Consider the following 1,153,433-nt stretch of genomic DNA (forward strand, 5'->3'; position numbering starts at 1 on the left):
GATGTGGTGCTTCTTGGTCCCTGTGGTGCCAGGGATTACCTACACCATCCTGGAAGTGCTTTGGGGCTTCCAGGACTACATCCCATGGTGCTTGGGAGACCATGTGGTGCCAGAGATCTGTCAGAGTTGGCCACATGCGAGGCCTGAACCTTAATCCTGTACTATCTCTCTGGGCCCCAGAAGACACATATTCTTGACATTTGATTAAGAATGAATATCTCATACTTTGTTTGACAACATAAGTTTGTACAGAATCCCAAATTTCAAAAGTGTAATTTGATCAGGTGCAGTTTTTTTTTTTCAAAAGTTTGGAGTGCATGCCTGGTTTTTAAAAGGCACCAACTTCAAACCCCAGCACTGCATGCTCCCACAACACAGCTGGGTATGGGTCTGGCAGCACCCAAAACCTCTGGGCCTGAATAGCACTAAATACTGTTATGAGCATTAAACTGTCTTGCCTTTTCAACTACCCAAGTATTGCTATGAAAGGCTTCTGGGTTCTCTAAGCACTGCATTGGGAACACCCAAAAGGGTCCAAGACCAAGTAAATCTACTTTGCAAATAAGAATTCAAGGTCTTACCTTTAAAAAATATTTGGTTAGCCTAGTATTCTAACTGTGGGGAACTTTTCCTAGAAAAATAACTTGAAATAGCTTTGTGCTTTAAACATTTAGTTATGTAATTTATTTTGAATTAATAATGGGCTGGAGCGATAGTACAGCAGTAGGGCATTTGCCTTACAAGCGGCCAACATGGCCGACCTGAGTTCGATTCCTCCGCCCCTCTCGGAGAGCCCGGCCAGCTACCGAGAGTATCTCGCCCGCACAGCAGAGCCTGGCAAGCCACCCGTGATGTATTCCATATGCCAAACACAGTAACAACAAAATCTCCAATGGAGACGTTACTGGGCCCACCCGAGCAAATCGACGATCAACGGGAGGGCCTTTACCTTTACCTTTACCTTAATAATGGCATATAGTTGGAGATTTAGTTCCAATGTTATCATTTTCCAAAATGGCTAGCCGTTGTTGTGCTACATTTTATATTTTAAAAAAAACTATCTTTCGGGCTAAAGTGATAGTACAGTGGGTAAGGTGCTTGCCTTGCATGTGGCCAACCCAGCTTTGATCCTTGGTATTTCATATGAGCCTGCCAGGAGTGCAGAACCTGAGTGCAGAACCATGAGTAACCCCTGAACACTGCAAGATATGCTGCTCCATATGAAAAAAAAATCCATAATTAAAATAACATTTTTTAAGAAACATCTTTTTCTTTGCCTTTCTCTTCCCCTTCCTCCCCCATTCCTCCTCCTCTTCTCTTTTATGTGTGTGCCTGTATGCATGTGTGCGTGTGTGCGTGTGTGCATGTGTGTGTGTGTATTTTGGTTGGGGACCACACCCAGCTATATTTAGACTTACTCCTGGATCACTTACTCGGGGATCACTCCTGGCTGATCTTGCTTAGGGGGCACCATTAGTGGTGCTGAATATAGAACTAGAGGAAATCATATGCAAGGCAAGTGCTTACCATTTATACTATCTCTCTAGGCCTAGACTATTTAATTTTGAATCAAAATGCTATTTCAGGGGCTGAGATAAGACAATGGGCTAGGGCTCTTATTTATCATGAAAAAGCCCTGGGATTCAATTCTGGCATCATATAATCTCCTGAACAACCCTAGGATCCAGGAGTAACCTATGAGCACGGCTGAGTGTGTTCAGAAAAACAAACAAACAAAACAAAAATGCTGTTTCAGGGGGAAATATTTCTGCAGAAGAGCTTTCATTGCCCAGTTACCATTTAATAACTATAGAAATACTATTAAGTACATAAGGTTAAAAAAATAAAATAAAAAACAATTATTCATTTCATTTGGTCAGTCTTTTAAAAATGAAACAGTGAAACACTTAAAAAAATTAGACCTGTTATTATATAGGGGGTAAGGAAATTGCCTTGCAAATGACCAATCCAGGTGAGAGTAGGCCTTGAGCATTACTGGAAGTAGCCCACCACCAACACCCTCAAGCCTCCTCCCCCAAATCCAAAAAACCCCAAACAATAAGATATCATTGCTTTCCTTTGAGTTTATCTCACTCCATGTACTTTTCTCTTCTTTCCAGGTTCTTATCTAAAGGTGGAAGTAATGGGTGTTTCTTCAATAGAGGACAGAATTTCAGCTGTTCACCGACAGTTTGTGTTATTTTGACTATGTTATTAACCTATGTTTTTGTTTTTGCATTTTAAAAAGAGGGAGGCACATAATTGTTTGTTGGCTTGGGATGGAGTGTGTGTTTTGCATGCAGAGGAGCCTGTATCTCCATTACTACATGGTCCCCCGAGTACTTCCAGGAGTATTCCCCAGGTACTGAGCCAGGAGTTGTAGCTGAACATACTTGGGTATGGCCTCTCAAATAAATTTACATAGTCATTATGATACAATAAGAAAACATGGGTAAAGTATTTATAATCACTGTATTAGTGTCATTCCGTTGTTCATCAATTTGTTCAAGCGGGTGCCAGTAACATTTCCATTCATCCCAGTTCTGAGATTTTAGCAACCTCTCCTTATTTGTCATTCCCAAAATATTGGAGGCTCTTTCAGGGTCGGGGAAATGAAGCCCATTATAGTTACTGTTTTTGGCATATCGAATACGTCACAGGTAGCTTGCCAGGCTCTGCTTTGCAGGCAGGATACTCTCGGTAGCTTGCTTAATATACAGTAAGCACTTAGTAAATAATAGTTGTAACTTTACAATTTATGTCATATAGGGTGGTGTGAAATAATACAATGAAATTGTATAAGTGATGTGTTGATTTTAGTCTGATTAAAAAAAGGTGGTTAGGAAAAATAGATGAATATACAACATACAATAAAAATGTACAGTATAAATAAATTGTATAAACATTTATTGAAAGTTTTCTTTGTGCCTGGCATTGAGACTACATGTGAACAAGATAGATAATACAAGGGCAAAAAAGAGAGATGATGTTCAAAGATTTTAAACTTCTTGTTAAAAGATAAGCAAGTTTTTAGGAGACTTCATATAGCATGTGGTTTTAGCTAATAATACTGAGCTGTATATTTGCAAGTGGCTGAGAGTAGATCTAAATTATTTTTTACCAAAAGAAAATTGTTGCTTTTGCATTATAATAGAGGTTTTTACCAATATCACAGTGGGAATATTTTCAATATATAATGTACCTTAAACATATACAATATTACATGTTAATTGTATCTCAGTAAAGCTGAAGAAAAATATAATTCCTGCCATCAGAAAGTTGGTATTGCTGTCTGGAAACAAATTTAGCAAGGAAAATAATTAGAAACTTTGACACTGGGGCTAGAGGTATAGTACTTGCCTGACACGCAAGCAACCCTGGTTTCATCCCTTGCACTACATGTGTTCCCCCCGAGCAGAGAGCTAGGAGCAACTCCCGAGTACCACCAGTTGTGACCCCCAAACCAAAATCAGCCAACCAAACAACAAATAGTGACATTGCCATCTCTGAGCTCTCACTTTGAACTGTGAATCTATTCCATCAAGAATCACCAGGAAGGCCCCCTAGGGATCCTGAACACTGCTTGGGAGCCCCCTCCCTTCCAAAACAATATTATAGCGTTGAAAAAGAAAAAGAAAGAATTGAAATTGGGTGTGTGTGTGGGGGGATGTTGAGATACATAAAAATGTTATGGGAAGAATGGGATTTAAGCAAAGACCAAAATATAGTAAGAGGACTGGAGAGCTAGAACGGGCACTTGTTTTGCATGCCTCAGGTTCTGTTTTGATCCCCAACACCCATGTATGGTTTCCAGAGCACTGCCTAGTGTGTGGTCTAATATCTGTCCTCACTCACCCCCAGGAAAACAAAAATACCAAAATCCCAAATCAAAAGAAAGTGTAAGAAACCAGGCAGGTACATAACGAGAGAAGGAACATACAAGAAGGCACTGAGATGTTTTGGGTTTGGAGAAACTGAAATTCAGCGTGGCTGGAGTGAGCATGTGGTTGAGTTGCAGAAATAGGGCTGGGATCGGATTATAAGAGAATTGTGCACCATGCTTTCTTTTTTTTCTTTTTGGGTCGCACCTGGCGACGCACAGGGGTTACTCACTCAGGAATTACTCCTGACAGTACTCGGGGGACCATATGGGATGCTTGAAATCGAACCTGGATTGGACGCATGCAAGACAAATGCCCTACCAGCTATACTATTGCTCCAGCCCCACGACTAGGCTTTTAATTATAAATATAGAGACATATTTGGGAGTAGGCATTTAAGATGGATGAAAAAAGATGTGGCGTTAGACTAACAATAGTGTTGGAGGAGACGGGAAAGTCTGTCAAGTGGAAGAGTTGCACTGGGGACAGTGAGAACCGTTCTCCTTCAGAGTCCCCTTCAGCAAAGCAGCTGTTGCTGACAGGAATGGACTCTGACAAGATTTTTTTCTTAGCAGATGAGAACTAATGCCAATATGGTGACATTTTGGAAATATATGGTTTGTTCTCTGCCAAATCTAACATTTCCTGGAAATACTTGTGCTGAGTGAGCTCTCCGACTTTAGTGCAGAGTGGGCAAAGGCTGTCCTTCATGAATGTTCAAGGCAACCTCTTTCATGTTGGTAGAAGAAAATAAGTCATGCGTGTTAGTTAGGGTAATTGAGAGGCTTTTCATTTCCATTTGACCCTGGTGTGTGACTAACGTGGGTTGATCACCATTATTACCTGTGCACAGTTCTTCAAGGGATAGATAATGAGCTGGAAAACAGTGCATTTTATAAGAATTGGCTAGTGGCTTTGAACTTTCTTGTCTAAATGTGAAACCTGAGAGTTTCCATTGTATTTTGTTTCTAATAATATAATGTATCCTTTTTCTTTCAGGCTTCCTTCAGGATATTTATCATCCTTACAGACTCTTTGAGATTGAGTGCGGGATGAACTACAAAATCCCCTTGTGTAAATTCTGTTGAACACTTTTGGAGAGTATTACATTTACATTATGGATCATGCAGTAATTTGAGATGATAAGGATTGAGAAAGCTCATGCTCTTGAAACAGATTTTATGGTTAATTTTTAGAACACTTGAATAAAATCCTTCTTAGTTTTACAATCTTACTTTCCTTTGAACTTGAAGTGGATGAAGATGCTTATGCACCTGATGTATGGAATAAAAATTAGAAACTATAACCTAAGAATATAATTAACTTTAGAATTTTATAATCAGTGTTACCAGATAATAAATACTCTAATTCTAATTTTTCTTGAATTTTACATTTCTTGAATATTGCAAAAAAAAAAAGTCCCACTAACCTTTTCTTACAATGCTAAATTTGAGGTAATGATGGATATCCTTGGGATCTGTGTTGATGAAACTTTGAATGAATTAGTGACAATACTCATTTTATGTTGAGGCAGCTTTTTAAAAAGATTTTACTTATTTATTATTTTTGCTCCTTGGATCACACCTGGCAATGCTCAGGGGTTGCTTCTGGCTCTGCACTCAAGAATTAGTCCTGGCATTGCTCAGGTTACCATGTGGAATGCTAGGGATCAAACCCACATTTGCCATGTATTAGGCAAACACTACCTGCTGAACTATCTCTCCAATCCATACTGTGGCAGCTTTTTAAAAGTGTGAGGGCTAAAATATTTAAGAGAAATACTAGAGAACTTTCTTGTTTGGGGGCCACACCCAGTGGTGCTAAGGGCTTACTCCTGGCTCTGCAGTCAGGGATTAATCCTGGTGTGGTTTGGAGGACATAGGGTTCCGGGAAATGGAACCAGATTGGCTGCATGCAAGGCAAGCACCCTCCCTGATTCACTATTGATATACTATCTCCCCATTTCTCACTAGATAATTTTTAATAGAAAAGAATTAGAACTCAGTACTGTTATTTGTTTGGAGTTATTATTGTTTTATTGTTGTTGTATGTTTTGTTTTTGTTTTGGGGCCACATGGGACCATGTGATGCTGGGACTCAAATCTGGGCCTCTGATATTCAAAGTATGTGTTCAGTCCTTCGAGCCGTCTCTCTGGCCCTCAGTACTGTTCTGATACACTTAATAATAAGTGTGTCACCACCTTTTAAAAATTTCAACTTGTTAGACAATATTTGGAAAAAATAAGGCATGCTATTTAATTTTGTGCTCTTGCTACTTGCAGTTATTTGGGGGAAGGTCTCTTAAGCAGTCCTTGGGGATCTGGTAGCCAATCTTGCCAATACACTGTCAAACAATATACTGTTGTTCACAGGGCCATGCAATGCTGGGATTAGTCCAGAGTCCCATACATGCAAAAGATATGCTTTGACCCCTGGGCTATCTTTATAGTTCCTTTGCATTTTCTTTTATATAAAAATAATGTAACTTCTTTTGAACTTTGGGGATCATATAATATCAAAAATTGTGAAGAAAATGATCCATTATCATAATGAAGGAAAATAAAGTTTGATTCTGTATTTATCTAGAAGTTTGCCTTTTGAGATAGACTGGAATTTTAAGCTAGAAAAAAAACTTGTCTAAATTGAAGAGGAAAATTATATGTAACCTCAGAAAGATATATATTATACCAGATAAAAGATTGATTATTATGTAGGCAGAAAATTTGAGCATAACTAAAGAACTGAAACATAACTTCAGAAATAATCAATCTCTTATGTTCCACCCAAATCAAGAACTTTGGTGTCTTTTTCTCATGAAGTGATAAATCACTTAGTATCAAGTTGTCTTTTTTCCACTTCAACTTGTTTCCTGGAATTTGCACTTATGTCATCCTTCTCACACACATACTGGCTTTATTGAGATATAATTGACAAAATTGTATATGCTAGACCAGGGAGATATTACAGTGTAAGGCTCTCACCTTACATGTGGCTGACCCGTGTTCAATCTGTGGCATCCCATATAGTCCCCTGAGTAGTGCCAGGAGTGATCTCTGAGTGTAGACCCAGTAGATGGGGGGAATGGGGTGTGGGAGGGATACTGGGATCCGTGGTGGTGAGAAATGCGTACTGGTGGAGGGATGGGTATTTGATCATTGTATAATTGAAACCCAAGCACAAAACTTTGTAAGTCTACAACTGTACCTCATGGTGTCTCGCTAATAAAAAAAATGAAAAAAAAAATTCCTGAGCATCACCAGTGTGACCAAAAAAAAAAAAAAACAAAAAAACCAATAAGGTTAATGTATATGCTTTAAGCATAAAGCATGACAGTTTCATATATATATTTCCACTGTGGAAATGACCAAATCAGGCAAATCAATGCATTTATAATGTCACGTAATGAAAATTTTCCCTTTTTGGTATAGTGAGACTTTTTAAGAAAATTTTAAATGTAGAAGTTAAGATAGTATTATTATCTAAATGCCTTGCTGTACAGTATGTCCTCAGGTTTTATTTATCTGACCTATCAGACCTACCTGACTCCATTTTCTCTCCCTTGGTCAACTGTTTCTGTCTCTGAGTATGGCTTATTTATTTATTTATTTATTTCAAATTCCACTTAAGACTGAGATTAGATTGTCTCTGTTTTGTTTTATTTTGCATAATGCCTCCCAGGTTAATTTATGTTACAGTTGAGATAATTTATCTCTCATGGTTTGAATACTAATCCATTGTATATATGGTCTTTAGAGTGGATATCAAACCCTCCTGTTGAAGTAGAAGTGAATCTTTTAGAATTCTGCGTTTGCCATTATCTTTACTTTGAAGTGGGGCAGGAGGGGTGAACTTCCCCCGAACACACACATAAATCCAGTGTGGTTCTTGAAGCTTATACATGCCTTGTGAGATCACTCAGACTCATGCCTCAGTTGCAAACAGTGTTGGCACTAAAATTGAGTGAACAGACACATGGGTACTAGGAAATTCAAGTTATATTAAACTTGACATAGACTGAAGCTTATTTGCATAATTCTAGGTACAGGTGGAGTGATTATGCATATAAAAATTAGGAAAAATAATCAGAAGGAGACCCTGTTTGACTATAGATAACTGTTGCTGGTTTTAAATATATTTAAATATATTCTTAGATGGAGATATACCTCAAAAGCATGGTAAGTTTTAGAATATAAAAAAAATTACCATTTTTTTCTTTTCTTTTTCTTCTTTTTGGAGCTACACACCTGGTGGTGCTTAAGGGCTATCCCTGGTTCTGTGTGTGTGAGTGTGTGTGTGTGGTGTGTGTGTGTGTGAGTGTGTGTGTGTGTGTGTGTGTGTGTGTGTGAGAGAGAGAGAGAGAGAGAGAGAGAGAGAGATCACAGTACTGAGGATCAAACCAGGGTCAGCCTCACGAAAGGTAAGTAACTTCACTTCTGTATTTTTCTGGCCTCCTTCCCACACCACAAACAATCTATTTTGTTTTAATTCTCTCTAAATGAGCATATTCATAAACCTTTCAAAATCTCATTAATTGATGTCTTTGGGGGATGTTATTTTTTAATCCTTTTACCATAACAAATTCCAAATTAGCTTCTTAGTTCAAAACAATTCAATATAGACAATATTATCTTCTTTAGAATGTCATGTCACCTCTAATAAATTATGAAAAACTCCTCCTTTAATTATATAGACAATATGAGCATAGTTCTCGATTTAGAATTATCTGAAAAGGACTTAGACAAATAAACAATGAAGGAAATAATGAGATTTTAGTCATTTTAAATTTATTTGATAATAATTCCAATATACTTTTCTTGGTTAATTTATTACTGACTCAAATTCATTTTAGACACTACATAATCATGTTTACACAAAGTATTTACTTATTTTTCCAGTAATTTCTTTTATATAATCAGATTGCATATTTTTCGATGTATTGTAATTTCAAAATATAAAATACTATACATAAAGAATTCATAATTTTGGAGTTTAATGTTAAATGAAATTATGAATACTCTCATCCTATGTGGTTTGACTTTATGGTTCATCATCTATTAGGGAATCTTACAAAAGTAAAGTGCAACTCAGCCGTTTTAGAAGAATAACAATTTGAGATGAGGGAAATTCATAGTATAGCAATAAGGTCTGGTGATAGCTTTCCCAGGAGATCTCTTATACAAAAGCGATGAAGATTTGCCTATCACTGCACAGAGAATGCTGACATTCTTGCTTCTAATAGGATAGTAGTTATCTTTTGCACCTGTTCCATGACATGAATGGCTGTCATGTATTCCAGCAAAAGAGATGGAAAGCTGTCACTATGACTTAAGAAATGTGCAATGGCATAGGGAAAAGCAAAATATTTTGAGCACTTAGAATTTATATTTCTTGCATTATTATGCTTATTTTTTCAGTGATTTTTTGTTATGTTTAATAGTATTAGATTTTTTCTGTTGAGCTTAAAATTACAACATCATTACTATAGAAATTTCTTCGAATTATTAGAGAGCCGTGCATCTGCTTTCAGAATAAAATGTTTATGATTACTGAATTTTCAGAAGCATGTAAACAAATGGAACTTGATCACTTGAAATCCCGTTACTCACTGATATGCTCGAGCGGGCGCCAGTAAGGTCTCCATTCATCTCTGTCACGTGCTAATGTAGCCCATTGGCGTCTACTCCTTCTAGGAACACAAGAGCCTCAAACCAATCGTTCAGGGTCTTGACGAAGAAGTCTGACCATCTCGTAGGTGGGCGGCCACGCAATCTTTTGACATTCCGTGGAATTCAGTCAGTAATGGCCCTAGTCCAGTGGTCGTCTCCAAATCTCATTACATGTCCAGCCCATCTGATTTTCGAAGCCTTGGCAAACAAGATAGCATCCCTGATTCTTGACTGTTGACAGAGGTCAGAACTCCGGATTCTTTCTCTCATTTGAGTGAAGCATGACACTCCAAGCATAGCTCTTTCGATTCCTCTTCGGGAGACCCGAGTAGCGTTCTCATCCTGTTTTCATAGGACCCAGGTCTCTGAGGCATATGTTAATGCAGGAAGAACAGTGGAATCAAAGAGATGTGCCCGGAGCTGGAGGTTCTTCGTCTCTTAGCTATTTCTTTAGTGCTCTTGAAGGCGTTCCAAGCTGCTCTCTTCCTCCTGTGAAACTCAGGTGCCAGGTTATTCGTCATGTTGACTTCTTGACCTAGGTACACATAACTGTTGCATTCAGAGTTGTTTGTCCCATTGAGAGTGAATGGAACGTCAGGAACGAGACCATTTCTCATAGTCATTGTTTTCATGAGATTCAGCTGTAGTTCGACCTTTCTACACTCATGGTCAAAGTCGGCCAGCACTTGTGCTGCATGGCTGATGTTTGGTGTTATTAGAATGATGTCATCAGCGAAGTGGAGGTGGTGTAGTTGCTGACCATCTATCTTCACTCCCATTCCTTCCCATTCCAGTCATTGCATGACGTTCTCGAGGCTGGCACTGAAGAGTTTTAGTGAAATGGTATCACCCTGCCAAACCCCTCTCTTGACATGGATGATCACTTCTTGTAGAATGGTTAGATCTTGGTAGTGAATCCGTAATACAGCTCACAGAGGATCCTGATGTATTGAGTTTGAATGCCCTGTTTGGCTAGGGCCTCAATGACTACTTCAGTCTCAACAGAATGAAAGGCCTTCTTTAAATCAATGAACATTAGAAAGGCATCTTGAACTCCTAAGAAACCTCAGTGAGCTTGGTTATCGTGTGGATATGGTTGATTATGCTAAATCCTTTTTGGAAACTGGCTTGCTCGCATGATTGTCCTTTATCTAGTGTTCTGCCAATCCTTTTCAGGATGATTCAAGTTAACAGCTTGTAGATAACAGACAACAAGCAGATTGGGCAATAGTTGCCAATGTTGTGGATGTCTCCCTTCTTGTACAGTAGTACAGTTCTGCTGGTTTTCCATTGAGATGGAAACCTGCATTCAGGCAGGTAGCGTTGTGAAGAGCCGAGCCAGGGTATTGATGGGTACTGACAGCAGGTTCTTCAGATGTTTGGGTCTGACCTCATCTGGGCCGGGTGCTGCTCGCTTCTTTACTGACAAAATGATGTGTCAGATTTCGGAAGGGAGAACTTTGGGAACAACATATCCATCATGTGGAATTTGGTATGTAGGCAGGTGGACGTGGCTATCAAAGAGATTCTAGAAGTCATGGATAATCTCCATTTCCCTTCTGGAAGATGTGATAGATCCATCAGGACATCGGAGGGCAGTCATCTTGGTCTTGTAGTTGGCGAAGGACAGGCAGGCGTTCTGAATGCTTTTCCCTGCTTCTGCCGCACCTGCCAGCACTGCTGCTCTTCTCTCTTTGATGTCTTCCTTTATCGCTTCTCTGCACTGCTTTGCAAGCTCGGACGTTTGTTTGCGGTTGCCTGAGACTTGCGTCAAGCCATGTTGGCGAATGAGCTCAAGAGTTTTCGAAGACAGATGTCTTTTTGTGGCTATCTCTCTTTTGTCGTTCTTTGCACAATCATGGAGGTGCTGAACCAGTCGATCGTATTCCTCGTCAATGTTGTCAACAATGGCATCTTGCCATGTTGCCTCAATAGTGCCAAAGAGCTCCCAGTTGGTGGTCATTCTGGGAGTTCTCTTATACTTTGCATCCCTTTCTCCCTGCTTTGTGAAATAGAATTTTGCATGAAGGAGACAGCAGTTTGATCCTGTTGGAATTTTGGGACAACAGCGACACTGGTCAGGCAAAACCATCGATTGAATATGATATGGTCAATTTCATTGTGGAACCGTCCACAGGGAGACTCCCATGTCCAACGTTTAGATTCGGCCTTCTGGAATTGTGAGTTACCACGGATGGTCTTGGTCAACATGATTAACTCGGACAGTCTCTCACCCTGTTCCTTCCATTCTAGGCCATATGTCCCGATGTGGAGTTTTTCTGCTGATCTTCTCGGTCCTATCTTGGCATTAAAATCACCGACAATATCATGCTAAGCGAAATGAGTCAGAAAGAGAGGGATAGACATAGAAAGATTGCATTCATCTGGGGGATATAAAGTAACAAAGTATGAGATTAATACCCAAGAATAGCTGAGATCAGCACCAGGACGATTACTCCATAACTTAGAGGCCAGCGGGTATCCTAGAGGAAAGGGCAGTTCAGATAGAGAAGGGAGCACCAAATAAAGGATGTTTGGAGGATCCTCCCAGGAGGGGAGATGCATGTCGAAAGTAGACTATGGACTGAACATGTTTGCCACTCAATGCCTCTTTTGCAGACCACAACACCCAAAAGGAGAGAGAGAACACAGGGGATTGCCCTGCCACAGAGACAGGGGGTATGGGGGTATGGGGGTGGGAGGGATATTATCCATGGTGGTGGAAAATGGGCACTGGTGGAGGGATGTGTATCTGGTCATTGTATAATTGAAACCAAAGCACAAAATATTGTAAATCTACAACTGTAAAAAAAATCACTTAATCACTTAATCACTTAACTTCCCGTTAGTCGTCGATTTGCTCGAGCGGGCGCCAGTAACGTCTCCATTTGTCCCTGTCGCGTGCTAGTGTAGCCCAATGGCATCTCTTCGCTCCGGGAACATGGAGGGCCTCAAACCGATCGTTCATGATCTTGACAAAGAAGTCTGACCATCTGGTAGGTGGGCGGCCACGCGGTCTCTTGACATCCCGTGGAATCCAATCAGTAACAGCTCTAGTCCAACGGTCATCTTTAAATCTCATTACGTGACCAGCCCATCTGATTTTCGACACCTTGGCAAATGAGACAGCGTCCCTGATCCTTGATCGTCGACGGATGTCAGAACTCCGGATTCGTTCTCTCATTTGAGTGAAACGTGATATTCCAAGCATAGCTCTTTCTATTCTTCTTTGGGAGACCTGAAGAGCATTCTCATCTTGTTTGCGTAGGACCCAGGTCTCTGAGGCATATGTTAAAGCAGGAAGAACAGTGGAATCAAAGAGATGTGCCCGGAGCCGGAGGTTCTTCGTCCTCTTAGCTATTTCTTCGACGTTCTTGAAGGCGTTCCAAGCCGCTCTCTTCCTCCTGCGCAGCTCGGGTGCCAGGTCATTTGTCATGTTGACTTCTCGACCTAGGTACACATAGCTGTTGCATTCGGAGATGGTCGTTCCATTGAGAGCGAATGGGGCGTCAGGAACAAGGCTGTTTCTCATAAACATTGTCTTCGTAAGATTCAGCTGTAGTCCTACCTTTCCACACTCACGGTCAAAGTCGGCCAGCATTTGTGCCGCTTGGCTGATGTTTGGTGTTATTAAAACAATGTCATCAGCAAAGCGGAGGTGGTGTAGTTGCCGACCATCTATCTTCACTCCCATTCCTTCCCATTCCAGTCGTCGCATGATGTTCTCGAGGGTGGCACTGAAGAGTTTTGGTGAAATGGTATCACCCTGCCGCACCCCTCTCTTGACATCAACGATCACTTCTTTGTAGAATGGTGAGATCCTGGTAGTGAATCCGCAATACAGCTCACGGAGGATCCTGATGTATTGGGCTTGAATGCCCTGATTGGCTAGGGCTTCAATGACCGCTTCCGTCTCAACAGAATCAAAGGCCTTCTTTAAATCAATGAACGTTAAGCAGAGCGGCATCTTGAACTCCCGAGAAACCTCAATGAGCTTGGTTATCGTGTGGATATGGTCGATGGTGCTGAATCCTTTGCGGAACCCTGCTTGCTCACATGGTTGTCCTTCATCTAGTGTTCTGCCAATCCTATTCAGGATGACTCGAGTGCACAACTTGTAGATGACAGACAATAGGCAGATCGGGCGATAGTTGCCAATGTCATGGATGTCTCCCTTCTTGAACAGTAGTACGGTCCTGCTGGTTTTCCATTGAGATGGAACCTTGCATTCAGACAGGTAGCGAGTGAAGAGCCGAGCCAGTGTATTGATGAGTACTGACGGCAGGTTCTTCAGGTGTTCAGGTCTGACCTTGTCTGGGCCGGGTGCTGTTTGCTTCTTTACTGACGAAATGGCGTGTCGGATTTCGGAAGGGAGAACGTTAGGAACGACATACCCATCCTGTGGAATTTGGTATGTCGGCAAGTGGACATGGCTATCGAAGAGATTTGAGTAGAAGTCATGGATAATCTTCTCCATTGCCGTTCTGGAGGATGTGATGGATCCATCAGGACGTCGGAGGGCAGTCATCTTGGTCTTATAGTTGGCGAAGGACAGGCGGGCGTTACGAATACTTTTCCCGGCTTCTGCCGCATCTTCCAGTACTTCTGCTCTTCTCTCTTTGAGGTCTTCCTTGATCGCATCTCTGCACTGCTTTGCGAGCTCCGATGTTAGCTTGCGGTTGCCTGAGGCATGCGCCAAACCACGCTGGCGAATTAGCTCAAGAGTTTTCGAAGATAGGCGACTTTTTGTGGCTATCTCTCTCTTGGCGTTCCTCGCACATTCATGGAGGTGCTGAACCAGTCAATCGTATTCCTCATCAATGTTGTCAACAATGGCATCTTCCCATGTTGCCGCAATAGTACCAAAGAGTTCCCAGTTGGTGGTCGTTCTGGGAGTTCTCTTTTTGAACTTTGCAGCCCTTTCTCCCCGCTCTGTGAAGTAGAATTTTGCACGAAGGAGACGGTGGTCCGATCCCGTTCGAAATTTTGGGACAACAGCGACATCAGTCAGGCAAAACCGTCGATTGAATATGATGTGGTCTATTTCGTTGTGGAATCGTCCACCGGGAGACTCCCATGTCCATCGTTTAGATTCTGCCTTCTGGAACTGTGAGTTACCATGAATGGTCTTGGTCGACATGATGAACTCAGACAGTCTCTCACCCTGTTCGTTCCATTCTAGGCCATGGGTTCCGATGTGAAGTTCTTCAGCTGATCTTCTCGGTCCTATCTTGGCATTAAAATCACCCACAATGATCTTGTAGAAGGTGTGGTCTTCTTTATAGATCTTCTCTAGCTCCATGTAGAACTTCTCGATTTCTCTTTCATCACAATGAGATGTTGGTGCGTAGACAACGAAGATAGAAACTGCAGGCAGTGAGCCACATCTATTCAAATGTAAACGTCCGATTCGTGTTGTTAGGCATTCAAATGAATCAATGCTCTTGGCCAAGTTTGTGTTGACAAGGACACCGACGCCTCCAACACCTCTTTTATCGCATGTTCCGAGGAACAATTCTTCTCCAGTGTCGAAAACGGCATGGTGAGATTCGTGTCTTCTTGTCTCGGTCAGACCAATGATGTCGTACTTGATCATTCGCGCTTGTACCATCAGGTCCTCGATGGATGCATCTGATGCTAGCGTACGTGCATTGAAAGTACAGACGATCATTTTTGTCTTCCTTCATTGTGGCAGCCTAGGTCGGCCTTGAGATTTTGTCGGCCTCTCCTTTCTCATCCTTCTCAGTGCTGCCATGTCGGTGAAGCCTTCAGGGTCAGGTGAATGAGACCAGTTGTAGTTACTGGTTTTGGCATATCGAATACACAGCGGATAGCTTGCCAGGCTCTTCCGTGCGGGCGGAATACTCTCGGTAGCTTGCCAGTCTTTCCGAGAGGTATAGAGGCTTTTGGGGTGACCTCTAATCACCCTTGTAGGTGTTACCATATTTGAACCCTATCAAATATGGTACGACAATTCCAGAAGACGGGTATTTAGTGTCTTATGATGTGTCGCGCGGCCGCAAGCGGCCGTGCGGGTCCGAAAAGCGTCCTGGAGTGTGGCGACGGCTGGGTAGTGGAAGTAGTGTCGAGAGTGGAAGTCTGCCAGTGGGGTATTTATCTGGGTAGGGTGGGTCTCCTGTGCACAATTCGATCCCTGGGTGGTTGATGGAAGCAGACAGGGCAGGGTAGGGTGGGGCTCCTGATTAGAATCCCTTTGTCACCTGTGGTGGTGGGAGCAAGCAGAGAAGCTCTGTCCCTGGGTCCGCCGAGCCTGGAGTCCAAGGTCTCAGAGAGTTCCGCTTATCTTGTTCTGTGGGTCTTCAGTTGTGCGTGGGTCTCGGCCGGAGCTGCCGCGCGGGTCCGGAAAGCGTCCTGGAGTGTGGCGACGGCTGGGTAGTGGAAGTAGTGTCCGTAAAAAAAAAAAATAAAATAAAATAAAGGGAAAAAAAATCACCGACAATGATCTTGTAGAAAATGTGGTCTTCTTTATAGAACTTCTCCAGCTCCATGTAGAACTTCTCAATTTCTCCTTCATCAGAATTGAATATTGGTGCATAGACAACAAAGATAGAAACTGCCGGCAGTGAGCCACATCTATCCAAGTGGAACACCTAGAATAAAATATAAATGCATGGCTGGAGCAGTAGTAGTGTTTGCCTTGCATGTAGTTAACCTCGGTTCAATTCCTGGCACCACTTGTGGTCCCCAAACACCGCCATGGATGATCCCTGAGCACAGAGTGAGGAGTAAGCCCTGAGCACAGCAGGATGTGTTTAACAAAAGCTACAATAACAAAAAGAATGTAAATGCAATCTTTACAAGTATATATGTAGCATATAAAATTTTAAATTGACAAAGTTAAAACTTATCCCTAAAAGTTTATGATTAAAACAAGTAAAGTAATGGAATAGAATGCACATTGAAAACAGTTGTAGACTAGAGATATAGCCTTTAAGTATATAACTTTTAAGAATTAAAATACTTAAATTCTTTTTTTATTCCACCACTCTTTTAATCCTAAATGTAACTGCTTTGGGGTTGGATAAATACTTCAGTGAGTGGGGTACTTTCATTGCATGGTACTGACTTGGATTCTGTTTTTAGCATCCCATATTGTCCCGAGCATCGTCAGAATGATTCCTGAGTGTAGAGACAGGGATTAAACCCTGAACATTGCTGAGTGTGCCACCCCCGCAAATGTTACTGCTTTAATGGGTAAAATTATGAAGGAAGCCTATCAGATTTCCTCTAAATCTATGTATTCCCAATAGGTATTGTCTCACCTGGCATTTTAAATCCTGATTTTTCTGGGGCTATCTTTTCAAGTTAGCTTCTATTAAAAAATACATCTTAATATTATGAACATAAAGTCAGGTACATGTGTAACATCTATGCATATATATTGTGGCTAAGGTTGGGTCTGGCTTATCTTTTAACAAACACTAAATTTAAGTATCAAAAATTTATTTTATTTCTTGAAAGTTTGACCAATATGAATTATTCAATTATTTCAATGTTGTTGATATCACTTAAAATACCTTCGGGACTCTTCTTTTGAAAAGTTATATAAAAACAAGAACATCTGCAACACTGATAGTTTCCGGTGATCATTTTGGCTCAAGTGAGGGATAGGGTATTAAGAACTTATGTGCATGGAAGAGGAGAAGTAAAAAGGCAGGAAGCAACAGAGGCCCCAAAACAACTGTGGTAGCAATTTGAAAAGAAAAATCCAAAATGGTTTCATAATTGTTGAAAACACCTTTGGTTTTGCTTTACATTTTTGTTTTTGTTTTTATTTTTGCTTTTTTGGGTCACACCCAGTGATGCTCAGGGGTTACTCCTGGCTTTGCACTCAGGAATTACTCCTGGCAGTGCTTGGGGGACCATATGGGATGCCGGGGATTGAACCAGGGTTGACCGCATACAAGGCAAACGCCCTACCTGCTGTACTATTGCTCCGGCCCCTGCTTAATTTTTTTTTAGGAAAAGCTTTTATTATTTTGAAAGAATGCAAATATTTGGAAGTACTAATAGCCCACGAAACACTGAAGTATTATGTATTTATTGCCTTTCTGAGCTGCTTGTATACCTAATGGGCCTTGAAGTAAAAAGCAAAAATATGCTAACAAAAAACCCACAAACAAAAACCCAAACCAAAAATACATCTTTCTAAAATCCCTCAAGAAAGAGCTTATTGATTAGTTTTGTTTATGGGGGGGGGGGCACATCCAGCTGCGCTCAGGGCTTACTCCTGGTTCTACACTCAGGGATCACTTCTGGTGGAGCTTAGGGCACCTGGGATCGAACCTGGATCGGTTGCTTGCAGCAGCCTCCCACTGTACTATCTCACTCCCTCCCTCCCTCCTTCCCTCCTTCCTTCCTTCTTTTTTCAAGCCAAAGATAGTATAATGTTCCAGGGCTACTCCAGATTCTGTGCTTGGAGAACATTCCTAGCGCTTCTCAGACCATGCTGAGCTGAGAATCAAACCTGGGCTTCCTACATGCAAAATACTTAAATCCAAATGGTTACATTATCTTTCTAGCACAGAAAATGCTACTTTAATGGTACACTAGCAAAACAGGAAAACTATGGTTGTTTTAAAAGTTAAGGATATATTTGCTTTATGTTATCCTTTTATTTGGTTTAAACAATTCTAATGATTTTCAGCTTAATGTTTATTTGTTTCACCAAGGTGAAAATCAAAAAGCACAATGATGAGATTATGGTAGTCTTCTAGTCATCTGGAAATCAACCACTAAAATGTAAAATCTTAGATAATTAAGTTCAATTTTTTATTTATCTATTTATTTTAAAGGTGTTTTTAATTATTTATTTATTTATTTTATTGACTCACTGTGAGATAGACCCTTCAAAGCTGTTCATGGTAGGTCAGTTATATAGTGTTCCAACACCCATTCCTCCACTAGTGTACATTTTCTTTGTGCTTTTGGGATCACTACTGGCAGTGCTCAAAACTACTCTCAACTGTGAGTTGAGGGGTCACCTCTGGCTGTGCTCAGGGGACAGTGTGGTTTCAGGGAAGCATGCAGTCAGCCCTTTAAGCTATTTTTTTTTTTGGTCCGAAGTTAAATGTATGTGTATTTGTTGGTTGTTTTTGACTGATTTGGTTTGTTTTTTGGCGTCCCTGTGGGCCACTCTTTGTAGTTCTTGACAAATTGGATTGGAAGAGAATGTAGTGTTGTTAATTACTTGGACTACCTCAGCAGTACTATGAGACCTCCAAGGCACTGTTCATGGACTCCAGGGTCGATGTCCTGAGAAACTCTTAAGTTTCTCAGGACAATATGATGATGGGGTTTGAACTGGTGGTGGACACATGCAACACATAACTACTCAGTAGGAAGAACAATTTACAATATTTGAAGAAATGAATTCTAGTAAGTGTTGACATTATATACTATATGCTCATTAGTATATACTTTTGAAGTATATATAAATTTTATTTGGTTTTTGCTTTACAATAATAAATTGTACTTTACACCTCTCTCTATGCATGGCAGTCACTAAACCCATGGTCACATCTTTTACTCATTCCACCCATACCATCCTGGTAACTATTTAGTTTTCATCAAATCTAGAGCTTGTGTGACATTTTTGGTTTTGTTTTAACCAGTTTATGTACTTTCGCGTTTTTGTTTTAGTACCACACGTGGTAGTGCTCAGGGCATACTCCTGGCTCTATGTCCACTCCAAGGGATGCTCCGGAGACTATATGGGGACTAGTGATTGAACCTGGGTCAGCTGCGTGCAAGTCTGTGCTACCATCTGTATTATCGCCCCGGCCCATTCTTTAGTTATATAAGAGCAAAACCATTCTGTAATTTCTTTCACTTCCTCACTTATTTTTGTTTGTTTGTCAGCAATATTTGTCTGTGCTCAGGGATTATTACTAGCTTGGTACTCAGGGTTCATTTGGGTGAGCTCAAGGGACTATATGGAATGCTGAGTATGGAACCCAGGTTGACCATGTGCAAGGCAAGTACCCTATCGTCTGTACATCGCTCCAGCCCCTCCTTACTTATTTTTCACATAATTACCTTAAATATCATTGTTGCAATTTCATCTTCTTAGGTGGCAGAGAAATATTTATTCCACTAAGTACACATTCCATAACTTCTTTATTTAGTCACTATGCGGTCATTTAAGTTGTTTCTGTATTCAGGCTATTTTGAACAGAGCTCCTGTGAACATAGAGGTACTATATCCTTTCAAATTAATGTTTGCCAAACTTTGCCATGCGGGCAAGATATTCTCGGTAGCTTGCTGGGCTCTCCAAGAGAAGTGGAGGAATTGATAGCACAGTGGGTAAGTCATTGGCCTTGTATGAGGCCGACATGGCCGACCCGGGTTCGATTTTCTATTAAGATGTACTATTTTTTTTCATAGACTGTATCATTTATATTCCCACCAGTGGTTTGCCAGAGTTCCCTTTTTCTCACATTTTCACCAAACCTTACTGTTTTGAATCTTTTTTTGCTGTAGCCATTCTCATTGGTATAACATGCCCTCTTATTGTTTTGAAAGAATGTACTTTTGCCATATTTTTCCTTTAGGGAGAAAAAAATTAATTTGAAATATCATTAGCTTATGTGGAACAATTATTAGCTTATGTACTACAATAACAAAATATTATGTAACTTTACATTAATAAAGCCGTCATGATTATATAACTCATGAAAGGTGTTTTTGTTATTTTCCCATATCCCTTTTTCTTTATTACTTCCATTTCCTCAGTATGATTTAGATATAGTTGGCACAAAACATTGCATTAGTTTTAGGTTTACAATACAATGATCCGGTATTTGTGTATTATACAAAATAATTACCTCAATAAATTTAGTTAACATCTGTCAACTCAAATTAAATTTTTTTTCTTTTTTTCTTTTGCTTTTTGAGCCATATCTGAATGGACTCAGAGCTTACTCCTGACTCTGCACTCAGGGAATTACTCCTGACAGTGGTTAGGGGACCATATGGAGGGCTGGGAATTAAACCTGGGTCTTTCAGGTGCAAGGAAAACACCCTACCCACTGTACTATCTCTCCAAGTCTGAAACTTAAGATGCACCATGATGTATCTTACATTCCCATAATTTATTTATTTTAAGCTAGAAATTTTTATATTTTTTAATTAGTGAAACACCATGAGGTACAGTTGTAGATTTACAATTTTTTGTGCTTGGGTTTCAATTATACAATGATCAAATACCCATCCCTCCACCAGTGCCCATATTCCACTACCATGGATAATATCCCTCCCACCCCCATCTCCCCCATCCCATCCTGCCTCTGTGGCATCCCATTCTGCCTCTGTGGCACTGACATCTCCCCTCAATCATATGATCATCTAATCTTTGATAAAGGTGCAAGAAAAGTGAAGTGGAGTAAGGAAAGCCTCTTTAACAAATTGTGCTGGCATCACTGGACGGCTATATGCAAAAAAAATGGGCTCAGAACTCTGCCTAACACCATGTACAAAAGTAAGATCAAAATGGATTAAAGACCTCAACATCAGACCAGAAACCATAAGGTACGTTGAAGACAAAGTTGGCAAAACCCTCCATGACATTGAAGCTAATGGTATTTTCAAAGATGCCACGCCACTGGCCGAGCAAGTGAAAACAGAGATAGATAAATGGGACTATCTTAAACTAAGAAGCTTCTGCACCTCAAAAGAAACAGTGACCAAAATACAAAGACAGTCTACAGAATGGGAAAGGATATTCGCCCAATGCACATCTGACAAGGGGTTGATATCAAGGATATACAAAGTACTGGTTGAACTCCACAAGAAGAAAACATCCAACCCCATCAAAAAATGGGGCAATGAAATGAACAGAAACTTTCTCAAAGAAGAAATCCAAATGGCAAAAAAACACATGAGAAAATGCTCTACATCATTAATTATCAGGGAGATGCAGATCAAAACCACAATGAGATACCATCTCACACCTCAGAGACTGGCCCACATTCAAAAGAACAAAAGCAACCGATGCTGGCGCGGATGTGGCGAGAAAGGGACACTCCTTCACTGTTGGTGGGAATGCCGACTGGTTCAGCCCTTTTGGAAAACAGTATGGACGATTATCAAAAAATTAGAAATTGAGCTCCCATTTGACCCAGCAATACCACTTCTGGGAATATATCCCAGAGAGGCGGAAATTTTTATCTTTTAACCACCTTCCCCATTTCACCCATGCAGCGGGCATGGCTGACCCAGGTTTGAATCCTCCACCCCTCTCGAAGAGCCCGGCAAGCTACCGAGAGTATCTCGCCCACACGGCAAAGCCTGGCAAGCTCCCCATGACATATTCAATATGCCAAACACAGTAACAAGAAGTCTCACAATGGAGACGTTACTGGGCCCGCTCAAGCAAATCGATGAGCAACAGGAGGACAGTGCTACAGTTCTCGTCTCTATAATTGGCAGCCACCAATCCTTCTATATATCTATGAACTCAATGTTTTTATATTTCATATAAAATTGCACAGTATTTATATTTCTCTTTCGGTTTTATTTTATCACATCATGTCCTCAAGATTGGGCTGAAGTGATAGCACAGCGGGTAGGGCGTTTGCCTTGCACACAGCCAACCTGGGTTAGATTTCTCCGTCCCTCTCAAAGAGCCCAGCAAGCTACTGAGGTATCTCATCCGCATGAAGAGCTTGGCAAGCTTCCCATGGCATATTTGATATGCTAAAAATAGTAACAAGTCTCACAATGGAGACGTTACTGGTACCTGCTCGAGCAAATTGATGAGCAATGGGAGGACAGTGCTACAGTGCAATGTCCTCAAGATTATTGTCATCACAAATGTCAGGATTTTCTTTTTTTTTATGACTGGGTAATATTCCAGTGTATGAGGGGCTTGGAAGGAAGAAGAGGAAGTGACAGGTTGCTTCCGAGTCTTGGGTATTGTAAATAATACTGCAGTGACCTTGAAGGTACAGATATATTTTTAGATGATTTTATTTTCTTTGAATTGATTACCACAAGTAGAATTGCTGGATCCTATGGATGTTCAGGTTTTAAATTTTTGAGAAATCTTCATGCTGTTTTTTATAGAGGCTATACCATATTAATTTTCTACCAATAGTGCATAAGAATTACCCCTTCTGGGGGCCTGAGAAATAATACAGCAGGTAGGGTATTTGTTTTACATAAGACTTACCTATGTTTGATCTCCAGCATCCCATATGGTCCCCTAAGTCTCCTAGGAGTAATTCTTGAGCACAGAGCAGGAAGTAGTCTTGAGCACCACTGACTGTGGCCCCAAACTAAAATGAAATAAAACAGAAAAACAACAGCAACAAAAGAAATTACCCATTTTCCCACATCTTCATCAATACTTGTTATTTCTTGCCTTTTTGTTTTGTTTTGGGTCGAGACCTGGCAGTGCTCTGGAGCTGTTCCTGGCTCGTGCTTGGGGGACCATATATGGTGCTAAGGAAACAAACAGGTTGGCTGTATGCAAGGCACACGCCTTATTTCTGTGCTCTCTCTCCAGCCCTGTCTTGTCTTTTTGGTAACAGTCCAACAAGTATGATATGATACCTTATTTTGGTTTGCTTCTATTCATATATCTCTAATAGTGATGTCAGCCCTCCTTTCATGTGCCTGTTAGCCATTTATGTCTTCTTCAGTTAAGTATCTTTTCAATTATCGTGCCAAAATTTTAATATATTGCATATTGTCTTAGTTTTTGAGTTAAATGAGTTCTTTATGTTCTTGGGGGGGGAATGTGTGGTGGGTAGGGATTTTATTTTCTTTGTGTGTGTGTGTGTGTGGTGTGGTGCTGGGGATCAGATCTAGAACCTCACATGTGCAAAGCACTAAGCTGCATCCACAACCCAAATCCTTTATATTTAAAAAAGCTATTAACCTCCTATCAGATGTATGACTTGTAACTGTTTTATTTTTATTTTATTTTGTTTCTGTAATTTCTTTTTATTTGTTTATTGTTTCCTTTATTATGTTTTCAGTAGAATTTGTTTCCTCTTTTTTGCTATTGTTCATTTCTGGCTATTGTGTTCATTTTTTTCTATTGTTGCCTTTACTTCCTGTATCTAATGAAAGAAAAAATGTCATGAACACCAATGAAAAGTTTACTGTCTGTGTTTTGTCCTTTGAGTTTCATGTTTCAGGGCTTGCATTCAAGAATGTGATTTTTTTGGTGTGATGTAAGACAGGGTTCAGTATCACTCTTTTTCAGATGGCTATTCAATTTTCCCAATTCCATTTATTGAAGAGAAAGCATTTTTTCTTCACTGTCTCGCTTTTTTCATAAATTAATTGACCATATACACATTAGCTTATTTCTACATTCTTTTCTGTTCCATTAATCAATGTGTCTGCATTTACTGCTAACATTTTACGATTTTTATGTCAATGCTATTCTCTTTCATTATTGTAGTGTACTACTTTGTAGTATAGTTTGATGACTTCATTTTTATTATTTTTCAACATTACTTTGGCCATTTAAGTTCTTTTGTGATTCCATATGCATTTGGGAATTGTTTGCTATATTTGAGTAAAAAATGTCATTAGAATATTGACAGAGATGTCTTTTAATAAACAGATAATTTTGATAGAATTGACATTTTAAAATATGAGTTATTCCACTCCATGACCATAGAATATCTTTTTTCTTTTTTAAAACTTTTTTATTGAATCACTGCGAGATAGACTATTACAATGCTATTCACAAATTGAATTTCAGTCATACAGTATTTCAACATCCATCCCTCCATCAGGGTACATTTCCCAGAACCAGTGTCCCCAGGTTCCGTCCTATCACCCCCCACCGACCCCCTGCCTGCCTCTATAGCAGGTGCTTTTCTTCTCTTTCACTCTCTCGCTCTCTCTCTCTTCTTTTGGGCATTGTGGTTTGCAATATTGGAATATCTTTTTTTCTTACTGTGTCATATTTGATTTTCTTCATCATGTATTATGGTTTTTAGTGTACGGGTATCTTTAACCTCCTTGGTTAAATTTGTTTGTAGTGACTTTATTCTTTTTGAAACAGTATAAATGGGATGTTTTTCTTAAATTCTATGTTATTGTATTTTTAGTAAATATCACGGATCACAGTCCTCCCGTTGTTCATCAATTTGCTCGAGCGGGCCCAGTAACATCTCTATCATGAGACTTGTTGTTACTGTGTTTGGCATATCAAATACATCACGGGTAACTTGCCAGGCTCTGCCGTGAGGGCGAGATACTCCCGGTAGCTTGCCGGGTTCTCCAAGAGGAGCGGAGGAATCGAACTCGGGTTGGCCATGTTGGCTGCGTGCAAGGCAAACGCCCTACCACTGTGCTATTTCTCCAGCCCTATTTTAGTAAATATAAACTCAAATATTTTGTATATTAACTTTTATACACTGTAAGTTTGTTGAATTCCTATGTAAGTTTTAACATGTTGGGAAAAGTTTGTAAGTCTTTCTTTGTAGAATAACATGTAGTCATCATCAAGTAGAGTCAGTGTTACCAGTTCAAGCAGCAACATTTGTTAAAGAGGCCTTCATTGCTGTAGTTTAGGTATCTAGTCTCCTTGTCTGGGAGTTCATCTCTGGGTTCTCAATTCTATTCTATTGGTCTGAGAGTTTGCTTTATTTCATACCACTCAGAGGTCATCTCTGATGGTACTTGGGGGACCATATGCATTGCAAGGAATCAAACTGGGTCATATGCATGTCCTGTACCTTAACCCTTGTAATATCTCTCCAGACCCCATCACATATTTTTTTTCATTGCCATAGCTTTATAGTATATTGTCAAGAAATACAATGCTGACTATAAAAGAAAACATCTGTTTTTCTAAGGATTGCTTTAACTATTGGGGGTATTTTATTTTTCATATAAATTTTCGTCCGAGCAGCAGAGGTAGATCAATGCAAGAATAATACTTTACAGGCTCAATTCCCCTCACTGCATGGTTCCCTGAGCACATCCAGGAGTGATTTTAAGCATCAAGCTGAGAGCAGTTTCTGAGCATCCCCAGGTGTGTTTCAAAAACAATGAACAAAAAAATAAAAATTAGTTGTATATGTTCCAAGTCCTTAAAGATGCCATGAGGATTTTCATTTTCAATGGAGATTGCTTTGAAGCCATATAATGCTTTGGATGGAATGATCATTGTGATGGTAATTCTTCCAGTCTGTGAACAGAGCATGTTTCCATTCTTTTTATCTCTGTTTATTATTCCACCCTCAACACTTTTTTTAAGGGTAGAGAGTTCACCCTTGTTAGTGCTCAGAGGCTATTCTTGGTTATTTGCTCAGGAAGGACCCCTAGCTGTGATCAGAGGACTGTATATGGTGTCAGTAATCAATCAGGCACAGCCTCAGCACTGCAAGTGCTTTTAATCCACACTATCTCTCTGACCCCATCCATTTCCTTAACTTCTACTTGTGATTTTCTTTATGTAAGTTTTTCATCTCCTTTATTAAATTAATTCCCAGGTATTTTACTGGGGAACACAATTATAAATGAGATTTTTAAAAATCCTTTCCCTTTGCTTCATTGTTTGCATATAAAAACGCAAGTTTTTTGCATATTGACTTTGTAGTCTCCCACTTTACTGAATAGGTTTATTGTTACTAGAAGTTTTGGGGCAGACTCATATGGGTTTTCTAAATTTTCTATGTGTAGTATCATACCACTTGCAAATAGTTATCATTTAACGTTATTATTCCAATTTTGATTCCTTTAATTTCTCATTCTTTTCTAATTGCCTAATAAAGGATTTCTAATATTATATTGAAAAATAGTGGTCAGAGTCACTCATGGTGGTACTTAACATACCAAATGGTTCTAAAATGTAAGCCTGGACTTCCGAAATGCAAAACCTGAACTTAGTCTGATGTGATGCTCATTCATTTGGTGCCTATATATTAATGAGTATTAAGTATTCTTGATGTGCAGATCTCTTGATCATTATATAAGGTCCATTTCTGTCATTTACCTCTTAAAATTTGAAGCCTGATATATATCAAATATTTGATGTAAATATGATCATCCTAGCTTTTTTGGATGTTCACTTGTGGATGCCTGAGGCTTGCGTCAACCCACATTGGCGAATAAGCTCAAGAGTTTTCAAAGACAGGCATTTTTTTGTGGCTATCTCTCTTTTGGTGTTCCTCGCACAATCATGGAGGTGCTGAACCAGACAATCATATTCCTCATCAATGTTGTCAACAAAGGCATCTTCCCATGTTGCCACACTAGTGCCAAAGAGTTCCCAGTTGGTGGTTGTTCTGGGAGTTCTCTTCTTAAACTTTGCGGCCCTTTCTCCCCACTCTGTGAAGTAGCATTTTGCACAAAGGAGATAGTGGTCCAATCCTGTTTGGAATTTTGGGACAACAGCGACATCAGTCAGGGAAAACTGTCAATTGAATATGATGTGGTCAATTTCATTGTGGAACCATCCACCGGGAGACTCCCATGTCCAACTTTTAGATTCGGCCTTCTGGAACTGTGAGTTACCATGGATGGTTTTGGTTGACATGATGAACTCAGATAGTCAGTCCCTCACCCTTTTCATTCCATTCTAGGCCATGGGTCCTGATGTGGAGTTCTTTGGCTGATCTTCTGGGTCCTATCTTGGCATTAAAATCACCAACAGTGATCTTGTAGAAGGTGCAGTCTTCTTTATAGAGCTCCATGTAGAACTTCTCAATTTCTCCTTCATCATAATTGGATGTTGGTGCATAGACAACGGAGATAGAAACTGCTGGCAGTGAGCCACATCTATTCAAGTGTAATCGTCCAATTTGGGTTGTTAAGCATTTGAATGAATCAATGCTCATGGCCAAGTTCATGTTGACAAGGACACCGACACCTCCGATACCTCTTTTGTCGTACATTTTGAGGAACAGTTCTTCTCCAGTGTCGAAAATGGCATGATGTGATTGATGCCTTCTTGTCTCGGTCAGACTAATGATGTTGTACTTGATCATTCATGCTTGTACCAATAGGTCCTCGATGGATGCATCTGATGCCAGCATATGTGCATTGAAAGTACAGACAGTCATTTTTGTCTTTCTTTGTTTTGACAGCCTAGTTCGGCCTTGAGATTTTATCAGCTTCTCCTTCCTCATCCTCCTTAACGCTGCCGTATTGGTGGCTCTTTCAGGGTCAGGGAAATGAAACCCATTGTATTTACTGGTTTTGGCATATTGGACATGCCACGGATAGCTTGCCATGCTCTGCCATGCGGGCAAGATACTCTCAGTAACTTGCCAGGCTCTCCGAGAGGAATAGAGGCCTCTAATCGCCCTTGTAGGTGTTACATGGTTCAAACCATATTTGAACCCTATAAAATATGGTGCAGCAATCCTGGAAGATGAGTATTAAGATGGGTATTAAGTGTCTTATGATGAGGTATTTATCTAGTACTGGTAGGGTGGGTCTTCTGTGTGTAATCCCTGGTCACCAGTGGTTGGTGGAAGCAGACAGGGCAGGATAGGGTGGAACTCCTGGTTTTAATCCCTTGGTCACCTGTGGTTGGTAGGAGCAGGCAGAGGATTTCTGTTCTGGGTCCATTGAGCCTGAAGTCCAAGGTCTCAGAGTTTCTCTTACCTGGTTCTATGGGGCTTCACTCATGTGTGAGTCTCGGCCCAAGCGTTTGGAAAGCATCCTGGAATGTGGTGGCGGCTGGCTAGTGGAGGTAGTGGAGCAAAGCAGTGCAGAGAAGCGATAAAGGAAGACCTCAAAGAGAGAAGAGCAGCAATGGTGGTAGATGCGGCAGAAGCTGGAAAACGCATTCGCAATGCCCGCCTGTCCTTTGCCAACTACAAGATCAAGATGACTGCCATCCGACATCCTGATGGATCTATCACATCTTCCAGAAGGGCAATGGAGAAGATTATCCATGACTCCTACTCAGATCTCTTCGATAGCCACGTCCAACCTGCCCACAAAACAAAATTCTGCAGGATGGATATATCATTCTCAAAGTTCTTCCTTCTGAAATTCGATACCCCATTTCGTTGGTAAAGAAGCAAACAGCACCTGGCCCAGATAAGGTCAGACCCGAACACCTGAAGAATCTGCCATCAGTACTCATCAATACACTGGCTCGGCTCTTCACACGCTATCTGTCTGAATGCAAGGTTCCGTCCCAATGGAAAACCAGCAGGACTGTACTACTGTACAAGAAGGGGGACATCCACGACATTAGCAACTATCGCCCAATCTGCCTGTTGTCTATTGTCTACAAGCTGTTCACTTCAGTCATCCTGAATAGGATTGACAGAACACTAGATGAAGGACAACCATGCGAGCAAGCCAGGTTCCGCAAAGGATTCAGCACGATCGACCATATCCACACATTGAGCAAGCTCATTGAGGTTTCTCGGGAGTTCAAGATGCCACTCTGTCTAACGTTCATTGATTTAAAGAAGGTCTGTTGAGAAGGAAGCAGTCATCGAAGCCCTAGCTAACAGGTGTTCTAACTCAATACATCAGGATTCTCTGTGAGCTGTATTACGGATTCACTACCAGGATCTCACCATTCTACAAGTAAGTGATCACCCATGTAAAGAGAGGGGTTCAGCAGGGTCATACCATTTCACCAAAACTTTTCAGTGCCACACTCGAGAATGTCATGCAATGACTGGAATGGGAAGGAATGGAAGTGAAGATAGATGGTTGGCAACTACACCCACCACATCTGCTTCACTGATGACATCGTTCTAATAACACCAAACATTAGCCAAGCGGCACAAATGCTGGCCAACTTCGACAGTGAGTGTGGAAAGGTCGGACTCCAGCTGAATTTCACAAAGACAATGTTTATGATAAACAGCCTCATTCCTGACGTTCCATTCACTCTCAATGGAAAGACCATCTCCGAATACAATAGTTATGTGTTCCTAGGTTGAGAAGTCAACGTGACGAATGACCTGGCACCTGAGTTTCACAGGAGGAAGAGAGCAGCTTGGAACGCCTTCAAAAGTGTTGAAGAAATAGCTAAGAGGACGAAGAACCTCCAGCTCCAGGCACATCTCTTCGATTCCACTGTTCTTCCTGCATTAACATACGCCTCAGAGACCTGGGCCCTACGAAAACAGGATGAGAACACTATTCAGATCTCCCAAAGAGGAATCGAAAGAGCTATGCTTGGAGTATCATGCTTCACTCAAATGAGAGAAAGAATCCGGAGTTCCAACCTCCATTAATGGTCAAGAATCAGGGACACTGTTTCGTTTGCCAAGGCATTGAAAATCAGATGGGCTGGACACGTAATGAGATTGGAGATGACCGCTGGACTAAAGCCATTACCAGCTGGATTCCATGAGACGTCAAAAGATTGCATGGCCGCCCACCTACAAGATGGTCAGACTTCTTTGTCAATGCCCTGAACGATTGGTGTGAGGCTCTTCGTGTTCCTAGAACGAGCAGATGCCATTGGGCTACACGAGCATGCAACAGGGATGATTGGAGACGTTACTGGCACCTGCTTGAGCAAATTGATGAGTAATGGGATGTCAAGTGATCAAGCTTTTTCAGGCTAGTATAAGACTTCAAGATTATTTCCCAATGTTTTACTTAGAAACTGTTTATTGTGGCATTCAAGTGGTTTCTCATAAGGAACAGAAGTTTGGTGTTAGTTTTCTCATCCACCTGGCTACTATTTGCCTTTGACTTCTAAAGTCAGGCAATTGATGTTAAGCAACATTATTGCAGTAAGGAAATATGCTACCATATGAGCAACAGAAGTTTGCTGTTAGTTTTCTAATTCACTTTGCCACTATTTGCCTTCGACTTATAAGGTCGGGCAATTAATGTTAAGCAAAATTATTGCAATAAGGAAACATGCTGCCATTTATTTGTACGAATTCTAGTATTTGTCTCTTTGACTTTCCATTGTTTTTTTCACCTATATTTTGATATTTGCCTTTTGGTTAGTAATTAGGTTCTAGTTTGCCTTTTCTTACTTGTTTGTCTAAATATGTTTGTCTTGAGATTACCATGTGGTTTACTTCTGAAGTTCAGAGTTTATATCCCCTCTTAAGGTCAAAGAAAATGATCCTCATAAATTCTTTACACAAGGCCCTTTATTATTCTCCTCCTTTCCCCTCTTTTATGCTTTTAGTATCTTTCTACTAAGTAGGGTACCTTTGTGTTTTGCAGATGATTTTGTACCTCTTGCAGAGTTTATTTTTGTGGTCATGAACTTCTTTATCTGTTGTTTATCTGTGAAGTTTTATTACTTCTTTAAGTCTAAATGATAACATATCTGGCTATAGTATTCTTGTTTGGATGTTTATTTCTTTTTTTTTAAATTGAACCACCGTGAGATATAGCTACAAAGCTTTCATGTTTGAGTTTCAGTCATACAATGATTCAACATCCATCCCTTCACCAGTGCACATTTTCCACCACCAAAATCCCCAGTATGCCCCTATCCCAACTCTTTCCCTGCCTGTGTGGCAGACAATTTCCCCCATACTCTCTCTCTACTTTGATTACATTTGATATTTTGACACCAGTCCCACCATTATTATCTGGAATTTTCTCACCACCACTCAAACCTACTGAAAAGGCAATGCTAGACAATTTATTTTGTATTGCTTGTTATGAATAGCATAAGATGTCATGCGATGTGCTCCTGGAATTCTAAAATTTTAGGTAATTAGGGTCTGGAGAGATCTCTGCAGCGAGCTGCTTGGTTCTGAGATTATTTTGTGGATGTCTATTTTATTTAGTATGTTGCCTATATCATACCAGTCCCCTTCGGCCTATAAGACTTCATTTGATATAGATCTGCTATGTGTCTTTTTTGTTGTTGTTTTTAATTAAAGAACTGTGATTTACAAAGCCACTGATAGTTGCATTTTAGACATATAATATTTCAACAACATCCCACCACCATTGTCAACTTTCCTCCACCAGTGTTCCTGTATTCCCTCCCGACCCTAACACCCACCCCATCCCCACCTGTCAACTTGACAAGTACATTTCAAAGTTTCAGTGGTTGCAGCTTAGATCTCATGTTTTCAGTTTTGCTGAGTCTATGTTTTGGATATATGACTTTATCATTCACCCACATCACTAGTACAAATAAAGTCCTATTGCCAGTTCACACATTACTTTCTGTTTTCTTCTTCCTGCCTTAGTTTCTTTCCTTCTCTGTCCTTCTCCTCTCTAAACATTGGGGTCAAGGGTGATCTACGCATCCCCCTTTTACTACAGTACATTTCTTCATCCAGTATCTGTTATATATAGAATACAATAGGTTTTTTTAATCATAGGAAGAAATGACCAGTAAAGGAAAACAAAAAATTCTTGCATATTTTGAGATATAGTCAACATTTATGGTGAAAGAATTCATGCATCAATGAGAATTTTTAATGTAATTTTCTGGAAGTGACTCTAAAAAAAGATTTTTCCAGGGCTAGAGTAATAATAGTACAGCAGGTAGGGCATTTGTCTTGCATGCAGCCAATTTGAGTTCAAACCCCACTAGCCCCAAGGGTCCTCCAAACACTGCCAGGGGTGATTCCTGTGCAGAGTCAGGAGTAACCCATGAGCATTGCTAGGTGTGGTCCAGAAACCAAAATAAATTAATTAATTAAATAAAAATAAATGAAATAAAAAAGCTTTTCCCTTTTTGTATATCTTTTTTCTCTGAAAAATTTTTGATTACCAAAGTAAAAATTAAAATGTTATATTTGATAATAAAAATAAATATAAAAAGGATTATTTGATAATAAATATAAATAAATGTAAATTTATGTTTATAATAAATCACTATCACTGTCATCTCGTTGTTCATTGATTTACTTGAGTGGGTGCCAGTAACATCTCCATTCATCCCAGCCCTGAGATTTCAGCAGCCTCTCCTCATTCGTCATTCCCAACGCTGCCCTATTGGAGGCTCTTTCAGGGTCAGGGGAATGAGACCTGTTATTGTTACTGTTACTGTTTTTGGCATATCAAATATGCCACGGGAGCTTGCCAGGCTTTACCATGAGGACGGGATACTCTCAGTAGCTTGCCGGGCTCTCCAAGAGGTATATATATATATATATATATATATATATATATATATCATGGAAAAGGGGTAGGGAGTGTCTTATGATGTGTCATGCGGCCATGAAAGCCGTTGCATGGTCCAGGAATATGTTCCTCATATATGAGGCTCAGCCTGAGCATGTGGAAAGCGATCTGGAGCTTGGTGGCGGTTGGGTAGTGGAGGTCAGCTCAGGGCTGGGTCCCTTGGGGCAGGGAAGGCTCTCATCCACCCCTCTCTGGAGTACCCCGAAGTGAAAGCAGTCTGGCATGGAGTCCCGTGGTATGGTTATGGGGGCCTCATTTTACGCTCCCTTCCTGGAGAAGCAGTTGTGAGTTCTGGAGCTTAACCGATGAGGAGATTATCTGGCAATGGCAGGAGGTGGCTTCTGGATGTGACCCTTAAATTGCTAGAGACTGGGTGAAGCAGGCAGAGGATCTCTGCTCCTGGGTCCCGTTGAGTCCAGAGTCCAAGATCACAAAGTTCCGTATATATATATCACTGTCCTCCTGTTGTTCATCGATTTGCTCGAGTGGGCCCAGTAACATCTCCACTGGAGACTTTGTTGTTACTGTGTTTGGCATATCAAATACATAACGGGTAGCTTGCCAGGCTCTTCCGTGTGGGCTCTTCGAGAGGGGCAGAGAAATTGAACTCGGGTCGGCCATGTTGGCTGCGTGCAAGGCAAACGCCCTACTGCTGTGCTATCGCTCCAGCCCAATAATATGTGAGTCCGGTCACGGTCACAGTCCCATTATTCATCGATTTGCTCAAGCGGGCCCAGTAACATCTCCATCGTGAGACTTTTTGTTACTGTGTTTGGCATATCGAATATGTCACGGGGAGCTTGCCAGGCTTTGCCGTGCAGGTGAGATACTCTCAGTAGCTTGCGGGGCTCTCCAAGAGGGGCAGAGGAATCGAACTTGGGTCAGCCATGTTGGCTGCATGCAAGGCAAATGTCCTACCTGCTGTGTATCGCTCCAGCCCATAAAATTGATAATAAACATAAAAATTATTATCACTTGATCACTTGACATCCCGTTACTCATCAATTTGCTTGAGCGGGCACCAGTAACGTCTCCATTTGTCCCTGTCACATGCTAGTGTAGCCCAATGGTGTCTGCTCACTCCAGGAACAGGAAGAGCCTCAAACCGATCATTCAGGGTCTTGACAAAAGTCTGACAATCTCGTAGGTGGGTGGCCATGCGATCTTTTGACATCCTGTGGAATCCAGTCAGTAGCAGCTCTAGTCCAGCGGTCATCTCCAAATTGCATTACATGTCCAACCCATCTTATTTTTGACGTCTTGACAAATGAGACAGCATCCCTGATTCTCGATTGTCGATGGAGGTTAAAACTCCAGATTCTTTCACTTGAGTGAAGCATGATGCACCATGCATAGCTCTTTCGATTCCTCTTTGGGAGAACCAAATAGCATTCTCATTCTGTTTTGTATAACCCAGGTCTCTGATATATATATAATATATATTAAAGGTAAAGGTAAAGGCCCTCCCGTTGATCGTCGATTTGCTCGAGCGGGCCCAGTAACGTCTCCATTGGAGACTTTGTTGTTACTGTGTCTGGCATATCGAATACTCTCGGTAGCTTGCCGGGCTCTCCGAGAGAGGTAGAGGAATCGAACTCGGGTCGGCCATGTTGGCCGCTTGTAAGGCGAACGCCCTACCCGCTGTGCTATCGCTCCAGCCCATAATATATATTATATATAATTATATAATAATAAAAATTAGAAAATAATAAATTTACCTATAAGCAATTTAATAAACACTCCCCAAAGATAAAGTTATATTAATGTGATGTTTTGCAAACAGTAGACTTAAAGTGTTATAGACTAAACAGTTTAGGGAAAGGAGAAGGAAGAAAATTGAAAGGCTGACAAAAAAAGAGGAGGGAAAAAAAAGGCACGGTAGAGCAAAAGACAGCAAAGAAATTCTCAGGAAGCTTTTAAAATGAGTAATTTCCTGTGTTTGACTCTCACTTGAGAGTTTGAGCTCTTCACAGAAGATTCTGTTTATTACCTGCTCAATATCTATTTCCCCCTTCCACACACATGCTTGTTAGAATAACCCCATTTCATTCAAAGAGCCATTATTCTCCATGTGGTCATGGAATGGAGAGAGATTGACTCCATTCCATCCCCAGAGGGTATGTTTTAACTATTCTGTAGAATTCTTACCTATTGGCATGCTTGCTTGTAGTATACAAGTTGCAGTTATGAATTATCAGGAGAAATGTTCAGGAAGCTAACAGGAAAATATTTCTCACTCATAAAAAAAGACAAAACAATTGTCTTTTGCAATTGGGTAATAGTTTATATAGTTGTGTTTCACAGAGTCCCTTTAACTTCTTTCCTGTCATGAGATAAACAAACATGTGGGAAAAGTGATACCTAGAGAGGAAGCGAAACTGAAAATTACAAAGAAGTCCTCCATGATGACCTTCAGTCACTAAATTACCAAACCCCGAGGTTGCCACCAACTAACCAGATATCTTCAAATCGATGTTTAGGTTTCAGTTTCCTCAATTATAAAACACAAATGATGGATTTTTTTACTTGATCCTTTTGGACTCCCTCAGCTCTATACACATTCCATGCTTCTTGCAATCCATAAACCATTTCACTGAATGGAATAAAAGATATGTAAGTCAGAATTAAATCCTTGGGGAGTGGTCTAATGATTTTTAAAGTATAATTTCTAGGAACACGAGTTTGAAAAGTTTCCTGGGTTCAAGCTATTAAAAGATTTCCAAGCATTCCAAATCTCAAAAGCTGATGGTGCCTATAAAATGCCCAGAAGTGACACAGCGTGAGAAATAATTGGCAAGCAGCTCAAGCACTTCTTGGCTGGAGCTCCCAATATTCCTGTTACTGCACCGATCATAACAGAAAAGAAGAGGTGCCTTTGTCAAGCAACCTTACCTTTCACCTATTTTGCTTTGACATGATGTCTTCATATTGAGGGATTTTGTAATGTGTTGGTTTTCATAAGACTGTGAATTTACAATTTCAAAATTTCAGTTTAAATGTGATGAAATAGGATTGTCATTTGTACCACAACATCACGGGGACTTTTATACTTCTTTCGCTGTCTATGATATTTCTGCTACTACCTAATTGTTCACTCATATCTTTTGTTTTAACGCTATTTTTATCATGGCCTGCATTTTGTTTATGATGTTTCAGAACTATTTGACCTTTCAACAATTTACTTTTAATTTTATGGCAGTGTATTGTAGGGATTTATTGCATCACATGGGGTAATCTTCAGCTAAATATCCAAGATTTTATACCATTTCAAAAATTGTAACACTATGATTTATAAAGTTTTTTCTAATACAGTTGTTTCAGGCATTCAGTGTTCCAACATTAATCACACCACCAATGTCAATTTTTCTTCACCACTACCTCCAGTTTCCTACCTACCACCCACACCGGACCCCTTTACAGGCACAAACAAGTTTACTTCATATTGCTTATTACAAGAAAAAAGACAAATGGAATGATAAAATATGTTATTATCAAAGAATAGATCAATAAAGTCAATTTGTGATAATTGTTTTATCTCACAATGGTGTTACTAAAGTCATTGTCTGAGGGTTTTCTGAACTGGTTAGTGCTAGTTGAGCCTTCTATGTTTTGACTGACCTGAGTTTGGTTCTTGACATTGCAGTTGGTTCCTTGAGCACTGCCAGGAGTGATCCCTGAGCACAGAACCAGTAGTAAGCTGTGAACACAGCCAAGTGTTGCCCCCAAACAAAAATAAAATAGGTGAATAATTACTGCATGAAAGTAAAGGAAAAAATAAAGGGTGCTGCATTTATAAATGAAAAAGTACACAATACTTTATCAATTTAATTTGCTATATCACTGTATTCCCTATGAAATTATGTTCTGTAAAAGTATATGGTTCTTTTCAGAAAATATCGAGGATAATAATATGGATGTGAATTTTTAATGACTATTATAGAATTAAACTTTTTAGAGTATTAGTCTGAACATTGCTTATCTTCAGTTCTCTTTAAAAATTACTTTCTCTGTACCTCTACGGTATGTTCTATGTATATCACCACTCCATTCACTTTTTCTTTAGGAGAGAGAAGAAAGAAGGTGAAAGAAAAAATATGTTGAGCCAGGGAACCAAGATAAGAGACCAAGAACCCAGGCATACATACATACATACACACACACACATACACACACACAAACACACCACCTACCCCACACACAACACACACACACATCACACATCAAGATAGAGCTGCCGGTTCATGGAACCAGTCTCATTTGAGGCCTGAGTTCAGTTTTCACTGCTGAATCTGAGGGAGACTCCCCAGAGGATTTCAGTACATTTTTTCCTTCTTCTTTAGGATAGGTTGAGTAGGATTTTGCTACTTTAAGAGAGAACTATTAACACTTTATGAAAAGTGTGTCTGCTAATGAGTACAGTGATGGATTTTCAGCTCATTAAACTTTAAAGAAAGTCTAAGAGGAACTTTTATTTTTACTCTGAACATGTCCTGAAAAATCTATGATTACTGTCTTTTGAACAAGAATTTCTTCTTCATTTACTTAATAAAGGTAGATTTAAAGCAGCCACTTTTATAGTGTATAATGTGGGTTGTAACTTGCCACATTCTGGGATTTTAAAATGTTGAAAAATCCTCAATTTCTTGGAAATAATTAGATTTCAGGTCAGTTGATGAACTCCATAGTGACTCAGATTATCAGCAAACCTGAAAACATTGAGCTTATCTCTTGATTTATTCTTATTTATTTATTTATTTTTTATTTTTTTGGTCATACCCCACGGTGCTCAGGGCTTACTTTTGACTCTGTATTCAGGAGGCAGTGTGGAAGGTCAAACCAGGATCAAGTGTGTAGAAGACAAGAATATTATCCCTGTTCTATCTCTCCAGCCCCACCTCTTAGTTTTAATGGTTTCCAGAGGTTCCTAAACATATTTGGCCTACTACCACATTTCAAAAAAAAATTACTGAGTACTCCTCTGGAAATCTACCTCGATTAAGTGAAAAACAGAAGCAGTGTCTCCCAAATTGTGATTGAAACTGTCATTAACCACCCCCATCATTCCAGGGTCCCCAAAGAAGAGCATCACCCTCTTTGGGAAAGACTGAAATAGACTATTAATAGATTGATTAGTGAATCAATTAATTATCTAATGAACCAGTTGAATTTTAATTGATTCTAATACACATTGAATTTTTTTTGAGTAAAAGAAAAAGCACTATGTATCTGACTTTTTTTTCTAGCTTTGATTAATACCTTCATCCTTTTATTTTTACTTTTATTTTTTTCTATTTTTTTTTTTTGCTTTTTGGGTAATACCCGGTGTTGTACAGGGGTTTCTCCTGGATCATGCACTCAGGATTACTCCTGGCAGTGCTCGGGGGACCATATGGGATGCTGGGAATCAAACTCGGGTGGGTCGCGTGCAAGGCAAATGCTCTACGCACTGTACTATCGCTCCAGCCCCTCATTCTTTTATTTTTTAAAAAATATCCTTTTTGGGTAACAATAAAGATACTTAATTTTTAAAAAATTTATCCAGTGTGAGATACATAGTTACAGAGTTGTTTATGATTAGGTTTCAATCATACAATTTTCCAGCACCTATCCCTTCACCAGTGTGTTTCCCAACATCAATGTCCCCAGTTTTTTTTATATATTTTATTTTTTATTGAATCACCACGAGACATTACAAAATTGTTCATGATTGTGTTTAAGTTATACAATGTCCAACATCTATCCTTCCACAAGTTTAATTTCCCATCACCAGTGCCCCCAGTTTCCCTCCCACCCCTTCAAACCACTCCCACCTCAGCCTTCCTCTATGGCAGGCGTGTCTCTTCACTATATCTCTTTCTCTTTCTCTCTCTCATTTTAGGCCTTTGGTTTGAAATACAGATGCAGAAAGATTACCATGTTTATCTCTTTACCTGCTTTCAATACTTAGTTCTTCTCCAGAGCACTCATTTCCAATTAGTATTATGTTAGAAATGGTTAGGTCAGAAACGGAAATGGAAATGTTAGGTCGGACTACAGCTGAATTTCATGAAGACAATGATTGTGAGAAACAGTCTCATTTCTGAAGTTCCATTCGCTCTCAACAGAACAAACATCTCCAAATGCAACAGTTATGTGTACCTAGGTCGAGAAGTCAACGTGACGTATGACCTGGCATCTGAGTTGCGCAGGAGGAAGAGAGCGGCTTGGAACACCTTCAAGAGCGTGGAAGAAATAGCTAAGAGGAGGAAGAACCTTTGGCTCTAGGCACATCTCTTTGATTCCACTGTTCTTCCTGTATTAACAAGCGCCTCAGAGACCTGGGCCCTTCGAAAATAGGATGAGAACACTATTTGGGTCTCCCAAAGAGGAATCGAAAGAGTTATGCTTGGAGTATCCCCCTTCACTCAAGTGAGAGAAAGAATCTGGAGTTCCAACCTCCACTGATGATCAAGAATCAGGGACACTGTCTGGTTTGCCAAAGCGTTGAAAATCAGATTGGCTGGACACAAAATGCAATTTGGAGATAACCACTGGACTAGAGCCGTTACCGACTGAATTCCACAAGATGTCTAAAGATCGCGTGGCCACCCACCTACAAGATGGTCATATTTCTTTGTCAAGACCCTGAAAGATTGGCTTGAGGCTCGTCATGTTTCTAGAACGATCAGAAGTCATTGGGCAACACTAGCACGCGACAGGGATGAATGGAGACGTTACTGGTGCCCACTTGAGCAAATCAATGAGTAAAGGGATGTCAAGTGATGAAGTGATCAAGTGATTGTCAGTGGATCCTGTTCTATCTTAACTACCCTCTATTTACCACACCATTGAGGGCCCATTTTCCCTGGCATTGGATATTAGTGTCATATTGTGTCATATAGTGTTTTATATCCCACAAAAATGCAGTTATTCTATATCTGTCCCTCTCCTCCTGACACTTTTCAGTTTTTTTTTAATTAGTGAAACAAAATGAGATACAGTTGTAGACTTAAAACTTTCATGCTTGGGTTTCAGTTTTACAATGATCGAGTACCCATCCCTCCAGCAGTGCCCATTCTCCACCACCAATGATCTTAGTAGCCCCCTACACCCCAGCCCATCCCCCACCCCACCCCGCCTCTCTGGCATTCTTTCTTCTTACCTTTAGGGTGCTGTAGTTTGCAATAGAGGTACTGAGTTGCCATCGTGTTTGGTTTATAGACTACTTTCATCACGCATCTCGCATCCGGAGTGAGTCCACTAAACATCCTTTACTTGGTGTTCCCTTACCTATCTGAGCTGCCATTTCCCCCGGCATGTGCTGCCAGCTTCCAAGCTATGGAGCAGACCTCCTGGTATTTATCTCAACTATTCTTGGGTATTCGACTCACATTCTGATACTTTATATTCCCCAAATGAATGCAGTCTTTCTATGTCTGTCCCTCTCTTTCTGGCTCATTTCACTTAGCATGATACTTTCCATGTAGAACCACTTGTTTGCAAATTTCATGACTTCATCTTTTCTAACAGCTACATAGTATTCCATTGTGTAGATGTACCAAAGTTTCTTTAACCAGTCATCTATTCTCGGGCACTCGGGTTTTTTCCAGATTTTGGCTATTGTGAACAGTGCTGCAATGAACATAGAAGTGCAGATGTCATTTCGACTGTACTTTTTTGCTTCTCCGGAATATTCCCAGGAGTGGTTTTGCTGGGTCAAATAGGAGATCAATTTCTAATTTTCTTTGAATCGTCCATACTGTTTTCTAAAAGGGCTGAACCAGTCAGCATTCCCACCAGCAGTGAAGGAGGGTCTCTTTCTCGCCACATCCATGCCAAAACTGGTTGCTTTTGTTCTTTTGGATGTGGGCCAGACTCTGTGGTGTGAGATGATATCTCATTATTTTGATCTACATCTCTCTGATGATTAGTGATGTGGAGCATTTTCTCATGTGCCTTTTTGCCATTCAGATTTGTTCTTTGAGAAAGTTTCTGTTCATTTCGTCACCCCATTTTTTGATGAGGCTGGATGCTTTCTTCTTGTGGAGTTCAACCAGTGCTTTGTATATCCTTGATATCAACCCCTTGTTGGATGGGTATTAGGTGAATATCCTTTTCATTCTGTAGACTGTCTTTGTATTTTGGTCACTATTTCTTTTGAGGTTCAGAAGCTTCTTCGTTTAAGATAGTTCCATTTGTCTATCTCTGTTTTTACTTGCTTGGCCAGTGGGATGTCATCTTTGAAGATACTGTTCGCTTCAATGTCGTGGAGGGTATTGCCAACCTTGTCTTCAATGTACCTTAATGGATTCTGGTCTGATGTTGAGGTCTTTTTTTTTTTAAGTTTAATTTTATTTTATTTATTGATGTTGAGGTCTTTAATCCATTTTTATCTTACTTTTGTACATGGTGTTAGGTAGAGATATGAGCCCTTTTTTTGCATATAGCTGTCGAGTTTTGCCATCACAATTTGTTAAAGAGGCTTTCCTTACTCCACTTCACATTTCTTATTCCCTTATCAAAGATTAGATGATCATATGGGGAAAGGTGTCAGTATACTCAACCTTATTTCATTGGTCTGCGGCTCTGCCTTTGTTCCAGTACCATGCTGTTATAATTATTACTGCTTTATAGTAGAGTTTGAGGTTGGAGAGGTTGATTCTTCTCATTTTCTTTTTCCCAAGAATTGCTTTAGCTATTCGTGGGGACTTATTGTTACATATAAATTTCAGGAGTGTTTGCTCCATTTCTTTGAAGAATGTCACAGGTATTATTATAGGGATCACATTGAATTTTACAATGCTTTGGGGAGTTTGCCATTTTGACAATGTTAATTCTCCCAATCCATGAGCAGGGGATGTCTTTCCATTTCCTCGTGTCCTCTTTATTTCCTGAAGTAGAATTTTGTAGTTTTCTTTGTACAGGTCTTTTATTTCCTTAGTTAAGCTGATTCCTAGGTACTTGATTTTCTGGGGCACAATTGTGAACAGGATAGTTTTTCTCATGTAAATTTCTTCTCTCTCATTATTTGCGTATAGGGAAGCCAAGGACTTTTAGGTATTGCTTTTATAGCCTCCAACTTTACTATACAAGTGTATTGTTTCTAGGAGTCTCTTGGTAGAGGTTTTCGGGTTCTCTAAGTATAGTATTATATCATCTGCGAATAGTGAGAGCTTGATTTCTTCCTTTCCTACCTGAATGCCCTTAATATCTTTTTCTTGCCTAACCACTATTGCAAGTCTTCCAGTACTATGTTGAGCAGTAGTGGAGAGAGTGGGCATCCATGTCGTCCCTGATTTAGAGAAGAGGCTGTTAGTTTTTTTTCCCATTGAGGATGATGCTTGCCATAGGCTTATGGTAGATGACTTTAACTATATTGAGGAAAGTCCCTTCTATCCCAATTTTGCAAGGGTTTTTCATCATAAAGGGGTGCTGGATCTTGTCGAATACTTTCTCTGCATCTATTGATATAATCATATGCTTTTTGTCTTTTCTTTTGTTGATATGATGGATTATGTTGATTGATTTCCAAATGCTAAACCATCCTTACATTCCCGGAATGAATCCCACTTGGTCATGGTGTATGATCTTTTTGATCAGTTGTTGAATTCTATTTGCTAGTATTTTGTTGAGAATCTTAGCATCTTTGTTCATCAGGGATATTGGCCTGTAGTTTTCTTTTCTAGTGGTGTCTTTGTTTCCTTTTGGTATTAGAGAGATAGGATCTTCATAGAAACTGTTTGGGAGAGTTTCTGTTTCTTCAATTTCCTGGAAAAGCTTGAAAAGAACTGGCAGGAGGTCCTCTATAAATGTTTGGAAAAATTCGCTGGTGAATCCTTCTGGACCTTGGCTTTTGTTTTTGGGAAGAATTTTGACTACAGTTTCAATTTCCTTGATATTAATAGAACTATTCAGGTATTCTAGATCTACTTGATTCAGCCTTGGGAGATTATAGGAATCTAGGAATTTATCCATTTCTTCTACGTTTTCTTATTTTGTGGCATATAGACTTTTAAAGTAGTCTCTGATGATCTTTTGAATTTCTTTGGTTTCTGTTGTCATACCCCCTTCTCATTTCTAAATCGGTTTATTAGGGTTCTCTCTCTTTCTTTGTGAGTCTTGCTAGTGGTTTATCTATCTTGTTTATTTTCTCAAAGAATCAGCTCTTGGTTTCATTGATCTTTCAGATGTTTTTTTGGGTTTCCATGTCATTGATTTCTGCTCTAAGCTTTATGATCTCTTTCTTTATGCCTGGTTTGGGCTCCTTTTTTTTTTTTTTGGTCCTTTTCTAAGAGCTTGAGCTGTGAAGTCAAGTTGTTTATGTGGGCCCTTTCTTCCTTCCTGAGAAATGCTTGCAGAGCTATAAACTTTTCCCTTAACCCAGCTTAAGCTGTGTCCCATACGTTCTGGTAGCTCATATCTTCTTTCTCATTTGTTTCCAGGTATCTTTTGATTTTCTTCCTTGATTTCTTTCCTGACCCACTCGTTCAACATTGAGTTGTTTAATTTCCAGGTATTTGATTAGGTTTTCTGCATCTGTACATGTTAACTTCTATCTTCAGTGCATCGTAGTCTGAGAAGACAGTTGACAGTATCTTCCTGATTCTGTTGAGGTATGCTTTGTGGCCCAGCACATGGTCTATTCTGGAAAATGTTTCATGTGCACTGGAAAAGAATATGTATTCCTTTTAGAGGGAACATAAAGTACTGTATAGATCTATTTGCCTTCAGTCTTATTTAATCCTTCAGAGCCATTATTTCCTTGCTGAGTTTTATATTTTTGATCTATACAGGGGTGATAAGGTAGTGTTGAAGTATCCAACTACTATTGTGTTGCTTGAAATGTACTTCTTAAGGTCTGTTAGCAGTTGTTGTAGGTATTTGGCTGGTACCTCATTGGGGTCATATATGTTTATGAGTGTGATTTCTTCCTGCTATACATATACCTTGATTAATAAAAAATGACCTTCACTGTCCTTTCTGATCTTTTTTTTTTCTTCTTCTAATCTTTTTCAGCCTGAAATCTATGTTGTCCAATACTAGTAAGGACAGTCCAGCTTTTTTGAGAGGGTTGTTTGCTTGCAGGGTTGTTTTCCATCCTTTGACTTTGAGTCTGTGTTTGTTCTGATTGTTCAGATTGTTTCTTGTAGACAGCAGAATGTTGGATTCTGTCTCTGAATCCATTTTGCCACTCTGTGTCTCTAAATTGGTGAATTTAGACCATTAACGTTGAGAGAGATTATTGTTATGGGGTTTTGTGTCATTTTTCTGTAAGGGTTTGTTGTGTTTGTAGGGTTTTTTCCTAGTCTTACAGTAACCCCCTTAGCCCTTCTTTTAGGTTTGGTTTTGCGTCTATGAAGTTACTGAGCTGTTGTTTATCCAGAAAATAGTATACCGTTCCTTCAAGTTTGAGTGAGAGTTTAGCCAGATAAAGTATTCTTGTTGAAGCGTTCATTTCAGTGAGTTTTTTTACTACATCCCACCATTGCCTTCGGGCTTGAAGGGTTTCCTCTGATAGGTCTGCTGTGAATCTAAGAGGTGCTCCCTTGTATGTGATTTCCTTCTTTGACTTTGCTTCTTGTAGTATTGTCTCTATTGGTGGCATCCATCATTCTAACTATGATATGTTTCAGAGAGGGTTTTTTTTTGTGGGATAAATCCTTACCTTTTTTTTCTTCATTGAATCACCATGTTTGTTAGGGTCTCCTTTAGCCCTTCGGGCTCCTTGAATCTGGATGCCTGCATTGTACAACTCTGGGAACTTTTCAGCAATGATTTGTTTAACCGTGGCTTTTTCTTTGGGACTGTTTCCCTGACTTTTTTTACTCCAATGATTCTAATGTTGTTCCTCTTGGAATCATCCCCTAGAATTCTGATTCACGCTAGAGCTATGTTGAGGTCTCTTGCCATTGTTTGTTGTTGCCTATATGCTTCGTGCAGCTCATCTTCCAGCTCACTGATTCTGTCTTCAGCTGTAGCCATCCTACTGTTGAGGGAACAGACTGAGTTTTTTATTTCATCTACTGAATCTTTTATTTGTGACATTTCTGTGTATAGCTTTCCCATTTCTGCTCTCATTTCTTCCCATATTTTCTCAATTGTTTCTTTCATGTCCTCCTTTAATTTACTGGATATCTGTCTCACTGTTTCATTGAGTTCGTTGAACATCCTCATTACTTCATATCTAAATTCTTTCTTAGAGAGCTCCCTTAAGTTAGTAACATCTAATGAGGCTTCTGGACTCCTTTCATCGTCCTCTCCTTGTGGTGGGGATTTGCATTTCTTCATATTGGTGTGGTGGTATGGAGACTAAGATGTTACACAAGATTTTTGAGTATGAGTAATTTATCTGCTGCCGAATTAGCGTCCACTGACCCAAAATTAGGCCATAACCACTTCTGAAGAGGCCACGCCCACTACAGGTACCTGGTGTATGTGGGGGGTACAACCTGGGAGGGGAAGAAGATTGGGCACGTCATTGGGGACTAACGAGAAGAGGCTCAGGGATGGTGGGCAGCCCAGCCCGGAGGACACCTGGGGCACATGCGCACCTCCTAACTCATTTCACTCAGCATGATCCACGTTTTTTCATTTGTAGGCTAATTTCATTACCTCATTTTCCCTAACAGCTCTGTAGTATTCCATTGTGTAGATGTACCATGGTTTCTTTATCCATACATCTGTTCTCGGGCATTCAGGTTGTTTCCAGCTTCTGTCTCCAGTTTTTAAAACTCAATGTCATCCTCCTTCCACCCCCACCACCTTCAGTCCTTCCCAATAGAAGACACTTTCTCCCCCTTTTCCCCCATCTCTCTCTCTCTGTCTCTCTCTCTCTCTTCTTTTGGACATTATGGTAGATGGTACAGTTACTGAAAGGTTATAATGTATATATTCCTTTATCTACTTTCAGCATTCAATTCTTGACAGTATGGTTACTTCTAAAATAAAACTAAGAACAAATTTTCCATATGATCTGCAGTTTCACTTCTTGGCATCTATTCCAAGGACCCCAAAGATCTATATTCTGAAAAAACATTTGCATTCCTGTGTTCATTGCAGCACTATTCACAGTAGCCAAAATCTGAAAACTAACCAAGAACACTGACTGGATAAAAAAAAAACTATGGTACAGATGGAATAGAAAAGGATAAGAATGGAATAAGAAAAGATGAAATAATATAGTTTTGCAGTTTTCTGCAACGTGTGAATGGTTCTGGGGAGCATTTTTTTTATTTTGTAAATTGTATTAGAAAATCAACAAATGCCCATTCTGAAAGAATAAATAGATTATAAGACAAAATTGCATATCTAACACCAATGATATTATTATTTAAACATTTTTAATAGTCATTATTTACAAAGTTACTGAGATTTGCGTTTTAAGCATACAATAGTTCTACACTAATCCCTCCACCAGTGTCAACTTTTCTCCACCACTGTTCCCAGATTCACTCCCCATCACAAACCCAACTCCACCCCCACCTTTCAACTTGAGACTGAAACAGTACAAAGTTCTGGTGGTTGCCATTTAGATGTCATGTTTTTAGTTCTTTAGTTCTTTTGAATCTGTGGTTTGGATATATGGCTATACTCTCACTCATTGGTATAATTGAAGCCTTGATGCCTATTAACCCACTACTTATTGTTTTCTTCTTCCCCCCCTCAATTTCTTTTCTTCTCTGTCTCCTCTCTAAACACTGGGGTTAAGGATGATCTAAGCATCATCCTTTTACTATAATACATTTTCTCATCCAATAGTCTATATTCCACAGATAATTGAGATCATCCTGTGTTTGTTTGTCTTTCTTCTTCTGGTTTACTTCACTAAACAAGATATCTTGCAGTTTCAGTCAGGTTGCAGCAAATTTCATGATTTCATCATTCCTTGCAGCTGCATAGTATTCAATTATATATATATATATATATATATATATATTTGTTATTATGAATGGACTGGAGCGATAGCACTGCAGGTAGGGCGTTTGCCTTGCACACAACCAACATGGCCAACCCAAGTTCAATTCCTTCACCCCTCTTGGAGAGCCCGGCAATCTACCAAGAGTATCTCGCCCACACAGCAAAGCCTGGCAAGCTACCCGTGACGTATTCGATATGCCAAACACAGTAACAAGTATCACAATGGAGACGTTACTGGGCCGGCTTGAGCAAATCAATGAACAATGGGAGAACAGTGACAGAGACATTATGAATATGTGGTATATATATATATAAAATATATACAAAGTTTATATATATAAATACATTCATCTGTTGTTGGACACCTAGGTTGATTCCATATCTTAGCTATTGTGCTGAGTGCAGAGATGAATAGTGTGCATATGCCCTTTTGAGTGAGTGTTTTTATGTCCAAAAGTGGAATTTCTGAGTCACTTGGCAGTTCAATTCTAAGTTTACTGTTTTCTATACTGTTTTCCACATGGGTTGTACCAGACACCATTCCCACCACCAGTGGATAAAAGTTCCTTTTTCAATACATCACTGCAGTGTTTCTACTATTTTTTATATGTGCACTCTCACTGGTGTGAGATGATATCTCATTGTCATCTTGATTCGAATTTCTCTGGTGATAAGTATGCTGAGCATTCTTTAATGTTCCTATGGCCAGCCTACTGTCTTTCTTTGTTGAACTTTGTATTTTATATATCATGGATATCAAATCTTTATCTGATGTGTTGACTGCAAATACTTTTTCCCATTCAGTTAGCTGTCTTTAAATTTTAGCCATTTAATTTTTTTTGACACCAGAAGCTCTCTAACTTTATGTAGTCACATTTTTTATTTTTTATTGTTTATTATTTTGATTATTTCTGATATCTGTGGTATCAGATTATTGAAAGCACCTTCAATATCAGATTATTGAAGGCACCGTTGAGGTCCAAATATGGAAGTGTTCTGACTATATTTTCCTCAGTGTTCTTTATAGTTTCTGGTCAGATCTTAAGATCTTTGATACACTTTGAATTGACTTTTGTGTGAGGTGTAAGATTCAACTTTAGTTTCTTACATGCAGTTTCCCAATTTTCCCAGTACCATTTGTTGAAAGGGCTGTCTTTACTCCATTTCATATTCTCAACTCATTTATTGAAAATTAACTGCCCATATATATGGAGTTTGTCATAGGTATTTAATTCTGGACCATTGATTGATTGGAGGGTGTAACTTTATTGGTTCTGGAGAGTCTTATGCTGAGTGAAGTCAGTCATAAGGAGAGGGACAGACACAGAACAATCTCATATATCTGCAATATAAAGAAATATAGTGAGAAAACAACAAAGGCCCAAAGGCAACAAAAACTGAGAACTGATCAGTATTGATGGGGGGTGGGGAGGTGAGAATAAGCCATAAGCCGTGGAAGAGGTAGTGAATGCATGTGAGGGATACTGGGACAGTGGTAAAGGGAAGCTGACACTCTGGTGGTGTGGTGCAAGAATGTTTTCACATGAAATCTTGTCATTATCAGCACTGTAAATCATGGCGCCTAAAATAAAATTTTGAAAAGTTCTATGGACCAGAGAGTCAATACTGTGGATAAAACTCTTGTCTTGTGCATAGCCAACCAGGTTTGATTCTTGCCACCACATATGATCCCCTGTGCACTACCAAGAAAGTTCCCTGAGCACAGAGTCAGTAATAAGCCCTGAGCACAGTTGGATGTGCTCAAACAGAATTAAGAGAAGAAGAAGGGAGGGAGGGAGGGAGGAAGGAAGGAAGGAAGGAAGGAAGGAAGGAAGGAAGGAAGGAAGGAAGGAAGACAGGCTTGACATCAAGAAAAGAATGAACACAACTAAAACCCCAGCTTCTGACAGCAAAAGACATCTAAAGAGTAAATAAAGTCACAGCCTCACTTCTGCTGCCTAAACTTTACAAAAATTCCTCTTCTGGACAACTCAACCTGCAATATTCAGTGAAAGGGATTCTGGGGTACTTAGTTTCCTGCTTAACTAAGTTGACAAAAAAACAATTCAGTACTTATTTATAGCTATAGCTAGTTCCATCCATATTTAGGAATGGGAAATATAACCAGAGATTACTTATTATATATGTACTGCTTTGATAGTAAAAACAAGCAAAATTTAAAATATATTATTTTTTAAAAGTGGAATGGTGTAACGGATTAAGGTCTTTGTACATCATTTAAAAAGTAATTTCAAATAATTTTTAATGGCATGCTTATATTCTCATGATGTAGAATTGTTTTTAGTAGACAATTTCATTAGAATTACAATTCAGGGAACATATTTATAGATTTTATTTTTTTTCTTTTAAGCTTCCCTATTCATTCTTCATGAAGCAAGTCGAGTTATCTTTTTAAAATGTAGATAAAATAATTTGTCTCCCTTACTTAAAAATCAGCATAGCCTTCCATTGCATCAAGAATAAAATACAAATCCCTCTTACTGTCTGCAAAGATCTTCATGGTCCTGCCTTCGCTGGCTGCTCTAACTGCATCACAGATGGTTCTTTACTTGGCTCATTCAATTCCAATCCTATTGAGCTTTGGCCAGTTTCTAACATTGGCTACTATCTCTCCCACTTTAAGGTCTTGGCAGTATTGCTTTCACTTAAAATACCTTTCTCCCAGATCCTGACGGCCCGCTTCTCATTTAGATCTTGGCTCTTATGTTGCCTCCTTATAAAGGTCTTTCTCTGAACACACCATCAGTTGTGTCTCCTCTGCCCAACCCTTCTAGCACTCATTCTCCATCTTCTTGCTCTGCTCATTTTTTTTTTTCATTAACAAAAAAAATGCTTTTTTTAGTGAGTAGTCTTTCTCACTAGAAAATAGAGCCCCCTAGTGCAGGGATTTTAGCTCTTTTTTTATTGTTGTAATCCTGGTGACAGCAACAAAGCTAACCAGGCACTGTTTTCACTGAATGAATAGATTAACAAATGAATACAAATGAGTCAATTTTATGAATGTTCTACCATGATCATTTTCCTTTTATAGTAATAAAGAAGTATTTGGGAGGACTGTGTTGCTTGAAGGGCAATTTAGATTCAGGAAGGATTTTTACATAATGGAAGGCAATCTCAGTATCTCATGATTATCCCAGCCCGTTCCCTTTCTAAGCTAGAGGTAGGAATCTCTATTCAACAAAAGAAATGTGAGTTAAATATTTGTAAAAGAACAGGACCTTGGAAAGCATTCTCCCATATTAATCTTGTTCATGTGGCAAGTAGTGAGAAACATCAATTTTTGCTGCCATTACTCTGCAAAACTCCCAGGTAGCCTGATTTCAAAGTTCATTTGAAGACTACAGTTGCATCCCCTTTACTAGAATGATCCAGTATTTTGTCACACCTCTGATTTGCTTTATCAACACCACCCACCTGGTCCCAGTTCTACTCTTCCCACGTCTTTTAGTCCTCTTTCCTCATGTCCTACTGTACTGTGACTGATTGGTGAATCACTGTTATTGGTTAATCATAAACATCTCTGTGCTTCAGATCCTCCTCTCTGAGAAAACCTCAATAGAGAAATCCAAAGTGCCTCTTTAAGCTGTATTTGGAAAATGCAAAATTTTATCTCCTTTTGTCTTAGGCTGTCTTTATATTTCAGTCTTTAGATATCCCTTGTTCATTAGGTACTTTGAATATAAATAAAGAGATAAGATAATTCTGAGTGAAATAAAATCCCGAAGCTTAAATATTTTTCTCTTTCAGATCCTAGGATAGTGTAGGAGATGAATCTGTTAGTTTCTCTTAGGCATTCTCTCCACTACATTGGTCAAGCATCATTTAGGCAGCTGACACATAATTTAGTGAACTTGGCAGAACCAAAAACAAAGGATCATTCCCAGTCCCTTCAACAAGTTAGATCTCTAGGGAAGTGGTATCATTCTTGTTAGGATAAAGAAAAAAATTAGAAAATAGACATAAAAGGTTCAGAGGAGATAGAACATTGGGTAAGGTGCTTGCCTTGCATGTTTCTGATCCAGGTTTAATCTTGGTTGCCCTTTATATTCCCTTAAGTCCCACCAGGATGATCCCTGAGTTTAGAGCCAGAGTAAGGTCTAAGCAATACCCAAACCAGGAAAACAAAAAACAAAGAAAAGCATTAAAATGAATATTAAGTTTTATTCAGAAGGTAGAGTAAAATAATTTTTTTAAATAAATTTTGGAAATTTTTTATATATCTTTAACCAAATAATTAGTAAAAAGGTTTTAATGCCTTATCCTAACTGATGGGTTTTATATTCTATAGTAAGTATTAACTCCAGTGAAAGCAGATAAATAGATAAAATGGATCATTCTAGTAAAAGGGATGCAACTGGCATATATCTTAGCATGCTGGCCTATTTAGTGATAACAACTCTGAATTTTTTGTGGTAAATGAGACTCTATGGTACAGGTTCCCTTTTTCAGATGCTGAAACTGCAGCTATTTTGTTCAGTTTTATGGTTATATAAATTTTGGTATCAGCCTCAGCAATTTTTTATGCTTTTCATGTACCCCTGAGGGAAAATAGGCAATCATCAGAAAGTAGTCCAGGAAAACTTTGTCTTGCTTGTTACAAAGTGCTGCTTTAAAATATATCAGCCTATTGGACAGATTAATTTCACTATAAAATTGTAACTTCCTACTTCACTTGGATGTATACATTCCTAGTGTATCCTTTGTTCCCAACTCATCTCTTTCTCTTATTATCAATAAAAATTATTTCAACCTTCCTTCACTATAACTCATTTTCTCCTTTCTCTTTGAGAAAATAGCATAAAAGATAGAAGTTATCTGGAATGTATTCTCTCAAGTCTCACTACAATTGTCTTGTAATTGTCTCACTACAAATTATTTGAATCTAAATTCAGTTTTTCATCTTTCTGTGATCATAATCTCCTTCTGTTTAGAGTTTATCACTCTGGTAGGTATCTTATAAAAAGACTCCAAATTAGCTGGAGGCATGGGACAGAGTGGGGTAGTCGCCATGCATACAGCAGATCTGAGTTCAAATCCCTGCACAACGTATGGTCCCCACGCATCACTGGAGTTACTTCTGAGCACAGAGCCAGGCATAGTCCCTGAGTTTGCTGAGTATCGCTCAGCTTCACAAAATGACTCCTCAAAGGTCTCCCTTTAGTGATAAATACACCCTAATTTCTTTCCTTCTTTTTGAATGGAAACTGGATATAGTGACTTGCTCCTAGTAAACAGAACATAATAATAGTAGTGAACATTACTTCTGAAGTTAAGTTACTGTCTATGGCCATACTACTCTGAATGTGACTAATCTTGTGTGAGTTAGATTACAAAAAGTGTTTGATTTTGAAAACCATCTCTTTCTCAATGATCCTGAAGGAACTCAGTTACTGTGCTGTGAGCTATGATATGGAAAGGAACATGTGCTAAATAAAGACTTTGGCGTACAGTGCAAGGTAATAGAGTTCTCTATTCAACAACCTGGGAAGAACTGAATATGGACAATAATATTGTGAGCAATATTATTCTAAAGATATTTTAGATATATGTTCTAAAGATATTTCCTGCTCCCTGAGTTGAGCCATCAGATAAGACTATATAGCACAAGCAAACAGTCTGACTGCAATATTGTGAGATATCTTCAGCCAGATGCCCTCAGTTAAACTGTGCCCCTGTTTCTGACCCATAGGAACTATAAGATAATAAATGTTTGCTGTTTTATGCTGATTATTTTGGAAGAATTTATTATGTAGCAATAGATTTCTATAGAAAATGCAATCTTCATTTATGCTCTAAATCCTTTTCACCTACTTTTCTTTTTTTACATCTTCAAACCTTTTCCTACCTATTCTATCTTGTTAACTATTTAACGTGGAAAAAAACTACATAAAATAAAAAATAAAAATTTTTCCAGCAAGAGTATTTTTTTATCCCTAAAGCTAAAAATTTTGAATTATTTACATCTATCTAAGTTTCTGTTGCTATATTTCTTATCTAGATCATTCTCTACCACCCATTCCATTGCTGTGTAGTTTTCAGCCCCATCAGCTCCACAAATAAGTCCCTCAACAATGTCTTCAGTGAGGCTTTACTTGATGTTTTTTTGTATCACTCAATATTCTTCATCATTCACAAATATTTCCCTCTTTCCTATAAATACATTATATCCCTGGCTATTCTCCTGTTTTTTAAGAACATTGCATTTCTGTCTCTTTGGCAGTATCTTGTTTATACTGTCCTAAAAGATTGAAATTATCAGAACTTAGACACAGATTGTATGCATTTCTCAATGTAAACACTTTTTTTAGTCAATCTCATTTCCATGCAATTTCCATATTGATATTCTCAGCTCCTCCTTGAAATTTAGACATATATTCACCAATTCCTTTCAGCAAGTATAGAACTGCACATATAATTACCTTCTGCTACCATCTTTCTCTCCTTTTCCTCATCTCTTTAACATAGCATTACCACCTCGCCATTTATGCCCAAGTTTGAAAAAAGTAAACTTGATTCCTTATGTCATAGAATCTATTATTATCTTTTTATTTCCTTAATACGTAACAATTCTGTCCTTCTCATAGAAGTCACAACTATGACCCAGAACACCATGATCTCTTTCTTGGATATCTGTAACAGCCTTCTAGCAAGTTTTCAATGCGTTACTCTCCTTCAGTCTACAGGATAATTTCAAACCACTTTCAACATGTCAACTCCTTGGGGCTGGAGTGATAGTATAGTGAGTAGGGTTGACAAGGTTAGAGCCCCAATACCCAATATGGGCCCTATAGGGGTGATCCCTGAGGGCAGAGCTAGAAGTAAACACCACCAAATGGCCTCAAAACCAAAGCAAAATGCCAACTCCGTATTTCCAATTTTTCAATATTTTTCTCTTACACATAGAATAAAATTAAACTTTTATGTCAGAGTATGTTGGTATATGAGCATTTAATTTATCATCTTAATGGGGCACTTGGAAGAGTTGTTAATATAGTTGTGCACAGTGCAATACTCTGCAGCTATAAGAGAAGATGAAATCATACAGTTCACTCCAACATGGATGGCGCTGAAGAGTCTCATGTTAAGCAAATTAAGTTAAAAGGAGAAAGACAAGTATCAGGTAATCTTACTCATCTGTGGTATATAGAGAAACAAGACAAAGGAAAAGTGTTGAATTATGATAAACTTTTGCCTTGGATTACAAAACTCAGATTATCAAGCAGCAGTGGCAGGGGTGGAGTGAGGGAATAAAGAAACAGATGAGAAGTGACATAGAGATGTGGTGGAGGTTATTCAAGACTTACTCCCAGTTCTGTGCTCAGGGATAGCTCCAGATGGTTCTCAGAGAACCGTATGTGGTGCCAAGGGTCAAACTGGGGTTGGCTAATGCAAGGCAGCATCTTAACCCATGTGCTATCTCTTCAACCCCAGAATTTTTTTTTCTTTTTGGTATTAGGATCTTAAACTCTCACCTCAAAAGTCCAGGGACATAGCTCAAGGGACTAGAATACATGCTTGCATATATGAGCCCTGGGTTTGATATCTATCACCACACGGGCTCCCAGCACCACCCTGAGTGCCTCTCCTTCAAAATCTCACACCCAAGTATTAGGACTCAGTCTAACGTGGCCCAAGAAAGGCTTCTAATTTTTTTTCACAATATGATTTGAGTGTGAAGCTGGACTTGTATATAATATTCTAAAGTAGTGCTCTCCAGTATAACTTGCGATTATGGAAATAGTGTTTTCTTTGATGGAATAGCTGATATTCCCACATAATTATTAAGAGTTAGAAAAATAGTGCCACAGAAAAGTGAATGTTTAATTTAAATTTTATACATTTCAAACTTAAATTTCCACATTTAATAGCTATTGACTGTGCAGTTATGGAACAATGGTTTTCAAATTCAAGTATATCAGTAAAAGGATTTGCTAAGTTACAGTTTTGAAAAGTGTTCATTTACGTGATTCATTGTTAAGTCAGATAAAAAATTCCATGTTCGCCGGGTGAATGAACTTTTGTGCTATACAGACAATGTTGTACCTATGTTTAGTCACATTTCAAACTATCTACAGAAAAAAAAAGTCAAATTATGTGTGTAATCCTACTCTTTGCATCTTTAATTAGTTTTCCGTATATGAATTCCTTCTTGAAAGTACTTAAGGCCTAACAACAGTGTTTCATATAACAGAAACTTTGTTATATTTAAAACAAACACATGCTATTCTCTCTATGATTTGCATTTCTCCTACAATTTTCCAGCACATTCTTTATATTTTTCACAAGTATCTTTTTCCAGATTGTAGCACCCCCATTCAGCTTCATTGAAAATAGGCAGATAGCCTCTCCCTTAAATTCTCAAAGCAAGACTTAGGTGTTTCTTTATGAAAGCCTTGGAATCTATGGAATGAAAACAGCCAGGGGCCAGAGAGACTGAATAAGGGGTAAGGTATTTGCATCGCCTGTGGCTGATCCCTGTGTGACCTGACGTCTGGGTTATTTGACTGTGGTATCTTATAAGGTCCCCAACACCATAGGAGTCACTTCTGAGCATGGAGCCAGGAATGGCCCCTGAGCATTGCCAGGTGTGCACACCCCCACTTCTTCCCCTTGCCCCCAAATATACAGAAACACTACCTCCCCTACTTTTTTCCAGAGAGTATTTGACTCTGCTAAAATGCAGTTCAACTGTCCCACATTTGAACCTGGCCTTCTGCATCATGTCTATGTCTCCTCCAAATTCCACCCAGACATCTCAATTGATGACTGAGCCAGAAAAAAATTATTTTCTCTGTTTATTCTGGCATAAAATCTGCCTCAGCTCTGTGTATATTATTATTTTTGGTTTTTTTTTCCTCAGGAGTCCTTAAAATATTCTAATCTAAAGACTGGAGTATAGGAGTTAAGATGAATGCTTTGTATATGATTCATCCCTGTTTGATTCAGCATATGGATCCCCAGTCTTATGTCAGGTGTGTTGGCCAGCACCCGAGGGTATAGAGGCATAATAGCCTCAGATCCTTGTGTTGAACCACCAGCCCACCTGGCTAGGGATTCCCAGACTTTTACAGGTGACTTTGGCTTTTATCTTTGCATAGTGAAAGGTTCATTAACATTTCTATCCCCACTCACAAAGTTTCCTGCCTTTGGAGGCACTTAATGAAATAAAAAGATGCTGCATGATTTCAAAATAGAATTCTTGTGCAAATAAAGCATCATTTTAATATAAAAGAGTTCTGCTAGTTTATTCAGGTATAGATCAACTTTAAGAAATTCATATGTGTGGGTTGAGAGATAATATTATGGGTAGGACTCTAGAAATGCACGAGCCTGATCTTGTTTCTATCCTGTCATTACATATGCTCCCTTGGTCATTCTATAAGTCTCTTGAGCACCACCACAGGTGAGCACAGAACCAGGGGGAATCCCTGAGTATAGCCATGTACAACCTAAAGTCCAAACCCCATAAAAAAAATTCATGTGTGGTCATTGTGTGTGCTTGTAATATGAGTATAAAGGATGACTGAAGGACAGTGATACAGTTCATGTGAGCCCTTGGTTTCAATCCCTGGCATCACACATACCACACACACACACACACACACACACACACACACACACACACACACACCTCATATAATATGGATCTCTGTAAACTGAATTCAGGGCAAATTTGTGAGAAGATAAAAAATTTAAATTTGCCCAAATAGAACGAGTTTTAGCTAAGAAGAAAATCACTGCATCACTGTCCTCCCGTTGTTCATCGATTTGCTCGAGCGGGCCCAGTAACGTCTCCATTGGAGACTTTGTTGTTACTGTGTCTGGCATATCGAATACTCTCGGTAGCTTGCCGGGCTCTCCGAGAGGGGCGGAGGAATCAAACTCGGGGCGGAGGAATCGAACTCGGGTCGGCCATGTTAGCTGCGTGCAAGGCAAACACCCTGCCGCTGTGCTATTGCTCCAGCCCAAGAAGAAAAATGATAGGAAAAAAACTGAATGATAATCCAACCTTTAAAAAGTTATAATTTATTTTTTAATTGAATCACAGTGAGATGCACAGTTACAAAGGTCCAGTCATATAATGTTCCCAAACCTGTCCCTTCACTAGTGTGCATTTCGCACCAACAATGTTCCCACTTTCCCTCCTATCTCCTCTCTTCCACATCTGTGGCAGGAACTTTTCTTCTGTCTCTCTGTCTGACTCTCTCTCTCTCTCTCTTTCTCTCTCTCTCTCTCTCTCTCGCTCCTTTTGGGCATTGTGGAATAACCCAACTTTTAAACTCTTATGCTTTAACTATTTTGTTCTTATAAACTAAGGTCATTTTATATATCATGGTTATACTGGAGAAAAAAACTTATCAAAAGATAAGAGACTTGTTTGACTAGAAGTATTGTTTTTAATAACAGAAAATTAAAAGACAGTTCTACATTTCAAATTATTTGACAACAGACATTAAATTAGCCATTTCATTGCAAAACGTAATTGTATGGTATTGTATAATGTGAGAAGTTTAAACTGATTTAGGGGTCATCAGTAAATATATTTATTTATTTATTTTGCTTTTTGGGTCACACTGAGCGATGCTCAGGAGTTACTCCTGGCTCTGCACTCAGAAATCACTACTGGTGGTGCTGGGGGGACCATATGGGATGCCAGGGATCAAACCCAGGTTGGCTACATGCAAGGCAAACACCCTACCCACTGCACTATCGCTCCAACCCCAGTAAATATATTTATAATTTTCAAGTACTTGAGGATGTTATATGTACTTTGGGCTCAGAAAAGTCAGTTCTTTTCTTTTAATGCTTTGTTTTTTAAATGTACCACCATTCTTTAAAGCATGCCAGCCTTAGGGGCCCGAGCGATAATACAGCGGGTAGGGCATCTGTCTTGCACGTGACTGACCCAGGTTTGATCTCAAACCTGGGGGAAAAAAATGCCAGCCTTGCTCCTCCCCTCAACGCTCAGTCCCTTTTTATTACCTCAGTTCTATTATTGATATCTATTGGCATATTTTAACTTTGTTTTGATTTTCCATCTAGTTTTCTTATATTTCATATATAAGTAGAGTCATCCAATATTTGTCTTTCTGGCTTATTTTGTTTCACATAATCCCCCAAATGCTTTCTAGTTTGCTAGAAATAATTTAATCATATATATATAAAGATAAGAAGATAAGAATATATGTAAGAAGATTTAATCTTCTCATAGCTAAATAATAAACCATTGTTTTATGTTATAGCACATCGTCTTTATCCTATGATCTATCCATGGACACTAAGGTTATTTCCATATCTCAGCTGTTGTCATAAACATTGTAATTATAATAACTTCAAGGCAATAATTTTATATATTTTTTATATATTCTCAAATGTGGAATTGCTGGTTCATGTGGCAGCTTTTTTTTTGAAAGCTCCATACTGCTTTTCAGCATAGTTATATCAATTTACATTCCCAACCAAAAGACAAAGTTTCCTTTTTCTCCACATTCTTACCAACACAATTCATATATCTAATTATTTTTTATTTTTTATTATAGTTTAAATGTAATATCAAGAACTTGCCCTAATAGTTGACTTTCAATAATTCCTTATTGATGCAACTAAGGAATTAACTACAAATTCTTAATTGACTGATACTCCTCAAAATTTCTTTATATATGTGTTTAGCCAGTAGCAATGTCTTCCACCTACCCATTCACCTGTCTTTACAATTAGCCATCTATCCCTATAAAAACTTAACCCTCAAGGTCAAACTTAAGAGATTCTTTCTATTTGGTAATTGGGAAAGAAAACTTTCTCAGGGAAGAATTCCACTTCCAAGAATCAAATCTTTCTGTCTAAGATTCAATAGAGTTGCATTAGATTACTCTAATGAGATCACAACAAAGCTGCTTGAGAAATCATTACAGTAGGGCAGATTCATTTGAAAATCTGCCAACTTTCCTTATTGTTCTCTTTGACCATGATGGAGGAGTGCAAAAGGACTTATAAAGCTGTTTTTCCGCTAAAGCCCTATGTGTTTGTTTGGAACCACTTTTTAACAAAGTACAAAGTTCATTCTCTCCACATGCGCTTGCTGCACGGGGTGGAGTGGGGCATTGTTTTTGTTATTTATCCTGCAGTATTCCAAAGAGATTTTCATGAAAATGCACTAAGATTTTTTAAATAACATATGCACCTTTTGGGCCTGAACGATAGTATAGCGGGTAGGACATTTGCCTTGTGCACAACTGACCCGGGTTCAATCTCCTGCATCCCATATGGTCCCCAAGCACCGCCAGGAGCGGCTCCTGTGTGGAGAGCAAGGAGTAACCCCTGAGCCTCGGCCAGAGGGATCCAAAAAAGCCAAAAAAAAACACCCCTCACATTTTAAATAATAAGACAACATCTCTAGGACTCCAGCCTAAATCATGTTTTTCTGTTTATTTGTTTTTTACTTGTAACCATGCAGAATGCTTATTTCTATGATTTTAAAATTTGTTTTATTGTTGGCCTTCTAAAGAGTGTTAGAAGTGTTCTCTCAGTGATACCATATCACTGATCCAGTGCTAGTGCAGGATGCTGCTGCACCACTCTGGTCAGTGGTGCTGAATGGTATTCAGAGTCCTCTGGCTTATACCGGTGATGCTCAGAGGCCATGTGGTGCTAGAGATAAACTTAAGTACTTCTGCATGCAAAGCATGTTTCTCAGTCCCTGAGTTGTCTTCCCAGTCCTCTTCCATAATTTTTTCAATTTGATGTATTAATTACAATATTTTATATATAATATAATGTTTATATATGTTATATTATATATTATATAAATTATATAAATATACCCCAATAGATATGATTATATATTTCAAATATATAATTTATAAAATTATACATTTAGATGATATAATATAGAATATATAATATAATTATGTAAATGTATAATTTTATAATACATTAATAAAATTATACATTTATAGTTTATAATATAATCTATATTTTATATAATAAATTTATTATATTGGAAATATAGTATATATAACATATTCTAAATATGTGTGTGATATATAAATATACAGTTATATATAACCTATAATATAAACTAATGTTTATATATTTAATATAATGTAATATTAACAATATTTGTAATTTCTGGAATTTAGTTCCGAACCTTTGGTCTGGAGCAATAGCACAGTGGTAAGGCTTTTGCTTTGTGCGCAGCCGGCTTGGCCGAGCCAGGTTTGATTCCTCTGCCCCTCTCAGAGAGCCCAGTAAGCTACCGAGAGTATCTCACCCGCACGGCAAAGCCTGGCAAGCTACCTGTGACACATTCCATATGCCAAACAGTAACAACAAGTTCCACAATGGAGACGTTACTCGGCTTGCTCGAGCAAATTGATGAACAATAGGAGGACAGTGCTACAGTGCTATAGCTCCTAACCTTTAGATATGTATAGACTTACCACCTTTGCATCTCACTACTTGAAACACCCTTCTATTCATTCTTTGTACTTCTTTCCTTCTGGTAATTAGCATAGTTTCCACTGTGAAGTAGCTAATTTTCCTTTTTTGCCATATTGTTTTAAGCTTACAGATTTTTTAAAAAATTAAATCACCATGAGATACAGTTACAAATCTTTCATGTTTGAGTTTCAATCATAAAATGATTGAACACCCATCCTTCCACCAGTGTACATTTGCTATCACCAATGTCCCCAGTATCCTTCCTGCCACCCCACCCCCCAGCCTCTCCCTCTATGGCAGACGATTTCCCTCTTACTCTCTCTCTCTCTACTTTTGGGCATTATGGTTTGCAATACAGATACGGAGAGGCCATCATGTTTGGTCCTTTATCTACTTTCAGGACACATCTCCCATCCTGAGTGATCCCTCCGTCCATAGCTTTATTAACAATGTCTATGTCGATGCTTTACACATCTGTATCTTGCTCCCTGACTGCTTCCAAAACTTTCTCAAGACTTTTGTAGCTATCTCCCTAGATGACACGCAATTACATCCTACCCATACTGGGAAGAGAAAGAAAACTGGGGGGAGACAAAAAACATAAACTAGATGTTTTAGGTAAGATTCACTTTCCACAGTTCTAAAAATATGTGAGAATAGAGACTTTCAGAAAAATTGGCAATGATGTACAACAAAGACTTTTACTCCTCATTAAAATTCTGGGAGGAGGGCCAGAGGTAGCATAAAGTAGAACTGTCTTTCTAATTTTTAAAAAGATACCCCACCCTGACATTCCTCAAAGTCTGCATTACGCAAAGATGAAAATTTCTATATGCTGAGGTTTAGGAATACTGAGAATTGAGTCAGTGACCTCCTAGAAGTTATTACAAAGGTATTGTCTAGAACTGGAGGGTGGACGCAGGGACATCAATTGAGCTGAGGAATTGGAGAAATAGGACAGCATTTGCCTTGCAGGTGACTGACCCCAGTTCAATCCCAGGCATCATATATTGTCCCTGAGCACAGTTAGGAGTAGTACCGGACCATAATAGGATGTGATCCAAACTACTCCATCCACACATCCAAAATGAAGGTTGAGGTGAGGCTGGAGAGGACATGGAGTGAGGGGATGGAGACAGGGAGTGAGAACTGAAAGTACATTGATAGATCTTTAATGGTGTTTTGTCAAGAGAAGAGATGGGAAATCACATTGCCCAGGAACTAAAGATTATATACGTGTAGATAGGCACCAACTGCTCCCCACTTCCTGTGGTCAGTGGGAACCAGCTAGAGAGGAGTAGGAGCCAGATGCCACAAAGCCATCATGTCTGGAAAACTTCCCTCAACCCCAGACATCCTGAGAATGCAGGAATAAAAGAATTCTTGAAGGCTGAGGACAGATTCAAATAATGCAATGATAAAAATATAACCAGCCCTGATTGATTTATCCAAAAGGAACCTAGTATTATGATTAAAATACCAAAACCACAATTGACAAGATTAAGTGCTTTAATTATTATTAGAAATGGACTCTCAGAGCAAGTTAAGTTCAGCTTAAAGTAATGAAGTGTTATTTCCTTACAATACTTGTGACCCTAAATTTTTTAACAAGTACATGAAATTAATTCCATGTTTTCTGTAAAAGTTCTACTGATGATTCTCTTTTCTATTCATAATACTAAATTTTTATGCCTTAATAGTTTCTAACCAATTTGTGTTTTCCATTTAGCCAAGAGTCATGGACGTTTACCAAGCCACCAAATATTTTCCATTAACATAGTCTTAAAGAATTGTGTTTTGGAAGCTGGAGAGATAGCAGAGTGGGGAGGACATTTGCCTTGCATGTGGCTGACAGCTTCGATCCCCGGCATCCCATATGGTCCCCTGAGCACCACCAGGAGTGATTCCTAAGTACAGATCCAGGGGTAACCCTTGAGCATTGCTGGTTGTGACCCCCCAAAAAGCAAAAAAAGTTGTGTTTTGGGGATAATTTTATTTTATAGAAAAACTATTTTAAAAAGAATATTTTCCATAATATCTCATCTCCTTCAGGTACATTGTTCTCCCCATTACAACAAACATCCCCCACTAGAGTGGTACATTCGTTATCATGGATAAACCTATATTACACTTTTTTTTCTCATTTACAGGAACTCAATCTCTAGAAAAGCCCATTATATTTGAGTCTGGGTAGGGACTTACTTCAGGAGACTAAAGATTATCGACAACTCTTTAATGTACACAATTTTCAATTTAAATGTATTCCTTAAAATTATTTACACAGGAAGTTATTCGCACATTATATAATATTTTCTTCATAATATTATATAATGGGCTGAGTATAAATTTCTTTGGTACTGTGGTAAGCAGAGTCTCCTGCCCCCGCGCCTGGCTGTCCTCACCGGGGCCCCTTGGAGGGGAGCGGGTTGAGTTTTCCTCCCCGCCCCGACCAGGGCTCCAGGCAGCCGAAGACCTCCAGAACCAGCCACCACCATGCTGAGACCACTCTCCGCACACATGAAGGTACCGGCAGGGAACAAAGGCACACGGATCCCGGGGCTGAGATCTCCAAGCCTACTTGGATTGGGGCTGAGCATCCTCCACCCAGATCCTCCGAATTCCAGTAGGCGGGAGTCACACCCACCAATTGGCCCCCTGGTGCGGTGTAATCCCATCAATGGCCAAGACTCAGAGACTATAAAACCCAGCTCCTGGAAGTGCGCAGCCGCATTTGCGGCTGCGCAACATCTTATCATCTCATTCCTACTTTGGACAAACTGGCAAGCTACCAAATGTAACCTGCCCACACGGCCGAGTCTGGCAAACTCCCCGTGGCATACCCAATATGCCAAATACCAGTAACAATGAAGGGTTTCATTCTCCTAGCTCTGAAAGAGCCTTGAATATGGCACTTTTTAAAAATCTTAGGGCTAGGACGAAGGAGACGTTACTGGAGCCTGTTTGAGGCAATCGACGAATAACAGGATGGTCGTGATCGTGATCGTCATGTGGTAAGCAATTTGGTGCATAATAGCAAGCATATAATCAACATAAGAAAGGTTGGTCACTTTTATAATAAACTAATTACTTTGCTAATTATTAGTTTTTTACTTTGAAATAGCCTCAGAGAATATGAGGAAGAATTATTTAACTGTTAATCGTTTTTCGCAAGCCTCAATAATTTTATATACTTAACCTTGTATTCTACATATGTAAAATATACTATAAACTCATAAAGAATACAAAGCAAATACATCAAAATGTATTTTTTGCCATTTTCTTTTTCACTTTTCATATCATGTGTCTTCTCTCAGCTAACAGGCCTCACACCTGCCAAGCATATTTTAGCTTTATTAGCATTTCTTTTTTTTTCTTTTTTTAATTTTTTAAAATTTTTAAAAAATTTTTATTAGTGAAACACCATGAGGTACAGTTGTAAACTTACAAATTTTTGTGCTTGGGTTTCAATTATACAATGATCAAATACCCATCCTTCCACCAGTGCCCATTTTACATCACCATGGATCCCAGTATCCCTCCCACCCCAATATTACATTTTAATATCATTCAAAGTGTATAGTTTATCTTATGTTTCATTCTTGGTGTTGTATACATTACATGGATTTGGACAAGTGTATAATAACAACTATCCATCATTATAGCATCAATCAAATATTTCACTGCCTTCAAAATACTCTGTGCTCTTCGAACTCAACCTAGTCCTTGAAAAGCTCTGATTTTTTTTCACTGTTTCCATATTTCACCCTTTTCCAGATTGTCACACAAATGGACATCACACTGTAATTTTCAAATTGGGTTTTTTAAATTGGTAAGATGCATTTCAGCTTCCTCTGTGTTTCCTTATAGCTTTATAACTCTTTTCTTTTTTTTCTTTAATCTTTATTTATTTATTTATTTATTTTGCTTTAGAGTGCTGCTTCCCCCCCCCCTTTTTATAGTTAATTTTAAATTTTGAAGTACTGCAATATAAACACTGTTAATGGTAGGCTTTATGCATCGCACCTGCCACCAGTGTCCCTTTGCTCCACCGTTATTCCAGGGTCCCATCCTATCCACCCTTATACTTAGTAAATTCAATTCTTTGAGAAAATTCTCAGGTTCTGTTGTCTGTGACCCGTGTTATTTGCTTACTATGTTCCTTTATGTCCCAGTATTTATCCCTCTCCTCTGATTCACTAAACTCAGCATGATAATCTCCTGTTCTGTCTAAATACGGACAATAATTTATTTTTTTTTTAGCTTTGAATCATATTTTATTGTCTGAATGTACCAGCATTTGTTTTTGCATCCACTTACTGAAGGGCATCTTGGTTGCATCTAAGATTTGACAGTAATGAATAAAACTGTTAGAAGATTCATGTATAAGTTTTGTATGGACATAAATTTTCAACTTATTTGGGGAAAGTCTAAGGAGTCTGATTGTTGTATTATATGACAAGAATGGTTGAGTTTTGTAAGATCTACCAATTTGTCTTGCAGGGTGACCATCATTTCTTATTCCTATCAACAATTAATGGGAAGTATTGTTCCACATCCTCATCAGCATTTGGTCTTAATGTTCCAGATTTTGGCCTTTCTGATAGGTGTGTAGTGATATTGTTGCTTCAGTTTACATTTCCCTGGTTGTATGTTGTTGATAAACCTTTTTATGTTTATTTGACAGTTATGTTTCTCCTTTGGTGTAGTATCTGTTAAGTTATTTATCCCATTTTTAAGGATAGTTGTTTATTGTGTAGTTTTCAGGTTCTTTGTGTATTTTGTAAAATATATTAGATATATATTTGTAAATATATATGCAAATATATATAAATTTGATTTGGGGGGCAATACCCAGCAGTACTCAGAGCTTACTCTTGGCTCTGTGCTCAGGGATCACTCCTGGTGGGCTCAGAGGACTATATAGGGTGTTTGGGTTAGAAACAAGGTTCACTACATGCAAGGCAAATACCTGACCTGCCTCTGGCTTCAATATTGTATCCCAATTTTTGACTGGACTTCTCATTCCTTTGAAATTTTTTTGCAGAATAGAATTTTTAAAAATTTTAATGAGGTCTAGTTTATCAATTACTTCTTTAGTGGATTGTGCCATTAGTGTTATAGCTAAAAATAGCCCTGATCTCCCCAAGGTGACCCATCTTTATTTTAGCAGGACTTGACCAATTGTTTCAGCACTATGTGTTGAATAATATCTGTTTATAATAATAATAATAATAAATACAATTTAGATCGCATCATGTGTTTGCAATAGTGTATATGTTTATGGTTTTGATGTACACTGCTTCCTCCCCTCACCACCACCCAATGCCCAATACCCTCCACCAATTTTCCCTTGTTACTTTCAGTTCATCCTATCATTCCCCCTCCCCACACACCTTCCCCACTGCTTGATATTCTTAGTTTTGTAACCAGGGCCAAGAATTTGTTATTACACATGGTTTATTCCCTTGTTTATTTCTCTACATACATAAATGAGATCATCTGGTTTATGTCTTTTTTCTTCTAACTTCTTTCTCTTAGCATAATACCCTCTAGTTCTATCCACATTGCTGTGAATTGCATGATTTCATCTATTCTTCTGGCTGCACATATTCCATTGTGTATTTATAGCATATGTTATCAATTCATTCGTCATTGGACATTTGGGTTGTTTCCATATTCTGTCTGTTTTACTTAGAACTGCAACAAATACCAATGTGCATATATCTTTTTGTTTTGGGAGGTAGATGTCAAGAAGTGGAAATGCTGGTCATATGGAAGTTCTATCCTTACTTTATGGAGAAAACTTCATAATGTTTTCTATAGAGTCAGAACAAGAGAAACAGTGATTGAAGGTTCCTTTCTCACCACATCCCCAACTACTGTTTCCAGTCTTTTTGAGATATGACATTCTCACTAACACTATATGATATCTCATTGTCATTTTGACTTATGTTTCCCTAATACTAAGTGACAATGAACACTTTCAAATATGCCTGTTGGCCATGTATCTGTCCTTTTTGTGGAAATGTCTGTTCATCTCTACTTTCCATTTTTTGATGGGAATATTAGCCTTTTTGTTGTTGAATGTTGTGAGTACTCTTGAATATTAACTCTTTATCTGGCAAATATTTTCTCCTATTCAGTAGGTTGTCTTTTTATTTTAGCCCAAGTTTCTTTCACCTCATAAAGTATTAAATTAAATTAATTTGTTTATTTTAATTTAATGTTGATTATTAAAATATTGATTTAATTAGATTAATTAAATTATTAAAATTTTGATTTAATATCAATTTGTTTATTTTATTGTTATCTTTGTTGATAGAATTACATCATGAAAAATTTCATTATTTCTGAAAACTCTACTTAGATTTTCTGCAGTGTACCGTATGGATTGTGGTCTAATATCAAGGTATTCAAATTAACTTTTGTGTATAGTGTGAGATGTGAATCCAATATAGGTTTTTTTTTGCATGTGGCTGTCCAGTTTTCCCAGCAGCCTTTGTTGAAGAGGTCTAACATGTTTCACTTCACGTAACTAAATTTTTTGTCACAGATGACATCTTCATAAATATAAAGGTTTATCTCTGGGCTCTCTATTATATTCAATTTATCTGAGAGTATGTCTTTATTCCTGTACACAGGTGTTACCCTGAAACCAAAAATAAATAAAAACATAAATTTTTATGGCACATAAACTATCTCAATAAATCCACAGTAACTTTGTAAATCAAGACCATAAGCATTAACACAATTATAACCATTTACCTAAACTACAATAAAAATGAAAAAGTTTAAAATAATAATAAAATAGGTTAAAATGTTAACCTATTCATTTGATTTGCTCAAGCGGACTGGTGTTCGCTTGAGCAAATCAATGAACAACGGGAGGATAGTGCTACAGCGTTATTATGTGGGCTAGAGAAATAGTGCTGTGTCTTAGAACTCCTGTCTGGCAAATACATGATCATGAGTTCAAGTCCCCTGTCTCACACATTCCCAGCATGATCCTGGCTGCTCTGCTGTAGATCCCCGAGACTATATGTGATTTTTGGTCACATTACGGTCAGGTATATATAAGTACCACAAAAATGGGTGTGACCCTTAGTGAGCTGCAGTTACATATAAATACCACAACAAGAGATGTGTAAGCAGAGCAACCCAAAAGTGCTTTAGCTATGATAAGCATATTTGAAAGCATTGCAGTGATCTCCAGCAAGCACCACAACAAAAGCTTGTGTGCCTCAACTAAGAATGTAAGCTCTGCACTGGTGGAGAGATGGGTACTTGATCATTGTATAACTGAACCCCAAGCACAAAAATTTGTAAGTCTACAACTGTACCTCATGGTGTTTCACTAGTAAAGATTAAAAAAAAATGAATGCAAGCCCTGGCTAACATATATGCAGGAATTGCAGGTAAAGGAGTGCAATGCTTAGTGAACCAACACACAGTCTGGTGCATACTCTTCCATAAGCACCATTACAGAGAATGTCTGAGTTCCACAGTCAGGCATGTGTACAATTACCATTCATAAAAACAACAATAAAGTGGAACCAAAAAGGAGTAAGGAAAATATTTTTTAAAAAGATGATAGATAAAATAACCAAATATAAAACAAAATATTTTAATTTTTTATATAAATGTGAAATATTTTTCTTCATTTCTTCAAAGGACTGGGATTGTGACTCAGTGGTAGGATGAATACCTTACATATAGGAGATCCTGAATATGAACCCTGGCTCCTGAAAATAAAAACAAAGCGCCTAAAATGAAAATAAATTTTATTTCTTCAATATAAAGGACAGTGTATTTTTAGTCATTTCCCCAATACTTCCCCCACCTACACCCCCAAAGCAGAGAACTTTAAAGAGTGAATTAATATTAATTTAGTATAATGGATAACAGTCATTTTAGTCCTTCTTCGTTTTGGCAGCCTAGTTCAGCCCTGAGATTTTATCAGCCTCTCCTTGCTCATCCTTTTTAATGCTGCCATACTGGGGACTCTTTCGGGATCAGGAGGAATGAGGCCCATCGTTTTTACTGTTTTTGGCATATCGAATATGCCATGAGTAGCTTGCCAGACTCTACCTTGCAGATGGGATACTCTCAGTAGCTTGCCAGGCTCTCTGAGAGGGATGGAGGCTTTTAGGGTGGCCTCTAATTGCCCTTACAGGTGATGTCATGGTTCACACCATATTTGAACCCCATCAAATATGGTGCAGAAAATGGGTATTAAGTGTCTTATGATGTGTCAGGAAAGCAGCCTGGAGCATGGCAGAAGCTGGGTAGTGGAGGTAGTGGAGGTCGGCTGATGAGGTATTTATATGGCACCGGCAGGGTGGGTCTTCTGGGTGTGGTCTCAGGGTCACTGGGGATTGGTGGAAGCAGGCAGAGGATCTCTGTTTCCGGGTCCCATTGAGCCTGGAGCACACGGTCACAAAGTTCTGCTTTACCTGGTTCTGTGGGGCTTCACTCATGCGTGAGCCTCGGCCCAAACATCTGGAAAGTGGCCTGAAGTGTGGCGGTGGCTAGGCAGTGGAGATTATCCATGACTTCTACTCGGATATCTTTGATAGCCACGTCCACCTGCTCACATACCAAATTCCACAGGATGGATATGTTGTTCCCAATGTTCTCCCTTCCGAAATCCAACATGCCGTTTCTTAGGTGAAGAAGCAAACAGCACCCGGTCCAGACAAGGTCAGACTCAAACACCTGAAGAATCTGCCGCTAGTACTCATCAATACACTGGCTCAGCTCTTCACATGCTACCTCTCTGAATGCAAGGTTCCGTCCCAAAGGAAAACCAGCAGGACTGTTCTGTTGTATAAGAAGGGAGACATCCACGACATAGGCAACTATCGCCTGATCTGCCTGTTGTCGGTCGTCTACAAGTTGTTCATTCCAGTCATCCTGAATAGAATAGGCAGAACACTAGACAAAGGACAACCATGAGAGCAAGTCGGGTTCTGAAAAGGATTCAGCATGATCCACCATATATATATACACACGATGAGCAAGCTCATTGAGCTTTCGCGAGAGTTCAAGATGCTGCTTTGTCTAACATTCATCAATTTAAAGAAGGCCTTTGATTCTGTTAAGATGGAAGTGGTCATTGAAGACCTAGTCAAACAGGGCGCTCAAACTCAGTACATCAGGATCCTCTGAGACCTGTATTACAGATTCACCACCAGGATTTCACCATTCTACAAGGAAGTGATCATTGACATAAAGAGAGGGGTTTGGCAGTGATACCATTTCACCAAAACTCTTCAGTGCCACCCTCAAGAACATCATGCGATGACTAGAATGGGAAGAAATGGGAGTGAAGTAGTTAGCAACTACACCACCTCTGCTTCACTGATGACATCATTCTAATAACACCAAACATTAGCCAAGCAGCACAAATACTGTCCTACTTCGACCATGAGTGTTGAAAGGTCGGATTGAAGCTGAATTTCACCAAGACAATGTTCATGGAAAATGAACTAGTCCCTGATGTTCCATTCGCTCTCAACAGAACGAACATCTCCGAATGCAGCAGCTATGTGCACCTGGATCAAGAACTCAACATGAGGTATGACTTGGCGCCAGAACTGAGCAGGAGGAAGAGAGCAGCATGGAGCACCTTCAAGAGCATCAAAGAAGTTGTTAAGAGGATAAAGAATAAATAGAAGTACTCCTACATGAAAAAAAAAAGAAGAGGACAAAGAACCTCCAGCTCTGAGCACATCTTTTCGACTCTACCATTCTTCCTGCTCTAACATATGACTCAGAGACCTGGGCCCTACGAAAACAAGATGAGAACACTATCTGGATCACCCAAAGAAGAATCAAAAGAGCTATCCTTGGATCACTTGACTCAAGTGAGAGAAGGAATACGGAGTTCTGACCTCTGTCAATGATCAGAGATCAGGGACGCTGCCTCATTTACCAAGGTGTCTAAAATCAGATGGGCCGGACACGTAATGTGATTTAGAGAGGACTACTGGATTAGAGCTGTTACCAACTGGATTCAAAAGGATGCATGGCTGCCCACCTACGAGATGGTCAGACTTCTTCATCAAAACCCTGATCTCACTATTAGCAGATGATATGATACTATATACAGAGAATCCTAAAACCTCTACCAAGAAACTCCTAGAAACAATAGATTTGTACAGTAAAGTCGCAGGCTATAAAATCAATACCCAAAAATCCATGGCCTTCCTATACGCAAATAATGAGACAGAGGAAAGAGACATGAGAAAAAGCAATCCTGTTCACAATCGTGCCCCAGAAAATCAAGTACCTCAGAATCAACCTAACTAAGGAGTTAAAGGACCTCTTCAAAAAAACCCTACAAAACACTACTCTACGAAATAAAAGAGGACATGAGGAAATGGAAACATATTCCCTGCTCATGAGTAGGAAGAATTAACATAGTTAAAATGGCAATACTCCCCAAGGCACAATACAGATTCAATGCGATCCCTACAAGGATACCCATGAAATTCTTCAAAGAAATGGATCAAGCACTCCTAAAATTCATTTGGAACAATGAACGCTCACAAATAGCTAAAGCAATTCTTGGGAAAATGACAATGTGAGGCATCACCCTCCCCAACCTCTAACTCTACTACAAAACGGTAATAATTAAAACAGCATGGTACTGGAACATAGGCAGAGCTGCAGAACAATGGAATATGGTGGAATATCCCTACACACAACCCCAAATGTATGAACATCTTATTTTTGATAAGGGAGCAAGAAATGTGACGTGGAGCAAGGAACACCTCTTTAACAAATGGCATAACTGGCATAACTGGACAACCACATGCAAAAAAATGGGCTTAGACCTCGACTTAACAGCATGCACAAAAGTCAGATCTAAATGGAATAAAGACCTCAACATCAGACCAGAATCCATAAGGTACATTGAAAATAAGGTTGGCAAACCCTCCATGATATTGAGGCTAACGGTATCTTCAAAGATGACATGCCACTGATCAACCAAGTGGAAACAGAGATAAGCATATGGGACTATATTAAACTAAGAAGCTTCTGCACTGCAAAAGATACAGTGACCAAAATACAAATACAGTCTACAGAATAGGAAAGGATATTACCCAATATCCATCTGATAAGGGGTTTATATCAAGGATATACAAAGCACTGGTTGAACTCATCCAACCCCATCAAAAAAATGGGGTGACAAAATGAACAGAAACTTTCTCAAAGAACAAATCTGAATGGCAAAAAGGCACATGAGAAAATGCTCTACATCATTAATCATCAGGGAGATGCAGATCAAAACAACAATGAGATATCATCTCACACCACAGAGACTGGCCCACATCCAAAAGAACAAAAGCAACCAGTGTTGGCATGGATGTGGCGAGAAAGGGACTCTCCTTCACTGCTGGTGGGAATGCCGACTGGATCAGCCCCTTTGGAAAACAGTATGGACGGCTCTCAAAAAATTAGAAATTTACCTCCTATTTGCCCCAGCAAAACCACTCCTGGGAATATTCTGGAGAGGCAAAAAAGTACAGTCGAAATGACATCTGCACTTCTATGTTCATTGCAGCACTGTTCACAATAGCCAAAATCTGGAAAAAACCCAAGTGCCCGAGAACAGATGACTGGTTAAAGAAACTTTGGTACATCTACACAATGGAATACTATGTAGCTGTTAGAAAAGATGAAGTCATGAAATTTGCAAACAAGTGGTTCTACATGGAAAGTATCATGCTAAGTGAAATGAGCCAGAAAGAGAGGGACAGACATAGAAAGACTGCACTCATTTGGGGAATACAAAGTATCAGAATGTGAGTCGAATACCCAAGAATAGTTGAGATAAGTACCAGGAGGTCTGCTCCATAGCTTGGAAGCTGACAGCACATGCTGGGGGGAAAGGCAGCTCAGATAGGTAAGGGAACACCAAGTAAAGGGTGTTTGGAGGACTTACTCAGGATGCGAGATGCGTGCTGAAAGTAGACTATAGACTGAACATGATGGCCACTCAATACCTCTGTTGCAAACTACAACACCCTAAAGGAAAGAGAGCAAAAGGGAATGCCCTGCCACAGAAGTGGGGCAAGGGGGGGAGGGTTGGGGATGTGGGAGGGCTACTGAGTTCATTGTGGTGGAGAATGGGCACTGGTGGAGAGATGGATACTTGATCATTGTATAACTGAAACCCAAGCATGAAAGTTTTTAAGTCTACAACTGTACCTTATGGTATTTCACTAATAAAAAAGTATCACACACTTCTTTGGTTTCTAACATACTTTCTTGTATTCCCTTCCCTCTTATTGTGGTGGGAAGGCGCTCGGTGGTGAGATGGTGTTTGAATATTATCTGTAATGAACCATTGTTAACTACTTTTATGAAAATAAAATATATTTAAAATTTTTTTTTAAAAAAACCTGAACTAACGGTTTGAGGCTCTTCATGTTCCTGGAGCAAGCAGATGCCATTGGGCTAATTAGCATGCGACAGGGACGAATGGAGACGTTACTGGCACCCACTCGAGCAAATCGATGACCAACGGGGTGACAAGAGGTATTTTCTGGAATTATATGATGCTGAGAGCTGCTTAGCCTTGTGAATATACTACAATTCAATAAAGCAAAGCCTTTAAAATAAAGACTTTTAGACTATGTGAATTATAACACTGTAGCACAGTTTTTAAGAAGATTTTTTAAGTAAGCACTGACCCAAAAAATTTCACTTGCACATGAATATTCATAGAATCATTTTTATAATAGCTCCCAAAATAAAAACAACCTAACCGTTCATCAGCTGAAGAAAAGTTAAATGAGATGTGCATATCCACACAGTGAAATATTCTCATCAATAAAAATAAAGTGGCAGATGTGGTTCAGTGGTAGAGCATTTATATTGCATGTTTGAAGTCCTGGGTTTGATTGCTGGCACCACAGAGTTCCCTGATCACTAAGCCAGGAGTAATTTCAAAATACAGCCAGATATGGCCACAAACAAAAAAAAAACTTGCAAAATAAGAAATGGTGTATTGATTCATGATATCAACATGGTATTGTACATAAAAGGATTAAATAAAAAATTATTCTACGTGAAAAAGGTCAATTATTAAAGACCTAAAAACTACATATTTCATGAGTCCATTTATGTGAACTGTTCAGAAGAGGAAACTTTGTGGCAATATAAAGTAAATTAGTTGCAAACCATAACACCCAAAAAGGACAGAGGGAGTAAAAAGGGAATGTGTCTGCCACAGAGTTGGGGGGGTGGCGGGAGGGATACTGGGAACAGTGGTGGTGGAGAATGGGCACTGGTGGAGGGATGGGTACTCAATTATCGTATGACTGAAACGTAAGCATGAAAGTATGTAAGTCTATAATTTATCTCACAGTGTTTCATTAATTTTTTAAAATTAGTAAATTAATGGTTATTAGTGGGGATATGTGATTGCTAATAAGGACATCTTGGAGTGCCATGAAAACGTCCTAGAATTAAATGGTGGCATGGGTGACGCCTCGTGGATATTCTAAAAGCCATTGACTTTTACACTTCAAATGAGTGATTTATAGGTATTGTATCTCACTAAAACTGTTGAGATAAAAGTTAAAAATAGAAGATGATAGGAGAGAACTGTTGATACATTGAATGAAAAACAAAGCATGGGCCAGGGGTGCAACTCAGTGGAGTACCTGCCTTTCGTGCGCAGCTCCATCCTCAGTACTGTAAAAACAAAAGAGCAGAAGAATCCTCCTTTCTTTTCCCAAGTTTCATGATTTATGACAAGAATTTTCCAATATTTCAGCCTATACTGATCATTTTCCCCTTTTCTAGGTCTTGAGAATATGATTTAGTATTACTTTTCTCCTCCTCCCACTTTTAGCAATTCACAGCATATTGCAAATGTTCTGCTTACTTGCAATGAATATGTAATCTATTTTGGGGGCCCAGCATAATGCTAAAACATATTTTATTTAACTCTAATGCTGTTTTCAAATGTTGACTTATACCTGCACTCCTATCTTTAATGAAAATATTACACAGGTAGATAGTATGCATTCATGCCAAACAGTCACCACAGTCATCTATCTGCCAGAAGAGCTTTTACCACTAGGCTCTGGTTCTTGTTCTTATTCAACTCTCTCCTTGAAAATTATGTCTCCCTAGTAACTAGGTTGTTTAAGCCATTGTTTTGATGTCTAACAGCTTTGGGAATAGAATCTTGTCAACAGTTTTAAATTATAGTAACTCCTAATTCACTTGACAAACATTTATTGAGTACCTACTATTGGCAAGACACCACATATTTAAAACAAACATTAAATAACTCCAGTTGATTAATCAAGTGTAATTTTTCTCTTACGGATACTAGCAAGAGCACTTTCAAAGATGTGAATGGGATTAATTCAGGGCTTTGCTCCTGACAAGTAAGTCAGTCTATCTGCTTTTGAATGACATGCAAAAATAAATTGGGTAAACAGAGAGATAACTTAATGGACCAAGCACATGCTTGGCATGCAGGAGAAATGGATTTGGTCTCTTACAGTAAATGGTACTTGGAGAACCACTGGGAACAACCCCCTGAGCACAGATTTAAGAGTAGTCCCTAAGTACTGTGAGTTGAGACCCAAAACAATAAAAAATGTTTAATAGAGAAATTGGACAAGAAAAAAGTTATACAGGTAAACTCTTTTTGTAGAATTCCGTTTGTAGAGTGCTTTTGCTCATTTTTAGAGTGCTTTGCTTTTCAGTTTTTTTAACTTAATTTTTTTTATTTTTTCTAATTCTCCCAGAAACCTGGACAGTCAGGCAGGGCAATATTTTCACCGTGGGTTTTCTTTGGGAAAATTCATAAAAGACAATTATGTAATGTGCTCTTTCAGAGGACAGGGAAACCTAGTAAGTTCAACTCCAAGAATTTTATTTCAGCTTTACTGCTAAAAGTAAAAAAAAAAAAAAAAAAAAAAAAAACCTGATTGTCAAATCTCCCTAACACTTTCTAAGCTAATTAAACAAACTTGATTCTAATTTAAGTTTGCTTTTGAAGAGGAAAAGACCCTATTTTATTTGCTCATAGGATCTATCTTATATCTGTATTTCATTATATTAATTGACAAAGGGTTTTAAAACCTTACTCTTTGGGGATTATTGTAGTGTGAAATAAAATAACTTATGTGTAAAGTCTTTTGCTCTTTTTTGTTTTTGTTTTTGTTTGGGAGTCACAGCAGTAGTGCTCAAGGCTTCCTTCTGGCTCTATACTCAGAGATGATTCCTGGCAGGGTAAGGGGATCATATGTGTTGCCAGGGATCAAGCACAGGTTGACCAGACAAAAATGCAAGCACATTACCCACCGTACCATCTTGTTGGCCCTATCTGCAAATTATAAGAAGGTAAAGAACACCTCTACTTCTTGGTAACAAAAGTTCAGAAATGATTAGCTTGTTTAAAGTCAAAGTGCTTTGTGTGTGTGTTGATTAGAGCAATTTTGGGCCACATCTGGGTTTCTTGGGAGCTCCTCTCAGCATTCCCTTTCATTGGGGGTTATTCTTGGTAGTGCTCAGTAGACCATACAGTGACAGGGCCAGCCACAAAGGAAGCAATCATCTAAATCCCAATACTATCTCCCCAGTCTCAAACTGCTTATCCTTAACACAAAGATTAAGCATAAAAGATTCACTCCAAATGATTTTAATTTTTTAATGTTCGATTTTATTTTGGCGTCATCACAATTGACTTTAAAAATAAATTGAGAGGGGGGGATGGGGGGTGGGAGGGATACTGGGATCCGTGGTGGTGGTAAATGGGCACTGGTAGAGGGATGGGTATTTGATCATTGTATAATTGAAACCCAAGCACAAAAATGTGTAAGTCTGTAACTGTACTTCATGGTGTCTCACTATTAAAAATTTTTAAAAATAAATAAATTGAGAGTCCAGAGAGGTAGTACAGATTTGAGGCACTTGCGTCACACACAGTGGACCCAAGTTTGAGGCCATAACTATGTATGGTACCCAAGCACTGCAAGGACTGATCCCTGAGCCCCAAGCCAAGATTAAACACCGAGCACAGTCTGGTGCTGCTCCCAAACCAAATTAATTAATTGGACTAGAATTGACCTATCCTTAATTCTAGTTTCTTAGCTGTTTTGTGAATCTTTTCCCTAAAAGTTTTATATTTAATTTTTTTTAATTTTTAAATTTTAAAAAAATTTTTATTATTTGGAGTTTAAATTTATTTATTGAATCACCATGAGAAAGGTTTCAAAGCTTTCAGGTTTAAGTCTCAGTCATACAATGATTAAACACCCATCCCTTCACCAGTGCACATTTTTCATCACTAAGAACCCCAATATACCCCCTTCCCACCCTTCCTGATGCCTGTGAGGCAGATGATTTCTACTTAACTCTCTCTCTCTACTTTGATTACATTCATTATTTCGACGAAAGATGCACCACTATTATTTGGAATTTCCTCTCAACAATCAGAACTGCTGAAAAGGCATTGTGAAATAATTTGTTTTCTATTGCTGGTTATGCAGACCATATGATGTCACGCAGCTGTGATACTGGCCACACAATTTTCAGTTTCTGATATTTTACTAATTAAGACTGGAGGGATTTCTGCCAAACACCAGATAATTATGAGATTGGTTTGTGTGTCTCTGGGGCCATGGCGTGCCAGAGAGCCACTCATGGGGCGCAACTCGTGACCTCGGTACAGTATGAAGGACATGCCGGTTCTGCCCCCCATCCCATGAGGCTGCAGTTTCCCCATCACCGCCGGGTCATAATTGGCTGTCCAATAAGCTCTGAGGTGGTGGCCGCCATGCTACAGGGGGCGGGGGGGGGGGGGGAGGCGGAAGAGACAGTCATCCATTCCCTCCAGTGGGGTCACAGCACCATTGTTTAAAACATAGTCCACTCACATCTCTGCCACAAGCTGCCGAGTTCTGAATTAGATATGTGTGCCTCTGGAGCCATGGTCGTGCTGGAGAGCTGCTGGGGGGGGGGGGGGCAACTTGTGGCCTCGGTAGGGCGTGAAGACGTGCTGGTTCCACCCCGCCCCCACCATCCATGAGGCTGCAATTGCCTCATCACTGCCAGCTCATACCTGGTGGTACAATAAGCTCTGGGGCGGTGGGCACCATGCTGCCGGAAGAGACAGATACCTCCTTTCCCTCCCGGGAGTACACGGTGCTGTAGTTTAGTCCATTCACATCTCTGCTGCAAGGTGCTGAGTTCTGAATTAGGTCAGTGTGCCTCTGGGGCCATGGCTGTGCCAGAGAGCTGCTTGTGGGGGGGAACTCATGGCCTCGGTAGGGTGTAAAGCTACAATTGTTTTTTGTAAAATATATATATATATATATAGTAAAAACAAGTGGATCTTTTAATTAATCTATTGCAAAATTTTACACTTTAAATATTGCCCCAATATGTCAGTACTATAGTTGTATCTATTTTAATAATATTTTTCTCTTTTATTGAGCACTATCTTCAGGAAACTGAACCTATCTGGTGTTTTTACTGGAGTTGCAAGCACACTTCTCACATAATGTATAGGAAGATTTTTATTTAATTTTTTTAAATTTGGGTTTTTTTCGTCATACCTAACTGTTCTTAGGGCTTATCCTCACCTTGCACTCAGGGATCAAGATGTAGGAGGATTTTTCACATCAAGTTTTATAACACTAGCCATGTGTCTTATCACTGAACTCAATTCTTATACAATATTTTTAGAGATTAGTGACAAATCCCACAAGTTCAGGGCTTAGTTTTGTGAAGATCCCCACACACCGTTCAGATGCCCAACAGAACAGTATGTCATAAGGTTACTAACAACTTCTGTTTAATACAGCCACAAATCTAAAGTTCCCATGACCTCTTTCTGCCTTGGATTTGCTAAAATAGCTCACAGAATTGAGGGAAACAGTTACTTGTGTTTAAAGGAATGGGTGAAGGGTACAAATAAACATCCAGATGGAAGAGATGTGTAGAGCAAGATATGGAAAGAGGCTTGGAGTTTCCCAGCTCACTGTAAGTGTCCATTGTCCCAACACATCCGTGTGTTCAACAGTCTGAAAACTATCTAGACTTTGCGGATTTCTATGGAGTTTTCATCATATGGGCATGATGGGTCAATAACTCTATTTCCAGTCTTTTTCTAAGAACTGGGAGGCGAGCTGAAAATTCCAAGATTTTTATCCTGCTTTGGCATTTAGAGGATGAAATCTCAACCAGGAGCTTATCAATAGTCTCCTCATTAGAACCAAAGAAACCATTGCAAGGCAGTCAGGAGCGCTGATAGAAGTCAAACTCCAAATACTGAATAAAGGTGCTCTTGTGTTCTTATTCTGTAAGAAATTATGTGTTTTAAGAACTCTGTGCTTAAAACTCTGGCAGAGACTCCTGCCCCCGTGCCTGGCTGTCCTCACAGGGGCCCCTTGGAGGGGGATGGGTTGAGTTTCCCTCCCCTCCCTGAGCAGAGCCCCGGCAGCCAAAGACCTCCAGAACCAGCCAAAGTCATGCTGAGACCACTCTCCACACGTCCGGACAAGCCTCATGCATGAAGGAACCGGCAGAGGAACCCAGGCATGCGGGTCCTGGGGCTGAGATCTCCAAGCCTGCTCGGATCAGGACTGGGCCTTCTCCACTCAGATCCCTGATCTTCCAGTAAGTAGGCATTACACTCACCAGCTGCCGCCTGCATCAGGTGGTCCTATCAATGGCCAAGACGCAGAGACTATAAACCCAGCTCCTGGAAGCATGCAGCCGCATTTGCAGCAGCGCGAAATCTCATTATCTCGTTACTTTGGAAAACCCGGCAGGCTACTGAAAGTATACTGACCACATGGCAGAATCTGGCAAACTTCCCGTGTCGTACTCAATATGCCAAGTACCAGTAATAATAATAGGTCTCATTCTCCTAGCCCTGAAAGGGCAGTGAATATGGCTCTTTTAAAATCTCAGGGCTAGGAAGAAAGAGACGTTACTGGTGCCTGCTCGAGGCAATTGACAAACAATAGGATGATTGTGATTGTGATCTGATCGTGCTAAGACTGTGGGGGTTGGCGTGGGGTGACAGGGATGACTAATTTTGTATATCATCTCACATGTACTAAAAAGTATTATAAATTATTCATACGTATTGACTTAGCTAGCTCACTACAAATTGAACTCCATACAACATAATGTGATATGATGTGATATGAATAGTGATATGAATAACATGATGTGATATGAATAGTCTAATGATATAATACAATGTAATGTGATAGACCTTCATCCTATAGCTGAGGAAGCTGAGATACAGAGGGAATGAGTTTTTTCACCAAATCTCACCTTATCTCTTTTAGGGAATAATGTCAAGACTTAACAGAGGCACTTAAGCACTATCTTCTGCTGCCTTATTTAGATCAAATAAGATCAACTAAAACACAAGTTCTTAGTTTCCATGCTAGCAGCTTCATCATATTTCTTGAGAGCAAGGAATGACTTTACTAATACCGGAGTTTTAGCAAAGTTTAAAGTCTTGAATATCATTTAGTTGTCCTATGCTTACCAGTGATGTCCCTTTTTTGGTCTTCATTTACCTTCCTCCCCTTCCCAGGGGCTCCTACCCTGCCTCCAGAAGTTCTGGGCCTGACTATAGAACCTCACCAAGGCAGTATTTCTATCATATTGACCCGCTTCTTTTAAAATTTGTCCTCTGAATCTAAAAGGACCTTTGCTGATGATACCTCAGCTGTGATGAGAAAAACATAATGATGTTTTATGCCTACAGAGGAACAATGTAATGTTAGGCCAGAGCACAATGTAAGGTCAGAATTTGAAGGTGAATGAAAAGAAATAAGCTATGAGTTATTTTTTTCCTTTGACTTATTCCAGCTGGCCAATAAATTGCACAGGAGGGGTCAGAGATGTTACATGCAAAGGAGTGGCTGTGACTATCCACCTTTTCCTCACTTTCTTCTTGCAGTACTTGAACTCAGTGGGATTCCCTGATCCAGCGAAAAGACCCTCAGCTGGAGGAGGCTCTCATGTGGGCCTGCTGCCTATGGTCTCCATATAGGGGCATAGGTCATACCAGGGTTCAAGGACCCAGGTGTTTTGTTTTATTTTTTACCTGTTAGGAGCTTCTTGCAAATCTAGAAGTGTTTCTTTGTATATTCTAAATTTTGTTATCTCTAGTGGAATTCACCACAAAGCTTAAAAACAGGTTTAAAACTTTCAGGACTTCACATTTCCCAGGCCTCTGCAGTGTGAAGGTAGGAGCAGCCCTGCCGTTGTTCCTGTGCGGAGTGGAAGTCAAGGCACAACCCGGAAGCAGATCTGTGTCAGCTGCTCTGGTCAATGTCCTAGCCAGGAAAAGTATCAGAATGTCCCAGGGATTAGTGTTTTACTGTCTTTTCTTTTGCAATCTGAAGGAGGGAAAAGCCAGTACCACGCCTGCTATATATTTGCATTTTATTAGGTTTCTTTAATTATTATTTTTATTTTTTTATAGTAACAGCCTCACACGATTACATAAACATCAGCCTAGAACCCTAGTATCTGTTTGGCTACTATGAACTTAGACAAAATACATTGACCGACATTTGTTGGAGAGCTCTGGGTGTGAGGAGTCTGTGCTGGCTATACTCTGCTCCACACAGTTCGCTTTTGACCCTCTTTCTCCTAGTGAGACAGAGATGGCCATTTTTCCATTCCTCCTGACTCCTTTATCAACAATTTAGGATCCACCAATGTGGCTCAGAGGAACCTTCACTTGGTTTAATGCTTTGCTCTCAGGACTTTCACATTATTAAGAACTTTGTCCTTAAACATGTGTTTTGTTAGTGAAGTCTGATACATGAAGACACATAATATGTGCTCTCCATGTCTGGTCTCTCCACTTGCATCCAGCATTTGCAATGTCTCATGGTCATGAAATTCCTGTGTATCCCAGCCATTTTGGAATTTTCTATTTGGGTGTTTTTGTTTGTTTGTTTTTAGGCCTGGAGCTTACTCCTGGTTTTGTGTTCAGGGATCACTTCTGGCAAGGCTCCCGGGAGCACATGTGGTTCCAGGAACTGAGTGTGGGTTGGCTGCATGCAAGGCAAGTGCCCTGCCTGCTGTACCATCTCTCCAGCCCTTTCTTGAGAATTTTCAGTGAGACTAAAGCAAGTGCAAGGTAAGAATTTCACATCAATGATTAGATGCTACTCTTTTCATTTGAATTAAAGTTTTCTTCAAATTCAGAGGAAAAAAATAAGAAAGTCTATCATGTCCTTTCTTACTCATGTCACTTTCCTCTATTAGTCAACACTTACTCTGAAGACTACAAGCAAGTGATTCATATATGGAAAGGGGATGATAGACCTTTTCACTCATCAGTAAGAAAAAGTAGAGAATGTTAGCAAAATGAGTGTATGTGTGTCTATGTGTGTGTGTGAGAGAGAGACAGAGTAAGAGAGAGCAAGAGAGAGGATATGAAATAAAATAGTTGAGAGTAAGAGAGAGTAAGAGACAGGACATGAAATAAAATAGTTGAATTAGTTTTATACATTTATTCCATTAAGGAAAAATTACATACAGATGCACAGACTGTAATACAAATTGTATAATTTTGGTTATTTTGCACATGAGTCAAATAACCTTAAGTGTAATAGAAATGTCATAGAAATGTCATAGAAATTTTCAAAACATGAAAGAGAGAGAGAGAAAGAGGGAGAGAAGTTCAAGTTTTCTATTTTAGGAAACTTAACCATACCTTTTAAAAAATATTTATTTAGTTATTTATTTTTGGCTTTTTCGGGTCACACCTGGAGATGATCAGGGGTTAGTCCTGGCTCTGCCCTTAGGAATTATTCCTGGTGGTGCTCGGGGACCATATGGGATGCCGAGGATTGAACCTGAGTTGGCCACATGCAAGGCAAATGCCCTACCCACTGCACTATCACTCCGGCCCCAACCATACCTTTTTTTCTTAAAAATTTTCCAATTTACAAAGTGGAAAAATCATAGTTGAGTTTTAAGGATTTTGTGGTCAGAACTGGTGGCACTCAGGGCCTACTTTCACCTCTGTGCTTGGAGGTCACTCCTGGTGGTGCTCAGGAAACCATGTGGTACCAAGGAATGAACCCAGGCATGCCTGCGTGTAAAGCATGTACTTGGTTCATTATACTCCCCCCCACTGCTCCGAGAATGATATTTTCTCACAAATTCTTCCTAAGTTATATACTGAACCTTTGTTGACAGTGGCCCCATTCTTTCACTCAAGGTCTCACTCTAATGGATGGTTCTTGGTGACAGGTGCAGTTCTCTGACCAGATTTGATTTGACCAGGACTTGACCTCTGTTCCTTGTTCTGGCTTCTCTTGCCAGTCCTGAGGTGTATGGGTGCATGGATGGAAAGAGAAATACTAACCTCCCTTATTTTCCTCTAGTCCTTTCTTATATCATTCTAAGTCAGTTCCATTTATCTCTCTCTTACACTCCTTTGTTTTTATATACTTTAATGTGGGTGATCTTAAACAGACAAAAAGAGAGTCCAGCATAATGGATGCCCAGGAACCCATTATCCAGCATCAATAATACTTCTTTCACTCCTTGGAGTGTGCCATTTATTTCCTGCAGGGATCCTGGCCCATAAAAAAGGCTTCCTGTGTATCTTGACTATTCAGGGTCACTACACCCCTCTTCTTAACAGGAAACAGCAAGTTGGCAGCCAGTCTCTGAAGAGAAACAAATAGAATTATCCCACACATTAGAATGGAGAAAGTGGCTTTAGATGCATTTCCCTGCCTTTTCAGTAAAACTTGGTACCCTAGCTGCTGCTTGAGCATCTTAGCTACTTTTAAATTGGGCTTTGTTTTGTGTACAAAGCTCGGAAGAGAGGGAATATTCCATGCTTTCTAAAATAAGCAAATCACATTAATCAACAGCATTTGTTCCAATAGATTAAGAAGTCTTTATCTTTTCATTCATAAGAATAAAAACAGTTGGGAAGAATTTTTTTCTTTGTGAGGAGGTCCTCTGTATGAGAGAAATGATTACATGGTTATGGATTAGTTACATAGTTGTCTTCCACAATTTCATGAAAATAATTTTGTCTTAATGACATTGGCCAGTAAAGCAGAAAGGTCATACTACAAGGATAGAGTCATTCGTTAAATGAGACCGTGATCTCTTTTCCCAGCAAGAAAAATAATCATTTCATATTTAATCTTTCTACTAGTAGACTCATTGACAGTAATACACTGATCTATAAATAGGTATTTGGATTTATTCTTTTTCATCGTGTCCCATCGGGGGGGGACCGTAGAATGTTCTAAATCAATAGGAAGCCAGGGAAGGAGAGGTAGGAAAGAACTATTTATTGAATGCTTTCTTTGTGTTAAAACCACTCTCAAGTTTGTTATCATCTTAATCCTTGTAGTAATTCTAAATAAATTGTATTATTCCCCTTTTTAGAGGAGGGAAGTGAAACTCAAGGTGGATAAATTGTTCTAAAGCCTACAGTCACATAATAACCTAATCACAATCAATTCTATTGCCTGCTTCATTCTTTGCAAAGGACTCTTTATATCCACTATGCAATTTAACTCCATGTGATAAATCACATTGGGCCCATAATACAGATGAGGGAATTTAAGTGTCTGGCCCTGGCTAAGTCAGTAATAATTGGCAGAATCAGAATTCTGAGTTATCCTGATCAACTCAAATCCTTTTTCTCTCATTCCTCGCAGTAGGCCCTCAAGGGAGAGAAGTACTGTTAGAATTTCTTTTGCTATCCATTGCTTCTCCTTTTTATCTATGTCCATTCAACCTTTTCTAGTTAGATCTTTTTCTTTGATAAAGGACACAGAAGCAAATGTGAGTTGGCGGGTTCTTTGTAACCGTATTTCATTGCACAATCTCAATAGTGGCTCTGGTCTTTCCTTGCGGATTTTCTTGTCTATCACGATTTTCTTTTTTCATTGTTTACAGATATTTTCACTCACAGAGTTCCTAAAATATTTTAAGAAGCAGAACATTTCACATTAAATTTTAAAGTTGAGGACAAAATATTTATCATGTTGAGTTACAAGTAGGAGTTGCATAGATCTTTCATAGATCTTTCGTAGATCAACTGGTGCTCACGCCTTGCATGTGTGAGGACCTGAGTTTCATCCATGGCAGTGCAAGGCTCTCTGAACACTGCCGACCACTGCTGGGCCTGACCACTGAATCACCTGACCCGTTTGACTGAGTATCAAGTGTGGAGGCTGGGTCCCTTGAGAGTCCTTCATTGCTTGAAAGATCAATAAAAATTGCAAATGCTTATATACATTGTGTTTGTATAAAATAACATTTGAAAATCTTCTCATGACACTTTAAAATAGATTGTCACATCTCTATTTGTATCTATTCACTGGAATCTAATTAATAAGCAATTTGATAGCCCATTATCATTTTAAAGTGTTAATTTAATGATCAGGTTTTTAACCTGGAAGTTTTCTTTATTTTTTTTTTTCCTGAAATTGAACTTCCACTCCACTTCCCAAAGTATATTTGTTTTTCTGATGAGGATAGTTTTGGACCACGTGTTGCTCAGGTACTCTACCTTGCTCCGTGCTCAGGACTGACCCTTGGCCATGCTCAGGGGCATCTAAGGTTCTGGGATTAGACTAGGATAAACTGCCTTTAAGGCAAGCACCTTACTTCCTATACTATCTCTAGAGTATCCTAGAATATTTAATATGTATTTTAAGAATAGCATACTTTTCACCATATCAAGTACAGTATATTTTTGATTCATTAAAGTGTATATATTTGTATTATATTTAAAATAAAAATACAAAGTATATAAGAAAAAGTACTAAAAAGAAAAACATAGGAAATTAAATAAAAATTCTATTCTAACATTAACAAGTGTTAAGGGATAGAGAGATAGTATAGCAGGCAGGGCACTTGCCTTGCAAGTACTAAGCCCAGTTTGATCCCTGACATCCAATGTGGTCCCCGGAGTCTGCCCAGGAGTGATTCCTGAGTGCAGAAGTAAGTCCTGGATAAAGTCAGGTGTGGCCCCAAAAGTAAAATAAATAATTAAACTAAAATGTTCTCAGATCCATGCTTTTTAAAGATCCTTCTTGATCAATAGATTTTATTTACTTTTCTCCAAATGAATGATTATTTTTTATTACTCTGAGATTTTTTAATTAAAATGTTTTGACTTATAATAGCATACAAATTTTGGGAGCATAGATTAATCTACTTCTATGCAATTAAAATATGTAAAACTGGGAGTGTGCAAATAAAGAGTATTGGGAGGATCCTCCCATGATGGGAGAAGCGTGCTGAAAGTAGACTATAGACCAAACATGATTGCCACTCAATGCCTCTTTTGCAAACCACAGCACCCAAAAGGAGAGAGAGAACAAAAGGGAATGCCCTGCCACAGAGGCAGGGTGGGATGGGGAGGATGGAGGGGTGGGAAGGATACTGGGATCTGTGGTGGTGGGAAATGGGCACTGGTGGAGGGATGGGTACTTAATCATTGTATAATTGAAACCCAAGCACAAAAATTTGTAAGTCTACAACTGTACCTCTTGGTTTGTCACTAATAAAAATTAAAAAAAAACTGGGAGTGTATTTAAATTCCCATAGCCCACAAATTTATAAATGCTAGGAAATTCTACAATTTTTTTTGTTTTTATTTTGGGGTCCCAACTAAAATGATGTTAAAGGGAGCCTGACATTCAGATGAGGGAAGGAACCTGGTGCAGGGAAGCATTCTAGGTAAATTGATCAGCAAGTTCAAAGCTGCCAGGAAAAAGAGTGGAGATGGGCATGAAGCCGCCCAAGAATGGGGGAGTAGAGAAGGACCAAACCACACAGAGCCTTGTGTGATAATGAGATGTTTGAAATTCATTCTTGATACAGCAAGAAGTTGTTGAACCACTGAGCAGTTTAAACCAGAGAGGGAGGTTGGAATGTAAAGGAAATTTCTCTTATCCCTTTGAGTTCTTTAGAGCCTGGACAAATAATCAAATATGCATGAGGCATTTTAAAATTTATTTATTTATTTATTTGCTTTTTTGGGTCAAACCCGGCTATGCACAGAGGTTACTCCTGACTCTGCACTCAGGAATTACTCCTGGCAGTGTTTGGGGAGCCCATATGGGATGCTGGGGATTGAACCCCAGTCGGCTGTGTGCAAGGCAAACGCCCTACCCACTGTGCTATTATTGCTCCAGCGCCTGCATGAGGCATATTTATACAAGAAAAGCACAAGAAAAACATTAATAGCATGTATACTTCCTGTACTCATAGGAGAGAACCAGTGAAGTTCACCCATGAGGTCTTACATCATATTTAAATAGCTTAACTAAAGCAGAGGACGTCCAACCAGAAAAGGGAAGTTGGGAAGATTACTGAAAAAATGCACAGTAAAGCCATATAAATCCTGCTTTCTCCGTTGACTATATCTTAAGTGGGAGGAGGCATTAAGGGAGATGCTTATTTGTAAATATTTCTTCAAAGGAAATTGTTAGGGTGTAACAGTGGTGGAGTATGCCTGTCCTTCCAGTATGAGATACTATGGGTTCTGTCTCACATACAAGACAAAACAGAACAACAAAGACAATCTCTGCTTTGCCCCTTTCATGAAATGAACCTTTTGCCAAAAACTTACTTTGGAAGTGAAAGGCTTTTCTTATCTACAGGGACATGAACCAATCCATGGTTTAGAAGATCCCTTTTTCTGAAAACCAACTGGCAGATACAAAAATGGAGACATGGTCGTGAATCCAAGAGAACGTAGAAGTAACCCAGGTAAGAGATAATAATGCCCTTATCTAGAATAATAGAGATAAATGAGATGATGGATTATATATAGCTAACTACAAGGAATAAGGAACATCTAGATTTTTGGTTAAGTAAAAATACATTTCCTTCCTTTCCTCTTTCTTCCTTTCTTGCCTTCCTTTTCTTTCTCTCTTTGCTCCTTCTCTTCCCACTTTTCTTCCTCCTTCTCCTCCTTCTCCTCCTCCACTTCCTTTTCCAATATTTCCTTTGCTGACATGCTAAATTTGAGAGATACAGTTGATATTCAATTATGAGGGTATATGAATATGGAATTCACATTAGGGTATACACTTGGGAATTATTAGCCATTAGACAACATTTAGAGCCATACGAATAATTGAGAGATCCTAGAAAGAACCAAAAGATCCCCAAGATTTAGAATATATTATAAATAAAGGATCTAGAAAGGAGTGTGAGCATGACTATCTAATTGGCTAGGTTGGGAAATCAGTGTCTAGCATCATGGTAGAAGAGTATTTTAAGGAGGGAGTGACCACAGTCTGAAAGCACTGTAAGATGTGGCTTTATTTACTTCTGGTCCCATGAGGGTTTAGCTTGCTCTTTACAAGTGCAGTTTCAGGGAGGGAAGGAAACCTAATTGTTATGCATTGAAAATGTATGGAAGGTAAAGAATGGATATAGTCATAAAGGAGGCATTTTAAAAGATTTTGCTGCAAAGAGTAGAGAAGCTATAAGAAAAGAAAGTGGGCTCAAAGGAAATGATTTGTGTATATTTGTCTAATAATGGAGGATTTTAAGACTTATTTGCTAATGATGATTTAGTAGGGTAGGAGCCAGTGACATGCAGGGAAGAAAAGTGTTAGACAAAGCAGTGGAGGTTTGAGAAGGAGGCTAAAATGAGACACAAGGGTAGAGACTAATAATTGAGAGTGAGGGCCTGTCATCTACCTAACCAGAGATGAAAAGTAGCTGAAAACAGAAAAGAGAAATGATTCCTCTATCTTATACTTCAGTTTTCTTATGAATTCTGAATTTGTCCAGGATAAAAGACTATACTTATATTATCTCCAATAATTTCTATGTCTTAAAATTGTCTTTAAAATGATGTTATAAGTAAATCAAATGATTCATAACTTATAATGAGAGATGTGCCCAAGACACACATTTATGCACACACACACACACACACACACACACACACACCCCACATTTCTTGGTCAGAGTTTGTGTGCAGTTTCCCCCCCCCCCCCCCACTGTAGTGCTTTCTAATTTGCCATATTTAGAATTAAACACAGGAGAATCAAAGGTATTCTATAATTATGATTATAGAAGTAATTACTGGCATTTGGAATCTGCTTGCTTGAGTAGATCAGATAATTAGAATATCCTATTAAATAGGATAAAGTTCAGATCTATGTAGGGCCTAGAGCTTTGCGCAAATAAAAATTCCCATGGCTAGAGAACTGCATTCTTAACCTGGGCCAGGTATTTCAAAAGCATGCTGGTTTGGTCATAAGGGAGCTCAGAGAAGAGGTGGAGTAGGCGGGGAGACAAATGTCACAGATGACTTTGTGCAAACTCATCCCCAGGTTCAGAAAACAACACAAACCACAACTAAGTCAGTAATATTATCTTTGGTCTATAAAGAACAGGACGTTTTTTTGGCTGACTAGCATACAAAATAATTTATCTTGTTGTTACATAATGTGTTCCCTTAAGAAATCAAAACACTCCACGCAGATCATTTCTTTTGTCTTCGTCGTATTCTGAATCTGAGAGCGGAAGGGAAGTCCTTTAGACCGGGGCTGTCCAGTGGAAATAGAAGTCAAGCCACACATGTAATTTAAAATGTTCTTGGGTTCAAGAGAGCTGTGGTAGACAGCGTCTAAGGCACTGCCTCACATGCCAAGTGATATCCCATTATGTCTCAATCTAAAATTTGGTTAAAAAATAATAACATCTGTTTCATAAACAATGTTTTGAGAACTATATAAGATAAATTATTTATAGACATTAAGAATATTTCCTATTATGATGGTTAAACAGATTAAAGTGAGTGTTCTGATGCACACTTCCTTCTCAATTGCCCCACTGCCCCCCATCTTTGGCTTTTGTCAAGGCTACTAATATTCCCTCCTGTTTGTTTGCTCAGTGCCTCAGTTTCCATGCCTCTTTGTTACCCTTGGCTCCCCTGGACACTGTTGGGCAGTCCGTTCCCTGACTTTCCTGTTGACCTTCTGATTCATCCCTGTCTGCTTTCTCTCACTTGCCTTTGCCTCTTCTCTTCATTTTTCCTTGCTTGTATTTCTGCAGGCTTCTGAACTGAGCTTCAGATTTCCATTTGAGAAGGCCTGAGAGCTGTTCTGCTTGGCTACATCCAGTTCCTCCGAACTAACTCTTTTTCTAGATTTATTTTTTTGTTTGGGTTTTTGGGTCACACCGGCAATGCTCAGGGGTTGCACTTGGCTGTGCACTCCTGGCAACGCTTGGGGGACCATATGGGAAGTGTGCAAGGCATGAACCTGGGTCAGCAGTGTGCAAGGCAAGCACCCTACTTCTGTAACGATAGCTTCATTCCCTTCTGGATTTTTTTATTTTTAATGAATGACGCCCTATCTACCTCATTGTTCAAGTTAGAAAATGCTGTATCAGTCTTGAATCTTCTCTCTTTCACCTTACTTGTAATCTTGTCTTCTTTTTGTTTGTTTTTGTTGTTTATTTTGTTTTTGTTCCTAGGATTGAACCCAAGCCTTCATATTTGCAAAGTGCAAACCTACTACTGATTCAACACTGAACTGTTTTCTCTATCCATAATGACACTCACTTTCCCAGTTTGTTCTCTAGGATGACACATAGGGATATACTTTCAAGGAATAAACTCTTAGATCCATCCCCAGCCCTAATACTTATAAATTTCTATTTCTATCTACTCCTATCATGGTATCTGAATTCAGGTCAACATTATTTCCTATTTAGATGCCAGGCTTCTATAACTGAACTTTCTCATAGACTATTCTGTGCTTATTCTTCCCTCCCTCTAATTTTCCTCTATAAAGTAAAAGGTAAAGGTAAAGGCCCTCACGTCGATCATCGATTTGCTCGAGCGGGCCCAGTAACGTCTCTATTGGAGACTTTATTGTTACTGTGTTTGGCATATCTAATACGTCACGGGGAGCTTGCCAGGCTCTGCCGTGCGGGCGAGATACTCTCGGTAGCTTGTCGGGCTCTCCGAGAGGGGCGGAAGAATCAAACTCGGGTCGGCCATGTTGGCTGCGTGCAAGGCAAACGCCCTACCACTGTGCTATAAGGTAACTAGAGAAAAAAATATATATATTTTTTGTCATACCTGGTGGTACTCAGGGCTTGCTCCTGGTACTCAGGGATCACTCCTGGTGATATATGATACAGTGTACCATATGTGGTGTCAGAAATGGGGCCTGGGTTGACCGCATGTATGCAAGGCAAGTTTTCAAGCTGTCATACTATCTTTCCAGAAACACTAGAGTAGTCTTAATTAAAATGCAAATTTTATTTTTATATCATGTTCAGTATCTCATTGATTAACATTTTGATGGGTGACTTACTATTTCCTTTAGGATAAAATTTTCTTTGGTAATCTGTTTAAATATATTTGAAAGTTACACATGCACTATTATTCATTTTTCATTCTTTTGGCCTCCGAAGGAGCGCTCAGGGACCCTGACTTGGTGGTGTAGGCCTTAAGTTTTGGAGCTCAGGCTGATGTTATTGGGTAAATACACAATGTGTGTACTCAACAAGTATCTCCCTGGTCTCTCAAAAGATATTTTATTTTTTGGTTGGGGCTACTGAATTTGGGCCACATGTGGTATGCTCAGACTACTCCTGTTCTGTCCTTAGAAGTCACTTCTGGCGTTGATCAGGAGACCGTATATGGTACTGGGGATTAAACCTGGATTAGTCATGTACAAGGCAAGTGACTTACATCCTCTACTCTCTCTCTCTGACCCCAGAAGATTTTCTTATCAACTCTAAGATATAAAATAATATAAAATTATGACATCATATAGTACAATACTGATCTACATGTGCATTTTTCCTCCTTAAGAATTTCCTGCTAGAATATTTTCTCTTACTATATTGTAACAATAAAGTGTGTAGTACATTAGCTGTTTATGTCATTGGTAGCACTGTAGTACTGTCTTCCTGTTGTTTATCCATTTGTTCAAGTGGGCACCAGTAACATCTACATTGTGAGACTTGTTGTTACTGTTTTTGGCATATCAAATACATCACAGGTAGCTTGCCAGGCTTTGCCTTGCGGGTGGGATACTCTCGGTAGCTTGCCGGGCTCTCCAAGAAGGATGGAGGAATCAAACCCAGGTCGGCCGCATGCAAGGCAAATGTCCTACCCGCTGTGCCATCGCTCCAGCAATACTTATGTTATTGGCAAGACTCTCGATTAGCAGTATACTTAACAGCAGCATCAACTTAACAGTAGTTGCATTTGGAGAAACTCACAAACTATACCTGGGCATTGTGTGAGGATCAGCATCCTTTAACCCTGTTCAGGGGTCAACTGTATTTTTACTGGATTCCTTGAGAATTATCCCTATATACCTAAGCAGTGAGTTTATTTTGCTATAAAAAATCTCAATGACTTCTTTCTCTAGAAGATGAAGATTTATTTTCACCAAACCCTATCATACCCATTACAAAAGTGAACAGCTCCCATTCTTAGCCTGGCCATGTCTTAATTATATTGACTTCCATATTTGTACTAAGACATTGTAAATATCAGGTGTAAGTCATAGAATTTACTATGTTGTTATGCTATGAATAAGTTTTAGCTTTTTAACTTACTGTTTTTTTTTTACTTAATAGCTATCTTTTCCCTGCAATTTTTTGCTCTCTCCTCTCTCTCTCTCTCTCTCTCTCTCTCTCTCTCTCTCTCTCTCTCTCTCTCAACCAGTGATTGAATCCAGGTCTAGTGTGCTACAAGGCATAAACTTTATTGCTGAGTTATATCCAGCTTCCAGCTTCAGTTTTGATGTCTAATTGTTGACAGCTATAAATCTTTATCCTTGTTTATTATCCTTCCAGATCTGGACAACCAATATAAAGAGATTAATGTAGGCCTTTACCTCTAAGAGCTAATGGGAATTTTGTGGGTAATATATTTTTTTGTTTTGCTTGGTTTGGCTTTGAGGGTCACACCTAGTAGTCCTCAGAGCTTACCACTGGTGTGCTTGGGAACCCATACAGGGTATCAGGGATGGAACCTGAGGTTGGTTTTATGCTAAACAAGCACCTTCCTCACTTCACTATCTCTCTAGCCCTTACTAATAGAAATTTTGAATAGCACAGATTTTAGCTACTGCTAGAGAAATTCTCCACCTTGTAGACTCTACCCCAGAAATAAGAGTCAGTTCATCTCTAACCATTTGTTCATTATATCAGTCACTGTAAGAACTCTTTCCCTTCTGGAAACCTGCAGGTTACCATTAGGACTAAATATATTTCCTTCATATTTACTAATGGGTACATTGTGCCATGTGTTCAACATCCAAATAAATTCGTGAGTGGACAATCAGGCCCATCTGTGGGAAGACTAAATCTGCACAAAATTTTAAAAAATTTTCTTCAATGTGCTTTAAACATGGTTTTTTCCCAGGGGCTTTTGCACTATGCATGTTCAAAAGAATGGAGAATATTTAGACTTCTTTTTGAGCTGCAAATCATCTCTCGGGTTGCTTTTGTCCTTACCACCTCTATGGATTTTGGGTCTCAGTTTAGATGTGAACACAGGATTCATAGCTTTGATTCTGATGGTGAAATCTCCCTGTAGTTGGGTCTTCATTGCTTCCAATCCTTAATATAATTTTTGTTTGTTTTGGTTTTAGGCCACACCTGGCAGTGTTCTGTCCTTACTCCTGGCTCTGTGCTCAGGGATCATCCTGGTGGTACTCAGGAGCCCATATCTGCTGCTAGTGATAGACTAGGAATCAGTTGTAAGGCAAGAACTTTACTTCCTATAATATATACCCAATCCATGTTTCAGATTTGGGGCTACACCAGGTAGTGCTTGCGTCTACTTTTGGCTCTGTGCTAAGGAGTGACCCCTGGTAGTACACAAGGACCATGTGATGTTAGGGATAGAAAGAACCAGGGCTGACCACTTGTGTGTGGTCAGCCCTGATTCTCTCTTTATCTTTACTTCCTGTACCACTCTGATCTTCTTTCCTATATTTTGAAAGGCTTACTTTTGACTGCAAATGATGGGTTTCAATACCATTTTCTTCATTGGTCTGTAAGCTCTATGCAAGCAGGAAGTATATCATTTATTTTCTTCAGGGCAGTATATATAGTTAATACAGCACCTGGAACATACTATGTAGTACAATGTATTTATAGAATAAACAGATGAAGACAAGTAAAATTATTTTCTTTGTGATAAGAAAAAATTGTGGGCCTAGGAAATTGCATACTTTTGGCCTGAGTGCATACTTTGAATGCAGGAGGCCCAGAAACAGTTTGATTCCTAGTAATGGCACTGCATGGTTCCCTGAGCACTGTTGAAATGAGCACCTGAAGCAACTCATTTGGAATAGCCTATGGCATCATTGGGTGTGGCCCCTACATAAAACAAATAAAAAAATAAAGCAAAGCAAAACATACTGTCCTTTGTAACTGACTTTCATTAAATACAACCTTCACATCGATGTTTAAGGGATTAAATCAGGAATTCCCATTTGACTGGGTTATACACGACTCGTCTTGGAGGATTTTTATTCTATGTCCCCTGCTTCCTTTCCCTATTCCTGTAGTCTCTATTAAGGATATTCTAAAGTAAAACTAAAGTGCTCCTCAAGTGCTCTAGACTGCATATTTATGTTGCCCTCTGCCAGTGCATACATTGCAAACTAATCCTCAATGTGATGCATTTGAAGGTCTTTTAGAGATAATTAGGTTATGAGGATGGAACCCTTAATCAATGGAATTCATTGATCCCTATAAAAGAGGTCTCTAGAGAGCATCCTCATTCCTTTACCACATGAGGACTGTAAGAAGGCAGTCTTCAACTTAGAAGGAAAAGGGATCTCCCCAGACTTTACTATGCTCTAATTTTTATCTTGGATCCAGTCTCTAGAATTTATCTTAGACATTCTATCTCCATAAATAAACTTTGATTGGTTATAAGTTACCTTATGATATTGTTGCAGTAGTCTGGATAGACAAGGCATTCATTTTGACATGATTATGTCCTCATTAGTGAGAAATATAGGATGAGTATGAGTATTAGTTATGAACAAACTGTATTTCCTCAGTACACTGTTTATGCATGCAGCATGGCTCAATAAATTGTTTTAGGATGTTTAATTCATTTAAAAATGCCAATTAGAGTAGAAAGGAGCCATTCTCAAAATTAATTGCAAATATTCCAATATATCAGTACAACACACACAAGGTATCATCAAAGAGTAAAACTTAGTGAATTTTATCTTAGAAATAGTAGTACATGACCGGGAGATAGCCCAAAGGATGGAAGCACTTGCTCTGCATGGGAGAACTCCAAGATTGATCTCTGGCACTACTTGATCCTTGGAGTGACTTCTAAGCAATGAACTAGGAGTATCACCCCTGCACCACCAGGTACGGCCTAAAAACAAACAAACAAAATAATATAAATAAGCATATATATTTTCTCATGAAAACTGCCATTGGGGTTAGAGAGGTAGCTCAGTGGACTCAGACAGAGCATGCTCGATATTCAGGAGGCCTGTTATCACCTGGTCCCTCCAAATACTGGTGAAAGCAGGCCCAGAGCACAAAACTGGAGGTAATCCCAAGCACGAGGGTGGTGTGCCCAACAAATTAAACACAAGTTAAAAAAACTTCTATTCATATATTACATAACAAAGAAAAGTCAATAATTATATTTTAATATTATTTAACAGGAAAGGGGGAATTTATCCTTTCCTTATTTCAGTGTGTGCTTTGACCTTGGTATTACTTACTTCAAAAACTCTGAACTAAATTATCTTTGACATCATTTGGATGTTTTTCAGTTTATATATTTTACCATCTTTTGCTAGTAGAACACATTTACTTAGTTCTTTGGGTCTCTTGAACCATGTGATGAAAAAGTATAGACAAGTCATATATATGTATATATGTATATATATATATATATATATAAAAAGAGAGAGAGTTATGTATAGGTCTTACTCTTAAAATAAGCCTGGTGGTTTCTGTGAAAAAGGAACAATGTTTTTTTGTTTGTTTGTTTGTTTTGTTTTGTTTTTTATTAGTGAAACACCATGAGGTACAGTTGTAGACTTACAAACTTTTGTGCTTGGGTTTCAGTTATACAATGATCGAGTACCCATCCCTCCACCAGTGCCCATTCTCCACCACCAGTGAACCCAGTAGCCCTCCCACCCTCCCACTCCATCCCCCCCAACCCCGCCCCACCTCTGTGGCAGGGCATTAACTTTCGCTCTCTCTATCCTTTAGGATGCTGTGGTTTGCAATAGAGGTATTGAGTGGCCATCGTGTTTGGTCTATAGTCTACATTCAGCACGCATCTCACAAGCTAGTCCTCCAAACATTCTTGACTTGGTGAGGAACAACATTTTTAAGTATAAAGGATTTCAAAATAAGAGCTAACTAGGCAAAGAAAGACTGTTTTAAAAGAAGGAAGATCTTGAGGCAGCCTCAAGGTATCTGAATGTAAATGCACTAGTTTCTGCAAACTTCTTTTTCCCTTCTCTTTAAAATGTTAATGTTCTTCACTGGTGGAGGGATTTGTGTTGGATTATTGTATGCCCAAACACAACTATGATTAACTTTGTAAATCATAGCTCTTTAATAAAAAAATTTAAAAATATGTTAATGTTCTTTATTTATTATTTCTTTTTGAAGAAACTTGCCAGACTGGGCATTATTTCACAGCTATAATGTAAATGTGAGTGACAATAGTTTTGAAGTTCACCTACTGGTTTCATTGCTGACATCATAGAAACTTATGTAGATCAGTTAACCTTGTGCTGCTTAAGTCCCTGGATATATTCAGAAAAGAAATATGAAATTTGATCCTAAAAATAATTAACTAGGGTAGCTTTTTATAGTTCTAAGTGGATATGTAGTAATGTAAATTTCTACTACTTTAATCACTTATTCTGACTATGTATCTTAATCTTTATCTACACTTTAGCTAAATTTAAAATCTTACAACAGTGAACATGTATTTTGTCTCTTAAACTTAATTTTCCAATTCTATTCTATATATTTGTGGCTTGCTTTTATTATTAACTTCTTTCCTCTGATAATATTATTTCATACTATTTCAGGTCAGTAAATCTGCTTTTGGCATTCGGAGATTCATATCAAATCCTCCAAATTTCATCTTATTTGGGTTAGGATTTATTCTCTTACAATTTATTGCCAACATTTAGCCTACTTCTTTTTTTAATATGGAAAATGTTCGCTTATAAATAAAAGCACAACTTACTAGAAACAATGTATTTAAAATTTCATTTTTGTCATTATCTTTGTATATAATTATTTTGAATTAATTTATCTTTCAATATATAAACTACAGACAAATTTTAACAAATCAGAATTTTACTTATTTGGGGGGCAATATGGTGATGCTGGAGGATCTACTCCTGGCTCTGAAGTGACTCCTAAATTGAAGTGCTTCCAGAGATTGAAGGGCTAGGCTGAATACAAAGCAAGTACCTTAATCCAGGCATTAGTTCTATGGTCTTACAAGTTAGAATTTTATAGCTACAAATGATCATAGAGATCGTTTAGATCAGGCTTCTCATTTTATTTGTCACTGTCATTGTCCTCCTGTTGTTCATCGATTTGCTCAAGTGGGCACCAATAACATCTCACAACAAATTGTGAAACTTGTTGTTACTGTTTTTGGCATATTGAATACATCGTGGGGAGCTTGCCAGGCTTTGCCAAGCAGACGAGATACTCTCGGAGCTTGCCAGGCTCTCCGAGAGGGGCAGAGGAACCGAATCTGGGTCAGCTGAACGCAAGGCAGATGCCTTACCCACTGTGCTATCGCTCCAGCCATGCCCTACCCACTGTGCTATTGCTCCAGCTCATTTTATAGCCAAAGAAACAGGTAAGTCATTTATTATATAAGGCCACACAACACGTTGATAGGGGAGGGACCAGATCTCATTAATCTTGGGTCTCCAGGCTGTGTTGCTACTACTCCAAGAAATGGAGTACAGGTTTTAATTGTGTTTGATTAAGGTCAACCCATGCTGGGTTCAGTCTCTAAGTAAGCTCCTTTGATTGCGTTCAGATACTGCACCTTTATTGTAGGCCAGCCAAAACTATGACCTTGTAATCCGGAAGTTCAGTTGGAAGACTGGCACAGAGCCCTCTTCCCACTGAAAATACATATGCCACACAGATGCTAGTCATCTTGTTTCTGAAGACAACATTTATTTTCACTGGAAGCAACGTATCCCATATTTAGCTAACATTCATTGAATTTATATCCACTATGCAACAAGTGCTGTGCCTTTCATATGATAAGGTCCCCGCACTCAGCTTACTATTTAAAATGTAGGCAATTGTGAAAAGCAGGGTATATATATTAAAATATTTACATATCTTACAAATATTAAAAAATTTCCATCTTTATACCATAGTTTCTTGTGAAAGCAACCATTTAAAAATATATATCAATAAAGGAAGTAGATAAACATAAAATGGAAACTTGATTATTCATAACTGACAAGGTTTGTTTGATTCACAGCTAACAACTGTTTCTTTTGCCAAGTAGGCAAAATGGTTTTTAGAGATGTGACAACCCAGTTTTGGTGTGGAGTAGAAAAAAGAAAATAAAATGTCATTTTTGCGTTCTTTTTTCTTAAGGGCTGGACACACACACACACACACACACACATATACACAGAGCTATTCTCAGGAGTTACTCCAGGGCTTGGAACTGAACTCAGGTCTCCCACATGGAAAGTATGCAATCCAGCCCATTGAGATATTGCTTTTGTCCTAATTAACATTTTATCTTGCTAAAGGTAATGCATTTTTTGGGGAAACATTTATGTTACATTTAAATTGCAAAGAAAACATTCATTTTTTTGGTTTTCATTGTGGGGGTCACCTTGTGCTCCGCTCAGGGATCACTCATATTGATGCTCACCCGACCCTGTGCAGTGCACGCACCTTAGTCACTGTGCTCTCTCTCTCTCTCTGGCTCCAAACCTCAGATTTTTTTTTCATACACATAGAAACACAATGTGTATGCTTTTCAACAAGTGGGTTGATGCTAAATATTCAATATCTTACTCTGATAGTTATACATCAGTATGTATCTGAAATATCTCATTTTATTTATTAAACCAATCTTATTGTGAAATATCTCATCTTAAGAAAGGGTTAGCTACTACACTATATTTATGCAGAAGTTGAACTTTTTTAAGTTAGAAATACTAGGGAGGTGAAACAAAGGTATCACATATATATATATATATTTGAAAATCATCACTGTGAATAACAGCAGCAATAAATAATAGCAAAAGTTAATGAAATTAGTATTTTTTGTTGATAAGTAGATGAAATTTATCAGTATTTTCTTTTTGTCTGCTTTTTTTTTTCTTTTTCATTCACAGTTACTGACTTTCTCTTTAACTAGCCAGAGGAAGTGGTAAAAGTTAAACTTTTCCTGCCTGAGGTCACTTAGGGTGCTGTCCAGAATATCCAGATAGTCACGGGGACCCAGAATCCTTACACTTTAACTCATCACCCACTTTCTTTGCAACTCCCCACCCTTCTTTGCTCTCCACTACTTGGCTGACTTTTTTTTGTCAGCTGCAATCAAGCCTCTATACCGTGTTCCTTGTAAAGTACAACAAATCAAAGTGTCCTGCCTCACAATTTAAGGAAGGCAGGGGGCTAGTTTTTGTTTTAAGATAAAAATCTTTTAACAAAACACAAACTCCTCAAAACTTCCTTTAAACCAAATAGCATTGTCACACGGTCTCCAGCTCTCATTACTTACACAGCCAGATGACTCAAGATTACTAACGTTTCTATTCATAAGGACTTGGCTGGCCCCAGATCAACTCATTGGAGTCCTCCCCCATCTTCCTTCTCTCTCCCCTGGGAGGCTGACGTTGGAGAGCTCGCCGCGCGTCTTATAAGAATAAAGATGTGTGCTTGCTGTTTGAACTGTTTGCTCTGGGGTTTTTAATAAAGCCCCCCCTCCCCCGACCCCCATCCCCTCCAAGTTCATTTTCTGTGATGGGGCGCGGCGGGAGGGGTGGGGGGCGGGAGAGGGGATGAGCATATTTGGGACCTCTAAAGTCTTACAATTCAGCAATATCCACCTTCCCCGCTCCCAATGAGAAGCAGATTGAGGATTCCTTTTGCTATTTACTGGGGACCTGGCCATTTTCACTAGAAATCTCTACCTTCTACCCTCTCTACCTTCGGCCGGCCTGTCACAAGTAGGTAGCCGGCGACAGCATCAACGCTGCCTTCCTGCGGGTTACACGGGAAGCTTCGGCTCTGCACGCTGCACTTTGCAAAGAAATGGGCCCACTTTCGCCTTTGGATCTTGCACTTGGCAGCAGCATCTCTGGCAACAGTGGGAGGGAAAAGTCGCCCTCCGAACCTGCGCGCGAGCGTATGGCCCCTCCACGGGGAGGCGACGGGAGCTCCACCACCCCCCGTGCGACTCCGTTCACAAGCCTTCGTGGAGGGGAAAAGAAAAAAAAGGGGGGCGAGGGAGGGAACGATTAAAAAAAAAAAGGAAAGAAATCCAAGCCAATACACAAAACCACACTCCGACACTCACAGCAACCGTCTGCATAACCAACCCTCCCCCCACCCCCCCCACCCTCGGGGTCCGAGTCTGTCTGAGCCGAGTGTCACCGGCTCGCGGCCCTCCAGCTGCCGCGGGGTCCGCGGCGAGCGGGCGGGGCGGCCGGGGCCGGGGGCGGAGCGCGGGGATCCGCGGGGAGGGGGCGCCGGGGTTGGGGGGCGGCCGAGGACGCGGCTGGGAGCCGAGAGCCGGGTGTCGCCGGGGCCCCCGCGGGAGAGGCGGAGCGGCGGGGACGTCGCGGGCCGGCCGGGCGGCGGTGAAGCGCGGCCGCGGCTCCTTCTCCCTCGAGCGCCCGAAAGTCGGCGTCGAGAACTTCTCCCCGCCCGCGGCTCGCGCGCTCGGGGGGCGGGAGGGAGGTGGGGGGGACGGACCCTTAGGCTCCCGCACCTCTGGGCCGCCCGCCCCCGCTCCGCCTCCCGCCGCGCCGCCCCCGCGGCCGCCCTCGGGCCGTGCGACTCTCGGTTACAAAGGAGGGAAAATGAGGCGGGTGGCGGCGGCGGCGATCGCGGCCGGCCCCGGCACCACGTAGAACGCCCCCGCCCGCCCGCAGCGGCCCAGGCCCCGGCACTGCCGGCCGCTCGCCTCGGGAGCCCCGAGCCTCGCCTCCCGGACGGAGGAAGAGGAGGAGGAGGAGGAGGAGGAGAAGGAGGAGGAGGAGGCGGCTGCTGCGGCGGCGGCAGCGGCAGCGGCAGAGGCAGAGGCGCCGCCTTCCCCGCGCCGCGCGCCCGTGCTGTTGTCTGCGCGGAGCCTCTGGACCAGTTTGGGGAAGTTGCCCCAGCCCGGCGTCGCCCAGATGTGCGACCTCATTGAGCCGCAGCCGGCCGAGAAGATCGGCAAGATGAAGAAGTTGCGGAGAACTTTGTCGGAGAGTTTCAGCCGCATCGGTGAGTGGCGCGCTGCCCTCGGCGCCCCGCTCCCTTGGCCCCGCGCTCCCGCCTGGCACTAGCGATGCAGCCGCCAGCCCCGCGCGGAGGGGGGAGGAGGAGGAGGAGGAGGAGGAGGAGAAGAGGAGGAGGTGGGGGGCACTGTGCCCAGATCCCAGGGGAGGGCCGCGACGGAAAGGAAGGCACCCCTCACCCTCACATCTAGGGGGCTCATTTGGGGACGATTTAGAATCCCAGCGTGGGCTCTCCTCTTATCCTTGCCACCAGCGGTTAGGCTTTCGCGCTCGCGAGGGGACAGCCCGGACCCCGCAGCGCGCGTGGCTGCTCGCGGCCACCTGGTCACTTGCTTTTTGTTTTTCTTCGCTCAGGGTTCGGGTTTGGGGGTTGTAGCTTTGGAAGTAGTTGAGACGTGGAGTTGTTCCTCGGTATTGTTTAGCACTTCCAACCTTAAGAGAAGTGGGACAGATACCTTGGGACCTTTTGTTCAGTACGTCGGGTCCTCGCCAGCGAGACTTGGGCGCTCAGGCTCAGATCTTCCTGTTCGCTGCTTGCAGAAGGGAACGCGGTGAACTTGGTCCGGACGTTTAGGGCCAAGTCTCCCAAACTTCATCCATTATACCACAGCTCTGGGGCTATTGTCTTTCAATGAACCAACCAGATGACCAACAAAATAAAGAGAAATGCTGAGGACTATGATACTCAACCCATGATACACACTAACTGGGTGGCAGCAGTATCATCACGTGGAATGATTTTGCTAGGTTTTTAGCGTTGGCCACAGCATTGGCCTTTTCACCTGAAGACGTTCGCTGTCTCTTCTGACATCCTTACTTTCATTTATTTAGGGAACCACTCTAAGCAAGAAAATCGCATGACCCTAGAAATAACCTCCCACAGTCCCCAAGAAGCTTTTTAGCCTTTGTTTGGCTTGTTTAATGTCATCCATGTTGAGGGAAATTAAGCATGTAAATGCTGAATTCCTTAAAATAGTGTTTGAATGTTATAGTCCTCTTTCATACATTCACTTGGTAGTCATTAATAAGTGGATGGTAAGCTATGCAAACTTTCTTCAAGTAAGAAAACATGGTTCAAAATAAAGTCTACATTTTTTTAGCTTAAAATTTTATATTGGCATGGCAGACTCTCTCACGATAACTGTAAAATTATAGAGTGTAGCCTGTATTTAGTTTAAATTTCATTTCTTGCATCTTTTGGATATTTGCACTTTCATTGTTTTGTTTTAGGGATGCTTTTGAAGAACTCCCTGTATTCAATTGAAGTTAGAAGCAAGAGTGTGAGAGAGCCAGGTGTTGAGTTGTTGTGCATTATTAAGGAGAATGTTTTAGTCCTGGACCCGAACCATCGCAAAGGTGTGTTCTGGAGTCCATTAAGCCTGTCCTGAAACACATTAACTGTATATTTACTAATGCTAATGACTCTGTTGGAGTCCTTCCAGTTTTGTGTTAAATAATTCATTGCAATTGAGTCTCAGTAAGAAACCAAGAACATTAACATAAAAATTCCTTATGTTTAAATAATTTTAAGATTTTGATCGACAATCAGTAAAGCTTGGATTAACTACAGTGCTGGCAAATAGGATATTATACATAATTGGATTTTCTAGCTTACTAAGATTTAGTAATGTGAAACTCCTTTTGATTCCAACTCTTGTTAGAATGTCTACTAGATCTACAAGATTTTGCTTCCTTTAGGAGACAATACAGTACAGTGAGCATAATTGATTATTTTTTATATTGATGGAAGGTTATAACTGAATAGTAGATCTATTGTGGAGGACTAAGAGGAGATAGTGCAGGTTTATCTTTTAGTAGTTGTGATTGTATACCAAGTTCAGGAATTCATTACTAATATTACAGAGATTAATATTTTTTCTACATTTTTTGATGTTTCATATTTTATTTATAAAATCAAAATTCAGTGAAATCATTGTGATTATTTGAATATTGTTTTGTTTTATTTGGAGGCTACTCCTGACTTCTTGGTGTGGTGCTTGGGCAGATTGTGGGGGCAATAGGGGTGGGCCTGGAGGCAAGGGAGGTCACTCATAGTGGTGCATGCAGTGCCAGGGATTGGACCCAGGCCTCCTCTATGTGAACATGTGCCTTTCCCTTTGGCTATCTCTCCACCCTATATGAGGATTTTTAAGGCTCTGGAGACTATTGAAACATTATATTATGAAGTTATACAGTATATTGATTGAGGGTTTAGTTATATATGATATGGATTGGAGATGTCCCTTATTTGTCATTTGTGACATAGTGTTCTCGGATAGGTGTCTCAACTTCTTAGCTTCCTTGTTTCAGTTTTATTATTGGGACTTAATGAAGTATTGCATATGATGTTTTATATGATATATAGAGCCTGGCAAGCTACCGAGAGTATCTCGCCCGCATAGCAGAGCCTGACAAGCTCCCTGTGGCATATTTGATATGCCAAAAACAGTAACAACAAGTCTCACAATGGAGACATTACTGGTGCCTGCCCGAGCAAATCGATGAACAAGGGAGGACAGTACTATGTATAATACAGACTTAACAAAAATCCATAATATGTTATTATTGAATAATGGTAGTTGTATCATAAAGACAACATCTCAACATCTAAGTGGAAAGTGAAAGAAGTAAAAAGAAGTAAACACACAATACATAAAGCAAGAGAAGGGGAGTATAGATACTGATTTTACATTTAATAGCCAATCAGAAAACAGGATGCGTTTTACATATGAGATGATTTTTTTGATATAAAATAATGACTTATTGTTGTTTTTGCTCTTGGGTCACACTCAGCAGTGCTCAGGGCTTACTCTTGACTCTGTGCTCAGGGATCATGATTCTTGGTGGTTCTTAGGGCACTATCTCTGGTGCAAGGGACTGAATCCCTCTCAGCTGTGTCTGAAGTACCGTACCTGCTGCACTCTTTCTCCACCCTCTGAATTTAATTTTTTTAGTGTGATTTAAAAGTGAAGCTTGTTTAGTAACATGGGCCAAAGACATAGTTCAACGTTGAGCACATGTTTTCATGCAAGGGTTCAGGTTTTACCCTCAGCACTGCAGAACACACGCCCCTCTGGGAGTGACCCTGAAACATGGTGCGGGAGTAGCCTCTGAGCATTGCAGCATGTGCTCTCCACAAATAACGACAACAAAACAAAGAAGTAACTTTCATCTGTAGCGAATAAGGATACTTTTTGGAAAGTGTGATAACCAGTTTATGTTTATTTCTCATAATAATTATGACTATATAAAAGTGGCAATGCTAATGTTTAGTTTATCACACATGAAAGATCCTGACAGTGTTGTCTCTGCCCACCCCAAATACAGCTGATCTGAGATTTTAATGAGGTTTAACGGAACCAAACATTTTTTTCATTTGTAGAGGAAATGCCCACACCTAGCAGTGCTTAGGGACTACTCTTGCTTTAGTACTTGTTGGTCAGTTCTGGCAATTCTTGGGGACCATTGAGGTGCTGGAGATTGAAACGGTCCACATGCAGAAGCATATGCTGTAGCCCTTGATTACTCTTCAGTCTTTAATAAAACACATTGACTTTCCTACCAAACTGCTCTGATTTGTGACCTTTACCCTGACCCTGGAATGACTTTGCTATAGCCATTATTCTCTTATAAGATGGGTATAAAGAGTTTCAGAGTTATCCATCAATTTTAGTTTTGAAGTTTTTGAAGTTTGCTTCTGTATAGTGTCTCTTATTTTTTTAAAGAAAGGATTGTATTTGAAAAAAATTTTCAGAGCTCAAAACAATATCTTTGAAAAAGATTTTTATTAGAGTGCCATGATATACAGTTATTTATACTTGGGTTTTAGATATACTGTGTTCCAACACCTGTCCCAACTGTGGTCACTGTTTTAGGAGTCTGTATTGTTGTCGCAGGTGTCTTTTATTTTAAATTTAGCTTAGCATAAACATACTTGGGAACTTAATTTTTTAAAAGTTTATATTAAAATCCTGTTCCTCCTTTTTTATTTTTATTATAGCTTAGGAGGAGAAGGACTTTTAGTAATATCCAGGGTGAAAATTAGGTCATACTGGTATTTCTTTATATTCATTTTAATGCCTTACTTCATAGTTACTTATATCTCCGAGAGAAAAAAAAGTTCTTTTCTGTGATATTTGAGATGAACCCCATGTATACCATTTCTTTAAAGGGTGCCGTTTGTGAAAGAATGGAATACAACGAAGAGGCTATGGTTACACTGAATTTTGGGATTTGTTACCTTGTGCTTTAAGTGTGTAATTTAAGAGCTCAACCGTCATTTGATAAATCTGTTCCGTTAGAAAAGAGAAACACGAGATTAAGGTTTCAGACACCAAATTTAACCATTGTACCATATCACAGTGTGGGTTCAAAATATTTTTACTGTGGAAGGTATTTTAAATTTCATGAGAGAGAATAGTCCCTTCCTTTTTCTTTTGTATGCCAAAACTTAACTGTCTTTCAAAATGTTAGGTGCCGTAGTATTTCATTAATTCCTCGCATTAATTGATGAGTGCCTCCTATGTGTGAGACATTGTGTTGGCACCCAGAGTCAGTGATCCTTGTTAGCAGTTCCTGGCCTCAAGGATTTTAAGAGAAGACAGGTTGGTGAATAGACATTGATAATAGAATAATAAATCAATACCATGAAAATTAGTGTAGTTTGCTATCGGGCAACGTAAGAAGGACACCACTGTAGTTGGTGATATCATGGAAAGCTTTTTAGGGGAAGTGGTGTCTTGTGCAAAGGATTGAATAGGGCATCTGATGCTCTTAAATGGTTTAATATATGCCTCTTTGTTAGTTCAGAAAAAAATCTGATGTGTTTATCATTCCGTGATGTAGACAAGTTGTGGGATTACACTTAAATGAATGATTAAGGACAATTAGGGAATGTAATCAATAATGAGATGAGCTCCTGTTTAGGTCTGAGTTTATTTATCAGTGATCTGCTACATATTTGCAAAGACAACCTTTAATTGGCTTCTTTTGTTACTGTTAATTGCTGTTCAGAACAAGGATGCAACACTTAAGAAGAAATCATACACATTGTCAGTCTAGCATTGAGGGATTTTAGTGGAGTGATAGATTTATTGGTTTTAAATCTCCCTTCTGGTATGTTGTGCTTGAGAATAGTGTACCAGAGAGTATATGGCTTCTAGTTCCATATCTCTTAGAAAGGACATTTGGAATTCCCTCATCTGTATCTTCCATTTCTTTCTATCTATAGAGCTCTTTATCCAAAAGCCTTGGGGAATTGGCAGGACATGAGGGCAAGAAGGAAATAGCCCAGCTTGTGTGCTGAAGCCATTCTACATTTTTCTCCTTTCCCAATGAAATGGTCTTCATTCCATATGTGCATTTACCCAAGGAACCTACTGTATCAACTGTAGTTTTTATTGGATGTGTTGCTTCAGAATACCCAGGGCAAAATTTTAAGTTTTTATCAGCTCAAAGTAATGGCAAGATATTTGAGTTTGTGCTTAAAAAGAAATCTCTAGTTAAGTAGGTTAATTTAAGGATACCAGTTTGTTTCAGGGAGTCTAATAAGATTGTTAACTGAGAATTAAAGAAAGCCTTCTACAGAAGTTTTGCGTTCTAGTGAAAATGTAGCCACGAAGGGTCATCTGAATACACCTTTCTATCAAGTTGACTTCTTTTAGGTTAAATATGGAAGGTGGAATACATATTAAATGTGGTGGGAGCCAGAGCCACTTTCTGTGGTGTTTTCCAGGAGGTGCTCAGCCGCCACCAGGGCCCCATTCAGTTGCACTGTTGGCTGTACGGTGAGAAGTGGGATGTGGTGCTTGAGAACAGACTCAGTGCCTCACTTATGAGGCATGTTCTACAGGACTTGAGCCACACATGGTTGCGGTGCCCTTTTTTTTTTTTTTTTGGTTTTTAGACGACACCTGGCAGCGTTCAGGACTTAATTCTGATGCTGTGTTCAAGGGATCACATCTGGCAGTGAGTGGGACCATATATAGTGCTGGGGATTGAGCCTGGGTCAACCATGTGTAAGGCAAGTGCTTACACAGGGTTACACTGTACTGTTTCCCACCCTCTCCCCACTGTACCTTTTCTTCAATTAGAAGAAAGTGTTCTCAAATAAAGTCAAGAAATACATTGCAAACCAAATTCTTAGGTAAAAAGAGACTAAGAATTAAACTTTCAGGGGCTAGAGGATAGCACAGCGGGTAGGGCATTTGCCTTGTGTGCGGCCGACCCAGGTTCGACTCCCAGCATCCCATATGGTCCCCTGAGAACCACCATGAGTAATTCCTGAGTGCAGAGCCAGGAGTAACCCCTGTGCATTGCCAAATGTGACCCCAAAAGTGAAAAAGGTAAAAGAATTAAATTTTCAGAAACATTTTATCTCCTACACTCTCTTCTCATTTCTTTTAACTCACTGCAACAATCATTCCTGATGTTTTAATTTATGTTTATTTATTTATTTTGCCTTTTTGGGTCATACCTGGCAATGCACAGGGGTTACTCCTGGCTTTACACTCAGGAGTTACTCCTGGCGGTGCTCAGGGGACCATATGGGATCCTGGGAGTTGAACCTGGGTTGGCTGTGTGCAAAGCAAACGTTCTACCCACTGTACTATCACTTCAACCCATTTCTGATGTTTTAAAAACATATTTATAACATGACAGAAAATTACCATTACAAGATGGTCATGTTATATATCATAATATATGTATATTATATAAAAGCTTATACTTATGTGTACATATGAGCTTTAAATTGATAGCCTTATTTTATCATTTCACTTAATCACTTAACTTCCCGTTAGTCGTCGATGTGCTCGAGCGGGCGCCAGTAACGTCTCCATTTGTCCCTGTCGCGTGCTAGTGTACCCCAATGGCATCTGTTCGCTCCGGGAACATGAAGGGCCTCAAACCGATCGTTCATGATCTTGACGAAGAAGTCTGACCATCTGGAAGGTGGGCGGCCACGCGGTCTTTTGACATCCCGTGGAATCCAGTCGGTAACAGCTCTAGTCCAGCGGTCGTCTTTAAATCTCATTACGTGACCAGCCCATCTGATTTTCGACACCTTGGCAAATGAGACAGCATCCCTGATTCTTGATCGTCGATGGATGTCAGAACTCCGGATTCTTTCTCTCATTTGAGTGAAACGTGATATTCCAAGCATAGCTCTTTCTATTCTTCTTTGGGAGACCTGAATAGCGTTCTCATCTTGTTTGCGTAGGGCCCAGGTATCTGAGGCATATGTTAATGCAGGAAGAACAGTGGAATCAAAGAGATGTGCCCGGAGCCGGAGGTTCTTCGTCCTCTTAGCTATTTCTTCAACGTTCTTGAAGGCGTTCCAAGCCGCTCTCTTCCTCCTGCGCAGCTCGGGTGCCAGGTCATTTGTCATGTTGACCTCTCGACCTAGGTACACATAGCTGTTGCATTCGGAGATGGTCGTTCCATTGAGAGCGAATGGGGCGTCAGGAGCGAGGCTGTTTCTCATAAACATTGTCTTCGTAAGATTCAGCTGTAGTCCTACCTTTCCACACTCACGGTCAAAGTCAGCCAGCGTTTGTGCCGCTTGGCTGATGTTTGGTGTTATTAAAACAATGTCATCAGCAAAGCGGAGGTGGTGTAGTTGCCGACCATCTATCTTCACTCCCATTCCTTCCCATTCCAGTCGTCGCATGACGTTCTCGAGGGTGGCACTGAAGAGTTTCGGTGAAATGGTATCACCCTGCCGAACCCCTCTCTTGACATCAACGATCACTTCTTTGTAGAATGGTGAGATCCTGGTAGTGAATCCGCAGTATAGCTCACGGAGGATCCTGATGTATTGGGCTTGAATGCCCTGATTGGCTAGGGCTTCAATGACCGCTTCCGTCTCAACAGAATCAAAGGCCTTCTTTAAATCAATGAACGTTAAACAGAGCGGCATCTTGAACTCCCGAGAAACCCCAATGAGCTTGGTTATCGTGTGGATATGGTCGATGGTGCTGAATCCTTTGCGGAACCCTGCTTGCTCGCATGGTTGTCCTTCATCTAGTGTTCTGCCAATCCTATTTAGGATGACTCGAGTGAACAACTTGTAGATGACAGACAATAGGCAGATCGGGCGATAGTTGCCAATGTCATGGATGTCTCCCTTCTTGAACAGTAGTACGGTCCTGCTGGTTTTCCATTTCCTTATTTTAGGCATATGATTTCTCTTGGAGCTATGTTTCTAAAGTAATTCATTTTTCATTGTCTTTGTCAGAACATAGATTTCTAACTATGAGCTGACAAAGGACTTATAAATAGAAATATTCAGTATGGACCTGAAATAGGGCTGGAGCGATAGCACAGCGGGTAGGGCGTTTGCCTTGCACGCAGTCAACATGGCCGATCTGAGTTCGATTCCTCCGCCCTTCTAGGAGAGCCCGGCAAGCTACCGGGAGTATCTCGCCTGCACGGCAAAGCCTGGCAAGCTACCCGTGGTGTATTCAATATGCCAAACATAGTAACAATGAATCTCATGATAGAGACCTTACTGGGCCCGCTTGAGCAAATCGATGGACAACGGGAGGACAGTGACAGGACCAGAAATGCCTATGCATATTTGAGTAAATTAAAATTTTTTCCTCGGTGGTTTCAGGTAAATTAACTGCTTTGTGTATTCACCCAAAAAAGGAAGCATTATAAACATTCGTAAGATTTGAAAAGCTAGATGTTTGCCAACTGTGAATGAAATGAAACACTATCCCTATTTAGGATGATAAAATTTCAGTTCTGAAGTATGTGTATTAAAAATAAACTGAAACTACTTACAAGTCACTATGAAATATTCAAAGGTATTGTTTCCTTTGGCGATACTGCCATAGAATGTATCATGTTGAGATTTTTTTTTTTAAGTTTTATTAGTGAGACACCATGAGGTACAGTTGTAGGCTTTCAAATTTTTGTGCTTGGGTTTCAATTATACAATGATCAAATACCCATCCCTCCACCAGTGCCCATTTCCTACCACCATGGATCCCAGTATCCCTCCCATCCCCCCTCCCTCCTCATCCACCCTGCCTCTGTGGCAGAGCATTCTCTTTTATTCTTTCTCTTATTGGGTGTTGTGGTTTGCAATAGAGGCAATGGGTGACAGCCACGTTTGGTCTATAGTCTACTTTCAGCATGCTTCTCCCATCCTGGGAGGATCCTCCCAACACCCTTTATTTGGTGCTCCCTTCGCTATCTGAGCTCCCTTTCCCCCTAGCATGTGTGGCTGGCCTCCAAGCCATGGAGTAGAATTCCTGAGATTTTTGAATGATGTTTCCACAGTGCTTACTGTACTTAAACTTATTTCAGTATGAACATCTCATTCTGGGAACTTTCAGTGTGGGCAGTCTCCTCCCAATTTGATTAAGGGGGGCATATACTGTATGCATAATAATATATACAATTCAGGTGAATTTTCTTTAAGATTACTTTGTAACTCTTTCTTGCATTTATTAAAATGTTTCCCTACCAGTGGTGAGATAGGGGAAAGATATGCATCCTTCTTACCTGTTCTTGGGAGGGGAGTTCATTTACATATTTATGAAAATTGCTTCACAAAGATGCATGCTGTGCAATTCCTTCTCTCATTTGCAGTTTTTGTATTTGTATCATAACATTGTTATTCAGATAGGAGTACAATTTCACTTTTTGAAATGAAATCACCATACTGCTTTCTAGAACTGACTTTGTCTCTTTGAAATGTTTCAAAATAACCATTTTCTTTCTCTTTTTGTTTTATAGCTCTGAAGAAAGATGACACCAGCTTCGATGAGGTAGGTTAAGTTGCTTTATCTAATTTTAGGGGTATTTAATTACTTCCAGGTAAATTTGATAGGTGCCAACTTTGCACTTAGAAAAAAATGCCTTAAAAAATCAAGCAATAGGATCTTGTTATTTAGTAACATCATATTAGTTTTCTGATTTTACTGTAGTGAATTTGGGTAGCTAGCAACAGAAATGCCTTTTTAATAAAACAAACAAAAGGTATTTTGTTTGTACCTTTGTGCCCTGATCTTCTTGAGGTGAAGAGGTGGGGAAACCAGATACACTATGCTTGCTTGGGGCATGGCTGGCAAGTTGGACATCATGGCTGCCTGCGGCCTTCTCTGGTTAAGAGGTGATGTGATGTTAAACCCACATATTGTCCATCCATCTCCCATGGGAGGAGATGACTTTTCCTGTTCTAGTTTTCCTATTCTTTGCATATCAGATCTAATCTTTTTTTGTTTGCCACAAAGAAGTGTAAAGATCCGTTCAAGTAAAGTGGTGAAAGATTGACATATAATTAATTGTATTCTGAGTGCGACTTTTGAATTTTACTTTCCTAATTTTTCAAAAACGGTAACAATAGGAATTACCAGTGAATCAATACTTCTAAAGAGTTCTTTGAGTGATAGTGAAGTGCTTTATTGCCACCCAAAGTGACAGTGATTGACTTGTGTTGTAAACTGGGTCATGGTGTGTGTGTGTGTGTGTGTGTGTGTGTGTGTGTGTGTGTGTGCAATCTAATGAAAGCATAGATTTGTTTGGTTGCAGTTACTGGATTAGTTTTAGTACTTGTGGGTTCTGTTACTTACCCTCCTTCTGCAATAGCGAGGAAGGACGCTTGTGCTCTTTGAAAGTCTCCTTGAGACCATGTGGCTGGCTGTGGAGCAGGGCCGGATTACTGAGGGTCATTCTGCTCCATACCAGGATTTCTGGATAGGACCTGGATTATTTGGCTCTCACAGTTGGCTGCTTCATCTTCCAGCACCTGTTCTGATTTTCATTGGGCCCAGCTCTACCATGCTTTTTGTCCTTGGACTCTTATGCCAGATTTCTCTGCCAGCATTCCTAAAATATCACCTAAAACCTAGTTATTCTAGACCTGAAGCAATATAGAAATCATTTCTACCCCTTTTGTTACTTACTAGGTAATAATGATGTACTCCTAAACCTGTATTTCTGGAATTTCTGCAGTGTTGGTAAGATGTTTTGGGGAGAGTATTTTCTTTCTTTTTAGAAATCAGTGTGAGAATATTGGGTACTTTCTCTCTTTATAAAAACAAATCTTCCCTCTAATTATTGAGGTAATTTAAGCTTACATAAAAAAGAAAAATAAGGAAAATAGAAAAAAAGCCTCCCAAATCCTATTATCCAGCTATAACTACAGTTGAATGTTCTTGCTTATTTTCTCAAGTTTAAGATAAAACAACAGACCAAATACTATATCCTGCTTTTTTCTTTTAACTTATATCTTGATATTTTTTCATGTTTTCATAGATGGCTCCCAGTCACCCTTACGAGCTTAAAAAATGTCTCATTTAAAGCTCTTTCTAATAATTGCATTTTATTCTTTTATGTAGCTGTGGTATTAGCTTTTAAAGAAATATAGGTGGAAATTATTTTATTTTTTGATTCTGAGCCATACCTGGCAGTGCTCAGGGTTTACTCCCAACTCTATGCTCAGGGATCATTCCTGGTGTGAATTGGTGAACCATATGGGGTGCTGGGGATTAAACCTAGTCTGGCATAGCAAGAGCATACTTGGAGTACTATTGCCCCAACCCCACTAAATGAAATATAAAGATATCAGGGGCTGGAGCGATAGTATAACAGGTAGGGTGCTGCCATATGGTCCCTCAAGCACTGCCAGAAGTAATTCCTGAGGATGCCAGGAGTAACCCCTGAGCATCATCAAATGTGATGCCCAACCCAAAATAAATAAATAAAGAAATTTAAAGATGTCAAACCCATAATTGCTTGCTATTTCTTACCCAAAGGGGCCCCACCCTTCCCACTTATTGCCAGGAAAGAAAAAAGAAGGAAAGAAAGATGAATTCTTTGGAAAAGAAAACTTCTGCATAGACAAAGTTCTGAATTTTATAATTTAAGATGAAATGATGTTTTGCTTTTATGAAGTGTTTTCCATCCGTGGTACCATAAGAGAGTGGAAAAATAGTTTTAGTCGGTGAATCACAGTATACTATGCCTGAAAGAGACATTTTAAATCATCGTGCTTCATGATTTGAGAGATGAAGAAATTGGGTTCCCAGGGACTAGGTAACTCCAGCTAATCAGGACAAGCCATGGCCAGAAGCCAGGGAAGACAGTAGTGAAGGCACGCCTGGGTGAACCCTGACTCAGTCATCCTCTCCATGGCATTTGATCTACTTTTTTCATGCCTTTGGTAAAATAGAAATAGTAATTAATAGCATAAAGGCTGGGAGGATTCAGTTTAAATTCAGAATTGTACTATGAGGTGAATTACTTTCGGATATTCCTCTGAAATGCCACATAAGGATGTTTGTCATGATTTTCTGACAATGATTAAAATTTTAATGTTGGTTAAAACTTGCCATTCTTTTCAAAAAAGAATCCTTGAAAAAGTGACCACATTCAGCTTCATGGTGTCTGTGTGTCTTGCATATGGTTACCATGCAGTAAGTGTTTTCTAGCTAAGTAGCTTGCAGATGCGAGTGCTGAGCTGAGTGACAGCCATGTGGATTCTTGTTCTTCACTTCCAAGGAGCTGAGGCAAGTCATCTCATATATCCTGAGCTCAGTCTTATTCATAAGACCAATCCATTGGACTGTGATGTGTCATGTTGCTTTCACCTCTAAATGTAGGATGGAGTCTTATGTAAGCGACAATATAGAGCCACAATCTTACTGTGCCTGATTAGTTTGAGATGACAGTTGTAGAATCATGAACTTCTGTTCTCCTTTTCCTCTCTGGAGTTAGGCTCTGTTCAACTTGAAATTCAATTGATATTTCAGTTTTGAAACCTTGAGTTGGGAAAGCTCTTCAGATCAATAAGCTGTAGCAACTCTCAACTTGGTATTTAAGAACAGAAGCACTCCTTATCTTAGAGCAAGGCCTCCTCCAGAGTGCCTGGAGCTGAGGTGGAGTTGCTACACTGACTCCTGTGGAATATTTCTCTGAGTGTGTTTGACTTTGAACTCAGGAGGAAAGGAAATAATGGATTTTGGGACCGGAGAGACAGTGGGTGGCGGCCTGTCTTGCAACCAGCCAATCTGGGTTTGATCCCTAGAACTATATGTGATCCCTGAGCATAGGAGTAAGCTCCACCATTGTGGCCCTGCACCTCCCACTCCTTACCAGGAAAAATAAAGAAGGAAAGAGAGATGGATTCTTCAGAAAGACTTATTGTTCCTAAAGCTGAAATATTTCTGCTAATTTTCCAAACTAACTTTGAATTTCTATGCAGGAACTGTGTGCTATTTCTTGTGTAGAGATGATGAAAAAACTTGGAGGCTAAGTATTAAGGACTTCAGATATTTACAGTGATAGTTGTTTTGTTGAAAAGAAGGAACTTTGTTAAAGCTCATCATATTTGGGAAGAAGAAGGTCTAGGATGGTTTTCTTCACCCTTTCCTTCATTGTGTGTTTGGACCTTTACTAAAATAGGAGATATTTTATGTTCTGTATGCTTCATCTGTATATTTGACATGGATAGACTAGTCAGTTATAAGGCTATCCCATATAAACTCTACTGGTTTAGATGTTTCTCCATAGAACTTATTGAATTTTGAAGCTTTGGTGTTGTGACTGTATATAGCCAATAGAAAGGGGCTAAATAAATAATTATTGAAGATACACATGGCTAAGCCAGATTGCAGGATGGACGAAGATTGTTAATCTATGTCATGATTTTGAGTGGATACCTGCTTTTAGTGACATTGTGATGATAAACTTAAGAAAATCTGAACTATTTATCTGGGATATTTGCAGAGGTTTTGAAATTTCTTTTTTGAATTTTTGTTTGTTTCCTATCGGAAACTAAACACCCAGGCCATGTCCCCAGAGTGGTACCTATCCTCTGGGATAGTAAACAGTGGTGAACTTTTGAACCTAATTTTAAAAATTTAATGTTGTTTAAAATAGTAATGATGCTTGAAATATATGAGAAAAACATAACTATTTCCGCATGTGTCAAATAACCACACAGGAACGCTTTGCAACTTTGGAGGCACAAAGCTCCAACCAAGTGTAAATACATGTGCCTAGAAAGATTTGGAACACTCTAAAGCCACAATAATTCAGGTATTTTTTTTCATGCTATGTGATGAAGTTGAGCTGTGTGGTTTTAGGTCTACTTTATATCTCTGTTCTTGTCAGAGAATTGCTAAATAAAGTACTGACTATGCATGGCTCTTTGGTGAGAAATGCAAAATTTCAGCAATTGAAGTAAGCCTTTGGATGCTAAAGAGTCCTAGTTGTTTTATGCTATGTGATCTGGAGAATCATTGCTTGGAAAGGGGTGATCACTATGTTTTCTAATACTCTCTCCTGTAGTCAGTAATCTTATGTTTGCAAAGGACTGATGCTTATCTTGGCATTTGGCAGTTGTTTTCTTTATTTGCGAGGAAAATTGGTATAGAGCATAGCAAGGATCACACTATTCTTACATCTGATCTGTAACTGCTCCAAGTACATTCTTATGGCTGAACTGATGTTCTATCTTACTATAATAATTTTGTGGGATACAGAGAGGCTATATTATTTATCTCAGCTTCTAGTACATGATTCTTTTTGTTACTTTGTTGAAAAATTTAAAATACCTGGGATTCTAAATGCAGCTGTGATTTTTTTTTGGAGGGGAGTAGCGATATGAGGATATTTTAAAGGGGAGTGAAGGGATAGGGGATGCTGAGGCCACCCTTGGCAATACTTGGACAGCTGAATGGCATACAGTGTTCTCGTTTGGCAGGGTTTTGCAGTGCTCTTCGGGCCCAGCATGCTGAGAGTCTCCCAGACCATACCTTGTAGTGCTTGGACCCTTGTATGTAAACAAGGCATGTGCCTATGATCCATGAGCTTCTCCCAAGCTTAGGCTCTGATTTTTAAATTTTATTTTGTAAGAACCAGAACCTTGGGGTTTGAGAGAAAGCTCAACAGATTGACCACATGCTTTGCATGAGGGACCAGGTTTCCTCGGCACGGAACGTGGCCTCCAAACCAAAGCAAGCAAACAAAACACCTGAACCTAGGCATTAGGTGCAAATATGACTTGGGGGAATATTCCTTGCTATTTTCCATTTACTGAAAGTGACTGAAACTGTTGAAATATCTAACTACCATCAGCATCATCTGTGTTGGTGGCCTCAGTGCGTGCGTGCGTGCGTGCGTGCGTGCGTGTGTGTGTGAAGTATACATATTTTGTATATGGACTTCATTCCCATGACCCTGAAAGAGCCTCCAGTACAGCAGTTTTGTTGGGAAAGACTAGTAAGGAGAGACTGCTACAATTTTAGGGCTGGAACGAATAGAGCTGTTACTGGCGCCCGCTCGAATAAATCGATGAACAAAGGGATGACAGTGATACAGTGATATTTTGTAGACAAAGTTCTAGGTTCCACTTCTGTCATAGCTTGTTTAAACCCATACTTGTTTTTTGCTGAAACTGGATCATGTCACTGGTACCATCACAAATCTAAAATATTTAATTCCAGGTACGTGCTTTCCTTCTTAGCTCCCATTTCCTTCACCCTCCCACTCCTAATGTATCTTTATTTCCTGACATCCAGTTTCTTGATGAACACTCCACCACCTGCCCTGTCCTATTCTCCCAGCCCGGGATCCATTTCCCCAGCCTTTGTCTCCTTCTCTCTTCAGTCCTGGCACATCATTGCCTTGTCGGTTTCCTCGATGGCCTTATCCCTGTGTGTTCAGCTTGTCATCTACGCTGCCAGTCCTCCGTTTTGACCTGGCATCTTTTCTTCTGCAAACCACTGACTGCCAAGAGTTGCTTGAGGAAATCACTCTATAAATAAATTTATCATCTCCAGTCTTAGCTGGCACCTCAGGCAGCAGTGCAGTATGGCATCGTGTGCCTGGCCTGTTTTTTCCCTGCCCAAACCCTCCTGCTCTTTTCTAACCTTCCTGCTCACCTTGCATTCACCCTACGCCACTGTTCTCCTCGTGCATGCCTTTCCCCTCCATGTATCGGTTCTCCGAGTTACCATATCCAAAAACCACAAACCGGGCAACTGAGCGAACAGAAATGTCTCACAATGGTTCTGGATATGAAAAATCTAAAATCAGTGATTCAGTGTGTCAGTGGAATTGGTTTCTTCTAAAGAGTTGGGAAGGAGGGGTCTGGCGTGGGCAGCTTGCCTTGGCTTGTAGGCTATCTTCTCTCTGTGTGTTTCTATCTTCTTTCCTCAGCTATGGTCTGTTCATAGCTCCCCACTCCCCCACTCCCCATTTTATAAGCCTCAGTTGTGCTGCATTAGAAGACTCACTCTTATCCCCATTTTAGTTCCACCACTGTATTTGCCATGACTATTTTCAGGTAAGATTACATTTAGACATGCTGGGGGAATGGCTTTAAGAAATTCAGTTTTGGGTGGGTACAGTTCATCCAGGCCTGAGCAATAGCACAGCGGGTGGGGCGTTTGCCTTGCATCGGCCGACCGGGTTCGAGTCCTCTGCCCCCCTCAAGAGCCTGGCAAGCTACTGAGAGTATCCCTCCCACACAGCAGGGCCTGGCAAGTTCCCTGTGGTGTATTAGATATACCAAAAACAGTAACAAGTCTCACAGTGGAGACGTTACTGGTGCCTGCTCCAGCAAATCGATGAACAATGGGAGGACAGTGCTACAGTGCTACAGTTTATCCACAACAGCTTCCAACTTCTCACAACACTTGTTTCCATTAGGTGTCAGTTTACAAGAAATTACACCTTGCCCTCAGATTTGTTACCTTTATTTGCTCCAAACTCTCTTTTTTTTCCATCTGTAAGCTCTGAGCATGATGTCTCTTCCTTTTCTTCTATCATACTGGAAACACCCTGTACTCTGTGATCATTTCTTTATGCTTTCTGCAAATGGTTTGTTTATCCCTTATTTTGGCAACTTCATTGTGATTGACTCAGCTCTCTGTTTTCAACACCAAACACGGATATTTTGCTACCCATGTATCTTTTTTGCCTTTGTATCTCATAGTCACCCTGATCCCAGCACATATAACATATTACTATTCCTTTATTCCCTAAATCTGCTGCTTATCTCTTTACTGTCCCAAGGGTTTGAGATTTGTCAGCTCCATGATATTCCCACTGACACTGCCCTAAAATCCTTCTCACCTTCTCATCTTGTTCCCTCTTATCTTCTCCATTCCTGCTGCAAAGGTCATGTTCAGCCTTGTCATCTTTTGCCTGGACCTGCAGGAGTCTTTTTTTTTTTTTTTTTTTTTGCCAGTAGTCTTTTAACTGACTTCCTTGCTTACAGTTTGCCTACTGTTTCATCAGAACAGTTTGAAATACAAATCATGCTATTCTCATGCTTAATACTTTAAGCTGCAGATTCAGATCTGAAAATTCCTAGTTGACTTTCAATATTTATCCCTTGCTTACTTTTTTTTTAACTGCATAAAATGTTAATATGCTTTGATATCTTTATCATTCCAGCTGCTGCCACTGAGTTTAGGACTTATTACTTTTCCCTGTTATATCACAGTCACCTTATACTTGGTCTTAAGGTTCTCTCATTTCCTCACTTTTGTGCTCCAGCCTTCTAAAACAACCCATTTTGAGGGGCGAAGGGATTGGGGCCACACCTGGTAGAGCTTGGGAGTGACACCTGGCTGTTAGCTCTGGAGTCATGCTCAGGGTGAGGGGACCATAAAGTGCTGGGGATCAAATTGGGCTTGGCTGCATGCAGGGAAAGCACCTTAACTTCTGTGCTATCTCTCTGGCTCCAAACTAACCTTTGTTAAAAAATTCTCCAGTTCAGGTGTCTACCACTGCCTGTTTCATGTTAGACACTGAATTAGCTCTGACCCTGCCTTCAATCTGCTGGTAGAAGAAGGCCTGAAATCTCTAATGTGAAAAAGAAAAAAAGAAAACCTTCAGTGTAGTCAATCTCAGAATTTAATCTCAATCTTGGCTAGCTCCTGTCATCCTGTTGTGCCTAAGCAGATTCATTCTCACATTTTCCCTTCTCCAATTTTTGTTACAGTACCATACACAGTAGCAGTTGTCACAATGGAGATGTTACTGGGCCCACTGGAGCAAATCGATGAACAATGGGAGGACAGTGACAGTGACCATAATTTATAATACTATTAATGATAGTTTCATACATATGCCATCCCATCATCAAACCCTCCACCAGAGTGCCTGCTTCCCTTCACCAATGTCCCAAAGATCCTTCCCACCTGGTAGGATCCCCACTTAGGTAAACTCAGTTCTGTAGACGTACTCTTCAAATCTGTTGCCTTTGGTAATTTGTTGTTCTCAACTATGTTTCTTTATGTCACACATGATAGAGTCATTCTGTATCTGGCCCACTCCTTCTGACTGATTTTACTCTATTCACTGCTAGATAATATTCATGGAGCAGTTAATTGCATGATTTCATCTTTTCTTATAATTGAGTAGCATTCCATTGTTTATATATATACCATAGGTTCTTTATCCAGTCATCTGTTCTTGGACACTTGGATTGCTTCCATATTTTGCTTTTTGTGAGTAGTGCTGTCATGATCTTTTCATTATTTTCAGGCCTTTGAGGTAGATGCTGAGAAGTCTCACTGGTTCTTTTAGTAAGGTTTCATATGCTTTATAGCCAATTTTGTTTTTACCAAGGTCATGTTTGCTTTATAATAAGATTCATATAAAATTCATGTTACCTAGGAACCTATTTCATGCCAGCAATCTAGACATTTGCAGCCTCCTCTCTGATTATACCTGTAACCCTACAGTCATTATATTTTAAAAATCAGCATTTTGAATGGCTGAAAAAGAACGTTACTTCCTCCTTAATTCTTTCATTGGCAATTAAGGTGAAAATTTTAGATGCTTCAAATTTTCAGGGCTTCAGGTTTTCCTTTCTTTAAATGTTTGATCACATTTACCATCTCCATAATTATGGTAGAAATAATTACCATAATTATGTCTAGTTCCAGACAGTGGCTAGAATGTCTGGGTAGTGCTGTAAAAATTCAGAGAGGAAGCACATGTCACAAAATACGAAATGTATGACATTTGGGAGAATTAGTCACTTTCATGTTCTTAATTCCCCAAAGACAGAAAATGAAAGCGTGAGTGGAGCTCTGGAGCTCTTTGTGAATGCTGTGCATTCTGATGGGGTGGGCCCTTTAGCCTGCAAGGCTGGTAGACCCTCCCTTCCTGGTAGTGCTTTGATTTGCAGGTTTGAATTCATTTGCAGAAAGCTGACCTTTGACACAGGAAGTCTCTTTTTGCCACCTAACTACTTAGGATTTTGTTCCAGATACAAAATGGGCCCAGTCATGGGGAATACATTATACCCATATTCCTTCTGGCTGAAATTTGAGCTTCTGCTATATAATCTGCAAATCCTTTAATTGGTTGATTGCAGTTGCGATAGCCTCTAGTTCCAGGAGTCAGAGCAAGAATTGAAATCAGCTAAGTCAGGGGGCAGTATTTCTGGTGACTGGAACCTGGTCGTCCCTTATATTAGACTCTGGGGCGTGTGACAGTTTGGTCCTTTTGAAAGTTATTCCTCTCTCAATGATCCTTCCCTGTGGGATGCCTTTAGTGGATAATTTTTATAGTCCACAACATACTTAATTCTTCTTATTTTTTTATGTAGGAGTATTGCTATTTATTCAGCTATTGATTACGCTGGTTGATTAATTCTTATTCTTTATGTAAAAAGGTACAATTGCAAGAAATTGGAAACAATGGTGTATTCTTAATTTTGAGAGTTTTTTTTCTCTAGGACACAGCAATATCTTAAGTTCCTTTTTCTTTTTTGGGTCACATCCAGCAATGCTCAGGGGTTACTCCAAGCTCTGTGCTCAGGAATTACTTGGCGGGGGGGGGGGGACGGGCATATGGGATGATGGATATCGAACCTGGGTAGGACATGTGCAAGACAAGTGATGTACCTGCTGGCTGGACTGTCTCGTTAGCCCCTATCTAGGTTTCATGAAGGACGGCTTTCATCTTTTAGAGACAACAATTGAAGAAATTTTCATCTTTTCCTCCTGAATTTATTTTATTTTCAATATATTAAGTTGATTCTGGTTATAGCCATTATTATTTAGTTTACATTTATAACTTCCTGCTTCTCTTCAAAATAGGACAGTACTCTTTCTAACAGTGTTCAATGGTTAAATAATGAGATAGGTGCTTTTCTTATGTAATTCTTTTATTTTTTTTTGTGGGTAGGAGAGTTGCTTCCCAGGGGTGCTCAGAGGCTGGGAGGGTGATGTGGGGAGGGGAAACTTTACTATCTGAACTGTTTCCATGTGAACCAGGGTCAGCCATGCACCTTAATCCCTCTTGTCTGTTTCTGGCCACAGTTTCCCTGCCTGCCTGCCTGCAGTGCTGGTGCTGCAGGTTACTCCTGGAGGTGCTGAGGATCAGAGAGACTCCCTTATGCGAAGCGGGCCCTCTAGTCCTTTCAGCCATCTCCCAACCTTTGTATGATTATTAATTTTTTAAAATCATTTAATGAATTCACAAATTAATTAATTGGGGGTGGGGGCCCACACCCAGTGGTGCTTAAAGCTTACTCCTGATTCTGCACCAGGGATTACTCTTGGCAGTGTTTAGAGGCCTTTAGGAAATGCCAGGGATTGGTCCAGGTGGTCTAGGTACAAGGCAAGCACCTTGTATGCAAGGCAAGTGCCCTAATCCCTGTAATATCTCTCTGGCCCTGTAATTATTTTTAAGTAGCTACTCTAATCTCTAAATACCCGCATAAAATAAGGTAGAGTACATGCTCAGTTTTACAATGATACATCTTTTTTTTTTCCTTTCTAGCAAGTCAGATTCTAAGTATTAGAAGAGTCTTGGCATTGCACAAAAAACCTGGGGAGCATTGGAGTCAGAAATCCCTTGCATTTCTTTTTTGTTTTCTCCATCAGTGGAAAACCTCATGACAGATGTCTTTAAAGTGTGATTTCTAGAAGGTGCTTTCTATTTAGAGTAGGAGTAGCAGACTGCAAACACTTTGCAACTCTTTTCTGATCAGTTGAAATGTAGGAGAATGAAAATGATCTCCTTTAAAAAAAACATGCACGCAGATTGATGCCATGCAGTTGTGTTTTGATGTATTTTTCTGTGTGAGAAAGGACAGTTTAAGTACCAGGAATTTGGCATATTCTAGAGTTTGCCTATGGGAATGTGCCAAATATTATCCATGATATGACATATGTCTTGGTGGAAACGGGCTGAAATATGTTCATCTAGTTTGTTCCTTGCCTCAAGGCTGTTCTGTAACTGTAATCTTAGTTTTTTTCAGGCATTGGATGTTCTATTTGAGAGGGGTTTCAAAAAAGAAGAAATTGCTCCAGAGCTGTGAAACAGTGATGATGGGGTATGAAGGATGAGAGTTTGCTCAATGCTTCCTGAAGATTTTGGTGCCGGCCTCTTCATTTATTTCACCAGAAATCACAGAGAGTTCTGCTACTCCAGTTAGCCAGGCTTCCTTCTTGAGAGTGTGTTGCAAGCGTGTGTCTTGTTGAGAGCCACTCTGCTAGAATTCTTATTACTGAAAGTGTATAAAGTGGTTGAACAAGGATATTGGCACCATCACATGAGTTCTGAATTTATTTTTGAACAGCTCTTACCTTCAAATCCTGCTTTCTTATATTTCACTCGGAAATTATGGTCAGGAGCCAGAGAAATAGTACAGTGGGTAGGGCACTCTCAACCAGGTTTGACCCCATATGTTTCCCCTGATGTACCCCTACCCCAGGAATGGTCTCTGAGCACAGAGCCAAGAGTAAGCCTAAGCAGAGCTAAGTGTGACCCCAAAACCAAATCAAATCAAACAAAAATATAGTCATGAAGTTTTATATTCATCAACATCACATTAGTTTTTCAGATATTTTAGCTTAAAGGAATATTTAACAAGGGCTGGATAGCACAGCAGGTAGGGCGTTTGCCTTGTACTTGGCCAACCCGGGTTCGATTCCCAGCATTCCATGCACTGCCAGGAGTAAGTCCTGAGTGCAGAGCTAGGAGTAACTCCTGTGCATCGCTGGGTGTGACCCAAAAAGCAAAAAAAAAAAAAAAAAAAAAAAAAAAAACCCAAAGTTATAGCAGGGCTGGAGTGATAGCACAGTGGGTAGGGCATTTGCCTTGTGCACAGCCAGCCTGGCTGAGCCGGGTTGGCAATTATTCCAAAATAGAAAAAAAAAATAAGAATAATAATTCTTTAGTTAAGAAAATTGTATTTATTTTAAGGGGTAAGTCGGATAATATGCTGAAGTTCTCAGCGTCTATTTTTGGCTCTGTGCTTTGAGTGATCACTAGCAGTGCTTGGGGGATTGTATGAGGTACTGACGATGAAACCTACATGTAAGGCAAACACCTTATCTGCTCCACTATCTCTCCTGCCCCTTGTAAATATATATATATATATTTTGGTGGGCTGGAGCGATAGCACAGTGGGTAGGGCATTTGCCTTGCATGCAGCCAACATGGCTGACCCGAGTTCGATTCCTCCGCCCCTCTCGGAGAGCCCGGCAAGCTACCAAGAGTATCTCGCCCGCACGGCAGAGCCTGGCAAGCTACCCGTGGCGTATTCATATGCCAAACACAGTAATAACAAATTTTCACAATGGAGACGTTACTGGTTACTGGGCCCGCTGGAGGAAAAAAATCAATGAACAACGGGAGGACAGTGACAGAGGACAGTGACATATTTTTTGGTGAGGGTGGGGAGTTTGGGCTACACCAGGCTGTGCTCAAACCTTACTCCTGTCACTGTACTTAGGAATTTCTCTTGCTTATTCTCAGGTTATATATAGTGCCGGGGATTGAATTGGGGTTCTGCTGTGGGGAAAGAAAGTGCCTTACCCCTTGTACTATAGGGAAAAAAAACCTCAGTAATACAAATATAATGAAAATTATTAAGTGAAATTGTATGTCAGTATGACATGAATTCGAGCTTTTTTATCATGTGTTTATTTTAAATATTCAGCTATATAGTTGTTTTTATATTGTTTTCAAGTAAATATGATGGAGAATGTATGCAGTGCTTGATTATATTTTTCTAAAAAGCAGGCTATTTAATTTTATAAATGAGCATCCTTGGATCATTAGATATTGGGGTTCAGCTGTGCAAAAGTGTTGGTAACATATGGTCTTTCTCCACATATCCTAATTGAGCTCACCATTCGCCCCAAGAGGTTTGCATTACTTTATCTAAATGATGTGTTACATGTGCAACAAAAAGTTGCTGCAGTCATAAAAGGGAAAAACAAGTAAGTGCTTAATTTGCAAGCAAACTGTTCTGCTTTTACATTGATTTCTTACAGTCAAAGATAAAAATATTAAAAACTACACAAATGGCGCTGTTTTGGATGATTCACTTTATTGTATTTATTTTCTTTAGTTTTCCTCCTTTTTTTAATGTCTCCATTCTCCCTTTGAATACAATTATCTGGCAACATTGACATATTAGAAGTCACCCTGAATCTTTTCTAGAAATTTCCCTTATCACAATTAAATATTTTTCACTGATATGATTTTAGGTTTTGGCGATTAAGAAAAGTAAATATGCTCATTATAGAAAAATTTATAGAAGATTAAAACACATAAAAGTAAGTTATAATGTTAAGTGAAAATAACCATTATATATAAGTATAGTCTCAGCTTTGAAAAATATACACGTTCTCTGCACAGGGAAACATCAAAAGAGGGGAATTTAGCAAATGGATTATATGGAAACTGAGGCTCATTGAAATTATGACTTGCTCAAAGCTTCTCAACTAGTGAGCAGTTTAATTTGTGCTTAGAGTCCAGTTTTTTGATGTTTGTGTGTGGTTAAGTTTTATTTTGCACCAGAAAAGAAAACAGCATGCGTTTATTGTGGGTATGGTATAGCACATTGCAGTACTGAACCTAAAAGATTCCTGTAGATTTCTGTCATTTTCCGGCTGGGTTACCTCTTTTCCAGAGAAGAAACTGAGACCCAGGGAGATTAAATAAATTGCTGAAAAGATATGGTTGCTACTCTGAGATCAAGAAGATCAGAACTGGTAATTTTCTAAATTACTCTTTATTTCAAGGTTATATGAAAACTATGTTTGTACTGCCATTTAAAAAAATCTAGATCTTGGTAAGGATTGGGTGGACTTGTTTGATCATATCATTTCGATTCTTCTAGTAACAATATTTTCATGAAGAAAAAAAATCTCAGGACTCAGGTGTTAATAAGCTGGACCACATATTTTACAGGCAGCAGTCTTGGGTTAAATCCATATGGTCCTTGGGCTGGAGCAATAGCACAGCGGGTAGAGTGTTTGTCTTGTACATGGCTGACCCGGGTTCGATTTCCAGCATCCCTGACCACCGCCAGAGGTAATTCCCGAACACAGAGCCAGAGGTAACCCCTATGCATTGCTGGGTGTGACCCAAAAAGCAAAACAAAACAAAACAAAACCAAAACAACCCCAAATCCATATGGTCCTCAGAGCACTGAGCTGAGAGTAGCCCCTGAGCACTGCCTGGTGTGACCACAAAGCCAAAACAAACCCCCAATCCCCAAAAGTTGGGAAAATCTAGCCAGATAATAGGACTCTGCAGGCTAAGAGCGCTCAGGAAGGTAACTAGTAGATGAGTCTGATTCCAGTTGGGAAGTGTTGTGAGATTGATTCTGGTATATTTTAAGTGGCATGTTCAAAAACAGAACATTTTGTAGCAGGTATAAATTGCCTTTCTTGAACAAATCAAATAGTTAATATTGAGCAGAAAATGTCAGAAAATTCATTCATTTTCTTCAAATTCTGACTCTCTTGTACAAAGTTGGATTATTAGACTGTACACCTGGAGTGACTCAAGCTTCATTTTCAGTTCATGATGTGACAACTGAAATCTTTGTAGAGGTTAAAAATATGAAGGAGATGGAAAAGTATTTAAAAAATTTATATCTTGGGACTAAAGCTTAGTGACAGAGTGCATTCTTCGTGTGTTTGAGGCCCTGGGTTTGCTTCCTGGCAACACCCACACACAAAACGTTCATCTTAGGGAAAAAGAAAGATTTTAGGGGCATGGGGAGAAACACTGCATATTTAGTACGTCCTTTTATTGGTAGGATGGGTGCTGAGTAAAAGAGACTTACAGTTTCCTTCTTTCTCCTGTTTGCTTTTGTGTGTGTGTGTGTGTGTGTGTGTGTGTGTGTGTGTGTGTATTGGGGTGTGCTAGAGTGGGCTAAGGTGGGGGTTCATTTGGGTCACACCTAGTGGTGCTTGGGTTCTATTCCCAGGAGGATTGAACTGGGTGAACTGGGGTCGGCTGCTACTACCAGCATTATTGGGTTCTCTCTCTTTGTCTCTCTGTGTTTGGGTGACACATGGCTATGAGCCAGGGCTTACTCCTGGTTCTGTGCTCAGGGATATGTCCCGTCAGTGCTTGGAGGACCATATAGGGTGCTGGAGACCTAATCTGTGTCAGCTGCATGCAAGGCAAGAACTTGCTTGCAGTTCTGTTTCTCTAGCCCTGTTTTCTTTTTTTTTCTCTTTTCCTTTCCCAAAGCTACTTGGTTTGGGTGGGGACCACCATCTTCTTTTGTTTGGAACAAATGGTTCAACTGCCACTCAGGTTTTCTTCCTTCCTGAGCCCCTTTCACCCAGGTACTGGGTCTGTTTCACTTGTACCTTCCTTATACTGTGACAGTCAGTATTCTTTCCTGGCACATGACTGGTGTGGGCAAGGGAACAAGAAAGGTCAATTAGATGCTTTATACTGACTGTGCCCTGTTCTGTAAAAGATAGTAGGATTATGACCCTTACATAAAGGACTTGTCTTGCCTTATGTTCCTGGATTTCATGAATGAGTTTCGGAATAAATATTATTTGATTCACTTGGTCTTCTGCTTTTACTTGAGTGATGCTTTAAAAAAGTGATTTTAGATTTAAGGAAAACTCAGAAAATATTGTCTGCCTATGTCTTGTTATCATTGTTGCACTGTTTGGGGTTGCACACTTGTTTTGGTACTGGGGGTGCAGAGGCAGTGCTGGGGATCACAGTTGGTGATTTGGGGTCAGCATGATCCCACTATTCTGGGTCCCATGAATAACAGGCAGGAGCAGTCTGCTACGTGTACCCCTAAACCTCTCTGGTCCCAGCTGGGCTCAAAAGTAGGCAGATATGTGGTTTCTTGGTGTGTTTTTTTCCCCTTCCTTTTTCTAATGAGAAGGAGAAGGGAAGTGAAAATCTCAAGAGAGCAGAGTCATTTTTCCGGTCACCAAACTCATTAGGTTAATATTTACTTTTAAAATGAATGTATTTGCCAGCCCTTCCTGCTGTTTATTTGGGGGAGCATGTAGCTCCTGTTTGAGGGCCTCTAACTAGTCTCCGTTTTCATTAAGACATTTCACCTCTGATGCCCGCCACCAGTGTGGTGTGGCTGCCCTACTTGTAACACCTTATATTTTTCAACTTCAGATACACTCTCTTGAAAGGAATTTCTTTGTGCCTACTGATTAATCTTGTTAAGCTCATTTTTGGTAGCTCATTTGACACATTTAGGGGTTTAAGAAATTCAGAAATTTGATTAAAACTATTCCTCAGTATTCAAAGATTGTATTATGAAGTTTATTATTTTTATTGCTTATTCTTAAAACTTTATTTTTTGTTTATTCTTAAACTATTACTTTTTTTACATTATAAAATAAAACCTGGCCAATGAAAAGATAAAAAATACAAATGGTATTTGTATTGTAATTTTTTTTTGTAATGTAATGTAATGTAATGCCAGAAACATGGATTTCAACAGCTTTGTGAATCATGGTGCCTAAATAAAAATACATTTTTTAAATCAAGAAGACTAGACTTGAACAGTAGAGTGACCTCATATTCTTGGTTTAAAAACCATAAATCCTGGGGGCTGGAGTGATAGTACAGCAGATAGGGCTGTCCACTGCATGCATCCTAGCTGGGTTCAAACTTTGACACCCCCCTCCCCCCCCAATATGGTCACTTGAATGATTCCTGAGTGCAAAGCCAGGGATAAGCTCTGAGAACCACCAGCTATGGTCCAAAAACAAACAAACAAAGGAGCTTGTAAAGTCTCTGACAATATTCTTTTAAAGTGTCATAGTTTTGGTAATCTCTGTAACTGACTTTTAAAAATGCCAATTGAAAAATCAAATACTTCCGGAAGTATGGGGGAGGGGGATGGGGAAGACCCCAGAGTTCTCAGCCTGGAGACAAGACAGCTGTATCTGAAGTGTTGAGCAGTTTGGCATCCCGCAGAGGTCAGTTGTAAGGTAGTGGAGTTGAGCTGTTGGCTTAGTTTTGCGGGTGTGAGTGTGGTTGGTTGCCAGGGCTTGGCACAGCAGGGACTTGGCTTGCTCCCCTTCTGAGGGTGCTCCAGAGTTTTCAGTGGGTATCCATGAATTTCTGTGGCTTAGTTGATCTCTTCTGAGATTTAATCATGAGTCTGTAAAGCTGGGTCTGTAAAAGAGCTTACTATGGTGGTATTTATGGTATGGACTTGCCTAACCCCTTAATTGACCTCTGTTTGTTGCCCAGCACCATACATGCTCCCATGAGAACTGGTAGGGGTCTTATCTGAGCTCAGAGTCAGGAGTAGCCACTGTGCACAGTTAGGTGGGATACACGCCCTCCAGGAAAAAAAAAGCACAAAAAAAGCACACCTTGTCTTCAAGCTGAATCCAGCTGGTTTAAGCTCCCCAACCCCACCAAACCTGTGAGTCTCCTTTTCCTTGTCAGTACAAGAATCATAATCTCTACCACAAAGTATTGTAAAGATGAATCAGATAATGCATGTAAATCCTGGAGTAGTCCTGGTACAAGGAAGCACTCCACTTCCTCTGGCTCTGGGTTCTCTGCTGTCACTCATAGCAGCCATCCTGCTCTGGGTGGTTCAGTTTGTGACTTTTGTGTTGCCCCTCTGTAGCATGGATCCTCAAATTCTTGGGCCATGATCTGAGGGTGAGGTCGTGTTTTCTGTGAGCTAGTTTTAGTATTCTCCTCATTTTAAAGATGGGGAAACTGAGGCTGTCAAGTGGTAACTTAAAATTTGCTCCTGCCACTGTCGCACCGATTCCTCTGTCCACTTTAGCCTTTCCATGACTGTGTGCAGACTGGATCTAGCAAAAAGTTCTGGCCATTCATGGGATCTGTGAGGCCAGTGGGCTGTTGTGTCCTACAAATCAGTCCGGTGTTCTGCACTTGTGAGCATTCTTTTTGTTGTTTTGGGTCATAGCTGGTAAAAGTTCAGGTCAGAGCTCAGGGCTTACTCCTGGCTCTGCACTCAGAGATTACTCCTGGCAGGATTCAAGGTACCATAGGGGATACTGGGGATCAAATCTGGGTCAGCCACTTGCAAGGCAAGTGCTCTACTTTCTATACATCACTCTGCCAGCTTTGTGAATATTTATAACTGATGTTTTAGTAAGAATCAGTGCCTGCATATATCTTATATATTGTGGGGCCTCCCAAACGATGTACAGGAGGCCCTGGGATCCCACTGGTGATTCTTGTTCAACAAAGTCCTATGATTGGTTGCTTCCAGGGCAACTTGGACCAGCCTGCTGATGCTCAGGGGCCTCCAGGGTTGCACCCAGGGCTCCTGGGAGGGTCATGTGCTTCTGGAATCGAACCCAAATCCTGTGCATGCTAGGCCTGCACACTTAACTGCTGTGCTATCTCCCAACCCTTATATGCATCTTATCTGCAGTGTGTATCTAGCAGGAGGAATTTTCAGAAAGATCCATAATTATCTTTTTGTTTTGTTTTTGGGACACACCTAGCAGTGCTCAGGGCTTATTCTTGGGTCTGCATTCAGGGATCACTCCTGGAAGGAGTGGAGAGACATCAAAACCAGATTGGTTACATGCACAATTTAAAAAAAAAAAAATCTCTTCCGTATGTGGAACAAAAGTGAAACACAGCAAGGAAACAATGGCCAAAGTCATCAGAACTGAAGATTTTTTTCTACAGATTTGAGCTTACGTGGAATGGGGACTGAAGGGTCCATGGTACACAAGTGGTGGGAAGCAGGCTTTCTGTGGGTGTGGTATTGGATGATGTGAGCATGAAAAGTATAATCAAAATATTGTAAATTCCAGTCACTGTCACTGTCCTCCCGTTGTTCATCGATTTGCTTGAGCAGGCCCAGTAACATTGTGAGAATTGTTACTTTGTTTGGCATATTGAATATGTCATGGGTAGCTTGCCAGGCTTTGCCATGCGGGCGAGATACTCTCCATAGCCTGCCGGGCTCTCTGAGAGGGGTGGAGGAATCAAACTCGCGTCAGCTGTGTGGGCTGCATGTAAGGCAAAATGCCTACTCGCTGTGCTATCGCTCCAGCCCCTTAATAAAAAATTGTTTTAAAGGAGAACTTAGGCATGTAGCAGAGAAACACAGGGCTAATGAAGTGGCTGAACTATGGGTGACTTAGACAACCCTCATACCAGCAGCTAAAGTAGTGGCTGGAAGGTACCTCCTGGATTGTTGGCCTTTGAAAATGAACCTTGAAAGTTCTGTGCATTTAAATGAGGATTGAGTTACATTTCCTGTTGAATTGTGTGACTATTAAGTTGTACATTAATGCTAAGAGTGTATTAATAGTAGCCCTTGGCTGTGGAACTAATTGAGAAAGAAAATGAAAGTGCTGCAAATAAATTGATTTTCCTACTTAGAGTAGGTGTTTACTCCAGTTCTATCAATCCTATGGTATTTGCCTTAAGGATTCTTTGTGAACTAATTAAAAAGTACAGGCCAGATGTTGTTTACTGTCAATAACTTAGGGCTCACAAACTCTGCTCCTATTGTTAGTTTGGAGACAATGATTTAAAATCTGTGCACATTTTTCAAGAACATAAAATTGACTGTTCTTCAATTGCGTTTGCAATTTTTTTTTTTTTTGGTTCCTCTAAAGCTTATGGGTTTTCTGTCCTTGCCTTACTTGACACTCTTTACTAGAAAAACTGCCTGTTCAGGACAGTGTCCTTTCCGAGGTGTCTTCGGCTTATAGTGGGGAAACACAAGCTGAGATTCACGTACACTGGATCACAGGTTTCCGGGAGGTTAAATCTACTGGTGTCTTTTTCCTCTCCATCCTCAAGATACATACAAGTTAAACACTGGGCATTGCACAATAGAATGGAATTTTTATCTAAGGTTTTTCCTTCTCTGGGTGGAGAGTAGAGGCGTGAGAAGGTAGGAATACCTACTAACCTTGTTAAGGATTCAGAAGCTGTTTTTCTCCTTACCTTAGACATCCTCAGCAAAAACTACCCTGAGTGTGCTTTTACTTGGAGCTCTTCCTTTCTTTCTGAGGAGTTTATACTGTTTGTTTATTTACTATTGTTAAGGAAATTCCTCTTTCACTGTCCTCTCTTATCTTAGATCAACATTTCCACCCTGGGACCTTTACTTAAATAGTATTGTCACTGATCATATTTTCTTTCTCTTTTTTGCTTTTTAAAAATATTCTGTGTTTTTGCCCCACCTGTACTATTTTTCCTTCATTGTATTTATGATTATTGCATAATGAATATTGATAGTTTCCATTATTTATGTAGTAATATGCTATTTGTCAGTTCACTGACTTCCTTGTCCTATAATTTAAAAAAAGTTTCTATTAAAAATTTTGTTCATTTTTATTTTCTTGAAAAAATACCTTTTATTCTTTCTAAAGTTGGTAATCATCTGCATTACCTCCCCTTATCTCCTCCCACCCCAACTCTGCACATATGCACAGGTCTGAAACTGCATAGAGCTAGATCAAGTGACTTAAGAGGATTTTTGTCCTAGAGTTTTGCCTTCTGAGGGTTATAGCCTGGCCTCCTGAATACCAGTAATTAGTCTTTTATTTTATAAGAGGGGTAGCTGTTCCTGTAGTTGATTTTGAAGATTTTTAGTTTTTAGCTCCTTTAACTTATATATTTTATTTTTTCGGGTCTTCTTTGGTGGTGCTCAGAGGCTAATCCTGGCTGTGTGTCCTCTGTGACCCGCAGCACCACACCCCCTGTCCATGGGTGCAGGGTATCAAACCAGGCTCTCTTGCTAGCAAAGCATGTGCTCAGACTCTTGAGCTATCTCTTTGGCCCTTGCTCATTTCCTTCAATGGCTGTTGTCCAGATGTGCATCTCTTAGGCAGGTTACTGGGATCCTGGTAACTTTCTGGGATATTGGGATGCTGATAGTACAAAATAAGGAGGAGGCAGGATAAAAAAGCCAGAAGTGTTCTGAACATCAGATTTTTACAGTATTGATTATATTCCTAAGTTTTTTTCCAGTTATTAAAAACAGTGCAACAGCTAAATATGTGTTTGTCAATTATTTATTTATTTTTTCTTTTTGGGTCACACCTGGTGATGCTCAGGGGTTACTCCTGGCTCTGCACTCATGAATTACCCCTGGCGGTGCTCAGGGGACAGTATGGGATGCTGGGAATCAAACCCGGGTCAGCCGTGTGCAAGGGAAACACCCTACCCGCTGTACTGTTTCTCCAGCCCCATCAGTTAATTTTTAAGTGCTTTTAAGGTAACAGTTCTGCTACTTACACTGGACCAGGAGGACCAGCTTCTCCTGAAGCAATAGTTTTCCACCATTGAGAACTGACCTCTGCCTCCTGCAGAAATTGCCTGCCAGTCCAAATGAAGTTACTGCTGTTTAACACTTTGTGCCTTTTAAAAAGATACAGAATGCTATCTTAAGTAATGTTTTTTTATTTCTGCCTTAGAGGTCTACAACATAATTTTTCCAATTTTCAGTTGTCTGCAGGTATAAGAAGGTTTGAAAACTGCCGGCCAGAATCTCTTCCGCTTCCCTGGGGGATTGACTAGGCTCGCTGTGGCCCTAGTACAGGACTGGCTGCAGTGTTTAGGTCCTTTTTTAAGTCATAGCCCATTGTCTTGTTTAGGAAGTCAACTCCTTGCGCTTTACAGTTCAGTTAAAGCTTCCCCTGAAGAGCCAAGTGACTGTCTGAGAGATCAGAGGGAGCGACTGGGGTATTCCCCAAGACAACCTTCTGAGGTGTGGGGACCCATCTCCAGCTGGCTGAGAATAGACCAAGGGTCACTCCCTATTCATGGCAGATGTTAGAGCTTCAGGGGTGGTAAAACAGGGGCATTTGTTAACTGAGTGAATTCCTGCAACAACTCTTTGAGGATGCTGATGAGTATTTACTTTTTTTTTCAATATTTTTTTCTTTTTGCTTTAACACCATGATTGACAAACCTGTTTGTAATACAGTTGTTATATATAAGCATTAAGTGTTCCAACACCAATCCTACCATCAGAGTTACCTTCCTTCCTTCCACCCTTGTCCCCATTTTTCCCACCTTTCTCCAAATCTGTCCCCTTAGCAGGCACATAATAAATTTATTTTATAATGCTTGTTACAATTCAGTGGCTAATAGAATTGTCAAAAGTTCTTTGGTGAAAGAAAATTTGTAAAAATTGTTTTATCTCATCAGAGGGTTATTAAGTCCATGTCCGTGTATTTACTAAGCTGTTTGTTGCTAGTTGGGCCTTCTGTGTTATTGTTTAAGTTTGTTGAGTTTAGTTGACTTCTATATTGCTTTCCCATCTAATCTGGTGTGCTCCTACTGGGATGTAAGTGTTCTGTAAATTGGAGGTATCATGGCTGCCTCCAAGGTGGTGTGGTCTAGAAATTTCAGTATCTGTAGAAAAGGGCCTGTGGGTGAGTAGTCATGGTGACAGCAGTTGGATGTGGATGTGGCTTTCAGTGCTCTGAAACTACAGGATTTGGGGGAAAGCTCTGAGAAGACCCCAGAATTCTCAGTCTGAAAAACTGGAATTTTCAGGATTGGTCCGTTGGTCCGTTGGTGTGGTGGCAGCTATGGGGTGTGAGTGTGACTGCCTGGCCTTTGGCAGGGCAGGAACTAGGCACCTCCTGCCTGAGAGCGCCCCAGAGTTTTTCAACAGGGGAACTGTGTATCCATGGATTTTGACGGCTTGGCTTGCATCTCCTTGCTAATTTAGTTGTTGATCCACAGAGCAGGTGAGTGAATTTACATGGTAGTAGGTATGGGATGTCATATATTTTCTTTTTCTTTCTTTCCTTTCTTTTTTCTCTTGACATTTTGGAGGGGGAGAGAAATCTTGGCACTCCTCCTGGTGACTCTCAGTTAGGGTTCAACGGGGAGGGTCCAAGTGTGTCCAGCTGCCCAGGCCTGCAGTGCTGAGGATTCCCTGGATTACCAGGCAATGTTCAGGGCTGCCAGGGCTGCTCCTGGTGATGTTCAGGACACATCTGGTGCTGGGGATATTACAAAGGTGGGCCCTGACAAGGTATGTGATTTTACCCCTGCATTATGGCTCTGGTTTCTGGCTGAGTTTTTTGGTCCTTGTTTTGTAGAGGAAGAAGTTGTTCTCATGGAAGGCAAGTGCTGTTCCTTAGACCATAACCTTCCATCTTACCCACTTGTTCTGTTTCACCTGAGAAAGTCAGCTAAAATACCCCAAGATAACATTTGAAGTGTGTGTAATCCAAAAGCCCTAGTAGTTTGGTTTTCAAAATGATAGCTATTTCCTCAGTATTGTGACATTAATGACAGATAATGAATCATCCACTAAGTTGTCTATTCAGACAAACATATGTTATTTCCCCTATTCTGGAGTAAAATTATGAAATTGACTACTTAATTTTATATGGCCGTGAAGTGCATATCAATCATATTTTGTGTTGTTCAGATGTCTCAGGAGCCACTAGCTCAAACTATGAGTAAAGAACATTGACAGTTTGGGTAAGAAGAGAGAAGTAGTTTGCAACCAATCCCCTTGAGAATAAGGAGGCAATAAAATACTTCTGACAGCTTTGCACACTGGGGCAGATGTTTGGTGAAAATAGAAAGCTGCTTATGAGAAAGAAGAACTTAGCATTAGATATGGGTTGTCAATTCATTGGCCACCATTTACTAGCCCTGTATGACCAGTCTCGTAATCCCAATGACTCTCAGTGTCCTCATCTGAGAGTTAAGGCTAAGACAGACTCCTGAGAGAGCTGGACCCCAGAGCTGGGGTGTCTGGTGTCAGGATCCTGTAGTCCTGTGCAGGCCTCTGCATTTGTGGACTGTGGGAGACGTCACTTCTCCATGCATCTTGAGAAGGGGGATAATAAAAATGTCTGCCTCAAAGGATTGTTCGGATCACATGAGTCTTAGCCAATGGAAAAAAAAACCCTTTGAACAGTGAATGGCTCCCAGTAACTTTCCTTGTGAAAAGTTATTTTGTTTTTTTGAAGTGGTGTAAAGTAGGGAGGTCCTATATTAAGCTCTCAGGCTATTTCTTTATCTCCTGATAGCTTTAAAAAAAAATCTTCTGATCTTCTGTATAGATCTGTTGAGGTTAGATCCAGTGAAAGGAATTTTAAAAACCACGAGAACATCTTGTTTTAACATTTGCATCAGATTTCATTTATGTAATTATTGGCCTCTTATACCTTGAGCATTTGAAAAAATGTGATATTTTTGTTCTATGAATCACTTAAAATACTGTTATATCATGTCTAGGAAATTCATTATAAGCCTTTAGAAGAGAGAAGGCTTTGTGATAACAGCCAGCTGCCCAGACATTCCCACCCCGCTCACCCATCCCCCAGCGGACTGCAGAAGCAGCAGTGTTGGCAGAAATCCAGATTTCCTAAGTGATGGGATTGTTCCTGGGGCCAGGAATGAGAGGAATCTGACCAGTTTGGAGATGGTTTCAGTCACTTTCCTTCCTTCAGATTTGTATTCTCTAAATGAACTGACCCATCTCCATTTCCTAGTGTTGGAAATAACATCGTCTGTATGGAGGTTTTGCTCTTTTTTTCTTCTTTTGCTAAAATTTTTATTTTATTTATTTTTTAAAATGTAAATTCATTTTATTTTATTTTTTTTATTTTATTAGTGAAACACCATGAGGTACAGTTATAGACTTATGAATTTTTGTGCTTGGGTTTCAGTTATACAATGATAAAGTACCCATCACTCCACCAGTGCCCATCCTCCTTTTTTTTTTTTTATGAATTTACTTTTTAATCCCAGGAAAGCTTTTCTGATTTTCTTTGTTGTCTGGAAGGACGCTTTTTAATTTAAATTTGTATTTTTTCACTGCGTTATAAACTGGCTGTATTTTAATTTATAGTTAAAGTCTTCACAAACCTATATATGATCAGCCTCTGGCTGTGTTTTCCCTGTGCTGCTCTTTTTTTGATCTGAGGAAGTATTGAGACTGTGGTTTTCCCTTCCCTGTTTTATGAAGGGGTGGGGAAGCTTAGTTATTTGAATGGCTTTGGCCAGGAAATCATTGGCTATTGTCAGTGGAATTTGTTTATCTTTTCCACTCCTCTGCATTCCTAGACTCTGAGAGAAAGCATCTCCACTGTGATTGAACTTAAGTTTGTCTCAACTTCTCCCTGTTGCTGCTTTTATTAAATACTTGATGCTTTTTAGGACCCTCTTGCAGACATTTCCGAAGTTCTTTGTTCAATTGATGTTTAAAAAGATCTGCTACTGATCTTTATTCCCTTTTATTGGACTAGTTCCTAAACACATACTTTCTGCAGTTATTTTCAAGGATTTACCTACTTTTTTTTTTTTTTTTTTAATTTTGGGGCCACATTCATCAGTCCTCAGGGCACTTTGTAAACGGTCAAATCTGAAGTTTGAACCTATGTCTCCAGTGTCTTGCATGCAAAACCTGCAGCCTTGTGCTTTTAGTTCTGTGTATCCTATGGAATTGTCTGCACAATTAAGAAAAAAAATAAGATTGATGCATGCTTGATTTTAGTGTGTTTCCAGATCAGTAGATCTCTAATGAAAGCACATACTATTAAATTTCTTCGTGTAGTCAAATTAAAACTTTAAAGGAGGTAGGTGACTTTGATTTTAGTGCGTTACCTAACCCAACCCGCTGTACCAACATATTATAACTTGGAAATAGAATCAATATCAAGTCTATAGAGATATTTGTGAATTTTTTTGGTAACTAATTTTCAAAATCCTCCTGTATGTGTTATGATTATTTCACTTCTCAGTGGACGTGTGGCCAGTGTCTTTCTGTGGCTAGTGGCTACCTTGATTGCTCAGCACCATATGTATATTATAGCTTTTCTTTATGGAAGACATTGCACTATACTGCCAGTGATTTTTCCCATCAGAGTGGCTTGACAAAGAGTGTGTGTGCCATGTCTGCACATAATTAACATGCACCTAGAGAAATTTCCTTTGTTAGAAAAAGTGATAGTGGAATAAAATGTCTTAAAACATGAATTCACATGTAGCATGTGTCAAGTCACTTAAATAATTGGCTGACTGACGAGTGATAAAAATGGTTTTGTCTCTAGAAGGTTTTTACCATCAGAATAAGACTCAGCATTTAACCCACTCCCGTGCTGCATTATCTCACACAGAAGCTAGGAAGTCGGTTTTATGCTCCTGAGGTATACAGGGCTGTGAATGCTATTTGTTATGAACTCTTGATTGTTTCTCTCCACCCCCCTCCCATGCTCTTATTAAAGTTTTAAAGTTTAAGAGGTGAAACACGATTGATCTTTAAGATGTCACCTCATCAGCTTTATATTTCATCTTTTTGTCCAGTTCCTCTCAATACCATCTTTGAGAAAATGGTTATAAATGTTAAAGATCATCACTGAGTCTTTATAAATGTAATTAATTTATTAATTTTGGTTTTTGAACCAGGTTCAGCTGTGCTGGGAGCTACTCCTGGCAGTGTTTAAGATCAGATGGGGGTTGGTCAAATGCAAGGCGAGTGTCTTGACCCCTCTGCTGTCTCTCCTGCTTCTTTTTACTGGATCTTAGTGTCGATGGTTCTGGTTGATTTTTTTTCAGCTGTGGAAGGGTCTTTGTAGCCTATCCATAATGCTTCTCAAATTTTATTGTCAATGTGAATTCTCCGGGAACCTTGTGAGATTTTGATGATCTGTCCGTGATGGGGCCTCTGGTTTTGTTTGCATTAAAAATCTCAGATTGATAGAGGCGCCTTTGCTGGTCCACAAATCATACCTGGAACTACAAAGATCTTCATTTAATTTAATTTTATTTTTGGTTTTGTTGGGGTCATGATTCCTGGTGGGACTATTGTTGGTCCCATGCTTGGGGTGGGATGTTGGGGAAGATCATCACTCTGTGTGGTGCTCAGAGGACTATTCAGTGTCAATGACTAAACCCAGTCCTGCAAAGCATGTGCTCAAAGTGTGCTCTAGCACTTTGAGTCATGTCCCTGGACCAAAGATGTATTGTGTGCTGTAGTAGCAAAATCCTAAGTCTTTGAAAATCAGCCTGCAGAAAAAAAAGAAAATAATAGTGTGGTGAAGTTATTTTACCAAGGTAAAAGTATTCTTGTTATAACTACTTTTTAAATTAAAAGATAATTTCTTTACTTTCTTGTTACCATGGTGAGTGTAAATTATAGTTATTATTATTTTTATAACCTTCATGGCAAAATAATAAAGCTGACAAACCTTGTTATCTTCTTAAGTTTATAAGAGAAAATAATTTTACTCGTTTACAAACTAGTGAAGTCAGATATCCTTGCTGATGTTGTTACCCCACCATCTAAATAAGCAGTTTATAGATTTTGGTTATGCATTATATTGATACTATTTTGCTGTAATATAATTGGGTAATTGTTTAATGCCTCTTTTTACAATATGCCCTAAGCTGTGCTTTTTCACTCCCCACCTGTCTCCAGTGTCTATTCATTATATATCAATACTTGTAGGACAATGTTTCCGAGTTACTCTGAGCAGGAAAGGTTCTGTCTCCTTTTCTGCTGAGTAAGCATTTTGGAAGCTGGTAGAAACTAACTTGTTGTCCCGAAATATAGAGTGTGCATGCTACTGGTGTTTGCGAGGGGAAAGGTGCAGAATAGTGAAGGCTCCTTGTTTGCATAAACAACTTAAAAAAAAATTCCTGTTTGAAGATTTAGTTGGTAATAGAAAACATATATATGTGTGTGTATATATATATATATATAAAATTATTTGAGCAACTTAATATATACAGACATAAATTTTTTTTTATCACATTCTAAATATCCAGGAATTTAGTAACTGCTGAGTGCTTGAAAAGTAGTTTAGTTTATTGGTCTTTGCAGACATGTCCATCATTTTGATTAGTTCCATCACCAGTAGCTGTGCTGCCAGGGGTATATGCAATGTACTGGTACACATTTGTGGGAAATATGATTGATATGAAAGTACGTGTAGGTATACGTCCATATACAGCTTTTTTTAGATGCCCTATAAATAGTGAATATTTAATTATTTAATATTTAATATTCAATAAATAAATAACCTGAAAATATTCAGGTTAATCTTTCACTTTTTTTTTTAATCCTTCACTTCTTTTAAATCCACATGCACTCATGAAAGGTAATTTTAAGCATATATCATCTGATCATTTAGTGTTCTTGTATGTATTTTCTTATTTTCTTTCTTTCTTTCTTTTTTTTTTTTTTTTTGCTTTTTGGGTCACACCTGGTGATGCACAGGGGTTACTCCTGGCTCTGCACTCAGGAGTTACTCCTGGCGGTGCTCAGGGGACCCTATGGGATACTGGGAATCGAACCCAGGTCGGCCACAGGCAGGGCAAACGCCCTACCTACTGTGCTATCTCTCCAGCCCCACTTGTATGTATTTTCATCTTAAAATGTAAATTGAACACAGTTATATATAATGAAGACAGTAAAACTCACTCCTCTCTAGATTGCATATAGTTTTCCCTCTTTTTTCTGTGTGTTGCACTATCTCTGGGAATTCCTAAGTTTTCATATGAAAAGGTGGTACAGATCTGATGGCATGTTCAGTATTAGTGAGCCACACCCCTGGCCCACGTTGTAGTCTTACGACACTGCTGGAAAGGTAGATAGTGATGAAAACTTGAATGTGAAACTGATTTTATAATTCTTCACTTCTCTAGAGCATAGGCTTCTTAAACTCCTCTCATGATCCATTTTTGCTGTGAGAAAATTTTACACAACTTCAGGTACAGAGGTCAAGTCAAGTTTACAGATCAAACATATAATGATCATTTACCATAAAGAAAGTTTCAAAAACAAAAGAAACTGGTGATATTCAGTACTACGCCTGGCTCTGTGTTCATTCTCAGTGGTGCTCGAGATAGCCTGCTGTGCCAGGGATTGTGGAACCTGGGACTGCGGCATGTCGATCCTGCACTCCAGCCCCTGAGCTGTCTTCCTGACCCTTAGAACAAGATTTGAAGTTTTTTTTTTTTTTGTGGCCCACATTCAATTATGTGATTGTGACCTACAGTTTAAGAATCGAGATTCTAGAGAATATTTTTTAATCAGGACAATCTAAATTTGGGGATAACTGTTTGAATTACAAGTCCCTGTAAAACCCTCAGCTGCTTGACATATTTTTGTAGTGCTGTTTGAATGAGAGACATCAAGGTCTGCAGTGTGTTGAAGCTCTATACCTTTGTCAGAGTCTTGTGCAAAGTGAGGCATTTGGGCCACAGTCTGGGTGTTGCTTATGGTGGTGGCAGTGGCAGATAGGGGTTACTCCAGGTTCTGTGCTGGGGGCGAAGGACACTCCTGGAGGAACTGTATGCCTCCCACATGCAGAGAATGTTTCTAAAGCCAGTTGGATCGGAACCTTCAACCTCTGACCAGTGGAGGTCAGTTGTGGAGAGTGAGGCAAACACATAAGGAGACAGACACACACAAAGACGGTCTCCGAGCTTTAGGGTCACCTGAGCAGCCACCAGTGAGCTCACAAACTGGCCATTGGCTCAATACCATATTGTTCCCCCACCCAGGCTCCCAATACATGAGTTATTGTTTAAGCTGACAGAGACATTAAGGATAGTTAGTACATCGAAATTCAGTGGGTACATTAAGAGCAAAGGCTGGGTTATTTCACATAGCCAGTCAGCAGCTTGTGATAATTTCCTATTTTGATTTTTGCCTTTGTTGTCATTTATATTAAAAGACCCCAAACTGTCTTACTCTTTTCTTTCCTGAGTACATTTTGGCGTGTCTTGTGGTATTTCTAGAACCCCTAACCTGTTTTGCCCAGGGAGCTATTGGGGTTAATGTTAGGGAATGATTTCCCACAAAAAGCACTCAGTTCCTTGAGCTGTCTCCCTGGCCATAAAGAAAGTTCTTTAGAAGTGTCTGCTGAATGGAATTGTAGAGAATTTTAAATCTGTTATATTCTACCATGGTTTCTGACTTGCCTCAAGGTGGCTGTGATAGAATTTAGCCTAACATCTTATTTATGTTTTACTTTATTAGGTAACATTTTCATCTAAAACGTGCATTGTTGCTGTTAAATGTTTGCTTCAAAGAGAACATTTTGTTCTTTGAAATTAATAGCAATTAAAAAACCCCACACACTGGATAGCATCTGTGCAGGGATCTTTCCCCTCAATAGTATGAGCAATTATGAATCATGACCAAAGAGAGACCCTGTAAATTATGAATATTCTAAAAACAATGAGGTGTATTCTCCTGCTACAAAGATAACACTGGAGTTAATGGAAGCACCATATGCCTTGGGGAGATACCATCAAGACAAACATGCAGTTTGTCAAAGTGACATTTAAAGTAGTGTAAGCAGTATTAATCCAGTCATAAGCACTTGTCATGCTTAAGTCTGAATTCAAAAGTAGCTATTTGAGGCTTATTTGTTCACTGCAGTCTAGTGTAGCAAGACATTTGGAGTTTTCAAACTTCTGAAATGAAAGAAAGACTTTATTTACTTAAAATTATCAGCCTTTATATCTCATCTTAAACCTTTCGGTTTGAATTGCCTTGACTGCTATGATCTGTCCTGTTTTATAATAAAATATTAGAAAAGGTGAGCTCCGTTTTTCATGTCACTACTTTCCTTCTATATAGAAATGTATGTTAATAAAGGAGGCTTTGCATAATAGTAAGTACTCATCATGTGTAATCACCCAATGGAACATAAAGATCTCTAAGACCCTGAGTGCGACTCTTTCCTAGCTGGGGAACATGCACAGTTAGGGGAACACCAAAATACTTTCTAAGAGGTATATAGGCTTAGTTTTAAGAGACTCTTTCCAGGTACTGCTGACGAATTCTTTCTGAAAACTGATCTGTTTGAAAATATATCTACAGTCTGGACATCATGTAGATTCTTTCCTCCTTCCTTTCACCACAGCCGCCTCCTGCTGTATACCCTCTTCTGCATCCATAATTTTTATAATAGTTGGTTCCAGGTTTTTCAGACCCTTCATCATAAAACAGGGGTCCAGTTCATTGTTTTGGTGTCAGGTAATTAAGACCTTTTAACCATTCCCTACTCAGTCACTTCATAAGTAACAGATTATTCATTAAAATTTATTTCATATTTTAATAGCCACTTGGCACAAAATTATTATCCTTGTGTCCTAATGATAATTTTACCTAACAATAAAAATACTTCCATTAACCAAATCTGGTTAGAAAATATTAAAAATTTAGAGTAAAGGCATTTAAAATTTTAATGTATAAAGTTTTTGAAGTATGGAAGAGTATTCAAAAATGACTAAAAATACTTGACGCATTAGTATGTGAGGATGAAATTCTGAGGGAAAAGAAGGATAACTATCAGTTAAGATAGAGAAGGGCATGATATAAATTTCCCTACTCATTGTCCTACTTATTGTATTATATATTGATTGTGGTGGGAATGAAATTTTTGTGGTCATTTATTTATTCATTTCTGGTTTTTGAGGCACACCTAGCAGTGCTCAGGGCTTCCTCCTGGCTCTGCATTCAGGGATCATTCCTGGCAGTGGTTGGGGGACCATTTGGGATGCCAGGGATTTAACCTGGGTTGGCTGTATGCAAAGCAAGGACCCTGTCTGCCTGCTGTACTTCCTCTCTTGCATCTATTCTCTGGTATTTATTATTTTCTGGGTAGAAGTAAAAATAATAATACTAAGAAAGCAAGAAGCATTTCATAGAATTGTAGAAAAATTTTGTGACCTAGCTGATAAGGTAACTGTAGTTACTTAGCTGTAACTATCTAAATTACATGAAGAATATTATTCATTAATAGACAGATAATTGAACACTGGACAAATGATCTGAATGGATAGTTCTCTAAAATAGGAACACATATATGGTCAGTAGACATGAAAAGATGCCCAGCATCAGTAGCCATGAGTGAAGTGCAAAACAAAATGACAATGAGATTTCTCCTCACAGCTCTAGGGAGACTAGAATAAAAAAGATAAATAATTGCAAGTGTTGAAGAGGATGTATGATTCAGATCCTTTGGAAAACAGTTTGTCGTAGCTCAATTGGCTAAACATAGAGTTACAATATGATGCAGTAATTCTTTTCCGAGTTATACGTACCCAAGGTAAATGAAAACCTATATCTGCACAGAAACATCTATATGTGTTTATAGCAGTGTTGTTTATCATAGCCAAAAAAATGGGAATAATTCAAATGCCCTTTAACTAATGGATAAGTGAAATGTAATATAATATGATTGAATGTTACTTGTTAATAAAAAGAAAGTACTGATGGATGCTAAAAACAAACAAACTTTGTTAATATTTGGCTATACGACAGAAGTCAGCCACAAGTGTGTACATATCATATGATTCCATTTATATAAAAGATTCAAGTAGATCTATCTGTAGAGAGAAAGTAATGATTGCCTCAGGCTGGAAAGTGTTGAGAAGATACCACTGTTGACAACTAAGGAGTATGTTTTCTTTGTGAGGTAATAAAAGTGAAATTAATTGAGTTGCTATTGGTATAACTTTGTGAATGTCCTAAGAGCAACTGAATTTAATTCTTAAAAAGTGAGGTAAGGGGTCTGGGAAAATGGAGTGCATGCATTGCATGTGGAAGCCCTGGGTTCTATCCCTGGCACTCTATGGTTCCCTGAGCGGTACTGGGAGTGGCACTCCTGTGTGACCAAGTACCTCCTAGTGTCCCCCACAGCCCCCCAAAAAAGGATTGTTTGTGTGAGATTTGCATTATACTTCAGAGTTGTTTCAAAAACTTGGGGAGGGAGATATAGCTTTAAGGGCTAAGCACATGCTTAGCAAGCAGGAGGCCTGGGTTTGATCCCAAGCACTGCATGATCCCCTGAGCTCAGCTGGGAGTCATTCCAGAGCACAGAACTAGAAGCAAGCCCTGAGTATCAGCAGATATGGAATCAAACTCCTCCCCTCACCCTAAAACTATTGTAATAACTTTTCATAGTCATTTAATTTAGTTCTGTTTTCCTCTCTGTTAGGCATATGTTCTGCTGCATGAGCTATTTTTCCATCCTCTTCTTTCCTTTCTTTTCTCCTTCCTTCCTTCCTTCCTTCCTTCCTTCCTTCCTTCCTTCCTTCCTTCTTTTCTGGGGCACCTGGTGATGCTCAAGATTTAGTTACTCCTAGCTTTGTGCTCAGGGATCACTCTTGGTGGTGTTCAAGGGGCCATATGCAGTGCCAGGGATCAAACTGGAACTGGCCTTAGGCAAGGCAAGCACCTTATCCCCTATACTATCTCTCTGGCTCTTTTCCCCCTTCTTCTCGTAACTGGGAATCATTAACAATCTTTGTACACGTTTTTAGGTGCAGTGCTTGTTGGAGGTTGCTCCTCTGTAGAGTTGGTGCTTGCAGAGCAACTGGAAATAACTTGTGCTATTGGGAATCACAGTCAGTAGAACTACCAGGAATGGGCTTGGTCCATGTGAGGCACCGGGATTGAACTCTCAGCCGGATGTTTGCAGTGCAGACTCTCTAAGCACCAAGGCTGTTCTGGAGACTATTCTTTTTTTCCCCATTAAGTTAACATAGAATTATTTTATGTTTCAAGTGTGTATCATTATAAATATATGTATAAATAAACTTGTTTTTAAAATGGCAATTTTTGCAGTGCATCAGGAATGACAGACTTTGCATCCTTTAAACTTGGGATGAACTATTGTAGATTTAACATATATATTTTTTAATTCAAAGAACAAAGCATTTATTTTGCTTACTCTTAAGTTTCTTCATCCATAAAACGTTTGGCTGGATCATTAAAGAATGTTTAGAACTCTATGAACACAGAGAAAGAAAAATAAGAGAAGCAAAGATCCAGATCTATATATTTGGGGTAGGAAGCAGAGGAAAGGAGAAAGAGAATTGTGAATCTTGATAAATATAGGCAAAGGCACAGTCAAGTGTGTCAATAAGACCAAATGAAGTCACTTGTATTAATCTATAGGAAACATAGAATCTGAAAGAACTCCACATCTTTAGGGGGTAGAAGAAATACCTTAAGGGGCTCATGGAAGGCCGTTGGGCCACACCTGGCAGGGTTACTCCCAACTTTATGCTTGGGGGGTCTTCTCTGATGTTTGGGAATCCCTGCATTGCCAGAGATTGAACCTAAGTCAGCCATAAGCAAGAATGGCTTAAACCCTGTGCTTTCCAACCATGAAACACCCTATTTTAAACACAACGAAGAATTGTTAGGGATCTTCAAGGCTCTGTGGAACATTCTGGAGAAGATTTTGTGAGCTTTTAGGGAGAGTGGATGGGGCAGGAGCTACTCTGGACTTCCGAAGTAGCTTGAGGAGTAAACACAAGAGTGACATACATTTATTTCAAATTCTCACACCAAGGAAATGAAATTGCTTGATTTTCTTTTCCTTCTTTCTTTTTTCTTGCCCATTAATTGGTCTTCTTTACTTCATAGTGACACAGGTAAGACCAGCAAGGCTATGGCGATCCCTGCATGCACTATGTTCCTTGCCTCTCAAACTGTAATCAAAAGTGGAGAATTTTCAAATAACTAAGTATCTTTGAAAAAAATTGATTTTCTATTAGTTTTCGTCTTCTTCCCCCGCACAAAAAGCATGAGTTTATTTTTGTTTATTTTGAGTTTTTAAAAATTGCATCAGGGGCTGGAGACATAGCACAGCGGGTAGGGCATTTGCCTTGCACGCGGCCCACCCGGGTTCGATTCCCAGCATCCCATATGGTCCCCTGAGCACCGCCAGGAGTAACTCCTGAGTGCAGAGCCAGGAGTAACCCCTGTGCATCGCCAGGTGTGACCCAAAAAGCAAAAAAAAAAAAATTGCATCATATTCACGATAGCACAGCGGTAGGGCATTTGCCTTGCGCGCAGCCAGCCTGGCGGAGCTGGGTTCGATTCTTCCGCCCCTCTTGGAGAGCCCGGCAAACTACCGAGAGTTTCTCACCCTCACGGCAAAGCCTGGCAAGCTACCCATGATGTATTCAATATGCCAAACACAGTAACAACAAGTCTCAAAATGGAGACGTTACTGGGCCCGCTCGAGCAAATCGATTCCCAAAATACCTTATTATCAGGTATTTTTGTTGCATAATATTTCATTAGATTTCATTGAGTTCACTCATTCTCCTTTATTTCAAAACCTTGTTAATTGTTAGTTAACAATTTCTGTACACATTAGTTACTATTTTCTTTTGACTATTTGGATAAAATTCTAGATAACTCAGGAATAAATAGATCTGAGATTTTATTTTTTTTATGGGACTCATATATATATATGAGCCTGGGATCAAATCCAGGCCTCTCTGCATGCCAGGAATGAGCTTTAGTCTTTTGAGTTAGCTCTCTGGTCCTCCTATTATTCCCTTATGAATAGTAAATATTTTTATAGTATATATACTCCAGACCTTTGAGTTATCTGCCTTCCCATCTCTGAGATTTTTTTTAATAGGTAGCACTGTACCACTGTTCTTCTGTTATTCATCGATTTGCTCGAGCGGGCACCAGTAACGTCTCACAACAAATTGTGAGACTTGTTGTTACTGTTTTTGACACATTAAATACATCATGGGGAGCTTTCCAGGCTTTGCCATACAGGCGAGATACTCTCAGTAGCTTGCCAGGCTCTCTGAGAGGGACAAAAGAATCGAACCCGGGTTAGCTTCGTGCATCACAAAAGCCCTACCCGCTGTGCTATCGCTCCAGCGACATTTTAATAGGTAGTACAGTGATATTTTTCTTCAGAGTTGAATAAACTTTTATCACTTAAAATTTTGTTTTGTTAGTATATGCAGTGTTTCCTATCAGTTTGTGATCATTGCTTTAAATGGTATCGCTTAAGTAGCTGGGTTTTTATTTATTTTTTTATTGAGCGGTTTTCAGCCATTGAGTTATCTCGCTATCTCTTAGACTTTAAGTAACTGTTTTTAAACCTGTGTTTATATTCTATAGGTATGTTCCAGAGGCCAATGAAATCAGGGACATGGTGCAAGTCAAAAAAGAGTTTTATTGGCAACAGATGGTAGGTTGGGTAATAGCAGATTCATGTTCTCAAAGAGCCATCTCATCTTTGCAGTAATAAGAAGGGACTTTTACAAGGAAAGAACAGGGCAGAAAGGATGGGCTGCAGATCAGTGAACACCAGAATGAACAATAGGATCTTGTGGGCTAGTTATCTGAGGCAAACCTTATTTTATCTACACACCTAGATATAAAAATGTTTGGCTTTGGAGGGAAGAGTAATGTGAGCATAAACTGTCCTTTAGGCTTTGGGCCAAGGACAGTTGTTCTTCTCTAAATGATCTTTGGCCTTATCTAATGGTCTTTGGCCTGGTTTATTACTACCTTTTTTTTTTTTATTGGGTGGTGCACCAGAACTACAGTTTGTGGTACTCAGGAGGGCATGTGGTGTCAGGGACCAAATCCAGGCCTCTCTGCATGCCAGGAATGGTCTTTAGTCTTTTGCACTAGCTCCCTAGCCCTCTTACCATTCCCTTAGGAATGGAAAGTATTTTTATTTATATAGAGAGAGCATTTACTGAAAATCCACTCTACATCAGGGTCTGCACCAAATACTGAAAATGCAAAGATGAGAAAGATATATTAGCCTGGTGTACTCCTCCATGGGAAATACAGTTGCTCAATTGAGGGCTTTAATAAAATTCTTTAATAAAATCCTCAAATGGTGTTTGAAGAGGAACCTGGAGGGTCAGTGTGGGCAGCAAGTAGTGTGAGGTGATGCATATACACGCGCGCGCGCGCACACACACACACACACACGTATAAAAGCTTGAAATATATAGAGTTTGAAAGACTTTGCCTTTAGGCTTTCACACACAGAAACATGGGCAAGGAGTTCCTGCTGAGGAGATGTTGTCAGCTCCATTGTGTAGCCTGTTTACTCCCTAATATATGCATTGCTGTTTTTTATAAACTTCCATCCTGTGCATTCCATTCAGATTTTCACATTAATGTCAAAGTTGTCATGTTTAAGCCAAACATTTCATTTTAACCTGTTCTTTGACCTTTTAGTTATTTTCTGTCTTTTATATTCAGGTCACAGAGTATTGTAATTATATGTTTTGATGTGTACCATATGGACATTTCTTAATACATAGAATAATGGATTTGGTTGTTTATGGCAGTAGCAAAGTCTTGTATTTGAAAGTGGTGCCCCACTGAATGATGAGGAGAATTTTAAAACATATGTGGAGCCCCTGTTTGCCCCTCCCAGGATTCTCTGTGACTCATCCTTTTATGACAGTGCAGACTGATGTTATTCCATGACTGAGTCGGGGTACCATAGGCCAGTATCTCTTTTTTTGCTCATCATCTCAGATGAGACTATCAGGTATCTTTGGGGTGGTCTGGCTGCAGATGTCCATTTTCTGAAGCTGGTGTATCTTCATTTATATAACCCAAGAAGCCAAAAAAGTCACCTTTATTCCATCTTTTGCTCTGTGGCAGAGGTAAAGGTTCAACGCTGGCACCCAATAATCCAAGATATTTCTTCTTTAGACATAAAGAACATGTTAAAGAATGAGAGGAAAGAAAATAGAAGAATTTTTTTTTTGTTTTTTGCTTTTTGGGTCACACCCGGCGATGCACAGGGGTTACTCCTAGCTCTGTACTTAGGAATTACTCCTGGCGGTGCTCAGGGGACCACATGGGATGCTGGGAATGGAACCCGGGTCGACCACGTGCAAGGCAAATGCCCTGCCCGCTGTGCTATCACTCCAGCCCCAGAAAATAGAAGAATTTTTGATGAACTGAACCGTGTCTCCCCAAATTCATATGCTGAAGCCTTTAATCCCATTATGACTGTTTTTTGGAGATAAGATGTTCACGGAAATAAATTAGATCAAATGAGACATAAGGGTTGATGCCTTGATTTGATACATTGTTGTCTTTATAAGAAACACTGGAGAGTTCCTATCTCCCCCCACCAGGAGAGAAAGAGCAAAGGTGCAAGCCAGGAAGGGCCCTCACTGGAAGCTAAGCCCACTATTTCTTGGTCTTAGACTCACCAATGTCTCTCACTGTGAGACAACTCTGTTACTTACATCAATGTTTTTCAATCTTTTTTTGGCCCTGTCCCCTTTGAACTTGTCTCCTTCCTGTGTTTCCCTGTCCAGCTGGTTGGTTTCTTAGTCTTGTGCTGTGTCTCAATATATTTTTCACTTGTAGTCTCCTTGGGTATTTATTGGGTGCTCACATGGGGACCATATGACCTTTGGTTGATAAGTGCTGATTTAAGTCACCCAGTCAGTGATACTTTTTTTTAATGGCAACCCATGTAGATTAAAAATTGTGATAATGATGATACAGTTACTAGACATATGTTAATTTTGGATTTTCTTATAGCATAATATGAGTTAAGTCCAACCCTTATATCCATTTTAATAGTTCTTGGGTCAAACCCAGGGCCTTTGCATGTGTTAGCATGCACGGTAGCCTGTCTATGTTATTGAAAAATTCACTGGAATTTAGCTTTTACTTTTTCATTAAGAATAGGCAAAAAGAAAAAAAAAACCCCAAAATAATCCCAAAACAAAACAACTCTAACCATACTTTCTTTGGAAACTGTGGGCTTGTGCTTAGCATACATTATTTCAGTCTACAGTTAAGTCATATTTTTAATAATTAAAAGAAGAATTTCTAACAACCTTAAAAAAGATTTATAATCTCCATAGAGTGGTTAAAAGTGGTTCTATAATCTCCCCTCCTTTCTCTCCTTTGTTTCTTTCTCTCTCTCTCTTTCAGTCTGTTTCCCCCCCCACAACACATACACACACACACACACACACACACAACCACACACACTTTTCAGTAGTTTTAAAATGAAACATTTGCTAGATTTGAATCTGAGTATCTTATGAAAGTACTGGTAAAGGGATGTGCGTGCATGCATGGTAAAGGGATGTACGTGTGTGTGTGTGTGTGTGTGTGTGTGTGTGTGTGTGTGTGTGTGTGTGTATTCCTATCTGGTCTCATAATAGAATTTAAAAAATGATTTACAAAAGGGAATATTCTGGGCATGTTCCTATCTTTTAGGAAGAATAGTTGAAAGTTTATTAAGCAATTGTTTTGTATCTGACAATATTTTAAGAATATGAAATGATGTACCTTTAAATTTTTATACTGAGCCTGAAATTATTATTATCATACATTTTACTATTTGATAGATTAGGCTTCCCTCTATAATTCTTCTTTTCAGAATTTTCCAAGTTATTTTCACATATTTTTTTCCAGATAACTTAAAATCATGTCATGTACTTTTTTTTTTTGGTGGGGGTCGGGGTGTCACACCTGTCTATACTCAGGGGCTAATTTCTGGTGCTTGGTGCTTGGGGATCATTCCTGGAAGGCCCAGTGGATTGCATGAACTGATTGAACCTGAGTTGGCTGTGTGCAAGTCAAGCTCCCTGCCCAGTGCTACTATCTCTCAGGTTCCTACATTGATTTTTTAATTTTTATTTATTTTTTTAAAGTTTTTCCCCTGAAATGCTATTGACTATTTTCTATTTTGTAACTTTACCTAAACACTTTGGCTACCTTAATTTTTTAAAATTTAAAACAATGTTGGTTATAATACCTATAGATTTCAGTTGTACTTCATTACAGATCAACATATATTATATATATGTATATATTTGTGTATATGTCTATGTCTTATCTATGTCTATCTGTGACCTTATGTTCACTGCTGTGTATATCTCTGTCCTTCACCGTACACTTGACCTTTTTACCTGATTTGCCCATCCCATTTGGTAACCACTTATTTGGGCGTATACTCTGAAGGTTTATTTTTGTTTTCTTCATTGGTTTGTTTTTCTCTGTGTTACTTTATGCAAGTAAAATCAAGTCATTTGGTATTTGTCTCTGTCTGTCTTACTTCACTAAACATCACAGCCTGTAGGGCCATCCATGCTGTTGAAAATGTTCCTTCATGGGGCTGGAGTGATAGCACAGTCGGTAGGGCGTTTGTCTTGAATTCGGCCAACCTGGGTTCGATTCCCAGCATCCCATATGGTCCCCTGAACACTGCCAGGAGTAATTCCCGAGTGCAGAGCCAGGTGTAACCCCTGTGCATCTCCGGGTGTGAGCCAAAAAGCAAACAAAACAAAACAAAAACAAAAAAATGGAAATGTTCCTTCATTTTGTTATTTCTTATTCAGTTTCTTATTGTTCTTTATTTTTTTTTTGTTTAGGGGCTACACCTGGTGGTGCTCAGGGCTTACTGTTGGCTCATCGATTTGCTCGAGCGGGCCCAGTAATGTCTCCATTGTGACACTTGTTACTGTGTTTGGCATATCAAATAGGTCACTGGTAGCTTGCCAGGCTTTTGCTAAAGTCCCAATTCCTCTTTCCCCCAAGTCTGGCAAACACATTCTACTTTATCTTTCTATGACATTGATTACTTTCAGTGGAATCATATATCAGTTAGCATTATGTCCTAAGGGGTCATCCTTAGTTTTAAAATGAAACATTTGCTAGATTTGAATCTGAATATCTTATGAAAGTACTGGTAAAGGGATGTGCGTGCATGCATGGTAAAGGGATGTGCGTGTGTGTGTGTGTGCACTTTGTAGCACTTTTTAGGATTTCCTTCTATTTTAAAGTGAGTTATTATCAGGCTGGAGCAATAGCACAGCGGTAGCGCATTTGTTTTGCGCGCAGCCAGCCGAGCCAAGCTGGGTTTGATTCCTCCGCCCCTCTCGGAGAGCCCGACAAGCTACCGAGAGTTTCTCGCCCGCATGGCAAAGCCTGGCAAGCTACCCATGACGTATTCAATACGCCAAACAGAGTAACAACAAGTCTCACGATGGAGGCGTTACTGGGCCTGCTCGAGCAAATCGATGAACAACTGGAGGATTGTGACCGTTGCCGTGACCTTCATTTTGTTGGTCATAGCATATACCAGAAAACACTTTAATGAGTATTTTTAGATAATTATATATTTATTTATAGTTAGATAAACAAAAATTCCCTCACCAGTTTGTAAATAAATAAATCTCATTTCAAAAATTAAGATTTCATCCCTAACATATTATCTTAAAGAGAAAAAGAAGGCTTTTATTTCTTTGCTTTTGGTTCATACTGATAGAGTTTACTTCTGGCTCTGTGCTCAGGGATCTCTGCTGGTGGGGCTCAGGAACCTTATGTGGTTCTGGGGATTGAACTCAGGTCAGCCACGTGCAAGAGAAGTGCCCTACCTGCTGTTCTATCTCTCTGGCCTTGAGGGCTGTTTTGAAAACTTGTTGTCCTATTTCAGTTTTCCTTTTGTGTCACATACTCTGGGAATAATTAACAGACACTCAACTTCTTTTAATCAGGTCACTGATTTAGGGAAGTGCCTACTTAGTCTCAGAAAAGGTTTGACCAGTGGAGAAGAAAATCACAAGTGACATTTATGGTGGAAGCAGGAGGTCCAGGCCCCTTGATTAGCAATTGTGTTCCTTGGATACCCTTACCAGTTTGTTAAACACATGCTGACTTCTTTGATCTTGTTAGACTTACTACCTCTTTATCCAAACATTCAAAAATCAGTTGCAAAACACAAGAGAAGGGCAGTTAAAAAAATTAACTGCCATCTACACACATTCACCAGGCTCAGGGCCGAGGATGTTTATCTAGTGGGTGTCTCCTATATTTGCCTAACTGGTTTGCATTAAGGTGGGAAGACCGTTCCTTCCCTTATTAGTGAGACATACACTGACAGTTTGAAGCACCTCCTTCCTTTCTGTGATGATTTTAATCACTGAATTTGCATGTCTTAAGTCCAAAGTCAGACCCTGGTCACTTTGATGGACTATATTGTATGTAGTAGAAAAAGTAGCTCTAATTGAAGCTTTTGTTATTTTTTTCTCTTGATTGTTTTTTACATTGAACCGTTTCTGTATTTAAGAAAGTAAAAAAATATATATATATGCACCACGTGAGTAGAAGTTATAGAATAGAAGTTTTTGCTCTGTTTCTGTTTCTGTTACCTCTCTATAGATGGAACTCTGAGGAAGAAGAAGGAAGAAGGGTCCTCTCATTGTTCATCGATTTGCTTGAGCGGGCCCAGTAACGTCTCCATTCTGAGACTTGTTGTTACTGTGTTTGGCATATTGAATACGTCATGGATAGCTTGCCAAGCTTTGCTGTGCAGGCGAGATACTCTCGGTAGCTTGCCAGCCTTTCCCAGAGGGGCGAAGGAATCGAACCTGGCTCGGCTGGGCTGGCTGCATGCAAGGCAAACACCCTACCACTCTGCTGTCGCTCCAGCCCTATAGATGGAACTATTAAAAACATTTTTTTTTTTAAGAAAATCCTCTGCCTAGATATTTTCTAGGCATAAGTTCTTTCCCATATCTTTTTTTTACTCTAAAGGGACATACCTTGTTTCTATTTATTGATTTTTCCTGGCCTATTTTGGGGTAACACTTGGAGGTGCTCAGGGGTTACTAATGACAGTGCTTGGGCAGAGGGGACCACATGCAAAGCAAGTGCCTTATACTCTGTATTATCCTTCTGGTCCCATAGCTTGTTCTCTTTCCAAACATCGTATCATAAGGGCATTTCATAAGAATCTGAAAAGAGAGCTGACATTCAATTTATAGATTAATTGCTAACCGTTATATGGATATACGACTATTAGTCTGCTCACTTTAAAACAGTAAATTTTCAGGTCATTTATAGGATTTTGTTTTTATAAACAGGTAAATACCCATTTCTGTTCAAATTGGAAGTGCTTAGTCCTACAGTTAAATTTTAATATATATTGCAAAATTGCCTTTCAAAGAGCATGCGCTTATTCACACTCCCACCCATAGTGTCTGTTTCCCCACCCTTTGCCCTGATGTGTTTGAAACTTGCAGATTTTCCCAATCTGGCATATGAAAATTAATGCTTCACTAGTTGTTTTTAATTTGCATTACTTTATTTTTAATAGTGACACCGAACAGTTTCATTTTCACTTTATAAGCCACTTAATTTCACATCCCTCCTGAACTCCAGGAACTTTATTCTACCTGATGAGACTTAGGACATACTTTTGGAGGAAACACCCAAAGACTTGTGCCTTTGAAACTTCTTATATTAATAAATCTTGGAGATCATTAAGTTCCATCTTCCAATTTGTGTAAAAACATATTTTATAACCTTTAATCATCTGCTTGAATGCTTCCAGCATTAGGTAACTTAAAATTTCATGCACATATAATTCATCTGATGACTTTACTTGAAGAATGTCCAGACATATAAAAGGCTAGTGAAATAGAGAGAGAGAGAGTTGGAGCTGCTGGATCCTTTAAATGAGCCCAATAATGAAGCTCAAAGATTTTTATTTCTCTTTCAGGCCCATAATCAAGGAACTAGAAACAAGACAAGTCTAGTAAATCTTTTCCATACAACTAAGAAATTAGAACAGAGGATAACTCAATCAAGGTTATATAACTTAGTTATCTATTGTTCTATCATAAATTACCCCTAAGCTTAGTGACAAGTCTAAGCCCTGGTTTCTCAGAGTATTTTGGAGGCTAGAAATTTGAACTGGATGGTTCTGGCTTTGGGTGATTACTAAACTTGCAGTCAAAATTGACTTGGTGGCTCGAGCTGCAGGTATCTGAAGGATTGGAGCTGGAATGTTTGTCCTTGAGTTCACTCTGAGGGCTGTGGCTGGCAGAAGGCTGGCCTCATTTTCTTCACATATTTTTATAGAATGAGAAACTCATATCCTGGCAGCTGACTTCGCCCAGAGTGAGTAATTAAAGAAAAAGCAAGTAAGTTGCTGCAGTGTCTTTATTATCCCAGAAGAATCAGTAGTTTCTGCAATCTCTTTGTTACACTGGTGAATCCTGCTCAGAATGGAAGGGACATCCCAAGAATGTGAATTCTAGGAAGTAGGGATCATTAAGGGAGTTCCTGAAGAATTGCCCTCAGAGATTCACACCTCTTCTACCTGCAAAACCATATACACAGTTCTTTCATGGATTTAACATCTCATCCCATTACAGAAGTAAACTCTGTGTAGAAAAGTCAGGAGATAATTAAGTGGAATTTGGAAATGTTAGGAATGTCTTAAGAATTTTCTGTTGGAGTAAGTTGTATTTGGGCAGTCTTCTAAATGGTAAAATCATTTCTTTCTGCTTTATGCAATGAAATTTGTGATTTATTTTATGTGAGTGTGTACACGTCTAGGCACTTACTCATCTAGGTTGTGTGCTGTACTGCTGAACCATAGCTTTAATACCCCATAAAATTTCTGGACCAACTAAATAGGAAATAGATTAATAATTCTGACAGAGTAAAGGAGTTCTTATCAAATAATATAATTTATTTTAGTCATAAAACTTTACGACATTCAGTAGTTCTCTTATACAAGGCTTAGGATCTTGGAAAACCATCCTGGAGATTACTCTGTTCAGGAATTTGAAATGGCAGAGGAAAAATATGGGCATCATTTTTGCTCGCTACTTACTTGTGGTTTTAGCTTCAAGTTCCCCATTTTATTCTTTGTTTTGTGAGGTTGGAGCCGGAGTTCTGTGGAATTTGTTTCCCAGATTCCCTGGCTAGGGATATTTCTGTTGGTTTCTGGCAGTTTGAGATACTGGCAGAAGACAAATATGTATGAGGAAGAAAGACAAAGAACTTCGCTGTACTCAGCCCCTATTGGCATTTTTCCTGCAACCAGTTATAATTCAAACCAATAGTGTAAGGGATTTTAGTTTGTGAATGAAATGGGATGGAGTTGTGCAATGTGAAATAAATCAGAAGAATTTATTAAAGACAAATTTATTAAAGACAATGTTGAATGATTTCACTCATATAAAGAAAGAAGGGAAGAGACAATGTGCATTGAAAACAAACCTTTAATCTTAGAGCGCAGAACTGAGGTGAACAAAATAGATTAACGGGTGGGACTAAAAGTGTCTGGTAGAGGGATATGACACTTTGGTGGTGTGTGGTTTGGTAACATTATACTCCTAAAACAACTGAACGTTTATGTTGTTGTAAACCAACTTTACCTCAATTAAAAAAAATTTGCAGCATCAAATTGGTGATAGGTCCAAACCAAGAATCTGTGTCCATCCCTTTTCATAATTAAAGCCCAGTTATGAACATGGCACATATATTCTAGTAACTTTACATCTTTTTCCCTTTTATTTTTTTCAAACCTCAAGATTGTAGTTGCCTTTAGCAACTACCAAAATCAGGGTTGTCTGTGTGTTTCAGTTTCTCCCGACCTACGTAATCAATGTCTTCTATTAAATATCTGCCATGTGAAATATCACATATATGTGGTTTCTGTATTCCCAACTGACTGAAACAGTTACTCAAATATCTAGATACGTCATTACCTCACAATTACTGTGGTCTGTATGTAATTTTTCTTCCTTGTAAGGTCATACCAGGAGGCTACTTTTCTTTATTTGCTTCTTTGTTCACATGTTTAGCTCTTTTCTAACTTTCTTTTTCATATTTTATTTTTATTTTTTATTGAGCTGCCATGAAATACACAGTTACAAAGCTGTTCATGATATCGGGTTTCACTCATACAATGATCTAACCCCCCGTCCCTCCACCAGTTTGCTCAGTCATTGATATCGTCTCATGGTTCCATATTTTTCCCAGTGGATGTCTCTGGGATTCCATTTCCTTCTTTTCTTACTGTCTCAGTGGATGCAAAGTATTCAGGATACTTGAATAATTTCCTTTAATTTCTTTAACCCTGGCACTTTCATCTTTCACTCCCAGTACTAAGGAGCATACACTATAGAAACCCCTTAGCCGAGTGCCTGCTGTTTAAGTTGCTTCTCCAACCACAGTAGCTCCCTCCTCCTAGACACTGCTCTCCAGCAGCTAGCTGCGGGGCCTGCTTTTGATTTTCTCCCTCCTTCCGTTACCTTTATGAAGACTTTTCTTGCTGCTCTGTCATCTGCTTTATTTCCTTTTCATAATCATGTCTCCAGTTCCCTTTTTTTCATACTGTTGCCATTTGAAATGATCCATAGTTTGTTTATGTTACTTTTGGAAGTGATTGCTAAAAAGGTATATCTGCTGAATTTTATACAAGGAGAACTGCTTGAGGAAGCATAATTATACTAACCTATGAATGAAGTTTCATTTTCTAGATCAGAGGAAAACAAGTAGTGATTTCATTAATTGTATCTTTGTTCCTCAGGCTAATAAATTAAGTCTTTCCTTTATTAGAGGGGTTATGCATTGCATTAGCAAACCTTGTTGCTCTGTTTACGCAGTGCTCTATCAGGTAGGTGCATTGGAGGATAACAAAAGAGTAAAATGACCCAGTTCTTTTCTCTGTAGTTTGTACCTAGGGGATAGAATACATACACTAAACAGCTAAGGGACTGCAGTAAGTATAAGATGATGTGTTAGAAACTGTCCATAAGTGTGTGTTGTGGGGCATAAAATAATGGTACTTCCCATATTCTATCACTAAGTACTTTATGTTATCTAACTTAATCTGTTATGTCTCTAAGGCAGGTTCTCAAATTAGTCTTATTTTGCAAATTGTGAATCTGAGACTTAAAGGCTTAATGACTTGTTGATACATCTACAAAGTGATAGAAGTTAAGGTTTGACGTCTAGGTGGGTCTGAGTCTAGACCACAAGTAGAAATAAAGGCCACGGGACTGGACAGTAGAGATGAAGTGTATTCTTGTATGTCGTAGCTTGTCCTATTTGAATCTCAAACACTACAAATGGACCCTGAACATTGCCAGAGGTCAATCCTGAACAGAGTCAGGAATAGTCTCTTGAGTACTGATGGGTATGGCATAAAAACAAAAAAACAAAACAAAACAAAACAAAACAAGAACAAAAAAAGAAACAAAGAAAAAAGAGAAGAAAGACATAAAGGTTTTGTGTATTTGTAGCATATTGTGTGTGGGTTTTTGCATGTTGGCATATGTTAGATAGCTTCTGTTTGCCAAGGACCCCCCTCTCTCTCCTCCGTCCTGTTCTATGCTGTGGCTGGCTGGCTTCTGTGGATTATACCTTTGAACATACTTCCTCCAAATGGAGAATGATACTGGGTGTGATGCTGGGTGTTTAAGTCCTTTGGTTTTCCTCTATCGATTTCAGACCTCTGACTCCTTAACTTTACTTTCCTACTCCCATCCTTCACAGCTCACCTTTCTGTTTCTATCTCAAAGGATCATTCTTACTCCTTGAGCCTTTTTGAGGGGCTGGAGATTCATTCTGAGTAGTAGCAGCAACCCAGTCCTGCATTTAAAAGTTTTCTCTTGATAAAGTTCAAATGGAATGTACTGTACGCAGTTTGAATGTATCATGTATTTCCTGTTGAGACTGGGGACATTCTTCTAAAGTATTTTCTTTCTCCTTCCCTTTCCTCCTAACCTTTCTCAGTGTGTTCAGCATTGAGGATATGAAGTAGTTCAGATATAGTCTTGTCCTCAGGGAACTTAGTTAAGAAGCCACAGGTTAAAATGTGATGAATAAGGGTAGTATTTGTTCTTGAGAAATGTAAAAACTAGCAATATGTTTAAGGAAAAAAAAAGACTTTTTTGGGGGGTGCAAATTGAACAAAAAGTAATATCTGCATTATTACTCACACCCTGTATCCCTGGCTTGGGTGTTTCCACTAATATTAATATTTAGCATTGGTGTGGTAAAAAGGTAAAGGCCCTCCCGTTGATCGTCGATTTGCTCGAGCGGGCCCAGTAACGTCTCCATTGGAGACTTTGTTGTTACTGTGTTTGGCATATCGAATACTCTCGGTAGCTTGCTGGGCTCTCCGAGAGGGGCGGAGGAATCGAACTCGGATCGGCCATGTTGGCTGCTTGTAAGGCGAACGCCCTACCCGCTGTGCTATCGCTCCTGGTATACGTATATAAAAATTGGTGAGTCAATAATTTATTTAGTACTATTAACTTTAGTCCATAGCTTGTACTGAAGTTTACTGTAATGTCAGTTCAATGGATTTTGACAAGTGTATCACACAAATCTACTATTTGAGTAACATACTAAAAATTTTATGTGTGCCACATACCAAATTTTACCACGTAATTGTTGCATCCTGTTTTTTCCAGTAATCCTGGTAGGACACACACAGCTTCACATAATGACTACCTATCACTTTTGTTTGCAAAATAAATTGCAATGCAATCTATAGTGAGTCTATACTAAAATAAGGTATTCATCTCTTCTTCTTAGAATAATTGGTCATTTTTGCTGTCTTCATATTTTTTTGCCCTTTCCAGAAAGTTATATAGTTTGAGTCATATGAAGTCTATCCTTTCCAAGACTCATTTCTTTCACTTGGCAATATGTATTTAAAATTTTTCCATGTCTCTTTGTGACTAGTTATCTCAATTCATTTTTCTTTATTTTTATGAATAGTATTCCATCTTATAAGTGTACTACAGTTAGTTTATTCAGTTACTTGTGGAGGGACTCATTTCACTGTACTCAGGGCTTACTCCTGTCTCTTTGCTCAGGAATCACTCTTGTTGGTGCTCAGAGGACCATATGTGGTGCCAGGAGTGGAACCAGTTGGGTTGTGTGTGAAGCCGACTCACTATACTATCACTGTGGCCCCAGGACTTTTGGATTGTTTCCAATTTTTCTAGATTTTGTATGGACATAAACTTTGGACTTGCATCCTAGCATTTAAGATGTAAATGGAGTTGATGTAGCTCTATTTTTTAAACAACATGAAAGAATGTAGGATTTGTCTCTGCCAATGTTGATTTCTCACATTGTTAGAGTGACTTTGCTTATTAGATAAGCACTAAGGCATGGGCATAAAATAAAAATATAACACAAGAAAAGGAATTGTTTCTGGAGCAAGTGAACCAAGCTCAGATGCAAACAGTTTCTCAGCTTAGAAGGGGATTTTTTTGAGTGAGTTAGAACTCAACTCATACTACTGGCATCTTTGTTAAACACAATGAGACTTAATCAATTAGTCACATACTTAATGTAAAACTTGAGAATTAGAGTTGACATGCAAACTGTATATTTGACATACTTACATTTCTTTCTATTTATACTTTTGTATGAACAATTTTACATTACCCGGTGCCTTTTATTTCAAAATGAGGAAAATAAACACATGACAAATGCTTGTATAATGTATGAGCACATCTATGGGAAGTTAAATGTGGCTCTCTCTGGCCTTTGAGTAAGCAAAGAGCCATTCTTTCATGACTTCCTGTGGCCACCAATAATTCTGCCAAGTGGTCTGACATCCTGGAAATTTGCCAACTTTCTTCAGAGATTTTGACACATACTTTCATCTTTTAGAGTTTCCAGAGGTCTGTTTAAATCTGGTTTAGAGTATGTGGGTGCTGAGCCAGAATGTATAAGTTCCCATCTCGTATTAATGCTTTTGTGTGTGTTGTAGAGAGTACCAAGTCTTTCTGCTTCCTCAGATGCTAAAAATGTGGAGTAGCCCATGTTTTTAAGGCACTTAAGGCTCCCTAGGGAAAAGTGTATTGCAACTTTGAGGCATAATTACCAGGTCTATTCCAGATGGAATAACATGAACGAAGTGCACTCTACTTTAAAACCAAATGCTCATCCTTTTCTTCCAAGGACTCCATTTAGCTTCTTCATAGGGGTAATGTATCTTGAATGTGAAAGTATTTGAGTTTCAAGGGGGGGGGATATGAACAATTATTCAACATTTCATTGTAAATTTGGACTTGTTATTATTTTTATATTTGAGCCTAGACATAGTGGTGGTCCAGAACCTTCCTTAACCTAAATGGAGGCAAACAGATGCCTCTCCTTCATGTTTCTCAATGGCATTTTAACTAAGCTCTTTGATTTGATTTGGCCTGATTGATGGATCCTTTCTGGTCTGCAACATTAACCAAATGCTTAAAAATATTTTTTTTGTTTACAGAATATGATTCACTAAAATGGATTTGCTTTTGGAGATTTGAGCCTCCTTATTTTGTCATAAGATAAACTTAACTTAATCAGTCACATACTTATGTAAAACTTGAGAATTAGAGTTGACATGCAAACTGTCTACTGATGTATTTCCTATTTTTTAAAATTGAAAATAGTTGCAGATAAATACATACTTAAAGGTATTTCCTGTAATATGATTTATGGATGAAAATTGCTGTCACAGATATTTGGTTGATTTCAGAGAATTTTCATTTAAATAATTTTCTCTCCTTTCTATTTTGTACTATGAAGAAACCCAGATAGTTTTACATTTCGATAAGGACTTTGGTTGTAGCTTTGTGTATTTTTGTTTTTTCTCTTTTGAAATGGCATTTCAAAGTGCTTTTGGTAAATATGTCTATTTAATTTTTTCTTATTACTATCTCGATATAATTTTTTTTTATAACTGGTGTTCAGTAATCAATGAAAAGTATAGTATGCTTCATTGGGTTTCTGTATGTCCTTAGTACTGTGATGGTAAAAGTATTTTGGATCTACGGAAATTTCTTTTGAAGTTTTTCTGGATCTGTGTTGCCAAATAATGCACTCGGTAACTTATGAGGCATATGAAATGTGACTCATGGAACTGAAGAAATAAATTTTTTTACATTCAATTTAAGTTTTGATAACCACCTGTGTCTAATGGCTACTGTATTGGACAACATAGCTCAGGTGAATTATTTGGTCATCGAAGACTGTTTTAAATTCCATCTTACAGCATTTTTAACAATGACAAGTAAAATAAAAGTTGGTTGAGCATTTGTTTCAGGCTAGCTATGTCATCAGACATTTAATTTTTTGATATTCAACAACTGTGAAAGTTCCTGTTATACTGTAAAGAAATGAAGGCTTGTGGAGTGTCAGTAATTCAACCAATGTTAAAGAGCTGATCTTTGCCTTTTATTTTGCCAGAGGATCTAATTTCAGTTCAAACTGTATCAGTTACTTTGTAGGAATCCTCTTCATTTGGGATTGTCTTTCGTTTTCTTAAAATTCAAGTTTTATAATATTTTCATATAAAAGTGAACTCTGCTGTGGATAGTGACTCAAGGCAAAGCTCTGGGCTTGATTCCTGACCCTTTTGGTACCTTGAGTACCATCTGCTGTGGCCTCCACAGGTCACAAACAAAAGAAACCCTATAGCCACTAAGGAACAGGAAGTCTCTTACTGCTTCCATACTGGCAGCCAGCATCATTCCCGCCTCTCCCCTCCCCTCCCCCACTTCCTTTTCTCTCCACCCCTCTTCTTAACTTGCTCCCTTCCCCCTTCCCCCTCTTTCTCTCTTTTTCATCCTCTCCCCTTCCCTCCCCTCCCCTCCTCTTTCCTCCCTTTCCCTCTCTTCTCCTCTCTTTTCCCTTTTGAAGGTTTTGCATACATGAAATGATTTTTTTTTTTTTTTTTTTTTTGCTTTTTGGGTCACACCCAGCGACGCTCAGGGGTTACTCCTGGCTCATGCACTCAGGAATTGCTCCTGGCAGCGCTTGGAGGACCATATGGGATGCTGGGAATCGAACCTGTGTTGGCCATGTTGGCTGCGTGCAAGGCAAAGCCCTACCCGCTGTGCTATCGCTCCAGCCCCATGAAATGATTTTTTATACGGGCTTTATAACTACCCTCTTTCATTTGACTTAATGTTTTGGAAGGTTCATCCTTCATTTTTTTCTTCATCGTGGTCAAATAATATTCTACTAGCTTGATTTGGAATATTTTCTTTATCCATCTCTCGGTAGATGGAGATTTAAATTGGTATAGCTTTTTGGTCATTATTACTAATGTTGCTGTAAACACCCACAAACAAGTCTTTGTGATGATACGTAGTTTGGTTTTCAGTTTTGTTTTTATTGGGTGTATACAGTTGAGTGTAATTGGTGGTGTTGCAGGGTAGTTTCCTTTTGATAAATGTGTGCTGGTTTTCACATTCTTCTAGTTTCCATATTCTGGTGATTTAGGGATAAAGTAAAGTGTAGATTAAAGACAACAGTAATAATGTATCTGGTATCTGATTCTTTCCAGGTAAAATATTTAAAAAGCAAACAAACCTAGATTCTGCATGTGCGTTGGGGATTAAAAAATGCCTGAGAGCTTCTGTTTTTATGACTTTTTACATACTTTTTTTTTGAATATATAGCTGCGGGAATTCTATGAACTAAAAGCAGGACAATAATTTCTGGTTGGTTTTATATTATTTAGACCTTATTATGTTTAAATCCTAAAGGGTTCATTTCCCCACTGATCTGTCTGCAAGAAATAGTAGAGTTTTAAAGCAATTACAACTCTTTTTTTGTTCAATAAACAGATATTTTTTGTTGAAGCAGCAGGAGTCTGTAAGTACTTTAAAAAATATACATAGTTTAACTGTGGAAATTGCCAGGAATGATCTTATTTAACTAAGGTTAGTATGTCTAATTTTACCCTGTATTCTGGCTTTTAATTTTTTATTTTATTAAAATTTTTTTGAATAAAAGATTCAAGAGACTGACCATTGAACAGCATTTTACTTAAGATTTTTAAATGGGGGTGGGAAGGAGAGAATTCCTGGGATAAAGAATTTGTATTTTCTTGATTTAGCATTTTATTTAGTTTTTTTCTTTTGCATATTTTCTGTCCTAGTTACTAAGGGGAGTGCGAAAGTATATATGTGGGTCTTCGGGAAGAATATATAATTAATGGTATAAGGCAGACATAAAGAAAAGGCTCCAGGCATGATCCAAAGGGCTGTGGGAAAGTTTCAAGTAGTTTGGAAAGAGCACAGTTGCCTGAAGTCTTTGGAGAGCCTGGAATTCCAGAGTTTGGGGGGGAGGGGGAGAGAGAAAGGAGAGAGAGAGAGAGAGAGAGAGAGAGAGAGAGAGACAGAGAGAGAGAGAGACAGAGAAGAGAGAAGAGAGGAGAGAGAGTGAGCCTTTAGGCTGATACTTTTTTTTTCCGTTTATGATTGACTTTTCCCAAAGCTTTTATTTTTTTCAGATTTACAACAAAATTGAGCAAAGGTACAGAGATCTCCCAGATGCCCCTTGTTTTCCCTTGCCTCTCTCAGACCACTTATCAGAGCAGCGCAATTTATTTTTCACCAACCATGAACTTTGGATTGATGATTTAGAGTAAAAGCACATCCTTATTAATTTGGACTCTACTAAGCAGGGAATTCTTGTAACATTTGATGGATTGAAATTTCTGTACAATTTTGTAAGAAATTTAAGACATTGGTGACATTAACGTATTTAGGAGAAGATAATGGTGTAAAGTATTTCTGTAATTAAGGAACCATTCATACGCATTTTTTTGGGTGACATTTGTTGAGTATGTGGAATTTTGAGAAAGAATAGTGTAATAGCCGAAGACTAGATTAGAATCGGATTGTCCAGATTCAAATATTGCTGCAGCATTTTATTGGCTCTGTGACCTGGACAAGTTATTTGAATTCTTTGAGCCTCAGCATCTTATTCTGTAAGATGGGCATAATAATCACTTAAGTGATAAATAAATCACTTAAGTGATTAAGTGATTATTATGCCCATCTTACAGAATAAGATGCTGAGGCTCAAAGGGCATAATAATCTTTTCTGTTATTTCATAGTATTGCTATGAAGTTGGAATGAGTTGTCATGCATGAAATACTTAGACTTTGAGAGAGTCTAAGAATGCTGGGAATCTGAAAAATTCTCATTAAATGATAATTATGATAAGTGTGTTCTTAGCACTATATTAAATGGAATATGGGATTTAAGATAATTTTGGGTGTCAGAAATTTTACATGCCAGCAGGTTAAGAACATGTTGGTAGATAATATTCTTATACATTGAGTATTTTACAGTGCAGATAGGTTGTTGTTAAAAAACTGCAATTGAGCCATGAGTCTTGTGCAGGTGCAAACCTGAGTTTGATTCCTAACACTGCATATATAGTTTCCCAGAGCACTGCCACCAGAAATGACCCCTAAGCACAGAGCCAGGTGTAACCCCTGTGCACTACTGGGTATGCCTCCCTCCCTGCAAGAAGCAAACAGACAAAAAAATTTGGAATCAATTTAACGGTCTTTGAAAATTCTTTTTAGCCTCTTCAGACAATAGAAAAATAATAGCATGTTCTATAGTTTAGGCTTTTAGTATGTTTTGAATAACTTTCTCCTACTTGGATTTAGTTAGTGAAATTTGAGTACTTGCCCACTGAGGAGAGGCTAAATGACCTTTACCTTCAGTGTTCCAGTGGAACGAGGTGATCTGGACTGAATGCTTCTGTTTCTTGAATATTTTCTTCTGGCCCATCTATAAAATCAAGACTCCCGAGTCTAAGTAAGTGGAAACTGGCAAAACCATGGGGTTAGACACTCTATCTGAGGTGCCCTCATTAACTGGCCCCTTGGCACCTAGAGATAGTTAGAGGTGGAACAGACATGGGCCATTTGGTTATTGCTCAGTGATTCTGAAATGTCTTTTGATAAATTGAATTTAATGTCTGTTATAGAATCTATGAATTTTTTTTTGAGTGGGGAGTATGTTTATTTATTTTATGCTGTCTATAATGTAAGAGGTGTTTTTAATTGTGGCATGACTTACAATAAACTATACATTAATAAAAAATTTTAAATCGAGCACTGCGCTGCTCATTCTCGGGCATCCCTCCTAGCAGTGCCCAGGGGAGCATGTAGGACCTGGGATTGAATTCAGAACTCCCACATGCAAAGATGTATACTAGCCCTTTCAAATATTTTTTTTTCATTAATTTTTATTGATACTGTGGTTTACAAAGTTGTTCATAATAGAGCTGTTATAGGCATATAATGTTTCAACACCAATCACTACCAATATCTTCTTCCCTTCATCAATGTCTCCAGGTTCCCTCCTATCCCCAACCTGCCTGTGGCAGGCATATAACAGATTTATTTCATGTTACTCATTCCAACAAAAATTAAAGAAATAGCAGTGAATGAAATGAATGATCAGAAAATAAATAATAGTCAGTTTGTGATGATTGATTTTTTTTCTTTCCTGTGCTTTTCTGTGGTGATGACCTGTGCCATCGTTTCTTTGAGTTCATTGAGCATACTTATCAAGTTGTCACTAAAGACGTTGTCTGAAGATTTGCTGAGCTAATTTGTGTTGTTTGTATCTTCACTGGTTGTACTCGTTATGCTTGGTGGGATACTGTGTGTTTTCCCCATTGGTTTTCTAGCTTTATTGTTGTGCTGGGAGTGAGTGTTGTGTTTAGACCCCCTGAAAGTTGCTAAGGGATTAGTCAGATGATTGCTTTCTTTTTTCTCTCTGCACATTCCTATAGAATGACAGGAAACATATCTATTAGCAGCGTGTCATTTGTTGAGTATGTCTGTCGTGCCAGTGATGTTGGCCTGAGGCAGCCCTCACCTTGAGTGGCAGAGCAGCAAGCAGATGGTCCTAAAGAGTCTAAGTCTTAAACCTGAAGCTTGGAAATATCTGGAATAGACCCTAATGTGGGTCTATTCATAGTGAAATGTGAAAATGGTATCTCTTGTAAATTTTTGATAGCAAAGAGTGCTTGTGGTTACTACTGCAGTGCATAATCCCAAGGGAAAACACTAATAGGTCATTTTTTTTAATATTTGGTTTTTGGGTCATGCTTAACTGTGCACAGTGGGTAGGGCATTTGCCTTGCACACAGCTAACGTGGCTGAGCCAGGTTCAATTCCTCCACCCCTCTGGAGAGCCCAGCAAGCTACTGAGAGTATCTCGCCCGCATGGCAAAGCTTGGCAAGTTACCAGTGACGTATTCAATATGCCAAACACAGTAACAGGTCTCACAATGTTACTGGGCCTGCTCGAGCAAATCGATGAACAACGGGAGGACAGTGACAGTGACAGTGACTTAATTGTGCTTAGGGTTTACTCCTGTCTCTGTGCTTAGGACTCACTCTGAGCAGTGCCTGTGATTTGCATATTTGGTGCTAGGAAATGAACTGGGGTTGGCAGCATTTATTTAATTGAGTGTAGTCAACCTTACCTGTTATACTATCTCTCTGACCCCTCATTGATCTTTGCCAATTATACATTCTAAAATTATGCAGTATACAGCTTGCATGACATCACATGAAGGGTCTACTGCTGAATTTGAATTTTTCCTCCTTTTCTGATAATCTGTTGTTATAAATTTCTCAAAATGTGTTCTTGTATTATGGATAAAAAATTAGCATTTGGATGAGGTGTTGATTTCCAGATACTCAGAAAATCCTTGATTTTAACCACAACCCTTCTGTATCTGGTGGCACTAATCCAAACTTGCTGAGTGTTATCACTCAGGTTATTATGGCATGCCTTATCATTGTTATCTGTTGATTGATTAAAAGACTTTCTGACCCTTGAATGCTGGAATATCACTAGGCATTCTTCATTTTTAGCCTGATTTGTGTTACTCTGGTTGCTGTTGCTAGGATTGATCTTCTCTTGTCACTTCAAGGTCTGGGAGGTTATAAATGTATTGATGCATGTATGCAAGTGGGTGCTCTATCTCATACTTCAAGGTCTGTAAGCTTCAACTGTTAAAATTGGGCTGGGGTGGGGGTCTCTGGCAACTGCAACAGCTGCCCTAAGTGGTCCTCTGAGCACTCCCCTGCATTATACAAGGATTAAGTGTACTATTTGCAAGAGCCTAAGAAAATGCCTGAGAAAGAAAAACAGAATTGTATTTCAACAAAAGACTGACAAAAGATGACTCTTAGCTCCTTGGGATCACTTCACTTGGGTGTGCTTTTTGAATCAACAGATTTTGTAGATATTTGAGGCATATTTTAAACTTGCCAATGTGTGTATTAAAAAACGAGTACCATTAACTTTGGGGTAAATGGACCAAGCTGATACAGTTTGCTGAAATCATCATTCATCAGCAGAGGAGATCACTGTTCATGCCCTTATTTATTTTAAAAAATTTCCCATATGATTTGTAGTTAAGGATTTTATTTAAAACAAAACCATAGGTATTCAGAACTAGCAGGCGTTCTGAAAACATTTTCACAAGTTCCTCATTTACAGATTTTGAAGTCAAGATCCCAAGAAACTAAGAAACTTAGTGAAATGACAGAGCTAATGTGTGGTAGAATCTGCAAGGGGATCTAGGCCAGGCTTGGCCAGAGAAGCAATTCAGCCCAATTTTCCCACTGCCTCTGGTACTCTCAGAGAATAAAAAACCTGGCTGGGTTATTAAAGGACTTCCTATGCATTTGAATGATTATCCTTTGAAAGCTCTGTTGCAGTAGTGCTTCTTAAGGGTCCGTCATTAAACAGAAAAGTGACCTGTCCATGTTTTAGCTTCCTAATTTCGAAAGTTGCACTTATTTCTTGATCAAATGCAAGAATTCTGTGAGCTATACTTGTAAAGTACTCACTGCAATGTTTGAGATATAGGAGTTCGTATATAGTCATGAACTGTTAGGATTATGTGTTGATAGTTTTAAGTTTTCATACCTTTGTGGAAGAGAGGAAGTGCCTGTACAGGACTTAAGCAGTCATCCCGTAATCTTGTTTATAGTAAGAGTTGAAAAGGGCAGAGACTTTGGGCCCAGGAAATCCTATCTTTGTGAGTCACTTCATTTCACCTGTTTCATTTGCTCATCTGCTAAGGGGAGCTATGAAGATACACCTGTATACTCATTATATTGTGAATGTCGGAGGAAATGGATGTGAAATCTAACCTTGGCTCTCAGGTGTGTGGGAAGCATATTTTATTTCCTCTTTATAAATTGGATTTACTGTTATTTCTTCACTCACCCAAAAACACACAAAGTCTGGTAGAGATGGGCTTCTGTTTCTTCTGTCAATCCCCGCTCCTCTCATTACTCCTCCTTTCAGAAATCTCTCTCTGAATAAACCATAGTACACCTGCCTCACATCTCTTCACTTCATGTGTATTGTCTTAATTTATTGTATGTTCATTTCTTTTCCCCTCTGAGAAATGGGAGAACTGTTTGAAAAAAAGCATTGAAGATTTGAACTTAGTTTGGGTTATCCTTTCCTTGATACTGAGACTCTGATAGATGTTAAGAATTGTCCATGGAACAATCCATCGACGTAATAAAGATTAGTTTGTCTCCTGCCAATGTGCTCAGAACCTGCTGTCTTCAGCTGTCTTTTCTCAGTCATTGCTTTAATCCTGTACTTCTGTGTTAATACTTTGTGCTTGTGATCTCTGAGAAGCCATTATTCCTTTGTTTCTGTTGTTCTACTGTATGAAACTAGAAATGTTTCCAATCACTGAATTTTTATTAGTAAAATTTCTAAGAGTTTTGACCATACACTTCTACTCAGTGTCTCTTAAAATTCATAAGAACCTTCAGTCATCTTTAATAAAACAAAAACAAATTTTGTTTTCATGGTTCAAAGAGCTCCTTAGTAATGCTTGAATTTCATAGCACCTTTCCTCTGCAGAATAGAAATTGCTTTCTATAAAGGATTGAGCTTTTGCAGTATTGGGTCTGAAGCCAGTGAAAATTGTTTATACTATCAGTCTGGAGATTTTTAAATGTATTATTTATCTAGTAGGTGTTTTATAATGTCTTTTTAAGTCTCATTTATCAGATTTTGCTTAAAAGAAGCATTCTAAATGATTTTTTCCTTTAATAATAGCATGAAATCATGGTGCTGCTAATGTGTCTATGAAGTATGTGCTTCTTCAGTGTTTATTGTGCTCTCTAGAGTAATCTGTGCTAGGTTCCAGGAATATAATGGTGCATGGCACAAAGTTGGCTTTTGCCCTTGAGGGGTTTCATGGGGAGCGTAGAGGAAAAATAGACTTCATATTAAGTAATGGATAAGAAAGAGTTAAAATCAATAGAAATTACTTAACTATACAAGCACCAAAAGTAATATTGATATTAATATTAATACTAATAAAAGGCTCAAGATGTGATGAACTGTAATAAGATGCCAATTTAAATGTATCTACCCCCTTCCCCATTACTGTTTAAATTTGCAAGGACTCTGATACTTTATTTCTCTAAACTTTATCTGGCTCATGCTCAAAGGGTTTTGACATTTTCCTGCAGCTGTTTGATAGATTTAACCCCTTATAACATTGTGATTGGGCTTTGGAGTGCAGCCAGTCAAAGGAAAGGAAAAGGCATTTTGCCAAAAGACAAAAATCTAAAAACAAATCTTAAAGAGAAAGAAGTTGACTGACTGACCTGTTTCCATCAGAAAATAAATGACCTCACATTTGGATGAAATCTTTGATACCTTTACCCTACCTGATAATTATAGCATTGGATTATTACAGTCATCTTCCTGAAGACAAAAAAAGCAAATAATCTCATCTCTTTTTTCTTCCACAGCCTGATGATATTATGAAAGCTGTACTTACATTCAGTGCAATATTTTTTTCTCTTTGTGAAAGAGGTCAGGAGGATTTACTCTTTTTTTTTTTTCCCCCTTTATTTTATTTTATTTTTTTTAAAGTTGTAGATTTACAATTTTTTGTGCTTTGGTTTCAATTATACAATGATCAGATACCCATCCCTCCACCAGTGCCCATTTTCCACCACCATGGATAATATCCCTCCCACCCCCATCCCCCCATCCCCCCGTCTCTGTGGCAGGGCAATCCCCTGTGTTCTCTCTCTCCTTTTGGGTGTTGTGGTCTGCAAAAGAGGCATTGAGTGGCAAACATGTTCAGTCCATAGTCTACTTAGGAGGATTTACTCTTAAGACTGAAGTAAAGGAAGAGTCAGCAGGATATAATAAATTTGGTGAAGTTTGTCAATTGTTACAAAAGTTTGTCATGGCCTTTATTTTCTAGTAAGATTAGAGCAATATGAAGTATGCTCTATGCTTCAGAAAAAGTGTAAAGGTCTGAAAGTAAAGTTGAGTAGAAGGTACTCTGCTCGTAATAGCAAATTATTCCAGATCTCACTGATGGCCAGTTTATCCCTGTCTTGGAATCCTAATATTTTTACTCAAGGAAATACGATTTGGGATCATACTTTTCTTGGACAAGGCCAGGCAACTGCAGTCCTTAGTTACTATATTTTTAGAAATAGATGTGATTCTTTACATTTACTAGATATCTGGAAAATTTTTGTAGATTTTAATTGGTGAGTGTTGTTTTCTTACTGTTGTTCTTTGCATATGATTTGATAAATTTGTTGCCTTTGAACAAGATTTAGATCAGTGTAATTCCCATGCAGTAAAAATAGACGCATGCATCACAGTCTTCATTGCTTGAATTGAAATGCACAGAGTACAGGGGTAGGCTGCTTGGTGCCTTTGGGAGATTCTTCTAGGGGATGTTGTTTACCTCCCCTAGTGGTTTCCTGCGAAATTCTTGCTCAGTATTGTCAAATCTTTAAGAATCTAGAGGAAATCAGGAAACCCAGGCTCTATGTTAAATCACAAAATCTTTATATATTCTTAACCCAAATATTATTTATTTTATATGCATGATGAATGGCCAAAAAACCGGTCAAAAAGAAAATTTTCAGGCAGCAGCAAGGGAATAATTTGTAACTCCAGCTGCAGTCAGTAATTGAGAGTGCAACATAGAAATGATTGTCCCGTAGCTTTTAATAATGGGGAAATTCTTTCAAGTGTCAGCATATCCTGGAAACTTCCTCAACGTTTCAAGATATTTAGTCAATTTTGGAGAGATGGTTTCCAAGTAGTCAAGACAAGAATTGTACTTTAAAAGATTCCAGTGTGTGCGGTCAATGGGAGAATGAACTGAAGAGTACTGCTGTTGCATGAGTGACTTGTGCCTAGGCAGAAATGTAAATAATTATAAATATAGGGCTGAAGAGACAGTACTGAGATTTAGGCACTTGCCTTGCGTATGGCCAACCCTGATTCTGTCTCTGACATTGCATATGGTCTTGGAGTAATATCTGAGCACAGAACTAGGAGTATCTCCTGGGCACTGCCAGACAGGGCCAGCTTCTTCCCTACCCAAATATAGATGTGAATTGGGAGATTGGGAGATACGCTTTATTTAAAAACATATTTTTGGAGGCATGTGGAACACTGACAAGGCTCAGTAATTCTTCCTGGTTCTGCAGTGCTTGAGGGACTATAAGGGATGCTCGGGATTGAACTTGGTTTGGACTTGAGCAAGAAAAGTGCCCTAACCTACTGTACTGTCACTCCAAAACCTAGAACACAATTTCTAATGTAGACACATGACTCTTCAAAGCTAGTTGTTAGGCTTCAGGGTGTATGCAAATCTATTTCTTCATAGCTATATTGACATGAGTATCTATATTTAATTTGTATCTAGGGATACCAGAGGAAATTGGAGGTTTGATTGCATCATTTCTTTTTCCTGCCTCTCACCAGCATTTCACCACTCTTATGTCAAAATCCTTCCCTGCCCCATCTCTTGTCTTCTTACCTATTTCTGTTTTGCAGAACTGGGGGCTGTGCTCTCAGTTCCCAAATGCCTCGAATGTCTCTTTGCTTTTGTATCTCTGTACCAGTTATGCTTCACATTGACATGAATCTGACATTGCCTGGCTAGCTTTTCAGATTTCCAGACGCTGCTCGAATATCTTTTTGTTAGCAAAAAGGATGTCTTTAGATACAGCATTTTATAAATTCAGAGTGGATATTAAAGTATAAATAATGCATTCATTTGGATTCTAGAGCTGGTAATAGTTTTCTGTAGACTTGAAGAATTATTTTCTAAGTTAAATAGTTATACTGTAGAAATTCGCAGACCCACGAGTTTCCCAAACAGAGCAATTTATTGCTCTTTTTGCATGACTCCTAATGCATGTGTGCGTTTTACCCATTCTAGAATCTAATGCAGCAAAGATACTAACTTTATTTGACCCAGTGTTTCTCAAACTTATTTGACAATGGAACACTTTCATTTGAGAACATCTGCTAATGCCTTGAGGAATTTCTGACATTGGAACATAATTTGGGAAAATATTACCTTAAAATATGGTTTTGGTTAATAAGCGGAAATAGGAAGGAGTGTTCTAGAAGTAATGGAAACACCAGACACATTTTTTCCATTTCTCTGAATGGATTTTGCAACTTGATTTTATTATTTTTGTATTTGCATCACCATTCACTGAGACTCTTTATAAGTGTGGCTGCCTGATTACCACATAGTAGAGTCACAGAAAATGGAAATATCCATCAGCATTTCTTTTATGATATTTTACTTAAAAACTTCAGTGGCACCCAAAAGTGGAAAGGAGGGTGTGTTGAACTCAGTGATTCTTGTGACTCAGATTCAACGTAATTAAAAAATATGTTTTGAGAGGTGCCACACCTATCTGGGCTCAGAGCTTACTCCTGGGTCTGTGCTAAGGGATCCTGACAGTGCTGGGGTACCACATGCAGTTGTGGGACTTGAACCTAGTCTACCATGTGCAAAACAAGTGCCCCACCCACTGTACTAACTCTCACGCTCCAAGGTATTGGTACCCACTTAAATAATCTAACTTTTTTTGGTTGTTGTTGAACTATTGTATTATTTATTTATTTGTATTTTTATTGCTCAGGGCCTACTTCTGATTTTGTTCTTTGGGATTATTCCTCAAAATGCTCATGGGACCATATGAAGTGCAGTGGATTGAACTGGGTTGGGCAAATCAAAAACACCTTACCCTTTCTACTATCCCTCCAGTCCTTGCTGAACTATTGTAAAGCATATCCAAGACATTCTGAAATTTCACTTATACTCTTCAGTGTGTCTCTCCACAGAAGGGGCCAGTGCCTCCTATTCCCTCAGAAATATTGATCCTCTTATAACAATAATTTCTTGGAAATGTCTAATTCCTAGTTCATATTCAAACTTTCAAAATCAGGATATGACTTAGTTACCATGAAGCTCATTCTTGTAGTGCACAATTCACCGGTTTCAAGTATAGTCACAAACATTTTCAGTCATCATCACTAAGTTCAGAACATTTTTTTAATTCCCCCAGGGAAATCTATACTCAATAGCAGTCACATTTCATTTATTCCTGTCCTGTACTAACCTGATTTCCCTCTCTAGTTGTTGCCTCATTTAGGTGCTATCTGGTCTCTTGTGTGGCTGGCTTTTATATTTAGCTTAATGTTTTCACACTTCATTCATGTTATAGAATGAATTCATACTTTCTCCATTTTTGTTGCTGGGTGATAGGTAGCTTGTGGTGTAAGTATCTTTACAGTAAAATTTTTTACATTGATTTATTATTGGTTGATAATCTATAGAATTTCAGGGGTGTGACTTTTTGTATTTTGTTTATGCATTAATACATTTGAGATGGTTTTGCTATTTTTGTTTGAAACGTGCTTTTATGAACATTCATATATAATATTTGTACTGACATATTTTAATTTATTTTGTGTACACCCCTCACAACAAAGTTTCTGTATTGTGTGGGTTATGAGACTTATGGATCTAAAGTTATGCTTTATGTCCAACTTTTTGAGGAACTGTCTGCCTTCTTTCTCCCTCCCTCTTTCTCCCTCCGTCTCTCCCTCCCTCCCTCCCTCCCTTCCTCCCTCCCTCCCTCCCTCCCTTTCATTATATTTGCCTCACTATTCACTGAGACTCATTATAAGTGTGGCTGGCTGATTCTCCTTCTGCATGCATTTCTTTTTCTTTCCTTTGCATTCTTTCTCTACTCTCTGTTCTGTCAAAGTTGTGTCTTCATTTGCTCTTTTTCCTGTTTTCATTTCCCTTTTTGTTATTGTCATGACTGGAGGTTGCATTAATTTGATTTCACTCACTGGGGGACTTCTTGCACGCTGGAGATTGTACACTTTGTTGTGCAGCTGAGAATCCCCAATGCCAGTGCTGTTAGATTCTTGCTTGGTGCATTTTGGATGATTTAGGCAATTGAACTCATAGATTCACTCTTTTAGGGCCACAAAACTGCCCAAATATTTTTTTCCCGAGCAATAGTAGCATTTTGTATACTAGTCACAATTTATAAGGGTTCCAGTTCCTCCATATACTAACTAGTATCTTTTATTATTCGCTATCTGGCTGTTATATTTTAGCTATCTTTGAGGGTGTAAAAATACCTTATATAATTTTGAGCTGTGTTTCCTTTATCAAATGTTAGGCACCTTTTCATTTAGGTATCGGCCATAGATTGCATATCTTTCATAGAAAAATGTCTATTTAAATCCTTGCCTATTTTTATAAAAATTTTAATGTCTGTGTGTGTGAGAGACTTACTTTCAAGAAGTGCCTGGGAGCCCAAAGGTATTCCCAGTGAAAATCTGCCATTCTGACCAAATTGTTCAGCCTACTCGATCATGTGGTGTTTCTCAAGCCCAGTGGTACTAGAATTCCCCAAGGCAATCCCATGATTCCTTGAGTCAACACGGCTATACCTGGAGGTGCTTCAGGGGGCATATAGTGCTGAGGCTCCAACTCAGGTACTTGCACATGCAATGCATGGGCCCCTGATCCCCTGAACTATCTTCCTCACCCTTCACCTACTTTTCAATGGAAGGGTTGTCTTTTTATTATTCAGTTGCAAAAAATTTATAACATATTCTGAATGCTTTATTATTTGTACCTAGTTTATCCCTTGCTTTGTATTTTTTTTTGTTTTCTAGATCTTTGAGGAACAGAAATTTTAATTTTGATCAAGTCCATCTTACCTTGCTACTTGTGGCAAAAAAAAAAATACCTTGCTATTTTTCTTTTTCTTTTGTTTCTTGTGGTTTTTGTATCATATCTAAGAAATTGCTTTCTAATTCAAGTTATGAAGATTTATGTTTTTATTTGTGGTGGGGGTCAGCATTATAATTTTAGCTCTTACATGTAAGTCTTTGCTCCATTTAATGTTAATTGTTTCCTATGGTGTAAATAAGGGGACAAACTGTAATAGTAAACTTTTGATTTTCAGCTCTCTGGGTGAACTAGAAAGATAGCTATTTTTCCATTGCCAATATTCACTTGTATATCTTATTCTCCACCCCAGCTCCATTCTTAACAAATCATGACATACTTTCTTAGAGTCTATTTGTGGATTATGGAGCTGTACAGTAGGGCCTGTGCGATGAAAAAGTTTCTATTACCTACGTGAATTCATTTATTTAAGCAAACAACCAGATTATTAATGGACATTTGTTGTGTTTTGCCTTCATTATTTACTCTTATAATTTTTTTCCTGAAAAAGATAACCTTACCTTACAACATAACCTTACCTTACAACCTTACCTTACAACTTCCTGTTCAAGGAGTTGGCATAATATATTGACCTGACTGATATCAATTGTTCCTCTAGAGCCACAGTGTTTGGTTTGAGATGTACATGGACCCAAAAAGAGTTATGAGAAAGAGATGCTTGTAACTAGTGAGAAAGAAAGCCATATGGAAATAATGCTCTCTAATTACTAGAAAGAAATATTTGTTTATAAAACCACAATGAAGAATGGTGAACTGAAAGATGGAGAGAGGTCTCTGTTAATTCAACAGCTGAATCTTGCTTGGCCTGAAGTTTGGTCTATTTATGGACCTTTCAGATACAAGGGTCTCTGCATTCCTTTGTAGATTTCACAGATGAATGGCCTGTGATTGTTACATACAAAGTGCTAGTTGCTGAAAAAAGAAGATATACAAAACACTTTTGCCTTTGTGGACAGAGGACCTTTAAGGGAACTGGGACATAAATCAAATGCAAAAGCAGACATCAGCATGAAATAGATGTCTGTACATTTATTGGGGGAGCTTAATAAATTATAAAAAGTTCTAAAATAATTCCCAGTTTGGAGTTGAAAGACAAATTGTCACTTATTGGTCTTTCTGTAAAAACAAGGGAACTTATTTTCCCACTGTAGCCTGATGAAATCATTTCTGTTTTTTATGGGAAATGGATGTTGTTATATTCTACTAGGGGTTTCACAAGGTAATGATAATATCTTCATTTCTAATAGCCGTGAAGAAATTGTGGGTACTCTAGGATTGTCAAAAAATTCAAAATTTGAAAAGTTTTAGGCATAACAATTTTCTGAATACTGTTTCATTTAGTATATTTCTGAGATGAAAACCCAATATTATAGTATTATGCATTCAATTGATAGACCAAATTTTAGATCAGATAGATTTGGGATCATTCATTTTACAAAGGAAAACCATTATAGTGTATAGAAGCTATAGAAAGTGCCCAGAGTCACACAGAGGGGCTGCAATTGTAAACTTGATTTTTCTATTCCTGTTGTAGGTTCTTTTCAAATGATAGAAATGTAAAATCTATTGTTCTACTAAAATCTTCTTCTACTGAAGCATGCTTCTCAATACTCTTTAACTTGCTTTCTAAGAAAATGAGCTAGTGGGGCTCTACAATAAAATACTTGTGGTGAAAAATAAAATAAAATTCATCGAGATGAATTTTATGTGCACAAGACTTTTGTGTAGCACATTACCAGCTGGATGTTTTCATCATTCTGAGTTTGGCATCCAGACTCTACTGGATTGGCTGGAGGTCTACCATTTTCCACCCAGATGGTGCTTTGATGGCTGTTAAATCAGGAGGGAAGTTGTGGGCCTCATGAAGATGGTCAGGACTCTTAATTCTGGCAGTCAGTGTTTTCCATCTCAAATACTGAACTTGAGATCATGCAATTATGTAGAAGTCGCTGGTCCATTTCCCCTTCTAAGCCCTCCAATAAGAAGGTTATGCAGACCTTATTTTTCATTGCATTAAGCTATTGGAAGTATGAAAATGCTAAAATGTAAGTAGTGTTAATTTTTTTTTGAATTTCTTTTTTTTTCTTTAAAACGTACTTTGAAGTACCTTTGAGTGGTGAGCACTTAAAATTTTTTTATTTAGGATAGGCTCAGAAGGATGTCTGTGTCGCAGCCAAAATGAATTAGTTATGTTGAAGTTTCATGACTGACAAGGCCATATTTTATTAGGTTTTTTTTTTGGGGGGTGAATAGTGGGAAACTGATGGCTTTGATGAAATAAGGGTAATGTTTTTACAAAAGTTTGATGTATATCACAACTGTCTTTTCAACTTCATATCCCAGTGGAATTATTTTTAATGAATTTGCTAGTGGTTTGATTATGAAATATGCCTCACAAATAAGAAGTTCCTTCCACGAGTGGTGTGTAAAAACAGACTAAATCAACATGACATAAGCCCACTAAAACTTTGCTTTCTGAAACTGAGGATGATATAGACAGACAACTGTGTTTCAGTTTAGCTGCAAATTATTCTGTTCCTTTTAGTGTCCACAGCCATTTGCCAGAACTTTGGGAATAGAATAACCTGTTCGTTAGCTTCTTGTCAAATGTGGTTTATTTTGAAGTAAGTGGTCAGTGGAGCATATGAGTTGGAATTGCTCCTATATACTGTGGAGCAGTTACTGGAAAAGATGAAATGTGAATAAAAGCTAATAAAGAAAAATATAGAATATGAGAATACAAAGCACCTATTTAGTAATAGCTTTAATGATGTATTATTTATAACATACCCATTCAAAATAAATAGTAGTTTTGGGTATTTTCACAGAGATCTGCAACCATCAGCCAAGCTAATTTTAGAACATTGCATCATTTTATACAACAACTTTGTATCTTTTAGCTATAAACTCTTAATTGCACTCTCCCCATTTCCAGTCCTAGTCAATCACTTATATAATTTTTGTATCTCTATGGATGTGCCTATTCTGAATTTAGAATTCCTGCATACCTCAGTACTTTATTCCTTCTTATTATCAACTAATATACACCATACTTTGTTACCCATTCATCAGTGGATATGTTTACTGCTTTTCACTTTTGGTGATTAGAAATAATGTTTCCACAAGCACTTGTATGGTACTTTTACATGGATATAATGCAGGAAGTTATTGTTATGTATCAGTAACATTTTAGTTTGTCATAGTTAAAATGACATAGTCAGATGGCCCGAAAAAAAAAGAACTTATTCACTGTTGGTGAGATTGTAAACTGATTCAGCTTTATGAAATGAAGATTTTTATATTTATGCATGAGATGTCTCAAAATATAACTACCATTTGATCACTGATGCCACACCTTGGCATCTATTCCAAGAACACAAAAAAATTTAACCTGAAAAGATAACAGAGTACACCTCTGCTCATTGCCACGCAAATTATAATAACCACAATATGCGAACAACCCAATTGCCCAACAAATAAGTGGATAAAGAAGTTGTGATATAGACAAACACACACACATGTACACACAGACACAATCTCTCTCTCTCTCTCTCTCTCTCTCTCTCGTTCTCTCCTTTTGCTTAGTGAGATATAATATAGCTTAAAAGGTAAAAGGTAAAGGCCCTCCCGTTGATCGTCGATTTGCTCGAGCGGGCCCAGTAACGTCTCCATTGGAGACTTTGTTGTTACTGTGTCTGGCATATCGAATACTCTCGGTAGCTTGCTGGTCTCTCTGAGAGGGGCGGAGGAATCGAACTCGGGTTGGCCATGTTGGCTGCTTGTAAGGCGAATGCCCTACCCGCTGTGCTATTGCTCCAGCCCATTAATCTTAAAGAGATTAATAGGGATAGGAGGGCTCATTGTAGCCTTGTGTTTGGGTGTTTTTGTTGTTCTCTTGAAGAAGGTAGATTTTCAGAGGGGTGCTGTGTAAGTTTTTTCTTTCTAGGGGAAGGGGAGGTATACCAAATCAGTTTGATAATGTCTAGTTTAAGGGGTAAAACTTTTCCCAGCCAGGCATCACAGGCTTTTTGGGGTTTGTTTGTTTGGGGGCCACACCCAGTAGTACTCAGGGCTTACTCCTGGATATGCGCTCAGGGGTCACTTGTGGCCGCTCTTGGGGGACGATATGGGGTTCCTTTTTGAAGGAATAGAAAGTAGAGGAAATGAGTATGGACAGTCTGTGTAAGGTATCATTGTGGGTACTAGTGCTGGAGAAAGAAGAGAGGGATAGTGTTATTTTGGAAGGGTCAGGGAAAACTTCACAGAGGTAGTTACATTCAAATTGGAATAAAAATTGATTAAATTAATTAAAAATGAGAACTGATTAACATTTAACAATATAAGATAGTTCGTTTTCCACTATTCTGTTGCTGTTTTTAGCACTCAATGTTTCATTTCTAGTACTGAGCCTTCTCTATTATGAGAACAAAATAAAATAAAAGAAATCACAAAACCTTTTCGCAAGAGTCAAACAAGTTTCATTAATTTCTGTTATTGCCTCTAATTTCTGAGCTATTTTATATTTTTACATCGATGTACTTTTATCTAATTATTGCACAGAAAACTTGGATATTAATGGAGTGGAGATGTAGTTTGAAGTGAAATATAAGGTCCAAAATGCTTGTTCTAACCAGTGCTGGTGCAGATGTGGGGAGAAAGGGATTCTCATTCATTGTTGGTGGAAATGTCGACTGTTCCAGAGTTTTGGGAAAACAATATGGACAGTCCTCCAAAAGCTAGAAATTGTGCTTCCATTTGACAGAGCAGTACCACTCCTGGGAATATATCTCGGAGATGCAAAAAACACAGTAGAAATGACACCTGCACTTGTATGTTTATTGCAGCACTGTTCACAATAGCCAGAATCTGGAAAAAACCCGAGTGCCCGAGAACAGGTGACTGGTTAAAGAAACTTTGGTACATCTACACAATGTAATACTATACAGCTGTTAGGAGAGACGAAGTCATGAAATTTTCTTATAAGTGGATAGACATGGAGAGCATCATGCTAAGTGAAATGAGTCAGAAAGAGAGGGACAGGCATGGAAGGACTGCACTCATTTGTGAAATACAGAGTAGCATAGTATGAGACTAACACCTAAGGACAGTAGAGATAAGGGCCAAAGAGTCATGCCATGGATTGGAAGCTGGCACCACATGCTGGGGGAAAAGGCAGTTGGGATGGAGAAGGAACCACTGAGTAAATGATGATTGGACGGATTGCCCGGGATGGGAGATACATGCTGAAAGTAGATCAAGGACCAAACATGATGGCCTCTTAGTATCTTTACTGCAAATCATAAAGCCCCAAATTAGAGGGAGAGTAAGAAGGATTGTACCTGCCACAGAGGCAGGGAGTGGGATGGGGTGGGGGTGGCAGGAAGTCCTGGGAACAATGGTGGTGGAAAGTGTGCACTGGTGAAAGAATGGGTACTCTAGTATTGTATGACTGAAACATAATTATGCAAGTTTGTAACTGTATCTCATGGTGATCCAATAAAGCGATAGCACAGCGGTAGGGCGTTTGCCTTGCACGCAGCCAACATGGCCGACCCGAGTTCGATTCCTCCGCCCCTCTCGGAGAGCCCGGCAAGCTACCGAGAGTATCTCGCCCGCACGGCAGAGTCTGGCAAGCTCCCCGTGACGTATTCAATATGCCAAACACAGTAACAACAAAGTCTCCAATGGAGACGTTACTGGGCCCGCTTGAGCAAATCGAAGATCAACGGGAGGGCCTCGAGCAAAAAAAAGTAAATATGGAGGGACAATATAAAAAACAGAACAAAGCAAACAAAATACTTGTTCTGCAATGGGGAGGTAGCCCAATAGAGTGCTTACATCTCTTTTTACATGTTTTGAGGATTTGTTAATAGAAAAAAGGTCTAAATTGATTTTTTTTTGGTAATTTGTTTAATAAATTTTTCATTTAAGTGAAATTCTAAATTCTGGTTTAGTATTTAAAGAACATTAATTATTGGCTCATTTATAAAATTACATACTTTATTAAAATAAGTTTTAAGAAGCTTTTCAAATTGATTAATCCACTTGGTAGAGACTCAGTAAATGGTACTTATTAACAATATTTTTTCTAAAAATCTTCTGACTTTAGAATGATAATTACTCCACACATCATTACACTGAGAAAATTTGTATGTGAATAAGCACAAATCCATCTTTTATACATCACAACACTATAAATATTAGGCCTTATTTGTTATGCAACACATACTTGTTTTCTTGGATGCCACTGATTACATCAGTTCATTTTAAAGTATTCTAACATGCATTTTTAAAAAAGAGTGGTAAGTACAGAGTTCAAACTTATTTTTACATGGATATTAAGGACCCAGTAAAGCTAAATACTGTTTGTTACTCCATATACATTGCCACTTACTACTTTTAAAAATGTGCAATCATGCTGATTTTGATATTTATCTATGTTGGCTGTTTTGGACCCATGTTCCACAGAGAGATGCTCTCTCTTATTTTTATACATGGTTCACAGCAAAAGTGACTATATAATTGCACAGAAAATTTGAATGAGTCATATGGAAGGACTGTTTCCAGAGATATAACAGTATTAAAAACATGCCTATCCACAGCGAGAAGAGCTCTTTACTTAGGACAACAGCATGTATTGATTATTGGAGTAGAGGTCAGCCAAGAGGGAATCTGCAGAGTTGGGCTTTAAGCTTGTGGTCATGGCTGGAGATCACTGGTGGGACTGTCAGTGTGGATTGCAAGTTTCTGCCTGGACAAATCATAGCAATCTAGGGAGAACCTCGCCATAGAAGGAGACAAAGAATCCATTAAGAAAGGAAGGGCCATGAGCTCCTAAGACGAATAAGAACAATGACTTTTTGCAGATCTAGCAATGCACAAGGTGAGGAGAGAAATGAGCTATAGACTATCTTCAGCTGCTTAAATTGCTTCCATAATTATACTTTGAAATGGGAAGGTAAAAAAAACACACAGCTTTTTTGATTTAGATGATTTAAGGATGATTCTATTCTCAGAAGGCTAAACAAATCATAAAATGCATATTTATGGTTTGTGCAAGCATCTTTTTCTGAAACATTTTGTCTAAGCAGTTTTACAAAATGGTGAGTAGAAACCACAGTGGTAGGCTTTCCTTCCCCCAGAAAAAACTGTCCCCTCCTACTCTGCTGCCAGCTACAGATCTCCTAGGATCCAGGCCCAACGCCTCCACCCCCCCCTCCCCAAATATGTCAGGAGAACAAGCCAGAACCTCAGTTACTACCCATTCTTTGCCTGGAGGGGGCACCCCACCCCAATCAGAAGATGAATCCAGTCTTGTTCTTGGCCATGGTGGGGAACTTTCACTGTCTTTTTTTTTTTTTTTTTGGTTTTTGGTTTTTGGGTCATACCTGGCCATGTTCAGGGGTTACTCCTGGCTCTGCACTCAGGAATCACTCCTGGCAGTGCTCAGGGAAACATATGGTATGCCGCGGATTGTACCCAAGTTGACTTCGTGCAAGGCATATGCCCTCCCTGCTGTACTATCACTCTAGTCCTAACTTTTACTGTCTTATAAACAACCTGGTTTTTACTAATATTGAGATGGTGATGGTTTGGGGATGGTAATGAGGATAAGAAAGCCGGGAATCCTACCCATTTCACTTTCTTTGTTCATATAATAGCACTTTTTAATACATGAAAGTGTTTACTTGATCACTTGATCATTTGACATCCCGTTACTCATCAGTTTGCTTGAGTGGGCACCAGTAACGTCTCTGTTCATCCCTGTTGAGTGCTAGTGTAGCCCAAAGGTGTCTGCTTGCTCCAGGAACATGAAGAGCCTCAAACCGATTGTTCAGGGTCTTGATGATGAAATCTGACCATCTTGTCGGTGGGTGGCCACTCAATCTTTTGACGTCCCGTGGAATCCAGTCAGTAATGGCTGTAGTCCAGTGGTTGTCTGCAAATTGCATTATGTATCTAGCCCATCTGATGTTCGATGCCTTGGCAAATGAGACTGCGTCCCTGATTCTTGATTGTCGATGGAGGTCGGAAATCTGGATTCTCTCTCTCATTTGAGTGAAGCGTGATACTCCAAGCATAGCTCTTTCGATTCCTCATTGGAAGACACGAATAGCATTCTTATCCTGTTTTCGTAGGGCCCAGGTCTCTGAGGCGTATGCTAATGCAGGAAGAACACTGGAATCAAAGAGATGTGCCTGGAGCAGAAGGTCCTTTATCCTCTTTGCTATTTCTTCGACGCTCTGAAGGTGTTCCAAGCCACTCTCTTCCTCCTGTACAACTCAGGTTGCAGGTCATTTGTCATGTTGACTTCTCGACCTAGGGACACATAACTGTGCATTTGGAGATGTTCGTTTCATTGAGAGAGAATGGATCTTCAGGAACGAGACCATTTCTCATAAACATTGTCTTCGTGAGACTCAGCTATAGTCCGACCTTTCCACACTCACGGTCGAAATCGGCCAGCATTTGTACTGCTTGGCAGGTGTTTGGTGTTATTAGAACGATGTCATCAGTGAAGCGGAGGTGCTGTAGTGGCCGACCGTCTTATCTTCACTCCCATTCCTTTCCATTACTGTCATCATATGAGGTTCTCGAGTGTGGCACTGAAGAGTTTCAGTGAAATGGTATCACCCTGCTGAAGCCCTCTCTTCACATGGGTGATCACTTCCTTGTCGAATGGTGAGATCCTGGTAGTGAATCCATAATACAGCTCATGGAGGATCCTGATGTATTGGGTTTGAATACCCTGTTTGGCTAGGGCTTCAATGACTGCTTCAGTCTCAACAGAATAAAAGGCCTTCTTTAAATCAATGAATGTTAGACAGAGCGGCATCTTGAACTCCTGAGAAACCTCAGTGAGCGTGGTTACCGTGTGGATATGGTCGATCGTGCTGAATCTTTTTCGGAACCCGGCTTGCTCGCCTCGTTGTCCTTCATCTTGTGTTTTGCCAATCCTATTCAAGATGTCCACTGGAAGACTCCCATATCCAACATTTAGATTCGGCCTTCTGGAACTGTGAGTTACTGTGGATGGTCTTGGTTGACATGATGCACTCAGATAGTCTCTCACCCTGTTCGTTCCATTCTAGACCATGGGTCCCGATGTAGAGTTCTTCGGCTGATCTTGGTCCTATCTTGGCGTTAAAATCACTGACAATGATCTTGTAGAAGGTGTGGTCTTCTTTATGAACTTCTCCAGCTTCATTTAGAACTTTTCAGTTTCTTCTTCATCATAAAAAAGTGTTAATACAGCGTATATAATATATGAAAGTATTAAGTATTTAACATACCCTCCCTCTCTTCCTCTCTCCCGCTCTCCTTTTCTTCATCCTTTCTTCCCTCCCTCCATCCTTCCTTCCTTTCTATATTATTTTTTATTTAGCTGCTTGCATATTCTTTTGCCCAGATTGTGTTGTTTTATTTATTATAGGCTTATAACACATTAGAATACCTTTTTCTGCATAATCTGGCTTTCAAATGTTTCAAAATTAATTTTTGTATGACTGGGATTGAGTTCAGGGTCTCATACATGTAAAGCATATGTTCTATCCCTGAGCTACTTTTCTAGTCCTATTTTTACACTTTCATTTTTATTATTTTCTCTCTTTTTGGGGGGGAGGGTCTGGAGCGATAGCACAGTGGGTAGGGCGTTAGCCTTGCACATGGCTGACCCAGGTTTGATTCCTCTACCCCTTTCGGAAAGCCGGAAAGCTACTGAGAGTATCCCGCCCATACTCCTGAGCCTGGCAAGCTCTCCGTGGCATATTCGATATGCCAAAAACAGTAACAACAAGTCTCACAATGGAGATGTTACTGGTGCCCTGGGAGAACATTCCTACAGTGCAACAGTGCTCTTTTTTTGAGCCACACTCAACAGTGTTCATTGTCTACTCAAGGCTCAGAGTAGAGCTTGGAATCCATTTGCTACTGGTGTGGTGCCAGGTATTGAACAAGCATCAGCTGCATGCATGTCAAGCACCTTACCTCTGTAGTATGTCCCTATTTCAGACTTACATTTGATGCTTTGATTTTAGTGTCTGAATAGAGATATTTTGTTTTCCTTCCATAAAAGAATGTTGGCATAGACTATTTGATATACATTTACATATACATGATATACATTTCTTGCAATATGAATTTGGCTGTTGCTAGCAAAGTGATAGTAGTTTTTTTTCATTTCATTTCATCATCCTGTTATTCGTCGATTGCCTCGAGCAGGCCCCAGTAACGTCTCTTTCATTCTAACCCTGAGATTATATTCAAGGCTCTTTAGGAGAATGAGACCCATCATTGTTACTGGTATTTGGCATTTTTGGTACGCCATGGGGAGTTTGCCAGACTCTGCCCTGTGGGCAGGCTACATTCGATAGCCTGCAAGTTTGTCCAAAGTAGGAATGAGATAATAAGATGTCATAAAAAGATGTCCTGATAAGATGTCGCGCGTCCACAAATGCGGCCGTGCGCTTCCGGGAGCTAGATTTTATAGTCTCTGAGTCTTGGCCGTTGATGGGATTACACGGCGCCAGGGGGCCAGGTGGTGGGTGTGACCCCCGCCTACTGGAATTTGGAGGATCTGGGTGGAAGATGCTCGACTCCAATTCGAGTAGGCTTGGAGCTCTCGGCCCCGGAACCCGCGTGGCTTTGTCCCTCTGCCAGTACCTTCATGGGTGCGGAGAGTGGTCTCAGCATGGTGGTGGCTGGTCCTGGAGGTCTTCGGCTGCCGGAGCCCTGGTCAGGGTGGGGAGGAAAGCTCAACCCACTCCCCTCCAACGGGCCCCGGCGAGGAACTGCCAGGCGCGGGGGCAGAAGACTATATACTAAAATTGGAACGATACAGAGAATAGTAGTTAATTTGGAAGAATTATAAAGTTGATAGGAATCTCTGTGAAGTTACCAGAGAATCTATAAAATAAGCATTTGGACCAGAGAGATTGCTCAGTAGACTGGAACACCTGCTTTGCATGCAGGAGGCCCAGGTTGGATCCTCCAGCACCGTATGGCTTTAAAGCACTGCCAGAAAATACACCTGAGCCCTTAGTTGGGAGTAGGCCCTGAGCACCTCTGGGTATGGAAAAATCCCTGAAAAATAATAACAGAATTGGTCAACTGTAACTATATTAAATAAAGGGCTTATGGTTCTTAACACAGCACTTTCTTGAATAATATTCAGAAATAGAACTGATTCAGTACATCAGTGTAATTTATTCTCTTTTCTATGTGTACAAAATATACAAGTCCGCTGTTTTCTATATTAATTAACTGTTATCTACCTTGTCTTTACCTTATAATACTATCAGAGATTGCCAAAATATGCAAAGCGAGGAGAGAGAAAAAGTTTACATCAGATTAGCCACCATCTTGTCCTTTCTTGCTGATTTCTTTATATCATGCTTATTTTTATAAGCAATATCAGAGTGCTTAAAGTAAGAGTAGATTTAATTTTTTTTAAGTTTATGCACTATAATATACAATGGGCTAGTGCCATAGCACAGTGGGTACGGTGTCTGCATGCATGTGGCTGACCCGGGTTTGATTGCTCCGCCCCTCTCAGAGAGCCTGGCATGCTACCAAGAGTAGCTTGGCAAAGCTTGGCAAGCTCTCTGTGGCGTATTCGATATGCCAAAAACAGTAACAACAAGTCTCACAATGGAGACATTACTGGTGCCCGCTCGAGCAAATTGATGAACAACGAATGACAGTGCTATAATACTAATGCACAATATTCTTAACAGTAGACCTTTCTGGCATACAATATTCCAACTCTGCACTCACCAGCAGAATATCAATACCCCTCAACCAATGTTTCCTATTATCCTCCACCTTACCCCTTTGGTAAACCCAGTTCTGTAGGGTGACTCTAGGGGTTATTGCCTTTGGCCGTATGTTGCTCTCGTATTCTTCCACAAATGATGGGATCATTCTGTATTTGTCTCTCTCCCTCTCATGACTTCACTAAACATTATCCTCTAGTACCATCCACACTGCATCAGATTGCATGATTTCATCTTTTCTTATAGCTGAGTAGTATTCCATTGTTTCTTTATCCAGTCCTCTGTTCTTGGGCTTTGGGTTATTACCAGATCTTAGTGAAAGGCACTTTTTGATAAGAAGGTGATGGGGTAGGCCTTCTTGAACACCCATGTCTGGGAGAACAGTACGGCCATGAGGGAGACAGGACAGGATTACAACTATGGCAGAGATTTCCTGACTAAGAGAACTGCTACCATCAAGGCCTTGGTGAGTTTACAAGAAGGAGTGAGGTGGAAAGGTTCAGCTTGAGTGAGTGGGGCGTGGTGGGAGGTGAGTGATGGGCAGCATCTTGAAGTTTTTTATGTGTCAGTTCACAACACCTGAAGAATGAAAAGAAGTTATAATGTATATACATATGAGTTTGCAGTCCTCTTTCTGTTTACTTTGACATAGATCGTTTTGAAATTTGAGCAAACACTTGATGTATTTCTAAATTTGGCCAGCGACTGTTTATTTTGGAAACAAATTAGAAAAGGCCTGTCTGAATCCACCTGGCTTTCTGAATATTTAGACACAAGCCTGTTGAGAAAGTGTTGTTTCCTAAGCTGGTGAGCGCTGTGGTTTGCAGTTTTGCTTAAGAAGTCTGAGTTCCAAATAATGATTCCTGAAATAAAATTTCCCGTCATTCTCCTACCTACCAATTTCCTCTAAATTTAGGGGTTTTTTTCTTATAAAGTTTTCTATGAAGTTCAAGATGCTTGTAGTAGTCAATTTCAGATGAATTTTATACTTTTTTTTCCAGAAAAAAGGTATCCTAAGGTTGTGCCTTTACAGTATTCGCATTGTTACTTCAAAATTATATTATACTCTTGAAATCTTGTAATCATTTTTACAGTCTTTTATTGTGCTGTTGCCTATTTGTTATCTGCTTATTAAAATAAATCAGAGGGATATTTATAAAATGGCTTTTTTTTGGGTGGGAGGGTCACATCTGTAGATGCACAAGGGTTACTCCTGGCTCCTGTCTCTGCACTCAGGAATTACCCCTGGCGGTACTCAGGGGACCATATGGGATGCTGGGAATCGAACCTGGGTCGGCCGCGTGCAAGGCAAATGCCCTACCCGCAGTGCTATTGCTCCAGCCCTCTAAAATAGATTTAGATCTGTTCTAAAAATCTAACTTTGGCAGTCATTTTACTGAGGTTTCCTCTGTGTCTTTACTAAAGTGGAAAACACTGGATCACTTTGCTTCTTCAAGATGATGAGAAAGAATATGTAATATCTTTTCTTTGCTGATTTTCTTTTTAAATAGGAGGAAGGTCTACCATCTGCACCCTGGCGCATATATAATCAAGGCTGTTTCTGCTAAAGTTGATGTTTGGTGCCTAAGATGACTTGAATTTTTCCACTTCAGTGATATTTGCGAATCTTTTCTTTTTGTTTATGGGAAGGGGGGATGTGGGCAAGCATCATGAATGCCAGATCTCTATGGTTGATGCATTAGTACCCACTCCAGCGCCTGTTTTTTCTTCAGTTAGCAGAGTAGGTTAGGAAGATGCCCAGTGGTGCCAGCTGTGTGGCTGGCAAGCAGATGGACCACAGAAGCTCTTCTCTGGCAGAATAGCAGTTGGTTCAGACAAGGCTGTGACTCAGTGTTGAATGATTAGGAGCAGAACTTCTGGTCTCCCTTTAGTAGCTGATAGGAGTGAAGTGAAGGAAAGCGGCAGCCACTGGCAAAATGTGCTGTTAGAAGCATATAATGGGGCTTTAAGCAAAGCACTTAACATTCAGAATATGGAATGAAGCAGTGTGTTGGAAGGCGGGCAGGGGCATCAGTGGAAAGAAAGGAGTAGAAGTCACTTGCCTGGCTCTGTTGGCCAAAATTGGAGGTGAAAACATGGTGTTAGTTGTGGAGACCCTTCATAATCAAATCAGTTCACGTATGAATGATTTAGAGTAGAACAATAACAGGGATCAAGGAAAAAAAAATAGCACCTATCTAGTAATTATGTCTATTTCTTTCCAAGTATGGGCACTCTGAAAGTGGTGTACTGCTTATTCATTTTACATTATCTCTTTAAAAAAACTGAAATTAATTGTACAGGGATATTTTTTCTTTTTAATACAATTTTTTTACATCAGTTTTTTTTTTGCATTCAGTGTGAGAGTAACTTGTTATTCAGATAGGTTCTGAGAAGCCCACATTTTTCTTCCCTTAAACCATATTGGGATTTTTTTGATGATGGGGTACTATACCTGGTTATGCTCATGTACTCCTCTTGACTCTGTGCTCAGGGATCACTCCTGTTGCTGTTTGGAGGATCATGCTGTGCCGGGATCAGACCTGGAACATTCTAAGCTTGTGAACTAACCCTCTGAGCTATAGCTTCAAACCCACAGTGTGGAATTAATGAAAAAATTTTCACAGGAGCATATTCGTATGTATGCAGAAGTCACCATAAGTTTATTGTTCATTAATTCATTCCTTAAAGGTACTCTCTGTTCCGTGTTTATGTGCTTTGTACAGAGGTTATAAAATGTAGCCATTAATCAGTGACTTAAGTAGGAACTCACTGATTTCTGTATTTAAAATAATGGAACAAGAGAATAAACACTACCTAAACTGTCTCCAGAGGAATTGTAAGAGTTGCAACATAAGTTGGGAATAGTTCTTTATAATTGTATTAATTTATGTATTTTAGGATTGTTTATTTTATTGATTGCTTGAGGTTCTGTGATTTTCAATACTGTTAATGATGTTTTCTTATGCAGATAATTCTAGCATCACACCCATCACCAGTGTTCCCACCTCCTTTCCCCAAGGACCCCAATGCCCCTCCCTTTTGACCCTGCTTTTCACTGACTCTGTGGTGTGGATAAATTCTTCTGTCATGTTGCATTTGGACAGGAAATAGTTCTTAAGAAAATCTAGCTTAGAGAAAATATTGTGGGAACATCTTGAAATGTATTAACTGATGGTGAATTGAATTTAAAAATAACTTTAGGCCATAGCCATGGCACTGGACTCTGTGCCAGGCTGTTTCATGCAGGGCGCCCCAGAGGTGGGCAGGTGAGAACTCTCTTCACCCCAGAGGACCCAGCCTTGGCAGCCAAAGCCTCCAGAACCCAACAGCCACCATGGTCAAGGCCATTCCCCACTCACTCGGGCCGAGCTTCATGCACGAGTGAACGTATTCCTGGACCACGTAGCCATATTCACAGCCTCTCAACAGATCATAAGACACTCCCTACCCATTCTCCATAAGTACCACACTACATTTAATGGGGTTCAAATAGTAGGCAACAAATAATAGAGGGAAATATATATATACATAGTTTCAGATATATATGCAAAAGCCCACATCACTAAGTCTTTAGCAACATGTTAGTGATATTCTAAAGAATGTCTTAATGACCCCTGCCAAAATAGAACAATCTTCACACTCTCTCCTCTATGGATACTTGTTTGTAGCATTTTCAGTGGTTTTTCATAACAGACAATACAAAATACATTATTTTGGTTGTGCTTTGGGACAGGGCTTGGGGCTTGGGATGGAAACATCCCAAATTTGGTGGTGGGATCATCACTGGTGGCGGGATTGATGTTTGAATATGAACTGTAATCAAATATTGTGAACCACCTTATAAAATAAAAAAAGTTCAAATAACTTTATTGATTCACATGCAACATTTTAAATGTAGTTTCTCAAGATTTATATTTCTGACAAGTTTCTTAAAGTATTTATATTTTTGTAATAATATTAATTACTTATTAGATGTTTCAAAGTTTTTTGGACTTAAAAATCGAAGAGCTGCAAAAACAAAAACAAACATCAAAAAATTGAATAAACTGGGCGTAGTATACACTTTCTATTAATACTGACACTGATATTAACATATTATACTAATATAATATATTGTCCTAAAGTAGTTTGTTATGGGATTTATTATTTTTATTTTTATTTTTTGTAATTTATTTATTTATTGAATCACTGTGGGAAAAGTTACAGAGCTTTCGGGTTTAGGTCTCAGTCATGTAAATATCAAACACATTTCCCTTTACCAATACTTATTTTTAACCCCGAACCCCAATAGAACCCCAACTCCCACCTCTCCCAATTCCTGTGAGGCAGATGAGTTCTAGTTAATACTCTATCTGCTTTGACTAGATACCTTGTTTCGATAGAAGATGCACAATTATTGTTTAGAGTTTACGACCGATAGCACAGCGGGTAGGGCGTTCGCCTTACAAGCGGCCAACATGGCCGACCCGAGTTCGATTCCTCCGCCCCTCTCGGAGAGCCCGGCAAGCTACCGAGAGTATTCGATATGCCAGACACAGTAACAACAAAGTCTCCAATGGAGACGTTACTGGGACCGCTCGAGCAAACCCCCACAATCAGACATGCTGAAACAGCGTTGTGAAATGATTTGCTTTTTACAACTCGGTTCAAGAATAAAATGATGTCGCGCGGCCACAATAGCGGCCGCGCGGTTTTGGATTTCTGCTATTTTACTTATTGACCCTGGAAGAATTTCTATTAAAAGTTAGATAGTTAAGAGATTGGTTTCTGTGCCCTGGAGTCGGGGCCGTGCCGGAGAGCCGCTCGTGGGGGGCAGCTGGCGACCTCGGTCGGGCGTGAGGGACGGCCCACAACGCCCCCCTTCCCATGAGGTCCCTGCCGCTCCCACCAACCCCGGCTCAGACCTGCTGTCCACAAGGCTCCCGTGCGGCCGCCATCTTTCTTTCCAGAGAGGAGCTGGTGGGCCGGTCAACACCCTTTCCCCTCCGGGCAGGCTTGGTGGCGCGGTTTAACACATAGTCCATTTGCTTTTCTGCTCCAAGTGGCTGGTTCTCTGTGCTAAGTCCTTGTGCCTCCGGGGCCGTGGCCGTGCCGGAGAGCCGCTCGTGGGGGGTAGCTGGCGACCTCGGTCGGGCGTGAGGGACGGCCCATAACGCCCCCCTTCCCATGAGGTCCCTGCCGCTCCCACCAACCCCGGCTCAGACCTGCTGTCCACAAGGCTCCCGTGCGGCCGCCATCTCATGGGATTTATTTTTAATTGAGCATATGTATATTTTTTCAAAGACCTTTAGAGCCAGCAATCTACAAAGTAATTTAAGAATATTTGGAGTTAGTGTTGATTCTAAAAAGAACAGAGAAAGTGCACTGGTAATCTTTTTTTTTGGGAGGGGGCACACACTGTAGTACTTAGAACTTACTCCTGTCTTTGTGCTCAGGGATCACTTCTGGCAGTATTCAGGATACCATGTGGAATGCTGTGGATCAAATCCAGGTTGGCTGCATACAAGGCATGCACCCTACCTACTGTACTATCTTCAGCCCCACAAATGAGATAACAGATTTACTATTTATTGTTTTTGCAGTTCTGGATATCAGCTGAAGACATTACACCTCTAGGCATGCACTCTACCACGGAGTCACAGTCTTAGTTCCTAAAAAATTATTAACCTCTTAAAATAGTCTGCATGCAAATAATACATGCTTAAACAGACAGTAGTTGTATTGAACTTGAAATAGTTTTTCTTTTTTTTCAGTTAGTCTAATTTTTGCTGGTACAATGCAGCTATATTGTTTACTGTTAAGAATGAAATTAAATGAATTTTTACTAAGTAATTTATATTCACCATAGGCTTTTGAAGTGGCTGCCTCATAGTTTGACGATAAATAACTATAACTCTAAAATGTGATGTAGCTTTCAGAGGCTATTTATCTGAATTATCTTTATGTTATTGCTTTAAATATAGCAAAAGTAGTCTTGTGTCCACAGAAGAGACTGGCAAGCTACCTGTGGTGTATATGATATGCCAAAAGCAGTAACAGTAATGGATCTCATTCCCCTGACCCTGAAAGAGCCTCCAATACTCGTTGGGAAAGACGAGTAAGGAGAGGCTGCTAAAATCTCAGGGCTGGGACGAATGGAGATGTTATTGGCATTCGCTCAAGTAAATCGATGAACAATGGGATGACAGTAATACAGTGATGCAGTTTTATGTAAATGTGGATGAGGAGTTTATAGATTAGTATTTTATTCTTGTGTATATATACATTTTGTTTACCATTTTAGTTTATGTATTTGTATATTTATGTGTGCATACATATGCATTTATATTTATATTTATATGTGTTTGTACATATATAGATCTCTCTGTAAATATTTATAATTTCAGGACTAAGTGGGAAAATGTCTACATTAAGAAAGAATTCTGTATATAGTATCTTAATTTCTTTGTTATAAAACAGTAGCTCAACTGATGATATACATTTATTTTTATCTTTTTGGGATTATTATGGTTCCTTTAAGGTGAATTCAAGTTTTGTTTTATCATTAGGTCAATTTTCTAATGTCTGATTGAAAACTATTCAGTTTATTTTGTGTCCCTTTACATCGTCAAGTGTTAGTTAATATGGTTAAATTTCTCCATCCATGAAGCATTTGGATAGAACAGGACCAGTTACTTACTGAATAGAAGAATAAAATATAGCATGAATAATAAATTTAAATCACAGTGTAGAAGAAGCCAGATGAGACCCTGAGGTCAGATAGAATGAGTTTCTATTTGTCTTGGTCTCCAAGACCCTGTTACATGCTGGAAATCTATTGAGCAAATTAATCAAGGTTTCTCTGTAGACTCTTTGTAACACAGCAGTGCATTAAGTTTCATGTCTCAGTGTCATCATATATCAGCTGTGCATACTGCTGGCATAGAGAAGAGCAAGTCATGATATTGCTCAAGTGCTTGGATAGTTATGATTTTTGAGGGCACATATATATATATGTATATATATATTTATGTGTATATATATATTTATTTATTGAATCACTGTGAGATACAGTTAGAAAGCTTTCATGATTGAGTTTCAGTAATACAGTGATTGAAACCCATTTTTCCACCAGTGCGCATTTTCTACCACCAATGTCCCCAGTATTGCTCCTGCCACCCCCACCCCAGCCCACCCTCTGCCTCTGTGGCAGGCACCTTCCTTCTTACTCTCTGTGTACTTTCGGGTATCATGGTTTGCAATACAGATACTGAGAGGCCATCATGTTTGGTTCTTTGTCTACTTTCAGCATGCATCTCCCATCCTGAATGATCCCTTCAACCACCATTTTTTTTTTATAATTTATTTATTTATTGAATCACTGTGGGAAAAGTTACAGAGCTTTCGGGTTTAGGTCTCAGTCATGTAGATACCGAACACATTTCCCTTTACCAATACTCATTTTTAACCCCGAACCCCAATAGACCCCCACCTCCCACCCCTCCCAATTCTTATGAGGCAGATGAGTTCTAGTTAATACTCTATCTACTTTGACTAGATAGATTATTTCGATAGAAGATGCACAATTATTGTTTCCCTTCAACCACCATTGACTTAGTGGTGAGGGAACATATTTTTAACAACTGTGATCACAAACTAGAGAAATAAATTGTACATATGAACATATATATGTATGAGTTTTTTTTTTGTATGTGTTTTTTTTTTTTTTTTGGGCAGGGGCAACACCCTGTGCTCAGGGTTTACTCCTCGTTCTATACTCCTGACAGTGCTCAGGGGAACATAAGCATTACTGGAAATTAAATCTGGGATCGTCCATGTGCCAGGCAAGAACATATCTATTGAACTGTCTCTCTGGCCCCCAATCATTACTTTTTAATGGTTTGAAACTTTGTGGGTAAACTAAATTTCAGTCATGCCCAGGTGTGATTTTTAAAATTTTTTTTTTATTGAATCACTGTGATATAGACCCTTACAAAGCTGTTTATGATTGGATTTCAATATTTTAACTAGTGTACACTTCCCAGCACCAGTGTCCCCAGGGTTCCTTCCCATCAACCCCCACCCCCACCCCTTGTCTACCTCTATGACAGGTGCTTTTCTTGTCTCTCTCCCTCTCTCCTTCTCTCTCTCTCTCTCTCTCTCTCTCTCTCTCTCTCTCTCTCCCCCTCCCTCTCTCCCGTTTTGGGCATTGTGGTTTGCAATATTGATACTGAAAGATTATCAAGAATATCCCTTTACTTACTTCTACCCCTCAGATCTTGTCTAGCATGATCATATCATTCCCAGCTATTATTGCCATACTGGTCTCTTCTCTAAAATCTTACCTACCCTCAGCCCCCTCTCCCCGCCCCCCCAGGACTGATCAGTGGTTAGTCCAACCATTGACCAGTCCTCCTAACCCCTGTTTTCCCTGGCCATGGATATTAGTCTTATACTATATATATTATATACCACAAATGAATGCAGTCATTCTATATCATTACCTCTCTTGACTCATTTCACTCAGCGAGATACTCTCCATGTCCATCCATTTATAGGCAAATTTCATGACTTCATTTTTCTCAGGTGTGTTTTTGACCAAGATTAAGGGCAAAGTTACCATGGTTTTTCTGAAACTACTGTGAAATTAGTTTTTTTTATAATTTCATAAAGAGATTTCTGCATGTTGAGTAAAGCATATATGTTGTAAAGCAAGGATGCTTCAATTTATTTTCTAAAATGTCTGTATCAGAATTTTAATGAATTCTTTTACCCTGTGTCCTTCTATCAGATTTTATTTTGTGAGGGGTGGGGGAACTCATAAGCAGTGCTCAGGGGGCCAGTGATCTACTCCAGGTAATAACCAATTGGGCCGGACAGTTCAGTGCTACGTCTCATGGTGCTACATGGGTCATGAGAAGCTCGAAGGGGGCGGTGGAGGGGGAGCACACAGGGAAGGGGAAGGCATCAGGGCTTCACCCAGTGATAATTAGGCTGGTGATTGAACCACATCCCACACTTGACTGATCCCTGAGCTCTCTCCCTGGTCTCTCTTTATTATTTTTTTTATTATCTTGTATTTTTTTTTTTGTTTTTATTTTTTCGTCTTGGGCTTTAGGACCACGTATGGCTTGCTTGGTTGCTACTCCTGTCCCTATTCTTGGGATACCCCCGAGAGTGGTCAGGTAACGGTGTGGTTTTGAAAATTGAACTGGTGTCTGGTGCCTGCAAGGCAGGCACCTTAACCCATGGACTATGTCCTTCATACCTATTAGTTTTCACAAAATATTTTAGAACTTGACTACCTGTGTCATACATTTTAATAGTTGTATATTGTCTAGCACCATTAATTTTTGCCATGCCATATGGTCTATGAAAAAAATCCAGGAGGCTTTTAAATTGTACCCGTTCCTTTGTATACTTGATCAAAATGTTACTTTATCCACTGTGCATATCTGGTAAATGTAGAACTCTTTAGGAAGTGCTTTATGAAGTATACTTATTTGGGCCAAATATGGATATTTTTAATTAAATACTTGAGAGAGGGAATTCCACTTGGGCATCTCATAGCTGAGCGTGCCCTGATGCTCCCTGCCATCAGCAGGTTGCTCGCCCTTGGAGAGCAGGCCACTGGCAGTGCTTGCTGGTCTCTAGGATACTGTGTGCAGCTGCTGTCCAAGGCTGAATTACGTGCTTTTGCTAATTGTACTTGTGTTTGTGATAATACAGTAAACTTGCAAAATACACATACATAAAGATACATAAATACATAAAACATAAAACATGTACATAAAATGCATGTACAGTTGTTTTAGGAAAAGTAAATTGGTTGGAAAAGATTAAAGCAATATGCACATGATTTAATCTTTTCTCCCCTGTAGGTTTTAGGTATAAGAAAAAACTCTAAAAAATTATAAAATAAGACTGGAGCAATAGTAGAGTGGGTAGGGCTTTGGCCTTGTAAGTGGCCGACCCGGGTTCAATCCCCGGTATCCCATATGGTCCCCCAATCACCATCACGAGTAATTCCTAAGTGCAGAGCCAGGAGTAACCAGTGAGCATTGCTGGGTGTGACCGAAAACAAAAAAAAATATTAAAAATTTATAAAATTCTGAAGACATTAATCCCAGTGTCTTGAAATCCTCTCCTTATGAAAAACAACCCTGGAATTTGTAATTTGTAGATGATGCTTCATAGTTGTGGTTAATGTGGAGGAAACATCTAAATTCCTGGATTAACTTCAAAGGAAAATCCTTCAGTCCATTTTAAAAGATATTTAAGTGAATGTCCACTTATAAGAATGAAGTGAAATATGTAAGCCTGACATTCTCTCTCTCTGTCTCTCTGTCTGTCTGTCTGTCTGTCTCTCTCTGAGAATCCTTGATTTGAGTAACATTTTTTCTTTATTCATTTAGTATTGATATTCGCTAATGGTAGATTACTATTTTATGTTCTCAATTAAGTGTATGAGGTCATGTTTGATTCTCATTTATTATTTTAAATTTGTGTGTGTGTGTGTGTGTGTGTGTGTGTGTGTGTGTGTGGTGGCGGGGAGAGTGGACTGCACTCCACAATGCTCAGGGAATACTCCTAGCTCTGTGCATGGGAATTGCTTCCAGCAATGTTTCTGGATTATAAATGGTGTGGGAGTCAAACCTGGGTTCCCTCTACGTTTTGTTCTCTCTTGCTATCAACTGTTTAGAATGAGTGTATATATAGATATATGTACATACCTGATCTCTCTCACACTTGCACATATACTTGCATTGTTTTCTGAACTCATTTATAGTTTCACATAGGATATTATACATTTTCTTGTTTTTTTTTTTTTTTTTTTTGGTACCACACCTGGTGGTGCTCAGGGATTACCACTGGTGTGTCTTGAGTTGAATTTGGGTCAGCTGCAGGCAAGAAGGCAAGACAACATATATTTCCTAAGACTAAAGTCATTCTTTTTTTGTTGGTGTACTTATTTGCTTTATTTCTTCCTGCGCTTCCCAAATACATGAATTTTAGCCTATTTGTGTCCGTTTAAATAATAAAAGTAACATAAGAGTAAGAAATAGTCTTTATGGTCTTGTCCCTATCCCTGAAATTATAGATCGTTTTTTCTTCAAATCGGAATGACAGAATTGTAGGGTAAGCAGTGATTTGCTAGTTCTAGATTTGTATGTCAGTCACTTTGGAAATCAGTACTTGGAAGGCTATACCGGCAATGTTTTTGATAAATGACTATTTGGGTGCTCCTAGTGCTTTGGAAGAACTAGTGAGCATGGATTTGGGAGGATTTCTTGGGCATATTTCATGTATCTATTTTATAAGTATATGTCTATGTCTAATTCTTTCAAATTTTAGTTTTGTACTGGGGTCACACCTAGTGGTGCTCAGGGCTTATGCTTTTTTTTTTTTTAAACTTTTTTACTGAATCACTGTGAGATAGACCATTATAAAGCTGTTCATAATTGGATTTTAGTCATCCAGTATTCCAACACCCATCCCTCCACCAGTGTACATTTCCCAGCACCAGTGTCCCCAGGTTCGCTCCCATTATATATCACTTCAGTGTAGTTATCAGCATTGGAAAAAAAGGATTCTGTCTTGTTCATCAGTATATCAGATTTCTCTGTTTCAAGTACTGGAAAATATTGTCAACTAAATGGAATAACAACAAACTGTTTTATGGAATGTACTAGATGATATGTGTTTTTAAGTCATTATTTTCTAAAAGTTACTATGGGAGAATGATATATCTAATTACTCTAAGTGGCTATCAGATTTTAGATAGTAGTTTGTTGAGGGAATTGGTGGAATATTCATGATCACGACCATCCTGTTGTTCGTCAATTGCCTTGAGTAGGCCCCAGTAACGTCTCCTTCATCCTAGCCCTGAGATTTTATAAAAAGTGCCATATTCAAGGCACTTTCAGGGTTAGGAGAATGAGACCCATCATTTTTACTGGTATTTGGCATATTGGGTATGCCATGGGGAGTTTGCCAGACTCTGCCGTGAGGGCAGGTTACATTCAGTAGCCTGCCAGTTTGTCCAAAGTAAGAAAGAGATAATTGGATGTTGTGCGGCTGTGAATGTGGCCGCGCGCTTCCAGGAGCTGAGTTTTATAGTCTCTGGGTCTTGGCCGTTGATGGGATTACACGGTGCCAGGGGGCCTGTTGGTGGGTGTGACCCCTGCCTACTGGAATATGGAGGATCTGGGTGGAGGATGCTCAGCCCCGATCCGAGCAGGCTTGGAGATCTCAGCCCCGGGACCCGCATGCCTTTGTTCCTCTGCCAGTACCTTCATGTGTGTGGAGAGTGGTCTCAGCATGGTGGTGACTGGTTCTGGAGGTCTTCGGCTGCTGGATCCCTGGTCGGGGCAGGGAGGAAAGCTCAACCCGCTCCCCTCCAAGGGGCCCCGGCGAGGACAGCCAGGCGTGGAGGCAGGAGACTCTGCGTTGGTAGAATATTATTTTTTGTTAATTAAAATCTTCCATATGTAGAACAATCTAGTGTGCTTAAAGTGAATTTTAAGTGAGTCATGTGATTTCATTATATTGTAAGAAAATATGGATATTCTAACCAAATACCAAATTGTTTGTTCATGAACTAAAGATCAGGGAGCCAAGAAAGACTTCAAAGCCTACTCACCATGACTGTCTCTAATGTGTTAATACACAATCTAATCATAATTTTTGTAAAAAAACCCACAACAAACAGCAGTTAGAGCAGAATACAATCAGGATAGAGAGATCATTTATTCTAAAAGGAATTTCAGTATTTCTAATCTATTACTTGGGTGGTCTGCAAACTTTACTACTACATGAAAAGGAGACTATTTAAAGAGATACTTGCCTATAGTAGTGAAATGTGAATAAAATTTGTTAAGCCTAAAACGTAAGTCTCTTTTTAAAAATTTCCTGAAGGAATGGCTAAGTAGAAACTCTGGGCTACTGGGCTTTTTTGCATGAGGGGGCTAATTAAAACAAGAACTGTGAGAGAGACTTATGTAGGAGCTGGGATTTAGTTTTTAGTTTCATCTGAAGTGTGAGGAGGGTTTTATTTGGATAGATGGTGGGAAAGGAAGCCTGAGGGCAGAGGGAAAAGTTAGTACAGAGAATGGAAACAATGGACCAGAAGTGCTCTACATGCACATTGATGACTGAGTGTATAAAGAGATGGGAAAATGAAAAAGCAGTGTGCTAGGTTTTTGGAAGGACTTTCTATCTAGGCAGGTTTTTACCTGTAGCACTCTGAATAATAGTCTCATGACTTCCCAAAGTAGAATTTAGGCAGTTATGTAAAATGTAGCATTTGTCTGTAAGACCTAATTGTTTTTTCCCAAAGGCATTTGAAAGAAAAACTTGGGTTGAAAAAGCAATTTTGGAAGTACCCTGATAAATAAGATTTTGAAATGGTGGCATCTTTTGCTTATGATCTAAAAACAAATAGCAACAGTTGCAGCAGCTGAGAGCAATAAAGGCTGAAGGACAGAAAAGACAGCCAATAAATCCTTGATTTAAATCACTAGACTTGACAACTGAAAAGTGTGACTTAGAATTATGATTTCTTTTCCCCCCAATGTCACCAAAATCAATACCAATAATATTTGAATGACAGAATATGAAGTAGAAAAGCTCAGGTCATAAGGAAAGTATTAAGAGGGACACTGAAAAAATCCAGGTTGGATTGTGTTGCTCAGAGGAGCTGTAAGAGGACATGTGTATAACAGATTCTTATGGCCCCTTCCTGCATCTAAAATGAATGGAATAAAATTATTGCTTCAGTGATTACCTGTGGACATTCAGTATTTGTTTTTGACACCTGGGATCAGTCATAGACCAATGAATAGATATTTCTAATGGAAGTGAGTAATGACACCTAAGAAAATAAATAAATAAAAATATAAATGTCATGTTGTGACTATATTGAAAAATCTAACAAACGGTAGAAAGTCTCTTTCACTCTGGAGATGATTTGCCTTATCTCCATGTTACTACTATTAAATGACCTAATTAGATGCCTTTTAATAATGGCTCTTTTATTAAAATGCATTTTATTGTTCTTATAGCTTATGGACATGATATATTTTGCATGTTTGCAGCACCAAATCAATAATTCATGGGCAAAGACAATAGTAATTATTAACCAACCCCCTGACATATTATTGCAAAGGTATATGGGAGAACACAATATATAGTGCAAGTAAACTTGATATATTGAAAATGTATTTCTATAATTAATTAAAATGGCCTTATATAATGACCCAGAGGGAGAGTGTCTTAAAGACAGGGAATTTCTGATATAGACGGATAATAAAAATTATGTTGGTGTAATTAGTGCTGGCTGTAGAGATAGTTTCCAGTAGCATGCATGTGCAGAAACTGTTTAAACTGTGATTATATTTTTTCACTAGCCCATATGTCATAATAAATTTACAGATTTCTTCCCTAATTTTGTTCTCTTTTGTTCGCTCTCCTTTCCTTCACTCCACTTACCGAAGTTATTTCTCTCTTAAAATCTACTAGATATTATGTTTGTGATTGCAGGAAATACACAAGACTGAGAACCCTCTTGCCCTTCATGGTACTTGCTTTTGTGGAGTCTGAGCTCTGCTCACTAAATTCTACCAGCCTCAGTATGTCCAATTTTCAAACAAGTTGAGCAGTTAAACATGTAAGCAGAGACCAGGGATGTGGCTTAGTTGTAAAGTATGTACCTTATGCATGTGAGACCTAAAGCCATCCCTAGCAAGACAGCCACTCCCTGGATTCCCAAACAATGATAGCAAAACAAAACACACAGCAAACAAACAAAAAACAGATAAAATAGCTCAATGTAATGGTAATGGTAATGGTAATGGTAATGGTATTGGAGGCATTTATATCAGGATTCTGAATTCTGGCACTCAAAGAAAAGCTGATAGGGGTAAATGTGGTTAGGGAAAAATAGTGACTGAGGGTTTGAAGAAGATGTTGCTTCTGCTGAATTTAATGACAAATTTGAGCTCAATTTTTTTTAGTTTTTGAGCCACATCTGGTGATGCTCAGGCGTTACTCCTGGCTCTACACTCAGGAATTACTTCTGGTGGTACTCAGGGGACCATATAGGATCCTAGGGATCAAACCTGAATTGGCCATGCAAGGCAAGTGCCCTATCTACTGTACTACTGCTCTGGTCCCTTGATCTCAAATTTATGTTGAAAAATATTTTATTCTGTAATAGATGGAAAAAACTACATATTTAAAAAAATTACAGAGATGGCTCAAAGGTTAAACCATTTATAGTCTTGCATGCATCTGGCCCCAGTTTGATACCCTGCATTGCAAAGAGTCTTGAATGTCACCAGGCATGACCCTCAGCACAGACCTGGAGTAGCCCTTGAGTACCATCAAGTGTGGATTCCCTTCCTTCAGTGAAAAATTGTAAGTAGTATTAATTGTAGTTGAAGTATAGACTGCACAGAAATATACTGAGAGTGTATGTAGGAATCTCTTTAAATTGTTGAGCAAGCTACATCATTAATCATCAGGGCGATGCAGATCAAAGCAACAATGAGATATCATTTCACACCACAGAGAGTGGCCCACATGCAAAAGAACAAAAGCAACCAGTGTTGGTGCGGATGTGGCGAGAAAGGGACTCTCCTCCACTGCAGGTGGGAATGCCGTCTGGTTCAGCCCTTTTGGAAAACAGTATGGATGATTCTCAAAAAATTAGAAATTGAGCTTCCATTTGACCCAGCAATACCACTCATGGGAATATATCCCAGAGGGGCAAAAAATTATAGTCGAAGTGACATCTGCACTTGTTTGTTCATTGCAGCACTCTTTACAATAGCTAGGATCTGGAAAAAACCTGAGTGCCCGAGAACAGATGACTGGTTAAAGAAACTTTGGTACATCTACGCAATGGAGTACTATGTAGCTGTTAGAAAAGATGAAGTCCTGAAATTTACATACAAGTGGTACTACACGGAAAGTATCATGCTAAGTGAAATGAATCAGAAAGAGAGTGACAGACATAGAAAGATTGCATTCATCTGGGGAACATAAAGTAACAAAATAGGAGACTAACACCCCGAATAGCCAAGATAAGTATCAGGAGGTTCACTCCATGACTTGGAGGCCAGCCACACATGCTAGGGGAAAAGGCATCTCAGAGAGAGAAGGGAGCACCAAATAAAGGGTGTTTGGAGGATCCTCCCAGGATGGGAGATTCATGCTGAAAGTAGACTATAGACCGAACATGGTTGTCACTCAATGCCTCTTTTGCAAACCACAGCACCCAAAAGAAGAGAGAGAACAAAAGGGAATGCCCTTCCACAGAGGCAGGGTGGGATGGGGGCATGTGGGGTGGGAGGGATCCTGGGATCCGTGGTGGTAGAAAATGGGCACTGGTGGAGGAATGGATACTCGAACATTGTGTAATTGAAACCCAAGCACAAAAACTTGTAAGTCTACAACTGTACCTCATGGTGTTTCACTAATAAAAATTAAAAAAAAAAAGAATAGTCTTGATACTGGGATAGAACCAGTGTCATAGAGGCAGTCTTTCCAAATTGATCTACAGATTCAATAAAGTTCCAAAAAATTCTTGACTCCTTCAAAAAAATTGTTGAGCAAGAAATAGCAGAATGGAAGAATGGGATTAATGTGGGAGGGTATGCATGAATAGTAAGTGAAATTTTTAATTAATGGAACTGTGGTTCAGTCCTTCACCCCTTTTCATAAGCCTGAAAATGGGATTTGTACCATTTCAGTAGTAGCCCCTGGGCACTGGTGAGTGTGGCCGAACACATGTTGCTCTCATAAAACCAACCAATCAATAATCAACCAATCTTGAAATTATAAAGTTAATTTCATCTTTTATGGGCTGCAGCTATAGCACAGCGGCAGGGCGTTTGCCTTGCACGCAGTCTACATGGACGATCTGAGTTCGATTCCTCACCCCCTCTCGGAGAGCCCGGCAAGCTACCAAGAGTATCTTGCCCGCACGGCAAAGCCTGGAAAGCTCCCCGTGACATATTCTATATGCCAAACACAGTAACAAGAAGTCTCACAGTGGAGACGTTACTGGGCCCACTCGAGCAAATTGATGAACAACGGGAGGACCGTGACCGTGACCGTGATCATTTATATGGATGCATATGAATCTACTTCAGAAGAATCTAATTCTTTTCCCCACACGTCTTGATCACTTGATCACTTAACATCCCATTACTCATCAATTTGGTTGAGCGGGCACCAGTAACGTCTCCAGTCGTCCCTGTCCCCACACATCTTAGTTTTGAGAAAGTGAAGTACTGTCAAAACTATTGGCCCACATCTTTAGACTATAAACCTTCTATGGTAGATCTCAGCTCATTTTTATTGCTCTGAGAGGGTGCAGGGTGGGTTTGCTTACTATATGCTATCTCATAAGAGGCAGATAGTGGAACATTTAAGTTTGTGGCCTCCAGACACAGATCACATGACTTCAGATAGTTGAGCTCTGATTTGAATTCTGGCTTTACTAGGATTCCTGTTACATGCTTATCTACTCATTGCTCTGGTTTCTTCATTTTTGAAATAGGAATAACATCAGTACTAGCCTTACTCAAAAGATTGTCGGAGGGGCCAGAGTGATAGCATAGAGGGTAAGGCTCTTGCCTTGCATGGGGCCAACTTGAATTCAATACCCAGCATCCCATATTGTCCTCCGAGCCCAGCAGGAGTAATTCCTGAGTGCAGAGCCAGGAGTAAGCCCAGAGCATCTCTAGACCTGGAATGTATCATGCTGAGTGAAGTTAGTCAGAGGGTCACTGTCACTATCCTCCCATTGTTCATCGATTTACTCGAGCGGGCCCAGTAACGTCTCTATTTTAAGACTTGTTGTTACTGTGCTTGGCATATCGAATACATCATGGGTAACTTGCCAGGCTTTGCCATATAGGCAAGATACTCTCGATAGCTTGCTGGGCTCTCCAAGGGGGGCGGAGAAATCGAACCCGGCTCGGCCGGGCTGACTGTGCGCAAGGCAGAGGGAGAGAGGCCAATATAGAATAGTCTCTCTCATATGCAGAGTATAAGGAAACATAATGAATGGGGGTATAATGAATGCCCCCCACCCCAAATAGAAATAAAGGGAATGGGAACTGGTAGTCAGTAGGAACCATAGCACCTGAGGGCACTGGAGGATAGGACGAGAGGTAGCAATCACTATATTGGAGGGAAAATCAAATGGGAGGAGGAGGTGGTGCTGATAGGGGTAAAGTGTGATGTCTGAAATCCTATCAGCAACAGTACAGTAAACCACAATGGAAAGGCTATTTATTTTAAAAATGCACCCCTTATAGAGACACATAGTGGGTAAGAGGTAAAGGAGGGAGGGTGGAGGGAAGTAGGCACTGATAAGGGATTGGTGTTGAATAAGTGTATGCCTGAAACCTAATCATGAATAACTTTGTAATTTCACCGTGACTGATAAAAATATTTAAAAAAGCAAATAAAAAGAAAATATTGAATTAAAATATTGAAACATCATTAGTCTCATCTTAGAAGGAAATTTCTTTATAAACACAAAACACTGTATAGATAACAGATTCAGCATAATAGTGTGGTTTCTCTAACATTGAGCCAGATGGCGTTCTTAGCTACAGAATAAGAAATTTTTTAACTATACCTTTAGAAGCAATCATATGTGTTTCTTTAAAATGAAACTAACATGGAATTAAGTAATTTATATAAGGCAACTATATAGGTTTTTTTCACTTATAACGAAATGATATTTATATAACACAATATTTTTTTAACTGTTATTTCTTTTTTTCTTAGCCCGGCAAGCTACTGAGAGTATCTCGCCCACACGGCAGAGCCTGGCAAGCCACCCGTGATGTAGTCAATATGCCAAACACAGTAACAACAAAAATCTTCAATGGAGACGTTACTGGGCCCGCTCGAGCAAATCAATGAACAACGGGAGGGCCTTTACCTTTTTTACCTTTATATTTTTATTAGTGAAACACCATGAGATACAGTTGTAGACTTACAAATTTTTGTGCTTGGGTTTCGATTATACAATGATCAAATATCCATCCCTCCACCAGTGCTCATTTCCCACCACCATGGATCCCAGGATCCCTCCCACCCCCATTCCCCCCATCCCACTCTGCCTCTGTGGCAGGGCATTCCCTTTTGTTTTCTCTCTCCTTTTGGGTGTTGTGGTCTGCAAAACAGGCATTGAGTGGCAATCATGTTCGGTCCATAGTCTACTTTCAACATACATCTCCCATCCTGGGAGGCTTCTCCAAACACCCTTTATTTGGTGCTCCCTTCTCTCTCTGGGCTGCCTTTTCCCCTAGAATGCCCGGCTGACCTCTAAGCTATGGAGTAATCCTCCTGGTACTGATCTTGGCTATTTTTGGGTATTAATCTCCTATTTTGTTACTTTATGTCCCCCAGATGGATGCAATCTTTTTATGTCTATCCCTCTCTTTCTGACTTATTTCGCTTAGTATGATACTTTCCATGTGGTACCACTTGTATGTAAAATTCATGACTTCATCTTTTCTAACAGCTACATAGGACTCCATTGTGTAGATGTACCAAAGTTTCTTTAACCAGTCATCTGTTCTCGGGCACTCAGATTTTTTCCAGATTCTGGCTATTGTAAAGAGTGCTGCAATGAACAAACAAGTGCAGATGTCACTTCAACTATACTTTTTTGCCTCTCTGGGATATATTCCCATGAGTGGTATTGCTGGGTCAAATGGGAGCTCAATTTCTAATTTTTTGAGAATCATCCATACTGTTTTCCAAAAGGGCTGAACCAGTTGGCATTCCCACCAACAGTGAAGGAGTGTCCCTTTCTCGCCACATCTGTGCCAGCATTGGTTGCTTTTGTTCTTTTGGATGTGGGCCAGTCTCTGAGGTGTGAGATGGTATCTCATTGTGATTTTGATCCACCTCTCCCTGATGATTAATGATGTAGAGCATTTTCTTATGTGCTTTTTTGCCATTCAGATTTTTTCTTTGAGAAAGTTTCTGTTCATTTCATTGCCCCATTTTTGATGGGGTTGGATGTTTTCTTCTTGTGGAGTTCAACCAGTACTTTATATATCCTTGATATCAACCTCTTGTCAGATGTGTATTCGGCGAATATCCTTTTCCATTCTGTTGACTGTCTTTGTATTTTGGTCACTGTTTCTTTTGAGGTGCAGAAGCTTCTTAGTTTAAGATAGTCCCATTTATCTATCTCTGTTTTCACTTGCTCGGCCGGTGGCTTGACATCTTTGAAGATACCATTAGCTTCAATGTCATGGAGGGTTTTGCCAACTTTGTCTTCAATGTACCTTCTGGTTTCCGGTCTGATGTTGAGGTCTTTAATCCATTTTGATCATACTTTTGTACATGGTGTTAGGCAGAGTTCTGAGCCCATTTTTTTTGCATGTAGCCGTCCAGTTTTGCCAGCACCATTTGTTAAAGAGCCTTTCCTTACTTCACTTCACATTTCTTGCACCTTTATCAAAGATTAGATGATCATATGGTTGAGGGGAGATGTCAGTGTATTCAACCCTGTTCCATTGGTCTGCAGCTTTGTTCCAGTACCATGCTGTTTTATTTTTTACTGCTTTGTAATAGAGTAGGAATTTAGGGGATTTGATTCCTCCCATTTTCTTTTTCCCACGAATTGCTTTAGCTATTCGTGGGGGCTTATTGTTTCATATGAATTTCAGGAGTGTTTGCTCCATTTCTTTGAGGAATATCATGGGTATCCTTATAGGGATTGCATTGAATTTGTATAATGCTTTGGGAAGTATTACCATTTTGACAATGTTAACTCTCCCAGACCATGAGCAGGGGATATCTTTCCATTTTTCCATGTCCTCTTTTATTTCCTGAAGTAGCGTTTTGTAGTTTTCTTTGTACAGGTCCTTTACTTCCTTAGTTAAGCTGATTCCTAGGTACTTGATTTTCTGGGTACAATTGTGAATGGGCTTATAACACAATATTTTTAAAATTTAAATTTATTTTTTAATTGAATAACATCGACATACACAGTTACAAAGTTGTTCATGATTGGGTTTCAAGTCATATAATGTTCCAACACTAGTTACTTAAAAAACACTGCTTGTTGAAATTATGTGCATAAGAAACAACATTAATAGTATTCTAAAACACAGAATTTCATTCAATAAAATTTAAAATTGTACTTGTGAAGGGAAGTGTGAGTTCACAAGATATGTAGGTGCTGCATCACACGTGCCTTTGGTGGCCAAGTTCCTCCTCCCGTCCTCACCAGGCCTCCCCAGCAGAGAGACAGAGATGGGTGCTGCAGCTGATGTTGAAAATTGACCTTTTATTCAGAGCTGCTAGCATATTTATACAATATTTGAAGGAGTCAGAGGTATAGAACTGCATGTCCTTGTGATATACAGAGGCAAAACATTCCAGCAGTGGCAATTCTCTGGGGGAGATAAACTCAGTGAGCCTCTTTGTCCCCCAGGGATATCTATATTGCTTTTCTTTCTCCTTCTAGTCATATGTATCAATTAAGTCAAACGATTTATCAAACAATCAAACAATTAGTTCACCTTTTTACCAATACTTGGTAAAAGTACTAAACAGATGGTGTGCAAGTCAACGGGCGAGAAGGCACCCCTCAAGCATCTAGCCACCAAGGTGGCTCACAATAGCACGCGAGCCACAAGTGGCATGAAGAAGCTGCACTGCTACCGGCTGGAGACCGTAGTGCTATGCGAGATCTGCCAGCTGCCATTTCAGCAGCTGGCACTCGAGATCATGTAGGACTTCAAGACTGACCTGAGCTCCCAGAGCTCTACAGTCATAGCGCTGCAGGAGGTGTGTGAGATCTACCTGGTGGGGCTCTTTGAGGACACCAACCTCTGCACATTTCCCGCCAAGTGCGTCACCATTATGCCCAAGGACATCCAGCTGGCGTGCCACATCCTCGAAGAGAGCATAAAGTTTATGATGCTAAAATTTCAGGGCTGGGACAAATGGAGACGCTACTGGAGCACTCAGTAATCAATGATTAATGGGATGACAGTGACAGTGACAGTGACCAATACTTGCAGTTGTTTGGATAAACAGAGTAAGAGATAAAGATCCCAAACTTAGTTCTCTAGACTCTGAGAGCAAGCAAGGCTTTCACTGTAAATTGCAGACTAAGTCTTCAGAACAGTTCAGCTTATCTTTCTCAATAGGGGTGCTGTCTCTTAAGTTACAATAACTTGCATCAAGACCATGCATTTACATTTTCTAGTCTGTCCCATTTCGATGCTGAGTAACTTCACCACTTGCCCCAGGTTCATCCTCGTTCCATGGCAGGACCTCCCTTTTGGGGTGTTAGGAACTACAGTGACTGAGGCCTGAGTCAAGTAATTATGACCAATACCCAGGAGTAGCTATATTTTAGTTAATCAACTTCCAAATATTAGGAGCATAGCATTAACGGCTTTTCTTCATTTAACCAAAGAATATTGCTCTATAATAAAATATAAAAAGGCTGTTGGGGAAATATAAAAGCAAGTACAAATACACAGCACTTCAAATATAAAGCACTACCAAGTCCAGAATTGCCAGAAAGTTTGGCTTATAAGTAATCAAAACTGACTTGGGGAGCTGCGACAATGAGAGGTAAAACACAAAGGAAAGGTTAAAGATAAACCTCAACTAAATTAGGGATTCTAGCAAGAGCACGGTAAACTTCACTGGGAGGAGAAAGAGGGGCAATTCACTGATGAAGCCTAAAACACATAGGGTTAATATTCAATAAGATGGGTGTTGTATCACAATATTTTAAGGGCATAAAAGGCATTATGTAAGGGCTGATTTTGGTAAAGATTACTTAGAAATTAAGCAATGATAGAAAAAAATAGAAAAAATCCTGTAAGTTTAATTGTAAATGGGATTACCATTTCCTTAATATTTAGCTCAGGCATAAATTCTTATTGTGATTTTCTACTTTATTATTATTTGTGATCATGATTACTTAAGCATATTTTTTAAAATTCTAAAATGCAATTACTGTTTTGTTGATTCATCGATATTACTTCAGTCCCCAATGTTTATTGAATATCTAATATACATTCATCTTAACTTTGGACCATTAAGATATGACAGTAATGAAACAGACAAAAATCCCTGTAATCATGGAATGAAATTGTGAAGGGAGTCAGATAATAAACACAGGATAAGATTTGTCTGCTTGGGAAAAAGAAAATAAGAAAGTGTATAGGAAAGTTTGTAATTTTAGTTTTTTAATATTTATTTTTTAATGAATCACTGTGAGATATAGCTACAAAACTGTTATGATTGAGTTTCAATCATACAATAATTGCACACCCATCCCTTCACCAGTGTACATTTTCCACCACCAGTGTCCCTCCTGCCAACCCCAACCTACCTCACCCCTTGCCTCTCTGGCAAACAGTTTCCTTCTTAAGGTTTGTAATTTTTAAATAGAAGAACAGAGAAGATTTCAGAAAGGAGAGGAATTTTCATTATTGGCTTGGAGACATGAGGGAGTGAATCATCTACATTGTATAATTGAAACCCAAGCACAAAATTTGTAAGTCTGCAACTATACCTCATGGTGTCTCACTAATAAAAAAATAAAAATAATAATAATAATTAAAAAAAGAAATGGCTCTTGATGAGACAGAGTGACCAAAGGGGGAAGTAATAAGAATGAAGTCAGAAACATCAGCAGCATAGACTATGACCAGGAGTGTATTTTGTTTGTTTTATTGGTTACCTTTTTGACACATAACCAAAAATTTATTATTTGACTATATTTCATGACTTAACCTTCCAAAATGTACCTAAATTGGTAGGTACGTGTTTATCCAAAAGCGATGCCACATTTGCTTAAGTATTTTTTGAATTTTGTTTTCATATCGATTTAAAACTACCTTTTTGATTAATATTTTTATTGAGGTATTATGGTTTACATTAAAGTCATTGATTTTCAGTTACAGAGCTAAACTAATCCTTTGACCAGTGTTCAAGGTCCATCCACCATTAGCTCATTAATTCAAAACCAGCTTATTCAGAGCCTCCTACTGTTACTAAATTTTTACACTTTGACTTTCATTCATTCTCTCCTTTGGAGCATTGTACATGGATATTTCCTAAGATCCAACAATGTTTTTCATGTGCCAACTTTAGTCTTTCACCCGTCAGTAGACTAATGATGTGGACTAATGAGTACATGAAAGCTTTGTCCGCTGCAGACTGTGTCCTGCTTATCCTTTGCTTCCTGTCTTGACACTGCCTGACTCCATGAATATTCTTACTGCCTGGGCCAAGGGCAGAGAAGGTTTTCACGAATTGTAACTAGGCATTAATTACCCTCCCCACCCCCTGAAAATTACAATTAAAATTCAGTTTGCTGCAGTGGTGCATTTAAGGTAAATTGTACGTACTGTGTGTTTTCTTTCTCTCTTTCTCTCTTCCTCTCTTCCTCTCTCTCTCTCTCTCTCTTTCTTTCTGATATTTTTAAATTATATAGTGTCAATTCCTTCCAGGAAGCAGGGGGACCATATGTGGGATGGAGCCCAGATAAGCCACCTCTAAGGCAAACACCCACCCCATGGTACTGCTGCTCAGACCCACCTGACTCCAGAAGAGAGCCCTGGTCAAATATGAAAACTCTTGCTTGCAATATTTGGAGGCAGATTGCAGGTTATTCCCCCTATGGTTTAGCCTCTCAGGAGTGATAGCATAGCGGGTAGGGCATTTGCCTAGCATCCCAACCTGGATTCGACTCCTCCATCCCTCTTGGAGAGACCGACAAGCTACCAAGTGTATCCTGCCCACACAGCAGAGACTGGCAAGCACCCCATGGCATATTCGATATGCCAAACATAGTAACAACAAGTCTCACAATGGAGATGTTACTGGTGCCCACTCAAGCAAATCGATGAACAATGGAACAACAGTGCTACAGTGCTATGGTTTAGCCTAGCTCCATAAAGTGAGTGGAGACAGCATTATTAGTCAGATATCCTGACTAATAAGTAATTAAGCTACCTTTTAAAAAAATGTGGGGCTGGAGTGATAGTACAGCGGGTAGGGCATTTGCCTTGCACGCAACTGACCCAGATTCGATTCCCAGCATCCATCCCATATGGTCCCCTGACCACCGAGTAATTCGGTGAGTGCAGAGCCAGGAGTAACCCCTTTTTATCGCCAGGTGTGACCCAAAAAGTCAAAACACACACACACATATTGAAATTTTTCCCTCCTTGTAAAAATCTTAGCTATGTAGTATAGAGATTTGTTATTAAAATGAACATCTTCAACCTATTACCCAACTACAGTGTTCTGTTATGTGACCTTCCAGAGAAAATCTGTCTATACAAGGTCATTCCTTTGCTATGTGTATGTATGCAAAAAAAATTTTTTTTTGGAGGGCGGTACCACACCCTGCAGTGCCCAGGGCCTACTCCAAGAACCTTGCTGGGGTTTCTCTGGTGGTGTTTTTGGTGTCTTATAGTACTGGGGGTCAGACCCAGGGTTCCCGTATGCAAAGCATAGACTTTACTCTTTCACACTCTCTTCCTTTTAAAAATATTTATATTAAATATTAAACTTTATGGGCTGGAGTGATAGCACAGCGGTAGGGCATTTGCCTTGTGTGCAGCAGGCCTGGCCAAGCCGGGTTCGATTCCTCCGCCCCTCTCGGGGAGCCTGGCAAGCTACCGAGAATATCTCACCTGCACGGCAAAGCCTGGCAAGCTACCCGTGATGTATTCAATATGCCAAACACAGTAACAACAAGTCTCACGATGAAGACGTTACTGGGCCTGCTTGAGCAAATTGATGAACAACGGGAGGACCATGACCTTGATAGTGTCATTTGGGGAGGGAGGGTTGGGCCACACCTAGAGGTTCTCAGGGATTATTCTTGACTTTGTGCTCAGAGATCACTCCCGGTGGTGCTATTAAAAAGCTTAATATTTTATGCACTTACTTTTATTTTTAATTGTGCTAAAACACCAAACATAAAAATCATGTTCTTAGAAATTTTATATTACAGTTTAGTAATACAACAACAGGAGAGTTTAAGTTTATAATATTGATATACAATGTTGCTGCCTGCCATCATCACTACAACTTTACCTTCATAATGATTTTTAAGTGTACAGTGTAGTTGTGTTAACTGTATTCACACTGTTATGCAGAGTATCTTTAGAACCTTTTCTCTTGTGAAACTGATACTATTGAAAACATTTTATTTTCCTCTCCCTCTCATTTACTTTCCTGATAAAGATTCTGTTAAAAAGCTAATACATCTAATGATGCATTACAGTGTTAAAATAATGCTCAAAATGTATAATGGTAAAAAAACACCAGCAATTTCTTATTTCATATGCATTCTTTTGTCCTAATTTATGTCGATAGTAACTTTTGGGGGGTGTTCTTCCAAATATTTTAAGATTGCATCTCAGTTCTTCTTTAAATCATCATAATTTTTATTATGATGAGTATGTACTTGGAAGCACTATATCACTATCATCCTGTTGTTCATTGAGTTGCTTGAGCAGGTGCCAGTGATGTCTCCATTCATCCATCCCTGAGATTTTAGCACCTTCTCCTTTCTCGTCCATCCCAATGCTGCCATATTGGAGACTTTTACAGGGTCAGGGGAATGAGACCCGTTATTGTTACTGTTTTTGGCATATCGAATACATCATAGCTAGCTTGCCAGGCTCTGCCATGTGGGTGGGATACCCTCAATAGCTTGCTGGGCTCTCTGAGGAGGCATTATGTAGTTGGTGTTTATATCAACTGAAATGATATGCTATGTTATATTGCTGTTTTTATAAAATTTTTTCAACTTGAGTAATAATGCAATAGATATATACTCTTCTATTTTTATTTATTTTCAGTTCACACCTGGAGATCCTCATGTTTTACTCCTACCTTGTGTTCAAGGGTCACTCCTGGTGGTCGGGGACCACGTGGTGCTAGGGATTAGCTGCATGCACGACAAGTATCTTCACCTCTGTAGTATCTCTCCAGCCCTGTATATTTTTAAAAATGACTTCCTTTTCTCTCCCAGTGAATTATTTTAGATACATAGTTTTGAGGATATGTCTCACACAGCCCTCATCTTCTAGTTCTAGTGTAGGTGGCTGTTTCTTAGGCCTGAAGAATCTATATTGTCTTGGGCCTTCTCCTTCAGTGCTCTGTTAAGATTCTAAGCTGTGTGTGTGTGTGTGTGTGTGTATATGTGTGTATGTGTGTTCATTTAACACTTAGTTGATATCTTTTTCAGAAAAAGAAAATGGGAAGCTACATTTTGTTGTCTTTATTGCTGAGGCCACATTTATTTCTATTCACACATTTGAATGAGTTTGGTTGGGTATAAAATTCTATGTTTAAATTACTTTTTTTCCCGTTATAAAATAGAAAAACCATTGATGCCTTCTAAATTAGTTTTATGTGAGGAATTCTTAATGCCTCTGTAATTGCTTTTGGAGGGGCTGAGGTATTGCTCACGGACTACTTCTGACTATGAGCTCAGAAGTTACACATGGTGGTGTTTGGGGGACAAGATATGATGCTAGCGATTTGAACCTATTGTGACCAAATGTAAGTCCAGCAATTTAAACCCTGTACTATTTTTCTGACCTTTTTTAGTTGTGGTGGTGGTAAAACCAGTAGTGCTCAAGGCTTCCTCCTGTGCTGAGAGATGGTTGTTGTGTTCAGGAGATTGTATATGATGCTATTTTTCAATGAGGGTTTGCCACTTGATAGACAAGTGCCTTAATTTTTTATTGGTTGTCAAACATTGTTATTCATATTGTTGCTAAAGAAAAGGTTTAATGAAGTGTGGTATCATTTTCTCAAATAAGATATAATAATAATAAATGGGCTGGAGTGATAGCACAGAGGGTAGGGCATTTGCCTCGCATGCAGCCAACATGGCCGACCCGAGTTTGATTCCTCCACCCGTCTTGGAGAGCCTGGCAAGCTACTGAGAGTATCTCGATTGCACAGTAAAGCCTGGCAAGCTCCCCGTGATGTATTTGATATGCCAAACACAGTAACAACAAGTCTCACGATGGAGACGTTACTGGGCCTGCTCGAGCAAATCTGAATAACGGGAGGACCGTGGACCATTACTCTTATATGTTGCAGGCTGTTCTTTGTATTTCTTTTTTTTTCTTTATCTTATTTTTTAAATTAAGATACTGTAATTTACAAAGTTGTTCGTGATAGTTGTTTCAGGCATAGAATGTTCCAACACTAACCCTACCAGTAATGGCTCCATTCCCTCCACCAGTGTCTCCAGGTTTCCTTCCACCGCTCTGACCCCTCCACCTCTGAGCCTGCTTTCTTGGCAGGCATATAACAGATTCATTTCATATTACTTGCCCCAATAAAATTTAAAGGAATGGCCAGTAGAATTATCAGAAAATAAAAAAGTCAATTTGTGTTGAGTGATTGCTCTATGTTTTTAACCTTTCTTAATCTAGTAGAGAACAACCATAGTGAGTATGGTTGTCATACGCAATGGCACACACTGGGAAGTTTCTCTTGTACTTTAAAGGAACTCTTTTATTGTTTTTTGCAAAACTGGTTTCAAGACTATGAATTCCCTAAGCTGTTGCCTGTCCATGAAGCTCTATATAGTTCTTTCAAATCTGAATGATAATCTAGCTGGATAGAGTATTCTGGTGAGGTGCTGATTTCATTGAGTCTTGTACTATATCGTTCCATACTCTTCTGACTTGAAGAGTCTCATTTGATAGAACTGCCATACATCTTATGGACTTTTCCTTGTATCTAAGTTTCTTTTCTGATTTTGTTGCTTTTAATATTCTGTCTCTATCTTTGGATTTTTTTTTCATTTTGAGTATAATGTGTCTTGGAATTTTCCTAGTTTTTGCCTGGGACCCTTTGGTCCTCTTAGGTCTCATTCCTCTATTCCTTTTTTTTTTTTTTTTAAAAGGCCCTCCTGTTGATCGTCGATTTGCTCGAGTGGGCCCAGTAACGTCTCCATTGGAGACTTTGTTGTTACTGTGTCTGGCATATCGAATACTCTCGGTAGCTTGCCGGGCTCTCCGAGAGGGGCGGAGGAATTGAACTCGGGTCGGCCATGTTGGCCGCTTGTAAGGCGAACGCCCTACCCGCTGTGCTATCGCTCCAGCCCTTAACTTTGGAAAATTCATGTTGATGATTTCTTTTATTGTTTCTTAATCACATTTGCCTTTCTGTTCTTTATTTTTCATTTTAATTTTTAAAAAAATTTAAAATTTTTATTAGTGAGACACCATGAGGTACAGTTGTAGACTTACAAATTTTTGTACTTGGGTTTCGATGTTTGTTTTATTGTTCCCTTTGAACTCATTCCATAGTTCTCTGGTATGCTGTTCATTTCTTTTCAGACCTTCTGCTCTTTCCCTGTGATTTTCTCCTCATCATCGAGTTTCTTGATTTTCACTCAGCTGCTATTCTTGTAATATTCATAACTTCTGTTGAAGTTATATCACATCCATGCTATTCTTTTCTGTCATTCTTTTTTATTTAATTAAATCATATTGATACATACAGTTACAAAGTTCTTCATTACTGGGATTCAGTCATACAGTGTTCAAACACCCATCCCATTATCATTGTACATTTCCAACCACTACTGTCCCTAGTCTCTCTCCTGCCCACCTCCCTCTGCCCCACCCTTGCAGCCTGCCTCCATGAGAGACACTACTTCTCCTCCTCCTTTTTCCATCCTCTTCCTCTTTTTCTCCTTTCCACATCCTCTTTTTCTCCTTTCCTTCTCCTCCTCATCCCTCTCCTCTTCCTCCTCTCTCTCTTTTCTTTTTTATTTTCTTCTTTCTTCTTTCTCCCTCTCTCTCTCATTTTCTTTTTAGGTACTGAGCTGTAACTGGGATCCCATTTCTGTCATTTCTAATTCTAATTGTAATTGTTTTCTCATTTTGACTCCTATGCTTTTTTAATGACCTTTGCTGACTCCCTTTGCCATCGTTTCTTTGTGCTTATTGAGAATCCTCATCAATGTGTCACTAAAGATTTTGAGGGTTTATTGAGCTAGTGGGTGTTATTTATGTCTTCGGTGATACTGTTTTTGCTCTTTGAACGTGGGGGGCTTCTATGTGTTTTCCTCATTGGTTTTCTAGTGTTCTGGCTGCGTTGTTGGTGACTCTTTATTATTAATTCCTGGAAGATGCTGAATGATTTGATTAGGTATTTCTCTTTCTTTTTTTTTCTCTGTCCATCCTCACAGAATGATTGAAAGCATAACTGTGAACAGTGTGTAGTTTGTTGAGTAGATCTGTCACTTCAGGATCTATGGTGTGGGTCTTTAATGTGGCCTGGGTTGGGTGTGGAGGCTACTGGGACCAACCTGGTCTATTTTTGGAATTAGACCCACTGATATCAGTTGGAGGCAGACTTCACCTATCATAGTGGAGCTGCAAGCAGAAGGTCAGTTCCTTAATATGGCTCAGGTTAGTTGTAGAGGCTGTTGGGACCCTCCAATTAATAGGGACTGTCCTTTTCCAGAATAGGCCCAGTAATATAAGCCAGAAGCAAGCCTAACCTGGGACAGTTAGGCAAATTTCTTAAAGAAATTTGAAATTTTCTTTTAAACCTGCAGTTGGAGAAGATCCTGGAGTAGATGGGAAACATTTTCAATTTGCAAAGTTTTCCTTAGTTCCTTTCTGTTCAGCCCTGATTCCCAGACACTTTCTCTGGATGGTAACTCTGATTCCTCTGGCTTATAAATGTCAATGTTTCTAGAGAATAACCTGACATGGGGTGGAGTTTGAGCTTGGGAGTTTCTGTGATTTCACAGAGAGATTTCATCCAGCTCCTGCATTCAGTTCTGTGTCTCCACTGTTTCAGTGATTTACTTGACCCGCGTGTGTGTGTGTGTGTGTGTGTGTGTGTGTCTGTGTGTGACTCACATCTCATTGTTATGTCCAGGACAGGCACTTTACCTGAGCTTTTTTTGTTCAGTCTTGGCAGTCAATGCTACTTTAGCACTACCTAAAAGTTTCCTAACATTCTTTTTGTTCTGACACATCTACATCCTTTTTTCTTTCTTACTGGAAGAGGGAGTCGCAATACAAAGTCAGGGTGGCTAATCTGCTTTGTTTAACCAGATGCCCTTCCAGCAATTTGAATTTCATCTTTTTTATTTTGTAAGTATTTTACAGTCCACCTTAAAAATAATTTCTGGAGTAAACCTTGGGGTTAAATGCTTTAAATGCTCTACTTGAAAGAGCAAGTCATGTGCAGGTATGAAACTGAACTGTGCAATTGAACACAGAATTGAAAGTTCAATGACATCTTAATAGATGGAATGAATAGAATTTGGTGGGATAAGAGACAGTTAATGCATTTTCTGATGTCTAAAGTATACATCACTATCCTTAAAGATAAACCCTGATTATCTTTTTTAAAAAAGGAGGAATACTTTAGTAGAGTGTGTCTTCAAGCACATTTTTGTTCCATTACTATCTCACTCTTATTGCCTTATCAATACTTTAGGAATGTGGGCTTTTGAAAAATATCTCTGAGATTCTTGATGATCTGTATAATGTTTTAAAATATATTATATTACTAAAATAGATTCTAAGACACAACTGAATATTTGTACTGTTGTGGGGAGCTACACTGGTGGTGCTCAGGGATTACCCATCATGGTGCTGGGAGATAATGTGCAGTGCAGGTAGATCTTGTGCAGGTAGATCATGAAACAGTTGATTGCATGCAAAGCAAGCACCTTATCTGTGTATGCTCAGTGACTCGGAATTTATACTGTCTAGGATTTATTAGTATGTTTTGTATACCTGACAGACTTTCTTTATGAAAATTCACAGTGATCATTATTATTCCCTTAACTTAAGATAACATCAATCTTTAGTTGTCATATGACTTAAATTTAGGCAGGCAAGGGAAAATTTTCATTTGCCATGTTATTTTTGTGTTGGCTTAAGAACAGGTATTTTACTTATTTGAAGTCTAATAAAAAATTAGACCTATTCTGCTCATATTTATGTTTTATATATTACACATACTTAGTACTTTTTATTTATTTTTTAAATTAAAAAATATATTTTTAAAGTTTTTATTAGTGAATCACTGTGGGGGTACAGTTATAGACTTACAAACTTTCGTGCTTGCAATTCAGTCATACAATGATGGAATACCCATCCCTCCACCAGTGCCCATTTTCCACCACGAATGGTCCCAGTATCTCTGCCACCACCCCCGCCCCATTCCCTCCACCCCACCCTAACTCTGTGGCAGGGCATTCCCTTTTGTTCTCTCTCTCCATTTGGGTGTTGTGGTTTGCAGTAGAGGTATTAAGTGGCCATCATGTTCGGTCTGTAGTCTACTTTCAGTCCGCATCTCCCATCCCAAGCGGGCCCTCCTAGCACCCTTTCTTTACTTGGTGGTCCCTTCTCTATCTGATTGCCTTTTCCCCAGCATTTGAGGCCAGCTTCTAACCTGTGGAGTAATCAATCCTCTTGGAGACTTAGCACTTTTTTAATATGCATCTCTTAAACAGAGAATAATGCATATAAAAGCAGTTTCCTTGCTGAAATGTATTTCTTTTACTGATATATAGGCATAATACATTTTATTTGAAGGTTAATTAGCTTTTGAAAATATTGTAAGTTTGTTTCTTATCTCACTGTATACTGTATTGGCAAGCTTGATATTTGACCAGACTTATTTGTAATTTTATGTAATAAGTGAATATATATACTATGTTCTAATCATGTGAAAGGCATTATAAGGCCTTTGGAAAGGTTAATTTAATTTTCATAACAATCTATTGTTATTCCACCTTTTGTTTTTCTTTTTTGGGTCATACCTGGCAATGCTCAGGAGTTGGTCCTGGCTCTGCACTCAGGAATTACTTCTGGTGGTGCTTGGAGGGGACCATATGAGATGCCAGGGATTGAACCTGGGTTGGCCACGTGGAAGACAAATGCCCTACCTGCTGTGCTATTGCTCCGACCCCTCCACTTTCTATTGAGGAAGTTATACAACTGATAAACAGTAGAGACATAAAGCAAGCTCAAGACAGTTTAGCGTTGAAGTCTATGATCTTGATCAACCGGAATGATTACATTGTTAATATAAAACTCTTAGAACTCTTTTTATTTTTGTCTGAACCATGAGTGACATTAACATGCTTATCATGCATTAACTTTCAAATTCCAAATAAAGTGAAAATCTACAAATACCAAAAATGTTGTTCTGTCAGTGACAAATTAAGGGAGTCAGGGGATGTCTCAGTGGCTACACCTGCCTTGCAAGTGTGAAGCCATGCTTTTGATCTCTGGTGTTGCCTACATATGGCAATCTCTCTTCTGATCCTCGCAGTTTTGCTATCTGGGAACCCAGGTGCCTTAATATGATGTGGCACCTCAATAGATCTCTGGTGCACAGCCAAGTATGTATGAGCAATGCAATTAGAAATGTACAACTACTATGGGCAGGAGCTAGACCCTGGTGAGCTTGTATGGGAACACCACAACAACCACTTCTGTCTTGGGCACTACAACCAGAATGTGCTCAAATATCATAACTAAATGAGTGCCACCCAGGTAAGCACATGTTCATGCATTGTAACTAGATGTGGGTGAGCACCACGATCAAGTGTGTGCAACCCCTGGTCATTGTAATAACCACAACAAAAGAAAGGGAAGAGGGTGGGGAAGACAAACACCAGCAAATTAATAGCCTTGTTAAGCTACATTGAGTGATCCTGAAAAAGGAAAAGTAGGATCAGATGGGCTGCTTTTATACACCACTCTGAAGTGGGGGTATAGAGCAGAAAACACTCAACCGTTCTATTGTGATTTCAGCAAGCACTTATGGAAAAGAACTCCCTTGAATTAAAGAGCTCTTTGGGTATCTTAAAAGCAGACCAAGAGCAATCTATTTTGGTAGTAACTCAAGAGATTTAATTATTCCCTCACCTACTCCCTTATAGCTATCAAACTATCTAAGAAAGAAGACAGGTGTTAACCACTCAAATTTCTCAAAGGTGTGAAGGTGTGTGTGTGTGTGTATGTATTTTTGATCAAATAATAATGGATCCCTCCATCACAGTGTTATATCTCTTTTCTCGGAAACTCTCCACATTGTATGACTAGGACAGGATAGGTTGAAAGGCATGTTTTCAAAAGCAGTGAAGTAAATAAGTGTGCTTTCAACTTGGAATATTTATATTCCTTTCTAGGTCTTAACTGTCACTGTCACTGTTCTCCCGTTGTTCATCAATTTGCTCGAGTGAGCCCAGTAACGTCTCCATTGGAGACTTTGTTGTTACTGTGTTTGGCATATCGGATACGTCACGGGGAGCTTGCCAGGCTCTGCTGTGTGGGCGAGAAACTCTCGGTAGCTTGCCAGGCTCTCCGAGAGGGGCGGAGGAATCAAACTCAGGTCGGCCATGTTGGCTGCGTGCAAGGCAAACGCCCTACCGCTATGCTATCGCTCCAGCCCCCATGTACACATAGTGAGTAGATTTTGGTAATGTGATAATGGATCTTTTCCACAATAGGACAGCAGTTGAATATCAGAATTACCTATGCTTTTTATCAATTTGGCAAAGTACGAAGTGCTTTAGGCATCAAGAAATGCAGATTATCTGACTGCTGTCTTAAGAGGATTAGAGTGTTCTAGAATTTGCAAAATTTTATTCTAGAGTAGCTTACCCCTACAAGTCCAATTGTGTCTAAAGTCAGCACAGTACCCTCTCTTATACCCTCTGTATAAGAGAACAGCATGCACTGTGTTAAGTAGATTTATACAGGTAGGACAGATAGTGCCTTAGAAATCAGAGTATGAGGAATTTTATTAAGTGCCATTGTAAAAACCAGCGATATTTATTAATTTTTCTTTAGGTAGGTTCCCACCTGGGCTGGAGCAATAACACAGCAGGTAGGGCATTTGCATTGCACGTGGCCGACCCAGGTTTGATCCCTCCACCCCTTTTGGAGGGCCCGGCAAGCTACTGAGAGTATCTCGCCTGTACGGCAAAGCCTGCCAAGCTCCCCATGGCATATTTGATATGCGAAAAACAGTAACAACAAGTCTCACAATTTGTTGTGAGGCGTTATTGATGCCCGCTCGAGCAAATTGATGAACAACAGGAGGACAGTGCTACAGTGCTCTGGGCCATTTCTAGTTATGCTGGTGGGTGGACCACATACCATGCTGGGAATAGAACCAAGGGCTTCTGCATGCACTTCTGCCCATTGAATCATCTTTCTCACCCCCACACTAGCTACTTCTAGGTAAATAGTGTTTTCCAGTTAATCATAAATTCAGAATCCTGGAAGACTTGGAACATGAGGAACAGTTTGGTCTGCAGGCTTTCACTTCATCTATCTTAGGCTTTATTTTTCTCCTGTAGAAATTGGGGAAGAACACAACGGGAAAACAAAGAAACAGTAAAATATGGGAGAATAACTACTGATTTTAGTACTCAGCTCTGAGGATAATCAGTAGGATTAAATGAGTTAACATCACCAAGCATTTAGTAGCATGACTGACACTGAAGTTCCAAGTACACTCTAGTAAAGTAAAGGCCCTCCCGTTGATCGTCGATTTGCTCGAGCGGGCCCAGTAACGTCTCCATTGGAGATTTTGTTGTTACTGTGTCTGGCATATCGAATACTCTCGGTAGCTTGCCGGGCTCTCCGAGAGGGGCGGAGGAATCGAACTCGGGTCGGCCATGTTGGCCGCTTGTAAGGCGAACGCCCTACCCGCTGTGCTATCGCTCCAACCCACTAGAGTACACTCTAGTGATAACAATATTGGCTGCAGTCAGCAGCAGCAGCAACCTCTTTTTTAAAAAATTTTTTTTATTAGTGAATCACCGTGAGGTACAGTTACAGACTTACAAAATTTCGTGCTTGTGTTTTAGTCATACAGTGACCGAGTACCCATCCTTCCATCAGTCCCCATTTTCCACCACCAATGGTCCCAGCATCCATCCCACCACCCCCACCCTGCCCCCTCTATCCCACTTCACCTCTGTGGCAGGGCATTCCCTTTTGCTCTCTCTCCTTTTGGGTAACAGCAATGTCTTTTCTGTTGATTTCATGTGGTAGTCTTCAAATTTGTTTTCTACTGTCGTTTCAGTTTCAGTTTTCATCTCATCTATGCAACCATAAGTAGTGTCCTGTTTGACTTCAATGACTCATGAATTTTCAAAATTTTTTTTTCTTTTAATGTGAGGGCACACGTGGCGGTGCTCAGAGCTTACTCTGGGTTCTGCACTCAGGAATTATTCCTAGCAGCCTCAAGGGAGCGTATGGGATACTGGGGATCGAACCCAGGTTGGCTGCATGCAAAGAAAGAGCCCTAGTACAAAAAGGCACATGAAAAAATGCTCTTCATCACTAATCATCAGGGAGAAGCAGATCAAAACAACTATGAGATACCACCTCACACCACAGAGACAGGCACACATCCAAAAGAACAAAAGCAGTCGGCGCTGGCATGGATGTGGGGAGAAAGGGACCTACCTTCACTGCTTGTGGGAAGGCCGACTGATTCAGCCCTTTTGGAAAACAGTATGGACGATTCTCAAAAAATTAGACAATGAGCTCCCATTTGACCCACCAATACCACTCCTGGGAATATATCCTGGAGAGGCAAAAAAGCATAGTCAAAATGACATCTGCACTCGTATGTTTATTGCAGCACTGTTGACAATAGCCAAAATCTGGAAAAAAATAACCTGAGTTCCCAAGAACAGATGACTGGTTATAGAAACTCTGGTACACCTACACAATGGAATACTATGCAGCTGTTAGAAAAGATGAAGTCATGAACTTTACATATAAGTGGATAAACAGAAAAAATCATGCTAAGTGAAATGAGTCAAAAAGAGAGAGACAGACATAGAAAGACTGCAATCATCTGTGGAATATAAAGTAACAGAATGGGAGTCTAGCACCCAAAAATAGTAGGGATAAGTACCAGAAGTTTTACTTTCACAGCTTGGAAGCTGGCCTCACATGCTGGAGGAAAAGGCAGCTCAGATAGAGAAGGGAACACCAAGTAAAGTGTGGTTGGAGTACCTGGTTGGGATGGGAGATGTGTGCTGAAAGTAGACTATAGATTGAACACGATGGCCACTCAATACGTCTGTTGCAAACCACAACGTCCAAAAGGAGAGAGAGAACAAAAGGGAATGCCCTGCCACAGAGGCAGGGTATTGTGGGGGAAGAGGGGAGTGGAAGGAATACTGGGATCATTGGAGGTGGAGAATGGGCATTGTTGGAGGGATGGATGCTCTAGCATTGTATGACTGAAACACAAGCAGGAAAGTTTGTAAGTCTGTAACTGTACCTCATGGTGATTCCCTAATAAAAAATTAAAAAAAGAAAAGAAAGAAAGAGCCCTAGTACCTGCTGTACTATCTCAGACCCTATCCATCCTAAATTTTTTTAAATTTTGCTAGTGACCTTTCTCAAAAACAAATGTGCCCGTACCCCTCACAGCTAAATTCTTTTCAGTGTTCATGAGAGATTCTCTCCTTATATTTAAATCCAGGGTGGTTATTTTCAGCTCTCCCAGGCTATACTAGTCACAGTATTGGAGAAAAGGTCATAGGATTTCATTTCCTTACTATATCCTATATCATAAAGGTAACCACAGAACTCTCAGCATTACTGTATTAACCAGTTTTATGAAAGTAAGATAATGATATTGAGACCTTTTACCACCTATGATAATGTATGTCTTATGAATGTATCTACTTATGAATATGTTCATAAGTATATTCATAAATATATATTTATGAATTATTGTTCATAAGTTTATCAAGATAGACTGAGATTATTTATGGTCTGAAAATATTAAAATGTTATAAGAAAGGTCTATCTACTAAATAGATTTTAAACCTTATTTTTACTCAATTTTTCCATATATGTTTTGACGATCTAAATTATTTGCCTAGTAAAATGGTAATCATAATTGGTTCCCACTAGTAACTGTGTCTCTGTGGGGAGATATCATTATCAGGTGAGGTTCCTACATGCATAGCATTATTTTATATTTTCTTTGTTTTAATTGTGTGAACTTTGAAGTTGTTAAGTCTAACATCTTTGTAGATATAAACTCATGTTTCATTTTCTGCCATATAACATTGACTTGCATTTTTCATTATATTTTGCATAGAGGTCACTGCTCTCTTATGATGAGAAAGGAAAACTGCTTTAAATTCAAGGCATTTCATATATCAAGTTAAAAAAATTTCTCCCCAGGGAGAAGCATTTTGCCAGCAGGGTTTTGTAGTTTGTGGCATATAGGAGGAAAAGATGTATAAAAAATGTGAATTACACAAAGGAAAGACTAGTTCATTTAGCCTGTATGTTGAAAAGTCAGATTTCTTTTTCATGATGTTGTATAAAGTATTTCAGATTTTGTACATATTTGCTCATTTTCATTTTGAAATGGTTGCTCTGTGTATTCTTCCCAAAGGTATTTAAAACGTGACATCTTCTGTGGAATGTAAATATTAAGGTTGATGTCTAAAGGTCGTTTTTAAAATTTAAAACATCTGCACTCTTCCATGTTTAAATATTTATTGAACAGAAGTTGTATAAGTTATATAAGCTGGCTGGAATAAACTCTAGACTACGATGCCCTCAGAAATTTGGAGAAAAGGATCAATATTATCACTTTTTTCTATGTGATGAGATCTACACTTTCTCTGTTTTCCTTTTCTTCTGAAACTGGGTTCATTTATTTTTGATTTTTGCTTTTTTTTTTCCCCGATTTTAATCCTAAGGACATTTCTTTCTTTTTTTTTTTGATTTAAGCATTTTATTAAAATTTTAAAATTGAGATTCTGGGGTTTAAAATGCTACTAATAATGGTTTCTCATGCACATAATCCCAACACCACACCCTTCACTAATGTACCCCCTCTCTTTACCACAGATCTCAAACTGGGGTCTTTGTAATGAATAGCATATACAGATACCTTTCTGTTTAACTTTCCTTGTTTTACCACATACCATATACTCAAGGTTGTCTTGCTATGAACTTCCAGGAAAAACTCATCGGGGAAGTGGATCTGGAGAAATGACATTGAACTAGTTTGTGCTCTCATGGAACCAGCATTCCATTGTCTCTGTGGCCAGTTGAGTGCCTGTCCTAGGCACAAAGGGAGAAATATTTGGGAGAGAACATATACTTGGTCCTTGACCTTGGGTCCTCTGTTTTCATTCTTCCTTTTTAATGATTTTTCTAGATTTCCTCTGAACTGGTACTAATCATACACCTGATTTTGAAACAGAAAAATGTCTGAGTTTCATGAGTTGTTTTTGCTTTCTTTTTAAATAGATTTATAGTATAAGGATGCTAATTTAAGAATAATCACTGAGAAAGAGCATGAAGAAAGTTGTTTGCTAGAGAAAGTAAAACTAGGTGTCATAAATTAAAGAAATAGTTCATGGAATTGTAGATGCCCAAAAGGTGGAGAGGAAAATGGATTGTTGCCATTAGCATCTGCGTCAGGGGAATATGTGATCTTTCTCGTAGTACTTAGAGCTGGGAAGTGTGCTGTCATGTAGTGGGTATTCAGTATATGCTTTCCAAATATGCCGTAACTGCCAAAAGAGATATTGAGGGTAAACTCTAAGGTAAGAAGAGCAATGATTATATATCTATAATAAGGATATAGAAAAGGCCAAAAGGAAAAGAAAGCATTGATTTAAAAGAAAATTGGACTCCTTTAATATTAACTGTAAATCACTTGATTAAAAAAAGTAGACTGCACATTCTATATTAAAATTCTTTATGCATGTAAACAATATTAAAATCAAGTCCACATTTTTAACCCTAAGAATACAAGGCTTTTCTCATACCTTTGTCTAGATCATCTGAACTTTCTTGCTTTAACCTGAAGTTTGTAATGCATAAACTTTAGGGTATTTTAGTATCTGAGCATTCAGAGGACAGTTTTTAACCCAAAATTGAAAAAAAAATTATAATTGAATTTTCTTGTAGATTATTTCACTGCCCATGTAGTATTAAAATTTAGAATCACAAGAAAGTTATTCTGAAAAGACAGGGATCTGTGTGCTTTAATTAATGAATGTCATGTAAATAGATGGAATTGAATTAGAATTTGAAAATATTCAAATAGGAACCTGCTGAGTAAATGTTTCACTGGGAAAACGAATCATTAAAGGTGTATGCGTAAAAAAACTATGAGTAATTTTTAGGTATAAATGTTAGGGACCAAATAATCATTGAAGGTTTGTGTAAAGACCTTATTATTTTTGAGCAGAACTTGAGCAGATAAGTTGTGACTTCACTTAAACAGTCTGGTTATTTAGGTTATATAATCTGTGGCCAGAGCACTCAATTACCTAATAAATTCTGATTGCTCTTTTCTGGCTTATTATTTCCGTGTCTCTCTCTTGTCTACAAAATAATTCCCCAAACCCAGACTCAATTTTTTTTTCTCATCAAAGAAAAAAATCTCTACAGGATCACTGCGTTCTGCTTCCAAGCTTCATCTCTCACCTCCCCAACTTCCTTATCTTTCAACTCCCCTCAGCTGTCTTGTAGGGAATGACCTACTTTTTTTTTTCCTTTATAATTATAATACAGTATTTTCTTCCATGTTATTTTTCCCTATGATATTTTTCTGTCTAAAAAGCTCCTAGTTAGCAATGTAAGATACTTAAAAATACAATTTAATGTTGCCTTTTTGTTGTTGGTGATGTTTGGGGCCACACCTAGCAGTGCTTAGGGCTTTCCCCTAGTTCTACACTCAGTGAACACTCCTGGCAGGGTTTGGAGGACCATGTGGCGTGCTAGGGCATTATGAGTGTGAGACTTGTGCTTGTCCACTGAGTTCATACCTAGCTCCTACTTGTTGGACTGGATGCAAGATATCAGAGAGAGAAATCAAGAATTATCAAATTTTTGATTAGGGAAATTATGTGCAATAATGACAGACTTTTTTTTTTTAAATGGAATCACTGTGAGATACAGAACCACAAAGCTGATCATGGTTGGTTTCAGTCATACAGTGTTCCAACACCCATCCCTTCACCAGTGTATAATTCCTCCAATCAATGTCCCCAGTTTCCTTCCTACCACCCTCTCCCCAGCCTGTCTCTATTGCAAGTACTTTCCTTCTCTCTCTCTCTCTCTCTCTCTCTCTCTCTCTCTCTGTCTCTTGTCTCTCTGTCTCTCTCCTTTGTCTTTCTTTCTGTCACTCTCTTTCTCTCACCCCGCCTCCTTTGGAGCATTATGATTTACGATATAGGTACTGGGAGGTTTTCATGTTTGTTCCTTTACCTGTTTTCAGCATGCACTTCTTATCCAGAGTGATCATTTCCAACTGTTTTATGACAGAGATTTTTATTGAGAATCAACCTCTCAGTGAGGAGGAACATGATTCGGAAGGTATATAGTAAGTTGTCAGCCGATTAGTTGACTCTGAGTCTGGGGTTGAAGGAAAAAGGGATCCTCCAGATACAAATTAGAGGTAGTTAATTTAAGAAGGCAATGTAGACAGAGCTGAAAAGAGGTCACCATCTCAGTGCTAGGGTACTTTTATCAGAGGCTGGGAAGAGGAGTCTTTAGCCCTGAGGCTTGAGAAGCAGAGCAAGTTAGGTAGGAAGCAAATTCTTGGTTGAGCTCCAGGGAAGAGTTTCAGGGTAGAACAACAATCAGTTCTGACCTATGGTACTGGGTGGTCCAGGTGAGGTCTGGGAATTGCAAATTTGAATTAGCACTGGGGAGGCTATTGCTATACATTGGTAGAGTGGAGAGGCTGAACTTAGTTAAAATGAATTTGTGACTGAGATAGTTGTAGTATATGTTTTGTGAGTAAGCCCCCCTCCCCCCCCCCACTACTTGATTCCTGGCACCACATGGTCCCCTAAGCAATGCTGCAAGTGATGTTCAAGCACTTGAGCCAGGAGGAGCCATTGTGCGCTGATGGGTTTCTCCCGCAAACCAAAATAAGCCCAAACAAGCCAAAACACAAGCAAAGACTTCTTGCATTTGTTGCCTTTGCTTTGGCTGCCAAATCTGAAAGCTTTTTAAAGATCACTGGGTGATAATCATTTTATAGTACTTCTGTACATCAAATTATGGTGTTGTAGATGAAGATGAATATAGTATTATATGTCAGCTAAATATGAATTAAATAAAAAGATAAAATGAGATAATAGAGGGGATGGGGAGATGGCTCAAGGTACTGGAATACATGCTTTGCATGTGGGAGCCCTGAGTTTTATTCCTGGTACCATATAGTCCCCTGAGCACCACTGTGTGTGCCCCTTTCCCCTCATCTAAGATGACATAAAGGACAAAAGTGGCACTGAAGCCAATTGATTTAGCTACTTGTTTTAGTAAAAGGAATGTTCTTATTCAGAAGACTATGAACAGTAGGTGGGAAGTGTGGAGGGATACTGGAGATTTTGTGGGAGAAAATGAGTTTGGGTATAATGACGTTTTCATTGCCCCCTCCTTTTTTAATTAAAGAAAAAAGAAGATATACCTAAGCTGAATCAATCCTTAGCTTGGATATTTACAGTCCCTGTAAATAGGATATAATAGGATACAATTGTTACTAAAGGAAGCTTTTTACATTTTTACAGTGTTAAGATTTCCTTTTTACTAAGGTATTAAATTTTAGTGCATTTAAAATGTGCTTTCTTCTTTTAATTTTTCAGATGTTAAATGGTGTCTTTCAACAGATAAAAAACTGAACTGCACTGTGTGAATATTTTTTTTTATAAGCCTAGAAGTAACTTTAGAATAAAAACTGTAGAGAGGACTTTTATGTGTGAAGCAAAATGGTGATAGTTACAATATTCTTAAACTTTTAGAATACATAATGGACTTAAAAGAATTAAACATTTTACCAATAGAAAGAATTGTTAGGGCTGGGGCAAGATTACAGCGGGTAGGGCATTTGCCTCGTATGTGGTCGATCTGGGTATGTGGTTGATCCCCAGCATCCCCAAAGTAATTTCTGAATGCAAAGCCAGAAGTGTCACTGGTTGTGATCCAAAAATTTAAAAAAAAAGTGTTGATGGGCAAGCCAGTAAACATCACCCTGTCCCTTCCATTTCAAGTACTTATGTACTCAAAATTTGCAGTTATATGCTACTTGATGTTTATTATTATAGGTTCGTTTCAGTTAAAATTAATTGCCCAAGGGCTGCAGAGATAGTTTAGTAGGCAAAGCACTTGTCTTACATGATTGACCCTGGCACCACATATGGTCCCCCAGCCAGGAGTGATTCCAGAGTGTAGAGCCAGTAGTAAGCCTTGAACGCAGCTGGGTATGGTTGCCTCCACCCGCCCCCCCCCCCCCACACCCTGCAAAAAAAAAATTAGTTGCCCACACAATTATATGCTTATCTTGTTCATTTAGCATGGGAATAGGAATAGTTTGAAGACGACTACGGAGCCTTGTAATACTGAATTTTGTGGGTGTTTTATTAATTTTGAATGTTATTCCTTTATCTGACACATTGTGTGCAACTAAAAGCACGGTATCATGTTAAGCAAAATAAGCCAGAGGAGAACAAATAGCAGATGATCTCACTCATCTATATTATGTAGAGAAACAAATCAAGGGAATGAATAATATCAATTAACAATGAACTCTGGGCACTGGATTACAGGTCTGAGAGTGCTAGGTTGCAGGGAAAGAGATCTGGATGGGTGGGTGGGAGGACAGTGAGCTGTACTGGGAGTAACACTAGGGCATAGGTGGAGGGTGTGGGGAACGGTGGTTGTGATAAAGCAAGGTAACTTGATACACCAAAAACATAGCTGTCAATCACTTTGCAGTGGGGGGAAGGTTGGGAGGAAAATTTGAACAGAGTGACATAAGAACAGGGGTAAAATACTATAAACTTTAACATTGTTTTATCTACTGAAAAATGAATAAGCAAAAAACTATAGTGAAAAATAAATAAGAAAAAAATAAAAGCCATGTGATGTTTTCACTTGTGCTTATATATACTGTTCTAATAGTAACTATATTAGTTTTTATATTCTCATTTAATTTTGTTAACTTCAATTATTGCGCAATAAATTCCACCTATAAATTATATGCTATTAAAATGCAGTTTCTTAAATATGTCATTTATGCTACTTGCAATAGAAGATATATATTAATATATATTATAAGATACAGTTTCAAAGTTGTTCATTATTGGGTTTCAGTCATAAGTGTTCCAACAGCCTTCCCTTAACCAGTTTACATTTCCCACCACTAATGTTCCTAGTTTCCCTCTCATCAACCCCTACCCTGTCCCTCCTGTCTCTCTCTCTCTCTCTCTCTCTCTCTCTTCCTTTCTCTTTCTTATTCACTCTAGCTCTTGTTCTCTTTCTTTCTTTCTTTCTTTCTTTCTTTCTTTCTTTCTTTCTTGGCATTATGATTTGCAAAACTGAAATACTGAAAGTTTTATGATGGTTCTTCCTTAACCTACTTCCAGAACTCAAAAACTAGCAATACTGCTTCCTGGGGGCCCAAAAACATAATGTAGAAAAGCCATCTGCATTTCTTTGTTTATTGCAGCACTATCCACAATAGCCAGAATCTGGTAGCAGTATGAGTGCTTAAGAACAGGTGACCTGATAAACTATGGTACACCTACACAGTTAAATACTACATAGCCACCAGCAAAAGTGAATTTATGAAATTTTCTTATAAGTGGATGGATATAGAGAGTATCATGTTGAGTGAAATGAGTCAGAAGGAGAAGAGCAGATATAGGATGATTGTACTCATTTATGGGATATAAAAAAAAACATGGTAGAAGACTAACATGCAAGGATAGTAGAGACAAGGACCAGGAAGACTGGCCCACTGGCCTCTATCCTAACTGCCCTCCTCTATCCACCACTTGCAGTTGGAAGCTTGCTGCAAGTGGTGGATGGAGGAGGGCAGTTAGGATAGAGAAGTCCACTATGACAGTGATAGATGATCACTGTGGAAAAGTAAAACATATTTGTAAATGAGAGAATGCAGAATGATGGTCTATACTGATTGAGATTTAGTATAAGCAGATAGATTGTGTTTGCAAAGATATCACCATAGATGATTCACTACATTTCAATAATGTATTATTATTATTATTATTATTTGTATTAGTCTACTATTTGTATATGTTTTAAAGCATGTGCTTCAGAATTTAAAAATAATGGACCAAATGGAACATTTTGTTTAGTGCTCTATCAGAGGAGAGAGTTCTGCTTCCTGATGGTCATCAATAAAACACCTCCATTGTATTTGGGAATGTGTGTCTGTTCAGAATAGTTTATTTGAAAAGTAACTTGGTTGCTACTGGCAAAACTGATATTTGTTGAGTTTTGTTTTTGAGTTTTTAATCTTCTCTTGTTTAATGTTTCTAGTGACTGCCTGATAGGAATATATTATGTGGTTGATTTTTTTGTTGGTAAATGTTAAGTTCGCCCTTCTTCCTGCATTTGCTACTCACTGAATTTCCCATGTGTCCTGATGGTGGTAAAATCCCCCTAATCATTCTAATCTGTTCCGTAAACCTTATCTTTGAAGTTTCATTATGCAACTATGGCTTCTTAGTTCTGACTTGACTCTTAAGCTGCTGCTTTGTAGTTACAATGGGGAAATATGATAGAAAAAGAAGAGAGCCCAGAGAGAGATAAAGAGGATGAGTGTAAGCTTAACTTTCTCATTAAATCTCATGGAGAACCATAAATAGTTCCTTCTTCTTTCAGCCAAAGCAAGTATCAGGAAAGGCTGCAATTGTTGAATGGTTGAATTTCATGGAATGCTATAGAGGTATAAAATGCAATGCCATAGAGATATGGATATTATGACAGAAAATAAGCCTAATGATATAGAGGGCACATGATTTAAAGTATTATTTTTTTTAATGAAGTTAGTCACATCCCAGCATCTAAGATATAAGAACTACTACTATAACTCAGAGTTAATACATTTTGTTTAAGGCTTTATTAGGAGCACAAGATTCTGTGATTCTAAACTCTCACCCGCATGGCAGAGCCTGGCAAGCTCCCCGTGACGTATTCGATATACCAAACACAGTAACAACAAAGTCTCCAATGGAGATGTTACTGGGCCCGCTCGAGCAAATTCTAAATTCATTCTTTGTTATTCTGTATCTGGCTTTATTATGTTAAAGATAATTCTTCAGTGTATGTGTCTATATGGGTTAACCTATGATATTTCTTTTCTCCTTATCAGTTCTGTCTTATCCTTTTGAGTTCTGAATGAAAGAACCTTGGTGGGGTTGAGATGACACATTTGATTCAAGGGGGATTCACAGCAGGTCGTGGTCACTAAGACTGGCTGGTCCTATATTGCTTCATGCCTATAGAATGAACCTGCTGTGGTGGGGCCAGTCAAGAAGTATGAAATCATTTTCATATGCACTTTTATTTGAACCAAATTTTCCTTAATCAGGAGAAACGTGACTATTGGAGCAAGGGGAAGGATGTGAAACATAAGAATCGATTCTTAGTATTGTCATAGATAAAGCCCCACTTTACTAAAGTTAGAATCAGTATTGGGGAGAGGACCGAGACGTTAGGATGATCTCTAGGTTCCCCATGACTAGATGTGGTAGTAGTTTCCAAAGTGCAATATTCCTAAGGAATATAAAAGAATTTGGTTGTTTACGTCCAGGACAACTAGGAAAAAGCACATATTTGAACCATATGGCCAGGCAGTTTACTGAGAGACCCTGGAATCCATCCATATAATCTTCCACCAGAAGGAGAAAAGAATCATTGTTCATGAGAGTTCAAATGCCGGAAATGGTACAGCTCTTCTAGGCTATACTCCTATAATATTACAAAGGGTCTTTGTTAAATTGTCAAATTATATCCAGATAGAGATAACAATTCTTATGCTAGGAGTGATTGTTGTTAGTAGTTAGATATACATTCCTAACCACCCCAATGCCTGATCTAACTATTGAATTCTTTGTGAAGCAAGTATTCAGAATTTGAATACCTAACTTTTGATCCCTCATTCTGAGACCTCCCTCATGCTAACTCCTATAGTATTTTCTTTTGCTTCTTCAGTGGCAGTTATTTCTTACAGTATATGGATTTTCATAAACATCTGTGAGAGGAGCAATTGGGTCTCATTTATATTTGTTCCCCCTATCATGCTTAATAAAAATTCAACAAATGGTTGGTAAATGAATAGGATGTGAGGAAATATTCTAGTAATGAAAATATAGTTTACATTATAAGGTATTATTAGCATAAGTTTTATATAATCCACAAGTGCCTATTGTATGTATGTGGCTTTTACCAACCCCCCTTGCTATTACTTTTAAAAAATTTTAATATCCCTTCTTTTATTTATGGCCAGAAGCCTCTAAAATCCAGAGTAGGTATAACAAACTTCTTCCCCTTTATAATCCTTCTGATGTTTCTTACCTAATTGTGGGTGGTAGCATTTATCAATTCATAATTCATAAATGCTGTACGCCCAGATTGTCATCTTTTCAGTAGTGTGCCTACTTCAAGGTCTGAGACACATATTTTGCATATGAGAGTCCTGTGTTCAGTACCTGTCACCACATGTGTCTTTGGGCACCCAGTCAGGAATGACCACTGAACATCACTTTATATGGTCAAACCCTCTTCTCTCTACTCCTCCCTGCCAAAAGAGCCCACTAAAATACATGCTTGCACAGCAATTTGGAAACCTGTTTTAGCTAATTGATACAGACATTTGGATGTCCTACAGATACAGATAACCAAAGAACAGGAGTGTTCCATGATTTATGGTCAACTATTTTGTTTATTTGTTTATTGCACATCTTCCCCTATACAAAAGTAAATGAAAACACTTACATCACATGATAATTTGGTACAAATTTTAAAAAAATAGTGTATGTCTTTAGGAGTGGCAATTAACTTTGTAAAAACTGTTGAGTTCTGTTAAACTCGTCCTTCTACCAGCAAAGATGTTGGCTTCAGCTATCAATCACCTTTCTAGAGTTTGCAGTGACATGCCGACTAAATTATTTAGTTCTTTCTCTGGCTTTAATGATTGCAGTAGCTTCGTATTCTTTAGGACATGTACCACAGATGTACTAGAACAGTTAGTTATGAGGGACTGAAAGTCAATTTAAGGAAGGAAAGTTTTGGGATTTATTGGCGGAATAGTGTATCCTAGTAGAAGCAGGGATTGAACAACTGAGGTTTAGAATTTCAGACCAGCCCAGCAGTGCTAGTAGATCCTCAGAGGGTAAGATCATGGACTATAGTGTAGTCCCTTATCCTCCTCTCTACTATTACTATCTAGTGGTTTTTGTGATCTCAGTGCAGTTTTCTTATGTGGCTGGGAATACTGTTATTGGCCACTTCAAATCTGGTATTTTATCTCTGCTTTTCCAACTCAGCTGTGGTTGAGAAACTTCTGGGGAGTGACTAGTTTAGTGACTGGTTTAATCCCTCATCTGGTCCTGTATAGGATACAGTCCTCCCTCAACTTTAGTAGACACTAAATCCAGGTAGCGGTTATTTCAGGGGAAAAAAAGAAAAGGAAAGACGTGGTAATCATTCAAAATGGATTCTATTTCTGTTTGGAAACAAGAATTGACTTTATATCTATTCAAGAACATAATTCCAGGGGACTGAAGAGATATTATAGGGATTTAGGCACTTGCCTTGCGTGTTCAATCCCTGGCTTGATCTCTGAAGTAGCCATGGTCTCGTGAGCACTACCAGGAGTGATCCCTGAGCACAAAGTCATGGACTAAGCCTAGAGCATGGCCAGGTGGAGCGCCAAGACTAAACAAACAAAACACCAGAAAATGATTCCACAAGCAATGATAGAAAGTGGCCCTCCTGTTGATCATCGATTTGCTCGAGCGGGCCCAGTAACGTCTCCATTGGAGACTTTGTTGTTACTGTGTCTGGCATATCGAATACGTCACGGGGAGCTTGCCAGGCTCTCCGAGAGGAGAGGAGGAATCGAACTCGGGTCAGCCATGTTGGCTGCGTGCAAGGCAAACGCCCTACCGCCGTGTAGCCAACCAGTATTTGAGTACTGCAGTTGTCACAGTTTTACTGGATTACAAAAAAGAAGGGGAGGGGCTGGAGAGAGAAGTCAAAGAGGCAGGGGTTGGGGGAGCACATGCTTTGCATGCCGAGGTCCGGGTTTGATCTTTAGCACTGTATGATCCCCTGAGCACAGCCAGCAGTGACTTAAGAGCAACAAATAACCCCTGTGTGATACTGTCATTTGTTAGTGGTGCACAAATAAAACAAAACCCACACAAAACAAAATAAAAACATAAAAGTAGAAATAAGTTAAAGCATTTCTGAGTTGTTAATATTCATAAGTATACATCTTTGTACTGAACTTAATATTTTATAACTCTAATGAGATTGGGTCAGTTTTGGTGTGATCATATGATGAATCTTCCTTAGATAAATGGTTGCTTTGCTTTGGTTTGCTTTTTCTTCATTAAGGTGATGTACATGTGGATCTACAGAACATTTTAAATTATGCTAATGTTAGCTTGAAAATTCAAATACCAGTATTAGCTGCAGGACATTTAATTAAATCATGCAAGGTCACATATTTTAATTTGAATTGTTTTTTATTTCTTTATGGTTGTCTTTTTATCATCCAGAGAGTATATTGTTTAAAGTACAGCATTGCTATCCATTCTTTGTGATGGTCACACTTCTTGAGAGAAAGGAAGTCAATTATTTAATGCATGTTTTTTATTTCTATATTTTAAAGTACACACTAGAAGTGGAACATTTCTAAATTAAAAAATGTCAGATATAATTTGAAATCATATCTATATTTCATAGATTTTTTTGTCTTTATTTTGTTTTGTTGGCCACATCTAGTGGTGCTCAGGGCTCCTGGAGCTGTGCTTAGGGGTCACTCCTGGTGGTGCTCGGGGGAGCACATGTGGTGTGGCCAGTCAGAACAGGATTATCTGTGCCTAAATCCCTGTTTCTTGTCTTCAGCTTTTAAGGACTCTTAAAAAGTTTTGGGTTGAGATAAAGTGTTTTCCTGGCACATGGCCAATTCGGGTTTGATCCCCAGTGTCACTGTGTTTCCCTGAACATCAAGAGGAGTGACCTTGAGCACAGAGCCAGGAGTAAGCCCTGAGCACCTCAGGTATCTGTCCCATCATCCTGCCCACCTGCCTGCCCATTTGGGATTTTCCTGATTATTCACTAAGTGAAATTTGAGAAAACGGATGTTATGCTCTTAAAAGCAAAACTGACTTATAATCCTTAACCAGGCTCTCTTCCACATTCCATTATTAATACTTAGGTGAGTTTTTAAAAAATGAGACATAATTCCTGAAGAAATGATTTAGTTATCATGCATTTGTAGTTTACTTTCTTGTTGGCGTCCTGACATCTGGAAGAGAGAAAATCCTCACATCTTTACTCAGTGCTTTTCGCCTTTGTTCTTGCTTTGACCTGAAGATTTTATTATGTTAGCCTTTGAAATTTTGTAGCTCAATTCACATTTTAAAAGCTCATATTAGTTCTATGTGTGAACTAATATATTAATTCTGGAACTAATTAGTTCTAGAACATATTAGAATTCTGGAACACTGTTCTTTTGTGAATATGATCATCATAAAAATCACTGTGCATCTGGGTCTTCTGCTCTATTTCACACCCTTGGGGCATGGCAGCACATCCAGAATCAATTGGTGTGTCTGTGAGGACTTGAATGGGAAAACCTGAACTGGGTCAGGTAAAGCTTGTGCATTGTGTTTATCTCCTAATGATAAATAATTTATCACCTAAATGAATGCAAAAATACAAAAATACATTTGCATATACATGTAGGAAGAAGCAATGTAATAAATGTTTTACTACGAATACAAGCCTTGAGAAGGATCAAACATTTAACTGAGGAGAGGTTGAGGAGATGGCTCTACATGCTGGAGCACATGTTTGTTTGAGATCCAGGTTTGATCTGTGGCACCACATGTGTCTCTCTGGAACACTGAGTTGCGAGTAGCCACTCAGTACCTGCATATATGGCCCAAAACCAAAAAAAAAAATTAAATACTGAGCAGCAGAAACTGAGATTCAGACTCTGTTGAGGGATCTAAGGAAATACAATGAGAAAGCCAGGTGTCTAGCAAGAAAGAAAATTGGTTCCTTAAAGAGTGGGCTGATCACTTAGGTGGAAGGTGAACTGTGGTGGGGCATCAGAGTTTGGAAAAACACATAAAAATCAAGGTCCATCTTTGTGTTGGATTAATTTGCATTTGCCTCTTTTTGTTCTCAGATTGATGATTTTTCATCTTTCTACTGTCTTTATTTTTTTTTGGACAAAAATAACAAAATTTTTCCATTCTGCTTTTCTCTTTGGGATTTTACTTTCACATGTAGATGCAGTCTTAATCTAACTCTTCACCTGGGTCCATTTTCTGTACTTACAGTGACCAGACTGGGATTTATCTCTGGCCCATAACTGGTCCCATGTGGAAGCCGCAGCCCAGTATCAGTGCTGCAGACAACATCGAGGAGACAAAGGCCCATGTTGCTGTGTTGGGTCAGCATTGCTATTTTCCTCAGTGCTCTGGATATAGGGGCTTTGAATGGCTTGTCTTCAATTTTATCATCCCCAGAAGCCCTCTTATTTTTAGGGTGCAGTTAAACAGAGTGCACAGCTTTTCAAGAACAAGTATATTGTGTTATGACAGAAGCACCTGTATTTACAGAGAGGATTAGTTAATGTGTTATTTCCCCCCCTCCAGAATTCAGAAAACTCAAAATTGATGAACATTAAGAACAACATCCTCTGAGTCTGCATGAAGGGCCATAAATAACAGCCAGATATTTTTGGTACTGTACTTAGAAACAATGTCAAGTAAAACTTCCCCAGGGCCTGGGGTATGGTTCGGTGGTAAAAGTGCCTGCCCTGCCAGCGTGAGGCTCTGAGTTAATGCCATCACTGCCCTCACATGCTTAGCATAGTCCTGGAAGCTCTGCTGTCTAGAAAGCCCAGTGCTGCAACTGAGTACAGTTGCTTGGGTGAACATCCCCCTTGTGCTCCCTTGAGTGGAGCCACTAAAGTGTGAGATGCTCAGTGAGCACAGTGGCCTCAACCAGAACTTGTGCAAGCACCAGGACTCAATGGGGGTGACACTGGTGAAAGCACATGGGCACCACCCCTTATTGTGGCAGCTGTATTATCTCAACCAAACACGTGTGACCCCCATCATCGAAATAATAGCAGCAGCAGAGGCAGGGAGAGAACCAAAACAAGATAGGGACAGAATTATGTATTGTGAAAACAGAATTTGACAATATTTTTCAAAGTATTTTAAGTGACTGTTGTTTCCCTGAATGTATGGTAGTAAAAGTAATGAATAGAATCTGTGGAGAAGTTCCATTTTTTTAGGGTTTCCTGAAAGAATGAGGGTTTAACTTTCCTAAAACATAACGATTTTAAGACCAAGCATGACCATTTTGTTGTACAAGTTGATAAAGTTACAGAATTATAGTAACTTGATATCCAGCCTCTTTGGGGGATATTCATGTTCTTTGTACATTACTTTTTTTTTTGCAGAGGGCCTGGGGGAGAATTTGGGCCACAACTGTGTTTAGGGCATACTCCTGACTCTCTGTTCAGGGGTCACTCCTGGTGGTACTTGGAACACCTTGTGTAATGCTGGGATCAAATAGGAGTTGGCCACATGCAAGGCAACCTTAACCCCTGTATTATTTCTCCAATTCTCCTTATATATATTTTTCAGAGTAGTGGATTATGATTTCTCTGTGATATAATCAAAATAATTTCCTATAGCTTTGCCTTCAAGCTTCTATCTTTACTTCCGGTTAATTGCTAAACTTGTCGTACATACCAGATACTATTTCCCGCTATCCCTTCCCACTACTATTTTTCGTACACATCCTTCAATGCTTGCCATTCATTTCCACTCTACAGGTGTTCATGGAATTTTTTTGAGTTGTCATTACAAACCCTTTCTAATATTTATTTATTTAACAACTACTGAATGTTGTTCTAGGCACTGGAGAAGCTCAGGACAGCAGTTTGCAGTTCGCGAGCAGTTTCCCTTCTGTTTGGGAAGAAGGCAAACAAATCAACCCATCAGATAGTGAAGCAATAATAGTGTAGAACATAATGGGAGAGAGAAGACACAGCAGAAGTGGATGATTTCTGAGTTCAATAGTCAGATGATGAGAAGAAGCTGACTGGGAAGAACATTCTAGGCCAAGGGAGAAGCACAGACAAAGGTTTCTGGGTGAGCTTTGTGGAGTAGCTGAGGCTGTGTGGTGAGTGCTGTGATCCCTAGGTCTTACCTGCTGGCCAGTGTCTGTCAGACTCAATGGAAGTCCTTCCTGTCCTGATCTGTTGGTCATAACTAGCCCAGAGGCACACCTGGTTAGACCTCTTGCTTTGCTAGGGGTACTGTAGCATGTCATTGTTCTATTTATCCTTTTGAAGTACAGCAGAGCAAGAGTTTATTTACACTCTAAAGCTGAGCAGGCCAAGTAGCAAGTGGCTTGAGGATCCAGGGACATATTTCAGGGTCCTTTCATTATGGTCTTCTTGTTGCTAGTGTGAAAAGTGACTCCCACAAAAAAAGTGGGTTCCTGGGGGGCTCATACATTATGCTGCAGCTCATCTGCCTCCTGGCAGTCTTGCCAAGTATTCAAGTGGAGGAAGTGGGAAACGAGGGAACAGAGCATCACCATCGCCCTGATCAAGCCGGCCAGGGATTGTGTGGTTGTTTTATGGAGGTCACATTCTTCCTTCCTTTCCCCTGTCCCTGTTGTCCTGGTCCCCCACTCCTTTTCTTTGAAAGTGTGTTGTCCATAAATAACGTGAACAAGAACAAGAAGCCTGGCTCAGCTGTTTTTCTAGGAAATCTTTACCGTGGATGCATCAGTGAATGTCTCGCCCAGCTGTCTACTCAACTTGTCCAATTGGCTGTTCCAAAGACAACTAAAATCCAAGTGTGTAAAATAAACTCAGGATCGTTTCTCTTCCTCCTCAGGCTACATATTTTCTTTATTTCCTACTTGTTTAATTTTTGGTTGCACCTTTTCCCCTAATTTCACTAAGAATTCATAGCCCAGGAGGGCAAAGTGATAGTACAGGGGTTAAGTGTTTGCTTTGTATGCAGCTAACCCCAGTTTGATTGCTGACCCCTGTGTGGTCTTCTGCACATCATCAGCAGTAATCCCTGAATCCAGAGCCAGAAGTGAGCCTGTGTACTGCCAAATGTGCCCTCACCCCCAACCAAGAAACATTAGAAAAGATCCAGTATTCTGCGTGGATTTTCCTTTCCCACTAGATCTCATGTTTACACTCATTTTGTGATGGCTCTGGATGTCTCTCATGCCTTTGTCTCCCAAATTCCACTTCCATGGCTTTCTTTCAGGGCCTTCTCTGAGGTATTGCATTAGACTCCCATGTGCCTCCCCGCCTCCCCTTCATCACAGTGCCATTTTCCTGTGCCACTGTAGAAGTGAAACTTCCATCCAGTCACTCTTCAGTTTATAGTCATTTAATATTTTCCCATTGTGTTAAATGAAAACTTGTGGGATGAACTTCCTAACTTCATATCACGGTTTCCAGGGCCCGTTATGCTCTGGCACATTTCGATGCCTTTCCTCCAACCTTCACAGCTGCTGCCACCATGTGTACTGCTTTGTGGCTTCCGTTTCAGAGGTCTGAGCCTTTCAGTCCTGTCCTGGTGCAGTGTGCATGCCTGCTGTCCATGGCACTGCTTTCAGGCTTCAGCTTTGTGCTACCTTCTCAGTGATCGCTTTCCTCAGCCACCCAAGGCACCTTATTTCCAGCCACGGGCTCACTCCACACTCATTTCAGTGTATTGTATTCACTTGCCTTACTTTCAACCACTCTGAGCTCCTTGAATGCAGAGAAAATGATTTCTCATATTGCCAGCTGAATCGTGTGTTTATCCATGAATGAATGCATGAAAGAATAGAGGAGAAAAACAAGTATAAAGTGTGTTGGGTTTTGGGCAACATAGCTTATAGTAAATAACTGTACATGTCCTTATCAGCTAGTTCTATAGGAAAAGACATACAGGAGTTAATATTACTTAGGATTGGAGATAGCTCAGTGGACTGATCACATGCTTTACACGCAGGAGACCTTGGTTCAGTGCCTGGCACCACATGGTCCCCGAGCACAGAGCTATGGAGTGGCTGCTGAGCATGGAACTGGGGTGTAGCCCTTGAGCATCCCTGGGCACTGCTTGATGTGGCCTGAAAACCAAAAAAAGTGGAAAAAGAGATAGTGACTACCTTGAATTGACTCAGGGTAATACTTCTAACTTTTGTTTGTTTGCTGTAAGGGAATATTAAGTGGTAGAGGAGTATATAATCTCTCGAGGGGCAGCCAGGGCGGCCTTGCTGGCTCTCCCCCTCACTGCCTGCGTTCAGGGGCGGGGCCCCCGGCCGCTCCCACAGCCTGGGCAGCCCGGGCCATGGGACTGAAGGTGGACTAAAGGAGGGCCAAGCCGGTTGATTGATCAGATGCCGTTTATTCCATTCTCCCCACTCGCTTGCCCCAGTCTCTCTGAGCCTCCCATTCTAGTCTCTCACTGCCTCTCATTCCCATCTCCTTCTGTCACTCCCGCTCATCTCTCCATGCTCCATCTCGCAGCCACATCTCTCCACGTGCCTGCTCCTGTATTCTTCTACATTCTTCTCCTTCTGTCCCCCTTGCTAGTCTCTTCACGGTCCATCTTGCTGCCCTGCTCTCTCTCCTCTCCAGCTCTCTTGCCTTCCCAACTCCCCAGCACTCTGGACTGACACTGCACCTAGTCAGGTAGCAAAATCAAAATAAGAAAGCCCTTACTGAGGGCGCACAAAGTTCAGAGGGAACACTAACTAAAAGGTATTCCAAAGCCCTTCCTGATTGCCCAAGGGCAAAATACACCTTAAGATGTTTTTCTCTTTTCCTTAGTCCAATAACTCTATTAATATCTTAATACTAGTTACTTTTGTATGAAAAAAGTAAGAGATAACATTGAGGCTTGTAGGGCAGCTCTCCTGGGAACATCTTGCCACAGACTCAGACTCCAGCGCTCAGGCCAGATTAATCTTTCCTAACCCTAGCAGGGTCCAAATCTAGTTATTACTTTTTGGATCACGGCAGCATTTGTTCATGACCAAGCTCTTAACTTATAGCTAAGCATTATGGCACTTTGGCCAGGCCCATCTTGATGCCAGGGTAGCACATAGCTTACTGCTTGCCCTGGTTCCATCCAGTCCCTCTTCGGGATCCTGCTTTTCGGGGTGCTAGGACGAAAGGGCAGCTGAGGCTTAAGTGAGAGAACAGATACCCAGGAGGAAAATATCACTGAGAGTCACATAACAAAAGCATAGCATATACTGTCTTCTTGTGTCCATACAAAAAGGACATTGCTCTGAATAAACTATGCAAAGAACTCAGGGAGAAGAGAAAAACAATATTTACAAGTCAACAGAGTACAAAGAAAGAAGTTACAAATAAACACAGGAATGAGAGCACTGTGATGGGAGCAACCCAATAAACCTAAACTACCTGAGACTATGCAAGAAGGACAAAACAGTGTTATCCTACAGAGGAGGGGAAATTATCTAAGTCCAAAGTATGGAATTGAAATGGAATGATTTTAAATATTTACTTAATATTAGCTAGATGCTGAGCCTTGTATTATGGAACAATGAGGCAGTATGTAAGATGGAATTGAGGGCCAGGGAGAAAACTCAAAGGGCTGTCATGCTTGTGTTACTTTTGAGAGATCATGAGTTTGATCCGTGGTATTCCATGGCTCCAGAGCACGTCTGGTATGGGCCCCAAGGATGATGGCCAGCATATGAACAGCTTTGCCTCACTAGATCAGAGCTTCAAATCTAGGAGGCCTGTACTGTGAGGCTGAGTGTCACCATTCTGACATCTGGAGCCTTAGCACCCTTTTCCAAAACAGGTGGAATTGATGCAGTGTATTCCTTAAGGAACTTGAAATGGGGAATTGACCAATAACCAAACAGAAGTTTTTTGGGGGGATTACATTTTGGGCCGCAGCTGGCAGTGCTCATAGATTACTCCTGGCTGGCCCATTGGACTATATATGGCGCCAGGCATGATCCTTAAGCTCAGACACAGAAGTTAAGTGCTGAGCACTGTTGGGTTTGTGCCCCAAACAAAAAAATAATAAGAACAACTCCCAGGTTCTTCTAAACCTTGTGAAGTCTTTACCACAGATATAATATTCATATAACTTAATGGTTTTCAGATATTAAGGAGGTAGTTTTTTCTCTTGTTTTTAATTAATAAGAAGGAAGTGCACTTTATTTGTATGTGAAGATATATTTATAAGGTTTTAAATGGGCTTTTGTGTGGTAGAAAAATGTTAAATACATCATAGTGTTATTCAAAATAATAAAACTGAAGCTGATTTGGAAGTATGGGATATGATTGAAACTAATTTGGATGTGAAGGGAGAGTGCTGTTCCCTGAGGTCCTAAGTGTGTAGGACCTGGGAACTCTGGAATATTGACTCCGGAATTCTCAATACTGGGAACTCTGGAATATTGACTGAGATTGACACATTAGTTACATCTTCTTGCACCTTAATATCTTTAAGTAGGTGCACTGCACTGCACTGCACTGTCCTCCCATTGTTCATCAATTTGCTCGAGCAGTCCCAGTAACATGTCAATTGTGAGACTTGTTGTTACTGTGTTTGGCATATTCAATACGTCACCGGTAGCTTGCCAGTCTTTGCCGTGAGGGCGAGATACACTTGGTAGCTTGCCGGGCTCTCCGAGAGGGGCGGAGGAATCAAACCAGGCTCTGCTGTGCTGGCCGCGTGCAAGGCAAATGCCCTACTGCTGTGCTATCGCTCCAGCCCTTAAGTAGGTGAACATCTATAATTTTAATGCACAATAAAAAATTCTTGCCTAATATATTTTTGAAGTTGTGCCCTAATATTGGTCTAATTTACACCATTTTGTAAAGATTGTTTTCTGAGGATAGAAAAATAATTTAAATAAGGATGAATTGTAGATCACTTAGCTTCCTGTAGGGGTCGCTATGAGCGTAGCAGTTTGGCATCCTTTGCCGTCTAGCACTGTGTGGCATGACTTGGCACAATCTTGTCCCAAGATTGTGAGATCTGGTTTGTGTTGGTATTTTAGTTTTGATAATAGTATGATCCCTAACCCTGTCATTAGTTCTGCAGGCTTGTATAATGTGTAAAGTATATTCTCACTTTAGTTGGGCTCAGTGCCTCAGCTGTGCATTTTGGCATATGATTATTAGAGTTATGTCCTTTTGAATATGGCAAATACATGTACATGGACATATTCAGCTACACTTTAGTGGACTTTTTCTTTGCAGCATGAATGCTTGTAATGTAAACTTGGCCTTCTATAGGACTTCAGATTATTGTTTAATGGGATTGTCACTTGGGAAACTTACCGGCTTCCTCTGGTGCTTTTAAAAAAATGAATTGAGCATGATGAGGTGCATCCCCTTGATTAAATGTTTTTTCTCCTATGCAATCACCATTAGCTGTTTGGCATCCATTCTGTATTCTTTTGAAGCAGCCCTGCATTGCAAATCAATATCTCTCTGAAGAGACAGTGTGTTGTGAATTGCTGGACAGCATATGCACTGTTACTTTGGCTGCAATGCTGCTGCAGAGCCCGGTTACTCTGCCTTCCTGGGAACTCCACAGGCAAGTCCATCGTGTTTGGAGGAAAAAAATACTAGATTGATTTTTTGGGGGAATTAAGCTGTTAAAACCACTGTAACTGAATATTAGCATGTCCTTTGTAGTCTTCTGAACCATTTTTTGGTCTTATTCCACTGAGATTAGCTTCTCTAAGGTGATTTCTGGATTCTTCTCCTTCTTTTTTTTTTTTTTTTTGCTTCTGCTTCCCCCTTTCCTGGTTGTAGTACGGCCGTACCATTTCAGCTTGCTAGTGCAGAAAGATGTGAATTCAGTTGCTGTATCAGCCTGGCCTGGTGCAAACACACTGCTAGAGACATGTTACGGAGTTCCAGGTAAATCAAGCTTGAGAGAGACAGCAGCACAACGGTAAGACGGAGCATGCTTAAAATTAGAGCAAGGATTTTAATTTGGAGCATCTCGGGAAGTCTGAATCCTGACTCACTCATTTACAACTTGCAGTGAATTCATTTTATGCATGTCATTTTACTCACTCCCTTCTATTTAACTGCCAAAACATCACAGATTGATCAAGGGGATAGCTAAATTAGGGATCTTATAGGAGGTTACTCATGGGAGGGTCTCTTGAGGCTCCTTCGGCTACTGCCTGTAGTTTGTAAACACCAGTAGCAGTGATAAGATGAGAAAAAGGTTTAGCGACTCTGCTGCTTTGCCATAGCTGAGTCTTATTTCTTCAGCAACTCCTCTTATTTATTATAACGTAAAGAGACCTCACAGATTGTTTTGCCTGGCTAAGCTTGGCTGAATGCCCTATGAGTCAAGCCAGTGAAGGACAAGAGACCACTTTTTATTTTATCTGGGTAAACTGATGTCTAAGAATTAGTTGGATTGGATCTGAGTGGAATAACATCTTTAATGTATTAGGGATCTGGGACTTTCTTGCTGCTCATTCTGCCTCTTCCCCTTCTGGAGCTCAGAAATGTACCTGCGTTAAGTGTGTGCTGCCTAGCAGAGGTCAGTGTGCTGGTGATTTGCATCATTACACCTGGAGTGGTTATGCTTTCATGTACTAAGGTGATAATCTTTCATGCAGTTCTGCTTGAAGTGCTTGCCTTTAGAGTGGACTGTTAGCGTTTCGGATGCTAATGGAGAACTCCTGCATGCTTGAAGGACTGGGATAGCAGACAGGCTATTCCAAAATAATGCTTACCTGCTTATAAAGAAAATAACCATTGGGAAATAGGAATGTGCATCTTGCATCAATAGAGATTGTATTCCTGTTTCCTTTCTTAATTGACAGAAAGTACTGTGGGGGGGGGCAGTTAAAGTTAAAGGACATGTTTTAATATTGTTTTGAGTAGATGTCTACATTATATGGTTTCAGTGGATTTATAATGATTCATTTATTATTCAGGTGTTGAATATTAAGGAGGACGCCAGTATTTTCTTTCTTTCTTTCTTTTTTTGCTTTAAAAACATTATAACATAACTCAGTAATTCATGTAAAACTAATGTTGTTGGTAGTGACTACTAGTTGAAATTCATCAGTATCTTGTAGCATGTTGCTCAGAAGTCAGTTGTGTATGATTTTAAAGTATTTTTAAAGAAAGAACATCTGATTACTTGATAGGCTAATTGAGAGAAATTTTGTCAACATGTTTGGGTTCTTTATAATTTGGGGGGATGAAGAGCCTTACAAAAGCCTCTATATTTGCTCTGCTATGTATTATGAAGGTTCTTGGGAATCAATATATATTTTCCCCAAGAGACTTAAATTTTTCTTTTATTTTGACTATTTCCTAAAAAGTTAAAATGAACTGTAAGTTATTTCGGTTGCCTTTTTTTAAATTAAAAAAACTTAAAAAAATTTAGAATATAATTTTTTCCTGAGAGTAATGTGTTATGGCTATTTATACTTTACTTGTGTAAGCTGAGAGATTTATTTTTCATCCTCTGACAAAAATAGTTTGCAAAAAATAGTAAATTTTTTTGAAAGAGGGGAAATTCAGAACAGTGATATGATTCATTCTATAGTTGTATGATTTTTATTTTACATCCTAAAACATTAGTTCTTTGTTATGCATGAGACATTGTGAGACATACTGGGAAGGAAGTATATATGAACTAGACCCAGACCCGTAGCGTTCATGCTATTCTCTGAAATATGCTCCATTTACTTTCTACTGGACACTTAAGTTTGATACCTTTAGGATATTTTGTAGTGAAGAAAATTCATCCTGCTTTCTTTTCCCCGTTTATTTATTAAGAAAACATTTATGGTAAGTCTACTGACTTTCTTTCATAATAGAGTATGAAATAAACATTAAGCAAAACAGATCTGTTCCTGTCCTCATGGAACTTAAAGTCGTCTTTTTAAATATTTTAAGGAGAAATTTAGGGCATACCCCTCTTGACCCTGAATTTTGTATAATTGTGAAAGAGATACCTGTTTTAAGTTTTTCTTTTTAAAAGAAGTAAAATAAAATATATAAAAGCTAAAATGTACTCCTTTGAGTATTTTTAATGTATAGATTGTTAGCATTAAGTACATTTATAGTGTTTGGACAACTATCCCTGCTACCTGCTCCAGAACTTTTCTCATCCTAAACAAAAAGTCTATATTTATTAAATATTAACTTCCATTTTTTTCCTCTCAGTCCTGGTAATTTCTATTCTAGTTTCTATGTCTTTGTACTTGCTCACTCTGGGTACCTTATATCAACTGGAATCGTACATGATGTGCACTTTTGCTTCGACCCTTTTCTCTTAGCATGTTTTTCAGATTCATTGATATTATAGAAGATAAAAGAATTCTATTCTCTTATAAATATGTGCTTTGGCTTTTATGTGGAAAACTCAGCAGTTTCCCTCTCACCCACTTTATATGACTTGGTTATGTCAAATTCCCATATGGATGACATGATAGTTAATTTGGAGAGGCTAAAAACCAAAGTCTTGGGGAAGGGCATGAATAATAATGAACATAAATAAACTGAAGAGGCTGGGAAGATAGCACAAAGGGCTAGTGAACATGATTTGTATGCTAGAAGCAGGGGTTTGATCCCAGTCACCTTATGGTTGCCTGAACACTGCTGGTAGTGACTCCTGAGCACTGAGCTGGGAAAAGCCCTGCGTTCTACTGAGTATGAACCAAAATCTAAAAATAATGAAATGTACAGAGAGAACGTGTATGTATATGTGTGTTTATGTATACATTATGGATTCTTTATAAAGGCTGGTAATTGAGCAGCCCTTGTTAATGGTGAATGAGATGTTTAGATTCTTATGTCAGTTGCTGATAATCAGCTGAATATTCCATGGAAAACTGAATTGTAGCTTTTGTCATTTTTAACATTTGAATTTCGCCCATGCTGTTTCCAGTCACTTACTTTATATAACTTATAAACAAAACCTGATGAAATTGAGGTCTTGTTTAAGAATGGTAGACTCAGAACAGGTAGATAATTCAGCTGTTGTGTAATTAAATTGCCTCATCATTATTTATTCAGCCTATGGGAGAGTAAGACTCTAATCAGTTCCTGATGCCCACTGCAAGCCTGCTTTCAGCTCCTGCTGGTGTTTCACGGGTACTCAGTCCAAGTACCCCTTGTCTCCTCTGAGTTGAGAGAAATGAAAGAAAGCATAAACATGATGTCATATTAAGTGCTTTTGTTTTTGATGGAAAAAGTAAGCCTTTATCAACATAGTATTCACATTCTTAAATTCGTTCCTGATACTGTATCTATTAAATCCAAATAGCTTTTTCATAAGGGATATTTTAAAGGAAACTACATCTGTTCTTTTAATTTGCTATGAACCAATTTGGTGATTCTTACACTGAATCAGTCAATAGTTTATATCCATGCTTTTGACATACGTCGGAAGATGCAAACTTCCATGGAGAGGAAGATTAGATATCGGTTTCTAATACCATCTAAAACCAGTGTTTAATCATATCCTCCTCACCAGCCCTTCTCTCTTAATGGATCTGATTCTTCTGTCCCTCTACTTTGCTTTAAGTCTTGACTATTTTTTGAGACTGCTTCAAAATCAAAAGCACATTAAATTTGGGTGGTAGAAGTGAGGTGTGGGAGGAGGGAAAGATAGGTCCGAAAATCTTCCAGAAGTAAGCAAGATCTTACATTTTTCTCAGCAATTGAACATGATTTTGCAGTAGAAGAAAAAAATGAGACAATTGTTGCAGATCACGTCTGCCCTTTGTTGACAGTTTCTTTTGGTACATGTAAGGAAGGCTCTGCAGGCAGAATCTTGAAATAAACCATCTCCTCTACTTACTCTCTGTGTCACCATGGACGCATTACTTAATTGTTGTGTGACTTGATTTAATTATCTGTAAAATCAGGATACTAATGGTACCCTGTGAGATTGTTATAGATACTGAAAAACTAAGCATCTTTGATAGTACTGATTATATAAGAGCATAGCAATAGCCATTGACATCGTTGTCACCATCATCTAGAAATGATTAGTTTCCATTTATATTTTCTATCAACTTGCATATACCTTCTTTAGGGTCCATCTCCAGTTTGCTTCAGTATTTAACATTGATGAAAATATCTTAAGGTTCCTGGGTTTGAGTGGTTGAGAGAAAGATATGATAGAGTGCTCTGGTATTCTGTTTATCATCTGGCATGTTTTGGAAGGGCTTATATCTTACAGAAATACACAGTTTTTCTCTTTGAGTTTCCAGCTGAAATAAATTTGCCCCAGTGGCTTATTACCCCACTAAAGGAGATCTCTTTAAAACTACAAAGATGACAGTGACATGCTCCGGGAAGCACTGGCATTTGTTTTCAGGTGGCAGAAGAACAGCAGGAAATGTATTTCCCACAGCTCTGTTCTATTCACCTTGGATATATCAGTTAGGTTTCACTATTGACTTTTCTTAGTCCTAGGAAAGGTATAAAAACCCAGTCCTCATGAATTCAGTGAGGAGTTTATTATTAATGGATTTCTGCACAATTTATTATTGCTGAAATTTGAGCGCTTTACAATAGATGGGCCAATTGTAAAAGCTGCATTGAAAGAAACTTTCATTTTGTCCCCAAAGGTTCATTGTTCTCTGTTTCTCTTCATAAGCACTATGTGGTTGGTAACCCACATGTGAGTCTCTGAAGATTTTTAAGAGCTTCAAAAGTCAGTTCTGTAGTAAGTGATGCTCTATTTTTTCTAAATGTATCAGTGCAGTTTGCATTTAGGTTTAGTTCTATGAGAATAAAAGTTTTAAACTTTTAAACTTTGTGACATCACTCTTGCAATTAATCACTAAATTGTTATATAAGCTTTAATAATGCATTTAAATTTTATTGAAAAGACTTTATTGTAGGCAGGGAGAGGTTAATTGTATTTATTTATATAGCCATCTGTTTCAGAATAAGAAGGTAATACACAATTTCATTTCTCCTTTAGGAAAGGAATTTAAAAATATTTATAACCTTTAATTTTAAATGTGGTTCATATGGTTACCAGGGGACAGAAATTTAGATCCTAATGGACTAGTCTGTATTTTGAGTAGTGTCTTCTTTTCAGTTTCCATTTCTAATGTTATTGTACATTCAGGTTGTTTTATCTCCCATTGGGGACAGAAGAGTAAACTGCACATATTTAAAGGGTATAAATATGAAGGAAGAACTCTCCTGGTATAGTACAAAGAAGCTACTGGTGGTGTAGTATTGTTCACAAAAGAAACAATAGAATTTAGAAGGTACCTGGGACCAATGTTTTATAACCTTTGCGGCAGATGACAGTTTTCTGGTGGTTCAAATGTTTAAATAGTCCTTAAACCCAAAGTATATGTGTATAGTTAAAGAATATCCTGAATAACCTTATTGATTTCACATGGCCATGAACCTGAATTTAGCCTGATTGTTTATCATTTAGTAATTCTGACATGATAGTCATTGCATAGTTGTACTAGTTTCCCTTGTTAGGTTATTTTACTCTTCTGCATTTATTGGGATCCTCTAGAAGAACCTCTCATTTACCCTTCTTGGGTAAGAACCAGATTAAAATCCAAAGCAATAAAAAGTAAATAGCTACATTTGTACCTGTAAATTCTGTGAGTTTGTGGAAAAAGATTATGCCTTTTCTTTTTTAGAATAAAAGCTTAAAGGAAGAATGTCTTGGTGAAGAAACTAATTAGCCATGCAGTGTGAGCCACTTTCCATAACCTCCATTCTTGTTCCTGGTGAATGGGGGTATTCCATATTTTCACTTCAGCTTTGGGAATTTTATAGGTTTCAATAGGCTTTTGCTTTGTGGATTCTTCATAAAGCTACTTCATCAATATGTGCAGGATTCTTATTTCATTTTTCTTGTTTCTGAGCCCACTAGCTCTAAATGGGATCAGGAAGACTATTGATATCAATTCAAATATTTAACCTTCCAGTACTGTGTACTCTTTGTCCATATGATATGGGTGCCACGCTGCTGACTATCTTTATTCCATTATAGGATTTTATCTAACATTTAATTTTAGATGTCAAGTGGGAGGCAGAAAACTTTCTCTTCCTTTTTCTTACCTTTACCTTTCTTTAGCTACTTAATAATTTTTTTTTTTAATTTTTGCCACCAAAGTGGTGCTCAGGACTTACCTCAAAGTCTGTGCTCAGGGGAGGGTAGTAGACCATATAGGATGCTGGGGATCAAATCTCAGTCAGTGTTGGCCATGTGCAAGTCAAATGCCCTACCCACTGTACTATTTCTTTAGCCCTCTTTTAGCAAATCTTCAGTAGAAACAGTGATTTAAAGGCATCTTACCAAGGGCTGGAGCGATACCACAGCGATAGGGCGTTTGCCTTGCAAGGGGCCAATGTGGCCGACCCGAGTTCGATTCTTCTGCCCCTCTAGGAGAGCCTGGCAAGCCACCCAGAGTATCTCGCCCACATGGCAAATCCTGGCAAGCTACCTGTGACATATTCAATATGCCAAACTCAGTAACAGTGGTCACGGTGGAGACGTTACTGTGCCTGCTCGAGCAAATCGATGAACAACGGGAGGACAGTGACAGTGACCAAGGCTTTCACAGAATCATTGTGTCCTTATATTTGGGAGTAGGAGTTCACATATTTTGTCCAATCTATGGCAAGAAATGTTCACTTTTGCCATATGGACAAAGTACCTTTTATATTCCCCTAGGAGGAGATTTATTTTAGAGTACATGATTGACTTCACAAATATAAATTTCTAAAAAATTCATATATATATATGCTGGAGCAATAGCACAGTGGGTAGGGCATTTGCCTTGCAGGCGGCCGACCCAGGTTTGATTCGTCCCTCCCTCTCGGAGAGTCCGGCAAGCTACTGAGAGTATCCTGCCCCCATGGCGGAGCCTGGTAAGCTTCCCATGGCATATTTAATATGCCAAAAACAGTAACAAGTCTCACAATGGAGATATTACTGGTGCCCACTCAAGTAAATCGATGAACAACAGGAGAACAGTGCTACAGTGCTATATATATATATATATATATATATATATGTATATATATATATATCCCCATATATCTATATCTATATCTTTGGGGCCAGACATGGCAGTGCTCAGGGCTTAGTCATGACTTATGCTCAGGGATCACTCTTAGCAGGCTTGGGGGCCATATATGGTACTGAGAATGTAACTGGTGTCTGTTGCATGCACGATAATTCCCTACCTGCTATACTACATCTGTGGCTTTAAAATTTCATTTCTTGAGTCTGCAGTCACTTCCATATATTTTTTTTAAAAAAAACTACCAAATAAGCTCTGGTAATATAAAGAACATGGCAAGATTCTGGGTTCAGTTTTTCTAAGAATAATTTCGTGGTAATTTTTAAAGCAAATATGGTGGCCAGTGGTAAACAATGCTTTTGTATTGGAAACACAAAAACCCATACATTTCTGTGCAGGAAGCAATGTCAAATATATTGTTCTAAATTTACGCATATATATGCATATATATATACTTTTTTCTATTCATAACCATGGTTGTATTTCTTTTTTTAATTAATAAATATGTTGGGGTACTGAAAGATAATATAGTGGGTAGAGCACTTGTCTTTCATGCAGCTGACTGCAGTTTAATCTCCAACAAGTCATAAGGTTCCCAGGACTTATCCCTGAGCACACAACTAGAACTCTGAGCCCTGCTGGGCATAGCCCAACCTCCTTCCCCTTAATTTAAAAAATTTCTAATAATTTAAATATTTTTTTCTTACCTTCCTGGGAAATTTTTTTTAGTATTCAAAACTGCATAATCACATGCAATTACTATGATCTTTTGTAGAAAGTTAAGCAATAATATCACCTAAAAATGTTGAAGTAGTTGTCACTCATGTATCCAGAGTCTGAAGCAAAATCTTAGTACTTTGTCCAAAAGTCTTGATCTCTCTCACAATCTCAATTTCTTACTTGATAGCAACAGCAGAATGGTCTTTCGTTACATGGTTTAGGGTGCTATACCTCAGACTTGATCTGCATGCAGATCTTCTGGGTAGGTTGTTAATATGCAGATTCTGACTCAGTGGGAACCGAGATGAGCCTTGAGGTACCTGATAATGCCAGTGCTCTTTGGTTCATGAGCATCAAGAGATTAAGGGAATATTCAAGATGCTGTACTGATCCCCCAGTGATTATTATATCCAGAAAACCTCACATAGGTCACAAATAGTAATGGTATTTATGCTGAATATTTCAAATTTATAGTTTGAAACTATTTCAATTTTATAATCACATTATAGATGAAATAAAGAACCCAAGACTCAGTAAAATATGCATCTCTCTAGCCTATAAGCACTGCCATTTCTTTTTTTTTAATTTAATCATTTTTTTTATTAGTGAAACACCATGAAGTACATTTATAGACTTATAAATTTTTGTGCTTGGGTTTCAGTTATACAATGATCAAGTACCCATCCCTCCATCAGTGCCCATCCTCCCCCACCACGGGTCCTAGCATCCCTCCCCCCCATTCCCCCCCTATTCCCCCCCCCCCCGTCCCACCCTGTTGCTGTGGCAGGGCATTCCCCCTTGTTCTCTCTCTCTTCTTTTGGGTACTGTGTTTTGCCAGAGAGGCATTGAGTGGCAATCATGTTTGGTCTATAGACTACTTTTAGCATGTCTCTCCCACCCTGGGAGGGTCTTCACAACACCCCTTATTTGGTGCTCTCTTCTCTATCTGAGCTTCCTTTTCACCTAGCACATGTGGCTGGCCTTCAAGTCATGGAGCAAAATTCCTGGTACTAATCTCAGCCATTCCTGGGTGTTAGTCTCCCGTTTTGTTGCTTTATGTTCCCCAGATGAATGCAATCTTTCTGTGTCTATCCCGCTCTTTCTGACTCATTTTGCTTAACATGATACTTTCCATGTAGTACCACTTGTATGTAAATTTCATAACTTCATCTTTTCTAACAGCTACATAGTACTCCATTGTGTAAATGTACCAAAGTTTCTTTAACCAGTCATCTGTTCTCGGGCACTCAGGTATTTTCCAGATTCTGGCTATTGTAAAGAGTGCTGCAATGAACAAACAATTGCAGATGTCACTTCGACTATACCTTTTTGCCTCTCTGGGATATATTCCCAGGAAGCACTGCCATTTCTTATATTCAAATTAACTGTGTAGTTGTGACAGAATGAAAATTGACTGAATGAATTAATTTTATACTATGCATTTAAGGTGCTAGGAATACTATCTAAACGTTTTATAATAGATTGAGATTTAGGTAAGCATTGAAGGCCAGTTAGGAATTTAACAGAACTATATAGTCAATGAAGCTACATTCAGTAATGCTATCTCCTCAAGAATTCTCCATTTAGCTGTGGCCATTGGCCAGTGGGTTCAGATTTCAATGAAATTAGGTCAGACCCTTTAGAAAACAGTCAGTAGAAAAATAAGCATTTAAAAATTAAATTGCAATAATAGATATTGAATTCTGGTGAGTGAAAATGGCTGGTTAAAAAGCCTTTTCATTGACTGGAAAAGATCTCTGGTCAGAAGTTGCCTCATCCTCATTGTTATAGAGTATGTTAGGACTAATTTTTAAAATGTTTTTATATTTTAATATTCATATTTAAAATTTTTTTATCCATAAATCACATGACATAATAACATTCATTTAAGTGTACAGTATAATTCTTATAGATATATAATGGCTATTACAGTCACAGTTGCAGTAAAAAATTATATTTCTTCTTCTGTCTCTAGACAAATATTAATCTTTCTTTTTTAATAAATTTTATTTTTATGAGTATTTAGTATCATGGGGCTGTACAGTGTATGGTCATTTATATCTGGGTTGCTTTTTATTTTACTGAACTATTTTATTATTTAATTTAAATGCAAAATATTTTATTAAAGCACCAGTGTTTACAGTTTTCATACTAGAGTTTCAAATATATTTTATTTTACTTAATTTAATTCCTTTAGGTTCATGCCTGTTGTATCAAGTATCACCATTTAATTTCATTTTTTAAATTATTTATTTATTTATTTTTGGTTTTTGGGTTACACTTGACTCTGCACAGGGCTTACTCCTGGCTCTGCACTCAGGAATTACTCCTGGCGATGCTCAGGGGACCATATGGGATGCTGGGAATCGAACCTGGGTCGGCCTCACCCAAGGCAAATGGCCTACCCGCTGTGCTATTGCTCCAACCCCACCATTTCATTTAATTTTAAACTGTTTAATATTCTATTGTATAAAATTAGATAGATTTCTTCTTCTCATTGTTCTTAGTTGGGAAGTTTGGACTCTGAGTGACAAAGGGGCATGACCACTGAAGACAGAACCTAGGCTGCCAAACTTCTGACACTGTGATGACTGCGCTGTGCTGCTCAGATCTTTTTCCTTAGCCAAAATGTCGAGGTCTCCATCTCTGAGAATTGGTGCCAGGATTTTAGAGTTCAGGAAGACTCTCAGACACTGGAGCTTTCAGAAATGAGCAGGGAGTGAACCCAGCCGCTTCCTTTCCAAACCTAACATCGTCAGCAAAACTTAATGTCTTAGAAAGCATGCAAAAGGGAATTTATGTGTCTGGCCTTATCTGATGATCTTTTAAAATAATTTACCAGTTGTAAGTGTCGCCTGAAGTTCATGAAAGAGTGTCTGAGCTGCGAAAAATCTTCAGAGCTGTTTACTCTAGCTGTTATACAGTATATGGTCAACTTTTGAGACTCAGAAAGTTGAAGGAACTTACTTGCTCTTAGTCACTTGGTTCTGACTTACCAAGGAAACAGACATGCTTGCATAGTTGCTAATGTTCTGAAGATGATTTTTGACAAAATCTTGGGCCTGAGAAAACATAGTTGTAAGTGAAAACAAACTAGATAGATAGATAGATAGATAGATAGATACATACATACATACATACATACATACATAGATAAAATCCTGTATCTTCATACCAGGTATCCATAGCACTACCAACTCGACGTACACGTACATATGCACCTTAGAGTTTTGGCTAGAGACCAAGAGATAAACCCTGGGTTATGATTCTAGTGGTATTTTTTTTATTTCCCACAGCCTCGTACTAACATTCCCCTCATCTTGTGATACGTGTAATTCCTTTCACTATAGAAGATAAACTCCTATAGTGTTTATATTTCAAATGAGAGAGAGAGAGAGAGAGAGAGAGAGAGAGATTTAAGTGTTCAAAAATTTGTAAATCAGACTGAGTGATAGTACAGTGGGTTAGGTGCTTGCCTTTAAGGTGACTGACTTGGGTTTGAGCCCCAGCTTCCCATAAGCCAGCCTGCCAGGAGTGATCCCAGAGTGCAGAACCGTAAGTAAGCCATAAGCCCAGAACACAGCTGGGTGTGTCCCCAAATCAAAACCAACCAGCCAACCAAAACCCTCCCCCGCTCAACAAAACCCAACAAACTTCTAAATGGTGACTTTCATTTTCTTTTTCACAGAGGTTAGATTTTGAGAGAAGATACTGAGCAGGCAAAAGCCATCATACCTATATAGAATGATGATATGAGGGGAAAAACAGATTTTTTGAATGTCAAGATTTTTTCTCATTTTAGTTTTGCATTAGACCTATGATAGATATTCCTTATATGAATGTCAAAATAGTATGACTTAGCAGTTGCATAATGCACGAGGCATATGTGCTGTGAGTGTTTTAAACTAATTCTTTTTCTAGTGTCTGCCTTCACCCAGAGTGTGAAGTAGAGGTGCTCAAGCTCTGAATTCAGTAAAATGCCCATCACCAGGAAATGCTTAATTCAAAGGGACAATTTTCACCCTGAATGAATTCACTTGAAATGAATTCCAGCCTTAACTGAATTAAGTTGTGCTCTTTAAAATCTACTGCTGTGAGTTCAGTAGACAGTTGTCTGAATTTCCTGTGGTCCAAGCTAAAATTTTGGGTCACATGGTGACTTTCGAGTCTTCCTTCCTAAGTTTTAACGATTTTCTCTTTTAAATGAGATTTGAGGGCATCATCATATATACAGAGCCCCTTTGAATGTCGAGTGAACAAAAGATTTGATTCAAGCTGCATCACTGATATTGTTTGAGATTTCAGATTCTAGTGAATTTACTGGAAAAAATAAGTAAGAGTTACTAAAATAAAAGAAGTTTATTTTGGTATTTGTGATGATTTTAAAAAAATTAAGTACCATAAGACATCTTTATTTAGTTGGTTTTGTCGCTTCAGTTTCTAAATAGAACAAGAAAGTGTGAAAAAATGCAGCAGAGGGGGAAAAATGTTAATTCTCATTAGTGTTGCACTGCTTATTGTTTTTAGACAGTGCTGACGGTACATGTTAACTGTGGTTACCTGTGATTGGGCAGAGGTACCTGCTTTCTGTGGGCCCTATGAAAAAATGGTTTCAAATTTATGGAAGTTTCTAAATTTTCATAAATTAGTATGATCAAAACTTTTTCTAGAACCTTCCACTAAAGAGATTTGAAAGTAAAAAAACTCTTGAGGGTTCTAGATTGAACAGAGTCATTGCCCTTTGGATGAGACAATTATGTTGTTGAGGTTAAAGTATCATGAAAAGAATAATTGTAATGCAGAATATGCAAAATGTTGGAACAGACTAAATATACATAATCACTGATATGACTTTTTTTCTTTCTTTTTTGTTTATTACTATAGTTTAGGGAGCGTGGTTACAATATTAAGAATTATGATTTTGATGTGCACAGTCACAGCACTTCACCATCACTGAAGTGCTCAAGACTCTCCACCACTTAACAAAGGATTGGTCTGAGCAGGTGAAGTTTTTGTTGTTATTGATTTTGGACCACACCCAACATTGCTAGGGGATGCCCCCAGTTTGGGGAAACCATGTCATGCTAGTGATTGAACCCAAACCTCTCACATCCAGAACTATCTTCCCATTGATCTATGTCCCTCGTCTTATGAATGAGTAAAATTTAATCAACAGGGATTTCTATGCCAAGGTAATTTTTCAGACGATTCTTAGACAACGTAGTGTATCTGTTGCTTCGTAGAAAGTCTGTGACTTGTGCCCTTTGGCACTAACTGTGTAGTGGACAGTGAAAGCTTTTGGTGTACATCATATCTTCTGTACCTAGCTGTGTACTGCCACCTCTGTACTTGACCAAGTGATTGCGATCTTAAACTAAACATACACACGCTCCACGTAATTTGGAAACCAATTTGTCTTTACTTTAGTATTGAAGACTGACCTCTAATCTTCTTCTATCAAATACCCATGTAGTATTACTATTTCAGAGTACTTAAGACACCATAAGAAAGACATGGATATGCCTTTTTTGTGTTGTAGATTTACTTGTTTAAGTTATTCCACCCAGAGGTTTCAGTAATATTTTTAATCTGTTTGATGTTGTATAATTTTAAATAATCTACAATAATTAATTTTAAAAGTAGCCAGAATGACAGGATTTGAGGTGTTGATTATTGGACTATTAGGTTGCTAAAGTGATTTTGCTCTGAGTCACCGCTTAGCAGCTTTGTTTTTTTAAGTATTAAAATTTTTGGTTGTTGATATTTAGCTTATTCTCCTCTTGTAGCCCCTCCCCCATCCCTACATTGGTTTTATGGAAGTTTTTTTTTTTTCAGAATCTGGTATATCTCTACCAGATTTTTATTTGATAAAATAGTGCTTAGGTGACATCATGTGCTCTTGAATCTCTTACCGTGTTGTATTGGCCTGGTTCTGTTATTTGAATAATTCATGTTTCTGCTCTTTTTACACTTGTGTTGCTTAGGCCTATTTCCACAGGATTTGATCAATCCCTGCTGCTCTTTTCTGACCTTTTCTAGCACTTCTTGGCTTTCTCACATTTCCATGTTAAAACCAACCATATTCAATTATATTAATTTCCATTTCCCCCTATATTAACTTTTACCTCTTGAAATCATAATGTACTCATGTTCTTTTGATAACTGTGCCACTTGACTGTCATTTATTTTCCTTTTGATTTTCGAATAATCAGTTTGGCAGATTGTTTTGCCTTCTAGTTTCATTTTTTTATGACATCATATGACATCTTTCTTAAGAATCCTGATTTTTTGGTAACAGCTAGATAATTTCATAGCTGTTCTCTGCTTCTGGATCTGCAAATTGGAATCTCACTATGTTTCAAGATGTCCCCCCTTTTTTTTCACAGCGAAGGAGTAGAACATAGACCCAAGAATGGGCACCGATTATGTCCATTTTGCCACCTCCCCTCATTCATTTGTTATAGTATATGGTTATACCTGTCGCCAAGACCTTCTACTGCACAGACCATAAGAACTTTGAAAATATTTTATTAGAGATGAGGATATATTTGGTTTACATTGCTGACAGAGGACTGGAGAGGTGATATAGTGGGCAGGGTGCTTGCTTTGCATGTACCCGACTTAGGTTCGATCCCCGGCAGACTGAATGGTCCCTTGAGTCCTGCCATGAGTGATCTTTGAGCACAGAGCCAGGTGGATGCCCTGAATACCGGCCAGGTATAGCCCCCAAACAAAGAAATTAGATTGCTGGCAGATTGATTACAAGGTTCAATTGAAGACATGGACCTTAGGCAGCAGCACCAGTGTGTAGAACTTGCGCCTGCCAGTTGGCTTACCTCTCTGTTAATGGATCTGGGATCTTTCACAATTTTATTCTACAAGCTGCCAGACACGACAGCTTTCTAGGCGAAATAGACATTCCCTAGAACAATGCTGTCTTCCAACTTGCCTATACCCTTTTCTAGATTTAACCCCTGGCTTCTCTCGTTGAGGTCTGACTGACTAGCTCATTTGGTCTGTGAGGCCAATCCTTCCATGCCCTTCTCTAGGGCCTGTATTCTGCTTTCTTTAGTCCTCATGATTAATAGAGGTGGCAAGATCACATGTAAGTTGTTTACCCCAAATATTGGAAACTTGAAACGGTTCCAGAGCAGTCACTTTGCCCTTGTGGAAAACTCAAGTATAGATTACTTTCCTGGGTGGAGATGCACACATAGAGCAAGGCACCGATACAAGTGTTATTCTCACACGCCCTGGTTTATGCCAAAATAAGTTGTGTATAAATCCAAGTGTGTGGAGAACTTGTTAATTGTGTTTGTATTGCGGAAGGGCTTAAATCTTGCAGAAAACTCTTATTATATGGTCATTTATTGATGTAGTCGTAGTAATTTTATTTTCTCTTGGATCGAATACAGTGTATCAAATTCGGAAAGTGTTATCTATGACATGTTCCTAAGATCATTCTGCTCAAATTTCAAAGTGCTTCAAGCATTTCATTAAAGTAACTAATAGTTTTCTATTGCAATATAACACATTACCACAAACTTACTAGCTGTTTTCTCAGTGTCAGGAGGTTAGAAGACAAGATGCAGCATGGCTGGTGTCTCTGTGTATGTTACACTAGGCTAAAATTAAGGCAGTTTCCTAGTTTGTGGTTCTCACTTGGGGTTTAGGAACCTCTTATAAGCTTACTAGTTGTTAACAGAACTCCTTTTTCTCTCTGTTGTAACAGAACTGTATTTGTGTGTTTGTATGTGTTGTCGGTTTGTGGACTCCATTTTCCTGCTATCCCTCATCCCCTGACAACTGTCAGCTCTTAAAAACCACCCACATTTTATGCCTCTTTTTTGACTGCACTTCAGTTCACAACATGAACAGTTTTGCTTTCTTCCAGATAGCCAGCTCACACTTCTCTTTCCTGAAGTTAACTGGAAAAAATAAAAGTTTTTTTTTTTTAAAAGGGATTGCCTGATTAGATCCATCCATCCAGGATAGCTTCCTATTTGTTATGTCAAATGGTGTGATAGCTCATTATACTCACACACTAAGGGGATTAGTAACGACGAAGGATATGGGGATTTTATTTTCAAATTCTGCTCGTCACAATGAGCCATTCGCTGAAATTTTTTTGTCTTTTGTTGTAAACCTTTCACACACACATATATACACTTACACACACATATATACACTTATGAATTTTGTTTCAAGACTGCTATTTTGTTTTTGACATTAGCATTTGGGTAATAAATGTTTGAGAGTTTTAGCCCTTATAGGTAGAAAGCATGGAAATTTCTTATTGAAGTGGGATTTCTTAAATCTGATTCATTAATTCAGTGCCTTGTGGAACTCTGCTATTTGGCTGTTTCTGAGTGAGGTGACTGTAAATAAAGTGGTATAAAGGGTAGACATCATCCTTCCTTGCCAGGGATAAGGAGATACTGGTCTCAAATGCATGGTCTGTATGGAAGAAAGAAGCTCTCTTCAAACCTATGTGGGCATATTGATAGATTTTAAAATTATCATATAAGCTAGGAACTAATTAGCAAGGCATATGTTTGTGAATGTAATAAGGCATGTTTTCATACAAGTAAACTGTTACCAAGAAGTCTATTTTAGTTTAATGATTGTTTCTTACTTGTATTTTGTCATTTGCTGGTGGATGACAAAATGGTAAATATGAAGAATATAACAATGTTTTTGCAAAATATTTTAAATTCAGATAATATATTTGAAATTCTCTCCCTTCTTTAGAATTAGAAGATTGCTGTGCATCTGTTTTAATGATAGAATGCTTTAGAGAAGCTGGTTTTCCACAAGTGTTTAGTTTAGCCCTGATTTTAACAATGAAGAAGTTTGCCATATTTGGATTCATTAAATGAACTCTACCTTGTAGCAAACATATTAACATAGAAACCTTCGTGTAAGGTGAGAGGAAGGCAATAGGACTTCATAATGACATGTCATTGGATGACACATGTATTCTGGGGAATGTATTGTTAGGAAAATTTATTGCATATACTTATGCAAATCTGTATAGTAGCATCTTCTGCACACCTAGTTAGAGTTAGCTCCAAGTACCTGATGCTGATTTACACATCAATATGTGGCACGTGGTTGTACTTGCGATAGATTGTATAACAATTTATCCTCCCTCACTTGCGTAGACTCACAATTTTGGAGTAATTTTGCTTCCTAAAATTAAAAATAATATTTTCATTCTTATTTTTGCTTGACCTGATAACATGAGGTCTACAGACAAAATCATTATAGTATATATGATTTTATGAACTCATTGAAAAATCAAGTCCTTTTTTGCGTGTATTTGCTTTTAGAGGTCACACTTACGTGTGCTTGGGGTTTACTTCTGGCTCTCTGTACACAGTGATCACTCCCGGCAGGGCTCGGAGGACCCATGTTGTGAGCTGGGAATTGAACTCAGGTTGGCTACATCCAATGCAAGCATTCTGTCTGCTGTACTGTCTCTCTATACCACTAAAGCTAATTTTTTAAATTTAATTTTTTAAATTTTTTTTTCTTTGAGACCACACCCAGCTAGCTGTACTTAGGGTTCACTCTTGGCCTTGCTTAGGAGATCATATCGGGTGCCGGGAATTAAACCATTGTCAGTTGTGTGCAAGGAATGTACATTACCTGCTGTACTTTTCCAGTCCTCAAGGTTTTTTTAAAGTTTTGATGATATACTTATAGCTCTTCTTTGCTCTCATTGTAAAAAATTTATGTTTAGTCTCTGCTAATCCCTGTCCTTCCACCCCTCCCCCAGTAGGTGTGCTACAAAGTTTTACTTGAAAGTAACATCTCTGGGGGTCCATATTTAAAAACTATCTCCATATATTTTTCCATAAATATAGAAAAAGTCAAACTGTTTTATCTGATAAACTATAGTTTGCTATGATAGTGCAAAGATCTTGATTAAGTAGTAGACTGTAGGGTGCAAGTTAGCTCCCAGGTCTTGCCCAAACCATGAGTTGTTTGTAGGGTTTATGCTTCTTAATCCTCAAAACGTCCTCGAGAGTACAAAGTTCTTTAGTAAGAACAGCAAAGTCTTTAGGGTTTGGGAAAACAACAGGGCTAGATTAAAAAGTGGAAAACAAGGTACGAAGTCAGAAAGACTAGAATGAGATGGGGTTAGGTGATGCAGAAAAATATTGTGCAGAGATATTGGAAAGGGAATAGGGAATCTAGTGGAATAATGTAAACAGAATTTTGAAATGTTATATAATGATTTTTTCTCTATATTCATTTTTATGCATTAATTTTGGTATTGCATTTTTAAGTTTTCACCATTTTTTATCATTAGCCTAGTCTGGGGACACTACTGACAATATTTAACCTGGAGGTGTCAGCCTAAGAATTTAGTTGCCAGTCCCAGAGATTCAATGCTGCATAGATCAACATTGCTCTGGCCACCGCTACTAATGCTGGGGAGCTTTGTAGTGCTGGGGATGAATTTCGTACCTCTGGTGTGTAAGGCATGTGCTCTGAACTTTTGCACTACCTCTCCTGTTCTCATTAGCTTTTCTCTACACTCTACTCCAACTCCAGTTTGGAATAAAGTAAAAGTATTAATATTTAAGATATATGTGCCATGTAACATTTTATATATATTCAACCGTAGACAGAATGAGGGACACAGTCATCTTCTCTAGCTATTAACTGCTTCTGTGATTACCCATCAGTTAAAATGTCCATATGACTTAGTTCAACTGATTTTTTTTGTTTTTATTAGTAAGGCAACTGTCTCTAAGATATCCTTATGTATTATTTAATTGTTAATAGTTCAAAATAATCCTACTTTTAGTCAGTGCTATGATATAATGGCATTCAAGAACCTCCTTAGTAGTCTAAGCCTTAGGTTTTTCAATTTAGGGATAATATTTTCAGTGTCAGCCCTAAGCAGGTATCAGAAGAATGATTTTAAAGAAGTTTCTATGTTTTTACTTAAGCTGGTGTAGCTTTTAAAAGCTTGGCCTTTTGTTGCATATTGAAATTAGAAATGGACATGTTTTCGAGAATAATAAAGCAGTGAGTTTACTGTTGTTCAAGTTTCAGTGAAGAGTTTTGAGTTTAATTTCTTTCCTCTTTTCCAGATATGTGTCACAAAGATGTCTACACGGAACTGCCAGGGAATGGACTCAGTGATCAAACCCCTGGACACAATTCCTGAGGATAAAAAAGTCAGGGTTCAGAGGACCCAGAGCACTTTTGACCCATTTGAGAAACCAACTAATCAAGTCAAGAGGGTGCATTCAGAGAACAATGCTTGCATTAATTTCAAGACCTCCTCCACAGGCAAAGAGTCCCCTAAAGTTAGGAGGCATTCCAGCCCCAGCTCGGTAAGTGCAGTCTTCTTGTTTATGAGTGGGTTCATCAGTGGGTAAACACAAGGAATATTTCTCTTATAGCATCAGCATGCTGAGCTCAAGACAGCAGGTCACTTTATCAATGTATTACCCTGGATTCTCTCTCGGGGTTGCTTAATGTTTTCACAGAGAATGCTAGAGAGACCGATGGAGAAGGAGGATTTTAAGAAAGAAAAGGGGGAGGATGGGAAGAGGAAGGTGAGAGGAGAAGGGAGGAAAAAGGAAGGGGACAGAAGAAAAAGAAAGAAGAAGAGAGAATGAGAAAGAGTGAGTGGAGAGAGAGGGAAAGAGAGAACACTATATACAGATTCTTTATTCATCATCACCCAGCAAGCAAATAATAAATTATTTAACTAAATTTTGGAACACTTATTTTTCCCTGTTGTTTTTAATTAGCTCAACCCTCCTGGAAAGAACATTAAATTTAATTGTTTGCAAGTCTTAAGGATGGTTTTAAATTTGACATATTCACGAATAACTCATTTAAAAATAATAGTAAATTTGTTTTTCGTCTTATTTCAGTTTGTTTTCATTATAAAAATTTATAACTTTAAGGGCTAGGCATTAAATTTGATTCTTGAAGTAATAATCTGTATATCAAAACAAAATTCTCTAAACAAATTAAATCAAGGAAATCTACCTTTGACCTAAAAATCTACAAAGTTTAGGGGCGATTTGCTATTTTTAACTGTAAAATTTTACTGGAATATGTATTTTAATGACTATCCTGTGTTTAGCATTGTTCAAAAATATATGGATCTCTGAAATTAAGTTATTTAGTCATTGTCATATATAATCTAAATGTTAAAATTCATTTGACAGAGATGCTCAGGATAAGAGAAGCAAGCCAGGAAGATTTTGATTATATTATCTTGCTAAAAACATGTTATTTCATAAATTTAAATGTTAGTTTCATATTAAGTGGCTAAGACATCAAGAATGTTAACTACTAGAAGGGTTTTGACACTTCAATTTTGTAACATTATATGATATTTTATAAATCTTGTCACATTTTATGTTAGTGATGCTGTAGTAAATATTATTGATGCAGTATTTGTGGGGAAAAAGACATCTGTCATATTGTTTACAATTATAAAAGTGGGGGCCCTTCTATATCACAGTTATGTCACTGACTCTTGGGATAGCATTTAGATTTGGTAGGATCTGAAAAAAGGAAAGGAATTTCCATGTTTGATTAAGTCTGAATTGTAGGAATATAATGGATACATATATGATTATAGAATGTGTATGTATATAACAGAATGACATATATCATTCTATATTGTAGAAAAAGAATGATATATATCATTTTGCTATACATATGAATGATATGATATATAAATATATACATATATTCATGTAGATTCATACATATTTGAATTTTCATATATATGAATCTATATAAATGATATATAAATGATAGATATATTAATGATATATATAATTCTCTATGCAAAATGATATATAATTTTCAAAGTAAAGTTATATTGTTACTACATATGCACATCACAAAAAAGATAAATAACAGTATTTATTAAAAGTAAAAGTTGGCATTTCATATGTGCAGTGATGAGACATTGTTCTTTTGTTTTTGGGTATTTAGGGTCTTTCATAATTCCATAGAAATCTCAATAGTGTTTTTATTCTGTTTCCCTGAGGAATGCCAAAGAAAATTTAAGTTATTATACTATCTCTCTGGTCCCACTTTCCACTATCTTATGTTTAATCTGACCAAGTCATCTTTGGCTTTTTTTATTCTTCTATTGAGCTTACCTGTTATATATTTATTTCAGCAACTGTACTCAGTTCAGTTCTATAATTTTTGTTTGCATTTTATCTCTGTCTTTCTCAATTTTTCTTCTATTACTGTCATTGCAGTGGTCATTATTAGATAGTTGCTTAAAATTCTCTTTCAGGGTGTCACAGAGATAGTAGAGAGGGTAAAACTTCTTGCCTTGTACCTGTCTGACCCTGGTTTGATCCCCAGCACCCACATGATTTCACAAGCACAGGCAGTAATGACCCCTGAGCATAGTGGGAATGGTCTTGAAATAAAACAGAAAATTCCTTTTAGGTAATTTCCTTAGCTTTCTTTAGTTTAGGAATTATTCTTTTCAACAAATGTTTGTTTTGATTTATCTTTGGGGTCAATTCCACCATTTTCTCATTATATCTCTTGCTCTGTTATGATATTTCATGAGTATTTGAGATTGTAGTCTATTTTAAATGGAAAACAAATAATTTTTAGTTTAATTTTAATGGATACCTTTTCTCCTTTTATCCCACATTTTTTCCCCAGTGGACATTACACCCATCAGTTCTTGGGTCTTCAGGGTCCACTTCCAGTGCATTCACCTTGGTGATACAGGCCTGGAGTTTGGTGCTCAGGCCTGGTGGTGCATTTTTTCTGAGGCCTGGCAGTTTTTTTTGGCATGATGCTTCCTGAAACACTGTGTGGGTGGTTTAATTCAAGAACCACAGATGTGATGCAGCTTTGGCCCAGTGAGGTTAGAGATACTTTGGTCATCTTGGCAGTTCTAAGCACCTCCAGGGCCACACCTGGGTGCTGGGGTTGGGATGGTGGTGGTAGGGAGGCTGCAGTGCTGCATCTGGCAATGCTCAGGTGATCATGTGGTGACAGGAATCAAACCTTTGGCAAATGCCAGACTTGCAGCCTAGCTGTACACTACCCACATAAAGCACCTTAGCAGTTAGACCCTGTAAATAGAAAGTGCTGAAGTAGACTTCTGTCTGGGGAAATCAATGAGAGCCTGGAAGTATGATTCAGAGTGACGACTGCTGTAAAATAGGTATGGACGATGGCAGTTAATGTGAAATTAACCTGCTTTTATAATTAAATTTTAGAAATTATACATCAGGTAGCATGATTACAATGATAATAGTATTGATGTACAAATTTACTGTCCCCACCACCATTAAAGTGCCCAGGACCCTCATCCATCATCTTTATGTTACTATTAGACCCTTTTTTGTTTCCCCCACCCACACTGTTTGTTTTATTCTCTCTCACTTTGTGAAAGTAGAGAAAAGAACTTTATTTCATGAACTTTAGAAAAACTGTCTGGGCTACATCCTTCTCTTAAACTACTTAAAAAATAATTTTTTAAAAAAAATAAATAGAAAATACAGTTAAGATACTCAAGATTGGTAATTGATGAAACATGTTTTGATATTGCTTTAAGTAATTAATAGACAAGTTATTTAAGATTTAATCTTATTTGAAGCTGAAAAAATAGGAAAAATAATATACTACTACAGTGAGTCTAAGCTAGAAGGTGGTTAAATGATCTTTATTTGAAGATTTATATAGAAAATCCAGAGGAATCATAGGAAGTACTACACAGAATGAGACAAGAGGATAACTAAATAACAGGTTTTAAAATTCACATACAAAAACTAAGTAGAAACCTTTAGGAAAAGAAAGACAAATAGTCTTGGAAACTGGTAAATCAAATGACTAAACATCCTTCTTACCCTGATTTCAACATTAACTTCACTTTATAGTAACATATTCATTAATAAGGAGAAATTTCTCTTTTAGAAATAATCCCACTAACAAATAAGGAAATTAGAATCACTATTTGGCTGTCTTTAATGAATGAATATATCCAGGCCATGATGGTTAATACTTACTAGCATTATCATATGTTGATAGAAGTATACAAAACCATCAACAGAATTTAACCTAAATCTGAGCAAGTTTAGATATAGTCACTAATTTAGAGGGCACAAAGAAATCTATTAATATTTTCTCCACTGTTTTCTCCTATGTGCAAATATGTTTTATCTCCTATTTTCTCCTATGTGCAAAATATTTTCTCCTATGTGCAAATATGTTTTATCCACATTTTCCTTAATTATAGTAAATGCATTTAATTACATTAAATATATTGTTTGGGGGGATTTAAGTACTGATCATAGTGTGAACAGTATTATTACTGCAGGAGCTTCCTAGAGAGTTCCTAGATGTTTCTCATCCAATCAGATGAGAAACACAACCAGCGACAGGTCAAGAAAGATCTTGGCAAAAAGCCTGCAAGTTGGAAGATGATGAACTCATGTTCTCAAAACAGCTGGGGTATTTGGTGGAGGGAGGTCATTGTTGGTGGCAGGACTGGAGTTGGAACATTGTACTCGTGAAACTCCACCGTGAATAACTATATAAACCACAGTACATTAATACTTCATTTTTTAATGTAAAACAAAATGGCCAAATCAAAACACTCATCTTGTCCTCTATAGAGAAAAAAACAGGAAAGAAATAAAGAAAAAGCTGTGGACACCAGAATGTCTTCTGTGAGCACAGAATGAACAATAAAATTCCCTCATGGGCTGATTCACTGGTACACACTTTTCTTATTTACAAATTTAAAGGTGGAAAGACAAATTGCGGATAAACTTATATTTTAAACTTAAACTTTAGACTTTGGGATAAGAACTATTGGCCTTAAAAAAAAACATTGGTCTTTGAACTGATTTTTCTATGTTTAAAGGTCTTTGTTTCTTTTTTTGCACAACCTTTGGATTTTCTACCGTAATTACCTTTTCAGTGATTCATAGTTAATAGAATTTTAATCAGAAAATTGAGGTCCTGTATTAGTTGGTAAAGCCATAAGACTCCCCTGAAACAAATCAGCATCAGACAATCTCTTTTTCTTCTCCCTGTGGTTGTCCTTGCAGTTTTCCATGCTCTAATCCAGTCTGGACTACAAGATCTTTTAACTGCATTCAGAGGATTGCCTTTGTTTCTCTGAAGTGAATTTAGTAGTTTATCTGTTTTAGGCCTTATTGCTCTAATTCTGAAATGATTAAGGGATGGGCCCATTGACTCCTATTTATTTCTTCAGATTTTCTTGGGCTTCATTTTCATGCAGCCTGACTCTTCATCCTGATTTCCAGTGTGCTCAGTGTCTCAGTTGGAACCTCTTCTGAGGACTGTAATTGAGGAGGGGCAGACAGGTTACTGTAGAGGGAAGGGAGGCTCATTCTTAAAGCTTTTCTAATTAATCATTTGTCCTTAGCTTCTCCTTAAAATTAAACTTTCCAGGCAAAATCCAGTTCTTGGCTGACATGTCTTACTGGTTTAAAATCTTTGTCCTATCTAGTTATTTATTTCTTCCATGTGTGTCCCCACCTCTAAAATCTTGTTTGTATCTGGTTTTCAATCTTGTTCTTAATTCTTTTTGACTTTGTGAGTTACAACTTTGCCATCACTTTAGTACAGATTGGTGAAGGTGAAATATAAATACATCTCTTCAGTCTATCCTTTTGAACTAGAAACTTCCATTATTTCGCTCCTATTATATTGTTGCCTTTTGATACTCATTCTTGAATTTATTACAAGTTTTTCCTTTCCTGATACACCCTGCGATTCTTTCTAACATATTAAGACCCTTAACTACTTTGTGGATAAACTGATTTTCTTTCTTTGCGTTTTATAGGTTTTTGCTTCCATTCAGCATACCCTGAAATAAAGGTCTTTGCTCTGTCTTTCTTGGACAGAAATTGGTCCTTTTTCTCTGTTGGCATGATGCTACAATATTTTGTCTTTTTCAGTCAGAATCCTTTCTCCTTACTGCCTTTCTGTTCTCTTCTCTATTGTTACGGGATATTTTATTCTCTCTCTGTTCTTTTCTTTTTGTGTGTGTGTGGAAAGGCTAATTTCCTTTTCCACGTTAGGCATAAATGGAGACAGTAACACCTCTCATGTAACACCATTTTACATCCTGTTCAACAATGTATGGGTTTGATCATTTCATACTGACTGCCTTAGGATTTCTAGGGACATAGCTTTTGTTATTCTTAAGGATTTTTAAAAGCTGGTGAGCATCAAAGAGTTCCTTTATCCAAGGACCACCAAGATTAATGTCATTTATTGTTATTTTTAAAAAAGTATTACTTATCTTGAATAGGCTCCAAGAGCACAGTTAAGAAAGTGAATAGAACTGGGGCATTGCAACTGCAACGTGTAGAGGAAAGCAGAATAGCTATTCTTTTTGTTTGAAATAGTATGGTAGATGCTGCTGCACTCTGATACCACTTCCCTATTCTCTCTCTCCATATGTGTGTGTATTCTCTCTCTCTTTCTCTCCAGAATATAAAACGCATACATTGCTTATGGCTAAAACCAAGAAATTTAAAGTTTAATTACCTAACTGATGGACATGTTTGTTTATGCTTTCTGTTTTGTCTGTGTAGTGCACTTTAAATTAATTTTAATTTTAATTAAAATTACAGCCAAAAATTTAAAAAATGTGATTTTATTCAATTCATTTATTAAAGGATTTTCTTTTTTTTCTTTTTGAGTGACACTTGGCGATGCTCAGGGGTTACTCCTGGCTCTGCACCCAGGAATCACTCTTGGCAGGGCTCAGGGGACCATATGGGATGCTGGGGATCTAACCCAGGTCGGCTGTGTACAAGGCAAACACCCACACCACCGTACTGTTGCTTGGGCCCCTGTTTATTTCTTTCTAAGATGTTTTGATTGCCCACTCCCCCACCTATCCTCCACCCCAACCCAGGTAGCGTTTAAAAGTATCACTCAGGAAAACTTTTTCCTTTCTGCCACCTTTTCTGATCTGCCCAGGCTTTTCACTAGCCAAAACTGTTAAGAGGACTGTAGGGTATGTTTTGTCTTACTGGTCCAATTCAGAAAATATTTTGTTGATTATGTAATCATAAGCTTAGCTTACATCACATTTATTTTCATAAATTCACAATTGGATCAAGTTCCTCTCTGCATTCCAGAAATTTCTCTAGATTTGCTTCTTTCTATCTCTAGAAAAATATACATTCTCTTCTAGACTTCTAATTTGGAGGAAGAGAGAAGAGAAACACTAATCTGAGAATCTTCAGATCTTCCTTAGAACTCTCATTTGAATAGGTTCCAAGAGATTTGAATCTCTAATAAAGATACTTATATCTTCATTTAGAAATGAAGATATTCATTCTTGGGGATATCATGTTAGCATTGCTTACTTCTTGTAGGGACTGGAAAATTTCTAGATGGAGCCAATGTTAGTTTGTTACCATAGGTGATTTCTAGATGTTTTCTTCTCTGTAGAATCTAGATTCATTTTGTTACCAGGTTACCCATAAACTCTGAATTTCTGCATGGGGCTCTCTTTAACAGGATTAGAAATGCAGGGTGATAGAGCTTTCAAGATTTTTTAAGATCATATGCAGAAGAAAGATCAACCAAGTTAGTAGCCAGAGTGATAGTTCAGTGGGATGCTTACCTTGATTGTGGCCAACCTGACACCATATCTGGTCCCCTGAGTCTTCCAGGAGTGACCCCTGAGCACAGTCCCAAGAGTAAGCTGTGAGCACAGCTAGCTGTGACCCCAAATACAAATAAATAAATAAAAGGATGAACCATATCAGGTTTCACTGCAGAGCAAAATGAGTCAGAAAGAGGGGGACAGACATAGAAAGATTACATTCATCTGGTGAACATAAAGTAATAAAATAGGAGACTAACACCCAAGAATAGCCGAGATAAGTACCAGGAGGTTTACTCCATGGCTTGGAGGCCAGCTGCACATGCTAGGGGAAAAGGCAGTTCAGATAGAGAAGGGAGCACCAAATAAAGGGTGTTGGGAGGATCCTCCCTGGATGGGAGATGCATGCTGAAAGTAGACTTTAGACCGAATATGATTGCCACTCATGCCTCTTTTGCAAACCATAGCACCCAAAAGGAGAGAGAGAACAAAAGGGAATGCCCTGCCACAGAGGCAGGGTGGGATGGGGAGAATGGGGGGTGGGAGGGATACTGGGATCAGTGGTGGTGGAGAATGGGCACTAGTGGAGGGATAGATACTCGATCATTGTATAACTGAAACCCAAGCACAAAAAATTGTAAGTTTACAACTGTATCTCATGGTGATTCACTAATAAAATCTAAAAAAGAATGAGACCTCGTCTTGATTAAATTCTTCCTACCCTCATACCAACTCTCAAAATTACATTATAATGTAGTAAAAGTGATTCTTCACTTGGATTTCCTGCAGTTCAGAAGCTTACCAGAATCTCAGAGATGTTATAGATTAATATTAAAATTGATTTTGAATGAATTCACTGTGAAATGGTGGACTTATAGCTGTATCATAGCATCATTATAACATAATAGATTCATGCAGTTTATAAAAATAAAGTTCAGAAGCCCTTCCCTGCTTCGAAAAATAGAGTTTCAGTGTATGACAGACTTAAGCATAATTGGTATCTCTTTCATTTGTGTAGGAGTTTAAGTTTAGAAAGATTCTGTCTGTATGGATATGGTAAAGGAATAGGATTTTTATTCTAATGAACTAGGTTTCAATTCTAGCTTTGCTATTTGCAATAGGATTTATTATTACTATTTTTTAATGGATGGGTCACACTTGGTGGTGACTCCTGACTCTGAGCTCAGAGGTCATTTCTGGCTGGTCTTGGGGAATGACCAGAATATTCAGAGCTGTGGATTGTACTAAGATAAGACCAAATGCAAGGCAAGTGACTTAACCCCCTGTGATCTCTCTGGCCCTAGTTATAGAATTTTATATGCTGTTGTTGGGCTGGAGCGATAGCACAGCGGGTAGGGTGTTTGCATTGCACACGGCTGAACTGGGTTCAATTTCTCCATCCCTTTTGGAGAGCCCAGCAAGCTACCGAGAGTATCCCGCCCGTATGGCAAAGCTGGCAAGCTGCCTGTAATGTATTCGATATGCCAAACACAGTAATGAGTCTCACAATGATACGTTACTGGTGCCTGCTTGAGCAAATCAATGAAAAACGGGAGGGCAGTGCTACAGTGCTATATATGTTGTTGTGATTCTCCTTTATGTGCAGGGGATATGATCTAAGGATCCCAATCAGAGTTTGAAACTGAACCCTATTTTTCCTGTGCATACATACCTGTCATAAAATTTAACTTAGGCATAGTGAGAGACTTAATAAATAATAATAAAATGTAAGATTTATGACAATATACTGAAATAAAATTTATGTAAACATACATCCTTCCTCTCTTTTTCCCGTCCTTTCATCTCACACCCTCTCCCTCCCCCCTCCTCAGAATATCTTACTGTATGTTGTATTTACAAATTGCAGTTGACAATGGGTAACTGAAATTTTGGAATTTCCACTCATAAGTTTATACTTTATATCTCTGATCTTTAAGTTCTTCACATTCAAGTTGTGCTACTAATTTAACCAATCTCAGGATTTTATTTAGGCAATGTAAAGTGATATCTCAAAGTTAGGCACAAAGTAAACCCTTGCTATTATCTAGTGGTCATTGTTATTATACAAGTAATGATCTAGAGCTAGCAAAGGCTCTAAGTATTTCCTACATGACAGGATAGCAGACTCCTTTCAGCTGACATATTATCGCTTTTCCATTATTGATGCCTGTGTTCCCCTCCACTGGTTCAGACAATTGATGGTTTTCTGTAACCCTTATTCTGTTAAAAATGTATTAATGTTATCCCATCAAATTGCACATCGCTGTGCATGGAGTGCCTTTTAGTAATTCCTCATTAGCTTCTGTCTTTCAAGTTTAAACTCTAAGTAGATATATGGTAAGCAGAGAATAGAAACCCATAAGACTAGTTTACAATCATCCAGGCTCATTATCAATGAGTCTGGGATAATATACTATTGAGGGTTTGTTACATAATGATTTGAGCCAGCATCTTTGTTTATTTTTGATGATTGAATAAAATTGTAAGAAAAATAAAGCAAATCTAAGTCTTGAACATAAATTATCATTCATTTTCTTAGTCTTCTTATTTGATAGAATTTTAAAAAATTTTTTTAAAATTTTTATTAGTGAGCATGAGGTACAGTTGTAGACTTACAAATTTTTGTGCTTGGGTTTCAGTTAGATCACGATCACGATCACGACCACCCTGTTGTTCGTCGATTGCCTCGAGCAGGTGCCAGTAACGTCTTCTTCGTCCTAGCCCTGAGATTTTTTTTTTTTTAAAGTGCCATATTCAAGGCTTTTTCAGGGTTAGGAGAATGAGACCCATCATTGTTACTGGTATTTGGCATATTGGGTATACCACGGGGAGTTTGCCAGACTCTGCCGTGTGGGCATGTGTTCAGTTATATAGTGATCAAATACCCAGCCCTCCACCAGTGACCATTTCCCACCGCCACGGATCCCAGTATCCCTCCCACCCCCCATCCTCCCCATCCCACCCTGCCTCTGTGACAGGGCGCTCCCTTTTGTTCTCTCTCTCCTATTGGGTGTTGTGGTTTGCAAAAGAGGCAATGGGTGGCAATCATATTTGGTCTATATTGATAGAATTTTTGTCATTGTGGTCTAAATACTTGACTTTTGGACTCCTTTTTATGTATAATAATTACAGATCAGAACATTTTTGCATATATAAAATAGGAAACACACCTTTATGAGTCTAGTTCTTAAACTCATTCTGTGCTAAAGACATGCCCTATTGTCTAGGCCCACTGTTTTATAGACTAGAGCAGCATTTCTCAACCAGAATCCATATGACTCCCTGTGGGCTCCAGGATATTTCACAGGAGCCTGTAGGTGAAAATTGCATAAATAGGTTGCCCCAGCATATTATTAGGAGAAGGCCAAGTGGTAGGATGTAGGTGGGGGCACAGGAAGGAAATACATTTGGAAGGGGACCATGGTCATAAAAAAAGGTTGAGAAACACTGGATTAAACAGTTTTTGCTTTCATTTTACTGAATACTTTAGTCCTCGATTGAACCTAGTGTCTACAAAGCATGCATTCTTATCTATGAGCTCTATCCCCAGCCTAGAATAACTTTTAAAAAGGATTGTGCCTTTCTATGAAATTAGCATGATTGATAGGTAAATTAGAATGAATTTCCAGAGTCTGTCAATTTCACTGGGCAAACAACACTCATTGATTTATGATCAAATGTGACAATGAACAGCTTCCTTCCATCTCACTATTAATAGAAGATAGTTTTACTGTGGCAGTTAATGCATCCAAGTATATTTAATTAGATAAATAAACTACTTGTGCTATTAACTTCTTCCCTTACTCGATAATTCTTGTGGATAAATGAGTTTTTTTAAAATACATTCTCATTGTTTCTCTAATTAGTTTTTTCAAGTAGTAAGTGCAGTATGAGTCTGTATATTAAAACATTTGCATGAACCATGTCTTACAAAGCAGTGTATGAAGAGTGAAGCAACTCATTTTTAGAAAATTATTTGTGCCTTTTCAGGAAGTGAAAATATGGGCTTCAAATTTTCTCCCTATTCTCATACTAATTATTTTGTGTGGCAGTGTCTTGGTCTTGCTCTAAATATGCATTAGCAGTTTATCTACTAATAGCATAAAGGAGATAATTTTCTGCTTCTTTTTCCCTTTACGTACATTGGACTTATTCTGAAAAGAGCATAAAAAAACAAACGCAGAGGCTCCTTATTCTGATTTTAGATAATTTAGAGTGGAACTGTGAACATAATATTTTTCCCATTGAAGATCATATTATACTAAAGTTTAATATAGATTAAAAAATTTCTATTTAAAATTTGGGCTCAGGAGGGTGATGGTAAAGTGTGACATTTGCAAGCTGTTTCCTGGTGATGAAAAATACATGATATATAACCCACACGGGACTAGTCAAGAACATTTTGAATATAATTTTCCATTAAGTTTGACTTCCTTCAGTGCAACCCATGGTTCATATTCCTTATCTGTTTCTTGTGGAAAAGAACAGGTGGACCATTGCTTGTTGCAATCCGTCCTTACTATGTCTTTTGTTGTTCTTTCTTTAATTATAGTTAAATGTCTTTATTATATTACTTTCTTCATTTCTAATGCATACAAACATAAATTTTTCTTTTGTTATTGGTTTGGCTGCATCCCATGAATCTTAAAATGACATGTCTTCTGTGCTACATATTTATTTGTGAACTTTTCAGTTTGTTTTCCTTTGAACTCATGTGGGTAAACTATTTAGCTTTCAACATATTTTTTCAGGGCCTCCCCAGCAGTACTCCAGAAACTTGGGGGCCATTCTTGGTGAAACTTGGTCCACAGGGCCTGTGATTCAGTCACTAGAACCTGGAAATACTTCGCTGTTTGGGCCTTGCAGGACATCACAGATATGAACAGAAGCCTTCACTGCTACACCTGACTATGCTGGGGAGGTCATGTGGTGTCAGGACTTGAATTTGGGTTGGGCACATGCAGGACATGTGTGTCAACCCCTTTAGTTGCACCCCAACATTTCATTCTTATTTTGCAACTTACTGAATTTCGTTAAGGAAAAGTACCTTTTAAAATGCTTCTGTGGTTTTGCATATTGAGATATTCTTAATATCTCAATCTAGAGTCATTTTTCAGTGAATATTAAACTTGTGCTTAATATTGATATATATATTTTTCATTGCTTTTGGATAACGTTTGAATAATTAATTGAATAATTGAATAACATTAATTTAAATATTTAAGCCCAGGACCAGAGAGATAGCTCAGTGGGCTGACTGGATGCTCAGCATGCAGGAGTCTGGCTTCAATCTCCAGAACCACATACGGTTTCACTGGACACTACCTGGAGCAGTGTGCAAGAAATCTCAGTAGTAATCTCAGAGCAAGTCTATATCTCTCCAATTGTATGCTTGCCCTGTTGATGTTTGCTGTTGTATCATTTAATGTGGATTTGACAGTTTTATTTTACTGCAGCTATCAGTTGTTTCATATATCTCAAACATGTTATTTGTCTCAAAGTTGATTATAGATTTTTTTTTCTGCTTTTAAATTAAAAAAATATTTTCCCATTTTCTTCACCTTATTGTTAGGATTGATGTTTGGGTATCATGCACTTGGTTTTGGTGTTTGCTGCTGTTCTCACTTGGAATCATCGAATTTTAGACACACTGCTTGCATATGTGTTCACGGAATGGGGTGGGGACGAGTCACAACATTTTGTTTGCTGGTGTCACTGTGGTGATCACATTCATACTTGCCTAGGGTCACACTTTCTGACAGTGGTTCTTGCACATCTTTAGTTGCTTTCTTGCTATGGGTTGTACACTTTGGTTATGGTGCTCACATGCATTGGAGGTTGTGTACACTGAGGGCACCTCTGTATACGTAGAAGTCTCACCATACCCAGTATTACATTTCTAGTGGCATCATACTATTGAGATGACTCCCTTGGCCCATTCCTCTCATTCCCCTTCCCCCATTTTTTTCTGGTAACAACCATGCTTTTCACATATCTTGAGTTAAATGTTGGCTTGCCAAATGATTTGTTTGGGTTATTTATATTCTGTGTATGAGTGAAACCATCTGGTTGTTGTCTTTCACTTCCTGAGTTATTTTGCTTATTATAAACACTTCAAGTTACATTCATGTTATCTCAGAAGTTCACGTGAAAAAAAGTAGCTGGCTAGTATTTCACTGAGTGTAGCTGGTGTAGCAGTGCCTGTCTTTTCCTCTGATATTAGTATAAACTACCTACTCTAGATTTTCACTGCATTTGTCTTAGTATCTCATGGTTTTCTTACATGTCTAATTTAGGTGTATCCTGATTTTTTTTTTTAAAAAAGTAACCCATAAAACCATTCTAAGACTTTTGGTTGGTGAGTTCTGACCATGCATATTTAAGGAGTTTATTAATATTTGGAATAGAAGGTTTTATTATTGCCATTCCAGCTTTCCCCCATTCTTATTCTATGGTTTCTTTGTCTTTTCCTTCTGATGATTCCTTGATGACTGTCAGTTTCTTTCTAAGTGTCTCTGCACTGGGGTTTAGTTTCCTGTTTATCATGAGGTATATTTCAATTCATATATATTAAGCATCATCTCTTTTTGTTTTGTGCTGCTATCCACCGATCATTTTTAAACTAAACAGATTCTATTCTTACTCCACTTGGAAGTTTTGTTATTTTTATTCTTGTTTATATTCCTGCTTTTTTTAAATTACTTTTTAATCACCAAATTCATGTTCTTTAGTTTTTTTTTTCTTTTCCAATAAAAAATCTCTTCAATATTTCTTGCATCATATATCTGGTGTTTGTAAACCTCATTAGCTGTGGTTTCTGTGTTTCTCCATATTTGAATAATCATTTTTGTAGCCTGGAATATTCTTGACTGAATGTTTTAATTTTTTAGAATTATGAGTATGTCACTCTGCTCTCTCCTAATCTGAAGAATTTTTGCTGAGAAATCTGATAGCCTGATGATTGGAGTGCTTTTCAATTTTACATGTTCTTTTCCTTAGTAGACAATATTTTTTATATGTTATTGACTTGATAATTTAACAATTACATGCTTTGTTGTATATTCAGAAATCTGAGTGTTCTATTAATGTTCTGGATTTCTATGTTTATCTTTTTCTTTAGGTTAAAAAAGTTTTGCTGATATCTCTTTGACTTGGTTCTCTTTGTTCAGCACTTTGTTCTCTTCTCCTTCCTTCACTGTCTGGTATAACCAATATATTTTGTTTCCTCTTCTTAATGGAGTCTGATAGTTCTCTAAGAATTAAATTTTTAAAAAATTTTTTCTGTCTCCTCTTTGGTCTGAGTCACTACTGGAATTCATTATCAGTTTTTCTGAATCTTTCTTCTGAGAGAGTGAGCTGTTCTTTATGATTTTCATGGAGTTTTTTTTTTTATCTAGCATCTTTGAAATTTTTCTTATAGAGGCTCATTAAGCTGTGCTTGGGAACCCTTGGTGAGGCCTGCCTGGTGATGAGGGCATTATGGTTGGGCCTGACTGTTGTCAGGGGCCATCAAACCTACTCCCAGAGGTGCACTAGCATGTGCTCTACAGTTTGAACTCTATCCCCAACCCTTGGGCTGGAGCGATAGCACAGCGGTAGGGCATTTGCTTTACAAGCGTCCAACATGGCTGACCCAAGTTCGATTCCTCCACCCCTCTCGGAGAGCCTGGCAAGCTACCAAGAGTATCTCGCTCGCACGGCAGAGCCTGGCAAGCTACCCGTGACATATTCAATATGCCAAACACAGTAACAAGTCTCATGATGGAGACGTTACTGAGCCCGCTCAAGCAAATCGATGAACAATGGGAGGACCGTGACCATGACCCCAACCCTTATTTAGCATTGTTTTAAATAGCTTTAGTTTCCGGTGCAGAATTAACTCTCTTTATTATTAATTTTTAAATTTCTTAATTTTAAATTGTTATTTATTTTATTTATTTTATAAGTTCACTGTATCACTGTATCAGTGTCTTCCTGTTGTTTATCGATTTCCTTGACCAGGCCCCAATAACGTCTCCTTCGTCCTAGCCCTGAGATTTTAAAAAGTGCCACATTCGAGACTCTTTCAGGGTCAGGAGAATGAGACCCATCATTGTTACTGGTTTTTGGCATATTGAATACATCACGGGGAGTTTGCCAAACTCTGCCATGTGGGTAGGATACTTTTGGTAGCCTGCCAGGTTCTCTAGAGTAAGAACTAGATGATAAGCGCTTCCGGGAGCAGGGTTTTATAGTCTCTGGGTCTTGGTCGTTGATGGAATTACACAGCGTCGGGGGCAGTTGGTGGGTGTAATGCCTACATATTGGAAGATGGGGGGTCTGGGTGGAGGAGGCACCAGTCCCAATCCGAACAGGCTTGGAGATCTACGCCCCGGGTCCCGCACACCTGAGTTCCTCAGCCAGTTCCTTCATGCATGAGGCTCCTCCGAATGTGTGGAGAGTGGTCTTATGCATGGCTGTGGCTGGAACTGGAGGTCTTCAGCTGCTGGGGCTCTGCTCAGAGTGGGGAGGGAGACTCAACCTACCCTCCTCCAAGGGGCCCCGGTGAGGACAGCCAGGTGCAGAGGCAGGAGTCTCTGCGCTGTTCTCTTCCAGGAGAAGGTTTTATAGTCTCTGGGTCTTGGCCGTTGATGGGATTAGCCGGCGCCGGGGGCAGTTGGTGGGTTATAAGTTAGTTTACAATATTTGATTACATTTAATATTCAAACATCAATCCCACCACTATTAGACCTTCCCACCACCAAATTCGGGGTATTTCCATCCCAGGCCCAATTCCTGTCCCAAAACATAACCGAAATAATATATTTTGTATTGTCTGTCATGAAGAACTACTGAACATGCTTACAAAAAAATGTTCCTGTAGGAAACAGTGTGAAGATTATTTTATTTTGGCAAGAGCCATTAAGACATTCTATAGGATATCACTAACATGTTGTTAAAGTTTGGGTGATGTGAGCTTTGGTATATATATCTGAAAATATGTATATATGCATATATATATTTCCCTCCATGATTTGTTGCCTACTATCTGAACCCCATCAAATATAGTGTGTATCATGGAGAATGGGTACGGAGTGTCTTATGATGTGTCCCTTTTGCAGCCACACTGTCCAGGAATATGTTCACTCATATGTGAGGCTTGGCCCAAGCATGTGGGGAAGCAGCCTTGAGCATGGCAGAGGTTGGGTTGTGGAGGTTTTCAGCTGCTGGAGCTGGGTCCCTTGGGGTGGGGAGGTCTCTCACCCGCCCCCCTCTGAACTCCCTTTATTATTTTATTAATGTTTCATTCTGTTGCTGTGCATTTGATATCTTTGCACTTCATTGACTTTTTTTCATGTTCCTTTTTCCCTGTTGACTTTATTTATTTTATGGGGATCACAACTAGTGGAGTTTAGGGTACCAAGACCACAATCAGCAGTGCTTGGCCTAGCAGTGTGGACCAGATAAATTGGTAACAGGGTCCAGTGCTGCAGGGCTGGTGGGGCCCATGGTGTTTGGAGGTCATTGGGGTTACACCCGACAGTGTTTGGTTGGGCATGTGGTGACAGGGATTGAATCTGAGGATCTTAAATATGCAAGACATGTGATCTGATCATTTGAACTATCTTCTTGGGCCCCATAGCAGCTATCTTTATTTTAATTTTTGGAAAGCAATCTTATCATTTTATTTATTTATTTTTTGGGTTTGTTTGGGGGGGAGGTCCTTGCACACACAAGGCATGCATTTCATATTTTCCCCCTTTTTAAAGAAAATGGAATGACTGTGAAATATAGTTACAGGGTTGTTCATGACCACGTCTCAGTCATACAATGTTCCAACACCTATCCCTTCATCAGTGCACCTTTCCAACCACCAATATCCCCTGTTTCTCTCTTGCCCACCTTCCCCCCCCGCACCCCCCCCCCCTGCACACACACCTTCCCTGCCCCTGTAGCCTGCCTCTATGACAGATAACTCTTCTCTTATTTTCCTTTTAGGCACTGTAGTTTGCAGTATTGTTACTGAAAGGGTATCATGCAAATCACTTATAGTAGCTATTTTAAATTCAGTTTGTTAAATTCTCCCTATCTGTGTCGTAATGATTGATTTCTTAGGTGTTTTAACGTGTGTACGTGGGGGGAGGGTGCATGGTTTGTTTTTCTAATAGGAGGTTCTATGTATCTCTTGATATGGAGTTCTGTTTTGTTTTTCAGAATCTCTGGTGTCAGTGGGGACAGGGACCGGTCTTTTTGGTGGGGTTGCCAGGAGGTGTTATGCCAGTTCTCTCTACCTGGACAAGCTACACAGCAGGTTTTTCTCACCTCAGGCTCTGGTGGCAGTGGAGGCTGCTTTAGTGGCTCTGTGTGTGTGTGTGTGTATGTGTGTGTGTGTGTGTGTGTGTGTGTTTTAAACTTTTATTTTTTTTATTGAATCACTGTGGGGTACACAGGTACAAAATTGTTCATGATTGGATTTCAATCATACAGTGTCCCAGCACCTGTTCATTCACCAATATACATCATTTCTTACCACCAATGTCCCTAATTTTCCTCCCCCCCCACCTTGATTGCAGGCACTTCTCTCTTTCTCTTCTCTTTCTGTCTGTCTCTGTCTCTGTCTCTCTGTTTCTCTGTCTCTCTCTTTCTCCTTTAGGCACTATGGTTTGTAATACAAGTACTGAAGATTTATCATGTATATCTCTTTACTTACTTTCAGTACTCACTTCTTGTCGAGAGTAACCATTTCCAAATATTATTGGTATGGTGGTCCCTTCTCTATCCTCCTAACTGCCCTCTGTCCCTAATGCATTGGTGGCAAGCTTCCAACCGTGGACCAGTCCTCATGGCCCCTGTTTCTTAGGTCATTGGATATTAGTCTCAGCGGGAATTTTGACTAATCTAAGCTCACTGTTTGGCGCAAATATGTAGATTCTTCTTCCCTCCATGATGGAACTAACTTCCTTCCTTCCCTCTCCCTCCCTCCCTCCCTCCCTCCCTCCCTCCCTCCCTCCCTCCCTCCCTCCCTCCCTTCCTTCTTTCTCCCTTTCTTTCCCCTCCCTTCCTTCCTTCCTTCCTTCCTTCCTTCCTTCCTTCCTTCCTTCCTTCCTTCCTTCCTTCCTTCCTTCCTTCTTTCCTCTTTCCACACCTAATGATATTCAGGGCTTATTCCTAGCTCGCTGTTCAAGAATCACTTCTTTTGGTGTTTGAGGACCATTTGTGGTACTAGGGATAGAACCTGCATATGCAGTGTACAAGGCAGGTACCCTACATGCTGCAGTATCTGTTTCTTTTTTTTTTTCTTATTTAAGAATATTTTCTGTTCATCTTCATGAACTTGCATGTTATCTTTTTACAGAGGCCATGCTAATCTCTGTATTGTTTCAATTTTAGTGTATATATCCATCTCCTTAAATTTCCTGATATATTTCATTATCCATTTTTATGGGATATACAAATTTAGTCCGTTTCACTAAATTCTCACCTGTCAGTTTGTTATAAAAATCTGTTATAAAAATCTTTTTTCAGTGTTTTTTTTTCTTCCTATTCAATAGCACATTAATTTTTTTTCTTAATTGTGAGGAGTGGGCTGGAGCGATAGCACAGGGTAGGGCATTTGCCTTGCACACAGCCAACATGGCCAACTCGAGTTCGATTCCTCTGCCCCTCTCGGAGAGCCTGGCAAGCTACCGAGAATATCTCGCCCGCACGGCAGAGCCTGCAAGCTACCCGTGATGTATTCAATATGCCAAACACAGTAACAACAAAGTCTCCAATGGAGACGTTACTGGGCCTGCTCGAGCAAATCGATGAACAATAGGAGGACAGTGACAGTGACAGTGACAGTTGTGAGGGGTACTCCTGAGCAGTACTGAGGAAACTCAGGGGTCACTCCCAGCAGTAGTTGGCCACGTATTCCAAGTGACTCAGTACTACGGTCCACTCACTGGTGTGAAGTTTTTTGGGTCCATAGGTACTGGGGATCAGCCCAACAGTAACAGTATTCAGAGACTTTTAGGGTTACACTTAAAGTCCTGAGGGCAAAACTCCTCTTGATATTTTTCTTTATAATACTATAATTTTCTGTAAATAGAAGAACCTTGTACTTTTATGTTTACTGTAATCTCTGGTTTATTTGGATTTAACTTCCTTCTTTCCTTCTTTATGATTTTTTTATACTTAACACACTTTTTAAATTGAGTACCTTCTCAAACCTACCACTTCTTACCCTATTATACCTTCTTCATTGTTCTTTTTAGTTCATTGTTCTTCATTGTTCTTCATTTTCTTCATTGTTCTTCCACTTATAACTCTTCCTAATTTACTTGAGATTGTATATTTTATTTATTTTATTTTTATGGCTACATATTCTACATTAGTGGTTATATGTACTTTTTATTCTAGTGTTTAAAAAACATAGCAAAACACTTGCATTTGGAGTTCATAAGTATTTGCAGTCTGGCCTAACCAGGCTAGTAGATCTCAATATGGTTTATTTCTCTTTTTTTTTTTTGTTCCTTGCTTCACTACTTGCATTTCTCCAGCCACATCAACTTAATCACTTAATCACTTAACTTCCCGTTAGTCGTCGATTTGCTCGAGCGGGCGCCAGTAGCGTCTCCATTTGTCCCTGTCGCGTGCTAGTGTAGCCCAATGGCATCTGTTCGCTCTGGGAACATGAAGAGTCTCAAACCGATTGTTCATGATCTTCACAAAGAAGTCTGACCATCTGGTAAGTGGGTGGCCACGCGGTCTTTTGACATCCCGTTGAATCCAGTCAGTAACAGCTCTAGTCCAGCGGTCATCTTTAAATCGCATTACGTGACCAGCCCATCTGATTTTTGACACCTTGGCAAATGAGGCAGCGTCCCTGATTCTTGATCGTCGACGGATGTCGGAACTCCGGATTTTTTCTCTCACAGAAGACCCAACCTACCCAGATAAATACCCCACTGGCAGACTTCCACTATTGACACTACCTCCACTACCCAGCCGCCGCCACACTCCAGGACGCTTTCCGGACCCGCACGGCCGCAAAGCGGCCACGCGACACATCATAAGACACTAAATACCCATTTTCCGGAATTGTCGTACCATATTTGATAGGGTTCAAATATGGTAACACCTACAAGGGTGATTAGAGGTCGCCCCAAAAGCCTCTATCCCTCTCAGAAAGACTGGAAAGCTACCGAGAGTATTCCGCCCGCATGGAAGAGCCTGGCAAGCTATCCGTTGTGTATTCGATATGCCAAAACCAGTAACTACAACTGGTCTCATTCACCTGACCCTGACGGCTTCACCGACATGGCAGCACTGAGAAGGATGAGAAAGGAGAGGCCGACAAAATCTCAAGGCCGAACTAGGCTGCCACAACGAAGGAAGACAAAAATGATCGTCTGTATTTTCAATGCACATACGCTAGCATCAGATGCATCCATCGAGGACCTGATGGTACAAGCACGAATGATCAAGTACGACATCATTGGTCTGACCGAGACAAGAAGGCACGAATCTCACCATGCCGTTTTCGACACTGGAGAAGAATTGTTCCTTGGAACATGCGATAAAAGAGGTGTCGGAGGCATTGGTGTCGTTGTCAACACAAACTTGGCCAAGAGCATTGATTCATTCGAATGCCTAACAACCTGAATCGGACGTTTACATTTGGATAGATGTGGCTCACTGCCTGCAGTTTCTATCTTCGTTGTCTATGCACCAACATCTCATTATGATGAAAGAGAAATCGAGAAGTTCTACATGGAGCTGGAGAAGTTCTATAAAGAAGACCACACCTTCTAGAAGATCATCGTGGGTGATTTTAATGCCAAGATAGGACCGAGAAGATCAGCTGAAGAACTTCACATCGGGACCCATGGCTTAGAATGGAACGAACAGGGTGAGAGACTGTCTGAGTTCATCATGTTGACCAAGACCATCCATGGTAACTCACAGTTCCAGAAGGCAGAATCTAAACATTGGACATGGGAGTCTCCTGGTGGACGATTCCACAACGAAATAGACCACATCATATTCAATCGACGGTTTTGACTGACTGATGTCGCTGTTGTCCCAAAATTTCGAACGGGATCGGACCACCGTCTCCTTCGTGCAAAATTCTACTTCACAGAGCGGGGAGAAAGGGCTGCAAAGTTCAAAAAGAGAACTCCCAGAACGACCACCAACTGGGAACTCTTTGGCACTATTGCGGCAACATGGGAAGATGCCATTGTTGACAACATTGATGAGGAATACGATCGACTGGTTCAGCACCTGCATGAATGTGTGAGGAACTCCAAGAGAGAGATAGCCACAAAAAAACGCCTGTCTTCGAAAACTCTTGAGCTAATTCGCCAGCGTGGTTTGGCGCATGCCTCAGGCAACCGCAAGCTAATGTCTGAGCTCGCAAAGCAGTGCAGAGATGCGATCAAGGAAGACCTCAAAGAGAGAAGAGCAGAAGTACTGGTAGATGCGGCAGAAGCTGGGAAAAGTATTCGTTACGCCCGCCTGTCCTTCGCCAACTACAAGACCAAGATGACTGCCCTCTGAAGTCCTGATGGATCCATCACATCCTCCAGAATGGCAATGGAGAAGATTATCCATGACTTCTACTCAAATCTCTTCGATAGCCATGTCCACTTGCAGACATACCAAATTCCACAGGATGGATATATCGTTCCCAATGTTCTCCCTTCCGAAATCCGACACGCCATTTCATCGGTAAAGAAACAAACAGCACAGAGGCCCAGCTCTGGGCAACAAAGCTGAACGGCTCCAATTCCAACAGGTACAGCCCGCCCCCAAGGGCCTGGGTTCCTCTCTGGGCACGCGCAGCTAGAAACAGCCCCGAGACAGCCGGTTTTCAACCCCTGATCCGCGTGGGACGGGCACAGAGGCCCAGCTCTGGGCAACAAAGCTGAACGGCTCCAATTCCAACAGGTACAGCCCGCCCCCAAGGGCCTGGGTTCCTCTCTGGGCACGCGCAGCTAGAAACAGCCCCGAGACAGCCGGTTTTCAACCCCTGATCCGCGTGGGACGGGCACAGAGGCCCAGCTCTGGGCAACAAAGCTGAACGGCTCCAATTCCAACAGGTACAGCCCGCCCCCAAGGGCCTGGGTTCCTCTCTGGGCACGCGCAGCTAGAAACAGCCCCGAGACAGCCGGTTTTCAACCCCTGATCCGCGTGGGACGGGCACAGAGGCCCAGCTCTGGGCAACAAAGCTGAACGGCTCCAATTCCAACAGGTACAGCCCGCCCCCAAGGGCCTGGGTTCCTCTCTGGGCACGCGCAGCTAGAAACAGCCCCGAGACAGCCGGTTTTCAACCCCTGATCCGCGTGGGACGGGCACAGAGGCCCAGCTCTGGGCAACAAAGCTGAACGGCTCCAATTCCAACAGGTACAGCCCGCCCCCAAGGGCCTGGGTTCCTCTCTGGGCACGCGCAGCTAGAAACAGCCCCGAGACAGCCGGTTTTCAACCCCTGATCCGCGTGGGACGGGCACAGAGGCCCAGCTCTGGGCAACAAAGCTGAACGGCTCCAATTCCAAACAGGAGACATTCCCAACTCCTCGCCCAGTGCCAGGGACTCTTTCCGGAGCCGCGGCCGCTAACGCGGCCGCGAAATATTTTCCCACTACATATTCCATAGCAACCATAAGCTAACTTCTTAGATGGAAACTTCTCTATTTTAGCTCAGCCACTAGAAATACAGTTACCAATAACTCATAAGCCTATCTTAACTCACACTGCATATCAAGCAGAATAGTAACACTGAACGTGAAGGACTAAACCACACCTCTCACAATGGTAAAGCAACGCAAAAGCCCACCAAACATTCATATTGAAGAGTCTAGCCCAGATGACACCAACAGTACTGTAGTGTTAGACAACCTCTCTGACAAGGAATTCAGAAGGGAGCTACTTAGGATGCTTAGGGAATTAAAAGAAACAATGGAAACCAATGCCAATAGAAGACAAGAGGATCTGAAGGCAGAAATGAGGAAAATGCAATCAGAAATGTCAGACCTGAAAAATCTCGTAGGCGAATTGAAAAGCTCAGTGGAAGGCCTCAGCAGCAGAGTAACAGCGGCTGAGAACAGAATCAGTGAGCTCGAAGATGAAGTTCAGAGACTCTCCCGAAAAGAGCAGAAAATGGAAAAGAGACTCACAATTCGGGAACAGATGGCAAGAGAAGATCGTGATGAAGCCAAGAGGGGTAACATAAGAATTATTGGAGTCCCAGAGGGACAGGAAGAAAACCTCGATGAAGAAGAAACTGTCAAAGACATCATTGCTACAACATTTCCAGAGCTGAAGAAAACTTGTGACCACATTCAGGAGGCCCGAAGGGTACCAGCTAGAAGAAATCCGAATAAAAATACCCCAAGACACATTCTGATCAAAATGACCAAAACCTTAGACAGAGACAAAATTCTGAAAGCAGCAAGATCGAAGAAAGAAATCTCTTACAAAGGAGCATCCTTAAAATTCACAGCTGATTTTTCTGATGAAACCCTCATGGCCCGAAAACAGTGGTGGGACATAGTAAAAAAACTCAATGAAATAAATGCCTCCCCCAAAATACTTTTCCCAGCAAGACTCTCATTCATAATAGAAGGAACAACACACAGTTTCACAGACAAACAACAGCTCAGGAACTTCATAGACTCAAAACCATGGTTACAAGAACAACTAAATGGGCTACTTTAAGGCAAGAAAGGCCCCTCAAATACACCCAATTTTAACATAACAATGGGACAAAATCCCATAACAATAATCTCTCTCAATGTCAATGGGCTAAACTCACCAATTAAAAGACATAGAGTGGCAGGATGGATTAGAAAATTGAACCCAACATTCTGCTGCCTGCAAGAAACGCATCTCAATAGTCAAAGCAAACACAGACTCAGAGTCAAAGGCTGGAAAACAATCCTACAGGCAAACAGCTCCCATAAAAAAGCTGGGGTAGCCATCCTTATATCAGACCACATTGATTTCAGAGTGAGGAAGGTCATAAGAGACAGTGAAGGCCATTACTTATTGATCAGAGGATCTGTACAACAGGAAGAACTTACAATAATAAATGTATATGCACCTAATGAGAGACCAGCAAAATACTTAAAACAACTACTCATAGATTTGGAAAAAGACATCAATAGCAACACAATACTAGTGGGAGACTTCAACACTGCTTTGTCACCTCTTGATAGATCAACCAGACTCAAGCTTAGCAAGGACATACTTCATTTGAGGGAAACAATGGAAGAAAGGGACTTAGTAGATATATACAGGACACTTCATCCACAAAAAGCTGAATACACATTCTTCTCAAGCGTACATGGAACATTCTCCAAGATAGACCACATGCTGAGCCACAAAACATGCCTCCATAAAATTAAGAAGGTAGAGATTGTATCAACAATCTTCTCAGACCATAATGCGCTGAAATTAGAAGTAAATCACACACAAAAACAGAAAACTAAATCAAACACCTGGAAATTAAACAGTACACTATTGAACAACGAGTGGATTAGACAGGAAATCAAAGAGGAAATCAAAAGATTCCTAGAAACGAATGAAAATGAGAACACGAGTTACCAAAACTTATGGGACACAGCAAAGGCTGTGTTAAGAGGAAAGTTTATAGCTCTACAAGCATTCCTCAGGAAGGAGGAGCGAGCACACATAAGTAACCTAACCTCACAGCTTAAGAGCTTGGAGAAGGACCAAAAAAAGGAGCACAACCTGAACAGGAGAAAGGAAATAATAAAACTCAGAGCAGAGATTAACGAGATGGAAACCCAAAAAACAATCCGAAAGATCAATGAAACCAAGAGCTGGTTCTTTGAGAAAATTAACAAGATCGATAAGCCTCTAGCAAAACTCACAAAGAAAGGGAGAGAGAAAACCCTAATAAACCGAATCAGAAATGAAAAGGGGGTCATTACAACAGAAACCACAGAAATTCAGAGGATCCTCAGGGAGTACTTTGAGAAGCTTTATGCCACGGAACATCAAAACCTCGAGGAAATGGATAAATTCCTAGACTCCTACAGACTCCCAAGGCTGAACCAAGAAGACCTGGAATACCTGAACAGACCTATCACCATCAAGGAAATTGAAATGGTAATAAAAAGTCTCCCCAAGCACAAAAGTCCTGGCCCGGATGGATTCACTAGTGAATTCTTCCAAATCTTTAAAGAGGACTTACTCCCAATGCTCTTTAAGCTTTTCCACGAAATTGAAATATCAAAAACACTTCCAAACAGTTTCTACGAAGCAAATATCACACTGATACCAAAAGCAGACAGAGATACCACAAAGAAAGAGAATTACAGGCCGATATCCCTGATGAACACAGATGCAAAGATCCTCAACAAACTACTAGCAAATAGAATCCAACTACTCATCAAAAAGATCATACACCATGACCAAGTAGGATTCATCCCAGGGATGCAAGGATGGTTCAACATTCGGAAATCAATCAACATAATCCACCATATCAACAAAAGAAAAGATAAAAAGCATATGATCATATCAATAGATGCAGAGAAAGCATTTGATAAGATCCAGCACCCCTTTATGATGAAAACCCTAGCCAAAATGGGTATAGAGGGGACCTTCCTCAACATAATTAAAGCCATCTACCACAAGCCTACAGCAAGCATCATCCTCAATGGGGAAAAACTGAGAGCCTTCCCTCTAAGATCAGGGACGAGACAGGGATGCCCACTCTCTCCACTGCTGTTCAATATAGTACTGGAAGTACTTGCAATAGCGATTAGGCAGGAAAAAGATATTAAGGGCATTCAGGTAGGAAAGGAAGAAATCAAGCTCTCACTATTCGCAGATGATATGATACTCTACTTAGAGAACCCAATAACTTCCACCAAAAAACTCTTAGAAACAATAGACTCGTATAGTAAAGTTGCAGGTTATAAAATCAATACCCAAAAGTCCATGGCTTTCCTATACGCAAACAGTGAGAGAGAAGAAAGCAACATGAAAAAATCAATCCCGTTCACAATTGTGCCCCAGAAAATCAAGTACCTAGGAATCAGCTTAACTAAGGAAGTAAAGGACCTGTACAAAGAAAACTACAAAACGCTACTTCAGGAAATAAAAGAGGACATGAGGAAATGGAAAGATATCCCCTGCTCATGGGTCGGGAGACTTAACATTGTCAAAATGGCAATACTACCAAAAGCATTGTATAAATTCAATGCAATCCCTATAAGGATACCCATGACATTCTTCAAAGAAATGGAGCAAACACTCTTGAAATTTATATGGAACAATAAGCCCCCACGAATAGCTAAAGCAATTCTTGGGAAAAAGAAAATGGGAGGAATCAACCTCCCGAACTTCAAACTGTACTACAAAGCAGTAATAATTAAAACAGCATGGTACTGGAACAAAGGCAGAACTGCAGACCAATGGAACAGGGTTGAATACACTGACATCTCTCCTCAATCATATGCTCATCTAATCTTTGATAAAGGTGCAAGTAATGTGAAGTGGAGTAAGGAAAGCCTCTTTAATAAATTGTGTTGGCATCACTGGACGGCTACATGCAAAAAAATAGGCTCAGAACTCTGCCTAACACCATGTACAAAAGTAAGATCAAAATGGATTAAAGACCTCAACATCAGACCAGAAACCATAAGGTACATTGAAGATAAAGTTGGCAAAACCCTCCATGACATTGAAGCTAATGGTATCTTCAAAGATGCCACGCCACTGGCCGAGCAAGTGAAAACAGAGATAGATAAATGGGACTATCTTAAACTAAGAAGCTTCTGCACCTCCAAAGAAACAGTGACCAAAATACAAAGACAGTCTACAGAATGGGAAAGGATATTCACCGAATACACATCTGACAAGGGGTTGATATCCAGGATATACAGAATACTGGTTAAACTCCACAAGAAGAAAACATCCAACCCCATCCAAAAATGGGGCAATGAAATGAACAGAAACTTTCTCAAAGAAGAAATCCGAATGGCAAAAAAGCACATGAGAAAATGCTCTACATCATTAATCATCAGGGAGATGCAGATCAAAACCACAATGAGATACCATCTCACACCTCAGAGACTGGCCCACATTCAAAAGAACAAAAGCAACCGATGCTGGCGTGGATGTGGCGAGAAAGGGACACTCCTTCACTGTTGGTGGGAATGTCCACTGGTTCAGCCCTTCTGGAAAACAGTATGGACGATTCTCAAAAAATTAGAAATTGAGCTCCCATTTGACCCAGCAATACCACTCCTGGGAATATATCCCAGAGAGGCAAAAATGTATAGTCAAAGTGACATCTGCACTTGTTTGTTCATTGCAGCCCTCTTTACAATAGCTAGAAACTGGAAGAAACCTGAATGCCCAAGAACAGATGACTGGTTAAAGAAACTTTGGTACATCTACACAATGGAGTACTATGTAGCTCTTAGAAAAGATGAAGTCATGAAATTTACATACAAGTGGTACAGTATGGAAAGTATCATGCTAAGCGAAATGAGTCAGAAAGAGAGGGATAAACATAGAAAGATTGCATTCATCTGGGGGATATAAAGTGACAAAGAATGAGATTAATACCCAAGAATAGCTGAGATCAGCACCAGGAGGATTACTCCATAACTTAGAGGCCAGCCGGGTATCCTAGAGGAAAGGGCTATTCAGATAGAGAAGGGAGCACCAAATAAAGGATGTTTGGAGGATCCTCCCAGGAGGGGAGATGCATGTCGAAAGTAGACTATGGACTGAACATGTTTGCCACTCAATGCCTCTTTTGCAGACCACAACACCCAAAAGGAGAGAGAGAACACAGGGGATTGCCCTGCCACAGAGACGGGGGGATGGGGGGATGGGGGTGGGAGGGATATTATCCATGGTGGTGGAAAATGGGCACTGGTGGAGGGATGGGTATCTGAGCATTGTATAATTGAAACCAAAGCACAAAAAATTGTAAATCTACAACTTAAAAAAAAATAAAATAAAATAAAGGGGAAAAAAATAAAAAAAAAATAAAATAAAAATAAAAAAAAAATAAAAATAAAACTTTGAATAAAAAAAAAAAAAAAAAAAAGAAACAAACAGCACCCGGCCCAGACAAGGTCAGACCTGAACACCCGAAGAACCTGCCATCAGTACTCATCAATACACTGGCTCAGCTCTTCACTCGCTACCTGTCTGAATGCAAAGTTCCATCCCAATGGAAAACCAGCAGGACCGTACTACTGTTCAAGAAGGGAGACATCCATGACATTGGCAACTATCGCTCTATCTGCCTATTGTCTGTCATCTACAAGTTGTTCACTCGAGTCATCCTAAATAGGATTGGCAGAACACTAGATGAAGGACAACCATGCGAGCAAGCCGGGTTGCTCAAAGGATTCAGCACCATCGACCATATTCACACAATAACCAAACTCATTGAGGTTTCTCAGGAGTTCAAGATGCCGCTCTGTTTAACGTTCATTGATTTAAAGAAGGCCTTTGATTCTGTTGAGATGGAAGAGGTCATTGAAGCCCTAGCCAATCAGGGCATTCAAGCCCAATACATCAAGATTCTCCGTGAGCTGTATTGCGGATTCACTACCAGGATCTCACCATTCTACAAAGAAGTGATCGTTGATGTCAAGAGAGGGGTGCGGCAGGGTGATACCATTTCACTGAAACTCTTCAGTGCCACCCTCGAGAACATCATGCGACGACTGGAATGGGAAGGAATGGGAGTGAAGATAGATGGTCGGCAATTACACCACCTCCGCTTTGCTGATGACATTGTTTTAATAACACCAAACATCTGCCGAGAAGCACAAATGCTGGCCGACTTTGACCGTGAGTGTGGAAAGGTAGGACTACAGCTGAATCTTACGAAGACAATGTTTATGAGAAACAGCCTCGTTCCTGTTGCCCCATTCGCTCTCAACAGAACGACCATCTCCGAATGCAACAGCTATGTGTACCTAGGTCGAGAAGTCAACATGACAAATGACCTGGCACCTGAGCTGCGCAGGAGGAAGAGAGCGGCTTGAACGCCTTCAAGAACGTCGAAGAAATAGCCACGTCAACTATTGAGATAAAATGGCATTTGATATACAGAATTTTTGTTGTGGTTAATAAAATAGAAGCTTTTCTATTGCTCTTGAACATTGATATTGACTATAGTATTAATGATTTGAAATAATTTTTCTCTTTATTTAGAAATATTGTTTGAATATTCTTTTTAATTTTAAATTTTTTAAATTGAAATCACCATGAGATAGAGCATTGCAAAATTGTTCATTATTGCATTTCAGTCATACAATATTCCAACACCCATCCCTCCACTAGTGTAATTTCCCAGCACTACTGTTCCCGGCTTCCCTCCCACCCCTTAAAGCCATCTCTCCAACCCCAGCCTGCCTCTATGGCAGATACCTCTCTTTTCTCTCTCTTTCATTTTAGGCATTATGGTGTGCAATACAGATGCTGAAGGTTATCATGTATATCCCTTTACCTGCTTTCAACACTCAATTCTTGTCCAGAGTGATCATTTATAACCATTGTTTTCTGTAAAAATATTTCCCTTTTAATATTTCTATTTAGGTGCATCCTTTCCTGAGCAATAAGAAAATTAAAAAATAAGAGAATTCTGCTTAGACATTAATTTTTTTCTTTTTCACTTTTGTCCCATTTTTATACTCAGTGCCCATCATTTTCTTAATCTCCCTGATTAAATATTTAACATCTAAGCTCTCTAATTGTTTCTTTTTATAAGCAGTAATATTTTCCTAAATCCTCATGAAGTTAATGGTTATTTTCATTCAAAGTTGTTTCTACCTTTGCAGTGTCAACTATTTTTTTCCTAAGTGTTTTAACTTACATATCTATTGAATTTGTTGATTATCTTTCAGAATGCTGATTTTCTTTAAATGACTTATAAATTTTGATTATATACTCATTTTTTTTGTCTGTTTGTATATGATAGCTGATCTGCTCCTAGCTTATTCTGTTTTCTGTAAACTTTAGTGGGTGTGAGAGGCAAAGATTGCAGCATGGGGGTGGGTGGATATTTTCCTTCTTCTGGCTGTTGCCTACTACAGTCCTTGATTTATGTTTTGGGCTTGAATACCTCTGTTTTCAGCTGTCATCTCTCTGCAGATGCTTTTGTAGTCTGTTTAGGAGTATTCTACCTTGTCTGCTATGAACAGTTTCATATATCACTTAATCACTTAATCACTTAATCCCCATTATTCATCGATTTATTCGAGCGGGTGCCAGTAACGTCTCCATTCATCCCAGTTGCGTGCTAGCGTAGCCCAATGGTATCTGTTCGTTTTAGGAACATGTAGAGCCTCAAACCGATCATTTAGGGTCTTGACGAAGAAGTCTGACCATCTTATAGGTGGGCGTCCACGTGATCTTTTGATGTCTCGTGGAATCCAATCAGTAATGGCTCTAGTCCAGCGGTTGTCTGTAAACCTCATTAAATGTCCAGCCCATCTGATTTTTGATGTCTTGGCAAATGAGACAGCGTCCCTGATTCTTGAGCGTTGACGAAGATCAGAACTCCGGATTCTATCTCTCATTTGAGTGAATCGTGATATTCCAAGCATAGTTCTTTCGATTCCTCTTTGAGAGACCCGAATAGTGTTCTCATCCTGTTTTCGTAGGGTCCAGGTCTCTGAGGCATATGTTAATGCAGGAAGAATAGTGGAATCAAAGAGATGTGCTCGTAGCTGGAGGTTCTTTGTCCTTTTAGTTATTTCTTCAATGCTCTTGAAGGCATTCCAAGCCGCTCTCTTCCTCCTGCGTAACTCAGGTGCCAGGTCATTCATCATGTTGATTTCTCGACCTAAGTATATATAACTGTTGCATTCGGAGATGGTGGTTCCGTTGAGAGCGAATGGAGCGTCAGGAACAAGGCTGTTTCTCATAAACATTGTCTTCGTAAGATTCAGCTGTAGTCCGACCTTTCCACACTCACGGTCAAAGTCCGCAAGCATTTGTGCCGCTTGGCTGATGTTTGGTGTTATTAGAATGATGTCATCAGCAAAGCGGAGGTGGTGTAGTTGCCGACCATCTATCTTCACTCCCATGTTTTCCCATTCTAGTCATCGCATGATGTTCTCGAGGGTGGCACTGAAGAGTTTTGGTGAAATGGTATCACCCTGCCGAACCCCTCTCTTGATATGAATGATTACTTCTTTGTAGAATGGTGAGATCTTGGTAGTGAATCCGCAATAGAGCTCACGAAGGATCCTGATGTATTGAGTTTGTACGCCCTGATTGGATTTATATATATATATATATTTATATATATATAGTTTCATATATACCTAGAGAATTTTGCTTCTTTCTAGCCATAATAATCTAATATTTTGAGATTTTAGGTTTCCCCAATTATTTTCCTTAAATTTTGATCCTGATTACTGTCTATTTTTCAAAAAAGTAAGTAAAGTAAAATAAAGGCCCTCCCGTTGATCATCGATTTGCTCAAGCGGGCCCAGTAACGTCTCCATTGGAGACTTTGTTGTTACTGTGTCTGGCATATCGAATACTTCATAGGTGGCTTGCCAGGCCCTGCCGAAAAAACCTCAACAATTTGATTGGGAATTAGCAATTCTTTGTTTCCCATTCTTGAAAAATATTCACAATCACAATCACAACCATCCTGTTATTCATCGATTGCCTCAAGCAGGCCCCTGTAATGTCTCTTTGTACTAGCCCTCAGATTTTTTTTAGAAAGTGCCATATTCAAGGGTCTTTCAGAGTTAGGAGAATGAGACCCTTCATTGTTACTGGTATTTGGCATATTGGGTACGCCACGGGGAGTTTGCCAGACTCTGCCGTGTGAGCAGGTTACATTCCGTAGCCTGCCAGTTTGTCTAAAGTAGGAATGGGATGATAAGATGTCGCGGAGCCACAAATGCCTTGAAAAAAATATTGAAAAATATTAAGTTTTGAAAAATGTCTTTTTCTAACTCTGTGACACTTTGGGTGAAAAGAAGGCACAGAGCATATGTTCAACTTGCCACATAAAAACTTATATTCAATGTGAGTCAGCTTCATTGCTGGTATGTAGAGATTTTTTTAATGAGTGGTAGAAGGACACAAATCCAAGTGTAGTATTCTGTAAACTTTCTGATAGTCTTTCATTAAGTTGGTTACTTATGGATTATCACTATTAGTAGCCTTTTCTTTTATTTTGAAATGTAGTCACACTGATTTCCAATGCTGCTAATATTAATGTTTCCAGAATACAGTGTTGCCAGACCACTCCAACCATCAACATCAACAAGAGTATCAACATCCCTCCACTACTGTTTTGAGTATACTATCCTTAACCTGTTTGATTATACTATCCTTAACCACTGTATTATCTCTGTAGTATCTCTCTAGCTCCTTGAGTTTTATTATGTTTCAATTTCTAACATTGGGATAAAACATTTTTTTGCTATCTGTTTGCATTATCACTGAAAAGTATTATAAGAGTTTCTTGGCATGGCTGAATATTGTAAAAATCACACTGATTTACAGCAGGGTCAAATAGTAAACATTTTCTATTTGACCCTGCTAGTTTTCTAGTTTTGGAAGGCATATATTCTCTGTTTAAGCTGCAACTCTTGTTGAGTCTAACTGTGTTCTAATAAAGCTTTAAGGTCATCTTAATGTAATTTTTACATACTATGAAATTTTTAATTTTTCTTCTGGTGTATTCACCCTTCTTTTTCCCCCAACAAAAAGTAAAATCTGGTACCTGGGATATAGCTCAGATTTCCAGAGTGCATGGTTTGCATGTGTGATGTTGGAATTTTGTCCCTGGCACAGCAATGATCACCTGCTAACCCCCTCAAAAAACTTTTGTGTGTCTCCCAGCACCAATAAACAATAGACCTAGAGGTCAAAGAGATAATATAGGGGTTAAGACACTTGCCTTTCCTGTGACCAATTCCAGTTCCATTTCCAACACAGTATTATATCCCAAGCACCACCTCTGAGCAGAGCTAGAAGTAGCCCCTGAGTACCACTAGTGTGGCCCAAATCCTCTATTTTTCTCCAAAAGTCAACTTATGGGATATGCAGAAATAGGGAGAAGGCAGATTTAGTCCATGCACCACCAATGTTTGCTAGACCTTAAATTGCAAGATTTAATAACAATATAGATAGTATTCATTCAATATTAAGTAAACAACAAAAAAGTCAAGGTACAAAGCATTGTAGAATAATTTTAATTTTATTTATATCTAAAAACAATCATTAGTAGTAGTACTCTGAGAGGATATATATTGGTTTTGGGGCCACACTTGACTGCCCTCATGGCTTACTCCTGGCTCTGTGCTCAAGGATCACTTCTGGCAAGTTCTGAGAACCACGAGGCATTGCAGAATAAACCCAGGCTGGCTGCATGCAAGGCAAGTGCCTTATCCACTGTACTTGCACTCTGGCCCTATAAATGTCAATATGTTAACAGAAGTTCACTCTTGGCAGTTAGATTATAGATTAATTTAAATTCATACACTGTGTTCATTTGTTTTTCTAACTTTTGTAACTCAATTGGTATAATAATTTTATGTCAGAAAAAGTTATTTAGAAATGATAGGGAATCTGTGTGTTTTCAACAAAATGGGGTATTTAGTGTTGATGACTTTGATACAACCTGTTTTGTTTTCCTCTGCTTCATTTTTAGCCAACAAGTCCCAAATTTGGAAAAGCTGACTCATATGAAAAACTGGAAAAACTAGGGGAAGGATCTTATGCTACAGTATACAAAGGGAAAAGCAAGTAAGTTCATTAGTTTCTCAGTATTTGACAAATAAAATGTACCTGTTATTTTATTTTAAAAATAAATAAATTTTGTGGTGTATACATTAATAATTGTTTCTTATGCACATAATTCTACCACCAGTTCCTATTCTTTACATGATTTTTAGCAGTCTATTTAAGTAATTCATAATCAGTATACAATAGCTTGCACCACCTTAGTTTTTTTGTTGCTTTTTAATGAGTGTTGAATTTGGTAGAATTGTTTTTCCCTACTAACAGGTGATTGTTCAACTTTATTGTTTCTCTTCTACACCCTCCCCTGATATGCTTTCTCTTTCTCTCACTGGAATTGGGCTCCTCACATGAGACTTCATTTCCACGCTATTAACTAGTGACTATTGGCTATTCATGACATCTTTTAAAATTGAACTGTTCATCATCTTTCAGAAGTTAAAAGAAAAAAGACTGAAACTCTTCTTCCTACCTGTCTTCATACCTGTGGTATATTATTTCCACACTGAGAAGACAGACCCCTATACATACAGACCCCCATACATACCCCTATGATCACTGCAGCATTTAAAGATACAGAGGATAGAAGGTAGAGTTTTCGTAAAGTGGATATAGCATTGGAATAAAACATATTTTACACTGAAATAAAACAGCAAGTTGTCTTGCACATGGCCAACCCAGGTTTTATCCTTGCTCCCCACATGGTCCCCAAGCTTACCAGGTGTGAGCTCTGCAAACAGAGCCAGGAGCAGGCCCTGACCATCACTGGGTACGCCCCTTTCCCAAAAGATATTGAAGGTAATCATATGCTGTGAGTTCATTCAAAGTATTGAAGGGCTGGAGCGATATTACAGTGGGTGGGCATTTTCCTTGCACACAGCCGACCCAGGTTCAATCTCCGGCATCCCATATGGTTCCCCAACCATTGCCAGGAGTGATTCTTGAGTTCAGAGCCAGGAGTGACTTTTGAACATCACAAGTGTGAACACAAAGAAAAAAAAATTTTAAAAGTGTATAATTCAAACTTGGACTGTGTGTTGATGTAAACTTGGACTGTGTGTTGATGCAGGTAGTCATTGACTTTTCTGATATTCATTTTTATTCATTTTTTTTAATTTGGAAGGTAAAGGATTCATTATTCCTAATAGAGGAAACCAGGTTACTAAGGAAATGTTGCTATGCTTGTAAATAAAAAATGGTACTATTAAATTTTTTTTTGAGATCATAGATAGTTTTTCAAAACTGGTCTCTGAAAAATATGAATGAAAAATAAATGTGATAGATAATAAAAGCAACACAAAATCTAGTGGTCTATTGATTATTTGGGCTGGAGCGATAGCACAGCGGTAGGGCGTTTGCCTTGGAAGCGGTCAACATGGCCGACCCGAGTTCGATTCCTCCGCCCCTCTCGGAGAGCCTGGCAAGCTACTGAGAGTATCTCGCCCGCACGGCAAAGCCTGGCAAGCTACCTGTGACATATTCAATATGCCAAACACAGTAATAGTGGTCACAGTGGAGACGTTACTGGGCCCGCTCGAGCAAATCGATGAACAATGGGAGGACTGTGACCATGATATTCATTATTTATCTTTATTGCTTGAGCACTATTGATTGTCATAGAAATGGTCTAAATGGTTTTACTAATTTATTTATTTATCATTTTTTCTCTTATTTTTAAAACATTTTAATAAAATAGTTCACAGTAATTTACATGTTCAGTATTCCAACACCAATCCCACCATCATAACACCTTCCCACCACTTGTAGTTACCCTCCCCACCATGTGGAGTGAAGTATAGAAACTCTCCTCCTGTCCTTTTTTAAAGGAGTTTTCCATCAAAAGTTTAGAAACAGCTTTGGTGATGTCTTCTAAACATACATACAGGATAAGAAATGCAGAGATTGGTTTTACTAATTTTGGCAGTGTTTTATCCCAAGTTACAGTTGGTTTGTATCCCAAGATCTTATATTCTTTCCTAAAGGAAAATTCTACTCTGCTGTTTAAAAACTGCTTGTACATCTAATGTTAATAATGTTAAAATACACTGGATTAAGCTATTATTTTACATAAAGTTTGATACACTTGTCTCTTTTACTCTTCGCCACTCTCTGTAGATTGGTTCTATTATTTTGTTGTTTATGCTGTGTCAGGGGTCAAACCCTGGTCTTAATGCAAACAAGGCAGACACTTTACCATTGAGCTGTATTCCCTAGCCCTCAGTAAACTCTGCTATCATCATCTCCGTTGGACCAAGAATCTTGGAACCTAGAGAGTTTTAACTTTGTTTGAATCTGTACAAAATAGTGGCAAATCTTTTTCATTCTGTGTCTGTGTGGGTTGAAGCCACTCTTTTCCTGAGCATTATCACATTATACTGTTTCCACAGTATAAGGCCTTTCTGGAAAAGACTTGGTCCTTGTTGAATATTCCAGATGGTTTTCACATATGCTCTGACTTGTTTTAATTGTGAATCAAACAGAAGCAAACATGCTGTTTCATTATAAGGAAACGAACCAATCACTTTGAAGTCCCCTCTCTCCTAAGATGTGCTCTGCTGATTTCCAGATGTAAGGTAATAACTCTGTGAAATGTTTTACTTGAAGATTTATGTTAAAATCCTTCAGGTAGTTGAAAAATTCCTCATTTATTATGTCTGAATAAAGACACTGTCTAAGTGTTTACAGTCTTTGAGAAGGAAAGTTCTTGACAGTTAATACTTTTTTTTTTGCCACAGAAGGTCTAAATGCATCTTGTCAGCAATTCTCAAGCAGTCTCAAGCTTACTAGTGTATTTAATTTCCTCCAGCTGGAGATGAAAACCGTTGTCCACTCACCTGCTTAAGGAGATGACAGGTTGCTTGTACTTGCTTGTTTTAAGGGGCAAGGTCAGACCAAACAAGTTATGTGCCATCTAGAGACTCCAGAGTTGTTTGGAAATGTCTCCTGAAGCACTGCATCATTAAAAAACCCTGTTAAATGTTGGAAGTTCTGTTCCAGCACTCCCCGATCTCTCATAAATTTCTGCATTGATGAGTCCATCTTTAAATATTACCTTTAGCATCTTCCCCAAGAGCTGCTATTATTATGCTGCAATAAAGCTGTGCGGTATTTGTAGTGATCCCACGGATTTTTGTTTTGAGAACGTTTTACATAAATTTGCTGATTTACAATTTGGATTTTGTTATTGACTTTTATGATATTAGTTTGCTAGGGCTACCAAAGCCAGGTACCAAAGGATGGATGACTTCAACAATACTAATTTATGTCTCAAAATAGACATAAATTAGAGGCTAGATCTAAGATTAAGATGTTGGCCTACATGGTTTCTTATGAGGGTTGGTTCTGTTAGGAGGAACCTGTTCTGTCTCTCTCCTAGCTTCTGTGGCGTGCTGGCAGTCTTTGGAACTCCTGGATTATAGACATATCAGTCTGATGTCTCACACCTACCTTAGTCTTTCTAGTGATGCTCTTCTTGTGTGTATGTCTCTAGGGTCAAGCTTTTATCTCACTCTTCTATTCAGGTGGTAATGAGAGTATGAGTCACATCTGAGTAAGCACAGGACTTACTTCTGTCTCTGTGTTAAGGGATCACTTCTGGCAGTGGTTGGGGGACCATCTGAAGTGCTAGGTGGCAAACCAGGGGTGGTAATGTAGAGGGAAGGTGCCTTAACAACCTGTACTAGTTCTCTGCCCTAGTCCCCATTTTTTCTTTTGATAAGGGCACTAGTTGTATGAATTAGGGGTAACTTTAATGTCATTGTATTAACTTCCTTACCTCTGTAAAGAATACATTTCAAAATAAGGTAACATTCTGAAGCAGTTAGAATAAGGAGTTCAGTTTATCTTTATTTTACTTTGTTTTTTTATTCTAGGTTTTATTGTTGTTGTCTTTTGTGTTAGGGCCACTGTCAGCAGTACCGAGGACTTACTCCTGGTTCTGTGCTGAAGGATCACTCCCGGTGGTACTCAGGGACTGTTAGGTTGCATGCAAGGAAAACACTTTACCTGCTCACTATTTCTCCGCCTTTATTCTAGTTTAAGTAAGCAGGTTATAATACTGTTAGAATTTTTGATATTGACGTACAAAGTTACTTCACGCTCTCACCACCAAAGTGACATTCCATCGCTGTCCCTGTCATCTCTGGTCTCCTCTTCATTCCTCCCCACTGTGTGTTCAAGTTTTGGAGTCCAAAGTCAAGGGATTGTCATTTTTAAACTGTTTATTCTCTTGTCTTGTTTTTCAGATCATCTGGTTTTGTCCTTTTCCCTCTGACTTATTTTGCTCAATGTGACACCCTCTAATTCCATATGTGTTGTAGCAAAACCGATGATTACATCCTTTCTTGTAACTGCATAGCATTTCATTGTGTATGTATACCACAGCTTCTTTATCTACTGGTCTGTTGTTGTACGTTTGTGTTTCTATATCCTGGGCATTATAGTATTAAGTACCACTAGGAACATGGTGAATATATGTCTTTTTTGACTAATGTTTTTGAGAGTAGAAGCCCAAAGGTAGAATTTACTGATTGTTGGGGAGTTTCGTTCTTACTTACTTTTTTTAATGAGGATTTTTGGTACTGTTTACAGAGGTTGAACGAGATAATGTTCTCACCTTATTATTTTTTTAAGAAACATTCAAACCATAGCATTAGTTTCAAAGTTAATTAATTTGATATTAAATTTGTGGCAGTGTTTTTTTCTCTGTACTTATGGTAGATATAGTACTTATTTTTTGTTTTTTTAAACAGTATTAACAAAGAATATCCTTTCTCTAGGCCCTTGATCCACTAAGAGGTTTTTGTAATAGTTTTTGGTATAGTTGCTATTACTTTTTTTCTAATTTTAGAAGAAAAGGAAGCCTTATTATCTTGAATTCTTTAATTTCTTATTTCTGTGGGACACATAGGATAGGGAGAAAGTGAGCCGAAGTCTTATACTGTATAGCCCCTTTGGCAATGAATTTGGTTCTGAATGTTACTGTTATTTAACTTCAACCATATGAACCTGCAAGACTGCAAGGATCACAATTAAGCTTTTTGTATTTTTTCTAATTTAGAAAAACATGTTTAAATTTCCCGTATTTTTGTATTTGAGAGAAATTTTTAAAATAGCAACATTTTTCAGTGCATGCACACACGTGTGTGTGTGTGTGTGTGTGTGTGTGTCTATGTTTTTCTGTGTGTTGGGGAATGGAGGCAGTTTGTGACTACTCTGAATAGTAATCTCTGTCCTGGTTTGGTTTCCTGACTATCTTCTTTGCTTTATATTCCAGTAGCATTTTGCAGTGCATTAAAAATACAAATGCTTATATTGGCCAAATACTTCGCAGTTTTAAAATATTTTTGCTATTTTATACTTTAATACTTTGCTATTTTAAAATTTCTTTATTTAGGTTTTTGGTCCACACCCATGGTGATTATGGATATGCCCAGTGGTGCTCAGGATTCATGTGTTGCCTGTTATTGAATCAATCTCCTGCATGCAAACATGCACTACAGTCTCTTTGGCTCTAAAAATGTCTTTTCTTCAGCACATTGAAACCAGTTATTTTGTGAAAGTGAGGGGTGGAAGGTGTGGCAACTACCCAGCAGTGCTCAGTGTGTCTGTCCGACTGACAATACTTGGCCATCAGGGCCAAGTGGCTCAGTGCTGGAACCCAAGAATGTGGTACTACTCAGGATCATTTGTTCCCAGAACCACCAGAGCCACCCAGCAGTAGTGCAGAGCCTCCTGGTCTATGCTGAGCAGTGGTGAGGAGATCCCATGTTTTGGCATTGGCTTTGGTCAGGTGTATGAAAGCTATGTCTTCCTGAAACTTGGAATTATCTTTTAACCTTTCAGTTTCCTTAGGATATATGGACATCAAGAAAGTTGTTAACACCATTTGAATTGGTGAAGCTACTGATGAGTGTTTATTTTGTTATTTTTATGCTGTTGGCAAAGAAGGAGTAACAGATGTGGATTTTGCCTTCAGGAAATGTAACAATCTTGAAGGGTGATGGGTCACACATAAATAACTCTATATAAGTGAGAATGTGAAGCATATTTTTATAAAGGCTAGTATTCAGTAAGAAAGTCCTAAGTAAAATGTTGTAGGATTTAAAAATTAAGAGGGATGGGAGTAACTAAAATATTATATTATTTTCATTGAGTTATAATAAACATTTTGCATGTCAGTTTTAGGTTTACAATAGAAGAATTATTTATGTATATTGCAAAATGGAACAGTAAGCCTAGTTGACATTTGTTGTCTTGTATAATTGCATATTTTGTCCTTATGATGAGAGCTTAGAGGTTTTGAAGTCTACTCTCAGGTTCTTTAACACAGTATACTGTGAAAGCATTTAAAATATGTTCTCTTTTGAAATGTCTGAATCTAGAAGCTAGACCTTTGTGTGCTTTTAAGTCAAGTCTCTCTCATCATGGTGTATACTTTCAGAATTGTTGGGACAATTCTTTTTTGGGGTTTTACTTCCCAAGCAAGAATAATTAAATATTCACTCTTTCATTACCAGACCTTCCCATCAAGTTCTAAAAGTTTGAGTACTCTGAACTAAATAAAAGCAGTCGGAATTATTTTATTATGCATGTTTTTTATCAGCAAAAAAAAAAAGTTACAATCACATGTCACATTGGAAATGGCTTATTTATTTATTTATTTATTTATTTATTTTGTCATGCCCGGTGATGCCCAGGGGTTACTTCTGGCTCTTCACTCAGGAATTACTCCTGGTGGTATACTCAGGGACCTCATGGGATGTCAGGGACCGGACCTGGGTTGGCTGCTAGCAAAGCATATGCCTTCTGTACTATTGCTCTGCCCCTGAAATGGCTTAAATCATTGTAATGTGAACATGTCAGTAGATTGTTTGTATTTAGGAGTACTCAGGAGTGTATGGCTCTTGACGGGATAAGCTATGGCTACTGGTCTTCTCCACTGCCAAGCTGGAGATGTCGTGGAAGAAGCTCCTTTATGTAGGGGATCCGCTGGTGGGCTAGTCAAGTCTTTCTAAGGTGCTTCAGCTCCTCTAGCAGCGACTCCCCTGCACAACCCCCATATCACCCTGCCACAAATAGTGAGAGATTATGAACCTCACTCTATTCTGGAACAGATACCTTTCCTTTCCTTGCTATTTTATCTAGGGGAATTGTGATGCTGTTGTCACTTGCTTTTGATGTTCTCATTCTTCAGATGTCATTTAAAGAATAAAACACTTGCTCTTGGTTCCACCTTTCAAAATAATGGACTTTCTCAGATGAAACCACTGCACAGTGAAGTTTGACTTCCGGTCATTTTTTCTCCTGTTTATCTTTAGTTTCTGTTGAGATGAAGATGCCCAAGGTTACAAGCTTTGTTCTTTCAGGTGCTTAGAAGCCTGCTCACACAGGTATATGGCAGCCATAAATTGTCATCTCAGAGGTCAGGAAGAACAGTGAAGGAATTTGCTCATTTTATGTAAGATGAAATTTAAATGATTGAAAGTGCCAATCTTCTTTTACCATTTCATTCTGTCAGTTTGTGTTGAATCACTGTACTTGAATTAAATTACCTCATAAATTGAGAGACTATGCCAAACCAAGACTGAAATATACTAAATGCATTTTCAGAGAGCTTCTCTAATCCCTAGGAGAAACAAGGCTTGTTAATTAAAACAAGCAGCAGCAAGAAGGAAAACAGTGGTAGTCAACCACCTTTTCAGAATGTGTGAGTTAAAAAAATGGTGGCTCTTATAGCTTGCCCACAGGTAAACTCCAATAAAACTGCATCAGGGGGCAGTTTGAGAATTCTAAAAGTCAGAAATCCCCAGATGGAAAATTCTGGACTCAGGGTTCAGTAAAGTGTCAGATTTAAATATTGACACAGGGACAGTCATACTGAGTTCCAGTGTCCTGAGAACTTACAAATAAGAGATGCTGTCTATTAGACATTTAATTACATTTTATAAGCTCTACCTAAGATGTTCCCCAGATCCACTATTTCTTGTGAAGTCTATCCTAATTTCTTTGAGACACTGGGTCCATGGGCCAAAGCTGACATGCACTCTCATGTCAGAGATCAGCACTCTTGATTTACAGGGCATGAACATAATATGTATGAGAATAGTTAGGTTAGCTTTGTAATTAAATGCACAAGATAGACCATTATGTTATACAAAGCGTTGTGTATTGGATTTTTAAATGAAGTTAGAGTTTGCTCCTTGCAATTTTCAGGTGTTCCTTGTATAGAGGTGAAAGTTGAAATATTTGAAAAAGTTTCAAATTATTCTCCTTACCTAGTTTAGGGAGGATAATAACCAACCACCAACATCTGCTAATTGTGTTTTTTAAAACCCTAAGCCTCGTAAATTGCAAATTCAACTCTGTCTTGCATTAGAGGAAAAATTCTCTAATGCAAAAATAAAAAGAAAAAACAAAAAACAGAATCTGGCTCATTGGCATAGCTGGTTTCACTTTGCTTGATGCAGATGAGCAAACAATGCCTAATTTTTTTGATACCCAAGTGAAAATGAGGATTTTGTTTAACAGGAAACATGGTTTAAATTATTAGACTAAACTGCAGGAATAATTTCCCCATTAAACAGTGTTTAAATGTATTGGTCTGTTAGTTTTATCATCAAGATCGATTAGGAAATCCTCAAAACAGTTAGTGATGCTCACTTTCTTTAGAATTGTGCTCACATATTTTCTGTGCTAAATGGTGAAAGGGAGCCATTCTTTTGATAGTAGTAGAGGGATTTTCTAAGAGCATTAGTGTAGACATTTCCAATCATAATGTGAAGATTTCTAGAGTCTCTCTTCCATAGTTTAGTTTAAGAAGTTTGTGAGGAGGATAAGGAGGACTAGGGAAAGGATAAGATAGGTGGGAAAGATTAGGTTTGGTTTAAAACACCCGCATCCAATATTTGGTTTATTATTAATTGTTATCATTTTGTTGGAACTGGGATTTTAGGGAAGGAGCATCTTTCTGGTCCAAGCCAGTACTAAACCGTTTTGCACTGCGAAACATACTTGATGATAGTTGGAGACATTTGGAGCATATGGAGGACAGTACTGTCACCTTAGATGGTAGAATCTGAGGTTGCTGTGAAATATTTACAGATGAAAATGACAATATCTTGCAATGAATTCTTATTTTGCCTGAAAAGTCAAGTGCAGAGGTTGAGCAAAACTGATCTAAATAAGGATGCATGGAGGCCGCACCTAGTTCCAAGAACTTACTCCATTGTCTATATTTGCTAAGTCTTTATTGTATTCTTGCCATCAGGTCACATAGGGGATATGTTTTGCTAAATAAAAACGAGCTCATTTTATAAAGCATACATTTCTAGCGGGAAAGGCAAAAATCAATCAAGTTAGGAGACATATTTTAAATTGCATAAGGGCACGAAACAATAAGAAACAATTAAATTAGATAATCATGGGTTTGGTGTGAGACAAATGTATAAATAGGAGCTAAACTTATTTATATGGGCAGTTTTGGGCCACACCCTGTGGTGCTCAGGACACCTATTTCTGGCAGTAGTTGGGGGACTATGTGCAGTTGCAGGAATCAAATATGGGACATCCATTTGTAAGTCAAGTGTCTTATCTCCTGTACTGACTCTACAGCCTGAGACCAATACGCTAAGTGGAGGGACAATGGAAGTCTTGTTATGGAGAATATATTTATATATAGATCTAAAGGAGGAGAGGTGTCCAAAATGTTAAGAATAGGGACAAGAGTGTTTCGGGGGAGGGGGGAGAGAGGGGAAGGGAGGGGAGGAGAAGAGAGGAGAGAGAGAGAAGAGAGAGAGAGAGAGAGAGAGAGAGAGAGAGGGAGAGAGACACGGTGTGTCTGATTCAGAGCTACCTGTAACTGTGGTCATGGGATGTGTTAGCGGAGATTTACATGAGTTGAGTTTTGACAAGTTAGCAAAACCCTAAAGATCATTTTAGGAACATTCAGCTTTTAAGTGTTGCTACAAAATAAACCACTCCAAAACTTAGAGAGTTGCAACAATAATTGCCTTTTATTTGGCTAATGAATCTGCAACTGGGAAAATGCCAGGCAGGAAAAGTTTGTTTCTATTCCATGTGCTATAGTTTTGTACAGCTTCACTGGGATGTGAGATATATATTGCCAACATGATCTGTTCATATGACTGGCAAGTTGTTGCTGGCTCTGTATGACTCAGGTCTTTAATTGTCTTATTTATTTTTTGAGCCACACCCAAGAGTGCTCGGGAATTACACATGTCTCTGTGCTCAAGGATCTTTCCTGACAGGACTTGGGGATCTTTCTTGGCAGTGCTCAGGGACCATATGGTGTGTCAGGGACTGAATCCAGGTTGGTCTCATACAAGGCAAATATCCTACAATGTATGATCTCTCTGGGAACATGATTCAGCATTTCAGTAGCTTGGTGGCTTTGTTATTAGAGTGAGAGCATAAGACATAGGAATTGAGATTTCTAGCTTAAAATCCAACATAAAAAGGCTGTAGAAAATGTTTTCTCTGTCCTTACATAAAGAAAAACCAGTACATTAACTTTTTTGAGACTATAAGAGAATGGAAGTCATATATAACACTAAAATATGGAGACACAGACTCATCCATATAGACATAGCTGAGTTTTCATACGTGCAGCACAAACTGCCAGTCATAAACTAGTAAAGATATCCATTGGAAATTTTGGTGAATTACTGGAGACTCTGTGTAGATGAACAACTATGGGAGCCACCGTCAAAAGGAAGCACCCAGAAACCACATAGTTCTTATAGTGAGGATCGTGGAAATATGGAGAGCAAGAGTATTTGTTTTGAAATATACCCCCAAAACTCTTTATTACAAAACTCTACTCTTCAGAGGAAAGTTATTTTCTAGATGTGATCTTGGATGGTGGCAGGATGTTTACTAACATATAGCAGTATCTATCTTTTCTCTCTCACTTAAGTGGTTGAAGACAATATGAACAAGGTCTCATAAAAAGACTGGAAACCCTACAGTCAGGGAATTAAGTAGGGGTTGGAAAGAAAATGGCTTATACATGGAATACCTGTGAAGATCACATCCCCGAGATTTAAGCTCAGTAGAGCAGAATTGATTTATAGCTGAGAGAGATCCTAGGTACAGATTCTTAATGAATAGTAGTTGTAAGGGAAGCTGAAAGTAAAAAGGAGTCAGAGTCAACTAGAAGTTTCAAAGCCTTGATAATTCTAGCTGCAGTAACTGTGAGTACAGTCCAACTCTTTGCCAGATTAGTATATAAATTCCTTTTTTTCCTTTTTGGGTCTCACCCGGCAATGCACAGGAGTTACTCCTGGTGGTGCACTCAGGAATTACTCCTGGCCATGCTCAGGGGACCATATGGGATGCTGGGAATCGAACCCAGGCAGGCCACGTGCAAGGCAAATGCCCTACCCAATGTGCTATCACTCCAGCCCCCAGTATGTAAATTCTTACATGTTTGATATTCAACAAAAAATTACAAGATACTCTAAAAACTAAAGAGCAAAAAGTCATAGACACTATAGTCATAAACAATTGAAAAATAGATTGGAACCCTGAAGTCAGGGACCGAAGTTGGAAAGAAAATGGCTAATACATGGAATAATCACCTGTGATGGTAAAGCAATCATCATAGGCAGGCTTAGATATGACACTGATGTTGGAATTGAAAATATTATGTTTTAAATAGGCCTGTAATGGAAAAAAGTAGACGGCATGCAAGAAAAGGTGGATAATGTCAACAGAGAAATGGGAACTTGAAAGAAAAAAATGCTGAAAATAAGAAAGCATAAATTCTAATAGAAGTACAAGATGCCGTTGCTTTGTTAAATAGAGGATTCATGTCAGCAAAAGAATTTATAAACTATAAATAAAAACTCCCCAAATTTAAATGCAAAGAAGAAAAAGCAAAGCAGAAAAACCTGAGAATATTTGGACAATGCAAAACAGTATGACATGAATATTCGAAATGCCAGGAGAAGAAAGGGGACATGTTTGAAATAATAATGAAGAACACTTTTCAGAATTCTTGACAAACACCTATCAAACTCAGTATGCTATAATTTTGTCTGTGTCTTTATTTCATTATCATAAAAGAAAACAGCCCACACTTAGGCATATCATATGTAAACTGCAAAGAATGAAGAAAATCTTGCATGAAACTAGAGGGACAAAGATACCTTACCTAGAGAGGAACATGGTTAAGAATTACATCAGACTTTTCAGAAGAAATTATATAACAGGAAGAGAGTGGAGTGAAATGCTTAGTATTCTTAATGTATCGTTGCACACCAGCATAGTCCTCCCATTGTTCATCGATTTGCTCGAATGGGCTTCAGTAACGTCTCCATTGTGAGGCTTGTTACTGTTTTTAGCATATCAAATACATCATGGGGAGCTTGCCAGGCCCTGACATGCAGCCAGGATAGTCTCCGTAGCCTGCCGGGCTCTCCAAGAGGGATGGAGGAATCAAATCCTGGTCGGCCATGTGCAAGGCAGACGCCCTACCTGCTGTGCTATTGCTCCAGCCTTAAACAAAGTAATAGTTCAAAATTCTATATTAAATAGAATTAACCTTCAAAAGTGAGGAAAAACAGAAATTATCTCCAGGTAACAAGTGAGATAATTCACTGTTATTGTTTTTACCCTAAGAAATGTTAAAAAATTTCTGCAGACTGAATGCCAGAGACATAATACAGGGAATAAGGCACTTGCCTTGCATGCAGTTGACCCCAGTTTATTCATTCTCCTACATGTTGTCCTTGTAGCATTGCCAGGAGTTAACCCTGAGCACAGAACTATGAGTAAGCTCTGTGCACCAATGGGTGTCATGCCCGAATTTAAAAACTATAAGGAAATAAAGAAGGAAAATGTCAGAAGATAAAATTTGATGACTTTGTGATCCATCTACATTTTTAAAAGCAATGATTTCAATAAGTATTTAAGAATAAAAAAAAATCACATCTAATTTTTCAGATAATTTACATAATTTCATGGTAAAGGGGTAGTGTAGCCTTAGGGAGCAGTAGTTTATAGAGACTAGATATGGTAACTTGAAAAATAACAAGTAAATGTTCAGTCAAAATTTAAATGACTTACCAAAATTTCTCACTAATATAATGATCACTTGATCACTTGACATCCTGTTACTCTTTGATTTGCTGGAGTGGGCGCAAGTAACGTCTCCATTCATCCCTGTCGCGTGCTAGTGTAGCCCAATGGCATCTGTTCATTCTAGGAACACCAAGAGCCTCAAATTGTCGTTCAGAGTCTTGATGAAGAAGTCTGACCATCTCATAGGTGGGCGGCCATGAAGTCTTTTGACGTCCCGTGGAATCCAGTCAGTAAAGGCTCTAGTCCAGTGGTTGTCTCCAAATCTCATTATGTGTCCAGCCCATCTGATTTTCAACACCTTGGCAAATGAGACAGCATCCCTGATTCTTGACTTTCAATGAAAGTCGGAACTCCGGATTCTTTCTCTCATTTGAGTGAAGTGTGATACTCCAAACATAGCTCTTTTGATTCCTGTTTGGGAGACCCGAATAGTGTTCTTATCCTGTTTTCGTAGGGCCAGGTCTCTGAGGCATATGTTAATGCAGGAAGAACAGTGGAACCTAAGAGATGTGCCCAGAGCTGGAGGTTCGTTATCCTCTTAGCTATTTATTCGACGCTCTTGAAAGCATTCCAAGCCACTCTCTTCCTCCTGCACAATTCAGGTGCCAGGTCATTCGTTATGTTCACTTCTTGATCTAGGTACATTCGGAGATGTTGCATTCAGAGATGTTCATTCTGTTGAGAGTGAATGGAACATCAGCAGTTAGACTGCTTCTCATAAACATTGTCTTCGTGAGATTCAGCTGCAGTCCAACTTTTCCACACTCACAGTCGAAGTCGGCCAGCATTTATGCTGCTTGGCAAATGTTTGGTGTAATTAGAACGATGTCATCAGCAAAGTGGAGCTTGTGTAGTTGCCGAATGTCTATTTTCAGTCCCATTTCTTCCGATTCCAGTTGTCGCAGATGTTCTCGAGGGTGGCACTGAAGAGTTTCGGTGAAATGGTATCACCCTGATGAACCACTCTCTTGACATGGATGATCACTTCTTTGTAGAATGGGGAGATTCTGGTAGTGAATCCGTAATATAGCTTATGGAGGATCCTCATGTATTGAGTTTGAACGCCCTGTTTGTCTAGGGCTTTGGTGACTGCTTCCGTTTTAACAGAATCAAAGGCCTTCTTTAAATCAATGAATGTTAGAAAGAATGGCATCTTGAACTCCCGAGAAACCTCAGTGAGCTTGGTTATCATGTGGATATGGTTGATCGTGCTGAATCCTTTGCGGAACCTGGCTTGCTCGCCTGCTTGTCCTTCATCTAGTGTTCTGCCAATCTTATTCAGGATGACTTGTAGATGACAGACAATAGGCAGCTTGGGTGAGAGTTGCCAATGTCATGGATGTCTCCCTTCTTGTACAGTTGAACAGTCCTGCTGGTTTTCCATTGGGACAGAATCTTGCATTCACACAGATAGCGTGTGAAGAGCCGAACCAGTGCATTGATGAGTACCAATGGCAGATTCTTCAGGTGGTCTGACCTTGTCTGGGCTAAGTGCTGTTCACTTCTTTACTGATGAAATGGCGTGCCAGATTTTGGAATGGAGAATGTTGGGAACAACATATCCATCCTGCGGAATTTTGTATGTGGGCAGGTGGATGTGCCTATCGAAGAGATCTGTGTAGAAGTCATGGATAATCTTCTCCATTGCCCTTCTGGAAGATGTGATAGATCCATGAGGACATCGGAAGGCAGTCATCTTGGTCTTGTAGTTGTCGAAGGACAGGTGGGCATTGCAAATGCTTTTCCCAGCTTCTGCTACATCTGCCAGCAGTGCTGCTCTTCTGTCTTTGAGGTCTTCCTCGATCACTTCTCTGCACTGCTTTTCGAGCTTGCACGTTTGCTTGCGGGTCCCCGAGGCTTGTGTTAAGCCACATTGGTGAATAAGCTCAAGAGCTTTCGAAAACAGGCATATTTTTGTGGCTATCTTTCTCTCGCCATTCCTTGCACAATCATGTAGGTGCCGAACCAGTTGATCATATTCTTTGTCAATGTTGTCAATGACAGCATATTCCCAATTTGCCTCAAGAGTGCCAAAGAACTCACAGTTCGTGGTCTTTCTGGAAGTTCTCTTCTTAAACTTCGCAGCCCTTTCCCCCCACTCCGTGAAGTAGGATTTTGCACAAAGGAGATGGTGGTCCAATACTGTTTCAAATCTTGGGATAATAGCGACATCGGTCAGGCAAAACCATTGATTGAATATGATGTGGTCAATTTTATTATGGAACCATCCACCAGGAGACTCCCATGTCCAACATTTAGATTTGGCCTTCTATAACTGTGAGTTACCATGGATGGTCCTGGTCGACATGATGAACTCAAGACAGTCTCTCACCCTGTTCATTCCATTGTAGGCCATGGTCCCAATGTGGAGTTCTTCCACTGATCTTCTCGGTCCTATCTTGGCATTTAAATCATCAACAATGATCTTGTAGAAGGTGTGGTCTTCTTTATAGAACTTCTCCAGCTCCATGTAGAACTTCTCAATTTCTCCTTCATCGTAGTTGGATGTTGGTGTGTAGATAACAAAGATAGAAACTGCCGGCAGTGAGCCACATCTATTCAAGTGTAATCATTCCATTCGGTTTGTTAGGCATTTGAATGAATCAGTGCTCATGGCCAAATTCATGTTGACAAGGACACCGACACCTCCGATGATGCTTTGTCTCATGTTTCAAGGAACAGTTCTTCTCCAGTGTTGAAAATAGTGTGATGTGATTGATGCCTTCTTGTCTAGGTCAGACCAATGATGTTGTACTTGATCTTTTGTGCTTGTACCATCAGATCCTTGATATATGCATCCAATGCCAGTGTACGTGCATTGAAAGTGCAGACAGTTATTTTTGTCCTTCATCATTTTGGCAGCCTAGTTCGGTCTTGAGATTTTATCAGCCTGTCCATCCTCATGCTTCTTAACGCTGCCATATTGGTTGCTCTTTCAGGGCCAGGGGAATGAGACCCATTGTATTTACTTGTTTTGGCATATTGAATACACCACTAATAGCTTGCCAGGCTCTGTCGTACGGGCGGGGTACTCTCAGTTGCTTGCCAGGCTCTCCGAGAGGGATAGAGGATTTTAGGCGGCCTCTATTCGCCCTTGCAGGTTTTCCCATGGTTCAAACCATATTTGAACCCTATTAAATATGGTCCGGCAATCCTGGATGATGGGTATTAAGTGTCTTATGATGTGAAGCGGCTGCGCGGTCCGGAAAGCGTCCTGGAGCATGGTGGCGGCTGGCTAGTGGAGGTAGTGGAGGTCTGCTGGTGAGGTATTTATCTGGTACCAGTAGGGTGGGTCTTCTGTATATAATCTCTGGATTGCTGGTGGTTGGTGGAAGCAGACAGGGCAGGGTAGGGTGGGGCTCCTGTTTTTTTTTTTTAATTTTTATTAGTGAAACACTTGTATTTCAATTATACAATGATCAAATACCCGTCCCTCCACCAGTGCCCATTTTCCACCACCACGGGTCCCAGTATCCCTCCCACCCCCCCCCATCCCCTCCTTCCCACCCTGCCTCTATGGCAGGGCATTCCCTTTTGTTCTCTCTCTCCTTTTGGGTGTTGTGGTTTGCAAAAGAGGCATTGAGTGGCAATCATGTTTAGTCTATAGTCTACTTTCAGCATGCTTCTCCCATCCTGGGAGGATCCTCCTAACACCCTTTATTTGGTGCTTCCTTCTCTATCTGGGGGATCCTGATTTTAATCCCTTGGTCACCTGTGGTTGGTGGGAGCATGCAGTAGATCTCTGTTCCCGGGTCCGTTGAGCCTGGAGTCGAAGGTCTCAGAGTTCCGCTTACCTGGTTTTGTGGGGCTACACTTGTGTGTGAGTTTCAGCCCAAGTGTCCGGAAAGAGTCCTGGAGTGTGGCAGTGGCTGGGTAGTGGATGTAGGCTCAGAATAATTTAATAAATAATAATAAATAATTTGATAAATTATAGGCTTAGAAGAATTCAAGATATTGAAAATCCAAATTTGGAACAAAAATTAATGCAGAAACGGATGAAATCAGATGTAATCATAACTTAAAATGATAAGGTTGACCTGACAGTTCTAGACAAATGATTGTTATCTCTTCAGCACTGATACATACTACAGAATCAAAGTATCGGGAGAAATTTTAACAGTGGAGATGATATATACCACAAATTACATTAAGTATTCAAATGCAAGATTATATGTAGAAACTGTTGACTTGAGACACTTTTGAATTCTGGTAGACTTGTATTCACAAAAATACTCAATTTTGGCAGGCTATGATCAAAAAGGAAAGATTTGGAGGAATGAGTGGGGCTGGATCAGATATTTTCTCTAAGAATACTTAGGTTGCCAAGGAAGTTGAATTTTGGCCTCTTGTTTATTTTCTCATCAAAATGAACTGGAGGGCAATATCTATTCTGTCAGTAGAATATGAAAATGGAAAAGATAATACAAACTCAGCGTTGTTTTTCTAGGAAAAATATACAAGGTTAAAAAAATCTCCAGACAGAAAGGAAATTACTCTAAAGCTCTCATGTGCAAGAGACATTTTTTCATTTTAATGGTTGATCCCAAGTAAATATATGCTTCCTTCCTTTCAGTGTTCACAGAAGTAAAGTTTATTTTCCTTGTAAATTCTTAAAAAATATGAAACTTTTTTTCTGTCTCAGTTGAAAATTGCCTCATTGGGATTGCTCTGTTTTTAACTATCTCGATGATTTAAATCAGTTTCAGGAGTTAAATCAATGTTCCTGCAGGTTTATTTGTATTGTCTCTGAAGAGGGAGAGATTTTATTTGTTGATTTTTATTGATATTTTGTCATGATTAACAAAGTTGTTCATAATAGACTTGTTTCAGACACACAGTGTTCCAGAACCATCCCACCACCAGTTTCCCCTTCCTGAGAGAAATTTTTTTGTTTTTGCTTTTTGGGTCACACCCGGCGATGCTCAGGGGTTACTCTTGGCTCTGCACTCAGGAATTAATTACTCCTGGTGGTGCTTGGGGCACAATATGGGATGCTGGGAATTGGACCAGGTCTTCTGCTTGCAAGGCAAATGCCCTACCCGCGTGTTGTTATCTCTCCAGCCCCCGATGAGAGAAATTTTGAACTCAAGGAACTTCAGTTCATAGATGAAAATGTCATTGTAAGTCAGTGGAAAATAAGATTCTAGTCACTTCAGGTTGTCCCAGTGGGTGAGAGAGAAAAGTGAAACCTGAAGCAGTTTATCAGGTAGTGCAGGTGCTGACAGACAACCTTCCCCCTCCCCCCCTGAGATTTCAGAGAAGGAACCAAAGTCCTCTGCTGTGTGACTGATCAAACCTCTTAGGAGAAAGAAGAGGGAAATGGAGAGACTGTGGATCCAAATTAGGTATTACAAATGAGGCCTACTGGGTTTACCAAAGGAAGCTGAATTTCTAATGAGAAGGCAGCAGAATAGGTTAAACAGAGTGAAACCTTTAAAAAAAAATATGTTTGTGTGGAAATTTTTATATTAAGCTCTGCAGATTTGAAGGCATCTGGAGTTGGGCTCAAAGCATAAAGGATTATTAATTATAATATATGACATCTCTGAGTGAAGTTGAAGAGATGGAATAATAGAGCACTGATAGTTGGAATTGTATAAAGGAACGACCAGAAGATGAGAGGGATTTTTACTAAGATAGCCAGAAAACCAGCCAAGAACCAAGCAATAAAGAGACTTCCAGAAGAGTGTGAATGATTGTTTAAAATAAAAAATATATTTGTACATGTGCATTTATGTATGTGTGTATATGTACACAATATATATGTGTGTATATATGTATACTTTATTTAAACACTGTGATTTACAATGTTGTTCATAATATAGTTGTTTCAGGCATGAATATTCTAAGACCAATTATATTGCCAGTGTGATCTTCCCTCCACCAATTTCCCAACCTCCCCCCAAGTCTGCCCCCTTAGCAAGATAATTTACCATGTATTGCTTGTTACAATGAAATGACAAATGGAACTATTAAAAAAATGTTCAGCAGGAGAAAATTTGAGATAATTTTTTTATCGCAGGATGCTGTTATTAAAGTCAGAACTTGAGGATTTACCGAGCTTTTGGTGCTAGTTGAGCCTTCTGGGTTATAGTTTTTGCTCATTGAGCTTAGCTGGCTTTTATACAATGTCCTAATTTACATACAAGTGGTACTACATGGAAAGTATCATGTTAAGTGAAATGAGTCAGAAAGAGAGGGATAGACATAGAAAGATTGCATTTATCTGGGGAACATAAAGTAACAAAATAGGAGACTAATACCCAAGAGTGGCTGAGATTAGTACCAGGAGGTTTGCTTCTTGGCTTGGAGGTCAGCCACACGTGCTAGGGGAAAAGGGAGCTCAGATAGAGAAGGGAGCACCAAATAAAGAGTATTGGGAGCATCCTCCCAGGATGGGAGAAGCATGCTGAAAGTATACTATAGACCAAACATGATTGCCCCTCAGTATCTCTTTTGCAAACCACAACACCCAATAAGAGAGAGAGAACAAAAGGAAATGTCCTGCCACAGAGGCAGGATGGGATGAGGGGGATGGGGGTGTGTGGGAGGGATACTGGGACCCGTGGTGGTGGAAGATGGACACTGGTTAAAGGATGGGTATTTGATCATTGTATAATTGAAATCCAAGCACAAAAATTTGTAACTCGACAACTGTACCTCATGGTGTTTCACTAATAATAATTTTTTTAAAAAAAGATATGAAATATAGGGAAGATAATGCTGAAAAAAATTGCTCGGCTGTCGGTGGTTTGAACTTTGGAGATGTTACTCATCCATGTATGTTCTAGGAACAGTAGCATTGTCACTATTCAGTGGCTTGGAATCTCTTTGAGATAAATTTTGGAACTGTGGAGTTGAGCTGTTTAATTTGCCAGAGGATGTCAGGTGTGGTTGGGCTTGCTGGGCCTGTTGACAGAGCACGTGGATGATTATTTCAACTAATTAGCAAGCAGATGAGTCCTGAAAATAATCCGGTCCAGGTGTAGTTAAGAAAACTTTTCTAAAGTTGTATATGGACTGGTAGAGAGACCTCATTGCTTTGTATTGAAGAGAGAATGAAGAAAAAAATGGAGACGAATATAAAGTATTTTGAGAGTGAAACAGGGAAAGAAAGAAGATGACACATTTTTGTTGTTGTTGTTTCTATTTAAACTGACTAGAAAATAACTTGAGTTGTGTATAGAGATTGTAACAGAAAGCAAAAAAAGGAAAAGGAAGTAGCTGAGGAAGTATGTTCATTTTGAGGTATATTCTTTTTTTTTTCTTCTTGGGTCACACCTGGCAATGCACAGGGTTTACACCTGGCTCTGCACTCAGGAATTATTCCTGGCAGTGCTGAGGTGCTCAGGGGACCAAATGGGATGCTGGGAATCGAACCCGGTTTGGCCTCATGCAAGGAAAATACCCTACCGCTGTACTATTGTTCCAGCCCCAGGTATATTCTACTTTGGAAGGGAAGGAGGGTAAAAGTTGGAGAGCTGGGGCCACATCTGGTCGTGCTCGTGGCTTACTCCTGGCTCTGCTTAGGGATCTGCCCTACAGTGCTCAAGGACCTAGTCAAAGTCAGATGTATCAAGGCATATGCCTTAACCCCTGTATTACCTCTTCGACCCCATGAAGTATATTGTTATTGAAGACATTTAGGAGTCCTGTTTTTTTGGTCACTTGAGTTTTATTCCATTTGTCCCTGGGAATTGTTAGCCAGTTTTATGATAATGTTTGTGATATTATGATAATGTATTGTTTTATGATAATGTATCTGAAACAGCTTTTTTTTTAATTGTTAACTTTATTTCAGATCCTACATGAATATAATTCTTCTTAAACATCTTTCATCTTTTTATTTATTTAATTTATTTTAAAATTTAGATACACAGTTGAACTCTGTGTAGCCTGTTGGTCTCTTTTGGTCCCTCTTCATTATACTCATCGTGAATATTTAATAAGCTGTCTGATTTTGTAACTATTTTTTTGTTCCTCCTTTCTCCAATGAAATAAAGCTGCTGTTTATTTCCCACTGAGTTAAACTTCATTTTATTATTTATAAAAATAGTGCAAATAATGGACAATTTCTTGTAGTTCTGAAATCACAGATGAACTAATACATTTGGAGCTTAGAACATTGTCTTGCATATAGCACACATTAGACTGTTATATTTTCTTTATTATGATAATTTTAGCAAAGCTTTGAATAAGTGATAAAATAAGTGAATAATAATATTTCTCTCATTTACAAAGTTAGAAGCCAATGTCTTTTATGTTTGAGTAACTTACTGTGATCTTACAGCAAAGTCACAGGCAGGGCTTCCCTATTAGTCTGAATCCAACATCTACTTCTTTTTCCCTTCAAATTATTTTTAGGTTTAGATCACACCAAGTGGTGCTCAGGACTTACTCCTGGCTCTGCGCTCAGGGATCACTCTTGGCCAGGATTAGAGAACTATAAGGGATGCCAGGAGTTGAACCTGGATCAGTTGCATGCAAGGCAATTGCCCTTACCAACTGCACTCGTGCTCCAGTCCCCTCTTTTTTTTTTTTTGAGATATCACAGTTTACAACAGTATTGATACTACTATTTTATATTTGAAGTGCTACTATATCTGCACACCACCCAAGTATCAAGATCCCTCTACCATTATCTCTAAACCTTCCCCCTCAGATAGCCTAATTCTTCATTTTTATCTCCTTTTATTTTTTTGAACAAGTTATATATGCTTTATAAAAAAATATGCTTATTTTGCTCTATTGATAATGATTAACTCTAGGAGTACAAGCCCATTTCTTCTACAATGATCATCTCCTTCTGTACCAGCACTGTATTTTCTTTTTAGTCGTTTGTCATTTATATTCTTCACTGTTCTAGGGAACTTCAGAATGACATCATAGCTTTTTCCCCAAAGTAATTTGTGTCTTTTCGTACATTGGTGCCTGCATGTGAAAGCATACTCACTTTCCCCTTTCTCTTCTTTTGGATACATTTATTTTGGACAAGATTTTCCATTTCATTGCTCTCCTCATCATGAACTTCAGACCAAGATTTGCTGGCACCCAATTTTTTCTTAGTACCTTTTTATTCTATATATTGCAAACATAATTCCTAAGCTGTCAGCACCTTTAAAGCTTTTATTTATATGTCGCATAAATAATGGAAGGAGAAATATATAGTAAAAACTATCTTTTAAAAAAGAAATAAACTTCTTCATGAAATTTACATACAAGTGGTACAACATGGAAAGTATCATGTTAAGCGAAATGAGTCAGAAAGAGAGGAATAGACATAGAAAGATTGCATTCATCTGGGGGGATATAAAGTAACAAAAAAGGAGATTAATACTCAAGAATAGCAGAGATCAGCACCAGGAGGATTACTCCATAGCTTAGTGGCCATTCTAGAGGAAAGGGCAGCTCAGATAGAGAAGGGAACACCAAATAAAGGGTGTTTGGAGGATCCTCCCAGGAGGGGAGATGCGTGTCGAAAGTAGACTATGGACTGAACATGTTTGCCACTCAATGCCTCTTTTGCAGACCACAACACCCAAAAGGAGAGAGAGAACACAGGGGATTGCCCTGCCACAGAGGCAGGGGGGGATGGGATGATGGGGGTGGGGGGGATACTATCCATGGTGGTGGAAAATGGGCACTGGTGGAGGGATGGGTATCTGATCATTGTATAATCAAACCCAAGCACAAAAAATTGTAAATCTACAACTGTACCTCATGGTGTTTCACTAATAAAAAAAGAAAAATAAAAAAAATTAAAAAAATAACACACACACACACATAAAAAAGAAATAAACTTCTTTCAAAAAGACTTTTGAGTAAATCAGTATTTTAGCACTCTAGTGACCCCCACCTGAAGTGTATTTCAGCACTCTGTGTGAGTGTAGTTAATATTCAAAATTGATTTCAAATGGAAAGATCATTCTATCTCATGTAGTTTCCTTTGAAAATATTCATGGCCATGTTTTCATTTTTCAAAAAAATTTCTAGTTACTTCTTTATGCATTTCTAGGTAGACACAGTTATATTGTTTGTATATATTTACTCATGCAAAATTTAAAATTGCTTGATTAAACATTTTTGTCATATTTGATCTAATCTAAGGAAGTTACCATTGAATTATCTGTTTAAAAAAAGGGGCAATGTGTATTGCAAACCATAATGCCAAAAAGTAGAGAGAGAGTAAGAAGAAAATTGTCTACAATGGAGGCAGATGGTGGGGTTGGGTGGGGATGGCGGGAAGAATAGTGGGTACATTGGTGGTGGGAAATGTGCACTGGTGGAGGGATGGGTGTTTAATCATTTTATGATGGAAACCCAATTGCCAAAGTTTTGTAACTGTATCTCACGGTGATTCAATTAAAATGAAGTAAAAAATAAAAAAGGGCAAGAGGCTCTTTTTAAACTTTTTAAAACTTGGAGAGAAAAGCTCTACTTAAAGTTGTTTTGTCTAATAAATATGGATAATGTTTAATGATAAGTGCATTATGATAAATTAAAGCTGTCGTGGTCATATTTTTACAGAGAAGATATTAATAGCCACTTAATGGACTATGTATTTTCTACTTTTCAAAAACTTGGACTTGTTCTATATGTGTTCATATGACATGAATATTCATATATTTATATACGTACATATGGGAAAAACTCAGAGAGGACATAGAGATTGTCTTTATAGTGGGAGACATGAACCATAGAGTGAGTATAAGGGCTGAGGTATATGACTTCATTTGGCTGAGACTTATTTGATTCCAAGCACCACATTTGACATACTGCCCACCACTTGCGGTTGCTTCTGAGCACAGAGCCATGAATAGTTCTTGAGTACCACTGGGTATGACTCAAATCTCCTGTCTTCCTGTCCTACTCCCAAACAGCATTAAAAAATTTGTTAGGGAGTGAAGTTGACATATTGAGCCATGGACCTATGGTTTTACCCTTTCTTCAGTAATAATAATAGAAAAAAGCTCTACTTAAAGTTGTTTTGTCTAATAAATATGGATAATGATTAATTATAAGTGCATTATGATAAATTAAAGCTGCCGTGGTCATATTTTTACAGAGAAGATATTAATAGCCATTTAATGGACTATGTATTTTCTACTTTTCAAAAACTTGGACTTGTTCTATATGTGTTCATATGTATCCCATGGAATACCTTTGTGTTCATCTTCCCTTCTGTCACTTTCTACTACACTTTGGAATTGGAGCAATTCTAGTCTGAAACGAATAAATACCTTTTTCTCTCTCTTAAATTCACAACCTAGTCCAATAGACAAATTAATAATCTGGATTTTAAAATCCTGGTAAAAAAAGCAAAATGTACGTATATATATACATACATATATATACATATATATGCATTTTAATTGTGTAAGTGAAATAGAAGAAAAAAGAAGTAATCTTATGTGATATAACCAAAGTTGCTCATATCACGGTTGCAGGACATTAAAGACACAGATCATTAGGTTTTTTTTTTTCTTTTTGGGTCACACCCGGCGATGCATAGGGCTTACTCCTGGCTTTGCCTCAGGAATTACTCCTGCCAGTGCTCAGGGAACCAGATGGGATGCTGGAAATTGAGCCCAGGTTGGCCATGTGTGAGGCAAACACCCTACCCTCTGTATTATCACTCCAGCCCCCAGACAATTAGTTTTATAGTGTCCAGTTTTAGGTAATAATTTTTATATAGCAACGTTTCATTTTTTTCTCCAGGAGGGTATACATAAATCTTTTAAAAAGAGGGAATTGATAATTACTAAATAATTAAAGACTTTATTTGCCAATATAGGACATAGAAAGATTTTTGAAATATATGTTTTATTCACTGAGTTTACAGATATTCTACTCATTTACTTTTACTAATTATAAGGTATGCTAGCTAAAGTCACATTTTCTGTTCAAGGATTTATATATAGGTGCTGTTATGGAATTTCCTCAGTTGGGTGACTACTGGTGTTATCCCATCTTCAGTTGGAGAAAAGTAATGGTGGCACATGGATTAATTCCTCATTTTGGTAACAAGCAACCAAATGGCTAATGGACTTTGAGTTCATGTTGTTTCCGAAGGCAGGAACTCACTCCTCTAATACTTACTTTGAACATAAGTGCAAAACCTGTCAGAAAACTTTTATTCACGAATGATAAGATTGACAGAGTCAGTGAAGAGAGGAGAGGTTTGGTAAAGCTGTCTTTTCAAATTTCTGTCAGTGGAAACTGAGATCACCTGTCTGGTCTCTAGTTGCGCGCTGATTCAGGTCTCTTTGGCGATAGTCAGCGTCATTCATTCAGGCATGCAGTATTTATTGAAGCCAGACTATGAAAGGATTTTGTACAAAGAAAGCCTTATGAATATAGTTTTTGCTCAAAGTGGTAAAATTGTCTCATCTCACTGAAAGGAAATTAGATTTCTTATTAGAAACAAGATTTGGTGATAGAGGCTTAGCATTACTGAATAGCGTTCTGTTTAAAATCTTGTCAATTTGCATTACTTTGTAGCACGCACCTAGCCAAGCAGATTGTTCTGTAGGAAGGGGTGCTGATGTCCTGTTTGGTGGTGATAGACATACACATTTCTACGTATTTTACTTGTCAGAAACTTCTTGGTTTCTCAGAGAGATTCTCCCTGACAGAACATTAATGATGATACTGTAAGCCATCTTCTTCACTAGGGTTTGGCTTTACCACCATTCGCCCCACCCCTATCTTTAACAGGCTTAACTAAACCAGATTTAGTAAAAGTTCTGCCAAGTCATTTGAGAGACAATCAAATAAATTCTACTTATTTATTAGTATTATTTTTAATTGAATCACCATGAGATATATAGTTATAAGGCTATTCATCCTCAGGTTTCAGCCATACAATGTTCCAACATCCTCCCTCTCTCCCATCCTCCCTCTCTCCCTCCCTCCCTTCCTTCCTTCCTCTCTTCTTTCCTTCATCTCTTTCTTCTCTTGGACATTATGGTTTTCAATACAGATACTGAAAGGTTATCACGTTTGCTCCAATACCTACTTCCAACACAAAGATCTTATCCAGAGTGATCATTTCCAACTATTTTTTGTTGAAGTGATCCCTTTTCTATCCAGCTGCCTTCTCCCCTAGGACTTGAAGCAGGTTTCTAACCATAGAACAGCCCTCCTGGCCCTTGTTTCCACAGTCCTTGGATATTAGTCTCATATTATTATTATTATTTTTACATCCCACAAATGAGTGCAATCTTAAGTGAAGCCTTCCTTTCCATTTTAAACTGTAGCACTGTAGCACTGTCCTCCCATTGTTCATCGATTTGCTTGAGTGGGCCCAGTAACATCTCCATTGTGAGACTTGTTGTTACTGTATTTGGCATTTCGAATATATCATGGGTAGCTTGCCAGGCTTTGCCATGCAGGCGAGATACTCTTGGTAGCTTTCTGGGCTCTCCGAGAGGGGCGGAGGAATCGAACCCAGCTTGGCTGGGCCAGCTGTGTGCAAGGCATAATGCCCTACCACTGTTCTATAGCTCCAGCCCCATTTTAAACAAATGTCAGAATAATATATTTTTCTTGATGGTTCATTATTGTCTTTACTTTTTATGTGTTTATGAGCTTACTAACATCTGAATATCACTTGGATTCTTATTGTGTAACTTATTTTTTAGCAACAGTCACAGTACTATTGGCTATGTAAAGATTGAGTAAAATGTTTAGAAATATTCCAGTTAGGCTCTTTAAGTAAGACAAGATGAGAATTTGACAGATGGCTCTTTAGGAGCAGAGATTTGAAGCTTGTACAGTTTTCTTCAACTGCATATTTGATTACTGTCTTTCTCAGTTTTTTAAAGTATAAACTATGTATCTGGGTTCACTGGGTAAAATCTGTTATCTTAGCTTGGAGACTGGTTTTTTTACACCACTAGGCATGGGAATCAGACTAAATTCCAGGCAGCTAAGCTTGCCTCATAGGTTCTGCCCTCAAGTATCTGTCAGGCCCATTCCCTGTTTCCCTAGTTAGAGTCTTGACAAAGGTTCTTGCACCAAAAAATTGAAATGCAGGTGTTTTGAAATGTTATGAAAGAAGGAAGTATTGGGGTCATTAAAAAAATAAAAGAAGAAGACTTGGTTAAATTGGAGACTTCCTGAATTTTTATTTCAATTTATTCAGTAAAAGGATATAGACTAGTAAATTTAAAAATAGGATAAATTAAAGAATACTGTTTTTATTTACCTTTGCAGGGTGAGGGGGCAGAGCTGCACATAGAAAAAGAAGTTTAGAATACATGCACATATTGAAGAATTTATTTCTGCAATTCTTGTTGATGTAATTTTTTATTTCTCTTCTCTTCCCCATCAACTTTCCTTCCATTTATTGTTATAATTACCTGCCTCGCAGGAGGTCCCACATTAAGTTGCTCACACACTTGGCCATGGTGCTCAACAAGGACTACACTCCTTTATTTCTATTTGGAGAGTTTCCAGAGTTCATTATGGGTCACTTTTTGGTCATGGTGCTTGCCTGTCTTTGAGTTGCAGTGCTCACTGGATGTTGCACCCCTTTATTTGTGGTGCTCCTACATGCCTTGCTGCTACTGTGTCTGGTTGTGATGCCAGGGATCACAGGGACATAACTGCATGGATTTTGCTCAAGCCATATGGTAGCACTGAAGATCTAACTTGCAGATTTATACCTACAAGACAGGTGTTCCAAGTTGCTGTGCTATCGCTCAGAATCCTTCTTAATTATTTTTATTAATTTTTTTCCATGATTATGGCTAGTGTTGTGTTATACTCCCTTCCAGGAGAGAGGGACATGTGACTCTGGATCATGGCTGATGACTGAGATTATCTGGCCCTAGCCAGAGGTGGCTTATGGGTGTGACCACTGAGTTGCCAGAGACAGGGGGATACGGGCGGAGGATCTCTGTTCCCGGTTCCAGTGAACCAGAGTTCTCAGTATTTTTATTAAAAATTTTAATATTATCTTTAGAAATTTTAAGATTTATTTTTTTCTGTATTTTCCAACTATTTTGCCGTGACACATCTGCATGTATTGCTTTTATATTTGAGTCAGAGTCTATTCCATTCTAAAATGTATTTTGTAAGTTTGAAAAAAATTGGAAAACAAAAATTACATTGCTTTCAGAGTAAACAATTTTCTTGTGAGTGGAAAAACCCTGCTGTTTGCAGTGTATCTGTTACTAGGTCTTTTTTCATTGTCATTTTGTTCTGTTTAATTTAAAATTTTTTGTGGTGCTGGACAGCAAACCTCCAATCTCATACATATAAGACAAGTGCTTTACCACTGAATTACATCCCCTACCCAGAGTATCTCTATTCAATGAAGGGAAAAGATGGTATGAGACTGTGGACCTCACACTTTTTCTTCGTGCTATGCTTTAAGAATTACAACTCCACAGAGAGCTAATGAATTTGGGCTCTGTCTGACCAGCTAGAGTTGTGGTGATACTGTAGCCAGTCTTAGTAGTGATTCAGGACTGTGCCTCAGTTTCCTTATAAAGCTGAGATAATAAAAGTATCTCTCACATAGAAGTATTAAAGTGGTTACATAATGTAAATCAGAGGTCATAAAATTTATTTGGCCTATTTCCCGTTTCAGAAAAAAATACTGGAAACTGCCTTCTTTATACACAAAACCAAAACCAAAACCAAGAACACATAATGTGCCTCACAGTATCATCTGAGGCTACTTTCTCCTCAGTAAGTTCAGTGACCCCTTCCCCACCCCAATGGATATTATCCACTTTGGGAAACAGTAATATAGAAAGAAAATCATTGAGACTGGAGAGAGAATACAAGGTCAAAACCTTGCACTCACCTGACTCCCATTCAACCTCTAGCACCACAAGACAAAACAAAATAACAAAGAAAGAAAGAAAATACTGTCTACTGAGCACTGAATATGTAGTCCCCCCACTGTCACTGTCACTGTCCTCCCATTGTTCATCAATTTGCTCGAGCGGGCCCAGTAATGTCTCCATTGTGAGACTTGTTGTTACTGTGTTTAGATTTGTTGTTACTGTGTTTGGCATATCAAATTCCTCACGGGTAGCTTGCCATGTGGCCGAGATACTCTTGGTAGCTTGCCGGGCTCTCCCAAAGGGGCGGAGGAATTGAACTCCGGTCGGCCATGTTGGCCTCTTGCAAGGCAAATGCATTACCCGCTGTGCTATCCCTCCAGCCCTAGTCCCCCCACATCTCTCCAAAAAAAAAAAAAGTAAAAACAAACAAACAAAGAAAACAACCGAAAGGTCTTTGTCTCCGGACTTGCCACTCCATAGGTAGTCAATATAAGAACTGTTTTGAATTTAGAAGATCATCATGATTTTAAACTTATTGACTATAGTAACAGATTTCATTCTCAAACCATGCTAACTAACGTGTGCTAAGAAAATCATTTTGATTTTAAACTTATTGACTATGGAAGCAGATTTTATTTTGAACTATGCTAAATAGTTCTGGCTACTTTTGCTTGGTTCTGGAAGTAATACTATCATGGATCTTGTATCATATATATGTATATATGTGTATATATATTATATATAACTTTATGAATATTCTTTAACAGTCAGTTATATAATAAATGGATTAATAAATATGATCTTATAACATTTAGTATAGTATCAATCTGTACATGTATAATTTTTAGCATTATATTTAATACAATAATTTTTATTTAGGCACCCTACTTATTTATAAAGCAGTCAAATTAAGTACTACTCTTAAAATAAATGTAGCTTTTGCACCACAATCTACAGAGCTCAGGTCTTGCTCTTGGTTACATTCTCAAGAGTTGCTCTTAGTAGTTCTTATTGAACATTATGGTGCTGGGGATGGAACCCAGGTTTCCTGCATGCAAAACATGTGGTCCAGCATGTTTAACCATCTCCCCAGGTGTGTTACTTTTATTTTTAGGTAATTATAACTTCACAGCATTGTTTTCTAATCCATATTTTCATAAAAGTAGATAAATATGACTTTTTGATGTTTTAAAATTTAACTATATTTGTATGTTTGGGGGGCACACTGAGATGTCTGGCTCTTTGCATAGGAATCACCCTGATGGTGCTCTGTGGACCTCATGTGCTATTAGGGAGTGAACCAGGTTTAGTTGCATGCAAGGCAAGCGCCTTAACTATCTCTTCAGTCCTAAAAATTAATTTTAAATATATTTTCTAGTAATATTTTCTATACTTAGGAAAGTAATACACTTTAATTGGAGAAAATAAAGGAGTCAAATGTCCTAGAAAAGATGACTACATAAATAAGAATGGTGTATATACACAAGGGAATATTACTCAGCCAAGAGAAAAGATGAAGTCTTTTCATCTTTTAGCAGCAAAATTGCTGATATGAGGATGGATCTGGAGATTATCATGCTAAATAAAGTAAGCCAGAAGGAGAGGTACAACACAGAGTGATCTCCCATATGAATAATATAAAGAAATATATCAAAAGAATGACAAATGGTCAAAGGCAACATAACCTGAGAACTAGTAAATGGCTAGTTGGGAGGAGGGGAAGAGTAAGATGAGTGGGGTGACCCCGGAACTGTGGTGGAGGAAAGTGTATACTCTGATGAGAGTGTAGTGCTGGGATGTTGCTTGCATGAACCCTGCTATTAACAGTATTGTAAGTCATGGTTCCTAAAATACCATCTAGATATAATAAAATACCATCTAGCGAATATTATGTTAAAAATTGAGAAGGAGATGGATAAATACCGCATGTTGACACTTATCTATGGTATGTAGAATAACAAGACAGGGAATGGAAGGCACCAAAGGTGCACAAGCCCTTGACCCTAGATTACATAAATGAAAATGCCAAAGAAATGGACAAATGGAGGGGGAGTGAGGAGGGTGACCGAAGGTAACACAGCAGTGGTCGTGAGGGGCCTGGGCAGGTTAGTGGTGTAGAGGTGAGGTTCCTATATACATCTATATATATAGCACTAGAGCCAACACCATTGAATGTAGGGGGGCCCAGATTATAATAACTGAGCTTTAAAAATTGTCTTTTTAGGAGGTGAGCTTGTGGGAGAAGGGATCTCATACACTTTAGTGGTCATGGTCACGGTCCTCCCGTTGTTCATCGATTTGCTCGAGTGGGCCCAGTAACATCTCCACCGTGAGACTTGTTACTGTGTCTGGCATATTGAATACATCACGGGGAGCTTGCCAGACTTTGCCGTGCGGGCGAGATACTCTTGGTAGCTTGCTGGGCTTTCTGAGTGGGGCGGAGGTATCAAACTCGGGTCGGCCATATTGGCTGCTTGCAAAGCAAACGCCTTACCTGGAGGGACGCTAATATGGTTGGTGGGGTTGGAATTGGAACATTGTTTGCTTGGAACTCTGTTATTAACAGCTTTGTAAATCACAGGGACTAAATATATTTTTTAGTAAAGACTAGGGGGGTAAAAGGAAAGAAATTCCATTGACATGATGTAAATGTTCTAGTCCATTCACCAGTGTGTATATAATATTTTCCTTTATTGATTCTTTATGAACTTTTGAATGCTTTTCTTTATTGGTTCTCTATAGACTTTTGTAACAAAATTGAAAAAGAAAATACTAGCTTACTATCCTGATTGTAGCATAAACAAAGTTGTGGTATGATGGTGGTGGTGGTGTATGTATGTGTGTGTGTGTGTGTGTATGTGTGTGTGTGTGTGCATGTGTGTGTTTATTAAAATGGACTGAGAATAGTTTGAACTCTGAATACCCCTGCATTAATGGCTCTCCAGAGCTGCTTTAATTGTTTTATCCTGCTGTTCCAAATTTCACTTAATTTCGTATGGCTGTGTTTGAATGAAAAATGCAAGACCTCTGTGCTAATACTACTTGGCAATGAGTATTTGGGGACTCCCCAAAGCCTCATGGTAAATCAGTGATTTGCTTTTTTGCTGCATCTCATTTAACTTATTTGGAGATCCCCGCCCCCCAGGGTGAAAGCTTGATTTCTCTCTTAAGTTAAGTATGTATACCTCTGCTAGAGAAAGGGGAGCATTTACAACCATGCAAGGCAATTGCAAGCATCATATTTTAATCATATCTTTGGACTGTGAAATTTGAAATGCCAGGTGAATGCCAGGCTTCTTTTCCTAAATCCAAACTCATGTAGTAACTAACTCAGATTAAACTGCTATAGCCAGGCCCTTACAAAAAGAAAACTATGAATGAGTGAATTTGATTTTTGTTGCAAATGAAGTATGAAATAATGGTATATAAAAATTAATCAGAAGATAATAAGCGTTTCAAGAAAGAAAAAATGAAAATCTCATCAAGAAGTATTCCTTTTCTTTTTTCTTGGGAAACATTTTTTTCTCTTTCTTTTTTGGGGGTCTTTTTTCTGGTTTTGTTTTCTTTTGGGGCCACATCTGGCAGTCGTCAGGGTTTACTTCTGGTTCTGTGCTCAGGAATCATTCTTGGAGGTGCTCAGGAGAACATATGCCGTGGGGGGATTGAAAGAGCTGGCCACATGCAAGCCAGCCTCTTACCGGCCGTGCTGTCTCCTCAGTCCTGGAAGCATTTTCTATGGAAACAAGGTACTAAGGATAAAAATCTATTTGAAGTGGCAGCTTCACCTCAGAAGGAGTAAATGTGGTTTCTCTAAAAATGTAAAATGCAGCCGTTTCACAGATGCTGTAGTGATTTGTTTTTCCAGACAAGTGAGCTCAAAAGTAAAACTAGAAAAAAAACAAAAAAAGAAAAACAACTTTTTCAGGGATATAGATGATTATACTACAGATAAAAGTTATAGAACCAATGAATATAGTTTGTTTAAAATTTTACTTTGTGTGAAAAATCCATCTCTAAAAATCTTTGCATAACAAATTAGATTTTATTTAATAATTTAGGAATCCATCCTCTTTCACCAATTAAACAAATATTTTCTTTAGTACTTTCAGGAGTGTATATAACCATTTATCTAATATTTAGGGTATCCTGAGCAATTTTTTCTGCATTTCCCCCTTCTCTTGCTGTATTAATAATTCTTTAATCTTTGTCTTTAATAACTTTTCTTTATATGTTTTTAGAAGATTACTTTTGTTCATCATGTTTTTTTTTTTCATGCTTAAGATTATCTTATTTCTTCTTTGGCTGGTAATCTCCTCAAAGGCTGCATTATTTTGCTTCATTCAGGAAGGTTTCTTGTATCAGCGAGGTGTTCCTCTGAGATCCTGAGATTTTCCACCGGCCTGAAACTCATCAGTATACCAAAATAGATTTTAAAAAGTTCTCTCAGCGGCCAGAGAGATAGTACAGGAAGTAAGATACTTGCCTTGTGTGCAGTTGATCTCGTTCTAATTCCAACCACCACAAATTGTCCCCTGAACATTTTTGAGGATCTCTCTTGAGCACAGAGCTAGAGCCAGGATTAGCCCCCAGCACTGGTGGTGTGCCCCCTCCCCCTACCTCTTCCCTGTACCTAAAAAAAATTTCTTAAAGGCAAACTTACCAAACCAGCTAACCATAGTCCAGTTTGACTTGGTGAGGGAAGGAGAGAAAGCACTTCAAAACTGGGAGGTTCTACTTATGTTGTAGAAAAATTCAAGATTTCACCTTTCATTATTCTGAGCAGTTCAGAGTATATATACATTACATTTTTTTTAATCCAGTCCTATTGTTGGGCACTCCTGTTGTTTCCAGATCATGTCTTCTGTAAATAGTGCCGCAGTGAACATTGGTGTACATATATCTTTTCAAATTAGTATTTTTGTATTGTGGTAGGGGTGGATATGAAGTAGTGGAATTTCTAGATCATGTATACTTCCATTTTTAATTCTTTGAGAAATATCCTTAATGTTTTCCATGGAAGTTGAACCAGTTAACATTCTCAACAAGAGTAATTGGGATTCCTTTTTTCACCATATTTTCATGAATACTAAGAATCTTAATTTCTTTTTCTGATCGTATAATTAGGTAGTGGACTGGCAGAATGCCGACACCATTGTATATATTCTTGCTTATGAACTGACTATGTTCTGATAGGTAAATAGTGATGGACTGTTGCTGCTGGTGGATTTAATATATGTGTTAAGCATACATAAGAATGGTAGGACGTCTAGTGTCTTTTGTACATGAGAAAGAATTGGCTTATCCATTCGGGGGCTGGAGCAATAACATAGCAAGTAGGGCGTTTGCCTTGCACACGGCTGACCTGGGTTCTATTCCCAGCATCCCATATGGTACCCCGAGCACCGCTAAGAGTAATTCCTGAGTGCAAATCCAGGACTAACCCCGTGCATCGCCGGTGTGACCCAAAATTAAAAAAAAAAGACTTATCCAGAAGCTTGTGTATTTAACCATGAGAACACTTAAAATTCACTTAAAATTTTAAAACACTTAAAAATTTAAAATTAAAGTTAAAAAAACTTAAAATTTTTAAAAAAATTTTAAAATGCTTAGAACAAAAAAGGAGACTTCAATGTTGAAGATACTACAGAAAGGAAAAGAGGTACTGAGAAATTGATGTGAGAATTCGAAGGCTTACCACAATGGTTCTCAGCCAGACTTACATATTAAATCACCCAGCATATTTTGAAATTACAGACCCCAGAACCTTACTCCACAAGGGTGAGGCCAGGTGCTATGTTTTAAAGCTCCAGGGTAGATTGTAATATGTAGCCAGTGTTTAGAACCTTTAATTTTTCTGCACAGCTGCAGAATGTGACCCTGTCTTTCTTCATGCCTTGTTGAATACACTGAGGGGCAGCTCTGCTGAGTGACAGCCAAAATAGCAGCCCATGTTCCACCTGCTTCAAGAGACTGCCGTGGTTGAATTGCCTTGCATCCGTGTTTTCCAAAGCCACTACCCAAGACAAAACTCTTTGAATTTTGTCTCACAGTCCTCGTCCTACATTCTTGCTCTGTCTCCTGTACTGTCCTTATCCTGCTTCTCCCGTTCTTTATCTTCTAGGACTACTTTATTCTCTGATCATCAGACTCTTACATATTTCCTACCTCCATCTGAGTTTTCTTTACTCTGAGTTTTCTTTGCCCTTTTAAGATTATCACTTCCCTTGCAGCCCTTCAAGTGACTCAGATTTTTATATTTAGTCTAGGTTTTCAAAAAATGGTGGGGGGAGGCACACCAGCTATGCTCAGGGCTTGCTCCCAGCTTTATTCTTTGTATTCAGATGTAGCGCAGGGAACTGAATTAAAGTTTACAGCATGCAAGGCAAGCACCTTATTTCTTATACTTTCTCTCTGGCCTCTAGTCTAGATTTTTGCAGAGATCCAGGCCTCTGAATGCCAGTTTCTTTACATCTCCACTTAGATGTTTTTCGTACTGTCTTTGTCTAAATCTTCACTTTAGGAACCTCCATCTGTGCAGGTACCCAAGATAGGATGTTTGATGGCATCTTTTATATCATTCTATCACCCAATTTAATTTATCCTGACAGGCTATTTTTCAGAATATTATTTACATTTTCCTTCTTGCTCTTGCTTAAACTCTGATGATCTGTTACCCCTATTTCTCCTTGGACCCCCAAAACATTGATCTCTTCCTGCTGCCACTGCTGTGCTTTTTTCAGGCTTTTCTCCACATAGTAAGTTAGCTGCACACACGTAATTCAGTACTTCAATTCTCTTTAAAATATTGCAGTTTTTCTAAATATAATTAATTCTTTCAGTGTCCCTTGAGGGACTCCAAGTTCTGATCTTTTCATCCTTCTCTCCAGATGCACTTCCCACTCCTACGGACAACACGCTGCAGTCGCTCTTTTTTTCTGATATTTTTGTTTCACACATCGTGCTTTCTGCTTCTGTGCTTTTGTGTAGAGTTTTCCGTTGGCTTGGATTTTATTTTTTTGTACTTTTCTATATTTCTTGCTTCACTTTAAAGGTCATATTGTCAGGTATTCCTGCTTCTGATTCCTAATATAATTTAGGCTCTTTATCTTTTGTATAGCATGCTGCGATTTGCATCACATTTATCTGAGTTCATAATGGGTGTGTTTTGGAGCTGGAGAGATAGTACCGAGGGTAGGGCATATGGCCAGCCTGGGTTATATTTCCGGCATTCCATACGGTCCCCTGAGCACTGCCAAGGAGTGATTCCTGAGGGCTGAGCTAGGAGTCATCCGCAAACATCACTGAGTGTGACCCCAAAACAAAACAAAACAAAAAAAACAAGCAAGAGAAAAATATAATGGATGTGTCTTTAAAAGACGTTTTAAAAATTGAAAAGTTTAAGGGAATTACTTTGGAAAACTAGTGGAGAGTGTAGTTATATAAAACTTTCTTGAAACCATCACCCAGCTTCAGATATTTGCAACCCATGTCTGAGCTTCAACTATACTCATTGCTCTATCTATGTTTACTCCAAATTATTCTTAAACAAATGGAAATATTGCTATTTTATGGTACACTTATTGTTCACAATGGAATGCTGTTCAGCTATAAGAAAAGGTGAAATAATGCTGTTTGCCACCATGTGCGTGGATCTGGAGAGTGCCATGCTGAGGGAAGTCAGTCAGGAGAGGGACAGATACTGAATGATCTCTCTCATATGTGGGATGCAAAGAACATAGTTTAGGAATAACAAATGACAAAAGGCAATAGGACCTAAGAGTTGGTATCCAGAACTGAGCTTACTACAGACTGAATGGAGCTAGGGAATGGGAGGGGACCTGGCACTTCAGTTGAGAGAAACAGCTACTCTCTGGTAGCTCAGGTATTGGAACATTGTAGCAGGAAACTGTTGAACAGCTTTGTAATAATGGTTCCTCAATAAAGGTTGAAAAATTATGTTAAAGGCTTCATTTAAAAACATAACCACAATACCTTTATCACATGTAAAAATATGTAACGATTCCATTATTTCAAGTATAAATTCAGTGTAAAGTGCACTTTGTTGGTAAAGGTAAAAGGTAAAGGCCCTCCCGTTGATCATCGATTTGCTCGAGTGGGCCCAGTAACGTCTCCATTGGAGACTTTGTTGTTACTGTGTTTGGCATATCGAATATGTCACGGGGAGCTTGCCAGGCTCTGCCGTGCGGGTGAGATACTCTCGGTAGCTTGCCAGGCTCTCCGAGAGGGGCGGAGGAATAGAACTCGGGTCGGCCATGTTGGCTGCGTGCAAGGCAAATGCCCTACAGCTGTGCTATCGCTCCAACCCTTTGTTGGAATCAAAATAAATTAGGATCCATGCATTTAGATTCATACTATTATTTAATACCTCTTTTAATCTATGCCTTTCCATTCTGCCCCCAACTCTTATTTATAATTTGAAATTTATTTGTCAAAGGAACAAATTCATTTCTCCTATTTTTTTGTCTGAATTTTCCTGATTATATTCCAGTGGTATTATTTAATGTGTTCCTATGTCTCCCCAAGATAAATTTATTTAGAATTCATCAGATTCAAAGATCAGGAATGCTCCCATTAGGAGGCACAAAAAATGCAGAAGCTTCTTTCTGTTATTTTTAGCAGCTAATAATTCATTAAGTGATTATGGTTAGCAATAATGGTGACATTCATATTATATCATTTGTTCACATGATTTCTTGAAAAGAAATTTTCACACATTAACATGTGGTTATCCTGAGTTACCGTGCATATGGAAATATTTTAAGGGTTCGTTAATGCTTTAATAAGGTAAGGATATATCTTTTTTTTTCTAATATCGGCAAGACTTTAAATTTTTTATTTTTCCTCCATTTTCCATCTAATATAAACATGTATTTTAGTTATATTTTGCAGGAAATCTTAGGGTATTTCACAGGGCAACATGCTAACTAACAAATAAGATCACTAAAATATGCATTTAAGAAAAACATGTTGATACCAGTGTACAACACAGGCATATCACATTTGAATGTGTTTTGATTAAAACCAATTGTATACATGTATCGATGTGGAAAAGGGAATTTGAGTAAAAGTTAAAATAGCTATGAGTAAGACACACTGTCATCATAATTTCTGGACTACTTCTCAAAATCCATTTTTTTTCTTTTTCAAAATTTCTTACATATGACTAAAAGAGAGCTCAGATAGAGAAGGGAACACCAAATAAAGGTCTTGGGAGGATCCTCCCAGGATGGGAGAAGCATGCTGAAAGTAGACTATAGACCAAACATGATTGTCACCCATTGCCTCTTTTGCAAACCACAACACCCAATAAGAGAGAGAGAACAAAAGGGAATGCCCTGCCACAGAGGTAGGGTGGGATGGTGGGGATGGGGGGTGGGAGGGATACTGGGATCTGTGGTGGTGGGAAATGGGCACTGGTGGAGGGATGGGTATTTGATCATTGTATAATTGAAACCCAAGCACAAAAATTTGTAAGTCTACAACTGTACTTCATGATGTCTCACTGTCACTGTCCTCCCATTGTTCATCAATTTGCTCGAGTGGGCCCAGTAATGTCTCCATTGGAGACTTTGTTGTTACTGTATTTGGCATATTGAATACATCACGGATAGCTTGCCAGGCTCTGCTGTGCAGGTGAGATACTCTCGGTAGCTTGCCGGGGTCTCTGAGAGGGGTGGAGGAATCGAACTTGGGTCGGCCATGTTGGCTGTGTGCAAGGCAAACACCCTCTCATTAATAAAAAAAAAAATTGTAAGTCTAAAACTGTACCTCATGGTGTTTCACTAATAAAAATTAAAAAAAAGAAAGTTATTTATAAAGGCTTATATTTGAGACAGTTGGGTGTTAATAGATAATAAATACTATTTGATGAATCAGCAAATTCTGTGAAGCATTATACAGACATTAAAATAGCCTGTGACTTTAGGTACCATAACTTCAAGTTAGTTTTCTTACTTGTGTGGTAAAGATATATCTTGATGCTCTTAACAATTTCAAAACCAATAAGATGGTTTTTGTAGTGCATTCCAAAGAAGGGTGCTGAGATTTTTGTTTGTTTGATTATAAAGTGTAATTTTAGTATCCCTTTCAATCACAAGTATTTTTTTACTAATGTCTTATAATTTTTTTTTATCCTGGATGAGTTGGGACTTTCTGACTCCCTTTCAGATGACTCAGCCTCCCTTATGGCCATGTAATTTGTGTTTCTTCTTGAATAATTAGAATTATTTAATAATCATAAGTGCAGGGACCTTCTCTCTTGCTCTAGCTCTCTCTCTTTCTCTCTCTCTCTCTATTGTGTGTGTATATGTGTGTGTGTGTGTGTATGTGTTTTATCCTTTATCCCAATCCCAGACTCATAGTCCCTCAGTGAGTATTTGTTGAATGAGTTGTGTGTTATTAAACTTAAGTAAAGTTCTGTCTTTGCTTAGGAGCATTTAGTTGAATCTTCGTTAACACAGATCTTGAATCATAGAGTAGAAGTTTTAGGAGAAAATTTTGGATCATCGTAAGAACCAAATCATTTGGTAGACTGTTGGGAAGCTTGATGTCTAAGAAACTCTTTTTGAGGAGCAACTTTGTTTTATTCAGGGAAAGGACAGAGATAAAGGAACAAACCAGGGAAGATCTTTTTGTTTACTCAGGATCTTGAGCTGGGGTTGCTTCTAATTGCATGCTATAGGTTTTTCAAATTCTTAGTTGACTGATTTTATTTTTCAAAAGATGCAAATTTGTTTGTTTATAATCGTTGAAATCTGTGTAGTTCTGTTTTCTTCTTTGAAGATTATTTGTTGGTTCTGATTTTATGGATTTATGAGCTAATGCATTTGAGTAAACATTGATAGTGATAAATTGTGCTTAAATGTCAATTATTTCTTTCATAGCCACATGGTAATTGGTGATTGTGCATACTGCTTTCTTTTTGCATTAAATATTTAGATGTTTGCCATTTTTAGCCACTCACTGGTAAATGTCCATTATAATGTATTTTTACTAATCTTTAGAGTTTAGTTTATTGATTTTGGGAATGCACCCAATGGTACTTGAGAATTCCTCCTGACTGCTCCGGATTTATCTCAGGAGGTGCTCAAGGGATCATATGTTGCTGGAAATAGAATCTGGGCCTCCTGCATACACTTTGACCTGTTAAGCTATATTGCTAGCTCTGAATTTTATTCTGAATATTAATTGAGCAGAAATGCAGCATTCTTCTATTTCTCTCTATATTATTTTGATAAAATTAGGACAAGGTATGATTTCTGTCAATTTATCTTAAAATTATAATTTGCTCTTCTAATATAAAATATAGGTTGCACTCAGTATATTCAAGAATAGCAAAAGCCAAGTAGAATTAATATGCTGTTCATTTATACTGAAATAAAAAATGAATTTGAATGGAGGAAGCAAAGACATGGATATTCAGTTGTCTTTTAATACTTGAAATGTGTATGCAGTACAGTATAATCAGAATTTTAATTAATGTCTTAAGAGGGAATTAATCAAAGAAGCACAATTGCAAATACTTTTAAAAACTTCACAAATTTTTAAATTTATTTCAAAATATTATACTTGATATGATCCAGTCTACCTTTGTCACTTCCTCAGTATTATTTACCTTTCTTCATTTTGCTTCTTCCAGTACAGTAAAGAAACAGAAGCATTAAATTTTTCTGTATGTGGTATTATTTTCCTTAGAAGTTCCTCAGGAGACAGAATCATAATGGAAGAGAGAGGCAGAATATATTAAACTTCCCAGATTATATTAAATTTCTTTTAGCTATATTGCCTTAATTTCCTTTGTATCCTCTAGGTATAATTCCTTCTAGGTGTTAGCATATGGACACTATTTTCAAAGATGACCTAGATAAGGTTTGTGATTTTCTTTCGTTGTACTGAGTTGTCCTATTAATATAAAGTAACTAACGAAATGAAAAGTCTTTAGGCTTTCCGTGGAGAATTACTTGTCTGTAAGGAAGTTCTCTTTGGGCATCATCCTTTGAACCTGGAATGTGTATCCTGAACTAAGTGGGAAGTTTCCCTTTATAGATTTCATAAAGTGTTGACCGGGGAGGTAAATGTGTGAAATTGTATTACTGTTCTCCTTATTCAAAACTCCTAGAACTTGCTTTATTCTCACAACAAAATCCTAATGCTTGCCATGTTAGGGCACACAGAACATTGGACAGTTTCTGAGGTTGGCAAAGATTTGCATTTGTGGTTAGAACCATCCAGCATGACTCCGTGGGAACACCCAGTGTCCCCATGTCTCTGTGAGGGCTTGGCAGCATGCTCTAGAGTTCCTCTGGTAAGTGTCATGCTGCACTTGGCAGCTCTTCCCCATAGTATGGGCAGAATAAAGGAGTGAGTCACTTATCTTTGGGCTCGTAGTGAGTCTTAAAGTGAGGTCAACTTGGGAATGACAGTTGTTGGAAGAATTAGAGAATTGTGAATAATCTTTGAATTGAAAATGATCTCCTTTATAACTTAGAAGAGTTGGAGGAAGATCTTACAGTTCTGCCAATAAAATATTCTTTACTATTAGTGACTCAGTTTAAAACATTTTTTTGCCATGTTATTTACCTGAATTAATGTCTCTCCATTGCCAATCAAACCTGATTGCCTTCTATTAATTAGCTCCTGATTTAATTAATAAGACATGTAATAAAGAAATCTTCAATGTTTTCCTGTAAACAGCTCTAATTTATTGATTCAATTTGAATTTTGTAATTATTCTAGAGAACTCAAATCAGTGCCTGGAATGTATTTTTTGAATCTTTAGTAAAATAGTTTAAACCTAAAAGATAATTATTAGATACATTGTTCATTTTATTGTTCATACATTAATAACTGTCTTCTTTGAATAGTTTTAAAAACTGCCATTTAAGTAAAAAGGTAACAGACTTTTAAGCATTTTAGAATTTTAAGTATTTTGCAATATATGCACCAATTTATACTAAAAGGTTTGTGATGTTATTTTTTCCAAAGTTGAGATTTTTTTTCCTCCAGAAGTGAAGCTACTGATTTAATTCCTACTAGGTATTTGAATTCAGGGATTCAGTAATTGGTGATTGTCTAGACATGAAGAAAAAAACTAATTAAGAAAGCTACACTGACTAGGGTTAAAGAGCAATTTGATAATCAATAGGATTGTTAATGGGAAACCAATGAAGCAGTGGGGAGGGAAGGCAGGTGCTGATTAGTGGCCTGGGGTCAGATTATTAAACAATAGTAAGGCGTTGGAAACATGTCTGTTGGGTGGAGAAAGTTTAAAAAGCATTTTACAAATTTAAAAAACCCTTTTTTTGATTTTGTTTTTGGACCACATCTGGCATTGCTCAGAGTATACTTCTGGGTCTGCACTCAGGAATCACTCCTGGCAGGGCTCAGGGGGCAACATGGAGTTCTGGGAATTTTTTGGGTCAGCTGTGTGCAAGGCAAGCACCCTACCTACTGTATTGTCTCTGTCACTGTCACTGTCACTGTCCAACTTTTGTTCATCGATTTGGTTGAGTGGGCCCAGTAACATCTCCTTTGTGAGACTTGTTGTTACTGTGTTTGGCATATAGAATACGTCATGGGTAGCTTGCCAGGCTTTGCCTTGCGTGTAAGATACTCTCGGTAGCTTGCCGGGCTTTCCGAGAGGGGTGGAGGAATAGAACCCAGCTCGTCCTGGCTGGCTGCACACAAGGCAAACGCCCTACGGCAGTGCTATTGCTCCAGCCCATTGTCTCTGTAGGCTTCCTAAAATTTTATTAAGGTATGTATAGTGTACAGATTATAGAGTTTTGGGTAATAAAGTGAATAAAATATGCATATATATGTGTATACATATATATATATCTCATTCTGTACATGAAAGGGATAAGGAGTAACATCATTTAACTTCAACTGAAGAAAGCATGTTAATTTGGGGGGGTGGCGAGGGTCACATCCGGTGGTGCTCAGGGCCTACTCCTGGCTCTGTGCTCAGGAATTATTCCTGGCAGAGCTTGGGGACCATATGGGGTTGAACATGGGTTGGCCATGTGCAAGACAAATGCCATACTTTCTGTACTATCTCTATCTCTCCATACCCCAAAGTATAAAATTTTAAGGAAATGAAGTCACGGTCACAGTCACGGTCCTCCCATTGTTCATTGATTTTCTTGAGCGGGCCCAGTAACGTCTCCATTGTGAGACTTGTTACTGTGTTTGGCATATCGAATACATCACAGGTAACTTGCCAGGCTCTCTGCCGTGTGGGCGAGATACTCTCGGTAGCTTGCTGGGCTCTCCGAGAGGGGCGGAGGAATTGAATTCGGGTCGGCCATGTTGACTGTGTGTAAGGCAAACGCCCTACCGCTGTACTATCCCTCCAGCCCCAAAGGAAATGAAAAAAACTCTATATATACAGTCATCAAATACAAGGAAACTGCACCTTTAATTTGAGCAAGGAGAAAAAATATTTAAGCCTAATACAAAAGACACTAAATGCTTTATAAAAATTTGATGTCTCTGAAGTTTTTGAAAATAATGTTTATAATTTATTCTTGAATTAATTTGAAGGAATGGAGGAAATGTCAGTCTATTAACATTATTAATATTAATTCAATAAAATATTTTATGATATCACTCTATGCCTGGCGGTTTTACACATTGGACACATAATAGTTAACAAAACAGAAAAGTTTTTTTTTTCTTGGAATTTATAGTATAGTATAAATTTTAAGGACATCTTCATTTTCACATGATGTAGTAATTAAAATCTCAATTTCTTTTTTGTACTTATCATGATTATAATAAGATAATACCAAGGGGTTTAATTTATGCAGAAGGATGTTCAGAACCAGAATACCAGGAATGCATATCTTATTCTTTGATGTAGTTATCACAAAAATATGTTCATATTTTTTCATCAAAAATTGATGTATATTATCCTACCAGAATCTCAGAGTTTCACTGTTTAATTTTTTTAGTTATATTCTTAAAACACATTCAAAGTCCTTATGTGACACAATTCATTTCCTGTGACATATATATGAATAACCTAACGGGAAAGGAGAGAGAATGTGTGTGAGTGTATGTGTGTGTGTGTATGTGTGTGTGTGTGTGTGTGTGTGTGTTGGTGAGGGGAAATATTTGTAAATGAGGGGAATATTCCAAGCAGTTCCTGGAATCAGTTACTACCTCCTCGGGGAGCCAGTGATGAGCTCAACTGGGCTGAAAAGAATCTGTGCAGATGTCAGCACTGACTACTTCCCAGCCACAAGCTCTGCCAAAGCTGTAAAGGACGAAGAGTACAAGGTGGTCTCCAGATGAACTCTATGTACATATTAATTTTTTTGCCTGCACCTGTGTAGCTGGTGCACAGAGCACAAAAGAAGCAGATTTATTCTCCCAGTTGAAGCACAAGGGAAAGTAAACCTAATGCTTAATATTTAGGAGATAGCACATTATAGTTTTAGAATCGGGTGCTCTTATTTAATTCTTATATCCAGTAATGCATCTTGGCAATCACTTCAGTAAGGAATGCTATTAGGTTGATTGGGATACATTAAATTCTTTGGCTTTTGGAGATGTGTGTCTGTGACAGTTTTTTTTTAAAGCAAAAATGAATGAATTTGGATGTAACTTTTAAAAAAGAAACATTTAAATTTGTTATTTGAGATTTAGACACTGAATTCTGTGGGTTACCAATTCTTTGCTCATTCCTTAAATCTAAGTAGATGTTTAATTATATTTTCAATTGTATTAGGAAATCATATTATTCCTGTCAGATTGACAAAACCTAGGATTGGTATCAGTGTCATTAAAGTGGGGAGCAAAATCTCTTGTCATTTGCTAGGAGAAGTGTGAATTGGATCGATCTCTATATAGCATAATGGCAGAGTAGGTGGGTGGTATGCTCCCAAGCAGTGTTCAGGAAATTGGTGGTTGAATGTGAGGGCCTGAGGATGCAGTGCTGCTTTAGGTCCTACAGTGGAGAATTACCTGGTGATGCTCAGGGAACCATGTGGTGCCAGGGATTGAACTGGGATTGGCTGTATCCAGGGCATGTGCCTTAGTTCTTCTACTGTCTCTCCACTCCTTCATTTATATTTTCATGTGTATTTGTTTTACTTATTATGATTAATAAAATTTTGCATCTAGAACTAGAAAAAGTAGAAAGTAGAGCATCCAAGAAGACCTGTATAGAGTCATGTCTGTTGACAGAATTGATTGGATAGAAAGTTATCTGCCTGGAGCAATCTTACCTCTAATTAGAGCTGATACACATTTAGAATGTGTCTGGAAGAACCATCTGTTTTGGATAGGTCTTGTGTAATCTTGTAATAGTAAAATTTCATGACTTATTTTTATGATATACTGCATTATGAGATACACCCAAATGAGATGTTAAAAACAAATGACATGAAGAGAGAGAAAATGAATGAAGACTGAGAATCAACTTGTTGCCCTTGGGGATGAATGATCTCAGTTTAAGACTGAATATGAAGTCAGTTCAACAAAAGAAACAAAGAAGGAACCCTTGAAGAATCAAAGGGAGACAGTTATTTTGACTGCTTGATATTTAAACTCAGGATGAGTGGTTAAGAATGGTGATTTTGTTAAGCACTAGTTTTATTTTGGAATAGAAAAACAATGAATCACAGAAAACTTCTGTTAAATCTTGGGTCTTGCAAATGTGAGCAGTTAGCATGTGAATATTTAAAGCATGACTATTTGTGATGATCTAGAATTCCAAGCCTGGGTGAAATTGATCTTGTAGGTCAGTTGTGTCACTGACATATCAATACAAAAATACATAAAATATAAATTGCAAGAAAGACAGTTTGGACAATCATGGAAACATATTTTAACTGCTTTACTTTTAATCTTTTCTTTCATTTCTCCCAGGGTAAATGGGAAGTTGGTAGCCTTGAAAGTGATCAGACTGCAAGAAGAAGAAGGCACACCTTTTACAGCTATCAGGGAAGGTAGGCATTTTTCTCTGTTGTTTTTACTTCTAAGTTTGTGTGATTCCCAAAGCTTTTTACATATTATACACCTCTGAATTGCTTAGTTTTAAAATTACATGATTTTTTGGAATGCAAAAACTGAAATACAAAAACCAGTGTCTCTTGCAGTTATATTTAATCATGTATGAAAATAAAAACATCATGTTATATGCTTAGTATGGGGAAAAATTGCTGTGTTTTGATGGTAAAGCTGTCACTAGTGATTAAGGCATTTGTACGTAGAATTTCTAAGGTGAATGTTAATGTATCATGACTCTATATTCATGTCTTTTAAGGAAAAGGCTTTAAAAGGGGAGAGGATGTTTATTAGTCATTTGTATTATTTTTCTCTCTTTTACTAAGTTTTCTATTAGCGTCTCATAATTTATAAATAGTTTTATAAAAATTACAATGTAGATAATTTTTTCAATCTACAATCTGATATTTTTATATATGAATTGAAAATTATGCATGGGATTAGGAGCATTTTAGGCTTTAAATAATATTAACAGAATGTCAACTTTTTAGATTTTTAATTTTGTTAATTGAAGCATCATAGTTTACCATAGTAGTAAAGTGGTTATATTCTTGTCGCTCTTCGAACCGACATTTCAAAATCCCTCCACCATTTTCCCAGGGTCCATTTACCTTCATCACTTCAGCTCCCAGTTTTGATCATTCCTCAGGATTTGTTTTCTTTGGGGATTATCTAATTTATTTCTTTGCTTCTTTACAGTCTATATATGAATGAGTTCATCAGGTATTTACCCTTTTTCTTTCTGAGTCACTTAGTCAGTCTGGGAACCCTCCAATTCCATCCAGATTGCAGTGAACTGCGAAATTTCATCTTTTTCCTAGCTAAAGAGTATTCTCTTGTCTGTGTAGACTACCTTAATCTACTCACCTGTTGGGTACTCATGAGTTGTTTCTAGATCCTAGCTATTGTAAATAATGTAGCAATTAAGTAAGTGAATATATGTATCCTAGGATCAGTGTTTTTGTGTTCTTGAGACAGATTCCCAGAAGTGGGATTCAGGGTTGCATGAAAGTTTTATTTGTGATGTGTTGAGGGGTCTCCAAACCATCTTTCAGAGAGCCTGAGCTATGCATCAACAAAGGATTAGTTTGTTTTTCACCACATTCCCACCAGCACTTACTGTCTCCAGTCTTTTTCATAGAGACCACTCTTGCTGATGTGAGGTGATGTCTCAACTGTTGTTTTCGTTCGCATTTCTATGATCATTAGTGATCAGGAGCATTTTATCATGTACCTCTTGGCCAGATTTATAGCATTTGAGAAAATGTCTGTTCCTCTCCACTCCCATAGTTTGATTTTTTTTCTTCTGAGTTTTGAGAGTGCTTTATGTATCTTGAATATCAGCCTCTTATCCAATGTGTGGTGTCCAAACAAAAAATATAAGCTCTCAAGGATTTATATTTTTGGGGATGGGGAATGATTTGGACTACATCTGACTGTACTCAGTGCTTCCTCCAGGCTCTGTGCCCAGTGATCGCTACTGCTGTGTTTAGGGATCAAATGCAGTGCCAGGGAGCGAACTGTGGTCAGTTGCATGCAAGGCAACCACCTTAACCCTTTTACAATCTCTCTCGCCCAAACATTCAAGTTTTATGAAACAAAAGTCCTTCCATCGTTTGGTACATTACTTCTGAACAGTAAAGGTTGTTATTTATTGTTTAATTCTTTGTTCTAATAAAGAATAAAATACTTTTTATTTTTTATTCTTTGTTATTTTTTGTTATAACAAAGAATAAAATACTCAATATTGTGGGAACTCGATATTTTAACTTTAGTGCTTTGCATATTAATAGCTGTACTTCTTTTACATTTTTAAAAGTTCAAATTATATTAACATGATACTTCAGTTTATTTTAGCAGTGAAGGGATCATAGCTACTTATTCCACAGATGTAGCGCTGTCCTCCCATTGTTCATCAATTTGCTCAAGCGGGCACCAGTAACATCTCACAACAAATTGTGAGACTTGTTACTGTTTTTGTACAATGAGATAAATATCTGTGATTTTCTGCAATAGTATATTTAAGATAGATATAGTCTGTCACTGGGTTCATTTATTTCCCACCATTATCATTATGATTTACACTTAATTTTGGAGTCGATTTTCTGTTTGTACTTTCTCACCTCTCTCCTGTTTTTCGTATCAGTAAGTTTCTTTCTATTATTTCTGTGTAGCTGAAGGTGTTCTTATAACATTCATTTAATGACCTATAGGTCAAATAGTCTGCTTTCTGTTTTATTTTACCCAATAATTAACATTGCATATGGCTGGACCTTTTCTTTTGTGATGCCAGATTTTCAAAGTAGGTAGTCTTTTTCTTTCTCTTATGTTGTCTCCTCGAAATTTTAGGAACTTTTTGGGGTCTTCTTTTCTCTAATCTATTCTCAAGTAATTTTATTTATTTACTGAGTTTAAATAGTAACTTTAAGCTACTCATCTACATATTCCCATGTGTAGCTAATTTCTTTGTCCATTATCATGCATTCATGTGCTCAACTGATAGCTCTTTAATGACATGATTTATAAAAAGGACAATATATCACTATTCTGATAATCTGTCATCTTTATCCTGAGAATGTAATAGTTTTAATCTTTAAAAGGCAATTATTGCACACTAATCACTGCCAGTTTACCACATTTATCTGGAACTGATGGTCCCCTCAACATAACTCCCATCTAACCCCCCCCCCCATTTAGTAATCATACCCAGTGAAAAGTATCCTTAAACTTAGCTCCTGATGAGTCTACTATCCTCTAAAAGTTAATCTGTCGATTTTCTCTTTCTTAAAAGTCTCAGAATTATATTTCTTTAGATCTAATCTGTACTTCTGTGATAGATTTTTCATTGTTTCTTTTTTAATTAAATTTTTCATTTCTGTTAACTTTCTGTTATACTACTTATGCTACGTAGCACTGTCTGTAGCCCTGTCCTCCCATTGTTCATCGATTTGCTCGAGCAGGCACCAGTAATATTTCCAATTTTGGACTGTGGTTACCATTCTTGGTATATCCAATACGTCACGGGAAGCTTGCTAGGCTTTGCCGTGCAGGCGAGATACTCTCGGTAGCTTGCCAGCCTTGCTCTCTGAGAGGGATGGAGGAATCGAACCCGGGTTGGTCACATACAAGGCAAAAGCCCTACCCACTGAATATTTTAAATAATATGTCACTCTATAAAAGCCTTATTTTCAATCATCATTTGTTTTTTCTCTAAGTAAGGTTTTCTGTGCCATAAGGTTTCCTCTGTTGGGGATGGTATCAGTGTATCACTATATCACGGTCATCCTGTTGTTTGTCGATTTACTTGAGCAGGCACCTGTAATGTCTATATTCCTCCCAGTCCTGAGATTTTAGCAGTGTCTCCTTACTCATCTTTCTCAATGATTGGAGACTCTTTCAGGGTCAGGGGAATGAGACCTGTTATTGTAACTATTTTTGGCATATCAAATATGCCACAGGGAGCTTGTCAGGCTTGGCGTGTGTGGGTGGGTTACTCTCGGTAGCTTGCCGGGCTCTCCGAGAGGCATATGTATTATATATATATGTATATATATATATGATTTGTTCCCTACTATCTGAACCCTATGAAATATGGTGTGGTAATTATGGAAAATTGGTAGGAAGTATCTTATGATAGAGGCTGTGTGGTCCAGAAAGCGGCCTGGAGCCTGGTGGCTGTTGGGTAGAGAAGGTTAGCTACTGGGGTTGGGTCCCTTGGCGTGGGGAGGGCTCTACCTGCCCCACTCTGGGACTCCCCGAGTGAAAACAGCCTGGCACCGAGTCCAGTGGCATGCTTATGGGGACTCATTTTATGCTCCCTTCCGGGAGAAGCAGCCTTGAACTCTGGAGGGTGGCCGATGAGGAGATATCTGGCGCTGGCAGGGAGTGGCTTATGGTGTGACCCCTGGGTCTCCAGAGACAGGGGATGCAGGCAGAGGATCTCTGTTCTCGGGTCTTGTTGAGCCCAGAGTCCGAGGTCACAAAGTTCCGCATTACTTGGGCTCCATGGGACTTCATTCATGAGTGAGGCCTGACTGTCCGGAAAGTGGCCTGGAGCGTGGCGGTGGTTGGGTAGTGGAGGTCAGCTGCTGGGGCTGGGTCTCTGGTTATTTTGTGCCACTGGACTCCATGCCAGGCTGTTTTTACTCGGGGCACCCTCTAGTCCAGATGCCCTCTACTGCAGAAAAGCTTCTTCTCATCATATCAAAAATAGCAGTTGATCATCGCATTACCCTTTATTGCTTTTCTTGTCACCACCCTGTTTATTTCCTTGATAGTTCTTATTGGGTTCTGAAATCATTGAAATTTTTCTTCTCTATTGATATATAATCACAGTGATGCCATATTCTCAACTTTTAGCATGGCAGCCATTCTATAATTTTATTGTGGTTTAAGGAAAATGATTGAAATTAAGTTTATAATTATGATAAAGTGCTAGACAGAGACTATGTTTTCAAGGGATTTACTTCCCAAATAGAAGGCAAATATACAGATAATAAGTCAAGAAATAATGAGAAGGTACATCAGTGTCAAGTTATTTCTAAAAGTAGGAAATAGATGCCTCCTTAAAGACACAATAACCAATAAATATATCAGAAAGTGTTCTTCATCACTTATTTTGAAATACAAATCAAAATGACAGTGATCTATTACCTCACAGCAGTGAGAATGACACCCATAAAAATGTATAAACAACTAGTACTGGTGGCTTGTCAGGGAAAAAAATAAACAAACCCATATTTACTCTTCACGATAATGTTTTCTGTTTCAGCCTCTGTGGAGACTTTTCAAAAAATTAAAAATTGAGCTTCCATATGACTCAATGATTTTACTTTTTGGCATCTTTTTCAAGGGCCTAAAAACATTAATTACAAAAAAGACAATTGGGGTTCCAGAAAAAGTACAATGGTTGCAGAGGGCCAATCCAGATTTGATACATGACACCCCATATGAACCCTGAGCCCCACCAGGATTGATCCCTGTGCACGATACATAATTAAGCTGTGAGCACTGCAGGGGATGGCCCTAAAACCAATACATAAATTAAATTTAAAGAGAGACACATTTGTTAGATCTGGAAATAACTCAAGTCCCCAAGAACAGATTGGTGGACAAATAAACTGTACATATGTGGAGTACTGTTCAGCTCTAAAATGAAATTCTATTCAGCTATTAGAAAGCTGAAATCCTGCAGTTCAATGCTATAGGGATGGAGCTGGAGGATGTCATGCAGATCCAAGTGTGTCAAAAGGCAAATACCAAATAATTTTTCCCACATATAGTGTATTTAGAAACACAGTAAGGAAAGAAATGATGGCCAATGATACTGGACCCAGTATAAAGCTGAGTTTGTAAAGTGGGGTGATGAGAAGGTGAGAAGGGACCTAGATGGTAGAGGGATGGCAATATTCTGGTGGGTGTGGTGTGACAATGTCATTGTGCCTAAATTTAGATAAAAGAGAAAACCAGCAGTAAAAGTAGCAGTGGCAAAGAGTTCTACTGAAATTACTTATGGTAGATTGATATGAGGGCATAAGGAGAGGGAGAAATGAGATGTGGTGTCAAGAAAAACACAGAAGGGGTATGAAACTAGCTGCAGGAATATTACCTGAAGACATAGAGGGTCTACAAAGAATAATCCTCCACTCTCAGCCGAGGTATTGGTGTCCACTCAGGATCAAGGTTAAGAAGCTACACATAATAATATTTGAGAATCAGATTATTCCTCTATTAGTGGGAAGTTTAAAAGAAAGAAGGAGGTAGGGTCAAAAGGAATTTTTTTTTTTGTTATCTATCTGTTGATACTTGCTGGGATTAGGCAAGTACTTTTGTTACATTCTTAGCTTGCTTGGGTTGTCACATTCTAACCCTGTCTGGGTTGCCCTTGTGTCACAAACTGCTGAGATCCTTGTAACTGAGAATGTTGTTCTATGAGGGAGCCTCTGCAGACTTTCTAATGTATTTGGAAGATGAATTTGGTGTCAGCTTGTGATATAGTTTGTATGACTGGGGAAAGAATCTAGAATCTGATGAATCAATCATTTGAAGTACCGCCAATTTAAAATTATGAGGATCTGAATTTATTGGAAAATAGTGATGAAAAATGTTTTACATAAAGAAATGTTAGGGCTAGGAATATCATTAATTTTGTAATTGCCTTGAGAGGGAAGTATCCATGGGTTTTAATTTGAATAACTAAAATAATGGTGTCAGAATTTGTGATTGCTTTGAGAATTATTTTTTTATTTGATGGTTTAAAAGTGTGTTATCTAACTTAATCTTTGCATTAGTATTTTGAATTTTTTTTATTTTATGAGATTCACATATTCACATATTCGCTGGAGCGATAGCACAGCGGTAGGGTGTTCGCCTTACAAGCGGCCAACATGGCCGACTCGAGTTCGATTCCTCCGCCCCTCTTGGAGAGCCCGCAAGCTACCGAGAGTATTCGATATGCCAGACACAGTAACAACAAAGTCTCCAATGGAGACGTTACTGGGCCCGCTCGAGCAAATCGACGATCAACGGGAGGGCCTTTACCTTTACCTTTACCACATTACATATAGAAACTTTGTATTGTGAATGTGGAGTTAAGACTAGATTAGATAACTTGCTTAAAGAATTATATCTTATACCAGCTTGACCTTAGATTCTAAAACTGTCATACTTTGTGGAGGGGTTGAATTGGGTTTTAAACATTTGGTGATCATGAGACATCTGTATGAAAATATCTTGGTGATGTGGGAATGAAGCTCACAAAAGAGTTTAGCATAAGGGATATATATATTTAGCATTGGCCTTAAGCTGAAGAAGTATGTTTTTTGTGGGAGAAAACTTTTAGTGAAAATGGAGAGGTAAGTTTTAAGAAAAGATAGTGAGGTACTAAGTACCATGGATATTAGCCTAGAAACTGGGTTTTTTTCCTGACAGTTTCTCTTAACCACCCAGGATTGGGCAAGTCATTTATATATACTTGATCCAGCATAACTAAGTATCACAGACTGAGTAGTTTCAATCATAGAAATTTGTGGTCTTACAGTTCTGATATTTGAATCCACAGAAGAACAATGGGTGGATGCGTTTTTTTCTTTATCTTTACATCATCTTTTCTCTGTACTTGTGTTTTTCTAAGTTTTCCTTACTTTACAGAATTTATGAGGTGTGTGTGTGTGTGTGTGTGTGTGTGTGTGTGTGTGTGTAGGGTGAGGGTATGATTTTGGTCACACTCTTCAGTGTTCAGGACTCAGTCATCGCTCTGTTCTCAAGATCACTCATGGCAATGCTTCCTCAACCAAATGCTGTACCAGAAATCAAACTAGGGTTGGTTGCATGCAGGGCAAGCTCCTTGAACCCCATACTCTCTCATTTTGCTTTAAAATTTTTTATATAAACAGTCTGTTTAAGTTTTATTGATATAACAGTTTGCAGTAATGTGGAATTTCAGGGTTTTCTTTTTACACCATTATGTATGTATATTTAGTCATCATTATTACTTCCATCAAAGTTCCAGTTCCATAGCACCCATAAAAAGACCTTTTTGCTCAGTCTCTCAATCCCTTCTTTTCCCTTCTGATAACACCATTATTATTATTATTATTATTATTATTATTATTATTATTATGGAGTTTCAGAGTTAGCTTTGTTTGTTTTATTGCATTTCATTTGCTTTGGTTATTTATATTTCACGTATGAGTAAAACCATCCAGTGATTGCCTTTCGCTTTCTTATTTATTTCACTTAGGAAATTTTTATTTTTTTGTTTTGTTTTGTTTTGGGTGCCACACTCAGGAGTGCTCTGGGGTTATTTCTGACTCTGCACTCAGGAATTACTCCTGGTGGCGCTCAGAGGGCCATATTGGTGCTGAGAATAGAATTTGGGTCAGCTGTGTGCAAGACAAACGCCCTACCCACTGTACTATTGTTCTGGCCTGAAATTTTCATTTCTTATAAATCATCTGGGCTGGAGCGATAGCACAGCGGGTAGGGCGTTCGCCTTACAAGCGGCCAACATGGCCGACCCGAGTTCGATTCCTCCGCCCCTCTCGGAGAGCCCCGCAAGCTACCAAGAGAATTCGATATGCCAGACACAGTAACAACAAAGTCTCCAATGGAGACGTTACTGGGCCCGCTCGAGCAAATCGACGATCAACGGGAGGGCCTTTACCTTTATAAATCATCTTGCATTATAGTTCACACAAATGAACTCACTTTTAACATCAGTACCTTCTCAAAATTTCTGTCTTCAAATATGGGTATACCTGTATGCTAAGGTAAAATCTCAACACACGAATTTGGGGGTACAGTCAGTTCATAGCACAATCTAATAGTTTTGTGCCCCAGTATCTCTGCTTGCAGAAAGCAGCACTAGGTTTGTATCTTGTAGGTAACATCCACCTATTTATCATGATTTTGATTTGCCAAGGAATCCTTGAATTCAGAATTCTGAGTGCTTTGGAGGGCAGAAAATGGTGGATTTGTTGAGACTGTTGAGGCCAAATGATATTGTATTGCCTTTTGAATAAAATATTTGCAAGTTTTCCTAATAAAATCTGACTGTTGAGTAAATCTTAATGGTGATAAAGAACTGATGGTGAGATAAAGAATTAAACTGAGTCAGTTTTAATATTTTTTAATCATCTTGTCTTCTTAATCTTGTCTCAGTCCTATTTATGTGTGGAAGTAAAAGCTATCGCCTTTGTTCAGGTTTTCTATATTTTAATTTTACTACTTGTAGAAATCCTTGTGTACTAATTCTTCTGTGTAGCCGGTGGTAGAATTTGAAACATTTAGCAAGAATGTGGGAGAGGCTTGAATATGTTCAGTTCTACATTGATGAGGGAGTAGCATGTCTTGTTCTGTTGAGATGAACTCATTTGAGTTTGCCTCTTTTTTCTGTTTTCATCAATTTCCTCATTCACAAAATGTCAACAGCAGAAAGATTTCAGTGTCTAAAACCACTATGCCCAGAAAAATAGTTTTGAAGTGGCTGCATGCCACTTATCAGCTTACCAGATAATTTGTATTTTAATATATAATTTTCACCTAAAGTGGAAATACATGATAGTAACCCAAATCTTACCTAGATTTATGTCCAAAGATGGACTTTAATTTTATCTCCTAGAGCAGGAGAGCTTAATGGCTTAATTCAGGCTCAGGTGCTTTGAAACTCACTCTGCTTTGATGGCAGCTTAGAGAAATTAAGTAGCAGAGCTGAGGGCAAGCTTTTCTAGTTTAATTTAAAAGTCCTTGTATGAGGTTGTCACAGTTTTTGATGGTATTGATAAAGCCAGGAAAGGTTTGAGATGAGATGCAGGAAAGGTTTGAAACTGAATAGCTGAAAGTCTTCAGATATCATATCTTTAAAACAACTTCAAAATATGTACACTTTTCATCTGTGATATGTTCTAGATATGCAACTTTATTGAGAAGACTACGATTTTCCCTGACAAGGAATGAAAGTCAGTGACTCCCGTCATCTCCTTGTATGGATTCTTGAATATCTAACAGCTTCCTTAGGTGGAAATAAAGCTTATAGAGAAATCTAGATCATCTAATAGAGAAAGATTGAAATACAACATTTTAATACTATTCATAATTAAAATAGAAAATTGTAGTACTACTCATGCTGTACATATCAGTAAATTTGTTTCACTTAATCCTATAAAGTGGAAGCATACTTTTACCTTTCTTTTAGGTGAAGGACTTGGGACAAGGAATTCACCATCCCAGTTATTACTCACCAGGAAATGTGTGGTAGAGCTCCACTTTGAGCCTGGGTATTCATTCATTTTCCAGAGCCCACACTTTTAAAATTACATCAGAATGTAGTTGAAGTAGAAAAATAGAACTCAGGTTGCATTCTTTTCTGGAGGGAATGTTTATAGTGTTGCTGGTAGTAAACATCAACAACAACAACAACAACAACAACAGAGAGATTTGGGGAAGGAGAATCACTTAATCACTTAACTTCCCGTTAGTCATCGATTTGCTCGAGCGGGCGCCAGTAACGTCTCCATTTGTCCCTGTCGTGTGCTAGTGTAGCCCAATGGCATCTGTTCACTCTGGGAGCATGAAGAGCCTCAAACCGATCATTCATGATCTTGACGAAGAAGTCTGACCATCTGGTAGGTGGGCGGCCATGCGGTCTTTTGACATCCCGTGGAATCCAGTCAGTAACAGCTCTAGTCCAGCGGTCGTCTTTAAATCTCATTACATGACCAGCCCATCTGATTTTTGACACCTTGGCAAACGAGACAGCGTCCCTGATTCTTGATCGTCGACGGATGTCAGAACTCTGGATTCTTTCTCTCATTTGAGTGAAACGTGATATTCCAAGCCTAGCTCTTTCTATTCTTCTTTGGGAGACCTGAATGGCGTTCTCATCTTGTTTGCGTAGGGCCCAGGTCTCTGAGGCATATGTTAATGCAGGAAGAACAGTGGAATCAAAGAGATGTGCCCGGAGCCGGAGGTTCTTCGTCCTCTTCGCTATTTCTTCGACGTTCTTGAAGGCGTTCCAAGCCGCTCTCTTCCTCCTGCACAGCTCAGGTGCCAGGTCATTTGTAATGTTGACTTCTCGACCTAGGTACACATAGTTGTTGCATTCGGAGATGGTCGTTCCGTTGAGAGCGAATGGGGCATCAGGAACGAGGCTGTTTCTCATGAACATTGTCTTCGTAAGATTCAGCTGTAGTCCTACCTTTCCACACTCACGGTCAAAGTCGGCCAGCATTTGTGCCGCTTGGCTGATGTTTGGTGTTATTAAAACGATGTCATCAGCAAAGCGGAGGTGGTGTAGTTGCTGACCATCTATCTTCACTCCCATTCCTTCCCATTCCAATCGTCACATGATGTTCTCGAAGGTGGCACTGAAGAGTTTCGGTGAAATGGTATCACCCTGCCGCACCCCTCTCTTGACATCAACGATCACTTCTTTGTAGAATGGTGAGATCCTGGTAGTGAATCCGCAATACAGCTCACAGAGGATCCTGATGTATTGGGCTTGAATGCCCTGATTGGCTAGGGCTTCAATGACCGCTTCCGTCTCAACAGAATCAAAGGCCTTCTTTAAATCAATGAACGTTAAACAGAGCGGCATCTTGAACTCCTGAGAAACCTTAATGAGCTTGGTTATCATGTGGATATGGTCGATGGTGCTGAATCCTTTGCGGAACCCGGCTTGCTCGCATGGTTGTCCTTCATCTAGTGTTCTGCCAATCCTGTTTAGGATGACTCGAGTGAACAACTTGTAGATGACAGACAATAGGCAGATCGGGCGATAGTTGCCAATGTCATGGATGTTTCCCTTCTTGAACAGTAGTACGGTCCTGCTGGTTTTCCATTGGGATGGAACCTTGCATTCAGACAGGTAGCGAGTGAAGAGCCGAGCCAGTGTATTGATGAGTACTGACGGCAGGTTCTTCAGGTGTTCAGGTCTGACCTTGTCTGGGCCGGTGCTGTTTGTTTCTTTACCAAGGAAATAGCGTGTCGGATTTCGGAAGGGAGAAAGTTGGGAACGACATACCCATCCTGTGGAATTTGGTATGTCGGCAAGTGGACATGGCTATCGAAGAGATTTGAGTAGAAGTCATGGATATTCTTCTCCATTGCCATTCTGGAGGATGTGATGGATCCATCAGGACTTCGGAGGGCAGTCATCTTGGTCTTGTAGTTGGCGAAGGACAGGTGGGCGTTGCGAATACTTTTCCCAGCTTCTGCCGCATCTACCAGTACTTCTGCTCTTCTCTCTTTGAAGTCTTCCTTGATCGCATCTCTGCACTACTTTGCAAGCTTGGACATTAGCTTGTGGTTGCCTGAGGCATGCGCCAAACCACGCTGGCGAATTAGCTCAAGAGTTTTCGAAGATAGGCGATTTTTTGTGGCTATCTCTCTTTTGGCGTTTCTCGCACATTCATGGAGGTGCTGAACCAGTCGATCGTATTCCTCGTCAATGTTGTCAACAATGGCATCTTTCCATGTTGCCGCAATAGTGCCAAAGAGTTCCCAGTTGGTGGTCGTTCTGGGAGTTCTCTTTTTGAACTTTACAGCCCTTTCTCCCTGCTCTGTGAAGTAGAATTTTGCACGAAGGAGACGGTGGTCCGATCCTGTTCGAAATTTTGGGACAACAGTGGCATCGGTCAGGCAAAACCGTCGATTGAATATGATGTGGTCTGTTTTGTTGTGGAATCGTCCACCAGGAGACTCCCATGTCCATCGTTTAGATTCTGCCTTCTGGAACTGTGAGTTACCATGGATGGTCTTGGTCAACATGATGAACTCAGACAGTCTCTCACCCTGTTCGTTCCATTCTAGGCCATGGGTCCCAATGTGAAGTTCTTCAGCTGATCTTCTCGGTCCTATCTTGGCATTAAAATCACCCATGATGATCTTGTAGAAGGTGTGGTCTTCTTTATAGAACTTCTCCAGCTCCATGTAGAACTTCTCAATTTCTACACTCACCCAGATCACAGCTGGGCTGGACCCAGTGGGGAAGGAGAATGTAGACCAAAAATTTATTCATAAAAGTGAATGTATTAAATAAGATAGGGAAGTGTATATGGAGGACAAAAAGAGAAGAGAGAAAATAGGTTGAGCAATGAATTAAAGAAATTGAGCCAAAACACAGAGGGAAAATGGAACGGTAAATTGTTTAGCATGAAACTCATCATTTGAAAACACTCTTTTAAATACATGTCTGAATAGCTCCATAAGATTTACCCATCTTTATTCTGTTTACTATACACCCTCTTTCAGAAGCAGATCTTCTTTGATTTATTATTTAGTTGTTTTTTCTTATGCATTATTAATTATATATGCATTCTAGAGATATATATTGAGTTTCTACTGAATTTGAGGACTGAAGATGTGGCTCAGTGGTGGAGCACTTGCCTTGTATATGTGAGTCCCTGGGTTCAATTCCTGGGATCATAGGAGTCTCCCTCAGCAATGCTGACTGAACCACCAAGTATTACTGGAAACAAAGTAATACTAGTGTAATAATAATAATAATAATAATAAGTATTCAGAAAGGCATAGGTGGATAGAAGTTAAATTGAAGATTAAGAAATATAATCTTTATTTGAAGCTTGTTAAACTGCTAATTATTGAATTCTTTACTTGATAATTTATTTATTTAAGTTTTATAAATTAGGAGGAACTTTCCACAAATAGTGTTCAGGGGTCTTTGGGGTCACCCAGTGATATTGGTCCAGCCTTGTGAGCCTGACAGTTCAGTTTCCAGGCCCCACAATGCAGTGATGCTGAGGCCTATTGAAGAGGGGGCGAAGGTCATGCTCTGCTTGACATTGGACGAGGGACCTAGGGCATGCCAGGCTTGTACTCCAGGAACTTGAGCTATCTCACTGTTCCCTAATTAAAACTTTGTAATCTATATGTGTAGTCAAGTGACATATAAATTGTCATTGATATGTTTTCATAGAAAATGATGATTGATGTCACTCATTCTGTCCCCCAAGGACAAAGTATGAAGTCCTAGTGTTGCCCCTTGCTGCCTGTTTGCTTCCAGAGTCTGATGATCTGGTATTGTCCCTATGCCATTTCCTAGCTGATGTACACTTTCCTAGGCTGAAATGTCCTAGTCCTAAAACCCTGTCACCGTGTCCCTTTGCCGGAACATTGAGTCTCTCTAGGTCTTAGCCCTGTGGCTCTCTGTCCCTGTGGCTTTTCTTATGCGTCTGGATAAGATCCCTGCTGTTCTGCTGTTTTTCTGGGCATAGAAGAAGGGCAAAGAGAGAGATAGGGGTCTCCCTTTTTTCTGCTGTCTTCCACCCCAAGCCATCCCATTACCTCTTTTGACTGAATACCTTTTCCATGGGCAAGATTTGAAACAACTAATGCAGTTAACTAGTTTGCCTTTAGCTCCACCCTTCCACTCACACTGTATAAAAAATAAGTTGATTTAAGTAGAATAATTATGATTTTTAATTTTAGGGTTCTTTTCATCACATCCATCTCATGTCATAGTTGAATATTCCTGTTGAATTTAAAAAAAAACATGTCTTTACTTGCAGCTGTCTGATTAATTGCTTGTGAAGATTGGATGTTGCATTTTTGATATATGAGTTATATTTCAGTTGATAATTAACCCATTCTGTGTGATTTTTTTGAATTTCATTGCGGTGTTGTATTACTTTCCTGGGAATGCCATAATTACCACAAATTTGATGGCTAAAATGTACAGAGATTTTTTTTCTCTTATAATGTTAGAGGCGTTATATGCTTGATCACAATCACCATCGTGTCAGGGCCATGCTCCCTCTGAGCGCTCCAGTGGGGGCTTCTTCCACTTCTGGCTTCTAACAGTCCTGGTTGTTCTGTGGCTGATGTCTGCTTTGTTGCCATCTAACAGCCACCTTCACTTGACCTTTTCCCTTGTGGGTCTTCTCATCTCCTCGGAGCACCACTATGGGACTTACGATCCATCCAGTATAGTTCAACTTTATCACTATCCAGGTAATTATGTCTACAAATGCCCTTCCCCCAAAAAATAGGTTCACATTCTGAGGTTCTGAAGAATCTGAGGTTCTGAAAAACTCTTCAATCCAAGGTTCTTACCCCTTTTGTTTTACAGAGGAATGTATAGCTATTCATGGATGGTGACCTGCACTGCACCTTGGAAGAACTCTGAAGAAAAATGAACTGTTAGAGGCTTCAACCACACTTTCCATTTTTCTTTCCTACTGTGTTTACATGTACTAGACAATTGGAACACTTTGGAGAACTTTATTCAAAATGATCTGATCTGGTTCTCTCCAGATTATTTTTGTTGTTGTAGTGAAATTTCTTTTTTATTTTTTCTTTCTGGGTCACGCCCAGTGATACTCAGGGGTTACTCCTGGCTCTGAACTCAGGAATTACTCCTGGGGGTTCTTGGGGGACCATATGGGATGGCAGGGATTGAACCCGTGTCAGCCGCGTGCAAGGCAAATTCCCTACCACATCTACTATTCCTCTAGCCCCATGAAATTTCTTTTTAAGAAAAGTATCACTGTTTATGGATTATTGAGAGACTCATGAACAGTATGTTATGTGATGAGAATTGTATCTGTCAGGGCAGTTAATACCATTGAGGTTTTGGTGCTTGCTATGGAATTGGAAGCAAGAACATAAAATGGTGACCCCTAAGACCCCCCCACCCCAAGTAGATGTGAAATAATAACAAAGGTCTGCTTCCACAGTTCTGTAAATTGGTTGTTGGGAGCTTCAACACATTCACATAAAGGAAAACTGTAAATATTTTTTGTGTTGATAATTTGCTTGTGGTCACACTTATTGGTGCTTGGGAACCATAAGGTGTTAAGGATGAAACTCGAGACTCCCACATGGGAAGTTCTGTACTCGGATCATTTGTGCCCTCTCCCTTCCATTGTAAATCTTGAGTTGAATTTTATGCTGCTACACAAGTGTCCTGTGTGTGTGTGTGTGTGTGTGTGTGTGTGTGTGTGTGTAGTCTCCCAAATGATGCTCAAGAGTCTTTGGTACCCCTTCTAGGAATTTTCAACCAAATAGGTCAGGATTCAATGTGATAGTCTGAGGATATGGGGAAACTCTGGCTCTGTGATGCTGGGGTTTGGTTCAGTGGGCGAGTCCAGTAGTTCTCAAAGATCAGGACTCTAGGGCTATACCTGCAATGCTGGTTTGGGGTTGGGGGACAACCTCATGTGGTGCTGACTTGCTATTGGGTTCAGCTGTGACTTTAACTATGTTAACCCCTGTGCTACCTCTCCACCGCAAGACTCTTTTCCAGATATGTACTTAAACAAGTACATAGTTCTTGTTATCAGGTGCAACCTTAATATCCTTCATAAGACCCTTTCTCTCCTAGAATGGTTTCTGAGTTTCTAATGTCTGGGTGAAGAGGCCCTTCTTACTTCTATTACTGCCTGGTGAGGAAGGGAGTATGCCAAGAAAAGCCAGGTCTTGGATTCATTCATTCCTCCTTCTTCCCTGAACTGGAGCCTCTTTCTTAGGCAACCGGGAGATGAATTGACAGCGAGGGCATAAATGAAAAGAGTGGCTCCATATCACTCAAACTTTAAGTCCAGTCACATGCCAAACTCTTATCAGGTGTCTCCTGCCCTGGGGGCCCTGTGATGCTGGAGACTGAACCCTGAGCCTCACTCCTGCAAGGCATATATATGTTCTATACTTGAACCATGGACTCTTAGTTTCTTTATCATTGAAATGAAGATTGAGCCATAATAGAGAATATAGAGTCATGGTTAAAATAATAGTAGCAGCATGATCATTACCTAGATAAAATGATTCATAATAATATTATCACTATTTTTGGTTCACATTTGTTATGTGATGGACATTTATTATGCTTAAACATTTCTGTTAAACTCTTTTATAATAACTATGCCTGTCACTGAAAAAATCAACATGGATTGCTTTGGTGCATTTGAAAATTGACAGACAAAATTTTTGTAAATGGATAAAAAATCCATGAGTCTAGACTTTGATTCTATGTAAGCTTATGTAAATCACTAAAATTGTTTTTCTTTGTAAGTCTCATTAATTCGGTGGTTGTCTGCCAATTTATATCAACAAAAGATTTGCAAACTGTTAGATTGTGACTTTAAAAAGCATGAAAAAACATGAAAATCATGTTTTCTGTTTCCTGTCTCTAATTTTAAGAGAATTTTTTGTTTGCATATTTTTTGTTTCAGGACTGGAGAGATAGTATAGGGGTTAAGGTACTTGCTTTGCATGCAGCTGACCCCAGTTCAGAGCCTCATACCACATCGTCCCCCAAGCACTGGTTGGGAGAGATTGCAGGGCCTCCTGGGCACTGCAGGGTGTGTCCCAGTGATCTCTGTACTGCTGGAAAAGATAGTTTCAATTCTTTTAAAAAAAATTATTTAAATAGTTTTTTTATTAGATAAAACTTAATAGAAAGATGATGAAAGAGAAAGAAAGGAAATATGTGTTCATGAGAGAAGGCTTCTCCAGAGTGGAAAAATAAGCAGAGAGGCATAGAGACAAGAAAGGTAGATTTTTGTTCAAGGGAGAATGTGAATTTGAAAGGCAAGCCAATGGTTTTGTTTGTCTGTTTGTCTTAAATCAAGTAATTGAACTCTTGTCTGATCTGAATTTTAGAAAATATTCTGACATTTTATCCTATTCTATTTGGAAATAAAATTTTAAATTATATTTGAAAATATGCATGTAAGTATATTGCTGGAAATATAAATTGAGCTGATACATTGAACTTAAAACATTTTTGGAAGGATTCTATAACTAGATTAATAGTAGATACTATAATTAGATTTAGTCATTTATAATTGACTAAAATCTCTGAACTTTTTAGTACTTGTACTTACCTTTTAATATTATAACTAATTTAATTCTCATGATAATCCTGTGTTATATGTAGGTATCTATATTTCCAAATACCTATGAGGAATTTGAGGCCTAGAGATAAATAAATTACCCATTGACACATAATTTCTTTAATAAATAGCTGTAAGGATTTTAACTAGGGTCTTTTAACTGGTGTTTCAGAGGCAATATTATTTCTCTAACAAATCCTTGGCTAATTAGAAAACTTGATGTGTATTCAAAATTTACATATAAACTACTTGTCATGAGAGTAATTAACATAGCTTCTACAAGTTGCTTTATAAAAATGCAGTCAACACGTGTATACCTTTGTTACCTCTCAACATTTGGGTAGTATTATATTATTTTGTTCCCTAAGCTACATCTGCCTAGTCATAGAAATAGTAAAACGATGACAAATTGAATAATAATTATTTCATGACAAATATCATGACTACTTTGATGAGTTAATATCCTATATTTACAAATATTAGGTTGAGGTATGTGTCCTTGAATATAAACAAGGAATATTTTTAATACTCATTTAAGGAAATAGATACATTTATATATTACAACTAATATATTACAGTATATAATAAAAATAATAAGACAAAACACATTTAAAGAAATAATTGCTGAAAACTTATACAATTTATTATAAAAAATGATTTTTTTTGCATGTTTAGAGAAAGAGCTTTATTGCTCACCATCCTGCAGGTTGGAAGATGCTGGGCTTTTGTTCTCAAAGCAACCATGTTGTTTACAGTCACAAGAAGGAGGGTTTTTGGGAAGGAATGGGGAAAAAGGGTTAGGGGAAGAATGGTTAGGGGAATAGTTAGGGGAATAGTTAGGGGAAGAATGGTTAGGGGAAGAAGTTCCGACTTGTTGGCGCCAGAGTGACAACAAAATCCCCTCAAGTATTGGTGTCCCAAGGTACAGTCTTCTAGGTACAATCCAGCACAAAGTAAGGGTTAGACTCTCAGAAGAAGGTTAAGCTGAAGATAATTGTTTCTTGTATTTAGGCTGGAACTGGGACTGTTGTCCTGGTCTAATATTGCTCTTTGTCTAAGGCCCCTACTATCAGTTCTTCCTTTCATTTCTATGAAAGTTGGGGACTGCAGGCAAAATATCGGCTGTCTGCTGAAATATTCATTTATCTGGGGATTCTAACATAAGTGGAAGCTGTTCTCTATTATTTTCATTTCATGATAGTTTTTCTAGTCTGTTCAGTTGTTGAAAAGAAAAAGTGTGTTTACTCAGATCTGGCCATTTTCTGCTGAATGGGGAGGCCTCATGGAGGGAGGTGGGAAAATAGGAGAAAATAAACTGACATGGTGGCCCGTGTTGTGCTACAGCTATATTCCAGGTACTTGTGCGGAAGAACCACTTCTCATGGGTACTGGGAGGCCATACATAGTGCTGGGACTTGAACCCATGTCAGCCACAGACACCTTTCCTGCTGTGCTATCTCTCTGGCTCAAGACATATTTTGGACTGGTAGATACTTGTTTTTTGGCAGTTCTTCCATTGGAACTTCTTGAGAAGTTCTATAACTCACAAATCATTTTGTTCTTTTTTTTTTATGGAACCAGTCTCAGTCCTGGATATAGACGAGTTCATGTAAGATTTGTGTCTTTAATTGTCTTTGACAAAGGAAAAAAAACCAAGATTTAAATGAGCTAGGAATCTAGACAAGAGTTTGTTTAAAAACTGGTTTCTGTTCTCGGAGCATCTTCAGATAGCAAGTGTTCCTGATTGCCGTGCCTCTGTGGTCCCCAGGCCGTCAGAGGAACAGCAGGATCTCTGTGGTAGTCTCTGGAGTTTGTAATCAAGTTCTCTATCTCTGGCTCTCATATTCTTTTGGAGAGAACTGTCTGAATTATTAATCAATGTGAGTCAATTAGAAGAAAAATAGAAACACTTGTTTAGAAAGTCACACGTTATAAAACTTCAGCATTCTGGTTCATAAACAAAAACTTAAAAAATTAAAGAAGAGCAGAATTTGATTTCTACAGTAAGGCATGTTACTGAAACACATTTTTCTCGCCCTCACTGCTGATCTGCTAAATTATCACAGTAACAATTAAATTGACTTCTAGTAAGTGTCTCCGGTTATTTTGCATAAACACAGTAAGAACAGATTAGGAAACTTCTTTTAACCTGAAACTTTATTTATTCATTTGGTTTTGGACCACAGTTAGCTGCACTCAGGGCTTACTCTAGAATCACTTCTGGTGGTGCTTGAGGGACCACTTGTAGTGCTGTGGATGACTCAGCCACATGCAAGGCAAGTACTATATCTCCAGCCACAAATTTTGATTAAGTTCAAAAAAAAACTTTGGGCTCAGAAGTCTATCACTTATTTTTTTTCTCAGAATTAGTCTCCATTGATCAGTATTGTCTGGATAGGAGTCTGAAGTTTTTATTAGTGAATTGTTCCAGGGACTATCTTGCCGTACTTCAAAGTTACAGACTTAAAAATATCATCCATTCAAGAATATAAATGAACAAAACAGACAAGACACATAAAGAGACTGGAGTCTATTGTTCATAGTCACAGTCAGTTGCTCAATGACAAAGTCTGTCTGCCTCCCTCCCTCCCTCTCTCCCTCCCACCCTCCCTCCTTCCCTCCATTTAAACAATCATATTAAATTTACTTCTTAATAATATTTCTGGGCTGGAACGATAGCACAGCGGGTAGGGTGTTTGCCTTGCATGCAGCCAATCCGGCTGAGCCAGGTTCAATTCCTCCGCTCCTCTCAGAGAGCCTGGCAAGCTACCAAGAGTATCTCACCCGCTCGGCAAAGCCTGGCAAGCTACCTGTGACGTATTCAATATGCCAAACACAGTAACAACAAGTCTCACAATGGAGATGTTATTGGGCCCGCTCGAGCAAATCGATGAACAATGGAAGGACAGTGACAGTGATAATATTTCTAGTCATTTTGTATGAACACCGTAAGAGATATATTAAGCTTAAAGAGCAGTTCTTCCTGGGGACATCTTGCTATGTATCCCAGACTGTAGGTCCTCAGGCCAGGTTAGATAGGGTCCTTATTCAGTCATTTCTTTATGGGTCATATGAGTTTTTTCCATAACTGTATTCAACTTACTATACATCTTATGGCATTTTGCCTTGCCCTTTCTTGAACTCAGGGTATCTTAGGGTTGCCAAGTCCCTGGTTTGACCCTTTTGCGGGGTGTTAGGAAATAAGGACAACTGATGCTTAAGTCAAGTTAATTATGATGGATTCCCAGGAGTAAATATTATTCAGAGTCGGCTAACTCCCATGTTACAAAAGCATAGCATTAACTGTCTTTCTGTGTCTGTACAAAAAGGGTTCTAAAATAAACTACGCTCTAAAATAAACTATGCAAAGGCTGCTAAGGAAAGAGAGAAGTAATATTTCACTTATATATACAAAACTCAGAGCCCTCAGAAGATTTGACTTTACAGGTTACAGTGTCTGATTTGGGGATATACAAGATAGGGGAGAGGAGCACAAAAGGGAAGGTAAAGATAAGCACAGAGGATTGGGAGTGCCTGATGAAATTGGTTGTGCCTTGGGAGCACTGTGGTAAGTGTAACTCAATCAATCTAAACTTCTTGCAGAGGGAGAAGGACAAACCAGTGTTACTTATTAAAATGCCTAGAACTATAGTCCAACACATAATAACTAAAAATTCTATATCCTTAGAAGTAAAGGCTAATGACATTATCAGAGTAGCCACAAATTGGAGGAAAATGTTTCCAAATAGTATATGTGATAGTAGATATTCTGTAAGAGAAGTCTTACGAATTAATGTGTATTAGATGGTGCTCAAAATCATTAGTAATAAAATAATTGAAATGTAAATGTAAAGGGAGATAGCTCAAAGGGTTGGAGTGCATAGCTTGTAGGTGAGAGGACTGATTTGGTTTTTGGTACTGTATGATCTTCAGACACTATTGGGGCTTATTTTGGTGGACTCTCTATCACTGGGGTGGCGCTAGTGGCTCTTATGACCCCCAAATACTGTCAGGTATTTAGTACCATGTTACAGTACCCTGTTACTGAACCCAAACATTGAAACATCTGAACTGGTTGGCTGAATATTACTGGGATATTACTGAATATTCTCCACCCCAGCCCCCCAACTCACTTGAATTTTTCTAGAAACCCCCAATACAAATAATCATACTCTACAGTGAGATACCAGTATACATCTAATACAATGATTATTATAGAAAAGAATAGCACCTAGTGTTGGTAACGAGGTAGAGTAATTGCAACCCTCCTTGGGGGGAATATCAGATGGACTAGTCACTTTGGAAAGCATTTTAAGAATTAAGAGTCTGATTATAATATGGCCTATAAATTTTATTCCTGAGTATCATCTACTCCCCACAAAAGAAAACTTGTCCTCAAAGACATATTTGATGTTACTGACATTACTCTATGGAATAGCTCAAATTGAAAAACAGTCTAAACATTTATCAACTGTTGAATTGATAAACAAGAAATAGCTTTGTATGCAGCAATAAAAAGTAGCTAACCAGCGATGACATGCTTTAACATAGTTTAAACCTTGAAAACATTATGCTAAAATATAAAAGTCTGGTGTACACACATAAACTTCCTAAAGAAGACAAATCTCTAAAGACAGAAAGCAGATCAGTGGTTGCCTGGGGCTGAAGCTGGCAGTGTGGATTGACTATAAACTGTCACAGTTACTGGTAAAAGGAAATTGCTGTTTCGATTGTGCTAATAATCAGACAAATGGTACACTTGCAGTTAGTAAATTTAGCAATATATAAATTAAATTTTTAATAAACTTCCTTTACAAAAGAAGTCACATCTTTTGATGTAAAGTAATGGAGTTGTAAGAATTACAAAATAATATTTAGAGTTGTAAGATTTGCCAAACAACAAATCTGAGCCACAGAAAATCATAATCTGCTTATACTGGAAATATATTTTGTTTTATAAATTACGACTTCACTAAATTTTCTGATAATTTAATAAAATATATTTAGATTAACAAAGATAAAAATAATGTTAATATAAGTGATTTAAAAATCTTTAAATAATTATTTAATAGTAACAATAATGTGTTTCATCCAGTTTCTCTAAATTTCGTCCATTATCTTTATTATCATAAATGAATCTTATTTGCTACCCATAAGAAATGACATTTCTTGGAAACTTTAGGTAAGAGAGCATTTAAAATGGTGATTGAGAGACCCAGAAAGATGGGTCATGTGGTAAGGAATGAAGAAATCTGACTAGGGTCTGATCTCCAGTACCACATATGGTCTCAAACACTGCCAGGAGTGATTCCTGAACACAGAGCAAGAAGTAGGATGTGAGCACAGGTGGGTGTGGCCCAAAACCAAATAAACACAATTAAATTATGAAGGAGGAGGTGGTATCTGAGTAGTGCTGTAATAAGGAAAATTTTGTCAGTCTCCTGTTGGTAGTACTCAGTCTTTTCTGTCATCATAAGAAGCATGGGCAGTCAGAAGAATATGGACAGATGATGAATTATTTCCCGCTTATGCTGGATGTAAAGAAACTTAGGAAAGCAATAACAGAGGTGACAGAAACTGAGAAATTGGTCTTCAGTAGGAAGTTTACTATGGTGTGAAATGGGGGAAATTCAATGGAAGGACACTGGAACCAAGATAAAGGGAAGTGAACACTTTGGTTGAGGATGTGGTGCTGGAATATTTTATATATTAAACCCAACATTTTAGCAGTTAATAGTATAAACATGACAGTTTAAAGTATTAACAGTATAAATCATGATGCCAAAAATAAAACTAAGGGGGAAAAAAGGAAATAAAAAAAAGAAAAAAGAAAAAAAAGAAAGATGAAAGAGAGAAAAAAAAGAAACAAAGGAAGAAATTAAAAAAAGAAGAAAAGAAAGACCATTAGGATCTTGCTTCACAGTCATGGGGTGGGGGTGAAAGCGTGGACCACTTTTTACACCAGAATTTTTAAAAAGTGCCATTCACCTGGAAGAAATCAGTGTTTTATTTGACATCAGTGATGTTATAGCGTCCATATTTCCAGAAAGATAGACAACATGAATAAGTAAGGAGATTCCTCTCTGTGCTGAATTAACTCATTCTAGCCTTTTGGAAAAAGAAAGGCACATCTTATGAGATTACCCTACCATTTGAAGCTGTATGTCACTGCTGTCAGTTTTTGACAAATGATTTAATCACAACACAGTTCTTCAGGGAGACAACCTAGTATGAGTCCCAAATCATGGTATACCACATGCAGTCAAGAAGCTGATTGTAAATTTCAAGTGAGGGGTTAAACTTTCTGGTTCCATAAAGTGGAGCAGCAACCAGAGAAGCACTCTTCTCTTTCTCTCTCTCTTTCTAAGTTCTTCCAGCTCTTCTCCAACACTGCTTTGAACATCTTGAAAGACCTGTGAAAGTGCTGTCAGTTCTGTCAGCATTTCTGGATTTCAGAGAAAAACAATTCCTTTTCCTGTTGTGTTCTTTTCATTTGTTTTATCATTCCTAATTTATGAACTTATTTTTTAGCACTTAGCCGATTATACTTTGTTATATGATCAACTATTCTCAGTGATAACTTTGATAATATCTTGGGCTTTAACGTTCTATGTTCTGGGGGATTGCGGTATGAATTGAGCACTGACTAGTTATATTCCAGTTCTTTCATTCCTGCTTGCGAAATGGAAATAACCCAGTATTCTTGTTAGTGTTTAATTAAATTTAAACAGTCTTAGAGAGGGTCATGGAAATTTTTGCATGAAAAAGCTAAGCTATCTCTGGCATGGGTTTTGGAGAGATGGGTTTCGTACTGATCTTTGAGGATAATGTCTTAGTTTCTTTAGACAGCTGTAACAGCATGACATAGATGGAATAGCCTGTGACTTATAAATAGAACTTGATTTACTGAGTTTCCAAGTCTGTAAGTCTGAGGTCAGGCCATCAGGATGATTGAATAAAGTCTCTATCTCAGATGGCAGATTGCTTATATTCGGTAGTGGAAGGGGCTAACACTGGTGCCAGTTCACAAGCAAAAAAATGGTAGAAAACTACTAATATAATACAGTGGTTATTAAAGGCCTGTGCTGGTTCTCAGATTAAGTATGTGAAAACCATTAGACTAAAGAACTGGGTGGGGTGAGGGAGGAGGGGAATAACTTTTAAAGAGCATTACATCCAGTCATAAGGCTTAGGGCCCCATGACTCCTTAGAGCCTCACCAATGAATGCCATCTTCTACAGGTATTAGAGTTGCAATATAATAGGAATTTGGAGAAGAAAGAGTACATAGAACAGTTAGACCATTGCAGGATTTATCTAAGGAGAAATGAGATGAGAAAAACATGTCTGCTAGGACAGCTAGTTTAGAGTAGGAAATATGACTTCCTCCGCTCAGCCCCATCCCTAGTATGACTTACAGGAAGGTAGATTTCTTGACAATCCACATTTCTTGTGGAATGTGACTTGCTCTTGAATATTTACTGATGAACATAAATGCTCTTATATTCACTTATTCTACTAATAAGACAATCTGGGTATTATTTTGTGCTAAGTCTCAGTTTCTAAGGTGTCTACTCTCATTTTGTTACTCTCGCATTTGTTAGTATACTATGAGTGTTATTGTTGATGCTGGATCATTAATATGGTCAGTGCTTCTGACTGACTGTGGGAAAATCTAGGAGATCCTGAGATCTGCAAGTGATTATTATTAAGTCTAGAAGGAGGAGATAGAGCCAGATACTGAAAATAAATAATGTATCTGGCTGAGGGTGATTACAAAGGATGTAGCTGATAACAAATGGAGTGTCTTAAGCAAGATTGAATTTGAAAGTGATGGTATCATTTACAATAACAGTAAGACAGATGTGGCAGTGGTTTCAGTGATCAAGTTGATACGAACTATGCTGAACGTGAGGTGACATTTTGTTTGAAGAAATCCCTGAAACATAGACATTTAGCCTGATGTGATGATATGGTCTAATCTCTTCATTTTGCTGAAGATCTGAGTCTTTGGTCAGTATGTAGTTTGAACTATCAAAATCTGAATACTTCAGACCTGTGAAAGTCATGTGACTCACTGCAGAGAAAATGGCCAGTTACCTGGCACTGAGACACATCTTTGAAATGCAGTTTCATCACAGATTCTATCTGGTCTGGGTGAGAAGTACTTCCCAAATGAGTAATTTCAGTTTCTCTGTATTTTTTCTCCTGACATTTTGGAATGTATTAGCATTCGTCAAAAAACCATCACATCATTCCTGTTTTAATTTTAAAAAGCAAATGAATAGCATACATAAAGAAAATGTATCACATATCTTACTCTGGGGAAAAGTTTAGAAACATAAAGTTAAAGGAAATTTTAGTGTAGGACATTTATGTATTTTGGATACATGCCATCTTAGTCCTATGTCCCTGAGAATACTCATAAGAATTGATTTGATAATGGTACTTTTTTAAAGATCCCTAACAACTTGAAGTCTACCCAAGAAAAAGAATTCAAGGAAATAATAAGCAAGCGTTTGGCAGTGGTTCCATTTTCTGTGAGTTGATACTCCTTCCTTCTGTCTTAAAGTTCAAGACTAGTGTGGGAATCAATAGCAGGGGTCAGTTTTGCTGATGACAGCTTGGATTCACAGGGATATTTGTGTTCCTAATATTTTCTTGCTGAATACCAGGATTAGTTTTCTGGTCAAGATATTTGTTTGAATGGGGGGGGGGGTGGAGAGAGGGCAGAGATTACAGCCAGTTTGCCTAAAAAGCATCTGGTTGGTGGGGTTTTCTTATTTCGATGACCTGGTTAATAATTTAAAAACTTATTTATAGTAAGTCAGATAAAGAGAAATTACTATGACTTCAATTCACATGTGAAAGTTAAGTAAATGAAAGAATAAACAAAATGTAACCAAAACACACTCTTGGATTATAAGAGCAAAATGGTGGTTATGGAAGGGGAAACAGGTCTGTGGGTTAGTAGATCAGGAAAGTGGTAATTTTGATAGTGGTGAAGAGAAGCTAGACTTTTGGTGGGGATCATAACATAGCATATACAATTGTTGAATTGTAATGCTGTACACTTGAAAGCTATTTATGTTTTAAACTAGTGAAACTAATGTCAATAAAGTCTTAAATGCTTTAATTGTGCTATAAAGATTGTAAGACTTATGAGGAATGGTTCAAACATTTCTGTTCTCTGAGTACCTTGCACATTTGGCTTGGATCTGGAGTAGCTCTTTCCTCCTCCTCCTCCTCTTCTGAGTTGAGTAATGGAGTGAGTAATGGTGATAGAGAATCAGCACCTGCCAAGTGGCAACCCCTTCTAAAAAGACTAGATTGAGTTCCAGATGGATTCAAATGTATATCTCTCTTACTCTACCACATGTCTCTTAACATTAGGATTTTCTTTCCTGAGACAATATGATTGAGGTTAAAAAACTAAACCCTGGGAAGGGAGATTGTACACATTGGGGACCATGTCTAGCCTGCACAGGATATGTTTTTCTAGCCTAACACATGTAGCCAGCCCTCTCTAGCACAATCTGAATATATCTGGAAAGCAGTCAAAACTTATCTGGCAGGAATTATAACCAATATGGAAACATATACTAGACAAATACTGAACATCCTGGTATTTCATAAAATGATTAATATAGAAGAAATGATTGATAGCAAAACATGGTGGAATAATTGGTGAAAAATTTGAGGTGTTTCCTATTGGGGGGGCTAACTTATATTAAAAATGATGAAACACAAAAGCCTGGCTGCTTTCTCACAATTTTTTTTTCAAATAGATCCTTCATAGTTTTCATAATTGAAGTTCTCTGGGAGTTCAGCCATAACCTAAAAACTATACTTTTAGACATTTATAATTCCAGTATATTTTTTTGCCTGAAGTAGTAGATTATCGAGTATACCAATAAACCCATGTTAATAGTTCAGATTTACCCAAACTGTTAAAAATGAATTCACAAAGTATTTTGGTAATGAAAGAAGATAATAAATATAGCTCATTAGAAATACTTTCCCTTAGGAGCCAGAAAGATAGTACATGAGGTATATGCATTTGATTTCCCTGTGGCCAGACCCATTTATTCCCCAGCACCACAAATGTTCCTGCAAGCTTCACCAGAGGTCATTTCCTGCCACTGCTGGGTAAGACCTCAAAACAAAAACTGAAAAACAAAAATGAAAAGTATTTTCTCTCAAGTTCACATTTTACGTGTCAAATGACATGGAATCTCTAATAAAAAGAAGTGTCTGCCTTAGTAATGAAGTAAAACCTTCATAGTCCAAATGATTTCTTTTTCCTTTCTAATAATGTAGGAGTACTGCTATTTGTTCAGCCATTGATTAAGCTGATTGAATTCCTAGTCCAAATGTTTTGAGTAAAACGATGCCACACCACTGTCCGAGCAAGTGAATACAGAGATAGACAAATGGGACTATCTTAAACTAAGAAGCTTCTGCACCTCAAAAGAAACAGTGACCAAAATACAAAGACAGCCTACAGAATGGGAAAGAATATTCACCAAATACACATCCGACAAGGGGTTGATATCAAGGATATACAAGGTACTGGTTAAACTACACAAGAAGAAATCACCCGACCCCATCAAAAAATGGGGCGAGGAAATGAACAGAAACTTTCGCAAAGAAGAAATCCGAATGGCAAAAAGGCACATGAGAAAATGCTCTACATCACTAATCATCAGAGAGATGCAGATCAAAACAACAATGAGATATCATTTCACACCACAGAGACTGGCCCACATCCACAAGAACAAAAGCAACAGGTGCTGGCGCGGATGTGGCGAGAAAGGGACCCTCCTTCACTGCTGGTGGGAATGCAGGCTGGTCCAACCCTTTTGGAAAACAGTATGGACGATTCTCAAAAAATTAGAATTTGATCTCCCATTTGACTCAGCTATAGCACTCCTGGGAATATATCCCAGAGAGGCAAAAAGGTATAGTCGAAGTGACATCTGCAATTGTTTGTTCATTGCAGCACTCTTTACAATAGCCAAAATCTGGAAAAAACCTGAGTGCCCGAGAACAGATGACTGGTTAAAGAAACTTTGGTACATTTACACAATGGAGTACTATGTAGCTGTTAGAAAAGATGAAGTTATGAAATTTACATACAAGTGGTACTACATGGAAAGTATCATGCTAAGCGAAATGAGTCAGAAAGAGCGGGATAGACACAGAAAGATTGCATTCATCTGGGGAACATAAAGCAACAAAACGGGAGACTAACACCCAGGAATGGCTGAGATTAGTACCAGGAATTTTGCTCCATGACTTGAAGGCCAGCCACATGTGCTAGGTGAGAAGGAAGCTCAGATAGAGAAAAGAGCACCAAATAAAGGGTGTTGTGAAGACCCTCCCAGGGTGGGAGAGACATGCTAAAAACAGTCTATAGACCAAACATGATTGCCACTCAATGCCTCTCTGGCAAAATACAGTACCCAAAAGAAGAGAGAGAACAAGGGGGAATGCCCTGCCACAGCGGCAGGGTGGGACGGGGAGGGGGTGGGGGGGGATGGGGGGGAGGGATGCTAGGACCCGTGGTGGGGGAGGATGGGCACTGGTGGAGGGATGGGTACTTGATCATTGTATAACTGAAACCCAAGCACAAAAATTTATAAGTCTATAACTGTACCTCATGGAGTTTCACTAATAAAAAAAATGATAAAAAAAATGTTTTGAGTAAAACAAAATCTCAAAACTAGAGAAGTAAATGACTAATTTTGTTATGTGTATGTATATATATATATATAATTGTATATATATTATTTGTTATTCAGATTTATCTGTTACCATCTTATTATGCATATAACTGTATTTGGAGCCAAACATGACTTAAGAAATTATAGATATTTTATTTTAGTGAGTTGATAAACCTGTGTATTGGTTTTGTGTTCTATAAAGCATCTAGGCAAATTGTTAAGTTTAGTCACAGCTCATGTTGCTTTCCCCTTTGCAGAGTTGTTAGTGAGAACGTTTTGTGTCATTGGAGGCAGTGTACAGCCTTTTATACTCAGATATAAAATGTAATGCAAAAGCAAATTTTAGATGACAGTCAAGAGTAGAGCTTTTCAAACATACAGACTTTTCTTATGCAGAATGCTTATTTTTCTTTAAAAGGAAGTCACTAAGATGATTTGTTTTACCTAGGTTATCCAGAGAATATCTAGCAGGCTATCTTTAATGCTCATTTTTCTAGGATACAGTTCTTGATATGTATATATGTTGGCACATTCCTATATATTAAAAGCTTACTTCAGATAATGTTCTGTTTAATAAGTGCAATTCATGTTTTTCATTTCCTTAGTGAATGAGTGTTTAAAATTCCTTAGAAATAAATATGTAGAAATCTTCTTTTTAATTGATGTGGGCCCCCTGAGTTCATAGAATTGCTGTAAGCAATTTGTAGCCTTTAAGGGAGAGAAGATAGTTCTTCAAGTTTTATAAGTGGTCGTATAAAATGTATGCATTAACACAGGAAAAGCAATCTTTTGAGAGGGTCTTGCTTTCTGAAGAATATTATTGTGTCCTTACCAGTGAGAGGAGGAATCCTAATGTTGAACATTTGCATTTATCATGAGAGGGATGTTGAAACTCTCCTTCTGAGACAGCTTTGCTAAAAATGTTTTAATCAGAGATAAAATTTAAGAAAGCACACAGCATTTCAAACATAGGAATTAATTAATCTTTTATTGAGTTTTTCAAGTAAAAACTAGGATTTTTCTTTCAAAGTTTACTAGTGCTGTCCACTTAGCAAAAACTTATGACCTTTAAGATTTGCTGTTGTTGTTGTTGTTGCTGTTATTTGGTTTTGGGGCAATACCCAGTGATGCTCAGGGGTTACTCCTGGCTCTGTGCTCTGGAATTACTCTCGGCAGCGCTTGGGGAACCAGATGGGATGCCAGGGGTCAAACCAGGGTCGACCATATATAAGGCACATGCCCTACCTGCTGTATTATCTTTCTGCCCCCACCCCATTAAAATTTTTGATCATCCTTACAAGTTTTATAATTTGACACTGTTGCTGCCACTGAGGAATATATAACCCTTGAACTTTGTAAGCTGGGAATTCTGAGTTACATTTTTCTGTACTAAATCTGGCATCTTGATGTCCACTCTTTTTTTTATAGAAGCCTCCTGTTAGGCTTCCTTTGCCCATCCTGTAAATTTATTGTGTCCACTCTCATTTCCTTAGGAGAGTTTATCTATACTTAAGTACCAATCAGTGTTGATTTCCCACCCACCTCTTTTCATCCCCCAATTTTAGACATCCTGATACAACTCATTGAATATACTGCTATTGTCTTCAGCATAACACAAGTAAACCGACTTCTATTGAATGCCCCAAACCAATTAGCCTTTTTGCATTCTGCACTAACTTGATTTTCATTAAGAGAAATCATGTTGTCTGTGTCTGTGTTATGTTAAATTGCTCTCATAACTAATCACTCACTACTTTTCTGGTAGATTTTACTTTTTCTTTTTGGGGCCACCTTGCGATGCTCAGGGGTTACTCCTGGCTCTGCACTCAATAATTACTGCTGGAGGTATTCAGGGGACCATAAGAGATGCTGGGGATCAAATCCATGGAGGCCACATGCCCTACCCATTGTACTATCACTCTAGCCCAAGGTTTTTCTTTTAAATCAAAATGGCTATTTACTTTTGTTCCTTTCCTTTTCATTCTCATTGTTGTTTTCTTCTCCAAATACAAAATAATGAAAGGCGTTGAAATAATTTTTTTTGGTTCCTCTGATTTCATCATTTTCACTTTCTCCTACATTTTGCCATTGAATTTATCTTTTTCGAGTACACACTTAGATTGGGTTTCCTGAAAAGAGACTCAGTGGCAGGGGTGCGTACAGAGCTCTTAGGGCGTGCTTATGATGTATGTCTGCTCAGAAGTGTGCAAGGCAGGGTTGAGTAGACACCGAGCAGACCTCCAGAGAACTTTTGTCTTTGACATCTCCACTGATCCTACAATATGCTCCAGACATTACAAATGGAAAAGTGTCGGCCTCTGAAACTCCTTTAGTTCTGAGATTCCACTGATATGATCCATTTCAAAGGGCTCTCTCTAAAATTTCATCTCCTGTATGATTCTCCTTTACTCTGTAACCTCTGCATTAGTGTCTTCCTTTCTGCCTCTGAAATTTTTAGTTCTGAACTTACCCCCTAGGGGAAGGCATGACCTGGGAGGGGGATGGGGCAGTGCCTGCAGCCAAGGTGTCTTCCTCCAGAGGACATTTTTTAGAGATGCAGTTGAAGGATGAGCAAGCTGAACCCTAGGGGGTCTATTACAGTCACAGCCAACATTTTACTTTCCTGTGTAGGAACCTGAAGTACTCCTGCCTCATCAAGCTGAGTATCTCTGCTTGACTCAGAAGGTTGGTTCATTATCAGCCCCACCTTACTGGTACAGTGCTAGGTTTTTATTTTTTTTTTTTAACCACTTCCTCTGTCTACCTTTCTGTCCAGTAGGGGTGCTGCTCCACCATCACATTTGCTCCCTAGTCTGCATGAAATCCCTGCCCGCCCACAGAGAATCTTGTGTCTTCAAGCCTTCATGACTTTGCTTCTGCTGTGCTCTCTCTGCAATGTCCCCTATCTTCTAAAACTTTTCTCCTTTTACTCACTAATCTGTAAGTCATCCTAAATAGTACCATGCAATTTTGTTAACCATCGTGTATTTTATCATATTTTTACTTTATTTTTTGTATATGGCTTTATCTTTTGGAAAGTAAGACATATTTCATTTCTTTGGTGTTCTTGACAAATTCTGGTAGAATAAGAGGTTCATAGTTAAAGACTTCCATTTTCTGGTTATTGTTTTCAGTAGCCATGGCTTAAGAAGTTTGCTAAATTTGTTGAGATTGGATAGAGGCTGTTTTATAGAAAGATTGTATTTGAACTCAAGGAATAAAACTTTGTTAAGAATTTCAGAATTAGGGGCTAGAGCAATGGCATTGCGGGTATGGAGTTTGCCTTGCACACGGCCAACTCGGGTTCAATTCCCAGCATCCCATATGGTCCCTTGAGCATCCCTGAGCACCTCCAGGGTCATTTTTGAGTACAGAGTCAGGAGTAACTCCTGTGCATCACTGGGTGTGACCCAAAAAGCAGAAAAAAAAAAAACAAAAAACTTCAGAATTACATGTTTCTAAAGATTTGTGAGGCACTTGTGTGAATGACATGAAGTCAGATTATAAGTTAAATACTGTTTCCTTCTCCTTTTGTCCTTTTTTATCATCACACATTATTCTGGGGCCAGTTCACTCTGAAGGCCCTTTTCGAAGTTTCCAGTCGTCTTTGGGGATTCTCATCTGTTCCTCTCTCCAGGACTAAGGCTCCCCTGTGACTGTATTGCTTCCTTGAGCATGCAGGTCAGCTCTGTCTTCCAAAGGTCTGTTAGCAAACACAGTACATCTACAGATAAAATACTCTGTCAACTGAAAGAAGGCAGACATGAAAGCATACATAATAATTTTTACAAAATTGTCAAAACTATAGTGTCACAATCAGGTTAATAATGACTCATGGGAGGGAAAGTAAAAGAAGGGACTATGAGAAGCCCTGGCCAATCAGGGCATTCAAACTCAATATATCAGGATTCTCCATGAGCTGTATTATGGATTCACTACCAGGATCTCACCATTCTACAAAGAAGTGATCATCGATGTCAAGAGAGGGGTTCGGCAGGGTGATACTATTTCACCGAAACTCTTCAGTGCCACCCTCGAGAACGTCATGCAACGACTGGAATGGGAAGGAATGGGAGTGAAGATAGATGGTTGGCAACTACACCACCTCTGCTTCACTGATGACATCATTAAATAACACCAAACATCAGCCAAGCAGCACAAATGCTGGCTGACTTCGACCATGAGTGTGGAAAGGTCAGATTACAGCTGAATCTCACAAAGACAATGTTTATGAGAAGCAGTCTTGTTCCTGACGTTCCGTTCGCTCTCAATGGAACGACCATCTCCGAATGCAACAGTTATGTGTGCCAAGGTCAAGAAGTCAACATGATGATGACCTGGCACCTGAGTTGCGCAGGAGGAAGAGAGCGGCTTGGAACGCCTTCAAGAGTGTTGAACAAATAACTAAGAGGACGAAGAACCTCCAGCTCTGAGCACATCTCTTCGATTCCACTGTTCTTCCTGCATTAACATAGGCCTCAGAGACCTGGGCCCTACAAAAACAGCATGAGTATGCTATTTGGGTCTCTCAAAGAGGAATTGAAAGAACTATGCTTGGAGTATCACGTTTCATTCAAATGAGAGAAAGAATCTAGAGTTCCGATCTCCATCAGCGCTCAAGAATCAGGGATGCTGTCTCGTTTGCCAAGGTATTGAAAATCAGATGGGCTGAACTCGTAATGAGATTTGGAGATGACCACTGGACTAGAGCCATTACTGACTGGATTCCACGGGCCATCAAAAGATCGTGTGGCCGCCCACCTATGAGATGGTCAGACTTCTTTGTCAAGGCCCTGAACAATTGGTTTGAGGCTCTTCGTGTTTCTGGAACAAGCAGATACCATTGGGCTATGCTAGCACACAACAGGGATTATTGTATACATTACTGACGCTTGCTCGAGTAAATCGATGGGTAACGGGGTATTAAGTGATCAAGTGATGAGAAGGTTTCTGGAACACTGGGAATCTTTTATTTCTTTATCTGATGCTGATTACACGTGAACCGAGTACTTTATGATCTGATGTTCTTTATATATAAATACTCTAGTACAAAGAACTCTGCTGTTTCTAAGATGGAGGGTGTCAGGTGTGGATGTGGGCTGCTGTGCTCTGTGCTTTCAGGTAGAAAGGGGAATCTTACTCCCTCATTCCAAGGAGAGCCCAGAGTTCTCAGCCTGGACCATTCTACCTGGGAACATTCAGCTGTATGGTGTTCTCTTGGAGTTTTAATGCTGGGCCATTTCTCTGCCTGCAGGATGGCAGGATGTGCAGAGGATACTGTTTTTTTTTTGTTTTTGTTTTTGTTTGTTTGTTTGTTTGTTTGTTTTGTAGCAGGGGTGGTGGTAGAATGTGTGTGAGGGGGTGGGATTTGGATCATCCCTGTTCTAAGAATACTTCTAAGCTTTCAGTCTGTAGACTGGACTGGTCCCATCTGGAAAGATTCATATGCTTTCCATTCTTTTGAGTTTAGATGGGAATCTAGGTCATTTCTAAGTAGGAGAATGTGGGGTATGACTGCAGACTGCTGTGCCTTCAGGCAGAAAGGGAATCCACCCACCCTCATAGTGAGAAGGCCCTAGACTTCTCAGTCTGGACCAGTGTATATGGGGAGGATTGGCAATATCATGTTCTCTTGGAGTTGTGATGCTGGTTGTTTCTCAGCCAGCAAGATGGCAGGTGTGGGCAGGGTATACTGGGTTTTCCAGGAGCGAGACAAAGGTGGGGTTTTTAGTTTTAAATGGTAGCTTTACTTTACAAGAATATAATGTTTGTAAGTTTTAGGGATATAATATTTATCATATCATGCAATTGTTGAATCGTTTTTTAAATATATTTCTCTGCTGTTTGGCAAGCTGATCACTTCACCAGCCCTTCTATTACTGATCCTACAGTTGTATGTGGGCATGTGTTGCTCATCCCACAACTACAGGTTGAAGATAATAGAGAGGAAGGTCATGAAATTGACCTTCTTTGTTTGCCCTTATCATCAAGGCTCTGGGGAAGAATGTGAGGTCATAGAATCAACCAATTTTAGATTTTTTTCATGTTCAGTTATTTCATCTTTAGAATTTTAGCAGTTGCTCAAGATTTTCCATAGATATTCTAGACAGGGCTGGAGTGATAGCAAAGCAGATAGGGCAGTTTGCCTTGCATGCAACTGATCCGGGTTTGATTCTTAATCCCTCTCGGAGAGCCCAGCATGCTACCGAGAGTATCCCACTCTAAGGCAGAGCCTGCCAAGCTCCCTGTGGTGTATTCAATATGCCAAAAATAGTAAAAAAAGTCTCACAATGGAAATGTTACTGGTGCCTGCTCGAGCAAACTGATGAACAATGGGAGGACAGTGCTACAGTGCTATTCTAGATAGAACATTGATTAATTTGTTGTTTGAATAAAGTTCCATCGAAATATATGGAAAAGGAAGATTGAGGTAGATAGAATAATATTACTTAGTCTTGCTGGCTACATCATTCTACTTAGATCTACTTTTCCATAGCACAGACTTCAAGTGACAAAAAGGAGAGATTTTAATTTTCACATGGTAGTGTAAATTAATGTAATCTGTTTGGAAAGGTGGGAACAGGAAAAGTTGGGGTTGCAAGTAGTAGTGAGGAAAAATTGGTTTAGATGAACACAAACCTACTTTCAAGTCTGATTTGGTACTTACTAAGTATGCAAATGTGGGTAGATTATTGAACCTTTCCTTAAAAGGGCAGTAGTACAAGTGTCTTCATCCAGATGTAGCTAAGTTACAGCAACATCTTAAGAGTGATCCACTATGTGGACTAGTGCCCAAAGAGTTTGGGTTGCTCTTGTGGGAACTATAGGTCAGTTGACGAATCAGTAATTCTAACTCTGTTCTCTTAAGAATCCCAATGAAATGATAACTGATAAAAGTGCAACCTGGTATAAATGGAAAGAATGTGGTTGTTCTGTGAGAACTGGTTTCAAATTTTTGCCACTTGTCAGCTGCTCCATGGCTATGTACAAGTTGCAGAACAAAGCTGGACATCTTTTTATTGCTTTTTAAAGCATTTTTAAAGAGGTTGGAGAAATAATGTACTTTGTCATGTTGTTCTGTGGGACTGTCATAACAGTCTTCTGAATTTATTGAATTGTCAGGTGCTACAAAGTAAGTAAATTTTGTTAATAGCATAAGTAACCGATATGGTACAGATGATCGTAATAATAATGGCGATGATATAATAATAATTTGCAGTGGTAACACAATGAAAGTAATAGCTTGATTTTATATGGCCATGTGTATTAAACAGCCCTTTCTTGGCATTATTTCAGGTATTTGCTGATAAAGTTGTCTTGGTAGATTTGCAGTTTATGTCCTTCTTGGCTCAAATATGCAATTAAATTCTCCTCAGGAAGTCATGAAGGACTACCTTTAAGCGTACAGCCTATGCCTCTGAAATGTTGGCTTCAGTTCAGGATTCATGGCCAAGTTAACATTGAAACACTTGAAGCCTATTCACGAAGTACAGAATTATGTATATAACTAAAGTTTATCTGCTTGGCTAAAGTGACCTTAGTTCCACGATGGAATCCAAACATATACTGTAATTCTGAACCTTGTACTCCTTTTTAGAGACTGTAATGTAATTGTCAATCTGTATCTATGTGTAAGTAATCTTTCGACTTGAGCCAAGTTTGACTTGAACAAATATAAAGAAGGATGCCTTCATTTACCAGTGGAGATTTGTAAAGAACACATAGCCAACCCACCCCAAGAAAATTTTTGTATAAATAAAAGATAATTATCACATTTTGAGCATTTGTAAATTTTCTCTTTAAGTAAAATTCCTTATGAAAACTAATAAAATCATAGCATGATTATTTCTAAAATTTAGTTATTTCCAAAAATTTAATTCGGAAAGAAACTTCTGATCTGGAAAATTTGTACTTTATAACTTCTTATCTTTTGTAGTATAGGACATGGGGCAGTGGGTATACAGATTCTTGTGATGTTTATAGATCAAATTCTATTAATAATTTTTAAAAAGACAACTAGATAGGCACACTATAGTTAGCGCTAACAATTTTTCAGATACTATAGATTTAAAGTAAAGATGTTGGGGGGGAAGTACATATATCTTAATAACTTATCTTGCTAGTAGTGCTAATTTTATCTTTCACGGTCACGGTCCTCCCGTTGTTCATCGATTTGCTCGAGCGGGCCCAGTAACGTCTCCATCATGAGACTTGTTGTTTCTGTGTTTGGCATATCGAATATGCGATCAAATACGTCACGGGTAGCTTGCCAGGCTCTGTCGTGCAGGCGAGATACTCTCGGTAGCTTGCTGGGCTCTCCGAGAGGGGCGGAGGAATCGAACTCGGGTCAGCCATGTTGGCCACTTGTAAGGCAAACGCCCTACTGCTGTGCTATCGCTTATCACAAATATATGTTACTTTAACTTTCTACACTTTGTGGTACAGGAATTATGTGGGGGGTCTCACACATACTAAGCACTTTGCCACTGAGCTACATTCCCCCTCCACACACATATATCATATTTTAAATGTATTATTCACATTTTGGGAATAATCCTTTGAGGGTAGATGTACATAGAATAACCATAAAGAATGTGGCAGTTATGCTTCTGTTAGTCAAAACTTCTGCCAGTTATTTTCATTTTCTTTTTTTCCTTCATTCTGTCAGTTTTTTTAAGGTCTTGACTCATAATCTGGGATAAAAAATATTAGAACTTGCTTTTGCAATTGTAGCTATCATAGAATAATTTCTTCCAGAGAGATCAGTGAAGATGCCAATTAATTCCAGCTGTTGAATAAATTGTATATGGATGCTCCGAGTTCAGCTTCCAATAACTTAGGGGAAGCTCTTAAATGCTATAATTTAGCAACCCAAAAGCTTGTAGGCTGCCATTAGTCCACTCACTCCATTGTATCATTAAGGAAACCATTGGTTTCTTTACTGCCCTTTTCTAGAACTCGGTTTCCTTGGCATTCTCCAGTTCTGATCAAAAGGAAATATTGGAGGAGGTTAAAAAACAAATCATTTCTGATTTTAAATTATTTTTAAGTTTTCATTTTGCTTACTTTGCATATATGTGCTTTAGAAATTTACACTTTTGAAAAAAATAGTCTTAGGTTTTTAGAAAAATACAACAAAAAGTTCCTCTATATAGTTTCTACTCAGCAGATTTTTTTAAACTTATTTACAACTTGCATTAATGTGGTTCATTTCTTACAATGCTTGAAAGAATATTAGCACATTATTATAAGCTGAGCAGAGCCCTGACAGCTGAAGACCTCAGGATCCAGAGACTCTAAAACCAAGCTCCCAGAAGAGAACAAGGCAGAGTCTCCTGCCCCTGCGCCTGGCTGTCCTCACTGGGGCCCCTTGGAGGAGGGTGGATTGAGTTTCCCTCTCTACCCTGAGCAGAGCCCCTACAACTGAAGACCTCAGGATCCAGAGACTCTAAAACCAAGCTCCTGGAAGCATGCAGCTTCATTCGCGACCACATGACCTCTTATTCTCTAGTTCTCACTCTCAGAGAACCCAGTAGGCTACTGAGGGTATCAGACCTGCCTATATGCCTGATTAGGAACATCTGTAAAAGTGATTAGAGACTGCCCCAAAAGCTTCCATCCCTCTCGAAGGGCCCCGGCAAGCTACTGAGAGTATCCCGCCTGCACGGCAGAGCCTGACAAGCTAACTGTGGCGTACTCGATATGTCAAAAGCAGTAACAATGAATGGTCCTTATTCCCATGATCCTGAAGGAGCTCCCAATATGTCATCGAGCTACACTAGCAAGTCACAGGGACGAATGGAGACGTTACTGGGCTTGCTCGAGTGAATCGATGAACAAGGGGGTGATAGTGATTGTGATATTATAAGCTGAAGTCCATAGCTCCATTGGGTTGTATAGTTTTCTGAATTTTAACAAGAAAAATAATGCAGTTACAACTATCTTATAGTGAGTCTCTATCATCACATTCATTTCATTACCTTAAGGATACCCTGTGCCCTACCTTTAATTTTTGGCAAGCTTACAGCTGCTAAAATCAGTCACATGTAGGTTTTTGTGCGAACTTTAATTTTCAACTCCTCTGGGGAATTAATGTCTTTTTAGCTATATAGTATGTATACACTGCATTTATGTATATATTGTTGAGGGTCAAAATAAATATGTCTGGGACACAGAGGTATAGTGCAGAGGGTTGGGCTTTTGCCTTGCACACAGATGGCCCCAGTTCAATCTCTGGTGCCATACATAAACCCCCAAACCTTTACAGGAGTGTTTTCTGAGCTCAGCCAAAGCTAAACACACAAACACACACACACACACACATGCACGAGCACACACACACACAATCCAAGAAAACAACAACAAAAAATCCACAAGAGACAAATATGCAACTCTCCTGGGCTTTGGATCTCGAGGTGGGAGATTGGCCGTCCAACTTAAAGTGTGGGTCCTACAAAAGTTTACAAATGCAAGCCTGTCTATGCCATTGGATAAGTAGGCCTTAGTAGAAGTTGTAAGAACAGTTATCTCCTTAGTTACAATTTAGAACAATGTAAGCAAATACCAGTAAATAGCCTTAATCAGTTCCAGTTATATGCATCATTAGCATGAACACTTAAAAATGCATTTATAAATGAAACATGGGCCTTTTTAGGCATTCAAGTACCTTATCAGTTTTGCAAGCACTTAAAATGTTCTTGTATACCCAGTAAAAGAAAAAAAATCCTAGTTGATCTTCAGAATTTCAGTGTTGGTGAGAACCTAGTAAATGTATCTTTTACCTTTCATTTATGCTATTTAAATTGAGAAAAGATGAAATTTTGCAATTTGCTGCAACTTGGATGGAATTGGAGGGTGTCATGCTAAGTGAAGTGAGTCAGAAAGTAAGATACGTGCCAGATGATCTCACTCAGTTGCAAAATATATAGAAACAAAGGTATTAGATAATCCCCACTGGAATCAAACCCTGAAACCTGATCAGTCAAACTTGGAATTTAGGGGTTGGAAAACGGAAAGAACCTTGGGATAATGGTGGAGGGATCTTAAAACACTGAATTTTTTATACACAGTTTTAGATTTTTAGAAAATTGAGAAAAAAATTCCTCTTTATTTTTCTACCCAAGGGCTGGAGCGATAGCACAGCGGTAGGGCGTTTGCCTTGCATGCAGCCAACATAGCCGACCTGAGTTCGATTCCTCTGCCCCTCTCGGAGAGCCCGGCAAGCTACTGAGAGTATCTCGCCCGCAGGGCAGAGCCTGGCAAGCCGCCCGTGATGTATTCGATATGCCAAACACAGTAACAACAAAATCTCCAATGGAGACGTTACTGGGCCCGCTCGAGCAAATCGATGAACAACGGGAGGGCCTTTACCTTTACCTTTACCTATTTTTCTACCCAGCAGAAGTTTCTTTTTGTTATTGGCAGCTTGCATTAGTGTGGTATTTGTCCTGGGGAGGGGTTGGTATAATTACTTTGCAACTGTAAAATAAAGATCTTGATATTAGTCCACTCAGTATATTGAGAAAAACAGGCAGAACTTATGAGGAGTCTTGAATGATACAATTCTGTTGGCAAAGAAAGCAAAAATAAGAACTAGTGAATGGAATTACATCAAATTAAAGTTGCTGCACTGTATAAGAAATTTCTTTTAAAATGAAAAAAATACCCCACTCCAGGGGCCAGAGAGATAGTGCAGTGAGTAGGATGCTTCAATGCACAATGCTTACCCAGATTTGATTTCTGACGCCCCAATTATGGTTAGCCAGGACACTACTAGGAGTGATCTTAAGCATATAGCCCAGAAGTAAGCCCTGAGTACCACTGGGTGTGGTCCAACATACAAAAGAGAAAGAAAGATACCCTCACTAAACGATAGAAAATATTCATGCATCTTGGATCTGACAGGGCTAATAAAAATAACATATAAAATACTCGCAAAACTCTATAACAAGAAAGGGGCTCTGTCAAAAAGTGCAGATGAACAAACTCTTCAAAGAAGACATAAAGATGAAAAACAGGCACGTGGAAAAAGTCATAAGTTATAATCAGAAAATACAAATTAAATGATGAGATACAACCTTATACCTGTGGGAATGAGCTAGACCACAGCATCTGGAAACAGCCAGCCCTAGATCAGCTGTGGTGAATAAGGAAGCCTCATTCATTTTGGTAGGCTATTGTCTATTTTAGTCTGTATAAAAACAGACTTCTCAAAAAAATTAATTACGTAACTTACGTATTATACAGTAATAGCACCTCTTGAGTGCTATTACTGAATACAGAATAAAATGATCAATTTGAAGGGACTGGAGAAATAGCTCAAAGGACTAGTATCCACACTTTGCATGTATGAGGCCCAGGTTTGACCTTTGAACTGGATGGGCTCTGAGTGATCCAGGAACATCTCCTCCAAAATAAAAAACAAACAACAAGAACAAAATCCCAAACCCAAAGCAAAACAAAGACCATTGAGTTAAAGGATTTATGTACCCTTGTGTTCATTGTAGCTCTATTTAAAACAGTAAAAGATCTGAAAACAACCCAGATGCCCGACCATGAATAAATGGGAAAGCAATGCGGTATGTATGCACTATGGAGTACTACACAGCTATAAGAAAAGGTGGAATATTTCCTTTGGCTACTACTTGGATGATACAAGATGGTGTTATACTAAGTAAAATGAGAGGGAGGATAAGTGGTATATAAAGAAATCACTCATTTGTGGTATGTAAAGAAATAAAGTGAAGAAATGGACAGTGTCCAAACAAGACAACTCCTGGCCTCTGACAACAGGCCTGAGGTTACCAAGTGGGGCTCAGGGCAAGGGCTGATGGAAGGGTTAGAACCAATGAAACAATACCCAGAGACTGTAGGGAAGGTTTGGTATTTTTGTGGTGGTTGTGAAGAAGTATGCAATAAAAACATAACAAGAATGCTGTCCTATCAGTCTTCAATATGTGTAAACTTTAAAAATAATTTGAAATTTTAAGTATGGGCTGTTAAAATACCAAACTATCTTAAACATAAATACGTGATCAACTAAATACTAATCTTTGTTCAAATGATTCCACATACACATTGATTCTTACACTTTGTATAGAGACTTTAATACTGTGATTGGTTTGTTTTATCTCTCCTTGAATTGATATAGTATTTGGTCTAAGTTAGAAGGCTAAGAAGACATACATATTTCCAATTCAAGCTAAAGTTTTTCTAGAATTTTTGTCATGCATAAAGACTCTGAGCAGCTTTTCTCAATCTGAGGTGGTAGGCCCAGATGAAAATTATGAAAATGGGATAGGCCACTGCCTCAGACACCCAATAATACAGGGGGCCACCGGAAGGAAAAATAGGTCAGAAGAGGACCACAGTTGGAAGAAAGGCTGATTTAGAGTTCTCATCCCAAGAGATGCAAGCTTGTTCTATTAATTGAGTTAGGCAATTTACCAGGAATGTGGCACCCCTGGTGGGTTCTGGGTTTCTCTTCTAAGTACTTTGCACTAAATGATGATGTCATTGGAGATATGCTGACTGTGGCCTAATGCCCCTTTTTAATTTTGTGAAATATTCATATGAGCACCATGATTACAGCATTGTTAATAACAGACTTTTAGGTATGCAAGTTTCCAACTCTAAGCCCACCACCAGAGGCAGTATTCCACCATCAATAACTGAAGGTCCCTTTTCTCTCTCCACCCCTCCTCTTTAGCTACCTCATTGCTTTGATTTAATTTATTAAATTAAATAAATTTAATTTAACTATAATGTTTGGTTCTAGGTATTTATTATTTTTTACTTTAATTTTTATTTGGTCACTGTGGTTTACAAAGTTGTTCGTAATAGAGTTGTTTCAGGCATGTAACATTCCAACACTGGTATCCTCTTTCCCCCACCTATGTCCCTGGGTTTCCTCCCACCTCCATCCTGCCCCCTTGGCAAGCTTATAACAAATTTATTTTGTGTTACTTGTTCCAACAAAACTTAAAGAGATGGCAAATAGAATTATTAGAAAATTAATCAGCAAAAGTTAATTTTTGATGATTTATTTTAATCTTTCTTAATTTGATAGAGGGCAATCATCTGTACTATTAGTGATTGCCAATCTCAGTACCACATGTTGTAAAGTGACTCCTATTCTTTAGAGAAGTTCTTTAGCTGCTTCTTGCAAAACTGTGGAATTCAAAGCTATGAATTCCCTAAACTGTTGCCTGTCCATGAAGCTCCATATCATTCCTTCGGATCTGAATGATAATCTCTCTGGATAGAGTATTCTTAGTGAGGTGTTCATTTCATTGAGTTCTTTTACTATATTCTTCCTTACTCTTCTGGCTTGTAAAGTCTGATTTGATATATCTGCTAAACATTTTATGGGATTTCCTTAGTGTGTAAGTTCCTTTTTTGATCATGTTGCTTTCAATATTTTGTATATGTCATTGGATTTTTTTCATTTTTAATAAAAAAGTGTTGGTGTTTGCCTTGTTGAATCTATTTTTGCCTGGACCCTTCCTCAACTAGGAAATTCTTACCAATGATTTTCTTAACTTTGTTTCTTCATCACATTTGCCTTCTTCCTGTTCTTCAGGGACTCTGATGATTCTTAAATTGTTCCTCTTGAACTCATCTCATGGTCCTCTGGTATTCTGTCATTTATTTTCAGGCTATTATAAGTTCTGCTCTTTCTTAGTGGTTTCCTCTTTTTCATTTTGGAGCTTCTTGATCTCTTACTCAGCTGCTGTTATTCTGCTGTTCAAAGTGTCCACTGAGTTTTTAATATCACCTACCAAGCTCTTCATTTCTATCATTTCTGATTGTAGTAGTGCTTTTTTAATCTATACTTTCTTGTGCCATCATATTTTTTCAGCTCATTGAGTATGCTCATGATGTTGCTAAAGACATTGTTTGAGATGGCTGGTGTTTTATTTGTCTTTGGTTACATTGTTTTTGCTCATTGAGCTTGGTGGGTTTATACACATTTTCCCCATTGGTTTCCAATCGTTCTGCTGAGTTGGAGGTGAATCTTTGTAGTTACAAATCCTGAAAGATGCTGAGGGACTAGGCTCGGGATTGCTATCTTTCTTCTCTGCCCAACATCACCAAATGACAACATCACCAGGAAGCTTAACTGAGCATTGTGTAATTTGTTGAGTAGATCTGTTGCATAGCCACAGAAACAACTGCATGCATTAAGAGCTGTGGTATGGGGCCTTTTTTTTCTTCTTTTTGAGTCACACCCAGCAATGCACAGGGGTTACTCCTGGCTTTGCACTCAGGAATTACTCCTGGTGGTGCTCAGGGGACCATGTGGGATGCTGGGAATCGAACCCGGGTCGGCCGTGTGCAAGGCAAACGCCCTACCCGCTGTGCTATTTCTCTATTTCTCTATCCCCCCCCCCTTTTTTTTTGGTATGGGCCCTTAATGTGGTGCAAGTTGGGTGTGGAAGATGCTGGGACCCACCTAGCTGGAAGGGAGGGGCACTGCCTCTCATGCTGAAAAACGCCCAGTGATGTTAATTGGAGGCAAACCTGACCCGAGTGCTGGAGCAGCAGGCAGAAGATTAGTAGGTCTGTATGTTAAAGTAATGCTTTTATTCAAGAGAATATACCATCCTCCAAATTTGAACAGTTAACTTCAACTAATCTCTTCTCCTTCTCACTCAGTTCTATATTTTTATATTTTCTCTGTCTAGCCAGGTCAGAACTTTCAAAGCTATTTTAATTTAATACCGCTGAATCGTGCTATTTTTCATGCCCCGTTTCTCTCTAGTGCAACTTTACTGTATTTTTCATGACAACTATGCTGACTCTGAGTGTCCAGCAGTTTGTCTGAGAGAGATATTCATCTGCTGGTCGAATGCCTTTCTTGCAGAACACTGGCCATGAATCATTCTTATTTAGGATAGGTGAAGAAACTGTCTTCTTAGAATTCAGATAGAGGTCTTGTATTGCATTTGTTTTGTATTTAACGGTATTCTCCAGTAAGTAGCAACATGTTTCAAATACAGCTAATATTTCATAAATGCTTTATTATGAACTGCAATTTCTATATTAGATTAATAAGATTAAATTGACTTTTTTTCTCATCCCCCACACCCCATCGTAGTCAATCAATAAATTCAGTTGCCTTCACTTACAGAATAAGTCTGGAATCTGACATCTCACCACCTCTTTATTTGTCTTATGTATAGCTTTGGCTCTTATATTAAATCACCTCTTTGTAAGGATTTTTTTTTTCCGGATCTACACTAATTACCTCCTATAGTGTCTGAGGAAAGCAATTGACACACCCTTAAAAGGTGTTGGGAAGATCCTCCCAAGATGGGAGAAGCATGTTGAAAGTAGGCTATAGACCAAATATGATTGCCAACTTTTGCAAGCCACAACACCCAAAAGGAGAGAGAGAACAAAAGGGTATGCCCTGCCTCAGAAGCAGGATGGGATGGAGGGGATGGGGGGTGGGAAGGATACTGGGATCCGTGGTGGTGGGAAATGGGCACTGGTGGAGGGATGGGTATTTGATCATTATATAATTGAAACCCAAGCACAAAAATTTGTAAGTTTACAACTGTACCTCATGGTGTCTCACTAATAAAAATTTTTTAAAAAGTTACATCAGATAGTATCTCGCCCCCACGGCAGAGCCTGGCAAGCTCCCCGTGACGTATTCGATATGCCAAACACAGTAACAATAAAGTCTCCAATGGAGATGTTACTGGGCCTGCTCGAGCAAATCGATGAACAACGGGAGGACAGTGACAGTGACAGTTATTGTCACACTATCTGCTTGCTCTTCAACAGTTTTCATCCTAGTAGATTGAAATTCTGGTTCTTTGTGGTATTGGAGATTGAACTCAAGACCTTCCATATGGAAGATATATACACCACCACTGAGTCCCCAACTCCTGGCAATCGAGATTGTTTAGCCGTATGTTCTAGACCTGGCTTCTCCTAAACCTTATGCCGGATCTGTATCCTTTTCTCGTTTTCTTTTGTAACCCTCATTCTTTTTGTTTGTTTGAGGGCCATACCTGGCAGTGCTTGGGGACTAGTCCTTGACTCTGTGCTTGGGGTCACTCCCAGCAGTGGTTGTGAACCATGTGGTGCTGGGATTAAATCTTTCTCCTGCATGCAAAGGATATGCTCAGTCTGTAGAACTGGCTCCCTGACCCCTAACAGTAACCTTTCCCCCACTTCCCTTACTTCCTTCTCTGATGAGGAAGTGGCCAAAGGAAGCCCTTCTGTAAGCTACACATAAAATCTCACTAAAGCCCTTATTACTGGGTCTCAAACTGATTGCTTTAGTTTTTCTTATGTCCTTTTTATTTTAGGTGAAACCAGAAATAAATTTAATAAAACACTAAGTTGATAATAAAATGAAATACATGAAATTGATCAAAAACTTTAGATTTGCTAAAGTATCTTATCATGGATTTACAGGGTTTCTGTGTGTGTGTGTGTGTGTGTGTGTGTGTGTGTGTGTTTGTGTTTGGGGGTGGGGGAGGGAGTGGGATGGGGTGAAGTGAAATGATTCACAAACAGTGATCAGCAAATTCTGGGGTCACTCTCAGTGCTACTCAGCTACTGCAGTACTTCTAAGACCCAGCAGTGCTGGGGACACACCTGTTGGTACTCGGGGCCTCAAGGGTTATACCTAATGGTGCTTGTGCTGGGGTACAGGGGTTGGGTTCTTCTAGGGTACCAGGAATTGAACTTGGGTCCTTGTTCATTGCAAGGCATTTGCCCCTGGGCCCTCAGATGTCTTCACTGCTTCACATACAATTTTTAAAGTCACTGGATGTAGGGCTGGAGCGATAGCATAGCGGTAGGGCGTTTGCTTTACAAGCAGCCAACATGGCCGGCCCGAGTTTGATTCCTCCGCCCCTCTCGGAGAACCCGGCAAGCTACCGAGAGTATTTCGCCCGCACGGCAGAGCCTGGCAAGCTACCCGTGACGTATTCGATATGCCAAACACAGTTAACAACACGTCTCATGATGGAGACGTTACTGTGCCCACTCGAGCAAATTGATGAACAAACGGGAGGACTGTGACCGTTACCAATGGATGTAATTTATGGTAAAATATCTAGTATTAAGAAAGTATTATGAGACCCTAGCATTAAAAAAACAGGGTTTTCAAACATTTCAACATACCTATGTTTTAAAATATGTGTATATACCTGAAAATCCTTTCAATAAGTTTGAATTTTAAAAACTTAACATGAAAAAATGTATTGATGAATATTGAAGTATTACTGAAGATAAAACAAGGCCTAATTAATTAATTTGGCTTCTTTTTTGGAGGGTGGGTGTCTAACAAGCTAAGTTCAGGAGACTCAGAGTCCCTCTTAGGAATTCTTAGCCAAAGAGGCCTGTAATTTAAGGGGAGGGCCCAAAGATACAGTGCTGCTTCGTCCCTGCAGTGCTGGTGATTTTCTGGGTGGGGGACCATATGTGGTGCTGCGGATCAATTTGGTGTCCTCCTCATAATAGGCACGCGCCTTAGCTTTTAATATCTCTCTCACCCACACTGCTGTACAGTGACCAGATCACTTGAAATCAGGTTTGATAAAAATATATTAGCTTCGGAGGATAGGTCATGAAGAGAGCTTATATAAAAGACTTTAAAGAAGTTTGTTTAGAGAAGACACTGAAAGTAGGGGACTTAGAATGGGGAGTAGAGATGGGAAAGGCTGGATGGCTAAGGACTTGTTTCCCAGAGATGCATCTGGTGTCTGCCTGGATGGATTAGCAGCCTTCTGCTTCCCATATCGCAGCCTTGTCCTTAGATTTTGTTTAGAGAAATTGCTGAGTAGCTGTTGTGTGGAATTCATAATCACCAGACAGGGAATCCTTTTAACTCTGACCCTTCCAATTTCTGAGTTTACTTCATTTTAAATTTTATTCATGTTCTATAAAGATGAGAATGGCTTCCAGCACTTTGTATCAGAAAACATACACTATTTCTAAAATTTGTGACCCAATTTGTCAGACAATGGCTATGCTATGAATACTGTGGAGGGGCTCTGGAGCATTCTCACAGTGTTCCTGGGGAAGATCGAGAGTATGATCCCACACAGATTATAAGGCGCTCACCAGTTATGGCAAATCAAAATCCTTTGAGTCTGAAGCACATGAATCTTACTTCAAAATTTCATAGGTATGTTGATATGCTTGAAAACCCTGTGCTAGAGACAAGGTTATAAACATACTCTCTGCCGTCAAAAAGCTTATATGTTGTGAGAAAATATAAACAAAAATAGGGGCCGGAGCGACAGTACAGCAGGTAAGGCATTTGCTTTGCACGCAGCCGACCCGGGTTCGATCCCTGACATTTCATATGGCTCCCTGAGCAATACCAGAAGTACTTCCTAAGTGCTGAGCCAGGAGTAACCCATAAGCATCGCCAGGTGTGACCCCAAAAGCCAATAAATAAGTAAAATGAAGGAAAAAATGCATATATAGACGATGCAACAGAATTTGTTTTAAAATATCTTGGTGACTGTGAATGGAATGGGTATAACAAGGTAGAAGAGCATGGAGTTAATTTACTTTTCAATTAGAAAATTTAATTAGAAACTTGTACATATAACAACATTGATTTTAATATATAATATATCAATCACTAGTATGGATTAAAACATTAAATTTTAAGTAGCCCCACCATCCCCCCAAATAGTGAGATTTTCAAGAAGATTTTAAAATATTTGGTTATTTAGTTAAATTTGGTTTAGTTGTGAAAAATTTAAAAATACATGCATTTTATAATGTGATTTTTATTTAATTTCATATTGCTTTAAAATTACAAACTTTGTGTTACATAAAAATTCTGTTAACTTCTGTGATCAAAAAAAAAAAAATAAGCCATTCAGGGCAATTACCCAAGTAGCCTGATTACTGAGCTATTTAGGCAATAAATAAAACACCCATAATAGTGATGAACTGAATTATTAGCTCTTAGAGTTTTTCTTTTTATGGACTTCTTTTCAGAATGATCAGTGAATGACTTTCTGAAGCTTTATTATAAGGACATTTTAGAAGCAAATGATCTGAAGATAGATGTAATCAGCTCAAGGAACTTATATCTCTACTTTGTAACTCAGATTCAGCATATGAACTTGCTTTGGAAAAAACATGAATCAGCAATGCTGTTAGATACCTCTTAGAATAAAACCCTTGTTATCACGCAGATTCAATTTGTTTATAAAAATATAAAGGGTGGAAGATGTCTGACATAGATTAACTTCTTTGGAGACTTGTAAAACTGCTGTTTGACTTCAGACTGAAATTCAGAGACTTTAGTTGAGGAAATTGTTAAGTAGATTCCAGAACAAACCAAATAGTGGTTGTTATCAAGTATAATTGGATGCCTTTGGAGTATTTGGGGAAGAAATCAAAATGTATGTTTGCAAGAAAATAATCAGCTTTACTAAAGTTTTAATAGAAAACTTTGTGTTTTCCTTTCTTTAATCCCTTCCCTTCCCCTCCCCTCCCTCCCTCCCTCCCTCCCTCCCTCCCTCCCTCCCTCCCTCCCTCCCTCCCTCCCTCCCTCCCTCTCTTCCTTCCTTCCTTCCTTCCTTCCTTCCTTCCTTCCTTCCTTCCTTCCTTCCTTCCTTCCTTCCTATATTTGCTCCTTGCCATAGATTTCCATACATGTGAGCATTTATTTCTGTGAACTTTATTTGATTTTGTTTTTGTGTGTATCTGTTTTTGTTCCAACCCATACTATTTTAATTGCTATTACTTTGCAACATAGTTTGAAGTCATATAGCATGATACCTTCCCGTGGCTCCTTTTCTCTCAGAATTAGTTTGGCTGTTTGGAAAATTACGTGTTTTCATATAAATTTGAGAATTGTTTGTTCTAGTTTTAAAAATTCAATTGGGATTTGATGGGATTTCATACAGTCTGTTGATTGCTTCAAGTAAAATGGCCATTTTAATAATGTTTATTCTTCCAGTTTGTGAACACGAAATGTCTTTCCATTTCTGTGGACTCTATTTCACCCTGTTCAGTAGTTTTCAGTATATAACTAGAGAGTGACTTTATTAGTTTTACTCCTAGGTATGTTATATTAATTTCTGTGAGCTAAAAAGGTTTCTCTGTAAACTGTAGTTGATTTCTGGTATGCTCAAGTGGGAAGTTTTGTTTGCTAATTTCTGTTCCTCCACATCTCTTGTTTTTTAGCGACAGAAGTTAACTAAAAATAGTGAAAGAGGGGCCGGAACGATAGTACAGTGGTAGGGCATTTGCCTTGCATGCGGCTGACCTGGGTTCAATCCCCAACATCCCATATGGTCCCCGAGTACCATCAGGAGTAACTCCTGAGTGTAGAGCCAGGAGTAACCCCTGAGTATCGCTGGGTGGACCCCCCCCCCCCAAATAAAGCAAAAAAAGTAGTGGAAGTGATGGATTCTGAATTATAGTGTTTTGTGGACTAAGTAGGAGCTGATCAGAGATCAGCAAGGATTGGCATTTCTCAGGATAGTGGAGAAATTATTGTTATAAGTGGCAGATGGTAGGTGGGAAACAAAGTCAAGGAATAACTTTTAAGATGATACTAGGGTGTGTTGAATGGGAATGATCCAGTAGAAATAAAGAAACTGGTGTAACAGATAATTGTTACAAGGAAATTGAAGGAGGGGTAATTATGTTTATTCTTGACAAGAGTAATAGATGGAAGAGTTTATGAGCAAAAATTCATCTTCTATATGCAAGACTCTATAGAAGATTCTAGTATTAAAAGCCAAAATTATCAATAGTAACGTAATGTGTAATGTTAGCTCTTATTTGATCATCAAAGTCTAGAGGTCTCATCCCTAGAGTAAAATTAAAAAGAGTTTACTGGGCCCAGAAGAACATGGTTGACTTTTGTGACATCACTCTTTGTTTTTTTGTTTCTGATTGCTTTTCTCCGAACAATTGGGCAGATAGATTTGGAAGGATATGTATTCTTCATCTCTGGTGTGAAGTGTTTCTCCTTTATTTTGTAGATTAGATTTACAAAAGTTTGGTTTACAGACGCTCAAAAATTGTGTCATCAAGTATATCAAAAGTCCTTTACTATGTTGATACTCAAACCTGGTGTCAGTTGCATATAAGAATTACAGTATCACAGTAGAAGCATGCCAGATTGGATAGGAAAGTAACACAGAAGCCAATTTAGGTCCATTAACAAAAACACAAACACAGAAGGCTCAACTAGCAACAAGAGCTTAGTATAACCTCAGGCAAAGACTTAATGCCCCCATGGTAACATACAACAGTTTTCACAAATTTTCTTTTACTGGAGTAGTTTTTTTTAACGTTCATTATCCATTTAGTGGTAACAAGCAAAATAAAATATTTGGGGCCTGCTATAGGGGCTGATTTGAGGGGTAGTTGCGAAAATGAGGATAGTGGTGAAGGAAAGGTCACACTAATGGTAGGATTGGTGTGGAATACTGAATGGCAATAACAAATGCATCATGAACAAGTTTGTAATCCACAGTATTTAAATAAAGTCAAAAATTATGGTTTAGAGGGGGAAATCTGTTGTTTGAAAAGGCATATAATATGCCTATAGTTTCTATCCTACAAATCACTGTCACTGTCCTCCCGTTATTCATCGATTTGCTCAAGCAGACCCAGTAACGTCTCCATTGGAGACTTTGTTGTTACTGTGTTTGGCATATCGAATACATCACGGGGAGCTTGCCAGGCTCTGCCGTGCGGGCGAGATACTCTCGTAGCTTGCTGGGCTCTCTGAGAGGGGCGGAGGAATCGAACTCGGGTCAGCCATGTTGGCTGCGTGCAAGGCAAATGCCCTCCCGCTGTGCTGTCGCTCCATAATATAACATATTGGTGCATTCCATGTGGTTTCCGAGCACTGCCAGAAGTAATTCCTGAATGCATGAGCTAGGAGTAACCCCTGTGCATTGCCGGGTGTGACCCAAAAAGAAAAAAAAATATTGCTGCAGCAGATGCACTGCCCATTAAGTGAGTAAATTTTGCAGAAAATTTGAATGAAAAATGCTAAGACCTGGTTATGCCATTGATTTAAGGGATGAGGAAAAGCATCGAGTCCCAGAAGACAATTGATTTATCAAAAGTGACACAGCAAGTAGCGTAGAATTGAGACTATCGCCTCTCCTATAGCTTATGCTCTGGAGACTTTTATATTTTACATTCTACCATCCCAGAGTTCTAACCTATGCCCTTTCTCCACCATGCTTATCTCCTGTATCTTCTTACAAGAAAATTTCATTAGCCATGATGAACAGTCTTGCTATTCCAGTGTAGGAATGCAAAATTATCTTTCTAATAGCAAAGATACTAAGCAGGGAAGCCCATTTGCTTACTTAATTCTGCCACATGTGTTTTTTTCCCCTAGAATGCATGTGTTTAAAGGTCTCTACTTGCTGTGCTGTCTTTCTCAAGATGCAGAAATAAGTGGCAAATTTGTACCTGAGGAGTCTTAGAAAGGTCTTGTAGAAACCATACATTACATGAAAGAAACAAATACTTATATTTTCTGGTCATTTTTTATACTTCTTAATACCATCACCAAAATATGTGCTCACTTTCACTTATCTAGCATATGCCATTGCTTTTTTTCTTATCATTTTCATTGAGCACAGAAGTGGAAGACTTTGCCAAATGTTTGTGAATAGTGCATTTCCCCCTTTTGAAATTGTGCCTTAGCTTTATGGTGATTCTTCATTCTTTTTTTCTGTACTGACACACAGTTATGCTTGCAGGGACATTCAGTTCACTGCAACCAACTTTTATTGTATGCCTACTGCATAGACATCTGGAAAGATATAAAAAGAATGAAGAGTGAGAATTAAGCTAACTGTCATTTAAACTTTGGGAGAGATGGATGAGAGACTGGAAATAACTTGCTGCAGAGGACAGGCTACATCTATTTTCTTTCTAGGAAGGACTGCCTGTCTATTACCTTGTCACTGTCACAGGAAGCTGTCAGCCTTCTTAGCTCAGATGTTCTTTTTTCTTATCTTTTCTAGCCTTGCAACTCCCTATTTCCGTTTCAAAGCCCCATTTTATTTTAAATCAGTGAAAAAGATAGGGGTGCAATTATCCCCATTGAGGAGATTGGCAGAGTTATTTTCAAGAAATCAGGATGGCCAGAACCCAAGTCTTGCTTGTCATTTGAACCATAAAGTTTGGAAAAGTTTATATTCCTTAAGAATATAAAAGGAGTCAGCCCTGAAGACTTCCAGCTGTGTGATGCAAAAACAAAAAGCAATGAAACAACAAATATACGTGTATGTACACACACACACACACACACACACACACACACACATACACACACGTACATACACACATATGAAAGGTTTTTAGTTTACTTTGTTTTGTTTTGTTTTGTTTTGCGTGCCACACTGGTGGTGCCCAGGTCTGACTTCCGGCTCTATGTTGGGGAATTACTCATGTGGACTCTGAGGACCTTATATGGTAATGGAGGGGGAGTGAACTGAGGTGAGCCTGGTGGGAGGCAAGTGCCTTACCCACTGTACTATCTCTGCAGCACAAGGCTTTTAGTTTTCTTTAAAGACTGAATAGGAATCTACTAAAGGTATCCTACAGAATAGCTACAATTGTCTTTCTGAAATTAACTGCAACCCCTTGTACATATTAAGACTTAAGTATAGGCAGGGAGAAAAAGAATACAAGTAATTGCTTGTGTTTTAATTGTCTTCCTTGCTTTGCTGTGCAGAGCTAGTGGAGAATCGTAAACAGAAGAGAATGTGCTCAAGGTCAGAAAACACTGCAGCTCTGGAAGAGTTGTATGGATTCACATTGAATACGACCATCTACATGTGTTCTCTTATTGTGATGTTTAATCAGTGCTGCATTTGTAGAAATTCTGAAGATTCCCTTAATTTTCTTTACTAAACTTTGTGTTTCAATTAAAATGCAAGTGAATCAAGAGAATATACAAGAGAATGTGTATACCTGCGTACACACTTGAATATATATGGTGTCATATATGTGGCACTGTAGCACTGTACTCCCGTTGTTCATCGATTTACGCAAGCAGGCACCAGTAACGTTTTCAATTGTGAGACTTGTGGTTATGGTTTTTGGCATATCAAATACGTCACAGGGAGCTTGCCAGGCTCAGGTATGCATGCAGTATACTCTCAGTAGCTTGCTAGACTCTCCGAGAGGGATGGAGGAATCGAACCTGGATCGACCGTGCACAAGGCAAACACCCTACCCGCTGTGCTCTCACTCCAGCTGGTGTCATATATATGACTTTTAAAAGGAGGAAAGGGCTATGGAGAATACAGGGCTTAAGGCAATTGCCTTGCTGGAGGTCAAGCACAGTTTGTTTGCTGGCACCATCTTTTATCCCTGAGTAATGCTGAGTGCAGCCCAGAGGTCCCCAGAGCCATTGGGTGTTACTTGGATAATATTATCCTTGGGCCCTTGCATTGAGCTTCTGGTCTAGTTGGAGGAGAATTGCTGGAAGAGCCCCCTGAGGCCTCCTGAACACCATATGGGAAGCCTCCACAAATATATAAATGAGAGGGCATAAAAATGTGATTACCTGCCAGCTGAGATTCTGATGTGCACTTTCGCTTTTCCTCATTTAAAGTTGAAATATATGAATATATAAATATATGTATTTGTTTGTTTTGCTTTTTGGGTCACACCCGGCGATGCTCAGGGTTTACTCCTCGTTCTGCATTCAGGAAATACTCCAGGTGGTGCTCAGGGGACCATATGGGATGCTGGGATTTGAACCCGGGTTGGCTGCTTGCAAGGCAAATGCCCTACCCGCTATGCTATCACTCCAGCCCCAAAATATATGAATATATCTTTTATGATTGGTAAAACACTTTATCCATTTTATTAAAAATAAGCTAATGGACTTTTAGGATTGTCAAACTGGTCCACATAATTCTGCAGCGATAGACACAGTCAAATTATAGAATAAATGGCACCAAGAATGAACATGCCTTTTAGATTTTAATTGGTAATAATAGTTTGAGGACCTCAAATATAACAAACAAAGCACATAGGAGAGACTATGGAGGGAGTGGGTGAAAAAAAGGGGGGGCATTGAAAATTCTGATCTCCTAGTTAATTTTCCTATAAATCTAAAACTGTTCTTAAGAATAAAGTCTAAATATAGACTTTATTAAAACTAACTATAATATAGGATACATTTATTTTTTCCCCTTACTTTTTTTTAAATAAACACATTGCTTATATGTTTTTATTACAAAGCCTTACCTGCAGTGGCCCTCATGTGTGAACATTTTGATAGAGTACTGGTACATATTCAAGCGTTCGCTTTCCCCAACACAGGAGGAATCAGAAGGAACAGAAGACGAAATGTGGGAGTGGGAGGTAGCTCAAAGGGCTGGAGTGCTTTTGCTTGCATGCTCTCGGCCCTGAGTTTGATCCCCTACACTAGAATCTCCCGTGTGTTGAGTATTGCTGTGTGTAGCCCGGGAGGCCTCTGGTACTGCTGGGTCTGAGCAGGACCGCATCCCCGGACTAAGCATTGAGCCATCAGACCTGGTTAGTGGAGTGTGCCCGGGCGTAGCTTCCAGACCTTCTTAGTATCACTTGGGGTAGCCCTCTTCTTTTCCACACCTCCTCCCCACCAACAGAAGATGATCCATTATAGTTAATTAAGGGTTATAGGTAATCCTCATGGTTCTAGATGCCTGCTTATGGGAGCAATGAGATGAGTATATCTGGAGTGCCCACTCAGTGATGTTTCACCTGTCCTCATGCAGCCCTTGTGCTATAGATACTATTAACCCCATGTTATACATGAGAAAGAACCTGAGCAAGGATACAGAGTAGCAGAAAATGGAGCCTAAAACTTAAAGCTGAAATTGAAACCATATCCTGTTCTTTGACATAGCATTAATTATTTGTTATATATTAGCCAAAGTTAGCTAATAATATATAAAATAAATATAAAATATAATATAAATATAAAATAATAATAATATAAAATAAATTATATATATTTTTCACCCCTCCCCCTCCCACCACCAAGTGGCTTACTCCTGACTCTGTGCTCAGGGATCACTTTCGGTGGGGCTCGGGAAACCATATTCAGAGCCAGGTTGTCCACATGCAAGATAAGCATCCTACACACAGTATGTCACTATACTCTCACTATGTATATGTGGACTGTTACCCTGTATTAAATATTTTCCTTCAAGATGTCGTTTGGATTTTTTTTTTAATATCACTTGAGAACAAACATCTCCGAATGCAGCAGTTATGTCTATCTAGGTCGAGAACTCAACATGACGAATGACATGGTATCTGAGCTGTGCAAGAGGAAGAGAGAGGCTTGGAATGCCTTCAAGAATGTCGAAGAAATAGCTAAGAGGATAAAAAACATATGGCTCCTAGCACATCTCTTCGATTCCACTGTTCTTCCTGCATTAACATACACCTCAGAGACCTGAGCCCTACGAAAACAGCTATTACTAGTCTCCCAAAGAGGAATTGAAAGAGCTATGCTTGGAGTATCACGCTTCACTCAAGTGAGAGAAGGAATCCGGAGTTCCAGCCTCCATCGACTATCAAGAATCAGGGATGCTGTCTCGTTTGCCAAGGCGTCGAAAATCAGATGGGTTGGACACGTAATGCGATTTGGAGACGACTGCTGTACTAGAGCTGTTACTGACTGGATTCCACGGGATGTCATAAGATCGCGTGGCCGCTCACCTACGAGATGGTCAGACTTCTTCTTCAAGACCCTGAAGGATCGGTTTGAGGCTCTACGTGTTCCTGCAGCAAGCAGACACCATTGGGCTGCACTAGCATGCGACAGGGATGAATGGATTCCTTACTGGCGCCCACTCGAGCAAATCGATGAGTAACGGGATGTCAAGTGATCAAATGATTAAGTGATTTTGACTGTAATGTTAGGCCTCAGTTTCTCCCCCCCCCCCAATCTTGTCTAACAACGCTCACAGCTACTTAGTGCTGTGGAAGACACATGTTAAGGATTTGTGGAGGATTGAAAGCAGCCCCCAAAAGAGGACTTGCTCACTTCATCATGCAAATGAAGACAGTGAGAGTAAGAGTGAGAGATAAATTTGGTATTTCACTTTAGGAATATAAAGGCAAAAAGGAAAGGGTTTAGAAGCGGATGTCACACATTAACAAAAGCAGTATGGTACAAAAGAGTAGACATAGCAAGATGTGTGCAGAACTAGATTGTTGGACACAATGTAACAAATGCCCACTTTTGTATGCTTGTGCACATACTTAAATGCTCCAACATAGACTTCAGTGGAAAGCAGGCATTGCTGCTTGCAAAAACTGATATTGGAGGGAAGGAGAGAGAAAGGGGGAGGGGAGAGAGAGAGAGAGAGAGAGAAAGAGAGAGATTAAACAAACCCTGGTTCAATCCTGGGGTGACTTGTCTCATCCCCAGAACTGCAGGGCCCAAATAACACTGTCCTTGAGACCTCTCATTGTGCCTCCAGCCTCATTGACTGAAAATCATTAGGAAGTGATTTTCCTTAGCACTGCTTTGGAGGGTGCCCCCTTCCCCCACTTGCCCAGCTGGCACCACAGCTAATAAGTGCAAGATGTTAGGATTTGGAATCCTACAATGCTTATTAATCCTATTAGTTGTCTGAATTGGGTGCGGTCTGATCCTAGGAGAGAAGAGGGGCCATTCCATTTGCTGAAGTATAATAGCATAAATTTTTTCAGGAAAGATCTACCTAATAATTTTACTATTGATGTTGCTTTCATTTGAGAGATTTGCACAGTGGTGATTCTTTTCCCAATTGGCTTTCGTGGGTCCAAGACATTATCATTGTACTATAAGGAATAGTCAGCTGTTAATTACTTGGCTTGCTTAGTTAAAATATAAATGGAATAGGAACTATTGATATTAGGTGAGAGATCAGAAAAATTGGATCTGAACCCAAAACTGGTACCAAGTAATGTGAGTTTTTCTGTCAGCTCTGATATTTTCCTCTCACTAGTAATTAATCTCAGTCTTTTTTATTTCTTAAAAGAATACATTTAGAGTTTAATGTGAGTCATATATTCTTGTCACACATAGATGCAGATTTCAATTTTAAAAGTAGTGATTTATCTTGATATATTTAGATTAATTTTGCAGCTCTATCGGAAAATTGATTAATGGTTTGGTTGTTTTATTCATTAAAGTTAATAGATGAAAGTAGTCTTAAGCCACTGGGAATGAACTTTCTCCATTTCAGTAGGTTGACCTCGTACATTGTAAGTGATGTTTGTACAGTGCTGAATTTTAAGCCTAACCTGGTTGGAAGAAGAATTATGTTCTTGAATGGAGAGCATCCTGGATGTGGAAGTGGCTGTGTCCTCAGTCATGTTGGAGCTGTGGTGGTGACAGCAAATTTTGCTGGTGAGGTTGCCAGGAGCAGTCCCTGGGGAAGTTTTGGTCTGGAACCCAAAGCTTACTGCCCAGTTAGGGGCACGAATATCCTCGTGGAAGCATTGTGAGAAAAATTCAGTAGCTTGGAAATAATTTGGATGATACTTGCATAATTTCTAAGATAATGAGCTGTATCTTATTGCCAGTCTTCTACTGACATACATCTCGAGTACTTTTTCATTTCATTTTAGGGCCACACACCGAGTTGCTTAGGGCTTACTCTTGGTTCCGTGCTCAGGGATCACTCCTGTTGGTTCACAGAACACTCTAAGGGGTGCCGGGGCTTGAACCCAGGCAGACCTTTTGTAAGGCAAATATTCTACCTGCTGCACTATCGCTGCAGCTTCTTGCAGAAAAGATGTTTTCATTTTATGTTGATAGACCTCTCAAATCATGATTTTTTTTTGTAGTTTGAAATAATAATGGATTTAAAGAACATCACTGCAGCTTGGTACAGCAAAAGAACATTATCTCAGACTCTCAAGTTTACGCAGAAAGATTTTGAAAAATTAGAAAAGCTCTTGAATTGCTAATTGCAAGACAATTAATACTGGAACTGGCAGAGAGTCAGCATGTGGAAATGTAGTTAGAACCGGGAATTAGGAGTGTTGAGTTTGATATCTGCTTTTGATAAACACTGACTTTAGTTGAAGGTTTTAACTTCTCAGGATTTAATCTACAAAATGGGGACTTTGGTTGAAATGGTCTGAAAACTTCTGTTCAGTTAATATTGTGTTGCTCTAGAATAGATGATGAGAAGACCCTTAATCTTAGAGGAAGAGCGGAGGATTCTAAGTTCTCTTCTGGGTTTTGGTCCCCTCGCTAACATGAAGGGTTAAGGCTGAAAGATAGCTCAACAAGCTGGGCAGTGCCAAGAGCAACTCCGGGTACTAAGCTGAGTGTAGCTTTTAAGCCCTGCTGGGTGGAACTCCCTTTCACCACCCCCAATGATAAAATGAGTGACGAGACTGAGTGATATTTTCAGAACTGTTGATTGAAAAGTCTGTTTTTCAGTTTATATTTATATTCTGTTTGCAATTTTCAAAAAGCAATGAGGATTTCATCTCTTAGCCCCAAGTGTTCATATTTTTTTTCCTGTGCTTTTTTAAAAAAATTTATTGACTCACCATGAGATAGTTAAAAACTTTCATGTTTGGGTTACAATCACACAATGATCAAATACCCATCCCTCCACCAGTGCACATTCCCCATCACCAATATCCCCAGTATAACCCCCCTTTCCCACCCTCCCCCTACCTCCATGGCAGACAATATTCCCCACACTGTTCATGTGTTTTTAACCACCTCAGATGTCAACAAATGATAGGATAGGAAAGCATAAAAGTCTTGTATATATTAGGATGCTTTCAGCTGCAAGTCACTGGCAACCTTCATTCAAATGGTTTAGATGAAAAAGAGAAGTATTATCTCACAGCTGTGTGTCTTGAGGAAAAGTGGAACTCTCCAGTATAGTTGCTCTGTAATTCGCCACCTCCTCCCTCTGGAGCTCTTCGTTTTGAACTGACTTCACTCTAAATGATAACTCATGAGTTGGTCTCAAGATGTCAGACCGTGCTTAAATGCCCCTTGTTTGAATCCAGAAATAAAATTTAAGTATGAAAGTCTCGTACATTTCTCATTAGCATGTTTCTCACTCAAATAAGCTATGTCATTTACATCTCTTGTTTTTTGTTGTTCATATTGCTTATCATTGTGTCTCTCAAGCAGACAATCAGAATATAAATATCCCAAGGGCAGGACTTTTGCTTATTTTTATTTTACTTTTATTCCCAGCCGTATTTCTAATGCCCAGCGTAGTACCTCTCACGTAGTAATCACTGACTCAACATTTACTGAAAAAATGAGTCAGTTCTTTTAATATTTTTAAGAAAACATATTTGCATATCTCTTTGAGATTTCAAACTATGTCTATATTTTTGAAACAATTTAATGGAAATCACATTATTGAAATTTAGTTAGATACTTTGAACACTGCTGTTTTATCCAGTCTTTTAAAGATTTTACTTTATTATTTATTTCTTAAAATTATAAATGGAATTTTTCTTATGGAAATTTTATAACAGAAAATTGAATAAGCTCCTTATTTGAGTTTCTTTTGTAGTTTATTTTCTCTCCAAATGAAATGTAAAACTAGCAGGACATATATGTCCAATTTGAAATGTGTATTGTGTGTGTGTGTGTATATATATATATATATATACACACACACATACAAATATATACTGTGTGATGTATATATGTGTGTGTATGTGTGTGTGTGTGTATATATATATATCATGTCACGTAGCCTTTGTATATTTGTCAGTTATAACAAAATGAGAATGGATTTGTTTTGCTCAACATATCCAGGCTGAACTAAACACATTATAATAAAATAACCAATCAGCAGCAGAGTGCCACACGAAGAACCGTGTGACTTGCAGCATTTATGAAAGATGATTTAAGGATTTTATTTTTCTCACTCATGCATGCATTATTCAACCAGGGCTTAATAAGCTTCTTCAATAAACTCAGCAGTGAATTGAGTGCTATGAACGCAGCAGGAATAAGAGCCAATAATGAGTGAGTGGGCGATGCAGACAAGTGGAAATAGGTCATAGGCTAATTACACCACTGGGTGGGACAGCTGATAGAAAATGCTTCTAACTTGAGCCCCGGGGGTCAGCAGGCACTTCAAAGGAAGTGGTCACTAAGATGAGGTTTGAAGAGCTGGTGGGAATTGGTGAGTTTAGAACAGAAAGGCCCACATCCCATAGGTCTGAGACGAGATAGCATGGTGAATGGGAACCCTGCAAGAAGAGCTGTATGTAGTTCAGCGTGCGGCAGAAGTGGAGGGGCCAAGGAAAGAGCTCCTTCAAGTGCCATTTTGAGCAGGCGATTGTAAATCCGTTTAAGCCGCCATTGGAAAGGTTTTAAAAAGAGAAGTTAGTTGATCAGATAAAGGCAGTTATTAAAAGTCAATTGGAACAGCTACTTCCCCTTTAGCTCTTTGCTTATTACAATCTTATTTTAAAGACTCTTTAGTCCAGGTGAACTGTTGCACAAGCATTTCTGATGTTTCTGGGGTTTTCATCTTCTTCGTGTTTTCTGGCCCAAGACACCTGGAAAAATGTGACGCTATTAAGATATAAGAAAATTGCAACCAAATCAGAACATTAGGAATGATAGAGGTTTTGAAACAGTGTGGTTTTTGATTAGTGAAACAAAGTCCTACAACATTAGGAGTGAGGAGACTAAGGTGGAAGACATGTGGCAAGCCATCTGTATCTTGTAGTTTCTTCAAAACTGTCAAAGGAAGGAGTAGGTTAGGTGCTCAGCTGACCGTCAGTGTTACATTTCACTGAGAACTGTTTCAGTTATGATTGTGTGTAAAATATAGGTGACAAGATGAAAGTTTATAAGGGAAAGGGTAGAATAAATTTGAGAAAAGCGTGGCATACTAATTGAGGATGGATGCTTGTCCTAGCACCCAAACGCTTCTTTTTAGAAAAAAGCGGGTTATATTAACAGAAACCTGTGTCAACAGCAGTCTCATGTGTACCTTATAGACACAGCAACTGTCGTCCATGGTTAAAACACTTGAGGAATGTGTCAGGAATCAGATTTCTACCTAGATGACTAATGACTGATGCTCAAGTTACCCCTTCCCCAATTCCTCTGACCAACCCTTGTAGAGAAATAAAATGAAAATGTTCTAAGAAATTTGAGACCATTGTAGAGAAGTCTATTGATCTACCAGGACAGTTTGAAGATACATTGATAATTAAGAAACATAAAATATATACTGTACAACATGTATTTTTATTTCTTTAATTTTAAAAGTTTAAAAACATCTTTTTAATAGAAAAATAGATGTCATTGAATAAAATATATAATTATGCATATATATTTATATATATATATATATATCATAGCCTTTTATCCAGTCTTCTGTTCATTCCATGTTTTGACTGTTTGTGAACAATGCTTCTGTGAACAGAGTGTAGTGAAAATATTCTTTCTGATCTCCATTTTCATATTCTTTCAGATAAATGCATAGGGCCATTACTGATATTTATCATCCATCCCCACAGAAAGTGGATTGGATTTTGGTAAAGAAAATATTTTACTCTATTAATTCAATTTAATTTGATTTTTACTGCACATAATTCCAGCACCAACACCAATAACACCTTTCCTAAGAATTCCAAGACTCATTCCTCCCTTGTCTTTTTGTGAAACCCATGGAACTATCACAGTGGACAGTAGATGATTTAAACAATTATAAAATGTTTTGCATTAAATCTAGCACTGTAAAAGTTGAGACTCTGGAGCTGGAGAGATAGTACAGGAGTTAAGGAACTTGCATTGACTGTGGTTCCTCCTGTTTCCATCCCTGGAGTCCTCTAACAATGTTGAATTTGGCCCCTAAATAATCAAGCTAGTTGCCTAATTGCTAGTCTTATCTTTTTTGCTTTTTTGTTCTGTTTCTTGATTTTTGTTTGGTATCATACCCAGTGTGCTCAGAGCTTACTCCTGATTCTGTGCTCAGGCTCACTCCAGGCAATACTTATTTCATCACTTGATCATTTGATCACTTGACATTCCATTACTCATCAATTTGCTCGAGCTGGCACCAGTAATGTCTGTCATCAGACATTCATCCCTGATGCGTGTTAGTGTAGCCCAATTGCATCTGCTCGTTCCCGGAACATGAAGACCCTCAAACCGATTGTTCAGGGTCTTGACGAAGAAGTCTGACCATCTCGTAGGTGGGTGGGCACATGATTATTTGACATCCTGTGTACTCCAGGCAGTAATGGCTCTAGCCCAGCAGTCATCTCCAAATCGCATTATGTGTCCAGCCCATCTGATTTTCGATGTCTTGGCAAATGAGACAGCATCCCTGATTCTTAATCACCGACGGAGGTCAAATTCCGGATTCTTTCTCTCACTTGAGTGAAGCGTGATACTCCAAGCATAGCTCTTTAGATTCCTCTTTGGGAGACCGGAATAGTGTTGTCATCCTGTTGTCATAGGGCCCAGGTCTCTGAGGTGTATGTTAATGCAGGAAGAACAGTGGAATCGAGGAGATGTGCTCGGAGCTGGAGGTTCTTCACCTCTTAGCTATTTCTTCAACACTCTTGAAGGCGTTCAAAGCTGCTCTCTTCCTCCTGCGCAACTCAGGTGCCAGGTCATTTGTCATGTTGACTTCTTGACCTTGGTACACATAACTGCTGCAATCAGAGATGTTTGTTCTGTTGAGAGTGAATGGATCGTCAGGAATGAGACCATTTCTCATGATCATTGTCTTCGTTAGACTCAGCTGTAGTCTGACTTTTCCACACTCACAATCGAAGTTGGCCAGCATTTGTGCCACTTGGCTAATGTTTGGTGTTATTTGAATGATGTCATCAGTGAAGTGGAGGTGGTATAGTTGCCAATCATCTATCTTCACTTCCTTTCCTTCCCATTCTAGTCCTTGCATGAAATTCTTGAGGGTGGCACTAAAGAGTTTTGGTGAATGGTATATCACCCTGCTGAACCCTCCCTTGACATGGTTGATCACTTCCTTGTGAGATTCTGGTAGTGAATCCGTAATACAGCTCATGGAGGATCTAGATATATTGAGTTTGAATGCCCTATTTGGCTAGGGCTTCGATGACCGCTTCAGTCCAAAAGAATCAAAGGCCTTCTTTAAATCAATGACTGTTAAACAGAGTGGCATCTTGAACTCCTGAGAAACAAACCTCAATGAGCTTGGTTATTGTGTGGATATGATTGATCATGCTGAATCCTTTGCAGAACCCAGCTTGCTCTCATGGTTGTCGTTCATCTAGTGTTCTGCGAATCTTATTCAGGATGAGTCGAGTGAACAGCTTGTAGACAACAGACAACAAGCAGATCGGGCAATAGTTGCCAGTGTCGTGGATGTCTCCCTTTTTGTACAGTAGTATAGTCCTGCTGGTTTTCATTGGGATGGAATCTTACATTCAGACAGGTAGCATGTGAAGTGCCGAGCCAGTGTATTGATGAGAACTGATGGCAGATTCTTCAGGGGTTTGGGTCTAACCTTTTCTGGGCCCAGTGCTCTTCGTTTCTTTACTGACAAGATGGCATGTCGGATTTCGGAAGGGAGAACATTGGGAACAACATATCCATCCTGTGGAATTTGGTATGTGGGCAGTATGACGTAGCTATTGAAGAGATCCGAGTAGAATTCATGGACAATCTTCTCTATTGCCCTTCTGGAAGACTTGATAGATCCATCAGGACATCGGAGGGCAGTCATCTTGGTCTTGTAATGGCAAAGGACAGGCAGGCATTGCGAGTTCTTTTCTCGGCTTCTGCCGCATCTGCCAACACTGCTCCTCTTCTCTCTTTGAGGTCTTCCTTGATTGCTTCTCTGCACTGCTTTGTGAGCTTGCATGTTTGCTCGCGGTTGCCTGAAGATTGTGCCAGGCCACGCTGGTGAGTGAGCTCAAGAGTTTTCGGCAGCATTTAGACGGATGAGGAAGGAGAGGCTGATAAAATCTCAAGGCCAAACTAGGCTGCCAAAATGAAGAAGGACAAAAATGACTGTCTGTAATTTCAGTGCACGTATGCTGGTATTGGATTCATCCATCGAGGACCTGGTGGTGCAAGCGCAAAAGGTCAAGTATGACATCATTGATCTGACCGAGATCAGAAGGCATCAATCACATCACGTCATTTTAGATACTTTAGAAGAACTGTTACTCGGAACATGTGAAAAAAGAGGCATTGGTGGTGTCGGTGTCCTTGTCAACACGAACTTGGCCATGAGCATTGATTCATTCGAATGCCTAACAACCTGAATAGGATGATTACACTTGAATGGATGTGGCTCATGGGTGGTAGTTTCTATCTTTGTTGTCTACTCACCAACATCCAATTATGATGAAGAAGAAAATGAGAAGTTCTATATGGAGCTGGAGAAGTTCAATAAAGAAGACCACACCTTCCAAAAGATCATCGTTGTTGATTTTAATGCCAAAGAACTCCACATTGGGACCCATGGCCTAGAATGGAACGGTCGGTGAGAGACGTATCTGAGTTCATCATGTCGACCAGGATCATCCAATGTAACTTAGAGTTCTAGAAGGCTGAACCGAAACGTTGGACATGGGAGTCTCCAGGTGGATGGTTCCACAATGAAATTGACTACATCATATTCAATCTATGGTTTGGCCTGACCGATGGTGCTGTTGTCTCAAACTTCCAAATGGGATCAGACTACTGTCTCCTTCATGCAAAATTCTACTTAACGGTTTGGGGAGAAAGGGCTACAAAGTTTAAGAAGAGAATTCCCAGAACGACCACCAACTGGGAGCTCTTTGGCACTATTGTGGCAACATGGGAAGATGCTGTCGTTGACAACATTGACGAAGAATATGATCGATTGGTTCAACACCTCCATGATTGTGCAAGGAATGCGGAGAGATATAGCCACAAAAAGATGCCTGTCTTAGAAAACTGTTGAGCTCATTCGCCAATGTGGTTTGGCGCAAGCCTCAGGTAACTACAAGCAAAAATCCGAGCTCACAAAGCAGGCAATACTCAGGGGCTATATATGACACTGGAGATCAGACGGGTTTATTTTGTACATGGCAAGTTCCATAACCCTTGTACTATTTCTCTGGCTCTCATCTTTAAAATAAATATAAATAAAAGTTTATATTTATTTTAATATGGTTAAGTATATTTCAAAATAATTTTAATATTTAAATTTAAAATATAGTAAATATATTTAATGTAATTAAATACAGGCTCTACAATGTATTTAAAAAGTTATCCTTGTTTCTATATTGAGTGTGTCTTCTCTAGTGTTGGGGAAATTTAGAAAATCCTTATTTTCTTAGGTTGGGAGGGACTTTTTAAATTTTTTAATTAGTGAATCACCGTGGGATACAGTTAAAAACTCACGAACTTTCGTGTTTGCATTGCAGTCATACGATGATCACTTACCCATCCTTCCACTATTTCACATTCTTCCCCACCAATGTTCCCAGCATCCCTACCACCACCCCAACCTCATCCCCCACCACCTTGCCTTAGCGGCAGGGCTTCCCTTTTATTCTCTCTCCTTTTGGGTGTTATGGTTTGCAATAGAGGTATTGAGTGGCCATCTGGATTGGGAGAGACTTTTTTCCCCAGACTAATTAAATAATAATTTGTCCTTGTAACTTCACATATGCAGTTTTATTTTTACTATTGCAGGCAATTGAATAGTGAGCAATTGAAATGTTGCTCTCTCCTCTATGTCTTTAGGTATATACTTGTGTTTTATTTCGGGGCTTGGCTTGACCAGACCCATTGGTGCTCAGGGGCTACTCCTAGCTCTATGCTGAAGGGCCACTCCAGGTGATGCTCAGGAACCATGTAATATCGTGAATCAAAACGGGTCAGTTGCATGCAAGGTAAGAGCCATAATCCCTGTAGTATTCTTCTGGCCTGTTATACTGTTTCCCTATGTTGCTTTTGTCTATGCTCAGATATTAAAAAGTTTCCCTCAAAGGCAGTGACTGAAAGTTATGTGAAGTGAGAGAAATAGAAGTGCTTAAAGAGAGATTTGCCGGTCTCTGCCTACTGAATGCTGGAAGGAAATCCCTGACTGCATCTTCCTTCTTTTCTTAGGTGAACTATGTTGTAAACCTCCCAAAATTTTGCATGTTGTGAGAGGAGACCAAACCATATGTCATTAGAAGTTGAGCATCCCTGCACAACAAGAGGGAGGAGGCCCTGGGGAATGAGGGCTACAGGGGGATTCACTGTATTCAGGCCTGCTCACTCAGGGCTGAGATGAGCTTGGGCTTCCACTAGGCTTGTCAATCATTGGAGACAGCGTTAGTGAGTGCCAGGCCTAGGGACAGTGTACCAGCTTTCCTTCTGCGGACATGGGAGTGAAGCTGATGTGACTGCCTGAAGGTTAATTCGTACTGTGAGAAATAGAGCTCTGAGAATGAGCTCTCTTCCCTGAATTCTGCCGCTGAAATTTGTTTAGCATTGGCTTTATTATTTAGTCACATGAAGTAGTGATATATTTGAAATTTCAGTTCAATGGATTCTCAAGGTTAAGAACCACAAGTAAGAACCATACTCATTTTTTTTTTATAGTTTTCACTTTTTCTGGCTCAAAATGTTTTTTATTTTGTTTTTTATTGAATCTGTGAGATATATTTATAAAGTTGTTCATGATTGAATTTTAGTCATGAAGTGTTTAAACACCCATCCCTTCACCAGTGCATATTTCCTGCTATCACTGTCCCCAACTTGCCTCCCCCTGGACCCCCGCCAACCGTCCCTGTGGCCTGCTTCTAGGACAGATACTCTCTCTCTCTCTCTCTCGTTATTTTTCTTTTAGATACTGTGCTTTTCAATACTGTTACAGAAAGGGTATTGTGCATATCACTTTACTTCCTTTCAATTCTTGTTCAGAATGATCCCTTCTCTGTCCTAACTGCACTCCCCCTGCCTGTTTGTGGCAAGCTTCTTACTATGAACCATCTTGTAATCCTCCCAAACATTTGCATGTTGTGAGACCCTTGTTTCTACTGTCTTTGGGTGTTATTCACATACTGTGACTTTGGTGGTTTTTTCCCCCCCTCATCCTGCAAGTGAGTGTGATCATTCCCTCGTCCTCTGACTCATTTCACTCAGCATGATGCTCTCCATGTTCACCCATGTACAAGCAAATTTCATGACTTCATTTTTTTCTAACAACTTTGTAGTTTTCCATTGTGTAAATGTACCATAGTTTCATTATTTACTCATCAATTCTTGGGCACTTATGTTGTTTCTAGATTCTGGCTACTGTGAATAGTGCTGCAATAAACTTGGAAGTACAGATAACTTTTCTGCATTGTGCTTTTGGGCCACTAGAATACATACTCAGGAGCAGTATTGCTGGTTCGGATGGAAGCTCAATTTCTAGGTTTTTTTTGACAACGTCCATATTGTTTTTCGAAAAGGCTGGAGCAGTTGGCATCAGACTATTTCTAGAGTGTGTTCAGATTTACCACATGTGTCCACCACAGTGCTGTTTTGATGCAGTGCTTACTGCATGCTTCTTACATAAATCCTTAACTCTTCCATAGATTTTAGAAATTATTTTAGGATTGAAAGGCTTTATAATCTTGATCTTATCAACATTTTAGTTATGCAAAAAATTCATCAGATGTCATTTGGGGGGTTTGAATTGAGCTAAAAAAGAAACTATGTATATCAAAATACCATCACATTTTCAGAATAAAGAATTTTCTATCTTCTAACAAAAGTTTTTTTTTTTGTAGAATCAACCATCAACCATACAGCTGTATGTATATGAGAGAGGTGGGTGGGGTGGGGTGGGGAAGAAATAAAATTGGAAGGAAAAGAGGGGAGGGAAGGGAGAAGGAGTCATTAAAGTTTTTTTGATTTGCTTATGGAGCGTTGGATAGAAATATAAGTGCATAAACACACACAAACATGATATACCATTCCATTTTTTATGTAGGAGTACTGCTATTTATTCAGCCACTGATTAGCTGATTGAATTGGGCATGAACTCCACGATATACCATTCCTTTTTTTAAAAAAAAACCATTATTAATGATTTTTAAATTTTAGATACATAAGCATTGAATAGAAAGATGCATAAAAAATTTAAAACTTAAGCTTTATATGCACAATTTATGCCTGTGTTTCTTCTTTACCTAGTGGTTAGCATCTAATATTAAAAAAAATTGCATTGGATAATTCTTGGGTCCTGTTATCATTGCTTTAGACTTGGTGGGTTTGAAATGGGACCTAATGAGTTTGCACTGATGTCAGGTGCATGAGTCTGCTTTGCATTTGGAGAAACACATCTTGATAAGCTGCGTTTGTAGCTATGGTGACATCAGCCTTTAATGTTGAGGAGTATCTTGTGTCTGCAGAATTGTTCAGCTGTTTGGATGCATCTGACAATGCTTACTTGAGTGTCATCTTGACCTGGGTGGGCTTACTATAGAGACTTGTCACCATGGCAAAGAAAATATTTTCTCTTAACTTGCACTTTTCTTTTTTGTAAAAGAATACAGAGGATTCATGCCAGGTGAAAGGAGGTTGATTTGGCATTGTTAAGCATAGTTTTCATGATATCAATGTTTAGGGTTTTTTTCTCCCAAAATGGTATCCTTTTTTAAAGAAAGATAGCACAGGGGGTAGGGCATTTGCCTTGCACGCGGCCGACCTGGGTTCAATTCCTCCGTCCCTCTCAGAGAGACTGGCAAGTTAACAAGAGTTATCTGCTTGCATGGCAGAGCCTGGCAAGCTCCCTGTGGCATATTCAATATGCCAAAAACAGTAACACCAAGTCTCACAATGGAGACGTTACTGATGCCTGCTTGAGCAAAACAATGAACAATGGGAGGACAGTGATACAGTGCTTCTTTTTAAAATAAGTACATAAATTAAAATAATTTTATGAATAAGTCTTTGCTAATATGCTTTCAAGTTTGAATGAAATAGGTAAATCCTACAAATTTTCAGTGTAGTAAAATTGAAGAGAATTAATAAAATTTTCAGAGGAAAAATCTGACTACATATATAAAAATATAAAAAAGGGTTTTATCCCGAGAAATGGGATATTGACTTTATATTAGGAAATATTTCTTTATATATACACTTAGTGTTTGCATTAATAGGTAAGATATAGTAATAAAAATCTCAGTGGATGTAAAAACCTTACCTGATCAGACACATTTTATTTCATTCAATATAAAAGAAATATTAATTTATTATTGAAAATGTATAAAATCCCTCAGCAAGCTAGGAGTAAACATACCTTTCTTAATCTAGTAGTGGTCAGCATTAAATGCCACGACTGAGTGACTGAGTACCATTCTCAGTACCATATGCTGGTCCTGTCTTTTAAAGAAACTCCTTTGACACTTTTTATAAAACTGATTTCAGAGCTCTAAATTCCCTAACCTGTTGCCTGTCCATGAAGCTCTATATCATTCCTTCAAATCTGAATGATAATCTAGCTGGATAGAGTATTCTTGGTGAGTGTTCATTTCATTGAATTTTTGTATTATATTCTTCCACTCTCTTTTGGCTCTGAGAGTCTCATTTGATCTATCTGCCTTGGATCTTAAGGACTTCCTTTTGTATGTAAGTCCCCCCTCCCCTTTTCTTTAATCTTACTGCTATTATTATTCTGTCTTCGGTTTTTGTCATTCTGAGCACAAGGTGTTTTGGAATTTTTCTAGTTGAGTCTGTTTTCCCTAGGGCCCTTTGTCTCTCTTGTATTTGTTGCCTGTATTCCTGAACTCTAGAAAATTCTTACTTATGATTTTTTAATAGTTGGTTCCTTATCAAATTTGCCTTCATGTTCTTCAGGGATTTCAAAGATTGTTATATTTTTCCTCTTGGACTCATCTCACAGCTCTCTGGTGTCCTTTTCATTTCTTTTTTGACTTATTCAATTCTTTTTTGACTTCTGTTGTTTTCTAGAAGTTTCCTCGTTTTTGGAGATTCATGCTCTTTTTCTCTGCACTGCTGTTATTCAAATGGTCAGATACTCTTTGAGTTGTGTATATTATCTATTCATTTCTGATTGTAGTTTTCTTGTGTTGGCCTTCAGACTTTCTTGGGCTTTGTTGAATACTTGTGGCCATTGTTTCTTTGAGCTCCCTAAATATCCTTACCATGGTATCACGACAGTCATTTTCTAAGGATTTACAGAGCTATGCTATTGGTTAAGCCTTCCATCTTATTGTTTTACTACATGACCTTGGTGGGTTTCTAAGCATCTCTCCCATTGGGTTTTCAGTATCCCTGCTGCGCTGAAGGTGAATCTTTGTTTTAGCTCTCTGGGAGACTCAGGGATTGGGCTGGGTTTTGCTCTTCTTCCCTGCCTGTCCTCCCAGTGACAGGAAGTGTAACAGTGAGCAGTGTGAAATTTGATGAGTAGAGCTGTTGCAGCACTGTACACAGCCTTGAGCTTCAGGAGATGTGTAGCTGGGCCTTTTAATATGTATGAGTAGATGTTTGGCATGCAGGCTGCTAGGATGTGGCCTGAGAGAGGGTAATATGCCTCTAGTTCCAATAAGGACCTAAAGATGTCAGCCAAGAGATTAATCTCCCCTGGAAGGGTGGTTCTAGAAGCAAGCAGAAGATCTTAAGTAGTAGTAGTAGTAGTTGTTGTTGTTGTTGTTGTTGTTGTTGTTGTTGTTGTTGTTCTTCTTCTTCTTCTTCTTCTTCTTCTTCTTCTTCTTCTTCTTCTTCTTCTTCTTTCTTCTTCTTCCTTCTTCCTTCTTCCTTCTTCCTTCTTCCTTGGTTTATTTATCCATTTATTATTTTTTGGGCCACACCTGGTGATGTCCAAGGGTTATTCTTGACTCTGCACTCAGAAATCACTTCAGGAAGGCTCTGGGGACAATATGGGATGCTGCAAATTGGACCTGGGGCAGCAGCAACTAGGGCAAGCATCCTACAGTAAGTATTAATTCTGAAGCAGGGGTTTTTTGCCAAATCACAATTCAAATCATACTTGATAATATTCTTATTAACTGTACATGTATCCCACGTGTGATGAAGTGTAAAATAAGATTCTTCAAGTAAAGAAAGCTATTTGGTAGCTTTAAATCTATGTAGTGTACTGTGAGTAGGGCATTTGCCTTGCACATGGCTGATCCCTGGCACCTCATATGGTTCCCAAGACTGCCAGGAGTGTTTTCTGATCACAAAGCCATAAGCAAGACCTGAGCATTGATGGGTGAAGCTTAATTTTATATATATATATCTCAGAGCGATAGCAGTGTGGGTAGGGCATTTGCCTTGCGTGTGGCCGACCCAGGTTCAATATCTGCCTCCCTCTCGGAGAGCCTGGCAAACTACTGAGAGTATCTCACCTGCATGGCAAAGCCTGGCAAGCTACCTGTGGCGTATTCAATATGACAAAAACAGTAACAACAAGTCTCACAATGGAGATGTCACTGGTGCCCACTCAAGTGAATCGGTGAAAAAGGGAAGACAGTGCTACAGTGCTACATATATATAAAGCTAGTTCAAAAATACAGTTAAAAACTGGCTATCCCTCAACCATGTTATGCAAGTGAAAAAAATTGGATTATATGTGAAATTAGATTCAATACAATTCTATGTGTGTTAAATCCCACAATCCCACTTGTGAAAAGGGTATCTTGAAAACAGATTATAGACTGCTTACAAGGGTAGCAAAGGAGAATTTGTGTGGGGTGATGAAAACATTAGCACTGTAGCACTGTCCTCCCTTTGTTCACTGATTTGCTCGAGTGGGCACCAGTGACATCTCCATTGTGAGACTTGTTGTTACTGTTTTTGGCATATCAAATACATCACAGGTATAGCTTGCCAGGCTTCCCTGTGCGGGAGAAATTCTCTCTGTGGCTTGCCGGACTCTCGAGAGGGGTGGAGGAATCGAACTCAGGTTGGCCACATCAAGGCAAACGCCCTTCCTGCTATGCTATCGCTCCAGCCCATGAAAATATTATACATAATATAAACCTATTTTGTAGTCATGACAGTACTAATCAATAATAACTATGAATATCATTTATTTGTACATTCAAGTGACTAATGGCCATAGTTACAAATTATGGCTCAATAAAACAAAGTACAATAAAAAGATTAAATTCATTTTACAGATTTTCTAGAACCTCAAAATCAAATGAAGTTAATTGTACGTTGCAAACATGTCAAAGCCAGTACTTTCTTATTGGAATTTCTATATATTTTATTATTTTTAAGTTTCCTATCCTAATCAATACAAGTATTTCTAAATTCACAAATTTGTTTTGCATGCATTTTGTTCCATGTCTGTGCATGTATATTCAATTTCTTTTGGAGAAACTGTATATCCAGGATTCCTACCACAATGTCTGAAAAAATGTATTTTTAAAATAAATGTTTGCTAAAGAATTGATGAACTAAATAGATAATATATTAATATGGAAGAAAATCATAAAAAAAACCGGCTCTTATGTTAAGTCATCTAGTATCCTTCAGCCCATAAATTTTCTCTCTCTCTCTCTCTCTCTTTCTCTCTCATTCTCTCTCTTTTTCTCTCTCTCAGCCTAAAGATAGTGCTTGGAACATAACTACCACTATTTTTTTCTTGTTTTTTTGCAGAAGTTACTAGCAAGGTTGTTTGCATTTGTGAAGTACAACATACCTGGTATTCACATACTGCTTGCATGTGGCAGGTGGATCTTTGCAGTGCCAAATAGAAACCACATTACCTCAGACATGGACAGAGAGAGAGAGTTTGTGGGTCATTTTGATGAGAATAACCAGGGATGTTAAAGCTAACAATCTTTTGCAGGGAGTAAAGTAAGGGATAGTCTCAACAATTTAGATTAACATGTGATAAAAGAACAAACTAGATACTGATACAGGCTCAGTGTTGTACCAGGTGAAGAAAGGAAATATTCTGAAATTCACGAAATGTCTGCCATATCCTAGGGAAGAGGTATTAGTGTTGGACTGTCATATTGCTGTCTCATTATGTCATAGTAGTTGCATAATAGTTGTGTAGTTAAACATCTGGTGTATTGCACATATATTTTAAAAAATAGGGTCATTACTGATAGTGCTGTTCAGTTTTCTGCCTCACCTCTCAGTGCCTCTGGGCTCATGAGGTGCCTGAGGAGTGAACTCAAGGCCAACCACCAGTGAGGCATGTACTCTGTCATTTGAATGATCTCCTTGGCCTCTGTCTGTATGTTTTTTGCAGTATTCTTCTAGTTCTTTATAACCAATCAATTTGCAATGAAGAACTTTTCATATATATCCTTTCTATTTTTTTAAGGACTATGTGTAAATGACTTAAATGAGATGGAAAATACATATAAAATTAATTATTTTTTCCTTCCTTTTATAACCATATTTTGTTGAACAAATTATTCGCTCTGATATCCCTTTGTATCTTTAGTTCTGGCCATTTGTGGCAGGTTAATTGGCTTGAATGTTAATAATGGTCAAAGTAACTATGCATTTGTAAGTTCTTAATTATCTTTGTACACTTGAATGACATCTGGTGAACAAAATACACATCTCTAAATCCTGGATATTATTTCAGCGAAATTAACTTTACATGACGCCACATTTGTATTAAGCTTTTCTTTTTAGTTAACTGACATCATTTCCCTGTTACACAGTTCTTTTTGTATGTTTGTGTATATATAAGTATCCAAAGCAAAATTGAGTTGGAGATAGCATTTCTTCTCTTCACCTGATTCTCTCGCTTTTCCATTTATTAATTTTGGTTATATGTATTTATATTTTTCATTAGATAGAAAAGTCTAAATGGGATAGGTCACAGCATTTACCATTTTTCTACCAGTGTATGCCAATTAGGTTTAATATCTTCAGCTCTCAGAGTACACATTTGTTCCTTTCTGTGGACCAGTTTGCATCCGAGATGGAATCCTCTGTTTTCTCTATATGACTTTTGTGTTGCTTACTCCTAAGACGTTCTCTTGGAAATATTACCCTTGGAAATATTCAGTATTCTACTTACTAGTAAGTAAGTGAAATTAAACTTCTCATTGAAAATAAATGTAACATAAAACCCATGTTGACAGTCTTAGATCTCATTGTAGATTTGAAGCAAAAGTTTATATCCATTGAGGTCATAGCTTGAGCTATGGTAAACTCCTTTATTTAATAGAAAGTTATTTTTGTCCTTTAGAAAAGTCAGCTAGACATCACATCCAAGTGAAATAGATCACATAAAAAAGGAGAGGAAAAATGTGAATGTGTTCTTTCTTTCAAAAGAGAAATAGAAGAATGACCTGGATGAGTTTTGTTTACTTATGATTTTTTCTTTTCTAGTAGGATGTAAAAGAATGACTTAGAAAATTATTAGGAATATTAAGGAATGATTTTGGTTTTCTTTCTTGATTAACGATGCTTTTGAAATTAATTACTAAAGGGAGCTCAAAGGACTTGAGTGCATGCTTTGCTTTCCTGTTCAATCATGTGTGGGTCTAAGATTAACTGTGGTTTTGGATCTGTTTCAACATTTATCTATGGGTCTTTGAAATAAGGTCAATAAATGAGCTTGTATAGCTGAGCCTGAGGAGGTTTGTGAGTGTGGCTCCCACATACCTACCTTTTGGTCGTTTAATTTCTAGGTAAACTTGATCCCAAGTTGTTGGGTTCTGGCCATAGACACAGCAACTATTTGGGGGTATCAGGAAGCCTGAAGGCACCATCAGGCTGCTGATGCACTCGCCCCATAGGTACAGGTGTGCTTACTGGCGGCACCATACCCTCCCTGCTTTGCTTTCCTGAACACTTAGTTTGATCCTGGCACTGTCATCTCTGGCAGTGAGTTCTGAACCCCACTGTGTATGACTTCCACAAAATCCCCACTACAGTGGGCACCAATTTTGGATTTCTCTATTAACCCACATTTTATGCGTTATGAGACTCTGGTTTAGATAAAGTGTTTCAGATAAATTGGTTTAGGTAAAATCTCTACCAAGTCAGTTTGGAAACCTAAAATGTTCATACTCAAATTATGAGATGGAAATATGACTAAATGGTGGATATTTGGATCTTGCCAACAGAATGTGTTTCTATCCTGGGACTTTATTTCTGTCTAGAGTCGCAGTTATCTTTATGGGCAAATTATTATGAAATAATTTGCATTATTTCAACATAATTATTGTTATTCATCACTTCACAACTATTGTTAAAATGATTCATTGTCAACCTTATTTACAGAATTGTTTCTGAGGTCACACCCAGTGGTGTTCAGGGACTGTGGCATGCTTGATGCTCAGGGATTACTCCCAGTGGTAAATGGTGAACCACCTTGGTCTCCTGCTTTCAAAGCCTGCTCTTTAGCCCTTTGAAGTATTCCTCTGACTACAAGTTTTCTATGTCAATATAACTTCTATCTTTTCATAAGTTGATGGTGAACTGAGTTGAAATTAGCATATGTTCATATAAAATTTGAGGAGAAGGACCAAAGAGATAGTTCAATGGGCAAGGAACTTGCTTGCACACAGCTAACTTGGGTTTGGTTTTGGCACCCCACTCTGAGCCTGCTAAGGAGTGATCCATGAGTATAAATCTTGGAGTAAACACTGAGCACTGCCGGGTGTTACCCCTAAATAAGCAACAGCAACTAAAAATTAAGGATAACTAAGCATGCTCGAATAACTAACACTAACATTACAGGAATTATTTTGTGTGTAAGTAATGAGGAAATAACATGGAATATTTGTGATACTATTAGGCTTACATGTGGAATTATTTTGACAGTGTTTATCTTGAAAAGGGAGACATTCTGGCTCTTGTGCCTGTAGATGTTAATCACTGGATTGATTTGGCAGCCCTTGTGAGAAACTTGCATGATCATGGCAGGAATTTGGCACCTTGCTGGGACCAGTGGCTGTTTCATTGGCAGTCTGCATGTTAGTCCTGTCTGTCACCTAAGATGATGTTGGTAGATGCCCTTAACAGTTTTCTGCCTTTCAGTACCTTGTTTTGGCCATCACCTTTGAAATTAGCCATGGTTCTTTTCCAAGTATGGAAAATTAGTTATGTTAATATCAAAAGAAAGAGAGCTTGGTTCAAATATAGATGTTAGTAATTCTTTAACTGACAGTGTATCTTAAGTATGCATATAAATGTATTTATAAATCTAAAATCTGTCATTGTTGGGACATATTAGAGTCTTCAGATAGAAGTGGTCAAAAATATTTTACAAATGGCATGTTTTATTTCTCTATAATATTAGACACCATCAGGAAAAAAGCTTCCAAGAATAATGATGACACAATATTAATTTTATTGAAGTCAAAGGGTAAATGCAGTGGTTAATGATGGGTATGAAGACATTACTTTGAGGAATGTGGAAACAGTGTAAATGATAAGAGGTAAAAGGTGAATGAAAAATACAAAACAACTTTCCATTTTCTCTTTGGGATTGATTTTGTATACCACAATTGAAGACATGGTGTTACTAAAGTAATGTGGTAGAGGAAGCTTTTGTTCTTTGAGATAACTGTATAATAGTCATTGGTATAGGGGAATAGACAATTTTTTTAAATTGAATCACCTTGGGATACAGTTACAAAGCTTTCATGATTGAGTTTCAGTCATACAATGGTCGAACATCCATCCCTCCACCATTATACATTTTCCTCCACCAATGTCTACAGTATCCCTCCTGCCACCCCTCATCCCATCCCATAGCACCCCCTATCTCTATGGCAGACAATTTCCTTCTTACTCTCTCTCTACTTTGGGGCATTATGGTTAGCATTACTGAGAGGCCATCATGTTTGGTCCTTTATCTACTTTCAGCACATATCTCCCATCCCAAGCGATCTCTCCAACCATCATTGACTTAGTGATCCCTTCTCTATTCCAGCTGTCGTCTCCTCCAGCTCATGAGGCAGGCTTTCAACCACAGAGCAGTTTTCCTGATCCTTATGTCTACTGACCTTGGGTGTTAGTCTCATATTATGTTATTTTATATTCTATAGAATGAGTGCAATCATTCTAGAACACATTCCTTTTATGTTTGTTTGTTGTTATTGAAGGATAAAGAGTCTCATTTATAGAATGGGTTTTGATTATTATATAATATGGGTTACTTGCACAGAACATTATTTTTACATATTTTCATATCTGTCTTGGGTTCTTTGGTTCTTTAAATTGAGGCGGGGGGAGGGGGGTGCAGGAGGGAGTTGGTTAGGCCTTACTCAGTAGTGCAAAGGAGTTATTTCTAGTTCTGCCCTCAGGAGTGACCCTAGGCAGATGGGGAGGGGGTGCGCGCATATGTGTTGTTGGGATCAAATCAGGGTTTGCAACATGCAAGACTTAACTTATTGTTCTAGATAGTACAATACTACTTCTTCTCCGCTGACAATGGTCTACTGTTCTTACACAGAGCAATGTAGACTCAATTCACTTAGCATTTAATTACTAAGTAATATCTTGTAAATATTTTCCTGTATTTTTAATACTGTCATTGCGTTTCTCACTATTTGTTATAGGGAGGTGATTCAAAGAAACATTTTTTAAAGCCCAATTTCGCTTTGATGTATTTATAAAAACTGAAATCTTAAGAAAAAAATTCATTGTTTTTGAAGTTAGCAATGTCAAAATGAGTCTGATTATGGTATAAAGGTAGGGTGAGTATTTTTCTTTTTGATCTAGTGAAAGGGTGTATGTATGGATAATAAATGACATTTAAGAGATAGAAGCACTTGTTCCTTGCTCTGATTATGAAATTGCCAGTTAGCTAGTCTTTGGGTTTAGGGAACAGTAGATGTAAAGGGAGCTTGCGTTAAAAATACTTGACATCTGTCATAAGTCTGAGATCTAGATCAATAAAGAAGAAATAAAATTCAAACCTGAGGAACAGCCTCTGGGTTCTTTTCTCATTTAAGGAAGAGACTGAGGTTTTGTCTGTCTTTCTAGCCTTCCATGGGGGAACTTAAATGAATGATTTGGTAGATTTATGGAATTGCTACTATGTATCATGCCTTGAATGAGTGATTTGGTAGGTCATTCACCTACGTGAATGATTTGGTAGATTTATTGAGTTGCTACTGTGTATCAAGCCTTGATGGAGGACAAGGGATTTGGAAGACAATGGTTATTGGCTCTTTGATCTTGAACCTCCCAACTCACATATATCAAAAGTAATAAATTCAACAGAAAAAGCAAATGAAGGCCCAGATGACCTATAGTATTAAGAACATAAAGAAAGGAACAAAATTGTGCTTGCAGGCACAAGAGAAATGTAAGAGATTGGAAAAGAAGTGTAAGGGCCTTGGAAGAATTAAACAAAATGCAGATAGAAGTCAAATATGAAAGAGAGAACAAGGCCCCTTTCCTGCAGTTAACAGCATTCAACTACAGGAAAGGAGACTGAAATGATCCTGGCACCATCAGAAAGTATTACTTGTGGGAGAGATTCTAATATCTACAGAGAGGATGGTACCCCTTCTAGACATTCAGTGAAAATAAAGAAGGAGAAAAAATTGAAGCAAGAAATTAAGGAACCTACTGGTTAAAAAAACACACAAGATACTCCAGATCCCCCCCAATTTTGCAGCTGGAATATCCATAAAAATCACATATAAAGGAGACTTTCAAATGCAGTACCCAGTCCATTGGGTGAATAGGACTAAACCAAAGAAATCCATATCCTTATAAAACTTCCATAAGTAAAATCAGAAAAAAGCACTGGAGCAATACATTTCAAGTGATAAACAGTCTTTTTCAACAACTGAGCCATGAAACTAAAACTGAACAGAATATTGTACTCTAAATTAAATGTTCATATACAAGCTCTTGAGAGTATCAAGCAAGACAACAACATCATCAACTACAACAATAAAAAACCCTTTGAATTGTAAATACAGAACTGAAGACTAGAAATAAAACAAAATCAGATATAAATACTAATTGCAAGGTTACCCATGAATAAATAGATACAAGTAGCATGTCCTAATATATTAATATTTCCATTACATGTAAATGTTTAAGTATTAAGAGATTGAAGGAATGAGGTAAAATACAGTAGCCAGTGATAGAATATCTATAAGAGACTCGCTTCAAATATAATGAAATTGGTCAGTTATAAGGAAAACATGTAAAAAGGTTGAATCATGTAGGGCTGAGAATAGCTCCAAAGGATGCAACACATTCCTAGCAGAAAGAGGATTTAGTACCTAACACTGCATGAATGGCCTACTAAACCTTGGGAATAACTATGTTCGCACTTAGAACTGCTAAAGAGCCTTTCTAAAGAACCTGGTTCTGGTGGATGGAGAGGTAACTCAAAAGTTGAGTATATGCTTTGCATTCAAGAGACCCAGGTTTAATACCCAGCACAGTGTGGTCCCCACCACTGCTGGGAGTGACCCCCAATCACAGAGCTGGAGGTAGTTCCTGAGCAATGTGGGGTATGTCCCCAAAATAGTAAAACATCTATAGATAGAGCATGTACATGCTTATCAAAAGCAAGTTAGAATAGGTACAATCACATCTAACAAAACTGATTAGAGAAAAATGGAAGTTATGTTTTGATAAAGGAGCAGTTTATTAAAAAAAACTAAATATATTAGTTGCAAAATATGCAAAGCCCAAACTAGTAGAATTCAAAGGAGGGATTTAATTGTCTTCAATTGTAGTTGGAAATATGAATACTCCTTAAATTGTTTGATGGCAGAATTATCATTCAGAAGATAAACCACATGTCATCATCATCATCCAATAGGATCAATTGAAATGCATGCAACATCAGCAGAATATGAATTTTATATATTTAACATATCTACTAAGATGAGCCCTTATACTAAACAAGTCTTAACACTCTTAAAATAATTGAAATCTACCTGGGTAGGTAGCTTAGCACTAGAGCAGTTGTGTTTCTTGAGTGAGGCCCTGGGTTAAATTTTTGGCAACACAAAATAAATTAAAAAGCTAAGTTGAAATTAAAATGTGAAAATAATCTGTTCTCTGACCAAAATGGAATCTAACAGGGGCTAATAACAAATAACAGATGAAGCAGTTGAAGGACTCCATGAAAATTGTGTTTCTCTGTGTTCGATCCTAACGTGTTACAGTCTTGGAAAATGTTAAAATAGAGGTTTAAACTAACAATGTGCCAAAAATGATAAACAAATGATCTTGTTTTCAGTCAGGAAGAATAATCTTTGTTTACTTTATTTTGCAGCTTCTTTATTAAAAGGACTCAAACATGCTAACATAGTGCTGCTTCATGACATCATCCATACCAAGGAGACACTGACACTGGTGTTTGAATATGTGGTGAGTAAAATAAAGAATTCAGCTCTTGTAAATATTGATAACATTTTTAGACTATTCTCATTGAGTTTTATTCTTAGTGTGCAGTGCTGAAGTAGTTAATACAGGATATATATCTTTACATAATTTAAAGACATGTTACAAGAGAATACCAGGAAATTTTAAGTTTCTTACCACATGTATCATCTTTTTATAACCTATTTGGTAATAGGATGCAGTGTACTTTTGTTTGTTTATCAAATAGGATTAAATTTCATGATGGGAATCACTCTGCCAAAGAAATTTTAGACACACACAAAAAATTTTTTTTGGTTTATTTCCTCTGGATTTGCAACTTGCTTTCTCAAAAGCATCTTTATTAGGGTATCTGTGGAGTGAAACCTGATACTTACAATTTAGACTTCATGGATTTTCGCCTCAGTTAGTAGTTTGGCTATTAATTAAAGCTTCCAATTTGCATAGCACAGAATATAATGATCTTATTGTGTTGAGAGTAATTCTGCTAGAAGACTTGGACTTGAACTCATAATTAATCTTTCTTCGTTTCCCTAAGAAAAACATATGGTATTTGTGTAGCACCACTACAGCATTTAACTGTGGAGTCATGAAATGTAACCATAATAATTAACATCCCAATTTTCACAGATGGATCTGAGAACCTGTAATTTATAAGATACAAATGACATTGGTGCAGCTTTTTATTGAGAAGAATAGCTGTTGGTATTGTGACTGTATTAGGATCCCATTTTGTAATTACTATACTACTTTTTAAAAAAATTTTAAATAGTTTCCATTTTCCTTAAAATATATAAAAGAATGAATATTTGCATCAATTTTCTGCCTGCTAATGTCTGCCTGTGTCTGTTTGTCATTTGAAAATTGTTGTCTTATGAAGAAGCCATTCATTCTGTCTATTTACATATAAATGATAGATACATTTGAATAATATGGTAATGTGACTACAAGGACAGCTAAAGCTGAACAGTTGCATATATTACATGCTACCAAGAATGGATGCAGATTCACACATCAATGCAAATATTATTTCTTTTGTTGAATCCACAATTTTGTAGTCAATAATGTATTCAGCTGATTTAGAATTAGAATTTTAGTTTCATATTTCCATGATTATACTTCAATTCAACCTAGATTTTTCTTTGTGTACTTGGCTGACTTTTGTAATGCTTCATGAAACTGTTTTAAAAGCCTACTTTCTCCCCTCTTCTCCTTCAATTGAATAATTAAACTAACTTCAAAGTAATTTTTCTTTAAAATCAATAACACTGATGGACTTACTAACAAAGAGAAAAGTAAATGTATTTGTGAAGTTAAAAATGTTCATCTTGAATAAGATTCCATTTTCTGATTTTATATATGTAGAAAGAAATTCTCTGTCCTGCAATATTTGCTAGTTGATTAAATCTGACTATTTAAATATATATGTGCGTGTATGTATGCATTTTTAAAAAATTTTGTGGGTACCAGGGATCAAACCCAAGTTCTCTCATACCTGCAGGTAATTGTTCTTCTGCTAAGCTACATGTTTGGCAAGTTTGACCTTCAAACATAATAATTATTCTTTGTGTGAGTGGAATATTTCTTGGTCCTAATTCCTTTTTGGGGTCCAGGGAGAAGAACATTCAGCTGAGCTCCCAGCTTACCTCTGGCTCTGTGTTGAGGGGTCATTCCTACTGGAACTTGGGGAAACATATGGGCTTGTGTGCACATAAGGCAAGCACCTTACCTGCTGTACTACCAGCTCCTCAGGTTCCAACTCTTGTTTTGACATCCCAAGGCCTCATAAATTAGCCACCTAATAATCATGGACATGTGGATTACTCAACAAGAAACATTTTATTCCTACTACTTTCCTAGAGTTAAGAATGTTTTTTTTACCTGATCTCTTGTAGTGAATGAAGCAAATTTGTGTCATTATTGTCTTATGGTTATGTTGTCTTGACTCTTTTTCAAAACTTTAACTCTGTTTTCTTAGTTTCTCACTGCTATTTTGCCTTTATCATTCCTTTATTTTAAACTTTTTTTATTGAATCACTGTGAGATAGACCCTTACAAAGCTCTTCATGATTGAATTTGTCACACAGTATTCCAACACCCATCCCTCCACCAGCGTACATTTCCCAGCACCAGTGTCCCCAGGTTCCCTCCCATCAGCCTCCACCCCTAGCCCCTGTCTTCCTTTTTCTTTATGCCCTTTTCATTTCCTCTCTTTCTTCTCCATGGTGAAGTGTGTTTTGTTGTTAAAACTGGAGTTTGTTTTTTGTTTCAGTAAAATATTTCACCTAAAAGCAGAATTGAGAGTAAAGGGGGAGCAGAAGAACTCCTGACTGTAGAAAGTGGGGTTGGTGGGAATTGGGGAAGAAAGAGATGGACTAGAAGTGAACTGAATTAACCCTTTCAATCCCAAAAGTATTAATATCAATACTATTGGTACCATGTTACATAAATAACATTTTTTTTAAATAAAGAAGTATAGGGAACATAAAGTAAAAGAAAGTCTTTCCTTCTAGGATAGGTCAATAGAGTAGGGAATGTCTAGGTACTTCCAGCTTTAGGTCAATCATGTGACCATCAATTAGTATGAGATTGATTTCCTTTAAGAAGGTGTGTTTTCTTAAACTTGTTTTTTTATTGCTGAGATCTCTGTAGGAATTTTAATCAAATTACCTTCCTCAAGAGTACCTAGCAAAAATAATTCTATCTCCTTTCCCTTCACCACTGCTGCATGTTTCATTGCATTGGAAAGGTAACCTGACTTGGGAATTAGAGCAGATGTAAATGAGGGACTTAAATTAGAAAACAGGAGGGCTGTGGACTCCAGATAAAGATCAAGGTATCAGAGAAGAAGCTTTCCAAAACTTTCTAGGAAATGATGACTACAGTACTAAAACCTTAGAGCTAATTGCTTACTCTGAATCCCTGTTACAGTGTTATATTTCCCATCAACTTTTATAAATTTATTAATATTGAGCCTTTTGAGTGAGGAGAGAGATGAAACTTTATCTTCTTTCTTTTCACAAGTCTTCCCTGTTCTACATGTAAATTCCTGAGTGCAGTTAAATGCTGAATATTGTGAAACTGCTTTATTTTTAAGTAACATAAATGTTTCAAAACCCAGATATTTGTCATTAATTTTAATTATAAAATGTTCTACTTTTCTGTTAAACTTGTATGTTACAGTATTCATTGAAAAAAAATTTTTTTTTCTGGAGGGAGTACACCAGACTATGATAGGGATTACTCCTGTTTCTGTGCCCAGGGATCACTCCTAGTGGTGTTTGGAGAACTAAAAGATTACCAGGGATCCAACTGGGATCAACTGCATGCAAGTCAATGTCTTACTTTTGAGCAACTCCTAATCCCTAGGTTCTTTTTTTTTTTTTCTTGAGGGGCGGGGGACAGGGTGGAGAAGGACTCATTCAGAGATATTTAGGACTTACTCCTGGCTCTGTGCTCAGAGATGATTCAGAGGGGCTCAGGAGACCTTACGGGATTTATTCTCCCACCACCCCTGCCAGGTTCCTTTTTTTTTGCTTTTTGGGTCATAACCGGCGATGCACAGGGAGTTATTCCTGGCTCTGAACTCAGGAATTACACCTGATGGTGCTTGGACTACTCCTGGTGGTGCTTGAGGGACCATATGGGATGCTGGGAATCGAACTCGGGTTGACCGTGTGCAAAGCAAACGTCCTAACTGCTGTGCTATCGCTCCAGCTTCTGCCAGGATCTTTTTAAATAAAGACAAAAATATATATCTCCACAGACACAGGAACAGAACTTTGCTATTTAGGAAGTCCTAAACCAAATACCAAGCAGTTTAATTGGACAGCTTCCTAAAGTTAATGGTGTGGTGGTATTGCTAACATCAAAGTTAAATTTTTAAATGTTGGTTTGAGTGCTGATGTGATGGCTTAATCGGCTCAGTGCATGCTTTGCATGCGGAAGGCTCAGGTTTGATCCCCAATACCACATGATAGACCCCTGAACTCAGAACCAGGAGTAGTCCCTTGAGCATGGCTACAGAACAAAATAAAAAACTTAAAAATATTGTTTTTGAGGTTCTGGGTAATAGTTCCTTTTATTTTGAGTATTGTAGTCTTCATTGAAAATACACCCTATTTCCATTAAAATTCTAGTATCATTAATAATTTAAGATTCATTAGGTACTGTTGTTTTCCTTTGGAAAAAAATGATTGGAGTTTGCTATGGAAAATTGAAGTTTTCCTTTAGCCAGAATTTTTGACTTCAGAATATAGTTTTGCAAAAGTGTTAATAGATTTTTTTTCTACTTAAACATAAAGTTAAGTAATTTACTTTGAACTTTTTGCCGAAGATAGGTGCAACAGTCTTCTTCTTAGCATGGTACTAAAATATTGAAATCAAATTTCCTAAGTTTAAATAAGAATATTAATAGTAAACATGGTTATGTAAATTTATGTTACCAGTTATTCTGTTCTATTTTCAATTTCATGAGTGCAAAATCAAGTTTAGTAGCACTTTTTATTGTACTTTTAATAGCTGTATAAGGAGATTAGCAAAAAAGCATCTAATTAATCATGATAGTCACTGGGGCAATCAATCATTTTTATTTCTTTTACTATGCTGTAAAATAGTGAAATCTTTCAAGTGTGCAACCTTATATAATACAAAATCTTGTATTTTAAATGTAAAAAAGGAAAAATCCTAAATTGGGACACATAAAACCACAGGAAGTGAGCCAAGGCTTCTGTGGCAGAAGATCCTTCATTCCACCCTGCAGACCTGCTGCTGTGGATTGTCAGGGTTAGAGAGGATGGTCCGAGGTAGAACTGGCAGCTGAAAGTGATGTTCTGTCTTTACACTCTGTCATGCAATTTACTTAATTGTTTCATTTTTCTGCCTCTTACATTTTGATATCTACATTTGCATGATTTTATACCACATCTGTTCTCTAAAACTGTAGCTTCCTAGCAATATTCTGGTTTTCAGATTATATTATCCTGGGCCAACTAGGCATTTTTTTCTGATTTCCTATGAGACAAAATATATATGTACATGTACATACAAATTTAAGTGGGGGATACTTGGGGAGGCAAAGATGAGAGGTATTTAGGTAAAAAAATATGAAAGAGGTAAAGAATTCTCTTCTATTCAAGGTAAAAATATTCTAGACAGAGGTTCCTGTGAGGAGCCGCAGACTGTGTCTGTCATGGAATAAGCAAAGGATGATAGCTGTAAGGGCAAAGTACAAGATCCCAGGATTCACTGGGGTTCAGATTGTGTGAGACTTTGTGTTTGTTTTAATGAAATTTTAGCTTTTTACTCATAAGAATGAGAAGCCAAAATAGATTGATAAGCAAAAAACAGACTGATCCAATTTACGTTTCTATTTGGTTTCTATTTCTATTTGGTTTCTAAAGAATAGACTGAAGTTATTCTACTTCTGAAAAAGAGGACAGGTGAGGAAGGAAGCTGTTGTATTTATAGATCCATGAAGTGATGCCAGTAGTACGGGTGTGTGAAGCATGGCTATGGGCACTGGAGCAGATAAGACCCGATCTTGCAAAGTGGTCCTGAAGCGAGGTCCTGTGGAAGGGATTATCTGGGCAAAGTTGGCAAAAACAGGGTGTTAGCACCAGGTGTCCCGCCTTGAGCTCACTCGACCTCCTAGTCACATGAGGCCAAGACACAGAAACTGTCACGTATGCTAAGCAGGTCATCCTAACCACAGAATCTAGCTTTGATTGGGATTGAACTGGGGCAAAGCAGAGTGGGAAAGGGAATAGGCCAATAATGCTGAACTTTATGTGATTGGACCTTCCTATAAAGCTGAGACCCGCTATAAAAATGTGTGTACTTGGCATTAAAGTGAACAGCCATCAGCTGCCCCCAAAAGGTGTTTCTCCATGCTCCCATCATCCTTTGCACCACATCTGCCCAGACCCTGTGTGCAACATGTCCGGGCAACCCCGGGGAGAAACTGTTCCTCAACACAGGCTATAGTGAGAAGTCGGAGAGCTGAATGATGGGGAATTTTGTTATTTAATTTATTTTGATGGCGTCGGTTTGGAGCTACACCTTCTGGTGCCCAGATACTGTTTCTGACTCATTGCTCCAGTGCACTCCCTTATGGTGCCCCCAGTATCATAGGCAGTGCTGTACACAGGGTTAGCTCTTAGCCCCGCTCCATCTCTTTAGCCTCTAGTATGGAATTTTAGATACAAAGGATAGTAAGGGATGACCTGAAGGATTTTGGCTGAGCGACAAAAAAAAATAAGCCACTGTGAGGAGACATGAGATAAACTACAAGAAGAGCAAAGTGGAGAGATGCAGCTCTATTTTTTTGGGGGAGGGGTTGTTGGGTGGAGGTGGTGTTGGGTTCAAGTGGGTGGGATTTAGCCATATCAAAATGACAACTCAGTTTTAAATGTGGTAAATGTGAGATAGCTGCAAGTGGAGATTTCACAAGACAGTGAGGCAAAAAACTCTGCATTTTAGGAGAGAAACATAAGATAGAGATTTGGGAACTCTGGTTATAGATATTACTCAATGAAGAAATTGAATGAAATCACCAAATGTGGTAACTGTTGCATTGGTGACCCTATATAAACCCTGTATCCAGATACTCATACATGGTGTGGCACCCCCTGTTGCTTCATCTAGGCAGGATTTGCAACCAATAAGGCAACTTGGTAGAAGTAGTCTTGTGCCAGTGCAGGGACTGATGCTTAGGGAAATCTTGATGGCATCTGTTCCTGCTCTCTTGAACATCCTGACCAGCTATTTTTACGTTAATAGTTTTTTTTGGAGATGCCATGTAGAGAAGCCATATGGAGAAGAAGTTGCACCAGATGATATGGAAGAGAGCTGAGAATTTGGAAGACACTGAGAAGTTAGTCCATAATCATGGGTCCCACCAATGCCATTTGCAGTCAGTTTATCCAAGTGCTAAAAATGAGCCTTAAAAGGTCATCTTGGCTATGGAAATAGGAGAAAATTACCAGCTCACAAACTCACATGGAGCTAAGATGTGTGGTCCCTACTGTGTCTTCTGCAACCTAGGAATCATGTTTATTGCTTAAACCGCCATTTTTTAAAACATTTTATTGAATGACCATGAGATACTTATAAGCTTTCATGTTTGGGTTACAATCACACAATGATCAAACGCCCATCCCTCCAACAGTGCACATTTCCCACCACCAATATCCCTGGTATACGCCCCCTTTCCCACCCTCCCTCTGACTCCATGGCACACATGATTCCCCATAATCTCTCTCCACTTTGGGGCATTATGGTTTGCAATACAGACCCTGAGAGGTCATCATGTTTGGTCCTTTATCTACTTTCTGCACACATCTCCCATCCCGACTGATTCCTCCAGCCATCTTTTTCTTAGTGATCCCTTCTCTATTCCAGCTGCCTTCTCCCCTTTGCTCATGAGGCAGGCTTCCAGCTATGGAGCAGTCTATCTGGCCCGTGTATCTACTGTCCTTAGGTGTCAGCCTCATGTTATATTGTTTTATACTCCACAAATGAGTGCAGTCTTTCTATGTCTGTCTCTCTCTTTCTGACTCATTTCACTTAGCATGATACTCTCCATGTCTATCCTTTTGTAAGCAAAGTTCATGACTTCATCTCTCCTGACAGCTGCATAGTATTCCATTGTGTAGATGTACCAAAGTTTCTTTAACCAGTCATCTGTTGTAGGGCACTTGGGTTGTTAAACCACCAAATTTAAAGCTAGTTTGTATGTAGCATTTAATAACTAAAAATAAACAAAAATTAGAAGCAAGTTCCACGGATTGAAGACAGGAACACTTCAATGTTAAGGATGAAGAAAATCTAACACGGGCAAAGAAAAACAACAGAAAGGAGATTATCCATGGCTTCTGGTAAAAGTTGTTCTATCTGCAGCTCTGAGTTGCATAGACTGGGCAACTCCCAAGGGTGAGGGCTTCCCGTGTGGTGCCTGGTATGTGACTCACATTGTGACACAGCAGTTATTTCTACTTAAATGTGTGAAGGAAGGACATTCAGAGCAGGAGAGGAGAAATTGTGATAGTTTCACTATTTAAGACAAATAGTCAAGAGATAATAAAGCTATTTTTAAAATATTTTCCTGTTCCTTCTATAATACATCTCTGTTTTCTCCCTATAGCTTTTTTTTTTAAATAACTAAGCAGATACTCTCCCAAGGGAAGATTTAGAAGAAATCTGAGTCTGTTGCAGTTACAATAGCTCTCAGTCATTGGAATTGTTGGAAACCATCTGGTTATGTCAGAGGACTTGAGGTATATAGCAGCTTCAAATAAATGTACAAGACAACGTTCCCTATCACAAACAACTTATATTCTCTCTGGATGAGTTCCTCAAAACCGTTTATTGGATGGGGAATTTTCTCAGTGGTCTCACAACCACGTACTCATACCCACTTTATCGAGAGGTTATTATGTGATTGATAGACAGGATGGGATGATTTAAAAATGGATCGGAATAGTGTGAGGCTGGATAGCCGGACTCAGAGTTCAAATTGTGCCATGGAACTGTCCCAAGAGCACTGGGCTGCCATCCAGTGTGTTGGCCTCGGGCACTATCTCTTCCTTTGCTGGCCTAGCTTACTACCTCTTCTGCTGATGTAAAATAGATGTGGTTGTAAGGCCAAGAGATAGAATAGGGTTAGGGTGCTTGACTGGCATGGCCTGACTAGGTATGATTCCCAGCATCACATGGTTCCCTGAGCATCATCAGGGTGGCTGGGGGTACAACCCTGGATACCTCTAGAACTTCTGGGGTGGTCCAGGTATCCCTGGCACTGCAAGTTTGAGCAGCATTGCATCTTTGGGCTCTGGAGCTGAAACTTTGGCCTGATTGGCAGAGAATCATTGCTGAGGCTCTGGACCTCCTGAGCACCACTTGGGAGTCTCCCTCTCCCTAAATTAGAGTTTGTGTTTTCCCTGCTTCTTTGGGTTCTTAGACCCTAATTCAAAGTTGGGTTTGATCATCTACCCTTAGGGCACATGCTAATGATTTGACTGCACAAGACTCTTAGCGTGTATTTGGCTTTTTGACCTTTGTGTCAGGAGATGAACCTGGCCACACAAAAAAATTCATAAGGTGGTAGATTTTCCCAGTATATGGAGATATATTTAGATACAAACAGTACTCTCTTAGTTCCCTGGTCTTCTGTCACTCACCCCTCCCTCAGAATAAAACACTCATAAACATCCATCCAGATATGTTTGTATTCAGTCTCAGATAAGTTACATCTAGAATGTGTAAAGAGTGTATATCTCATGATGATTCAATTAAAAAAACAGGATGTGGAAGGAACAATAGAATCATTGTTTATAATACTTGAGATCATCAATAATGCAGGTGGCAAAAATAGTATTGATTTTTAGAAGTGGCTGAGAACAAAACTCTGTATCTGTTACAACACATTTGTGAATTAAAAAGTAGTGTGATAGTACAGCAGGTAGGGCTTTTGCCTTGCATGTGGCCAGTCTAAGTTTGATCCCTAATATCCCATATAGTCTTCCAAAGCACCACCAGGAGAAATTCCTAAGTGCAGAGTCAGGAATAACCCTGGAACAACACTGGTGTAGCCCCCAAACCAAAACAAGATAGATTTTTAGATATTAATGACAATAATCTTAATTCCTTTTTTTTTGATGAGCAGTGTGCTCTCTTTATTTCAACACAACTTGAAGATAGGGACTCTCCTGATACACTTAGAATCAGAATAAAATGGCAATTTAGTTGTGACACTCTCTCCTTCCCCCTTATCACTCTTATTTGACAACTTCATCCAGTCTATTTAGTGAATTGACATCAGGACCGGAAAAAAAATGGAAAGTGCTGTGCTGGAGGACATTGTCCTTGACTTTGTCCTATTTGATATTATTATTAGTGAATCAAATAAAGATATGGTGATGATGTGTTTGACCTATTTGTGTGTGTCATAGCTGGGAGCCATAATTAACATATGGGGTGATGGAATCAGGGGTCAAAAAAGAATCCGATGAAATAATGAGCAGAACTTACAAGGTGAACTGCTTTGGGGAATAAGTAAAACAATATATTTGGTTAAAAAAAAAAGCCACCTGACCTAACATGGAAAAGCAGAAGAAGGTTAACTTAAAGGTTAACTTAAGCTTATGTGGAAAAACTCCATGTAAGCCAACACGGAAGTGAGACTCCAGCTGATGTAAATGCAGAGAAGGAGAGCCCTGCTTCCTGCATTTCCTATTGCTCATACATAGGCTAGAGGTTAGTGTGTGTGGCATGGGGGCTGGACGGGGGGTGGGGTGGGGTGGGCAGTGCAGGTTGAGGGATAGTACTATACTTTGACAAGTACTGAAGCAAACAAGGGTAGGATAGCTCTCTAAGGAGGGCTAATAAAGTGCCACCCAAGTTTTTCAGTGGTTTTGGAACTTAAGCTTCACAACAGAAACATAAAATGGTTATGGGTATTTACTCGTTCATTATTCCCTCCAACATATATAAACGGTGTGCTCTGTGTTTAGGACTCTCCTTGAACTTTAGAGATGTAAATATATAAAGATGTAAATATATGTAAATATATAACTCTATTTGGCAGGAGAGGGGTGCCAAACAGTCCTCAGGAGGTCCTGGAGCCCCACAGTGATTCTCAGCCTGTTGCATCCAGTGCAGGGACCTAAGGTTGCAGGGCTACTCCTGGGCTCTGCAGTGCTGGGGAAGCCTCCTGGGCTGCACCCAGTAATGCCTGGGGGAACATGTGGTGCTGATTATCAAACCTGGAATAAATATGGGTAGCACCTGGCATGTATTCTTACCACTCGACTGTCGCCTGGCCCCAGTGCTTGCTTTGACTGAGATCCTGTGTAGAGCTGTGAGCTTAAGCTAGATAATACCTGTGTGCATTTAAATTGCAAAACTTCATGTAATCATGAGGGTAAGGGTTGTCTTAAGGAAAAACAACAGGAAGACAGAAATTCACCCCAAAAATCTTTCTTCATAGAAGAGTTTCTATTTCACATGTGAAGAATTAGTGACACAGAGTAATCCAGAGCTGTCATGCATAACCAAGTACTGATGTGAACAGATGTCAGAGTTGTGGATGATTGAATATGCAGACAGCATAAAACAGTTGAATTCTAAAGCATAAGGAGAAATGAAAGACATGAAAAGAAAACACACTAACTTTCAATTAGTGATCTCTTATGAACTTCTCATTGTCTTTAATTGATAAGATAAAGTCAATTAACTACTCTTAGTCCTTTAATGACTTTTTTTCTCATCTAATTGGGAATCATGATCTCTTGGATTTTCAAATATGTTTTTTTTTTTTGAGCACGTTGGGTGCTCAGATTTTTTATTTCTTCTATGATTGTTGTTCTTGTTATAGTTTACATCACACCTGCCTTTTCATGTTATGCTTTTATTTTGTGAGGTTACCATCCTTATTAGAAGATACTAATTGCAGTTCAGTATTATAAGTCATGTGGTGTGAGATAGAAGTGTGTCTGATCACCATTTGTTGTTAGAGTAAATGCCTCATTATCCACAAAAATTATAGTTACAAGTTTATCCCACTATACATGAAACACTTTAAATGAGAATACATTATACCTTTATTTAAAAATTTTTAATTGTATTATTTTAATTTAGAAATTTATCATTTAAATTGCAGACATTTAATGGAGAAGCTAGGATATAAAACATGATATTTGAAGGAAATACACTGAAAAATATTTGGTGGAGAGAAATAGAAATGAAGGTAATGGTGGTAAAAGAGTTCTTTTATAAAGCAAAGAATATATTTCCTATATGTTTTATTTTCTCACAGTAATTATTGCTATATTTTTGAAGAAAATGATTCTGTTGGAAAAATTTTGTTTCAGGGGAGAATGGAGACATGAACAGAATTGATTAGTTTTAATAAAACGACACTAATTATCAGCATAGAGACATTAGGGAAACACTCAGTTAACGTACTAAAATTTCTTTTTGATCAAAATATACAAGATCAAGGTGAAGATGATCAATAATTCCAGTTACCTTTCTATTATGCTTGATTAGGACATTAAGTTATTGGAGAAAAAATCACTAGTGTATTCTTTTCAAAATGAGAAAATGTACATCATCTTACAGGATGGGTGTCTGCAACTTCCTACTTTTAAGAATTAGTAGTGTGATAAAAAAAATAATAGCTCTGATTTCCTTTTATCCTGTTTCTTGATCATACTTACTTTTGTGATTATTTCTTGCATTTTCAGAATAGTTAACACTACATGATATTTTAGTTCAAAGTGCATTTTGTGCTTTGGTAAAGGTATATTAGGTATACTCAAGACTTTGTTATTTATTTCAAAATATACTTATTGTTTTAATACAAGTTATACATCACATGCTACATATAAAGAGTCTATTAGAACTATGGTTTATAAAAAGAAGTTTTCATTCCAACATTTTCTGCTTATTCAGATTTTTATTTGAATTACTAACAAATTAATTTTCATTGCTAGTTCTTGATTATCCACATTTTGGCATCATAATTTGATTACCTACAATAACAAATGGTAGTTAAAGTCTGCTTTTTTTTACTTCATTTTCAGCCAAATAAATGAACCCAACTCTCTACTATCCTCCCAGCTACTTCCTATCCCGTCTGTATAATTGTATAATTTTGACTTACTTTTCTTACATCAAATTTGCAGTTCCAGCATGTTGGACACTATCTTTACTTTTCTTCCTCAGTTCAACTTTTGGTTTGTCTGGAAATAATAATTTTATTTCTGTCATTAATTTGCTGTGTCCCAGAACCTCTCTACCTGGCTCATCTTCCTTCACTGATTTTTCTGTGGTGCTTTTCTCTTGTAGCCTGATGCTCTTTTAGACTTACCATTTTGTTTTGGCGGCGAACAAACACTGTCCTGTCCTCCCGTTGTTCATCGATTTGCTCGAGCGGGCCCAGTAATGTCTCCATTTTGAGACTTGTTGTTACTGTGTTTGGCGTATCGAATACGTCACCGGTAGCTTGCCAGGCTTTGCCGTGTGGGCGAGATACTCTCGGTAGCTTGCCTGGCTTTTCGGGAGGGGTGGAAGAATCAAACCCTGCCCAGCCGGGCTGGCTGTGCTCAAGGCAAACGCCCTACTGCTGTGCTATTACTCCAGCCTGGTGGCGAACACAATTTCTAATAATTTGCTGAAAAGGGGTATGTGAAATTTTTGAGACATCACATTTCTGAAAATAACTCTATTCTGCTCATTGATTGACATTTTGGCAAGACATAGAAAACTTAGTTGAAAATAATTTCAATATAATTTCAGGAGGATTGCTCCACTGTGATCCTAGTTTTCATTATTAGTGTGAAAATAGTTCTCTTTATTTCTAGTGTTCAGAGATTTCATTAAAAAAGGGGAAAAATTACTATCTTGAATCATTCTTTCCATTGGTTGTGACTTTTCAATAAGGAAACTTGTCTTTCTTTCTTAAAACAAGTTAAAATACTATTTTCATGACGATATTTATTTTCACTTATTTTTTTTGTTTTATTTATTTTTTTTAATTTTTTTTGTCTTTTTTCTTTTTTTATTTAGTGAAAAACCATGAGGTACAGTTATAGGCTTACAAATTTTGTGCTTGGGTTTCAGTTATACAATGATCAAGTGCCCATCCCTCCACCAGTGCCTGTCATCCATCCCCATGGGTCCCAGCATCCCCCCACACTTATTTTTTAATTAATATATTTTGGGACCGTATCCAGCAGTGGTCAGCAGCTATTCATAGCTTGGTGCTCAGGAACGACCTGTACAAGGGACTCCAGGAAACGTAAATGGTGCTGGGGATTCAAACCATGGTTGGCTGCGTGCAGGCAAGCACCTTACCTTCTGTACTATCTCTGCGGCCCCAACAGAATTCACTTTTAAAATTCTGTAATTAAATGCTTTTTATTGCCTTTACAGAATTGTGGAACCATCACTAACACCTACTTTTAGAAAAATTTACCACCCTAAACAGAAGCCTCTTACCCCTTTACTGTTACTCCAGATTCTCTGCAGCTATTAATCTACCTCATGACTTTATAGATTTGCTTGGGCATTTATTTAAATGGAATCATAGTAATATGTGACCTTTTATGACAGGTTGTTTTCCCCTTAACATACTTTTGAAAGGATCCATGTAGTAGCATGTATCAATACTTTTTTCATGGTTTAATAATACTCCAAGGAATTGATATACCACATTGTTTATCCATTTAGTAATTGATGAATATTTGGACTTAAAAAATTTTTTTGTATTGAATCACTGTAAGATAGAGCATTAAAAATTGCTCTTGATTGCATTTCAGTCATACAGGAATGTCCTTATTGTTTTCCAAAAATGTTGGATCAGTCAGAATTCCCAATAGCAATGAATGAGGGTCCCTTTCTTCTCACATCTGTGCCAGCACTGTTTGTTCTTGTTCATTTGTATGTGTGCCAGTCTCTGTGGTGTGGGATGATACCTTGTGTTATTTTGAGTTGCATGTCCCTGATAATGAGTGATGAAGAGCATTTTTTTCATGTGCCCTTTGGCCATTTGAATTTCTTCTTTGAGGAAGTTTCTGTTCATTTCTTCTCGCCATTTTTTTGATGGAATTGGGTGTTTTTTTCTTGTAAAATTCTACCAGTGTCCTATATAAGTTTGATATTAACCCTTTATCAAATGGGTATTGGGTAAATATTTTTTCTAATTCCATGGGTTGTCTTTGTATCTTGACCACTGTTTCTTTTGAGGTGCAGAAGCTTTTTAGTTTAATGTAGTCCCATTGTTAATCTTTGCTTCCACTTACTTGGCCAGCGGTGTTTCAGCTTTGAAGATGCCTTGAACTTCAGTATCGTGGAGGGTTTTGCCTATATTTTCTTCCATATATCTTCCATGTATATGTTGGAGAATACGTAGGCAAAACATAGACAAAACATATGGATTCAGGTCTGATTTTGAGGTCTTATTCCATTTTTATCTGACTTTTGTACATGATAGTAAGTAGAGTTACTGTGTTGGGCTGGAGCGATAGCACAGTGGTAGGGCGTATGCCTTGCACGCAGCCATCATGGCCGACCCGAGTTCGATTCCTCCGCCCCTCTCGGAGAGCCCGGCAAGCTACTGAGAGTATCTCGCCCGCATGGCAGAGCCTGGCAAGCTACCCGTGATGTATTCGATATGCCAAACACACTAACAACAAAGTCTCCAATGGAGACGTTACTGGGCCCGCTCGAATAAGTAGAGTTAATTTTTTTACATGTAACTCTCCAGTTTTGCCAGCACCACTTGTTGAAAATGCCTTCCTTGCTCCACTTCATATTTCTTGCTCCCTTATCAAAGATTAGGTGATTGTATATTTTAGAATAGAATATCTGCCAGGATATTCAACTCTATACCGTTGGTCTATAGGTCTCTTTATTCCAATTCCATGCTGTTTTAATTACTACCATTTTGTAGTAGAGTTTGAAGTTTAGGAAGGTGATGCCTTCCATCTTCTTTTTCCCAAGGATTGCTTTAGCTACTCATGGGGGTTTATTGTTCCATTTGAATTTCAGGAGTGTTTGATCAATTTCTTTCAAAAATTTCATCGATATCTTTATAGGGACCGCATTGAACCTGTATATGCTTTGGGGAGTATTGCCATTTTGGTGATGTTAATTCTCCCAATCCATGAGCAGGGAATGTGTTTCCAATTCCTCGTGTCCTCTTTTATTTCTTGTAGTAGCATTTTGTAGTTTTCTTTTTACAGTTACTTTACCTCCTTAGTTAAGTTGATTCTGAGATTATTGATTTTCAGTGGCACAATTGTGAACGGGACTGTTTCGTTAATATCACTTTCTTCTCATTCCTTATTTGCATATAGGAAAGCCATAGACTTTGGGTATTGACTTTGTAACTGTTACTCTACTGTACAAATCTATTGTTTCTAGGAACTTTTTGGTAGATACTTTAGGTTTCTCTAAATATCATGTCATCTGCAAATAGTGAGAGCTTGACCTCATCCTCTCCTATCTGAATGTCCTTGGTATCTTTTTCTTCCTTAACTGCTATGGCAAGAACTTTCACTACTATATTGAATAGAAGTGGCAAGATTGGGAAACCTTGTCTTGGTCCCAATCTTATAGGGAAGGCTTTTAGTTTTTCCCCATTGAAAATGATGCTTTTTGTGGCTTTGTGATAAATGGCTTTGACTATATTGACAAAAGTTTCTTCACATCCCATTTTGTTGAGAGATTTCAGTACGAATGGGTGCTGGATCTTGTCAAAAGTTTTATTTTGCATCTATTGATATGATCATATGGTTTTTATCTTTTCTTTTGTTGATGTGCTGTATTATGTTGATTGATTTCTGGATATAACATCATCCTTGAATCCCCAGGATGAATACTACTTGATCATGGAGTATGATCTTTTTGATGAGTTGTTGGATTCTATTAGTATTTTTGCATCTAAGGATCTTTCCATCTGTGTTCATCAGGCATATCAGTCTGAAAGTTTCTTTTTTGGTGGAGTCTCTGTCAGCTTTTGGTGTTAGGGTGATATTTGCCCCATAAATACTGTTTGGGAGTGTTTTTGTTTCTTGAATTTTTTTGGAAAAGCTTGAAAAGGGATTGGCACTAGTTTTTCTTTAAGGGTTTCAATCACTAATCCTTTTGGATTCATTACTTTTGGGGCTTTTGTTTTTGAGAAGAGTTTTATTGACCATTTCAATTTCCTCCATAGTTATAGATCTGTTCGGGCATTCCAAATCTTATTGGTTCAACCTTGGGAAGTTATAAGAATCCAGGAATTTCTTTATTTCTTCAAGATTCTCTTGTTTTGTGCCATAAAGAATTCAAAGTAATTTCTGATGATCCTGTGGATTTCTGCAGTTTCTATTGTATTTCCCCGCTTTGTATTTCTGATATGGTTTTTTTTGGTTCCTCACTTTCTGTTTCTTTGTCAGTCTCTTGAGTGGTTTATCAATCTTGTTCATTTTCTCAAAGAATCAGCTCTTGGTTTCGTTGATTATCTGGAATTTTTTCTCGGATTTCTGCTCTAAGTTTTGTTTCCTTTCTTCTGCTTGATTTGGCTTCCTTTTATTGGTCATTTTTAGGATGTGAGGTTAATTTATTGATGCAGGCCCTTTCTTTTTTCCTAATGAACACATGTAGAGCTTTAAATTTTCCTCTTAACACTGCTTTTGCTGTACCCCACAAGTTATGGTAGCTCATGTCCTCATTCTCACTTGTTTCCAGGAATCTTTTGATTTCCTCTTTGATTTCCTCTCTAACCCACTGGTTGTTCAGTAGAGAACTGTTTAGTTTCCAGGTGTTTGATTTGATTCTCCCTTTCTTTGTGTGATTGATTTCTATTTTCAGTGCATCATGGTCTAAAAGGATAGTTGATATAATTACTATCCTCTTAATTTTATGAAAGTATGTTTTGTGGCCCAGCATGTGGTCTGTCTTGGAGAATGTCTCATGTGCACTGGAGAAGAATGTGTATCGGCCATTTGGAGATGAAAAGTTCTGTGTATGTCTACTAATCCCCCTCCCATTTCTTCCTTCAAATCAAGTATCTCCTTGCTGAGCTTTAGTCTGGTTGATCTCTCGAGAGGTGACAGAAGGGTGTTAAAGTCTCCAACTACTTTTGTGTCACTATCAATGTCTTTCTTGAAGTTGATTAGTAATTGTTTCACGGATTTTGCTGGTCCCTCATTAGGTGCATATACATTTAGGAGTGTGAGTTCTTCCTGATGTTCTGATCCTTTGATCACTGAGAAATGATGACCTTCACTGTCTCTTACATACTTTTTTAAGCTGGTCTATGTGGTCTTATTCTAGTATGGCTACCACTGTGCTGTCGCTCCAGCCCAGGTGAAAGATATCATAAATAAAACGTTCCTTAACATCAAGCTGAAGCAAAGGATAATCATAAAATGAGAAAAGGAACTGGAGTGATAGCACAGCGGGTAGGGCATTTGCCTTGCATGCAGCCAGCTCAGTTTCAATTCCCAGCATCCTATTCTGTCCCTTTCCACTTCCTAAACCACCAATTTCTGAACCTTTTGGTTGTGCAGTTTTACATATAAAGCTGCTTCTAGACTTTACCCACTGTCAGCTTAATAACCCATTGTTTGTTTCTTGCTATGCTAAACTTACTCCCATCCTTTTGGATCATCCGAACTTTGGAGAGCGGGAATCAGGAGAGTATAAAGTGCATGCATTGTTCGGGTTTGTCATCTTTACCTTGAAATATCTATTCTTAATAAATTTAAACATGAACAGATGCTTAAGCTTGTTGTAATTGTTTAAACTGCTATATAATTAGATATTTCACAGTAATAGTTATGAAGGATTTATATATTTTTTCTTATTTGTCAGAATTTATGGAATCTGTCATGGCTAATGGGATTGAAAATATTTGAATTAATTGTTACTTGGCTATCCAATCAGCAAAAATTTAGGTTCAGAATCAGATTCCAATGTGTGAGCTTGTCTTAATTCAGATGTCCTGTCCTGATTGAAAATACTGTGAATTTTTGACTTTCCATTTTTTTTATTCTTTTGTCTTTTATGGTGGGATTGTGAAATATTAAAAACTACAATGACACTTGAGTATTACACAGAATTTTAAAGCCAATAAAATATTTTCATAATGTATTTGTATAAGAAAATAATGGTGAGGTGTTCTGATTTTAACACTTCTTGAGAATGTGTAGATCATATTTTATGCAGGCTCATTATGTTTGTGATTTGCTATGTATGATTAGAGCTATCTGATACAGAAAATAAACTTAGTGTTCAAATTAATATCAAACTTCAAGTAATTTGTGTTTTTCTAGCAGATAACAAATTCAGTAAGAAATCCCAAACAGATGCTCTTGCTTCATTTCTGTTTCCTATTCAGGAACCGAAATACTATTTTGTCATGACATCTATTTTTTCAGTAAGAATTTTCCATCTTCTTTGTCTTCTTTTTTATTTCTGAGCATGTGATCTTTGTTTCAAAGCCTTGGCTCTTACCTAGCTTTCTTTTTAGTGCTTAGAAGGGACACTAGGAAGACTTGACTGATTCTCTTTTTTTCACATCTATATCGTTCTCCATTTTACTTGGTTTAGGAAGTTTGAAGAAGTAAGGAAAAGAAAAATGTGGTGTGTTCTTGGCTGTTTTTCTTTTTAGAGTGAAGCAAGGTATATTTTATTGAATGAAACTTGCTGAGAATGATGTGAGAGGATAGAAAGAGGGGGAATGTGTTCAAGACAGAACACATTCGTAAGCAACCGAAATGACACAAACACAAACAAGTGAGCACGTGTTCAAGGGAGAACATGGACTTGAAGAGCAATCTATGCTAGAATTTTAAAAAGTACATTGAGAAAATATTATAATTCAGATAATAAGATAGAAAGTCAACTATGCTGAGGAAATAAGACCTGTGGAAATATTCTTTACAACATATTTTAAGTTATTTATTTTTTATTACGACACAATGACTTACAAAATTGTGCATCTATAGATGTTCCAGGCTTAAATGCCATGTTCCAACACCAATCTACTACCATTGACCATTCCCTCCACCAATGTCCCCAGGTTCCTTCCCTCCTTCCAGCTTACCCTTTGGCAGGCATATAACAAATGCATTTCATAATACTTGCTACAACAAAACTTAAAGGAATGGAAAACAGAGCTATCAGAAAAAAATCAATAAAGTCAGTTTCTAATGAATGACTGCTAAGGTTTTTTTTTTAACAATATAAATAAGGCATATTAAAAATGGATAACTGCATATGTTTACCCTCCACCAGATGAATAAAAATATGCTTAGTCCTAGCATGCTTAAGGCTTTTATACATTAATTTTGACAATATTTTAGTAGAAAATTAAGGGCTAGGACTTTTCAAAAATCAGTTTTCACTTGAATTAAAATAGCATAATATGATGATCATCTTGTGAAAATTGCATAGGGTACTATGATAATTTTTGTCTGCCATCATGACATAATGTGAGATGCATGGTACAATTGTTCTTGAGGGCAGGAATATTTCTCATTTCATATGTTTCATAGTATACACTCACAGGGGACTCCAAATCTGCCACATTGATAGCCAGAGTAAGTTGTAAGACACAAACTCAAATGTCATACCTCTTTCAAAAAAGAACTTGCCACATTGCTGCTCTAAGTATAATCACAAAAATAATTCTGTGTCAGCTACTCCAGGATCTGTCTTAGCTCCAGAGACAGTCTTGAATGAGGTCATATCTTTCCTTGGGCATCCTGTAACTGGTGACTCTGGAAACTGTGGACCTCAGAGCCTTTTAATTTCTGCTAATGCCGGGCAACTCTGGAACCAAGCTGCATCACTGACCAGCGTTGTAGTTTTTCTTTGTCTAGTCTTACTTCTTTCTCCTGTTCATGTAATAAACATATTTAATTCCTTCTATGTAAGAAGCATATTGTACCTCCAAACTCGCTCCAGAAATTACAGTCTACGATGAGGAGTCAAAAAATGTATCTAAAAGCACAGTTTATCCTTATAAAAGAAGTTGTTAGACACAGACCTTAATCTTTCAAGGAAATTGCTGTTTCAAGACAGGGATTTGGGTTAAATCTTCAAGTATACCAGGTACTGCAGCAGAAAATACGATTTCAGAGTTAAGAATTGAGAATATAGAAGGTATTCTATATTACCTAGAAAGGTAATATAGAATACCCAGAATTTTCAGAGAAGTTAACCTTAGTTGGACAATAATTTCATGCATTTGTAAAGTTGTAGAATCCTTTTGAAATTACTAAGTATTGAGGAAAGGTTTTCAAAATTCATTGCAAACGTGTGTTTATATTGTTACTATGTAATCAGTGAAGGAAAAATTAAATGTGGTTATGAAGAAAGTGGCTTTACTTTTCTCAGTTGTTTGGATTCCATTCCCTTGGGAAGATTAAATCTACTTTCTCTATCAAACTTATAGGTATGGCTATATGACTTGTTTTGACCCTTAAATTGTGAGCAAAAAATTTTCATGTTTTTTTTTTTAATGACAGCCTATACTGACTCTATATCTCATCTTTCTGTCCTGTTAATCAGAGAAGTCCAATGTGTTATTTTTTTAAAACTTTCTTTATGTTTAATATATATATATATATACATATATATAGTGTATTTGTGTATGTATGTGTGTTTACATACATAATCTACTCATGTGAAATGTGATGCTTTTTAGCTTCTTATATTCACAGAAGTTAATGCTATAATTGTTCTAGTAAACTTAAATTAATGCACCCTTGTATACAAGTCCCATTATTTTCTTTGATATCATAAATATTTTAATACAGTAATATTTCTTTAAAATACAAATTTCAAATGATAATTTAAAAATATTTTATTGAACACTTTATTTTTGACTAAGCCCTGAGCATAGTCGGGTGTGGTCCAAAAGTCAAAAAAAAAAAACTGAAACAATTGACTCTGGATTTTATTTATTTATTTAGTTTGTTGTTGTAGAGTAGCCACACCCTGATGGACTAAGGACTTGCTACTGTGTTTGTGATTAGGGATCACTCCTGACAATGCTCTGAGTACCATATGAGGTGTTAGGGATTAAACTGGGGATGTTTGTTTGCATAAGAAGAACCTTCTTGTACTAGCTCTCTAACCCTTGAGTCTGACAATTTAATTCTTAAAAATGAAATGATTTATCCATGAAGCATTAAGCCTTCTTACTACGTATGTTTGTTTCATAGTATTATTGAACACGAATGTGGTTATCTTGCATATTGGCTATAATTTCTGCTATTTTCTTGATACAAATGACCATACCAACATAATATTTTGATTTTTGATGACAGAGTTAGTAATTTATTGTATAAGCTCTGGAATAGCTTATCCACAGTTATTCAATATGATTTTATGTAAAAATTTAGTAATTAAAATATGAACACCAATAACTTATTTTAAATTTGGCTAGCAATTAGTTTTATTTTTAGCAGTTACTTTTAAATGGTATTTTCAACCACATTAGGAAAGGAGAACTGGAATTAATGCCAGACAGACTTGGTAAAGTTTATTATTTCTTTAAAAACATTTTAGTAACATTTTTGTGGAATATTGCATTAGTTCAAGAAAATGTAAAGATATTTTTAGTTTTGATGTAGTGAATACATAACTAAATTTTGGTCTAAGGGTTTAAAATACATAATGAATAGCAATAATGCTGGTCTTTGCATATTGAAGTTTCAGGATTCATATTCACTGTCTTGACATATTTGTCACAGTATCAACTGTCGGAAAAATTTGTCAAGTTTCTGGGGAAATGATTGACAACTTTGCAAGTGTGTAAGATTTGTGCACAGAAATAAAACAGTTTATTTTCCAGGAAGTATTTAATTTAATTCTCATGCATAGCAAGGAATTTAGCTTATTTCCTGTTTGCATGGATCAGGCAATGCTAGGTCACAAAATTGTAAAATAATGATGATTTGATCGTTTACAAGGCTTTTTTTTTAATGACAGTTAAGTCAACAAAGTGACTTTTGCCTATTGAGCCCGACAAGACAAATTTCCCCTCTATTATTATTTTTGGTAGTACTCAGTATATAAGAAATCAAGAGTTTTTCTCCCTTTGTGATCTGAGTATGTATTTCCCCCCTACTTATGGTTATTAAGAGAAAGGCACCAAAACAAAACCTTTACAGATTTTAGACGTGTTCTCAATATTATGCTTAACTGCTGCTCAGTATAAGCAATTTAATAGCATCATATTCTTCAGGTAAAAATTTAGTTTCAAAAAAATGATGTAGGTATTATCCTTTTATTATGTATTTGGCAAACCTGAGTTACTTTTGCTCCTTTGTGGAGTTTATAGAATATTTTTTAAAAAACTTTAAAAGAAGGGAATTTATTAAAATGCACTTATGCTTTATTTAGGTCCATCAGAGGACTAGCAACATAAATTGTTTCTTACATAATATAACATAACATAACATAACATAACATAACATAACATAACAAGTAATAAGTATATACTTCACAAATGCCAGGACTTTCTCTGAGGACTCTGCCAGGACTGTCATTGCATAGTCTGTACTTTTCTGCCAGGTAGGTACATTTAAGTATGTTCTAAATTTGTAATTTATTGATATTCAAAGCATTTTTCCAGTTCAAGAGGTTTTGTTTTGTCCCATGTTGGAGCCCATGACCCATACTTATTGCCTCATAAATAAGCAGGAATTTTAAGAATTTTAAATTATTTTTGCAATGTAAACTCTTAGCAGCATTTCTTATAATATAGCTCTATTTCCAAGTGTGTGTTTGGGGGTGGTGAGAGAGAGAGAGACAGAGACACAGAAAGAGAGCCAAAACTTAACACTGGATCAAATTATATACAAAATGTCATATTTGTTTTATTTCTAGTAAGAAAAGAGTGTTATTGATAGTTATTTTGTTTTTTATTATTTCTTCCATAGTATCATTAAGGTCCTTAATAGTGAATACTTTATATTATACTTAGTAATTCTCTAACCATTGTGAATTTTCTTTTGTTTCTTAATTTATCTGCTGGAGACGTTGACAAAATGAGAAAATTATAATTAATATTTTTGTGATGCATTCTAGCATTGTTACTTGTCACGTCATCCCGTTGTTCATTGATTTGCTCGAGCGGGTGCCAGTCACGTCTCCATTCATCTCTGTCAAGTGATATTGTAGCCCAGTGACCTATTGGGGTTCTTTCAGGGTCAGAGGAATGAGACACTGTCAATAGTTATTGTTACTGTTTTTGGCATATCGAATACACGGGTAGCTTGCCAGGCTCTGCCGTACAAGCGGAATACTCTTGGTAGCTTGCTGGGCTCTCCAAGAGGGATGGAGGCTTTTGTGGTTTATAGTCTCTGGATCTTGGCTATTGATAGATTACATGGATTCTAGCATTAGCATATTAAAAATTGCGTACACACAACACTCACTGCAGTATAATTTATAGAGTTTTCTCAACTACCAGTATGATCAGTTTCTGTATCATGATGGTAAAAACTGGTTCTTCTATACTTTTTGTAGTTAACAGGAATTATCCAAGAGTTATCCTTTGATCAATTTGTCTTCCTTCCCCTTCTTTACTTCTCCTCTTCCTTTCCTCTCCTCTCCTTTAGTTCTTTGTTTTTGATGTTACTTTGTTCCTAAGCCATATGTTGTTCTGTTAGTTTATATTATAATTTCACTACCTTTAGTTTTTCTAGCATTTCAGCTCTAGAGGGTTTTTACAGTTCAGATGTTCTTGAGAGCTATTTCAATTATTTATTTCTCCTCTGTTTCATGATTTAACTTTTAATAATTTAGTGGCCCACTTTGAAAACTCTCCCCAATCATCTCCAGTTCTTGGGGATTTTGGATAATTGCATCATTGCATAAAAACTTGTTGGTTTTTTATTTTTCTTTCTATGATTGAGAATAACTTTGAAATAGTATAAACTTCTTTTCCACCTGACTGTTTGACTCCAGTAAAATGTGTTATATGATTTAGACTCATGTAATTTTGCGAGACAGCACATAAATCATACTAGGTAGTTAATTACCTCCTTTTTTGTTTTTTTTTAGTATTTTATTTGTTTATTTATTCATTTTTTAATTTTATTGAATAACCATGAGATAGTTATAAGCTTTCATGTTTGGGTTACTATCACACAATGATCAAACACCCATTCCTCCACCAGTGCACATTCCCCACCACTAATATTCCTGGTATAACCCCCCCCCCTTTCCACCCTCCCTCTGCTTCCATAGCAGATATGACTCCCCATAATCTCTCTCTAATTTTGGGCATTATGGTCTGCAATACAGACCCTGAGAGGTCATCATGTTTGGTCCTTTATCTACTTTCTGCACACATCTCCCATCCTGACTGATTCCTCCAGCCATCTTTTTCTTAGTGATCCCTTCTCTATTCCAGCTGCCTTCTCCCCTTTGCTTCATCGCTGGCAGGCTTCCAGCTATGGAGCAGTCTATCTGGCCCGTGTATCTACTGTCCTTAGGTGTCAGCCTCATGTTATATTGTTTTATACTCCACAAATGAGTGCAGTCTTTCTATGTCTGTCTCTCTCTTTCTGACTCATTTCACTTAGCATGATACTCTCCATGTCTATCCATTTATAAGCAAAGTTCATGACTTCATCTCTCCTGACAGCTGCATAGTATTCCATTGTGTAGATGTACCAAAGTTTCTTTAACCAGTCATCTGTTGTAGGGAACTTGGGTTGTTTCAGATTTTGGCTATTGTGCAATGAACATATAGGTACAGATGTCATTTCTACTGTGCTTTTTTGCATCCTCAAGATATATTCCCAGAAGTGGTACTGTGGGGTCATATGGGAGCTCAATTTCTAGATTTTGAAGGACTGTCCATATTGTTTTCCAGAAAGGCTGGACTAAAGGGCATTCCCGCCAACAGTGAGAGTGTCCCTTTTCCCCCATATCCACACCAGCACTGGTTGCTTTTGTTCTTTTGAATGTGTGCCAGTGTCTGTGGTGTGAGATGATATCTCATTATTGTTTTGATTTGCATCTCCCTGGTGGCTAGTGATGTGGAGCATTTTTTCCTACCTTTTGGCCATTTGTATTTCTTTTTTAAGGAAACTTCTGTTCATTTCTTCTCCCCATTTTTTGATGGGGCTGGAGGTTTTTTTCTTGTACAATTCTACTAGTGTCTTGTATATCCTGGATATTAATCTGTTGTCAGATGGGTATTGGGTAAATATTCTTTCCCATTCTGTAGGCTCTTTCTGTATTTTGGTCACTGTTTTTTTTGAAATGCAGAAGCTTCTTAGTCTGATGTCGTCCCATTTGTCCCATTGAAAAGAAGTTACCTCCTTTTATTCAAGAGAGCACAGTGTTTTAGAATCATCGAATGCAGAAATACTATGTTATTCTGTAGAACTACAATACTGTACCTCCAGGAGATTTCTGTATCTTTCTTTACATCTCCAACATTTTTATTTTGAACACATTATTTAAAATGAAGAAAAATTATTTATACTTTAGGAATTTCATAAAATAATTAAATTATATTAGTATACATTTGATTTATGAATTATACCCTAGAATATTTAAACTACTTAGATTCTTAACTTATTGGTATGTGAATATCTGCATTCTTTTTATCTGGAAGAATGGTTTGCCAACAGTACTAGTGTCTCAGAAATGCTATACTATCTGTCTACCCTCAGTGCCAGAAGCCAAATAGCAGTTTTTTTGTTTTAATGGAAAAGATCTTTCAGGTTGCTGGTTTTACCTGATGGGAATGTGGTTTCAAATGCTTCCTCTTCCAGTCACCAGCCGCAGGCTGCCCATGCATTTTAGATTTAGAAATGACAGCTGAAACTAATTAGGGTGAATTATGGGATAGCTAGCCCACATATAAGTTTATTATGACTAAAGAAGAGAAGAGAATACATTATATGTAAAAAAAGAGACTAATTTAATTAGGAAAAAAATGACAGCACTGTGATTACTGTGGGTGGATCTTTGTGTGGTATAAATATTGTCTGTGATAAATACCTCCTCAGGTAATATATGTATGTTTCACTGGAAAAATTTCAAATATTTTCTAAATGACTTACAACCAGGTAAAAACAAAATAACATTGAAATCGGTTTTAAAATATGTAAAATGAGTTTTTGCAGGAGTAGAGAGAAATATTTGAGAATATTCTTTAGATAATAATGCAAAGAATAGATTGGAAGACTGTATTGACTGTATTGTCATATTGTTTTCTTTGGAGCTCAATCACAATAATCTAAGCACAGTTGCAGAGTTCTAGTTAGAATTTCTAATTTAGAGGGAGAGATAGCACATTTGTACTTGTTCCCCAGTGTCTTAGTTTTGTCATTAGAATGGGGAATTTCAACACATTATCATTAAACCTAATTTATGTTTGATAAATTCTGTAAGTTTTTTTAATCCAAGTTTTTGTTTTGTTTTTAATATTTGTGCCACACCCAGTGGTGCTCAGGGATTACTCCTGCCTGGTTCCACACTCAGGAATCACTCCTTGTAGTGCTCAGGGGACCACATAGAATGCTGAGGATCAAATCTAGGTTTGCCACATTCAAGGCAAGTACCCTTCCCACTGGACTACTGCTCTGGCTCCTGATCCATTTTTTTAAAAAATAAACCTGTTAGGTCAGGGTTGTCACTCAGTGGTAGAGCATATTTTGCTTATATGAGGTCTTGGATTCAGTCCCTAGCACACTCCCCCACTCCCCCTGCCAACCCCTAAGGAACCCTCCATTGTAGAGTATATAATGGATACAAATTTCCTCACTAAAGCATGTTAAATGACTGCAATTTTGTTTTAAATGAAAAGTTGATTAGTGTTTATGTTTTTTTTCTCACTAATATTTATAAAGTGTTGGCATTCACAAAATTGAATTTTTACTAACTACGATGTAGGAATAGCACAGCAAGCAGGATGTTTGCCTTGCACGCAGCCAACCTGGGTTCGATTCCTTCGCCTCTCTTGGAGAGCCTGACAAGCTACCAAGAGTATCCCTCCCGCACGTCAAAGCCTGGCAAGCTCCTCATGGTGTATTCGATATGCCAGAAACAGTAACAAGTTTCACAATCTGTTGTGAGACGTTACTTGTGCCCTCTCGAGCATATCGATGAACAATGGTAGGACAGTGCTACAGTACTATGTGGGAACAAGTAGAAGAGTACTTTAAAGCTTAACTCCCCCCAAAATACAAATTTTATGTCAATTTAAACCACACGCATGGACCTTATCAGGTGCACCTTGGATACTAGCTAACTGCTTAGTAATTTAATGCTATAATTCTTACAACAATGTAGACTGATTAAAGAAGCTATTAGAGCTATAGAAAAAGGACATTGATTGCCACAGAAGTAGAAGCTCAACTTCAATAAGTTTACTTCAGTGGACTTCGGCAATAATAATTCCACAGTGAATTGCATTGGCTTTAACCACCAACCATTGGAAAAGATTAAAAACTAAAATGATACCAAAGCTCACAGTTACCCTCCAAGTGTGTTTCCTGTTAAAATACCAGTAGCCTGTCCAATATGGAATGTGATAGTGAATATGACATTAGACACTGGCAATGTGAATATCACAAGTAAACATTTGCCACCTGGCTGCCCAACACCAACAGTTGTTATAGGTGTCATTAATTTGGGAATGTGGTGGGGTAACACTATGGAAATAATATGTCATGCACTCTTGATTGGATCTCTTGCCAATCAAAGTACTACACAAGGTTCTTTGTAGTGAATCACTTATCTGGAAGAGATTGGATTGTCTAGAAACAAATTGGGATGAAGACCAGGGAGCTTCTTAAACAGTCAAATATAAGTCAGGGGAAGAAACTGTATTTTTATAATTTTCATATTGTAGTTCTAATATTTTATGTTTATGTATTTTTGTGCTTCAGTTTGCATGGCTTTTCAACTAGGTCCTTAATATATTCTATCCATAAAAAACAGCTTTCACTTTTTGTATTTTAAGATATTATTATTTAAGGTAAAAAATATAACTGAATATTTCTATTTAAATATAAAATGAACCTTAAAAGTGAAGGAAAGAAGTTTCTTTAATGTAAAGAAGTTCAAAATTATTTTTATTATCTTTTGGAATCTTTCTATATTCTGAGTGTTTGAAATAGGTTTTTTTTAATATTGTAAAAATTACATCAAACTTGAATACACTGACTCTGTCAAAATGAAAACTTAAATGAAACGGAAGTAAGGGATTCTCTGTTTAACATATCTTCAAAATGAGGATTTCTGTTAGATATATCCCAATGGAAAGACTACCTTATTTTTAGTCTAGATGTCTGAAATAGAACTGTACTATTTTCAGTGTCACATTTTGGCAGAGCTTCTGAAGAACATCAAAATTAGCTGACAACTACTGTGGACAGCATACTTAATGTTATAGGAGAACTGGAACAAATTCATGCATTAGAGAAGGGGCTTTATTTGAATTTGAGCTTGATGAGAAAAGTATAGTCTGAAAGCCAGTGCTTACGCAAGGAATCATTTCGTTGAGGAATTTGATGTCTCTTTAATGAAAGAGCTAGTCTCTTTAATGAATGAATAAAGAATTGTTGAAAAATAATTTCATGGATAATTCACTGATTCAGTGCCAGGTACTGAGTCGTACTTCTTGCATGTAAGTCATATACTACAGCAATAAAGTATATCCCTGGCCTCATAAAGAAATTTGCTTAAAGTTTAGAGTTGCTCAGAGAAAGAATCTATAAGAGAGAGACATAGGAATAAAAAGTTTAAAACAAGTTTTTAAAAAGCTTTTTTAAGAAGGAAGGTCTTAGAGAATGGATCTTACTGATGTGTGGGTTTTGTTTTGTTTTGCGGGCCACACCTGGTGGTGCTCAGGGGTTACTCCTGACTCTGCACTCAGGAATCAATCCTCTCAGCTTGGAGTATCACATGGGATGCTAGGGATCAAATCCAGGTTAGTTCCGTGCAAGGCAAGTACCCTATCTGCTGTACTATTGCTCCACTCCACTTATTTTTTCTAGAAATATTTTTCTTCTGTGTTTTTTCGGGGGGGGGAGTGTAATTTATTTTATTTTGGGGGACCACACCTGGCTGTGCTCAGGGATCATTCCCAGAGGTGCTCAGGGAATCATATTTGGTGCTGGAGATGAAACCCAGGTATGCTGCATGCAAGGCAAGTGGCTTACTGCTATATTATCTCTTCTGCCCAGAAAGAGATAATGAATAGATTAGTTTAATTTGTTTATGATAATCTGCATAGTTCAGTTTACAAATTGTGTGTTTGTAGTGTGTTAGAAAATTCCTACACTTTGGGCCAGAGCAATAATATAGGAGTTAAGGTGCTTGCCATACAATTCCAGTGACAGCTGGCTCAAGTTTCTAGTACCACGTATGGTCCCTTATGCACGGAGCCAGAAATAGCCCCTGTAAACCCCTGGTTGTGCCCCAATCCCTTCCAAAATAACTAAATAAAAATATCTCCAGTTACAGCGGCGTCATTTTTTCTCATTGTTAGTCATTATTATTTCTTGGCAAAAATCCTCATGTAAAACTTTTCAAACTTTTTTAAAACTAATAAAAGGCTAGTTTTATTAGACTTTTCAGAGAAGCTTGTATAACTGATCAAATCTGTTGGCTTTTTGATTTACTAATTAATTTTTATTACCTACATTAAATCCTTCTTTTGGTTACAATTTATCTTTGAATCTCTGTGTTTAGTATTTGTTGCTTCTTTCATTTTCAGCAATTCATTTTCATGTTCATATTAGTAGATTTAAAGGTGTAAGTGTTTCTGTCCATAATCTTTGACTTTCCATTTCTTTCTAATGCAGGAATCTTAAGTGTCATTACTTCAAAGTCATTGAAACACTTTAGACATTAAGGGGCCAGGATGTATGTCTTGCATATGCATTGCCTTTGGTCAATCCCAGCACCAAGTGTGCCCCAGAGCCACAGTGGCTATATTCTGGAGGCCCCAATAACTGTCAGGTGTGTTTCCAGTGACCCTGGAACTGAGGGCCCTTGTATAGACTGGTGGAGCGCAGTAGGCCTAGTATCTCCAGGAGCACCCCCTAGTTACCTGGATACCTGAATACTGACTTAGTGCCCCCCTCCCCCGCCACCCAATTTATATTTTTCAATTTTTTTTTTTTTAGGTCTGGAATTTGGCTCCATGGCAAAGCTTATGCCTTGGACGTAGGAGGCTCCGATTCAATCCCAGATACTACTAACAAAAAGTGTGGGCTCTTTTAATTTCCAAAAAGATAGATTTTCCTGCTTTACTTTTTTCCTCATTCCCTTAACTGTTCCTGCAGCCATTGCATTTAAGACCCTCTTGAGAGGGGAAAAACAAACAAACAAAAAGACACTTCGCTGGAATTGCAACTGACCACTTTCTTTTTAGTCTAAAATAATTCTTTGTACTTTTTGAAAGAATCCTGCTGTATTAATTTGGCACTTTTAATAAAATCTTGCCTGAAATTTTTGACAAACCAACTTCAGAGCACAATGACATAGGATACTTTCGTTTTGTTCCTCAGATGGTACTTAAGTTGCGTGCTGATGAATCATAGCATCAGAGTAACAATTCTGCCTGCAGAGCAAAATAAAATGCAGTCATTGATAACTGCATTCCAATTATTATCTGGAGCATAACAAGTTAATGGTACTACAGTGTCAGCACAAAAATAATTATATGTCTTAGAGTTAATGAATTAGAATATATGTTGATGTTACTTCTATGGAGCTGAGGCAAGAATACCTAATATATTTTCTGCTTCCTGGAAACTTTTTGGGTTCTTTACTTTTCTGGAGTCTAATACATTGCCAGATTTTATGAGAATGACTGTTTCAAAAGCATGCACAATGTCTGGAGAGAGCTCACCAGATTGAACATCATACTTTGAGTGGAGGTCTAGGTCCAAACCCCAGCCCCTTGAAAATGAGTGTGTTTGTTTGTCTGTTTGAGAAGTTGCACCTCACAGTGCTTTGAGATCACTTTTGGATTGTTTACTCCTTCAGTATCATGTAGTGTTGGGAATCTGACTTGGGGCTCCAACATGTACCACTGTGAGTATCCATCCTATGAATTCTTTGAGCCATCTCATGTCCTTGAAAGATATGTTCTAATGATATAGTTGGGAACTTTTAAAATAAATCTAATTATTAATATGATGAGAATGATATATTTGCAGTACTTTCTTCTTAATAACATAATTGGACAGCAGTAGAGTTCATGACCTGTATGTGTGAGACCCTTTGTTCCATTCCTGGCATCATACAAACACTCAAATATTACTAATTAGCCTACATTTTGACTTGAAATATGCAATATAATTGTCATTAAATTGTTTAGTTGTGTATGTTTTGGGCACATATGTGTATGTTCATTGTCATTAATGTACATATTTTTAGTTGAAGCATTTTGATTTTATAACATATGTATATTCAATGAGAGGGAATTAAGCACTTAACATATTACAAACATAATTTTTTATATTACACTGATACATTTAACATAAAACAGAGCCTGGAGGTAAAGATGATGTTTCAGTTGTGGCTAAAATAAAGGGCAGAGGAGCATACAACTGCATATACTAAAAGTCCTAACCAATTGTCTTATATTTACTTTCTTCAGAAGGTGATGGTGACTTTGAAGCAAAAAAAATACTGATTAGTCATCTTATAGCCAGAGATATGTTAATACATTTTCTTTTTTTTTCTAGCACACTGATTTATGTCAGTACATGGACAAGCACCCTGGAGGGCTGCATCCAGATAATGTGAAGGTAGGAAAAGACCTTTCTTAATCAAAGATTAGCATGCATCACATGTGGTTTTCGAGCCAAAGTCTAATCTCTCTACAGTGACTTAATTTTTTGCCTAAAGAGAATATTAAATTTAACCATAGTCATGCCTTTATTTAATGACTGGAAACCATGTTTTAACATTAATTTACTGGAGTATTATTGGGTAGTCCTTATCTCACTTTTTTCTTTATGGAAAAACATTTGACTATAATAAACGAATTCACTGGAATTTTATTATAAAACTATTTTAGTAGGGACAGTTGAAGTGCTCATTGCTTTCAGTATTAAATATTGTATGATCCAGTACTATAATAGTGAATTTACGGCACCTGTTTTATAATCTTGTATACAGTTGATCAACATGGTTCTGGTTTCTGTTCTCTTTAATAGCTTTTAACTAAAAATTGGATTACTATACATCAATATAACTTTTTCTCTGAATTCGCAAACATTATTGGGAATGGTCCCCAGATTTTTGGTTCAAACAAGGAGATTCTTCTTAGGAATATATTGGGTAGTTTGAAGATACCAAAGTTATATCTCAATGCTTAATTCCGTGCTCATATTTGTAATTCATGTGACTGTGTTTTACTGATTATAAAAATCAATTTATAACTATAGATATTCTATCTGAAGTAAAATTTTTTGGCTCCAATTATTCCTATTAATTATCTACACCTTTAATTGCAAAATGCCTTTATTTTCTTGTATCCTTTCCCTTTGCTCGTCAAGGTATATATGTACATAGGGTATTTTGTATGACTTTTTAAATTGATTCTTTTTGTCTTGTAAAATAATATTATGTAATATTATTTACTTTTTTCACGTAAAACATATCATGTGTAGCCTTTTAAATCAACCATTATTATGTACTTCAGTCTTTCTCATAGTTATGGTAATATACATTATGAGTAGTCATCATTTTTAACCTTATTAATAGGTCTTTGGGTATTACCAGACTGTGCTACAATGACTGATTCTAGAGTCACTAATTTTATAAAATCTTTTCACACTTATTTGAATAGCTAGATATCTCCTTGATTTGTAAAGGGTCTTACTTTATTCAAAATGAGATGTGATCTAAATATAAGTGAATTTCACTAGAATATTTAGGGTTGTAAATTATAGAATTTTGTTTATCTAGCATTGAGTAAAGCCAGTAATTTAAATTTTTCCTGTAGTGATAAGTAAAAAGGCATGCCATTACATTTTCTTGCCTGATAATAACAAATCATTGTTTCCAAATATATCTTAACGATTAATAATTAAATTATTTTCTATTCTTTATGTAGTGTCCTATTTTCTTTTCCTTAATAAATTTGAAGTGCTTTGTAACATTAGTAGTGTTGATAAGATCTTGGATAGTGGTCAGTTACACTGTTGAATTTTAGGGTGAAGAAACTGAAAAATATTGTTTTATAAACATAAAACAAATATGGTACTTATACTCATGTTGATTTTTTCATTTATTTTCCCTTTTTTAAAACATTTTCCAACATTTTTACTTTTCGGTTGACTTACTTTTTAGTGCTAGACTCAAGGAAGTAGTCTTAATAGGTGAAGAGATTTGTTTTATTATTCTGTCAGAGAGCTGGAGCGATAGCACAGTGGGTAAGGCATTTGCCTTACACGTAGCTAACATAGCTGACCCAAGTTCGATTCCTCCGCCCCTCTCAGAGAGCCCGGCAAGCTACGAGAGTTTCGCACCTGCACGGCAAAGCCTGGCAAGCACCCCGTGATGTATTTTATATGCCAAACACAGTAACAAGTCTCACAATGTTACTGGGCCCGCTGGAGCAAATCCATGAACAACGGAAGGACCGTGACTTGTGACTTGTATTCTGTCAGAGGGAATTGCCCATATCTGGTTGTGTTCATTGCTTACTACTGACTCTTTGCTCAGGGATCACTTCTGGCAGTGCTCCTGGGATAATATGTGACACTGAGATTTGACTGGGTAGTTTGCATGTTTTCTCATTTTCTATATGTTTCCATCTGTGGAGTCATAGCCATGCTCTATGGAATATCACCACACTATCTCTTCACGTAGGATCATAGGAAGATCAGAAGAAAGGAGCTCTCCATACTGAGACTGAGCTAACTCCCATGTTCTTACATGGTTTGACCGCACAGCCTGCATGCAGCCCATTTGTCTCTCGTAGCTGGAGCGATAGCACAGCGGTAGGGCGTTTGCCTTGCATGCAGCCAACATGGCTGACCCAAGTTTAATTCCTCCGCCCCTCTCGGAGAGCCCGACAACCTACCGAGAGTATCTTGCCCGCACGGCAGAGCCTGGCAAGCTACCCGTGACGTATTCGATATGCCAAACACAGTAACAACAAGTCTCATGATGGAGACGTTACTGGGTCCGCTCGAGCAAATCGATGAACAACAGGAGGACAGTGACAGTGACAGTGACAGCCTTACAGCATAGTGATACGCCACAGAGCATGGCTATGACTTTACAGATGAAAGAATATAGAAAATGGGAAAACACAAAAACTAGAGCATGCCCTGTGATGCTTTAAAAGTAGGTGTCAGACATGTCTCAGGATAGAAAACTGATTGTTTCTTTGGTTTCCTTGTCATTGATTTCTGCTCTAAGTTTTTTTTTTTTTTTTTTTTTTTTTTTTTTTTTTTTTTTTTTTTTTATTAGTGAAACAACATGAGGTACAGTTATAGATTTACAAATTTTGTGCTTGGATCTCGGTCATACCACGATCAAATACCCATCCCTCCACCAGTGCCCATTTTCCACCACCAGGATAATATCCCTCCCCCCCATCCTCCCATCCCCCCATCCCCCCCTGCCACTGTGGCAGGGCATTCCCCCCTGTTCTCTCTCTCCTCCTGGGCGCTGTGATCAGCCAAAGAGGCATTGAGTGGCGAACATGTTCAGTCCAGTCTACTTTCAACCTGCATCTCCCCTCCTGGGAGGATCCTCCAAACACCCTCCACTTGGCGTTCCCCTCTCCATCTGAATTGTCCTTTCCCCTAGAATGCCCAGCTGGCCTCTAAGTTATGGAGTAATTCTCCTGGTGTTGTGGGTATTAATCTCATATTTTATTATTTTATATCCCCCAGATGAATGCTATCTTTCTATGTCTATCCCTCTCTTTCTGACTCATTTCGCTTAGCATGATACTTTCCATATTGTACCACTTGTATGTAAAGTTCGTGATTTCATCTCTTTTAAGAGCCACATAGTACTCCATTGTGTAGATGTACCAAAGTTTCTTTAACCAGTCATCTGTTCTTGGGCACTCAGGTCTCTTCCAGTTTCTGGCTACTGTAAAGAGTGCTGCAATGAACAAACAAGTGCAGATGTCCCTTCGGCTACACGTTTTTGCCTCTCTGGGATATATTCCCAGGAGTGGTATCGCTGGGTCAAATGGGAGCTCAATTTCTAATTTTTTGAGGAACGTCCATACTGTTTTCCAGAAGGGCTGAACCAGTGGACATTCCCACCAACAGTGAAGGAGTGTCCCTTTCTCGCCACATCCGCGCCAGCAACGGTTGCTTTTGTTCTTTTGAATGTGGGCCAGTCTCTGAGGTGTGAGATGATATCTCATTGTGGTTTTGATCTGCATCTCCCTGATGATTAATGATGTAGAGCATTTTCTCATGTGCTTTTTTGCCATTCGGATTTCTTCTTTGAGAAAGTTTCTGTTCATTTCATTGCCCCATTTTTTGATGGGGTTGGATGTTTTCTTCTTGTGGAGTTCTACCAGTATTTTGTATATCCTTGATATCAACCCCTTGTCAGATGTGTATTCGGCGAATATTCTTTCCCATTCTGTAGGCTGTCTTTGTATTTTGGTCACTGTTTCTTTGGAGGTACAGAAGCTTCTTAGTTTAAGATAGTCCCATTTATCTATCTCTGTTTTCACTTGCTCAGCCAGTGGCGTGTCATCTTTGAACATACCATTAGCCTCAATGTCATGGAGGGTTTTGCCAACTTTGTCTTCAATGTATCTTATGGTTTCTGGTCTGATATTGAGGTCTTTAATCCATTTTGATCTTACCTTTGTACATGGTGTTAGGCAGAATTCTGAGCCCATTTTTTTGCATGTAGCCGTCCAGTGATGCCAGCACAATTTGTTAAAGAGGCTTTCCTTACTCCACTTCACATTTCTTGCACCTTTATCAAAGATTAGATGATCATATGATTGGGGGGTGATGTCAGTGTATTCAACTCTGTTCCATTGGTCTGCAGTTCTGCCTTTGTTCCAGTACCATGCTGTTTTGATTATTACCGCTTTGTAGTAAAGTTTGAAGTTCGGGAGGTTGATTCCTCCCATTTTCTTTTTCCCAAGAATTGCTTTAGCTATTCGTGGGGGTTTATTATTCCATATAAATTTCAGGAGTGTTTTCTCCATTTCTTTGAAGAATGTCATGGGTATCCTTATAGGGATTGCACTGAATTTGTACAGTGCTTTCGGTAGTATTGCCATTTTGACAATGTTAAGTCTTCCGACCCATGAGCAGGGGATGTCTTTCCATTTCCTCATGTCCTCTTTTATTTCCTGAAGTAGCGTTTTGTAGTTTTCTTTGTACAGGTCCTTTACTTCCTTAGTTAAGCTGATTCCTAGGTACTTGATTTTCTGGGGCACAATTGTGAACGGGATTGTTTTTTTCATGATGCTTTCTTCTCTCTCACTGTTTGCATATAGGAAAGCCATGGACTTTTGTGTATTGATTTTATAACCTGCAACTTTACTATACAAGTCTATTGTTTCTAGGAGTTTTTTGGTGGAGGTTATTGGGTTCTCTAAGTATAGTATCATATCATCTGCGAATAGTGAGAGCTTTATTTCTTCCTTTCCTACCTGAATGCCCTTAATGTCTTTTTCTTGCCTAATTGCTATTGCAAGTACTTCCAGTACTATATTGAACAGCAGTGGAGAGAGTGGGCATCCTTGTCTCGTCCCTGATCTTAGAGGGAAGGCTCTCAGTTTTTCCCCATTGAGGATGATGCTTGCTGTAGGCTTGTGGTAGATGGCTTTAACTATGTTGAGGAAAGTCCCCTCTATGCCCATTTTGGCTAGGGTTTTCATCATAAAGGGGTGCTGGATCTTGTCAAATGCTTTCTCTGCGTCTATTGATATGATCATATGCTTTTTATCTTTTCTTTTGTTGATATGATGGATTATGTTGATTGATTTCCGAATGTTGAACCATCCTTGCATCCCTGGGATGAATCCTACTTGGTCATGGTGTATGATCTTTTTGATGAGTAGTTGGATTCTATTTGCTAGTAGTTTGTTGAGGATCTTTGCATCTGTGTTCATCAGGGATATCGGCCTGTAGTTCTCTTTCTTTGTGTTATCTCTGTCTGCTTTTGGTATCAGTGTGATATTTGCTTCATAGAAACTGTTCGGAAGTGTATTTGATATTTCAATTTCATGGAAAAGCTTAAAGAGGATTGGGAGTAAGTCTTCTTTAAAGATTTGGAAGAATTCACTGGTGAATCCATCCGGGCCAGGGCTTTTGTGCTTGGGGAGACTTTTTATTACCATTTCAATTTCCTTGATGGTGATAGGTCTGTTCAGGTATTCCAGGTCTTCTTGGTTCAGCCTTGGGAGTCTGTAGGAGTCTAGGAATTTATCCATTTCCTCGAGGTTTTGATGTTCTGTGGCATAAAGCTTTTCAAAGTACTCCCTGAAGATCCTTTGAATTTCTGTAGTTTCTGTTGTAATGACCCCCTTTTCATTTCTGATTCGGTTTATTAGGGTTTTCTCTCTCCCTTTCTTTGTGAGTTTTGCTAGGGGCTTATCGATTTTGTTAATTTTCTCAAAGAACCAGCTCTTGGTTTCATTGATCTTTCGGATTGTTTTCTGGGTTTCCATCTCGTTAATCTCTGCTCTGAGTTTTATTATTTCCTTCCTCCTGTTAGGGTTGTGCTCCTTTTGTTGGTCCTTCTCCAAGTTCTTAAGCTGTGAGGTTAGTTTATTTATGTGGGCTCGCTCCTCCTTCCTGAGGAATGCTTGTAGAGCTATAAACTTTCCTCTTAAGACTGCTTTTGCTGTGTCCCATAGGTTTTGGTAACTCGTGTCCTTGTTTTCATTCGTTTCTAGGAATCTTTTGATTTCCTCTTTAATTTCCTGTCTAAGCCACTCGTTGTTTAATAGCGCACTGTTTAATTTCCATGTGTTTAATTTAGTTTTCTGTTTTTGTGTGTGATTTACTTCTAATTTCAGCGCATTATGGTCTGAGAAGATTGTTGATACAATCTCTATCTTCTTAATTTTTTGGAGGCATGTTTTGTGGCTCAGCATGTGGTCTATCTTGGAGAATGTTCCATGTACGCTTGAGAAGAATGTGTATTGAGCTTTTTGTGGATGAAGTGTCCTGTATATATCTACTAAGCCCCTTTCTTCCATTGTTTCCCTCAGATGAAGTATGTCCTTGCTAAGCTTGAGTCTGGTTGATCTATCAAGAGGTGACAAAGCGGTGTTGAGGTCTCCCACTAGTATTGTGTTGCTATCGATTTCTTTTTCCAAATCTATGAGTAGTTGTTTTAAGTACTTTGCTGGTCTCTCATTAGGTGCATATACATTTATTATTGTAAGTTCTTCCTGTTGTACAGATCCTTTGGTCAATAGGAAATGACCTTCACTGTCTCTTATGACCTTCTTCACTCTGAAATCGATGTGGTCTGATATTAGGATAGCTACCCCAGCTTTTTTCTGGGAGCTGTTTGCCTGTAGGATTGTTTTCCAGCCTTTGACTCTGAGTCTGTGTTTGCTTTGACTATTGAGATGTGTTTCTTGCAGGCAGCAGAATGTTGGGTTCAATTTTCTAATCCATCCTGCCACTCTATGTCTCTTAATTGGTGCGTTTAGCCCATTGACATTGAGAGAGATTATTGTTATGGGATTTTGTCCCATTGTTCTGTTGAAATTTGGTGTATTTGAGAGGTCTGTCTTGCCTTAAAGTAGCCCATTTAGTTGTACTCGTAACCATGGTTTTGAGTCTATGAAGTTCCTGAGCTGCTGTTTGTCCGTGAAACTGTGTGTTGTTCCTTCTATTATGAATGAGAGTCTCGCTGGGTAAAGTATTTTTGGAGAAGCATTTATTTCATTGAGTTTTTTCACTATGTCCCACCACTGTTTTCGGGCCCTGAGGGTTTCATCAGAAAAATCAGCAGTGAATTTTAAGGATGCTCCTTTGTAAGAGATTTCTTTCTTCGATCTTGCTGCTTTCAGAATTTTGTCTCTGTCTAAAGTTTTGGTCATTTTGATCAGGATGTGTCTTGGGGTATTTTTATTCGGATTTCTTCTAGCCGGTACCCTTCGGGCCTCCTGGATGTGGTCACAAGTTTTCTTCAGCTCTGGAAACGCTGTAGCAATGATTTCTTTGACAGTTTCTTCTTCGTCAAGGTTTTCTTCCCGTCCCTCTGGGACTCCAATAATTCTTATGTTACCCCTCTTGGCTTCATCACGATCTTCTCTTGCCATCTGTTCTCGAACTGTGAGTCTCTTTTCCATTTTCTGCTCTTTTCTGACAAGACTCTGAACTTGATCTTCGAGCTCACTGATTCTGTTCTCAGCCGCTGTTACTCTGCTGCTGAGGCCTTCCACTGAGGTTTTCAATTCGGCTACCAGGTTTTTCAGGTCCGACATTTCCGATTGCATTTTCCTCATTTCTGCCTTCAAATCCTCTTGTCTTTTATTGGCATTGGTTTCCATTGTTTCTTTTAGTTCCCTAAGCATCCTGAGTAGCTCCATTCTGAATTCCTTGTCAGAGAGGTTGTCTAATGCTATAGTACTGTTGGTGTCGTCTGGGCTAGCCTCGTGAATAAGAAAGTTTGGTGGGCTTTTGCGTTGCTTTACCATTGTGACCAGTGTGGTTTGGTCCTTCACACTCGCTGCTACTGTTCTAGTTGAGTGAGGAGAGGCTGCCAGGAGCCGTTCCGCTTTGTTGCTGGTAGATGCGCCTCTTTTACCTTTCTGAGTCTGACCTTCTTCTCAATCAGGCGTTGTTCTTTGTTTTATAACTGACATTGAGTGAAACTTTTGGAGGCGTTACTATTTACTACTGAACTTGTATAGCTATTTTCCAACTGAACTTTTGTTGGAAATGGAGTAGGCGAGTGGGATTTTGTTGAATTGTAGTAGAAGAGGGGAGGAATTTTGTTTGGTATTAGGTAACAAATTGATGAAAAGGATGAAAGGATGCAGGTCCAAGTTGATTGAAGTGAGTGATATACCTGCGGCCGCGTTAGCGGCCGCCCGCCAGGAAGCAGGCCACGCCCACTTTTAGGCCACGCCCCCTTCTTAGAGGCCACGCCCCTACACAATCCCAGGCCACTCCCTCCCAGGATCCTGGGATCCCCGCTGTCCTCCGGCTGCGCTCGCTGGGCGGCCCGCCGAGCGTCCGGGTTCAGGGGCGGGGCTCCGCTCGGGTCCTCCAACCCACCTGGATGGGAGGGGCCGGTGTGCTGCCGGGCGCGCTGCTCCGGATGGACGCGCGCTGGGCTTGGGGTCGCTGGGGGTCCGCGCTCCTCCCTCCTCCGGCTGCGCTCGCTGGGCGGCCCGCCGAGCGTCCGGGTTCAGGGGCGGGGCTCCGCTCGGGTCCTCCAACCCACCTGGATGGGAGGGGCCGGTGTGCTGCCGGGCGCGCTGCTCCGGATGGACGCGCGCTGGGCTTGGGGTCGCTGGGGGTCCGCGCTCCTCCCTCCTCCGGCTGCGCTCGCTGGGCGGCCCGCCGAGCGTCCGGGTTCAGGGGCGGGGCTCCGCTCGGGTCCTCCAACCCACCTGGATGGGAGGGGCCGGTGTGCTGCCGGGCGCGCTGCTCCGGATGGACGCGCGCTGGGCTTGGGGTCGCTGGGGGTCCGCGCTCCTCCCTCCTCCGGCTGCGCTCGCTGGGCGGCCCGCCGAGCGTCCGGGTTCAGGGGCGGGGCTCCGCTCGGGTCCTCCAACCCACCTGGATGGGAGGGGCCGGTGTGCTGCCGGGCGCGCTGCTCCGGATGGACGCGCGCTGGGCTTGGGGTCGCTGGGGGTCCGCGCTCCTCCCTCCTCCGGCTGCGCTCGCTGGGCGGCCCGCCGAGCGTCCGGGTTCAGGGGCGGGGCTCCGCTCGGGTCCTCCAACCCACCTGGATGGGAGGGGCCGGTGTGCTGCCGGGCGCGCTGCTCCGGATGGACGCGCGCTGGGCTTGGGGTCGCTGGGGGTCCGCGCTCCTCCCTCCTCCGGCTGCGCTCGCTGGGCGGCCCGCCGAGCGTCCGGGTTCAGGGGCGGGGCTCCGCTCGGGTCCTCCAACCCACCTGGATGGGAGGGGCCGGTGTGCTGCCGGGCGCGCTGCTCCGGATGGACGCGCGCTGGGCTTGGGGTCGCTGGGGGTCCGCGCTCCTCCCTCCTCCGGCTGCGCTCGCTCGGCGGCCCGCCGAGCGTCCGGGTTCAGGGGCGGGGCTCCGCTCGGGTCCTCCAACCCACCTGGATGGGAGGGGCCGGTGTGCTGCCGGGCGCGCTGCTCCGGATGGACGCGCGCTGGGCTTGGGGTCGCTGGGGGTCCGCGCTCCTCCCTCCTCCGGCTGCGCTCGCTGGGCGGCCCGCCGAGCGTCCGGGTTCAGGGGCGGGGCTCCGCTCGGGTCCTCCAACCCACCTGGATGGGAGGGGCCGGTGTGCTGCCGGGCGCGCTGCTCCGGATGGACGCGCGCTGGGCTTGGGGTCGCTGGGGGTCCGCGCTCCTCCCTCCTCCGGCTGCGCTCGCTGGGCGGCCCGCCGAGCGTCCGGGTTCAGGGGCGAGGCTCCGCTCGGGTCCTCCAACCCACCTGGATGGGAGGGGCCGGTGTGCTGCCGGGCGCGCTGCTCCGGATGGACGCGCGCTGGGCTTGGGGTCGCTGGGGGTCCGCGCTCCTCCCTCCTCCGGCTGCCGATTTCTGCTCTAAGTTTTATGATCTCTTTCCTTCTGCCCGATTTGGGCTCCTTCTGTTGATCCTTTTGTAAGATCTTGAGCTGTGAAGTAAAATTGCTTATGTGCATCCTTTCTTCCATCCTGAGATATGCTTGCAGGGCTATAAATTTTCCCCTTAATACAGCTTTAGCTGCATCCCACAAATTCTGGTAGCTCGGGTCTTCATTCTCATTTGTTTCCAGGTACCTTTTGATTTCGTCCTTGACTTCCTTCTTGACCCACTCATTGTTCAGCAGTGAGTTGTTTAGTTTCAGGTGTTTGATTTGGTTCTCCGTGTCTGTGTGTGATTCACTTCTATCCTCAGTGCATCGTGGTCTGAAAAGATTGTTGATACTATTTCTGTCTTCCTGATTCTATTGAGGTATGTTTTGTGGCCTAGCACATGGTCTATTTCAACCCTTTTGGAAAACAGTATGGACAACTCTCAAAAATTAGAAATTGAGCTCCTATTTGACCCAGCAGTACCCTCCTGGGAATATACCCCGGAGAGGCCAAAAAGTATAGTCGAAGTGACATCTGCACTTGTTTGTTCATTGCAGTACTGTTTACGATAGCTATAATATGGAAAAAACCTGAGTGCCCGAGAACAGATGACTGGTTAAAGAAACTCTGGTACATCTACACAATGGAGTACTATGTAGCAGTTAGAAAAAATGAAGTCATGAAATTTACATATAAGTAGTACTACATGGAAAATATTATGCTAAGCGAAATGAGAAAGAGAGGGACAGACATAGAAAGATTGCATTTCATCTGGGTAACATAAAGTAACAAAATAAGAGACTAACACCCGAGAACAGCTGTGATAAATACCAGGTTGTTCACTCCATGGCTTAGAGGCCAGCCGCACACTCTAGGGGTAAAGGCAGCTCAGATAAAAAAGGGAGCACCAGATAAAGGGTGCTGGGAAAATCTGCCCAGGATGGGAGATGCCTGCTGAAAGTAGTCTATGGACCGAACATGATTGCCACCCAATGTCTCTTCTGCAGACCACAGCACCCAAAAGGAGAGATAGAACAAAAGGGAGTGCCCTGACACAGAGGCATGGTAGGATGGGGGATGGGGGGGTGGTAGGGATACTGGGATTGGTGGGGGTGGAGAATAGGCACTAGTTGTGGTATGGGTACTCGATCATTTTATAACTGAAACCCAAGCACAACAACTTGTAAGTCTACAACTATACCTCATGGTGTTTCACTAAAAAAAAAAAAAAAAAGGATCTAAAACATTCAAGTACCTGTACAATGATGGCTCCAATTAATATGTAGCTTGGAAGAAGAATTGTTTATATTTATTGCTAAAAAATCAGGAAAGGTAAATATTAATATCAAAATATCAATATATCAGCTAAAATTAAATTGTGCACACATAAAACATGCATATTGTTATTTTTAAAGATAACTCTATGAACAAAAAGCTTGTTTGACAAAAATATAACAAATTAACACAGATCAAAACTATAAAAGATAGAGTTTTCCAGAAAATAGAGCTTAAATAGACATGAGAGAAACAAGAAAAAAGTATCAGAAAATGAGCAGTCCATTTCAGGAAATATGATACTTAAACAGTTCAATTAAATATAAAAGAGGGAATCACTAATAATCTTCAAACTCTAATTTTCCGCATATATGAAGGATATGGGCTGGAGCGATAGCACAGCTGGTAGGGCGTTTGCTTTGCAAGCAGCCAACATGGCCGACCCGAGTTCGATTCCTCCACCCCTCTCGGAGAGCCCGGCAAGCTTCCGAGAGTATCTTGCCCCCACGGCAAAGCCTGGCAAACAACCCGTGACCTATTTGATATGCCAAACACAGTAACAACAAAGTCTCATGATGGAGATGTTACTGAGCCCGCTCGAGCAAATCGATCAACAATGGGAGGACAGTGACAGTGATGAAGGATATTGGTTTTCAGATTCAGAGTCATTAGATGTACAGAACATTTAATAAATATATACTGGTGATATTTATTATTGCAAATGTAAGAACATTGATTTCACAGGAAATAAATAAGTCCTATAATAAGAAAACTGATTTTCCCCAAAGGATCAAGCATTTCAGTAACATCAAACACTTTAATAGCATTACTGGTGCTGGAGAGATAGCACAGTGGGTAGAGTGTTTACCTTGCATGTGACCAACCCAGGTTCGATTCCCAGCATTCCATATGGTCTTCTGAGTACCGCCAGGAGTAATTCCTGAGTGCAGAGCCAGGAGTAACCCCTGTGCATTGCTGACCCAAAAATTTTTAAAAAATTTAAAAAAAGCATTACTGGAAGAGAAAAAGTTCTATGGTAAAATTATTTCCAACCTAGCTTTTATACAAATTCTTACTATGTGCACTTAGTTGAAGATTTCACCTTCCTTGCTTCCTTTCTTATGAAACTACTCAAAGATATACTTCATTAGAACTCAGGGAATAAACCAAGGAAGGGAAGACAAATTGGTAGAGGCTTTCACAGTTGGTGAGCAAGCCAGGAATATAACTTAGTGGTAGGGAAACAAATGCTTCTCAGGACAATGATGAAGATTCCAGAATGATAATATGCATTATATTGGGAAAATCACCCATCAGTTATAATTATTAGGGTATACCAGAAGTCTCCAGAAAAGATTGTCTCTGGAAATACCAAATATTATGTCATTAGATGAATACTTAATTTATTTGAGCAGATTTACAAAATAGGAATATTTTGGTGTTGAATTACTAATACTACAAAGAAAACTAAGCTAATGAAAGAATACCACAACTTGACCATTGCTACTTCCAGACAAAATAACTTAATGCACTAGGGGTAAATGAAATTATTTATGTAATGGTTCATTTTGAAATAACATTTACATGATCAAAATAGTTTAAATATTAAGTGTTGAGAAAATTGAAAAGAAAATCACCCCTTTCGTGACTTTGTAGAGCCAAGCTTATTGCAGAATGAGCATACTAGAATTGCTGTAGATTTTAGTTTCCACATTTTGTATAAAATAAACAGGAGTATTATTGAGATTAAGAAAATGTCTAAGGGATTTTTGAATCTATGTCCAATGTTTTTTGCCCTACTCTTTTATTATTAATTATTAAATGATTAATACATCAGGTTACTGTAATTAGTTTATTTTATGTGACTTCATATGCTCTCAGTCACATATCTTTGTCATTTTAATATTTAATATACAAGAAATACATTCTCTGAAGACATGGGAAGTTAAAAAATAGAATGCAGCTTATTAATGTCTGTGTTTTGACATCTGAATAGCAGTGTATAGAAGCAGACAGCCCTTATTGCCATCTTGGTTTCCATGGGAGGCCACTCACCCAATTATGCACTGACTTTTCCTCACTGTATGTCTGTTTAGAGACAATGCCGGCCCTTAGAGTTACATTTAGGATCTTTTCTGCAGAGGTGAAATTATTCTCAAAGAAGTCTGACATTGACATAGTGACAGATGTCCCATGGATATTTCTGTTTGATGTCATAACATTTTTTTCTCTTGGCGATATTTATTGTAACATATATGTGAATGAAAAATGGAGAACATAATAATGTTTGCTAAGCTGACAGCTTTTCATAATCATAATGCTGTGCTAGATATTAAAACATAACAGTTGGGCTAAAATAAAATATTTTTTGTTTCTTTTGGCTTTTGTTTATTGTGTCACACCAGTGATACACAGGGGTTACTCCTGGCTCTGTACTTAGGAATTACTCCTGGAGGTACTCTGGGTGCCATATTGGAATGTGGGGATTGAGTCCAGGTAGGGCATATGTAAGACAAATAGGTAGGGCATGTGTTAGTACAAACCCACTATACTAACTCTCCATTTCTCCGTTGAGCTAAGATAATACCCTGTAATAGTTCTCTATAAATTTGAGGGTATGCAAAAATCGATTAAGATAAGTTATCATCTTTTTAGTAACAGTTTTTGAGATGCCAGGATTGCGATACCATTAATCATATTGTCCATGCCTACATCATTCCAATACCACGTCTATGACCAGAGAACCTGCTTCCCTCTACCTGTGTCTCAAGAATCCATCCCAGTCATCCCACTCTCCCTTCACTGCCCCCAGTAAAGTCTGTTATATAGACAAAATCTTTAGTTCTATCAGTTCTGATGACTTTGACCATTTTCTTATTTTATGCCACATGTGGGAGATTCTCTTTTCTTTTTTCCCATTTTGGAGGTGGGAACACTTGCACACGCATGAATTAATATAGCGAATCTCCTGAAATTCCACAAAACTGCAAATCAATAATAAGTTAATAAAACTTTTTTCAAAGACTATATATTTTGAGGTAAAATAAATTAAACTACATTATGAACAGTTCTCTGCTATACATTTTAAAATTTATGTAAATACATCAATCCTACAAATGTACAATTCACTCTTACTAGAGTGAAGAAAGTTAAAAATGTTAAGGGGAAAGCCTGATATGCCTATGGAAGTGTATTTTATCTTAGCAAAGGAAATATTGGCTTTATAATAGAAAATATTACATTATCAATACTGCTTAATATGTAACAAATTATAATAAAATCTATTGATATAAATAATAACCCACCTGATAAGACATAAAAAGTTTAATATAAATGAAACATTATTTTTTTGTTGAAAGTGTATAAAATCCCTTAGCAAGCTAAGAATAAACATACCTTTCTTAATCTTGTAGAGGCCAATCATAAGCACCATGAATGAGTGCCATACTCAGTACCATGTGCTGGGAAGTTTCTTTTGTCTTTTAAAGAAGCTTTTTTAAATCTTCTTTAAAAATACTGATTCTCTTCATTTGTGTGAATCAAATAGTTTCAAGAATTACTTGAAGGTTTTATGTTATTTAAGAATGAAGGGGGGAAGAACTATTAAAACAACACATAACTCAATACCAGAGTAAAGCATGGTATACTCTATGATAATTTTGCAAATCACTCTCTGAAAAAAAGATGTTTAAAGATATGAAATGTGTGTTAAACAGTGAAATTTATCTTCCTTGATGTGTATCCTTCTAAGCACTGGAATAAACTCATAAAAAAGTCATTGTTAACTAAATTTCTAGGATCACACCCCTCCTCTAATTAACCACAAAACATATTTGTTAGCAATATGATGTTCTGAAATAAATATTCACTATTAAGAAATGGTTTGTTTCTAAGCATAATATCACTTTAGACAAATAGATAGTATTAGCAGTTAATTACTTAGACAACAATTAAAAACACAAGTCAGAAGCCTGAGGATATTGGCCTTTTGATAAATATTTATGTCCAGTAAAGGTATAGTATCCTATTCTTAGAACAGGATAATTGGCATACAGGAATTTAGGAGATGTGATAATTTATTTTCCTTCTTTATAAACCATTAGTTATGTATTTTATTGGGTTTTACTATCAGAGTTGAGTCAAATGCAAAATTTGTATTAGTTCTTTATAATTTTCAGTGACTTTCAGATAGATTATAGGCTTTAAAAATGACTACAGTAATCCAAATTCTATCCTTTGTTATGTATTTCATTCTTTAAAAATTGAATAAGCATCAGAGTCAGAAAATTAAGGTTCACACACAAAAAGATTAATTGATGCTGTCTCTGGCTGATAGCTGTTTGAATTTTATCACTATAATGAGATTTCATCTTCCTGTGCTTTTATACATTGTTTCTCCATTTTCACTTTATCTTGATGAGTTTTTCAGAAGATTCCTTGCCAAAATGCATTTGTTGATTTTTTATAAAACTTATGGAATAATCCAAATAAATGAATTTCTGTTTTATTTTCTGTTTCTGTCTCCTATTGGCATAAATCTGTGTTCTAAATTTTAAATATCTATATTAATTAAAAAGCTGTGAGGATTATTATGGTTGAAATTGCTGTTTTTCTTTCATAGCCTAGAGAATAAGCAGGTGCATAACAGAGCAAATAATGTTATGCCAAATTAAGATAGTCTTATACAGATGGTACCAAGAATGGATTCCTAAATGACTTTCTAATGTACAAATAAAAAAGAATCAGAGAACACCTGATTTTCTCTATATTGTGCATTAGAAGTCTCATTTAACTGGTAATAACTTCCTACTATACTTTACTGTGACCATTATAGAGCCTTTCTTCATTCTGCATTTAAAAATATGATTATCTCATTAAGCCATTAAAGATTACTTTGAAAATTTTACAGTCTCTTCATCTGTCCATACTTCTTTTGAGCCCTTTCATCTTATTTTTTGTTACAAGAACATTCTTTATGAAGAATGTATGGAATTAGAAGTAAAAACTAAAAATTAAATTTCATGTGTCAGTTGATGTCTTGTTGGTTGGCCAGCTTTAGCGAGTTAAGATGTTGGACCTGTATCCAATTGTTTTTAGAACATGCCCTTTGTATTCTTGGCATCATCTGCTGATTTGCTTGTAACAATTTTAATCGGACAAAAGAATCAAGTCAGCTAATTAAACAGATTCTTTCTAGAGGTGCTTTCAAATTCAGATTTAAAATAAATGTACTTAAAGATTGATGAAACACAGTCCTTGGAAGCATGCCATGTGATATTTTTTAATTGTGAAATGAAATAACCCACCTTTGGGATTATATAGTGGGAATAGAAAGAATACCCTCCTGAGTTTTAAGCTTCAAGCCATTCATACTCCCTTTTAACATGGATCCTTCCCCAAACCCTTTTGTTTTAATGTTTTCGAAGACAAACTTGGAAAACCAGGAGGGAAATCAGCCTGGTTATTAGCACATGTACACCCAGCAAGAGATTTTGTATTTGTTTCAGTAAATAGTAAAATAGGTATTGTCTTTATGTGACTAGCCAGTATCTCTCAAAGACTTTTATTTTCTCATTAGTATAAAAATTTCTATTACATAGGCCTCTCTGAAAAGCGACAATTTGTTGACCACATGTATCCAAAGACAAGTCTTTACAGGATTCCATAGGTGTTTTTTGTGTGGTGATGGTTCGTGGAAGGAGGGAGAGAGGGGGTTGCTGGAACATATTTGATGATGTCCAGTGCCTATTCCTGGCTGTGTTCAGGGATTACTCCTGGTGGCTCTTGGGGAATCATATGTAGTGCCAGAATTTGAACCAGGATCAGCCACATGTAAGGTAAATGACTTACTCATGCACTGTCTTCCTAGCGCCTGGATTCCATTAAAAATATTTTTTACCTCATTGATATAACTTATAAGTTTGAATTTTCCCCAAGACTACCAACATCAAGCTTCATTATCTTTGTCAATTTTTCAGTCTCTCTCTCCTCTCTCTCTATAATTTTTATATTATAAAATAGTTTACAATATTTGATTACAATTAATATTCAAACACCAATCTCAACACTATCACACCTTCCTACCACCGTATTTCTGATGTTTCCATCCCTAACCCCAATCCCTTCCCCAAAGCAGAACTGAAATAATATATTTTAAATTGTTTGCTTTGAAAAACCTCTGAAAATGCTACCAAAAAAAATCTTAGAGGACAGAGTGTGGAGATTTTTGTATTTCACCCAGAGGCCATTAAGCCCTTTTATGAGATCACTTACATGTTGTTAAAGGTTGAGCCTTATGTGATTTATTGTATATATATGTAAAAAAAGTGTGTTTCCCTATAAAATTGGTTGTTTCTGACTTTGAGCCCTATAAATGTGGTGCAGTAATCCTGGAGTTTTGAGGTAGAGTGTGTGGTTTGAAGTATCCAGGAATATTTCACTCATGGGTGATGCTCTGACCGAACGTGTGGAGAGTGGCCATGAGCATGGCAGCGCTGGGTTCTGAAGGTTTAAGCCTTCCAGGGCTGGGTCCCTTGGGGCAGGGAGGGGTCTCACTTGACCCCCTCTGTGGCGCCCCAAGTGAAACATGCTGGTGCGGGTCAATTTTGGAAAGCGTCATGTTATGCTCCCTTCCGGGAGAGAAGGACATATGATCTGGATGGTGGCCTATGAGATTATTTGACATCAGCCAGAGGTGGCTTATGGGCTTGACTGTTGAACCACCAGAGACAGGGGTCTGTGGGTAGCGGATCTTCTTTTCTTGTCCTTTTGAACCCAGAGTTCTCAGTCACAAAGTCCTGAATACCTGGGTTTTTCCAGAGAATCACTGGGGTGAGGCTTGGCCTGAGCGTGTGGGGAGTGGCCTTGAGCATGGTGGCGCCTGGGTTCTGGAGGTTTTCAGCAGCCAGGGCTGGTTCCCTTGGGCTCTCACCCGCCCCCACTCCAGGGCGCCAGGAGTGAAACAGCCTGGCACGGGTCCTCTCTCTTAAAACAGTTGTGGTAGATATGCTACTTGTTAATAAGGCAATCATGTTGTTTAGTATCTAAGATGTTACTTTAGATGGTAAACCTGTTTCAACTTTCTGTCTTTTAATTTTCAATAAAAAGGACCAGTTAACTGGAGAAGTATACGTTTATGCATAAAATTGATTTAAAAAATCTTTGTTTATGTTATTTTATTTTGCTTTGTAATATGTACATAGGTCAGTTGTATAACGCTGAACTATATTGATAAACATAAACTTGGCTACAACTGATCTTTTTGTTTATTGGGGCCACACTCTAAGGTGCTCAGGTACTAGTCCAGTCTTGGTGTTCTTCCTTCCTTCCTTCCTTCCTTCCTTCCTTCCTTCCTTCCTTCCTTCCTTCCTTCTCTCTCTCTCTTTCCTTCTGGGCATTACAGTTTTCAATATAAGTACTAACAGGTTATTATGTATATTCCTTTACTTACTTTCAGCACTCAATTCTTGTCTAAATGATCATTTCCAAGTATCATTGAGTAGTCATATTTTAGGATCTCAAAGTTTCTAATTTTTTAATATGTAGAAGTCTGATTATTTTTTTAATTAGTGTAATTATATAATTTGATATTTAAAAAAAGTCTACAGACTTAAACATGGAGCATATTACTGGGGTTTTGTGTTTTTGTTTCTTTGTTTTGGGTTTGGGGACATATCTGATTGTGCTCAGGGTTTGCTCATGACCCTGTGCTCAGGGATCACTCCTGGCAATGCTCTAGGGACCATAGGGTGTGTTGGAGGATCAAATCAGGGTCGCATACATGCAAACCAAATACCATAACCCTTGTGCTAACTCTATAGCCCTGGAAAATATTATTTGAAGTGTTTATTACCTATGAACAACTTCTATTTTTTGTTTTTGTTTTTTTCAATTTGTTAAGCACCATAGGAGCCTTGGGTTCATATGATGTGTATTTAATTAGATAGTTTATGTACTTAAAAGATCAATTGGTGCATGAGTAGTCCTCTTAAGTGTAACTGTCAGAACACATCAAAATTGGATTCACATGTCACTACAACCTTTTACTAGCTCTGTGTCTCATTGGTCAATTTACCTAATTTCTCTGAGTTTCAATAGCTTTATATGTGAAATAGAGGTGTTCATATCTAACAGAGGTGTTAGGAGGAATGAATTATTAAAATTAATATGAAATATCATAATATCTATCATTGTAAGCACATAATAAATAATGCAGTCATAGTTATTTGGTTTTTAGTGTCTCTTCTATTTTTAAATACATTAAATCATGAATTGGTACCATTTTACAATACGCAGTGACCACTGAAAGTATCTAAGACTTAATTTATCATTTTCTTTTCTTTTTATTTTTTTGTGGGGAGGTGCACTTGGTAGTGTTCCAGGTTTAGTCCTGGCTCTGGGCTCAGGGATCACTTCTGGTGGGCACTGGGAACCACATGGGGTGTTGGATATCAAACCTAGATTGGCCACATGCAAGTCAAATGCCCTACCTGCTGTACTATCTCTCCAGCCCCTTAGTAATTATCAAAATGACTAATGGTTATCTTAGTCCCCCTTTGTAGCTGAAAAGTACTACAACTGTTTTGAAAAGAATTAGTTCTGGGCCATAAGGCATGGTCCATTGCTTATTATTGTTCGTGAATCCCACATGAGCTCCTCGAGATGCTGGATATTAGAGGAAGTTGTTCTGTACCTTGAAAATCTGCAGATGTTCACTGTGCTTCATATCCTTTTTAAGTGAAAACACAAGCATTAAATTATGCTTGCATTTCAGAATATTGAAGAACATAGTAACTTTAAATGAGGCAGCATTTGATTGAAGCGGAAGGCCCAGGATATGATTGAGTGGCACAGCACAGGCCTCCTATGTATGAGGTCTTGAGTTCCAACCCCAGCACTGCAAACAATAGTTACACTAGGCTATGAAGGGGAGATGATTATAAAACTTGAGAATGTTGTTAAAATGACAAGCTTGTCTCTCCCTCCCTCCCTCCCTCCCTCCCTCCTTCCCTCCCTCCCTCCCTCCCTCCTTCCTTCCTTCCTTCCTTCCTTCCTTCCTTCCTTCCTTCCTTCTTTGCTTCCTTCTTTTCTCTCTTTCTCTTTCTGGCTTTCTGGCTTTCTCTCTGTTTCTCTTATTTTGTTTTTGGGTCTGTGCTCAGTGGATCATATGTGGAACGTGGGATTCAAACTGGATGTCAGCACATTCATGGCAAGCACCTAATCTCTATAACACCAAATACCAAAATTTTTAACGTGAGGCCTGTTGTGTTTTGTTTTTGTTTTTGTTTTTTTCCCTCTGCCACCATTGATTGATGGTGAATTGGTTTAGTCTCATGTGGTATCTTCAGGTATTTCTTCTAAATATATCTAATGATTTTTTTTTCCGTGTATCTTCAGTTTCTCCCCAGAATAGTCAGAAGTTTGCTAGGTAGCACATTATTTTCAACATGTGCTTATCATGAATACTCACTACATCTGGGTTTCCTATTAAAATTTTCTATGCAATGAATTCTCTTTCAGAGTGAAAAATTTTCTAGGATTTGTTCACTCCTCCCACACTGTCATACAGTGGCAAGATTAATGTTTTATTGTTTGATGTTGAATCATTATTTTTAAATTGTTTAATTGGGGAGGGGGCACCCAGATGTGCTCAGGGCTTACTCCTTCCTCTGTCTGTACTCAGAGATCACTCCTGGCAGTGCTTGGGGACCCATATGGTATATCAGGGTTCAAATCGAGGTTGGCTGTGTGCTAAGCAAGCACCCTACTCAATGTACTATCTCTCTTGCCTCTATTTTTAAACTTGTGTTATTTTGTTTTATTGTAGTCTTGTTAACAATAGTGCTTTTATGTTCTTATGTACAAAGATCCTTCATCTTCACTACCACCAAGTGCTCAAGACTCTTCCCCCATTGTCTTCACATTCTTCTAGTCTGCCTCTTTTACTTCTCTCCCTACTCCCACCCCCATTTCTTGGGAATTTTTGTTTACAGGATTTGGACAAGCTTTGTCATCATTGGATAGTATTTAATTCCTTATTTTGTTTCCTTGTGTACCTCTGATGAATTAGATGCGTTGATACTTTTGTTTTTAGCTTTTCTTTCGCTTCTGTCTTTAGCACACTTATTCGTACTGATGTTACAGTCCAGTTCTCTAAGTGGTAGCTCTCTTTTTATGTGATTCATAACACAGAATGGGCTATGAGTTCTCCAATTATAGAAACTACATCTTAGAGCTTATTTAGCATATTAACATCAACCCTTTTGCATGACAGCACCTGGCACATAAATGGCACTTAAAAATTTCTAAAAGATTTTCTTCTATAAGGATTTGTTCTGACTTGATTTTATGCCTTGTTCAAAGAGCTAAAATTTTGTTTGGGGCTCTTAGTTAATGTCTGTTGTGTTTGGGGCTATTTCGTCCTGTGCGTTAAAGTGTGTAGTTGCATCCTTTCCAAACACTGATTTCTTTATTCCTCTTTAATATGATATGCTCTTTGAATTATTTCTAGATTAGCATGAAAATGATATATTTTCAGTAATTAACGAAGGTATTAGAAGAGGCCATTGGGACTCCCAGATCTGCCCACGTCTGCCCTTAGTCTCTGGAGAATGGCATTCCATTGTTATCTTTTCTCTTGATGTCTTAAAATTCAGTTGCCGTGCCATTGCTGGCATAGAAGTGCCAGCCATGCACTGAATTAGACAGATTACGAATACACACACTTTATGAGACAAAGAACGATCCATACTGGGTGGGCATGTTCTGAGATTGCCCCGGGTACCAGAGAGGAGAGCCACTTCACTCAAACCTCTAGACAAGGCAATGTTCGGGGAAGGTGGTCAAGAAAGGCACTAAGAAAGAGTCATTTCTGAAGAAATCCATGAGACATCCATAGAGATGATCAAGCCACAGGGAAGAAGGAATTTTTGTCAGTGAAAAGCAAGAAAGAATAAAAGAGATGAAGAGCGTGTTGTATTCAAGGGTGGCCAGGGATGAGGTTACTTGGAATCAGGAATTCAAGATGAAGATTCTGTCTGAGCACCCAGTTGGAATCAGAGCTTACCTCAGTGGCCTTAAAGACTCTTGATCTAGTGCCCAGAACGTCTTGTCAGTTGTGGATCAGTAACTACCCCTACTTACATTTTCTGCCTAGGATTCTTATGGTGTGGTAGTTGTAAGGGCATTGTGGTACACTGTCAGAGTTTGGGTCTTTGCTCTGTCACTTAGGTACTGTAAGACTGAGAAACTACTCATTCTCCTTGTCACTAGTACAGAGATAATAGTAGTCCCCTTTTTTCTTATAGGGATAGTTACAGAAGTTTAAAGAGATGTTATTTTGTGATTGGCACTCAGTGTCACCCCACAGATAAACTAATATACAGTCCTGTGGTGAAAGTAACAAACCTGCTCTTATGGGATTTCACCTTGCAGAATGCCCATATGCTTTTCAAAAACAATTTCCTTATTTTAAAATTAATATTTTTATTGAGATAATGTTGTTCTACAAGGCTGTGTATATGTTTTAGCAGTACAATTTTACAGCCCTTCAAAATCTGATATCGCTCTGCACTCATCTTCAAAGTATCCATATTCCTCTGTTACAGGCCATTGGACTTCCTTCCCCCTTTGAGTCATATCCCATTCCCCAGTTGCAGTTAGAGTCTCAGTGTTTGTTTTTGTTTTGCCTTGTGTCTTTGGCTATTCTCTTGTTTTGCTTCTCCATAATCCTGCATAGGAGTGTGGTCATTTGATAGCTGGATTTATTTATTTATTTATTGGGGCGGGGGTGGGGGGAGTGTTCATTTCAGCTTCTTGCACTTGGCAGTACTACCACTATTGGGTCAATGCTGTTTCAAAAGGCAGGATTCCCTTTTACAGCTGAATGGTATTCTATTGTGTATCTGCTACATCTTCTTTATCCTTGTCTTTGGTTGGACACTTGAGTTTTTTTTTTTCATGTCTTGACTATTGTAAATAGTACTACAGTGTTCATAGATGTGTACATATCTTTTGTCCTTAGTGTTTTTATGTGCTTTGGATGGATGCCTAAGATGGGAATTTGGGATAATATGGGGAGAAGACTGAATAAACAATTTACCAAAGAAATAACAAACAAGTGGCCAACAGGCACAGGAAGGGAGAAAAAACTCATTAAATTATCTTATTATCAGGGAATACAAATCAAAATAATGAGATTTCATCTTACACCTGTAAGAATGGCCTGTATCATAAAGCTAGGAATAGCAAGTTGTTGGTGGGAAAACATATGCAAAAGAACCCTCATTCACTGTTGGTGGTAATGAAAATTGGTTTAGCCTTTATGGAAAACAGTTTAAAAATTCTAAAATGTTAAAAATTGAATTAAATTATATTTTGTTTGTTACATGTTCTGCCTTTTTTGTTTATTTAATTTGTTGAGAATAAAGTGGGTTTGTCAGGGCTGGAGCGATAGCAGAGCGGGTAGGGTGTTTGCCTTGCACGCAGCTGACCCGGGTTTGATCCCCGGCATCCCATATGGTCCCCTGAGCACTGCCAGGAGTAATTCCTGAGTGCAAAGCCAGTAACTCCTGAGCATTGCTGGGTGTGACTCAAAAAGGAAAAAATAAATAAAGTGGGTTTGTCTGCTCATTCTTCCTTCTAAACTAATTCTATGCAGATTTTCTTAAAAATTGTAAGTTTTAGATTTCAGGATGCAGAGCATATTAGAAGCGAGGAATGAGGCTGGAAGCTGTTGGTGATGGTGTTAAGTCTTTCCATCTGCTGCAGAGTAAGGATTGAAAGGAAAAGTCAAGGGAGATGTTTGTTTCCAGGGGTTCTTCAGTTGGTATTTTAATCTAGGCTAACAAATTTAATTTCATATACCTGGAATCTGTATAGGATAATCTTAAGCCCTCACTGTTTCATAGTATATTATCTTTTGAAAGGTTTTGAAATAAATACATTTGCTGTGATTTCAAGGTATTCACCCAAAGTGAAAATTTTACTTGACTCTCTAACCTCTGATTAGCAGGGAAATCTTCCAGAAATGCTGGTTTCCAGGACCTTCCAGCACTTGCCAGAATCAACTTGCCCTCAAATTCAACTTAAAAATTCTGGGATCCTTTCACCAACACTGTCTTTACAACTACTTCATTTAATACTTTCCTAAATATGCATTTTTCTGCTGGCTGCTTATGTAGACTAGCATGCTGATAGCACTCAAAACACTTGCTTTTATTTTTTATTTTTTTGAGATTGCTTTTTTAATGATGTCAATTATGATTGTTCTGGCAAGTAAGTTGTTTAAATATAGTCTCTCTTTCATAAATAGAGCCCTAGAATTCTTGTATAGATTCATGATTTTATTTTACCAAAATAGAAGCACTTAATGTAATCTAAAATGAAACAAAGTAAGGAAGACCATTATTTATTTCTTAACATTATTTCTTACAAAAGTATTGCTCTTGAGTTTTGATTTTTGTCTGCTGTTTCCTTTCCTTTGGGAAGAGTAAGCTCTGAAACTATTGAAGGTACATGTCTATTTTAGACACCATCCTGATTTCTGTGACTGTGTGTGCAGAAGCAATAAGATTTAAGGTTTCAATTTTTGGATCATGTGATGATTTTTGTTATAATTAATTCAAATTGTCTCATCTTTCCATTCGATGAACATAAGTATGTTCATGGGTGATCTTTGAGTACTGCACTTATGTTGTTTCTATGGAATTAAGTTCAATAAATATACAATTACATAACCTATGTTCAAAATTCTGTGTTTTTTCTCTGAGAATATGGATACTTTTTTATCTTTCAACCAATTTCAGCCTGAGAAAACAAAACAAAAAGAATTGTTCTTTCCATTCTATTTTATATTTTAATAGATTGGATTGTGTGTGTGTGCGTGTGTGTGTGTGTGTGTGTGTGTGTGTGTATTTCTGACCAAGGAGTTAAATTTTTTGCACTTATTTCTTTGTGCACAAGAAGATTCTATACCTACAAGTATATTCTGTTTAAATAATTTGACAGGAAGTCTCGTGGAAGGTAACCATTTCTGGTAAATACAAGTATTTGGCAGACTATATATAGAAACTGGCATTTATCTGTGCTCAGATTTTAACTTTTGTCTCCTTGTTTTTTTTTTTTTTCAGTTGTTTTTATTTCAGTTGCTGCGAGGGCTGTCTTACATCCACCAGCGTTATATTTTGCACAGAGACCTGAAACCACAGAACCTTCTGATCAGTGACACGGGGGAGTTAAAGCTGGCAGATTTCGGTAGGAAAGCAGTTAATTACCAGTCTATTTTGTCCCACTGTGAGAATGCCAGGCAGATGGTGGTACTGCATTTGTTTAAACGCATTTCTTTTATCATTATAGATCATGATAAATTTCGTGGGGGGTGAAGGAATTTTTTCCATTCCTTTTATTTTTTTTCTTGATAACATAATGCTTGGTGAATTTTTAAAAATCCAGATTGCTTGTTAGAATCTTAATCATAGAAATGAATCATGTCTCGTGTATTTTCAAAGAAAAAGTCAGTAAAATTTTAAGCATAAAGTATATCCGAAGAAGCTGATTTTTCCATTTATATTGTGAGAATATCAGACACTCAAAAATAGTATAGCATAATAATCTTCTTATCACACATCCTCATAACTAAAACTATATTGTTATGGTTTGAAAAAACCTGAATGCATACCTCTGAACTTTTTCAAAGTAGCACAAAATATACTTAATACTGTATGTTGCCTGAGACCTTTTATTTTGAGGAGGAAATTAAGTTTTTGAGCCAATAACATCTCTCTCTCTTTTTTTTTAATAAAAGTGAAAACAGAACAAAAAACCTTAAACAGGGCCAGACTCATAGCACATTGGGTAAGGCTCATTCTTTGTATGAAGCTGACCAGGGTTCTATCCCAGCACCCCACCAGAAGTGATCCCTGAATGCAAAACCAGGAGTAAGCCCTAAACACCACTATGTGTGTCCCAAATCCCACACCTCCAAAAAAAAAAAAAAACCAACAGCAACCCTTAAGCAGTCTATGGGGTTGTTAGGTTGTTATCCTTTCTAGAAGTGACGAAAAGTAGGCTATGGCTATGTCACGAGTCCATGAAAATCATCCCTTCCAAATATCTTTTTAGAGTGGCCTCTTGCTCCTTAGAAACTTGCCTCCAAACACTGTATTAAGCATCCGAAGAGTGGCAAAGCTATTTTACCATGTTGGCTGTCTCCTCTCCCCTTCATCAAATATGACATTTTTGTGTTTCCCTGTTCTCTGTCACAGCAGTGTGAGTGCTAAGTTGGTTCCAAGGCCTGGGGAATGCTGCTGGCAGCCTGACATGTTGACACTGCCTTGCCTCAGTTACTTTTGAATACATATTCTGATTAGAAATTTGTTCCATTAAGAGTGAAATGGAAATATTACTCTTGAGACATAAAGAGGCCTGAGGTTGAGATATGGGCTTTGCTGAGAAATGATTAACTTTTCCCACCCCAGCTCCAGTAAATGAGACAGGGCAGGAAATTATTTTTTTCTTATTTAAAGGTTAGGCTGTTGAATACCTTTTGTCATAAATGTACTAAGCTGGATTTTGAATATTCATTTCTTCTAATATTGAAGTAAAACAAAAATTACCATGACCAGTGATATATTACAAAACTGCCATTTGTTCTTATTTAGTTTGGTAAAATGATAAAACTGTGTCTGTGTGTGTGTGTGTGTTATTACCAGATATTGGTATCAGAATAATTAATTCAAGGTAGTTAGATGTACATTCTGTTTATATAATGTTTGCAAATAATGGACGTAAGTGTATGGAGAATAGATTTGTAGTTCTTCCAGTTCAAGATTATTTATTGGCTTTGCTGTGAAAATGTTTTGCATTTGCAGTTTCAGTAGATTCTCAAAGAGCAGAATTTATAGTGATTGTCTTCCATTCTACACTGTGTATGTGGAATAAGTCATTGTATTAACCACTTGTGTTAAAGGTGGTTTTCTTTTTTTTTTTTTAATTTTTATTAGTGAGACACCATGAGGTACAGTTGTAGACTTACAAATTTGTGCTTGGGTTTCAATTATACAATGATCAAATACCCATCCCTCCACCAGTGCCCATTTCCAGCCACCGTGGATCCCAGTATCCCTCCCACCCCACATCCCCTCTATCCCACCCTGCCTCTGTGGCAGGGCATTCCCTTTTGTTCTCTCTCTCCTTTTGGGTGTTGTGGTTTGCAAGAGGCAATGGGTGTCAATCATGTTTGGTCTATAGTCTACTTTCAGCATGCTTCTCCCATCCTAAAGGTGGTTTTCTTAAGCAGTTATAAAATACTTTTTGGGTGGCTGTTTTAGTTCATACTCAGCAGTGTTGAGAACTTACTCCTGGCTCTGTTCTCAGGGTCTACTCCTGGTATGGCTCAGGAAACCAGGTGTGATGCCAGGGATTGAACCTGGGTAGGCCACATGAAGGCAACTGCTTCACCCAGTATTATTTATCTGGCCCCAATAAACTATGATTTTACTAAGTTGATTTTGTGTATAATTACCAGAACTATAATAGCATTAGAATTTTATAATGGACATTTTAATTATAATCGGTAAGTTCATGTAAAAATATTTTCAGAGTTCTGAAAACTTAAACTTTAAATATAAAATTCAAAAGTACCTTGAAATATTGAATATCTTAGAGATATTTTTCTTTAAGAAAAGTAGAAAACTTAGAAAGCATAAGCAACTCAGAAAATAAGAATTAACATTTTCTGTTTTTTTTTTCCCAGAACCTGTCTCCTTTATCTTCTTTCTTTGTCCACTTATATAGTCTTTTTAAAAGGAGACATTATTTTGTAAGCAGTTATATTATAATATGTTGTGAACATTTTCTCATGTTATTAAATACTGTGGAAAAAATCTCTAACTGCTTAGTTTTTTTTTTCTCTAATGGCCCAATAAAGAGACTGTTGTTTATCATCTCCAATCAATGACATTTTAGCTATTCCTGATTGCTCTGGGTTGTACATGGTCTGCTCTTTTATGCCTTTATCTAGAAAGTTGTATATGTAGCCATCGCTGTGTGGCTCAACATTTAGAGCTTCTGATTTTTTGGACCAGCCTGCTCTGCTGAAAGATTCTGTCCTATATCTCCCTTGGTGTCACATGCTGAATCTTCTGTCCGGAAATATACACTTGGCATGCATCCTGTGAGCAGAGTGTAATAAGCAAGAGCATTTCACCAGTTGACAATCTCCCCCAATTAATTGTGCATTGTTTTTGTCTTTTAATTTAAGACATGCAATTAACTGTGATTTACTGTGCTTGGGCACGTGTCTGTGTCTGAAATGAAGGAAACAGTGCAAGCTGCACAGAAGCAAGATAGTCAAAATGGTATGGTTCCAGGCTGCAGAACAATTAAAAACAGTGGGTCTTATTCAGGGTTAGATGGATGAAAGCTACAAAAACAGTTTCTTTGTCCTACAGGTTATTATTTGGGACTTTTTAATAAATATTTTAATAAAATATTTTAATAAAATAAAATATTTTAATAAATATTTTAATAAAATATTTTAATAAAATAAAATATTTTAATAAAAATTGGGGGGGTCTTTCTCCACCCAAGAGATTTCTTTGTCTTGTAGGTTTCTCTAGGATGGAAAAAGACCCCCAAGTTTTTATCAAAAGAGACCTGTGCAATCTGTATAATGACAGTTTTCATCCTGTAAATGCTGTCACTGTCACTGTCACTGTCCTCCTGTTGTTCATCAATTTGCTCGAGCGGGCCCAGTAATGTCTCCATTGTGACAGTTGTTACTGTGTTTGGCATATCGAATACGTCATGGGTAGCTTGCCAGGCTTTGCCATGCGGACGAGATACTCTCGGTAGCTTGCCGGGCTCTCTGAGGGGGTGGAAGAATCGAACTCAGGTCGGCCATGTTGGCTGCTTGCAAGGCACACGCCGTACCCTCTGTGCTATCATGTTTTTAATTTTAGAGCCTTAAGATCAGAGAGGATGAGAAACCAGTAGCTGTTTAACAAAGCTGGGATTCAGATAGTTGATCTATATGCTTCAATCTCAGATGGACTAGAGTCCGTTTATTTATACACATAGATGTATTTTACCTTACAGAGCTGTTAATTGCATGTCTTAAATTAACAGACAAAAACAATGCACAATTAATTGGGGGAGATTGTCAACTGGTGAAAGGCTCTTGCTTATTACACTCTGCTCACAGGATGCATGCCAAGTGTGTATTTCCGGAAAGAAGATTCAGCATGTGACACCTTTACTTACCTTAGTCAGCTCTGTAAGGTAAAATTGAAAAATTGATTGGTCTTTATATCCTTTTAAGTTTATGTCTGTATAACAAATATGGTATCTATGCTTTGAAATGAGATTGCATTAATATGAGAAACTATGCACCATTTTTTTTTTTTTTTGGTTTTTGGCCTGCACCTAGCGGTGCTCAGTGTAATCCTTTCTCTGCGCTCAGAAATAATTCCCAGTGGTACCGTGTGTTGGACCATGTGTTTCCAGAAACATATCTAAGGCCTCGTGACATATAGCACGTATGCTCAGCCTGCTGAGTTGTGTCTGAACCTGCATCACTTAATTTAAAGATCATGTTGGCATTTGACAAATTCAAAAGCAGTAAGTGAGTTCAGTAAGTAAGTGAGTTCAGTAAGTAGAATGACAGTTTGATAAATATAAAGACTTTGAACATAAGGCTGCTTAATATATACACAAGTAGACCTCTTTATTATTAATCATTGGCATGTAAAACTCACCAGTAAAATTATAATTATAAATTTAAGATTAAATACAGCATAAGCTGAAGGTTGGGGTGTAATATGTGAGGGTTGCCTGTAGGATTCAGGTTATTTTTATCTTTGTTTTAAGATATATATTTTATTTATTTTTCATTTGGAGATTTTTACCTGCTGCTATTGGTAAATCAGATGATAATTTATTTGTAGAGGCTTTTAGTCTTAAAGGAAGTACAGTTCTGAAATCTCCAGATGGTCAAAAAGTAATGGAGGCTATTTTTACTTCTTGTTAGTAAAGTCATTTTTAAGTATGTACCTGAGCTTTATTTCCTTTATGAATAAGTAAATTGATCACCATTTAGAGTCCCTCTGATTTGCCTAATACTGAACTTTTTCCAGCCCATAAGATTAAAATGCAGAGGCACTTAATGCGTTTCTAAAGGTGGGTTTGTCTTTAGATTTTCTATTATAATAAAAGGTTTCAAATCTCCATTCAGCCTATATCTTCTCCCCCGTCTCTCTCCTTGAGTACTGTGCTACAAGCAAACTAAAACTTGTTCCCACACATTAGTGACCATCCCCTTTACATGGAATGCTCTAAATCTGCCTTGTTTGTCATATAGATGACTTAATTTGTCACTTGTTTAGAGAGGCCTTCTTTCCAAATATAGAAATTTTTCCATTGCCATTATACAGTTTATAGTGCACTGAAATTATTCCGTTTTTTTAAAATTATATTTATTTTTTACTTTTGTTACCTGCTTTTAAACTTTGTAAGGACAGGAACTAGTCCTGATCATTTGTCTGTTTTGTCTAGAACCACACATGGTATGTAGATGTTCTGTAAATATTGATTGCATGAATAATTGATTATTAGTGTAATTATACCTGAACACCTGAATTTACTAATTTTTTTGTTTGATTAGCTTTGGCAACCCTTTCATAAAAAATTAATACTCTCTTCATCAGGGCTGTTATGGTTGGGAATAGCTAAAGAATGCAAATGGCATTAGATGAACTCAGATAGTGCTTGAACTGTAGGATTGCTTTGAGTCTCTTACACAAGGTGCTGTGTTCAGCCACTTGATATTTGCAATGTTTATCACCTTAGGATGCAGAAAAAACATGTCATGAAAATAAATGTACATAAAAGAGATTTAAAGTTAAACTCTGCAACTCTTGATTGTCTGCAGAACAGCTGTTGAGAGCAGTATGTATTTATCTTTGTTTTAGAAGACATGCCTAGCTTTATCTGTAACAGGCTTGTGACTTTCAAGAAGTGATTCATTCCCTCTGAACTTTTGGCTCCTCATCTGAAAAATAAGAGTGCTGGATTTTTCATTCCATTTTTTATGTCAGACATTCCTAATATTATTAATCTATTTCCTAATAATCAGATGTGTGATGATGGATAAAAATCAGTCCACTGAATTTGGAGTCCGTGCAACACCATCTTATTTAAAAATTTTAGTTTCTAGAAATTCAAGTAGATGATCTTTATGCTTTTTAGTATGTACACATTAAAAATTTTGAAGTAATATAAGTAAATACATAAAGATAATGAGAAATTAACATTTTTAATAGTATTAAAATTTAAAGTTGTTTTTCTTTTTTAAAGAGACAATAAAGATGAATGTAGAACTGTAGCCCCTTGTCCCTCTTGAATAATGAAGTGTCTTCTTTATGCCCTATTCATTGTCTATTTGAGGGTCCTTACCTAGCTATCTGGAAAGGTTAAATGTGCCCTAAATAAGAGAGATTGTTAAAAACTCTATAAAGTGAGTGTTAAAGATCTTGGCAAATTTAATGACTATTTCTATGCAAAAACTGAGTTAAGCATCTCTCAGTTTTAATCAAGTAAAATTTATAGAAGTCCCAACACAGGTCTAAAATATTACCTAATGCTAGTATTTTATTTCTCTAGGCTGATTTTTTAAAATCTTAGTTTGGAAAATGAAAGTATTGTAAATCTAATTTTAGATCAATTTGCAGTACACACCAGAGATGGTAACTCTGCAGAGGTCATGGCAAGTGCACTGTTTGTTTGTTATGCGCCTCTTGGAATTCACTTAGGGAATAGTAGAAAACAAAGAAATCAACTTTCAGCTTTCAGATAAAAAGTAGAATGACAGTTTGATAAATATAAAGACTTTGAACATAAGGCTGCTTAATATATACACAAGTAGACCTCTTTATTATTAATCATTGGCATGTAAAACTCACCAGTAAAATTATAATTATAAATTTAAGATTAAATACAGCATAAGCTGAAGGTTGGGGTGTAGTATGTGAGGGTTGCCTGTAGGATTCAGGTTATTTTTATCTTTGTTTTAAGATATATATTTTATTTATTTTTCATTTTTTCTTTTTTATTTTATTTATTTTTTGATTTTTATTAGTGAGACACCATGAGGTACAGTTCTAGACTTACAAATTTTTGTGCTTGGGTTTCAATTATACAATGATCAAATGCCCATCCCTCCACCAGTGCCCATTCTCCACCACCACCAGTCCCAGTATCCCTCCCACCCCCCAACCCCCCACCCCACCCTGTCTCTATGACAGGGCATTCCCTTTTGTTCTCTCTCTCCTTTTGGGTATTGTGTTTTGCTGAGATTAGTACAAGATATATATTTTAGAGAAAATCTCTTTATTACTCTGTGAGATGTCACTCTGCTTTTATCAGACCCTTTGAAAAATTAAGTAAATACACATTTTAATATAAAGTGGATGCAGTTGTGTTCATATAGCTCTGAGAACCTTTTATTGATTTTTGTTTTGTGGCCACACACCCTGCTGTGTCTTACTCCTGGCTCTTTGCTCAGGAGTGATCCTAGAGGGGATCACTATTTAAATTTAAATTTTCTTTATTGTCCCATTCATTCTTTCCAAAGTTTACTTACTAATTAGAAATTAGGCTGTAAGGAACACTTGATTATAATTTAATTATATTGATTAAAATTTTAATTGTATTTTATATTACATAATTTTATATTATTTTATGATATATAATTATATAAGTAATATAAATATATTATATAATATATAATATATAATATATAATAATATATATTGTATAACATATATTATATATAATACAAATATATATAATATAAATATATTATATTTATATTACATCATTTATATTTTTCTTGTTTCTGTATTGTTACAGTGAAACTTTTCTCAGGTGTACTTGCCTGTCACATAGATTGGTTTTTCCACCTTTAAATGTTTTGTTTTTAAGGGAAGTTTTAGATTCAGAGCATAATTGGACAGAAATTACACAAAGAGTTTTTCATCTACCCCCTGTCCTCACACATGCATAGTTTCTTCCTTTGTCAAATTTCCAACAACCTGCATGCTACATTTTTAACAATGACAAATCTACACTGATAGCTCATTAACACCCAGAGTTCTAAGTTTACATTAGGTATCACTCTGTGTTTTATTCTATGGGCTTGGGCAATTATAATGACATGTATTTTGTCATTACTATACAGAAGAGTTTCACTGCCCTAAAAATCCTCTTAAAATTCATATATGTGAATTCTTAGAATTGTAAATGGAAACAAGGAAGCCAATATCTAAACTGCCAAGAATATGCATATTCTATTTCTTGGAAATCTCTTTGTTCAGTAGTCAACATAAAGCAGATTGAAGCAATGTGGATAGAGATTGATTGCTAAGAATGGCAGTTTCAGACTCCATGGAAATGAGGAAATTCAAGATTGTTAGTTCATTTTTATCCAAATCATATATGTGAGGTCATGAGACACCTTAAAATGTAGAACAGAACGTTACAAATACTGCTAATCTCTACTGTTAGTGGAAACCTGGGCAGAGGGATTTCAGTATGTAAAAAAATAGCGTTTCCTTTTACCTAATATGGTATGAAGGTAGAATTATTGGGAGTAAATCAGACAAATGAATTGAAATATATACATGTATCCTTGGGCTGGAGCAATAGCACAGCGGTAGGACGTTTGCCTTGCATGTAGCCAGCCCGGCCGAGTTGGGTTCAATTCCTCGCCCTTTTCGGAGAGCCTGGCAAGCTACCGAGAGTATCTCCCCGCACGGCAAAGCCTGGCAAGCTACCCGTGGCGTATTCAATATGCCAGACAAAGTAACAACAAGTCTCAAAATGGAGACGTTACTGCGCCCGCTCCAGCAAATCGTTGAACAATGGGAGGACAGTGACATGTATCCTTAGGAAACAAACCTGCATGTGGAATGACTGGAAACCTCCTTGCTGGTCTTGATGATCAGAGTAAATGATCTTAGCAAATGTAGCAACGGAATGATTACACTTGATTATGAGTTTTGTTAGCATCAGTTAGTATAAAAGGTATAAAAGGTAGTATTGAGTCTACCACCACCATCACTTATTTTTGGATCTTCCCTGTTTTCTACTCTTTAACTTATAAAAGGACATGCTTTAAAATTTAGTCAAGTCAGAGATACCACAAAGAAAGAGAATTACAGGCCCATATCCCTGATGAACACAGATGCAAAGATCCTCAACAAACTACTAGCAAATAGAATCCAACTACTCATCAAAAAGATCATACACCATGACCAAGTAGGATTCATCCCAGGGATGCAAGGATGGTTCAACATTCGGAAATCAATCAACATAATCCATCATATCAACAAAAGAAAAGATAAAAAGCATATGATTATATCAATAGATGCAGAGAAAGCATTTGACAAGATCCAGCACCCCTTTATGATGAAAACCCTAGCCAAAATGGGTATAGAGGGGACCTTCCTCAACATAATTAAAGCCATCTACCACAAGCCTACAGCAAGCATCATCCTCAATGGGGAAAAACTGAGAGCCTTCCCCCTAAGGTCAGGGACGAGACAAGGATGCCCACTCTCTCCACTGCTCTTCAATATAGTACTGGAAGTACTTGCAATAGCGATTAGGCAAGAAAAAGATATTAAGGGCATTCAGGTAGGAAAGGAAGAAATCAAGCTCTCACTATTCGCAGATGATATGATACTATACTTAGAGAGCCCAATAATCTCCACCAAAAAACTCCTAGAAACAATAGACTCATATAGTAAAGTTGCAGGCTATAAAATCAATACCCTAAAGTCCATGGCATTCCTATATGCAAACAGTGAGAGAGAAGAAAGCACCATGAAAAAAACAATCCCATTCACAATTGTGCCCCAGAAAATCAAGTACCTAGGAATCAGCTTAACTAAGGAAGTAAAGGACCTGTACAAAGAAAACTACAAAATGCTACTTCAGGAAATAAAAGAGGACATGAGGAAATGGAAAGATATCCCCTGCTCATGGGTCAGGAGACTTAACATTGTCAAAATGGCAATACTACCGAAAGCATTGTAATAAATTCAATGCAATCCCTATAAGGATACCCATGACATTCTTCAAAGAAATGGAGCAAACACTCCTGAAATTTATATGGAACAATAAGCCCCCACGAATAGCTAAAGCAATTCTTGGGAAAAAGAAAATGGGAGGAATCAACCTCCTGAACTTCAAACTGTACTACAAAGCAGTAATAATTAAAACAGCATGGTACTGGAACAAAGGCAGAACTGCAGACCAATGGAACAGGGTTGAATACACTGACATCTCCCCTCAATCATATGCTCATCTAATCTTTGATAAAGGTGCAAGTAATGTGAAGTGGAGTAAGGAAAGCCTCTTTAATAAATTGTGTTGGCATCACTGGACGGCTACATGCAAAAAAATAGGCTCAGAACTCTGCCTAACACCATGTACAAAAGTAAGATCAAAATGGATTAAAGACCTCAACATCAGACCAGAAACCATAAGGTACATTGAAGATAAAGTTGGCAAAACCCTCCATGACATTGAAGCTAATGGTATCTTCAAAGATGCCACACCACTGGCCAAGCAAGTGAAAACAGAGATAGATAAATGGGACTATCTTAAACTAAGAAGCTTCTGCACCTCCAAAGAAACAGTGACCAAAATACAAAGACAGTCTACAGAATGGGAAAGGATATTCACCAAATACACATCTGACAAGGGGTTGATATCCAGGATATACAAAATACTGGTTAAACTCCACAAGAAGAAAACATCCAACCCCATCCAAAAATGGGGCAATGAAATGAACAGAAACTTTCTCAAAGAAGAAATCTGAATGGCAAAAAAAGCACATGAGAAAATGCTCTACATCATTAATCATCAGGGAGATGCAGATCAAAACCACAATGAGATACCATCTCACACCTCAGAGACTGGCCCACATTCAAAAGAACAAAAGCAACCGATGCTGGCGTGGATGTGGCGAGAAAGGGACACTCCTTCACTGTTGGTGGGAATGTCCACTGGTTCAGCCCTTCTGGAAAACAGTATGGACGATTCTCAAAAAATTAGAAATTGAGCTCCCATTTGACCCAGCAATACCACTCCTGGGAATATATCCCAGAGAGGCAAAAATGTATAGTCGAAGTGACATCTGCACTTGTTTGTTCATTGCAGCACTCTTTACAATAGCCAGAAACTGGAAGAAACCTGAATGCCCAAGAACAGATGACTGGTTAAAGAAACTTTGGTACATCTACACAATGGAGTACTATGTAGCTGTTAGAAAAGATGAAGTCATGAAATTTACATACAAGTGGTACAATATGGAAAGTATCATGCTAAGCGAAATAAGTCAGAAAGAGAGGGATAGACATAGAAAGATTGCATTCATCTGGGGGATATAAAGTAACAAAGTATGAGATTAATACCCAAGAATAGCTGAGATCAGCACCAGGAGGATTACTCCATAACTTAGAGGCCAGCCGGGTATCCTAGAGGAAAGGGCAGTTCAGATAGAGAAGGGTGCACCAAATAAAGGATGTTTGGAGGATCCTCCCAGGAGGGGAGATGCATGTCGAAAGTAGACTATGGACTGAACATGTTTGCCACTCAATGCCTCTTTTGCAGACCACAACACCCAAAAGGAGAGAGAGAACACAGGGGATTGCCCTGCCACAGAGACAGGGGGGATGGGGGGATGGGGGTGGGAGGGATATTATCCATGGTGGTGGAAAATGGGCACTGGTGGAGGGATGGGTATCTGATCATTGTATAATTGAAACCAAAGCACAAAAAATTGTAAATCTACAACTGTAAAAAAAAATAAAATAAAATAAAATAAAGGGAAAAAAAATTTAGTCAAGTGTCAGTGATACAGTACAGGAGTTAAGGCACTTGCCCTGCAAATGACTGACCCTAGTCCAATCTTTAGCATTGTATCTGGTCCAAAGAGCACTGCCAGGAGGGATCCCTGAGCATAGAACCAGCACGAAGCACACAGCTCCACCAGGTTGTGGTGGCCCACCACCCTCTCCATACCCATCCAATAAAGATGTATTTAAAACAAGATTCCATTGAAAAGTGTGCCAGTATGCATGAACCTAGTATTAGAATCTAGAATGAGTGATTGTAGCATAAAATATTTACTAAACCATTAAAATTTGACAGACTACTGTTGGAAATCTGAGATATGCAACTATATATATTCTGAAAGTTAAATTTCCTTTTTAAATGTGTGATTTGTGGGCCAGACAATACTGAGATTAAGACGCTTGCTTTGCAGACAATCAGTCCTGATTTATTTGCATTGAATTTTGTCCCCTATGCCCCACATGGAGTGATTCCTGAGCCAAGAGTCAGAAGTAAGCCCTGAGCACTGCCAGGTGTGGCCCAACAAGGCCTCACATATATAATTTGAGCTATTTTTTTAACTTCAATATAATTCATTATTTGATTTCCTTTTTTCTCAAACTTTAAAAAAATTTCTTATGTATATGCTTAGTTACTTTTGAAATACATACTTACATGAGTATTTTTTCTTTCTTTTTATTATTTTGCTATAACAAATATAGGCATGTAGGACTTTTAATTTTTTATTCTAATGAAAAGAAAGTATTTAAAATTAATGAAAATCAATGAGAACTAATAATCTGTGCTGCTTTATGATTTTAGATACATGTCAAAAATTTTTGCTTTACCACGTATTAAAAAATAAACTTGCTGTGTATACATAATTAAGTTTACAGATCTCAAATAATTACAATTATTTGCAAAACTAAACTTTAAAATTATTATATATCTCTGTGAAATATATATCAAGTTATTTGTGATTCTTTTTTTTTCTTCTTTTTTTTGAGGGGGTGGGGGTGGCAGTGGTAATTATAAACAGTACTCCAGGGACATTTCCTGAAGTACTGGCCAACCAGACTGAGTGGCTCAAGTTTACAGCTCTGATGTGGTGCTGTCTTGACTCTGCATTTATGAGTACATCCAGAGCTGCTCCTGTGATTCTTGGGAGAATTTGTTGCTGTATTAAAAAGTACTGTAGCACTGTAGCACTGTCCTCCTATTGTTCATCCATTTGCTTGAGTGGGCACCAGTAATGTCTCCATTGTGAGACTTGTTACTATTTTTGGCATATTGTATACGCTACTTGGGGGAATCATGCACTGCCCCACTGCCCAGGGCTCAAAGCTGGACCTCACTCAATTAAAACATATGGTCCAGACATATGAACTACTTCCCCATATGAACTAGTTCCCCATTCCCTGATAATCTAATTTCTTAAGTAATTTTTTTTTAATTTTTAATTTTTAAAAATTTTTTTAAGAAGTAACATTGTTACCTGTTTCAGGTGTGCATTAATGTATATCAACATCTGCATGTACTACATGACGTTCATGACAATGAGCTTCATTCCTGTCCTATATGATCTTTGTACAGCTGACCACTTTTGTCACTTTACACACTGCTCTTTCCACCTTTGCTTTTGTAATCACTAATTTGGTCTTACATCTTAATTTTTTTTCAAAATGTCTTAAAATTTATTTTAATGTAGAAAAAAAGCCATATCAGTTGATACAATTCTAGAACTAAAATTTATTAGATAATAAGGCTCCAATTTTAAAATCAAGTGAGTATTAAAAAGATGAATATGTTAACAATGTTATGCATGATCTTGGGGTTAAGTCCTCGTCTAAGAATTTATTAAGCTATTTGTTGCTAATTGAGCCTTCTTTGTTATTATTTTTGTTTGTTGAGCTTAGTTGGCTTCTGACTTTCTTTCCCATATAATTTGGTGTGCTTCTACTGGAATTTGCGTATTGGAGATCTATGGTTTGGGCCAATGAGTCGACCTAATGATGGATATGGGAGGTGGGCATGGCTGCCGGGGTATAGGGGGTTGGAGGAAAGCCACTCACCCCAACTCTAAAACACACCAGAGTTCTAAGCCTGGGTACTGTGGTACCTGAAATTATTCGCAGTTTGGTGTCTGCAGAGACTGTTCAAGAAATGGAGTTGAGTTCTTGGTATGGCTATAGCTGTGGAGTGTGGGTACAGCTGCTGGGTTTTCAATTGTGTGGGTATTCAGGCTTGCCTCCTGAGGGTGCCCAGAGTTTTTGGAGACAGAAACCGTTGTTTCCAAGAATTTTTTGTGCTTGGTGTGCTTGTCTTGGGAGATTTAGCTGGGACTTGGTAAAGCAGGGCCAGCAGGTGAGTTAGCATGGTGGTGACTGTGGGGGGAGATGGGCATATTTTAAAATTATATTTTTGTTTTATGGGCTGGAGTGATAGCACAGAGGATAGGCTGTTTGCTATTGCTGGGTTCGTTTCCTCTGTCCCTCTCAGAGAGCTCTGCACGCTACCGAGAGTATCCCCCCGACACACGGAAGAGCCTGACAAGCTCTCTGTGGCGTATTCGATATGCCCAAAACAGTAACAAGTCTCACAATGAAGACGTTACTGGTGCCTGCTCGAGAAAATTGATGAGCAATGGGAGGACAGGACAGTGCTAAAATTTTGTTTCATATGGTCATTTGTTCATTTGTTTTCTTTGTATGCCATGTATGTATGAGAGAAATTCTTTATTGTTTGTCTTTCCTCTAATTTATTTTACTAAGCATGATATATTTTTAGGCCTGCTCATGTTTTCACAAATGACATTTTTAAAAAAATTTTATAACTGACGGGTATTTTATCATCTCCTTATTCAATCATCTTTCATTGTAACTAAGATTGTCTCGAGTTGTTAGGTGTGGTAAATAATGTTGCAATAAATGTGAAGATGAACATTGCTTTAATAAATATAGAGGTGCATATTATGAGGTACACAAGGATGCTGATCTAAAATGTGCAGTGACATTTTCATTACAGTTTTGGAGTATAGTTATCTCAAAAAAAGATTTATCCTGCCACCAAAAAATGCCAATTCATATTAGATTTGTACACTGGGTTTAGAAACAGTCTGGAAGTCATAGAATGGAAAGTTGTGGTGAAAGGGATCAGTGAGTGGCTAAATTAAGTACCCTCATCCCGAGAATTGGACATCAGGATTACAAAGAGAAATCAAGGTAAAAGAATATTTCAGGATTTTATGGTTATGATGAATTGTCATCTGATTTGCAAAGTTTTTATTTTTTTAATGAGTGCAGCAAATAAAAGAGGGTAAAATACATATAATTCTGTTATATTCACAGAAGAGAAAAATACTGTAGTACTTATATTTTCAGAAATTTTAATTTTAGCGTGTGCTGCCTTTTTTGGTCAGGATGGGCAGAATTAGCCTCCATGTGATTCTTCCCAGCTTAATTGTATATTCCATACAAGGGTCCAAGTATGTGGTGTTCAGAGAACCTCCAGTGTCACCACTGTCAGTGCTCAGTGGCCATCAGAGCTTCATGTAATGCTGCTCAGGGGACCATGTAATCAAGGGTATTGAATCAGGGTTGGCCATATGCAAGATACGTGCCTTAACTCTTGTATTGTCTCTCTGCAGCTTCATTTTGGTTTTGTCTGGACTTTTTCAGAAATTACTTAGCCCTAAAACCTCATCTTGATGTATACACATTGCAACGCAAGTTAACATTGTGTGCCTGTTACTTACTAAATGATGTGTTAAATTATCATTAATGGCATTATTAACTATGTCTTTAGAGCCCTAGTGTTGTACCAAATAGTCATAAGTCATCTGATAACATTTAATGCATTTAACGCATGCATAGGTTTTATTCCCCATTCCACTGGAAGAAGGCAGAAGTGGCAACCTGAGAGCCAGATCAGTGTTATATGTGCCAGTGTGATGATCTGAAGTGACCAAAGAATAGATCCCTGTTAGGAGAGTGGAATCCAGAACACTAGTTAGCTCTCAGTCTGCCACACTGAAGCTGGGACCCTACATTTCGAGGAAACTACAAAAACAGAACAAAAACATTGCTCACAGTAGGCCTGTAGGAAACCTCATTGGAGGTGAAAGGTGGAATGGAGCCATGGTAATTTTTTGAATTAAAAGAAACTGCCCTATTTAATTATATCGCTGGCAGAAATTAGAGTACTAAGAAGAATCCGTATGGACATATGAAGACTGCGTTGATTCTAATAGATTTCCTGTTAAAACTCAGCAGAACTGCTCAGTAGTTGAAAAATGCCAATGCCTCCCAGTGGAGGGAATTTTCCTTTCCTTCCTTCCTTTCCTTCCTTCCTTTCTTTATCTCTCTCTGTCTCTCTCTCTCTCTTTCTTTTCTTTCTATCACCGTGAGATACAATTACAGACTTAAAAACTTTCGTGATTATGTTTCAGTCATACAATGATCGAGTACCCAATCCCTCCACTAGTGCCCATTCTCAACCACCAATGTTCCAAGTATCCCTCCCACCACCCCCACCTCTTCCCACCCCCTGCCTGTGTGGCAGACACATTCACTCTTACTCTCTCTCTCACCCTTTGGGTGTTACGGTTTGCAGTACAGGTGCTAAGTGGCCATCATGTTTGGCCATCATAGTCTACTTTCAGCATTCATCTCCCATCCCGAGTGATCCCTCCAAGAGGATGGAATTTTATTTTCAAATCTTAGCTTTCCCTCAGGTTAGAGATAACCAATACACAACTGTAGGGCAGATGGAGCTATTATAAAAATTACTAAGACATTTAATTATTATTTGGTGGAGAGGGTTGGGCCATACCCAGTGATGCACAGGGCTTACTTTTGGTTTTGTCATCAGGAATCACTCTTGGTGTTGCTTTAAGGACTGTATGAGTTGTGTGAGATCGAACAGAGGCTGGCCTTGTGTGAGAAGGGCTTTAATTCTTGCACTATCTCTCTGACCCCAGAACATTTTAATCTAAAAGTAAACCTTTTTTGCATGGAAATAGCTCCATGGAAGCACTCTGGACACGTGTCCGGATTTCACAAGCAATAGTTTGAGACGTTGGCACCTGAGTTTGTTAGTAATTACAATGCTTTTCGCAAGCTCTGTGTCCTCAGGTGATTTACTAGAAATCTCTGTGATTTGATTGAAATGAGGATTTTCAAATAGTTATACTAGGCAGCTCACAATTTTCAGAAAATTATATGAATTGAAATTTACCAGTCATTTAAGGATATGGTGATTTATTTATAATCTATATAAATGTCATGATGAGGGATAATAGTGATAATACAGCAGGGAGGGCATTTGCCTTACATGCAGCTGACCTAGGTTTGATCCCTGGCACTCCATGTGGTCCTCAGGCCCACCAGGAATGATCCCTGAGTGCAGAGCCAGAAGTAACCCTGAGCATGCCCAGGTGTGGTACCAAAGATAAAATAAATGAGATGATTATTGGGCTTCATGACTTAGAATTTAGATATATAAATGTTACTTATTTTTAAATATAACTTTCTCTAAATATAGTTCTTGTTTCCTTTAACAGAGGTGTGATTTGGAATCTTATTCAAGACTTGATTTAGCATTTTTATTTATTTATTTATTTATTTATTTATTTTTAGCTTTTTGGGTCACATTTGGCAATTCACAGGGGTTACTCTTGGCTCTGCACTCAGGAATTACTCCTGGCAGTGCTCAGGGGACCATATGGGATGCTGGGAATCGAACCTGGGTTGGCTGCGTGCAAGGCAAGTGCCCTACCCGCTGTTCTATCATTCCAGACCCTCAGCATATTTTTAATAAGTGCCCAAAGTGTGTTCCTGACAAAGGATATAGTGCTCTATTAAGATTCCATGAAACAAATTCTAGTCTAGCATAGTGGTTAGGGTGTTTGCCTTGCACGCAGCCAACATGGCCGACCCAAGTTTGATTCCTCTGCCCCTATCGGGGAGCATAGAAGCTACCTAGAGTATCTCGCCTGCGCTGCAAAGCCTGGCAAGCTACCCGTGACATATTCGATATGCCAAACACAGTAACAACAAGTTTAACAACGGAGACGTTACTGGGCCCGCTCAAGAAAATCGATGAACAACAGGAGGGCAGTGGCAGTGGTAGTCTTTCTACTGACTTGTGGGCACCATTTTGATGATCAGTTATAGGGCAATGTCATAGGTACTAGTTAACTTGTTTCTTAGGCCTGAATTTAAACTCAAAATATTGCATGTTTTATTGAAATTTTATATAAATTTCCATTATCATTTATAGTATAATTGTTGGGCAGGATAAGATATAAAATATAGATATCTATTAATATTATAAACTCTCTAAAAGCCAGAGAACGCTGGTAAAGCTTTTGCCTGGCAAGTAGCTGATGGGTCTCCAGCTGCAAATAGTCTCCCAAGCATCAAGAAAAAAACCTCCAACCCCATCAAAAAATGGGGAGAAGGAATGAACAGAAGTTTCCTCAAAAAAGAAATACAAATGGCCAAAAGGCATATGAAAAAATGCTCCACATTGCTAGCCATCAGGGAGATGCAAATCAAAACAACAATGAGATGTTATCTCACACCAGAGAGGCTGGCACACATTCAAAAGAACAAAAGCAACCAGTGCTGGCATGGATGTGGGGAAAAAGGAACACTGTTTCACTGTTGTTTTAGGTTACATTAGCAAAAATATCTCAATCATAGTTTTATTTAATTTACTTTCACTGATGAGTTGTCTATGGATAATTTAACCAAAGTAACTCATTCTTAAAATTTGGGGGCAGACTTTTAACACTGTTATCACTCCTTTGAAAGTAAAATTATTCTTTTTGTTAATTCTTCTCAGAGGCAGAATACTTTAATCAAGAACCCACTGGTATTATACATTTTTCCCCATAAACAATGATCTAGTACCTTCAGAACGAATTTTTGAGGCATAATTGACAAATAGTACATGAGTGTATACTGTGAGATAAGAAAGTTTGAGCTACAAGTATAGTCCATAAAATAAAAATAGATTTGTGCTTTAGTGTACATTTTAATAACATAAATTGCTAAACCCTTGACTAACATGAACATGTCTTCTGTTGTCAATAATTATGTTCTCTGAAGAGTAAATCTTGCTGCAGAAATTTCTGTTACATTGTCAAGTAACCTGTAAATCTAAATGTAATGAGACATATTGATTTCTAGTAGGTCTCTAAAACAGTGCAATTAGCTTATTAGGAAATAGTATAAAATCATCATAACTTGTCTTCTGGGACTTTATCCTTTTATGATCGATTTATTTTTTTGAAATCAATTGATGACAAAGTTCATTTTTTCACCAGTCTTTTATTTTTTTTTTTTTGAGTGGAAGGACACCTGGCACTGTTTGGCTTACTCATGCATCTGTACTCAGGGATCACTCCTGGTGGGTTGGGAGAACCACGGGGGGTGCCAGCAATTGAACATATGTTGGTTGCATGCTAGACAAGCAGCTTCCCAACCACTCTACTAACTTTTCAGCCCCACTTAAAATCTAAAGTGGAAAGGTAGCACTGTCTGTCTGTCTGTAGCACTGTCCTCCCTTTATTCATTGATTTGCTCGAGTAGGCCCAGTAACGTCTCCATCATTGTGAGATTTGTTGTTACTGTGTTTGGCATATCGAATGCGTCACAGGTAGCTTGCCAGGCTTTGCTGTGCCGGCGAGATACTCTTGGTAGCTTGCTGGGCTCTCTGAGAGGGGCGGAGGAATCGAACCTGGGTCTGCCGGATCTGCCACATGCAAGGCAAATGCCCTCCCCACTATTCTATCGCTCCAACCCTAAGTGGAAAGGTAAACTAATAGTTATTTGCTTATATTATAAGCAATATGTTATAATATAGTTGTAATCTTTAAAAATTATCCATGTAAAAAAACATTTAAAAATGTTGTAAGATAACTAGTAGACTGTAGGTTGCTTAGCAACTTTGTAAATTGTGTACCTGGTAGCATGCATCTTTTATTACTGTAAAAATATAAAATTCTACATCTTTCCAACTAAGAATTTGATGGAAAACTCAAGTCACTTCTAAAAATTTGAGACTTGGTATTTTACTTTCTCAGCAAGTGACACGTTGTGATCTCTTTGGGTATGAGAATCTGTGTTGTACGTTGTTGAAACTCAGGATGAACATTCTGCTTAGTACAAGGTGGGGATGTCATTCTAGACTAGAACTTGGAAGCACTACAGTACTTGAATCATTTAAGCATTTTTATTTATTTATTTATTTATTTATTGAATCACCGTGGGAAAGGTTACAAAGCTTTCAGGTTTAGGTCTCAGTCATGCAAATATCAAACACATTTCCCTTTACCAATACTTATTTTTTACCATGAAGAACCCCAATAAAACCCCACCCCCATCCCTCCCAGTCCCTGTGGGGCAGATGAATTCTAGTTAACACTCTATCTGCTTTGATTAGATTCATTGTTTCAATAAAAGATTCACCACTATTATTTAGAGTTTACCCCCCACCCCCAATCAGACATGCTGAAAAAGCATTGTGAAGTGATTTGCTTTCTACAGCTGGGTTCAAGAATTAAATGTTGGTTTTGGATTTCTGCTATTTTACTTATTGACCCTGGAAGTATTTCTACTGAAAGTCAGATAGTTAAGAAATTGGTTTCTGTGCTCTGGAGTCGTGGCCGTGCTGGAGAGCCGCTAGTGGGGGGCAACTGGTGGCCTCGGTAGGGCGTGAAGGGCGGACCGAAACGCCCCCCTTCCCATGAGGTTTTAGTCGCCCCCACACCCCCGGCTCACTCCTGCTCTTCACAAGGCTCCCATGCGGCCGCCATCTTTCTTTCCAGAGAGGAGGAGGCGACTGGGGCAACACCCTTTCCCTTCCGGACAGACCTGATGGCCTGGATTAACACATAGTCCGTTCACTTTTCTGCTCCAAGCTGCCGGCTTCTGCATTAAGTCCTTGTGCTTCTGGGGCCGTGGCCGTGCTGGAGAGCCGCTCACGGGGGGCAACTGGTGACCTTGGTAGGGCGTGAAGGACGGACCGGAACGCCCCCCTTCCCATGAGGTTTTAGTCGCCCCCACACCCCTGGCTCATACCTGCTGTCCACAAGGCTCCCATGTGGCCGCCATCTTTCTTTCCAGAGGGAGGAGGGCGGAAGGGAGCAACACCCTTTCCCCTCCGGGCAGACATGATGGCCTGGATTAATGCATAGTCCGTTCACTTTTCTGCTCCAAGCTGCTGGGTTATGCATTAAGTCCTTGTGTTTCTGGGGCTGTGGCCGTGCTCCAAACTTAACTATGATTTTCAGAGAGAAACGTTGGGTGGTTTACTTCCTATGGATCACTTTGTATATAGAGAGACGTCGTGCGGCCCCGTAAGCCGGGGTTCCATCTGGGGGAGGCGGGATGCGGTACCTACCCCATCTGGGACTTCCGGATGATCTCGGCTCTTTTTGGAACCTGTTTTTTTTTTTTCCTTCGGGATCTGTGGATCCCGCCCTCCATGTAGTCCTTCTCTTTGGCTGAATGCTGTCTCATTTAAACATTTTTTTCTGAAATATTTGACATCAGGTTGCTTTAAAGAAATAAAATTGATTCTGATCTCAGTCATTTCTAATAATACATGACAATGCAGGCCCCTTATTTTTTGTGAATGATTTCATAGATATTAATATTTATCCTTAAAACCTTAGTAAAGAGATAATAGCTGTCTCATTATGCCTTCTAAATATGAGCATATTGACTTGTGCTTGTAATATTATCTTAAATTTGAAATTAAATTGACAAGTATTTTTACATTGGCATTTTTGTAGAAACTCTTGAAAGTTATTCATCTTGAAATCATCTTGCAGCATCATATGACTACTTTCACTTATTTTAATAGCAACATAAATAATGTTTAAGTGGTATAATTTTTATTATGGTCAGTGATCTTTTCGATACCAATAATAATTTTTTCCTCTTCGACTTTTAAACAATAGTAATATCTATATATACACACATATATATAGATATTTATATCTATATATATGCTTTGAAATTCTGGTGCAAATTTGAAATTATCTTTGGATCATTAATAAATTATAGATTAAGCAGAACACTTGAATTCATCAGTTCCAAAGGATTTTGTATAAATTAAAAGCATGAACATTGAAGATAATAAAACATTTTGGTATTAGCCTTTCATTGGTAAAAATGTAAAATTTCTGGAAATTAAGACCTACACACAAAACTCAGAACCTCTTTACATGTTGCTATGTGATACTTGACAAGGTGTCTTCCACTCCCCACTGCTTACCACCAAGCTTACTGGGAGGCCCCAGCTGTGTTGGTAAGGGGGGCTGTGAACCGTGAGATGAGTAAAGAGACGAAGCAGAATGACAACTACTGTTGTGTATTCTCTATAACAATGAAGTATTTTGTTGAGAAACACAAGCACTTTGTTTTTCTCAGTTTCTGCTTGGTTTATTTTGAGAGATAAAGTTTAGAGAAGCCTATGAGAAAACTGGAGATGAATTTTCTTCATCCTTGTATTATTTCTTGGAGGAATTAGACAGTTCTCCCCAATGAGTCAGATGGTTTTTGGCCCCTTTTTCTACTTATGCTGACTGAGGTACCTTTTGGAGGTGGCAAGTTGTGGGTCTGGGGCTATATCCTGCTGTGCTTGGCCAACACATGGCAATGTACAGGGCTTACTCCTGGCTCTGCACTCGGAGATCACTTGTACCAAGGACTTGGAGGACCGTTTGTGGTACAGAGTATCAGATATCCAGCTGGCTGCATGTAAGATAAGTACCTTATCCACTATACTATTTATCTAACCTCAAAAGTTATTTTTTGAAATTAAAAGAATTTTTCTTAATGAGTTTAGGGTCAGCTAATTGAATATCATCCCATGTACCCCTGGAGTCAAATGTACAGTAGCTAGTGATTAGTGACCCTTGACCTTCCCACACCAAACAACAACATCTGACATTGCCATCTACTAGATTTTATTCGTTACTGGCAGATTGTTGACTCTGTGAAACCTAATTTGGGAAAACGCTGGTGTGTTTGTCTGTTGCCATATAACAAATTAGCCCAAGTAAACTGCTTAAAACAACCCATTTAACAGCTTACTTTTTCTGTGGATAGGAATCTGGGCATAGATCAGTTGGGTGCCTCTGCTTTAAAGCCTCACAAAGGCTGATATCATGGTGTAATCTGAAAGTTCCACTGGAAATAGGTCTGTTTCCAAGGCCATGTTCTTGTTGGTGGAATACAGGTACTTGCATTCTGTTGGAAGGAGAATTTTAGTTCCAAACTATCGGCTAGTGGTTACCCTTTTTATAACTAGGAAGCTCAAGGGTCAGTAAGGACTAGCTCATACACTTTGTGATCCCATTGGGCAGAACAAAAATATCATAATCCTCTTGCCATATATACCTCTCTGGTATGGTGACATGCTTGATCAGAGTATGTAAAGCAAGGGCGCAGAACAAGTCTGCAATAGAATAGAGGGTGCAGCCACAGGTAATCCTAAGTGTAGAAATGCTTTCCCATCACCTTTGCCATTTTCTTTGTAAAGGAAATAATAGGTCCTACCCATACTTAAGGGAAAGATATTTCGCAAAAGGGCATATTTTAGGAAACTAGAGACCAGGAAACCAGTCACCTTTTAGTCAGCCAACCACTGTTGAAATAAAAGTACACTCCAGTTTTTTTTTATGGTGATTATACAGTTATACGATCTTTCATAAATAACAGTAGCATGTAAAACCTTATGTAATAGTGTAGAAATTTTTGAACGGTGTTGGGAATGATGCTGATGATACTTTTTTTTATTGGTATTTGTATCAGATGCTGCAGTGTATATCTCTGTCTGCAGTGTTTTACTTAACCTATTTTCAAATTGCAAAATAGAAGAGGGAGAAGTTAAGTAAGCAATAGGTTGTTCTCAACAGATTGCTAGAAAAATGTACAGTTATTCCACCAATATAGTTTCCAACAGGTGACTTCTCTGTACAAAATGGCAGCTAGCATAGGGTGCTATGGTTTTCTTGGGAAACTTAGAAAGAAAAATAATTGAAAAATATATTTTGGAAAGATGAGGAAAATGGTCTGATGTTTCTGAAAGACCATGATAGCATAAGGATCTGGCATAATTAAAAGGGGGTGGGTAGGCTTGCATGATGCTAATATTTACAATCCCTTTCATGTAACATGGCAAAGGAAAGAGCCTCTACTGTTTAGCAATAAGTGAAGATGGGAGTTGACATATGGCCCACAAAGTCAGAATAAATTAAATGTTAGGCAGTGGCAGTGACAGCAGATACCAGTATTTGGTTATATTTTTGTTGTTTATTTATCCTCAGACTCTTTCCAAAATGGTCCTGAAACATCTGTTGATCTGATGATTGGTTCACTTAACTTTATTCTTACTTACCTTGTAGGCTGTTCTAGGACAACTTGTCTTCATTCACGCCCTGGGGCCTTCTCTCTGCTCCAGGGTCAGCCTCCAAGCGCCACTTTTGATTTTGTTACCTGGACAGTCCCATAGAGTGAGCAGAGCAGAGGTGCTGGCCTGATGGGCTGCAGCATGAAGTGGTTCAGGCAATTGATTTCCTCCTCTTCTCAACTCAGACTGCTGCCATTTGGACAGGAACAAGGCCAAGGCCCGTCCCTGGAACTATCACAGGGAGCCAAGTCTTAGGTACCTGCAAGATTCAATTTGCCATGTGGGGGTACATTGATAGAATAAGTCCTATTGAGGTTTCACCAGTCCTCTGAGCTTGAAAGGAAAGTGACAGGCAAGTTCCATGGCAAAGACCAGGTGTGCAGAGCCAGAAAGAAACTAGCCTTTGGGCAGAGAAGACAGCAAAGAAAAAAACAGGCTCAGAATCTTCTTGTTGTGACATTTAATAGAATGAACATAGTTGCAGTAATGGGAAGTTCAAATGTTTGTTCTAATGTTTTGTCACAGATTGGCAGTCTGATCTTGGACAAATGACATAAACCAGCATTTTTTTTGTAAGTTACAATTGTTTTTTGCAAGTTAAAAAATAAAACCAGTGGGGTTCAATGATATTTAAGCCAAATGCTTGTTTTAATGTTTTATCACGGATCAGCAGTCTGATCTTGGACTAGTGACTTAAACTGGTATTTTTTTCTTTGTAAGTTAAATTATAACCAATTGGGTTCAATTATATTTAAGCTTTATATTCAGGTTTTAATATTTTAAAAAATGTTAAACATTATCCTTCTATTTAAGCCCATCCTACTCCCTACTGGAGCGATAGCACAGTGGGTAGGGCATTTGCCTTGCACGCAGCCAACATGGCCGACCCGAGTTCGATTCCTCCGCCCCTCTCGGAGAGCCCGGCAAGCTACCGAGAGTATCTCGCCCGCAAGGCAGAGCCTGGCAAGCTCCCCGTGATGTATTCATATGCCAAACACAGTAACAACAAAGTCTCCAAAACAACAAAGTCTCCAATGGAGACGTTACTGGGCCTGCTCGAGCAAATCGACGAACAATGGGAGGGCCTTTACTCCCTACTATATGTCTAAACAGTTTGTGATTATTTCTTTAAATATATTTTATCCAAATTTAAAGTAAATTTTTCTTGGCCTGTGAAAAATTAAAGAAATTCAAAAAGTATAACATTTTTACTGGCAACCTTGTTTGGAATTGGAATTTTTGTTACTTTCTTTCAGTCTAATCAATTCCAAACAGTAGGGGGTAACTTTTAGAAAATATGATTACATTGTATTGTAAAAGAAGGTATAATTCTTGTCCTTTGTATTCATATGTATTTATTATCCTCATAATTGAGAATAAGATAATCATGTCAAAGAAAAAAATTAAAAATAGTTATTCAAAGTCTTGTATCATAGTAGCTATGTTAAAATATAAATATCTTAAATTCCTTGATTACATGCGTATATTCTTAGACCAGCCATAATATTCCTGATAACCTAGATTCTGTTAATCACTAACACATCAGCAAGATTTTGTGCATGTTACAGAACCCTTGAACAGTGCTCAGGGGTCCTCAGGGCCGCTCCTAGTAATCCTCAGCCAGCCAGGCCTGGTGGTTCAGCACGATGCAGTGCTGCTCAGACCCACCACAGCCACATGTGGTAGTACTCAGGGGTTTCCAGGGCTACACCAGGCAGTGTCTGGAGGTCATACAGTACTTGAGGATCAGACTCCCCACCTTCCACATGTGCTGTCTCCCCAGCCACTCAGCAGGATTTTTTTTCATATTTTAGCATGTTAACTTTTGCATTTATAAGTAATGTGTTACTTATTTTGAAATAGACATTATAGGTAACCATAAGATTAAAAAAAAAGAAACATCTATTTTCGTCCCTAATGTACTTCCTGTTAACATATCCCATAACCTTTTCTCTATGCCTAAAGTAATTGTTTTTTTAAAAAAGTAATGCTTTATTTTAACAATAGGTATGTTGTTGTGTAATACTATTTAAAAGACTACTTTTCCCATGAAGCAATCAGGATCTTATCAAATGAGCTTTATAAGTAAAATAGATTTATATGAGTAAATAGTTGGATAAAAGGAAATGAAAAAAACGTACTTTTACATAAAATAATCACAAGCTTTGTTTTGAAGTCAAGTAACATATATTCCAACACGAGTAGATTCTTTGCTTTGTTCTATCAATATGCATAAAACATGCTACTCAGATTTTCATTAAATAGAAAAATATTATGCTAATATAAAGAAAACTTTGGATAGTCTCATGTGCCAATACTAGTTCTTTCTTTCATTCCTATGAATTCACTGTAGTTATTAGTCTTCTAGTAGATAAGAAATTTGTCCAAGCTTCTTAATTGGTTATTGTGTTAATTTTTAATGTGTATTCAGAGCTGAAAAATTTCTTCAGCTCTTTAATTCTGAAAGCTCGGTACTCTCAGTGATCAGTCTTTCTGGATGAGTACTTGACTTAATCTAACATATTAATTATGTTTTCTTTTGAAATTTAAAGAATAAAACATAGTAAACATAAGTATAATTTTTATCATTCTTCATTATTATGTTATAATTCCTACCAAATATTCCTACCAAATCTTCCAGTTTCCTTATGAAGATTTTAGTTTTAATATTTTACCATCCATCTAAAACAGTAAGAATTTGTCTTCAAATGTTACCTTTCAGTGTTTGCATGAACTTTCCTTAAAGGAAGTTTACCAGTTACCATTTAATGCATGTAATGAATGCACAGTGGTACAACCACCTCAAAATTTTATTTGTAAAGCACTTTCATCACCAAAGAAAGTTCCTTTGTTCCCTAAGACAGTAAGGAATTATTTTATCTCTTAATTTGAAAGTGAACAGTGTATAAAGTTGCCAATTTTTATGACAAATACAGTTTATAAAAAATGACTGATAGTGTAAAGAATATCTTTCAAAAAATATTGTGCGTAGATTTTTTTTGAAGATGTTTCCTTGAAGTTTATTTTTAGATGTGTAAGCCACATCTGTTCACAGCACTTGATGTTGTGTTAGCTTTAAAGTCAGGTTAGAGAGACAGAAAAAGTTGGTTCTCTTGAAGCATGTGTTTCCATGGGAATAAGTGCTCTGATTTTCAGTATGAGAACATGATCTCGTTCACAGGTGCTAAACTTTTTTAACTTCCAGATATATATCTCTGCTTTTTGTTTGTTTATTTGCTTAAAATGGAAGGTTTATTTGCTCAGTACACCAAATAGAATACAGGCACTGTCATGACAAATATACAGAAATAGGGCGATCAAAATAACGCAGATCAAAATAAAACAGTAATTTAGTTTAGAATGAAGGAAAATCTCTTTATGTGTTATGACAGTATACTCGCAAGAAGAATATTTTCTGCAGTTAATTATACATTTCAATAAAATAAAGGGACATGGATTAAATGGAAGTTAGCTTGTGACTTTTCCTTAAAAATAAAATTCCAACTCTATCAATCCATGCCAGTTAAACACTATCAACTAAAATTTCCAAGTGAGTGCAAGAAGAGATGAAGGAGTTAGTTACCTTTTTTGCTGGAACAGTCCAGAGGAAAATGGTTACTACAAATGCAGCAGGCAAACTGTTAAAACAGACGGATCTAGAACACGGGACTAACTTCAGTCTCAGGATGTGCTAGACACTCATCATTAGTATGGCACATTTTGGTCCATGATGTGGTTTGATGCCAACACAGATCCCAACTTGTTAGAGAAACTCATTACTGTCACTTTTCTTTTTTCCCTTTTAAATACATGTATTTCAAAAAGCCAGGTATACTTCCACATACAAAGACAGATTTTCTCAAGAGGAATTTACAGGAAGTAATTGGAGGTATGCCTGGTAACATGAGGCTCTCTGCGGCGAGGTGTTGGGTCAAATTGAAGGAAGGAGTACTTCAAAGTGTAGTCTAGCTCCATGATAGCAGCCTGGTTCCCACAGCAATAACAGTAATTGGGGGCGCTGAAGATGGTGACCACGTTCCAGTCATGACACCAATTGGACTCCTCCATTACAATTTGGTGAGCATGAAAACCAGTGTGAGAGCATTGGCATGGTAAAATGTTTCAGAACTGTCTTGTCCAACCAGCACCACGGGGTGAAATACCCCACCCTTCACAGCCTAGATCTTACCATAGTGGGTCACACTTTGGGCCCTCATGTGGAACTTCCTGTAATCGATCCAGGACTCTGATATGATCCAGTGTATCAGTGGATGGAGAGAAGTCACCATGAAGGGAGAATATCTGTCCATTCAATAGAGCTGTAAGCGGAAGATAATCAAATAGATCTTTAAAATATTTCCAAACATTGGTATTTCCATACTTCTGTAGACATTCATCATAAAAACCATATACTTATATAATTTGTTAATTTTCATAGTTTCCTCTCAATATTCTAATGCGTTCTGGGTAATGCACCTTCAGTGCCACGAGGAGTGTCACCATCTCCACGGAGTAGTATCCTCTGTTCATACAGTCTCCCATGAAGAGATAGTTTGTGTCTGGTGACTTCCCACTGATCCTGAAGAGTTCCATGAGATCGTGGAATTGGCCGTGCACATCTCCACACACAGTAATGGGACAATGCGCTTCTTGCACATTTGATTCTTTCGTTAAAATTTCTTTAGCCTTCTTGCACAGCGTGCACACTTGGCCCTTGTAGAGCTGCTTGCACTCATTGAGCTGCTCCACCCACTGGAACAGCTCCTTGGTGAAGACCGTGTTGTCCATGGTGGCCCCCAGCCCGCACTCCCAGCGCTGCCCGCCCACTGCCTCTGCTTTTTGATTTAGCCTTATTTATTTGTTATTTTTAATTATAGTTTAGATAATATGGTTCCAATAACTTTATAAATGTCTGGTTTTGTTTTATAACTACTGCACACTCCCTGTACCAAAGTGCCCATGACCCACCACCATTGTCTTTATGTCACCTCTGGTCCAATCTTCATTATCCCTTACTATTGTTAAGTTTTGTAATCCAAGGCCTAGGTTTTGCAGCTGTTTTATACTTTTCGTTCCTTTGTTTTGTCTCTGTATTGCACAGATAAGTGAGACTATCCAATATCCATTCTTATCCATTCTTCTCTCTCAGACATAGTTAGCTTTACATGATGCCTTCCAGTATTACAAACTTTGGGATTTTATCCTTTCTTACAGCTGCATAATATTCTATTGTGTTTATATACCACAACTTCTTTATCCATTTATCTGTCAGACAATCATTTCAAGTGGTTTCCCTTTTGTGTTTATTTCATTAAATAATTAATGAAATAGTTGAAGTAAGAAAGGATGAAAAACAAAGTGAAGAACTCTTTAGGATAATGGAACTTAAATTAGTTTTGAAGAGTATTTCTGATTTAAAGCATTTCGACTACTTTGTATGGTTTCAAATAAAGCCATGTTGGAGAGAATAAATGCCATGACTGGTTATTTAGATTGACAAGATGGGAATATTTAAAGTATATTTAACAGATTCTAAAAAGGTTTTGTATATCAGATGTTAAGTTTTTATCTGTTAATTCGTCAAAGACAGTTGTCTTGTATAGCACAAAATTAGTTTACATTTTATTTCTGACAGCTTTCTTAAAATCATGGTGGTCTTCTGGGAACTTCTTAGTCCTCCAAACTTAGCATGTGTGATGTTTGCTGACAAGTGAGGAAAAATAGATTGTTGGCTTGTTGATTCTCCATTTCAATGTCTCAACTCTGCCTGATATAGCTTTACATCCATTTGTCCTTGAATATTTAGAGAAATATATCTTCATATGGTTACAATGGACTTAGAAATGAAAATTTCACTGTATGAATTATCTTTTTTAAAATCTTTTTTTTGGGGGGGGGGGGGTTCCTGCCTTGGTTTCTTTTGGCTTTTTTTTAATTTATTTATTTATTGAATCACTGTGGGAAAAGTTACAAAGCTTTCAGGTTTAGGTCTCAGTCATGCAAATATCAAACACCTTTCCCTTTACCAGAAGAACCCCAATAAAACCCCACCCCCACCCCTCCCAATGCCTTCGAGGCAGATGAATTCTAGTTGACACTCTATCTGCTTTGATTAGATTCATTGTTTCAATAAAAGATGCACCACTATTATTTAGAGTTTACCCCCTCCCCCCACATCAGACATGCTGAGAAAGCATTGTTAAGTGATTCGCTTTCTACAGCTGGGTTCAAGAATTAAATGTTGGTTTTGGATTTCCGCTATTTTGCTAATTAACCCTGGAAGTATTTCTACTGAGAGTCAGATAATTAAGAGATTGGTTTCTGTGCTCTGGAGTCGTGGCAATGCTGGAGAGCCGCTCGTGGGGGGCAACTGGCGGCCTTGGTAGGGCGTGAAGGACGGACTGGAACGCCCCCCCTTCCCATGATGTTTTAGTCGCCCCCACACCCCCGGCTCACTCCTGCTCTTCACAAGGCACCCATGTGGCCACCATCTTCTTTCCAGAGAGGAGAGGGCGAATGGGGCAACACCCTTTCCCCTCCGGGCAGACATGATGGCCTGGATTAACACATAGTCCGTTCACTTTTCTGCTCCAAGCTGCTGGGTTCTGCATTAAGTCCTTGTGCTTCTGGGGCCATGGCCGTGCTGGAGAGCCGCTCGTGGGGGGGCAACTGGTGACCTCGGTAGGGCGTGAAGGACGGACCGGAATACCCCCCTTCCCATGAGGTTTTTGTCACCCCCGCACCCCCGGCTCATACCTGCTGTCCACAAGGCTCCCATGCAGTCGCCATCTTTCTTTCCAGAGGGAGGAGGGCGGAAGGGAGCAACACCCTTTCCCCTCCAGGCAGACATGATGGCCTGGATTAATGCATAGTCCGTTCACTTTTCTGCTCTAAGCTGCTGGGTTCTGCATTATGTCCTTGCGCTTCTGGGGCTGTGGCCGTGCTCCAAACTTAACTCTGATTTTCAGGGAGAAACGTTGGGTGATTTACTTCCCATTGATCACTTTGTATATACAGAGATGTCGCATGGCCGCGCGGTTTGGAGGAAAAGTCCTAGTTCCCGCATACTCGAGCTATGCTTGTGGAGGCTTCTGGTCACCGGGGTTCCATCTGGGGGAGGGGGGATGCGGCACCTACCCCATCTGGGACTTCCCGGTGATCTCGGCTCTTTTTGGAACTTGGTTTCTTCTCCGGGAGCTGTGGAGCCAGCCCTCCATGTGGCTCTGTACAGCAGTGTGCTGTAAAGATGGCCATATTTTTTAAAATCTTGATGTTTGGCTAGGCTAAATACTTTTTTCTTTGAGAATTCTATTAAAGTTGTTCTACTTGCAGACCAGTTTACCTTCAGGAAAGATTTTTCTAAAACTTTAAAAAATTGCCTGATGATTCAAATTGTTTATGCAAGTTTATCCTAAATGTTAGTAGCCAAACTGGGTATTTATAAAATAATTTGACTGTAGTGATGAGAGTATTTAAATGATAGTTTATTTCAGCTTGTTCTACCTGGTCATTAGCTCACGGCTGCCAGCCATCAGTTTTCCTGTGCACCAGGAAAGCCTGTCATTTAGAGCTGAGGACTATTTTAGGCCTCCACTGTAAAATAGGAAGAAATAGATTGGAATCTAGGAGAGCAGAAAATGAAGTGCTGAGACATCATAGGCTGGGTAAGATCTTATTTGGCCTTTTTTTCCCCTCTCTTTTAAAATTGGGCTGGAGTGATAGCACAGCGGTAGGGCATTTGCCTTGCACGCACGTGGAGTGCCCAGCCAAGTTGGCTTCGATTCCTCTGCTCCTCTCGGAAAGCCAAGCAAGCTACCAAGAGTATCAAGCCCACATGGCAAAGCCAGGCAAGCTACCCGTGGCGTATTTGATATGCCAAACACAGTAACAAGTCTCAAAATGGAGACATTACTGGGCTCCGCTCGAGCAAATCGATGAACAATGGGAGGACAGTGTTACAGTGCTACCCACTCTTTTAAAATCAATTTCTTTTGATTTTTTTTTCTTGCTTTTTTTTGGTAGGTAGTATGTACACACAGAAATAGACATTGCAAAGGACTTGAAATGGTTCAATAGTAAAAATTAAGTTTTCTTTTACCACCTTGCTTCTGTATTTCTTCCCCACAGACATTGTTGGTTTGGTGGTTTGATTTGGTAGATTTTTGTGTCTCTTTCCAAAGATAATCTTCATCGATCAACATATATTTTTAAGGAAAACAATACATATCATACTCTTTATTCTCTATTTTGCCTTTTTCTTAATATATTTCAATTGGCTCCATGTTATTATGTACAGATTTATTGGTATTGTTTGTATATTATAGCTGTACTATAGTTTGTTTTTCTAGTTTCCTTCTGGAGTTTGAGGTTATTTTAGTGTTTCCTACAGACAAGAATACAGTGAATATCCATGCATGGAAGGCATTGTGTGTATAAATAAACTCAGGAAAAACATCACAATAAATTTACCACTGATTGATCTCTCAAACTCCTAGAAAATACACATTGACTTTCAAGTTACAAGTCAATTCACTGTATTCTATCCTTACATGAAGCTCCAGGCTGGTCCTGGGGACTTTCAAGAATCAGACATCATTGATACCCTGAATTGGTTAGGGTCACTCTCCAATTCCTGCAATGCTTTATAAATTTTTAAATTTTTTTTATTTTTAAATGAATCACTGTACAGTTACAGACTTACAAACTTCTCAGGCTTACATTTCTCTCATACAATTATTGAGTACTCATGCCTCCACCAGTGCCCGTTCTCCACCACCAATGTTCCCAGTAACCCTCGCATTCCCCCCTCCCCCTGCTGTGGCAGGCAAGTTCCCTTTCACTCTCTCTCTCTCCTTTAGGGTGTTGTGGTCTAAAATGCAAGTATTGAGTGGCCATCATGTTTGGTCTTTTGTAAATTTTTGATGTGAAACCAAAGGCAGAGCTTATTGGATAGTTTGGAAATCCTTGACCTGGGAAGGAATGACTTCTGAACTTCCTATGAGGGAAGAACTTGAGGATGGGTTAAAAATAGTACTGACTGTGGGAAGCAGCAGAAAAAGGGTCTGTGTGGAAGGAAGCTGTGAAGAAATATGAATGTACCGAAGTTCATGCTGAGTGCTCTGCCCTCACCCTTCGTGAGCTCTTCTTCATACCTGTGGCATGCCAGAGCTTCCCTTGACTGAGAGCATAGAGACTGGCTGTGTCCTCTACCAGGATACTTCCCCTCTGTTCCTGTGTAGATTGATCCCTTCACAGTGGTTTGCATAGCTCATCAGGGCTCTCTGGAGTGGGCCCTGGTTCTTTGTCAGTCTTCACGTGAAATGCACTTAAGCCAAGTTCCTCTGGTTTCTGCATTTTAACTCCCCCTTGAAGGCATCATGAAAACATTTCTGTTGATGGCCCTTAAATGGTGGGCTGGAGCGATAGCACAGTGGGTAGGGCGTTTGCCTTGCAAGCGGCCAACATGGCCAACCGGAGTTCAATTCCTCTGCCCCTCTCGGAGAGCCCTGCAAGCTACTGAGAGTATCTTGCCTGCATGGCAAAGCCTGGCAAGCTACCCGTGATGTACTCGATATGCCAAACACAGTAACAATTGTCAGAGGAGTCGTTACTGGGCCCGCTTGAGCAAATTGATGAACAACGGGAGGACAGGGACAGTGACAGAGACAGTGGCTCTTATGGTACAGCTTGTGTGATCCTGGTGTCATGTACCACCAAAGTCACACATGTCATGTACTGTCTTTGCTCTCTACCCTCAAGGAGTAATACAAACAGTTGCTAAGCCTTCTATACTCCAGTCAACTTTGGGGTATCATCTCCAAGATTCTGTGATGGCTGAACAATTGGAGGCAGACATGCAAAATACGGCAGGCAGCTCGCTTTGTCCCATGTTCCACTCAAGACTGAGAGTGTCCACCTCATACAGATGAGAAAAGGTCCTCTGTTATCTCCTGCTCTTCCCTCTTTACTTAGGTCTGGTGTCTTCCCCCACAGAAATGATTATATCCAGCAATGCCAGTTGAATTTGTGTCCCTAGACTTTCAGAGAGAGTCTAGGAACTTCTATTTAGAATCTTCTATTTAGAACTTCTGTTTAGAATCTAAGCCTTGGAGATATCTCATTTCAGATGATCACCTTCCAATCCCGAGCACAGTTTGAGGGTACTGCCTGTCAGAACTGAAATATAATCATGGCACTTAACGTTTATACTGGATTACAATAGTCCAACAGCAGTACTCTTGGTGGGACTTAAACATAAATCTTTCTGTAGCTTGGACTTGTTGGTCCAACCCTTAGTAAACCACTAGAATATCTCTCATAAAGTGCTTTCTTGAGTCCTCTGAGTTCCTAAAAAATCTTTTATCAAGATCTGGAGTAGCCTGGTTGTGTTGTCTCTCTGTTCGTCAAGGCAATTAGTTGTCTTCTTGAGAAAACAACCCATAATGTCAGAAACTTCTTTGCTCTATCAAAACATGCACCCAGTGTATGTTAAACCCTGCACTCTGTAAGCAGGTTAATTTCATAGATTGCCCCTGAACCATGGGTAGGAACTTGCTTTGTACTTATGTAACAGCAATTCTAATTATGTTGGCTTTCCTAGAACAAAGAAACAGTCTGCCTCAAAGGTAAATTTGGGTCTCTTCCTTCAGTAAAATCAAACAGCTGGAAGCTTTGAAATGAGTGTTTTTGTTCTTCTGCTCAGGTGGATTTTAAAAAACTCTCAAGTCTGTCCAGGCATACATTTTTCTATGCTCAAGGTAACCCTTTGAGAGATGCCTGAAATTGTTAGTGTTGGATTCCAAGATAGTTTAACACATCTGAATATTACCTGTTAGAGGCTAAGAGCTTAAAAAGCAGAAGCAAATTGATCCCTTACCTGAATGTGCTTTAGATGCACCCTTGTCTTAGTGCTACATTTTAAAGATTTCCTATTATGTCTGAACATAGAAATTTGGAGAGTGGTGGTAAGGCATGGTGCAATCTTAAGAAAAAGATCACTGCTCACTGGGAGCTTATAGTATCACTGAGGAGAGGAACATAGAAATAAAAATATGAATTAAGCCATTTTATGTGCTTATTGGAAGTGAGCTATATAGACATAAAATGTGATATAAAACTTTGGAGAAATGCTTGATTGATTCTTGGGGATTTATTTTCTCAATTTAAAGTATCATCTCTAAGTATTAGGAGTTATAAAATTTGTTAGAAATTGTGGGTTCATCCCTTATTAAGAACCAGAGTTTGTGTAGTAATAGCTTTGACATAATGTCAAAACCTTTTTTGTATTTCTGCTTAGAATATTTGTGAACCTTATAAAATGATTAAAGTATCTTATTACATTTAGGGCTTACTGCTTATAAGAATCAATCATGGGGGGGCTGGAGAGATAGCACAGCAGGCAGGATGTTTGCCTTGCATGCGGCCAACCCAGATCCGATCCCCAGCATCCCATATGGTCCCCCAAGCACTGCCAGGAGTAATTCCTGAGTGCAGAGCCCGCAGTAACCCTTGTTCAAACCTACAATATTCCAGCAGTGGGTCCAGAGTCAGTGCCCCCCCACCCTGTGCGCCAGTGTCACTGGTTCCCTCCCACCCCCCAGGCTGCCTCCTTTATAGTCATATTTTGTGTTTTACTTGTAGTTAGGATCTCATGCTTTCAGCGTTGTTAGCCCTGTGGTTTAGATGTATAGATACACCACACCTCTATACCATCAATGTGCTCAAGGCCCCTGACCCTACCCTGTTACTTTCATATGCCTCTTTTTAATCCCCACTCCTTGATTTCTTTCTTTCCCTGTCCTTTTCATTTCTATATTCTAGGGCCAAGGGTAATTTAAGTATTCCAACTTTAATATCTTGAATTCCCTCATCCTGTTATTCTATATAGTAAGAAAAATAAGGACAATCCAGTATTTGTCCTTCTTCTGACTTACTTCACTTAACATATTATCCTCTAGTTCCATCCAGGTTGCTGTCAATTACAAGATTTCATCATTCTTGCATCTGTATAGTATTCCATTGTGTATGTATACCACACCTTCATTACTCATTTTTTTATTGGATATTCATACCCTAGCTATTGTTCTAGGTGCTGCAGTGAATAATGGTCTGCTTATGTGTCAAAATGAATTTATGTGGCCTGACTGTAGGAATCAAAAAGTAGAATTTTAGTGCCATATTACTGCTCTAGTTTTATTGTTCTGAGAAACCTCCATACTGTTTTTGTAGGGATTGAACCAGGGAACGTTCCCACCTTCAGTTCCTCTTTCACTCTGTCCCCAGAAAAACAAATTGTTCCCATTTTTTGATATGTGGCAATCTCACTGGTGTGAGATGATATCTCTTTGTTGCTGTGATTTTGATTTTTCGGACAACGAGTGATAATGAGCACTTTTCATCACATAATTTTTGATATGCTTATTGGAATTCCATCTTTCTGAGAAAGGGGCTGTTTATGAAGAAGCTATGAGTAGAGTTAAAGATGTGAAATTCCTTTAGACTCTTTTTCCTACTGAAACATAAAGGAGAAGTTTGTTCTGGGACCTGCTTAAGATTTTCCAAGGAACTTAGCCATTGTCATTTGCCTGTTCAGCTGTGGGGGATAAAATTGGGTATGTCAGAGGGCCACAATGACCTCATCTTTATCCTTCCTTTAACTTTGGTCAAGGTGCCTTCCACTGGCTAACCCCACTTTGAGGACAGGGGGCTACAGACTATGTTGTTACTGGTCCTTTAATGTTAGCCTCTGGGTAGCAAACATGGAGTAAATAGAGGAAAAGGGAGTTCAAAATGCACCAGGTGGGATATTCTAGTGACTGCAGCAGAGATAGTCCATTTCACAGATGTAGCCACAGATTCTTATCAACACCAAATGCCTGACCCTAAATAATCACATAGCTTGTAAGTAGTGGCCTTATGTGACCTCACCATGAAAGCCTTCTTATACTACTTGTAACTGTCTCTTTATAAAACTATAGAACAATAATAATACCAAGGACAAAAATGGTGACTGGGAGACAAATGAGATTTCAGAAGCATAAATTTGAGACACTCAACTGACAAGCAGCAAAGAACAAAAGAAAGAAAGTGGCTTAGGAGCAGTGAATGAACAGAACCCTTAGCTAAGTTTCCTTCTCATTCAAAAAAGAAATGATAATATCAAAGATAATATACAATTTCTTAGATCCTCATCTGCATGAAGCTCTGTTACATATATTTATTTCATGAAATTATACCAGTGGTAGGATTGACGGAGCATTGCCCAAAACAACTTGTGTCATGTAAAAGTTTGTAAACCATAGTGCTTAAGTAAAGCTTAAAAATAATGAGTTTTCAATGTTGAACAATGAATGGGTCAGGAAGGAAGTCAAGAATGAAATCATAAGATACCTGTAAGCAAATGAGAATGAAGAAACAAGCTACCAGAACCGATGGGATGCAGCTAAAGCCTTGTGAAGGGGAAAATTTATAGCTCTTCAAGCATTTCTCAGGAAGGAAGAAAGGGCCCACAAAACAACTTGATTTTACAGCTCAAGATCTTAGAAAAGTATCAACAAAAGGAGCCCAAATCAGGCAGAAGGAAAGAGATCATGAAATTTAGAGCAGAAATCAACAACATGGAAACCAAAAAAAAAAAAAAAAACAAATCAAAAGATCAATAAAACCAAGAGGTGACTCTTTGAGAAAATAAATAAGATAGATAAACCACTAGCAACGCTCACAAAGAGAGACCCTAATAAACGGAATCAGAAATGAGAAGGGGGATATCACAACAGAAACCAAAGAAATTCAAAAGATCATCAGAGACTTACTTTGAAAGTCTGTATGCCACAAAACAAGAGAACCTAGAAGAAATGGATAAATTCCTGGATTCCTATAATTTCCCAAGGCTGAATCAAGAAGATCTAAAGTACCCGATTAACATCAAGGAAATTGAAACTGTAATTAAAAGTCTTCCCAGAAACAAAAGCCCAGGTCCAAATGGATTTCCTCCAAACATTTGAAGAGAACCTATTGCCAGTTCTTCTCAAGGTTTTCCAGGAAATTGAAGAAACAGAAACTCTCTCAAACAGTTTCTATGAAGCCCATATCTCTCCAATACCAAATGGAAACAAAGACACCACAAGAAAAGAAAACTACAGGCCGATATCCCTGATGAACAAGGATGCAAAAATTGTCAACAGATTACTAGCAAATAGAATTCAACAATTCATCATACACCATGACCAAGTGAGATTCATCCCAGGAATGCAAGGATGGTGATGGTTTAATATTAGGGAATCAATCAACATAATCCATCATATCAACAGAAGAAAAGATAAAAACCATATGATCATATGAATAGATGCAGAGAAATTATTTGACAATATCCAGCACCTGTTCATGATGAAAACCCTCACCAAAATGGGGATAGAGATGACTTTCCTCAATATAGTTTAAGCTATCTACCACAAGCCTACAGCAAGCATCATCCTAATGGGGAAAAACTGAGAGCCTTCCACCGAGATCAGGAACGAGACAAGGATACCCACTCTCTCCACTGCTGTTCAATATATTCCTGGAAGTACTTGCAATAGTGATTAGGCAAGAAAAAGATATTAAGAGCATCCAGGTAGGAAAGGAAGAAATCAAGCTCTCACTATTCGCAGATAATATAATACTATACTTAGAGAACCCTAAAACCCCTACCAAGAAACTCCTAGAAACAATAGACTTGTATAGTAAAGTTGCAGGCTATAAAATCAATACCCAAAAGTCCATAGCTTTCCTATACACAAATAGTGAGAGAGAAGAAAATGACATGAAAAAACAATCTCATTCACAACTGTGCCCAAGAAAATCAGTTGCCTAGGAATTAGCTTAACTAAAGAAAACTACAAAACACTACTTCAGGAAATCAAAGAGGACAGGAGAAAATGGAAAGATATCCCCTGCTCATGGATTGGGAGAATTAACATTGTCAAAATGGCAATACTTCTCAAGGCATTGTACAAATTCAGTGCGATCCCTATAATGGTATTCATGCCATTCTTCAAAGAAATGGAGCAAACACTCCTGAAATTCATATGGAACGATAAACCCCCACGAATAGCTAAAGAAATTCTTGGGGGAAAAATTGGGAGCAATCAACCTCCCTAACTTCAAAATCTACTACAAAGCAGTAAAAATAAAACAGCATGGTACTGGAACAAAGGAAGAGCAGCTGACCAATGGAACAGGGTTGAATTTACTGACATCTCCCCCCAAATATATGATCATCTAATCTTTGATAAAGGAGCAAGAAATGTGAAGTGGAGTAAGGAAAGCTTCTTTAACAAATTGTGCTGGCAAAACTGGACGGCTACATGCAAAAATCTCTGTACCATGTACAAAAGTAAGATCAAAATGAATTAAAGACCTCAACATCAGACCGGAATCCATAAGGTACATTGAAGAGAAAGTTAGCAAAACCCTCCATGACATTGAAACTAATGGTATCTTCAAAGCTGTCACACCACTTACTAAGCAAGTGAAAACAGAGATAGACAAATAGGACTGTCTTAAACTAAGAAGCTTCTGCACCTCAAAAGAAACAGTGACCAAAATACAGAGATAGTCTGCTGAATGGGAAAGGATATTTGCCCAATACATACCTGACAAAGGGTTGATATCAGGGATATACAAAGTACTGGTTGAATTCCACAAGAAGAAAACATCCAACGCTATCAAAAAGTGGGGTGACGAAATGAATAGAAACTTTCTCAAAGAAGAAATCCGAGTGGCTAAAAGGCCTATTAGAAAATGCTCTACATCATTAATCATCAGGGAGATGCAGAACAAAACAACAAGGAGATATCATTTAACACCATAGAGACTGGCCCACATCCAAAAGAACAAAAGCAATCCGTGTTGGCGCAGATGTGGCCAGAAAGGGACCCTCCTTCATTGCTGGTGGGAATGCAGACTGGTTCACCCGTTTGGAAAACAGTATGGATGATTCTCCAAAAGTTCGAAATTGAGCTCCCATTTGACCCAGCAATACCATTGACTGGTTAAAGAAACTTTGGTACATCTACACAATGGAGTACTATGTCACTGTTAGAAAAGATGAAGTCATGAAATTTAAATACAAGTGGTACTATATGAAAAGTATCATGCTAAGTGAAATGAGTCAGAAAGAGAGGGACAGACACAGAAAGATTGCATTCATCTTGGGAACATAAAGTAACAAAATAGGAGACTGATACCTGAGAATAGCCGAGATAAGTACCAGGAGGTTTGCTCCATGGCTTGGAGGCCAACTGCACACTCTAGGGGTAAAGGCAGCTCAGATAGAGAAGGGAGCACCAAATAAAGGGTGTTGGGAGGATCCTCCCAGGATGGGAGATGCATGCTGAAAGTAGACTATAGACCAAACATGATTGCCACTCAGTGCCTCTTTTGCAAACCACAGCACCCAAAAGGAGAGAGAAAGAGAGAGAGAGAGAGAGAGAGAGAGAGAGAGAGAGAGAGAGAGAGAGAGAACAAAAGAGAATGCCCTGCCACAGAGGCAGGGTGGGATGGGGGGGTGGTAGGGATACTGGGATCCGTGGTGGTGGTGGAGAATGGGCACTGGTGGAGGGATGGCTACTTGATCACTGTATAACTGAAAAATTTCTAAGTCTACAACTGTACCTCATGGTGTTTCACTAATAAAAATTTTTAAAAAATGAATTTTTTAAAAAAGGTTCTGCAGATGTTCCTCTCATTTTGGAGAGCTGAAACATGCTTATTTCATTTATTTACTACAATTAATGATGTTGAAATTTTGGACAATGAAGTTGTCATATTGTTCTGAAAAGCAAATTTTGAAATTTTCAAAATAAACTTGTGCATATATTTTAGTAGACATCATTTCTTAATTATAATGTCTGGAATTCAGTGTTGAGTACAATCTTAAGTCCTGGAATATAAGTTGATCTCTACTCAAATAATGGAATTGGAGAAAAGAAAAACAAATATATAGGAGGAGATAATTTAGAAAAATTGGGTAGCAATAAAAAAATTTTAGAATGATCTAGAATCGTCTAAATCCTTTTTCTCCTTAGTTGGCTCCAATAATTGCCTCATTAATTTGAATTGATTTTCTTGGATTATAAAAATATAAAAATTTCTCAGTTCAAACAAATGATCCAGTATCGTTCTCACTGGACAATTAAAGTTCACTTCATGGGGCCCTGAGAGATAGTAGGGAAGTTAGGTCCTTGCCTTGTAAGCAACAGACTTGGTTTCAATCCTCTGAGCACCAACTGATACCTGGAGCACTGCCAGGAGTGATCCCTGAGCACAGAACCAGGAATAAGTCCTGAAAACCACTCGGGGTGGCAACAAAATGTTTCTTTTTACTTAAGTAAAGATACCTTCAGGTATTGTTGAAATCCCTTCAGGTTTGCTTTAATCATCCCACCCAAATTTCTCAGAAAAATTGAGTTGAGGGATGTTAGTCTTTTAGTCCAAAGGGAGGTGTGGTAAGATAAAGATCAGTAGCCCCCTGAAACAATGACTAGCTGTTCCACTTTACTCTACCATATCTTCTAAGCATTCCTATCTGAGATTGCTGTCTTCATCAGTTTCCAGTGGAAATCTAACAAAATAGCAGATAAGAACTTTTGTCATTCCAGTAACCAGACCCTAAGGGAAGATCCCTGAGTTCTCCAAATGAATGCTTATCAAATTTCTCTTTTCCTTGAGGGCTTTTTGTCTGATAGTTCTGTTAGACTTGTTGACAACATCTGTCATTTTTTCTAGTTTCCTTGTGTTGTTGGATACTCCTCACTTCTGTTTCTTTCTTACCTCCCTGTCCTCCCTGTCCTCTTTCTTGCAAAGACTGAACTACCATTCTAGATTTTGTCCCCAACCAGTGCTCAGGCACACATTTATTCTGGGGTTTTCTGTCTTCAAGTTATTGCAGCCACACTGGCAGTTCAAATTCTGCCTCTTTTTTAAAAAAGAACTAAGAGACCTGGAATAAATGACTTTCCTTTCAGTTAAATTTGGGTGCCGCATATTAGGTTGTTTTGATGTTTATGTGATATAACACATTTAAAATTCTTATAATACCCATAACATATTCAATATGCCAAACACAGTAACAGCAAGTCTCACGATGGAGATGTATGTTACTGGGCCCCCTCAAGCAAATTGATGAACAACGGGAAGACAGTGCTATGGTGCATAATACCTAGTAGTTATAACTGCTCAATAAAAACACACCAATTTTGTCTCTTATTATATGCACCAGCATGCCCACTGATTTTCATATTTTAGTAAATCCAATGAGTAGAGTCTCTCTCCCTTCTTTTTATAATTTTAGGTTCTTCAGAAAGGAAATGTTTTTTTTTTTTCCCATCAACTTTCTATAGGAACTGTCACTGTCACTGTCCTCCGTTGTTCATTGATTTTCTCTAGTGGGCCCAGTAACATCTCCATTGTGAGACTTTATTGTTACTGTGTTTGGCATATCCAATACGCCACGGTTAGCTTGCCAGACTTTGCCTTGTGGGCGAGATACTCTCGGAGAGGGGTGGAGGAATCGAACTCGGGTCAGCCATGTTGGCTGCATGGAAGGCAAACAGCCTACCTGCTATGCTATCAGTCCAGCCCTCTCTAGGAACATTCACTCTAGTTTACTATTTCTCTTCATAGCTAAAATTTTTGATATAATAATTACAGTAGGAATGTTACCAACTTAAACATCATATATTTATAATAATTTTGCTCGAGCAGGCCCAGTAACGTCTCCATTGGAGACTTTGTTGTTACTGTGTTTGGCATATCGAATACTCTCGGTAGCTTCAGTTGTTCATTGATTTGCTCAAGTGAGCCCAGTAAGGTCTCCATTTTGAGACTTCTTGTTACTGTATTTGGCATATCGAATACAGGTAGCTTGCCAGGCTCTCCAAGAGGGGCAGAGGAAGTGAACTCGGGTCAGCCCTGTTGGCTGTGTGCAAGACAAATGCCCTACCCGGAGCGATAGCAAAGCCGGGTTTGATTCCTCCGCCCCTCTCGGAGAGCCCGGCAAGCTACGAGAGTATCTCGCCTGCACGGCAGAGCCTGGCAAGCTACCCGCAATGTACTCGATATGCCAAACACAGTAACAACAAAAGTCTCCAATGGAGACGTTACTGGGCCCACTCGAGCAAATCCATGAACAACGGGAGGACAGTGACAGTGCCAGTGACAGAATTTTATCATATAAATTGGCTTTTTCCTATCAAGTGCATATCATTATTTTTGTCTTATTTGGCCTTTAGATATTTATGATTATCCAATAAGTAGATGCTGTGTATTACATAAAATTACATATTTCATGTTTAGATATGTATTAATGCATATTTTTAAGAAAATGGCATAAAAGTTCTGTATATTATGTCTTATATTTTTATGAGTTTTATGGCTTACCTTTAATTTCAAATATTAGAAACAAATCAGCAAGGATATGGAAATTCATCAAACTTTCTATTAGGTTTATAAGATTTGTTTTCTATATTGAGTTGTCATCTGGCATTGGAATAATAACTATGAGTTTCATTAACTGAGAAGCAGAAACTAGAAAATGAAATGTAAACCAGTGAACTGTGAAAATGATGATATATTCTCATACTGTATTGAAACTAATTTTGCCTTTTCTGCTAATGCAGATGTGTTGTGATGGGCTCATTGAGGTGGAATTACTGATTTAAAGGACCATTAAAGAAGTCTGGCATAGGCTGCAGAGACCCTTGCGCAGAACCACAGCCAGAAAGCCTGTACTGATATCACATAGATGCATCCCCACCTACACACACGCGCACACACACATACATATACACACGCACATGCACACACATAAACACACACACACAGTTTCCCAATATTCAGATTGGAGAACAAAATTTGCTACTGCTCATCTTTTTGGAAATGAAGGGACACCCTTCTGACACCATGCTTTTTGTTTGTTCCTTTGTGGGCAACACTCAGTGGTGCTCAGGGCTTACTCCTGACTCTGCACTCAGGAGTCAGTCCTAGTAAAACTCGGAATCATAATGTGGGTTGAGGAGCAACCCCAGATCAGCCATTTTAGGACCAGAAGTTTACCCTCCCAACTATCTTTCCAGCCCCCCGAGAGCCTGCTTTCTAAGTTAAATAGTCTCATTTTTCTCACTTAAACCCCAAATTTATTATTGAACCAAGGGAGTTGAGATCCCCTCTCCCTTTCCCTTTTAGGTTTCATCTCTTATTTTGCCTTTTATTCATGTCCCTACCCCATCTATTTAGTCTTTTATAGATGAATAGACTGTGCATAAGTCAGTATTTCTTGCTTCGTTTCGCACTACCACACCCCCCCACCCATGCACCACCCCCTGAAAGTTCAGACTTTCATGCCTGAATTCCTGATCACTTGCCTTTGACCTCTTTTCTCTTGAAAGGGGATTGGGGAAACTTCAGATCCTTGCTTCCACAGGACCCTGCCTCGCCCTCTATAGAATATATACATACACGTGTGTGTGTGTGTGTGTGTGTGTGTGTGTGTGTAGTTTCCTATTTTGTCCTTGCCTTTTGTCCTTTTGCCAAATAAAACAACCCCTAGTGCAAAAAAAATACTCTTGCATATATGACAGTCATCCATCAAAACGACTTTATTATTAATTTTTGGGGATCTTTGAGTTTCAGTACTTGGTGATTCTTTCAATTGGTTCATGAGTTAGCATACTTTTTCTGATATCACACGCTAAAGTTTTTAATTACTACACTAGCATTATGGGTCATACATTCTTTGTAAAGTGCTCTGTTGTGTTAGCACAAAAGCAGCCACAGACAGTATGTGAAAGAATGGATGTCAGTGTGTTCCATCTAAATGTGTTTTCAAATACAGATAGTTTGCTGGCCATAGATTGCCAACTTATATTTCATAACTGAGAGAACTAAAGCAAGAATCTTAGTTGACTTAATCAAGGAGATACAGCTAACTATCGTCAGGTTTTCTATAAGGTATTCTATTTTATTTTATTTTATATCAGGTTTTTCAAGATATACAGGGTAAAGCTCTGGAAGATGAGGTCGAATCTCAAAAGTGCCAATGTCCATATTTATGGGGATAGGTTTCATTGTACAACTTAAGGCAGTTGCATATTAATGAAACACCTAAGGATGTCAGGAGACAAGCTAGTTGTAGATGTGTAGGGGAGCTTGGGGAGCTTCTATGCGGGTGCCTGTCTTCTCAGGGAGGATCCAAACAGAGGATTCTGGACTGTCTCTCATAGCTGGAGAAGCCTTCAGGTCCACAAATGTGGAGTCTAGAAAACATCTCAACTTTGGCCCAATTTGATGACTCAGATTTATGCCATATTCCCGATGTGTTACCAAGACCGCCTGTTTATTTTAATGTCGGCAGGAGCTCTCACATAGTCAGAAGTTCATTTGTGCTTCTGCTGATAACTGCTTCTGTGGATAAATCACTCTTTCTGTGGCCTCCACCAGGCCCCTCCACAGAAACCCCCACATTTTCTTCAGCTGATGTAATTACAGTGTCAAATTGTGTGGGACCTTGATCTGTCAGCATCACAACAGTAACCATGCATAGAATACACTCTTATAATAAGTTTATTTCATTGGGGGAGGGGGGAAAGGGTGCACAACCAGCAGTACTCAGGGCTTGCTTCTGGCTCTGTGCTCATGGATCACTCCTGGTGCGCCTCCTGGAACCATATGTGGTGCTACAGATTGACGAGTACTCTGCCTGCTATACTATCACTCTGGCCCCTCTGAAAATAAATTTATTTTAAAAACAGAAAAAAAATTAGATGCTGCTTAAACTGTATAAATGCTTTTTGTCTTACACCATTTTATTAGGATTTATTTGCACTGCACTGTAGCACTGTCCTCCTGTTGTTCATCTATTTGCTCGAGTTGGCACCAGTAACATCTCTATTTTGAGAGTTGTTGTTACTGTTTTTGGCATATCAAATATGTCACAGATAGCTTGTCAGGCTTTGCCATGCGGGAGTGATACTCTCAGTAACTTTCCGGGCTCTCCAAGAGGGCCGGAGGAATAGATCTCGGGTCGGCTGCATGCAAGGCAAACACTCTACCAGCTCTGCTATCGCTCCAGCCCTTTATTTTCACAGATTATTTATTCAGGTGAACTACTCTGAGAACTGCAGTCAAATCAACTTAAACGGCTTTGGGTATCCCTTAAAACAGTAGCTTTTGTTGAAGTAGAAGTTTGAACTTGATCACTTGATCACCTGACTTCCCATTAATTGTCAATTTGCTCGAGCGGGTGCCAGTAATGTCTCCATTTGTCTCTGTCGCGTGCTAGTGTATCCCAATGGCGTCTGTTCGTTCTAGGAACACGGAGAACCTCAGACCAATCGTTCATGATCTTGATGAAGAAGTCAGACCATCTGGTAGATGGGTGGCCACGTGGTCTTTTGACATCCCATGGAATCCAGTCAGTAATGGCTCTAGTCCAGCAGTCGTCTCTAAATCTCATTACGTGACCAGCCCATCTGATTTTTGACCCCTTGGCAAACGAGACAGTGTCCCTGATTCTTGATTGTCTACGGAGTTCAAAATTCCGGATTCTTTCTCTCATTTGAGTGAAACGTGATACTCCAAGCATAGCTCTTTCAGTTCCTCTTTGGGAGACCAGTATAGCATTCTCATCCTGTTTATGTAGGGCCCAGGTCTCTGAGGTGTATGTTAATGCAGGAAGAACAGGGGAATCAAAGAAGTTTGGACAGGAAAAAAAAGGCAAAGCTGTTTTGTTCTAAAGAAAGGGTATCAAGAATTGGAGGATGCTCAGCTTTCATAGTGATCATAAAAGTATTGATTTCAATACCTAAAAACTCATTCATTGTCTAAAATGTATTTTGAGGGCCAGGGATGAGGTTCAATCCCCAGAACCTTATGTCCACCCTAACACCACCGTATTTGTCCCCTATATTTCATGAGCAGCTCCAGGACTGTTCCCAAAAGAGTTAAAAAATGAGATAAAAACCTATTTTGAAAAGTATAGCTTTTTTTTCTATGGACAGACTTTTTAAAGCAATTGTAACAATCCAGCAAAGCATGAGGCAAACTGGAAGAGGAGAAAGAAGGAGGAAATTACAAAAGAAAATCCATTAGCTAAAAGCAGAAGGTGAAGAACTTCCCAAACTCCTCTACGGAATATATTATGAAACAGGACATCTGATTTTAGAGAGAGGGGATGGCAATGTTTTCTAGTGGGTTACAGAACAGTGGAGGATAAAGTACTGATTGGAGGGTTGGAAAGAGAAGAAAAGCTTAAGATTTTAGATCTCTATGAAGATCCAAGGACATTTTTTATACAGAAATCTCAAGTTGTGGGGAAAGATTGGTATTAGAAATGCAGGGGGGGGAGGATGGAGATTGTCAGCATATAAATAATAACTGAAGCCATGGGAGTAATTAAATAAAACAATCCAGGAAAACTTGTCAAGTGCAGAAGAAAGAGGTTAAAGGCCAGAGCTTGGGAGACACCAGAAGAACATACTTTTTGCTTTGTTTTGTTTGATGGGTGTTTACTGACAAACTCAAAGAGCAGCAATAAATATTTTTGAGCTGATTTAACATACTTCAGATGTCCAGTATAAATTCTCTAGGAGGCAGAAGTCTCCATTAAACATTCATGTGAGAAAAAGACATTCCTGGCCGGTTCCCCGTGACATGGGGAGGGAGGATCAAAGCTCCTCTCTTGCTTCTCATGGCGCAGAGGAGCTTTTCGTTTTCCAGCCTGAATGCTTGATCATAAAATATTGCCAGGCAACCATGTCTGTTTGGAATCAAGTTCATTGAAAGGAGCCTCTCTCCTAGTAATAGTTTTTTTTTAACTAAGAGCAAGACACTCATTATTTCATTTGGAGATAATGTAAAAACAAAAGCATTGGCAAAGACCGAAGCGGGTTGGGGTCGGGGGTGGGAGGTCCGATACTCCTGTGTATTACATTTTTATTGACCTGTGCAACTTCATCTAACTTTTGCCATTGTTCCACTTACTTAGAAAAAAAAATGAGCTTATGTTGCCAGGCTCCCCCCACCCCGCAGTACTTTCGTTAAAACTGAGACATGAGAACTCTTATTATTGAATCTCGATCTTGAGTTAAGCAATTTTCTCCATACAGTTCCAGACCAAATTGACGACCTGCAATAAAGAAGCTTTGGAATTTGAAAGAATAATTAGTTATGCATGGAATACAAAATGTAAGGGGTATCTATGCAGCTAATAGAAATTTTACTCTTCAGGAATCTAGTGTAGTTTGCTTAGAAAATGCATGTGCTTCTGGGCTCATGGGATTTTTCCTGCATTCTTAATGCAAATGACAGTAGGAATTTGTGGTTGAGTTGTATTAGGTGCCTGCAGAGCATCTTCCGATACCTAGTGTGCAATTGACTAAACTCAGATTTGCAGCCCACGGGCAATATGAATTGAAGATAAAATCTTGTTAGGTGAGAAATCACCTGTGCATGACAGTTAAAACACGGCATTAGTCACTGTCACCTACTATGTAGACATGTGAGAAAGCACTAGTTTGAATATATAACCCTATTTCTAGATCTTGACTATTTTAACTCTAGACAAAGCCAGCAGCTAAGACATAGCTTGAAAATCCCCAGATGAAGTCCTTCCTATTAACTCTTCTAGATCTGAGAAGCCCAGGGAGTAAATATAGGAGGAGAGTGGTCCACAGTATCCAGTACTGCTGAGAAGCCTATGAAGATAAAGTCTGAAAAGTCTCCACTGGCTCATATTAGATGACTGGTCTATGTAGGACAAATATTGGAGGCACTGTCTCAAGATTTTTTCCTATGTGTCTATCAGATTTGGGAACTTAAAGAACTAAGGTAAAGGTAAAGGTAAAGGCCCTCCCGTTGATCATCGATTTGCTCGAGCGGGCCCAGTAACGTCTCCATTGGAGACTTTGTTGTTACTGTGTTTGGCATATAGAATACATCACGGGTAGCTTGCCAGGCTCTGCCATGCGGGCGAGATACTCTCGGTAGCTTGCTGGGCTCTCCGAGAGGGGCGGAGGAATCGAACTCGGGTCGGCCATGTTGGCTGTGTGCAAGGCAAACGCCCTACTGCTGTGCTATCGCTCCAAAGAAAGGAATTGTTTCATTGGATACAAGATTAGCAGGAATTTAACTCTCTTAACTGTCCTGGAAATCTAAGGTTCTACTATGTTACTTAGTTTAGAGGTGCTGGATTTTCTTTAACTTTTCATTTTTATTTTAAATTTGTATTCATTGAGATTCTGTGATTTTAAATACTGTTAGTAGTTTCTCATACACATCATTTCAACACCACACCCATCGACATTGTACCCACCTCCCTACCCCAAGGACACCAACACACCTTCCTTTCACTGTCCCTCCTCCCACCCTACTCAGTTGTGTGGATCAGTTCTCCCTTTATGTTGCCTTTGAACTTGTGTTCCTACCTTGCTCTGTATCTTTAATTTCCACCTATGAGAGAGATGTTCCCAGCTGCCCATTTTTTAGTTTTTATTGTGGGATAACTAGTAGAATTTACTCTACTCCAGAGTTTTTAGTTATATTTGGTAACTCTTTAAAGTTGAGTACTTTGAATGGTTACACAAACCATTTTATGTGACCGTAGCAACACGCACCCCTGCATATGCACATTCAGCCCAAACAGCAGTCTGTAAGTAACTAGTGCTCATCTAGTTAGCATCTCACTATGCTTTTGGACTTTTAATTCAAACCAAACATTAATATAAAGAGTTTTGATACTAACCCATGAACTTCATCCTTTTTCAAAGGTAGTGTAGCTCTCTTCCTGTAGTGTAACCATAGCAACTGACAAGGAGCAGAGAAAGAAAGCTTTCACACATGCTGTGCTAATTAATCCTGTCCTACAGTCTTCCTTCAGCTGAAGGATGCAGTGTAATAAATTTTGCATGAGTAAGCATGTTTTAATGCATGATTTGTATAGACATGTAGCAGAATCCTTAACAAAAATATTTATTAAATATGTATTTTTATATTCCTACTTCAAGCCCTTCCTTTCTTCCTTCCTTCCTTCCTTCCTTCCTTCCTTCCTTCCTTCCTTCCTTCCTTCTTCCTTCCTCCTCCCTTTTCTTAAAGTTCATTATTTTAGTAATTCTCTCACTCCCTGAAAATTTTAGAATTTATTTACATTTTTAACTGAAAGATTTATTTTAGAGTGAAAGTTTCATTAAAAATAAACATTTAGGGTATTTAAAAAATTAACGTTTAGGGCATTTCCACGAGAAAAAAATAGTTTATTTTAATTGATTGTATTTAAGTAAGATGATTGAAGAGTTTTTCTCAACAAGTTTATTTTAAATATATAATATTTGGGACTGGTGAGATACTACAGTGGGTAAGGCAATTGCTGGCATGCTGGCCTATTTTCAATACCCAGGACCACATACGATTCCTCTGAGTCCCACTAAAAGTGATCCCTGAGCGCAGAGGCAGAAGTAAAGTCTGAACATCTCCAATATGTCCCCCCAAAATTTAAAACATATGTATGTATCCATATATAATATTTGTCATTCAACATGACACATTTGCATGTGAACCATTTGAAAAAACTGTCTTAACACATTGAAGAGTCAGTTTTGAAAACTCATTTCACTGTTGTTAGGGAATTTATTTGGCCATGTGCATAGAGTTTGAGCAGTTGGGAACAGGAAAGAGATAAATAATATTATAAAAATCTTCTAGTTAGATTTTCCAGAAATGTTTCCAAACTTATATTTAGAGTGACATAATCAACCTTAAATAACACTAATCATTTAGATTTATTTATATATATGTTAAGGTGTTTTTTATTTATTTATATGTCTAGGTAGTTTTCAAGTTTTGCTTGTCTTTTAACCCTAGGAATAATATTTGCTTTCTACAACTAGCCTATATGAAAAATTTGGATTTTTTTTGTCCTCCTATCCTTTTGACTTAACTTCCTGTCACAAGGACCTCAACAAGTGATTTGGTTTTGTCTAAATTTATTTATTTATTTATTTATTTATTTATTTGCTTTTTGGGTGACACCCGACGATGCACAGGGGTTACTCCTGGTTCTGCACTCAGGAATTAGTCCTGGCGGTCCTCAGGGGACCCTATGGGATGCTGGGGATCGAACCCAGATTGGCCGCATGCAAGGCAAATACCCTGCCCCGCTGTGCTGTCACTCCAACCCCACCCCGTCTCTTTAAAGTGAGGACTGTGGGGGGTCGGGGTGTGGGGTGGGGGATGCAGGTGTCAGCCCCCCCCCCCCCCCCGAAGGCACTGTAGGCACTGTAGTAGAGCGATGGCCCCTCCATCCAGGGTGAGCTCTGCCGCCCTCCCTGCCGGCCCCACTGTTCTGCATTTCAGGAGTGGGCAGGTGGGTCCGAGCGGCTGGGCTGTCCCTCTCCTGCCTGCAGCGACGCCTTTTCCTGCCTGTTCATGCTGACTCCATGCTCTGGGCCAGCCCTTTATGCGTGAAGAGGAGTGTGAGGCCCAGCTGGCGGAATGGGGTGGGTTCACTCAACCCACCGCTGAGCTAGCCGGGTGCTTTCGAGTAAAGAGTTCCCAGCCCTGGGACCCGTCAGTCCCCAGGGGCCTTTCTGCCCGCGTGGCACCATCCTCCTGCTGCCGAGATGCTGGGTGGGGAGCCCTGTCTCTCTGTCTCTCTCTTTCTGTGTCTCTGTCTCTGTTTCTCTGTCTCTCTTCTCTCTTGCTTTTCTCTCTCCCACCCTGTCTCTGTCTCTCTGTCTCTGTCTCGCTCTATCTCTGTCCCTCTCTGTCTCTGTCTCTGTTTCTCTGTCTGTCTCTTTCTCTTCTCTCTCCCTCTCTGTCTCTTTGTCTGTGTTTCTCTGTCTCTCTGTCTCTGTTTCTGACTGTCTCTTTGTCTTCCTTGTTCTTCTCTCTCCCTCTCTCACTCTCTGTCTCTCTGTTTCTCACTATCTCTGTCTCTGTCTCTCTCTGTCTCTGTCTCTTATTCTTCTCCCTTGCTCTTCTTTCTCCCTCTCTCTCCCTCTCTCTCTCTGTCTCTGTCTCTCTCTCTGCCTCTCTCTGTCCCTCTCTGTCTCTGTCTCTGGTCTCTGTCTCTGTTTGTCTGTCTCTTTCTCTTCTCTCTTGCTCTTTTCTCTCCCTCTCTGTCTCTCTGTGTCTCTCTCTGTTTCTCGGTCTCTGTCTGTCTCTCACTATCTCTGTCTCTGTCTCTTTTTCTTCTCCCTTGCTCTTTCTCCCTCTCTCTCCCTCTCCCTCTGTCTCTGTCTCTGTTTCTGACTCTGTCTTTTCTCTTTTCCCTTGTTCTTTTCTCTCCCTCTCTTTCTTTCTCTGTCTCTTTTTCTTCTCCCTCGCTCTTCTTTCTCCCTCTCTCTCTCTCTCCCTCTCTCCCTCTCTTTGTCTCTCTGTATCTTTTTTTTTTCTTTTATTTATTGGTGAAACACCATGAGGTACAGTTGTAGATCCACAAATTTTTGTGCTTGGGTCTCGACTATACAATGATCAAACACCCATCCCTCTATCAGTGCCCATTTCCACGACCATGGATAATATCCCTCCCACCCCCATTCCCCCATCCCACCCTGCCTCTGTGGCAGGGCATTCCCTTGTGTTCTCTCTCTCCTTTTGGATGTTGTGGTCTGCAAAAGAGGCGTTGAGTGGCAAACATGTTCAGTCCATAGCCTACTTTTAACATGCATCTCCCCTCCTGGGAGGATCCTCCAGACATCCTTTATTTGGTGCTCCCTTCTCTATCCGAGCTGTCCTTTCCCATAGAACACCCGGCTGGCCTCTAAGTTATGGAGTAATCCTCCTGGTGCTGATCTCAGCTATTCTTGGGTATTAATCTCATACTTTGTTACTTTATATCCCCCAGATGAATGCAATCTTTCTATGTCTATCCCTCTCTTTCTGACTCATTTCGCTTAGCATGATACTTTCCATGTTGTACCACTTGTATGTAAATTTCATGGGTTTTGTCTAAAATTTTAGTCACCTTGATTTATAATATTGTTAATGGTAGGGCTTCATATACACAATGTTCCAGCCTCCACTAGAGTGTCTACCTCCCTCACCGTTATCTCAGGGACCTACTCCCATTGCCTCATCCCCCATTCCAGCTCAGTACTGTAGAAGAGTTCTCAGGTCCTGCTCTCTTTGGCCATTTGTTATTGTTTGCTATGTTTCCATTATATGAAAGAAATCTGTCCCTCTCTTTCTGATTGGCATTGCTCAGCATGATACCCTATAGTTCTATCCAGGTAGCATCAAATCACATGATTTCATTTTTTTCTTTTACCCAAGTAATATCCCACTGTGTATAAATGCCATAGTTACCTTATCTGTTCTTGTACACTTGGGTTGTTTCCAGATTTTAAGTATTGTGAACAATGCTGCAATGAACACAGAGAAGCAAATACTTCTTCTGAATAGAGTTTGGGGGGCCTTGGGGGTAGATGCCAAGAAGTGGAATTGCTGGGGCATATGGAAGATTAATTCTTAGTTTTTTGCATTTCCATAGTCTTTACCAATAGGGCTAGACCAGTTGACATTCCCACTAGTAGTGAATGAAGGTTCATTTTTCCCCAGATCCCCAACACTGGTTGCTTTGTTCTTTGTGGTGTGTGTCTCATTGGTGTTTTGATTTGCATTTCCCTATGATCAGTGCACTGCACTTTTTCATAAACAGAGCACTTTTTCATAAGTTATTGGCTATCTCTGTGTTTTCTTTGAGGAAGTTTCTATTCATCTATCTCTTTTCCCCATTTTTTCTGATAGAATTGGTTATGTTTTATTTTCCTGTTAAGTTTTATAAGTCACTGTCACTGTCCTCCCATTATTCATCAATTTGCTTGAGCATGCACCAGTAATGTCTCACAACAAATAGTGAGACTTGTTGTTACTGTTTTTGGTATATTGAATATATCACAGGTAGCTTCTTGGATACCAACCCTTTGTCAGATGAGTGGTGGGAAAATATTCTCTCCCACCCGGAACACTGTCTTTATTTTTATTCTGGTCACCATGTTGTTAACAGTTCAGAAGCTTAATTAATTTGATGTATGTTTTATCCTCTACGTTCCACTTGACAAGAGCATATGAAAGAAGTCAGAGCCTATGCCAGGACTTAAGCTTGACACTTTGGGCTTTGTAGAGAAGTGTAGTCATTTGAAAAACCAATGGGATGACTGATTTTGATTGAATCACCGAATTTTGGAGAAACTTTACCATCCTGATTGTCCTATCTGTTCACTTTTACATGAACTGAAGTAGGTAATCAGTTGCAAACAAAAGAAGTAATGTTTATTGTAACATTTGTTTTCAAAAATAGGTATTCTATTTCATGTACAAAAAACATTAGGTACTATTTGTGTGTGTGTTTATACGTGTTTTTATAAAATGTACATTTAAATGTGGCACATTTGTAAATATCAGCAAATTTGTAAAATTCAATTGAATTGTAAACCAAAATGCTATTGAACTAATTAAAATGTTTTTTGTCTCACCAGCTGTACTGTAAATTTGGGGGTGGAGCCTTCACAGAAGTGCTTAGGGACTCTGGGGCTATCTCAGTGATGCTGGGCTGGCATTGCAGCCTGACAGCTTTGGCTCAGGCAGTCATGTCATGCTGCTTGGCCCAGAGTTGCTGGGGGTGGGGGTGGAGTAGAGGTTTGCAGTGCTATGGGTCTCACTTTAGACTTTGCACATGCAGAGCATGTGCTTCAGCCCTTTGAGCTATCTTCTTGGCCCAGTATTACTTTTAAGTTCTTGTATAGTACAAAAAGGAGATATGGATTAATGAACTGGATATACAACGTGTTTCTTAATACTATAAAGAGTTAACACTCTAATGCTTTACATTGGTGGTGAATAAACATAAAGAAGCAAGAATGCTATTATATAGGACTTCTGAGCGATAGCACAGTGGGTAGGGCATTTGCCTTGCACGCAGCCAACATGGCCCATGCGAGTTCGATTCCTCCGCCCCTCTCAGAGAGCCCAGCAAGCTACCGAGAGTATCTCGCCCTCAAGGCAGAGCCCGACAAGCTACCCGTGATGTATTCCATATGCCAAACACAGTAACAACAAGTCTCATGATAGAGACCTTACTGGGCCCGCTCGAGCAAATCGATGAATAACGGGAGGACTGTGACTTCCGTAACTTTCTCTTTAAAAATTGCATCTTAGGGGCTGGAGCAATAGCACAGTGGGTAGGACTTTTGCCTTGCATGATTCCAATCCGGGTTTGATTCCCAGCATTCCATATGGTCCCCTGAGCACTGCCAGGAGTAATTCTTGAGTGCATGAGCTAGGAGTAACCCTGTGCATCTCCAGGTGTGACCCAAAAAGCAAAAAAAAAAAAAAATTGCACCTTAGATTTTGAACAACAAAATTTTCTTAAATGTATCTTTATTGACTATTTATTGTTAGTTAAAATACTGAAAATAATGGTTTCATATGTACATATTACATATTATATATTTAGTATAGAAAATTCTTGAATTTTTAAATTCACAAAAATGAATTTTAATTTTAATTTTATTTAAATTTTTCTAATAATTTCATATTCTAGAATTAAGCTCAAAATAGATAAAATATATATGAGTATATAATTTAAATATAGTTATGTACATTTTCTGGTAATCTTTTTTAATGAATAAGTGTTGTGAAGTCAAACTGTATAATTTATCACTTAACATTATAGATATTTTTTCCAATTAAAATTTTTTGTTGTTTTTTGAGCCACACCCGGCAGTGCTCGGGGATGACTCCTGGCTCTGGGCTCAGGGGTCACTCCTGGCAGGCTCAGGGGATTGAATCCAGGTCAGCTGCATGCAAAGCAAATGCTGTATTATCTCCCCAGCCCGCAAAACTCTTCCTTATCATCATATGCTATCTTATATCCATGTGTTAGGTTTATTAAACTATTTTATTATTGTTTAGTTAGGTGATCTTCGTATGGCTTGAGTTCATTTCCAGTGATGCTTGGAAAAGAGTGTATTGTGAGGTCTGAATCTGGGCCACCTGTGTTTCAAGTAGATGCTCACCCATTGAGCTCCCTCTCAGGCCCTTCACAGAAGTTCATGATTAAGCATTTCCTACTGAGTTGTTCAACAAAATATTGAAACCTAAGAGGTCTGGGAATAATCCCTTGCGAAAAGTGTTACATTTCCAAATAAAGTTTCTCCAGATTTACAGTATGTATTTGAAAAATGAAGGTCATTTAGAAATTTCATATACGAATGCCTGTTTCACTTTTTAAACCTTCTTTGTTCTCAAGGTGTTCTGAACTGGAACCCTTTCTCATGAGAGGTATTTCTATCTCAAAACCAGTGTTCTGTTGAAACAATCTTTGAAAAGTTTAGGAGAGTTCTAAACCTCTTTGTGATGTCTATTATTTTATGAATCATTTTAGTTACTCTCCTTGAAATGTGTAATTACATTTTCCTTTAATATGTAATGTCTTAAGAGTGAATGTTAATGATTTACCTATTGGTGTTTATTTGTCACAGGTATTTGAAACACAATATGCTTTTCCCAAACTTTCTACTTACCTTTACAATACATTCATGCTCCTAAAAAAGTCATGTTTGATCTTTTAAAATTGTGAACATTCAAATTTAACTTTTTTTTTTTCTATTACTTTTCATTAAACTTCTCTATACTTCATGTAACCCACAGGTCTTGCAAGAGCAAAATCCGTCCCTAGCCACACATACTCCAACGAAGTGGTTACCTTGTGGTATAGACCTCCTGATGTCCTCCTGGGCTCCACAGAATATTCCACCTGCCTTGACATGTGGTGAGAAATGGACGCTTTACTTTAGCTAATCTCTCTATAGTGTTTGGTCTGGGTCAAGCCTACACAAACATCCTAACAGTTTGAATGAAGATTAATGATGCAGGAGCGTTTGCCTCTGTGTGGCAGTACTGCTGGGTTTCTTTAAAAACATGATTAGAAATGTTCCCTAATCAGTGATTCCCTTGCAGATGGTGTCTGATGGACAGGGATAGAGGCATTCTTCTGTCAGTGCAGTGATTTTTCTCCCTAAGTGACTCAATTTGTGAATTCATTTTACAACAAAGAATTATATATCTCTAAGCAGAACTGTGGGTTGAGAGTAATGGAGAAAATATTTAAATCCACAACACAAAGGTCTAAAAAAATCTTAATTGGGACTCTTTGGCACCAAGTTTATTTGCACTATACTCCTAAAAACTGCCAATTATTCAGAGTGAAATTAAAGAGTTAATTATTTTTCAAACCCAGGATTAATTTTGGGACAGTCCATTTAACAAGATCATTTAACACAATTAAAAACTTCATCATAGTACAGGAGTTAAGGTGCTTGCTTTGCATGTATCAATTTGTTTATGGTCCCCATCACCACAAAACCAAAAGTAAGCCTGTACACCTCTGGATGTGACCCCCCCCAACCAAAAACAAACAAAAATATCCATCTTGGGGGCCCCAAACTGGAAAGTAGTGTTGTATAATTATTATTTATGATAAAATCCCACTAGTTCCTATCAAATATGGTCATAATAAAATGAGGAAATAATCTCATTTAACATTTAACAAAAACTCACTAGTGACTGGTGAAAATATCTACTATGAATTAAAAAGTTTCTTTTCTAGACTCACAACTTGATCGTAAATAAAATCATTTAATAGCATATGGCTCTTTTGTAGCAGGAATTATATGCCAATGAATGGTTATTCTCCTATATCCAGAATTTGGCTACATGTTACATGTTTATGGCCTCAATAAAACTTCAACATGTGTTGTTTATCTTACTGCTGTGTTCTTTCTTCATTGCTCTATCCTTACTCTTGGATTTTAGTAAATTAAACTGTGATGAAGGCTGGCTTCTTAACTGATATTTTTGATCCAAAATTTTGGGGTGAGAAAACAATCAGTTTCCTCATGATATAGGACAGGGTAAAAATTTTCTTGCTTTAGGCAACAAAAACAAGCCTCAAAATGGGACCTAGTATTTGTGAGGTCACTTAAATAGCTACTTTTTTGTGTCTATGTGGATATATTTATTTTATGAGGAATAGATAAGAGTAACCATGAAAGGACTCAACCATTATTTCTTCATCTCACTTCCTGGTGATTTTCTGCATGATTGTTTATACAGTTACTTCTTCCCCAAGCTGAAGCATGAAGTTGGGCAAAAATAGTTATTTTGATCTCTAATTGTAAAGAAAACCAAAATGGTTTGAAATGCAATCATTTGTCAATAAGTGTCAAAATTTTGAATTGTATCAAGACATATAATTTTCTCATCCTCTTCCTCCTCCTACCTTACATTTGAATGTTGACCATACAATCGTGATTTAATTTCTTGAGTTAAGCAGCATTTTCCTATTTATTTAGTACAGACATTCTAGGTTTTCTTTCTTTGAGGTCAGTTAAGGACTCTACTAACAGTAACATAGTTTGGAAATAGTGCCTTGGAACCAGTTTTGTCTTAGTACTTGGCAGTTCAATTAAGTCTCCACCCTTATAATCCAGAGATGTTTTATTATGTGCTAGTGGCTAATTTTCCCAAAATCTTTAAAATGTTCTTTAAAGTACAAAGAATTATTTGATTGTGACTTGCTAGTATGTCTGTTTCTAATGGGTGGTATTTAATTTCTATTCATGCCTCTTCCCTACTCCCTAGTACCTTTTTTCCCCCTGTGTGTGTGTGTATGTGTGTGTGTGTGTGTGTGTGTGTGTGCATGTTTCTTAAGGAAAAAGGTTTAGTGCTTTCTGCCAATTTGCTTTAAATAGAGACATAATAAAAACATACAAAAGCTGTTATTGAAGTTGATAGGGAAAAAAACTGATTTAAAAAATGTAGACCCTCAAATGCCCTTTAGCTTGTGTGCAAACATCATTCATTACCAGAAACGATAATGAATGTATAATGTTTGAGCAGCTTCCATACTTACTGCCTCTCATTTCCAATTTCCAAAAGCTGAGTTATATCTATGGAGTGCCTGTCGTTTTGAACCTGATTTCATTCCAAACCACTTTTTAAAAGCCAGTTTGTTGTGATACTCTAAGTCCAGTAAAATGTAATTTTTCTGTTAGAGAGTTCACAGGGTATTGATTTTTGCATAATCAATGACATCAATGGTGGGTATTCAAGAACCAATAAATGGGACCATAATTGAGTCACGGGTCAGCTGCTGCAAAGAGAAGTGCAAATATTAACCCATGGACAATGGCAAGGAGGCAGGTGCAATAGTTTCTGGCTATTTTTCCAGTTCGTTTACCAACCAGGGGCCAGTAAGGTGGTAACTAAAAACTAATGATCCCTCTACAGTATTAACATTTTCCAGTTTTCTTTTAAATGGCCACAGGCAACAAAAATATTAACGAAGACACATGTATGTTAGCATAGTCAGCAAGGGATGTAAATCACAGTGTCCATTGTTAGGTTTTACTGCTCCTGGTTTTCAGCACTGTCCTGATGTGTGATTCCACTATGCAGTTTTCAGAATGCATCAAGCAAGGTATGTCGCCATACCTTCATCTCTATCTATAAAGGTGCATTAAGCAGAAGAACCATATTTACATTTTTCTCGTGTTGAACTTCGATAATTCCTGGATTTTGTCAAGTCTAGGCACTAGGAATAATCTTTAAACTCATAAGCCAAAAAGGCTTACCATATACCAAGAAGCACTGTAAGAGAATTGATGATGAGAAAGCAGCTGGCCTCTGTAGTGGCTTCCTAGCCAGGAAGCATTGCTCTGACTGGTGAGGTCATTGCTCTAAAGGAGCTTTATCTTCTTGTGTGGAAACTCATAAATATGTTTACAGATGTGCTTGTTTCACAAGGCAAAAGATCACCTGGGATTGTTTTAGGGGATTAATTTCTAACAAAGGGTGATTAACTTATTTGTAAGTAATAAATAATTATCATGATCACAGTTCTTTGGGAGGGGCATGATATAGAACTACCTTGTGGCATCAATTACAGTGTACCCCAAGATGGAATGTGAAGAATGATAGCATGTCAGTCTCTTCCTTTCATCATCTTTTTAAGAGCTAATTAACATATTAACTATGCTTGTCAAAATGTGGGGCAAATCATTTATAAATAAGCCTGTCAAATGTAATGAGATTGCATATTAAATCACCCTTTCCTCTATTACATCTTTGATTTAAGATTAAAATTAATTTTTTTAACATTGTAGCAGCTGGGTGGTTAGAAAATGATTTCCATACCAGTCGTGATATATAGAAAATTGTCTGCATCAAAACTGATTTTGCATATATCAGAAAAGAAACTGCCTATTTATTATTATAAGGCCATTTAGCATCATGCTTTATTAAATACGCTTAATCATCATGCATATTGGAATTATCCAGAGTTCTGCAATCATCCCTAACAATATCATCTTTAATAGTCTCTCTTTAACCAAGGTAATTTGTGTAGGAAATAAAGTTTTAAGGACTCACATTTATTTACAGTATTTTAACAGAGAGAATCACAAATTAATCTTACTCTAGCCCCTACCCTGAAAATAATTTTTATATATATGTTTCTTTCCTAAGTATTCGAGTAATAGTAACCATTGAGTCTTAAATAATAGTAACAATAGCAATAATAATCATGCTTTTATTAAAAACAGACTGCATGCTGAGCACTGCTTTTTCCCTACTTACCTTCTGTTTCAAAATGTAATGGCAGAAGATAAAACAGAAAAACTAAATATAAAAAGCAGTTTTCCATGCTTACTGAAAACCAGTAAAAGCATGGAATTCAGGGCCACACCTACTCAAAGTTCTTTATTCTTCACAACATATTTTGTAGTATCTTAAGATTATTTACAAGAAATTGGGCTTTATTTTACTAGTGACCCTAAATACAAATGCAATAAAATTCCTGTTTTTTGGTTCAGTTTGTTCTCTAAGTCCTGCTGGGTGGCTTTTACTCAACTGCCCTAAGCACTACCTTTTTCTCCTCTCATCATATCCTGTTTTTATTTTTTGCTTCTTTTTGGGTCACTCCTGGCAGTGATCAGAGCTTAATTCTGACTCTATGCTCAGATCTCACTCCTGGCACTGCTCAGGGATCAGACGTGGTTGGTTCTAGGGTTTGAACTCAGGTTAGTATGTGCAAGTCAAACACCCAACACAATACTTTCTCTGGCATCTTTATCCTGTTCTATTTTTGTTTTATTTTACTTTTTTATTAAGAAACCATGACTCACTGAATTATTCATAGTTGAGTTTCAGCCATGCAATGTCCAACACCAGTCCCACTACCAGTGTCCTCAGGTTTCTTCCCTCCACACAGAATGCCTCCTCAACAGGCCATTTTAAGTTTGATTATCCTGTTTCATCTTAAAAGTTTACTAATTTTCTCTTTTCCTCTCCACCCCCTTTTTTTCTTTGTGTTTGTTGCACACTTGGTTGTAGGGTGCTGGAGTTTGCCTGCTTTATCAGGTGCCAGAGATCACAGAGTTAGAGGCAGCTGTCATTCTCAGTGATGTAGGATGAACTCAAATTCACAAGCCACATGCGTCATGCAAGGGAGACTCGTAGCACCGAGCCCCATTTCCTACGCCATTCCAGTTCCTTATTAGACAGACATATTTTTGTTTACAGAGGGGTTTGTTTGAAAAAAAAACTCACGACAGATTATTGAATTAATTTTTTCAATGGGATCAGCATCTGTGCTGTTATGCCTTTTCCTAATTCCTAGCCTTTACTCATTTGACCACCTTTCCTAATAAGAATGAATGTTTAAAAATGCTCGGGGGCGGGGGGAGGGGGCTGGAGCAATAGTACTGTGGGTAGGGTGTTTGCCTTGCATGCGGCTGACCCGGGTTCAGTTCAGAGCATTCCATATGATCCCATGACACCACCAGGAGTAATTCCTGAGTGCAAAGCCAGGAGCGCCTGGGGTGGCCCAAAAAGAAAAACAGTGCTCAGGGAGGATGGAATGATAGCACAGCGGATAGGGCGTTTGCCTTGCATGCGGCCAACCTAAATCCATTCCCAGCATCCCATATGGTCCCCCAAGCACCGCTAGGAGTAATTCCTGAGTGAAGAGCCAGGGGTAACCCCTGTGTATCACTGGGTGTGAACAAAAAAACAAAAATAAATAAATAAATAAAAATGCTCAGGCCTGTGTTAAAGTACTTGCCCTGTGTGCAGCCAACCTAAATTGGATCATGGGATCATTATAATTGCTATCTCTTGATTTAAAAAGAAAATTAGAGAGCAGAGAGATAATATAGCATTTACCTTGCACAAGGCTAACCCAGATTGGGTCCTCAGAACCCTATATGATCTCCTGAGCCCACCAAGAATTGGCCTTGAACACAGACTCAGTTGAAAGCCCTAAGCATCTTACCCCAACAAAATAGAGGGGAAAAAAGGCTAGTAAGAATGAAAGTATGAGTTAATGAGCTGCATACAGTCATCTACCTGTCGAGACCATTTGCACACTTTCTAATTAATTTCAGGATATAAGACCAAGGTGGTCATCAATTAGTCACTGAGTAGCAACTCTTGAAGAGCTTGTGGAAGCTATGCTAGTGACATATGAACCAAGTGACTTACTGATATAGCTACTGACAGTGCAATGGAACAGAACAGAGAAATGGGATAGTCAGGAGAACAGCCTGGTGGCTGAAAGCTGAGCTTTCTAAGCTTTTCTAAGCTCAGAAACTTAGTCGTAAGCTCACTGTCAGTAATAAAGTCCTTGAAAATTAGAGTGACCATATCCCTTATCATTCAAAGACTCCTTTGAGAGTTAATAGTGATTTTGCCAAAGATATAAATGTAACATAAAGTTTTAACAGTGACATGTCATCTTTATTCTAAAAAATTAGAGCAATGCTTTACAGAAACTTAGTGGTCAGAAGAGACTTAATGCACTGGAGTGTTTAATTCTCACCCAAGTACCACTGGCTGCAAATTAAAAGTCCTTGCAGAAAACTAATACTACAATGCTCAATTATTGACTATTTTTTTGTAAATGTATTTTGTTATGTCATTTGGTAATGCTTTCAATATGCTAAATTTCATGATGACTTTGGAGTACTTAAAAGGCTTTGAAAAAAACTAGTTTTTTTTCTATGTATGCCAGTATGGCTATGCCTTTTTAATATCCCATATTTCTCAAAATCTGTATGAAAGAATATATTTGTGTTTTTAGTAGATATGTTTGGTCATTTATTAGTTATAAAAAAGATGGTACTCTTATATAAAATAAGGCATTATATTAGTACTTACTCAAGGATAACAATGGTTTGTTCTTTCTCCCTTGCCACTGGGAACTTAGGTTTATTGGGTTACATCCATCACAGTACTCCTGAGGTGCTCCCATTCTCGTGTTTAACTTTAACTTCTCTATGTTCTGCTTCCCCTATCTGTTAATCACCTACATCCCAAAATCAGACCCTGTGACATGTAAGATCAGATCCTTCTAAGAACTCTGGATTTTGTATTTGTTAGTGAAATATTGCTTTTCTCTTTGTGTCCCTTTCATAGTTTCCTTTAGAGCAATGTTTTTTTGTATAAACACAGGAAGATAGTTAATGCTATGCTTTTGTAACCTAGGAGTCAATTAACTCTGTGTAATATTTACTCCTGGACATCTGTTATATTTACTCGACTTACACATCAGTTGCTCTTAGGTCCTAACACCCAAAAAGCAGGGTCCAGACGAAGGGACTGGTTAGATCCAACGCAAGCTGTAAGCTACCCTGGCATCGAAACAGGACCAGGCCAAGTGCCATAAAACTTATAATAAGAGCACAGTTGTGGACAAATTGTTTTATGGCCCAAAGAGAAGAGACTGGACAAGGACCCTGCTAGGGTTAGGAAGAATTAATCTGGCCTGAGGAGTGTAGTCTGGGATCTATAGTGAGAAGTCCCCAGGAGAGCCACCCTTTAAGCTTTAAACTCTTACTTTGTCCATTAAAAAATGACTAATATTATTAAGAAGTAAATTTAAGTATGTCTTTTGGTGAAACTTCCCCTTAAGCAGATCTTCTAGCCAGAGATCTTTGTCTTAGAAGAGCTTCCCCAGAAGGAAGGGCTTTCATATGATGATTGTGCTATCTGACCTATGTGTAGTTGCTATCCCCCAACCTTGGAGGTTGGGCTCTAAACTAAGGCTCTGAGACTGGGTACAGAGAGACCACTGTAGGGAAAAGTAGGAGACAGGAATGAGGAGCAGTGTGAGACTGGGCGCTCAGTGAGATTGGAATAGGCATGCGGGGAGAATAGAATAAACGCGGGACAAAGATTGGAATAAATGGCAACTGATCACCAACCTCTTGGCGGCCCTGTTCCCCCCTTCATGTGTCTGTTAGCCATGGCTGCAGGCCAGAGTGGAGAAGCGGCTCAGGGCCACCAGACACTCTTGGTGAGAGAGCACCTCCACACTCTTTGTGAATATACAACTTAGTACTATTTGTTTTTTCTTTCTGGGTCACACCTGGAGATGCTCAGGGGTTATTCCTGGCTCTACACTCAGAGTTACTTCTGACACTGCTTGGGGATATGGGATGCTAAGGGTCGAACCCAGGTTGGCAGTGTGAAAGGCAAATGCCCTACCCACTGTGCTATTGCTCTGGTCCTTAAATATTTTTAATGAATGAAAATTACCCTGGTTTTACCAGTTTGGCATAGTGTTACCCACAAACTGATTTTAAGTAGCTAGTCACAGTGATTAAACGTCATAGTATTATGATAGTCCTGCTAGGGTTAGGAATATTCAGCTAATATTTAGCTACCTCACCCACTTGTGAGAAAAGCAAAAGATGATGTTGTAAAATTCCTTAAGACACACAAATGTTGAGAATAAGTGTTTTTTAGTCATCGCTGGATCTATAAGTCAGCCAGGTAAACATAAATGCACTTATAATGGAGTATAGCATCTAAGAGTACCATGGGATCTCAAAGAAACTGAGACTACTGTTTTAGTTTTAGGGATATGATGATAGCATTATATCTAGAAAATTAGATATTTTAGTCCAAGATAGCCACATCTCATGTACATGGATGTATTCTTTTGGAAATACACGAACACAAACACACACATATACTGGTACTTAAAGTTTGGAGAATATACTCGATTATATATTAATACCTTTTATGGTTTAACTTACGTACTTCTTCATGTAGAAATCAATTATCTGATTATATAAATTATAAGTTTTGCTGAATAAAGGAGAGGCACTGCTGTAATAGAAAACTCATTGAAACCCCAAGATTCTATCTCTGTCATTCCTTATCTCTTCAGTTTTCAAATCAGACAGCTAAGGTAATAAAACCTTTTTAAGAATAGCTGTAGCAATCACAGCAATAGCAAAGCCTTCATCTCTGCCTTAACCATATTCATCCACTCTTACTTTTACCAGAAGCAGCTAATTGTATTTTGTTTTTTAAATTTATCTCCATGTCTTAAATAATTGTTTACTTGACAATTACTTATTTCCCATTTCAAACTATTACCTATTAGGTAGGCATAATGCTAGGTGAAATTGTGGATTTTTCCCATTTCTTTTCCCATTTCCTAGTCTTTTCCCCACTCCACCTTATTCTCAGCATGATTTGTTTATCATGTTCTGAACCATTAACATAAAAATGTTATTAATAGATTAATCAAATAGTATTCTAGAATTTGAATTCTTTCTTGCATAATCTTTGCTTCTCCTAGATTTAGTAATTTTTTGACTCTTATTGCGATAGAGATTTTCAGTTCTATTGTTTTTAACTTTACTTTTTATGGATTGAGATTCTGTGATTCTACTATGTATTATTTTTAAATATAAAAGTTTTATCTATTACCTACGGAAATATTTTTTCAGATTCTCAGACACTCAGCAGATCTGTCAGCAAATATTATTGACATTTCTCTTGATCATCCTTTTTTTGGAAAGTTTCTTCTCAGCTCTGGGACTTCCTGCCTTGGAATAGCATACACTGACCTTGGAATAGTTCTCAGTGCCTTCCATTTGCCCATCTGTGGTTGGAGGCGCTAGAAAGGTTATTCCATTTCCCTAGAAATCTGTCCTGTTCCCTCTCTGCCTCTCCGTGTCCTAAAGGCCCTTCCCTTGGACACTGCATCCTCCAAGCTGCTTGGCTGTTTTCTGCTTGGTTTCTCACTATAGACAAGTTGGGAAAGAGGAAGACAAACTGCTCCCTAATTCTTTTCCCCTGCGTTAGACTTTTTTTCTTGAAATAGTTGACTACAGCTTCTGTTTGGCAGCCTCCTCTGTGCCTCTGTCAATATTCAATAACACTTGACCTTTTGAGTTCTAGGGCAAGTAATGACTTCCTTCCTCTGTTTGCTAGCCTTTTAGTGTTTGAGTATGCCTTGCTGGTTTCCTTGCATCTCTCTACTTAGTCATTTCATTGAAGTCTGTTCTGGGTTGGATTCCTTTTTCTTTCTCATTACTGATCTCCTCTTTCCTGGATGCCTTTCTCTTATAGCCTCCCAAGAAAGGATACATTAGAAATAACCATTTTCAACGTCTTAGTGTTCTGAAAATGCCTATTTTGCTTTCACACTTGTTGACAAAGTTTGGGTGAACATATAATTAGGTCTTTCCCTCTTGATTATTGAATGCATTGACTCCCCCCCCCCTTTTTAAAGCAATTTTATTGCTTCTGAGAAATCTGTTTCCATTGTGATTTTCAGTCATTTGTGTGCCTTCCTGTACTTTCATTCTGGAAAAAAATCTTTCCTCATTTTACAGATGTTTGTCTTCTCGGCATTTCATTTTTTAAAAATAATCCGTTAATGTCTGCTCTTTTTTTCCTCTGGTTTCTTTTGAAAGCTCTATTTCAAATATGGGCATGCAGGGAATTCATAGCTGTCCATTACTTTCTGTAAATGAGGTATTATGAATCTATGACTTAAGGGAGTCCAGATGGCTCATCGTTTCATTATATATTGCTCATGCAGAAAAGACCCCAGGCTTTTCATTGTGACATCCTGAAATGTCTGAAGACCTAGTCTTTGTTCTCACTTTGGTGCTCTTCCTGGCAGTATATGTCTGTAAAGCAGGAGGAAGAGGGGAACTAATCGATTCACAGACGAATAAACTTCCTTCTTACCCATTTTTCTAAGTTCTGTGTCTCATCTTGATCTTGTCTATTTCTTTAATACTCAACTTGAGCCCCTTTGGATTGGATTTAACTTGTTTTTCGTGTGTGTGTGTGTGTGTGTGTGTGTGTGTGTTTGTGTGTTTATGCATGTGTGTGTGTCTGTCTGCACTTGTGTGTATGCATATGTAGAATGACTCCCAGGAATTACTCCTGCTGATGCTCGTGGGACCATATGGGATGCTGGGGATCAAACCTGGGTAAACCAGGGGGCCTGTGGGTGATACTTGGCCCAGCTGGTGGTGTCAGCATCATGCAAGGCAGTGATGAATGGGGAGGTTGGGCAAGATGTGCCAGGAATCAAACTCAGAACCTAGTATTTGCAAGCATATGACTCCTTACTTTTAAGCTAGCTCCCTGGCCCCTGAATTTTCTTTATTTAGAAATTAAACTCCAGTTGTGCTACCAGTAAATTGCTGTAGAGGATGATCAGTGGAGACATGTAGGAAAATTGCTTGACACAAACTTTTAATCTTCCACCATTTTACAAGTTGTCACACTGATGTTCCTACTTCTAGAACCTGTGTCTGCAAGTACTGAACCTTTTCTGCACTGTTGCAGGTCAGTACTCTGAATGTCACTGTTTAGGGTCTGCCAAGTGCCACAGCTTCATCCAAATCTTCTGAAAATAGATTCTCTCTCTCTCTCTCTCTCTCTCTCTCTCTCTCTCTCTCTCTCTCTCTCTCTCATCCATTTGTGTTTCCTGTTCATCTTACATAATGATATTTTTTCACTTAAATTTTACTTCTTTAGTTGACAATTTGGTAATTTTGTGAAGAAAGGCAGGAGTATTTACACCTTTTATCCATATCTAACTCTTTTGGATAATTTAATGTTCATGTGAATTTAATATAATTAAATATCAGCGGTTTTAGCTGTGAACTAATGCTCTTGCCCTTGATTTTGCTCTCACACAAATTAAAATCGCATGTGATCTGGGTAGTAGTCAGCCAAAGAGCCTGGTGTGATCAAAAGTCACAGTGACACAGGCATCTTGGTATAGTGGTGAAAACTTCTGTCCCTGACCTTTAATTGTCATTTAAATTATTGACAATTTTATTTATGAAAATTATTTTGAAAAAAGTAAAAGCCATGTGCCTTTTTATAAGATCAGTGATGAAAGGGAATAGAATGGGAATTGACAGTTTCTAGGGAGATGAAGAACTTTACATGAATTTAGAGAACTGACTATAGAAAGTAGTTTTTTAGATATGTGACTCTAACAACAATTTGTTAACTAGAAAAAAGCAAAGGCAATTAATAAAACTCTTTCAATAAATGTTCCAGTTGATGCAAAGTTCATAATTCTACTTTTTTGTTGGTTTTTGTTTCGGGGGAAGTTAAAGTGGGGGTGCACACCTGGTGATGCTCAGGGGTTACTCCTAGCTATGCACTCAGGAATTACTCCTGCTGGTGCTCGTGGGACCATATGGGATGCTGGGGATCAAACCTGGGTAAACCATGTGCAGAGCAAACACCCTACCCCCTATACTATCACTCCTGCCCCAGAGTTCATAATTGAATGGTGAAAGAGTACACTGTTAACATATTTGCACAGGAAAACTATGGTTGAATGGAGAGATGACTAGAGGCAAACTAAGAACTTGCATAAAAATCACTGTGTGACTGTTGATTAATAAAAGGATTTGAGTACAGATTTTATACTGCTACTGAAGGACAGAAGTGGGTACTTCTATGCTACTCTGACTTTGTAAATAACTCCCTTAGGATACTTTGTTATCTGGAATGTGTTTTAATTATAAATCACATTTTCTTATTTACTGGTACTGTGTTCTATGACTATATGGCTTAAGTTATAAGCAGTAATCTTGATTTTAGACACTATGCTTATAACTGGTATAAATATGGGATGGGGCACCTCTGGCATTGTTCACGGACCACTCCAGGAAGTGCTCAAGTGACCATATTTGGTGTCACGGATAGAACTAGGATCAGCTACATGCATGGCAAGCACCATATCCTCTTTACTATCTCTAGAGCCCAAATTAAGATCTTTTTGTATATTTGTTTCGTTCTCACAAGTTATGTCGTTAAATTACTATTATAAAAGGGTTATGGGAGAAATAAGAAATAACAAAAGATTTTTTAAAGAAAAAAGAACCTTAGAGGCAATAGTGATAGTACAGTAGATAGGACACTTGCCTTGCATGCAGCTGACCTGGCACCACAAGTGGTCCTTCTAGCCAGGCAGAAATGATCCTTGAGAGCAGAGCTAGTAGGAAGAATTGAGCACAGTAGGTGTGGCCCCCAAACAAACAAACAAACAAACCCAACTCTAAATAACCTGTCAGTGACCATAAAACTGCCTGCTATATTTCATTTAAAGATAAAACAAAACTTAAGCACTGTCCGTGACAAGCAATTAATAATTACTAGGACAGAATCTGAGGTGCAGCACATTTCTTGGTAGACACGTACTTTTTTTTTTGCTTTGTCATTTTATATTTGTCCATATTCTATGTAAGAGACATTAATGAGATATTTACATAGTTGTACTGTGTAGGTCTTGTCAAAACTTTCTATTCTTAATTATTGGTAGTTTAAATAATTCTCGCTTTTATCATGTTGCTTCTTAAAACATATATCATGGCCTAATGAAAACTTAAAAAAAGAGAAAACTTTATTGTATCAGCTATATAATTTTTTTATGTTTATCTTAGTCAGTCCTGATATGTTTAATTAGAAAATATTCCAGGGACCAGGCTGTAACTCATTGGTAGATTGCTTCACATGAATGATATCTAGTACAGTCCTCAAATAAAATTATAAAAATTATATAGCAGAGAATATTCAAGCTATTTTAAGGCTAGGAGCCTAGAAATGAATGATTTTTAAACTTCGAAACTTGGCAGTTCTGCAAAATCAATTCAATTTTGTTTTATTGTTGTTTTATGGTAATTTTATGTTCCCCACCTTCTCATATCCGAAAGTATTTTGCTCTGTTGTTCACACTAGCTGGTTTGTGACTGCACAGAAAAGAAAAGTCCTCTAGACCAGAGAGAGTATAGGAGGTAAAGCAACTGCTTTGGATGCAGCCAAGCCCAGCTCCATCCCTAGAACTACAGATGATTCTCTGAGTGAGCACTGCTGGGAGTGATCTCTGAGTACGGATCCACAAGAAAGAACTGAGCAATGCTGGCTGTAGCCCCCAAACAAGTAACAACAGCAAAAGCTTCTAGTAGAAACAGTGGACTTAGTATGACAGCTGCGCTAAAGGCTCTTATACAGGACTTAACAGTAAACAGGAAGGTCGGTAGTCAGTAAAATAGAAAGTACAGAGACAGAATTTGCTCAAACAGAAGAATAAATGTAAAAGAGAATTGTAGGATGCGCAATCAGTATAAGAGCCCTGTGCAATTATATCAGGAGGAATACCTTTGTATTGTAGGATATTTGATGGATAACAAAGAGAGAAACAGTCGGAAACACTATTTGAAGAAATAATAATCTAGAAATTCCCTAATTTGCAAAATGAAGTAAACTTCTAAATAATAGAGACTCAAAGTGTCCCAAACAAATCCAAACAGACAGATGCTTATGACAATTAATGTGTTGAAAGCTAAAGATAAGAATATAATCTATAAATATCTGGAAAACAACAAAAATTACATAAGATAATGTGCTGACTTTTCCACAGAAACCTGTGGGAGAATGAACATGATGGTTCTGAGGAAAAAGAATTTTTCAGCAGAGACTATTCTGTACCGGCATATTATCAATTAAGTTAGAAGAAAACATGAGGATTTTTACAGATAAAAATTAAATCAGTTCATCATCTCATACTTGCCTCAGCAGAAATATTAAAGGTTTTCTTATAACATGAACAGCAATTTCACCTCAAAGTAGTAAGACACCAAAATGATTCAGAACTGGGAGGGAGAAGAGTAGAATTGTATACCACTACAATGAATATATAAGATTAATCTTCCATGTAGGTCACAAATATAAACCTTTGCAAGCAAACCTCAGGACAGTGATAGAGTGTCTGTCTTGCATATATGAGGCCCTGGGCTCAGTCCCTGGCACCACAGGTAAAGAAAAAAAAGAATAAAGTTGGATGGAGCTCTGCTGTATAGTAGTAGTTGTTTAGCATATGTGAAATCTTGGGTTGGATACCATGCATTGCAACATTAATAAATGTATAAAATTAACCTTCAAGATAAAGTTACAACAAAGTTTGTGAAAATTCAAGCAATACAAAATAATGTTGTTTTATGTAACCTCAGGACAGACTTGCATCAAAGTTTATAAAAAATTAAAGCATTACAAAATAATTATGCTTTTGGTATATACACAAGAAGAAAATTTGTGAAAAAGGAAAGAACTGACAATTCAAGGAAGAATCTAAACAAATAATAAAATGTCAAATGCTTTTATATTTCATTCAATAATTTCCTCAGATCTGAAGATCTGAATTCACCAATTAAAAGTCATTCAAAAAAATGATAGAATGAATGAAAAGCCAAGATCCAGATTTTTACTGCTACAAGAAATATACCTTAGCTTTTATAATAAATGCAACCTAAAACTAATGTCAGAAAATTGTCCTATAAACAAATGGTATGTTTTAAATAGTTGATTCACCTATACTTGTATAGGATAGCATAGATTTCAAGCTAAAATGAGCAGTAGGAAAAAATATAGGTAAAACATATAATGATTTAGGACTTAATGCATTAGAAAGGTTTTATACATATTAATACACATGTACAAAATGAAAGAAGTTAAAATTATATTAAGAAACTCTTAATAGGAAGAGTGGCATCAAAGATAAAACAGTAACTGAGGGATTTTAAGAACCTACTAACATCAGTGTAGAAGTCAGTTAAACAAAGATTGATAAGGAAATAGCAGCCTTTAATCATCTAGAACAGATGGGATTAATAGACGTTTATATAGCATTATATCCCAAAATAATAGAACTTAACTGTTCTATGTGTTCATGGAGCAATTTCAAATGCGCTCTAGATAAATGAATCAAACTATGTATCGATAAACTTAAGATGGTTAAAATTATGCCATGTTTTTATCGTCTTAGCACTACAAAATTAACAGTCAGTTAAGAAAAAAGTTGGAAAAAATCTCAAAAATTTAAAGCAGAAGTTCCCAAACTTGTGTATTACCCTTTTCAGAAAAAATAATACTCAGTTCTGGGGCTAGAGCGGTAGCACAGCGGATAGGACGTTTGCCTTGCACACGGCCAACCCAGGTTTGATTCCCAGCATCCCATATGGCCCTCCAATCATTGCCAGGAGTAATTCCTGAGTGCATGAGCCAGGAGTAACTCCTGTGCATTGCCGGGTGTGACACAAAAAGAAAAAAAAACTCAGTTCTCCCCTAAAATCTACCCCTTTTAAGCTAATAATCAGAAAACTGCACTGCAGGCTACTACTACCTTACTCTGGATTGGTCTAAGAACCCTGTCCTACTATGTTTCTCAGTAATTATGTCAGTAAAGAGGAAATTATAGCATAAACTAACAATAACTGAAGGCAAAAGAAGATGAAAATATAAGTTATCAGAATCTATCAGATGCAGCAAAAACTTTACTAAGAAGAAAGATGATTTTGATACCAACCTTTATTTAAAAAATGTAAGAAAAGTCAAAACTAATAATATAACTTTACCACTAACACAATTGGAACAAGAATAAAAAATAAAATCAAGAGCTAATGTAAGTAAATGTTAAAAATCAGGGGGCTGGAGAAATAGTTTACTGATGCTGGAGACATTCTTGGCATGCAGGAGGCCCAGGTTTGATTTATGACACTGCATGGTCCCCTGAGAACCACCAGAAGTGACTCCAAGCACAGCCCCCAGAGTAGCCCTTAAATACGGCTGGCTGTGCCCTTCCAACCCCATCCTAAAAGAAAACAGAGCAGAAAGAAATTAAATTAAAATTTTTCAAATGCAAAAGATAGTTGAAACTAAAAGTCAATTTTTCAAAAAAGATAAAATCAAACCTTTAGCTAACCTTATAAAGAAGAGCAAAATCTCTACTAAACAGAATCAGAAACAAAGGAGAAATTCCAGTAAATTCCATTAAAGTGCAAAGGACTAGAGGAGGCTCCTATGAATAACTGTATGCTAACAGATTTAATTACCTACATGAAATAGACACTTTTTAGCTAAATAAAACCTACCCAGACTGAAATAAGAAGGTAAAATGTGAATCAACACATCACAAGTATAGAAAATCGAAACAATAATTTTAAAAAAAAGACATCCATACTCAAACGTCCTCAAACAAATGTTTTTTCAAGAGAGTTTATCAAACTTTTATAGAACATAAGGGGCTGTGGGATGGCTCAGAGCGTAAAAGTGTATGTTTTGCATACAGGAGCCCATGTTTAGTTTTTCCTACCAAATGGTCCTCCAGAACCACTCAGAGTAGTTTCCAAGCACCATGCTGCAATGTCTCCAGGACCACGGCCAGCTCTGCTCCCCAACCCCCCAAAGAATATATGACTATTCTCAGTCTCCTCAAAAATTATCAAAGAATAATAAATATTTTCTGATAGATCTTATGGGGTCTGCATTAGCTGATACCAGAATTAGTCAAGGATATCACAATAAAGAAAACTATAGACTGGTATCCTTAATGAACAGAGACTGCAATTCTAGATAACATACTACCAATAGTATTTAAGCCAAATTTAACAGAGCATCAAAAGATCCTACATTATGACCAAGTGATGTATGTTTCAGGCATACAAAGATGGTTCAACATAAAAAGCAAGTAATCTGATACACTGTATTAATGAAAGCAAAGAAGGTCATACCATAATGTAAGTAAATGCTGAGAAATCATTTTACTAGATTCAGTACCAATTTATGTATAAGTGCTCTCAATAAAAAGCAAATAGGAGGAGCAATCTTAGCCTTAAAAATTCCACATACAGGAGTAGAGAGATAGTACAACAGACAGGGCTCTAGCTTTTTTTTGGGGGGGTCACACCCAGCGAAGCACAGGGGTTACTCCTGGTTCTGCACTCAGGAATTACCCCTGGAGGTGCTCAGGGGACCATATGGGATGCTGGGAATCGAACCCGGGTCAGTCGCGTGCAAGGCAAACACTCTACCCACTGTGCTATTGCTCCAGCCCCCAGGGCTCTAGCTTTTAATACAGTTGACCCTGGTTTGATCGCCTGTACTACATGTGGTTCCCTGAGCAATGCCAGGTGTGATGCATGAGCACAGAGATGAAGTAAGCCCTGAGCACTTTTGGGTGTGGCTAACAAACAAACAAAATTCCATACAGAATCACTAAATTCACAGATAATTTCATATTCAGTGAAGAAAACTGGAACACTTTCTTTAAAATCAGGACTCAGGAACCAGAGATAATACAGCAATTAGGGACATGCCTGGCACGCACCAACCCAGATTCACTCACCACATGATTCTCTAAGCACTGCCAGGCAGGCGCAGCTCTGGCAACTTCTGAGCACTAGCTGGTATGAGTAGGAGGACTCCCAGCATCTCTCAAGTGACTCCAGTATCTCCAGCACCATAGGATCTGAGCAACCCTACACCCTCAATGGCCTTGCAGTGAACCACTAGCCTGGTTGGCTGAGAATTGCCAGCGGGGTTCCTGAGCCTCCTAAGCATCATTTATGAGCCTCTATAACCCCAAAATAAATAAAATCAGGAACAAGACAAGTCTGCCCATTATCACCACTTCTACTTAATTTAGTATAACCTAAGTGCTCATAGAATTTGACAACAAGAAATCAAGGTATCCAGATAGGAAAAATAGAATTGACATGATCATTTGCAGATGATTCATTAATATATATTTTGAAAAACACCAGAACTTCATTAAAGGGGCTATTAGAATAATAAATATAGCTCTATACTATATTACAAAATCATTATGCCAAAATCATTATTACAAAATCATTATGCTAAAATTAGGTGCATTTTAAACTGTAAATAATGAACAAAAACAAATTTAGAAAGCCATCTTATTTACAATTTTATTTAAAAAAAAAGAATCAAGAAATTTAGCAAAAGAGACAAAGAACATGTCTAATAAAAACTACACTATCAAATATTTTCCTGTCAAGTATTATTCATCCAGCCACATGTCTTAGTAGTGCCCGTTTCAATACTATTAATCAGAGCCCAACAAAGTTCTGTTAGGTGGTTTGATGATCAACTGAGCGTACTGTAAATTGAAATTCAGAATCCTCTAGGAAAGTAATAAAGAATTAAGTGGTGATTGCTCTTTGTTTCATGCTAGATATGGTTTCTATGAAAAAAAAATAGCTTGAGTGTGAAGTTGCTTAGATCCTTATGATAATTACTCATGGACAGATTTCACAAGTACCCACATTATTGAAAGAGTATTAGTACATGTGCAGGGAAAAGTACTCCCGTGTCCTGTACCAGCTGTCATATAAACAGAAACTGAAGGTGTGCAGGGCTCATTTCCTTCTCTTGCCTGGTCTATAGTTAGTTCCACAGACAAGTGTTTTCCATGATTGTATTTTAAATGACTAATCAAATAGGTCGTTTCTTTTCCTTCATTATTCCATTCCTCTGCTATTCAATGCAGTGTTTTGAGTTTTCTTTTCTTCTTGTAGAAGTGCTCAGTAAAAGCCTGTCCTATTTACAGTTTTATTTAATTGTGACTTTTTTCCTGGATGTGCTAAGTCTGAATAGTTCCCATTATTTCTGTAACCTATGATTATTACTTTAGGACTCTATTTCTGGAACCCTCTTTATGATTCTGTTTTGGATTTTTAAGCATTGACAACCATCATTTTTTCCCTGTGTACAATAACTGATTATACTCATTTTCTTAGTATAATTTTACTGTGTTGTCTGTCTGAAACTCTCACTTTTGTAGACACGCTTTTAGGTTTTATCCTTGTCTGCATTGTATAACCAGGTATAGCAGGTTTACTTTATTTCTTCCTTTTTGAATCTGACCAGACCCACTCCCAGAAAGACATGCTGTTATAAGGGTCCAAGGCAGTGACAGAGCATCTGCTTTAGGAGCCTGAGGTGGGCGAGTTCTATCCCAGGAGCCACCCGTATGCTGGAGTGTGATCCCAGCAGCTCTGTTGTTTGAGATCTAGGGATCACAACAAAGTGTGTCATCTGCAGCATACCACAGCCGAGTGTGTGAAAGCAATGCAACTAAAGAGTGACCCTCTTCTCCGCCCCCAGCAATCACCAAAATCAAATGTGGCTGCTGCATAGTAAGTCATGTGATTCCCTTGGTCAACACTGCAACCAGAGTATGGGAGAGCATTCTAAGTAAAACATGCAACCCTAGAAAACACCGCAATGGAAACTATGTGAGAACTTCAACCATGTTTGCACAACTCCCAGTCATAGCAGAGACAACCATAGCAATAGAAAGGGGAGAGAGGTGAAAAACCTTTAAAGGTTGCTGCGGTTGTGGTTGGCTGCATGCAAGGCAAATGCCCTACCCTCTGTGGGGCTAGAGCAATAGCGCAGTAGGTAGGGTGTTTGCCTTGCACACAGCCGGCTCATCTGAACCAGTTCAATTCTTCTGCCCCTTGCGTGTGGCTGGCCTGCCAGAGCCAGGTTCAATTCCTCCACCGCTCTCAGAGAGCCCAGCAAGCTACCAAGAGTATAAAGCCTGGCCAGCTACCTGTGACATATTCAATATGCCAAACACAGTAACAATTGTCACAATGGAGGTCACAGTGGAGATGTTACTGGGCCCACTTGAGCAAATCAATGAATAACAGGAGGACAGTGACAGGACAGCGACAGTGGGGTTGTGGTTGAAGTGGTAGAACACATTCTTGCATGGGCAAAGCCCTGGGTTTGATCCCTCACATCCCTGAAAAACTGCCTGGAGTCCTCTGGGCACCAGTGGGAGTGACTCAGTAAACAACAAGTCAGGAAGGCTCCACAAAGGCTCTAGTCTCAGATGGCTGCTGCTGCTGCCGCCATGTTCCACAACATGGATTGGCTTCAACCAGCGCATGTCGAGCAAGCTTTCTGCCACTGAACCATATTCACAGCCTAAGCTGGAAAATTTTTAAAAATAAAAAAAAATAACATGGGGGCCAGAGTGATAGTACAGCGGGTAAGGTGCTTGCCTTAAACACAATTGACCTGGATTTGATGCCCAGCACTCTGTATGGGCCCCAAGCCTGCCAGAAGTGATTCCTGAGCTCAGATCCTAGAGTAAACCCTGAACAGCATTAAGTGTAACCCAAATTCCTAAATAAGATAATAAAGATTTAAAGGAGATGGTGGAGGCATATTTTTCACATATTGAACACATATCTCCCTTTCTTGTCTCTGTTTTTTTGCTTGTTCTTCAAGCCCATGTTCTTTCTTGAACATGCATTCCTATCCGTCTCCCCACTTCAAGTCTTTCTAAAACAAAAAAAGTTCCTGATCTATTTGGAGAAAGGGTGTGTCCTAATGAAGGGGTGTCTGACCTGGGGTTCAGCAGCACAATTACAGGCGCTAGTACTGAAATTAAGACAGTGATATATGTAGTGCACTACATAAACTCAAGTTCAATTCCTGGCATGAGAAAAGAATGAAGGAAGAATAGGAGAGAAGGAAGGAAGGAGGGTCAGTTCAAGAGTTCTCTTACATTCTTCTATTTCTGAATTTTATCTTTCTAGTAAATAGTCGTACTGAATTAGAAATTTACATGGAGAATGCCAGAATTCCTTTGGAGAAACTCAAAAATGTAGTTACAGTATAGATATTTGGGTGAACTCACTGAACACACTGGGGATTTTTAGTGCTTCATTTTATATGATAATATTAGTTTTAAATCAAATACTTCCTCTGTTGCTGTTCTTGTGTAGACTCCTCTAACTAGCTTGTGGGATGACCTCATTCCTATTTACAGATGTTTACTGAGCACTTATTTACTACCAGACTCTGTGTCAGCTCCCAGGACTGTAGAGACGAGAAAGATCTGTCTGTGACTTCAGATTTCAAGAGAGAGAGTATAATAAGCCAATGCCCCAAGTATGTGGCTAACACAGATGGAAGCTCAGAGGTGACGATGATAAATTTGTTTTTGGCAGATGATTGGGAGAGAGGTGAAAGGTCAGGGAAGGTTTTGCCAAGTGAGAATGGTTGACTTGTCAAAGTCATCTTTCACAGCTGACAAAGTTAGGATCGAAGGACACTTAGGTCATGCCTTGGATAAAGTTATCCTTGGGCGTGAATCAGTAGATTTGTGAGTAGGAAAGAACAGGTTTTGGGAAAGCAGGTAGAGAAAATGAAGAAAGGGGAAAGTGGTGATTTTAGGGTAGAATTATTGCGGAGGATGCTGGAGAGATAGCACTGAGGGTAGGGCATTTGCCTTGCAAGTGGCCAACCTGGGTTCGATTCCCAGCATCCCATATGGTCCCCTGAGCACTGCCAGGAGTAATTCCTGAGTGCAGAGCCATGAATAACCCCTGTGCAATGCCGGGTATCACCCAAAAAGCAAAAAAAAAAGGTAGAATTATTGGGTATCGATATGACAGTTTAAAAATACAGCATAAGAAGCAAGGTTTCTGAAGCAGGTAAGATGATGTGATTATATGTACTGAAATTTATAGAGGTAGCTGCATATTGCAGTGTATGAGCAGGAATTATCACTGCAACTTGTGCTGCACATAGACAGTTGCTACTTTGAGGACAATGAGCTTCTTGAGCAAATTCCTAAATCTGATTTCAGGTGTGGGCTCTCAGGGAACCCCCAGTCACCTCCTGGCTCCTCCCACCTCAGAAGGAGCTTTCATCCTTTGTTTGATTTTTCTGTTTTGATATGCTTAATTGTAATTACACTATCTTAGAGATGTAATTTTGTTTCTTAGTTTGAAAATGCATCTTAAAGTTTCCTCTGCCATAACAAAACAAAACAAAGCATTCCTTTTGAACTGTTTTCTGAGATGGGCTTTTGCCCACAGCCTAGGTTTGGGTTTTGTTTTGTTTTCGTGCCTTGAGAGCTGAGGACTGCATAGAAGTATTTGACTAAGATATATTGTGCCTATCTGTGCCTAATGAAGCACTAACCGCAGTAAATGATGAGTGACAGTTTAATCAATTCAGTTCCTTCAATAGTCACCAAGGGCATGTGGAATGTAATTTTTTAATCTTTCACTTCTCAAATACTGCAAATGCCAACATGAAAAGATCACGTCTATTATGTATAATAAATTTCCTTGCCATTTATAGAAAAACAATTTTTAAAATTTTTTTGATCTTTTAAAAGCTTACCTCCTAGGGAACAAAAGTCTTTGATCTATTTTACAAATATATTCATTCCATGGGAGAAAAGCGAAATGAATAAATGGCCACCTTAGTAGATTTGCACTGGCCTTAATTGCATAATGGCCTATTTCAGTGAACCCTGGCTAAATTAAATTACCTATTAGGTTAATTAATGTGGAACCTTCTTTAGTTAGCATTGTATCCCTGTGTACTTACTATATTCAGAACGTGTTTAGATTTTAATCTAACTTGTTTCACTAGTTTCTGTTTCTTTTTTGTCTTTTAACTGGTGTCTGAATATATATTCAGAGAATTAACCGGGGTTATAAAAATTATTCAAAACAGAATTACTCAGATTTCTTTTGATTCCTGTTGCTCAAGTTCTGTTCTGGAGACCAGCAGCATTGGCTTGGCCTAGAAGCTTGTTAGAATTGCGAGATCTCAGGCCTCAAGCCCAGACGCAGTCAAATCAGAATTGCATTCTAACAAGATCTCCACGAGACTGGCATGCACAATGAAGGGTGAGGGGCTCATCTTCAGCTGCCTTTTTTTTTCCATTTTGCAGATAGGCTTTGAGGGCATTTCTGGTGCCATCATCATTGTTAAAAGAGAGAAAGGCAGTAATAGCTAACTTGCAGAAGGGAGTTTGGGTTCCGTTCGTCGGCTTTCCTGTCAGAAGTAGCTTAACATCATCTTTATCTGTAGCCCTCCTTCCTTATGTATAGCAGCGCAATGTTTCTAACTGGCTCTGAATAATTCCCTGAACCTTAGTAGAGGCCTCTGATAATTTTCTCTATCAGACAAGCCTTTGAGAGAGAGCAAAGCTCCTCTCACAGAGAAAGTGTTAGCTGGGTGAGTTCTGATGATGCCCTGCACGCACTCAGGCTGGGTCCTGTCAGGTCAACCTGGATGGATCCTGTGGTTCAGCGTTGCTCCTGACAGTGCATCTGTCCTTCCACTCAAAGCTCTGCAAAATCTAAGGTGCCTCAAGTCTCTGCAAATAAATGAATGAAATTAGAATGGAGATTTAAGCTGCACCATCTGTAAAGAGTTTCACGTCTTCCTGCATTGTTACTGAGACTGAGCCAGACAGTTGGTGTGAGGATTGCACAAAGAATTAGGGAGGATTTTTAAATTTTTATTTACTTTTTAAAATGCAATTTTATTTTATTTTTAAAACAGCATTGCTTTATTTTTTAATCAAAATTTGATAAACGTCAGATAAATGATACTAGTCATAGTTTGCACTTCTCTGTGTGGTTAGTAGTTCATTGGGTTCCTTAACAGCATGTAGCATTAGTGTTTTTATGAGAAAATTGAATATACTCCACTTCAAATTTTGTGTGTTTTCAGATACAGTTACTCTGACCAGGGGAGCTGATGGACCCAGCTGATCCCTATTTTAATTGATTCCTATTTATTAATGTATCCAGCACCCTAAAATCTCAACAGAACTTTAAGAAGTAGTTACATTATAATTCATACTGACCGGTTACCTCAGAGACCTAACACTTCTCTCTGAGACCTGGAAGGGCTGGCTGCCATGTTGCTTTAATATTTTTGATTGATGTTGATTATATCTTTAAAACTAGAGACTCCATCCATGTTCTATGAAAGATCACTGTAGCACTGTAGCACTGTCCTCGTTCATCGATTTGCTCTAGCAGGCACCAGTAATGTCTCCATTGTGAGACTTCTTGTTACTGTTTCTGGCATATCGAATACATCACAGGTCGCTTGCCAGGCTTTGCCGTGCAGAAAAGATACTCTCGGTAGCCTTCTGGGCTAAAATACTCATAAACAAATTACAGTTTTAAGAAGTAGCATGAGCATGGAACTAAGGAAGGCTAACAAAATATGAAATATTGTGAAGTCTTCATAAACTATGACTTTATAGTTACTGTGTCCTGTTTGATGGAGAAAAAGCTTGTGTCCCTTTTCTGGGGTTTCTTTTATTCTCTGTTTTATACTCTCCCCTCTCATTACCCCAAATTTAATAGTTTAGATGTGTTTTATCTTGAATTCCTTTGCCTTAGAGTATATATTGATTTTTATATGCCTTCATATTAAACTTAATCTTTACTTGGCTTCCTAAGTTATTTAAGGTTGAACCTTAACTGACATTTCACATTCTGAGCATACAGTTCTAGGTGCTTCTGTTACTGCAAAAAACAAAAAACCAATAAGACATTCATCAAAATGCACATAGGTTCTTTTTTTCTGATATAAGAAAAGACAAAATGTCACATCTCTTCTTATAATGACTGATTTTATATCATAGTACCAAAGTTTTCTTCCTTCAGCCTTTAAAAACTAATTTTTTAAACTCAAGAGATTGTACAAGGGTAAGGCAGTAATATTGTATGTGGTTCTGGGTATGCTCTCAAAAATATCAAATAAAAATTAACTTTAAATTTTAAGATATTTTTTAATTTATAGAAAAGTTGCAAATTAATAGAGTAATAGTCTGACAAAAATGCTTTATAATATTCTCAGAAGTATATGTTTGCTCAAAATAGTTTTCCAAAAGATGTAGAATTGTAGGGGCTAGAGCGATAGTACACTGGATAGGGCATTTGCCATGCACATGGCTGACCCAGGTTCAATTTCCAGCATCCCATATGGTCCTCCAAGCAGGGCCAGGAGTAATTTCTGAGTGCAGAGCCAGGAGTAACCCCTGTGCATCACTGGGTATGACCCAAAAAGCAAAAACAAAACAAAAAAAAGATATAGAATTGTAAATTTTTTTTAAAATCTATTTTTAATTGAGCTGGAAAAATGCTTGCATATCTGTGCCATACATCCAATTTGGAAATTTTTTTAGTTCAAAGGAATTGAAAGATGTTTGAGCATACGTGAATGTGTTTTCTGAGTGTCCTTTTAAGTTAATTCTAAAAGTGGGAATTTGATCTGGAGAGACAATCAAGAATTTAAGGCACTTGCCTGGCATATTATCAACTCTGCATCTTCCCTGGCACTGCATCTTGTTCCCTTAACACCACAGGGTATAGCTCCAAAACTGAAAATAGCAAAAACAAACAAAATAAAATAAAAGTTTGAACATACTGTATCATGTGTGTTCACTTGCCCTTTCAGTATTGGTTTTAGTGACCATTCTTATTCTTGAAATATTTAGAAAAAGTGGCTGATAATTAGACAGTTACTCAGATTCTTCAAATAAGCAAAATACTAAAGGTATTTCCCAAGATATGATTTATAATACTGTAAATATAGAGGTTACATCGATGAATTCTTTCTTGATAAAGCAGTTAGTACAGTGGGTTTAGTTCATCAAGTGAGAAAATGTGCTGAGCTAATGGAGGGTAGCAAGAGGGGAAGAAAGGAAAGCAGACGATACTTTTATATTAAGATGAAGGGTTTTTATTGCTGTTTGGCATCAAGATTGCTCCAGTAATAAAATATTCTGCTGTAGTAGTATTTTGGAATATTTTTTACTCCTAGTTTTCTTTTTTTTTCTACATTTTCTAACAAATCCTTTAAGTATAATGTGTTGGTTTTGTTAGTACACTATCAGTTATCTTTCAAAACTGATGTTGCAGGAAATGCCCATTAGAAATTTTTTTTCTATAATCCAAGTTTCTTGGGTAGCTAAGCAGATAAGAAACTGTGTATTACCAAGTAAAGGGAAGTTGGGAGGCCAGCTCGAGATGGGAGATGCGGACTGAAAGTAGACTATAGACTGAACATAATGGTCACTCAGTACCTGTATTGTGGACTGCAAACCCAGAGGGAGAGAGAGAACAAAAGGGAATGCCCTGCCAATAGTCGTGTTGGGATGGGGGGAAGAAGGTGGGGGTGATGGGAGGGATGCTGGGATCATTGGTGGTGGAGAATGGGCACTGGTGGAAGGATGGGTACGTGGTCATTGTATGACTGAAACATAAGCACGAAAGTTTGTACGTCTGTAACTGTACCTCACGGTGATTCATTAAAAAATTAAAAAATAAAATAAAATGTTGTTTTAAGGGCCAGAGAGATAGTTTAGCAAGTAAGGTGCTTGTCTTGCACAACCCAACCTGGGTTCAGTCCCCAGCACCTCATATGGTTCCTCAAAGAACAACTAAATGTGATCCCTAACATTCCATTTAGAAAAGAAATTTGTGCTCCTGTGTTCAGGGCAGCATTGTTCACAATAGCCAAAATCTGAAAACAATTCAAGTTACCAAGAACAGATGACTGCATAAACAAACTGTGGTACATAATACACAATAGAATACATTTGTTTTTTTCTTTTTTAATCCAAAAATATTATTTTTATTTTTGTTTTATTTTTTAATAAATCACCCTAAGGTACAGTTACAGACTTACAGACTTTTGAGGTTATGTTTCAGTCATACAATGATGGAGTATCATCCCTTCACCTACATTTGATTTTAAGAAAACATTAAATCATTCAGTTTGCTGAAATATGGATGGATATGGAGAATGCTATGCTAGTCAGAGGGAGGGGGAAAGATGTAGATTGATCTCTCACATATAAAAGAAGCAAAAACACATAGTGCAGGAATAATAGATACATAAGGACAATAGAAACTGGGAATTGATCTTTAGCTTCCCACAGAGTGGGCATGGGGATGATGGGTGAGCACTGAAACAGTGGTGGAGGGAAGGGGACACTGGTGGAGAGTGTGGTTCTGTAGTGTTTTGTGCTTGAAACCCTGCCATTAAATGTTTCAAAACCATGATACTTAAGATAAATATTTAACAATAGAATGTTGGCTGTGTTTATCCCTAACAGAAAAAAATTAATTTCTGTGCACAAAGCCAGGAGTGAGTATTGGACATCTCCCACTGTTGTCCAAAAACAAAACAAAACAAAAAATAGAGAAATGCTGTACTATTACATTCCAACAGAGTAGAATGTACAGTGTGGACTTATCTTTAAGATGTTTCAAGCATCATATTATGGAGTATCATATTGCATAGGGTAGACTACTGCTGTAGTAATATTGAAGTAATTTCTCTGAGAAGAAATGGCAGTACAAGTTATTTCACCAGCCAGCTCAGGTAGGCACACAGTGGATGAAGCTGTGACTTCTGGACTTCTGCTAAGGATTTTCACACTCCAAGGGTTGTAATTTGTGGTGGAAAGACTGAGATGGGGCCAAAATGATGGGGAACAAAAGATATATGCTGAATGCAACAAAGCAAAAAAGCAAAGTGCAGGTAACTATGTAAGATTCAAGATATTTGAATAAACTTAGGTGAAGAGACAATAGAATTGAAGGTCAGTGAGGGTGGGTGCAGGAGAAGCCTTGGCAGAAAAATTTGGAAAATCACCAAATTTAAATTTTAGACCCAACCAGATATCTAAAACCCTCTGTTTAGAAGCATATCATTACATTGTAGTATACTAATAAGACAGTCTCAATACCTATGTTGTTTGTCAACTCAAATGAAAATAACTTGTGTTAAACCCATCTGCCTAGAACACTGAGTTGTTAAGTCCATCTGCTTAGAATACTGATTTTAAAGTAGTTCTTTGCTACTTAAAGGAAATTATTTCTTTGTGTGATATTAAATATGACTTGTCTTCGGTGATTTTTTTTACTCTGTATACCCTGTATTTTTCATTTGGATAGGAATTGTGTGGAATTATAGAAGTAAGAGTTCTTCGAGTTAATTCTTTAATTTTAAGCATTACTAATATACAACTGTGTTAATAACCATGGTTGTTAGAGAGAGGAACTTCTCTCTGGAAAGTCTGAAATAAACTGAAGGTTCATGGGTTTGCTCACCTAAATTGAGTGAATTCAGTCATATCAGAAATGCCCCAACAGTGCTTGAAGTTTATTATGATATTTTCAGTAATGTAAAGTCATGCAAGATTGAGTTATATAGGAGTAGAGGGTGGAGGTAGGAATTGTTCTGGTGTAGAATGAATTTGAAAAAATGTATATTATCTAGGACCCTGGAATGTGGGAGAAATGTCAATCCAAAATATGTCTTTTGCAGGAATTTGAGCATGACTTTTTTTTGATGCGGGGAAAAGGGTGGTTTGGATTTGGGGACCATATCTGGCTATACTCAGATATGACTACTTGAGCTCAAGGGTCATTCTTGGTACTCAGGGACCATCTGTGGTGTCAGGGATCGTGACAGGATTAACTGTATGCAAGGCAAGACTCTTACTTAACCCTTTTTACTATTTCTCTAGCCCCCAAGTGGCCATTATTGCTACTTCTTGCCATGAGTGTGTTAGTCTTTTTTCCATTTCACTTCCAAGTGACATATTCTCCAGTCTTAGCTAGCATTCTCATTGGCCCTCTGTTTGTAGTATGGATTGGTTGTTTCTACTGCGTTAAGTCTTCTTGCTATGTTCTGGAAGGGAAGATTTCACGATGTGCTGGATTGCTAAATAACAGTTATGAAAAGACAGGCTAAACTAAGGAAGTTTATCATAGCGAATAGTGCCTGTGATAAGTAAAGGCTTTATCTATAAGCCTATAAAAGAGAGTTAGTCTTCTGATTTGTTTGGGGTGGCTTTATGGATGAGATGGGATTTAAATTATAGAGGTTAGTTTGGTTTTCTGCATCAAGTACAGGTAGAGGAAGAATGGAATTCTAGATAGTAGGAAATTGAACCAAATTATATAAGTTTATGTTTGGGTATAAGTAGATGAATTTAGGTCATTTATGCCTGGGTTCCAAGCTAGACTGATTAAAATAGAATCACTAGGGTCATATACAGATTATTGCAATTTCTCAGATAGTGATTTCACATGGGTATATGTAGTATATATGATTTTTTAATGAACTAGTGTACATTAATAATATTTCACAATGGTAAGAAATGTTAGACAATGAGAAACATTGTAGGCTAGTGGGTTAAAAAATGAGAGCTCTACTATTCACAATAGCCATTTGGAAATAAACCAAGTGCCCTAGAACAGACTGGTTAAAGAAACTTTGGTACATCTACACAATGGAAAGATGAAATCATGCAATTTGCTTGTAAGTGGATAGACATGGAGAGTATCATGCTAAGTGAAATGAAACAGAAAGAGAGGGACAGACAAAGAAGGAATGCACTCATTTGTGGAGTATAAAATAATATAACATGAGACTGACACCCAAAGACAGTAGATAGAAAGGCCAGGAAGATTCTTCATAGTTAAAACCCTGCCTCATGACCCAAGGGGAGAAGGCAACTGTAATAGTGAAAGGATTACTAAGAAAAGAGTTGGAGGAATTGGTCAATATCGGAGATGTGTGCTGAAAGTAAATAATGGACCAACCATGATAACCTCTCAGTAACTGTATTGCAAACCATAATGCCCAAAAGGAGAGAGAGAACATGGGGAATATTGTCAGCCATGGAGGCAGGGGGAGGGTGGGAAAGAGGGATATACTGAGGATATTGGTGGTGAGAATATGCACTGGTGGAAGGGTGGTTGTTTCATCATTGTGTGATTGTAACTCAAACATGAAAGCTTGTAACTATCTCATGGGATTCAATAAAATATAATAAATAAATAAATAAATAAATAAATAAAGAGAGCTCTGACAGAAGAATTCCAAATGGTTTTTGTCTGTCCTCTTTCTGCTTGAAGTTGTTGAAGCTCATTTCCTATCAGTTTCCAGATGATTTTGATCCAAAACAAGTTCAAGGACTCCTAGACATCTTGAAATTACAGTACATTGAGAGTCTATGAGAAAGGATTGGAAAAGATATTAAACAAGACTGTGGAGATGTTCTCTATTAGGCCTAGGAATCACCTGACTATATTCTGCAGGGCAGAGGTACCAAAGTTTACAGTCTTAGTGACTTATGCTATGTTATGATTCTATTATAGTGAGCTCTCGTGTGACTAGAGACAGAGAGGGGAAGGAAAATTATGAGATGTAGATATATGTGTGGCACTGCCCTTAGTAATCATTAAGGATATTATTTACTTATGTATCCTCGAGAGGTAGTTTTCCTACTTTTAAATTTAGTTTTCTAAGCAGAATATATTGGCATTTTTGTAATGGAACTTCTTATCTCTTTAGGGGAGTTGGCTGCATCTTTGTTGAAATGATTCAAGGAGTGGCTGCTTTTCCAGGAATGAAAGATATTCAGGATCAACTTGAACGAATATTTCTGGTAAGTTCCTTACAGAATGCTTCTGAGAAAAAAAAAGTGGTTTCTAATTTATCTTTGTGACAAATTCTATAGTAGTCAATGGAAAATGATTTTAAACAAATATATTGGTTGTCACATTTAATTTTCACACTTTTAGGGTCTCTGCAAAAGTCAGACATTAGTTAAGAATTGTGTTTTGGAACAACTATATATGCATAATATGCTACAATGGTAAGAAAGGATAGTATATGAAAGGAGAATAGGAGAATGGGTCAACAATAAAGGCTTTACAGGCTGGCGAGATAGTACAATGAGTAAGATGCTTGCCTTGCATGCAGCTGACTAGGTTCAATCCCTGGAACTCAATGTGGTCCCCTGAGCCTGAGCCTTACCCCCAAACAAAAAAAGCAACAACAACAACAACAAAATAAGAGTTCTAAATAATAGGGAGATTTTTTTAAAAAGTAAAAGTAGAACTTCTTTATGATCCATCAATTCCACTTCTTGACATCTGTCCCCAAATACAAAAACCTTGATTGGAAAAGATATATGTAAACTCTGTTTGTTGAAGTGTTTACTATAATAGCCAAAGTATGGAAACAGCACAAATCAAGAAATTATGATGCATTTAAAGGAGGGCATAGTCTGCAGCTGTAAGAAAATATGGAATCATGCAGTTTGCTGCAAAAAGATAGAATTGGAGGGTACCATGTTAAGTGAGAGAAAGAAGAGAGAGAGGACAGATAATAGCTGATCTCACTCATCTGTGGAATAGAGAGACACAAAAGAAGAGAATAGATAGTACTACACAATGACAAAATCTTGGCATTGTAATAAAAATTAATTACCAGATAGTGGAGGTAGGAGAAAAGAAAACCAGACAAGTGGTGTGGAGGGACAGTGGTGGACGGTTGTGGGCACTTCCATGGTGGCTTTAGTAACTTTCTATTTTGATACTGCAGCCTTTAACAGTATTGTAACTACCTAAACTATAATAAATAAAAATAAGTTTTTAATAAATGAAGGCTCTGACATAAAGATTCTAAATAATTTATGTAGATATGCCTCTTTCCACTTTAAGTGTTGGTGCTTAATTTACTCCTACACTGCCACCCATATAAACTTGTGCTTTGATTACTAAGTTCTTTTCATAAGACAAAGAAAGGAAATTACTGAGGATAGAGTGTTTTTAAAATAGAAAAAGCCAGTATACTGTGCCTCAAGACAGGTCTTTAATTTCAGTCTCCCCTGAGAGAAGTCATCTTATTGTTTGGTAGAATGTGTGGAGAAAGATACTTCCCCTCCCATCTTCCTTACAAAACCATGCCTCCAGTTTGATAATGAAAAGCCCATCACACACACACACACACACACACACACACACACACACACACACACACACATTCAAATTGATGATCACTGCACAATATCTCAGTAGTACTCCTTCTACAAACCGTTGGGTTTTTATAAAATAGTCTGAGAATCATCACGAAAGCGAATGCAAGAGGGACATGACATCTTTGTGTAAAGCAGCCTCCTGGGTAGGATCGTGGAACAGAAAAAGAAATTTAGGGGACAACTAGTAAAGTCATAGTCAAGTGCAGTTTAGTTAATATCAGCATACCAGTATGTTCTCCTTAGTTGGGATGAATGTATCATTTATGTTTTAACAACAGGGGAAAGTACTAAATGATGTGCATTACATTCAAATATTATAAATGAATATTAACAGAATGTGTTTTGGAGTGAGACCATCTGACTTTATTTTCTACACTGTCACCACCTAGGGCAAGAGACTTAGTTTTCTGAGCCTTACATTTTCCCATAGGTGAAATAAAAGAAATCATATCTATTTCATGGGTTGTTTTAAGAAATAATTGAAGGGCCAGAGGGAAAGTACAGGTATAAGACAGTCACATTGCATGTAGCTAACTCGGGTTTGAAACCCGGCACCACATATGGTCCCCTGAACATTGACAGGAACAACCACTGAGCAGAGCCAGGAGTAAACCTTGCACATGGCTGAGTGTGGCACAATACAGTAACTTCCCCAAAATAAAGGAAAGAGATTGAACCCGGGTCAGTTGTGTGCAAGGCAAGTGCTCTACCCACTGTACTATTGCTCCAGAGCCCTATATCATCATTCTTAATGAGTCTTTCATTGTATGAATGGGAAATGATTTTCTTAATCAACCTTATATTGATACCTTGTTTACAGGTTTAACTTTTGGGGGGGTTGGGTTGTGGACCACATTTATCTGTGCTCAGGGCTAACTCCTGGCTCTGCACTCGGGCATCACTCCTAGTGGGCTCGGAGAACCATGGGACACCAGGGATCAAACTCAGGTCAGGTATATACAAGGCAAGAACCTTACCCTCTGTACTGTCTCTCTAGCCCTATCTTTTTTTAACTTCTATATACTACTACCAGAAATGCCCTTTGCATATTTTTCATCATGAAACCCTGTCATTACCGGTTGTAAAGCAAGATGCCTAAAATAAAAAAAAAGATTAAGAGTAGTTATTAGCATTGCAAGTCCTAATTCAATAAAATATAACTCTGGTAAACCCATTTTATACACTCATTTTTACTTATGAAATACTTCCTTTTCCCTACTCCCACACAAATCCCTTAATGATTTCATTGAGATTTTATTGGTTTAAAGGGCTGAAAAACATACTTTGTGGGCAGGAGTCCAAGTTTGATCCTGACACTGTATGATATGCTAGGTATGGCATTGTGGGATCCAAAAATAAGCAGAATAAAAAAGAGAGCAAAAGAGATTGATCCTATTCTACACATAGATTATATTACTAAAAATTGTATTAGTAAGAAGTGGTATATAATATTGATCTTTCCCATCTAAAACAGGGTCCTTTATACATTTTTGTCCTTAGTGTAAATATGTAATTCGTATGTACTTTTTTTATACTGTCTTTTTTGCCACTCAATTATTTGACACATTTTTTTTACAAATATTCTCCTTAAAAGATTATCTTTACGCCTATTCCCCTGGAGGCTCGGTGGCCACCATCTTCCAGAGGCCATTGGACAGTCAGGAATGGGCCAGCTGTGACGAGACATGCAGGGCCTCATGGGATTGGGGTGGAACCTGCCCTTATCCTCCCCCACCCCAAGGAGACCTCCAGTTGCCTCGCTCGAATAGCCCCTCTGGCTACTGATAAGCTGCTTAACAGCCATGATCTCAGAGACACAGAAATGAATCTCAGAACCCAGAGGCTTTTAGCAGAAATCCCTCCAAATTCAATCATTAAAATTTCAGAATTCCAAAATCATGCGGTCGCTATCATGAACATGTGACATCATATGCTATTCATAATCAGCAATAGAAACCAAATTGTGTAATGTTGCCTTTTTGGCAGGTCTGAGTGTTGGGGGGAAATACCATTAATAATGGAGAGTATTCGATATGCCAGACACAGTAACAACAAAAGTCTCCAATGGAGACGTTACTGGACCCGCTTGAGCAAATCGATGATCAATGGGAGGGCCTTTAATTTAATTTTAATTAAATGGTGGGTCTGGTGTTGAAATATTAAATGTAATCAAAGAAGAGAGAGAGTAATGTGGAAATCATCTGCCACACAGGCAGGGGGATGGTGTGGGATGGGGGGATGTAGGGGGTTTTGGTGGTGGAAACTGCACTGGTGAAGGGACGGGTGTTTCATCATTGTATGACTAACACTTAAACCTGAAAGCTTTGTAACTGTTTACATGGTGATTCAATAAATAAATTTATAAAAAATAATAATGAATAAAAGATTATCTTTAAAAGATAATAAATATTTTAACATGTAATTCTTTTGGGAAATATACCAGGAGAAGGAATTTTATAGTTTGCATTCTGTAGATTGTTATGCTTAGAAATCTCTTCAAATATTTAGTTTTTTAATTTAAGTATAATAATAACAATTGAAAATTATTTTCTAAATTGTAGATCCCACTTAACTATTCACTCTGATAGCTATTAAATAATACTAATGAAACCTCATAAGTTTGCAGATTCTTGTTTGATAACATTATTAATTTGCTATATTAAACTCAGGCCAAAGCAATAGCATAGCAGGTAGGGCATTTGCCTTGCACGCAGCCAGCCCAGGTTCAATTCCTCCGCCCCTCTTGGAGAGCCCATCAAGCTACCGAGAGTATTCTGCCTGCATGGCAAAGCCTGGCAAGCTACCCATGATGTATTTGATATGCCAAAAACAGTAAAAACAAGTCTCACAATAGAGACGTTACTGGTGCCCATATGAGGAGATTGATGAACAACGGGAGGACACTGCTACAGTGCTATGTTAAACTCAGAAAATTTCAAAAGGTATCATATACAAAGTAATATCTTCATGAATCATTATCTCTGGGTAAATTAAAAGGCATTGGAAATGTTTGGAAAATTAAACTGTGTCTATAGCAGCGGGTTGGAGCGATAGCCCAGCGGTAGGGTGTTTGCCTTGCATGCAGCCAACATGGCCAACCCGAGTTCGATTCTTCCGCCCTCTCAGAGAGCCCAGCAAGCTACCAAGAGTATCTTGCCCACACAGCAAAGCCTGGCAGGGTCCCCGTGGTGTATTCGATATGCCAAATACAGTAACAACAAATCTCACGATGGAGACATTACTGGGCCCGCTCGAGCAAATTGATGAACAACAGGAGGACCATGACTGTGTTAGCAGCACAACCAAAAACTATGAGTTTAATCAAAGTATAGTTCATTAATATGCCTTAATCAGAGCTTCATATTCGTATTTGTGGAGTTTTCTTTTTCAGTTTTGAGCCACAGCTGTTGGTGCTTGTGGCTATTCCCAGCTCCATCTGTGCTTGAGAGTCACTTTTTCAGAGTCACTTTTGACTGTGTGGTGCTGGTGATTTAACCCAGGCCTCCTGCATTCCAAGCATTTGATCAGCCTTTTGATTTGTCTCTCCAACTCTAATCAAAGTTTTGTCTTACATTTTCTTTTTACAATATATCTAATTTATGGTAGGTTCTACTTTGTCGGATTGCTTTCTGTGTGGAGATTTTTCTATTTTTAATTTTATGCCAGTAGTTTCCTAATTTTATGGACATGCTGAGACCTTTGAGCTTTTAAGTACACTTTTCATAAATCACAGAAATAAATCATCATGTATTTCTCATGGGAATCTTGATACACTAAAGTACTGTTTGCTCTTGTCAGAGCTCAGAGACCCTTAAAGGCTCAATACTATCATGACTTACGGTAATAACTCTCATTTACTGTAGCTGTTTTACATTCCTAAAGCTTTTTACAAGTAAAATGTCCTTTGATAATTAGGAGATAAAGATCACTATTTATATAAAATTGCTGCTTTAGAATTAAATAACATCATGTTTTACAAAACCTGAAGAATTGGACATGCCCTAAAGGGAAAAAAAATAGAGATCCATAAACTTTTTTTTTTAACAGTAAATGCTATCATCTTAAACATTTTATTTTCTCCACTGAATTGTTTAAATTCGCAAATGCTAGCGATATGTCACATTAAAGAGGCAGACTCGTAAGAAATTGTTTGATCTTTGGAAAAAGAAATTTAACTTGCCCAGTATGGTTTTATCACTGGGAGAAATGCATTTCCTTAGTAATCCTTTAATGCATAGTCTGGAGGGATGACTATTAAAATGTAGTGAAACCTACTTTCACAAACTTCACAAATAAAACTGCCAGAGATCTTTTTCTGAAGTGGCTATTGTGTAGTACTATGCCTCAAATAAAGCATTGCCAAAGATGTAATCAACTTTGAAAAGTCATAAAACAGGAGATTATTTGGTTTCTTTTGTGTTTTAATACAAGGATAAAGTCCATTCATTTGCCTGTGAACAGTACATAGAAAGGTGGCTAATAAATTTGAAGCACAAAATTAATAGCTTGTTACATGATAGATAATAGCATTAATTCCCATGAACCGAGTCTTCATTAAAAACATGAAAACAAAGATAAGTCAGTAAGAAATGAGTTTATATTTTTCTTTGAAAGCTTGCCTTTTTTCCCTTTTCTCTCTTGTGGTAGAAAGGAGCAGTTCACATTTTTAACAAGTCCAGTGAATTCATTTCCATAGCATAATAACTGCGGTAATGTGGTAATGTAATATATATATATACATATATATATATATATATAGTTAGCTGGCTATGCTACAATCCGAAACTTCACCAATAAATCATTTTCCTTGTTATTGTGATGTTCACATGCAGGAAAGAATTGAAGATGATGGGATTTTGACAAATTGTATTCACGACAGTTTGAATTGCCTGGTGAAGGGCATCTACTTCTTTAAGTAGCAATTTTGCTCTTAGGTGGAAAGTGTGATTTATTTCACTTCTTTGGTATTACCCATTTTTAAATGTGGCAGGGTAGATTCTTTTCACCTCTATTAGTTGCCAAAAAAGAGCAGTAGATGCATTTGCCCAGGTAAATATATGATTAAAGTGACAGAATCAGAATGTTTTTTTAAAAAAGCTGTAATATAATTCTATTGTTTTGAGCTAGAAAAGAAATCTTGGTGGGGCCATGGGAATATGCATCCCTCTCACTGCAGAACAGCTGAACAAATGGCAAAGAGTGCTTGCACAGCTGTCCAAGACCTTTGGCAGATGCCTCTGGGTTTGTGGGGCCCACTGTACAGCCACAAGAAAGGGGCTGACTGCATTCCATCTGGGAAACTGTCTTGTTCTTTAGAATATTGATTACCCTGAGCCTCTCACCTTTCCCTGTCACCTGAATCTTCTGATTCTACCAGTTGTTGGTTAATCCATCAAACATCAGTTGATTGATAGTTATTCAGATAACTCTCTTTTTTGTTAAGATGCTACTCAGAGATTAAAGGGGTATGTTTGGTGAGATGTGAATAAAACCACTTTCAAATTTGAAAGCTAATGGCTTGAGTCAGTTCCGTCCTTAAATGTAACGCTGTGTTTTGCAGATTGTCTCTAGAGGCATAGTCTACAGGTTCAGCTCTAATCTTTCTTTCTTCATCCTGATTCTGTTTCCAGGATCTTGGCTGGAACATTACACAGAGGCTTCATAATTGACTGAGGCAGCCCAATAGAAAATTAGAGCAAGCAGACACCTCCTCCTTTGGTGGTCATTACCACGGAGTCAGGTGTAGTCACATTATTAAATATGGAATATTTTGTCACCTATTTGCATCATCACTTCCATTATTGAACTGACTGGAGGTCATTTTATACTATACTTTTTTAGCTATACTTCTCTGTGACATAGGTTCAATGAGAAATAAAGCAATTGTGTCACTTTATGTCACCCTAGAGAAGATCACCCTGAAAATCAGAGTGGGCAAGCCAAATATACTCCTCATTAGAGTACCAGGGAAATAGAGACCGCAAAGGTACTGGAAGTTGTGTTTTCCATGCAGGAGGCCTAGGTTCAGTCCTCAGCACAACCTGGTCCTCCAACCATCACCAGGAACAACCCCTAAGCACTGGGCCAAAAGTATCCCCTGGACACCATGAAGTGTGGTCTAAGAGCAAATAAAGGAGGGTTATAAAGGAAAATGGAATCATGGGTAATGTGCTGTTTGTTGATCAGTAGATGGTAGATCCAGTAATGGAAGTAACTCTACTAGCCAAAATTCTGAAGTCTAAATGTTAAATATTAAAGTCTAAGCCTAGGGTTCTTTTGTTTCCTTCCAAATTCTACCTTTCCTAATTAGTAATAGTTCTGTTGTATATAAATAAAAAGAATTGACCCAAATGATTTTAATAATGTCCTGGAGTGCCAATATTTTTTTTATTCAAAATACATGACAGTGTAGGTCTGTACTCAGTGAGGTAGGTATTTAAAGAAAAATACTAATAATGTTTCAAAATATTAAATAAATTGAAGATCTTAAGTGGAGTCAGGGAAATAGGAAGTGGAGGAATGAAGTGAATGCGGTAGGAATGTTTCCTGTGAGTAGAAGGGGAACGTGTATATTCAACTGAATTGTGATAGATTGAGATAGCACAGCAGTAGGGTGTTTGCCTTGCACGCAGCCAACATGGCCGACCCGAGTTTGATTCCTCCGCCCCTCTTGGAGAGCCCGGCAAGCTACCGAGAGTATCTCGCCCGCAAGGCAGAGCCTGGCAAGCTACCCGTGACGTATTCGATATGCCAGACACAGTAACAACAAAGTCTCCAATGGAGACGTTACTGGGCCTGCTCGAGCAAATCGATGATCAACGGGGGCCTTTTATCTGTAATTAATAAGGTTCCTAGGTAACATGAATTTTATATGAATCTTATTATAAAGCAAACATGATAGCACAGCAGTAGGGCATTTGCCTTGTGCGCAACCAGCCCAGCAGAGCCGGGTTCAATTCCTCCGCCCCTTTCGAAGAGCCTGGCAAGCTACAGAGAGTATATTCAATATGCCAAACACAGTAACAACAAGTCTCAAAATGGAGACGTTACTGGGCCCACTCGAGCAAATTGATGAACAACGGGAGGATAGTGATTTTTAAGTAATAAGAAGACAGTCCAAGTTTCAACAAGGAAGTGATAGTGTGTGTGTGTGTATATATATATATGTATATATATATTCAGAAAAATGAAAACATGAAATCACGATAAGTTCTGCTATAAAAAAGATATGCATAGTTAGCTAAGCAATACATGCTGGGATTAAGAATATTGGAAATGCTATTCAACAATGTATTTCGGTAGCAGCAATAGAATAGTGGGTAAGGTATTTGCTTTGTAGAGAGCTGTCTCAGGTTTTATCCCCAGCATTTCATAAGGTCCTCCAGGCCTACCAGGAATTATCCCTCAGCACAGAGTTAAGAGTAAGCCCTGATTACTGCTGGGAGAGACACAACAATAAACAAAAAAGTGTGTGTGTGTGTGTGTGTGTGTGTGTGTGTGTGATCTAATCTAATGCCTCACACATGAGGCTTTCACTCTATTACCAAGCCTCTCAGAATTATTTTTTTATTTATTCTTCACTTCCCAAGCTATGTTCAGGATGTGCTGACTACATTTGTTGATTAATTGTTGATATTATAACAATGAAATATTGTTATAAAATGAAAAATAATGCAGTATTTCATTGTTTATGCTTTGCAATTACGTATTGACCTATTTAATAGGTTTTAAAAGGCATAGCCATCCCATCTATAAATTCTTCACAGTTGTAGTTATTTTCATCTATTTTCTAAGAGATAGTGGTACAGATCTTTAATTTAATGTTCTTAAGTGGTTTGAAAGGTTTTAGCCTAAGATATCACTGTTTTGTACTATGATTTTGTTTATACATTTACATGTACTTGTATGTACATTGTTGTCAATGTAGGACAACTTATTGGCTCTCTTGGGTTAATTATGTGGTGATCCTCTAACCACCTCATAACTTTGGCTTCTGCTTTGGATGTTTGACTCAAAGACTCGTTGGCAGCAACAGTCAATATTTAAATTGTCTCTCATAGTTTCTGGGTCAGGAATTTAGATAAGTGTAGTCCTGGATTTGGACTTTCTCATATGGTTGTATACATGACAGTGGGAGCAAAAACAATAATAATAATAATGATAATGATAATAATAATAAGGTGAATGAGTTGGGGACTAGTCATCTCTCATGGCAGGGTGTTGAGGCCCGGAAAGCGTTCTATCCAGTGGCCTTGTTGGGCTTCCTTCTGGACAGGTTTGGATCCATGAGTGCATGTCCCACTAGCCTACATGGAAACTATCATTTTCCCTAACTCAGTCTCAGACATCACGTAGAATGACTTTCAGTAAAAGCAGTCACAAATCTATAGGCAGTGTCAATTGAATGGGATCATTTTAGATGGTAAGAGTGTCAAAGATGCTGATGCTGTGTTTTAAAACTGCCTTACAGAACGCAGGAATTTTCACTAGTGAATTAGTAGGGGGGACATGCAGTTAACTTAAAGGATCAAGCAAAACATATTGGAGGCCTGGGCTCAGTTTCAGGTACCACATGGTCCCCTGAGCTCTTCCAGGAAAAACTATGAGTACTATGCCAGGAGCCGCCCCTGAGACCCACCAGATTTGGCTTCAAAACCCAGAGTGCCTCCCTCTTCACAAAACACTAACAACAACAACAACAACAAACAACTGTAGGAAAAAGCAACTGCAAAATTTAAATCAGGCTTTTAAAATTTTGCTTTTCCCATATTCCTTTTAGCTATTATAGTATCATTTCCCAAGATGAGTTATGGAAGTGTGAATTGTTGCAGAGTGTTGCTTCTTGGGTCATGAGGTCCCCAATTTTCTCAGTCTCCTTTTCTTCTCTTTTTGACTAACAAGTTCACAGATGTGTCAGACTAAAAAAGATGGTGCAACACATCTGAGGCAAGTGAGGAAGTGGCACTTCTCAGCACATTCCTTCCCAGTATGTGGGCCATAAAGCAGGTTTTCATAATACATATTTCACCTTATCTGGTTCTTTGTTTGCAGTGAGCCTCCACATCTATCTTTTATTCTTCAGACCTTCGGCATCTCTTGAGGCAGGATCACGTCTAAGACAGCTGACAGTTAGACTACTTCCTGTTGTTTAAGCCCTGGTGTAATCTACCTGTGAGTGTGGACCAGACCCCTGAATATTTGTGTATAATGGACAGACTGTGCGAAAGTGTATTAAAAGATCCCCCATTATATATTGTAACTTCACAGAGAGTTGATTGCAAAATGACAGCTGGATTGCTGCTTCTTTCCTGTTTGCTCATCTTCCATTACCTCACTGGCTACTCTAAGCAGAGCCAGCAACCACATATGACTAGAATGGTTCTATGGTGATCTCTTCGGGTATTGACAGGGAAATGATGTTTCTGGCCATTAGCAAGTGTAAACCTGAGGTTTGGCAGCACAAATATGATCTTGAAGTGAAGTGGAGGTATTGGCAGAGATACCAGCTGAATGTTGATGTCAGACCACAGTCTTAGTTCGCACTTTAATTGCCATCTTGTGGGTTATGTCTGTGTTCCTGATCAAGAGAATCTGCGAGATAATATATGTTTGCTATTTAAAGCTTCCAAGTTTTGTAGGAACTTGCAGTAGGCCTTTGATACCATGACAAAGAATGGATAGGTATTACTCTTGATTTATAGCTAGGTAACTATCTTCAAGATTATATGAATTTACCGAACAAACACTGCTTAAGAAGTGCCAGAACTGAAATTAAATCCTATGTCTGCTCTTTTACCGAAGCAGCTGCTTTGTTTGCAGTCATTGGTTAACTGATTTTGCTTGAATTTGTAAGCAGGAATGGCCATTAGAATGACTTGGGGATCATTACTATTCTCTCATTCCATACCTTGTGCACTGGAGTCTCAGTGGCTGAAACTCCAGACAAAGGCGCAAGACATGATTGATGAGTCCTCCTGGTTAAAAACTTCACCTTATAGGATGAACATCCTACTTTGAAATACTATACTTAAAGTTTTCTGACATGCTGTGAAACACAGAACTTAGATAGTACAAACATCCTATCCAGAATCTAGTAATCCTTGACTAGTCAAAGTCTTGATGGTGGTGGGAAGTTGTTGCTTTGGGGGATAAGAGGTTGGGAACTTGGCTTGGGAAGTGCTCTGGGACATGGGGGCTACTCCCAGCATCATTCAGTTCAGCTGTGTGGGCATGATGGTTTTGAGTTTTGGGCTGGCAATGTAGTGCTACTGCTCCAGCCCAGAGGTTCTGGAAGACCCCCTTACCATTCTGGCTGTGTTCAGGGAGCTGTGTAATACCAAGGAACAAATTCTGGGAATCAAGCATGCAGAGTTCTTGCTCCAATCCTAGTCTTTTGTTTTTTTTTAAATAAAGTTACTTTGATATAACAGCCTCAGATTCCTACCTTTATAATTAACATGGCTGCATATTTCTTTTCATGTGGCATTGTATTGGTATTAATTGGCTATTATTAAAATTGTATATACAGCAAAGATCTGTGATTATCAGATCAGAGCACAATGGCCTCTTACCTGACTCGGTCACCTGATTTGCATTCTGTTTCCCTCATTTTGTAATCTACTTTTCCTTCTGCTTCAGAAACCATTACCTACAAGGATAAATTTTGTGAGGAATGAGTTCATTTAAAACTGACCTTGTGTGATGTCCTGCTCATACTGCTACATAGAGGGGAAGAACTCTCCTCAAAACATTCTATGCCAAATTGATCTCTCATGTCTCATTCTTAAATATCTTGGTAGAAAGCTTTGGGTATTTGATTAAAATTTATTATATAAAATAATCTGCCCAAGTCATCAAAGCATATCCACTAGAGAACAGCTTATCCAAGTTTAAGTTAACAGATTATCTGACCTTGGAGCTCAATTTGTCCCCTGTCTCACCCATTATTCATAAAAATGACAGGCATGTACTTTTTGAGGCAGCACATTTGTAAGCTATACTTTTCACTTCTTTCTAAAATCTGTGAGTTTACTTTTACTGGAAGATTGTTGAAAATGGTCTATTTTAAATGTACTATTCAGGGGACTGGAGAGAGTGCAGGAGCTAAGTTGCTTGTTGTGCATGTGACTCACCCCACTTCAATTCCTATCACCAGAAAAGGTCCCCTGATCCCCTCCAAAAGTGGTCCCTGAGTACTGAGCCAAGAATAGCTTCTAAGCACTCCTAGGGATAGCCAAACCCTCTCAACCCCAGAGTAGCACTGCACTGTAGCACTGTCCACCTGTTGTTCATCGATTTGCTCGAGCGGGCACCAGTAATGTCTGCATTGTGAGACTTGTTGTTACTGTTTTTGTCATGTCGAATATGCCACGGGGAGCTTGCCAGGCTCTGCCATGCGAGCAGGATACTCTGGGTAGCTTGCCGGGCTCTTCGAGAGGACAGAGGAATCAAACCCTGGTCAGCCACATGCAAGGCAAACGCCCTACCCCCTGTGCTATCACTCCAGCGCAACCCCGGAGTAAAAAAAAGTAAATGATTCAGTGACTTTTTTTCTTAACATCGTATTTAATATGCCAAAAACAGTAACAAAAAGTCTCAAAATTAGTTGTGAGATGTTACTGGTGCCCGCTGTAGCAAATTGATGAACAACAGGAGGACAGTGCTACAGTGCTACAGCATTATATAAACTCAGGCTAGTGTTAGTTTTTAAATAACTGTAGATACTAAAATTGTCAGTGAATTTGAAGTGCCTGTACATATGTCCTACTCTGGGGCAAGAATTAAGGTCAGTCTTGTCACACTTTGCTTTTCTTATTGGTCACTGATCAGTCCCTGCTAAAGACTCTAGAATTGACCTAAGGTACACAATCTGAACTTTTACACCTGCCAGGAATTTCTCTTCTAATTCTCATCTAACGTTTAAATATGATATCCTTTTAAATATTGGGAATGTTTTCCCACCCGCTGAATTATTTCCTAATTTTCCATTAAAGATTCACTCTTCTTCTGGGTCTCTTGGTTATTTACTAATTTCTTTTTTATCATTTTTCCTCACTTTTGAGCTTGTAAAGCAGTTTTTTTTAATTTCATTTCCAAAACAAAAAGAGTTTAGATTAAGAGGGGGAAAAAGTACTTCTTGTGCAAATCAAGCATTTGGTACTTTGATGCTATAGATTTGTGATGAAAGGATTATTTCAGAAAATTCTGTAATTCTTAAGTTTCAGTGTTCTTTTAAAATGCATCCTTTGTGGGAACTTAAAAAATTAAAGAATCACTTAAAAAATTAAAGACAATTTTTCCTCCTTCATTTGTTTATTTAAAAATAGATGTGAGCTCATGTTTTCCTTTAGTTCCTTCTTTTGCAGATCTAATAGGATGTGACTCACTAATGGCAGATAACATTAACATTCAGATGCAGAATTCACTTTACTGAAGCTTTGTAGAACAAATTATTATCAATCGGTTCTAAGTAAAGTTCACGATCAAGTGTTTCATATTTGCTGAGTAAAAATCATTGAAAGGTGTTATTAAAAACTTTTTTCAAGAATAATAATAGGTTCATGTATTGAATCTTGTCTTCTTCCTAGTACACTGAAATGCTGCCTCTCATACAAAAATATGATAAATGCACATTCAAATATGATTATTGATTCTGGGATATGATTTGACTCCTTCTTCTGTTGGGGTGCTGATAGAATACTTAGTGGTCCACTGGATTTCTATTTTGAAGGAATATGACCAAATAGTCATTGAATTTTCTTTTTATTATTTAAAAAGAAATAATGCTCTGGGGGTATGGTGCCGCCAGCAGGTCAGTCTGTACCTGTGAGGTGAGTGCATCAGCAGCCTCATGGCGCCTTCAGACTTCCAGACACCCCAAAATTGCTGCTGTGCCTTTGGCCAGACCCCAAAAACTTAGGGCATAGTTTACCAAGAAAGTAAATGGCCAAAAGTTAGGTATGTGGGAAACACACCCACAAAACACCTCCAGCTCAGCTATATAATTGGAGGCATGGCCTCTCTGGTTCCTGATTGAACTACTTAATGGCCATGATCCCAGAGATTCAGAAACAAATCTCGAAACCCAGTGGCTTTTGGCAGAAGTATGTCCGGTCCCTGCAGTATGTTACCGATGATGGGCCAACCCAGTGGGAACAGGTTCCGTGCCTTGGCCTGTTCCCCCTGGCGGCCTGGTGACCGCCATCCTCCAGAGGCTATTGGACAGTCAGGTTTGGGCCCGCAGTGACGAGACATTTTGGGCCTCACGGAATGGGGGTGGAGCCAGTCCTGTCCTCCCCACCCCAACGAGACCCCAAGTCATCGCCCACGTACGGCCTCTCTGGCTCCTGATCAAGCTGCTTGATGGCCAGGATCCCAGAGACTCAGGAACAATTCTCAAAACTCAGTGGCTTTTGGAAGAAATGAATCCGGACCACACAGTAGGTTACTGTCGCTGGACCACCCCAGGGGGGAAAGGGTGTTGTCCCTCCGCCTGTTTCCCCCTGGCGGCTAGGTAGCCATCATCCTCCAAAGGCCATTGGACAGTAAGGTTTGGGCCCACAGTGACGAGACATTTTTGACCTCATGGGATGGGGGTGGAGCCGATCCTGTCCTCCCCACCCCAAAGAGACCCCAAGTCATCGCCCACAAATGGCCTTTCTGGCCCCTGCTTAACGGACATGATCCCAGAGACTCAGTAGCAAATCTCGGAGCCCAGCAGGTTTTGGCAGAAATCCCTCCAGATTTAAGTGTTAAAATTTCAGAATTTCAAAATCGCGCGGCCACTACTGCAGCCACGCGACGTCATATGTTATTCATAACCAGCAATAGAAAACAAATGGTCTACTGTTGTATTTTCAGCAGATACCAGTGTTGGGGTAAAATCCCAAATAATAATGGTGGGTCTGGTGTCAAAATATTGAATGTGATCAAAGTAGAGAGAGAATAATGTGGAAATCATCTGCCCCACAGGTAGGGGGAGGGTGTGGGATGGGGGTATACTGGGGTTGTTGGGGGTAGAGAATGGGCACTGGTAAAGGTACAGGTGTTTCATTGTATGACCGAGACTTAGACCTGAAAACTCATGGGATGGGGGTGATTCAATAAATAAAATTATAAAAAACGGGAGAAAAAGTAAGGTGGAGTTCATGCACAATTCAATCAGCTAATCAGTGGCTGAATGAATAGCAGTACTCCTACATTAAAAAAAAGAAATATTGCTACTCTGAGGAAGTCAGAAAACTAAAATCATAGGGGAACTAAATTTGATTGCAGATTCCTTTTTAATTTCCATCCTTATATTGAAAATCATTTTCAGGCATAGTTAGTAATATATAGTGGTTTATCTTACAAGTCTGAGCTTACTGATCAACTATAACGTCAAATTGGATTTGAAATGGTAAAATCATTAACTTTCATGAAATGTTGAGTGTCATTCTAGCAAAAAAAACTAAATGATTATACTATAGTTTTCTTTCCAAATATGAAACTTAATTTTGTAAATAATATATGCTATTATATGGGAAATCTCTGTATGCTATGATCAGATTTGCAAATGAGTCTGAAATTCTCTGTAAAGTCAATTCTATTAGGAAAAAAAGCTTCTAAGGTATAGGTTCTTCGGTGCCAAGAGGAAGATTCTCATTTTAGTAATTTTGTCTTCTTCCTGAAGACATATAAGCAAATATGTGGAATGGAAGAAAGGCATTAAAGCAACAATGTTTCTTGCCTGGCAATGTATTATTTATTTTACTTTATTTAAACACTGCCATTTACAAAGTTGTTCATAATATGGTCTTTATGGGCCTTTGATATTCCAATACCAATCCCAACCATCCCGCAAGCCTGCCCCTTTAGAAGGCGCACAATAATTTGTTTTATATTGCTTGTTACAACCAGATGGCGTAAGGAATTGTCAAAAATACTTAGACAAAAGAAAATTTGTGAAAATTGTTATATCTCGCCATGAGGTTGTTAAGGTTTTGAGGATTTACTATGCTGTTCATATTAGTGGAGCCTTCTGTGTTATTGTTTTTGTTTGTTGAGTTTAGTTGGCTTCAATATTACTTTCTCATCTAATTTGGTATGTTCCTATTGGAATTTCAGTACTGTGGAATTTGGAGGTATCCACATACATGGCCACATGGCCCAGAAACCTTAGGATCTATAGAACAGGAATGAGTCTCCAGAGATTCTAAGTGAAGCTATGGAATTAGGCCAATTTGTGTGGCAGCAACAGTGGGATGTGGGTGCAGCAGCAGCTTTGAAAGAGGAGGAACTTGGCTTGTCCCCCGCCCTCCCGAGGGCACCCCAGAGTTTTCAGCTGGGAGGACTGGTATGTCCATGAATTTTCAGCTGCTTGGCTTGTATCTCCTCAGTGATTGAGTTTGTGAATTTGAAGAGCAGGGCCTGTGGATGAGTCCACATGATGACAGCTATTGGAGGTGGAGGGAGGCTGCCTACCCCCAATCTGAGAAGACCCTAGTGTTCTCAGCCCAACACTGGAGTACTCTGGGGATTATTCAGTTTGGTGTCTTTGTAGAGATTCTTAGCAAAGCCGTGGAGTTAGGCCATAGGCCCTTGCTTGGTGTGGTGGCAGCAGATGGGTGTGGGTGCAGCTGCCAGGGCTTCTGCTTCCTAGCAATTTAATGAAAACCCAGTAAGTGTTGCAGGGAGGTTAAAGGTCAGTCAAGCCTAACTCTGAAACAAAGGAGCTAATAACATAATAAAGGGCACTAATAAGGTTGAGGCATTAAAAACCCTTGGTCTGTACTGTAGAGGACATTTTATAGCCTTTTTATACCTGAGCAATTAGACCTGTCTTGCATACCAGACTGCAGGACAGAACAGCAATGGTATTCATTGTAGTAGACCACTGGTATTCAACCTTTATCCACTCACAGACTTACATAGATCCATGGCACAGCAGATGAAAACCACTGCTTTAAGGATAGGAAGAAATGTTGAAGGATATTGTCGATGGCCACCGTTCTTCCTGTGTATGAACTTGGTATGAATTGGCTAAAAAAAAAGAGGACATTCTTTTGATTATGACTGTGTTAATATTATCTCAAAAATGGTCAGAGATTCTTATCATATTTTATGTCACACAGAGCATTGGCTTTAATAGAAAATAATGAATCTTTTTACCATTAAATGTTAAGGCAAAGTGGTTTATATGCTGAAAAATATTTTCTAATGTTAATTGTTTTTACTGGTAAACTAGTATTTTTTGTACCAATACTTTTAGCATTTATTTAAGACATTGAAAACTAGTAATGGAGGCATGTGATGAAATGCTTTCTTTTTCTTCTACTGACATGTTTCTGTATCCTTTAGTTTTCAAGGCAATGATTTTATTTATTAAAATGTAACAAGAATGATGATGGAGTTTTGTTTGTTTTTAAGTAACTTCTTACTTATCCTTTGTTATGAAATTTGGAATGATGAGTGGTACACAATAGAACTTGTATTTCTTATGAATTACCACCCAGTGGTAGCCCTGAAGTCCAAGTACTGAGTTTCATAAGTGTCAAGAATCTAACCTATAGTTTGAATTTACTATTCACAACCCTGGTTTTTTTTTTTTTTTTTTTTGCTTTTTTTGGGTCACACCTGGCGAGGCACAGGGGTTACTCCTGGCTCTGCACTCAGGAGTTACCCCTGGCGGTGCTCAGGGAACCATATGGGATGCTGGGAATCGAACCCAGGTTGGCCGTGTGCAAGGTAAATGCCCTACCCGCTGTGCTATCTCTCCAGCCCCACCCTGGTTTTTTTTTTTTTTTTAAGAATGGCAATTACGTGTACTGTAGCTACTTCCATATGTGAATCAATATTTGACCTTCAGGGGCCAGGGTGATGTCTTGGAGCTTTTCTGTGCTTTTATATGCTATGAGTTTGTGTAAAGCCCCAAGTTTGTGTAAAGCCCCAAGTTTGATCCAAGAACCCTACTGTTCCCCAGTAGTGCTATGGAGGCCTTTATACAAAGAATACTTCACCATCTCTTTGCCTCTCATGAGATCTTGCTCTCGAAATAGCTGTGCTTTACTTTTCATGGATGACACACTTACTCTGTTCTGTCTTCCTTCACTAATATAAGCCAGTCCTGAGCAGCCCAATCTTGTGTTTGTAGTAACACATAGCACCCAAGGCCATATTCAAAGGACCTGGCTTTTCACATAGTTCAGACAAACATGCTGAAGTTCCTATTGGCATAAACAGCTATTAAGGTGTTTCTAGAATGATGAATGAGCACTCTTTCTGTTTTCATCCCATTTACCCCAGGCTGTGTATGATAACTGTTATGCTGTATAGTTGCCCATGACAAGATTTGAAAAGAGTTTTTAGAAAGTGGAAACAGACCAGTGCATGAATCAGTTTTAGTGAACTCTTTCCCAACCCTCAAAAGAAGACATCCTAAGTGGTATCTCTGTTGCTTATAATTGACTCAAAAGAGGAACCCATTAGAGAAATGATCCCAAATCTTCAGTGTGCTTCTGGAAACAATGAAAACACCAACATTTTACAGAGTATTATGTGTTCTAAAAATCAGTGCATTTTTAGATTTTTAAAATTCGTCCATCACTGGAATAAGGTTTACGAGGGAGAAAGCTGTCATATTGCAGAGCATTTTTTTCATAAAGACATAATTTAATACAAAAATAATAAGTACACATCAGTGGGCAATGATACTGGAATTTTGTTCATTCTTGTTGATTCTCAGTCTTAGAATTTGACAGTGTCCAATTGTATGTTCCTTAGACATTTATGATTGAAATGCTATTTTTGTTGTTCTCATTTGTCCATTTAAGGTAATAGTTATCTAAATTCAAAATGCTTTTAAATATTTTGACAGAATAATATACTGTCTTCATTAACAGATTAATCACTTTCTTTTCCCCTAAAGGGATCCAGGTAAGACTTTTAAGACATATTGGTACAGATAGCTTACCCCTAAGGTCTGTGTGTTCTGCCAGAAATAATGAAAAAAGAAAATTTAGTCCTGCCACTGACTCTCAGGATATACAGCTTTGGTAATACCAGCCTGTTTCAGATGATAAGATAAAAAAAATTCTCCCAGAAAAGCAAGAAGAAAGCAAATGAAGAGATTTTATCCACAGTGTGTTGCAGATAACCTGCTGGAGAAATAATATGATAATAATGAAAACATAACATAAAGACCCTTCAGTAGCAGCTCTGCCTCTTATTTTCCCTTTTCTGGGAGAGGCAACACATTTTTTCCTCATGTGAATATACACATTTCCTTTTTTAAAGAAAGGAAAGAGACTTTCTTTTTATCCTATCACTCTCCTTAGTTCTCATACTATTTAATTAATTCCACTGAAGCCCCAGGAGGGAAATTAGGATATGTTTCAGTAATTTGGATATTCACCTCATAGCAATGTTTGAGGAACAAAGTTGGTTGACCTGGATGTTCTGTGATGCCTCCATTAAAATAAGTCAGACACAAATCTTTACTAAAACTGTAGTCATCAGTGCTTAGACCCAACTGTTCTCTTCAAAGCTCTTTCTTTTTGCTTTATACTGTGTTTGAGCCCAGTAGAAGTGACACAACAGAACCATCTGTAATAAATTTATGGAACTCATGACTCATAGAGGTTATAAAAAGTAGGTTCAGAAGTTTTTGTTCCAGATAAATTAAAGCTCATATTTCTGGGGTGATTGTTGGAAGGCCCCATTTCTAGTCCCATCTTATTTCTAATAATATGTAATTAGGCAGGATTCAGTTTCTGCACCTATTGTAATGAATAAAGTATACATAGCATTTATAAAAATTTTATAACAATGTAATGATTTTTTGAAATGAAATCTCACTTACAATCCTGAAAACCCAGATTTCACCTACTTATCTTCTTTTTTCCTCCCACCCCCATGGTAGCGATGGTATGTCTCTTTGGAAATAATAAAACTTCAAGGAATATAGTGTGACAATTACTAGATTAGATGATCCTTATGGTATCATCACAATTTTTCAGTTTTCTGGAAAAAATGATAGTAAGATAAAATAACAGTTGTTTTTTTTCTTTTGTACACATCTTACATGTTTTAGCATTAGCAAAATAAAGGCCCCTTTTTGCTCCATAAAGTCAATATACTGAATATGCTCATGATAGGTTTATAAAAATTATATTCTGTTACACAATAGAATTTTATTTGATCCAGGAGTCTCCTTCTAGCTAGTCTAAGTCACCATATTCTCATCTGTCACTGCAATCATCTGGCCTTTATTCTTGTCCCCAGCCCTTGAGAACATATATGTGACTTTCAAGTTGCAGCCAATGTGTATTAGTTATTGCATTGACCTGACTATGCCCCAAAACAAAACAGAAATAGCATGTTTAAGAAAAATGGATGCCATTTCTTTTTCATGGATAGTACCAACAAGTGGTTCATGTGCTTATTTCACTAGATTCATAAAAAGAATTTGTCAGAGCTCAACACCAATTCAGTGGTCAGAGTGATAGTACAGCGGGCGGGGCATTTACCTTGCACATGGCTGACCTGGGTTCGTTCCTATCCTATATGGTCCCCCAAGCACTGCCAGGAGTATTTCCTGAGCACAGAGACAGGAGTAACCCCTGAGCATCGCTGGGTGTGCACCCCCAAACAACAACAGCAACAGAAGCAACAAAAACAAAAACAATAAGAACAGCAACAACAACTCCTATTCAATAAGATCAAAATTCTTAGCAAAATAGAAATACAAGAGAATTTAGTTGTAGAAATCTACAAAAAGCATTCTTCATTTTTAAAAACATAAGTTATTGGATCACGATGAGATACAGTTACAAACTTGCATGATTGCATATTAGTCAAACTATGCTCAAGCACCCATCCCTCCACCAGTGCATATTTTCCACCATCATAGTTCTCAGTGTCCCACCTGCTCCCCCCACCCCACCCCACTCTCTGCCTCTGTGGCAGGTACAATCCTTCTTACTCTCTAGTTCTGGGCAGTGTGATTTGCAATACAGATACTAAGAGGTATTTGTGTTTGGTCCTTGGTTTACTTTCAGCACACATCTCCCATCCCGGGCTATCCTTCCAATCATCACTTACTTAGTGGTTCCTTCTCCACTCCAAACTGTCTTTTTCCCCAGCTTGTGGGCCAGCTTCCAAACCATGGTGTGATAATCCTGGCCCTTATATCTACTGTCCTTGGGTGTTAGTCTCCTATTATGCCACTTTATATTCCACAAATGAGTGCCATCATTCTTTGTCTGTCCCTCTCTGACTCATTTCACTTAGCATGATGCTCTCCATGTCCATCCACTTTTATGCAAATTTCATGATATCATCTCTTCTAACAGCCACATAGTATTCCATTGTGTAGGTGTACCAGAGTTTCTTCAACTAGTCATCAGTTTTCAGGCACTCAGGTTTTTTCCAGACTATGGCTATTCTAAACTGTGCTGCAATGAACATACAAGTGCAGATATCATTTCTACTGAACACGTCTCTGGGATATATTCCCAGGAGTGGTATTGCTGGGTCATATGGAAGCTCGATTTCTAGTTTTTGGAGAAATGTCCACATTGTTTTCCAAAAAGGCTGGACCAATCGGCACTCCCACCAGCAATGAATGAGGGACCCTTTCTCCCTGAAACCACACCAGCACTGGTTGTTCTTGTTCTTATTAATGTGTGCCAGTTTCTGTGGTGTAAGATGATACCTCATTGTTGTTTTGATTTGCATCTCCCAGATGATTAGCTACTAAGAAGCTTCTGCACCTCAAAAGAAACAACACACTGGTAGAACTTTACAAGAAAAAATCCTCTAACCCCATCAAAAAATGGGGAGAAGAAATGAACAGAAACTTCCACCAAAAAAGAAATTCAAATGGCCAAAAGGCACATGAAAAAAAGCATTCTTCTTAATGGTAAAATTCTCAACACTTCAGTCCTAAGGTTAGAAACAAAGCAAATATGACACCCAGACCTGTTCAATATGTTGCTGGGGCAAGTTTAATAAAACAGACAAATACGTAAAGATAAAAAGATAAGAAATTAGGAAGCAAAACTCTCCTTTTTGAAAGACAATATGATAACCTATGTAGGATATACAACAGACACAACCAAAAGAGCTACTGAAAAAAAAAACATACAAAATTCAAATTTTGCATAGAACATTAACAAACCATTTGAAATTTTTATGTACAATTGTCACTGTCACTGTCTTCCTGTTGTTCATCGATTTGCTTGAGTGGACCCAGTAGCATTGTGAGACTTGTTGTTACTGTGTTTGGCATATGGAATATGTCACGGGGAGCTTGCCAAGCTTTGCCATGTGGGCAAGATACCCTCCATGGGCTATCCAAGAGGTGCGGAGAAATCGAAGGCGGAGAAATCGAACTCAGGTCAGCCAGGTCGGCCACGTGCAAGGCAAATGCCCTATCCGCTGTGCTATTGCTCCAGGCCTTTAAGTACCATTAATAATACTAATTAATATAGCTAATAAAAATGTATATGACATCTGTATTTCATAAATTACAAAACACTGCTGAATGAAATTTGAAAAAACTTACAAAATGGAGAGATGTAGTATGTTCATTAGTACCAAGATTTAGTACTGCTATGAGGTTTCCTAAGAATTCAATTTCAGATATAATATACTGAGGGGAAAATGGAAAGTTATATAACAATAAGATTAGTTCTAACTTATGAAATCTAGACTAAAGAATAAGCATGTTATGTGTTAAATGTGTGGGAGGGCTAGTATTGGTAAGGGACAGTTATCATTTTATCTCTCTATCCGAGAAAATGTGAGCAAGATCAATCGAAAAGCAATAAGAGATTAGAAAATTGGAGTTTTGAGGGAAGTTCCCACCTTTTTTCTACAGTGAATATCTTCTAAAAGTAAGTGAATGGTAAATTGGATGAATTGAAAGCTACAGGGCACAAGAAAAGGTTGGAATTAATCTGTAAGCAATGTGCCAGACCAATAATGAGAAAAAGAATAAAGAAATTAATGCACAGCTTTGAAAGTCAAAGTGAGGTTGAAAGTTACTACCTTCTTTGCTAGATAGTGCTATCGTTCATAATTTAATCTGAAGTTTGAAGCTACAGTGTAATTTGAACAGAATGGTTTAATACAGACTAGTTAACTTCTTAGAAGAAATTTGCTGTCATGACTTCACTCTATGAGCCGTTTAAGTGGCAAGCTTAACTGAATTAAACTTATGTGTTAGGTTTCCATTATGCTTATCATTCAAGCTGATTATCTTGTGCCAGCTATTTAACATCTTTCTGACTTACTTGCCTCAACTGTAAAGACTGACAATAATTGTACTCACCTAAGAAGAGGCCTTTTGTGAGAAATTAATTCGTATAAAGAACTTAGAAAAGTATCTGGTTCACACAGTGAAGAGCAGATATTATTCCTACCTGTGGGTGAAAGAAGAACAGGAAGGAAATTTTTAAGACATAATTCATTGACTCAATAATGAGTTTTGCCTTTATGACTTTTGGAAGGATTTTCAAAGCATCATTTGTGAATGAATGCCCTCAATCTGGGGCCAGTGAATTCTGGGGGGAATTGGTATTTAGGAAAATAAAGGCTAGAAGCAGGTGGCTCTCTAAGGGATGATATTCTTCCTTTCTCCTTATTGGAAATAAGAAACTTTCAGACACAAAATGAATAAATGAGTCTCCTAGTAAAGTCTATGGAACCACAGATCTTAACAAAAGCATAATTTTTCATAAAAAGCTGTGTATGTTTATAAGTGACTCCCCCACCTCATCAAAGCCCCACTTTTTCTGTCTTGGTCATACCCAGAAATTCAGTACAGAATTCTACAAATGCCAAAAGGGCCAACTGTGTAACCTCCTTGTTTATGTTATATGTGGTTTAAGAGGGTAGAAAAGAGAACCTCAAGGAATATCTTAATGCTAAGGGAGAGAAACCAAGGAAGAAAGAAATCTGAAAAGGGTCTTCTTCCCCAAATTTAGGATTCAGATCTTGCAGGCAAAGTCATGGCTGTAGCGCTGTAAATAGAAACTTACTCTAGGGAACCCAGAATGTTACAGGGAATGGAGGTATTATTCTCAGTCTTGTCTCCCAAGAGAAAAAAAAATCACCCCAGAAGCCCCAAATAGGATACTGACATAAACTTTGTTAAGGATCAAAAGGGAAGAAAAAAACATGCTGTAAGAAGTGTTCAGGAAAAGTAAAGGAGCCTTTAAATAGTAAAGATGCCACCTGGGTCTTTATATGAACAAAGGCTCTTCCTGGTTCCCCAGGTCCCCCCCTGGCCATTGCTGCTCTGTGGGCATGCACAGCCAATTATTGTTTTATAGTAATTACCTAAGAGAAACCCGTGGGGGGGAGGAGGGGAATGTCTACAGTGCAGATGAGATTAATAGGAGTGGATTATAACCTTGAAGGGCCAACTATGCTGTCTCTCCAGTGTTTAATCAAATAAGAGACCTGGTGGCCGGTCAAGAAAGAGTTTTATTTTATGGCTATCTCTCTCTTTCTGACTCATTTCACTTAGCATGATACTCTCCATGGCCATCCACTTATAAAACAACTTTCATGACTTAATCTTTCCTAACAGTTTCATAGTATTCCACTGTGTAGATGTACCAGAGTTTCTTTACCCGGTTGTCTGTTCTCGGGCACTCTGGTTGTTTCCAGATTCTGGCTATTGTGAACGGTGCTGCGATGAATGTGCAAGTACAGATGTCATTTTTACTGTGCTTTTTGCACTCTTGGGATATATTCCGAGAAGTGGTATTACTGGGTCAAATGGGAGCTCAATTTCTAGTTTTTTGAGAAACATCCATATTGTTTTCCCAAAAAGATGGACCAGTTGGCATCCCCAACAACAATGAAGGAGAGTCCCTTTCTTCCCACATCTAAGCCAACACTGGTTGTTTTTGATCTTTTGGATGTATACCAGTCCCTCTGGTGTGAGATGATATCTCATTGTTGTTTCTGCATCTCCCTGATGATTAGTGATGAAGAGCATTTTGGATGGTTGGAGAGATCGCTCAAGATGGGAAATGTGTGCTGAAAATAGATAAAGGACCAAACATGATGGCCTCTCATTATCTGTAATCTGTATTGCTGACCATATTACCCATAAGGAGAGAGAGAGAGAGAGAGAGATAGAGAGAGAGAGAGCCAGAGCAATTGTCTGCCATAGAGGCAGGGGCGGCGGTGGGAGGTAGGGAAGGATACTGGGGACATTGTTGGTGAAAAATGTACATTGGTGTAGGGATGGTGTTTGATCATGGTATGACTGAAACTCAAACATGAAAGTTTTGTAACTGTAGCTTACAGTGATTCAATTAAAAAAAGAAGAAAGAAAAGAAAGAGCTTTATTAGCAACAAGCCATCAGGTTGGACAATGGCAGAGTGAATGGCTCTTTTATCGATAAACAATCTGTACTCATGAACAGTTTTAGAGATTACTTTTTCTTTGTGGGGTGGCGTAGGAAGACTGTCCAGTACTGCTCAGGGTACCTGGGGGCCCCACTGGTAATTTTCAGCCAACCATAAAGGTGGTCTGGCAGCAGGGCCCAAAGATACAATGCTGCTTAGGATCTGTGGTGCTGGGGTTCCAGGTAGTGCTTGGGGTCCTCCAGGGCTGCACCCAGCCCCAGCAGTGTTCCAGGCCCTAGGGTGCCAGGAATTGAACCCAGGTTAGGCACATGCTATACATGCACTCTAACACTGTAGTATTTTCTGGCCCCAGGATGCTAATGATGAAGACAGGATGACAGCAATGATGATGACGGTGACTTTGGTTTTGTAGCCACACTTAGCAGTGTTCAAGGACTTTGGTTTCTCTGTGCTCAGTTGTGATCCCTGGTGGTACTCCTAGAGCCTTTTGTTATTGTGAGATTCAAACCAGGATTATAGTAACCCAGTTGCAGGCAAGGAAAGTGCCTTATCTCCTATACTATCTCTATGGGCCAGTGGTCCTGGAATTGTAGGGGATTTTATTATAAAACAGTGTTCATTTTATTAGAGATACACATCTTGAACGTTGTGAGTCATAGGAAGAGCAAGTGTCTGACTGCATTGTGGTTATTACTTGTGGTCAGCGATCCTTGGAACAGGAGCAGCTGGAAACTAGGTATGGTATACTTAGACAAAATTATTTGGGCAGAATTTTACCGTTTACAATTTCACATTCCAGGGTATGGCCGCTATACCACTTAACATAGAATTAACATCACTAATTGATGTTATGTAAAGCAGAGGCCTGCAAAGCAGAACTCTAGGAGACGGCTCCTTATGAGGCAATATAATATTTTTAGGACCAAACCGGATTTTTTCTCTTTGGGTCCACATGGCACAAGACAGATGGTGATGTGGGTGGCTGTGGTTTGAGATCTGAAGCAATTCAGAAAGACACCCAGTCTTATCCTCACGCCACCTTAGAGGTGGTGAGAGCTGCAGGCTTGCATGTCTGGTGACTCTGCCAGAAGACAGTGTCAGCTGTCCCTGTAGGCGGACACTGCTGGACCCAACTCCGGGCAACACCCTCATCTGCAGGGTCCCTGGGAACCTTGCCTGATCCAGCCTGCTGGCAATGGTCAGAATTAGCCTTCTTTTGCCTGCTTTCATCTGAAAAAAAAAAAAACTTGGTAGCTTGCTTTTCTCTTGCCCTCCCACTTCCCTAGTTTTTTGGCTGCTCTAGGGGGCATGCCTATCTCTAGGGAGTCATTCTCTGCAGGGCTCCAAGGATCAAGCAGTGCTGCAAACTGAAGCCACACCTCCAATGTGAAAAGCAGGAATTCAGTCTATGGAGCTCCCTCTCCAGCCCTCCATTGTTCTGTTCATCCCTTCTTCCATCTTTACTGCATTTGTCCAGGAATGTAGATCCTGGGCAGTTAATGATGTTAAGGAGGAGAAAGATTTTTAGCACAGGCTTTCTCCTTGATATAATTCTCTATCAAGGAGAATTATACTCTTCCAGCCTCAAGGAGAATATTACAGTTCTCCTTGAGGCTGGAAGAGTATAATTCTCGATAGAAATTGCTTATTCCTAGTACCTTATTTATTCCTAGTACTTACTTATGTCCCTGGTACTTATTCCCATTCTCAGTTTTCTCAATCATTTTTAACAAACCCCCAGTCATTTTTAACAAACTCCATTTGTTCTGTCAATATCCTGTTCCTTTTAAGTTTAATTTATCTTTATTTTATTAAAACATCCAGAATTTGACTGTAGAATGTAAATATACAACTTTAGAAGTCAAAATTCTCTCCCTGTTATTATAAGCTCCATAGTCATTAAAAACATATACTTTTTCCTCTATGCCTATGTAATTGTCAAATAAAAAAACTGGTCTGCATTTGTGAGCGATTTGTTGCACAAAAAGGTATTACAAATGTTGCTTGTAGCTGGTTCCATGTTGTTTTAACCACCACTGAATAAAGATCCATTCTACACTATTACATAGTTATCCCACTTAGTCATGAAAATTTAGGTTGTTCCCAAGTATTGGCTGTCATTCCACTCTGATCTGCAGTGAGATGAGATGACAGTTTCCAACTGTCCCACTTGGATAACAGTTTCACACATTCCTCCCACATATGCTGTCCTCCTTTCCACTGAGATGGCTAGTATTTGGGTTCAGCAATCAATTGATGATTAACTTTCATGAGAGGGTTGTGGAGGAAAAGAAACAATTTTCCTCCAATACTGTTTTGAGCTCTTAGCCAGGATCTCAGTAACAGAAGCAAATAGAAGCTTGTATGTCTCAAGTTATGAGAGCTACCCAGTGAAGAAAACTAATCACTCCATGATGATTAGACTGAGACTTTAATACCTCTGGTTAAAAAAAAAGGGAGAGGGGTAATGGTCTCTAAGGGAATAGTGACTGATTTTCAGAAGTAAAAATAGGCCCATAGTAGAATAGCTGGAAGGTTTGGCAGTTTGCAATGGTAAAATTTATTTTCCCCAGGGCTGGAGATATAGTGTAGCCTGGTAGGACAATTCCCTTGCACATGGCCACCCCAGGTTCAATTTATGTACTCCATATGGTTCTCCCGAGCTCCCCAGGAAGATCCAGCTTTTCAGGGCCAGGAGTGAGTCCCGAGAACTGCCACGCATGGCCCCAAAACCAAAATAAATAAAGTTAATATGAGTTCATCTCTCCTGATGGTGGAAACTCCAGGGAAGGGAATTAAAGCAATTAAGTTCTTCCTAAAAATACCATTTGTAGGCAGCAGTTGAGTGCAAAAGAAATCATACCCATCTGCGTTCTCAAAGACTGGGCAAATAAACAAGTATCAGGTAGATAAAGTAAAATTTTGAAGTATAAAGGAGTTTATTAATAACATGCATGCCTCCTATATACATTGTAGACAAAACTAGTACATTTAGACAAAACTTATAACTCGCTTATGTGGTGGTTTCAGATATTAGCTTAAAAACTTTGCTGAAGCACTAGAGAGAGAACTTAACTTACTAAGATCTGTGTGCAAGAGGCTTGGGCTTGATCCCCTGCACTGCATGGCTCACTGAGTCAGAGACCACGGGAATTGCCAAGAACTCTGAGTATGGTATAACTCCATTAAGAAACAAAACCAAAAACCAGCTTTGCTAAAGTGGAAGATAAAAACCTGGGCATGTTTTCAGGAAAGGCACATTACACAAAATCATACAAATTTAAATTCTCCCTTTTAGGAGGAATAGGGATAAGAGGCTTAGGACATCCCTTTTATAGAGAGTGGAGAGTGGAAATTCTCCTTTCCACTTCCAAATGCAGTCTGCGCCCAACATTCAGAGCCCCTTTCAAAGAAAAATCAACATTTTGCAAAAGATTTTTGGGGGATACAGCATTAATCCCCTGCAACAGACTAAGGGAAGTTCAGAGAAGGATTCTTCTTGCATTTACTGTTTTTTTTAGAACCTAACAGCTCAAAATAATCAGTATATTAAAGAGCATATTTGATGGTGGCACGTTTGCTACTCTTAAAAATAATCCCATCACACGTTTCCTATCTTAGATCATTTGTCACTGCAGCCTCATTCACAGGAGACTGACCTCAGACCACGAGCTTCCTGGGAGATTTCATAGCATCAGCAGAGCAGGCACTTAATGTGAGGTGTGGGTCACCTCACAGGTCACTTGTCTTCATCCTGTGGAATAGATGATAAGGTTATGTGTGTGTTTTTCTAAACTATACATTTTCAGATACAGTAGTGCTAGACACATTTATAAATTGTATAACAATCAGGTAACTGTTACCAGTAATTGGCAGTCAAACATACCCACCAAAGTACAACTACCCACCACAGAAGCAAAGTAAATTTATTATGTTTCCCTTTTTTCCCCCCAGATGAATAGAAGGCTCAGATTCATTTCTGCTGGACATATTGAAAAGCCTTCAAGCTAGCAGCTGTCAATAAGCTGCCCCCACAACCCCCATTTCATAAAGACAATATAACATCAATAAAAATACTGAAAACAGGAAAGAGGAAAAAATAAACACCTATCAACTATTCTCATTTTTACACATGCCTGTCTCATTTTTCTCCATCTGTCAGTCATTTTTATGGTTGCAATCTTTTTATAAATAAAAAATTTACATTTTTGTGTGTTTTTTTTCACTCTAAGTATAGTATAACGTTTTGTCAAATAGTCCATGTAAAAGTCATGTGAAGCCTTTTTTGTTCACTGTTCAGGTGTGAATGATGTTGCTTCCCCAGAAAAGATTTGAGTTTTAAACAGCTTTCTGGGATTGCTCATTCATTCTGACCACACCAAAACCTTCCAGAGAATCTGGAAATGTGAACTGGGGAGGGAGACAGCCAGGAAACAGGCACAATGACACCTCATTCCTTGTTGTAATTCCACTCAGGAATTGTTGTCTGACACCTCACAAACCTCAGCTGACTGGAGGTGAAGCCAGCAACATGAAATTGTGAGTTTAGTGTGGCTAGAGGGATAATCAGAGTAATCAAGGGTGAGAGAGAAGGAGGTGAGGGAAAAATGAACAAACAGCCCCCTAAAGAAGCACTGTCACCTCTGACTCAAGCTTGAAATAAAGTCCAAACCCAAACTTTCTTAATTCAGACCACATTTGAAGTCATTCTGTGAAATTTCCTAAATTTCTCACATGACTGTTAATTTCGTTTCTTTCCTGTTATGTTTGCATTTATCTTCCAGTACCTATTTGGTTATATTTTTTTCCTACAAAACTTCAAAATTATTATCTCAAAGAGAGCAAAATTTATCAAAGTGACAGAAGGAGAGTTTGTAGTCTGGAAAAGCATCTTCAGTCATCTTTTTTATGTTGCTGTCAGAATTCTTAATTACTTCTGAAATTTTAAATTACCTTTGTGGAAAACGAGGGATATGTACTTAAAAGAAAATAGTTAAATTAAGTTTTATGAAAACTACCTGAGAAAAGTTAAAGGTTGTGTTTTATGCTAAATTTTTGCCTTAAAATGAAAACTTTGAAATTGCCTCATAGGCATAATTGACATGTTAAATTTCAGTGTATAATATGTTTGCTTTGCCATATATATACAGTCATGTAACCATCACCATAATCAGGATAATGTGATAGTGAACATAGGCATCATTCCCCACAGAAACATTTCCTTATACTGATTTCAATCCCTACACTCCCTCCCCCCATCCCCCCCAACCATTGCTAGGCAACCACTCAGTTCTTCCTGTCATTCTACAATAGATGGCATCTTTTAAAATTTTATGTAAGTAGAAACAAAGAGTGCTCTTTGGGGTGGGAGTGGGGGGCAGTCGGGTGTGTATCAGTGAATGTAGTTCGTTTTGAAATTGACCTTTGTTGCTGTCAGTGTTAGTTGTTAATTGTTTGGAAGCTGAAGAGATAGTTCAAAGGGCTGTATCTCTTTCGTTGCATGTGAGAACCCTGGGTTTGGTCTCTGGCATCACCAGGAGCCTACTGAGCCCTCTAAGCCATGCTGAGCATCAACCCTATCTTTTTTTTATTTTAATGATTTTGGAGCCACACCTTGGAACCATAGGGGATGTAGGGAATTTAATCAGCTGTGTGCAATCAAACACCTTACCTGCTATACCATCTCTCCAGTACCCCAAAAGTTCATTTTTTAATTGCTGAGTGGTACTCTGTGGTGTGGATACTTGTTTATCCATTAACATTTTGGCTATTTCTTGATTTTTACAAATAACATTGTTAACTCTCTATATGAATGTACTTGGTTCTTCTACCTTTGGGTGAACAAACTGGATTATAGTGTAAGTATAGCATACATAGTGTAGTGTAAGTCTAACTCTGCATGTTTTTCTAAGCTGTACCATTTTCCATTGCCACGCCAGCAGTTCCACGTCTTTAATTTTAATGATTTTTAGTTAGTATGTGTGTACTGATCTCTCACTGTAATTTTCATTGTATTTCCCTCTGTGGAGCTTCTTCGCCTCTACTTGTTTGTCATTCATATGTCTTCTCCAGTAAAATGTCTTCAATGTTTTACTTAATTTTTTCCTCATCGTTGCATTTTGGGAGTTTTTTATAAAGTTTGGATAGAAAAATTTATTATATATGTGCAATATGTGCAAAGTATATATTTATATGCAAAGTATGTGTGTATATACAAATATATACATACACAAATACTTGGCAAATATTTTATCCATATATCTGACTTACCTTTGTATTCTTTTTGCATTTATTTTAAAGAGCAAGAGAAAAGGGGCTGGAGTGATAGCACAGCAGGTAGGGCGTTTGCCTTGGACGCGGCCAACCCGGGTTCGATTCCCAGCATCCCATATGGTCCCCTGAGCACCGCCAGGAGTAATTCCTGAGTGGAGAACCAAGAGTAACCCCTGAACATCGCCAGGAGTGACCCAAAAAGAAAAAAAAAAGAGAAAGAGAACATAATTTTGATAAAAATACATTGATATCTTAGCTTATCCACCTGGTCCACAAAATTTTTCTTCTGTATTTCTACTAGGAGACTCTAGACTCACAGAGTCTCCTGCCCCCGCACCTGGCTGTCCTTGCTGGGGTCCCTTGGAGGGGAGCGGGTTGAATTTCCCTCCCCGCCCCGACCAGGGCTCCGGCAGCCGAAGACCTCCAGAACCAGCCACCACCATGATGAGACCACTCTCCACACGCATGAAGGTACCGGCAGAGGAACAAAGGCATGCGGGTCCCGAGGCTGAGATCTCCAAGCCTGCTCGGATTGGGGCTGAGCATCCTCCACCCAGATCCTCCATATTCCAGTAGGCAGGGGTCACACCCACCAACTGGCCCCCTGGCGCCATGTAATCCCATCAATGGCCAAGACTCAGAGACTATAAAACCCAGCTCCCGGAAGCACGCGGCCGCATTTGCACGACATCTTATTATCTCATTCCTACTTTGGACAAACTGGCAAGCTACCAAATGTAACCTGCCCACATGATAGAGTCTGGCAAACTCCCTGGGGTGTACCCAATATGCCAAATACCAGTAACAATGATGGGTTCATTCTCCTAACCCTGAAAGAGCCTTGAATATGGCACTTTTTTAAAAAATCTCAGGACTAGGACGAAGGAGACGTTACTGGGGCCTGCTTGAGGCAATCGACGAATAACAGGATGGTCGTGATCGTGATTTCTACTAGATGTTTTATAGCTGAGTATTTATCAGTCTTTGATTAATTTTGAATTAATTTTCGTATGTTCCCTATGATAGGTCCTTATGTTGCTAATTAATTTTTTCCAATAGTATATGTAGAAAAAATGTATCTTTTTGCTAGTGTATGATTTTGCAGTTTTATTGCATATTAGTAGACCATAATGGAATCAGCAATGTATGCAGCATAAGAATGTAAAGTGTAGTAACAGACAAAACAAAGTAACAGAATAGGTACTAGAGTGGTAATGCACAGCTCAGGAACACTTGCTTTGTGTTCAGGAGCCCAAGGTCAATTCCTGGAACCACAAGATCCCAGAGCATTTTTGGCAGTGATCGCGGAGTACTGCTGGATGTGATCTTTCCCCCACGGAAAGATATAACGCTGACAATATTGACAACAAAACTGAGGTTACTTGAATAGAAGAAGGTGGGAGGGGGAGTCAAAATAGAGGGGTTAATAAAACAATGGCGAGTCAAAAATATAAATCACTTGACCACAAATTTTGTCATCTTATGCCAGTATTACACTTTTTTAAGTATTGTAATTGTTGTAATTTTATAGGCTTCAAAGTCCAGTTATGTATTGTTCTTCAACTTTGAAAAAATAATTTTAATTAGCTAGTCTAGATGTTTTGCACTCCCTTGTGATTTGTAGCAGCTGCTAGTCTGTTTTGCCACCTTCTTTTGTCAAGTTGAGGAAACTCTTTTCCATTCCTAGAATAGAATAAATAACTTTTCAATGAGTTTTTTTTAATAAGAAATAGATACTGATTCTTGTCCAATATATTTTCTCATCTGTTTAAGTGATTATATAGTCTTGGATTATACTGGGGAAAATGTATTATTTGAGTTTTGAGTATTATCCAGTTTGTGTGTGTGTGTGTGTGTGTGTGTGTGTGTGTGTGTGTGTTTACCCTTTTTCTCTCCCTGCTTTTATTTGGTTTATTTGTTTGTTTTAGTAGCTGAGCTGCACCTAGTGGCGCCCTGGGGCTGCTCCCATCTCCATGCTTCACTCCTGGCAGTGCATATCACTCCTGACAGTGCTCAAGGGACCATGTGGTGCCAGAATTGAACACAGGCTCCCAGCATGCAGAGTACTGACATACCTTGAGATGGCTCTTTGCCCTGCCCCACCAGCTACTTGTTTGTTTGTTTGTTTGTTTTATTTTGGTCAGGGACTCAGGCAGTGCTCCAGAGATGCAGTGGCTCCCTGAGAGTTCTCATTCAGCAGTTCATCTGGGTTCATCTTAAGGGATGGAGGGTACCATACTGCTCAGGCATGCTGCTGTGCTGCTCAGGGTTGCACCTGGTACTATAGCACCAGTTTGGAGGGGTGCTACACTGCCCCATGCCCCCATCACTTTTTTTTGTCAGGAATTTGATACTGATGTCTTTTGTTGCATTTTTCATTATGCATTTGCACAGAAGGTTTTACTAAATTTCTTAGATCAGTTCATAAGTTCCATCATATTTGGAAAAGGTTTGGTTGTTTCTATTTTTGAACACATATTTTTAACACACTTCTCCTACCCGTCAGATATTATAGTTATCTATTTGGCCGTTTGATTCACTATTTGTCATGTCACTCACTGGTTTCTGTTCTCTTGTTTCTGTCCCACCATATCACCTTATAGCACTCCCTGTGCTAAGTCTTGCAAGTTTGTGCATCTTTACTTTTTTAAATTTTTCTTAACTATTGTAGTGAGCAATAGCACAGCGGTAGGGCATTTGCCTTGCACGCAGCCAACATGGTCAACCCGAGTTCGATTCCTCCGCCCCTCTTGGAGAGCCCGGCAGGCTACAGAGAGTATCTCGCCCGCACAGCAGAGCCTGGCAAGCTCCCCATCACGTATTCGATATGCCAAACACAGTAACAACAAAGTCTCCAATGGAGACGTTACTGGGCCCGCTCAAGCAAATCGATGATCAACGGGAGGGCCTTTACTTTACTTTACTTTACTTTACTTTACTTTATTGTAGTGAGATAAACCTTTACAAAGCTGCTCATGATTAAATTTCCATCATACAGTATTCCAACACCCATCCCTCCACCCATGTTCATTTCCCAGCATCAGTGTCCCCAGGTTCCCTCCCATCACTCCCCACCCCCCACCCCTCACCTGCCATAAAGAACCTGTGCCCAAGAACAGACGATTGGATAAAGAAACTATGGCACATCTACACAATGGAATACTATGCAGCTGTTAGGAAAAATGAAGTCATGAAATTTTCCTATAAATGGATGGACATGGAGAATATCACGCTGAGTGGAATGAGTCAGAAGGAGAGGGTCAGATACAGAATGACTGCATTCATTTGTGGTATGTAAAACAAATATATAGTAGAAGACTAATACACATGGCCAGGGAAAACAGGCTAGTCTTTTCTTTTATAATATTCAACCAGCTGTTTTTCTCTCCCGTGCATTTTCATTTCACAGTATGGGTTTTATCTCTGAAAGTTTTCTATTTCCCACTCTCTTTCTTTTTTTGGTGCTGGAAATTGATTTCAGTGCCTCACACATGCAAAGCAAATGTTCTACTGCTAAGCCACAGGGCTGGCCCAATGGGTTTTCTCTATGGCTCTTACATATGCTCATTCAGCATGTGCAATCTTTCTTCTTACATAGAGTATAGGAAATACCTATTATGTATACGTTTTATGAATACTGCCATCTTTGTCAGTATTTTTAGGATTTTTAAACTGAGTTTTCTACTCATTTATAGTTTCCTATTCATTTTCTACTCATTTATGTTCCCCTGCTTCTTTGTATGTCTGAAAATTCTTTACTTGGTGCCATGCGTGGTGAACATTTTCCTGCCAGAATATATACATCACTATCACTATCACTATCCTCCCATTGTTCATTGATTTGCTCGAGCAGGCCCAGTAACATTGTGAAACTTGTTACTGTGTTTGGCATACCGAATACATCACGGGTAGTTTGCCAGGCTTTGCCATGCGGGCGAGATACTTTCGTAGCTTGCCGGGCTTTCTGACAGGGGCAGAGGAATGGAACTCGGGTTGGCCATGTTGGCTGCATGCAAGGCAAATACCCTACCTGCTATGCTATCACTCCAGCCCTAATATATATATATATATATATATATATATATATATATATAATTTCAGAAAATATTCTGCAACCTTTTGTGTGCCTGACATGGTCAGTTAATGAAAACCATTTAATCCTTTCAGGTTTTATTCTTAGGTTTTGTTGGAAGGGTCCATAGTGCGTTTTACCTGGTATAACTGGTTCTCCACTACTAAAGTAAGATTATTCTAAAATTCTCTGCAGGGGCTGGAGAGATACAGCAGGTAAAGCACATGCCTTGCACAGGTCCAACCCAGGTTTTTTTTTAAACTTTTTTATTGAATCACTGTGAGATAGATCATTTCAAAGCTGTTCATGATTAGATTTTAGTCATAGTGTTCCAACACCCATCCCTCCACCAGTGTACATTTCTCCCAGCACCAGTGTCCCCAAGTTCCTTACCATCATTCCCCACTGCCCACCCCTGCCTTGCCTCTATAGCAGGTGTTTTTCTTCTCTGACTCTCTCTCTCTCTCTCTCTCTCTCTCTCTCTCTCTCTCTCTCTCTCTCTCTCTCTCTCCCCCTTTGAGCATTGTGGTTTGCAATATTGATACTTAAAGGTTATCAAGAATATCCCTTACCTACTTTTAACCCTCAGAGCTTTTCCAGTGTGATTGTTCCCAGCTATTATTGTCACAGTGGTCTCTTCTCTATCTTACCTACCCCAGCCCCACACACTTGTCAATGGTTGGAACCAACCCAGATTTGATCCCCTGCACTCTGTATGGTTCCCTGAGCATCAGCAGGAGCACAGAGACAGGAAAAAGCCCTAAGCACAGCTGGGTGTTGCCCAAAACAAACACTGTAGCACTGTCCTCCCGTTGTTCATCGATTTGCTCTAGTGGGCCCAGTAATGTCTCTATTGTGAGACTTGTTGTTACTGTGTTTGGCATATCCAATACGTCACGGGTAGCTTGCCAGTCTCTGCCTTGCAGGCAAGATGCTCTTGGTAGCTTGCTGGGCTCTCCGATAGGGGTGGAGGAATCGAACCTGGCTCTGCCAGGCCAGCCGCATGCAAGGCAAACGCCTTACCGCTGTGCTATCGCTCCAGCCCAAAACAAAACAAAAAAGTGAAAACAAAATATGTAAACAGTGCCTGCTGAATTATGAGGTTTTCTACTCTTGCTACTGGGAATATGCGCTGTATTCTTTCCCCTGGATGAGATTTGGGCTCAGCTTCTGCTCATCATTTAAGTGGGTGTTTCCTTAACATTGGGTAGTTCCCCCGACTTAAACCACACATAATTTCCTAATCACTTCATCCATTAAGGTCTTCAGTTTTCTTTCAGTTAAGATTTTTCTTCTCTAATAATTTGCTCTGGAAGTTTTAGCCAGCCTTTCCCTCTCCCCACTCCCACCTCCCCCTGCAGAATTCTCTCACATATCACTACCAGAAATTACTTTCTTCTCCCTTGTCTTCCCCTTTCTGTATTGTAACCTTCTGATTTTTTCCCACACAATAAATTAAAGCAATCGTGGAGCTCACCTAAGTGTCTCTAAGGAATCACTGTCCTCCACTGCCTGGTATTTGATGCTTATGAATCTTTATTTTTTATGTTTGTTCTCTGATTGTTTGGCTATTTCAGGCAGTCTATGACTTCATCTTGGCTGTGTGTTGTAATTGTTCCTTTATACCCCCAGAGTTCAGCATGCATCCAGGTAAATACTTTCAGAGAGTGAATATAAGGAGTCACTCGTTAATGTCCACAAACAAATAAATGGATGATATGTAAGCGAAAGAAAGAAGAAATGGCAATAGCCTTTCAGAAATAGCTTTCCTGAAATATTCTGGACTGCTTTTGCTCTAGGTAGTCAGTACTCAGAGCATGAAAACTCTGAATTTTACTTCCTTCCAACCCTGCTGCATAATAGAAATAACATGGTCATGAAATTACTTAATCTATTACTTGCCTGATGGTCAAAACTGAGAAAGGCCCTCATATCATCATAACCCAAGAAGATCCCAAATACAGTTCGAGATATACATAATAAATAAACCCTTTTCATTTGTTTTTCTCTCCCCAGTTCTAATTTGGGGTGGGGGGGGAAGGGATGCTCCCTATCACTGCTGTTGTGCTAATCTTTTTCTTTTTTTTTTTTGTTCTGTTCTTTTCTTTTTTGTTGTTTTTTTTTTTCTTTTCTTCTAACTGCCCTTCTACATTGAACTCTGCTTTCTGGCAGTAGATTATTCTTTGCTTATATCTTCTTGCTCCTACCAATCATTAGAACTTCTTTGTATTTTACCTTATTATCTGTGTCTTTCAATATTGTGTAAGCTTGGAAACTGTGTTAGGATTTAAAGAAAGACATTCTAGAAATCGTCAAAAGAAACTACCAGGTTATTTGCCACATGGGACCTTTTTTTCCTTTCTCTTTTAAAATGTCACTCTGTCACTGAAAATATTTGAGCTTCTGTTCTTCATAAAGAGCTTCAATCTGGCTGAAAACCTAGGTTCCTGTCAATTTACCAGTGTTTTTAAGGAAAGATTTTCTGTAGACCACATGGTCTCATTATCCTTGTGGCTTTTTATCCCTGCTGCTTCTCCTTGATTTACCTTGAGGTAAGAAAAGGCTATTCTGAGTTAGAAAAATCTTCATGTCTGACTGTAATAATCACAAACTTTATATAATAGGATTAATTTGAGGTAATATATAATTAAGACTCAATCTAAAGAGGTTTAGTTCTGCACCAGAGAGAACACTAAAGAGTAGTTCCAGCCCTGCATGAGTCTATGTGACTAGTGAAATAATTATTCAAAATTAGAAAATTGAACTGCAAAGTAGGTCACCTAATTTTCTTTACTTTTATTACTACATATGTGCCCGAAGTATCTCACATAAACTCTTCTGGGATTTGATGATATTTTTTGTTAATTGTCAAGATATCAGAGTACCAAACATCCTACTAAATGATCTCTCTTACGTTTATATTGGTTTTTAGCCAGAGTTCACCTTCTGTTTTATTCATATGCAACAGTGGTTTTTGAGGTCTTTATTGGATAAAACAAAATTGTAATGATTATTATTCTGGTATGAGGAGACTTAGGGCTTAGGAGGAAGGAAACATAATTTAGTTGCAAAAAAAATAAATAAATAAAACCCTTCCTTTTGTTTATATCCAGCTGTCCATTCTGGCTCCTCTTGCTTCCTTAAATTAGTTTATATTTGAGGAATTTTCTATTTTGTAATGATGCACAAAGGTGATCTGGAAGAGATTGTGGTGTGAATTTCTCATTTTCTTGTAGTTAAATGTGGAATCTTGTTTAGAATGGTGAACTGGCCCTTTGTTCGTTCTTTGGTTTTGGTTTTGGAGCTGCATCTGGTGATGCTCAGGGACTACTCTCAGCTCTGTGCTTGAGGGTCATTCCTGGCACTGCTTTGGAGAACATGCAGTGCTGAGGATAGAGTCCAGGTCTCTGCATGCAGAGCATGTGCTCCAGTCCATTGATCTATCTTTCCAGTCTTGGCCCTTTGTGTTTGTGTGTGTGTATGTGTGTTTCTGTGTGTCTGTGTGTGCTAATATTTTTTCAGGTATCAGCTCTAGATGTATTAAATGCCTTTTTCTTTTATATTTTGCATACATGAGTCATACATTTTAACTTTAGCTAAATTTTAACTTGACAGTTTTTTCTTTTATTATAAGAGCTATTTCTGCATTTTTGATATTAAATCTATCTTTTGTATATTTTTCTTTCAAATAATGTACCATCTAATATAATGTCATTTTTCTTATATTTATTAGAATACCATATCTTTTCAGCAGACAACTTAATATACTGGTGGCAGTGGTACCACCCAAGCACAGGGATATTGTGAGTACTTAAAAAAAAATATATATATATAATATTTTAAACTAGGTTAGCTACCAATAAAGATCATTCATGATGTTGTTTGTGTGGGGGGCTGGCCTGTTCCAAGTTCCTGTGCCTGAGTGCCCGCCCATTTATGTAGGAGTAAAGAATATAATTTTTCTGCTGAGGGGCATTGTGATAGTTAGAGCATTATTCACGGGTCATATAATACAGGCTTATATAGATCATGGACAGCTCACAAGAAGCTTCTATGTCTGCCCCATCATATTCTAGGGTCAGACCACATACAAGACTATGAGCCAAACATTCTGCACAGCCCTCACTTATAGAGTTACACTGGAGAGTGGGGAAATGGTGAAAGTCTCTGATAGTTCTCAAAGCTTCCAGTTTCCTTTCCATTATCAAAGCCTTGAATTTGTTTCTTATTCATACTACAATTCTTGAAATTATGGTTTTAAAAGTTCTGCCTATGACTAATTATTTTCACCAAACAAAGAATGTACTCTTTAAATAAAACATTTAATTTAACCACCAACTTGGGCTCTTTCTGTTTTCTGCTTTAGGTCCAGATACCTTAATCTCTTCTTATCTGACCCAAATTCACTTCTCTATTTTTTTTTTGCTTTTATTCAAATGTGAATATATAGTCACTCTCCTTTGAGCCCCTCTCCCTTTACACCAGCCTCTTTCTTACTCTTCATTTTCTCAGGATGTTATTCCTCCCTCAAGGCATTCTCTGCTTTCATCTTTCATCCTCCATCTCTCCCTTCACTGTTTCAGGGTGTGCAGCCTCAGGAAAATCTTCCATTACTAATACCTCTTTTACTCATGGGTCAGATCTCAAGGGAGTCTGTCTGAACCCAACATTGCTCATAGTAATTGCACACATATATATACCAGCATTCCTCTTCCCAAAGATTTTGCCCCACAGTAGAACATGTATTTATTTTTAATACTCTATAGAATATAGATAAAACTCAATTCTATGCCTGTATATCCTCAAACTTATATACATATATATAAATATCCCACAAAATATTTGTTTGCATGAATTATTTCAAAATAATTGTAGTTGATAATTAGCACTGTAGCACTGTCCTCCCGTTCATTAATTTGCTCAAGTGGGCACCAGTAACATCTTCATTGTGAGACTTGTTATTACTGTTTTTGGCATATCGAATACACCGTGGGGAGCTTGCCAAGCTCTGCCTTGCAGTCAGGATAGTCTCGGTACCTTGCTGGGCTCTCCAAGAAGGATGGAGGAATCAAACCTGGGTCAACCGCATACAAGGCAAATGTCCTACCCGTTGTGCTATCGTTCCAGCCCACTAGCATATTAGTATGTATTAATTTCAATTTCATAAATTGAGTCAGAATGTGGGGTGATATGTCAAAATTTCTCCCATGTAGGGTAGAGAGATTTTAGTGTAGGATAGACCCTGGAACTTTGATGGCAAATCCTTTATACATCCAGAAATGTTAAGCTATGCCTGTGAAGTTCTGTCATATTGTCAACTAATGATAAATCAATAAAAATGGAGAAAGAAAAAGAATCTCTCCCTTCAAAGCAATGAGAAATAGGCTTTTAGTCTTCTCATGCAGAACTTTGGCTTTTTAGAAATGGATTGCTGACCTAAAATGTGATCGATACCTATTCTAGCCATCAATGAACAAATAGATCCCTGAGAATACTGTACTGAGAAGGCTGCAGAATGACAGGAATAAAAAGCCTCAGGAACAAAAGCATCTCTCCAGCTAATCTCCAGTGCAGGACTCTGCCTGTAAATGACAGCTACTACCCGGGTATATTTTGATTTAAGAATATTTGACATCCTCTGTGTTTTCTCTGCCTGTCCAAACACAAGACTCTTCCCTGTTTCTACCAGTCACCCTCTACCATTTGCTTCTCATCTTACCATGACCTGGTCACTCTTCAAATCTTGAGAACTGAACCTTGTGTTTTCTTTCATGTTAAGACTATTCCAAACGTGCTTTCCAACATCGATGAATATCCACTTGGCCACAATTACAGGTGTCGCCATCAATTCTACGCCTTCAGGAGTTTATAGTCCTCATAGGTATTGGTATTAACTAACTGTTTTCAAACTGTCTCTTTTGCTGGTGTGACTTGTGCATTTGTACTGTTCTTCCCCAACCCACCCAACCTCGGCTCTAATAATTTTAGATAAGTTAGTTAAGTACATGTAGAGACATGGGTTATTCATATCAGAAGCAGAATTACATTTTGCATTTGAACCTGAAGAGAATTTCTTTTTTTTTCTTTTTTCAGATTCTTTTATTGTTATTATTATTTTTAATCACTATGAGATAGCTCTTTACAAAGCTGTTCATGATTAGGTTTCAGTCATAGAGTGTTCCAACACCCATCCCTCCACAACTGTGCATTTCCCACCACCAATGTCCCCAGTTTCCCTCCCATCACCCCCCACCACAATCCCCAGCCTGCCTCTATGGCAGGCACTCCTGCCCCCTGTGTCTGAATAGAATATCTTTTATCTCAGTATGTACTGACTGCCAGTTTTTGAATGTTTGGAATTTTTCATTTTACTACGCAGACACATGGACACAGACACACAGACACACAGACACACATAGACACACACACACACACACACACACATACACAGGAGAGGTTCAGAGAACTGAATCTTTCTAGAAAGTTGAGTAGGACATCACAGAATTTGGTTGACAATTCAGACTTTTGCAGAGGAATTGTCTTGGTTCAGGTACATGCAGATGATGATGGAAGCTGCCCTAACCTTCCTCATCTGAGACAGACCATTCTCTGAGCCTCTCTGGAAGAATCCACATGAACCTGTCATGGAACCCTTCCCAACTCTCCAACTCTAGTGCATATTATTCAGTTGTTCCCTTCAGAATCTCGTTCTTTATTAGGCATTGCAGAACTGTGTGTTTAAAAGAAATCACGAGAAATAGTGACAGAGAGAAAGAGAGAGAGAGAGAAGTACCTGTCATAGAGGCAGTTGTAGGAAGTGATGGAAGAGAAACTGGGAACATTAGCGGTAGGACATGTACACTGATGAAGTGATGGGTGTTGGAACATTGTATGACTGAAGCCCAACCATGGACAACTTTGTAATTGTGTATCTCATGGTGAGTCAATTAAAAAATAAGTAAATTATAAAAAAAGAAATCATTTCAACATGGATTCTCTACGTGCTCATGACTACCAAAATGTCTACAAAGCTGAAAGAAAGAGTAGCCAATGACAGCGCTGCTCTGTTAAAATCAATTTTCTACCTTTCATGTGTGCAGCTTGTGTCGCTCTAAAATCTTGCAGGTGCACACATTGTGTTAGATACTAGACACGAGCATGAAGGGGATAAACAAGGGTCCTCTCTCTGGTTCCAGCAAAAGTCTTTTATTATACACCTCAAATACCAACTGTCCTTTGTCGCTAGACTACCTATGGGCATGAAGAGTTTGGGAGGTGTTGGGAAAATAAATATCCAGCCCACCAGAGTGCTGGCCTCTGAGTTTGGAGACAGTGGACCTTTGTCTCCAAAGGTTCCACGTCTCTCTGGAATGCCAGTCTGGAAAGGTACGTGTTTCATAACTGGGAGAGAGCTACTGTGTTTTAAAGGTTTCTCCAGATGGGGAAAATTCTGGAGCATCCCAGTTGCAGAATTTGGGGCATGAATGTGGGAGAGTCTAACAGAAGGAAAATCTAATTCTAGTAGAAAATCTTGCTGAGAATGGAATAATGAGGGTGTCGCCATTTATGAGTGAGACAGCGAAAACCAAATGACTTATTGACTTTTTCTTAATTGATTAGGAAAAGTTGATGGCTTGATCGTGCTGTGGGTAATTTTGTCCTTTAAGGTTTTCTAGGTACTTTCTAGGTGGACTCTGTATTTTAATCTTATAATGGTTATATTGGGCTGGAGCGATAGCACAGCAGGCAGGGCGTTTGTTTGCCTTGCATGCGGCCAACCCGGGTTTGATTCCTCCATCCCTCTCGGAGAGCCCAGCAAGCTTCCGAAGGTATGTCTCCCTCATGGCAGAGCCTGGCAAGCTCCCCTTGGCATATTCGATATGCCAAAAACAATAATAACAAGTCTCACAATGGAGACGTTACTGGTGCCCGCTCGAGCAAATCGATGAACAACGGGACTGTAGTGCTACAGTATGTACAAAGCTTATATGCTAGATGCCCTTTCTAGTCAGCCTTTAATGAGATTTTTAAGGAGATTTTTTTTTTTCAGTTTTGAAACCAGATTCTACAAGAGGAGTGAGAATCAGGTGTGAATGACTTTTTAATTCATCTATCCAACTTTCAGACCAAACATTGTTATAGTACCTTAATTCACACCATTTCTGGGAGGTCCAGAGAGTGACCAGAAAAGAACTTTGTAAAAGCCTCCTACAACTATCAATATGCCTATTGTTACTGTTGAGAAAAAGAAAAGGAAATAAGAAACAAAATCCCTCTATCAGGTAAGAAGACAGTCAGCATCCCACCAGGATGCTTGTTTGGCTGTTCTCAGGTGCCCAGTGATCTCCTTTCCTTCACTTTATCCACTGGAGTCCATTTGTAATGAGCAAATGTGACTGAAAGATAGAAGCTTACCTTCTCTGAAGTTAATACTTCTTAGTGAGAAACATCCCACTTATCAAAAGAGAGTGATGCTTTATTTCCTACTGTTTTCTCCAATATGAAAAGATTTGTAAGATATGCAAAAGGAAAAAGGCAAAGTTTAAAAAAAATAGGTTCAAGTGCTTTGGTGGAAGAAAGGGAGAGAGGCGAAGCAATAGTATATGATCAAATGTCCAGGGAGTGCCTGGAGAATCTCCAGATGAACTTTCAGGGTTCAGTGCTGGACCCACATTTTATCAAATATCCTCTCACACTGCTGGTTATTCTTATTTTGTATATGATATGTAATATTTTAATATGAAAGTTAAAACATTTTGAGGTCAGATCAGTAGTAAACTAGATGCTTGGTGTTACTCCCTTGAAGACCGTGCTGACTTTCTGTCTCTGTGTTTCAATGATTAATTGATTGAGATACCTGAATAGGTACTTGTCCTGGACACAAGCAGGACAAGTGCATAATGCTTTACAGTGGATGATCATTAGCACTTCTGGAACAACTCTGTATTCCACAAGCCCTTTAAGGAAAGGTTTGACATCAGTGTATTGTAATATTTGGTGGGGTAGGTGAGCCTGTGCACAGAGATAACAGCCTTTTGAGTTACAGGAAAAGGCTAGTTATACAAAAGCTAGTCGGCATTCCAGATTTCTCCCATCACTAAAGAATGATAATGCTAAACTGGTTTCATACAATTTCAAGACATGGATGAAATCAAATTAGATTTGCTTTACATCAGCCAGAGGACATGCTGGCAAACTAGACAAATAAATGGGGTGATATTTTTCTAAGCAGATGCATAGAGACAATGATATGTCTGACTCAATTTGTTATATGATTGATAACATTAATGTTGAAAAGATAAAAGCTGAATAAATTCAAAATCTTTACTACAAAAGAAGTCAGAAGAAAAAGAAAAGGAACAAGAAACAAGCAGGAAGCTGGGGGCTACTATTATATTGTATAAAGAGTATAAGACCTGGGTCTAAGCTCTTTTCTTTCTTATCCTCCATTTACTTTCTGTGAATGAAAAGAATTTCACTTTCCAAACTTTATCTGTATCATCAATATAAGATTGGCTTACTTGTTAGAATCATTGAGGATAAAACTAAAATATTCCTAGATTATCTTATAGTTTTATTCAATATAGAAACATCAAACATGGCATGTAATGTAGACCCTAAGAAATGAGAATAATTTTGCTGTTCTTACTGACAGAGATGTAACTGCTGCTGTACTGAGACTTCCACCAGCATTACCTCCAGTAACTGCTTTGGGTTGGCTCAGCCTCCTGATTGGACGGTTAGATTCAACTGAAAGCTTTCTGAGACCACTTCTTTCATGTCTAATACTGAGCTTTGATGCCCCTTCTGCATCTTTTTTTCCAGGAAAATTATACCAAATAGACATAGCTTTGATCTAATTTCAATTTTGTATGAATTATGGACAATACTGTATTTTAAAGGATAGCCAGAAACTCCAGGCTACAAAAATTGAAAACCTTTTTAGTCTTTTCAGATCTTGAAAGTAGATGATTGACTATTGTCAACTCTATATTGACTCCAGCTTTCTTAGCTATTGAACTTCTGGCTCCAATTCACACCTTCATTCTCCCTTTAGCACTGCATAATATAATTTTTTGTAATGCTTTAATTTAAGAAGAGCTTATTATATGTTGGTTTTGTTATTTTAGCAGAATTATGATCTTTGGGATGTCCCAGACTAAAAGCTTCTTTTAGCATAATGGTTACAAAGCATCTTATAGCCAACAAAGAGATTGTTAAAGCATTAATTAAATCTTTCTTTTCTGATCAGAGCTTTCTCCTGCAGAAAGAGAATGCTGTGAAATTACATTTTAATAAGACCTTGGGTAGACCAGAACTCTTTCTAGCTCATGATAATGCACATGACAAACCACCTCAAAACTCAATAACTTAACATTTGTTCCTATTTGTGTGCTCATGTTTTAGTTAGGGCAAGCTGATTCAAGCTCAGCTCATCAACTGCAAGACAAGTCCAAGTTTCCTATTCATATCCTTCTTCTCCTTGGACCAAGAGGCTGACCAGGATAGTGCTCTTTTCTGGAAATGACAAAAGGACAAAAGGATGTGTAGAAATGGGTGCTGTCTTCTAAGTCTTAAATTTATAACTGCCCTTTCCACTTCCATCCCAACTGTATTAGTTAAAGAAGCTGCACTGCTATGGAAAAATCACAAAGTCACACAGCAGAAGATGCAGGAAGAGATGAAGATTAAGTAAAAAATAATGATGCAATCAGTCATATCTCACTTTGAATTTAACCATCTAGGGATTCTGAGCAAATCTCAGCCATGGCTTCTCAGTGATGACATTTTTTTCATGGCTTTTAACAAATTGTTTTACCATCTTCTCAGTGTCATCCGTTGTTCTTGGTGATAGGTATGCAAGAGTGAACAAAACAGTTCAGAATTTCTTGCCAACATCGATCTTATATTCCAGTCAGAGAGATAGATGATCAATAAATAATGTGTATTTGTGTACATGTACTAATGAGTGTATAATGTGTCAGAGTGCAAAGTACATGAATAAAAATTAAATAAGCAAAAATAATTCACTTCACCTTGCCCCCAGAGATTGCCTCTGTTAACAGTTTGGTTTGTGGTTAAGGGATCATGAAACCTGACCGCGTGTGTTTAAATCCCTGATCTTCAGGGATTTATTTGCTTTCAAGCAGTTTACTTAGTCTATTGGTATTTGACATGTCTGTTATTTTTTCATTGCTGCATCAGTATTCCCACAAATGTAGTACCTTCAGCAATATACATTTGTTACCTCATATTGCCTACTTGTCAATGAAATACTGGATAGTATTCCATTCTCTAGTTAGGGTCTACTTTCAGTCCCCTGTGGTGGTTAGTAGAATGTTATTTCTAGTGGTGGTAGGAATGAAGATCTCATTCTCTTGAAGGTCCTCAGCGAAATATGTTGCTTTTCCAAGGCCAGTGAGAATATCTCTGCACTCAGTTCTCTCTTCCGTCTACATTAAGTCTACTAAGTCTTTTTTTTTTGGAGGGGGGATTTTGGGGTCACATCTGGCGATGCACAGAGGTTATTCCTGGAGCATGCACTCAGGAATTACTCCTGGCGGTGTTCAGGGGACCATATGGGATGCTGGGAATTGAACTCGGGTCAGCCGCATGCAAGGCAAACGCCCTACCCGCTGTGCTCCAGCCCCAAGTCTACTAAGTCTTAGGCAGCACAGTGTAATCATGGAAGCTAGGCTTCCACCACTCTTACCTTCTAGTGACCTGAAGCCAGTCATCACCAGTTCTTCCTTCCTTCTGATGGAGGGTATAGGCAAGACCGTGATAAATTGAAATGTTCTATTGTATTTGTAGTGTTTTTCTTGCCACACCCTTTTGCTTTCTCTGTGTCTGTTTCCTCCTCACAATTGTACTGCCAACCACCCTGAGTGACTGAGGATGAAAGGAATTTCTAGAAGTAAATAACTGAGAACACTAGTGACTACAGAGAAATCCCTATATGCATTTCACCTTTTTTTGCTATCTGTAAAATGTCAAAATTAGCTGAATTTTGAGCTATCCACATTTAACATTTTGGGGAAACTGTGTGGTTCCAGGGATTGAACCTGGGGTTCCCATATATAAAGCATGTGCTCCAGCCCTTTGAATTATTTCCTCCTTCCCATTGTTAGATGGGTTTTAAAAGCCCTTCTAGCTCAAACATTTTAGTCATAGTATCTTATAATGCAGAAAATGATCAAGGATAGAAAATGTGCTGATTTAAAAAACAGAGAGAAATACCTAATGTTTATCGACTGATCACAATCATCCTGTTGTTCGTCGATTTCCTCGAGCAGGCCCCAGTAACATCTCCTTCGTCCTAGCCCTGAGATTTTAAAAAGTGCCATATTCAAGGCTCTTTCAGGATTAGGAGAGTGAGACCTGTCATTGTTACTGGTATTTGGCATATTGGGTACACCACGGGGAGTTTGCCAGACTCTGCCACGTGGGCAGATTACATTCAGTAGCCTGCAGAGTCTCCTGCCCCCGCGCCTGGCTGTCCTCACCAGGGCCCCTCGGAGGGGGGCAGGTTGGGGTCCCTCCCTGCTCTGAACAGAGCTCCGGCAGCCAAAGACCTCCAGAACCAGCCACCACCATGCTGAGACCACTCTCCACACACATGAAGAGGAACAAAGGCATGCGGGTCCCAGGGCTGAGATCTCCAAGCCTGCTCGGATCGGGGCTGAGCATCCTCCACCCAGATCCTCCATCTTCCAGTAGTCAGGGCTGAGCATCCTCCACCCAGATCCTCCACCTTCTGATCCCCAGCACCGTGTAATCCCATCAACGGCCAAGACCCAGAGACTATAAAATCTAATGAGCAACATGTCGAAATCAACCTAAACAGACTGTTCCTAGGAGGTAACAGTTAGTCTTCCTTATGTGGCCATCAGCATGACCTCCATGATATTCATCATGATTTGAAGCTTTGTGGGTTGTCTGTTATGGGATCTTTTGGGGGACCTGAATCAAGCAATTATAAGTATTTTGCCTCCTGGGGACTGAGAAGTAGTACAGCAGTACAGATTGCCTTATAAGTGATCTACTTGGGTTCGATTCCAGGTATCACATATGATTCCCTGAGCCTCACCAGGAGTGATCCCTGAACAAAGTTGGGTGTGTCCCCCAAACACAGGAAAGGTAGAAAGGGAGGGCTAGAGTGGAAAAGAAGAGAGGACATTAGGTTTTCTCCTTTGATTACCCAACAGTCTCCTAAATTAATTGAATCCTGTGGATCTCAGGTAGGCCTTTGTTGATGCCGAGTTATTATATAATAGTTTAAAATAGGTGCCAGTGTTGTGTTTGCGATGTCAAAGTGTGAATGGCTTTTCACCCAAATTGGTTAACGTGAATAATTGGGGCAGTGCAGCCCTTACATGCCCTCACCTCCCCACCGGCCCATGAAGAAAGCTCCTTTTGTTCATTTCTCCAAGCTACGTGGAAGAAACAGGAAGGATGCAGATCCTGTTGTTTTGCTTCTCCTACTGACAGTCACCAGGGAAAGCTGTTTCTCCTTAACAGTCAGGAAAGGATTTAGGTGGAGTGAGGCTTGCTGTGTACAGCATCTCACTCCCAGTCTCTGGATGATATATCCTGTCTGCAGTAGTGAGCAGCCAAGAAGCAGCTTCAGCAGTTCTTTGTATGATTCATACTCATTGTGTTTATGTTCTTAGTATAAAGGCAGATCAGCTAGAGCAGGGAGGGTTTCTGGGCATACATTTTGAGCCAGATAATTCTCTATTGTCAGATTTTTCATAGCAGACTCGGTCTTTAGCCTCTAAATGCCAGTAGCACAAATGCCTTCAGCTGTGACATCTGAAAAAATGTGCATTGATGTTGTCAAATGTTCCAGTAGCCTAAATTTACGTATTTATCACAAATTAAAAAAATAATTGAAATAGAGCCTGAGAGACAGTACAATGGGTAAGAAGGCATTTACCTTGCATGCAGCTGATCTGAGTTTGATCACTGCACCGCAGACAGCCCCCTGAACTACAACCAGGCGTGATCCCTGAGTACAGAACCAAACACATCACAGGATGTGGCCCCCCAAACAAAACACACATACACACACACATTAAAGTATACCTAATTTAGGCCAGAGAGATAGTACAACGGGTAAGGCAATTGCCTGGACAACCAAGATTTGATACCCAGCACTGCATATAGTCCCCCTAGCATTAGTAGGAGTGATCCCTGAACACAGACCCAGGAATAAGTCCTGGGCACAGCTGGGTATGACTCTGAATTCCACTCCCCAAAGTAAAATAAAACAGCAAAACAAAACATGAATTATTTTTAAATAAACAAAAGGATGTATTGTTTTAAAAAATTGTCTGCTATAGCAGTATCGGGCTTCTCCTTCTAAAGGCAAATATGTAGCCATTATTTAGGTCGCATGCACTTCTCTGGTGATTAAACTAAATTTCCTATAAATACAAGTCTGAGTGTCTAGTTATTATAAGGCATATGATCATATATATATTTAAAATGTATTGACATTGGGCCTGAGCAATAGTATAGTGGATAGGGCATTTGCCTTGCATGTAGCCAACCTGAGTTTGATCTCCAGAATCACATGTGGTACTCTGAGCACTACCAGGAGTAATTCCTCAGTGCAGAACCAGGAGTAACCCCAGAGCATCATGGGTGTGACCCAAAAAGCTCAATAAATAAGTAAATAAAAAGTATTGGCAACTGTCTTTTAATTTGTGTTCAAGATTGGCAGCTGCCATTTAATTTGTGTTCAAAGTAATTTGAGGTTATCTCCTTTAGTTTTAGTCATTATATTAAAAAAAAAAAAAGAAAAAAGAAAAAAAAATTTCTCTGGGCTGATCTGTGACCTCTCAGTAAGAACTGTTTCCTGTGCAGTGAGAAGCTATGTCCCCTGAACTTATTCTTCTGCCCTCTGGAGCCTCTGACCTCAAGCTTTACAACCAGGGAAAAGAATCCTTGAGGCATCAATATTTTAAGCCCTCGAGTAGACATTTTTCACATAATAAAGCAGCTGAATCCCTCCAAAGTTTTCACGCCAGTTTTTTCTATTGTTGTTGGAAGTTATATGAAATGTGGCTTTTATTGAGTTCTTTGTCTTCCTGAGGACACTGTGTACTTGCTGAGTTGGCATTTTTCACATTACCAGCACCTTGCACCACGGAAAGTAATGTTCTTATCAAGGCCTGTTCATTTTTCACTATCATGAGCTACATTTTCATAATAAATGAATTGCTTTTCCTGCTATACTCCATTCATCTGTTCTTAGTTTTCAAACAATATATGAGTTTGTGGATCTTAGTGATGGTTCATGACCCTTTTAACATTGATTCCCATGTGATAATCATTTGAGAAAGATTTCTCAAAATGTTCTCAAGAACATAGCTATTCTTGTCAAGGTGAAATTAGTACTCTCCTACCTCTTGATGGTATCACTAATTGATGTAATAGTTCTACCAAATAAATTAGGGAATAAAGGTAAAATAATTCTATCATTTGACTTAGAAACTAGACATTTCAAAATGACCAGATAATCATATGGAAAATATTTCTAAATAGAAAAGTCCACTGGATCACTTGATCACTTGACTTCCCGTTAATCGGCGATTTGCTCAAGTGGGCGCCAGTAACATCTCCATTTGTCCCTGTCGCGTGCTAGTGTAGCCCAATGGCGTCTGTTCGCTCTAGGAACATGAAGAGCCTCAAATCGATCGTTCATGATCTTGATGAAGAAGTCTGACCATCTGGTAGGTGGGCGGCCACGCGGTCTTTTGACATCCCGTGAAATCCAGTTGGTAACAGCACTAGTCCAGCGATTGTCTTTAAATCTCATTACGTGACCAGCCCATCTGATTTTTGACATCTTGGCAAACGAGACAGCATCCCTGATTCTTGATCGTCAACGGATTCTTTCTCTCATTTGAGTGAAACGTGATATTCCAAGCTAGCTAGCTCTTTCAATTCCTCTTTGGGAGGCCCGAATAGCATTCTCATCCTGTTTGCGTAGGGCCCAGGTCTCTGAGGCATATGTTAATTCAGGAAGAACAGCGGAATCAAAGAGATGTGCCCAGAGCTGGAGGTTCTTTGTCCTCTTAGCTATTTCTTCAACGCTCTTGAAGGCGTTCTAAGCCGCTCTCTTCCTCCTGTGTAGCTCGGGTGCCAGGTCATTTGTCATGTTGACTTCTCGACCTAGGTACACATAGTTGTTGCATTGGAAGATGGTCGTCCCATTGAGAGCGAATGGTGCATCAGGAACGAGGCTGTTTCTCATAAACATTGTCTTCGTAAGATTCAGCCTTAGTCCGACCTTTCCACACCTTTCCTGAGAAGGATGTGATAGAAAAGTCCAATAATGGGAAAACTAAATCAATGATTTTTTAAATTGCTGATACTATTAGCTACAAGTATTATGCATAAGCAGTTTTTTGCATTATCTCATTAACTCTTGCATTGTGATGAAATATATATTATTATCACATTTTTTTATGAAAAGAAAGTGTATCTTTCTTTAGACATTCGGCAACGCATCATGATGTTAATGATGTTGATGACACGGTGATGATGATGATGGTGATGCAGCTAACATTCACTAAGTACTACTCTGATGTTCTAAGTACCTTACATGTATCACCCAGGTATTGAAGGTGATACCTGTATCTTCTTATCATAGGACCTGATGAAGCAGGTACTCACACTCATTTTACCAAAGAGAAAACTGGGACACAAGGAAGTTTGTAAAGTAAAAGAAGTTTAGTTGCAAGGCTCAAAATGCTTGAGTTGAAATTTGCATTCCGATGCATTGATTTTGGCAGCCACTCTCTATTCCATTGCTTACCACTATCAAGTGGCAGACCAGGATCCTTAAATACCCAGTAGACAGTCTCTTAATCATTGACCAATAGAGCTAATTAATACAGCTGATTCCAGTCCATGGATTTTCTTATACGTGTCTTTTCTTATATGTGTCCTGCTCATCTACTGTCTTCAGAGATAAACAGAGTAGATTTAACAGAGGTAACCCAAAATATGAAAGAAATTAGTTCACTTATTGGGGGAATACTGTAAAATTCTTTTTCTTCTAACCATCTTCAGGATTAAATAGTGGCTTCCCAACTAGGAAAATGAGTGTCCTAAACCTTGTTTTGGGGAGTTTGGAGGAGGTGTTCTGTTTTGTTTTGTTGGTTTTGGAGTCACACCTAATAGTGTTCAGGGGACCTCTCGGGTTCTGGAGATAGTTCATCCCAGAAGTGTGGCTACACACTTAACCTACAACCTAGAAGCAGGGTCATTTCATGTTTTGGCTTTGGAGCCAGATGCTCTTTTTTCAAATCTTGCCTCCTTTGCACCGTTGGTGAGTTTTAGTGACATCCTTGAACATCTCCAAGACTCTCTCATCCTTAATACCACATGATCACCTTTAGGGTACAGGAGACCAGAGACCAGAGCAGCACTGCATTCCCCAGCTGAGCATCACCAAGAATTGCCATGGGATGGCTGAGCTCCATGGAAAGAGGTCATATTAAAAAAATGGGAAATTAGTTCACTAATTATTGGGAGAATATTGTAAATTCTCATCTTTTATACCAGTTATACGAATGAGGGGTATAGCTATATATCCAAAACACAGTTTCCGCAGAATTGAAAACATGCAATCTAAGCAGCAACCACTAAAACTTTGTTATGTCCCCATCAACTTGACAGACAACCATGGAGTGAGGGTTGATGTGCTCAAGGAATCTGGGAGCACTGGTGGAGGGAAGCTGATACTGTGGGAGGGATCAGTATTGAATTACTGTATGCCTAAAACTCAACTCTCAGTAACTTTGTAAATCATGGTTCTTTAATGACAGTCTTTGACACTGTCCCCCCATTGTTCATCGATTTGCTCGAGCGGGCCCAGTAACATTGTGAGTCTTGTTACTGTGTTTGGCATATTGAATATGTCATGGGCAGCTTGCCAGACTTTGCTGTGCAGACAAGATACTCTCAGTAGCTTGCTGGGCTCTCCAAGAGGGGCGGAGGAATCGAACTTGGGTCAGCCATGTCAACCGCATGCAAGGCAAACGCCCTACCCTCTGTGCTATCATCGCTCCAGCCCGGCTCTTTAATAAAAATTAAAAATAGATAGATAGATAGATAGATAGATAGATAGATAGATAGATAGAAAAATATTTTTAAATGGGGAGATAACTCAGAGAGTTGGGGGACGTGCCTTGCATACACACAGCCCTGGCAACCTCTGAACATCATCTCCCCAAAATCTATAGGTCTAAGTTTCTTCATCCATAGCATAAATAAATACAACCTCCTGGAGGTGCTGTTGTAAGGGTTAAACAGGGAGTGTCCTTGTGCCCTCCACAGAGAGATTCCTGGGTGGTGCAGTAGAGACCCTCCTTGCCCTCAGCCTCCAGCTTGCACCCTCACAACCCTCTTCCTAGATGACTTACTACTCCTGAGTATTTGGGTAATTGGTGCTTCGATCTTGCATACATGTTCTCCACTTATCCCCTGACGTTTGGAGATCATAAACATTTCCTGGATCCATCCAACCAAGCATTTTTCTGGCCCTGCTCTCTCATGCCAAACAGTAGTATCCAAATAATGTGACAGACTCTAAAGTCATTTTGAAAATCAGGAATACCTTTCTTGAGCTGCTTTCTTCATTCACCTGTTACAGCACGGGCATCATCTACAGTAAAAGAGTTTATTTGATCAGAGCGTCAATGGAGGGACTGTCAGAAGTGGGAGGGCCTGAATATTTCTCTATCTAGTAGTAAAAACTTTCCATGGTAGCTATTCATAAGAGAATCAGATTCCATTTTATATTATAAACATATAGCATATAATAACAAAACTGAATGGCATTAAGAGATACTGTGGTCACACCTGCTCCCTTTCAGGTCTGATTCTGAAGACAGTGAAAAAAGAGCTTAGTGAGATAAGGTTGGGATTGTTCCAAGAGAGAGAAAAATAGATTTTATTTGGTTTTTGTTTGTTTGCTTGGTTTTGTTTTAGTGCCACACCCAATGGAACACAAGGGTTCCTCCTGACTCAGTGCCTCTCTTGGCTCTGCTTAAGGGACCATGTAGTGTTGGGGACTGAACTTGTGTCTCCTATATGCAAAATGTGAACTTTAGATTTTTGAACAGTGTCCTCAGAAAAATCTATTGTAAAAGGCATCTGTGGCTGACTTAGTGTGTCAACTCAGGTAGGAAGCGGTTTAAGTTTAGTGAATAATTCAGTAAGAAGGTGGGAGATTTATGCCATCATGCTCATGAAAATGCACTTATGCAGGTATGATGCATGGAATGAAAACGTGAGGAAAGAGATGGAGATTTGTACTGGTGTCTGTGACCTTAAGGAACTGTGAGTGACAGTGATCGTGTATGGCTGCTGTTCCTTTTGAAAGGCTTCTAGAAGGAAGGCGCAGAGATGCTGTTGGTAACTGACAGTGTAATGTGATAACACAATACAAAGGGGAGTGGGATGTAGGCAAGACTGCACCGACTACGTGCTCTAGACTGAAGGCAGTGTAGAAAATGTAGACTAGCAGAGAATGGTTCCTTCCTTTTTTACATTTCACTTCTTATATGCTAAATAAACAAGTCTGAAGTCCTAATGTTTGTCTTCTGAAAAGGCTTTAGTATCCTCAGTCTTTGTTCAGCTTGTCTCGCGGTGAATCTGTGTTGTTTATTTTTTTCCCCCATGGAGGATGAAGGGCTTGGGCCACACCCAGCCATGCTCAGTGGGCAGTGCTAGGAATCAAAATTGAAGTCTGGCTCGTTCAAGGTAAGCACTTTACCCCCGTACTAGCTTTCTTGCCCCTATGGGCCTATATGAATCCTGAGACATGATAAGGCAAAGGTGGCTAAAAATGACAAACTCAGTTGAATTTTGGAGGCTGACTCAGCGCCCTGCCTTCTTGGGGACTGTGCTCCTAAATTGACTGAGCCATCTTGTTTGCACTGGCCTTTCGTTCTTGATTGCCAACAGGCAGCTTCGGGGGCTGGTCCCTGCTCCCCACTTTCCCACCCCTACTCTGGCAGCAGAAGCACAGGAACCCAACTGGGAGGGAGTGATGAGTGCTGCCTGCTTGAGAGATCAGAGGAAGAACAGCCTGTGGCAGCTTCTGCTGTGTAAAGTGGGTTGGCTTGTCATCTGTCTTGATGCCTAACTTTTGGGGAATCCTTATCCTTTACTGAAAATGATAAACCATCTCAGCCGTGTTCTGTGTGTGATGTGCTGTCAGTCCAGAGTGAAAGCAACTTCTCAAGAGCTAAGGAAGTAGGATGGTACTCTAGAAGGATGCTGGAGAAGAAGAAGAGGAGTCCACTGTTAGCCAAACTGTTGATGTAACTTAGGTTGTTTTTTTGTGTGTGTTTTTTTTTTTTTTGGTAAATTCAATTTTTTGTTTGGGAGCCACAGCAGAAACGTTCTTGAGAACATTATTTTGTTTCATGTCCAGGGCCTGCTTTTGGCTCTGTGTTCAGGGATTACTCCTGACAGGGCTCGGGAGACCTGAATGTGGTGCCAGGAATTGAACCCCGGTTAGCTGTGTGCAAGGAAAGCTCCCCACCCACGCTATACTGTCTCCCCAGCCCTATCTTAGCTTCTTTAGTCTCCATCTTGTTTCCTATTTAGGACAAACTTCTGGGTCAGCGTATGTGTTTAAATGGTGTTTGCAGTATTATCTGATGCAGACGGTATGAAGGGTTTAGAAATTGTCTCTTCTCCCTTCCTCCCCTCTGCGTACCTCACCCCTTTAACTAGATGATCCCGTAAGCCACTCGAGCTGTTTCAAATTCTATTTGTGTATTTTGATAGAAATCAAGAAATCAAGGCTCCCGTTAGGAATTATTTTTCCTTATATCACATTTTAAGTCATATATAATAAAGCCCTCTTTCCCAGACTCCTCTGAACTATATTCATCATCGTTCTGAATTTATCCTGTAATCTGTTATAAATTATTAATTCTGTGTGCAAACTCCCAGGAGGCAGAGAGAGAGAGAGAGACAGAGAGAGAGAAAGAGAGAGAGAGAGAGTGAGTGTGTTTCATAACTGGAACTCCTCTGGGGCAGGGCTCACGCTTTTTCCCTTGGCACAAATCAGCAAATAAAAAGGTGTTCTGGCTTCCCTCCTCCACAAGGTGGACCAGGTGGCTGAAACCATACGCCTTGACTACTGGGAGTTCTGGAGGCTGCTGTCAGAGAGCTTTGAGCCAGCTTAGCTCTCAGCAAGGGCCCAGCTCCTGCCCATGTGCCGAGAGCCCAGGCCTCCTTCTGTGAAGGGCCTCGCTCATCATATCCCAAGGGCCTCTTCCTCCTGTTCTGATGGAATCCTGATCACCCACAAAGGCACCAGCTCCAGATAACCTCACTACGGGGGGGGTGGGGGCAGGCGGGGGAGGGGAGGGAGTAAGGGGGTGAGTCAAAGGGTCCATATAAGATTGTTTGGAGGGTGGCCGTGGGGAGATATACAGGTTCAGTCTGCAGTAGCAAATGGAGTGGAAAGGGGAAGGAAGTATTTTCCGCCCTCCTTTAAGACTGATTCAGGCCCAGGGAGATGGTGCAAAGGGCTGAAGGACCTGCTTGGCCTGTGGGAGGCCCAGATCAGATCCTTAGCAGCACATGGTCCTTGAGCATGTCCTTGAGCATGGTCCTTGAGCATGAGTCAGAAGCCTCGAGATGCAGACAGTCTTCCTGAGAGCATGCATTGTTGGCAGCTCTAAGGAATGGACTATTTTGGATTATGAATGCAAAATTGTTTTTGGAGGGATCACAATAATTTTAGATTATGAGTACCAGTTTTGGGGCAGTTTTACTTTGGGTGCTTTCCTCACGGGGCATTCCTTGCAGTGCTTGGGGGACCATGTAGGTGCCATGGATCGAAGCCGGGTTGTCCATGTGCAAGGCAAGTGCCTTACCCACTTAACTTACCGCCCCAGTTCTATAAATACCAGATTTTAGCATTGATATTCTACAGGCTAGTTCTCAAGCTCCCTCCGCTTAGAAACCCTGGGCCCATTTGTAGGTGCCTGCACTAGGGGTGGCCAAGACCATCTGAGGCTTCTTTTGGGGATCTGCCTTTCTGCATGACTACCTGATTCCCACTCCGCTATGGATAGAACTGGAACCCAAGTCTCATGCATGTGCATAGAGAGAGGAGGGGCACCCCGCCTCTCCACCCCCACCCTGCTCCAGGACTGCCTTTTCCATAATTGTATCCTCCCTTCTAGCAAAGTCCTTGGCAACAATTTGTTCGCTGCATTTGTTGAATAAATGAATAGATGCGTTTTTATAGATGCATATGTTGAAATTTTAATTGTATATCCTTAATTAGTATATAGAAGGTGGCAAAAGCTACCGTAAAATACTGCAATTGTAGTACTTTCTATAGAACTCTCTTGACCTACATTTTTAAAACCATTTTTTTTCTGCCAGTATTCTTAATAGCAGTTTCATTGTGATTCACACATTCCTGCATACCCCATTCAAAGCTCTAAAAATAAGTGTCCTTTTTTTTTTTTATTTTTTTTTCCCTGTTAGAGCAGGTAAATGTATGGATTTCCTTTCCAGCAGGCAGGGCCTGACCTACATACTGCCCTCCCAGGACACAGCACTCAAGCTGCAGGCTCTGCCTCTTCCCTGCCCCCCACTGCTGCAGAGCCACTGGGAGGGGGCCTCCCTTCACCTCTCCCCCACCCCCAGTGGCGCCTCCTCCCCACATCCCATCTCAAGGTGAGCGGGCACCTCAGTGGACTAGAAGGTCAGTAGTCTGGAGAGGAGAAAGAAAATGCCAGCCTGTCACCTTGCCTTTCTGTTGCCTCCCCTGACCCAGCCCTCTCATGCCCAGGACGCAATGCACTTCTTCCTGCCCTTCCTCCACCCCCTCTCAACTCTTGCTCTACCCCCATCCCACACCACCTTGTCACTTTTCCCAAGACTCAGCTCCCCATCTTCCCTGTTCTGTTCACAGGCTCATCAGCCTCCTCAGGGCAGAACTCCTCAGGCTCTGTGTTCTGCTCCTCCTCAGAGCCACGCCCTCGGGGGCTTGATTTCCAGGGTGGCAGTGCCCCTTTTCTCAGCCTGCTGCTGCCCAGTGAGTTCAGGCTGTGGGGCTTTAGGGTTCCTGTGGACTTTGCCTTTTTGTGCACCAGCCAGGAAACTCACCGCCACGCAGAAAACAGTCCTTTGGAAACGTTTATTGTGAGTTGCAGACAGCTTTTGTAGGTTTTGGACGGACCTGAGTCTGCTATCCCTGACAGCTTTTCATCTTTTTTTTTTCTTTTTGGGTCACACCCGGCGATGCTCAGGGGTTACTCCTGGTTCCGCACTCAGGAACTACTCCTGGTGGTGTCCAGGGGACCATATGGGATGCTGGGAATCGAACCCGGGTCGGCCGCTTGAAAGACAAACACCCTACCCGCCGTGCTATTGCCCCAGCCCTGCTTTTCATCTTTGCATTATGGAGTTCCAGAGGCGGAAAGCAGTGGCAAAGTCGCTGCTGAGCTTTCAACTTGCCTTTTCTGGCCAGTGCCATTTTCCTTCCTGTACCCTGAGCAGAACCTATGGAGCATGAGCTGGTGCTGCCAGTCAGGGCAAATGAGGGACTGTCCACCACAGGGCCTTCATGCAACAGTCGGGGCTAATCCAAGCCACATTCGCTCTAAGTCATGTTAACTGAAAACTAAACCTCAACAGGTTACACCTGGCATCATGTCATTTATAAAATGTAGAATAATTAAAACAAATATTTTCATGATCACAGATAATCAAATTCTGTAAAAAGTAAAAGGTGGGGAAGAGTGAGCCTGATTCAGAATGGCACTTTCTTCAAGTCTGGAAACAGTAGGGGATCTGAGCCGAAGGATCAGAGGAGGTGGTTGTTAAACTACCTAATTCTCCAGGTGGGAAGCTCATGGGTGGGGGCTGTCTATCTTAATTGAAATAGGACACCGTGCTAGGGAGGTTGAACAGCAGTTAAGGTGTGTGCTCAGCACCCAGATTTGATTCTTGGCACCACATGGTCCTGCAAGCATCACTGAATGCAGACCTGGAGGCTCCCAAGTACTTTTCTGGAAGGCCCCAGCATCGCTGGGGTGGGTGCCTGGGTATCTCCAACATCAGGACCCAAGTAGCATCGCATCCCCTGGTCTATGTGTTGAATCACTGGCCCGGTGGGACCCCTCTCCCAACAAATAATAAAATAAAGTACTGCTCTATGTCCAAATAAATGAAAAATGGTACATCCTGTTTTTATTATTATTTTTTTAAATTTTCTTCGGTGACAAACAGATCTATGATTACCTTGATCAATCTTGAACAAGAACAAGTGGCAGTATCGGTTTTCTTAAGAAAAGGTCCTGCGGACGTCTCACTCTTTGACTTTGAAACCCCACTCAGTATAGTCAAGGTTAGCCGCAGCAAGGCTGCCCTGCCAGGAATTGCCTGGCCTGGATGAAGGCCCTGAGGCCCATCTCCACTGCAGTTGGAGTCAATCCAGACGAATTTAACAGGCCTATAGCGATAATGTCTCCCCACCTCTGAGTGACCGGCAGAATGAGCACTGGGCATAATAGCAGGTGGTGTCCCTACTCTGTCCCTGTCCTCCAGGTCCATGCTGGGTAGCCAAGTGCTCGCATCTTCACAGTAGCCAATATTGTTTTGCTTTATTGGACTGGCTGCAGCTCTTGCAAGTAGAAGTAAAGCTGCCAGGAGCTTGTCTAAAGTGATTATTGCTGCAAGAAGACCTATTTCCCCAAGTTATTTTTTGTTGTTGTTGTTGTTGTTGTTGTTGTTCACTTTAATTTTTTTACATAAAAAATATTCTTTTGAGTATCATATTCAAATAATTTCCCTCGGTCAAATATTGCAGTAGACTGAAGAATGATAGACGAATGATAGACTTGTGATATTAATTCCCAACCTCTGGTTATGAATAAGTCAGAGCTGTGCCATTTATCACTATCATATACCTTAAAATGAGTATTTAGACTTTTTTTTCTCCATTTCTTGGCTACACCCAGCCGTGCTGAGGGCTTAATCCTAGTAGTAAATAATAAAGTGACTTTTATTCCAGAAGAAATTGATGATCAATTTAGTCATGTATTCTAAGTGACCTGAGTATGAATTTTAATTACCCTCAAGTTTGCAGCTAACAGTGGATGAACTGGATACTTTTTATTCTTACTTTCATTGTTATTGCTAGTAATATGCTTCCAATTTCCAGAAATTATTCAATGCCTTTTGTCCTCAGAGGTACCTGAGGGAGGAGTAAAGAGACAGTACAGGGTTTAAGGCACTTGTGTTGCATATAAAGGAGCTTAAACCCATTCCTCAGCACCCCACATGTTGTCCCCTGAGCACAGAGCCAGGAATGAAAATGAGAACACCCCACCCTCACCCATAAAAATAAATAAAGAAAGAGGCTCCTGGTGGTGATTGCTCCGGGAGGGCAGAAGAGCACTGGACGAGCTCTGATGTGCCGAGACTGAGGATTTGTGAGAGCCATGAGATGGCGCGAGAATCCAGGATTCTCCACTGTCCTTCCCTTTCTCAGCCTCTGAGTGCGCAGCCCACACCGTTCAACTACAGTTTGCCCACAGCTTCCCCTCTTCGAAGCCTCCTTAAACCCATAACCTGATAGTGCTACTCTGGTGGAGGCGTGCTTGCAGCCATGATCTTCTGTGCCGTCCGTTGAAAGCTCTATCTGGGTGAATTCAACGAGTGCCTCTGAGTCTTTTGTGCCTATGAGTCACCCGAGTTCTTGGTGAATTCCAGCTATGGCTCCAGCAGGCTGGGAGGGGACAGCTCTGGCCCCAATATGTAGGTGACATGATGCTGGTACTGCTGGGGCAGAGACCACACTGGGAGCAGCGAGTGTCTGGCATCTGGGGGGGGGGGGGTTCTGTCTCCATCTCCCTTCCCTGGGGTTTATTGCCCCACCCCCCGCCGCCCCTCCATGTTCAGCTGTGGCCATCTTGTTCTACTGCATTTGATTGGCAGTATTGCCCCCTCCAGCCTAGCAGCCCCTGCTCCAGCAGCTCGTGCATGCATTTCCATGGATGTGGCCCCCACCAAGAGATTGGGGACACCTGCATGAAGCTGTGTCACAGTCATACCACTCAGCATAAAGAAGAGCGAACCATGCAGAAGGGAATCAGAACAAGTGGGTAAGGGATGAGCAGCAAAAATTAGCAAGGAAAAAGAAGTATGAAATGTGTATCAAGGTTGGTTTTGCTTTTGGCTTTTTGGGGGCCACATCTGTTGATGCTCAGGGGTTATTCCTGGTTCTGTATTCAGGAGTTATCCTGGTAGGGCTCAGGAGACTGTATGGGATGCTAGGAATCGAACCCAGGTCAGTCGGGTGCAAGGCAAGCACCCTACAGGCTGTACTAGCACTCCCGCCCGAAGACGTCAAGTTTTTAACCAGCTGTCTTCTTTGCAAACTGTTCTACTTAAGTGAACTGTCTGGAGTTATTTCATTCTTTAAAAAATATTTTGGCTTGGGGGGCCACTCCCTGGCAGTTCTCAGGGCCTACTCCTGTCTATGTGCCTAGGGATCATGTCTGGTGGGGTTTGGGGGGCTTTATGGGTCATCAGAGATGGAACTCTGGTCTCTGGTGCATGCAGGCAAATGTTCTACCCACAGTACTATATTTCTAGTCCTCAAATTTATTTTTCAGTTAACCCTCCGCTTTCTCTTATCACCCACTACTTGTTCTGGTCATTCGCTTACTGACAGACTGTGTTGTTCCTCTGGATTCAGTCCCATGACTTGGTGGGGAGGTAGGATCCATAAGCCTTATCCCAATTGAGGGACCCCTGAGAGATTGCCTAGTTAAGTTGCATCAGTCCGTGCTTCCAACCCTTGCTGATGTGAAAATCACCAAGGAGCTTTAAAAAAAACTCCACATACTTGGGCTATACCTCAAGCCTTTGAAATAGGTCATTGGGATAGATCCCAGCAGTCGTGTGTGTGTGTGTGTGTGTGTGTGTGTGTGTGTGTGTGTGTGTGTGTGTGTGTGTGTTTTCTCAACTCTGCTTCTTAATACTTCCCAGATGATTTTCCAATTGAACTCATTCTAAGTAAAATTCTAAGAACTGTTCTTATTTGGATTCCTTTTCATTCAAATGACACAGGGTTCTGGAAACCCCTCCTACCCTAATCCAGCCCCCATGCAGCTGATGCCATACCATACAAAGCTTTCTGAACCCCAGCTGCTTTTCATTTACTCAGTCCAGTGGCTCCCCCTGCTGGCTATTGTAAGGATCACATCTTGCACTGTACAACTTGACTGTAGAAATCCAACCCCAGAATCATTGCATTTTAAAGCAGCTTTTCTAGTCCTACAAACATGAAGCCACAGCACTCTAATCCCTCATTGAGTGATATTTTAGGTGAGGTCTAGGGAATGATGGAAGGGAGGAGGTATATGTGTGTGTACACCATCAACAATACATGGGTAAACACTTCCCTGTTGTGCTCAGATTTTTCTTTCCTTGCTATGAGCTATCAGCCAATGATTGTGCTTGTTCTGTGCAAATGTAATTTTCAATGATACCTACTATGTATGGAAAACAAGGAAGGAAAATTTTCATTCCTAACTTTTCTTCCCTCTTTCACGTAGCCATACCCTTTTTCGTACAATTCACTTCTCCCTCTCTAACCCTGAAATTGCCATTGTGGCCAAATAATCAAAGATGAAGTAAATGTATGACCTCATTCTTACCACCCAAGATGGCATGGGTTTGCATCAGAACTTTATTGCATATAATTGCTGTGTCAGTGGAGGCAGTTCTTGATCTTTAATACATCAGAGCAGCCCAACTCTCAGTTCTGACAATGCCTCCCAAGACCGGCTGCTGTGTTCTGTGTAGCTCCTGTCAGTAGTTAGGCCTTCTCTGTGGATGCCTCTCTTACCCCTCTGGTTCTCATTTTCCATCTGTCTGACTCAGCACAGGGCAGGGTAGTTCCCAAGTGACAGTGTGGTGTTTAATCTACGCAAGGTGAGCTGCACAGCCCTTTCTTCTCATCCTGGGTGATTTTTCGCTCACCATATAAGACCTCATCTGCCCCTCTAGCCCCCACACTGGCCTTTCTGGATTTTCCCCCAGAAGTCCATCTTCTTTATTTCTGTCCTTCTCATGGTGCAGCAATCCAGATGCGCCCAGTGGTAAGAAGGAGTGATTAAATCTGTTATGTGTTTCTTATTGTCACTAACAATATTGCCCCAAGCTTATCAGACTTAATGCCTGTTGACCATCTCACAGTTCCTACCCAGGAATGGATGAGATACTCTGCTTCAGGGTCTTGTTTGTTTATCTGTTTGTTTGTTTTTGTTTGTTTGTTTTTGAGCCATATCTGGCTGTGTGGTGCTCAGGGCTTATTCCTGGCTCTGCTCAGGGATCACTCCTGACAGCTCTCAGAGGATCATATGAGATGCTGAGGATTGAACCAAGGAAATCTTCATGCAAGGCAAGTGCCTTGACCCTAGTACTATCTCTTGGTCCCTGCTCTGATCTCACAGGACTGCTATGCCTGCAGTCATTTTTTTTAGAAGAGAGCCCAGGCTAGTGGAGTATGGGGCCTAGAGGGAGGTCCAGGGTGTCAGGTCATTCCTGGTACAGTCCAGTGGGTTGCTGCACACCTGGCCCTGCTCAGGGCCACTAGGACCTTGCCCACAATGCTGGGGTTGGGGCACTGAAGTGCCAGGGACTGAGCTCGAGGCCTCACGTGGGGTGGGCAGTTCCTGCAACTGCAGCCCTAAGTGTCTGGGGAAGGGCCTGGTGCCCTGTTCACACGGTTGCTGACAACATTCTGCTTCTTGGATCTGGGCTGAAACACCTTCAGTCTCTTGCCTTGTCGCCTTCTCAGCAGGACCCACACTTCCTGTAGCCAACATGGAATGGAGTTTGCCAGCTAAGTAGGAGTTAGCATTCACCTGGGCAGGGGTGGAGGGGACAGCAGGGCAGCGGTTGTTGCTGCTGCTGCTGCTCCTCCTCTTCCTCCTCCTCCTCTTCCTCCTCCTCCTTTCTTTCCTCCTCTTTCTCCTCCTCTTCCCCATCTTCTCCCTCTTCTCCTCATTCTCCTCTTTCTCCTTCTTCTCTTCCTTCTCCTCCTCCTCCTTTCTCCTCTTCCTCTACTTCTTTTTCCTCTTCCTCCTTTCTCTTCCTCCCTCCTCCTTCCTCCTTTTTCTTCCTTCTTCCTGCTTTCTTCCTTCTCCTTCTTCCTTCTTCCTTCTTTCTTCTTTCTCCTCCTCCTCGTCTTCCTCCTCCTCCTCCTCCTTCCTACCCTCTCTCCTCCTCCCTCATCTTCTCGCTTCCTCCTCCTATTCAGTGCTTGGCATGGACTCAAAGCTTCCTCTTGATTCTCCAGCCCTTTTAGTCCCACCCCGTGTCTCTCCATCTTAACCAGAGAACAAACAGGAACCAAGCACAAGCTTTCTTTCTCTGAGTTGACTCAGTCTCTTGCTCCTGCTCAATCAATATTTTCTTTTAAAAAAGTTTTCCCTTCTCTTTATTGTGAGGACTGGAGGTTGCCCACACATGGTCACCAGAGGCCTCCCACTTGTCACATTGCCTGCACACATGCTGGTGGCAGGCCACTGGCACAATGGCTGCTCTTTGTGGTGGCCCCAGGGATGAGGAGCAGGGGCTCTGGGGTGTGGTAGGGACTGACCTCTTGGCCTGAAGGAGTTCAGGTTTGCACAGCAGGCACTGCTATTCTAGGCCCTGCCTCAGCCACTAGGATTTCACACACTTTCTGTTTTGTGTCATTTGAAAATGTTAGACTTTTGGAGTGTTTTTTTGAGGGGGCCCACCCAGAGGTGCTCAAGAATCACTCTTGGTGGGGCTTGAGAAACCATATATGGTGTAGGCAGTTCGTCAGCTACCTGCAAGACAAATACCCTTTCCACTGCCCTGTCTCTTTAGTCACTGATGAAAATGCTGAGGAGGATGCGTGTGTGTGTGTGTGTGTGTGTGTGTGTGTGTGTGTGTGTGTATGAGAGAGAGAGAGACAGAGACAGAGACAGAGACAGAGACACAGAGAGAGGGGGAGAGAGAAAAAGGCAGAGAGGGAGGGAAGGAGAGAGGGGGAGGGAGAGCACCTTATTCTTCATAATCAACATCATAGCCCCTTGGCTGTCCATCACTTTACACCATCTGAGCCACTTACCTCTCTGACCTCCTGAGAGTGAGGTTGCACAGTTCTTAAGATTTCATTGCTGATCACATCAACCTGATTCTGCATTCCAGCACCACCATTTCTCTGTGAATCCTTGAACTTTCAGCTTCTAGGTGGCTCCTTTTGTCAGTGTTGGCTAAAATCCATATAACACTGCAACAGAGACTGTAGCCTAGAGGCTAGTGAAACTTCACTTGAACCTTTTCATTTGGTTTGGATTTTGAATTTACTTGAAGTTCCCAATTTATGTTGCAGTATTTTTTTCAGAGAAATTAGAATTCAGCCATTGGATTGAGAGAGTGTTTTCAAGACATGCAGGTGTCAGCCAGCCCCTTACTGTGTAAAGTCTCTGGACTGGCTTGGACTCAGCTCTTCCTGCTTCCTACTGGCCCCTGCTGGCTTATCTTGTTGAATTTGAATTCACATTCTCTGCTCTTTCTTTTCTAAAACTGAAGGGGAAAGCCAGAGGGAAAACACAGGTCTTGCAATTAAAGAAAGATGAAAGAGATGCAGCCCCTGCTTTTTAGAGAGGTTCATTCAGCCTTTTATTTAGGGAATTCAGTGATCCCTGTGGTTACTGGTTTTCATTTATGAGGATCCTGTAGATCTATGTCACTCTTTCAATAAGTATTTACTGGGTGTCTACTTTATACCACATATTTTGGAAGATAAGAGCCATATAAAGAAAGTCGAAGAATAATTTGGGGGAGTAGTTCCAGCTGAGCCCGGTGCTCTCTTTTGGCTCTGTGCTCAGGGATCAGTCCTGGTGATGTTCCAGGGACCAGATGTGGTGCTGGAGATTAAACTGGGCATGGTCATGTGCAAGGCAAATGCCACAGAAAAGTAAATTTAAAATACCAAAACGAAGTAGATTACACATAAAGCCCAGTGAATGACTTTGTCTTTTATAATGATGTTCACAGAAACAACTGTGAAAATTTGGTCGTGCCAGTTCATTGCTACTGAGATCTAAAGTGCTCCCGTGGTGTCTTTTGGAGATTCTATTCTAGGAGGCAGTTCGGGGAAGGGGGATCTGAATTGGGGAGGGCCAGGTGTGTGGGCTAGGAAGCTGTGTATAAATGCCCCGTGTGAGTGGATGGAGTGTGTGGGGGGCAGGGGATGGGGTTGGAGGGCAGACAAAGAGAGGGGTTATATGCAGAGGAAGGAAATTTCAATGGTCTGAAAGATCATGTGAGCAGAATGTCAGTGCCCAAGGAAGGAGAGATGTTTCTAGATCAGAGCAGAGAGAAAGAAACAAACCCAAGCCAAAGAGCAGCCCTGTGAGGGAACAGTCTGTGGATGAGTATCGGGAGGCAAGACCAGTGTGTCATTGTATTTTTACATTTTCTTCCTATGACCATAGTTTCAAAACTTCGATTCAATCTTCTGTTTTGCTTGGGGGGCACCTCCCACCCCCTCCTACCCCCATGCCTTGCTCACGGGGCTCACGACCCCTCCCAGTGTTTCTCAGCCAACTGGGCTGGTGGCTGGTGCTCAGGTCCTGCAACACAGGGACAACCTCAGCCACCCATGCAAGTGATTGGTGTCACCAGGGCTACAACCAGTGATGCCGGGGGTCCCCCGTGCTACTCTTGCTGGTACTTGAGGGACCATGTGGTGCTGGGGATCAAGCCAGGTTCAGGTTTGCTGAACCTATATTACCTCCCAACCCTATTTTCTCTCTTAAATCCTTTCCCCAGGGTTCAAATCTATCGTTCCCATACCCTGATCTATACAGGTTGTGCGTGTTCAGCAGATCCAGGACTAAACTTGTGCCTCAGCCCCCAAACTTGCATTATTACCCACCTTCCAGGTTTCAAATGAGAACTTTTCATTCCTATAGAATGGCTCTTTGTTGTTGGTTTTATTTGTCTGTTTGTTTTTTGCCTTTTTGGGTCAGACCCAGCAATGCACAGAGGTTACTCCCAGCTCTGCACTCAGGAATTAATCCAGGCAGTGCTCAGGGGACCATATGGGATGCTGGGAATCGAACCCAGGTCAGCCGCATACGAGGCAAATGCCCTACCTGCTGTGTTATCACTCCAGCCCCTAGAATGATTCTTAATAAGGAAGAAAAGTCTTTTCTACTTCACTCAGCATTCATGCATATGTTGGAACTCATAGAGCATGGACAAAGATTTCTAATACCATGTCTTACAATTCCTCTTTTGAAAAATTCTGATGTCCGCATTCAAAAGACATACAGGATCCTCAAAAGGGAAGGCAACCAGTAATTTGGTGAAACTGAAACATCAAATGCATTGTTTCATTGATCTGTTTCAAATGTATTTGGTCATGTAAGCCCATCTGCCATTCATGCCAGAGCTCACAGTGCTGTGACCCATTCATTCATTCATTCATTCACTCACTCAGTTAGAATTTAGTGAGTGTCTGGGTGATGCCAGGCCCGAGCCAGGCCCCTGGATCTGGACACTAATAACTACTTCTTCAGATCTCTTTGTTTCCTCAATGCTTAGCAGTAGTCCCTCAGAGCTCATGTTTCCTTCTTTTCACACTCCAACTTTCACACTTGTCCTTCTCTTGGGTTGCCTTGTTGGTCATCACGGTCCCAGATGCAGCACAAGATGCTTACACCCCAGAGCAGGATGTCACATGGGAAGAGGGTGAGCTAGATATTCCTACCTGCTCTGCACCTTCCTAACCCGACCCTGTTTTCTGTGGATACTTTGAAGAGTCTCATATTTGCATAGAGCTCGCTGCATGCCATGTGGTGGTGTCATCCCAGATGAGGCAGGTGCGACTCTCACACCTCGTTTGCATAGGAAAAAATTGAAGTTGACTCAGGTTAGTTCTTGCACAGGCTTCTGGCTAATAAGCAAGGGATCAAGGATTTGAACCCAGGAAGACTGAGTCCAAGGCTGGCTCTTTATCTTTCAAGCCCACTCTATGCAATGATTTATTACCATCAAGGATATAATAGCAGTTGAGGGCAAGACTGGAAATTCCAGTGAGTTGGCCAGTTCCAACCCACTTCATTCCTTAGCCAAGCCAAACATGACAGTAACGGGAATACAGATGGGGGGAAAAGAGGAAGTGTTGATAGAAAAAAAAGGACAGTGTTGGAAGAAGTTTTGGGGAAGAGAAAACTATCAATCACACAAAGATCTTACTGATGTTGAGCATTACAGCCCAGAGAGAATGGGCTTTTCCCAGGCTGTCTGACTTGCTTCTTGGAAACTATCTCATGCCCCCACAGAAAGTTTTGGGGGAGAAGAAATACCAGAATTCTTAGAACTATTAAGTAATGAGGTATCTGATACTGAAGTGAAGGGCAAAAGCACATGAAAAACTCAGACTTCACTCCAGCGCCATGAAGATGACTGATACTGTCTGAGCTCAGAGCCTCCTTCCTAGGTTTGGAGTTGATGAAATGCAGCAGATTTAAGCTGTCTTACTGCGTTTGCTAAAACACAGGCATTCATCTTGGGTGGCTTTTTAGCTAGGTTTGTTTTTATTGAAATAAAATCCTGGCACATGATAACAGGGGTTAAGAAAAAAATCCCACCGAGTTTCATCATATGCAGTGTGTGTTTTCTACATTGGAGAATTTCAAGTGCTTTGAAATAAGTCTGTTCCCACAATTTCCTGCTTTCTTCTAGGTTCTTGGAACGCCCAATGAGGACACGTGGCCAGGAGTTCATTCTTTACCACATTTCAAGCCAGGTATGTTTAGTTCATTACCATTGACTAAGTGCTTCGTATGTGCAAAGGGGAATATATAAATGTTCACTCCCAAGTTAATCTGTTACCTTGGAGAATTCTAGTTACGTTTGCCATTGCATATTTTTACCCTTTCATGCTCATGCTGTTTGTCTGTAAAGATAATGTTAATGGAGCTCCTCAGGCAAGATTTTTCACCAGGTATAGTTGACTTGGTTTGAAGGACTAATTTTGAAGCAGTTATTAATTTTATGATTGTTAAATGTTCACGGATATAAAAATTATATTTGAGCAGTATAATCTATCAGTGTGACTTCTCGCAATACTACCACAAAAGTGTTAAATTATAGAAAGAATAACATTTGAATTTCTTTTTTCAAAGCTAGAAACATATAGTCTGTTAATTTAAGTTTAAACATATTGAATGCTTCAGTATCCACTTGTACATCATTTAATATTTTTAGAATAAAATTCTGGAACCCCTAAAATGGAAAATTTTACATTTTACATAAAGTGAAAAATAAATTGAAACTTTTAAAATAACATGTAATGTTTTTTTATATCAGTAGGTGGCAGTAATGAATTTGTTGTAAAAATTACATTTAATCTCAACAGTGATCTATTTAATTTTTATAGGAAGGATGAAAGGTTTGGAATTAGAAATTTAATAAAAATCAGTGGAATGGATTCTTGTAAAATGAGTTTTTTTCTTTTCTTGGTTATAAAGCATGGCTTATAGAATGCAGACTTCCCATAAAATTTCCTGAAAGGGATTTTATGAAAGATCTAATAGTTCATTATTTTATGAGGGAAAATAGCTGTGAATAATTTCTGTTAGGGGAGCCAATTATATTCTTTTTTACTTCTTTCTTTCTTTTGAGGAACCATGAAGAATAAATTATCAATCCCAAAGAGAGATTGAGTTGGGAAACTATTTTTTTCTCCTAACATTTATCTTCTCAAAGTGTACTCTGTGCTGAAAATTCTTTTATCTTCTTCAGTTGCCCCAAGGACTCTTTGTACTTTACTGAAATTTTAAAATAACTTCTATGTTTGTAGACTGTATAAAACTTAACAGTTTAAGGTAGATTTTATTCTTTTTTAAACCAAGCAAGATGCATCCTTTAACTGCTATGCTTGTTCCTAATAGAATCTAAGTGAGAACACAGCTCTTCATGAATGTTCCAAATATGGGCTCTTACAAGAAGCTTAGCTTTCCCCTGTTAGTGTCGAAAACCTTGCAGACTAGGGAAATAAAGCAGAGAATATGAAAAGATTTCCAAGTGAATAAATTTAGATACAGGAAGGGACAATTAAGACAACCATTTGGCCTGCCAAATTTCTTCACTAGAAAACATGGAATTATTTGTTTATCTCGGTGGAATAGAATTTATCTTCATCAGAAGTGTGCTCTGGATAAAGCTATCATATAATGCAAATTAAGTTAGCAGACTGGAACCCTCACAAGATCAGTTACTGTATTTAGTACATATTTTGTGTTCAGTCCATGCTTGTTTCCCTGAATTATATTGAAAACTTCAAAGTGACATTATCCCCTCTCTTCTCTTCCCCCAGCTGCAGTGAATAGGGTTGCTTGCACACATGGTCGAGGTGCTTGCAAGTGCTTTGGGCTGTGCTACTCTCTAGGGGTTTCTCTCCTTTAGAGGCAGAGCTGCGTATGTGGTTTGTGGTTGCACACATAAACTGGGGAGGGGCGGGGAGGGGATTGTTCTGCCCTCAGTGTTCGTACATCTTTTTAGTTGTGGTGCTTGCCCAGTACCACCCGTTGTAGTCACAGTGTGCTTACACACACACCTGGTGCTGTGTGACTGTAAATTGTTTGGAACACCCCCAGATCACAGGACCAGAGAGGTAGTTGAGTGGACTGGGGGCAGGTTTTGCAGGCTTAAGGCTCAGGTTTTATTTCCTTGACCAGATGGTTCCCCAAGCACCAATGGTTGCAATCCACATCTTCCCCCAGCTCAGAGCCAGGTGTAGCCCCAGAGTAGCTCATAAAACAAACAAAAGGTGCAGCTCATAAAACAAACAAAAACTCAAAACCAAGGATCAGTAAGTGCCATCGGGCCACAGCCAGGCAGAGTCACTGGGGTTCCAGTGTTCCTCTTAGTCCGGGTAGGCAGCACTTGGGACTGAATTTGAAACGCATGCTATTTTTTTTTAATTGAATCACCATGAGATACAGTTACAAGCTTTCATGTTTGAGTTACAGTTACACAATGGTCAAACACCCATCCCTCCACCAGTGCAAGTTCCCCACCACCAATATCCCCAGTATACATACCCCACTTTCCCACCCTCCCACTGTCTCCATGGCAGACAATATTCCCCATAATCTCTCCCTACTTTGGGGCATTATGGTTTACAATGCAAATAATGAAAGGTTATTAGAACCACATTCTTCTAAGACACACACCTGAGCTTCCAAGCCATCTCCCAGTCCCCCCAAGTTGCCTTATTTAGATGGTTCTTCTGGAGGACAGATTAAGTTACTGATATTATATGTAAGCACTGTTATACACATATAATATGTAGAAGATACAGAAGTACTAGAAAATAATGTATAGATGGTAGTAGGTGTGGCACTGAAAATGAAGAAAGATTTAAAAAAAAATTGGTCCAGTGGATGAGTGGATGTAGTAAGTGCTTCCTTAGTTGGCTGCAGAGGAGTCAAGGAAAGACAGGGCAATCAGCAAGAACAGATGAATGGTTAAAGAAACTTTGGTACATCTACACAATGGAGTACTATGTAGCTGTTAGAAAAGATGAAGTCATGAAATTTACATACAAGTGGTACAACATGGAAAGTATCATGCTAAGCGAAATGAGTCAGAAAGAGAGGGATAGACATAGAAATATTGGATTCATCTGGGGGATATAAAGTAACAAAATATGAGATTAATACCCAAGAATAGTTGAGATCAGCACCAGGAGGATTACTCCATAGCTTAGAGGCCAGCCGGGCATTCTAGGGGAAAGGGCAGCTCAGATAGAGAAGGGAGCACCAAATAAAGGGTGTTTGGAGGATCCTCTCAGGAGGGGAGATGCATGTTGAAAGTAGACTATGGACTGAACATGTTTGCCACTCAATGCCTCTTTTGCAGACCACAACACCCAAAAGGAGAGAGAGAACACAAGGGATTGCCCTGCCACAGAGACAGGGTGGGATGGGGGGATGGGGGTGGGAGGGATATTATCCATGGTGGTGGAAAATGGGCACTGGTGGAGCGATGGGTATTTGATCATTATATAATCGAAACCCAAGCACAAAAAATTGTAAATCTACAACTGTACCTCATGGTATTTCACTAATAAAAAAAAAAACTGACATCAGGTAACCTCAAACTATATGAAAAAATAAAGACATTTGGAAAAAAGATAATTTATCTTATAACATATATTTTACATAGCTAACTGTAGTTACTCCTGTAGAATTACCCTAGTATGTATTTTCTCTAAATATATATGTCAATATAAACTTAGTGTAACATCAAAAACAAAAATTTACTTACAAATAAATGCTTATAAAAAAAAAAAAGACAGGGCAATGGGGTTGGTGCAAAGGAAACAAATCTGAGTCCTTGCATGTAATATACAGCCCGCCCTTCCCAGAGGGCGCTTGTCTGATCCCTGGCCCTCATACTGCAGGCTTAAGAGATTTGCATTCACAGAGGAGGAGACTATCAGTGTTGAAGTCCAGTCAGTGGACCCCCCATCCTTCACCTTCCTATCGTGCTGTGTCCCCTCGCCCATACCCCAGCAGTGACCCTGTCCTAGATCAGGGCAGAGCAATAGTAAACACAGTGATAGAATTGGGGGACATGACTAAGAATTTTAAGAAGTTCTTGAAATGTCTTGCTGTCAAGGAAAATCCCAGGAGTTACTTGAGCTGAGTGTATACATGGTATTTTTATGTTCCAAACCTATTTTCTATTAATAAATATGTTTTAGGGAAGAGGCCTGCTTGGGAGTCCAGGGGCCACTCCCAGTGTGCTCAGGAGTCTCCAGAACTTGCCCCAGCAATGCAGTGTTGTGGGTGGAGGTGGGGGGATGCATGTGGTACCGGGGTTCTTCCTTGGGTTTCCCATAGAAAGCTTTGCCTGGTGTCCCTGAGTCCAAAGCCAAAACTATTTTACAGAATGGAATAGTAGAACTGGGAGAGGCCTCAGGCAGGGAGCATCTACTTCTTTCTCCTTTCTCTGGCCAGAAACCTGAGGTCAGAGGTATTAGAACTCTTCCTGGAAGCGAATCATGCTCCTGACCGAACAGTGTCACGAGCTTTCATTGTTCTTTCAGAACACATCATATTGACAATTGTTCCCATAAAGGAAATATCTGGAAAGTGGCAAGAATCTGATCTTTGTCTTTAGTGAAATTCATAACTCTCACTTTATATAAAATGGTTTGGCTCTGAAATGACATTAGACTCCATGTGTAATACTTTCATTCATCTCTTCAGTGTGCCCAACAAAAGGGACATTGAGCAGCTGTTTAATGAAAGATTATTATTCAGGAGTTCAGAATGGGAGGCACTGTAAAATTCAGGGAGAAAAAATTACTGCTAGACCGGAAGCAATTACAAGTAATGACATTTAGAATAAAATAATTCTAATTTCCCAAATCAAGCAAGAGAACAGAGCATTTCTAAAGAGATTACATTATTCCTAAGAGAAAGTTATTCAATATAAGAGGCTGCTTGATTAAGGAAAGTTTGATGACAATGGGATTTCTTCAAATGAAGTTAGAGCAATAAGGAAGAATTTATCACTGGAGGCAAAAATGCAAAAAGATGGTATTTTAAACTACCCCAAACAAGCCCACTGACCTTCAAAGGAACATCCATCTGCATACAGGCTAAGTGGTACTATTTCAGTTCAAAGGGGAATCCGCTGCCTGATAGTTCCTTTCCCACAGCCCTTTAACTCTTGACATCAAGAATCTTTTATTTGTTTTTTGGTTTGGGGCCACTCCCAGTGGTGCTCAGAATTTACTCCTGGTTCTGTGCTCAGGGATCATTCCTGGTTGTATTTGAGGGAGTGTATGTGGTACCAGGGATCAAAATAGGGTGACTATGTGCAAAGCGGATGCCCTAACTCTGTTACTATCTGCCCAGTCCTAATATCCTTTTTAAAATTAATAAATAGCAATTGTATTGATAATGGGGTAATACTACTTGTATGAGAATATAACCATGTAATGGTTTTTAAAATGGACTTGTGCAAACACCTGGCTTCACCACTTCCCCCCACCCACCCACTTTCTTTAAATACTATGGTTTATAAAGTTGTTCATGATGATTTGTTACAACCATTTAATATTCTAACACCAGTTCCACAACCACTCTGACCTTCCGTCCACCATTATCTCCATTTTCACAACCTCCCCTCAAGCCTGCCCCCATAGCAGGCCCACAATAATTTATTTTATATTGTATGTTACCACTAAATGCATAATGTAATGACAAAACATTTTTTTCAGTAAAATAAAATTTGTAAAAATTGTTGTATCTCACCATGGGGACATTGAATCCTTGTCTGAAGGTTGACTTAGCTGTTGTTACAAGCTAAACCTCCTGTGTTAATGTTTTTATCAGTCATGATTTGCTCAAGCGGGCACCAGTAACATCTCACAACAAATTGTGAGGCTTGTTGTTACTGTTTTTGGCATATCAAATATATCAAAAAATACTCTCAGTAGCTTGCTGGGCTCTCCAAGAGGGGCAGAGGAATCTAACCCAGGTCCGCCACATGCAAGCCAAACGCCTTACCCACTGTGCTATAGCACAGCAGGTAGGGCATTTGCCTTGCACGTAGCCAATATGGCCAACCCGAGTTCAATTCCTCCGCCCCTCTCAGAGAGCCTGGCAAGCTACCGAGAGTATCTCACCCGCACGGCAAATCCTGGCAAGCTACCCGTGACGTATTCAATATGCCAAACACAGTAACAACAAAGTCTCCAATGGAGACGTTACTGGGCCCACTCGAGCAAATCGATGAACAACGGGAGGACAGTGACAGTGACAACAGTCATGATTATTTGGATTCTACATTACATTCCCATTCAATGTGGTGTGCTCCTACTGGGATATTAGTATTGTAGAGTTGGAGATGTCGCTCCAGAAAATCTCGAATACTTAACTGGGTGGCCTGGCCGGTTGTTGGGGCGTGAGTTCAGCTGTACAGGCTGAGACCTCTGTGATGATCTCAGGATGGGGGTGGGGCAAGTTCTCGCCTACATTCATACCCCAACAGTTCCCACCGTCCCTCCAGTCAGACTCTATCACCTTATGACTGAGCTTCACGGAGATGTTAGCCTGTTGAAAATTTCAGGTACATAGGGATTTTTTGGCTGAAAACACTAGGCCTTTTTGGAGTGGGTTGGGTGATCTCCCCTAACCTCCCCAGAAGCCCTGATAGCCGCACCCACCTCCCACTATCACTGTCATCATCTACTATCCTTGTTACAGAGACTCATAAATAAGTCTCGAAAGAGATCAACTAAAGCAACAAAAATGTCTCAGATACCCCGTCCTCTTGAGTGATCTCGGGAGTGGGGAAGGCCCAATTCTGGCCCAGCCAAGGCTCTGGCAGCCACATTCACACAACAGCTGCCGCCATGCCTGTAACCAGATTCAAACATCTGGCTCTTAACTCAGGTCTTATTGGTGGGTCTGCTTGACCCACCCTTGGCTTAGGATGAGTAGAGCTTTTCGAACCCTCGGCAACCAACTTAGAAACAGTACATCTAGGAAATCTGCAAACCTTACAGAGTGGAGAAAGGTTTTTGTCTGTTTCTTGTTTTGTTTGGGGGCCACACCCAGTGGCACTGAGTTTATTCCTGACTCTCTACTCAGGGATCACTCCTGGCAGGCTGGGAGGTATCATATCGGGTGCTAGTTGACGATGTGCAAGCCCAATGCCCTACTCACAGTCCTATTCCTCCAGCCCTTGGAGGAAATTATTGTAAAAAAGATAAAAAGGTGAAGCCTGACCAGAAAGGCAGAGGAGGCTTGTCTTTATGCTGGTTCTTTGCCATGGTGGCGGCCACACTGAAGGCCCTGCTGCTAGGTGTGAGGCAGGAGGCCACCATTGAAGGCACAGTTGTGAGTGCAGCAGAAAACTGTTCTTCCTTCGTGGCCAGCAGGCAGGAGAGCTGACCCGCTCCACGGCCTTGTGGCTGAAGAAGTGAGGCTGCGGAGAGAACGGCTGGGCCTCATCCCTCCAGACCTGGAGGTGGGATTTTATTTGAAGCATGAGAGGCATCCTTGGAGGGTTTTTGAGCAGGGAAAGAAATGGATGTTTTTATCTTTTCAAAATGACCTGCTGACTGCAAAAAGTCGCAGACCTATTTCCGACACGGAAAGAGGTTCCTCTCAAGTGTGAAGCCCTCTTGGTTGGGAGCTTCTCTGGCTGCAGCTCAGGGGTGAGAGGGGTCTGTAATTATCAGTCCTAGATCAGGGGAACTTATCCTCTCCCCAGGTAGCAGTGATACCTGGGGATTCAAGGGGGAGGCTAGTCTTCAGTGGTCCACAGCTGAATGAGGTTTTGAAAATGAGGAAGACCAGAGAAGTGACTGATCATGTAACATAAAGATGAGAGAGGACCCATAATTTTGACAATCACTCGAAAATGTAAAACAGGGATTTCCCCCTAGCCCCATAAATAGCTTTTGGGGGTGGGAATATCTTTAGGAATTGCAGAACCCGGCTTAACTGCAGAAGCAAGGAACTCTGTTCTGAGTATGTCTGATTCTGCCTGAAGAATTTCCCACTTATTTTCACTAGAGGGCATCTGTAATGACAGAGACTTAAAGGAGTGTCTAGGAATTGTCAGAAAAAAAATCTAACATGATAACATTTACAAGGGAAAATTAAGCTCTTCTAATTGTAATTCTAAAAATCAAACAATCAAAAAACCCTAAGCAGGTTTGATTCTCTTCTTATATTCTTAGATATTTCATAATATTCAGTTGGAGAATTATCCAGACTTCATCTCACCAAAGTTAAAGACACCATTCAGATAAAGACTTCATCACTTCTGCAATTCTCATCCTCAAAAAAAAAAAAAAAAAAAAGAAAAGAAAGAAAGAAAGAAAGAAATCCTGTAGATTTTCAAGTATTTGTGATGCAGTTAAAAGTCTATCTATGGAAAGAATTAGAATTCTTGTCTAAAAGTGGAGATTGAAATTGGATAAAGGCGCAGATGATTTTTATGGTTCTGAAATGTCTGTCTTCTTACAAAAAAAACATTTAGTTGAGTTGTTAGATTCTGGTACTCTGAGATGTTTCTTAAAAATTCAGAATTTTTACCAGAAAAATAGTATGGCAGGTAAGACACTTGCCTGGCCTATGTCTGACCCAACTAAGCTTGATCCTCAGTACCTCATAAGATTACCTAGGCCCCACCAGGAGTGATTCTTTACCACAGAGCCAGGAAAAAGCCCTGAGCACAACTTATGTCCATACCACCCCTTGCCAATTTAAATTTTTTTTTAAAAAATTGAAGAAAATTTTTTAATTCAGTTTTATTCTAAAGGATGCTTTTCGGCCCCATGGAGATGACTAGATACTTTCATTCATTTATATAAACTATTGATTTGTGTTGGAGCAATAGCACAGAGGGTAGGGCGTTTGCCTTGCACGTGGCCAACCTGGGTCCAATTCCTCCATCCCTCTCAGAGAGCATGGCAAGGTATCTAGAGTATCCCGCCCACACAGCAGAGCCTGGCAAGCTCCCCATGGCATATTCAATATGCCAAAAACAGTAACAACAAGTCTCACAGTGGAGACATTACTGGTGCCTGTTCAAGCAAATCAGTGAACAACGGGAGGACAGTGCTACAGTGCTGATTGCATGGGCATTATCATAAAGCAGTCATACACTTTTTTTCCTAGTCTGCCTTTTTTTAAATTGAATCATAGTGAGATATACAGTTGCAAAGCTGTTCATGATTGGGTTTCAGTCATACAGTGTTCCAACACCCATCCCTCCACCCGTATAATTTCCCAACACCAGTGTCCCCAGGTTCCCTCCTACCCCTTCAAGCCACCCCGCACCCCTACCAGCTTCTATGGCAGGCACCTCTCTCGTCTCTCTCCCTCCCTTCCTCTCTCTTTCACTCTCTCTCTCTCTCTCTTGTTCTCTTTCTTTCTCTCATTTTAGGCATTACGGTTTGTAATACAGATGCTGAAAGGTTCTCTATATTCTTTTACTTACTTTCAACGCTGTTCTTGTCCAGAGTGATCATTTCCAATAATTTGTCATAATGGATCTTTCTCTATCTTAATTGCCCTCCACCCCCCCCCCCCCCATACACTGGTGGTGATTTGCAACCATTGTCCAGTCCTCCTGGCCCATTTTCCCTGACTTTGGATATTAGTTTCATACTTTCCGTTGTTGTTGTTTTATATGCCACAAATAAATGCAGTCACTCTTTTTTATCTGTTCCTCTCCTTCAAAGCAGCCATTTACACTTTAAAAGCAATATCCTTGTTACTTTTTGTTTCAAGTGTATCTAGCTCTTAGTAAGTATTAGCAAATGTATAATTAGAAATCTTCTCTGTAAAATAGCCTCCATAGTTCCTGACCCTAAAGTTTTCAAATACTTTAGCAATCAAGATTTTGAAGGTAGGGTGGGGAGGGACACAGGAATTGGAAAATTAGATCTGAAATAAGACAATGTAATAGTTGTTGAAATCACATCTTGACCCCAGAAACTTGAACACGATGCATCCCAGGGGAAGGAGAGGGACTCAACAAGCCAGACTCTTGCTCAATGAACTTCTCTTAAGCAGCAGATCCACACCCCTATGAGAGATTCATGACTCGGTCGAGTCCACAGTAGACTAAAGGATTTTCTTAGCTCAGACATGGGGATACTGGAAGCAAAGAATTTGTGTGAAGATTCCTGCTTTTGAAAATTCTTTGAAACAGAGTTATGGTCACAAATCTTAGTGCCATTTGGTGGGTGATGCTGTTTGCATGGTAGTTATTTATTGTATGCTGTATTATTTCACCTGCATTATCTCTTGAGGTCCTCATAGTAGGGCAGGTGGACAGGAAGAGAGATGCAGAAGCTGGTCAGATAGTTGCATCATGGTGAAAGGAAGTACTGGCTGAACTGGAACGAGATAAGCAATTCTCCCCCTTTGAACAATGTTCAAAACTGACCACCTAAAGTCAGTGCCATTTATGGTAAGAATTTGCTAATGGGGACTGGAGAGATGGCGCAGCACTCAAGGTGTTTGCCTCTCATCCTGCTGAACTCGGTTCAGTCCCTGGCATCTCTGTCACCTATGGTCCCCTGAACACCACTGTGAATCACTTCTGAGCACAGAAACAGGAATAGGCCCAGAGCAACTGAGTATGCACCCACTCTTCACTCTGACCGTCCTGCTACCCACTGCCCCAGTCCCCACCAAGAAAAGTTTTTAATGGCTCCATCCTTGCTTGTGAAGTGTGTTTCAGTTGTTGACCTTGTCTGGTTTCTGCAGGATTTGCCTCTCAGCTACAGTTTGGGTTCAGATTTTTCCACACATCTTTCATCTTTTTTGGAAATGGCAGCTAGAAAAGAACATTCTTCTTGTGACAATAATACAGTCCAAATGCCCCAGGCTCATCTGAAACTTCTCTTGTGCCACTACCACAATCATTTCTTTGGCCACAAGTCATACACATCAGTGGAACAGAGAATTATATTTCATTAATGAGTGAGAGGGAAAGGGTCGATGAAGAAACATTTATTCTAATCTAATCATATGAGATCTAATCAAATATAATCTCTTTGTAAGTCTTTTGACTTCTGGGATTTGTAAAAAGTCCTCTAAACCATTGTAATTGGGGCTTTGCATAGGAGATACATAACTGAGAGAAAACAGGTCTACTAGTCTTTCACTGGGATTACCCTGGCAGGAGACTTGTCAGGATTGGCATGTGGTGCAGTTGGCTGTTCTGGGAGTAAACTCATAATCCCACACCTGAGGTGGGTGCTTTTTAAGCCACTTTGACATCATCAGGGCCCTTTCACTTTAGGTATCCTGATAGTAGAGCTCTCGGTCTTACCTTTACTCATCGAGAGGCACTGAGTTTGAATTGCTTGCCTCAGTTACTGGGCTTTAAACCAATGAACCATCTCCAAAGACAATAGAATAAAAATCCTATGCTAATACAGAGGTTAAAAAATATTGGTTCTAGTTATTTAAAATGCAAATAATAATTTTCTCTCAGATTTTTAAATCAAGATACTAACAGGTTGATAAATCAATTATTATTAACTAGCTCTATTGTAAAATCTGATAAAATTTCCTTCTTTACATCTGTATCTGAGGACAGTGCTGACCAAAGACCAATATTGGTAATGCATTAATGTTTACAATGGTTGTTGTCCACAAAGGGCATAGTAATATGTGTATATGTACTAAACCAGCTTTGTTCATTGAACTAACAATCTCTTTACTGTAAAAAAAAGAGAAAGAAAGAAAAAGAAATGAGATGATTGATATTCTCCCAGAACATAAACCCTCAATTTACACCAAAGTGTTAGAATCATAGAAATACATAGAGATAGTTAGAAGAACATGCACTTGTGTGTGATTTTTATTTATTCTTTATTTTGTTCTAATAAGGGATACCTTAAATATTTAATCTCCATGGAGTAACAAGCTTCAGTGTAGCAGATGTCTGCTTTGTGTGACATAGCTGTACGTGATGGCCATTTTTTTTTAATTTTTGTGAATAATTGTGGCAGTGCAGTGCAGTGCTCAGGAGATTTTATGTGCATGTTGTGTTTTTTTTTTAATTTAAATAGACTTCATGTCTTAGAGAAGTTTTATTTATTTATTTATTTATTGTTTCCTGGATCACAACCAGCAATGTTCAGGAGTCATTCCTGGTTCTGCACTCAGGAATAAGTCTTGGCAGTGCTAGGGAGACCATGTGGGATGCCGGGAATTGAACCTGAGTCTGTCACATGCAAGGCAAATGCCTTTCCTGCTGTGCTATTGCTCCAGCCCTACTTAGAGAAGTGTTAGATTTATGCAAAACTGAGTAGAAGCTACAAAGATTCCTTTATACCTCCTACTCTTAGACAGGCACTCTCTCCTCGTTATCAACAATGTTAAGTAAGTAAAGTAAATAAAGGCCCTCCCGTTGTTCATCGATTTGCTCGAGCGGGCCCAGTAACGTCTCCATTGGAGATGTTTGTTGTTACTGTGTTTGGCATATCGAATATGTCACGGGTAGCTTACCAGGCTCTGCCGTGCGGGCGAGATACTCTCAGTAGCTTGCCGGGCTCTCCGAGAGGGGTGGAGGAATCGAACTCGGGTAGGCCATGTTTGCTGCGTGCAAGGCAAAAGCCCTACCACTGTGCTATCACTCCAGCCCATCAACAATGGTAATTAAAAAAATTATTTAAAATCCAAATAGACAGCTTATATGCCTGTACTGATACATTATTATAACCCAAAGTGTGTTGAGGGTCCATTCTTGATATATGTTCTGTGGGTTTTGATCAAGTATATAATGCTATATATCCATCATTATAATAGCATATAGAGATCTAATTTAAAAAAATCTCTCATATCTGACTTTTCATTCCTTACTCCTCACTAAGTTCTGTGACCATAGATTTTTTTACCCTATTCATAGTTTTGCCTTTTCTCTAAGAGTGCTTATATTTTATTACTGGCTAATGGAGAGTTGATCTGTTGATGTTGCTGTTAGCTCTTTGTCATCTTATTGTCAAACCTCACATTCCTCCCTGAGACACAGAGAAGTGCTTTAGTATATAGCAGCTACGAGTACAGACTTCAGACAATATTCCTGGTTCTAATCCCAGTGCTGCCAAATATAAGCTATGTAACAAAGTCAACATACCCAGTGTCTCAGTTCCAAGCCTGTGTACATCAGTTTTGTTTTCTGTGTAAAATGGAGGAGCAAATACATATCCCCTGCTTTGTTGTTTAAGAAAATGAGTTCATAAGTAGAGAGCAGCATGCTAATGCAAATTATTGATTAGATAATCGCCCTTCATCTGTAGAATAGAGAAAGACAAAGCAAGAGAACAGACAGTACTGAACAATCTCATATCCTTCACCTTGGAATACGAAACTGATTACCAAGCAGAGTGGGGAGGGAAAAAGATGTATCCTGAGATTTTTGTAGTGAAATAGTTTGAAGGCCTCATGCATCAATAGGTGCTCACAAGCCCACATTTGTGTGCATGTTACAGAAACAAAATGACATTGGAAGTCAAATGTTTATGAATGTTGTAGCACAAGAAATTACTAGAAGTTACTTAGAGAAGCCTTATTTTACTCATTTTACACTGATGATAATTTGAAGATGATTTCCTGTAGCCAGAGCAAGCCTAGAGGCTGGAGGCTTCTGTTTTCAGGAGTGAGTCTGGTTGCTCAGCACCCTGAGGTCATGCTTGTTGGTGGTGACAGGGCCTCGAAACTCTGCTTAGCATTAGTGTGCCACGTCCAAGACTCCTGCTGATAACACCAGAGCTGCGTCCAATTACAGCCATTAGGTATTTTGGGGATATCACTATTTTAAGACTATAGATTGCGGTTCTGCAAACCTACATGTTCTTTCTCAAATGCCTGTTTTTGGATACTCTGCCTTTTTGGAGTGAGACATCTAAAACTCCTAATTTGACACAATTTGAATCCTTCCAATTTGGGATAAGCTTTCATATCCTGTCCATGAATTTACCTTTATTTCTAAGGACTAGAGAGAGTGTAAATCTAGCTTTACTTTATCTACATCAGCATATCCACAAATATTGCTTTGACATGGTTATCCTAATAGCTATAAGAAAGTAAATTGCCCAGAAATTCTTAGGAATAGTTGTGACCCCTTAGAGTTGGTCCCATGATTTATTGTAGGCCACCTAACTACCTTATATGTTTCATTGCTGCTTCCACACTGCCTAGAACAGTACCTGGCAAACAATAAGCACACAATAAATAATGTACAATAAATAAATCCTTCTATATCTTATTTTCTTACAAGCTCAGTTTGTAAATTAGTTCAAATGTAGACTAATCCTAAAAAAATTAAATTGTGGGGGCAGGGGGGCTGCAGAGGTAGTAGAGCAGTCAGGTGCTTGTCATCTACAAGTCAATCCCAGTTTAGTCCAAGGCACCCTGAGTATGACTAGGAATGGTTGCTGAATTCAGAGCTAGGTAGGATCTCTGGGCACTGCCTGGTGTTGCCCAAAAATGCCCCTCTAAAGTTTTTAAGTTGTGAAAAATTAGAATACATTGTATTGAAGAGTTCATTGTAAAGCATATCTTACCTTTTCTTTTTTGTTTTTTTGTTTTGTTTTGTCTTTTGTTCTTGGGCCGTACCCAGTGGTGCTCAGGGATTACTCCTGATACTCAGGAAGTAATCCTCGTGGGCTTGGGGAACCATATGAGATGCCAGGGAATCAAACTCCATGTTCAAGACAAGCACCCTACCTGTTGTACTATCTCTCAGACCCACATCTGTATAATTTTGTACATATTTGTTTTTATGTTGACTCGTAGTTTTTTCATGGTAATGTTTATATTATGTAGTATTAAATCTGTAAGAAAAATTAAGGTTGATGCATTTTATGATTATGTCTCTGTCTACCCCTTACACTCCTAGCTACCACCCCCCTTCTACCCCTCAATAAAGAAAGAAAATTGTTAGGTTACAAACTTGCTATAACTTTTCAAGTCCTTCAAATATATTTCAGAGTTTTTGTTGGTAGTGGTGTTGGTGGGCTGGAGCAATAGCACAGCGGGTAGGGCATTTGCTTTGCACACAGCCGACTGGGTTCGATTTCTCTGTCCCTCTCAGAGAGCTCGGCAAGCTACTGAAAGTATCCTGCCCACACGGCAGAGCCTGCCAAGCTCTCTGTTGCGTATTCGATATGCCAAAAACAGTAACAAGTCTCACAATGGAGACGTTACTGGTGCCCGTTTGAGCAACTTGATGAACAATGGGAATACAGTGCTACTAAGTGTGCTACAGTGGTGTTGGTGGTGATGGTTGATTTAATTATTCACTCCTATTGAATTTTTTTCAAAAGCAGCATCATATAAGATGCCAAAATACACGGCGAGAGAAGAATGAGGAGGCTAAAAATTAAAATTACTCTGCCGGAATGCACAGTTTGTTCTTACAACAAATGAGTAGACTCCAATTTAAGTCACATCTTCAAGTGAGCTGAAGTCAGCTTTCACAGGACCCCAAGCCATTTCAGATTTAGCTCCTTGAAGCTGGGGAACTATCAAACACTGTATGTAGCATTGTTCTCTAGATGCTTTCCCATGGAATTCAAGGAATTGCAATATATATAGGCATGGCAATTGGAGAGAAAACCTTGCCAACCTGCTCTCCGCCATCCTGTCGCATAGTGAGTGATTTCTTCTCTGAAAGCTCTCCTCCCTGGTTTCCTGCTGTGAGCTATCCTCCTCTACAGTGTCCCTGCAAAAAGAGGAGAAGGTGAAAGCCTGCCTGCAGGTTTAAATTAATTGCACTCCTCAGTTATGCTATGAGTTAACCAAAGCTTTAAATCACAACATTCTCAACTTCTAGTTTAAACATAATTGAAAAGAGAAAGCTGACATTAAAGTAGTAACTGACAGAGTGAACTCAACTGAAGTACAACAGTGCAAAATACTTATATGCAAATACTCAGATAATCAGACAAAATTATTCATAAGCAGTGGAGTACTACTTTTATCCAATAGACTGTTACTGATTTGGGGCACTCATTTAAACCCCTTTTTATTTTCAAAACTCACATTGTGAGTTATGTTGCTCTCATTCTAGTGGACCAACTACATTTTATTTTATAGAAACAGATTGAAACATGGCATTTTTGTCTGATTAAAAATGTAATGCGTTCTCCTTACAGAGAATGCTCAGAGAATGCTGTCAGAAAACGTGTATTTTGGCTGTTAGGATCTGCAAGATGTTGCATACAAGATAAGCAGGTGCTGTGTGTTGCTAGAGCTGGTTTCAGAGATTAGCTTGTCTTCATTTGGAAAAGAAGTAAATGCGGTTAGTGACTCTGCCTTGAGGCTCCAAAAGAACTATGTCCAAATCCACACTGTAGGACTCTTCACCCTATATTTGGAATTCTGTGTTTACATCTCTATGCCACTGAACTGTAACAAGGACTTACTCTGTTTTGTGTGCCTCGTACAAGCTACAACATCTGGCACATAGACCACATAGACAGGTGCCCAGGTGACTTTTGCTGGAAGAAAATTTAGTTATGTTAAAGAATGTCAGGTAGATAATAAGAAGACAGCTTTCATATTTCACGAATTTTATGTGTCATGTTTCTCTACTATAATTTTGACTCTTTTATGCATCACTAAAACTGACATACTATATTTCTGCGGGGGGTGGGGGGGAGTCTATTAGCATACCCTGTCAAGCTCAAAATAGAGACAGTTCTTAGAACTAATATTTGTGTGCAGTCATTAGTGGCTAAGAATAATAATTTACTTCTAACTGCAAGATTGCATTAACGTAATCTGTAATGGAATTCTTGTTCCTCCTAGAATCACAGCAAATTATTAAAATTGCTTTGTGGGGAGTACAAAGTTAAGGAGATCGAATTTGTTTTACAAGAACATTGAATGCAATTAATTTTTAAGATATATCTTGCTTTTTAAATACCAACTTTAGATACTAATAATTAAAAATAAAACTTTTATAGGGTCCATAGAAAGAAAATATGGTGGATAGGGAGCTTGTCTTGCCTATGGCCAACCCATATCAATCTCAGGTACCACATATTGTTCCCACCCCACTAGGAATGATCTCTGAGCATGGAGACAGGATTAAGTCATGAACACATGTCCCCAAAACAAAAACAAAAACAAAACACCTTTATAAGGAGACCTGTTCTTCTTTTCTTCCTATTTTCTTTTTTTTAGTTTGTTTTGGGGCCACACCCAGCAGTAGTCTGGGCTTGCTCAGAACTCTGCTTGGGGCTTGCTCCCAGAAGTGCTTGGGACCATGAAGTTCCAGAGTCAAATTTGGGTTTCATTCATGCAAAACATCTGTTCAACCTATTGTGCTATCTCTAGACCCACCTTTCAGTTCTTAATCCTAGAGTACACCTTTACATTTACATTCTACACCAGCTTTTGCATTTTTTGTAATGTGGTGTAGTAAAGGATAAACTTAGACCTCAGATATTCTTTTTGTTTGCTTGTTTATTTATTTGTTTGCTTCGGGCCACGCCTATTGGTTTTCAGGACTTACTCCTGGCTCTATACTCAGAAATCACTTCTGGCGGGCATGGGAGACTGTTTGGGATGTTGGGGATCAAACCTGGGTAGCCTGCATGCAAGACAAGCATCCTACCGACTGTGCTATTGCTCCAGTCCTAGGCATCAGATATTTTTTTGACACAAATGAAAAATGTAATTGTTGGTGAGCACTCTTGCTTCCTTATTTCATTTCATTTTCATTTCATCATCCTGTTATTCGTCGATTGCCTCGAGCAGGCCCCAGTAACGTCTCTTTCATCCTAGCCCTGAGATTATATTCAAGGCTCTTTAGGAGAATGAGACCCATCATTGTTACTGGTATTTGGCATATTTGGTACGCCACGGGGAGTTTGCCAGACTCTGCCCTGTGAGCAGGCTACATTCGATAGCCTGCAAGTTTGTCCAAAGTAGGAATGAGACAATAAGATGTCATAAAAAAAGTTCTGATAAGATGTCGTGCAGCCGCGAATGCGGCCGCGCGGTTCCGGGATCTGGATTTTATAGTCTCTGAGTCTTGGCCGCTGATGGGATTACACGGCGCCAGGGGGCCAGGTGGTGGGTGTGACCCCCGCCTACTGGAATTTGGAGGATCTGGGTGGAAGATGCTCGACTCCAATCCGAGTAGGCTTGGAGGTCTCGGCCCCGGAACCCGCGTGGCTTTGTCCCTCTGCCAGTACCTTCATGTGTGCGGAGAGTGGTCTCTTGCTTCCTTATATCAATGAATATTTGTGTTCATACCCTGAATACAAATAATAATAATACTTTTAATCTTTTTAGCTAATTCATACCATTGTAATGGGTAGTTTCTGTGTTGATAGGTCAGAACCCATGCTGTGCAGGTTATTGAATAGTTCATCAATTGGCCCAGCTTGAGTGATTGCTCTGAAACTTCATGAGAACTTTGAATATTCTCTGAATTATTACAGAGAGATTGAAGACCTCCAGGGTAATATTTTCATTTGCACATGAAATTCCACACTTTCAAAAATCTAGAAATGGAGTGTCAGTAGAGCTAACTACTATTAGTACTGTAGTGGTTGTCCTAACTACTCCTTTTCTCTTTTGCTTTATATCCAGTTGCCCCACAAATTTAACTTGCTTCATCTTTGAAACAGACTTCATGTAGCTTGATGCCCCCTAATTCCAACCACACTGAGTAAAATGAATGATATCATCTTTCCTTATGGCTAATAGTCCATTTTGTATATACAGTATAGTTTTTTTTAAAAATCCAATCACCTACTCTTGGACACTTGAGTTGTTTCTGAATAATTAATATAATCAATAACACCAAAGAATTGTTTTCAAGGGAAATAGAAACTACTAAATATATATCAGATAACTACCTAATACTTATAAGTTATGTTACTTTAGGGTACTTAAAGCCTATAAAAATACAATTAAAAAACTATTATTACATGTGTTTTCTTGATTTGACCTACTATCCACTACATATTATCAAATTCTTTTAAAAAGTTTTAGATAGTTGCTCTAGACTTCATTTAAAAAAATGTTAAGTAGGGGCCTGAGGACAGTACAGCAGCTAAGGCACTTACCTTGCATGTTACCAACCTAGGTTTGATCCCTAGCACCATATATGGTCCTCCAAATACCACCAGAAGTGATCCCTGAGCACAGAGAGAGGAGTAAGCCCTAAGCATTACTGGATGTGTCCTCAAGACCCAAAACTATTTTAAATGAATCTATTATTAAGTAAAATAGCATATATGAGTGAAGTTATATTTATCATCATAAAATATATGAAAAATAACAAGCTATTGCTATTTATCAGGATTAAAAAATAAGAAGCAGGAAAGGTGATTATATATAATAATGCCACCTTAATGTTTAACTTCGTACGGTAAAAAAATGCAATATATATACATACATATTTATTATATACATATATGTATGTATATTTGTATGCACACATGTGTATGTATATTTTGGGGCCACACCTGGCTATGCTGGAAGGCTACTTTCAGCTCTGTGCTCAAGGGTCACTCACAGTTGTGCTCTTGGGACCTTACGTTGCCGGGGATTAAACCCAGGCCTCCTATATGTGGACCATGGGCTATTCTTTTGAGCCATCTCTCCAGCTCTGGAAGATGTAGCTTTTTAAATATAAAATGTTAATGAAAATTATTTGAGATTAAGCATAACACACATTATGCAACATTTTTGTTTTAGCTTTGAGCATGTATAAATACCATAAGGTATAAGAAAGAATAGTTGATGTTGGTGTCCTTTGGCCAGTAGTGTCTTTCTAGGAAATAGCAGATTTCATTTGGTCACAGTACTGATGAATCGGGCCGGAGCGATAGCATAGTGGGTAGGGTGTTTGTCTTGCAAGGTGGTCAACCCAGGTTCGATTCCTCCACCCCTCTCAGAGAACCCGGCAAGCTACCAATAGCATTCCACCTGCACGGCAAAGTCTGGCAAGCTTCCCATGATGTATTCAGTATGCCAAAAAAAAACAGTAACAAGTCTCACAATGGAGACGTTACAGGTGCCTGCTTGAGAAAATTGATGAAAAATGAGAGGACAGTGACAGTGACAGTGACTGATGAATCTCCATATAGCTTGGAGCTTTGCAATTTGTGTTTCTTTGACTCAAAGAAATGATTTCTCTTATTCTGAGAAATCATTGATGGAAGCTGATTATGAGATAAGCCTTCATAGTCAAAAGACATCAATGAAAACAAAAGAAAAGACTGAAAACAATGCCTTGTTGTTTTAAAGATTAAGATTTTCTTGTTTGGAACAGAGATGTAGCTCAGTGGTAGAACATGTAGCATGTGAGGCCTGTGGTTTGATTCACTGTGAGAAAAAGGAGGGGGGGGGGTGGTTGTTACTCTATAAATACCTAAAATAGAAGTTATTTTATGGTTAAGCGAGAATACTCTCTTTTTAAAAATTGAGTTTTCATCATAGTTGCAATATATGCAGTGGAAACAAAAATTGTTTAACATTTTTCTTTTTCCATTTCAGAACGCTTCACCTTGTACAGCTCTAAAAACCTTAGACAAGCATGGAATAAGTAAGTCTTTATACAAATTGTTCTTGTTCTCTGTCTCTTTCAATTTTTAAAACTGTTTTAATATGTTTTCATGACTTCTTTTTTTATTTGTTCATCCAGTTATCTACTCACTTAGCTATTCGATAGATATTATGCCTAACTGTATGCTAGTCACAATATTCAACCTGATTTGACATTATATAACTTTTGCTACCTAGGGCACTGTGACGTTGCATCAAGGTTGTAAATCAAAGATCCATTTTGATTGGTACTTATATTCTAAGAAACATTTTTGTATCAGCACAGTAAAATAGCATTTATTCAGTAAATCATAGCATTCATCTTCTCTTCTGAATAATGGTAAGAACCTTCTAGTTTGATAACTTTTATCTTTTAGGAATTTTTTTTTCCATTTATCTATTTTTACCTCTAAGCTTTATAGATTCTCCATTTGCTTAATTTTTATTGAATTTCTGACCTTACTGAAATACATTTGATTATTTTGGTTTGGAATCTGATGAAGACTCAAGATCTGGGTTATTCAGGTTACTCAAAGCTCTGTCACTGCAAGCCAACCTTTTAGTAAATCATTGAAAGTTGTAAAGCAAAATAATTGCGTCTCTTCTTTAAGTATCATGGATTTCTCATTTCTCGCATTGTGTTGGTGGAGAAGATAACGGAAACTGTTTTGAATAGATAAGCTTAATTTGTCATATCAAAATTTTTCTATGGGAAATTTAATATATTGTCTCACTTTTTATTGGCACAGACTTGATTTTTAGAAACCGTCAGTTATGAAGAGAAAAACCATTCAAGTTTCTCTTTTATCACAAATGTCTCTTCTTTGTTATATTAGTAATGCCAGTGCTGTCTAAACGTACTGGACAGCTTATCTTAAGAGACACATAGAAGGGAAACCTTACATTTTACAATCATTTATTTGGCCAAATTCCTGTTTATAACACATGGTAGAATTAGTGTTTTCTGACACAGGACTTTGCTTTTACCACTTGATGAGTCAGTTCTTTTCTACTAACTAGATCTCCACTGGTAACACACCAGCTGCTGGAGCATTCTGTGGGTGATCCTTATCTTTTAACCCTTCCTCCCTCCACTTCACTGACCAGTGATCTAGCATATTTTATTAATTGCTCTTTTGTGCCGAGTCACATATAGTTTACAGTCTATCTTAATTAAATGAGCAGATTCATTTGTTCTCATTGTTACTCAAAAAGTTTTGTTTAACTGGCTAAACATTTTATGAAACAGTGCTTGATAAAATAGTCTTGCATCTGTCACCTGATTTTTTTTATTATGTCTTTATTTCTTTTTTTTCTTATTAATTTTATTGAATCACCATGAGATAGTTATAAGCTTTCATTTTTGGGTTACAATCACACAATGATCAAATACCCATCCCTCCACCAGTGCACATTCCCCACCACCAATATCCCTGGTATACACCCCCCTTTCCCACCCTCCCTCTGCCTCCGTGGCAGACATTATTTCCCATAATCTCTCTCTAATTTTGGGCATTGTGGTTTGCAATACAGACCCTGGGAGGTTATCATGTTTGTTCCTTTATCTACTTTCAGCACACATCTCCAAAATCCCGAATGGTTCCTCAACCCATCATTTTCTTAGTGATTCCTTCTCTGTTCCATCTGCATTCTCCTTTGCTTATGAGGCAGTTTTCCAGCTTTGGAGCAGTCTTCCTGTACTGTGTATCTACTATCCTTAGGTGTCAGCCTCATGTTATGTTGTTTTATACTCCACAAATGAGTGCAGTCCTTCTATGTCTGTCCCCTCTCTTTCTGACTCATTTCACTTAGCATGATACTCTCCATGTCTATCCATTTGTCACCTGATTTTTTAAGGAAAAGGAGAACCTGGAAAATCTACACAACGTGTCATGTGTAGACAAAATCGCCCAATTCTGATAGCTGTGCTTTATCTCCCTTCAGCTAGGCAGAGATAGAATGACTTCTAAACCTTAGCCTAAGTACTCCTACATTAAAAAGAAAAAAAAAACAGTTTAGAAAATAAGCAGCAACATTATCTGCTTGAACCAGGCCTATACATGGTGTGTAAACACCAGGCGGCTAGGAAAGCCCCGTTTGGCTCTCTCTTGCCACTGAGTTTGGTGGTCTCAAGACGCTTCCCCACCTGGGACAGCTGACGCCATGGACAGACAAAGGTAGAAACGAGGGCCAAGCTGGTTGGTGATCAGTTGCTGTTTTTTCCATTCTCCCCACATGCATGTTCCAGTCTCACTAAGCTCCCCATTCTAGTCTCATATTACCCCTCATTCCCATCTCCTGTCTCTCCCACTCATCTCTCCATGTTCCATCTCACAGCCTGGTCTCTCTCTAGTCTCTCTTCAACTTCCCAGCATTGGGGGCAGCCACCACCCCGTCTGTAGCACAATCAACATATAGAAATCCCTTCCTGATGAACGATCAGGCTCAAGGGTGGAAATACAACTTAGAGGTGTTTCTCATCTCTTTAGTTCAATAACTTGTTTAACATCTTAATTAACATCTTAATTCTGCTTCTTAATATTAGTTATTTTGCACGGACACAGTAAGAGATACATTAAGCTTATAGGGTGGCTATCTCACTATAGATGTCAGACTGTAGTGCTCAGGCCAGATTAATCTTTCCTAACCCTAGCAGGGTCCTAATCTAGATGTTACTTTTTGGATCATGACAGAATTTGTCCATGACCATGCTCTTACTTATAGTTAAGTATTATGGCACTTTGGCCAGGCCCATTTCGATGCCAGGGTAGCTCACAGCTTGCCCTGGGTCCATCCAGTCCCTCGTTGGGACCCTGCTTTTGGGGTGCTAGGAAGTAAGGGAGACTGAGGCTTAAATCAAGTCAAGAGAACAGATGCCCAGGAGTGAATATCATTCAGATTCAATTAACTCCCAAGTTGTCTTCCTTGTCTATTCAAAAAGGACATTGCTCTGAATTAACTTTGCAAAGGACTTAAGAAGAAGAGAAAAGTAATATTTACAAGTTAACAGAGTCTGATTAGGAAATAAAGGTGATTGACCAGTTGGGGAAGCAGAGCATAAAGAAAGGCAGAGGAATGGGAGCACTGTAATGGGAGTAACCCAATAAACCTAAGTTCCCTGTAGCAAGGCAGAAAGAACAAACCAATGTTATCCTACACATGGACCTTTTGAGTAGGACACCATCTCACATAAAACTGTCTAGATATCAGATCTTCCCTGTTGCAACTTGTATCCAGCACTTGCCCTATAGGCATTCTAACATAAAGGCCTGGAGCATCAAGGCCTACACCATCTGCTTCAGCCATTCCATAGTGACTGGTAGACTGCCTCTTAGAAAAGACATTTTTGCCCATTTGCATTTTGCCTCCCAGGAGAAACCAGGTGAGTATTGACATGATATTCAACTTAGTGTTGCTTCACTTTGTTCTGACAGTTCAGGAACTGAGCAGCCCTTTCTTGCCCGGTACATTCATGTCACCATAAAGGCAGTTCATTTCATTGACAAAAATCAGGATATGTGATATTTCTTCACTAGAAAAAAATCTAAACTATGCATTGTGTCCTATTTCTAAATTTGTCTTGAAAGATGCTAGGTATTAGTAAATAGGCTTTTATTTTGTGGCAAAATAAATTGCTCAGAATATATATATATATATATATATTTAAGTAATAATACAGGTTTCCTTAGGGATAACACTTTAAAGGGTCAGGAGATAAGACAACAGTAAGGGACCATGTGTGTCTGACGTGGATTTGATCATTGGCACTGCATTGTTCTTGAGAAGTAATGGATGCAGCCCTAGAGGGTTGGCATCATGTCCTCAGACCCTTACCTTGGACACCTGGTGGACCAAAAATCACAGGTGGGGCCACTGGGCCTCCTCAGCACCACTTGATAGTGACTCCACTTGCAAAACCAAAATCTGCAGAGATATTTATTATGTGCATTTTCCAACTACATAAGATTTATACTTGTGTGCAAAAGCAAGGTTAAAATACTCAAGCTGTAGTACTGTAACACTGTCCTCCCATTGTTCATCGATTTGCTCAAGCAGGCACCAGTAATGTCTCCATTGTGAGACTTGTTACTCTTTTTTGGTATATAGAATACGCCAAGTGGAGTTTGCCAGGCTCTGCCGTGTGGGTGGGATACTCTCGGTAGCTTGCCGGGCTCTCCGAGAGGAGTGGAGGAATTGAACCCGGGTCAGCCATGTGCAAGGCAAACGCTCTACCCGCTGTGCTATCGCTCCATCCCACTCAAGCTGTAGTTTTCAATATTCTTTATTCCTTTCGATCAGCACTGGCCTGCAGTTAAGAATTACAGTACTAAAGGGAGCATTCATATTCTCTTGTAAAACTTTAATTAATTTATTTATTTGTTTTTGTTCTGGGCACCAACCCAGTTCTCAGGGCTTACTACTGTATCAGTGCTCAAGGATGACTCCTGGCAGAGCACTATATGCAGTGCCAAGCATCTAACCAGAGTTGGCCTCATGCAAGGCAAGGTCCTTTACTGCTGTACTATCTCTTTGGTCCCTTGTAGAGTCCACTTAATCTTCTAGTAGAATTATAGGTAATGTTGACCTTTTAACTGCAATCACCATTATGTTTTTTAAAAAGTAGAATTAATTCACACTTGTTTAATAAGATAAGTACCTCCTTAGATTGTTTGGTTGCTTTTACGGCATTTTACAGAGAATTTTGAAAGCTAATCTTGATAATACAAGAGATAAGGCACTTGCTTTGCAAGGACTATGGCGGCTGTCACACTGCATATGTTCCTGAGTACTGACAGAGGTTACTCAGGAGCACAGATCCCAGGGATAGACCCTGAGAACTACTAGGTGTGGCCCTAAAATCCAGCCTCACCACCACCAAAAAAAAAAAAGTCTAACCAAAAAAAGGCTGATCTTGAGAAGATTTTAAAATTATATCCGACTTGTTTAATTTAAAATCATGCTAATTTTAAGTGTCTGCCAGTATTATTTCTTATTTCCTTAAGGGTTAAGAAAAAAAAACTAAGTGATAAAATCATCAGCAAAAATATTGTAAAATTTTTCTTTCTGGCATCTCAGTGTTATGCCCTGAAGCCTTCGAGCCAAGCTATAGCCTTCAGCCACTTCAAGCCTAAAGTGCAGTGGAGAGAACTAAGGAGTCAAAGGCTTTAATTATGTTGCTGAGTCTCCTTCCAACTGGACTTGGGACCTTGCAGCTGCCATCAGCATTCTGACACAGCTCACTTCTGATTAGGGTCTAAATTCAGAAATACTGCACTTAAAAACTACTAAGCAAGAGCTGGCTTTCTTCATTACTGCTGATTTGCTTGTCTATAGCACAACTGCAAAACTAAAGCAGTTGGTTAATTCTCTCATAATAGGTTCGCAGTCAAGTGAACTACATGTAAAAAATTTTAATTGAACTGAGGTTTATAAGAGAAGGACAGTTTACTTATTTTAAATAGTAAATTTAAATCACTGTATAAACTTTATCATCATCTTTTTAAATTATGTATTAACCTAGTTTCTAAAGCTAATAGACATGTTGACTAGCATAAGAGAGGGAGAGTTTCCTGAGTAATGAATCCTGTGTCTCTTTGAACAGCTCTAACAAGTGACCCAGTTCATTTGGGGTCCACATCTGCCCTAGGTAACACCCATGCAACTCCCTGTTGACTTCATTTGTACGGTAACCATGGGCATGATATTTATCCTTTGAAGAATTTTTCTTTATTGTTCTGGAGAAATCATGCAGTGATGGGAGAAATCCAAAAGATACAGTAGATACCTGAACTCAAAAGGATACATTTAAAGAATATATCTAAATTAGGGGATGCAGAATAACAAATATATATGTTTTAAAAAAGAAAGTTCTTCTGTTCCATCATATTGGAGGTGTATGATCCACATGGACTTTGTCTACTAAAAAGGGGAATCTTGGATTAAAAGGAGACAGATCTTAATTTTATAAATACATGTTCTGTTTTCTGACCGGCTTCAGAATTTTCCACTCTATTTCATTAGAGTTATAAAGTCTCTCCCTATTTTTCTTCCAAATCTCTCTATTTATAGTTTTCTGACATTGGCATGTATGTGCAATCAACCAAGAATTCCAGCCACTTAAAAGATCTTTTATTGTTTTGTCTGGAGAAGAAACTTTCATATATGCTTTCCAACAAAGTGAAGGGTAAGATTCCAGGAACACTTTTGCTTGTTTTGGAGTCTTTTAACAGCTGAACCATATTGGAGATTTGAAAGTAGCAAAAAGGGAAGATTAAACTACTGAAGTCTCAGAAGGGACTTTTGGGAAATAAGAGCTTCTAGCTGATAAAAGAAAGTAAGTTCACAGACTTGAATAGGTATAGCTTGGTCAACCTTGTCTGCTCATTAGCCCACCTGCTCTAATTCTGCTCATAACCCTCCTTGTTAATTAGCTCAACTGACTTTCTACTTCAAATTTAGAAAAGCTGATACCTTAAGTTTGTAATAAACTGCTGAGGATTTGTAATCAAACTACCTTTATGTAAATGCAAAACAGAATAAAGTATTTATATTGTACAAATATTGTACATATTTGATTCACAAAATCAAAAACCCTAATTTAGAAGATTTAAAAGTGTTTCCTTTGTGTTTTTAATTTTTCTAGACTTTTTATTATTCAGCATTTAACTTCCAGATCATATTTTCTTTTTCCTTTTTCTTTTTTGAGCCACACCTGCATGTGCTTTGAGCTTATTCCTGGCCCTGTGCTCAGGGATCACTCCTAGTAGGGGCCCAGGGCCCCTAAAGGTTGATGGGAATTGAACTGAATCAGTCACACGAAAGGCAAGTGCCCTATCCACTATATCATCTCTCCAGTGTACAGGACATGATCTAAAGGTGACTCGCAGGGCTGGAGTGATAGCAAAGAGGGTAGGATGTTTGCCTTGTACGAGGCCGACCCAAGTTCGATTCCCAGCATCCCATACGGTCAGGAGTGTACTGAGTGCAGAGCCAGGAGTAACCCCTGAGCATCACCGGGTGTGACAGCCCCCCAAAATAAAAAAAATAAAGGTGACTTGCTAGATAATTGTGTTACATGTGCATTAAAGTATTTGAAACAACGTTTAAGGGAATAAGAAGGTTTTATCTACATTAATAATTCTCTGCTGGACTTTTCTTATTTCATTGAATGTATTTTACTAAATTTTACATTTCAGATGTATTTTACTAAAATTTCAATCATTGCCTTTTCAAGAAATTAAAAGGTCCTGTTTTCTACTGCACTGCATTGTTCTAAATGAATCTAAAATAATAAAATCCTGAAGATTAGGTGAAAACCTTCAGTTTGTTGGTTGATTAGAGACAGAAGAACAGTTATTGGCACTAGGGGGAGCCGTTGAGTTGAACCTGATCTGTACATCCTCCCCACTTTTCACATTTTCTTCATTGTTGATCATTTTTGTTATAATTTTATTTACTTCAAAGTAGCAGTTTTAATTTATTTAGTGCCTGGAGATTTCTTCTTACAATATTTTCAAAGAAATTATTCTTTCCATCATCAATGCACTTTTTAAAGAATGGTTTTATTGGAGTGACACGCTCTGCAGCAGATCCTGAAGTCTGCGTTTTGGAATTCCGGGGTTTTAAAGGCTGCAATTGTCATCTGCACAGCTCTGTGGATGTGAATCCAGCTTTAGAATCTACATGGGGTGTAACTGCTCACCACATTCCACACCCTTGAAAAATACAGTTTTCAACACATGCACCATCGGTCCAAGCAGGCCTCTTGTTCTGACCTTGACTGCTCACACTGGGTATTGTTTGAGGCTGCAGAGGCGCCTCTGCTTGCTCGGGAAGCTTGGTTCAAAGTGCTTTATGGAGGAACATTTATTTTCAGAGGAATGAATCATTCGTTTAGTTATAGAAAAAAAAAAATTACGTAAGTGTGATGTTTGTTAAACCTCCAGCCACCTAACAGCAGTTCTAGTAAGCTGCAGAATGGGGCTGGGAAGAGAGGGGAAAAAAGAGGACGTCCTCCATGAGGGGATGCTTTCCAGATTCTGGTAGGAATCCTAAAGAGCTTCAAAGAGTGCAGGAAAGCCTGGCCAGGACACAGTTTAGGTCAGAGAAGAGGAGAGCGTCCAAGAAACTCGCCAATGGCCAAGCCCTGATCCCTAGCACAGAAGCATCAGACCTGGGATAGCAGGCAAAATGTACCTAGTCAGAGTCATAACCCTATCAGGACTAACCTTGTTCCATACTTGGAGCCGTGAGAGGGGTCACAGTGATGGTTAACACATGGCCAGCCTTTTGCAATATCGAATTTGCTAACATATGTTGTCACAACCCCTCTTTCAAACCATCTTGAAAGGTTGTCAAGAACGGTGTTACATCTTTTTTTTTGTTTTTGTCATCATCATTTTATTATCATTTTGTAGCTTGAATGAAAAAATTGAAAGCATACACAGTGATGTCAAATGATCGATACTATTGAAAATTGGAATATAGGTCCCAAAGTGAATCTACTGAGAGAGTACTATGAGGTTGTGTTTTTGATTTTTAGAGTCCGATATTCATGTGGGCTTATTAGAATATGCTTTTATTTTGTTCTAACTACAACTTTGCGTAAAGCAGTTTTTGATGGGAACAGATCTCATTCATTCCCAGGCTAGGTGATAGAGAGCAGGAAGATGATCCAAGTTCTTGGAAACCTGCTGTGCTCTTTCCTGGGGGGGACAGTGTTTGCAGCAGACTGACACCCTGCCACCCACCCACCTCCTTCGCTCAGCCCTGTCCAGTGCTGCGGCTGTAGGATTAAGGTAGATTTGCAACAGTCTCCATGTGATCCTACAAGTGAGCTTTGTCACCTATTGCATACAGCTCCCTCAGCACCAGGGAAATTGTTTCCTCTCACGTTGATTCATTGCCAGGTGTCTCCCCATGTCTTTCTTTCTATCGGGAATAATTTTCTGTCGCTGATGATGCCCCCGGTTATGGCTGGGGGTGGCTGGGGCAGGAGTCTCTCCATGATTTTCTTTTCCTTTTTCTTTTCTTTTCTTTCTTTCTTTCTTTTTTTTTTTTTTTTTTGTCCATTGGGCGGGAGTTTTTTGGTCTCCTTTCTGACAGACAGGAAATATCTATCTTGTGTCTAGCTACTTAACAGTATATGCCAGCTGGGAGTTGGCAGCAGCCATAGCTTTTCATCCTTTCAGATTATGTGTTGGACTCCTCATCCGAACGTATGCACTCATGGAGCAGCCAATACCTTCCTTCTGCCATCCAGCTCATTAAGGACTAAAACCCAACTACACTTCTGAGGAGGCCCAGAGTTTCCAGGAGCAGCTGGGCTGCTCGTTGCCCTGGAAGGAGACTGATAGAATTAGACTTTCTCCAACTGTTTCCAAAACAGATTGTAGAAGTGTGAACTGAAGTTCTTCTGCTTCTCCACACAATATGAAACGGAGCTGAGGGCTCAGTGGGAGGCACTGGGCTCAGTCCCCAGCACCAGACATACATTCATACACACATGAAAGCCACAGTGGTGTGTGTATTATGTGGGAGGGTGTGTGTGTATGTGAGAAATAGGACATTTGTGGCTACAGTAATAAATTACAACAAATTCATTGTCATAATATGACTATATCACTATAACATTGTTATTCCATTGTTCATCGATTTACTCGACGGGTGCCAATAATGTCTCCATTCGTCCCAGCCCTGAGATTTTTAGCAGGCTATCTTTACTCGTCTTTCCCAGTGCTGCCATATTGGAGGCATTTTGAGGGTCAGGGGAATGAGATCCAATATTGTTACTGTCTTTGGCATACCAAATACACCACAGGGAGCTTGCCAGGCTCTGCCATGCAGGCGGGATACTCTCGGTAGCTTGCCGGGCTCTCTGAGAGGCATACACACACACAGACACACACACACACACATATATATATATATGTATATTTCCCTCTATGATTTGTTGTCTACAGTCTGAGCCCCATCAAATATGGTGTAGTAATAATGAAAAATGTGTGTCATGATGTGTCCAGGAATATGTTCACTCACATGTGAGGCTCGGCACGAGCATGTGGAAAGTGGACTGGAGCGTGGCGTCGGTTAGGTAGTGGAAGTTGGCTGCTGGGGCTGGGTCCCTTGGGGCGGGGAGGACTCTCACTCGCCCCCCTCTCGGGCGCCCCAAGTTAAAACAGCCTGGCACGGAGTCTGGTAGCATGGTTATGGAGCCATAATACATAATACAACACAAATGTTTTATTTCACAGTTCAGATGAGCAGGAGTCCTCAAGGACTTAGCTTGGTGTCTCTGATCTGGGTCCCAAGGGGCCCAAATCAAGGTGTTGGTTAGCCTGGACTCTTATCTGGACACTTGGGAAGGATCCACTTCCAGCCTCATTCAGTTGGCGGAACTCAGTTTCTTGTGGTCCATTTCCTTGCTCGTTGCCAGCTCTCTAAGGCCACCTGCCTTCCTCATCACATGGCCCCCTTCGTCTTCACAAGAGCATCAGATTTCTCATCCTCACTTTCTCTTTTGTCCCTGCTTCTCCGAGTCAGAAAGGAAACGCTATTTGTCTATAAAGGTGTAACTTGGTATAATCCAGGTTAATCTGCCAGTTTTACGATCTGTAACCTCAATTATATCTGCAGGATGCCTTTGGCTGTGGAAAATACCATATTCACAGGCTCGGGGGTTCACAAGTAGCTATGTTGGAGACCATTCTGCTTCCAGGCCTCAGTGCAGGCAGTGAGGCAGAACAGAGGGGCAGGCTCAGCCCTCACTAGGTTCGGACATGGGCTAATCTCTTTCTGGTCTCCAGCCTGTCAGGGAACACAGAGGCCTTTAATTCTGCTGGGTCGCATTCCCAGGCTCATAATAGATAACCTCAAAGTTATGTATTAGGAAGAAGTCATTTTCTATCCCTCATATGAAGGGTAAAAAAGAATGTTCTCAGGAAGGTTTATCATCCCCCAGACAACTGAAAGTTTGACCTGGCATTTCTGTAACGCTCTGGATCAGCATTGCCTGCTAGAACCTTCTCCATAGGTGAAAATCAATATCTTCACTGCCCAGAACAGCAACCTTTAACATCCTGTGACCACTGAGCACTGGAAATAGGGCTAGAATGACTTCAGAAATAGGGCTAGAATGACTTCAGAACTGAATTTTTGGTTTTACTGAAACTCATAACTTCATTCACTTGTGAATAGTTGTTTGTAGCATGCACTTCCGGCAGCAAGGGCACAGCTGTCGATCAACATGTGAACTAATCATTTGTTTCAAGGGTTCCCAGGTGCAGCCACTGGGTGCATGTCTGAATCTTTGGAAACTGCACACCAGCATCTTTGCATTTGTGCTCAAGTGTCCAGAGATCCTGCTTTATGTTTTCACATCTTATCCTGTTTTTCATTTGTAAAGAGTCTGGGAAGATAATTGCTCCAAGGGTGCATTGCAGGCAGCAACCTACATCAGGAATAGTGGTGAATAAAACAACATGCAGCCAGCATCCCACACTACTCCCTTTCCCTTCCTCACCCCCCCTCACCCCTAAAGGAGCCACGCTGTTCCCTCCTGAGGGGCACTGTCTGTTGCAAGCACCTCTGTTCCTTTCTCCTTCTCGTGTTCTCTCTCTCTCTTTTCTGTGAGGAACTGCTAGGGGTTAGACACACAGTTCCATACCCTTTTTGAACTCCCTTAAGAATTCACCTCTCCGCTGTTGTTCCCGGCCCCCTTGATCTCCCCTAACTCTACTCAGAAAACATAAAGGCTCAGCTTCCTCTCCACCACATTGGCGATACTATTGAGAAGGGCTCTATTTTCTAAATAAGCCTCCCAAACCGAAAGCCTGGTCTTCCTCACTGTGCCCCCATTGGTACAGATGTTAATCCTTCAGCTTCAGAACATGGGAAATTGCCATGTTTTGAAAAGTAAAACATGAACAGAAATGCAGAAGCGTTTTTTTTTCTTTTTAAAAGACACTGCTCTTTATATGAAACACTGGCTATGTAATCCCTTTCCTCAACACTTGCTCATGTCATTTTCATTTCATTAAGAAAATGTTTATGAATTTAGCCTCAATGTTGCCATAAATATTAAGCCCTGGATAAAGAGATCATTTTAAACATCATTTTTCTTGGATGTACTCTATACTAGGCCTGGGTTTAGGATTATGAAAATTAGGATTGGAGGAGGGGCCTGTTCATCTGAGAAAACAAAGGGTTCCTTCATCATTTAGGGAGACTGTCTAAAAAATGGGGCTCTGGCACATCCTTCTTGCCCTGCTGAGACCACGAGTTGCCCCCCACGAGTGGCTCTCTGGCACGGCCATGTCCCCAGAGGCACACGGACCTAATTAAGAACCCAGCAGCTTTTGGCAGAAATGTGAATGGACTATGCATTAAGCTATAGCAACATACCCCACTGGCAGGGAAAAGGTGTCTGTCTCTTCCGCTTTTTCCCCCCAGGCAGCATGGTGTCCACCACCTCAGAGCTTATCGGATAGCTAGGTATGAGCCAGCAGTGATGGGGCAACTGCAGCCTCATGGGATGGGGGGCGGAACGAGCACGTCTTTCTTGCCCTGCCGAGACCACAAGTTGCCCCCCACGGGCAGCTCTCCAGCACAGACATGGCCCCATAGGCACACGGACCTAATTTGGAACCCAGCAGCTTTTGACAGAAATGTGAATGAACTATGCATTAAGCTATGGCACCATACCCCACTGGGAGGGAAGGGTGTCTGTCTCTTCCGCCTTTTTCCCCCAAGGTGGCATGGTAGCTGCCACCTCAGAGCTTATTGGATATCTAGGTATGAGCCAGCAGTGATGGGGCAACTGCAGCCTCATGGGATGGGGTGGCGGAACTGGCACGTCCTTTTTGCCCCGACGAGACCATGAGTTGCCCCCGACGAGCGGCTCTCCGGCACGGCCATGGACCCAGAGGCACACAAACCAATCTCGGTACTATGCAATTTTTGGCAGAAATCTCTCTAGACTTAATTAGTAAAATATCAGAAATCCAAAATCGTGTGTCTGTGATAGCAGCCACGTGACATTATATGGTTCCCATAACCAGCAATAGAAAACAAATTATTTCAGCAGGCTTGATTGTTGGGGGAAAATTCCAAATAATAATGGTGCATCTTTTGTCAAAATAATGAATATAATCAAAGTAGAGAGAGAGAGAGTTAAGTGGAAATAATCTGCCTCACAGGCATAGGGAGAGGTCGGATGGGGTATATATTGGGGTTCTTGGTAGTGGAAAATATGCACTGGTGAAGGGATGGTGTTTGTCATTGTATGACCGAGACTTAAACCTAAAAGCTTTGTAACTGTTCTCACAGTGATTCAATAAATAAACTAAAAATAAATAAATAAATGAATAAAAATAAAAAACAGGGCTCCACTTATTCTCATTCTGAAGATAGTTTAAATAGACTCTGCGTGTTGACCTGACTGTCCAATGTCTGCTGCGGAGAATGTGGACCTTTTTACCTTGTAAGAACATAAAGTCACAAATATAATTATTGGCATCAATGGCAAGAGAATGCCTGAAGCCACTACAGTCTCTGGGGTCTGTAGGGATGTGCTTCTACTCCTAGTTGACTACTAATCCACACACTTCTCAGGAAACACACTAACCTCTTTGCACTCATTTTCCCATCTTCAACCCACTTGACAGAAACATTATAAGAATTATATAAGGTATGGGTGAAATGAATTTATAGGCAATTCTTCATTTCCATGCCTCCTATTTTTTAGCAAAAATCAATACAAAGCATTGTATATTCAGTTTCAAAAACTCAGTTGTCTGGGAACATGCAATCTGCTCTGGGCATCTTTTGGAATATTCCTCTTTCCTTTCTAGAAGTGCTAAACTTCTTCGTCATAAAATATTAGGTAAAAGAAGAAAGGAAAACATCTCTATATAGAAACAAGAGCTCTCCCTTCCTTAGCAATTCTTAAGAGTGATAAATTAACAAATAGTTTGGTACATAATTAATATAAAACTGGATCATTGTAAGTTTTAATGCCTGTTTGTTTTTTCTTTTCTTAATTAGATTAGAAGAAACCTACAGATAAACAATTTTACTAAGTTTTGAGTGTGTTAGATATTTCCCATGATGCTCTCTGTGTGAGAACTGAGTCTTGCCCCTAATGGCATTGGGCATTGTGTGTGCACTTGACTTGAGGGAGTTTAGAGATGAAGCACAAAGTCTGTACAGTTTTGTAGCTTTTGTGCAGGAAATTTAGATGGCTTATCTCTGTAAAGACAATGAACAAAGGCTTAGAGAGTGGCCTTGTTTTGGTCCACCTGTTATTACTGGGAAGCAGATGGGTAAGAGACTCCAAAGATAACTGACCTTTTCTTTCTCTTTTTGGTGTTAAGCCAGACATGCTGGTGCTTGGAGCTATTAATCTTGGCTGGGGGTGGGAGGAGGATGGTCATGCCCAGCAGTGCTAGGGGGAACATTCAATGTGGGGAGAGAGGAAGGACACCCCCAACTGTAAAACATGTGCTCAACCTGTTGAACCATTTCTCTGGTTCAATTGCTGGCCTTTGTCACTGAGCCACAGTCATGCCATAACAGAATAATCCCACACTGCCTTGCAATAGATTTCAAATTGTCTTTAGCAACAGCAAAGATGCATTAAAATGTTTTATGAATAACCATGTACACCTCCTAACTAATTATTTTTGTCATATATAAAAACATTTTTAGATTATTCTAGCACTTTGGGGATTTTAGGAAAATCTAATTACTGTTTACAGTTGAAAGTTACTAATGACCATATATTCTGTGTGTGGATACTGTTACTGAGACTATGAATTTGATATAAATGAAAAATATTTACATAAAAAACTCAATATTCTGGCCAATGCTACACTGTTATACAGCATATTTTTGTGCATCTTTTTAGCCCACACTGCATTGTTACACAGCATATTTTTTGTTTCTGAATATGAATTCTCTGCTAGTCCTCAGCTGTATTTAATCCCTCAAGGCTTAATATACAAACATAATGCCAAGTGAACTTCCCTTAAATTATTCAGATTTCCCCATAAATGATTTCCCACTCTTCCTGCAATGGAAAACATTTGATCATAAATTCAATTAAATCAGCCATCATCTTTGTGATGTTTGTCCAGCTAAATCCTTTAGTGACTAAACCAATAAACACACCAGCTGTGTATGTGTGTTTGTACGTGTGTGTGTGCTTATGGCATGAGGTTGCAGTAGAATTGATTTGAAGTGAAGATGAAGGATAGTGCTCATTTCTTCAGCCAAATTTTGACCATCTTACTGCAGCCAGGATTTAAAAGATTAAATTCTTAGTGGGAATGAAATCATGTATATTCTTTTAAATATTTTGACTTTCATTTCCCAACTCAAATCCTGGATTTAAAATACTCAGTTTTAGATCAAAACAGATAGACTTTGGAGATGTTAGCAAAAGCTGTCAAATCACATCAGCCATTATTCCTTCTCTTTTTCCCCCCTCATACTCCCTTCTCCCTAATTAAAGCAAAACATAAATAAAAATATAAAAGATAGTTAACATACTTTTCAGTCTCAAAGGAAGGCTAAGATAGGGCTAGATTCATGACTATATGCATGTGTCACCTGAAGAAGAAGTAAGGTTTATTAGAGGCTTATAAATTCTGTTTATCATCTTAATCCTTAGGCCTTTTTTCAGGCAACAAAGATAACCAACCACCTTTCCTCTTTTTCATCATGCCTTTACTAATGAACTGTTAAATAGGGTGTCTCTGAAGCCTTAGGTGTGCATATCTCTGTATATGTCTGTACCCACAGAGCCTATAGGGGGCAGCATTCTCTGAGGGAAAAGACAAAAGGTCAGGGGACGGCTCTGTATCTCCATGAAATATATCCAATAAAGCAGCTAATTCCTTTTTTACCTTTCCAAATAAGTGCAATATCTCTGTTGTAGGAAATCAGAGCTGCCCCCTACTTTGCTGGTCTGCCCCTGTCTGTGACTTGAGGTATCTTCCTTGGATGATTAATACCTGTATGCATTGACATAGAGGCTCCTTCGTTAAGGAGATTACACCAGTTCCCTGCATTTACTGCCAAACACAACCAGGCCCTTTGCTTTATTAATAGAAATGCGTGGAAATGAGAGTTTTCATTTGTCTCTTATTGATTGTCATCCTTCGTTGAAGTTTAGAGTCAAATTATTCTCACTGTCCTAATTTTATGAGACCTTACTTGTCCCACTCAACATTTCACTACCTCACACCTGTTACTTTTAGGTTGTGACCTCTAAAAAGAATTAGTATCTTTTACTTTTCCCAAGGAAAATGGAAATCATTCTGACAATCGCATCTTTCATCTACAGTGACTTTAGGTTCTTCCCCTAAAAAGTTGGCACATCTTTGGGATAAACATTTAACCAGCACTCTTCTCTACAGCCAAATTCACTGTTTTTCTCAATCCGATATCTAATCTTTATCTAAAGAGCCAAATCTTCCCAATACTAGACTACATAGTTCTTAAAATTTTAAAAAAAAAGTCTCAGCTGTAGTAGAGCAACATGTTCATTAAATCTATGTGCACTACTGGAAATGGTTCATATCCAGTGTCCAGCGCAGTAACTTTTTGCCATATATGTCTATTTGCGTACCTTAAAATGTGGTTGGTGAAACTGAAGAACCTTTTATGTTTGCTTGTTTTTCTTTGCTTAATTCTGTGGCCATATCTGGCAGTGCTCTAGGCTTAGTTCTGGCTCAGTGCTCAGAGATCACTCCTGGCAGTGCTCTGGGGACCATGGGTGGTGTGGGGATTAAACCCAGGTCATCCATGTGCAAAGAAAGCATCCTATCCACTGTACTATTATCCTGGACCCAAAGAACCAATATCTCAATTTAAGTGTATTAAAATAAGATTTTTGCTCGAGCGGGCCCAGTAACGTCTCCATTGGAGACTTTGTTGTTACTGTGTCTGGCATATCGAATACTCTCGGTAGCTTGCCGGGCTCTCCGAGAGGGGCGGAGGAATCGAACTCGGGTTGGCCATGTTGGCCGCTTGTAAGGCGAACGCCCTACCCGCTGGACTATCCAACTGAATAATGTGAAGTAGAACATGATTTAGGACTTTTTTTTAACTGATACTTTATCAGATTATATTGTGAAGTGGATTAGATTTGGCAGCTAAAAAGCCTATTGTCAATGCTTTGTCTCCCTCCCTACTCTTATTTCTTCTTTTTTTTTTTTTCCTCATCTAGCTGTAGGCTTAACTACAAATCCTTTGACTCTGACCCAGGATTTATTCTTTCTCAGAACATCTGAGATATTTTCAATTTTCAAATTCTTCAATTTTGTCGAATATTGAGCATCTTACTCCTTTTCCTCTTTGGTATTCGTGGAGTTTCAAAGATAGCATTTTGGCAGTACTGATTCTATGGACACTTGTCATTTCCTCCTCTAAACCTAGCTGAGTTAACATATCTAGTTTTCCCTAATTGGAAGAACAAAGCTTGGGGAGTGTGCTAACATATCAACTACATATAAGATTGATACATGTCAGCATGTTTCTCTAATCAAACATGAAACATATGTATGCCTGACAACACTGTTCACATTGGCTACAAGTAAATATAGTCTGTGATTGTTCCATTCTGAAGAGGTTCAGTATTCTTTAGAAACTTTCCTTGCAGTTTACTAAGTAATCATTTTTTACGTGCTGCATTCTTCTCATATGACCTGCAAGTGTGTCTTCTTTTTTTTTTATAGATTATGCCAATACATTTATTTTTTAATTTGATTTTTTTATTGAATCCCCATGACTTGCAAAATTGCAGAGTTATTCATGATTGATTTTCAATATTTTTGCACCTTGCCCTTCATTGTGCTGTTCCCTCCACCAATGTCCCCAATTTCTCTCCCATCCTCCACTTGCCTCTACGACAGGTACTTATTTCTTTTTCTTTTTAGGAGCTTTGACTTACAGTACTGTTACTAATAAGACACATTTCATTTTTTTAAAGTCTTAAAAAACTTTTAATGATAACTCAGGCTGTGCCACTAGCTTCTGCCTGATGTCAGAGACATGCCTACTTGTAAACATCTTTACCTCCATACACCTGGAAATTATAAGTAGTTGAACCCCAAATGATAATAAGTGTGCATATTAAACTTTTTCATTTATTTTAGCTGTGAAGATGATAGTGCTCAGAAATGTAAGTAGTTCTAGTCATGATACTAATTTGTTAAGCCATGGATATGGAAAGAGCCTCCTTCAGTTATCAGTCATTTTTTTCTAGGGGCCAGGGACATGGTTCAGTGGACTGGCTCACACACTTGACAAGTGCCAGAATCTGAGTTTAACTGTAGCTCCCCTTATCCATTCTCCCAGCATCACTGGGTGTAGCCCTGAGGCTTCCAGCCACTGCCTGCGTGCTCTGGTCGTCCCTGGCACTGCAGGGCTGATGTTGATGTTGTTGATGATGATGTTCGTGAATTCTCTACAGAGAAAGAGAATTTAGATTATGCTTATATAGATATTTTTTCAATTGTGCTCTTTGTATTGGAAGCAGACGTTTGCAAACTGCAGAAGTACTTTCAGATATTTGTCATAGTGAGCAGTCAGATATATGGTCATACAGGTATAAAAAGAGAAAGTAAAAGGTCGGAGACTCACAAATAAATCTTGGAAGAGAGCAACACACTGCAGAGACGCCTCTGGATCCCCAAGTCACCGTCCAATTAAAATATAACTCCGGGTCTAGCACCCTATTTAAAATTTTAGATTCCTAGAGCTCACAACTGCTTTCACAGCCGCATGACATCTCGTACTTTATGCCACTGATATACCAAGAGTAACACATATATGTATATAACACACACACACACACACACACGTGTATGTGTGTGTGTGTGTGTGTGTGTGTATTTAGCACTGTACTGCACTGTAGCACTGTCCTCCACTGTTCATTGATTTGCTGGAACGGACACTAGTAATGTCTCTATTATGAGACTTGTTGTTACTGTTTTTGGCGTATCGAATACGCCACAGGGAGCTTTCCAGGCTCTGCTGTGTGGGTGGGATACTCTCGGTAGCTTGCTGGGCTCTCCAAGAGGGACGGAGGAATCAAACCTGGGTCAGCCGCGTGCAAGGCAAACGTCCTACCTGCTGTACTATCGCTCCAGCCCGAAATGATAGTAAGTGTAGAAAACCCTAAAGAAAACTGCAATAAAATTTCTATACATATAAATATATGTATATGTATATTTTATATATAGAACTTTTATATTTAGAATATACATATTTATATTTATAGAACTTATATATACATATATATATATATATATATATATAAAAGCCCACAAGGTTCAACCTCTAACAACATGTTAGTGATCTCTTGCTCCAAGGTGAGATACAATAATTTTCACACACTTCCCTCTAAGGACATTTTAGTCAATTATTCATAACAAGCAATAAAAAATAGAGTATTTAGCATCTGCCTTTGGGGCAGGCTTGGGTGGTGGTGGAAAATTCAAAATAATGATGGTGGGAAGGTGTAATGGTAGTGGTATTGGTGTTGAAATATTGAATATAATCAATTATTGTGAACAAGTTTATGAAAATAAAATTTAAAATATCTTTAAAAAGAGAAAGTAAAAAGGCAAGGATTTGGTACTAGGAGAATATAGTTCTTAACACTTTCTGAGTTGGCATACACTCTACATATTTTTCATTAAAAATCACTCTTTTGACTCGAAGAGATATAGTACAGGGATTACTATCCCAGCCTGCATTCAGTCAGTCCTGCAAGTTTGCTCCCTTGCACTGTATTTGATCCCTTGAGCACCAGCAGAAGTGATCCCTGAACACAGAGCCAGGATTAAGCCCTGAACTCCACTGAGAGTGGCCCTAAATCTCTCCTGTCCATCCCCCACACTCTAGAAAATTTTTTTTAAAAAACAGTATTTAAATTACACACTTCAATGTAGGAGGAAACTATCTTTTTTGGAAAAAAATACACATTTTTCAAAAAAATTGAAGACCTCTCCTCTGTGATAACCTCACATTTATAGCATATGTCAGATCACAGTAGAAAAAATTATTTTCCGAGTCAAATCACCAAACAAAAACCAGCAACAAAATTTGTTTTCCCAAACATGCTAACCATCACATCAGTCCCAGCCATGCAAGAAATCACAGTAATCCCCCAAACGCTGATTGCAGTTCCTTGGAATGCTTGTGGACTTTTAATACTCTGCAGTCATGTGAGTCCTGGTTAAGATGTTCATGAGTAATTCTGTTGGGACATTTTGAGCAAACTGGTTGAAAGGGGGAAAGAATAAATAGCAAAGGCCAAGAAGCAAAAGTCTTTCAGACCATGTCTTGATATGCCTGGACTTAAGGTTAACACTCTAGTGCCTGATAAGTACAAAGGAATCAAGACATGTAGGAACAGAGCTATCATAGTGACCCACACAATGAGGAAGGTATTGAACATTAGAACAAGAAGAGACAAAACTAAATAAAGGCAAAGTTGGTCTGACTTGGTATAATTTACAAATCTTGCTGAAATTAAGAGACTGGGATCAGGGAGAAAGCTCATCCAGGTGGAATATGTGATTTGAAATAGCCTTGAGGCACAGAATAAGGACTTTCCCCTGAGCACCATCCAGTATGGTCCTCCCCCTTCAAAAAAACACACACCAAAAACCAAAATAGCCATAAAATGAAATTAAGAAATTGAACCTGAAGCCTGTCTATCAGGAAAAAAAAATAGTATCGAGGCATGTAAGACAGTATTGAAAATATTCTCCCTGAAGTTCCACTCGCATTATTTTCATGTGCATGTAAAAATTTATGAGATCTTTTCTGTGCAAGTTTAGTCACTACCTCAATTCTAATTTTTCTCGTACTTGTAAATCACCCAATAAGGTATTTCCTATTGGAAGATTTTTACAAACATACTCTGTATAGGAGGAAATTACTATCTTCCTAAAAACTCCCTCTACCACATAAAGTCCGTATACTTCTCCACAAGTATAGACATAGTGGGGATGTGTCAGCAATGTGCATTAGCAAACAACAACAGCTGCATTTGTTCACAGAGCACATGGATGTGCCTCTAGCGTGCCAAATGCTTTGTCTGCATTATCTTACTTAATCCTCAAAACAACTCTCAAATAGTTCTCCATATTTTTCTGATGGAAACACTTAAGCTTATTTTAGAAAGTTTATTTTCCTTTCTTCGGTTGTGTTTTAGACAGACCAGATCTCTTACATCTATCCCTCATTTCCATTTTATACACAGTAATGCTAATACGAGGCAAAGGCAAATAAATCACTCACCTGGTATTTAAAATTTAAAGTGCTATTCCCTCCAAAAAGGGAAGATTTGTAAACTAGATAAATATTTTAGTGCATTGTTTTCATGAGAACAGCATTAGAGGACGGAGTGATTTTAAAAAGGGTTAAGGGACATATTTTGTATGCAATTAGCCCTAGGTGTGTCCCTGGCACGACATGGTCCCCCGAATATTGCTGATCCACCTCTGGAAGCCCCTTGGTATAGTGGGTAATCACTGACATTATAGGTCAGGTCCTGTGCAGCCCTGAATCTTTGGTTCCTCACTTTGAAGAGCTGGCCAGCAGGGTTGGCTGAGACTTTCTGGGGGCCCAAAACTTCTGGAGCACTATTAGGTAGACTCCCTCAAAATGGATCAATTAAATCAAAAGGATTTATTGTTTCCTGTTTTCCATCATCCTAATCTTTATTAGCATCTATTCCCTCCAGATATAAAACCTCATTTAAAAAAATCTGTGGAGTACTTTATAGAGTTACTTGTCATCCTTGCACAGGGTCCATGCAAATCTCAGTAGCATCCATACATTTTTAGTATATGTGCTGCCAAAGAGAGCACAATAAGTGTCATTGTTGTTGGTGTTGATGGTTGTGGTGGTTTGGGGCCACAGACTCAGGACTCTTGTCTCTGAGCACAGGGATCACTCCTCACCATGCTCTGTGGACCATATGCGGTGTCTGGACCAAACCAGAATCAGCGGCATGCAAGGAATGGCCCTATCTTCTGAAACACCATCGCTACAAGGGTTATAGAGAAAACAGCCCATTTATTTACTGAAATGACACAGTAAGGCAGTAAAAATTATGGAAAATATTAGGGAAATGAGTTAAAAGTTTCAAAGATAATCGTCATTCATGAAACATTAAGAAATTTAATTTAATATCAAAAACATTCTGGATCTTTGAGGTGGGTATATTCAGATGAAGTTCTCTCATTGAGTTTACTTTCAAGAATATGAAGGACAATAAACAAATAACAATAATCTTAAAAAGTGATATGTGAGAAAGTAAAACAGGATGTTGAAATACAGTGAATATAAAACTAGTGTTGATGAACTAAAAGTTGTCCTCAGGGCTCCCTTCTGGCCTCTGTGCTCAGGGCCTCAGGGTTATTCCTGTCCATGCTAGTGGTCCATATACGGTGCGGCAAATCGAATCTGGGTCAGTCACCTGCCAAGCAAGCACCTCATCTCTCTGGCCCCTTATCCTTAATGTCTTATATTTTCACTTTTACTGGAAGTTTTGGGGCAGCAGAATATATGAATACAGATATATTTTAAGAAGAGCTGTATTGTAATGTGATTTTTTTTTACGCCTCATGACACTTCACAATAAGATATTTACAGAGCTTCTATATGCTAGGAGTTGATGTAAGATAAATTCCATAGCTATATTTTGGTGAATGGAGATTTGATAAAACTAGCCACACTGTTAAGGGAATATTAAACAACAAAGTGAAAATCAAAGTAAATAACCGCAAGTGGAAAAAATTACACTCTCAACAGTATACAATATTTATGGACGCCTGAATTTGTTTTTCATTTTTTTCTTTTTTTTTAAATTAGTGAATCACCGCGAGATACAGTTATAGACTTATAAACTTTCGTGTTTACATTTCAGTCATACAGTGATCGAGTACCCATCCCTCCGCCCGTGCCCATTTTCCACCACCAATGATCCCAGTATCACTCCCACCACCCCAACCCTATCCCCCCCACCCCACCCCACCTCTGTGGCAGGGCATTCTGTTTTGCTCTCTCTTTCCTTTTGGGTGTTGTAGTTTGCAATAGAGGCACTACGTGGCCATTGTGTTTGATTTGTAGTCTATATTTGGCACACATCTCCCAACCAGAACGGGTCCTCCAAACACCCTTTACTTGGTGTTCCCTGTTCTATCTGAGCTGCCTTTTCCCCAACATTTGAGGTCAACTCCCAAGTCTTAGAGTAAACCGCCTGGTCCTTATCTCTACTATTCCTGGGTGTTAGTCTCCCATTCTGATACTTTATAGTCCACAGATGAGTGCAGTCTTTCTATGTCTGTCCCTCTCTTTCTGACTCATTTCACTTAACATGATACTTTCCATGTTGATCCACTTATATGCAAATTTCATGTTCAACAGCATAGATTTCAGGTTGAAAAATACCAGAAGGGTCAGTGAAGGATATTGAGCTCCCATTTGACCCAGCAATACCACTTCTGGGAATATATCCTGAAGAGCTAAGAAAATGTAGTAGAAATGACATCTACGCTTGTATGTTCATTGATGCACTGTTTACAATAGCCAAAATCTGGAAAAAAAACCGAGTGCCCAAGAACAGATGACTAAATAAACTGGTACATTTATACAATGGAATATTATGCAGCTGTTAGAAAAGCTGAATTTGGTTTTCACCTGTAATTTTTTTCTACAATAGGAGGAAACAAAAGTATATGATCATAATATAAGCATGAGTCTGACATTCAGAAGTTTAAACTCTCAAAATTAAGGTTTTGAAAAAAAATTGTCATTGTCACTGTCACTGTCCTCCCATTGTTCATCTATTTGCTCAAGTGGACCCAGTGACATTATGAGACTTGTTGTTACTGTGTTCTGCATATTGAATATGCCATGGGTAGCTTGCCAGGCTTTGCCATGCGGGCGAGGTACTCTTGGTAGCTTGCTGGGCTACCCCAGAGGGACGGAGGAATCGAACTCGGGTCGGCCCGGTCGACCACATGCAAGGCAAACACCCTACTCACTGTGCTATGTATGCCATAATAGAATCATAAAATTATGGATTTTCCTTTTATTTTTTTTTAATACCTATACACTGTCACTGTCCTCCTGTTGTTCATCGATTTGCTTAAGCACGTCTCCATTGGAAACTTTGTTGTTACTGTGTTTGGCATATCGAATACATCACGGGTAGCTTGCCAGGCTCTGCCATGCGGGTGAGATACTCTTGGTAGCTTGCCGGGCTCTGCGAGAGAGGCGAAGGAATCGAACTCGGGTCGGCCATGTTGGCTGCGTGCAAGGCAAACACCCTACCGCTGTGCTGTCGCTCCAACCTAGTGTAGAAAAAAAATCTCTGAACATCTGACAGGAGATCTTTTTGGTTGTTGTTGCTATTAATAAGTTTCCAAGTTGTGAAAATGATCTAGAGTTTCAGTTCCCTCTTCATTAAAGAAGGATAATGATTATCTCATAGCTGGTTACGTATGACCAGGAAATCTATCACAGGTGATGTCCATTGCACATAGAAAATTTCTCAATAAATGCTTCCACGTACCTTTTCACCTTCCCACAGAATTGGGAGTAAGGGTGCTACCTTTTGTGATTATCAGGTAAGATCAGATAAGTCATCAGGTCAGTGTATTGTCTAAAAGAGCTGTATGACAAGGTAGACAGACCAGTTAGGATCTGTAAGTATTCAAAGGTATCTGACTTTTCTTCTTAAATACAGTTAAGACCTTCTCAGAGAATACTCATCAAGTGAATAGACTCCTTTCAGTTTTCATTTGAGACTTAAATACATAAACAAGTATCTCTTATGTCAAAATAAAATATTGCATATTTATTTCCTATTTCGTGGGGGCTATACCCAGTGGTGCTTAGGGATTACTTGTGGCTCTGTGTCACATATCATTCCTGGCAGCACTCAGGGGACCATATGTGGTACCAAGAGTTGAACCCTGGTTGGCCACATGCAAGGAAACTGCCCAACTCTCTTTACTATCACTCTGTGATAGTATACAAATTGTATATTTTAATATTTCAGATGCAATGTCATAAAATAAAGGAGCCCAAATTCCAGTCCCCAGCAAATAGATTATTCATAACATGTAAGCTCTAACCTAACTGAATTTTCTTTCAAAAATGGAAGAACATTTCTTAGTGATTTCATCCAATCCTAGACATTTAATATCTGTCTGTGAGACAGTTTTTTGAAATGTAAAGAAAAATTATCTCTTTTGTATCGGCATATGTGCTAAACTATCTATGTATCTATTGCTTTTAAAAAAATACTTCCCTGTTTACATTTTTCTTATTATCTTGAATCATGTCCAGTCTCTTAGGAAACAAATATATAAAAAATGAATTCTGTGGAATGTTAACTGTGCCAGTATTTTTCTTCTTTTTATCATGCCCCAAGATTCACCAAAGCTGATATAAATTCACCATGCCTTCTTTAAAAAGCGTAACAGCAAGGCATTCTTCCTGCTGGAGTCGGACTGTAAAAGGTGATTTCCTTTTACTCCATTTGGTTTAAGCCTGTAAAAAGCATTAAGTGAAAAATCTGATATATTTGTTCAGGCATTTTTTGCATTACTAAGTTATATTTTTCAGCTTTCAGTGAAAGGTTTATTGAGAACATAAACTTTGAAGTGGTTTTGTTCAGGATTAAGGATATATATTTTCATCTTTTTTGGTGAATAATATCACACAAAATGAGGCCTTTCAGGAGCTATTTTTAGCACTGTTGATAGGGGAAGGACACATAGTTCCATTCTGCTGAAGCAGATATCAGCATTCCAAACCAGCCTCTGATGATGAGATTTGTAACTTCAGCAGAATGAAAAGCTGTGAAGTTACCATTTTCCATTAGCTCAATTTACCATAATACAAATGCACCAATAAGTTAAAACTATTTTGCAGGAGCCTTTTATAATGAAAATGTTTACCAATCTGTGTAATTTAGACTGAATATTTATAACCTATCCATCTGAAATGTAAAGAAAGCATAAGCCATTGCAAATATGTATTATTGCATAATACATATTATGTATTGATTATGTATTGATTCCTTTTTGATTAATGAAAATTTGAATTTAAACTCCCAATACATTCTTTTGTCATCAAAAATGAGCTGTTTGTTTCAGATGAAAGTATTATAATCATACACTTTGAACTCAGGAAAATTGGATAATCTTTATTCTCTAAATAGCATAAATAACAAAATCATCATAACTGTTAAAATAGTCACTAACAATTTACTTTGCTTCACTCTTGATTTCCTAAAAATGTTTGTAAAGACTCGTGAAATAGGTGAAATAATATGATGTCTATAATCGATTTAAGCAAGTGACGGGATGGAAAGGTCAATCTTCACAGTAGTCCTATGATGTAGGAAAGGGCTATTAATTTTATCCTGATCTATATCCAGAAGTTGGAAAGGTTACGAATTGCCTCATGTCCTTCAGGTAACAATGGAATACCATGTGGGGTAGGGGAGGTCATATGGCTATGAAGATGGTAGTTTTTATGATTGGATATATATAACCAGGCAGAGTAAGTTGGAAATAAATTCTCTTGTCTGCACATCATCTGGATGCTGATCATGTTCTATACTGATGTCTGAGTTTAGAATTTTCTTTTTAAGTATTCTGTAAGTTCTATCATTTGATTAAAAGGGTTAAATATTTTTTAAATTTGACGTATTCTATATGCCAAAAACAGTAACAAGTCTCACAATTTGTTGTGAGACATTACTGGTGCCCAGTTGATCAAATCGATGGACAACGGGAGGACAGTGCTACAGTGCTACAATTTATTTAAATAAAATTTTTCTCTTCTATCAGGTCATTAAGGCAGAGGACTGAAAAGGACCAGCACACTTCTGCTGTCATTAACCCCCAAATGAAAGTAAAATACTGAATCAGAATTATAAAATTATAATCATAGAATCTTTTGAAAACATCACAGAGGAATCTATAAATCTTTTCTAAGACATAACTGAGGCCCATTTCTGATAGGTTTGTACTGTGCTGTAAAGAAAAATTTTAATGCTTGGCAAGCTGTAACAAAGCTTAGAGTAATTTTTAAATGGTATGTTACTTAGAAATATAGAATTATAGGGCTGGAGCGATAGCACAGGGGCTGGAGCGATAGCACAGCGGTAGGGCATTTGCTTTACAAGCGGCCAACATGGCCGACCCGAGTTCGATTCCTCCGCCCCTCTCGGAGAGCCCGGCAAGCTACCGAGAGTATTCGATATGCCAGACACAGTAACAATAAAGTCTCCAATGGAGACGTTACTGGGCCCGCTCAAGCAAATCGACGATCAACGGGAGGGCCTTTTACCTTTACCTTTAGGTTAAGTTTATATGGATTATAGTGTTTATCTTGACTAGTAGCACTGTAGCACTGTCCTCCCGTTGTTCATCTGTTTGCTCCAGCGGGTAGCAGTAATGTCTCCATTGTGAGACTTGTTACTGTTTTTGGCAAATCAAATACTGCACGGGGAGCTTGCCAGGCTCTGCTGTGTGGTATTGACTAGTAAAAAAAATGTAACAACATAACAACTCAATGAAAAGTTATAGCCATGGGGTACTTGAGAAGTCTGGGATAAGAAATTAAAGTGGATTCTCTATAAGAGCACTGCCATGGTAGATCACCAGCTCTTCTCTGTAAACAGCTTGAAGGGAAGCATGATTATCCTTGAGGTAGTTAGCAAAAATAAATTTAAATACATAAAGACCTTTTTGAAAAGAATGTGGTAAGAGGCCCGCTTATTTAACTTTTCTCCTTGAATATTTTATAATATCTGCACCAGTAGATTGATGAAAAACAAATACAAAAATATGTAGTTTCATTAAAGCCCCTGGGGAGGGTTAGTATAATTATACACTAACCAGTTTTTCAAAAACAGTTGCTTGATTTCAGAATGAACATAAACATTATAGTCACCACTACTTCCTGGAAGGGTGGAAAATTTGTAATAAATAAAAACAAGGAATTATGGGTAAATATTTTCTGGCTAAATTCTCAAAACCCACAGCAAGACCTTAATAATCCCCCTTTCCTCAAACCCATTTTTTGGCAGTTTTTGTTACTATTCAGAGTTTCAGTATTGTCATTTTTAAAACTTGGTTCAATGACATCCTGCTGAGGGAATCTTCAGCACTTTCTGGACTTTTCCACCAGTTAGTGGCAAGTGTGTCACAGAAGGGGTAGATCTTAATTAAAGGACTACGAGTGTAGAGGGTCTGGGAATTATTCATCTTGTCCATGATGACTGAACTCTCTGTGTTGTTTTCATATAGGATGGTATAGGTGTTAATGGAAATATAAGATGAATATTCTCTTTAGCAATAAAATTCAGAATTAAAAAGCGGAAAATTACAGGAAAAAAATTGGATGCTTTTAAAGAAAACTATTTTACCTAATTATTTTTTATTTTGTTTTTCTTTGGGAGTTACTCCTTTCTTGGTGCTCTGGGTTCATTCCTGACAGTGCTAGGGATTGAACTTAGGCTTCTTGCATGCAAAGCACATGCATGTGCTCAGCATGTTGAGCTATTTCTCTGCTCCCAAGAAATGTTTAATTCAATGCAGCTGTTAGAAAAGATGAAGTCATGAAATTTGCATAGAAGTGGATTGACATGGAGAGTATCATGCTAAATGAAATTAGTCAGAGAGAGAGGAACAGACATAGAATAACTGCACTTATTTGTGAAATATAGAGTAACCTAATGGGAGACTAACACCCAAGGATAGTAGAGATAAGACCAGGAAGATTGCTCCACGGCTTGGAAGCCAACCTCACATGCTAGGGGAAAAGGCTACTGAGATAGAGAAGGGACCACCAAGTAAAGGGTGCTTTGAAGGGCTCACTCAGGATGGGAGATGCGTGCTGAAAGTAGACTATAGACCGAACGTGGTGACCACTTAATACCTGTATTGCAAACCATAACACCCAAAAGGAGAGAGAGAGTAAAAGGGAATGTGCATGCCACAGAGGTGGGGGCAGTATGGGGGGTGGTGGTAGGGATACTGGGAACATTGTTGGTGGAGAATGGGCACTGGAGGAGGGATGGGTACTTGATCATTGTATTACTGAAATGTAAGCACGAAAGTTTGTAAGTCTTTAACTGTATCTCATGGTGATTCATTAAAATTTTTTTAAAAAAACCTCAAACAAAAGAAAAAGAAATTTTTAATTCAATAACCTCTTTACTCACTGGGTAGTATAAAGCATACTCTCTCTCTATATATATATATATACATATATATATATGTATATATAAATATCACTGTCATCACTATCATCCCGTTGTTCATCATTTGCTTGAGTGGGCACCAGTAACATCTCCATTCATCCCTGTCACTGTGCTAGTGTAGCCTGATGGCATATTGTGGGCTCTTTCAGGGTCAGAGGAATGAGGACGATCATTGTTACTGTTTTTGTCATATTGAGTACACCACAGGTAGCTTTCCAGGCTCTCCAAGAGGGATGGAGTCTTTTGGGGAAGCCTCTAATCACCTTTACAGGTGTTCCCAGTCAGGCATATATGTGGGCAGGGTACTCTTGGTAGCCTTCTGGGTTCTCTGAGAGTGAGAACTAGACAATAAGAGGTCTCGCAGCTGCAAATGCGGCTATGTGCTTCCGGGAGCTTGGTTTTATAATCTCTGGATCTTGGCCGTTGATGGGATTACATGGCAGTTGGTGTGTGTAACTGTCTAGCCACTTGAAGATGGGGGATCTGGGTGGAAGAGGCCCAGTCCCAAACTGAGCAGGCTTGGAGATCTCAGCCCTGAGTCCTGCACACCTGGGTTCCTCCATGGTTCCTTCATGTGTGAGGTTCATCTGAGCATGTGGAGAGTGGGTCTAAGCATGGCTGTGGCTGGGTCCGGAGGTCTTCAGCTGCCGGGGTTCTGCTTGGGGCGGGGAGGAAAACTCAACCCACTTCCCTCCAAGGGGCCCCAGAGAGGACAGCCAGGCGTGGGGACAGGAGACTCAGTAGACTCTGTATATATATATATATATATATATATATATATATATGTATCTCTATGAAATATTAAATATTTTTACCAAGAAGTCTTTAGCTATGACACAAAATAAAGTAAAGGTAAAGGCCCTCCCATTGTTCATCGATTTGCTCGAGCGGGCCCAGTAACATCTCCATTGGAGACTTTGTTGTTACTGTGTTTGGCATATCGAATACGTCACGGGGAGCTTGCCAGGCTCTGCCATGCGGGCAAGATACTCTCGGTAGCTTGCCGGGCTCTCCAAGAGGGGCGGAGGAATCGAACTCGGGTCGGCCATGTTGGCTGTGTGCAAGGCAAATGCCCTACCACTGTGCTATCGCTCCAGCCCATGACACAAAATAAACAATAATATTCAAAAGTCAGTAGTCTGTAATACCCAAGAATAGCTGAGATAAATATCAGGAGGTTTACTCCATGGCTTGGAGGCCAGCCGCTCACTCTAGGAGTAAAGGCAGCTCAAATAAAGAAGGGAGCACCAAATAAGGGGTGTTGGGAAGATCCGCCCAGGATGAGAGATGCATGCTGAAAGTAGATTATAGACTGAACATGATTGCCACTCAAAGCCTCTTTTGCAAACCACAGCACCCAAAAGGAGAGAAAGAACAAAAGGGAGTGCCCTGCCACAGAGGCAAGGTGGGATGGGGGGATGGGAGGGTGGGAGGGATACTGGGATTAGTGGTGGTGGAGAATGGCCACTGGTGGAGGAATGGGTACTCAATTATTGTATAACTGAAACCCAAGCACAAAAATTTGTAAGTCTACAACTGTACCTCATGGTGTTTCACTAATAAAAAAATTTTTTAAAAAGTCAATAGTCTGTAAAATCTACTTTGTAGGGGCTAGAGACATAGTAAGGAAGTTTAAGCACTTTCCTTGCATGTGGCCATTTCTGGTTCTCTCTCTGGAATCACATATCCATGTTTGTTTTCTGAGGGCCACTAGGAATGACCCTTGAAAACAGAACCAGGAGTAATCTCTGAGCACTGCACTGTTATTTGGATGTGGCCCAGTATCCCTAACCACTCACTCCCTCGCATATTTTTTACCTCTCATTATCTGGATTATATAAAATAATAAATACAGAAGCATTTTATATATGTACAACACTCCCAGCATATAGCATCATTCTATATCATTTGACATTTAAGTGAGATGACCATTATAGAATGTGTATCTTCTAGGGATATAGTGACATTAAATAGTTTTACTGGAAATAAACGAAAGAGAAATGATCGATTTTCTATACAAAATTCAGCCTAATTTAGTAATCCAGTATAAAAATGCTATCTATTTACATGGAGGACAGAAAATCCATAATTTTTTACAAGCTATCACTAACAAAGAAAGTCTCAGCATCAACTCTGTCTTCATTATTAGAGTGACTCAGTCTCACCCACCACTCGGGTTTGAGATATTCACTATTCACTGAATAAGCTTACATCTTTGTATTAGCATTTGAATTTTCCAATAGTCTATTCTAATATCTGTGATTCCCACTTAATTATATTCCAATAGATCAATTACAAACCCTCTCTCTGCAAAATGAATAGATTTGAGCCTGTTTTCTGAAAATAAGCCATTTCCTGAAAAATCAGAGAAATTTTATTACTGTAATTTTCCTTCAAAGTCAAAGACTTTGATAAGAAAGTGATTGAGCATTTTGCTTTTGATAGTTAAATATGAAATTGTGATATACCTGACAATTATGCTCAGTGCAATTAAAAAGTCAGACTTGTCTTGAATGATAGACTCCTTTATAAATGACTTCTTTTAATTGAATCACCGTGAGATAGAGCACTACAAAGTTATTCATGATTGCATTTCATTCATATGGTGTTCCAAAAGAGATTGATTGTTTGGGGATTGGAGTAGTACCCTTGTGCATAGCTGACCTGTGTTTGATCCCGGCACCACATATGGTCACCCAAGCAGGAGTAAACTCAGAACACCACTGGGTGTGGTAAAAAACAAACAGGAGCAACAAAACCCACAAAAAGTATATTGGTTGTTTGAAAAAGAGAGATAGTACTGAGGTAAGCACTTGCCTTGCATACAGCCAAACCCAGTTCAATCCCAATTCACAGATGGTAGGTACTCTGCCAGTAGTGATCCCAGAATACAGACCCAGAATTAAGCCTTGAACACTACAAGGTGGGGCCCGACCCTCTTCCCCTGAAAATATGGAGATTTATTGCTGTGTAATCCAATGTTGGCATCTTTACTATAGGGAGAGTGTGTATGTGATCAAATGAAAGGATCCAAACCCATTGGTTTTGTTCATAGAACGCATGAATGTGAAACCCTCCAAATTATTCACTCCAGGTCACTGTTTCCAACTTTGCAAGACAGTATACACTACAGTGTTTTATATATAGGTCCATCATTGAATTCAGGTAAGGAATCATCTTGAACTGTTCTACCCATTTTCCCTTTCAAGACTTACTGTGGAAATTAGTGTCTTCACTGAACGTTCTAGTAAGTAAACTAAAGCTCCTACACTTCTACTCTACATACCATGCTTGCATTTGCTAACTTATCAATAAATCCTAGTTAAAACTTTTATAGGAAAAAAATTAAAGTCATCTTTTGGGAGAAAATGTAATTGTCTTTGTTTCTTAGTTATTCAAGCAGATGTTTATCGGTTTTAAAGGGAGTCTTCCGAAAGTAAGAGTGCAAAAGCACACAAAAATCAAAACAACTAAAACACTTGCAGTTCCTGTTTATAAAGTGACTTCTAAACAGTAAGGGCCAATTTTATCCTCACTTCAATGTCCTTATGTTGTTTCTGTTTCTATTTTAAAATGGTTGTTTACTCTTTAAACTCAAGTTTTTCATAAGATAAGACTTTGGTAGGTATGGTAGTTGATATTCTCAATTTCTAATCAGTTACTGAAAAGATGTGTCCCCATGACCTCTCAGGAACTTTACCTTCTAAGAAGTAGCCCTAATTATCCTTCCCTGGCTCCAATTCTTTTTTTATGCACCATCATTTCCATCTTTCACTTTCAATTCTTTCTTCTCAACTTTGACAGTCTTCAGCCTGACAGTACTCTGGGTTGGGTTTGCTCTTTGTTTTTAGCATAGCTAAGAAACTTAAAGAGAATTTTTCAAAGAGTTTTTAAAGCATTGAATTCACAGGTTGAGTGGAGGGAAGTGAAAGGCACTGTTAGATCATTTCCTGTTGGCAGGACAAAAAGCCCTGGTAGGTGAGTCCTGGGAGACTAATATGACTGATAACCTTTTGCCTCTAGTTCACAACCTTGCTTTGTTTCAGATTGGAGAACACATGATGTTAGTGCTAGACAACCCTTAATGGCCATTCAATATCCCCCACTTCCAAGATTCAAAAGTGGACCTCTAGGAAGAATAAGGAAAATATTATAATCATTGTCTATGACTTTTAAAGTATTCGTGTTAATTCCTTATTTTCATTTTTAATTCATTGTGTGTGTGTGTGTGTGTGAGAGAGAGAGAGAGAGAGAGAGAGAGAGCGCACATGTGCTTTTTTTGCGGAAATAAAAATTCAAAAAATGAAGAAAATGTATTATAATGAGAACAGTAACTGTTTTCAACTATATTAAAATATTTGAAAGTCACTCATAAGATTTTTTTTTCTTATGAACACACTGAATTCAGTAGGGATTGTTTTTCTTCATTGTCATTTAGATTGATAATTTTAATGTGCTTCATTTTTTTTCCCTACAGAGTTTCTATGAATAGAAAACATCTTTCACTTTTGGATAAAAGGGGTATAAAATGAATGTGACATTCCCTTGCCCTTCCTACCCTGCCAGGCTTATGTTTGCCTTTCATATGAGCATTTAGTGAGCATTAAAGACTCACTGAGAATAGTGTACCCAGGTTGATGAGCCTATCGCAGAGCCCCTCTCAGTGACCTGGTATCCCACTCAAAATTATGAGTTTTTCACCTTTGACAGTAGCAGGCATTAGGGTTGGAACCCCTCACCCCATGAAAAGCCCTAATGTCAAATCATCTCTTCAATCAATGCCTGATTGTTCCTGGTGAGCAACTTTTAATACCATCTCTCTAAACTGCTCCTCCCTCTGCTAAGTCTCCCTGAAAAGCCCCTAACCTCACTCACCATCTCACTTCTTTAGATGGCCTGATTCCATTCTTTATTAACATGCCCAGTATATGAAGAATTTCCCCTTTGCCCATTGTTTACTTGGCCTACTCATAACTCCCAGCTTCTGATAACGACCTAACACTTTTCTGTTTCTATCATGTTGCCTTCTCCAGGATATCCTATAAGTGGATTACATAGCATGTCACCTTTGCTTCTTCCAGTTAGCAAAATGCATTTGTGAGACACTACAAAGTTGTGTGATGGAGGAACATTGGCCTGAAGCAATATCAGATAGCTAGTTTTTGAGGCCTCGTAAAGGTGACTTAAAGAATCTGATTTTTTTTCCCCAAAGGAGACAAGGAGAGAGCATCAACTTAACTATCATTCCAGGAGGAAAGACCTAAGAATTTGATATATATTTTAGGTATTGATTTACAGTACTTTTAATAGTGACATTTTGATTTACAATGTTTGGTATTTGCTCCCCACAAGTAGGATGTCAGCATTCCTCTACTATTCTCTACAGCTTCTCTTTCACCCTGCCAACTCCAGTTAATGAATTCAGTTCTGTGGGCAGACTCTGAGAGTTTCATTATTGGCCTACATAGATCATTTTATACCACCTAGAGTTTGCATATTCTACATAAAGATCTATGGTGGGGATTTCTTTTGATATCACCAAAAATCAACTAACACTGGGATAAAAAATAACAAGTTGAAGTCATCCATTCAAATGTTGAACCAAGAATAAAAATAAATGAAATGTCCAGGGAACAAGAATGTAGAGTGAAAGTAGACTGATGAAGTAAATACTAAAGTTTCAATTGCCCTGAAGATGTTGCCAGAACAGGAGCCATAGAGCACTTAGGTGTCAGGAAATAAAGATCTTGGCTTGAGAAAGGCAGAGCATGGGAAATGATATTATCTTTATGGAGTCCAGATCATCAGTGTCTTAGCAGTGATGAGCGTGTGTTGAAAATAAGAGACTGCAAGGACAATTGTTTGCCTCAGCCTTGGCTCTGAATGGAAATTGAGAATTTGAACCTTGAGAATGTTATAAGCTTAGGTTTTAAATTTTACTAACTCATTGAGTCTCAGAAACCAAAAAAAAACAAGTTAGAGTGCTTAGATGTTGACAGAACTCCAGTGTTCCTGGTAGAAGCAAATGAAATTTTCTCTGGAGGAAAAAAAAATACTCTACCTGGGTTCTTCAGAATACCCACAGATTAACATTAGCCAAGCATAAATCCACAATCGGGAATTATAAAGCATATGCGAAAAAGTCATTTTAAGTGAGGGTCAGTAGCAGAACCAACAAAATTGGGGCAGGGTGGAGGTAGGATACTTAACCTTTTTTTTTTTTCTTTTTGGGTAACACCCAGTGATGCTCAGGAGTTACTCCTGGCATTTCACTCATGAATTACTCTTGGCGGTGCTTGGGGGATCATATGAGATGCCGGGGATAGAACCTGGGTCAGATGCTTGCAAGGCAAATGCCCTACACACATTGGAGGAATTAATCATACATAGAAGTATAAAGTACATTTAAGTGCTGTAAAATCAAACCAACTTTAAAACTTAAATTATAAGTCATCAAAATTAAAACTGTAAGATTTTTTTCAGATTTAAAAGTTAGAAAAATATTTTCATTAACAAAATAAGTAGTAAAAAGAGATGTATGTAGCTAATAAGAAAATTTAAGCTGAAAAGGGACTTGAGTGGAGAACAGAGACAAACTATGAAAAACAAAAACAAATTTTAATAGCATTACATTGGAGTTGATAGATGAGAAAAGAGAATATGTTAGGGAAAGGCAATACTAAGGAAGTAGTGGCTGAGGTTAGAGAGATCATATAAGGGATAAAAAAACACCTTAACGTGCACCCAACCCTGGTTGATTCCCCAGCACCACATGTGATCCTCCAAGCACTGTCAGGATCACCCCTAAGTATGAACATCTGTGCCCCACATCCGCACCTCCAATTTTAAAAAAAGAAAAGTAATGTCTGAGATTTTCTTCCACATTTGGTGAAAGACATGAAACCTCAAAGTCAGGAAACAACGAAAATCAAGCAGATTAAATTAAGAGAACTTTCAATGCAACTGAACAACTCCAAGGAGGAAGAGAAGTATGAACAGATAGCAATAGCAAATTGCTTATCGAAAAATGCTTTTCGCTTGGGCTTTTATCTGCATCCAACAATTATCCTGAGTAGAAACTGATGGAATTTGCCACCAAATGATCCTCATGAAAAGAACTTCTAGGTAGGGCGTTTGCCTTGCACACAGCCAACCTGGGTTCTATCCCCGGCATCCCATTAGGTCCCACAAGCACCACGAGGAGTAATTCCTGGGTGCAGAACCAGGAGTAACCCCTAAGCAGTGCTGGGTGTGAGCCAAAAAGCATAATAAATAAATAAATAAATAAACAAATAAACAAATAGAAAGGATCTTCTAAAATGTGTATTTCAGATAAAATTAATTTGGGAAGCAATATCTGATTTAGAAGAAAGCTGATTAAAGAAATGGGAAGAAAAAGCACTATCAAGTCTAAATACCTGTAGTTTAATATATTGTCACTGTCACTGTCCTCCCATTGTTCATCGATTTGATCGAGTGGGCCCAGTAACGTCTCCATTTTGAGACTTGTTGTTACTGTGTTTGGCATATGGAATACGTCACGGTTAGATTACCAGGCTTTGCTGCGCAGGCGAGATACTCTCGGTAGCTTGCAAGGCTCTCCGAGAGGGCGGAAGAATCGAACCCAGCTCAGCCAGGCTGGCTGCACGCAAGGCAAATGCCCTACCACTGTGCTATCACTCCAGCCCATTTAATATATTAAATATATTTAATGCACAGAAAATATAAATAAACATTAGACAGTGTTAACATGAAAGATGGAGCTATTTTAATCAGAATAAAGTGTAATGTTTTTGTATTGTTTGGCATACAAGTAAAGATAATATTGAATTCCAGACTTTAAGGTTAAACATATGAAAGTTCATCGATTTGCTCGAGTGGGCCCAGTAACGTCTCCATCATGAGACTTGTTACTGTGTTTGGCATATCGAACGTCACGGGGAGCTTGCCAGGCTCTGCCATGCGGGCAAGATACTCTTGGTAGCTTGCCGGGCTCTCCAAAAGGGGAGGAGGAATTGAACTCTGGTTGGCCATGTTGGCTGCATCCAAGGCGAACGCCCTACCACTGTGCTATCGCTCTAGCCCATGTGAAAGTTAAGGAAGTATAAAGTATGGATGTTTCTTCTAATATTCTTGGTGATTAAACAAACAAAATCCCACAAAAAACAACCAACCCCAGTAGAGTACCACTGACCTCAAATTAGGCAGTTATGTGATGTTATTGGTCACATATGTATATATTCTGAAGGGCAGCGGAGAGAGTAGCTAGGAAATCAGCAAGGTCTCTATACAGAAAAGGGAACCAGAACTGTTTACTGTTCTTCCAAGAAACTCTACATGAGGGGTTGACTCTGAATTGGGGGGATTGAATTAAAATCAAAAAAGTATTTTAATAAGGATTCTGATTGATGTGTGTTAAATCTGGGTAACTTGCCCTATTAATGGTTTAAAGAATTGTTGCTGCTAGCTAGGAGGATCATTTGATTTGCTGTTACTACCAGTCCCAGACTCAAAACACCTAGAATTTCAAATGCAGTATTTTAAAGATAGACTTCAATCCTTTATGAGTGTTTCCCAAAGTGATCATTATCACCTTCTGCTCCAGGCTGCAGGAACAACATAGGGGCGGGTGGTCAGTAGTAGCCTTGGATACAGTTGCAGGTGGGCTTTCTGTTTGTTTGCTTAAAGAAGGAAGATCTTCAGGACACTCTGGGTGATTTTTTTTTGGGGGGGGGAAGGGACAGTAGACAAAATTGCACCTTTTTTAAAACATTATTTCTATTTTCATTAAAAGAAAAAAATTTTAAAAATTAATCAATATGGCTTGAATATATAGACCATCCCCCTGAAGACATAAATGGGACAATGCAAACAAGTTTTACCTTAAATAAAATATGGAAGAACTTAATGTGACCTTAGTGCTATAGTAAGACTATATGAAACCACTTAGCAGTACTGCTCTTTTGGATAAAGAAGGCATCCAGGTTTGATGGTTGTGCTATCAGATGTGGTGACTGGTTATGTCTGGTAACATATACTTTCTTGAAAAATCTGTTTTTTTCAGCTCTGCCCCGTATTTGTTGCCTTAACATTAATTGATGGGAAAATGAAATAGAAAATGCAGTAAAGTCCCTAAGATAAAAGTGGTTGTGGTGCTTATAAAAACTAGTAACTTATATATGGAGAAATAAAAATATCCAGAAATGCTGCTACAGATTGCACATTCCAGCCATCATAGAAATTACTGTTGCAGTAGATAAACCTTGTTACCTGTGTTGTTACCTTGAAATGGAACTTAAGGAACCATGCAGAGAGCTTGAAGAACTGGAGCATAAACTTGACAAAATTTCATCTCTATCACTACATGATCCTTGAGCACTGCCAGGAGGATGCCCAGAGTGTGAAGTAGCTCTCAAGCTCCTCTGGTGGCCCAAAAGCCAATAAAGAAAAAAAGGAGTTGAAGACAGGACTCAAATTATCCTACTTATTAGCTAATACGTAGGTGAATGATGCATTTTCGTAGGAGTACTGATAAACAGGCTTGTCAGGCATCAAATTTGACAAAATGGCAGCCTCTATGTTTGTACTATGATCTGCCCACTTCAGGTTTTAGCTTAAGATATTTACTGTTCAAATGACTGGATAAAGAAACTGTGGTATACCCACACAATGGAATACAATGCAACTATTAGGAAAAATGAAGGCATGCAATGGCTTATAAATGGATGGACATGGAGAGTATTAAGCTGAGTGAAATGAGTCAGAAGGAGAGGGACGGATACATAATGACTGCATTTATTTGTGGGATATGTATATGTATAATATATATGTGTGTGTATCTATCTCTCTGTCTATCTATAATAGAATGACTGCATTTATATATTGAGACTAATATCCAAGGATAGGGAAAGCAGAGGCCAGGACGACTGGTCAATGGTGGCAGGGGAGGGGGGGGGAGAGAGAGAGAGAGAGAGGAAAAGTGCCTGCCATAGTGGAATGCAGTGAAGAGAGGGGGCAGGAGGAAAAGTGGGGACATTGGTGGTAGGAAATATGCAGTGGTGAAGGGATGGGTATTGCAATATTGTACAACTGAAACCCAATCATGAACAACTTTGTAACTGTGTATCACACTGTGATTCAATTAAATTAAGACATTTGCTGTTCAGTGTTTAAAGTGTATTGTTTTTATCAATTAATCTTTGCTGAAGCCAAGCAGTATCAAGTCATATCTTCCTTAAAACAATTCCATCCCAAATCATACTAATAAATAAAAAACTTATAGATATATGATGCTAAAATACACAACACCATTCTTTTTTTCTTTTTAAAATTTTTTTGAAATAATAAATTTTTTATATATTGTAGAGTATACAATTTCTTGAGTATAAAGATAAATTCCTTAGGATATTTGAAATCATTAATTTTATTGCATATAAATTGCGCCAATATAAAATGACATATATATCACATATGCTCTAATTCTTATTACCAAATCCCAGTCAACACAAACACTACCTCTTATCCTCACCTTTTCTTACAAATAGAGAAACAGAACCAACGTGAGGAATTGTCAGCTAGCTCTTCAAGCCCATGTTCTCCTTCAAACACATATCTCGCTTGCATTAGTGTTTCTTGGCCTGCCTAATTCCACTACGCAGAAGCTGTGTTCTCTCTCAAACATGTATTTCTACCTCTCTCTCCTCACATCTATTAAAACGTAGAAAGTTTCGATAAAAACTTGCTTGCTTCACAAGGGAAAAATAGTCATATTTTCTTGGATTAAATACTGTCTGCTTGCAATGGGTTGCATAATACTTCAAAATACATCAAGTCCAATCCTTACAAATTATTAATAGCAAAAGGAGAGATCTATATGTGATTTAATATCGTGAGATACAGTTACAAAGCTTTCATGTTTGAGTTTCAGTCATACAATGATCAAACACCCATCCCTCCACCAGTGCACATTTTCTACCACCAATATCCCCAGTATCCTCCCCCCCCCCATTCCAACCCTCCACCTGCCTCAATGGCAGACAATTTCCCCCATTCTCTCTCTCTACTTTGGGACATTATTGTTTGCAATTTAGATACTGAGAGGTAATCATGTTTGGTCCTTTATCTACTTTCAGCACATATCTCCCTCCGAATGATCCTTCCAACCATCATTGACTTAGTGATCCCTTATCTATTCCAGCTGCTTTCTTCCCCAGCTCATGAGGCAGGCTTCCAACTATGGAGCAATCTCCCTGGTCCTCATCCTTATTGTCCTTGGGTGTCAGTCTCATATTAGAGAACATATTTTAAAAATAAACATTTAAAGTATAAATTTCTTTCCAAAATCTTTACCCAAAATCTTTAAAAATATTTTCTAATTCTCCATAGGAAGCTTCTTTTGCCTCCAGAATAGAATTGTACTGTTTAATTTCCAAGGATTCAGAAAATTGTGTAGCATTTTTTGTTACTAGTTACAGTTTTTTCTCTTATGTCATAGAAGTTACTTTGTATGAGTTACATTTTTAAAAAAAAAACATTGCTTTTTATGTTTTTTTAAATTTTATTGAATAACCGTGACATAGTTATAAGCTTTCATGTTTGGGTTACAATCACATAATGATCAAACATCCATCCCTCCACCAGTGCACATTCCCCACCATTAATATCCCCGGTATACCCCCTCTTTCCCACCCTCCCTCTGCCTCCATGGCAGACATTATTCCCCATAATCTCTCTCCACTTTTGGGCATTATGGTTTGCAATACAGACCCTGAGATATCATGTTTGGTCCTTTATCTACTTTCTGCACACATCTCTCATCCTGACAGGTTCCTCCAGCCATCTTTTTCTTAGTGATCCCTTCTCTATTCCAGCTACCTTTTCCCCTTTGCTCATGAGGCAGGCTTCCAGCTATGGAGCAATCTATCTGTCCCCAAAACACCATTCTTATACACTTATCATATGGAAGTAAAATACCACAAATTATGGAAACAGTCTAAATATTCTGATATTTATCCCTTCAGTCATTTTAACATTGATAATGAGACCTCACTGACTATTTACTTGCTGTGTATTTATGTCTCCAACATTAGCCCTGTAGCACTGTCCTCCCATTGTTCATCAATTTGTTTGACCGGGCCCAGTAACGTCTCCGTTGTGAGACTTGTTATTACTGTGTTTGGCATATCCAATATGTTGCAGGTAGCTTGCCAGGCTTTGCCATGTGGGCTTGCTGGGCTCTCCGAGAGGGGCGGAGGAATCCAACCCGGCTCGGCCGGGCTGGCTTCGCGCAAGGCAAACGCCCTACTGCTGTGCTATCACTCCAGCCCCTCCAACATTAAAACAATATGTATCAGATTTGTGTAACCACTGATTTGGTTGGCTTTTTAAATGTTTTTCTAAAAATTTCATTTTGTGCTGTTACAAAACCCTCCACTTTGATGATTACAAACCTCTATTAAGTTCATGTAGAGTCCACATTATACAGAAGCACCTACATATCTTTAATGTTTCCCGATAAAAATGTCTTAAAGTTAATTTAATGTTTTCACTTTTGGGTGCAACTTAAAAGAGAAAGCATAAAAATAGAGTAGGAGTGAGCTATTAATTTTCAGCAAAATATTGTACTTGTCTCTTACAAGATGTATGGAATATGTCTGTGAGTAAGTTTTAAATATAGAAATTATTAGTTGTTGCTAAAATAATTCTTAATCATAACATTTTGCAAAGCCTGTATTTCCCCCATTTTTATTGAACATTTTTTACCATTTATTTTTGGTGGAAGCAATTTTTTCTCCTGATCTTTCTTGAAAAAAAATAGTTTCTGTGAATAAATTGAATAGGTATTTGGTATTTTATATGTCTGTTGAACTCTGTAAGTTACTTTTTTATACTTAATATTTTGTCATATTTTGTAATTGATAAAATGGTGCTATATATTGATGTTCAATCTTATTTTTAAAGCTTGAATATGTGATTATAGGTCTGTAATTTTTATAGGAAAAGTAACTTGTCACTGTACACCAGCTTATAAAATCTTCATGTTACAGTTTAAATGTCTAAATAAATACTGAACTGCAAAACAAGAGAAAAAAAACTTACAGTAATCAAAAAACACATAAATGGAAAGTATACATTTTAAAACCATCTTAGGAAGATGCTGTTTTAAAACTCAGTCCAAAAAAGGAAGAATATGAGATCAAAGATAGAATAAGACAAAATGAAATGCAAGATTAATATGGTATTGTAAATAAACTAATTTTCTTCAAAATGGAGCGTTTGGAGAAATAATACAAAGGTTAAGAGGCTTGTATTGCATGCAGCTAATCTCCCTTTTTTTGGGTTTTGGTTTTTGGTTCTGTTTTGGTTTTGTTCCAGATTCGGCAGTGCTCAGGGCTTATTTCAGGTTTTGTGCTGAGGGATCACTCCTGGTGGAGGTGGCCGAACCATATGGGTACAGGGATCAAATTTGACCCGGCCACATGTAAGACAAGCACCCAATCGGCGGCACCTTTGCTCTAGCCCGGCTGATTATCCCAGATTGATTTCCGGCACCATAAGATTCCCCAAGCATTGCAAGAAGGGATCACAGATAACAGAACCAAGAGTAGCCCCAAGCACCACTGGGTGTGACCCAAATATGCCCCACAAATGGGGAGTAGTTTAATTGGATAAATACCAGCTATATAATATTTATGAAAGAGGCACCTTAAAATTTTGGATATGAAACATTAAAAGAAAGTGACAGATGGTATGTCAGCAAATCCCAAAACAAAAAACTAAGGTCATTAAATTAATATGAGGAAAGAAAGAATGAAGGAGCGAGGAAAGGAGAAAAGGAGGGAGGGAGTGAGGGAGGGAGGGAAGGAAGGAAGATAGAAGGAAGGAAGGAAGGAAGGAAGGAAGGAAGGAAGGAAGGAAGGAAGGAAGGAAGGAAGGAAGGAAATTTAGTCTGAAAAGTTTTGTTAAGATACAGAGCATGACTACAGAAGGATTAAGGAGTTAATTTATCAGGAGAATTTAATAGTGCTAGACTGTTATGTACTTAATGATCTCGATCACGATCATCCTGTTGTTCGTGGATTGCCTCTAGCAGGCCCCAGTAATGTCTCCTTCACCCTAGCCCTGAGATTTTAAAAAGTGCCATATTCAAGGCTCTTTCAGGGTTAGGAGAATGAGACCCATCATTGTTACTGGTATTTGGCATATTGGGTATGCCACGGGGAGTTTGCCAGACTCTGCCGTGTAAGCAGGTTACATTCAGTAGCCTGCCAGGTTGTCCAAAGAAAGAATGAGGCAATAAGATGTCGCAAAATTGCGGCCGTGCTTCCAGGAGCTAGGTTTTATAGTCTCTGGGTCTTGGCCGTTGATGGGATTACATGGCGCCAGGGGGCCAGTTGGTGGGTGTGACCCCTGCCTACTGGAAGATGGAGGATCTGGGTTGAGGATTCTCAGCCCCGATCGGAGCAGGCTTGGAGATCTCAGCCCCAGGACCCACATGCCTTTGTTCCCCTGCCAGTGCTTTCGTGCGTGTGGAGAGTGGTCTCAGCATGGTTGTGGCTGGTTCTGGAGGTCTTCGGCTGCCAGAGCTCTGGTCGGGTTGGGGAGGGAAACTCAACCTGTCCCCCTCCAAGGGGCCCTGGTGAGGACAGCCAGGCGTGGGGGCAGGAGACTCTGCACTGTTCTTTTCCGGGAGCTGGGTTTTATAGTCTCCGTGTCTTGGCCGTTGATGGGATTACACGGAGCCAGGGGGCCAGTTGGTGGGTGTGACCCCTGCCTACTGGAAGATGGAGGATCTGGGTGTAGGATGCTCAGCCCCTATCAGAGCAGGCTTGGAGATCTCAGCCCCGGGACCCGCATGCCTTTGTTCCTCTGCCGGTACCTTCGTGAGTGTACTTAATGATACAGCTTTAAAATATATAAAGCAAAAATGGATGAAATTAGAAGGAAAGATTTGAAAATCGGCCAACATAAAAGGAAATTTCAAACAACCACAATCATTCTAACATTTTAATAAGGTGAGCACTTATGACTTGGGATAAAACTCAACTTAGATGGACTCAAAACTGGTTCTAGGGGCTGGAGTGATAGCACAGCGGGTAGGGCGTTTGCCTTGCACGCAGCCAACATGACCGACACAGGCTCGATTCCCAGAACCCCATATGGTCCCCTGAGCACCGCCAGGAGCAATTCCTGAGTGCATGAGCCAGGAGTGACCCCTAAGCATCGCCGGGTGTGACCCAAAAAGCAAAAAAAAAAACCTGGTTCTAGTAACACAAAACCTGATGCTAAAATGCCTGTGGAAAGTTGTGTTGAAAGTTATCCTTGAAATGCATGCAATAAATAGATATCTTTCTAAATTAGTATTCCATTGATAATTTAAATATTTTTATATTAACCAAATATTGCATAGAAGCATTCAATTATTTTCATAGGTCTAAGTTTAGTCATATTGGGGTTCAGAAAGAAAAATGAATTATTAATGGTTAATTCCTTATATTTAGATTCTTATGCATTAAGTCTACATGTGATTGATAATCTGTTCCAGAAACAAAGATACAATTCTAACTATTTATAATTCTTCAGAATAGTAAAAGCATGCTCCACATATGAGTCAGGCTTTGTTGGAGCTAGAGATTCTGCAGCCATATGGGATTTATCACTCTTGTGACAGGGTAGCATTAAAACTAAGGTCTAGTCTCCATCTGGCACTCTTGTTCTTTTGTAGCAAACCTGTATAAAGTTGATACTGACATAAGGCTCACCACGATTGTATATAAACTGTACATCCAATTTAAGTATAATGTTTACCATGATACATCTCAAACTTTGCATTTGATATTTTTAAATATTGATGAAGGGTTATGACAATGAGAAAGTCTTATAAGAGGGAGAAACCATTCAGATGGCCATGGCCCCTCTTAAAGGAAAGAAAACAACTTGGAGAACCATGAGAACTTCTTTTCCTGAAAATTTCTCTTCCCTAGGAAGATACATTGCAAATGAAATCATGATCATTTAAAATGGAGCCATTGTAGCAGCCCTATACTGACTCATATGTTAGACTTTCTCATATGACGATTTAGATGGTTGGGCCTTTAGTGTAATAATATCTAATATATGTATTATCACTGTCTCTCTCGCTGTCCTCCCATTGTTTATCGATTTGCTCGAGCGGGCCCAGTAACGTCTCCATCATGAGACTAGTTACTGTGTTTGGCATATCGAATACGTCACGGGTAGCTTGCCGGGCTCTCCGAGAGGGGCGGAGGAATCGAACTCGGGTCGGCCACGTTGGCTGCGTGCAAGGCACGAGCTGTGCTATTGCTCCAGCCCCTATGTATTATATAATATATATTTTCCTTTTCTCCTTCTTTACTTAAATTCTTTACCTCCCCTCTGCTTTCTTCACTTCCAATCCTCCTGTCCCATTAATGATTTTATAACACTACTAAAGAGATGCTTGAGGAGGGGTAGGACAAGAGTTGTGGGCAATTGAAGAAAGATATCTATTGATTAGTTGTGAGCTTAGTAGCTTTAGACTTTTGAAAAATTACCCCAGGGCAAATGCAATCTTAGTCTCTCCCGTTTTTACATCTGTTGTAGCAATGCAGAAATCTCAGATCAAACTTCTTTAAAGCCATCTGTGAGTATGGCAAATGTGAAGCATTGTAGCGGCACATAGTTCAGGGTCAGTGTGAAGTATTTTGGTCTGCTAAGGGGCCTTCTCTGATGCCTACTTTGCTCCACAGTGTTATTTGGGAAGATAGAGCAGAGTCACATTGTTAGACTATAACCACGAGAGTGAAAAATGCCTAAGGATTCCCATCCCTCACCCCCCATCTTTCCTTTATTGTTGTTATTGCCATGGCTGGTGCTCAAGTACTTGGTTGTGCTACTCTCCTGGGGCCTTACACAATGTGGTGCGTGACTGACACCAGGTCCACCATCAGGATTGCATTTTGCCTGTGGGTCAGTGCCAGGGACCAAACTCAGAGCTTCATTCCCACAGGCAGGTGCTCTACCACTGAGATATCCCACCCCACCCCAAGAAAATTCTTGACACATGTTCAATTCTTCATAAATGATAGCCATTATTTTGAACACTTTTATTGCCATTATGATGTTAATTATTGGGCTTTGATTGCACTGAGATGTGAAACATTTCCATGAAAAGCAAGACAGATCGCACTGTGTGTTCTGCTTTCTGTTCAAGAGTCGTCCCACCTGGGAAACTCGACTTTTCTGCTTTTCTGGCAATCTTGAAAGACCTATTTTCTCTCTCTCTCTAGTCTTTTGGTGGTCATTTTGACCTGATTCAAGTGCCATATTTAGTATATGTACTAATACTATGATTCTTGATAGTAGTTAATAAAGCACTTAAAACCAGTTTTACTTTAATTCTCTTATTTTTTATTATTTTCCCTATAAATATATCCATCTGTATGTACAGGAATAGATTTTGTGAACAAATTCTACCAACTGCTGTCTTAAAAAACTTTGTACCTTAGATTAGTTCTTCCTGAAAGTAGCTGCCTTTCATTGCAATAGTAGTATTTTAAGTCAGTGGGGCTAGATTATCAAGAGTAAAAGTCAGTTTAGAATAAAAGATACTTTACAAACCAAAGTGAATTTTGCTTCTGTTTATTTTCAATGCGTAAGTCGTTTTTAATGTCAGGAATAAATAAATCCGAACATGATTAAATTAGTTAATCATGTTTTATGTAGTGGATTTTCTTTTTCACTCTGATTTCTCTATTTTGCTTGTGCTTTCAGGCTCAGCTATGTGAATTATGCAGAGGATCTGGCTTCCAAGCTCCTACAGTGTTCCCCAAAGAACAGACTATCGGCACAGGCTGCCTTGAGCCACGAGTATTTTAGTGACTTGCCTCCACGGCTATGGGAACTGACCGATAGTGAGTATGGCAAATCGTGACACCCAATCAAGACAGAATATCACTTTATCAATCATACATAACATGTAGAAAGAGTCATATGTTATTGTGTGCATATGAAAGATTATGTTTGTGTATGCCATTGCATGCATGCATAAAATTGTATGAAAGAAAGAGGGACAGAGTGTGAGGGAAGGGATAGGGGAAAGGGTTGTATGTGTATACATTTAGTGGAATTCTGTCATTCAGTTGCTAGTCTACCCGAGACAGGAAGAAAATGGATTCCTTCTTTGCTATCTCTGCACTGCAGTCTGCAGCTGCCTGTCTTTGTATTTGATTCTATGTGTGTCAAAAAGAATGATCTGAGCCATCATAAAGGGAAAGGAAAATATGATTTACATATTTAGTGCTTTGTGCATGCAGTACTTTTTAACTGGCTACAGTACACAGAGGAGAAATGATTCATTTCTGTTTGATTCTCAGAGCCCATCTTGGTTGTAACAATAACCTTAAAAAGGGCTGCTATGCAGTGAGCTGAGGAACAGAGTTGGCAATTGGCTAATGCACTGAATTGACATGTAAGAAGTGGAGACATGTAATTCATTTTAACTACAAATGCTCTTGGTATTCATACAGACTGTTCTCTGGATCTTTTAAAACAAAACACATTCCTGGGTGGATTTTTATTTTGTTTTTATAAAAGTGTTCATATTTACACAGCCTTTTCCAATTATATTTTAAATATTTGGGGAGAGGATTTATGGCTTGGAGGTCTCATCTTTCTTCTAAAGTGTGAAACAGAATTCTTGTGAAATTTTGCAAAACACTGTTGCAGTGAGAAACTTTTTGTTCGCTGCTGATGGATTCTTTAAAAAAAAATTTAAAGGTACTTATTCTCTTACTCTCCAGGTTGTCTTAAAATTAATATGTTGCATATATGCATATAATTATGATGTCCTTACTAACCCTAGGGCGTGTCACACTCACGATAGACATAAGGGAAGTTTCTTGAATCTCTTGGACTTTAGACTTTTCCCGTTTGTGGTACTAGATTTCCTTGATGACAAGTACCCCTCACTTTGGAACATCGTCCTAAGGAAAAAACTCTTCTTTAATACACCTAATTAAATCTTTCTGGATATACTACTTTATTTAATTTGAATTTATTTTTGTACCTCAAATTATCTAGGATTACAGTAACAGACTCCTTCCTCTATGCTTTGTAACTCTTCCTTATCATCTATTCCCAGCTCATATTCATCTTATATACTGGCCTATTTTCCTTCCTAAATGAAAACCTAGTGACCATAATGACAGTGATCTCCTTTTAAGAAAAGAAAGAAACAGGAAATTCATATGGAAAAATTATGAATGGTAAAATCTTTCTATATTGGAAAACAGTTGTGAGTAGGCTCATTAGTTTATGGCTCATCGAACTCAAACATATGGTTTGTTTTCCCATTTAGTATAGTACAGAATTGAATATCACTCCTCCTTGGTGACATCTCAATCCCATCTGACTCAATGATTGAGTTTAAGCCAAGATTTTGATGGTCTATGAATTCTGAATTCTGTAGTAGTATTTTTCTGTTAATAGGGACTTATTACCCACTTGCCACTTAGTTTATCAGCCAGTGGTTAAATCCAGTTTCTATCAGTAAGTAAATGCCTACACATTATCACTCGGCAGCAGGCTGCCAGCGGAGACAGCCTTGTCCCTGTCATTAACAAGCACAATGTATGCAGAACACCAGAGGGGAATTAAAACCACAAAAAATACCTCAGGGTGGTATTTTTAATATGAGAATTTAATTTGTAATTTCACAGATTAAGAATTTTGGCTGCATTAATCCCTTTATCAGCTCACAGCAGGCTATTTGCAGAAGCATAACCATAAGGCGATATTCATTGGCAGAAACACGTCTTTGCATAACGTTAAACATCAGGAGCAGTGAAACCTTTTGAAGGGGGGAGAATAAAGATGAAAAATCATTATATTTTTAAAGCAAGATTTTGCTAAATGCCTCCGGTAACAATTTTGAGTTACGGAAATGCTATTTCTGTGTCTAGCAGATAATCATTATGAAGCATAAATCAAGTCAAAAGAAAGGACATTCTCAGTATTAAATACTACAGTCATTTCCATTTCGGACACAGTAATAGTCCTTGTAAACATGTTTACAAAACAAAGAATTCCCAGGCCTTGGAGATCTGGGGAAATAGTTGTTTCAGGTAAAGTGACTAGTTCTGATGACCCTGCTTTCTGAGTTAATAGTCTACAGCCTATATTTATTCTGAAATTTTAAATTAATTTGAAGTTTTGTAAAAGTCCATCACATAGTGGCCCTAGCGGCGGGAGCAGCAGCAGCAGCCACACCCTCCTGGGCCTCCTTTCCATGGAGATTTGAAAGGAACAACACCTGGGAAGAAGAATGCAGAATCAGTGAGTGGATTGTCTTGGGAGCCAAGCCAAGGTTCAGAATCATAACTGCAAGAACTTCAGTCTCTTCATTGCTGCAGCCTGTATCACAGAATGAGACATAAAGACAAGATCAAGGTGCCAGTGAATGTGGCTTTCTGCACGAGTCTCTCTCTGACTTGCAGATATACATCATCTCATCACATGATTATAAGGCAGAGAGAATATGTTCTTCTGATGAGGCTATTAATCTCATCACAAAAGGGACCCCAAGCTGCCCTTATTTAGCCTTAATGTCACCCAGTGCTCCTTCCCCAAATTACCAGTCCATGGTCATATTAAAGCACCAATATATAAACTTGGTAAGGACACAATTTGATCCAGAGCAGTGTTTCTCAGTATTGGACCATATGACCCCCTGTTGGCCCCATGGGTTATGCCAAGGGAGCCACAAGTGAAATTATGTTCATGGTCTAGGAGCAAGCATGAGACTAGGGGGCCAACTGGTAAGAAATGAAGGAAACAAGATCAACAGGGAGCCATGGTCAGAAAAGGGTTGCGAAACCCTGGTCTGTAGACTCACATTTATAAAAATAACTGATAGCATTTTGTTAAAGAATGTACATGAAAGGAAACACTTTGCTTTCTGCAAACAGAAGCAAAACCAAGTTAAAGAAAATAATTGAAATAAAATAAGCTCAACGTGGGCTGTGGCCTTCTTGGCCTACTTTAATATATCATACCCTGTTCAAGGAGTAGCGGGTGTTATTAGAACCTTCCCAGAGCACTGAAATTATTTCAGGGATTAGTACAAAGATGAAGTTCTGTCCTTATGCCAGACTTTATTTGTTTTTCAGACTTAGGTAATGCTATATCTTTTGTTATTAAGCCTAAGACCTTTTCACTTTATACAGTACCAAAATTTATCAGGAATATGTTGTGTGCCACTGAAGAGAAATTATAAATTTATCAAGCAAGAATAATAGAACAGATACCTGGGGGTGTGGTGGTTTCAAAGCTGGCTAGGTCTGGTGGCACTCCTGTCATTCTCCCTTGGTTCTGAAACCCCAACAGCCTTGCCCCACTTCTTCACAGATTTAATTGCTGGAAAGGAAATGGAGGGCTGATTTAGAAGAAATTCATTACTTTTCCCAAAGACACCACAGAGCGTTCTCCTGTGTATACTATCAAGTTACATAAATAATTGAGGCTGAACTACCCTTGTCAAAATAAATGAACAAAATACACTTCATAGAGCAAAGTCCTTGATTTTATTGCATTCATTTGCTAATCCATAAGACCCAGGGCTGTGGGAAAGGAGGCAACAGAGCTGAGCAATGTGAGGAGCGTGAACTAGGAACCAGAGGGCTGATCCCAGCCTCCACGCCTCTGTTAAGTTGCTGCACACACAGTGATCCCCAAGGAGTCTTCCAGCTCTAATGTTTGTGTTACTATAAAACAATATTTTGCCAGGAACGTAGCTCTGTGCCATCCTTTACAAAACAAAACAGACAGACCAGTTCAAATATATTTGCTGCCTCCAGACTCTGCTGCTCATTCTCTTGAGAATCCGTCCAATCCCGGATTTTTATCCCACTGGTCTCTCCCCACCTTTATCTCTGCTCATCAGCAGAATTCAAAGTAGGAGAGGAGATGACCATCATTTCCTCTTTGTAACATTCCTTTCCCCTTGAATTCCTGAACAGGGCTTTTTCAGAGTTTTCTTTTGGCCTCTCTCAACTCTCCTCAGAAACGTCACGGGTGAACCTTCCTCTTTCTTCTTGCATCTACCAGTCCTGTCACATAACTCATTGGCGTGCACTGGGACTTCATCTCTATTCTTTCTGCATGCACACCCCCTTGGGCCTAGAAGATCTGCTCTGGTCTCATGGTTAAAATATCCTCTGTACACTGACAGCTTCTGGGTTTTCATCTCCAGTCCCGTTTTGCTGACTCCAGACTTGTATATCCAACTAAAGACTTCACCTCTGCAGATGTCAGAGTTGGTGTATCAAAGTTCAGAAACCCAAACTGTACTGTTTTTGTTCCTTTTTTTTAACTGTTGTTTTTTCTTTTGGGGGGTCACACCCCGCTGTGCTTAGGACTGACTTCTGACTCTGCTCTCAGGGATCACACCTACAATTGCTCAGGGGATCATGTACAGTGCTGGGAATTGAACCAGTGTCAGCCACGTGCAAAGCAGGCACCTTAATCCCTGTACTATCTCTCCAACCCTAAACTGAACTCTAGAGTAAGTCTTCTGAATTTTTGCCCTGAAATGGTAACACCAAGCTTCAGTTCTGCAAGTTGTCCTGACTCTTTTGTTATGCCCACGCCTGGAGTTCCCACAGATCCTATTGGCACTACCTTTCATATACAGCTAAAATCACAGGCAGGGGGTGTAGCTCAGCTGTTGAGAGTTCCTGTCTGTCATGTCTGAGACATTGCATTCAATCCTTAGCCCCAAATAGAAGGGGGTGTAGGGAGAGGAAACAACTCAGAGTACACCATTTCTTGTGTTTCCAAGTACTGTTTCTCTGTCACTCTCCACCTTCTTTTTCCTGTGTTTATGTGATTGCCCACTCAATATAATGACTGTTTCTCTTTTTGCTCTTCAAAGTCAGCTCCTGTTAGTTTCTCTTTCTACATCCTTCTGTTTGTTTGTGTGTTTGTTTTTGAAACACACTCAGCAGTACTTCAGGCTTACTTCTGTCTCTGTGCTCAGGGATCAGTCCTGGCAGGGTTCAGGGGACCATATTTGTCAACTACTAGTTGACATGTTTCTATGATTGTTTAGTAATTGTCTTTCCCAAGTGAAATCTAAAAGAATGGGTATTTCTTTCTGCCTTGATTTATATCCTGCAAGATTCCAAAATACCAAGAGCATAGTGGGACTCAATACTTCTCTCTCCGATGAGGTAGTGAAAGAAAGACATGGAGAAGTAGCAAAACATTATATTTCTAATACCAAATTAATGTTTCTTTAGATCAGAGAAATAGGAGAGATCCACTGCTCTGTGGTTATGTATAGAAGCATATTTCATTGCCATATGTGTTTGTGAAGTTGTGTAAATGTATGGGGGAGCATGGCCACTTGGTATTTCAAGACCAAGGCACATACCATGATGTTTCACATTCTGAGAATCTCTCCCACTTCCTCTCCCCCACCCCGTCTCACACTCTCACGCATACACACAGTTGTTTGAGGGCCGTCCCTGGCAGTGCTCAAGGAACTATTTGGTGCTGAGATTTTTAACTCTGGGGATCTTATATGCAAAAACATGCACCCCAGCCTTTTTGAGCTATCTCCTCAGCTCCCCAAGCTCCTTTATTTTTTTTTTTTTAAAAAAGACGAGAAATACCTCTATAAAGATGATGAGTGAAAACTTTTATTCCATTCACAGTGTCTTCTATTTTTACGGTCCCAAATGTAAGATTGCAACCGGAAGCTGGAGAGAGCATGCGGGCCTTTGGGAAGAACAATAGTTATGGCAAAAGTCTATCAAATAGCAAGCACTGATGAGCACAGTGTCATCAAGACTGCACAGGTAAGATGACCTACATTACTTGGAAAGCAATGGTGAGTCAACGTTGAATAAATCTTTTAGATGAAGTATTATGAGTTCCTTTCCCCACACAGACCTTTATCGTTCTCCCAGGGCAACAGTGTCATCAGCACAGATCCTATCCAAGCTACATGCCATCAGGCATTTCCATGTTTCAGGTATTCACTGGATTCTAACCAAAGTTATATTTTATTTATGGAGTGAGAAGCAAGCCATCATAAACCCTTCATTTCAAGCACTCACCCAATTCTCCACTGAGGTGAAAGAAAGGTTAGGGATAGCCTGGTGCTATCTCAAAGACTTTGTTGGGTCAACATAAATTTTTTAATTAGCTATTCTTTATTTTTTTCTAATGGGAAATTTTTTACACAAAACCTGGTGACTATCTGCCTTTAGTCGAAAAGTAAGCAATTCTGACTATACTGCACATATATTCCCTACAAGAAAGTTTGTGTGGTAACTAGCTCTGAGCCCTTGGAAATACACCCTGGTTTTGCTCAGCTGCCATGAGGTTGGCTTCATTCATTTCTGATTCTTGCCTGGCCCCTTCCTCCTACAGACACTATCAGGGCCTTGGTGAGCTTCTCTTTTCTCCAGTCTATTCTCTGTCCTCTTCTGTTGTGCATTACATGAAGCACACTGTAAGCTAGGTATTCTCTTACCAGGCCTGTTCATCCACAGGCATCATACATGCCTCACAGAAACAAACCAAGACAACAACTTATGCAAAAACTGCCTCATTATTTCCATATGGAAATCTTTGGATTAAAAAAAAGATTGTGCTTGCATATATCTGTGTTTATCTGTGTTTGTTTCTAATGTCACATAACTGAAGCAAGTAGGAAAATAAAAACAAGTTTTGGGCAGGGAAGGTTTTTTCCTTGACAGTCCGTATTTGTTCCCCACTTATGTGGATGATCAATAATTAAATATTTAAGTGACTCAAAGGATGTTTTCAACATTGCAGGAACTCCTCCTTTCTCCTCTCTTAATGTGAAATATGTTAGCAGGCTGAATTGTCAGCACAGCCACGAAAAGCAAACTAAATTGTTTATATTGTTTTGTGCATATCCTGAGCTATTTTTAGATCTAGCTCATGGGGGTCAATTTTACCTCTCAGGAATGTGTTGAGGATTTATGAATGAAAAGAAAATTTGTAGATAAATGACTTTGTATAAATGTCAATCAGGAAATGTTTTCAGGAAACTTGCTACTCCACTGGTAAAAGTAAGATTCTTCATTCTTCAGGGACTTTCTTCCTTTTGTATAAAAAAAATGCTTATTATAAGTATTACTAGTTTAACTATTATAGCATCACTGTTTTATTTGTACTGCAATTCCCTTCCACCAATTCCTCTTTGTTATCACTGATACTGCCATGATGGGGGTTGCACACTTGTTTCTCTTTGATGTTACCACATTTTTTTTTTTATCACTGACTGTCACAAGTCCAGATGCAGTGCTTGCGCACTCTGCTCGTGCACACAGCTTTACACTCCTTCAGTTAAGATACATGATTTGGTTCTGATACTAGCAGGTGAGGCTGCAGGGCTTGCGTGCCTGCTTGCCAGGGATCACACTTCCCACTATGGTGCCCACACATCTTTATAGCAGCCATGCTGGTGATCACAGACAATGGTGCCTCTGGGATTGCACACTTGGGGGGTAAGAGTTGGTGGTGTCAGATTACTAGGTGCTTGCAAAGTGGCATTCTACATTCTACCTTATCCACATCCTGGGCCCTTTATTAAGACAATAATTTTGAAGCTCTGATACTATTATTTATTAGTTGTTCTCTTACAAAACTTTCTATTTGATTGACTTTATGTTAGGAAACATCTGAATTTTCTTTTCTCATAAAATCTGTCTAGGCATATTGAATTCTAAGGAGTTTTTTCCAGTCTGTAAAAAAAAAAAAATTAAAAATCATTTTCATTTTTTACCCTTCTGGGTTTTGAGTTGCAGCCTAGGTGAACTATCTTAGAGATCTGATAATATAGGCTGTAAATTGGTTATTATATCTTGTGCTTTATAATCCTATGTTATGTTCAAGTATTGGTTTGGGGGCCACGCCCAAAACCTGCAGCCCCAGATAATGCTCAGGGGCTATTCCTAGCTCTGTGCTCAGGGATTGCTTCTAAGGATGCTCTGGGGACCATGTTCTGTGTCTGTGATTGAACTAGGTTTGACAGCATACTAGGCAGGAACCTGAACCCCTGTACTGTCTCTCGGGCCTAAGAGCCTTATTTTAACCAATAGCTAAATATCAAACGATAGACATTATAGAGGAAAGGCTCTACAGTTAAGGATATTGATAGAGAGAAATATGTAATTCCTTACACTTTGATTTTGCTGTGGGTGAATTATTGTTAAAGCTGGTTGTGACATACTGAAATTTCCTCAGGTGTTTCAGTTCTTGGTAAAATCCAGAAACTGGGAAGTACAGTAAGGGGAAGACAATGGGACTCAGAGAGGCTGGGATGAAAGGCAGCAGCATTTAACCTCTGTCTTTTGAGAGGTTAGTGGATAAAAATATGGAAAATTTACTATAGCACTTCTATTTTTGAGATGTTGGAGGACGAAGAACTGTTTCAAGTCCTAATTTTTTTCTGTCATATTCGAAAGGCAAACTGTTTCTATACTTGCATACTGAGGTCATTTCAATTATTTAAGTAATGATATTGGATTTTCATAAACTGGCGCTTTATAGGAAAGCTAATGGGAAGCACTTTTTTCTGCAGCAGAGAGCAATTTTGGTTCACTCTTATATCCAAATAAAATGAAAACTACACACAACTAAGTTAAAAACTGGATAGGATCCTCTAAATGGTTAAGACTGTGTTTCTTATATTTCGTTTCCCTCTAAAGATTTTAATAGACTATGATTTCATAAATTTTTTCCTTCGCTCTTCTTAATCAGTATTCAAAGGTAAGAGACCCTCTTAAATTCTTAGAAAAACTAAATGTTCACTTAAAGAAAAAAAACATTGCCCCAAGAAAAAGCCAGAGCTATATTGAATGTCATTCCTGTGTTGAATTTAATTTCTCAGTCATTCTAAACTGAAACAGGAAATGCATAGTGGTTATTTTCCCTTTTGTATGGGGGATGCATAGTTGCTCATTCTTCAGACAGTAAAGTTTTTGTGAAATGGTATCTGCTCACTGTGGAACATCTCCTTTCAGTGAATCAGTTGTTCTTCAGACCCCATAAAATTCACCCTGTACAAGGAGCTAACCATATGTATAATTTGGTGACACGATCCTTTTCTTTTGGCATATATCTTTATGTGTGTGTACATTTATAGATATATATAAAAACATATATATAAACATGTATATATTTAATCTACATTATATGACAATGAAAAGACATATTGAACTCACTCTCTTTGAATCAGCTATATAGCAATCATTTCCTGCCAAAGGTTGGCTGCCAGATAAGCCATTATAATAAATAAACTGTTTTTTTAAAAATCAAACACCAGATAATTCAATGTATTGATCACAGGAGTGTCGACATCATTATTTAAATATTCAGTACAGTTTGTCCTCACACAGAGTACCAAAACCCTTGGACGTTTTCTAAAAATCTTTGATTCTTGGAGTCCATAAATCTGCATTTTAAAGAATCTCAAGGATATTAAGACAGGTAGCTTTTGAACCACATACACTGAAATCTTCAATTCACATTTGAGAGTAGTATGTGCATAATATAAAAACATAAATTTATTTGAGTCAGAACTGGATAAAAACAAAAGAGGAAAATCCTTGCCTGCCCCAGCCCCCAATTCTTTAAAGAAACTCAGTGTAGAGTTTGTAGTGGATGGTAGTATCCACTTGCCCCATGTGTCTATTAAATATTAAGTTATATCACCTAATCTTCTTCCAACTTGGATAGCACTGGTGTATTGAATTTTATTTTTATAGGTAAGGATCATACCCAGTGGTCTGGACTTACTTAATGGTCCAGTGTTTCTGTGGCCAGCTGGTGCTCCGGGCCACTAGACTAAACACAACAGTGGAGGTAAAGAGAATCAAAATTATTTCAATTTTGATGCAGAATAGTCAGTGAAGGACATTTGCTCTCCTTTCTTTGGATCCCCTCTGATTTCTGCTCCACACTGCCATCACCAACGCCAGGATGGGTTAGGAAGGGCTCCGAAGTTTTTCATTCACTATCTAATCTGTTTACTTATGTACTAAAATGTCACAAAACATGATGAAAATATAGGTATATGTGTCATGTTTCACCCCAAGTACATCCTAGAAGTAGTTACTAAAATTTTAAGAGTGATACAAAGAATTCCCAATGTCCTTCACCTACTTTTCTTAAATGTTAGCACTTTACTACACTTTATCATATTCATTACTTTTCTCTTTCTCCTTCTTTTTCACCTACATGGGTGCTCCAATTACCTTTATATACTCACTATTTTCCTTAAAAATCAAGACTTCAAAGTGATACTTTGAAATTAAAAATAGAGCTTTTATGCCCTTGCTTTATGTTTTCCTTTTTCTGATTGAGAGTCCATATAAACAGAACGGGTAAAAGAGAAGAAACTGGTTTGATGACCTAAAAATTGGTTCATTTGCTCAGATCCACGAAAATTGGCTACATTTTTGTAATTCACTGTTTCCAGGTCAGATGAGCTTCCAAGCTAGGGGGGAGGGGAGATTGTGCTGCAACATGCATCTTCTCTCTTTTTAAAACACAAATTAATTTCTTAGGGACTATTTAGCCAGCAGCATAATGTAAGGAAAACTTTCTTTCAGATAGTGGGCAAAAGATGTGGTGTGGCTGGTATGCAAAATATCGATTGCGGTACTTAGCCAACCTGATAGAAAGTTAGTAGTCACATAATAAGTAGCTATAACAAGTGGAGGTACTCTATATTTCCTTTTCATTTAATGTTGATTCTTATGAATTTGGGATATAGAGGGAATTGGCTATGCCCTAAGTGCACTGTATTGTATTATTAATACCAGGATAGCTGCCGACTCCCACTAGACAGTCTTTGTGGTCTGCAGATACTCTAAGAAGTGTCTGAGCATGAAAGGAGACTGAGCTGAACTGGGCTGATGGTCCGGGATGACATTTGAATGCATGGAAGACAATGTCTAAATGACAGTGTCAGAAAGGGAAGGCAAAAAAAGAAGCTGGAAATTGTTCCCATTACCCCACAAAGGCTCATAATTCCTTCTCAGATAGTCCTCACTTTGCAACTTTGCCTGGGTAAGAAAAGGAAGTGGGATCAGGGAGGGAGATACCCTGGGATCCTGGGACAAAAGCCAGGAATTCGGGTCCTTAGACACATTGGAATTCTAGACAGATAGCAAATATCATGAGAACTACAACCCAAATGTATTTCCAATCTAACAAAGTTAAACATTTTAGCTAAATTATTACAAACATATCTAACAAAATGTTTGCAATTCTACTGCGAGATACTTCTGTGAATAAGGCTTAAAAGAACATCAATTCAGTTGTACAAATAAATAATTTACTGGATCTCTTTTTGAATTTAGGATAGCTGCTTCTTCTATCAAACCACACACACACACACTCGTGCACACTTTTTATATATGCATGCAGCCAAATAGAATAATTTTTCAGCAGTCCTAGAGTTGTTAGGATAAAATGAAAGCTCATTTAAAGGATTGTTTTTACACCTAAGGAAGACATTTGAAGTTTAGAATAAGAAAAGAAATTGATGAAACTTTGTGTTATAATAAATATCATCATGTACACCAAGCTCAGTTACTTCTCTGTGCTGTTCTTTGCCATTCTTTGTCAGATTTTTCCCCTTGATTTATCACCATTTTTCATGTAGCTTGCATTTTGTATAGTGCCCTTGGATTTTTAATTGCTCTGGATTATCATTTTTAATGCAATTAGTAAAATGCCCTCAATTACATATAATAATTGCTGTAAATGGTGCTATTGGCCTAATTATTATAAATGGGAAAAGATGTATGATTATCATGTGCAATTAAATCATGTGCTGTATTTATTTTACATTATTGCATACAATGGTGCAATGATAGCCCGTAATTATATCATTCCTTGGTCAACAAATCTATTTAAGATTGCTAGAGTTGTGATCCATTGCCGAAGATCCATGTACAGGATCTTGCTTCCTAAAGTATTTGAATTACTCTGTGGCCTGGGAACTGATCAAAAAAAAAATCCGCTGTGCATAAGGAAGAAAATTTTGGAGGAAAAGTTATTTTATTTCCAATGATTAAGAAAACCCAGATTATTCTATGTTAGAGCCTCCCTGAGTCCAGCGCCAAACTCCAGAATACCTGTTTGCTTTTTATATAAGTATGAATAAACACCTCCCCCCAAATGATGGCAGCATTTGAAATATGCCTGTGGGGGGCAGGAAGAAGAGGTACTTCCTTCACTGTGGTGAACATGATAATCATCCCTAGTTTACAAATGCACACTTAACAAGCTTATCGCGCATAATTAATTCTGCAAAAGGATGCTGTTTGACAGAGTGGGATTATGAGAATTGCATATTGATAGTGACAGGAGAAATAAATCTATTTTCTCCAAGTCAGGTAGGGTGTTCTTGTGTTTTGTAGAAACTGGCACATCTCAGAGGTGTTACTCTCAAAATGATCTCCGAATGGGAAGAAATCAGTAATTACAGAGCCAGACATTCAGTTCTGTCCTAATTTTCCCACCAGTTTTTCAGTGTTTGGGCTGCCTCAGAGACTTAAAGTATTCTCATTAGGTAGCTGCAGAGGCAGCTTGCCTACTCCCTCATTCTCTCACTCTTATTTCCTTTTTTTTTCTCCTCCTATTCCTGCCTTGGGAGTGACTGTGAAGATCATTTGCTGGAATGATTGGCAGGTTAGAGGATTCGATCAGATGAGTTCCTCTTAGTGCAGGTCAAAAAGGCTAGTTAGCAGGAGCTGTCGAAAAATGCCAGCAGCATTCGAAATGGGAAATGTCATGACTTCGAGGCAGGGGGTGCCACCTGGAACAGAAAGCCCCCAGCTCATTAGCAAGTTACAGGATGCAGGCTTAACTGGAGGGAGCAGAGAAGGAAAGATAATACCCAATAGGGAAAATGATTGTGAAGTGGAATTGATTTCATGTATAATTTGTTTATCACTAGAGGGGACAAATGCTGTCCTTCTGACATGAGCAGAGGAGTGTGGACTATGAATGAAGCAATTTAGCATAATCTCCAGCTTGAGCTTCGGATATAAAGAATGCAAACTTCTTTATTCTTAACTGTGGAAATGATCAGATCATGTTACATTAATTAAAGCTGACGTACTCACAAATGTTTTATGTGGGCTATGGTGGCAATTCAACAGAAATGGACAGAGATGGGAAACTTTAGAAAATAAGAGGGATTTTTTTTTCTTTCCTTCTGCTGGTGTTGAATATTCGCTCAGTCTCATGCTGAATTCTTACAGGACTGGTGTTTATCTTCAGTGGTCCTCAAGGCTGCAAAAATCAAACCTGGGTTTCTGATTCTCCTGTAATCACATTTATAGAGGAAAATGTTTGCCCTTTGGGAGATGCAGATCTAATCTATTTTAAAATGTGTCCATTTTAAAATACTACTGTTATATTTTGGTGCAATGTTAACATTTTAATTTTTTTTTTAAAGGAGAAACTCTTCCATTCCTTTACTGCCTATCTAGTTGTAAATTCATCTAGAACTTGATAGTTTATCATAAATTTGGCAACTTACCACAGCCATATTTATAAATAAAATAAATTAAGATATTCCTACTGAAAAAATCTATCTACAACTCATGAAAAGAATATGGTGACAAAGCAAAATATTATTGCCTAACAAGTACTCATACTGACTAAACTCATTTTGAATCTTCCAGTATTTTTACAATGTGTGGGTAAACTTCAGTATAAATTTTTTTTCCTACATAAATTTCATACCTCTTCCCCCCAATAAAAAGTATTTTCTCTGAATAAGAAAATTTTATGATCTCATTTATCTTTCACATGGAAATCTTCATCTTGTTACTTTAAGTCGCACACGTCACAGCTGTAAGTCTTCTGACTGAAGATCAGAGGATGTTTATATAGCCAGATTTTGGTTAAAACATATATTTTCAAAATGCCTCTGCCTTGAGTTTCTCTTTTCTCTTAAATATTGAGACATTTTATGAGGCAGTTATGAAATAGTCAATGCTTGTTTTATCAGGCAGCCTCAGACTGCTGTTTGATGTGAATGGGAATCTTAAAACCTCCTAGTCAAAACACTGGTGGAAAATTTATTCTGTTCTGTATTCAGCATAAAAAGCTTAGCATTAAGCTACTGAATATAACTGTCAAGATATACTGTATTAGTTTTGTCAAATCTAAAAATTTAAAGATCAGTGTGAATCCACTCATCCCCTCATTTGGGAGTTTTATAAGTTATATTGTGTGGTCAGGAAGCTGACCTTTGAAAAAGAAGCATCTGTGAAATACTATTTGAAATGGTTCAAGAAATGTTAAGATTTTTTAATTCTTTGGCAGTAACTCAGTGTGTTAATGGCATTTATTAGAAAAATTAATAAATCAACCATTTGGGGGCATAGGGTTGCCAAAAAGAACATTAAAAATAAAATATTTGGCCTTAGTTTTTTTAGAAATTAATGTTCTAGTCAGTTTTGGACAAAGTTAAGTAAGCTGCCCTTTCCACTCAAGAAGTCCAAGCCAAAGGCATGCCAAGGCAGTGAACTAGATTCTCCAGTCTCTTCATTCTGTCATGCTGATACGTTGTTACAGTGGAGTTTCCTGAATGGCAGTATCTACTCAAGCCTAGTCTTGTAACCAACTCCTCCTCCCTTACCTGCCCTTCATTCACCCTTCCCAAGTCAGGTACATTCAGGGCTTTTGTGATTCACTATTTTGCATTCTTGTCTTAATCTTCCTCCTAATATTAACTAAAATAACCTGCTGCATACTGACATTCTTACATTTCTCATCCTTTTGTAAGCCTTCCAAAACTCTGAATTGCTGACCCCACTGTTAAAAGTTTCACATTTAGATATGTGAGTTCTCTACAGATAAGGTCGCTAGTTTCCAAAGGAAAATAATGGTATCTTTATTTATAATTGTCCTTTGTAGCAGTAGTTCTCAAAGTGTGGGCCATATACCCTTGGGGATCTCCAGAGGCTGCATGGAGTCAAATAGTTTTCATAAAAATACTAAGATGTTCTTTGCTTTTTTTTGTACTGTGTTGACATTTGCACTAATGGTGCAAAGGCAATTGGAAGTAAAATTGCTGCCCTTGGAACAAATCGTGGCAGAAACACCAAACTATAACTTGTCACTGTTTTCTTTACCACAGCAGAATAGTGATTTTTTTAAATGCTAGTGTCACTTTGTAATGTTCTTGATGAAGAAATAAATACTATTAATTTTATTAAACCTCGGCTTTTGAGTAAATGTGTTTTTGTTTTTTTATGTGACCAAAAAGAGGTTAGCATAAATTATATCTGCTCCCTGATGTCTACAATTCTTAAAAAATAAATAAATAAAACAACTCATGGAGAAGAAATCTCTTGTGTAGGTAGTGTAGGTATTTGTATTTCAAGATGAATTAGGTGCTTTTTCCTGAAACAACTGTCAGGAAACTATGAGTACTCAAAATTAGATATTCACCTATTTTTCTCAGAAATGAACAAAAAGAGGGTTCTGCCAAGCAAAACAACTTATAGAATTTGCTACCAATGGTAAGATTAAAAAAAAATCTTTTAGTAAAAATTAGAATTTGGGTAAACATAGGATAATTTCATTTGCTATTGTGAGCTTGACTGTTTACCAAAGAATTTTCAGAAGAGACTAGTGGAAACATAAACAAGCTTGAATTTCTGACATTGTCTAATGGTACCAGCATTTAAAATTCGTACATAACCCAGTGAATCAGTATTTTCCAAATGACCAATGTATGATTTTTTTATTATGTATTTTTAAAATATTCACCAGAGTATAAAATAAACCAATAGATTTTAAAATAACAGAACACAAACAATTCATTGATAGGATTTGAGATTTCTCAGTGCACCTAACCTTTAAAAATTTACCACTTGAAAAAAATAATAAAAATATTTTTAAAAATAAATGCAAATTTACCATTTGTTGAGTTTTGTTGTAATATTAAAAAAAGAATAGCCGTAATTTTCTGAAAGTGTTATTAAAATAATTCTTTCTTTTCCAAGCTATCTATGACACTATATTTTTTTTAGTTGCACCCACTAAAACGATATATTATAGAGCATATTGAAGGCAGACACGCAGAAGAATACAGCTGTCTTTATTCATGTATGCATATAGGTAAAGTGGTATCATCCCTTTCACTATTTCTATCCATAAACAATAGTTCTTTGAGACTTTTCTATAATTTATAAGGATATTAAGTGCTCATAAAATTGAAAAGTGAAAGTCTCTACTCTTTATTAATAATTCTGCATTAATTCTTATATGGTAATTAATTATCTTGGTGACATTTTTTCCACCTTGGATACAATTCACTACATTTTTTTTCTCTCTTGCTATGTAGTTATTCTAATTCTGCCCACTTACTTGAAGATCTCTATTTTGATTAGCAGATCAGTTTTATTTTTTTAATTTTTTAATTTTTTTGTTTTTTTGGATCACACCTGGCAATGCTCAGGGGTTACTCCCAACTCTGCACTCAGGAATCACTCCTGGCAGTGCTCAGGGGACCATATGGGATTCTGGGAGTTGAACCCGGGTTGGCCGGGCACGTGCAAGGCAAACGTCCTACCCCCTGTGCTATCGCTCCAGCTCCCAGTTTAGTAGACCAGTTTTTAAAAGATTCTTACTATAAGTCTGAAGCCTATCCCACACCCTTCTTTTTTCTTTCTTCTCTTTCTTGTGGTGCCAGGGATTGAATCCTAGGGTCTCACACATGCAGGAAAATGTCTACCACTGAGTCTCATCCCTGACTAACTTTCCCTTTTTATGACTCTAGTGTGATTCTACATGGAGACACTCTGACCATATAACAATAAATCGCCAGTTCTTTCGAGATAGCTAGTTTATAGAACTGAGGAAGATTTTTCATATACAACCCCAATGAGATTCAGTGTAAATTCTGCTTCTTTCAAAAAACTACTTCTTCAGAGAGAATTTTCCCTGTTCAGCTACTACTAAATGAATGGAAGTCTTAATGCATATATGAGTTCAGGATCAAAAGTAGCAGCTATAAGAATAGTAGTTAGATCAGGCTTGTATTTTTCAATTTGTTGTACTCCTTATTGTGAAATGCTTTTAAGTTTACAATAATATAGAAAACTATGCCCTTCATCCAGCTTCTACTGTTAACAACCTCTGTAACCGTGGTGCATCTATCAACTTTAGAATTAATGTAGGTACCACATTATTAAATAGATTGACATTTTATTTTCAGTTCACTTATTTTCATATGCATGTTCTTTTTCAGTTCCAGTAGCCCATCCAGAGTACCATATTGTGTTTAGTCTCCTTAGTCACCTCTTATCTGTTTCTCAGTTTTCATTTGATTTTTATGAGCTTGAAGGCTTTGCAGAGTAACTGTTCACGTTATTTTGTAGAATGACCTTCATGATGTTTTCTCATGATTAGATTAGGATTAGGGAATCCAGGGAAGATTACCACCAAAATGTAGTGCCCTTGTTTCATCTCAGAAGACATATGAGATCCACTTGGTCACTGGTGGATCTAATATAAGTTTTACTTACTAGGTGAAGGCAGATGACATTTTAAAGCCAACATGATACCTACAAGGTAGTCAACGAAGCACAAGATCTGAGACAGGTTCTTGATCAAATGGAAGAAAATCAGGATAAATTACTGAGCTAAGGCTAGTACTTGATGTCAAAATCATGAGAGAGAGAGAGAAAGAGAGACATAAAGAGAGGGAGAGAGAGAGTGATTTCAGACACTCTGACCAAAGGACAGTGTTTGTGTTAAGAAGTTGAAACTGCCCCAGAATCTGCTTTAAGGTCAGTATTAGCAAGATGGCCAATGAGTGTGAAATCTATTTTGTGTCAAGACAGATAAATATGTAGCTATTTTACACACGTGGAGGCCAGTGTAGAGTTTCAGCTCCTCTACACTGTAGTCTCCTTGTCAAGGTATCTTTGTGGTGCAATGGCTAGCACATTGGACTCCCAGTGATGAAGTCTCCTTGTCAGTCTTTCCTATTAAAAGTGAAACCTTCGCTGCAGGAATTTGTCTACTGCGTTATCCTCATTTCATTATTTTATCTTTGTCTCCTGCCGTTGCACATAAATTATGCTCATGAAGGTTTTCTTATATGTTGAATTATTGATTTGCTAGATATCTAGTTTAACTCACTTTAGTGTTCTTTTATTGCAAATGAAATATAAAAACTTCAGGAAGTTAAGAGCTATAGTACAAGTTTCTATGGTTCTACATCAGAGAACAAATGAGGGGAAAATCATTCTGCTGGAAGGAGTTTGCAAAAGGGAGAGACTATGAGTAGAAGAAGGAATTAGAATTTTCATGTTTGTGAAGGAGAAGTTGGATGTTTCCAAGGAGAGGAAACATTGAGAGAAAAGTCAGGTCCCAAGTATAGCATGTTAGGGAAAGGGCTAGAACTTAACCGCTTGGGGCTTGGGAGATAACAACAGACAAAAAAGTAATCTAAAGCTTGGGTGTAAACGTTCTAGAGCAACTTTCTAAAGAATTTGAATTTTAATGTGATTGCCCATGGAGAAATAAATATGACTTCCTGGTCAGACACAGAAGAATCAAACTATCTTGTAATTAAGAGACAGACCCTTTAGGGGTCTTACAACAAGCTTGCAAGGAGATGTGCTATTTTTAATTTTCCTTGAACCTCTTAATATGATAGATCATGTCTTTAAAATGCATAAAATTGCATTAACACTTATATCTAAGATAATATTAGAAATTACAGCAATACTTATTCTTCTCTTTGGCTATAAACTGCATCCTCTAGTCCAGTGAAATTTTGTGAATCTATTATTGATATGATCCCCTCATTATCTGTTTTTCCAAAATGGATATTATATTTCTAGAAAAGTTACACATAAATTATTTTAGTTGAAAAGAAATAGGTTCATGTCTTCACATCAATTTACAGAATAACTCCCTTCATTTTGCTCTGTGAATACATAGTCTCCTGCCCCTGTGCCTGCCGTGTAATCCCATCAATGGCCAAGACCCAGAGACTATAAAACCAAGATCCTGGAAGAGAACAATGCAGATTCTCCTGCCCCCACACATGGCTGTCCCAACCAGGGCCCCTTGGAGGAGGGAAGATTGAGTTTCCCTCTCCGCCCTAGGCAGAACCCTGGCAGCTGAAGTCCTTCAAAACACAGCTACAGCCGTGCTTAAGACCACTCTCCACATGCTCCGACAAGCCTCACACAGGAAGGAACCACCAGAGGAACCCAGGTGTACAGGACCCAGGGCTGAGATCTCCAAGGCTGCTTGGATCGGGACTGGGCCTCTTCCACCCAGATCCCCCATCTTCCAGTAGCTAGGCGTTACACTCGCCAACTGTCCCCAGCACCATGTAATCTCATCAACGACCAAGACCCAGAGACTATAAAACCAAGCTCCAGGAAGCACGTGGCCACATTTGCGACCCCGCGACTTCTTATTGTCTAGTTCTCGCTCTCGGAGTACCCAGTGGGGTACCAAGAGTATCCTGCCTGCACGGCAGAGTCTGGCAAACTCTCCATGGCATATTCGATATGCCAAAACCCAGTAACAATGATGGGTCTCATTCCCCTGACCCTGAAAGAGCCTTCAGTGTGGTATTTGTTAAAATCTCAGGGCTCGGACGAATGGAGACATTACTGGTGCCTGCTTGAGGAAATCGATGAACAACAGGATGACAGTGATACAGTGAATACATAGAATTTTAGATAAATATGCATTGACATCATTTAAGGGAAATGCAAAACCTGAAAAGTGAGATAACTGATTTTTTCAAGGGATAAAAAAGATAAATTTTCATGGGAAAGCAGTGTTTTAAATATTCAGTGTCTTTGTTGTGTTAGTAGCAGTGTGCTTAGCACTTCGAAGTTTGCAAACATGTTTTCATAAATAAATTCATACTAATGCTTATGAACGTTACATTCCTAAAGGAGTTAACTCTAGTTTTTCCCAAATTCAAATTTTTTAGTATTAGAAAATCTTAAACTATTTCCAGCTACCTTTTTAAAAAAAATTTATTTATTGAATCACCGTGAAAAAAATTACAAAGCTTTCAGGTTTAAGTCTCGGTCATGCAGTGATCAAACACCCATCCCTTCACCAATGCATATTTTTCACCACCAAGAACCCCAATATACCCCCCTTCCCAACCCTCCCAAAGCCTGTAAGTCAGGTGATTTCAACTTAACTCTCTCTACTTTGATTACATTCATTATTTCGACAAAAGATGCACCATTATTGTTTGGAATTTCCTCCCAATAATCAGAACTGCTGAAAAGGTATTGTGAAATAATTTGTTTTCTATTGGTGCTTATGAAGACCATATGATGCCGCACAGCCTTGATCCCGTGATTTTGGATTTCTGATATTTTACTAATTAAGTCTGGAGGGATTTCTGCCAAAAACTGGATAGTTACGAGATTGGTTTGTGTGCCTCTGGGGCCATGGCCGTGCTGGAGAGTTGCTTGTAGGGGGTGGAGGGGCAACTTGTGGCCTGGCAGGGCAGTAAGGACTGCCAGTTCCTCCCCCCATCCCATGAGGCTGCAGTTGCCCCATCACTGCTGTCCAATAAGCTTAGAGGCAGCCACCTTGCTGGGGGGCAGGGAGAGAGGCGGGAAACAGCGCCCTAGTTTAATGCATAGTCCATTCGCTGCAAGATGCTGGGTTACGAATTAAGTCCTTGTGCCTCTGGGGCCATGGCCATGCCCTCCAGCTAACTTTTTAAAACCACTTAATGTTTGGTAACCCCATGACTTTGATGGTGATTATGAAAAAGACAAAGGAAAATTGTTCAAATAACTAACACATGACAGATGAAATATAAATTTTAAATACTTAAATAATTTGAAATGTAACTGTTAGTAGGCTAAAATACAGTAAACTAAAAAGAATTTTAAACATGCTAAAAGAACCCCCAAAATAAAGAAATGACAGTAGAAATATGGCTAGAAAAATTTCATGGAATCATAATTTAGCCAAAAACAAATCGGAGAGCTAACAGGAGAATCAAAGGTCATGATAAGAATATGAAAGGACCATCAAGAGTTCTACTTTTCCTGTGACAATACCCATATTAACTTTTATGTTTACAGAGGACTCCAGGACAAGACAATTTGGAGATAGTGTATATAACCTCCACCCAAAGGCCATCCCTTACCTTATCACTTCTGGAAAAGCCCATGCTCTTTCTTGAACATGTAGCTCTCTCCTTCTCTTCCCTACCTTTGCCTAAGTAAATATCTTTAAATGAAATATTTTAACTTAAAAAATAATAATCACATCAAAAAAATGACTTGTAACTCAAAATTCTTTGCAAACTACTTAATAAATTTTGCAGGGCATTGGTCTTTGAGTCTTTGGATATAAAAAGTTATCTCCCTTGCTGTGCCAAGGCAAGCCACACAATACTGTGGGTTGAGAGGATGGAGACACTGCAAGCAGCCTTGCTTCTTACTTGTATCTCTCACTGTCACTGTCCTCCTATTGTTCATCGATTTGCTCAAGTGAGACTTGTTACTGTGTTTGACATATCAAATATGTCCCGGGTAGCTTGCCAGGCTTGGCCATGCGGGCAAGATACTCTCGGTAGCTTGCCGGGCTCTCCGAGAGGGGCAGAGGAATCGAACTTGGGTTGGCCGGGTTGGCTGTGTCGGCCGCATGCAAGGCAAATGCCCTACCCGCTGTGCTATCTGACCAATTATCTATAGCTCAGGTAGTGCACAAGTAATGGAAGAACCTTAAAAGTAAATGTTTTATCATTTACCTCCTACACAATCACTTGATCCACAATTATTAGTCTGCCTGCAAATAATAATAATAATAATACTACTATCATCTTCAGTGTTCCATGGCCATTTGCCAGTACCTGAAACATTTGCTAAATGTCAGAGATTAAGAATCTTGACTTTATTTCTATCTGGACTATAGTTTCTTGAATTAATTAAAAGAGATATTAATGAGACAAAACCATTAACTTTTATTTGAATCTGGTTTTATATAAATGAGACAAAACCATTAACTTTTATTTAATAGAATCTGGTTTTATATAATGTGGGTAGAAAAAACTTTAGAAGAAAATTCAGAAAATTAGTTTCAGAATTTTTGAGGTGGTGGGTAATAGCTTAGAAATTTTGAGTTTCAGAATTTTGGAGTGGTTGCTAATGGCTTTGAGCCTTAACTCTGTGATTCACACCAAGAGCTTTTCCCACTGTTGGTAGGGGTCATGTGCTGTGGGAGGGATAAAAACCTGGGTCTCTGCTCTGGCCTGCAAAAGGTTCACACTAGCCCTTGGAGCTATATCCCACCCCTGGAGAATTTTTTTTGTTGTTGTATTGTGTCTAATTTTATATTGTCCCAACATTCTTGGGACCTACATTAAGCACATTATGTGCTCATTTTATGTTCCTGTCAACTTAGTTTCTTTTTATTTCCACTGTTTTGTTTTTTTAGTTCACTTTCACTTCTTTTGGTGATTTTTCTATGAGCCCTTCACCCTTCAGTAAGCTTTGCATTCGAAATGGTCTCTCTTGTGATTTCCACATTCATTTCCTCTCTTTTCCTGAAATGTTACAGGGAGAAGAACAGAAAGGAGAGGGAATGTTGGAAGTGCTAGGGTTGTCAGGTGGAAAGAAGACTGAGGAGGAAGACTGCAGAGGGGGAAGGGGAAGGATCTTCATGGGGACTAGAATGAATGTTGACCTTTAACACAGTTGTCATGCCTTAGGAATTATGCCTGGAATAGTTAATTACAACTAACTGGAATAGTTAATTACAACTAAATGAGCCCCTTTTAGGGGCTGTGGAGACAGCAGGGAGCTGACTGGGGGAGCTGTGAAAGATGTTGAATTGGGAAGCTGATCTCTGTGTCAGGCAGTGGATAATCTGTGAGGTGAGCCAGACCATGGGAGATAGCTAGGAGAGAGTGGCCTTAAACAGGGAACCACATAGGACATTTGCATACCCCCTCTACTCCAAGGAGGTTTAATCCAAAGAAAGGAGACTTCAGTTTTGACAGGCAGGCTTTGTTCTGGTGATGAGCAGAAGGAAATCTGCTGAAGGGCCTTTCTCAAAGCCTGGGTCTCAGCCTTGAGGTTGTTCTAGTCAAGTTACGTTCTTGAGGGCTGTTTGCACACTATTGTCTGTTTGAAGGTCTTCTAAACCCAAAGGGCTCAAAGTTTCCCCCTTTGCCAGCACAAAAGAAGGTTAGTTGTGTGACTTAAAAAAAAGACTCCAGTTGCAAACTGAGTCCAGGCTCCCTTTGTTCTTGCATAAAGTACTCTGAACTTCCAAGGATGTCTTTTTGAGCCAGACTGGGTGAGTCAAACCATTAATGTGTTTGCAGGCTAGAAAATAAGGTAAAACTAAGCCACACTTGTTTCTTTTTTTGTCAGCTCAAAGAAGGCCTTAATGAAATTCCCTAGAAGTATGGCTCAGAAAATGGGCAGACAAAAAACAAATTCTAATTGGCATGGATTATTTTTCCCCTCAATTTGAAGCAAAATATCTGGACCACTGAACAGAGCAGTAACAAGTTCCCTCCTTGTCTCACCAGTCTTGTCTTTTTTGTGACATTTCGGGCTTTCGTAAAATATTCTGGTCTGTGGCTAATTTTCAAAATGAGGCATATACTATGTAGTATGCAGTGGTCTTCACCAAGAGATTTTCTAATAATTTGCATATGTCATGTGTAGCAACTGTAGCACTGTCCTCCCGTGTATGTCAAGTGATGAGTGTTTATTTGCACTTTTATATTATATAATAAGTCATTATGATAATAAAGTTCAGAAGTCACAACTTGTTTTAACCCTGGCTGATTTGAGCCAGAGTGCTTGTAATCCTGATAGTTCAGGAAAATATGCTTCAAAAACAAAGAACCTGAAGTTTTTAACAATGTACTTTTTCTTTTAAGGATACGAGGGCCAGTTGTGTACCTTTAAATGTATAATCATTCAGCTCCATTTTTACTCCCACCAGAAAAAAAATGTGGTACCTTTTTTTTTTAATGTGGTATCTTAACACACATATTCAATGCATTTATATTAAGAACAGGCTAATCGAGTATGACACATAATAAAATTGACATGGAGGTTAATAAAAGTTTGTATCCATGCTCAGTGACTAATGAGCTTGAGTTTTTATATTATTAAGCATATTTTTTCATCAATTTTTGAAAGTGTACTTATTTAGCTTTTTCTTTGTTGTCTTGCACCCTGGGATTCGCACACTTTGTTGCTTACACGCTGTGTGGTGGTGCTCACAGCCCCATGCAGTGCTACCCCCGCCCCCCGAACACCAGACAGGTACTGTTATACCAACCCACATCGCCAGGATCTCTCAATTTAGTTTTCCAGTGTGGAAAGATTTGCTAGAATTAGAGTGTTTTGTTTGGGGCATTCTCTATGGTTCTCAGGGTCTCCTGCTAGCTGGGTGCTCAGACACTGCTTAAAGCAGTGCTCAGAGAACCTTGTGGCAGCAGGAATTGAACTGAGGCCTCCTACATGCAAAGCACATACTCCAGCCTACTGAGCTCTCTCCCTCTCTCTCTCTCTCAGCTCTTAGATGGATTTTCTCATTTTCTCACTCATTTTGAAACCTACTAGAAAACGCAATACAATTTTTTTAATCGTAAAAGAATTGTTTCCCTAAGAGATCTAAAAGACAAATGTTCATGTAAATTTTAAACGGAAGGCAAAAACCTGTAATATGTGAAAAGAAAGAAAGTTTACTTTGAAATTAGCATGAGGTAGCTTCTGGCAGCAAAGGGATCCCCCACACCTCATTGCTGGAGTAATTAGGAAGCCTTTTATCAACCGATTTTGGGTCTTCTACTGGTCCCATCATGCTGGTGAGTTCAGATCTCAGGGAAGGTTGGAAGTGCTGACCTGAGCAATGGGCAGTGGAGAGCTTTCTGAAGTTATAACCGAGTGGGGGAAATGGTGCCTATTACTTTCCAAAAACGTTATTTTCTTTCTGGTTGAGATGCTCGTCTCTGATCTAAGTAAGCTCTGCTTTGCTGGAAGCGCAGTGTTTCTTTCTCCTACTTTGCATTTTTCCCTGTGAGAAGCGTGTCTGAGTTGGGGGAACCTGAATATACCTCTTTGTTGCTGAGCTTGTCAAGCACAGCGCTGTGTTCTCTTTCCCACCAGGAAGGTCAGGCCGCTGGGGGCCAATCTGTTTTCTGGAATGAACCCTCCTGTCTGTCCCGGGTGTCTGACAGATTGAAACAGTTGTCTGTGTCACTGTGCCTTCAATGCTTTTTAAATGTCTGGCTTAGGGGGAGACGGGGGGCAGGGGGAGGTAATAGATGTAGCACATTGAAAAGATAATTTTTTTAAAAAGACTAGACTTTGGATGTTAATATTTATCTAAAAGGCAAATTTAATTAACTTTCTAAGAACATATTTACAGATTCAGTTAACTGCTGTGCACACACATATGCACACACACACACACACACACACAGATAAGCCTTCGCTTATGAGTTTTACTTCTAAAGACTGATATTGTGGTTTTTTTAATTGGAGTAATAAAATTATGAAGTATGGAACTGTTTCAGTAGTAGAATTGTAGAAGTTGAAGTCTTTTGTTCACTTGAATTTCAGTTTCATGTATTTTGATCAGAGGTATGTATAAAGCCTGAAGAAATTTGTACTGTGCTGAGCCTCACTTCAATGCTCTCCAGATAATTGAGCTAATTAAATCTTTACCAACATTAACACAACTCTGGCATTCCTTGGACAGTGGATAATTATTGCATGAACATGGCAAGCTTAAACTAAACAGATGAAAATAGAGTACTGTGGAATGGGTATTGAGTTTATTCTTTATTCATCTTTTGATAAGGTTTAATTAAAACTGCCTCTCTCCATTGTGGTGAGAATGAATGTCCTTGTTTTCTGAGTGAAAAGCAAATTATTCACTTCAGCCATGGTTCAGTAATCAAAGCCTTTGCAAAGTTTTGGGTTATAGTGTAGCTGTGGGGATATAATTGCTACGATTCTGTATGAAGGCTTTATCCTTTTTTTCATTACTTTCTCTTATTTATTTTTATAGAAAGAAATTTATAAAAGCCCATTTTGTGATTTGGTGTAGAAGCACATGTTTGAAGCCTTGTTATAGGTTTACCAGGGGTAGATTTTTTTTTTTAAAAGGTATGTTTCTTCCGGCCTCTTGCTAAAATGAAAGATGAAAAGGGACACACATTTAAATTGATGGCATTTGAGATGGATTTTTTTTTCTGAGTCAGTGAAGGAAGTTCAATAAAACCTTTAAGTCCTGTGGCTGCCACTGGATTGACATAGTAAGAAGACAATTCTAAGGGTAGAAATACAGTAGATATTAGAAATTGTTTCCCCAAATATATTTTTTCATTCTCTTTCATCTTTTTAAATCTACCAGAAATATTTTCTGTATTCTCTTAAAGGGGTGGGTTGTTGTTTTTCCTTATCTTAGTAACAGTGTAGCATGAGTAGATTTCATATATATATATATATATATATATACATATACATATACATATATATAACAACATATTTTATTCACTGTGCTAGACTTCCTTTCCCCACTCTTTTTCCTCCTCTTTCCACTCTTTTTCCTCCTCTCTGCTTATTCCAAAATGGGAGATTACAGGGATTCTAGATGCTTTGTGAATCTTAAGATAATAATAAAACTGGGACGTGGCATACACTGGGAGCAATAACTGCAGCATGAATAAGAACTCTTGACTTTGTCTTTGCATTCCTCGCTTCTAACCTTCATTGTTTCCCTGGTCCATACAGTGAAAACCAAGTGATTTGTCCAATGATTTGTCATGAGAAAAAAAGACCAGACTTCATTGGAAGTCGTCGTTCCCTTTGAAGTCTGCTCTTCTGAGACTAGTGAATCAACCCTGAACCCCAATTTTAATGTCTCCACTTACCTCTTGTTATTTCGTTTCATCAGCTCTTTAGGAGATGGAAATGTCTTCATAGAATTAATCTAAGGGTGAACATAGTGTTTACAATGCCCCCCCTCAATGGCAGTGATGCCATTCTAGTGAACTAGAACGTTTCTTATGCAAGGACCAACTGAGAAAGGAAGGTGTCTGTGATAGTGACATGTAAGAAGTATTAGTATCATTACCTGAAATTTTAGGTCCTGAGTGTTTTTGTGTGTACACATGCCCAGCTACACTGAAACACTTCATGTGTCTTATGTTGAATTTCTTTGACTCATTATCAAATAAATATGTTATGCCCGTGTGGGGGAAGTAAAGTGAAATAGTTACTGGGTATTTTGGTATTCTGGGTATTTTGATCATATATTAGTGAGTTGTAGCCAAAACAAGTTTGAAAGCTGATGACTGTTCCCCAATTCCCCTTCAGAGTTTCTTTTGGGGGATAGAGGAGGGATGCAGACATAATTTCGGCTCCCAGCTCATCACTCAGAGCATTGAAGTTGTTCCTTTTTAATTGCTTTATACTTGTTTCCATCTAATATAGTTTTTAAACAAAAAATGCAGTGACCAAAAATTTGAACACATGATTTATCAGGTTCTTTTGTGGCACTTTTAGAACAAGTATAGAGGCCATCAGAACCAGATCAGCATTATTTTGGTTTTCTGTTCTGGGGAGGGCTAAGAAAATTACTGAGCTATCAATTGGTTGTTTGGGTGAGGTTTTTCTTTTCCTTTTTTTTTTTCTGTTTCTTTCTGTCTGAAATTACAATGCAGTTCCCCTCCTTAAACCCATAGAAAACTCTGAGACTTAATATAACCAGGGTAACACAAAATCTGAATGGGCTTTAAACAGTTTTACAATAAAAATGTCTGGGGGGAGAGTAGGGAATATTCATTGAACTGCTTTCTGCTCGTTTCTTAGAGAGGAACGAAAGGCAGAATGAGCAGTGGTGTCATGAGAGGAAAGATTTAGGCAGCCTGCTCAAATGCTCATAGAAGTTGCCTGAAGAACTGAGGATCATGAGGAAAGACCATCTCTGGACTGGGAATAACATGTAAGAGAACAAGGATTAAATGAGAAACAAAGCTGACTTCTAAAATCACCTCTTAGATGATTTCCTTTGGGAAACTGAAATAGGTTTACCTAACTTTTTTATCTGCCCTTGGTTTGTTGAGGGAATATGCATGACACAGATTGTCCTAAAATCCAGAATCTTATGTTGAATTCCTTTGTCTCATTATCAATTCTGTTGTGCCTAAGTAGGGGAAAAAAGTAAAATAGTTATTGGCTTTCTGGGTATTTTGATCATATGTTAGTATACCATTTATTAGTCATTCTTGGTATTTACATAAGTCCTATTAGGAATAGATCTCTGCTTAAGTACAGGCATGATTTTTAATTGAGGGGATACATTTAGGTAGGAATTAAGACCTTTGGCTTTGACCAACAGTCTGGGTTTTGAGATTTTACTGTGCTGTTTACCAAATCTGTGATCAATAGTAATATTAACCATTCCGAGTCTTGGTTTTCTCGTCTATTTCTCAGAGCAGAGGCTCTCTTGTCAGCTTACTATGATGTTTAAGTGGGATAAAGAATGTAAATATTTAGGGACCTGAATGAGAGCAGAGCAGGTAGGGTGTTTGTCTTGTACTCAACTAACCTAGGTTTAATCCCCAGCATCCTATATGGTCCACTGAGTCTACCAGGAGTTATCCCTTAGCACAGAGCCAAAAGTAAGGCATGAGCATTGCCAGTGTGGCCCCAAAAAACAAATAAATAGATAAACATGAAATAGTACATCAGTGACTTGTATGACTCTTAACAAATGCTCAGTAACTATTAAATTCCAAATTTCATAGAATCCACAAAATACAAAAATTATACATATGATAAAAATACTCTTTAATGATAAGTTTTCTCTATCTTTCTATATTCTTTACCTTTTAAAAAAGATGGAAATTGTTGCAGTTCAAATTATTTCTTGATTCAAAGCAGCCGTAATCTTGACAAAAGGAAGATCATCCAGGGGCTAAATTTGGCCTGAGTTTTAAATACAATTTAATAAAAAAAAAGGTTCAAATTGGCAGAAATTTAAGAGACTTTTCATAAGGCAGCAAAAAAGCACACAAGTAGAATTGAACCTGTTGCGTATAGGGGGCAACAAAAATTTGTTTGAATGAAGCAAAAATGTAATAAAGTAGGAACTGTCTCTAGGGGGAGTTTATTTTTGTTTTCTTTTGATTTTTAAGTTTCATGGCACTCAGGAGGGGGATTTTGAAAACCATTCACATAGTAAGTCATTCATATGAGGTATGCTGTAGTAGCTGATTGAAGTGGGAGGAAAAAGACAAAAGAATCAAAGTTACCCCCCACATTGTGAAACTTGTGAATTAGCCAGGTGGCACCGTCCCTGGTGGCCTACAAGAACACAGAAGGGGCTAGCAGCAGGTGAAGATAATTAGGTCATGTCTGCTCTTTTAAGGTAGACTTCGCCTTTGTGCTGGTGTATCAATACAGAGAGTGGGAGAAATTAAAAGCAGAATGAAGATATGAATGCCTCTATTATGACCATGCTCTGATGAGATCAATGTAAGATTCGAAAGCTGGACCAATCACAGAGCTGTGGTTTAAAATTAGCACAGACAAAAGAGAAAGAGAAAAATAACAGAACCATAAACAGAGTGTAGGTGCTTCCCACATGCCATATTCTCCATGACATTGAGCCAGCAAGTTCCAAACTGTAATTCTGTTGTCTTTGCCCTCACTTTCAGAACTCTTATAGAGTCTATACCCTGGAACCAGTAACAGACAACTTTCCTTACACATTACATTTTGTTGAAATGGTTTTTTAATGTGTCTTTGTTTGCAAGCCACACTCAGCAGTACTTAGGGTTGACTCCTTTCTCTGTACTCAGATCACTTCTTGTGGTATTTTGGGGGACCCTGTATGTAGTACCAGGGATCAACTGAATACAAGGCAAGTACCTCACCTATTGTACTATATATTCAGCCCAAAGTATTCTAAATTTTTAAGATAATTGTCAGCATTTTAAGTTAGGAGATTTTTTTTAGTAACAATCCAGATTTATCTTCATCTTATTTTTAAATAAAGAAAGATTGGCCAATAGTGGGCAGATCCTAACAGCTCTGATGAATCAGGGCTGACAAGTGACCATCGAAGAAAAGGCCATGCTCTGAAGTTCGCCACCATCCTGCCATTCACAACTTGCTCTCTAGCCACTAAGACTGAGAAACTGTTGCTATTCACCTTCACCTTTTTACTGTTATTTATCTCGTTGGAGAGGGCAAAGAGAAGTGAGGTATTTCTTGCAACTAGGTTTCTGTCCTAAATGACAAATGTAAAAATAGCCCAGTGGAGCCTTTTGTCACAAGAAGAGTTGATGAGAGCATATTTCTTTCTATAAATAACTCCCTTCACTCACGTAAGTCACCTTTTTGGCTTTTACTGGGCCTGTCTCAGAATATTTTCTAGTTCTTTGACAAGCAACCAGGTTTACCATTATGTGCTGACTTTCCATTCCCAAGTGGCTTGGTAAAGCTTCTTGAGGTAAAGCTTCTTGAGGTAAAATTGTTCTGTTCTCACCACATCTTGCTTAACATGCTATACAAAGTGAAATATTTTGTGGGGTACGAGCAAACTGAAATGAGTATAAGCATATTTCCAGGAAAGAAAATCATTTATGCAGGGAAGGTCTTCCCACTGGAGAGGTCATACATGGGTTTAAGTGCTTGCCATGCTTCAACTCACCCTGGGTTCAAATCCCTGGTACTACATATGGTCCCCTGAGCAACACTAATGCTCACTCCTGAGAAGAGAACAAGAAATAATCTCTGAGCATTGCTTAGTGTAGTCTTAAAACCAATAGAGATAATGTGAGGGAGAGCGGGAAATAAATAAATATATTCATATATATATATATACACACATATATGATTATATGTATTTTTCAACATGTGTATGTGTGTGTATATCCATGGGACCAGAGAGAGCTCAATGAACTGAGTGCTTGCTTAGCATGCATGAGTTTCTGGTGCTATTTCTGGCACCTCTTAGTTCCCTAAGTACCACTGGGAACAATCTCTAAGCGCTGAAATCAGAGCACCTCTGAGCACCACAAGGAAGGAAGAAAGGAAGGAAGGAGAGGAGGGAGGGAGGGAGGGAGAGAAGGCGGGAGGGACGGAGGGAAGGAATGAGTGAGTTAATTTGTGGAAATATGTGGCCCAGATGAGTAAGAACCAGAAGGTTGGCAAACATTTGTTAAATGCCAAAAAAAAATCATGCACATAGATACCAACATGTGGAAGAATTAGTTACAAAAGACAGCTATAACAAAATACTATTTTTTACAAAAGTGTTTCTCTGTAGCAGTCTAGAAATTAAAAAATCCAAGGTCTATATGCTGGCATATCTGATTCCCAGTGAGAACTGTCCTGACCTCGAATGCCAACCTTCCACTTTATTCTCACATGGCAGAAGGATTGGGTAGAGGGTGGGAAGAAAGAGAGAAAGTGTCTGTTCTGGTCTCTCTTTATCTTCTCAGAAGGACACCAATCCCATCAGGGGAACCTTATCCTTGTGACCTCATCTAAACTTAATACTTGCACCAAACCCCCATCTCCAAATGCCATCATATCAGAGCTAGGTGGCTAGGACTTCAACGTATACGTTTTGAGGCAGCACAAAGGTTCAGTCTGAAACAGTATGGTCCCTTTTGTCAGGCAGTAAATGACACAAGATACAAGATATTAACTTGAGAAAAATGTGATAAAGTACTGTTGTACAAGTATAAAATAAGTACAATGAAAACAGCATTGTCAGGTCTCAGTGAATGCATTCTGGAGAAGATGGCATCTGAGGTAAAGCCTCAGGATTATGCTGGATATTTATAGTCAGTGACAGGCTTCCAGGAAAGGGAATCAGAAGGTACAGAAAGACTGGAAAGTCCAGGCTCTGTTTGGAACTGGACAGGAAATGTAATGACCTCTACAGCAGGTGTGTGTGTGTGTGTGTGTGTGTGTGTGTGTGTGTGTACATGCATTGCTGGGGGCGGGAAGGAAAGAAAGTGTGACATTTCAAGCCACCCTCTTCTTAGCCCTTCTTCTTTGCTTTTTGTTTCTAGAAAATTCCACTCCTATAAAGAACAATATTCAGGTTAATAGCAGTTACAGTGGCATGATCTCAATTAGTGAATGCTTCCTGTGTGCCATATATGTCTTTAACTAATTGGTTAAATAGTTAGGTTTCACAGCCAGGGGTACTCAGGTGCCCATGAAGCACCAGGGGTTGAACCTGTGTCTCCTGCATGCAATTCATGAGCTCATCCCTTTGAGCTATTTTTCTGGTCCCAGACTTAACTATATATGGATTGTCTTCGTCTTCACAACAACCTTCCAAGTAGGTCTTCCATTTTGCAGGGAGAAGTATAGGAATTAGGGGTTCACTCACGTTCCCACAGCTCCGTGGCAGATCGCAGTTCGTAGTCCAGTTCTACAGTGTGCTAGGAATGTAAACTCTCCATGTGATTCCACTGCTCTCATCACCAGGCTTCTTATTCTGACTTCTGATAAGCCTGCTTTACTTTAGATGTTTCAATCATAATCAGTCTAAGCCTCCGCAATTATTTAGTTGCTAATGTCTAGAGGAACTTTGACTACCTCTGGAGATAAAATTAGAGATGCGAGAACTACAGTGCCCCCAAACCCTGTCCAAATTGAGTTAATTAATCTGTAACTTGAACACCCCAAAGGCTTTATTTAAATACAATTTCACTGTTAGTGAGAAGCTCCAGGAACCTTCATTAAATCTGAATGCAGTCAGAAATAAAAAGTATAAGTCTGTCTTTAATCTAAAATTCTTATCATGAAAATGCGAGACACTTCATATTGTTTCAGTTGGTTCTTCAAATACGTACTGCAGTTATTTAAAAATGATAATATTCTATACAAACTTCTTTAAATTACAGTTAGTTTGAATGCATCTGAGATTTCTACATAAGCACTTGTTTATTAAATGATTTGCTTAAGATTCTATTATATGGGTCATCAGATGCCATTACCTCATACATTTTTCTCTCAGAATGAAGAAATGGAGGAAGTACAATAGAATTCATCTGCAGCCTTTTTCTATGATCAATTTTTATAGATTTAAACAATTTTCCTTATTTATATCAATTCAAGGTTGAAGTGGCACAGATAATTCAGAAATCATTTATTTTGAGGATGTAGTCTTTGAACTGCAGCTGTACTAACATAGTAATTTGGGGGCATACTAGCAAAATTATTTTGTACTCTTGAAAATATTATTTTGGTACAGGAATTCCAGAGTGTTCTGATGCCTGGAGCAATTCCACAAAGGGATCATTTGCTGACAGATATTTGAGGGTTTGGGTTTTTTTTAAATGTATATTAAGAGGGAACAAAGAATCAAAGAAAAGAAAATATGCAAGGGAAAAATGATTGAAAGGAAAAGCAAACCATTTTTAGCTTTTCATTTCTGCTGTCAGATACATTGAGATATTAGGAACACAGGACAGGGGAAAACACCCCTTCCTAGATAGAAATAGGAACATTGAGATGGTATGATTCTCTTTTTCCTCCCTTTTATTTAACTAATCATTGCAGCTTGGCTGATAAAAATCTTCCTATCTTGCCCTAGTACTGCTCAGATATGCAGAACTCTTCCAAAGGGAAAGGATTGATACTCAAGATGCCACAGAAAAAGACTCACTGAATGAGATGGAAGGGGGATGACCTATTATTGTCAGTGTTTTACGATTTTTTTTGATGTTGATAACTGGTATATGTGAGGACCTGTTCAGATTGAGCCTTCTCACTGTCATCCATACAGTGCCTTATTTCTTTAGACCTACCTTCTTAGAGGGTTGAAATTTAAATTAATAAACCAGCCAGAGCTGCATGCTGACATGACTTGAAAGTTAACTGGAATTTATTGATCTGCAGCCTACAAGCTGCTCTATGCCACATTGCACATGAGAAAGCTGGTCTTTAAAGTCTCCAACTTTTTTTTTAAATTACCTCTGTAAAGATCTTTTATATCTTTAGACAGTACTGCTGTTTGACTGGAAACTTCTCCCCTGTCCCCCTCATTCTCTTCACATTGGGACATCAACATCAGTGACTAGTGTTGACAACAGTCGTGACTAATGCAACATTCATAATCTATGCTTAGTTATCTGAATTAAGGGAAAGGAACAGAAGCCATGGCCCACCAAGCCAGTTTATCTCCTCAGATCCCATATGTGGGGTAGGGGGTTAGACTGATCTCGATGATGAGTCAAAGTGGGGCCAGAGGAAGTAAAACTAGAAGTTCCTCAGCTTCTTTATGAACCTTTCATAGTCTGCCCTCCCTGGATGTCCCAAATGTCATAAGCCAATTGCCATTTTTCTTGAGATCATTTCTTTTCCCTAAGAGCCACCTGTTGTGTAAATCCAAGTCCTTCCTCTCAGGTGCCCTGAAAACCCTTCTGAAACTTTCAAAGGCTTTATTATTCAGACATTGACTTTAGTGGATAGCGCCACTCATCATGTCCTTTGTGATTTTACAAACTTGACTCTTAACCTCTGGTGTTTTTTCCATGTCAAAGAACCTCCTTTTTCTGTCCTCTCCTGTCTGTATTGATGTTTCTTTGTCTTTACACCCCCCCCCCCCCCCCCGCACATCAGGAGGGTCTTTCCCTTTCTATTTTAAAAAGTAACACTTAGAATCTTAGGGTCTTGCAGAAAATAGTGACTAAGCTCATACATATTGAGTGGGTGCACATAAATTAGCTTGGTAAAAAGGCTTATAAACTTTCAAGACCCCTAGTAGCTCCCCGCCAGTACTCAGCCCCCAGTTCATCCCTCTCTCTCACCTCCCTTTCTCTTTTTTCTTTCTTTTTCTTTCTTTCTCTCTCTCTCTCATACACACACAAAAAATTAAGTAATTTTAAGTATTTTATGACCTGAAAGAGGCAAATGGTCCTGAAGATTTATATATTTTTTTCCAATTTCTTCTAGATAACGTTTTGTAGTAAAAAGAAAATCAGCCTTTGCTGACTGCTAACTTCATTGGATACTATTCTACTGGAAAACATTACTTACATGCATTTTTTCCATCTTTAAAAAAAAAAGACCTCTTTCCATGAGATAGCACTCTCTCCAATCCCATGTAAACCTTGACATTATAAATTATATTTCAGTCTCAAGACCTAGGTTCCCTTAGTGTCCATCCTTAGAAATATTGCAATTTTTAAGCACAGCTTCACCACTATGACTGTGTTTTGCTCTAGTAAATGACATCTCTGGCCAGGACATTGACTTCTTGATGAGTGAATAAAGTTACTGGTGAGATTCCTAGCTCAGAATTATTATTTTATGTTTTCCATTTTCTTCCAATTGGTACAAGCCAACGGATTTTATACAATTCTTGCTATTTCTGAGCAATGTCAGGCACACCCTCTAGCTGCTATCTGTAAGAGATAGACTAACAGCAACAGTCGCTGAAATTTTGTGTGAAAACATTGCTTACCATATGTGAAAATTTGCAGCTAGGGGGACTTTGCCCTTTATTAAAAGCCTAATGATGTTCAGTTACTCTAGGTGGAATAATGATCCTCGCTCATTTTTACTAATAGTATTCACTCACCACTCAGATGTTTGCCGTCAAACAGTTTTGTCCTCTTGAGAGAGAGTTAATAAAAATAATAATTGTGAGAACACGAGTGCAAGGGCCATTTCAGATTGCTAAGTAAATAGCCCTACAGTTTAGGAAGTAGTAAAAAATATAAATGTTTAAGTGGCTGAGAACGTTGAAAAGACCTTTATTTCAAAACACTCCTTTTAAAATTATTTTTCTAACATGCCTTTTACATGGGAAACATTTTCAAGCAAAAGTTAGCACCTCTTTTAGGACATGTTACTCCCTACATCTTTGTATTCTTTCCTTTTTGACTTTCCTTCCCTTGGTGCTTACTTCCCTTGCTTCTTCCATTCACAGATGCACACAATAAGATGCCCAGAAAAACTGCTGACATAGTTAGCATGTAGCTAATGCACAGAATGTTAATACTCCTTAGAAAGAACACATGTTACCATTTCAGTGCTGTGTCAAACACACTCCAATCTGTTAGCAATTTCAGACTTGACAAAAGTTTGTTCTTGGCCACATATCTGTCTCTACCTTTCTATCCATTATATATCCGGCATAAGTTCAAAGCAGGATACTGACATTCAGTAGCACATGTCTTGGTTTTGTTAGCTAGCTCTAAACTATTCTATGTGAATGCACTAATTCCACAATATGGATTTAAATATGCTCTTTAGGGATGTTTTGGTTGCCTAATACATTCATTTTATTCTATTCCACCTCCCTCTTTTATGGAATCAATTCATCCAGGTCTATAAAAGAGAAAAAAAAAATGGATTGACTTGGAGAGTAGGGGATTGCAATGTAGTGATTTCACGCTCAGTTGTTGGCTAACAAGGCACCATAGTTTTTATTTAGTGAGGCTGGTGGCAGGAGATGAAGAATTGTGTAGGGCCCAGCTGCCACGGTTACAGAGCAAGCAACTTAAAGGGCTTCAGGATTCCAAGTGTGAGGGGAATTGTCTCTTCCCAGCAGGTAAGGGATAGATCTAGACAGAGTCTGTTATGTTCAAGATGCTGACTGCCCTAGCCAATTCATAAATCCAAAAAATTACAACATCCTCCAGTTGAGAGAAAGTGGAAGAGACATTTAGTATTGTGCTTAACCCTTTTAATGCCAGGGAAATAAAACCTCCTGTTTGCGTGTTGTTTATAACAGGATATTTTGTGTATAAAGTGTCTTTTAAAGTGCAGTTCCTCTTTTCACATCTCCTTGTAAGGTGTATTATGTTAAATAGAGTTGTCTACTTTTATTAAATCAGCTCTGTCAAACCCACTTGTGATGGCTACTCTACAGCAAAATACTATAGTATATTTACATTATAATTCTTGATTTTTTTAAAGTATTGATCTACATGTGCACACACGCACACAGGGTCACTTTAAGATTTTTTTCAACTTGCTTTAACATTTTAACCTTAGTGTATAATAATTTCTTATAAAGCAGTTGACCTGATGAATTTGTCCTTTCCTTCCTCTTTGAAAAGTCATTTCCCGAGTCAGTGCAGGTTCTGAAGAGGAACACAAAGGACAGTGTCGCTTTTCAAACATGTCGAAATGATTGAAAATTCTATGTGCAAGTGTGCCCAAGGGGGACCTCTCCTTGACCAAATTAGTCATCTTTTTGTTCCTGATGGATCCATCACATCCTCCAGAACGGCATTGGAGAAGATTATCCATGACTTCTACTCAAATCTCTTCGATAGCCATGTCCACTTGCCGACATACCAAATTCCACAGGATGGGTATGTCGTTCCCAACGTTCTCCCTTCCGAAATCCGACACGCCATTTCGTCAGTAAAGAAGCAAACAGCACCCGGCCCAGACAAGGTCAGACCTGAACACCTGAAGAACCTGCCGTCAGTACTCATCAATACACTGGCTCGGCTCTTCACTCGCTACCTGTCTGAATGCAAGGTTCCATCTCAATGGAAAACCAGCAGGACCGTACTACTGTTCAAGAAGGGAGACATCCATGACATTGGCAACTATCGCCCGATCTGCCTATTGTCTGTCATCTACAAGTTGTTCACTCGAGTCATCCTGAATAGGATTGGCAGAACACTAGATGAAGGACAACCATGTGAGCAAGCAGGGTTCCGCAAAGGATTCAGCACCATCGACCATATCCACACGATAACCAAACTCATTGAGGTTTCTCGGGAGTTCAAGATGCCGCTCTGCTTAACGTTCATTGATTTAAAGAAGGCCTTTGATTCTGTTGAGACGGAAGCGGTCATTGAAGCCCTAGCCAATCAGGGCATTCAAGCCCAATACATCAGGATCCTCCGTGAGCTGTATTGCGGATTCACTACCAGGATCTCACCATTCTACAAAGAAGTGATCGTTGATGTCAAGAGAGGGGTGCGGCAGGGTGATACCATTTCACCAAAACTCTTCAGTGCCACCCTCGAGAACATCATGCGACGACTGGAATGGGAAGGAATGGGAGTGAAGATAGATGGTCGGCAACTACACCACCTCCGCTTTGCTGATGACATTGTTTTAATAACACCAAACATCAGCCAAGCGGCACAAATGCTAGCCGACTTTGACCGTGAGTGTGGAAAGGTAGGACTACAGCTGAATCTTACGAAGACAATGTTTATGAGAAACAGCCTTGTTCCTGACGCCCCATTCGCTCTCAATGGAACGACCATCTCCGAATGCAACAGCTATGTGTACCTAGGTCGAGAGGTCAACATGACAAATGACCTGGCACCCGAGCTGCGCAGGAGGAAGAGAGCGGCTTGGAACGCCTTCAAGAACGTCGAAGAAATAGCTAAGAGGACGAAGAACCTCCGGCTCCGGGCACATCTCTTTGATTCCACTGTTCTTCCTGCATTAACATATGCCTCAGAGACCTGGGCCCTACGCAAACAAGATGAGAACGCCATTCAGGTCTCCCAAAGAAGAATAGAAAGAGCTATGCTTGGAATATCACGTTTCACTCAAATGAGAGAACGAATCCGGAGTTCTGACATCCGTCGACGATCAAGGATCAGGGACGCTGTCTCATTTGCCAAGGTGTCAAAAATCAGATGGGCTGGTCACGTAATGAGATTTAAAGACGACCGTTGGACTAGAGCTGTTACTGATTGGATTCCATGGGATGTCAAGAGACCGCGTGGCCGCCCACCTACCAGATGGTCAGACTTCTTTGTCAAGATCATGAACGATCGGTTTGAGGCCCTCCACGTTCCCGGAGCGAAGAGATGCCATTGGGCTACACTAGCACGCGACAGGGACAAATGGAGACGTTACTGGCGCCCGCTAGAGCAAATCGACGACTAACGGGAAGTTAAGTGATTAAGTGATTTGTTCCTATGTATGCGTGTACAATTGGTGCTCTTTAAGGAGCATTATAATTTCTTTTTTATTTTATGCATTATTTATTTCTTGGATTTGGGGACCACACCCAGTGGTGCTCTGAGGGTTTACTCCTGGCTCTAGAATCACTCCTGCTGGTGTTAGGGAGGACTAGATGCAGTGCCAATGATGGAACTAGAGTCAGCCACATGCAGGACAATCACATTACCTCCCGTACCTGTGCCTCCGGCCTCAAGAACATGGAAATTTAGCTTTTATTCAGATAAGTATTTCAGGTTATTCATATAAATTAAATTTACTTCACTAAGCACAGGGTTAAGCTTTATTATCATTATCATGATTATCATTATTATTTGTCTCATTAATGTATGAAGTATTTTTATTTGTTTTTTTCTGGAGAACAATTTGCTAAAGGACCCTGATGTTATCATTAATGTTTCCCATTGAATACCTGAAGAATCCCAAGTGTGGGGTCTTCCAGGAAATAGGCTTACTTTGTTCTTAAACAAGAGAGAGAGACCTCCTGTGGAGACACCACCACTTTCTCTATGTTCTCATATTCAAACCCTTGCTCTCCCCCTTTCTCAGTCATGGACCACTAGGGCTTAAAGTCTCAGCTCCAATGTGAGTCTGACTTGCTAATCAGTTCCTGGTCAAGTGGAGCGGCTTCACTACAGGATCCGTTTGTTTCAGATCCTGTTCTTGATTCAGCATGGCCCAGTAGAATCTTATCACTCATCCTTGCAAAATATACCTTCATCTGGTAAAAACCTTCGAGAATGTCATGAGCTTTTTAAAAAGGGGTCTAGACTTGTTTTCCCAACACTGGAATTACAATGGATTTGGGCTGGAGCGATAGCACAGCGGTAGGGCATTTGCCTTGAGCGCAGCCAGCCTGGCCGAGCCCGATCGGATTCCTCCGCCTTTCTCCGAGAGCCGGGCAAGCTACGGAGAGTATCTCGCCCGAGCGGCAAAGCCTGGCAGTAACAACAAGTCTCAAAAAAAAAAAAAAATGAAGACGTTACTGGGCCCGCTGGAGCAAATTCATGAACAATGGGAGGACAGTGTTTGTTTGTTCCATTTAAAACCATACCTTTTTTATTTCCTGGATTTTATTTCTCTAAGACATTTCTTAGCCGTTTGATTCTTATCTAACATTTACTGTACTTTACAATAATCTGCATTAAAAACTGATTTGGATGGCCTCTTATTTGGTTCCAAGAGGGTACTTTTGTTCATTATCCCCATAGACAAAAATGCTTCTCTGTTCTCTCTGTATATTCTCTCTTTGATCAGGTTCATCCCAAAATGAATGACAGAATGAACTGGCAGCTAAATATCGGCATTCCATGGTTGCTAAGATGGAAAGAGAAGTCTCAGATTTGCCCACTTATGATGTAATGTTATGGTCCATCGAGCTCAAAGAGAGAAGTGAAACAGTCCAAAGAAATGGAAATTAGGACCCAACATGAGATGGAAAAATCCTTGCAGTTGAATTTATACCCATGCATTATAAAAACCAACCCTGGGTATTGAGGATTATGGTATTCTTAAATAGATTTGATTGGCCATATTAATCACTCAGACTTTCCTCCTGTGGCTACAACTTCACCAAAGCCCAGCCAAAAAATTATAACTTTCCTTATAGAACATTTATTCATCATTGTTATGTCTGATGAATCATGGTACGATCTTTTGGTCTCCATAGATGCATAACAATTTGAAAGTAATTTGGAATATAATAGGTAAGGTAGGAACTGGTATTATCATTGGTTTGTTTTGTTTTGTTTTAGTCCTTAATGAAGTACTGTGATTTTCAGTACTGTTAATGATGCTTTCATACAAACATCATTACAATACCCATCCGTTACCAGAATGCCCCCTTTCCTCCACCGAGACCCCAGCAGTCCCTTCCTTTAAATCCTGCTGTCGCCATTGTACCTCCCCTCTACCTCCACTCTACCTCCCCCTTTGGCTCTTTGTTGCTATCATACTGAGTGTATCCTCAAATCTTACATATGAGAATGATCATTTTGTGTCTATCCCTTTCCTTTTTTTAAATTTTGTTAAAATTGCTCACAATAATTTATTACACTAAATATTCCAACACCATTTCCACCACCGTAACACCTTTCCACCACAATTATTTCTAATTTTACCACCACCACCCAAGCCTGCCTTAAAAGCAGGTCCTAAATAATTTATTTTGTATGGCTTAAAGTTTCCTTAGAGGAAAATGTGTGAAGATTGTTGTATCTCACCCTAGAGCCATTAAGCCCTTATATAAGAGATTACTAACATGTTGTTGCATGTTGAGTCTTGTGTGCTAATATCTAGTTCTTTATTTTTGGATCGGGAACAATTGCCATCTACCTTAACCCTATCAGATGTGATGTGCTACACTTGGTACATCAGTGGAGTAGAGTATTAAATTTGTGGCCGCACTCCAAAGATTCCAAAATTTTCAATAGGGTGATACAACAGGAGATGACTTTGTCTATCCCTTTCCTTATGTCTGGCTTCACTCAGTTTGATTCTCTATAGTAATATTCATTACAGTATTTTTATTAACTGTAAACTTTTTTCCTCTTTCTCCTCTTCCTCCCACCCGCATTTTATCACTAATTACTATAGTAATTTTGTAAAAGAAGAAATCAGATGAGTAATATATTTCCAAGTGAATTTTTATGTGATATCCAACAAAATAAGTGGAAATAGTCTTGTTTACTAATTTATAATAGTTTCATCCAAGGATATTTTATATGAATTTTTCTTTCTATCCATAAATTATGTTCAAGTTCTTTCCAGCATTTTCTTCAGTGTATAGTCTCCTATTTCCTCCAATTCATTATTTATTAACAAATATTCATCAATAACTTCCATGTGCCTTGTGCTGTGGTTTGTTTGGGGGCCACATCCAGTAGGGCTCCTCAAGCTACTTTCGGTTTGGTGCGTGGAGGTCTTTCCCAGGGTGTTTAAACCCAGATGCACTCATGCTCATCATGCATTCCAGATTTCTGAGCTGACCTTGGCCCCTTAGTTAGATATGATCATTGTACTCAAGGTACTGACAGGTGAGCATGAAAGAAACATGTGTAAAATGTCAGTCTCATTTAAGAGTGTGATAATGGTAATGTAGGGGGCCAGGGAGAGAATTCAACAGAATGAGCTCATGTTTTGCATGCAGGAGGACTGGATTCAAGTCCCAGCACCCATGATCCTCTGAACACCTCTGTGGGCAGCTTCTGAGCACCACGCAGGAGTCACTTTTGAGCACCACCATGTGTGGCCAAAAACAAAAGGCAATAATACAAACATGATGTATGAGACAGAGGTTAGCAACTAAGACCAATACGTAAAAAGTAAATGTGAGACATTAATGGAGGAAACATTATTAATGCCAAGTGTCTGGCTTGTGTATGAAAATGATTTTTTGTTTGGGGGAGAGTGTGTTTGCTTGAGGCCACACCTGGTTGTGTTCAGGGCTTACTTCTGGCTCTGTGCTCAGGGATCACTCCTCACAGGACTACAGAGAACATATGGAGTTCCAGAGATCCAAACTGGTGGTATGTGTGCAAAGTATGTGACCCTCATACCTGATGGAATATCACTCTGGCCCAGTGATTCTTTTTGTAACAACTGTATAGTACACATTGAGAGCCTTCTTTTTTCAAACATAGTAAAACTAGAAAAAAGAATCAAATGTTTGTAAACAAATCCAAATTATGCTCTAGAATAAAGTGGGAGAATTGACAGATTTGGCATTGAGGGTGAATGGTGAAATGGATTCCAACTGGTCATTAACCAGAGGCAGAGCTGGTACGCAATGGGTAAGGAAAATGCCCTGAAGAAACCAAGTCACTTTGACAGGGGTTAAAGATTCTCTGTAAATACACAAATGCATTGGTTACAGAACTCAACAAGAAGACACAGATAAAGGGGCAGAGAAACTTTCAACCTGTCACAGACAATAAATATTTATCATTGTGTTTAAATAGAAAACTGATACTGTGGAAGCCATGGGCCTTGAATAGTAATTTTTTAAAAAATGTTATTGAATCACTGTGAGATAGATACAAGCTTTCATGTTTGGGTTACAATCATACAATGATCAAACACCCATCCCTCCACCAGTGCACATTACCCACCACCAATGTCCCCAGTATACTCCACCTTCCCCACCCTCCCCCTGCCTCCATGGCAGACTTTATTCCCCATACTCTCTCTCTACTTTTGGGTATTATGATTTGCAATACAGACACTGAGAGGTCATTAAGTTCAGTCCATAATCTACCTTTAGCACACATTCTCCCATCCCGACCAATTCATACAGCCATTGTTTTCTTAGTGATCCCTTCTCTGTTCCATCTGCCTTCTCCCCTCTGCTCATGAGGCGGGCTTCCAGCTATGGAACAATCCTCCTGGTCCTTGTATCTACTGTCCTTGGTGGTCAAATAGTATGTTTTAAAATAACACCTTGGAATGCGATTCTTATTTCCAGGTTTCATGTTCATTATAAAGTTTTGAAAATAATCGTTTAGAGTATCTTTGAACAAGGATGGCCTGTCAAAACAGTGAAAAAACTGATCCACAGAATTGATTTTGAAGGTTAAAAAGGAGGGGCATTGGGGGATTTTGGGGGAAGGAAGTGGTTCACTGTTGATGGATATGGTGTTAAAATTGTACACCTGGGAAACCATCATTAATAGCATTGTAAGGCACAGTACTTCAATCAATTTTTAAAAATTTTGAAAGTATACAAGAATTTATTTTGGGTTTCATACTGCTAACAGTAAAAAAAAAATAAAATGGGTAGAGCAAAGTCAAGAAAGAAAAAATAAAAGAATGATCTGCCAGGGCTATAGAGATAGCTAGAGGATTGAATCACACTTTGCAGGAGTCTGGCTTTTACTCTTGATCCCCTGAGCACAACCAGGAGTGCCCCTGAGAAGCACTAGTGTGGCCCAAATAGCAACAACAGAAAAAGAGACTTGTCTACCTGGGAGAAGATGAGCTCCTGGGAGGCATCAAAGCATGGCTTAGTGTTCTGGACCCCATGGCAGTAAGCAGACAAAGGGAGTGACAGGAAGGCAGGCAAACCAGTCACCTAAGATACCATTGCAAAGATAGAGAATCTAATCACAAAAAAACACTGAAGGGCAATCCTCACAAAGGAGAGGGTACTCAGCAGTGCATATGACACAGAGTAGGGTGATGGCAGTAACTAAAAGCCAGCAGAAGTTGTAGCTAATAAGTAAAAGGTAAACACGTTTAATTTTTCATTGTGCATACTGTGATTATTTTTCCAGATAATTTTTCTTCTATCTTTTTCAAACTGAATGTTATCCACTTACATTTTTTAGTGAAATTCAAACATAACTTAAGATTTTTTTTAGCTCAGTAAATTACATTTTAAGAAAACTTGCAAAGCTATTAGTCCTCAAACTTGCTTGCTAACCCATCTTTCTCTCATTCACATCATCTCCACATAGTTGCCTAAGCATTTGGTTCATGTAACAGTTAAAAACGCATGAACAAGAATGCTGTAAAATAAACAAGACTGCAATATTTCATGTAATAATCATTTGCCAAGTCTCTCCTTTGAAACTGAAGCCATTTTTGTGTCATTGAAGTATAGTAGAATAATCCATAAACAGGATTTCTGTTGGGTTTATATACTAAAACAAATGAAATCATTTTAAGTGAAATGTTAAAAGCATTTGCTTCCTAATTCAGACCAAGTTGGATTCAAAGAAATCTTCATCTGCCATCCAAAATTTGAAAAACAAAACAAAACTGAGTTTTGATCCTTGATTCATTTGCTATGTAAATGTATAAAGACTATTTCATATATAAAAACAGAGTCACTAAAGCAAATAACTATTTTATTCTCCTTTATGAAAGTTGTTTTCCACAGTTATTTTCATTATTCTTACATTGCAAGGCTTAGAATTTGGGTACTCACCATCTTCTGATATAGAAGCTCTGACTGGAGTTGGCCACCAGACCTCTCATTACCAGTTACCTGCCTATTAGTATTTTCCACCACTTTTATAGTACACTTAGTTTTGTTGGGGTTTGAATTTATTTCAAGTATAATTTTCCTTTAGGTCTGTTCTACATGACTTTGCATTATATCATTCTGAAGTTGATTTCCCCCCAAAATGTGTGGTTAATTTTAAAATCTTTTTGTTCGATTCTATTTAAACTATTTCTTCTCCTGTTTTTTATTATGTCTTGGGTGCCTAGCCCAGTACTGAGCCCAGATGGATTCCTTATAATGGCTGTTTGACAATGATTTGAAGGAGGGAGTGAGGGATCTTTTTTTTTTTTCCCCTCCTCTTGCCTACAGCTGCTCTCAATATGTCTCATCATGACTGAAAGGAAATGAATAAAGATGAGTTATCTGAACAGAAAATCAGCCACAGAGCAGAAGCAATTCATACTCCACAACCTGTCCAAGAATCCAGAAGGGAAAAGGAAGTCATTGCTGTCTTTTATTTATTCATATATTTTAATGGTGGCAGAATTCTTTTTTTAAAATCTTTGTACTTTTGAGAAGTGACCATTTGGAACATTTGGGAGAGGCCATATGGTTTCAAATGAGATTCCCATCACATTCTGTGCATTTGAAACCATTTTATGCTGAGCCTCTTGGCACAGCCCACACTTGGAGCATGAGCAGACCCATGAAAATGCTGAAGACAAAACTTAAAGAACATGCAAATAGCACTTAAGGAAATGTTAGTGGTTTGACATGCCATTTTTGGATCAGCCTTCATTTGGATGATACAATCTATTTTTTATTTTAGGCAGCTATCATTTCCATATTTTATGCATTACATGTCTCCAGTGATTAATTTCTCCCTTTGTGACTTTGGTATCTTAGGGCTCAAAAAGCATTTCAAACAAGGAAACTGTAGAAAGAGAGTTTTGAATTTGAATCTGAAATAGGACAGAGGATAAGTTTCCTCGGAGTAGTTGTTGAATCACAAATTTCATGTTTTCTCTGTGAGAAAAAAATAAAAGACGTCTGTAGGTATGAAAGACAGTTCTGTCTAAAATTGTCTGGAGGAGTGGGTGGAAGGATATTACAAGAACTAAGGTTCTTGCGTAGCATACAGCTAATGACTTTTGATCCCTGAGCACAGTGCCAGGAGTAAGCCTCGAGCACCATTGGATGTGACCCAAAAGCTAAATAAAATAAAACTAGCCTCATTGCTTACTTAAAAGAATAATTAAATAAAATGATCCTGGGTCACTTCAGATTTGATAATAGGGGTTCCTAGACTGTCAGCTAGTGGCCCTTAGCCACAGTGACCCAGAGGCTTGCTATGGCTTCAGTGTCCACATAGAAGTTTTCTTGTGCTACCAATTCATGCACACCTGGATTAAAACACTGTGGGAATTACTTCTTGCTAGTTGTGTGTCTACATACAGATCCATGAATCCTGGGGGCCTTTCTTCATCTTCAGGTATGGATGGATAGACACTGATCTACAAAGTTTTAGGGGTATTAAATATGAACTATTGAGTGAAAGATGCTGAGTGCCTCATACTACCTGAGAGGCATTAAGGCATTGCCATGTAGCCTTTTGTAGGTCCAGTTTGAACACTAATTCCAATAACTAGAAATCATGTGGCCTTCTATGCCCTCATCTAGACAACAGTGGTTGTCAGATTCTGATATTCTGGGTTTGTGAAAGATAGTGATTAAGGTCTTCCATATAAGTCACTCAGTTTAGAAACTGCCTGGCACACGGAAGATGCCCAGTGCTCTCACACACTGACCTTAGGGGGTGGATTGAACAGATGGGCATCAGTGTCTGTGATATTAATGAAAGATGATAAGAGGCAGCTGCTCTCCTGTCATGGAAAAGTAGAGTCCCACCTCACAGGGCACAGTCTAGAGTAGACATCCTGGCTCATCATTCTGGAGTTCATGAAGGTCACTGGAGCAGCTGGTGCAGCACTCACTATCTCTAAAGCTGCGGGACTTCTTCAGAAACATGGCAAGTTCTACAAGTCCCAGGAAACTTAACTGCCACCGCCTCCCGCCCCATGATAGCTGTTTGCTAGACGTTGATCTTTTAGACATTAATCAGACTGGTTCTCCACATTTGTTGGACCAGCAGTGCAGTCACAGCTTCTATTAAAATGCATAGGAAGGGGCTAGAGCAATAGCACAGCAGCACAGCAGGTAGGGCATTTGCCTTGCACACGGCGATTCCCAGCATCCCATATGGTCCCCCGAGCACTGCCAGGAGTAATTCCTGAGTGCATGAGCTAGGAGTAACCCTGTACAATGCCGGATGTGACCCAAAATGCAAAATAAAATAAAATACATAGGAAGCATTCTCAGAGTCTTGAGCTGTTTTATCTACAGTGTGCCTTTGTCAAGCTAAGTCACCTTAAATGGAAAACCACTACTGAAATGTAGGATGTTGTGGGCAAGTATCTGAGTTAGTCATCCTTCACATGGAGGAAAAAACAGAAAAGTAAATGGTCAACATCCTTCCCTAGCATCAATAAAATCAGGCCATGTGTGGGCCTGTGAGAGAAATCCTAACCCATGGTCCTGGAATTTGCAGAGGTCCTGGCAGTTGTGGGTGCCCCAAACTAAGGAATTGGTTAGATTTTACCAGAAATAAAGTGTAGAAACTATCTCAGTTCAGTAACTATTGATTTAACCCATTATAAATAATCAAATGTTTACTTCTGTTGTATATAGTTGTAAAGACTTTCTTTGCTTCAGTTTCCTTTTTATTATATTCCCTACTTGCTATATCCTCTTTTTATGTTTTTTGTTATATTTATAAACCTGCATTTGTTCCTGGATGCTATAGGTCTCATAGAATATACTATATTACTGTGTCACAGTGATTTATGACAGGCCATACATAACAGCCATACTTTTTCATTTTGCAATTCTGTCATGAGCATTATCTATTTATGCCATGGTTCATTTGTCATGTTGATTGGGGGCTGCTCACAAATTTATATAGAATGAAAATGAGAAAATAATTCGGTTTTATAATCTAATGAGATAAACACATTATAGTTAAAATGAGAAAATCAGTTGTTTACTGTGGTGATAAAGAGATAGAACAAGAGTTGAGGCTCTAGGCTTAGGTATCACTCCTGCTGGTGCTTGGGGAACCATATGTAATGCCAGGGAAGAGATTTAATCAGGGTCAGCTGCATGCAAGGCAGACTGACTCTCATTCAATCCCCAGCACCTCATGTGGCTCAAGCAGACTAAGAAATCGCTTTATATTTTGATTCTCCTAACAATACACATTATTTCCCTAATAGGCTAATCCTATAGTGGCTATGATGTGTAGATACCAAAATCATGCCTTAACAATAGTCATCACTCTCTTTGTTGTTTCATTAATAAATCGTTACCTTTACTATTTAAAAACTACCTGAAGCAAATAATTTCACTTAATAAATGAAACCAAATGAGACTGAAATGACATTTAAGATCTAATATATAATTGCAAAAATAAAGAGTTGTTAAAAATACAAATTTTGCTACGTTGTTAAAAACACAAACTACTGCTAAGTTCTTCCCAAGCATTCAGCACATGGCTAGAACTTAATAAATAAAATACTAGTCTTGGTTTTCCCCTCAATGTTTAAGTCAATAATTTCTATTAACAGTTCTTAAAATGTCATGTGAAAGTAAAATGTAAGTACATTTTTAAAATATGGCAATGAAGTAATAAAATCTTCATAGGAGTTGAGAAAGCAAATTAGCTCTTGTTACTTTTTCAAGCTTAAGTTTAAGTAAGATTATCTTTGCTCTTGACATCTCAAATGTTTGTATTTTTTGAAATTCATGAAAGAGACATACAAGAGAAAATAGTCACTGTCTTCTTTGGTTTTAGCACAGTCAGACTTGTTGGGTCTTTATAACACCTCAAAACAGTCGATTTTATAGATTCTAACTCATTGGTCTTTCAGAGAGCATCTTCTAAAAGTAACACAACAAAAACATCCTGGTTTAAGTTTTCAAAATCCCTTTAGATTTGACTAACAGAGCCAAATCTCAGCCTCACCACTTAGTAACTCTATACTCTGGAGAAATCACCTTGTCTAAAGCATTGAGTCCTCATGAATAAAATGGAGAAATATATATCATTGTCATCTAATATGGTTCTATGAATTAAATGGAATACATATAGTAATACATATAAGATTCTTTGAGTAGTGGCAAGCACATAGTAATCAATGCATTGTAATCATTAAATTATTGTAGTTATTGCTTACCCTAGAGAAGGGACATGTAGTCAGCCTCATCTTAAGGAAGAAGGATCCAATTAGTTTGGATTGTGCTGTTGCTAAAACCATTTCACATTACTTTCTATGAGAAATATCGTGCATTTAATAATACAGATGCATTATTGTACTTTATAATTTTTCTTAGTTGCATTATATTTGTGTTTTTACTGTCAAATTCTTCATCTCCTCTTTGGGAAAATGGCTATGTAAAGAGCATCTGCCTCATATGGAATTTATAAGAATAGGTTGTTAGAAATAACAGGTAGCATACAACATCATTTGTACAACAGAATATTAAAAAGGTAAAAGGTAAAGGCCCTCCCGTTGATCGTCGATTTGCTCGAGCGGGCCCAGTAACGTCTCCATTGGAGACTTTGTTGTTACTGTGTCTGGCATATCGAATACTCTCGGTAGCTTGCCGGGCTCTCCGAGAGGGGCGGAGGAATCGAACTCGGGTCGGCTATGTTAGCCGCTTGTAAGGCGAACGCCCTACCCACTGTGCTATCACTCCAGAATATTAACTGTCCAATATTAGGCTAATGCTTGGCAATGTCTATATAGCCACATGATGTTAATTAGCTTAACACACCATTTCTTCACTAGAGTAAAAATGTTATCAGTCAGCTAAGATCAAAAACTATGAGGAAGTCTTAACTTTTTGAATTGGAAAGAATAACTTAATAACTATGTGCTTATATTCCAGGTCTTATATAAATCCTGTACTCATTAATTTCTCAAAACAACTATTATCTTACCTATTGACACATGGATCTACTTGTACCAAGTAAGGTTAAGAAACATCTCTAGTTCTGTGAATATTATGGTCACTATCAGAAAAAAGGGGATGTGGGGTAGGAGAAATGAGTAGAAAGGACCATTTTGATAGTGTGGATAGCACTAGAATGTCATACAGTGAGACCTGCTCCTATAAAGATCTGAAACTATACTCTCAAAACTTCATAGTATTGTTTGCCACTGGCAGAGAAATATAATTTGCTGTTTTAAAAAAATGAACACTTCGGGGTGGGAGGGAAGAGCTATAAAAAGATAAAAGGAAAAGAAGGGGAGAGAAAGAATCATACTTAAATTGTAATAGTCAGACTTGATTCTGGGTAAAGAAATTGGGAGGTTTATGTGCAGTTGGGAAACAGAATGGATTCAAGATCACTCCTCTAAATCTTACTAATATTTTTCTAAACAAATAAATAAGGTTTTGGCCTTGCTAGAGATGATTAGCACACACCAACATTGCACTGTGTAATGATAGTTGTCTCAAAATCCAGATGAAAACCCTAGTACTTGGAGTGGCAAGTCCTTCGTGCCCCAAGGTTGGCATCCAGTGATTCTGCAAACCTAGTATCCAGTGGCAGACCATTTTGTGTTTGCCTGCTCTACACTGCCATCTCTTTTGAACGCAAACTGTGACGTACTGAAGGAATCCAAGATAAATTTGTAAAACATCATGTTAGGCCCTTTCTAGTCTCAGTCTCCCCCAGTGATCCAAGGTTGGGGTCTAAAATATAGAACATAACAGAAAAGAAGCAAACACCAACTTGCCACAGATACATGTAGAGTGAAGGAGATATTTTTGTTTAAAAGACAGACAGCTGAGAAACAGTCATTTGATCCCTGCTGCTTGAGGGACAGTAGGAAAAGAAAGGTATTTTTGTGATCACTCTCCAGCGTTCCCTATGCGACTTGGTTTATACAGTCACAACAAAAACCCAAGCTCTAATAACACATTGCGACCAGCCACAGTTATGTTGGGAGCATTATGCACAGTAGTAATGAACGTTCAGCTTCCTTTTGATTACTTCCAGGCCTGTGACATTTCAATTGCTGCACATTTCTTCTAACCTCAGAGAATGCACAAATTCAACAGCATGCATCTAATAATGATGTGCTAACAGACTAACTATAAGGAATTGGTGTCCTTTACCTGTTTTTCATCATGTTACATCATGTTACATCATGTTACAGAGCAGATCAGCACTGTATTGGGAGTCCAGAGACATTGGTTTTGGATTAAATCTAACCATGTTTCCAACTATGCCCTTGAGCATATAATTTCATCTCTGTTAGGTAATAGTCTCCTCTGTAAAAATAGGGATACAATTCTGGGTCACCAAGAGTCATTTTAACTCCAATTGTCTGTGATACGTCATCAGTGAGTTCTGGCTAGTAACAATCTCAAAAGGGTTTAATGTTCATCTCCTTCCATTGAGTAAAACTGAAGAGCAGGAAGAAGATGGACTTTATCCCCAATCCTTTTAATGTGATGAGCAACATTAAGCAGGGACTGGCTCAAAACCATTCAGTCTCAATGCATATTAATTTACTTTAGAATATTTTAAGTGTCAGTGACCTCTGCGTTATCTTTATTTTTAAAGTTCTCTCTATGACATTATCATTACTATTAATGTGTTTATCATGGTGCTTATCATGACATTATTAGGATAATAATCATGAGCATTTATCTCATATAAATATTTATTGTAACAATGTGGGGGGTCACTGCAGGTTGGCCACACCTAACTGTGTCCAGGGCTTACTCCCAGCTCTGTGTTCAGTGATCACTCCTGGCAGTGCTCAGGGAACTATATGATTTGCAGTGCCAGAGACTAAACTTGAGTCAGCTACATACAAGGCAAGCACCTTTACTTCTGTACCATCTCTCCAGCCTACTAAATTTTAATCTACTTCAAATTGCTTAAAGAGAGAGGAGAAAAGTGACTGCCATAGTGATGTGGGGGTGAGGAACTGGGGTCATTGGTGGTGGGAAATGGACACTGGTGGAGGGATGGGTGTTGGAACATTGTAGACTGAAACACATCATGAACAGCTTTGTAAGTGTGGATCACAAACACCTTTGTAACTGTGTATCTCATGGTGACTCAATAAAAAATAAATTTTTAAAAAGGTTTGGTTTGTATGTTTGGTCAGTGAGTACATATTGTTTTAGCAAACTAACATAACATAAAAGAACAGTTTTCAGTTTTCATTTTACTTATGTTTGTGGGTTCTTTGCACTGTTAACTGTATCACACCCTGCAAAGCATCACAAGTGGACTGTTTGCCAAATGCCTGCTACCCTAGTAAGGAGGCAGCATGTAACTTATGTATAGGTCTCACATAGAGAGACTCATGAAACACATATCTGGATTTCTTTATAGATTTTCACAAACCTCTGACAAATTCATGTAGTCAAATCTTAGGAAAGGAAGTGTGTTTGGTAGCTTGAGCCTGCTGCCCATACAGACTCTGTGTGTCTGCAGGGAAAGACCAAATATCATCCCAGTGGACCTGACCTAGTTGAACATAAATACGCCATTGAGGAGCAACTGGCTTCAGAATTAATAAAAATTATAAATAAATAGGAAGGCCTTACAAAGAGGCTAAACTTGTAGTGCCTCTTAATTTTATTTTTTCATTTTTTAAGCAATGCAGCAACCTTTAGCTGCCTAACTTTGAAATAAAATTCTTTTGTAGAAGCACTCAGATTGTTCATGTTTTTGCAGGATTAGAAACTAAACTTTGACCTATAATGCAGAACCAATTTCTTTTTTTTGGGGGGGGGGGGAGGTACGATACTGATGCTGCCTGAAGCTGATAGTTGGGACTAACTGTGTTTGTAAATGCGTCTAGATTTCAGTTTTTGTTATTCATGGAATAGACTTGCTGCTTTCTCTGACCTTTCACAGCAACAAAGCTCAACCGGCATCTGAATTGATCAGTTATTAAGATTTAGAGAACAGGGCAGCCCCTGTGCTCCTGGACCAGTTGGTGAAGCTCATTAAAGATTCAGCCACCAACCCAGACATCCGTCCACAAGAGCTAGAAAGGAAGCCTTCAGCCTCCTCATTTCACTCATGAGAATATTAGGCAGAAAAGAGGCATATTTTTTAGTTATTGCTCACCTATGCTGAATGTGGAGAAGTAATGACACAAGAAAAGCCTGAGAATTATAGTTGAATCTTCGGTATAAATAAGTTCTAGTATGTCTTTTGATTTATTTTTTTATTTAAAAATTTTCCTAAAAATTGTTTCTGAAATTTCTCCTTGGATACCCAGGGAAATCTGCAGAGTTGTGCTCGGCAGTTCCATATATGTGTGTTTGTGAATATATATATCCAGTTACAAACAGACAAAATGTAATTCAATAACTAAGAATTTCTTTACTGCTTTTAAAAAATGTTCTTCAAGGATTTATTTCCAAACAAGGATGGAAAAGCTTTCCAATTAAAACAAAGGGGGAGTAGGCCTAGGTCCCTAAATTTATCTTATCATTTGATCTGTTTTCTGCATCCAAAGTGACAGTGTTGAGTGTATTTCAGGCTGCAGTTCAACAAGCTGAATGGACAACTAAGTCAGGCAATAAGGCATCTTTACAACTTGCTCCCCTAGAAGGTGCATTCTTGACAAGGTGACTGGTACAGCCTTTACACCCAGTCTAGGCTGCCTAGATGTGAATCCTCTGTGGATACTTGGTGGCTGTTCAAATCACTTAATAATGTTCTCATCTAAAATATATAGATAAAAAACAATATCTTTCTCATGCAATCACTGTCCTGTCACTGTCCTCCCATTGTTCATCGATTTGCTCAAGCGGGCCCAGTAACATCTCCATTGTGACACTTGTTACTGTGTTTGGCATACTGAATACATCACGGGTAGCTTGCCATATGAGATGAAATTGTTTTGTAGAAAATAATGAACTTGGAGCTGTAGAGATTGTACTGTGGGTAAGGCATTTGCCAGGCATATGAGTGATCCAGGTTCAATCCCTGTAACCCCATATATTCCCCTGAGCCTACCAGGAGTGGTCCCTGAATGCAGAGCCAGGAGCAAGCCCTGAGCTCAGCTGGGTGTGGCCCCAAAACCAAAGTTAATAAATAAAAAGAAAAGAATGTGCTTATTCATAGTTTCCAAGATTATAAAATATACTTAACCCAAAAGGAACTCATAACAGAGTCTGGTACTTTTTGTGGGTGGTCTAACCTAAAATCTGATTATTGGGACCACTTTATAAATGGTCTTGTTATTTAAATAAAAAGATTAAGAAAATGCTTAATTAATCCATTGACACATAATAAACATTTTGTTAATTTTAGCTATTGTTTCTAATATAAGTTTAGGTATATGCTTATTACAGTAAAGAAGAATTCCTCACTTAAAAATTATATATAAAACTTCTTTAATTTTACAACTTTCATTTATCAAGCATGAGAGTTATTTATCCATTACCATGCTAAAGCATAGGTGTTCCTTGCCTTACTCTGTTAAACATCTTTCAGTCTTTAAAAGAAACTGAGCAATTCTTGTCATCAGAGTAAATATTTTCATTTCTATGGGTAGACCGAATATCCATTAGTACAAATTAAGGTGTTGCTTAACTATTCCACACTATACCATCATGCTGAATTTTTTCAGCTTTTTAAAAATCATTTCTCATTTAGGAATTCATTTTTCAGTTTACCAGTTTGGGAGGGGGCTAGGCAAGCATTCGCATTTCCATCTTGCAGTCAAGGATGTTGAAGTTTTGCAAAACCGAGGGGAAGTATTCCTTCAAGATTTCAAGATTGTAAACAAAAGAGTTCCGCTCCCTCTGTGTTGGGTCCCCATCACAGCTCTTTGGCTGCTCAGGGCATCTGCCCAACAGTCATTTCCAGGATCTGAATAAAACCACCAGCTTTGCATGATTTTCCAAAGCTATTTTATTGATTGTGCCCCTACTCTTCGTTCATCTTGTAGATAATAAATTCATCCATTTAAAGACAAGAAGAATTAAGTGTTCAGCTGTGGTCTGCTACACACATGTCCACTCTCCTTACATTTTCTTTGAACAGAACACAGTAAAATCTATTGTACAGCTCACCGGCATGATATCGCTTTGATAGACACTGAGTGACCTAATATACACACTCCAGTGTACTCTAATCTGTGGTCTCCCAGCTCCCACTCGGCAGGAATTCTGAGATGTTGATGGAACCCCGTGATTTAACAGAGCAGCCAGGCTGCCCTTTCACCCCTCACACTGGTTCTGACAGCTGCCTGCCATGTGTAGAGAAAACCACACAGGCTGAAACCCTGTCACACAGTAAAGACCCTTGAATAAACATACAAGCATGATCATGCCACCACTCTAAAATTGAATTGTTGGTCTTTTTTTTAAGCTAAATTTGCAGGTTGGGGGGAGGGGACAGAAAATTCCAGAGTATGCCAGCATCTTCTCCATTTTAAACTAAAACAGAGTAACAAATACAGCAAACCTGGCCTTGTCCATTCTTATTTGAGTCACCTGTTCTTTTCAAATGTATTAAGCCAGTGTCCCAGCACCCACATTTTTGATTCTCTGCAAGAGTAACAGTTGAGCCTTCCAGAAGCAGAGATGTGCAGCATCTCAGGTTAGTTAGTAAACTCAATTTATGCTTCAGCTATTAATTTAATCCACACTGCTGTTTTACTTTTACCAGCATATTTTTTTTTCAGGTCGAAAAAAAACTGGAAGGAAGATTTAGGCATGACTACTGTCCTAAATATAAAGTTGGCTATGAAAAAAAAATCCCTACCCGACCCAAATTGCATTGTGCTTCATAATTCATTCTTTTCACTTACAGTACCCTGCGTTATCATAGCTAATGTTTTCCTGCTGAGCTGCCATCATCTTTTGTCAAGCTGTCAGGGTATTAAATTGATGTACCTTCCACATTTGGATAGAGGTCATTATCCTGTTGCCTGGTTGCATTGCCTCTGCTGAGCAGGTTAACTGCTTGAGGTCTTTCATCGAGATAAATGTTTCACCAGCACTTTTGCTCAGTGATGACATGAGCTGTTTCTTAGAGGTCATCCAGTGATGCTATGATAAGCCATTCCTTGTGTATTTACAGATATGGAAAAGACTAGAGAACAAACTTTAGAATGGGGCTAAGATAATGGAAACTACTCCATCAAATATTAGATTGTTTCCTTATAAAATACGCACTTATGCATTAAATACAAAGGATAATTTTCATTTAAATATCCATTTACTTCTGTATCACAAGTGATTCCATTAAATGTCAAAATATATCCTTTAATTCTGCTGATGGTGAAATAAATGACTATCAAAGTGTGTGTGCACATGTGTAATAGATAATGAACATTGTGGGGGTTTAGATTTTCTAATTTTCATATAATAAAGTAGTTTGAAGACCACAGTAATAGACAACTTGGTACTGTCCACATTGGAAAGCAATTTTTAAGTGGAGAAACAAATCACTTCCCTTTAAGATTGATTTAATTTAAAATGTTTTCAGTCTGTAAATAATCAATTTTAATAGTGATCAAAAGCTAAATTACTAGAAAATAATTTCAAGTGATTTTATTATAAACAAAAGAATTTTATAAGATTTTTGTTTCTTGAGTTCTTGGTTCTTTAATACAGTTTTTCCCAATACTTTGTGGCATAATTCATATAGCATGTAGTTTGCCTTCTTGGCATCTTTTAAGTGTATGATTTAGCATAGTAATAAGTACATTCACAGTTTTTTTGTACCACCTTCAAATTCTCCTTTTGAAAGTTATTTTCCAACTAAAGCAGGTTCAATCTCCGTATTTTCCATAACCAGTGCTCTATGAGCTAAAAGCTGCTTGCTTGAGAAAATGGAAAACATTTTAAAATATCTTTTAAATACCACTTTAAATGCCCCTTGACCTCAGATCACTGACATCAAATTTTATTTATGGCAGTTTATTCCTCCTACGTCAAATCATAAATTCCTGGAAGACTTGAATCATATCCTATTCCTGTGCTTTTCAAACAAGAATGAATATAGTTTTTCATCCAGGTTCTTTCCAAATTTTTTGTTCTCTTCCAAGTTGCACGTCCTTGAGAACACCTTCAGTTTCACATTCTTTCCCAAAGAAAGTATCTATTCATCCATCCCCATTCTAGTGGGTAGAATTTTGTTAAACTGTACAATCTCTAGGTAACAAAGGCATGTATCCATTTATGTGGGTACCCAGAAAGCCCTGTAATCAAAGCACTCAAACTCATTCTGGTACTTCTAGGAATGCATCTATTAACCTGGGGAGAAGGCAAGCCACCTTCCTTATTAAAAGGCACATTTTCTATAAATTTAGTTTTATGTTTAATAATTATTCTTAGATTTATGTTCCACCAGTGGAACCACATCCTGGCAAATGATAATTTTTAACTGTCTAAAAATCTTTGCCAATTTGGTCCATTATACACCAGTAGTGATAATCCCATATAAAATAAATCTTTTAATATTTTTAATCTTATTGTGTTAGACTAAAAGATAATTAAATTTATATACATATTTGCATCACCGAGAATGATAGACTAATAAATAAAGACACTTCAAGATGTCTTTTATGGGAACAGGAATGTAGTTCACTGGTAAGAATTTTCCATAAATGTTTGAAGTCCTGTGTTCTGTTCCTGACACTACAAAAAATTTGTTTAAAAATGAGAATACGGGGGCTGGAGCAGTAGCACAGCGGGTAGTTTGCCTTACACGCGGCCAACCCAGGTTTGATTCCCAGCATCCCATTTGGTCCCCTGAGCACCGCCAGGGGTAATTCCTGAGTCCAGAGTCAGGAGTAACCCCTGTGCATCGCTGGGTGTGACCCAAAAAGCAATAGATAAATAAATAAATAAGTAAATAAATAAATATAAATTAAAATGAGTATGCTGGGGCTGGAGTGATAGCACAGCATGTAGGGCATTTGCCTTGCACACGGCCGATGCAGGTTCGATTTCCAGCATCCCATATAGTCCCCCAAGCACCGCCAGGAGTAATTCCTGAGTGCAGAGCTAGGAATAGTCCCTGAGCATCACGGGTGTGACCCAAAAAACAAAATCAAACAAAAAAATGAGACTACGTTGCATTTCAAAATACTATAAAAGATGTACAGTGGAATTACAAAATAATGATGAAAATATAAATTTCTGACTTGGTGATAGATGCTTATAGACTGATGTGATTATTTCACAACATATAAATATGGAGTCATAATATATAAGATGTTGTTAGATATCAATTACATCTCAAATCCTATGGGACTTGGGAAGCCATTTGGACCACAACCGATGATGCTAAGGGGCTACTTCCAACACTGTGCTTGGGAATGCTTCTGGTGGCATTCTGGAGGAGCTTATGAAAGGAGATCAAAGTGGGTCAGCCACGTGAGTAGCAAGCATCTTAATCCCTGTACTATCTCTCCGACTCCCAAAAATCTTTTAAATTTAATGCTCTTATGTTGACGTGTCTTATTTTAAATTTATGATAGTTTAGATTATGTTGGGCCGGAGCGGAAGCATAGTGGGTAGGACGTTTGCCTTGCATGCAGTCAACCTAGGTTCCATTCCTCCACCCTTCTCGGAGAGTCCAGCAAGCTACCAAGAGTATTCCACCCCCATGGCAAAGCCTGGCAAGCTCCCTATGCCGTACTTGCTATGCCAAAAACAGTAACAACAATTCTAACAATAAAGACATTACTGGTGCCCGCTCGAGAAAATCGATGAATGGGATGACAGTGCTACAGTGCTTAGATTATGTTGTTTGCACTAGTGTTGATATTTATGGTTCTATAGTATAGTTACCTCATCTCACCACTCAAAATTTGTTTGTTTTCAACTAAGTATTCACAAATAGTGTTTCAAATACTTTTTGGGGGGGGTCACACCTGGCGATGCTCAGGGGTTACTCCTGGCTCTGCACTCAGGAACCATTCCTGGTGGTGCTCAGGGGACCATATGGGATGCTGGGAATCGAACCCGGGTTGGCCGTGTGCAAGGCAAATGCCCTACGTGCTGTGCTATTGCCCAGCCCCCAATTTTTTTTGTCAAATACATTTTAAAATGAAAGTTGGTTAGTTGAATAGATTATATGTCATTATACCTATTTTAAAGATTTATATTAAACTTTTATGTTAAAATGTCAATATTTTTACTAAACCAAACATACATCAGATTCAATTCTAGAAGTTCCATGCAGATGCATTGAGAGTTTAACCCCTATGCTTTTTTTTTTTTCTTTCATAAAGGTTTTGGGTTGTGGTTTTGTTTCATTTTGTTTTTTTCTGTTACTCATTTTAGTATTATAGATAAATAGGTAAGCAAAATGACTCTCATATCAACTATATCACTCAATAAGTACTATTCAAAGACTAATCACTGTCCACAGAGGACACAGGGTTTCTACAAATCTTTATAACAAGGCCTATGCCAATCTGCTTGTCCCCAGTGGATATATAACTTGCTAGATTTTTTAAAGTAAGTGCATGAATAGTCTTCCCAACTCTGTTTATTACTGTTCTTGCTGATGATCAACATGATCAAGAAAATTGGGGTTTTGTGACACATAGCTGAAAACTACTTTGTTAACTTTAAGTGATAAGCAAGTAGGTATTTCAATATGGCTTCAAAACTGGGATAAGAGTTAAGTATTTGTTTTTTGAATATGGAACTTTATAATTAAGAACACAGTGACTTCCAACACATTGATCAAATGTAAAACTTTCTATTGTTGTGTTATGTGTTGTGTGTATGTGTATGTACTCTTATATACCAGAGACTCATGATCATGGGCTAAATGTATGACTGGTTCATTTGTGAAGAATTCCTAATCTGAAATAGAAAACCAACCATACAATTATATCAATCAGAGGTTCGACTAGAGTAAATATCATGTTGTTTATCATGAGCAATGCTTTGCTGGATGCTTGATACAATAGGCATTACAAATTCACCTCACTCATGCCTTCAAGTAGTTTGCTTTATAAAGAAAAATTTAAATATGATACAGTTTATACAACAGCAATTAGTCCTTTAGTAATGCTTAAAGACATACTGAAACACTTTCTTCTTATCACTAAGGTTACAGAAATAGGTTTCAGAACAGTGATGTGTGTCCAAAAATCCCATTTCTATAACTAATATATAAAGAGGTAGGGATAAAAAGACTGAAAAGAAATTTAGCAATGTTTCTTCTTTCATAGAATAGAATTATGGGTCAATTTTACCATATCTTCATTCATTTACAGCTTATATGAGAATATCCCTTTGGTAATAAACCATTGTTATCATTGTTTTTTAAAAAAAGACATAATAAGGTCATGTCACATGAAAAATGAAATAGCCAAGTGTTTCTATAGAGGTATACAATGAGAACTTGTGCAAGGGCAGTTATGGGCAGAAGTGAAGCTTGGTTGGTTTTAAATAAGAAAGGGAAATGGGCACCAGTGGAGGGATGGGTATTTGATCATTGTATAATTGAAACCCAAGCACAAAAATGTGTAAGTCTGCAACTGTACCTCATGATGTCTCACTATTAAAAAAAATTTTAATAAAAAAAAAAGGAGAGGAAAGAGATGAGAAATCAGTGAAATTAGTGGGAAAACAATCTTTGTACGTTATGGGTTTTTTTTTTTTTTTTTTTTTACTTTGGGGCCAGTTTTCAGTTTTCAGGGCTACTCTTTGTTTAGTGATGTGGGTTCATTTCCAACATTGTCAGGGGACCATGTGGTACTGGGGATGATGGAATATTAAGCATTTACAATGGTCAAGAGCCTGAACCTCTGGTGCCCACCTTCAGTTGTTAACTTCCGGTTATTTTTTTCCCTCTGCTTTTTACCCGCTCTTCCCCTCCCACTGGATTATTTAATAACCACAAGACAAGCTTGTTTCTTCTTTTAATATACTTAGTATATATTTCTATAAATACCAACCATTTTAAACCTAATTATAATACTGTAGAGACCCCTCCAAAAATTATACCAACTCCTTATTATCATTGAACATTGTTAGTTTTACATTACTTTCTCTTCTTATAATTTTTGGTTTGTTTGAATTCCTCTACCCTTACCCATTCTCCCTCTCTCCGCCCTTTTCTTTTCCTGGAATTTTGTTGAAAAGCCCAATATCTTGTCCTGTAGAGCTGTACACTACCAATTTTTTTGTTGTGTTCCTGAGGTGTTCCTATGACCGGTTCCACTTTCCTTTGTTTTCTCTAAATTAGTACCTAGATCATGAGTTTTACCCAGATTCATGTCTGTTGAGTTTTTTGTTGCTTTGTAGCAATAATATTGCACAATAGTGTTCTGCATTCATTGGTGTTGATGATCATTGCCATGACTAATAATCTTTGGAGATTAAAAATATTGGTAGTATAATTATGTCATAACATTAATTTATTAATTAAACATTTTAAAAAGAAGAACTCTTCCCTCTCTCCTTTAATGATTTTGCTCACTGAATAAAACTACAGAAAACACAAGGACTTCAAAATAATAAGTGAATTTCTAATATACTTCAAAAGTGATCAGTATTTTTTTATTTATTTCAGTTATTTGGGACCAATAAGAGGGTCTTAAAGTTGCCTTCTGACTACCTTTGATAAAGTGCCAATAATTTCTGTTATCTTCTTTTTTGGTATGACAAATTGTTCCATATTCATCTGGGGCACATTTTTTAGTTCATTTTTTATTTGGGACTTTATACCTGGTATTCATCTGTTCTGCAGTGAGACCACAATTTGAGTGCTAGGGGGTGTACATTGCTACCAGGGTAGGTCTACCTCCCTACCTAATCTCAGTAAACAGATTGTGAAATGCGTTTTCATTTTAGAGACATAAAAATACATCATCAATTTTTAGCACTGTAGCACTGTCTTCCCCTTGTTCATTGATTTTCTCGAGCAGGCCCAGTAACGTCTCCATTGTGAAATTTTGTTGTTACTGTGTTTGGCATATCAAATACGTCGAGGGTAGCTTGCCAGGCTTTGCCGTGTGGACGAGATACTCTCAGTAGCTTGCCGGGCTCTCCGAGAGGGGAGGAATCGAACTCAGGTCAGCCACGTCGGCCGCATGCAAGGCAAATGCCTTACCTGCTGTGCTATTGCTCCAGCCCTCATCAATTTTTGATGGTAAAATTCAGATTCCATACTATGTAGCCATAAGCAAAGATGAAGTCACGCAGCCTGCTGCAACTTGGATAGAACTGAAGGGTATCCTGTTAAGTGAAATAAGCCAGAAGAAGAAGGGAAGATACAGGTATTCACCCTCATCTCTAACATATAGAAAGACAAGACAAGGGAGTGCAGATATCAAATGTTGGCAGATACTCGGCCCTGGATTACAGAATGGAGAATGCAAAATTTTGGAGTGCTGAGGTGGGAGAGTGATGAGGTTGTACAGGACGTATGGTTTAGGGTCTTTGGCACATTACTGGTGTAGAAATGAGATAATTGTACATTAAAACCATACGCACTGATACTATTGTAAACATATGGTCCAACATATAATTAAATACTTTAAAAAAGAATTTTCCAAGGGATTGGGATGGTCAGCATGGAAGGGAACCTTGAGATATTGGTGAAGGGACACTGATACAGGTACTAAGTGTGGAGTTGAAACATTGTGTGCCTGAAACTATATTACTAACTGTGTTGTAAATCACAGTACCTAACTTAAAAATTGGAAAGAAAAAATAACAAAATAAACTCCAGATTATGGAATCTGGCTTTATAGCTTCTTCCTGCATGTAGAAAATTATGGCCAGAGAATTTGTCATGTGCTTCTGTCTCACACTGCTCATACCAGATTCACAGTTGCAGAATGAAAATAGTTAAGGTTTCACATTCCCTTTTTCATCTTTTTATGCATCTTTGTGCTTATTAGGGTTGTAACCATGAGAAATATGCTATATAAACTTCATGGTCAGGTTGTTTCATTGTTTAGCATTATATAGCATTGTATAATCAATTACTGTGTTTTAAAAACTCTTGTTCTAATAGTCATTCTGATTTCTCTTCATATTGTATAAATCTTTTACCTTTTGTTTATTTGTTTTGGTTTTGGCTTTGGGTCATACCCAGTCTTTCTCAGGTCTTACTCCTGGTTCTGCACTCAAGGATGACTTCTAATGAGCCAGGGGGCAATACGGGATGACAGCGATCCAACCCAGATCTGCCATGTGCAAGACACATACTCTACTCACTGTACTGTTGCCCCAACCCCAAGATCTTTTACATTTTTTTAAAATCACTTGCAGTATGACTAAAGAGAATACAGGGCTTGAGGCACTCTCCTTATGTGCAGTTGACCTTGGCTTAATCCCCAGGACCATGTGTTCTCCTGAACACCACCAGGCATTATCCCTGAGCATAGAGCCAGGAGTAGTACCAGAACACAGCTGCATATGGCCCCTAAACCAATATGAATGATAATTATAAAATTTAAAATATTTTCAGTAATTTCTCTCTGGACATTTTTTTAATTTTTGGATTATTCTTTTAATCTTTTGTTTAATAATCTTATAAATATAGTTATAGTTTCTCTGCCACATCTATAAAACAAGCCTTCTTGTATCCTCTGTCTCTCTTTTTATGGAATGTTTTCTTTATTTTTATGGCTTATCTTCATTTCTACACTCTGCCAGGGAATTCAGACTGTAGGATAATGAGCATTAGCTTGTCATATGAGGAGATCCCTACAGTTTTAACTCATACTTGCTGGAAACGTGCTTTAAACCACCAAACCAGCTTCAAAACTTCTACTTTTTATTTTTCAAATATGAAAAATAGATACCTATAGCTTCCCTCTCCTTTTATATGTGTGCCTACTTTATATCATATATATAACTATACACATTTTGGGAAATCAACATAGCCAGACTTGAAAGTTCAACTAGAAATAGAGAAAGAACTACGCTTGATTAGTTGTGTAGGGCCTTAAGGGCCAGGCATTGAAGAAGTGTGTTCTGTCCTTTGCAGACCAGAAGGAGCCATTACAGGTATCTGGAAAAAAGCTGCTGGGCCAGACACTCAAAGCTGGAGTTCTGTGCTGAAAGGAAATCATCTTTTTTTCCTAGAAATAATTCACTTCTGTCCTCAGGCCAGAGCAAGGGTCTAAATCTGGAATTTAGGTAGGAGGAAGTGGGCTGTAAACAAGAGCAAAGACCTGTAAGACAGACCAGAGAGCCCACTTCTCTGAAGGTTATTTTTGGAGGTCAGAGCAGAGGTAGTCCTGGCTGCGGAAGTGGTCAGGGCACCTTCTACTCACTCATATAAGACCACATTGGGTTTTGGTTCTCTAATAAATTTATTCTCTGAAGAATCACGAAGGACTGTAGACAGAAATGGACCATTAAGAAGCTTTTCACTTGAAGGCTGGAGCAATAGTACAGTGGGTAGGGTGTTTGCCTTGCATTGCGGCCAACCCGGGTTTGAATCCCAGCATCCCATATGGTCCTCTGAGCACCGCCAGGAGTAATTCCTGAGTGCAGAGTCAGGAGTAACCCCTGTGCATCGCCAGGTGTGATCCCAAAAACAAAAACAAAATGAAACTTTCACTTGGTGCACCCACAGCCTTTACAAGTGAGTGGCTGGAAGACAGTGGGTGAGGCACACTTTCACCACCTTAGTGCCCCATTACCTGCTGGCTCTGCCCCTCTCCCACTGCTGAAAAATATATGGACACTTTTGCACTCAGGTTTAGAAGAGAGTTTGTTAAAACAGAAAGCGCTTGTATTTTGAGGCTTGGATTCTTACAAACTAAATTAGCTTTCTTCAACCTTTGATGACCTGTGAATATTCCTGTACACGCACTGGTAGTTCTAACCACTGTAGCAAACCAGTGGTTTTAGCGTTTCTAATGCTGTAGACTAGTCCATGGATTGGTGATGAAAGACCACTTGATTAAATCATCTGGAGAGTTCTTTGATAGCTCAACTTATTCTTTCAAATGGGGACTGTACCATCCACCATGCCTTCTTTCAGAAGAATTTGAGGAAACAAATACAGCTGGGAAATAACTTTTAAAAAATATTAACAGAAAAATTCATATTGGAAAATCCTCACGTTTCCTACCATGGTTTTACCCATATTAGAAAATGAGGGGTTGCCCACAAATCCAGTTTTCATTACTATGTTAACCATATTCTATTTCCTTAAAAGTGTTGAGGAATAAATTTTGCATTGGCCCAGGAAAGCAGGTCTTCATTAGCCTTCCTGAAATGCCACTTTCCAAGACATAATCGTTTACATGGGACGAGGAACCAACCCTCTGGGATTCTTGCTGAAAATCTGCAATGCTTAGTTAACTTCTGAGGGATTTAATCAAGCTACAGGATATCTGAGTCTAAGAACTCCCCAGAAAAAGTAATTAAGAAAAATTCTTTCTATAGCGAGGAAAATGCAGATCGTTTCCATTAATTTTATGGGTAAACTTGTTTTTGTTGGCTGAAATGAGAGCAAGGTTGGGGGATGGTGCAGGGGGTGGAAGTGGGGGGTTGGGGTGAAACCTCTTGGAACTGCATGGGGTTTATGTCACAGACACTCGGTGCACAGATGCATGAGATCCCGTATGTGCACGGACAGACCACAGCCACTCTGCGTCTCAGAGCTGACCTCTTTACCCCTGATAACAGGTTTCTGCTTTTAGCCTTCTTCTCACCCCCAACCCCATTCTGCCAGCCTCTTGCTCTCCTTTCCTTTGCTCTTCTCAACCTCCCAAACCTATGTTTGCTTTGAACAGTCTCTTGAATTTCTGCCCTTCTCTGCATACTCTCACACACCTGTGTTTCTGTAAGCATATCTCCAGGCTCTACCAGTCAAAACCCAAACCGTTTATTGAGTGTTTGCCATGACTTCCAGACTCTCCCTTGTTCTTCCACTTCCCCCTAAGTGGTGACACCTAATAAGTCTTCCAAGATGCTGTGTGCATAGTGTCATTTCTCTATTCAGAGATCTGAAATGACACCTTGTTTCTTTCCACCAGAGATCTAGCTTCTTGTATTTGAATGTTGAGACCTTTTACAGTCTGACTTCCTCCAGGTCCCATTTTCTCAACTCAGGTCAACTTTTGTCTTTATCCTCTAATTCTATTCATTGAATGCCTACTAATTCATTCAATTAGTTGAATGAATTTATTGAATGCCATACTAATTCATTGAATGCCTACTCTATGTCAGACACAGTGCTAATTTCCTAAGAATAAGATATGGCTCCTTCCATTTGATTTCCCAAATGGTAGGAGGTGGAAGTATGTATTGAAGCAGCATGCTCTGATAACTTTAAGTTCAGAGAGAGGGGAGAAATAGCTAATTATACCTGAGGAGAGCTGGGAAGGCAGGTTGATTTATTCATCCCAAAGAACTAGAGACATTTAAAGGGGGGCCTAGGTCAGAACAAAAGACAAGAAAAGTGGGGGTCAAATTCTCATGTACCTTCCTAGCACCAAAACACAGATCAAATAATATGCACAGAAATAAAATGTCAGATGAGGAAAGAGTCAAGAATGAGAGGAAAGGAGAGTCAGAAGGGGAGCTTGTGCAGACAAAGAGGATAGGTCTGGGGCAGTACCTAGAGCGGCTTCACAATCTGGAGGCTATATTCTTCCATTTTAAGTGGTTAATGTTTAGCTTAAAAGTACTGGATTGGAGCCAGGGATCTGGCTGCATGGTAAAATGCATGCCTTGTGTGTCTGACACCCTAGACTCAACCCCCAGCACTGGGGGTGAGGGAATCAGTAGTACTGAGTTGGTGGAATGAAGGCAGTGTGGAAGCCAATGTGTTTAATATAACATACTTCAAAGCATAGGATTATTAATATTAAGCATTAAACATTGAGGATGGAGCAGGAAATTTGAGATCAGATTGAGAAAGACTTTGATTGCCAGGCCCAGGAGAATAGACTTTGTGTATCTTGGGTTAAGATCATTAGAAGGGAGATCTGTCAGGCATCAGGATTGGAACAGATTATGATTTGTGCTCCCAGACACAAATCCTAAACAGGAACTCCAGCCTAGGAGAAGGAGATTTTTTTTCTCAAGTGCATAAATATATTTGCCAGTGCTTACTTCACTTGTCTTCCGAGTTCTAGGAAAATGATCCTAGCAATACATATGCATTCCTGAGATCAAGTAATATTTACTAAGTACCTCCTATGTTCCACTTGTCATTCTAGCTGAAGGACACAGAATAAATAAGAGATACATCACTACCCTCAGAGCTCCAATCAACTAAGCAATGATGATAGAAACAAAAGAACTATTTAGAAGGTTATTGCCCTTCCCTCTATCCAGTTCAACCCAACCCAAAAAGCCCAACTCAATTCCAGCTACTTTCAGCTACAATTTCCATTAATATCTCCCCCAACTGAGTTTCTACCTTCAAATGTATGTGAATGATGACATTTAACTTTCTTTGTTGTTACAGAAATATATGTTCAATGTGTAAGTCAATGGGCAAATTACTCTTAAGTTACAGTTGTAGACTTTATGTTTAGGGAGAGCAGAAAAAAATCTTTACAGGTATAATTTGATTGAAATATATTTCACATATAAATATATTTCACCATAAAATTCACCAATGTAAAGTGTGGACTTCTGTGATTTTGGTATATTCCTAGTGGTTCAAATATCACTATAATCTAATCCTAGGACATTTCATCACCCTGAAAATAAACCAATTACCCATTACCAGTCACTCCTCATTCCCGCTTCCTTACATCCTCCACTCGAGAAAACCACTCATCTATTTTCCCTTCCTGTGATTTTGCCAACTCCAGACATTTCACATAAATTGAATCACACAATACAGAGCTTTTGTGGCTGACTTCTTTCAGTTATTTTTTTTCAAGGTGCATCCAGTGTTGCAGTACGTATCATGTTATAGTTCTTTCTTTTCTGTTTTCCCCAAGTAATACTCCATTCCATGAATGTGCCACTTTTTATTCCCCAGTCTTTCATTGGTGAATAGATGGTGTGTTTCTGCTGTTTAACTCTTATAATTAATGGTACTATATGAATGTAAGAGTACTACTTTGCATACCCACACGGACTTTCTTAGTATTTTAATTTCCTCATGGCTTCCTAGGCTTTCTTTGAAAGAAAGTGTTCTCCCTCCTTTGGAATAGAAATTATTGGTCCAGAAAACTGAAAGGGTTCAGACTACAAATATATTATCTTTACAGTAAAGTCACAAAAGCTGTATTTAGGTAAATACTTCTGTTTCAGGAAAATATTTATATGGGTTAGTATTATTCATCTAGGCATACTTGAAATTATAGTTTTTCTCTTATTAAAGTCTTATTTTTTATTCACACTGAGATACACAAAGTTGTTCAGCATTGGGTTTGTTATACAACGTTCCAACACCCATCCCTTCACCAGCTTACATTTTTCCACCTAATGTCTGCAGTTTCTCTCCCTACTACCACCCCACCACCACCACCTGCCTCTATGCAGTACTTTTCTTCATTCTCTCTATCTCCCTCCCTCTCTCTCTGCCTGTCTCTCTCACTCTCACTTTCTCTTTCTGTGTGTTTGTGTGTTTGTGTGTCTTTCTTGGGCATTATGGTTTGCAATGTAGATATTGAAAGGTTATCGTGTATGTCTCTTTACCTACTTTCAGCACTCAGTCTTTGTCCAGAATGATGATTTTTAACTATTAATGTCATACTGGTCCCTTCTCTATTCTAATTGCCCTTCTCATTTCTAACTATTATTGTCATACTGGTCCCTTCTCTATCCTAATTGCCCTTCAGATAGCCTCCCATCACCTCATCCCTGTGCACATGCGTGTGTGTATGTGCACACACACCTGTGACATGCTTCCAGCCATTGACCAGTCCTTATGGCCCCTGTTTTTCTTGGCCTTGTATATTAGTCTCCTACTATTTTTTTAATTTAATTTTTTATTATTTTTATATCCCACAAATAAGTGCAGTCATTCTCTATATGTTCCTCTCCTTCTGACTCATTTCACTCAGAATTATAGTTTTTTTTCCTGAAGTCATGTAAGTTCAAAGGTTTTTTTTGACACACAAGAGTATCCTGAATTTCAAAATTAAGAGTACTATTATTTGGGAGTTAATTAGTTGTATAATTTAAAAGAAAAATAGGCATGTGAGCTTTTATGCTTGGTCTTGGGAAGGCTCTTGAAATAATAGTTAAAATAAATCCACAAAAGGAAAAACCCCTAAAAACAGTGTGAAACAGTTCAGTTGAACCATGAGAATAAGGGCAAAGCAGAAATGAAGAACAGTTAAATTATCTAAAATAATATGTAATTATGTCTCTGTCATCAGATATCTTTATAACATACACTAATTCATTTAAATATAATGATTATATGTTCTTCTTGTAACAAGTAATTCTGATTTTGTACTCAAACATAGCTCCTCTTAGGGACTCCTATTTGCCATGGAACACAATGAAGACGTCCCTCTCTTTCTCACACTGAAGTCCAGATAAATAAGTAATCCACAAATAACAACTTTGATGTTAACTTTACATACATTTTGGTGGGTTTCTTTCCCCCCACCCATCATTGTGGGATCTCTCCCAACAGTACTCATTCCAGACAGTTCTGGCCAGGCAAATGCTCAGGACTCAGTAGGGCCACACCTAGTGTTTCTGGGACATCTCATAGGCCTTACATGCATGCAAGGTATGTGCTCTACTGAATCACATCCTTTGTTCCTCTCTTAGCTTTAAAGAACCTACGTTTTTATTTGTTTTTTTTTTATGTGATGCACACCTGGCTTTGTTCAGATCTGACAAGGTGCTTAGAGGACCACATTGTGCCAGGAAGTTCCAAAATTGAGCCAAAGACTCCTGCATGCAAAGCATGCACTCTAATCCTTTTAGTCATTTGCCTGGTTCTAAACCCAAATTTTAATGAGGACAAATATTGTAGCTTGTATGTGGAAATTTTTAAGACAAATAATCTATACCATATTCCAAAAATATTTATGAGCATGAACTCTTTCATTTTGAAGTATTACTTTTATATAATTTTGTAATAATTTTCAGATCAGAAATATAAAAGAACCCCACATCTATTGTGTTATACCTGAGTACTAAGATTTACTGTGAGTCATTGTGCTTTTCTTTTTCTTTTTTTCCCCCTTTTTTAAATTTCTGTGCCATTACTACCAGTACTCGGGGCCCAGTGCTTACTCCTGGCAAACCACAGAAGACCATATAGGATACCAGGGATCAAAACTGGGTCAGCCATGTGCAAGACAAATGCCCTACCCATTGATCTATTACGCTGGCCCCCTCATTGTGCGGTTTTAAAAGGAAATTTTATTTCCAATTATTAAGTACTTACTTAAGGAATATCACTTAAACATGCCTCATGCATTTTAATTTATAGCTTTTTTTCTATAGATGAAAAGCATAGAAAATACAAAAGCTAATCAACCTTCTACAAAATGGAGAGGAAAGAAGTAGGAGAGATGTTCCACTATATTTATCATTGTCCAAACTTAGCAGCTACAAGCAATATGCAGACAAAATTGAGCTCTCAATGTGAGTGGATTTTTCTAATCACTGAGTTGTACTCAATTGGCCACTTCTTTCCTTAGATTCTTACTTCCTTACCTGAGGACCACAAGCTCAGGACCAAGATACAGAGTATATGCACACAAATGGACAGGTAGATTAGATATAGAAAGGCAAAATAGAATAGACAAATAGTCATACAAGGATGCTTTTATTATGTTTAAAATAAAATTTTCTTTTTTCATTCCTTTTTTTCCTTAAATTTTGGTTATGGGGGCCACACCCATCTGTGCTCAGGGTTTGCCCCTGCCTCTGTGCTCAGGGATCACTTTGGTTGAGCTGGGGGGACTATAACGTGTTGCCTGGAATCAAATCCAGATTGGGCACATGCAAGGCAAGTGCCTTATCTGCTATACTGTATGTCTGCCCTGGAATAAGATTTTCAGAATCTCTAGTTAAAGTTTTAAATAAAAATTACCAAGTCCAAATCTTTGTCTCAAGGGCCATATTGTATAGTGGTTAAGGGCTTGTTTAATGTGCAGCCAACCCTGGATTAATCCCCAGCACCACTTACAGTCTCTCAAGTACCACCAATAGTGATCCCTGAGCACAGAGCCAAGAGTAAGCTGGGGAATCATAACCACCATGAGTGAATGTCATACTCAATACCACATGCTGTGAAGTTTATCTTGTCTTTTAAATAAGCTCCTTTAAAGCTTCTTTTTTTTTATAATGTAGGAGTACTGCTATTTATTCAGTCATTGATTAAGCTGATTGAATTGGGCACAAACTCCACATTACTTATTCTTTTTTTTGCTCAGAATGTTAATTTTATTTTATTATTATTTCCCCCACGCCCCACTTTTTTTATTGATTCACCATGAGAACAGTTACACAGCTTTCATGTTTGAGCTTCGGTCATAAAATCGTCAAACACCCATCCCTTCACCAGTGCACATTTTCCACCACCAAAATTCTCAGTATTCCCCCTCCCCCATCCCCACTCCAACCCTTCTGCTGCCTATGTGGCAGACAGTTTCTCCCACACACTCTCTCTACTTTGGTTACATTCGATATTTCGACATCAGTCTCACCACCATTCAAACTTGCCGAAAAGGCAATGCTAGACAATTTGTTTTGTATTCCTTGTTATGGATAGAATATAACGTCCAGGAAATTCTGTATTGTTCTCTTCCGGGAGCTTTAGTTTATAGTCTTTGAGCATTGGCAGTTGATGAGATTACATGGTACCGGGGGTGGTCGGTGGGTGTGACTGCCAAGCTACTGAAAAACTGGGGAGCTGGGAGGAGGAGGCCCAGACCTGATCCAAGCGGGCTTGGAGATCTGTCACGGGTTCCCGCATACCTGGGTTTTCTGGTCAGTCTACTCTCAAGTGAGGTTCATCCCGTTCCTCTAATACTTCTTGCAAAACTAGTTTCAAGGTTAAGAATTCCATAAGCTGTTTCCTGTTCCTGACCATCATTCCTTCAGATCTAAATGATAGTCTGTCTGGATAAGGTATTCTTGGTTACATATTCAATTCATTGAGGTTTTTGTACTATATCCTTCTCTTCTGGTGATAGGTCTGGTGTGAATCTTACAAGCTTCCCTTTGTGTGTAAATTTCTTTTCTGATCTTGCTGCTTTCAGTGTTTTGTTTCTGTCTTTGGTTTTTGCCATCCTGAGCAAAATTTGTCTTGGAGTTTTCCTATTTTACTCTATTTTCACTGAAACAATTTGAGCTCCTTATATTTGGTTGACTGTATTCCTCAACTCTGGAAAATTCTTATCTATGATTTCTTGGTTCTTCATCAAATTTACCTTGCTGTTCTTCAGGGACATTGATGATTCTCATGTTGTTCCTCTTGGACTCATCCCATATTTTCTAGTAGGCCATTTATATATTTTCAGACTTTTTTTTCCCTATAGCCTGACTCCCTGTATCTCATCTTTGATCCTGTCATTCTTTTTATCAACTGCTCTTATTCTGTTTTTCAGAGATTTTATTGAGTTTTATATATACCCTACCATATTCTTTATTTTTTGTCATTTCTAATTTTACTTAGGCTGGAGCCGATAGCAGAGCAGGTAGGGCATTTGCCTTGCATGCAGGCGACCCAGGTTCGATTCCTCCGTCCCTCTTGGAGAGCCCGGCAAGCTACTGAGAGTATCTCGCCCTCACAGCAAAGCCTCGCAAGCTACCCGTGTCGTATTTGATATGCCAAAAACAGTAACAACAAGTCTCACAATTTGTTGTTAGATGTTTCTGGTGCCCGCTCGAGCAAATAGATGAACAACAGGAGGACAGTGCTACAGCGCTAATTTTACTTATCTCATTTTATCTCAGAATTTCTTGTGCTTTACTGATACCTGTGCCATCATTCTTCAGAATTCATTAAACAGCCTCACCATGGTGTCAATAAAGTCATCCTGTGAGGATAACAGAGCTGGTTGGTGTTGGTTGAGCCTTCCAGTTTAACTTTTTGTCCATTGAATCTGGTGAGCTTTTACATGTTTTCCCCGTTGGATTTGCTCTGCTGAGGGTGGGTGTTTGTAGTTAGCCCTTCCTGGGAATCTCTGAGGAATTAGGCTTGGAGTTGTTCTTTTCTTTTCCCACCCATCTTCATCCTGTGACAGGGAATATAATTGTGAGCAGTATGAAATTTGATGAGTGCAGCTGTCAGGTGTATGTGGCTATGTGCTTCAGGAAATGTGGAGCTGGACCCATTGCTATGGTGAAGGCAGGATGTGGAGACTATAGGGACCTAGTCTGAAGGGAGAGTAATTATCTCTGGTTCCAAAAAGACCTCAGAGATATCAGCTGGGAAATTAATCTTACCTGGTAGAATGGGGAGTAATCAGAGTTTCACAAGACATGGAGCTGAACCCATTGGTATCTGTTTTCATCTCTTGTCTGTTGTATTAAGCACTGCAATGAACATAGGTGTGGATCTACCCTTCCAAATTAATATTTTTGTACTTCAGGCATTTATGCCAAGAAGTGGTATCTCTGAGTTGTATGGGAGTTCTAGTCTTAATTCTGGAAAAATTTTCATATTGCTTTCATAGAAGTTGAACCAGACAACATTCCCATCCACAGTGAGTGATGCTTCCTTTCTCGCCACATCCTTATCAATACTATTTACAGTGTTTTTGATACATACCATTCTCATTTGTGCGTTTATATCTCATTGACTTTTTGATTTGCATTTCCCAAATAAGTGACTATAAGCATCTTTTCATATGCTTATTAGGCATCTCTATAGCGTCTTTGAGGGAATTTCTGTTTATTTTTTTGGGATGGTGTTTTGGATGGATTTTTGTCATAAAGCTTTGTGCACACTTATTAGCATTTAATGGATATTACTATTTATTTTCTGTATTTTGTGAAAATATCTTCCCTATGGAAAAATAAGGTGTTTTTTTTTAAATTTTGGTTTAAGTTTCTTTTTGTCATGCAGAAACTTTTTAAGTTGATATAGTCCCTTTTATGTTTGTTGTCTTTTCCTGGAGAGTTCTAACGATGTTTTCTTCAGTGTATTTTATGGATTCTCTTCTACCTAAGTCTTTTAATCACTTTTAAATTAACTTGTGAAAGGTGTGAGATGTGGCTCCAATTTATTTTTTGTCTTCTCCTTCCTTCCTTCTTTCCTTCCTTCCTCTCTCATTCTTTCATTTGTTCCTTCATTCTTTCATTCTTTCTTTTTTCATGTAGCTATCCAGTTTTCCCAACACCATTTATTGAAGAGACTTTCATGCACTTAATTTCTGTGTCATTAACTGCCTTTAAATCTGAGTGTTTTATTCCAGACTCTTTATTTTATTCTAAATCTATCTTTATTTTAATACCATGCAGTTTTGATTGTTATAGCTTGATAGTTGAATTGAAACTTGAGAAATGCAGTACTTTCTTTCCATCTTCTATTTTTTCTGTCTTAGAGTTGCTTTGGCTATTTAGGAAGTTTTATGGGTACATACAGATTTTAATAGAGTTTGTTACTGTCCTCAAAGTAATTTTATTGTAATTTTATTGTAATTTTAGTGGTAATTGTGTTGAAGGTGTAGATAGCTTGGGTAGGATGGTTATTTTGACAATGATGACTTCTTCCAATCCATGAATAAGTAATTAAAAAATAAGAATATTTATCAAGGCTTTACATGGTGCTGATCAATAAGCCAAGTGCCAGGCAGGTTTAGTTTTTCACTGCAATTGCCAATATAACCATCTCACAAACCCACAGATATGGGGAAAACAGCTATTATTCACACTGTACATGTGTTAACCACACAAATATTTAATAAGCACATTATACTGGAATATCAAATAGCACACCCATAAAATACAACTAAAGTTCCTAGTCTACATAAGTCTTGATCTCATTCCAACATTAGTCACTATTAGTAGTTGGCACATATCTTTTCATATTCTTTTTATATATCTGATTTTAATGCTTATAATTTAAAATAATACTACTGCAGAAATTTTACTCAGGTTCAATTTATATGAAAATTAGCTTATTCTGTGAGCAATAATCTTACAAAAATTCCAACCTTTTGACCAAATGCCAGAAAGCTTTTCTATTGCTAGAAGGAAGAAATAAACCTTAATGGATATATCAAGCACTGTTGTATGGTTGGTGCTTTTCTCTTCTTATCAACCTGTATCCTACTCACACCATTTAAGAGTTAACTGTCATCAGAATACAGTAGAATGAGTAGGGGATTTGGAGTAATAAAATCTGTGTACGAGTTCTCACTTTGCTTGTGAGTCCTTAAGCAAATGATATGCATCCATTACACCTTCCTTGTTTACCAGGAAACAAGCAAAAGGAATGGCAAAATAAACTAATCTGCCTACTGAGTTTGTTTTCAAAACAGTTGTTGGTTAAATTGCAGGATTTTTAAAAAATTAAGATACTGAGAAGCTCCTCGTGGCATATTTGCTATGCCAAAAACAGTAATAACAAATCTCATGATGGAGATGTTACTGGTGCCCACTCAAGCCAATAGATGAACAACGGGAGGACAATACTACAGTACAGTACTACCTGGTTTACAAAATAATTTACGTTGATTTTCTGGCATACAGTTCTCCAGCACCAATCCCACCACAATAGTTAATTTCCCTCCATCAGTTCCCCCATGTTAGCTCCCACCCCCAGCCTTCCTCCTTGACAAGCATCTTTTTAACTTGGTTTTTGTAGTTAGTCTCCTGCCCTAGAGTCTCACGTGAGCTAAGATTGTCTCTAAATGCAGTTAGGGGCTCAGCGTGGTTCCAGTGGCCTCACTGACATAGATAGAGGAGTTTCAGTTTTTATTCAAGGACTTAAGATCTAAATTATACAGGCAGATATCGTATTATTCAGAATGGGACAGATTTTGCTCTGGCTTAATATAGTAAATGTTTATTTCTTGCTCACATTCTATATCCATATGAATCATCAGGAACTCTGTTCAGACAGAAGCTGTGTCTTCTGACTTGCCTTTCCGGTCACTTTGGTATAAAGGCTGCCAAGACCAGTATCCTTAAAGCAGCCACATGATATGCGTATTACATTCGTCAGAACAGTTGAAATGGACAAGACTAACTTCCAAGGGAGCTAGGAAGGTCATTCAACTGAAGGTGAAGAAGGCAGAGAACTGGATATCAGTGAATTGCACTAATAATTCCTGGAAATATTAGTAAATGTAAGGGGGTAATGTGAGGCATTTCTAGGAGAGAGTCAGGAGCTACTCCTTATTATTTTCTTCGTGGATCCCAGAGATAGCACTGTAGCACAGATCCCAGAGATAGTGAAGGAAATTTTCCGAAGAAGAAAAAGATGAGAGAGAGGAAGGAAGGAAGGAAGGAAGGAAGGAAGGAAGGAAGGAAGGAAGGAAGGAAGGAAGGAAGGAGAAAGAATAAGAGAGGGAAAGGATGATCCTCACATCTGTATCTGGTATGGAAAGGAATTTAGGGTTAGAGAGTGCAGAAGAAAAGAAAGAAAAGAAAGTGAGGTAGAGGTAATGTCAGAGTAAAGTGAGCTGTTCTCAAGTGAGATTTATTATCAGTCTCATGTTCCAGATCTGAAAAAGGTTTGCAAACTTTAGCCTACATTAACTACTCTGCAGTCTCCTATGTATATCATCAGATGTGGAATGCCTGCCCCATACAAATAACTCCAAAGTCATTGCCCCCTACCTTATGCTCAGCTCCTGGTAGTTACTCTGTTGTGTGATGATCTCACTCATACAGGACACCATGCATAGTGCTGGGGATTGAACCCAAGTCGGTCCAGTGACCATTGTACTCTCTCTCAGACCAACAAATTGTTTTTTTGTTTTGTTTTGTTTTTAATCCCTTAATGCCCTCAAATTCTCTAAAGAGCATCTGGGTGTTTTTTTTTTTTTTTGGTACTTAAAAGTAAAATAAATGACCTGCAATGTTATTTACAAAAAAGACATGTGAAATTAAAATATTAAAAAAAAACTTTCAGTATGCCACATCCGTTTCTTTCTATAAGACCTCATAGCTATAGGAAGGCTACAAGTCTGCAAAATGCTCCCATATCCATATGCTTAGAATTTCTCTTCAGGACATTCCTTCAAACAAATTAACCTACTAAAAGTCAAATGATGTGGGGATATACCCGTTTGTGTATGTATGCATATGTGTGTATGTGTGTGTATGTGTGTATGAGTGAGTGCGCGCATGCACATGTGTGCACTGAGAAAATAGCTAAGAAAAAAGAGAAAATGTGAAGCTTCCAGAGGGGGAAATAAAAAGGTTTTGTTGCAACTGATCAGGTGGAAACTGTGGTCAAAAATACATGTTTTTAAACTCTTAGCTCTTTAATGCTCAAGGGAAGAAATGGTATAAAATTAAGTAGTATTAAAGTAAAATTATATGGATTAGAATGAAAGTGATTCTGTGCACATTCCCTTGGACACTCAAGTCAGCAAGCAGCTCTGTGGGAGCAACAAGGTAAAGGGACAGCTACATGTGGTTGCTATGGCAACCTTGTGCTGATTGGGAAAGTGAAGAATCATGATTCATCCCTCACTCCACATTTTTCTTTTCCCTTCTTAACTTACTGCCAGAAATTTATAGTCCTTGGGAGTTTTGGTACTACCGAGCTAGATTCCAGAGGGATACCATGTAACCAGAGGCAGTTGTCTCCTAGCAAGAAAGATACAAGTTATTCCTGCATGTGGATCAAGAAGGGGGTACAAGTAATCATACTGATAGTACAACAGATAGGGTATTTGCCTTGCATGCAGCTGACCTGAGTTACATCCCCAGAACTCCATATGGTACCCCCAAACACCACCAGGAATGATTCCTGAGTGCAGAGCCAAGAATGAGCCCTCAGCATCAACAAGTGTTGTCCAAAATATCAAAAACAAACCAAAAAAACACAAGAAGAGGATACAAGTGTGGCAAGATTTAGTCAAAGAGTTCTCATGATGCCAAATTTTAAGCTAAGTCTTGATAGTCCACAATTTGGAAATGGCACAACCAGACCAATAATCCAAGTCACTGTGTGAAGAACAAATGTGTAAAACCCTGAGCTAGTCATCTGATGATAAGATGACCAGCTAAGATTCTATTAATAAGAGATACAAAGCTTTGACCATATAGTAGAAATACCCATCTCGAGCAATTTCAGCTCCTCACCCATATACTAAAACTTGTCTTGAAAGGCAACTGCAGGTATCAGAAGTATAATAAGCAACTCTAACCATTCTAATGAGTTGTTTTGATACTTTCTGGACCAGTAGGCACTGGTGAATACATTAAAAACAAATGCAGATTCCTAGAAGCATTATTTATACCTTTTCAGGTAAATATAAGATACACTAGCTTATACCGATGATAATAAATATAACATGAAATAAAGTGATTGCTAATAATGGTGTTTAATAACAATAAGCATTATATAATTTCTTTACATTTATTTTTAATTCTGCAGTATTATGGCACATCACTGAAAATAACTTTTCTCCTTCCCTATTTTTATTAACTTGTCACTAGTTTATAATGATAACTGATGACTTATCATTAGTTTATAATATTAAAGAATCTTGGGAATATAGCTTAATATCTCTGCATGTGTGTAAGATTCACCACACCCACCTCCAAAGTCTCAGTGCTGTCTCATCACCAGAAAAAATCCCCCCACTCACCCATCCTGACTCCTTGTAGTGGTAACTTTCATGCTTTTCACCAAATTTAGAAATTAATTTTGTCAGTTTTGTTTGCTTGCTTTGTAATTCACTTTCCACATTTGAGTAAAAAACATCCAGTAATTGTCATTCAGGTTCTTGTTTCACTTAGCATAATCTCCTCATTCATTTGATCCAAAATGCACAATTTCATATTTTTCTAATGACAGACTGGTACGTTTGCCGTTGAGTTATTACCATAGCTTCTTTATCCACTCATCTATTGATGGGCATTTAGGTTAATTCCATGTTCTGCTATTGTGAATAGTGCTTCTATAAACATAGAAATGCAAAAACCTTTACAAATTGACATTTTCGTGTTATTTGGGTAAATGCCTAGAAGTTGTATTGCTGGATCATACAGCATGAAATTAACTTCATTACAAAAGAAAAGGGGGGGAAAGTAAAGGATTGTATTCTGGGGAAAAGAATTTTGAGCTCCTCATACTCCGAGGTAATTTATTTAGACCCCTAGTTGGAAGTTTCTCTGTTTCTCTGGGGGTTACTTTGTCAAGTTCCAGATTCAGCTTCTCTTGAAGGGACCTTGATTCATTGACTAAATGCTATTTTTATTTTGTTTAGATTGTTGTGTTTTTATCATGGCAGGAGGGGCTAGTTTATAAAAAAACACATAATGTCACACCTTATACAGGAGTGTTTAAGACTGTGTCCTTGTTGAAAAGAAATGAATTACAGATATTTAACTGTCATGAATAATATTTTCCCTGCAATGTACTCTAAAGTGCCCTATGTGCAAAACCGTTGTTATGGTAGGATTATTTAGCATTCTGACACTCTAATCCTTATGTTCTTTCTTGACCTGCAGTTGCTATTAGCAATCGTATGTATTAGTAGCTTTGCCACTGAGCAGTTGATGCAAGTAAGAGGAAGGGGTGGCATTGAGGAAATATTTTGTTAGTAAGAAAAATTATATTCTCAGATGTTTAATTAAAACATTTCTTTTAACATAGCAATATGATGTAATTGTTTCACTTTGCTGTATGTTTGGGAAAATTTTTAATGTTGTAAAATATATTGTCATATTTAGAGTATGGCAAGTATGGCAGAGCCTGACAAGGTACCCATGACGTATTTGATATGCCAAACACAGTAACAAGAAGTCTCACGATGGAGACGTTACTGGGCCCGCTCGAGCAAATCGATGAACAACAGGAGGACCGGACTGTGATTTAGAGTATATAAAACTGTAGCACAGAAGACAGAACAAGGATAGAAAGTTAATGTTGTTTCATAGCAGATATTTCTTGGGCCAATTCAGGTATAAATATTTCATATATAGAAGTGTGCATATAAATGTGTGTGTATTTGAATTTCAAATGCAAAGAATCTGTGGTCAGAAGTAAGTGATAGATAGATAGATAGATAGATAGATAGATAGATAGATAGATGATAGATAAATAGATAACACTCAGATCATGTCCATGACTATATTTTTTAAGACTTAGGAGTGTTTTTATGTTCCATTTGTAGATAGTTCTAACATTAAAACTCCTTTCACCAAAATTGTTTCCAGAGTGCCTCTTTTTTGTTTGACTGCAATTCATTAATCTTAGCAATTCCCTCCACCCTATCCCACCCTATCGTCTTCATAAGTATCTTATTTGAATCATCCATCTCTAGTTTATGGAAAGCATTAACCACCCAGAGATCCAAAGAAAGAGTTATGTTTCTCTGTACACTTTAACAGGTGTACAATAGTCCCTAAAAAATCAATGTTAGCAATGTTCTTAATAAGAAAGTACTCAGAGATGAGATTTAACTCTGCCATGTTAATCCAAGCCTGAATCGTTTGATATGCTGCTTGGACCAAAGTCCTCAATAATTGATTATGGGAGCTACATAAACTGAGCATAAAACCCAGCAGGTGAGTAATTACAAAACAAAAGAGCTTTTCCTTTCTAACATCTCTTACTATGGCTCATTGTGTCTAACACTTCACACAGAGCCATGGACTGCAAGGATGGCAAAAGAAACAAAATTAAAACAATTTAGTGGAACTGATTGAGCTAGGGTTTGTTTTATTTTATTTCCCTCTGCATTTGCATAGGCTGTAAAACATACAACTTCTAATAAATAATAATTTAATGAAGTAATTTCCTCTCTGTTGATGAAGCAGCTAATTCACTAGATCTTTTCTTTTCTCTTCTAATTGACCCCAAGTGTTAAATGTCAGAACTTTTGAAAAAGATTTAACAGATTGTGGGACATGGTAGGAGCTTAGGGTGCAGTTTCAATGCCAACAGACTGGAAAACAAACAGTATAACCCAGACAAGACACAGCTTTGCTATCTAGCATCTCTGTGAAGAGGAAATCAGATCTTTCTGGGATGTACTTCTGCTCACAGGTGTGGAAGAGATGTCACATTCCTGACCTACTTCATTGTGTGGGGGACTCTGGTTTGGGCCAAGGTAAAGGATATTTCATTGCCCCTCACAATAATCCCTCAATTCATTGAGCACCAGCAGAGCTTGTATTTCTGTCCACCACACATAATACTATAAAAGCCTGAAACATCCCAGAGTCCCAGGAGCCTAGTGTGTATTGGCCACTATCACTGCCCAAGAAAGTCAAAGATTTGATCATATGCCTGCAACTACTGTTCTTTGCTCTGCCCCGAAAACACTGGACTTTTTGCACTCTAAATATTTTATTTTTGGAGAAAACCCGTTGTGTTGATGTGAATGTCTTATTCATCGGACATTACAGGCTTCACGTTTTTAATGAACTGAAACTCCTAGTTCACATCCTGCAGCCACAGTGAACCAAGACTAGAATGTGGTGATGACGTTTTCTGATTTATTGCAGCTTCTCTTTTAAAGATTTGACAGTATTTTAGAGCTCCAAACACTGTCATTAGAAAGTCTGTCTGACGTTGTGTGCTAATCAAAAACAGTATATTTGAGTTTTAAGGCTGGCAGAGTAGTAAAGAAAGAGTTGGTGCATATTTTTTCCTTTTCCTTTTAAATGTCTTTATAACAAACATAAAGACACAGTGAATAAACTATTTATCTAGACCTAAGGGCATCTTTCTGGTGTGTGGACATGTCCAAATTCTTCCTGTTTGCCACATTTTTAGAATGAAGTTCTTGGAGGAAAAATGCTGTTAGTCTAGAACACTCCTAGTGTTTCCCCTCAGTAATAAATGATACAAAAATCTGGGACTTTTTGAGCAGTCACCACAGTCATTTGAAGCACCAGATGTTATCCAATTCAGTGGCCTCCTGAAGAAGACAGCTGCTTACCCAAAGACTTCACAGAAATCTCTTTGACTTTATCTGGTGACCAGAACATGACTGCTCTTGGCTTGGGTACCAGGACCTCCCTGCTCAGAAGCCTCGAAAACCTTTTTCTGTCATACAGAAGAAAGCCCACTCTCCTACACCAGTAGTGTCAGGGTCTCCACCCTCATCTGCACTGGTGTCTTTGCTGCATATATTTCCAGCCATCCAGGTATGTTCCTGCCCCTGTGACCCCTCTCTCACTACTGCCCAGAGCCTTTGCCTCTTCTGGAATGTCCTTTATTTTCCTTTTCTACACATTAAACTTTTATCTCTCAAAGCCCAGATTTCCCTCACTGCATTAGTATTGCTAGAAAAATCACTGCCCTTTTTCATTTTGACTTAGGGGTCATTTCCTGATCATCAACCCCTTCCAAGCTTCCAAACTCTTGAAAGTCACCACAGTGACAAATATCCACATTGGTAAACAGCTGACTCCCCAGGAAGAAATCAGAAAAGTCCTGACTGTGTTGCAGCCCCAGATGTAAATACTTCCTTCTTCCATTGTTTATCTGTTTTTTATTCGTTCTTCCGTCTCTCGATGTTACTATTGTGATGACTGGTAGTCACACATGCTGGGTTGTGGTGCTTGCAAAGGAGTAGCAACCTCAGCTTGTGGCAGTTGCACATGTGCTTGCTGGGGGTGGCGCTGACTTCACTGTTGTGACCCTCGGACAGAGTCTCGTTTTGATGCTCCTTGCACTGCACTGGTGTCACTTCAGCACTCACACACATGCTTACTGTGAGGGTGGCTTATACTCAATGTGCAGAGTTTGCACATTATTTCATTGAAGGAGCTCACCAGGGGTCACTCCCTTTAGTTACGGTGCTTGCACACTTCTGCCTGCAGTGCATCACGGAACCACTTGTGGTGCCAGGAATTAGACAATTGAACTGCCAGCATAAACATCAGAGTTTGCAGGATCGCTCCCAGAGCATAGACCAGCACCAGAGATCAAACTCAGAGGAGGTTCTTAAGCCAGTGAACCATTTCCCAGTACTATCCATTGCCAGTTTCAAGGGTGGCTATTTTTAACAATTGGCTTTAGAAATTCTGGAAAATTTTAACATTCAGCCTTTGCAAGCTAGGTCCAGAATATCATCAGCACCTTGCTTTACTAAAAGTTCTTGTATTATTTTCTTCTTTCACACACATACACACACATACACACACAACTTTGCTTTGTTTAAAACAAATGTTCTGTTTCATGAATTGAAATGGGCAGACCAATTGGTGACTTGGCTCCACCAGTGCTCACAGAGCAGTCGTTTGCAGCAGAGGATCAGGCAGTATTTTTCACTTTTCGTCTTTTCAGAGGTATGGTCTTGACCATCTCCTCCTCCATGCCACACAGAACAAGAATAGATCAATTTAAATAAGCTTACTTATTGAAAGTGCAATTGGGAATTGTGTTATATACTAAGTTGATGGACTTGAATTCAACAACCCATTAGAGCAGAATGTGATTTATCATGGTTTCAATAAGCACAGCATCCGAGAGATAAGTGAAAAATCCCTGATGACGCCGAGAAGACTGCAAACTCAGTTCCTACCATCTTCTCAGCAAACCTTTTGCCATTCCCAGAGTGTAGAATTTGTAAAATGCTTTTGTGACTCACTTTTTAACACTGGAGCATATCTTATTTCATTTAATAAAGTGTCAGGTTTTCTGGCTCTGTTTTTATAACAAAGTTAGAACAAACAGCACATCAATTCTGTTGTTTCTGTTTGGGTGACCAAGTCATTTTGGTTTGCTCTAGTTTTAAAAATTAAAAGTTCTGAATCCTGGAAATCTCTTCAGTCTGAGCAAGTAGGGAGAGTTATTCCTAGTTCCTGTAAAGGTTATTATAGTTAGGGATGCTGTGGGTTTAACCTGAAATGTACCTCCTGCTGCCAGTATGCCAGAAGACATTGGCTAAAAGGGTTAGAGATTTTTTTAAAATTTATAAAAGCTATTCCCTTCTTAAGGTCTTATTCAGGCACCTTTCATTAAGTGAGAGAATAAATGGAAATGTACTTTGAATAGGAAAAGTATAGCATGAGCACAAAATGCTGGTATTTGTTTTTCAGTGTGATGCACATGTTTTATAAGTATAATTGTAATAAATCATTCTTGGTTATTATAGAAATATAATAACTTGTTTTGGTGGGATAGTCAGTATCAAAATACTTCAAAACTTACATATGGTGGGAAATGGGCACTGGTGGAGGGATGGGTATATGATCATTGTATAATTGAAACCCAAGCACAAAAATTTGTAAGTCTACAACTCTACCTCATGGTGTCTCACTAATTAAAAATAAAATAAAAGAAAAAAGAAAAAAAGAAAAAAACTTACATATGGCAATGTTGTAGAAGGTATATACATTTGTAGAAGGTATATACATCGATGACTTCCTATAGCTAGAGTCATAGCCTCAGTGAGTCAACATCCAGTGATATCTTCCTCCTCAAGAAATTGGTCATTAGCACCATTTATAGTGTGAAGTAAGTGTTAGAAGAGTTGTGGGGAGCTTAGTGGCTATTCATTATCCACATCCTTCAGTATGGCCACCTCCTCTCAGCAACAGGCATTTCCTAGAGGAAATGATGTATTGCTATAGTGTCTGTGTGTCATATTTCAATGATACAAATGTATCACACTGTGGTAGCAACATAAGGAGGGAAGAAAGGATGGGCGAGGGAGAGAGAAAGAGCTCTTGCTACATAGATACATAGAGACAGAAATAACATGATGATCTTACTCATTTACTTCATACTCAGTTATATCAAAATACCATAGTGAAAACTGCATCACTTATGGGGGAAAATAGAGACAGCGCAGACCATTCTAAATGTATTCAACTTGGTTTAACCTTAGTATTTTAATTTTTTCAAATTGTTGCCAAAGGATACCATAGTCTAGGATGGTTTATGGACAGCAAAAGTTTATTTTTCTTAGTACTTAAGACTAGGAATTTCAAGATTAAAATACTGACAGACTTGGTACCTGATGAGGACCTTCTTCTTACCATAACAGAGGGACAATAAAACCTCTGAGATCTCTATATAAGGGCTGTAATCCCACTCCTCTGGACTCCACCCATTTGACTGAACCTCCTTCGAAAGGCTCCTCTTGATCATCACATAAGGGTTAGTTTTCAGCATGTGAATTTAAAGAGGGAACATAGACATTTCATATATAATACATCGTTCTTATAAAAACAGTAAAATTACGAGCACAGTTTACAGTGACAAACTTGGCAGAGAGTTTAGGATGCCAAATTTTGGATAAAAGAACAAAATGTGCAAAGATCTAGGAAAATTGTACAATAAAAAGTAATTTCCAAGGGCCAGAGCAATATTACAGTGGGTAGTATGTTTGCCTTATACATTGACAACCCCAGGTTTGATCCCTGTATTTGAGTGCACCAAGAGTAATCCCTGGGTGCTGAATCAGGTGTAACCCCTGAGCACTGTCGGGTGTGGCCCCAAAGCAACAGCAACAAAAACGTTTATTCTAAAACAGAGATTTTCACCAGACCAACCACGAGGAAGCATGTGGGGTAAATGGACAGGATCTTCAGTATTATATTGTGCCTGCAATTATATGTATGTCCCTTGCACTTGGTTGATACCACTTGGTGATTCAAAGCTTTAACATTGGAAAGAAATCTTTTATGTGAACCACTATACATATTTCTTCTTCACATAGATACCAATTTATTTAGTGATCATGTGTGATCTAATTTACACTGCAGAAATATCTTTTAGTTTTGCAAATTTATAAGATGATTATGAACAGATTGGAATTGTGGTGGTCTTTACTGAATTCAAGCCCCTTAACATGATGTGCCTCAACAGCTTGTGCAGTATTACTAGACAAGTGTGAATTTGAAAATATAGAAAGCCAGGTGCTGGAGCAATAGCACAGCAGGTAGGGCATTTGCCTTGCATGCGACCAACCTGGGTTTGATCCCCAGCATCGCATATGGTCCTCCGAGCACCACCAGGGGTAACTCCTGAGTACAGAGTAAGGAGTAACCCCTGTGCATCGCCAGTGTGACCCAAAAAGGAAAAAAAAATGAAGTCACATCTCCTCTTAGATCTTTTCATTACAGTTAGGCACGAGCTGTTGGATTTATCTCTGCTAAATACTTAGTGATTTTTATGAGATTGTGTATATATTTTTAAGTTGCAAAAACTGCACACACTTCTGGGTTACTCAACTTTGTACTTAAACAGAATTTAGTATGTATGACTAAAATATACCAGCAAGATTAAAAGGTGAGGACCCTATGTTATTATATCCACTTCGTGACCAGTTACTATTATTATTTATGCATACTCTATTATTTATATAGTAACTGTAGCTGGTTTCAACTACAGTTACTATTACTAAGATATGTTACTAAGATATGTTGATCAAATAAGACTTCAAATGTGAAATACTTGAAAAGAACAAGCTACTTTGAGACAGGCTTTTCTGTTCTTAACTTTATCAATAAAACTATTTCAATAAATTATTTCAAACATTAGAGTACCTTTGCACATGCATATATATGCTTATATATTATATATAATTATTACAATTTTTAAACATATAGGTAATATTTTAAAAGATTTAACTTGTCTTGATGTTTCTTAAAAGGCCTAGATCAAGACTCAGTTTCCCTGCCATTCCTTTGACTGTCACCAAACAGGACTCCCTCCAAGAAAGCCCATCTTTTACTCCACATGTGTCTACAATTTGACCAGTGTTTTGCATTTACATAAATCTTATTTAATAAATAGTCACACCATTAAAATGTACCATTTTTTTAATCACAGCTAATTACACATCATCTAATGCATTATCTTTAATGAGGTTTTCAGTTAGTGTTTGTTGATAATGATAATTATTAAAATGATATGGTAAGTCAGTCTCCCTCATGTGAGAAATGCTTTGTTTTGTAACGTTACACTTATAGACTTTGTCTAAAAAAAAATTAATTGGAATCAGCATGTTGGCATTAAGCTTAAAATGTGGAAAGTCACTGCAATTAGTGCATTGTGCATCCATATGGATGTTACCAAACTGCTTTCAACTTAAAGGATTTAGGCTATTTTGAATGATGAACCTTCTGTTAAGCTTAAAACAAAGCCTGTCTATCTCTGTATCCATTTCAATGAATATTCTTTTGCTGGGGAAAAAATACATTCTCTTCTGGGGAAAAAAAAGGCATGATTATCATAACTCAAATTAGTTATTGAAGTAGATTTTACTAATTTTCTACTTCCCATCTCTCCTCACCCTCCAAGAGCTTCAATGCAGTGTTAGAATTACTGGTAAACAGTGACTACATATGCTCTAAGCAAAACTTGTATTTCTAGAAAGTCATAAAAAGTAAGTGAAACAAACCCCCAACAAGCTGTTTGCAGGTTTTTAAAAATAAGTATAAAGTTTTGAAACATCACTTTGAATCCAGCATTTATACAAAATTTATAGCATAGTATTATGGATGTATGTATACAAATAAGTGTATGTTGGGGATCAGTGCAATGGTACAGTGGGTATGATGCTTGCTTTGTACACCGCTGACCCAGGTTCAGTTCTTGGCTCCTCGTATGGTTCCCTATGCCAGCCAGAGTGATCCCTGAGCACTGAACCAGGAATAACACCAAAGCACCACCAGCTATGTCCCCAAAGCAAAAAAAAAAGCATATGTCTAAATATATATAAATATATGTTTTTTGCTTATATATATGTGTGTACGTATATATACATATAATAATTTTACTTTAGAGATTTTTGTACTTACCCAGGTGCTTACAGTTTAGCAACCTTATTTTTTAATTTTCTATGATCATGAACTCTACTGAAGATTAATTTGAGACAAAGAAAGTTTTTTGTATAGATTTTAAACAAAATCAAATGTAATCATTTCATTTCATTTCATTTCATCATCCTGTTAATCGTCGATTGCCTCGAGCAGGCCCCAGTAACGTCTCTTTCATCCTAGCCCTGAGATTATATTCACGGCTCTTTAGGAGAATGAGACCCATCATTGTTACTGGTATTTGGCATATTTGGTACGCCACGGGGAGTTTGCCAGACTCTGCCCTGTGGGCAGGCTACATTCGATAGCCTGCAAGTTTGTCCAAAGTAGGAATGAGATAATAAAATGTCATAAAGAAAAGTTCTGATAAGATGTCGCGCGGCCGCGAATGCTCGACTCCAATTCGAGTAGGCTTGGAAGTCTCGGCCCCGGAACCCGCGTGGCTTTGTCCCTCTGCCAGTACCTTCATTTTTGCGGAGAGTGGTCTCAGCATGGTGGTGGCTGGTCCTGGAGGTCTTCGGCTGCCGGAGCCCCGGTCGGGGCGGGGAGGAAAGCTCGACCCGCTCCCCTCCAAGGGGTCCCGGCGAGGGACACCCAGGCGCGGGGGCAAAAGACTGCACTGTTCTCGTCCGGGATCTGGATTTTATAGTCTCTGAGTCTTGGCCGCTGATGGGATTACACGGCGCCAGGGGGCCAGGTGGTGGGTGTGACCCCCGCCTACTGGAATTTGGAGGATCTGGGTAGAAGATGCTCGACTCCAATTCGAGTAGGCTTGGAGGTCTCGGCCCCGGAACCCGCGTGGCTTTGTCCCTCTGCCAGTACCTTCATGTGTGCGGAGAGTGGTCTCAGCATGGTGGTGGCTGGTCCTGGACGTCTTCGGCTGCCGTAGCCCTGGTCGGGGCGGGGAGGAAAGCTCAACACGCTCCCCTCCAAGGGACTCCGGGAAGGAACACCCAGGCGCGGGGGCAGAGACTGCACTGTTCTCATCCGGGATCTACATTTTTGAGAGACTACAAATGTAATCAATGCCCACATTCTACAACAATAACAACAACAACTCAACTCAAATTCAATGTGGCATGGCATATGTAATTATTTTACATACACATGCGCATGCATGTGTATATGCGCGTGTGTTGCAGGGAATTGGACCTAGATTTCATGTATTTGAGGCATTCGCTCTACCACTGAGCTACATCCCAGCTATTTCTGGGTATTTTTCATGCAAAATCTTTTGTTTTTTTGCCTTTTAAAAAAAATTTATTAGTGAAACATCATGAGGTATAGTTGTAGACTTACAAATTTTTGTGCTTGGATTTCAGTTATACAATGATCACGTATCCATCCCTCCGCCAGTGCCCATTTTCCACCACCATGGTTCCCAGTATCCCTCCCACCCCCCAAAGTAATAGTGTGGGAAGGGAAACCACACCAAGCACAAAGCAAGACAGAGTCTGTAGACAGTGCGTTGTGTTTATTCAGGTCTTGAATTTCTACTTATGCCAAACATCTCTGTCATCACTCTCCAAATACTTTCAAAAATATCGTCTCTTTAGTGACCTTTGGAATCCTTGGTTTGGGAACCTAATTTAGGTCAACTTTGAATACTAGTTTAAGCCTACAGAATCTTCATTGAATTTTTAAGAAAAATTATAAAGAAAAAATTTTGTGAAAATTACAAAGCAGAATTGAAATTCACCAGATCACATAGGTTGAAAAACTCACCCAATATGAACAAGCACAGAAATATAAAAGTCGGTAATCTGCTTTAGTAAGTCCTAGTTTGTTCTTTTATTACTGCATTTATGGAAATTTGTTCTTTAGTAACTAGTTTTGGCACAAAGATGCCCAAAGTCTTTTATATTACCTGGAATAATTTTATATTCTTTCTTAAAGCCTATTTTTAGCATCATATCTGTCTTTATATGCCAGTGTTTTGTACTCTATGTTTAAGGAGATTGGAATCGGTTTTATTTTATGTTAGAAAAAGGTAAACTCTAATCTTTATCAAATTATATACATTGTCTGGTTCGAAGAGAAATAACGTTTGTAATTATACACTGTCTTTGTTATGATGGAGTTTTTTTTTCTGCCAAATTTTAATAATTCTCTCACTCATAGGCATCTTTATTTTTAAAAAAGTCTCTCAAATAATACAGAAATTGAGCATATTACCCTACAGCTCTACCTACATCCTGATCAATATCCTTTTCTCATTTTAAGAGATGAAAGGAAAACCCTACAGTTGTTTTAATTTGGAAACAAAATAATCACTTCTTTCCAGCGATACTTAGGGTGGGGCAGGCAAAAGGCCAGAATTATCCTTTAGGAAAGAAAGAATCCTGTGGCAGAGAAGAGGGAAAACAAATATCAAAACTTAGAGTGAGTAAGTAAGCCAGTGCAATAGTGAGCCAGGGCTCCTGTGGAAGCAGCCTGTGCTGGGGTTCTAGCCCATGCCGTCCCACTCAGCACACAAACTCCACGTTGTTGTGTGTGGGGTTTGACTGTGCGTGTGTGTGTACACATGGAGATTTAAGGGGAGCACAGAGGGAATTAGAAGGCATCTGGCCTATTTTTAATTTGGGTCTGTTTGCTTGCATTTAGCACTTAAGGGCTTCCACATTCAGTTTGCTCAAAAGAGTGATGGAGCACGCCTTGCTTATGCCTCGAATCAGAAATGCATGAAGTGCAGCTGCAGAGATAATACATTTTCCCCAAAGGCTTTGGCTGAGCAAATTAGGTGTCAATGGGGTGCCTGCGCAGGCAGTACTCTCTCTAATTAGTCTCTTGAGCCTAGTTGGTGGCGGGTATGAGATGATCTAATCAATTGGTCTGTGTCTGATGGTTCGTGTAAAAATCCTACCAGGCAGACTCTCTCCCACAGGTCACCCACCTGCACAGCGGGACTGCTCATTTTCATTTTTCATCTCCTCCATCACATGATGCTGACAGTTGGTTTTAAGAAAATTGAATCCAAAAAAATATCTAGTTCATAGGGCACATGGGTCAGAACAAAGTTGCATTATGGGTACCGGAGATCCAATTAATTAATATTTATAGCCAAGAAGCTCTATGTAGATATTTCTGAATAAAGATTTTATCAATAAAATCTAATTTCTTTTTTAAAAAAACATTAATTTCCAGAGAATTAGATGCTTGCAAAAGCAGAAAGCAAGACAAAAACGGCATCCATTAATATTACCGTTTATACAGCTGGGGATTGATGCGCACATTATTGTGCCTATAGTTCCTATTCACTGTTCATTTTTATTGTGTGTGCTGTGCATTTTAGTAATCAACTAGGTGTGAGAGAAGGATTTATATCGATACTATCTTTCACTTCCATATAGTTGTCACCTATCCTCTTCACCTTATCCATCCATCAACTGCATGATTGCATTTAGATTTTAAGAATTTTTTTAGCAGTAAATTTACCTGTCTTGTATGGAGTGTTAGATAATTTAATCAATACTAATGCTTTCCAAAGAAGGAAGAGAGATACTCTATGGTGCTGTTGAACAAAATCAGGCAGAGCAGCTGGAATAATTAGGGTGATAGAGTCATCTTAGAGAGCCGGGCATGGGTCTGGCTCTCATTGCACTTCCTTTTTGTATTATTGGCACCTTCCATTAAATGATGTTGTCCATCCTAAATAATAGACTTGTCATAATCACTCTGTTCACTGTTTGTTATCCAGTTACTATTATTATAACTTATCTTCATTATATAATTCTGCTTGTACCCTACATGTGATTCTCCTAGAGATTACACTTAGAGAGTCAGAACAAAAGCAATGGCTTTAAAATATAAATAAGTAAACAAATACGTAAAGGAGGATGAAATGAACCCAACCAAATAGTTGCACACCCCTGTACTCTGGCAGCAACATGACTTATTGCTGGATGAATTTAAAAGTACTGAAAATTGAATCATTCATTTAAAATTAGAATGTCTTTCAATTAACAACAAAAAAATTCTTTGCCCCCTGGAAAGAAGTAAACCTTCCCACCTATCATGGGTTTGGGTGAATGGTCTATTTGGGAGGTGCCACTGTGCCCCATCAGTAAGAGCATGGGAAGATTTGCTCTCAGTCCGTGTTCCATGAAAGAATTCTGAGTTTGAGAATATATTCTACTCCCAAGTTTTCACATTCTTCTTATCCCCCTTCCTTTACATCAGCAGCTGAGTACCTGAGCCAAGTCTGGGATATGCTCTAGGGACACAATGGTCGACAAAACCGTGAACAGAATGATCATGCCACGTGCCACTTTTCTTGCACTTTCAGAGGAAATGTTCCTACTCCTCAGGAAGGACCAAATAAAGCTTACCCTTTCAGCTTGAGCACTGGGCCTGCTTTCTCTTAAGTGGAGAGATGGAGAAGAGCCAAGCAGTGATGATATCATTTGGGTGTGGGTATTGGAACTTCATGCCTAGACTCGCTGATGTTAGGACAAACCTGCAGCTCCTATTGGACCCAGGGTCATCAGGCTTCCAGGAAGCACTGGAATCTCAACTGCCCTTGAAGGAGCAGGGCAGAGAAAAGACATTTTTGACATTTTCTTAATAACAGTGATAGGGATGGTAGTGCAGGTGGAGACTCCCTGCGATGCCTGCAGACAGGTGTGCTTGAAATACTTCAGAGACAAGTGTTCTCTCCCTCCTTGATGTCATGGGCTTTGGAAAAGAGGTCAGTGCCAAAATCAAAATGCATTATTCCATGGGAGCAATGGGTACAGTAAAAAGGTGAGTTTCTTCTTTCTCTGAAAGAACAAGCGTGGAGTGAGGCCTACAGAGGGTGTTCTCATGGAGTTATTTTTGCTGGGATAGAGACTTCTTTAAATAGAGGTTTGATAAAGCACATCTGAGGTAATCTGGCAGGAGTGAAAGGGTGAGCCACAGGAAAAAGTATTTGTGGGAGCTGGTACAGGGAGTGGGCAGGGCGCTTGCCTTTTGCATGTCAGCTTAGGTTCGATCCCTGGCATCTCTGATGGTCTCCCAAGCTTGCCAAAAGTTATCCCTGAGTACAGAGCCATGAATAAGCCCTGAATATAGTCAGGTGTGGGCCCCGGCCAAAAATAAATAAATAAATGAATAAAGTTAGTGATTACACAGAGTTTGCAGTTAGTAGTGACAAAGGATATATGTATGATCTCCATCCACCTCTGACCCTCTCCCACAAAGGTAAGGTAAATATTTGGTTTATATTTGGCTCATAACTTAGGATGGGAATTTACAGGAATGGAATGGCTTTTTTTTCCTTGCCTCAAACATATGCAAAAACCAACTCAAAATAAATGAGGGATTTAAATATAAGAATGAAAACTGACTCCTAGATCACTGGGGTAAATATTTGCAGTGATGTTCAGATGAAACACTAAATGAAAAGCAATTTTTAAAAAGTGGACAAGTTGAATTTTATCCAGATTTTAAAATTTTATGTGTTCAACGGTGCTATCAAAGGTAGCCCCAGAATGGGAGAAAATATTTGCAAATTTAAGGACCAAGAAATAGTATAGTAGGTAATGTAATTATCTTTCAGGCAAACACTGGTTCAATCTGGTTCAATCCCTGGTACACCATGTGGTCCCTGATTGCTCAGTACAGAACCAGGAATAAGCCCTGGGCACAATCAGGGATGGTGCATGCACACACACACACATACACACTGCAAATTAGCTGGTTTGGACTGATTTTTTTGGCCTCTTTTCCCCATTTTCGGGGAAAAAAACAATTACTCAGTGTTCTACAGTTGCCACTGGGGATGGTATCCTCCGCTTTGGAAAACATGTGATAAGAGATTAACAGCTAAGATACATGTAGAGCTCCTCTAGCTCACTAATAAAAGGACAAATCAAGGATTTTTTTTTTTACAGCCCTTTTTCTTTTTTTTTTTAAGAACTTTTTTTTAAGAACTATGTAAGCCATATAGCAAAATAATTATTGGAAAAGGCCATTTTCAACACTGTAAAATCTTAGCATGCTGAAGGTTGTGTGTTTGCGGCCTCTCTGGATGTCTCAATCTCACCACTTGCATTCGGTGCTCTTGAGCCACTGTGTGTGGTCTGGATCGGGACAGCTGTTGGCCAAGGGCACACGAAGGAAGAAATGAGAGCCAGGCTGGTCGGTATCAATTGTAGTTTATTCCAATCCTCTCCACTCCTGTCTCTTCTCTGCCTCCTTCTCTCCTGGGCCCCAATTTGGAACCCTTTTTCCTTCTAGCTCTGACTCTGAATCTCTGGAGCCGGAGCCCTCTCACTTCTGAATCTCCCCTCTGAGTTTACATTCTTAGTTTATATAGCAATCACATAGGGTAGTGACACAAAGGTGGGTTGAACGTTAACAAATCAACAAAGAAAGGTAAAACCAACCAACAAAGAAAGGTAAACTCCAGGAGATTAACTCAAGGATAAAATCTCATCTAAAGAGATTACTCCAGATTACTAGGAGATCTGCTCAAGGGTAGGATCCCAACGAGGGTGTGTTCTTTCCTCAGTTAGTAATATACTTCTAATATTTCTAGCAATGTCATTCTGTATGAGCACAGTAAGAGATATAAACTTACAGTTTGGTTCTTCCTGAGGACATCTCACTATATATTCCGCAGTCCTTCACATCAGGTTAGTCTTTCTAGCCCCAGCAGGGTCCTAGTCTTGTCGTTACTTACTTTTGGATCATGACAGCATTTGTCCATGATCATGCCCTCAACTTATAGTTGAGTATCGTGGCACTTTGGCCTGGCCCATTTCGATGCCAGGGTAGCTCATAGCTTGCCCTGGGTCCATTCAGTCCCTCGTTGGGACCCTGCTTTTGGGGTGCTAGGAACTAAAGGAAACAGAGTCAAGAAAAAAGATGCCCAGGAGTAAATATTATTTGGAGTCAATCAACTCCCAAGTTACAATGCATAATATTAACTGTCTTCCTGTGTCTATACAGAAAGGACATTGCTTTAAGGTAAACTATTCAAAAGACATAACTTACAATACAAGTTCAGTGTTGTTAGATGGGTCTGACCTTACAAATTAATAGAATCTGATTAGGGGAATAAACTGATTAACTGTTTGGGGAAGAGAGCATAGAGAAGTAGTTACAAATAAACAAAAGAGTGGCAGTGACTTGGGAGCACTGGGATGGGTGTGACCCGATAAACCTAAGCTACCTGAGACTATGCAGGAAGGACAAAACAGTGTTATCCTACACAACCAATCAGCAAATTTGCTAAGTTCCCCATCCTAATTTGGAGCGATAACACAGCGGGGTTGGGCATCTGCCTTGCATGCAGCCAACCTGGGTTCGATTTCTCCATCCCTCTCGGAGAGCCCAGCAAGCTACCAAGAGTATTCCACCTGCATGGCAGAGCCTGGCAAGCTCCCCGTGGTATATTCGATATGTCAAACACAGTAACAGTAAGTCTCACAATGGAGACAGTACTGGTGCCTGCTCAAGCAAATCAATGAACAACGGGAGGACAATGCCACAGTGGACAGCGCTAAAGAACTATAATTTACAAAGTTGATTTTTAGGCATATAATATTTCAACACTAATCCCACCACTCTACACAGCAGAGCCTGGCCAGCTACCCGTGACATATTTAATATGCCAAAAGCAGTAACAATGGTCTTCATTCCCCTGACCCTGAAAGAGCCTCTAATACATTGGCAGAGTTGGAAGGGACGAGAAAGGAGAGGGTGCTAAAATCTCAGGGCTGGGATGAATGGAGACATTACTGGCACTCCCTCAAGCAAGTCGATGACCAACTGGGCAACAGTGCTAATCCCACCACCAGTGTCAACTCTTCTCCACCAGTGTTCCCTTATTCCCTTCTCACCCCAATTGCTTCCCATCTCTGCGTGTCAATTTAATAGACACATTACAGAGTTTCAGTGGTTGCAGCTTAGATTTCATTTTTTCAGTGTTGTTGTCTGTGTTTTGGATATATGGCTATACCACTCACCCCTATTTCCCGTGTAACTGATGCCCATTCATCCATTGCTTCCAGTTCTTCTCCTCTTGATTTCTTTCCTTCTCTGTCCTTCTCCACTCTAAACACTTGGGACAAGGGTGATCTAGGCATTCCCCCTTTACTCCTGTACATGTTCTTTGCCCAGTTGAATTAAGTATTTTAACAGGCAGTTCTCCAAATAAAGTTATGCAAATGGTGAACAGGAACATGAAGTGTATGCACCATCAATAGCAAGGGAAGTAATATGGGAACATAATGTGATACTCATAGAGAACACTAGAATGTCCATGCTGATAATTAAAACTAAAATTCTTATATGAAATAACAAATGTACGTAAGGGTGTGGAGCATTTGGCACCTGTGCATATTGATAATGTGAGAATAAAATACTGCTGTAACAAACTGAAAATAGCTTGTCAGTTCCTCAAAAAAGTTGCTGTAGGCCTAGCAATTTGCCTCCTAAGTACCTAAAATAATATGTAACACTGTAGCACTGTCCTCCCGTTGTTCATCCTTTTGCTCAAGCAGGCACCAGTAAGGTCTCCGTTGTGAGACTTGTTACTGTTTTTGGCATGTAGAATTCACCACGGGGAGCTTGCCAGGCTCTGCCATTCGGGCTGGATACTCTCGGTAGCTTGCCAGGCTCTCCGAGAGGGACGGAGGAATCATACCCAGGTCGACCGTGTGTAGCTCAAATGCCCTACCCACTGTGCTTTCGCTCCACAGATATATATTACTCTATACAGACTATATCGGTATTCAAAAATAGCTGTATACAAATATTCACAGTAGCTCTATTCACAATAGCCAAAAGGTTATAAACAATCCACCTATATATCTCAGCTCATAAAAGGATAAACATAATATAGCCACAGAATGGAATGTTAGTAAGCAATAAAAAATGGAAGTACTGGGCCCAGAGGAAAAGCACAGAGGCTAAGAGCCCCTCTTTTGCAAATGCATGGTTATAAGTTTAAATCCCACACACACCATCCAGAAAAAAAATCATCATTGTCTTTGGAGACTATGAGTTGAACCTGAGGAAGGTGCGATTTTCATACCTCTTAAATGTAAAACTAAAATTTTTTCCTCTCATAGCCAAAGGCAACCTATGTAGAATAGAGTCCTTGATACTCAATGCAGCCTGCGTGGGCGCAGGAGGGTGACAGCACATGACAAGGCCCTTCTCTTCTTGGGAAATGGATGGTGTGGCATTATAGAGGGAAGCAAACAGACCTGAGCAGGCCCTCAGTCTTCTCAGCTGAGGACACGAGTTGGTGTTGAGATGGAATGGAACTGACACATCTAATCTCCAGGTTGCATGACTTGACCCTGAGCATAGCTTTTCACCCTCCTGGCACGACATTCTTTTCCTATCCTTCAGACTCAATGCAAACGCTTAAGGGCCAACAAGAAATGTGGACAGGAGCAGCGGGAACATTCCTTCTTTTTTCTTGAGCTGCTCGCTCACATGGAAGTAGTTACCCTCTTTAAACTGGCATGGTTGGGAACACTCAATCGCATGCAGGGTTATTGGGAAGAGGCTGGGAATCAAGTCATGCAGACCAATTTTCATTCTGCCAGAACGAGGGCTGATAATATGTAACCAAAGAATTACATGCAGCTGGATTATTAAAAGCATGTATGTGATCCATTTTTCTATTTCATGTTCATAAAAACGAACATGATGTGGTGTCCTTTAATGGCCCACATGATGCTACAGGCACTTAATTAAGACCAGTATTGCTACTAATGATTTGGGAAAGGAAATTTGCTGAATTTCATTTTCCCTAAATAATCCAAGAGGAAGTAAGACCATTTAAATTCATGAAGTTGCAATGTTTTAGGGGAAAGAAATGCAGTCAGAACATTTGTGTATCATAATCTAAGCACTTTTTTTGGTTAAGGAAACTAATCTACTTGGCTTTGTACTGGGAGAGGCTGGAAAGAAAACAGGCTCATTTTGGCCTGACCAATTTTGATGTCTCATGTCATTTAGGAAAAATGAATGATGTAAGTTTTTTTTTAATACATAACATTTTCTCTTTTCCTCCTTCCAGGATTAAGTTGTCATCATCCTGGGAAGAAAAAAACACACACACACACATTAATGACGTGGCCAATAATACAAAGGGAATCATGGATCAGTCTCCTTCCACTCCCTGTGGCGGATTTCACTTACAAGAAAATTGAAGCTGGCAAGACCCTGTTTTCTCTGCAATTTATTTAAAACCTTGCACGCATTTGGGTACCTTGTGATTTCCAAGAACTATGTGAAGATTAAGCTTTGCTTACTGATACATGGCATGTATTCTTTTCAGTCTTTTGTGTTTGATTTTATTTGATTTCCCTCTGCAGCGCAGCGTCTCTGTAAAGATTTTTATGCTTTCACCAGCCATGTCTTAAATACATTAAGACAACACATTTGGTGTTCACACTTCTTCAGTAATGTCTGTGCTTGAAAGCCACATAGTGGCATGAAACAATGTGCATTTTCTTTGAGAGCAGCACACATTTTACAACCACGAAGAAGGAAATTCTTGGTGAAAGCAAACTCATGTTCTGACTGACTTGACAGTTTGGTCCTTGACTAAGGAACCCCACTTGTGGCTTCTCTTTTGAGGATAGTGCACATGTGGGTGGTTTCTTTTCTTGGAAATAGAGCACATTTACGTACAATATCAGAATCTGCTTAGTGTCTTCAAGCCACAGAGCATGACTGTTCTTCAAGTAGTTTGGAAGTAAAGAAACAAATCTCAAGCATTAAGAACAATGGAGATGAATTGGCTACTTTTTTTTTATTTCCAGAGATTGAGGTAACTTTTTTTACAGGTTTACTTGATCTTATTGACATCTTATTTTTGCCATTTATTTCTGTTCCACATTGTTTTCTAAATGGAGAAAAGACTAGGGAACTGGATATTTTGAAACTTGGCTGCAAATTTAATTGTATCTACTGGATGAGCCCTGAAAGTCATCTTTATTGGTTAATATTTTAAAAGGCAAATTTCAGACTTGTCCAAAGTTTAAACATTCACTCATTCACAAGAAAGTGCCATAGGAAAAATAAAATTGTTTTTTAAACACTCCATGCCAGTTGGACATCTTGGTGTATTTTAACTCTTATAAAGTCAGAGAATTACTGTTCAAATGCAGATTTTAGAGGTAATGCAGAAGTTCTTGCTGTAGACACAGGAAAGGGAAAATTAAAGGCCAAGCTTCCCTTGTAGGAGTTGAGGATGCTCAGAGGATTGAATGCAAGTGTATGACAGGAAGGAAACATATACTGTGCATGTGCACAGCAATTTTCTATGGTCCAGAGGGAGTACTGTCTGCTATCTCCCAATGGGCAGAATCCCAAGTAATACCAAGGCAAAGGGAGTCATTAGGAAATTGCTCTAAAGTATAAAGCCTTGCTCCTCAGCATACAGATTTCTTTAGAAATTCCTTCATGCACATTGGCTTACATTTCCTATTGGAAAGGAGAGACGAACAGTGCAAAATATCATGCTTTTTTCAGATCAAGTGCAGGAATCATATACCACTTTTGACAAAGGCTCTCCAAGAGTCAGGTGTGGGACAAGATTTTCTTTAGTCAAACCCACTGTTTATGTTGGAAATTGGACCCAGAATTTCCAAACATGAAAATGGTACCTTTTTTGACATAAAGATATGTCAAGGTCATAATCCATCCCATTCAAAAGTAGCATTCATAGTACATTTTTAAGTGTTAAGCCAGAAATTGATTTGATTTCAGTTACTCATTGATTTTTAAAAAGAAAAAAGTCACCCAGAGTTAGAATGTTTACTTTCTGCTACCTAGAAATCTTTCCTATTTTTTTTTTTTACATTCCAACCCATTGGAAGTTACTGGAGGTGTTTTTTGTTTCACTTATGCTTAAATGAGAACTTCTTAAAGATGGAGAGGAAGCTATATGCAATTAAAAGTGACCATTCCTGCGATTTCTTCTGATTTCCTTATTTTGGAGAAAAGACATAACTTTTGTATTTTACAATGTTTAAACGAAAAGCAATTGATGGCTGAATCTTGCTTTTTGACACTATTTCTAAAAGCTTGAAAATTTGAAAATACTTATTGTTAAAGTACATACATTAGGAATGTTAAAGTCATTCAGAGATATAGGCCCTTGTCATTGGCTCTTGGGAAATGAAATCTAATTTCACTCAGCAAAGTAAAAATTGACTTTATTATTAGAGAGACAGACATGTCAGAGCATCATGTCTAGATGGTTCTCTGCTCCTCCCGCACCACTTCCAACCATAAAGGAAATCCAAAGTTTGGTTTTACTCTCTCTCCTATTCTCTCCCATCTGCTCTGGCATTCTTCCTCTTCTTTTCTGCCCTCCTCATAGCGAGGGCAGCCATGAAAATCATTCAACTCTTCATTCACAGATGTATTATTCTATTGAGAAAACATTGGAGTGTTGCGTGAGATTATTTTTATATGAAGGAGTAGCTTGAAATCCAATAGCTGGAATAGTATGAACACATTAGCATGGTGATTATATCAGTGCACCATCACTGCACACATAGTATTTGGAAGGGAAATTTAAGACTTCATTTCGATTTTCTTCAAGGAACAATTTGCTCAACTTAAATATATGAAATACATAGGACATGAAAAAATGTTTGCAGAGCTCAAAATTGTTTAAAAACACAAAGAGGAAGAAGCAGGCAGGCATGGCTGTCTATCCATTGATACACGTGTGAGAAGCTATTTCTACCTCCCAAGAGTGATGAGAAACATTTTCAAGGGAACCTCCAAGATTGTGGAGAATGCAAGACTTCGTGGTGTCCTTTCTTCAGTGTGTATAAGACAGCCAGCATAATCCTGTCTTAGGTTATGCATCTATATAAGATACTCATCTGTGAATATTGCTGGTTTTGTAATCTTTGTTATATAAGAGGACGTTTAGGCTGTATATACTGGGGTAGATTATTGCCTGCCCCCTATATAGAAGAATATGCTGCATAATTGCGCCTAACTTCCATCTCCCTTGCTGGCTTGTAGGCAGAGGAAAGCATATATGTTGCTGCCTTGCAATTTTCTCATACATCAGAAAACAGAACAAAACAAAAATCTCAAATAAGCAATCTCTATTCTCCTAACTCTTTCCACAGCAGCATATTTTAGAGGCACATACAAAATCGACATTCTCTAGTGGGGAGTGGATTTTTTTTAATGCTTCTTTTATTCTTTTTTTGTATGATACAGTATGATACAAGAAGATGTGTACTTTCTAACAGGGAAGGTTGGTACCTATAAAACATAATAGCATTTTTCAGAAAACTATTATACTTCCAAATGATGCATAGTAAGAAGAATGGAATAATTCATGTTGCATATTTGTTATCAATTGTAATTTGTCTGTATTATGAAAGATGTAATGGTTTGTCAACTGTCACTGTTGTTTTCTTGTAACATGATACGGAATAAAGTATAACAGAATCTCTGTACATTTTCTTGGTACTTCTTGGTGGGTGCCAAATAGCAGTATCCAAAAATTTTTCAGTATCCAAAAATATTCAAAAAATTTTCTTAAAAACTCTTAGGCAGGATCTGAGAGACCTGTCCTTACCAGTGGGTAAAGCACTTTCCTTGCACATGGCTGATGCCAGCACTACATTTAGGTCCTGAGCACTACCAGTAGTGATAATGAGTCAGGAGTGAGCCCTGAGCACTTCCAGCTGTGACCCAGCCAGCTTTCCTTTCCCCTCAAAATGAGGGGGAGAGGGGGAAATCCTCAAACGCAACCATTCTTAAAAATAATGCAAAATTGATCATTGTATAACTGAAACCCAAGCACAAAAATTTGTAAGTCTACAACTGTACCTCATGGTGTTTCACTAATAAAAATTTAAGAAAAAAAATACAAAATAATGTCAGAGCAACAATACAGTGGGTAAGGCACTTTTGCCTTGCACGGAGCCAAGCTGATTTGGATCCCCAACATCTCATATAGTCCCCAAAGCTCACAGGAGTGATCCCTGAGCATAGAGCCAGGAATAAGCCCCGAACACCACCAGGTGTGGCCCCAAAGTTTAAAAAAAATTAAATAAGACCCCAGCCCTGAAATAAAAAGGTAAAAGGTAAAGGCCCTCCCATTGATCGTCGATTTGCTCGAGCAGGCCCAGTAACGTCTCCATTGGAGACTTTGTTGTTACTGTGTCTGGCATATCAAATACTCTCGGTAGCTTGCCGGGCTCTCCTGAAATAATGAATGAATAATGCATGTGGCAAGAAGTGAATTAGCTGAAATGTTTCAGGAGTCAGTTAAACCCTCACTTTCTTTTATTTCTTATGCCAGATTGAAGTGAAGGAGTAAGAAAACTAGGTAGTACAAATTCATGAGCTTGAGGATCTACAATTAGTCCAGCTTTTACTGACATTTACCACATGCTCTGGTCATCTGGACTCAGTCTGGCTTTGTTTAATGGCAAGCCTATTTCTCTTTTCTTGTCTCTTGCTTGATATTTTTACACATTTCCTCAGATGAGGTGAGTGAGGAACTCTTCTCTGAATACAAAGAATTTTGTATTCAGAGAAGAGTTGGCATGCCAACATTCTGCCTGAAACATACTGTTCTGCAAGCTGAGAGAGCTTCTCAGAGCAGTGCCCAAAGAGGTCTGCACTGTAATCCTGGAACAGTGCAGGAGCCCTCACGTGGATGGATGGTGCCACCCAAGAGGCCAGTCTCATTTCTGTCATCTCTGTCCTCCGTGCTAGATTGGTCCACTTCATAACTCTAAGAAAAACGCTGTGCTTAGATGAGTTGCTACTAATATTCATGTCAGATACATTCATTCAGATTTTAGAGATGATATTTGAACAATTTAAATCATATGAATAATTTTTAAAATATTCACCATAAGGCCAGAGAGATAGCTTAATGCTAAAAGATTCATGGAGTGAATCTTTGCAAGTAGGAAGCGCAAGTTTGATCCTTAGGACCTTATGGTCCTCCACAAAACCACCAGGAGAGACGTCTAAGCACTCAAGCCAGGAGTGATCCCTCAGCACTGCTGAGCGTGGTTCAAGAAAATTATTTTTTTTAATTTAATTTTAAAAAGGAAAAGAAGTGCTCACTCTTGAAGGTCACGACCCATGTTTAAAGACCTGGTCAAGCTTGCTCTTCAAGCCTGTGTCTCCCTTGGACATTTATCTCACTTGCTTGTCTCCATTTCTTATTCCCACTCTCAAGAAGTACTCTCTTGAATGCATGCTTCTATTTCTCTCTCCCCTCATACCTTTCTAAACACATTTCAATAAAAGCCCTCTTGGTTCACACCAAAAAATTCTGGTCTCAGGGTTGAGAGATAATATAGTAAGTATGTACTTTGCATACTTCTGACCCAGATACAATCCCCAGCATCACGTGGTCCCCTCAGCATTTCTGGGAATGGCCCTCATAGCATCAGGATAATCCCCTGTACCAAAGGACCTGAGCAGCATGGCATGTTCAGACCCTCTCATTTAAGTGCCAGCCTGGTTGGTCTTTGGAACACTCCCTAGGAGTACATCCTCCCCTCAAAGTAAGAAGACCCAACCAGACCCCACCCATCAGCAGCAGTTACCTCATGCTTGTGTCCCCTTGTATCTATCTTCAAACTTCTGTCATGTAATAATTTTAAGTCCTTCACAAACTTATATTCTCACAAAGCCAAGCAAAAATATTGTCAGCTGATGTACATTCCAACCCTGAATGGCTCATGAGAGGCATCACAGTTTTAGCTCCTGCTGGCCCTGCTGTTTACCCTTAACTAGTCATCAGTCCATGCCAAAGGCATAGACCATTCTGCCAACACCAGGGGTTTCTGAGATGGGAGCTTACCTAAAGACCGGCTTCCTGGTAGCCACAGTAACTATCAACTAATGAACCATAATAATCTAAATGGAAGCAGATTCAAATTATAGAAGTATCAAAAGAACTTTCTTCTCAAGTTTTTTCAAGGTAGCATAGTGTATGCAAGTCCCCCATTCCCACAGTTGCACTAGCACGTGTTCCTTATTGTGATCATTCCCAGCAGCCCTAGTAGTGGGTTTGCATTTTTTTTTCTTTTTGGGTCACACCCGGCGTTACACAAGGCTTACTCCTGACTCATGCACTCAGGAATTACTCCTGGTGGTGCTCAGGGGACCATATGGATGCTGGGAACTGAACCCAGTTGGCTGCGTGCAAGGCAAATGCTCTACCCACTGTGCTATTGCTCTAGCCCCAGGTTTGCCTTTTCAAGTCGAACAGCATGCCAAGGTTTATTCAATCCCATGAACTTATTTTTTCTATGAATTATTATTTTTACCAATTTTTCTATCAATTTTCTATTCTTTCCACATTCTCTTGGTTGCTGAAAACACACTGGGCCAAGGTGCTTGTGTGAGAGGGTGGGAGTGTCCGGAGGTGCTCACACTCTTCAGTGGAATGCTCTCACATGTTGCTCATTCACTTGTGTTCTTGCACATTCTGGTTGTCATACTTGCCAGAGGCTGCACACCCTAACTGCAGTGTCCCCAAACCTGACTATGTGCCGGAAACCATATATGCTGCATTGCGATGGATCCTAGATGACATAGCTATCAGAACCGAATTCAGTACATGTAAGTAACACCAGGACCAAATCCCTGACTTTGTGCTTGCAAGGAGGCTCGTCTAGCCACTAAGCCAAACTTGGGCCCCCCTAATCCCATGTATTCTTAAAGAAAAAAGTAAAGAAATAAGGGAATCCAGGACTAGTGTTTATAAGAGATCAAAGAGCTTTGAGAAATAAGATTTCAACTTTTTGAATGTGATAGAAGTAACAATTAGTTCTCCAATTGCCCAATATTCCCTTTTCCACACAGGGGTGATTCCAGCTCTACTAGGTTGGAGCGTGTGATGTGCTTTCATTAAGGCAAGCATCAGAGGCAGGAAAGCAGCAATTCTGGAGTATCTGTGGTTCCCCAGAGCAAAGAGGAACCAGAGGGAAAGGTGTTGGAGCAACCCTGAGCCACTAGGTGAACACGTACAGTTGCTGAATAATGGTGAGCATTGTGAAATCTCTGCAACGAGAACCCCACAGTTGTCCGGCAGCCTGCTGCTACCTGTGGGTGGTGGCGTTATGGGCATTAGATTTGAGAAGCTTATATAGCACAGAGGGCTAGGATAAAGAACACAAGTCAGGGGAAAACTGACAAGATTAAAAAAAATCTCAGGCCACGTATTTACCGTTCATCCCCATGCTCTCAGTGTGCTATATTGTCTGTGCTGAGCCCCGCTGAGAGAGAGCCAGGCACAATAATAGCTCAGAGCAGCCCTGCAGGCCCAGGCCAGCCTCTGCCAACAGTGCTGAATGATCTGGTGGAGAATGGCATTCTGAAAGAGTTGTCTTTTTTCTCCTTCTTTGCTAGACGACCAATAATTAAGGAGGGCGCACTGCAAAGACAGGGTAAGGGTTCCCTGTTGGAGTGTATCCCAAGAGGTGGCCTGGCAAGGAATCCCAGTGAGGCAAGTGCTACAACAGCCCAAGGTGTGCTGGCCTGACAGAAGCAGACACTGCAGAAGATAACCGGGAACACATGTTTGAACCAGCAAGTGGTTCAAGGATTTAGTGAGGCTCCCAGGAAACTGAGCTTCATAAATCACCCCACAGTTGGAAATAGTGACACTTTATCCTCTTTCCAACTTCATCCAAGTTGTAGAATTGGATACCTTGCATCCTCAAAGAAAGGCTTCCATCCACTCAGATCCTTGGGGAAAAGCAAGAACAACCCCATGCCAAGCTTATTCCACCTGCCATTTGTGAAATTCAGATTTAAGTATCCTATCCACAGCCTGGTGACTCGCTTATAGCCCTGGCTCTGATTAAAATTTCTTCAGACCCTAATTCTTAAAATTAGGGGAACTTTCCTCCAATGCCATACCAATTCTATCCAAAAATAATGGGACTGGGACCCTCTCTTCAGTTGATTTTACCACATAGCCCACCTGAGAACATCTATAGTCTTCTCTTTCCTGGTCTGTCTACTGCACCAGGGACAAGAGTGAGCAAACTTTCCATAAGGTCAGATAGTAAGTATTTCCACTTTGCTGTCTCAGTCATAACTCCTCCTGCTGCCCTCTAGCCAGAAAGCCACCATGCACATTCATAAATGAATGAGTGTGGCTGTCCTCCAATAAAACAATTTGTGGGCACCGAAGTTTGAACTTAGTATAATTTTCACATGTCATGAAATATTTTTCTGTTGGTTTTTCAAAACTTGAAAGTAAAAACCACTCTCAGCTCACAGCCTCCACAAAAACATGCAGTGGGCAGCAATTTGCCTGAGGCTATAGTTTGCTTAGCTTGGCTGAGGATGCAAACCTAGGGGTAGGCCAGTACCAGCCCTGGCATCCCTGATATCTCTGAAGTTAGCTATCCCCAGAGAAAAAGGCAAAATGGAGACCCGTATATCATCTATCTAAATATTTATCTATTTATTTATTTATTTTATTAATTCACTGTGAGGTACAGTAACAAAACTTTCATGTTAGAGCTTCAATCATACAGTCATCAAACACCCATCCCTTCACCAGTGCACGTTTTCTACCACCAAAAATCCCCAGTATCGCCCCCTCCATTCCACACCCCCTCCCACGTGTGTGGCAATTTGCACAATACTATCTTTCTCTGTTTTAGTTACCTTCGATATTTTGAGACCAGTCCCACCATCCCTCATACCTGCCGAAAATGCAGTGCTAGACAATGTGTTTTGTATTGTTTGTTATGGATACAATATAATGTTGCGCAGCCACGAGAGTGGCCGCATGCTCTAGAAATTCTAAAATTTTAATAATTAGGGTCTGAAAAAATTGCTGTAGCAAGTTGCTCAGGTCCAAGATTCATTTGTGTCCTCAATCTAAATATTTAAATATATATAAATCCAATGAATCAAATGTAAATATATTCTACTTGTTCTTATAGAACTATAAATATAGATAAACAAATAGTTTATCATAATGATATAAAAGTTCAGGGTTATACTTAGAATTCTCAGACCCCTCATACTGTCTCATAAAATAATGGGCATTATGGAATACGGTGCCCTCATTCAAGACCTTCCCCCTAATTTTGTTTTCTGCTCCCCACTCTAGGGATAAGGATCCATCATGTGAAGGGCCCTGCCTGTATAGCTATGAACTCCTGCATCCATACTCTGGTAAACAGGCTTTCTTCTAGCAGCCCTTGACATGAGGTGCACATTGTGAGGAAGAGCAGTTCTGGGGAAATTCCAGGGTCTTGGACATTTGGAATATATGAAGTGAAAAGGAAGACATGGATTTCTTTAAGGCAAGGCACTAAGGATGCCAATTCTGTGCATGAGGGCAATACTTCTGGAGGGTCGGAAACAGATCATCTAAACATGGCAGACTAAGTCAGATGCTTTTTGTTGGGTTTGAAGACATTTCTACTAGAAACTAGAAACCTGAAAGTAAACCAGAGTACTCAGGGTATGTGTGTGTGTGTGTGTGTGTGTGTGTGTGTGTGTGTGTGTGTGTTGGTCACCTACTGCAAATCCATGAAAATAGAATTCTGTTTTTAAAAGAGCAACAGATTGCTCCAGCCCTTCTCTTAGAATTAAAGGGAGCTTGCTTCCTGTCAGTCACATACTAGCTGGTAGGGATTCACAAAAACCAAAAGTTAAATATGGAGGAATGTTGGACACCCATTCTTAAATCACTGATAACGTGAAATCAGATGGGAAGGGCTGAGGAGGTGGCTCAAATGATCTGTAGCATATGCTTTACCTGAAGAAGGCCTGGGTTTAATCTCCAGCTCTGCATAAGGTTCCAAATCACCCTGAGTAAACTTGGGAATAGGCCCTGAGCACTGCCAGGTGTGGCCCAAAACAAAAACAAAAACATCAGGGGGAAGCACTTAAACCAAAGAAATCAACAAATTCCTCAAGCCATTTTGTTATTTTTAAGAATCAGTTTCCCAGACTCTTGTCTCCTTCCTGTTTCATCTCCTTGCTCTCCAAGATCACTTCTATGATCTGCACTATCTGGAAAGGTTGGACACCAGAGTGCTCAAGGGAAACTCCTGCCTCTGAACTCAGGAGTAACTCTTGGCAGTGCTCAAGGGACCAAATGCAGTGCCAAGGATTGAACAATGGTTGACTTTATGTGGAACAAGTGCCTTAACAACTGTCCTATTACTATAGTCCTGCTTACCCTGTTCTTTTGCACACTCTGCTCCCTCTGGTTGATTAGAATGCCCTTGCTCATTTTTATAGTAAGTCAATTCCAATGGATCCTTTTAACCTCCCTGTTCAAAATCTCTCTCTCAGGGACCAGAGCAATAGTACATCAGATAAGACACTTTCCTTGCATGCAGCCAAACTGGTTTTGATCCAAAGCATCCCGTGTAGTTTCTCGAGTACTGCCAGGAGTGATTCCAGCGCAGATCCAGGAGTAACCCATGAGCACCACTGGGTGTGGCCCCCCAAAACAAAAAACCTCTCTCTCTTGAAAAACATTCCAGAATACCCCTCAATACAGTTTCCTCTTTCTAAGTTCCCTTGCCACTTTGAAATAGTAACAACATGCAGATATTTTTTTTTTAATTTTTATTAGTGAGACACCATGAGGTACAGTTGTAGACTTACAAATTTTTGTGCTTGGGTTTCAATTACACAATGATCAAGTGCCCATCCCTCCACCGTGCCCATTTTCCACCACCACTGATCCCAGTATCCTTCCCACCCCCATCTCCCCCCTCCCATCCCATCCTGCTTCTGTGGCAGGGCATTCCCTTTTGTTCTCTATCTCCTTTTATGTGCTGTGGTTTTCAAAAGAGGCATAGCATGGCAATCACGTTCGGTCTATAGTCTACTTTCAGCATGCTTCTCCCATCCTGGAAGGATCCTCCCAACACCCTTTATTTGGTGCTCCCTTCTCTGAGCTGCCTTTCCCCTAGCAACAGCATGCAGATATTTTTTAGATCTCTCTATCTGAGGCCACAAAATAATGACCAAGACACAATAGATGCATATTGTTGCATATATGTACTATGCAATATGTAATATGTATATTATATGCATCTAGATACAAATGATACATATTGCTTTGGCAGGATATAGAGTGGAGAAGAGTGTATCTTGGGACACATAATTTTCTAGAGAACTTGGGCAAGCTTTGCTGAGCAAAATGCAAACATAGAAGGACAAAAACAGCATGCATTCCCCTAAGATTAATGTGGTCTTGCTTCCCAGTTTACCATGAAAAATAAAAACATCAGGGTGTCCCAATTTTCTCTACTAAGATTGGGTGGTGGTTTAACTCAAGGATTTTCAGCCTTTAAAGTAATGAATATCCCCATGGAATTTTGCATATTCTTCTCTCATTCCTTGCCTTCTGTCTGGCATCGCATACCTCTTGCTGGGCAGTGCAAGTAGCTCCTTCATTTTCAACATTTGTGTTAGGCCACTTTACTTTTATAAATAAACCTATATTACTGGTCTCAGAGAATGTCCAGGAATTAACGCACTTGACTTGCCTGTGACCAAAGCCAATCAGGTCCCCAGCACCATCTGGTTCCTTGAGCGTTGATTGCCAAGTGCAGCCCTTGAAGCCCCGAGCATTGCTGAGATGGCCTGGAGAATCCCTTACCCTGCATGGTCTGGACAGCATCACATCCTCAGGTCTTCACAAAGAACCACTAGCACCGTTGGCAGAGAATTGCATGGAAGGACCCAGGATCTCTTGAACTCTGCTTGGGAGGCCCAAAATACAAATTAAATAAAATACCAAAATAAAAAGTGCATAGTACCTACTTTCACTAACTAAAAGAATACCAGAATGATTTTTGCATTTCAAACCCAAGTGGAATAAACACCTGCACTGCACTGCACTGTCCTGCACTGTCCTCCCGTTGTTCATTGATTTGCTTGAGCAGGCTCAGTAACATCTCTATTGTAAGACTTGTTGTTACTGTGCTTGGCATATCGAATACATCAAGGGTAGCTTGCCAGGCTTTGCCAGGCTTTGCCGTGCAGGCGACATACTCTCGGTAGCTTGCCAGGCTCTCCGAGAGGTGCAGAGGAATCAAACTCAGGTCGGGCGGGTCAGCCACATACAAGGCAAGTGCCCTACCCGCTGTGCTATCGCGCCAACCTGGAACAAACATCAGGTGTGCTTTTCAGCAGCCAGCAGAGGAAGAACACAGACCCAAGCGACCCTGCCAGGCTCCTTCCCTGGCATTACCCTGAGCACCTCAACATCAGGCCTCCACACTTGGAACTATGTCAGTGAGTAGCTCTGCTTGTTCTCTATTTATTTAGGAAGAGCTATGAGCAAGGTACATCTTAGAGTATCAGAAAAGCCTGAGCTCATCAAGGTATTACCCTGGATGAAGCTAAAGCCAATGCAGCAACTGTCTGCTGGAGTGTGGGACCTTCCTGCCCCATGCGGGAAACATCTGTGAGACACTGGCTATGGACCATGCTGCTATGATTGCAGAAAAGTCAAACTTATATTTGAAAGGGCAGGTAGGTTCCAGAGCAGTTTTGCAGGCTGTTTTGAGTGTCTGCAAAGAATCGTATGACAGGAAAGTTGTGAGTCTAAGCAGTCAAGCCCATTGTAGTTGAAACCTTCCACATTATCTCTGTTGGTCTCAGTAGCTGAACAATCAATCTCGGTCTTCAAAATGAAGGAAGGATCTTAGATCCTGAACAGACAGAGACAGTTTGGGGATTGAAGAGAAAGGGTTTCCCTCATCTTCTCTCCTGTCAGGAACAGGTATACTGATGGGTACACTGAGAGTGGTGAGAGAGGAAGGGAATCCTAGGGTGACTATAAAAAAATTTCCCAAGAGATGAAAAAATAATCATGGCTCCAGCTTATTAGGAGCTAGTTTTGAAGTTAAGTGTCTAATAAACTGAAGAAATATAGTCAAATGGAGGTTAAAAAAGCCAGGACAAGGAGAGAAAATGTGAGAAGCAGTGTAGCTAGTACTGAGCCTGGAGAAATTGACCAATACTCATAACAGAATTCCATACTACATGGGTCCCATTTATATCAAGTAATGTGTGTTGGTGCCTCCTCATTTCATTTATTGATGTTTGACAAATCAACTCAGTGTTAGTGTCTTAAATTTTTCTTTACTTATTATCTCTCAAACCTCAAGTCAAAAATTCAGGAGCCATTCAGCTGGATGGTTCTGGGATGCATTATTGCTTTAGTATGCAGAAGCATACTGAGGGAGCTGAGAATTGCTGAGGTCTTCTTGCGGGCACATCTCTCACTTATATGGGGCAGAAAAAGGAAGACGACTTGAAGAGCTAGCAGGTGAACAAGCTAGAGCAAATGAGCTCCAGTAAGCTGATTTCTCCCCCAGGTACCTGAATTGGCATTATGGCTTTAGCTTCACTACATGTTTTTGCATTGTGACTCATGACTCCAAAGCCCATGCAGCAAAAAGCAAAAGACCCAGGTGGAAGCTGTATTGCTTTTTTATGACCTGGTGTTAGATGTGAGTCACTATATTTAAAGGGAGAAGAATCAGAGACCACCTTTTGATGAAAAGAATGTCAAAGAACAGTGAGCACGTTTCAAATCTGTAGCAGTCAGCCCTCTGGCTACAAGTGATTTATATTGATCCCACATGCAAAATAGACTCCCCTCTCCCAAAGTCTCCCTAATAGCTCATCTGGATGGCATTGTTCTCAGGCTCAAAGTCCAATATCCTGTGATCCAGATCAGGCTCAGGTGCTGAGGATGAAGCCCCTTCATCTGTGCACATCCTCAGTGGCAGCATCATGAATGTTGATTTTGATCTGAAGATCTGTGAACTAAAGCAACAAGTTACTGCTCCCCCTACTCAACACTTCTGTGGAAGGCAGAGGATAGCTGCTACAGACAGTTCCCCAACATGACCCATGTGGTAATGAGTAAGTAGTCTGCAGCAATTCTGAAAGCTAGCCAAGTGCTCTCTGTCAGTTCCTGGCTACAGTTATTGTCCTGGAGAAATGGTTCTTCAAGGTTCTTTTTCGAGAGGTAAGGAGAGTTGAGGCAATATCTTGCTGTACTCAGGGCTTTCTCCTGACCTGGCACTTAGGGATAACTTCTGGTAGGACTCAGGAAATCATAGAAAATGCCTGGGATCGAACCTGAATTGGCTACATGCACGGCAAATGTCCTACCCACTGTACAATCCATTTTTCATGGTGCTTGAGCCATTTCCTAACTCTGGATTCTTGCTCTAATATATCTTCCATCTATAAAACTTAATCTACTTTTATGGCTTAGTAGTTTTCCTGAGTCCCCTTCCTTCCCATGATATTTGGGGAATTCATAAACCTCTTTTCATTTTATGCCTCCTCTGAACCTTTTAGAACACCCTGGCAATGCTTTTGTTCTACGGTGTCTTTAAAACAATATGTGTTTCCTATAAATTTTGTTCAGATTTACTCCCTTAAACAAAAAACAAAAATTGCATCCACAAATCTCATTGAGATAAATTTTTCTCTCCCTTGAATATCTTCTAAAACCATGAACAGACCATGCCCCTAAATTTTTTAGAAGTTCTGTTTTGTTTTGTTTTGTTTTAACTTGGAGACACTGGAAAAGTATGCCTTTAAGATTTTTAGAGGAAGGGCCAGACAGATAGTACAATTGGCAAAGCCCTTGCCTGTATGCAATCAACTGGGCTTCTATCCTCAGCACCACCCGACCAGGACTGATTCCTGAGTGCAGAAGTAAGCCTTGAGCACTGCCAGATGATACACAAAACACTAAAGTAACACATCTTTTGAGGGACATTTGACTTTTGAGAGAATCTATGAGGTTTTATCTTAAGTGTATCTGAGATCTTAACCAAAAATTTTAGAATCATACTATGATCTTCATCATCAGATAGAAATGACATGTATAAACTTTAGCCTCATTGTCCATATGGAGAAAATGAAACTCATATTTGTATTTGTTTGAACCCCAACAGTTTTGAAGATTTTACATTTAATAATTTTTTCCTTAAGAGCCTCTCTTTTCATATTTTACTATGTCAGCTGAAGAATAAGGTATTATCTCAACACTCATCCTGGAAATATTACTGGATTGTGAGTTCATTATATAAATTTTCTGTTTTTCATGTTATAACTTGTGAAAACATTGCTAGACTTTTCATCACTCATAACCAAGATTTTCTTTTCTCCATCACTGAATACCTACTCTTCATTTGCTTTTAATCTCTTACCAACAGCCTACTCAGAACTCTTCTCATATCCACCCTCTTCTCAGACCCAAACTATCAGCACTATTTTAAGTTTTGTTATGATAATGCATCACTTTTTGGAACCCAAAAGTTTCCAGTAATGCAATAAATCATCAGTCAAATTGGTATGCTAGAAGCAGCATTCTGTGTGTTATCTTTCATGGTTTCTATGGATCCAACATTCTGGATCAATGTGTTTGGCCCCAGACATCTTGAATCTGATGTTGCTGGGTTTGAGGCTGATGCAGAGATTTTTTTGCCTATATCTAGCATATGAACTGGAAAGATTTGAGTTGATGGGGCTGAAAATTCTGGCTCTCTTTCTGTATGTCTACATGTAATTCTCTGCATATGCATGATGGTTTTCTATGTCCCAAAGCAGGATCTCTTGAGAGAAATAATCATGGAAAATCTGTACTATCTTTGATGCAGAAGGTGTGGGGGGAAAGCCTCCCCACTGGTACTCAGGAGACCCAGGAGCCCATTATTAACTTTTGACATCTGGGATGTGGGACAGCTCAGGTGCTGCAATGCTGAGGATTATCCAGGATATCCAAGTGGTGCTCAAGGGTCGTTCAGGATCTTGAGATAATGGCTCTCAAAGACCTCCTGGGCAGTACTGAGTAATGAACAGAGCACAATGTGGCATCAGGAATCAAATACAGGCCTGACATATCTATCCCCTATACTAGCTCCCTAGCCCTATATTACTTTTCAGGAACTAGAAAGTCACACAGAATCACTTTTGCCACCACTGTTAGTTAGAAGAAAGTCACTAAATCCAGTTCAGCATTTAAAGGAAGAGAATTAGACTATGCTTCTTAATGAAAGGTATTTCAAATCATTTGAAGACATGTTAAAACCACCGTACTTGCACAGAGTTGGCAAAGTAACCTGGTGATTTTTTCAAATTGGTGAGCGGGCTAGAGCGATAGCACAGCGGTAGGGCATTTGCCTTACACACAGCCAACTGAGCCATTCAGCTGAGCTTTTCCTCTGGTTCAATTCCTCTGCCCCTCTCAGGGAGCCCGGCAAGCTACCAAGAGTATCTCACCTGCACGGCAAAGCCTGGCAAGCTATCCGTGACATATTCAATATGCCAAACACAGTAACAACGTCTCACAATGGAGGCGTTACTGGGCCCGCTCGAGCAAATCAATGAACAACTGGAGGACCGTGACCGTGAATTTGACATTTCAGCAGTATTTTGTATTTTTCTTCCTTTGGAAGGCTCATTAAACCATTAAGCTTATAGTAAAATAAATAAATTGAAGCAAATCTCTGAAGCTGAACAACCTTAGTACGCATGTGCTAATCAGGAAGAATTGGTAGGCCGGATAAAAATTAAAAATTTTAATTTTCTTAGAAGTTTTGAAGTTAGGTTGCTGTTTTTAAAATTGTCTGTAACTGAATGTTATCCCCCATAATTTTTTGTAAACATTTTTCTACCCTATTGCTTTAGAATCCAGACGTCCTAACTGGCTCACTGACCTCACAGGAAACATTTTATAGTCTTGCTCAACTGTCCCTCAGTAACTTCCTGCTTCCCCAAATCAAGGGGCCACTATCTCAGAGGAAAAGGATTCCTCTCTAAGCAGCCAACAAGCAGCCCTCCGTCTCATCTCTAATACTTACTAATGCTTGGATTTTACTTATCCTGGGTAAGTAGCTTCTTAACACTAATTTTGTAAGAACCTGCTGTGCCAAAGAATTAAATAAGCAATTGTCTAGCTTTAAATGCTTCACGAGGGACTAAAATAACACCTTTTGGGACAGATGATCTCATTTTCAACCCCACCCCAGGTAAGGCCACAAAATCCTTTTTCTACAAGCTTTTGATACACATTTTGTAGCCATAACGCACAATCAATTTTTCAAAATAAAAAAAAATTATAACGGTGCAGAGATTTTCCCCTGCAGGCTGACAGATGCAAGTGTGTGCATGGGTGCTGGAGGTGATTTTCAACCCTCAGAGATGACTGGAGTCTTCTTTTCTATATTTAGATGATGTCTTGCAATTCCTGAAAATAAATCACTGTTCTTTGCTCCATTAAACCATTCTTTCTCTTTCCTCTATCCACTTCAGACTTTATTCATTTATTAAAAAAAAATAATTGAGTCACATGTGATTCATTGCTAAAGCTTAAGGCTTATTTTTAACAACCTGGTCAAACACAAATTCCGTTGTTCACATTTTCAGGGAGAGTAAGTTATTTCAAAGAGAAAAACAAAGTAGATATTTTATACATATACATTTGACTCAGTGATATTTTATACTAAAATAGTTGTGCAGTAAATACAAAAGTTCTTTGAATAATTCAAAATTGCTATATTTGGCCAAAAGAGAAATAATTGAAATCCACAAAAATTTGGAGGGAGCTGTGAGAGGAGATTTTCATCCAAATGTTTTGTTGTTGTTAATGGCATCCTTATTGTTGGTTTGAATTCTGCGGTGGTATTATTTCATGAGATTCCTGCCATACCATATTGTTCATCTTTTCTTTCCCACTGTTAAATAAATGTTGTTTGGAGTCTAGAAAGTTGTTATAGAGACCCAAAGATGGTTGGATTTTTTTTTTGTAGGTCATGTAAATGGGAGGAAAGTTTAGCAGAGGGACAAGAGAAAGAGAGAAAAACTATCCCCCTTTTGGTTTTATTATTTATTTATTTATTTATTTATCTATTTGAGCCATACCCGGCAATGCTCAGGGGTTAATCCTGGTAGCATGCCAGGACCATATGAAATGCTGGGAATAAATCTGGGTTAGCTGCATGCATGGCTATTGCCCACTCACTATACTCTCTCAAGCCTTTACAAACTATCATTTTGAAACAGATAAAATTTGGTGCTTATTCTCTTAATTTTATTTAAAATTATTATTATTGTTGTTATCAATTTTTTGGATTGGGGGCCAACCTGGAGGTGCTCAGGGCTTACTCCTATCTCTGAGCACAAGGATCACTACTGGCAGGGGACCATATGCAGTGCTAGGGACTGAATCCAGGTTGGCTGCTGCAAGGGAAGTGCCTTACCTGCTCTGTGCTATCTTTCCTGCCACTTAATTTTAATTTTCCTTCCTGGGTGTGAACAATATTGCTGCAAAAACCTATGCGTGACACAAACATTTAAACCTACTAGAAACAGTGGCAGAAATCTCTATAAATCTCTCTTAGAGGATTCTTAGCACTGCTGCTGACTCTGGTGAGCAGAGCATGAGAGGTAATTATTCCCCATATGGGTGCTTTCTGTAGTTACCCTAGAAAATTAAGGATACTTTTTTATTTCAGGGGAAATTTTGTTGGCCAAAATCTTGAGAATTATAAGGGTAGTAGAAAGCTAATGCTGATGTCACTAACTTGCAACACTTCAATTCCCTTTCTTGCTCAGGTTTCTAGAATAGACAAAAGAGAAATAACTGGCTTCCTCAAAGCAGAAAGTTTGTTCTTGACCATACAGGGTGGCCAGGCTATCTGAATGACTAACTAATCAATTGATTAACCGTCTTCATTCTAGTAAGGGAAAGCCCAATGATCAAGCCTTACTTTGATCAGATAATATCAAAATATATATATGTATAGATATATTTGTGTGTGTTGTTGAATTATCTTATTTTTATTAAAACAATAAGACATTAAGACAATGTTTTAGGACAGAGAGAGTGGGCAAGGCATTTGCCTTACATGTGGCTAACCCAGGTTCAATCACTAGCACCCCATATCCATCCCCTAAGCACTGCCAGGAATGATCCCTGAGTACAGAACCTGGAGGAATCCCCAAATACTTCCTGTTGTGGTTCAAAAAATCCAAAGAAAATAGCAATGATAATAAAATTAAGCCCAATGTTTCTAGTCTAGGTCAACCTTTGATTGACTTACCTTCATTAAACACTTTATAACATAAAATACATCATGGTACATTTTAGATATGCCTAGAATTTAGTTGTCTCTGTTTTAAAAACTACATTTGGGTGGGGTTGATTTTTTAAAACTCCAAATCTGTGTATCTTCAGTAATTACTGGTGACTCTTATTGCCTTTTACTTGTCAGAATGAGATCTAGTACCTGGGGAGTTTACATACATTTTCTGTGGCAATGGAAAATTGACCCTTGTCTGTCTGAGAAGAGAGACAAGAGAAATACAGTTCATTCAAGAATTATACTATAAGCATTAAAATCCAGACTAGAGATTCCTGACACTATTCAAGAAGACATGTAGAATAAAGGGACATCTAGATTTCATTGTACCCCCTTTATTTCCTTTGCTGTAGTGATTCAGCTTGATTATATATGTATGTGATACTTATTGGACATGTCTGATGTCTCTGTGGTCATATACATATATAACAACATGTACTTTTATATTTTGTATTATTGTGACTGTTGTATGTATATCTTCCCCATTAGATCCCAAATTTAGTGGCAGCACCTGCTTAGACAGCATTTGCTCATCACTGAGTGTTCAGTGCTCTTAATAGGACTGGTGTAGGGTTGACTTTTGACAAAAACCAATTAAATAAATGAACAAAATAAAATAAGTTAGAAAGCAATTAAATAGTCACATAGAGGACCAGAGAGATAGTATAGCAGGTAGGGCACTTGCCTTGCATGTGGCCCACCCAAGTTTCATCCCCCAATATCCCATATGTTACCCTTAGCACCACCAAGTGTTTCCTGAGCGCAGAGCTGGGAATAAACCCTGAGCATTGCTGGACATGGACCCAAAACAAAAGTACCAAAAGTCATGTATTAAATATATGGGGGGGGAGTGAGGGAATGGTTATTTTTCCAAATATTTGCTATGTACAAAGTGCCATACACATTGATGCTTTGTGGAATGAACACCAACAAAAAAGAACGCATGAGTTGTGAACTGCAATCAACAATAATGTTCAGTATAGACTGCTGCTAGAGAAGCAGTGCAGGAGTTAAGGAACTTGTCTTGTGAACAGCTGACCCTGGTTTGAATCACCATCACTGGTACCACATATGGTCCCCTGATCCTGGAAGAGGATGTCAGTGATATGATGACTCAGATCATCACCATTAATGATAATCTAGTTCAGTGGTTACTTGTATCTCCCAGCCAAGAAATGCCCCTAGAATCCCCAGTGCTCTTCCCTAGTCCATGAAGATGAAAAATGATGGGGCTTCACACATTTTTTCCAATTGTAAGAGCATATAATATTCTTCTGTGAGCATTCTTAGCTATCCCCTTGCTTGGATTCTCATTAGGAGACTAGCTAGTGAGTTACTGACTTACTATCTAATGGTTGGATCAGGGTGCAGTAAGGAGGGACTTCTCTTCTTCATCTTTTCTGTCTCTAGTCTTTCAGACATATAGGGTTCCAATTTTTTTAACTGTGCTCTTTCATATGCTGAAGGTCTGTGCATTCCACAGGCTAATCCATAGGATTATGTTTGCCTGTTGGGGATTGTAATTTCTGTATGACTGATGTCTCTGATGTTTTAGAATTGGAGCTCAGCAATCATGGTAAACACTTTCATTCTTTTCTAAAGAAAATGGTGCTTTTAAAGTGATTAACAACTTATATGCCACTTCCATCTTTTAATACTGAGGGAAAGTGTTTTGAAGGGAAGGGTTTTTTTGGAATAGGGACAAACATACATTTCAGGGACTTTTTGATAAATTTTATTGAAATGGGAGTATATTCCAAGAATCATTGTAGCCTCCAACAATACTTTTCTTCTCAATGTGTGCATAGGATGTGACTAAGATCATATAAAGGCATGCCCCTGATCACTCTAAATTATTTTATACTGGCAGTGATCTCAACTTTAAAGCCATGATATACCACAGAGGTTGGCTAAATTTTCAACTACATGCGTATTTATCTGATGGATTGTTTTCATTCCGGCTTCTCCATTGTGCCATTTTGTGCAATTGCTCCACCTTAGGGAGTCAGTGCAGCCATCTGCTGAACACATGAATACTAAAGAATTGGTTTCCTTAGTAACAATAGCCATGAAGCAGCTCAAAGAATGTCCTTTTTTGCTGTCAGTCTAACTTTCTGTTTGTTTTCTGTTGGTCACAAGGAAAAAGACACCCAAATCAGGCCTGCTCCTATGGGATGTAATTAATTCCTTGACCCCTAGCTGATGGGAGGCTTGGCTTCTGCACACTTTTTCTTCTCAACCTGCCTTGATGTTCTGTGTGGGGAGGACACAGCCAGAGCTCCGGCAAGGTCTATGACCATCTCCAACTGATTTTCCCTTTCTTAGAGACAAAGTCTGGGGCCATCATGCAGGACACATAACCGAAATGTCCCTTTCTTTCTGATGGCACTATGATATAACTTGCAAAAAAGAAGATATGCTTTCTTCCGACAATATAAAAATTATATTAATCAAGTAGAGAAAGCTATGCTAACTTTCCCAATTAAAAAAAAAACTGAAGGCTTGAGGAGATGACCCAGTAACCCGGGGCATATGCCTAGCATGTGTAGAGATCTGAATTTGATACTCTGCACTTCATGGACCCCTGAAACTGAAGTTGCCTGGACACCTCCAGCACCATTAAGTGCCCCGAGAGGGCTTGCATTGGTGAACCCAAGCACTGAACTGTCAAGTCATACCATAAGTGGCCCCCAAGCTCCTGTGTATTACTGCAGCCTCTTTCCCTAATTTCTTTTTCAGTCTGTTGGTTGTGAGAAATTGCTTACTTTCTACTTATCTCCTAAATTCTTGTCAAGTAGAACCTAGAGGACCCTAAAAGTAAAGTAAAAGTAAAGGCCCTCCCGTTGATCATCAATTTGCCCGAGCGGGCCCAGTAACATCTGGAGCGATAGCACAGCGGGTAGGGCATTCGCCTTACAAGCGGCCAACATGGCCGACCTGAGTTCAATTCCTCCGCCCCTCTCGGAGAGCCCGGCAAGCTACCGAGAGTATTCGATATGCCAAACACAGTAACAACAAAGTCTCCAATGGAGACGTTACTGGGCCCGCTCGAGAGGACCCTATTTCTTTTTTTTTTCTTTAATTTTTTTTATTAGTGAAACACCATGAGGTACAGTTGTAGATTTACTATTTTTTGTGCTTGGGTTTCGATTATACAATGATCAGATACCCATCCCTCCCCCAGTGCCCATTTTCCACCACCATGGATAATATCCTCCCCACCCCCATCCCCCCATCCCCCCCTGCCTCTGTGGCAGGGCAATCCCCTGTGTTCTCTCTCTCCTTTTGGGTGTTGTGTACTGCAAAAGAGGCATTGAGTGGCAAACATGTTCAGTCCATAGTCTACTTTCGACATGCATCTCCCCTCCTGGGAGGATCCTCCTAACACCCTTTATTTGGTGCTCCCTTCTCTATCTGAACTTTCCCCTAGAATACCCAACTGGCCTCTAAGTTATGGAGTAATCCTCCTGGTGCTGATCTCAGCTATTCTTGGATATTAATCTCATATTTTGTTACTTTATATCCCCCAGATGTATGCAATCTTTCTATGTCTGTCCCTCTCTTTCTGACTCATTTCGCTTAGCATGATACTTTCCATGTTGTACCACTTGTATGTGAATTTCATGACTTCATCTTTTCTAACAGCTACATAGTACTCCATTGTGTAGATGTACCAAAGTTTCTTTAACCAGTCATCTGTTCTTGGGCATTCAGGTTTCTTCCAGTTTCTGGCTATTGTAAAGAGTGCTGCAATGAACAAACAAGTGCAGATGTCACTTCGACTATACATTTTTGCCTCTCTGGGATATATTCCCAGGAGTGGTATTGCTGGGTCAAATGGGAGCTCAATTTCTAATTTTTTCAGAATTGTCCATACTGTTTTCCAGAAGGGCTGAACCAGTCGACATTCCCACCAACAGTGAAGGAGTGAGGGGAGGACCCTATTTCTTTTATTTTTTATTTTTTAAAAATTTTTAATGAATCACTGTGGGGTATGGTTACAAACTTACAAATTTTCATTCTTACATTTCAGTCATACAATGATTGAGTGCCCATCCCTCCACCAGTGCCCATTCTCCACACCAATATTCCCAGTATCCCTCTTTCCCCCCTTTACCACCCCTGCCTCTCCCCTCTGCCCCCCGCACCCCGCCTCTATGACAGGCACATTTCCTTTTACTCTCTCTCTCTCCTTTAGGGGGTGTTGTGGTCTGCAATGCAAGTATTGAATGGCCATCATGTTTAGTCTACAGTCTACTTTCAGCACACCTCTCCCATCTTGAGTGGGCCCTCTAAACTTGGTAGTTCCTTCTCTATCTGAGCTGTCTTTTTGTCCAGCATGTGAGGCCATCTTCCAAGACATGGAGCAAACCTCCTGGTACTTATCCTTGGGTGTTGGTCTCCCATTAAGTTACTCTATATTTCACAAATGAGTGCAATCTTTCTATGTCTGTCCCTTTCTTTCTGACTCTTTTCACGTAACATGATACTTTCCACATTGATCCATTTATATGCAAATTTCATGACTTCATCTTTTCTAACAGCTGCATAGTATTCCATTGTGTAGATGTATCAAAGTTTCTTTAACTAGTCATCTGTTCGTGGGCACTCAGGTTTTTTCCAGATCCTGGGGCTATTGAGAGCAGTGCTGCAATAAGGACCCATTTCTTAAGAAAGCAAGAGACATGCCCCTGGAGGTCTCAGCCTCAAACCCTGCTTTCGGAGGCGCTAAGCTCATTTCTTGACTCTTTTATTAGATTAGAGCATCTTATCTCCCGATCCCATTCTGGGGTACCTGGTACTGTGTGATGCTATCTCCTGCTTAGATTACTCACGGTAGCCACAGCAGCTTTCCTCTGCACAGCAAAGCACGTGAGACTTTTGACCCCAGCTGTCTTCCAGGGCTGAGTTCACTAATATATAAACATCAACACAATACCACATGATCTGGGGGTGACAACATCAGTCCTGCTCTCAGTAGCCCAACTCCAAGGCTATGAAGTCAAAAGTCAAAATTCCTGACACACAGTCCCAGTGATGCAAACTAGAACTTAAAACCAGACTGAGGGGCTGGAGCAATAGCACAGCCAGTAGGGCATTTGCCTTGCATGTGGCCGACCTGGGTTCAATTCCCAGCATCCCATATGGTCCCCCAAGCACCGCCAGGAGTGATTCCTGAGTGTAGAGCTAGGAGTAACCCCTGTGCAATGCCCAGGTGTGACTCAGAAAAAAAGCAAATAAATAAATAAAATAAATGAAATCAAATATTGTGAAATACTTTATAAAAAAAAAATACAGACCGAGCACTGGGATTTAAGTGATAAAACAGCCAAGCCCAGGAATTTAAGCAGAGACCAAGCAGAAGGGAAGGAAGGTGAGATGAACAGGTAGCTGCTCTGGGAGGAAGGAATTTGAAATGAGTAATGAAGAGGTAGCAGGTTCAGCTCACAGAGCCCCTGCTGAGGTTGTAGTCTTTAATGGGAGGGTGAGATGCTGAATCAATTTAATAAATATTGAGAAGTGATCTGACTTTCATTTCGGAAAGACTGGCAGTTGTGAGTAGAATGAATTTTAAGGGCAAGAACTGCAGGGATAAGCTAGAAGCCCTTTGCAGGCAGTAGTTACAGCAAGCAGTGATGTTGCCTGAATTTGGGCACAGGTAACAGGGACAGAGAAAAAGGGCCGTTTCACTGTTTTCCTTAGGAGACTCCATCTGCTGGATACCTCCTTCCTTCCACTGCATTTATAGCTTGGGCTCCAGGCTCCTTTTGATATATCTTCAATTCCATCTGGTATTTATTAACTTACGATCCCACAACCTGTGATGAATGTCATTTTAATTCACTTCTGGATTCTAATTCAGAGGTTATCACTTGGCAAAGAAATGTTGAATGAATTAAATAGTTTCCAATTTCCATAAAACATACTCATGGACCTGACCATGAAGGTTCTTTTTCTGTCCTCTAACGAAGATGAAGCATAAAACAAGATACTGTTTGCTGTCTGGTTCTGGTCCATCATGAAATATGAGCAATTATTGTTATAAGCAGATATTATTCAATCTGGCATATAGCATCATTTTCCCTGTCTTGGATTTAATATCAAGAACACTAAGTGAGAGATATCAAACAGATTTTACTTCAAATTCCCTAGCTAGAAGAGAAAGAAGTGAAACTGAAGAACTTAATTGCATGCAATTTCATATTTACTTAGTATAGAGGAAGGGATGGGTTGTCCCACCACAAATTTTTGGCCAATTAAAAACTGAACAAAAGTCCAATGGGTTGCTGCTAAGTTGAACGGGGCATTCTCGACAGAAAGAGTCGACATACTCCCATCAATAAAGGACCCGCTGTGTGGCATTTTGAACACAACAAGATTCCTATCTAACAGTTTGAAAAGTTCCTCCCATATGGTGGCTTTAATTTGTCCTTGCTCAAGAAGAAGTGAAATATTTAAAAAGAAAATGCAATTATTTAGGCCTGTAAGAATAACATGGGAAATCTCTGCATTTCCCTCTAAAGTTTTGTTATAAACCTAAAGAGTTCTGAAAAAAGACTTTATCAGGTGGAGAATGTCAGATTCAGTATGATCTCACCTGTAGAAGATAAAACAAAGGAACAGAAATAAATAAATAAATAAATAAATAAATAAATTCTAGCTTCTGGCAGCAGAACACTGGGTATCAGTGGCAAAATTGACCATGTTCAACTGTGATGTTCATCCAGTGATTCTTTAACACTGTACATTTGGTGGTGATATATGCTACCCAAAGTAGCAAATAGGTGTGAAAGCATAAGGCTGTATCCCTGAGGCTTATGCAATATAAACCAGTATAAATTCAACTTTAAAAGAGAAAGAAAAAGGCAACAAAAAGAACAAACAACTGTAAATTTTTGGAAATAGCTATAATGGAATGAAATATATACAATATTCCAGCATTTTAGTAAAAGAAAATCCCATCATGTTAGCAAATAACTCAAGCCTTCCCAATTTTTTGTGAACATGCTCCCCTAAAAGAATTTTTAAAAACTGAACGTCTCCTGCACATTTTTGACAACTTTAGGAAAGCAGAACTGGGCTGAACAAAGGATTAAGGAAGCCAACTTGGGTGGAAACCTTATCTGCTTTTTTGTACGACAAATATATTCCTGTCACTGTCACTGTCCTCCTGTTGTTCATTGATTTGCTCCAGAGGGCCCAGTAACGCCTCCATTGGAGACTTTGTTGTTACTGTATTTGGCATATCGAATACATCATGGGTAGCTTGCCAGGCTCTGCCATGCAGGAGAGATACTCTCAGAAGCTTGCTGGGTTCTCCGAGAGGGGCGGAGGAATAGAACTTGGGTCGGCCATGTTGGCTGTGTGCAAGGCAAACGCCCTTCCTACTGAAGTAAAATTCTGCAACTAAATGCAAAAGAAGAAATTAAGGTAGTTTTCATTATCTGTAAAAGAGCAGTATAGCCTCTGACTCACTGGCCAAAGGCAACAAATCACCAACAATTCAAAAAGGCACAAGAAAATACAACAGGTCTTTTAAAGCCATACAACAGAAATTACCATATTTTAGCATAAAGTTCCACATTGAATTACTTCACAGTTATAATTAGACTGCTAATGCAGTGCTGAATTAGCCTACACATTAATTTGGTATACACTTTATCTAATCTGATGGAAACATTACACTTAAGGGCCTGGCATTTTTATCACAGGTAATTAAGAACTTTTCAATATTCTTTTTCTAAAAACTTATTATTAGCTGGACTTTGTGAAGTGTGCATATTGGTGGCAGGAGGTAGGAGGAAGACAGAGAGAATGAGAGAATGAGATTCATTCTTTCATCCATATGGTAGGTATAAGCCCTAGGCTTGCTTTAGTTTGATTTGTTTCTGGCATGTAAGATTCTGTGCTTGCTTGCTTGTTTTTCCTTTTCTTTTTTGCCTTTGGTGAATTAAAACTAAATTTTTTTTCTCCAGGATAATTTTCTGTGTTAGTCATAGTTAATACCAATTTCATTTCTATCCTTTTATTTTCCTAATTAAGCATTTGTCATGCAAAAAGAGATCTGAAGTGCCAGTGCATTCTATTATGTAAAATATTCAGTTATGGTAATAGCTTTGGGATGGTATCTTGAAGGTGTTATGAAAAGAAATCAGGGAAGAAATCAAATGAACTGTCAGAAGGAGAGGAATAAACTTAGAATGACTAAAATAATTTGTGAAATATTTTTTAAAAATATGAGCCAAGGGTAGTAGAAACAAGGGCCAGGATGACTGACCCAGTGTTGGAAGCTTGCCACAGTGGCTGTTGGAGAGGGAAGAAGACAGATAGGATAGGAAAGGGACCACTAAGACTACCACAGTTGGAAATGATTCCTCTGGACAAGAAATGAGTGCTGAAAGGAAGTAAAGGGATAAACTTGACAAACTTTAAGTACCTATATTGCAAATCATAATGCCTAAGGAGAGAGAGACAGAGACAGAGACAGAGACAGAGACAGAAAGACAGAGAGAAAAAAATAAGAAAAGCAACTGCCAGAGAAGCAGACTTGGGGGGGGTGGCAGGAGGGAATGGGGACATTGGGGGCATAAAATGTACATTGGTGAAGGAATAGGTATTGAAACATTTGGAATTTTGTAATTTTGGAGTTTATTTTTGAATGGGTCTCTCTTTCTCTCTCTGTGTCTCTCCCCTACCACCAATACACATATTCTACAAAGTACAGCCAATGTTGGAACAGTATAGTCATATTGGAACATGACTAAAACTCAATCATGAACAATTTTGTATCTGTGTATCTCATGGTGATTCATTGAAAATAAAATTTAAGGGGGTGGGAAATAATTTAAATAAACTGTATTTTACCTTGAGCTTTTTCCTACTTATATTCTTTCAGATTTCCTATAATTGCTGACATTGAACTTTTTCCATTATGAAAGGAGATAATGTGCTTCCTCTAGCCAAAAAGATTTACTGCCCCCCAAAAGGAAAAAAATCATTTAAAATGACTGCAGAAATAGTATAGCAGGTAAGCATCTTGGTTTGCACATAGCAAACCTGAGTTCAATGCCCAGTACCATATACGGTCCCCTGAAAACCATCAAGAGTGATCCCTGAGCACAGAGCCAGGAATAAATTCTGAGCACCACTGAGTGTAGCCCTCAAACCATAATAGTAATGATTTTTCAGTGGCTTGAGAGTAGTACAGGAGTTGAAACACTTGCTTTGCATGCAATCCACCCTGTCTTGATCCCTGGTACCGGGTATGGCCCCTCCAAGTACCACCAGGAGTAATACTTAAATGTTGATCCATGAGTTATCCCTGAGCATCTCCAGGTGTGGCCATTCTACCAAAACCCTTACCTAGAGCGATTGGATTGGGGAGGAGGCAATTTTGTTAAATATCTATTTTTTAATATTATAAGTACAATATTATTTTTTTATTAGTGAAACACCATGAGGTACAGTTATAGACTTACAAATTTTTGTGCTTGGGTTTCAGTTATACAATGATCAAGTACCCATCCCTCCACCAGCGCCCATCCTCCACCACCATGGGTCCCATCATCCCTCCCACCCCCCATCCCCCCATCCCACCCTCCCTCTGTGGCAAGGAATTCCCTTTTGTTCTCTCTCTCTCTCCTTTTGGGTCCTGTGGTTTGCAAGAAAGGCATTGAGTGGCAGTCATGTTTGGTCTATAGTCTACTTTCAGCATGCTTCTCCCACCCTGGGAGGATCCTCCCAACACCCTTTATTTGGTGCTCTCTTCTCTATCTGAGCTTCCTTTTCCCCTAGCACGTGTGGCTGGTCTCCAAGTCATGGAGCAAAATTTCTGGTACTAATCTGGCCACTGCTGGGTGTTAGTCTCCCTTTTTGTTGCTTTATGTTCCCCAGATGAATGCAATCTTTTTGTGTCTATCCCGCTCTTTCTGACTCATTTTGCTTAACATGATACTTTCCATGTAGTACCACTTGTATGTGAATTTCATGACTTCATCTTTTCTAACAGCTACATAGAACTCCATTGTGTAAATGTACCAAAGTTTCTTTAACCAGTCATCTGTTCTCGGGCACTCAGGTTTTTTCCAGATTCTGGCTATTGTAAACAGGGCTGCGATGAACAAACAAATACAGATGTCACTTCGACTATACTTTTTTGCCTCTCTGGGATATATATTCCCAGGAGTGGTATTGCTGGGTCAAATGGGAGATCAAATTCTAATTTTTTGAGAATCGTCCATACTGTTTTCCAAAAGGGTTGGACCAGTTGGCATTCCCACCAGCAGTGAAAGAGGGTCCCTTTCTCACCACATCCGTGCCAACACAGGTTGCTTTTGTTGTGGGCCAGTCTCTGTGGTGTGAAATGATATCTCATTGTGGTTTTGATCTGCATCTCCCTGATGATTAATGATGTAGAGCATTTTCTCATGTGCCTTTTAGCCATTCGGATTTCTTCTTTGAGAAAGTCTCTGTTCATTTCGTTGCCCCACTTTTTGATGGGGTTGGATGTTTTCTTCTTGTGGAGTTCAATCAGTACTTTGTATATCCTTGATATCAACCCCTTGTCAGATGCGTATTTGAAAAGTATCTTTTCCCATTCTGTAGACTGTATTTGTATTTTGGTCACTGTTTCTTTTGAGGTGCAGAAACTTAGTTTAAGACAGTCCCATTTGTCTATCTCTGTTTACACTTGCTTGGCCAGTGGCGTGACTTCTTTGAAGATACCATTAGCTTCAATGTCATGGAGTGTTTTGCCAAATTTGTCTTCAATGTACCTTATGGATTCCGGTCTGATGTTGAGGTCTTTGAATCATTTTGATCTTACTTTTGTACATGGTGTTAGGCAGAGATCTAAGCCCAGTTTTTTGCATGTAGTCATCCAGTTTTTGCCAGCACCATTTTTTAAAAAGACTTTCCTTACTCTACTTCGCATTTCTTTCCTCTTTATCAAAGATTAGATGATCATATGTTTGAGGAGAGATGTCAGTATATTCAACCCTGTTCCATAGGTCTGCAGCTCTGCCTATGTTCCAGTACCATACTGTTTTAATTATTACTGCTTTGTAGTAGAGTTTGAGGCTCAGGAGGTTAATTCCTCCCATTTTCTTTTTCCCAAGAATTGCTTTAGCTATTTGTGGGGACTTATTGTTCCATATAAATTTCAGGAGTGTTTGCTTTATTTCTTTGAAGAATGTCATAGGTATCCTAATAGGGATCGCATTGAATTTGTACAGTGCTTTGGGAAGTATTGCCATTTTGACAATATTAATTCTCCCAATCCATGAACAGGGGGTATTTTTTCATTTCTTCGCGTCCTCTTTTATTTCAAGAAGCAGCGTTTTATAGTTTTCTTTGTACAGGTCCTTTACTTTCTTGTTAAACTAATTCCTAGGAAGTTGATTTTCTGGCATGCAATTGTGAATGGGATTATTTTCTTCATGTCACTTTCTTCTCTCTCACTATTTGCGTATAGGACTTTTGGGTAATGATTTTATAGCCTGCAACTTTACTATACAATTCTATCGTTTCTAGGAGTTTCTTGGTAGAGGTTTTAGAGTTCTCTAAGTATAGTATCATATCATCTGAGAATAGTGAGAGCTTCATTTCTTCCTTTCCTTTTTGGATGCCCTTAATCTCTTTTTATTGACTAATTGCTATTGTTAGTATTTCCAGTACTATGTTGAACAGTAGTGGAGACAGTGGGCATCCTTGTCTCGTCCCTGATCTTAGGGGGAAGGCTCTCAGTTTCTCCCCACTGAGGATGATGCTTGCTGTAGACTTATGGTAGATGGCTTTAACTATATTGAGGAAATAGTATCAACAATAGTACTATTTCCCCTCTATCCCCATTTTGGTGAGGGTTTTCATCATAAATGGGTGCTGGATCTTGTCAAATGCTTTCGCTGCATCTATTGATATGATCATATGATTTTTATTTTTTCTTTCATTGATATGATGGATTATGTTGATTGATTTCCAAATGTTGAACCATCTTTGCATCCCCAGGATGAATCCCACTTAGTCATGGAGTATGATCTTTTTGATGAGTTGTTGTATTCTGTTTGCTAGTAATCTCTCGAGAATCTTTGCATCTGTGTTCATCAGGGATATCGGCCTGTAGTTTTCTTTTCTTGTGGTGTCTTTGTTTCCTTTTGCTATTAGAGAGATATGGGCTTCATAGAAACTGTTTGGGAGAGTTTCTGTTTTTTCAATTTCCTGGGAAAGCTTGAGAAGAATTGGCAATAGGTCCTCTTTAAATGTTTGGAAAAATTTGCTAGTGAATCCATCTGGACCTGGGCTTTTGTTTTTGGGAAGACTGTTGATTACAGTTTCAATTTCCTTGATGTGAATAGGTCTATTCAGGTACTCTATATCTTCTTGATTCAGCTTTGGGAGATGATAGGAATCCAGGAATTTATCCATTTCTTCTAGATTCTCTTGTTTCGTGGCATACAGACTTTTAAAGTAGTCTCTGATGATCTTTTGAATTTCTTTGGTTTCTGTTGTGATATCCCCATTCTTATTTCTGATTCGATTTATTAGGGTTCTCTCTCTCTCTGTTTCTTTGTGAGTGTTGCTAGTGGTCTACCTATCTTATTTATTTTCTCGAAGAACCAGCTCTTGGTTTCATTGATCTTTTGTATTGTTTCTTTGGTTTCCATGTCACTGATTTCTGCTCTAAGTTTTATGGTCTCTTTCCTTCTGCCCAATTTGGGCTCTTTATGTTGATCCTTTTCTAAGATCTTGAGCTGTGAAGTCAAGTTGTTTATGTGCATCCTTTCTTCCGTCCTGAGATATGCTTGCAGAGCTATAAATTTTCCCCTTAAAACGGCTTTCGCTGCATCCCATAAGTTCTGGTAGCTCGTGTCTTCATTCTCATTTGTTTCCAAGTATCTTTTGATTCCGTCCTTGACTTCCTTCCTGATCCACTCGTTGTTCAGCATTGAGTTGCTTAATTTCCAGGTGTTTGATTTGGTTCTCCGTGTCTGTGTGTGATTCATTTCTATTCTCAGTGCATCATGGTCTGAAAGATTGTTGATACTATTTCTATCTTCCTGATTCTATTGAGGTATGTTTTGTGGCCTAGCACATGGTCTATTTTGCACTGGAGAAGAATGTGTATTCTTTCTTTTTGGGGTGTAAAGCCCTGTATAGGTCTATAAGCCCTTTCTCTTCTATTTCTTCTTTCAAAGCCATTGTTTCCTTGCTGAGTTTTGTTCTTGTTGATCTATCCAGAGGTGATAAGGCGATGTTGAAATCTCCAGCTACTATTGTGTTGCTAGCAATGTCCTCCTTAAAATCTGTTAGCAGTTGCTTAAAATATTTAGCTGTTCCCTCATTAGGTGCATATACATTTAAGAGTGTGATTTCTTCCTGTTGTATGTATCCCTTGATGAAGAAAAAATAGCCTTCGCTGTTCCTTCTAATCTTTTTCAAAGTGAAATTAATATTGTCAGATACTAGTATGGCCACCCCAGCTTTTTTGAGGGAGCTGTTTGCTTGTAGGATTGTTTTCCATCCTTTGAATTTGAGTCTGTGTTTGCTCTTGCTGTTGAAATGAGTTTCCTGTAGGCAGCAGAATGTTGGGTTCTGTCTCTGAATCCATTCTGCCACTCTGTGTAGCTTAGTTGGTGAATTTAGACCATTGACATTGAGAGAGATTATTGTTATGGGGTTTTGTGTCCTCTTTCTGTAAGGTTCTGTTGTTCTTGTAGGGTTTGTCTTGTCTTACAGCAGCCCCTTTAGCCCTTGTTTTAGGTATGGTTTTGAGTCTATGAAGTTCCTGAGCTGCTGTTTATCTAGAAAATAGAGTACCGTTCCTTCAATTTTGAGTGAGAATTTAGCTGGATAGAGTATTCTTGGTGAAGCATTCATTTCAGTGAGTTTTTTCACTATATCCTGCATTGCCTTCTGGCTTGGAGCGTTTCCTCTGATAGTTCTGCTGTGAATCTAAGGGGTGCTCCTTTGTATGTGATTTACATAGTACTCCACTGTGTAATTCCCAGGTGTTTGACTTGGTTCTCTGTGCCTGTGTGTGATTCACTTCTATTCTCAGTTCACTGTGATCTGAAAAGATTGTTGATACTCTTTCTATATTCCTGATTCTATTGAGGTATGTTTTGTGTCTTAGCACATGGTCTATTTTGGAAAATGTTCCATGTGCACTGGAGAAGAATGTGTACTCTTTCTTTTTGGGGTGTAAAGCCCTGAGGTTTATAAGCCCTCTCTCTTCTATTTCTTCTTTCAAAGTCAATGTTTCCTTGTTTTGTTCTTGTTGATCAATCCAGAGGTGATAAGGTGATGTTGAAGTCTCCAGCAGTTTAGCTGGATAGAGTATTCTTGGTGAAGCATTCATTTCAATGATTTTTTTCACTATATCTCGCCACTGCCTTTGGGCTTGGAGGGTTTCCTCTGATAAATCTGCTGTGAATCTAAGGGGTTCTCCTTTGTATGTGATTTCCTCCTTTGACTTTGCTGCTTGCCGTATTGTATCTCTATCGGCAGCATCAATCATTCTAACTATGATATGTCTTGGAGAGTTTTTGTTAGGGTCTCTTTTAGCTGGTACCCTTCGGGTTCCTTGAACCTGAATGCTGCATTGTGGAGCTCTGGGAATTTTTCAGCAATGATTTGTTTAACCGTGTTTTTTTCGTTGGGATTGTTTCTCTGAGCTTCTGGTAGTCCAATGATTCTAATGTTGTTCCTCTTGAAATCATCTCCTAGGACTCTGATTCTCTGTAGAGCTATTTTGAGGTCCCTTGCCACTGTTTGTTGTTGCCTGTTGGCTTGGTGCAGCTGATCTTCCAGCTCACTGATTCTCTCTTCAGCTGTGATCATTCTATTGTTGAGGGAAGAGACTGAGTTTTTCATTTCATCTATGGAATCTTTTAATCGTGAGATTTCTGCTCTCATTTCTTCCCGTAATTTGTCAATTTTTTCTGTCATGTTACTGGATGTCTGTCTGACTGTTTCATTGAGTTAATTGAACATCTTCATGACTTTGTATCTGAATTGTATGTCAGAGAGTTCCTTTAGGTGAGCAGTATCGACAGAGTCTTCTGGATTCTTTTCCTTGTCCTCCCCTTGTGGTGGGGATTTGTGTAGTTTCTTCATATTGCTGTGTAGGTTGGGGTCTAAGTTCCTTGGGGACTTAGGTTCTTTAGTATGGCTAAACTACGTGTGTCCACCTGCTGAAAAATTGGCCATGCCCACTTCTACAAAAGCCGCGCCCCTTTGTGAAGAGGCCACGCCTCCCAGGGAAACCTGGGTTTGGGAGGAGATCAGCGCAGTGTGAGGAGTGAAGAGGGGAAGGCAGATGCTCAGAACTGCTTTTCTCCAGGTGTCTGGGAGGATCAAGTACAGCATTATTTTATAATTATATTCTCTCTTCTGTTTACATTTTGCTAAGCCTGATGCAATGTGATTCTGAACTCAAATTGTGTCAGAACAAAGTAGGAATATGCCAGAAGGACAATCAGATATTTCTTGGAGATATTTTTTGTTTTCCTATATCAAATCCTAAGGGGCTAAGCTCTGTTAAGGGGGATTTTACTTTGTAAATCCTTTGAACATAAAGTTTCCTGATTGTCTGTGGCAAGAAGCTTTTTCTAGATAAACATTAAATGTCATTTATTATACCTATGTTTTATCCACATATATACTACATTATATATAGCTTACATAATCATATATAATATATGTATATATCATACATTGATATATAAAAGAGTATTCAATTATTTCTACATTTCAAATAGAATCAGTCATGAAATTTATTTTATAAAGGTTGGACTATTTCCTGTGTTTTTAAAATGAATCTTACACCCAAGAATGGCAGAGATTAAAGGTAAAGGCCCTCCTGTTGATCGTCTATTTGCTCGAGTGGGCCCAGTAACGTCTCCATTGGAGACTTTGTTGTTACTGTGTTTGGCATATCGAATACTCTCGGTAGCTTGCTAGGCTCTCTGAGAGGGGCGGAGGAATCGAACTCGGGTCGGCCATGTTGGCCGCTTGTAAGGCGAACGCCCTACCGCTGTGCTATCGCTCCAGCCCAGCAGAGATTAGTACCAGGAATTTTACTCAATGACCTGGAGGACAACCACACATGTTAGGGGACCAAACATGATTGCCACTCAATGCCTCTTTTGCAAACCACAGCATTCAAAAGGAGAGAGAGGGAAATGCCCTGCCACAGAGGCAGGGTGGGATGGGGACTGGGGGATGGGAGGGATACTGGGATCCGTGGTGGTGGGAAATGCGCACTGGTGGAGGGATGGGTGTTTGATCATTGTATAATTGAAACCCAAGCACAAAAATGTGTAAGTCTGCAACTGTACCTCATGATGTCTCATATTAAAAATAATTAATTAATTAATAAAAAAATAAATAAATGCATCTTGAGAACTCTTTGGGTTGTAAAGGAACTCTGGTGTACTTTTCTAAAATTGTTACCTCCTGAACCAAATTGTGCATGTTGTATGTGTATGAGTGCATGTGTGTGTGTGTGTGTGTGTGTGCGCGCGCATGTCTATGCACGTGCAAGGGGGTTCAATGGGCCATCATCCTAGCCTCAAAAGAAAGTAGCTCTGTGGTGTAGGCAATGCTCCAAAGCTTTCCCTCTGGTTTAAGTCAAGGTGGGCTTGATCTGAGGCCATAGTTTTCTCTTCTTTCCTTCTTCTTCACTGTCTTAGGCTCTGTGTTTAGAAAAATTCTTCCAATGTTAGGTATTTGATTTCCTAATAAATAAAGGGTGGATAATATTTCTTGTCTAGCCTATTTTTTCTAAGTTATGGTGTGAATTGCAAATTGTGTGGAGGAACTTGTTTTTGTGCTACAATTTTGGTATCATGGTAGAACCCAGGACCTTACCCAGATGAGCCATGTGCTCTGCCACTGAGAATCAACTCTGACCCCGAACAAATTATTTTTAAATCAAGTAATAAAAATATTTTTCAGGCAGCATAATAAGTAGTATTAATTTCCATATTTAATCATAAGTTCTATGAAACATCCCCAGCTTGATTTTTTTCTCTCTTTAGGTTAATAGCTGCCATGCTCATTTTATCACTCCCCAGTGAGAGCTGATTTGTAAGAGCTACTGACTGATTTGCTGTGCCCTCTAACCCAGACTCAAGGTACATGAGTGACAGAGACTTGAGTCCAGTGACTGACAGAAGGACTGCTCATGTCTGAGGGGCAGACTCCTATAGGAAGATGACAAAGTAAGAGCCACAATCTGGTCTTGCCAGATTTTCCCATAGTTTTAAGTGAGGCCAGGTTTCAAATAATATATGTTATTAACATTTAATATATAATAATCTGGAGATTTCATATATTAACATTGTACTAGTCAAGTAAAATGCAAATGGATCCCTAATAGGATTAGTCAGTTGTTACCTGCTTCGAAATTCAAGCCCTTATAATCACAGATGAGATGAATTTTCAGAAAGTACATGGCACAAGGGAAATGAAAAATTAACAGGGCCACCATTAGTAGTGTGAGTTCCCAAGGAGTTAAATGAGTGACTACTAGTTTTAGTAAATAGTAGTCTACTTTGTAAAAACCACTGAACTGCATGGTTCTTTTCCCTAAACAGTGTTAGAACATATGCAGATTTTTATTTACATACTTACCAGTTTTGCTATTGCACAATTTTTCAAGGACACTTAGTCTGTTTTTTCATCTAGTAAACTGAAGTGATTATACCTGACATGAACATAAGCAAAAGCATGAAAAATGGCTTTAACAAACACTGATAGTCAATCCAGATGTAATACTATTCTTTAACTTCCACTCTAGAATCTAAATCCGATATTCACTTGAAACCAGGAAATATAGACTCTTCTCTCCCCTCTAAGAAGATATTTCCTTAACACTGGGGATGGGTTTTTTGTTTCTTTTTTTGGGGGGGAGGGGTTATTGTTGTTTTTGTTATCAAAATCTACTTTATGGGAACAGGGAACTAGCTCAATGGACTGAGCTTATGCTTTGTATGCATGAGGCCCTGGTTAAGATCCCTAACACTGCTTAGTGCCCAGGGTACAGTCAGGGGTGACCCCTGAGCATGGAGCTGGGAATATCCTCTGAGTACTGATAGGTATGGCTTCCAAAACCAAAATCATCATCATCATCATCATCATCATTATCATCATCATCATCATCATCATCAACTGTATAATGGTGCTCGAGAGATAACATGGTTAAGGTGCTTGCCTTACTTACACTTCCTATTGAGTTCACAGCACCACCACTGTTCCCCTGAGCATCACTACATGCAGCTGTTGAAGTCCAGGAGCACTTCTAGGTTTACCTGGGTAATCCCTAGCATTAAGGTACTTGCCTTGAACTTCTGACTTGGTGGGCTGAGAGGTCCCTGGGGCCTCCTGAATACCACTTGAAAGACCAAACAAAAAACAGAAACATTCATTGTGATTCTACATTACTATTCATTTCCTAATCTTTCGCTTTAAGTCAAATATATTTTTTAACTTTTTTTGTTTTTGTTTTGGGTCATACCTTACTGTGCTCAGGCTTTACTCCCGGCTCTGTGCTCAGGGATCATCCTGACAGGGCTTGGGGGCCATATGCGGTGCTGAGATAAAACCCTGGTCGGAGTGCTTTAACCACCATACTCTCTCTGTGGCCCAAGTCAGCTACCAACTATCAACTTTTCCAATTATCAACTCTATCTTTGTCCAGAGCAATAATATCCATGAATGTACAGGTGTTATGGTCTAGAATTTAATGTTTAAACACACATATACTTTATTTTTAAACATATGGGTATGTGTATATATGTATATACTATATATAGTACACAAGCATAACACTTATATACATGCCACCTAAAATCACCTTACTTAATCTCCTGTTCAGGGTATCTCCCATTTTGAAGTATTTTTTCCCCAGGAGCAGAGAAATTTCATAGGAATTTTATATTATCTGTCTCTCTCAGTTTTTTCACTTACTCTTTGAACATTTGTCATCCACTGTCAATGTCATGTGAACCTGGAACAAGTCTGAAAGATTTATGTGATTAGTTCCACAAAAGTTTAAAAACCTCTAAAGAGCTTTGTGACCCTGCATAGTTAAAGAACTTCAGGAAGGAAATCATGCTGCAAATCTTCCTGCCCTAGATTCTTGTGGACTTGGAAACACTCAGGAAGTAAGGTGGAAGCTCTGGGTAATCCTGAGGTCTAGAACAGGGCTCAAGGCATTTGCCTTGCATGTAGTAGTCCTGGGTTTGATTCCAGACACTGAACAGAGTCCCCCAAACACAATCAGGAAAGATCTCTGAGCCAGGAGTGAGGATCACAGAGCTAGGAGGAAGCCTATAGCATTACCAGGTGTGACTCCAAAACCAAAACGTTAAAAATTAAAGAGTCACCCCAAGAGAGCCATGTTTTTGAAGTGCTGATGCTCTCTTCTGAGTGTTGGTCACAGGGGACTTGGAGTAGCGCTGCCGTTGAGTTAACACAGTAAAGTCTGCAGGCATCTACTTAGCAGTTTTCCTGCAGAGAAGCTGTCTGGGACTTTGTTCCTAATGATCCAATCACTCAGCATCATAATTTCAGGATTGACTTTAGTCATTTAATAAGATAATGGCATCCAAACCAGCTTCCATTAGGATACAGGATGAGAATAATTATAATCTGTGTTTAGGTGGCGCCTCTCCTCGCAAGCAGAGTCTTATAAACGTTATCTCATTCCCATCTTCATGATACCCTTGTGAAGCAGCTTTTCCTTCCTTTACTACAGACAAAGCAGCTGAGACATGAAGAGATTAAATGCATTGCCAGTTCTGAGATCAGATCTGAGCTCATAATTCTCAAACTTGGTTTCACTTTGTCTAAAGAACGTTGCTGTGGTGTATTGGTGTGTAGGTTGCACAATGAACTAGGGAATGTCTGAAAGTACTTACATTTTGATCTATAAACTCAGAGGCTTTCAAATCCTAATTCTCTGTGGAACTAATGGTATGCATCTTCTCTAGCAAACAGACAACAGAAATCTGATGCCAGAGTCTGATGTAACTAAATATTGTCAGATACCTTATTTTAATGTAGGAACATATGCCAAATACTGTTCCAAATGCATTATAAGTATTAATTCATTGAATCTGCATAACAATCCAATGAAGGGGTACCTCTTTGTATAAGTAAGAAAAGTACAGACAGAAGTTATCCCATTTACTTAAATTGCCACAACTGGTATGGGACAGAACTTGGAGACAACTCCACACAGTCTGCTTCCTGAGTTCATGCCTTTAAATAATTCTGGAGCCATAAATATTTTAATAATTGTTTGTTTTTAAAGGTACTAATTTTCTCCTTCCCATGACAAAGGTTTTTACCATGTGTATAGCTATCCTACTAGCTCTATGTTAGCAGAATCTTCCATTTTTCCAGTTGTCTTGTCCACCATCTAAAGGTTCATTGCTTCTACTCTAAATGGAGGGTCAGCTGCTAGCTGGGTGATTTGAAAAGAGGGTTTCAAAGGCTCTGCAAATCATCAATCCATTTGATTCAGAGTCCCCAAAGCACAAATATAGAAATGTACAAACACACACACATAAAAATGAGGAATGTTGGGACTGGAGTGATAGTATAACAGGGCGTTTGCCTTGCTCATGGCCAACCCGGGTTTAATTCCCAGCATCCCATATCAGCATTCCCTGAGCACCGCCAGGAGTAATTTCTGAGTACAAAGCCAGGAGTAATCACAGTGCACCAACGGGTGTGACTCAAAAAAGCCAATAAATAAATAAATAAATAAATAAATAAATAAGAAATGTAGGAATGTAATCCAAAGAGCATAAATATAGACAAAATGTAGAAGTATTTATTTATTCTCTCAAAAAAGGTAAAGAATAAATCTTCATTTCTGCTTATAAAGGGATGAAATATAACTCCCCCAAATAAAATAAATTCTTATTTCATTTGTGCGTTGGAAAAGGATGGACAAAATTCTGTTACCAGTTTGTGCCAGGATTGGGATGAGTTTTTGTAGTCAGTAAAGATATTTTCACAAGTGACTTATGCAAGATACTTTATATTTGGAGAATGTTTTCAAAGTGTTGTATATATGCATTATGTCATATTATCCTTGCACAACAACCTAGTGAGATAATTATGGAAGCTGTTTTTATAGTAGCCATTTTACAGATGAGAAAACTGAGGCTAGGCATCATTAAATAAACTTGTCCAAAGTCACCCAACTAATGAGCTACAGGAGTGAAGTATGCCCAGTATTATATGTTAATAAGCCCTATAAATGATCTCATATCATATTAAGTTTAACCACTTCTGGTGATATCATTGTTAAAATCATATATTTAAACAAATGAAAGAACGATTCCTTCTCAGGACTGAAATAAGACAGAGAACACTTAATGATTCCCATGCCCATCTCCCTTCTGTTTCAGAAGACATGAAACAGATTTTCAGGAGTATCCAAAGGAGAAAAGATCCTGTATGATCCATTCTACCAAATTTAAGGCTGGTACATGCCAGCTTACGCAGACTCTATCCACTGCCTGAGTGACAGGAACGCCTATGCCCAAAGAACCATGTTTTCTATTTTAGGAATGTGTCCCTTCTGCCATTATTTATAGACTCTGAGTGTTGAGAAATTAGTTCAAGTAAAGAATGAATGAAAAGTCTTACTTTCCTCAGAGGAGTACTGTTTGGGTGAAGTGAGGGTCTGAAAGGTCAAGTATGTGAACTTTCACTTTCTCTGTTAAAAGTACTCCGTAATTAATCACTCTTCTTTCTAAATTGCTGGGAACATTGCCATGAATTAACACTTGTGACGTAAGAGTTTGATTTGATTTTGTTTTGGAGCCACACCTGGCAATGTTCAGAGGTTACTCTTGGCTCTGAACTTGGGAACTACTGGCAGTGTTCAGAGGTCCATATGGGATTCTGGGAATTGAACCTGGGTAGGCTGCATGCAAGGCAAACATGTTAACTGCTGTACTATCTCTTCAGCCTTGAGTAAGATTAATTCTTAGTCTGCCCTTTATTATTATTGTTGTTGTTGATGTTAATTGATATTATTCTAAGCAAGATGTTATTGCAAGTATCAGCTTCCCTCCTCAACTTAAAAGCTTTACCTCCACTTGACTAAAATCCAGTTATCTGATGGAGCTGCTTCAGTTTTCTTCCTGCTACATTGGGATTCCTGGATATATGCAAAGGGGTACAGACCCGAGGATAATCGTTCCAACTTTATTCATAATAAATGATTGGAAGCAAAAATCCATGCATAGGGTGTTCGTTAAATAAAGTGTGGTACATTATTCAATAGTATATTGCATAACAGAAGAATTTGGCAACTATGGTGTGCTCTTGAATATGAAATTGCCTTTAAAATAGTTTGGAAATTCATGAAAATAAGGAAATGAATATATACGTGCATGTTTGTATTTACATTTAAATATGTAAGGAATTTCCAACACTGACCACTTTTTAGTACAACTGTATGACTAAGATGAATGATAGGAAGATAATTTATTTTTGGACATAGGATTTTGGTAAAATTATTAGTAAAACAATTTTTAAATTTTGGTTTTGGGTCACACTCAGTAGTGTTCAGGGCATACTAGTTGTGGTTGTACACTCAGGGATTCATGGCGGTACTCAGGGGACCATAGGGGGATGCTGGGGTCATACCCACTTCCGCTGCATGCAAGACAAGCTCCCTACCCATTATGCTACTGCCCTAGCCCCTAAAGCAGAAAGATTATTACTCAAAAAAAAAAGAGCTTTAAAAATATCAGGAGGTTCACTACCTTCTTAAGAAGTGGAATCTTTTCCATGTCTTCTACTTTGTAACAAATCATCCCAAAGTGAAACAGAATTTTAAACAATAAAAATGTATTATTATGTCTTTACACTCTCAGGACTGACTGGGGTTTGCTGAACCATGCTTCTGCTCCACAGATTTTAGATGAGGTCAGCAGGAGCTGCACTCACCTGGGATACACAAAATGGCACCTCAACCTCCAGGACCTTTCTGTAGTCCCTGTCACCATTCATTAGCTCTGCAGCTTCTTGATAGCATACAGCGGTCTTCCAAGAGCTCACAAACAGAATCTTCTTGCCTTTTGAAGATTCAAGCCAGCAAGTAGCACGGGATCACTTTGTCTTCTTGTTCTATTCCTGACAAATCAAGTCCCAAGACCGAAGATTCAAGGGAGGGCAAATAGACTACTTCTCTATTTAATTGTATTTTGATTTTGGGGAGAGGGGGTCATACCCCATGGCACTCAGGGCTTACTGCTTGCTTTGTGCACAGGGATTCTGATGGGGCTTGGGAGAACATATATGGTTCCAGGGATCGAACTCAGTCTGGAGCATGCTTGGCAATGTCCTTACCTGTTCTACTATCTCTCTGGTCCTATTTTATTTATTTTTTAATTTTTTTTAGTTTTTTAAAAGTTTTAAAATTTTTTAATTTTTTTAATTTAATTTTTAAAAATTTTGGAAGTAATATTGATTTATTAAATTATATGTTTCAGATGAATTGCCTCATAATAAATAGAAAGCTGTATATATTATATTTGGCTCACCAAATAGTCTAATTCTATCCTTCACCATGCAGTAGATACTTTTCATGTAATTTATCACCTCCCTTTCTTCTTTCCTTTCAGTAAATGCAAATTTGGCATTAGAATTTGAAAGCATTTTCTGGTTTTATTTATTTAATTTGTTTGTTTTGTTTCTCATTTGTACTACAGATGAGTGGAATCATATGGTGCTTTCTTCATCTGACATTACACTAGCATAATTTCCTCTAGCTCTGTCCATTTTGTAGCAAATGGGAAGGCTTAATCTTTTCTCTTTTTTTTTAGATGCTGAGTGCTATTTCGTTTTGTATTTTCACCACATCCTTTTTCCACTCATCTGTTGATGATCACTTAGTTTGTTTCTAAATCCAGTTGTAAATAATGCTTGAGATAAACAAGTGGGTGACTATGCCACTTTAAATGAGTATTTATTTATTTTGCTTTGGCGCCACACTGGGCAGTACTTAGGGCCTTCTGATTCAGTGCTCAGGGATTACTACTCCAGGAGGACTCAGGGGACCATATAGGGTACCGGGGGTCAAACTGGTGTTGGTGCAAGGTAAACACCCTATCCACTGTACTATCACTCCAGTTCAGAGTTCTTTTGTATTCTTTGGGTAAATACTCAGAAAAGGTAATAAAACTGCATTATATGGGATTCTACTTTTAGCTACTTTTTGTTATTTCTATACTGCTTTTCATAATGACTACTCCAATTTACATTCCCACCAACAGAATAAGAATGGGATTTCTTAATGGGAGAATGACAAGGAGTTTGTGACTATCCTTAATCACCACAGACCTCTGCATTTGCTCAGCTCCAATCACAATTGTCACTATAACTACAAGGAAGAATTTTTTAAAGTGCTAGTAAATCTGGGTCAGAACCTTATCTTATGTAACTCCTAATAGTTACTGCTTTTCCAAGAGAACAAAATGGCTCAATTTCTGACCTTCAGTTAATAAAAAAGTAATTATACGAACTATTATAATTCAAGAGGTGCTTTAAAAACTATTTAAAATTCAGCTGGAATTTTATAGAGATCTTTTGTATAGATACAAAGATATGGTGGAGCATCTATAAAATCTAAAGAAAGGAGGTGACATGAATCTTAATTATTTTTTTAATAAAAGCAAAGCCTGTGCATTTCTGTAAAGATAAATATTTCTGGAGAGCAAAAACAACGGTAAATGAGAAGTATCAGGTATCTGTGCTACTATCAGTAGGGGAGAGCCTACTCTTAAATGTCCTTCCTAGTGGGACATCGCCAGGAGTCCCACTAGGTTCCTGGGAAGCCTTATGATTAGAATGTGGGGATGGAGAGAAAGTTACCACCAGAGGGAAAATACGTTGTTCGCAGTAATATAGCCCTTCTATGATCCTCAAATATGTGTTACTCTTTCTTTCTTTTCTTGTGAGCATTTTATGGGCATCATTCCAGTTTATCATGATACCCTCCTCTTTTCTTTCCACACTATCCCTTTGGGTTTGACCAACTCTTCTTCATCCAGTGATATGTTTTTATTTCTCATAAACAATGAATTTTTCCTTGATCCCATCCTCTTTCTATAATTAGTTGAGATGCTCTTTGGGGAAAGTCTTGTTTTTTGTATCAACAATGTTGCCAAGAGCCTCACCTCTCCTTTGGGGTCTTAACTCATTTTCTCAGGGGCCTCCCTAGCATCATGTCTGTGCACTAAGTCCAGCTTGTGTGGTTCTGATCAACTAGTCTAGTAGCAGACACTACACTTCAGATGAATGAAAGACAATCACATTTGAATCAGAAGACTCAAAATTATTGACAATCCACATTAAAGAAGTAAGAATACAAAGGAAGAAACCTAAACTTTAGCAAATGAAATAGAGCTAATTTGGCTCTGAATTCTGTCTCCTTGCATCCTTTTTAAACACTTTTATGACGTTCCCATGTATTTTTTCCCTATGATGAAGTTACCTAAAGTGAACTATAATCCCCAATCAGAACACAATTTATGTCAACCGAATGACATGGATATTGAATGTTCTATTTGTTCATCGTCTTTCTTTCTTTGGAAAATGTGGGGTTATGTCACACCTGATGGAGCTAAGAGACAATTTCTAACTCTGTAGAGCGAACCCCAGCAGTGCTCAGGAGACCGTATATGTAATACTAGGGGATCTGCATTAAGGTCAAAGCTAATGCCTTACGTTCTGTACTATCTCTCCTGCTCTGTGTCTTTCTCCACAGCTGGAATAAAAAACTCTAAAGATAGAATTAAAAACTTTCTAAATATGTCAACCTTGTTTGTTGTTTTATCTTGAACACCAACCATAGGGTACAGCACACAGTGAGTGCTCTGTAAATGTTTATTGAATGAATTGAAATAAAAGACAAATGCAGCTCTTTAGGAAGGCATGGGACAAAGGGGGGGGGTGCGGAGGGGAGAATGAAACTGTACCAGGGTTGAACAGAAAAATTAAAGGGCCATCACCAGGTTACATGTTGTTTCAGTGAGAAATATTTTGAATGGACTTTTTTTTTTTTAACGTAGTACTACTGCTATTTATTCAGCCACTGATTAGCTGATTGAATTGTGCATGAACTCCACCTTACTTTTTTAAAAATTTTTTTATAATTTTATTTATTGAATCACCGTGAGAGCAGTTACAAAGCTTTTGGGTTTAAGTCTCGGTCACACAATGAAACACCCATACCTTCACAAGTTCCCATTCTCCACCCCCAACAACCCAGTATACCCCCATCCCACACCCTCCCCCTACCTGAGGGGCAGATGATTTTCACATTACTCTCTCTCTACTCTGATCACATTCAATATTTTGACACCAGACCCACCATTATTATCTGAGATTTTACCCCAACACTCAGATCTGCTGGAGTGATAGCACAGCGGGTAGGGCGTTTGCCTTGCACACAGCCAACATGGCCGACCCGAGTTCGATTCCTCCGCCCCTCTCGGAGAGCCCAGCAAGCTACCGAGAGTATTCGATATGCCAGACACAGTAACAACAAAGTCTCCAATGGAGACGTTACTGGGCCCGCTCGAGCAAATTGATGATTAATGGGAGGGCCTTTACTTTACTTTACTTTACTCAGATCTGCTGAAAAGGCAGCAGTAGACAATTTGCTCTCTATTGCTGGTTATGAATAACATATGATGTCGCATGGCTGCAGTAATGGCCATGTGATTTTGAAATTCCAAAATTTTAACACAAATCTGGAGCGATTTCTGCCAAAACCTGCTGGGTTCCGAGATTTGCTCCTGAGTCTCTGGGATCATGGCCATTAAGCATCTTGATCAGGAGCCAGAGAGGCCGTTTGTGGGCGATGACTTGGGGTCTCGTTGGGGTGGGGAGGACAGGACAGGCTCCACCCCCAACCCATGAGGCCCAAAATATCTCGTCACTGTGGGCCCAAGCCTGACTGTCCAATGGCCTCTAGAGGATGGTGGCCACTGAGCCGTCTGGGGGAAGCAGGTGGAGGGACAACACCCTTTGCCCCTGGGGTGGTCCAGGGACAGTAACCTACTGCGGGTTCAGACGCATTTCTGCCAAAAGCCACCAGATTTTGAGATTTGTTTGAGTCTCTGGGATCATGGCCGTTAAGCAGCTGGATCAGGAGCCAGAGAGGCTGTTTGTGGGCAATGACTTGGGGTCTTGTTGGGGTGGGGAGGACAGGACTGGCTCCACCCCCAACCTGTGAGTCCCTGCGTGTCTTGTCACTGTGGGCCCAAACCTGACTGTCCAGTGGCCTCTGGAGAATGGCGGCCACTAGGCTGCCAGGGGGAACAGGCCAAGGCACAAAACCTATTCCCACCTGGGTTAGCCCAGCACCGGTAACCTACTGCAGGGATTGGACGCATTTCTGCCAAAAGCCGCTGGGTTTTGAGATTTGTTTCTGAGTCTCTGGGATCATGGCCATTAAGCAGTTCAATCAGGAACCAGAGAGGCCTTGCCTCCAATTATATAGCTGAGCCGGAGGTGGTTTGTGGGTGTGTCTCCCACATACCTAACTTTTGGCCATTTACTTTCTTGGTAGACTTCGCCCTAAGTTTGTGGGATTTGGCCAAAGGCACAGCAGCAATTTTGGGGTATCTGGAAGTCTGAAGGCGCCATCAGGCTGCTGATGCACTCGCCTCACAGGTACAGATTGACCTGCTGGTGGCACCATACCCCCTGAATGGAGTTTTTAAGATGCTCAAGTAGTCACAAAGATCAAACTTTGCTAACCACACTAGCACCTGAGGTCAGAGTTAGTAAAGAACAGAGATTACTTACATTTGGAAGCTAAATTAGCCAAAGGAACATTACCCACAAGAAAATCTATCTGAATTTGGGCAGTGCAGAGGAGAAAGATGGTAGATTTATGAAGAGATAGACGCTCTCAGGGCTTTATGGACCTTATAGACTCACAGATAGAGGGTTATTTTGCAGCAGGAACAAATCTGGCAGAGTTTTTGATGGTTGATGTGTAAGAAAAGAATATCCATGGCAGGAATTTTAGCAGGGGGATTACTGGAGTAGATGAGAATGAAGGGTCAGAGGAAAACCCATTTCTTGTGGATGCCAATTCCCACATATGATACAAAGTGGAAATAGGGCCAGCAGAGTTGAAATTTTTATGTCCATGTTGGTTCCGAAACCAGAGAGTTCTAGAGTTGCCTTCTTATCTATAAGTTCTTAGTACATCCACAGCTGGTATTATCTCAGTTGCATGCTGAGATAGTGTAGGAAGAAGCAAGGTTCCTACAAGACTTGTTTATTTTAATTCATTACAGAGCTGTGTCTCTTTGAAACCTCATATTTTTTTGTAGCATGTAAACCTGCTAAGTAACTAGGAATGACGTGTGAAAGTGGAGTTTTTAAAAAGGGAGCTTTGTAATTCTGTGCTTCTGCTATCTACTTCCTAATTGCTCTGAAAGATCAAACAACTATGCATTAAAATATGCCTTGATAACATCCCAATTCTGGATGCTAAACTAACTCTGAACTTTGGAATGATATTGAACTAAGAGTCAAAGATGAAAGCCTGATTTCTCACCAGTCTCATCACAGTAACCCTTAAGTCTCACCACTCACTTTATTCTTCTGGGAGAACGTTCCAGCTTTACCAGTTTGAGCTTGTCCAATCTTGTCTGAAAAATACTCTGCCAGCATACAGGTGTCTAAAATAAAAGAGACTGGTTTGTTTTTTTCAATGTTATGAAACTGAGACCACCAAATCAGTTTGGGTAACATTTTATCTAAAACATATACTGCCTAGTGAGCATTCATGACTTTAAATTCTTTTTCTTTGACAAATCTTAAAAAGCTTTATTCCAGTTAGCTTAGAAGGAATTACATAGCCAAGCTGTTAAGCTTCTATAGTTTATTGCCAGACAATCTTGACTCAAATCTCCATTCTTCTGTTCATTGGGCTGTAACCAATTCTTCTTGAGACCTCATTTTTTCTTCTATGAAATGAAGATGATAATAGGACAACTCTAAAAGAATAGATGTGAAAACCAGCACATAGTATGCATCCAAGAAATTAAAGTTATTATTAGCCCTGTGATTTAAAAGAAAATAATTTCACAAATTCCAATTTCTTAGTGTGACAGTTTTTTTTTTTTTGCTTCTTTGTTTAAATGGTTATAAACGTTTTGACACTTGTTTCCATTGAAATGGTGCCTGCACCCTCTCCACCTGACTCTGCTCAGGCTTGTGGCTGCTTTGACAATTAGAATGCCTTGAAAGTGACCTTATGTGACCTCCAGGGTTAGGTTGTGAAGGAAAAAGTGGCTTCTGCTTTGTGGGCTGGAAAAAGGAACTGTCATCTGATTATCCTCAGGCTGCCATTCTGGAGAGGCTATTTGTATGGATCTGGCTAGCAACCCTGTCAAAGGCCAGCCATTTCTCTCTTGGGTCCAGGCATTTTGGAAGTGGAACTTCCAGCTCCAACTATTCCAGTTCTCAACTGTTGGAGTCACTTCCTAGCTGTGGGAGTCCTCCCAATTGAGGTTACTGAGTTCGTGTATGTACAAAAAAGGATTCCTCCTTTCCTGTTGTAGTTGCCGACCCTATGAATTATTAGCACAATAGATTGGTTTTCAGTTGATGTCACTAAATTTGGCATGCTTGATCCCATAGCAATGGGCCTAAGAAACATTTCGAAAATAAAAGCGTTGGGGCTGGAGCAATAGCACAGCGGGTAGGGCGTTTGCCTTGTACGCGGCCGACCTGAGTTCAATTCCCAGCATCCCATATGGTCCCCTGAGCGCCACCAGGAGTGATTCTTGAGTGCAGAGCCAGGAATAACCCCTGTGCATTGCCGGGTGTGACCCAAAAAGCAAAAAAAAAAAAAAAAGAAAAGAAAAGCGTTGGTGCCATGAATGGGATAAAGGGGAAAGTTAACCATATCAAAATCATCAGATCTAGTCTTTTTCTAGCCTTCAAGGAGAGAGCAGTTGAGATAGAGAAGGACCATGATGACAATGATGGTTGATTGCTCTGGATGAGAGCTGCGTGCTGAATGTGGGAAAGGACCAAACATGATGGCCTCTTAGTATCTATATTGTAAACCCAAAAGTAAAGCCCAAAAGTAGAAAGAGAGAGAGAGGAAGAAAAGTGTCTCCATAGAGGCAGGTTGGGGGAGGGCAATGGGGGTGGTGGGAGGGATACTAAGCACACTGATGGTAGGAAACGTACATTGGTGGAATCTCATGGTGATTCATTTCTTTCTTTTTTTTTTTTCTTAAAAAAAGATAGCAAAACAAGGTCAAAATGGGTTTTCTGATAAAAAAAATTCTGGATTTCTTTGTCTTCAAGTAGCAACCATAATCACCTATGCAGACAACACAGGAACCAACATTCTATAGATCATTTTTTTGAAGGGGACCAGAGGAAAACTGAACAGACTTACTGCTGCTGGTGAGAATGACATGATGACCTCCCACAGTCAAGAAAGGCAAACTTGAGCTCAGGAAGAAAATATATCTAGCAATGGTAATTCGACCACAAAAGTCAAACTGGAGAGAAGATGAAATCTTTCTTTAGTTTGAAGATAATGCAGGGGTCATAGTAAACAATAAAGGTGAGCTGAACATTCTACCATCACTGGGTGAGTTGTAAAGGAGTGTGCTGACTTATGGCCCAGAATTGATACCAGGACTGGCAGCATTGCTGGTTCTTTAATATATTTGTGAAAAAGAATCATTAATGGTGTTGAAGAGACAGTACAGAGAGTAGGTCACTTGCCTTGTACACTGCCAACCCCAGCTCAATCCCCAGCATCCATATGGTCTCCCAAGCACTCCAAGATTAATTACTGAGTTCAGAGCCACAGTAGCCCAAGAGCATCATGGGGTATGGTCCAAAACCAGAAACAAACAAAAACAAAATGAAACAAAACAAATAAACAAACAAAAAACATTAAAATTACCTGCTTCTGGGATTGGGGGTAGAGGGAATATGGTTCAGTGAAAGATTGGGTAGAGGTATAGTTCCATGGATTCAATCCCCATCTCCCCACTGTGATACACACGCATAATTACTTCCGTGCACAATAGTTTAATCTTGATCTCTATGCATATTTTCATTTAACTATATAGTTTCTAATGATGACAAAATTTACTTTCTTTCCAATATGAAAGTTCTGTGTTAATGTGAAGGTCCTGCAGCAAACAATATGTCACATAAATTCCACAGACTGTCAAGTCTCAAAATACAGCACATTAGTTTGTATAAATCGAGACTTCTCTTACTTTTGTTCTTATAAGAACTGATGGGATAAATGAAAGCTGAAAATTCCTTGTTTTTTTAATTTACTTTGGTTTGGGGGGTCATATCTAGCAGTGCTCCAGGGCCTTTCCTGGCACAGTGCTCAGGGCACTATATAGTGCTGGGGATTATACAAGGTCCTCCCACATGCAAAGCATGACCCAGTCCTTTGAGTTATCTCCCTGGTCCAGTGTCCTTGATTTAAACAACCAGCAGCTATAGTTTATCAGATCAACAATGCAAAGATTCTGAAAATCACTGTGCTGACACCTTTTATAAAATCAAGTATACTTGTCTTTTGATTAATGTCCTGCTTTTAAATATGGGTGTGCATGTCTCTGTTGTGACCAGAATTGTAGGATATTAAAGTCAGCAGGATTTAAAATACCCTGTAGATTATCATCCTAATTTTCTAAAAGGTTCAGCAAAACAAGACAAGGATCATCATTCTTACCACTTATCTGGATTCTGTCGTTATTTGAAGATTGTCAGGCACTGTGATATGTGAATTTTATCAAAAATTATTTTTCTCTTTCCTTTTATGCCTCAGCTGTTAGAATTTCTTCAATCTTTGGTATCTAATAAGGTGTAAATATTTCAGTACTTTTCTTTATCCTAGCCAAAGAAATGTTGTCAATTAAAAATCACAGTGCTACAATTTTAAGAACCAAGTTATGACTTCCATATTACCTTTTTGCCAGTGAAATAGGGTTCAAGAAAGGTCAAAATAAAAAACAATTTTATCAAACCGTGGTTTATTTTCCCACACCTTCCCAAAAATGTCATCTCATGCAGAAGTGAAAACATGAGTATACACTTACAGAGCACACATTTTATTTGTTCCCTACAAAACTTCTTTCTGCACCAAAATGATTCCAAACTCAGTTCTCCACATCTTAGTCAAACAGATAGGCTGTTTTAAGCTCATGAAACATAGAGTACTGTTTTTTTAAATTAATTTTTTGGTTTGGGGTCATACCTAGCCATGTTCATAGCTTACTCCTGGCTTTGTGCTCAAGGATCACTCTTGCTGGTGCTCAGAGGACCATATGGAGTACCAGAGATCGAGCCCAGGTTGACCACTTGTAAGGCAAACACACGGACTGCTATGTTATCTCTCCAGACCCTGAAACATCAGGTCTTAATTTACAAGGAATCATCTATATTTCTTTCCCAGTATGTCACAGATCGGCTATATTTTAAATCCCTTACAAATGCTTGTATATTTTCAAAAGTATTCTGATACAATGTTTCCAACTATATAATGACAATAAGACTAATGAAAATAGAATTGTGAGGGGCTGGAAAGATAGTACAGCAGGTCAGGAGCTTGCCTTCAATCGCAGATATCCTGTATGGTCCCCTGAGCCTCCAGGAATGATCTATGAGCACAGAGCCAGGAATCAGACCTGAGCATAGTTGGGTGTGGTTCCTAAACAAACAGACAAACAGACTCATGAGGTAGCTTCTTAATCTGGTCTTTTTGAGAAAGTGCGGAGTAGTAATAATACATTTAGCAAAATCTTATTTTATAAGTTGATCTTCAAAATACTCAAGAAATTGTGGTGATCTTTACCTGAACTTGATAATAATTTAGCAATGGTAGTTATTTTTTCTTATTTTTTAAGCTCTAAGTTTTTGTGAGGCTTCTACACAAGTAACCCCGACTCCCAAAGATCTGTCAGACATTGAAATTTCAATTTTTAAAAATATTTTATTGAGGTATTTAGTTTACAAAGTTAGTTATAGCACCCATCATGATCAAATTCCATGTGTACAATTTTTTCCAACCTCAATCCTATCACCAGTATCAGAGATCACTCCTGCCTGGGCTCTTGGGCCATATAGGGTGCCAGGGACTGAATCTGAATCAGCCACATTGCAAGGCAAATGCTGTAACTGCTGTCCTATCACTCTGGCTCCCTATATTTTATTCTTAAAACTATCATTTAAAAATGTATATACTTCCAGGACCAGGAGACTACTCCACACACTGGAGCCAAAAGAAAAGAAAACAAAACAAAACAAAAGAAACAACACAAAGAAAATATATTCTAAAAGAATAAATTACTCTCAAAAAATAAGTTGGTTTGTCATCTTAGTATGAATCATCTATATTAAAAGTCAAGAAGTTCAAAATGACAATCTCAATAAATATTGTAATTTAATGGAAGTGAATATATATTTAAAATATAAACCTTATTAGTATAGGAGTTAAAGTGCTTGCTTCGGATTGACTACCCCATTTAATACCTGACATCTCATTGACCCCTGAATAACCCCAGAGCACAGAAGTGCTCTGAACACCACTGGGTGTAGTTCAATCCCTACACGTCCCCCAGATGAAAAAGATGGGCCATTTACAGAAAGTCTGTGAAATGAGGCTCAGTGTACAAAGGAATCTAAAACCTTTCTTACCAATATTTGTATAGGAATGAAGAAACTCATTTAGTTCTTAAATCTGTTGCCCCCAAATAAGATGAAACTTTCTTACCAATATTTGTATAGGAATGAAGAAACTCATTTAGTTCTTAAATCTGTTGCCCCCAAATAAGATGCTTTAGAAGATAAGAATTATTTGATACAGAAATTTCAGAAAAGTACAGGTTGGATATTCAGGAAGAAATTAAGGGGGCAGACAGATGGTCCAAGTGGTAGAGCACATGCATTAGCATGTACAAGTTCTTAGCTTGATCCCTGGCACCACTGGGTGAGCTCTCTATTTAAAAAAGAAATAATGGTGTGAGTCCAGTGAGGCAATAGGCTACTGCACAGTACTTACAAATGAAAGGAATGAGATAGAGGCTTAAGGAAAACACTGAGCACAATGACACCACTAGAATTTCTAGTAAAATAACTCAATAGACATCTTAGTGATCTGCTCAGAATAGAGGAAATAGTAAAGACAGAGATTTTCCTACTACTTTTATCTTTATAACAGATCAATATTCGTTCACTAGTAATTCATAGAGAACCATCAAGAACTCAAAGTATAGAAGATCAAATTCTGGGTTTTCGCTCCTGACTATACAAAACTAATACAAATGTGAAAGTTCAGCCTTAGAATATTAGTTCCAAAATATATTAGTTCAATCTGGCATTCCTCAAACTTTATTCAAAATGGCATGAGTATCAAGCAAATATTTATGCCACGTGTGTAGATATGGGTATATTCCAAAAGTGTAGGTATATAGCTAAGTGGGAAAAAGAGGTAAGGCAAATTACATCAGACAATCTTGGAGATTTTATGAATGGCTAATAGGAATCTGCAATCAGAACAAACAATATAACCTTTTTACAAACATGTTTGAACACATTTATTTCACAGAGCACCTGTGAGGTAGATATTAGATTTCATAGAAAACAACCAAAAGATACCCATCTAGTTTATCAGTGAATGTATATTTCCTATATAGAAAATTATTACATGGGCAAAATCATCATGATGTGTATCCGGAAACCAATTCTTTACATATAATTTTTTGCAGTTTATATGCTCACAGAGTAATCCTCAGCACAAGTCCAGAGACGGTTCGGTTCTTAGTTTCAAAACATACTCTGAACTTAACTGGCTATAGAAACTTAGAAAAGTTGATTAACTGCTTTGAACCTTAGTCTTTATTCATTAAAACAAGATAATAACTAGTTCTTTCCTCTAAGAGTTAGAAAGTTTAAACAACTAAATAAATACATAACAAAATAGGTGCTCAACAATCTAGACTTAACCCTGTGTAATCTTTTTATAAGCAAAGATAATTCAAAACTGACACCTATAAGCTTGCAATGAAAAAAAAATTAACCTACAAACTCAAGTTCCTCTAGACTGCACTTGGAGTTTGCACTTAACTGCTTATACATCTCTGTGCACTCAACTGTATATAATTGGAACTAGATCTCCACACTTGTAATTATCCACCTTCTCTGTGGCACAAACAGTCTGGGGAAACTTCAGAAGATTTAGGAAAGGCCTGATAAAACAAGGTCTATTATACAAGAAAACTTGACAAACTCCAATGCTTGAAGAATCAATAGCAAGAAGAATTTGGGTTATTTTATTACAAAATTCTCAATAATTTATATTTACGAAACATTTTAAATATATGTGAACCCCAAACCTTTCCATGTCCCAAGAAAATGATATAAACTAAAGTAAAAATATGCTGTTTATATTTCTTTATTTCTTTTCTATTATTTTGCTATCACTTCAGTCCTTTGCAAAATCTTTCTCCTGCAACACTGATTGTTATTGGAGGTTTTTGTTTCTTTTTTTATCTTTAGAAGTCAACTCTCAAAAATAACTTTCTTTACCCGGCGAGGTCTTTTTTCACATAGTTCATTAAAGGAGAGCTATAAAAAACTGTTTTTTTTTTTTTTAATAAAAGAGAGCTGATGTTGTAACTCAGTAGGAGAGCATTTACCTTGTATATGTAAAGCCCTGGGTTTGAGAGAAAAGTAAGAAAGAAAAAAAGAAGGAAGGAAGGAAGGAAGGAAGGAAGGAAGGAGGGAGGGAGGGAGGGAGGGAGGGAGGGAGGGAGGGAGGGATGAAAGGAAGGAAGGAAGGAAGGAAGGAAGGAAGGAAGGGAAGGAAGGAGGGAAGGAAGGAGGGAAAGAGGGAAGGACGAAGGGAGGGAGGGAGGGAGGGAAGGAGGGAAGGAAGGAGAAAGAATGAGAGAGAGGGAGGAGGAGGGAGGGAGGGATAGAGGGTAGGAGGGAGGGAAGAAAAGATAGAAAGAGGAAGAATTATTCAAAAGAACAAGAAAGAAAATATACCACTAACAAAATTCAAGTCAAACAAGGTCATTTAGATATCCTTTAATATTTCTGGCCCTGATACTCTTAGCTGTAAACTAGTTTTGTTTGTTTAGTTTTGGGTCACACTGAATGAATGGTGCTCAGAGCTTACTCCTGGCTCTACACTCAGAGATCACTCTAGGCCATGCTTGTGGGACCATATGAGATGCAGGTGATTGAACCTAAGTGAGCAACATGCAAGGAAAATGTCCTGCCAGCTATACTATCTCTCCAACCCCTTTGTTATAAACTGAAAACTTTTTTTTTTTACTAGTTTCTAAGTGATTTCTCTGACTTCCCAGTTTTGTGATCTGAGAAGAATGACTTTTTATTTTTTTATATTTTAATTCTGGCTGCACTTCTGAGCCTCTTCCCTAATAAATCACACATCTCTGGTGAAAGGATAAAACAAATTACAAGAATTTCAACAGAGCAGCTTTTGAAGCAGGATGTTTCTACTTGGATGAACTCTGCTGAATTTGCTAAGCTATGATCTCATGGGGGAGAAGGGACAGTGTTTGGTGTTGGTCATAGTAAATGCTTCGCGCACCTGATGCTTTTATTTATTTATTTTTCCCCTTAATCCATCAGAGTAAACTCAGTCTAGTTTCCATTCAGTCCAGTCTCTGGAATGGCAAACATGGAACACAAGAGAACTCTTCACAGGAGATGTAAGTAGAAAGTTGGCTTGGTCCCATTACTCAGCATTGGCTAATATCAGCAAAGGAATGAATATTAAGTCCAGGCCCTTAGTAAGCTGTAGGCTGTTGCTGGGATGCTGAATCGTAAAATAAAGGAGCCTGAAAGATAGTACAGTGAGTAAGGTACTTCCTTCAAGTGGTCAAATTGGGTTTAATCCTTAGTACCCAGAAGGTCCCAGAGCCCTGCCAGTAATGATCCCTGAGCACAAAGCCAGTAATAAACCCTGTGGCTCAAATAGCTTCCCTCTACAAATAAGATGTGATTTTAACAAATGAATTATATGGACTGGGGCAGCCCAGGGAATTTCAGAAGCACCTGTACTTCCCAAACCTCCTTATTAAATGTTATGTGTCTTGAATTACCACTAACACATGCAAAGTCACATATGATACATGTTGCTTTTTCTTTTAATAAACACCAGAGATACAGACACACTAAATGCAAATACACATTTGATAAATTTACTGCATCCATGCATAGTCGAATGAGAATCACATATATGAGTAAAATACAAATAATTTCATTTTTATGGGTAGAGAAGTGACTGCCTATTCCTCGGAGACACACAAGCATGCTTGGTGATGAACTTCGGGGCCTAGTTAGTATGCAGTACAAGCAACACACCTCTTGAGTAGTGACCTTTTTGTCTAAACTGATGTTCTAGCTTCCCTGTGACAGTCTGTCCCAGATTTCCTCTTTCACATTCATCTGCTTCATGCATCTGTGGGAACAAGTGACTTTCAATAGCTCCCTAGTGTCTGTATAATTCTACCCAGATACTTTAGCTTGGACTGAAATATTTTCTCCTGCCCTCCCCATTGTATCTTAGGCATACCCAGCCTATGCATCTCTCACCATCCTGCCTTCAACTTCCTGGAAGCAATTTAAAGATTTCTCAGCTCCCTAAGTTTGTACCATCCAGTCCCCTCATCTGAATGCTTCTTTCCCCTTTTCACCTGAACCTCTGTTTGCTGGGAATTATTTAGGATCTATATTTCTGTGCCACACTGATCTATGTCTTGGCTCAGGCTGGGCATATTTTTGTTCATCTTCCAACACTACTACCTACCAGTGCATATATCACAGAGAAGAAGGACTTGTGGAGATTTTACCAATGAATGAACAAACAAATGGTGGGAAAAATTGTAGAAAATTATCCCCAGAGGAGTCTAATCACAGACTCTCATTGAATTATTACTAATCCTAGGAAGAAGCAATAATACAATGGCACTTTATGGATAAAATCTAGTCACTGAAACCATCATTGAGAAACAAACGAAAAAATCTTGAAAAAAAAAAAAGACCGGAAAACCGTAAGAAGAATGTAAATTGGCCTAGATACAAAATACAGTTTGGAATTAAGAAGGGAAACGGCAGTCTGCTTTTTGTTTTCAGATTTCATTGTTTTTGCTCGTTTCTGAGACTGGCATCAACTCTGTACGCTGGAGGAACCCAGGCCGCTGCCCAGTTTGCGGCGCCGCAGGGCCAGGTCCGCCTTTCCCACGAGTGCCCCAACTCCCACCCCACCCCCACCCCCAGCGTGGGCGAACCTGGGGCCTTACAGGCTCCTCCGAGCTTCCACAAAGGCCGTGGCTCCCCTCACCCGCAACCGTGTCAGCGCCAGAGCCGCTCTTGGGGTCTCGGGTGGGCTGAACTCCCCTCCTGGAGGGAAGTGCAAGAGGCTCAAGTTTTTTCTCTTTGAATATTTAACGGCTAGTTTCTTTTTGCTTCTGTTTCTGGCTTGATTAAAGAAATGGGAAAGGAATGCAAGACGGAGAACACTAGCGGACCGCGCGCATCTGGCTTGACTTTGGAAATTCCATCAAAGTTTGTGTCTGTGTTTTGTTGTTCTGTTCAACCAGCGATCCGGCGCGCTTCTCCCGAGGGTGGCGGTGGGGAATGGCGCGTCCACAGTCCGCCGAGCCCAGCTCCAGTGCTCTTAGTCGAGCAAAATAATTTTAAACAAAACCTCGACAGACACAAAGTCGAAGGAAGTTGTTCGCTCCTTAAGTATGAGGCATCTGTTCTGAGCGCCGCGTCAGGCATGCTGTTGTTTGTAGGCAGCTTAAAGAGCAGGATTTTAAACATGAAAAAGGATAAAAGAGAGAGAGGAGGGGGAAAAAAAAAGCTATGTCCCGCGGTGTGCAGAGTCTTATTCATTATCTCCGACAGCATATGGGACCATTCTCCAAATCGTCCCCTCCCCTACCCCTGCACCCCCCCCCCCCCCCCCGTCCCTTCCCAAAGCAAAAGCAACCAAGCCTGCCCGGCGCCCTAGCAAACCCACTCTTTGTGCCAGAGACGTGCCTTCGCCGCCACCTCGGTTCCCTCCTTCGCCCGCCTCCTCCTCCGGCTCCTCCCGCCCGGGGCCGACCCGCGCTCAGGGACCCAGGCGGCAGGCGCCCTCTGCGCCGGGAAGCTGGTGCGGCGATTGGGCGACGCTCCCTGGGCCTCGGGTGCCGCGTCGGTTTCAAGGCTCCTCCCTCCGGGTGAAAGAGAGACTGCGGGGCGCCTGGAAACCGGTCGGAGCGCGCGCGAGGGAGAGGGAAGCCAGCGAGTTGAGGGATTGACACAAATGGTCAGGCGGCGGCGGCGGAGAAGGAGGCGGAGGCGCTGGGGGGAGCCGAGGCCGCTGGTCTGCCGAGAGTTGCGCGCTCTCCGGGGCCGCGGCCACTAGCGCGGCGCCGCCAGCCCGGAGCCGGTCAGCTGGGAGCCGGGGAGGCGAGACGCGACCCCCGGCGCGCCCGAGCCGCCCGGGCTCTCCCCGCCGCCCGCGCTTCATGAATCGCAAGTTTCCGCGGCGGCGGCTGCGGGACGCGGAGCGCGAAGCGGGGCAGCGGGCCGAGAGCGGCTGGGGCCCGACGGAGGGCACCCGCGCCGAGGAGGAGATCTCCCTGGCCGCGGGGGGCACCGCCGCCGGCCGCGCCCCCGTCCGCCCCCGCCGAGCTGCTCGGAGAAAGGAACCCAGAAAGTATGGCTGAGGAGGAGGCGCCTAAGAAGTCCTGGGCCGCCGGCGGCCGCGCGAGCTGGGAACTTTCTGCCGGGTCGCTCCGGGCTGGCCCGGTGGCCGAAGGGATCGGGGCCGCCGGCAGGCTCGGCCGTCGCCCCGCTGCTGACCCCGGGCGCTTGGCGCGCCGGCTGCTGCTGCTACTTTGGCTGCTGGAGGCGCCGCTGCTGCTGGGGGTCCGGGCGCAGGCGGCGGGCCAGGGGCCCGGGCCCGGGCCGGGCCAGCAGCCCCCCGCGCCTCCCCCGCCGCCTCCGCAGCAGCAACAGGGCGGGCAACAGTACAACGGCGAGCGGGGTATCTCCATCCCGGACCACGGCTACTGCCAGCCCATCTCTATCCCGCTGTGCACGGACATCGCCTACAACCAGACCATCATGCCCAACCTGCTGGGCCACACGAACCAGGAGGACGCGGGCCTCGAGGTGCACCAGTTCTACCCGCTGGTGAAGGTGCAGTGCTCGGCCGAGCTCAAGTTCTTCCTGTGCTCCATGTACGCGCCCGTGTGCACCGTGTTGGAGCAGGCGCTGCCGCCCTGCCGCTCCCTGTGCGAGCGCGCGCGCCAGGGCTGCGAGGCGCTCATGAACAAGTTCGGCTTCCAGTGGCCCGACACGCTCAAGTGCGAGAAGTTCCCGGTGCACGGCGCGGGCGAGCTGTGCGTGGGCCAGAACACGTCGGACAAGGGCACCCCGACGCCCTCGCTGCTTCCCGAGTTCTGGACTAGCAACCCCCAACACGGCGGCGGCGGGGGACACCGTGGCGGCGGCGGCTTCCCGGGGGCCGGCGGCGCGTCCGACCGCGGCAAGTTCTCCTGCCCGCGCGCCCTCAAGGTGCCCTCCTACCTCAACTACCACTTCCTGGGGGAGAAGGACTGCGGCGCGCCGTGTGAGCCCACCAAGGTGTACGGGCTCATGTACTTTGGGCCCGAGGAACTGCGCTTCTCGCGCACCTGGATCGGCATCTGGTCGGTGCTGTGCTGCGCCTCCACGCTCTTCACCGTGCTTACCTACCTGGTGGACATGCGGCGCTTCAGCTACCCGGAGCGGCCCATCATCTTCCTGTCGGGCTGCTACACCGCCGTGGCTGTGGCCTATATCGCGGGCTTCCTGCTGGAGGACCGGGTGGTGTGTAACGACAAGTTCTCCGAGGACGGGGCGCGCACCGTGGCGCAGGGCACCAAGAAGGAGGGCTGCACCATCCTCTTTATGATGCTCTACTTCTTCAGCATGGCCAGCTCCATCTGGTGGGTGATCCTCTCCCTCACCTGGTTTCTCGCGGCCGGCATGAAGTGGGGCCACGAAGCCATCGAGGCCAACTCGCAGTACTTCCACCTGGCCGCCTGGGCCGTGCCGGCCATCAAGACCATCACTATCCTGGCCCTGGGCCAGGTGGACGGCGACGTGCTGAGCGGGGTGTGCTTCGTGGGTCTCAACAACGTGGACGCGCTGCGCGGCTTCGTACTGGCGCCCCTCTTCGTGTACCTGTTCATCGGCACCTCGTTCTTGCTGGCGGGCTTTGTGTCGCTCTTCCGCATCCGCACGATCATGAAGCACGACGGCACCAAGACCGAGAAGCTGGAGAAGCTTATGGTGCGCATTGGTGTCTTCAGCGTCCTCTACACCGTGCCTGCCACTATAGTCATCGCCTGCTACTTCTATGAGCAGGCCTTCCGGGACCAGTGGGAGCGCAGCTGGGTGGCCCAGAGCTGCAAAAGCTATGCCATCCCCTGCCCCCACCTCCAGGCTGGCGGGGGCGCCCCACCCCACCCCCCAATGAGCCCCGACTTCACAGTCTTCATGATCAAGTACCTTATGACACTGATCGTGGGCATCACGTCGGGCTTCTGGATCTGGTCAGGCAAGACCCTAAACTCCTGGAGGAAGTTCTACACCAGGCTCACCAACAGCAAACAGGGGGAGACCACCGTCTGAGCCCCTCGGACCCCCGTTCCTAGCTGTCCGCTGGACCCTACCACACCACAACAGCTGCCCCCACCGGAATCCTTGGCCAGATCTGGCGGCTAATAGAGGTTTTCTCACTAGACCCTCAAAGCCGCGGGCCCCTTGGTGAAAAACTGGGCGCCTGCAAAAGTTTCCATCCCTGGGGGCAAAGGGACCAAAGGGACCTGCCAGCGAGGGGGGATGGACAGACCTCTCTAGCCCTCACTGCGGTACCAGGACTGTACGCTTTTATGAATTGTATATAGCCTGTGTAAGATTTTTGTAAGTATATTTGTATTTAAATAATGACCGAACACGCGGTTTTCCTTATTTTTTTTTCTTTTCCTTTCCGCTCCCCTTCTCCCCCGGCCCCCCATTTTTAAAAAGTTTTAATTGTGAGAGTGGTTTAACCATTTAAGGTTTTTCTTGCCCTTTCCCAAGAACTCCAGAGATAGAGATCCGAGCTCACCCACGGGCTGTTCCTCGACCCCCCAGGGCGGGGGAGGTGATGGGACTGGGGCCGCGCGGGACCGGAGTCACTTTCCTCTGCGTTCGGCTCCCTCCCTTCGCCTTCGTGCTGGGGATCAGCGCTTTTAAGGTACTGAACTCCGCAAAGCTTCCGAATCCGGGAATCCCTGTCTATCCCCTCTCTGCCCCGGACCCAGAAAGGACCTTGACTTTCCGAAACTGAATATTTCTTACCCGAGGCTTCCAAGAGGCCCAGGGATGTGGGCGCCTGCAATCTCTGCCTCCCTGCACGCCGCCCCGCCCCGCAGCGCCCACACACTCACTCCTTTCACCGCGGTCGGTTCGAGGGTGAGCGGGCTACACCAATGCCAAACTTTTTCAAGTTCTAATTTTTGGTGGATGAGTTCATTTCATTCTCTAGCTTCTAAAACCTGGTATGGGTTTGACCAGCGTCATGGAAAGATGTGGTTACTGAGATTTGGGAAGAGGCATGAAGTTTTGTGTGGGTTGGGAGAGACTGAAGATGGGGTTATAAAATGTTCATTCTAATTATATACTGATACCTGGCAATCTGCCCCTAGTACTGAGGGGCCCTACGTTTAGATTTTCCCGTTCTGTTAAATGGAAACAGTGAGATCACCTGGAAAGCTTTGTCAAGGAGTTGATGTAGATGGTTCCTTACCCAGGATAGCTACAGTGAGTGTTTTGAAACTTGAAGATTTCAGGGTAATGGACATTCTCAAAATAAGATACTGCTTTTGAAAATTTTTAACCAAGTGATAATTGGACGTGTATCAGAAACTAAGATGTTAAACTTGTACACTTTCAGTTATCAGGATTATTAAGCAGCACATTCCAAGGGAGGAACAATCCACATTACTAAACCTGATAAGATTTTAAGAGGTCAAGGAAATCGAAATAAATGATGAAATTAGCTCCTAAAATATGCAACATTTGAGCATGTGTTTTCGTTAAATATGTGCAGATCTACCACATTAAATAAATATTGTGTACTCCTTTCTGGATTTACAGAAGTATGTCAAATGTAAATTTTTCAAAGCCATTTTAAAATATTAACTTTAGCTCTCTTGGGGAAGAGAAAAAAAAAAGGAGTCTTCCTGATTGTATTGTTTTAAACTTTGAGAGTTTATCAAAATGCTGGTACTTCAGACCTAAATTTATCTCTATCATACCTGAAAATGACAGTGGTCTTCGAATTTGGTATGTGTTTATTCTGTTCACTATCACAAAATCATCTATATTTATAGAGGAATAGAAGTTTATATATATATAATACCATATTTTTAATTTCATGAATAAAAAATTCAAAGTTTTGTACAAAATTATATGGTTTTTGTGCCTGAAAATAATAGGGCTGGAAATGTATGAACTGTCTTGACATTTTCTAGTGTCTCATAGCCAATCTCACGGTATAAAAATTAAAAAATTTAATGAAAAATTCTATGCTTAAACCTTCAAGCCAGTCCTTCCAAAGAAATATCCTACTTGCATTGTTGTGATTGATGTGAAGTCCCAAGAGAAGATTTGCTTTCATGACATGACAGAGACAGTAAAAAGTAGAAATTTGCAAATTATTTCTTTACTCAAAAAAAAATTATTAAAAAGACTTATATAAAGCCTTTTTTTCTTTCAAGGGGTAAATTTATGACATTTTATAATATGGAAGCTTTTTGAAAAGTCATCTTTGTCACAATTCTTATTTAATACTGTCTTTTTATAATCTTGGATATTCCAAAACTACAAGTAGGCATTCAATAAATGGTTAACTGTTTATAAGCATTTTAAAAAGTGTTGGATACATAAGGCTGTTTTATTGTTTTCTACTAAAGACAATATATTGTTCAAGAAGCTTCAGAGGAATTATCTAGGTTAAAGAAATTATACATTTTATATATACATATATTATAACATGTATATATACACAAATGTATGTATATAAACATAAGTATACATGCACCAGTTTAATAGAAAAGATGCAGCATTTATTTGTACATTTCATAATATGGGAATAAGTTACAAGAAATGGGATATGCCAGATAAAAAACATCAACTATCTTTGGAAAATAAGTTTATTATACCTTTATAGATTAAAAGTATCTATTGAATTTTTCCACAAAACATTTTGTGGTAAAATGTGATAAAATGCCAATGGTCTAAATGACAAAGGAATTCTTTTATCATTATAAGGAATTCTTTTATCATTATAAGGTAATTGTCTTATAACTTCTTCATTTAGAAAAGCAAATTAAAAAATTTAAATCTAATTGAAATATAGCTCTCAATTTTAAGTAGCAAGGTACAGTTTCTTTTTTTTTTACATTGGACTTATTATCTGAAAAACTTTTATTACATACACACACAAATTGCTATTTTTAGACCAAATTAAAACACAACTCACTAGGAAGTTCAATGAGTTAATTTCTGAAAACAATATTAAAATTATTAGTCTCCTAAAAATATAAAGCATTTTTATTGTTGATGTCCTTAAAATTATATAAAAATGATGCAGAAAGATTTTATAATACTCAATTTAAATAGCTTTAAGAAGGCATTTTTAAGTCACCTACAGGATTTTTTTAAAAGAACATAATTTATTTTAAATTATACCATATAAAAATTCAGTGTATTTATTTGTTCTTCTAATGGCAGTGACCTAAAACACCATACATAGTTGGGAATATTGTCCCATTAGCATGCTGTTTCCATGACAAACCCTGTTTTCAGATGGATTGCCTATTTTATTTCTTTAGAGGGGTTTTCATTGGAGTCTCAATGGGAGTTGATTTTCCCCCTCACAGTGTACTTGATTCCATTTTTTAAGTAAATGTGTACATAGTATGAAAGCTCTCTGGTGTTCCTTTAAAAAAAAATTAAAAAGGCATTTTTTTATTTTTTACTTAAACATTGTGGATTTAGAAAGTCATATTTTTAATCTCAAAGCCAGCCTGTGTCAAGCATATGCAAAACAGCTGGACTGGATTTTTCAGTTTGGGGTGGTCACTTGTCAGCCTGAGTTTACAGTTCTTTTGTCTGTAAGGCATAGTAAAGCTTGTCTGCTGTAGTTGCATCATTTTTTAAAAGTCCAGCATTTATCTTGGAAAGAAGGCCACTACAAGTAAAGAGTTAGTGGCCAGTCCAAAAAACAAAAAAATCTAAGCCACAAACCTATCAGGACCTGGTTGGATTCAGAAGAATTTCCCTGAGAGCACATTTCAATCTCGATACACTGTTTGATTTTCCATTTTTGTTTTTGTTTTTTAAGATGCTGTATTTGCAGATTGTGTGTTGCATTCAGCTTCACATTTTTCTTGCTTCTGGTGCATCTATTAGCTACAGGTCACATGTAAAATGTGTGTGATGTAAAATGCAGTTAATTGACATAAGTGGGATGACATTGGACATCTCAGATATATTTCTAGTAGAAATATTCTGTGTAACTGGGTACTGAGAGATAAGAATCAGAATGTCATTACATACTATCTTGGGATGGACACAGTGATATTGTCATCAAATACTTCAAAAAAATTACTAATATCATAGTTTGTAAGATTACTCTGTAGGAGCCAAAATAAGATTTAAACTACATGTAAGAAATCTTCAGTTATATTCCTAAAAAAATCAAAACAAAACAAAACTGCAGGGTTATCTAAATTTAAGGCTTCACTCTAAGACCCTAACATTTGAAATGGGGTTTCTCAAGGGATATATCAATCAGGTAACGTATTTTGGTAATTGCTCAGATTCATATATGTATTTTGAAATATTAGTGGATTCCAAAGGCCCATAGAATTTCAACAATAGACATTACTCAGAATTCCCTCAAACTATTGGGGTTTACAAATTTCTCTTCACTTATATCATTTTCCATGGATCTGTCAAGCCATAATTGTTATAATGGCAATATAGCTTACTTGAAACCTAGTGATTATAGATAGTGAAAATAGATAGCCATTTCCTACTCCATTGCAGAACCAAGTTCCTGTTTACCACTTAAATAATAACATTTCCTTGGAGGATTTTGTTTATAAATTGGCGTACACCTCAATATCAGGTCAAATAAAAGGAGTTTTCACATAAGTTTTTGTTAATTAATGGATAAACTCAAGTCTAATCTGTAAATATATCCCATAATGAACATATAATAAATACTTTGAGGGTCATCATCAATTTTATAGTAGAATCTTACATTTCTTGAAGAAAAATGCAATTTTCAAGAGGTATTCCACTAAGTAAATCCTTTCAAGATTAGGGAGACATTCTTAAGAGTTATATATTTGGTAAAGTTCAATTGCTTAGTTTTCTGAGGGGATCAATAGACTAGTGGAATGGCAGAATTGTATAACTAATCGTTCTAAAAGTATTAGAATGGCATTAATTTGCACATCTTACACACCATGTCTTAAAAAAATAAAATTGACTTCCTTGAAGATAATAATTAAGCTTTATAAAAGTATAGTATGCGTTCTCATATAAAAAGATCTCAAGAAATTTCATTCACAGTATAGTCTTTCAAAACATGTCCATAACAATACAGTGATTAACATGAAAAGGAATGACTTTGCTCCTTTGAGATAGTTCTCTATGGCCTGGATATCATTTTTTCCTTTTAAAAACCCAAGTATCTACTAATTTGTGGATATCTCCATGTTTCAGATCTCATTATCTGTTTGAATTAAATTTGCAGGGGAATAACTGCAGGATCCCCCCATAGACAAAGTGTGGCCTTTATTTCCTTTCAAGTTGGCAGTATGTCCTTGCTTAAATGAAGCACTCTGCGACAGATTGTTCTCTTGCCCTTGGAAATACTCTTCTTCACAATCATCACAGCAAATATCTGCAAGTCATACAGGCTAGTTTAACGTATACCAAACACCTAGCACTGTTTGACCTTTTTTTCTTTAAAGGGTGGATTTAGAAAGTATTCTTGACCTTACCTTTCTAACTCTTTCCAACTTTCTAACTCTAACTTTTAAAAAATTTAACGAATAAAAACTGTCAAAATCTCAACTCAGTGTAATGCACTAAGTTTGCCTGAGATTGAGATGTTTCTTGGCAAGAGGAACTTTCAGGGATTAAACCGGGGAAGATCTGGGCAAACTGGAATACTGGACCACAATGGACTAAGTTTGGATCTCACCATGGATTAAATAATGTAAAACCTTTTGTTGGTCCAGCATTAAAAAGTAAGAATACTTTTCATTCTCCAGTCTTTACTTTTCCAATAGTGAATATGAAGCAACAGCAACTGTGAGAATACAAAGGTAGAATGGAACAAATCACATTGCTATCCTGATCATTCTTTGTGCTGTGTGTATAAATAGGTATTGGAGACAGAAACCTAACTGGACAGAGTACTGTTCTTGCTGTTCTCAACTCAAGTTAAATAGCTATTTTATAAAGTTGTCCCCAAAGAATTCCCTTGGCATAGGGTTTTTTTTAAAAAAATTAAAAAATACATTATGTTAAGCTTTATACGATTATAAGGAAGTATTAGAGTTTTGCATATTTAATTTGATTTTCCTTATAACAATAGAGTTTCTTGAAGTGAGAATATGAATTTAAGCAGGGACTATCCCCAAGTAACTATGTAACAACACAATTTAATGACTGTACTTTTTCTAAGAGGAGGTTTAGCAAACATATTTTCCTAAAATCAAAAATTATTATCTATAGGAAGAAGTGGGTAGACACATTTAAAATTCTACAATAATTATTGGGGATTTTTTTGATGAACACAAAGACCAGACTTCCACAATTGAACCCATGGGACCACCTAGATTTTTCTCTTCCCTGGAAATTTCAATAAGCAGTGGCCCTCTCCTTTTTATTGTTAATGAGGACTGGAGCAATAGCACAGTGGTTAAGGCGTTTGCCTTGCACAAGGCCAATCTGGGTTCTATTCCTCTGTCCCTCTTGGAGAGCCTGGCAAGCTACTGAGAGTATCCTGCTCGCATGGTAGAGTCTGGCAAGCTACTGTGGTGTATTCAATATGCCAAAAATAGTAACAACAAAGTCTCACAATGGAAATGTTACTGGTGCCTGCTCGAGCAAATCAATGAACAACGGGAAGACAGTGCTACAGAGTCTGTCTTCATTTGTGCACTCCTGTTATCCGTCTTCCATATCTGCATATAAAGTCCTGTTACTCCTTGTTCATTTGGGCTGGGTAGTTGAATGGGTCCTTAACAGTGTTCGGAGGTCACCACAGGTGATGCTCAGCTGGTGGTGTGTGCCTGACAGCTCAGTGCTCCCTGATAGACACTCACTGCTCCTGCTCTGGGACCACCAGTGCTTCAGCCCTAGGTGCTGGGGATCAAATCTGTGCCTAGTATATACTAGCATGTGTGCCAGTCCTCTCAGCTATTTCTCTGACTTTTTTTTTTTTATCTCTTTCTTTGCTTTGGAAATGAAAAGACTATTCTTTCTATTAGTTAAGTAATTAATTTTTGTTTGGGGGCACACCCAGCAGTGTTCAAGGCTTACTCCTGACCCTGCACTCAGGGACCACTCCTGACCAGTTGAGGACCATATGTGCTACCAGGGATTGAATTTGGGTCAGTTACCAGGGTGTGCAAGCAAGCGCCTTTCCTTTGGTCCTTTTCTCCCTGGCCCTATTTTTACTATGTTTAAATCAAACTAAATAGAAACAAAAACAATGTTGCAGATCATGTACTATTTCAGTAGGTACTCACACAGTAGGCTTTAGAGCTATGATTTTTCAACAATTTTATCATATCCCACTTCCAGGAGATACTGAATAGTATCATAATGCTTGCTTTATCTTCATAACTTTTCACATTATTTTCATAATATTAAAACCAAGTATTTGGAGGACAGGGTTACTATGTACATTTGGTAAGTAGAAGCTAGGGAGGCTACTGAACATTTATTTTATAAAAGTGAAAATAGCCCCTGACAACAGCAAGAATAGTGATTTGATTAACAACAATTGTGAAAAAATATGAATTTGCTATGCTTAGAGAATGGGTTTTACATTTAACTGCAAATTTTGTTTAAAATTGTTAATTGATAAATAATCTGATGATAATGCATAGTGTCAATATTTTAATCTATTTGGACTACTGTAACAAAAGACTATGGCCTATTGCTTGACCAACACTTAGTTTTTATAGTTCTGTGGGCCCATGACAGCAATTTTGGGTTTTGATGAGGACCATTTCCTGTTCATATATGCCCACCTATTGATATGTGTTGGCCATGGTCCTTCTTGACTCAGTGATGGTGGAGAGGAAAATTAATTTCTTTGCCTTCCTCTTTTCCTTAGGGTACTATTCTCATCATAAGTGTCCTCATCTTGTAACATAATCTAAACCAAATTATCTCCCAAAGGCTCACCTCCAAATATCTTCAGATTGGGAATTAGAGTTTTAACAATAGAATTTATGTGGAGGGAAGCAAATATTTAACATAACAGTTAACAAAATCAACCTGCTTTTATTACTTAAATCCAGATAGGATAAATGTACCATAATTGCAGTGTGAGGAAAAAAGTGCATAAAGACATTAAGCAACAAGAGTTTTGAAAAATCTCTTTCAAATATCAGTTGGTATAAGACTGTTATTATAGCCCATATGTATCTATTTCTTCTACATATATTCTGGCATAATTTAGCTGTTGTAGAACAGAGGAAGTTTCTGGCCTAGACTCTAGGATTGTTTCAGGTAGGCAGGTTAAGGGAGCTTGGGTAAGTATTGGCCTTTAAGATTTCATGAGTAAAATGGAGACACTAATGAAAAGTAAAGCTCTGTACAAAAGAGAAAGATTTTTTAAAAATTATTATTGTGCACATTGAGCTAATTAAAGAGAGATTGAGATATCCCAAGGCTCCTTCTCAGCGGTGACTGTCTCCTCCACATTCATTTCTGGAAGGAACCCAAGGAACTGAAGCCTTCCTGCCACCTGTTCTCTGATTTTGTTGAAGCATGTAAGTTGTTCTGGACATGTGTAAGTTTTCCCTGCTTCAGTTTAATATGAATCAATCTTCTGTGTAGCTGCTGTGCAATTTGGGAGGAGTGTGGTCCCAGTAAGGGAGAAAAAGGGGCCTCATTTGAGAGGCCTGGTAGAGGAGCAAGAATTCTGCTACAGGAATGTTTTGAGGTCAGAGGAGCAGAAGGACCAGGTATTAGCTCCAGTCCAATTGTGGCAGAATCCTAGGGAGAAATTCTGGGTTGAGCTGTCTCACTGATAGGCACTGTTCATTGGTTTATTGACAAGCTGGGGTAGATGTGAGAAACAGCTGTGGGAGTGATGGAGGGGAGGAGATATGGGGTGGTAATTTATATTCTGAAGGTAGACAAGTTGGTGTCATTTGATATTGGAAGGAGAAAAAAGGAAAGAAGGAAAATGAAAAATAGTTGACTATTCTTTTGTCCTCTTGTGGAGGACAAATAGAAGAGTTGAATGGAAACATCTCTGAAATAGGGCCATAACCCTGGATTGGAATCATGACCTTTGTGCTTTCTTCTCCTTTGCAAAAGAATAAAAAAGAAAAAAAAGAAATCAATTTCTCAAGGTAATAGGCAACTGAACACAGAGAAATTGAATATCATCTAGGAAGAATATTGGACTTGTAGGAGCTGGACTGAATCCCAATAAGCCTCCAATCCATTTATCTAAAATGGTTGTATGGCTATCCCATACTTTTTGAAAGTTCAAATTATGCCACTTTAATGAAAGACCTATATTAATACCAGTTTTCAACAACTAAAATAAACCAAAAGAGGATTTTTGCTTTTATGACAAAAGGTTAAAAGCAGAAATGGCGCACAGTGTTCATTTTACAGCAGTTGTTATAGAGGTAGCATGTGCCCTGAGCATCAAGAATAACACCACTGAGTTCTTTTCTGAGAAGCCACTATATAGAGGTTGCATATTTAACCTGTCAGATCTGCTATTACTGCATATTAGTGTTATTTCAAGCTTATGTGTTATCTGATATGATTTGGTCAATTATTATTTTGGGATTTGGAACACTGAAAAAAAAATTCGTGTATACATGAATGGAAATTGCTTCAATATTTTGCACCATTTTTGATTTACAAAATATTTCATCTTTTGGGTACTGGGTACAGAGGAACCTATTATAGCCTTGCGAATTTGAAAAAAAATATTAGTTCATAGGGCTATTGGGGGAGATCAAAGAAATAATGATATTTTAGCTCTGAAGACTCATTTAAAAATTCTTAGTCTTCCTCTATCCTATATTTCTGTTCTTTCTTTTTCTCCTCTGCCCTTCCCCCTCCCATCCCTGCCCCCCCCACCATACACACACATACACACTCCTCTAATCTTCCTGCTATGTCTTTCTTCCTCCTTTTGTAACTCATGATCACTGATGGGAATCACAAAGGTGCAATAAAAACTAACATGCTAAGGATATTTTGTAGTTAATTCACACAAAAGACTAACTTAATGGACAAACTTAAGGCTAAATGATATAAATAATACACTTTATATCAATCAACTAATGATCTTGCTCTTAAAGTATGATTGTGTTTCTGTGTATTCAATTCTGCTTTCAGGGACAGTTTCAAATTTGATTTTTTCTTGACTGCAAACAATTTAGACCTAACTAGTAGATTGTACAACTGGGTAACACGGCAACAGAACTTTGAGGCAAATTACGGCCAGAAGAGAATCACAATTTTCCTTTAGAATTAAGCTGCTATCTTGAATTGATAGCTAACTGAAGAATTGCAGAGTTCTTTGTCCCTGTGGATGCATTGTCAAAGTGAACTTATTTAATAAATATTCCTCTGCTCCAACTGAACATACAGAATGTAATTTTGGTACACACATTTAAATGGGGTTGAAATCTTCATAAAAGCAGTTTGTTGGTCATTTCTTTAAATCCTCACAGAAAGAGTAATCATTTGATATTCTTGGTCACCCCTATGTGTTAGAGTATTGTTTTTTCTTATTGTTGCTGTAACAAATAACAAAAACTTGAAAAACACAAATTTACTGCATTAAAGCTTGATAGTCTAAAATCAAGGACACCAAGCTATGTTTCTTTCTGGAGTTTCTAGAAGGGAAATGTTTCCTTGCCTCATCTTAGTCAAGCTTACAGAACCCTTTCCCCCTATTTTAAGACAAAAAATTTGGGGCTAATTCTATCACTGTCTGCTTCTATCCAGCTGAAAGGGGTTCCTTGCTTTTAAGAATTCAGATGATTCATTATAGGACAAGATTCCAAGGATTAGAGTATGTACATCTTTGGGAGAACATTATTATATCTTCCACATCTCTGTCAGAATTAAGCTAGGTGGAATTTTTCTTTACAAACTTTCCTATCAAATCCTCATTATTTACAATTCCACTTAAACTGACATAAAACTACTTCTTGAGTTTCTTCTGTGTCCTATCTTATTCAAGCACATTTCTGTCAATGGCCAATGGATCACGGATACTTCCTTTCCCATTACCCCATTGTCTGTTAAGTAGTCTGCATATCAATCTTAATCCTCTAAGTTTAGCAGATTTCTTTATATTCCAAATGTCATTCCTCATGTTATTTCTTGCTTCATTTCCTCTCATTTGATACCTTTTTCATTTGACTGTGTCCTGTCAGCATATTTTTTATGCTGATGTTTTGTGTCTGTCACAGAAATAGGTCAGAAAAAGATGGTGATGGATGAATGTCAACTCTTCTCCTAAATGAACACAAAAAATCCCACTATTTTTCCTTCAGATTATCTAACTGTATGGTTTTCATCAGAAACATACCTGTCAAACGATGCCTTTTTGTGTTTTGATGAAGGGCTGGATGTGATGTATCATGGACATAGTTCATCTCATTGCTGGTTAACTCATCTGTGATGATAGATTTTGTAATTATAATCTGTGATTAGAGATTTTAATTCTTTATGAAGTTGCCTTATGTTCATAGAAGAAACAATTTTTTTATACTCTTTCATTTTAATGTAGAAGAGAAAAACCCAATTACCTTAGTTGTATTTTATATAAATTCAGGTAATGAATACTTCTGCCCTAGTTTAAAAATGTTAGGTTGACATTTCTGGAGGACACATTTTTCTAGCATTATTAATTCACCCTTAAAAATGCTTTCTTAAAATGCAATTTTAGTCTACACTAGAAGCCAGCTGAAAGATTTTTTTCCCAATCCAGGCTATTATGGCTAAAAGCATATATTTTCCTCCTAGATAAATATAGAACAGCCTGAAAATATATTCTTTTTACAGCAACTATTTAAGAGGAAGGACTTTAGTGATCATTGTTGCCCCAAAAAATACATTATTTGCAAACATCTGAATTAGGGAGATTTTATGGAGATATTGTAGATTATCTCAAAATATACAATATTTATTACAATTTGTTACAGGTTACTAAGAAACGTTAAAATTGAGTATTCCTGGCCTGAGAGATAGCTCAGGGGTCATGGCCAAGACCTTTAGTTCAATCCCTAGCATTACATGGTCCCTGATGGCCCCTAAGCCCACTGAGCTAGAGCAGCACCACAAAACCAGTCTTAGTCGATAGAACCACCTGCCAATTTGGCTAAGAATCCCTGGGGAGGCACCACCCTGGGGGACCCCTAAGCACTGCTTGGGAGTGTCCTCCCCTCACCCCTTTCAAATTGAGTATTCCTAAGAGTCACATGGAGCTTTATTAATTATGAGAGTTTCATTTTCTCTCATATTTAACAAGGCCCCATTTTGTCACTTTCAGATATTTTCGTTTTGCTGCCCAGAGAAGGTTTCTTAGAACCTTTGTTCAGGTGTTTCTGACACTGGCAGTTCTCAAGGTGCTCTTTGAAATGCTAGATTAGATAAATTAAGGAAATGGGAAAAGGGTCAGTGGTGCTCTGTCAAGGCAGAAAGGCAGCTTAGGGAAGGAACCCCTAAGCTGACCAAAGCAGAGGCAGGAGGATCTTGAATGAAACAGGTGACAAGATGTACTGGAGTGGCACTGCCAGTAGGAACTTCTGCTCCACCAGCCTCTCCACCAGGTTTGAAAAAGAGCAACTGAAGTTTCTCAAGCTTATTGCATGTGTTCTGCCAACACAACCTCAAGACAAGCTCCTAGCCATGCCCTTCATCTGCAAACCTGCTCCCAGAAAAAAAAAATGTGGTAGAAAGTCCAAAAGACTCAGAGCCTGAATGCGATGAGGACTTTGAGACCTCTGCACAGGGAGCAGGCCTATCCTGCCTGTATCGGATCACCCTGAACCAGGATAATTCAGAAACAGCCAGGAGAAACTGAGGAGGGGGTGCATCAGTGATATAGCGCTTGCCTGGAAGGTGCAAGGATCTGGGTTGCCAATCATATCAAGCAAAACCATTACAGGTCAGGAGCCAGTGGAGACCAGACAGGTCTTTTCCCCTAGGTTTTCTCAAGACTAAAATTATTTAAATGAAAAATTTGATTTTCCTAAAGGGAAGGATTTACATTCCCTAGCTTGTGTTTAAGTGAGAGGAAGTCGTTTAGTTAGAAGGCTCAGTTGGCTGATCAGCAGGCAGGGCAGAGGCTATGGATGCTCCATTGCTGAGCAAGCAGGCAGCAGGAGGCACTTCAAAGGGCTCCTACTCCCTCCAGGCTGGGCCTGTTTGCTTTCAGAGGGGCAGCCCGTGGTAAGAGCTGAGCAGGCGGGCTTCTCAGGCAGCTCGGTTTCCCATTCTTTCTGATTGTGTTTGTTTAGGTTTTTAGTACAACGGACTCCTTAGAAGGCCCTTCCTTCCCAGGGAATTCACTAATCAAGGTAATGCTCGATTTATTTCCATAAACAAAGCGTTATGAAAGAGAAACTCAGTCATTAGCTAGGAAATGTGATCATTTCCACTGTTGTACCCGGTGCTTCAAAGCACCATTGTTGTTGTTTCATTTCAATTAATCCAGGTAACTGGGAAATATGAGTAAAATAGGACTAAAATATATCCCAGCTGATTTTACAAGAGAAAGAAAAAAATAAAACCCAAACGGAAGATATCTAAATCCATGTTGTCTTAAGCATGTTAACTTGCTTCATAGGCAAAAAAATCAGAGTGGATCATCACCTCTTTTTAGAATGAATTAATTTTATTCCATAGAATTCAGTGGAATTTGGAAAATCTAAAGCATCCTTTTCCTTTTTGCTGGCATATATTGGGAAAAAATAGCTCCTCGGGTATGTTGAATAAATGCCATATTCACAATCAGATAGGGAATACAGAAAAAAACCTTTTTTGGTTTGTTTGTTTGGGGTCCACACCTGGCAGCGCTCATGGCTCTGTGCTCAGGAGTCATTCATGGCAGGATTCAGGGGAACCAAATGGTGTACAGAGATCAATCCCTGGTAGGTCTTTTTTTGTTTCTTTTGCTTTTTGGGTCACACCCAGTGATGCTCAGGGGTTACTTCTGGTTCTGCACTCAGGAATCACTCCTGGCAATGCTTGGGGGACCATATGGGATGCTGGGGAGCAAACCCAGGTCAGTCATGTGCAAGGCAAACATCTTACCTGCTGCACTATCTCTCCGGCCCAAACCCTGGTGGGTCTTATGCAAGGCAAGTACCCTATCCACTGTACTATAGCTTCATCTTCAAAAAAAAGTTTTACTTTTTAATAATTATTAGATTGTTTTTAAGTCAAAGATCTTAAAAATAATATTTTTTAACAAAATCAATTATATACATAGCCTTGATAATTTAAAAATAGTTCATGACTCATAAGAAAAAAATTATCAATTATTAGTCATTGCTTCTAAATGGCATTTTAAGACTGTAGAAAAGAAATTTTTAACATAGTTTTAAAAGAAATTTACAACAGTAAATTAGCTGTATTTGTTGATGGTAATCAAATTCATTTTTTTTTTCTTTTTGGGTCACACCCAGTGAAGCACAGGGGTTACTCCTGGCAGTGCTCAGGGGACCATAAGAGATGCTGGGAATTGAACCCGGGTCGGCCGCGTGCAAGGCAAATGCCCTACCCACTGTGCTATGACTTCAGCCCCTCAAATTCAAGTTCAATATTTTCTAAGAAAATAACATTTCTCCCATACATCCCATCTACTCCAAAGAATGCTTTTAATATTTTAATTGAGATACAATTTAATATACAGGTGAATATACCCTTTAAAAAAGTATAAACATCATTGATTTTTGGCATTCCACAAAATTAAGCAACCTGACAACTACTTAATTCCAGAATATTTTGTCACAACAATAAAGAAGTGCCAGCCATTGGTAGGTGCTCCATGTCTCTGCCTCTCCTCTATTGACTGACAATCTTTCTTTAATAAAGAATTGTTTATTATGCATTTTAACATACTTAGAATGATACATGTGGCTTTTATGTCTGAATTCTTTCACTTTGCATAACGAGTTCAACATTCATCTATACTTAAACCTATGTCAATACTTCATTCCTTTATATGGCTGGATAATGTTTTACCATGAGACTGTGCTACATTAGCTTCTTTTTTTAAAATAATTTAATGGATAATTAGGTGATTTCTATTTTGAGCTATCTATACAACGTTACTCTGAACACTTATGACCAAGTGTTTTGTTTTTAGGGCTACTTAGAGGTACTCAAAGTTTACTCCTGACTCTGTGCCCAGGTCTTGCACTTTACTCCCCTGTAATGTCTTTCCAACCCTGTGTACAAGTTTTCGTGTGGATAATGTTTTTAATATTCTGGTGCATACTCTTAAGAATGGTTCTGGTTCACATGTCAACCCAATGTTTAATTTTTTATAGGCTGTCAAAAACTGTTTTCCAAAGGAGCAACACTCTTCTACATCTCCACCAACAATGCATGTGTGTTCCAAATATCTTCACATCTTACCAACACTTGTTGTTAAACATATTTTTTGTTACTACTGTCTAAGTGAATGTGAGGTAATATCACACTGTGGTTTAGATTTGTGCTTCACCTCTTTCAGTATTTTGGAGTTGATTCATAGTAGAAAAGGAAGGAACTTTGTGATGGTATTTACACCTCTGAATACAGTAAAAAGAAGTGACCTTAGCATTACATTCATAGATGCCCATTTAAGGCATTCCATTAATAAAAACTGTTCATAAAACCTATCACAATTTATAGTAACTTTTAAGTCAAAAATATTAATATTAAGTAAGTGAAACAGGCAATATAACTTGTGATATACAATGGTACATATACATACATATATGTATGTACGGTTTTGCTCATGTACCAGAAGAGGATTCCATCTATTTTTTTGGGCTTTCTAGGAGCCAAAGGAAAGTGACGACATGCAAAATGCACAATATTCAAAAGGTTAAAAACAGATTCAAATTCTTTACTATCATAGAGTCATTATCAAGTCTCTGCATGATCCCTCCAGTATAAGGAAACACTGAATCTTGTAGTCCTTCTCAATGCTAAAACCAGACCCCTAACTTTCTTTTATTAGTATAGCATTTCTGCTTTTCAGAAGCTTTTACAGCAGGAGGGGAAAAAAATAAAACTTCTCTGTTTCACATACACTTGCAGCGAAATTATTTGAAGATGTTAAGCACATATAAAACCTTAACTTTTGTTTCTCAAAGGGAAACACCCACTTCTCTTAGAAGAAACCTCAGCCATCTCTCTATTTTCAAAAGATCTATGCACAAACTTGCTGCCTAGATTTCTAGTTCCATTTCCCCTTAATTCCTGACAAAATTCAGGCCCCAAATTCTGTTTAATAAATCCTAATCTGTGCTCTCTTCTATAATGCTTTGCATTTAGTTCTCTTAGTAGTCTATGTCCTCTGTTTTAGTCAATATTTCAAAAGCTAAGCACATTATTAAAGGTAAAGGTAAAGGTAAAGGCCCTCCCGTTGATCGTCGATTTGCTCGAGCGGGCCCAGTAACATCTCCATTGGAGACTTTGTTGTTACTGTGTCTGGCATATCGAATACTCTCGGTAGCTTGCCGGGCTCTCCGAGAGGGGCGGAGGAATCGAACTCGGGTCGGCCATGTTGGCCGCTTGTAAGGCGAACGCCCTACCCGCTGTGCTATCGCTCCGGCCCAAGCACATTATTACATGGTTTAAATTTTTATTAGAGTTAAATCTGCTTTAGATCATTTATATAATATATAAAGATTATTTTCTTTGTTGTCATTCTCAACCAGATTTATAACTAAAAACAGGAGATATGATCTCTCAAAGTAGCAAGATATATTATTTTAGGGAATGTTAAGGCAGCCAACAGGTCAATTTTTTCATAGGACCATTTTATGTTACGATAAAATGATCAACTGATTAATGACTTGCATTCAGCAAAATGTAAATGGAATGTATTTATCTATTAGTAAATAAAATTTAATTTATAATTAGATCATTTATTTCTGTTTTTTTCTCTGAAAATTATATAGTAGTGTTCCTCAACTTTTTTTTTTTTACGTTTGGAGAGTGGCACCTAGCTGCATGCCAGTCTACATGGTTCAAGTCGTAGAGAAACTGTAGTAGACCAGTGCTTTTCGACCTTTCTGTACTTACAGATGAGCACTGGTTCAAGACTGGAGGCTGAACACTGCTCCACACAACTCTAGGCTATAGTGCTGAATCAACTATGACATATTTTAAGCATTATTCAAGGATTTTTAAGGACCATTCTCCAAAAACGTCCTCCAATAGGAAGTTTAAGGAGAGTCCAGAGACAAGAGTTTAGGATGAAAAAAAAATGTCATATCTATAAGCTATAATCATATCCCATGATTCCTGGTTAGCACAGAGCTGTTTCTTCATATAAACACGTGAAATAGAACTTAAGACTTCAGGGTCAGAGTGATAGTACAGGGGTAGAACATTTGCCTTGCGTACATCTAACCCAGGATTCAATCCCCAGCATCCTATATGGCCCTCAGGAGTGATCCCTGAGCACCACTGGGTGCAACCCAACCACAACATGTAATTTAAGATTGTAAATTTATCTAAGTTCCCTTAAGCAAAACAAGCAGGGTATTAGGTATTAGGACATGCTGTTCTGTTGTGTGGAGCAATGGGAGCAAAACATGTGACATCCCCCCATCTGAGGAGGCCTATTTTTTAACCTTACCTAAATTGAAATTTTCACTTAGGATTTATTTCTTAACCTGTATTCACATTAATCATCCAATTGAAGAGAAGCTTTTTTTAAAAAAAAAAAATTAAATCACCATGGGATACACAGTTACAAAGTTGATCATGATTGGGTTTTGATCATACAATGTTCTGATACCTGTACCTCCACCAGTGTGCATTTCTCACCACCAATGTCCTCATTTTCCTTCCTTCCACCTCCCACCCCAAGTCTGTCTGTACCATGGCACTTTTCTTCTCTCTCTCTGTCTCTATCTCTCTTTCTTTGTCTCTCTGTCTCTGTCTGTATCTCTATTTTCTTTTGGTCATTATGGTTTGCAGCACAGGAACTGAAAGGTTATCATGTATATCTCTTTACCTATCATCAGCATTCAATTCTTGTCCAGAGTGATCATTTCCAGCTATCATTGTCACAGTGGTCCCTTCTCTATAATAAAACCCAATAAAACTCTTTTCCCAATTCATGGCAAGCTTCTAACCATAGGCTAGTCCTCCCTACCTCTTGCTGGGAGTAGGTTTTTGGCAAACAGATGCTAAAGAGACAAAAATACAATTCCTTTTGGCATTGTTCCCATTGGTTAACTCTTACATGCTATTAAAAAGAAAGTACATTTCTATTCCTGAACCAACCCCAAATATTTAAATTCTAACATCTAGTTTTAATTTTATATAAAAAATAACAAAATAATTTATTATAAATACTATACATTTTGTTCTAAGTCAGAACAGCAATAATTCAGGATTCACATGCATGTGACATTGAGCCTATGCTACATGGTTCTCATTCTCTAGAAATTACAGTTGGAAATAGATATCACTTTTTTGAATTGTCATTAGTAAAGATCAATTCAATATTACTCTGAAAGAACAGTTTTACCACTGCTTTCTTCCATCAACACAAAAAATAGAATGAATAAAATATACAAATATTATACTAATAACATGGCATAAGACTAGGAAACCTATCAGAAAAATATGAAAGAAGGAAATAAAAATTAGGCAAAGGTGAAAAGAGAAGAGAGACCAAGAATATATGTATCTATATATATCTATATATATATAGATACACTTAATTAATGATTGTAGGGCCAGGGATAACTCATCAGGGAGACAAATGGGACTGAGAGTTTAAACCTGGTACCACGTGACCCCTGAACACCACCAGTTGTAGCTTTGGAGGCCCCAAGAAATGCCAGTTTCCTTCTGGGCATTGAGTCATTGGCTTTTTGGGCAGAGTATCACAGAAAGTGCCTCCTGACCTCCTGGTCACTGCTGGAGAGCTCCCTCTAAAAATGGAAGATTGCATGTGGCACATGAGACCACATTATGATTCAAACATGTCTATATATCTAATACCTACCTTTGTTGGGATGAAGTTTCTCAAACAGTGCACAGGAGATGTCGGGGCTCCACCCAGCAATTCTCAGGCTCTAGTTTAAAGACAAAACCTAAAGGATGTGCTACTACTCTGGCCCCACGGTGCAAGGAATAACAGAGCTATATCAGTGGCACTCAGGGATCAAACTAGGATTGACCACATGCAAGGCAGGCTCCATAATATCTTCACTATCTCTCTATTCCCTTTAGACAAATTGTAAAGATTTTTCACAACCTCACATTCATTACTCGTGACACGACATAGGGCTGCAACCCACAGTTTATGAATCTAGGCCCTTGGAGATATAGAGACAGTATAAGGGTTAAAGCATGTGTCTTTTATGAGTCCAATTCTGTTTTGATTCCCAGCCCCACATTGTTCCATGAGCATTGCCAGGTGCAGCCCTGATGGGTCCCTGAGCGTCCCTGATATAGCCTGGTGCCAGAGTGATCTCAAAGAATAGTCGTGAGGAAACCCTAGGCACTGCTGGGTATGGCCTACCCCCAATTTTGTTCTAAAGAAAATTTACTTATGATTTATTATAAATAAATGATTTACACACCTATTTTTCATACCCCAAGATCATGTAACTGTTTCCTGGATGAAAAGGAGTTGAGTGGGAAAAGTTTAAAAAACTCTCATGTAGAGCCTCATCAGAATTTTGTTCTAATGATGACTCAGGTCCATTTTAGGAAGCAACTTGCATTAAGCTGAGAGTCAGGGTCCCTAGCTTGGTGGGACATTAGTGCAGGCAAATCTGGAGCACCGTGTACAAGAAACTGTCCTAGGAAGTTTCCCCACAGAAACTTGACTAACGTTGGCCAAGAAAGCAAGAATGGAATCTTAAACTTGCTCTTTTCATTACAAACCTGTAATAGATACTAAAAGAGCACCCTCCCACCACATTGATATGGAGCACCATTCAGGGCAGAGCACCTATTATTGGAAATTTTACTGTGACTCTGGGTTGCTGCACAAGTTAGCGCATCAGCAGGTTGGGTGATTTGGGTGCACCCAGTTTTCTAGGACAAGCACTTTAGGGAGCCATCAGCACAGATGGAAACAGCTGTTCTGGTAGTAAATATAGGTGGCCCTGTGTCAGTGGCCCTTAGCAGAGTCGCCCCAGTGTCTTCATTGATGTCATGATGCTACAAGTTTCAGAAGCATCTTAAAGAAGAGAATCACATATTGGGTATCACACAAGTGTGAAGATCTTGTTCTTAAGGACATATAAGCAATGTCCCAGAGTTCTTGAAATTGGTGGCTGAGGATGAATTTGGAACTGGCCTGAAAGTTAGCCATAGTAAAGTTCTGGGTGTGGGCTCTACCCATGCAATATGTAATTTGTCATCTAAACAGGAATGAGTTTGAGAATGAAGGTCGTGTTACTAGTAATTATGTTGAGATAACAGATGTCAAGACTATCCTTGATAAACTGGAATGTATAGTTATAAGATGAGGAACTGTCACTTTCATCTCAGTTGGTGTAATGTTTACATTTTTACTCTCAGCATATAGTTTTCAATTGGAAAAAAAATGTAAAATTACATAAGTGACACATCTAAAGTAAGAGAGATTAAGCCTCACAGGAGGGCCAGGGCAAAGAAAGAAATGTCAACTTTATATTGTTTAAGTGCCCCTATATCCCCTTCTCCTAACATCATATTGCTGTGTATAAAATCATGTCTGAAAATTCTGACTACAAATTTATTATTTCCGTAAATGATTCATTACCGATGCAATCTTAAATCAGCCTATATATATTTTTTCCTGGAACCCCATATGATCACCCAAGCCTGCCAGGAGTGATCCTGGAGCACTGCTGGGTATGGTTCCCCATAACAATAACAATAAAATAATCGTGATCATACTATTTAAGTTTTTCGTGATCATACTATGTCAGTAGTTGAGATATACTTCAACTGAGTTATTCATTTTCACTTTGCACTTTCTAGATCTTGGGATAATAGACCTTTAAGCTCCAAAGAGACTTTTGTTTTATGTTAAAAGCTTGAGGAGCAAGTTTAGAAACAATAATTCTCATCATAGCAGGTCACATCAGTGCTGTCAGGGTATTAAAGGCAGAAACTTTCTTTATACGCAGTCCATGAGATTAAGATACCAATTTACATTGCTCCTAATTGATCAAGAGAAGGTGCGGATTATTTGTGGCTCTGGGTTCAGGGTGACTCCTGGCAGGACTAAAGGACTATAAGGGGTGGTGGGGATGGAGCCTGTGTTGGTCGCATGCAAGGCAAACTGTACTATCTATCACTCTAGTCCAAGAAAACTTGATTTTTTAAAACCTTTTTTGTCTTTAGTTAACAGGTAGTTGGAAATTTCTACTGAAAAATACGTTGGCTTTGTACTTTCAAAGAACTTTAGAAATTTTGTAATGTTTTGCCATTGGAAACTGAACTCTTACTCTGTCCATAGGTCTAGTTCAGGCAGAACTATGTCCTCTGCAACATGTCTCAAAACGTTTCTTTGAATTTCCTTGTACACAGCTGACCTGGGTGCAATACCTGACACCCTGAGCCCACCAGAAGTGATCCCTGAGCACAGAGGCAGGAGTAAGTCCCGAGCACCACCGGGTTTGGCCCCCAAACAAAAATAAGCAAAACACTCCTGCCAAAAATCTTTCTGAAAATTCTCTTTACCCAGAGAATACAGACTTTTGTGTTTTGTTTCAATGAGAATTCCCATGGACAGGCATATAGGAAAAATTAAAAAAGACTCATTAAAAGAATATCCTTCATTTTTGAAAAAGGAGATAGTAATAGTAATGGAATCCAGATTTGCTGTCAGCTTTCCTCCCCCCCACCATTCTGATACATAATTTCAGTATCACAGCGTAATTGTGATATTGCTTGAATTAAAACATGAATAATACTTATAACAGAATCTGGCATATAATAAGTGGCCAATAGTTATTAGCTGCCATTAATTAGAAGACAGGGAGGTAGACAACAAGGGACAAGAGCCCACTAGAAGTGCTCCCTCCTCCCCAACACACACACACACACACACACACACACACACACACACACACACTTCTCTGTCATAAGTCTGAGAAGATGAGTTTCATTTATTAGCAAGAAACTGCTAGTGTTTTTTTTTTTTTGCTTCCTAACTGGAATTTCAGTGCTACATTAAGAAATTAGGAGTTTAGAGGGTATGTGTGGGGTGGGATAGAGGGTGAATTAAGAGGAAAACTGAGTTAGAGCAAGGAGTTGGGAACTAAATTAACTCTTCCCTATTCAATTCAGAGTCTCCTAGAGTTCAAGTATTACTTTGTTGTTATTTTTGCTTAATACATTGCACATGCAGGCACATGTACTCTCTGTTAAATGCAGGAAGTCAGACATTAACCTGCCATAGTAAATGGTATTTATATTATCTGCCCAGGAATACTGACTATTTTCTTGGGGAGGGGAGACATGGTTCTGAGAGAATGGGCCAGAGGGCAGGTATCTTTTTAATTAATTAACTAATTAATTTTTGCTTTTTTGATCATACCTGGTGATCCACAGGCATTACTTCTGTCTCTGCACTCAGGAATTACCCCTGGCAGTGCTCAGGGGACCATATGGGATGCTGGGAATCGAATCTGGGTCGGCTGTGTGCAAGGCGAACACCCTACCCTCTGTGCTATCACTCCAGCCCCAGGGCAGGTACCTTTGATAATAGATAGAGAGATCATCAGTACTGGGGATGTGGAGCAGCCTTATCCTGCCTGGGAAGAGCACTGAGAGTGGACAGCTCCTGAGTGGATAAATTCTAGTGGTAAAGGGCGTGGGTTATAAGCAGAGCACTTAAGAGGGCTCTATTTACCCAAATATCTGCTGTCTTCCTGGGAGCATCTTGTGCTACAATGATGAGTAGCTCGACATTATTCTCTGAAGGTTTTCAACTTAATTGCTTGCTTTCTTTTTCTCTCAATAAAGTTTTATCAAAATAGGCTAGAACTGCCCCTTTTGGAGAGCCTGGCAATCTACGGAGGGTATCCTGCCTGCATGGCAAAGCCTCGCAAGGTACCCGTGATGTATTCGATATGCCAAATGCAGTAACAACAAAATCTCACAATGGAGATGTTACAGAGCCCGTTTGAGCAAATCAATGAACAATGGGAGGACAGTGCTACAGTGCTACAGGTTAGAACACGCTGTACTCTTTATAAGAGTATACATAAAAGTATATAAAAGTGAATCAGGTAACTTTTTGGATAAGTTTGGATGGAACTTAGTATTTTTAATGCATTTGGTAATAAGTATTCTTCACATTTGTATTATGCAAAGTATACTTAAGTTATACATATTTGCATAGAAAATGTTATATGTTATATATAACATATGCTACATTATATATGTATGTTTGTCATAGATAATCTATGTACCACAATAGCCTTGTGAGTTCTGTAGCACATGCACTGTTAACTATATTTAATACATGAAATATGACACAAAGAATCAAGATTCCAGGATACTGGCAGAAGCCCAAGGGGAGGGGTACTCAAACCCTGCTTTTCTGAATTCAAATTCAAGAATTTTAAAAAACCATCCTGGCTGCCTCTCAACCACAAATTAATGGGTGGCATCTGGCAAGCTTAAAAACAAAATCATATTGAGTATTTTTCCCTTTTGTCATTAAATAGAAACACCTTCTGGGTTCTACCAGTTTGCTCTTTAATAAATATGTTAATTGAAGAATAAACTAGCTCTATTTTCTGAACCAAAGGATATACATGGTGATTCAATAGCATATAAGAAGAAAATAACATAATTTTTACTTTTATATTTTTTGGATGTGTTCAGATGAAGAGAATATAAATCTTAATATATCTACATATTTGGGTGTGTTTAAATAAAGATTTAAGTATTTGTAAACATTAAATAGAATGTATATCATTTGCAAGTAAATATATTTACAATATTGCCATGCCTACTTTTAAAAAAAATCACAAGTTGTAATTTTTTTTTCAGAAGTGTGTAATCCATTGCTCTAAACTATACCCACTTTCCCTAAAATGTCTGCTCTCTAGCTTAGCACACTCTTTCTTTTGTTCTGTCCTATGCAGTAGAATATGGTGATGGGGCCGCTGAACCCTAAATAATAGGAGCTTTGAATGAGAGGATCCTAGAGGGATCATTTCACCTAACCCCTTCATTTGACAGAGGAAGAAACTGAGGCTTACAGGGGTTAAGGGATTTTCCCAAGCTGACAAGTTAAGGTTGAGCCTGACAATATGGGAAACGGATGGAAAATCCAGTTAATGCTTAGCTAGACATGGTAATGTGTCATGGGGCTGGCTTGCAGAAATTAAATCCATTAATAATCCCCAAACCTTATTTTAGCCAGAAGTTGTAAATTCATTACCTATCAAACTATTTTTTTCTGAAGTTGATAATGTTATGGTTTTGTTTCTCTGTCCTCAAGAATGTCTGCACTAAGCAAAAGTGTTGCATATATAGTGTTTCCTGTGGATTTGGTTAGGTTACAAATGCAATGTGGGGGATACATGTAACAATTTAAGTATATGAATCAAATGAAAAAATATATTAAAACAAATATACATTTTACCTTTTATCCTTGTTTTAGTATTAATGTTATTATAGTCTAGGTAACAAGGTTATAATAGGTGTTTTACCTCTTATTATTTTAAAAATGAGAAAAATTATCTATATATTCTCCAATAGCCAAAGACTTACTCAAAATCTGTTATTGAAATGCTATAAGTCTGTTGCTAAAAATATTATCTTATTTTTTAGAATTTAAGGTCAGATTAATGCCAGATTTATCATAGGCTATTAACCTTGACAAATTTCAGTATGTATTTTGTTCTATTTCTGTCCTCATAGTGAGTGATTTCCCATTGACTTGTTCATTATTTATTTAATCGCTAGTACCAAAGGACTTTATTTTCTGGTATTATGACTAGAAATCCTAATCTCCCTTTAAAATATTTTAATTACATAAAAAAGCTCAGTCTATTTCTGAACATCATATACCCTTTCATAACCTTTGAAATCATTTTGCCTACTCAAAAGTGGAAACAGAAACACTTAATAAAAATTGTCAAAAAACTGCCTAGTATTTTTATTGGGAAACAAGAAATTTTATAGGCTAATTTAGGTAGAACTGACTTTTTATACTGATGAATTTTTTATTTTCCCAAATAGAGCACATAATCTTTTCCCAATTTCAAATTTTCTATTTATTTCATGTATTCGGTCATTTTATAGCCCTACAGCAAAAGGCATTTTTTAAATTTTCATATTTTCTAACTAGATGCACAAAGTATGTAAGAAATATATCAATGCTTTTTATCATTCACATAATCCACCATTTCACTAGATTTTCTTATTAATGAAAATATTTTTCAAATAATTTTTTTCCTTTTTTGATTCTCTACATGGGCATTCATATCACTTGTGAATAATGACTATTCACAAAGTGTCCTCTTTTCCAGTTCATATGTTTTTAATTTTTTCATCTATCTGCTGGCTACTCCTTCTAGAGCAATTATTTAACAATGCCCTAATTACTGATGATTTAGAATATTTTTCTCATTATAGTAATGCAAAGAACACTTGCACAGTTTGAATAGTTTTGGTCACTTTCTTAGGGTGGATTCCTATAAGTGCAGTTTGTTGGATCAAAATGTATAATGCTTTTTAAGACTGTTAAATAGATTTTGTTAAGTTACTTTTCCTAAAGGTTCTCCAGTCACTATAAGCACCTTTATCTCTACTATTGAGTCTGCCAGGTTCCAGCACAGAAAGTCCTCTCCCTACCCAGTCTCCTCTTAGCCTTCCTCCCCTGTACTGTCTTCTGTACATACTTTGTGCATCTAGTTAGAAAATATGAAAATTTAAAAAATGCTTTTTGCTGTAGGGCTATAAAATGACCGAATACATGAAATAAATAGAAAATTTGAAATTGGGAAAAGATTATGTGCTCTATTTGGGAAAATAAAAAATTCATCAGTATAAAAAGTCAGTTCTACCTAAATTAGCCTATAAAATTTCTTGTTTCCCAAGAGTATAAATCCAAGAGTATAAAATTGCTTCCTCAAGTATTTGCTACCAACAATCATTTTTGAAATGAAATTTAAATAATTTTGAGATTAGTGCTTGCTTTACTGACAAATCATCTAGTCGTTCATTTCCTCATTCCTCACTTTCTAAAAACCACTAAGTTCAGTGGACTCTACCCCCTGAATTTCTTCCTATCCAGGTGCATAGTGCTTCAGATCAGGGACTAAGACACTGTTTTAGTTCAAGGGCTTTCTCATCTGGCCCACCTTAATATCATCTAATTCAGCTCTTCTCAACAAAGGGATCATTGTTTCTTTATGTAGATATTCCAAGGAAGCCACAGCATGAGATTTAGTGGTGAAGGAGGTGGGGGAAGGTAGGGGAGGGTACAAGGTGCAACCAGTAGGACAAGGGGACCACAGAAAGGAAATAATGTCAGAAGGGTGTCCCTCAGAAAAAGGTCAAGAAACGCTGATCTAAATATTCTCACAATGACCGCAGAAACGCTTTCCAAGTCCTATAGCTGCCCACTGATGGTGGGAAAACTCTTTAGTACGGTCACTGCCTGCCTGTCCAGCTTCTGATTTCACTCTCCTTCCTACATAGTGCCTCCAGCCCTACCCAACTGTTTCCAGTTCCCCGACATCTGCCCTCAGAGTCTCTGTAGTTTTTTGCAGGGGCCATTTCAACTGCAGGAACGCCTTTCTTGGCACATTGCAGCCCAACCCCCTTTGGGCTGCAAAAACCTCTTTTATCCTTTAAAATCCAGCTCCAGGCACCATCTTCCTGATAAATCATTTCATATTTTCTCCTGCACCCCCACCCTAAATTGATGACAAGTGAGGCCGTCTATTGCTGCATGGTGATAGAGTTTCTTGAGGTTGCTTTGGTGGCCCCTTCTCAGGGTTCTTACGTAAGTAGAACAAAGACTGCCGAACGTTGGCAGGGTTCGGCTTTCCCCGCGTTCGGTAAATTATATCTGTTTAATGTGACTTCAAGGTTACTCAATACAAGTCTATTTCCACAAGCAGTATAAACACAAGAATTGGCATTGCAGAAGGGGCCTCTAACCCGGGCGAGGGGAGGGATGCTTAAAAGCTAAGAGGCAACCTTGCCGCCTCCCTGCTTTCTCCAGCCTCAGGGCACTTGCCTCACTGACTATTAATGATCACCTTAGGCCCTGAAATGCAATGATGAGAGACCCCCAGTGATTGTTGCTACTTCAGACAAAGCTTTTGCATCCTCCCCCTTTTGGTGGGGACAGCATCAGAAATTCTGTGAGCTGGTTTGATAGGAGGGTAAAAATCTCAGAGCTGGAGATGGGTGTGTGTGGGGGGGAGAGGGGTGGGGCGGGGGTGGGATTCAGCCTGTCATCTAATCTAGCTCTTTGCTTCCAGAAAGACCTGAGGAACTAACCACTACCTTCTGTTTCTAAAGTTCTTTGGGAATGAAAAATCCTTTGTTCATCCAATTCTGCACTTGTCAACCCTCACCCGCAACAAATTCCTGGGTCTCACTTCCTATCCTGCCTGTTGCTTATCTCCTCATCTCTGCCTCTACTTCCGGCCTCTGGGGTGACTGCTTTAATATCTCTGGGGAAACCTGAATTTTCCTTGAATAATGCAAGTTACACGCTTCTAATTTATACCAGAAGAGTCTGCCTCTGATTTCTGTTCTGTAAAAGTGGGTGAGGTGAGAGGTGAGTGGAGGTAGTAGGGAGAGCATATGTCAATGGAGCATTCTTAGGTCAGAGAGGAAGTGGAAGAGGTGTTGCCCTCACACCTGGGGATGAATTTTGCTTTGTACCACACAGCTGTCCTTGTGCAAAGCCTGCCAATTTATTCCAAATTCCACCACAAGTGTCTGTTAATATCTAGTGGGATGTTCAAAGCAAGTTAATCATCCACTAGTTATGGGGGTGCTCCTTTTTGTGGATTCGTTGAGAAATAGGGACAAAAGTGCTAACATATGTTTCTGTTGCAAGGCCCTGGTCTTATCACACTTGGAAACTGTAGCAAATCAATTATGTGCTTTGAATTACTCCCTTCCCTGGCACAAAAGCATTTCTTCATTCTTTTGGGATAGTGAACACTTTGCAGCATCTACCACTAACAGCCTGTTAGGATTCTCTGCTAAATTAATGTAGTACAAATAAACCAAACAGAAGGCTGGTGGAATGCTAAACATTCCCTGCTCTCCTCTGTTGTGGCCTGCTTGCAGCTTGGGACCTTTCTGCCTTGCTGCTGCAACATCTGGACAGCATTCAGGGTTGTTTCTCAAGGACACAAGCGTGCACCTCCGGTGAATTTCAACTTTCAACATCTCTCTGGCTCTAATCTATATTTAATGTTTCATGACTGGTAGTCAAAGAAGCTTCAGCTAAATATCAGGTTGGAATGAAAATGATCCTTGGGAGAACATTTGCTTCCAGCATGCGCCAGCCAAGTGTCTGCGACAGAGGCTTTCCCCAGAGATGTGTTGCCCATTCTCTCGCAGTAATAATAATTAAGCCTTATGATTGCTGTGCCCACATAATCAAAGATCGCTTCATCAAATGTGATCCCAAGGGGAAATCTGCCTCTGCTCCTAACTGGATGTCAGTCACACAGAGCAAACGCCCCTAGGGATCCCCAATCTTTCCCTTGCCCTTTTCAGTACTGTGTTGTTAGCATTGTGTTTCTTCATATTCTTCTCAATGCAAATGATGTGTAAATCATGCCCTCCAGAAGGCACATGTGGTGAGAGGGAAAGGGTGGGGAGGAGGTGGGGCTGGTGTATTCTTTTCCCCAGGACCCCCTCCCCAACCTACCACAGGGATTTCTCACATGGAACATAATTACATCTGTGCCATATGGGCTCATTTATATTCTATTACAGGTTAAGCTAATACGACTCAGAAATATGCTAAAAATACCTCAAAGTATTCTAGAGCTGTCAAAACACTTGTCACTCGTTTGATTGCTAGTGTTTTTATTTTTATGGGAAATTCAGAGAGCTAAGAGAGCATGATGTTGGTGTGTTAGTGTCCAGACTATAAATATAATTTAATTTCCTAAATTATTGCAGGAGTCAGGCTTTAAAAAAATCATTAAAAAACAATCAAACCAAAACAAAAACCCAAAGATCTTTTCTTTATAAACCTGGAATAGCCCCAAGATGTGGGCACTGAAGCCTCTATACTTGTAGGTTTTAATTTCCCAAAGGGTAGAAAATACAAATTTCAAATGTATGTTTTTGTCAGCTTTAGAATATTTCTTGTCTTTATTTGATGTAATTATTCATTGTGATTGAGAAACACCTGCAGTGGTGGATACTCCTGAGGAACAGGCAGCTTGAGTTAGAAGCCAGTTTGGTTGTTGGGAAAACCTTACTAAGATTTTACATGTGGCATGAAAAGGAGAAATACAATCTGTAATGAGTAAAGAGCTCAACAATGATTTACAAGGCCATGTTGGGTTGTTTTCATGCAATGGTTAAAGTCCATCAACTCGCTAATTTACACTACTAGTTTGAAAAATTGGTAGGTCATGCACATATATATACCTAACTTACTAAAGATTTGATAATGAATGCACTTAATTTTTTCACCATAACTGTCTTGATGAACAATGGGAGGACAGTGATACAGTACTACAACTGTCTTGATATATTATTGGAATTAAAAAGTCTCATAACAGAAGAACAAACATAAGTATTTCATTTTCCATTCTTATTGAACATCTTTTACAAAGCATATATGGTGTTGATCACAGTATCAACCATCAGTTAAATGCACAGACCATTTAATTGAAAATTAAATTCACACAGAAGCATACTTTTCTAATTTGCTAGAACTGCTCTGTATTATCTGGTTAAAGAAGCAGTTAAAACTGCCTGATTCCAATCTTAACTCTAACATTCACTAGTTAGATAGAGTGTTATCTTGGCAAATTCCATAAAATTTCCAGTTATACCATCTATTAAATGGTCATAATGTCAGCAGCTCACCCTTCTCCCAACCAACTCTCTGCAACACCAACCCCAACCTGCCCCAATGGAAGTATTAAATGAGACAATGCATGTAAAATATACAGTACAGACTTGACACATATTAATCACCTGTAAAATATTAGTTATTGTTGCTACTAGTGATCTTAGATTTAACAGAAGAGTTTGATATAATTATATATACTTTTGATTTAAAATTTGCGTTTTTGTCAAAATCATATTCACTGCACAAACATTTATTTATTTTACTTCGATCATGTAAGATCAGGCCAGAGTTTCTTGACAATTTTTGATTGCACAAACAAGTTCTTTATTTAGAATCAATAGATATTTCATGAAGTGGCCTGGGAAGAAATTGAAAAGTTTAATGTGGATAATACTGCTGACAAGTGTTTCCATTTAATGCATTATTTTGAAATATTTGTAGATTTAGGGTTATTTAGAATACAAAATGTCTTAACTCATTCAATTGCAATATTATATTTAAATAAGGAAAATAAAAATTGTCCTCTTTAAACTTGCATATTAAAAATACATTGGATCTGGGGCTGAAGTGATAGCACAGCAGGTAGGGCGTTTGCTTTGCACGCAGCCGACCCGAGTTCGATTCCCAGCATCCCATAGGGTCCCCTGAGCACTGCCAGGGGAAATTCCTGAGTGCAGAGCCAGGAGTAACCCCTGTGCATCGCCGGGTGTGACCCCAAAAAGAAAAAAATACATTGGATCTCTAAAATGATAAAATAACTCTTGCTACTCAATCTGGTCAGTATGATATCAATGTATTCTAAAATATTCTATGGTTCCATTTTTAGAGTATCTTATTCAACTCATTCCTATGTTGTCAACATGAGTTTTCAGAGTGTTAGAGTTAAGGACTGGTATAATTCTACTCAAGTAAAAGTTAAAAGAACATCCCCCCCCCCCTTTTTGTCTGTAGTATACCTTAATTGGTCAGAATAAAATTCTTTGGAAAAAACTGAAAATGCAATTTGTGATTTCAATTATGAGACAACTGTGTTAACAGATATTTGCTCCTAAGGAAAAAAGAGTTTGTCTATGTATATCTGTGTATTTTCTCTTTTCTTAGAGGAAATTAAATTTTGTTGTTGCCTGGGGCTGCACCTGTGCAAAGTTTGGGTTCTACTCCTGGTACAGTACTAAAAGTCAGTAATGATGGTGCTTAGGAAACCTTTCAGTGCTGGGAATTGAACCTGTGTAGCCCAGGTTCAAATTTACATTGTTCAAATGTAATCACATTTCATTACAAATTCAAGGTTAGCTGCATTCTTTTAAAACATACCCAGGAGCAATGAGTTTACTAGAAGTGTTGTTCTCTTGGCTTGGCCTCGAATGGTTGAGCTCAATAGGTGTAAGTTTAGGCATCGACCGTCAGGTTTCTTATGCCAGATCTAGATGCTTAGGACTTAGAAATATAACTATTGTGTACCTATATCTTCTATGATAGACAATAGGATGAAAGATAGCTTCAAGCTTGGGTTTACCTTTGCAGAACTTTTGAACAGAAAAACAACTTCTGAGTTCCCATTGACTGGGAAAAAAATCTACTGTATGAAAGAAAATTCTCTGAAGATGAAAGAAAATAAAAAGTTTGGCCACAAAATTGTTTCATATTTCATATAACATATGTAAACTATTATGCAGAAGGCAGTGGGAAATTTAGGAGTAGTGAAACTATTTTTTTAAAATTTGAAAATGCTTATAAGAAATTTAATGCTTTATAATTATAATGTAAGGTAAGGTAAAGGTAAAGGCCCTCCCGTTGATCGTCGATTTGCTCGAGCGGGCCCAGTAACGTCTCCATTGGAGACTTTGTTGTTACTGTGTCTGGCATATCGAATACTCTCGGTAGCTTGCCGGGCTCTCCGAGAGGGGCAGAGGAATCGAACTCAGGTCGGCCATGTTGGCCGCTTGTAAGGCGAACGCCCTACCCGCTGTGCTATCGCTCCAGCCCCTTAATTATAATGTAAGTTTCATATAATGTATAATATCATTTAAGCTTTTAATAAATTTATTCTGTAATGTGTATTATAATGCAATGATATAAGTACTTATTCTCTCTTTAAAACATTTTTTATTGAATATCTGTGAGATAGACCATTACAAAGCTGTTCATGATTGAGTTTTAATCATAGAACGATCCAACATCCATCCGTCCACCAGTGCATATTTCCCACCACCAGTGCCCCCCATCCCTCCCACCATCCCCCAGCATCCCCCCCACCAAACCAGCCTGCCTATATGGCAGGCATTTTTCTTCTTTTTCTCTCTCCTTTTGTGCATTATAGTTTTCAATACAGGTACCAAGAGGTCATAGTGTTTGTTCAGGGCATTCACTATTTTTTTGGGAAGATAAGGCTGGAGTAACTTTTTTAAGTGGGTGGCAGCTTTGGAGTGTGGATGTGACTGCTGAGGCTTCTAGAAGTACAGGGAGGTGGGGAGAGGTAGCCCATCCTGAAGCTGAGAAAGCCTGGAGATTTCAGTCACAAATCCCACATACCCAAATTTTCAGCAGATTGTATATCGGTGAGATATATCCTGAGATAGTGGAGTCCAGCTGGTGATGACTTTGGATTGTGGGAGCAAGCAGTTCCACGGGGCTCTGCTTGGAGTGGGGGGAGTACCAAGCTGACCTTGTCCCCTCTAATTTATCCTGACCTGGTCAGCCTTGAATGGGCCTGAGGTTAACTATGGCTTTTGACCTCTTTTGAAATTTATTTATGGGTCTCTGAAGCAAGGCGGATAAATCAGCTTGCATAGCTGAGCTAGAGGTGGTTTGTGCGTGTGACTCCCACATACCTAACTTTTGGCCATTTAATTTCTTGGGAAACTTAGTCCTGTGTTGTTGAATAGACAGAGGCACAGAAGCTATTTTGGGATATCATAAAATCTGAACACACTATCAGGCTGCTGATGCACTCACACCCACGGATACAGGTTGACCCGCGGGTGGCACCACACCCTGGATAATTATATTTTTTGTAATATAATTTTTCTTTGTTTTTGTGGAACCCTCAGCAAAAAATCATAAAATATAAAAACTTAATTTTATATAGAAACAAACTCCACTTATTTCCAGAATTTTCTCTATGCATAAAATATATTTTAAGGTAATAAAATTGTACTGCATATTAATCATATATCTTAGGTTTTACTTAGTCGATTGCCTCGAGCAGGCCCCAGTAACGTCTCTTTCATCCTAGCCCTGAGATTATATTCAAGGCTCTTTAGGAGAATGAGACCCATCATTGTTACTGGTATTTGGCATATTTGGTACGCCACGGGGAGTTTGCCAGACTCTGACCTGTGGGCAGGCTACATTCGATAGCCTGCAAGTTTGTCCAAAGTAGGAATGAGACAATAAGATGTCATAAAAAAAAAAGTTCTGATAAGATGTCCGGGATCTGGATTTTATAGTCTCCGAGTCTTGGCCGCTGATGGGATTACACGGCGCCAGGGGGCCAGGTGGTGGGCGTGACCCCCGCCTACTGGAATTTGGAGGATCTGGGTGGAAGATGCTCGACTCCAATCCGAGTAGGCTTGGAGGTCTCGGCCCCGGTTTTACTTAGTATTTTCACCATTTCCTCAAGTTTTAAAACACATCTTCAAAATTGTTTTTGAATGACTACATAATATTATACTGCACAGTTTTACAATAACTGTTCAATTTGCCTTTTGAGGTTGTAATATCCTGATGATTTTAACCTGTAGATGAATGATCCTTCCAGGGTCTCAAATTCTTGGATACTTGACCTCTTTTTCTTTGATGTCCTCCTATGTTTCCCCTTGCAATCATCCTGGAACCCATCTCATTCCCAAACTCAAAGTCATGTCTGGCCCTCAGACCAATATCTCCTGACTTTCAGATTTCCCCCTCAAGATTCTGAGCATAATCCTTTGAACTTCTTGGGATTTCTAATTTTCCTACCCCCTGTCATTATCTCTTACTCCCATTAGCTAGCAAAATTTATTCCAGGACAATATCTCAATTACACACAATTTCATGTCCTTGCTTTTCTGCTTTGTCATATTTCCTTAGTGAAACCCCATGCTGCTTAAATCTAATTCTTTGCTATTCTGTTCCTGCATCTTAGTTACTTATTGTGACTGGAAAAGAACACTTCTGTGCTAACTGGTCTTACTTTAAATTCATAACCATAAGTTCAAGTGAATCCTTAAGTGCATACAATATCTTTGTCTAGCTCTGTAGTTCATTTGCTCATCCTTTGATACCTTCTCTCTTTTCAGATCTTCAACACTTCTCCCTCCTAGCTTTATCAAGTTGATGATGATACTGCATTCTACTTTGCTGAGAAAATGGATAATTAAAAGAAAACTTCCATGACTCTTACAATTTTATCTCTGTAATTACATCTGCCCCCTCAACAACCACTTTCCCACCTGCTGTCTAGTGAGATGTTCAGGGACCTAATGGAAGCTCTTCAACCTGTATGCTGAACCCCTTTCCTTGTCACCTGTTTGCTTCAGCAATTATCTTTTCTGTCTCTATCACATCAAAATGTTTATTCTTTATTGGATTATTTCCAGTAACAGAAAGAAAGCTCTTATTCTCCTTTCTTTCCCCATCACTACATTATTTTCGATTTTTAGCAGCAAAATATTTAGAAATGAATGTCTTAGTCACCATATGTGGTGCTTATCCTTCAATTTTCTCTTCTATACTCTCCAATCAAAGGTTTGTCCCCCTTTTCTCCACTCAAATTGCTTCTGATCAAGATCATGGATTGCTTTTATGTTGCAAACCAGTGGTCAGTTCGGCAGCCAACGTGGCCGAGCCGGTTTTGATTCCTCCGTCCCTCTCAGAGAGCCCAGCAAACTACCAAGAGTATCTCGCTTGCATGGCAAAGCCTTGCAAGCTACCCGTGACGTATTCAATATGCCAAACACAGTAATAACAAGTTTCATGATGGAGACATTACTGGCCCTGCTCGAGCAAATCGATGAACAACAGGAGGACTGTGACTGTGTCATAATTCCTTATCTGATATTTAGGTTCCATACTCTGCTGCAGAGGATCTCTGTTTCCAGGTCTCATTGAGCCTGGAGTTCAAGGTCAAAAAGTTCTGCTTTACCTGGTTCTGTGGGCTTCACTCATGCATGAGGCTCGGCCAGAGCATCTGGAAAGTGGCCTGGAGCGTGGTGGCGGCTGGGTAAGAGTGATTAGAGGCCACCCTAAAAGCTTCCATCCTTCTTGGAGAGCCCAGCAAGCTACCGAGAGTATCCCGCCCGCAAGGCAGAGCCTGGCAAGCTGCCCATGGCATATTGGATATGCCAAAACCAATGTAAAAACAATGGGCCTCATTCCCCCTGACCCTGAAAGAGCCTCCAATACAGAAGCATTTAAGAAGGATGAATAAGTAAAGGCTGATAAAATCTCAGGGTCGAAATAGGCTGCCAAAACAAAGAAGGACTAAAATGACTCTCTGAACTTTCAATGCATGTACGCTGGCATCAGAGGCATCCATCAAAGACCTGATGGTGCAAGTGCAGAAGATCAAGCATGACATCATTGGTCTGAGAAGAGAAGGTATCGATCACATCATGCCATTTTCAACACTGGAGAAGAACTATTCCTTGGAACATGTGACAAAAGAGGCATCAGTGGTGTTGGTGTTCTTGTCAACACAAACTTTGTCATGAGCATTGATTCATTAGAATGCCTAACAACTCAAATTGGACGATTGTGCTTGAATAGATGTGGTTCACTGCCAGCAGTTTCTATCTTCCTTGTTTATGCACCAACATTTAACTACGATGAAGAAATTGAGAAGTTCCATATGGAGCTGGAGAAGCTCTATAAAGAAGACAACAAGTTCTACAAGATCATTGTCAGTGAATTTAATGCCAAAATAGGACCGAGAAGGTCGCCCAAAGAACTCCACATCAGACCCATGGCCTAGAATGGAACAAGCAGGGTGAGAGACTGTCTACGTTCATCATGTCGACCAAGATCATGGCAACTCACAGTTCCAGAAGGCTGAATCTAAAAGTTGGACATGGGAGTCTCCTGGTGGACGGTTCCACAATGAAACTGACCACATCATATTCAACCTTCGGTTTTGCCTGACGATGTTACTGCTATCCCAAAATTCCAAACGGAATCGGACCACCATCTCCTTCATGCAAAATTCTACTTCATGTAGTAGGGAGAAAGGACTGCAACATTTAAGAAGAGAACTCCCAGAATGACCACCAACTGGGAGCTCTTTGGCATTATTGTGGCAATGTGGGAAGATGCCATCATTGACAACATTAACGAGGAATATGATAAACTGGTTCAGCACCTCCATGACTGCTTGAGGAATGCCAAGAGTGGGACATCCACAAAAAGACACCTATCTTCAAAAACTCTTGAGCTCATTTGCCATTGTGGTTTGACACGAGCCACAGGCAACCACAAGCTAACATCTTAGCTCTCAAAGCTATGCAGAGAAGCAATCAAGGAAGACCTCAAGGAAAGAAGAGCAACAGTGTTGGCCGATGTGGCAGAAGCTGGGAAAAGTATTTGAAATGCTCTCCAGTCCTTCGCCAACTACAAGACCAAGATGACTGTCTCTGACATCCTGATGGATCTATTACATCTTACAGGAGGGCAATGGAGAAGATTATCCATGACTTCTACTCAGATCTCTTCGATAGCCACGTCCACCTGCCCACATACCAAATTCCAACATTTTCCCTTCTGAAATCTGACATGCCATTTTATCAGTAAAGAAGCGTACAGCACTCGGTTCACCGGAACACCTGAAGAATCTGCCACCAGTACTCGTCAATACACTGGCTTGGCTCTTCACATGCTACCTGTCTGAATGCAAGGGTCTGTCCTGATGGAAAACTAGTAGGATCGCTCTGTTGTACAAGAAGGGAGACATCCACGACATTGGCAACTATCGTCCAATCTGTCTGTTGTCTGTCGTCTACAAGTTGTTCACTTGAGTCATTCTGAATAGAATAGACAGAATACTAGACAAAAGACAACCATGTGAGCAAGCTGGGTTCTGAAAAGGATTCAGCACATCGACCATATCCACACAGTGACCAAGCTAATTGAGGTTTTGCAAGAATTTATGATGCCACTCTAACGTTCATTGATTTAAAGAAGGCCTTTGATTCTGTTGAGACTGAAGCGATCATCAAAGCCCTAGCCAAACAGGCATTCAAACTCAGTACATCAGGATCCTCCAAGAGCTGTATTATGAATTTAGCACCAGATCTCACCATTCTACAAGGAAGTGATCGTCAATGTAAAAAGAGAGGTTCAGCAGGGTGATACCATTTCACCAAAACTCTGCAGTGCCACCCTCGAGAATGTCATAAGACAACTGGAGTGGGAAGAATTGGGAGTGAAGATATATGGTCAGCAACTACACCACCTCCACTTTGCTGATGACATTTTTTAATAACACCAAACATTAGCCAAGGGGTACAAATGCTGGCTGACTTTGACCGTGAGTGTGGAAAGGTTGGACTGCAGCTGAATCTCACCAAGACAATGTTCATAAAAGATGAACTAGTCCCTGAAGTTCCATTTGCTCTCAACAGAATTAACATCTCCAAATATAGCAGCTATGTGTACCTGGGTCAAGAACACAACATGAGGAAAAACTTGGCTTCAGAACTTCTCAGGAGGAAGAGAGTGGCGTGGAGCACCTTTAAGAATGTTGAAGAAGTTGTTAAGAGGAAGAAGAACCTCTGGATCTGGGCACATCTTTTTGACTCTACCATTCTCCCTTCGCTAACATATACCTCAGAGACCTCGGCTACGAAAATAGTACAGGAACGCTATTCGGGTACCCCAAAGAGGAATTAAAAGAGCTGTGCTTGGAGTATCACGCTTCACTCAAGTGAGAGAAGGAATCCGGAGTTGTGACCTCCATTGACAATCAAGAATCAGGGATGCTATTTTGTTTGTCAAGGTGTCGAAAATCAGATGGGCCAGACATGTAATGCTATTTCGAGACGACTGCTGGACTAGAGCTGTTTCTGACTGCATTCCATGGGACATCAAAAGTACACATGGCCGCCCACCTACGAGATGGTCAGACTTCTTCGTCAAAATCCTGAAGAAATGGTTTGAGGTACTTCATGTTCCTGGAGCAAGCAGACACCATTGGGGTACAATAGCATGTGACAGGGATGAATGGAGATGTTACTGGCAACTGCTCGAGCAAATCAATGATCAATGGGATAAAAAGTGACAAGTGACTCTGTTTCAATTTTCCCTACTTTACTATCTACTTCTTCTCTATCTCACTATTTCATTTTTTTCCCTTTCCATTGACTCTTCATGTTGGAGACTCCCTGTGTCATTGTAATGTGTATTATAATGTAATGATCCTTATTCCTTTTTTTCTTCTCTATCATGTTTACTTCCTTGGTGCTTTAAGCTCATCCCATAACTATGAATGCCTTCACTTGATCACTTGATCCCCCGTTATTCATTGAATTACTCGAGCAGGTGCCAGTAACGTCTCCATTCATTCCTGTTGTGTGCTAGCGTAGCCCAGTGGCATCTGTTCATTCTAGGAACATGCAGAGCCTCAAACCGATCATTCAGGGTCTTGATGAAGAAGTCTGACCATCTTGTAGGTGGGCGTCCACGCGATCTTTTGACGTACCGTGGAATCCAGTCAGTAATGGCTCTAGTCCAGCGGTTGTCTGTAAACCTCATTACGTGTCCAGCCCATCTGATTTTTGATGTCTTGGCAAATGAGACAGCATCCCTGATTCTTGAGCGTTGACGGAGATCAGAACTCCGGATTCTATCTCTCATTTAAGTGAAGCGTGATACTCCAAACATAGCTCTTTCGATTCCTCTTTGAGAGACCCGAATAGTGTTCTCATCCTGTTTTTGTAGGGCCCAGGTCTCTGAGGCATATGTTAATGCAGGAAGAACAGTGGAATCGAAGAGATGTGCTCATAGCTGGAGGTTCTTTGTCCTCTTAATTATTTCTTCAATGCTCTTGAAGGCATTCCAAGCCACTCTCTTCCTCCTGCGCAACTCAGGTGCCAGGTCATTCATCATGTTGATTTCTCAACCTAGGTATATATAACTGTTGCATTCAGAGATGGTGGTTCTGTTGAGAGCGAATGGAACGTCCGGAATGAGGCTGTTTCTCATAAACATTGTCTTCGTAAGATTCAGCTGTAGTCCGACCTTTCCACACTCACGATCGAAGCCGGTGAGCATTTGTGCCACTTGGCTGATGTTTGGTGTTATTAGAATGATGTCATCAGCAAAGCGGAGGTGGTGTAGTTGCCGACCATCTATCTTCACTCCCATTCTTTCCCATTCCAGTCGTTGCATGATGTTCTCGAGGGTGGCACTGAAGAGTTTTGGTGAAATGGTATCACTCTGCCGAACCCCTCTCTTGACATCAATGATTACTTCTTTGTAGAATGGTGAGATCCTGGTAGTGAATCCGCAATACAGCTCATGGAGGATCCTGATGTATTGAGTTTATACGCCCTGATTGGCTAGGGCTTCTATGACTGCTTCCGTCTCAACAGAATCAAAGGCCTTCTTTAAATTAATGAATGTTAGACAGAGCGGCTTCTTGAACTCCTGAGAAACCTCAAAGAGCTTAGTAATCATGTGGATATGGTCGATGGTACTGAATCTTTTTCGGAATCCAGCTTGTTCACATGGTTGTCCTTCATCTAGTGTTCTGCTAATCCTATTCAGGATGACTCGAGTGAACAGTTTGTAGATGATAGACAATAGGCAGATTGGGCAATAGTTGCCAATGTCGTGGATGTCTCCCTTCTTGTACAGTAGTACGGTCCTGCTGGTTTTCCACTGGGATGGAACCTTGCATTCAGACAGGTAGCGTGTGAAGAGCCGAGCCAGTGTATTGATGAGTACTGATGGTAAGTTCTTCAAGTGTTCAGGTCTGATCTAGTCTGGTCCAGGTGCTCTTTGTTTCTTTACCAACAAGATGGCATGTTGGATTTTGGAAGGGAGGACATTGGGAATGACATATCCATCATGCGGAATGTGGTATGTGGGCAAGTGGACATGGCTATTAAAGAGATCTGAGTAGAAGTCATGAATAATCTTCTCCATTGACCTTCTGGAAGATGTGATAGATCCATCAGGATGTCGGAGGGCAGTCATCTTGGTCTTGTAGTTGGTGAAGGACAGGTGGGCATTACCAATGCTTTTCCTGGCTTCTGCCGCATCTACCAGCACCTCTGCTCTCCTGTCTTTGAGGTCATCTTTGATGGCTTCTCTGCATTGTTTTGCCAGCTCGGAAGTTCGCTTGCAGTTGCCTGAGGCATGTGCCAAGCCACGTTGGCGAATAAGTTCAAGAGTGTTCGAAGAAAGGCGGGTTTTTGTGGTTATCTCTCTCTTGGCATTCCTCGCACAATCATGGAGGTGCTGAATCATTCGATCGTGTTCCTCATCAGTGTTGTCAATGACGGCATCTTCCCATGTTGCCGCAACAGAGCCAAAGAGCTCCCAGTTGGTGGTCGTTCTGGGAGTTCTCTTCTTAAACTTTGCATTCTTTTCTCCTCGTTCTGTGAGGTAGAATTTTGCGCGAAGGAGACGGTGGTCTGATCCCATTTGGAATTTTGGGACAACAGCAACATCGGTTAGGCAAAACCGCCGATTGAATATGATGTGGTCTATTTCATTGTGGAACCATCTACCGGGAGACTCCCATGTCCAACATTTAGATTCAGCCTTTTGGAACTGTGAGTTACCATGGAAGGTCTTGGTTGACATGATGAACTCAGACAGTCTGTCACCCTGTTCATTCCATTCTAGGCCCTGGGTCCCGATGTGGGGTTCATCGACTGATCTTCTTGGTCCTATCTTGGCATTAAAATCACCGACAATGATCTTGTAGAAGGTGTGATCTTCCTTATAGAACTTCTCCAGCTCCATGTAGGACTTCTCAATTTCTCTTTCACCATAATTGGATGTTGGTGCATAGACAACAAAGATAGAAACTGCAGGCAGTGAGCCACATCTATTCAAGCGCAATCATCGAATTCAGGTTGTTAGGCGTTCGAATGAATCAATGCTTATGGTTAAGTTTGTGTTGACAAGGATACTGACACCACCGATGCCTCTTTTGTCACATGTTCCAAGAAACAGTTCTTCTTCAGTGTCGAAAACGGCGTGATGTGATTGATGTCTTCTCGTTTCGGTCAGACCAATGATGTCGTACTTGATCTTTCGCACTTGCACCATCAGGTCCTCGATGGATGCATCAGATGCCAGCGTACGTGCATTAAAAGTACAGACAATCAATTTTGTATTTCTTCGTTTTGGCAGCCTATTTCTGCCTTGGGATTTTATCAGTCTCTCCTTCCACATCCTTCTTGACTCTGCCGTATTCAGGGTCAGGGCAATGAGATCCATTTTTTTTTTTTTTTACTGGATATGGCATATCAAATAGACCACGGATAGTTTGCCAGGCTCTGCAGTGTGGGTGGGATATTTAAGGTACCCTGAAAAAATCAAATGAATGTAAATAAAAAAGTCACGCGGCCAAGCTCCCAGGAGCTTGGTGTGATAATCTCTGGATCCTGGCCGTTGTTGGGGTTACACGGCAGTTGGTGGGTGTAACTGTCTAGCTACTGGCAGGTCCAGTCCCAAACCATGCAGGCTTGGAGATATCAGCCCAGGGTCCCACACATCTGGGTTCCTCTGCCAGTTCTTTTATGCATGAGGCTCATCCAAGTGTGGAGAGTGGTCCCAGCATGACCTTGGCTGGGGCCCGGAGGTCTTCAGCTGTTGGGCCCTGGTGATGACAGTCAGGCACAGGGTAAGAGACTCTGCCTTGTTCTTTCCCAGGAGTTTGTTGTGATAATCTCTGTATCCTAGTGAATGCCTTACTTTACTTAATTTATCCTCCTTTTGAGAACTTGGTGTTTGGGTCATACCTGTCAGTGCTCAAGGTTTACGCCCACCTTTGTGCAGAGAGATTACTCTCCAGCAGTACTTAGAGGACCATATGTGGTGCAGGGATAAAAACTGGATGAGATACATGCAAGGCAAGTGTTTAACTCATGTTTTATCTTCAGTTGGTTGTTTCAAGCTTAACTTGTCAAAAACTGACCTTAGAGCCCAAGAGATAGTAGAGCTGATAAGGTGTTGCCTTCCAAGTATCTGACCTAGCTTGGATTCCTCAACATTGCATTTGGTCCCCTGAACACCACCAGGAATGATCCCTGAGTGAAGAGCCAGGAGTAAACCCTGATCATGGCTGAATAAAGCCCCAACCCCAAACCAAAACAATACAAAAAAATAGATACCCTAATGTTGGTCCTGTCCTTGAACTTCCTGCAATTGTTCCATGTCAGGAGGTGAGACTGTCATCTTTCTGGGGCTCAGGCCACAACTTTGGCATTATTCTTGAATCATCTTTTTTTCCTTCAAACCCAATATTCAATTTATTAGGAAATTTCTTACTCCATGTTCATCATATATCAGAAATTTGTTATTTCTGTTTTTATTTGTTTGTTTGTATTTATCTGTTCTGTTTTTATGCTGCACCTGGTGGTGCTTAGGGCTTACTATTGGCTCTGAACTCAGGGATCACTCTCAAGGCAGGCTCTGGAGACCATGTGGGATGTTGGGAATACAACCCAGGGAGGCCAAAGACAAAAAAAATATGCTGCTCTCTGCACTATCAGTCTGGCCACCGGAACTTGATTATTTCCCAGAACCTCTTCTGCTACTACCTTAGTCTACATCAGCATTAGCTTCCTTATCCCCATTTTCTTGTTCCCATTATTATTTCTCCCATATCCTATTATCAGCACATCAGCTAGCATGACCCTATGAAGCCTAAGCTTGTTTAGGTTTCTTCTTTTCTGAGAATCTATTTAAGGGTGTTTAGTGAGTAAGTCCATACAATGATCTACCTGACTGAGTTCTTATTCTAGGGTTGAATCTTCTTCTTTTCCTCACCCCTGAATCCACTCCTTGTTAGTTACATTAATTTTTTTTGCCTTAAAACATGCTAAGCAAACTTCCAACTCAGGGTCTTTCAATCATTATGTAAATATGCCGTTTTGATAAAAACAGCCTTGGTTATCTCATATTGCATCACATCTTTTGTTTTCCTGATTCTCTGTCTTTTATACTGTCATTCTTTCCTCTTTCTTTTTCCATGTCATTTGGAAAACTTTCTTGTACAATGCGGGAAACTTGTGACCCATACTATGAGTTTACTCATCTGCTATGTTTGTGTTTACTATCATAAATTATTCAAAATATAAACACACGGTGTTAGAATCTTTATTTTTTCTACGGATATATGGCAAATGTTTTTAAAGATGTCTTTCACATAGTAGATATTTAATAGAAATTTGCTCCAAAAACTTTCATAAATGCATCTATTCATAGAAACATTTTAAGGCATGTTAATCTTACTTCAGTCAATATTTGTTTAGAAAAACTTGTTTCTGGAATTCAAGTTTAATTTCTACCTTTGGTTTGGAACACCATCATTGAAGCTTCAGCTTTCCATTTCTTTCTGTTTTTCTTCCTCTCATTCTCTCATTTTTTTCTTCTTCTTTTGGAGAACATGACTTTCAAAAATGTTTTGATGGTGGATAAAATAAAATAGAATAGCTAGGCAGGCACATTGAAAAGTGAAGTGAAGAATTATGACAACCATCTGGATATTTCAGCTACTTGAACTTTAGTGGTGATCTTCCTGTCATGCAGTGGAAAATATAACTACCAACAAAATCACTTAACTTGTAAATTGGAGCAAGGAGGGAAGAAGGGAAGTGGGTGAGTGGGTATGGTGGGGAGTTGGCCATGAAAAGGAATTGGGAAACAAAATACCAGGAAAATAAATATGCTAGAAAAGCATAAAGTGCCTAGTCTTATAAATGACTACTGTCATAAGTCACAGGTTGGAAATGCTTTTCTGAGAAATGATGATGTACATTTACAGCATAACTTGAAAGGGCTTGCATTTTTCTTTTCCTCAGATGTGAAGTATTTTGTTTAACCTGACTCAAATTGAATGGTAGGATGTTTGCTTAAACTTTTCCTATACCCCATGTAACAGATTCTGAGTTCATGCTACTTCTAATCTGTTGAAGGAAAGCAGATTGAATAGGATTTAAAGAGATCCTTTTCAAGTACAAGGCATTTAAATCCAGTCAGGGAGACAAGAGGGGCAATGACTAAACAAACACCTGCATTAGTGAAGGAGCACTCAGAAATAGGGCTTGACCTATCCAGAGGATTTAAAAAAAAAAACTGGTTCAGAAGAAGAGGTATCAAAACTGCATCACAGGAAATCAGTCATATATGAGCACACAACTCTGTGACCATTTAAAATAATTTCTCCTGACCTGTTTAATTATAGTTTTCTTTTTTTTTCTTTTTGAGACACACCCAGCGATGCTCAGGGGTTACTCCTGGTTCTGAACTCAGAAATTACTCCTGGCAGGGCTTGGGGTACCATATGGGATGTGGGGGATTGAACTCAGGTAGGCCACGTGCAGGGCAAACACCCTACCCGCTGTAGTATCACTCCGGCCCATCTAATCATAGTTTTCATTAGTTTTTCCCCAGTGGACTTCCAGTGTTTTGAAAAACAGATTTATTATTGAACAGCAAAAGTAAAGATAAGTTGAGACAAGAGTGCAGGGCAGAATGGAACGAAGTAATCACTCTTGTTTCTTAAAGTTTTACTTTGCTGAGGGAAAAAAAGGAAACATTTTACTTAGTAAAGGATATGAATGACTCCACTCCACTTACACCTCAACAAGCAGTCTGTAAGCCTGTGAACTCCAAGGTTTGTCATTCATTCTCACCACCCCAGGGAATATGGGAAGTGGGAGACACTTCCAAAGAAAGTCTTTAGCTTTCTAGGCTACCTCCTTCCTTCCAGCTCTAGAACTCTTCAGGAACCTCTTCTGAGCGGTAAGTTTAGAGAAAGCAAGAGAAGGCTGAAAAGTGACTACTGGAACAATATTTCCTGGATAAGGAGACAATTTTGTCCATGCTGAGTGTCAAAATAGAATCTCGTGAAGAAAATGTGTAATCCAGCATCTCCATCCCCCGCCCCGCCCTTGTCCCCCTCAGGTTGATATTTCATACTGTAGTTTCATTTGTTTGTTTTAAGGCCAGTGGTGTTCATGGGTTTTTTTAATGTGTTAAATTTCCAAAGTTAGACATAGTTGTTTTGTTTTGTTTGTCTCCAGAACCCACTATAAATGCAAAAATATTAATAAAGAAAGAAATCGGGCCTGGAGCGATAGCACAGTGGGTAGGGCCTTTGCCTTGCACATGGTTGACCGGGGTTCTATTCCAAGCATCCTATATGGTCCCCTGAGCACTGCCAGGAGTAATTCCTGAGTGCAGAGCCAGAAGTAACCTCTGTGCATTGCCAGGTGTGACGCAGAAAGAAAGAAAGAAAGAAAGAAAGAAAGAAAGAAAGAAAGAAAGAAAGAGAGAAAGAAAGAAAGAAAAAGAGAAAGAAAGAAAAAGAGAAAGAAAGAAAGAAAGAAAGAAAGAAAGAAAGAAAGAAAGAAATCTTGAGCTAATAGAGTCATTGGTTGTTGAGTGACTGAAGGGGATTATATTAAACTAAAGACATAAGAAGAAAGATCTAAGAACTAATATTTCTCTTGCCAGTGTAATACTGTGAGCCTTTAAGGTTCCCTTTTTTTCTTCCTACAGTGTTCTTGTTCAGGTCATCTTTGTACCATTAGCTTCATTTAGGTCACATTTCAAAGAGTGCTTCCTAGAAAGGCTATCCTGTTAGTCCCACAGAAAGTGGTTTTTGAGTCATATTCTATCATAGTATGCTTCTTTAATTTTTTGGCACCAGTGTCTTTTCCCAAAATGTGTTTATTCTACATGTTTCCTTACTAATTTTTGTGTCTCTTCCCTTAATGGATTGAGAGACAGGAAGCACTCTTGTCTATCTTGTTCACTGCTGTGTCTTCTGTGTAGGTCTCACACATAAGAGTTATTGTGATTGGTGTTTGAAGAGAGAAGTGAATAGGTAAATGTAACTACTTTAGATCTTTGTGGCATATTATTTTTTTTGTTTTAAATGTGCGAACATGACATTTTATTGGTAAAAGTACATATATGTATATATACATGTTTTTCATTTGTTTTATCTTTTTTTGGGGGAAGGATGAATTTGTGTCACAACCTGGTGGTGCTGAGAATTTACTCCTTGCACTGTGCTCAGAGATCACTTCTGGTGTTGCTCAGGGGACCATACGTCTTGCCAATGATAAAACTGGGGTTAGCTGTGTTAAAAGCAAGCACTTCAACCCCTTTATTATTTCTAAAACCCTTGATTAGCTTCATCTTAATATTTCTTAATATTTTTACAATGCTGTATGTATTTTGTCTCTCTCCGTCTCTCTCTGTCTTGTCTCTCTGTCTCTGTTTCTCTCTCTTTCTCTCTCTCTCTCTTTCTCTCTGTATTTGTGTGTGTATGTGTGTGTGTGTGTGTGTGTGTGTGTGTGTGGCAATGCTAGAGATTAAACCAAGTGCCTCACATTCACAATGACAGTGCACTACTCCTGAACAACAGCATACCTGACCCTTCACTGTTTTTATTTTTTTCCATTTTTTAGCACTATGGTTTACAGTAATAGCCTTCCAGGTATACAATCTAACTACACACCCACCACCAGTGTTGCATCCCTCATCAGTATCTCAAAGTTGCCTCTATACCTCCGCTCTACCCCCTTAGAAGAGTTATGAAATTTTAAAAATTATTATAGTTTGGGTCATATGTTTGTAATAGTATTAATGATTATGATTTTGATATTATATAGTAACCTCACTTTGATGTATATAATAACCTCACCAAGACCAAAGTGTATAAAACTCTTCCCAAGAATTGGAAGGAGATTAAGAATTGTCTTAGCTATAATAAAGCATGGTGGTGGCTGGTCCTGGAGGTCTTCGGCTGCCATAGCCCTGGTCGGGGCGGGGAGGAAAGCTCAACCCGCTCCCCTCCAAGGGACTCCGGGAAGGAACACCCAGGTGCGGGGGCAGAGACTGCACTGTTCTCGTCCGGGATCTGGATTTTATAGTCTCTGAGTCATGGCCGCTGATGGGATTACACGGCGCCAGGGGGCCAGGTGGTGGGTGTGACCCCCGCCTACTGGAGTTTGGAGGATCTGGGTGGAAGATGCTCGACTCCAAATCGAGTAGGCTTGGAGGTCTCGGCACCGGAACCCGCGTGGCTTTGTCCCTCTGCCAGTACCTTCATGTGTGCGGAGAGTGGTCTCAGCATGGTGGTGGCTGGTCCTGGAGGTCTTCGGCTGCCAAGCCCTGGTCGGGGCGGGGAGGAAAGCTCAACCCGCTCCCCTCCAAGGGACTCCGGGAAGGAACACCCAGGCGCGGGGGCAGAGACTGCACTGTTCTCGTCCGGGATCTGGATTTTATAGTCTCTGAGTCTTGGCCGCTGATGGGATTACACGGCGCCAGGGGGCCAGGTGGTGGGTGTGACCCCCGCCTACTGGAGTTTGGAGGATCTGGGTGGAAGATGCTCGACTCCAAATCGAGTAGGCTTGGAGGTCTCGGCCCCGGAACCCGCGTGGCTTTGTCCCTCTGCCAGTACCTTCATGTGTGCGGAGAGTGGTCTCAGCATGGTGGTGGCTGGTCCTGGAGGTTTTCGGCTGCCGTAGCCCTGGTCGGGGCGGGGAGGAAAGCTCAACCCGCTCCCCTCCAAGGGACTCCGGGAAGGAACACCCAGGCGCGGGGGCAGAGACTGCACTGTTCTCGTCCGGGATCTGGATTTTATAGTCTCTGAGTCTTGGCCACTGATGGGATTACATGGCGCCAGGGGGCCAGGTGGTGGGTGTGACCCCCGCCTACTGGAATTTGGAGGATCTGGGTGGAAGATGCTCGACTCCAAATCGAGTAGGCTTGGAGGTCTCGGCCCCGGAACCCGCGTGGCTTTGACCTCCAAGGGCCCGAGTCCTCCAAGCCTACTCGATTTGGAGTCGAGCATCTTCCACCCAGATCCTCCAAATTCCAGTAGGCGGGGGTCACACCCACCACCTGGCCCCCTGGCGCCGTGTAATCCCATCAGCGGCCAAGACTCAGAGACTATAAAATCCAGATCCCGGAACCGCGTGGCCGCATTCACGGCCGCGCGACATCTTATTATCTCATTCCTACTTTGGACAAACTTGCAGGCTATCGAATGTAGCCTGCCCACAGGGCAGAGTCTGGCAAACTCCCCGTGGCCTACCAAATATGCCAAATACCAGTAACAATGATGGGTCTCATTCTCCTAAAGAGCCGTGAATATAATCTCAGGGCTAGGATGAAAGAGACGTTACTGGGGCCTGCTCGAGGCAATCGACGATTAACAGGATGATGAAATGAAATGAAAAAAAAATAATAAAGCACCTCTACTTTAAAAACCAACTAAATTAAACAGTATATTTTACATGTTCTGAAAAAGAAAGATTTAATTAAAAATATTTAACAGCCTCCCCTATTATTCTTTTTAAAAATTTCTTCCCTCTTTACTTGCACTCAAAAGTGCAAACAAAGGCCCCCCAGCGCCATCTTTGAAGCGTTCAGAATAAGAGAAGGAACACATGGAGGGTGCGGGATCCCGGAGGAAAAGAAAAAAGAAAAAACAGGTTCCAAAAAGAGCCGAGAGCACCGGCAAGTTCCAGATGGAGTAGGCGCCGCATCTCGCCTCCCCCAGATGGAACCCTGGTGACCAGAAGCCTCTACAAACACAGCTCGAGTATGCGGGAACGAGGACTTTTTCTCAAAACCGCGCGGCCGCTTACGCAGCCGCGCGACATCTCTCTATATACAAAGTGATCAATGAGAAGTAAACCACCCAATCTTTCTCCCTGAAAATCAGAGTTAAGTTTGGAGCATGGCCACAGCCCCAGAAACACAAGGACTTAATGCAGAAACCAGCAGCTTAGACAGAAAAGTGAACGGACGATGAGTTAACCCAGGCCATCATTTCTGCCCAGAGGGGAAAGGGTGTTGCCCCATTCGCCCTCTCTTCTCTGGAAAGAAGGATGGCGGCCGCATGGGAGCCTTGTGGACAGCAGGTATGAGCCGGGGGTGTGGGGGGCGACTAAAACTTCACGAGAAGGGGGGCATTCCGGTCCGTCCTTCACGCCCTACCGAGGTCAACAGTTGCCCCCCACGAGCGGCTCCCCAGCACGGCCACAGTCCCAGAAGCACAAGGACTTAATGCAGAACCCGGCAGCTTGGAGCAGAAAAGTGAAAGGACTATGCGTTAATCCAGGCAATCATTTCTGCCCAGAGGGGAAAGGGTGTTGCTCCCTTCCGCCCTCCTCCCTCTGGAAAGAAAGATGGCGGCCACATGGGAGCCTTGTGGACAGCAGGTATGAGCCAGGGGTGTGGGGGCGACTAAAACCTCATGGGAAGGGGGGCGTTCTGGTCCGTCCTTCACGCCCTACCGAGGTCACCAGTTGCCCCCCACGAGCGGCTCCCCAGCACGGCCACGGCCCCAGAAGCACAAGGACTTAATGCAGAACCCAGCAGCTTGGAGCAGAAAAGTGAACGGACTATGCGTTAATCCAGGCCATCAAGTCTGCCGGAGGGGAAAGGGTGTTGCCCCATTCGCCCTCTCTTCTCTGGAAAGAAGGATGGCGGCCGCATGGGAGCCTTGTGGACAGCAGGTATGAGCCGGGGGTGTGGGGGCGACTAAAACCTCATGGGAAGGGGGGCATTCCGGTCCGACCTTCACGCCCTACCGAGGTCACCGGTTGCCCCCCACGAGCGGCTCTCCAGCACGGCCACAGCCCCAGAAGCACAAGGGCTTAATGCAGAACCCAGCAGCTTGGAGCAGAAAAGTGAAAGGACTATGCGTTAATCCAGGCAATCATTTCTGCCCAGAGGGGAAAGGGTGTTGCTCCCTTCCGCCCTCCTCCCTCTGGAAAGAAAGATGGCGGCCACATGGGAGCCTTGTGGACAGCAGGTATGAGCCGGGGGTGTGGGGGCGACTAAAACCTCATGGGAAGGGGGGCGTTCCAGTCTGTCCTTCACGCCCTACCGAGGTCACCAGTCACCCCTCACGAGCGGCTCTCCAGCACGGCCACGGCCCCAGAAGCACAAGGACTTAATGCAGAACCCAGCAGCTTGGAGCAGAAAAGTGAACGGACTATGCGTTGATCCAGCCCATCAAGTCTGCCGGAGGGGAAAGGGTGTTGCCCCATTCGCCCTCTCCTCTCTGGAAAGAAAGATGGCGGCCACATGGGAGCCTTGTGGACAGCAGGTATGAGCCGGGAGTGTGGGGGCGACTAAAACCTCATGGGAAGGGGGGCGTTTCGGTCCGCCCTTCATGCCCTACCGAGGCCACCAGTTGCCCCCACGAGCGGCTCTCCAGCACGGCCACAGCCCCAGAAGCACAATGACCTAATGCAGAACCCAGCAGCTTGGAGCAGAAAAGTGAAAGGACTATGCGTTAATCCAGGCAATCATTTCTGCCCAGAGGGGAAAGGGTGTTGCTCCCTTCCGCCCTCCTCCCTCTGGAAAGAAAGATGGCGGCCACATGGGAGCCTTGTGGACAGCAGGTATGAGCCGGGGGTGTGGGGGCGACTAAAACCTCATGGGAAGGGGGGCGTTCTGGTCCGTCCTTCACGCCCTACCAAGGTCACCAGTTGCCCCCCGCGAGCGGCTCTCCAGCACGGCCAGGACTCCAGAACACAGAAACCAATTTCTTAACTATCTGACTTTCAGTAGAAATACTTCCAGGGTCAATAGGTAAAAGAGCAGAAATCCAAAACCAACATTTAATTCTTGAACCCAGCCGTAGAAAGCAAATCACTTCACAATGCTTTTTCAGCATGTCTGATTTGCGGGGGGGGGGGGGGGGGGGGGTTAACTCTAAATAATAGTGGTGAATCTTTTATTGAAACAATGAATCTAATCAAAGCAGATAGAGTGTTAAGTAGAATTCATCTGCCTCACAGGGACGGGGAGGGGTGGGGGGTGGGGTTTTATTGGGGTTTTTCATGGTAAAAAATAAGTATTGGTAAAGGGAAATGTGTTTGATATTTACATGACTGAGACATAAACCTGAAAGCTTTGTAACCTTTCCCACAGTGATTCAATAAAAAAAAAAGTGCAAACAAAAAAATTAACAGTAATTTTTTTAAAAATCTGGAGGCAAGAATGCAAGTGCTTCTGTACAAAGCATATTTCAAACTGGAGGTTTTCTATAATTGCACAAAATAAGATTTATACAAAGACATTAATTAATAAATAGTAAATTGAATAATTAAATAATAACTGCAAGGGTTGCTTAAACAAAAGGTTGCACAGAGCTGATGAATAATGGTATGAATGGAGAAGATGTAAAAAAAATGAGAAGACAAATAATCATGAATCTATTTTCTATGTTTGAAATGACTGAGGGCTGGAGTGATAGTACAGTGGTAGGGCGTTTGCCTTGCATTTAGCCAGCCTGGCCCAGCTGAGTTCGATTCCTCTGCCCCTCTCGGAGAGCCTGGCAAGCTATGAGAGTATTCAATATGCCAAACACAGTAACAAGAAGTCTCACAGTGGAGATGTTACTGGGCGAGCTCGAGCAAATCGATGAACAACGGGAGGACAGGTACAGGACAGAAAATGACTGAAGGAATAAATTATGTAATAAGTTCTAGAGTATTCATAGTTCCTGGGATTTTAGTTCTATATGGTACTAAAATATGCAAGCATTGTGCTGGAAGTTTGGGCACCTAAAACTTCTAACTTCTTTTTATATTTATAAGATTCTGTTCTGAAATAGATTTAAAAACATTAATTAATATTGCAAGATTTTAGGAAAGGTCCATTTGTACAAACAATAAACACATTTCAATATTGAACAGAAAAATCTGTTAGTCAACCATCCTAACAGGTAGATAATAAGCCAAATACAAAGGTTGCATTCAGTGAAGTTTAAAACTGTTTTACAATGTTCCCATGAAAGCTTCATTACACTTATTCACAAAGCTAACATGTTGGTAAATTATGTATGACAAAATGATTTCTGTCTGTATTTCCATTTTCAAGGCAATGACATCAGTCACTTCAGTTTATTCAATTTTTTTTTTTTTTTTTGGTTTTTGGATCACACCCGGCGATGCACAGGGTTACTCCTGGCTATTGCACTCAGGAATTACTCTTGGCAGTGCTCGGGGGAGCAAATGGGATGCTGAGAATCGAACCCGGGTCGGCTGCATGCAAGGCAATTGCCCTACCTGCTGTACTATCACTCCAGCCCCACTTCAGTTTATTCTAAATGCAGCAGTTGTTTCTATGACCACTGGAGTCTGAAGAACAGGTAAATTTTAGTACAGCACTTCTTCAAATACAAAAATCACTTGCTATTAAAATACATTGTCTTATATCTGTACTGCATCTTGATATTTTATTGCACCTTTAATTCTAGAGCAACAAGCACTGGAGCTCTACAAGCACCTGCAGCACAATGAACAGCAATATAACAACCTGGTTTATTACAAAACTTAACGTTTACAAGACTTAACACACCACCAACAATCTGGTTGGATGATGATGGACCATCATTAAAAGGTCAATAGAGAACATGAATAACTTCTTTCTCCACAAATATAAGTTGCTTTGCATACCCATAATATTGTGGCAGCTCCCACTTCTTAAATTCATCTACAAAATTAAGGTAACGTTGGTTGGATTGTGTGCAATAAGAAATCACATGTTCTTGAATGTGGCTTCCACATGAGCTGAGAAATTCATTTAAACTATGTTACTTAAAAAAACACTGAACAGAATTGTAGAAGAATTTTTAAAATTGAATACAGAAATGATGCAAAAAATTGAGTCTAATTCATATATTCCACTTAAAATTCTCAGTGCTTTGAGTAGTGAAGTTGGAAATAATGAGAAATAAAATGAATCTCATAACAAGAAGCAGGACTACTTCAGTCTAGTAATACTGAAACAATATAAAGGAAGTGCACTGAACTTTGCCTTTTCCAGATCAGATCCTTATATTTTGTGGATTTCAATTCATGTCTTCTTTGTGGATTTCAATTCAACTCTTTTTTGTGCAGATTAATCACTCTTTTTGGTTGAGTAGTAATGAATTTCACAGTTCACTTGTCTGCAGAGATTATGCTATGTCTGGCAGTAATTTCCACCTCTCAGAAACTCCATGAGTGTGTGATCAAGAACTTCACAGAACCAAAGTTTCTGTGAAAAGTCAGAGATTCTTAGATTAAGTTTGATTTTGGTTAAAGTCTAAACCTCAGCAGCTTCACTTTTGGCTATGCAGGTGATTTATGGCAAATTCTTTCTTAGTTCTTATTTTTATTGAGGTTCTGTGATTTACAATACAATTAATGATAGCTTCATGCATCCATCGTTCCAACACTACCCAGGGCCTGCTTCCCTATGTCAATTTACCAAGGACCCCTCTATTTGTCCCTGTTCTTAATTGGGAGTCTCTTGATGAATTCCAGCATTTAGATGATATAGATGCTATATATTCAACATCCTGAATTCAGAATCATATGCTTACTTATTGTCATTTAAAAGCATTAGGGAATTTGTTATTAGTAGTGATTAGTTTATTTTATACTTTTATTGGTCAGAATTTTCATTCAACATTGCCTCTGTCTCTTCAATACATTTAGACTAAGACTTTGCATCTTTTCCCTTATAGATTGATTTATATAGTTGATTATCTGTATGTGGGCTGGAGCGATAGCACAGTGGTAGGGCGTTTGCCTTGCACGCAGCCAACATGGCCGACCCGAGTTCGATTCCTCCGCCCCTCTCGGAGAGCCCGGCAAGCTACCAAGAGTATCTCGCCCACACGGCAGAGCCTGGCAAGCCACCCATGATGTATTCGATATGCTAAACACAGTAACAACAAAATCTCCAATGGAGACGTTACTGGGCCCGCTCGAGCAAATCGATGAACAACAGGAGGGCCTTTACCTTTACCTTATCTGTATGTAACTTAAGTTTCATATTTATCACTGTCACTGTCACTGTCCTCCTGTTGTTCATTGATTTGCTCGAGCGGGCCCAGTAACGTCTCCATTGTGACAATTGTTACTGTGTTTGGCATATTGAATACTTCGCGGGTAACTTGCCAGGCTTTGCCGTGGGGGCGAGATATTCTCGGTAGCTTGTTGTTCTCTCCGAGAGGGGCGGAAGAATCGAACTCGGGTTGGCCATATTGGCTACTACCCTCTGTGCTATTGCTCCAGCTCAAGTTTCATATTTATAGAATAAGTAAATGATATGAGATTCAAGTGATCCTGAAATTTTTGACTTATGCCTATAGGGAAATTTGACTTGTATCTAGATGAGTTTGGACTAAGATGCCTAGGAAGTAAATAAAACCTAGTCTAACCTAAAACAGACAAGATATAATAAATAATGTTACTGGAAAACTTGACATATTCAAACCTTAATTATAACCTGTTTCACAGTTATTACCCAACTGTAACATTTAAACCTGAAGACTCTTCTGCCCCTATTATCAGAAAAATCTAGTTTCCCATCTGAAATATTTCTAAAAATGCTGGAGGAAATTTAGGATTCTACAATCCATTCTTGTTAGTCATCTTCTTGACTAGGCATCTTATTTTAGATAAGTCACCCCCTCTATCACCCCCACATAGATTGTTTATCCATTATCCCTGAATTTATTTTTCTCAAGGGCCTGAGTTAGTATCCCAAAGCCTATCAAATACCAAGCAGTAACACTAGAACTTAGATACTACAAAATAGCCACAGCAAATTGTCAAGTCTCACCTCTATCTTCTTTGTAAAGATAGCTTACTTTTCTACTGTAGGCATATTTTCTTCTTTAATTCTCAAGTCTCTCCTTTCTCCAGTCCACCAAGAAAAACTCCATTATGTTTTCTAAATTTCAAACTATTTAACCAACGTCCAGTAGATTGAATTATTGGCCCCAACTCCATACAGCTCTTCACCATACAGTTTGTCTTCTCTTCTAAAGACTGAGCAAACTTTCCTGCCTCTTGAAATAGGGGTTAACCATATGTTTTTCTTTGGATGGTAGACTGTTAGCAGCTTTGATGCAAAAATCAACTTGAAATGTGCTTTTGTGGTTGGTTGTCCCTTGATGTGCCTTTGCCATCCCTGTGAGAAGAATGTGTCCTGAATAGCCCGTTGGGGCCAAGAAAGATGAAAAACATATGGAAATATCCAATCCTTAGACCTGCATTGTAAAGCAAAACCAGCTCAGCTGACCCACAGATTTGTGAAAACAAAATAATTTTTTTCATTCATTGAATTTTGAGGTTGTTTTTTATGCACCATTATTGTAGCAAAAGCTAATTGATAGAATATGTAACTCTGTAGTGAAGTCAAATATTTTCATTTTATGCAGAATAATTTACTTCTGCCTAAGTTGTCCCCTTTCAGAATAACAATTTTGCTTTAGTTTCATATTGTCAAAATGTATTTTAGAACTTTACTTCAAAATCTACCACTGAACTACTGAATCACCCATGCATTTGGGCTGGAGCAATAGTACAACAGGTAGGGCATTTGCCTTGCACACGACTGACCTGTGTTCGATTCCTCCATCCCTCTCGGAGAGCCCGGCAAGCTACCGAGAGTATTCTGCCCACACAGCAAAGCCTAGCAAGTTACTCGTGACTTATCTGATATGCCAAAAACAGTAACAAGAAGTCTCATAATGGAGACGTTACTGGTGCCCACTCAAGCAAATCGATGAACAATGGCAGAACTCTCTACTTCAAATTCTATAAAACTATTCCTAGACATTAAACTTTTCCTCTATCTTTAGAATCAAAACCCCAATGACTACTTTCAAATGACCATTGTGCTTCATATGAAAAGGCAGATTAATGTAAAGAAAAATTATTTCTATCTTTGATGAATTATTTTTCTATATATTTTTCCTCATAAAATATTTTGGACTAATAATTATCTTAGTATATCTATCTTTTGTCACTAGACTCTATGTTCATCAGAACGAAAAGAAGGATTGTATCTGATTTGTCCTTATGTCTTCAGCACTAATTCCAGTGCCTAGCTCATGCAACTGACGAAAATGTGTTTGTTGAATTTCTTTTTAATTAAATATAAGTTATATGGTAATTTACATAAATGGGTAAAAGCTAAGGATTTTGAGAAATTTCAGAGTAGTGTGAATCTGGAATGATTCTATTATATTTGAAAGAAAGAAAGTGGAAAAATGTGTTAACTGGAGATTAAAATGAGCAAAATAGCCATGGCTTGGAAGTCGACCTCTACAGGGCAGTGGTGAAGGGGAGGGGGAAGGAAGCTGGGATAGAGAAGGGATCATTAAGTAAATGATAGAATGATAGTTTGAGGGATCCCTCAGAGGGATTGCTTGGGATGGGAGATGTGCTGAAAGTAGACTATGGACCAAACAATATGGCCTCTTAGTACCTGTATTGCAAACCATAGCACCCAAAAGGAGAGAGAGAGTAAGAGGGAATATTCCTCCACAGAGGCAGGGGGTGGTAAGGGCTGGGGGTGGTGGAAGGGATATTGGGAACATTGGTGTTGGAGAATGGGCACTGGTTGAGAGATCGGTGCTCAATTATTGTATGACTGAAATGTAATCATGAAAGCTTGTAAGTCTGTAATTGTACCTCACAGTGATTTAATTAAAAAATTATATAAGAAGAAAAGTGAAAAAAAAATAAAGTTAAATGAACAAAATATCATGGCTAGAATACAAAAAATATATTCAGATCCACTTAGAAAAATTTATGTTACTTATATTTCACATATAATTAAAAATGAACACTTTATGAAAAATGAAAGCTATCTTTTATTAAAACCAAACTCTATTACTATCTGCAAATCTTTGGGGCATTGAGGATAGCAAAAGTGCAGTAGACACTTGCAAATAAAGCTCTTATTTATTAGTATATTGAAAACTGGTAAGCAGACACATTGCAACTCTAATTCTATTTCTATCTTAGCCCTACTATTTCCAATTCCCCTCAAAATTCCACCAATACTTTCATTTTCTCATTTTCCATTTTCCACTTCATTATCTAGAAGTACATTTGAATTAAATGGGTTAATTGTATTTCATTTACATTTTAGTTTTAGATCCTAATGCGTTGGTTTGAATGTTGCAGGTGCTTTAAGATGCTAATTTTTTTAAGTAATTAAAAAATTCTTCTTCCCTGCCCAGTTTTATTTCTTATGATAAGAATGAGTGACATTCTGCAACAGGAAGAAAAATAATGAAAAGAAGCTAGTAACTAACAAAACGATAATTACTGATGGTATTTAAAAATCAGTATCCATATTACTAACAATATGTTAAGGTGCTAGTAGATAATCACATTGATTCATTACCTTAGTTATATAGGCATTAAACTTGTCTATTTTCATTGAGATAACTGAGGTAGAGCGAAAGTAATCAATTAATAGATGAAGTAACAAGTCAGAATGGGAGTGAATGGAAGCATCATGGCTCCCAAGAGGCCTCAAGTTCAGATTTATCTAACACCACTGTGAGCCATTTGAATCCAAATGACAGAGGTGGTTTAGAAGACTCTGTAGAAACTATCATATTTCAGTCATACTTCCTGTTCCAGTTCATGGACAAATAAATCCTTACAATGCAAAGTGATATGCTATACATCATATGAACTTGTGCATTTGTATTTACAGTGTGATTTAGCTTTCTTATTTCCTGATGATAAAACTCAAAGAATAACTGTTTCCTTAACAGAAATTGCACATATATTTCTAAAACTTTCACAGTCCCTGGAATGCTCATTTATCCCTCGTCAGCTTGGGAGTTACAACATACTCGTAGAGAGCAGAACTGAGCCTGCTGCTACTGCCTTAAAATCAGTGTTTAAAGAATCTCATAAAAAATTGAAATCCCACCTTTATTCAAGGTTGTCAGAAATTCTTCCCATAGACGCTTGTATCTGAAAATGCATTATAACTTGTTTAGAGCACTGTGGGAAATAGGTTTACATTCTTTTCATCTGCACATAAAATCACCATATGAGCTGCCAGTCAAAAACTGGAGAATTAGGTTGCCTCCCAAATCTCCTATGTGAACTAGAGATTCCATGTTTCTTGTTTAAACATTTAAGATCATTAATTTATCTTTTAGTTTCATTCCTAACTAAAAAGTGTGATGTCTTCAGAACATGTTCAAATTACAGTAAAGTAGAACTAGTGCTCATAACTAGAAATGAGACAGTAAACTTACCCCAATGGTGGATCTGAAACAAGAGTTGAAAGCTGAAGTGGAGCTATAATTGGCACAAAGTCTTTTTATGCTATTAAAAATTAAATTGGTATTACTCCAAAGTAGATTATTTTAAGATGTTAAAATAATCCCCAGAACAATCACTAAGAAAATTATTCCAAAACATATAGTAAAATAAACAATTAGGGAATTAGAATAGAACCAAAAGAATATAAATTTAACACTAAAGAAGGCAGGCAGAATGGATAAATCAAAAATAAAAGAGACAAGACATAGAAAACAAATAGAAAATGGCAGCTGTAAATCCTATTTTAAGAGTAATTATATCAAATGTAAATGGATTAGTCACTTCCAATAAAGTCCAGAGATCAGAAGAAACTTCTTTCTGTAATATTTTTCTTTTTACAAAAGGAAACTTTTATATTTAAGGATAAAAACAGAAAAAGAAAGAAAGAAAGAAAGAAAGAAAGGAAGGAGAGAAAGAAAGAAAGAGGGAGAGAAAGAAAGAAAGAAGAAAAGAAAGAAGAAAGGAAGAAAAGAAAGAAAGAAAGAAAGAAAGAAAGAAGAAGAAAGGTAAGAAGGAAGGAAGAAAGGAAAGAAGGAAGGAAGGAAGGAAGAAAGGAAGGAAGGAAGGAAGGAAGGGAGGAAGGAAAAGATACTATGTAAGCAATAAGTAGTAGGAATGGTCGAAAGCTACAGTGGTTATATTTTTTAAATAGACTTATGATAGATATCATTAGTGGATGCAAAAATTATTTTGTAATGGTATATAATAATATGTCAACCTGTGGTCATTCGCCAGGAAGACGTAGCAATTACAAACATCCATGGAACTGAAAACAGAACCTCAGGTATCTAATGCAAAAACTGATAGAATCGAAGAGGAAAATAAGCATCACGGACTAATTGATTCCAAAGCCCACTTTTAATTAAGAAAAGAATAAGCAGAAGATAGCTATGAAAATGAAAAAAAACTACCCAATACTATAAATAACCTATTAGACATTTATAAAGCATACTAGACAATAGCAACAAAATACTCATTCTATTCAAATCACATTAGCCAAGTCACCAGGATAGACTACTTTTATAAATAAGTTTTAATACATTTAAGAGGATTAAAATCACAGTATCACTGTGATCCCATTGTTTGTTGATTTACTTGAGCGGGTACCAATAATGTCTCTATTCCTCCCAGTCCTAAGATTTCAGCAGTCTCTTCTTACTTGCCTTTTCCCAATGATTGGAGGCTCTTTTAGGGTCAGGGAAATAAGACCTGTTGTCATTACTGTTTTTGGCATATCGAATATGCCACAAGGAGCTTGCGAGGCTCTGCCCTTGCAGGAGGGATACTCTTGGTAGTTTGCCGGGCTCTCCAATAGACATATATTTATGTATTTCTCTCTATGATTTGTTGCCTACTGCCTGAACCCTATCAAATATGGTGTGGTAATTATGAAAAATGTGTAGGAGGTGTCTTATTATGTGAAGCGTTCTGGAAAGCTGTCTGGAGAGTGGCAGCGGTTGATTAGGGGAGGTGGGCTGCTGAGGCCGTGTCCCTTAGGATGGGGAAGACTCTCACCCTCCTTGCTCTGGGATACTCTGAGTGAAAACAGCCTGGCGCGGAGTTCGGTGACATTATTATGGGGGCCTCATTTTATCCTCCCGTCTGGGAGGAGCAGCAGTGAGCTCTGGAGGGTGGCCTATGAGGAGATTATCTGCTGCCAGCAGGATGTGGCTTATGGGTGTGATCCCTGGGTCACTGGAGACTGGGGGAAGCAGGCAGAAGATCTCTGCGATCTCTGCTCCCGGGTCCCATTGATTCCAGAGTCCAAGGTCACAAAGTTCTGCATTATCTGGGTTCTGTTGGACTTCATTCATGTGTGAAGCTTGGCCTGAGCATCTGGAAAGTGGCCTGGAGCATGACAGCAGTTGGGTAGTGGAGGTCAGCTGCCGGGGCTGAGTCCCTTGCGGATGGGGAGGGCTCTCACCTGCCCACTCTGGGGAGCCCTGAGTGAAAACAGCCTGGCACGGAGTCCCAAGAGGATTAAAATAATGCAGAATATATTCTTTGACAAAAACGAATTTACATTAGAAAAAATACTGAGGAAAATTTGTGGAATTTACAAGTATATAAAAATGAAAAAAAAGAAAAAACAATAATCAATGGATCTGAGGAGAAACTACAATGAAAATTAGTTCTTTGTGCATCAAATTAAAAATCATATCATGACGATAACTCAATATTTAGGAGGAATTTATAGCTCTAGTGACCTATATTTCAAAAGAAGATCTCAGGTCAAAAACTAGCCTTCTATCTTAAGAAACTAGAAAAGAAGAGCGAACCAAAGTAAGCAAGAGGGGATTTGGAGAAAAAACAATAGGCACAACATTGTTAAAAAACAAGGCAACAATGTTGCATCTGGCCTTACATGTGGCCGACCCAGGTCCAATTCTTAACATCCCATATAGTCAAAGCCAGGAGTGGTCCCTAAGTGCAAAGCCAAGAGTAAGCCCAAATTTAAATAAAAAAAATCAAGCAGAAGAAAATGCCTCCAAATGTTAAGAATTAGTTTCTTCTATAAATTTTTATTAAAATCTTTCATTTGTAAACTGTACAGAGACCATTTAACATTTTTAACATTTTATTTTAGGTTTACTAAAACAAAGCAAAACACAACATAAAACCTGCTAGTTCTGAAGATAGAAAGATTGAAAGATGCCTAAAAACATTTTTAAAACATTTTTAAAAATCACAACTTTGAGCTAATCAGCATTGCCATTTTGGTAATTCCCTTCCAATTTTTGTTCATGAGCCCTATACATAAGAGAAGATCAATACAAATATTTTTTACCAAATATTTGATTGCAATTTTACCCGCGTTATTAAAATTTTAATATATATTTAAATAATTGCATAATAATGCCCGCTCTCTCATACAACTTATTTCATTGAACCACTTTCCTATATTTCGACATTTAAATGATTTCTGTTTTTTTTTTTCTTATCAATAGAGTTCTGGGTGTGGATTACTAGATTAAAGATTACACTATTTAGTGGACCAGAGTGATAGTATAGTGGGTAGGGTGGTTGCCTCACGTGCAACTGACCTGGATTCAATTCCCAGCGTCCCATCCTGAGCATTAGAAGGAGTAATCCCTAAGCATTGCTGGATGTGAACCAAAATCCACAAAAAAGAACGTTTATAAAAAAGAAAACTTATAATTATCTGAGAACACATATTGTTAATATATAAAAGAAAATTTATATAAGAATAATTTAGATAAAATTATCTTAGAACTCATGTTTTCTGAATATAAATTGAGCCATTAAAAATGTATTGATATTGATAGTAGGAAATGATCGTTCTGGAAAAGAACTGAGTGCTGAAAATAAGTAAAGGGGCAAACATGATAACCTATCAGTACCTGTATTGCAAAACATAATACCCAAAATGGAGAGAGCGAGAGGGGGAGAGAGACGCACACACACACACACACACAGAGAGAGAGAGAGAGAGAGAGAGAGAGAGAGAGTGCCAGCATAGAGGCAGATGGGGAGATAAAGCCGGGGGAAGGAAACTGGGAACATTGGTGGTGAGGAATATACACTGTGAAGGAATAGGTGTTGGAACATTGTATAACTGAAACTCAATCATGGACAGCTTTGTAACTGGTGACTCAATAAAAATTTGTCACTGTTACTGTCCTCCCATTGTTCATCAATTTGCTCTAGTGGGCCCAGTAGCACATACACAGGAAAGGTATTTATAGGACGAGAAATGAAAACTTAAAACCTTTTCAGAAATTTAGGGCATGATTTTAAATATCAATAAATAACTGACCATTTTTATTTTCACAGATGACCAAAATGCTGTTATATTGGATTTTTTGCTATGTCTGTTTATAAAATGTAAACTTGATATTAAAATCTTTTCTCCAGTATCTTCATTTTAGGGACATTCTAATTCAAACCTAGAGACAAAAAGTCACATGTTACATAGCTGTGTCTATGACTTAGAGTCCAATGCACTTTGATTTCTAAAAAAGAAAAATTACAAGTAGCATGTACATATACTGCAAAAATATAAACTCTGAGAAAGAAAGCGCAGGGAAAACAGAGGCAGGGGCAGAAAGACAGACTCAGAGAAGAGAAAGAGTGAACATTCTCTCATTCACCATTCTGTTCAACTTACAGAATTTTAGAGATCCTCTTAACCATTCTCCAAATTCCTATTTTTTAAAAATTTTTATTAGTGAGACACCATGAGGTACAGTTGTAGATTTACAAATTTTGTGGTTGGGTTTCAATTATACAATGATCAAATACTCATCCCTCCACCAGTGCCCATTTCCCACCTCCATGGATCCCAGTATCCTTCCCACCCCCCATCCCCCTCCATCCCACCCTGCCTCTGTGGCAGGGCATTCCCTTTTGTTCTCTCTCTCCTTTTGGGTGTTGTGGTTTGCAAAAGAGGCATTGAGTGGCAATCATGTTTGGTCTGTAGTCTACTTTCAGCATGCTTCTCCCATCCTGGGAGGATCCTCCCAACACCCTTTATTTGGTGCTCCCTTCTCTATCTGAGCTGCCTTTTCCCTTAGCATGTGTGGCTGGCCTCCAAGCCATGGAGCAAGATTCCTGGTACTAATCTTGGCAATTCTTGGGTGTTAGTCTCCTATTTTGTTACTTTATGTTCCCCAGATGAATGCAATCTTTCTATGTCTATCCCTCTCTTTCTGATTCATTTCGCTTAGCATGATACTTAAAGTTTGTTTTAAATGTGATATGTCACAATTTTTTTGTCACTTAAGCATGGTTTTGGAAAATCTTGTAAATAGAAAATGACCTATATTTTAAACTGCCACTTTTTTAATTGAGATTCGATAATTTACAATACAGTTAATAATGGTTTTTTGTGCATGTAATTCCAACACCACATCCATCACCAATGTATAATATCATTAAAGGACCCCCACAACCCCTGGCTCCAACCCATCTCCCCACCAACTCAATCGTGCTGATAACTCCTTCCTTTGTGTTGCCTTTTTTGCAATCTTATTGTTTATTTTTAAGTCCCACATATGTGAGAGATAATCCATATCTCTCCCTTTCTTTCTGACTGATTTAAATTAGCATAATAGCCTCTAGTTCCATTCATGTCAAAGCAAATAGCCCAAATAGCATGATTCTTTTTTTTCTGAAAGCTGTGTAGTATTCCATTTTGTGTACATATCACAAACTATTGGCCCATTCATCTATCTGTATTTGTTCATTTGGTTTGTTTATGTGTCTTATTTATTGTATTAAGTGTGCTGAAGAATATAGGTGTGCATATTTTGTTTTGAATTAATATTATGCTGCTACCTTGTGACCTAACATGAACATATCAAAATTCACATCTATAGTATAAATATCTCGTGGTCAAATTGCTAGGTCAGTGATTATGCCAATACTGCTAAACTCTCCTCTAAACAAATTATACTATCACCACTCATGTGATAGGCATAATAATGTACCCTCTTAAAGATGTTCATGGCCTAACCCTCCAAACCTTTATTATCTTACATGGTAAAACAGACACTGTGGATGAGTGCAAGGTTAAAAGACGTTGATATGGAAAGATTATATTAGATTATTCAACTAGGTTCAATTTAATAATGTATGTGTCCTTAAAATCAGAAGATTGGGACTGGAGAGATACTACAGCAAGTAGGGCGTTTGACTTGCACGTGGTCAACTTGTGTTTGATTCCTGGCATCCCCCAGCACCACCAGGATTAATTCCTGATTTCAGAGACAGAAGTAAACCCTAAGAATTGGTGGGTGTGCCCCCAAAAAGCAGAGAATATGTCTCAACTGTGGTCTGAGAATGGCATATAATATAGAACAGAAATAGATATACAACATTGCTGACTTTGAAGATGAATTAAAGAAGCAGAAAGTACTGGTGGTACCTTGTAGCCATTAGAAAATGCAATGTATAGCCTTTCCTGTTACTTGGATTTTAGTCCATTGGACTAAACACACAATTGTAAGATAATATTTTTTTGATTTAGTTACTAAATTTGTGGCTTTTTTATTGAAACAATAGAAAAGAAAAATAAAATTCATTTCAGATAATATATACTTCTTGAAAAATATTGTGTTTTTCGGTCACACCCAGTGGTGCTACGGGCTACTTCAGGCTCTATGTTTAGGGGTCACTTTTGGTGATGCTTGGGAGATCATATATGGGTCAGAGGTTGAACCAGGTCTGCCTCATGCAAGATCTCTCTTTCCAGTCTTCATTCTTGAACTTCTTAAGCCATAGATATTTATGAATCTTTCTGATGTCTGCAGATATGATAACAGCAAAGGTGAGCCACTATTGCTTTCATTGGAAATTCCCTTATTCGTGGTGAGACTCAGCTCCTTTTCATATGTTCTTGACATTTTTACTTTCTTTCCTGACTTAGCAGAGAATAATCTAGGTTTATTCTTCTTTAGATTGTTTGACAGTTCTGATTGATTGGTAGTCTCTTTTATACTTTTGCATTCTTTTATTAGTACTTTATAGTCTTTGCTTGTTACTTACGTGCCAAACATTTTATCCAACTTGTCACTTGTCACTTTACTTTCTCACCACTCATTCTACTTCATCAAAGTTGCTCTACCTACTTTATGGCTTCCAAGCTCATCACTCAGTGGTGCCCTTGGGCAAACATTGTGTGCATGTGTGCCTTGCACTAGAATGTTGCATTCTATGCTAATGGTCACTATAACCCTCCCCAACGCAGTTGGATAGACTAAACTACTATCAGTAATAAGGAACATAAAATTTTCATTTATTTTTTTAAATGAAATGATGGTACGATATTGTATGGATGTTTTCTTTTTAAGAAAATAATCCACAGATATTTTGAATGGAAACATTGACTATTCACTAAGAAAAATAGACTGTTTCCTTGATTCTACATAACCAGCTGCAGTAAGAGTGTCAGCCAAGCACTTAACAAAAATGTGAGTTTAGAAGGAAGTTCTATTTTGCTCTTACCCTATTCTGTTCTCAACACAAAAAATAAACAAATATTTGGATAATCTAGAAGGCACATTAAAAATGAATGACTAAAATAAAGATCTAATATTTACTGATAATCTTGTGTTGAGATCCCAATGGGGGAACACTCACAACAAATCCCTAAAGTAGATATTATTATCCAATTACACAGGTAGCAATAGCACAGCGGTAGGGCATTTGCCTTGCACACAGCCAACATGGCGACCCGAGTTCGATTCCTCTGCCCCTCTCGGAGAGCCCGGCAAGCTACCGAGACTATCTCGCCGGCACGGCAGAGCCTGGCAAGCTCCCCGTGACATATTCGATATGCCAGACACAGTAACAACAAAGTCTCCAATGGAGACGTTACTGGGCCCGCTCGAGCAAATCGATGATCAATGGGAGGGCCTTTTACTTTACTTTTTACACAGGTAAGAAAAGTAAAACTGATAGAGTTAAGAAACTTCTTTGGCAAATTAGTTGTGTACCTAAACTTCAATCTGAAGACCCCCAATGATTCAAAAGCATTAACCACTGTAACTATGCCAAATACCAAATGTAAAAACTAGTCAGCCTGTGGTAATAATGCTCCAGTAATAGAATTAGTAAGACTCAATTATAGTGCTTAATTAGTTTTGAGTATGTACATAGTAGGTAGCTACCAGGCTCAGAATGTGTCGTTGATCAGGTTTTTAGTGGATATCTTGTAAATTGTCCAGGACATCAATTATATGGTGAAGGATAGAATTAGACTTTGGGTAGTGATGTTGATGTGTGCCTGAAGTCTATACTATTATAAATCATTGTTCCTTCAATAAAATTTGTAATTAGAAAAACACCTGACTGGATAGACATCAGTAATTTCTATTGGGTAATTACTTCTTGAGGGAGTCTTCTGAAATGGAGTGCTCAGGGAGCTTTTGTCATTTCTCTGAAAATTTATTTACTTTAAAATTTGAAAAATAAACCTTTTATTCAGAGAAAATAAATGCAGAGACTTCATTATAGCTCCTATCTGATTGATCTCAAGTGCTGGATTTGTATAAACCAAATGAATGAGTTGAAACTGTTAAGTCTTGCATTCCTGGTTTCCCTCTTAACATGCCTATGCCCAGAGGCAAAAAATGGCAATCCACTCCAAGTGTGACAGGGAGCACACCAATTACTTACTGAAGAGAAAATTCCAGTATTGGGACATTTATAGCCTGTTCAGAAGCTGTCAGCGGCTGCAGGGGCTGCAGCAGAGCCTTGAGGCTGGCCCAGCCCCAGGGAAGTCCAGGACAAGCTCACACACAGCCACCTCAGCGCTCACCCTGGGCCTGTGCATTCCCTTCACTTATCTCCCCAAATCTAAGAATCTCACTCACAGAAAAGATTGAATCAGCCTTGTCAGTAAAAATTCTTTTTTGGTACCTTCTTAGAAGAAATTAACCACTTTATTGCCAAGAAAGACTTAGGCCACATTAGGAACAAGTAATGGAAAAGTAGTGTGTGTTTTTTTACATCTTGAAGGACATCTGATCTGAATGAGGCAGCTCTCTTGGTTTGGTGCCAATTTTTCTTTCCAATTTCACCCCTGCCATCCCAGTGTTTGTATTTTTAGATTCCAATAATAACCAACTCCCTCAAGCCATTGTCATTAAAGATATCCAGGCTGTAGGAGATGGATTTTACCTAAATTCCTTTTTTTGGGGAACCATGAACTCCTGTTCTTGCTGCCCTAGGAAAGAGACTTCTTGAACTGCTGTTGAGAATGAACCTTGGGTACAGGAATCTCTGGGTCCTGATGCAGGCTGAGATCAAACTGACAGGACGTTCTTGAGATTCCCAGGAGAGTTAGCATGAATTCTCTCTCTTGCTCTTGTAGGCCATTCTATTAGGCAGATCTCAGATAGCTTATTGACGACAGCAATACTTTTATTAGCTACTTGAGAAAAGATTAGGAAAAAAAATTAATGAGGACAAAGCCTAGAGAGATGGAGAATTAGTGTAGTGCCACTCTAAGCACACTGCCTGTGCCCCTAAATTCAGCTACCTCGTGGGTCCACTTTACCTAGGGGCTTTCAGTGACATGAGCCAAACCAAACCATCCCCTTTGACTTAATGGTTTCTGCTCAGTTCTGTCTCTTAAAAACTGAGGTTTCTACAGAGATAGATAAATGGGACTATCTTAAACTAAGAAGCTTCTGCACCTCCAAAGAAACAGTGACCAAAATACAAAGACAGCCTACAGAATGGGAAAAGATATTCGCCGAATACACATCTGACAAGGGGTTGATATCCAGGATATACAAAATACTGGTTAAACTCCACAAGAAGAAAACATCCAACCCCATCCAAAAATGGGGCAATGAAATGAACAGAAACTTTCTCAAAGAAGAAATCCGAATGGCAAAAAAGCACATGAGAAAATGCTCTACATCATTAATCATCAGGGAGATGCAGATCAAAACCACAATGAGATTCCATCTCACACCTCAGAGACTGGCCCACATTCAAAAGAACAAAAGCAACCGATGCTGGCGTGGATGTGGCGAGAAAGGGACACTCTTTCACTGTTGGTGGGAATGTCCACTGGTTCAGCCCTTCTGGAAAACAGTATGAACGATTCTCAAAAAATTAGAAATTGAGCTCCCATTTGACCCAGCAATACCACTCCTGGGAATATATCCCAGAGAGGCAAAAATGTGTAGTCGAAGTGACATCTGCACTTGTTTGTTCATTGCAGCACTCTTTACAATAGCCAGAAACTGGAAGAAACCTGAATGCCCAAGAACAGATGACTGGTTAAAGAAATTTTGGTACATCTACACAATGGAGTACTATGTAGCTCTTAGAAAAGATGAAGTCATGAAATTTACATCCAAGTGGTACAACATGGAAAGTATCATGCTAAGCGAAATGAGTCAGAAAGAGAGGGATAGACATAGAAAGATTGCATTCATCTGGGGGATATAAAGTAACAAAATATGAGATTAATACCCAAGAATAGCTGAGATCAGCACCAGGAGGATTACTCCATAGCTTAGTGGCCAGTTGGGCATTCTAGAGGAAAGGGCAGCTCAGATAGAGAAGGGAACACCAAATAAAGGGTGTTTGGAGGTCACTTCCAGGAGGGAGGGGAGATGCATGTCGAAAGTGGACTATGAACTGAACATGTTTGCCACTCAATGCCTCTTTTGCAGACCACAATACCCAAAAGAAGAGAGAGAACACAGGGGATTGCCCTGCCACAGAGGCAGGGGGGATAGGGGGATGGGGATGGGGGGATATTATCCATGGTGGTGGAAAATGGGCACTGGTGGAGGGATGGGTATCTGATCATTGTATAATCAAACCCAAGCACAAAAAATTGTAAATCTACAACTGTACCTCATGGTGTTTCACTAATAAAAAAAAATTAAAAAAAAATAAAAACTGAGGTTTCTAAGTCAAATTTTCTTCCACGTGTATGCAAACACCATTGCACCCTTCTCCAAAGCTTTTTTAAAATGGGAGCATTCTATGCATATTGCTTTAAAACTACCACTTTTTACTGAATCTCTTGTTGGCATGATTCCAGGTAATACATTTAGAGCAACCTCACTTTTTTTCCTAAAACAAAAATTCAGCAAAGCATTCTATATAAACTCATGTTCATCTATTTATTTTATTTTTTTTTCTGACATAGTGTGTTTATTTTCAATTACATAAGTGACATATGAAAATTTTTTTTGGTTTATATCGTTGCGAATATTTGGTGATGCTCATCTCCTTTTTTTTTCATCTATTTATTTTAAATGTATTCATCAACCACTGGAAATTTGTTGCTTTCTTGATTTTCAATATAACAGCCCAGCCAGTGATATATGTATTTCTAAAAATATCTTAAGGCACTTGCATATTTGTATAAGATAAATTCACAGCAATGGCATTCTTGGGTCAATAATTTATTAGAATTTTCATAGGAATTCCTCATAAATTGACAGTTTGACCCCCAACAAAGCTATATCAAAACTAGGTTTACAGTATACATATGCAAAGATTCCTTTTTTAAAAAAAAATCTTTTATTGAATCACTGTAAGATAGACCCTTACAAAGCTGTTCATAATTAGATTTCAGTCATACAGTATTCCAACACCCATCCCTCCACCATTGTACATTTCCTAGCACCAGTGTCCCCAGGTTCCCTCCCATCATCCCCAATCCCTATCCCCTGGCGGTCTGAACTCCTCTCTCTCTCTCTCTCTCTCTCTCTCTCTCTCTCTCTCTCTCTCTCTCTCTCTCTCTTTCCCCTTTTGGGCATTGTGGTTTGTAATACTGAAGATCCCTTTTTTCTACAACCAAACTCAGGTGTGGAATATTAGGATTGTCTTTAGTATTTGGTTAACTCTAAGTTAATACACAGTGATATACACATATATTAAATATTATATAGAGAGAATTTTTCTTTATTTGAGACATGCTCATACATACCACTGTTCTAGTTCTACTGGGTTCTCTACTGGGTTCTCTATGCTTTTTCCTGGTGATGATTTGTGTGTTATATATTACGAGTATTTATCCATTGCCTATAAATTTTTTATTTTGTATTTTTATATTATTTTTTCTTATTTATTTCAGACTTAAATTTTGAGTTTCACACAACTAAATACACACTTGTCCCTTTTTATTTATTAAAAACTTAATGTTATTAATTTTCTACCCCCATATATTTTAAGCTCCCGGAAGAGAACAATGCAGAGTCTCCTGCCCCTAAGCCTGGCTGTCCTCACCAGGGCCCCTTGGAGGGGGGCAGGTTGAGTTTCCCTCTCCACCTGAGCAGAGGCCCGGCAGCTGAAGACCTCCAGGACCCAGCCACAGCCATGCTGAGACCACTCTCCATACACTAGGATGGGCTTCACGCATGAAGGAACCGGCAGAGGAACCCAGATGTGCGGGACCAGGGCTGAGATCTCCAAGCCTGCTCGGTTTGGGACTGGGCATTCTCCACCCAGATCCCCCATCTACAGTAGCTAGACAATTACAGCCACCGACTGCCCTGTAACCCCATCAACGGCCAAGATCGAGAGACTATAAAATCAAGCTCCTGGAAGTGCACGTGGCCACATTTGCGGCCTCTGGACCTCTTATTATTTAGTTCTCACTCTCAGAGAACCCAGCAGGCGACCGAGAGTCTCCTGCCTGTATATATGCCTGACTGGGAACACCTGTAAAAGGTGATTAGAGGCTGCCCCAAAAGCCCCCATCCCTCTTGGAGAGCCTGGCAAGATACTGACCGAGAGTATCCCGCTCACTCAGCAGAACCTGGCAAACTACCCATGGCATACTCCATATGCCAAAAACAGTAACAATGATGGTCCTCATTCCCTGACCCTGAAAGAGTCCCCAATATGCCATCAGTCTACACTAGCACGTGGCAGGGATGAATGGAGACATTACTGGTGCCTGCTCAAGCATGATGAACAATGGGGTGATAGTGATAGTGATAGTGATATTTTAACAGCCATCTATAAAGAATTCAACTTTGTTGATTAGTTGATTATATAGTAGCACTTCCAAACTTCATTGCACTAATTTGTGAGGGAATCACAGCATAGCTCATTTAAAACTGTTTTGCTTATATGTATGCTTTGATTTGTATTCTGAATACGTTGTTTGTAACCCACAGTCAATGAAATACTAATTAATAGAAGTTGAGGTGAGGGTGAACAGACGGGATTCTAGCTCTTTTCTACCACCATGTTGAGTGAATCTTATACATCCTCTGAGTTTCATTTTCTCTACTTTATGGATAGAGTTGATCAGGTAAACTCTGCAAACCATTTTAGTACGAAACTTTCAAAAGACTTTGAAGTCTATGCTCATGTTTTTATTTAATTAAATATTGTATGATCATACAAAATTTTCTAACATATAAATATTATTTCATAGTTTTTAAAATTTTTTAAAGGGGGGGTTACATTTGTTTGGTGTCAAGTTCAGTCACTGCACATATTTTGCTTTAAATAGTTTCTATAATGAATGTTTTGATGTGGAAACTGGAAACTGTAACCCTATTTTGCAGGAGAAACTAGCTCAAAAAGGATAAGTAATATATTTTGAGTCACATAATTAGAATGAGATAGAGCAGAAGTATCATCTAAGCTTTGTGATTATTTGGTTGAAAATGATAATTATCTTTAGCTATTGTTACTGGTTTTCAAAATATTTAAAAATAGGTAAAATACGAAAGCCATAGTACAGCAAGCAGGGAACTTGCCTTGCATGTGTTCAACTTGTGTCCTATCACCAGCATTCCATATGGTTCCCTGAGTCAACCCAGGAATGATTTCTGCACAGTCAGAAATCAGTTCTGAGCATTGCCAGGTGTAGCTCATAAAACAACAAAATAAAAATAGGTGAAATATTTTTTTAAATTTTTAATTATTTATGGTGCTGTGATGTAACCCAGGGCATCATGCATACAAGTCAAATATTTTACCACTGACCAAAAATTGTAGTCATCTCTTTAAAAGTTATTTAAATATAAAAAGGTATGCAATAAATATCTCTCATCCCAGTACTCTATCCATAGTCATGCAGTTGCTAGTTTCTTTTTTTCCCCTTTATTTTATTTTATTTTTTTTTTCAGTTGTAGATTTACAATTTTTTGTGCTTTGGTTTCAATTATACAATGATCAGATACCCATCCAACCACCAGTGCCCATTTTCCACCACCATGGATAATATCCCCCCACCCCCCATCCCCCCATCCCCCCCTGCCTCTGTGGCAGGGCAATACCCTGTGATCTCTCTCTCCTTTTGGGTGTTGTGGTCTGCAAAAGAGGAATTGAGTGGCAAACATGTTCATTCCATAGTCTACTTTCGACATGCATCTCCCCTCCTGGGAGGATCCTCCAAACATCCTTTATTTGGTGCTCCCTTCTCTATCTGAACTGCCCTTTCCTCTAGGATACCCGGCTGGCCTCTAAGTTATGGAGTAATCCTCCTGGTGCTGATCTCATCTATTCTTGGGTATTAATCTCATATTTTGTTACTTTATATCCCCCAGATGAATGCAATCTTTCTATGTCTATCCCTCTCTTTCTGACTCATTTCGCTTAGCATGATACTTTCCATATTGTACCACTTGTATGTAAATTTCATGACTTCATCTTTTCTAACAGCTACTTAGTACTCCATTGTGTGGATGTACCAAAGTTTCTTTAACCAGTCATCTGTTCTTGGGCATTCAGGTTTCTTCCAGTTTCTGGCTATTGTAAAGAGTGCTGCAATGAACAAACAAGTGCAGATGTCACTTTGACTATACATTTTTGCCTCTCTGGGATATATTCCCAGGAGTGGTATTGCTGGGTCAAATGGGAGCTCAATTTCTAATTTTTTGAGAATCGTCCATACTGTTTTCCAGAAGGGCTGAACCAGTGGACATTCCCACCAACAGTGAAGGAGTGTCCCTTTCTCACCACATCCGAGCCAGCATCGGTTGCTTTTGTTCTTTTGAATGTGGGCCAGTCTCTGAGGTGTGAGATGGTATCTCATTGTGGTTTTGATCTGCATCTCCCTGATGATTAATGATGTAGAGCATTTTCTCATGTGCTTTTTTGCCATTCGGATTTCTTCTTTGAGAAAGTTTCTGTTCATTTCATTGCCCCATTTTTGGATGGGGTTGGATGTTTTCTTCTTGTGGAGTTTAACCAGTATTTTGTATATCCTGGATATCAACCCCTTGTCAGATGTGTATTCGCGAATATCCTTTCCCATTCTGTAGACTGTCTTTGTATTTTGGTCACTGTTTCTTTGGAGGTGCAGAAGCCAGTTGCTAGTTTCTTGAATAATCTTACAATGCTGTTCTGTGTACATACAGGCAAACAGGATTCTCCACCTGTTTATTGCTCTCTCTCTCTCTATATATATATTTTATACATTATTTACCAACCTATTACAACCTTTTATTTTATGTATTACTTACCATATTGTGCTGGAGCAATAGCACAGCGGGTAAGGCATTTGCCTTGCATGCAGCCAACTCGGGTTCGAAACCTCTACCCCTCTCGAAGAGCCACGCAAGCTACCGAGAGTATCTCGCCCACATGGCAAAGCCTGGCAAGCTCCCCGTGGCGTATTTGGTATGCCAAACACAGTAACAACAAGTCTCGGAATTTGTTGTGAGCCGTTACTGGTGCCTGCTTGAGCAAATCGATGAACAAAGGGAGGACAGTGCTATTGTGCTATGACATTTTGTAGGGTATTCCAGATTATTCTGGAGAATTTTTGTTTTCTTTGGGAGGGGGGAGATTATGACCATATCCAGAGGTTGTAAAACCTCTTCTGCTGCCCCTGTGGTTCAGAGTACTTACAGTGCCCCAAGTCCATCTCAAAAAGAGTGCCAACCACTCTTTTTATTATTATTTAAAAATAATATTATTATTTAAAAATAATTAATTATTTAAAATTAATTAATTAAAATTATTTAAAAGTAATTAATCATTAATTATTTTATTTTAACGAATCACTGTGATATACAGTTACAGACTTACAAACTTTCATGATAACGTTTCAATCAAACAATGTTTGAGTACCCATCTGTCCACCAGTGCCCATTCTCCACCACCATTATTCCCAGTATCCCTCTCCCCACCCCAACCCCATTCCTCCCCCTGCCTCTGCGGCAGACACATTCCCTCTTACTCTCTCTCTCCTTTTTGGTGTTGTGGTTTGCAATATAGGCACTAATCAGCCATCATGTTTGGTCCATAGTCTACTTTGAGCACACATCTACCATTCTGAGTGATCCTCCAACCATCATTTACTGAGCGGTCTCTTCCCCATCAAACCTTCCTAATCTCCCAACAATGAGATTGGCTTCCAAGCTGTGGGGCGATCCTCCTGGCCTTTAACTCTACTATCCTTAGGTATTATTCTCTTATTATGTTACTTCCATAAGCCACTACCTGCCTCATGCATGAATAAAGTCCCACAGAACCCAGGTAATGCGAAACTTTGTGACTTTAGACTCTGGACTCAATGGAACCCTGGAGCAAAGATCCTCTGCCTGCTTCCCCCAGTCTTGGGCAACCCAGGGGTCACACCCATAAGCCACTCCCTGGTGGCTCCAGATAATTGGCTGCTTCTCCTGAAAATGAACATAAAATGAGGCTCCCATAACCATGCCACCTGACTCTGTGCCAGGCTGTTTTCACTTGGGGCACCCCAGAGTGGGGCAGGTGAGAGCCCTATTCATCCCTAGGGACCCAGCGCCAGCAGCCGACTTCCACTGCCCAAATGCCACCACACTACAGGCCGTTTTCTGGATACTCAGGCAAAGGGGCTGCGCAACACATCATAAGATACTTCCTACCCATTTTCCATAATTACCACACCATATTTGGTGGGGTTCAGACGTAGGCAACAAATCATAGAAATATATATATGTATATACATATATATGTAAAGTAATATATATATATATATATATATTTGGAGAGCCCAGAAAGCTACTGAAAGTATCCCACCCACACGGGCAGAGTCTGGCAAGCTCCCCATGGCATATTCAATATGCCAAAACCAGTAACGATAACAGGTCTCATTCCTCTGACCCTGAAAGAGCCTCCAATCATTTTGAACGATGAGTAAGGAGAAGCTGCTAAAATCTCAGGGTTGGGAGGTATAGAGACGTTATTGGCACCCGCTCAAGTAAATTGACAGACACTGAGATGACAGTGATACAATGACAGTGATGTTACTTTATATTCCACAAACAGATGAAGTCATTCTGTGTCTGCCCCGCTTCTTCTGACTTGTTTCGCTTAGCATGATACTCTCCATTTTGATCCATTCATATGAAAATTTCGTGGTTTCATATTTTCTAACAGCTGTGTAGTATTTCATTGTGTAGATATACCAAAGTTTCTTTAACCAGACATATGTTCTCTTGCACTCGGGTTTTTCCAAATTCTGGCTATTGTAAATAGTGCTGCTATAAACATACAAGTGCAGATGTCATTTCTACTGTGCTTTTTTTGAAACTCTGGGATGTATTCCCAAAAGTGGTATTACTGGGTCAAATGGGATATCAATTTCTAGATTTTTGAGAAATGTCCATATTGTTTTCCAAAAGGTTGGAACATTCAGCATTCCCACAAGCAGTGAAGGATAGTCCCTTTCTCCCCACATCCATGCCAACACTGGCAGCTTTTGTATTTTGGATGTATGTCAGATTCTGTGATGTGAGGTGATATCTCATTGTTGTTTTGATCTGTATCTATCTGATGATTAGTGATGAAGAGCATTTTTTCATGTGCCTTTTGGCCATTTGGATTTCTTCTTTGAGAAAGTTTCTGTTCATTTCATTGCCCCATTTTCTGATGGGATCGGATGTCTTCTTGTAGAGTTCAACCAGTGTCTTGTATATCCTTGATATTAGCCCCTTATGGAGGGATATCGGGTGAGTATCCTTTCCAATTCTGTAAACTGCCTTTTATTTTTGTCACTCTTGAGTTGCAGAAGCTTCTTAGTTTAAGATAAACTAAACCCATTTGTTTACCTCTGTTTCCACTTGCTTGGTCAATGGCATTTCATCCTTGAAGATACCTTTAGCTTCAATGTGGTAGAGGGTTTGTGGACCTTTTCTTCAATGTACCTTATGGATTCTGGTCTGATGTTGAGGTCTTTAATCCACTTTGATCTAACTTTTGTGCATAGTCGTAGGTAGAGTTCTGAACCCATTTTTTTTGCATGTCGCTATCCAGTTTTGTTAAAGAGGCTTTTCTTGTTCCATTTCACATTTCTTGCTCCCTTATCAAAGATTATATGATCATATACTTGAGGGTATGTGTAAGAATATTCAGCCCTATTCTACTGGTCTGTGGATCTGCTTTTGTTCCAATACCATGCTGTTTTAATTACCACCGCTTTGTAGTAGATATGATGTTGGGGAAGGTGATGCCCCTCATCTCCCCCCCCCCCCAAGAATTGCTTTAGCTATTCGTGGGGGCTTGTTGTTCCATATGAATTTCAGGAGTGTTTGATCCATTTCTTTGAAGAATGTCATGGGTACCCTTACAGGGATCACATTGAATCGGTATAATGCTTTGGGGAGTATTGCTATTTTGACAATGTTAATTCTCTCAATCCATGAAAAGGGTATATGTTTCCATTTCCTTGTGTCCTGTTTTATTTCTTGAAGTAGCGTTTTCTAGTTTTCTTTGTACAGGTCCTTTACCTCCTCCTTTGGCCTATAGTCTACTCTCCTTGGTTAAGTTGATTCTGAGGTACTTGATTTTCTGAGGCATGATTGTGAATGGTATTGCATTTTTTATATCATTTTCTTCTCTCTCATTATTTGTGCATAGGAAAACTATGTATTTATGGGTGTTGATTTTATAGCCTGAGACTTTACTGTACAAGTCTATTGTTTATAGGAGCTTCTTGGTAGAGGCTTTAGGGTTCGCTAAATATAGTATAATGTCATCTGCAAACAGTGAGAGTTTGATTTCTTCATTTCCAATTTGGGTACCCTTGATGCCTTTTTCATTTATAACTGCTATGGCAAGTACTTCCAGTACTATATTGAATAGAAGTGGTGAAAGTGGGCATCCTTGTCTTGTCCCTGATCTTAGAGGGAAGGCTTTTATATTTTTCCCATTGAGGATAATGCTTGCCTTAGGCTTGTGGACATGAGCTACCAGAACTTGAGGAATGCATCTAAAGCCGTGTTGAGGGGAAAAATTATAGCTCTGCAAGCATTTCTCAGAAAGGAAGAAAGGGCCCACATAAATAACCTTGACTTCACAGCTCAAGATCTTAGAAAAGGACCAACAAAAGGAGCTCAACCCAGGAAGGAAGAAGGAAATAATAAAACTTAGAGCAGAAATTAAGAACATGGAACCCCCCCCCCAAAAAAAAACAATCCGAAAGATCAATGAGACAAAGAGATGTATTTTTTGAGAAAATAATTAAGATTGATAGACCACTAGCAAGACTCACAAAGAGGGAGAGAGAACCCTAATAAACCGAATCAGAAATGAAAAATAGGACATCACAACAGAAACCAAAGAAATTCAAAAGATCATAAGATAATCAGAGATTACTTTGAAAGCCTGTGTGCCACAAAACAAGAGAATCTAAATGAAATGGATGAATTTCTAGATTCGTATAACCTCCCAAGGCTGATCCAAGAATATTTGGAATACCTGAATAGACCTATCACCGTCAAGGAAGCTGTAGCAGCAATCAAAAGTCTTCCCCATAACAAAAACCCAGGTCCAGATGGATTCACTAGCAAATTCTTCCAAACATTGAAAGAAGACCTATTGCCAGACCTTCTCTTTTTTTTTGTATTTATTTATATTTTTGTATTTTTTTATTTTTTTCCACCACCATTGATCTCAGTATCCCTCCCATCCCCCACCCCCCCTCCGACCCGTCTCTGTGGCAGAGCGTCCCCTATTGTTCTCTCTCTCATTTTGGGTGCTGTGGTTTGCAAAAGAGGAATTGAGTGGCAATCATGTTTGGTTTATAGTCTACTCTGAGCACGAATCTCCCATCCTGGGAGTATCCTCTCAACACACTTTATTTGGTGCTCCCTTCTTTGTCTGATCTTCCTTTTCCCCTAGCATGTGCGGCTGACCTCCAAGCCATGGAGTAAACCTCCTGGTATTTATCACAGCTATTCTTGGGTGTTAGTCTCCTATTTTGTTACTTTATGTTCCCCAGATGAATGCAATCTTTCTATGTCTATCCCTCTCTTTCTGACTCATTTCGCTTAGCATGATACTTTCCATGTAGTACCACTTATATGTAAATTTCATAACTTCAACTTTTCTAACAGCTACATAGTACTCCACTGTGTAGATGTACCAAAGTCTCTTTAACCAGTCATCTGTTCTCAGTCACTCAGGTTTTTTCCAGATTTTGGCTATTGTAAAGAGTGCTGCAATGAACAAACAAGTGCAGATGTCACTACGACAATACATTTTTGCCTCTCTGGGATAATTCCCAGGAGTGGTATTGCTGGGTCAAATAGGAGCTCAATTTCTAATTTTTTTGAGAATCGTTCATACTGTTTCCAAAAGGGCTAAACCAGTCGGCATTCCCACCAGAAGTGAAGGAGGGTACCTTTCTCGCCACATCCATGCCAACACTGGTTGCTTTTGTTCTTTTGGATGTGGGCCAGTCTCTGTGGTGTGAGATTGATATCTCATTGTTGTTTTGATCTGCATCCCCCTGATGATTAATGATTTAGAGCATTTTCTCATGTCATGTGCCTTTTAGCCATTCGGATTTCTTTTTTGAGAAACTTTCTGTTCATTTCATCGCCCCATTTTTTTGATGGGGTTGGACGTTTTCTTCTTGTGGAGTTCAGCCAGTACTTTGTATATCCTTGATATCAACCCCTTGTCAGATGTGTATTGGGCAAATTTTCTTTCCCATTCTGTAGATTGTCTTTGTATTTTGGTCACTGTTTCTTTTGAGATACGGAAGCTTCTTAGTTTAAGATAGTCCTATTTGTCTATCTCTGATTTCACTTGCTTGGCCAGTGGCATGACATCTTTAAGACACCATTAGCTTCAGTGCTATGGAGGGTTTTGACAACTTTGTCTGCAATGTACCTTATGGAGTCCGGTCTGATGTTGAGGTCTTTAATCCATTTTGATCTTTTGTACATGGTGTTAGGCAAAGATCTGAGCCCATTTTAAAAATATAACTGTCTAGTTTTGCCAGCACAATTTGTTAAAGAGGCTTTCCTTGCTCTGCTTCATATTTCTTGCTCCCTTATCAAAGATTTGATGATCATATCTTTGGGGGAGATGTCAGTATATTCAACCCTGTTCTGTTCGGTCTGCAGCCCTGCTTTAATTCCAGTACCATGCTGTTTTAATTATTACTGCTTTGTAGTAGAGTTTGCAGTTAGGGAGGTTGATTCCTCCCATTTTCTTTTTTCCCAGGAATTGCCTTACCTATTCGTGGGGGCTTGTTGTTCTATATGAATTTCAGGAGTGTTTCCTCCATTTATTTGAAGAACATCATGAGTATCGTTTTAGGGATCACATTGAATTTGTCCAATGCTTTGGGAAGTATTGCCATTTTGATAATGATAATTCTCTTGATCCATGAGCAGGGGATATCTTTCCATTTTCTCGTGTCCTCTTTCATTTCCTGAAGTAACGTTTTGTAGTTTTCTTTGTATGGGTGTTTTATGTCGTTCGTTAAGCTAATTCCTAGGTACTTGATTTTCTGGGGTACAATTGTGAGTGGGATTTTTTTTCATGTCACTTTCTTCTCTTTCACTATTTGCATATAGGAAAGGCATGGACTTTTTGGTATTGATTTATAGCCTGCAACTTTACTATACAAGTCTATTGTTTCTAGGAGTTTCTTGGTAGAGGTTTTGGGGTTCTCTAAGTATAGTATCATATCATCTGTGAATAATGAGAGCTTGATTTCTTCCTTTCCTACCTGAATGCCCTTAATATCTTTTTCTTGCCTAACCACTATTGCAAGTACTTCCAGTAGTATTTTGAACAGCAGTGGAAAGAGTGAACATCCTTGACCCCTGATCTTAGAGGGAAGGCTCTCAATTTTTTGTCCTTTGAGATGATGCTTGTTGTAGGCTTGTGGTAGATGGCCTTAACTATATTGAGGAAAGTCCCCTCTATACCCATTTTGGTGAGGGTTTTCATCATAAATGGGTGCTGGATCTTGTCAAATGCTTTCTCTGCATCTATTGATATGATCATATGGTTTTTATCTTTTCTTTTGTTGATATGATGGATTATATTGATTGATTTCTGAATGTTAAACCGTCCTTGCATCCCTGGGATGAATCCCACTTGATCATGGTGTATGATCTTTTTGATGAGTTGTTGAATTTTATTTGCTAGTATTTTGTTGAGAATTTTAGCATCCATGTTCATCAGGGATATCGGCCTGTAGTTTTCTTTTTTGTGCTGTCTTTGTTTCTTTTGGTATTAGAGAGATATGGGTTCCATATAAACTGTTTGGGACAGTTTCTGTTTCTTCAATTTCCTGGAAAAGCTTGAGAAGAACTGGCAATAGGTCGTCTTTAAATATTTGGAAAAATTCGCTATTGTATCCCTGGACCTGGGCTTTTGTTTTTGGGAAGACTTTTGATTACAGTTTCAATTTCCTTGATGTTAATAGGTCTATTGAGGTACTCTAGATCTTCTTGATTCAGCCTTGGGAGATTATAGGAATACAGGAATTTATCCATTTCTCTAAATTCTCTTGTTTTGTGGCATACAGACATTCAAAGTAGTCTCTGATGATCTTTTGAATCTCTTTGGTTTCTGTTGTGATATCCCCCTTCAAATTTCTGATTCGACTTATTAGGGTTCTCTCTCTCTTTCTTTGTGAGTCATGCTAGTGATTTATCTATATTTTTCAGCAATGATTTGTTTGACCCTGGCTTTTTCATTGGGATTGTTTCCCTGACCTTCTGGTACTCCAATGATTCTAATGCTGTTCCTCTTGGAATCATCTCCTAGGACTCTGATTCGCTCTAGAGCTATTTTGAGGTCTCTTGCCATTGTTGTTGCCTGTTGGCTTGCTGCCGATGATCTTCCAGCCCACTGATTCTGTCTTCAGCTGTGGCCATTCTACTGTTGAGGGCACAGACTGAGTTGTTTATGTTATTATGGAATCTTTTATTTGTGACATTTCTGTGCGTAGCTTTCCAATTTCTGCTCTCATTTCTTCCAGTAATTTCTCGATTGTTTCTGTCATGTTACTGAATATCTGTCTGACTGTTTCATTGAGTTCATTGAACATCTTCATTATTTCATATCTGAATTCCTTCTCAGAGAAGTCTTTTAGGTGAGTAGCACCTACTGAGGCTTCTGGATTCTGTGCCTGACGGCACAGCATTGGGGATGAACAGGAAGAGACTCAGGGCTGGTGGGGGACCCAGGGTGCTAGAGGACACCCAGGGCCCTTGCACGAAGAAAGCCAATTCCTGTGTTCAATTTTTGGCAGCTTAACTGACCTGGGAGGGGAAGAAGCTGCCATACCTATTCGAGCTTTTCCAGGATATTGAAGAAAAAGTAACTCTCTCGAACAGTTTTTATGAGGCACATATTGCCCTAATACCAAAAGCAAACAGAGATACCACGAAAAAAAATGCAGCTCGATATCCCTGATGAACACAGATGTGAAGATCCTCAACAAAATATTAGCAAATAGAATCCAACATCTCATCAAAAAGATCATAAATCACTACCAAGTAGTATTCATCACTAGGATGCAAGGATGGTTCAACATTCACAAGTCAATCAATATAATACATCATATCAATAAAAAATGAAACCATATGATCATATCAATAGACACAAAGCGTTTGACAAGATTCAGCATCTCTTTATGATGAAAACTCTCAGTAAATTGAGAATTGAGGAAACTTTCCTCAATATAGTCAAAGCCTGCAGCATATTTTGGAGGAAAATCTCCCTGAGTGCCAAATGACAAGACCAGACCAGAGGATTGATGCTATATTTTGGCTTTGTATTCAGGAGTGACCCTTAATAGTGCTCAGGGAACTGTATTCAGTGCTAGGGATCCAAAAGATACTGGCAGCTTGGAAGGTCTTAACATCTACTAATTCTCCAGCCCAGTCTCCTGTCTTTTTAATTCCATTGTAAAGATGTATCATGAGTTATAATTAGTTCTCTATTGGTTAACATTTATATTATTTCAGACTTTTAGTTGTTACAATGAAGGAATGAAAAATTTTAAACACACAATTCTTAAACATATCTATAAGTTCCCAGAATTGTCCATTTATAACTTTTATTGGCATTGCCAAATTCTATGTCAATTTATGCTTTTATGCACAAAGGTGGGTGTTTGTTTCTTCAGAGTCTTTCCAATTAAGTTTCCATAGAAGATTTTATTTTAAGTTTTTGTGTCATATTAGCAATACTCAAGAGTTACTTCTGGCTTTGCCATCAGGAATTACTCTTAGTGATGTTGGGGCTTGCAGAGGAGGACATATGAGATGCTGGGGAATGAATCCAGGTTGAACATGTGTAAGGCAAGATTATATTCTATACTCTCTCCAACCCCTATACAGATATTTTTAATTCTTGACAAACTGATATGTGAAAATAGATTCTCAGAGTTTTAATATGTATTTCTCTTATTGTGAGCACTGATTGAGAATTAATGGATCTATAAGTTCCATTTCATTTCATTTTATTTGATCTATGCCTTTATATCCTTTCCCTACTTTTGTTGTTTGATTTTGGGACACACTCAGCAGTTTTAAGATGGTATTCCTGTTTCTGTACTCAGGGATAGTTCCTGGAAGCAATGGGGAACCAGTCAGTGCTGAAAATTAAACCCAGGACTCTCTCATGCAAAGCATTCACTCAGTCTACTCAGTTATCATTCTGGTCTTCTTTTCTAAGCATGAATTTTAGTATTACTAAGAACTCTACATATATAAGAAAAAGACTAGCACAAGTTAAACAAAATGCTGAATAAACCCTTCTGAGCCCTTTCAATCAACTATTGGATTTCAATTCTCCCCAACCTTTATTTGCATTTTGATTTTGCTTAGAATGGGTTTTGACATACAGAAAGTTTTTAGAAATACATAATTAAAATTTATGGACTTTTTTTGAATCTCAATTTTTATATTAAACTCTTACATTTCATCTTTCATTTGGGTTGCCTTACATGTTGTGTGTATCTGTAGAAAAGGCCTTTGACAGATGGTTAATTAGAAGTCCTAGTATTTACTAAATGACCCATTACCCCTCTTTTCTTTTTATAAATTGAATCACCATGAGATAGACCATTAAAAAGCTGTTCATAATTGTGTTTCAGTCATCCAATACCCAACCCTCCACCAGTGTACATTTTCCACCACCAATGTCCCCAGTTCCCCCTCCACTAATGTCCCCAGTGCCCCCCACCCCCCAGCTCTCCAACCCTCCCTCCCAACCTGCCTCTATGGCAGGCACCTTTATTCTCCACACAGGCCCTCCTTTTGTGCATTATGGTTTGCAATACAGCTGCTATGAGGTTATTGTGTTTTTTTCAGGGCATGCAGTATTTTTATCAGGAAGGTACATCTGGAGTAGTTTTTTTTAAGTGGGTGGGAGCTTTGGAGTGTGGATGTGACTGCCAAGGCTTCTGGAGGTTTAGGGAATTTGGGGGAGGTAGCCCATCGTGACCCTGAGGATTTCAGTCACAAAATCTAAACACCTGAATTCTCAACAGATTAATGTCTCAATGAGGTCTGTCCTAAGATGTGGTATCTGACTGGGGGCAAGGCGGCAATTTTGGATTGTTGGAACAAGCAGCTTTGGGGGAGGGGGGGGTCTGTTTGGATGGGTGCCAGGCAAACCCACTCCCTTCTGATCTATCCTGGTATGTCCAGCCTTGCATGGAAAAGAGATTAATTGCTTTTGATCTCTTTTGAGATTTATTTATGGGTCTCTGAAGCGAGACTGGTAGAAGCAGCTAACATCTGCTTACATGGTTGGTTCGTGTGGGTGACTGCCGGTGCCCAAGGAATATAGGGAATTGGAGGTAGATAACCCATCCTGACCTTGAGATTTATTTATGGGTCTCTGGAGCAAGTCTGATAAATGAGCTTGTATGGCCTAGCCAGAGGTGGTTTGTGGGCATGGCTCCCACACACCTAATTTTTTGGCAGTTTAAGTTTTTGGAAAACTTGTCCTAAGTTGTTGAAGTCTGGCCAGAGGCAAAGGAGTGTCAGGAAGATGGAGGGCACCATCAGACTACTAATGCCCTTGTCCTCCCTGTCCAGATTGACCCATGAGTGGCTCTGCACCCTCTGGATCCAAATGGCAGCAGCAGTTATGACCCCGGCAGGTACCAGGGCAAAGGCCAGGGCTGCTGTCAGTCATGGCTTAGGAGCTTTGCTTGGGCCATAGCCACCAGTCTGGCAGTACCTGCCCAGGGGTTGCAAGTCCCCCATCCTCAGTTCTCCAGAAAGTTGAAGCTCAAAGAGGTTTTCCTCCATAATATGCCATGGCTGGAACTGGTGGTGAGGGCTGGTCAGGGGAAGAAATGGTGGCAGGGACATCCTGCCACGGCAAGTTGCCTGAGCTGGCCTCTTCTGGTGGGAACACAGGAGTCCCCTTAATTCTGTGGTAGTGCCAAGTTGGGCCCAAAGAGCCCTATCAGTTCATGTTAAACTGCTGCTGCCCTGGACGCCTGATGCCCTTAGAGCCTAGAGCTGCTCTGTCTGCTTTGGAGCCTGCATGGGCAGCACTGCCATCTTCACAAGTCTCAGGCTGGCTGCACTTTTCTGTGGCCACCAGATTGGTTCCACTTAAAGCCATCTTTTAGTTTGTTTAAATTCTTAATGAATCAGTATGAGGTACAGTTACACACAAACTTTCGTAATTATGTTTCAGTCATACAATGATCTAGTTCCCATTCCTCCAACCAGTGCCCATCCTCCACCACCAATGTTTCCAGTATCCCTCCCTCCCCTGCACCTCGCACCCCCACTCCCTATGGCAGGCTTGTTCTCTTTTACTCTCTCCTTTTGGATGTTATGGTTTGCAATATGAAAGTCACCCTTTTTGAGAGAAAATATTTAAAGGGCACTCACAGTCATTCATGCAGAAATTTTATGACCCCATCAGCCCTGCTTTTCAGAGCACTGAGTTCTGCTGGCTCTCCCGTCTGCTGCCACATTGCCGCCATATCTCCCTTGTTCTTCATATATGATTAACGACATGACTTTGTGTCTCTATTGATTTTATACTTTTCAATTACCTATTTGTTCTCTTACCCTTTATGCTCATTTTGTTTGATTGTTGAGATTTCAAAATATGATTTATATTCCCCAGGACATTTTCCCTGCATAGTTATTTTTTCCAAAAACTTTCCTGGTGATGCTAAATTTTATTTCTAGAAGTATAATTAAGTGATCTACATTCAATACAGTTCTATGAAGAGGCTGGTGCTATTCTATAATTGACCAAAGGCATAAAATACTGATAGATACAACCACATGGAGAAGTAAGACAAAATAGAATAGATATTGATTGATTCATTATATAAAATTCCATAATAAGAGAATATATAACAACAGGAAGCAAATTTGTGTTTTTCTTGGAAAGTAGGAAGTTATGGAGAGAGAGGAATAACAAAAAAGCATAAAGAAAGTTTGAGAGGTGATGGGCATGTTCATTTTACTGATTGCTGAGGTGGTTTCATAAATGTTTACATATGACAAAGCTTATTAAATTATACACTTAAATATTTCAGCTTATTTTAATCACAATAAGGTTGTAAAAATGTAAGAATGAATATATTAAGACGGAATTTCTTTGATGTTTCTTAAAAGAAAATGTACTAATAACAAAAGCAACTAGTATCAGCTTCTTTTAAATCAAGGATTTTGCCAAGTTTCCAGGCTTAAAAAATGTTTAATAGACTTATTATTTGCTTATGTATAAACAAAACATTTCTTAATCATGACATGTGTATACCAGTGTTCCCATATCATATATCCCTTACATTAGAACTTTTGATTAACCCCAGAATGATCTCAATTCTAAGTGGTGAGAAATAATCTCTTTAGGCATAGAGAGGAATGTTGGGTGTGTAGGGTTTTTCTTAAACCTAGGGGGGGAAATGGCACTTAAGATTCTTTGAGCAAGATGTGATCTAAGAATAATTTCACTCTGGTATTGTTTAGGAAAAAAAGAAAAGAATGCTTTTTACTTTCTTAAAAATATATACCTTCTCACCTCTGATAGATATTTTAGAGCTAACTCTCCCATCCTGCTCTTGAAGCTATGCTTTGTGAACACCCCCTCACAATTTTTAAATTTAAGTGTAAGCCACCTCAGAGGCAGTCATGCATAAGGGCACATATGTGGCGTCTTCTGTGGGTACTACTCTTTCTGCAAACATCTCCAAAATTCCTCTTTGGTAGAGTTATGTCTGAGCAAAATTGAAAATCATTTTCTTCATTATATGTCTCAAATCACCCCAAATATTACAAAAATTTGAAAACCCATTTTACTGACTACATTTGTTTTGCACAATTTCAAACTATTTACTCCAGCCCCCTCAAGATTTTGATGGAGCGGGCCCAGTAACGTCTCCATTTGAGACTTGTTGTTACTGTGTTTGGCATATCGAATATGCCACGGGTAGCTTGCCAGGCTTTGCCTTGTGGGCGAGACACTCTCGGTAATTTGCTGGATTCTCCGAGAGGGACAGAGGAAGTAGAGTATGTATACATACATTATGTGTACAAGATTTTATAAATACAAAAATAAATGTGTAGATTTATTACTTCAAATAAAAATTTACAGCGTTTTATTATTTTTTTTTAAAAAATTTTATTTGTGAAACACCATGAGGTACAGTTGTAGACTTACAAATTTCTGTGCTTGGGTTTCAGTTATACAATGATCGAGTACCCATCCTTCCACCAGTGCTCATTCTCCACCACCACTAATCCAAGTATCCCTCCCACCCCACCCCGCATCCCTCATCCCACCTTGCCTATGTGTCAGGGCACTCCCCCCCATTCTCTCTCTCCTTTTGGGTTTCATGGTTTGCAAAAGAGGAATTGAGTGGCAATCATGTTTGGACTATAGTCTACTTTCAGCATGCATCTCCCATCCTGGGCAGATCTTCCCAACACCCTTTATTTGGTGCTCCCTTCTCTAGCTGCCTAGAGTATGCACGCCATGGAGTAAACCTCCTGGTATTTATCTCGGCTATTCTTGGGTGTTAGTCTTCTATTTTGCTACTTTATGTTCCCCAGATGAATGCAATCTTTCTCATATTACTAGTAGAAACATTGCTTAACCAATAATACCCTGGTACAGGGATATGTCTTTTTATTTCAGACAATAATTAAAACACCCTCTTTACATTCAAGTATGTCATTAATACATTGGCTTTAAGACTTGAAACACACATGGTATTATACTGTTAACAGAAAAGGAAGCTGGACACCTAGAAAGATCATTTTAGTTGACTACCAAAGTTTACGTATAAGAAAATTGATTTTGTGGAGACAATAGAGGGTACATGTCTTGCATGTATCCAATTCCAGTTTAATACCTGTAACCATATAACTCCTTGAGCAATATCTGGTATAACCGCGGAGGCCCCAGAGCACTGTTAGGGTGACCCTGGCAGTTTGTTGCACCAGAGTGTGCATAGAATCGCCTTCCTGGACCCTCACACTGAACCTCAGGCCTGGCCAACCTGGCAATCCTGGGAGTGGCCCTTGTGCCCTCTGAGTACGGCTTTGTAGGCTCCTCTCTCTGCTAGGAACTAAATTTTCTTTATCCAAATTAGTGAAATATTTTTTAAATAGCCTCCAGAGAACATTATAAGTATAATGTCATTTTCAGTGGTTCTAAAATTCTAATTCTTAGTAGAATTATGAAATAACATTTTAATTAGATCTCTTTCTTCAAAAGCTGCCATCTCTCCATTTCTTTGGGAGATACTTCCCCCAATTTTCACTTAACTTCCACAGATATTACTTTACCCATTGCTAGTAAGAATATTGGAAAATGTTTGCTACATTATGTTTACTATTTTGTTCAAAATACATGGACAGTTTCATAGACTACATGAATATCTTGAAGGCATATAAACAGATCATTACCACAATGATTTCACTAAGGAAGCAATTCAAAAATACCAAAAATGTGAGTAGGTTTTTCTTACCCTTCCTTTAAATGAAGAGGTGGGCAAGTTAAAACAGATTCCATAAAGAATACACAGTACATCAGAGTTACCATATAGAAGGGTTCAATAGGTCCAGGTCCTTGTTTAGATAGTTAATCTGTGTGCTTACAAAGACTTTCATAAAGCTTTGTTGCAGAATCCAGGCCAACTGAAGCTTTCCAATGCAAAGTTGTTTAAAGCTATGCCCAGGTCTTTAACACAGCCGACAGAAAGCATTCCACTTACTGAGCATATGGTTGTGCAACAACAATGTTTTTACAATGAGGCCCTAATATAACGATTCAAATCAACAACACAATGATCATAAAATGTGTATCACCTCACTTGCAAGGCATTTTACTTCATATCTGGACACCCTCTTTTTTGGAGGAAACCACTTTTACTTTTCAAATCTAAAAGACGATTGTCATGGAGGTCTGACAGCTCTGGTTCAAAGGCACAAGCAGTGAAGTCAGCGAACTTACTAGCTCCACTAGGAGCAGTAGAGCTCACCACCACCACAACCACCATTTTTTTGGCATTTGTATACCCACTTGGACCTGCTTATTTTTTCAAAGTTTCATTTTAGTCACCATGATTTACAATACTGTTAGTAACAGAGTTTCATATAGGCTACATTTCACCCTCCACCATTGTCTTGGACTCCCTCTCAGCTCCCTGCTGCTTCTGGACATTTATCCCAAGGGCCTAAAAAACTCATATACCTACAGAATTTACACTATTCACAACATCCCAGATGTAGAAATATCTTGGACCCATGTGCTCAGGAACAGATGACTGGATAAAGAAACTGTGGTACACATACACAATTGGATAGTATTCTGCTATAAGAAATCATCTGCTTTAAAGACATCTGTCTTAGTAAATAGTTCAAAACCTTGTTTGATTCATTTTATTTCATTTGTTTTCTTCTTATTTCCAAATGCAATTTTACACAAGAAAAATGTCAGAGTTTATAAACAATCTTGGGTGGACTGAAAAGTCATAGCATCCATGCCTCTGAATAGGAGCGAACACTGATGTCTGAGAGAGTATGATTTCAGTCTTCCCATACTGACTTCAGAGGCTCTTGCATTGCCCTTAGGCCAATTTTCATTATAACTAGTGGGAAGTTACTAGGGTCAGGGCTGAGGCTCGTTTCCTCTTCACAGGGAAAGTGCCAAGTCATACTAACCACATTTGCTGTTTCTGCTAGGATGTAAACTAGCAAGCAGCACCTACTTCTGGTCAAGTAATAATAGTGTCAACCAATCTGCATTTGGGGTTGAAATAAGTGTACCACTGTCATGGAGCTTGGTTTTAAAAGGAGAAGTATTCCCATCAGGCATGTAACCTCTAAAAGTGGTTATTTAAAATGTGGTCTGAATTTGTGTGCTATTCAGTCAGTGAAGACTAAGTTTAGTATGTTTATAGACAGAAAAGTACCAACCCAGGAGACCTTAAAGGGAGAATGATCAAAAAAACACCATCTTTGGGCCAAAGAGATAGCTCAGTGCTTAGAGGGACTTGCTTTGCATTCACCATGACCAGGCTCAAATCCCAGAAATACTTAGTTCCCCCATGCCTTGGAGACCCCTAAGAACCACTGGGGTGTCCCTGGTGGTCCCCAGTATTGAAGGGCTTAAGCAGGTCTGATTTCTCAAGTTATAGCACTGAACCTTTGCAAAGTTGACCAAGTATTGGTGGGGGCATTTCCCAAGCCCCCTTGCACTGCTTGGGAGACCCTTAAAGCCCAAAATGTCTTCTTTTCCATAACACTACTCATAATGAGTTAATTTCCAGATGTGAGTTCAAGAAAATGAAGGTCCTTGAATATCTGCCTTGAGTATCTGTATTCAATAAATCGCTAACATTCTCAAAAAACAGTGCAGGCTTTCACCTGTATGAAGTATCAGAGAGGAAAGTAAAACAAAACAACATCATGAGATGTTCCTCTGCCTAGAAACACTTTCAAGAAGAATCAAAATGAGATGAATTGTTTTTGTTTATTTTTTCTGGTGACTTGTTTTCCCTCACTCCTTTCCGGGAGCAGCACAAGCCCTTAGTCCACTTTTGAGTCCTTGCTTTGCTGTCAGACACATCCTGAAGAGACCAAGTCCCAAGTGTGATGGGACAACACAGAATCCATACCATTTGGCACTACCATTTTCTTGTCAGAAATGCTGTTCTAGTGTGTCTGTGTGTGTGTGTGTGGGGGGGGGGGTGGGAACTTCAGGTCAATGGGGATGTCTTATGTTTATTCTGCTCTTTTACTGCTTGTCATTGCAAAATGGAACTGGCCATTCATCAAGACAGCTGGAATTTTAATCTATCTGCTCTCAAATGCACCGTTAATGTCACTTGATCACTTGACATCCTGTTACTCATCAATTTGCTCGAGCGGGTGCCAGTAACGTCTTCATTTGTCCCTGTCACGGGCTAGTGTAGCCCAATGGTGTCTGCTCGTTCTAGGAACATGAAGTGCCTCAAACAGATTGTTCACAGTCTTGAGGAAGAAGTCTGACCATCTCATAGGTGGGCAGCCACTTGATCTTTTGACATCCCGTGGAATCCAGTTTGTAATGGCTCTAGTCCAGAGGTCGTGTCCAAATCTCATTACATGTCCAGTCCATCTGATTTTCAACGTCTTGGCAAATGACACAGCATTCCTGATTCTTGACCATTGATGAAGGTCACAACTCCGGATTCTTTCTCTCATTTGTTTGACTAGGGCTTCGATAACTGCTTCCATCTCAACAGAATCAAAGGCCTTCTTTAAATCAATGAACGTTAGACAGAGTGGCATCTTGAACTCCCGAGAAACATCAATGAGCTTGGTTATCGTGTGGATATGGTCGATCGTGCTGAATCCTTTGTGGAATCTGGCTTGCTCGCATGATTGTCCTTCATCTAGTGTTCTGATAATCCTATTCAGGATAACTCAAGTGAACAGCTTGTAGATGACAGACAACAGGCAGATCTGGCGATATTTGCCAATGTTGTGGATGTCTCCCTTCTTGTACAGTAGAATAGTCCTGCTGGTTTTCCATTGGGACAGAAACTTGCATTCAGACAGGTAGTGCATGAAGAGCCGAGCCAGTGTATTGATGAGTACTGACGGCAGGTTCTTCAGGTGTTCATGTCTGATCTTGTCTGGGCCTGGTGCTGTTTGCTTCTTTACCGACTAATGGCGTGTTGGATTTTGGAAGGGAGAACATTGGGAACGACATATCCATCCTGCGGAAGTTGGTATGTGGGTAGGTGGACGTGGCTATCGAAGAGATCCAAGTAGAAGTCATGGATAACCTTCTCCATTGCCCTTCTTGAAGATGTGATAGATCCATCAGGACATTGGAGGGCAGTCATCTTGGTCTTGTAGTTGACGATGGACAGGCAGGCATTGCGAATGCTTTTCCCAGCTTCTGTTGCATCTGCCAGCACTGCTGTTCTTCTCTCTTTGAGGTCTTCATTTATCGCTTCTCTGTACAGCTTTGCAAGCTCGGATGTTTGCTTGCGGTTGACTGAGGCTTGCGCCAAGCCACGGTGGCGAATAAGCTCAAGAGTTTTCGAATACAGGCGTTTTTTTGTGGCTCGCTCTCTCTCAGCATTCCTCGCATAATCGTGGAGGTGCTGAACCAGTCCAATATATTCTTGATCAATGTTGTCAATGACAGCATCTTCCCATGTTGCCACAAGAGTGCCAAAGAGCTCCCAGTTGGTGGTCTTTCTGGAAGTTCTCTTCTTAAACTTTGCAGCCCTTTCTCTCCACTTCGTGAAGTAGAATTTTGCATGAAGGAGAAGGTGGTCCAATTCCGTTTGGAATTTTGGGACAACAGCAACATTGTCAGGCAAAACCATCCATTGAATATGATGTGGTCAATTTTGTTGTGGAACCTTCCACTGAGAGACTCCCATGTCCAAAGTTTAGATTCAGCCGTCTGGAACTGTGAGTTACCATGGATGGTCTTGGTTGACATGATGAACTCAGACAGTCTCTCACCCTGTTCATTCCATTCTAGGCCATGGATCCTGATGTGGAGTTCTTCAGCTGATCTTTTCAGTCTTATCTTGGCATTAAAATCACTGACAATGATCTTGTAGAAGGTGTTGTCTTTTTTATAGAACTTCTCTAGCTCCTTGTAGAGTTTCTCAAATTCTTCTTCATCATAGTTGGATGTTGGTGTGTAAACAACGAAGATAAAAACTGCCAGCTATGGTCCACATCTATTCACGTGTAATTGTCTGATTTGGGTTGTTAGGCATTCAAATGAATCAATTCTCGTGGCCAAGATCTTGTTGACAACACCACTGATGCCTCTTTTGTCGCATGTTCTGAGAAACAGTTCTTCATGGGGTCCAACCCAGAGATCATGTGGAGTCAGAGACAATCTGATTGCATCCATTCATGATTTACTTGTTGTTCATGTAAAACACATTGTGAGGGGGAGAAAAATCTTTATGTCCTGGTCATCATGAAAAAAATCTTTTTTTTCATCTGGTAGATCATCTCTCAGAGGCCCTTTCCACACAATTTCAATTTCCTTGGTGTTGTTCTCAAAGAATCAAAACCAAGTGGATAGAAAAGGCAGTATTTTCCTCCTATTTTGTCTAGCCTTAAAGATCCAGGGAAAGATCCAAGTATACATATTGTTCACTTAATGATGATCCGTGCCTTATTGCTCTTTACCTGACAGAGAATCAACGACCATCTCTCTCAAGAGGGAACTGGTGGGAAGGACACACTACTGAGTCTATTGATGAGAATCTGATGTTCAAATACAGGCTCCTATTTTGCTAAATTTCTCAGAACCTGACATTTTTTCATCTTTATTTGGAAAATGCAGCAATAGCTTCTCCCTTATAGTTACTCCTTCTGGAAGACTTTTAAAGTGAGACAAAGGACATGGAAACACCTTATATGTAGGAAAAGAGATATAAAAACATGCATTACATTGTTCTTTAAATAGACTCCAAATACCCCATTTGGATGATCATTTGGAAGTTCATTAAAATGCAGAATTCTAGGCTCTTGCCCAAAGGCCATTGCATTGTAAATCATTGGAGGTGTATCTGAAATATCCTACTTTTCTAATTTCCTGAGTGGTTCATATGATTACCCAAGCTTAGAATCACAGGATCAGGATTTGAACTTCTGGAAGACAGGAACTCTCTATCTTGGTATTCTTTTTCCTTTTATTTATTTATTTATTTGAAGTAAATAGATTTTATTTGGAGGATTTTTAGGTATGGAGGGAGAGAGAGTGAGAGAGTAACATACTCAAGAGAGAACATCCTAGCATTAGACATTAGCCTGAAAGTACACATCTCAAGAGGGGAGATGCGGGACACATGTGCTCGGCCACGTGGGCGCAAGCAGCACAAGGGCTCAGGCAGCATATGCACCTCTGTTTCCTTTTATATATTTTTATAACTTTAGGGCTAAAACTCAAGGCCTCACACATGTAAGGCAAGTACTTTTCTGCCGAGCTGCATCCATGAGTCCTATATTTTGTATTTTCAAACCTCTCACATACACTGCACCAAAAGCAACCAATATTAAAGCACAGATGGTAGGGAACTTGCCTTGTACCCCACTGACCCAGATTCAATCCCCCCCATCCCATATGGTTCCCTTTGCCCTGCCAGTAATGACCCATGATGCAGAGCCAAGAGCACATTCTGAGCACCACTGGGTGTGACCAAAATTTTTAAAAAATATTTTAAATATTAATGGCATACAATGTGCCAAGCACTATGCTTCATAGAGACAGACAGCATAGTTCTGAATTTTCACTCTAGATGTTGGTGGTGTGGGTGTTTCAACAGAGTCACAATAGTTTCAACACAATGTGTTGATGATTGTGAGAGCTGAAACCACAAAAGAACTTTGAGCTATGTTTTGATATGATCTGATGTTGTTGAACTTGTCAGTCTTCTCCTTATATGTTTAAAGCCTCATAACACTGTATTTTTATTGCTTTGATATGGCACTATCTCATGTAGAAAATAGTGAGAAGCTTTAATGAGAACATTTTTGTGAATTTTCCTATCAACCCAATTTCTGTTTTCTCCTAGTCAATTTCCTTGAGTGCACGCTGTTTTCTCATTTTTGTACAATCAACAAATTAGGAGAAATGCTTGTGGAAATACAATGTCTGAACACCACAGGTGTGAAACAGAAGCTTCCAAAATACATGCCTTAAAAGGGGAGAACGAGAAAAGAAATCCTCTGGGAATTCTTCCTCCAAGATAAAATGAACTTTCAAAATATAAAGAGGCTGCAAGAAAGAAAAGAAATTCCAAGATCTGTCTTGGGATGTGAAGAACAGCAAATGTTCTTGATTCAACCCAAACATGGCTAGCTGACCCCAGTGTCTGGCTGACCCTATCAAAGCTGGCTGACCCATGTTTTACCCATCCCTTGAACCTAATATGAGCCCTGAAGTCATTTGGGAGATCATTTAAACATTTTCTTCACTCTGACTCCTTGTTTGCTGTGAAAAACGCTCTAAAGAGAGCTATATAAAATCGCAGGGGAGAGAGAGCTCAAATTTTCCATATTTCTTTGTGTTTGTAGGACCATTTTTCTGCCAGTATTAGCTGAGGCATATATGCTGAGCATTGGAGACTCTTTGATTTTTGCAAGATGGTGTAAGAAAACAAGTTTCTCCTCTAGGCTGTGTGTTAAGAGATAGAGCACTGGATTCAAACTAAGTAGCTATAGCTCTGGTGTCTAGTCTAGGTAGTTATTAAAAATGCTGCTGAAAGAATGGCACGTGGAAAAAACAAAGAAATGCCTGCAAGACTTGATTAAGATATTTGACCAAATGTTAAGACTAAACTACAGCAACCACAGAAACCAGGGATCAGGAGGTTATCACTCGGGGCTTGTAAATGTATCCCGCATTCTGGGTGAGATATAGCCCTTTCTAGGTGCTCACAATGTGAGAATCAATGAGCAATAAAGGAGTGCCATCAATGATTTATGGATGGAGATTCCTCATGAAAGAGGAGTCAGGAATCTGGACAAGTCCTGAAGGGTAAAGAAGCTTGGTATTGGCAGAAGATATGGGGAAAATGTTTCTTAAGAAACAAATGGAGAAAAAATAGAGTAGTTGAAATATTGAGGATAGCACTTGTTTTTCCCAATTTTATTCTATTAAAGCACCCTGAGTTATAAACGTTTTTTATAGTTGTGTTCCATCTCCAATACCAGTATTCCAAGCTTCCCTTCCCAACCCTCTGCTACCCCGACCCCCTGCTCAGCCCCAGCCTGCCATCTTGACAACTGCCTTTTAAGTTTGGTTATTGGAGTTTGGGTATTGTGATTTCAATATTGTTGACTCTGTGGTTTCGATATTTAGCTCTATCTTTTCCTTAATTCAGGTACTACCGATGTACTTGAGTTCCCTTGACCCCTGACCCCATTGCTTCTCATTTCCCCCTCTCCCCTTCCACTTCACTCTATTTTTTTCCTGAAGACAGTATTTGTAAGGTAGTGACCTAACTCAGATAATGGAGGTCCTAGGGAGTGATAGGGACCAGATGGACATTCAAGTAGGCAAGGAAACAAGATTTGGTGTCCTCAGAGCACAAGGAAAAATAAGGTACTGCAATTGAAGAGTCATGTCCTAGGCAGCTGCTCTGGCAAAGTGGACATCTCTGCATCCATCTCCTGGCTAACTCTTTTTCTTTGCAAAACAGAGGTTGGATGGAAATCCCTCAGACACTTCTGCGTTTCTCCCCCGATGTTAGATCTGCAAATGTGCGGGGCAAGTGCCCTTGCACGTTCCTGCATCCAAAAATTAACCAGCTAAACAGAGACTAGATCACATGCCTTTAAAATACACCAGCACCTCCTCCCTCTAAAATGATTTGCCAGATGACAGATGATCCCAATCCCTGTAATTATTTAGATACTTTAATTGACTTCAGTGGCTGTAATAAGTAACTGGAGTTCAGGCTTGTAGAATTTCCTTCCTAATTGTTGTTGTTAAACCACTCATTATGGGGATAAATAACACCCCATTTCACTTGAGCTGTTTCCTCCATACATGTAAATTCCAGCGGAAGTGTCCCATCATTCACAGGCTCCTGGGAAAGGCAGTTCTTGGTGCACCATGTAGGGAGCTGCTCCAGACCAGTTGGCTGTTTCCTTTGAATTAGCAAGCCACACATTTCCAAAACTGACGTACTTCCTAGTGCTTGGGATTTAAAAGGTTGTAGAAAGGATAATTGACCACAACTTGTCAGCAAAAGAGATTTACTGTCATTAGCACAAACTCAGATGAATTACTTTAATATCATGAAATATTAAAAAAATGGCTAGATAGTTTCCTTTCTCAAAAAGCTAGAGTACTTAAACAGCTTTTCACACTTCATTTCTGCATTTGGGTGTAAAGGAGAAAGGAAAACCATAAAGGGCTCCTGAGTAGGAGTGAAAGAGAGGGTGGGATTAATTTGCCAGAGATAGGAAGAGACAGATTTCACTTTCCCAGACCTAATTCTAATGAAGAGAACTTGTCAGGGTTAGTTGTTCTCAGGGCAGCATAAAAGTTAATTATGCATTTTTAAAGTTATAAACCACTTTTGGTTTATAGTTTCCAGTTTAATATTAATGTAGAAAAGTCTATTACAACTTGGGTTGTGTCCCTCCCAGTTGTAGATGGAAAAGAGCTTGAAGAGCTAGAAATATTTTAAGGTAGGTCCCGTAAACCTTTATTACTTCACTAACATTAGTTTGGATGACTTGAGTGATCTTATTTAGTGACAACAAGTACCGTTCCTTAGGGTGTTCTATTTTGTTTTGTTTTTGAAATATTAGTTCTTCTGAGCATTGTGTAAAAGAGGGCCAGTGCTCAGGCACAAAGAATACCTAACACTGGAACAATTTATTCTCATTTTACATCCCCAAGTTTCTTTCTATTTTTTTCAAAAATAGTTGCCTCCCAACTCTTAGAAACCAGAGCAAGCTGCTAGTGGTAATTATTTCATTTTGATTTCCAGGAGGAGGGCTTCCTTCCTGAATAGTTGTTGAGTCTAGACTTGATTTGCAATTTGTTCCCTGCTTCCAATAAGATACAAACATGTGTACCTCATTCCTGTTGCTATTGTTAACTGAAATGGAACTAATCTTACTTTTCAGCGTGATGCACCACTGCAGGCTAGTATCTCTGATAGTTGTTGTCTATTTCTATTGCTCGATGAGTGGTAAGAAGTGCATTTGTTACGTGAATTTTGAGCTTTTATTAAATCTTTTAAATTGCTTTTTTTCTAAAAAAAAAGAACACTGAAAACAATAAATCCAAACTTTAATAGGCAGAATTTAAAATGTGCCTATCAAGGTGGCAGACTGAGAAGGGAGGTACGAAAGGGAGCCTGGGAACACTGGTGGAGAGAAGAAGAAACTGCTGGTGGAATTGGTGCTGGACTAGAGTATGTCTAAAATCCACATATGAATAGCTTTGTGTATCATGGTGTTATTTTCATTTTTTTTAAAAAATTGAATCACCATGAGATACAGTTACAGAGGTTTTGTGTTTGAGTTTCAGTCGTACAATAATCAAGTACCCATCCCTCCACTAGTGCACATTCTCCACCACCAATGTTCCCAGTATACCCCCACCATTTCATCCCTCCCCCTGCCTCTATGGCAGACAATTTCCCCCATACTGTCTCTATTTGGGGGCATTATGGTTTGCAATACAGATACTGAGAGGTTATCACATTTTGTCCTTTATCTACTTTCCGCACACATCTCCCATCCTGGACGATTCCTCCAACCATCATTGCCTTAGTGATCCCTTCTCTATTTCAGCTGCCTTCTGCCTGAGCTCATGAGACAAGCTTCCAACTATGGGACAATATTCCTGGCCCTTCTGTCTATTGTCCTTGGGTATCAGTCTCATATCAAATCATGGTGTTTTACTAAAATAATTTTTAGAAGAAGTGCAATGTCCCCCTGACCGTTCTTATTTCTCAAACATATTGTAACATACCTGAGGTAATGTAAAGAATTTTCCCTCTGAAAAGAATGAGGAAAGTCAATAAAATGCACAAGTATATTTAGTTGCTGCATATTTGATTGCTTCTCTTTCACCCCTGAGTGTCATGGCAATAGTAAAAGGCAGGGCTTAAACATTTTCTGAATGAGCTCTTTTGACAAAGAAATTTTGAGTCCAGAAGTTAACTCTCACATATATCAATAGATAATATATGATAAAGGAGCTAGATTTATTAAGTGGAAGAAAGAAAGCCTCTTCAACAAATTATGTTGGGGAAACAGGTAAGCTACATATAGAAATATGAAATTAGACCCCCATCTAATGCCATGAATAAAGGTTCATTGAAATTAGGTTAAAGATCTTATATTAGACTTGAATCCATAACATGCATTGAAAAAATATAGACACAACACTCTATGACATTGACCAGAGGAGTCTTCAATTATTCAAGTTCACTGCAAAAAAAAAGCAAAGTAAACTGTAACTTCTTATAATAAAAAAGTTTCTTAAACTTTGAAATAAATGATGGCTAAAATCAAGACTCTACTTGTTAGAAGAAAATATTTAAACATCATATATATGATAAAGGACCACTACACAAATGGTAAAATTAAGCAACATAAAAACAAAGTACCACATCAATGGAAAGAGGAGAGGAACAAATTCTTCTCCAAAGAAGACATAGATAGCCAGTAGTCACATGAAACAAACTTTCACCATCACTTATTATCAGTGAAGTGAAATAAAAATGATAGTGAGATAGTACATCGCATAAGTGAAAATGACATATATCAATTATAAAATCAACCAATGCGGAGAGGATGCAGTGAAAAGAGAATGCTTATTCATTGTTAGTGGGATTGTTCTATTGTTCATACCTATATTAGCAGCAAGGATATATATACATATATATACATAAATATGTATTTATATCTCTTCCTTATTATGATACACACACATATGAAATCATGGGATTTGGATTCAAAGGTTTTCAGTCTATTGTTTAAATAAATATGTCTATAGTCTTAGGAATAAATAGTAAATAGAACCTAGGCAAACTGAAATTGTCACATGAGTGTGAGGTTGGAGGCAGATGAAAAAGAAGTTAATGTGACAGAGCATTGTGAGGAAAATTAGAAATAGTAGCCCGTTTTGACAGCCAAATAAAGGCCAAAACATGTATTTTCAAAGGAAAAACTCAAACTCAGATGCAAAACATATAGCTTTATAAATTCAGTTGGGTTTTTACTGATTTTAGTGTGTGTGCATGCATGTGTTTGGTTATGAATTTGTAGAGTTCATTGTTCAGTTGAAAGAAGACATACATCACAAAATCTAATATATGGTATAACTAAGCTTGATTTTTCAAACGTGAAATCATAGCCTACTCTCTGGATACAAACATAAGGCATGTGAACTAATCTAGTATCCTTGTTACTATCATCTGTTATCTAAGCCCTTCACTGAAAATTATGGGACCTAGGGACTAAGTGTATACCCCCAATAATTCAAGAACCAACATTGTGTTCTAAAAATAGTTAATTTTAACTTGTAATATAGAAGTTTTTTTTTCATGTTTGCAACACCCAACCTCCCCCATGTGCCTTAAGATAGACTACATGACTTAAAAAATAATGTAGCTTCAAAGAGAACTAGTACTCTGTTCTAAAGTAATCCTGGTGAGAAATTTCAGCTCCCATCCTTATATAAATGATTCTATTAAACTGCATCACAGAGGTATCATATTTCTTGTTATTCATTCTGTTTTTATTTCTCATGCAGAAGAGAAGGGGTTAAAGTAAAATAATTTGTTGAACATATAAGATGTTCCAGAAAGTCTTCTACTCACTTTTCACATTATTTAGAGCCACCATCTTTTATTTTATTTTATTTTATTTTAATTTTTATTAGTGAAACACCATGAGGTACAGTTGTAGACTTACAAATTTTTGTGCTTGGGTTTCAGTTATTCAATTATTGAATAACCATCCCTCCATTGGTGCCCATTCCCCAAGTCCAATGCTCCCAGCATCCCTGCCATCCCCCATGCCCCTCATCCCACCCCACCCCTGTGGCAGGGCATTCCTTTTGTTCTCTCTCTCCTTTTGGGTGCTGTGTCTTGAAAAAGAGGCATTGAGTGGCAATCACGTTTGGTCTATAGTCTATTTTCAGCATGCATCTCTCATCCTGGGAGGGTCCTCCCAACACCCTTTACTTGGTGCTCCCCTCTCTCTCTGAACTGCCTTCTCCCTCAGCATGTGTGACTGGCCTCCAAGCCATGGAGTACCTCCTGGTACTTATCTCGGCTATTCTTGGGTGTTAGTCTCCCAATTTGTTACTTTATATTCCCCAGATGAAAGCAATCAATCTATGTCTGTCCCTCTCTTTCTGACTCATTTCGCTTAGCATGATGCTTTCCATGTAGTACCACTTGTATGTAAATTTCATGACATCATCTTTTCTAACACCTGCATAGTACTCCATTGTGTAGATGTACTAGAGTTCTTTAACCAGTCATCTGTTCTCAGGCACTTGGGATTTTTCCAGATTTTGGCTATTGTGAATAGTGCAGCAATGAACATAGAAGTGAAGATGTCATTTCGACTGTACTTTTTTGCCTCTCTGGGATATATTCCAGTAGTGGTATTGCTAGGTCAAATGGGAGCTCAATTTCTAATTTTTTGAGAATCGTCCATACTGTTTTCCAAAAGGGCTGAACCAGTTGGCCTTCCCACCAGCAGTGAAGGAGGGTCCCTTTCTCGCCACATCCGCGCCAACACTGGTTGCTTTTGTTCTTTTGGATGTGGGCCAGTCTCTGTGGTGTGAGATGATTCTCATTGTTGTTTTGATCTGCATCTCCCTGATGATTAGTGATGTAGAGCATTTTCTCATGTGCCTTTTAGCCATTCGTATTTCTTCTTTGGGAAAGTTTCTGCTTATTTAATCAGCCCATTTTTTGATGGGATTAGATGTTTTCTTCTTGTAGAGTTCAACCAGTGCTTTGTATATCCTTGATATCAACCCTCTATCAGATGGGTATTGGGTAAATATCCTTTCCCATTCTGTGGATTGTCTTTGTATTCTGGCTATTGTATCTTTTGCGGTGCAGAAGCTTCTTAATTTAAGATAGTCCCATTTGTTTATCTCTGTTTCCACTTGGCTGGTCTTTGAAGATATCATTAGCCTCAATATTGTGGAGGGTTTTGCCGACCTTGTTTTCAATATGTCTTATGGATTTTGGCCTATGTTGAGATCTTTAATCCATTTTGATCTGACTTTTGTGCAGGGTGTTAGGTCGAGGTCTAAGCCCATTTTTTGCATGTGGTTGTCCAGTTATGCCCTCATCATTTGTTGAAGAGGCTTTCCTTATTCCACTTCACATTTCTTGCTCCCTTATCAGAGATTAGTTGTTCATACATTTGGGGCTGTGTGTATGGATATTCCAACGTGTTCCATTAGTCTGCGGCCCTAGCTTTATTCCAGTACTATGCTTTTAATTATTACCACTTTGTAGTAGAGTTTGAGGATGGGGAGGGTAATGCCATCCCATGTCTTTTTCCCAAGAATTGCTTTAGCTATTCGTGGGCATTTTTTGTTCTATATGAATTTCAGCGGTGCTTGATCTATTTCTTTATAGAATTTCATGGGTATCCTTATAGGGATCACATTGAATCTGTATAATGCTTTTAGGAGTATTGCCATTTTGACAATGTTGATTCTTCCTATCTATGAGCAGGGGATGTGTTTCCATTTCCTTGTGTCCTCTTTTATTTCATGGAGTAGCCTTTTGTAGTTTTCATTGTAGAGATCCTTTACCTCTTTAGTTAGGCTGATTGTGAGGTACTTGGTTTTCTGGGGCACAATTGTGAATGGTGTTATTATTTTTCATGTCACTTTCCTCTCTCTCATTATTTGCATATAGGAAGGCCATGGAGTTTTGGGCGTTAATTTTATAGCCTGTGACTTTACTGTACAAGACTATTGTTTCTAGTAGTTTCTTGGTAGAGGCTTTAGGATTCTCGAGATATAGTATCATATCTTCTGCGAATAGTGAGAGCTTCATTTCTTCCTTTCCTATCTGGATACCTTTAATGTCTTTTTCTTTCCTAATCGCTATTGCAAGTACTTCCAGTACTATGTTAAACAGAAGTGGTGATAGTGGGCATCCTTGTCTTCCCTGATCTTAGAGGAAAGGCCCTTAGTTTTTCCCCATTGAGGATAATGCTTGCCATAGGTTTGTAGTAGATGGCTTTGACTATCTTGAATAAAGTTCCTTCAAAACCCATTTTGGTGAAAGTTTTCATCATAAACGGGTACTAGATCTTGTTAAAAGCTTTCTCTGCACCTATTGATGTGATCATATGGTTTTTATCTTTACTTTTGTTGATATGATGGATTATGTCGATTGATTTCCGAATGTTAAAGCATCCTTGCATTTCCGGGACGAATCCCACTCGGTCGTGGTGTATGATCTTTTTGATCACGAATCACGACCTTCCTGTTATTTGTCGATTGCCTTGAGCAGGCCCCAGTAACGTCTCCTTCATCCTAGCCCTGAGATTTTTAAGAAAGTGCTATATGCAAGGCTCTTTAGGAGAATGAGAGCCATCATTGTTACTGGTATTTGGCATATTGGGTACGCCACGGGGAGTTTGCCAGACTCTGCTGTGTATCTTTTGATGAGTTGTTGAATTCTATTTGCTAATATTTTGTTGAGGATCTTTGCATCTGTGTTCATCAGGGATATTGGCCTATAGTTTTCTTTGTTGGTGGTGTATTTGTTTGCTTTAGGTATTAGGGAGATATGTGCCTCATAGAAGCTGTTTGGGTGTGTTCCTGTTTTTTTTTTTTTTTTTTTTTTTAGTTTCCTGAAAAGCTTGAGGAGAACTGGCAAAAGGTCTTCTTTGAATATTTGGAAGGATTCACTGATGAACCCGTCTGGGCCTGGGCTTTTGTTTTGGGGAAGACTTTTGATTACCACTTCAATTTCCTTGGTATGAATGGGTCTATTCAGGTATCCCAAGTCTTCCTGGTTCAGTCCTGGGGTATTATAGGAATCCAGGAATTTATCCATTTCTTCCAGGTTCTCTTGTTTCATGGCATATAGACTCTCAACGTAGTCTCTGATGATCTTTTGGATTTCACTGGTTTCTGTTGTAATGTCCCCTTTTTCATTTCTGATTCGGGTTATTAGGGCTCTCTCTCTTTCTTTCTTTGTGAGTCTTGCTAGTGGTTTATCAATCTTATTTATTTTCTCAAAGAAGCAGCTCTTGGTTTCATTGATTTCAGATTGTTTCTTTGGTTTCCATGTCGTTAATTTCTGCTCCAAGTTTTATTGTTTCTTTCCCTCGGCCAATTTTGGGTTCCTTTTGTTAGTCTTTTTCTAAAATCTTGAGCTATGGAGCCACCATCTCTTAAATATAATCTTATCATCTTTTCCAAAGTGGGACTGTTCTATTAGATTGTACTTACATTAAAGCTTGATGGAGAAGGATTCAAACTAGTTAGCATCAGACTGAAACTGTGTGCTTTTTTGAGCTACATTTGGAGGTGACAAAGTTCTTGGTATTCTGCACATCTCCTGAACATCGTAGAAGTCACTGCCACAGAGAAATTATGCCTAGAGTTTATGACAATTTATTAATTTCAAAATAGTTATCAAGTGCATTTATTACTCATATACTGTTGTTCTATTCTATGCTCTGCATGATAGGGATGTAAGTAAAGTAAGATATTTTGGTCTTTGCTTCTAGAGAATCTTCCTTCTGTCCTCCATTTGCTGCTCCCAATACAATGTTAATAATGATACATTCATAGAGTAGTAGAGATGTTTCAAAAACAGGAATCTTGAGATAAGAGATAATGTACATAATGGTAGCTAATGATACTGAGTTGCATGTTTGAAAATTACAAGAATATGTCTCATCATATATTTTAAAATTGTAAGAATATATCACTTCAAAATAAAAAAATTAAACTATTAGAATAGAATTTAACTGCATTTATTGTAGTGTTCACTTCTCACTATGCACAAATATAAAATCATTGTGTTGTTCACCTAAAACTAACATATACCAATTATATATAATATAGGTATATCTGTGGCTATTAATGGAACTTTATAAAAGTAATTTAACTTTGCAGAGTTTCATATTAAACTATGAATTTTGGGCAATAACATCTACTTATTTTTTTTTTTGCTTTCCACATTTAATTTAATTTAATTTTTTTTTTACACTTATAGACTTATAAATTTTTGTGCTTGGGTTTCAGTTATACAATGATCAAGTACCCAACCCTCCACCAGTGCCCATCCTCCCCCGCCACGGGTCCTAGCATCCCTCCCACCCCCCATCCCTCCCCCCCCCCGTCCCACCCTGCCGCTGTGGCAGGGCATTCCCCCTTGTTCTCTCTCTCTTCTTTTGGGTACTGTGTTTTGCCAGGGAGGCATTGAGTGGCAATCATGTTTGGTCTATAGACTACTTTTAGCATGACTCTCCCACCCTGGGAGGGTCTTCACAACATCCTTTATTTGGTGCTCTCTTCTCTATCTGAGCTTCCTTCTCACCTAGAACGTGTGGCTGGCCTTCAAGTCATGGAGCAAAATTCCTGGTACTAATCTGAGCCATTCCTGGGTGTTAGTCTCCCGTTTTGTTGCTTTATGTTCCCCAGATGAATGCAATCTTTCTGTATCTATCCTGCTCTTTCTGACTCATTTCGCTTAACATGATACTTTCCATGTAGTACCACTTGTATGTAAATTTCATAACTTCATCTTTTCTAACAGCTACATAGTACTCCATTGTGTAAATGTACCAAAGTTTCTTTAACCAGTCATCTGTTCTCGGGCACTCAGGTTTTTTCCAGATTCTGGCTATTGTAAAGAGTGCTGCAATGAACAAACAATTGCAGATGTCACTTCGACTATACCTTTTTGCCTCTCTGGGATATATTCCCAGGAGTGCTATAGCTGGGTCAAATGGGAGATTAAATTCTAATTTTTTGAGAATCGTCCATACTGTTTTCCAAAAGGGTTGGACCAGCCTGCATTCCCACCAGCAGTGAAGGAGGGTCCCTTTCTCGCCACATCCGCGCCAGCACCTGTTGCTTTTGTTCTTGTGGATGTGGGCCAGTCTCTGTGGTGTGAAATGATATCTCATTGTTGTTTTGATCTGCATCTCTCTGATGATTAGTGATGTAGAGCATTTTCTCATGTGCCTTTTGCCATTCGGATTTCTTCTTTGCGAAAGTTTCTGTTCATTTCCTCGCCCCATTTTTTGATGGGGTTGGGTGATTTCTTCTTGTGTAGTTTAACCAGTACCTTGTATATCCTTGATATCAACCCCTTGTCGGATGTGTATTTGGTGAATATTCTTTCCCATTCTGTAGGCTGTCTTTGTATTTTGGTCACTGTTTCTTTTGAGGTGCAGAAGCTTCTTAGTTTAAGATAGTCCCATTTGTCTATCTCTGTTTTCACTTGCTCGGCCAGTGGCGTGACATCTTTGAAGATACCACTAACTTCAATATCGTGGAGAGTTTTGCCAACTTTGTCTTCAATAAACATTATGGATTCCGGTCTGATGTTGAGGTCATAAATCCATTTCGATCTTACTTTTGTGCATGGCGTTAGGCAGAGATCTGAGCCCACTTTTTTGCATGTAGCCGTCCAGTTTTGCCAGCACAATTTATTAAAGAGGCTTTCCCTGCTCCATTTCACTTTTCTTGCCCCCTTATCGAAGATTAGATGATTATATGTTTGGGAGGAGATGTCAGTATATTCAACTCTGTTCCATTGGTCTGCAACTCTGCCTTTGTTCCAGTACCATGCTGTTTTGATTATTACTGCTTTGTAGTAGAGCTTGAAGTTAGGTAGGTTGATTCCTCCCATTTTCTTTTTCCCAAGAATTGCTTTAGCTATTCGTGGGGGCTTATTGTTCCAAATAAATTTCAGGAGTGTTTGCTCCATTTCTTTGAAGAATGTCGTGGGTATCCTTATAGGGATTGCATTGAATTTGTACAGTGCCTTGGGAAGTATTGCCATTTTGACAATGTTGATTCTCCCCATCCATGAACAGGGGATATTTTTCCATTTCCTCATGTCCTCTTTTATTTCCCGAAGTAGCGTTTTGTAGTTTTCTTTGTACAGATCCTTTACTTCCTTAGTTAAGGCGATTCCTAAGTACTTGATTTTCTGGGGCACAATTGTGAATGGAATTGTTTTCTTCATGTCACTTTCTTCTCTTTCATTATTTGCATATAGGAAAGCCATGGATTTTTGGGTATTGATTTTATAGCCTGCCACTTTACTATACAAGCCTATTGTTTCTAGGAGTTTCTTGGTAGAGGTTTTAGGGTTCTCTAAGTATAGTATCATGTCATCTGCGAATAGTGAGAGCTTAATTTCTTCTTTCCATATCTGGATGCCCTTAATATCTTTTTCTTGCCTAATCGCTATTGCAAGTACTTCCAGTACTATATTGAACAGCAGTGGAGAGAGTGGGCATTCTTGTCTCGTCCCTGACCTTAGGGGGAAGGCTCTCAGTTTTTCCCCATTGAGGATGATGTTTGCTGTAGGTTTGTGGTAGATGGCTTTAACTATATTGAGGAAAGTCCCCTCTATCCCCATTTTGGCAAGGGTTTTCATCATGAATGGGTGCTGGATCTTGTCAAATGCTTTTTCTGCATCTATTGATATGATCATATGATTTTTATCTTTTCTTTTGTTGATATGATGGATTATAACATCTACTTATTAAGGAGTTAGAGAACTGAGTTAAACATGCTTCACTGTAAAAAAGAGAGAGAAAGGATTCTGTGTAAGTATCAATTGGCTTCCTATAAAACTATAACAAGCATATTTGAGATATTAGTTATTCATAGTAACCACAATTTTGGGAGTAATGCCTCTAAAAATATATGATGGTCCAAATACTTGTTCAATTAATTCTTTTTGTTGTTGTTCAATTAATTCTTGACATATTTCAAAAGAAATCTTGTACATTCAATATTTTTGGTTAAAATATTTATTTGCAAATTACTCTCATTTGAATTAAAGTAATGAAGATAATATTGATGATGATAATAGCTAAAATTTGTTAACCTTTCACTCTTTAAGGTCTTAGCTGTAGAACCTCATTTGACCTTTGTTAACAGTATGATGAGGTATATATACCTATTTTATATAGGAGAAAATGAGGACCTGGAGAAGTTCAGTGATTTACTCAGTCTTATAATGAGTAAGCTGTGGAATCTGGACTCAAACACGAGACTGTTAGATGACTCTACAGTACTATGAGGTCAAGATAGTCCTTAGTTTTCAAGTGACTTCTTAAGCTATGCTTGCAGGATGTCTGCACTGAGAGGGTTCCTGAAATGCCCTGCTGTGCTGTTTTGTATGTTATGTCCCTGCTTCCTATTTAAGACATAAGTCTCAACATTTGTCTTCTTCGTCAGCAGGATTGCTGTGAGTGCATGTTATCTAATCCTATGTCAGGGGCAATGCAAGTTAGGGGATTAAATACAGAATTAGTCAAAGTTCAATCTGGAAGGAAGGTAAAGTTTCTGGAACTGGTTAAGGTGAAGAAGGATCTTCTTTAGGATTTTTTCCATTTATGTCTCATGTCCAAGACTAGCAATCAACTTAAAACTATGTACAAATTTGGCCTTGATTTTGGGCACTGAATGGGTGAGCGAGCTGTTTAGTTTAGGAAATCAGTCCTGAAGTTCTATAACAGATTAGGAGGACAAAGTAAGGGTGAGTCTAGATTTCAGAAGACAGAACACTTTTGATGGATATTTGGAAGTACAGAAGATGAATGTTAGACAAATATTAATGCAATTCTAGAAGCATTGTTTATATATTACAAGAGAAATACATTTCTTTTTTTAAATTTTTATTAGTGAAACACCATGAGGTACAGTTATAGACTTATAAATTTTTGTGCTTGGGTTTCAGTTATACAATGATCAAGTACCCATCCCTCCAACAGTGCCCATCCTCCACCACCACGGGTCCCAGTATCCCTCCCACCCCTCATCCCCCCATACCACGCTGCTTCTGTGGCAGGCCATTCCCTTTTGTTCTCTCTCCTTTTGGGTGTTGTGGTCTGCAAAAGAAGCATTGAGTGGCAATCATGTTTGGTCTATACATTTCTTGAGCACTTGTTATGTGGGAAGATCTTTGCTGGGACTATCTACAGACAGCTATAATAGTTCCAATTCACACCAGAGCTAAAACTTAGTAAATTCTACTGTAAGTCAACTAGTATTATTAATTTACTATCATAAAAACCTACTAATACTGAAAAGAAGCAAATAGAGGGGAAAAAAGCAAAAAAGACAAAGAGCCATGAGATTGCATGCTCTGATTTCTTCATAGTACTTCATTTGGGTTTCTAATACTGGGTTTCTAACACTTTTGCATTCAATGAAGCACTTACTGAGTTTTTCTATTCTGAGCAATGCACCATGATAAGAAAATAAGCAAGTTATGAACCCAATCACACCAGGTGCTTATAGAGAAAATGACTTTGGTTCTGTGTCTTGGCTGTCTGGAGCACTTCACTTCACGTGCTGCAGAAAAACCTATAATTTGTTGAAAGAAGAGCAGAAATTCCAATACTATATGAATATATGGCGTGTAGTATGCAGAGTTTGAACTGGTAAAGGGCAGGGGTTTGATTTCTGAAGGAGTTTAGAAGTTGACTTTAGGATTTGGGATTTCCCTTAAAGTTGCTGAAACACCCTGGGGATGTCTCAGTCAAGAAGGTACATGGTTTAGTTTTTCCAGAGAGCATCTCTTTTGTATGTGAACAATGAGCTGGATTCAAGAGTTATGAGTGGCCTCTTCTCTGGTAATCTCAAAGAAGTGGGCATAACAGTGAAAGTTCATTGGATTTTCAGCGTATTACTCTAGTACCCACTCAATCATTAAGGGCTTCAACAACTGTCCTGTCTCTAGAAGTTCTGGCTTTTCCCCCTACACATAAGTCTGGATTCTCTTTTCTGAGTTAATTTACCCTTTGCTGTTTTTTTTCCTGAAGCAAATCTCTCAATTTAAAAAAATCCTGGAACACACTTTGGGATTCATCTCCAGGTTTTTCAAACTAGTTGAAGCAGAAAGGAACGAGTTTCAGGGAAAGGTAAACAGACCTCCTCGAAGGCTCCTTCACTTCCAGTGATTTAAATCCCTTCCTGCATGGAGGAAGGAAAACATTAAGGACAAGATATGCTTTCTAAAATGCAGAACTCATAAAGTGCATGGACTTCCGAGGTTGGAAGAGGTCTAAGAGAGTTGATTTCCACTTTCAAGAAGATTCTTTGAAGAATACAATACTTGAAAGTGAATGCCTGGTAAACCTGTTGCTGTGAATGGGATTTTAGTTAAATAATTTAACTTTCCAGAGCTAAAGTCAACCTATCAATTTTGGGCAATAATATCTACTTTCCAAAGGGTTAGTGTACTAACTTAATATTATATGTGAGGTAGGTAAACCCAAGTACTTATGGTTATGATTTCAGACAAAGAAACAGACACAAGGAGAGAAAGAAGCCCAGAGAAAAGTGACTGTCTCTCTACAGTGAACAGATTTCTTCACAGTCCTCACCTAGGAAACCCAATGTGATTTTTCTAAGTCTGTAAGCGTTATCAAACTGACACAATGCTTTTAATGAAAATGCCAAAATCTTTTCATATATCCCGTCTTCTCAAGTTCCCTGAATTGTTAACATTTTGTTCTTTAAAGTAGCTGATGCCATTGGACCCTGACAGTCTGTCAGTCTTAATTTTAGTGGTTGAAGGCTTAGAGTGGATTTTACCTCAGCTGTCAGTGGATTTTACCTCATAAGCTGTCTCAGGATACCTTAGCGTCTCAGTGTCTCCGTGTCTCTTGAAAGCTTTTTGTGGTTGTTTCTGGAATGAGTCCCAGTGCTTACCTTACACAGGTGTGTTAGCATTCCAATGTCCCTGAGTTATCGCTTTGCTTTCACTCTCTCTCCAGTTAAAAATGGCCACCACTTCTAGACTTCTTAAGATCAGTTGGCCAACAGAATATAATGATTCTTTTCCTTCTTAGCCCTTCACACATCAAACTGGTCTTATTTTTTTATTTCTGTGTAGACCTACCCTACCTATTCATCAAGTCTTTCCTGTTTGACACAAACCGTGTTCTTCAGTAATCCCAGTGGCTTGATTACATTAATGTGGGAGATGCCAATGAACAAGAAAAAAAAATGACAACAACAGGAAAGTTATCACATGCTTATAATAACTTTTTAATTTAAAAACTCACTGAAAAAAAATTTTCTTATGGTTTTGGTTTTATTTTCTGCCTAGACAAAACTTTTGCTTTGACTGTGTTTACAAAGCTCCTATTGCTGACTGTAGCTGCTAGAGCTGGTCACTGGCAGCTGGATGTTTCATTCTGGTTTTGATTATTCAACAGTGGAAAGAATCACTTCCCGAAACTCTTGTCCACTACACCCTACCTTCCACCCCACTTTGCTGACTTTCCTGATAGCCACAATGGAAGTCATAATGTATGTAGCTACCATACATAGAGCTGCCTCTGTTTTAATCCCTGGCACCACATGGCTTCCCAAGAACCTCATGTGGGGAGGTTGTCCTGGACAGAGAGCCAGGAATAGCCCCAAACATGCCTAATAAATCCCTAGTCATTTTCCCTACAATAAATAAATAAAAGCAATTCTTATAGTTCATACTCACATTAGTGCTTTTTTTGTGCATGGAGTTTTCCTAAATAACGTAGCACTGTAGCACTGTCCTCCCATTGTTCATCGATTTTCTTGAGCGGGCACCAGTAACATCTCCATTGTGAGACTTGTTATTACTGTTTTTGGCTTATGAATATGTCACGGGTAGATTGCCAGGCTTTGCCATGTGGGCGGAATACTCTCAGTAGCTTGCCGGGCTCTCCGAGAGGGGCGGAGGAATCGAACTGAGGTTGGCCATATGCAAGGCAAATGCCCTACCCGCTATGCTATTGCTCTGGCCCACCTAAATAACTTACTCATATTAATTTTCCTAGTTCTGACACACAATTTACAAACCCATAGAATCTAAGCATAGGACTTGCTCATTGCAATCCTGATAGGGGCTACTGTCAAACAATATTTCCCATGAAAGGTAGGTACAAATTTTCCCACGAAAGGTGGGTTTGTGGGTCACACTCGCTTGTGCTCAGGGGCTATTCCTGGCTCTGTACTTAGTGGTCATCCCTGATGGTGCATGTGTTATTGGGGACTGAACAGGGATCAGCTGAATACAAGGAAGCATCTCACTCTCCATACTCTCTTTTTTCCTCTGATGCACATTTTGACAAAGTCTAGAAACATTTTTTTCTTTTGCTTTTTGGGTCACACCCGGCAATGCTCAGTGATTACTCCTGGATCATTCACTCAGGAATTACTCCTGGCTGTGCTTGGGGGACCATATGAGATGCTGTGAATCGAACCTGGGTCGGTCGCATGCAAGGCAAATGTCCTACCCACTATGCTATAGCTCCAGCCCCTAGAAACATTTTTTACTGAATTAAAAGAGTGGTGCTAGCAGATAGAGACATGAAGTGCTACTAAACACCCTGCATTGCACAAGCCAGTCCCGCAGAAGAGTTATTTAGCAGTATATATAGCTCAAAGGGCTCCCCATGCTAGAGGCTGGAGTTCAATCCCCAGTGCTGCATGAGCGTTACTGGGAGGGTCATCTGAAAACAGAACTGGGAGTAGCCCCCAGGCACCTCTGGGTGTGTCCACTCTAAAAATAATTAAGAGAAAGAAGAAGAGTTATTAAATCCTGGTGTGGAGATTGACAAACCCTGTTGATTTAAGTATTTGTGCACGAAGTTCCTAAATCTAAATGCTGTTCAGCATTTAAATAGCTATAGATCTTGGGCAGATTGTTTAATCTCTTTATGCCTAGTTTTTTTCTTTTAATCTTAAAGGATAAGTAAAGTAAAGTAAAGGCCCTCCCGTTGATCATCGATTTGCTCGAGCGGGCCCAGTAACGTCTCCATTGGAGACTTTGTTGTTATTGTGTCTGGCATATCGAATACGTCACGGGGAGCTTGCCAGGCTCTGCCGTGCAGGCGAGATACTCTCGGTAGCTTGCCGGGCTCTCCAAGAGGGGCGGAGGAATCGAACTCAGGTCGGCCATGTTGGCTACGTGCAAGGCAAACGCCCTACCGCTGTGCTATCGCTCCAGCCCATCTTAAAGGATAATACTATGAAACCATGCGCTTTGTGTCATACTTAAGTATATTATTTCATATAAAGTGCTAAACTCAGTGTTCCTCATACAGTAAGTGCTACATATGTTATTTGCTATTCTATTATATTATATCATTCTAATCTAAGGAAGACAAATTAGCTTTTCTTTTGAAATTAAATTTCAAAATTATTATTGAAACAATAATTGAGAGAGCACCTTCCATTTATACCATGCAAAATAAGTTTTTTTAAAAAATTTGTTCACTTTAATCCTAAAAATGTTATAAATTAATGTCCTCTAGTAACCCAACTATAAAGTTTGGGAAAAGTAATCTTTGATTACTTTTAGTGGACTCTCTTTTCTCACTTTGTTCCCTCTCTCTTTCTATCGCTCTTTCTCTTTCTCTCTCTCCCTACTCCAACTTTGTACCTTGTTTTATAAAAGCTTGTCAGGTTTTTCTGTCCTGAACTTGAATTTTGTTGCATTGCTATTTTCATACCTATCTTGCAAGTCCTGATCTGTCAATCTGCATCTGCATATCATGTAATGCTTAATGAGAAAGCAGGATATTATGACTCCAGTCAAGTCTGTATCACTCTCCGGGATAGTTGTTCTCAGAACATAGAGAAGGAGACACATGTCTTCCTAACCAATAGGAAGAATTATGGGTTTCTGTCATTGGAATTACCTAGAATCCGAGACTCAGACAATTTCACTAACTTACTTATCAAGTGAGTGAGTTAGAAATATATTTATATATTTAACTTCTAATCTCCCACTCCCATGTTCTTGGAATTCCCCTCCAGTCTTTTCTTCAGTTTCTCATGTAACTCTGATTTTATGGTGGGACACTTTCTTGTGCCTGTTAGCACATTACTCCAGGTCAGACTAGTCATTTCTGAGACTTTGTAGCAGGCTCGTGGAAAGATTCTACAAGAAAATAAAAGCCTCTGCTGAAGGGAAGAAGCATCTTGAAAGTGTAACAGGGTAGTAACACTTTGAGGTTATACGGTGGGGGAGCAAGGTGGCAGGGAGTAATCCAGAAAACAGAATAGTGCCTGTCACTTAGTATCTATAAAGATGCATCCTCTCTAAACCCAGTGAGTTTTAAAAATGTAATTCCTGTGGTAAGCAGGAAAGCAGTGAATATACGTGAAAGGAAAATTTTACGAAACTTTATTCTCAAGGAACAAGGCTGCCTGAATCTACAGAGTGTGAAAGGAAGCAGAGCACTGACTGGTTTGGCATATGAAGGTTCTAGTGCCTCAGCTGAGTTGAAAATACATATTCTGCAAGATTATGGCAGTGCCATCAGATTCTTGGAAAAACTGAATAGAGTTAGGGATTCCTAAGAGAGAGGAAAAGATGCTTTCACTGGGTACTCAGTACATCTTTGTTGGAAGCATTTTTGGGTGAAAGAGCTGTGAATTCTGATTTTCATTGTTGTCACAGAGGATTTTACAGACTTGGGAAAAGAGATGGTCTTTGGAATTTTACAAAGATTCTGCTAACAAATATGGTAGTTTGTTAAACTTTTCTCTCCAGTCTTTGAATTGACATTTTCCCCTGGCACTGTAAACTGTTAACTTTCAAATTTAACTGTAAACTGTTAAATTTGCAAAGAAATGCTGAAAGTAGACTATAGACCGAACATGATTGCCACTCAATGCCTCTTTTGAAAACCACACTACCCAAAAGGAGAGAGAGAACAAAAGGGAATGCCCCGCCACAGGGGTGGGGTGGGATGGGGGGGGGGTGTAGAGGAGTGGGAGGGATGCTGGGAGCATTGGAGGTGAAGAATGGGCACTGGTGGAGGGATGGGTACTTTATCACTCGATCATTGTATAATTGAAACCCGGGCACAAAAATTTGTAAGTCTACAACTCTACCTCATGGTGTTTAACTAATAAAATTTTTTTTAAAGTCTGCAAAGCATTGCTAGAAATAATGTACTTATGGAGCAGCCAGAAACTCAGAAAAAATAGTCTCATCATGTCATTGATCAATTACCTCGGTAGCAGATGATGTTTTCATGGTACTCAAAACAGATTTATTTGAAATGAATTCCTGTGTTTTAGACTACAACTATATCTTATAAAATCATTTAAATATAAATGAGATCCACAGATATACAACAGCCAAAATTATAAGATCATTGGCAAATATTTGAAAGGCATTCCGGGGCTCAGTCATGAAATATTGGGAAAGAGCTTCCCAAAAGAAATTCAAATGGTGCTAGTGAAGACACAGTATGGAATTTCATCCACTTGGAATTATTTAATATAATGATTTCTATGTGTATCTGGCAAAAGAGGTAATAAAGCTACATCAAATTATTAAGAGGCAGTGAAGAGTATTATTTATCTAATTTTGTTGACCAAACTAGCCCTAAATTAATAGATTAAAATATTTGTGTGTTTATTGTTTTGGGATTGCATACAGCATTGCTCAGAGGTTATTGATGAAGTGATATTTGGGAGGCAATCCCAGAAGTTCTCTGGGACCCTGCAGAGCTAGGGATTATCCTCTTTGATGGGAGAGTCTCTTATGAGGTTTCCAGGAGGCCTGTGGGCTCCTTGTAGTAATTCTCAGCCAATCAGGAAAGAGATGCTCAAGGGGACCATATCATATCAGGGTTCAAATGTGGATTAGTTCTACGTAAGGCAAATGTCCTAATCCTTAAACTATTTCTCCTGCTCACTTTCTTATAATTCTGTTCGTTGAATGGGTTCAGCTGGACAATTCCTTACTTGAAGTCTAACATGTAGTGAGAGGAGATGGCATAAATTGGTTCACTTAAGACGATGACTGACTTGTCTAAAGGGTTGTTAGGGAAACTGGAAATCTGAGACAGCTTTTTTTCTGTCTATACTATCATATGTTATGATAGTGCATCATATCATGTCATATCATGTCTCACTGTGTGTGGCCCTAACTTGGACTTCTTTAAAAGACTTCATTAATCTGAACCTCAAGAGTGCAAAAGTGAAAGTTTCCCTCATAGTTTGTTGGTTGAGCAAGTTAAAATGAGGATATTCAAAACATGTTGACAATAAAAAATCATGACAAGGAGGCATTGAGAACCTCTTTGGGAACTGGTTACCAGGGACAACCAAAGTAATAAAAGAGACAAAGAGATAGATAAGTAAGCTCTGAATTTAGATTGCCACAAATCCTAATTAATAAGTAAATGAAAGAATGTTATCTAGCAATGGGCATCAAATAGCAATGCTATTTGATGAGTACAGAAGTTATACAAACCTTCTATTTTCTCCATATTCAAAAATAGAGAATTATCCTGAGCCTCTATTTCAGGGGAGAGGGATTCCCAGTAGGTGCCACTTCTAAAGATCAACCAGATGATATGAGGGTGTCTACCTCAGCTGGAGGGAACCAGAGATATGCCCAGTGGTTCTGGGAAGGGCACGCCATCCTGGGATTGAACTCAGGACCTGAGAATGCAAGGTTGGACCCCTGAGCCCTGAGCAATTTCCCTAGAAACCTAGACCCTTTTGAATCCTTTATTTTTGAGTCTTCCTATTCCACTCCCATTATCTTTATTTATTTTAAAAAATTGGGGTTATCACACACAGCAATGCACAGGGTTACTCTTGGCTCTGAACTCAGGAATTACTCCTGGCAGTGCTAGGGGGACCATATGTGGTGCTGGTTATTGAACCCGGGTTGGCCGCAGGCAAGGCAAATGCCCTACCCGCTATGCTATCACTCCAGCCCCCCATTACCTTTAAGTTGTATAAATCAAAACAACAAGAACAAATAAACATTAAGAAAAACCCCAAATATCTTTAGTATATATACAAAAAATATTTTAACATTCCTAGACCCAAAACATGCCAAATAGTACATAAAGCATAAATGACACTAACAGCAGAATTAACTGTACAGTGTAATTTAATTCATAGGAACCAGGAAGATAGTAAGCATACTTGAGGGCTATTCTGTTTTCTCACTTTTCCTCTCCTTTTCCTGGGATTTCTACTTCCATTTGTTTTTATTGCTTAACTTTATTTGACACTGAGCTGCAAAGATAGTCCTTATAATCTGGTGCCCTGAATTTGTCCATCTCTTTGGAAAATTCTATTGTGTTCACCCGAGAATTACCCTCTGCTCCATACCACCCTAAATGTTCCCTTCAACACAACATATACCTGAAGGAAACCCCTTCTCTTCAGATCCCCAAACTGTCCTTGCTTGTGCAGGATCTAAGATCCTCTATTTATTTTGAAGATCGAGGTTTATCCTCTCCTAAGATTTATGGGGCTGAAAAACTAGAATTAAAATAGGTTTGACTGCGGAGCCTCACAACTTTCCTTCATAAAAATTTTTTGTAGGCCAGGAAACCTGTCCCCCAACCTATCTGCCCAATGATGGCAGCATGACCAATGATAACAAAAATCCCACTCTTTCTGACAGGTTGCTTTAGCACTGGTTTCAAGTCTGTTCAATTTTAGGTTAAATGTAAATACTCTAAAGAGATCTTTTAGTATCCTTTGACACCTTAGGGTCCATCTTGTTAACAGCACCCAAAATCAGCCCAAATGAAGCCCAGCTCACAGATGCAGCTCAAACCGCTGGTGATTTGATGCTGGGCTGCTAAGTGCAGTGTTCAGGAAGGAACTGGACAGACCCCTCTTCCTGCTCAAGATTGGATGTGTCTGACAGCAGCTGAGATACATGTTGATGTACTTTTGTGACAAAAGCAAACGTTCCCTTCAGAGTTCTTCAGAAACCAATATAGGTCTTTTGCAAAATCAAAATAAACAGACTTTATCTTTCTTAAGATGGGGACTGTCTGAATTCCATACTAAAGTGGGAATTTTTACTGCATGACCAAGAATTGACTGAAGGTAATGTTACTCTCATTCTGCAGCTGTACTCCAGGTAAGAATGAAGTTATTACTAGATGGCAAAAGAAACACAACCTTAATTTATTTAGAAGTAAGGACACAGAAACTATGAAAGATGAAAAAAATTTAAAGAAAAATTTGAAGGAGAGAGGCTATAGAAATTCTTCCTGAATGGCCTTCATTCTCCTAGGTTAGTTAGAAGAATGGTTCTTTACTCAGGGTTGAGAAAAACAGAATTAGCTTTGGCACATGATCTGGAAAATGGAAAGTTATTTCAAATAGAAGGAAGTGGTTTGCTGAGGAGCTTGGGGCTCTGCTGATATTGAACTCATCATAAATATGTGTGGGATCCATATGGATGGTTTTCTCTTATGGAAAATAGGCATCCTGGGTCAGAAGCAAATCAGTATAGAGGTTGTCACAAGACTATACACATTGGAAGTATGACTCCCTTTGTCTTCTTTGAAGGACATTATGTAGAAATGACTTAAGAGTTATACAGGCATCATCTCTCAGGACTGTTCTTCTGGCCACTGCCCTTAAGGGAAGCATTCTCGACTGGAAGAGCTTTCTCCTCACATGTGACTTTGCCCTGTTAAACTCTCCCTATAAAAACAGGTTTACGGGACTCTTTGTCCTTGGGTTATAGATAAAAAGAATATCTTAAAAGTAATTCACTTTTGCAATATTTCCATATGTTCACATAAAATTTTAAAATTATTTTTTAAGTAATGCACACTCACTGTTGAAAATGAGAAAATAAGGGTGTATTAAGAGAACCCGGGTTCCACCAGGACATAAAATCCTAAGGGGCTCACTTTCAGAGTAGTAACTGTATCATAGATGGAAGGGTTCCGAGTAAGGTATGTCTTCCCTTCCATCTTCCATGGAACATAGAGTGAAGTCAAAATTCTAAGTGCCACTAGCAGAGAAGGCAGTGAACGGTGTCCAGAAAATTCATTGCCAACAACCAAGCAGATAATCTGCATCTAGTAAGCCTAGTGTTCTGGTATAATCAGAGCAAAAACTACCAGGAATTTGCCTCTCATGGTCCTGCATTAAGAAAACTCTGATCTATAGGGGAGAGGGAGAGGTAGCGGGAGACGGAGGGAGAGGGAGAGAGAGAGAACAATGGGTAGGACATTTCTATTTCTGCCTTGCAGGCAGGGGACCAGGTTCGATTCTGGGTGCTGCCAGGAGTGACTCTGGTACAAAACCAGGAATAGCTTGTGGACACTGCATGGTGTGGCTCTCCCTTCTCCCCATCAAAAAACCCAGAAACTCTTCATCTGCTAACACAATCTCGAGGCAAAAACACCACAGCAAGGGTTTTTACAACACTAAAATCCAGTTCCAGCCCTCTAACTTTCAGAATTAAGAGTAAGGTGCCCTCCATGGTAAAGTCAAAGTCAACCCACAGCGGGTAGGGCGTTCGCACAAGCGGCCAACATGGCCGACCCGAGTTCGATTCCTCCGCCCCTCTCAGAGAGCCCGGCAAGCTACCGAGAGTATTCGATATGCCAGACACAGTAACAACAAAGTCTCCAATGGAGACGTTACTGGGCCCGCTCGAGCAAATTAAGAGAACAGTTAAAAGCATCCCAATCCCTAAGAAAATAATGGCTTGAAGAACCATTCGGGATGGGAGATGTGTGCTGAGAGTAGATAATGGACCAAACATGATAACTTCTAAGTATCTGCATTGCAAACCATAATGCCCAAAAGTAGACAGAGAGTATGGGAAATATTGTCTGCCATGGAGGCAGGGGGAGGGTGGGAAAGGGGGGTTATACCAGGGATATTGGTGGTGGGAAATGTGCACTGGTAGAGGGATGGGTGTTTGATCATTGTATGATTGTAACCCAAACATGAAAGCTTGTAACTATCTCATGGTGATTCAATAAAATTTTTTAAAAAGTATCCTAATCCCACATCTCATAAATAATTGTCTTAATAGTTCAATACAGATTTCCCTGTGTGTGTGTGTGTGTGTGTGTGTGTGTGTGTGTGTGTGTGTGTAAAGTTGTCAAGAGAGCTCAGGGCAGGATCAGGTAAAGGATTGGGGTGAGGGCTCTCATGTACAATTAAAGAATTTCAAGAGTTGACAGAAGAGTAATTAATCCAGTTGGGTCCTTCTGAGTGTGAGAGTATACCAGTTGCACAACCAAGAAATCAGCTCTGCTTAGCCCTTAATCTCAAAAGTAAACAATTTATTTGCTACAAGACTTTTTCCTCCCTTCTCTTCTCTTTGCCCCCAGGGCAGCTCTGGGGCTGCCAGGGCTTTTGCAGCTGCAGATGTGGGTAAAGACAGTCCAAGGAACTTACTTCCTCAGGTTTCATCCTCAGCAACATGTAAATAAATAGTTTTTTTTTCAGACATTTAACATTTTCTCCTTTCAATACCCTCTGCCTTTCATTTACCTCAACTCCAGATGAACAGACAGTCCTTTAACTCTCCAAGGTTTAGGGTCTTCCCAGCCCACTGTTCCTGCCTCAGAATATTTTACTTGCTCGCTGGAGGAATCAGGTGGGATGGGAGATGTGTGCAGAAAGTAGATAAAGGACCAAGCATGATCACCTCTCAGGGTCTGTATTACAAACCATAATGTCCAAAAGTAGAGAGAGATTACGGCGAATCATGTCTGCCACGGAGACAGGGGGAGGGTGGCAAAGGGAGAGTATACTGGGGATATTGGTGGTGGGGAATGTCCACTAGTGGAGGGATGGGTGTTTGATCATTGTGTGACTGTAACCCCCAAAAAATGAAAGCTTGTAAGTATCTCAAGATGATTCAATGCAATTTAAAAAAAATCAACTTTCCACAGATTTAAAAAAAGAATATTTTACTTGCTCTTTAAAAACTAATAGAATTTGTTCTACTACATTCTCCCTTGTTTAGGTACTGTGACTCTCCCTTTGCCCTCCCCCCCCCCAACCCAGGCTCCTCAATTTCTAATTTTAGGAATAAGAATTCCTGTAACATATATGCCTTTTCATTACATTTTGGCAACACTTATTTTCTAAATTTCACGGCTTCACAGGTAGTGTGGAATTTGACTCTATTATAGCTAGGCCACACCCTATCTCCCCCATCCATGGTTTATAGGTTGTATAAACCAGTTTTTTGAGTCAATTTTATTTAGGTAAGAATTTAGACATAGAGGTGATACTGAAATAAACTACACAGCTTTAAAGACACTGGGGCTGAGGTTAGCGAGTTTTACCCATAGGACAGATGTAAATTTAGTGGAGTTGAACACAAAATTGAATCATGTCTCCCCCAGAATTAGTTCAAGTACCCAGTAGCAGCAAATGTGCTTGTATTTGGAAACAGGGTCTTTGCAGATGTAACCAAGTTTAAATAAGTTCACATGAGCTTGGGGTGCTCTGAAAATAACTAGAATCTTTCTAAGAAGAGAGATGTTGGGAATCCTGCTTTGAAGATCATTCTCTTCTTACCAACAATATTTTGAAGATAGAGCTGGTAAGACCATGGGAGACTTTCTGAAATTTTCCTCTTCTTTCTATTCCCTTAAATAAAATTGCCTCTGAATTAAAAGAAAAAAAAAGAGATATTTTATGGCCTTAGGGACAGATAAGAAGAAGCCCATGGATGGTGAAGGTGGAGATTGTAGTCCTGAAATAATAAAACAAAGAACACCAAGGATTGCAGACATCTTTTGAAAGTTAGGCATAAAATGTAAAATATTTATTTCTTCTAGAATGATCTAATCCAGTCCCATCTTGAGTTTGGAATTGAAGTCTTCAGAATAAAGAGGAAATAAAGATATTGGGCTGAGAGATAGCACAGCGGGTAGGGCATTTGCCTTGCACGCGGCTGACCCGGGTTCGATTCCCAGCATCCCATATGGTCCCCTGAGCACCGCCAGGAGTAACTCCTGAGTGCAGAGCCAGGAGTAACCCCTGTGCATTGCCGGGTGTGACCCAAAAAGAAAAAATAAATCAATCTTAAAAAAAAAAAGAGGAAATAAAGATATAAGCAGATTGGGACATGGTCCCAGCTACAGTTTTTGAAAATGACCTTTCTAGTTAAGAGTGGGGAATGGACTTTGGGGGAACAGTGTTAATAGGGAGATAAGTACTCTTCTATGACTTTTCACTGATTTTGGCAAGAGATGTTAGTAGCTCAGATGAGGATGATGGTGAGAGTGACAGAAAAAGTGAAAAGTAATTAGATCCAACAATATTTTGAAGATAGAGCTGGTAAGACTTGATTGAAGTAGAGATTGAAAGAAAGAAAGTTCCAAGGCCCCTAGTGGAGTCTGGTTGATGGTGGGTAACACTGGCTAAGTGGATATTGTGAACAAAGAGAAGATCAAGGATCCTTCGGTGTTTTCTGGGTGGAACTTCTTCTCAGTAAGGCCAGGGAAATGTTAAATAGTGGTGTTCTTTTGTCAGTCAGTCCAGAGGGATACTTCATATCCAAAAGCCTTCAAAAAGGAGATCCCACTTGAAAACACCCACCTGAAAATGAGTCTCTTGAGAGAAGGTGAATATTGAATAGCATTGTCAAAACTCCTAGATTCTACCCATGCCTAAGCCTAATCCACTGCTTAAATTTTTCCATACCTAAGTCAATAGCTTCTCCCTTTTTATTACTTAACTTTATTTAAGTTGTATTGCTGTTCTTGTGGGCTGGAGTGATAGCACAGAGGGTAGGGCATTTGCCTTGCATGCAGCCGACCCAGATTCGAGTCCTCCAAGCTACGAGAGTGTCCTGCCCACATAGCAAAGCCCGGCAAGCTATGTGTGATTTGTTCGATATGCCAAACGCAGTAACAACAAGTCTCACAATGGAGATGTTACTGGTGCCTGCTTCAGCAAATTGATGAACAATGGGAGGGGAGGGCTACAGTGCTACAGTGCTGTTCTTGTGACCCTCCCCACCCCCCAAAAAATGAATATAAGAATCTTAGAATGAATTAATCTAACCAAGGTAATTTAAATGATATTTCTTTATCTTTTATTTATTTATTTACCACGGTTGGGAGTGCACAGGGGCTACTTTTGGTTCTGCTCAGAGATCACTCCCAGCAGTGCTTAGGGGACCACATATAGTGCCAAAGATCAACAGCATGCAAGGCAAACACCTTAATTCTCTATATAATCACTTCACCCCATTAAATTTTTTTTATTTTGGTTGGGTGTAGGTTGGGCCACACAAGGCAGTACTCAAGGCTCCCTCTTAGCAGTGCTTTAGAAACCACTGGTTAGTGCCAGGGATGGAACCAGGGTCCACTGCATGCAAGATGTGTCTTCACCCCTGTACTATTTCTCCAGTCCAGTGACAAGTTTCTTAAAGCAAAGCTTAGAATCTATTTCTACCTGCTTCCGAAGGGGATGGAAATTTGAAAACAATTAGAATGGGATGCAACATTAAAATATTATTTCTTTGTTTTTCTTTTTGGGTCACACTTGGCGATATACAGGGGTTACTCCTGGCTCTGCACTCAGGAGTTACTCCTGGCGGTGCTAAGGGGACTATATGGGATTCTGGGAATCGAACCTGGGTTGGCCACGTGCAGCAAGGCAAATGCCCTACCCGCTGTACTATCTCTCCAGCCCAAAATATTATTTCTTAAGCACAAAAATTTAAAAAATGAAGTCTCAGTTGCTTCTTTTACAAAAAATAAGATGGATTGTTCAAGAAATTTGAAAGTTCTTTGAATGCTTTTTTTTCCCCTTTCACATTCTCCCCCACACCCTGCAATACTTCCTGCCCTTCTGGGGCTCCCTGGGGAAGAAGAAGATGCTTCAGGGGAGCTGACTCTTTCTAAAGACTCTTTCTTCAGTTGTAAACTTCTGAGGTTTCAGCCTTAGGTCTCCTCTGTCACCAGCTGGATGCTGCCTCACTGTCCAGGTACCTCTAGCTGCATTCTTGAGGCCTGCAGGGTTTCCCTCCCCCATCACTCCTCCTGCCTTTTTTTTTTTTTTTTTGCACAGGAAGAGCACTGTGGCACCTGCTTCTGAGACCCGGCAGGAAAGGAAGAGCAGGACCAGGTGGGGAGTATTGTTAGCTAGGACTTATTAATAAACTAGGGTTAATGATTTATTCATAGCTGGGACAATGCTGCTCTGCTCTGGAGGACAGCACCGCACTGTTTTATTAGAAATGAGCAGCTGCTGGGAAGAGATGTGAGCCATCCCAGAAATGGTCCTGGGCAGTTTCTCTGAGGCAGTGAGCAGATTTATCTGACCAAGTCAGTGCTCCAAGGCAATTATCTGTAGACTGTGGATGTTGTGGGATAAATGCTGGTGATGGAGGTCCCTGGAAAGCTGCCCCTTGCTTTTCTGTTTCTCCCCTAATGAGTATTTGTTCACCTTCTTGCTTTAGCCTCTCCTCCTTGGTACCTGGAAGATGCCTGGATTTGTAATTCAAGATGTGTTATCTAGGGAATATCAGTATAATACACATATGAAAGTGATGCCCATCAAAGGGAGCTCATCCCAGGAAGGGGGAGAAAGAAATGATATTTGGACTTTACTAGTGTGAGGCTAAGCAGACACTATTTTTAACGATTAAATCCTTTAAAACCATATATCCTCTTTCCCAATGCAGGTTTTAAAAGATAAATAATTAGGGAGCAGGTTCTTAGTACACTGCAGAATCCTGATAAGCAATGGGGAGAGATAATTTTATTTTTTTATTGCCAATTACTGTCAGTCTTGTTAAAGATGGGTATATTTCTGTTTCTTCAGTTACTTGTTGGGTGATTATTGTGGTCCAGAGGGGAAGGTGAGGCAGGATCTGACAATCTCCAGGAAAACAAAAGTAAGAGTATTCACTTCCCAGCAAACCAAACCATTTGATTGGAATCGACAGAAATCAGATTTATTTACTGCCTGTGTCATTGCTTTTGCTCCATTGTCCCCCACACCCTTTCCCGTTTGAGCTTCCCAGTCTTCCCGAGAGACTTCATGAGATTTAGATCAAATGTCAGCTAGGAGAGCTGGATTTCTTTCCCCTTTGGTGCCTGACTAGAGAGGAGAATTCAAGGCCATAGAAGGTAATGAAGAAATCTCATTGTTGGTGTATATGCTTCCACACAGCAAGGCTTCCTGAGGGACTCCCCTCCCTTCTGCTCAGCTTCCTTGAGAAGAGATCAAATGTTTCAAAGCATTTCTACCTTTACTAATTTTTAATGCCTCTACCAGACTGAGACTTGTCCACTGGAAGAGAAAAAAAACTATGCTCTTTGAAACAGTAAAAAATAAAAGTGATCCTGGAACAGAAGCACATTTAACTTCCTCCATGACTACCAGCAGGAACCAAGAAGTATAGTTTTTACCCAATATATTAAGCCTTAAAAAGACCTTGGAGAAATGATCACACTGGAAATCAGAATATGTTTAAATATGATTCACAAAACTCATTCTCCTTACAGAAAATTCAAAGGGGCTGTCCCCCAGATTCCTCTCTATAACTTCTCAAGCCTCTGCCCCACCCTGCCCCATCTTTCTTTTGCGTGTTTGCCCAATTTCCCTCCCCAAAGCCACCCACTAGGGTCCAAGCAGAAGCCAGGAATGCAACTCTGGGATTTGGTTTCCCAGCCCATCAAGAGATAACGCTGCTTATCAGCCAAAAATATAAAGCTTTCTGACTGTAGTTGCAAAAATTACAGCTAATTATATACTCTATGCTTCCTGCAAAAGATATATATTTTAAGCTGCTGGGATGACTTTCTCCCTTGGCTATATTTAAAGGTTAGTTTCTGACCTGCTTCCTGGTGTAATGGAATAGTTTAAATATTACAAATCATTACTTAATTCTAATGAATTATATCTCCCCTGGCACCTCACAAAAATCCTTATCGTGCCAGAGGAAATAGTTGGAAGGAACAGGGAAGTCTCCAAAATGATAAACAGAATAACATGCCATGGGGTTGTAGATTTCTGGATCCCCTGTTCTTGGGTGGTTGAAAGCATTTGGCCCTCAGCCTCACACCCGAGCACCTGAGGCATGTGGCTGAGCAGCATGAATTCTCACTCCCCCGCCTCGAATGATTGTTCACTTGGCTTAATTGTCAGCTCCTGCTAAGAACATGTAACATCTCATTTTCCCAGAGATTGTGGAAGTGTCAAGTTTTGCTTGTGGCTAAGTTGGGTAATAGACTCTGCAGTGTTGCCTTCCCTGATGCATAAATGCTGGGGATAGTTTCTTCCTACCCACCTTCATACCCAGGATCCTTTTATTAAAGTCTAATTTCCAATGCCAGAGAAAATTTAGACTTAAATATTTTTCTTTAAGTGTAATCATGTTGGTAGATGGTCTAATTCAACTTGGCATATATATGTATATATATACATATATTCAATTAAAAGATATGAGAATAACCCAAACACACCTATGCGACCACAAAAGGCAAAAGACATGAAAGGAAAAAAAAAACACCAAAGAATTCTTCTCCCTCTCCAGGAGCTAAATTGTGGTGAGGGCTGCCAACATTGGCAACTGAATTGTGAGTGTTCATATCATTAGATGTTCGACAAAAATGTCGATAGGAAAGCTCCAACCACATGTACTGATGAGTTCTTTATATAGTAACATAAATCCTGACTTTCCCTCCTCTTTCTCCTCCTCCTCCTGCTCCTCCTCCTCCTCCTCCTCCTCTTCCACCTCTTCCTCCTCGTACTCCTCCACCTCCTCCACCTCTTCCTCCTCGTACTCCTCCACTTCCTTCTCTTCCTCCTCCTGCCTCCTGCTTCTCTTCTTCTTCTTCTTCTTCTTCTTCTTCTTCTTCTTCTTCTTCTTCTTCTTCTTCTTCTTCTTCTTCTTCTTCTTCTTCTTCTTCTTCTCCTCCTCCTCCTCCTCCTCCTCCTCCTCCTCCTCCTCCTCCTCGTCTCCCTCCTTCTCCTTCTTCTTTTTTCTTCTTCTTCTTCTCTCTCTCTCCTTTTGGGCATTGTGGTTTGCCATATTGATACTGGAGGTTATCAAGAATATTCCTACCTACTTTTAACCCTCAGACCTTGTCCAGCATTATAATTCCCAACTATTATTGTCATAGCAGTACTGAGTTTTATTTTTCTTCATAAGGTTTCTCATGAAAATTCAAAAGATCCTGAAAGAGACAATTCACCTTAGGAAAAGAATTTATCAGATTGTATTATAAGTTGATAAATAAGAGAAAGGTTTTGGTGAATTAGATTTGATATTTATACTCTTCAGAGGAGAAATGACAAATGTGGAAATATCCCTACTGGACTTAAAAATTGCCCAAACAAGACTGATCACTTTTGCAGTGCACTAAGTATCAGTAGCAGTACTCTCCCTGATTATTACAATACAAAAAATGCCCTCATCCTCAAATATAGAAGTAAATACCCAAATGGAAAATTAAAATTCTCTGTATATATATGTATATATATATATATATATATATATATATATATATATATATATATGACTACGCTGGTAAAACTGATATTTGTGGTCCTTTGTTTTTTAAGGTTTCCATTTCTGTGAGACAAAACCAAAGATGGAAAAAAACACAAGGCTCTTGGAATTACTTATTCTGAAGAATGTTGAGTGAAGCCAAACTCCACATAGAGATAGACTTGAGGATATTTTTAATGAAAGCAAAATCCAGTTTATGATGAAGATTAATTCTAAAATGATGAGTGTTATTAAGTTGTTGGTGTTGTTTGCTTGTTTTGTCCAGGGTACAGCACACAGAACTCAGCTGGTCTTTCAATGAAAAAAAAGCAAAGTTTCTCACAAAAGTCCTGATATGTGTTTTAGCATCATTATAGATAATGCAGAAGGAAAGTGTTTGCAAAATTTCTCCTTCAGCAAGATAGTTTATCATACTCAAGAGAGATGACAGTAAAAGAAAAATCAAGGATGGGAAACCATTCTGGGGTGAGCAAAGGGTGACAACAGGATGGGAAAATCCAGCTTCACTAAATATTTATTCATGCTTATATAAACCCCAATTAGCTATCTTCAAATGCTAAGTCTCTGCTGAAGAAAATGAAGCATTTGGAAATGAAACTTGGAAGTTACTTGGTGTCAGTTATTTTGCTGCATTGTTGATTAATGTAATTGAAGTATATATTACAGAAACAGAAGAGGAAATGTGACTTCTTCAGGGACCCATTAATTTCTTAAGGATAAAGTGTTTGAAGGTTCAAAGGCTTTGTTGAAGCTTATTTTAAATTTAAAATTTCCATTGCCAGGGGATTGATTACCATCCTTATATTAGCTTTGTCATACACCAAATTGCTGTTAGTTATTTCAAAGTTTTGTGGCACTTTACTATTTTCAGAGTCCCCTCCCCCTGTTTTTAAAGAGAAGCTTGTCTTACAAGTTTTTCCAAGGACAGACTTGTTTTCCCTTTAAAACAACAGCAAGATAAAATTTTCTAAAATCTTTAAAAGGCAGTTCTCACTATCACCATCTTTGGGATCTTGAAAGTCATTTCTGCAAGTCAGACATAGTACTTCTTAACTCAAACACCTTCCCATTTTGTTTCTGTTTGGTTTTCCTTCGACATTAAAACATCAACTTATTTAAGTGTCTGTATATCTGAAGCTTAATAATTGTTTAGGGACTTCTCAGTAAGATGATTTAAGCTTTCTCATCTCTCCACCCCCGATGAATATGCATAGTTCTTTTTATAATCCTTCCCTGTCTCTTTCTGATCATTGTTTAAGGCACTCTCACAAACAACACCCCTCCAAAGTGAGCCAAGAAGTCCCAAGCTGCAACATTTATTTGTGCTGTCCTAATAGTGAACTCTTTAGTTCAAGAAGTCAGACGCTCCTAGGAAACAAGAAGTTCCAGCTCCTCAAAAATCCAGCCAAAAAGAAAACAATCACTTCACACAGGAGTAGAAACAGGAAATATTTCACAGTAAATCGGAGGTAAGATGGCACTGCCATACACCTGGATGAAAAGAATTTGGGAGAATTCTGAGGTAGTATTCAAAAATGTAGTATGTCCCAAAGGTTTGCCATAGAAAATCATTAACAATATGTGGACACTTTAAGAACAGATCCACAGAAAAATTTTTTTTCTTACGAAGAGGATTGCATTTACTACTCAGTTTTACTTTGCTTTTCCATTGTGTCCTCAAGATCCTAGCTGGTGTCAGGAGCCTGTTAGACTGTGTCTTGTCCTTGGAATCTCTGAGTAGAGAAGGAAGATAGCAACGCCCAAGCATAGACTCCTTGTATCCCTGAGAGCTGTTTGACCTCAATGTACAGGTTTCTCCCATTTAGGATATTGTTCCTCAAGAAAATCTGTCATTCACATTGAATTTGCTTTCGATGTATTTTCTGTTGTGCCCAACTAGGGGGATGACTATCTGGATCTTATTGCAAATATTTTGAAGAAACAGAGTCTGTATAAATGAAGTCTGACTTTGAAGATGGCTGCTTCCCCTGATCCTCCCAGAATACTGTTTTCTCAGCTTGCTCTTGTTCCAAATCTTTGTCTCAGCCTTCCTACTTCCAACCTACCCCTACTGCATAAATATATTCTAATACAAGCTTTTGAATTCTCCACCCTGAAGAACTGGCAGGAGAACTGAATTGAAATTTCTTTAATATCTTCCAGTATCTAGTAATATTTGCATATTAACTAGCTTTCGGTCCCCTGGCTGGAAATGGTGAACTGCAAATGAGTGGTGGAGGTGGTGATAGTGATGTGTGTGTTTGTGTGTGTGTGTGTGTGTGTATGTTTGTGTGTGTGCACACACATGAGCACACATGTGTGTATGACAAGCTAAAACCTGTGATGAGGACACTTGGAGAATGAGATGCTTGAGGAGCAGTTTCTTATCACCTTATACTTCTCCACTGCCATATACAGATAGCCAAAGAGATAGCAAAGGGACCCGCAATAAAATGGATAATGATGATGATGATGATGATGATGATGATGATGATAATGATGATGATATGGATTGGAAAAAAAGAAAATGTGAGATGAAAGCACAATAGTCAAAAACTACATTTGCATTTATGCTTTAAAAATATATCCCCAGTGGTGGTTCGTGGGCATGGAAAAACACTTAAAAGGGGATAGATTTTGCTGTCAAGATCACACTTAATGCCTCCAGTGCCCCCTCCCTTCACTTTCTAGGTATCACATTCTATTCCAGTGAAAACAAGAGCCTAAGTTGCCTCTCTCGTGGGAAACTAAAAAGTGCTGAGTTTTGCATTATTTTTAAGCTTTGAAGTTCTGTTTCTTCTATACCTAAGAACCCTGGGATACCCTTAGCTTTCTCTACTCTGTATTCATTCCTCTATGAGGAGTGACAGGGAGTTTAGAGTAACAGAGTAACTTAGTATTTTTATTTATTTGAAAGAGGTTGTTTGTTAACATTAAGAAGGTAGATGCCTTGTCAGGGACCTAATCCCTTCCTACCCTTCCTTTCTTTAACATTCAATATTCAAGGACTTAATATCTCTATTCTAGGGTCAGGCAGTGCTCCAGGCATTTGAGATACAGAGAAGTGATTCCTGCCAGGAGTCCAGAGGTAGATAGCATTATCTCCATTTGGCAGGTGAAAAACAGGATTTGTGAGGTCAAATGTCTCAGAACTAGGATATGCTGAGTAATTTCATCAGATATTAAGCTAGTGTTTGAAATTTTGAAGGGATGGTATGTAGTGGATTTCACAGTCATTTTTCCTTTAGGAGACGACACAGAACTTATGATTCTACTCTCCCTATCCCAACATTATCTCTATTAAACAATTGAGAACCTAAACTAGGGGAATGTAACATGCCTGGGTCACGCTGCTTGTAGGTCCTATCATTGCTCAGTTTCTACTGCCTTGTTCAACCACAATCACCTTCTCAGACTTACCTCTATCTATCAATATCATCCTACACGCCTGAATTATGAGCATTCATAAAATCACAAGATCATTATCTACTACTTCTGCCATTACTACCATATCTGCTGAGATTGAATTTATCTAAGTGTCACTTTTTGCTGCAAAATGCCTGTGAATATCAATCCGAAAGGGGCATTTCTACCACAGTCCTGACTCATTAAACACATTAGCCCATGGGCCAAAGAACTGGTCTTGAATCACTATTACAAGATCATATAACTTGTAAGAAGAAAAATTATGCTGAGAATTGACTTATTACTTTCTTACTTCAGTGCCTGCCCATATTATAGGGTGTTTCCTTTCTCAGATTAGTCTCAGAATTTTTGATAATATAATCTTTATTATTAAGATAAGTACTTCCCAAGTGTCAAAAATAATGCAAAGCTTTATATGTTGGTTGTTTCTTTGATTATCTTCAATTATTCCTTGTAATTATCTCTATCCTATGAAAGTTAAAATGAAGCCTAGAATAATTTAATACTTTGCTCAGTGTCTCACAGTTATGATGTAATAAACTTCAACCTTCATCTCAGGAGTGTCTGGTTCAAAAGTGCATTTTCTTAATCACTATTTAAACAAAGGTCTGGAAAGGACTAATATATTAATGTCATATAATGCCATATTCAAATTTTTCTTTTATTATTGCTATCTTATTGGATAAAGAAAATCTCAGAGTATCAAATTTTGAAAGTCAGGTTAGCAGCACACGTGAAACAAATACACGTAGATACAAGTCCTCAAATCACTAAATCTTTGGATTAAAAGGGATCTCTCAAGTCATACAGATCAACTTCTTTTTAGTTCAGAAAGTTGATATTTCTATATCCTTGTCAGATGGAATATCTCCCAAAGTGAAAGAGGAGCATTTTAGTCTAGATTACCTAAATGCATTTCTCTAATATTTGATTTATTTTAAAGATCAAAGATATCCAAGATCAGATCAGGGCATTCAGTGCTATTTTTAATTAGCCTTGATTTCCAAACCATACAAGTTATCTTAGGGTAGAAGGATTAATTGACTTTTTAACTTTTTCTATTTTTAATGCTCTTTTAAACATACAATTTTATGACAATTAGAAAGTAGCTATTATTAAGGAGAAATGAATAAATCATATTTCATGAAGTGAAATCAGCATTGACTTTCAGAGTTAAACAAACCTTGCTATTAAATCCTGCTCCATTCCTGATGAATTGTGGGAACTTTAGCCTCTTTTTCACCTCACTACACCTTGATTTCCATCAGTTAATGCATGTCGCCATCCACCTTTCAAGATTAAATGTGAGGATTAAATGAGGTGCTGGTATAAATCACTTTTTAAATATATTCCTTTCTTTTCCCTTCACCAGTTAAAAACATAACCTGGAGGGAGCAGGGGCAGAAAGAGGAGATATTATATTAAAGTTTCTAAAAGCATTTGGCAAATGATAAATTACTAAGTCCTAAGGTTCTTCCTACAGTGCCTTGGGGAGAGCAGTTAGTGAACTCATAAACATGAAACAGATAAGGAGGAAATTGGACAAGGACAGGGAGGAGGAAGCTGAGACCCACTATATTTCAAGTGTCTATAGCATTGTAATTTAAGTTCTCATCTGCATCTTATTATCTTAATAATCCTAAACAAGAGGCCTTCCATAGATCACACAGAAGGAGGATGGGAAATGATTTCTTTGGATGGGACTCCGGCTTCTCTATCACATTAGATATTATTTCCAAATGTTGAGTATCAAGGGAATGTTTCACATTCTTCTAACCGTTATATAGTTTGGCTTTTTTGGAGCTGGGGTGTGTTTTGCTACCTCCAGGGCTACTCCTTGAAGACTTCTTTGAGATCCCAAATCTCTAAAAGGAATACTGTGCAACATTCCACCAGAAATATTTTATACAGCTCTGGATCTTCCTTTTGGAATAAATAGACAACTCTGTTCAATGGGTTGTGCAGGATATATTTCATTGCTTTGTCTTCTGGGAAAGTTAATGTTTATAAAATGGCTTATTTTTAATAATTTGAGCGAATAATGAAGGTAAAATATAGTAAAAGGTTTTTAGATGCCCTTCATACAAATTCCTCAAATATTAACATTCAACACAGTTATTTTAATTATTCTCTCTAATAATCTGTAATTATTGTCATTAGCATTTTCTAAAACCATTTGAGAACAGATTGTAGATATAATTCCTCCTTGTTCCTTAATATTTCAGTTCATTCTCTTTTCACTGTCTTATATAAACAGTACAATGATTATAATCATGGAATTAACATGACTACAGCACTTTTATCTAATTCCTGGACTTTTTTCAAATTTTAACATTTTCCCAGCAACAAATTTTATGACAAAAGGATGTATTAGTGTCAGGCATTACAAATAAGTCTCTTTGAATCTTGAACTCTTCCTGTATATTTCCTGGTCTTTAGGAGCTTGGCATTTCTGGAACCTATAGGCCATTTGTTTTATAGGACGATGTCCCATTTGAACTTGTCTGAAGTCACAAAAATTTCCAGGTTCTGCATATTTGACAGGTTTGCATATTTTTCTATCACAGAAGACCAGTGGCTCTTCCTAACTATATCATATCAGGAGCAACCTGATGACAATTTAGCCTATTACACCATCATTATCAAGATGTTATTGTTTCCTTTATAGTTAATAAAAAATCTTAGAGGGAGATTCTTTGAGACAATCTTAAATATTATACTTGTCTACAATCTTTACCTACTCCTTTTATTCTTAAAACATTTTTGGAACTTTCCTCTTTTAGTAACTTTTGTCTAAAAGTCACAAGTGTGTTTTATTAATTATCGTTCATTCCGCCAGAAACCAGAAAGAAGGGTGCACTTGGAGGCACTTGGGGCAGCCCCAGGATGGAGCCCAGATGCCTGAAAACCAGACTCGTTCTCTGGCTGTTTCTGAAGTTCACTATGTCTCTAAAATTCCCTCAACTCCCACTGGGAGGGAACTCTTTTAAGTAGTCCTCCAAGCTGGCATTGGGACAAACTGGCTCCCAGCCAGTATCCAGAAAATCTCTCTTGCCCATCTTACTCCCATCCCTGCAGTCTGGTGATTGGTTTGGGGGTTTTCTTTGTTTTTTTTTTATGTCTGTGTATCTCTTTATGATGGCGTCTTGTCATTTACATTGGAAATTGTTAACTTTTGCCCCTGGCAGAGCCCTAAGCTCTGAGCCTCTTATTTGAATCGGTAGACTAGAATGACGACTGGTCGGGGGCCACTGCAAAGTACAAGGAGAAGCCCCTTACTACTCTGTGAGAGCTCAGAAGCTTTATTTTTCAAAAGACCTCTGAAAATATGAACAGCTTGGGAGAAATTGTACAATAAACCCTGCAGACTCTTTCCTGGGGAGGAGTCTTTACCCTATTTGGATGTCTTCCTGCCGCAGTCCTATGAGGATTGGTGGTTTTCCCTTTTCCAGTGTCTACCTCAGAACAGAGCTTACCATTGTCTGAAAGAACATACCCTAAGGGTGGGCCTTTCCCCTTCAAATCCTACTTTCTTATTTAGCAACAAAAGGAGAAAAATTAAAAAGAAAGAAATTGGCATTCCTTTCTGACTCTGGGGTTCAGTGGTGATTTTCCACTGCCATAGTCTGCAGTCCCTGCCACTCACTCATGGAGCTGGTGCCAGGATTACAGAGTTCAGCCTGTTCTAGTACTAGAAGAATACTCCAAAGATGTCAAATTTATTCTTCATTTTCTTTCCTCCCTTTCTTCCCTCCCTCTCTCTTGCCCTTTCGCTATTTGAAACCTGTGATATAAAGTTCAAAGTACAGGAGGCAGTTGCTTTTTGTTTGTTTTTAATAACAGGTTTCTTTTTTTTTGAGATATAATCCACACACATACTATTTGCCCAATTAAGGCATACAATTTGATGGTATTAGCATATTCAAAGAGTTGTGCAACCATCATCATAATAAATTTTAGAACATATCCTCCTTCCAAAAGAAGCCTTGTACCGATGAGCAACAAATGCCAGCAGGTAATTTTTTGTTGTTGTTTGGTTGGGGTTTTTTTGTTTGTTTTGGAGTTACACCCCAAAGTGTTCAGGGCTTAATCCTGGTTATGCATTCAGGGGTCACTCCTTTTGGGTTTGGGGGTTTTCTACTCAGTCCCCTTAGGAGTGAGTATTTTTTAAATGATACTGTTTCTTGAGCTATTGTTGCCCAATTGTATGTTCATTATATTCCTAGACTTTACTATTCAGTCCCAATATTCTGGATGAACTGAGGTTGCAGTCAGATGGCTGAGAAGACTCAGTGAATTTATAAAAGCTATGCAGTCTTTCTTCCCTAGAGAGCACTGGCCTGCACTTGTACTTAGTTAAGTTTTGATTTCAAATCTCTTCTGATTTGTTCCTTGGAGAATCAGGGATGGGTTATTCTCAGGAAATGCCTGGATTATGGGACTCATCTTTTCTAGGATTTACAGTTTTAGCAGCCCTTTCACATACACAATGTTATTTTATTCTCCCAAACAATACTTGGAAGTTAAAATAACAAAAGGATTCACTTATAAAGTGCTTATTCTCTGCCTGGCAGTACTAAGCAGTTTCCATACATGCATTGACTCATCTAATCCTCAACCACCAGATGACAGAGCTCTGTTAAAATTAGCCAGAAATGCAGAGAGGTTAAATGATGATAAGCCCAAGGTCCTAGAGCTAGTAAGGGCAGAGTTGAGATATGAGCAGATGCAATTTGATTCCAGTCTGAACTCCAAGCACTGCTCTAATTGCCTCCAGTGCTCCATTTCAGAAACAAGGACTAGGGTTTTGAGGGACCGCACATTATATAAGGAACTAGTCAGAATGTGAATATAAATATTTGGAACCCCAAATTCTTCAGCTAAGTCAAAAAGGAAAAAGAAAAGAATCCCTATTGAAAAATCTTCATATCATTTAATATACTGTTTTGTGACATTAATAGAGTATGGAAAAGTGACCAGATGTTACAAGGTTCCTAAAATTTTTTAGGGGGGAGAAGTATTTTTCAAACCAATTTTCAGATTCCCCTGGAAATTCCAGTTGCCTCTTTTTGCAACATCTCTTGATTTCTCTTTCTCAATGTTTCCTATACACAAACAGGGGAAAACGCACATGGATTTAATATCCAGGGCAATGATTCATGTATGCTTTCATCTAATCAGAAAGAGCAGTGGCAGACTCAAGAACTCATTTTGGTTAGGTATCATTTTAAAAGAGTTGACACACATGTCCTTTAGAAAGAAAATAAAATAATTTTAAAAGCAAAATCCAGCTCTGACCTGCCAGCTGCAATGACTGGTTCCACAGAAGAGATCCATGGAATTTTGAAGCCATTTGGGTTTTGTTATGTTTGTTGAAACAGCACCAACTGTGATCTCTACCACTTTAAACGGTTTAATGACTTCTGGATAAGGCTTCAGAGTTAAATGGTTAAATCACCAAGTACTCCATAAAATAATTATACAAACAATTTTCTGGCTAATTATCTAACATGAACAGAAGCACACAGCTGCTAAGATATATAATTGCTATTTCATCAGGTCTGGCAATTATATTTATATAATTCCTTTGCTGATCTTGGTGTGATTTGGTTGGGGGCTACTAACCCCTACCTAAAGCTCATGACATGAACATGTAAAGTTTTAACTTTGGTCCCAGATAATAATTTACTCTTGTGTTTTTTTAAGGGGATGGATTAGACCTTGAAATCCATCCAAACTGAACAAACACACAACTAGTATGTACATTCATGTAGTTTATCTGAATCTTATGTGTATGTATATATACATTGTTTAGTATGGGAAAATAATAAATATCTTAGCTTTTTGGATATATAATGACTCAGAGAAAAGAACACATAGTTGTATAATTGACAAATGAACATTCTTATTTAATCAACATTTAAAGAATCACAAAGCAGCAAAATTTCACAGATGCCATCTCTCCAATCTCTTTCAATTTCTCCCCTTCCAACGACAGTCACTAGCCCTGATTCCTATCATTATATATAAGTTTACTTATTATGTACAGAATTTGAAGAAAACCATATGTTGCGTGTTGTTTTGTGCCTAGATTCTTCATTCCATGTTTGTTTATAGTTGTCATCTATCCTGTTGTAAAGTGCTCATTTCCATTGCTGTGTGGCTCACCATTGTGTGAATACATCAAAAATTAGGTTTAATTTTACATGATCAAAACCAGGCAATGTTACTAGTTTAGTAGCACTATAGTACTGTTCTCCCATTGTTCATCGATTTGCTTGAGCAGACCCCAGTCATGTCTCCATTGTGAGACTTTTTGTTACAGATTTTGGCATATTGAATATGCCACGGGAAGCTTGCCAGGCTCTGCCATGCGGGCAGAATACTCTTGCTAGCTTACTGGGCTCTCTGAGAGGGGCGGAGTAATCGAACCCAGGTAGACCGTGTGCAAGGCAGACACCCCACCCGCTGTGCTATTGCCCCAGCCCACTAATTTAGTAATATAATTTAAAAAGTTTCTATAGAGATAATTCACATTTTTTGGTAAGGATCTATTGCACACATTTTAGTTACCTTAGTAGAATTTGCACACATTTTAATTACCTGAGAATTCCTATATTGTAGAGTATATATGTCTTCATCTTTATTAGATAATGACAGTTTCTCTCAACAATTGCTCGAATTTGCATTCAAGCTAGAACTAGAGGAAAGTTGTGATGGGTGTTTTAAACATTTTTAAATGTGTTGGTGTTACTTCTAAAACAAGAGAAGTAAGTAATGAGTCTAATGGAAAGCAATTGGCCTATTGAGTAAATAATAGGCTTGAAAATAGCAGCCTGATAGAGGAAGGAGTCACATTCAAGACCGTTTGCTTGGTAGAAAGAGTATCCATAGATGTTTATCAGCCAGTTTGTCTTTCTTGATAGTACATATCATGGTTCTAGAGGCCCACCACAGACCTACTCTACTTTTCAATCTATCTGGTGTGTGCTCTCAAGAACCACTTAGATGTGAAGCCCGACTTAGGCTACTTGTCCTGTTCGTTGTAACTTAACTACTTAGACTGCTTGTCTTAATTGTTGTAAATTAATCGCTGATATTTTTCACAACTTTGATATTCTCAGCTTCAAAAAAAATTGAAGACAACAATTTAACTTACTAGGTTTATTTGGTGATTAAGCAAAGTAAAAGAATGTATGTGGAAATGCTTTGAAAACTTTAACTGCAAACATTGGCTCTCTTTAGAGTATTATTAATATTAAACTCACACTTCAAAGTAGAAATATCCCTCTAAAAAGTGATACTTCTTCCATTTTTCTATTTCCTTTGTCACAGAGTAAAAAGTAATCCTCAAAATTGTTAACAGACATAAATGGATTAAAATGTCTGAATTAGTGGTATTTATTGAGGATTATCCAGGGTTTTTTTTTACTTATTTATATCATGATTTGCTTCACATCTAGTAACTAATTACAATAACAAACACATTTGTTGAGTTATTTCCTAATTTTAGAGCAATTGTAGGCAGTAAGTTATAGTAGTATTCAAAGAAAGACTTTAAGGAGTCTGAATCATTTGGCTTGGCTGTGTAAGTAAAGGAATGTAGGAGAGATTTCTACCACAAGAATCCCACAGAACTCTGGAAGTTCCTCTCTCAAAAATTAGTAACTAAAAAAAATAGAAACTACTTTTAGATATAAATGGAATAAATGAATATGAGAATGTTATAAAACATTATGTGATTATCTATATTGAAAGATCAACTAAGATTGACAACCACTCCTCAACAACAATAAGAGGTGCCAATAGGGTAACAGAACATACTTAAAGCTACTCAGGGAAAATAAATTTTAAGTTAGAATAATATGTAAAACTGGATCATTATTCAAACATATGATAAAACATCAAAAACAATGGATGCAGCAAATTTAAGCAAAGATATGGAGAAAAGAAATTCTAGTGGGAATGGAAATTAGTTCAACACCTTATGGAAGGAGTAAAACAAAATCCTTAAAAGTATATAAATGAAGATGCCATAAGAACCAGCAAACTACTCCTAAACCTGAATATGTTATTTGAATATGACATTTGCATCAAATAGTCATATAATAGAAAAAATATTTGCAACTTGTAATTTCATAGCAGCAGTATTCACAGTAGCCCATACATGGAATCCACCTAAATTTACATCTATGAGAATGTTATAAAACATTATGTGATTATCTATATTGAAAGATCAACTATAAGTAAGCGGACAAAGAAGCTGTGATTAAAACATTCAATGGAATGTTATTATGCCATTGAAAAGGTGAAATTATGTAGCCTGAAGCCATAGCACAGTGAGTAGGGCATTTGCCTTGAACACGGTCAACCTGGCTTCAATTTCTGGCATTTCATATGGTCCCCCAAGTACCATCAGGAGTAATTCCTGGGTGCAGAGCCAGGAATAATCCCTGAGCGTCGCTGGGTATGATCCAAAATGCAAAAGCAAAAAAAAAATGTGAAATTATGTAATTATGTTCTCTTGGGAAAAATGAATGGATCTTAAGTTGATTTTCTAACTGTAATAAAGAAGAAAGTGAAAGACAACGATCAGATTACTTTACTCATGTAGCACTATAGAACTGTACTCCTGTTATTCATCGATTTTCTTGAGAGGGCACCAGTAACATCTCCACTGTGAGACTTGTTATTGTTTTTGGCATATCGAAAATGTCATGGGTAACTTTCTAGGCTCTACCTTGCGGGCGGGATACTCAAGGTACCTTGCCAGGCTCTCTGAGTGGGGCAGAAGAATCAAACCCAGGTCGGTCACGTGCAAGGCAAACATTCTACCCGCTATGTTATTGTTCCGGCCCACTTTACTCATGTAAAATATGAATAAGTAAAGCAAATAAACCATTATACTAGAACAAAAAAGCTAGACGTGGTAGAAAATGTAACAGTTACCAGAGGCAAAGGAGATAGGGTAAATAAAAAAGAGAGGAGTTTTGAGGAAACAGGGACAGTATAAGAATTAAGTCACACCACCAGGAATTACAATCTGGGCACTGATAGGAGTACCTAATTATTTTTTTTTTAAATTGTCTTGGATTTTTTGATGGTGGAATGGCACTCTGACTTGGATAGTGGGTGTAAACATAATTAGACACATACAAAGGTGTGAAGTTAACTTCCTGGAATTCCATAATATAATAAACCAATGATAGTAAAAATAAAAATTTATAGCATTTTAGACAAAGATGAAGTTTACCAACTCTAAATCTTGTCAAAAGTACCATACATGAATAACTTCAGGAAATAGAAATTTTTACCCTAAAGTAAAAATGTAACAGGGAATTGTGAAGAAAGAAATGTGTAAACATGCTTTTACAGCTAAACAAATAAAAAAGAGGATCAATTAGAAAGTTCTTCCAATGGGAAGAAAGTAAGATACTAGGTGGCAGTAACATGAACAAAGGGAGCAGGACAGGCTGAATTAATAAACTCCAAGTTCATTGTAATATTCATGAGAAAGATAAACACAGATTTCCTTTTGTCTTTAAACAAATATTCCTTTGAAATTTTGAGAATACATTCAAAGAATAGGAAAAAAAATAGACACAATTTTCAAACAAGTACATCTAAAAAAGAAAGAAATAACACTGTTGTGACTTAATAAAAATATAAAAAATAAAAACTTTAATTAAAATTATGATATAAAAAGTTTAGATACTTATGCTCAACATCAAAAAAAAAAGAGTTTAGATACTAGGCCACGGGGATAGTACTAAAGGTAAGGCTCTTTCTTTCCTTGCTGCTGACCTGGGTTTGACCCCTGGAGCCCTACATTGTACCCAGAGGCCATCAATAGTGATTTCTGAGTGCAGAGGCAGAGTAAACCCTGAGAATTGTTAGGTATGGCCGGAAAACAAACATACAAACAAACAAACAAACAAACAAACAAAAAAAACAAAAAAGGAGGGGTAGGGGAAGGAAGATAGAGATCTTAAATGGTGGGCTATCACACCCAAGTTCATGAAGTCTACTCCCAGTTCTGAACTAGGGGAGGTCACACTCCCAGAAGTACTCATGCAGTGACCGAGAACCTAAGCCTCCTGTAGGAAATGCCAGTGTTCAACCTGTTGAACTCTCTGTCTCTAGCCTAGTTCAAAATATTCTTAAGAAGCACTATCTATGTGATAGTTACACTGAAAGATTTAGAGGTTGGGGAGACAGTATAGGGATTACCTGACCCATTCCAGCCCCACCCCAGGTCTTGAGAGAATTGCCAGGTGTGGTCATCCAAACACCCTAACACCATTAGGGTAGCCCTTATGATTCCTGGACTGCACAGCCTGAGCGGCACCATAACCTTGGGCCCCTTGAACCTAAGGCCTGGTCGGCTAAGTATCACCTAAAATGGTCACCCAAACCCCTAAGAACCTTTAGGAAGATGACTTCTCAAAAACAGATAGAAACAGATGAAGACAGAGAAAAGAGGTAAATTCTACTATTGTTAAAGAATCAATGTTAAGACCAAAAAAAAGCATTATTTAGGAAAAGTTTGTCAAACTTATTTGGCCAACTTTCCCCATTTCAGAAAATAAAATCACTCAAATCCCCCTGCCATCTTCCTTTTTTTAAATGATGAAACAAAAACACTTAACAGCAAAGCTGTGGCTACGACCACACACTTTCCAGATTGTTCTATTGCTCCACAAGGTACAGTATCACCCACCTTGGGAAATTCAGGGAGAAACAATAACAGTGCTGAATAAAACACGTTTAATATACAAAGTAAATTTAAAAAACATATTTTAATGGAATATATTTCTTGCTTTCCTAAATAGATCCAGGAATAAAAACACATATAGACATTTGGAATACACAGACATCCAAATTAAAGACCTGTATAGAAGCCTTTTTCCTCAAATAGAAATTTTATTATTTTCTATTTTAAATACACATTTAAAATACGACCCAAAAATATGTCCGAAGGAAAAAAACAAACAAAACAGACCACATTCTTATTCTGCAGTGCAATAATATTAGACCATTCCCATGTACTTTGAAAAAAATGCTAATAACTATAAATTGGAAAAAAACAATTTAATTATGAAGTATTTAGACCACAAAGTTTTACCTGGAAGAGAAATATAGAACACCAGCATAACTTTAAATTTGCATTTATTAAAATAATGTGGTAACTGCAATGGCAAAGTTAGGTAAAGTTATGGTGGGGCAGAAGACCACAGGATAGTGCTAAAAGATATTTCTGACCTAAGAATTTAAAAATAGGAAAGAAGAAAAAAATGGAGGAGAAAAACTGGGAGAAAACTTTTTTAAAATTCAGTGATAATGAAGTAAGCATTGCTTAAATGAACAGGTAGTATTATATAGAGATGACTTCCTTTCTAATTTTTTTATTGCTTGTGAAGTCAGAATGAGTTTACAATGTAAAACATTGTGTTAATAAAAGAACATTAGCTTTGTGTAATGCTTAATAATTGTAAAGGAGATGAGGAGAGATCACCCATTCCTAATTCTAGGCGAGCCTGGAGATTTTGGTCACAAGTCTCACATACCTGGCTTTTTCAGCAGATTCACTCATGGATGAGGCTCGTCTGAGCCTGTGGAGATAGGCTGCGAGTATGGCAGTGATTGAGTTCTGGAGGTTTTCGGTTGCGAGGGCTCTGTTGAGGTGGAGAGGGGAATTCAGCCACCCACCTCTGTGTTCCCCAGATGAGAGAGCCTTGTGCAGGTTCAGGAAGCATCTGTATGCCATGTCTATGCTGTGTCACTCTTTTGCTCTCTTCCAAGAGATTTATTTGTGAATCTCCAGATTTGTGACTCCTGCAGGCATAAGTTCTGCCTGAAGAGACTTTATTAATAGTTAAAATACTTTATCCCACACTCAGAAAGAAAAGTCACTGATAGTTTTCCAGAGAGATATGCCATATCCCTGTCATACATTTATTTAAAATTAGAAGAGAAAATGATAAAGGTGATCAACTGTAAATAGTAGGGCTATTTAAAAGTACAATGTATTTAGTTTGAAAGTTCACCATCAAAGTTATGGTTTTTATTGGACTAATGTTCCTGAGTGCTGTAGATTTAGAGCAAAATTAAAAAAATAAATTTGACAGTGAAATTTACCAGAAGTACACAGAAACAGGACTATTTGGCCTATTTGGCCTATGCAAGAAGGAAATTTATGCCGAGATTTCTAGCCTGCATGCTATATGGGGTATTTAGAATTCAGACCAAAATAATCCATGTTTTATTGGCTTAAAAGAAGAGACAAAAGTGTGGGAATAGAGAGAATGGCTGAAAATTCATTGTGGAAATCCCGCAAAGGAGGAAGTCCAGAGCCATTGTGTGGGGGTCAAAGTTTACATTTAAACTCTTTATTCCTTTAATTTATTTCTAAGATGTATCTTAGAGTAAGATTCCAAAGGTTTAAAGGAGAAATCACATTTAGAAGATTCAGAAAACTGAGGAAAAAATTCAACTGGGTGTTTGGGTTTTGACAAGTGAGAAGAGGAAGGTTAGATTTTTCCACTGAAACACCAGTGATATCACGAGAATAAAGAATATATGGCAGTACTATTGAGCTCAACCTAGTAAAAAGTAAGTAAAGTAAAGGCCCTCCCGTTGATCATTGATTTGCTCGAGCGGGGCCAGTAATGTCTCCATTGGAGACTTTGTTGTTACTGTGTCTAGCTTGCCGGGCTCTCCGAGAGGGGCGGAGGAATCGAACTCGGGTCGGCCATGTTGGCTGCGTGCAAGGCAGACGCCCTACCCGCTGTGCTATCGCTCCAGCCTAGGATAAAGGGGAATTAAAATCTATTCAATAAAACACAGAACCAAGCCTCTAGAAGTAGAAAGTGATCTGTTAGTAACTTGGCTGCCTGTTTGAACCAAATTTGACACTCCTCAGGATGAGATCATAAAAGGAGTAGGATATCTACAGTGTATCATTTCAACAAACTTAATGGGCAAAATGTGCTAAAATAATTAAGGTGACACACAATCAAGACAAAAAAAGATCAGTAGAAATGGACTGACATGTAACTGACAAATACTGGAATTATAAGCAGAAACTAAAGAGGAGATTTGAAGGCCAAAAGGGAGTCTTAACAGAAATTGTAAAACTGAAAAATGCATTACCAAAAAAAGTAAAACATCATTAGATGTGATTATTTCATATTTAGAAAATACATTAATTTTGGGAGGATGAAGGGTTGGGAGTATTGGAAAGAAACTTGGAGGCAGGCAGACTGATAGAAGACAAATGCATTCTCTTTTAGTAGTTGTCGTGAATGGAGAGAGGGCATACAAAATTAGGGTATTACACATGCTATACATATGGTTGGTTACTTAATCCACATGTCTGACTTCTTTCTAAATTAGAATTCTACAGTAGAATTCTATATTAGAATTCAACATTAATGATTCTACATTAGAATTCTTTCTGCATTAGAACTCTGTATTAGAATTTCTTTCACCCATTTTAAACTTTGAGCTTCTGCTGTATACTATAATTTTGAGAGTTATATACATATATACATATGTTACATACAAGTTCTTTCTAAAATGTGTCTTATAACTCCAAGTCATAAAATTTTCCTCTTATTTTTTGGTAAAGTTTTATAGTTTTAGGTTTACATTCACATAATACATTTTGTGTTAATCTTTACAGAAGGTATGGGGTTTAGGTCAAGTTCATGATCAACTTGTAAATTTAGGTCAAGTAAATTTGGCCAAGTTCATGATCAACTTATAAATTATAAATATCAATTTGTAATTTTGTTAGCAAGTAGTACCTTTCTTTGAAGTGAAGATGAAAAAGGCTAGAATTGTCATATATCTTCTCACCATCCATTGTCAAGTATTGGACCTTTTTTTCTTGAAACAACAGTCTATATTTCAATCTCATAAAAATATAACTGCTATAGCAGAGTATATATTGTCCTATCCATACCTTTCAGTTTAATTCTGGACCTTACATTATTTTTGAATAAATTAGTTCAAATAGTATGAACAAAATGCAAAATTAAAAAAATAAATTTGACAGTGAAATGACTCAGCTATATCCACTTTTCCCAAAAATTCTAGATGCACTGAAAAAGAATTGCTTTCTTTCAGATTCACTACTACACAGATTGTAGTCCCTAAACCATCAACAGCATATGAATCCCAAACCAAAATGTGAATCAGAATCCACATTTTGACAAAGATAGCCTTCTGTTTTATGTGTACATTACAATTTGAGAAAACTATGTACAGCTGTAAGGAGAAGTAAAGAAAGTCCATGATAAATCTATCACTCTCTTTTAAAAGCAGCGTCTGAAATAATAAAACTCAGCTAAATTTTGATAAACCTTCATTCCATTGATCCTCTTTAGATAATTAACCATTTGCTTAATATTTTATCGTCTTTCATATTTTCTCAGGGAACATGAATCTGTTAAAAGGATAATATATATGGTTTATCCTTTCTCTTTGACCCTTCAAACCTATTTTATACTTTAAATGTTCTTTTTTTTCTGTCAACAAACTCCCACAAGAATTAGTGGGTTGTAATTATTTTGTTTTAAAAAAGCAAACTTTCCAGCCACAAACAGAAAATTCATAATTATCTGACTTTTCATGGTGTGTTGTTAATAGATTAGCAATTTGAGTGAAAACATACTCCACACAATAACTAAAGAAAATAGACGACAACCAGGCAAGAAACTGTTTCCTTTTTTCATAGTAGTGGCTCAAGTTTCTTCATCTAAATGCTGGCAATATTTTTATAAACGACTGATGTTTCCACATCTGAATATTGATAAATATATAACCAGCTGTGATTTTAATATTGTGCAAGGATGAAAAATAGAATAATGACACAGCAGGGGTTAAAACATTGAAAGAGAAATTGAGAATTCAGTATATTCAAAGAGAGTTTATTATCAGTTTCCGTTGTGATCTTTCTTACTTTAAGTCTAAAAATACTGCTGTCCTTCTAATTCTTTAACCTAGGAATTTTGCATTAGTTGTTGATTTTCAAACTATATGATAGCTATAAAACCTCTATTGAACAGTAAATGGAACATGGCAGCCCAATATGTAAAGTAAAATAAGGGGCCAACTCAGAGGCAAGTTGGGGTGTAGATCTAGATTTTAAATTCCTGCACAAATTGCTCTCTAGGGAATTGTCTAATGCTGAAAATGACACAGTGCAATAAGTAGGGCTTGAAACTTAGTGGGTTGAAGTCAACTAATTTATTCAAATGTTATTCAACTAATTTATCCAAATTATCCAAATAAATTTTCTATTTATACTTGATAAAAACTATTTACTAATTGTTGATTGGAATCCCTGTCAAAGTCATTCATCATCATAGCATTACTGGGTTGATATCAGCACCCATTAGTTCTTCCTAAAAAGTAAATTTTCCATTCATTTTCTCCTTGCAGTTCTCATAACAACCATCCCAGCTCAACCCGTCTGAAGAATTCTGACAGCTTCCCCAAGAGCCTCCAACCACAGCCAGTCCTTTAGTGGGGAAGTGAAAATCCATAAATTCCGAATAGGTCCAAAGAGCATCCAATTTGTTTCTGACTTTGTTACAATGTGCCACTACCATGGAGAGAAGAATCCAAAATTCCTTGCCTGGCACAAAATGTTCACTATGTAGCCTTTAATGGTCTTTCCCGTTTTCATGCCTTCCCTGGGAAACAAGCCACTCTTTTTAATCAGCAACCCAAGCTGTGCCTTTATCTCATTATTACCTTCGCCTATTATATCTTGTCTATTCTCTTTATGTGTCTAAATAGCACCCATCATTCAGAGACTCAGCTCAAATGCTATGTCTTTCCTGAAGTCTTTCAAGAATTGCCCTGCTCTTTTTGACTTTGAAAAGGCTTTTACCCCATATGTATTCCCAAAATATCTATGGATCCCATACCGAGTACTTGTCTCATTTCAATTTGAATTATAGTTTATCCATTTTGTTCATACTATTTTATTATTCACTTTGACTGCCTCTCCTTTGCCTATTTATACCATAGACCCTGTTTTGTTCTATTCCTTTTACCTCAAGTATATAAGATACATTGCAGGTATTTGATTAACAAAATAGGGGTCTATTTCTATAATGTGGTTATTGTCTCCCTGAAACCTGTGTTATAATTAAAATTGTTTCACTGGAAAAGGGGGACTGTAGTTATTAGATTTTAGACCATAAAAATATTTTTTCAGGTGTGACTTTCAAAAATAAGACTTTTGAATGACTCTAAATGCTTTTTTCTACTACTGGATAAAATATATTGTGTTAGCATAACTCATGGAAATAATTTAAACAGAGATTCTACTCTGTCGTGGAGTACCTGCCTTGCATGTGTGAGGCCCTGGGTTTAATTCCTGACTGTATACACAAATAGACACACAGACACACAGACACACACACACACACTAGCTGAAAAAAATGTTCCTCTTATACCTGGAATATAAAGAAACATAAATATGGAATATCAAATATCCAAAGAAAATGGAAACAAAGAACATAAGAACTGATATTCAGTAGAAAACAGGACACCTGAGGGGGTTGGGCATAGGACAGGGAGAGACAACATCTATGGTGAAGCGAAGCATCTTGGAAGAGAAGGTGGTGTTGATAAAGTTGTTACATAGGAAGTCATATCAGCAGGCAACTCTATAAATCACATTGCAAAAACATAACAAAATAGTGCCTCTCATAGGCCAGCTGATGGGTGGGAAGCAAAGGGGAGAGATGCACTGACGGAGGGAAGTGGACACTGGTGAAGAGATTGGGGTTGAAACATTGTATGCATGAATCCCAATCATGAATAACTTTGAAATATCACAGTGACTAAATAAAATTGTTTAAAAATAAAAAAACATTCATTGATTTCATTTAGTCTACCCATAAACTTCTTGATTTTATCACCTTTGAGCCTGAAACTAAAAAACCATGTCACAAGTGATCTGAATAAACCAAACACTGGAGGTGGCTAGCTAAAGGTCAAGAGGCAACAGAGGAGTTGGTTACACAAAAAGATTAAGAGAGACCTTGTCTTGCACGGGGAAATATAAGATATAGTGCCATTGTTTCTTGTTTGAAATGTTGAGAAAGGAACCTTGTTTATTTTGCAACCTGACTGGGTTACTTCCATTAGCAATCTTCCCTCTTTTCCTTTGGCTATTACTAGGGGGTCTTCTCTTGCATATTTTCCTCCTTTCAAAGAGTGATCTGATTGCTCAGAACCTACATCTTTCATGGACTTGAGTGTCCCCAGGCCTTGCAGTTCAAGAGTTCCTTTCTGCTTTGAGTCTACAGCTGCTCAGGTAACTGGATTTGGAGGCTGCTGAGTCTCCCAGTGAAGTAAATCCTTCTGCTATTATCTGGAGAGTAGTAGAAAGATTTCATGTTGGCATCATATTCAGGCTGTGTTCTCTAATCTAAATGAAATTAAACCTAGAAATTTGAGAAATGTTGAGTACTTTTCATTGCTTGTTGAAAACTCTGTACTTGAACTGATACTTGATTTTCTTTGCCTTGATTCCATTCTTTATACTATTCTCAACCAGCTAGAAAGTAGAAGAGGAAAAAGGAGAGTGTTGGGCCCTCTAGCCTCTGATATAAGGCTCAGTTGCATTTGTAAACTATTACAACAATAGAACATGTTTACTTAGTGTAGATCATTTTATTGATAGCCCTGAGAGATATATTAAGATCTTCCTACCTGTCCATAATATTTTCAATAAAAGTTACTGGTCTTTTGACACTAGAGAATATTTTTTTCTCCCGTATCTTGAAACAAGTCTTTAGTAGGGACTTAGTCAAGTTTGCTTCTACATTGTTTACTGTGAACGAGGACTGGCAAATGTCTTCAGCAACATTTTTAAACAGTTTTGCCTAGAACCACAAGATATAAAAATAGAGGAGAGTGTCCATCAAATAAATCTTAAAGCAAGTGATAGGAAAAGGGAATATGAATCGCAAGGAATTAGCTTGAAGTTCCAGCAATTGTGACATAAAATTTCAGGCAAAAAAGTAGATATGAAAGCAAATACCCATTACCATGGTTGTGTGAATTTCAGACTTCCAGAAGATTCCAGCTGTGGAATCTGTAATAAACTGGAGTATATTCTGGTAGTGAGGAGGAGTGGAGGAACCTGAAAAATGGGGAGACCATTTGAAGATTATTACAACACTTAATGACAATGTAATGCAGTTAAGTATCAGTAATCCTTGTCTTGTTTAATAACAAAGCTACCTCTTTCATGTTCACCCAAACAGAGCACCTTACATTGGTTATCCAACACAGATATTATTGGAAATTCTGCATAACCTAGTTTTCTTTTTATAATACAAAGAAAAGGGCTGGAGTGATAGCACAGTGGTAGGGCGTTCGCCTTACACGTGACCAACATGGCCGACCCGAGTTCGATTCCTCCGCCCCTCTCGGAGAGCCCGGCAAGCTACCGAGAGTATTCGATATGCCAAACACAGTAACAACAAAAGTCTCCAATGGAGACGTTACTGGGCCCGCTCGAGCAAATCGACGATCAACGGGAGGGCCTTTACCTTTACCTTTAATACAAAGAAAAAGGGCCTTTTCTAAAATTCCTGCTTGCAAACTTGAATTTAGATTTGTACCATTGGGTGACACCATGTAATCTGTAGATAAGACTCTGAAGTAGAAGTATATAAGAGAACATGTATCTTTGAAAATTGAACTTTCAATCTCTGGCCCCTGCCCATGTAGTGGGCACCATTTGGCATCTTTGTCCTGGATATAGCATTTACTTATATGCTTGTATTGTATTGCTCCCTGTGGATTTATCTCACTCTTTAATGAAGAAGGAAATGAAAGGAAATTGTGTGTTGTATCACTTCTTTAGTTACAGAAGTTAGGGCATTAGATAGCATTTCGCAGCTATAAAAAAATAGTTCACATTTTAAAATGATTATGTATTTTCTTTCTTAATCTTCACAATAGTAATCTTCACAATAGTAAGGAGGGCATGGTCCTCATTTTATAAATGGAATGGCTAAGACTCAAACTGACTAATAGTCTTTGACTGCAAAGGCAAGTTTTAGGAGAGTTATAACCAAATCAGTTTCCATCTCCCAGTGACTTAAAGACCTGACTCCCATGTATGATTTTTTTCTGAAGGCAAGGAAAAAAAATAAAGACTTCAGAATAATGCATATTAGGGTTCAAATCCTTGCTAGGAATCTAGGGATATAACTCTATAGTTCATGTCTATATATGCTGGATCCTTATCCCTAATATTTCAAGCCAAATCTCCTCTTCTAGGAGCATCAACAGAAATAGCCCTGAATACCTAAAGCGTGGATGCAACACTGCAGGAATGTTCCACATGAAAAATGAAAACCCTGGTGGGACTGGAGAAATTGTACAGTAGGTAGGGAACTTGCTTTAGCCATAACCTACCTGGGTTCAATCCCCAGCACCCTAGAAGCTCTGCTAGGAGTAATCCATGAGTGCAAAGCCAGGAGTAAGCCCTGAGAGCTGCAGGGTGTGGCAAAAAAAACACCCCCCAAAAAAATAAATAAAAGAAGAGAAAGTTCTGGTTTTGGAATATCCTAGTTCTGGGATCTTTATTAAATCACCCAACCTTCATGGAGCTCCATCTTTTTCATCCAAAATGGAAAAAAAATAGTAAATATCGGGCATAAATTGCTGAATAATTTAAGTAAGATCAAATTATTTTATGTGGTTGAAATTTACTGGTTTTTGTTAAACAAGTGTTTGTTTCTTCTTCCATTAAGAAAGGGGGTAATCATCAATGAAGTGGTGAGAGAAAAATCTAAGATCAGAATATGAGCACATATTTATCAAAGGAAGAATAGCATTTAAAAGTTTAACATCACTATTTTAGATTTTGTTTATCATAAGATGTATGATCCAACATCTTATTGTGTGCTTTCCTCGTGTAAAGCACTATATTGTGTGCTGGAGGGAATTTAAAAACAGATCCTGCCTTCAGAGCTTGAACATTAGTCTGAACATCTATTTTTCCCTCCAGGACCATCAAGAAAGGAGATGCAAGATCCTAGGTTATTCTCATGCCCTGGAGTAGTTTTTTCATCTTTATCGATTTCTTGAGAAGTTTGACCATAATTTAGGTGAAAAAATAAAGGAAAAAATTTAAAACATTAAGAAGCCTTTAAAAATCTTCCAATAATAGCACCCTCGGCTATCGTTAAACATAGTTCAAGCTTGGTTTGCTGAGTCTCTCTCAACTCTTATCTTATGGTCTTGGAAGTTAGCCATGCCTAATTGCTTTAACATAGTTTTCTCATTAGTGGGTCATGAAGTCAATTTAGTAGGTCTTGACCAACATTTTTAAATTTAAGAAAACATACTAGATTAGAAAATATCAAAACATACTTACCCTTAGTAAGTGTTTTTCCTATGAAACATTCAGCTGTGTTAGACATTTTTTAATGTGGGTGGTCATCAAAAAAAGTTTTAAAATCATGTTTTAAACAAATAAGGGCTTATAAGTTTTAAAAATGATCATGGTAATTATTAGACTTTAGGTTTAATAGCACCTTGAAGATTATTTTCTTCTGGGTATTTATATTAAATGTATGCAAATGTTGTTAGATAAATGTCTTCTCTTCTATTATGACTATATGAACCAATAAGCTAGATTTTTTCCTTGATATTTTATTCATCCCCACTACCTCTGCTTCCTTCTCCTATTTTCAAAGAGAAATTTCTTTGACAAAGTAGTATATTTTAATCTAACAGGCTGTTATTCTCTGTCTCTCCTAAAAATGGACATATTATCTACCACTAAATAATTTAATGTTGTTTATAGTTTCCCATAAGTCCAATTGGAATCTAAGGGATAAAGCATATTTTTAAAATTTTAATTGTTGTCCCCCTCAAACTACTCAAACTTCCTTAAATTGTGTCAGGTCTATTTTGCATGGATATCAGAAATACCTTCTCTGTTGGAATTCTTTCCTTCATCTTTTCTGTGTATTTCTCTTTGGAAAGCTCTTCTTCAATCTGCTACCACTCCCTACACTAATTCTAATGCAATAATATTACTGAGAGGCACAAAACAGGAAGGACAAAGTGAATGCAGTTCTAGACTGTCACTGTATCACTGTCATCTCATTGTTCATCAATTTCCTTGAGCAGGCACCAGTAACGTCTCCATCCATCCTAGCCTTGAGATTTTAGAAAGTGCCACATTGGAGGTTCTTTCAGGGTCAGGGGAATGAGACCCATCATTATTACTGGGTTTTGGCATATCGAATACACCACAGAGCTTGCTAGACTCTATTGTGTGGGGATAATACTGTCGGTAGACTGCTGGGTTCTCCAAGCGAGAAGCAGACAATGATACAGTTCTAGACACTCAGGATAATTCTCTGGGTGAAGTTTAGCTTAGTTTAGACAAAGTGGACTGCAAACATTCAACTAAGCAGGAGAAAACACTTTCCAGGACTGAACTGGAGATTGCCTTAACTTCAACAATATACTTCAAAGATACTTCCTGATGGTATATCACCCCATGGCCACAGTTATGTAAATGTTCCAGCCTCCATTCTTAGCATATCTATATTAAAGAATGTCCTTCTACTTTCAGCATCTTCTCCCATCCTGGGAGGATCCTCCCAACACCCTATAATTGGTGCTTCCTTCTCTATCTGAGCTCCCTTTTTCCCCTAGCATGTGTGGCTGGCCTCCAAGCCATGGAGCAAATCTCCTGGTACTAATCTCGGCCACTCTTGGGTGTTAGTTTCCTATTTTGTTACTTTATATTCCCCCGATGATTGCAATCTTTCCATGCCTATTCCTCTCTTTCTGACTCATTTCGCTTAACATACTTTCCATGTAGTACCACGTATATGTAAATTTCATGACTTCATCTTTTCTAACAGCTACATAGTACTCCATTGTGTAGATGTACCAACGTTTCTTTAACCAGTCATCTGTTCTCGGGCACTCAGGTTTTTTCCAGATTGCAAACCACAACACCCAAAAGGAGAGAGAGAACAAAAGGGAATGCCCTGCCACAGAGGCAGGGTGGGATGGGGGTTAGGGGGTGGGGGGTGGGAGGGATACTGGGATCTCTGGTGGTGGAAAATGGGCACTGGTGGAGGGATAGGTCATTGTATAATTGAAACCCAAACACAAAAATTTGTAAGTCTACAACTGTACCTCATGGTGTTTCACTAAAAAAAATTAAAAAAAAAAAGAATGTTCCTCATGATGGAGCCAGGAAGAAGGTGATGCAGAGCTTGGCAGAGGTTAGCTGCTGCCTGAAAAGTTACTATCAAACTCATTCTCTTCCCCCAACCCTGCTGGACAGAGCCATAGGTACTGGTTCAACAGGTTTTATGGTGAGGGCCCCTCTCATCTCGTCTTGCCATAGGGAGTCACCACTCAGGACAGTCTGACCTGCAGTGGAATTTCTAGAAAACCTATGATTTCCCCCGCCTACTGAATAATGTTTGCATCAAAAGATTTAAAAATATAAGTACACATTATTTCCTTTCATATTCCCACAATTCTGGAATTACACAAAGAAGAGCTATTGAGGCTAGAATAATAGCAGAAGTGTCTGTGGGCTGCTGTAATTCATCTCACTGATCCAAATTTTCACTTGTTGCATTTTTAGTAAACTACACTTTAAAGAGTGATAGTATGATATTTTGAGAGATTATATTTATATATTTATTATATTTATATAACTATGTTTATAAAATAACAACAAAATATAAAATAACAATAAATAGTTATGTTATTTTATTAGTAGTTATTCTTGATAATATGTTATGTGCCTAATTTATAGGTAAAGGTAAAAGGTAAAGGCCCTCCCGTTGATCGTCGATTTGCTCGAGCGGGCCCAGTAACGTCTCCATTGGAGACTTTGTTGTTACTGTGTCTGGCATATCGAATACTCTCGGTAGCTTGCCGAGAGGGGCGGAGGAATCGAACTCGGGTTGGCCATGTTGGCCGCTTGTAAGGCGAACGCCCTACCCGCTGTTCTATTGCTCCAGCCCGCCTAATTTATAGATTTAACTTTATCATAGGTATGTATATAGAAAAAATTCATAAAATACTTGGTACTACCCACACGTTCAGGTAACCACTGGGAGTCTTCTCCCTGCAATAGTAGATAAGGGGAACTACTGTAGATAAGGCTTGCGCTGAACCTGGAATGGTGACAGAATTGGAGAAATGAAGCAACATAGAATTTTTTTTAGGCAAACAGATCAAACAAAAATAGTAGAAATTATCAGGAAGCAATTTATGAGTGAATAGACCTGGTGTGGAGATTGGGATCAGAACTCTCTGGTGTGGTAGAATAAGAATGTGGATTAGGACCATACTCTCATAGAAATACTTAAATGCTAAGAACAAAGGAAAAACATATAGATTTTTGAATAAGTGGAAATAGTGGAGAATAATATTCCAGCTTCTGAAACAGGATTTTGCAGAGACATCAAACAAAGATAGTAAAGACTGTGGGTGGCTAGACTTGAGACAACCAGAGCATTACCTAGATAGAACGATACAAGAGGTGCTGAGTGAAGTGAGCAGTAGCAATTTTTAAGCCAGAGAGTGTCAGTGACTTAGAGCAATATAATCAGCAACATTTTATTTATGCACTCTGTCTTCAACCAGTTAATTTGCCCTTCAGATGTGTCTTTCCTGAATATGTAAACTCCTCATTAAGATACAAGCCATATGCTGGCTTTGAAGTTAAGCCAGACCCCACCCAACTCTGGCCTTTACCTCCTTCTTCTCATTGGTAATCAGCTCACTGAAGCAGATGTTACTTCCTGACTCCAGAGATGCCAACAGCCTCAGAAAGAATGGATTATAGAATTGGGGTTTGCACTCAGTGTGATCGAAATATGGAAATCAAACTGAGACCTTCTTAGGCTCCATGCCTGGCAAGAAGAATGGAAATGGACGTAAAATTAGGCCTCAAAAGACACTCTGGTAACCAGTCATCATGGGCCCTTCACTTTTCCTATAGGTCTTACCAGTAATAACAATTAACACCAATGGCATACTTTCAAATTTACTTTCATAGACTAATTCAATAAATATTTATTGGCTGTGTACCAGGCATTAAAATGGTTTGAGGGATCAAAAGATGCAGTGGGCAAAATTCTTGCCTTTGATACAGTTTATAGCTGGGTAGGAAAGGCAGACCTATAAGCAAGTAAATATCATTACAGTGAAATGTTCTGCTTTTTTTCTTGTTCTCTGTGTAAACACACAAAAATGCAATGATCTGAGATTGGTAGTTTTAAATTAACGTCTTCCCACTGCATGGTTTTTAATATTCACTTGAAGGTCAAAAGTCTGCATATGAATTCCTCACACTTAACCTTTTACTTGAGTAGGCAGACAAGAAAGTTAAAGTCAATAAGTCTTCTGTAAAACCTGGGTTTCCCCCCCAGAATTATTTTGCCTTTTTGCTATAGGCCTTTATTTAACCAGTTAGGATATGCTCTGTGATATTCTTTTATAGGTCTTGCACTTACCTTGTAGACAACTCTCTCATTATTTCCTAGTGTCAACCTGCTAATACAGAGCAACAGAGAAACTTCGATTTATGGCACTAGGAATATCAGAAACTAGAAGAAAAACCAAGGTCTTAGTAAAATTTCTGTATAAGAGTCACAAAAGTCTAGAGAGTTTCACAAGAGCAACACCAGACTAAAGACATAACCAAAACTATAATAAGCAAATTATTTTGAAAAGAGTTTGCTAAGGAAGCGGGGGTGGAGGGGACACGGGAACTTTGGTTTATCAGTGATGAAACATTGATACTGGTTATTGATTCGAAGTTGGGTCATTGAATAACTGAAGCTCTGCTATAAACTGGGAGGGATGCCTATGAGGTAAGTGAAGTATGAGGCCAGTAAGTTAAGAAAATATGAAAAATTTAATGATAAACTTTTTTTTTTTGGTCTGGGAAGAGGACATATTGGCAGTGTTTGGGGATTACTCCCAGAGAGATGATAGATTGTCCATTTAGTGTAGTGAATCAAATCTGGTGCTCCCATATTGTGCCTTTGCACCATCACATGTTTCGCTGCCAGATGGTGAACACTGAATCCCCCTGGACTTACAGGGTTTTATTAACCTACAAACAGAATCTTCCCCTCAATGATAGTGCTTTGCAGTGGCATCAGAAGTCATTTCAGGGAAAGGGTCAGCCCAGGATCACCAGGCAAAGACATATCTTCTTGTTAGTCATTTAATTTATATTTTCTACAATAAATGGTTGATCTTTGCAAAGAACTAGAACCATATATGATTATGGGGTTTTTCTTTTCTTTCTGTTTCACAGTATTTTTTTTGAAACTTTAAATTAAGTGGTTTGTAGGGGTGGGGAATATGCCAGGTTGAGGTTGGAGAGACTCACAAAAGAGATGTTGACTAGAAATAAATACAGCAATTATATTGGTTTTAGGGATTATTTCAAACCCTAGGAAGATAAGAGGGTATTCAGAACTCGTTTAAAAAAATAAAAGTGTAGAAACTATGTCTTTACAGAGTTTCAGCCATAGTTCCTTTGGAAAGTAGATCGCTTTTTTTCTCCTCTCATATCCTTGTTAGGTTTAGTTTAATAATAATGTGAGGGGCCAAAAAAGCTTTTAAAGCTGATTTACTGCAGTTTGTAATTTCTTGCCATAAACTGGAGGAATGATTGGTCATGCCCTCTGTAGTATCCTGTTTGTGAAAGTATAAAATAAGACAAAGTATTCATGCTTACGTACTCTATCCCCACACACATAGGCAGAGTTCAGTGCAAGGCAGCATTGCAAGAAAATATGTTCACATTGACTTAATGTTACTAAATGTGGAGTGGCAAGATGGATAATAAATCTCAGTAGATTTAATTTTTTGTTCTCAAATGGACATGTCTACATATCAAGGACACTTCCCAGGGAGGTAAGCCAAAATTTGCGTTTGAATGTGTTTGCAGACAAAACCTGGGTGCTGCAAATAGTTGAGGAGAAATTATGTAGATTTTGTATCCTGGGCCTTTTAAGCAATCATAAAAGATTGAAATGCTATATTTCATGCTACTCAAATACTGCAAACACCCACCTGTCACCAAAGTATAGTCCGTATGGTATAAACCAGTTTAGCTTCAGAGGCAAGTGTCAGAAATTGTCTTCTGTTGATTTGGGTAGGACAGATTAATAAGGTAAACTTCTACAAATTTTCTTGCTGATAAATACCCAAAAATGTTATATGAATCACAAAGATGATGAAATATAAAACATCAGTTCAACACATGTTGAGCCAAAATTGCTTAAATCTAAATTATTCCCTGGTAATGATGTTTCTGTGTAGTTTAACCCTTTAAGTCACAGAAGACAAGCAGAAGTCACCAGCCTTTTAGCCTCCCTGACAGCGTTTTTTAGACCATACATGAATAAAAATAATATTCTATTTATTCCAATTAAAACACAAAAGACTTTATTTCTTTTACTGGTAGAAGAATGAACTTTCCAAACTCCTTGGGCATTCTCTTCAAGGTAACTAGAGAGAAGATCAAAGAGGCATTCACTTGGAAGGTATTTTCTTGCACTTACATTTTAGGTACCACAGAACAAACAAATATGGCCGTTGCACTCACACAACTTGGTTTATACAGATTGGGAGCTCACCCAGTAAAACACTAGATTAAAAATTTTCCTCAGACATTTTAACAAAATTATATGTGCACTAAAAAATATAAGCAAGGAAATAAAAGATTTGGGAACTATGGGATATAACAAGTAAAAAAAAGTAGAAGTTTAAGGATATTACAGGTATTATTCTTTGTGACTCTAGAGGGGTTTTCCCCAGCCATTAAGTGGAATATTTCAGTTCAGTGAAGAAAAAATAGTTTGCTTAGAACTATCTCTTAGTAGATGTGCTGCTTTGGAAGATAACAGGAGCCGTATCTGCCCTATCTGGTGTTGAAAGTAGTTACCATCATAGACACTACTGCTAATGGTTCTTATGGAGTCATTCATGAATCTGGAAAAGGTTTATGCCAGATATGTTACAAGGAGTTTTCCAGTTCTATGATTCCTTATTCCATAAACATAATGGTTCAGAGACCACCAAAGCTACCAGGTCTAATTAGCAATTCAATTTTTGGCCCACACACATGTCAAACAGAGAACAAGAGAGGAACTTTTACCCCCAGGTAGAACAACACAGCAAAGCAATGAAAAAAAAAAAACTCCTTCCTTTTACCACAGGATTTCTTTAAAGATTATCTCTTTAGAGACACCGTCACTTACAATACTTTATGTAAGAAGCCTTCAGAATCACATAATATTTTGTTCCAAGACACTGCCATTGTTCATTGATGGCAGAGCCTAGATAATATGCTTTACTGTGAATTCAGTTTATTTCATGTGACTTGAAGATCATAAATGTATTTTTTTGAATCATGTTCAGAAGGGCAGGAGGATGGAAATATTTCCTGTAGCTGACCACATGCTGAACTTCGGACATGGATTCATGTACTACAACTTTCCTAGTATTTGCTTAATTCCATAATGTGCCAGCTCCAGTTTTTACCTAGTTTTAAGACTGACAAGAAAATCCTGGACTTATTTGCATAAATTCACAATTCTTCTTTTCCTATGCAAATATTGACATTCTATTATTGTTTATTTTGATATTTTGTTTCATAAAGAACACAATGCCATTGAGAGAAAATATTTTAAAAATGCTCAAAACCTAAAAATCAATTCTGAATCTTTAGTTTTTTAAAAAAAAAAAACTTGGGAAAACAATTAAAGAGATTTTAGGGGGAGACTGCAGCATATAATACCCTCAACCACCTTTCAGTGTTATTTTCTTTGGAGGATGTGATTACAGCTGTTCAAACTTAAAATGATTTACATTGAACAGAAACCATGATTTAAGAAAGTCATATGATTATTTATAATCATGGAAAGGAATAAAAAAATGGCATTTTTCATGTACAAATATTGTTTATTGCCTATAGTTTCTGAAGGGTGCTTTATGGAATGTTGGGTTGATAGGAAATGATAAACGAAGACTGAAGAATGAAAATTTTGCTTAGTGAATCATATTGAATTGCAGCTGAATTTGAAAACAGCAGGTAGTCATCAGAAAGGTTTATATGAAACCTAATGATTCAGAAAGAGAAAGCAAAGGGAAATGGTTTCTTTTCATACAAGGCCAGATTCTCATCTGATGTAAGTCTTGGAGAATTATCCCACATATGGAAATTATCCCCATGTGGTCACATGGAATAGCAGTATGAGGAATCACCCAAGGAACGGGAATATTTAACTTTGTGAAGAGAAGATCTGGGTGGGACAGATCTCTTAAAATATTTGGAACTTCTGCATGTGGAGAAGTGAATATTGTGTGTTGCTCCCAATGGCAAAATAGAGTCAATGGGTAGACATTGGAGAGACATACTGTGTGTGGTTTAATATTCTCTTTTCTCCCACCAGGGCAGCAGAGCCTGTCTATTTCTTCACAGTCAGACGGAGTAATGTGAGGGGACAGGATGCTGTTTTTGGACCATCTCCTAGGAACTGAGATGAATCTGAGGAAACTAACCCAGCTCTGGGACTGTGGGCAAACAGTAACTCTAAAGCAAAGTTGCACGGCGTCATGGCCTGTCTCCAAATACATAATCTATATGTGATTCAGGCAAATGGGTAACAAGCAGGGTGGATGCTCCCCAGACTTCAGAGTTAGAAATATCTAGGTTAAATCTCTGTCTCATTTATTTTCTGAGTAAAATTGGAGGAGTCGCTTGACTTCTCTGAGCTGCAGTTCCCTGGTCTGTACATGGCGGATGATATTACCTGTGCTTACGTCCACTAAGCATTACCTCTTCCTGAGTAGTAAAGCACCTTGATGTCCCCAAGTAAAATGTAGTTTTGATGTCAATCAATGTGGCCTGTCTTTCCCTGAATAATCAATGTTGTGTCTCTGTAATTTTAATCTTGGATATAGTGACATTAGTATAAAAAATGATGGTTGACATTTCCCTCCCAGGATGGAGATAAAGTCCATAAACTCATGCTCCCTGGGTTATCTGAGCTACAAGTCACTGTCCTAGGAGCCTGGTTACTCAGCTTCTGTAAACTTAATTTAACTGTAATCTTAAATTTAACTTAGATTAACCCATGCTTTTCCAATTGATAGTAGTTTTGTGTCACTGTCACTGTCACTGTCTTCCCATTGTTCATCAATTTGCTCGAGCGGTACTGTTTGGCATATCGAATACATCATTAGTAGCTTGCCAGGCTTTGGCCATGCTGGCAAGATACTCTCATTAGCTTGCCGGGCTTTCCGAGAGGGGTGGAGGAATCGAACCCAGGTCATCTGGGTTGGCCGTGTGCAAGGCAAACGCCCTACCCACTGTGCTATCACTCCAGCCCAGTTTTGTGTAAGTCAACTGAATCTATTTACATGAGTTGTAAAATGAAGAAATATATTTATATTCCTACCTTAGCAGGGCTACTGGAAAGACAAAATAATTGATAAAAAAAGTGACTGACATAAAAAGGGTGTTTAATAAATGGTATGTTATGCCTATGGAGTTATTGCAGGATCAAGATGAAGCAGAGAGCAATTTCAAGTAGTGGGAAAAGTTATGTCCTGAAATTCAGGCAGTCAAACAGATTCAATGGTATCCTCAAACATCAGGTCCCAGTTACCATGTGTGTAAAAAATTTTAATATTAACTACTAAAGTTGGCTTGGCCATATGAGTTGGTGGTTCTCTCTTATTTGGGAAATGACAAAACTTATACTGAATATCACCATTTTTTTTTACTTTTTTTTTGGTGTTTTTGGGTCACAACCGACAATGTTGAGGGGTTATTCCTGGCTCTGCACTGAGGAATTACTCCTGGCAGTGCTCAGGAAACTATATGGAATGCCAGTGAATGAACCTGGGTTGGTCGCATACCAGGAAAATCCTCTACTTGCTATACTGCCTCTTCAGTGTGAAAGTCACCACTTAACGTACTTATAAGGTTATAGTCTTACTCCTGTATTAGGAGGAAGGCTGAATTTTAGGGTATCCAAGTATTCTTTAGATCACTGCCATTCTTTTGAAAGAATAGATCCCCTTCCCTTAAATCTGTATGGAGGGACAAGAGTTTGGTGGCCTCCTAGGGAAAACTTTTCAGTCCTATTTCTTGACCCTGTATACCTCTTGATTGCTTTACGATATCTTTTTGTTTTTACTCCAATTCCATTGGGATTGTTGGCAATGCCTTTGCACATGCTGCTCTCTTTTCTCTTACTACCCTATTTTTCTCAACTATCAAGCAGAATTTTATCTGTTTAAGATTCAATTTAAGGGTAAGATTCATTCTCAATCCTTCCACTTCATCACCTCAGCCCTCCCCACTTTCTTCCTTTCCCAGACTCACCACATCTTATTCTGGAAGAAAGCACAGTGTGTTTTCTAAACTCATTCTTTATGTCATCTTGCCTGTGACATCAAATCAGAAAAGGTCAGCCCTTGTTCATTCTGAATCTCTAGTGCTCAGTGCAATGCTTATCCCAGAAAAAGTATTCAAGAAAAACTTGAAAATAAGAGAAGAAAAGAAATAAGGAAGATAAAGGGAATTTTTAGGTATTTAATGAAATTCCTTTAAGAAAGATTTTAGAGGATCTCTTAAAAGACTCTATTTTTTAAGGGATGTTTATATCATAAAAGATCCTTTGTTGTGAATGTATGCTTGAAATCATTTGTTGGCATTTTTTAATAGCTTGAGACCCAATTTATGCAAATGTATGTAAACAGGGCAGGTGGAAATCTTTTTTTTTTTTTTTACCCTACAGTTTACTTGGTTTTGCTGCCAAGGAATGCATCCTGGACCCAGAAAGTGATCCAACCTAAGATTCTGATGAGAAGATGACAAGAAAGTAAGTCAAATTGACTGATTATTATAGGAGAGCTCTACGTAGCTCTAGACCAAGATTACCCTCAACATGTTTCTCCCAAGATCAAAGATTATAGGATAGTTCACATAAAATAAACTTGAATAGGCCTATTGTGGTCTTACACACACTATCCTAAATCAAAACGTTTACCACATGGGCTCAAACAGAACAGAACACACCACCTAATTATTTCTCCTTCATTAGTTAAGGAATGGAGCTAGTGACGTGTTAGCTGCTTTAATCTCCATAAACCATAATTGTATGATCTGCTTTAAAACAAAACAAGAAACAAAACCCCACTAGCCTGGTTTGATTCAGTTCTCTTTTCCCCCTTGCTGTCTTTATGACCATCTGTAGTGATGAAGAACATGATAAATCATACATAGAATTATTTAGGTGACTATATTTATTCTTGCTAGTTAAATCAAACATATATTGTACATTAGAGGAAAAGATGTTTCTTATACTTTAAGCATGAGCACCTAGGGTAGGTGCTGTGGTATATTAAGTAGAGTCTTAGTGTTATCATGCTCACTCACTTTATCAAAAATCATTCTGGCTGATGTCTTAGAGAAGGAGCGAGGTTAAACCATATACTGGCTTGTCTCCTGAGGCACATTTAGAAGGTAGGAACATGCCAAGAATGCCCACTCTGAGCATAAGTACCAGGCATGGTCTCTACAACAAGCAAAATGAAAAGTGGTCTGTGAGACATGATTATTACCATGTCAAGATCCAAGTATAAAAGAAAAGGATGTCTGGAATGCTTACTTATTTCCATTTAGGAGATCTGTTTGGTATTTTTTGAGTTATAGGAACTTACTGCTTTTCACATGGCATGCGACCCACAGAAGTCAAAAGGCTCTTCTATAGTAGGAAGAAAGACATTAACCAGGATAGAAGAGTTGGGGATGCTTTAAAGATGGAAAAGATCCATGAGAGTTGTCTTCAAGAGAAAGTAGATTTATTCTCCGTTGTCTCATGAGGCAAAACTTTTGGTGGACATATTTCCACTTAAACTGTCAGAGACCTTTTAAAGAGAACTATTCAAACAGGGAAAGGGCTCCCGCAGGAGGCACTGTGGACCCCACAATTCTTGGTGGGTTTCCATCAGAAAATATTGAGGTGGAGCCCAAATAAGGTGGATTCCACCTCATAAAGAAAATGAGGAAGTATTTCAGAAACCCAGTAGGTAACTGCATTGTAAGACCGGGTAGATTCCTTTATCCTTCAGAAACTTAAGAAACCACAATTTAAAAGAATTTGAGATATGTCAGAATGGAAGAAGTATTGGTGCTTTCTTGCTGAAAATAGATTTTGTGGATTCTTCATGAATGTGTGATATAGTGTCAAAGGTATTTTAATTATTAATGAAGAAAGAACCCTGAATAAAATACATACACATTAGGCTGTCAGGAGAGTAGGCTGTCAGGAGTCTGGAGATATAATTCAAGAATCACAGAACAGCTAACACTTCCTGGATATAATTTAGAAATTTATTTTGTCTTTCTGAATGGCCTGTTATACAGAGCACTATTGTAGGTATTGGAAGAGCTACAAGATGTTTATTACTGAATAATAATATATATGTATATATATACATATATATGCAGAAAAACATTTTTAGTAATCAAAACTTTAAGAGTTGACTTAAATTTTGATAAAATGATTAAAACATTTAAATATGAAAGAAAACAGAGCAACTTGGAAGTCAGATTTTCTAGATGCATGTTGTATCTGTAATGAAATATACAAGTGAAAAAAATATGACTAACCACATCTCCTGTATCCCTCTGCTTTGTGTAGATTTGAGAAATGCTAGATAGAAAATTTCTGCTCTTACTGGAGACTTTTTCTTTCAGTCAACACTTAGTGGTGAAGATAACATCAGCAAATGTTCAGTTTCACTGCTCTGATCTCTTTGTCTTTTTCCTTCTTTATCTCTTGCTGCTTGATTGAAACTTGGTTTCTACTTTCTCTGTGGAGGTGAGGACAACCATAGGATGGACAGAAGAACTGAAGTTTTCTTCCTATTTCCCTTTAGGAAAATAGGAAGGGAAGGAAAAAGGGATAAAAATCTTGTCTGCTTCCCTGTTTAGATCATACACTAATTGTTTTTTGCATGTGATGTTCAGTCTCTCAATTTCAAATGAAGCTGATGAGAGTACCCACATAATACTACCATTCCTCAGGCCCTTAGTCAGATGAACCTTTACTATTGTATTAAATATGTGCAGGTACATATGGTGAACACACTCCCAAACATGCATGTTTTGCATTAAGGTTTGAGAGAAGTATTTCTATCTTTCTATGAACCAAGTTAAAAATGCTTGCTTGATTTTGTAGACTTTTAGAACTGATATAGGAAAACTACCACTCCTATATGTCTTATATACTGGAGATAGACACGAGAAGGAAGATGTAAGTCAGGAGGAACTCTTGACAAACAATTTTAATGGAGCTTTGTAGTTTTAAATCAGTTTTAAATCATGAAGTAGCACACCCAGTTATCCTGAGAAAGTAGGTAAACACAATATTTTCACAGGTGAAGAAACTGAGATACAGTGTTCAGTAGCTCACCCACCACATACAAAGGGCATAAATACAAACTTAGGGATTTCCATCTGGATATAGTCAACTTGGCCTCCCTCTTCCCAGGAAGAAAAAGATATAGAGATTTAGAAACTTTTAATTTTTATTTTTATAAGCTAAGACTATCAGGAAACCAGAACAACTTGAGGTGATAGCACATCAAGTTGTTTGCAACTTAAGATCAGCTAGTCTACAGCTCATGAACTGTTTGGGGGGATGTGAAGGTCAGAGGCAGAACTGGAGAATCAGCAGCCAAGATTCTAGAATTAAGCCACACAACTATGTGTCAACCATTGAAAATATCTTACCCTTGACTTTCATTCAAAATAAAAACAGTATTTTTGAAAGATTTTCTTTTGAAAAGTGTGAATCATGTGATGGTTTAAGTGTAGAACATCCTTTTGATTATTGAATATATATTTAAAACATAGCTCTATAAATTTTATTTTATGAAGTTTTGCACTGCACTGCATTCTAGCATTGTCCTCCCATTGTTCATCGAGTTGCTCGAGCAGGCAGTAACGTCTCCATTGTGAGACTTGTTGCTACTGTGTTTGGCGGGTAGCTTGCCAGGCTTTGCTCTGTGGGCGAGATACTCTAGGTAATTTTCCGGGCTTTCCGAGAGGGGCGAAGGAATCGAACCCGGGTCGGCAAGGTTGGCCGCGTGCAAGGCAAACGCCCTACCTGCTGTGCTATCACTCCAGCCCCTTTATGAAATACAAATTAATTTTTTTAGTAAAAGAAAATTGTTTTATTTATGGAAGTATGCAAGGGGAGGGAGAAATGGAAAGAGGGAGAGGAGGAGAGGAGAACAGGGGAAAGGGGAGAAAGACTGAGAGAGTGCAATATAAATTGTTTTAACACTCTGTAGATACAAACAGAGAGAATATACTACCTGTAATGCAGAATATCTGAAAATCAATTCATTACAGGGATTTAGAAAGAACTCTTGATAACTGAATGAACAGTAGTAACCTCTTAAGTGTAATTTCAGTTGCCCAAAATCAACTGGAAATACCATATAAAATAAAATATTTTGAGAGAACAAACTCATGTATTTTAATTACAGTATGTTTTATAATTGTTTGAGAGCCTGGCAAGCTACCAAGAGTATCTCGCCCGCACGGCAAAACCTGGCAAACTACCCGTGACGTATTCAATATGCCAAACACAGTAACAACAAGTCTCACAATGGAGACATTACTGGGCCTGCTTGAGCAAATTGATAAACAGTGGGAGGACAGTGCTATTAGTAGGCATTATTTTAATGTCTTTTTTACACAATTTATAAATTAAACTTTATCATATATATATAAAATACTATATACAGTTTAAGGCATCCAATAGGCATATTGGGACTTATCCCCTTTAGAGAAGGTGGAACAGTTTTTTTTAATCTAATTAGTAGCCTTTATTTACTCAGAAGAAACTTATGTTTCAAATTTTAAAACATCTAAAATTCTATCTTATTATTTTAAGCAAAATAGAATTAAAGGATAAATATCATAAAATAAAATGTGTAGTAAAAAAGATGTATTGATATCATCTGATACATAGAATAAGACGCACCTACTGTATTTATCCTGTATATATATATATACATATATACATATATATACACACACATATCTATGTGTATATGTGTGTGGAAGTGTGTGTGTGTGTATTTTTTCTTTTAATTTACGCCTGAACTAGAAGTGGAGCATTGCATGTCTTCTGGCAGGGGAAAGAGACTGAAATGTTATTAAGAAAATTAAAGCTTAATTTTTTAAATCCCTTATATGTAATATGCTACCTATATATTTAAAATAAAATTGTGCAATATAGATCTCAACTCTGTAGTAGAGCCAGAAAACCTGCTTACAAAGAATTCTTTTTATTAATTCCTCAAGTTCCTTATACACACACTAGTTAACACTGATTACTGGAACCATTCTTTACTTAATTTTTTATGTGCAAACATAATAGGTAGTACTCTAGAGAATTTGTCTGCCTCTAGGGGCCTAAAGAAAACAAAGCCTCATAATGGTTCCCTCCCCAGAGCTGGGATAAATGGTTTGCAATCCCCCAAAACTCTTCTCTACCCTTACAGGTTTAAGGGTAGGGGAACCTCTGCTACTAACCACCACTCTGGCAAAGGGGTAAAGGTACAAAGCCACAGATTGCCTATGTATCTTAGGTCATGCCCTTGAAGTTGAAGTTCCGCTACCACAACAGAAGAACCCAGGTTCCTGACAGTGTACAAGAGGACATGAAGAAACCATCTGCTATGCTGACTGTCAATCTCTACCATCTTGCCTCCATATCACTTGTGGTAAGTGTTATTTACAAAGGGGCCAGGAAGATAGTACAGAAACAAGGCACTTGCTTTGCATATGGCCAACAGAGTTTGATCCCTGGCTCCACATATAGTCCCACTAGTACTGCCAGAGTGGCTGTTTTCCTGAGCACAGAGCCAGGAGCAATCCTCCTGAGCACCTCTAGGTGTGATCCCCAGACAAAAAATAAAAGCAAAAACAAAACAAAACAAGAAAACAAACATCTCCCAGTGTGGTCATACACAGATTATAAGAGATATGTTCACATTATCTCCAAGTCAGGAAAACGTGCAAGGAATGGGTAGTGATATTAACAAAGAGATAACCTTTAATCCACTTAGACATGAAAAACTAGTATAAGAAATTGTAATCCACCACCAATTATTACCTGACAGGGTAACAGTTCAGATGTATTTCACAGTTGAATGCTCAGAACTATGAAAAATACAAAGATCTCAGTCTCAATTAGTCTCTATGCCTCATTAGATTTTGATCAAGTAGAGTGTTTTACTGTAGAAACATCCAGAAGAATGTCTCAGAATCAAATTCCTTCCCAAATATAAGACAGAGCATTTCTTAACACGTGGCCTGGAGAGAATGTTACCTCATAGGCAAATTCCAAAAATACATTTGTATGAGATGGTACAGAAAATAGGTTGGGAATTCAGTTCTCTATCATGTGAAAGTGTATCCAGGGAAAAGTCAACAAAGGATATGTCCTAAGGCAGTCAGTATGGTAATTTATAATACCCTTAAATGTCAAATTTCCTCAACTTTTTTCCCCCAATTTTCACTTTTTGATTCTAGGTCATTGGTAAAAGGTTTTGCTTTTACAAGTGTACTAGAATCAAAATCAGGTAGTTTCTCTATTGAAACGTACCCAGAGACTTGCTTTAACAAATTCTCCTGAAAGTCTCAATGCTGCCCTCACCCTGAAAGAAGGGAAGAATGGAACTCTGCCTCTAATCCTGCAGCCGCAATTATATCTTTTCAGAACTGCTGAGCATTTACCTTGCTCCTCTGAACACCCATCCCATGAACACACCAGTGCATGTGTGTGCATGGGAAATGCCATGAAATGGTGCTGTTTGCTGAGTTCTTGATTCAAGCAGATAAAGTCATGGCTATTCATTACTATAGTAATGATCACTGAGCTAATCCTCACTTTACTCTGGGAAGGAGTACTGGATTCAACTTTGTGTCTATGAAACATGAAGGCACATGTCATAAAAATGCTCTGCATATAAACTAAATAATGCAATGTAATTATTGTGCTCATTAAGAACGTAACGATATGATTATGAAATGTAAAATATTAATAATGAATGAAATACGTTTTAACTTGTTCAGGATGATTTGCCTCTTTCTTCAGTGCAATGTACACAATGAAAACAAGGAAAGATGCCACACTGACAGTGTGTATAAAAGTAAAAAACCTAAACACAGCAGAGGCAAAAGCCAAAACACAAATTAATCAAGTTCACTGTGTTATCTATGCAGACTGGCTGTCAATATTGTTCAAATTAGCAGGATTAATTGCCAAATATCCAGCTTACTTTGGGCTGTGTAGATGGAGCACATTTCAAAATTAGATGCTTCATGAATGGCTCTTTTGATGTTATCTTGAAATTCATCTCCTTTCCAAAGTAGAGTTATTAAAGTAGCTTCTATAGTGCAGCAATCTTTCCAGCTAAAAACAAACAAACAAACAAACAAAACAAAACAAAACAAGAAAACTTAAATGTGTAATAGACCCAATTCTCAGCAAGTCTTCTGCTCCTTAAGTCCCTGAGGCAAATATGCTGTGATCAAGTTTTTAGTAATCTGTCACTATGGGAGCCATAGGTGGGTAAGTCAAAGTGGAGGGAGGGGAGTAGACAAGTTTCTCCCCCTCTCCATTTCAGGGCACTCAATCAAAGTAATGGTGACTCTGAGTAATCAACTTCATTCATAACCTTAGAGATCTCAATGATATCAAGCCATTTTGTACTCTTTCTCTTTTCATGGGCTGAGCGATTGTGCATGCGGCTGATCTGGGTTTGATTCCTCCGCCCCTCTCAGAGAGCCCAGCAAGCTACTGAGGGTATCCTGCCCGTATGGCAGAGCTTGGCAAGCTCCCCGTGGTTTATTCGATATGCCCAAAACAATAACACGTCTCACAATGGAGACATTACTGGGCCCGCTCGAGCAAATTGATGAACAACTGGAGGACAGTGCAGTGCTACAAGTACTCTTTTCATATCTCTGTTGTCATCTATCTAAAATACATCCCCTTCCCCACGCAACTTTCTCTCTACCTCTGTGTTTTGAACCTTTTCACATCAACTATATCACCCAGGAACTTTTCCTCTCTTTCTCTCCTCATCCACCTCAGTCTCCAATGCTCACAAACTGGTGTCTATCCTCACACAATCCCTCTATAGTCTCCCTCCTAGTGTACACCCTTCACCCTGGACTTTGGACCCCATCCCTGACTCTTAGAAGCTTTATATCAACCCTGGTCACTCCTTTCTCTGTATTCAACTGATACCTTTGAACCAAAGAGTTCCCACTCAAATTCCTACTCAAACATCAAAAAATGTCATTTTACCAGAGCTACTTGTAAGATTAAGCACAGGGTAAATAACAGTTAATGATTTAGTGAACTTTGTCCCAAATAGTGAGTGGTATAATCACTCGTACTAAAAATAAAAATATTTGTTGTTTATCTGAAAATCAAATAAAACTGGCATCTTGGAATTTTATTTGTTAAATCAGGCAATCATATGCCAGAAAGATCTTTTTGATTACAGGCTATATGAAATAGTACTTCCCCCTCAGGTAGTGATAGAAACTATCTGCTTTTATTATCACCTTCCTTCACTTTATTTTGCTTACACATTATCACCATTGAGTATATTTATGTGCCTGCTTATTGTCTCTGTCTATGTACCTTATCAATAGAATGTAGATTACATAAGAACAAAGATTTTCAAATTCTTGCTATATCTTGGCATCCTAAAACATTCAGGAGAGCAATATAAAGAATCATAGTTTAAAAACTAGTTTAAAAGGGTAAAGTATGGGTTAAAGTGCTTGCATTGCTAGAGTTTTTGACCCTGGCTCAATCTGCATATTGCTCCCTGAGTACTTACAGGATTGATCCTTGAGCACAGAGCCAGGAGTAAGTTTTGAGCAGAGCCACGTGTGTCCAACACCTCCTACCTGTAAATAGAGTAAAGTAATAAGAATGTTTCAGGGATAAAGCCACATACTTTGCATGTGGCCATCCCTGGTTTCCTGGCACTCATGGTCCCCCAAGCAGTACTGTGTATAGCCCTAGAAGACCCCAACCACTGTTTGAGTGACCCTGGTAATCTCCTGCACCACAGGACATGAGCAGCACCACCTCTGCAAGCTCTTTATTGAACTACTACTGGCCTGATTATCTGAGAATTGTGGGGAGGGGCCCCCTAGGTCTCCTAAAAACTATCTGGGAAATTTTAAAAAATGAATGTTTTGTATGAAAATTCTTCCACAAAGCATCTGCCAAAAATATCTAAAAAATTATTCAGTGTTGAAAGATCTTTCATAAGAGTCTCTTATAATTAATTTTCCCCTTCAAATAAGGAAAAGAAGAAATATATTTGCTGAGACAAATTACTAGAACCATGTCACTCTTTAATGGCAGAGTCAAGAGTACCTGAACTTAGAAGTGACTCTTCTTGCCCCAAATGAAGAAAAAACCACCGATTAAAAGAGGTGACCTCAGCATTACCATCATTTAGAAGAATCTATCTGACTGAGACAGAAGTAGATGAAAAAAACTAAAAGCAATCTAGCAATCAACCAACAGACATGCATGCAAGCTAACTAGAAACTATTGTATCTTTAGACACAAGATTTGAAATTTTGCTCATTTATTTTACAATCACATTGAAAAGAACTGCTATACAAATACTATAATGTATTAGTTGATGGATGTGAAGGGAACCAGAATTGGGAACTTGGAGAACCAACTACTCAGTTTATAAGGAACAAGTAGGTCCTGACAAAACTGCCAATTGAGACCTACATCCTTGAGTCGGCCAGAAAAGCCCATATGCAACCTGGGATTTCCACAAGGAGCCATTTCTCTCTTTCATGAGTCTTTGAAAAGTTGAAAGTCACCTACTTGGTGTCCAATAAAAGTTCCAACAGGGGGTGAGGGTTAGAAGAGAGGTAATAGATTCAAGTCACCACAGTTTTCTCATAATTAAGAGAGATTATTTTGAGATTTTAGTCCATTTCCTTTCAAAAGAAATCCCAAGTTCTGAGTACAATTCATACTTTAAAACTAAAATTGTCGTTCAATCACCAAGGGAAGCTTTCTGGAGGACTCCTTTTTGGAGATCAAGAGAGGCTGAGTAAATACCCTGTGTGTACTTATCACTATAGGCACTGAAGTGTAAATGAGTGTGAAAGTTGCCTTTTGGTGTCAAAAGACCTAACAAGATTCTTTTCCAAATGGGATTAAAATTATTAGTAAATTTGTTGAGCTAAGAGGCACTCTTTATCAGCTGTAAGTATTTTTAATTGGTTTCCAGGGAACACCTGTGTTAGGGTTCTATGCATCAAAGGTGATAAACAACTTAATTATCCTTCCAAAACCATTAGGAAAAAGTATCACTGTTGGTGAGCTTTCTTTGATGCCTTCTTTTGAAATGCCATCCTGCTACTATTGTGGAGCTATTTGTAGTTTATTTCCCAGGGCTTTGATGCTCCCTTCATAAATAGAAAAGGCAGTTAGAAGTAGATTAATGAATTTAATAACATTTGAGCTGGTCAGGTATACCTTAAGTTAACATTAAGCATAGCTGCTTCTTGGAGAAGAATAAAGATAATCAGAAGCCCTTGAGAGAAATCTGAGGGACAGGGACAGAAAATATATTGGAGATAAAGGGACCTTCTTGGGGCACCCACTTCTTTATCATGGTGGTTTCCTAGAAAAGGGAGTTACCAGTTCTGGAGGCTATTAGAGGGAGGGAAGGGAAGCTTTGCCTTTTGTTTATTTTCAATCACTATCCTTAAATTTTACTCATAAAGACAAGTTGCGACGTGCAGATTAAATGTGGTAGCCTCACCAGTTGTTCATAGGCCAGCCTCTGTTTAAAGATACCTTTCTTTTTCAAGATTCTTGATCAGCAGTGTGGAGTTTTTCATTTTCTAGATTCTATTTGAAGATAATATTTTAGGGAAAATTTCTTCAAAAAAACGATATAACACAGGATAATATATTTTTGTCTAAAACAAGGAACAACTGGACTGTGGGACTGGGATGGAGTCCAAAGATGAACTTTGCTGAATATAGTTTTGTCTGAGTCTGACACTGGCTTGCTTAGCATTTTTGTTCTTCCCTCCTTCTTTTACTCCTCTATCACATGGAAACAATTTTTTCAGACTCTCACTTTTTGAACTGAAGTAGTGTGGCTAGCCTCTCCCTATCTTCTTAGCAGAAATGAGGGAGTTAAGGTTATCAGAGTCCTAAGAAATGGTGCTATCAGGACTCAGGAAGATATACTATAATCATTTAAAAAACATTTTATGTTTTAAAATTTTTTTATCGGCAATAGAAACCCGGGCAAACAAGAGACTGTAGGGGAGCTATTATTGTCTTGTTTTACAAATTAGAAAACTGAAAATCATTTTCAAACCCAAATCTGGTCTTTGCAATGAGAAACCCTATTGCCTGTCTACTGAAACTTCTAAATGATTGCACTCTAGCTGGGATCAAAATCATGCTAAGTAACTGTCTCCACTGGATTATCATTGTAAATAAAGGGAAGCAAAGATGCCAAAATCTTGTCAGTCCTATTCCAATTTTTAATCTACCAAATAAGATAATAATTCATCATTTTGACACATGAAATGTTCGATTACAATAAAACAATCAGTGGAATATTTAAAAACAGATTTAAAGTTTTCAAATACCTGGTTTCCTTTCTAGATTTAAATAGAAAAGCTAGTAACTGTGAAGTTTCCTGATTTCCTGGCCTGAGCTGATTCAGAAGATCTGAGATCTTTTAACACTAGTGGTCTGGTAATGTGGGGCTCTAGGTTGTGTGCTTATTGTGGAGCTGTTCATACTTATCTACATCAACATCAATTTTTCTTTCTCTCTTTTTATTCAGCTGCTGAGTTTTAACTTTCTTCTGACTATTGGTGGGAGTTGTTTCTTGATGCATACAAGATCCAGCACTATCAGTTACATAGTGCAAACTAGAAAAAAGAGAGTGTGTATTCCAATTTTATGATTTCATATTTAATATGTGATAGGTTTGGGCTCTAAAAAGGGACTTAAAAGCTCTTGCTTATCTCAAATCAAATTGCCTTTGCCTACAAAGGATCAAGTGAGAATTTCTAAGCATGCTGCAGATTCCAGCACCTCTGCCTTTCTCCCTACTTATTTCCATCCTATTTCTGAGATGTTTCCAGAGAAGGCAGAAGAGAGAGATTATTTCCCCAAAGTTTTCATTTCAGATCAAATGAAGAAAGAAATGTTTTGCACTTGATTCCAACACCATTGACAAGGAAGCTGGACAAACAGCTTGAATTTTACAGTATTGAATTGATAACTAGTCCACGACCAGTCCTATTTGACCACTTGATAATTTCGGTCAGCTAATAATGGTTACTAACAAACTTAGAAGGTTAAGAGGATGTGACACCTATATCCTTTTTCAGTTTTGAGTAAAAACCGATGCAGAAAATGATTTTTTTTAGATAATAAAATTCATGCTTGATAAAGTCTGCATCTCCAAAGCATCCCCCAAGTTTTATTCAAGGCCTTTCTCTATCCTAACTACAAAGAAAAAAATATTCTCTGTAATTATAAAATTATAAAACCCAGCTCCCGGAAGAGAACAGCGCAGAGTCTCCTGCCACTGTGCCTGGCTGTCCTCGCTGGGGCCTCTTGGAGGGGAGTGGATTGAGTTTTCCCTCCCCGCCCCGACCAGGGCTCTGGCAGCTGAAGACCTCCAGAACCAGCCACCACCATGCTGAGACCACTCTCCACACGCATGAAGGTACCAACAGAGAAGCAAAGACATGCGGGTCCCGGGGCTGAGATCTCCAAGCCTGCTTGGATCAGGGCTGAGCATCCTCCACCCAGTTCCTCCAAATTCCAGTAGGTAGGGGTCACACCCACCAACTGGCCCCCTGGCGCCATGTAATCCCATCAACAGCCAAGACTCAGAGACTATAAAACCCAGCTCCCGGAAGCTCGTGGCCACATTTGCGGCCATGCGACATCTTATCTCATTCCTACTTTGGACAAACTGGCAGGCTACCGAATGTAACCTGCCCACACGGCCGAGTCTGGCAAAGTCCCCGTGGCATTCCCAATATGCCAAACACCAGTAACAATGATGGGTCTCATTCTCCTAACCCTGAAAGAGCCCTGAATATGGAACTTTAAAAAAAAATCTCAGGGATAAGATGAAGGAGGTGTTACTGGGGCCTGCTCGAGGCAATCGACAAACAACAGGATGGTCATGATAGTGATCATGGTAATTATAATGCTCTGTGATGGTGACTTTGCAGATCTTTTTAGGGGACTTTTGAACCCTGAGATTATTTTTCCTGATATATATTTGAACTACTTTTATTTAAAAATCCTATCTAGTGTTACAAAAACTACTAGAATTAATTTTAAAAACATAACTGTTGTCTCTGTGTCCTCTTCTTACCAGGCTTAAGCTAAGCTTTAGATTGAACATCAACATTTATAGAAGACAATGTTGAAACCCAGGTAATTGGTGTTTCTGGATATTTCTTTTTCCTTTCTTATTTCTGCAGAACTCCCTTTCTCATTTGTGTTCTTTAGTGGTTGATAGCACCCTTGGTGTTAATATCTAGCTTCTCTAAACAGTTTTGACATGAATGTCCCCTTACCTCCTTTACTGAAATTCTAGACCCTTCAAAATCATCTATCTTAACAAAACTTTAGTATAGTGTGTTCTTTTTCCTCAAGATCTTTGAGATAACCAGGAAGGAATTAAGGCTCCTATATATGATAAGTCAACTCAAGTAATATAGTATTATACTTAAGAGTACATATTTTATTTATTTATTTTGTTGTTTGAGCCATGCCCAGCTGTATTTTAGGCTTACTCCTGGCTCTCGGATCAGGGATCACTCCTGGTGAGACTTGGAGGACCATCTGGGGTGCTGGGAATTGAACCCTCATCTGACGCATACAGAGCAAGAGCCTCACTCACTATACGATCACTCCAGCAGAGCACCTATTTTATTTTATTATTATTTTTTAATTTTTATTAGTTAAATACCATGAGGTACAGTTGTAGACTTACAAATCTTTGTGCTTGGGTTTCAGTCATACAATGATCGAGTACCCATCCCTCCACCAGTGCCCATTCTCTACCACCACTGATCCCAGTATCCCTTCCACCCCCAAATTCCCCATCCCACCCTGCCTCTGTAGCAGGGCATTCCCTTTTGTTCTCTCTCTCCTTTTGGGTGCTGTGGTTTGCAAAAGAGGCATTGAGTGAGAGCACCTATTTTAAAGACAAATCCACTGTATGTGAAACATTATATTGCAAATAATAATAGCCCAGGTAAAGCAGAGGTAATAGCACTCTCATTATCACTAACAGTGCCAGAGACAGAATAGGCTGTTAATGACGCTGATTAACTACTAGGCATTATTACATCACAGGTCTTTGATGACTATATTAACTGAGAAATGTGAAAATTTCTATGCTTCTAGCTGGCCAATGGGACCCTGGCTTTTCTGAGATGCATGCAGCTTGGATAAGTACACAGTGTCAGTGCAAATTTTGGTTAGGACATAGTAGAAGAAGAAATGACTAGATGGGGTGGGCTCCTCCAGGACCCATGGGAGCAGTGTACCCTTGAACATCTACTGGAGATTTCTTGTCTGTCTGTGAGGATGCTCAAACTCAGCCATGCCATGCACCAAGCAAGTATTAATGCTTTCCCAACTTTGGCTACAACATTGTGCTGGCTCTAAAACAGAACATATTTCTCAAGTGAGTTAATGCCTACTTACCACTTTTTTGCAACGTGTAATTATCACAAATGGCACTTAATTGTTTAATTACTACACCAAAGGGTAGATAAGAGCTTGCTGCTAGCAAAATATCAGACCTCGACTTTCTCTATAAAAAGGCAAGGATATCCCATTGCATATGTATCATACATATCCAGAAGAATTTCATATGAGTTGTTTGAGTGTTAAATCTATACTTGCATATGCTTTGAACATACCACATTGTCATGGGTCTGATTCAGTGGTCATATTTTTGAACCTTAGGAAAAATACATTCCAAAGATAAGTGGTTTTATTCTTCAAAATGTGAATTCTGGACAAAAAACAGCTGAGTAAGCTGAGTAGTTATGATACAACTTTGTATTTGCAGTGACCTGAAATCAATCCCCAGGACTGCATGATCCCTGATAACTACTGGTATGACCCTGGTGGTTTCTGAGTTGTGCCAGAGCATTTCTGGTGGTCGCCACCATTTTCAGGAAAAGCAATATAACCACACATTGAACCATCATCCATCCTAGTTGGTACATATCACCGAGAGTGGCCCCTGGCTTTCAGTGCACTGCTGAGAACCCCTCCCCCCCACAAAAGTGAACTTCTCTTACACAGGTTGCTTTATCAGGGGTTATTAATGAAGATTAATCACTGTGCAGTGTTGATCCTGCAGTGACTGGCGTCATTTCAAAATGGAGATAGAACGAAGATTCTTAGCTGGAGTCTAATACTTATCCAAATGAAGGACTGATAACTTTGAGGAAATGTAAAGAAAGAAACATTCACTTAAATCTCTGTTTTGATTTCATATCAACAGTAGCTCTAGAACTTAAAGGAATGTTGATTCCTCTTTATGTAAGGGAAAAATACTTATCCCTGAAAAATTCAAAGAAATTCTAGGAATATGCTCTTATAAACAAATATTTTTAGAGAGGGTTTTCCTGTAGACCATGTATCTCTCAAATGCATCCACAGCAGAGGTTCTGGTGAAACCAGTGTCTCATTGTGACTCAACTATTATAAACAAGTTAAGACTCCTGTTTTCCCTATCTTGGCACTGACTACTGCAGTAGAAGCAGAAAACGCAGTGAAAGTTAACTGATGGGTGAATTTTAGCAGCTCCCATTCCTGGAGCTCATTAACCAGAACGAGACGGACATGATAGAAACTGTTCAAACTACCTAGGGAAGAACTGGCTAATGATAGCAGTGTCATTTTCTCAAGCCCAGAGGTAAATTGCACATTCCCTTTAGAGGATTCTTTTAGTGCTGTCACAAAACTATTAGGGATGTTAGAAAAGTCATAGATGAATCTATTTCTTTATCTGCCTGGTACCATCACATGTGCACTTGATATTTAGAAAAGAAGTTTAATGTCAGGAAACATACAGATGGTTATTACACTTTTTGTACAAAGTCCTTCCTAATGATTCTATTTACTCGGAAATTTCTCCATTTAGAAAAGGACATTTTAAAAAGAAATTGGCCTGTGAAGTTAGTCTTAGCCCGAAGGGTGTGTGGAGAAGGGGAAAAAGCTATCTCAAGTGTGTGGGGAAAGGTTTATAATGTATTCCTTCAACAAACATGAAAAGGAGCAGCTTCTGGGTCAGGGGTAAATACAGTGAAAATACAGGGGTAGATGACACATTCCTTTCCTTGAGGACCAGTAACATCAGCAATGATGAGAAAGGAAGTGCTAAATACAAATACTATGACAGGATTTGCTGTCAACAAACTTGGTTGATAACTTGTTGCTATCATCTTATCTGGACCATCCTCATTTGTTACCTCTACTCAAGTGTCTAACCTGAAGAAAACAAATAAAAACTTGGGAAGACAAAATTGAAAATAAAATATATCAAGGAAATGTTTTAAATTTTTTAAATGTTTAAAATTCAACTTATTTTAGAGTCCTAGCTTCCAGACTCATTTTGAAGTATAAATAAGCCCTATAGTAGCATGCTTACAAAGGTAAAAGTCATAAGATGAGAATTTCTAGGGGAAAAAGAAAGGATGAATCAACTCTATGCTTAACTAAGAAAGATAAAAAACATTTCCGGGTGAATAGGCTCAGGAACCAGTATGCTAACACTTATTACATTAACTACAATGTGTAACTTTTCTAATATTTATTTTTATTTGTATAACATTTATTAATACAAGAATATAATGATAAATAATGTACTCCATAATCATTTGTTGAGGAAAAACTGAGTTGCCTTGCCAGTCTCTAACTTTGATTACTTTTACTCTTTTTTAAAAAATTTTTTGTTCAAGGTGACAGAAATATTGTTTTTTCATCACAATGATTTCTGGAAATACCTTTTATTGGATTTCTTACACATATCATGTAAGATCTTGTCTATAACTCCTGCCACTTGTGGTAACTAGTTCTGCATAGGCTCTGATAAAGTCTACCCAGACTCAACCTAATAGTGATGTGTTCTATGTTCTTTGCACCTTCTGCCAAAGGGTCTCCAAATTAATACAGAAGTTTAGAATGCTATGCTTGATATGTGCCCATTGAAATAAAATAATTTAATTAGTGGGAGACAAAGGCCATGAGTCTATTCCTTTTCTCTCTCTCCCAAGATAGCTTGTCTTAAGAAGCTGTTTCTGTGGCTTCTCAGAGAATGGTATAGAACATCAAGCAATAATTTGACCTTATCAGCATCCAGCTACATTAGAATTCCTGGATTTTCTTCCATATTTCTTGGCCTTAAACTCATTTCTCATATGAATTATATTTAGAATAAAATTATATAATGCAACACTGGTCACGCTCCACTTTCTCCATGTTTCTCACAATGAATTATACTTAGAATAAGGTTATAAAATGCAGTTTTTTGGTTTAAGCTTCACTTTCTTAAGAACTAAGTCTAAGACAATTTATAACATAATAGTTCCAGAAAACAGCCCTCTGGGAGTGAGGGAGGGCTGTATTTTGGGTTTTATTTAGAATGACTTGATTGAAAGCAGAAAATACAATGGTGATAGTTTATGGCATATAATATATCACAATAGATAAAAAGTTCACCTGTAGGAAAGTGGGTTAATATAATATGAGAGTGGCAAATGAGAGGGTCATGGTTGGTCAAAGGCATGAATAAAATGACAATAACAGAATTTCTGAAATTAAAAAAAATGACTGCTTTAGCCATGTTGGAAAACTTAAAAAATGAAAGATAGACTTGGGGAAGCCAACTATTAAGCCAAGTTATGAAACCTCAGAGATCCTTTGTAGTTCTTCAATAGAAATTGTTATATCCTGGAAAAACAGGGAATACCATGGTGAAAATCTAACCCAGGTTCTAATTGTAAGGTGGAAGAACCACTAGGGTAGTGAATATAGAGCCTTGATAAATCTGCCATATTAAAGGAAGGATCTTTACAGGAAAAGGGTGGAAGAGAATATTTGGTTAAACCAGCTTGAGAATCTTGAGATTCCATCAAATTTTCCAACAGCCTTATTAGAGAAGTGAAATGTCTGACTGCCTGGAGACTGTTCAAGGAATTCCTAAAGTCAGGATCCTCATTAAATGATATTTTCTCCTTGAGGTCTTTAAGATCTTTCATTGCCTCAGTTGATCAAGGTGAAATATCAACCTATCCTAAGAGAATTATCCTAGGAGAATTAATTTATGTACCAAAAGAATTGCTGAAATAAGGTAGTAAAGCCTGCTAACAATCAAAGCTACAAGTTTGAGACTAGAGTTTAATGATTGTGGACTTTAGCAATGTCAGAATATAAATGTGGATAAAAGTAAAGTAAAGTAAGTAAAAGTAAAGGCCCTCCCGTTGATCATCGATTTGCTTGAGCGGGCCCAGTAACGTCTCCATTGGAGACTTTGTTGTTACTGTGTTTGGCATATCGAATACTCTCAGTAGCTTGCCGGGCTCTCCGAGAGGGGCAGAGGATAAAAGGAAATTAATTAATATGGGAACACACACTTGCCTAGATTTAATGTTCCATAGTGAATCTAGAACCAATCTTAATAGTCTTCTTTTGAAATATAATAAAGATAATATCAATATTAAGTACTCTGGAAGAAAATAATATCCCATCACCCAGTTTCCTTATTTAGCCAGTTTATAGACCCAAAGTTCATTGACTGCATCTCTAATCACCAAAAGAGTGTTTATATATTTAGCAACTTTACTTCTCACTTTACTTAAGCCTCTGGATGATCTTTAAAGATACAATGATTGGGGCTGGAGCGATAGCACAGCAGGTAGGGCGTTTGCCTTGCACGCAGCGGACCCAGGTTCGATTCCCAGCATCCCATATGGTCCCCTGAGCACTGCCAGGAGTAATTGCTGAGTGCAGAGCCAGGAGTAACCCCTGTGCATCGCTGGCTGTGACCCAAAAAGCCAAAAAAAAAAAGATACAATGATTATTTATTTCTTCCACTAATGGAAGTTCAGGAAGTCAGTTATCACATCTGACTTATGACTAATAAGCAGGTTTTGAATATGGAAGTGTCTAATGTTAAAGTCTAAGCTCATTTCCTTTTATCTTAGTGCATATATTCTAATAAAATTAGTACTCAGAAAGAAAACAATTAATTTTCTTATGTCATCCTGATATCACCTTTACAATATTTCACTATTGTTTTTCATATAAGATTTGGTTCTTTTCAATATATTATTTAATAAACAGTGTATGTCTGTGCAGATGAAATTATAATAAAAATGAAAGGAAATGGTTGACTCATCTCAAAATCCATTTAGCATTCCATCATTCCAAAATATGTGATGAAGGATATGGGAGCATACTCTTTTAACAAATTCAGATCTAAGAAGTGAATATTGAGATAAAGTGAAAAGGCAGCTCATTAATGTTTTTTCTTCAGGAAATAATTTGTTTTTAACTAAATTCAGCACAATAAAAAGCATGAAAGAGGGAAAATGTGAAAACTTATTATAGGATTTCAAGTTTGATTATGTCACAGAATAAACTAAATGACAATAGAATAGAAAGAAATGCAATCCATAAAGGAAATGAGAAATGTTAAAGAAGTCAACAGTAATTAAATGGTGACTGAACTGAATGAAAATTGACCTGTATTTGCTGAAGGCCATTCCTGTCTTTTAGATTGCCATGCATTAGTAAAGAGAAAAAAAGAAAGAAAGAATTCTGTTATTTTAATATATATAAAAATATGGTATTTTGGAGCCAAGGTCACTAACTCTAACTCAAGATAGGAGTGGATTCCCAATACACACATTCTAATATCCCATATTTGCTGGCAGGTATTAAAATAAATAAAGCACTTTAATATAGGACTATGAGGCACTATGAGTCATAGGAGAGTCCTTGGTTTGCTGTGTTTACCCTTGTAGAAACTAAAAGTAGATGGACTCAATCCAATGAAAATAGAGGTGAAAGCAAACGCTCTAGTTTTTAGCTTATATGACCTCTGGTGGATATTCATTTGTCCTCAGGGTTACATCAGCTCACAAGGGACTTAGATAATAGTACAAGTCTGAAAATACATGTTCTACTTAGGAATCTGCCATGCCACAGCTTCAAAATGTTAGAATTCTATTTTTAACATTTATAATAGGAAATAGAGTTGTATAGTGGTAATTATTTTATACTAATATTATTATAAGCAAGAAATTGTTAATATTATAAAAAATGTGCACCAAAGATAACAATTACCACTATATCCTAGACTTTTAATATAAAAATTCAATGCTACTATATCTTGGATTTTTCATATAAAAATTACTCTATCCACAACTGGAAGGTAGTTATTACTCTCACCTACACAGAAGAAACTGAGATTTAGAGGGAACAACAACTTGTTTACAACTAATACTGAGCTGGTCTTTTTATTGTACAGTGTGATTGCTGATTCACCACAGGAGTTTAGATCAGTGTTCTCTTTTATAAAAAAAATTTTTTAATTAAGATTCTGTATTTACAGTGTCATTAATAGTGGTCTCTCTTGCACATAATTCCAACACCACACCCATAACTAAGTGTACCTCCTCCCTCTCCCAAGGATTCCAACAACCCTCTCTCCCAACCCTACCTACTCAATTGTGTGTATCCGTTCTCCCATTGTGTTAACTTTGTACCTTTACTGCTATCTTGCTGTGTATCTTTAGGTTCCATGTGAAAAATCACTGTTTTTCAGTCAGAAGCCATATGGTCTCCTGTGGAGATCCAGGATGTTCCAAGAGGGGTCAAAGGGGAAAATTCCATAAATGAAGAGACACATTATGAGATTGGGGGGGCCATCCAGTAGTACAAGAATGCAACAGGAATAAATCAAGATCAGGAGGGGACCACAGCTGTAAAATGTTTGAGGTATGTTGGCCTAGATAAGCATGGACAGGTAGACAAATAAAATCCTTCACTGGGTCACAGAGAACACAGGGGTTGTGAAGCATGCATTGCAAGCAGTCAGCCCTCATTAAATCCCTGCCATCACATGTTTCCTGAGCATAGCCTGCATCTCATCCTTGGACAATTGAAACATTCCGGTAGGTAGATAATCGCCAACCAGAACTAGGCTAATTAGAGGACCATTACAGCCTCCTGAGTACTGTTTGAGAGACCCCTCCCACAACTTTCTCCCCCAAATTCTTCAGTTTTCTAAAATGTAACATTACAGAGTAAATAGCACACTTATTTTTGAATGGTGAGGAAATATGCCATAAAGTATGTTTATTTATTTGTATTTGTTTTTTTAAATCAAACCCCAAACAACAAAAATAATTAATTGCCTATGATATTAGATTCTTAATTTCCATGAAATAATGCAAGTGTATATAGCCAACTCTAAAAGGATATTAATTCTTTGAATACATATATATTGAATGAGTCATAAGTATTAGAATTATACTCAGTTATAGAACTAAGAAAAGTAAAACACTCAAATACAGGAATAATCAGCTTTGCCAGGCAAAGTTCTCATGCTTTGATAATATTTAACAGTTCATAATGGCATTATGCTTAATAAATCCCACTAAATTTTAGCAGTCTAACCCAGTTATTTACTTGGTTAGAATATAGAGTATATTGCCAGTATTCCTTGCAGTTGGGTATGGCCAGGAGACTGAAACAGTGAAAATCAAGTAAAGGTGATGGGCACTAATTCTTCTATTGGTTCAGAAATATATCCTGGGAGTGTTTTCTCTATATTTCATCCTTTTCTCCATCTTAATTCATATGGACCTAGTAACCAATGTTATATGTGGAAGATAAAAGATGCATAACATGAAAAGAACTTCTTGTAATTCCACATAGTACTATTATATGTGTAATAAACAAAGACAAGATAAACACTAAACTTTAGAGGGTTGTTTCCTATAATTCATACTATTCTAATACAAATGTATGCAATAGAAAGTTGGCATCCATTATTTGGGATAGCTATGTGTCAAAGAGAGGACAAGATGTTTATACCAAACCCTTGCTTGTATTCCCACCTTCCACTTGAGGCCAGTACTTTTATTTATTATTTATTTATTTATTTATTTTATTTAGGGGCTGGAGCGATAGCACAGCAGTAGGGCGTTTGCCTTGCACGCAGCCAATATGGCCAACTCGAGTTCGATTCCTCCGCCCCTCTCGGAGAGCCCAGCAAGCTAATGAGAGTATCTTGCCCGCAGGCCGAGCCTGGCAAGCTACCCGTGACATCTTCAATATGCCAAACAGAGTAACAAGTCTCACGATGGAGACGTTACTGGGCCCGCTCGAGAAAATCAATGAACAATGGGAGGACCGTGGTTCCGTGGCCTGTTTTTATTTAGGGGTTTGGGACCACACCCAGTGATGCCCAGGGCTTACTCCTGGCTCTACTCAGGATCATTCCTGGCAAGGATTGGGGCCCTATAACATGCCAGATCGAAACCCAAGTTAGCTATCTGCAAGACAAGCATTTGCCCTACTGTATATGTCTCTACCTGTGAGGTCAGTAGCTTTAAAAACTTTGAAAATCTACATTTAGAGATGTGGATATTATTTAATCTATTTACTAATGAGAAAACAAATTCAAAGTACTAACAATAAACTTACTGAGTATATGATAGCCTTTACTAGATTTATTATTAACTGTACTTATGTTTGTAAAGAGCAAACATAATTTAGAAATCTTGGAGCATTTCACCAATGTATAATATATAACATATAATATGTATTATATAGCATTATAATAACAATATCAGAACAATATATAATATATAAATTGTTAGACAACTGATTTTATTACTCCCTTTCTCATTTGTGCTGCAGCAAAATTCCTGTTATTCAGTATCATTTAATATTTGAGGCACAATCATGGAAATCATTTATAATAATCTTTTGAAAATACATTTAAAAATTTTCAAGTATGTTTGTGTGCAGTACATAGTGTTGGCTTCTAAATATACCAAATCCCACATTTTATTTTTTGGCTTTCAATAGTTACTAATAGCCCTCTATTATCACCAAGATAAGAATTATCTACCTGGAGGACAATTGAGAACTTTTTTTCTTAAAGAACTAAGTAAAAAATCTTTGAAAGATAAAAGTGTTTGTTGCTTATATCATTAATAATTTTTTCAAGTCTCACTATACCAGTGTAAATGAACCTCCTAAAAAAACTTAGTAGTAATAAGTGTAGATTACCCAAAATCATATGCATATTCTGTGCTCTGGAATTGTAGAACAACACTAAATAAATTATTCCCAGAAGTGGGCAAAGAATAAAGAAGGTCCTTTTATTTTATTTCTGATAAGTCACTAAGTAGAAATATCCTAATAGTCCTATGACCTGGAACTTATCACAGACAGGGAGAAGATTATGTTTGGTTTGAGCATAGTAGATAGAGGAATACATGCTCTCTTGCATTGTGTAATTTTGGAATGCAAGATTTCTTAACACATGGAGTGTCCAGTCTTACAGATATATTAAGCAATTATAATCAAGGTTAATTCTTTTATTAGCCTGCTATTTGTGCCATGCCTACTTTCTGTTGAATTGTCATTGTGATTATTGTTGTTTCATACTAGTACCAAGAATCCTTGCTTTCGCCATCTCGCTAGATCCAACTCCTGACCAGTTGAAGAACAATGAAGGTATAAATCTCTTGTGGCTGGTTTGTAATGTACAAGCAATACATCATATTAACAATAACATAAAATACACTGGTTTCCCTCCCCCTACAAACTGTTCTGGAAAGGCACTTCTGTTCATCTCTTTGGAGAGCAGTGGTGATGTGAAGAAATGTTTCCTCTTGAAAGAACCCTTTTTATTCACAGTAGAATACTCTTGAATTTTGCAGATCGTCAAACACACAAAAAAGTTTTCTTTTTAATAGTTGAGGAAATAAGCCTAAAGAAAATGTGTACCTAATCCTATTAGCTGACTTAATATAGAATTATTAAAAGCCTTGATATACAGGATTTAACACAATCTTTCTAGCAGGGTGTGATGTAATCTGTTTTTGTTCCTCAGCTAGCAGATGGCTTACCTTTAAGTAATTTCCAATATGTTAAGAGATCAAAAGCCATCCTCTCGCCACCGAGGCAGTAATCGCTCTTCTCTGCTGGGGGTTACTTGGTACTGTGGTAGGGATATGCAAAGGCTCCTGGCATTTCCAAAGATAGAAGGGCGACATTTCTTCATACTTTGAAGTTAATAATCCTTTAGAAGTTAAAAAAACTGAGGGATTTTTCAAAACCCTTTTAATGTTCTATATGCCATGTGTTAGAGTAAATATCTGTAAAAAATCACCAAAGGCAAAGGTTGGAGGAGTATTCTGCAATCCCTCGCGTCATGGATGGGCACCATCTCTTAAAGTCAAGGGTGGGATTTCATACATGTCATGCTTTTTGGGGGATGTGGCTTCTGCTTGAATATTTTGAGAATGGTGCTAGAAATAACCATGAAATCTGTTGCTGGTACTGCCATCAATGAACTCAAGCAGCGGCTTCTTGACAGGTGCCTCACTACCTCTGGTGAAAAAACTATGACTCCAGCAAGGCTGGAATGCTTCCATCCATTTCCTCAATGTATTTTTCTGATTTTGGGGAAAGTTCATTGGGGAAAGACTAGGTTGAATTTGTATTCAGGATTGTTCAATTCTTACAACTAGAGAGAAAAATATCTTGTATCTCTACTGCTAAATATGCTCTTAATGAACCCAGAGTCTATAATTAGAATCAAAATTTAGTTCAGATTTTTATGATCTGCTGAATTTTTAGTTCAGACAAACTCTAAATGCTTCAGGGTTTGTTGCCACTTTTACATGAAGTTTTTGCTCTTGATTCAACAAGTCTTCTTTGTATAACTTGGGCTAACTATATGGGGGCCACTTAAATTAAGAGAATAAGCCTCTCTAGGAAAACAGAATCCTAGGCAAACAAGAAGCCTACACTTGGCGCATCTCTTAGAGATTAAATGGGTTGTTTTAAATTAAATGGCAGGCAGTTTTAATTACTACTGGTTTGTAGTAGAGTTTGAGGTTGGGGAGGGTAATGCCTCCCCATGTCTTTTTCCCAAGAATTGCTTTAGCTATTCGTGGGCGTTTGTTGTTCTATATGAATTTATGAGTGCTTGATATATTTCTTTGAAGAATTTCATGGGTATCCTTATAGGGATTGCATTTAATCTGTATAATGCTTTCGGGAGTATTGCCATTTTGACGATGTTGATTCTTCCTATCCATGAGCAAGGAATGTGTTTCCATTTCCTCATGTCCTCTTTTATTTTTGGTTTTCTGGGACACAATTGTGAACGGGATTATTTTTTCATGTCACTTTCCTCTCTCTCATTATTTGCATATAGGAAGGCCATGGATTTTGTGGCATTGATTTTGTAGCCTGCGACTTTACTGTACAAGGCTGTTGTTTCTAGGAGTTTCTTGGTAGAGGCTTTAAGATTCTTGAGGTATAGTATCATATCTTCTGCAAATAGTGAGAGCTTGATTTCTTCCTTTCCTATCTGGATACTTTTAATGTCTTTTTCCTGCCTAATCACTATTGCAAGTACTTCCAGTACTATGTTAAACAGAAGTGGTGATAGTGGGCATCCTTGTCTTATCCCTGATCTTAGAGGAAAGGCCCTTAGTTTTTCCCCATTGAGGATAATGCTTGCCATGGGTTTGTTGTATATGGCTTTGACTATCTTGCAGAAAGTTCCTTAAAAATCCATTTTGGTGAGAGTTTTAATCATAAACAGGTGCTGGATCTTGTCAGAAGCTTTCCTGCATCTATTGATTTGACATATGATTTTTATCTTTACTTTTGTTGATATGATGGATTATGTTGATTGATTTACAAATGTTAAGCCATCCTTGCATCCCCGGGATGAATCCCACTTGGTCATGGTATATGATCTTTTTGATGAGTTGTTGGGTTCTATTTGCATGGTACTGGAACAAAGCCAGGGCTGCAACCAATAGAACAGATTGGAATATCCATACACACAACCCCAGATGTATGAACATATAATCTTTGATAAGGGAGCAAGAAATGTGAAGTGGAAAAAGAAAAGCTTCTTCAACAAATGGAGCTGGCGTAACTGGACAAACACATGCAAAAAAAATGGGCTTAGACCTCGACCTAACACCATGCACAAAAGTCAGATCAAAATGGATTAAAGATCTCAAAATCAGGCCAAAATCCATAAGATACATTGAAGACAAGGTCGGCATAACCCTCCAGTATATTGAGGCTAATGTTGTCTTTAAAGACAACACTCCACTGACCAACCAAGTGGAAACAGAGATAAACAAATGGGACTATCTTAAATTAAGAGCTTCTGCACCTCAAAAGATACAATAATCTGAATACAAAGACAATCCACAGAATGGAAAAGGATATTTACCCAATACCCATCTGATAAAGGGTTGATATCAAGGATATACAAAGCACTGGTTGAACTCCCCAAGAAGAAAACATCCAACCCCATCAAAAAATGGGGTGACGAAATGAACAGAAACTTTCCCAAAGAAGAAATCCGAATGGCTAAAAGGCACATGAGAAAATGCTCTACATCACTAATCATCAGAGAGATGCAGATCAAAACAACAATGAGATATCATCTCACACCACAGAGACTGGTCCACATCCAAAAGAATAAAAGCAACCGGTGTTAGCGTGGATGTGGCGAGAAAGGGACTCTCCTTCACTGCTGGTGGGAATGCCAACTGGTTCAGCCCTTTTGGAAAACAGTATGAACGATTCTCAAAAAATTAGAAATTGAGCTCCCATTTTACCCAGCAATACCTCTACTGGGAATATAACCCAACGAGGCAAAAAAGTACAGTCGAAATGACATTTGCACTTCTCTATTCATTGCTGCACTATTCACAATAGCCAAAATCTGGAAAAAAAACCCGAGTGCCCGAGAACAGATGACTGGTTAAAGAAACTTTGGTACTACTACACAATGGAGTACTATGTAACTGTTAGAAAAGATGAAGTCATGAAATTTACATACAAGTGGTACTACAAGGAAAGTGTCATGTTAAACAAAATGATTCACAAAGAGAGGGACAGACATAGAAAGATTGCTTTCATCTGGGGAATATGAAGTAACAAATTGGGAGACTATTCTTGGGTTGAATAACTGAGATAAGTACCAGGAGGTTCACTCCATGGCTTGGAGACCAGCCGCACATGCTGAGGGAGAAGGCAGCTCAGATAGAGAGGGGAACATCAAATAAAGGGTGTTGGGAGGACCATCCCAGGATGAGAGATGCATGCTGAAAATAGGCTATTGACCGAACATGATAAGCGCTCATGCCTCTTTTGCAAGCCACAGCATCCAAAAGGAGAGAGAGAGCGCAAAAGGGAATGCACTGCCACAGGGATGGGGTCAGAGGGGGCAGTAGGAGGGATGCTGGGAGCATTGGAGGTGGGGAATGGGCACCAGTGGAGTGATAAGTACTCAATCATTGTATAACTGAAATCCAAGTACTAAAATTTGTAAGGTCAACAACTGTACCACATGGAGTTTCACCAATAAAAAATAAAATAAAAAAAATAAATTAAATGGCAAGCAGACCTCTTGACTATCACCCCTCTATTCATTTCACCATTTTGGTTTATGCATTTGACGATTGAAATGTTGGCAAACATTGAATGAATAAATGAAGATCTAATAGTCATCAAAGGAAAGGAAAGAAGAAAATAAAAAGTGAAATAAAATTCCAGAGCTATTTGAAAAGAATCTGCAGGCATCAAGTTTCAATTGTAAAAGAGGTATAAGCAAATGTCCTAGAGATAAGAAAAAGGAAGGGATGAGAACTTGAAGTACCACAATATCATTTTACTTTAGTGCAGAAAATCACTCATGAATAGAGTATCTCTTTTTCCAAGTAAACTCAATAAATTGTTTGGAGCCGTGTTTAATATGTGTTCTCCATTCTAATGCTCAGCCATCAAAGAGCAATATCATTCCTCAAAAGAGTCTGCCATAACCTCGAAAGAAACAGTGGCCAAATACAAAGGCAGTCAACAGAATGGGGAAGTTTATTTACCCAATACCCATCGTATAAGGGGTTGATAGCAAGAATATACAAGGCACTAGTTAAACTCTACAAAAAGAAAACATCCAAGGCGAGTACATCAGCAGCCTGATGGCACCTTCAGACTTCCAGATACCCCAAAATTGTTGCTGTGCCTTTGGCAAGACCCCAAAAACTTGGGGCAAAGTTTATCAAGAAAGTAAATGGCCAAAAGTAAGGTATGTGGGAAACACACCTACAAACCACCTCCGGCTCAGCTATATAATTGGAGGCATTGCCTCTCTGGTTCCTGATTGAACTGCTTAATGGCCATGATCCCAGAGACTCAGAAACAAATCTCGAAACCCAGTGGCTTTTGGCAGAAATGCGCCCAGTTCCCACAGTAGGTTACTGGTGCTTGGCCAACCCAGGTGGGAATAGGTTTCGTGCCTTGGCCTGTTCCCCATGGTGGCATCCTTCATAGGCCACTGGACAGTCAGGTTTGGGCCCCCAGTGACGAGACACACAGGGCCTCACAGCCTGCCCTCCCTACCCCAAAGATACCCCAAGTCATCACCCACATATGGCCTCTCTGGCTTCTGATCAAGCTGCTTAATGGCCATGATCCCAGAGACTCAGAAAAAAACCTCGAAACCCAATGACTTTTGGCAGAAATGTGTCTGGACCCCACGGCACGTTACTGTCGCTGGGCCACCCCAGGGAGGAAAGGGTGTTGTCCCTCTGCCTGCTCCCCCTTGGAGGCTCAGTGGCCATCATCCTCCAGAGGCCATTGGACAGTCAGGTCTGGGCCCGCAGTGACGAAACTTGTTGGGCCTCACGGGATGGGGGGGGGAGGGGGGTAGCCAGGCCTGTCCTCCCCAGCCCAACGAGACACCAAGTCATCGTCCACGAATGGCCTCTCAGTCTCCTGATCAAGCTGCTTAACAGCCTTGATCCCAGAGACTCAGAAACAAATCTTGAAACCCAGTGGCTTTTGGCAGAAATGTGTCTGGACCCCGCAGTAGGTTACTGTTGCCATGCCACCCCAGGGAAGGAAGGGTGTTGTCCCCCCGCTTGCTCCCCCTTGGCGGCTCAGTGGCCATCATCCCCCAGAGGCCATTGGACAGAAAGGTCTGGGCCCGCAGTGACAAGACATTTTGGGCCTCACGGGATGGAGGTGGAGCGGGCCTGTACTCCCCACTCCAACGAGACCCCAAGTCATCTCCCACGAACAGCCTCTCTGGCTCCTGATCAAATTGCTCAATGGCCATGATCCCAGAGACTCAGGAGCAAATCTTGAAAGTGTTTTTTGGCAGAAATCCCTCCAGATTTAAGTGTTAAAATTTCGGAATTTCAAAATCACATGGCCCTACTGCAGCCACACGGCATCATATGTTATTCATGACCAACAATAGAACACAAATTGTCTACTTTTGCCTTTTCAGCAGATCTGAGTGTTGGGGTAAAATCCCAAATAATAATGGCGGGTCTGATGTCAAAATATTGAATGTGATCAAAGTAGAGAGAGAGAGTAATGTGGAAATCATCTGTCCCACAGGGAGGGGGAAGGTGTGGGATGGGGATTTTTGGTGGTGGAGAATGGGCACTGGTGAAGGCACGGTGTTTCATTGTATGACCAAGACTTAGACCTGAAAGCTTTGTAACTGCTCTCATGGTGATTCAATAAATAAAATTATAAAAAATGAAAAAAAATTAAGGTGGAGTTCATGCACAATTCAATCAGCTAATCAATGGCTGAATAAATAGCAGTACTCCTACATTAAAAAAAAAAAAAGAAGACATCCAACCACATCAGAAAATGTGGCAATGAAATGAACAAAAACTTTCTCAAAGAAGATACCTGAATCACCAAAAGGCACATAAAAAATGCTCTTCATCATTAATCATCAGAGAGATGCAGATCAAAACAACAAATGAGATATCATCTTACACCACAAAGATTGGTCCACATCCAAAATACAAAAGCAACCGGTGTTGGTGAGGATGTGAGGAGAAAGGGACTCTCCTTCACTGCTGGTCGGAGTGCTGACTACTTCTGCCGTTTAGGAAAACAGTATGGATAATTCTCAAAAAATTTGAAATTGAGCTCCCATTTGACCCAGCTATACCACTTTTGGGAATATATCCTGGAGAGGCAAAAGAGTATAGTAGAAATGGCATCTGCACTTGTATGTTCATTGCTACACTGTTTACAGTAGCCAAAATCTGGAAAAAACCTGAGAGCCCCCAAAGAGATGACTGGTTAATGGTACATCTACACAAAGGAATACTATGCAGCTGCTAGAAAAGATAAAGTCATGAAATTTGTGTATAAATGGATTAACATGGAAAGTATCAAGTTAAGTGAAATGAATTAGAAAGACTGGAGAGACATAGAAATATTGCATTCATTGGTGGAAGATAAATTAACAGAATGGGAGATTAACACCTAAGAATAGTAGAGATAAGGACAGGAGGTTTACTCCATGGCTTGGAAGCTGGCCTCAAATGCTGGGGGAAAAGGCAGTTCAGGTAGAGTAGGGAATACCAAGTAAAGGGTATTTGGAGGAGACCAGCTCAGGTTGGGAGACACAAACCAAAAGTAGACTATAGATCCAATGCAATGGCCACTCAATGCCTCTAGTGCAAACTACAACACTCAAAAGGAAAGAGAGAACAAAAGGAAATGCCCTGCCACAGAGGCAGGGTGGGGTGGGAGGGATGGGGTGGTGATGGTGGGAGGGATATTGGAGTCATCTGTGGTGGAGAATGGGCACTGGTAGAGGGATGTGTACTCAGTCGTTGTATGACTAAAACTCAACCACAAAAGTTTCTAAGTCTATAACTGTATCCCAGGGTGATTCACTAATAAAAAAAATTTTTTTAAAGTCTGCCATAACTACTCTACAGGATAGCCTATTTTTGAGAATTTTCTGTAGTTTTAAATTTCTTGAAATAACTGATCCTAGGAATAAAATAAAACCATTCAATACCAAAAGCAAGAATTGTTAAGAGTTAGTAAATGATTGATGATTCTTATAAGAATCTCCCTAGTTGCACGTTGAGCTCTTTGCCTCTTTTCAGAATCATTTCACTGTCTTGGATCTCTTTTCTTCTCTTAGAAAAAGCATTTGTTATATCTCTGATATCATCAAAGGAAATATGTCTTCTTTAACTTGGCCTTATTTTTGTCCTCTTGCTCCTCATGAGTCTACCTTTGGTTTGCTACATTCTTTATTGTGATTGAGGGTAATAAATATGATAATTTGAGTAGATGGCTGAGATGGTGACAGGCTGCTGGTTTGTTCTTTCTTGGCCATGTCTAAAAATAGTCTGAATTTTGATTGGAAATATCTAAAACTTAATCATAAATGCCTAAAAAGTCTGGGAAAAGATAAAATTTGGAAAGTCAGTGATTCTATTTGAACCTTAGTATATCAGCTTAGATAACAACTGCCTCTGTAGAGGTAAACAATTTATTGGACTGTGTAAGTAAAGATGATGGAGAAGTAGGGGGCTGGTTATAGAAAACAACAAAACAACAGCAAAATAACCACGCAAACAAGCATAAAATTTAGACGAGTCACTGCTCAATTGTTTGGTGTTGCATAAAGTGTTGTTAAGGAACAGCAGATCTATGAGATGTTCTCAAGTAATGCTTAACACTCAAGATATAGTTGCTTAGTTCTTGTCTTATCCCATTCAAAAGAGAAGATTCAAAGTTTGAAGTTCCTGAGTTTTTGTTCAGAAAAAAAAAAAAACCTAAGTGGGAAAACTTTTGCTGCTTTTGCTTCCCTTTCTTAGGACCAGATAACACTCTCAGTTAATCTCCAAGGAAATTCTAAATGAAAATAATTTATTGGCATATAATTATTTAGCTCTCCCCTCCCATGGATACATGCCTCATATGTCTGATGCAGTGCAGTATTTCTATGAGTCTAAAAACTAACACTGGACAAAGCCAAGTTGATCTATTAGCTATTTGTTAGTTAGGCATCTATTTTGAAAACAAAGGAGAATTTTTAGATCATGCACCTATGTAACAAGAAAGTTGACAATTCTTGATGTTTTTGATTCTTTGGCTAGAAAAGGAAAATATTTTATAAATTTCAAATTTTATAAATTTCAAAATTTATAAAATATTTTATGGTAAATTTCAGAATATAGTATTTCTGTTAAGTCAGATATTTTCCAAGAGATATTGTCTTGTAGAGAAATCTGAGATTGAAAATTTTTCCTCCACTCTCCCAAGTCAGGGGATGGGTCAACTTTCTGCACTCTGAATTCAGACTCTGGATTCCTATTCTTGCTTCTTTGTTATAGTTACCTGGGGGAAAAAAACCACCTATAGTTTATGCAGAATTGCCGTGCCAAGAAGGACTTTTGGAGGTCAATAAATTCATTTCTCTGCCTTTCTACAGAACTGTGCTGCTTGCCACTAGGTCAAGAGCTCCTGGGATTTGGAGGCAGTGTAGGATGAATGTGGGATATCTGTGACTCCAGCATACTGTCAAAAACTCAGCCCAGCAGTGAATGCGCAGCACTTTCTGTATTCCTACTGTGCCCTGAGTAAAGACTTTTCACTTCATACATCATTCACAACTTGCTACAGGGATTTCACAAAGCCAGTACATATCCTTTACACAAAGAAAAGAAGAAAAAGAACAGGTCTGGGAGAAAAAAAAAGAAAAGAAACACAGCTAAAGGTGTGTCTTCCAAATATAGCATTATCAATGGGGATTAACAAGGCACAGAGTACGTGGGGGTGCTAATCAATTAAACAAACGTTCCTTACTTAGTTCACACATTTGGATAAATCGAGAGAATCTCAGAGTCAAAAAAATTTTGGTATTTTTACTTCCTTCCTGGGCTCTGTTGCCAAGCAGAATATAATGAAAATTGATCATTACTTTCCCCTAGAGAAATCTGGGGAAGCAGATCCAGAGTCACAATGTCCAAAGGAGTGAAGGACGTCCTAAGTCAAGATGCTAGAGATGCCCCCACCCTTCCCGCCTCCATATAGAGGCATTTAAAAGTACTTCAAAGCAAGGGACAACTTCATTTGTGTTCTTAAAATCCCAAGTCAGTACTTTTTTTTTAATCACGCACACACAAAAATGAAAAGACTGTTTTATTCACAATTTTTGGTTATTCCTCTTTTTCTACAAGATGATTTCTTGTATGGATCATGAATTTTTTTCTAAGCAAGTAACACTTCATTTAAACAGTAATTATATTTCTCCTTCCAAGTTCTATACTTTATATATTCACTGTCACTGTCACTGTCCTCCCGTTGTTCATCAATTTTCTCGAGTGGGCCCAGTAACTTCTCCATTGTGAGACTTTGTTATTACTGTGTTTGGCATATTGAATACGTCACAGGTAGCTTGCCAGGCTTTGCCATGCGGACGAGATACTCTCCGTAGCTTGCCAGGCTCTATGAGGGGGCGGAGGAATCGAACTCGGGTCGGCCATGTTGGCTGCATGCAAGGCAAATGCCCTACCCGCTGTGCTATCACTCTAGCGCACTTTATATATTATATTACATTATATTATATTATGGTTAATATTTGTGGTAGGTTGGTAAGCAAATTTGAATGCAAGGAATTGAACCATGGAGAATTAGTCAGAAAAATTATTCAGATAGTCATTATTTTCCACAGAGTGATTTACTTTAACAAAAGCACCAAATGTGGAGAGGTTTTATTACATTGCCCTTTATTATGCATTATAAAATTTTTATTTTTGAAGAAGGTAAGAATGATCTGAATCTTTATGCCTGTGTTTTATTGCTAACTCAAATTTACCAGCAATGTTGATTTTTCTCTCTACTCATACTCTATGTTCTTTTTCTTAAGTCTTAATAAAAATTGGAGACAGAATGTTTTCATACTTTGGTCATAGAACTAGATTAGAAGTTTCTCAAAATCATATACTGGCTCACTATTCAAGTTATTGTACTAATTTCTGTGTTTATGGTATGTTAGGACTTGTTCCTTCTCTGCCCTTAACCTGTCAGACCCATGCACTTTCCACACCACACTGAATAGACATATAAAGATCTAGGTAACCATAAATGATTCTCACTTATCAAGTTTTGCCCTTTTTTGGACACTGGTTTTCTAATCATATCTTTTCTTGATCATATCCCTGATTTTCCACATCCTGGCATAGCTCGGGATTTTAGAGATCTATTTGAATTCCTCTTTTTAGATTACTAGAAATCTATAGCATCCCTATCCTAACCATTGGCGAACCAATCCCCTGATTTTGCAGTATCTATAATTGTAAGCAGAGTTTCCTCCATCAGACCAATCTTATGATAGTCTGTTGACTCTTAATCTTATTTTGCCAGATAAAGAATTTGGATTTTTCTGCTTGTGCTGAACAACTCAAGAATATAGCATATATTTGTTAGACAACTATGAATTTAATTTTTCTTAATGTAAAAGATCAGTCTTGCAAGAGCAAATTGAAAATCTCTTTTTTCAAATTTTCAAAAGGTTTGAAAATCTTTTTATTTTCTAATTTGCAAGAGCAAAATTGAAAAAACCAAAGAATTAAAAATCTTTGGGGGAGAACTAATCTCACAGTTTTGTTTATTTAACCACTCATTATCTCAATAGAGTTAGTTTCTACATATGCCAAGCTTTGTGTTAGACTTTAAGATGCTACTAGGACCACCATGTGTGTGCCACTCAAGAGTATCTAATATTTATTCTAAATTAAAAACACTAGGGAGTGTTATAAAATCATATGGAAAGGGTGTCATAACTGGTATATTTCAAGGGATTGAGTTCTGGGACAACTCCCTAGAGAGCTTGTTCTGAAAAAGGACAGTGATGTTCTAGCCAGATGTGTTCAAGTTTCACTAGGACTTGGGAAGAGGGAAGAGGGAAGATGCTGTGACAAATACCAAACTCAGGCCTTACAGATGTTACATGTGTGCTCTGCCACATAAGCCAATCACAATGGCTGTCCAGGAGTGTGATAATAAATTTTTACTAACCAGCAACCAAAGCCATGACACATACCAGCAACACATTGCTCAAAAAATCACAATAACAAACTGCTTGCAAAAATATGTAAGTCTTGGTCAGAATGTCTGGTGTTTGGACAGTGTCTAATTTCATTATCTCTTCCTATGTTTATTTCTAATAATTGTTCTGGGATCTGTGTCCTTCATGAGACATCTCTGTTTGAGCCTAATAGGGCTGACTCATCTATTTTTCATCATTCAATTTGTGGATTCTAATACTCACCATATGTTTGATGGACTTATCTGCCTCTTGCCTGGAAACTTAGTCAATAGGAAATCTAAGACCTCAAGATGATAGAACAGATATTTAAATGTATTAGTCCAAGTAGTTGTCTTTGTTTCCCTTTATTTTACAGAAAGGAAAGGAACATATAGTTATCCAAATGGATAGTGTATTCTATCACTTGACTCACATATTTGTGCTCTCATAACTGTTTTTCTAATAATAAATAGAAATATTACAGTAAGGAAGAAAAATTCATGACAGGAGAGTAATAGAAATGTTCAGATTAAAAGCAGTTTTGAGTACCTCGCTCTAGTAACTTGAAAAGTTGATAAATAGGCTTAGAAATTATTACGATTCTTATGACTTTGCATGGAAACACTACAATGTTTTACTTTTAATATTACTGCAGGTAGTGACCAACTTTGTGGCACTCCTGCACAAAGGAAACATAGGTCACATCGTTTGGAATCTAAAGAGAGAAAGTATTTCTAAAAATCCAGGATTTTTATGGGTAACTTCATTCATCAACCATTCCTTCAGAAGGCTCTAATAATTCTGTGGTACTTTTAATGAAAGGTTTTCATTAACAACATTATTGTTACCTTAAAAAGGCAACTTTTAAATATCACTGTGAAAAATAATGAAAAGCTATTTAAAAATCAAAGAACCATATATATAGAAATGGAAGAATTTCTATTTAAATTGTGCTAGATTTATAAATATTTTCGTAAGTGTATTTAGATACAGATCAACTTTATTTCAAAGCACTGAAATAGCTTAAGAAGAGTCTACAGTAGGACAGTAGGTTTTTTTACAGGAATAACTAAGAAAAATTTGAAATCCTTTGAGAATAATAAAAAGGTTGTCCAACTTACTGTGGTATCAGAGAAATTCCACCCTAGATACCCACAGTCCTCCTCCTACCGTATATCAACAAGAACGAGTCTGTAATGTAGGCCTTGTTCTATCATTTGACTTTAAAAGAATGCACTGTTTGTGGGAGTGTAATTAGTTCAACCACCTGGAGAATATGTTTGGTAGTATCTACTAATATGATCCTGGATATATCTAAATATCTATCTATCTATCTATCTATCTATCTATCTATCTACCTACCTATCTACCTATCTATCTAAATACACATAATCACTCAGTCAATTGATGCCTAGTTATATACACAAAAGAAATGCATATATTCACATACAAAAATGTTTAAACAGGACATTTTGAAATAGCCTCAGAGTGAAGATTACTTAAATATCTATCAACAATAAAATGGAAAGTTGTGGTACAAATCCAAAAGAGAGTACTATACAACAATTAGTACCACAACTACTATTAATGTCACATTAAGTGAAAACAAAAGATAAAAAGGGCTCAAACTGAGAGTCCTTTTACTTAAGCTCCAAACAGGAAACATTATTTTATGATGTAGATAATGATAAATCTTTGGAAGTATAAGCTAATAAAGGAAGGCTTCTGTTTATGATCTAGATGCTTAAAAGAATAAAAATTTACTGAACTACATGTGTCTTGGTTGAAATTCCTAAAACAAAATACCATAGACTAGGTTACTTTAAAACATCTGTTTCTCATACACAGAAGGCAGGAATTTTCAAGATTAAGGTGCCTGAAGATTTAATGCATGATGAGGACCTTATTCCTGGTACATACTAACCATCTTTTCACTGTGTTTCTCATATGGTAAAGGAAACAAGGGAACTACCTGAAATTTCTTATATAGGATTATGATTTCCTGATAGAATGGAAATCATTCTTGATGACCAAATAATCTCTCAAAGTTTCAGTTTCTTATACCAACATATTGGGTATTTGTTTCAGCATATGAATATTTGGTGGACACAAATATTCAGTCTATATTTATATTTTAACAAATGCTTTTCCAAAAAATTGAATGAATAAGAATTTTTTTCTTCTTGGGTCACACCCAGAAATACTCAGAGGTTGCTCCTGGCTCTCTGCTCAGTTACTTCTGACAGTGCTTGATGGATCATATGGGATGCTGAGGATTGAACCTGGTGAGTCACGTGCAAGGCAAGGGTCCTACCCACTGTGCAACAGTTCTGGCCCAGTCAATTTATAATTTCTTTATGAAGAGTAAACAATAAAAATTCTGTAGATGAAAATCTTGATTAAAGTATTACACAGAGTACAAAAGAATAGAACTAAAGAGATAGCACAATGGTTAAGGCACATGCCTTGCAAAAGGCCTAGCCCAGTTCAATCCAGGCATCACAGAGTCCACGAAGCATCACTGAGTGCAGTCTTGGAGGTCCGAAAACACTGCCTATGTGTTGCAATCATCCCGCAGCACCACAAGGCACTACAAGACACAAGCAGCACCTCAACTATGGGTCCTTGTACCAAACTGCTGACTGGATTGGTAGGAGGGATTTCTGGGCTCCCTAAGCGGTGTTTGGGAGGCCTTCCTTTCAGAAACGATGTAAAAGGGAAAACACACACACACACACACACACACACACACACACACACACACACATATCTACAAGAAATTTTAAAGATGTACCTGGAAAAAAAATTGCATAAATGAAGATATATACAATGTTCATGAATGGGAAAATTTTCTGTAGTTTAATAGCTCAAACATGTCTGTGGAAAGTTTATTTTAAGTGTGAACCACTTTCTTTGGTCTACCTTTTCGTGGAAGAGCAGTACTAACTCTAGGACACAGAATAAATTACATTCAAAATATAGAGGAATCTCATTTTTGGCTGTATGGAAAGCAGAACTGGAAAATTTGGGCACTAATTGGTATTTAACTTGATGAGATAAAAAGGGAAAGTAAAATTCTTTGAGCAGGTTTGTGTCTTAATGTTGTATTATTTCTACCACATTATGCTTTTTAAAAGAAGAAAGTCATAGAACTATGAGAAAGAAAAGTGAATATTTTAGCAGAAACTAAATCAAGTATAATGTCTTTCTAGATATCAAAATAGTCATAAAACTCATATGAAATTGTCACAGGATAAGCAGTTCAGTAGAGAACAAATAAGAGTTTAATACAAATTTACATAATTGAGCAAAGACCATCCAACACCTGTCTTGATGATCATTTATTTATTTTAACATCAATTTAACTATATCTACTAAGATAACCACAAATTATATGATTTCAGGCACACACTTCTATCTTTATTTTATTGCAAAATTGTAAAACTGGAATCATATATCTAATTGAAATAGAAATATATTTATAGTCACATTATCTTTTTTAATCTTCTATTAATTCAGGTGTTAGTAAAATGTTAATATTTTAATTTACTCTGTTTTTTAATTTTTCAGTTTGTCTTGTAGAATTTGGGCTAGAGCGATAGCACAGCGGTAGGGTGTTTGCCTTGCACGAAGCCGACCCAGGTTCGATTCCTCCGCCCCTCTTGGAGAGCCCGGCAAGCTACTGAGAGTATCTCGCCCACACAGTAAAGCCTGGCAAGCTCCCCATGACGTATTCTCTATGCCAAAAACAGTAATAAGGAGTTTCACAATGGAGACGTTAATGGGCCCGCTTGAGCAAATCAATGAACAAACGGAGGACAGTGCTACAGTGCTACAGTCTTGTAGAATTTATAAAAATTAAATCTAACTAATATTACATGTGATTCCTAATAAAGAGAATAAAAATTAGTCATGTTATAGCATACTCACAAAATTGGCAGAAATAATAAGTATGACAATAATATAGATGATGATATGACATCTATACTTCCTTAGGGAGTATAAGTTTATCTAATTATTTTAACATTGTCTCATTACATTAAAGGTATATATGACCTATGATTCCAGTAATTCTATCCCCAGGTTGATATTCTTTTGCACAGAAAACATATTTAAGAATTCTATAAGAGTGTTATTTTAAATTTTGGTAGCTTTTTACATTGTTTCCAAGTATTACATAATAAGGTGTCAAAATTATGAAGAAAAATATGAGGTGGTGACCAGAAGAGTCATGAAAATGGTAACTTTTGAAAGAGAGAAAGGAATTGAGATTTAAAATGAACATGAGAATTTCTGGTCTATTGGTAATTATTGCTATCTTGATCTGGTTTATAGTCAAAGGGTAACACTTATAAATTCATCTTTAGATATTATTGATTTCCTGAAATGCATTATACCTCACAAATTTTTAAACAAAACTATGTATGCTATTATGGATATTTTTTTTCCTTGAGGGCCAAGGTCATACATCTCTGTACCATGATTTTTCTTTCCATGGTGACTGGTTGATTTTCCCTGAGACCCTGAAGTTTAATGATTCAGGTTCACGTGTGTGACAACACATTAGAAAATAAATAGATCTTGATTCTGAGATATTTCACATTTTATACCAAGCTGAGCTAGTTTAATATTACCTATTTTTGATATATGGACTTATTTTTCTTCATGGGATACAACATGACTCTGCATATAACCTTTCCAGCTTCCTTTAAAAATAATTATTTAAATAAAGAACTGTAATTTACCAAATTATTGATATTTGAGTTAGACATATAATATTTAGACACCAATGCTCTCTCCCTTCCTTCCTTCCTTCCTTCCTTCCTTCCTTCCTTCCTTCCTTCCTTCCTTCCTTTTTTCCTTCCTTCCTTCCTTCCTTCCTTCTTTCCTTCCTTCCTTCCTTCTTTCTTTCCTCGATGAATACAGCATGTTTTGAAGTGTATTTTTGATATAGTGAAATACAGAAAGCTATTAATGAAATATTCTGAATGTCATCTGTTTATCATCATTAAGAAATATGATATGCCTTGCATGTTTACTTTGGGAATCTTAAAAAACTGTCTATATTCACTATTATTGAAAAATCAATCAAATATGAACAAATACAAAGGCTATTTGAAGGATCCAAAATTGAGTATTGAGCTGTCCTAAGCAAGCAGTAGAATAATTTTTATTAGCTATAATGATGTCAGAAAGATGGCACTTATAAACTTTATTTCAAATAAGTTTCTTAAGGATCTGGAAGTATGATTATAAGAATGCAGACTTTACAGAACTCTATAGCCTCTGATTATATACAGATGCTAATTATCCTTGCAACCAGAAACATATGAGGATATTGCAAAGATATTCTGATGCAGTGATATATTATCACTGATACTTCAGGGTCAATATGCTCATTCTCCCCAAAGGAAGAGTCTTACATTATCCCACAGATGGGAAACAGTTAGGAAAGATTATTCAAATACACAAACTTGTTAATCAAGTTTCCTTCTCAAGTATGGAATTTATGTGGGTCTAAGACAAAAAATAGTAACATTTTCTTTTATATGTTTTAAAGCTGTTAAATTTTGATTAAGTGTTTCATAACTTTATTGTGCTTCATATTTAAATTTCACATTAAAATAATGATTTCAAAATGCAACTGACCAGCTATCTTGCTCCATCTTTCTTTGCACAGCTAGCTCCATTTTATTTATTTTTTTAAATATCTTTTTTTTTGAGGTATTGTAATTTACAAAGTTATTCACAGCACCCAACTTTATAATCAGCCATGATCAAATTCCATGTTTATAGTTTTCCCAACCTCAACCCCGTCATGCCAATATCAGAGATTATTCCTGCCTGGGCTCTAGGGTCATGTCGGGTACCAGGGACCAAACCGTAACCACAGTCCTATCACTTTGGCTCTGCTCGCTCAATTTTATACTTCACATGTCAGTTTCAGATAGCACAACAGGTAGGGCATTTGCCTTGCACACGGCCTACCAGGGTTTGATTCCTCTGACCTTCTTGGAGAGCCCAGCAAGCTACCAAGAGTATCCTGCCCACACAGCAGAGCTTGGCAAGCTCCCTGTGGCCTCTTCCATATGCCAAAAACAGTAACAACAAGTCTCACAATGGAGACATTACTGGTGCCCACTCAAGCAAATCGTTGAACAATGGGAAGACAGTGCTACAGTGCTACATGTCAGTTTAAACAGCATCTCTCTTTGAAATAGTTTCTTCCTGTTGAACTCCTCATGGTACTTTTTTGATATACCTTGTCCTAGTTATTACCTTTAAAATTTTTATTTATTTTGTTAATTTATTTTGCTTTATTTATTTTGTTTGTTTGTGCTAGTTGGGCCACAATTAGCAGCATTCAAGGACTACTTCAAGAACCCAACTTCAGAGTAGTGGAGAACCATGCAGTGCTGGGGATCCACCTCAGCCTTCCCACATGTCTTTTTAATTATTTACAAATCCTCTATCACCTTTTAAAACTAAGATTTTCATTTGTCTATTTCATTTGACTTATACTGTTGACTTGAACCTCTGTCAGATAGCTATGGTGTCTATTTACTCATGGCACATGACCAGCATAGTGCCAGGCACATAAAAACCATCAGCAGAGTTGACCAAGTTATATATAAAAGGATAAAAACTACTATCTTAATATCTTTCACATATATGATATTGTAATCTCAGCTACTAAAGGGAGTTCAACACTGTTCATTCAACTTTATGGATTCCATCTGGCTGCTGAACAAACCTACTGAGTTTAAAGAAGGTCAGAAATAACTTTTTCTGTTTAAACTCCATCATATCACATAATAGCACTTTCCAACACATGTCCCCTTCCCCCCATCTCTCACACACACAAGAGCAACATGATGAAGATAAATAGACATTTTACAGACAGGTAATCTCATGATAACAGATACCTGTTATTTGCCCAGCAAAGCCATTTCCACGGTGTCAGGACTTGCCTACACCAATCAGGGTTGGATTCTTCCAGTCTGTGATCTGTAAGGTAGAGGGTTCCTTGGGGCTTTGAAAACAGCTGTCCATGACTTACGGGGATCAGATTACAAGATCTTATTAACTCACTCCCTTTGCTGCTTCAAGACTTTTGTTAGCACCAAGGGCTATTATTTCATTGTCTGGTATCAGGTGGTCAGAGGAGAGAGTTATGTAGTATTTTTTGGTCAGTACCATTTTATTTTATTTTATATATATTTTTTTTTTGTGAAACACCATGAGATACAGTTGTAGACTTACAAGTTTTTGTGCTTGGATTTCAGTTATACAATGATCGAGTACCCATCCCACCACCAGTGCCCATTCTCCACCCCTACCAATCCCAGTATCCCTCCCACCCACCCCCATCCCCCATCCCACACTGCCTCTGTGGCAGGGCACTCCCTTTTGTTCTCTCCTTTTGGGTGCTGTGGTTTGCAGAAGAGGCACTGGGTGGCAATCATGTTCGGTCTAGAGTCTACTTTCAGCATGCATCTCCCGTCCTGGGTGGATTCTTCCCAGCACCCTTTATTTGGTGCTCCCTTCTCCATCTGAGCTGCCTTTACCTCTAGAGTGTGCGGCTGGCCTCGAAGCCATGGAGTGAACCTCCTGGTATTTATCACAGCTGTTCTTGGGTGTTAGTCTCTTATTTTGTTACCTTATGTTACCAAAATGAATGCAATCATGCAATCTTCCATTTTAAAGTGTATGTTAAGTAAAAGCAAAATTGAGCATTTATTGCATTGTTGCTATAAAATATAGAATAGCTTCATGTCTCTGAGATGCAAGCTTTTATTTGAGAATTAATCCTTGTCTAGTTAATAATGATAACGTTGGGGCCAGAGCAGTAGTACCATGTATAGGGTGCTTGCCTTGTATGCAGATTATCAGGGTTCCAACCCCAGCACCCCTGAGTCCACCAGGTGTGATCCCTGAGTGCAGATCCAGGAAAAAACCTTGAGTACTGCCATGTATGGACCCAAAACAAAACAAAAAATAATTATAAAGTCAAAACGTTGGTTAATTTTCAATAGTGTGCTAAATATGGGGAAATGGATAAAATTGCTAGGGAGTTTTAACTTTTTGTGCTGCTTTAATTTTTTTAAAAGTTTTGTTTGGTAACTAATCTGAAAAACAAAAATGGCCTGAATATTAATAAAGGCAGAGTGTCCACTTGAGGGTTACTCAGCACAGAAGACTTAGTTCAAAGCATTGGCCAATATTTCATTCTTCAGAATACAGGTTATATTTGTTTTGGTTTTTTTTGTTTTATTTTTTGTTTTGTTTTGGTTTTATTAGTGAAAGACCATGAGGTACAGTTGTAGACCTACAAAGTTTCATGCTTGGGTTTCAGTTATATAATGACTGAGTACCCATCCTTCCACCAGATGCCCATTCTCCACTACCAATGATCCTAGTAGCCCTCCCACTCCCACACCCCCATTCCCCCCACCACGCCTCTGTGCCAGGGCATTCCCTTTTGCTCACCTTTTCCTTCAGGGTCTTGTAGTTTACAATAGAAATATTGAGTGGCCTTACTGTTTGGTCTATAGTCTACTTTCAGCACACATCTCACAACCCGAGTGATCCTCCAAACAACTTTTACTTGGTGTTCCCTTCTCTATCTGAGCTGCCGTTTCCCCCAGCAGCTGCCAAGCCCTGGTGCAGACCTCCTGGTACTTATCTCAACTATTCTTGGGTGTTAGACTCCTAGTCAGTTACTTTATATTCTCCAGATGAGTGCAGTATTTCTATTTCTGTCCTTCTTTTTCTGGCTCATTTCACTTAGCATGATACTTTCCATGTAGAAACACTTGTATGTAAATTTCATGACCTCATCTTTTCTGTGTTGGAGCGATACCACAGTGGGTAGGGCATTTTCCCTGCACGCAGCCAACATGGCCTGCCCGAGTTCGATTCCTCCGCCCCTCTTGGAGAGCCTGGCAAGCTACCGAGAGTATCTCACCCTCACAGCAAAGCCTGGCAAGCTACCCGTAATGTATTCGATATGCCCAACACAGTAACAATTGTCACAGTGGAGATGTTACTGGGCCCACTCAAGCAAATCGATGAACAATGGGAGAACAGTGACAGTGACAGTGACATCTTTTCTAACAGCTGCATAGTATTCCATTGTGTGGATGTACCAAAGTTTCTTTAACCAATCATCTGTTCTCAGGCACACGGGTTTTTATTCCAAATTTTGGCTCTTGTGAACAGTACAGCAATGAACATAGAAGTGCAGATGTCATTTCAACTGTACTTTTTTGCTTCTCTGGGATAAATTCCCAGGAGTGGTATTGCTGGGTCAAATGGGAGCTCAATTTCTAATTTTTTGAGAATCTTCCATACTGTTTTCCAAAAGGACTGAAGCAGTTGGCATTCCCACCAGCAGTGATGGAAGGTCCCTTTCTCACCATATCCGTGCCAACACGGGTTGCTTTTGTTCTTTTAGATGTGGGCCAGTCTCTGGTGTGAGATGATATCTCATTGTTGTTTTGATCTGCATCTCCCTGATGATTAATGACATAGAGCGTTTTCTCAAGTGCCTTTTTGCCATTGAGATTTCTTCTTTGAGAAAGTTTCTGTCATTTCATCACCCCATTTTTTGATGGGGTTGGATGTTTTCTTCTTGGGGAGTTCAACCAGTGATTTGTACATCCTTGATATCAACCCCTTGTCGGATGGGTATTGGGCAAATATCCTTTCCTATTCTGTAGACTGTCTTTGTATTTGGGTCACTGTTTCTTTTGTAGTGCAGAAGATTTTTAGTTTAAGATAGTCCCATTTGTCTATCTCAGTTTTCACTTGCTTGGCCAGTGGCGTGTGATCTTTGAAGATACCATGAGCTTCAATGTCGTGGAGGGTTTTGTCAACCTTATCTTCAATGTACCATATGGATTCTGGTCTGATGTTGAGGTCTTTAATCCATTTGGATTTTACTTTTGTACATGGTGTTAGGTAGAGATAAAGGTAAAGGTAAAGACCCTCCCATTGATCGTCGATTTGCTCAAGCAGGCCCAGTAACGTCTCCATTGGAGACTTTGTTGTTACTGTGTCTGGCATATCGAATACTCTCGGTAGCTTGCCGGACTCTCCGAGAGGGGCGGAGGAATCGAACTCGGGTCGGCCATGTTGGCTGCGTGCAAGGCAGACGCCCTACCCGCTGTGCTATCGCTCCTTACTTAGGTAGAGATCTGAGCCCTTTTTTTGCATGTAGCTGTCCAGTTTTGTCGGCACAATTTGGTAAGGAGACTTTCCTTGCTCCACTATCAAGATTAGATGACCATATGATTGGGGGGAGATGTCAGTATATTCAACCCTGTTTCATTGGTCTGCAGCTCTGCCTTTCTTCCAGTACCATGCTGTTTTAATCATTACTGCTTTGTAGTAGAGTTTGAGGTTGGGGAGGTTGATTCCTCCCATTTTCTTTTTCCCAAGAATTGCGTTAGATCTTTGTGGGTGCTTATTGTTCCATATGAATTTCAAGAGGTTTTCCTCCATTTCTTTGAAGAATGTCATGGGTATCATTATAGGGATCACATTGAATTTGTACAATGTTTTGGGGAGTATTGCCATTTTGACAATGTTAATTCTCCCGATTCATGAACAGGGGATATCTTTCCATTTCCTTATGTCCTCTTTTAGTTCCTGAAGTAGTTTTCTTTGTACAGGGCTTTTATGTCCTTAGTTAAGCTGATTCCTAGGTACTTGATTTTCTGGATCACAATTGTGAACGGGATTGTGTTTTTCATGTCACTTTCTTCTCTCTCATTATTTGCATATAGGAAAGCCATGAACTTTTGGTATTGATTTTATAGCCTGCAACTTTACTATACAAGTCTATTGTTTCTAGGAGTTTCTTGGTAGAGATTTTGGGGTTCTCTAAGTATAGTATCATATCATCTGCGAATAGTGAGAGCTTGATTTCTTCCTTTCCTACCTGAGTGCCTTTAATATCTTTTTCTTGCCTAAACACTATTTCAAATACTTCCAGACTATATTGAACAGCAGTAGAGAGAGTGGGCATCCTTATCTCAAGCCTTATCTTAGAGGGAAGGCTCTTACTTTTTCCCCATTGAGGATGATGCTTGCTGTAGGCTTGTGGTAGATGGCTTTAACTATATAAAGGAAAGTCCCTTCTACCCCATTTTAGCCCAGGTTTTCATCATAAACTACATTATATTGATTGATTTCCGAATGTTAAACCTTCCTTGCATACCCAGGATGAATCCCACTCAGTCATGATGTATGATCTTTTTGATGAGTTGTTGAATTCTATTTGCTAGTATCTTGTTGAGAATCTTCGCATCCACGTTTATCAGGGATATCGGCCTGTAGTTTTCTTTTCTTGTTGTGTCTTTGTTTCCTTTTGGTACTAGAGAGATAGGAGTTTCATAGAAACTGTTTGGGAGAGTTACTGTTTTTTCAATTTCCTGGAAAAGCTTGAGAAGAACTGGCAATAGGTCCTCTTTATTTTTATTTTTTTTTCCCTTTATTTTATTTTATTTTTTTTAAAGTTGTAGATTTACAATTTTTTGTGCTTTGGTTTCAATTATACAATGATCAGATACCCATCCCTCCACCAGTGCCCATTTTCCACCACCATGGATAATATCCCTCCCACCCCCATCCCCCCATCCCCCCGTCTCTGTGGCAGGGCAATCCCCTGTGTTCTCTCTCTCCTTTTGGGTGTTGTGGTCTGCAAAAGAGGCATTGAGTGGCAAACATGTTCAGTCCATAGTCTACTTTCGACATGCATCTCCCCTCCTGGGAGGATCCTCCAAACATCCTTTATTTGGTGCTCCCTTCTCTATCTGAATAGCCCTTTCCTCTAGGATACCCGGCTGGCCTCTAAGTTATGGAGTAATCCTCCTGGTGCTGATCTCAGCTATTCTTGGGTATTAATCTCATACTTTGTTACTTTATATCCCCCAGATGAATGCAATCTTTCTATGTCTATCCCTCTCTTTCTGACTCATTTCGCTTAGCATGATACTTTCCATATTGTACCACTTGTATGTAAATTTCATGACTTCATCTTTTCTAAGAGCTACATAGTACTCCATTGTGTAGATGTACCAAAGTTTCTTTAACCAGTCATCTGTTCTTGGGCATTCAGGTTTCTTCCAGTTTCTGGCTATTGTAAAGAGGGCTGCAATGAACAAGCAAGTGCAGATGTCACTTCGACTATACATTTTTGCCTCTCTGGGATATATTCCCAGGAGTGGTATTGCTGGGTCAAATGGGAGCTCAATTTCTAATTTTTTGAGAATCGTCCATACTGTTTTCCAGAAGGGCTGAACCAGTCGGCATTCCCACCAACAGTGAAGGAGTGTCCCTTTCTCGCCACAACCACGCCAGCATCGGTTGCTTTTGTTCTTTTGAATGTGGGCCAGTCTCTGAGGTGTGAGATGGTATCTCATTGTGGTTTTGATTTGCATCTCCCTGATGATTAATGATGTAGAGCATTTTCTCATGTGCTTTTTTGCCATTCGGATTTCTTCTTTGAGAAAGTTTCTGTTCATTTCATTGCCCCATTTTTGGATGGGGTTGGATGTTTTCTTCTTGTGGAGTTTAACCAGTATTTTGTATATCCTGGATATCAACCCCTTGTCAGATGTGTATTCGGTGAATATCCTTTCCCATTCTGTAGACTGTCTTTGTATTTTGGTCACTGTGTCTTTGGAGGTGCAGAAGCTTCTTAGTTTAAGATAGTCCCATTTGTCTATCTCTGTTTTCACTTGCTTGGCCAGTGGCGTGGCATCTTTGAAGATACCATTAGCTTAGACTCCTACAGACTCCCAAGGCTGAACCAAGAAGACCTGGAATACCTGAACAGACCTATCACCATCAAGGAAATTGAAATGGTAATAAAAAGTCTCCCCAAGCACAAAAGTCCTGGCCCGGATGGATTCACTAGTGAATTCTTCCAAATCTTTAAAGAGGACTTACTCCCAATACTCTTTAAGCTTTTCCACGAAATTGAAATATCAAAAACACTTCCAAACAGTTTCTACGAAGCAAATATCACACTGATACCAAAAGCAGACAGAGATACCACAAAGAAAGAGAATTACAGGCCGATATCCCTGATGAACACAGATGCAAAGATCCTCAACAAACTACTAGCAAATAGAATCCAACTACTCATCAAAAAGATCATACACCATGACCAAGTAGGATTCATCCCAGGGATGCAAGGATGGTTCAACATTCGGAAATCAATCAACATAATCCACCATATCAACAAAAGAAAAGATAAAAAGCATATGATCATATCAATAGATGCAGAGAAAGCATTTGATAAGATCCAGCACCCCTTTATGATGAAAACCCTAGCCAAAATGGGTATAGAGGGGACCTTCCTCAACATAATTAAAGCCATCTACCACAAGCCTACAGCAAGCATCATCCTCAATGGGGAAAAACTGAGAGCCTTCCCTCTAAGATCAGGGACGAGACAGGGATGCCCACTCTCTCCACTGCTGTTCAATATAGTACTGGAAGTACTTGCAATAGCGATTAGGCAGGAAAAAGATATTAAGGGCATTCAGGTAGGAAAGGAAGAAATCAAGCTCTCACTATTCGCAGATGATATGATACTCTACTTAGAGAACCCAATAACTTCCACCAAAAAACTCTTAGAAACAATAGACTCGTATAGTAAAGTTGCAGGTTATAAAATCAATACCCAAAAGTCTATGGCTTTCCTATACGCAAACAGTGAGAGAGAAGAAAGCAACATGAAAAAAACAATCCCATTCACAATTGTGCCCCAGAAAATCAAGTACCTAGGAATCAGCTTAACTAAGGAAGTAAAGGACCTGTACAAAGAAAACTACAAAACGCTACTTCAGGAAATAAAAGAGGACATGAGGAAATGGAAAGATATCCCCTGCTCATGGGTCGGGAGACTTAACATTGTCAAAATGGCAATACTACCGAAAGCATTGTATAAATTCAATGCAATCCCTATAAGGATACCCATGACATTCTTCAAAGAAATGGAGCAAACACTCTTGAAATTTATATGGAACAATAAGCCCCCACGAATAGCTAAAGCAATTCTTGGGAAAAAGAAAATGGGAGGAATCAACCTCCCGAACTTCAAACTGTACTACAAAGCAGTAATAATTAAAACAGCATGGTACTGGAACAAAGGCAGAACTGCAGACCAATGGAACAGGGTTGAATACACTGACATCTCTCCTCAATCATATGCTCATCTAATCTTTGATAAAGGTGCAAGTAATGTGAAGTGGAGTAAGGAAAGCCTCTTTAATAAATTGTGTTGGCATCACTGGACGGCTACATGCAAAAAAATAGGCTCAGAACTCTGCCTAACACCATGTACAAAAGTAAGATCAAAATGGATTAAAGACCTCAACATCAGACCAGAAACCATAAAGTACATTGAAGATAAAGTTGGCAAAACCCTCCATGACATTGAAGCTAATAGGTCCTCTTTAAATGTTTGGAAAAATTCACTAGTGAATCCATATGGACCTGGGCTTTTGTTTTTGAGAAGAGTTTTGATTACAGTTTCAATTTCCTTGATATTAATAGGACTATTCAGGAATTCTGGATCTTCTTGATTCAGCCTTGGGAGCTTATAGGAATCCAGGAATTTATCCATTTCTTCTAGGTTCTCTTGTTTCATGGCATACAGACTTTCAAAGTAATCTCTGATGATCTTTTGAATTTCTTTGGTTTCCGTTATGATATCCCCCTTCTCATTTCTGATTGGGTTTATTAGGGTTCTCTTTTTCTTTCTTTGTGAGTCTTGCTAGTGGTTTAACTATCTTGTTTATTTTCTCAAAAAACCAGCTCTGGTTTCATTGATCTTTCGAATTTTTGTTTTTGGGTTTCCATGTCATTGATTTTTGCTCTAAGTTTTATGATCTCTTTCCTTCTGCCAGGTTTGGACTCCTTTTGTTGGTCCTTCTCTACGATCTTGAGCTGTGAATTCAAGTTTTTTATGTGGCCCCATTCTTCCTTCCTGAGAAATGCTTGCAGAGCTACAAATTTTCTCCTTAGCATGGCTTTAGCTGTATCCCATAGGTTCTGGTAGCTCGTGTCTTCATTCTCATATGTTTCCAGGTATCTTTTGATTTCTTCCTTGATTTCTTTCCTGACCCACTCGTTATTCAACATTGAGTTGTTTAATTTCCAGGTATTTGATTTGGTTTTCTGCATCTGTGTATGATTAACTTCTATCTTCAGTGCATTATGGTCAGAGAAGCTAGCTGATACAATGTCTATCTTCCTGATTCTGTTGAGGTATGCTTTGTGGCGCAGTGCATGCTCTACTCTAGAAAATGTTCCATGTGCACTGGAAAAGAATGTGTATTCTTTTTTGGGAGGGTATAAAGTCCTGTATAGATGTATTAGCCCTCTGTCTTCCATTTCTTTTCAGAGCCATTATTTCCTTGCTGATTTTTAATCTTCTTGTCCTATCTAGGGATGATAAGGCGGTGTTAAAGTATCCAATCACTATTGTGTTGCTTGTAATGTCCTTCCTTTTTTAAAATTTTATTTATTTATTTTTTTATTAGTGAAACACCATGAGGTACAGTTATAGACTTACAAATTTTTGTGCTTGGGTTTCAGTTATACAATGATCAAGTACCCATCCCTCCACCAGTGCTCATACTTCATCACCACGGGTCCCAGCATCCCTCCCACCTCCCATTCCCCCCAGCCCACCCTGCCTCTGTGGCAGGGCATTCCCCCTTGTTCTCTCTCTCTTCTTTTGGGTCCTGTGTTTTGCAAGAGAGGCATTGAGTGGCAATCATGTTTGGTCTATAGTCTACTTTCAGCATGCTTCTCCTCCTTCACTGCTGGTGGGAATGCGGACTGGTCCAACCCTTTTGGAAAACAGTATGGATGATTCTCAAAAAAATTAGAATTTGATCTCCCATTTGACCCTGTAATGTCCTTCTTGGGAAGGATAGAGTCTCCTACCCTGTGCCTGACTATCCTCGCCAGGGCCCAACAGCTGAAGACCTCCAGGCCCCAGCCAAGGCCTTACTGGGGCCACTCTCCACACACTTGGATAAGCCTCAGGCATAACAGAACTGGCAGAGGAAACCAGTTGTGTGGGACCCGGGGCTGAGATCTCCAAGCCTGCACGGTTTGGGACTGGACCTGTGAGTAGCTAGACAGTTATGCCCTCCAACTGCCATGTAACCCCAACAACGGCCAGGATCCAGAGATTATCACAACAAGCTCCAGGGAACACGCGGCCGCATTTGCGGCCGCGCAAATATTTATTTACTTTTCTCTAAGTTTTCAGGGCACCTTAAATATCCCACCTGCACGGCAGAGCCTGGCAAGCTATCCGTGGTCTTTGCCAAATAGACCAAATTGATATGCCAAATCCAGTAATAAATAGATCTCATTCCCCTAACCCTGAATACACAGAGTCGAGAAGGATATGGAAGGAGAGGCTGATAAAATACCAAGGCAGAAATAGGCTGCCAAAACGCAGAAAAACAAAAATTATTGTCTGTACTTTTAATGCTCGTACACTGGCATCTACTGCATCCATTGAAGACCTTATGGTACAAGCGCGAAAGATCAAGTACGACATCATTGGTCTGACCGAAACGAGAAGACATCAATCACATCACGCCGTTTTCGACACTGGAGAAGAACTGTTCCTTGGAACATGTGATAAAAGAGGCGTCGGTGGTGTTGGTATCCTTGTCAACACAAACTTAGCCAGGAGCATTGATTCATTCGAATGCCTAACAACCCGAATCGGACGATTACACTTGAATAGATGTGGCTCACTACCGGCAGTTTCTATCTTTGTTGTCTATGCACCAACATCCAGTTATGGTGAAAGAGAAACTGAGAAGTTCTACATAGAGCTGGAGAAGTTCTATAAAGAAGATCACACCTTCTACAAGATCATTGTCGGTGATTTTAATGCCAAGATAGGACCAAGAAGATCAGTCGATGAACTCTACATCGGGACCCATGGCCTGGAATGGAACGAACAGGGTGACAGACTGTCTGAGTTCATCATGTCAACCAAAACCTTCCATGGTAACTCACAGTTCCAAAAGGCTGAATCTAAACGTTGGACATGGGAGTCTCCCGATTGACGGTTCCACAATGAAATAGACCACATCATATTCAATCAGCGGTTTTGCCTAACCGATGTTCCTGTTGTCCCAAAATTCCAAACGGGATCAGACCACCGTCTTCTTCGTGCAAAATTCTACCTCACAGAACGAGGAGAAAAGAATGCAAGATTTAAGAAGAGGACTCCCAGAACGACCACCAACTGGGAGCTCTTTGGCTCTGTTGCGGCAACATGGGAAGATGCCGTCATTGACAACATTGATGAGGAATACGATCGAATGATTCAGCACCTCCATGATTGTGCGAGGAATGCCAAGAGAGAGATAACCACAAAAAAACCACCTTTCTTCGAACACTCTTGAACTTATTCGCCAACGTGGCTTGGCACATGCCTCAGGCAACCACAAGCGAATATCCGAACTGGCAAAGCAATGCAGAGAAGCCATCAAGGATGACCTCAAAAACAGGAGAGCAGCAGTACTGGTAGATGCGGCAGAATCTGGGAAAAGCATTTGTAATGCCCGCCTGTCCTTCTCCAACTACAAAACCAAGATGACTGCCCTCCAACATCATGATGGATCTATCACATCTTCCAGAAGGGCAATGGAGAAGATTATTCATGACTTCTACTCAGATCTCTTTAATAGCCACGTCCACTTGCCCATATACCACATACCACATGATGGATATGTCGTTCCCAATGTTCTCCCTTCCGAAATCCAACATGCCATCTCGTCGGTAAAGAAACAAAGAACACCTGGTCCAGACAAGATCAGACCTGAACACCTGAAGAACTTACCATCAGTACTCAACAATACCTTGGCTCGGCTCTTCACACGCTACCTGTCTGAATGCAAGGTTCCATCCCAATGGAAAACCAGCAGGACTGTACTACTATACAAGAAGGGAGACATCCACGACATTGGCAACTATCGCCCAATCTGCCTATTGTCTGTCATCTACAAACTGTTCACTCGAGTCATCCTGAATAGGATTAGCAGAACACTAGATGAAGGACAACCATGTGAACAAGCCGGATTCCGAAAAGGATTCAGTACCGTCGACCATATCCACACGATTACTAAGCTCATTGAGGTTTCTCGGGAGTTCAAGATGCCGCTCTGTCTAACGTTCATTGATTTAAAGAAGGCCTTTGATTCTGTTGAGACGGAAGCGGTCATTGAAGCCCTAGCCAATCAGGGCGTACAAACTCAATACATCAGGATCCTTCGTGAGCTCTATTGTGGATTCACTACCAAGATCTCACCATTCTACAAAGAAGTAATCATCCATATCAAGAGAGGGGTTCGGCAGGGTGATACCATTTCACCAAAACTCTTCAGTGTCACCCTCGAGAACATCATGTGACGACTGCAATGGGAAAGCATGGGAGTGAAGATAGATGGTTGGCAGCTACACCACCTCCGCTTTGCTGATAACATCGTTCTAATAACACCAAACATTAGCCAAGCGGCACAAATGCTGAAAACGACTTTGACTGTGAATGTGGAAAGGTCGGACTACAGCTGAATCTTACGAAGACAATGTTTATGAGAAACAGCCTTGTTCCTGACGCTCCATTCGCTCTCAACGGAACCACCATCTCCGAATGCAACAGTTATATATACCTAGGTCGAGAAATCAACATGATAAATGACCTGGCACCTGAGTTGCGCAGGAGGAAGAGAGCGGCTTGGAATGCCTTCAAGAGCGTTGAAGAAATAACTAAAAGGACAAAGAACCTCCAGCTACGAGCACATCTCTTTGATTCCACTGTTCTTCCTGCATTAACATATGCCTCAGAGACCTGGACCCTACAAAAACAGGATGAGAACGCTATTCGGATCTCTCAAAGAGGAATCGAAAGAGCTATGCTTGGAATATCACGATTCACTCAAATGAGAGATAGAATCTGGAGTTCTGATCTTCGTCAATGCTCAAGAATCAGGGACGCTGTCTCATTTGCCAAGACATCAAAAATCAGATGGGCTGGACACGTGATGAGGTTTACAGACAACCGCTGGACTAGAGCCATTACTGATTGGATTCCACGGGACATCAAAAGATCACGTGGACGCCCACCTACAAGATGGTCAGACTTCTTCGTCAAGACCCTGAATGATCGGTTTGAGGCTCTGCATGTTCCTAGAACGAACAGATACCATTCGGCTATGCTAGCACGCAACCAGGATGAATGGAGACGTTACTGGCACCTGCTCGAGTAAATCGATGAATAACGGGGATTAAGTATTAAGTGATTAATGTCCTTCTTAAGGTCTGTTAGCAGTTGTAGGTATTTGACTGGTCCCTCATTGGGTGTGTATACGTTTAGGAGTGTGATTTCTTCCTGCTGTACATATCCTTTAATTAATAAAAAATGGCCTTCACTGTCCCTTCTAATGTTTTTCAACCTGAAATCTATGTTGTCCAATACTAGTAAGGCAACTCCAGTTTTTTTGAGAGGGTTATTTGCTTGCAGGGTTGTTTTCCATCCTTTGATTTTGAGTCTGTGTTTGCTGACTGTTCAGATGTGTTTCTTGTAGGCAGCAGAATATTGGATTCTGTCTCTGAATCCATGTTGCCACTCTGTGTCTCTTAATTGGTGAATTTAGACCTTTGATGTTGAGAGAGATTATTGTCATAGGGTTTTGTGTCCTTTTTTGGTAAGGGTTTGTTGTGATTTTTAGGGGATTGTCTTGTCTTACAATAGCCCCTGTAGCCCTTCTTTTAGGTTTGGTTTTTAGTCTATGAAGTTCCTGAACTGTTGTTTATCCAGAAAATAGTGTACCGTTCCTTTGAGTTTGAGTGAGAGTTTAGTGGGATAAAGTATTCTTGGTGAAGCGTTCATTTCAGTGAGTTTTTACACTATATCCCACCATTGCCTTCGGGCTTGGAGAGTTTCCTCTGATAGGTCTGCTGTGAATCTAAGGGGTTCTCTTTTGTATGTAATTTCCTTCTTTGACCTTGCTGCTTGCAGTATTGTGTCTCTATGCGTGGAATACATCATTCTAACTATGATATGTCTTGGAGTGTTTTTGTTAGGGTCTCTTTTAGCTGACACCCTTCAGGCTCCTTGAATCTGGATGCCTGCATTGTCCAGCTCTGGGAACTTTTCAGCAATGATTGGTTTAACAGTGGCTTTTTCATTGGCAGTTTCTCTGACCTTCTGGTACTCCAATGATTCTAATGTTCTTCCTCTTGGAATCATCCTCCAGAACTCTGATTCCCTCTAGAGCTATTTTTAAAAATTTTTTATTAGTGAAACTCCATGTGGTACAGTTGTTGACCTTACAAATTTTTGTGCTTGGGTTTCAGTTATACAATGATTGAGTACCCATCCCTCCAAGGTGCCCATTCCCCACCTCCAATGAGGTCCTTTGCCATTGTTTGTTGTTGCCTGTAGGCTTCCTGCAGCTCATCTTTCAGCTCACTGATTCTGTCTTCAGCTGTAGCCATTCTACTGTTGAGGGCACACACTGAGATTTTTGTTTCACCTACCGAATCTTTTATTCGTGACATTTCTGTGCGAAGCTTTCCAATTTCTACTCTCATTTCTTTCTGGATATCAGTCTCACTGTTTCATTAAGTTCATTGAAATTCTTCATTACTTCATATCTGAATTCTTTCTCAGAGAGCTCCCTTAAGTAACAGCTAATGAGGCTTCTGGACTCTTTTCATCGTTCTCTTCCTCGTGGTGGGGATTTGCTTTGTTTCTTCAATTGGTGTTGTGGTATTGAGACTGTGATGTTACAGGAGATGGTTGGGTATGAGTAATTTACCTGTGGCCACCTCTCCAAATTAGGCCACACCCACTTCTCTGGAGGAACGCCCACTTCTGAAGAGGCCACACCCCCTATGACTACCTGGTGTGTGTGGGGAGTATAACCTGGGAGAAGAAAACCCGGTAAAGAGTTCAGGATGAACAGGAAGAGGCTTAGGGATGGTGGGCAGCCCAGGGTCCTAGAGGATGCCTGGGGCACGTACACGGGTAAAAAAACTAAACTTGTTTTAAATTATGGTTTAGGTTTAAATTATGGTTAAAATAATTTTAACGTTTATAATATTGATTCCATTACTACAGTCCCCTCTTCCAACCACAAAAGTGTCTATGATTCTTCACCACTATCCTTATTTTACCCCTGGTCCAATCTTCATTCCTGCCATACCTCCCACCACTATTTGTTAATGACTTTTGCAATCTAAGAAACTTTGGAATCTATATATTCCACAGATGAGTGAGATCATTGTATATTTTTCCTCTCTGATTTATTTCATTTGACATGATACTCTCCAATTACATCCACAGTGCAGAGAATTGTATGAGCTCATCTTTTCTTAAACTGCATATTTTGTTTCATATACATGTCATACTTCTTTTTATGTTATTTTTATTTTATGCATTTCTCAGTTGTCATTAGATACTAAAGAGAAGAGCATCTTTCTTCTAAGTTTAATTTTCACTTTCATCAAACCTCTTGCTGATTTTTAAACCTCAGTGAGCTCTTGTTCCCTGAGATCCAGTCCAGCCCAGGCCTCCAAATGCACTTCCACTTTGCATCAAAACATCCACCACAACCAATGCCTTCGTCATTGTTGGGGCCCCATCTTTGGTCAGAACACCAATATTTTTGTGGTTTCAGGATGGGAAGTGAAAAAGGTAAACACTAAACTCACAGAAGATCAATACTCTTTAATGACATATACTATTTTCCTAAGTCATATGGGAAAGTGGTTTATGACCACATTAACCCCATGTTAAAAGACATCTAACTTCAAGCCTGAAGGAATGGTGCAGTGACTTAAAATGCCAGCTTTGCAAACATAAAATTTCAAATCCCTGTGTGCACATGTACCAAATGTAGTCCTGGCAGCTCTACTGTCTACAATTCCTGACGAGACAAGCAATTTCTGTCCACACATCAATAAAATATGTGTAAGAACCACAAAGGGGAGTAACTCTTGGTGATCATCACAACTTAGAAGATGCCAGGGACAGTTTTCTGAGCCCACAGGGATTGCTGGAGTGAGCACACAGAAACCCATCAAGCACTACAACCACAGCCTGTGTGCCTCAACTAAGGACTGTGCCCCCACTGTGAGTGAGCATGTGTGCAAGCACTGCAACTAAGGGAGTGGACCACTCAGAGAGTTCCGTGGTCAAGGGTGAGTACTGCAACCTGATGTGTGAGTTCCCTAAAGCCAAACAACTAAAAGTGCAAGCATCAGCCAAATGTTTGTGCGACACACCCCTGCCCATCATTAACCCTGTCACTGCAGCATTATCACCACCAACAGCAATGAAAAAGGACATTAAAAAAAAATCTAACTTCAAAAAAAGCATACATTTTAAGTCAGATGTTTTATACTCTTGACATTTCCCTCTCAAACCTAGGTCCTCCTTATATAAGTTCATGATTTTTCCTTCCAGGACTCCATTAAATTCAAAATGGCTGGACCCTCCCCCCTTCTGCACACACACAAATCTAGCCTCATCTGTTTTATGTTTGTTTCTGGACCTTTTAGTAGCCTAACTAACTTCTTTGGAGAAAATATTAAAGCTAAAAGTAGCAGATGAAGATTTGTGTTCATGGAGCTGGAGCAATAGCACAGTGGGTAGGTCGTTTGTCTTGCATGTGGCCAACCCGGGTTTGATTCCCATTTGGTCCCCCGAGCACCTCCAGGAGTAACTCCTGAGTGAATGAGCCAGGAGTAACCCCTGTGCACCGCTGGGTGTGACCCAAAAAGAAAAAAAAAAGATTTGAGTTCAAGAAAAAGGCTGTCAGCACAGATGTATGGTATAATTTTTACCAAAAGTTCAATATTAGCTTTATGTGTATTCAGGGGGAAAGTTATAAAAAAAAATTCACTCTATATGGGATTATAAAACAATAGAACATTTTCATGAATTTTTACATAGACATTGGCTTGACACTTTTATACTTTATTACTTTATATTGTTCTGTGAGTTTTATAGGAGTTTCATAATGAAATAAAAAGAATAACAAAGGAAGAAATAAAGCAAAGAAGGAAAGAAAAGTAAAGACTTGTGCTTCAGTTTTTCTCCTAACAAGTTCATAATGCTCTATGGGCATCTGGTTTGAAGTCCAGAATGCTATACTAGTTCCTTTGGGTCCACCTCTGGTCATTGTACACAAAGGGTAGCATAATTTATATCTAAGCTTATCAACTTTGGAGAAAGATAGATCTGGGCTCAACTACCAGAAGCTCTATTTTTTTAAAAATCATTCATGAGACCTTAGGCAATATTCAAAATTTCTGAACCTTAGTGTTTTTCATTCATGAAATGCTTGGTAATAGGAATCTCACTGCATCACTATGAGGATTACATAGGATTAAATGTGCAAAGCAAATTACATACCAACAAATGACACCTATTATTGCAAAATGGGTTGGGTCCCTTTACATATGCATGCCAGTTTGTTTCCTTCATAAGAAAAGAATCTAACTGGACTAAGCTACCTATTGCAGATGGAACAATTCACTATAAATAGAGTCATTCAAAGTCAAGCTGTGACTCCCCAAATGAATGAGGACAAATGCTCCTTAGCATAACCATGTCATAAAATATTATTTTTCATATGAGACTGACTTTGAGCTCTTTGAGGTGGGACTGGGGTTTTGGGATGCAGTGCTTGAAAACAAATGCTTGTTTTAATACATTTGCTTGCTTTTTTAAGACTAGAGAAAGTTGGTCACAATTTTTAATGGTAGAGAAATTGAACTAAGTCACTTTCTGCTTCTTAAGTTTACAAATTCAGAGCATGATCCTTCTATTTTGGCACCTGCAAAGTCATAGATTCCAGAGTTCACACTACTAGAAAGAATTTGGGGGAGGAAAGTTCCATGAGACTTCATAGAGATTCCTTGGTGGTGAGTGTGGATAGTGTTCTAGCAGTTTCAAGCAAGGAACTACCAGATGGCAAAAGAGAAAACTGGGGAACAAGAAAGAGGGTTATGAAAAAGGAAAAGCCTTTTGGAGTATACCTTCCCTCTGAAGGTTTGAGTCTACACACACCCTCATATCCTGCTGTGGTAGGAGAGAAACAGAAATAATTTTATTCTCAGGTAATATTATTCAATGAACAAATCCTAACCAATTCTGAAGGGAGTATGTATCCCTTTTTTATAGTTACAAGCTTACATGTTTGAGTTACAATCACACAATGATTGAACATCCATCCCTCCACCAGTGCACATTCCCTACCACCAATATCCCCAATATAGCCCTCATTTCCCACCCTTCTACTGCCTTCTGGTAGACAATATTCCCCATACTATTTGCCTACTTTGGGGCATTATGGTTTGCAATATAGATACTGAGAGGTTATCATATTTGGTCCATTATCTACTTTCAGCACACATCTTCCATCCTGACTGATTCCTCCAACCACCATTTTCTTAGTGATCCCTTCTCTATTCCAGCTGCCTTCTCTTCTCTGCTCATGAGGCAGACTTCCAGCTATGGAGCAATCTTCCTGGCCCTTATATCTACTGTCCTTGGGTGTCAGTCTCATGTTATGTTATTTTATATTCCACAAATGAGTGTAGTCCCTCTCTTTCTGACTCATTCCACTTAGTATGATACTTTTCATGTCTATACACATAAGCAAATTTCATGACTGGCACACATTCAAAAGAACAAAAGCAATATGGGTGCCTTTTAAAAAATGTTTGCAGGACCACTTATGGCAGTGCTCAACATGGTGTTTTTCCAAAGATCATTAGGGCCATCCCCAGTGGTGTTAGATAGGGCATGCTCTGTTAGAGATTGATCCAAGGAACTCATGCAAGACTTGTCTCATATCACTTGAGCCTCATCCCCAGCATTCTGTAAATTTAAAAATATAATCTGCTGTTTATGTTTGTCTGAAAAAGATAAGTTAGACTAGGTGATCTTGTAAAAAGATGGTCAGGACTTCCCAATCACCTTGAAAAAGATTCTCAGGGTATTCCACCCAAAAACTAATGTACACTGATTATTGATGATCACAAAAAGACCATATACCACTGTGGCTGAGGTTACTTACCAAGGAAGTAGGAATTTAAAGCAGCCTTCATTCCATCTCCTGAAATCTCAAAACTTTATAACTGTCATTTCCATACAAGAATTTTACTTTCTCCAGCTATCATTGGCCAGTTACCTAATTTTTGGTTAGTTATTATACCTCAGCTATACACATATATGCCTCATATACATTTATTTCCTCTTATCCTTCCAGAAGAGAGATTTTGGAATTGATAATAAGAGTTTGTGTTGCACGCATGATTTGTACATGTGTTACCTAGGACAAATCACTGAGTTTCTCTGAACACTCATATTCTTATCTAGGACATAACAGATTGGGCCAAACTAGAGACTCTTAGGCTGTGCATTACAATCACTGGAAAGTTTTTTTTCTCCCAAATTATTGATGTTTAAGTTACATGTCCAAAGCCTGTCATTTTCATTGACCCTGATTTTGGACCCAAGCCCAGGCATTTTTTCAGAAAAGAAGTAGCTGGAATATGAATCAGGACATTTGAAAGTTTATTGAAAAAGAAGTTTATAGTCTTGTCTCCATGGAAATTGGCCTCTGGTCTCTAAGAATAGCATCATTGATTATTGGACTCTAGCTTAGAAATTGTGAAAATGTTGGAAGAGATTTCTAAAAGATAATAAGAAACATTTTTCCAATGTACTAGATGAAGAGTGATATTCTATGAAGAATAAATATTTAATAATTAGTCCCAGCTTTCTGTACTATTACTCTAGACTAAAATTATGTAAATATTTATTATCTTATTTATATAAATCACATTCTAAGATAAATTAATTTTCATATACTTAAATTTAAGATTAAATTAGTCCATTTCAAATTTAAATTGGTTCAAAATTTTATTTTTATAATTTAGAAAACTTGTTAGGGAGTAATTTCTTTCTTGATGACACATCCAAGGGACAATTTACTTTAATTTCTAGGCTCTTAAAGTGATTATGTATCTATAGAAGTAACATCTGTGCTGGTTCTCAGTGAATCATCAGAAATATTCATGGTTTAATATATTGAAGCATTTTCTATAAAACTCTAAGAACAACAAAAACTATACTTAAAATTAAAATTCTGGCAAGTATTTTATTTTTTGACTTTATACTATAAAGCCTTAGTAGAGGTATTTTCAATGACTTGATTCCACTGGCAAAGACAACATAACCAAAAATAAATAAGTGGGACTATATGAAGCTAAAAAGATTTTCATGGCAAAAGAAACTCAGACTGAAAACTACAAAAAAAGGCTTACATATTGGGAGAAGATATTTACACACAATATATAAGATAAAGAATTAACATCCAAAAGTTATAAAGCACTCACAAAACCTTGTAATAAAAATGCAGCAACTCAATAATTGTAGAGAAGAGATGAATAGATATGGTCATAAAAAGGACATGCTGGTGGCCAATAAACATAGAAAAAAGTGTCATCATTTAGTATCAGGAAAACACAAATCAAAGTAATAGTGAGGTAACACATCACTTCCATGAGAATGACATATACCAAAGAAATTGGAAACAAATATTGGCAGATGTGTGACAAAAAAGGAACCCTGATTCACTGTTGATGTAAATGTAATCTAATCCGTTCTCTTTTGATAACAATATTGATATTTCCCCAAAATTTAAGGATAGAGTTACCAGGCAGGGGTGGAGGGAGGTGACATGAGGGAAACTGGGGACACTGGTGCTGGGAAATGTACACTGATGGAGAGATGAGTATTGGAACACTGTATGACTGAAACCAAATTATGAACAGTTTTGTAAAGGTTTATCTCACAGTGATTCAATAATAAAATCTTTAAAAAAAAAAGAATAGAGTTACCACTTGACCCAGCTATCCCACTTCCAGGCATCTCCCTTCAGCATTAAAAATATTATTTATAAACCTACGTTCATTACTGCACTTTGTAATATATCTAGGATATAGAAGCAACCCAAATGTACAACCACAGATGAATGAAGAGACAATGCAGCCATAATAAATAAAGTTATGAAGTTTGTGACAACTGGGATGGGATTGGAGGATACCTATGCTGAACAAAATAAGCCAAAGGCAGGACAAATACAGGATGGCCTCCCTCACCTACAGTATGTAGAGAAAAATACAAATGGCATGGGTAATATCAATCAATAATAAACCTTGGGAATTGGGTTACAGACCTGAGAATGCCAGGTAGAAGGTGAGTGCATGAAAATGATGAGGTTGACTGGATGTAACATAGAAACATAGGTGAAAGGTCTGAGGCACATGGGGGATGGGGAATGGCTAAGGGAGGTAACAATATGGACCAACACCATAACCATTAGTCATCAAATAGTGGGGGGACCAGTAGGAGACAAGGAAGTCAGATCAGAAGCAAAAGAGGGACAAAGGTGGAGAGTCATGGACACTTCAGTGGTGGTGTTATATAATAAATTTGTACATCAATACCATAAAATTAAACACTACTATAACCCTATTACCTAAGCTATAATGATTTTTGAGTTATTTCTTTAATATAGTCAAAGCATAATTCAATTTGGTGTTCTCTTTGTGGATAAACTACCCTGGTGAGCTGTTTCACTTGTTTCCTTGGGCATTGGCCAACATTTGTCTCTTTCTTCAATCAGATAACAGCTTAAAATTTCGTTTACTTGACAAGAGTTCCACTAATGGAAAAAGTAGCAAACTATTTTTTATAAACAGATATTTTAGAATTATCCTAAACTGTTTTGTGACAAGCTTTCCACATCTTGACACTATTTGCTACGGTGTGTGTGTGTGGTGGGGGAAGATGTACATTAAAAAGAGGAAAAAGATATGACAAGGTGTAGAATTCTTAGTTTTAACCTGAAAATGTACTAATTCTATTATAAAAAGCTATTATTTGCCAAAGTTATACCCCCCTCCATTGAGCCTGATATATCTTAGTCATGGAGCAGCTATGAGCTATAAGTCAATGACATTCTTTTAAAAATTATCCCAGTGGGGGCATTAAGTGTCTTGGGAAAGAAAACTCACGCTGGTACAATAACATATGATCCAACAAATTCACAATTGAGTGAATTTTTTTGCAGCTGTACTTTAAATTATTGAACATTTCAGATGCTCAATGGTGACATTAATTTACTATGAGGAAGTTTATGCTGAGCATCTGGAAGGGCATGCTTTTACTTTAATCATTTTGATTTAGATGACAGTAATTACAAGTATTGTCATGGTCTGTAGAGAAACACTGATTTTACTGTTACTTGCCATGGCTTGTTTTTAGTTTTATCTTATTTCAATAGAGCATTTTATTTTTGGACCAAGAGGGGTTAAATAACCATTTAAAAATTCCTTTGCTGCTTAAGGGCCTAAATTAAAGGATTCCTAATGTGAAAAAGTAATAGATTTGCTTAGCCAAACTGATGAGACTAAAAAATTCGGAATAGTAGTCTATTCCTAATAGACTTGAGATACATTTAAAAAATCAGTGTTTATCTTCCCTGGAAATTTTGTTTCTAAGTAGACTATAGCAATATAAAATATCCTGAGGAAGCATAAATTGTTTCTGTCTTTTACTATGCAGTAGTTTGTGAAATGCACCACTAGGTTTCCTGACAAGGTGTGGAAGTTTGGAAAGGAATAAATGCCTTTCTCTTAAGTCTTCATGACTGTTGCAAAGGCATAGGATAGACAAATTACAATGATCATTTAATGCTAAGTCCGAAGAAAAGATTCCAGTTCAAGATTAAAATATCTCAGTCCTCCAGAAGACTTTCCCAACTACAGAGAAAACCAAGGAGCTATGAATAAACATACTTCAACAAGGAAATATCATTAAGCATGCATGAGATGTTTTAGTTGCCCCATAAATATTAGTTGAATGAATTAATGATAACCCCAACCAAGAAAAATTTTATTAGAAACTATCTGTATATAGGTTTGTAAAGAATAAAATATCCAAAAATATGACAATCTTGAGTTTAAAAATAGGTGGACTTCCCTCCAACAAAACACTTTTTTATTGACAGATACAGCATCACTGTGAATGGCAATTATAAAAAAGTCTGGAAACAACTAATGTGGGAGGAACGTGGTGAGAAAGAAACCCTCATTCATTGTTGGCGGAAATATCATTGTCTGGTTCAGCTTCTATGGAAAATAGTATGGAAATTTAAAAAATAATAACAGAACTCCCAAACAATCCAGCTGTACAAATTCTTGACATCTATCCACTAAACACAAAAACATTGATTCAGAGGTTTTATGCATACCTACATTCATTGCAGCACTTAAAACCACAGCCAGGACAACTGAAATGATAACTATGGATGAATGGATCAATAAGTTGTGTCCTATTTACACAATGCATTGAATACTATGCAACTGTAAGAAAAGATGAAATCATGTAATTTGCTGCTATGTGAAAGGACCTACACTCATACTGAGTGAAGTCATTCAGGAGTGTGACAGATGCAGAATGATCTCTCACAGTGGGTTATAAAGATACATTGTAAAGGAGCAACAAATGACTAAAGACAAAAGAAGGGGCCAGTTGGTCTAAAGAACTGAAATTGCCCGAAAGGAATGGGGATGAGTGGCAGGGATCTCTTGGAATCTGGTGGAGCCAAGAGGTCACTCTGGTATTGAGTATAGTATTGAAATGATGCTTGAATGAAAATACAATTGTATCATCAATTACAATACAAAAAAAAATCTAACCAACTAAATCTTCATTGAAATGTTGTAAGTCAAGTCCTTGCTCTGTCATTCTTTTTAATTTTTTTTTTACATCTCCGGGTTCTGAGTCTCAAATTTTTCATTATGAATACCATAGCATATTTTTCCTCTATAACAGCAGGTTATAAACAACCAATGTGTGGGTTGTTTATAAGATTAATGAACAAATAGCAGAATTTCATAAATTAAAGAGAATTAAAAATTTTGCATTTTTAAATATGAATCTACTTGCCCTTTTCCGTAAGTGTCTTCCTTTTCCTTTGTTCCAGACACACATGTATACTGATAAAGATACTTGAAATCTAGATACTGTGATTCTTCTGGACTTTGTAATAACAATGCATTGTGTCATGGAGCTATTCAAAGAGGCATTCTCAACTATTCTAGAGGTGATGAGGTACAGTCTTGTTCAAAGTTGGAAATATTTTCTTGGCTATCTGCTTTGAAGAAATTTCTTTCTTTAATCATACCTGTTTCCAGAAATAGTAGAGATAGCAGAAACTATTATTGTTATTATTATTTTATTTTATTTTGGGGCCAAAGCCAGCAGTGTTTGGAACTGAGATACCAGAAATCAAAGGACAACAACATCGTATTTTCTTTGCATTAAAAAGGCACTCGGGGGGAGGGGAGGAGGCACTCGAGGCCTATCCAAGACTCCTCTATTACCTAATTATACAATTATATAAAAAAGGTTCTTTGGTCAGAAGATACAGCATCAGTGTATTGCAAAGCTGGGCATTTCCAGGTCCTTTACCAACTTGGTTTTTATTACAGCAGTGTAATTTGACTGATAAAGATGCTTTTGGAAGAGAGAGGTTGGCCTAAGGCCTTAGTTAAATTGAAAATGATCATCTCCTTCTGCTTATCTTTTTTTATCTTAGCATTTAAAAAGTGGCATTGGTTGAGAAGTACCAGAGCCTATAGTGAAGATATTTAAAACTGTAGAATCTTTGCGGCTTTCAATTGCCATTTTTTAATTTTATTTTTTGGTAGACTGCATAAAACACATATTTATGAAGAGAAATGCTTTAACATTATAAACTCTAATGTTTTAGTTATTAAAAAATAATTTTTAACTCTCACATAAATTAGAATATATTTTTAATTTCTAAATTACAAAATTTTTACTAGATATTTATGCCATGAGAATTTAAACTAATTATTCTTCATGTCAAGGTGTCATGGTGGCTCCCAGTATAGGCATAAAGTTCCATCCTATCCAATTAGTTTATCTATTAAGCTAATCCTATTCACTTTGCCAGTGATGGTTTAGAAAGACATGTGAATGCCCTTTTTAAAAATTTTTTGTCTTTAACTGATTCTCTTTAACTTATTGTCTCTGTTAAAAAGCTTTTAAATATCTGTCTAGCTCATAGATACCCATTGTCCATAAATTTTTTGAGAAAAAATTGTAAATCATAGAGCAGAGAAATAAAGATGTATTCTCTTCCAGATAAACATACTATGCTTGTTTTAGGTGGATTGAATAGGATGAGAATTAACCAGATATAAAGAGGCAACTAATCAATTATTTTTCAATTTTTTTCAATTATTTTTTCAATTTTTTTCATTTTTTCAATTATTTCAATAATTCAAAAATATTCAGTTTTTTAATCTAGTCAATGATTGGTGAAAGAAGGTCTAGTAGGAGGATTTGGGGCTGCTGAAAGAGATATTCTTGCTCCTATAAAGTTCACAAGAAATACATGTTTCTGTTTTCTTCCTGTAGAAAATTATCTGCAAGTATAATGACTAGAACTGCTGCAAAAATCTTTATGTCCACCTGAAAATGATCCCAGAATGTAAGCCTCAGACAGTCATGGGAAATGTCAGGAAATAGATATAAAGTCTTTAGAAACTATGTTTCTGAGAAATAATAAATTATATTCACATGCTTAATATAGGTATATTGTACCTATAGGTAACCTAATTAAAATTTGGGTGACAGCAATTCAAACTTGTAATTAATAACCAAAATTTGTACTGATTGTCTCTGTTGAAAAGCTTTTAAATATCTGCCTAGCTCATAGATACCCATTACCCATAAATTTTTTGAGAAAAAATTGTAAATCATGGAGCAGCGAAACAAAGATGCATTCTCTTCCAAATAAACATATTATACTTGTTTTAGGTGGATTGAATAGGATGAGAATTAACCGGAAATAAAGGGGTAATGAATCAATAATTTTTCCAATGCCTATAAGTGTCCAACATTTTCTCATGGATTTAATCAAAAGTACATAAGTTATCTATATTGTTTAATAAAAGACTCTTTGTTCTCTATTATCTATTTCTAAGGAAAATTTCTTATTTCCACCCAATGGCTCTTGTGCTGTTAGTACTAATGCAGAGAAAAATACTTAATGAATTTTTGTTGAAGCTTGTTTGTCTGCCAAAATTAGTGCTAAAACTATTTCTCATGAGGAATGACAATGATATTCTTTTCTTTTATAACACCTTTGAATGATGATATTATTTTCTTTTTATAACACCTTTAATGCAAGAATTGTAAACCTATATAAACATTTACCTAACTAGACTCTCAAAATTTCAGTATTTGGTTGATGGGGAAGTTAGACTAGATACAAAAACACAGAAATAAAAATAGAAACAATAAGCTTGACTCATAATGGTCTTTCAATCTATTGTACCCACCTAACCATTAAATAAAAATAAAGAATTACAGAGGCTTCAGCAGGATAAACAACTAAGCTTTTCCAACCCCAACGGATGACTAATTATCTCTTTTCCTGACTTTTAAATGTACTTACTTTTTCATTTTTGTTACATTTATTTTTTACAGTGAGAGCTCCATATGCCAAAAAATAGGGAAATTTAGCTGATTATAACAATTTCAGAATCTTTGGACTGTAAAACTTCTTGGCAATATTTAAGGAGTAAAGTTTATTTTGGATATCTGCAGAACTTCCTGTTGGCCTAAATTATTGTCAAAACAATCTTTCAGTTCTTAAGCAATTCTCTTTCTAAATAAAAAGGAAAGAGAAAATCATAAAATAAAATCTTATAGGAATAAAAACTAATGATGCATTAAATTGCTAATATTCTGAGGTTCAGCATATTGTTTAAAAAATAAAGGTTTGAATTCTACTATTTGGGAATTGGGGTAAACCAGCAAAAAATAGGTAGAAGTTAAAAATTTTTGTACTAAAGTTAAGATTTTATATTAACTTTAACAGTAAACTAAGTCCATTAAACTCAAACAAATGAAAATTACAACTTGTTATAAATTAAATTTTTCTAATAAAATAGACTTAAAGGTTACACATAAAAATAATTCTGTTCAACTTGTTAAATTTGCACACACTCTTCCATTTAAATCTATGTTAGCCAGCGATCTGATTCTGCTCATCACACAGCCACTGAGCTTTTAGAAAGCATTGTGATAGTGAAGAAATAGACTCACATTTCCTTTAACTTGAGTTCTCTGATAGAGTACAGAGGAAAATGTGGATTTTATTTAATTTATAATTTTTGCTTCCACCAATAATTCTAAATTATCCTTGCCAATAATCTACACTAAAGTTGCAATGTCATAAGCTTTACAAATGAAACAAGATATAAACTCAAATTACCACAGGAAATAGATAAAGATCTAGTAGGTGATGTGTGTTATTGGAGGTCTACCTTTGTCTACATATATGTTTTTAGATTAGTCAGGGCATTTTTATCTATCTCTGATAAACTTTCCTTGAAATAGCAAATTATGGGTAATGTCTAATATTCCAAGTTCTTCATTATTCCTAAGTATGTTGACCACATTTGCTCACATTTGCCATTTGAAATTATTTGAACAAACATTATTGTCCTCACCTTTAGCACATACTTTAAATGACTCAGCTGCCAAATCGATGTTAGAACCCAGTCTCCTTATTTGTTAATCCACTGATTTTTCCAGTCTCAATACATTCCCCAAATTTGTACATATTAGTCCTCAGAACTAATTCACTTCAATTAAATATTGTCATTGTCTTCCTGTTTTCCCGTACTCTAAACAACTGAATCACCACCTAAATTTTCATTCTAGACATAGTTTCTCTTCAATGCTTCTTCTACAAGTTATTCAATGATTGCACTCATTTGTGGGATATTTAAAAATAAACAAACAAAGAAAGAAAAACATTGTATAAGATGAACACCCAAAGACAGTAGAAACAAGGGCCAGGAAAAATGTATGACAATGATGGTTGGAAAGGATTGCTCTGGATTGGAGATATGTGCTGAAAGTGGGTAAAGGACCAAACATGATGGCCTTTCAGTATCTGATTGCAAACCAAAATGTGCAAAAAAAAAAAAAACCAAAGGAGAGGGACTGGCATGGGGAGAGAGGGAGAGAAACACAGAGAATCAGAGAGAGAGAGAGAAACAGAGAGAGACAGAGACAGAGACAGAGACAGAGACAGAGAGACAGAGACAGAGAAACAGAGAGAGAAGAAAAGTGTCTGCCATAGAGGCATTTTGGATTATTGGATGCTGGAGGGGCGGGGGTTGGCATGAGGGATACGGGGGATTTTGGCAGTGCGAAATGTATACTAATGGAGGGTTGGAATATCGTATGACTGAAGTCTCATCATGAAAGCTTTGTAACTATATCTCACTGTGATTCCATAAAAAAAATACTTATTTTGTATCCTTAAGGCTGACAAACTTCATTGAGAAGTATATCTCTTCTACATTTCAAACCAATTTAAAATGAAAATAAGTGTGTGCCCTTAGTGGGAGTTATTTATAGGGACAAGTTTTATGACAAAAAATATTTCATGAAATTTTCTGAAATTGATATAAACTACTCCATCTAGGGTGATGGTAGTGAAAGGATATGAAATATTCACACGACACTCCCCTATTTTAGAGGATTGAGTCATTTTTACTACTTTACAAGGAAGAAATCCAGAGATCAACAAACACAGATCTTCTATAAAGTCTCTTCATTATTGTGCTCTCTGTTATAACAAGGTACTTTATCTGGCATCAAAATTACATTAATGCCCTATTCGCACTGCTCTGGAAAGAAACAAATACTTCTTTGTGTCTGAGTTTTCCACATGGTTGCCCTGATGAAACATGTGCCACTGGAGGACAGATATATTGATGCAAGTGAAAAAGAGCAAATTAATTCCAGAAGCTAGTTAGAGATAAAAGATGCCATTTCCTTATTTTCTGAAGTGCAGCTTATATAAAATGTCATACTGGGGCTTTTTTTTGTAGAGGAAAAGCATGCTGCAACTTCATAACCGGCAATTTTTCTAACTTGACATTTTGTCCATTAGAAAAATGCTGAACAGAATTGTGGGCAACTTCTTCCCACTGCTCCTGGCTAGCCCATTCAGTAAATCTTAAGGTTATTATTGAAGATGAATAAGCCACCCAAGGTTCTAGAAACTTTATTCCAAAAAGCTCTGTAATGTTTTGGTACAAATGAAAAGAGCCAATTTTTGGAATTTCCTGGATCAGCAAAAATATCCCTTCCTAGGAGGATTTGTAGTGCCTCCTTTTCAGGTTGAGCTATGACTCTAGGAATCTTCCTTGAATATGCTGGTACCTATGCCAGATATGAAAGAAGAAAAGGAAAATACCATAATCCTTTATTAAGCTTTATCCCTAAAAATTATGAGCAAGTACACATTTCAATGAGTAATTATTTGAAGGAACACTTGATTCAACAGAAGATTTTGATACATTAATAAGGTGCTTTCACTCTGTCAGCACAGCTTACCCACTCTGTCTCTCCATTTCAGATTGAAGACGTTTCACAAATAAAAGTTGAAAGTGAAGATTTAAACAAACGTTAACAGGGCATGATATGAGTATTTAATGATTTTTACATTTGTATTTGTTTATTTAAAAATTTCCAAATAGTTTAAGAGGATTTGCCTCCGCAGTGCTCTGCATATTTCAGTTGTATTTTGCAGAATCTGTGTTATGATCCCAAATTTTTGATATAATATTAAGTCATTGAAAATAACACACACTTCCCTGTCACTAGGAAGACCACATTCCTAATGTATATAGGGCAGTTCATAAATAAGGAATGGGATGAATACAGACGTGTAGAGTGTTGGCTGTGTGGTAAATGAGGCCTTCTTTCTTTTGGGAAGTAAAATGATTCTCATATGGAATGCCTTGAAAAAACATAAAGCCCTTGATCTTGATACTAATGGTCTAGTGCAAGTCAAAAGAAACAGAAAGAAGGCTAAAATGTGCTAGTAAGAACTTAACTAAACTAGTGGTTACTGATTATTCCTACGTCAGAATTTGTCTCCACATAATAATTTTTAAGTAAAAAACAAATAGGAAATACATAGATGGAGAAGACAATTGCTATAAACTCCAATAAAATATAAAGCCTAAATGATAACTCTTGGCAAATCAGTCTTAAAACGCTGTGGTACACATAATTTTGAATTTAAAGCAGAAACACACTTCTTGTAGACTATTTTTATATTACCAATACGTAAAAATACTCTTAGGTCATATTTGTGTATATTTTTTCCACATGATTGACTTGATGAAACACACATACCATTAGAGGAAACATATATTAATGCAAGTTTTAAAAAAAGCGAATTAATTCCAGATCCTAGTTAGAGATAAAAGATGCCATTCCATTATTTTCTTAAATACAGCTTATATAAAATGTCACACTGGGCTTGAGCTCCTCTGACACTCCCTGTATGTGGCACTTCTGGCTCTCCCCATAAATAGAATTCCTGCTGATTTCAAGGGGATTTAAACTAGATTTAAGATGCAAAATTCCAGACCCCACAAACACTTAGGAAAAAGAAATAGTTCTTTTCCAATTTAGCTTCCAATTTACAGATATTATCCTTCATGTTAAAATTAATTTCAAAATAACTTACATCATGTAAAATATAAAAATGGAAGAATACAGGATGGATTTTAAGCATCAAAATACAAGCACATTTAGTCATAGAAATGAAACCATATCCAAATTATGGTTTGTGTTTTGACAAGCTAGATAAATAATAAAATACAAATACATACAATATAATGGAAAGAGGTAAACTACTATGTAGATAGGACATTAATTATGAATAAGATATGATTCAGAAAATGGTTTTGCTTTACATATAGAATAAGGCAAGAGGCTTATCATTGTTAATGAGAAAATAAGTTAATAAGAACAGTCGAGAGGGATTGTTAATAGAGATATTTACTGAATTTATTCTATTCCTATTATATCATATATCTACTAAAGATACTATATTTATAGTTAAACCAAAAATTATTCAGAATTGTATTTTATAGACACAGTTCACCCAATGTTTTATGCCATTTTAATTTTTTAAATACCTCATCGAGATAGTGCTCTGTAGATGAATGAATCTCTAGACTACTTGCGAATGGATGACTTGGAATTACCTTTATATCAGAACTTGTCTGGGATTAGTGGAAATACACCTTACATAAAAGGAATTTGTCCTACTCCCAGTGTCATTTTTAACTCACTGCAAAATCTTTGGTAGCTGGATACAGCTTCAGCCTACATTAGAGCACAAGCCCCTGACTCATGCATGCCAACTCACATTTGAAAACTGGCTCTTCTAAGGTAAGGAACAAAAAGTTACAGTTGAATAAACTATGTTTATTAGAATTCATTAGAATACTTTATCATAAATTCTAACAAATACAAGATAGGCCTCTGATATACTAGTATCGGGGCTCTAGGATTTTCTTCCTTACTGCTAATGCTAATTGTTATTTAGCTAATAAATGTTTATCTCTTTACTCAAAAACTGAAGCATTTCTTATAGAGGAATGATCATTATTAACTCTTGTTATAAAAGCATTTGCCAGAGCAATAATAATCCCAAATGTAAGTATCTTAAGTACCCATAAACATGGTATTTGTTTTAAAAAATCAAGTTAAAATAAATGGGAAATTATTTTTTTAAGGAGAGAAAAAGAATTCCAGTAAAAATGGAAAAATGAGAAATTCTTAGGACTCATCCTTCAGTCAAAACACTTCAAAAGGGCACATTAAGGGCCAGCAGGTAGGTAGTACAGCAGGTAGGACATTTGCCTGGCACACTGCTTATCCAGGTTTGATTCCTGGCACTCCATACAGTCCCCAAACTCTCACAGGTGATTCCTGAGTATAGAACTAAGAGTGAGCGCTAAGTATCATGGACAGACCCCAAAACAAACAGAAAAAGAGGTAGCTAGGAACATGGATCAAAGTGGTGGGCCACATGCTTGATATATGTGAGACCCTGAGGTTAATGTCTGGCTTCTAAAAGTCCTCTAGGGACCACGAGGCTTGATTTTGGCAGCCTCTGGGCACTGCAGCACTCAACTGTCAAAATCTGACTGCTAAACAGTATCTCTCAAAGTGACCATGAGGCTCCCCAGATATGAATATTATGAAAAATAATGAGGAACTAAGTGTTAGAACCAACTTTGTTAGAATTTTGGAAGATAGTAAATGACTAATAATAGCAAAATGATGAATTAAGAAAGGGGGAACTAATACTCAGTTAGAGAGCTTTGATCTACCAAACCACTCTGGCCAAACTGCAGTGAAGAAATAGATCATATTCTCATGTAGATTTTTGTTACGAATAGGAAAAAAGAGCATTTTTAAAACTTGTATTATTAAGGCACAGTGATTTACAAAGTTACTCATAGTTGAATTTCAGGCATGCACTGTTCCAGCACCAGTCCCTTTTTTAGTTCCCAGAGAATCACTTTAAAATGTTGATGCTGGTACTTGCCACAAATGGCCAAAACTTGAGTGTGGTTTAATTAACACAAATTGCAATGCCTGCATCAATAAGTTAAATCTAAGTATATTAAACTTTCCAGTTAAAAGTTAGAGGTTGAAAGAATTATTTTCTTTTTAATGTTCCAATTATCTGCTATCTATGAGACTCACTTTAGATCCAAGATACCAATAAGTTGAAAGTGAAAGGGTAGGAAAACAATTCTATGCAAAATAGTTACCAGAAGAGAGCTGTGGTTGCTTTTATCAGATAAAATATTAGATAAAATAGATTTTAGGTTAAAAACATTACCAGAGATGGATAGAATATATTAAAAGGCCAGTAAATAAAGAAGATAGAGTAACTCTAAGTTTATATGTACGTAATGAGAGAGTCTTGAGATATATGAAGCAAAAATAGACAGAACTGAAGGAAGAATAAGCAGTTCTATATTACTAATTTGAGACTTACATGCCTTTTGTGGGAAGGCACACCCAGCTGAGCTCAAGGCTTACTCTTGGCTCTGTGGTCAGCCATCACTCCTGATGGGTCTTTGGAGATCTTCTAGGATACTTGGGATTGAACTTGGCCTGACTGCATATTAATTAAGTGCTTTACCTACTATATTGTCTCTGACTCCACAACATATTTTTAATAGCTAGGAAAATAACTAGGCAGAAGATCAATAAAGAAATACAGGAATAGAACTTAAGCCAACTAGACCAACAGATCAAAAGACATATATAGAACATCTTACCCAACAACAGTATCACAAATTCTTCCCAAGAGCAGTTGGAATATTATTTGGTTAGATAACATATTATTTATTCTATCTTCTTTATTTACTGACCCTTTTGTCAATATATTCTCTCGATGTCCCTGGTAATTATTTTTTATTTAAAATGACTAATACTGTGAATGATAGGGTTTCATGCATGTAACATTCTAAGACCAAATCAATCTAAAAAAATATGAAAATACTGAAAATCTACAAAATATCTTTTCAGGCCACAATAAAAATAAAACTGTATATTAATATCAAAAAACTGAAGTTCACGATATGTAGAAATTAAACTACAAAAGCTTAAACAACAAATGAGTCAAACAACAAATATTTGAATGAAAACAAAAATAAATCAAAGAATTCTGAAGGATTAAATGAAACCATTAAAACTAATGCAAAAGTTTGTGTTGACATGGAAAAATGTTACTATTATTTCAAATTTAAAAAGAAACAAGTCAATTAAATGTGTCATAAAAATATTTATACAAACAGAAAAGCATCTAAACAAAATGTGACAAAATATACTTTATGATTATCATTTAATTATTTTTATGTTTAATGTTCTTTCTGTTTATCTATATTTTCTAATGTACCCACTGAATATTTATTACTTGAGTAAATTTTAAATAAAATTTGATGAATGATGAAATTTTGTCAAAACTAAATAGTGCTGATGTAAAAAAATAAATGGGTATAGAGTTTTGTATAGAGTTATTTATAGTTATTACTTTTTAAAAGCACAAAGTCACTTGTTAACAGTTTTAGAAACACACAGGAGGTAAAAAAAAGGAAATAAAAATTATTTAAAAGCAGCAAAATGTTGCATTATGTAACAGGCAAAGTGTATTACACAGCTTTTGAGGAAATACTTATGTCCTATCCTAATTTCTCCTTGTTGTGACTTATAGCTGGATGACTTAAATTTCAGGGAGAAAGTAAGTTTACTCAGAATTAAGAAACACTGTTCCAGTTGAATAATTATTTAACTGCTATCAGTATCTGGAGCAAGTATTTTAGGATGATTGATCCTTTGGCAGCCTGGTGGTTCTTTAAGGCTGCCATCAAATCTTTTTACAATTTATTTTAGGTGCCATGATTTACAATTTCACAGTACTGTTAATAGAATTTTATGCATACAACATTCTAATGCCACATGACCCTGTACACACACACACACACACACACATACACACACACACACACACACACACAGAGTCCAATTCCTTCACCATTGTCTCAGAGGTTCTCTTCAACCTTCCCTGCTTTAAATCATTTGATTGGAAATCTAGTTTGAATTAAATTTACTGCAAAGATAAAAATGTACAGGAATTAGACACCCAAACATATTTTTCTCTCTGGGGTTTTACCTTTATTCTAAGAGAAAAGGAAACTTTTCTCATCTCCAAGTCATCTGTAAATTTGTTAAAGAAAAATCTCATCCTAAATATAAATCAAATGATAAGGTACAGGCTTAAATGGTAATGGGAAAGTGAGGAGCTTTGAGACTTTTTGTCCTTTTATTTATGAACTTAGTACCAGCGTATACTGTCTTTATGAAAGAATTGAGCTGGAAAACCACTGCCCCATCAAGGACCAGAGAACAGAAGAATTAATAGCATTTCCATAAATGTTTATTTTATATAAGATGCTAGTTAGTGGGCAAGTTTTAAAAATCCAAATTTTAAAAATTCAAGAATTATACAAGTATTAGTCTATATTTGCAAAATATTTAAAATCTATAGAAGAAGTCTAGTTTCTGACTTCTCTGAGATCTGCATCCTATTTCTCACTAGCTTGATTCTCAGACAATGGGACCTTGTCTTGCTTTCAATTCCTTACCCATTAAGCTGCCCTTTTTCTAGTTTTACTCAGGTTTTAGCTAAGTTATGAACACTGTCCATTTTTGTATGTGAAGTATGCTTTCATTTTTGGCCATAAGCAGGTACATTTCTGTGTTAAGTGAAATTCAGTTATATTTTGTGACAAACAGTCCCATTATGTCATAAAATCGATCTGAAAAAGAAAAATGGTAATTTTTAATGCTTCGTTGCTACCCAGAAAGAAATTGCAGACCTTCTCTCAGAGAAGAGATCCTAAAAATCCAGGCATAAATGAGTTAGCTTTCTCAGAATGCCAGAAGATATTTTGCTTATACTATTGGAAAAAGAGCTACCCAAGTGCATTTTTTTTTTTTTGCTTCTCTTTCATTATGTGATGATAACCCTTTCATTAGACTGTGGATTCTTTCACAGTCAGAAACATTTTGTCAAACATATCCCAGTGCCCTCTATGTTTTAGACTCAATGAATTTTGTGAATTCATGTTTTTAATGATTCCCTGCAGAGCTGGGACTCCAACTGGGTACTGGGCAGAGAATCCAGCCATGAGGCCAGTGTGGGCTCTTCTCTGCCTGCCAGTGTGGTGTCAGATGATGAGGCTAATATCAAAATGGGCTGCTGGTGGTATTTCGTCCCCTACAGATCTACAGCTTTTTATTACTCATCCATTAGTATTCGCTCATCCATTTCTACCACAGTTTTTGTAGTAGGATTGACTTCTGTTATCTTTTTTAGAAATCACAAATAATACTATATTTTGGTTTTATTTTAATAAATACAAGTCCATAGAAAATTGGAATATAAAAATAGCATTTGGGCACAATAAAATATTTTATGTAATTAATATCAATTGAATATTTATTATGGAGTATATAATCGAGTAATATGGAGTGTATTTATACTATTTGTTCTAGAATTTTTTCCTAGACTATTTTTCTAGAATTCAGAGATAGAGATAGAAATTGTCCACAATACATAAGATTGTATCTCAGTCAATCATGTTGAACTCGTGCTAAACTGTTTTGATCTAAAAGTTTAATTTAAATTTTAAATGGATTAGAAGTTTTTGTGCAATAGGTTTATGTTTCTGTACCATTATGTGATTCTGTCTCTTTAGTCTCTATTCTACTCCGTTTGGTTAATTTGTCCATTCTTTGATAGTTTCACATTGTTTTAGTTTATAGGACTTTTTACTGAGCCTTGATACCTATAATAGTGTGGACCTTATCATGTTTTTGTCATATGTCAAAATTAAAACGATTTCTCCTTTTTTATTCTTTTTCACAGATGCTCCTGCAGCACTCAATTATGGATCTGCTCCCTGTTAGTCATCTGCTCTTTGGAGAAAAGTAAAGTCAATCTATTTCCACATTTGACTATATGGACCCATTCCCTGGTGCAGTTCCCACATACTAGGTACTTCAATATGGACATGAGCCCTTGAGTCTCCAAAGCAAGATTTCATACAGCAGATTTCTTCCCTCTCTTGAATCATGATCCACTCATGGAACATGAATTATATTGTTACAGCTTCAGAATCTCCTGCCACTGCTCCAGGCTGTCTTCACCAGAGCCACGCGGAGGGGGCCAAGTTAAGTTTCCCTCCCGGCCCCAAGCAGAACCCTGGCAGCCAAAAACCTCCAGAACCCAGCAAAAGCCATGCTCAAGGCAACTCTCCACATGCTAGGAGGAGCCCCACCCATGAAGGAACCGGCAGAGGAGCCCAGGTATGCAGGACCTGTGGCTCAGGTCTCCAAGCCTGCTCAGATCAGCACTGGGTCTCCTCCACCCAGCTCCCCAGTTTTCCAGTAGTTTGGCAGTCACATCCACTAAACACCCCTCCCCCCCGATGCCATGTAATCTCATCAATGGCCAAGATCCAGAGACTATAAACTAAAGCTCCCAGAAGAGAACGATGCAGTATTTCTTGGAGCACACAACTGCATTCGTGGCTGCGCAACCTCTTATACTCTAGCCCACTGATGTACTTAAAGTAACATACATGTGTTTGGTTTTAACATACTTGCTTGTATCCTTTTATATACAAGCTTAAATGGCTCCAGAATAAAATACAACAACCTTCATATGCTTCCCTCTTATTGTGGTGGGAAAGTGCTTGCTGGTTAAGTGGGTGTTTCAATATTATCTGTAATAAACTATTGTGAACTTTATTATGAAAATAAAGTGTATAAAAATCGCAAATAAAATTATTACAGCTTCTCCTTCCATCTCATGTCTCCCAATATCTGTCTCTGTGAAGACACCACTTCTCTGGCTATCTAGTCTTTTCAAAAACTACAGTTATAGCAATATGTCTTTATATGGCAAAGATATGAAGATGATGACTTTAGTATTTTTATTTGTTTTTCCTCTTGTCATATACCTCTATACATTACTATTTTAAGAATATTTTCTCCTAATACATTTACTTACTGGTTATTGATCATGAGTCAGAAAGTTCTTGGGGGGCCGGAGCTATAGCACAGCGGGTAGGGCGTTTGCCTTGCATGCAGCCGACCTGGGTTCGATCCCCGACATCCCATATGGTCCCCCAAGCACCGTCAGGAGTAATTCCTGAGTGAAGAGCCAGAAATAACCCTTGAGCATAGCTTGGTGTGACCCAAAAAGAAAAAAAAAGAAAGTTCTTGGGTTTTAAATACAACGGTCTTTGGAGAGATAAATATGTTCTTTGGAGAGATAAATATGTTGAAGAAAAGTCAGAGAAACATAAATCTTCATAAAGTTTCTGAAATCAAATACACACATTTGACCAGCAACCAGGTTGAGGAAAAATGACTCACTAATCCTTACTGTCCATCACTACCTTCACTTCAATGGTACCTATAACCTAGCTACAACACTGTGGAATAATTTTACCTGGCTTTGACTTTTATATAAATAGACTCATACATTAAAAACTGCATCTTGCTTATTTTATCTCACATTATGTTTGTGAGATTCATATATATTGTATGAATATTTAACATTTATATATTCTTGTTGCTGAAGAGTATTTTATTTTGCTGATATAAGATTATTTTATTTTGCTGATAACTATAGCTTAGTTATCTATTCTGTTTGTAGGGCATTGGGTAGTTTAGGGCTATTATAAACAGTACTTCTTTGGTGGGGAGGGCACACTTCATAGTAGATGGGAACTACTCCTATATCATGGCTCAAGAGCTTTCCTACAGGTTCTCAAAGAACTCTACAGCACCAGGGATTAAACCCAGGTCTCCTATATACAAAAAGATACATACCGACCCATTGAAATATATTTCTAAACTCTAGAAATAATGCTCTATGAACATTCTTTTTATTTTTTTTTATTTGGGGGCTACACCTGAAATTTATCAGGGCTTATTCCAGGATATGTGTGCAGTCATACTCCTAGCAGGTCTTAAGGAACCATACGAGGTGTCAGGGATCAAACTCGGGATGGTCAAGTGCCTTACCTGCCATACTATCTCTCCAGTCTCCCATATGAGCATTATTGAATATGTCTTTTACATTTGAGTTTGCTTATACATCTTTATTAGTTAAATATCTATAAATTCAATGAGAGTCATAGATTTGATGTATACTGCCAAATAGAGCTGTATAGTAGCAAAATCAATTTTCAGTTTTACAAGTTATATATGAGAGTATTGGTTTAAGTGAGTGCATAACCCACAAGTATTCCAAAATTCCAGCTGTTCTTTATGCATACCAACACTGGATATTCTATACCCTTTTCATTTTAGACTCTTAGTGTAGTCATGTGTACAATCACAACATCACCTTAATTTTATTTTTCTCCAATATAAATAAATCAGACCTATCTTTACAAATGCATATTATTGTTTTGGATATTATGCCTAAAGGACTTACCTTTAGAAACATTTGACACATTTTTCTTTCTTTTTTTTCTTTTGTTATTGTTATTTTGTTATATTGTTATTTTGTTATTCTATTTCTTATTGTTTTACTAGAAGTTCTTTATAACTTGAATATGAGTCTTTTGTCATATGTTTATGTGTTAATATTTTCTCCCATTTGAGTGGTATTCATTGATATAATTTATCATTTTTCTTTAAGATTATTACTTTTTGAAAGAAGTATGTTAAAGGGAAGGAGAGATAGTATACAGATAGGGTATTTTCCTTTCATGCAGCCTGCCCAGGTTTGATCATCTGCATGCTGTATGGTCACCCAAGTACGGCAAGGAGTAATTCTGGAGTGCAGAGCCAGGAGTAACCCCTGAGTATTACTGGGTATGACCATCAAACAAAACAACAACCAAAAAATGGGTACTAAAAAATCTTATTGACTTCAAATTTATGACGCAGTCCATGATTTTTCAAACACCACTCCTGGTCACGTTATGAATTGGGACCCGAAGAAAAAAACATGAAATAAGTGCTTAGGTTAGCACTGATCCAAGTCTGAATGAAAACCCCTCGTATATATCTATTTCTTTGTTCAGGCTAGTAAGATAGAGTAAAAGGGACAGGACAAAATCATTAAACATAAATATTAATGGTAAATTTAGAGTAGCAACAGATATGCAGTCAAAGCACTTGTTAATTATAGTGTTATTTTCAGGAAATGTCAAATCTAGGATTCTAAAGGTTTTAGTCTAATGGAGCTAAGATTAATCTGATTCTTACAGATTCTTGTCTCTCCACCAAAATAGAGGAATCTTCCTTGGATTTTAGCTTCATTTGGCAGTAGAGGAAGCTCAGAAATGAGAGTTCTCAAAGAAAAACATGATCAAGTACTTTATCAAAGTTTAGTTCTTATGTTTTACTTCTGTATTCAAAATAGTCTATTCTTTTTATGTTCTCATCTATTTTTCTGTTTACCTATGCCTATCTAAACATGTACACATATAAGTGCATGTATGTATGTATCATCCATCCATCCATCTATATATCTGTAATGAGTACCTGGAAAGTTTTGGATTTGTTTTATGTGCCAAAAATATACCACATGAATAGGAATGCTTGTAACTCTTGCCTAGTTGTTAAAGATTATCCTTTGCGACTGAAGAGATAGTAAAGCAGGTAGGGTACTTGCATTGCACATAGTTGACCCAGATTCAATCCCCAGCACCCCAGTGATTCCCTGAGCCTACGAGAAGTGATCTCTGAGAGCAGAGCCAGCAATAAGCCCTGAATAGAGCAGGGTGTGGCAAAACAAACAAACAAACAAACAAGATTTTTCTCAACTATTGCTGATTGTGATGGTTAGTTTTAAGTGTGATTAATATTTACACATCCGGGGCCGAGATCTCCAAGCCTACTCGAATTGGAGTAGAGCATCCTCCACCCAGATCCTCCAAATTCCGGTAGGCAGGGGTTACACCCACCACCTGGCCCCCTGGCACCGTGTAATCCCATCAGCATCAGCGACCAAGACTCAGAGACTATAAAATCCAGCTCCCGGAATGCGGCCGCGGACATCTTATCAGGACATCTTTTTATGACATCTTATCTCATTCCTACTTTGGACAAACTTGCAGGCTATCAAATGTAGCCTGCCCACAGGGCAGAATCTGGCAAACTCCCCGTGGCGTACCAAATATGCCAAATACCAGTAACAATGATGGGTCTCATTCTCCTAAAGAGCCTTGAATATAATCTCAGGGCTAGGATGAAAGAGACCTAACTGGGGCCTGCTCGAGGCAATCGACGAATAACAGGATGATGAATGAATGAATAAATGAATATTTACACTGATTTGTCTTCAAGAAAAGGAAATTATCCTAAATACTGTGAGTGCAATAAATGGAAAGACCTTAAAAGCAACATTGAATTTTCCTGGAGAAAGAAAAATTCTGCCTGAAGATTGCTGCATCAGCTCCCACCTGAGAATTTCCAGCTTTCCACATGCACTTAGTAAGTCCTCCAAATTATAGCATAGATAATTTTCTTGGAATCACCTTATTTCTTTATATATAAATAATATGCATTAGAATATAGTAAAATACATCTCACTGGCTTGTGTTTTGGATAACCCTAAAACCCTGACAAATATTTTAAATCTCCTTATTTAAGTTGCTCTAGCAAAATACTAAAAACTGAAATTTCTTAAAATAAATTTTTGTTTGTTTATTTTTTGGGGACCACACTCTTTAGTACTCTGAGCTTACTCCTAGCTCTGAGCTCAGAAATCATTCTTAGCAGGGGACCATATGCAATGACCGAATCAAACCTGATAAGCCTCATGCAAGGTAAGTTCCTTAACCCATTTTACTAACTCTCCAGTTCCTAGTAAAAAAAAAATCCAAAAAATTTAATTAATTATGTTATACACTGTGATACATTTGAATTTATTTCTTTACTGTGCTTTCTTTTCTCTTTGGTCCAGACATAGTTTTAGCAGTGGCAATTCTCAGTGTTACTAACTTGGAGTTTGGCTAGGTGACTTGCTTTGGTAAAGGGAATCTGAAAGGACATAATGAGCTTCATTGTTTTTGAATTTCCTCTGATTGATGCAAATCACCTATCTACTTCTGACAGGGGTTGCCAGGTTCTACCTGTATGAAGGTTTGTTCTTTGAACTCTTCTTACCTCTAAGACTCAAAGGTGATCATGTCCTCTGAGACTACTATAAATTTCCTTTTTGCATTTCATAAGATATTTCTACCTATAATATAAGATACAGTGCTAAATCCTTTATATGTAAAAATCATGTTTTACGTATAAAGGATTTTGAGATTTATCATTTTGCTCACAAAAAGTCAACTACAAAACTATTACTAAGAACTAGGTCTATTTTGGGACTGAGAAATGACTATTGTTATAGGAGATATATATTCTGAGCCTGAAGCTTGGAAACAATGATCCAGTGGGAAGGAAATTATGTGGCATAATGACTTAAAGGAATTAAAAATAACTTCATGCACTATTTTTTGGTAAAATTTCCAATTTATTCTGATCGACTAAATTTCCTTGTATCTAATTGGTCTTAAGTTCTTTCAGCAGGTTATATTAGCTGTGTCAACAAAACATATTATTTCTTCACCATTTTTTCTTTCATCATAAGCCCAAACATATTTTTAACAGACACATTTCCCAATGTCACTAGCTTGGCATTTGACCAGATGTCGTAGGCTGTGAAAGGCAAAAGGATATAATATGCACTACATTTAGCCAAATACTTTAAAAGCAGATGAGTGGTTTTACTTGCCCTCTTGCATTTTTGCCAATCACTATGATGAAATATTTTCCCAGGGAGTTATGATTTCTTCATTTTTGGTCTCAGAATGAGGTGACAAGTGGATCATATCTGAATCCAACCTATAATCTGATGCCAAAACAGCCCTACCAAATTCACTTAATCAGTATCCTATTCACAAAACTGTGAGAAAGAAACCCATGTTTGTTGTTATAAGTAACTAAGATTTGAGGGGTTATTTGTTACATATCATTATTGCCACACAAGAGTGACTACTACAGTAGTCTTATAACAAGTTATCCTTTTATGCTTTTATTTTTTTGTGGTTTGTAATTAGGTTTAGTTCAAATTATATTGGATTATCTTATAGAAAATTATTATTTTATGTTTTATATTTTTGTGGTTTATAATTAAGTTTAATTCAAATTATATTAGATTATCCAGTATAAACAAGTCCTCATATGAATTGACAAAGAAAAAATTTTACTTCCTACTGAGTGAGTTTTGCAACCATACATTGTGAATATAATGGAAATACACTAGATGTTTCCATTAGGTAAGAGCTATTTTGGGCTGGATACATAGTACAGGGTTAAGAAGCTGACCTCACAAACAGCCAACCCTGGTTTGATCCCTCCTATCACATATGCCTGTCCCAGCCCCTCAGTACTACCAGAACTGATCCGTGAGCACAAAGTCAGTATTAAACCCTGAGTATAGCTCTCTGTGTCCCCAAAATAAAAGTTAAAGAAAAAAATTTTTCCAGGAAACTAATTTGAGACTGATTTTGAGGAGTGATTGCACAACAGGTAGGGCATTTGCTTTGTATGCATTCAGTCTGTATTTGTCTTTTGTTTTGTTTGTTAAAAACATAAATGTTCACTGATTATACTACTAAATTGAGAAGACAGTTCCTTTCTGACCCCTTATTTCCTCTTAGAGTTTCAATTATTCTAAGCCGGATATTTAAAACCTCATACAACTTAAAACTTGGCCAAATAAATAGTACAGCAGAGTAAGGTACTTGCCTTATATGCAGCCTACCCACGTTCAATCCTCAGCACTGCATATGTACTCCTGAGCCCGACCAGGAGTGATCCCTGAGCTCAGCCACCTGTGCCCCAAAACAGAAAACCTTATAAACTCAAAGTTGGTAGGTAATATAAAAACATAATTGGTAGTAAGAGCTGTAGTTGTAATTGAATTAGCCTCTTGCCAGCTTCCCATCCCAGTGTGATAGGCTTCAATTGACAACTGATTCTGAGTTTATTTTTGCTCTGTCTTTGCCTTGGTGGCACCTTTAATCCAAAGTTCTTAAAATAATTCCAACATTTGATGTTTATGCAAGGTCAACCTTTGTGTTCATTTTGACAAAAGTTGGAATTTTTTTATATGACCCATAAGAGATACTTCATATAAATGACTAATAGAAGATAAAATGTTTGGGTTTTAGGTTTTTAGGTCTTAAACAGGGAGATTGGAATATTGAGTAAAATGTATTTTTATCTTGTGGATAAAGTTACACTGTTGTGTAAAATTTTTATTATACTAGTATTTGTACTAATACCAGTGTATTAATTTTTTCAGTGATGTGTTTCATGTTTTCTATGTATGTTATATGCCAATAGTGATAGTTTTCATTTTCTTATTCAATCTGGATACCTTCTTTTTTTCTTCTCCTCACCTAATTGTTTTCACTAGGACTTCTTCCTTCCTCTGTGGCATTGGACACTGAATTCAGCCCCTCATGCAATCCGCGTGCTGTCTGTTGAGCACATCCCCAGCCCAGGATTTATGATCGTATATGGAATAATTGTGGGAGAGTGGACGTCTTTGTCTTAACTCTGATTTTAGAGGGAAAGATTTCTGGTTTTCACCTTTGAATATAATGTTATATTTGTCACAAATGACCTTTATTATCTTTTGTTCTTTTTAATTCCATTTTTCTGTTCTGTTTTGTTTTGTTTTGGGGGGGGCTGGATCGATAGCAGAGCAGGTAGGGCATTTGCCTTGCACGAGGCTGACCTGGGTTCGATTCCTCTGTCCCTCTCAGAGAGCCTGGCAAGCTATCGAGAGTATCCCGCCTACATGGCAGAGTCTGGCAAGCTGCCCGTGACATATTCGATATGCCAAAAACAGCAATAACAAGTCTCACAATGGAGATGTTACTGGTGCCCACTCGAGAAAATCAATGAACAACAGGAGGACAGTGCTACAGTGCTTTGTTTTGTTTTTGTAAAAAACAGATTTTATTTGGACAATTTTGAGGAAGGAAAGTAGGGAGAGAAAGATAAAGAGAGTACAATGCTCTCAAGAGAGAATGCGGCTCCAAAGGCAGAGAGAGCCCCAGTACACATCCTAGCATTTAATTATAAAGGTATGAAAGTACACATCTCAAGAGGGGACCTGTGGGCATCACGTGCTCAGACACCACATACACTTGGCCATGACAGGGACACAGGCAGCACAAGGACTTGAGCAGCATATGAACATACTTATTTGTTTAAGTTGGCTTTTTATTGGGTCTCTCCCAAGCTGCCCCACTTGGGGTTTTCTACCTAGGTAAGAGACCATAGCTAGAGTCATTGTCAAGAAAGTTGGGAGTAGCTAACAGTCTTCTTTTGACTCAAAGAATTCCTTTGACCTTTGTTCCGACTGAGCTTCTCTTGGAGGGGATGTACAGCCATCTCTGGTCTGTATTGGCTCCAGGTAAAGGTCCCAGACTGTATTTGATCCCTGATACTACATATGCCCCCACCAGCGCGGGACCAGGAGTTAAATTCTGAGCACTGCCAGATGTGGCCCCAAAGCAAACAAACAACATCCCACCACGATCCCCCCCCAAAAAAAACCCCAAAAACAAACAACTATATCAACTGTTTTCTTCTAATCAGCAATCTAACAAATACTCACGAATGCAAGGCTTCTTTAGGTCAGAAACACTGCAAATGTTTTCTTCTAGTCAGTAATATATTAAGCAAAATATTCACATACAAAGTTTCCTGTTTTTTTCCTCAGAGTATACAGCCACTATTAACAGGTTTTCTGTGGGCCAAGAATTACTTATCATTGAGTGGGAAAATAGGTGCAATTTCTTTATGACTAGATGTACACTAGATGACTCCAGAACAAGGGCAGCATCCTATTCAAGGAATGAGAGAGAAGAGTAAGAATAAATTTTGGTGTTTACATACTACTATCTGTATCTATCTCCTCCATCTTACATTGACATCTGTGATGGCCTTTCTAAATAACTCAGAGCATCAGAGGGTTTTTGTCTCCCATAGGCCAAGATAACTTTGGCAAACACATCTGTATAATGTGTGCACTGGCACATTTCCTTGTTGAATTATTCAATTAAATCTGATAATGAGAGCACATTGACACAGTTAAACACTCAGGTGAATAAAAGATTCTCTTTGAAGTACAGAAATTTCTGGAGTCGTCTATGTGTTAACAAGTGATGAATCTCACTATCATCATCCAGGGAGGAAAAACTTTAGAAAAGGTAAGCTAAGGTTGAGCATGCTGGAGGCCTTTTCTGGCATGATTTCAAGGAGATGAAAGGTAGAGACAGTTTCCAGTGTTCATTTGAGCCATCAGTCTTTTTAGGATGAATGTAGTGAATTTTAAGAGACAGAAAAATAGTATGAGGGTCATAAGTTAAACTTATTCCCCTGAAATTTAGTGACAGGTAGATGAATGCAAGCATATGTATCAATAAATCCAATTTCTAATACTTTCTCTACAAAATTCTTCACACACAGCATTATAAAAATATTGAACTTCGTATATCTCAGTTCTTATTCTGCAAAATGGAAGAAACATTGACATGTCCTCCATGTCCTCCATTATTACCATAGTACACTTAACAAAGCTCTAACAATATGCTTTTGTAAATAAGATATGCATTCAAAAATACAAATATGAATAACAGTTGCTATTTAAATACGACATGCACCTTATGAAACAGTCAGATCAACTGTCTCTTCAACAAAGGGATCATTGCTGATAGTGGTTTAGAGCTTAGGAAATATTAGTTTGTATTTTTATTTTCCTGCCTTACCTCCAAGCAGTTTATATAACCTAAAAAACAAGGTCTAACAAATAAGGACTATTCCTTATTTCTCATTTGATCATCATTGCCTCATTAGCACTAGACAATAGATGTAAAATAGGCGATGATTGATTATATTTAAAAATTAATTGATAGTTACAACTTATTGTTCTTCTCTCGTGCCAAAAATTTTATATGTACACACTCTCTCTAATCTGAGCCATTATATAAAAACTATCCAATTAAAATATTATTCCTATTTTACAGATCATCAGAAACAGTCAGAAAAATCTCTGAGACTAAACTGAGGTTTTATATAGGACTGGTTTAAGAATGAGAATTCATGTGATGAATAAGATATGTTTTAAATAAGCAGATGGTTTTAGTTTACTGCTTAGAAAAATCATGAGCTAAAAAAAAGTACTAGCAACTGTTAATTACTAATGCATTTTGTTATCCTGAATATTATTTATTCAGTGTCTACTAAGATCAAGAAATTACCTTTTGTGTTACTTAACTGTGGAACTCAAAGTTTTGCATAATTGTCAAGAGACAAAAATTAAACATGTAAATATTCATTTCTCAAAGTATATGTCCATTAAAGTTTGTAAAATGACTATCTTGGTTAAATCTTTCTTTTCATATGCTAATAGCTAAATGATAAAGGGGAAATATTTTTATGTCAAAAATTTATGTTTACTTGCTATTGAAATCATGTCTACCCAACTGTACTTATACACTACCTGTCCCCACATAGGCTCATGAAAAGAAATGCAAAGCAAGATCACAGAGAGAACTTGGAGACAAATGATGCCGCAAAGTTGTTTTATTGGTTAGTGTTCTTGTTTGTTTGGAGGGTCAAACTCAATGCTTGAGGAATTGCTCAAAACCACATATAGTTTCTATGCCCTGTCTCCTATTTAGCACTCAGCCTGTTTAGCTAGCTCTCTAGCCTGATGCAACAAAATTTTGAAAAACTTAAACTTGTCTATATGTAACAACTGAATTTCAGAGTTTAGCATTATAGCATTTCTAAAGCATTAATATGAAGTTATAAAGCATGGTGAGTCAATTTCTAAAATAAAAAAGAGTTAGAAAATGAATTGAATTTTTTTCTCAAATTGTCATGATAAGTTGCCCCTAAACTTATATCAGCTAGATATTATTTCTCCACTGAACTCCTCATAGTTGTAATCTGATTATGTGGATGCATCATTTGAGATGAATTTCCTCCTCAGACTATCTCATTCATGATCAAGAAAGGACCAGTTAGCTAACCACTCTCTGTTTGTCTCTTTGGAAATTAAAACCAAGACAGATGAAGTAACCAGATTGTGGTCAGTCATCTGTCCAGTGTTAGAACTGCAATTAGAAACCAGCCTTTCTTTCCATCACCCTAATTCCAAATTAGATTTTTAACTATTATTTTATATTTTTATATAAATGTATAATCCTGTGTAATAATTAAGTGGCATAAGTTTAAGAAGTATAGTCTTAAAAATATTTTTAAATTTTAGGCACCATGATTTATAATATTATAATTCATTGTCATTTCATTTCATTTCATTTCATCATCCTGTTAATCGTCGATTGCCTCGAGCAGGCCCCAGTAACGTCTCTTTCATCCTAGCCCTGAGATTATATTCAGGGCTCTTTAGGAGAATGAGACCCATCATTGTTACTGGTATTTGGCATATTTGGTAGGCCACGGGGAGTTTGCCAGACTCTGCCCTGTGGGCAGGCTACATTCGACAGCCTGCAAGTTTGTCCAAAGTAGGAATGAGATAATAAGATGTCGCGCGGCCGCGAATGCGGCCGCGCGGTTCCGGGATCTGGATTTTATAGTCTGAGTCTTGGCCGCTGATGGGATTACACGGCGCCAGGGGGCCAGGTGGTGGGTGTGACCCCCGCCTACTGGAATTTGGAGGATCTGGGTGGAAGATGCTCGACTCCAATTCGAGTAGGCTTGGAGGTCTCGGCCCCGGAACCCGCGTGGCTTTGTCCCTCTGCCAGTACCTTCAGGTGTGCGGAGAGTGGTCTCAGCATGGTGGTGGCTGGTCCTGGAGGTCTCCGGCTGCCGTAGCCCTGGCCGGGGCGGGGAGGAAAGCTCAACTCGCTCCCCTCCAAGGGACTCCGGGAAGGAACACCGAAGCGCGGGGGCAGAGACTGCACTGCTCTCGTCCGGGATCTGGATTTTATAGTCTCTGAGTCTTGGCCGCTGATGGGATTACACGGCGCCAGGGGGCCAGGTGGTGGGTGTGACCCCCGCCTACTGGAATTTGGAGGATCTGGGTGGAAGATGCTCGACTCCAATTCGAGTAGGCTTGGAGGTCTCGGCCCCGGAACCCGCGTGGCTTTGTCCCTCTGCCAGTACCTTCAGGTGTGCGGAGAGTGGTCTCAGCATGGTGGTGGCTGGTCCTGGAGGTCTCCGGCTGCCGTAGCCCTGGCCGGGGCGGGGAGGAAAGCTCAACCCGCTCCCCTCCAAGGGACTCCGGGAAGGAACACCGAAGCGCGGGGGCAGAGACTGCACTGCTCTCGTCCGGGATCTGGATTTTATAGTCTCTGAGTCTTGGCCGCTGATGGGATTACACGGCGCCAGGGGGCCAGGTGGTGGGTGTGACCCCCGCCTACTGGAATTTGGAGGATCTGGGTGGAAGATGCTCGACTCCAATTCGAGTAGGCTTGGAGGTCTCGGCCCCGGAACCCGCGTGGCTTTGTCCCTCTTTGTCATAAAAATGAATATATATGTGAATACATATGTGAATACATATGTGAATATATATGATATTACAGCTTAATATATATTATCCCTTTAGATTATCTAGCACCTAAATTTTATAATTTTGCTATATAAATTTTATATATAGTATTGGTTATATATATGCATACATATTTATATAACATATACTATATATGTATGTATATAGCTCTCTCTCTATATATATATACATAATGTCTATGTATGTGTATTTATGTTGTATATGTGTTAGAAAATCAAGAAGAAAAATAAAATAAAAAAACACATTGGTTCTGGGGCTAAACTGATGGTATCCTGAGAAGAGCACCTACCTTGCATGCAGTGGATGGGGGGTTGATCCCAGCAACGAATATGGACCCTGGAGCCCTGCCAGAAGCACAGAGCCAGGAGTAAGTGCTGAGTATGTCCAGGTATGATTCAAAAACAAACAAAAGTGTTAGATTTTTCCAGAGTCCAAATTATAATATTTATAATAATAATAATATAATAATAATATATATAACAGTTTTGTAAAAAGTGTTTAACTAACATTCCTTGATTTAAAAGTATATATCTTATATAACTTATTTAGTGAATAAATTATTGTTATAAACATGTAATAACAACTTTTATTTTTCCTACTCAAATGTTCATAAAAGTAAAATGGGAATAACTATCCTAAAACATTCTATGAGGTCAATATGCCTCTAATTCATAAGGCCTAAAAGAGGACCTTAAAAATTTTATATGCACACATCATCTCTAATTTGAACCATTATATAAAAACTATAAAATTAAAATATTATTCCCATTTTACAGATCATCAGATGCAAATTTTTCATCTAAACATTGCCAGATAAAATCCAGCAATACATAAATATAATAATCAAGACTAAGGTGAATTTCAGGTCAGGACACAAATATAAAACAACATATAGAAATCATATGAGAATTATATGTAATAGAGCTAGAGCCATAGCACAGCAGGTAGGCATTTGCCTTGCACACGGCCACCCCAGGTTCGATTCCTCCATCCCTCTCAGAGAGAACCACAAGCTATTGAGAGTATCCTTCCCGCATGGCAGAGCCTGGCAAGCTCCCCATTGCATATTTGATATGCCAAAAACAGTAACAAGAAGTCTCACATTGGAGACGTTACTGGTGCCAACTCGAGCGAATTGATGAACAACGAGAGGACAGTGCAACAGTGCTATAGTAGTGATAGGGTTTCCTGAAATTATACAACACCACACCATTCACCAGAATGTTATCCCTACCCCCCTCCTCTTTGTTCCCCTCCATGGTATGCTCAGTTCTGTAGATCAGTTCTCAAGTTCTGTTGCCTTTGAACATTTGTTATTTCCTAGTTATGTCTCTTTATATTCCACATATATGAGACATCATGCTGTAGCACTGTAGCACTGTCCTCCTGTTGTTCATCGATTTGCTCGAGCAGGCACCAGTAACGTCTCACAACAAATTGTGAGACTTGTTGTTTCTGTTGTTGGAATATCGAATACGTCTCGGGTAGCTTGTCAAGCTTTACTGTACAGGCGAGATACTCTCGGTAGCTTGCCGGGCTTTCTGAGAGGGGCGGAGGAATCGAACTCAGGTTAGCTGCGTGAAAGGCAAAAGTCCTACCTGCTGTGCTATCGCTACAGCATCTGTACTAACTGCATTCACTACAACACTCTTCAGATCCATCCATATAGCACCAAATTGCATGATTTCATCTATTCATCTATTATAGTTGTAGCATTCCATTATATGTGTGTGTGTGTGTGTGTGTGTGTGTGTGTGTGTGTGTATATATATATATATATATATATATATATATCATGTTTCTTTATCTGGTCATCTGTTCTTTGATACTTGCATTATTTTCAGATTTTGACTACTGTGAATAGTGCTGAAATGAATATAAGTGCACAAATGTCTTTTCTGAAAAAGTGTTAGGCTCTTAGGGTAGATGGCCGGAAGTGGAATTGCTGGATCATATTAGAAACTGAATTCTTAGTTTTTTGAGATGTGTCCAAGTGTTTTTCAAAAAGATCAAACCAGTCAACACTCCCACCAGAAGTGAAATAGGATCTCTTCCCCCCACTTTCTTGCTAACACTGGTTACTTTTATTTTTTTTAATGTGTGCAGGTGCAGGTCTCACTCATGTGAGGTGATAACTCATTGTTGTTTATTTGCATTTCTCCCCTGATGATCTATGATCCATTTCATTTTTTCACATACTTGGCTATTTGTATGTCTTCTTTAAGGAAGTTTCTGTTCATCTCTTTTCCCATTTATTGGAAAGGGTTGATTTTTTTTCTTCTTAAGTTTTTTAAACACTTGATATGTCTTGAATATTAACCTCTTATCTGATGGGAAGTGGACAAATATTTTCTCTGAGTCTTTTTATTTTGGTCATCATTTTCTTTATGCAGTGCAGAAACTTCTTGATTTGATTTAATTACATTTATCTTCGCTTCCACTTGTTTGGCCAGTGGTATTCAAGCACTGAAGATACTTCTAGATTCAATGTCACAAGGTTCTGCATATGTTTCCTCAAAACATATTTTTCTCTAGTAATGATTTAACTTTAAGAGAACACCTTAAAAATACATAGTATTTAAGTTTTTTTCCACCTTAATTTATTTATTTTTTTCTTTTTATATTTATTTCTTGAATCACTGTGGGAAGTTAAGTTAATCACTAAGCCTTCAGGTTTAAGTCTCGGTCATACAATGATCAAACACCTTTCCCTTCACCAGTACTCATTTTTGACCACCAAGAACCCCAGTATACACCCCCTCCCACCCCTCCAAATGCCTGTGAGGCAGATGATTTCCACTTAACTCTTCTCTACATTGATTACATTCATTATTTCGATAAAAGATGCACCATTATTGTTTAGAATTTCCCTCCAAATAATCAGAATTGCTGAAAAGGCACTGTGAAATATTTTTTTTCTATAGCTGGTTATGAGAATCATATAATGTCACGTGGCCACGATCTTCGATTTCTGCAAAGAGCCAGATAATTACGAGATTGGCTTCTGCGCGTCTGGTGCCATGGCCATGCTGGAAAGCCGCTCATGGAGGGTAAGTCGTGACCTCGGTAGGTCTTGAAGGATGTGCCGGCACTGCCCCCTTCCCATGAGACCACAGCCACCCCATTACCGCCAGCTCATACCTGGCTTTCCTATAAGCTCTGAGGTGGCAGCCACCTTGCTGCCAGGGGGGAAAAAGGTGGAAGGGAGCAACACCCTTTCCCTCCTGGGGAGGCATGGCGCCATAGTTCAACGCATGGTCCATTCACTTTTCTTCTGCAAGCTGCTGAGCTCTGGACTAAGGCCTTTTGCCTCTGGAGCCATGGCCATGCCAGAGAGCCGCTTGAGGGAGGCAACTCGTGACCTCGGTAGGGCGTGAAGGACGAGCCGGTGCCACCCCCCTTCCCATGAGACTGCAGTTGCCCCGTCATCGCAGGTTCATACCTGGCTTTCCAATAAGCTCTGAGCCGGCGGCCACCTTGTATGCAGTCAAGATGCATTTCTGCCAAAAGCCGCTGGGTTTCAAGATTTGTTTCTGAGTCTCCAGTAGCATGGCTATTAATCAGCTTGATCAGGAGCCAGAGAGGCCGTTTGTAGGCGGTGACTCGGGGGTCTTGTTGGGATGGGGAGAAAGAGTCAGCTCCATCCCCATGTGGTAAGGCCCCATGTAACTCATCACTGGAGGCCCAAACCTGACTGACCAGTGGCCTCTGGAGGATGGTGGTCACCAGGCTGCCAGGGGGAACAGTCCAAGGCACGGAACCTATTCCCACCTGGAGTGGCCCAGCGCCAGTAACCTACTGCAGGAACAGGGCGCATTTCTGCCAAAAGCCTTTGGTTCCGAGATTTGTTTCTGAGACTCTGGGATCATGGCCATTAAGCAGTTCGATCAGGAACCAGAGAGGCCATGCCTCCAATTATATAGCTGAGCCGGAGGTGGTTTGTGGGTGTGTCTCCCACATACCTAACTTTTGACCATTTATTTCCTTGGTAAACTTTGCCCCAAGTTTTTGGGGTCTGGCCAAAGGCACAGCAGCAATTTGGGGGTATCTGAAAGTCTGATGTTGCCATGATGTTGCTGATGCACTCACCTCACAGGTACAGATTGACCTGCTGGCGGCACCATACCCCCTCATAGTATTTAAGTTTTAATAGAAAAACTCAGAGTTAAAAAAAAAAAACCCTACATACTTTGAACTTAGTAGATATTCCATGTCTCAATTTAAAAATATCAAACACAAAAAATAAAAAATTAACTCTGCTTACCCACAGCAACAGGTAGCTTTTCTTGCTTACAAAAACCCTCACATTTAGGTTTATATTTAGCATTCATTGCAATTCTATGTGCTATTATTGTGAAGATGAGGAAACTGTCAATCAAAAAGAACCAAATTTTCTAGCTGGTGAGTGGCAGATCCAGAACACTAAAATGACTTTATAAACCTGGACTATTCAGCCTATTTAAGCCTCTGCAGCTTAAATAAGCATATTTCTTAATTGTTATAGTGGTGTTGCCTGTCTCCCACTGTATAAAGTGTAGAGTTTTTACAGGAAGTGATTTTCTGGCCAATGACTACCTTCTCTGCTTCATGACTATTTGATGAGTGCCCATTGGGGGATTCTGAGCCTAAATGTTATGTATCAGAAGCAAATATGTCTTTTCCACCCTCTTTCTATTTCTATCCATGGCATGGGCTTCTATTAGTATCCTGGATATCTTTGGCAGGAACATAATGAAGATGAAAGGTACTGCATATTGAATACCCACACAGCCTGGGTCTCTGAATAATAATGGAACAATTGTCTCTTTGCCCCTCTGTACTTTTAACCAGTAATATTTACTATCACTATTATATGGACAATCCCATATATTTCTGAAAGCCAATGAAATTTTAGGATTTATTCATAATGTCATCCAATACTATCTTTAATGAACATACTTTTGCTTGTAGAATTGATTCATATTTCTGTTATTCCTTGACAAATTTTGATAAAAGACATTTAGATTTAGACAGATAAAGTGCTATATAAAATTATTGTATCGTAAATCTAAAAATTCTTTCTTTTGTCTTGCTTTATTTGATTGTATATTGACTCACTGACTTCAATTTTGCTAACTGAAAATAATTTCAGAAAACCATCTGCCAGTGACTCTCCTTCCTATCACTTGAATTACTTTCCACTGATTTAAGTTTAATGAGAAGTAATATTCTATATATTTAATTATGGTAATCACATAAAAGTCATAAAAAGCACTGTTGGCACAATTAATTGCAAAAATATACTTAACAATTTATTTAAGAAAAAAGAATTATCTCTAAAATCTTTCCATCTTCAAAAATATTTTTGAATACATTTACATCTCTGACTGGGAAAGGGAATACACTGGAATTAATCAGTGAGGATTTATTGTTTAAGTGTATCACTCATATAAGGATTTCCCTTCTGGTTGGCAATCCTCAGAGTCTTAGCACTGAAGATGCGCCCTGAAGGAGCCACACAGGTTTTGTTGTTTGGGCACTTGTTCCAAAATGTGGCCTAAAACACATGCCAAGAGCTCAGCTCCCTTCACATTTTCCCACCACATAGGTCTGAGGCCTTTCTTCCTTATACTTCTTTCATGTGGCTGCTTGAGGAGTGAGGAGTCAGGGAAAGAATTCTTTTATGACAGGTTACTAGAGAAATAATTGTAGAAACTTTCCTCCATTCTAAGCTTTGTACCTTCTCTCCCTTATCACAACACCAAGATGTTGCTCTTCTAAATACCACAAGCCTAAACCTAAATCCAAAATCTTAAAGAAGGAAGGTTTGCCAACAAAACAGCCCCTGATGAATGTTCCAAGTGCTTTTTGGAAAAAAATACTGAAAGCAGAGTTTGGTCACTAGAGTAAATCCCCATAGAAAAAGAAATAAATCTCTGTGACATCTGCTAATGTAGACCATTTCCCTTAAACACCTCTTCCTGTCTAGTTTCCACACCTCCTTACCCCCTTTTCCCAATGTGTCTTTTGTTCTGTTTTTTTGGCCTTCAAGGAATGACTGCAAGCAGATGGTACCCAGTAAGTGTATTGTATCCAGCTCTGTGTAAGGATATTGGTAAATTAAAGGGCCTGGCCTAGGATCTGAAATAAAAATAAAAGAAAATGATGGGTACTTCTTCTAATATGATATTCATCTATGACAGTAGCACTTTACAAGACAATGAAAAGTATAAAAAATAAAAGAAACATGTGCTATGTTTTCCTTGTCAGATGCAAACTTTATGTTTCTAGTTCCACCCAAAAATTATTAAAAAAAATACTGAGATTTGAGACCTATCCTGTTCTGTCCTCATGTTGTTCATCGATTTGCTTGAGCGGGCCCAGTAACGTCTCCATTGTGAGACTTGTTGTTACTGTGTTTGGCATATCGAGTATGTCACAGGTAGCTTGCCGGGCTTTGCCGTGCGGGCAAGATACTGTCGGTAGCTTGCCGGGCTCTCCGACAGGGGTGGAGGAATCGAACCAGCCTTTGCTGGGCTGGCTGCATGCAAGGCAAACGCCCTTACCAATGTGCAAGATTTGGGACCAATTAAGTAAAGTTAAACTTAAAAATGTAAGAACAAACATACACACACATCAGGAAGAGTATGCTCTTGCTTTTTATCTTTTGTTTGGCAGAGAGTTTCCCAAGTATGGATTCTTGAAAATCATTTACATCTTGCACACTACATTTAATATCTGAAAAGTTATTTTGGACTGCATGTTTCATTAATCAGGTTCATATTTGTTGTCCTTGACTTCAAAACTATCTGGAGACTCAGAAAAAACCTAGTAGTGATCCCCAAAGGCTATGAAGACCTGTGAGAATTGACAGAGCAAGAGGACTCCCATCATTGCAAGGTTCATATTCACTTCTACCATGCACAAAGGCAAGTTCTCCAAAAGACTTCCAAAATGACTGTCCAGAATGAACTTCCACTCTTTTCTGGCTATTATGATGCCAGAACAGCCCAATATAGAGCTACCCACATAAGTCACCTTGAACTCCACCTGCTTTGCATTATTGCCTCTTGATTTTCTTCCCTGGAGGTTCTTCAGACATCTGCACTATATTGTGGCATGACATGCTTCTCATTTTCCCCACAAACAGTCCTGATTGAAGGCAGATGACACAGGACCTTAAGATCACCTTTAGGAATCCATTCTAAGCCTGGTTTAGCACAGCTAAGTTATAGTATAGACGTTATTCCCATCTTCCAACCCTATGGGTTACGGGTGATTTTCTAAAACTCCAGCTATTGTACATCACCGTGGAGATCAGAACCAGATTGAAATGATATTTAAGTTAAAATATCTAGATAACTGAACCTTGAACCGAACTATTATGAAAAGTCACACTCTTAAAACAGAATAAATTCCCCAAAATTCACTGTCTAGGATTTTTAAAATGATACTCCATAAAAGAAGGGTTTTTTTTAAAATGTTTTTGTTTGTTTGCTTGTTTGTTTGAGAGGGTGGTTGGGCCACACCCAACAGTGTTCAGGGTTTACACCTGGCTCTGTGCTCAGGGATTACTACTGACTGTGGAACTGGAAATTGATCTTGGGTCAGTCATGTGCAAGTCCTTACTCACTGTACTATCTATCCAGAAACCCAAAGAAGATTTCTTGATATCTCAGACCCTGTAACTGAATCTTGAACATTTAGGTGCTAGCATTTATCATTTTATATTTTACTTCCTGCTTCAATTATTTTTCAAATATTATTGGAAAGCAAAGAAGATGGAAAATCTGTGGATAAACTATAGCTATCAAAGTAACTCTTCCATGGATCTGGAAATGTCCCAGAATATTTTAAATATGCTTCATTTAAATGCATTGCATTTGCTTGAAATGAAATTCATTGGTTGATTCTTTTGGTATTTCCCTTTGATGTCATCTATCACTGCTATCACTATCATCATCATGATCTCTAGATTGCAGCAAACCTTACCCTGTAACCCTTTCTATGCTAAGTATTTTCTCTTATCTCTTAAAATTTCACAATTTTATTAGACAGCTACTTATACCTCCCTTTTGCATATAAGGACATTGAGACTAATAGAAATTATGTGATTTGATAACAGGTAATGATATTGTATGACATCTGTCTTTTATTCCAGAGTAATCACTTTTGTGAATTGGAATCTCACATTTTGGGTGCAATTTTTACATTTCTTGCATTCAAGTTATTGAAACATACAACCCTTTATAGCAAATCTTTTTTCTCCAGGATCCTCCTTTCTCTCTGTATTTGAGATTTACTGATTTTTCCCTTCTTCCCCTTACCTATATCTATTCTCATCACTCCATGTGTGGGGGTTCAAAACACTTTCATTCCATACTTCTCTTCCTCCTAACTACATGAAGTGCAGAGCACATGAAGTGGGTGCAGCCAGGCACTCTTATATAGGTTTACAAGGGCTCTATTTGCAAGAATTCCTAAGGGCTTCCTGCCGTTTAAAACTATTGGGCAAGTTTCCAGACTCCCAATGAAGTAATTTATTCCATTGGAAAAAAAATACAACAACCTGGAGCATTTTATGCACCTGACACCATCACATTAGTGGCATCAGATTACGTGTACTGTAAGGACTGCTGCCACATGTTGTTTCAATTTGCCAAGTGGGAATGCATCGACCAGAGCCCCTCACAGTTATACTTTGAGTGTTATAGCACAACATACAGAGCAGTAAGAACTAAAAATGTTCTTGGAGAAGACTGTTACATCCCATTAGGAAATGAAATTGTGACCTTTCTGGGAGAAATAGCTTTGGCAGGAGAAACAATGGCCCGGATTTCTAGTTGCAGAAGTATAAATATCTAATCCTGAAATTCTGTCAGGTCTTTGAGAAAAAACTCTAGGGAAATTTTAAGATTTTTTGACTGAAGGATGACTTAAAATGGTTCCTATGGGTTTTTAGAAGTCTAATAAACCATCAGTACCAACTTGCAAATAAGCATAAGACCATTAAGAATATTACTTGATCTTAATGCAGATGTTGCTTTGAGAAAAAGGTAGGTCAACTCAATTGGACTGCTAATATAATACTGAAGAACTCTGCTTCTAGAACTTTCTCCCTACTACCAACCTTGCATCCGCAAGCTCTTTCCTCATTGCCAAATATCTCAAAGTGATAGCTCTTTTTCCCCATCCAGAGTTCTAGAACTGGACTTGACTCTGCTCTCTGCCACCTGCACATATTTAGGGCCTCATTCGTAACATATGCTTCTGCCTTAGTTTTGAAATCGTTACCTTCTGACCAGGGAAACAAATTTGGATGTATTATTTCTGACATATCTTTGCTATCTTAATTTAATTATAATGGGATATGACTAATAACTCTGCTTAGTGCATAATGTTCGAAAGTAGAGGCATACAACAATTTAGAAGTTCTGTCATGGAGCCTCATGTCATTTCCTGATTAGCTAAAGGTTTTGAGCCCTCCAGAAATGTATAATTTCATGCACTTAATTTCTAAAAGCACTTCATTATTTTAGGAAAGTATGTTCTATGGGAACATTTGCATAAGGTTTAGAAATAGATATTGGTTATTAATATGGCAGAAAAATGAATGGGCCACTATGGACAATCAACAACCCCCAAATTTATGCCTAGACCACAATAATGGTAAAATGGTAATGAAACATACAACCCTGTACACTGTAGCAAAGATAATGCTAAAGTGGTCATGAAACTTCTTTTTATTTTTCTTCTAGCCAAAGAATTGATCACATCTTTCAGTCTCCTCTGAAGTTGGTTGAAGCTCTATGACCAATGTAATATACTCTTTTCCATTTGTCAGTATAGTTTGGGGGCTATTTCTGGCTCTCTGCTTGATGGCTGCTCCCTGTGGGATCAAACTGGAGTCATCCACATGCACGTTAAGTCCCTTACATCTCCAGCAGTCCCTATGATTACATAGTAAGTCCTCACTTAATGCTATTTGTAGGTTTTTGGAAGCTATAACTAAAGTTTAAGCAAAATAGCATTTAATCAAACCAATTTTCCACATGTTGACATTAACCAGAGCATAATTATGGCCACAAAAAAAAAACAAATATTGACAGAATTCTAAGCAAAGATCTAAAACACTGTTAATACAAAAGAATACTTTTCATTCACTCACTCGTTTTATAGAAAACTTACTCCAATTTAGGTGGTGGTTGTTCTTCATACAGCTCAGGACACAAGGTAGAAATCAACCCTGCACAGGATGCCCACTTAAGTCTCTGGACTCTCTGGCTGTAAGAGTGCCTGGCTGTACCCACATACTCAGACTGGGACCTTTTAGACCCGTCAATCAAAATAACACTGACATCTTTGGAATAGGGAGAAAACCAGAGACCCTGAAGAAACCACATTCGAACTCCACACAAACGATGATATTTATTCTTTCCTCGTCAATATTTTTAGTGAAACCGTATTGAACAAAAGAAAACTCTCTAAGGACATGCTGTACACTGTAGCGAAGACAATGCTAAGTGGTCATGAAACTTCTTTTTATTTTTCTTCTAGCCAATTGATCACATCTTTCAATCTCCTCTGAAGTTGGTTGAAGCTCTATGACCAAGTTATGGCCAAAAGAATGTCAACAAAGGTCATAGAAGGTACTTCTGGACCTACACTTAATCTTGTGTGTCTACCACCCCTTTCTTCCTTTCTTTACTGGGCTATGATGTGAGCATAGAATCTCCTGTCTTAAACATCCTCTTTAGGGGTAGTCTCCATTTGAAGAGATTATAGCTGTATTTACAGTTACTCTGATTAATAAATAAACCCCCATTGTGTTAAGGAAGCTCCTCTGAATAGCATTAAAATTACTGGTACAGTCAATGCCAGCATACAGATGAAAAATAAGGTCTTCTTAGAAGTCACTGCGAATTACACTCTCATTTAGAAGTAGGAAATTTTGGATATAATGCTCTTGAGAAATATCTGTTTTTCTTGCCATTCTTCTTGTTTTCCTTCCTGAATAATAATGTCGACATTCCTTATAAAACAGAGCTTTTTACTCCCACCTTTATGGCCTGATGGGACCCTACTTCTCTGTACAGGACATTCTACAACCACTCAGTGGTTTTCATCTAAGTGAATTCAAACAAAAGGAATGCAGTGATGCAGGCAGTAAAGTAATCTTAGCCCCTTGGGTTCCTCGGCCTTTCACACAGAGCATATGTCCATAGCCAAAGCACTTAGGGTTCAGATTTTGTATGAGTATACAGATGGAAGGGAGGGAATGACTTAAAACAGATGAGGGTTTTAAGTTCAGCCTGTGCTCAACAGTTAAATTGAATTTATAGACTTCCCAAAAACCTTTCTAAAGTTACAAAAGGGCCATAAGAAATCAACTTCTTTCTTTTGTGGTTGCAGATTTAATTCTGCAGTTCATAAACCTGCGTCAAAGTGCTTGCGTAATGCTGCTGCTGATGGAAACGAGGACAGTTCCTGCTTTGCTTGGAAATACCTACAGTGAATCCACCAACGTTAAGATCCCTCTATTGTGCTACGGCGTTCAGAGATGTGTGCTGAGACAGCCACTGAGATGCCTCAGCGGAAAATGCTCCTTGTGTGTCTGGGGCCTCAGAGGTTAAGCTTTAAAGGCCCATCCCTGGAAAGAAAGAGTAGTAACTGAGGGAAATACTTGGGTCGAGTTACAGGACAGTGAAGGATGCTGGAGACTGGAGACACTTCCTGCTGAGATCACATTCCCTGAGTCTGTGTGGTCAGAACAGGCTTTTTTCAACACCACAGAAAATCTGACTACTCCTAAATAGCTCCTCAAAACTCAGATGTAAGTTTAGGATTACGTTTGGGGAGAAAGCAAACACTAGCACCCTGAACCCCTTTATACTTACTGCTGTGCTGCACTGTTTTTCTGTGTTTGAATACCAAATGGTTTAATAATGAAAGCAAGAAATATGGTTTCCATCCCATCATTAATTGGTTACTAATGTGAACTGAAAAAAATTCCTTCCTCTCACTTGTATCTCTATTGGAAAGTGAATTCTATAAAGGCATACAAAAAATATTGTTGATCTGAAATTCTATAATTCCAGCATGTGTATGAATATTTAAAGAAGAAAATGCATAGAATAATGCTTCATAATCCAGTAATAGAGCAAAATCAAGAAAAAAATTGCCCTTTTTTTGTTAACTAATTTAACAAAGTTATCAAGTTTTAGTAGCCTTTTCTTTAAGATATAATTTACACACAATAAGAAGCATGAATCTTAAGCAAACAATGTGTTTTGACAAATGAATAAACACGTGTTATCATTACCCCAGTCATGATACAGCAGCATTGTCTCAATGTCTTACCCCAGAAGTGTCTCTTATGGACCCTTCTCAGGAGCCTTGCTCTTCCATCTCATATCAAATCACTTCGATTTCTTTTATTTCTGTCACTCTCTAAATAGAATCACAATTTTTACATCTTAATTTATGGTTACTGTCTCTCATTAGGTATATTGGAGATATATATATGTGTATTTATATAGGAGATATATATGAAGAAAGAGAGTTAGAGAGAGAGATAGAGAAAGGAACTTCTATGGACTGAATTTCATGCCTTCAAGTTTACATGTTGAAACCTTAACTCCCAATGTGATTATGTTAAAAGAAATGGCTTCTAAGAGGCAATTTAGATTAAATGAGATCATAACAGGGAGATCCTAACCAATATTACTTTTAAACCTACAATAAGAGGAATAAGTAGGCCTTCCCCTCTCTCCCAAATGCACACATCAAGGAAAGGCCACATGAGTACAAAAGTGAAAAACCAGGAAGTAATCTCACCAGAAGCAAAATCAGCCACATCTTGATTTTCCCAGCTTCGGAACTGTGAGAAATAAATGCCTGCTGTTGAAGTCACTTAGTCTTTAGCATTTTGTTATGGTAGGCCAACGTGACTAATAAAATACCACAATTTGTTCAAGCTATTCATCTGTTGAAAGACATTTCCATTGTTTCCATTTTGGGCATGAGAATAAAGACATTATGAATATTTGCATATAGGTCTATGTATGATCACAAGCCTTCATTGTTCTTGGGTAAGCATCTCAGTAGGATTGCTGAGTCATATGGTTAGTATATGTTCAATAATATTAAAAAATTCTGTCCAACAATTTTCAAAGTAGCTATAGCATTTTACATTCCAGCAGCAATATTTTAGTATCCTATTTATTCCATGTACTCACATTTGACATTTTCCAGTTTTTAGTTTTAGACTTTTTATTAACATGAAGAATTGTACATTGTGGTTTTAATTTGTATTCCTTTCAGTAGCACTGTTAACACTGTCCTCCTGTTGTTCACTGATCTGCTTGAGCAGGCCAAGTAACATCTCCATTGTGAGACTTGTTACTGTGTTAGGCATATCAAATATGTCACAGGTAGCTTGCTAGGATTTGATGTGTGGGCAGGATACTCTAGGTAGTTTGCCATGCTCTCTGAGAGGGGCAGAAGAATCAACCCCCGGCTGGACATGTGCAAGGCAAACGCCCTACCCACTCTGCTATTGCTCCGGCCCTGGATATAAGTGTTTTGTGAAATGCATATGCTACAAATTATTTGCTTCTAGACTGTGGACTATCTTATTTATATCCTCAAGAGTATATTTTCATCATCATAATTTTAAATTTTGATTAGGTACAATTTTTTTGAGGATATAAATTAAATTTTGATTAGGGCTGGAGCAATAGCACAGAGGGTAGGGAGTTTGCCTTACATGTAGCCAACCCAGTTTTGATTCCTCCATCCATCTCAAAGAGCCCAGCAAGCTGCCGAGAGTATCCCACCCACATGGCAGAGCCTGGCAAGCTCCCTGCATCATATTCAATATGCGCTAAAAACAGTAGCAACAAATCTCACAATGGAGACCTTACTGGTGCCTGCTCGAACAAATCGATAAACAACCGGAAGACAGTGCTACAGTGCCACAATTTATCAAAATTTTTATTCATGGTTAATCTTTTGTTAATGAATATAAGAGATCTATGCCAACACCAAAGTCACAAAGATACTCTTCTTTTCTTTTAGTATTTTTCTCCTTAAATTAGGTATTTGATACATTACAAATTAATTTTATGATAAGGGTGCATAGGTACAATGTTTGTTTTAGTCTAGATGGTGATACATCCAGTTGTTTTAGCATCTTTTACTGAGATTTTCCTTTCCTCCCATTAAATTGCCTTTGCCGATTTGTTGAAAACCATCAAATAAGTATGTGTCTACTACTGCTGTCTCTGGCAATGGATCTATTTGGATATCTTTAAATCACAGTCATATTATCATAATCACTAACTTTGTAATCAATCTTAAATTTTCAACTTTAAGTTCTACAAATTTGTTCCAGTTCCTTTGAATTTCATTTGTTAATTTCATTTTCCTCTGCCCAGTTGCACACCCCTTATTGATTTCATTTTTTTAAGGTCAAGGGGATTTTGAATGAATGCCTTTTGTAGAGATGTGAGAAGGGTTAGTTAGGGTCATACCTGGCAGTGCTCAGCGCTCACACCTGGCTCAGCCACATGCAAGCAAGTACCTTCCTCTTATAACATTTGTCTTGCCCACTAAATTGCTTTCTTAATAATGCCGAGTCTTCTAATAGTACTTTTTCTTTTGGGGGAGTATTTTAAAGACCTCCCAAAGCTTTAAAATATTGATTTCATTAATTTTTCTCACTTTTATTTTTAGTACTTTTAAAAGTTTCATACAATTTGCTGAATTTTTTTCATAATAACATTAGTATTGTTGCCTCTTTGAATTTTACTTTCTAATTGTTCTTGGTGTTGCTCATGAGCTTTGATTCACAAACTTGGCCATGAGCTTTGATTCATTCGAATGCCTAACAACCCGAATCGGACGTTTACATTTGAATATATGTGGCTTACTGCCAGCAGTTTCTATCTTCTTTGTCTACTCACCAACATCCAATTATGATGAAGGGGAAATGGAGAAGTTCTACATGGAGCTGGAGAAGTTCTATAAAGAAGACCACACCTTCTACAAGATCATTGTGGGTGATTTTAATGCCAAGATAGGACTGAGAAGATCAGCTGAAGAACTCCACATTGGGACCCATGGCCTAGAATGGAAGGAACAGGGTGACAGACTGTCTGAGTTCATCATGTTGACCAAGAACATCCATGGTAACTCAGAGTTCCAGAAGGCAGAATCTAAACGTTGGACATGGGAGTCTCCCAGTGGATGGTTCCACAACGAAATAGACCACATCATATTCAATCGACGGTTTTGCCTGACCGATGTCGCTGTTGTCCCAAAATTTCAAACGGGATCGGACCACTGTCTCCTTCATGCAAAATTCTACTTCACAGAGTGGGGAGAAAGGACTGCAAAGTTTAAGAAGAGAACTCCCAGAACGACCACCAACTGGGAGCTCTTTGGCACTATTGCTGCAACATGAAAAGATGCCATTGTTGACAACATTGATGAGGAATACGATCGACTGGTTCAGCACCTCCATAATTGTGCGAGGAATGCCAAGAAAGAGATAGCCACAAAAAAACGCATGTCTTCGAAAACTCTTGAGCTTATTCACCATTGTGGTTTGGTGCATGCCTCAGGCAACTGCAAGCGAATGTCCGAGTTCGCAAAGCAGTGCAGAGATGCGATCAAGGAAGACCTCAAAGAGAGAAGAGCAGAAGTGCTGGTAGATGTGGCAGAAGCCGGGAAAAGTATTCGTAACGCCCGCCTGGGGCTGGGCAATAGAACAGCAGGTAGGGCATTTGCCTTGCATGCCGCCGACTCAGATTCGATTCCCAGAATCCCATATGATCTCCTGAGCACCGCCAGGAGTAATTCCTGAGTGCAAAGCCAGGAGTAACACCTGAACATCACTGGGTGTGACCTCAAAAAAGCGAAAAAAAAAAAAAAAGAATCACTGAGGAACACACACATTAGCTAAGACCCTAGAACCAGACCAACTGAGTCAAGTATCTGAGACTGGGTCCAGGCATAACTACTTTGAAATGACCTCTTGAATGGTGCTTATCAACCTCACCCTTATCCCTCTGCTTCCCGTCACTGCTGACGATTTACACATGACGAACTCACTTAGAGAGAAAAGCAGCTCACTCGGAAAAAGACCAGGAGTCAAAGTAAAAGGCAGAGGAGGAAAAAAGAAACTACAAAGTGAAATAACACATACTATAAATTTATGTCTAGAAATTGATATTTATGAGAAAGATCTCATAAAATGCTTTGTTTTTCTCAAACTATTAACTCTAAATTTTTTTCAAATATATTAATGTAGGGAAGATGATAATGGAAAGTAGTTTTAAAGACAAAGATTTTTGCTGTCTTAAAAATATTAAATAAAAGAAGATTCCATTTGAAGCAATAAGATTTTATAAACCACAAGAACTATGAGAAAGAGCCAATAAACACCAGAATTTTAAAAGCCAAATTAAAATGAATAAATGACCTTCCCCAGGGAAAAGTGTCTCCTTTGAAATTTTAGCAAATAGAGTTATAATTGCCAGATTTCCTTATATATGGAAAGCTAAGCTTCATTAATATTGAACTTGCCAGCTAGTTACATGAGTAACAGATCTTTGTGAAAGGGAACCTCCAATAATTAGCATTTAATGCTTCATTAAATTATATAAATACCAAGGAAAAAAATCCACTTAATTTTTGAATTCCACAAAAACTTGTATATTATTATCGAAGAGTACCATTTATGGGATGTTTAATAAATATTTTATGAAAATCATCTCATAAATGAGTCCTATTTTAGGTGAAGGAAGAGTTTTATTATATTTAATAAGCCATTGCTACCCCCTTCCACAGACCTAACTTAAAAGTGACTGGAATCTCTAAGCCAGACAAAGAAGAAACCTAATGAGTAGGTGTCCTCCATAGGGACTGACCCAGACTTGAGCAAACTTCTAAGAAACTGGAACACACTGTAGTTCGAGTCTGGCCTCCTGCCCCTGATGTCATTGTAAGGAATCGCTCCTCTCCCGATGAAACATACATCTGCCTCTGGCCCTCTGTGCTGCTCACAACAGATGCCCTATGCGCGTGCAGTGCCAGTGTGGACTGTCAGGATGCTGCCATTGTGAAGAGCTAGAAATTGGACTAGCAGGGGTTGAAACAGTGACGGGAGAGATAAATTGGGATCCCCATGGCTCTGCAGTGCTGAAGTGAGGTGAGACTGAAAGAAAGGAAAGAGAAACCAGATTAATCTAGCAGAGACTCCCAAACTTCCTTAAGGTGTCCAAACTGTTATGGATATGTTAAATTTGAACAAATAAACTAGAATCTTATTAACAGAAATATATATGTATATATATAGTGATCGTGTAAACACACAGTGCATAAATATATATTTATAATGCAAAATTAGCTATACCCTAAACAGAAGGGACTTCTCAGTTTTCCCCTGAACATTTCCTTGCATATTCATTTTGTCATCTGTTGGTTTTCAGAAGTAGAGAGGCATCACAAGTGTCCATGATTTGAGAAATAATTTTAAGAAAAAAAAAGAACTCAAAAAGAACATTCTTTAACTTACCAGTTATGAGAATTGGGAAAATATTGCTATAATTATGTTATAATGAAAATTAGTTTGGTACATCATAAGAAAATGCGTAATTAAGACCCTTGGATTGTAAACAACTGAAACTTTCTTGATCACTTGATCACTTGACTTCCTGTTACTAATCTATTTGCTCAAGTGAGCACCAGTAACAACTCCATTCATCCCTGTCGTGTGCTAGTGTAGCCCAATGGTGTCTGCTTGTTCTCGGAACACAAACAGCCTCAAACCAATTGTTCAGGGTCTTGACGAAGAAGTCTGACCATCTTGTGGGTGGGCAGCCATGCGATCTTTTGACGTTCTGTGGAATCCAGTCGGTAATGGCTCTAGTCCAGCGTTCGTTTCCAAATCTGGAAACTTACTTGAGCTATCAAAAGAAAAAATGTGAAAATTATTCTAAGAATTTAAGATTATCTTTTAAAATACACAAGTAGAGATGATTTACAAATTCCTGGAGCTGAAAATTGAAGTCAGAAGGAAATTCTTCATCTTTTACCTCTGATTTCCTGTATTTATCTTATCTGTTGACTTCTCTCTCTCTTATTTCCCCCCTCTTCTATTTCTCCCTCTCTCTCTCTCTCTTTCTATCTATCTATCTCTCCGCCAACATCACCATATCTCTCCTACATGTCTCTGCCCTTTTTCATTTAAATAACGGTCAATTTAAAAAGTTTCAAGTTTTATGGGGATAGACAACAAAATCTGTAATTTGCTACTAAGTGAAAGATTTAAATTGTGTTCTGAATTTTTTTTGGACTCTGAGACAATATAAAGCAGAAGCAACATCCTCTTCCTTTTACTCATCACATACTTAATTCTTTCCCAAGAGATTTTAAAGTAGGTCAAGTAATATACATGATGGCCTTTTAGTATCTGTATTATAAACCATAATGCCAAAAGGAAAAAGAGAGAGAAATAGGGAGATTGAGAGAGAGAGAGAGAAAGAGAGAGAGAGAGAGAGAGAGAGAGAGAGAGAGAGAGAGAGTGTTTGCCATAGAAGCAGACAGGTGTGGGAGGTGGGGTAAACAGAGGACATTGGTAGTGGGAAATGTACACTGGTGAAGGGAGGGCTGTTGGAACATTATATGATTGAAAAAGAATCATGAACAACTTCGTCAACTGTGTATCTTGATGAGATTCAATTTTAAAAAAATGTTTCAACAAATGAAATCAGAAATAGCTTAAGATCTTGTTCCCATGCCCTTGTTAAGAAGTTGCTGCTCAAATGCAGAACTCATCTCTCTGAGCAATTTAAAATTCCAGATTACCTTAAAAAGTACCAAAGGTTGCTGCTACCTCCCTGCAGTGAGTGTAAATACACAAAACAGCAGCTCATAGCCCCCAGCATTGCCTAATACAGTGCTTTCTACACTTTAACTTCTCTATCAACAGGCAAAAGCTAGTCCTCAGGACAGGAGTATCAAGCTGTAGTGAGTGATGTCTAACACCCAGAGGAGGGGGCCAGGCAGCCACAGAGGTAGCTTAGTCCGCAGAGCCTGGGGCAGAGGATTACACCGTTTCTATGGCTCCAGACTCCTCCGTATTCACAGTGAATTTTTAGCAAAAGGGTGAGCTGATGTTGAACACTATAATCCATCCACTCATTGCTGTCACATTGAACTTCCCTGTGAGTGCTAAGTGGCCTAAACAGATTAGGCAGCTGTCATGCACTGTAGACAAGGAAAACTCCAGTCATCCCTGAGATCAGTGATTTTCTATACTTCTAAAGGAGGCTCTTTTGCTTTGCTGGAGATTTGTTTTAGAGAACAAGTGGTAAGACGCTAACAGGGTGTGAAAAATAAGAAATGATTGTTGTGTACAGAAGAGAAACAGCATAGGTTATACTTTAGGCACATGTTAGATGATTAGGATATATAGCTGGCGTATGTAGAGGATTCGTTTGGATGAAATATAAGACTATTGCAAGATGCTCTTGCTCACATATGTACAGGCTCCTACAGAGGTGTTAAAGCTGTCTGACTGGAGTCATAGAGTATTCTTTCCTTTGTCACAAACTGAATATCCTAAATAACACAGAGCACTTGGAATTCTGCTTTTGGATTCTAGTGTGTCTAAAGAGTACTGACTCCTGTTTCTGTTTGGAGGAGAAGAGAGAGCTGAGTTCACGAGTGCTCAGGGTTTACTTACTCCTGGCTCTGTGCTTAAGGATCATACCTTGTGGTTCTCAGGATGCCAAATGTGGTGTCAGATAATAAATTCAGGTTAGACCCATGCTAAGAAAGCACTTGTTTCTGTGTCCAAAATTTCTTCCTTTGTTATAGGGATACCAGATATAGTGACTTCAAACCCACCGTGATGACTTCACTTTAATCTCATTATCTCTTTAAATAATCTATCTCTAGATAAGGTGACATTGTGAAGTACATAGAATTTATATTGAGATAGAATTTCAATATATTCTTTAATAATTTCAATATATTAGAAATTATTGATTTAGAACTTCAATAGATGCTTTCAACAATTTCAATTGAGTAGAATTTCAACATATTCTTTTTGTGAGACATAATTAAATCCATACAAAGTTAATCAATAATGCAACTCTTAATCATTATTTTAGCTAAAGGGAATATTCTGAGTAGACCATCTTTTTACCATCAGAACCAATGTTTAAAAGTAGGCAGCAGTTTCAGCTTTATAAGCACTGAAAATTAATTAATATGCTCATAGAATCTCAAAAGGTGAAAGATTGCCATTGTGGTTCAGATTTAAGAGGACAAAATTGATATTCTGATAAGGAAAGGAACACCGTGAGAAATAGCCAATTGAAAAACATCATAAAAAAATATAGAAACTCTGCAGAATTGCCTCACTCTACACTTGAATTAACCCAGTGATTCTTACAAATTAGTATTACATTCAGGTAGCCTAAGGCTATTGGTCACATAAAGTTGCTGGTTAAAAACAAATACTGATCTCTTGCTCCTATACTTGCCACAGACACTGATTTAAATTTGTCTGGAATGGATCCAGGTTTTATATGAAGCAATGGTTTAGAATTATTAATCTAAATCTAGATGCTGAGATAATATTGTCCTGACTTCTTCAGTAATTACGAGAGTGTCTGTTCATCTATGGTTATGGGTAAAAAAAGGAAGGGTATGCCACTTTTACAGCATCTGGATAATTCAAAGAAAACACTTCTCAGAGCATATTGCCTAAGTTGTTGAGGCCATGGTATATTTATTTTTGACATAATCATAAAACATAAACTCCTTATGGTTGAGATTCCCTGTTCCAGATTATGCAACATTGCTTTTTTGTCTTAATCTAACTGGATGTATCCTATAAACGACCAGAAGAACTTGAACATATGAATTGCATGCAAGAGGCTTAAATTTGATTCCTAGTATTGTGTAGTCCCACAGCATCACCAGGCGCAACCCCCAAGCACATAATTCAGAGAGTTTCTTGAACAATGTCAGATCTGACCCAATGCCCTAACACAACTCTCCAAAATGTAACCAATAGAAATAAATGCTCCAAGAATTCTCCAGTGGAGAATAGTGGAATATATAATGGAATTATATTGGAATTATACAATGCAAATATACATTGAGGAATTAAATGCCTATAAGAAGAAAAGATTATAATCAGTCACTTAAAGACTAATTGTTTACTTGGTTCTGTTGGAAAGGAAAAAAGGAAATGTTAAGTATTTAACTAAAGAAATGATCTCAAAATCACTGATCCATACCAGAAATGTTATTGGTCATGTAAAAGCCTTGAGAGTTTATAAACTTATCTTGAAACATAATTATTGAATTTTGTTATGAGCCACATTCAACTCTGGAGCTTATCAAAAGTATAAGTGAATGGCCTTATCTTTCAAGTTATGAGATTAGATATTGGTTATCTCTTTGGCAAACTACAAGTTCCTTGAGGAACAGGACCATGCTTTATCTCAAGCAAAGTACCAAGGGCAAGTTGAATACCCCCTAAGCATTTAAGATATTTTTAGGGGGTGCTTGATAAATGATCACAGTTACTATAATCCTTCTGTTCTCCTAGGACCAAGAAGAAGGCAAAAAAGGGAGTGAACCTACTGAGTAAGCATTTGACACTGGAAGCCTATGTCCAAAAAACTAAGAGTCCCAAACAGAAGAAACAGGGGTCACACTAATCTGAAAGTGTGACCAGATGGTTCAGTGCATAGATCCAGCCAAGTTGGGGGTGATCATGGATTCCTCACAAGCACCACATTACTTTATGCATCTGTGTCAATGTTTTTTGTTACAAGCTTTGTTTTAATTATAATATAATTTCACTATATTTATGAAGGGCTGGAGCGATAGCACAGCGGGTAGGGCGTTCGCCTTACAAGCGGCCAACATGGCCGACCCGAGTTCGATTCCTCCGCCCCTCTCAGAGAGCCCGGCAAGCTACCGAGAGTATCTCGCCCGCAAGGCAGAGCCTGGCAAGCTCCCCGTGACGTATTCGATATGCCAGACACAGTAACAACAAAGTCTCCAATGGAGACGTTACTGGGCCCGCTCAGGGCTGCGGGTAGGGCGTTCGCCTTACAAGCGGCCAACATGGCCGACCCGAGTTCGATTCCTCCGCCCCTCTCGGAGAGCCCGGCAAGCTACCGAGAGTATTCGATATGCCAGACACAGTAACAACAAAGTCTCCACTGGAGACGTTACTGGGCCCGCTCGAGCAAATCGACGATCAACGGGAGGGCCTTTACCTTTTACCTTTTTTTTACTGGGCCCGCTCGAGCAAATCGACGATCAACGGGAGGGCCTTTACCTTTACCTTTTATATTTATGATGAATATCAGATTAAAGTATATGTGGCAAATTTTTCCATACACTTCTATTTCATCTACATATATTAACAACTGATTTGAAAATACCTCACTGACACCCTACTGGTGTTTTTGTTACACATTTCTGATGATTCTGAAAGCTACAAAATGAAGTAGTTTTCTGACCAACACTGGACAACTTAAAGTAAATGATACCAGTCTTACAGAAGAATGACACTTGTACATAAAAATATAAATTAACTAAAGATAAAGACAGCTGAGCAAGTATTGAATTTGCCTGGAGGACAGTGCCTCTTTTACAGTTAATTTAGAGTCAATCTGTAGTGATTACAAAAAGAAATTAGGTTTCAAATAGTCTGGTTAACAACCTAGCAAAAATATAGGCCTATTTTAAAAAGCAATTATATATTAAATATATTAATTAGATAAGGTTTTTATGGAAAGTGATTTTGCTGTAAAACTTTTTAAAGCTATTGAGGATTTAATTATATGCTTCTTTATTCATATTAATTTATGTTTTGCTATAATTTAATTTTTCATGATATTTTAAAAAAATTATTGGTATAAAACAATTGCCATTCCTCCTTCATACATGTGAATTGAATTACATTAAGAAATTTCTGTGCTGTTTTCAACTACTCACATTTTATTTTATTTTATTTTTACTTTAAAAAAATTTATTTCTTTTAAGCATCATGGTTTACAACACTGCTGATGGTAGTTTCATGCATCATATACCCTTTCTCAAGTGTCTGCTTTGTTCCACCATTGTCCTAGAGTCAGGTCCCTCCATTCCATCTCCCCAGAGTCCCAAAATCCCTTGTGGTAATTTTCCTACTGAAGATCAGATCTCAGTTTCTATTGTATTTGGTCATTTGTTATTCCCCTACTGTGTTTCTTTATATCTCTCATATAAGGAGATCATTCTGCCCCTGTCCCTCTCCTCTGACTAGTATTACTCAGTATGTCCCATCTTCATAGCAGTAAACTGCATAATTTCATCTTTTCTAGTAACCGAGTAGTATTCCATTGTGCATATGTGCAACAGTTTCTTTTTTGCTTTGTTTTTCTTGACTTTTGGGCCACGCCCAGTAGTGCTCAGAGCCTTGCTGGTGGGAGTGTTAATGTAATGGTTCACATTTCGGAACCATTTATTTATTTTGAGAAATAAATATTTCTCAAAAAATTAGGAATTAAGCTGGATAAAAAAATTGTTGTGCAGGGGCCAGAGTGGTAGTACAGTGGTTAGGGTGCTTGCCTTACATGTGGCTCAACTGGTTCAATTCTCAGCACCACATATGTCCCCTCAAGCGTGCCATGAGAAACCTCAACTACACACATTTTAAAATTAAAAAATATTCTACCAGTAACTAAGTTCAAAGATAGTTCAGTTATATAAGACTTGAGTATAAGACAGGGTTCTCAATCTTGTGTAATGTGATAAAAATAAATCTTATCAAGAATTGATATTGTTGCCTGTCTTAAGACCAAAATTGGTATAAAGAAATTTAAAACTGAGGCCAAAGAGTAGGGTCTTTCCCTGAGTGCAGCCAACCAGGGCTCAAGCCTCATCGATATTATACAATATGACTCAGGCCCTTGAATCAGGAGGCCTGCAGGCTTCAGGGATTGAGTCAGGGAAAGGCAAAGACAGCAATATGTCCTGAAACTCAGTGACATTCTGAGAAATTAATCAGAGGCTAAGGAGAATAACGCATTCTTAGTACTACCTCAAAACCCCCATAAAGTTCGCAAATAAATCTAATTCATAACAGGTAGCAGAGCAAAACCAAACAGAAAAAGACAGAGTGCATCCTGGTAATTCTTCTAAAAGATTGCAAGAAACAATATTTTCCAAAACTATTTAATTACAGCTATATCTAAGACTCTCTTGACAATAAACTAGCTTGGATTGGGTTTTAAGTCATTTACAAACTTATTAAATAATCCTGCCACACTGTTCAGAGTTAGTCAAAATTTATCTCTCTTCAAATGACCTAACAATATATTACATTACTACATACATCAGAATAAAATTGTTTTATCTCTCCATTTTTATCCCTCACTCTATTTTTCTAACAACAATAATCTAGATTTAAAGAACAAATAGCCAAATTCACTCAACACTAACTTACTGTTTTTGCTTACTTGAAGGCAATTTATTTTAAAAATCTCTACAATAACTCTATGATTTAGAATATTGCATTAAAAGACCAATACAGTCTTTGTAAAGCCAACCAGGAAATACCTGACTTCATGAGTCTAATGCAAAGAAACAATTTTCCAAAAACACCTGCATTTAAATTATGATTATTATATTTCAAAGGGAAATCAGCAAAATTCTGGTCATATAACGCATTAGATTCTCCCACACACACCTGATCACAAATATTCATAAAAATAAAGTTTATTTGACAGTTTGATGAATGGAATTTACTTCATTTCAAAGTTCTGAAACTCAACAACTCACTTGAGGCTACATAATTTACCCATCTAGTCTATATCTCCTCTAAATTTGTTTTGCTAAAATTATTTGTGTAGGCCATGCAAAGTGAATTGCTATCCTCACAATCTTTCTCCCAGGGGACTATTAAACCACCAAGAATTCAGAAGTTTCAATATTATGTCCTGCAACTGAGACCACCTGTAAAATCTGTCTCCATTAACTTATCAGGAGACCCTTGGAAATCAGCAACTACTTTTAAGGCTTGACTTCTCCGCCAGGAGCTTAAAACTGAGAGGAGGTAAAGCCCCAACCACCTGGAACTGGTTCAATAAACATTACAGTGGCCAACAAATGAAGAATTCAGAATAACTATGAAAATTCAGAATGATAACACTAAATTTTTTTTGTCTATTTTATAGTGTTCTTTTTATTTCAATCCCCCCCAATTGTTTCAAATCAGTAATTTAAGAACTGGAGCTTTCTTATCTGGCCAATCAGTAAGACTAGACAGCTATGTTATTGCCCTTTCTTCCTCTCTGCTCCTGATGAGGGCTGTAGCCTCGGGGCCAGAGTTTCTGGCAGAATGGAGGCATTCCAAGCCTCAGTCCCTCTTTTTCTGCAGGGAGAGTTCATTAATGAAAAGTGCATGCTATGGGTGGGAAATAAAAACAACAGGCCCCAAATAGCCAAGAGCTGAATTCATTACCTGTGGACTCCCAGCTAAGGACTTTGGAGAGCACAAAGGCATTTAATATTTTATCTGTTTAGTGCCCAGCGAGAAGCTAGGCTTCGCAGGCAAATCCCAAACTGAGAATCCCCTGTCTGAAATTCCTCTTCCAGAAGACACTAAGCTGGGTGAGAGAAAGGCACATTTGGAAAGAAGAATCACAATTCTCTCTCGTTTCTGCCTCTTTCTGAAGTGAAGTCCAGGCCCTCTAGAGAAGTTGCAGAGTGGCGGGCCTCTCTCTAGGATATAGCCACCTTATGAGTGGGGCTTGGGAATGGCGCCTCCAGGGAGAAAGTTCAGGCTGATTTTGCAGCAGCAGCTGCAAAGGCAAGTTCCTTGTCTCACCCTGTTGCCCTGGTTTATAAGACCAGGTTTGTGAAAGAATAACAGAAGTTGAAATTTTAATTTGGTATGGGCTTTTGTGTGTGTGCAGGATAATAGGGTGTGCCTCTTAAACCTTATTCCGGAGGACTAGGTGACCAATCACGTGCCTGAAGATGCTGTACTGCTTAGGCTCAGCTTGCAATGCTGAGATTATAAGGGTCGCCCCAGCAGGGTTGGGAACCTCCAGGGCCACATGTGGCAGTGTTTTAGGAGCCTTTAGGCCTGTGCCTGAGGATGCTGAGGGATTCTATGGTGCTGAGGATCAAATCAGGACCTGCTTTAAGCATGGTGTGTGTCTTAATTTCACTCAAGTGATTTTTTTTTCATCCTTCCAATATTTTGAAGCATGCAAGTAGAATACACATCAGGTGAGGGAGTGGCAATTGAGTGTTGTATTATTTCTAATAACCTAATATTCACCAAACCCACAGCAGATGGAGAATAATTCAATCCCAGGCCATCTGGCACCAGAGTCAGTGTTCTTAACAATCATGTTGTACAGCCCCTGAAGAGAGGGAGATGAAAGGAGATGCTAGAAATTCTAGGGATAGTCACGGCAGCAACTAAATGTGGGCCACAAGGGGAGCTGTCAGTCTTTATAAACTAGGCCAAAGAAGAAGCCAGATAAACTACTACAAGTGCTCACAAAAGAAACCTGATGCTTAGGACACACACGTAGGCATAGGCTGAATGCACATGACACAAATGCACATATGTGTGTGCACATTTATACACACACTTTATGTAGCTAGGAGAATTGAAGTAGTCTCCTCAGAGTAGACATTTGGGCAAATGGAAGAGGTGGACTATGGGAGCGATGGCTGATGCTCTCTATCACCGCCAGCTTGACAACAGAAAATCACACGAGGGTATTTGTTAAAGAATTCTTGGAAGCAGCTGTAACAGCACATTTTTTAATTGAATCTCTGTGAGATAGTTACAAGCTTTCATGTTTGAGTTTCAATCACACAATGATCAAACACCCATCCCTCCACCAGTGCACATTTCCCACCACCAATGTCCCCAGTATACCCCCCTTTCCCACCCTCCCACTGCCTCCATGGCATACAATATTCCCCATACTCTCTCTCTACTTTTGGGCATTATGGTTTGCAATACAGATACTGAGGGGTTATCATGTTTGGTCTTTATCTACTTTCAGCACACATCTCCCATCCAAAACGATTCCTCCAACCATCATTGTCTTAGTGATCCCTTTTCTATTCCAGCTGCCTTCTCCCCCAGCTCATGAGACAGGCTTCCAACTATGGGGCAATATTCCTGGCCCTTGTGTCTACTGTTCTTGGGTGTTAGTCTCATATTATGATATTTTATGTTCCACAAATGAATGCAGTCCTTCTATGTCTGTCCCTCTCTCTCTGACTCATTTCACTCAGCATGATACTCTCCATGTCCATCCACTTATGAGCAAATTTCAGGACTTCATCTCTCCTAACAATTGAATTGTATTCCATTGTGTAGATGGACCAAAGTGTCTTAAACCAGTCATCTGCTCTCGGGCACTCGGGTTGTTTCCAGATTCTGGCTATTGTGAACAGTGCTGCCGTGAACATACAGGTGCAGATGTCATTTTTACTGTGCTTTTTGGCACCTTCTGGATGTTTTCCCGGAAGTGGTATTGCAGGGTCATATGGAAGCTCAATTTCTAGTTTTTGAGGGAATGTCCATATTGTTTTCCAGAAAGGCTGGACCACTCGGCATTCCCACCAACAGTGGAAGATCATTCCCTCTTTCACACATCCACACCAGTACTGATTGCTTTTGTCCTTTTGAATGTGTGCCAGTGTCTGTGATGTGAGATGATATTTCATTGTTTCTCCAGCGGGCCCAGTAATGTCTCCATTATGAGACTTCGTTGTTACTGTGTTTGGCATATCGAATACGTCACTGGTAGCTTGCCAGGCTTTACCGTGCGGGCGAGATACTCTCAGTAGCTTGCCACGCTCTTCGAGAGGGGCAGAGGAATCAAACTTGGGTCGGCCATGTTGGCTGCATGCAAGGCAAACGCCCTACCCACTGTGCTATCACTCCAGCCCAGCAAAAGAATATGACTGAAAAATTTGCTTAAACGGCCATGGCCCCAGAAGCACAAGGACTTAATGCAGAACCCAGCAGCTTGGAGCAGAAAAGTGAATGGACTATGCGTTGATCCAGGTCATCAAGTCTGCCGGAGGGGAAAGGGTGTTGCCCCATTCGCCCTCTCCTCTCTGGAAAGAAAGATGGCGACCACATGGGAGCCTTGTGGACAGCAGGTATGAGCCGGGAGTGTGGGGGCGACTAAAACCTCATGGGAAGGGGGGCGTTTCGCTCCGCCTTTCACGCCCTACCGAGGCCACCGGTCCCCCCGCGAGCGGCTCTCCAGCACGGCCACGACTCCAGAACACAGAAACCAATTTCTTAACTATCTGACTTTCAGTAGAAATACTTCCAGGGTCAATAGGTAAAATAGCAGAAATCCAAAACCAACATTTAATTCTTGAACCCAGCTGTAGAAAGCAAATCACTTCACAATGCTTTTTCAGCATGTCTGATTTGGGGGGGGGGGGTAAACTCTAAATAATAGTGGTGAATCTTTTATTGAAACAATGAACCTAATCAAAGCAGATAGAGTGTTAACTAGAATTCATCTGCCTCACAGGGACTGGGAGGGGTGGGGGGTGGGGTTTTATTGGGGTTCTTCATGGTAAAAAATAAGTATTGGTAAAGGGAAATGTGCTTGATATTTGCATGACTGAGACATAAACCTGAAAGCTTTGTAACCTTTCCCACAGTGATTCAATAAATAAATAAATAAATTTAAAAAAAAAAAAAAAAGAAAAGAAAAATTTGCTTAAGAGGCATTCCAACCATTCTGTATGGCCAACACATCTGTCACTTATGTCACTTATTCGAGGCTTTCATTTTTAAGAGAATCAATCTGAAAAACTGGTTTAAGTTTCAAAAGCCAACTAAAATCAATTTTATTTTGTGAGAAAGTTCATTTGTAAGTATAATTCAAAATATAAAATCTGGTAAAGTTGCACGTGGCTTCACAGAGGAATACTTCACAGAGAAGGATAATAAAATGCAGGTGACTTTTATTACTGTTTGTTTTTACCATTTATTTGTCCTGGACTATAATTTCTCCCAATCTAATTATAAACCAAAATAAGGCTCTTGAGTTATATAAAAGTTACTGTTTCATTTTTCAAAGCCTAAAATAATCACATACAATTCAGTGTGAGATTTTTCTGAAAAAGTGAGATCTACCAGATTAACAACACCCACCTCATTTACCCCACCCCCTATGTCCTCAGCCTCCAAATCCTTGAAATTGTGACTTGCTGCCAAGCCTGAGCATAGTACCCCTCACAATATATGCTAGGGTGTCCACTAACTCTGTTTATTAAAGATTCCATAGGCAGGCCACGGGGGACAGATTGATAATTTTGTTGATGAATGTCTCAACATTCTTAAGAACTTTTTTTTTTCTTTCACTGCAAATGGCTATAAATCCAGCCCAGCCTCCTCTGCCTCTTCAGGTGAACTTCATCAGTTGTAGGCATCTTATCAGCAAGAAACAGCCTCTCCTAATGGCTTGATAAATATTCCAGTCTCCCCAGAATCAGTTATCCAGAGATTCAAATCATGGTCAGTACTTAGAGCAGCTATTACCTCAGACTTGATGCCAGTTACCCTTTGTACTTATCTCTGTAACCAGAGAAGCTGAAAAGCTCTTTTTATGTCTCCACTCCTGGTCACTAAAAGCTGAGTTCATTCAAAATTTTTTCCTGCCTAGGGAACTTGCCAACCTATAATAAAAGTTGAAGAGATTTGTGTCAATGTAAAATAAAATGTGTCCTCTAGCATTCACTATTTCCCCCAATTTGGCACAAATGCCAAGGAATATAAGTGGGGCTGGGTAAGGAAGCAGAAAGGTAATCATGATTGCCACTAGAATGGGATTAATTGTTATTTTCATGGAAAAGAAATATTTTCTCATTCGTGATACTAAAATTATTCTTTTAATTTTACTTCATTTTTATTTTATCTATTTGGTAGGGTCTCCCAAGTGGTGCTCAGGATACCGCAGAACCTCTCTCTGCAATTCCTGTCCAACAGAGCTTGTGGTTGAATGCTGGAACTCAAGGATGTGCTGCTTCTTGGGACCTGAGGTGCTGGGGATTATTTGGGCCACCCCTGAGTTACTAGAAGTCTCCAGAGATGCATTCAGTTGTGGGACTAGCCAATATGGGTTTGGCACACACAAGGCATGCACCTTTATCCCTGTACTATGTTTTCAACCATCTGACAACATACATTCTATAAAGTATTAATAAAATCTCGGTTGTTGGAAAGATTATGGAGAGTTTCTAAATGAAACACTTATCCTCTATCATGGGAAATGGACAGCATATAAAGAGGTCTACAATCAATATCACTGGGTTAGATATTGAATGCTATCAAGCGAGTATATCCTAGAAGTTCTCATCACAAGAAATGCACAAGTATGTGGTAAGAGTATTAACTATATTTAATGTAGCATGGTTATCTTTTTTTACTATACCTATAGTCATCAGGCTGGATAACATGAGATTAATAAAGTCAATCAGCCTCAATTTGTGAAAATTAGCACTTACAAAAAAGAACCAGGTCTGGAAACTTAAGAGAAGAAAGAAAGAAAGAAAGAAAGAAAGAAAGAAAGAAAGAAAGAAAGAAGAGAGAAAAAAAAGAAAGGAGAAAAAAGGCAGTTTTTCAGGGGGGCAGGGAGAGTTTGAAGTAAATAAAAATGTAACTATGTCCCTAAGAGAAACTTTCAAAAAATACAACGCCAAAGACACTTTCAGCAGTTCTTAAAAGTGTCATCCCTTATCTCCATAAGGGATGGATTAATGGAATCCTCTATACCGGGAAGTAATAGTGTCCATGTCAACTTTACAACTGGGTGTTTCAAAACTCATGCTTTCATAAAGCACTTGCAGTTGCTAAAGATCTTACATTTGACTCTCCCAGTGACATTTGGTATTGAAAGCATGCCTATTTCACTGATAATTAACACAAGATTAAGCAATTTGTCCAAGGAAATACGATCATTTAGCAATTGAGCATATGCTTGTGGTTATGTGTCTAGGTAACAAAATGCCAGCTCTTCCTATTCTACCACACTGTTACCAAAGGCAACAAACACTGGGAAGCCACAGTGTGAGGAGGGGACTAGCCATATGTGATAGAGCTACATTGGCCAAGTTGCTTCTTCCAGAGCAAATACTTTTACTTTAACTAGAGGTTTTTTGTTTTGTTTTCATTTTATTAGTGAAACACCATGAGGTACAGTTATAGACTTACAAATTTTTGTGCTTGGGTTTCAGTTATACAATGATCAAGTACACATCCCTCCACCAGTGCCCATTTTCCACCACCACGGATCCCAGTATCCCTCCCACCCCCCATCCCCTCCATCCCACCCTGCCTCTGTGGCTGGGCATTCCCTTTTGTTCTCTCTCTCTCCTTTTGGGTGTTGTGGTTTGCAAGAGAGGCATTAAGTGGCAATCATGTTTGGTCTATATTCTACTTTCAGCATGCTTCTCCCATACTGGGAGGGTCATCCCAACAGCCTTTATTTGGTGCTCCTTTCTCTATCTGAGCTGCCTTTTTCCCTGCATGTGTGGCCGGCTTCCCAGCCATGGAGCAAAATTCCTGGTATTAATCTCGGTCACTCTTGGGTGTTAGTCTCCTATTTTGTTACTTTATGTTCCCCAGATGAACGCAATCTTTCTGTGTCTATCCCGCTCTTTCTGACTCATTTCGCTTAACACGATACTTTCCATGTAGTACCACTTGTATGTAAATTTCATGACTTCATCTTTTCTAACGAAGTACTATGTAGCTGTTAACTACAGTTTTGACTCATTTTTCTAGTTTTCATTTTTGCGTGAGAAATAAATGGGGAAAAAAATTTTGCTCTTTTACATCACTTCTACAGGTTTTTATTTCTTTCTACACTTATTCATGCTTTCCTAAGTAAGCAAATTTATTCCCTAGACTTCCTGTCAATGTCTGAAGCTTATCTTCTCTAGAAAAAATCAGTTTCTATCAAATTTTATCCACACTTGAATGGTGTATCAAGGTAAGAGGGCAGAGACAAGGACCAAAGCAGAACAACCTGCTCTAGATTGCAGATCTCCAGCCTCATTGTTCCTTTCCACACCTATAAATAACTCCCTTGAGCCCTTCTGCTGTGAATTGATGTTAAGAATTCAGTCTCAGCTCAGAAAAAGATGAGAGCAAGTAGTATAAATGATACCTGTACCATCTTTGGACAGTGAGTTGAAACTAGAAATTGGCCTTAGAAACCCTAAAACCCTAAAAAACTATTTGCTTGAGAGCTCTTGGTTAAAAAGCTAAGATGTTAAATTCTCTAAAAATAATTTAGTTTTCTATGAGTGGAAAAACTTGCTAAATGTATGAGCTCAAGGTTGACAATTGTGTTTAACAGTGAATAGTTCTGAATAGATGGGGGGAAAATCTTCCTCTGGTTTTCAACACCTTTCAGTCCTGCATTTAGAGGCGAAGGTCCCATTCTCTGCTGTCTTTCAACTTCCCCTGTCTAGTGTACAAAGTGGAAGAAGAAAATTCATGTTGGTTCTTTTTTCATACAGAGATTAAATGGTCAGATAGTCCCTTAAGAGGCTGCATTCCAACTCCTTCAGAGGCCATTTAGGAGCATTTCATCATTGCGACTGTTGTTTCAGCTTTCCAGCTGCGCACAATTCAGCCACACCAACAAGCCTAAGCCTGTCTCTTCTCTTCTCCAGAACTCTTTCCACATAACAAACTGGGAATCTCCTACACCTCCTCTGACTCACTAAAACACTAAAGAAAGAACATATTCTAACTCGGGGTTTGGTAGTTGGTCATCAGCCCCACTCTTGAGCCCTTGGCATTCAGATTTTCATTTCCAAATAAAGATCACCCATAAAAATGTTATGCTTCTTAACTTCACAGAATACTTCAGTTCATCTTTACTATATCTCAGTGCTTCTCTGGCACAAAGTTCTTCCAAAAGAAACATACTTCTCTTACGTGGACCTTTTGTTTATTTTTCAGAGTTGTCAAAAAACATTAAAAACACTCAAGTAGTCAGTGTATTATAAAGTAGGAATTTTTGCTTGCTTGTTTTCTTTTCTTTTTTAATTTTTGTTGCTCACTGGCTTTTCTGATTAAATCATCCCTACTATCACTTTCACATAGAAGATCAGAAGGCCTGCTGAAATTCCAACTTCTAAGGCTCACATCTTTAGATGCATCCTTGGCAGGACCTTATACAGGAGGAACACCAAAGAAGATACATTTGCACCATGACAACTTGCACAAAGACAGTGGATCTCTGACTCAAGCTTAAAATATTTGCTGTCGGTGGAGCATGGAAAAGGTAAGGCTTCTGGAAGAAGCTTCTGAAAGCTAAATCAATCACCTGGGTAACTGGGAAAACAAAAAACCAAGGAAAAAATAATACACTTAAACAGAGACTAGTACCACCCACACGTGAATGAGTGATAGAGCCTGAAGCAAGTTTTAAGCAAAGATTTGAAATGGCTTTTAAGAGTCGATGGAACAATTAAGTGGGAGTCTACCATAGGACTCAGGAAGGAAGTTCTTTTGGCCTATTCTACTCTGATTGTGAACATCTAGAAATGATTCTTATACTTTCATTAGGATTATTTGCCATGAACCAGTTTAGGAAAGACAGGTGAATATCAACCCAAAATATAGGTAATTATCAACCCTAATTCATCACATAAACATTTACTAGTCTTTTGTTCAGTACAGTTTGGGAAATTGTATTAACATCCCCAAAGGTAAATGATTCCAGAAACTTCTTTTGGTTTAAAAGCATTCTTGTCAAGAAAATTAAAAACCAACCTGGGTGAAATTATTTTATTTAATAATTTATTTTTATTTGGGGGCCACTCCCAGCATTGTTCATGGCTTACTCTGACTCTGAACTAAGGGATCACACCTGGTAAGGCTCAGGGGACCATATGTGGTGCAGAGGATTGAATCTGGGTCAGTCACATATAAGGCAACTGTGCTATTTGCTGCACTATTTCTCTGGCCCCTGGCAAAATTATTAATGATAAAGTTCTTGTACACCGCTAATCTTGGCTATTCTGCCATATATTTTCCTTGTAATTAAACGTCTTTTTATATTAATTAGCTTTTTCTTCTGCATTTTTCACCAGCACTCTGCTAATCTTAATTAAGTTCTGCTGCACCTCCAAGAAGTAAAGGTCTCCAAAAACTTTCTGGATTTTCCTTTACAATACTCTAAATGTGAGTCAAAAAAACAATAACAATAAAAAAATCCCAAATTATAAATATTTAGGACACAATCAGTTCAGTTGAGAGGTAAAGGGAAAAGAAGGGAACTTTTGGATAGAAGAGCAAAGCCTGAGAAGAGGTGAATTAATAAAAACAAATAATTTTAAAATAAATAAGTAAAATCAAGTGAAATAAAAGAAGTTCTCTTTTTTGAGGAGTTAGACAACAGGAGACTGAAAAAACTGGCTGATCCTACCTGGATCAGTTTTCTGGCAGTACTATCGAGAGGGATTCGGGCATGACCATTGTTAGGTTGTCGTAAGAACGGGCATATTCTCTGTTATTTCATGCCAATCCTTTCATAGACTGAGAAATTGAAATCTTCTCTGCCTGCGGTGACCTCATTAGACTTACTAAGAATTTTCATGCAGCACTTCTCTGATATGTGGACAGATTTCAAAACCAAAATTGAAATCAGACTGGAAGAACCTCAAGACTGATGTGTACTTGTAGTTGATGGACTGTTTGGATTACAAAACTATCATTCTAAACTATGCAAAATTGT

General features: G+C 38.9%; 2 protein-coding genes, 2 non-coding genes and 1 pseudogene across 7 annotated transcripts; 2 read left to right on the forward strand and 3 right to left on the reverse strand.

Moving 5' to 3' along the window:
* The first annotated feature begins 100,246 nt into the window (after positions 1-100,246).
* CDK14 (cyclin dependent kinase 14) lies at positions 100,247-810,723 on the forward strand. 4 transcript variants are annotated; one of them, XM_056118543.1, is made up of 15 exons: positions 100,247-100,502; positions 110,264-110,295; positions 265,015-265,260; positions 299,176-299,270; positions 345,065-345,144; positions 426,424-426,518; positions 458,762-458,824; positions 484,148-484,271; positions 541,023-541,143; positions 571,725-571,818; positions 641,708-641,771; positions 662,044-662,092; positions 709,172-709,311; positions 715,114-715,257; positions 807,306-810,723. In XM_056118543.1, the coding sequence occupies exons 1-14, from the start codon at positions 100,412-100,414 to the stop codon at positions 715,227-715,229; spliced, it is 1,410 nt and encodes a 469-aa protein (XP_055974518.1). In that variant the 5' UTR covers positions 100,247-100,411; the 3' UTR covers positions 715,230-715,257; positions 807,306-810,723. The 4 variants fall into 4 exon arrangements, with proteins under 4 accessions (XP_055974518.1, XP_055974519.1, XP_055974521.1 ...); XM_056118544.1 differs by lacking the exons at positions 100,247-100,502; positions 110,264-110,295 and adding an exon at positions 245,943-246,084; XM_056118546.1 differs by lacking the exons at positions 100,247-100,502; positions 110,264-110,295 and adding an exon at positions 245,977-246,050.
* On the reverse strand, positions 283,817-283,924 carry LOC130027863 (U6 spliceosomal RNA). Its single transcript, XR_008793082.1, has one exon. It is a non-coding gene; the product is annotated as a U6 spliceosomal RNA (small nuclear RNA).
* LOC130027695 (serine/threonine-protein phosphatase 2A catalytic subunit beta isoform-like) lies at positions 512,211-513,128 on the reverse strand (annotated as a pseudogene).
* Positions 683,872-683,978, reverse strand: LOC130027864 (U6 spliceosomal RNA). The gene has a single exon (XR_008793083.1). It is a non-coding gene; the product is annotated as a U6 spliceosomal RNA (small nuclear RNA).
* A 54,927-nt stretch (positions 810,724-865,650) lies between the features above and the next one.
* FZD1 (frizzled class receptor 1) lies at positions 865,651-870,762 on the forward strand. Its single transcript, XM_056118364.1, has one exon. The coding sequence runs from the start codon at positions 866,200-866,202 to the stop codon at positions 868,159-868,161; it is 1,962 nt and encodes a 653-aa protein (XP_055974339.1). The 5' UTR covers positions 865,651-866,199; the 3' UTR covers positions 868,162-870,762.
* The last annotated feature ends 282,671 nt before the right edge of the window (positions 870,763-1,153,433 follow it).

Source organism: Sorex fumeus, unplaced genomic scaffold (genome assembly GCF_029834395.1).
Source record: "Sorex fumeus unplaced genomic scaffold, SorFum_2.1 ptg000037l, whole genome shotgun sequence".
NCBI lineage: Eukaryota > Metazoa > Chordata > Mammalia > Eulipotyphla > Soricidae > Sorex > Sorex fumeus.

Excerpts from the sequence above, each read along its gene's own strand:
- FZD1 (XM_056118364.1), top strand. The coding sequence starts at position 866,200 with ATGGCTGAGGAGGAGGCGCCTAAGAAGTCCTGGGCCGCCGGCGGCCGC.
- CDK14 (XM_056118543.1), top strand. The coding sequence starts at position 100,412 with ATGTGCGACCTCATTGAGCCGCAGCCGGCCGAGAAGATCGGCAAGATG. Across the intron at positions 426,519-458,761 it reads CACTGGTGTTTGAATATGTG|CACACTGATTTATGTCAGTA; the intron begins GTGAGTAAAATA and ends TTTTTTTTCTAG. Across the intron at positions 709,312-715,113 it reads GCTATGGGAACTGACCGATA|TGTCTTCTATTTTTACGGTC; the intron begins GTGAGTATGGCA and ends TTCCATTCACAG.